The sequence below is a fragment of the Nomascus leucogenys genome, chromosome 8, assembly GCF_006542625.1.
Source record: "Nomascus leucogenys isolate Asia chromosome 8, Asia_NLE_v1, whole genome shotgun sequence".
In the NCBI taxonomy this organism is placed as follows: Eukaryota; Metazoa; Chordata; class Mammalia; order Primates; family Hylobatidae; genus Nomascus; species Nomascus leucogenys.
In genome coordinates this window covers 71,267,101-72,420,533 of record NC_044388.1, presented here as the reverse complement: position 1 = coordinate 72,420,533, position 1,153,433 = coordinate 71,267,101, and the positions used below count along the sequence as shown (strand labels likewise).

The window sequence follows — 1,153,433 nt, the reverse complement described above, 5'->3', positions numbered from 1 at the left end:
GATTTGTTTGAGTTCCTTATGGATTCTGGATATTAGACCTTCGTCAGATGCATAATTTATGAGTATTTTTTGCCCACTCTGTGGGTCACCTATTTACTCTGCTGATTATTTCTTTTGCTCTGCAGAAACTTTTTAGTTTAATTAGGTCCTGTCTATTTATTTTTGGTTTTGTCACATTTGCTTTTGGGTTTTTGGACATGAATTCTTTGCCCAAGCCAACATCTAGAAGAATTTTTTTTGATATTGTCTTCTAGATGTTTTATAGTTTTAGGTCTTAGATTTAATTCTTTGGTCCATCTTGAGTTTATTTTTATATAAGGTGAGAGATGAGGATCCAGTTTCATTCTTCTCCATGTGGCTTGCCAGTTATCCCAGGGTCAATTGTTGAATAGGGTGTCCTTTCCCCACTTCATGCTTTTCTTGCTTTGTCGAAGATAGTTGGCTGTAAGTATTTGGCTTTACTTCTGGGTTCTCTATTCTGTTCCATTGGTCTGTGTGCCTATTTTTATACCAGTACCATGCTGTTTTGGTAACTATAGCCTTGTGGTATAGTTTGAAGTCAGGTAATGTGATGCCTCCAGATTTCTTCCTTTTGCTTAGTCTTACTTTGGCTATGTGGGCTCTTTTTTGGTTCCATGTGAATTTTGGGATTGTTTTTTCTAGTTCTGTGAAGAATGATGATGATATTTTGGTGGGAATTGCATTTGCATTGAATCTGTAGACTACTTTTGGCAGTATGGCCATTTTCACAATATTGATTCTACCCATCCATAAGCATGAGATGTGTTTCTATTTGTTTGTGTCATCTATGATTTCCTTCTGCAATGTTTTGTAGTTTTTCTTGCAGAGATCTCCACTTCCTTGGTTACGTATATTCCTAAGTATTTTATTTATTTATTTACTTATTTATTTATTTATTTATTTATTTATTTCACAGTTGTTGTAAAAGGGATTGAATTCTTGATTTGACTCCCAGCTTGGTCAACATTGATGTATAGCAGTCCTACTAATTTGCATACATTGATTTTGTATCCTGAAACCTTATGGAATTCATTTATCAGATCTAGGAGCTTTTTGGATGAGTCTTTAGAGCTTTCTAGGTATATGATCATATCATTAATGAACTGCAACAGTTTGACTTCCTCTTTACTAATCTGGATGCTCTTTAATTCTTTCTCTTGTCTGATTACTCTGGCTAGTATATTCTTTTTAAATCTGAAGTTCGAATTAGAAACATTTAACTTCTCAGGAGAGTGTTTATATGCTTTGCCTACTTCAAAAACTTCACTGGTTTAGGTAAAACTTAGTAGTTTCCCAAATTTGGAGAGGTTATCCTTGCAGAACAGACTCCCCAAACAATTTATAGCCTACTCATCTAAAAGTTTGTGGAGACTTTTTTTTTCTATAAGAAGCAAAAAGAGGTATACCAAAATAATAGTTTGGAGATTAGAATAATTTCCTTTTCTAGTGGCATATTTTTCTTTTTGTGCCTTCTCTGATGTTCACTTCTGGTTAATACAATGACCATTGGTATACAGAAGCCATGAAAATTGTAACAGACTTCAGACTTCACAGAAAGACCAAAGCTGTTTGAAGGTACTGACTTCCCGGTCCACTTATGAAATTTTAGAAGACTATATGTTACATTCAACAGTGCAATTAAATGACTACAAAGAACAAATGACCAACACATTGAAGCTGAAATTTCATGCAAACAAATCCAGTCTACTTATCCTTATTTGCATCTGCTTTTATTTGAGTCCTTCCCAGGCATCTTTTTGAACAAACAGTGAATAAGTGGGATGAGAGGAGAATAAGCACCCTCCAAGCAGATCCATACCTGACTATAGCTAAGTCTAATATTAGACCTGTAAAGATCAGGCCAATTAAAATGAAAATCATAGAAATGGAATAGAAAATTCTGATTATGAAACCAGGTAAGCTCAAAAAGGCTTTCTTTAACATTATTACAGGATGTAGAACTGTAATCAAAATCAGGAGCCAATGTAATAGGGCCAGTACTTAATTATGTTAGCACTGGATAAGTAATTAATAGGAAAATATGCACACTGTGCATGTTATCTTGTATGTGATGATTTGTGGGACCATCTAATTCATGGTGAACCAAAGAGTTCATGGATCCACAGAAGGCTAAATTGTATTGCTTGGTATGAAATCTAACTGGGCAGTTTAAAATTTATGACTGCCAGCACAATATGCTTCTAGGAAATGAAAGTGGTGTGTATTGTTACACAAAGATTGTTTTATAAGATACCTGGTGTATCCTTCATATGTGGAGTGACTTTCTTTCGTATGTTTTCTTTTTTTACTTCAATATAGAATAGAGAGAATAAACATATTATTGTAATTTTTTGAGCTCTACAATAAACATTTAGGTTTAGTATAGATTAAGAAGTAAAAAGTGTGTCTCTAGTTCCTTCAGTTCTGCTCTGATCTTAGTTATTTCTTGCCTTCTGCTAGCTTTTGAATGTGTTTGCTCTTGCTTCTTTAGTTCTTTTAATTGTGATGTTAGAGTGTCAATTTTAGATCTTTCCTGCTTTCTCTTGTGGGCATTTAGTGCTATAAATTTCCCTCTATGCACTGATTTGAATGTGTCCCAGAGATTCTGGTATATTGTGTCTTTGTTCTCATTGGTTTCAAAGAACATCTTTATTTCTGCCTTCATTTCGTTATGTACCCAGTAGTTATTCAGGAGCAGGTTGTTCAGTTTCCATGTAGTTGAGCGGTTTTGAGTTCTAGTTTGATTGCACTGTGGTCTGAGAGACAGTTTGTTATAATTTCTGTTCTTTTACATTTGCTGAGGGGTGCTTTACTCCCAACTATGTGGTCAATTTTGGAATAGGTGTGGTGTGGTGCTGAAAAGAATGTATATTCTGTTGATTTGGGGTGGAGAGTTCTATAGATGTCTATTAGGTCCGCTTAGTGCAGAGCCGAGTTCAATTCTTCGATATCCTTGTTAACTTTCTGTCTCGTTGATCTGTCTAATGTTGACAATGGGGTGTTAAAGTCTCCCATTATTATTGTGTGGGAGTCTAAGTCTCTTTGTAGGTCTCTAAGGACTTGCTTTATGAATCTGGCTAGCCATACGTAGAAAGCTGAAACTGGATCCCTTCCTTACATCTTATACAAAAATTAATTCAAGATGGATTAAAGACTTAAATGTTAGACCTAAAACCATAAAGACCCTAGAAGAAAACCTAGGCAATACCATTCAGGACATAGGCATGGGCAAGGACTTCGTGTCTAAAACACCAAAAACAATGGCAACAAAAGCCAAAATTGACAAATGGGATCTAATTAAACTAAAGAGCTTCTGCACAGCAAAAGAAACTACCATCAGAGTGAACAGGCAACCTACAGAATGGGAGAAAATTTTTGCAATCTACTCATCTGACAAAGGGCTAATATCCAGAATCTACAATGAACTCAAACAAATTTACAAGAAAAAAACAACCTCATCAAAAAGTGGGCGAAGGATATGAACAGACACTTCTCCAAAGAAGACATTTATGCAGCCAAAAAACACATGAAAAAATGCTCATCATCACTGGCCATCAGAGAAATGCAAATCAAAACTACAATGAGATACCATCTCACACCAGTTAGAATGGCCATCATTAAAAAGTCAGGAAACGACAGGTGCTGGAGAGGATGTGGAGAAATAGGAACACTTTTACACTGTTGGTGGGACTGTACACTAATTCAACCATTGTGGAAGTCAGTGTGGCGATTCCTCAGGGATCTAGAACTAGAAATACCATTTGACCCAGCCATCCCATTACTGGGTATATACCCAAAGGACTATAAATCATGCTGCTGTCAAGACACATGCACACATATGTTTATTGCGGCACTATTCACAATACAAAGACTTGGAACCAACCCAAATGTCCAACAATGATGGACTGGATTAAGAAAATGTGGTACATATACACCATGGAATACTATGCAGCCATAAAAAACGATGAGTTCATGTCCTTTGTAGGGACATGGATGAAACTGGAAACCATCATTCTCAGCAAACTATCGCAAGGACAAAAAACCAAACACCACATGTTCTCACTCATAGGTGGGAATTGAACAATGAGAACACATGGACACAGGAAGGGGAACATCACACACTGGGGCCTGTTGTGGGGTGGGAGGAGGAGGGAGGGACAGCATTAGGAGATATACCTAATGTTAAATGATGAGTTACTGGGTGCAGCACACCAACATGGCACATGTATACGTATGTAACTAACCTGCACGTTGTGTACATGTACCCTAAAACTTAAAGTATAAAAAAAAAGTAAAAAGTGAATGAATAACATTTTTGGTATGAAATCTTTAAAATGTCAATTTATTCATTTGGGAACCAAAGAACTTTTACAATAGAAAGAATGTTTTCCCCTATATTCTTATCATATCAGAGGTTTTTGATATTAGGAAATATAGTTTTTTATTGTCTTCTTGGTTACTAGAAAGATGATATAATTGGAATCTTGGACTAGATAGGAATGTTGATTGGGGGTTTGATTTTGATGCATGTTTTATTTTGTTATACATCAGTAACCATTGCAGAAATATTCTCCTGGCAGTAAGAGCATTAAATCTCAAGGAGCATAAGATGCAATTTGTGTCAACTGCCTCACTCTGGATGCTGTGCTAAGACAACATTGCCCTAAGTGCTTTGAGCAATCATCCTTAACTGAAAAGGCTATGCTAACCATACTGTAAAATGAGTTGGTTCAAAATGAGCAAGCTAGAATAAGAGATGATTTAGTTCCATGATCCACTTGGAACCTAGGGTATATTCAAAATCACCTATGGACTGTTGGATGTTTTTAGAAGCATGCAGCTCACTAGGTTAAACCTGCAGTCATATTTTCACAAATAAGCCTGCTGGGAGTGAGTGGCCATTAGTGGCTCAGTGATGCTACAAATGGCTTTTCAGCTGCGAGTCACTTCCTGTGCTATTTCCAAAATAGTGTAAAAAGGTATAAAGAGCAGGAAGCGAGGGGCTACTTTTATCTTCTTTAAAAGGTATTATATGAAAGACAGAGTTTGCTTTGAAGCATCTCTAGTCTGTGGGCCTCCTGAGAGGACAGGGGCTGCCTTTCTCCTCTCTTCATAACTGCAAGGACAGCCTTCTGGAATTCACTAGTGATTGAACTGTTATTTGTTTCCTGTACTTCTTTTTTTAAAAAAACTTATATTCTGAGTCTGTCATCTATTTTTGAGTGTCCTTTCTTTATCTATATTGTATTAGATACTAATGGGGTTGGGGAAAACTAAAAAAAAAAAAAAAAAAAAAAAAAAAAGAAGTCATGGTCACTGACCTCAGGAGGCTTATGATGTGTTTCTCTTAGTCAAGAAAAACTGAGATCAAATGGTTTCAAATGATACTGATTTTTTTGGAACCTAGTGTGTAGTTGTTTACCCAGAACTCTAGTCAGTGCGGAGGACAGATTGGGAATCCAGAGTCTGCAATCAAGGTGAAATAAAAGACAGAACCTATTTCCTCCCTTTCTGTCATCTGCTACCATAGGTTTTGGTTGATTCAATGACAATAATACTTTTTGTCATAATGCTTACACTGTAATAGGTGTGAACAGATTAATCAGAAACACCTCTAGAGCTATGGCAGATTGATGTTTCTTGGAGTTACACAGGAAATGTTAAAGTTTTTGTGTTCTGCCAAATTATGGTGGTGGTGATGGGAGAATTAATTTTCATGTTGGATGCCAGTAAAGAGGGATATTCTTTTTTGGATGATATATGCCTTTCCTTTAATTTGTGTATTCATAAATGTTTATTGTGCACCTAATATTACCTGATGAACTACATGAGACAGTTCCTTTTCATGGAGCTTATGTTCTGAATATGCAGAACATGATTGATAAAAAAGAACATGGATATAAAATTAGAGAGAAACCACTTTCAGCTGAACAGCAGGTAGCCTACTTTGCATAGCATGTGGGAAAGAATAAATCTCTATATACATCAATCACATTGTCTTGGTATGGAAGAGAAAAGTAGTCTCGACAAAAATTCTAGTCACATATTATAAAAGTTAAAACCTCAACCAACAAAGAGAACCTCCGTGTTTTACTCCTGTGAACAAACATTGTGGGTTCTTTCTGTATCTGCAATGTTTTCACTCCTCAAGAGAACACTGTGGCAACTTTAGAGATGCATACCGTTTATCGGATACAGACTGCAACGTCTTTCAAATATGTGTTATCAGTAGCCTTTTCAAATAGCCTTTATAGAGCTTGATCACTCTGACTACACAGTCTCGTTTCTCAGGCTGACCACAAAGCAATTTTTAGCGGGGAGGGCTTGAGTTATACTTACGTATAAAAGAAATCTTGCTATTTTGAGGCAGCAAGGGAGTGGGTCCCAGCCTCTGGCTCATAGCCATCTGCTCCTTCTCACCTGCAATCTGATTCTTTTATTTTTTTTCTTTTTGAGACTGAGTCTCGCTCTATTGCCTAGGTTGGAGTGCAGTGGCACTATCTCAGCTCGCCACAACCTCTGCCTCCCAGGTTCAAGCGATTCTTCTGCCTCAGCCTCCCGAGTAGCTGGGATTATAGGCACCCGCCACCATGCCTAGCTAATTTTTGTATTTTTAGTAGAGATGAATTTTCACCATGTTGGCCAGGCTGATCTTGAACTCCTGACCTCAAGTGATCCACCTGCCTTCACCTCTCAAAGTGCTGCGATTACAGGTGTGAGCCACCATGCCTGGCTGCAATGTGGTTCTTATACATAAAAAGCCTTATTTTAAAATCCCGTGTCTGTGGTCAGTCTCCGTTCTCACAAAGTGAACTCTAAACTATTACACTAGCAAATAAGACAGACTGTCAAATATAAAGGGCCCAAATAAAGTGATGAAAACACAATGTAAGACTGACATAGCACAGAAGAAGATGAGAAGGCCCTGCAAGAACAGAAGGGAAAATAGATTGCATCAGAGGCCATTCCTTTAAGTAAATGGGCTGTGAATATCTACCAAATCCAGCTGTAAAGCATATTCAGACTGTGCTCTACAACACTGCTTGAGGTATTTCTAAAGTAAAATGAATATAAAAGATCTTTCTCAATGGACACTTTTATTTTATTCATAAAATCTCCAGTAAAGGATCTCTTCAAGTATTGTAGCTACTCTGATTGGAGATAACTGTACCTTGTCTAGTGTCTCTAATGGATTCATCAGCTGAGCCACATCAATTACAGAACCATGTCATAAAAAGTTATCCTGAGTAAGCTGTAGAAATCATTATTACCACTGCATTGAAAGGGTGGTGACAACAATCATTTGCAGTTCTTTATGAAAGCCTTGCTCCTTTTAATTTTATATTCTTCTTCAAACAGTATCTACACATGTATCAGTGATAAATTCCGAGGCTTGTTCAAATCAACCAGCACTGGTCTTCAACATGATAGAAAGAGTAGCAGAGGCTGGGCAAAAATGACTTATTCCAATTATTGTTTTGTTAGCTGATGCCAATTTCTATAAATTATTTTTATCATGGCATATATAGTACTGCATACCAGGGTAAACTGGAAGGGATTTGATGTTTAATGGGGGTTTGATTAAGAAATGTCATTATACTTCCTTTATATCATATTTTATTATGGAATAGAAACAAAATCACAGTTATTGAATTTGGATAAAATTTCCCAAATTGAATTTGCATTTAATTTCCACTCAAAATTTTTAATGATACATTTGAGCTTGCTTATGTGAATATTACCATTTCATATCAGGTTCTATATTTGAAATGGCTAATGAAACTACTGACTGAGACTCTTTAATAATAATCTTTTTCAATTCTTAAGATTTATCATGTATAAGAATTTTTTTTTGCACAAGTAGGTGATATAAAATTTAAAGCGCCTCTTACAGTCATTCAAAAATGTATAACATTCAACATTATATGTTGAGTCCAAAATTCTTCCTATTTCATTAATAAATATAATGATGAAATTTCTTGTGATAATGTGAATGGATTGTGAATTTTATCACAGTATTTTTATATCAAGTTTTTCAAAATAAAGATCAAACTTATTTTGCAGAAAACCCATGTGATTGTTAAAGCAGTCACTTTAGAGCTGGCTTGGATGTCACTAAAAGGTCGTATCCATTGCAAAAGGATAGGTGTGATTAGTATATGTGAACACAGAGACTTGGGGCTCCTTCCTGGACCCGCAGGGATAGCCTGCCTTTATTTTCCACTTACCTAAGCCACATTTTCTGATCCTCAAGTACCTAGAAAATTAACTCCTTCGTGGCTCCCTGTCCACAGTGGCAGCAGTGTGATCTCAGCTGGCTGCCGAACTGCATGTTCACATGGTCATCTTGGCCAGTGCTATCATTTAAATGATGGAGTCCCTTCCAAAAATTATGTTAAAGCTTAATCCCTGATGCAACAGTATTAGGAGATGTGGCCTTTAGGTGGTGATTAAATCATTAGGGCTCTGCCCTCAATGGAATTAGCACCCTTCAAAAAGTGTGAGATTGAAGGGAGCACCTGCTCTGTCCCTTAAGCCATGTGAGGACACAGCATCCCTTCTCTCTGAAAGATGCAGCAATAGGCCCCATCTTCGAAGCAGAGTGCAGCCCTCCACTAATATCATCTTGCCAGAGCCTTGATCTTGGGCTTCCCAGCCTCCAGAATCATGAGAGAGAAATTTTTGTTATAAATTTCTCAGTTTCATATATTTTTGTCACAGTAGTACAAATAGACTAAGTCAGCCAGAATCAGAACATTGCAGAGCGAGCAGCATGTGTTAGATGCCCTCATTGTGAGTGCTGGCTATGGGCACCAGCTTAGCACCATCAGATGCCCGTATCCTCAGGATATCTTCTGAGCTGCCCCAGGCAAGACCTCCCACTTTTGCAGAGGTTTGGTCTAGGGGCTCCCACAACTCATGCCCTGGTTGTTCACCTTGAGAGCTGATGGAATCAGTAGCCCCCATTTAGCTGTAATCTTTCCGAGTCCACGATTAGGATGGCACTTGAAATACTCTGCTCTGAGCAGGGATTTTCAAGTGTTTAAAATCGTGACCTACAGACCTCCTCAGGACCTATCTCCCCACTGATGTATACATCTGAAATAAAAGTTTTAGACCCTATGCTTATTCATATTGTCAATTCTATTCTCTTCTATTTCAAATTGTAAAATGCTAGTTGTTATACACTAACTCAGTTTTACAATCTGAAATCTAAAGGGTCATAATCTGGAATTTGAAAAATACACACTAAACAAATAATGAAAAGTGGATTTTATCTCATGTAATAACTTGGATGGATCTCAGACATCTCAGAGTAGGAGGGATATTTTCCAAAATAGTGGCTATAATAGAGTCATGGCTGATTTTTATTGCTTTTCTTTCAGATTTTCAGTATTTTCCCACACCTTCTAACATAAATATTTGGTTATTTAACAATCAGTGCACTTTATACAGTATGTCAATTAATTTTCTTGTCTCTGTTCAGTGAGTTTAAACTTTATTTCTGATTTTTTTCTCTCTTGAAAATTCTTCAAGTGTTAGCTAATTCCATGAAAATTATTTTTTTCCATTAAACGCTTTAATATTTATTCACTTGTTTTTATTCCAATGATATAAAATTGAATTTACAAGGAAAATTACCTTTCAGCTACAAAACAGGACTTATCTCAACAAAGGCCAAGTGTGAGCTGACAGTTGTTACGGTCATTCTACTGGATGGCATTCCAGTGCAAGGCAGTGTGGAAGAAATTAAATCCGCGTGCCATTAAAAGTAGAAATCTTTTGTCTTTAGGAAGTAAAACAAATGATCCATTTGGAGCTAGTTATTTTAAATCTACAGTGGCTTTGCCAAATAAGCTGCCCTCACAGAATACTTGCCGAGTAGGACATCATAGTTCATGAAACATTTTGGTTATTCCTTAATATTGAAAAAATTGATACTCCATTGCCAGCTTGAACATTTTTCTCTTTTTCTTTCTGATTTGTAGAAGCTAAATTTGAATCTCTCATAGTCAACATTCATAATCAATTATTACATAAAATAATTATGACCTAAAACATGTATACTAATGGTGGCAATTTTGAAAAACAAGTACAAATGAAAAGAAAAATGACCAGGAGGGACATTTACCAAAATAATGAATGCAGTAGAGTGATGGTGATTTTTATTCTTTTTCTTTGGTCTATCCAGTATTTTCCACACCTTCTACCATAAATATTTAGTTATTTGATAATCTGAAGCAATTATCAAACGACTAAAATAAATTCAGCTTCTGACAAGTTTTGAACAATAATTTGCTTATTCTTTTGAAAATATATCATAAAAATCACCACAACTATAGCATGAGATAATACCTTACGAGTATCTTTGAAAAAGCTCAAAAGATTTTATTTCTTTGCCTTTAAGTTGCAAGCAATATGTAGTTTGAAACTAAGAGAAAGGTGCACTGTTATTTCAATATGTGTAAGCATTTCCAACTGTCCATGGACTCTTCACAGTAATTGGGCCAATAATCTCAAACATAACTTGAAATCAGGATTTTATTAATTTTTGCTCTTCACACATTCCTTAGTTGAACAGTAAATACAAAGTTTGGCTTGAAAGAAGTTAAGACTAATTTTTAAACACACGTATGAAAATGTATGCATACAAGGGGACTTTATACTCTAAGTAATTATTTGTATTGCTATAATTCACATCTATAAATTCTATCTTAGACACTCCCTGAGAGCCAGTTTATGATGTCTGCTTGGGCTCAAATGGTTTTTGCCAACATTTTATCTACTACTTTGTCTATCAGACTTGGCTTTCAAAGATATCTGACAAGTCCCTGCCCCCACAAAAATCAGATCTGTTCTCAAAGCATGAAGATTAGCCCCAGCATCCTTCCTGCCCTCAAGTTTGCCATGTGAACTGCATGCTCCGAAATGCCCTTCCCATTCTCTCTCTCTGTAAAGCTCTCACTTGTCCTTTGACCTCTAGAACCTCCTGGTGAGAACTGGTTGTGTTCTGTGCTGCTGTAACAATTGCTTAACACCTGAGTGACAGCACGTATCTCTTCTACCCCTTTTCGTGCATCTTTATTCTTCATATGGTTTATAGGTTTCTTGATATTTTGGTGCTTTGAATCTTCAGTCTCTATCAAAATTCCTGGTTCGTGATAACTTTTGACAATTACTTTTCAGCAAATTAAAAATATTATAAAGATAATTAAACAGGAGGATTAGTATGCATGCATTGAGTACTAGAGGTATCTTTGAATAAGTGTAGTATAGCATTCGTTTACTACTTCCAAGGGACACGATATTTATAAGAATATTTGCATTTTAAATTTTAGTTTAAAAAAACAATTGTTTTGCCTGCAACTCCAGCACTTTGGGAGGCCGAGGCGGGTGCATCACCTGAGGTCAGGAGTTCCAGACCAGCCTGGCCAACATGGTGAAACCCCATCTCTACTAAAAATACAAGAAAATTAGCCAGATGTGGTGGCGGGCACCTGTAATCCCAGCTACTCAGGAGGCTGAGGCAGGAGAATCACTTGAACCCAGGAAGCAGAGGTTGCAGTGAGCCGAGATCGCACCACTGCACTCCAGCCTGGGTGACAGAGCTAGACTCAGTTTCAAAAAAAAAAATTTAAAAAATAAAAATTGTTTCATGTTTACACTTATTCTTCCCCAGTGTCTGTTCAGGGCAAGGCAGTATCTTGCGTGCCAAAAGACAACGTCTAGTTCCTATTCCCAAGGAATTTATAATGTAAAGTTAATAATTGCTTGCTTGAAAATATTATTGTATATGTTAAGTGCCAAAGAACATAAATAATAAATGCTGTAATTTGATCAGAGGATGGAAAGCCCACTAAGGGATAGGTAAGTCAGGGAAACGTTCTCCAAAAAAGGAGGATGCAATTTGACTCTGAAAGCCTGGAAAATGCATGAGATTTGACGTGTGTGTGTGCACGTGTGGATAAGGCATAAGGGAGCATCAGCCAATGTGTCTTTCTGGATTTTGAGAAAGCTGAATTCCTTTATGGCACAATTCTGGCATGAATAAGAGGGAAGAGGCCAGGTCTTTTGTTGACACGTACATGTTGTATCAGTTCTTTCTAAACCATTCTAACCCATAGTGGTGACTAAAGGGAGATTCTTAATGTGTAGTGAGAGAAATGTAGAAAATGTAACATCTTTCCTGGAGAAAACCTGAAGTTCAGAAGATGTGTTGTGAAAAGAAAGGAAGGCAGATACCTGAGACGTGCAGAGTGGAAATGCTGTGCAGAGGACTTTTATTTGAGATGGACTCATTGCTAAGAAAAGAGACACATCTGGAGAAAAGTGAATGCTTTGGGCAGTAGACTCTTTTTTACCTCCTGCTTTCCTAAAATAGTGACTTTCAAAAAAGATTTCATGCTTCAAACACATACCTGGTTCAAAGGAAGTTGAGCTTCAGAAAAGCTGAGGGGGTGTGGATGACATAGAAAGGGTCCTGGCTAGAAGATAGCTCTTCATTCTGAAAGTGAGAGTGGTGAATGTTTCAAGACATAAGACAGGTGGTGGATGAGATGCAGAAAATGACTTGCTCTTTGCCAAGTGACTGTGAGTGAGCTGCAAAGATGTTCAGTGCAGGAAGCTGAGAGATTGTGCCACCCACCGGTACCATTTGTAGACTTCAAGTACATTTGATGCTACTTTGGTTTGTCAATCTTTGTCAAACATTTTGGAAATTATTCCAACCTGAGTATTTATTCATTTATTTATTTATTTATTTATTTATTTATTTATTTATTTATTTATTTTCTTGAGATGAAGTTTCACTCTTGTTGCTCAGGCTGGAGTGCAAGGGCGCAATCTCAGCTCACCGCAACCTCTGCCTCTCGGGTTCAAGCGAGTCTCCTTCCTCAGCCTCCAGAGTAGCTGGAATTACAAGCATGAACCACCATACCCGGCTAATTTTGTATTCTTAGTAGAGACAGGGTTTCCCCATGTTGATCAGGCTGGTCTCGAACTCCCAAACTCAGGTGATCCACCTGCCTCGGCCTCCCAAAGTGCTGGGATTACAGGCGTGAGCCACCGCGCCTGGCCCAACTTGAGTATTTATAAAGAGGTCCTGTTGTATAAAGAGTCAGAATGCCCTGAGTTCTCATCCACTTCTAACACATGATCTTGGTAGGTCACCTATTTTTTCTGCACCTCAGTTTCTTCATTTTGAAAATTAGAGATTATGCTTACCCTCTAGAGTCATTGTGACGATTAGAGCAAATGTATGCAAAATGCCCGCTGTTGTGGTTGGCACATAGAGACACACAATAATAGGGAGTAATGACATTGAAGATTGCAATAATACTGTAAAGTGGGTAATGTAAGGCTTTCCATGATGGCCTATTTTTCTAGGGCTGTGGCCTTTGAGTTAGGGAAATGTACTCTCCCCGCAAAGAATCTCAGGTCCTATGTGTCAGAGGTCCCTCAGCTTTGGGGTCTCACCCTGTGCTTTCTCTTCTGGTGTGGCTGTGGCCCCTGAATGGCAGCACTGGGGTGGGCATTCAGGAGTTGCCCAGCAGCACTCTTGTGCCTCCTTCTACTCCAAAGCGCTGGTTCAGTGGTTACAGGGCATGAGCCCACATCCAAGAGCAAGTGTAGATGTCTCTTCTCACTCATCCAGTTTCTCCATGGCCTCTCCCAGATTAAGGAAGAAGCTAAGTAGTCATGTGCACATGCCCTCCCAGTGGCTGCCTCCCACACAAGGAGCTCAGAACTGAAGGAGACAATTCTGCTCCACCTTTCTCTGAAGTTGAGTCATCCTCTTACATGTATTCATGAAAATGTAGAGGCTCTGCAGGCTTTGCAAATTACTTCCCTTCACTTCAAAAGCAATTTGAATCCCAGATGAAATGAAGGTTCCTATCTGAAGTAAAACAGGCTCACCATTTAAGTAAAACAAGCTCTACTGCTGGCAGAAGAAGACATATTCCTTCCCTAGTTCATGCTCTTTGTAAATCTTGAAGGCATCTGGGAAGGTGGGGTATAAAAATATTTCTTTAAAATACTGAAATCAAAATAAACATTGAATAGACTATTAGGTATAACATATGTATGCATCAGAGTTCTGAGATTTACTAACATTTTCAGATTAATGAAATTATAATATTTTATATTTACCAGAAATTTATCTATAAAATACATGCCAGCAGGTGTTTGGGAATAGGGCTAAGCAATTGGGGAGTGTGGATATAATACCACCAGTTACTTTTGATTCTAAACTAGCAAGATTAGAGGTCTTTTTAAAAAACACCTATTCTGTTTGTTTATTACTTTAAAATTACATTTATATCTTCAATAAGGAAAACATTCACATGGTTTAATATTCAAGACATATGAAAGTTACACAGGGAAAACGTTTCCTTCATAACCCTTTCCCCAGGCTCCAAGCACCCTTCACAGAGATAACTCATCTGGTCAGTTTCTTGTCTATCTTTGTAGACATGTTTTATGTGAATACAAGCAAGTATGTGTGTGTTTACGTGTGTGATTTTGCTAGACGTTACCAAAGAACTCTCTATAGAGATTGTACCAATTTACAATACCACCAGCAAAGTATAAAAGTCCTTATTTCTCTACATCATTGCCAAATTTACTCCTTGGCTGATCAGCATGCAATTTTGCCTTTGTCCTTCCCTCACTGGCACACCACTCAACCCCCACAAAACAAATTTTACCCTGTTCTCCTTCTGGAAGTCCTATATCTTTTCTGTCATTTTCACTCATTTAGGATATTTTACTTAGTAGAAACAAAGTGTTTTTTGAGATCAGAACCATTTAAAAATTCTAAACAGTTCTGTGCATTCATGAACTTGGGTTCTGCAGGCGGGTTGCCTGGATTTGAATCTTACTGGTTGTGTGAGTTTAGGAGAGTTATTTAATCTCTTAGAACCTCAGTTTCCTCATGTGAAATGGGGTATATAACTTGCCTTGCTGACATGATGGTTGAAACAAATGAAATAATGTATATAAAATGTCTGGAGCTTGAAAGATGCATAAAAGATAGTAAAGATAGTTGCTATTGTTGTTGGTGCTATTATTAATATAAACTGTGTCATATGCCTTTCAGTGGAGTATGTGCTATACATAAATATACTTGAACTAAATGTTAGTGGCAACAAATAAATCTCACATTTTAGAGGAGAACTCTGATCCTTGAATATAAAAAAATCCTATGACAAAGAATCAGGTAATTTAGAAGATAAACACTGATGTTGGGGTCACTTTGTATTTGTTGACTGTGAAAAAGATCACGAGAAAAACGTGTTGATCAAGCAAAAGTGAGTTTATTAGACTTGTTGCAATAAGGAAGACACAAAGATAGTGACTTTACAATGTCTCAGTAGGAGCAAGTCAGGGGAGGCTATTTCTAGGGATTTGGGGGGCCTGGGCTGGGTACTTTTAAGTGGATTTTGCAAGGTTGATAACTAGTGGAACTGGACAGAATTTCCGACAAATGGCTTTGGACTGGTGGGCATAGGCAAGGGTAGGTGTCTTGAAGCAAGCATTGTGTGTCAACTGTTAGCTTCATAAGTTAGAATCAGTTTAATTCATTCACACTCTTACCAACCAGGAGCAAGTATTTCCTGGAGCAAAGAGCTGTTGTTTTTGCCTAGTCCCATTGTTGTTTAAAAAATTAAAAATTGGAAATTGTTTAGGAAATTAGGAAATGGGAAATTATGTTTGGTCTCGGAATTGTTTCACACAGGAACAGGAAAGTTGGTTTTGTCTCAGAATTGTTTAGCACTAGAAAGTATGTTGGTTTCAGTTATCAGTTCCAATTTTGCTACAGAAAAGACAGACCATGTTGGGGCAGATACTCAATGTACCACATACCTGCTTCTTGCTCAATGCCCGCAAACCTCATTGGAAGCTCCGTCTTGGGAGGAAGATGGACACTTAAGGCAGGGAGACCAAATGCGAGTATTCAGGGCCCTAGAGTAAGTGAAAAGAGTAGATGAGGCCATGTAACTTGAGTGGCGATCCAGAAGTAATACCAAGCATAAAACTGGAGATTCTCAAGAGGATAAAGGTGAAGAAATGAGGAGCCAATTGACAGCCTGAAGTGTCAGAAACAAGATGGATTCAGATGAGGGGAACAGACTGGGAAGAACTGTTCAGACCCAAACACTGAATGAGGAGTATGCACTGGACCAACCTTCTTTATGCTGCCATTCTGGAGGTTGGTTTGGTGGTTGGGGGGCCATTCAGCCTGGATACAACCTCTTTAAGTCTTATCTCACTCATCTGAACAATGGGTACAAAGGACTTGACCTGCCTCACTAGTAGTGATTGAAGAGATTATATAAGATAATATATGGCACACATTTTATATAGTATAATGCTTTCTTAAGATGTGGATACTAACATTTAAATTTTACTACATCACATTAAAAAGGAGAGGTTTCAGAATTGGGGACTTTGTTTTGTATGCATCAGGCAACATTATACAGGCATCTTCTTTTCCTAATTATATATGACTGACCTAGATTGTAGGATGGAGTATAAACATAGAGAAAGATAAAAATTAGGCAGTGCGCAATTGCGAGAACATGCAGGCAGGTAGCCACACTATTTCCTGAAATGCACACACTTAATTGAATACATTTCATTACATTGTGATTCAAACCATTTATTGAAAATCTGCGCATGTTGTAGCACTGTGCTCATTCACATCCATCATCTCATTAAATTCTCACAACTGCCTGTGGGGTAGGCATGGTTGTCATTTTTCTGTAACAGTATCTTGAAGTGTTTCCTTGGACAAGGATATTTCAATTGTTAGATTCACTGCCAGAAACTGTACGTGATGTTTTATTCTGTCTTAAAACATTTTTCTCATGTTATATAGTCACAGGCTTAATGTCATGCCCTGGACTTGGTTCATAGAGCAGCAAATGGCAGAGCTGAACTGAGATCAACTGTGGAGCATTTGACAGTCTACTTTAAAATAATGATCTCACACTCTAAAGGGAAATGGTCTCAGATATAAACAATTTTGCTTGGTGAAGGCCAAGGACAAGATAATGTTTATTCAGTTACTTTTGGTCCTCCTGAGTCTACAGATAGATGATCAAGAGAAAGAAAAGAGACATTCAGACAGGTCAGCATTCCCTAGATCCTGGCGAGAGAGTGTACGTGTGGTTTAAAATTTTTTTTTTTCATATCTCTGGCAGTACTTAAATAAATACAAGTCTATTTAGTTAGAGTGCTCTAGTTAATTGCCCTAAGAAAATTCAATAAAAAAGGAGACCCATATTGACAGAGATACATACAGGAATTTGGTTGTATTAATGGATTTTAAATGTGGCCCTTTTTAGGGATGGTTTAATACTGTAGCCTTTTTGTGGTCTAAAAAAAGAATAATGTTGCACCCTTCGTACCCCACTCCAAAGCGTGTATGTGTGGAACTGAAAGAGAAAAAAGCTTTTATGATTCTTCTCTTTCATTAATAGGGCATTAGCCACACTATGTTTTTGGAAAGCAGCACTTGGGAAATGCAAATGGATGAGAATTTTAACTCTGTTTTTATTGAGAGAGTCCTGGTAATTTGACTACTATTGAGGGCTAGTGCTTTGAACTTTGGTTGTTCTCTCCATATTAATTATGAGCCTATCTGTAAGTTATCACATTGATTCCTATGTGTGTTTTCTGTTTTACCTTCTAAAGTTCTAGGAGATGCCACTCCAGAAGTGTTTCTCAAAGCACATTCCATGACCCCAAATAGATGCTGCATGGAAAAAAAAGTGGGTCTGTGATTGAGTAACATTGAAACATTGGATTACACAAAGATTAACAGGTATCTTTATTGCAAAATTTCTCAAAACATTAGTTTATTTGTATTTTAAATCTCTAAGAGTAGGGAATTGTGAGCAGTCTTTTCTATATATTTTGATTGAAACAGCCTGCCCTCCACCTCCCTTGCAGAATTTCTTGAGGAATCATTGTCTGCAAGTCACTTCTTTAGAAAATGTTGCTTTAGTCCAGGGGTGGTGGCTCATGCCTGTAATCCCAGCACTTTGGGGGGCCGAGATGGGCGAATCACCTGAGGTCAGGAGTCCAAGACCAGCCTGGCCAACATGGTGAAACCTTGTCTCTACTAAAAATACAAAACTATTTTTCTTTTTAGCTACTTAGGAGGCTGAGGCAGGAGAATCACTGGAACCTGGGAGGTGGAGGTTGCAGTGAGCTGAGATCGTGCCACTGCACTCCAGCCTGGGCGACAGAGTGACTCTGTCTCAAAAAAAAAAAAAAAAAAAAGAAAACAAGAAAATGTTGCCTTAAAACAAAAGTCAGGTGTGATGGGTCCTGCCTATAATCTCAGCACTTTGGGGCCAAGGTGGAAGGATCTCTTGAAGCCAGGAGTTTGAGCCCAATCCAGGTAACATAGTTAGACCTTGTCTCTATTAAAAAAAAAAAAAAAATTAGCCAGGCATGGTGGTGTGCACCCGTAGTCCCAGTTACTTGGGAGGCTGAGGTGGGAGGATCACTCAGGCCCAGGAGTTCTACGCTGCAAGGCTTCAGTGAGCTGTGATGGCACCGCTGCACTCCAGCCTGGGTAACAGAGTGAGACCATGTCTCAAAAGAAGAAAAAAAAACAGAAACAACAACAAAAAAAAACAAAAGTCAACTCAATAATTGCAATTTTGGGTGCTCTGTTTAATTTGTAAAACAGTTGCTTGTTTTCTGAGCTTTCGAAAAGTAATTATTGATGACCTTTATTCACATTGTATTATAGGTTTAGAACTTAGATACTGCTATTCCAAAAGCTATTGCTTTCTATGTCCTGGAATTATCACAAGCTTCCTCCAGATGGAGGGGATCCCTTGGTTATTTCTTCATGACTGATGGTATTGGAAAAGAAAAGAAAGTATCACATTTTTTCTACCCAGTGATTTTTTCCCCTACAATTAAGAATATTTATTGAAATGTTCACTTATCAAAGCGTATATTTATACAATATTATGCAAGTAGATAATACATAGATTGTGATATAACAAAGACCGACAACTAAAAAAGAAATATTTTTCATTAAAACATAACAAACTCTACTTAAACTCAATCACATTTTGATTCTTGGGCTTGGAGGGTTTTATCAGTTGTTTTCTCTGTACCTTTCAAGATCAATGCATATTCAATGATTCAATGAATGATTAGATGGAATAACGACTTTATGAGAAGTCTAGCCTGCATTAGTCTTTCCTGAAAAGAGTCCAATCCGATGAGAAAAGAGAGTATACAAATCATGAGAGTACTAGAAACACGTAACATAAACTTATGAACAAATTTGAAAGCTCGGATACATGGTCACTTAAAAAATAAATATATACATTACCTGAACTAACTCAAGAAGAAATTTTTAAACCTCTGAATGAAGCAATTAAAGTGAAGAAATTAATTTCCTAGTCAAGAATCTCCCCCATAAAAAAAAGAGTCCTGGTTCAGAATGTTTTGTAAGTGAATTTTGCTGAAATTTTACTAAGTAGATATTTCCTGTTTTAGAAAAGGGAAAAATATGAAGAGATATATAGCTTATTTTATTAGGTTAGTATAAACTTAGTGACATAATTTATTATAATACATGAAAATAAGATAGTCTAATTTTATGTATGAATGTACATGTAAAAAATCATAAATTATTAGCAAAATGCAGATGTTCAAAATAAATGAATAAATAAGAAGTAAAATGGGGACTTATCCTAGGAATAGAAGGCTGGCTCACATTCACAAAAATTTATAAATCTAATCCACCACATTTACAGCATAAAGAAAAGCATAATAAATTCCTACAGTTGTAGAATAAGCAGCAATCAATACAATTCAGCATGTATTTATGATAAAATCTTTTGCAAATTAGGACTAGAAGGAGATGTTCAGGAAACTATGGTGTGGTATTTAATGGAAGAAACTTCAGAAGCATTCCTATTAAATCTAGCAGCATGATAAGTATTTCTGCCCTAATATTGTGCCAGAACCAGTCTTCTAATAAATCTACATAAATACTTTTGTCTGAGAATAAATAGAGCAGCTAGAGAGCACTTAGCTAGACCTAAGCCTGCATGGGACCATAGCCATTTCAAACACCGAGTTCGATCTATTTGATTTTCCGTAACAAAAAATAAAATAAAATAACACAAAAATTAGAATAAAATATAGTAAAATATCATAACCACAGGATAGGGAAGGATCTCTTAAACCAGGCACCTTCAGAACTTATAAAGAAAGAAAAAATTGTATAAAATATATGTGTTCTAAATATACATTAAATACTGTAATATATATTAAAATTCCAAATGTTCAAAAATATATTAATTCTTTAATGTAAACTACATTAATAGGTGATATTTAATTTATAATATTTACAAATAAATGTAATGTCATTTATGAAATTCAATTTTTGTAAATGGATACATTTATAAAATTTTAAAAAGTCCTAGATATGCATTAAAATCTTAAACATTCAAAATGTTAGAATAAAATACATTTGGTATATGTATGGCCACAGGGTGGAAAGGATTTCTTAAGTCAGACAGAGCAAGAAGTTATAATGAAAGACAAACTTTGATGTTTTATAAAGTTTAAAACCTTCTGCTAAAAAAAAAGACATTAAGTTAAAAGATGAACTATAGAAGACATTTGCAATATACAATGCAGATCAATAATCACTAGACACAAAAATATTACTATATGTTACAAATCTTAAAGAGCTCAATAGAAAAATGAACCGTGTGTTAGTTTGCTGAGGATAACTGCTTCCAGCTCCATCCATGTTTCCGCAAAGGACATGATCTCATTCCGTTTTATGGCTGCATAGTATTCCATGATGTATAAGTACCACATTTTCTTTTCTTTTTTTTTTTTAATTATTATTATACTTTAAGTTTTAGGGTACATGTGCACAATGTGCAGGTTTGTTACATATGTATCCATGTGCCATATTGGTGTGCTGCACCCATTAACTCGTCATTTAGCGTTAGGTATATCCCCTAATGCTGTCCCTCCCCCCTCCCCCAACCCCACAACAGTACCCGGAGTGTGATGTTCCCCTTCCTGTGTCCATGTGTTCTCATTGTTCAATTCCCACCTATGAGTGAGAACATGTGGTGTTTGGTTTTTTGTCCTTGCGATAGTTTACTGAGAATGATGGTTTCCAGTTTCATCCCACATTTTCTTTACCCAGCCTGTCACTGATGGGCATTCGGGTTGATAAAATGTCTTTGCTATTGTGAATAGTGCTGCAATGAACATAGATGTGCATGTATCTTTGTAATAGAATGATTTATATTCCTTTGGGTACATACCCAGTAATGGAATTGTTGGGTCAAATGGTATTTCTGTTTGTAGATCTTTAAGGAATTGCCACACCATCTTCCAAAATGGTTGAACTGATTTACATTCCCACCAACAATGTAAAAGCATTTCCTTTTCTCTGCATCTTCACCAGCATCTGTTGTTTCTTGACTTTTTAGTAATTGCCATTCTGACTTGTGTGAGATGGTATCTCATTGTGGTTTTGGTTTGCATTTCTCTAATGATCAGTGATGTTAAGCTTTTTCTCAGATGTTTGTTGGCCACATGAATGTCTTCTTTTGAGAAGTGTCTGTTCATATCCTTTGACCACTTTTTAATGTTTTTTTTTCCTATTAATTTGCTTAAGTTCCTTGTAGACTCTGGATATTAGACCTTCGTCAGATGGACAGATTGCAAAAATTGTCTCCCATTCTGGAGGTTGTCTGTTCTCTCTGATGATAGTTTATTTTGCTGTGCAGAAGCTCTTTAGTTTAATTCGATCCTATTTGTCAATTTTCTTTTTGTTGCAATTACTTTTGCTATTAATTATTCAAGACCAAAAGGCATAAAAAGAGACATATGTCCACCCAAGTGATAAGGCAGTTTGGGAAACTACATTTCCTAGCATGCCCTGCCCTTGAAAGTTAAAAATCTTGACTGGCACAGAGCACCCTGGGGCACTTGTGGCTAGCACCATTTAGAAGTAAATGGTATAGGGCTGTGTTCTGACATGAAGTCTTCCCGCTTCCATGGGACACTTAACCAGACACAAGACACAACACCAGAGGTGAAATTTCAGTGGATATTAAGTCTGGGGTAGAGCTTCTCTCTCCCCACAATTCTAGCTTCCAAAGATGTGGAGTTGGTGGAGCTGTCCATTGGTCTGCTGCCCTGTTTCTCCTGAGCACTGCCTCTGTCTCCCCACATCACCAGCGTCCCCACTGCTGCTAGTCTTTAGGGGGATTCTGGGATAGGTGCTCTTCCCACTTGACTTCAACCAACTTGTACAGCTCCATGGTGGCCTGGGCATCTTCCACAGAGGAATATCCTCTCTTCCTAACCTGGATATCCTGGTTTAGCAGCTTTTCGGCAAGATGCTTCAGAGACATGGCAGCATTCTCTGGGTGGTCAAGTGGGGAGATATGGGATCCTTCCAGTTGAGGAGGTGGGGATATGGGTGGTGTCACGGGTGAGGGACTTGGGGTGAAAGTACTGAAGGGCTTTGAAGTCATGGATGGCATGCCCCACCACTATCTTCCCTGTGAGTATCTTCAAGATCTGGCCTCGAGCAATCTTGAAGGGTGTGGCATTCCCCCATGTGCTGCTTCTGGATACCACTCCATCTGGTCCAGTAGTCCACAATGTGGCAGGGGGGAAGGATATACTCATCATAAAGCACATCTCCATTGTAGTTGACAATGCTACATTGAGCCAAGGAACTAACATGCCCCTTTGGTCCTGTGCCTACCATCTTAGAGTCAATTGCCACCATCATATTCCTTGGCAACTTTTGGGATGCTCCGGAGCATTTGTTCTCAGAATGAGCTTGGGTGGAGTTCTGTGGGGCATTCTTCTGAGGATGGTTCTTCTTAGAGGATTTATTCTGGGAGCCTTTCTTCTGGGAGTGGGTTGGGTGGGTATTAATCTTTGGAAGGACACTCCAGATCTCCCCCAACAAATCTAGTTTAGCAGCAACAGAATCAGCCTTCTTCAAACGGGCAGGGGTCAGTCAAAACACTGCAGCTTTCTTGTCCAGGGATTGTCCTGACCCATTGCTGGAGGCAGTGGTCTTCTTCTTTTTTAGGAAGGGAGGGGTCTTCCAAGTGCCATCCACCCTAGGAGTTTCCCCCTTTTTGGAGGTTCGGAGTGCAACTTAGGTGCCTTGCAAGGGGGCTGGTTCTTTTTACTCAGAAAGCCCCTCTGTTCCAGGAGCTTCCACTGCTTGACAAAATTTCAGTGCTAGGCATTTCCTTCTAATGTTTTTTTGGGAGGAGGTTCCCCCAAATCCAGATTGAGCAGTAAAGTAGACATAAGGACAGTGGGAGGTGGAAGAGGAGGTGGGAAAGAAGGATGGATGAAAGGAAGATGTGGGACTCATTCCTTGCTGAATCCTACTGTTCAACATGTGAAGGTCTGTAGCACAGCCTCCTCCCAAAAGAGCCCAGCTAAGACTGGAAGTGTTCGGAGCCAGATGCGGAAATCGATGCGGTGCTGACAGATATTTTATTCTTTTTGTAGCAGCTGTGAATGGGAGTTCATTCATGATTTTGCTCTCTGCTTGCCTGTTGTTGGTGCATAGGAATGCTAGTGATTTCTGCACATTGATTTTGTATCCTGAGACTTTGCTGAAGTTGCTTAATAGCTTAAGAAGCTTTTGGGCTGAGACTGTGGGGTTTTCTAGATTTAGGATCATGTCATCTGCAAACAGATAATTTCACTTCCTCTCTTCCTATCTGAATACCCTTTACTTATTTGTCTTCCCTGATTGCCCTGGCTAGAACTTCCAATCCTATGTTAAATATGAGTGGTGAGAGAGGGCATCCTTATCTTGTGCTGGTTTTCAAGGGGCATCCTTTCAGCTTTTCTCCATTCAGTATGATATTGGCTGTGGGTTTGTCATACATGGCTCTTATTTTGAGGTATGTTCCTTCAATACCTAGTTTATTGAGAGTTTTTAACGTGAAGGGATGTTGAATTTTATCGAAGGCCTTTTCTGCATCTTAAAATACATTATTAACTGATGAAATTAAGTACCTTTTAAATATTTTTTAAGATTTGGAAACATGCAAAAAACAAGGTCAGAAGGAGCAAAGTTAGAACTGTAAGGTTAATGTCTAGTGATTTCCCGTCAAAACTCTTGCAAAATTGTCCTTGTTTGATGAGGAATTGGCAGGAGCATTGTTGTGGTGGAGGAGGACTCTCTAGTGAAGCTCTCCTAGGATTTTTTTCTGCTAAAGCTTTGGCTAACTTTCTCAAAAACACTCTCATAATAAGATTTTATTGTTCTTTGGCCCTCCAGAAAATCAACAAGCAAAATTCCTTGAGTATTCCAAAAAACTGTTGCCATGACATTTGCTTTTACTGGGCCACTTCCATCTCTTGGTAGCCATTGCTTAGATTGTGCTTTGTCTTCAGACGTGTAGTAGTAAAGCCATATTTCATCTTCTGTTATAATTCTTCAAAAAATAATACTTCAGGGTCTTGATCCCACTTGTTTAAAATTTCTGTCTAAATCTGTGCTCTTGTCTGCAGCTGAAATGGGTGCAATGTTTTTGGCAACTTTAATTTTTGCTCAACTTTAATTTTTCAATTAAAATTGTGCACACTGAACCAGCTGAAATGTCCATGATGTTGACTATTGTTTCTGCTGTTAAATGTTGGCCTTCTTCAATTAGGGCACAAGCAAGATACATTTTTCCTTGCAAATTGATGTGGATGGTCTGCCGCTATGAGCTTCAACATTGTCGTGTCTCTTAAAATGAGCTATTTATTTGTAAACCGCTGATTTCTTTGGGGCATTATCCCCAGAAACATTTTCTAAAGCATCAATATTTCACCATTCTTTTCTTTTTTCTTTTTTTAAGATGGAGTCTTGCTCTGTCGCCCAGGCTGGAGTGCAGTAGTGTGATCTCGGCTCACTGCAACCTCCGCCTCCGAGCCTCAGGCTCCCAAACAGCTGGGACTACAGGCAAGTGCCACTACACCCAGCTAATGATGTTACCTTTCTTCTACCCATGCTTTAGCATAAGTTTGGCATGTGTTCTTACTTCAATTTTAGCAGAATTCATGTTGCTCTGCTAGGGACTCTTTTCAAACTGATATCTTATCCTTCCTAGTGCCGCAAATTAGATGCTGTTTAGACATATTATAACAAGGTAACATGAGTTTATTTTGGTGCAAAAAATTTGAAACCTATGCATAGTTTTTTCATAGTACACATTTTTCATGAACTTTTGAAGACCCATTGTACACCATGTTCTGACAATTCCAGTTGTGGATATATGTCTTGGATAATTCTAGGATATGTAATTGTGCAAAGGATAGTATTATTTGTAAGAGAGAGAGAAAAAAGCTCAAATGCTCACATGGAGAAAAATTGATAAACAAGTTATTTATTCAGGATATAATACATCAGTTAAATTGAATGGACTATATTGAATATATATGGATAGATTTCAAAACATTTAAGTTAAAGTAAAAACAAAAAGCAAATTGTAGAAAGTTGCATAGAGTTTAATAACATTTCTGTAAACTGAAAAATCTCTATAATTCTGTATGTATGCACTTATATATTATCTTTAAATATACATTGATTACAAATACCTTAAAATATATATTGCATACTCAGTTAATATAGGACAGCGATTAATGCTGGAGATAGAAAGGTATTAGATTGGGGAGGGGTTCAGAGAAGAGTGAAATTTTATCTGTAGATTTTAGATCTTTCACAAAAATGAAAATCTGAATCGAACATGATAGAATGTTGATATTAATTCTGGGTGATGGGTATATAGTTATTGTATTAGCTTTGATAATATTCCAGGAAAAAGTTTCAAAAATTTACAAAGAAGAGGCATTCATGTATCAACACAATTACACAGCTGGATGACCCTTTTTTTTAAAAAAAAAAAAATTGCCCTTTCCACTATTCTTCAGTACATGTTGGCATATAGGTCTTTTAAAATGAGGCCGGCAGTTATTACTAATTTAGAATCAATGATTAAATTTATATATTCAACACTCTTCTAGTCACTTCCAACAAGAATGGTTCCAGTTATCTCCCAAATGCCATTGATTTCTCAAGTCTGCATGTATCTCTGCATGCTTTTTCTTACAATTGGTATTATTAGAACGTAGTTTTAGAAATGTATTTTGAAAGGGAATTAGATTTGGAAGCAGAAATGCAAAAATTTTTAAATAGAAGTACATATCAAAGAAACTGTAAAAATCTTGCTTTGAGTGACTCAAAACAAAGTTGGAAAATATTGATTGGATGTTATGAAAAGAAAAAAGATTTATATTGATTGTTCAGTATGGTTGCTCAAATTTCCTGTGAGGCCAAAGAATGACATATCACAACACTCAGAAATTTAACATGTATGAGGGGGCTTGAGAGTGTATGGCTTTGAAGTGAAATGGATTAGCGTTGTTTTTTTTCTTTTTTTTTTCTGGGCTGTAATTTATACAATTCCACAGTATAAATAATTCTGCCTTTCTCACTCCAAAGAATGCACCTGGATGGCAAGCAGAGTTTCAGAAGAAAAGGGGCTATTCCTGCATCAAAAACTAGAACTTCTCTATTCTTGAATAAATAAATGATGTTACTTCTTTTTGTCAGTTTTATTCAGTGAGTTTCTGAAGCTTGGTTTCTATTTTTGTCTCATTTATATCAACAAGTTTTTGTAGATTATCTGGTATGTGCAAAGCACTGTGCATTGATTTGGAGGTAAAACTCTTATTTTCTGCATTTCAGAAATAAAAGTGGTTAGTAATTGTTAAAAAAAAGATTAGTTTTGGGGATATTGGTAAAGGAGAGACAGTGGTAAACCAAGGGACTTCAAAGTCTTAGATCTTTAATAGCAACTATACTTTTTAATCTAACTTAATATTAATAAAATGATCCCTCACACAAAAGATGGTAGCAAAAAAGTAACATTTCCTTTCTTAATATCTGTTTTATTGGACTCTTCAAATTTCCTTGTGTTGGCTAGCCATAGAATTATATGGGAAGAAAGTCTACAGAGTCCTATCAAATTTCTAATTGTTATTCTGGGACTCTTAATATAATTTACTATTTCATTCTCTTGAAACGCTTTATAAGTGAACCTGTCAACCTTGCTAAAAGGAACACAGGGAATAATGGTGCACTGAGGGATGTTGCCTAGGAAAACACTGTAGATTTGACCTTACTGTTTTTTTTTTTTAAGTGAACACTTAGCCTTTTCTGATATTTTGTAACAGTAAAGCCCTAAGTTTTGTATTAGGAAAGGACCTTCAGGTCTGTACCACCTGGGGCTCCATCTTTTCACTCCCTATTCTGATGAGAGACTGCAGCTCGACTTACTGTGCTAGGCTAAACAAAAGGTATTTCTCCCATCACCAACTATAGAAAACTGAGCCACATAAAAAAAAATCCACCCAACTGAAAGCAACAATAAGTGCTTGAGATTTCTACTATAATAAGCCAACAGCTATTTACATTCTTCCACATCCCAATCTAGGCCAGCTGTCCATTTGTATCTGGAATCCTTTTACCAAGAGTTGAAAAGCCTCCTGAAGGGAGAGGGCACACACCCCAGGCTTCATTCTTGCTTTGGAGCCTTTGTGGACTTCATTCAAACTGATAGTGCATTTTGGAAATGTATCTTTATGGTTTAATTTTCCTGAGGTTTTATTGATAAAGATAAATTATTTTAAGAGCTATATTAGTGCAGCCGATTTTCTTTCCAAGAAGTACTTCAAAAACCATGATGCAGGAGAAAAGGGGAGAAATGTCTACAGAGTCTCTGTTAATTTTATAGTAGAAAGTGTTTTCTGACCATTGTAGACCCAGAGACACCCATCTTGAGGCCATTTGGAGCCTTGAGAAGCACTGTGTTTGTAAGTCATAGTACAAGAAGAGCATCTGGAGTGGGTTGAATAGGTTCCTCCCAAAATTCATGTGCACATGGAAGTTCAGAATGTGACATTACTTGGACATAGCGTTTTTGCAGATGTAATCAGTTGAGGATCTTGAGTTGAACTCATCCTGGATTTAGGGTGATCTTGTAAAACCACTGGTGTCCTTGTAAGAAGAAGGGAGGACACAGAGACACAGAAGAAGGTGATGGAAAGATTGAGATAGGGATTGGAGTGGTGTGTCTACAAGCAAAGGAATGTCAAAGATTGCTGGCAACCACCAGAAGCTAGGAGAGAGGCCTAGGACAATTTTTCCTTCAGAGGCTTCAGAAGGAATTGACCTTGCTAATGCCTTGGTTTTAGATTTTTGGTCTTCTGAACTTAAAAGTAATTAATTTTTATTGTTCAAAGCTACCAAATTTATAATATTTTGTTATAGCATCCATAGAAAGCAAATGCAGCATCCCACACCCACACCTGCTCTTATAAGGAAACTCTTACTCCTCTATTCCCATATTGCTATCATATTTAAGTCTTCTGGGATATGTTAGCCTATAGTAATCAAAACAGCACGGTACTGGTATAAAAGTAGACACACAGACCAATGGAACAGAAAAGTGGACCCAGAAGTAAAGCCAAATACAACCAACTAATCTTTCACAAAGCAGACAAAAACATATCCTGGGGAGAAGACTCTCTATTTAATAAATGGTACTGGGAAAATTGGACAGCCACATGCAGAAGAATGAAACTGGATCCCTATCTCTCACCATATAGAAAAATTAACTTGAGATAGGTTAAAGACTTAAATCTAAGACCAGAAACTGTAACAATTCTAGAAGAAAACCCTAAGAAAAACCTCTTCTGGACATTGGCCTATGCAAAGAATTTATGACTAAGACCCCCCAAAACAAATGCAACAAAAACAAAAATAAATAAATGGAATCTAATTAAACTAAAAAGTTTCTGCACAGCAAAAGAAACTATCAACAGAGTAAACAGACAACCTACAGAATGGGAGGAAATATTTGCAAACTATGCATCTGACAAAGGACTAATATCCAAAATCTACAAGGAGCTCAAACAAATCAGCATGAAAAGAACAAATAATCCCATTTAAAAGTGGGAAATGACATGAACATACATTTCTCAAAGGAAGATATACAAATGGCCAACAAACGTGAAAAAATGCTCAGTATCACTAATCATCAGAGAAATGCAGATTAAAACCACAATGAGATGTCATTGGTGAATGAGATGTCACCTTACCCCAGCCAGATGGCCATTATCAAAAAGTCAGAGAACAATAGACATTGGCACAGACGTGGTGAAAAGGGAATGCTATACACTGCTGGTGGGAATTTAAATTAGCACAACCTCTATGGAAAGCAGTATGGAGATTTCTCAAAGAACTAAAAGTAGATCTACTAGCCAATCCAGCAATTCCACTACTGGGTACCTATCCAAGGGAAAAAAGTCATTATATAAAAAATACATCTGCACACATATGTTTATTGCAGTACCATTCACAACTGCAAAGATATGGAATCAACCTAAGGGCCCATTAACCAATGAGTGGATAAAGAAAATGTGGTATATATACACTTGGAATACTACTGAGACTCAAAAATGAATGAAATAATGTATTTTGCAGCAAGTTGGATGGAACTGGAGGTCATTATGCTAAGCGAAGTAACTCAGGAACAGAAAGCCAAATACCACATACGTTCTCACTTATAAGTAGGAGCTAAGCTATGGGTATGCAGAGGCATACAGTGTAGTGTAGTGAACATTGGAGACTCAGAAGTAGGGAAGGTGGGAGAGAGGTGAAGGATAAAAAGACTACCTACTGTGTGCAATGTACACTATCTGGGTGATGGGTACACTAAAATCCCAGAGTTCAGTAATACAATTCATTCTTTGTAACAAAAACAAACAAACAAAAAACAGTTGCATCCCTAACGCTATTGAAATAAAAAGTAAGTAACTGCAGATGTGGTGAAAACAGGAAGAAAACCAGAATTAAAAGTGGAGCCTGAAGATGTGATTAAATTGCTGAAATCTCACGATAAAACTTTAACGGATAAGGAGTTGCTTCTTATGAGTGAGCAAAGAAAGTGGTTTGTTGAGCTGGAATCTCTTCCTGGTGAAGATGCTGTGAACGTTGTTGAAATGACAACATAGTATTTAGAATATTGCGTAACCTTAGTTGATAAAGCAGTGGCAGGGTTCCAGAAGATTGTCTGAAGTTTGAAAGAAACTCTAGTGTGGGTAAAGTGCTATGAAACAGCATTGCATGCTACAGAGGAATATCGCAAGGAAGAGTCAATCAATGCAGTAAACTTCATCGTTGTCTTAAGAAATTGCCACAGCCATCCCAACCTTTATCAACCACCACTCTGATCAGTCAGCAGCCATCAACATGGATGCAAAACCCTGTACTGGCAAAAAGTGTGAGTTGCTAAAGGCTCAGATGATTGTTAGTTTTTTCTTTTCTTTCTTTTTTTTTTTTTTTTTTGAGACGGAGTCTCGCTCTGTTGCCCAGGCTGGAGTGCAGTGGCGAGATCTCAGCTCACTGCAAGCTCCGCCTCCCGGGTTCACGCCATTCTCCTGCCTCAGCCTCCCGAGTAAGCTGGGACTACAGGCGCCCGCCACCAAGCCCGGCTAATTTTTTTTTTGTATTTTTAATAGAGATGGGGTTTCACCGTGTTAGCCAGATGGTCTCGATCTCCTGACCTTGTGATCCGCCTGCCTCGGCCTCCCAAAATGCTGGGATTACAGGCGTGAGCCACTGTGCCCGGCCGATTGTTAGCGTTTTTAATCAATAAAGTATTTTTAATTAAAAAAATTAACGATTATTTTTGGTGTGGTATCACCATTGTCAATTAGCCATTCAATCAACAAATAACTATTGAGTATCTTGTGTGTGCCAGGTGCTGCTCCACCTGTTGAAGCTACAATAGTGGGTAAAGGTAAAGTTTCTGTTCACAATGAATTTTTCTAGAAGAGGAGTGTGGTAGGAAGAATAGTGGTTCCCTCAAAGACATCCATTCATTAATCCCCAGAACCTGTGAATATGTTAGTTTACAAGGCAAGGAGGGCAGTATGATTGCAGGTGAAATTAAGGTTGCTAATTGGCTTACCTTAAATTAGGTAAATTAGCCTGGATTATCCAGGTGGGCCCAATTGTAGCCACAAAAAAATCTTAAAAGTGGACTAGGGAGGCAGAAGAACAGAATTAGACACTGATATGACTACAGAAAAAGGTACAGAAATATATGTGATGCCGTTTTTGAGGATGGAGGGAAGGAGTCATGAGCCAGGGAATGTGGATGGCCTCTAGAAGCTGGAAAAGGTAAGGACACAGATTCTCCCCCTTCTCAGAAGGAATGGTTTTCTGATGCCTTGGCTTTAGCCTATTGAATCCATTTTGTATTTTTGACCTCCAAAATTGTAAGATAGAACAATTGTGTTGTTTAGGCTGCTAAACGTGCAGTAATTTGTTATAGTAGCAACAGAAAACAGTTAGGGAAGGAAGAAAATAAACATATAAACAGATGAATAGGTAATAAACAAGATAGGATTACTTTAGCTTTAATAAGGTCTTTGATAAGAAGATAAAATAAACAACAGTATGTTGGAATTTCTTCTTCTCAGGTATTCCTTCATTCCTTGCTTCCCTCCTCTAGGGGAAGTGCAATTCCTGTGTGTTTCCATTGCATCCTGTAATCCTCTGTCATTGTGCTCATTGTGCTGTTTGTTTCGGTCTCTCAGCCTGTGAGTTCCTGAAGACAGACACTTTTTTACATCTGGATCTTCCTGGCATTGCTCTGCTCATCTTTAGCACCTGATTGTTGAATGAATGAGTCATAAGACAGTTTCTCAATGAATCCAAGTGTATGATCAAGGAAGGAGTATGTCAAGCACTTTCTGGGCAATGTTTATTTTCTTTTTCTGTGTCTTTGTTGGGAAAGAGGACTTAGGATGATGAATAAATAGGTGAAGCAGGTGTGGCATAGCATTCTAGCATTTAAAGGAAAGGACCAGTATCTCCATCTAGTTATTTGGGCTCCACCACAGTTATTTGCATGCATTTTGCTCCCGACCTTATACACTAATATACTACACTTGTATTCACACTTGTTTCCCAGGTGCCTAGTAGAGTACCATATGTTTGTTTGAATGATGTTGAGTTCAACTCCTTTATTATGCAGATAAGGAAACAGGCTTCCTGAGGTTAGATGACTTGCACAAAATTGCACAAGAAATCAATGGCAGAGCCAGTATCAGAACTCAGATATCTTGAATCCAGACTACCTTTTTTTTTTTTTTTTTTTTTTTTTTTTTTTTGAGACAGAGTCTCACTCTGTTACCAGGCTGGAGTGCAATGGTGTGATCTTGGCTCACTGCAACCTCCGCCTCCCTGGTTCAAGCGATTCTCCTGCCTCAGCCTCCTGAGTAGCTGGGATTACAGGCACGTGTCACTCATGCCCAGCTAATTTTTGTATTTTTAGTAGAGACAGGGTTTCATGATGTTGGTCAGGCTGGCAGATTATAATTTTTATTTCTTGGATACTAAATAATAACTTAGAAATAAATCCTGAAACCTGTCAGAATCATTATTTATAGTTGTCCCTGTGTGTTCCTGAGAGGTTAACAAGGTTTAATAACTTGAGCATTATCAAAGTGTGTCCCAGACTGCTCAGCTGTTTGTATTTCATAAAGCACCGACCTCATGCACTTACCTGGGAAGGCCGGTTATGAACTGATGCTTGTCTCAGCATCAGTGACCTCTGTGATAATTTTTCTTAAGTTTTAAAAATAGCCTCTCCCACAGTGAATTCCTAACTAGCTTCTTAATTTACTGAAATTAAATGAAATTCCTAACAACTGTGAGGAAGGTAAGAGCAGGTTGTCAAATGCTCCCACTGCACCTGGCTCAGTGTCAAGTACTGACAAAGTAATGGAGCAGGTGTAACTAATAATTGATGCTTTTCTCACTGCAGCAACTTCTATTTTCTCCAGCAGATATGGAAGCTGTGATTTCTGTTCCTGAATGGACACGGATGTACTTTCTAAATTTCCAGTTCACTAAGAAACCTACATAGAAGTAGACAAGTGGGATATTAAAGATGATCCAACCCAATCCTTTCATACAGATGAAGAAAGTGAGGCCCAAAGAATTTAAGCAACTTTTCTAGGGTAAAGTAATTAGTAAAATAGTGATATGGTTAGGCTTTGCATCCCCACCCAAGTTTCACCTTGAAATGTAAACCCCAAGTCCCTATTATCCCCATGCCAAGGGAGAGACCAGGTGGAGGTAATTGAATCATGGGGGCGGTACCCTCATGCTGTTCTCTTGATAGTGAGTTCTCACGAGATCCGATGGTTTCATAAGGGGCTTTTCCCCCTGTGTTCAGCACTGCTTCTTCCTGCTGCCTTGTGAGGGAGGTGTCTTGCTTCCTCTTCACCTTCCGCCATGATTGTAAGTTTCCTGAGGCCTCCGCAGCCATGCTGAACTGTGAGTCAATTAAACGTCTTTCCTTTATAAACTACCCAGTCTCGGGTAGTTCTTTATAGCAGTATGAAAACAGACTAATACAAAGAGAAAGCTGTGTTTAGAACTTACAGCAGAGAAACCACTGGACTTAGAGTGGTTTCTCTGCTCTATTTCTTTGTCCTATGAATATCATTCTTTTCTTTCTCCTTTCACACTTTACCTCATTGCTCATCCCATCCAATAGAAGAGCTAAGAACTGCATTGAAATTGGGTTGTTTGATTTAGAAAGAAATCATCCATTTAGGTGAACTATAGGAGCTGTCAAGGTGTCTCCAAAAACTTCATGTTTGAAGGCTGGGATGGGGAAAAAAAAAAGCCATTTGAATTCAGCACATTCAATAAATAGATTCTACTAATGTTCTTTGGGAGGGCGTCATTTATTTGCCCTGTCTCTGTGGCTGTTGTGAGGGTATCTGTGGACAATGAAGGGTGGGGTAATTTGCATTTTAATTTAGAATTTACTGAGTTTATTGACCTCTTGTTCTTGTTGTGCTCTCCTTGTACTTTTCTGTTAATCAAAAGCACATCTAGTCTGTTTTTTTATCTGAAAAATTAGAATGATAATAGGCTTTATTTCACAGGCTTACTAGAGATTAATGGATTAATGTATGAGAATGCTTAGGATAGTGCCTAGTAGATGGTTAGCTCTACATAGTTAACTGTTATTTGCATCCTCCATCTTCATAGTCATTTTTATCATAATTATGATCCTACAATATCTAGCTCAAATCTCTTTTACTGTGGCTAGTTTTCCTGAGCACCCTGGTGGGAAGTAATATTTCTCCTCCTCAACTACCATGCTATATATAATTTATGCTTATTTGTGATAGTGTTATCTTTATCAGGTGTGTATTCATTCAAATGTTAATTGAGCCTCTACTATGAGCTAAACATGCCAAGTTAATGAGCAAATCCACATGGTCCCTGCTCTCACAGAATTTACAGTTTACTGGCCTGATTTGCTTTTGGACAGTGTGTGCTAATATTGATCTTACCTGCAAGGAATGACCTGTCCAAAACAGATTACTTTGGTATAGTGTAGGGTGGATCAGAAAATAGTAGCTTTTTGTTTGTGTTCCATTAGTTGGGTGGCTTTATAAATATAGTCACATAACTTGAGAACAATTGTAGGTTTTGCCTGATGATTATTGGAACACCTCACTTTTCTGCAGTGAACGGAAAGTGTAAACTTTGATATTCCTTGAGCAGAGGACTCTAGAAGCAGGCATAGTTCATCTCCTTTTCCTGCCCCAAGAATTCCCAAGCTTGCGACGGCGTCCTTGGTCTGACTTTCTGCAGCTGTGTGTGTAGCCCAGCAATATCCTAAACATTTTGCTGGCCGTTCCTTGATCTAGACAAGTGAACAAACTTTTGACTTGGGCCGACACTTTGTATAGGTTGGCACAATTGCTTTTGCACCAACCTAATGTTTAGTTTTGCTCATAGCAGCCTTTGATATTATTTTACCGGGGCACTAAGATTTTGTTTCAAAGGACATTCACTTCTCAATACAATTTGCTGTGAAATCTGTTGCAAAGACCAAGTTTATAGACTTAATAAACTTTCCTTTTTCTCTTGAAGTTTCCTTTAAGGTATGGCTCAGTATATCACTTCTGATGCTCTTTGTACCTTACCATTCTTTCTTTAAGCAGAACTACTTGTTCTTATGTCACTACTTACTAAGTTGTACCAAAATCTCACTCTTTCCATTGGTTTAGAATTAAATTCTTTCCTCGACTATGGAGATCTATAAGGTCTATTGCCTACTTTGCCTTGTCATCCCTCTTTCATAGTTCTCTCACCGTTGCTTGCTAAGTGCCAGCTCTTTTATCCTCCTCTGACGCTTTTCACTAGAAGTGGCTCTTCCCAGCCTTTTGCACTGGCTCTTCCTGTGCCTGGTGCACATTTTTTGTTGGCACCATCTCATTCCTGATGCATCAGCTTCCCATTATTTAAAGCAGTCCTTTAACATTACAATGATAAAATCTTGCTTATTTGTCTCTTAATATTAAAATCGTTATTAGATGATTACATCTAACATTAGCATATAGTTGCATGGAATAGAAACTCTGTCTTCATTATTGTATTCCAAACACTTAGCATGGCACATGATAAGCAAGCCCATTTGATGTTGCTGTTGACAAGTAGAGAAGATGGATGTGCACCAGAAATTTCCACAAATACATGGTTACCTACTGTGATGCATGCTACAAGGCAAGTATCTCAGAGCTTTGAGGACATCTTATAGGGAATTAGAGATGGCTTTGCTGAGAAAGCAGTGTTTAATGTGACACCTGAAGAATGAACAGTGTGTACCGTGGTAAAGGCAGACAGCGTTTCCCAAGTGAGAGGGAAGAGTATGCTCAGGCTTTGGGATAGGAAGTAGCGTGATGCCTTCAAAGACCTAGAAGAGTTCCAGTGTGGCTAGAGCACACAAGCAGAATTCCAGTACACAAGCAGATGATGGAAACTAAAGGAAAAGGACAGTGTATGTAGCTTTTCTCTCCTGGGGGATTGCAAACTGTATGGGAGGCTGAGAGAGAGAGAAAGAGGGTGTGTGTGTGTGTGTGTTTCAGAAAGGGGAGATGGGATGAGCAGCGTCTTTTTTCTTGTGTCTCCAGTACAATGGCTAGCAGATAGAAGGAGCTCAATTAATGATAGTTACTTAGGCAAAAGGTGCTTGAAATTAGTGCATCTTCCCAAAGTTGGCTCATATGTGGCATCTGGTGTTAAACAGCATGGTAAACAGCTCTTTCTGTAGGGAGTGTGACTTCCACCATTGTTGAACAGTCATTGGATGTGTCTGGAATTCCTTCTTCAGCAAATCTTCATTAATCACATTCTATTCCTTATGTCTCAACAATCTTATCTTCTAGAAAATACCTCTGTCCAAAGGGCTGAATGGGATAATTTGACTAACAAATAGAATTTCATGAAAATTAGACTTTGCTTTACACTATAGAAGAATTATCTATAGATGTCTATTTTCAAAAGCAAAACAAACTCTGGTTTTTGCTTTGGTTAAAGGAAAATGCTCAAACTACCACCAAAATACTTTCTCCAAATATCATTTATTTCTGTTAGAAAAAAACCTCAAATAGTCAAAGGAATTTGTTTACAATGAAACAAAATGAAAATGAAAGGCTTTCCTCTTAAATCACATGTTGAATTTTCTTTGAGTTTAGAGTTCTTTGAACATATTCTTGGCTAAGATTCAAGAAGATCAAGATCCAAGATAAATATGAAAGAAAAATGGAGAAATCCAATAGGCATAAGTACCAATAATTAGTAGGAATATGCAGTTTATTATTTGAATGATAATAAGACTAAAGCATTTTGTAAGAAGCTTTGCTCTAAAAGTTATTTACTAGTGATTTGTAAGCAGAATACATTAAAATTCACCAAATAAAGGCTTATTTTGCATTATCCATTTATTTTAAAACTTGCTTCACTTGGTCCTGGCTATGAAGGTCAAATTGACTATAGTCAAGAAATGCATTCTAAGAAGACAAAAGTGGAATTACTGCTTATATTACCATGTTTAATTTGTACTTTACACCTTAACATTCAATAAGATAGAATGTTATTGTACTATGAAGCTGGCATTGATGAGGTTGCCCTGTTCCTATACCAGGCTTTTGTGTAGCATTTATTGATTTGACTGGCTTTAAAGATTATGCCCTGAATAATAAGTAAAAGGGAGAAGTAGATAGAAATGTCCTTATTATTTATCTTGAATGTGAAGTTTCAAGGGTTTAAAATAGTCCTTTTTCTTATTTCCATTTTAAACTAGTTTTTAAAAAAATTCCACTCCCTCAAGTGCTCATGGAGAATTTTAAACATATTTTCAGTTTATTTTGTGGTGTTATTTTATTATGCATATTGTATTTTTAAAGTGCTGATAATGATAGAAAAGAGTAATTAGAATATATTATACAATTCTTTTTAAAAATTATAACTAACGACAGTTACTGACACTGAAATATGGATTAATGCCAGAATAAGGAATCTCGAAAAATGATATTTTTATTATGAACTTAATTTCCTGACCCATCACTTCATTCCCCTGTGTTCTTTTTATTTTGGTACGACAAATCCTTTGGCATATAAATCTTGGAGGGTAGGGCAGAGTACATTATTCACCTACCAAACCATATTAATAGATACAAAAATCTGTTTATTAAGTAGTGTGACCAGAATTGATTCCAATCATATGTATGTAAGTGGAAATACACTTTTTTGCCCAGGAGAATATCTTAGTACTTGTCAACCTTTTAGAACTGAATGGCAATATTCATGACTGGCTTAAAAATGTGGCTTTTATATCTGGATAGAAAGATCAGTGCTTTTCACTGAAGTAAATGCCATAGGTACATAGTGGCTGACACGTGGTGAGTGCCCAATTAATCAGCTCGCTCTCCTTTTGCTATAGCAGCAGCTCTCAGTGTGTAGTCCTCTGGCCAGCAGCATCCACATCACCTAGGAGCTTGTTAGAAATGCAAATTCTCAGCCCTCTACTCCATACCTATTCAATCAGACACTGCCAGGATGTGGGGGTGGGTAAAAAAAAAAAAAAAAAAAAAAAATTCAACAAGCTCTCCAGGTGATTCTCATGAATGCTAGAGTTTGAGAATCTCTACTCGAGTTTAAATGTATTACAATTTTGTCATTTTTTAAAGGATATCCCTTAAGAAAAATAGACCTTAGTTCTCTGCTCATTTTCTCTTTAACACTTTCCTAACATAAGCTAACATTTGGTGACAATGTGTTTTGTACAGTGCTAAGTTGTTAAGAGATTATCTCACTGAATCGTTGCTAACATGTACTGTTATTATGCCCATTTTAGAGATGAAAACTGGAGTTTTAAGAAGCCAGGAAGGGCTGGGTGCGGGGGCACACATCTGTAATCCCAGTACTTTGGGATGCTGAGGTGGATGGATCACCTGGGGTCAGGAGTTCGAGACCAGCCTGGCCAACATGGTGAAACCCCATTTCTACTAAAAATACAAAAATTAGCTGGGCATGGTGGCGGGCACCTGTAATCCCAGCTACTAGGAAGGCTGGGGCAGGAGAATTGCTTCAGCCCACAAGGCGGAGGTTGCAGTGAGCAGAGATTGACACACTGGGTGACAGAGCGAGACTCCATCTCAAAAAAGAAGCTGGGAAGTTGCTGAAGGTCACCTAGCTCGCAAAGCTAGGTGGTATTCAAATCCAAGCAGTCTGATATTTGATCTTCATCACTGTTCTAAAAAGCTCTTCGTTGTTAGTTGTAGCATAGCCTGTGCTGACAAATCTATTAGAGTCCCCTTTACACACTGATCTTTCCAATCATAATCTAAAATGGATAGTTCAATGTAAAATTCTAATACATACTCCTGGGAATAAGAATACCAAGCACAATGGTCCTTTTTGGGAGGTGGAATTCACGACTGGAGTTCCCAGTTGAAAATTCCCAGGTGAACCATATTAGTAAGTATTCTGAATCATTAGCCCCTGATTTTTATTTAATGGCTCAAATGTGAGAAAACTATAGAATAAGAGGCTTCAGCTGAGTAAGAGTGCACTGAGGAAAACGAGGTGATTGCAAGGTTAATGTAAGGGAAAAAGTCTGCTGTTGATCTCTCTCTACCTTCCCTGACTGTTCATATTTAGAATCCACTTTTCTCAATTTAGTGTAGTGTCCTTGGAATTTCTGTGCAATGCTGAGTGTGTCCTCTATTTGTCACTTGTCAATGACTAGCAATGATGTTGGAATTCAGATGGGGAAAAATATCCAATTATATTTGGGGGCACTTCAGGTCTGTAATAAGCAGCAGAATTAGGCTGTTATCACACTGTAATGAAGCTATCCTCTGCCATCAGCAGCTTGGCTTGTAGAACCTCATCAGATATCCCTAGTAGGTCAACTCCTCAATCGCACATTTAAAGCATAGGACCCTACAGGGCACAAAAAAAGGCTTTGAACGGTTGACTGTAATCTTCTTTTTAATGTTACATTTTCCCCAGGATAACACCTAATTGCTTTGTAAATGGTCTTTTTTTTTTTGCCTTTAACAATCTTGCACAAAAGGCAATTACAGATTTTTTATGTGTAAAATACATTCTTAGGCCTATTTTTCTCAATTTTTATTTATGCTGCCAAGTCATACAATTTGTATATCTTGCAGTTACTATTCCTCATCATCTTCCAAGTTATGTCTTTTATTCCTTAAGAATTTTCATGTGCTTTGAAGAGGTGAATTACTGGGTGACCACATCAACTGCACGAATGTAGCTTGCTATCAAGGTAGGAAAGAAAGACTTACTCACTTTGAATGTAATTGATGCAACTCTCAGTGTGCAGATTTCTAAGACCAAAGAGCAGCCTTGGGTAGAGAATTTGGAAACGGTAAGGGTAGGTTCTCTTTGGGAAGACAAGCAAGATGCCAAAGTAACCTTCCTAGAAGTTATTCTTAACTGCTGCTCAAATTTCAGAACTGGGGTTACTCTTTAAATGCAAAGTGCATCTTTCCTCTCAGCAGCACGACAATCTGTAGTGGCGTATGGGCTCTGCACATGAAATCCACAGGAAGATAGCCTTACTCTTAGGTCTCAGTCTCCCTCTCTCTCCCAGGATGCTGTTCCTATTTTTTCATGATTACATTATTAGTTCTCACTGTGAAAGCCCAGCTTCCTCCTTAGCTCTTTACAGTCATGAATCTTAATTATTCTGCCGCCTTTGGCTTGTGAGCCTATCTTTTATTTGAAGAGTTCATGAAAAGGGGATTTGGGGTCTTTTCCCTTTGTAATTAAAAAAATCTGAGATTATGCAAGTCATATTACTTTGCCTTTCAGTAAAATGTAATTGTTACATGAAACAATATTTGTCCTCTTTGCATTACCTTTTGCTGGTGACTGAATAGCACTATGGATATTTGTGACCTTCAAAGATAAGAACAAAACTATTATCTGTAGAAACTGCATTATAAGAGACTTTGCTTTTTGATTTTGTTTTGTTTTTTGGTACTGTATTTTGTTTCCATTTGAACAGCAAGGAAAAGAAACCTTGATGATGTGTTGAAAAATCATTCTGAATTTCACTACCTTGTTCTTGATACTTAGCTGAAACCTATATTCTTTCTCTCATTAAGATATGGTTAAGGCAATTTTGGCCGGATACATCGTCAAACTTCCACTTAGACATCAGAATGTCAAGGGGAAATCAGGGGTCTGTAAATGGCAAGACTTAGACTCCTAACCAGGTTGTGCTTATAGCCAGATGCTTGACTTTGGCCTGTCACATAAATGCTCTGGGCTTGTATTTTTTCAAGCATACATTGCAGGAGTCCTATGAGGTGCTGTTAAAGCTATGTTTTAGATCTCAGGTTCTGATTTCTTGTTTTTGTATGTCCAAACATGACAGAAGAACTAATAGGCTATAAGCTAATGAAGAACCCACTTGAGCAGGACAGTGTTCTTGTAGTGCAAAGATCTTTGCAGGGTTCACTAATTAAGCACACATCCTTTCGCAATGCTCAGGCTAGATTAGCTCATTCCCTGTTGTACAGAATTTCCATTGGTTAAGTAAACAAGATGATTCACCAAAGGGCTCGTTTCTGGCAAGGCCAGTGAAATAGCGTCAGTATTCATCAATATATTAATAATTTCATCACAAAAAAGTGAATGCTGCAAATACTTTGAAGTGTCTTTGCAATCATTTTATCAAGTATTTTATTTTTATAAACAAATTAATATTGAATGTTGAGTTATATATCCTGCTTTGTTCTGTCAACATTGCCTTTTTACAATTCCTCAAATACTGCCTTCGAGCCCATTTTACAAGTGTTAAAATGTATAATTCAGGCTTTTGTAGCCCATCTTATAAGATCTTGTTAATAGCTGAGTTTGAGTACTTAGTACTTGCTGATTACTTTAAATGTGTGATTTCATTTTATATTTACAATAATGCTATGAAGTAGAAATTATGATTATTGCTGTTTTATGGAACTGGCAAGTAAACATTAGAAACCTTAAGTAACTTGCCAAAAGTCATCTAACTATTAAGTGTGAAGAAGCCAGGATCCACATGGAGGGTATGTGACTGGTTTATTGGTCCATAGCAACTACTCTAAGGAATTTGTGTCATATAAAGAATAAAATCTATTTAAGCTGTGTTAGAGACTCCTTATTTTTATCAATTTTATCTGAAATATTTGCATAATTAAAGAACATGACCATTTGACCTCATGTAAGTCATCTAATTTTTGTGAGTCTTGGTGATTTTTTTCTCTTCTATAAAATGGGCAGTATGTTCGTCATCATCATTCTTAAAGGATTGTTAAGATTAAAATAATAAATGAGAAAATACTTGGAAACTGTAACACCAGTGCACTTTGCCTTCCAAGCAGGAATTTCAAATAAGTGGCTTTTAAGTGATTCTGAACTCTGAGATACTTTGGCAAAAAACAAACAAACAAAAAATCCAGGCAGTTAAGATCAATTTTTTTCCTCTTGAATTCATCAGGTTTTTCCTTTACTTCTAGATTTTTATTTGAAAATGAAAACACTCTTAAAAACTGAATTTCAACAAGGAACGAACTAAATCATGAAAGTTCGTGTGTCACAAAGGATTTAAGCATTCATGTAGCAAAGGTTGCTAAGGTGAAATGTGTGCCAAGTCCTCAAAATGCCCAGGCCCTGGCAGATGCTTGGATCACCGCAACAAAGAGGGGTTTCGGCCCCGACAAAGCTAACCTGTGATGATTTGTCATAAAAGTTGGCTAAGAGGTCCTTAAATAGGCATGAGGAACATCGCTGAGGCTCAGGGATATAAAGAGACTTGATGAGGGTTGACCAGCTGGCCAGTGGCAGAGCTAGCACTAACTAAAGCCAGTCTCTACACCTCACTATGCCTTTAATACCAGGTAGCAGGATACCCACAGATCCCAGATGAATTACATGAAGAAGCCAGTGCCTTTGTGCTTGGAAGGTATCAAGTGGGTGTTTGTGTACAAGTTGCAGTGGGTTTTCTCTTCCATCCTAATCTTCTCAGAAATATTGCTGGGTTTCCTAGAAGCTCGTCTTGGGTGTGACAAGCCTGTGTTTCCTTCCTCTCCTAATCATTATGCTGCAGCACGGTTCCCCTGATCTCGAATTCACTTTCTATATTTCTTGGCTACTGGGCATATTATTTGACATTTGTTTACACTTATCTGCATTTTCCATCTTCTGAGCTCACATATAGCACGCAATGTAAATCCTCAGCTGCTGCTTGGCATTTGGGCACCTTATTTACTGTGCCATACCTCCCTCACTGTTTAATGTAATCTGCAAATCTTGCTCTCACTACCAAGCCATTTGTATACATAATTAAAATATGCAGTCCCTTCCAACACTGATCCTTGTCATGTCTCACTAGTAATCTCTTTTCCAGACAGTGAATATCTTGCTTTTATTTATTTTTCTTCTTGGAAGGAGAGGGTGCAGAGCAGGCTCAGAGATGTTCCAGAAGCCTAATTTGCTTTCTTTAAAGTTCTAAAGAACCACGGCATTCTTAGCGTTTACTTATTTGTTCAGTGTTTTCTGACATGTTTCTAATGAAAGAAAATCTGACCAGTAATTGCAGTAAAAAAAAAAAAAATCAATGGCAACTTGATGATGGGGGAACCATTTCATCTGCTTGGAAGTCTTAAAATTGAAGATAAGATTTGAATACATTATCACCATGTGCCAGGGTGCTTATTGTTCTCCTTTCTAATGTCACATAGGGACCATTTCTGGATAACAGATATTGCACTAGACAACTAATTGTGAATTTTTAATGGCCGTGAAGCTGTTAACTAGGGGCCTGATTGCATAGGGACCTAGAGTGTGTTAACTCTCATAGACATCTGGCAAATTGCTTCCCAAACAGCCATTGCATGGCTGGGAAATTCTCTGATGTTTGAAACTTTCTGCTAGTTGCATAGGAGTACTTAATGGGGCCGTCCTCATTTTTAAGTAACAACGTCCATGTGGAGTTGTTTATGATGCCCACACCCATGGGAGCATTCCCCAATTTCTTAAACTTCTCTCACCAGCTTAGATGTTTCACAGGCATCATATATCTGACATTTGTAATTGTTTTAAAATAAGTGTGCCTTTGGGGTAGGTAATACCTTGATTTAAACGAACATTGATATGTACGAGAATTGGTTTCCAAAGTGGAGGACTGTCAGGGAGGGCTTGGAGGAAAAAGGTTCTGTGCGTCGCAAAAACAGCCAGAGGGGTGAGGTGGGGAAGGGGCAAGATAAACCCTCCATATTATGTGACAGGTTTTCCTAGATGCAGCCTTCATTATTAAGGAACTTTAAGGCTCTGTATAAACCACTGCGTTACACACAATGCTATTTCAGATTTAACCTTCTACCTTTGCAAAATTCACCTTTGCATTGAAAGTCATAAGGTCAGCCTACTGAGAGTGTAAACTTGTCCAGAGGTTCTGGTCTCCAAAGGGTAAGTGTGAAAGGCAGGAAATTAAGATTAAAAGATTGATGAGGTTCCATTTTCTCCAGCATCCTCCTAATCCCCTACCCCATATTTGCTCTCTGCAAAGAGAAAAGCCATGCGTCTTTGAATGTCTAGGGACAAGAGATGTTACTTTGACAGTCAATGCAGGTTCTGTGAGTCTTCCTAAAAATTTAACTTAGGATTTCCATCAACACCCTTGGTTCTACCTAAGGGGTTATCACCCAGGAGGTTTGTGTTGAGGTAGTGCTTTGTATTTCTCTGGTGAAGATCTCAATTCATTTCTAAAAATTTCTCCTAAAATTGGCAAGGCCTCAAAGAGAACAAGCCAGTTAAGAAGCTAAGTCCTCTCACGCCTGTAATCCCAGCACTTTGGGAGGCCGAGGCAGGTGGATCACCTGAGGTCGAGAGTTCGAGACCATCCTGGTCAACATGGAGAAATCCCATCTCTACTTAAAATACAAAATTAGCCGGGTGTGGTGCATGCCTGTAATGCCAACTACTCAGGAGGCTGAGGCAGGAGAATCGCTTGAACCTGGGAGGCAGACGTTGCGGTGAGCGGAGATCACGCCATTGCGCTCCAGCCTGGGCAACAAGAGTGAAACTCTGTCTCAAAAACAAAACAAAACAAAAAAGCTAAGTGCTTCACCAAATAAATAAAAGTCTTAGAAACATAATTTGATCACTTAAAAATTTTATTGTGGCAATGTCTTCCTCAGCTGGTGTATGTCCATGTGGCCATGCCAGTAGTTTAAAAATATTGTTATTTTTAAATTTACATATACAAAAAATTCAGTCTTCTTACAGCTGTGAGTTTTGACAGATACATAGTCATGTAACCAAGCTCACAATCAAGATAAAGATCTGTTCATTATTTGAAAAATCTGCCTCATTTTGCCCCTTTGTTCTGAAACCCTCTCCTGACCCTTAATCCCTGACAACCACTGACCCATTCTCTTGTAATACTTGGCCTTCTGTGCCTGCCTTGTTTTACCTAACATAATGACCCTCAAGTTCATCTATGTTGTATAGGTCACAAATGGTAGGATTTCATTTTAAGGCAGAGTAGTATTCCATTGTATGTATGTACCACATTTTCTTTATTCATCCATTGATGAACATTTATATTCATGCTTCCATGTCTAAGCTATTTTGGTATCTGTACTCCCATGTTCATTGTACTGTTATCTTCCTGAAATCCTGATCTCACTTTTTTTGGATTTATACCCAGAAATAGGATTGCTAGGTCATTTGGTAGTCCTATTTTGAATGTTTTAAGAAATTTTCATACAGTTTCCCTTAGTGGCTATATCAATTTTCATTCTCACCAACAGTGTGCAAGCTTTCCCTTTCTTCACATAATTACCAACATTTGTTACTTTTTTTTTTTTTTTTTTTTTGAGACGGAGTCTCGCTCTTTCACCCAGTGCTGGAGTGCAGTTGCGCGATCTCGGCTCACTGCAGGCTCCGGCCCCCCGGGATTCATGCCATTCTCCTGCCTCAGCCTCCCTCGTAGCTGGGACTACAGGCGCCCGCCACCTCGCCCGGCTAATTTTTTTTTTGTATTTTTAGTAGAGACGGGGTTTCACCGTGTTAGCCAGGATGGTCTCGATGTCCTGACCTCGTGATCCGCCCGCCTTGGCCTCCCAAAGTGCTGGGATTACAGGCGTGAGCCAGCGCGCCTGGCCTTTTTTTTTTTTTAAAGCCATCCTATCATATCACTCAGTGAGGTTCTGCCTCATTGTGGTGTTTGGGTTTCTCTGAGGAATGGCAATGTTGAGTACCTGCTCATCTACCTCTCGGCCATTTTTGTGTCTTCTTTGGTAAAATGTCTATTTGGTACTTTGCCCATTTCGTAAGCAGTTTTTTTTTTTTTTTTTTGCTATTGAGTTGTAGGCATTCATTATGTATTTTGGATATTAACCCTTTATCAGATACATGGTTTGCAAATATTTTCTCCAATTTTATAGGTTACATGTTTGTCTATTTTTTTCTTTGCTCTGTAGAAACTTTTTAGTTTGACATGATCCCGCTAATCTATTTTTGCTTTTGTTGGCTGTGTCTTTTGCGTCACATCCAAGAAATCATTGTGAAGGCAGAATAACATCGTTTTGTGTGTGTGTGTGTGTGTGTGTGTTTTTTTTTTTTTTTTTTTTTGACAGAGTCTTGCTCTGTCACCCAGGCTGGAGTGCAGTGGCGCGATCTTCGCTCACTGCAACCTTTGTCTCCCAGGCTCAAGCGATTCTTCTGCCTCAGCCTCATGATAAGCTGGGACTACAGGCATGCGCCACTATGCCCTGCTAATTTTTGTGTTTTTAGGAGAGACAGGGTTTCACCTTTTGGCCGGGCTGGTGTCAAACTCTTGACCTCGTGATCTATCCATCTCAGCCCTCCAAAGTGCTGGGATTACATGCGTGAGCCACCGGGCCTGGCCAGCTTTTTCTCTTTCTAGAAGCTTTATGGTTTCAGCTCTTACATTTAATTCTTTAAGCCATTTTGAATTAATGTTTTTGTACGGTATATAATAAAAGTCCAATTTTATTATTCTGCATGTGGTTATCCAGTTTTCCTAATGCTGTTCTTTGAAAAGACTATTCTTTCCCCAATGTGTATTTGACACCCTTCTGGAAGATCAGATGACTGGAGGTGAATAGATTTATTTCTGGGCTTTCTATTCTGTTCCATTTGGTTCATGTATCTGTTTTGATGCCAGAACCATACTCTTTTGATTACTGTAATTTCATAATATATTTTGAAACTAGAAAAATATAATGCCTCTAGCTTTGTTCTTGCTCAAGATTTCTTTAGCTATTCAGGAAAATTTTGTGGTTCCACATGGACTTCCGGATTTTTTTATTTAGGTGAAAAATGTCATTGGAATTTTAATAGGAATTGCATTGAATTTGTAAACTGCTTTGGTTGTATGAACATTTTAGCTATAATTCTTCCAATTTATGAACATAGCATGTCTTTCCACTTATTTGTGTCTGCTTTACTTTTTTATCGCGTTTTTAGAATTTTCGGTGGGTATGTCTTTACCCCCTTGGTTAAGTTTATTCCTAAGTATTTTAAAAATTTTTGACACTATTATAAATTAGATTTTCTTGATTTCCTTATCAGATAATTTGTTAGTATATAGAAATATCACTGATTTTTGGTATGTTTTTGCTGAATTCATTTTTAAGTTTTTTTTTTTTTTTTGGAGCTTTTAGGGTTTTTGGTGTATGAGATCACATCATCTGCAAACAGAAAATTCTACTTCTCAATTTGGATGGCTTTATTTGTTTACTTTTGGTTTCAGGTTAGTGCAGAAATGCGTTGGAAAGTTACTCCTGTTCTATTTTCTGGAAGACATTAAAGATTGATATAATTTCTGTCTTAAATATTCAGTAGTATACTCCTTCAAGTAAACTGTAGAGCTCTTACAATTACATACTTTCCAACTTCAATTTCACTTGGTTAAAAGGAAGTTTCTGCCCTTGACTCTTTATCTTTTCTTCCTCTGAGAGCTTGAGCGTGGATATGCCTTTGATTCATTTTGAAGCATGCAGAAATAGACACACTCTATGGCATGGTGGGGCAATAAGAAGGAAGAAACCCGTATCCCTGGATGGCCATCTGGGGAGAGCTACCCTGTCAACTTAGACTCCTTATTTTTATATGAACAAACCACTACACTTTTGGGTCTTTTTGTCAAAGTGATTTAGCCTTTACCATGTTTATCCTAATTAAAAATGAAGGTCTGAACTTTGCTGGGATTCATCTGCAAGAGGTCTGATGGGATTAAACCAACACTGGAAGAGGCTGTGAGTAGACATAGTTTCTGCTATGGAAAAGGTTATAAACCAGCAAAAGGGCAACCCTGCACCAGCAGACCACATTTCCTGCACATTGACATTTCTTGCAGCATTGATTCAGAGACCTGGATTGCTTAGACTACACTTAACTGTAGGCAGTGAGCAGAAAGGAAAGTGCTATTTTGGGTGTGTTTGATAAAGAATAAAAGGATATCTCAAAATCTTTGGTGTAGGTATCTTTCATAGTGTCCTAAACTTTGTATTTCATCACAATTAAGGAAATTAAAATGTGAACAAAGCCTGATTTGTCTAAAATCAGTCTTCCTTGATTTTAGACAAATCCTAAAACAAGATGCTTGTATAACATTTAGGTAGGATTACAAAAATTAGAGATTATATACTTTTGTGCCTTGGGCCTGAAGTGTTTAAATTGCAACAGACTGTAATAAATTAATCCTGTAAACATCAATAGATTTGAACCTCTCAACTGATGGAGGCAGTCCAGTTATAGGAGGTACTGCTATAATTTGGAGGCCTAATAACAGTAGGCAGTTTTTAAAAAAAGGCCAATCCATGAAACAAAACAGAAAAAAGTTGTTTTTTTAACCAAAATGAGTTTCATTACCAGAAAATATAACTAGCTCCTCCCATTCTCCTTTTCCTCTCCTGCACCCTCTATATTCACTATGAAATTGATGCAACTACTACAGAAAACAGAAAGCCTATGGCATTTTATAATACCCAGAAGATAAGCACATTGTATAACCTGGCCATTCCACAAATAACTAGATGTGTGAACATGTGCATTAGGATACTTACACATGCACGTCAATCTTGATAACATCATTGTTGTGATAGCTCTTAGCTGAAAACAATCCAAATGTCCAAGGGTAGAATGGATAAAAGGTTGTGTTATAGTCACACAAAAGAAAATTATAGAGCAATGAAAATGAAGAAATCTCAGGTACATACAACAACTTGAATTTATCTGGAAAACATAATGTTGACCAAAAGAAACAAAAGTTAAAAGTGATAATGGTAATACTCAAAGAACATTCCAAAACCTAACCAAATAAAATTATTTGGGAATGCACGCATAAGTAGGTATTAAGAAAACAATAAAAGAAGTGATTGTTTCATAAGTGGAGATGGTGATTGTCTCTAGAAGGGATATGGAGGTTTAAGGAACAAAGATGGGGCTTTTGGGGTACTGCCTGGTCCTATTTCTTGACTTCTGGTTAGTTGGTGCATTGTCTATTGCTGTATAACAAGTTATTCCAAAACTTAATGGCTTAAAATGATGCAAATTTATAGTCTTACAGTTTTGGTGAGTCAGAAACCCAGGCACAGATTGAGTCTCCGGCTTCAGGGTCTTTCACAGGCTGCAAACAAGGTGTTTGCCTGGGGTTTCTTATGAGGCCGAAATCAAGGTGTTGCTGGGGGTTGCAGTTATCTCAAGGTTCAACAGGGACAGGATCCACTTCCAAGTTTGTTTAGTAATTACTGAAGATTTATTTCTTTGGTGGCTGTTGGCCAGATACCACCCCCAGGTGGCCCTGTCTACCAGAGAAAGCATGCAACAAGAGCTAGAGAGAGAATAATACAAGATGGAAGTCACATTTCTTATAATCTAATTCCAGAATGACATCACATCACTTCTGTAACATTCTATTCATTAGAAGCAAGTCAGTAGGTCTAGCTCACACTCAAGATGAGAGGATTACTCAAGGGGGTGAACACATGGAGTTAGGGATCATTGGAAGCTATTTTTAAAAGTTGCTTGTCACACTGTTGGCTTCATAATAATTTGTGAAATGATACTTTCATGTTTTATGCACTTTTTTTGGTGTTTCACTTCATAATAAAGGAAATCTGGGGGGTAGGCAGCTATAGAAACTCTAATGGCATGTTTCTTGTGAACATGTCCTTCTCCTTCCTTGTCTGCAAATAACATACATGGCATTTGGCCACTAAAAATCATTTGCCGATAATGAGCTAAATTTTTGCACCCTTGAGACCAGATAATTTTTATTGAACCAATCACAAAACAATTCTAGGAATCATAAAATTTTAAAGATGAGGATGTAGAAAAATACTTGACTAATAAAATTCTCCACAAAAGGTGAATAAATGTGTGTTAAATATTAGGGGTGGGAGGGAGTTCCAAATGAGAAAGAAAATAGACTGAACACGAACAATGATTTAAGATGGGTAGAATTGGGATAGCACTTTGGGGATGTATCCCTAAAGAATGACTTAAGTCCTAAAAAGGTATCTCTAGTTATTCTTGGGTTATTCATGATCTAGTTTACGTTATCCCTATAGTTCTAGGTCTGGGAACATGTTCTGGCTTAGATATTTGCAAGCCTCAGAACGTTGGCTTCAAACTGTTTGACTCCATCACAGACATGTGTATGAAGTGCCCGTCTGTATCCTTTTCAGAATGTATCTCTCAGTAGGATGTGGAATGCAACTGAACAACTCAGGTTCACTATCTATCGTAAGGCCATGGAACAAGGGACTCAGGTTAGGTTGAATTGTGATGAGTTAGAGAGGCAGGTGGTAGAGAGGAACTTGCAGGTGTCCGTGGGAACACCTAGGGAAACGGTGCTTATTACCGTCCTGGTTTCAGTGATGAGAACTAGAAGGATGATGTCTCAGGGGTCCTGTCCAGGGTCCTCTGTTTCTCAGAGCCTTGAAGCTTTGTGAAGGAGCATCTGGAGAACAGGGAAAGTCATGTGTATGTGTTAAACTCAGAGTTTAGACCCTGGCATGGACTTTAGAGATCCCTGATTCTGGTCACTTCATTTATAAAGGCAGAATTCGAGTCCTAGGAAAATCAAGACTAAAGTCAAATGGCCAGTTAGTATCTTTATCAAGCCGTGATATGTTACATTAGCTTTAATATTTTATTTAAGCAATAAGTTATTTGCTGCAGGTTTTGCTTACCATTTGGTATAGATACTTTAAAACTACCGACCTTAAGTCCTGAAATGGGCCTGTTAAAGCAGTTTGATAGCAACAGATATGGGGAAAATGCTTAGTTGTTTTAATGATGCACTGCTTTATGGAAGGTGTGAAAAGTGGGATGGAAATGGATCATGAGAATTTTTCTAAAGTAGGATGGGAATGGACCTAAAGTGGGATGAAAATGGACCATGAGAATTTTTTCAGGGTAGATTCTAGTCATTTTGATCTCTTCCAAACTCTGATGTTTAGGAGCCTTCTTTTCTTTTGGGATCTGGTCTCAGTTGAAATTCCTTAGTTTTGAATGCAAACTCAAGGCAGGTTAGAACTTACCCACTACAAACTACTTTTCTCTCCTTACAAGTCTTGTTTTGCACAACCAAATTCTACACAACACAGCCTCCCAACGGTTCTTGATTTCCTGCTGCCATGTGCCCTGACCCCTGGTTCTTTTCCAAGATAACCTGTGTTTGCAGTCCTGCGCCAGAGTTTTCTATTTTCACTTTCTCAGACTCAAGTCAAACTATTGGATAATGAAACTGCTCCTCAGGTGCATTCCTGCAGGACCTTGGCTTCCAATAGGAAATCTTAGTCAGAGAGTACAGTCTCTGTCCATTGACAATTTTAGGGGCCCTGATGTTCTTGGCAACACAAAAAATAGCCCCCAAGAAAAAACAGCCAATGTTATAATCCATATTTTACTTGCTAAGGTGAACATTACTATTCTGCTATAAACTTGGTATTTTGCAGGCTCACACTTAAAGTGGAGAAGAGAGCTTAGATAATGAATATGAGTTTATTAAATACTACAGATCACTTCTCTACCCTTCTGCCCAGACTTAACATCTCTCCACCCAGTCAGTAATAATAAAATGATGATGAAATAACATGGTAATAACAAAATGTAGTGTTTACTATATTTCAGCACCTTCCACCATTATTTTATTATTCCTTACATTAAACCAATAAATTAGTCTGACGGATATTAGAGGAAGAATACATCTCTCTCACCTCTGTTTTCTAAAGCAACTGTAAGCCTCAGAATTGTCTTTTTTTTTTTTTTCTTTAAGACAGTCTCTCTGGGCTCAAACAATCCTCAGTTTCACGAGTAGCCAGGACTACAGGCATGCACCACCACGCCTGGCTAATTTTTAAATTTTTTGTAGAAATGAGATCTCACTTTGTTGCCCGGGTTGGTCTCAAACTCCTGGGCTCAAGAGATCCACCTGCCTCAGCCTCCCAAAGTACTGGGATTATAGGTGTGAACCACCACACCTGGCGTGATTGTATTTTCTTGTTCCACTATTTATTCTTCCTTGTTGGAGGTAAGATTATTTGTTTATATGGTAAGCAACAGATATTTGTACACGTTTTTCTCCTTGACTGATTTAATCTCTCAAACATCATTGTCTAGATCACTCGAACCCAGACCAAAGTGAAACAAAGATGGGAGTGTGTCTGTTCTCAAGACAGAGTCTTGGGATGAGCTGATACATGACACATACTTCTAGGGGAAGGGTGAGCACATGTGGTGAACCTGCCCACCGGAAGCTCATATACTGCTGCTGCTTTATTTTGATTTCTCAATTGTCTCACATCTTAGGGTGTTACTTACTGGGTGGACCTCCTCATAACTAAATAGTACATTTTGGGAATCTTGAAGAGTAGAAAAGGACTGGGATTTAGAGATCACAATGATATTACAGATTGAAATTTTGGTTTTCAATAAAGCTGGTTTTTGCAGCTGGGCGCGATGGCTCATGCCTGTAATCCCAGCACTTTGGGAGGCTGAGGTGGGTGGATCACGAGGTCAGGAGATAGGGACTATCCTGGCTAACATGGTGAAACCCCATCTCTACTAAATATACAAAAAATTAGCCAGGCATGGTGGCACACGCCTGTATTCCCAGCTACTCAGGAGGCTGAGGCAGGAGAATCGCTTGAACCTGGGCGGCGGGAGTTGCAGTGAGTGGAGATCATGCCACTGCACTCCAGCCTGGTGACAGAGTGAGATTCCATCTCAAAAAAAAAACAAAAAGCTGGTTTTTGCATTTCTTCCATTTGGCCTTTTATGGATATAGCCTGACAGAGACTGGATATCTCATATCATGCTGCATCTTACTTGAGTAGTGACTGCAGCTTAGGACAGCTGAATTCCCAGGTGGGCACCTCTTTTTATGTGGTCCTTGAGAAAGTACACAAAGGACCTATACAAATGCACAGAGTTCTGGAGGTGGTGGCAGCCGTCCATGAGCACAGGGCCCTCAGCCAACATCATGGCTAGGCTATGTGATCATGCTGGCTCAACCAAGGGATGAGAATTGAGCCTAGACTCTTAGCTGAACGCTGGTGTCTTAGCCTTAATGTGTAGGATGCTAGAGTTGACCTTTGAACCCGCAGCAAGGATGGCTGCTATTGGAGGAGGAACTGAGAGAGTAATAATAGGGACTCACCTTAAAGCAGGTGAAGCTGCAATATCCATGTTTAGATTTTTTTCCCCTGTGTTTATTACTATGTTTCTCTGTCAAGAAAGCAACGGTAGCCAAGTTCCATAAGGTCAAAGAACAGGAGCTCTACTTTCTAATGCCAGACTTAGGTGTAGGCAGTGTTAGGTAAACAATCCAAAATAATTTTCCCTTTTTTTTTTTTTTTTTTTTGGAGACGAAGTCTCACTCTGTCACCCAGGCTGGAGTGCAGTGGCACAATCTTGGCTCACTGCAAGCTCCGCCTCCCGGGTTCACGCCATTCTTCTGCCTCAGCCTCTCCGAGTAGCTGGGACTACAGGCGCCCGCCCCCATGCCCAGCTAATTTTTTGTATTTTTAGTAGAGACGGGGTTTCACCGTGGTCTCGATCTCCTGACCTCGTGATCTGCCCGCCTCGGCCTCCCAAAGTGCTGGGATTACAAGCGTGAGCCACCGCGCCCGGCCAATTTTCCCTTTTAGATCTTGTATCAAAATGATATTAAGGCCAAGAGGGAGAACTGAGAAGAGCCTAACATTAAATTCATGTGGCCTGACTGCCAAAGTCACCACCATGCTCCTGCCCAGCAGTGTTCAATTTGGCCCTGGATTTGTCACTTACTTAAGCCCTGACATGGTTTTCAGAGGCTAAACTGAAGTGGACGGTATAAAATAGTCTAAAAAAATTATCTAAAATTCAGATTTAACTGGGCATCCTGGATTGTATTTTTATTTGCAAAATCTGGCAAGCTACCTAGGTGAGGTTATCAAACACGGAAAACTGATAGTGGAAAAGGTTCCTTTGAAGAGTTGACGTTTTAATATTCCCAGAACTTACAGATAATCTTCATTATGGCAGATGACATAAAATATAGTTAGGAGATTACGTTAGGAAAACAAATGGCTAGGGAAGGGATTAGATACAGGCAAAAGGAAGAAATATATAACAAACAATGTTAGCCCTATTTGTGTTAGAAGGAAAAATGCTTAATTTAAGGAGTAGGTTATACACTGTAGTTAGCTTTTCTGATAAGACCAGGAGGTCAGCAATATAAATTGACATATTACAGATAAAGTTGTAGCAAAAGGAAATGTTATTCAAGGCAGTATACTAATATTCAAGGCAGAAACTTTCAGAAAGATAAAAGAGCAAGGCAGAAGTATTAGTGCTGTTAGCCCCAGGGGTACAAAATAAGGAAAACTGGAGGTTTACCTGAAACAATTCTCCATCTGAAAATAATGTAGGTGAAAAGAACAGACTCCATGGGCTAAAGCAAAGTCATAGTAAGGAGCATTAGAAGTAGTCTCTGTGGCAAAGAGCTAAAAATGGCTGCCTATGAGAGATTGAGAGCCTGAGTTGCTAGACAGAGTCAACCTCAGTGCATTCCTGGGATACCGGAATATGGAACCCAGAAGCAAAGTGCACATTAAGAAGGTTTGGTATCAGGATGATGGCGGCCTCATAGAATGAGTTGGGGAGGAGTCCCTCCTCCTCAATTTTTGGGAGTAGTTTCAGTAGGAATTGCATCAGTTCTTTTTTATACATCTGATAGAATTCAGCTGTGAATCTCTGCGATCTTGGGCTTTTTTGTTTGGCAGGCTTTTTATTACTGATTCAATTTTGGAACTAATTATTGGTCTGTTCATGGATTCAGTTTCTTCCTAGTTCAGTCTTGGGAGGATGTATATGTACAGGAATTTGTCCATTTCTTCTAGATTTTCTAGTTGGTATACATAGAGGTGTTCATCATAGTATCAAATTGCTTACTGTATTTGTGTGGGGTCAGTGCTAACATCTTCCATTTCGTATTGTGTTTATTTGGATCTTCTTTTTATTAGTCTAGTTAGTGGTCTGTCTTATTAATGCTTTGAAAGAAACAACTCATGGATTTGTTGATCTTTTGTATGATTTTTGCATGTCTCAATTTTTTTCAGTTCAGCTCTGATTTTGGTTGTCTTCTGCTAGTTTGGGGTTGGTTTGCCCTTGCTTCTCTAGTTCTAGCTGTGATGTTAGGTTGTTAATTTGAGATCTAACTTTTTGATGTGGGTGTTTAGAGCTATAAACATCCCTCAACACTGCCTTGGCTGTGTCCCAGAGATTCTGGTATGTTGTATCTTTGTTGTAATTACTTTGAAAGAATTTCTTGATTTCTGCCTTAATTTCATTGTTTACCCTAAAGTCATTCAAGAGTAGGTTGTTTAATTTCCATGTAATTGTATGGTTTTGAGTGACTTTTCATAGTAAGGATTTCTGCTTTTATTTCAGTGTGATCTGAGTGTGGTTGGTATGATTTTGGTATTTTTAAATTTGCTAAGTATTGTTTTATGTGTGATCATGTGGTCGATTTTGGAGTATGTGCAATAAGAATAATGGACATTCTGTTTTTGGATGGAGACCTCTGCAGATATGTACTAGGTCCTTTTGGTCAAGTGTTTGGGTTCAGGTCCTGAGTACAGTTTTCTGTATAAAAACTGAAATTATCAATAAATCTGTAGATTGAGTAACCCCAATAATACATAAATAAGATTTTAATAACCTTCTAAAATAATCCTGAATTCAATTGGAAGATAACATAGGTACTAATAGATTAACATTTTTGGAAAATAAATGTAACATTTATTTTTCAAATAAACAAAATGGCAATAATTGAGTTTTCAATAATTCAGTGTTCACAGTGACTTTATAGGACATAACTACTGTGAATAATGAAAATCAACTGTATATAAAAAGGGTCAGATTCAATAAAGGATACGCACGTAACAATATTATAATTCTTTTAACCTTTACATTAAAATGGATCATAATGATCATGCTCATAGTACTGTGATTTGGGCATTTTCGTATAGTGTTATTTTAAATGGAGAGCTTTTAAAATATTTTTACTACTTGACACAATAATCCCATTTCTAGGAATCTGTTCTGAGGAAATAATCAGAATGCTATCAAATATAGACAGCTGTTCATGATTTAGTATTAAGAATTTTAAAATGCAATACATCAAACTGTAAATAGCATGATCCCAACTACTTAAAATATGTATAAAACAGAAGGCACGGTGAAAAAAATTCAGAAGCTTGATAACACTAGAATTTTTTCTCTTTTAAAAGTTGGTTTTATTTCTTATCATTCCCAACTTTAGCGTACCCCCCCACTATAAATCTATGCAAGTATATATTTTATATAACTTTGCTTATATATGCTCTTGCAAAATATATGCATGGAATATATATGACTTATGTAAATAGTACTGCATTAGCTCATTCTGTTCCTGTCTTCACTACTGCTTTGATTTTTGACCTCCCTTCCATGCTAGAGTACATCCAATAACTCCTGATTACTGAGTTATACTGGTCGTATGTAACTATCTGTTGATAGTTCCCCGTTCACTTTCCCAATAATAATAGACAATCAGGTTGCCTCCAACTTTCTGCCCTCTAAGTGATGCTGAAATAAGCATTCTCATAGATATTCTCCCATCTGTCAAATCATGGACCGTAACATGTTTATGCTTGAATTGACTCGGTAAGTAACCTGTCCTTCAGAATGTCACTGGTACATTTGACTTGTGAGATCATGGCTATTTGTGTTTTCCTCAGTTTGTGTGCATGATCTTTATACAAATAAAACTAATGTACTTAAAATGTGTTCAAAAGGAAGAACTCTGAATAGATCCCAGGTCTTCCTGTATCGTTGATTTTGCTAGTTTAGTTTTTTTAATCTTGCATGCACTCCTCCTGTGGTCGACAGAATAATGGTCCCCAAAAGATGTCTAAATCCTAATCCCTGGAACCTGTGAATATGTTAGCTCAGATAGCAAAAGGGACTTTGCAAGTGTAATTAAGTTGAAGACTTTGAAATGAAGCGATTATCTGGGATCACCCCAGTGGACCCAGTCCAATCACATGAATCCTTAAAAGTGGAAGAGGGAGGCATAGAAGTGGGTCAGTTACTAAACTTTGTATATTTGTATTCACTAGGACACATCAAAAGCACTTACTAATACATATGTCTCCCTTGCTAGAGTCATCTCTAAGCAGGCAGGACAATGACTGACACATAGCAGGCCCCTGATAAACACTTTGACTTCTTTATATGGTCACTCTTGAAATAGTAGGTGGAGCTCTACTATTGAATAAAAGTGCTTCTGGGGACAGCAGTGTGGAGGGGAGCTCTTTGCCAGATTTTATTTTGGAATTCATAATTTGTATTTGCAGAATCCTTGGGATTTGTGACTGTTACCCCATGTGGCAAAAGGGACTCTGAAGATGTACTTAAATGAAGGATTATGAAATGAAGATATGATCCTGGGTTATTCAAGTGGGCTCGTTGTAATCGCAGGAATTTTTATAAGAGACACACAGAAGGAGTCAGAGTCAGAGGACAAGGCAATGTGGTGACAGATAGAGACCAGAGTGAGTCTTGGAGTTGGAGAGAGATCACAAGGCAAGGCCCACAGGCAGCCTAGAGAAACCAGCGGTTCCATAATGACTCTCTTTCAAGAAAATACTTCTCCCTTGAGAGAGCCCAGGCCTTCACCACTGCTGCTGCATTCCTCTGTTTGAAGAGTCTAATTACATCTTCCATGCTGGTGGCTGTCACCTTCAGTGGCTCAAGGCATACAGGTGTCACCAATTGTGTGCTGTGAGTCACTGCTATGAAGAACCTTTAAGCTCCTGGACTTCGTAAATTATTTAAAAAAATTCAAGCTTATCCCCATAATACATTGCCTTCTTAGTGCTCATTCTTCTGCATTTTGCTATGCTGTCTTAAATAAGACAGGGATGGCTGTATAATTAGGGACCCTAGAATTGTATATAACCATATTTTCCTATTGAGGATGTTGCAAAGGAAGATGTCATCATGTAGCTTAAAATAAAAACCCATCAACTGGGTGGGTGGATATAAAGCTGAAGTAGAGGAATGAATCAGTAGCAATTTTAAGGTTCTGAGACTTGGTTCCTGAAAGGTATGGGAATTGTTCAGGGGAACTTCTTTTTTGGTAGTGGTGTGTGTGTGTGTGTGTGTGTGTGTGTGTGTGTGTGTGTGTTTGAATTATTTGTTTGAGGCAAATAAAAGTCCTGCAGATATCTGCCAGTATGAAATTGAAGATTGAAAGAGTACAAGAGAACAAACAGGGATATTTAGGGGTCCACAGATAATACCATTTAGTATTAGAAAAAAGTTTGTTTTTTTATTTGTTATTAAATTATACAAGAGAAAAGTGCTAAGGAATAAGTCTTTGGGAATCCGAAATAATACCTGCTGTCAGTCTGTGGAAAAAGGTAACGGGGGCAGAAAACTCATATATGGAAGGTGTAGGAAAGAAGTCATTATTATACAGTATCACAGACATCAAAAAAAGAGCATTTCTTGAGGGGTATTCAACAGTGTAATTCCCATAGTAAGTTTTCTTTGAGTATCAAGAAAGAAAGACTTTGCTTGATCATGTCAGGGCTGTTGCAGAACATAATTCCAGCGGATGCCATTAGTAATTTTGTCTGTGCTGTGAATGTTTTCCTCTGGAGTTGTGCATTGCACAGCCTGTGCAGCTGCTGTTCGGGAAAGATCAATCACATTATTGAGAGCATTTAGGGAGAGATGCATAGCTAGAGGCAAAATGGAGGAGAAGAATTAACACTGATACACGCCAGGAGGAAGGGGAGAGTCAGAGTTGGAAAAGGTGCAGAAAGTAAAGACAAATGCTACAAAGAAAACTTTTCTGAATACTTTTTTGTTGTTGTTGTTGTTTCTTTCCTTGATTTGGACTGCCACTTCTGACTGGCAAGCTCTCATCTATTGTTCCAGACTAGGCAAACTTCATCTCTCTGAAAGCTTCTCCCATCACTGCAAAGAGAACTAATAGCTTTTTAAAAGATATGTAAATTTATAACACTTGCTATAAATCTGTCAACAATCTTAACAACATTGTATTATAATTGTGTGTCTGCTCTCCCGATAAACTCTGCTCTTGTCTTTGGGCACAGAAGTCTTAGGTCCAAGTAGGAGGTAAAAATATAGCCTCAGGAACAGACAGATGGACTTTCTGCAGGTGCATGTACCTTGGCTGTGAAGTGCTCACAAGCTCTATTAATCCATGATTAGTGAAATTTCACCTCTGTGGCTCCTCCTTGTAGTAGACCTCTATAGCAGTGCTTCTCAAATTATAATCAAGATTTTGCTAAATAAAGATTCTGATTTAGTAGTTCTGGGGTGGCATGATGAGCTGCTATATTGTTAACATGTGTTTAGGTGAGGCCGGTGCTGTTGCTCTGAGGACCACACTTTGAGTGCAAGGCTCCAGGCTAGATTGAATAACCTTAGCGCTGTGGCTCTGTCCAAACACCAAGGGTCTGAAACTGGCTTACATTTGTTGCAGAGAAATAGAAGATCTGACCATATATGTGACCCTGGCTCCCCTCCCTGGCCTCCCCTCCCTGGCCTCCCCCTCCCTGGCCTCCCCCTCCCTGGCCTCCCCCTCCCTGGCCTCCCCCTCCCTGGTCTCCCTCCCCCTGGTCTCCCTCCCCCTGGTCTCCCTCCCCCTCCCTCCCCTGTTTTCACAGTATCAAAACAGCATGGTACTGAAATAAAAACGGATATATAGATCAGTGAAGCAGAATATAAAGCCCAGAATTAAACTCACGCATTTACAGTCGATTGCCAAGAGCACACAACGGAAAAAGAGGTCTCTTCAATAAACAGAGTAGGGGCATTTAAAAGTGTGTAGCACCTCTCCCTCCACTCTCTCTGCAGTGAACATGGCAGTGCAGATATCTCTTCAACATAAGGATTTTATTTCCTTTGGGTATGTACTAATTAGTGGGATTGCTGAATCATGCAGTAGTCTTATGTTTAATTTTTTGAGAAGCCTCCTAATATAGTTTAAATACTTGTCCTCACCCAAATTTCATGTTGAATTGTAAAGCCCAATGCTGGAGGTAAGGCCCGATGGGAGGTGTTTCAGTAATGGGAGTGGATACCTCCCTCATGGCTTGGGGCTGTTTTCACCAGAGTGAGTGAGTTCTCTTGAGATCTGGTCAAGTCCCTGCTCCTGCTTTGCCTTCACCATGATTGTAAGCTTCCTGAGGCCTCCCCAGAAGCTGATGCCAGAGCTCTGCTTCCTGTACAGCCTATAGAACTGTGAGCTAATTAAACCTTTTTTTTTTTATAAATTACCCAATCTCAGGGACTTATTTATAGCAATGCAAGAACAGCCTAACACATCTCCACATTTTCCATAACGGTTATACTAATTCACATTCCAACAGTGTACAAGGGTTCTCTTTTCTCCGTATCCTCTTCAACCCTTACCATTTGTCTTTTTGATAATAGGAATTCTTACAGATGTGAGGTGACACCTTGTAGTGGTTTTGATTTGCATTTCTCTGATTAATTATTTTGAGCATTTTTCCCCATGCTAGTTGGACAATTGTATATCCTCTTTTGAGAAATGTCTAGATTTTTTGTCCATTTTTAATTGGGTTCTTTTATTACTATTGTTTTAGTTTCTTATGTATTTTGGATAATCCTTTATCAGATGTATGGTTTACAAATCTTTTCTTCCATTCCATAGAATGTTTCTTCACTCTGTTGATTGTTTCCTTGGCTGTGCAGAGCTTTTTATTATGATGTAATTTCACTTACTAATTTTTGTTTTTTGTTGCCTTTGCTTTTGGGTTTATATTCAAAAATTATCACTCATACTAATGTCATGGAACTTTTCCCCATGTTTTCTTCAATTAGTTTTACAGTTTCAGATCTTACATATAAATCCTTAATCCATTTTGAGCTGATTTTAGTATATGGTGTGAATAAGCATTTAATTTCATTCTTCTGCTTGTGGATGTCCAGTTGGCCCTACTCTGTTTATTGAAGAGATTTCTTTTTCTATTGTGTGCTCTTGGCAATCAATTGACTGTAGATGCATGAGTTTAATTCTGGGCTTTATATTCTGCTTCACTGATCTGTATGTCTGTTTTTATTCCAGTACCATGCTGTTTTGATTACTATTGCTTTGTAGTATATTTTGAAGTCAGGTAGTGTGATGCCTCCAGCTTTGTCCTTTTTGCTCAAGATTGCTTTGGCTATTTGGAGTCTTTTATGGTTCCACACAAATTTTAGAATGTTTTTCTATTTCTGTGGAAAATGTCATTGCAATTTTGATAGGGTTTGCAGTGAATCCATAGATCACTTTGGGTAGTATGGATATTTTAGCCATGTTATTTTTTTCAATTTATAAACATAGGATATCTTCCCATTTGTGTCTTCAATTTCATTAATATTTTGTAGTATTCAGTATACAGATCTTTTACATCTTATTAAAGTTACTCCTGGGTTTTCTTTTTGTAGCTGTTGTAAATAAGATTATTTTCTTAGTTTCTTTGATAACTTGTTATCAGTGTATAGAAAAGCCTCTTATTGTATGTTGACTTTAAATTCCATAAGTTTACTGAATTTATTAGTCCTAAGAGTTTTTTGGTGGACTCTTTAGGGTTTTTTTTTAATATAAATAAGATAGGTCATCTTTAAACAGGGATAATTTAACTTCTTCCTTTCCAATTTGAATACTCTTTATTTATTTCTCTTGCCTAATTGTTCTGGCTAAAACTATGTTGAAAGAAGTAATGAAAGCAGGCATCCTTACCTTATTCCTAATCTTAGAGGAAGAGTGTTCAACTTTTCACTGTTGAGTATAATATTAGCTGTGGGTTTGTGATATGGGGGCTTTATTGTGTTGAGGTACATTCCTTCTACATATAATTTGTTGACAATTTTTATTATGAAAGGATGTCAAATTTTGCTCAATGATTTTTCTACATTTATTGAAATGATCATTTTTTTTCTTCATTCTGTTCAGGTGGCTTATCACGTTTATAGATTTGCGTATATTAAAATATCTTTGATTCCCTGGGATAAATCTATCTAGATCATGGTGAATGATCCTTTTAATGTTCTACCGAATTTGGTTTGCTAGTATTTTGTTGAGGACTTTTGCATCTATATTCAAAGATTTTGGCCTGTAACATTGTTTTTTAGTTTTGTCTGGCTTCACTCTCAGGGTATTGCAGACCTCATAAAATGAGTTTGGAAGTATTCCCTCTTGGTCAGTTTTTTGAAAGAGTTTGAGAAGGATTGGTATTAGTTTTTCTTCAAATGTTGGTTAGAATTTTGCAGTGAAGCCATCAGGTTCTGGGCTTTGCCTTGATGGAAAACTTTTTATTACTGATCTAATCTCCTTACTCATTATTGGCCTGTTCAGGTTTTCTATTTTGTTGTGATTCACTCTTGGTATGTTGTCTGTATCTTGGAATTTATCAAGGTTATCCAATTTTTTGGTTATCCAATAGTCTCTTAAAGCCTTTGTACTTCTGTGATATCAGTTATGTCTCATTCATTTCTGATTTAATTTATTTGAGTCTTTTTTTTTCTCAGTCTAGCTAATGGTTTGTTGATTATGGTTATCTTTTCAAAAAACCAACTCTTAGTTTTGTTGGTTTTTTTTTTTTTTGTATTTTTTCTCTGGCTTTTGTTTTCTTCTGCTAACTTTGGGCTTAGTTTGTTCTTGTTTTTCCAGTTTTTGAGGTATAATGTTTCTATTGATGCAATATTTGACATCTCATCATTTAAGAACCTTTTTTAGGTTAAGACATGGGGCAAATCCAATAACTATTATGTTATCAGTGACGGTACCAACATCATTAGTATTATAGTCATTAGAAACTGATGGTTGAGTTGGTTATGAAATTCAGTAGTAGAGAATATGGCCCTGATAAAATAGTAGACAAAATCCTCCAATTTTAATAGGAAAAAAAATTGGAAGTTTCATATTTTGCTGGCAAAAGTATACATTGGAATAACCACTTTAGAAACTTCTGACAGTGTTTATTAAGGATGAACATAAATATACCTTATCACCCAAATATATGTATATAGTTGGCCCTCCATAGCCATGGGTTCTGTGTTCATGAATTCACCTAACTACTACTGAAAAATACTTGGAAAAATTCATCTGTACTGAACATGTACAGACTTCTTTTTTTTCTAAACTACCGTAAAATGACCATGTGGCATTTACATTTCATTAGGTATTATAAGTAATCTAGAGATGATTTAAAGTATATCAGCAGATATAGAATTGGTCCTGGAACCAATCCCCATGGATACCAAGGGATGACCCTGTGTGTGTGTGTCATACTAAATATGTTCATATGTTCACCAAAAGACATGAATAAGAGTGTCCATAGCAGTGCTATTTGTAATAGCTCCCAACTGGAATTATTCTAAATGTCCATTAACAAGAGAGTGGATGAATAAATTGACACAGTCACACCATGAAATGTGTGTTTACAACAATGAAAATAAATGATCTACAATCATGCAACAATATGAATGAATGAATGTCACTAACAAAATGTTGAGCTCAAGAGGCCAGACACAAAAGAATGCATACTACATTATTCCATCTATGTAAAGTACAAAAGAGGCAATCTACGCTGTTAAGAGCCAGGAAATTGTTTTCCATGGGTGAGTGATATTCTTTTTTGGAAGAAAGTACAATAGGGTCTTCTAAGGTGCTCACACTAGGATTCTGTTTCACAATCTAAGTGCTAATTATGTGGGAGTGTTTGGTTTGTGAAAATTAATAGAGCCAACTATGCAATTTAAAGTAAAATGTTTTACTATCATAAAAGATGAAAATTGTCTTTAAAAAAGAAACTTTGGGGCCAAGCGCAGTGGCTCACGCCTATAATCCTAGCACTTTGGGAGACTGGGGCAGGTGGATTACCTGCGGTCAGGCATTCGAGACCAGCCTGGCCAACATGGAGAAATTCCATCTCTACTAAAAATACGAAAATTAGCCATGTGTGGTGGCATGTGCCTGTAGTACCAGCTACTTGGGAGGCTGAGGCAGGGGAATCGCTTGAAACCGGGAGGCGGAGGTTGCAGTGAGCCAAGATCACACCATTGCACTCCAGCCTGGGTGACAGAGAGAGACTCTGTCTCAAAAAAAAAAATAAATTAAAAAAAAAAAGCTTTGGATAGCTGAGGGAGATAAGATTATAAAAGAAAAAGCAATTGTGGGATATAACAAAGTTAAATTTTTTCCCTTTTGGGCCAAATATGTACATAGCAAGTTCTGTTTTTTAGCTGATTTTATGTGCACATAGGGTCTAAGACCTGTATTCCCTGATTAAATTAGAATATAATCAGAATATAAAGTATTTACTTCTATCATGGCTTTTGTTTTTACAGGATTTGATATAACTTGAAGTATGGGTACATGACCTGGTGAATTAATTTAGAATAAAACACCAATGGAAATTATTTTTGACTTTCTAATAACCAGAAAAGCCATCTTCACTATCCAATATCGTAAAGAGTATCAAGTTTACTTCTTTATGCCCTGTATTCATTCTTGTTCCTCACTAACTAGCTAACTTTGAGTAATAACTTTCCTATGTCACTCTAACCCCAATAGTAACCTAAATACCTTGCTCTTTTTGTTATAGTTACAGCACTTTTGACTATCTGAGATTATCTTGATTTTTTCCTTGTTTATTTTGTGATTACATTTGTCTCTAGAGTTTGTTTTATAACTTTTATTCATTGCTGTATATCAGATGCTAGAACAGTGCAAGGCACATGGTGGAATAGTTATTTAATGAGTGAAAAATCTGGATTAGATTAGCAGGCCCTTTCTAGTTACAACTTTCTAAAGCTCTAACATTTCACATGTGATTTTGGGGGTCCAGATGGATTTATGAGTTAACAAACTTCTGACTCTGGAGATTTGCTCATCTACAGTCTAGTGCAAAATCAGGCTGAAAAGTGGATTAAACATTAACTCAGAATCTTTCAATGCTCACTCTCATAGAAGAAACAGTGCTTATGAGTTTGGTGGACATTACAACTCAGGAGAGATGACAGGGGGCCCCAGTATCACATTAACCTAGCTTTAGTGAAGGGCACAGGACACCAACAACACAGCACTTCAAGTAACAGCATAGTGTAAGTCTACTAACTCCCAGGTACAGTTTCTGATATCTTAGTAACTCCACATTCAGATATGAGCGATCACATCCTATGAGACTGAGAGTACGTAGACAGTGTCAGCACGGCAAAGCCATTGGGTCTGGGGACCCTGTCCTTTAACTTCCAGCTAGTTATGCAGCTCACTCAGGGTTACATGACTAGTTCTATTGTGCAACTGGCACCTCATCAATGCTAGTTTCTTCTTACTTGACGAACAATTGTTAAAATGAGGTCAAGGTGCTTGGATTGGTGCAGAGCCCTCTTTGGCTGGATTCTCATTTATCTCATTATAACAATTGTTTGAATTAACGTCACACGGAGGGTTGACCCTGCGGCTCAGTCTGCAGACACCCCTGAGGTTAGAGACAGGGTCACAGGACTAACTCTTAGAACCTTCCTTCCAGCCAGGCCTAGGTTGGGCCTTCTGGAGTTTTCAATATTAATAAAGTGCCATTTTCAAGTGCCTACTTTGTGGCAGGAGATTTTTGTTCTCATCTTCACAACAGCCCAATGTGAAAGGTATTTTAGATCCCTTTTATAGACAACAAAATGAGGCCCTAGAAACTTCCTCATGCCTGCTCACTGGGTGAGTGAAGGAGTCAGGTTTTGAGCATGTTTTATTTGAAAATGTAACTAAATGCAACTTTTTGTTTTCAAATTTTATTTTTGACTGAGTTAGTTAACTGAAAAAGGGAAGCAAACCTGCTCTTCTGGGATTCCCTCAGTGTAAGGGAAAGTGTATGATGTTGGTTCTCAGTGTGATCTAGGAATACCTGAGGGTTCCAGCAACTGTCTGAAGGGCCATGGGGTCAAAACCTTTAAAAATAATACTAAGACATTATTGTTATGACTCTCCTAGTCTCATGGGTGTAGAATGGAGTTTTCTAGAGGGTACATGACATACAATATTGCAACAGACGGAATCTAGAAGCTGATATGTGAATCTAGCTACTTTTTCTTATACTAGACATTAAGGAGATTTGCAAAAACGTAAGCCAATGTTACCATTCTTATTATATTTAGGGAAATACAGTTTTTAAAATAGACTTTTAAATGAACATATAATGGGTTTATTTTTAAAAGAATAAATACATATTTAAAATATTTTATTTTTAATGCTAAATGTAAATTGATATAACCAACATAAGCCAAAGCTCTTAGGGGTCTTCAAACATTTATTTATTTTTGAGATGGAGTCTCACTCTGTTGCCCATGCTGGAGTATAGTGAAGTACAGTGGCGTGATCTCTGCTCACTGCAAGCTCTGCCTCCCAGGTTCAAGTGATTCTTCTGCCTCAGCCTCCCGACTAGCTGGGACTACAGGCACCTGCCACCACGCCCAGCTAATTTTTGTATTTTTAGTAGACACGGGGTTTCACCATATTGGCCAGGTTGGTCTTGAACCCCTGACCTTGTGATCTGCCTACCTTGGCCTCCCAAAGTGCTGGCATTACAGGTGTGAGCCACTGCACCTAGCCTCAAACATTTTTAAGAGTGTAAAGGTAGCCTGAGACTCAAAAGTTTGAGAATAGCTGGGGTGGAGAGCCGTTCACAGGAAAGAAATGGAAATGTTGGGTAGCCCCAGGATAAGCTGACAAGCTGAGTAACTATTGTTGACTTACTTGTTCCTGCTTTAGGTTGTGACCCTGCCTCTTGGTCTGCACCATTAGGGATGCATCCAACTCAGTTATCTTTTTCTAGGAACTTCAGTCACTGTCCTTCCCTTTCTGGATGTTAGTTGCTGAGATGGCAATAGTGAATCTGAAATGATTCCATTTCTATCCAGCAAAAGTACACAGAACATATGTATTGAATGTCATTGTTTACTTGGCTAAGAGAGTGTCTCTTGCCTGGCTTTTGTAACACGCTCTGTTTTCCAGGGCTGGGAATTGTATTTTCTCCGGAGACTTGACTTCAATAGTTTAGCTGTTTATCTGCTGTGGTTCAGCACATTTCAGAAGTGCCAAGGCAGCTTTTTTTCATCTGTCCACAAAATTTCTTACGCTGAACAAGGAGCCTTAGGAAAAAAGAAACACAGCTGGCTCCACAGATGCTCCAAATGATCTCAGTTTTGGAGCATGTGCCTGCTGTCCACTTCGGAGCCACAGTCTCTGAGGAGGGGATGGCTCTGTTGAGATGTATGCATGGTTTGAAGAAGACCAGGATTTTAGAAAAGACAGTCATCCCCAAGTTTTCCTGCTACTTTCCCACTGTTCTTATTCACTATATTTGTCTCATGACTAAGATGCACATATGTTTTAATAATTTTTTTTTATATTTTTGAGATGGAGTCTCACTCTGTGGTCCAGGCTGGAGTGCAGTGTCACAGTCTCGGCTCACTGCAACCTCCACCTCCAGCATTCAAGTGATTCTCTTGCCTCAGCCTCCCAAGTAGCTGGGATTTTACAGGTGCCCACCACCATGTCTGGCTAATTTTTTTTTTTTTTTTGTATTTTTAGTAGAGACGGGAGTTCACGATGTTGGCTGGGCTGGTCTTGAACTCCTGACCTCAAGTGATCTGCCAATCTCGGCCTCCCAAAGTGTTAGGATTACAGGCATCAGCCACTGCGCCAGGCCTTGTTTTAAGAATTTTTAAATTACAATTGAATACTAAAACTAAAATTGTTCTGTGGTCCTGGAACTCGGAGTCATACTGAAAAGTGAAAGAATGAATTGAAATGGAGATCAAGTTGACCCTGCATATTTGTGGACAGATTTACCTTTATCCAACCTGATTCCACATGAAGTTTTATTTAGCTATCATGTTTTCCTTTTCTCAGTGATATGACTTAATGCCATTCCAATTGTACGGGGGGTATAGAGTCTAGAAACCTTGATTTAAGTCTCACATTCGTCATGTGGTAACAGCGTGACATAGGGCAAGTCACATTTGCCTTTTGACTTTTTTTATTTCCTCAATGAACTTGGAATAATATAGACTTCAAAAGGTGATTGTCAACTGCATTAAATATATTTGAAATACTCTCAACTATAAAGCATTCATGAGTCACAAAAATTTTTAAAGTCATCTTACTGTCCTGTGTCAGTTTTGATTTAGTCATTGCTCTTCCTGTAACTAACTCTACCTGGTAAATTTCATTTTGAGTCTAAGGAGAAAAGCTCTCAACTCTTCTAAATCTGCCTGCTCGTGGAGGGAAAATTTAGTGAGTATAATCATTCTTCCCTGAAACTCAAGTGGACTCGGACATTGTAAAATTAAGTTTATAATTTTCAGAAATTCCCTTAAGTTGAGCAGTAAAAAAAAGCTCACTTTCTAGTGTTTCACCACGTACTGTAGTGTTATACAAAAGGGAGAAGAGACAAGGTTTCTTTTTTTTTTTTTTTTTTTTTTTTTTGAGGTGGAGTCTCACTCTGTCACCCAGGCTGGAGTGCAGTGGCACAATCTTGGCTCAGTGCAGCCTCTGCCTCCCAGGTTCAAGGAATTCTCCTGCCTCAGCCTCCCCAGTAACTGGGATTATACATACGCACATGCTACCATGCCTGGCTAATTTTTTTTTTCTTTCTTTTTTTTTTTTTTTAAAGTAGAGATGGGGTCTCACCATCTTGGCCAGGCTGGTCTCGAACTCCTGACCTCAAGTGATCCACCCGCTTCGGCCTCCCAAAGTGCTGGGATTACAGGCATGAGCTGCTGTGCCTGGCTGGAGATAAGGTTCGTATTTTGAGGGGTGGGATATATAAGGTTTTGTCTTTCCCATGTGGCTGCTGCTTTTCCAAACAACTCTGCACACTGTGACAAGATGGCTTCTGTGTCTCAATTATGGCTTTTGTCATTTTGTTCACCTAGAAACACTGGCATGCGTTTTCATGTATAGCTTTTCCTTCTCATCTAGTAATTAAAAATAAGAAAGATATTGCTGGAAATGGCCAGGTAACACTCCCTCCCCTCTACCATGTTTTTGATGGATTCTTGTCCCATGATCTCAGGATAGGTGATAGCATTCTTCGTTGAGATTTTACAAGGCTGTATTACAATGTTTGCATAATAACTACCTGTTTGGATCTAAGAATTCCTTTTGAGATGTTTTCTTGAAACAAACTCAATAGAAAAGCTCATGTGGTAGGAGGGAGAGCTGCCCCTGGTTATTAGCTGTCATAACCCACACCAGGGTCTGTCTGGCTCAGGTGCTTTAACGACTGAGAGCAGAGGTGCACGTGAGACAGCCCTTGGAGATGTGAAGCAAGCCTGCCTGTGCACTGTTTTGTGGTTGCTGACACTGATGACACCTAACTTACAGAAATGGCATATTTGTGAATCCCAGCATTTAATCTATGTAAGCGATTTTGAAAGAAAACTATTTTTCACAACTTAAAGATGCTATAGTCTTTGTGTCCCCTCCAAATTTCTATGTTGAAATCCTAACTCCCAAGGTGTGGGAGGTGATTATTAGGTCCTGGGGGTGATGCCCTCATGAATGGGATTACTGCCTTTATAAAAGAGGTCTGAGAGACTGCTTGACCCTTCCACCATGTGAGCATGCGGCAAGAAGGTGGCATCTAGGAACCAGAAAGTGGGTCCTCACCAGACACCAAATCTGCCAGCACCTTCATCCTGGACATTTTAGCCTCCACAACTGTAAGAAATGAATTTGTTTGTACGTTACCAGTCTAAGGTATTTTGTTATGGCAGCCTAAATGGACTAAGGCAAGAAAAGAGAAATAGATTTTTGCCTTTACATTTCATTTTAATAACTGTTCTATAGGGCTCGGGAAGAACTGACCTCAGGCAGTTGTAGCACAGTTACCTGAGGCTCTTCCCCTGGACCCCTCCCTCACCCCTCCTCCAAAAAGAAGAAAAAATGAAGAGAAGTTTCTCCAGACAGTCTTTGAATATGCAATAATAGAAAACAGTAAAGCAGTTTTACTAAAACAGTTGTTCCCTGTTAAAATACAGTGGAAAGAGCTTGTGTTTTGTTGGAGTCAGATTTCCCTGGATTAGATCCCTGGAACTATCACTGGATCTTGAGCAGTCTCTGAACCCACTCTCAGGCTCGGTTTCTGCAACTGTAGGAAGAGCTGAAAAGAACCTGCATTCCAATACCTACCTATGCTGTTTTAAACATTAAAAGAGATTCTATGGAAAGAGTATCTAGCTCGGCGTACCTAGAGTATATTTGACTCTCCACAGTGAACAGTTATTACCAGTGCTGAATGGAGGGGCTTGATTCAGTTACTATGATTTTGTGTATTAGTATGCTAGACTTTTCCAAGGAGAGTGCTCCTCTAAAGCCATAAAAATGAAAGTTTTCTTAGAATGAAAGCACTTCAAAGACAATGGTTCTTTTTAAGGAAAGGCTTACAAGATGGGCTACTGTGAAGACATTGTCTCCTGCAAAATTTGATTTCATCTAGCCTGAGTTGGATTCTCAGAGGAAGTCCCAGGCTGGGCAACCTCGAGCCACTATGATGATCTTCATATGAAAAAAAATGTGATGAGGAAGTAGAAGGAATTAGGAGAGGAGGAGGATCAGAGATGCTCATTTTTCTTCCTGATGTGACAACCTTGTAAATCAACTCAGTAGTTGTTTTTCCTCCTAGGTTTAAAATGTCAATATATTCTGGTAGCAAAAGGGAGATTAAATCAATGTTGTCAGAGGTATAAGTCTAAAAGGTACGTCTTCACTAGTAAAACTAGAAAAGGAAAAAAATGGATATTTGAACTATCTCAGCAGCTTCTGTAATTTTTAAGATTATAGTTCAACATTCAAGCAAGAACTGTTTGCACCTACTTAAAATTTTCTAATAGTTAAATCTTTCCTACTGAAAATATCAACTTTTCATTGAAGAAAAGCTATTGGTAAATGAATAATACATTACATACATATCCCTATGTATACTCCTGAATGTCTCTCGTCTCTCCCTCCCTCTGTGAGTGTGTGTCTGTGTGTGTGTCTGTGTGTGTGAGTGCGTGTGTCTGAGTGTGTGTCTGTGTGTGTATTATATATGGTAACATATAGATTATCCTAGATCTGAGTTACTGCATGGAGAACTGTTGCCCTGGAGTCATCTGGCACAATGACCTCATGTGCATGAGAAATAAATCTTTGCTGTATTTAAGCTTCTGAGATTTTGAGACTGTTGGTTGCTGTAGCATAATTTAATAAGATTAACATGCATCTATTTTTGCTAAAGTCAAATTGAAAAGAAATACTTAGTTCATTATTGATGTAAATTTAACTAGTGAATTACATATTTATAAATCGAACCATATAGTGACAACTCAAGGAATATTATAAAATATTAAAAAAATCTAGGGCTCTTGAACAGCTCTAGAAAATAAATAAATGCTGGGGTGTCATATGTGCAGTTCTTCCTGCAGGACAGTTCTCTGGGTATCCTTGGACTGGCCCAGTTCTCCCCCATTTCTCCTGTAGTTCTTAAGAGAATCTGTAGAATGTGCTTGGATGCAACATCCTGAGATAAGCAGGAGCTGGCTGGAACAGCCTGGGCTTTGTTCTGCCGCCCGCCCAAACAGGATGTTCTTCGATGCTTTCGCCCAGTGTGCTGCATCTCCCCTGAGTATAAAACTCAGGGTGGGCTGCTTTCCATGGTCCCTCAGCTGCAGTATAAGTGAAGGCACAGGCTGATGAAATTCCATCTGTCCTGGGAAGCTTTCTTCAGGCTTGGGGGATCAGCTTTCCCTGAATCCTAGACTTGTGCTGTCCTTTGCTGCTCCTATCTAAGTAATAAACCTAGTTTATATAACTTGTATGTGTGTGTGTGTGTGAATGTTCTGTCTTACCAGATTCGGACAAGTTGTAAAAGTGCAGCCCAAGATGCAGCGGGCTGATGTGATCATCAGTGCACAATAAACCTACTTCAGACCTTCTAGAGGCAAAAATTCTGTCCTCTGCCCTTTTCTACAAGATTTCTCAAATGTAAAAGGAAAATATAAGTTTAAAATTTTGAGAAGCTTCAGCTATTCTTTCAGGTTATTGGCAAAGTATTTGAAGTGAATAATGATAATTGTTCATAGATTGTGCTTGACCTTAACTTTGAATAAGAAAATCAAAGAAGCATTGACTCTCAGGGCAGGAAGAGGCTTTACAGGTGTCTACTTAATCCATGGTTTTTGTCTCTATGAAGGGTCGTCCACCCTTGGGTGCCATCACTGGAGATGGCACCATTTTTAAGACAGTTCTGCTTTGAAGGGAGGGACACATTAAACACATATTTCTCTTGGATTGTCTGACTTCATTTAAATATCTGGTAGATCTGGCTCCATATCTCTTTAACCTATGCCATTCTTTCAGGTTTCTACTTTTATGCTCCTTTGACACTGGACAGAATATCTGATCGTGGTATCTTGGCTTCATGTGGCTGCAGATGCTTTGTTCAAGGTGTTCTGCCTTCCTGGAATACTTAAACGTCCCTTGAATATTGCAGTTACGCTCATTCATGCTTTTGATGTGCTCATTTCCATGTTAGGAAGTAGATAGACCCTTGAAGTCTGGATGATACAAAACCACACAAAAGGAAGAATAAAAGATAGGGGTATTGGGGAGAACTTATATAAAGGGCCCTTTTGCTTTAAATGCTTGGCTGGATTCAGTGGTAATTGTAGCAGTATAGCTAGGATGAGGCTGAAATTTTGTCTTCACGGCATCGCAGAGAGTGACACAGAATCTTTGGAGTACCATTTGGGAACAGCAAGCAAAGGGGAAGTGATCTATGGGTAGGGTGAGGGTGTAGGATTCAAATTTTTGTACTCCATGAAAAATGTACTGGTTGCATTAAATAGTTATGAGATGTTTCTGTGAATAAAAAAAGAAACACGTTCCGTTCCTGTAACAAAATATGAGTATCTTCAGTGATACTACTTATATTTACTGGTTATTATTCATCAGCTTGTGAAATACGGTGTCATTAGTCTTCACATCCAGAATGACTTGGGGTGCTTCATTCATTAGTGGGCTTCTATTATTGTTAGATGGCTTTCCTGTAAAATTAAGTGCCGTTTGAATCTGAGTAAAAATAAATCTTAAATTCCTAAATTCATATCAATTCTCTTAGGTAACTCACAAATGCATACATTTGAGAGAATCTTTATTCTTGTGCTTAATAATTGAAGTTGGAAAAACTAGTTCTTTAAATGATTTTCCTTTGCTAAATCTGAGATTGCTTATTAGTGACTCAAATATGACTGCTCCCTTTATTCTTTTCTTATTGAGCTATCAAAGAGTTTTGCCAAAGGCTTCTCTATTTCCCTTGCTACTCTTTTTTTTTTTTTTTTTTTTTTCCTCCTGAATTATGGTGTAATTCAACTGGGTCCAGCGCTTTGTCAAATTGAATAGTTTTAATTGCCTTATTTGCAATGGGAAAATCTTTTAATATTTCACTTTGCCCCTCAAGAAATTATTTCCAGCCATGTGACATTTCTCTCTCCTTCATTTATGAATAACGAGATGAGGCTACATGCTTAGACCTCCAGTTACAGATCTTATAATTTTTCCATTTCTCTCTTCCCTGTCTTTCATTCTCATTTCCTTTCTCTTTCTCTCTTCATCCCTCTAACTATAATCATTCAATGACTCATATTTAAATTGGATTCTGTCTCACTGTATTTTTTAAAGGGGATGGAGATTTAACCCAGCAAATCCATTTTATGTTTTTTCTTCTGCTAGATCACCTTTATGATATTTCTGTAATCAGTGTCTTTCTCACTGAGAAAAGGAGTGGTCAAGTCACTGTCCAGTAATTTCTTTTTGTGACCTCAGAAGCCTTTGTTAACTCCATTTCACTCTTTTCTGCTCACTTGCTAAAGTCTGATTGGTTTCAAATAAAATTTGCCTTTTATAATATGCTTTAAAGTCCCTATGCCCATCTTTTCTTTTCAAATAAATGATTAATTTTTCCTACCAAAAACCTTGCTTATGTTGAACATAACTGAATGGAAAAAATTTTCATTATTATAGCTATGCCAAAAACATTCCCTTTTATACTTAAAATTGTACATTTGTTCAAAAGGATCTCCTTAAAATTAAAAAAATGGGCTTATACATATTCAAACCCTACATTATTAACACTGTCTATTAATAGCACCAAAATTTCAGTGTCATAAAAGTGTATCTGCCTTTTTTCTTCTTGGCTTGATCAAAGCTTTGACTTTTTTCTTGTTTTAAAATTCTATAAAAGTCTTCATTTTAATGTGCCTTCCTTTAAACATGTTCTTTCTCTAAGTACCCACTCATCCTCCTTCAACTGTAATCTTTCCTGTTTGGACCTAATTGAGATTTCAGTGATAAATACTTGTCACACAGATAACATTCCTGCCTATTTAAGTGCTTCTCTTAGACTTTTTGATGTAGCTATTTCAAACTTTTATTTAATATTTTAAACAGAACAAAATGAAACCATGCAGTGTTTATTAGTTTCCTAAGTCTGCTGTAACAAATTACCACAGATATGATGGCTTAAAAAAATAGAAGTTTATTCTTTCACGGTTCTGGAGGTCAAAAGTTCAAACTCAAGGTGTTGGCAGGGTCATGTTCCCTCCAAAAAATCCAGAGGAGAATCCTTCCGGCTTCTGGTGGTTCTTAGTATTCCTTGTCTTGTCGTAGAATAACTGGACTCTCTGCCTCTGTCTTCATAGGACCTTTTCTCTTTTATCTCTGCTCCAAATCTCTCTGCCTTCCTCTTAAAAGGACAACTATCATTGGATTTAGGGTCCACCTAAAATCAAGGATGATCCCATTTTGAGATCCTTAAGTTAATGACATTTACAAAGACTTTTTTTTTTTCCCCAAATAAGGTCACATACACAGGCTCTAGGGATGAGGATGTGGACATATCTTTTTGAGGGATACAATCCAACGCACTATAACATGACAACACATTATCCGTTTTACTTTCAACTCTTACCATTTGATTTTTCAGTTGATTAGTTGAAAGTCTTAAAGTTTAGAATATTAGCATCCTGTAGAACAGCAGATTATATGTATGATTATATATGAGGATAACATACATATACACACATACATATGGAAGTGACATAAGTTATATATGATTTTTTACAGTTTCTAATAGTGTTTTACACATACATATTGTTCAAGTATTGGTGAGAATGGGCAGATGGCACTCTTATGAAGTTGAATAATTCTTGTTTTATATATGTCAAAAGGTCTAATTCCAATCAAATATAAACAATAATTACACATTTCAGTCATATTCTTTTAAATTATAAATTACTTTCAGATTTATTTTCTCTCAATGTTGACAGCAATTTTAAAAAGTAGAATATTTTCAATTAATTTTTTTTTTTTTTTTTTTGAAACAGAGTCTTGATCTGTCACCCAGGCTGGAATGAAGTGGCACGATCTCAGCTCACTGCAACCTCTGCCTGTCGAGTTGAAGTGATTCTCCTGCCTCAGCCTCCTGAGTAGCTGGGATCACAGGCGCATGCCGCCACGCCCGGCTAATGTTTGTATTTTTAGTAGATACATAGTATTGCCATGTTGGCCAGGCTGGTCTCGAACTCCTGACCCCAGGTGATCTTTCTGCCTCAGCCTCCCAAAGTGCTGGGATTACAGGCATAAGCCACTGCGTCCAGCCATTATTCTTATTTTAAAGAGGAGGAAACCGAAATTCTAAGAAGTTCCTTAAGATCTTAGGGCTATTGGTAATGAAAGCAGAGCATAAACTCAGGTATTTGATGCTGAGTTCTGTGCTCCTTCAACTATATGATATTACTTTCTTATTCACATTGAATAAAATATACAAGTCATCTATAAAATAGCAATATATAGGTTTATCCACTTCGGAGTCAATCAAGTATTATGTGATTAGTGAAATTGCATCTATATTATTAGCTTAATGTTTATTGAACAAAATTATTTAATATTTGTTTCACCCAATTTAAAAAGATGACGGTCAACCTTATGCTTTCGCTTCAGAGTTGATTTTTTTTCCCAAAATAGCCTAATTATTAATTTATTTTAAGAGTTAGGGTCTTACTATATTGCCCAGGCTGGAGTGCCTTGGTTATTCATAGGCATGATCATAGCACAATAGAGCCTCAAACTCCTGGGTTCAGTCAATTCTCCTACCTTGGCTTCCCAAGTTGCTGGGACTACAGGCCCACAACACCATGCCTGTCTGTACATCAAAATTTTAATTGATCTAGATCAGTTAAATCTAGATCAAGCATTGTAAACTAGAAAGTAAATGTTTTAGAGTTTGCAGTACATACAATCTGATTGTAACTATTCAACTCTACCATTGTGGTGCAAGAGGCAAACACAAAAGAATGAGTGTGGCTGAGTTGCAATAAAAGTTTGTTTACAAGACCAGGTGTTGGGCCAGGTAGGACTCATGGGCTGCAGTATGTTTTCTCATGCCCTAGATCAGTAGTCACTAAGCGGCTGTATGGACCCTGAAAGTAAAATGGTCTATTGGCATACAAGAAGAAAACATAACTTCTATTGGTATTTGTTTTTATGAAAAATAAGGACATAAAGTTTTGTTTATGTAATTTATAAACACACTAAAAATGAGAGTGTGTGCTCCCAGCATTTTACTGATCAGATTTGGAGATGATGCCCTATAGAAGTAACTGAGAAATATAATGGCTCACAAGTTTATCCTAGCAAAAACTAACCTAAATAATCTTTTACAGGTAAGTTTTACTCTATGGAACATTTACTGTTAATAATCTTCTTTTATAACTAATTGATGACCCAGTTAAATTTATCATAATTTATATATTCTATGTTGAAACTTTCAAGGTATATTTTGTCACAAAAATGTCACAGAATATGTAGATGAAATTATTTGTCGTAATTATTTAATTACTTTATTGCCTTATATTCCTGGCATAATATATTTTCTGAAATAATTTTTACACCCTTCAATGCTTCCAGCAGACATTTGTTTTTGGTACTCACAGGGAGGTAGGAGAATCTATTAAAACATTAATCTGTTTTATTTTTTTCTATAATTTCCCTTCTCTTTCCTGGCTCTTATACAAGAGCCAGGGAGTTTAGAGAATGGGGAGGATTAAAGGAGTGGAAATTGACGGTTGCATTTCCTAGAGCTGAAAAAAAATGGGGCTTAGAATTAGAATTTTCTTGCTTGAATGAAATACAAGATGTGATCTAGGTCAATAAAGGAAAATATACAGAGATGTTTATTATAGTGGTAGAGAACTGGGATAATCTGAGTTTTCCTTATTGGAACTCTTCTTGTCTTTTTGTTTTTAGTGTTTTGAGACAGGGTCTTGTTCTGTTACTCAGGCTGGAGTGCAGTAGCACAGTCATGGTTCACTACAGCGTTGATCTCCCAGGCTCAAGTGATCCCCCCAACTTCAGTCTCCCTAGTAGCTGGGAATACAGGCATGTGCCACCACACCTGGCTAATTTTTTTTTATTTTTTGTGGAGAGCAGGTCTCACTATATGGTCCAGGCAAGTTTTGAACTCCTGGGCTCAGGCTATCCTCTTGGCCTCCCAAAGTGCTGGGATTAGAGGCATGAGCCACTGTGCCCAGCCTCTTCTTATTTTCCATGAAATCAATGGCAATATTTATTCGTTTTCTTGACTTTGCAGGAATTTGTAGTGTTTTGGAATTGGGGCTGGTAATCATGTAGCATATGATTAATACAGTATTTTGGCCTAAAATCTCCCAAAGCTATCTTTCTAATATGAAATAAGAGTATATAACTTTAAATTCTATCAGTGGATCCTTCATGCTTGTGGGCTAAAGTTCAGACCACTTCCAAAGCAGGAGAGGCTAGATACCTCCTGTCAGCCTCTGATCACCTTCCCCTCCTTCCAGCCGTATTTAACTGCTTACATCTCTGAAAGCTGCCGTGGTCTCTCAAACCCATAACAAATGATGTTATGTTGCTTTCTAAGTATCAAGGTGGCTTTGGGTACTCCCTTTCCCTAATTTACAAGCCAATATAAATACCACTTTCATTGACAGACCCACTTACTTCTAGTAATAAAGCTAATCTACCATTGTAAAAATGGTATAAGTAACTTATTAAAAGAAAGGCAGAGAATAGATAAAGCAGTGGATAACTGAATAGTTGAAAAAGCTTCAAGTCGAAGCTAGTTGGAGAAACCAACATAATTATTATAATGAATTGTATTCAGATATGCAGCATCTTTGGAAAGTTTCTTAAAATTATATGTACCAGTTGACCTAGTTATTTATTACTATGTAGCAAACTGCTCCAAGTTTTAGCAGCCTTTCTAACATGGCAGTCTGAGGGTAGTATAACTTCTAGGTGGCTCCGAGTTTCCAGACACCCTGTTCCTAGAATCCAAGGCAGAAACTGCAGGGATGTTTTATGAATTAACTCCAAAAGTCATGGAGGATCATTCTCCCATATTTCACTGATCATATAAACCCAGTCCCAATTCAGTATGGGAAGGACTCGCAAAGCACGAATTGCCAGAAGTATTGAATTTTGGGAGAACTCATTAACCCTACCCCTTTATTAGAAAAGATATGAAATATGTGAAGAATCTGTTAAGCAAATGGCAAGGATAAGACTATCTTAAAGCATCTCACATTATTTTTTGATCTGTTTGCCTTCTACTGATCCCTAATCACAGCCAACTTCTAAATTTCTAGAAAAATTCGGCCAGCTGCTATGATTTGAGAGGTCACAGGACAGAATAGTGACATGACCCAAATATCAAGTCTATAACCTAGCTCTAAAATTGTTTTTCTTCCTTTGTACTGTAGATTTTTTTTAATGAGTGAAAATTTTCTTTTAGGTCTGCATACTTTATTAGCTCCTTTTTAGTCCAGTAATACAATAACTCATAACTTGATCTTTGTATGCAATATAAGAAATTCTGGGAAGTGTAAAATTTTTTGTTTTTATTGCAGCAACCTAGAGATTTTTGGCCCTAATATGCGTAAGTTTGAGGTATAGATCAATGGGAGTTGTGAATTGGGTCTAGAAAGGTTATTGTGATTATACAGCATTTATGAGAAGACAAAAGCAGAAGCATGTATAGGAAAATCTTGGAGATAATAAAGGCAGAAGAGCAAAATGGTCTTGTGCCTTAGAAGACAATATCAATTTTAGATGGTAAGCAGATGAGGCATGAAACGTGATGGAAATTAATGGGAGCTTTCTGTTTGTCCCTTTTTTTAATCACCGTATGCATAAGTTATCCACATTCTGGGCACCTTGGCATTTTGAGATATCATCTTCTATGTGAGCACTTTCTAGCCACATACAATTTCTTTGCTAAATGGAATTCTGATGAAAACAAAATTTCTCCACTTTGTTACACAAGCTTATTTTCAGACTAAGGAAAGAGGAAATTCTGAAAACCTTTTCATAAGCAACAAAGGAAAATGAACATTAATAAGACTGTACTCATTTTTAATTTAATACAGTTGGTATCTTAACATTTTTGTGAGCTTTTCTTATTTTTAATCTTAATAAATTAGTAACATTTATAAAATTTTTCTTTATTGGTCCATGGTCATAAAACCACAACTTTTTAAAATGTTATAAATTTCTTAACTTTGACTTGTGCTATAGTGATGATTTTCACTTGGTCTAATCCCCTGAGGTTCCTGAGGACCAACTCTAATGTTGGGAGCAAGAGACAAAAAAAAAAAAAAAGGCGGGATGCACAGAATAAGTAACTGAATGGGAAAGGATAAATTAAAAGACAAAAATCAGAGATGAAGCAGCAATGCAAGGGAAGAGAGAGGGGGTGTACAAGTTAGTCTTCATAATTTCTACTTGTATGTAATTTTCTTACATACTATTTGCTATTTTTTCTATAAAAGGTCAGAATGAGAGGTGAATCTCATTTAAATTAGAAGGTGGCAGGTAAAATAAGATATATCTTGAAATGTCTAACTTTTAAAAAATTATAGGTCATTCTTTTCTTACCAAAGATCACAATCCATTGAGGCCAAGGCATCCATTGACACTGCAAAAGACTGAATCCAGCTGAGAACAAAGATGACATTGATCTTTTTTTCACCTTTCAAACTAAGTGCTTGAAATATATTTGAAATACAATAGTTTGAAAGCCAAGGCATCAATATATTTATCTTATAAGATCCAGGCTTTGTAGAGAAAAGAATAGATGTTTGGGTTCCAAGAAGTTGAAGCTAGATCAGAGCTAAGATTTCATAAAAGTTAAGCCAAGAAAAGGGAAGATGCAAGAAAGAGTTGCCTTCCAAGGAGAGTAGTTGTCTTCCAAGGAGAGGAGAGAGAAGCCCTTTTTTTTTTTTTTTTTTTTTTTTTTTTTTTTTGAGATAGTCTTAGTCTGTCGCCAGGCTGGGGTGCAGTGGCACGCCATCTTGGCTCACTGCAACCTTTGCCTCCCAGGTTCAGGCGATTCTCCTGCCTCAGCCTCCCAAGTAGCTAAGTAGCTGGGATTACAGCCAAATGTCCGTCATGCCTGGCTAATTTTTGTATTTTTAGTAGAGACGGGAATTCACCATGTTGCGCAGGCTGGTGTTGAACTGCTGACCCCAAGTGATCTGCCTGTCTCAGCCTCCTAAATTGCTGGGATTACAGGCGTGAGCCACTACACTTGGCTGAGAGAAGCCCATTTTAAGCCAGGAAAGGAGATGGAGAAAGAAAGGAGAGCAAGAATGCTGAGATTTTTCCTTGTGAACAAAACCTCAGGGGTTGGAGAGAGAAACACCAAAGAAGTAAAAGGACAGAAAGTCCATATACTTATATCTGCAATTGTTGGAGGAATCAGCTTCCAATGTTGACTTGGAGTATGGAGGCCGACCAAAGGTCTGAACAAATACAGCTGTTTTCCTGCAACCTAAGCTTAGAGGGAGAATATTCAGAATTTCTTGTAGCATAAATGCAAACACTGATCAGACTGGGAGACCACAAGAGTCCTGGGTTCAGGACAAGAAGTGGACCTCAAATCTTTGGTAGTAAGGTCCTCAAGTTGCTGTCAAACACTTTATTGGGACCATTTATTTCAGCAATACACTGAACAGAATCCATTGAGGTCTCAGACGACAGACTTTGGACTAGAAATGACTTCCTTGCATCCATGGCATGAAATAAGTTTTCCCTTTATTCCACATCAATCCAAGTAGAGAGGAAGGAGAAGATGCTTGAGATTTGAGAAAGCCCTTGTTAAGATGATTATATTTTGAGTTGACTGAGTTTAAATCCTTAACATACTGAATAATTTCCCGAAAGGTTACTTTCAACTGAACAATACTTAGTTACCTTGAATTGGCAAGGTTAAGTATTTTCAGCTACTTAGAGGAAAAAGAGCCTTGTGAGCAAGTTGAGTTCAATACAGACTCTACAACTGAGTTGTAAAAATAGATGTTAGTGCAGCTACATACAGAGTTAGGTCTTTCTTTTTCATTGTTTTTAACTTTCCATGGTTGTATTTTAACTCTCCCTATGAAACTATGTCTAACATAATTCTAATATTTGCACTGAACTGAGAAAGTTCTTGATATGGTTTGCCTGTGTCCCCACCCAAATCTCATCTTGAGCTGTAGCTCCCATAATCCCCATATGTTGTGAGAGGGAATCACTGGGAGGTCACTGAATCATGGGAATGGGTTTTTGCCATTCTGTTCTCATAATAGTCTCATGAGATCTGATGGTTTTATAAAAGGCAGTTCCCCTGCACACACTCTCTTCCCCTGCTGCCATTAAGATGTGCCTTTGCTCCTCCTCTGCCTTCCGCCATGATTGTGAGGCCTCCTTAGCCATGTGGAACTGAGTCCACTAAACCTCTTTTTCTTTATAAATTACCCAGTCTTAGGTATTTCTTCATGGTAGTATGAAAAGGGATTAATACAGTTGTTGGAAGGGACAAGATCTTAAAGAAAAATGCCACTAACTTCCCTGACGTTTATAAACATATGAGTAAGCATACGTCAAAAGCTTATTTAACTTATGAGGAAACCAGTATGGTACTAAATCTGGTTAAAAAGATAATTAGAAAATTGGTTATTAAGTCCCTCAGGAAAGTTAGACTGAGATAAGTTGCCTAATGTAGAGTCCTACAGCGTAATAATACCATAATCTTTGGGGTTATCTTTTCTACTGTACAAGAATAATTTGCTTTTAAACTGGGTAAAAATCTATCACTTAACATGAACATGGAACTTCATAGAATCTTGGCTCTAGTAAATAATAAATAGCAAGTCAAACACTAGTATTTTCCCTGATAAAGAATGCATGAATAGATCTAGCAGTTCGTGCTCCAATGTTGCACTGAAAAAACATGGAGTCCTCATTTTGTCTTATTTTCCGTGTTTGGACCATTTTGAAAACTCTTGTTTTATTATGATCTTCAAACCTAGGGCCTTATTTGTCTCTTTGCTGGACACTACTCTCTCATTACTGGACTTAACTCATTGTGCTGGAGCAAAAATTAAAAAAAATAGTAGAAAATCTATTTAGAAGCAATGAAAGATAAGAAATCAAAGGAAAAAGGTTGAAGAAACCAAGTCAAACTGAAAACTGCCTTTCGGTATTGCTGCAAGTAGCCAATTTTAGTGCTGAGCCTTTTTAAAACAGTAGTCCTTCCTAATGGATACTGCGTTTAAAAGATTCTGTTGAATTCTGTGCCGCTTTATTTTCTGTGAGTTATAGTTACGGTTTTATACTTAGAAGCATTATTATTTTTTTTTTTTTTTTGAGACGGAGACTTGCTCTATTGCCCAGGCTGGAGTGCAGCAGCGCAATCTCGGCTCACTGCAAGCTCCGCCCCCCGGGTTCATGCCATTCTCCTGCCTCAGCCTCTCCAGTAGCTGGGACTACAGGCGCCCGCCACCACGCCCAGCTAATTTTTTTTTGTATTTTTAGTAGAGACGAGGTTTCACCGTGTTAGCCAGGGTGGTCTCGATCTCCTGACCTCGTGATTCACCAGCCTCGGCCTCCCAAAGTGCTGGGATTACAGGCATGAGCCACTGTGCCCGGCCAGAAGCGTTAATTTAATTGCAGATCCTGAGGAAGGAAAACACCTTAATTGTTAAAGGTCATTAACCTGGTCCTAATAATGCTGCTTCTATCTTATTGAGTCATACATCTCAGTTTTCAGACTTTACACATTAGTGCCATGGTGAAGCTTCTAAAAATTTGACCCTATACCAATTAAGTTAAAATCTGTTTTCAGACGGGATCTAAGCATTGGTTTTTGCTTTTTGTTTTTAAAACTACTCAGATAATTTTAGTGGTTTTCCAGATTTGAGAACCACTGGCACATCTGAAATTTTCTTGTGCTCATGCTTCTTTTCCCTACAGCTATGAGAGAGAGAGAGAGAGAGAGAGAGACGAACGGACCACGACAGAGAGAGACAGAGGTTGGCAGTGTTAGAAAGAACATTTCTTTTAATGGTGTTTCTTTATCCTTTCTTCCATTTCTTTTTTCCCCATATTACTAGCTCTGCGTGGCAACCAGGGTGTTTCAGAGCAAATTTCCAGAGCAGTGCACAGGAAAGATACCTCTGCCCTTACTAGGAAACTAGGCCTCCCACAAGACATCAATCAGGTCAACATTAGAGTGAAAATTTAGGATGGTGCTAGCCACTTCCTAAAAATCTTTGGCGTCGTTGTGTTGTGTATGAAATGACATATGCACAGCTTTTCTGAGTTTACCCATATATTGCTTTCCCAGTGAAACTGTACACTGGAACATAGTTTTGAGACATCATTACAGGATAATCTTAAATCTGTCCTTTTAAAAGAAATTCTAAATTATACTTTAGTAATAGACCACCTGTAACTTACAAATGATTTGAGCCATAACAGTATCTTTGAGAAAGTTAAGTTACAGAAACACAGATGGAACACAAACTTTTGGGAGTTCAGGGCTCTCTGTAAGACTTATTAGAACACTGTTCACTGAAGTTTGTTTGGCCTCCAAGAAAACGTCCTCTCCCACCTTGCTCTAACCCCACATCTACATAGAAAAATCTCTAAAACAAACCCCAATTTTCATTTGTAAGAGTTGAACAACCATTTACAACTCAAAAGATACCTCATTTGTTGAACAGTTATATTAATTTAATATATCAGTATAATGTAATTTTGTATCACCATTAAAACAGTACTTATAAAAGCAATGCAAAAATGTGGAATCATATCTGATAATAAAGCAGAAGCACAAATAAAAATAGCCTGTACAACTATTTAATGTCTATATGCCTCTGAATAGTAATTAGGAGAAAACATATGGAAGTGAAAATTATTTCAAGTTTTAAAATCTTGAAACAGAAAGCAATATGTATAATGTATCTACCACCCCCACCCCATGCATATGTTTTAGAAACGTCTTGTTTCCAGGGTCCTAGATTTTTGGCTTACTGTCAGTTTTTAGGACTGGCTTCTTTTAGAAATAATTATTTTTTTCTTCCTGGGTATTAAGATCTGAGAATTTATCATGTTTGTCTTTTGTTTCTTTATATCCAATTTATAATTCTAGAAATAGAAAGCTAGGTATCTTTGCCTTTGCTTTGAACTATTTTGTAGCATTATATGGTTTCCATGTCATACTTCTAATAACTATCCTATTAGTGAGATGATCGATTTACTATGCCATGCTTCTAAGAGAAATTGGCGAAAATTTCCACGTTTTCTTTGTACTCCTTTTGTTGCATAATGCCCATTAATGTAGTAGGGCTCCAAACAGCCAGTTAATTGCAGGAAGGGGTATAGCACTCTTGTGGCAGTAAAGGTGTCAACAACAGCAAAAAGTCGGCAAGGAGATTAAAAAAGAAAAAAAACCTGATTGCTATTTACCTCAGTAACTAGCAATATTGATGAGGATAGTCGTTTTGTTTTGGATATACTATTAAACCTCTCTTAGAAGTTCATTGGAATGGGTTGACCATTTCATTGCATCTTCGGTCTTGGCACCATCAGCTTCTTTTCCATTCCCTAGAGAGCCAAACTCAATTTTTGTGGTGAAGTTCAGTAATGTGTCTTACGCCCTACTTTTCTAAGTCTGATTTTATTAGTAGGTCAGAATGTCACCATTCTCAGATGCAGTACTGGATAAAGAGATAAATTATATTTGAACAGGTTAGAAACCTACAAGAGTAGGTAGCTAAGAGATACATGGAGTAGAGATGAACGTTGGCTTTTTCCATGTGAAAGATAACTCAGTCTGCATATTTCTGTAAGATTTCCTAGTATAGCTATTTGTGTTTGTCTCTTAGGTAAGATCATTCTCTTTCCATGATCTCTTGGCCTCCTGAGAAATCTATTGGTTTCTCTTGGTTTGAATTGCTTTGGTTTTATTCTTCAGGCTTCAGGATAGTCTCACCCTAAATTTTCTTACTCTGTAAATTGTCTTCCTGCCTCTTTAAGTGCAGAATCCAAGGGTTTTTGTTTGTTTCTCCCAAATCAGAGTCACTAAGTGTCTTTGTCCACTCAGGCTGCTAAAACAGAATGCCCTATGCTGAGTGGCTTATAAATAACAGATTTTTTACAGTTCTGAAGGCTGGGACGTCCAAGATCAAGGCACCAGCCAATTCAGTGTCCTGTAAGGGCCTGCTTCCTGGTTCATAGACAGCTGTTTGGTATAAAGGACAAAGGCGCTCCCGTTTATGTAAGCTCTGCCCTCATGGGCTAAGCATCTCCCTTCTAATACCATAACATTGGGAGTTAGTGATGAAGGAGTTAAAAAGAAACTACTTAGGCAGATAGTGAGGGTACAGAAGTCCTCGTTAAGGCTTTCCTTTTAATGAAAAGCAGCCTCCAAATCGGTTTTTTTTTTTTTTTCTAACAAAGAGTAGCCTATAAAATTGAACTGCACACATAGACAAGCTGGAAGCTTGCATGGGTGCATATTGGCAGAAAAATACTACCTGGGACTAGGCGTGTTAAAAATGGTGGCTCCATTTTTTTTTTTTTTTTTTTTTTTTTTTTTGCCAGCCACGTGTATAGTAAGGAGCAGACAAGACTGCCTTGATCAAGTGGATAGTCCATTTGCATAATAAGATTGGGGTGGGGGGGTAGCCAGCCTTCCCAGCGTGCTGTGTAAACATCACACTTGATCAAACCAATCTGTGGTCCCTATGTAAATCAGACACAGCATCCTCAAGCCTGCCTGTAATATCTGGTGAATTTGCCACGGACCGGTCATTTCTCTCCAAAGCCCTCCTGTCACTAGAGAAAGAGCTTTTCTCCTCTTTCTTCTGCCTATTAAACCTCATTCCTAAACTCCTTGTGTGTGTGTGTCCATGTTCTAAATTTTCCTTACCTCAGGTATTTACCCCAGACAACGAAACCATTTCATTAGGACTTCAGCATATGCATTCTGGGGGTACACAAACATTCCATCTATAACACTCAGCAATTTTTAGTACAAAGAGATTCATCAGGATATCAATAATTACCCCTTTTGTTTGGGGTTGGTTATGGAAGAGAAAAGAGTCATCAAATTTCAAAATAAGAAGGCAAGAAAGAAGCAATAATAATAAAAAAATGCTCCTAAATGCCTAAACTAACTGCAGGAGTTACTTAGTGGGACATACTATGGAAATATGTCCAAGGATCATGGAGTTGACATTGAGAGGGATATAACTGGTTCCTGGGCTCCTGGGTCCCCCTCATAGAGATACGGCAGAGTTGAGCATTTATATTTATAAACATTGTACTCTGTGGGCAAATATTATGAACTCTATTATTACAATAAGAGTAAGACTAGGAAAGTTTGCTTTATGAGCACAGAAAAAGGCCTTGGGTATGTATGGATCTGTATACTTCCTAAGAAAATAGGCGAATGCTGGAGCACATACTCTTCTGGAAATCCCAGGTGAATTGCAACTGTAAATATGGTTGGTTTGATGCATTTTTAAATGTCTTACAGTTTTTGTTAGAGGGTGCAAAGAGGGCTATAATAACCTAGAAAGTGATCAGAAGACTTTCTGTATTTCATATACAGCTGGAAATGGATAGTAGCAGGATGTGGTAAAAATTTGGTCTTGGCACACTTCGCATACTTTGTGTGATTGACCTTTCTCACCACCAGAAGTTTACATATATCCTTTAATTATGTTGAATTTCAGTGTCCTGGACAATCTAAGTATAAGAAGTGTGAAGATCTACATTTTTGGGGGATTAGAGTCTTTCTTTGTCCCTGGGGAACCCCCAGGTTGTCTGTGAACAGGTATGGGGTCAAGACTGGTTTTATTTCTAACCCAGAAGAATCAGCACACTATGGTGGAAATAGTTGGCCTACAAATTAGAAGACTTTGATTCTAGGGTTAGTTCTGCTTATACCCTTTGGCAAATCACTTCTGCCCTTTGTGCCTCAATTTTTTGGAATATATGATAAGTGACATAAATTTGAGAAGTCTTCCTACTCTAGTTCTCTGAGATTATCATATGAGGAATAAAATGGGGGATGTTGCCTTGCTATTGGCTGCCTATTTCTGCTGTTATCTTTCTTTTTAGAATTTGAGATCTACTCTGTGAGCTATCAAAGTATAGATTTTAGATATATTTCTTGAGCTATCAAAGTGATGATCTTGTTAGCAAGTGGAGACTTTATGCCCTTTGAATAATTTAAATGGCCACTTGCAAGCCACAACTTCTGACTTGGGAGTGTGTGGATGGTGGGGCTAGGCCAGGGATTAGTATTATCTTAATAGTCTTCATCTTAATGGCCCTGGGCAGACTGCTTTGTAGCTTTCCTCATATTTCACTTGAAGATCTCTGATTCACTCAGGTTCATCTCACTAGTTGCTTTATGTCAAGGGTTCCTATGGGTCGCCAAGCTGCCAAGGAAGTGTTGCCTGCTTAGACTGAGCAAGCTCTGAGTATAACTTATTCTGCTTTTGTGATACAATGGAGATGACCTGAGTAATGTAAACTTTTAAGCCTCTAGAAAGGAAAAACGGAAACAGATGGCACCCTGTTTCTCCATGTATCTATTACTGCTAAAGGTTTTTTTCTGGATAAAATGCAAATACCCAGGCATATAGAAGCAGGCTTTGAAACCTGCATGTCAAACATCCTATTTCTTCATAATATCTTTATAACTCTTATAAAATCTTCACTAAGAGGGCTTGAATGAAAGTAAAAGCAAGATATTAAAAGAACTTGGAGGGGGAGGTAAGAGATAGGATTTATCTCAACAGAGAAGATTGGTGTGGGCATCACTGCTAGCTAACCTCGACCCAGGAGGCAGCCACTGGGACAATTTCTGCTTGTGGTGTTATTATACAGTAAGACTCCAATGGGCTATTTGAAAACAGGCAATAGATAGTTTAACTTATTTCAATGTCCTCCTTTATGATTCTTGAAGGACTCCTTGACCTGCTCTTACAGAGTACTTTTAAAAATGTTAAGTCTTCAAGAACACATGGACACAGGAAGGGGAACATCACACACTGGGGCCTGTTATGGGGGAGGGGGAGGGATGGCATTTGGAAGATACACCTAATGTTAAGTGACGAGTTACTGGGTGCAGCACACCAACATGGCACATGTATACATATGTAACTAACCTGCACGTTGTGCACATGTACCCTAAAACTTAAAGTATAATAAAAAAAAGTTAAGTCTTGTATCCAAATTTACATCTCATCATGGGTCTTTGGCTGGTTCACATTTGTGTTCATTTAGCATGGAATCTCTTCTAAAGATCTTTTTACATAGTCTCATAGTTCTCGAATCTAAAGGTCTTTTTACATAGTCCCATTGTTCGTTCTTTTCCATTCTTTTTTTCTCTAATCTAGTCTGCCGGCATTATTCCAGCAAGATAGTCTTGAAGCTCTGATATTCTTTCTTCCACTTGGTCAACTTGGCTATTGATACTTGTGTTTACATATGGGTAGGAAGAATCCATATTGTGAAAATGGCCATAGTGCCAAAGCAATTTATAGATTCAATGCTATTCCTGCTAAACTACCATTGACATTATTTACAGAATTAGAAAAATTAAATATTTTAAAATTCGTATGGAACCAATAAAGAGCTCTGAGAGCCAAGACAATCCTAAGCAAAAAGAACAAAGCTGGAGGCATCACGCTACACAACTTCAAGCTCTACAAGGCTACAGTAACCAAAACAGCATAGTACTGGTACGAAAACAGGCACATAGACCAATGGAACAGAATAGAGAACTCAAATAAAACTGCACATCTACCACAATCTGATCTTTGACAAACCAAATAAAAGCATTAGGGAAAGCATTTCCTATCTAATAAATGGTGCTGGGAGAACTGCTAGCCAGATGCAGAAAATTAAAACTGGATCCCTTCCTTATATCTTATGTAAAAATTAACTCAAGATGGATTAAAGACTTAAATGTAAAACCCAAGACTATAAATTGTATAAAACTATACATTATAAAAACCCTAGAAGAAAATCTAGGCAATACCATTCAGGACATAGGCATTGGCAAAGATTTTATGATGAAATCACCAAAAGCAATTGCAACAAAAGGAAAAATTGACAAATGGGATCTAATTAAACTAAAGAGCTTATGTACAGCAAATGAAACTATCATCAAAACGAACAACCTACAGAATGGCAGAAGATTTTTGCAATCTCTCCATCTGACAAAGGTCTAATTTCCAGAATCTACAAGGAACTTCAGTAAATTTACAAGAAAAAAACCCATTAAAGAGTGGGCAAAGGATATGAACAGACACTTCTCAAAAGACATACATTCAGCCAACAAACATTAAAAAAAGCTCAACATCACTGATGATCAAAGAAATGCAAATGAAAACCGCAATGAGATATCATCTCACATCAGTCAGAATGGCAATTATTTAAAAAGTCAAGAAACAACAGATGTTGGTGAGGTTGTGGTGAAATAGGAACACTTTTACATTGTTGATGGGAATGCAAATTAGTTTGACCATTGTAGAAGACAGTGTGGTGATTCTTGAAGACTTAGAACCAGAAATATTATTTGACCCAGCATTCCTATTATTGGCTATATAGCCAGAGGAACATAAATCATTCTTTTATAAAGATGAAATACTCTATTATAAAGATACATGGATATGTATGTTGATTGCAGCACTATTCACAATAGCAAAGACATGGAATTAACCCAGATGCTCATCAATGATTCACTGGATAAAGAAAATGTGGTACTTAAACGTTGTGAAATACTACGCAGCCATGAAAAGGAATGAGATCATGTCCTTTGTAGGGACATGGATGAAGTTGGAAGCTATTATCCTCAGGAAACACATGGAAAAACAAAACCAAACACTGTGTGTTCTCACTTATAAGTGGGAGCTGAACAATGAGAACACATGGACATAGGGAGGGGAGCAACAGACACTGGGGCCTGTAGGAAAAAGGGCAGAGAGGAGAGCATCAGGAAAAATAGCTAAATCATGCTGGGCTTAATACCTAGGTGACGGGTTGATAGGTGCAGCAAAACACCATGGCACACACATTTGCCTATGTAACAAACCTGCATGTCCTGCACATGTAACCCGGAACTTAACAGAATCTCTTCTGAAGTCTAACTTGGTCACATTTTTCAACCCTATTGTTGATTATCAGGCTTCAGAAAAAGTATTGAGATTTGACAGTTACAATGGAGGAAAAAAGGATTGTGTGTACATATACACAGAAAGAGGAAGAGAGTAACACAGCAATCTTGGTGTGATAAACTGCTGCGAACAAGCATGAGCCTTCACTACCATTTCAATGCAAATGTGGAACTTGACATTCTCCAGGGGTCAGTGACGAAATGGATTCATTAAAATTCTAGGAGAATAGTAACCTTTATCTTAGAATCTCTTGGTTGAAAAGGTTCTTTTTTCAGTTTTATCTTTATTCTGTCATTCGTAAGTTGATTGTTTTTGTACATAAGTGTTCTGAAAAGCCACATCTACTAGTCTTCCACTATGGTGTTGAAAGATGACTAGGGCTTAAAGGCATTGTGTCCTGTTCTCTGCACACGAGTACACTGTTTTTCAGAATGTGACAGGCAAAAAGGAACATGTGAAACCTAAAATTTGGCTCATGAGTCACCTCTTGTCTTCTGAGTAGAAACAGGCTGCAAGGTCTGTTAAACTGTTCTTGCAAAACCAGGTCAGAGCAAACCTACAGGGCTTCCAAGTCTGTTTTAGCATAGCAAAGTGTCTTCTTTAAAACAGGGGAATTTGAACTGCCCTGTCTTCACCTGACATATTACACACTAACGTCTGGCAGCTCATGGGTACATGGAAAATACTCATTCACTTGGAAAATATGCTGTTGGAATATGTTATCCTACCATGAAGGGAGGGGCATGGAATTTATTCTTTGAAACTCTAGTAATTTACTTTGGTAAATAGCCATATGAATTCATTTATTTATGAGCTTGAGAAATGGAGAACCTCTTGAGAAATTAGGTGTAGAGGGGTTGATTTGCATAATAAAGATCTCTTAGAGATTACTGGAGATCCAAGAATGTTCAGTTGCAAACATCCAGCAATACTAGATAGAGAATGGATCAAGGCCACTGAGGCAGTTGGAACAAGTATGAGGAATAGCCGGGACCATCAGAAAAAGAATGATATTTTGTTTAAAGGAGGAGTTCTGTTCTGATCAAGGATGACACCTGTGACAATGTCAGGGACAGGTACTTCAGGAACATTGAAAATATTCTTGCAAAAAAGGAAAGCAAAGTCAAAGTTGATGGACTTTTGAGGGGGGAAAAACACACACAAGGGTGGTTGTAGGTAGGAGATGATGCACTGTGGTATGAGTTATTTTCAGTTGGTTGTGCTGGGCTCGTAATAGACTGTCTTAATCTGAAATCTATGTGTTTAGTTCTGGGAAGTTGTAATATCTGTATTTTTGTCCTCTCTGGAATTTCTGATGGACAGATAATCTTCTCTATTGATATACTAATATGCTGTTTGTTTTTTTTCTCATCTACAAGATGGTTCAATTCTATTTTCCAAACTTTCTATTGAAGTTTTTTGTTTCAACAGCTGTTTTCTTTCTTTTCTTCTGTTTCCAAGAACTCTTCGTGAGTTTTTGATTGTGACTCTCAATTATCTGTGTAATGGTATTAATCTTAGGTATTTTGGAGTTCCCCTCTGCTTTCCATTGTTGCTCCATTTATTTCCTTGAGTCTCCTTTGTGTTAGTTTGATTTTGTCCTCTGTCTTCCATATTGGAGATTATCTTTAAATATATGCTCCTCCTTGGTAGTTTTTAAGTGTGTTTCAGAGACTTATTAACATCTGCCTTGGTAAACATCAGAAAATAAACTTCCTGTCTATATATATTCAAGTTAATTACACAGATATGTTATAGAGTATTTGTATAATTTATAGGCAATATACAATATTTTATGTTACCCATAACATGTTATAGCATATAATTACAAATAATAGTAGATTTTAGTATCTACTATCTATAGTATAGTATCTACTATAATAGTAGTAGATAGATTAGTTTTCTATTCCTGCATAACAAATGACCATAAACTTAGTGGTTTAAAACAACATCCACTAATTTGCTCACAGGTCTCCAGGTCAGAAGTTCAAGCAGGCTTAGCTGGGTCCTCTGCTAAGGGTCTCACAAAGCTAAAATTATGGTTTTGGCCAGTCTCTTATTTGGAGACTCTGGAGAAGAGTGCCTCCAAGTTTACTGAGGTTATTGGAAATTACATTTCTGAGGTTCCTGGTCCTTACTACCTTCAATGCCAGCAATGCCATATCAAATCCTCCTTAGGCTTTGAATCTTTCTGACTTCATTTTTTTTTCTTTTGCTACCAGCTGGAGAAACTTTCTGTTTCTTTTTGTTTGTTTTTGTTTTTGAGACAAGAGTCTCGCTGTCGCCCAGGCTGGAGTGCTGTGGCGCGATCTCGGCTCACTGCAGGCTCCGCCCCCCAGGGTTCACGCCATTCTCCTGCCTCAGCCTCCCAAGTAACTGGGACTACAGGCGCCTGCCATCTTGCCCGGCTAATTTTTTGTATTTTTAGTAGAGTCGGGGTTTCACTGTGTTAGCCAGGATGGTCCCGATCTCCTGAACTCGTGATCCGCCCGCCTCGGCCTCCCAAAGTGCTGGGATTACAGGCGTGAGCCACCGCGCCCGGCCGAAACTTTCTGCTTTTAAAGGGCTGATGTGATTTTCATGTGATGCATCTGGATTTCCTTTTTGCCATATAATGTAACAACTAGGGGAGTGATATCTCATCATACTCACAGGTTCCATCCGCACTCAAAGGAGGTCATTCTTAGAATTCTGCCTACTACATTTGCCAAGGTAGTAGAAGCACAGTCAGCCATGCTGTTTCATGGGAAGAGGATCTCAGAGAGTAAGAACTCCTTAATCAGACTCTTAAGTAACCTTCTCATTAGTCCTGCCCCTCTAGACCACTTACAGTGATGGCTGGTGCCATTGATTCCTGACCACTTCTTGAGTTCTGCTATCTGAATCAGAAATCACTCTTTAGCCAGTTAGGGTGCACATTTCTTTGCTCTGCTCAGTCATCTGTGTGCTTTCCATCTCTGAAGATGTGTTGACATCTCTTGCCTGAAGTTTATCTCCTCTATTATTGTTCTTATGTGTTTCTGTCTGCTATGGTTTGAGTGTATGTTTCTCTCTAAACTTCCTATGTTGAAGCTTAAACCCCAAAGTGGTAGTATTAAGAGGTGTGGCCCTTGGGAAATGATGAGGCTGTGAGGGTTCTGCTCTGATAAATGAGTGTCATAAAAGGGCTGGAGTGGCAGAGTTTGCCCCTTCCTTCCACTTCCACCATGTGAAAGTACCATCTTGGAAGCAGAAAGTGAGCCTGCCCCAGAGAGTGAATCTGCTGGTGCCTAAACCTTGGACTTCCTGACTTCCAGAATGGTGAGAAATAAAATTCTGTTTATAAATTACCTGGTTTGGTATTTTGTTATAGCAGCATGAATGGACTGAAATACTATCAGTTTATTATTTTACTGTCTTTGAACTTTACTGCAATCTGTATGACACCCTTTTTCTAGATCAGCATTTTTTTGTTAAAAAAAATTACGATTTTATGGCACCACAAAACTGAATTGGATTAGGTAAAAACTGACATTGAAATCAGAGATCCAAGGTTTCTGATTCCTTTCATAACATTGTGACTCCTCTCACTGGCTCATGAGTTTCATGAGCTTTCCTTTGAAAAGACAGGTTTCTTTAAAACATTAAAATGTGTTATCTGGAAAGTGAGATATTTATTAAATTATTGAGATAATTTTTAATGATATACCAAGAAGATACATGTTTGATAACATCTCAAAGTTTTGGCTTTATTTTTATGTGGGTGGTATTCTGTCAGTGTAAAATTATTTTTTCTTATTTTAAAACGTTGCTTTTAGTTGGTAACAGATGAAATATTAAATAAATATGCAAACCTCAAAGGCATTCATAGCCTTACTGTAGTATTGTTTTATTGATGTGTTCTTTGATGTCCCTTACGATTTTTCAAATACTTCACACATTTTCTAAGATAAATCCTCAAGACTGAAGCAGTAGCCTGGCAGAGGCCACAGCAGCAAGGTGCATATTTGCTTTTTTCCTTTTAGCAAAACGAACTGATTTAAATATGATCTGGTACTTTGAAGAATTTTGTCATTAAAATATAGTCCCATTAGTCCTAATTTAGAGATAGTCTAACCCTTGCTTGAGTAATACATCTGTTCCTAGGTAGATGATGCATGCCTATTTACTAATTGGTATAATAATCATAAAACATAGCTGATTTTTTTTTCTCACCCATTAATTTTGTAAGCCATTATCCACTGATAAGCTATAGGAAGAAAGCCAAAACACCACTTAAAAGACATGGAAACCCTCATAGTATTAGGAAGATAGTAATATTTAAGGGAAATAGTACTTATTTTAATTGCATGATTTTAAAGGTAAGTTTAACATCCTTAAGAGACTATAGGATCAGAATTGACCCCTGAAGATTAGTAAATATAATTGATATGTATACAATTATGTTAATTATTCATGAATTTTGATCACTTACTGATGACTTACCTGGATTAAAACAGGATTTCATGTTTTAATATGAATTGGTTGCAATCTATATGGAAAATTATCGGTATTATACAATATCTGGCACGTTGTTTTCTTACTTCTGGAAATCTACTAAATTTATTTGTCAAGATGCTTAACTTCTAAAAGCCTTGGGTTGTCTTATCTGTGAAATGAAACCATAGAGTAAGGCTATATAAGGAAATACATATATGACATTTAGAATTTTTATTGATATTAGTGCAATATAAGCATTAAAAGTAATACATAGTATTTTCTTTTAACTTTTCTATTATGAGTTCTTTGTGGAAATTCCTTTGTTATATATAGGTATAATGTGAAGATGTGGAGAATCACTTTTTATTTTTCAATATATACAATTGAACATTGAAAATTGTGGGGGTTAAGGATGCTGACCCATCAAATGGTAAAAAATTTATAAAAGTTTTGACTCCCACAAAACTTAACTAATAGTCTATTGTTGACTGGAAGCCTTATTGATGAAATAAACAGTTAACACATATTTTATATGCTCTATGTATTATATGCTATATTACAGTAAAGTAAGCCAGAGAAAATTAAGGAAATCATAAGGGAGAGAACATATATTTTCTATCCATTAAATAGAAGTGGGTTATCAAGTTTTTCATCCTTGTCATCTTCATATTGAGTAGGAAGAGGAAGAGAAGACTTCAGTCTTGCTGTCCCCTAAGGGTGGCAGAGGTGGAAGAAAATCTACATAGAAGTAAAACTGCCCAGTTAAAACATTTGGTGTTAGAGAGTCAACTAGAGAGTGTTGGTGCTGTGTCCAAGAACTATGGAAAGACAGAAATGGACACAACCTAGCAATGCATAAAACCAAGCCTTACAGGATCATTTGCAGGGAGATGTGTAATAATTTCCCTGCCAGAATACCCTTTCAAATAAGACAGCAAAATCTAGAGTCCAGAACATAAGAAAATATGTATGTGAAGAAACAGAAAAATGTGACCCATAAGGGAAAAGTCAATAGGAACAAACACAGATATTGGAATTATCAGAAAGGCTTTAAAACAGTGGTTTAAAACAGTGTATGCTCAAAGGCTTAAATTAAAAAGTGATTAGCATAATTGAATGAATAGATCAACCATATAAAATAGAATTCTAGGACTAAATTTAAATGTCTAAGATGAAAAATTTGAACAAAGGAAAAAATGCAATGAATAGAAAAGAGCTACACAGTAAATATTAATCCAATTATATCAACAAGTTCTTTAAGGGTAAATGTTCTAAATACATCAATTAAAGACATATTACAGTGGGAATTAAAAACAATGATAACATGACCCAATTATATGGTGTTTACAAGAAACTCATATTAAATACAAAGATTCAGGTAGTTAAAAGGAAGGGGAAAAGATACTATGCCAACACTAATCAAGAGAAAGTGGAATTACCTATATTAATTTCAGACAAAGCCTTTAGAATTTGGGATATTATGGTTAAAGAGATACATAACAATATATGGATAAATTATTCAAAAAGACATAAAAATCCTTAATGTGTATGCACCTAATAGGGATGTCAAAATACATGAGGCAAAAACTGAGTAAAGTTAAAGGATAAATAGTTAAATCCACTATTATAGTGAAGACTTCAACGCCCCTCTGCAAGTAATTGGTTAATCAAGAAGGCAAAAATAAGAACAGAGATGATGTGAATAGTACTATCAACAAGTAAGACCAAATTCTGAGCCAGAACTATTTGAAAGTTTGACATACTTTGAAATAAGTCATGAATCAAAGAAGGAATCCCAAGAAAAATGTAAAAACATTATGAACTAAATTAAAATAATGCTTATCAAAAGATTGATAGGATGTTATGAAATCGGTGCTTAGTGTTAAAATGCCTAGAAATTTAATTGCTTAAATGAAACGAAAAGACTTTCTGAGAGTCTCAAACTATCAATACTCATACAGGAGAAACAGAGAAATAGATAACTTGAATACCTCTCTATCAATTAGAGAAATCAAATCAATAATAAATTTGCAAGAGGGAAATTAAAAGGACTAGGTGGTTTCACTGGCAAATTGTACCAACCATTTAAAGAAGAAATAATACCAGTTCTCCACAGGCTCTTCCAGAAAATAGAAGGAATGAGGCCAGCATTACTCTACTACCAAAACAAAATAAATATTACAAGTGTTGGGGTGATCGGACCCAACACCAGGTTGTGGGAGTGAGGAAGTCCGGGAGAGTCAAAGGAATGAGAAAAAGTTTGAGAGAGAAGTGGGACCAGGTGGCCATCGCTAGTGTATGGAGGCTGCGAAGGCCCCGAGCTCTAGAAGCCCCGACTATTTATTGGTGATCAAACAGGTGGTGAGAATGTGGGGTGGAAAGCGAGCATTGCATTAAGCACATGATTTACAGCTGGGATGGTTTAGCATCTGCTCTACTCTTTGAGATAATGGAGAGCAGGCTCTTTTAACTTGATACAATCAATCCTGGGAGAGCAAGGAGCAAGGAACCAGCAAGTCTAGACACATTCCAGAGCCACGAGCCCTGGATTCTGTCCAAGCCACGAGGGATTTTATGCCCTGGGCTTAGATTATGATGCATCAGGGTAGTCTTCCACCCTTTAGCACACAGCTTGGTGTTCCAAAGGCCACAAGGAGTTTTAGACCCCAGACCCTGGACATGTTCCAAGACTTTTACATTATGTCAGACATGCAAGCCCTGCCTCAGCTTCTCCCAACACTCAGCTTTTCCCAACAACAAGGAAGGAAGACTATGAATTAATATATCCAATGAGCATAGATACAAAAAAACTCAGCAAAATATTAGTAAATCAGGGCTAATAATACATTAAAATAATGATATGTTAGTGATATTTCAGGCAAGCATGGTTGGGTTGGGTCAATATTTAAAAATCAATATAATCTGCCAATGTGCAGGCTAAAGAAGAAAAACCTTAGGGTCATATCCTTAACATAGAGCATTGACAAAATGCAACACACATTCATGATTTAGAAATTCAGCAAACAGTATAGCAGAATACTGCCTCAAATTGATGAAGACTATAGACTCAGTACTTTTTGCCTAAAATTGGGAAGAAAGCAAGGTTATTCTATATTCTATTCAACATCATACTGGAAGTCCTAGATAGAGCAGTAAGACAAAAGAAAAGAAAAAGTGAAATATAGATTGGAAAGGAAGAAACAAGGTAACAAGGCAGTAAGCAGTCTTTATTGGCAGATGATGTGTTTTGTAGAAAAATCCCAAAGCATTTGTGTAAAAACTGGAACTAATAAGCAATTATAGCAAGGTCACAGGATAGAAGGTCTTATACAAATGTCAATTGCTTTCCTATATTCCAGCACTAAAAAATTTAAAAAGGTTTACAATAACACCTAGAAAATACTTACGTATAAATCTAACATATGTACAGGATTTGTTTGAAGAAAACAAAACATTAATGAAAGAAATCAAATATCTAAATAAATGTAGAGATATACTATATTCATTGATCGGAAGACTCAATATTGTCAAGATGGCAGTTCTTCACAGCTCGGCTTACTGCAATCCTAAACAAAATCATGGCAAGCTATTTAGATATCCAAAGAACTGAGTCTAAATTGTATATGGAAAGGCAAACACCTAGACTAATCAAGAAAACATGTATTGAAACAAAAATCTTCACATGACTGTTTATAGCAGCTTTATTTGTAATCGTTAAAAATTGGAACACAAGATCTAAAAACAAATAAGCTACTAAGCCATGTAAATAAATGGATGCATCTTAAATGTACAGTCATAAGTAAGACAGTCTGAAAAGGCTATGATTCCACAGTATTCCATTGACTATTATTGTCTTATTATATAATTTCATTTATATGACATTCTGAAAAGACAAAATGATAAAATACTGTTTGTCAGAGGCTTAGGATTTGGGGAAAATTGAATAGATGAAGTCCAGAGAACTTTTTAATAGTGATACTATTCTGTATGATATTATGATCCCAGATTTCATTTACAAATGCATTTTTCAAAACCCATATACAACTTTACAAAGAGTGAACCTTAATATATGCAAATTAAAAAAATTACTTAAGAAGTTGAAGTATTCCACAACGGAATACAGAATGTGATAAAAGTATCTAACTGTATTACAAATATAGAAACAACTTCACTGAAAGGGTTAGGGATAAAGGCGCTGACTTAAATAACTTTGGAAGTGAGTGAAATCTGTAAGGCTAAAGGAAAAATAAATGGTACATAAACACTCTATTCTAGTTGATGAAGTTGTTTCTAAAACTAGTACACAGGCGTACTCAAAGATATTGCAGGTTTGGTTCCAGGGTTCCAGACCACTGTAATAAAGTGAATATCATAATAAAGTGAGTCAGAAAAAATTTCAGTTTTCCAGTTCATACAAAAGTTACAGTTACACTATAATGAAGTCTGCTAAGTATACAATAGCATTATGTCTAAAAATATACATACCTAAATTTAAAAATATTTCATTACTTAAAAATTCTAACAATCATCCCAGCCTTCAGTGAGTCATAATCTTTTTGCATAGGACTTTCAAATTTTGATCAATCCCCTCAAACCCTGCCACTGCTCTATCAACTAAGTGTACATAATATTCTAAATTCTTTGTCATTTCAACAGTGTTCATGACATCTTTACCACAGTAGTTTCCATCTCAAAAAGCCGCTTTCTTTGCTCATGTATAAGAAGTAACTCTTCATTCAAGTCTTATGAGATGGTAGCAATTCAGTCTCATCTTCAGGTTCCCGTCTTCTAAATCTGGTTCTGTTACATCTACCATGTCTACAGTGATTTCCTCCACTAAAGCCTTGAACCCCTGAAGGTTATCAGGAGGGCTTGGAATCAAGTTCTTCCAAACTCCTATAAATATTGTTATTTTTATCTACTCCCATGAATCATGAATGTTTTAAATGGCATCTAGATGGGTGAGGCCTTTCCAGAAAATTTTCAATTTGGCCAGATCCATTGGAGTAATCACTATCTGTGCTAGCTACAGACTTATGAAATGTATTTCTTAAAAAGATTTGAACATCAAAATTACTCCTTGATACATGGTCTGCACAACAGAAGTTGTGTTAGTAGACACACTTGAAAACAACACGGATCTCCTTGTACCTCTCGATCAGAGTTCTTCAGTCACAATGTGCATTGCCAATTAGCAGTAATACTTTGAATGGAATTCTTTTTTCTGAGCAGGTCTCAATAATGAGCTTAAAATATTCAGTAAGTCATGCTGTAAACATGTGCTGTTATCCAAGCTTTGCTGTTCCATTTATAGGGCATATGCATAGTAGATTTAGCATAATTCTTAAGAGCTCTAGAATTCTCAGAATAGTAAATGAGCATTGGTTTTAACTTAAAGTTACCAGTTGAATTAAACCTAACAAGATTCAATTTATCTTTTGAAGCTTTGAAGCCAGGCATTGAGTTCTGCTCTCTAGCTATGAAAGTCCTAGATGGCATCTTCTTCCAATACACGGCTGTTTTATCTACCTTGAAAATCTGTCGGCCGGGTATTGTGGCTCACACCTATAATTCCAGCATTTTGGGAGGCCGAGGTGAGTGGATCATTTGAGGTCAGGAGTTTGAAACCAGCCTGGCCAACATGGTGAAACCCTATCTCTACTAAAAATACAAAAATTAGCCTGACATGGTGGCCTGTAATCCCAGCTACATGGGAGGCTGAGGCAGAAGAATCTCTTGAACCTGGGAGGTGGAGGTTGCACTGAGCCGAGATCATGCCATTGCTCTCCAGCCTGGGTGACAGAGTGAGACTCTGTGTCTCAAAAAAACAAAAACAAAAAACAAAACACTGTTTAGTGTAACCCTCTTCATCAATTTTCTCAGCTAGAACTTCCAGTTAACTTGTGCCAGTTTCTCCATCAGCACTTGCTGCTTCACCTTGCATTTTTATGTTATGGAGATGGTTTCTTAAGCCTCATGAACCAACCTCTACTAGCTTTAGACTTTTCTTTTACAGTTTCCTTATCTCCCTCAGCCTTCATAGAATTGAATAGAGTTAGGGCTTTGCTCAGGGTTAGGCTGTGGCTTAAGGGAATGCTATGGATGGTTTGATCCTCTGTCCAGACCACTAAAACTTTCTGCTTATCAGTAATAAGGTTGTTTAACTTTCCTTTCCTTCATATATTTACTGAAGTAGCACTTCTAATTTCTCTCAAGAACTTCTTTTAGGCATTCACAATTTGGCTAACTCTTTAGTGCAAGAAACCTAGCTTTTGGTTTATTTTGGCTTTGAACATGCCTTCCTCGCTAAGCTTAAACATTTCTAAGCCTTTAAAGTGAAAGATGTGTGATTCTTCCCTTGAATGCTTAGAGGACATTGTAGGGTTATGAATTGGCCTAATTTCAATATATTGTCTCAGAGAATATGGAGGCCCAAGGAGAAAGAGAGATAGGGGAACAACTGGTCAGTGGAGCAGTCAGAACACACACAACATTATTTTGTCTTTTATGAGTACAGTTCATGACACTCCAAAATGATTGCAATAGTAACTTCAAAGATCACTGATCACAGTTCACCATAACAGATATAATATTAATGAAAAAGTTTGAAATGGTGCGAGTTACCCAAAATGTGCACAGAGGCATGAAGTGAGCATGTGTCACATTTTTGCAATAAAGCAAAGTTCAATAAAACAAGGTATGCTGTATACATGTATACTGAAATTAAGCAATTAAATAAATGGATGATAATCATAGGAGCCAGATTTCTCACTGTTGCAGTAGATTACAGATAAGCCAGAGGGAAAAGAATATAATGATCTGTGTGGTAATTAGTTACATGTATCATTATGAACCCATGTTTAGATTAATATAGATACAAGTGGTTACATATGATATTGTTATAGATGTGTACATACATGAGCAATATACATTGCAGATACTTCCTTACTCTGTTGGTTGAGAGAGTCTAGAAGCAATTACACTTCAGTAGCAAGAAGCCCATCTAGCACCCAGATCTTGATTTCCAAAATTATTTTTCAAAAAAATGAATGGGGGTTCTTTGAAGAAATGGCTGATTTTAGGACTTTGCAGGAAACATATGAGATAAGCCTGGAGCATCTTGTAGCACCAAAAAGTAAGGAATTTTTCAATGCCCTCTTGCAAAACAAAATAGTACAACACACACACACACACATAAAATACAATAACGATAGGCATATGTTAAAGGCACACAGGAGCTGACTGAAAGAGTTCCCAGTGACAAATGCTGGGACGTCACTGGGACGTAACATACTAATGTAAGATGTTAGCTAATAGAGGAAACTGGGTATAGGGTATTGAGAACATTATACTTTCATTTTTTTTTTCTGTGAACATAAAACTATTCTAAAGTAAAATATTTGCTAAGTGTAATCATATAACCATTCTGTTTTTCACTTTTAGTACAGTATTCAATAAGTTGCATGAGCTATTCAGCACATTATTATAAAATAGGCTTTTTGCTTACAATTGCTTTGGCTATTTGGGCTCTTGGGTTCCATATGAATTTTAGAATTATTTTTTCTAATTCTGTGAAGAATGACATTGGTAGTTTGATAGGAATAGTGTTGAATCTGTAGATTTCTTTGAGCTGTATGGCCATTTTAATGATCTTTCCAATCCATGAGCACAGAATGTTTTTCCACTTATTTTTGTCATCTTTGATTTCTTTCAGCGATATTTTGAAGTTTTTGTAGAGATCTTTCAGCTTCTCGGTTAGCTGTATTCCTAGGTATTTCATTTTCTTTGTGACTATTACAAATGGAATTGTGCTATTCATGATAGTAAGTTACATAGAAAATGATAACGGAAATTTAGACTCAGGAATCCAAGCTTCTTTCATCATGTAGTTCTTTCGTCCATAGCAAATGGCCCACGTGTTTGGTGACGACTGGGGAAAAAAGAATATGAAAGAGCACAGAGTGCAGAAAATCACTGGGGAGACTATCATTTTCACTCATATTTTAGGGTAGCATTTTTTTTTTTCAACCAATGCAAGTGAGAAGAGTTCCAAGGAGAGCATTTGGAGGGCTTGCTGTGTTTTTCCTGGAGTTTTGGTTTCAGGCAACAGAATAAAGAAAAAGAGAAATCTACACTTCCACTAGTGGAGTAGGAATGTGTGAGTGGGAACTGGCTTGGAATCACTTTAAAAGGGATCCTTCCCAAGAGGACTATGTGGAAAGGAAAAAGCCATTCCAACACAAGAATCTGGGGTTGACCACGAAAACTCTGTGGCAAACATAGGCAGTTTTAAGCAACCACTGAGGAGAAGAATTACCAAAGTAGTGCAGAGATCGTGTTTTAGGAGTCTTCAATTAAGAAGGAAGGGAGAAAAAAGCATACTGAAAGGAGGAAGCAACTGTGCACCTGATATGTCCAAAGGGAACTAATGCCAGATTGCGATTGTGCCCACCACTTTGCTTTAGAAGTGTAAGCTATTTTATAAGGCTAATTTCTGGATGTGTTTGGACACTTAGCAGTTCTGCTACAAATCTTTCAAATTTGGGATTCATACATCTTGTTCTTTGACTTGGAACAACCTAGATATATTTTGTATGGCAGATACGTAGCAAAGCATAATTGGAATTGTGGGAAAATTCAGAAAAATCTGTCTGGCAATATTCTCTAAGGAAAAGCTCTTCTACTCAACATCATTTTTGATTAGTGTTTTTATCACTAGACTATAAAAATCATTTGCTGAGATCCATGTATACTTGAAGGCTATGTATTAAGAAAAATTCATGTGACAACCTAGTAAACAAAAGAACAGCCATGGGGAATGAGAACTAAAAGACGAGATATGTAGGCATGATATAATGTGGAATTGGAGGGAAAAAGGATTAGGAAAAAATGTAAAGGGAAATATTAAAGCATAAAAATAAACTATTTAATCACATAATTTAATCTAAAATTAACATTAGCTGGAATTATAGTTGACTAAACATTGGTTGAACAGTGTTTTTTCTTTATTTTTGTATTTTGAAGTACTTAAGGAGGCAGATAATTTGAAGATCTCAGGTTTCTTAACTGGTATGGCTCCTACAGGTTTAAAAGAACTTGTACTGATCCTTCTGTAGGGATGAGGGCAGCCAGGACCTGCCAGGGTACTGTACACTTTTGATCTTAAGGGGAAAACAACTCTTATAAAATAACTCAATATTGTGAAGAAAACTGGAAGTTGTTTCAATCTACAATCCTTTAAAAAGCCTAAATCTCAAACCCATCCTGTCTCATAGTCTATTAGTCAATAGTCTGATTTTTGGTTGCTAGAAAGGAAAGTAGACACCTTAAAGGGAATGTCAATTAAAGTGTGCTGTTTACTAAATTCATCACAATATAATATCATTAAGATAATTATATACATTATATTATAATTGCTGTCAGGTTGAGACTTTGGGGTGGTTGGGACGGGGTGACTATTTAGCTTATAAATCTTAAGGGTCAGAGGGTAGATTGTGGTAGGTAGAATGATAGCCCCCTATAGATGTCCATGTCCTGATCCCTGGAAACTATAAATGTGTTATGTTCCATGGCAAAGGGGATTAAGGTTGCAGATGGAACTAAGGCTGCTAATTAGCTGACCTTAAAGAAGGGAGATAATTTTGATTATCCAGGTGGACCAATGTAGTCACAAGCATTTTTAAATGTGAAAGAGGAAGACCTAAGGGAAGATCAGAGAAATGTGATGTGATAAATGAACCTACCATTACTGGCTGGAAAGATGGAGGAAGAGGGCCACTGGCCAAGCCACATGGACAAACTCCAGAAGATGGAAAGGCTAAGTCAATGGATTCTCCCTGAAAGAGGGACATAGCCCTGCTGACACCTTGATTTTAGCTGAGTAAGGCTAATTTCATACATTTTAACTACAGTGGTGTAAGTTTTTTTAGGCTGCCTCTTTTATGGCAATTTGTTATAACAGCCATAGAAAATGAATATAAGGAGCATTTGAAAATTTGTCATAACATAATATAGTACAGTGAGCATAAATCAGCCTGACTTACAATCTGTTGACCTGGCTTTGCTCACATGTCTAAATCCATCCGTTTTCCTTGTTCAGAAGCCTGGTGGGGGGAACATGGAAGTCTCAGGACTTCCCCAAATGAGCAGGTTCTAGAAATATGTGGTAGTGTATTAAGCTTTCAGTAGAACTGTAAATTGCTGTTCTAAATAGTCACTGCCCTTTAAGTATCTGATTTGAGATATGTATAATAATTTTTTTCAATCATCAACACTTGGAGAGAAGGTTAGATTTGAGGCAGCAATTTGAAGAGTGCATTCTGACATCGGTAACCTTGTAACTGTGGAAGCAACAGCAGTGAGAAAATTAATGTAAAAAAATGTAAAGGGTTGGGAGTGGAACAACTTGATGCTCTATAGATAAAGTACATACCAAGTGAATAAGAGTTGGGGAGGCAGTACATTAGATAGTGGACCACAATTTTTAATTGAAAATGGCCTACCACTCTATCTTTAGTTCTGGAAATAGAACTTTTTCCTTGGACTTAGACAAGGTCAGATACTTCTCTTTAATGTTAAAAACAGATCATATTTTGATTTCCTTTTAACCCCATAGTTCTATTGAGTATGAGGTATGTATGTTTACAGACTAGAATGAAACTTGGCTCTGGGTTTCTTGCCAATGGCCTGATGATCTCATGCTGGAGTTTGGCAAAAGAATTTTGCAATAAGAGAAATTCCATTAACTTAGAAGACTGAATTCCATTTAAAATTTCAAAGTACTTTCCTCCTCATTTCTGCCCCTGCTCATGACTATAACTTCTTGAAGGTTTTGATCTCCTCTAGGATGGTGTCCTCTGAAACAGAGTGCTTTGAGACTCTGAAATATTCCCTAGACCTTGCCTACTTGAAACGTGGTTGACCAACATCATCAGATCATATCAATTCTGACTGAAAATGTAGAATCTCAGACTAACACATCAGGTTCAATTAAGTTCATGAAACACTGCTTTAGGCAATATTTCCTATACGAAAGAAATCTTAAGAGATCATCCCCAGACTCACTGACTGATGTGGATGCTAAGAGTGATTGTGGTGGTGGTGGTGGTGCTGGTGATTATGTGGGTGATTTTGGTGGCAGTGATGGTCTGGATAGCTGTGGTAGCGGTTATGTGTGGTGAGTAGCTGCAGTGAGACAGTTTCTCCAATATGGCAGGCACACCACTGGTCTTGCCTACCATTTAAAACCCAGCGCTTAGCATAATATTTGGCTTATGGAATATATTTAATCAATATTTATTGATTAAATGAAGGTTAAGAAATCATCCTTAATGTTCTAGGAGCCACGTCTCTACTCCTCTAAGAAGAAAAAAATGTTTTTACAAATTCTACATAAACCCATCCAGCTTTCTATCTACACACCTATCTACTCATTCATTCATTCATTCATTCACAGACTTCATTCTTTCATTCAATAAACATCTACTGAGTATTTGCTATTGTGTTAGGTTCTGGGAATTGATGAAAAGGGCACAGTTCTTCCTGGAGGAGTTCGGAGTCCAGTTAGAAGTAGAGATTATGTTAACAGAGGTATGTTAAGATTCAGTGACAGATATTGAAGGGGTGGCCTGCCCCTCCACACCTGTGGGTATTTCTAGTCGGGTGGGATGAGAGACTGAGAGAAGAAATAAGACACAGAGACAAAGTGTAGAGAAACAACAGTGGGCTCAGGAGACCGGCACTCAGCATACGGAGGACCTGCACTGGCACCGGTCTCTGAGTTCCCTCAGTTTTTATTGATTATTATTTTCATTATTTTAGCAAAAAGGAATGTAGTAGGAGAGCAGGGTGATAATAAGGAGAAAGTCAGCAAAAAAACCTGTGAGCAAAAGAATCTATGTCATAATTAAGTTCAAAGGAAGGTACTATGCCTAGATGTGCACGTAAGCCAGATTTATGTTTCTCTCCACCCAAACATCTCAGTGGAGTAAAGAATAACAAGGCAGCATTGCTGCAAACATGTCTTGCCTCCCACCATAGGGTGGTTTTCCTCCTGTCTCAATTGAACAAATGCACAATCGGGTTTTATACTGAGACATTAAGTTCCCAGGGGCAGGCAGGAGACAGTGGCCTTCCTCTATCTCAACTGCAAGAGGCTTTCCTCTTTTACTAATCCACCTCAGCACAGACCCTTTACAGGTGTTGGGCTGGGGGATGGTCAGGTCTTTCTCATCCCACGAGGTCATATTTCAGACTATCACATGGGGAGAAACCTTGGACAATACCCGGCTTTCCAGGGCAGAGGTCCCTGTGGCTTTCCACAGTGCATTGTGCCCCTGGTTTATTGAGACTAGAGAATAGCGATGACTTTTACCAAGTATACTGCTTGTAAACATTTTGTTAACAAGGCACGTCCTGCACAGCCCTAGATCCCTTAAACCTTGATTTCATACAACACGTTTTTGTGAGCTTCAGGTTGGGTCAAAGTGGCTGGGGCAAATCTACAAATTAACAACATCTCAGCAAAGCAATTGTTCAAAGTACAGGTCTTTTTCAAAATGGAGTCTCTTATGTCTTTCCTTTCTATGTAGACACAGTGACAGTCTGATCTCTCTTTCTTTTCCCTGCAAGATGTGAAAGGGTATTACAATGTTACTGAGAAGGTAATGAAAACCTGGGTGGTAGGGCCTGAGAGTGAAGGATTTGAAGGGTAATTGAAGGGTAAAGATACTTGCTAGGCAACAATGACATTCTAGGGAGATGGAAATCCTGAGTTATTTTTATTTGTTCAGAAAACTTACGATATTCTGACCATTATAGTGTCTAATTGTCATGTTCGGGGTTTGAGGTGTGGGTATAACACAAGGAGTTTGTCCAAGAGGAGGCAACTAAGAAGAGGCAATTTTGCTCTGTGTCCTTAGGTCTAAATAGCTTCTAAGACTTCAGGAGAGGTTTATCACTTCCCTGACTCCCTGCCCCCCAAAAGCCCCCCCACCCCCAAAATTTTCCATGATATTTTTGAAAACTGAGGCATCTTGTGTCAACAGGACTTTAATATATATTCCAAGAAATTCTTGACCAGGAAGAAAAGGGTGAAACTAGTAAGTACATTTACCGTGTGTTTTAGGAAACTCCTGACAACCAATTTATCTGAGCAAATACTTCGCTTATCTGGTTAAAAATTGTGTACACAGGATACTAGATTGCTCACCTGGGCAAATAGCTCACTTAACAAACAACTGTTGCCATATGAAGGCTCCTTTCAAGATCCTCATTTCATTGCGTTCATCAATCCTAACTATTACATCATAGATTTAGCTTAATCCTAATCAGAGGCCAACATTGGAAGACTTGCTTTCTACCTTGTGTGCTCAGATCCCAAAATCCTATGAAACTGTGTTCCTGACCTGAACTCTCTGAGACATTAGTCAGTAAAGATGGGGTCCTCCCTTACTGCAATAAGGCTAATAAACTTAGCTTTGCTTCGTAAACAGGTGACTTGGTGGAGTTTTGGAGTGCCAGCATTTGACATTTAAAATGTCTAAGAATAAAGAAATAGGAAGAAAGAAAATTCTAGTCGTATTTAACTGTATGTCACATGTAGTTGTGGGTTGAAATAGAGTTCAGGGTGGACAAATCATTTTTTGATTTATTAGATTAAGATGACCTAAAGAAGACAATATGAATACCAATAGTCACAAGAAATAAGAGATGATTCAAATATTTATGACAGAATACTTAACATCAAATAATTGAAAGTAATTATGAAAAATATATTTGTTTCTTAAAAATTCCTGTAGATGCCACCACTATTTTCCAACTTTGTTTACAAAACAGACAAGTTAATTTTTCTTCTTCATTATCTACCTTAAAATTTGTGGTTTATATAGTGCGATAAATGTTTATTGTGAATATTGGTGAAAAATTCTTAAATTCTCAAAGCGTTAAGAATGGTAAAACGTCAAGATTTTCAGTTAAAAATATATGCAATTTGTGGTAGGATGTTAATATTGTTAAACTTTGCAAAAAGTCAGTTCCATTTCTAGTCTGACTTAAAAAACAAAGTACGATTACATTTAATGCTGCTAAACATTTGTTTACTTGCACTTACGATATCAACTGCAGCACTGAATTTGTTGTGCAGAGAAATTCATTACAAAGTATGGCAATGTGGATGACTGGGGATAGCACCATACTGTATTTTTTTCTTGGTCTGGTTACATAAGGCCTTATTTTCTCCAACATACTGTTCTATGGACAAAATTCTAAACTTTTCTTTTTTGAGTATATATCAATTATATATGAAACGAGGTGTTTTTTAATACATTCTCATATTGACCCACATATTTGTAAATTCACTGATAGTTTTAATTAAAGTAAACCAACAGTATAATCACTAAGGATGCTATGTTTCGACACCATTGACTTAATGCCTGCCCTTATCATTCCTTACATGTGGTATTGCCCTTGACTCTTTAGAGTGCTCTCTGTTCCAGTTTGCTACATGCCTCCAACCCGGTCATTTATTTTCTTCATTTTCTTAAATTTTTTCCCCTCAAATGCATGTGTTATTACCCCTGCTTGAAGATCTTTAATGGCTTCCTAAATCTTTGGGAAAAAGTTCAAATATATTAACGGTAACAATGTATATGGCCCCTGCCTGCCTCTCCAGCATTCTCTCTTGTAAATATCCTGTGAGCACACTCTGCTCAAAGTATTTTAAACTAATTGGTATACACACTTACAATCAGCTAAGTCTTTATGTTTAAGAATGCAGCTCAATCATCTCCAAATTACCTTCCATAACTTGCCCCCAGGCTGAACTAGATGGTCGTGGCTGTGCCCACAGCACTCTGTATGTACGCTGAGAGTACCTCTTGGTATAACCACTCTTTGGTTACCTCCTGTCTTCCCTACCAGACTGTAAGTCCTCAGATTCAGCAGCCATGTCCTCCATCTGCATAGCCTTAGACATGTGGCTCATTGTAGGTATTCAGTAGTCTACTAAATGAATTCAATAAATACATTCATGCAGAGTATTATGGGCTGAATTATGTCTTCCCTGCCCCAGCCCTTCATTCACATAATGAAGTTCTAATCTCCCCAATCTTCAGAATGCGACTGTGTTTGGAGATAGGGTCTTTTAAGAGGTAATTATGTTAAAATGAGATAATTTGGCTGGACTCTAATCCAATATGACTGGTGTCCTTGTAAGAAGAGGAAATTTGGGCACAGACATAGAGTGAAACCATCTGAAGACACAATGGCCATCTACAAGCCAAGAAGGGAGGCCTCAGAAGAAGCAACCCTGCTGGCGCCTGATCTTGGGCTCCTAGCCTCCAGAACGGGGAGGAAATACATTTCTGTTGTTGACGCTACCCAGCCTGTGGTACAGGCCTTGTTTTGGCAGCCCTGACAAACTAACATGTAGGGAAATAATGTTTAGTTGTGAAACATAGGTGAAAAAATTATGAAAACAACAAATGAATAGAAAACCTGGACTAAAAAGACAGTTTGCACATATCAGATGTATTTCGATTCATTTTATGTTAATTTAATAGCTATTATTGAGAACTAGCTAATGGGAAAAATGACAGCCACTAGTGTTCAAGTTAGAAGTTTGGCATTTGTCTTATTTTTCTAACATACTAGCCACATGGGGTCAGACATACTATTGAACCTCTTTTTTCTTTTGAGATGGAGTTTCGCTCTTGTTGCCCAGGCTGGAGTGCAATGGCGTAATCTCCACTTACTGCAACCTCCGCCTCCCAGGTTCAAACGATTCTCTTGCCTCAGCCTCCCTAGTAGCTGGGATTACAGGCATGTGCTACCATGCCCAGCTAATTTCTGTATTTTTAGTAGAGATGGGGTTTCACCATGTTAATCAGGCTGGTCTCGAATTCCTGACCTCAGGTGATGTGCCTTCCTCAGCCTCCCAAAATGCTGGGATCACAGACATGAGCCACCGTGCCTGGCCTATTGAACCTCTTTCTGAGCCTCTGACTTCATCTACAATAAAAAGATATGGCATCAATTATTTCATTTAAATATTAATGTTTAAATAAAAATAAACAGAAAAGTGTTTTGTAAAATGCCATTCCATGGTTGGGTATTTTTAACAGGTAATTTACTCTGCTGGGTATATTGCTAGCTATTTCCATTTCCAAGCAACTAAAGTATGTGATAAATATTGTCGAATTAATCATATTTTTATACAAAGTTATACTATTACTAGTTGCAGAGGAAGTACGTATTTCTTCAAACAAGGCCATATGTCTGTTGTAATCTCTATTTATATACATTTAACTTTGTTGATTTTACAGGTAAAAATGGTTTACCTGTAAACCATAGCTTAATCCTAATCAGAGGCCCACATTGAAAGACTTGCCTTATACCTTGTGTGCCCAGATCCAAAAATCTTATAAAACTTTATGGCATTTTATGTTAATTTGCATTACTTGGTTACTAGTGGAGAGATATATATTTCTTCATATTTATTATCTCCTTTTTCAAGTTCTTGTTTTTGTTTTGTACTTAATGAAAGTGTGTCTACATATACAGAGGTGTATACAATATATATGAAAGAATGTTGATACATGTTTTGCACATGCCTCCCTAGTTTGGTTTATCTTTTAAGTCTGTTAATGGCTTTTCATGTGAATATTTTAATTTTTATGTAGATAAATATATCACTTTTTTTTGGATTTGTAGTTAGGAAGATTTAATGTATTTATAAAATATATAAAATTCTCTATTTGCTTACAGTGATTTCTAACTTTTATAATTTTTTTATATTACAAGTGATCTACCTGACATTCAGTATAAGGAGTTAGGTAGAGATACAACTGTATTTAATTTCAAATGTGTAGCTACTAGTTTCAGTGCCATTTATTGCATAGCCATGCATTTCTATTTGATTAAAAATGCCACCTCTTCAACCCCCATTTTACTTATTAAATTGACAAGTAAAAATTACACGTATTCATGGTGAACATGTTTTGATATATGTATACATTGTGGAATGGCTAAATGTAGCTATTGCACATATGCATTACCTCACATATTATTTTTGTGTGATGACACCATCCCCGTTTCTTTCCTCAGTTCAACTGGGTCTCATTTTATTTTTTCCAGTTGGTTTTCTATTCTTGTTCTTAGTTTTTTATTTCTGATTCAACATATTTTCTTTTTATCCTAGAATGCTTGTTTGGGGAAACATAATTAAATTGGAGTGTTGGGTTTCGGATTTCTTTTCGCGGTTATTTCTGGGAAAGCAGGGGATTTTTATTAGGCATAATGTTTTGATTCTGATGTTTTGTTTCCGCTTTAGCTGTGCTGCACAGTGGAAGATGTCTGCTTACATCTATGAAGTTTATGAATGGGTTTGGTAGTTTGGGGTGGTGCTTGAGATTCCTAGTTCAAGATTGTCCTTTCAGTTTAGCAAAATTGTTTTCAGTGGACCGTTCTTTTGGGGAGGAAGAGGAGCATGGATGGTGAGGGCCAGATTTAGGTAGCCACTATTAAGAGGAGAGGATTGTTTTGTCTTATTTTATGGCTTTTTTTCCCCCTCTTTCCTCTCCTTTGGCTTAATACTTTTGCCCTATCACCACTCAGATGCTTAAAGGTGTTTCTCCTCCTTGATCCCTTTTAAGCCTGCCCCTGGCTGGAGTCCTGCACATCTTTAAGGCCTTTCCTTGAAAGTCAGTGTTTTAATCCACTAGGAAGGACTCCTTTGTAGTATTTTCTCACTTAGGGTGGGTTTCCTCCTCCTGAGGTTGATTTCAGGTTCACCTTGTACCTTTCATTTCTCTCATTTCCCTTCACAGTTTTCCCAAGTCCCTGCTGGCTCTCTGAAGACTTACAAAAGGTCTCAGAGCTATTCTGAAAATTCCTGCTTATTTTTCTCCTCACAGCTATCTTGGTGTTTGTGCTGTTCTCTATTTTCTGGTCATGCTGAGGTTCTGGGATCCTTTTTCCTCTAGCTGATATGTAGAGTATTATGGAGCATGGGTGGTGAGGGCCAGATTTAAGCAGCTACTACTAACATTTTTTTTTTGCATTTTTTAGTAAAATGAAATATTTCGAGTTTGATAATGTCTTTTTTTTTTCTTGAAAAAATAGTTACTTTCTTTCACCTGTTTATTTTTCTATATGAACTATGGAACTTGTCATGCTAAAATTTCCTTTGAAATATTGTTACAACCCAACTGGTTCTTCCTGCCTTCTACACAGATAAAGCCAATTCATTGATACAATGGTGTTGCTGCAGAGAAAGAATTTAATTATCATAAGGCAGCCAAGTGGAAAAATGGGACATTTTTCTCAAATCCACCTCCCCAAGAGCTCAGAGGCTAGGATGTTAAGGATAATTTGGTAGGCAGAGGCCTAGGGAATGAGTGCTGCTGATTGGTTGGGGGTGAAATCATAGGTGTGTCTAAACTGTCTTCATGTGGTAAGTCAGTTTCTTTGGGGGTGGCTGTCACAGAAATGATTGTCAGTTGCTTGGTATGAGACATGGATCCAGGTGGTATCAGTTGGTCTGCCCAAATGCAGAAGTCTGAAGAATATCTCAAAGACTGATCTTAGGTTTGACAATAGTAATATTAGCCATGGAGCAATTGGAGAAGTTAGAAATCTTGTGACCTCTGGCTACATGACTCCTGAGCAGTAAGAAATTATAGAAAAGTAAGATAGGGAACAATGATAATGAACAATAGCTTATGATCATTTAACTATGCCTACATCTTAGCAGAATTCAGGCCCCTCCCAAAGTCCTAACCTGTGGTCTTTCATTAGTCTTACAAAGGCAGTTTCAGTCTCCAAATAAAGAAGGGGTCAGTTTTAGAGAAGGGACTATTAGATCCTTGCTTCAAAGTTAAACCATAAACTAAATTCCTCCCATAGTTAAGTTAAACCATGCCCAGGAATGAGTGAGGACAGTCAACCTGTGAGGCTAGAGACAAGATGGAGTCAGCCATACTAGACTTCTCTCACTGTCATAATTTTTGCAAAGGTGATTTCAATATAATCTTATAATATTTTAACATTCAAATATGGCATTACTGAAATATTAAATCTTTGTATCTGAGAACATAAATGCCTCATAATTTACTGAATTTTCATTTGTAACACTGTAAAATACACATATGTATGTGTGTATGTGTATACATATACAATTAAATATAATTAATGTTCTGTATATATACATAGAACTATGATATATATCAGTTGTGTAAATTTTGTTATATATAATGTATATTTTTATGTTGTATATAACTATTATGTATATAATTTTATATATAATACATAATTATATGTTTTATGGACAGTTATATGTGTAATATGTGTGATATTTTTATAGCAATTTACAATGAATGTTGATACTGCATATACTTGATTGTCCTAACAGTAATATATTTATTCATTTTTTTCCTACAAATGTACTCTAGGTAGGAGTATTATCCTCCCACTTTCCAATGATGAATTAACTACCAGACAGTTTAAATGACTTGCCTAAATTCATATAGTTGTTTGGTATCACATTTGCATCCAGGTTCTATGTTAACTGATTTTCTAATTTTCTGTCCACCATAAGATTATGATTTTAAATTTCTGTATGCTAAATAACCATAGTGAGATATTTGCAATTTTATGTTCTATGGCTGCTTTATTTCTAAGTAAAATGGTCTTTTCATTTGGACAGGTAGACCCTAATGCATTGCCTAACATTTGTTAAATGAACAAAGTACCTTTTTAGTTTTAGAGTTTGGTGACTAATATATTATGAATAATTGTTTTTAATGTAATACTGAATAATCTTGCCATTTTTGACTAAAAGATCATGTACACATTTTTTCTACATAACAAATCATCTTCTGTCTTTTCTTGCTCTTTTCCTTTTATGAGCCCGTCTCCTTCTCTTCTTCCTCCTTTCCTCACCTTTTATCTCCTCCCTTTCTCTTGTGTCCTTCCTTCTTACTTCCTCTCTCTGTATACTGTCAAACAGACATAGCCTTACTGATTACAAATAAATCTGAGGTTTTGGGTGAGCTCTGGGCTCAGTAGAATTTATCAGCCCCCTCAGATCATTTCACATTCATGTGGTGAAAAAAAGATTGTAATTCAAAATTTTTGGTTAAGTATTGATTGCAAAATATGTGTATTGGAGAAAATATGCTATTTTACTCATTTGAAATGCAAGAACAGGCTATATATGTATGCAGTAACAGTTGACAGTCAAGATTGGTTAATATTAATAGAGAAAACAAATTTTAAAAAACTTCATGTTTACTGAATGCCTACTCTGTATTAAGTAGTAAATTAGCCAATTTCACATAATCAAATTCAGTCCTTGCAAAAACTCAGTTTTGCATATTACGCATAAGAATTAAAAAAAAAAAAAGAAAACAAAACTCAGGTGAGGAGAGATTATTCATCCTGCAGGGGTCACTTGGGAAGTCAATGAAGGACCTGGGGATGGAGGGGAGGTCTGTCTCATACCAAATCTTTTCTCTTTCCATCAGAATGTGTGGAAAGGGGTAATTATTTTGATGAGTCTCTAATTATAATATTTGTCTGAAAAATGAGGTCATCTGTCTATATGCATCTGCCTGTGAGTATTACAAAAATTTTCTAAGATAATTTTAGATACTACTTCGTATAATCCGTTCTCCCAGTGAAAGGGGAAACAGTCTTTTGAGTGCATCTTTATTGAGGTATTTCTTATCTTGTCTGCTGCAGGCTACAGCATCTAAACCCCTGAAAGTCCCCAGTAGATTGTAGGCCCAAATGAAATAGTTTTTGTCTCGGCATTATTACTTTTTGAAGGAGCAATTTGTGATGCTACTGTAGCTGGGGATTGTGGGTAACAAGAAATCGTATGAGAGAGCAGTGTTGCCCAGTTCCTGTTACTTGATTTGGTTCTGTAAAGCACTGTTTCCAAAAAGATTGCTTCTCTACTTCAGTGCTTTTCTTTATACATTTTAAATATATCATTGATAAAATTGGTGAAATTTCTGATTTTTAAAATACATAAACTCCAGATAGTTAAATGAGCTAGCACTTACCATTTAGAGAGAACAACACAGTCTTATTAGCATAGAAATAGTGAACATTAGTGAATCCATGTCTTATAGGTGAGGAGATTTATATTTAGCTTTATTCATATCAACTGTATTTTTTAAAATTTTATATTTAATTTTGGTTGGTACATAGTAGGTGTATGTATGGGGCACATGAGATACTCTGACATAGGCATGCAATGCATAATAATCACATCGTGGAAAATGAGGTATCCATCCCCTCAAGCATTTATCCTTTGTGTTACAAACAATCCAATTATGTTCTTTTAGTTATTTTAAAATATACAATTAAATTGTTTTGACTAGGTACTCTCTTGTGCTATGAAATATTAGATATTATTCATACTTCTGAACTAACTTTTTTAGACCCATTAACCATCTCCATTTACCTATAAACCCCCACTACCCTTCCCAGCCTCTGGTAACCATCCTTCTACTCCTTATATCCATGAGTTCAATTATTATGATTTTTACATTCCACAGATAAGTGAGAACATATGATGTTTGTCTTTCTCTGCCTGGCTTATATTTCTTAACTTAATGACCTCTAGGTCCATCCCATGTTGCTGCAGATGACAAGTTATGGTTCCTTTTTTATGGCTGAATAGTACTCTATTGGGTATAAGCAACACATTTTCATTGTCCATTCATCTGTTGATGGATACTTAGTTTGCTTCCAAGCTGGCTATTGTGAATAGTGCTGCAACAAACATGGAAGTGCAGACATCTCTTTGATATACTGACTTCTCTTCTTTTGGGTGTATACCCAGCAGTGAGATTGCTGGAGCATATGGTTGCTCTAATTTTAGTTATCTGAAGAGCCTCCAAACTGTTCTCCATAGTAGTTGTACTAATTTGCATTCCCACCAACAGTGTACAAGGGTTCCCTTTACTCTATATCTTCCTAGCATTTGTTATTGCCTAGCTTTTGGATAAAAGCCATTTTAACTGGGGTGAGATGATATCTCATTATAATTTTGATTTGTATTTCTCTGATGAATGATGTTGAATAGCTTTTATATGCCTGTTTGCCATTTGTATGTCATCATTTGAGAAATGTCTGTTCAAATATTTTGCCCACTTTTAAACTGCAGTAGATTTTTTCTGTAGACTTGTTTGAGCTCCTTATATTCAAGTTATTACAGGTTATTAATCCCTTATCAGATGAGCAGTTTGAAAATATTTTCTCCTATTCTGTGGGTTGTCTCTTCCCTTTGCGAATTGTTTTCTTTGCTGTGCAGAAGCTTTATTAACTTGACGTGATCTCATTTGTTCATTTTTGTTTTGGTTGCCTGTGCTTGTGGGGTACTACTCAAGAAATGTTTGCCCAGATCGATCTTCTGGAGAGTTTTTCCAGTGTTTTACTGCAGTAATTTCATAACTTGAGTTCTTAGATTTAAGTCTTTAATCCATTTTGATTTGATTTTTGTAGGTAATGAGAGATAGGGGTCAAGTTTCATTCTTCTGCATTATTCAGTTTTCCCAGCACCATTTATTGAAGAGACTGTCTTTTCTCTAGTGTATGTTCTTGGCAGCTTTGTCAAAAATGAATTCACTGTAGGTGTGTGGATTTGTTTCTGGGTTCTCTATTCTGTTCCATTGATCTATGTGTCTGTTTTTATGCCAGTACCATGCTGTTTTGTTTACTATAGCTTTAGTTCCTTTTTTTTCTTTTTTTTTTTTTTGAGACAGAGTCTTGTTCTTGTTGCTCAGGCTAGAGTGCAATGGCACAAGCTCGGCTCACTGCAACCTCCACCTCCCGAGTTCAAGTGATTCTCCTTCCTCAGCCTCCCAAGTAGCTGGGATTACAGGTGCCTGTCATCATGCCCAGCTAATTTTTTGTATTTTTAGTACAGACAGGGTTTCACAATGTTGGCCAGGCTGGTCTCGAACTCCTGACCTCAGGTGATCCACCTGCCTCAGCCTCCCAAAGTGCTAGGATTATAGGTGTGAGCCACTGTGTCCGGCTAAGGTCTATACTATAATTTGAGGTCAGGTAGTGTGATTCCTCCAGTTTTGTTCTTTTTGCTCAGGATATATTTGGCTATATTTTTTCTTGTGTGCTTCTACGTAGATTTTAAAAGTACTTTTTCTGTTTCTGTGCAGAATGTCACTGGTATTTTGATAGGGACTGTGCTGAATCTATAGATCACTTTGGGTAATATAAACATTTTAACAATATTCTTCTAATCTATGAGCATGGAATATTGTTCCAATTTTTTCATGTCCTCTCCAGTTTCTTTCATCAGTGTTTTATAGTTTGCATTGTAGAGATCTTTCTCTTCAGTCATTTCCTAGGTATTTAATTTTATTTGTGCCTATTTAAATGGGAATACTATTTTGACTTTTTCGATTACTCACTGTTGGCATATAAAAATGCTACTAATTTTTGTAGGTTGATTTTTGTATCCTGCAAATGTACTGAATTTATCAGTTGTAATAGTTTTTTGGTGGAGTTTTTAGGCTTTTCCAAATGTAAGATTATATCATCTACAGACAAGGATAATTTATCTTCTTCCTTTCTAATTTGAATGCCCTTTATTTTTTTCTCTTGTCTGATTGCTCTGGCTAGGAGTTCTAGTACTATACTGGATAACAGTGGTGAAAGTGGGCATCCTGTATTCCAGATCTTAGAGGAAAGGTTTTGTTTTTCCCCATTCAGTGTGACACTAGCTGTGGGTCTGTTTTATTTATTTATTTATATATATATATATATATATATATATATATATATATACACACATACATATATATAAATAAATATGTATATACGTATATGTATATATTTTTTATATGTATATCATTTTGTTACTTGCTTTTTGGTTGTTTTGTGGTCTTCTCTTCTTTCCTTCCTTATCTTTTAGTAAAGAAAGATTTTTTTTTGGTATGATTTAATTTCTTGCTTTTTTTATATATGTGTGTGTGTATATATATATATAAAATGTGTGTGTATATATATGTGTATATATATAAGTGTGTGCATATATATAAATCTTGAGGTATATATCTTTACTCAGATTTTTTAGGGTTTTTATTATGAAGGGATGTTGAATTTTATCAAATGCTTTTTCAGCATCAATTGAAATGATCATATGGTTTTTGTCCTTTATTCTGTGGATATGATGTATCACTTAATTGATTTCTGCATGTCGAACCATCCTTGCATCTCAGGGATAAATCTCAATTGGTCATGATGAATGATCTTTTTAATATATGGTTGAATTCAGTTGACTAGTATTTTGTTGACAATTTTTGCATCAATATTCATTAGGGATATTGGCCCATAATTTTCTTTTTTTGGTGTGTCTTTGTCTGGTTTTGGTATCAGGATGATACTGGCCTCATATAATGAGTTTGGAAGTATTCCCTCATCCTCTATTTTTCAGAATAGTTTGAGTAGGATTGGTATTAGTTCTTTAAAGGTTTGGTAGAATTCAAGGGTGAACTCATTGTGTCCTGGGTTTTTCATTACTGGAAGTTACTTTATTATGGCTTTGTTACTTGTTATTGGTCTGCTCAAGTGTTGTATTTCTTCATGGTTCAATCTTTGTAGGTTGTATGTGTCTAGAAATTTGTTTCCTCTAGATTTTCTGATTTATTGGCTTATGATTGCTTGTATAGCCACCAATGATCCTTTGAATTTCTGCAGTATCATTTGTTATGTCTCCTTTTTCATCTGATTTTATTTAAGTCTTCTTTTTTTTCATTATTAGGCTGGGTAAAGTTTTGTCAATTTTTTTATTGTACTTTAAGTTTTAGGGTACATACGCACAATGTGCAGATTTGTCACATATGTATACATGTGCCATGTTGGTGTGCTGCACCCATTAACTCATCATTTACCATTAGGTGTACCTCCTAATGCTATCCCTCCCCACTCCCCCCACCCCACAACAGTCCCCCTGGAGTGTGATGTTCCCCTTCCTGTGTCCATGTGTTCTCATTGTTCAGTTCCCACCTATGAGTGAGAACATGTGGTGTTTGGTTTTTTCTCCTTGCGATAGTTTACTGAGAATGATGATTTCCAGTTTCATCCATGTCCCTACAAAGGACATGAACTCATCATTTTTTATGGCTGCATAGTATTCCATGGTGTATATGTGCCACATTTTCTTAATCCAGTCTATTGTTGTTGGACATTTGGGTTGGTTCCAACTCTTTGCTATTGTGAATAGTGCCGCAATAAACATATGTGTGCATGTGTCTTTACAGCAGCATGATTTATAGTCCTTTGGGTATATACCCAGTAATGGGATGGCTGGGTCAAATGGTATTTCTAGTTCTAGATCCCTGAGGAATTGCCACACCGACTTCCACAATGGTTGAACTAGTTTACAGTCCCACCAACAGTGTAAAAGTGTTCCTATTTCTCCACATCCTCTCCAGCACCTGTTGTTTCCTGACTTTTTAATGATGGCCATTCTAACTGGTGTGAGATGGTATCTCATTGTGGTTTTGATTTGCATTTCTCTGATGGCCAGTGATGATGAGCATTTTTTCATATGTTTTTTGGCTGCATAAATGTCTTCTTTTGAGAAATGTCTGTTCATGTCCTTTGTTCCCTTTTTGATGGGGTTGTTTTTTTCTTGTAAATTTGTTTGAGTTCATTGTAGATTCTGGATATTAGCCCTTTGTCAGATGAGTAGGTTGCAAAAATTTTCTCCCATTGTGTAGGTTGCCTGTTCACTCTGATGGTAGTTTCTTTTGCTGTGCAGAAGCTCTTTAGTTTAATTAGATCCCATTTGTCAATTTTGGCTTTTGTTGCCATTGCTTTTGGTGTTTTAGACATGAAGTCCTTGCCCACGCCTATGTCCTGAATGGTAATGCCTAGGTTTTCTTCTAAGGTTTTTATGGTTTTAGGTTTAACATTTAAGTCTTTAATCCATCTTGAATTAATTTTTGTATAAGGTGTAAGGAAGGGATCCAGTTTCAGCTTTCTACATATGGCTAGCCAGTTTTCCCAGCACCATTTATTAAATAGGGAATCCTTTCCCCATTGCTTGTTTTTGTCAGGTTTGTCAAAGATCAGATAGTTGTAGGTATGTGGCATTATTTCTGAGGGCTCTGTTCTGTTCCATTGATCTGTATCTCTGTTTTGGTACCAGTACCATGCTGTTTTGGTTACTGTAGCCTTATAGTATAGTTTGAAGTCAGGTAGCGTGATGCCTCCAGCTTTATTCTTTTGGGTTAGGATTAGCTTGTTGATGCAGGCTCTTTTTTGGTTCCATATGACCTTCAAAGTAGTTTTTTCCAATTCTGTGAAGAAAGTCATTGGTGGCTTGATGGGGATGCATTGAATCTATAAATTACCTTGGGCAGTATGGCCATTTTCACGATATTGATTCTTCCTACCCATGAGCATGGAATGTCCTTCCATTTGTTTGTATCCTCTTTTATTTCTTTGAGCAGTGGTTTCTAGTTCTCCTTGAAGAGGTCCTTCACATCCCTTGTAAGTTGGTTTCCTAGGTATTTTATTCTCTTTGAAGCAATTGTGAATGGGAGTTCACTCATGATTTGGCTCTGTTTGTCTGTTATTGGTGTATAAGAATGCTTGTGATTTTTGTACATTGATTTTGTATCCTGAGACTTTGCTAAAGTTGCTTATCAGCTTAAGGAGATTCTGGGCTGAGACAATGGGATTTTCTAGATATACAATCATGTCATCTGCAAACAGGGACAATTTGACTTCTTCTTTTCCTAATTGAATACCCTTTATTTCCTTCTGCCTAATTGCCCTGGGCAGAACTTCTAACACTGTGTTGAATTGGAGTGGTGAGAGAGGGCATCCCTGTCTTGTGCCAGTTTTCAAAGAGAACGCTTCCAGTTTTTGCCCATTCAGTATGATATTGGCTGTGGGTTTGTCATAGATAGCTCTTATTATTTTGAGATACGTCCCATCAATACCTAATTTATTGAGAGTTTTTAGCTTGAAGGGTTGAATTTTGTCAAAGGCCTTTTCTGCATCTATAGAGATAATCATGTGGTTTTTGTCTTTGGTTCTGTTTATTATCTTTACAAAAACTTTGTTTTGTTGATCTTTGGATTTTTTTTAATTGCAAATTTATTTTTGTTCTGTTCTTTATTTTCTTCTAATTTGTATTTGGTTTGCTCCTTTGTATTTCATAAGCTTTGGTATGCTGTATTTCCTTTATTTGTTTCACAAATTTTAAAAATTTTGTTCTTAATTTATTTATTTGATTCAGGAGCATATTGTTTAATTTTTATGTGTTTGTAATAGTTTCTAATATTCCTTGTTGTTGATTTCTAGTTTTATTCCATTGTGGTAGAAGATGCTTGATATTCTTTCTTTTTTTTAAAAAAAAAAATGTTTTAAGACTTGTTTTTTGACCTAACATGTGGTCTGTCCTTGAGAATGATCCATGTGCTGAGGAGTAGAATGTATATTCCACAGCCTTTGGATGAAATGTTCTATAAGTATCTTTTTAAAATTTTTTATTTATTTTTTGAGACAGTCTTGCTCTGTCGCCTAGGCTGGAGTGCAGTGGCATGATCTTGGCTCACTGCAACCTCTGCCTCCTGGGTTCATGCCATTCTCCTGCCTCAGCCTCCCAAGTAGCTTGGACTACAGGCACCTGCCACCTCACCCAGCTAATTTTTTTTTTTTTTTTTTTTTTGTATTTTTAGTAGAGAGAGGTTTCACTGTGTTAGCCAGGATGGTCTTGATCTCCTGACCTCATGATCCACCTGCCTCAGCCTTCCAAAGAGCTAGGATTACAGGCCTGAGCCACCATGCCCAGCCTCTATAAGTATCTTTGAGGTCCATTTGTTCTATAGGTCAGACTAAGTGTCATGTTTGAGTTTCTGTCTAGGAGATCTGTCCAACACTGAAAGTGGAGTGTTGAAGTCTCCAGCTATTATTGTACTGGGGTTGGTCTCTCTCTTTAGCTCTAATATTTGCTTTATATATCTGGATGCTCCAGGGTTGAGTGCATATATATTTACAAACATTATATCTTGTTACTGGATTGACCCTTTTTCTGTTATATAATGACTTTGTCTCTTCTTAGTTTTTGTCTTGAAACCCATTTTGTCTGACACAAGTATCGCTACGCCTGCTTTTTTTCTTTTCATTGGCATGGAATAACTTTTTTCATCCCTTTGTTTTAATTCTGTGTGTATTTCTATAGGTAATGTGTGTTTCTTGTAGGAAACAGATCATGGGATCTTGTTTTTTCGTCCATTCAGCCACTCTGTCTTTTGATGGGAGAGTTTAGTTCATTTACATTCAATGCTATTATTGATAAGTAATCAATCCTTGCCATTTTGTTACTTGTTTTTTTGGTTGTTTTGTGGTCTTATCTTCTTTCCTATCTTCCTTTTAGTAAAGAAAGATTTTCTTTGGTGGTATGATTTAATTTCTTGCTTTTCATTTCTTTTGTATCTGATGTATGTTTTTTATTTAATGTTACCTGAGGCTTGCAAATAGTATCTTATAACCCATTATTTTAAACTAACGACAACTTAACCCTGCATAAACAAACATGTAAAAAGAGAACTAATAAAAACGCTACATTTTAACTTCATCCTCCCACCTTTCAACTTTGTTGTTTCTCTTCATGTCTCATTGTACTGGCTATGTTTTAGAATTTTGTAGTTATTGTTTTTGATTGGTTTATCGTTTACTCTTTCTATTTAACAGTAGTTTACAAACCACAATTACAGTGTTATAATATTCTGTGTTTTTCTGTGTGCTTACTACTACCAGTGAGTTTTGTATTTTTAGATGATTTCTTCTTACTCATTAACATCTTTATCTTTCAGATTGAAAAACTCCCTTAAGCATTTCCTATAGGCTAGGTCTGGTATTGATGAAATCTCTCAGCTTTTATTTGTCTGGAAAGGTTTTTATTTCCTCATCATGCTTTAAGGATAGTTTCTTTGGATATATTCTTCTAGGGTAAAAGGTTTTTTCCCTTTAGCACTTTAAATATCTCATGCCACTCTTTCCTGCTCTGTAAGGTTTCTGCTGAAAAGTCTGCTGCCAAGACATATTGGAGCTCCATCGTATGTCAGTTGTTTCTTTTCTGTTGCTGCTTTTAGAATCCTTTCTTTATCCTTGACGTTGGGAGTTTGATTATTAGATGCTTTGAAGTCGTTTTCTTTGGATTAAATCTGCTTGGTGTTCTATAACCTTCTTGTACTTGAATGTCGAGGTTTGGGAAGTTCTCAATATTACTGCTTTTAATAAACTTTCTACGCCTATCTCTTCCTCTAACCTCGCTTTAAGTCCACTAACTCTTAGATTTGCCCTTTTGAGGCTATTTACTAGATCTTATAGCTGTGCTTTGTTGTTTTTTATTCTTTTTTCTTCTGTCTCCTCTGACTGTATTTTCCCATAGCCTGTATCAGGCTCACTAATTTTTTTTCTGCTTGGTCAGTTCTGCTATTAAGGGACTCTGATGCATTCTTCAATATGTCAATTGCATTTTAGAATTTGTTTGATTCTTTTTAATTATATTAAACTTTCTGTTAAATTTATCTCATAGAATTCTGAATACCTTCTTTGTGTTATCTTGAATTTTCTTGAGTTTCCTCAAAGCAACTATTTTGAATTCTCTGTCTGAAAGCTCACGTTTCTATTTCTCCAGGATTGGTCTCTGATACTTTATTTAGTTCCTTTGGGGAGGCCACGTTTTCCCGGATGATGATGATGCTTTTAGATGTTCGTTGGTGTCTAGGCATTGAAGAGTTAGATATTTATTGTAGTCTTCTCAGTCTGTGTTTGCTTGTGCCTGACCTTCTTGGGGGAGGCTTTCCAGGTATTTGGACTCCAAATACCTGGGGACTTGGGCCCCAAACCCAATAACACTGTAGTTTTTGTAAGCTTGGAAAGGTACTGTCTTAGGTTAAATCCAGAAGAATTCTCTGGATTGCTATGCAAAGACTCTTGTTCTTTTTCCTTAATTTCTGCCAAACAGTCTCTCTCTCTCTGTTGTGTCAACTGGAACTGGGGGTGTGGTGATGCAAGCACCCCTGTGGGCCACCACCATTGGGACTGCGCTGGGTCAGATCTGAAGCCAGCACGGCACTGGGTCTTGCCTAAGGTGCACTGTAACCACTATCTGACTACCGCTTATTTTCACTCAAGGCCCTAGAGCTCTATAGTCAGCAAGTGATGAAGTCAGCCAGGTTTGTATCCTTTCCTTAAGGGCAGCAAGTTTCCCCAGGCCCCAAGTGCGTCCAGTGATGTTGTCTGGGAGTCAGGGATTAAAGTAAAAATCCTTGGACATATGCCTGATGTGTTCTAGTCTACTGTGGCTAAACTGGAACTCAAACCTCAGTATAAAAGCCTTCCCACTCTTTCCTTCCCTTTCCACAGGCAGAGGAGCCCTCCCCATGGGCACCCCCACCACTTTCCAACAGGGGGATTCTGCCAGGCCACTGCCAATGTTCACTTAAATCCCAAGGGCTCATCAGACAGTCTGTGGTGAATTCTTCCAGGTCTGGGACTCACACTTCAGGGCAGTAGGCTCCTCTCTGGCCCAGGGCAGTTCCAGATATGCTGACCAAGAGCCTAGGCCGGGACTTGGTAACTGCAAAATCCTACTTGTTGTTCTACTCCACTGTGGCTGAACTGTTACTTAAAGTGCAAGACAAAATCCCCTGTGCTTTTCTGACCACTTTTTTCAAAGAAAGTCTTTTACTATAGCCGCCACGGTTGGTAACGTGCTGGGTTACACCCATAGTCAGCACATCTCAGAACCCAAGGCCCCCAGCATATTTCCTGGGTATCACTGCTGGGTATTCAGGGCCCAAGGGCTCTTTAGTCAGTAGGCTATGAATCCTGCTAGGGCTGGGTTCTTCTGTCCAAGGCTGTAGATTCCCTTTTGGACCAGGTTGTGTCTAGAAATGTCATCCAGGAGCTCGGGCTTGGAAAGGGGGCCTCAAAATTCTGCCTGGTGCCCTATCCTCCTCTGGCTGAGCTGGTATCCAACATGCAAGACAAAGTCTCCTTTTTGCTCTCTTCCCCTTAAGCAGAAGGAAGGAGACCCTTTTGTTGCTGTGAATAGCACTGCCTGGGGTTGGGGAAGGAGTGGCACAAGCGTTCCTTTAGCCACCTCAGCTGGTGTCTCCCTAGGTCACACGCTACCCTAGTCCTCTGGCTCTGAGCCCAGCCAGACACTAGGAGGTGCCTAGGAATTGCAGTCATTGTGGCCCAAACTGCTTTTCAAGTTTATTTCGGGCCCCAAAGCACTTCAGCCTTCACTGGCGAGGCTTGCTGAGAAACTTGAATTCTGATGATGGCATGGTGATTTCCCTCTGGGTAGGCCTGGTCCTAATGCTCCCTCTATGCATGGACACTGGCTGAGCCCAGCACAGCTTTGCTCTCTGCTACGATGATGCAGCAGTGAGTTCAATGTAAAGTCCCCCAGTCACTGTGCTTTCCTTCCCCAAAGTGCACAGACTTCCCGTGCTGTGCAGCTGCTGCTGGGGCAGAAGGGGAGGGATGGTGGCAATGATTCAAGGCTCTCTCTCTGACCCCTCCAAATGCTCCTTTCAAGGATGTGAAGTTAAAACACTTCTGTGAATTGCTTACTTGATTTTTGGTTTTTGTAATGGTGCTTTTCTGTGTGCAGATAATTGTTAAAATTGGGTGTTCCTGGTGGGGGATATTAATACGGTAGGCTTCTCTTCTGCTGTTTAGCTTCCCCACCACCCCACCTGTATCAACTGTGTTTAAGCTTCAATAAGACATATTATATGCTCATTTAAAGTAATTTCTTATTGCTAAATGGAAATTATTATAATAAACAATAGTGGTGAATAATTAACGTAAATTAGATTTGCTAGATGTGAGTATATTTCAATCAATGCAAATTCGTGAAGTAATATCTATGAAAGCAAACATTTTTGTTTCCTTCTATAAATTGTTTCTGAGAAGTTTGTAACTCTAAGATAATTATTAGGGTTTGTTAGAGCTAAAATTCAGTTGACCCGTGAACTCATTGGAGAGCTTTTATAAATTAAGTTTCTTGAGATACGCCTGATGTACTAATTTTGTAAATATGAGTGGGACAGGAAGAGGGTCTCAAAAGGTCCTTGGTGGTTCTAATGACTAACTAGGTTCAGAAATAATAGTAAGTTTATTTGACTTTGAGTGTGTACTATTCTGAGCTTAGATATTGTATATCACTTTACAAATGCTCACTTGATTAACCTCCATAAAACCAAAGATTATTTTATTAGCCCAATTTGCAGACATGGAAACTGAGGTACAGAAATGCAAAGTAGCATGCTTAAGTTATACAGCTAATAAGTAATAGTTAGATTTAAGTTCAAGCAATTTAGCTCCAGGCCCTGAGCTGAGAAGCAGCATCCTATTCTACTACTTAGGTGTAGAACACACCTCTGTGAAGGAATTTTCCTTCACTTGGGGTGCACTGTGTTTTCATCCTATGACCTTGGGCAAATCACCAGCTATCTCTGGGATTTTACCTTGGCTTCTGGCCAAGCCAATAGGAATCGTGATAAAGTTTGGGATTTTTTACATAAACAATGGGCTGTTTTAGTCCTGTAAATAGACAAATGCAGCCTAACAAGTTTGAGTTGAAGATTTTTTTTTTTTAACTTTTTCCTAGTCTTCACCCATATGAAAGTTGCTGTTGATAATTGAATATGTATGCTCTGTAAATTCCCTTTGGGCCAGATTTAATACCAACCTTTTCCTTCTAGGGAAGATATCAGATATTAGGTGTGTGACAAGGTCATTTAAGAGATAAATTTGAGCCTGCTACAATTAATGAAAAGAGAAAGTCATTTATGCTTTCTTACATTTTAATTCTCATGAGTAACAAATAACTTGCAGCATCCTTTACAACTGATGATGACACGGTCATGTGTCTCTTCACCAGGACTGAGGACTCTTGGCTTACCCACAGCAATCATACAGATCTGATTTGGATGATACAACTTAATTCAAATGCTGTGTCTATTGAACTGACTCAGGTAATGCTGTCAAAATAGTTGGATCAGCCCCACTTAGCCAAGACTCCCATTTACTTTGATGTGAATTGGGAATGGCAGCAACTCTACCTATCTTTCCTGAAGGAATGTCGGGAGGCTTTGAGGTAATATATTTGGAAGCACTATGAATTCTTTGGGGAAAGTCCGAGATAAGATATTATCATAATGGGTTCATCTTATCTGACATACTAAAAATAATTGTGACAGTAGGAGGGCAAAGCTGTCTCATTACTGGATGGTTAATATAAGGCTTTAGTCGCCTATGGGTAAAGGAACATATTAGCTCAATGCGATGCCAGTGGGGAATTGTTTAATTATAATAGAACATAGCACAAAAGATATGATTATTGCCTAGGAACAGTTGGAAATTCAATTCATTCCTGTAGATTTCCAAAGGTACTTTTACTTGTTCTACTCACAGAGGTACTCACTGTGGAAGGAGGGGTGAAGGTTTGAGCTTATCTGACATCATTGCTAAAAGTAGCCCAGGGGGCATGATCATTGCAGTGTTCATGAAGTCCATCATTGTGGTCTTCAAGGATGCTCACTTTGCTGTTCAGCCCTTCATTGCCACTTCACAGCCAACCCTCTGTGAGCTGCTTCTTACATAAGTTACTTTTACCATACTTCCTCCCTTCCATATCAAGAATTTTGGAGATATCTCTTTCGATTTTGGATGCATTTTAGTAATGATCACTAACAGACCCTGTGTTCTCCACTGGTGTTCCTTGGGTTATTTGAGATCATGATGATGCATCCATTTATTGTATTTGAGGCCAAAAGAAGAAAGTGTGTATGCAGTAAAATATTCAGTGTTAAACCAGCTGGGAAGTGGAGGCATAGTAAAGGTTTGCTGTGTGGGTAGCTCTGCTGAATATTTCTCAGTAGCATTTCTTTGCTACCTTCATTGATGAATTATAGCTCCCAGCTTAGCAAACAATGGTATGGATTGGGTTTTGTTATGATAAACACAGTATACCAAAAAGACTATCTACATTGTTGCAACACAGTGAAATTCATTTTTAAAACAAAGAGAAAAAATACTTCTCAGAACTGGTAACAAGATGAGGAGTCACTAGAAACCAGCTATTTAGTTTTAGTACCTTTTGGGGGAAGGTCATTTCTTATTTTACAAACATATATTAAAATTCCTTCACGAATTATGCAAATTTGGTGGATTTTATTTATATTAAACATACCACTGGGTTTGCTGTATCACTAAGAGATAGCACTCACCACTTCCTAGCTGATAGATTATTTTCATTATATGGTTTCTTTTAAGGCTATTTGAAATGTAGGGGTCGTTTTCAGCTAATGAGCTTCCAATGATGAGAATGGCATCTTTTGTTAAGGTGTTTTGGAATTTGATTAATTAGGAGAACAGTACTGGTCTTTTCTGCAGGCGTCATTCATAAATCATTCCCTGTGGTCTGCAGAAAAATCATCCACACTCTATTGCTGGTGGAGGGGGTCTGCAACACCTTCAGAACCTATTGGAAATGAACTCTATTCTTGACATATTAAATTGCCTTTTTTAATAACTGTGCCCACCTAGAATGAGACAAAACGCAGGGCAGCCAAATACTTTTATCTGATGTGTAGTAGAGATTGTTTCATTGGACAAATAATTGTTGGAGTAGAGAAGATAATAGGAAGAGATGGTAATGACTAGATGAAATGGTCAGCCAAGGCAAGCAGGAAGCATATACTTGGTCAGTTGAAATATCCTTTGAAATCTTGCCTGATTTTTTTTCTGGAGGGTTTTGAAGTTTTGTTTTGTTTTTTTAACAAAATCAGCACAACTCAATTGTTTTCATCATTATACATTTATATTCCCAGTGGAAAGACTACATACTAGTGTCAGTCTTTGAAATGTGTTTTCCAATGTTATAAATACTTGATGCCATATATTTTTTGAAGAAGTCATTATTGATCAATATCTCCACCTCTCCTGCTTGCTTAAGATATTCTGGCATCTAAACTAGTCCTAATTTGTATTTGACATAGCATTTTCCTCTGCATGGATGGAATGTAGAAATTACAAGAGAATGTGTGTGCCACTCCTGAGAGATCTTTCTCATTATACCCAATTTGCATGCAGCTAGTTAAGAAGAGGAGTCAAGTTCATTTTCCAGTATAAGAGAGCAAGTCCGTGGCCCAACCAGAGACAAAACTTAGAAAACTTAGAATTCTACCTTAGAGTCCACACGCGGATTTAAAAAGCAAAGGAATTAACCAGTAGCAGACTTCATGACTGGCTGAGTTCCTGGGATGTACAGTCCCAAAAGGGTTCCTTACTATGCTTTGCCTAAGGAGATAGAGGTGATCATTGTATAGGGCTCCAGAGAGATAGCTAGAGCTAGACTATTGAGTTTCTCCATGATCCAAGAAAGCTAGGGTGATTGGAGTCTTCTGCTCCTCTAAATTAAACTCCATACTCCCAGGAAGTCAAGGAACCAAAATTATATGTTTCATGTTTCTCTGGTATCCTTTCCATCACAATCTGATTGAGTAAATGGACAAGTCATTAGCCTCTTTAAACCTCAGCTCCCTGTACTGCAAAATGGGATCATACGATCTGCCTTTTCTGTCTCAGCAGGTTACTGTAAGGCTGTGATGAGGCAATACCTATCACATTGCTTCACAAAACATTAAACACTCTCCATACCTGACATTACAATTTGTAGCCAAGGCCTTTTAAAGTAATACTGGATTGAAAAATATTCACATTTTTAAAGAAAATTTGGACTGTATTTTACGGCTTGTCAATACAAAGATCTGAGGAGAGTGTAACAATAAAATTGGGGGGCATTTTTCTGGCAATCCTCATATGTGGCAGAACAATTGCAGTTGGAAAATCATGCTACATTTCAAACTTAATTTTTATAGCAGAGAACAAATTTCTAAGTTTTTTTTCCTTTAGCAGTCTTGACTTGAATGTACAGGCTTTATGTCAGAATACAAGTACAAAAGGAAAGACATGAGATTGTGAATGATAATTTTAAAAATTAAAAGTTGATATGTTTTAGTGAGATAGTTTATAAAACATAAGCATGAATATGTGACGTGGGAACAGTCAATGACATTGCTGAAGATTTTCTATAGGACCTCAGGAAAAAGCATTTGTCACTGTAGTCTTCAGTTTTCTTTCAAAGACCTGTAAGACAAGATCTCAATATCAAAAAGGCAAATCTAAATACAGATATAAAGAAAAGCACCAAAAATACGTTCTTGGAAAAGCCATGCTGTAAGTTCTCTCCAGTATGTTTAATGTTTTGTTGCTCAAAATTGCCACTTTCATTTATTCATATGCATTTCAATCCATAGCAATTCCCCATTTATGCACCCTGTTCTAAATGTTTTCATTAAAGGCATTATGGGACCCTAAATTGTGTCAAATGCATTGTTGACACCTGCATAAATGTTTCAGGAGAGAATTATGGAATGGCAACATAATTAATTTCCTATTGAAGAAAGCCTAATGGATCATAGAAAATGGCCAAATTGGCATGTGTAATTTCAATGCATGGCTCTTAGTGTTCCCCTAAAGGTGTTAGAGTAATGAAATAAGTAACATTACAAATAGCAATTTACTTTGCTTTGTTTATTTACCCAGTTTTGTTGCTTCATGCACAGTGTTTCTCTGCTTAGCAATGAAAACTTATTTAGGGTCATTCTTGGGATTAAAAAAGAGAAACCTCACACAGTGAGATAGTGACATTGTTTTTTCTTAATCTATCACTGTTAAGAATATTCTACAAACACACTACTTAATTGACTACCTGTCCCAGGGACTGCTTTACTGCTTCTGTTAATTTGAAAAGTTAGAAAAACTAAGCAAAAGAACAAGTACTGATTTGAACTAGTTTTAAGTCTCCTGAAAACAAGAACATTATCTAAATACTAACTGACTTGAATCTTGGTAGAACGATTCTTAAACCATTCCTTTGTCACTGTCTTTTGGCCTGTCTCTATCTCTGTCTGTAGCTTATCCCTGTCTCCATGGGTATCCAGGGACACATTCTTGATCATGTCACAATTGATAAGTATCATTTTCTTTAGCCTGCTTATAACTAATTTCTGCCCGTCAGCCTTCACCAACCCATATGTCCTTATACATCTTTCTTTCCACATAGTCTCCATCTTTTGCCTCTGATTATATCATTATATCCCATGTATCATTTTTTGTAGACCTAGATTACTCGGTTTTCTGAAACTTGAAAAATGAATGAGCTTATCCTATCCACACTGGAAATAGGGAATTCATGAAAAGCGGTATCAGGAAGAATACAGCTTGATGACTGTAGGGTATCATTTTCAAGGCGTTCTTCATTTCGTCCCACCACAAAGAGGTTTTTGGCCTTTATGAAACAGGGCTAATCTGTGACATCTGGTTAACATAAGAGTGTATCTAAGGAGAAAGAAAGTGTATAGAGCAGTAGGTCAAAGTATGAAGGCCACAAACTGTTAAGTGATAAATGTTTTGAATATCTATCAGGTTAGTTTAGATAGCCAACCTTGACATTAAGTCTCATCATAGAGGTAGGAGCATGGTCTCTCTGACACTGTGGCTTGAAGACTATCTCCTCTTGGCTCCTTTGCTGAATGCCTTTCTTTTTTCTTTTCTTTTTTGAGACTGACTCTCGCTCTAATGCCTAGGCTAGAGTGCAGTGGTATGATCTTGGCTCACTGCAACCTCTACCTCATAGGTTCAAGTGATTCTTGTGCCTCAGCCTCTTGAGTAGTTGGGATTGCAGGCACCTGCCACTACGCCCAGCTAATTTTTTTTTTTTTTTGTATATTTAGTAGAGATGTGGTTTCACCATGTTGGCCAGGCTGGTCTCGAACTCCTGACCTCAAGTGATCCCCCCCCCCCCCCCGCCTCGTCCTCCCAAAGTGCTGGGATTACAAGCATGAGCCACTGTGCCTGGCCTGAATGCCTTTCAGTTGGGTCTGCCAATGAGAAGTACTGGCAAATATTGGAAAAGGGAGGAGAGATAGAAGAGGGTAGGGTGAGAGAGAGAGGGAAAGAGATTTTTTCCCTATTCTCTCCTCGCTCTAGTGCCTTGACATACAGCTACAGCTCTTCTGTGGTTTGTTTTCATTGGCCCAATAATACTGTTTTTCCCTTGGTTTCCTCTATTGGTAATCTTGGGAAGCCTCACCCTTCTTTCTGTCATGCATTAACACTGCCAGCACCTCTGTAAGGAATCTTCTCATTGACGTCTCTTCATCTGGGCTGAATACTGTTTCCTGTCACTAGCTCTGTCTGATCCAAGAGTTGTTTGATGTCGAGGTTGCAGAGTTTGCTCTGTGCTACTCCTCTGACTCCAGAATTATCTGTTACTGAAATCTCTGTCAGACAAATATAGCAGAGTGTAGTGCTTAAGAGCAAACGAAAGGGTGTAAGAGAGGCTTGAGTTTGATTTTGTGCAAGTAATTTAACCAATGAAATTTTCACTTTCCTTTTCTGTAAAATGGGATTGTAATTGTATTAACATCACTGTGTTGTTTTGAAGACTAAATGGGATAATATATGTAGAACTCTTAGCACAGTACATAATACTGTATGCACAGAATGCAGTAAGTGCATAGTAATGACTTAATACATTTTATTATGATGTAATTCCTAGCTACAAATACAGTGATACTTCGAGGGGATGTATACAATCAGTAGCTCTATGGAATAGAGCGGATTTGTTCATCATTAAACATAGCATAAATGGGGTGGCTTTTTTAGCTGAAAGTGTGGGTGAGGGACTGGATGTGAAGTGTTGGAAATGAATGCTGCTCTGATCATACTTGCGGAACATCACAGCCTCTCTTTGTGGTAGCTAGTTCTGCTCCATTTAAGATGATCTGGGGGACATGTGGCATGCTATTTGGTCTGTCTGTGTTAAGAGGCTACCATCTGTTGTATAATCATCAGGATTACTGATGTGATCAATTGTTCTTGTATTTCTGTTTTTAAACAACCTTCTCAAGGCATGCATCCCAAATATGAGGAATCAGTTTGCTCAGAAAGCCATACACTTGCACATGGTAAAGCTGAAAGAATTTAGTTGTTTGCTTGATAACTCTCACAAGTGTCCTTTCTGATAAAGCACAATCTACAATCTTGGTTATATTTTCTAGGTTGATAATTCTCTTAAGAATTCAAAATGCTTATGTGAAAAGTATCTGGCCTTCACGGGTTGCCTGCTGGGCTGATGGCTCTGAGGAGAAAAGTCTAGGTCCAAAGCCATTAGCTTTCTACTTATTGTCACTCTCAATGATGTCACTCTCAATGAGGAAGTTGTCAATGATTACTGTTATAATCAAGATTTCTAACTATTCTGGAAGAAGTTAATTACATAGATGCTAGGGGTTTGTCTGGGCAGCTAGTGAACGTGCATTGTCCTTTATGTTATCCAAAATGTGAAGATTAGCAATTTATTAAGCTATGGTTTGATATTCCTGTGGAATATTCGCAAACTTTATTACCTTGGATATGACTTTCCTTTTTCTAAGTCTGATTCCTAATGCATAAATGGAGATAATAGACCTTACAGCATTCACATAGAGATGAAATGAAATAATGTTAAAAAAGCATTTATTACAGTATCTGGCCCCCCATGAGGTCACTTGGAATGTTAGCTATTTACCTGGTATGTGGAAGACCTGATGATACGGTGCCAGAACCTGAAGCTATGGTGGTAAACTACCTAGACATAGTCTCTTGTACTCATGGAGCTTAAAGTCTATTCTGGGACTAATAGTTTCCATGATGTTTGCTTGCAAAGGTAAGTTTTACTCATCATATCCATAGTAACCCATATCCCGTTTTCTGGTTTTAATATTTCAAAATGGAAGCAATTTGAGTATATTTTAATTGAATCCACATTATTGCAAAATAATTGCTAGGCAAGTTAAAGTTAAAATGGTTAAATTGCCATTACCTTCTATTTTCAGGATACTCTATTCTCTTTTGCTACACTGGAAATTGTCAGTGACTAGATAAGTACAAAGCTGTTCTTATTGGGGGTTAAAAATATAAATTTTTCAGTAATACACATTTGGGCTTCAGTCCAGGCTTCCCTAATTATTAGCTGTATCAGCTCAGGTTAGCTGTCTAACCTGAATATAAGATTTTTGTTGACCAGGCGCAGTGGCTGACGCCTGCAATCCCAGCACTTTGGGAGGCCGAGGCAGGCAGAGTATCTGAGGTCAGGAGTTTGAGACCAGCCTGGCCAATATGGTGAAACCCTCGGCTCTACTAAAAATACAAAAATTAGCTGGACATGGTGGCACACGCCTGTAATCCCGGCTACTTGGGAGGCTGAGGCAGGAGAATTGCTTGAGCCTGGGAGACAGAGGGGTTGCAGTGAGCCAAGATCATGCCACGCACTCCAGCCTGGCTGACAGAGTGAGACTGTCTCAAAAAAAAAAAAGAAAAGAAAAGAAAAAAAGATCTTTGTTACTGTAGACATAAAAACAAAATAAGAGACAGACCCACAGACACACAGGAAGAATGCCATGTAATAATAGAAGTAGGAATTGGAGAATGCTGCTGTAAGCCAAAGAATACCAGATTGCCAAAACAGGCGCTTAGGAGAGAAGTATGAGACAGTTTCTGTTTCTGAACCTCCAGGAAAGAAACAACCCTACTGAAACCTTAATTTCAGACTTCTGCACTCCAGAACTGCCAGGGAATAGATTAGTTGTCGTAACCATAAAGTCTGCTATGGCAGCCACAAGAAACTGATACAATTATAATTTTTCATTTATCATAATAGAACAAATCAATTATTTCGCATGACATAAAGGGGTGGGGTGTTTCAGATCATAAATATCTAAGCTGTAAAATCATCTACTTTTCCAGACTGAGAAAGAGATCAATTTAATGTGCAACTATATGTAATAATTATATAATATTAAATGTGAGGTTACATATCTTCATACTCTTACAGACTTTTATAGATTAGGTGACAATATCCTCATCATTTTGAAATGCATGCAGTAGGCTTCAGTGGTAAAACAACTTGTCCAATATCATATGGCAAGGAATATGATTTCCTTATTTCTAGGCTGATTCCCTACTGAAGGGGAGACTGGGTAATCATGTCCATGATTTAATCTTCTTGATGAATTCATTAGCCTTTTTAGGATTGAATTGGCAATCACAGGTGTTTTTCTTATATTTTTTTCCTGAGACACACACTCCTTTTAATCTAAAATTGCTCCTTTCATTGTGCTATATCTTATTCTTTTACATAATAAAAAACAGGATTTTTTGGTAGTTTATCCACGGAGATAAAGAACAGTACCAATAATGAAATACTCTACCACTGAAATACCAAAATCCAATCATGTGTGCTATTGGAGATGGGCTCTACTATTCCTTTCTCTGCCAGTTACTATCAGAGAAGTGGGGATAAGTACAAACTTATGGAAGATGGGGATAGTCATTAGAACATAAAGATTCCAGAATCTTCTGAAAGAAGTCTCCTGATGACTAGGATTTCTATAAATACATAGTAATTTCTGATGTTGTAGTTAAAATAATTGATAGAATTACATTTATAATTAGTAAAACATAAGAAAAAGAGAATGTGCAAAAGAAGTGTAGATTTGCTCTTCAATTAGAAAGAATCTGATTAACTCATGCAAATGGGGTGGGTTATAAATGGCTAGTGAATTTTAATATATTGGCTTGTCTGAAAGGGTTGTTTTTGTGGTGACAGTGGTGTTATGTGGGCCAAAAACCTGGAACTATAGTTGTGTAATATCATACATTAATGTTAACAAACATATTAGTAGTGGAGATGGATTTTCTAGTAGGGCGATTTAAAAAACCATCTGTGTATATTAGAATTACAAATCACTAAGCTGATTGTAGCCTTGGAGGGTACCTAGTTAAAATGTCTTTTTTTTTTTTTACCAGAAATGCCAAGGAGGACTGGGGAATTGATAGACTGGCCAAAGCATTATACAGTCAGCATTAGAAATCAGGTCCTCTGACCTAAAAGCCAGGGCTCTTTTGTTTATAATAGAGATTGAAAATGGGTTTCAAATTGGTGCCAATTTTGACCATTGACAGTAGATGGTTGATCATACTTTCTCTGACTGTCTAGTAGTGTCTGCCATGGATGCTGTAATGGGAAAAATTAGACAAGTTTTAGACATTGTCATCTCATCTACATAAGACTGTGATCCTGTACATATATATGTATTTATATGTCCACACACATATATATATTTATGTTTATATATTTATATTTAGAGACAGGAGCTCACCATGTTGCCCAGGCTGGCTGGCAAGCCCACCTCGGCCTCCTAAAGTGTTGAGATTACAGGCAGGAGCTGCCACTCCTGGCCCCCTGAACACATTTTTAACAGTCACATAGTGTGTATCCCTAGAATGAAATATGAGTTGTACCATATGTATGGGAAAGTGCCTGTTCAAGATGGGGTGTGTGGGGTGTGTGTGTGTGCGTGTGTGTGCGTGTGTGTGTGTGTGTGTTGGGATAGTAAAGGGAAGCAATCTTTTGCCCGTGGATAAATATTTTCTTCGATTAAAATCCTCTTAAAGTTCAAGGTCTAGTAAGATTCTCTTTTCCCACATAAGGAACTTTGGAACTTTAAAGTGACAGGGCCAGTGTTTGCTCTCTTTTGCTCCTCTCTGACCTGCAGCTTTGCTGATGTCTCATTTGTGATTAATAAAATTAAAATCCTTTGACTTTACCTTTGCTTATCTCTGGTTAAAGTGTCAGTTCTCAGAATATTCTCAAAAAAAAAAAGAAAACCACATGTTTCTTCCTTTGGTACCGGCTGACTGCGGGGCTGCCATCCTGCTTTTCATAATACTTCTTCCAGTATGTGGAGATTCAGTATTCTGAAAGAACTCAATGGGATTCAGGAATTGGAATTTTCTGTTTGACACACTCTCCTATTGCGTTTGGAAAACATTAAGCAAGAACATCTCTTTTATTTTATACATGAGATACGAACAGAGAAGGTGATTGAACAACCATAAGTCACACAGCAAGCAAATATTGTAGTCTTCAATTTTGACTATTTTGTTTCTCTCTTTACTCTTTTGACCCATTCCTCAAGGTCAAGGACTCAGGGATAGTGTGCATTTCAGCTTTACCAAAGCTTTGGGCAGGCATCTTCAGAGGCACCACACAACTAGGAAGAAATGAGCCATGCTCTTCCTCTGGTCTGTGTTCCTTCACAGAAGCTGACTTGAGGCTTCATTACTGGAAAATGAATCTTTGGAAACAGACTCCTTTAGTCTGGAAATCGGCATGAAGATTTATGAGACTTGTTGGCCACAGACAGATGAGAATTGTGTGAATTTTTTTTTCCTCAGTCGCTGCAGATCAGTGCTTTACCTGCAAAAATGACAACTAGCAAAAGAAAATAAGGTCTAGAGCAATAAAAAAAAATTCAACTGTCATTAAAAGAGAAAATGCTGAAAAATGCAGGGATTTCAGTTTCTTTGTAAGTGACACCAAGACTTAGAAAGTTATTGTTTTGCCTCTTGGTAAGCTTACTAAAGAATTCTGTTTAGAAGTTGCTCAGCCAGTAAAGGAATGAGAAATTTTTTTCTTGCTCCTTTTGTCTCCTTTTTACAATCAATCAGTGTGATATGGAGCTGTCATTGAAAGCAGTTGACAGCTCTGCTGCTTTTTAGCAACAAATTCTTCTGTGCACATCCTTGGCAGCTTTTCTTCAAGATCTCTGTGTCCAGGGTATGGATATAGGCACTTGCTGATGGCCTCAAGGAAAAAGAAACTACAGTTCCATTCAAAGCAGTGATAGTTCTTGAAACCTCTTTGCATCCAAGCGACTAAAAGTTCAGCACTTTAAAAAATAGATTCTCAGATTAATAGCTTCTGGAAACTCCACAGAAGTCATGCTCTATATGAGGTTGACAATGCTACCTTTTCTTCTTTTTCTGGCATAATTATTATAACATGGTTATCTGTAAAATTCTTACAAGGAATTACATGACAAATCTTCCCCATATCTCATTCATTTTTATAATTCAGTAATCTTTATGATTCTCCTATCAATAGGGTAATGGAATAGGATATTATACTAATTTTACAGCTCAAGAGCTCCAGATATCAAATGGAAAAATTTCTTACACAAGATTTGCTCTCAAGGGACTCTGTAGCATCCTCTTCTGTGCTGTAAACATACCAACCTCAATCTCACAATGTCCCTAAGAATAATAAGGTAAAATAGAAAAAAGATTAATAAGAGTTAAGGAGAATTGGTTCTACATAGATTTTATTAAAGTTTTTCTATGACTTTCCAGTGGCTCTTTGAAAATGATTTTCCAGTAATAAGTAAAATGTCAGTATGACCTGGATATAGTGAATATCTTGTTTTCTGAAGGTCATTAGCAGTAACAATGCCACTTCTATGGTAGGGCAAGCTTTCAAAGTCTATGCGATGTGCATTCATTTATGAGAGCTCACATTTCTGTATTACTGTGTGTCCAATTTCTGAAGGCATTCTATCTGGAGATGATCTTTCTCTGGCTGAAAGCCTGAATTGAAGTCTCTGGCACTGTTCATTTCAGTGATTTGGGAAAGAAACAAGGTGCAGCTATGGTTATGTCTGCGCAAAACCACTTGACTGATCTTTTTCAACAATAGATAAATGGATAGATGAATGAATTTGTTCAGCCAAGCAATCTACTGATTCAATACGTTTATTTTTAAATATACTATGCCATCTTTTATTAAATCTAATACATAATCATTGGACAATATAGCAAGAGAAAAAATACAATTTATCCACAATCTTGTTATTCAGAGATAACCATTATAGTATTTTGATATATTTTATTTCACTTTTTAATGGGTGTATTTTAATATTTAATTCATAGTTTTACATTCTGTTTTATTTAATATCATGTTAATGATACTTCCTCCATGCAATTAAGCATTCTCTGGCTTCCTGCCCCCCCCATTTTATTTATTTAAATATTTTAGTAGAGTTATTTGGGTTATTTCCAATTTTTAATATTAGTGGTGCTGAAATAACATCCATATGTGTGCGTGTGTGTGTGTATGTGTGTGTGTCATCTCACTGATCATGCTTTTAAGAATTCAAGAGAAAGGAGCAAAACCAACAAGCACATTGATTTTGTATGAGACGTTGTCAAATTGTCTTCCAGTGAAATCATACCAATTTATACTCCCACAAGCAGTGCGTGAGTCCCTGTTTCCTCATAACTTCACTAACTTTGAATCCCACTATGTATTTGCCAAGCCGATTTTATATGTAAAACAGTACAGAAGAAGTGGCCTAGTGTTTCCTCCTGTGGCATGTGGTTTGGGTACAGGTAGTGATCAGGGAAGTCTTCAATAGACAGCTGTCATTCAAACTGAGTCTTGAAGAGGAAAAGGGAATCTCTGGCTACAGAAGGGGTAAGGAACAGAGGCTGGGAAACCAAGTGGTGTGTGCAAAGCAAGGTCAGGAGAAAGCACTGGCTTTGGGGCATGTGAATCAGATTGCATGGATTCTTGGTTGAATGGAAGGCAGTGGAAAGGGATGATGTAGAGACATTAGAGAATAAAGGGCCGTTTGTTTTATTACAAGGTTTTCAGTCTTACAGATCAGAGATTCTTCTGAGGCTTTCCTAAGACCTCCAGGCATTAGAATTACCCGTGGCTTTGGAAAGAAGCTCCTTTGGGTTATGCTCTACTTTTTATTTTAAACTCCTGCATCACTTAATTTATGCCTCTTTTTGAAGTATGTGCTATGACTTTCCTGTTTTCATCTCCGTAATCTCCATTTGACTCTGTGTCTTTCTTCTTGGAGTCATCATCAAAATCTTATCAATCACCTGACTCTTAATGGGCATGGGGGCTGGTTGCTGGGGGCCTAGAGCAGTAGACTTGTGTGTAAGGGGCTGCAGCAAAGGGAGATCAGGCATGGAGGGAGGCTCTGAGGGAACATACTTAACGTGTCTGAGGACAAGGAGGGCCCGCTAGTGTCTGGTTCACCGTATGCCCAGCAGCTGTACACATAGAGCCGGATAGGCCTAGGTAAGCATTGCTGTCAGGATTGCACTAATGAACAGGGATTTTGAGAAAAATAATTATTTTAGGTTCAAGGGTGCATCATGTGCAGGTTTGTTACACTGGTGAATTGCATGTCATGAGGATTTGGTATACAGATTATTTCATCACCCAGGTAATCATAACACCCAATGTGTGGTTTTTTGATCCTCACCCTCCTCCCACCCTCTACCCTCAAGTAGGCCCCAGAGTCTGTTATTCTGTTCTTTGTCTCCATGAGCACTCAGTGTTCAGTTCTCACTTATAAGCGAGAGCATGTAGTATTTGGTTTTCTGTTCCTGGGTTAGTTTGCTTAGGATAATGACCTCATGGAGGGATGTTAAGCAGAGAAGTAAAATGGGATGTATTTTTTTTGGTTTAGAAAAAGACCAAACAATAATATGAAGATTAAGTTTATGAAGAACAAATCTGAAGGTAGGGACAATAGTTAGGAAGTCATCTTACTAGAATGAGAGAGAGAAGAAAGCTTGAGCTATGACAGTGAGAGCAGGAAATGGAGAGAAGTGATATAAAAAGCTTTAAGGCATTTGCGACAGGTGTGTGCATGTGTGTCTCTGTGTGCAGCTTTGTGTATATCTTTGTGCACGTGTGTAGCTGTGTGTGTGTATGTAGGCCTGTGTGGTATGTGTGAGTGCCTGTTGCTCTGCATGTATGTGTATGTATGTGTACACGTGTGTATCTGTGTGTGTCTGTCTGTCTGTAGCTCCATATGTGTGTATCTGTGTGTGTGTGTGTGTGTGTTTGTAGTTCTGTGTATCTGTGTTGCATATGTGTGTCAGTCTCTATAGCTCCATGTGTTCGTATCTATGTGTTGTCTCTGTATCTGTGTGTGTCTGCACATATGTATCTCTGGTGTGTGTGCATGTGTATATCTGTATGTGTGTGTCTCTGTGTGAGAGGAGTGGTTAGATAGAAGATGTTTGTTTCTGGCTTGAATGGGTAGGCTAAGTCTAATAGATTGATAAGGGAATGCCACAAGAGGAACAGGTGTAATGGGAAAGATAATGAGTGGTGATTGTGTGGATGTGAGGTGCCACTAAGTCACTGTGAGACATCTAGGTGAAGAGGTCCACAGTTGTTTCTGTCTAGTAAATATCTCTTCTTGTTGTTTGTCTTAACCTAAGCATGTGAAATTTATATTACTCAGAGATGGTGGTAAAACTTATTTTACAAGATACATATCGGGAACTAAAACATTAATTCATTTTTATTTTTTTCTGATTTACATTACAGCCATATGATGAAAATGTATGATTATTTGGGCAATTTATTAACCAAATCTGGATACGATGTGGGCAAAAATTATTGTAAAATTATTTCCTCATCAACAGTTACTTGTTTATCTAGGACTTTTTCTTAGGTTAAACTGGAATAACTATTATAAGGATAAAAATATTCTATTTTTATTTCTGGCAACTATTTTTATACTATAAATATGAACATTTCAAATTTCTACACAGGTAAAATTCAAACAATAAATTAATTTTATGATTTCAGATAAATTGATGTGAAAATTCAATATATTTGGTAAAGATTAGAAAAAATACAAGCTTCATTGTTTCATATTGTCTTAAATACTATACAGCTAGAAACTACAGGTTGCCTTTTAGAAAAATACACTATTATAGTTTTCATATAGGTTTTAAAATAGTTTCAATAAAATAATTTAGAAAATACACCTTACATTTAAATATTTTTAATAGTAATTACATTGATATTTAATTATCTAGGAACATGACTCTGGATTCAGAAAAGCATAAATTGTGGTTATAAGTATGACAATTTGACATTTTAAAAACAACAAAGACTGGCAATATTTTAGCTGTGTCTTAGGCTAAGCTAGTCAAAGGTAGAAGTTAAATCTATGTTAATTCTGGGGCTTAGATTCGAAATCTTCAATAAAGAATTTAATGAAAGATGAGTTGATGGTACTTTGCAATAAGATTTAATGCATCTAGCATATTCTCTTAATTTGTTTAGAACAAAAGTACTTTACATAATGTAAACAGTCTCTCTGCTATGGAGTCTAATGCATTCAGGACACAGGAGTTAATAAGTAATTATGGTAACTCTTAGGCCTCCAAAGTCAAAATCTGGTGGAAATTCTTAGCTGACAATAGATAGCTCCATAATGTGCTTTTAGCTTTCATGAAAAATAATAAGCTAATAAGCTTTCTAAAGAAGATGGTGTTTGGGGATTGAAGATATGATACTGAATTGACTTAGACTTCTTTTTTTTTTTTTTTTTAATCTTTTTCTTCCTATAATCTCCATATGAGCAGGCAAATGGGTCCAGATAAATGTTTCTCACTGAGGTGTTAAAAGTGAAAAAACAGATAATGAAGATCAAAATGAAAGAGGTGTTTTGGGACAGTTACCTAATAGCATAGTGTCAAAGTGTTTTGTTGCTTTGAGAAGCCCTTTATCCTTGCACAGATCATAAAATAGGATTATCTCTCAAATAGTTTAAGTATTAGATTTACAGGTGTTTAAAAAATTTTTCCCCCCACAAAATTAGGATAAAGGAAAAAGCATCGTTTTAAAGGGTTGTTTTGTTCTGAGATGGAGTCTCACTCTGTTGCCCAGGCTGAAGTGCAGTGGCGTGATCTTGGCTCACCGCAACCTCTACCTCCTGGGTTCAAGCGATTCTCCTGCCTTAGCCTCCTGAGTAGCTGGGATTACAGGTGCCTGCTACCATGCCCAGATAATTTTTGCATTTTTAGTAGAGACAGGGTTTCACCATGTTGGCCAGGCTGGTCTCGAACTCCTGGCCTCAGGTGATCTGCCTGCCTCGGCCTCCCAAAGTGCTGAGATTACAGGCGTGAACCACCATACCCAGCCCATTTGCCTTTTATAGCCACATCTACCTATTTCCCACATCTAATCCTTTCTTAACCACTAGCAAAGACTAATCTGTTGTCAATTTCCATCATTTTCCACTTCAAGAATGTTATAAAAATCTTACATGATTCAAGAATCATATAATATTTAAACTCTTGGGATGGGCTTTTTTCTCCACTCAGCATAATTTTCCAAACATTAATCCAGGTTACACATGTATTAGTAATTAGTTCTGTTTTATTGCTAAACATTATTCCATGGTATAGATGTACCATCGTTTAATTATCCATTGAAGGACATCTGGGTTGTTTCCAGTTTGGGGCTATTAGAAATAATACTGATATAAATATCTGTGTCTAGGTTTTTATGTGAACATAAGTTGTCATTTCTCTGGGATAAATGCCTAGGAGTGCAGTTGCTTGGTTGTGTGATATCACTTGCTTAGTTTTTTTTTTTTTTTTTTTTTTTTTTTTTGGAGACGGAGTCTCACTGTGTCGCCCAGGCTGGAGTGCAGTGGCGCAATCTCGGCTCACTGCAAGCTCCGCCTCCCGGGTTCACGCCATTCTCCTGTCTCAGCCTCTCCGAGTAGCTGGGACTACAGGCGCCCGCCACCACGCCCGGCTAATTTTTTTGTATTTTTAGTAGAGACGGGGTTTCACTGTGGTCTCGATCTCCTGACCTCGTGATCCACCCGCCTCAGCCTCCCAAAGTGCTGGGATTACAAGCGTGAGCCACCACGCCCGGCCCACTTGCTTAGTTTTTAAAGAAACTGCCAAACTGTTTTCCAGAGGGACTGTACTATTCTACATTCTTACCAACAATTTATGTATTTCTCCATTGCCTTGCAAGCATTTGTTTTTGTCATTATTTTTCATTGTAGTCACTCTAGTAGTGTGTATTGGTATCAAATTATAATTTTAATTTGCATTTCCCTAATGGCCATTGATATTGAACATCTTTTAGTGTATTTTCTATCTGTATATATTCAGTAAATATAACTTCATGTCTTTTGCCCACATTCTAACAATTTCTTAAAATTGTTGAGTTTTGAGAATTCTTCATATACTCTAGATGCTAATCCTTTGTCAAATATGTAGTTTGCAAATATTTTCTCCTAGCCTGTAGCTTGTCATTTTATCTTCACAGGTTCTTTTTTGGGGAAAAAGCTTTTCATGTTGATAAAGTCCAATTTCTTAGATCATGCTTCTGTTTTCAAAAGAGTTTAAGAACTCTTTGCTTAGCCTAGATCCCAAAGATTTTATCCTGTGTTTTCATCTTAAAGTTTTATATTTGTTTGTAGGCTATTTTGAGTTAATTTTTGTATGAGATGTGAGACTTAGGCAAAGATTTGATTTTTTATGTCTCTGAATAGCCAATTGCTAAAGCATCATTTTTTGAAAAGGCTACCTTTTCTCCCTTGAATTGTATTTGTGAATTTGTCAAAAATAAGTTGTACATATTTCGTGGTGGTATTTATGGGTTTTTATTCTATTCCACTGGTCTATGTGTCTCTTTTTCTGCCAATGCCACATAATCTTTCAATTGCTGTAATGATATAGGAAATCTTTAAATCTGACACACTGATTTTCCCACTTTATCTTTTTTCACGTTTGTTTTAGCTATTCTTGTTCCTCTATTTTTCCACATAAATTTTTAATTTTGTCTATTTCTACAAAAATGTTACTGTCATTTATATATGAATTGCCTAAAACTTGTATATCAATTTAGAAAGAAAATATTTTTTATATTAAATCTTATAATCCACGAGCATGGTAAGCCTCTCCATTTATTTAGACTATAATAGCTTTCATCAATGCAGTGTAATTGTTAGCCTATAAATAGTCTACATTTTTGTTAGTTACAACAAAGTAATTTTTAAATGATTGTAATTGGCAAGTTTTTAATTTTTATGTCTATGTGCTTATACTAGTATATTGAAATTTCATTGATTTTTATATGTTTATTTCATCTCCTGTGATCTTATTGAACTTACTAACTCTAGAAGCTTTTTGGCGATTCATTGGTATCTTTTATGGAGGCAATTGTTATCTGCAAATAAAGTCAGTTTTATCTTTTTTTTTTTTTTTTCCAATTGGTATACCTTTCATTTCCTTTTCTTGCCTTATTGGGCTGTCTAGAGCTTACAGCACTATTTTTTTGCATATAACTATTTTTATTTTCAAATTTTTAAATTTTTTAATTTTTTTTATTTCAATAGGTTTTTGGGGAAGAGGTAGTGTTTAGTTACATGAATACATTCTTTAGTGGTGATTTCTGAGATTTTGGTGCATCTATCACGCAAGCAGTCTACACTATACCCCGTGTGTAGTGTTTTATCCCTCGCCACCCTGCACACTTTCCCCCCAAGTCCCCAAAGTCCAATGTGTCATTCTTATGCCTTTGCATCCCCATAGCTTAGCTCCCACATATCAGTGAGAACATGTGATGTTTGTTTTTCAATTCCTGCATTACTTCACTTAGGATAATAGTCTCCAATTCTATCCAGGTTGCTGTGAATGCCATTATTTCATTCTTTTTTTATGGCTGAGTCATATTCCATGGTATGCATATACCACATTTTCTTTATCCACTCCTTGTTTGATGGGGATTTGGGCTAGTTTCATGTTTGCAATTGCAAATCGTGCTGCTATAAACATGCCTGTACAAGTATCTTTTTCACGTAATGACTTATTTTCCTTTGGGTAGATACCCAAGAATGACATTGCTATATCAAATTGTAGATCTACTTTTAGTTTTTTAAGGAATCTCCACACTGTTTTTCATAGTGGTTGTACTAGTTTACATTCCCACTGAAAATTTAAAATTGTTCCCTTTTCACTGCATCCATGCCAACATCTACTTTTTTGATTTTTTTGATTATGGGAATTCTTGCAGGAATGAGGTGGTATTGCATCATGGTTTTGATTCGCATTCCCTGGTAATTAATGATGTTGAGCATTTTTTCATATCCTCATAGGCCATTTGTATATCTTCTATTGAATATTGTCTGTTCATGTCCTTAACCCACTTTTTGATGGGATTGTTTTTTCTTGCTGATTGAGTTCTTTGTAGCTTCTGGATATTAGTCTTTTGTTGGATATATAGATTTGTGGGCATTTTCTCCCACTCTGTGGGTCATCTAACTCTGCTGATTTCTTTTGCTGTGGGAGAGCTTTTCAGATTAAGTTTCATCTGTTTGTTTTTGTTGCATTTGCTTTTGGATTAGTGGTCATGAAGTCTTTGCCTAAGTCAATATCTAAAAGGATTTTTCTGATGTTACTTTCTGGAATCTTTATGGTTTCAGGTCTTATATTTAAGTCTTGGATCAATTTTGAGTTGATTTTCATATAAGATGAGAGACAAGGATCCAGTTTCATTCTTCTACAGGTGGCTTGCCAATTATCCCAGCACCTTTTGTTGACTAGGGTGTTATTTCCCCACTTCGTGTTTTTGTTTGCTTTGTCAAAGATCAGTTGGCTGTAAGTATTTCTGGGTTCTCTATTCTGTTCCATTGGTCTGTGTGCCTATTTTTATACCAGAACCATGCTGTTTGGGTGACTGTGGCCTTATAGTATAGTTTGAGGTCAGGGAATGTGTTGCCTCCAGAGTTGTTCTTTTTGCTTAGTCTTGCTTTGGCTATGTGGGTTCTTTTTTGGTTCCATATGAATTTTAGGATTTTTTTTTAGTTCTATGAAAAATGATGGTGGTGTGTTGATGAGAACTGCATTGAATTTGTAGATTGCTTTCGGCAGTATGGTCATTTTCACAGTACTGATTCTACCCATCCATGAGCATAGAATGTGTTTCCATTTGTTTGTGTGTCTATGACTTCTTTCAGTAGTGTTTTGTAGTTTTCCGCATAGTGGTTCTTCACATCCTTAGTTAAGTATATTCCTAAGTATTTTACTTTATTTTTTGGTATCTATTGTGGAAGGGACTGAGTTCTTGATTTGATTCTCAGCTTCGTTGCTTTTGATGTATAGCAGAGCTACTGATTTGTGTACATTAATTTTGTATCCAGAAACTTTGCTGAATTCATTTACTGGTTCTAGGAGCTTTTTGGATGAGTCTTTAGGATTTTTTAGGTATATGATCATACCATCAGCAAATAGGGAGTTTGACTTCCTCTTTACCAATTTGGATGCCCTTTATTTCTTTCTCTTCTATAATTGCTCTGGCTAGGACTCCCAGTAGTATGTTGAATAGAAGTAGTGAGAGTGGACATCCTTGTATTGTTCCAGTTTTCAGGGGCAATGCTTTCAACTTTTCCCCATTCAGTATAATGTTGGCTGTGGGTTTGTCATAGATGACTTTTATTATGTTAAGGTATATCCTTTCTGTGCCAAGTTTGCTGAGGGTTTTAATCATGTAGGGATGCTGGATATTGTCAAATGCTTTTTCTGTGTCTATTGAGATGACTGTAATTTTTGTTTTTAATTCTGTTTATGCAGTCTGACAATTATTGACTTACATATGTTAAACCATGCGTGCATCCTTGGTATGAAACACACTTGATCACGGTGCCTTATCTTTCTTGATATGCTGTTGCATTCAGTTTTCTAGTATTTTGTTGAGGATTATTGCATCTATGTTCATCAGGGGTATTGGTCTGTAGTTTTCTTTTTTTTGAGGCAAAGTCTCACTGTGTCACCCAGGCTGGAGTGCAGTGGCGTGATCTTGGCTCACTGTAACCTCTGCCTCCCTGGTTCAAGTGATTCTCCTGCCTCAGCCTCCCAAGTAGCTGGCACTACAGGCACCTGCCACCATGCCTAGCAAATTTTTTTTTTTGTACTTTAGTGGAGACGGGGTTTCACTATGTTGGGCAGGCTGGTCTTGAACTGCTGACCTCGTGATCCGCCCACCTCGGCCTCCCAAAGTGCTGGGATTACAGGCATGATCTACCGTACACAGCCTAGTTTTCTTCGCTTGTTATATCATTCCCTGGTTTTGGTATTAGAGTGATACTAGCTTCATAGAATGATTTAGGGAGGATTACCTCTTTATCTTGTGGAATGGTGTCAGTAGGATTGGTACCAATTCTTTTTGGAATGATTGATAGAATTCAGCTGTGAATCTATCTGGTCCTGGTCTTTTTTTGTTGTTGGTAATTTTTGAATTACCATTTCAATCTCACTGCTTGTTATTGGTCTGTTCAGAGATTCTATATCTTCCTGGTTTAATCTAGAAGGGGTGTATATTTCCAGGAATTTAGGTTTTCTAGTTTTTGCACATGAAGTTGTTTGTAGTATCCTTGAATAATCTTTTGTATTTCTGTAGTATCAGTAATGGCTCCCATTTCATTTCTATTTGAGCTTATTTGGATCTTTTCTCCTTTCCTGGTTACTCTTGATTATAGTCTATAAATTTTATTTATTTTTTTCAAAGAACCAGCTTTTTGATTCATTTCTTTTGTATGTTTTGTTTTAATTTCATTTAGTTCTGCTCTGATTGTCATTCTGTTTTTCTTATGCTGAGTTTTGATTGCTCTTGTTTTTCCAGTTCTGTGAGGTGTGACCTTAGATTGTCTATTTGTGCTCTTTCAGACTTCTTGATGTAGGCATTTAGTGCTATTAAGTTTCCTCTTAGCACGGCTTTTGATATATCCTAGAGGTTTTGATGAGTTGTGTCACAATTATTATTCAGTTCAAGTAATTTTTAAATTTCTATCTTGATTTCATTGTTGACCCAACAATTATTCAGGAACAGGCATTTAATTTCCATGTATTTGCATGCTTTTGAGGGTTTCTTTTGGAATTGATGTCCAATTTTATTCCACTGTGGTCTGAGAGAATACTTGATATAATTTTAATTTCCTTAAATTTACTGAGACTCATTTTGTGGCCTATCATATGGCCTATCTTGGAGAATGTTCCATGTGCTGATGAATAGAATGTATATTCTGCAATTGTTGGGTAGAATGTTCTGTAAATAAATCTTAATTCCATTTGTTGTAGGGTATAGCTTAGGTTCATTGTTTCTTTATTGACTTTCTTGATGATGTGTTTAGTGGAGTATTAAAATCCCCCACTATTATTGTGTTGCCATCTCTCTCATTGCTTAGGCCCAGTAGTAACTGCTTTATAAATTTGAAAGCTTCAGTGTTAGGGGCGTACATACTTAGAACTGTGATATTTTCCTGTTGGACTAGTCTTTTTATCATTATATAATATCCCTCTTTGTCTTTTTAAACTGCTGTTGCTTTAAAGTTTTGTCTGATACGAGAACAGCTACTCCTGCTCACTTTCTGTGTCCATTTACATGGAATATCTTTTCCACCCCTTTACCTTAAGCTTATGTGAGTCCTTATGTGTTAAGTGAATCTCCTGAAGACAGCAGAAACTTGGTTGGTGAGTTTTTATCAATTCTGCCATTACGTACCTTTTAAGTGGAGTGTTTAGGCCATTTACATTCAATGTGAGTATTGAGATGTGAGGTACTATTCTATTCATTATGCTATTTGTTGCCTGAATACCTTTTTTTCCATTGTGTTATTGATTTATAGGTCCTGTGAGATTTATGCTTTAAGGAGGTTCTATTTTGGTGTATTTTGAGGATTTCTTTCAAGATTTAGACCTCCTTTTAGCAGTGCTGGTAGTATTGGCTTGGTACTTGTGAATTCTTTCAGTATTTGTTTGTCTGGAAAAGACTATCTTCCTTCATTTATAAAGCTTAGTTTCACTGTATACAAAATTCTTGGCTGGTAATTGTTTAAGGAGGCTAAAAATAAATCCCCAGTGCCTTCTATCTTGTAGGGTTTCTGCTGAGAAATCTACTGTTAATCTGATAGGTTTTTCTTTATAGCTTACCTCTACCTTTTGCCTCACAGCTCTTAAGATTCTTTCCTTTGTCTTGACTTTAGATAACCTGTTGACTGTGTGCCTAGGCAATGATCTTTCTGTGATGAAATTCCCAGGTGTTCTTTGAGCTTCTTGTATTTGGAGATCTAGATCTCTAGCAAGTCCAGATAAGTTTTCCTCGATTATATCCTCAAATATGTTTTCTGAACTTTTAGATTTATCTTCTTCCTTGGGAACACCATTCTTAGGTTTGGACATTTAACATAGTCCCAAACTTCTTGGAGGCTTTATTTTTTTTTAATTCTCTTTTTTTTTTTTTTGTATTTGACAGATTGGGTTAATTTGAAAACCTTGTCTTTGAGCTCTGAAGTTCTTTCTTCTGCTTGTTCAGTTCTTTTGCTGAGACTTTCCAGTGTATTTTGCATTTCTCTAAGTGTGTCCTTGATTTCCAGAAGTTGTCATTGTTTTTTATTCTATTTTTCTGAAGCATTTTCCTTTCATATCCTGTATCATGTTTTTGATTCTTTAATTTGAACTTTACCTTTCTCTAATGACTCCTTGATTAGCTTAATAATTGACCTTCTGAATTCTTTTTCTGGCAATTCAGAGATTTTGTCTCGATTTTGATCCATTGCTGGTAAGCTAGTATGGTCTTTTGGGGATGTTAACCTTGTTTTGTCATATTACCAGTTGTTTTTCTGGTTCATTCTCACGTGGGTAGACTGTCAGAGGGAAGATCTGGGATTCAAGGGCTGCTATTTGGATTCTTTCGTCCCACAGGGTCCTTCCTTGATGCAATGTTCTCCCTCTTCCTCTAGGAATGGGATTTCCTGAGAGCTGAACTGTAGTGATTGTTTATGCTCTTCTGGGTCTAGCCACCCAGCAGAACTACTGGGCTCTGGGCTGGTGCTGGGGAGGGTATGCAAGGAGTCCTGTGATGTGATCTGTCTTCAGGTCTTGCAGCTGTGGATACCAGCACCTGCTCTGGTGGAGGTAGCAGTGGAGTGAAGTGGACCCTGTGAAGGTCTTTGGTTGTTTTTTGTCTAGTGCACTGGTTTTGTGTTGGTTGCCCTCCAGCCAGGAGGTGGTGCTTTAAAGAGTGCATCAGCTGCGGCCCTATAAAGAGAATGCAAACTTGCTCTAGGGATACCTGGTTAAGCATTCAGGTTCATCAGGCAGGGCCATAGAGCTCCCAAGACATGATGACATTTGTCTTCAGCTACCAGGGTGGGTTGAGAAAGACCATCAGGTGGGAACAGGGATAGGGGTGTCTGAGCTCAGCCTCTTCATGGGCTGGACTTGCTGTGGCTGGGGCTGCTGTGGAGGATGGGAGTGTGGTTCCCAGTCTATTAGAGTTATATTCCCAGGGAGATTATGGTTGCCTCTGCTGAGTCATACAGGTAGCCAGGAAAATGGAGGAACGCCAGCAGTCGCAGGCCTCACCCCACTTTCACACAGCCCGCAGTCCTAGAGGAACTCCCACTGTTCCCCCACAACAGCACTGAGTCTATTTCCAGGCATCTGGTGCCCAGAGCTGAGAACTTGCCCCAGACCATGAGCCTCCCCATTGAGAAAACAAGCAAATTCACAGTTTTTTGGCATCTCAAGGAACTGTACTGGTGATCCAGTTCCTTCATAGGGTCTGTGGAGTCTCTCAGCTTTCCTGGTATGTTCCTGTGGTAGTTCTTGGAGCCAGAGTTCACTATGTGAGTCTCTACATGCTGTTTTTTTCGTCCGAGTGGGAGCTGCAAGCTAGTACTGCCTCCTATCTGCCATCTTAATCTCCTTCCCTTTCAGCACTTTTGAATAAGTGTGATGAGAATGGACATCTTTGCTTTATTCTCTATTTGGGTAAGGGCTTAAGTTTTTCCTCATTAGGAATAATGTTACTGGCCGGGTGGGGTGGCTCATGCCTGTCATCCCAAAACTTTGGGAGGCTGAGACGGGCAGATCACCTGAGGTCAGCAGTTCGAGACCAGCCTGGCCTACATGGCAAGAACCCATCTCTACTAAAAATACAAAAATTAGTCGGGTGTGGTGGTACATGCCTGTAATCCCAGCTACTGGGGAGGCTGAGGCAGGAGAATCGCTTGAACCCAGGAGGCAGAGATTGCAGTGAGACAAAATAACACCACTGCACTCCAGCCTGGGTGACAGAGCAAGACTCCATCTAAAAAAAAAAAAAAAAAGTTACTATTAGATGTTGTGTTTTTCTTTTGGAAATGATCTTTATCAAGCTAAGGGAGTTTCTGTGTTTTGAGAGTTTTTATCATGAATCAGTGCTGAATTTTGTTAAATGCCTTTTCTGTATTGATTGATCTCGTGAATTTTACCCTTTATTTTGTTAATATAATGGATTTCACTGATTTGTTTCAAATATAAAGCTGAACTTATATCTCTGGAATAAACCACACTTAGCTCTAACTTTCATTTTTCTATATATATGTTACAAAGTCTATTTGATATTTTTTGGTTAAAAATGTTGTGCCTATATTCTTGAAGGCTATTGGTTTATCATATTCACTTTTTGTATTATCTTTGTCTCATTATGGGGTACAGAAATTCTAGTTCATATAACGAACTGGGAGTATTCCCTCTTCTATGTGGAAGAGATTGTGTAGAATTAGTGTTATGCTTTACAAAGAATTATCCAGTGAAACCATCTGGGCTTGGTACTGTCTTTTTTAGGAGTTTAAAAAATTATTTATGTAATTTCCTTATTAGTTATAGGGCTACTCAGATGAAGTATTTTATATTAAGTAAATTGTGGTAGTTTGTGTTTGAGGAATTGGTTCATTTCATCTAAGATACCAAATTTATATAGAGAGAGTTACTGGTATTTTTACTATTCCTTTGATGTCTCTTGTGTCTATAGTGATAGCTCCTGTTTCACTCCCAATTTTTGTAATTTATGTTTTGTTTTTCAGTCTTGCTAGAAGTTTGATATTTTTGTAGATTTTTTTGTTGTTGTTGTTCCTTGGGTCCCAAGTTCTATAGCCAGTCAGGCTTTCTTTTCTCCAACTTTGAGGGTTTTTCAAAAATGTTAGTTTTATATATATCATGTCTAAAGTTTTAGTTGTACCTAGTGGGATAAATAAAATATATCTATTACATTTTTTCCAGAAGTGAAATGTCAATTTTTATTTTGTGATGCATTTCTAACTCAAGTATCACAAGATTCTGATGGTTTTCCCTTTTGCCATTGAAGCCAGGATAAACATTCAGTTTTCATAATTCAGTAAAGGGAAGCCATTGGAGAAAGTACTTTTTCTCAATCTTTGTATGATTGCAGTAGCAATTGTGAGTTCCAAACCAAATTCTCTGAACTGGGTAGTGACAACTACCTGAAATCATGGTGTGACTTCAGAAAGACATTTGGCCTTTTTCATAGATCAGATGTAAAGGATCATATGGCATCATCCCTATTGGGCTAAGCAGTTAAAGCTTCAGAGTTGAAGGGACTCAGAGGCTAAATGGAAAGATTTCTCTGTATGCTAACCCTAATTCTACCAAGCTATGTCAAGAAGCATTTTTTTGTTGTTTTTAGTGATAAAGTGGTAAATTTCCCTAAGTTTTAAAAATTGGAACATTAGCGACATTTAATAGTGAAGCAAATGATTGAGAGAAAAGGGGAATAGGGTGAAAAATTAGAAGGGAGATTCAGAAGAAAAAGCAAGAAGATAAAGAGTAGCCTTGGCAAAAATGCTTTTTGATTAATTGGAAAGCTCAAAGGGAGTGTAAGTGAAATAGGAGTGGGAGACTCACGCACACGGTAAGACAGGATATGGGTGGTGACAAGTGGTGAGGGAGGGAGGATACCCACTCCACAGAGGAGCTGCTCCAGTGGAGAAGAGAGATCTTAGAGGGTTGGAAGTCAGGAAGACAGAGTTAGGTTCTCTAGCAAAGAATGTCAGAAATGACATTAGTTCAGCACATGCACAGGATATCTGAGGAAACTGAGCGAAGGCCTGTTAGGCAAATGAACAATAACGATAACAAAAAACCCAACGTATTTTGAAATGAGGTAATTAAAGTTGATTGAAGAAGACATTTGGGATTATAAAAAGGGGAAGATGACAGTTTCAAAGTAACTTAAAAGCGTGAGGCTGGCCTGGGGCTCACCCCTGTAACCCCAGCACTTTGGGAGGCTGAGGCGGGTGGATCACCTGAGGTCAGAAGTTCGAGACCAGCCATGGTGAAACCCCTGTCTCTACTAAAAATACAAAAAAACTAGCCGGACATGGTGGTGGGCACCTGTAATCCTAGCTACTCGGGAGGCTGAGGCAGGAGAATCACTTGAACATGGGAGGCACAGGTTGCAGTGAGCCGAGATCACACTGTTGAACTCCAGCCTGGGCAACAAGAGTGAAACTCCATCTCAAAAAAAAAAGGCACAAGGCTTCAGAAAACCAGGAATTAGGATAAAACATCATAAAAGACAAAAACAGTTTCTTTTACATTGAGTAAATCTGAGTTTATGTATAAATATACATCAAGATGCTCTAGGGGATGCACAAATGCCATTGCTTCCTATTCAAAAAGCTGTGTAATGAGATAAGTACATGATAATTATAAAACATAGCAGAATATAAAAGTGCCATAAAATAAGAGGAGAGAGAATCAAAAGAAGAGCAAAAGTCAACCCAAATGAAAGGAATTTATGAAGAAAAGCATGCTGGAGACAGGTCCTAAATCATGACTGGACTATGAATAGGAGAGAATGGGAAAAAGACATTATAGTCAGGGAATAAGTATGTGCAAAGGCACAGAGGTGGGAGGTTTGGGGATGTTTAGTTAGTGGTAGTCAACCAGGGAAAGGTTATGTACATGGGAGGTAGTCTAAGAGGGAACTTTGGGGCCACTTGGTAGATGTCCTTGAATGCCAACACCCTACACAGAGGCCAAGGGACCTTCCTGGATCACAAGTTTGATCTGGTCTTCACCAGTTAAAAGACTTAATCCACTTCCCCATTGCAGTTAGGATAATTTGAAAACTCTGTATTGGGACCCACAGGACCCTGCCTCTTGCATCTGTCTTCTTTTAAAATTTGCCTGTGCTTCTGTTTCTGCTCATCACATTCTGATCCAGTTGGCTTTCTTGACATTTCTTTTTTCAAAAAACTTTTAAGTTCAGGGGTACATGTGCAGGTTTGTTATATAGGTAAACTTGTGTCACGGGGGTTTGGTGTATAGATTATTTCGTCACCCAGGCATTAAGCCTAATACCTACTAGTGATTTTTCCTGATCTTTTCCCTCTTCCATCCTCTGATAGGCCGTAGTGTGTGTTCCTCTCCATGAGTCCATGTGTTCTTATCATTTAGCTTCCACTTATAAGTGAGACCATGTGGTATTGGTTTCTTTGTTTGTTAGTTTACTAAGGATAATGGCCTCCAGCTTCATGTTCCTGCAAAGGACATGATCTCATCCTTTCTTATGGCTGCATAGTATTCCGTGGTGTATATGTGCCACATTTTCTTTATCCAGTCTATTATTGTTGGGCATTTAGGTTGATTCCATGTTTTGGCTATCATGAATAGTGCTGCAATGAACATACCCATGCATGCGTCTTTATGATAGAACATTTTATGTCTTGGGAAGCTTCCTTCTTTTCTAATCTTACAACTATCTTACTTAACCCCTCAAGTGTATGCGTAAATGTCATGTCTTCAAGAAAGCGTTCCCTGACTTTGAATCAAGGCTAGGTTTCCTGCATCTCATACTGCCGTTGTTCTTTGAATTTTTTATAATACCAATTAAATATGCTCTTTAAGAAAACAATTTTTTTTGTTTAATTGTCTTATATGTTTCTCTCCCACTGGATCCATAAAAGAAAACCCTGTGTCTGTTTCGATTTTTTGTCTTCTTCATGGTTGTACCCTCTACTCCTAGCCAGGCACACAGTTGGCCCTCAATAAAAATTAATTGAATAAGTGAATGTCAGATTAAATACATGTTCTCACTGAAATAAGTGCTGAATAAACACTAAAAACATTTTAATGAGAATAAAAGAAAGTTGAAAGATGGTTTGTAACATAAAAATACAAGCACGTCTAGAGACAGACATGAGATTACAATTGTAGATCTTCCCAGTTTTCTGCTATCTCCATCCTTTTCTCATTGGCTGTTTGTCCTTTCTACCCAACACCCAGAGGTTACTGTGGCCTCCTCTTGATCTTGTCCCCACACTTCTATTTATCCTGGTTTAATGTTTCTCACATTGAGGTCCAAAGACAGGTATATCTGTAGGTATATTCTTGGAGGTTGATATGTTTTATGAGAATTTTAAAATTTGAACTCCATTGTGACATTAATCTCACAAAGTTATTTTGCCATTCCAAAACACAAAACTTCTATTTTTTTTTTTTTTTTTTTTTGCTGAGATCATTAAAAATTTACAAGACATTGTCCTCGAATGGGGCTTACAGTCCTTAAACCAGCATCTCACAAACTAAAATGCATAGATTATTTTTTGTCTTTTTTCTTCCCTTTGCTTGGGTCTGTAGATGACTCAAATTTTGAGAAACATGGCCTGGACAGCAGCCAAGCTGAAAAGTGAGATAGAAATGAGACAGTGTCTATGACACAATAGTGATCAAGGATTAAAAAGCAAGTTGTAGCTTGATAAATGATAGGATGGGCAAAACTTGAATTATGCTAAAGTTTAAGGATGGAAATGACAACATACAGACAAATTGAAAGAGTGCAAAAACCAAATAAGACCCAGACAGGAAGTTGAGAAGTAGCAAAAAAATTGAATAACAATTGGGGTTTTAAGAGATCTTTATTAAATGTCAAATTTACTTGGCATCATCAATAAATGTCTCAAAAGACATGAGATATTTCAGTGTTCTTGTATAGTATGCAACAAGCTCAAAGATGAACTTATTAAAAATATGAATGAATCTCTTAAAAATATGAATGAATCTCTTAAAAATAGGGAAACAAGCTGTCTAAGTGAGCCCAGTTTTTAGGGAAAGCAGAGACTCTATGCAGTCTTTTACTTATATATGAAAGATGTGTAATCACCACTTAAGGATCAAGAGTACTTGGATTTTCACATGGCCTGTAATGACCAGCTACTTTAATTCTCTTTTCTGATATTTTCTTCACTGACTTTTAGTTAGCAGATGTACCTTACAACTTTCCTAGTACCTCAAAAGTTTTCTCTTTCTGAATTAAGTACTGAAACCACAGTTTCCTAGGTTTACACAGCCAAGCCAGTTCTCCATTGATGAGAGCATATAATTCCCATTATAGCTCATGGGAACGCCATAAGTACTTCAAAGCAAAGAATAGACTCCCAAATGAGTGTTTGTTTTTCACCCCATCCATTGAATGTCCTACTTAAGAGTAATGTAAGGAACAAATTTTCTTTTTCCATGTACCTCTTAAAGATCCACATCTTTTATTTTTACCTTGATAGTCTCTAAGTGAGGTATTATTGAGATCTTGAGGGGAGGAAAAGATTCCTGTCTGATTAGCAAGAGAGCAGGGAATATGGCTTTAAATTTCTTTTAACATCTTTCTCTCAAATTGATAAGTATTTATGCAGCTTCTGTCTCTGGGGGGTAACCCTAAACATCAATCGTCAGCATCCCTGTAATATTTGCAGTGCACAAGTGGTGTCAGAGTGTTAGCGACTGGAAATCTGTTACTATGGTTACCACCTATAAAAAGGTCACCTTCAGGAAATTCTTTCTGTGTGCAAGATAATACTGGGATAATGAAACTTCCTTTGGAGAGGATAAAGAACAGAGTTTGTTATGCAGGCCTATAATTACCTAGGTGGTTTTAGAAATCTGTATATTATAATCAGTGCTCTGTATTTCAATAAAAAGAACTACATCAGTCAGATATTATCTAAGATAGAATTCCAGAATAATACCAGCAATAATGTTCTGACAGGGAGAGCAAGCTGTGATGAAGGGAGGGATGTAGTTTGTTTCTTCAGTGCTAAGTTTATTTTTTTTATTGGAAATTGCTTGGATGTTTTAAGCCAGCTAAGAGACAAGAAATTATTTCTTGAGAAAGATTAGGCTGCTTTTAACTACTAAAAAGAGTATTTAGCTGCAGTGTGCAATAGGTTCTCAGTCAGACATGACTGAGGTCTCTCAAGTCTTAATGAAACTTTAACTTCTAAAATCTGGGAACTTTTTAAGTTTCTAGCCTATCAACTACCTGCATATTCTCTAATCTCTCTGTCATTTGAGATTTAATCTAATATTTCTCACCCTACTACACTGATCAGAGAGCTTCTTTATCACTTTTTGACTTCTTCATAGCATTCCCATTGGATTTGCATTTGGGTACAATTAAAAACTGGCTATGATCCAGTTTGGAATCTATGATGAGTTCATGAACCGAAGGGAGAATTGAGCACCCTGTGTGTAGACTCAGAACATCTCAACTGAAGCCTGGCCCTTGACCTCTTGCCAGTGCTATGCTCTGTCATCTGTATGAAACACATCCTCTATCAAAGTTGTCCTGACTCAGCCCTGCCACACAGCATTACGGGAAGGGGCCTGAGAGGCAAGCACAGGTGAAGGAAGTCTCTGCGGGGATAAGTGAAGAACATGTGCCTTTTCTGCTTGCAGACCACAGTTAAATAAGCATAAAACTCACTTTGGGGAGCTAGTGTTCTTTTAAAGCAGTCTTGGGTTGTCAAATATGAAAGATTTTATATTTGTAGGCAAATTCCTTTTTTGAGTTTTAGATACATTCTACTCTTGCCCAGAAAGTAATACATACTTTGACAATTTCTTAAAATGAGAGACTAACAACTGAAGGCAAAACTATGCACTTCAATCATTGGGAAGTGTTTTATTTACCATGTTAATCCCTGGAATACAGGGAGCAGGCATATTATTTTACTGCTTTGTGACTCTGGAATTTCAAGAAGGGCCTTTCTGCTCAGAATCAGTTCAAAGTTTAATTTTTTTTTTTAAATTTCTACTTCCCATACCTCTATGGATTCCACCAAAAAACATTTCTTATAACCTGAAGACAGGCTAAATCCTGGAGGTTGATGTAATATATGGGGAGAAACATATTTACAAAGGCCTGCCAAGAGCTGTCTTTTTGTTCATGCGCTTGGAGAACAGTGAAATGATAGGATGAGGGGAAGAGCTCTCAGAGGAGGAACTTTAAGTTACATATCTTTAGAAGTGGAATCTAATGTTTGGGCGGCCATTTTTTAAATTTCATCTTTATATATCAGTGTGGGAATACAGCTGGAGAGACTGGTATTTATAAGTCCTTAGTGCTAGTCTGAAAGGGCTTTTCAGTTCCTAATATACACATCACAGTCCTTTGCTTTCTGTTCTTTCCTCAACATCACGGAGTCTTTTTATTTAGAGGTCACTAACTACTCATGTTAATCATTTAGAACCACTTGGAAAATAACTGAGAATCCATAAATAAGATTTTTTTTAAGTATGGAAATAATGGATATTGTAAATTCCAGGCACTACAGTAAACCTTTCCAATTCTTGCACGTTCTCTGATCTCTGTTTTCTCAAAAGCCAAGGGCCTCATTTTAGATCAGAAGCAGACAATTTCAAGGCATGGATTAATAACTGCTAAAACAAATAGGAGGAAAGCAGGAGCTAGTAAAATCTGATCTCTGAGGGAATAAAACAAAGATAAAAAATACGAAGAGTCACATACTGGAGCAATCTGAGGCCCATTTAGTATGGAAATAAGGAATTTGAAACAGTGCCTCACCTTTGAGGGCATCACTATTCACTGCTTGGTATAACTGACATGGAAACTGATAATTTTATAATGATAATTTAGAATTAAATTATCACATTTTTTTCTGTATAAAATATACCATGTTACTTATGTTTACTAGGTTCTAGATAAAATTTAAACAGAGAAATATGTATAATTTAAAATTCAATTAAAAGTATAGTTCAAAAGTATATTTTATTTCACATAGAAATAAACCTTATTTATCTGAAAATATTTGATTACGTGGATTATTTACCCATTTTTGCTTGGTACATGAGTTTCTTGCCCTAAAATATAAGAAAGTATTGGTGAAGAACTAATGTTTAGAGCATATGTGCTACTATCAGCTCTCTTTCCCTCTAGACACTAAATAATAAAAATCTATTTTTCTATATTTCCCATGATTTTAGGTTCATTGTAATCATGACGCCTAAAATACTGTCTGTGAAACAGCAGTAGGGGTGAAATAGGACCAGGCACATACTCTGTTCCTTTCCTATGTGTCTTCTCGTCACCCTTACCTGTTGAGAGCAGTGTCCTTGCCATGAGATTCTTGTAGAATACAGTAAAGTCCGTCTCTGTCTTACTAGGTGTGTGTGTATGGCTGAACACGAGGACCTGAGATCAGTGGCCAATGCTGTCACCAACAACTTGGATGAAAAAAAATCCTCCCAGTCTGCTGCTCCCCTGGGTTTCAGAGTTCCACATGGCCAACCTTGGAAACTTCTAGACTCACCATAACTCAGATTTTCACCTGACTCTGCAACTGTTAATATGTTCCTAAATGTTGCTGCCGATCTGACTCACATGTTTAGTGATTAGATGGGCCTCAGTTGCATTAGGTCACAGTGACTGTCCCAATCCCTATCTTATCTAATTGGTGTTGTCTTTTGAGTGGCAGGGAGGAGACAGATAACTATTCATACTATTCTGTCAGAACTTCTCACATGCTAAAAACAGCAAGAATAGAAATAATATACAACAAATATAAAAAATTCAAAGGCAAAAGGAAGACAAAAATCCTATTCACTTTTAAGAAGTCCTCAACAATTACCCAAGCCACTCTGTTTCTGATACTAATCATTTTATGCACGTTATCTCATTTAATACTTTTACATCCATGTGAATTAAATGTTGTTATTGTTACCTTCATCCTCTTAGATGATCCTGAAGCTTTTTGAAGAAAGGTTAGGGAACTTGGCCGAGGTTGCCCAACTAAATGGTAAAGCCAGGATTGCAACTGATGTTTGCCTGACCCTACATTGCTTTCCCTTTCTATATATATATATATTTTATGTATATTGTGCATATTTTATATATATATACACACACAAACATAGCATATTTAGTATATATCATATAATGTATAATAACTTAAATATTTACTATACATAGTATAGTATAGAAAATATATAGATAAAATACATATTAATATATAAGTATACATAGAGTATATTGCTTATTTGTATATTTTCTCCTATAATACATCATAAGTTCTTTGAAGATAAGAACTATGTAATTTATTTTTCTATATTCTCTATTTTTCCTGAGTAAATTATTGAGAGGAACATGCTAATTACACTTTGCTATTTTGATTTTTCACAAAATACAGTGGTTAAACCAATGTGTTTTAGAATCATACAAACGAGAGTTTCAGTGAAATTTCTAGCATTTAATAACCCTGTGTCCTTGGAAAACACATTTAACCTGAGACAGAGTTTTTTCAGTTTGATAATACTTACCTTATAGACTTTAGAAAATAACATACATAAAACTTGCACAATGCCTGGCACACACCTGGGAGCCATTGGTTAGTGATAATTATAATTGTGCTTATGATACTTCAGAGTATCATAAATGCATATAATTGTGAAATTTTTCTCAGTTTTATTAATGGTGTATATATGACTATAAAGGTATAGCAAGTTTATTGTAGAAAAATATAGAAAAACATAAAGAAAACACAAGATCAGGTATAAGGAAGGGATCCAGTTTCTGTTTTCTGCATATGGCTAGACAGTTTTCCCAGCACCATTTATTACATAGGGAATCATTTCCCTATTGCTTGTTTTTGTCAGGTTTGTCAAAGATCAGACAGTTGTAAGATGTGTGGTGTTATTTCTGAGGTCTCTGTTATGTTCCATTGGTCTACATATCTGTTTTGGTACCAGTACCATGCTGTTTTGGTTACTGTAGCCCTGTAGTATAGTTTGAAGTCAGCTAGGGTGTTGCCTCCAGCTTTGTTCTTTTTGCTTAGGATTGTCTTGGCTATAGGGGCTCTTTTTTGGTTCCATGTGAAATTTAAAGTAGTTATTTCTAATTCTGCAAAGAAAGTCAATGGTATCTTGATGGGAATAGCATTGAATTTATAAATTATGTTGGGCAGTATGGCCATTTTCACAGTATTGATTCTTGCTATCCATGAGCATGGAATGTTTTTCCGTTTGTGTCCTCTCTTATTTCCTTGAGCAGTGGCTTGTAGTTCTCCTACAAGTGGTCCTTCATATCCCTTGTAAGTTGTATTCCTAAGTATTTTATTCTCTTTGTAGTAATTGTGAATGGGAGTTCACTCTTGTTTTGGCTCTCTGCTTGTCTATTATTGGTGTATAGGAATGCTTGTGATTTTTGCACATTGATTTTGTATCCAGAGACTTTGCTGAAGTTGTTTATCAGCTTAAGGAAATTTTGGGATGAGACAATGGGGTTTTCTAAATATACAATCATGTCATCTGCAAACACACAATTTGACTTCCTCTCTTTCTATTTGAATACCTTTATTTCTTTCTCTTGCATGATTGCCCTGGCCAGAACTTCCAATACTAGGTTGAATAGGAGTGGTGAGAGATGGATTAAAGATTTAAATGTAAAACCTAAAACCATAAAAACCCTAGAAGAACACCTAGGAAATATCATTCAGGACATAGGCATGGGCAAAGACTTCATGACTAAAATATGAAAAGCAATTGCAACAAAAGCCAAATTTGACAAATGGGATCTAATTTTAAAAAAAAGAGCGTCTGCAAAGAAAAAGAAACTATCAACAGAGTGAACAAGCAACCTACAGAATGGGAAAAAAATTTGCAATGTATCCATCTGACAGATTAGTTTCTGGTATAATATCCAGTATCTACAAGGAACTCAAACAAATTTACAAGAAAAAAATAATAACCCTATCAAAAAGTAGGCAAAGGATATGAACAGACATTTCTCAAAATACATTTGTGTGGCCAAGAAACATGTGAGAAAAAGCTCATCATCACTGGTCATTATAGAAATGCAAAGCAAAACCACAATGAGATACCATCTCACTCCAGTTAGAATGGAAATTACTAAAAAGTCAGGAAACAACAGATACTGGTGAGGCTGTGGAGAAATAGGAATGCTTTTACACTGTTGGGAGTGTAAATTAGTTCACCCATTGTGGAAGAGAGTGTGGCAATTCCTCAAGGATCTAAAACCAGAAATACCATTTGACCCAGCAATCCTGTTACTGGGTATATACCCAAAGGATTATAAATCATTTTACTATAAAGACCCCTGAACACATATGTTTATTACAGCGCCATTTACAATAGCAAAGACTTGGAACCAACCCAAATGCCCATCAATGATAGACTGGATAAAGAAAATGTGGCACATATATATCATGGAATACTAAGCAGCCATGAAAAAGAATGAGTTTATGTCCTCTGTAAGGATATGGATGAAGCTGGAAGCCATCATTCTCAGCAAACTAATATAGGAACAGAAAACTAAACACCAGATGTTGTCACTCATAAGTAGGAGTTGAACAATAAGAACACATGGAAAAAGGGAGAGGAATATCACATACAGGGGCCGGTCAGGGGGTGGGGGCAAGGGGAAGGAGAGCATTAGGAGAAATACCTGGTGCATGTGGGGCTTAAAACCTAGATGATGGATTGATAGATGCAGGAAACCACCATGGCACATGTATACCTATGTAACAAACCTGCACGTTCTACACTTGTATTCCAGAACTTAAAGTAAAATAAAAAAAAAAATGCAAAATCTGCCACAATTTCATAACCGAGGGATAACCAGGTAACATTTGCTACCATGTTTATAGTTCTTTCACACATGCGCCAACACACATGAACATCTTTTTATAATTATGCATATTTATAATGGCATTATAGTTTTGTTTTGCCTTTTACTATTATATATATTAATACTATAATTATTATAGTAATATAGTAATAAAACATAGTAATATAGTAATAAATATATAATATAGATAATTATTTAATTATATATTTATTTATATATTTGATTACTTATATAAAACATATATTAATTATATATTAATTTAATTAATTTAATTTATATAAATATATTTAATTATTTATATATAAAATAAAAATATAGTAATAAAATATATACTATTATATATAAATACTATAATTTTCAAGGACATGTTTTAATCACTAGATAATTGAACAACTGGATTTAATCTTTTTTTTGAATGTTGGTAATTTAGGTAGTTCCCAGATTTATCTATTTGCTTTTTGGTTTTGCTATTTATTACCAGCAACTTTGCTATCAATGACCTTATGTATACATTTTTGGCCAAATATGATTATTTCTTTATAATAGATTTTAGAGGTAGTTTAAATCAGAGGGCATGCGTATATTTAAGGATCTTCGTTTATATCAATTAATATTTCTACAATTTGTATTTAAAGGATAAAAATACTTCCTTATTTTGTGCTTTACAAGGTACTTTAATAGCTATTTTATTCTCACAGGTCTTTCAAAAAGTGTTGGAAATGTTTTTATTCATGCTACAGATGAAGAGATTTAAAAAATAATAAAAATAATCCTAAAGTTGAGTCTTGTCCAAAATGGCAGAGACAAAACTGGAACCAAGTTTCCCACACTTCTATAATCACTAGAGAAGCATTGAGGTTTTCCATAAATCTTCAGTGACTGAAGTTCCACTGTAGGAAAATCTTATTTCACATGGAACTTTAACAATGGCACCATGGCCCTGGGTTCGCTGTCAAATAACAGCAAAGGGAAGCAAGCCTGAATGGGACTTATGGGACTTGACCATTGTGTTTTGTTTTGTTTTGTTTTGTTTTTTTTTACATCGGTGATTCTAGAAGTAACCAAGTCTGGAGACCACTTCTTGGTTAAGTTCACACACAATATCTTTGCAACTTCTTTATAGGAGTTTATCAATAAGAATGATCTTTACAGCACATTTTCATCTCTTTAGTGATATTTAGAGTCTGCACTTAACTGTAAAGATTTTACAAATACAATCCTTTTAAATACTTTGACTATCTGGATATTAAAACTTGTATTAGAGAACTGTTTCATAAAGAAAACACATCAACATATATGGTTTGTACTTATACTTTTATTAAAAATTGCTTTTGTGGTTACTAAAAGAAGAACTCTCCCTACGATTTTATCTGCCTTCTAATATTAGGTAATTTCAGCTTCCTTGGCACACTAACGAAGCAAAACTTCTCATAGGAAGATAATTACAGCAAATTTCTTTATATATGATATACATTTTTTGTTTCATTTTTGGTGCAGAAGAAACCTTTTTATGCTGAGAGAAAGGTTACATTAGGGATCATTGGCATGATGTTAATTTTACAGAGGCCTGAAGACATCAGGGTTGTAGGCAGCTAAATACTACATTGCCCATGTTGATTTAGAGCAAAAACAAAGAATAAAGGAATGTTTCAGTTCATTCTTACCTCTTTAAAAACAAGTGTTTGGATTGCATGTACAGACTACAAATGGAATGTTCTAGAATGCATGTAAATGAAGCATATTTTCTAACAATTCATGAAAAACTCTCACGGAAAAAGGACTGGGTAAGATTCAAGAGCACTGGGTTCTTTTCTGACCACTGACTACCTTAGTAACCATGGGCAAGTTTTCTATTTTTATGGCCTAATTTTTCTCTTTAGTAATAAAGGATCATTTAGATGGCCCTGAAAACCCATTCCCAGTCTAAAAATCTATAGTTAAAGTATAACTCTAAGTATTTGTTAAAAAAAAAAAAAAAGTACAGTTGACACAACTAAAATAGCACCAAAATATCTTCAAAGGTTCACTTAAAGACACTGTTGTGGGGGGAAAAAAAAACCAAAACAAAAAAACTAAAATGTTGGACTTAGGAGATATCAGTGTGAGAGGCAGGAGGTAAGCCCAGTACTGCTCTAAAGGTTACAGCTTTTGGGATCAGATAGATCTGAGATTCTTTTGTCCTGACTTTGTGGTTTTGCTGGATGTGTGACTTTGGGAAACTTAATTTTTCTAAGCTTTATTGAAAAATAATGATAATGCATATCTCCTAGTGTAGTGAGGGACCACTAAAGACACACAAATTGGAAATAAAACCTAGGGACAATCCTTTTTCCTGTGTTAATAAGTATCAACTAAAGAGTTCTAAATGCTTCCTTTTATTATGTAGATCAAATTTGTTTCTGTAAAATGGTTACTTTTCTTTCGAGGCAGATATGGCCATATCATTCAGAATTCTGGCTGCAGTGCTTCCTTCTGATGCTTTCAGGACATGCTTGTGTGTGTCACATAGACAAGTATCAAGCATGTGTTGCAAGCAAGATGTCAGAGTAATTGTTATTGATGGATGGCACATATAGTTATGATTCATATAATAAGAACTATTGTCTCTGTAATATTCTAGACAAGCCCAGCAAGTCTAAGTACAATTGGTTGAATGATAACATTCAGAATTGCTTTTTCCCTTTGAAAAAAGAACATAATAGTATTTTCAGAAGACAGCCATTGAGTAAACAATATATTTGTCTCTCTTGAAAATATGAGGTTGACAAACTGTGAAGGCTGCCATCATAGGTTTATCACCAGAGCATCTAAGGTTTGATAAGAATAAGCATAAATATTGTCTTACTAATATACTTTACACTAAAATGGCCAGTAACTAAAGGTCTGAAAGATTTTTATTTTTGGGAAAAAAATCCTCTTTTTTTTTTTTTCTTAGAATACACAGTTTGTACAAAGGTTAGTGGCTTTGTGGATTGTTTGAGAGAACTATTTAATTTTAAGAGAAGCTTTTGACATCTATCTAACTAAAATACCATTGCTCCCATTCTTAGAATGCTTAGGTTGGTCAAGAAGTCCTAAGTGAGTTCCATTTGTCATGGGACATTTGAATTTCATTTTTAAATTTCAAATCTAAGAACAAATATATCTATGTTGATAGTTTCATGCATTGGTATTACCATTATCTTCTTGTTTTAACTCTAATCCAGAAATCTCCAGAGAAATTAAAGATACTAAGAATTCAAATAATATATGCAAAAGTATGTGAAGTCATGTATTTGAAAAGTTACATTCAATGCCTCCACTGAATCTACACTCAGCCAGAGACTTCACAGCAGTGAATTTCAGTTTTGAATCATAAATTGAGAATTTTTTTTAGGTTTCCTATTCATCATGTTGCCAGATTAAAATTTATTTACACTTTCATCTCTTATTTATATGTGTTCTTCTCTATATAACTTTATTTCTATAACTGTCTGGTTGTATTCATCTTAGTTTTTTATTGTTTTAGTATTTCCTTGATCCTTTTCTTTCTAAAAAAAAAAACCCTTTTCTTTGATTTTCTTTTCAGTATTTTGGAATGTCTATATGCTATTTCTAAAACCTTCCTTTAATCTACATTTTTCTCATTGCCAGTCAAGGATTAAAAAAAAAAAAAACAGATTTTTGAATCATCACTTTAAAGACAAGAAATTCAGCATGTGTTTCTTACCCCTCTCCATTCCTACTGTTTGGTCTTATTTGTAATCTGTATTTTAAAATTCAGATTATTACTCTTAGGTTAAATATTTTCCTTATTTTTTTCTCTTTGAAAAATCATTTCTAACATTTTCATTCCATTTAGTCACGAGATGAAAATAGTCATTTTGATTTAATGTTTAATGAGCTTTAGTGTTGGCTGTCCTTTCATATTCTAACTTCTCCTTGAATGCAGTTGTCATCTTCATTCCAAGATCAAAGCACTTATCCAGTTACACAAGTTTCCATAGTAGAGTATTTCCTGAATCTTGAAAATATCTGCCTTTGTCTTTTTATATTCTCTAGATGTACAGTTTATTAGTCTCAACTCTTCCTTTGATAACTCTATAGATATTGTTCTAACATTTGTAGACACTTTTATTTGCTTGGCTGCTTGTAGTATTTTTTTTTATATATCCATGTAATTTCAAACTTGCATCTGATTATTTGGAGGGAGAATTTCCAGTATGTATGATCCCTGGCTTTCTGATATAAAGAACCTTCTTAAAAAGAGTCTCATGGGATAGAAAGAGCCTTTTTTACCTCTTTGCAGATGCTTTTCTGAAGAACTATGTAGCTAGGCCTTGTGACTTACATTGGGTAAGTTACTTTCTATCTAACTTTGTTTTTGCCATCGCCAACATTTATTAGTCTGCACTTACAGTTATGTTATAGATTCTCTTGTCTTTAGTGTATTTTCAAAGGATTCCGGTGGGATATTGGGAGAGACCATATTAGTGGGTTAGAGGAGGGTGTAATGTTTTAAAGCTGAAGCCTATCAGTAATGAATATGAGTGACCTGTAAAGAGAAGGGCTACCAGGATTAAACAAATAAAAATTGTTGCGTTTTATCTCAAGCCATGTCATCTTTTCAAATAGACGATTTCATGTTTATCAAAGTTTAGAATAACTGTAGCCTAAGTGGTATACTAAGCCACACAAACTTCAAAAGAATGCAACTGTAAAATTGGTTTCTCCCTCTACTCTGCATGCACCTTGAATATCACCACATGGAGACCCTTCGTGTGTTCACCATTACCTGAGCCAAATGGCTCTCACATCCTTCTAGATGCATTATTCCATAACGGTGAGATATTTCTATCAGGTTCCGATCATCTGTTAGGACCCATTGAACAGTTAAAAACAATTCTACTTCCTATTGAGCTCAAAATGGAGAATAACATTTTACTTTTTGTTATAATAAACTTTCTTAAAAGATTAAAAACTTTCAAAGCAAAACAATAATCTTTTTTTCCCCTCTAACTGGAGAATAAATAGGCAAATATCTATACTATCATCAATGAGGGAGAAACTTCTTTAACACTGATGACAAAAAATAAATTGGTAAAACAATTAATTTTACATGAAATTTGTGCTCCTATTTTTAGGTTTAGCCTTGACTTTTAGGATGTGGTCCTTCTGGACTCTCAGCCCAAAGCCTGGGAGTTTATAAACCTCTCTCCTGGCTGCCTGAGTCTAAAATCCAAATCCAACTTTCTCTCTCTCTCTCTCTCTTTTTTTTTTTTTTTTTTTTTTGTGAGATGGAGTCTCGCTCTGTTGCTGCCTGGCATGCAGTGGCGCGATCTCGGCTCACTGCAACCTCCGCCTCCCAAATTCAAGCGATTCTCCTGCCTCAGCCTTCCAAGTAGCTGGCACTACAGGCACGCGCCACCATGCCTAGTTAATTTTTGTATGTTTAGTAGAGAGGGGGTTTCACCATTTTGGCTAGGATGGTCTCGATCTCTTTACCTCGTGATCCACCCGCCTCGGCCTCCCAAAGTGCTGTGATTACAGGCGTGTGAGCCACCACGCCCGGCCTAAAATCTAACTTTCTGCAGGCACTAGGTACCATCTTACATCTCTGCTTAGCTCTCCAAGCCCCAGGCTATTCACTGCTGGTCCTTTTAAAGTCCTGTCCCACTCATGCACAGTTTAGGTGGTGGTCGAAGACCCAAAGGGAAATCTTTTGGCCTATGTTGGAGGGTCCTTTTCTCCTGTTCTTTCTTCTTTAATACCTACCCTTCAAATCTCAGCTGCATGGCAGCCCCTAACTCTGATCTGTGCTTCTTTCACTGAAAGAATATGTCTGTCTTTGCCCTCAGGGAGAAAGCTGGGTAAAAGATTTGGGAATCGCCCTTTGTTAAAGATCACAGACCTGCCAAACTCCTGCAAACTATTGGGAACTTCACACACCCACACCGGGGCCTGTCATGGGGTCGGGGGAGAGGGGAGGGATGGTATTAGGAGATATACCTAATGTAAATGACTAGTTACTGGGTGCAGCACACCAACCTGGCACATTTATACATATGTAACAAACCTGCACGTTGTGCACGTGTACCCTAGAACTTAAAGTATAATAAAAAAGAAAAAATACATATATTGTCCAGTTTCTACGGGAGGTGTTTTTGGCAGTGTTTAAGATCTATATTAGTTATTTCTGAAAGACATTTTTTGAACATAGGCTTATAATGTTACTATAAACCTGCCAATCGTTTTTTCATATTATTTTGGTGTATCGCCTTCATGACCCACACTATCTGAAATTCTCATTTATTTCTTTTCTTCCTTTGCTCCTTTATTCATAGTCTGTCTTCTTCACTAGAATGTAAGTTTTATGAGCTCCATCTCCATGAACTCTGAGCTCTTATCTGCATTGTTAAAGATGTAGTTCTAGTTGGTAAAAGAATGCCTGGCAGGTAGCAGGCATTTAAAAAAATATCTGTTGACTGAATGATTGCTAATTATTTTATTTTGCCTACTAAAGTACTATCCAACATTGTATAACATTTGAGTTCCAAACCGGATAAATAGCTAACTTCAAGATCTGTCCTGTCATGTACGTATATTAAAACAAAGCAAGGAAATGTTTTATTTTTTCCCAGTCCACATAAAGCATAGCATTTTATCTGAGATTAATTTTTTGAAATAAAATTTATATTTTTATATTTTAAATTTTATAATATAATTTTTATATTATACAATTTATAGTATGTTTTTATTCCTCCTAACTTGAAGCTCACAGAGCTAGTTTGTATTGACTTTACAATGATATATGTCTTTAACTTTTTAATAGTTTGTATTTTATTTTTTCTTACTCATCCCAGATTTGAAGAGACATGAAAGTAGCTTTATGAGAACCACTTGGAGATTGACTGTCATGACTGTTTTGTGCTGTGTTTGTTATATCTCCATGCGTGTAGAAAGATTTCTAAATGAAACCCTGTGTAGACAGTTTAGCAGAAAACAGACAGCTCACTGCCAGGCTGAGGAAAATAATAAATAAATGATACTAAAGTCTTCTTAAAATGATTTTCTTATGTCAGAAGGATAAGAAAATTAAGGACCCTTTCCATTGAGACAGTGCTCCTAGATCAGGATTCAGCTGGAAATTCTAACAGGGAACATGCATCTTCTGAAATGGCAGTGGTTGATTAAGAACAAGATAGCACAGATGGGTTTGTTCTTTTTCTGGAAGAAAAAGTTTCTGAAAGAGAAAGCCTATGAGTAGGTTATATGGAATTGTCAACAAATGCTAGACAAGTACAAATTAATGAGAAGGAGAACAAACCTCGCTTTTGGAGTAGAAATTCATTAAACAGAGGGGGATCATGATACTGAATGGAGGACACGCTATTGGGATATCTTGTAGTAATTATACATTATAGATTATGGATAGAATGAAAGACTTTGGCATTGGGGACCCTAAGAAAGAAAGAAGATGGCTTAAGATCTTAAACCCCCAACTCACAACAAAAATGAAGGGAAAAATAAAGCCTATGGTAACCATAAAGGAAAAGGCAGACATGACTGAGACCTGGCCAAGGCCAGATATGAATATATATATATTTAAACCATGTGCTAAGTTAAGGCACTGGTTGGGAAGAATGAGGCCCTAAAACTTGTAATGGGAACACATGGGCAAACACAGATAAGAGTGAGCATTTGAACCCTTTACTCTATCTGGAATCTATTTGCTGGTGGAAGCAGCACTTCCCATCCCTCTCCCAAACCAGCCATTCTTTATATAAAACAGTGGGGCAATTGATTTACAAGCAAGGTGTGGTAGCTGTTCAAGCAGTCACCTTCATCCATCGTGCTATTTTCTCTAAAATTTTGAGTTTATGTAGCTCCATGAGAATGGTATTAAACGCTGTAATACTAGGCATAAAGATATTCATACTGCAGCAGGACAAGCCGCAGACAGAACCCCTCAGACACCGAGTTGAAGGAAGGGCTTTATTTGGCCAGGAGCTTCGGCAAGACTCACGTCTCCAAAAACCGAGCTCCTAAGTGAGCAATTCCTGTCCCTTTTAAGGGCTTACAACTCGAAGGGGGTCCGTGTGAGAGGGTTGTGATTGAGCAAGCAGGAGGTATGTGACTGGGGGCTGCGTGCGCTGGTAATCAGAATGGAACAGAACAGGACAGGGATTTTCACGATGCTTTTCCATACAATGTCTGAAATCTATAGATAACAACTGGTTTAGGTCAGGGGTCGATCTTTAACCAGGCCCAGGGCACGGTGCCAGGCTCTCTGCCTGTAGATTTCATTTCTGCCTTTTAGTTGTTACTTCTTTCTTTGGAGGCAGAAATTGGGCATAAGACAACATGAGGGGTGGTCTCCTCCCTTAATACAATAGTCATATTCTCCAGCTTCTGAAAGACCAAAAATATAAACATGAAGACAATAGTCAATGTGATTACTAGAGAAAATGATGGCATTTGTTTAAAAAAATGAAGTTTTTTTTTCCCTAAAGGAAAGTTATATAATAGTGGTCATAATTTCATCTCTGACCTCAGCAAGATATCCTATGTTCTTTCAAATTCAGTGCATTAATTTTAGTTTAGGATTCAACTTCCTCTGAAAGGCTGTGAATAACCTAAATCCAAGGGAAGTTTCCATAAGGGGAAGAGACCAACATTTACTTGCTGATCCTGAAAATATTGCCTAATGGTCTACAGTTTGGAGATGCCTTTGGTTTATTTTGTGGAATATTTCAAGAATACATGGTAGATACACAGAATTTCCTTATGAAATACTTACAAGGTGTCTTGCATATTATAAGTAAATAAGTAGAAGTGAATAGATTGACAAGATGATAGATAATAGTAGATATCTTTTGCAAGAAACTTTCTAGTTGATTCAGTTTATTTTTGAAGCACCTAGGGAATAATGTCTGTCCTTAGTTTAACATTAGCTTTTTTCAGATTGTGCATAAGAAATAGAATTTTATCATCCAAATGTAAACAAGAAAATGTATAGGTGTAATACATGTGCAGTGCCTTGAGTTGTTTTGAAAAGTCTTTGTAAAGCTTTTGTTTACTGAGTGAAGCACACATTTACTAATTCCTATTTTTTTTGTTTCATTTAACGAAACATTTATTGAGCCCTTGCTCTATGTTTTAGAAATATTTAGAATAAAGCATAGGCTCAACCCTTAAGAACCTTCATACTAAGACAAGATATGTATATAAAATGTGTGGAAGTGATGCATCATGATAGAGATATAAAAACTATCTTATTTCTCTAAACTTTCGTAAACTGTTTTACCTGTTGTTGAAAGAGGCTACTACTCTTTGGATGAGAAGGACGTGAATTTCAAAAGAAAAGATAGATAAATTTAACTATATAAAATAAAAATGTGTAAATCAAGTAATAAACAGGAGGCAAAAAAACTGAAAAACTATTTGTAATTAGTCAAAAGGGTTTATAGCAATAATAAAGATCTTTTTTAATAGTTAAGAAAATGATACAAACATCACTCAAAGATTAACAAAAGACGTAAACAAAAATTTACTGATAAATTTTAGTCTCAGTCTACATAGTTAAACTTATTAATGCATTTATGCCTGAGGTTGCAATATTTTGAATTTTTGTAATCGGAACTTGGCGATGACCTTGAACAGTAGGATATAAACAACTCCCACATGCTTAGCGTTCCAATAATGGAACACTAGGCATAAATAATATACAGCAGTAGAATATAACATTTTGCTTATGAAATCAAGTAATTTTTTTTATAAACTGTGGGACTCAATGCTGAGAAAGATGGGGTGAGATAATTACCTCTGGGTGAATGTGAATTCCTATAACATTTAAGAAAATATTTTAAACATCTATCGAGAGGATACTTTTTTTATATCCAGCAGTTATTATACTTTTTGGCACATTCTAAGGCATTAATGATGAATATGGTCAGATTTATACACAAACATACTTAACATAGCCGTATTTATAATAGGAAATGACCAGAAGAAACCTAAAAGTTCAAGAATAGGGAAACGTTCATCAATTTATTGGGTTGTTAAGCAGCCATTAAGGATGCATGTGTGTATACTTGTGTATTTCACATAGCAAGCAAGGGATAAACCATACATAGCTGCTGCAACCTCCTTTCTGTGTCTGATTGTGCGGTCCTAGAATATGTTTATCATCTTCTTTTGCTACTTTGTTTCTTTTGTCCTCACCCAAAGACCCCAGCTAATTGGGATATTGGGAATCTTCATCTAGTTGAGTGACCCAGACTTCATTTCTGAAGAGTCTGAATCCTTAGGGAGTATGCCTTTTTTTTGTTGTTGTTGGGAGTTGTTGTGGGGACTGGGGATTTGTTGAAATTTTTCATTAGACATAGGAAAAATAGAAGTACTATTTTTCAAGTACTAAGTGCTTGATATAGAAGTACTAAGGGGTACCCCAGAGATGACCTTCACTTCTGTACCTAGCACTCCACTCCCCAGTGTATAGCAGCAACCCAGTTTCCCTGGTGTCAGGGTAAATCACTCCCTTCAGCACAAACCACTGCTTTCTGTCTGTAGGTTTGGTTGTATGTGTAACCCAAATGAACAGGTAGCAGCCCTGACTTTCAATCTGATGAAATTACTGCTGTCCCCTAGAGAATGCACTGCTGTGTTGGGAGAACAGACATTGAAATTAGAGTTCAAAATTTGAGGAAGAAGAATAAAAATCTCTGTGGATGGGTTATTATGTGTAATGGTGGGAGGAGGAGTCACTCTTGCTGCCATCTTTTGATTGCTAGACCCATAAATTCCAGCAATGGTAGACATCACTCTTCTCTTAAAGGGAGTGTTTGAAGAATAAGCCTATCTAGTTAAGAGTGTTTGAGTACCTCTCTGCTCACAACACATGTGCCACCTTAAGCTCTACCTATGGCCATCAATGTGCTGAACAATTTGAAAGGTTTTGATAGGAAAATCTTTGAATATATAATTAAAAAGAAAGCTTTCATTTTTATTAAAGGTGATTTTCAACTGCTCCTCAGTTGAGAGTCATAATCTTTACCTTCACCCAGGTCAAACCCATGTCAGAACCCAGCAGATACCACATCTCTAATTAAGAAAATATTGAAAAAAGGTTCTAGTAATTTTCCCTCCACCTGTCTCAAAAGTAATTACTTGTACCTGTTCAAAATTTACCTTTCTTCCATCCTGTCTTCCAATTATCCAATATTCTTTTATCCTAACATGTGAACTACCGTTCAGAAGTGCTGGCATTTGGCCTAATATCAACCGACTAGATAACCTTTGTGTCATAGGTTAGCTCCAGGTATCCATGTAATCTCTGGAATAAAGAAATATATCTTGATTTCAACTTCTTCTCCCTGAATATAAATATATATATATACTACATATAAGAAAAAATCCTGCCTTCATTTCCACTCTACAGTAGAATTTCCTGATCTGGTACCTCAGGTTTTCCTCTTGTGGTTGAACTCTGCTTTTAACCTAGTCCTGACATATTCCAGCAATTTCCAGGCATTCATCCAAGTTATTGGATCCAGTGCTTCACTTCTCTCCAGCTGGAATACTGCCATGAATCAACAGGTCTCTCAAAACCTGATCATAACCTGCTTAACTTCCAGCAGTGACCATAACTTAGAATTTGTTAGTGCCATCTGCATTGGCTGGGATCAGTGTTGGCTGTAACTGTACTTGTGCTCAACTCATCAGTGAGACAATTTATGCCGAAAATGTTTCTTCTAAAATTGGTCTTGCTCCACTAGCCTCATGTTTATTACCCAGGGAAAACAAAACATAATTAACCAAAAATATTTACCTAATGTACAGCTTGGTCTTCACTCATCTTTGTTTATTAAATTATCTATCTATCTTGTCTCAAAATTAAAGATGTTAGTTCTGGCTTTTAAAATTTCTCGATCATTTTAGGTTCTCCTTTGCCTAAATATGCCATCTGATGTCACATAATGTATTTTTGCAACACAACCTATGAAATTATATTTTCTGGCTGATTCATAAATCAACGTTTCCCATCATTTGTAAGATATAATGTGGAGCTGCTAAAACTAATTATCTGTTAGGTGATGTCTCATTTCCTACTTTAAAATTACAAAAAGATTAGCATGTTTAAGCCAGATATACTCATGGTAGATTAATTACTTGGATTACCAACAAGAAGTCATATTATTAGTGTAATGAACAAAGAAAATTGCTTCTATGAGAAAAAATGAAAGATACTTTGCTAAAACACTAGGATATAGTAGAGGCAAATGATAACAGCATTCATAGATGTTATCCTGATACAAATTTTAAAGAGTTGGACTCAATTATTATCCCATTATCCAGCTATTTTTGATAATTCTGGAAAGAGCTCATATTCAGAGATCGCTAATACGTGTTAATGATGTCAGAAGATGAAGTCTACATTGAGACTGCTCCAGACATGTGTCGTCACCTTCATTAGAATATTGAACAGGCTGTCATTTATCATGGCCCATGAGGTGAGGTGCTTATAACCTTTCCAACAGCTTAAATATTCATCATGAATTCATCCCTGTGGTCATATTCAGAAATATGAAAAGATGTAAGATGCATCAGAACCAACCTCTTTCAAGAAAATGTGTGACAATCTGACAGCATGAAAACAAATGTGTCAGCAGCACAGGTGAGAATAAAGGCAAAAAAGAGCACCCTGTGTTGGAGAAAAAGAGATGGGGTCACTTTCCTCTTCTCTCAAGCACACATAGAAATGAACAGGACCTCCTTCTAGTTCAAAATCACTTTTTCATTTGAAATATAATTGGTTTCCTTACTAATTATTAGTTACAGAAATTTTAGGAAAGTATAAAGAAAAAATTAAAATCAACTCTATTGCCACAGTTTTGAGAGTATTTTCTTTCATTTTATAATGTTATGAATACTTTTAAGAAGTAATTATATAAACCATATTTTTCCTGAACTTTAAATATTAAATTATGAATACTTTGTTAGGTTATAAAAATCATTTGAAAGCATCATTAACAATGACTGCATGCTATTTTAACAAATTAATGCATGCTTCTCTGATTATTGAACACTTAGATATTTTTCTACACTTTCTCTTATGAATTCTGCTCTGAATTTTTTTAATATAAATCTGTCTACATTCAGGTTATTTCCTTAAGATAGATACCCGGAAGTACAATTATTGTGTGTTAAAATTTTATGGCTCTTGATAAATGAGTCACTGGGTCAAGATGCAGAGGCAACCTATGAATTCGAATATGGTACTTGGAGCTGTATTTTTACTAGAAATATTCACTAATTATGGGAGAAGAAGTTGAGAACCAGAGGGGTTGAACAGAGCTTCCACAGCCTTGCGGTGATGGGGAAAGATAAGAGAAAAAAAACCTGAGAAATATAGCAGGGAAATAGTATCTAAAACATATAAAAACTTTAGAACTGAAAGTAAAATATTGTAAATTAAAGGTACAATGGATGATAACAGCATATTAGACATAGCTGAAGATATTGTTCATGCAAAGAAAGGTAAGTTTAAGAAAATAGTCAATATGAGATAATAGAGACAGATGAATGGAAAATACAGAAGAGAACATAAAACTAGTTGGCTCAAGGCATTTAAGATCTCTGTCCAAATATCAACTGACCACTAGGATAACCAGGAAAAGACTTCAGTGGCTGTATATAACAAAGAATGCAGACTTTATAAAATCAGTATAGATAAGTCACCAAGGAAACAAACACCGCAGCTACCACTGTCTCAATAAACTACCACCAAAAAACTGAGTAGAAAAGGATTCTAATTCCCAGTTTCCACATTAAATTACTTAAATGTACAGTTTTCAACGGCAAAAACGAGATGTGCAAAGAAAAAAGTATGGTTGATAAAAAGTGGGGAAAAACAGTCAACGTAAACTTTCCCTGAGGAGGTTCAGACATTGGACTTACTAGATAGACTTTAAATTATTCATTATAAATATGTTCAGATAACAAAAGTAAACCATATCTAAAGAAATAAATTATAAGAAGAATGTCTCAACAAATAGAAAATATCAAAGAAATATGAAAAAGAACCTTAATACAAATTATGGTATTAAAAAGCACAATAACTGAAATAAAAAATTCACAAGAAAGGCTCAACAGCAAATTTGAACTGGCAGAAGAATGAATCAGTGAACTCGAAGGCCTATCAACTGCAGTTATCTAGTTTGAGAAGTAAAAGAAAAGGAATTAAGAAAAATGAACAGAGCTTCAAAAGTTGGTGAGAGCCCATCAGATGTATCAACATGTGTATGATGTGACTTTTAGAGAAGAGGAGAGGGGAAAATTAAAAAAAAAAATCTGTATGCTCAAAAAGCTCAATGAACTCTAAGATCTCTAAGATAAACATGCAGATTGATACCTTAGCTCATCATAGGCAAACTGTCAAAGTCAAAGGCAAAGACAGTAACCAAAAGAATCCAAACGAGGATCCCTTCATTTACAAGGGAGCATCAATAAGATTAACAGCAAATCATGGAATCCAGAAGTCAGTGGATCACATATTTAAATTATTGAAGGGGAAAGACTGCCAGACCAAAATTCTATACTCAACAAAATATCCCTTAAAAGACAAAGGAGAAATTAAGACATTCCCAGGTAAACAAAAACTGAGAAAATTTGTTGCTAGCAACTCACCCTACAAAAAATACTAAAAAGAATTTTCTAGGCTAAAATGAAACAATATTAGACAGTAATTTAAGTGCACATGTAGAAATAGAGTACTGATAAAGTTAATTACAAAGGCAAACATGAAAGGTATTTTTGCTCGCAGTTTTTTTATTCTTAAAAGACAAGTGCGTAGAGCAATAATTAGGTATAATTTGTAAGACAATGGTAGCACTGAGTAACAGGAAAGGAATTCAGCTATATTAGTGCAAAGGTTTTGGATACTAAGAAATTAGGTTGATAGTAATTCAAGATAGATTATTTAAAATGCTAACTGAAATCGCCAAGGATACCACTAAGAAGTAACTTAATGGACATAGGAAAAGAAACAATAAGATAATTAAAATGATAGAAAATAGCATTTTAACACAAAAGATGACAGTAATGGAGGTAGAAATAGGCAAAAGCACATGCGATATATGTTAAAATGGCAAAATGATAGACAAATCTACTTTATATACTTATTTGACACAGTATTAAAAGTTGAAGCCATGGAAATTAGCCAAAAAAAAAAAAGGGCATTCAGTTTGGAAAGGAAAATGCAAAACTATTGTATATTCAGATTATATAAATTTGTATATAGAAAATCCTAAAGAGTCCACAAAAATGTCTATTAGAGCTAATAGGTTCAGCAAGCGTGTAGGATACAAGATGACTATACAATAATGGTATTTCTGTACACTAACAATAAAAATCTGAAAATAAAATTAATGACACAAATTTATAATAACATAAAAACAAAAATTTAGCAATAATTTTACCAGACAGGTGCAAGACTTGTACACTGAAAACTACAACACATAATTAAAAGAAATTAGAGATTTAAGTGAAAAGATAGCCATGCTTATTGATTGGGAGACTTAACAGTGTTAAGAGGGCCATACTTCCCAAACTGACCTGCAGATTGAACACATCCCTATCAAAGTTCCAGGTGTTTTTAAAAATTTGTTGTTTTTTTAAATTGACAAGCTGACACGAACAGTTACATGAAAATACAAAGGCCTATAATAGCCAAGACAATCTTGAAAAAACAAAATCAGAGGATTCACGCTCCTCAATTTCAAAAGTTACTACAAAGTTACAGTAATCAAAAGAGTGTAGTATTGAAATAATAATAGACATAAATCAATGAAATAGAATTGAGGGTCCAAAAAACATATGCTTACAGTTGTGGTCAGTTTGATTTACAAGAGTTCTAAGACAATTCACTGGGAAAAAGAATTGTTTTTCAACAGTGTTAGATTAACTAGAGAGACACATAAAATAGAATGATTTTAAACCCATTTCTCAGACCAGATACTGAGGTTAACGAAAAACATCATAGATCTAATTAAAAGACTAAAACTATAAAATTCTTAGGAAAAAATCATAGGTGGAAATAAGTATGATCTTGCAGTTGGCATAAGTTTCTTTGATATGATACCAAAGCACAAGCAGCAAAAGAAAAAGTAGATGAATTTGATCAAGATCAAGGACCTTTTGTTTGAAAGGACACCTACCATCAAGAAGGTTGAAAAGGCTGGGCGCAGTGGCTCACACCTGTAATCTCAGCTACTTGGGAGGCTGAGGTAGGAGAATTGCTTGAACCCAGGAGGCTGAGGTTGCAGTGAGCCGGGATTGCACCACTGCACTCCAGCCTGGTAGAGCAAGACTCAATCACAAAGAAAAAAAAAGTGAAAAAGACTACCCATAAAATAGATGAAAATATTTACAGATCATATATCTGATAAAGGAATATATCCAGAATACATCAAATATTCTTTCAACAATAGACAAGTAATCCCATTTAAAAATGAACAAAGGATTTGAATAGACATTTCTCCAAAGATTATATTAAAATAGACAATAAGTACAAGAAAACATGTTCAACATCATTTGTAACTGTAGGAATGCAAATCAAAACCACATGAGCTACATCTTCACATTCTCTAAGATAGCTTAAATAAAAAAAGACAAACACAGGTGAGGATGTGGAGAAATTGGGCCTTCATACATTGGTAGTGGGATTGCAAAATTGTGTAACCACGTTGGAAAACAGTATGGTAATATCTCAAAAAATTAACCAAGTTATTTAACTCAGTAATTCCTTTTTTGGGGTTATACTCAAGAGAATTGAAAGAATATGTCTACATAAAAATTTGAACATAGATGTTCATAACAGCAATCTTTGTAATAATCAAAAAGTGATAACACAATGTTCAACTAAAGAATGGTTAAAAAATATGAAATATTATTTGCTATGCAAAGGAATAAATTAAATAACTAGAGATTCAATTACATAAAACCTTGAATCTTGAAAACATTATGCAAAGTGAAAGAAGCCAACACAAAAGGCCCTGATATGTATAATTACATTTATATAAAATGTCAGAAAAAGCAAATTCAGAGACAAAGTAGATGAGTGATTTCCAAGAAACACCATGGGAGGAAGCAATGGAAAGTGAGTACTAATGGGTACGGGACTTCTTTGGGGGATGATGAAAATATGGTCACATTAAAGAGTGATAATCATTGTACAACTCTGAATATACTTACTGAATTGTACACTTTAAATTTTAAGGCATGTAAAGTATATCTCAAAGCTATTAGAAAAATATATAAAAATGGACATTTTAAAATAAATATAAACTTAAAGTCTTATCTATAGTTACTAACAGGTGTTTATCAGATAAAAGTAAAATGATCCTGATGGAAGCATTGACGTAAAAGAAATAACAATAATAAACGGGATAAATATTTGTTTTGGTAAATCTAAAACGTATAAAACAAAAATTTCTTTAGATAAATTAACTGAATAAAGTAATAAATTAAAAAACTATAATGTTTTTAGTTTAACCAATAAAGTGTAAATATGTAATTCAAATGTGCATAAAACAATGTGTTTAGATCATTTGCATAAATAATTTTTTGAGTTTAAGATTTGTTTTTGAAAAGCCAAATGATATTGGTGAGTTCTTTTAAACTTTTAAGAAAATATAATGTCTATGATACTAAAAAAAGTTCCATACATACAAAAGGTGAAAAGTTTTCCAAGGGATCTGTTGTAAAGTTTCAGAAACCTGATGCCCAAAATTGATTAAAAAAAAAAAAAATTGTAGTGAAAAAAACTATAAAGTATCTTCTCCAAAATATGAAAGAGAATATATAAAATATTAGCCAAATTCTATAATATAATTCTACTTTGACCAAGGAGTATTTGTAGAGAAAAATAAAATTATCACTTAAAATTATTAATCCTTTATATATGGTATCAAAAAAGAAAACTTAAGATCACTAGATGATGCCCAAAATCTATTCAATATAGATTGTAATGTACATTTCTGTGAAAATCTAAAACACTAATATAAGATAGATTTTATAAACTAGAAAACAATGGCACATTAGTTGAGAGGGTAATAAAAGTATAATTTCTAAAAAACACGCTCTAGGAAGAATTTGCAATCAATATTATATTGTGTTAAATCACAGAATATCTGCATTTTCAAAAGAGACATAAATTGATAAACATTGGACATAGCAATAAAGTTACTGAACTTCAAAGCTGAAGACTTTTACCTGGTTCTAGGCAAACATAAATCACCCCATAGGAAGTAAAAAAAAAATCAAAATGGCTTAATTTTATGCAGTTTTAGCAAACTCTGGTATACTGTTAAATGTTGCAATAATCTGAGGAAAAATGTGACTGATAATTTAGAATACAGATTTCATATTCAAGTTTTAAGGGAAAAAAAAAAAACATCCCCCATGGATATATGACTTGGTAATGACCCTGTCATTTAAAGATCCTTCATGACCACATCAGCCAATCAATGGATGACTTAAAAGAGAGATGTGAATTGAAAGGACTTGCAGTTACTACATAATCTCTTTTTAGAGAGATGTTTGTTGTTGTCAAACAGCTGTTTGTTGATGTCAAACAGCTGTTGAGTCTGTGATTAGAGGACGTAAGTTTTGTATACAACCACAAAGTAATATTAAAATACGACCTTATGAAAATCAGATGGACACGAGGATGGACAAGTGAGATAAGACCTCATTTATGCCTAGTATAAATGTTCCATTGTTGAACGTTAATCATGTGGGAGTTATTTATGTTCTGCTCGAGGTCATTGCCAAAGTATGATTGCAAAAACTTAAAAAATTGCGACCTCAGGCATAAATGAGTTTAAAAATGCTAATTTTTGTATCTGGTAAAGAGAAAAGTCAGTAGATTCTATCTAAAGTTTCTAAGTACGAAAGTAAAAATAAATGCACTTATATTTTCATAATTTCTATAAGTAAACTAGAAAAAATATACTATCTATAAACGTTCTAAATTACTTTTAGAAAAAAGAAACACAAAGGCCTACAAAACAAGCCAAACCACAACCATGTAGAAAAGGTGACAGGACATATTTATCAGAAAACAAAATATAAAAATACTTTGATAATATATTCACAAATAAATTCAACTAGAACAAGTAATATTAGATCAAATGATAAAGTCACACTAAATTAAACAGCTTTCTAAACTCTAAATCAACGTGCTTCAGAAATGCCACACACACACACACACACACACACACACACACACACGCAAGCAAGCATGGGAAAAAACAAAGCAAGCCAGATAAAACAACAAAAAAAGCAGAAAGCAGCTTATTGCAAGAAAAGGTTGAATTGTGGGGCAAACACACTAATGAAGTAGAGGGACACTTTTAAATGACAAAGGCTATAACTCAAGCTGAAAATCGAATTGTCCTGAATCACCCTATACCAAATAGCTCATCATCAAAATATATATTGCCAAAATAACAGGTATTTAATAAGAAATTGTAATAAAATGTCCGACTCCATTTTTGAGATTTGGTTCCTGACAGCTATCAAGTTATCCACTCCCTTTGCCTTTCTGTCCCACATCTGGGCAAGCCAATTCGAAAGCTTCCTGCACCCTTCCTTGGTGGTGGTAGTAAGCTCAAATTCATGAGCCCTGGCTCATGTCTGTGGGAACCCTCACCCCAATCTCAACCCCTTAACCACATGGAAAGCCAGGCCAGTTTCCTCTCTGACCTTTCTCCCAAGTCTTGTTTGGACCTGTTTGGCATCCTGCCTTGCTCTCTCAAGAAAGCATCGCTATGTGAAAAATAAACTCCTTCAAACCCTCTCAGCATATACATGTGACCATCACTAGTTTTGACAGAGTTTTAGGTGGGAGTTTCATCCAGTATCTACATGATGATCACAACGGAAAGTCAGTTGCATCAGGAGCAATTTTAATTTGGATCTCTAAGTTTAGGCAAAAAACAAATGAAGAAACAGAAGACTTAAATTTCATAAATAGGTATATCAAAGTTAAATGCATACACATATATTTGATTATTTACATTTTATGGATTTAACCATTAGTGAATATGGACAGACATCCACAAAATAAAAATTATACACATTTATATGTATATGTGTGTTTATATTTGTATGTGTCAACACACATACTAAACACAATATTGAACCTTATAAATACAGTTTACCTGCTTTGAAGCACCAATGAACACTTAAAAATGACTACTTAGTAGGGCACACTCACAAAACTAAAATAAAAAATTCAAGAATAGAAAAATACAGACCTCATTATTGTACTGTTAAATAAAACCTGGAAATTGATAAGAAATATAGAAACAGAAAACCACAAACCACTTAGGAATTGATTAAATTAATTTCATGTTTTTGTCTTTCTCTAGTTTTATAGAAGGATTGGACTGTGATTGAATTTGAATTGATATCCTCAGCCCTAGGGGTTGTAGCATCCTAGTATAGTAACAGCTTCTCAGATTCTTCAGCATCTTTTAGTAGTAGTAGTAGTAGTAGTAGTAGTAGTAGTAGTAGTACATTTTCTGTTTTCTTATACCTGGTTGGCAGTTAATTCATATTGAATTTTCTCTGTTGAAATAATTGCAGTAGTTTCTATCTCCAGACAAGACCTTGACTGATGCAGAAATCCATCCTTATTCTTCCAGATACTTAATCCTCTAAGCATAAGAAGCCAGCTTCTTAAGTCTGCATCAAGTAACCATGTCTCCTAGTTGATTGGATTTTACATGCAAATCACTCTAAAACCTATAATTATGCATTCTCCAGTCACTTTCCCCTAGAGAGGTGTCTCATTTAATCATGTCACCGTTTGCTATTGTACAAGTCAGAGCTCATGTGCCATGTCTTATGTACTTAGATGATGTCTCAACACCAAAATAAATTTGATTAACTGAATACTCTTTCCCTGATTATAGCAGATGACAGAGAGTTATAATAAGGTCCTGAAGCCACTTCCAATGAAAGCATTGCTCATTCTTGTGGTTTAATTTTGGTCCAAATAGCTGTCACAGTAGGTAAATGGATCCATTGATGGTTAAGAATAATTAATCATCTTTTCTTGTTTTATGTGCTTTTAAGGGCAATCAAGTTTTTAAAAACCTCAGAAAATACTAAGTATTTACATTTTAAAATGTAAGATTCTTGATTTTTTTTTGCTAATATAAAAAGTGGGCAAATGTAACTGAAAACATTTTAGCCTGATAGTATTGGCTTTGATTTTCTTCTGTAAATCGTCGTATTATACCATCAACATTGAAAAGTAGTTTTACTATGAAAGATTTGAGGTAGGTACATTATATCTTTTGAAGAGATCTGTGTTGCACTTATGGTAATTTGCCAAAGTTTGAGAATTAGGCTCTAAAATGCTCTGTTTTACCTTTGTAGTGGTATCATATATCATAGCTGGAAAAATGTGCCAATTGTTTTTTAATATTGACAAAAATTATATAGAAATAATTCCAGACATTTTCAAAAGAAACAGTAGTTATAATTCAGGGACCAGTTTGTTTTCATTTGATTCTCAGGAAAGTGGTACAGTATTATTCTAATTTAGTACATTCAGCCCAGCTCTAGTAAACATAGGTTTTTGGGAAATGGAATATGATGCAATGGGCTTCATAGTCTTTCTGGGACTGGGATTGGCAGAGACTTCTATCGCTCAGTCTTCTGATCTTCCTTGTTTCCATTGTTGAAAAGGTCCCAAAGAATTCCACTTTGTAGCTTGCTAGAAACATGATAAGATCTCTGGAATTTTTAAATATAGAAACCAGCTCACCATGAGTTCTGCTTTTTCCTGAAAATGGAAATGCTACCTGCTGGGGTTGAATTGCTTATGAAATATAAGAAATACAGAAGCTTTTCTACATAATCCACTTCTTAGAAATAAATACGTGGAATCAAATTTTATGTATGATGATCTTAAGTAGAAAACTGTCATAACATTATCATTCATGCTTTTGGAATATAGGTGCTTAGAAGAGCAGAAGGAAGTTGAGCTTTAAAAAGTATCCTTTAACATAGCAAGACCTATGTTTATAAAAGTCTAAAATGTGTATTTTGAATTACTGTGCGATAATTAAACAGAAGTTGTGTTTTTTCTCTCATTTTTCTAGTAATCTATATTCCAGAGTAGGAGTTCTATTCATTTAATTTCATACTTATATTATAAAAGTAATACAAAATTATGGTATGATACACTGTGGTCTGAATGTCTGTGTCCCTCTAAAATTCATATGTTGAAAACTAATCCTTAATGTGATGGTATTAAGGGGTGAGGCTTTGGGGAGGTTACTAGGTCATGAGGACTCTGGCCTCGTGAATAGAATTAGTGCTCCTATAAAAGGGGCACGTGGGAGCTTGTTTGTCTTTTCCCCCATGCGAGGACCCAGCAAGAAGCTGCCATCTATGAAACAGACGGAGCACTCACCAGACACCAAATTGGCTGACGTCTTGATTTTGGGCTTCCTAGACCCCAGAATTGTGAGAAATAATATTCTGTTGTTTATAAACTACCCAGTTTATGGTACTTTATAGACGGTAGCTCAGAGAGAGTAAGACATGGTCTATGTGTATGTGTTTTGTGTGTGTATGTATGTGTTGTGTATATATGTGTGTATATGTATCCATCCATATACACATGTGAAAATGAATATACAGATTTTCTAAAGGGGAATTTATTTGCCTAATATCCATTGTATGGATATAGCATAATTCATTTAATCTCTTTTTATGGAATTCTGTTGCTTCTATTTTTTTCTCTTAGAAATCTATAATTAAATATTTTTTGCCACTTGTAAGATGATTTCTGAAATCTCACAATTGGGATTGCTTGGTCAAAGGTATGCACATTTTAAATTATGATGCATCGCCACAGTATTCCATAAAGTTATGTAATTCCTTTTTTTTGTTTTGTTTTGTTTTGTTTTGTTTTTTTGAGACAGGGTCTTGCTTTTGTTACCCAGGCTGGAGTACAGTGGTGCAATCTTGGCTCACCTGCAACCTCCTGCCTCCAGGCCTCAAGCGATTCTCCCATGTCAACCTCCCATATGGCTGGGACTACAGCTGCATGCCCCCACTCCTGGCTAATTTTTGCATATTTTGTAGAGATGGAGTTTACCATGTTGCCCAGGCTGGTCTTGAACTCCTGGACTAAAGGGATCCACCCACCTCGGCCTCCCAAAGTGCTGGGATTACCAGTGTGAGCCACTGCAACCAGCACCCTATCTCTGCATAAACCATGACAACCCATCAGTTTACCAGATGTTTTTCATGTACAATCACTAGAATTTAAGGAAATTGGAAAACCTTTGCCACGGAAGTCATTCATTTCTTGACTTTATAAAGGGTGATGTTCTTTGCTATGATGTAAGTTTTCCATTTAGTATTTTGTGACTTTCAAACCATCCTTTAAAAGGCCATCTTCATGATTTCTATCCAAAATTACTTTATTTTGAAGTATCTCCCAAGATTCCTTCTGGTATTTTAATGACTTTTATTTTTAAAAAAATTTCCACACACAGCATTGAATGATTTCTATTTTAACAAGTAGAGTTTGATCCATTTGGAAGTGATTTGGTACAAAACATGAACATGAAATCCAGCTTAATTCTTTTCTAAATGGCTAGATGGTTGTTCCCAAAGTATGCATTAAAATATTTCTTTTTCTGTGTGTGTGTATTTCTTTTCTGTGCTTTTTTTTTAATTATTATACTTTAAGTTCTAGGGTACATGTGCACAACGTGCAGGTTTGTTATGTATGTATACGTGTGCCATGTTGGTGTGCTGCACCCAGTAACTCGTCATTTAACATTAGGTGTATCTCCTAATGCCATCCCTCCCCACTCCCCCTACCCCACAACTGGCCCCGGTGTGTGATGTTCCCCTTCCTGTGTCCAAGTGTTCTCATTGCTCAATTCCCACTTATGAGTGAGAACATGTGTTTGGTTTTTTGTCCTTGTGATAGTTTGCTGAGAATGATGGTTTCCAGCTTCATCCATGTCCCTACAAAGGACGTGAACTCATCCTTCTTTATGGCTGCATAGTATTCCATGGTGTACATGTGCCACATTTTCTTAATCCAGTCTATCATTGATGGACATTTGGGTTGGTTCCAAGTCTTTGCTATTGTGAATAGTGCTGAAGTAAACATACATGTGCATGTGTCTTTATAGCGGCAGGATTCATAATTCTTTGAGTATATACCCAGTAATGGGATGGCTGGGTCAAATGGCATTTCTAGTTCTAGATCCTTGAGGAATCACCACACTGTCTTCCACAATGGTTGAACTAGTTTACAGTCCCACCAACAGGGTAAAAGTGTTCCAATTTCTCCACATCCTCTCCAGCACCTGTTGTTTCCTGACATTTTAATGATCGCCATTCTAACTGGTGTGAGATGGTATCTCATTGTGCTTTTGATTTGCATTTCTCTGATGACCAGTGATTAGCATTTTTTCATGTATCTGTTGGCTGCATAAATTTCTTCTTTTGAGAAGTGTCTGTTCATATCCTTTGCCCACTTTTTGATGGGGTTGTTTTTTTTTCTTGTAAATTTGTTTGAGTTCTTTGTAGATTCTGGATATTAGCCCTTTGTGAGATGAGTAGATTGCAAAAATTTTCTCCCATTCTGTAGGTTACCTGTTGACTCTGATGGTAGTTTCTTTTGCTGTGCAGAAGCTCTTTAGTTTAATGAGATCCCATTTGTCAATTTTGGCTTTTGTTGCCATTGCTTTTGGTGTTTTAGACATGAAGTCCTTGCCCATGCCTATGTCCTGAATGGTATTGCCTAGGTTTTCTTCTAGGGTTTTTATGGTTTCAGGTCTAACATTTAAGTCTTTAATCCATCTTGAATTAATTTTTGTATAAGGTGCAAGGAAGGGATCCCGTTTCAGCTTTCTACATATGGCTAGCCAGTTTTCCCAGCACCATCTATTAAATAGGGAATCCTTTCCCCATTTCTTGTTTTTGTCAGGTTTGTCAAAGATCAGATGGTTGTAGATGTGTGATATTATTTCTGAGGGCTCTGTTCTGTTCCACTGGTCTATATCTCTGTTTTGGTACAAATACCATGCTGTTTTGGTTACTGTAGCCTTGTAGTATAGTTTGAAGTCAGGTAGCATGATGCCTCCAGCTTTGTTCTTTTGGCTTACGATTGTCTTGGCAATGCGGGCTCTTTTTTGTTTCCATATGAACTTTAAAGTAGATTTTTCCAATTCTGTGAAGAAAGTCATTGGTAGCTTGATGGGGATGGCATTGAATCTATAAATTACCTTGGGCAGCATGGCCATTTTCACGATATTGATTCTTCCTACCCATGAGCATGTAACGATCTTCCATTTGTTTGTATCCTCTTTTATTTCATTGAGTAGTGGTTTGTAGTTCTCCTTGAAGAGGTCCTTCATATCCCTTGTAAGTTGGATTCCTAGGTATTTTATTCTCTTTGAAGCAATTGTGAATAGGAGTTCACTCATGATTTGGCTCTCTGTTTGTTTGTTATTGGTGTATAAGAATGCCTGTGATTTTCGCACGTTGATTTTGTATCCTGAGACTTTGCTGAATTTGCTTATCAGCTTAAGGAGATTTTGGGCTGAGACAATGGGGTTTTCTAGATATACAATCATGTCATCTGCAAACAGAGACAATTTGGCTTCCTCTTTTCCTAATTGAATACCCTTTATTTCCTTCTCCTGCCTAATTGCCCTGGCCAGAACTTCCAACACTATGTTGAAGAGGAGTGGTGAGAGAGGGCATCCCTGTCTTGTGCCAGTTTTCAAAGGGAATGCTTCCAGTTTTTGCCCATTCAGTATGATATCGGCTGTGGGTTTGCCATAAATAGCTCTTATTATGTTGAGATACATCCCATCAATACCTAATTTATTCAGTGTTTTTAGCATGAAGGGCTGTTGCATTTTTGTCAAAGGCCTTTTCAGCATCTATTGAGATAATCATGTGGTTTTTGTCTTTGGTTCTGTTTATGTGCTGGATTACGTTTATTGATTTGCGTATGTTGAACCAGCCTTGCATCCCAGGGATGAAGCCCACTTGATCATGGTGTATAAGCTCTTTGATGTGCTACTGGATTCGGTTTGCCAGTATTTTATTGAGGATTTTTGCATCAATGTTCATCAGGGGTATTGGTCTAAAATTCTCTTTTTTGGTTGTGTCTCTGCCAGGCTTTGGTATTAGCATGATGTTATCCTCGTAAAATGATTTAGGGAGGATTCCCTCTTTTTCTATTGATTGGAATAGTTTCAGAAGGAATGCTACCAGCTCCTCTTTGTACCTCTGGTAGAGCTGAGCTGTGAATCCATCTGGTCCTGGACTTTTTTGGTTGGTAGGCTATTATTGCCTCAATTTCAGAACCTGTTATTGGTCTATTCAGGGATTCAACTTCTTCCTGCTTTAGTCTTGGGAGGGTGTATGTGTCCAGGAATTTATCCATTTCTTCTAGATTTTCTAGTTTATTTGCTTAAATGTGTTTACAGTATTTTCTGATGGTAGTTTGTATTTGTGTGGGATCGGTGGTGATAATCCCCTTTATCATTTTTTATTGCATCTATTTGATTCTTCTCTTTTATTAGTCTTGCTAGCGGCCTATCAATTTTGTTGATCTTTTCAAAAAAACCAGCTCCTGGATTCATTGATTTTTTGAAGGGCTTTTTATGTCTCTGTCTCCTTCGGTTCTGCTCTGATCTTAGTTATTTCTTGCCTTCTGCTAGCTTTTGAATGTGTTTGCTCTTGCTTTTCTAGTTTTTTTTAATTGTGATGCTAGGGTGTCAATTTTAGATCTCTCCTGCTTTCTCTTGTAGGCATTTAGTGTTATAAATTTCCCTCTACACTCTGCTTTAAATGTGTCCCAGAGATTCTGGTATGTTGTGTCTTTGTTCTCATTGGTTTCAAGGAACATCTTTATTTCTGCCTTCATTTCGTTATGTACCCAGTAGTCATTCAGGAGCAGGTTGTTCGGTTTCCATGTAGTTGAGTGGTTTTGAGTGAGTTTCTTAATCCTGAGTTCTAGTTTGATTGCACTGTGGTCTGAGAGACAGTTTGTTATAATTTCTGTTCTTTTGACATTTGCTGAGGAGTGCTTTACTTCCAACTATGTGGTCAATTTTGGACTAAGTGAGATGTGGTGCTGAGAAGAATGTATATTCTGTTGATTTGGGGTGGAGAGTTCTGTAGATGTCTATTAGGTCTGCTTGGTGCAGAGCTGAGTTCAATTCCTGAATATCCTTGTTAACTGTGTCTCGTTGATCTGTCTAATGTTGAGAGTGGGGTGTTAAAGTCTCCCATTATTATTATTGTGGGGAGTCTAAGTCTCTTTGTAGGTCTCTAAGGACTTGCTTTATGAATCTGGGTGCTCCTGTATTGGGTGCATATATATTTAGGATAGTTAGCTCTTCTTGTTGAATTGATCTATTTACCATTATGTAATGGCCTTCTTTGTCTCTTTTGATCTTTGTTGGTTTAAAGTCTGTTTTATCAGAGACTAGGATTGCAACCCCTGCCTTTTTTTGTTTTCCATCTTCTTGGTATATCTTCCTCCATCTCTTTATTTTGAGCCTATGTGTGTCTCTGCATGTGAGATGGAAAATAATATATTTCTTTCACTGATTTGACATGCTATCTTTTAAATACATTGAATTCCCTAAATCTTTGTCTGGATTCTGTTTTTGGTTTTATTGGTCACCTTACCCATTTCCATGCCAATACTAGCCTGCATATAGTAATGGAGCTTTGGCAAAAGTGTTTTAATGTTTTTCAAGGGTTGTCCTTTCTTGTAATTCTTCATTTTGAGAATTTTCCTAACTACCTAGCTTATTTTTCCACAAAAAATCTTTTTTTCCTCTGATATTGAGTAGTTTAAATAACATCAGACATATATGTCATTTGCAAGTTTGAAAAATATCGGCTGTGAAGTCATCTAGGCTTGGATGAAGCTGTTTAGAATACTTGTTTTTATAGTTTTAAGTAAATTTTGATAATTTATAACTTTCTTAGAAATACCTTATCCATATTTTCAAAGAGAAGTTCGTAGAGTTGAGGAAAATAGTAGTATATTTTTTTCACATTGTTTAGGTTATTCTTTTTTTGTTATTTGAGCTTATTATCTTTTTTCATTTTGCTAGCCTATTAATCTGAGGGTATTTCAGAAATTTAATTTTTTTATTTTTATTTTTTATTTTCTTTTTTTAATTATACTTTTAGAGTACATGTGCACAACGTGCAGGTTTGTTACATATGTATACAAGTGCCATGTTGGTGTGCTGCACCAATTAACTCATCATTTAACATTAGGTTAATGTTAAATGCTACCCCTCCCCCCACCCCACAATAGGCACGGGTGTGTGATGTTCCCCTTCCTGTGTCCATGTGTTCTCATTGTTCAATTCCCACCTATGGGTGAGAACATCCGGTATTTGGTTTTTTGTCCTTGCGATAGTTTGCTGAGAATGATGCTTTCCAGCTTCATCCATGTCCCTACAAAGGACATGAACTTATCCTTTTTTATGGCTGCATAGTATTCCATGGTGTGTATGTGCCATTATTTTTTAATTTAATGGTCAAACTGTTTTAAAAATATTAAGGAATATGTTTTCTTATTTCATATTACTGTCCTTTGTTAATTCTTGAGTAAATGTATAACTCGTTTTACTTTAAATTTTCATTTTAATTAAGTTTTTAAGCCTAGTAATTTTCTTGAATCAGTTTTAGAAATATTTGATTTGTGTTTGACACACTTAGCTTTCATTATCATTGTTTTCTAAATATTCTATCATGTGATTAAAAATTTTTCCTGCTGAATGGGGTTTCATGTTTCCATTTTTGTTGTTTTCTGGTTCTTACTTTTTCACAGTCAAATAATATGTCCCATATTATTTCCATATTTAAATGTCTTCAGAGTTTTCTTATAGATATGCCCTAATGTATGATAATAATATGACCTATGGATGTTGTAAAGAAGCTGAACTCTCCAAGTTTCAGAATTGTGCATGTTTGGTATATTAATATCTACCCAAACATACCCCCCCATGTTTATATCAATCATAGATAGGTAAATGCATATATAAATACATGTTATATACACTGCATCTTTGTCTCTTTCCCAAGCTGATAGATATTAAGTTAAAATCTCATAGCAAATAAAGTTTATTTTTCAATACAATTTTTGTTTCTTCCATATATTCATATATCTGTGTGAATACCCTAGAATTTTATATACATGAGATCATACAGTATGTGTTCTGTCTGCTTTCACTGTCTGTCTACTTTCATTGTTTCTGATGAGAAATCTGCCATCCTTCTCTATTCTGCACACAAAAGTCTTTTATCTCTCACTGCTTCTGTCCGTAATATTATTCAAACCATGGCTTTTGATACATCCCACACATTTCGATATTCTGTGTTTCATTTTCAATTAGTTGAAAATATTTCCTAATTTGCCTTGTGCATTTGATTTATGAGCTACTTAGAAGTGTGTTGATTAACTGTTAAATATTTGGGGATTTATTTTGTAGATATTTTCTGAATTTAATTTATTGTCAAATAAAATGTTTTATATGAATTTGATCCTTATGAACTTATCCAGATTTGTTATATGGCCCTAGAATATGGCTTATTTTGGTAAATATTCTATGTGCACTTGAAAGTCATGTATAACTTGTGGGTTTGAGTTTAAAAATGTCTATTAGTTAAGTTTAATAGTATTATTTGCTTCTTCTGTGAGTTTATTGATTTTTATGCGTACTCTTTCTACCTACGCTTTCTAGCAATTACTCAGAGAGGAGTGTTAAAATCTCTAATTATAATTGTGGATTTGTCTATTTCTCCAGTCATATATATCAGTTTTTTTTCCATTACTTTGAAGTTCTATCATTAAATACTTGCACTGTTGAGATTGTTAAGTCTTCTTGGTAAATTAACCTGTAATCATTATGAAATGTCTCTCTCCTAGTTCTGAAGTTTCCTTGTCTGATATTAATACTGCTACTTCAGCTTTGTTCTGATTAGTGTTTGCATAGTATAACTTTTTTCTTCATTTTACTTTGAACTTATATCTGTATTTGTATTTAAAGTACTTTATTATAGACAGCTTTAAACATTTTTCAGTTTAACACACTCTGCCTTTGCATTACAATGTTTAAACATTTATATTTAATTTTATTATCATTATGGTTTTAAGTCTACCACTTTGATATTTGTTTTCTATTGTTTCATATGTTCTTTGCTATTTTTTTCCGTCTTTTCCTGCTTTCTCTTTTATTAACTATTTTTTAGTAGTCCTTCTTCTTATTTATACTATTGGCTTCTTAGCTATACCTCTGTTTGTAATTTTAGTGGTAGTTCTAGCACTTATAATATGTATCTCTAATTTATAGTCTACCTGCAAATAATACAATACCACTTTCAAATAATGTAAGAGCCTTAATGACATTATAATTCCACTCCCCTCTTACATTCTGTGTTTTTTTGTCATGCCTCTTACTTTTGCATATGTCTAATCCTCTTAGTAGTTATTTATGTTCTAGGTACTCTTTTTTATCTTTTAGAGAAATTAAAATTTTAAAAAGTATTTTCTGTTTATGTTTATCATTTGTGGAACTCTCCATTTGTTTATGTGGATCCAAGCTATTGTTTGAAACTACATTTCTGCCACAAGAACTTTTTTTTTTTTTTGTGAGGGAGTCTTGCTGTCTCGCCCAGGCTGAAGTGCAGTGGTATGATCTTGGCTCACTGCCACCTCTGCCTCCCGGATTCAAGCAATTCTTCTGTCTCAGCCTCCTGAGTAGCTGAGACTACAGGCATGTGCCACCACACCCGGCTAATTTTTGTATTTTTAGTAGAGATGGGTTTTCACCATATTGGCCAGGCTGGTCTCGAACTCCTGACCTTGTGATCTACCCGCCTTGGCCTCCCAAAGTGCTGGGATTACAGGCATGAGCCACTGTGCCTGGCATCACAAGAACTTTCTTAAACATTTCTTCTCATCCAGGTGTTCTGGCAACAAATTTTTCCAGGTATTAATCTTATTTTCCCTTCAATTTTGAGAGAGATTTTTGCTGGACATAAAATTCTTGGAAAATAGGGTTTCCTCTCCTTCTTTTAACACTTTAAAGATGTCATTTTACTGTCTTCTGTTTTGCATATTTTCAGATGTAAAGTCTGCGGTTAATCTTATTTTTGATCCTCTTTATAAATGTCCATTTTTTCTTGGAACCTTTCAAGCTTTTCTCTTTATTACTGATTTTCAGAAAGTTTGTCATAATATGCCTTAGTGTGATTTTATTATGATTTACTGAGCTTTGAATCTGTTGACTTAGTTTTTTATCATGTTTGCAAAAATTGCGGCCATTATTCTTTAAAATATTGTTTTCTTTCTACCTGTCTCACTTCTCCTGGGACTCTAATTATATGTACATTAGAGTATTTGGTTAGTCTTATCTAGAGAGTTTTTCATTTGACGTACTTGTTTTGCAATTGTAGAATTTCCATTTGGTACTAACTTATAATTTTCACTTTTTCTTCAGGATGTTTTCTTTTAAATTCAGGTACACATTTTTAATGTCTCTTTCGAAGTTCTTTTCTGCTAATTTCATCAGGTTTGTCATTTTCTGCTATTGTTCCTATTGACAAATGTCTTCTGCCTGTCAATCACAGTTTCCGGCTTATCTTATGCCTGGCAATTGTTTATTTGACGCTACAGTTTTGTACTTTACATATTTTAATGTAGAAGTTTCGTGTACAGTATGGGTTGAATTGTGCACCTTCATCCCAATTCATATGTTGAAGTCCTAACCCTCAATACTTCAGAATGTGACTTTATATGGAAATAGGGTCATTGCAGGTGTAATGACTTAAGTTGAAGTCATACTAGAGTGTGGGCTTCTAACCTAAGATGACTGCTGTTTTTACATCATATTATATATATAATATGACTAGTTTAGTGGAGAGGGGAAGAATTTGGTTACAGACACACACAGAGGAAGAGCACGCTGTGAACATGAAGATGCCCATCTATAAGCCTCCAAGAGAGGCCTGGAACAGAACTGTTCCTCACAGCCCTTTGAAGGAACCAACCCTCCTGACATCTTATTCTCAGACTTCCAAACTTCAGAACTGTGAGACCATACGTTTCTGTGGCTTAAGTCACCCAAATTAATTTGTGGTACTTTGTTACAGCAGCCCTGGCAAGCTAATACAACGTGTTCTATTAAATATTACTAGACTTTATTCTGGAAAACTAAGTTACTTGAGTATCAGTTTGATCATTTGTAGGATTGTTTTCAATATTTGTTAGGGCAGATTTGAAAGAGCATTTACACAAAGTCTAGTTGAGTGCCATTATCAAGGCATGGCTTCTTGGTTGACTCTACTGAATCCCCTGGGTATTCAGGAAGCACTCTTGCTTGTTAATACGGAGACATATCTAGTTTCCCAGAGTCACACAAGATGACTGTTCAGCTCACAGCTCACCAATCCTTTGTGTGGCTTTGTGGAGTTTTACTTCGTGCATGAGCAGTAGAGTATTCAGCAGCAGATTCATGGGGAACTCAGTTTCCTGGAGCTCTTTCTTCACACAGCTTTATGCTGGTACTACATATTGCAAAATCTATCTACCTCAGCTTTCCAAAACTCTTAAATCTGTCTTGTCAACTTAGTGAGGAGTTTTAAATTTTCAGAGACAGTTGATGCTTATAATTAAAGATTTTTTTTTTTTTTTTCTTGAGACAGGATTCCACTCTGTCACCCAGGGTGGAGTGCAGTAGCATGATCATGGCTCACTGCAACCTTGACCTACTGGGCCCAAGCAATTCTCTCACCTTTACCTCCTGAGTAGCTGGGAGCACACGTGGTGTGAGCCACCTTGCCTGGCTAATTTCTTGATTTTTTTTTTTTTTTTGGTAGAGACAATGTCTTGCTCTTTTGTCCAGGCTGGTCTTGAACTCCTGAACTCAAGTGATCCTCCTGTCTTGGCCTCCCAAAGTATTAGAATTAGAGGTGTGAGCCACCACACTGTGCCTAAAGCTCTTACTGACTTTAAAATAACTATAATTTATCCTTATCATCTGACTTCTCAAAACCAAAAATAATCTTAGGCTGTGTTTTAATAGCAAAGTGTATATATATATCTAGATAATTAATAGTCTCATTTCACTCTTTTAGGTACTTATCTTTTCTGAAGTATTTTTTCCCCTCTGTTGAACCATACTTTGAGAAAAATATTAGTCAAGTGGTATATCAAAATGGGAAAGATTGCATTATCGGTCAGCTCAAGCTACCTGTGAGACATCAAATATAAAGAGTTCTAAAAACAAGGTTACTTAATTGAAAAGTACTCACTAAAAATGAAACACTGTATATAAAAAATTTCTTTAAAAAATTTATAAATGTATTATCAAAAGCATGAATTTGGAGATCAGTCCATTTAGCCATACTAACTTCTCTAGGGCAATCATAATCTCATGTATACAAGTAAGAATTAATAGCAACATAGACAAAGCTTTCATTCTTTAGGATTAGTGTTTTTAATCCTCAGTTATTTACTTTTTGTTTTGTGCTTAAAATTCATCTTGATGAATGATTGTAAATTTGTGATAGAAAGTGGTGTGAGACTGTACTATCTAAAAAGATCTTATAATCTTTTCTGATAGTTTTATGAACTTAGAACTGTTACTGCTGATGTAAACATTTTATCTCTTCTTTCACAGAAACAATATTTTCATTCTTCAGCTGCTACAAATGGTTTTGAATTGATTAGCTTTTAGGTCAGTTCTCTTAGTTGCAAACAACAGAAATAGGCTAATAAAAGCAGGGCTGTTACTTTGAAGGATATTAGATTGCTCCCCAAATCACTGGGAGGGCTGAAGAAATTGGCTAATGGTTAAGGGTAGAGGAACAATGCCCGAAATCTGCAGAAAAATATAACCACCATTTCTGCTGCCACAGAGAAGCACCAAATGCCAGACAATCATCTTTTTTACAACCATTTATGCCAAGCATCAAAGATTCAACTTTTACAGTTACAGTTATTCTCAAAAGGTTGATATTGTCTTGTCACCTATGCGAGCAAAATTAAATGTCCACAGCAAGCCTCTTTCAACGTTATTTCTAGGTCGAAGCATCTTGTGAAGGATTTTGATTAATAGAGATTTCTTTAGACTTTCTTCCCCAAAAGCAAGGCAAAATATTTGAATTCTGACTTCTAATTTGAGGAAGAAGAACTCATAATACAAAATTTTACCAATACAGGAAGGCTAATTAAAAAATGATTGTCAGCCATGAATATGACAAATGAACTGTGTGTCAACTCTTTTTGTGGACTGACTTATGTGTTTACTTTGACTGAAAAAAAGGAATCAGTGACCCTCTAAATGTGCTTGTGGATGTTTTAATATTACCTGGAAATCTGTTTAACAATCTTATTTGAGATGTTAAATTATCAGTTTAAAGATCCATCATAGACCTCATTTTTTGTTGATTTTCTTTTTAGTTTGATGTTTTATATTCAAGTGGTGAAGCTAAATTATTGTCCCTACTCAATTCTAGGGAATTAGTTTCAAGCAGTGATGGTTTGGTCCAAGTTTCATTTCCTGAAGTTATCAATTAGGATAACTTTTCTATTTAATCTCATGAGTATATAGCTCAACTTATGCAGCTGTATTTGAGGTTTGGCATTCAAAACTTAGAGTTGATAAATGAAAGCGATCTGGCAAAGTGTATGGAGTGTGATTAAGAGATTGTCTTATTGGAATGATTATCAAAGCTAAATGTACAGTACCATTCCTAAATTGGTAGAGATTAGGAACAGGAGATAAGGGGAACATGCTAAAATATATAACATCTAGGAATTTAAGGATTTGTGTAGCACCGCGGAAAGGTTTAAAGCAAAAAGTGGCAGGTTGAGAATAAACATATAAATTTGGGTAGAAAATCCCAGGGGCCATGGAGAAATGCTTGAGTTAAACATTTCCAGGAGTCTAAGTAGATTATACATGAACAGATAGAGCAAAGAACAAATAAGTATCGATTATTACTTAATGTGTCCCTATCTCCATTAGAAGATGGTGATACTTTGAAGTATTGGGTGGCACAGGTAAGAATCCCTAGTTCTTGTATTACTAAAAGGAATGGGATGTGATAATTTGTGCATAAACAGAGGGACTCCCAAGTTTATTTCATTTATGGACTATCATAACTATACTACAGACTCTTCAAACTTCCAAATTAATCTGCTTCTGTTACATTAGGAGAAAATCTTTTAAACTTTTGCTTGAGTAACTGTCAATAATTAAGATTATTAAAAGTTGTCATTGATTAACTTATAGATGTAGGTGGTCACTGTAAAAATTCACATTTATTATAAAACTTTTGTTAACCCATAAAACATCTCTAATTTGGGAATTGTATTTTGAGGATTGCTTCTGTAATAACTAGGATTTAATTTCATCTCCCCCATGTTCATATATGTGTGTATGTGTACAGTTATAGAGATGATAGAATCATAAGGCGAAAAGACCATAGAAATTATCTAGTTAAAATTTATTCCCTAATTTAATAAATAATAAAAAATCAGAGGCCCGTTTTTGACAGTTATATAATGAGTACGTGGCAGGACCAAGCCAAGTTCCAGTTCAACTGACTTCCAATAAACTCTGCTGCCAGGATATATATATATGTATATATATGTGTATATATATATATACACATATATATGTATATACACACACACGTATATACGTGTGTATATATACACATATATGTATATATACACACGTATACACGTGTGTATATATACGTATATATACACGTATACGTGTGTATATATACGTATACATACACGTATATACGTGTGTATATATACGTATACACACGTATATACGTGTGTATATATACGTATACACACGTATATACGTGTATATATACGTATACATACACGTATATACGTGTGTATACGTATATATACACATATATGTGTGAATACGTATATATACACACATATATATGTGTGTATATGTGTATATATACACTTACACACATATATACACACATACATATATACATATATACACACACATACATATATACATATATAACACACATACATATATACATATATACAACACACATACATATATACACACATACATATATACATATATACACACATACATATATACATATATACACATATATACACACATACATATATACATATTTATACACATACATATATATATACATATATATATTTATATTTAACTGAAAAGGTGAAGGATTCTGATAGCCCATAACATTATTATTGAATTGCAAAGATAAAGCCTAAATTTCCTGAAGCGTGATAGATTTCTCCATGTTGTAAGTTAGAGTAGACATTTGACAACTGTCTTCTGAAAAATACTAATTTGTGTTTGTAGCTGTAGATGTTGCCTGCCTGGCTTCTGAGCATGCTTTTCGTTGTCTTATAGGTGGTCAGAATCATTTCTTCAAATGAAAAAACCCTTTTCTGGTAACTACACACCAAGTTAACTACACTGAGTTAACTGCACCGAGTCTGGTTGCACCAGAGAGCTTCATATTGCTCAAAATTTTCCCATAAATCCCACAGAGTAATGCATGACTCAAGCCTCATCATCCCACCCTACCATGTCAGCCATTTTTGGAATAGACATTACTAAAATGTAATGTTCTAGTTTATTATTTTGTCTTGTCCAGGCCTGAAGAATGATTTTTTTTAATTCAAAAAGCATTATTTAGTGTATGTAGAATGATTGGTTTTCATTACTACATTTTCAGTAATCTTGTCTCATTGATTATAACATATAATTTTAAATTATGCTGATGAAATTGCTGAAAAATTGGATGTGGAATGTTGAGACAGAGCCAACACAAACCCAGTGTTTGATTCCAGACTCTAAGCCAGGTATCTTTGAGTTGAGGGAGGACTTCGAAAGTCAGTAAAGTTATCTAGGCACTATTTCACAGTGAATTTGAAAAATATTCTTCTATCAGTGTAGTGTTTGTTTTGTCCATTTTCTTCAAACTGGATCCAGGTTTCACAAAATGCAATATAGCATATCACATATAATTTTAAAACACACGAATTAATTTGTAAGTATTTGCATGACAAGCTCATTCTTAGCCTCTCAATGTGAAATCCGTCTGTGATAGAATTCTTTAATGAACTTATTTATAGATTATGAATTATTTGACAGAATGATTAGGAGATTATGGTAAACTTGGGCAAAACAGACTTTAATAGTAAATGGAGAGAAGAGTAATTAGGAGAGAGATTCTCTGAAATTCTAATGTCATTATGAAAATAATATGGTCACTGGAAATTATTTAATAGATCGTAATATGTTTGGTGATTAAGATGAAAACAGTATCCCTAAAAATCAATTTTTAGGTTGGAGAAGCTAATGAAGAATGATATTTAGGGTAAAAAAGACACACACAGAAATACCCTAGGGAGTCAGATAAGTGTAGATTAAGAATAAGAAAATTTAGGAAAAATTATTCTTCATTTGGTGAGTACTGAACTGTCAAGCAAATGCATACAGACTGGGGCAGTAGATTATACACTCTGTTTGGCAAAGGTAAGATTCTGCTTATCTTTCAAGGATAATCATCTTATAGCATCTTCCCTAGCCTCAGGGGCATTCCTGAATCACCTGAACTGTGGCTTTGTTTCCATGTTGCTACTCAGGAAGAAGTATCCTCTTCATATGCCTGTCTCTTTAACATAACCAAAAATAAGGAAACTGGCTTTGGAAATGGACAGAAAATACTGATTTGCTTACACTAAATATGTTTTGTGTCTGTACAGCACATAGGGAAATCACAACTGCATGGTTCACTTTATCATTAGTAAGTCTAGTACTTAATAAGGTATATTCTTAAAGTAGATAATTTCTTAAGATAAATTTATTCAGTTTGACTTAATAGATAATTGCTTTTGTTTAGGGTGGAGGCCTCTGTAAGGCAGTACAAAAACCAAGGGTTTTCTAGTGTTGAAATTGTTGGTTAGTTTTTAATGTACTTTGCTTATCTATATAAAGAAGACAATGTTATCTATTTTACACCTGTTCCAACTTTTAAAGAAATGATGTATTAAGACATTAATATATTACATGATTTACAGTAGGAACTTAGTGGTAGCTGATTCCACTATTATAATATGCTGATAATAATCGTTACCATTGCTGTTAACACTGATTCTTTTGACTAGATAGGTGGATAGATTTTTAAAAAAAATTCTCAACCTTGTTAGCTCTAAGGAGCCATTAAATTACTTTTTCCTTTTGGATTCTAAGATTTAGGATTTTGTCAATATAAATGTCTTTATAAATTTATAATCAATTTTTCATATTTAAAGTTAGTGCCATTATAACTGCTAACTGGAGATTTCAATAACCATTAATTAACCAGGTTATCAGAGTGTGTTCACATAATCTTAACACAGTGAAAGAATTTTAATGCTGCATAGAGCTTCTACAGCTTCAGCATTGCTAAGAATACTGTTTTCCCTAAGCCTTTTGCATTTTGAAAAAGGTCCCCCAAACCCTTTTGGTACCTTGAAGAATCTCTAGTGGCCCAGAGACTGCATACTGAGAACTAGTAAATAAGGCGAAATGCCTTTGAGGTACTGTAAGAATTTTTGAGTGTATATAATAGTTCAGGAAACTCATCAGTGTGTATTAAAACTACACAGGGAAAACTGTCAGGCTTCTAGAAGCCAATAACATATCAAAGAGACAAACTATCTGCTGCTGGGGTACTGGCTGACGTGAATAAATTTCAGACTGTGGGAAATATGGCCAGACCTAACAGTAAGAAGGGTGCCGAGCATACGCAATGCATGACTGATTACGGCAGCCAATTGGTGCCCCTCCTGATAGTCAAGACAGCAGGTCCCAGGACAGCAGCATGTGTGATAAATCTGACTTCTGAGACCATAACATGCTTGCTTTCATTCTTACGCTAAAAAGAATAACTCTTTATATATCATTTACATTCAAGGGAAGATGTCGAGGATCTCTCAAAGATTTTTTTTTTTAGTAAATGACATGAAAGAGTAGACATTGTTTTGTGATACCAGTATCAGAGAAAAGAAAGAGAAAATGCTCCATCAGAGAAGAGAGATGAGCTCTGCTTACAGGTGTCATAAGACTAAATTTCCAACAGTGGAGGAGTAGGGTAGCTTAGAGTGGGAATGCAGCAGTCCATGAGTTTGGAGTAAATCCAACTTAGTTTAAATCCTTCATTTGGTAACTTACTATCTATCTGTACTTGGGCAAATTACCGTATTTGAGCCTTTTCTTAGTGTAAACCTAGAAATCTAACACACAGAGAGCTAGCCATGAATACGATGACTAACACAAACTGGATGCTCAATACATGATGATGGAGATGACAGAGATTCTTTGTGTACAATCAAATTGGCAGATTGTAACCAGGCTCTTTGCCATACCTTGGGACAGATACCAAATAGTTGATTTTGAAAATGTATTTTGCTGAGATATTGATCTACTTTACTCCCAGATTACTTGTTATCTTGGGCTATAGAAAATTTTGAAAGAAGTTATCTCTGTTTAGGTGATCTATTTTTATCAGTCTGAGAGAGAGAGATGTAGAAAAATTTGAAAGAAGATCTCTCTGTTTAGGTGATTTATTTTATCAGTCTGAGAGGGAGAGAGATCTAGTTCCAGCATAGAGAGATGCAGAAATTTGGGTAAGACAAGGGAAATACGTGCTTTCAAATTCTGATCTCAGCTATATATTATCAATGTATTGCTTCATTATTTTTTATTCAATCTTCAAAGTTTCAGCTACTAATAGGCCTCATTTAGGTGTTGGAATTTAGTATTTAAAATTATCTTTACTTCTTTTCCATTAGTGCAAATAATTAGAATCTTACTGTATAACACAAATGAAAGCTCAATATTTTACACATTATTAAAAATACTTGCAAAACTGCAGCAATGCAACTTTTCATGTGTGATGGTTGGTATAAATTGCAAATTATAGCAATTTATCAGAAAAACACTGCAGCAATACATTATTAGTAAATGAAATAAAAAGAACTTCAGTGTAATATAAATTGCTCTGGTATTTTTGTAAGAGATGGTTATTATTTTCTTTAAGAAAAGAAAAATCAAGGTTGGCATTGGTAAGCATGAGCTCCAATAAAAGCATCAGCATAAAAAAATGGACCTGTGATTCTCTGTACTACAAAGACTGCAGATTTTACATCTGCATGAACAAAGAAAACTAGAGATTTTGATGTGTTTAAGAAAAATGTGTTAAACTCCATGGATCCAAAAGATGGTCTTTAGGGATATGCTGTATAAAAGCTCAGACGACTCAATGTCTTTGAGAAGATAGACTATAAAGAGAAGTATCTAACAGGTTTTCCCATAAGAATTCTAAAAGATTTATAGTTAAGAAAATTTAGAGAGAAGATAATAGGAAAAGAAGAAATATTAACTATTGAACGGGTACAATTTTGATGTTGTAGGAAAGAGAAGCAAAAATAGAAGTGAGTGAAAATTAGAATATATAATGATAAAGCCTGTATACAACATTTTCCAATTTATAATATAGAAAGCATTTTTTCATATCTTCAAGAATGCATGTTACTTTCATCAATATACTGAAGGGGGAGGTTGTGAAGAAAGTATACGTTTGGTTAAGTAAGCTGTTACATAAAATCTTCTAGATTTAAAAGAAAAAAAGGCATAAAAGAGGCTTGATCAACATTTTCAAAAATAAGCAAAATAGAAAGCATACAAACTATAATTGTATAAAATTTAGAGCAGCTAAATGGCATATCTAGGTGCCCACATTTTAATTTTAATTTTAAATTCTGGGATGTTCAGGTTTGTTACATAGGTAAACGTGTGCCATGGTGGTTTGCTGCACCTGTCAATCCATCACCTAGGTGTTAAGCCCAGCATGCATTAGCTATTTATCCTGATGTTTTCCCTCCCCCGACCACCCTGGCAAGCCCCAGTGTGTGTTGTTCCCCTCCCTGTGTCTGTGTGTTTTCATTGTTCAGCTTCCATTATAAGTGAGAACATATGGTGTGTGGTTTTCTGTTCCTGCATTAGTTTGCTGAGGATAATGGCTTTGAGCTCCATCCATGTCCCTACAAAGGACATGATCTCATTCCTTTTTATGGCTAAATAATATTCCATTGTGTATACATTTTCTTTATCCAGTCTATCATTGACGGACAATTGGGTTGATTCTATGTCTTTGCTATTGTGAATAGTGCTGCAGTGAACATACATGTGCATGTATCTTTGTAATAGAATGATTAACATTCCTTTGGGTATATACCCAGTAATGGTATTGCTGGGTCAAATGGTATTTCTGGTTCTAGGTATTTGAGGAATCGCCACACTGTCTTCCACAATGTTTGAACTAATTTACATTCCCACCAACGAGGTTCCCCGCAGCCTTGCCAGCATCTCTTGTTTCTTCACTTTTTAATAATCGCCATCCTGACTGGTGTGAGATGGTATCTCACTGAGGCTTTTATTTGCACTTCTCTAATGATTAGTATGTTGAGCTTTTGTTCATATATTTCTTGGCCACATGAATGTCTTTTGAGAAGTGTCTGTTCATGTCCCTCTCCCACTTTTTAATGGGGTTGTTTGTAAGTTACCTGTTCGCTCTGATGATAGTTTGCTTTGCTGTGCAGAAGCTCTTTAGCTTAATTAGCTCCCATTTGTCAATTTTTGCTTTTGTTGCAATTGCTTTTGGAAATTTCATCATAAAATCTTTGCCCATGCCTATGTCCTCAATGGTATTGCCTAGATTTTCTTGTAGGGGTTTTACATTTAAGTCTTTAATCCATCGAGTTGATTTTTTGTATAAAAAGATGTAAGGAAGGGGTCCAGTTTCAGTTTTCAGCATATGGCTAGCCAGTTCTCCCAGCACCATTTACTAAATAAGGAATCCTTTCCCCATTGCATGTTTTTGTCAGGTTTGTTGACAATCAGATGGTTGTAGATGTGCAGTCTTGTTTCTGAGTTCCCTATTCTGTTTCATGGTCTCTGTGTGTGTTTTTGTACCAGTACCATGCTGTTTTGGTTACTGTAGCCTTGTAGAAGAGTTTGAAGTCCAGTAGTATGATGCCTCCAGCTTTGTTTTTGCTTAGGATTGTCTTGGCTATACAAGCTCTTTTTTTATTCTATATGAATTTTAAAATAGTTTCTTCTAATTCTGTGAATAATTTCAATGGTAGTTTCATGGGATTAGCGTTGAAACTATAAATTACTTTGGGCAGTATGGCCATTTTTTATGATATTGATTCTTCCTATTCATGAGCATGGAATGTTTTTCCATTTGTTTGTGTCCTCTCCGATTTCCTTAAGCAGTGGTTTGTAGTTCTCCTTGAAGATGTTTTTCACTTCCCTGGTTAGCGGTATTCCTAGGTATTTTATTCTCCTTGTAGCAAATGTAAATAGGAGTTCATTCATGATTTGGCCCTCTGCTTGCCTGTTGTTGGTGTATAGAAATGCCTGTGACTTTTGCACATTGATTTTGTATCCTGAGACTTTGCTGAAGTTGCTTATCAGCTTAAGAAGCTTTTGGGCTGAGACGATGAGGTTTTCTAGATAATAAAATCATATCATCTGCAAACAAAGACAAATTGACTTCCTTTCTTCCTACTTGAATACCCTTTATTCCTTTCTCTTGCCTGATTGCCCTGGCCAGAACTTCCAATAATATGTCAATAGGAGTGGTGAGAGAGGGTATCCTTGTCTTGTGCCGGTTTTCAAAGGGAATGCTTCCAGCTTTTGCCCATTCAGTGTGTTATTGGCTGTGGGTTTGTCATAAATAGCTCTTATTATTTTGATAGATTCCATCAATACCTAGTTTATTGGGAGTTTTTAACATGAAGAGATGTTGAATTTTATCGAAGGCCTTTTCTATTGAGATAATCATGTGGTTATTGTCTTTAGATCTGTTTGTGTGATGAATTATGTTTATTGATTTGCGTATGTTGAACCAGCCTTGCATCCCAGGGATGAAGCTAACTTGATCATTGTGGATAAGCTTTTTGATGGGCAGCACATGTTTTAATTGTATGACTGGCAGCAACTACATGCGGTGATAGTCTCACTTTGGAAACAAACAATACAGTTGGGAACAAAAGGTGAAAAAGTATTTACTATGGCCACAGCGTTATCCCCAAGCCATTTTTCCCTCACTGTCTACTCAATGGAAATGAATAGTTTCTATGTAAACAGAGACATTTTAGAAAACAGGTAAAATGTTTCTCAGTTTAACTTGAAAAATTGGTTATAATTAACCTCATTAACAATCTAATTAATCATATGTATCAATAATAAGATAAGCGTAGCATAAAGGGTAATTTTAGGTAGGACATTGGATAAATGCTCTCCATATTTAAAGGGCTGCCATTAGATTTATGCAGGTTTTCCCAGTTTAGGACTAAGATAAAGTGGTGGTTATGAAGAAGTCAATATTAACTCAATACCATGGTGGACTTTCTACACTTAATGCTGTCAGTAATGGAAGAAAAAAATTTTATGAAGAGCCAAGTGTGCTAATATGGGAAGCATTTTACCTGAAGCTGGATTACTATCTACTGAGGAGATTTCAAATGGAATTCCTGCACTGAGAGGAAATGAAATTGATTGATTTATGGACTTTATTCCAATAATACTAGCTGAGACTTTTTGAGTACCATTTTCTAGCTGTTCTAAGTATAGTGATCTCATTTAATAAAAAATCTTTTGAATATGGTAATACTATTACCTGCATTTTAGAATTGTTTAATGCAATTCAGTTTCTTAGCATTGCTTATGACATTGCTTAATGTTACAGACCTGTTACCTGGAAGAGCTGGGAATGTAATCCAGGTGTTGACTTGATGCACTTTATCACAGTGCCATGTGATAATACCTCAAACCTAAAATCCCCTGATTCCATTATAATTAGTGGCAGTGCATCTGTTTGGGGAGAAACTCAATAACTAAGCTTTTTAGATGTGTCAATAGAAGTTGAAACAGAATTGGCTTTGAATGTACATAGAGAGTGATCACTGTTAATCATATCTGTGTTGTCAATAACAGATGCTTGTATAAATCTTTTTAAGCAGTATCATATTCCGATAGGAATGGTAACATCCTGCTTGTTGTTGGAAAGAAGTAGTGGGAGAGGTTATCCAGAGGAAGGGGAAAGTTGAAGTTAATTATAGCAGGCTTTTGGGGTATATCTGATTTCTTGTACTAGAAGAGTTAGAATATTAATGAAGACATACCACATGTAAGATAGAAATATATTTGGCTTCCAACTATGTTAAAAATACTTTTATCTGCATACATACGGTAGCATTGTGACAGGTGGTTATCAATCTGGAACTAAAAATTAGCTGTAAATCTCAAACAGATATACATCATGCAGTTCATTGAAAATTTACATGATATAATCACATAGCAGGATATCTGTTTATCTGTAAAGACAGTAAAAGCATACCTTCATAATGGTGAAACTAAAAATGAGATTTACAGATTTAGATCATAATGACACAGAAAGCAATCACAGAATATGTGTCAATTTATTATACTTAAAAGTGCTGCTGGTATAAGACAAATCTTAACATTTTTGGAGGGGTTTTCATTAGACTAATATTCCTATGGTTACTGATTATACTAAATAATGGCGAATTCACCAATTTATTCAATAAAACAATGCAGTCTGTTGTGTTGGATAAAGAAGGATTTAGGGGTTAGGAGGCTTGGGTTCTATTTTAGATTGTTTCACTAACTGGTTTTTATGTAACTGGCTAGGATATTTATTTCTTAGTTCTCAGTTAAAGCCCTTCAATTCTAAAATTTAGTGATTTTATTTTAGTGTCCATTATGTACAAGTCAAGTTAATTGTTCTGTACATTTCTAGTTACACTTAGGGAATAAAAATATATGCTTATGTGTTAGTACCAGGCAGAGTCTTGCAAATGAGTAAAAATATATTTCTGCTTTGTTATTGTTTCACCAAGAGACACACAGAAGGTAACATCAGTAAGATCACTTTCTCTATCTCCTAGGTGTGCTCAGGTAGCTAATTACACTGAGATGGCCTGTTACTGTTTTGCAGCTATCCAGAAGTCATAGTATGTTTGACACAATCAATGGGTGTGCACTTCTATTCACATAGGATGTGCAAATCATTTTTTATGGAGAAGCAAGACACCTGGAAATAAATTGAGTATATTAGATCAACCTGGGTGCCTAAGTGTGCCACCACCCATCCAGTGTATCCAAACAGAAAAAAAGGAGAGCATCTAATGACCACTGAACAGAGCAACAACAGTAATTTAAAATGTTGCTGACTTTTAAAATGTATCTAGCAACTCCATTAAGACACCACATTGGCCTCTAAGGGGATGTTAATGTGACACAAACTGCATATGAAACTTTCTTCTCTGTAAAAGAACTTCCTGAATACATCCAAGGGGAAGGCATTTTCTCCATCAAATAAAACAGCCTGATGGAATCCAAAAAAAAAGGGAAGGAAAGCTTTCAGATGCAGCCAAAAATTTCTAGAACACTTCCTTCAAGTCACACGGAAATGGGGACGGGAGAGCAGTGGAAGAGAGAGAAACCTTAGCACAATATGGTGGTGGCCAGGAGCCAAGAAAACACATTTTGCCACCCCTTGTTCATGATTGCTCCCCTAAACACACCAGATGGGGAGGCTTCATCAATGTCAAGCCTGCTGTTATCATCAGAGAATTTCCTTATCAGTGGATTTGGAACTGATACCTCAGCCCCCACTGAGTAGCAGGCAGGCAGATTTATCCAGTTCAAATCCCACTTGCCTCAGACATCAGAAAGCAGTGCGCCAATCAGGACCAGGTGGGGAGGCCAGCAGGGGCATGGGTGGGGATGGGAGCTGTCTGTTCATCTGAGATCCTGTCTCTTTTGTGAACATTTTATGGAGAACTATCCGTAGAAGTAGTATTAGTAGATTTAGCTTGAGCGGTGGGGATACATGACAGAAAGGGATGTGTTTATGTTTGGGCACTCTAAAAAGAATATTCAGAATTATATTCTACTTAGAGTAGAATTGTGTAGCTAAATATATTTGCATGTGTAGATAAATAAGTTTTGTAAAAGAAAATTGATATTCTGCCTTTGTGCCACAAATAGATTAATTCAAGTGTGTTCATGCATTCATTAAATGCGTATATATGTGTCAGCCCTGCTTTAGTTGCTGAGGACATGGCAATGAAAAGGCAGAAGAGGTCTCTGTACTCATGGTGCAAGAGTGTTGAAGTACAAAGTACTTTGGATGGACAGCAGGGAAGGCTTAGTTGTTCAAGAGGCTTCCTAGGGAATTGAATTTCATTCTGGTTCCTGAAGGGCTTAGCCTTATAACATTCGATTGTGCTGCCGGAAAGCATTCTAGACAGCAAATTGAAGTGTCTTTAAGTGACAAAGGATGTTATGGTTTGTGAAATGGAAAAAAGACCATTACATTTAAAATGTAGAAGGAGAAGGACAGAAACTCTGTGTGAGGCCATATGCGTAGGTAGGGGCCAGATTAAATAATGCTTTGGGGTTAAGTTGAAGGATTTGAGATGTTGTTCCAGGAGTAATGTTAAGTAGCTGAAAGGTTTTAAATGAGAGAAAATTTGCCTCTTTAAAAGAAGCTATTTTGCTTGTACTATGAAAGGATGGATCAGAGCAAGAATGTATAGTGAGAGGCCAGTCAGGAAACAATTACAACAGTCTACCCTGGAGATCATAGTGGTTTGGACTAGATAGTGATAGTATGATTGGAAAGAAGTGACAGATTGTGGAGATATTGAGATGGTGAAATTGATCCACCAGGATTTGCCCTTAAGACATTTGTAATCTAATGGGACAGGCAGATGTATGAACAATTAATTATGAAATAGTGTGATATGTACAGTGAGAGTAATACATCAATATAATCATCTGTAATAATGTGTGGGTTGTCAATTTTTGGGAAATCTTCTAATATTTCTTGTCTTTAAACTGAAGAAAGTTTAAAACACAATGGAAACCTGAAGATTTAGGGTTTGACCTTTGCTGAAGAAGGAATAAGAGGATTTGCATTTATTGAGCTCCTATTATGTTACAGGCACTGCGCTTAGTGTTCTGAAAATATAATCTTGCTTAAATTTCATATTCTTTCAAGGTAGGGCTTTCCATTTGCACTTGACAAATGATAAAACAGATGTAGGGATTAAGTCAACCATCTATGTTACAGCTACTTGGTGGCCAAACTGGGATTAAAACCCAGATCTGATTTAAAGTATGGATGATTTTCCCCTACACTTCCTTGTCTCAAGTTCATGTATGGAAGGTTGAAAAGAGCAACAAAACTCAAGTGAGGTATTCAACGAGGTTTTCCAAAGTATGGCACAGCTTCCCTCAGCTTTAAGTAAGCTAATTTTCAATGATAGAATGACTGATTAATGTTTTTAATTTATTAAAGGCTTCACGGGGTGGCTCATAACTGTAATCCCAGTACTTTGGGAGGTTAAGGCAGAAGGATTGCTTGAGCCCATAAGTTTGAACCAGTCTGGGCAGCATAGCAAGACCCTGTCTCTCCAAAAAAAAAAAAAAATCATGTATCGATTTTAAATATGTTAGAAAAAATGTAACGAATATATCAAATTCATGATAATGAAAGTATTGTTTACGATGAATCTGATGTATTTAAGGTAAATTATTTGAGTAAATCAAAAATAAAAATACTAGTAGCATGCTGATAGGACAAAGATTGAGGGTAGTAGGTCATACAGAGGACTACTACTCATTAGGATTAATCCACTAATATTTGCTTGTGTTGTTAATTACTTTCAAAATGCTGTGAAGAACCTGTTACATATATATATATATATATATTTAATTGTCTCCTAAAGGCATGGCCCTTAAGGGGAGAGGAATAAATTTCTCTATCCCTCTTTAAGGCAGAACCACTAAGCCACATTACTGATGGGGAATTTGGTCTTCAATAAAGTTCCTGCTGATGCTACAAACCCTTCAATGATTTTAATGTCACTCTTGCCCTTTACAAGGGTCTGTCATCAGTCACCAAACTCAGATGTTCACTGCATTTGGAAAGGAGGGACCATGATTCCTTTGGCTGGTCACGAAGGACCAGACTTTGTGGCTGAAGTCCCATGAGGAGGAGGACACCATGATTTCCCTTAGACTAGGCAATTATCTCAGCCACTTATCTGGACCACTGACTTTTGTCAGACGCCTTAGGTGATCGTGAGCGTTCACTTCCAAAGTGTGTTTGGAGAACAATTTAGGATATAGTTTATAATGTCAACAGGTGCTGACAGCTGCTTGTCCTGGAGTTATGCACTTAATTTTTTTCCTAAAACACTTGGATTTTTACATATTTTCCTATATTGGGGAGCTTCACTATATTACTTAGTTTCTGTGTTGAGTCCAGTGGTATTTTTGAGTCTGTAGACCACAGAGCCCTATGATACACTCTCTAAGACAATCTGAAATCTTTGTATTTGCATGAGACATCCTGTAATACATGTGGCTTATAAAACAGCTGAAGGAGAACACCAGGAATTAACCGATAATTGGAATAAAGTGGTGAAAAGTCAAGTCAAATACCACCAAAGAAATATGAAACCAACTCCTCCTATTGTGCTGTTAGTAGCAAATAATAATTTAGCTCTTTGGGAAAACACCCTTAGACTTTCCAGCGATTTCAGAAACCCATTTGGTAAACCTTGCCACTGTCATATACTAATTTGTACCAGGGTTAGCTAAAAAAGTGAGTTGAGTATATGTGTGAATTTCAGGACTTACTCAGAAAATATAAGTACCCCCCAAACCAGATTGGTTTTCTGTTATTTTAACAATCAGTCTTCCTATTGCTCTTCTAGTCAAAGGTCTATTTATTCAGTGTGGTCTATCTTGAGAGTAGTTTTTAGAAACAGAGAAGTAAAATATGACCAAAGACAAATAGAATGTTAACTGCAAGAATAATTTAGGTCATAACTGCAGAAAGAATTTATTGCTAAGTCAAATATTAGGTAATATCCTGAAAGACATTTATCTCAAGTGCCCAATAGTCACCTGATTTTAACAGTCACATAAATCCCAGTCAATCCAGGTGAAGTTGTTAGATTATTCATTTCTTAGTACCTGTTCTCATTACCCTTTTCTCTCTAGTGGCTGTAAATCCTTGAAACAAGAGTCATTGATCTATTCCTTCATACATTAATTCTTTCAAGAACATTTACCGAATGCTTATTTTTATTTATAATTTTTATGTTTTCAGTGCAGTAAAACTTAAAGTATAGAAATTGTAAATACATAGCTGAGTGAATTATCATAAAATAAATATAACAGGCCATACCACCCAGCTCAGGACAGAGAATTTTCAGCATCCCGGAACACCTTTTGTGCGTACCTGTAATCACTCTCCTTTTCTGAAGGTAAACACTATCCCAGCTTGTTACCTGTTTTAGACGTTATATACATGGATTCATTCTAGATGTATTTTTCTGTGTCTGGATTCTCAGTGTTATCTTTGGACACTTATAGAAGTTGTATGAAACAGTATATCATGGATTTTTATTGCTTTATTCCATTTTCTGAATAAACCATAATGTATTCAACTATTCTACAATGGGTATCTCAATTTTTTGATATTAATAATAACATTATTTGAACATTTTTGTACAATATGTTTGGTGCATGTATGTATGAATATCTCTTGGGTTTATAACTACAAGGAGTATTGTATAATAGATATATCTTAAGCAGATAGCTTATTGAATTTTTTTTTGAGATGGAGTCTTGCTCTGTCACCCAGGCTGGAGTGCGTTGGTGCGATCTCAGCTCACTGCGAGCTCCACCTCCCAGGTTCACGCCATTCTCCTGCCTCAGCCTCCCAAGAAGCTGGGAGCACAGGCGCTCGTCACCAAGCCCGGCTAATATTTTTGTATTTTTAGTAGAGACAGGGTTTCACCATGTTAGCCAGGATGGTCTCAATCTCCTGACTTCATGATCTGCCCACCGCGGCCTCCTGGGATTATAGGCGTGAGCCACTGCGCCTGCCCAGCTTATTGAATTTTTATCTATGCATACACTTTGCAATTACCACCAAGATTAAGATCACTCTCAGAAAATTCCCCCATGATCTTTCCATATGCTAAAAAAATTTTTCTGCGTATTTTCTAGTTGTTTACCAAAATGTTCCTTGATATACTTACAATTTCTTAATGTAGTTATTTTTAAGTCCTTGCCTGATAATTCTATTTTATTCACTTTCTATGAGTTTAAGCTTGTCTGCCAATTTTTCTATCATTTATTATATTCTCATATGTCTGATTATTTTGCTTGTTTATGGAAATGCATACATAAAATTTGAGGCTATCTTCCTCCAGAGATGATTTACTTTTGCTTCAGGTAGCCCTGTTATTGATATGTCATTGTAATCCAGTCAGAATGAGATTATTTGTAACTGAGCTTTAGATCTTAAGAGAGTTATTTATTTTCAATTTGCCCTACTCCTGGGATGTAATTTTACCTCTTGCCAACCCAAACCTGGGGAGATTTGCCTGGCCTCTGTCTCTGGGAGGCTTTGAATTCAAGTGTGTGTCCCACAACCTCAGTAAGTGGTGACAACTGATAGATTCCAAGGTACTCAGTCACTCTGGTAAATCACACCTCCAGAGGTAAATGCTTTATTAAGTGCAGTGTTTACTCCTCTGCACATCCCTATTCTTCTGGATCCTAGACTCTGAAAACTCTCATCTCCTTGGTATTCTAGTACATTTTAACATAAAAAAAATTCTATGTATGCTTTTTCTAGTTGTTCTTAGAGGGACATTTGGTCTAAAGCAAATCAGCCTGCTTTTGCTAAAGCTCAACTCTTTGAGTGCTTTTAAAATATTTATTTTCTTTTTATGTAAGCTCTGCAGAAGGTGTTGAGTACACAGAGTTTAATAAGAAGCAACCTCTCCCCTCAAGCAACAATCAGTGTTCTAAGAGAGATAGAAATATAGAAAACAAAACCAACTCCAAATCTTTACGCTACTGTGGGATTAGTGCTATAATAGATGTAAATACTGGAGACAGCAGTGGCATGAAGAAGCAATAATCAACTCGTGTCAGGAAGGGCTTTGCAGACTTAGGAAGTTCTTGAGTTGGGAATTTAAAAAATAAAGATGTTTTCTTGTCAGGCAGTATGGAATAAAAGAAAGATATTGGAAGGAGTGAGTGCTTTGTAAGTCAACCAGAAAGTTATTCTTGCTTTGTGATTTAGAATGAGTAGGAATTTTTCTGTGCATCAGGAAAGGAATGTGAGTTGAGCATTTCAGGCAGAGGGAAAAGTACACACACAGTCTAGAATGATTTCCTGGTCTCTCTTTTTTTCCTCCCAGGTAAATATTTTCTGGGCATATTTAGAGGGAGTTGCCACAGAACTCTCTTATCTGCTTCAGGAGGTCTTTCCAAACATTTTATTTTCTCTCTGGTCACTTATAAGCTTTAGGTTTCTAGAAACTAAAGCCAAAAAGAAATCTAAAGCCAATTTCTTCCACACCAAGCATCTTTATTTGTCATCTTCTCCAAAGGCTACATTGATAAACACAACTTGTTTGGCTTCTAAAATGATTGTCAGTTAAACAACAACAACAAACAACGATCCCAAACAAAACAAAGCAGAAAATATAAAACTTAGTAAGATTTAGTAATAGAAGCAGGGAACACAGAGCACACAAGGGCAGGCCTTGGGCCATCTGTTTCACATAAGCCAATTTCTAAATTACGCGGTGTGATTGGACTGGATCTACACAAACATCTGGTTCAACCATTACAATCGTCAAGTTTTCTCTTTCGGCTTGACTTATTTTTACTGAACTTGGCCTTCAGAATGGGCTCATCAGTTTGACTTGCAGACATAGCCTGTGTATATTATTTTTTTCAAACAATGTGGCATAATTCAGGAGCTAGTTTATGAGAAACAGACTGATAACACAGGGCATATTGGGACAGTACTTTTTTCTGCTTACATCTAAGGATTTTTACTTCAGCTGTTCTGGAATCTTGCTTGAGACAATAGAGGGAGGATTTCCAAGAAGTTGTTATGTCTTGCTATTATTGCAGGAGTCAGGATTGCATTAAACAGATTAGTCAAGGAAAATACACAGACGGTGATTCCAGGCGAAACGATTTGTTATTTTAGCAGTCTATTCATATCAGGAATCTTGCATAAACTAAGATAGAAATCTGGTTCTTGTGTGCTCTTTCCTTTACTGGCTCGATTCTGCTTTTTGGAGTCATTTTCCAAAGAACTGTTCTTAAGCATATCAACTAATGCCTAAGGGCTCTTAACAAGCCATAAACTTTGGTTATATCTTCACTGTGTTCTTTTCTACAGCTGGTCTTATGTGAAACTCATGCAAGGCATGGTTAATTATTACACAAGTCAAAATCATGTTCCCTTCATTTGCTTGAATCTGTAAATGTGGACTTCTGGAGATTTTCTTTGGCAGTGGTGGCTCGGCCTCTGGGAGAAGATATGAGGGTGAAGTTAGGTTTCAGGGTAGGACAAAAATGGAGGAGTTGACAGCTTGGATTAGATGGCTGTTTTTCTGTCTTTGCAAACTTAGTCTCCCATATGATTATGTTATCTTTTGAGGCATTGCTTTCCAAGTCTAAAGGATATGTTTTCTTTTCATTTTTAGTACGATAACTCAGGGAATTACTCTACTCCTACATAATTATTACGAGAATGATACCCAAACCTTTTGCATGGTTGAAAATTTGCTCTCTTTTCTACAAATAAGTCCAATAATAGTTTGTCATGACTTGTCAACAACAAAAACTCACAAATAATATTATAGCATACATCAACATGTAGGGATGGGACTATGTCTTACTTATCATTTTATACCCAGCATCTGGCTTGTGGTTAAGGTGGAGTAAGTGAAAACACAACCAGTGTTTATTGAGGGCCAATTCTGTCCCATGTGCTTTAGGTAAAGTGTCTTATTTGTTACTGATAATTACTCTTGTGAAGAAGGTGTTACCAACAGTTTAAAGCTGAAAATACAGTCTGGCATGTAACATATAAACTATGAAACTTGGTTTTTAGAATTAATTGAAAAGAGTTTCATGACCTGAATGTTTTAATTGCTGAAGATCAAGTCATTAAGCATTTTGTTTAGGTAGAACTTTAGTATCTGACTCGAGAAATTGAGGTTGTCCCCAGCAAAACCAGTTTTGATGGAGAATATCATGTTTCTCCAATGAGGTCCTTATTAACTAAGTGTGTACAGTTATTTTTATATCTTAGAGGCATGTCTTTCCTGGGATTTGGCAAATTTTGAAGGCTAAAAGTAGAATAGGAAACCTGACTTTCCAATAATATTGATTATCTCAGGAAAGCAAAAAGGGAAAAATCCCTTGTTTTTTTTTTATCTCAATATTGAATATTGACTTTAACAAAACAGTTGAAATTTTATGTGTATATGACTGAGTTTTATCAAGTTCATTTGACATTTTAGTTACTTTAGATCTTGAAGTTGTTTTGGGGTAAATAAGCATATACTACAATATCACAAGGTAATAGTTAAAATTAATGTATTTTCTCTCTATTTCTATTATTCATTTACTCTATCATAATATTTGCTTATATTTTACTTTTGGGAAGTTGGGAGTTTATTGAAGATGGGTGCGATTCTTTCATCTCAACTTTGGGTTCCTATAATTTTTGTGGCAGAATCTGTCACCATTTGTCAATGTGATTGACTTTCTTGTCTTTCAATGTCTATTCCTAGGCATATAGGCCAAGGGTACTCTTTTGATTTTGCTCCCTTCAAATGCTCTATAAGGGAATAATCCACTGGCCTGTCTAAAGGCCAGAAAGGGGAAAAGGAATGATCAGTATTTTTTAGCTATCAAGTTGTGCCAGAAATAGGATTGTTCAATTTAGCATATGAATTTAACCAAGTTAAATTTGAACTTCTGATAGGTAAATATTATATGGGACAAACACATTAAAAAATGTTCATTGTTTATCCAGCAATCCTAGTAAGGCCCTATTCTAGATACTTTAAAATTTTACTAATTTCAATCCTAATATCACCTCTATGGGGGAAAATACTTATCATTCTTTTACAGACAAAGAAACTGAGTCTCAGAAAAAATATGTGAAGGTTTCTGCCAACAACCTTGCAGCTGGGATCTGGAAGCCCAGTCTGTCTGATCCCAATGCCCACTCACTCTTTCATTCCCAGTGATGACTGGCTTCAAAGGTGTTTACATTCACCTCAGAAGGATGAGCAAAATTCTAAAATAAATATCAAAAAATAGCAATTAGACTTCAGCTCCCCCCAATAAAACCAATTACATTTTATTACATTCCAAGTGGTAATAGATCTTACCACTTGGAATTCCTGGAGAAAAAAACTGATGCATCGCAAATTCCAGATATAATAAGTAATCGCAACTCTTACTCCAAATTTCTTTCAGATACTGATCCTTAAAGTCTTTGTCATATATCGGGACAAAAGTAATCTCCATAAAGAACTCTTGATCCAATATTCTCCTGTGTGTAAATGTTTTGGTGGAGGATCTGCACTCTTCATTTTAAGGGGAAAATGATAAAAACATCAAATGGAAGACAACCCTCATCAGAAAAGAGAAAACCAACCTAGTATCCATTCTTAGCTTCAGGATCAGGAAGCAACTAAAAAGTTGGTTGCTCAAAATTAAGGTGCTTAGTAAACACATGATACCCTGTTTTTCTCCACTGTTCCACACATGTGGGAGATGACTTTAAATAGTATTAAGGTCTTAGTTTGAGACAAAGTATGAGCCAGATAATCTTTGATCATTTCAGCAAATACAAGAAGCTAATTTAATCCCTAGATGCAGAATGACTATTAAGAAAACTCCACTTTGACATCATGTTGGCCTCTTGGATGACCTAAGATATTCAGCTTTTTTCTTTCTGTCCATTTATTCCAAAATAGTGGCAATTTCTCACTGAAAACATTATGCTTTGACGTCTGTTTTCAACGTGCTTCTGTTTGTTCCAATGTCTCGTATATACTCTGCAGATCTGTAGTCTGGCCTGGGGTGACACCATCTACTCATTTTAAGTTCTTGCCATACAATTAAACTCTAGCGTCTCTTTAAGTCTTGTGAGCTTTATCCAAATATTTCCCCATAATTCATTTGCTTTATATGAATCTCTCTATTCTTAGTCTTTGAAGTAATTAAATTTATTTTAAAATTTGTGAGAGATGGGATAAAAGTCCTGAACATGCTCTTATAATTAATAGCCAATAGTCCATATCTCTTAAATCACTTTTTCCTACTGAATAAAGATTGTTTTTACTGGAGAAGCATGTGACATTTTAATTTTTGTTCTCTTTCTTGTTTTATTTATAGACATCTTTTAAAATATGTTCACTTTAGGGAGGTATTTTTAATCATTTATTTCTGCCAATGTTTGTTAAGCATCTTTCCAAGACCTAGTTTACTATGTTAAAAAAATACCTTATCATTGAAATTAATTTTACACTTCCAGAAAAGTTACAAAGATAATACAATAAATTCCTGAACGTTCTTTACTCAGATTCATCAACTACTCTCTCTTATCTATATATTATCTGTTGATAAAATACATAAATAGGTTGGTGTGTATGTCTGTCACCTATCTATATGTGTGTATCTGCCTATAGTATAGATGTGTGTGTCTGTATCTATTATCATCATATATCTTAGTTTTTTGCTTATAATAGAAAATAGTTTTTGAAAGAAATTGCTATACTTTTTCTTGTTTTCTCGTTCTGTTTGTTTTTGCTGTCTACACTCTTTCGTAGACCTCATGTTGTTATTACTGTTTTTTACTCAAATGGGCATGAGAAAATAGTTTTCTAGACTTAGTGTACACCAGTAAACATAGTGTGTAGTTATGCTTTGTGTTGGTCACATCTGCACAATGGATTGTGTTGTACAGCTTTATCTTAACTTCCACCAACTGAAGCTCTCTACATTTGTAGTTGAGCTGTTTAATTCCATCATCAGGACTTCTGACATGGATGCAAAAAGGACTTATAAAACTATAATTCTTTGCGTGCTGTGTTACTACAACTCTTCCTGTTCTGCTCCCATCAGAGCACTTTACCTGGGGAGATGACATATCCCAGAATAAAATACGTCACTGTGGATCCCCTGATTTTCTTCTTCAATTGTTTTTCGGAGCATTGATGTTTCCAAATCAATAATGAAAGGTATTGCTTATGAAGGAACTCCATGCTGGCTGCCACAAAAGTAATGGTTATGTATTTTAGGGACAAAGTCTAATGTACTGGTGGGTGTACCCTCCTGTGAAGGTGATGAAGAGTATTTCTCTCTGCTCTCAGATCCACTGGCTTTCTCTGCTTTTGGTGGCATAGCATAGATGCTCCATTTATTGCCCTCTCAGTTCAGTTTCTCTACCTTTGAGACCCAAAATTCTGTAGATAATTGACCCTCAGTTTACTTGACAACTTGCAAAAGGAAAGAGAGCAGCTATTTCTGGGTTTGAACTATTTATGGTTCAGAACATTTTACATGCTTTTAATTGTTGACCATGTAATACTTATTATCCTAATAGTCATATTCAAGACATAATTCATTTGTTCTGAATCTAATCTAAAACTCACTTAGAACATGTAAGGTACATGACAGTAGACATTTAATAAATGATAGTATTCATTCATTCTGTCATTTATTCATTTTGAAGGATTTGGGAGCTTAGAGCTTAAGAATATCAACTTTGGACTTTAAATATAAGGTTAGATTCAAATTCTGGGTCTGATTTTGTTGGTTTTGTGACTATTGCCAGGATTTTAAATTTTCTAAGACCCTATTGGCAATCTCTAAGTTAGGAGTATCATCTATTTGAAAAGCAGTTCAGAGGATTAAAATGATGTTAAAAATATAAATTTTATGGCAATGTATGTGGTCCATAGTAAGTGCTTCATATCTAAAGTTATTGTTTTTATGTCATTTTTATTCCTAGATAAAACCACTTTGTGTTTATGCAGCAGAGTTAGATGGCCGTGTTTACTAATAACTATCTCAGTTATCAGGTAAAGTCTCTATAACATGCAGACTTAGCCTAGGAAGAGACATTGTTATAGGGGACGACCCTCATATTTTACAGTAAGGTACTTTTGCAGTTCAGTGTATTGATCCATATAATGTGTTATATATTCTAAACATTGGTTACAAGTACTAGTAACATAGAATGCTGGCTATAGTTATTCTGGTTCATTCTATTCTGATGACCACCCAGCGTTGATTGTCCCAGACTCTAGGGTTAATTCCAATATTTTATAGCAACAATTTTAACAACTTTATTAAATTCCACAGTTGGAGTCAACATAAAGGTACCCTGTATATCTACTGCAGTTTCAACTTGGGTTCCAGTTTCACTCTGCTCCAGGTCGTGTAACTGGATTGTTACCTTTCAAACCCTGCCTCTGTGCTCCCCTTGGTAATGCCAGGTGAACTTCCAAAAGGAAGTCAGTGCTTATGGTGTATGTGCTGGCACTCGTTCGTCTGCTCTTACATTCTTTAGCATCGGTGCCTCTATTTCTACGTGCCTGCTGTGTTGACAACTGTGTGGCTCTGTATGAGATTTCCTGATGCTCACTGCATTGCATAGTCTCCTGAACAAATCCTTCTGGCAGAGTCGAATACCTCTCGACATCTGCAGCTGAGGGTATCTCCCTACCTCCTGCAGCTTTCCAATGGGCCAGGTCAGTCTAAGATACTGACTTTTCTCAGACTGCCTCATGCTGTGACACTAACTGGGCCATACTTACCCAACTTCCAAGCGATGACTAATTCATTTTTAGCATTGAGACAATGGAAAATTGTTCTAAGGCTTTTGTAGATTATATTGGAGAGAATGTGCTTATTCCTATTCAATTGGTTTATTTGAGAGAAGTGCAAGATTTATTTTACTTGAATAGTGTTCCAAAAGAAATTATATTTTTTTCAAGGGAAATAAGAATCAGTTTTGTTTTTGTTTTTGTTTTGTTCATGTTCACAATGGAAAGCCAGATTAAGTTCTATAATACAAATAAATAAAAAATGTGTTTAGTGGCTTGTCATCTTGAACAATGACCTAGCAAATGTAAAATTAAAGTTTAATGCATTTTTGAAATATGAGTAAAGGATAACCATACAAAAAGTTACATTATGAGCCTAGAAAGCATTAACCATTTTTATAAGAATATTAATAATTTAACATTAAGTACAGGTAAAATGAAAAATCATTGCGAATGTATCTTGAAAAACAAGTTACCCATTTGCAAGTAGTCAAATAGGGTCTTGTGGTTTTATTTAAAAATATCCGTGTTTAAAGGCAGGTAGCTTGTACAGGTTATTTGAAAAGATGAAAGAATTTGGTAAAAGTAAATACCTTTATGTTTGTGGCAATAAATAACATTTGTTTTAAAAGCCTGAAGGTCTGCATATTCCTTTTTCTCCCTCCAATCTTTATCCTAATGAGAAAGGAATGTGACTGTTGCATGTGTTTATTTTCCTAGGCAGAACATGTAGCAAACCAGAAGGACACTCCAGTACTTCACAAATAAATACGGTGTTCATCCCCGTTACTTGAAATAAATCCATGTCATTTGTCTACGATCACTCAGATTTCTCTTCTTGCTGGGGCTCGTCAGGGAGATCAGCATATTGTGCAGGTTTTTTGCAGACCTTGACTAAGTAAGAGCTTTTGGATAGCCACTACATAGACCCAGTAATCACATTGTAAGAGGAATTCTAAATCATAGACTTTCAGAATGAAATAAATATTGTTCCCAAAATTTGCAACTGCTTAATAAAGTCCTGTTTTCTATGATACCAAATGGAATCTTATATTTCAAAGGTAAGCGCTTGAAAACATTCTAAACTTACTATATTGTTTCCTTTAATCAGAATAGACACATACATTAACTAGATTTTTCATTTTAGCTTTTAAAGAGAATGAATCATTTTCTGTAGATATGAAGTTATTGATATGTCCTCCTTTTAAAAAGTTGTATTATATTTTCAGGGATTTTTCGAGGCTTGATGATATTTTTCTTGCACCAAACAATAGCTATTAGTAGCAACCATTTCCAGCCAGGTTAGAGTAACTGGTATCATTCAGACTTGTCCTCCTGTCATAAACAACTAGAAAATTGAGCTGTCAGATGCTGGCCGATAGGTAGTTCCGTTAGAGAAGGTTGAGGTGTGGTGGAATATTAAAGAGGTGGAAGTTATACAGAGAAAATGTTTCAGAATACCAAGCTGCACAACTTGAGGCTGAAACTTCACAAAATGTGCAAAAAAACAACTACTAGAAAGGTATAAGTTAAAACATTCCCAAGACTTACATAAGGGCAAGAAGGTGTTTGAGTTCCAACTAGCCAGAGTAGAGAATCCACTGAACACTTGGGCTTTTCAGTAGAGATAACAAAGGGTCACATCTTAGTCTTAGGGCTAAACTATACCTAGATTAGGGGTTACTCTTTATCCTAACAGATCTTTAAAACAAGCCAAAACAAATCATGAAAACAAGCTTTGAAAACTAACCAAATAAAGTACAACATTCTTTAAAAGAAGAAAACAAAGTTGGAACACTTAACAACACAATGTTCACAATTTCTAGCCTCCAAGAAAAATTCATATACATGCAAAGAAACAAGAAAAGGTGCCCACTAAACAGGAGAAATATCAGCCAGTAGAAACAGACCTGGAAACGACAGATTATGAAATTAACATTAAAACAGCTATCATAATTAAATATAAATATTTAAAGTAAAATGTAAACAAAGCAAGCAGAGAAAGTAAAATGTGAGAATCACCGAAATGGAATTTCTGGAGATGAAAAATGAAATGCTTTAAATAAAAAATTCATGGAATGGTCTTATGAGGTGATTAGACACTGCAAGTAAAACATCAATGAATTTAAATACATTGTAATAGGAAATACACAAATTGCAGCACAGAACAGATAAGACATACTGACAATACCAGGTTCTGGCAAGGATAGGGAGCACATGGAACTCTCATACATTGCTGAAAGGATCAAAGAATGGTACAATCACTCTAAAAAATTGACATTTTCTTTTTTTTTGGGATGTAATCTTGCTCTGTTGCCCAGGATGGAGTGCAGTGGCGTGATCACGGCTCACTGCAACCTCTGCCTCCCGGGTTCAAGGGTTCAAGCGATTCTCTTACGTCAGCCTCCTGAGTAGCTGGGATTACAGGTGCCCACCACCACGCCTGGCTAATTTTTGTATTCTTAGAGATGGGGTTTCAACATGTTGGCCAGTCTGGTCTCGAATTCCTTACCTTAGGTGATCCACACACCTCGGCCTCCCAAAGTGCTGGGATTACAGGGCTAAGCCCCTGAGCCCAGCCTACATTTTTCTTATAGGGTTAAACATACACATGCAATGTGACGCATCAGTCCCACTTCTGGATATCTGTCCTATGCATATGAAAAATTATGCTCACACAAAAAAATTCTACATGCAAATGTTCATAGCATCTATCTTTACAATTGCCCAAAACTAAAAAAAATTTAAATGCTCCTCAACTAGTGATTGGATAAACAAACTGCTACACATCCATACAATAAACTATTCCTGAACAATGTAAAGAAACTATTGATGCATCCAACAACTTGGTTGAATTTCAAAGGCATTATTTTATGTGGAAGAAGTTCACATTATGATAAACTCAAAAGATTATGTGCACTAATATTCAATTTATATGACTTTCTCAAAATGATATTAATATAGTGATGGGGAGTAGAACAGTGGTTTTCAGGAAACAGGATTCTCCAAAGAAACAGAACCAATAGGGTGAACATATATACGGAAAGAGATTTACTATAAGGAATTAAAAGTAGCCCATGATTATGGAAGCTTAAAAGTCCTGAGATCTTTAGGGTTTGGCAAGCTAGAGACCCAGGAGAGCCAATGATGTAGTTCCAGTTTGACTCCCAGGGCCTGAGGAGAGCCAGTGATACAGTTCTGGTTTGAAGGCAGGCTGATGAGAGATTCAATATTTGAATGATATTGATGAGAGAGCCAATATTTCAGTTCAGTTTTGAAGCCAGAAAAAAAAATACGATGATCCAGTTAAAAGTTGGTCAGGCAGGAGGAAATTCTGTCGTAGGAGAAGATAAGACTTTTCATTCTGTTCAGGCCTGCTACTGATTGGATAAGACCCACCCACACCAGGAGAGCAACATGCTTTAGGCAGGCTGCTGGTTCAAATATGAATCTCATCCAGAAATAGCCTCACAGACACGCCTAGAGTGATATTTGACCAAATGTCTGAGCACCCAGTGGAGTCAAGTTGACATTGTCACAGGGTATATATGCAAATTTGTAGCAAAAGGAATTTTTATTTGGAACTTCTCTGTATTCCAATTAAGGTGGTAGTTACACAACTATACACGTGTTAAAATCCATACAACTACACACTTAAAATGAATTCAACTCTATACAGTAATTCTAAAAGTAAAAACATGACTACTTAAAGATAATATATACTATGATTTTTATAGTATATATAAAAGTAAAATGTACTGCAGTAAGAGCATAGAGTCTGGAAGTGGGAAAATTAAGTGTGTTGTTGTAGAGTTTTACATCATACATGGGATGACGTATTTGAAGGTGTACTGTAATGAATTACGAATGCTACTGTAAATTCCAGAGTAACCAGCAAAACTAAGAATAAAGAGATGTATACTAATATGCCAACAAATTGATTCAAGTACTCAATTAAAACGAATGTAAGCAGTTGGGGCAGGGGAAAGAAACAAAAAAAACAGATGGAACAAATTTTTAAATAGCAATATGCTGGACCTAAATACAACCATTATCAATAATTACATTGAAGGTAAATGAACTAAATCCTCCAGTTAAAAGGCAGAATAAATTGTCAGACTGGATAAAAAAAACCAAAAACAAAACACAACTCTGCTTTCTACAAGAAATGCACTTTAAACATAATCATGCCAATAGTTTAAAAGCAAGAGGATGAGAAATTATATAATCTCCACCTACTAATCATGACGAAGTTGGTCTGGTACATACGTTATACCACAGGACAAAAATAATACCAAGGATAAAGTTTAATGTATAAAAATGATAAAAAGGACCATTCATCAAGAAAACATACTAATCCTAAGCAGATATGCACCTATAACAGAACTTGTAAATGTGTGAAACAAGTGCTAAGAGAACTGAAAGGAAAAATAAATGAAACCACAGTTGTATATGGAGATTTCAACATGCCAGCTCAGTAATTGAAGTTCTGAGTCAACAGAAAACTCAATAAGGGGATAGAAAACTTAAAACAACACTACCAACGTGACCTAATTGATATTTACACAACAGTACAAAAATAGAAAGTACATTCTTTTCAAGTGACATGGAACATTAAGAAAAACTAGACTCTGTTCAGAGAAATAAAACAAAATTCAATACATTTACAAGAACTTAAATCATATAGAATATGTAATTTTTCCACAAGAAAATTAAGTTAGAAATAAAAACCAGGAAGCTATCTTAGATATTAAAAGAAAATCATGAGTTGAAGAGGAAATCAAAAGACAAGAAGTACTTTGAACTGAATAGAATTAAGTCACAACAAAACAAAATAATTGCAATAATGTTAAATCAGTGTTTTGAAGGACATTTATGGCATGAGTATACACATTGCCAAATCTTATTGAACTGTGCACTTAAAATGAGTGGATTTTATTTCATGTAATATCTTCTTTAATTAAGAAATGTGGCTATTGTAAAATTCCACCGACTTGTGGGCTTGATAATATTTTCCTGAATATTGCTTTTTGAAGGACTGTTTATATGATTTTTAGTATTATGCATTAGGGAATAGTAGCGTTAGTTGAGTGCCTACTATAGACACTGTGCCAGTTGTCAAGGATGCCAATATAATTACGATGGTTGTCTGTTGTCTTACTGCTTAACGTATTACCTTGTAGGGCTAGAGCTGTGGTTGGACTTAAATGTCACATAGTACCAAAGCCATGTATTGCTCAAGAGCAATGTCATTAAGAAACGTGCAGAAAGTGATAGGCAAGCACTTGCTATCACAACAATCAAAAAGGTATGCAAATACATGTTCACCTGGGCCTTTTCCAATTTATATTCATCCTAAGTTTCTCTGCGAATCCTGAGAATAAGCACATAACCTTCGTTTGGTTATCTCATGCAGAAAACTTGAATCCTACTCAGTGATTTTGAAATGACCTTTGTCTTCAAGCAAATTTTGAACTCACAGATCCTCTGCCACAATAAGTCAATTTTAAGTCTGGGCTTGTGTGGCATAGCTGTGATGATCAACTCTGATAGCATTTCTCCAAGAATAACCAAGAACGACAGAGCCAATATTAGCAAAATGGAAATTTTGGAATAAGAGGAATAAGCTAGATTATTATAACATTTCTTTCTACTGTAAATCAATTAAAAAGCAAGAGCCAAATATTTAAGTTTATTCTTGGTCAACATCAGAGACTAGTTACAAATATCTTGACCTGTATTTCTCAGTGCTGCTATTGATCAACCAAAGTTTTTATTCTTAGTCAATTAAATAACTATTATTATATTTAAATACTTATATACAGCCACAGGTTTTTTTTTTTTCCTGCAGTGGGAGATTTCTAAATATGTTAATTAAATTTTATGAGATACACAGTTTTTAGTAAATAAAATGAAGATAAATTAAGACGAGAGTTGGAGATAAATATGTAAATTTAGTGAGCTGATTGTTTTTACATCAATCAAAAATATCACAGACATGTTAATATCTAAATAAGAGAGATGAAAAGCATTTATTTTAAAATTAACATTGGTGTTTTCAAAGAAACATTTGAGGGCTTATCTGTGATTAAAATGTTCTTCAGTAACAACTTGGTTTGGTAGGAAAAAAGTGGGGAGAGATGAAAGAAAATGAGTTCAAAAGAAATGATGCAAATCATCTACATACCTATTTAAGACATTTCTAGTTTTAGGAAATTTGAAAGGGAAAAAATATAGAGAATGTGTTGAATGAAACTCGTAGATACCACACCCATCTTGGTCTGTTTTTCTTCACTTTCTATAATCCATGCTGAATTTTAGAAAGTCTGCAAAAACAAACCAGTATTAAAAGAAAACAAATGTTAACCACACTAACATATCAGCATGATTGTATTTTTGTATTTCAATACATGCATATGTATTGTTAGTATTACAAATGTACTATGACAAGAATATGGATGTTATATCATGTGAGTAAACTCTAAATATTCCCTGGTTTTTAATAACCTAGATTGTTGTGTTTCTGAGATAAAACTGTAACTAACATCTTTGTACATAATTCTGTGTATTTCAACCTATTTCTTCAGAAGCACCTCCTAGTTGTAGTTATTTGGTAAAAAAGGAGTCAGTTTTTTAAAGGCTGCTGAATTTACTTCCAATTCTTTTCAGAAATATTTTAACAATTTATAATCTCATCAGTAAGGTATAAACATGTCCTTGTTAATAATAGGCATTAATATTTTTCATATCTTATTGACTTGAAACTTATGTGATTTTTACCTAGTTTGATTAACTTTGAAGATACACTTTGTGTGTGTGTTATGTGGTTTGTAATTCTTACTTTATAAATGACTTCAGTGCTGTTGAAAAAAACATAAAAATAAAACTACATATTTAATTTTAAAATTTCCACTTGTCACATTAAAATGAATATAAAGAAATGCAGGAAATTAGTTATAGTGACGTAGTCTATGCAACACAATACTAATTTCAACATGTAATCGATATAAAAATTAGAGGCCGGGCGCGGTGGCTCACGCTTGTAATCCCAGCACTTTGGGAGGCCGAGGTGGGCGGATCACGAGGTCAGGAGATCGAGACCATGGTGAAACCCCGTCTCTACTAAAAAGACAAAAAAATTAGCCGGGCGTGATGGCGGGCGCCTGTAGTCCCAGCTACTCGGAGAGGCTGAGGCAGGAGAATGGCGTGAACCCAGGAGGCGGAGCTTGCAGTGAGCTGAGATTGCGCCACTGCACTCCAGCCTGGGAGACAGAGCGAGACTCCGTCTCAAAAAAAAAAAAAAAAATTAATGAGAAATTTAATAATGACCATCGGAAAACAGTTCATTGAATGTAGGACATGGTACTTATCACCTTTCCTTGCTCTGGATACGAGAGATCCCTGCAGTCTCAGGAATGTCCGTTTAGCGGCTCTGCCTGGGCTGGAGTTCTCCCATGTATTGATTTTCCTCTCAGGTATAAAGTCTAAGCCTATACCCCAGTTTGTTTCCTTGGCTCTAGTCAATGGCTGTCATGAGCTCCTGAACTTGAGTCTCCCCCTTGGCATAAAGACAGCTCCATTCCCCTTTTGGGCTTGGGCTCTTCAATTCACAGAGGCTGATATCGACAACTTGGTTTCCTGAATGGGGCTTCCTTTCCTTTGCCTGTTCTCACGGTATGAAGGCACTGAAAAAGCTCCTTCATCCATTTTCCAGGTGACTTTCTTGAGTAACCTGTCATTTCTGAGGTAGAACGGGAAAATCTTGCTCATCAGATACCTGCTAATCCCCTGGCTTGGGCCATGTGGTTCTTTAGTCAAGGGAAATTTGCAACCCTACATTAACTCCTCCATGCTTTCCTGCTTTGGGTCCTCCAGGGTCTCTTTTTACTTAAACTGGGGCTAAATTCTTGTCCTCACTTTTTCCTGAGGGCTGGAGTTTAGGGATCTGGAGCTCCAGCTGCACCAGGCTGCTTATATGGACTCTATGTAGACTTCCAGCACCAGGGAAGCTGGCATGTCTTCGTAGGCATGGGATGGCACTGTTAAGTCCTTGGAAGTTAAGTTGCCTGAGGCAAGGGGCTATTCAATGGGACAAAGCTGAGGCTGGTTCTAAGTCTGGATCTTCAATCTGACTCACCAGAAACCTGCTCTCTATGGTATGAATATGCTATTTCTTTTCTCTGGTGGAGGGCATTCTTTGGTTACTACATAGCTATGCAGATCCAAATTGGCTTGTGGGAATTTTCAGTTTACTGGATCCCAGTGTATCTCCTGATGGTGACTGAGGAGTGAAGATTCCTTAGTTGGTTTATTTCACTGGACTCTGCTCCTTGAACAAATTCCTAAATTCATATGCAGCATTCCTTTTTGTCTGTGTATTGCAGTTCCGTGGCTGGCATCAATTGTGGCTATAATCCCACTTTCATCCCTTGGAAAATTTTCTGCCATTGCTTGACTTGTCATCTCTGGACTTCATCTATTGACCACCAGTACAGTTCCACTTACCAGGAATTTCCATAATGCCAGGTGCAAAGGGCTGAAAGTTGGTTTTAAATCCTTCCTAAATTGAGTGGCCTCTTGGAGTTCAAGATCAATGTGAAATGGTGACTGTCTCGTGACCATCTGGACCATATTACCTATAAGTGAGAGATCAGAAAGAGAACTATCCAGGATAAGGACAAAATTTGGTAGTGGTGGTGGAGAGATCATCTAGTGTCCTTGACTTGCCTAAGTGTTCCTTCTAAGAAGCTGAGCACTCTTGTCTCAGCTTCTTGGAAACAGTCACAGGATATGGGTAACTGCAGAAGAAAAGGCAAGCTGGGAAAGGCCCCAGAAGCAGCCATTCTCAACTAAGGCAAGCTGGGAAAGGCCCCAAAAGGAGCCATTCTCAACTTAAAGATACAGATAGGTTATATAATCTTGGGAGACAGGATCCATGCCTTCCTCATTTGACCTTATAATATGGACTTCCAGCACTTGTCAATTACTCAGATTAAGGAAAGAAGCTTCTAAGAGATATTCAGGAGATATTCTCAACCCATCAAAGGTGTCAAATTCTTGTATTCAAGTGGGTCTGGGGCATTCCAGAAAGTGATGATGTATAAATGGCAGCAATCCGTGAACAACATATATACAGACAAATCCTATCCTGATTGATCTGCCCCAGTGTACTTTCTAAGAGTAATTTTTTTTTTCTAGTTGCTTCTGGTCTTCGTATTTCCTTGAGCCCTTTGATAAGAAATTCCTTGAGCTACTCACCAAGTCTTTACTCTTTGTCTCTTTCTCAGCACAGACCACAGACCATTCATTGGCTGGATAGATGAAGACATCTTTTGGTCTCCTGTGCAGGCTATGTTCAGACACTTCCTTAGAACATTTCCTAACTGAAACTTTGCTGAGCCTTTTAAATGGAAGCTTGTTGGATGTCTCCACATAATCTTCCTTAGATCCTTGCAGCATCAGCCTTTCAAGACATAGGGCCATGGGAGTCTGTGTGCTCTTTGGCTGAGCTCATTGCTAAGGGGAGTATGTCCTTGGGAGGCCATGTTGTGCTAGAAAATGTTGGAAGCTGGAAGACAAAAGGTTCCTTGAGATCTTTGGAACATGGGGAACCTCACAAGCTTTCTAGCTGCTTTTATAAGGGCCATTCCAGTTGGTGAATTGAAGTCAAGATTAGAAATTACTTATTACTCTATGTTCTAGAGGAGGATAATCTACAGGCCGAAATTTAGGTTAGAGAAGAAGACAGTAGGAGAGGTAAAGTGAATTGAAGTTGAGGCTGGAACTAAATTTGCGTTTAAGGTGGGACCTGGGAACAGGTAGAGCAGAATACAGTGAATACAGCACCTCATGGAAATGGTAAATTAAAATGAACTTTGGAAGACCTTAAGGTTGAAGAGACCATTAGGTTTCAATGGTCACCTTTAGAGGCATCTGCTTCTGCATTAGCACCAAAAGACAAGAAAATTATGAGAGGTTGAAACCCAATTCTCACTCCCTCTCTCTAGGCAAGTATAGATGTCTATTTTTCATATGACTTTCTACAGTGAGTAAAGGGGTCTATGTATTTTTTTCCTGTACTTTTTCCATTTTAAAAGTAAATAACTTTTTTTTGTTGTTGTTGCTTTGTCTTTGCAAAACTCAGGGCTGGGAGTGGTGGCTCACGCCTGTAATCCAGCTCTTTGGGAGGCTGAGGTGGGCAAATCACTTGAACTCAGAAGTTCTAGACCAGCCTGGCCAACACGGTGAAACCATATTGCTACCAAAAATACATTAGTCAGGCATGGTGGTGTGAGCCTGTGGTCTGAGCTAGTTGGGAGGCTGAGGTGGGAGAATCGCTCGAGCCTGGGAGGTAGAGGTTGCAGTGAGCCGAGATGATGGCCATTGCTCTTTAGCCTGTGTGACAGAGTAGTGAGATACCATCTCAAAAAATAAATAAATAAATAAATAAATAAATAAATAAATAAATCCCTCAGAGAAAGATATCTTTACAAGATCTTCAATTGTTTTTGTTTTTTCCTGCTAGTAGGCCTCTGTTATTGAAGAGCACAGAATCTTGGAACTGCAGGTGTATATATGCTGCATCAGATAGAATTCTGCCTGCAGAGGACAGACCTGGAGCTCTAGCATCTCACCAGATGCTTTCACAGGCTCAGCTCTGCTATAGTATTAAGCCTTAACACAGTGGAAAAGTTTGACCTATGGACACCTGAAATGGGAAAATGCCTAGTGAGTAAGCATTGAGAGACTCTGTTCTCATCTAGGTATCTTGAACTCTCGTAATAATCCAATCCATGGCTCCTAATTCACTGTATTTAGGATTTGACCCTGGGGCTCTTTACCACATTGAGTACATGATCTGCCGGTTTTGAATAGGAACTCTGATCCTGACTTGAATCTCTGCCATGCTCACACTATTTCCCTAGAAAGCTGATGTTCTATTCTGTGCTGAGAGTTTACTTATTAGATGTCTTTTGGTGTCAAAGTAATTAAGAAATATGGGAAAAGGAACAATAGTAACAACAGAAAGTCAGTCTCTGATGAATGTGAGTCTAGGATGTCCCTTCCTGATTCAGGACTTGATTTTTCTAAATTAACATTGGTTCTTCTGTGGGCAGGATAGTAACATAAGGAGTTTCATCTCAAAGAAAAAAAAAAGCAGAAAATGGATCATTGCCGTTAACAGTCAAGCTTGAGCTCAGCCATGGGTGCTCCTGATTAAAAGAGACTGAATGCTATGCAGTCTTAAGAAGAAATGAAATTCTGATACATACTACCATGTGGATAAGCCTTGAAAACATGCTTAGTGAAATGGGCCAGACACCAAAGGGCAAATATTGTATGATTTTACTTATATAGGGTATGTAAAATAGGCAAATTGATAGAAATAAAGGAGATGTTATCAGGAGATGAATGGAGGGGAAGCATGAGGAATTATTCTTTAATGGGTACAGAGTTTCGGTATGAGATGATGAAAAATTCTGGAATAAATAGAGGTAATAAGTGCACAACAATATGAATGTACCTAAGGGCACTGAATCATACACTTCAAGTGGTAAATTCTGTTTTGTATATTCACATAATTTACATAAAATATAGCAATTTCTATTACATATTTTTATTATATATTAGGTATTTCTGTGAGATCTGCATAACAGAAATTCCTCTTAAAAATAATTAATGGTATTTTTCCTAAATGGCTTTTATATATCTGTTTTATCTCTCTGTATCCACCAGTCTTATAACAGAGTTATGGTGCTTAGAAAAAAAGAATAAAAAAATAGCCCTTCATCATCTGAAGCACTTCACACACTCTAGTGGCAAGTTCTAGATCCTCATGGCTGAGCTATGGAATACTCACAAAGCATTCTTACTTAAAATCGGGGGAGTAGACAGAAGAAGAAGGTGAACCTACCTCCTTTTATCATCCAGTCCAGCAAATCCGACTACTCTTCTTGGGCCATCTAGGTCCTTCCACTCTTCTCTGGGCCTTCCTATTTTCCAATTCCCTCCTTTCATCATATCATATATTTACCTTTGTACAAGTTTATTCTACCTATATCCCAAATATTAGTTTGGTTCCCCTCCACCGCTTGTAGATCTCAACTTGACACTTAACAATTCCAAAGTTCTCGAAAGTCTTCATTTCCCTGGAATTTTTTATTATTCTGATACATTGACACTCCTTTATCTCCTTAGTTCTCAGCTCCAGCTTTCCAACGTAGTATACTTTTGTCTGGAATCAACCCAGGGGTCAATTTCAGTCCCCTTTTAATTTCCACCAAAAGAGTCCACATTGATGGGAAAGAATGAGAAATGCAACATTTACTAAAGCACAGTAAGGCTGAAAACGAGATGGGGCATAGAAAATACCATAGGAAACAACTTCAAAGCCGGCTCTTCGTATTTCTTATCTGGCAAAGTCCTTTTGGGATGCTCTGACCTTTGAGGGCTCTTAAATGTCAATCTTTCACCTATGCAGGGCCTCCCCTCATTCTTTCACTGCTTTCTTGAAAGTCCTCTCCATAATGACTCTTCCATCTAACATATTTCTCCATCAAAGAATCTCCATTGATTGAACAGAGATACTCAACTCTTCCAAATCTTTTTTTTTTTTTTTTTTTTTTTTTTTTTTTAAGATGGAGTTTTGCTCTTGTTGCTCAGGCTGAAGTATATAGTGGTGCGATCTTGGCTCACTGCAACCTCCACCTCCTGGGTTCAAGCAATTTTCCTGCCTCAGCCTCCCGAGTAGCTGGGAATACAGGCGCGTGCCACCGTGCCTGGATAATTTTGTATTTTTAGTAGAGACGGGGTTTCGCCATGTTGATCAGGCTGGTCTCGAACTCCCGACCTCAGGTGATCTGCCCACCTTGGCCTCCCAAAGTGCTAGATTACAGGCTTGAGCCACCATGCCCGGCCAACTCTCCCAAATCTTTACCTCAGCCTGCATTCAACTATCCTCCTTTAAGAAGAGGGACTTCTTTTCCCTTGCTGATTTATTTTCTTTGACATTTTATTGTTTGTTGCAACTTTACTAACATATAACTCATCACAAGCATTACCTTTTAAAGTGTACTCAGTGGTTTTGGTATATTTATAGAGTTGTGCAAATATTACCTTTTTAAACATAATCTGAGCTCTCAATAATAGTTAGAATCATACATAGCAACAGAGAGTTTGGTTTTTGTTTCAAATCACATCTATGGTGATTCTGTAAAAGGTTTCTTGATTTTCCCCATCTACTTTCTTTTTATAGAAATTCATTTGGTCTTTCTATATTATTAAAAATGATTAATGGTATCATTTCCATGGATGGCTTTTATGTATCTGTTTTATCTCTCTGTATCAGCCAGTCATATCACAGAGTTGTGGTACTTACAGCTTCATTATTATAGTGGTTATAAACTGTTGAAATTAAGCACAGTTAGTTTCCTTCCTCCTTCCCTCCCTTCCTTTCTTTCTTTTTTCTTTTTTTTTTTTGGATGTAGTCTCACTCACTCTGTTGCCCAGGCTAGAGTGCAGTGATGTGATCTTGGCTCACTGCAACCTCTGCCTCCCGGGTTCAAGCAATTCTCCTGCCTCAGCCTCCCAAGTAGCTGAGATTACAAGGATGCACCACCACACCCAGCTAATTTTTGTGTTTTTGGTAAAGACAGGGTGTCACCATGTTGGCCAGGCTGGTCTTGAACTCCTGACCTCAGGTGATTCACCTGCCTTGGCCTCCCAAAGTGCTGGGATTCTAGGCGTGAGCCTAGACTATCATTTCTTTACTTTTTTTTTTTTTTCCTTCACTGGGACACCTAATTCTTCCTATTCATATGATGAGGTTTTACCAGATCTCACAGTTCCTTTCTTTGCCAATTTTCCTCATCAATAGCTACCCCAGGATCTCCCACATCCTTGAGATATACACATCAAGTCCATACTTCCATTATCTGCTCTTCTTTGACTTCAGGAGTTTTCTGTATTAAGAGAAATCTCTACATATCCATCGTATCTCTCGTAATACTCTTTATGGACTGATTACCTGCATAACTACTGCTAAAGCTCCCAGGATATGCAGATAGAAAAACCCACTGCAAACTTGATACAAATATAGGTTCCAGAAAAGAATTTCCAACCAAAGAAAAGAAGCTATAAAAATGGCTTATCAAGTATATTCTCTAAAAATGTCAGTGTCATAAAGAGAAGGCTGAGAAAGCCTGAGACTTTTAAAGGACATTAAAGATAAGATGGCAACTAGACCTGCACTGTCCCATATGATAGCAACTGATGACATGTGGCTACTTAAACTGATATTAATTGAAACTCAGTAAAATTCAAAATTTAATTTCTCAGTTGCAATAGCCACATTTCAGGTGCTCAATACCTACTTGTGGCTGGTGGTTTCTGTATTAGACTGGGCAGGTGTATTCATAAGTTTTGTACTTTTATTCTTAGAGTATGTAATCCCTTTAGGATAATTCTTGGGATCAATGTCAGTTACTTGGTAAATACTTTAATAACAAACCAAATATTTATTGCTGTATCTGGTCAATTTGCAAAGTTTACCCTGATAAATCATTAAAATAAGAATGACTGCATTTGTTTCAATTTTCTATGGGTAATGAAATGAAGAGAGTCAAAACACTGGGTTTTTATGACTGTTTTGCATTTTTGTGCAGCCCTTTGTTAACACAAACTCCTACTTTAAACAATGAAAATAAATGGCTAATAAAGATAATTATTATCACCATTAAGTCAACAGTTTTATTGGGATCTCAAAGTTATGGTTAATTAACAATAGGAAAATTTTAGTATTCTAATATTTTAAGCCCTCTTAAAATTATTGAAGTAAATAAATGTTTTCAGAATATTAATTTTTATGGAATAATCTTGTTTTAGCAAGAAAATCAAGGGAGTGCTCTTAACTGATGATATGTAAACATTCTATTTTGGACAATGCTCTTGCCTATGAGCTTTGCTTATTAAAAAACAGCATTGTGTTGGATATTTGCTGTGCATGGAAGACCATGATAAATTCATATTCGTAAATAACACAAGTGCCTAATTTTGAAGAGTAATCCTTTTGTTTCTGTGATCTATACATGAGAATCGTGACCAGTGCATATTCCCAGCTTTAGGAAATGCAAAGTCATTTATCAAACTATTTTAAAAAACGTTTGTTCCAAACTCTTAGAAATAAAGTGTTTGCAACTTCATCCATGTCCCTACAAAGGACATGAACTCATCCTTTTTTATGGCTGCATAGTCCACGGTGTATATGTGCCACATTTTCTTAATACAGTCTATCATTGATGGACATTTGCGTTGGTACCAAGTCTTTGCTATCGTAAATAGTGCCGCAGTAAACATACATGTGCATGTGTCTTTATAGCAGCAGGATTTATAATCCTATGCGTATATACCCAGTAATGGGATGGCTGGGTCAAATGGTATTTCTAGTTCTAGATCCTTGAGGAATCATCACACTGTCTTCCACAATGGTTGAACTAGTTTGCAGTCCCACCAACAGAGTAAAAGTGTTCCTATTTCTCCACATCCTCTCCAGCACCTGTTGTTTCCTGACTTTTTAATGATCACCATTCTAACTGGTGTGAGATGGTATCTCATTGTGGTTTTGATTTGCATTTCTCTGATGGCCAGTGATGATGAGCATTTTTTCATGTGTCTGTTGGCTACATAAATGTCTTCTTTTGAGAAGTGTCTGTTCATATCCTTTGCCCACTTTTTGATGGGGTTGTTTTTTCTTGTAAATTTGATTTCTTTGTAGATTCTGGATATTAGCCCTTTGTCAGATGAGTAGATTGCAAAAATTTTCTCCCATTCTGTAGGTTGCCTGTTCACTCTGATGGTAGTTTCTTTTGCTGTGAAGAAGCTCTTTCGTTTAATTAGATCCCATTTGTCAATTTTGGCTTTTGTTGCCATTGCTTTTTGTGTTTTAGCCATGAAGTCCTTGCCCATGCCTATGTCCTGAATGGTATTGCCTAGGTTTTCTTGTAGGGTTTTTATGGTTTTAGGTCAAACATGTAAGTGTTTAATCTATCTTGAATTAATTTTTGTATAAGGTGTAAGGAAGGGATCCAGTTTCAGCTTTCTACATATGGCTAGCCTTTTTTCCCAGCACCACTTGTTAAATACAGAATCCTTTCCCCATTTCTTGTTTTTGTCAGGTTTGTCAAAGATCAGATGGTTGTAGATGTGTGGTATTATTTCTGAGGGCTCTGTTCTGTTCCATTGGTCTAGATCTCTGTTTTGGTACCAGTACCATGGTGTTTTGGTTACTGTAGCCTTGTAGTATAGTTTGAAGTCAGGTAGCGTGATGCCTCCAGCTCTGTTCTTTTGGCTTAGGATTGACTTGGCAATCCAGGCTCTTTTATCATTCTCAGCAAACTATTGCAAGGACAAAAAACCAAACACCCCATGTTCTCACTCATAGGTGGGAATTGAACAATGAGAACACTTGGACACAGGAAGGGGAACATCACACTGGGGCCTGTCCTGGGGTGGGGGAGCGGGGGAGGGATAGTATTAAGAGATACACCTAATGTAAATGATGAGTTAATGGGTGCAGCACACCAACATGGCACATGTATACATATGTAACAAACCTGCACTTTGTGCACATGTACCCTAGAACTTAAAGTATGATAAAAAAGAAATTAAGTGTTTGTACTATTTAGTAATACAATATTACCATGGTGTCCAACGTCCCTTCATGATAAAAGTCCTCTACAAACTAGGCATCAAAGGAACATACTTTGAAAATAATAAGAGCCATCTATGACAAACTCACAGCCGACATCATACTGAATGGGCAAAGCTGGAAGCATTCCCCCTGAGAACTGGAACAAAAGAAGGATGCCCACTGTCACCACTCCTATTTAACATCATATTGGAAATCCAATATGACAGAGCAATCAGGGAAGACAAAAGACATCCAAAATGAAAAGAGGAAGTCAAATTTCTCTCTTCACTGATGATATGATTCTATACCTAGAAAACTCTAAAAATTTCATTGAAAGATCCCTAGATTTGACAAATGGCTTCAGCAGAGTCTCAGGATACAATATCAATGTACAAAAATCAGCATTTCTTACACCAATAGCATACAAGCTGAAAATCAAGAACACAATCCCATTTAAAATAGTTACCAAATAAAATATATGCTAGTACATATAATCAAGGAGGTGAAAGATCTCTGCAAGCAGAACTACAAAACACTGCTGAAAGAAATCATTCATCCATGACACAAACAAATGGAAATGTATCCCATGCTCATGGGTTGGAAGAATCAATATTGTTAAAATGTCCATACTCCCCAAAGCAATCTATAGATTCAATGCCATTTTTATCAAATTACCAACATTATTTTTAACAAATTAGGAAAAAATTATTCTAAAATCGATATGAAACCAAAAAATGATAAATGGTAATCTAATCCCTAATAGCCAAAATATTACTAAGCAAAAAGAATAAAGTTGGAGGCATCACATTAACTGATTTCAAACTATGTTGCAAGGCTATAGTAACCAAAACAGCATGGCATTGGTACAAAAATAGATGCACAGACCAATGGAAAATAATAGAGAACCCTTAAATAGAGCTGCACACCTGCAACCAGCTGACCTTTGATAGAGTCAACAAAAATAAACAATGAGAAAAGGACTCCCTATTCAATAAACGTTGCTGGAAACACTGGCTAACCATATGCAGAAGAATGAAACTGGACCCCTACCTCTCACCATGTAAAAAAATTAACTTGAGATGGATTAAAGATTTAAATGTAATGATGTCAAATTATAAAAATTCTAGTAGAACACCTGGGAAGTATTCTTTTAGATATTGGTCTAGGCAAATAATTTACGAAGAAGACCTCAAAAGCAAATGCAACAAAATCAAAAGTAGACAAATGGGACTTAAACTGAAGAGCTTCTGCACAGCAAAATAAACTACCAACAGAATACACAGACAACATACAGAATGGGAGAAAATATTTGCAAATTATGAATTTGACAAGTAATATCCACAATTTATAAGGAACCTAAATCAACAAGCATAAACAACCTGATTAAAAGTGGGCAAAGAATATGAGCAAAAACTTCACAAAAAAAGATAAGTGGCTAAAAAACATAGGAAAAAATGCTCATTATCACTAATCACTGAAATGTGAATCAAAACCACAAGGAGATACCATCTTACACAAGTTAGAATGACTATTATTAGAAAGAAAAAAAAAAAACCTGTTGGCGATGCTTTGGACAAAAGAGAATGCTTATACACTGTGGTAGGAAGGAAAATTAGCTTGGCCCCTGTGGGAAATAGTTTGGAGATTTCTCAAAGAGATAAAAATAGAGTTAACATTAGACCCAGCAATTCCATTACTGGGTATACACCCAAAGGAAAATAAATCATTCTACCAAAAAGGAAAATAAATTGTTCTACTTGTATGTTTATTGCAGCACTATTCACATTAGCCAAGATGTAGAATCAACTTGGGTGCCCATTAATGGTGAATTGGATAAAGGAAATGTGGTACATATACACCATGGAATATTACAAAATCACACACAAAAAATGTCCTTTACCACAAGGTGGACGCATCGGGAGGCCAAAATCCTAAGCAAATTAATGCAGAAACAAAATCAAATAATGCATATTGTCACTTGTAAGTAGAAGCTAAATATTGCATACATACAGACACAAAGTAGACTCTGAGGAGTCCAAAGGCAGGGAGAAAGCAGTTGGGGGTAAAGTTTGAAAAACGACGTATCCAGTACTACATTTGGAACCTGGGCAACAGGATCATTAGAAGCCCAAACCTCAGCACCATGCAATATGCTAATGTAACAAATCTGCACATATACCCCCAGAATCTAAATAAAAAATAAGTTAAAATGACATTAAAAAAATTAAACTAGAAATGTTTGGAGGCATTGGAGAAAAACTCAACTGGAAAAATTCAAACCAATGTTAGTTTAGATTTCAGTGTCAGTTAATACAGCTTTTAAGGGTATTGCTCTTGGGCATTGTTTAACACAATTTTGAAGATTGTTGTTCTGTGTGGTTACCTGGGAGTTTCCTGAGTAATGACCAAATGTGCTCTGAGAGAGGAGAGGGAGAGACCCCATTACTGAGATAATATGTTATACTGGTACAGCAATCAACTAGCCTTGTTCTAGCTCCAATGAAACAATCTTTTTAGGAAGTTCAAATGGATTTTAACTTTAAAGTTTAGATTGCTAATTTAAATTAGAATGCATTATTATATTGGGGTCAACTAGATTTATTTTTGATGTTGTATGGATTTCAACTGAGGTCTGAATACAGTATTGATGTTTGCATTTTTTTGTTGTTTTTGGACTCCTAACATGTCTGCCATATAATAGCTGCTCAATAAATGTTAAGTAAATAATACATCTTTTGAAGTTTGCTTTTGGTTATGAAAAATACACTCTCACCTAATATGCCTCTAGTAGCAATTTCAGCAAGATACCACATGATGGGGTTGCTATTCTATGAACAAAGACTTCCAAAAAGAAAATGCCCTTGCTGTATTTCTGGATAGGGTAAAACAATTTAGGAATAGGCAAGAAAAATTTAAAAGTTCTCAAAAAGGACTACCTTCTTTTTTAGGCTAAATATTGTATAGTTGCTTTATAGCAGATGTCTTTTAAAAGGTAAACTAGAGTGGTAACTCTCAACTGTGAATGATATCTAAATTACCCAAGGAGTTTAAAAAACCAATACATCATTTTCCCTTACTTTGAACCTTCTGAATCAGAAATGCTTAGACTAGGCAAGAGGATCCGTATTGAAAAACAAACAAAACCTTGGAACCACCTCAACTGATGCTCATTCTTTGCTAGAATGGAGACTCTAAATTAGTGGAATATAAAATTAATGAAATGTTTACTTATTACAAATGGTATGTAAGGGGGAAGTGGAGAATGGCTTGATGCCAAAAGAGATTTCTAACAGGATGAAAGACAAAAAGCAACAGGTAAAGCTAATGTGACAATTCAGAAGTAACAATGGGAGGACCATTTAGAGTATGGGTAATCTGTTCTATAACTGTCTGTGGCCCCTGTGATCACACTTCTTTTAAAGCACATTACATTCAGTGGCATTCATAAGGATTCCGCTTAGTCATTTGTTTCTAGAATATAACATAGGATCCATATTAAAACCACCACCACCTAAAAAAGAAACTTCAAAGAGACATCACTTTTGTTCCCCCAAAGTTTTAATTTACTGTGCAACCTCTTTATCTTCTACTGTTCAGTGAAACTTCTGGGAGAAATGGTGTCTGCTTTCTACTTTACAGTATTTGTTTATACATCTTTGAGTAATAAGGAGAGCTTTTTTAACTTTTAAGTTTTTACTAAAACTTTAGTTTTAACTAAAAGGTTTTTTTAACTTTTAAGTTCAGGGGTGCTACTGCAGGTTCATTACATAGGTAAGCTTATGTCATGTGGGTTTGGTAGACTAATAAAGTAGAAAAGGGTCTACATCTTAATTATCTTTGTTTAACAATGTTTTATCAAATATAGATGTTTGATTTGTTCGACTTCAAATTAAGCTCAGGTAGCTAGAAAACTTGCTCTTGGCTGATTTTCCCAAAATGTCTAGGAATTGAGACTTATTTCATTACTTTTTAATGTTTCCTTCTATAAAGAGGAGAAGGAATTTGTTTCAAATCACTTCTCTGGAAGTTGTCTAGCTGGGATTTTTTTTTACTTTGTCTCAGTGGTATGGATTTATACATTATTTCTTATCAAAAAATATAAAATGTCTATAGAATACATAAAATAAATGTTTTAATTTATGAGTTGTGTGTAATAGATAAGCATTTCCAAGAAGTATCAAAGCAGCTTTACTTTCTAAATATATTAAAAGTTACAAAAATACATATTTGACTTGGCAAGAAATGAAATGATAACATTGATTGGGATTGAATAGCATGTTAACCCTCTTTTTGAGTAAAGCTCATTGAGTGAAGAATCTGTACCTAGAGAGAGAAGAGAATCCAAAATATGTATTTTCATAATGCTTTTCTCCCAGTTTGCTTCCAATGATATTAAAATTGCATGGAGATAGAAAATTCAGTCAGATTTAACTTCTGTTAAAAATTAGCCAGTGTGGAATTTATGCATGATTCATAATTTACTGTCATATAATTAGTGATGGAAAAAGACAGTGAGCCTGGAACAGAAGAAAATCATCCCGCTGGTTTATGATTTTTTTTTTAGATAATACTGAATAGTACATATGTTTTAGGTTAATTTCACCAATCTATTACATTGTAGTCCTAAAATGTGATTTATTTAAATATTTTGTCTCATTATCTTTAATCAAATTCTACTTTATATTAGTCAATTTTTCATGACCTCAATAAGCATAAGGCAAAAATGACAGTAGAGTTTCTATTTAGCACTTAAAAAATCAACACAGCTGAGAAGGGATTTCCTATCGTTTATTTCACTGACAATTTAAGTAGAACTTGAAGAAACGCTTTTGAGCAAACTTATTGCATATATTATCTAAGATAATACAACATTGAAAAGATTTGCAAATATCTTCAAAGATTGACCAATTTTTAGCTGTAATCTCAACATTTATAAAATGCTAGTGAAAAATGTTTGGCAAAACAGTGGTTTTTTTAAAAATTTTATTTAGAACAATTATTTTTGGTTTTCCATTGTGACTTAAAGGTAGCCTTTTACCTGTTGCGCTGCTTTGTCTAGAATTATTTCTTTATTAACTGAGGCCATTTATTAGAATTCCCATTCTGGTGTCTTGAGAAAGTTGTAACAGAACCTCAGACACTCAGAGTACTTCTTTAATATGCATTTGCATGGGTATAGATACATACATAATATATAGATATTTAAAATTACAAGAATGTAAAATACATTAAACAATAGTAGCTTTTGCAATTATTTTCAAATTCAAAATTTTGAGTTTCAGGAAGAATTAGGAGAGAAAAAAGTAAGAAAAGAAATCTTTCTATGGCCTTTTTGAAAGTGTTTTGACAAGCCCAGAGCTGACCTCATACTCAGTAGTGAAAAACTGAAGGCTTTTCCGCTAAGATCAACATAATATGGAAGGTCCTAGCTAGAGAAATTAGGCAAGAAAAACAAATAAAAGGCATCCAAATTGGAAAGGAAGTAGTAAAATCATCTCTGTTGCAGATGGCATGATCTTATATATAGAAAGCTCTAAAGATGCTACCAAAAAAATTTGTTAAAACTAATGAATTCAGTAAAGTTGCAAGATACAAAATCAATGTACAAAAATCAGTTGCATTTTCACATGCTAACAATGAATTATTCAAAATAGTTAAATCCATTTACAATAGCATCAAAAAACGAAAATACTTAGGAATGCATTTAACCAAAGAGGTGAAGGATCTGTGCATGAAAACTTTAAAACATTGATGAAAACACTCAAGAAGAAACATTTAAATGGAAATATATTTTTCATCCATAGATTGGAATAATCGATATTATTAAAGTGGCCATGGTACCCTAAGTGATTTACAGATTCAGTGTAATCTTTAACAAAATTCCAATGAAACTTAAACAGAGAAAAAACAATCCTAAAATTTATATGAAACCTCAAGAGACACTAAATAGCCAAAGCAACACTGAGCAAGAACAAAGCTGGAGGTATCACACTTCCTGATTTTGAAATACATTACAATGCAACAGTAATTAAAATAATATGGCACTGGCATAAAAACAGACATATAGACCAGTGGAACAGAATAGAAAACCCAGGAATAAATTAGCACATTTACAGTCAACTGAGTTTTGACAAGGGTGTAAAGAACACACACTGGGGCAAGGATAGTCTTTTTAATAAATGATGTTGGGAAAACTGGATATTCACATGAAGAGAATGAAATTAGGCCCTTATCTCACACAATATATAAAATCAACTTAAAAGTCATTAAAAATTTAGATGTAAGACTTTCACCTGTAAAACTTCTAGAAGAAAACACAAAGGAAAAGCGTCTTGACATTGGTCTGGGCAATGACTTTTTGGATCTGACCTCAAAAACACAACAAAAGCAAAAATAGAGAAGTGGGATCATATCAAATTGAAAAGCTTCTCCATGACAATAAAAAGATCAACAAGTGAAGAGACAATATACAAAATGAGGGAAAAATATTTGCAAGTCATACATCTGATAAGGAATCAATAATCCAAAATATATAAAGAACACAACCCAAAAGCAAAGATAAGTTAATTTAAAAATAACCCAAATATAAAAAATGGGCAAAAGACCTGAATAAACACTTAACATTTTTCCAAAGAGGTCAACGGGTCTATGAAAAATTGCTCACCGTTATGAATCATCAGGGAAACGTAAATCAGAACCACAATGAAATAGTACCTCACACTAGTTAGAATGGCCATCAAAAAGACAGGAGATACGTGTTGGCAAAGAAGTGGAGAAAAGGGAACCCTTATATACTGTTGGTTGGTAGGAATGTAAATTGATACAGCTATTACAGAAACCAGTATGAAGGCTCCAAAACCCTGTCTGTACTAAAAATACGAAAAAAAATTAGCCGAATGTGGTGGCGGGTGCCTGTAGTCCCAGCTACTCGGGAGCCTGAGACAGGAGAATGGCATCAACCCGGGAGGCGGAGGTTGCAGTGAGCTGAGATCACGCCACTGCACTCCAGCCTGGGCAACAGAGCGAGACTCCGTCTCTTTAAAAAAAAAAAAAAAAAAAAAAATGCAACTTCCCTTATGAATCAGCAATCCTACTTCTGGCCTTGTATAAAACATATGAAATCAGTATCTCGAAGGGATATCTGTATGCCCATGTTTATTGCAGAGTTATTCACAATAGCTGAGATATGGAAGCAAACCAAGAGTCCAATGAATGAATGGAAAAAGAAAATAATTTAGATATATAGATATTTATAAAAATATTCAATGGAATATAATTCAGCCTTAAAATTAAGGAAATCTTGCCACTTGCAGCAACATGGATGAGCCTGGAGGACATAAAGCCAAGTCAAATGAGCCAGACATAGCAAGACAAATATTGTATTATCTCACTTATATGTCAAATCTAAAAAGGTTGAACTCATGAAAACAGAGCATCGAGTGGTGCTTGCCAGGCCCTGGAGACTGTGGGAAATGGAGAAATATCGATTAAAGGGTACAAAGTTTAAGTCAGGCATGATGAGTTACCTCTGGAGATCTAATGTACAGCATGGTGAGTATAGTTAATGATGCTGCATTGTACACTTGAAATTTGCTGAAAGAGTATATCTTAAGTGTTCTCACACAAAAGATCACTCTATGAGGTGATATGTTAGCTTGATTGTGGTCATCACTTTACAATGTGTACATAGATTAAAACAGGTTTGTACTCCTCAATTTATACAACTTTTACTTGTCAATTGTATGTCAATAAAGCTGGGGGAAAATGTGTTCTGATTAAAAAGACACACAAAAAATAACAATGAGAAGAAAAAGCTCATGGGCATCTTTCTTAAGGCATAAAGGTTGGCCAGTTGGTCCCTGACCAGAAGCAGTCACTTGCTGATGTGGTCTGATTTAAGGGGTCTGTAAAACCTTCTCAACAATTTACTGCTTCACTACTTGTAATGAATATTTGAGCACACACTGGATGTGAGATATTGTCTTCCAATGGTTGAGTAGAATTTTTTTAAGACATGAAACGGTTTTTAAGGATATTAAATGGTAAAGAAATTAATACATAGAATTTTCAAAATTTAACTTCATTTCCCTAAGATTTTTTCTTTCTTTTTGGTATGAACTTAAGAAAATATCTGCCTAAAAGTTTAGGCTAGAAGCTGAGACTTTGTAGCAAATATTAATAAATAAACCATGCAATAATTAGAAATAAGCGAGAATTTGAATGTGGGTGATAAGAGGACCAAAACAGCAGAGTATCACAGGCTCAAGGATTTTCATCAAATCAAAAATTTAATTGAACTTGCCCATATTTCTTGAATAAAAAAATCACCATCTCATTAAATTTTGAAGTCTGCTATGTGTTCTTATTTTTCGCAAGCTTTATACATATGCATATGGTGTGTAAATTTAAAAATAAGTTGTATTTCTATGATGCACAAGTCATGAACTGAATTATTTTAGTAGAGAGAGGACTCAGAACTACAGAGTCCTCTCTGTAAGGTGATCATGGGTATATAAGCCTGCTTGAGAATTCATAGAAAACTTGGAGAGACATTGTACTCCCGGAGTACCTGCAATGTGACATTATTTACTCTTAATTGTTAGATAGATTACAGTTTATATTTGGGTTGTCATATAGTTACTAAGATACATAAATACTATAATGTCTATTGGATGTTTCACATATTATCACTTTTTATTTTAAGTTCTGGGATACATGTGCAGAACATGCAGGTTTGTTACATAGGTATACATGTGCCATGGTGGTTTGCTGCACCTATCAACCCATCATCTAAGTTTTAAGCTCTGCATGCATTAGGTACTTGTCCTAATGCTCTCCCTCCCCTTGCCCCTCACCCCTCACCCCTCACCCCTCAACCGGCCCAGGTTTGTGTTGTTCCCTTCCCTGTGTCCATGTGTTCTCATTGTTCAGCTCCCAATTATGAGTGAGAACGTGTGGTATTTGATTCTCTGTTCCTGTATCACTTTTAATTTTTACAATAACCTTATGAAATATTTTGTTTCCCTTTTTTAGACAAAGTTCAAAAAAGTTAACACTTCATCAAAATTACACAGCTACTGACTCAGGTTGGAACCAGATCTATCTGATTTCCAAGCTATTCTTTCCTCTGAACCAAATAGATTTATTTGCTGAGAGAGAAATCAGTGCACTTTATTTTGTAATTTATACACAGAAGTGGATTAGATTTAAAAACACACAGTAAAATGTCTCGTGTAGGGCTAGTACGAAAGGGCACACTGGCACTGGAAGAATCTTATGATGGGGGGTTGCCTGATACCTAGCGAAAGGCATGAAGTCTTGGAGTTGTATAACATGGGGAGCGATGGGCAAGAGAGGGTAATGAGGCCTTCAGGACTTGAAAATTCAGGAGGAGGGGCGTTGGAATTCAATTCATAATTTTGCCTAGGCCTCAACTCTGCCTAGGTCTTCCAGTTTATGGCTTAATGCCTTCTCTGGTGAAAGGATTGACGAACTGGGCGACCTTCTTGAGAAGCCGTCAGTTGGATTCACAGTAGGGGATGTGAACCATAAAGCATACAGATGATTTTTTTTTAATCTTGCTTTTTTCTCCAAACGGACACAAAGGTCTGGGGTGCAAAGGTCAGCCTTTATTGTTGCAGTAAAAATGCTCCTATTTATTTCTCAATTAGTTGGCTAGGAGACTTCGGGTCGTGATGAATGATTACCCTTGAAAAGTAGCAGCCTTCTGGGCTCCAGACTGTCGGGCCTGAGCTCATCGAGATGGACATGCCTTGGAGGTGGTATGTAGAGGGCAGGGTCACGACTGCTCATGGACCCTTAAAAAGCCTCATGGCTTTTCAGCTGAGTGTTGGTTTTAATGGACAATGAGAAAGGAATATGCTTTGTGACTTTTCAGCCCATAGTCTGTTCCCAGGGTTCTATCTTTGGAGAAGAAAGAAAAGATATAGGAGGAGGAGGCTGCATATAAACCGATTAAAAATTTGTTCAAAATTAATTTGAAGGGCTAATTAAATTTAATTGGATAAGTTGCCGGACATGAATCAAAATGAGCTTTTTTTTTTTTTTTTTTCTTTGAACCTCCTCAGAGATTCTTCCCAACGCTTTGGACTCATTTTGGCCATTGCTGCTCATATGGTTGAATATAATTTAATACTATGCTCCCTTAGGCAGCTAGTCTCTGGGTTAAGCAACGCTATAGCCAAAGAATTACGAAATTATAATGAAGGGACCTTGGGAGGTCATCCTTTCACTTTTACCTAAACATTGCAAAACTGATTATATATGTTGTTTTTAAATTCAGTCAAATCTTATCAGATGCTGGCTTCCTCTGCCCAATTGTAAAACAAGTGCCTTGACCATCCTATCACCTAGGAATATATTTAATGTGTTTATGTCATTATCTTCATACCTGCTATTTATTTGCCCATGCACTTTTTGTATGTTTTCAATAGTTAAGGCTCTCTTTAAGGCATGGATTATAATTTTAATTTGTTCTGCATGACACATACTGAAGCATTTTTTAAAGATAAGCATTTCTTTTATATATCTCTACAGAGTGATAATGTGGGAAAATAATTATCTTAATGATTCAGTTCTTGCCATAATAATGCTGTGTAACAAATCATCCTTAAATTCAAAGACTAAAACAATAATCGTTTATTCCCAGTTCCCCATCTGCAATGCATATGGGGATTGGCCAGTGTATCAAGGATTGGCCAGGCTGGCCTCCACGCTACTGTTTGGGATCAGGTCTGCTCCAGATGTGCCTCTTCTTCCTTAGACCAGCAGGTGAACCAGGGCATGCTCTCCTCATAGTGGTGGCGGAATCACAAGAGGTCAAACCAAATTATTCAAGCACATTTCCCCAACATTTTATTGTAAACATGTTTAAACATATGGAAAAGAGGAACAACTGGACAATGAGCACCCATATAGGTACTACATAGATTCCACTCTTAAGATTTTGCTAGACCTGCTTTATTACATATATATCCATCCAACCCCCATCTCTCTATACATCCATTAGTTTGTCTTATTTTTCTATATGTCAAAGTAAGTTTCAGATAGTAGTCTATTTCACATGTAACTTGTGAGAATGCTTATCATCAAGTGTTCAATATTTATATTTTGGGTACAACTTATATACAGTGAGAAGCATAAATATTAAGCATACTGTTCTATGAGTTTTAATAAATGTAGACGCTAGTGTTAGTGTAACACATTCCTGTCAAGTTACAGGGTGTCTGTTAATGTCCACAGAAAATTCCCCCATTGTACTTCACAGTATGTTCTCATCTCTCGAGTTTAGAGGCAACCACTGTTCTGATTTTGTTTATATAGTACAATTTAGCTGTTTTAGAACTTCATATATATGGGTACAGACATAGGAAATAAAATGCATTAGGCTTGTTTTATTGAGCATCATATTTTTTAGCATTCTTGTATATTTGCGCAATCAATAGTTTCTTTTTGCTTCTGTGTAATATTGTATGAATATACCAGTGTGTTTACCCATTCTCTGTTGCTGGATGCCTAAGCTCTTTACTGTTTTTAAAACAAAACTTCTATGCTCATTCTCATATATATCTTTTTTGTGTGTGTGAATGTATGCTTGCTTTCTTTTGAATAAATACACAAGAGTGGAATCCTGGTATGTTTATGTTATGGTTTAAAATATTTCCACAAATTCTTTGACATTCTTTTCTTCAAAAGCAGGAGCCTAATTCTACTCAAGTGCAGGCAGGACTTAGATTCCTGCTTTTAACAAATAAGAAAGAAGTGATGGTACATAGTGTTATAGTCAGTTCAGGTTGCTATAACAGAATCCCATAGCCTGGGTAGCTTAGAAGCAACAGAAATTTATTTCTCACAGTCTGGAGGCTGAAAATTCAAGATCAGGGTGCCAGCATGCTCCACTTCTGGTGCAGCCCCTCTTCCACATTGCAGACTGCCTGCTGTTCCTTGTATCCTCACATGGCAGAAAGAGCCAGAGAGTTCTTTGGGATCTCCTTTTTTATTGTTTTTTTAATTTTTTAAAATTTTTACTTTAAGTTCTGGGATACTTGCGCAGAAAGTGCAGGTTTGTTACCTAGGTATACATATGCCATGGTGATTTGCTGCACCTGTTGGCCCATTAGCTAGGTTTTAAGCCCCACCTGCCTTAGGTATTTGTCCTAATGTTCTCCCTCCCCTAGCCCCACTACCCCCTGACAGGCCCCAGAGTGTGATGTTCCCCTCCCTGTGTCCATGTGTTCTCATGGTTCAACTCCCACTTATGAGTGAGAACCTGCAGTATTTGGTTTTCTGTTCTTGTGTTAGTTTGCTGAGAATGATGGTTTCCAGCTTCATCCATGTTCCTGCACAAGGACATGAACTCATTCTTTTTTATGGCTACGTAGTATTCCATGGGTATGTGTGCCACATTTTCTTTATCCAGTCTAACATTGATGGGCATTTGGGTTGGCTCCAAGTCTTTGCTTTTGTGAATAGTGCTGCAATAAACATATGTGTGCATGTGTCTTTATAGTAGAATGATTTATAATCCTTTGGGTATATACCCAGTAATGGGATGGCTGGGTCAAATGGTATTTCTAGTTCTAGATCCTTGAGGAATTGCCACATTGTCCTCCACAGTGGTTGAACTAATTTACACTCCCACCAACAGTGTAAAAGTGTTCCTATTTCTCCACAGCCTCGCCAGCATCTGGGATCTAAATAAACTACAGAGCTTCTGCACAGCAAAAGAAACTATCGTCAGAGTGAATAGGCAACCAACAGAATGGGAGAAAAAAATTGCAATCTACCTATCTGACAAAGGTCTAATATCCAGAATCTACAAGGAATTCAAACAAATTTACAAGACAAAAACAACCCCATCAAAAAGTAGGTGAAAGATTGAAAGATATGAACAGACACTTCTCAAAAGAAGACATGTATGTGGCCAACAAACATGAAAAAAAGCTCATCACTAGTCATTAGAGAAATGCAGATCAAAACCACAATGAGATACCATCTCATGGCAGTTAGAATGGCGATGATTAAAAAGTCTGGGGTCTCCTTTAATAAGAGCAGTAGTCCCAAACTTGGAGGCTGTGCTCCTGAGATCTAATTTTCACCCTAAGGCCCCATCTCCTTATAGTATAACATTGGGAGTTAAGACTTCAACCTATAAATGTTGGCAAGGGATGCAAACGTTGTTCAGTGTTAAAGTAAAAGGCATTGTGACTTTCTCATTGCTTGCTCTCTCTCTTGGATCCCTCACCCTGGGTAAAGCCAGGTGAAATATTGTAGGGATGCTCAAGTAGCCCTATGAAGAAGATTGGTGAGAAAATTGGTTCTCCTTCTAATCACCGGCCAGTAATCGAGCCATATGAGTGAGCTGTCTTGGAAATGGTTACTCCAGCCCTGTCAGGTCTGTAGATGACAGAAACTGGAGTTCACACCTGACTAAAATTTTATAAGACCAGCTGAGCTGCTCCTGAATTTCTGACACACAAAATCTGTGTGAGATAATACATAGTTATTGTCCTCTTAGTTTTAAGCCATTAGGTTGCGGGTAATTCTATGCAGCAATAAATAACCTAGATTCTGTTACTTGTGAGTTCCAGCTTATCCTTGTTCTCTTCTGCTTTGTATTCATCTTACCTTCCTGGTCATCTGCCTTATGGACTTCAGCTAGAAGACGAAAGTGTTGCACAAACTGGTCAACCAGCTCCCGCAATTGCTTATGGTCAAATTGTGTTAAGGGTTCTGCCTTTTTAATTGTACTCTGACTGATAAAGAATTTGTTAATAAGAATTGGTTCAGGGGGCAGAATCTTAAGCATAATTCTTTCAGCTACTTCTAGATTACTTGAAATTGGTCCTCTGATCAGATGAAGTTAAGACATTGTTGACTATTTCCAGTGATAAAGGGGATCTGCTAGCCCTAGGAATTCAGGGGCAATTAATTTATGGAAATTATTATTACCTGTAGACATCATAAAAAAAACCTGTTGAAGAGAAGTATCCGCGTCATCATGTAGTTGCTGTTACAGAACATTTTTGTGTGTGAAAATAGAGTATGATAGGGTAAGTCGGTTATTCTAAATATGTTGGAAAATTTAGGGAAAGTGATGAACTCATTGCAGTGTTTTTAGCTCCCAGCTTAATGTCTACTGTAAGAGAGGTGACAGCTTCTGTGACTGCCCTTAAAATCAAAGCAGACCTTAGCCTCTACAGCTGCAGAGCTGAAGATTTTGAAAATCAAACTCAGTCTATTTCTGCAGATGGCTTTATATCACACAAATTGAATTCCCAACTTCTCAGTGTCTCTTTGGGAGAGTTGGAGCATTAAGTAACAACCATTTTGTTGTTGTTAGTGGAAGAAACCTTCCATCCTTGCCTGAGAAAATTAGTGAATTCTTGTCTACAAGGATAGCCTCCCCCATGGTAGTTGCCTTGTGTGAGATACTGCTGATTCTTCTCAGTACCCGCCTTCCTCTCCTCTTCTTGCTTAGAGGCCTACATGTAGACTGAAGTCCAGCTTGGCCTAGAGGGTGAGATAAAACAGTGTAAGTAGTATTTTACACACCAAAAAGATTGCGTGGATTTCCCCATTTATATCAACAAAACCTGGGGAATATGTGTATGAATGGATCTTAAGGAATTGAGACTCATTTAAACATTTTTTTGTGGCAAATATATTTTAATACAATTGATTTTTGTATTAAGCCTTGAAACTTTAAGAAATTAATTTATTAGTTGTAATTGTTTGAGCCAGTTCACACTCCAGAGCTCCTTGAGTTAAGGAGAGGCTGGGTTCCCCTGAGGAAAGACCTTACTACATTGCTAAAAAATTTTACTGTTTATCTTCCTCCTAACCTTCCACAAATGCACCTGTTGTTACTTGTCAGGGTGAAGGGGAAATAATCTTAATTTTTCAGCCATTACTAAACATTACTGTGATATATTAGAGTAGTAGCTTACAGAGGTCCATTGACCGATGGAGTTTTGACTAAGGTCTATTTGAAAAAGCAGGTCAAGTGGATTTCCCCAACCCACTTTGTGATTGTTTTTTTGTCTGCAGTTCTAGAATGCATAATTGGAATAGTCATACTCAGCCACTGGTAGGATCCCCACATTCATTCCCTGATATGCGGAATGAAGGCAATTACGGTAGGAAAGGCCACATGGAAACAACTAGAACTGCCTTGACTTTTGAAAAGAGTAAAACTAAAAACCACATTTCTGGAGGAATTGCAGATTGCAGAGATAATGTCAGCACCACGAAACAGTAGTGGTGATCCCAATCACATCTCCATCAACTCACCCACTTGACCTGTGCGGAAGACAGGCTGATCTTAGAGAATAAGAGTGGATTGTTTTATACTTACTCAGGTAGTAACTCCAATTATAGCTGCTGTTCCAGATGTGGTTTCATTACTGAATCAAAGCAACATATCCTTCTGCATTTGGTATGGAGCTGTTGATACAATGAATGCTTTTCTGTCTATATTTGTTAGTAAAGACTATAGGTAGCGGGGATAGTTCCAGGGCTATCTTAACTCTTCAATTCTTTGCCATATCTACTACCTGGGACAACTGTTACTTTTCTATGCCATAAGATATAAGTTGGGCCATTATATTATATGGTTGTTATTTTCTTATAGGACACAGTAAGCCACAAGTACCAGCTATTCTAGATACTTGCATTGCCAGAGGATGGGAAATAAATCATACAGAAATTCTGGTGCCTACCATCTTGGTGAAATTTCTGAAAGACCCAGTGGTTTTAGGTATGCCATGATATTCCTTCCGACGTGAAGAATAAGTTGCTGCATCCAGCCACTTCTATGATCTAGAAAGGGATACAATTCTTAATGTAACTCTTTGGATTTTGGAGGTAAATGTATTCTTCCTTTGGGCATGTAACTCAGACTCATTTCACAGATGGAGAATCAGGATTTTGAAACAGTCATGCATGCTTGGAGGATAACTAATTTCCTTTTTAGAACTGATTTCTGGTTTATAACATTGCTTTGGCAGAGACTTGATATTTGATTATGGATTACCAAGTTACCAGGCACCTCAGTTGTAGATTAAAAGCTGGATGTCACCTGATCCACCAAGACAAAATAGTATGCATGCAACACTCCATCAACAAATAAAAATGGTATATGTGAGATCAAGTTCAAGCTGGGGAGACCAGAAAAGGGGGAGGGTGCCATAAGTAAGTTGAATGAAGAAGTGGCCCAGATTCTGGTGACACCTACTCTTGCTTCATTATCTTCTTTCTCCCAGTTCAAACCTGGGTTCTCACGGGGAGTGTCCTATGAGCAACTGACTGGGAATAAGAAGGCTCCAGCATCATTTTCAGATGGTTCTGCGTGATAAGCAGGCATTACTTGAAAGTGGGCAGCTACAACACTATATTTCCACATTAGAACAACCTGGAGGGACCCTGGTGAAGGGATAACCTCCCAGTGGGAAGAATTTCAAGCAGTGTACTCAGTCTTTGAGGTCTCTAGAAGAGGGTCCATCTTGGTGTTTTCCTAGCTTTTTGTGGTTGCTGGCAATGCTTGTCATTCCTTGGTTTGTGGCCATATCATTTTAACCTCTGCCTCCATTATCAAATGGCCTTCTCCATTGTGTCTCTGTGTCTATATTTCCTTCTTACAAGGACAACAATTAAATTGGATATAGGGCCCATCCTAATCTAGTATGACCTCATCTTAACTGGATTCCTTCTGCAAATAACCTATTTATAAATAAAGTCACATTCACAGATTCCTAGTGGACATGAATTTTTGGAGGACACTATTCAGTACAGGGGGTAAAGAGGAGTATGTCTAAAATATTCCATGGGATGCTTAGTACTCCCACATCCTGTGATTAATGTCAATGGAAAAGCACAGTGACCCAATTCAATCAGGACTGCTAAAGATGCAGACCACTCATGAATGAATATTTGCGTCACTGCACCAGGCAAGGTACCACCACTAGCTAGAGTGCTTCCTGAAGGCAAAGGGAATATGACACGAGTATTGGAAAAATCTTTGTAAGTACCACCTACATGGTCATGTGCAGAAATGACGGCTCTAGTCGTTACAAATATAAAAACTTGATTACATATATTTACCAAATACTTTTATTATCCCCTTCACTCTCATATTCTTACCATCTAATGCTTTTTTTTAATCTCATGATTTTAGTTACAGGATCTCAAAGTTAGAGTGTGAACGAACCAGAAGAATTAACTGCTGTTCATTCAAAGACAAAAAGGGACCTCATCTTTTCTTTTGGGAAAAGTGTTAGCATTATTTATTTTTGTTGTTGTTGAGGCAGAGTCTCACTCTTTTTCCCGTGTTGAAGTGCAGTAGCACAATCATGGCTCACTGTAGCCTTGACCTCCTGGGCTAAAGTGATCTTCCCACCTCAGTCTCCCAAGTAGCTGGGACTACAGGTATGCACCATCATGACTGGCTAACTTTTCATATTTGTTTTTGTAGAGACAGAGTTTCACCATGTTGCCCAGGCAGGTCTTGACCTTCTGGACTGGAGTGATCTGCCCTCTTTGTCTTCCCAAACTGGTGGTCAGCATAATTTTATTTTTATTGTACGCAAGATAATTGTATAATGCCAGGCAGAAACATGACTGTGTTTTAAAATTAAGTTTAGAGGTATGTGTGTGGGTGCTAAGTTGACAAGAAGTTCACCTGTGGTGGCTTTGGAATGTCTCAACTTAGCTAGTCTGAACTACACTTCTCAGACTTCTCTTTCTGCTATGTTTCCAGTTAATAGTGGTTGGCAAGACATTTTTGTGCAACATTTGGAGAACAGAAGTCAATCAGCAGTCATATATTGCTAACTCTAGGAATGTTGAGGTAGTGTCACCATGTACTTTTGTAGCTCATGCATGTTGTAGTTTATTTGCTGGATCATTTTATTAGCATGAGAGCAGCAGCAGCTGAGCCTACAATGATTCCACCTCTCACTGGATCCTTTGCAACTTCTCTAACTCCAGGGAAAGGTGTGCATTGAGCTCTGAAGAAGGGACAAGCTTCCCTAAAAGGACATTCATGTAATTAAGGTTAGAGGCAGTGAGACTGACACAGGTTCCAGTCTATTTTATGTGCTCCATTTCATGCATGTGGGAGATTTTAGCCATTATTTCCTTATATATTTTTCTGTCCCATTTTCTGTCTCCTGTCTTTCTGGGGGCTCCAATAGCTTATGAAATCTTTTAATATTTTTGATAGGTTTTTAAGCCCTCTACATTGTATACAGATGCTTTTCGTTATTGTTGTGATTGTTCTTCACAGTAGGTTATTTCCATTGTTCTGTCTTTAAATTTTTTCTTCTAACATCTATAATCTGCTGTTAAGCTCATTCAGAGATTATTTTACTTCAGATTTTCTTAGCTCTAAAATTTTCATAGCTTCTGTTTCTCTGCTGAGGTTTTGTATTTGTGTACTTTTTATAAACATTTTCATTTACATTTTTGGATACAGTTGAAATAGCTTCTTAAAAATCTCTTTTAAAAATTATTTTATCTGTGTCATCTTTGGATCAGTTCCTACTGATTGTCATATCTCTTGACTAGGGGTCACATTCTTCCTGTATCTTCACAGGGCTAGTGATTTTGGATTATACTCTGGGTTTATGTAGAAATTCAGAATTTGTTACAGTGTCATCGGCTGGACACAGGCTTCAAACACCGTCTTTTCTGACGTAGGCATAAGCTAAAATCTCTCTTCAACTCTTTTTCTTTTTTTTTTTTTTTTTTTTTTTTTTGAGATGGAGTCTTGCTCTTTTGCCCAGACTGGAATGCAGTGGTGCATTCTTGGCTCACTGCAACCTACGCCTCCCGGGTTCAAGCAGTTCTCCTGCCTCATCCTCCCGAGTAGCTGGAATGATAGGCACATGCCACCATACCCACCTGATTTTTGTATTTTTATTAGAAACGGGGTTTCATCATGTTGGCCAGGCTGATCTTGAACTCCTGACCTCAGGTGATCTGTCTGCCTCGGCCTCCCAAAGTGCTGGGATTACAGGCATGAGCCACCGTGCTTGGCCTCTTCAACAATTTATCCATACTTTTGGCTGCTTGGAGTCTTCCCCTGCATGCGTAGTTCAGGAATCAGCCAGAAATTTTGGCAGAGTTTATTTGCAGAATTAGAACTTTACCTTTGGTGCTGTTTCCTTTATTGAAATTACATCTTTACTTTTCATCTACTCTGTTTGCCCTGAAATCTGCCTTCTGATTGTTTAAGGATAGAAGACTAAAGATTTTCTATCTGAAATTTAGTTGCCTTGTGAAGTTACACTGGGTCCTACCCACAGGAAATAAAAAGGCCGTAAAAAGAAAAGATACACTTAATCCCTTTCCTTTCTTTCAAGTATAGACTTCATTCAATATTTTTTTTCTACTTTTGGATGCTCTCAGACATCTTTAAGCTTTTCTAAAAATATTTTATTTAATATTTAAAGTAATTCACGAGACAGTCCAATAGGAGATTGTCTCCATTACTGGACTCTAGAAATCAAATGCATTTTAAGTGTCTACTTGCATCATTATTTTAAGACCGAATTGGGCAAAGCAACTCATATGTTCAAGCCTAAAATCAAAGGAGAATAAAATATATTTTACTAACCAGTAGATTGTGACAAGAATCTTAATTTAAGATACAACTGTAAGAAGTAAAGAATTGGTCAAGATTAATATTAACTTGTCAGGTAATGGATATTTATAGTGATGATTTTTTCTTTCTTAAAAAAGAGTCTTAAATATTAATCTAATGACATATACATCAACAGTTAGTTCTACAATGTTTATATTAAAGATATTTATTCAATAATAATGAAGTTTTTACCATAGACCAAAATCGGTGTCAAATATTGAGAATGAGTGATAAAGCTTATAGTCTACTGAGGGAAATAGACATTAAACAAAATTTAGGATAACAACCAATGATAGGAGATGATCAATAGTTAAATACAGTTGGATGCTTGCCATAAATCCATATATCCAAATTGTCTTTGGGCTCAGCCCCAGGTTTCAGAAGTAAAGGTGATATTACATGTCAATTAGTGGTTATCTAAGAGGAAAAGCAATCTTTGTACCCTGGATGAAGGCCAAGAAAGATGGAATCTTCAAGGAAGATTTACCTTCGCTCTGTGGCAATATGATAGAAATCACTGCATGGTGTTATTTGACAGATATGCTAAGATACCCCCTTACACACACACACGTACAAAAACACGACCCAATAATGTTGGCACTATTTGCAATTTCTTACATTTTTAAGAGGCATGTCTTGTCAAGAAGCTGAGAGACAGCCCCAGATGTTTAGCCATAGAGACCAAGAGGGAGTTCAGAATATTCTGCATGAAATTATGGTTAACAGTGGCAGGTACAAGGCAACTAGTAATTGCTGAAGAAGGAGCCAGTAAAATGAGTTATTTCATCAAGAAGGTGAAGTAGATGTCCTCTATCATCAATACCTGATTTAAGATAAGTATCACACAGGAAAAGAGAATGAAGGGTAGTAGAACTGGGAATTTATTTAAAGATATGGAGAAATGACTTTAGTTTATCTGGATATTACTAAACGAAGTTTGGAGATGACTTAATTTATCTAGATGGTACTAGACTAAATTTTCTGCAGTGAACCAAAATGGATCCTCAGAGCTTTGTCCAATTCAATTATCAAAATATTACAAAAATTTACATTTGATTTTAAACTTTTAAAAAATATTATGAAAAGATGCTCAGCGGGTGAAAACAGTATGCATGAGGTAAGGGAAGGCTTCTCTGAAGCAGGGACTGATAAGCAAATTCCAATAGTGAGGAGAGTTGGACTGGGCCAAGAGGGAGGGTTGGCACAGTCCAGGCGTGGGGGAAAGTGTGTGCAAACGTGTTGATTCTGGAAGTAGCTTTCCTCGGGGGCAATCCCAAAGGGGGCCAACAGGCTCAAGATGTGTAATTGAGGGAAAAGGTACATTAAGAAATTCATTTGTTTTTGTTTTTCTTGGAAAATAGTCACTGATTATGCACAAATGGATCACAGACAAAATTGGATTTTAATGTTAAGGAAACAGTGCTGGCTGTTGTATGAATAATAAGCTGTGAGCTGGAAGTAGATAAGAGAACTGGTTTCTTCAAGGGCAGTGGATTGGAGAGAAGATAAACTGTGGGGGAGACCAACTAGTAGGTTATTTTTGTTGTCTGGGCAGCAGGTGATGGTGTCTGAATATTTCCAGGTTAAAGATTAGAGAAGCCCAAGACCATAATATTTTTTTTTAATGAAGAGCAATTGTCTTTGCACTTGCTGGAGAGAGCTTCAATGTCTAGGTTTTTTAAACAGCTATGACTAATGGAGCTCCAATTTTCTTCCATTCACCCTTAGAATCCTCTCACAAAATTGTGACAAAGTCATTTATGCACCTTCAATTCATGACAGCAATATAAAAGAAAGTTTTAATTTTCTCATTTCCATGATATAAGGGGCTGCTTCTTTATGAAATTATATATATGACATTAGTATAGTAATACAGAAAATTTTATATGCATGATCTGTGAAGTTGGGGGTTTGGGGCTGTAGTGTTATAATGAAAGAAATGTTATTATTTTTTAACCAGGAAAGGCTTTTTAAAAAACAATTTGGCATCAGAATTTTGAACTGAATTTGAACTTAGTGGTATATGAATTAGTTTCTCCTTGGTTATATGGGACTACATTTTTTCCCCCAAGGAAAACAAATTGAAAGCCTTGGAAAAAAGCTGCAGACCCTATTAATATATCAAATAACCTTACAAAATAATTATTTGATGTTAAGTGTGAAAGTATCAGAAATACGGAGATTAAATTTCCTCTGGGACATTTCTACATGAATGGAAAAAGTGCTTAGCAGAATACCTTTTGGGTTTTGCCTGTTCCCAGAAGCATTTCAAAAGGAAAACAGAAATTTAACAAATCCAAGAGCAGCTGAATTTTTACATTCTTTACACATATTGTATTACTTAATTTCTTTTCCAGTTCCTTCAGTTTGATCCTTTTAATATATTGGATTTTCTAAATTTTATCTACTGAGTTTTAGTTTTAGATGAATATTTTCAAATGAGACCAACGGTATAACCAGAGGTAACTGGCAACCAACATTCTCCTCTGAAAAATTTCTGAATTTAAGGTATAATGTCTTCTCCCTGTTTATAATCATCCCTCCCTCATTAAATATGACTCACATTCAGTGAGGTCACATCTAGCCATGGGCAAAATTGGGATCTAGTCAAAATTTGTTGGCTGTGAGTAAAGTTGGCCTTGGACAAAATGCACCAGTCCCTTTATCGAAGGATCAGTGCTATTTCCTGAGTTTCACTATTACTCAATGACTCTTTCGTTTTGGAATTCCGTATTGGTTTCCCCGACGCACTTTCCTTTTCTCGAAAATAAGTGTTCATGAGGACAGAAACTAACAGTTATTTAGTGTTCATTTTGTGTAATACACTGAGATAAGCACTTACGTATATTACATTAGTATTCTCCCTGACCCAGTCAGATAAGAATTAACTTCACTTGTTTATAGATAAGCAAACAACATCAAAGGGTTAACCATATTCAGAGTATAATGGAACTGAGCTTTAAATTTTGGATCTTTCTTTCGCTCTCAAAGTTGTGGCTTGTTATGTTTTTACAGTTTTGTTTTTTTTCTCCTATCACTTGAAGTTGGATTTTCCTTTATTTTTTTATTTTTTTATGATTCTTTAAGTTCTAGGGCACATGTGCACAACGTGCAGGTTTGTTACATATGTATACATGTGCCATGTTGGTGTGCTGCACCCATTAACTCATCATTTACATTAAGTATATCTCCTAATGCCTTCCCTCCCCCCTACCCCCACCCCACGACAGGCCCTGGTGTGTGATGTTCCCCTTCCTGTGTCCAAGTGTTCTCATTGTTCAATTCCCACCTATGAGTGAGAACATGCAGTGTTTGGTTTTTTGTCCTTGCGATAATTTGCTGACAGTGATGGTTTCCAGCTTCATCCATGTCCCTACAAAGGACATGAATTCATCCTTTTTATGGCTGCATAGTATTCCATGGTGTATATGTGCCACATTTTCTTAATCCAGTCTATCACTGATGGACATTTGGGCTGGTTCCAAGTCTTGGCTATTGTGAATAATGCCACAATAAACATACGTGTGCATGTGTCTTTATAGCAGCATGATTTATAATCCTTTGAGTATATACCCCGTAATGGGATGGCTGGGTCAAATGGTATTTCTAGTTCTAGATCCCTGAGGAATCGCCACACTGACTTCCACAGTGGTTGAACTAGTTTACAGTCCCACCAACAGTGTAAAAGTGTTCCTATTTCTCCACATCCTCTCCAGCACCTGTTGTTTCCTGACTTTTTAATGCTCGCCATTCTAACTGGTGTGAGATGGTATCTCATTGTGGTTTTGATTTGCATTTCTCTGATGGCCAGTGATGATGAACATTTTTTCATGTGTCTGTTGGCTGCATAAATGTCTCTTTTTTTTTTTTTTTTTTTTTTTTGAGACGGAGTCTTGCTCTGTCGCCCAGGCTGGAGTGCAATGGCATGATCTTGGCTCACTGCAAGCTCCGCCTCCCATGTTCATGCCATTCTCCTGCCCCAGCCTCCCAAGTAGCTGGGACTACAGGCACCCACCACCATGCCCGGCTAATTTTGTTTTTGTGTTTTTAGTAGAGACGGGGTTTCACCATGTTAGCCAGGATGGTCTCCATCTCCTGACCTCGTGATCCACCTGCCTCAGCCTCCCAAAGTGCTGGGATTACAGGCGTGAGCCCCCACGCCTGGCCCAAGGTTGGATTTTCCTAATTGTCTTTCCTCGGCTTTCTTCTAGCCATGGGTTTTGCCTCTAGAATAGCCTCTGGTCCCACCTTTTCACCTAATACCTCGCCTAGATGACTCATATGCATCCACAACTTTCCATCATGCAATCTAAGTCAGCTCCTCGCTGAATTCAAATGGAATTTTACAAAAATTTATGTATATTGCTTTAAAGAATTCAGAGGCCAGGCATGGTGGCTCACACCTGTAATCCCAGCACCTTGGAAGGCCTTAGGTAGGCGATTGCTTGAGCCCAGGAGTTCGAGATCAGCCTGGGCAACAAGGCAAAACCCCGTCTCTACCAAAAAATACAAAAAATTAGCCAGGCATGGTGGCATGTTCCTGTGGTCCCAGCTACTTGAGAGGCTGATGCAGGAGGATCACTAGTGCCAGGAAGGTGGAGGTTACAGTAAGCAGAGATCGCACCACTGCACTCCAGTCTGGGTGACAGAGCCACACCCTGTCATGAAAAAAAATAAAATAAAATAAACAGTTTTTCAGTCAATACCACCAAGGGGGATAGAAAAGTTTTAATAATAAGACTCTTACAGTAGATTGACTATAGTTAACATTAATGAATTGTTCATTTCAAAATAGCTAGAACAGAATAACTCAGATGTTCCTGGCATAAAGAAAAGATAAATATTTAAGGTGATTTAATCATACAAGGGTATCCAATTAGCACATGTGACCCCAAAATATGTACATCTAATAAGTATCAATACAAATTTTTAAAAAGTGAAAAAATGGACTTACACTTGGATTGTGAAAGTTTGGATATTTGGCACAGAATTAATAGCAGGTATAAATTTTGTTAGAACATACATACTAACATCCTGACTTCACATTCTTATATGGGAGCACTTTATTTTGGAGTTCTAATATAGAAAAATATCCTGAGATGAAAGTGTTCTGAATGTATGCTTTCATTTTTACATTTTTCCCTTATATTACATGTACACAGGCATGCTTATACGCAAAGTATATTTTGACCTCTTTTATTGAAACAGAGTCTTATAGAGCATCTTTTCTCCGACACGTGAAATTCTTTGGCAAGAGTACAACTGGATTTTCTCAGCTTACTGTATCTCCTATGAGACCAGCAGGAGAGAAAACCAGTTGGCAATTCATTTTCCCTAGTTAGCATGCTTCCTTTTCAATATTTCAAATGTGTGGTCCTTTGTAAAATCATAAACTGAACTCTCATTATATTCTTGAAATGTTCAGTTCCTCTGCTGTACATGATTCTCACATACAAAAAAGTTCAATTATAAAAAAAGTTTCCATTACGAGTTGTAAAAAGAAATCACATTATGATTATAGGAATACTCACACCTCAACCAGTGATAATAGAAACCATTACACACCATGTGGTTAGCTTCGCACATAACCATTCATGAAGCTAATCCTAAACCTCTGGGTTATTTGGCCAAATTTTTCTAAATGTCTTCAGTGTCATATCACTGCTGCCATTGTTAACTCTCTTTATTAATGTAATAGTTTCTGGAATAGAATTTAATAAAACAATAACATTATCCTTCTCAGACATTTTTGAGGCTTTAAATAGGAATAATGGATACATAGAAGACTCAAAATTATTCCACTATTAGTGATTTAACTATTTAAATAATTTTCAGGTTTAGACAGCTTAATGCAGGTCAGTTATCTTTTTAAAAATAAAATTTATTTTAAAATCATTTTAAATTTACATAAAAATTAGGAAAATTGTGCAGAGAATTCTCATATACTCCATATCCGGTTTTCTCTATTATTAATATCTCACTTTAGAATGGTACATTTGTCAAATTAGTGAACCTACATTTATACATTTTTATTATACAAAGTCCATACTTATTATTGAGATGTTCTTGGTTTTCACCTAACGTCCTTTTCTTTTTCAGGAGCCCGTGCAAAATGCTACATTACACCTAGTCCTCACGTTTCCTTAGTAAACTATTTGCTGTGATTTTTCTAGTTTTTCCTTGTTTTTGCTGACAAGGGCAGTTTTGAGGAATACTGGTCAGGTGTTCTGTAAAATATCCCTCAACTGGAATTTGGTGCTTTTCTCATGATTAGACCAGGTGATGGTTTTGGATTTTTGGGAGGAAGAACACAGAGATGAATATCATTCTCATCACACCTTTAAGGGTACATACTTTTAACACAACTTACTGCTGTTGACATCAACCTTGATTGCCTGACTGTGGTCATTTGTCAAATTTATTTACTGTAAAGTGACCCTTTTTTTCTTTTTCCCAGAAAATATCCTTTGGAAGGAAATCAATATGCACAGCAACAGTTTAGGAATGGAATATTAAGCTCTACCTCCTTGAGTATCTACATAAATTGTTTGGAATTCTTCTGCATGGGGGATTTGTCTTCCATTCATTTATTTATTCATGTGTTGATATCAGTATGGACATACATATAAGTATACACACTCACATATATGATGTATATATGTGGAATACTTGGGTTAAATCCACTGCTACTTTATTTAGTTTCTTTTTACATCTTTTTAGCATTCGTCGTTGAGACTTCTTCCAGTTGGTTCCAACAGACAATGGCCGTATTTCCATTGTTTCCTTTTTGGTTTTTTATGCTGTTGTTGCTGCTGTTTTTGAGCACTTCCTTACTTCTTTATTTCGGTACCAAAATGTACTCCAGGCTCTTCTTATGTATTTCTTGTCTTAGTCCTAGGATCAGCTGTTAGTTTTATTTATTAGAAAATAGTATTAGAAACCAAGAATTGAGTGTTAGCTATGCTCACTAATAACAGGCTTCATTACTTTTAGGCCTTATCAGCTGACAGAGCAAGGAAATGTATGTGTGTGTACATATACCCATATCTATCAATATTTCCATAGGTAACCATCTGTATCTATATTTAGCCAAACATGAGTTTCACACTAAAGTTGCCAGTTCTAACTCACTACCTCATTCATCATTCTGTCCTCCTTCCCTTGTTTATCTGTGACCTCCCACTCTAACAATGAGGAGCCTGGCTTGCATCAACCGCTATTATTCGCTAAACTGTTCCGTTTCACTGCACATGTGTATCGGTTCATTACTATTGCCCTGTTGGGAAATGTTACCAACTAGAGTAGGCAGTTCCTTTTGCTGTCTCAGAGTCGCCTTAAACATGATCTAGGAAAGATTTGCCACACCTTCTTCAGTGAGGTTGTTGCAAACATTTGTAATACAGTTACAATGTCACATTCTACATCCCATCTTGGGATTTCTGAACCTAAATTATTATCGTCTTAAATTTGCATACATTAAGGTTCATTCTTTGTACTGCATATTTTTATGGGTTTTGACAAATACACAGTATCTTGTGTCCATCATTACAGTATCATACAGAACCATTTCACTGCCCTAAGAACTTCCCTGTGCTTCACTTATTAACATCCCATGCCTGCTACCTAGAAGCCCTGGCAGTCACTCATCTGTTTCTTGTCTTTACAGTTTTACTTTTTCAAGAATGTCCTATAAATGAGGCCATATAATATGTAGCTCTTCCAGACTGGCTTTTTCATGTGGCATTTAAGATTCCTCTTTGTCTTTGAATAGGTTTATAGCTTAATGTTTTGTGTCCCTGAATAGTATTTTATTTTATGGATGTACTATACTTTCTATATCCTATTGAAGGACATTGAATTGCTTCCTGTTTTTGGTAATTATGAATAAAGTGGCTATAAACATTCACATAGAGATTTCTGTATGCACACAAATTTTCAAATCAGTTGGATAATCTAGGAATGTGATTGATGGATGATATTGTAAGACTGTAAGTAACTTTTTAAGAAACTGTTAAACTGTCTTCCAAAGTGGCTGTGTCATTTTGCATTCCCAACAGCAATGAATGAAAGTTCCTGTTGGTTCACATCCTTGCCAGCAATTGATGTTGTCATATTTTTAGAATTTAGTGGTTCTAGTAGTTGTAGTAGGTGTGGAGTGATAACTCCTTATTTTAATTTTCATTTCTCTAATGACAAACGAGGTGGAGCACATTTTAATGTGCTTGTTTGTCATGTATATATCTTCTTTGGACACGTGTCTGCTCAGTCTTTCACTTTTAAATTGGATTGTTTTTCATCCTGTTGAATTTTAATATTTAAAGTTTTAAGCTAAAAAGACAATGTGTTCTTTCAGATTGCTTTCTGAGAGAATGTCATATTTCTTTACCATCTTGATACATTTTCTATGTCATTCAATTCATATTTACTTACGCTATAGTTTTGTGATAGAAACCCTATTTTTAACTGGTCAAAACTGAAAAAATTAAGCCTCGCTTGGAGCTGGGTGAGGGTCTTGTTAATGCCCAATAGGAGGTAACTGGGAGTGTTGTGTGACTCCTAGAAAGCACCACCTATTTCCTTCATCCTTCCCATTGTTTGGAATGTGGAAATGTTTGCTGTAACCTTAGCAGTCATCTTGGCTCTTGACATAGCATGCTAAGAAGGATGTAGCAGCAAGAGAAGAGAGCCCAGTTCCCGAGTGGATTCAGAGCCTTGCTGCACAACTGCCTGCCTACAGATGTTTGCATGAGCCAGCAATGCATTTCTACATTGTTTACATTACTACTATTTTTAGATCTCTGTTACTTGCAGCAAACATAATCTTAACTGGAACAGGATTTTCCCTTGGACCTACAGACTTGGTTAGTTGAGCCTTCTACAGGTCCTGTTAGCAGATACTAGGAGATACTTTCCCTATTGTGCTGTGTTTCGTGTTTTATTGTAATTTCTTATTTTATTATTTTTCTCCCTCATTAGGCCACAAGTTCCATGAAAAAAGGAATCTTGCTTGTCATGTTTTTACTCTCAGGTCTGGCCAATGGTAAACATTTTCTGAATTTTATCAGATGAATCAGTGACTCACTAAGCGATTGCCATGCAATTAAAAATTTTATGTAAACATCTAACTTTTTTTGGCTTATGTTCTCTTTCCCCAATTATTTAACTGTCTCAAGGGCAGAGACTATAATTTATAGCACAAAGGTTAATATATACTGTATATATGTAATACGTACATGTATTATATATAAAATATATTTATATATAATGTATACATATATTTTATACATATATAAAATTTTAGAAAATATTTTATAATAGGATCATGAAACTAAACCAAATCAATTTAAATTTATAAAAGTTGGGTAAAATGTAGTTCTCATTGGGAAAGCTTAAGTATAAATAAATTAAACATCTTTACCAAATCTTTATAGTCATTGGGAATACAAGAAAAATAGAACTAGAAACTTTGCCCTCACAGAGATCAACATTTGATAGAAGAATTTAGCAAAATTAGTGTGGTCCCAGACGTGAACTGTCTATGTTTCAGGTAGAGAGGAGGGGAAACGGCATATCTGGGAAATGCCTGGGTGATTATAAACAGTTTTCAGCACACCAAAGCCAGGTGGAGAACAGGCTTTCGGTGAAATGGAGAAAATAATAAAGAGGCAAATCTTGGGGGGGGGCAGGGTGGTGGTGGGGTGGGGGCAGTGGCTGATACCTGATGCCTGTAATCCTAACACTTTTGGAGGCCGGCAGAGGCGGGGTGCGGAGGGCGGGACTGGCTTGCTTGAGCTCAGGAGTTTGAGAACAGCCTGGCCAACATGGCGAAATGCGTGTCTACAAAAAAATACAAAAAATTAGCCAGGCGTAGTGGTGCATGCCTGAGGACCCAGCTACTTGGGAGGCTGAGGTGGGAGGATTGCTTGAGCCCAGGAGGTCAAGACTGCAGTGAGCCGAGATGATGCCATTGCACTCTAGCCTGGGTGACAGAGCAAGACCCTGTCTCAAAACAAAGGCGGCCGGGCGCGGTGGCTCACGCTTGTAATCCCAGCACTTTGGGAGGCCGAGGCGGGCGGATCACGAGGTCAGGAGATCGAGACCACGGTGAAACCCCGTCTCTACTAAAAATACAAAAAATTAGCCGGGCGTGGTGGCGGGCGCCTGTAGTCCCAGCTACTCGGAGAGGCTGAGGCAGGAGAATGGCGTGAACCCGGGAGGCAGAGCTTGCAGTGAGCCGAGATCGCGCCACTGCACTCCAGCCTGGGTGACAAAGTGAGACTCCGTCTCAAAAAAAAAAAAAAAAAAAAAAAAAAAAATACAAAGGCAAGTCTTGGAGAAGTTTGATTGTTTATTCTTTGTCACCTCTGCGAATACAATACAGTTGTTTCAGATAGCTCATTTATAACTTATTACTACGTTCTGTTTATTAGGAGAGATTGTCAATTCATAAAATTTATATTCTTCTGATATCAAACTTTGAAAATGAGTCATAGTATTGAGGACTATATTTGTATATTTTTGCTGTATTTCATAGCCTGCAGATGCATTAAAATATATTCCTATTACGTGCACTGCTTGCTTCTCTCTTGACACACTTATCTAAACAAGATATTAAATACACAGTGAACCTAAATAATCTGTTAAAATGTAGTCTCAAGGATCTTAAAATAATTGAATGTCAATGAATTTACTTTCATTCTTTCTTGAACCTGGATCCTCAGGCATATTCTGGTTTCCTAAGTTGCTGTGTTTTTAAAATACTTTTTCCGCATGAAGAAGGGGAATGCTCTTAGCACTACCACTATCTCTTTCCCCAGAATGGCCTGAATGATTACTGTTGGGCAGATAATATTCTATTAATAAATGGTATGAATAGGTATTAACACATCGAATCAATAACAGTCCTGGGATTAGGAACTTTTATTACCCCCATTTTAGAGAGGGGAAAACTGAGACAGAGAAAAGCTAAGTCACTTGGTTATGAGTTATATTAAGCTAATAATAGTCAGAATGGGAATTAGAATCAAGGCATTCTGATCACAAGGGTGTATACTTTTAACCACTGTACTACTCTGCCTCTCTGGAATCTTTAGAAATGTATGCCATAACTGTACTCAACAGTTTTCCAGAGTTCTTAGTTTTTCTGAGATGGTTTTTGGAGACTGATGTTTGTTCATAGATTATTGGAAAATTTCCTGAGAAAACTCCTGCTTCATCAACCTATCCCACATAGTTGTTTCCAAGACCCCTGAAGATGGAGCTTCTGCTAAGTTTTCATTTTGTATTTCAAGGTGTTACAGGAAGTAAAGAAATTTCACTATGAAAGTGGAGTTCCAAATTTTGACTCAAGAGGCTAGATGGAATTGCTGTTCATATTTACAGTGGTAATGATTTCAGTAATCACAATGAACACATGCACTCATTCATTTAATCAGCAAATATTTATTGAGCACTGCCTTTTTCCTAGCCACTCTATTAACTGCTGGAAATATAAAGAGTCTTCTCCCTTAAGGCATCTACAATTAAGGAGACTCACAAAAAGATAATTGCAATACATTATGGCTACATATTTTTATGGAGATATGTATAAAGCATGAAGGCACAGATGTAAGACAGCAACATCTAATTACAGACTGGAATATAGTAGCATAAGTCAGGAGAGGTAAGGGCTAAGATGAATCCTAAAGGATGAATTGATCATTAGATATTAGAGAAATAAAAAATAGAGAGATGCACAGTTAGGAATATCTTTTATCTTAGAAATGAATTGTTCAATAGGAACTGGAGAAGGCAACAGGAAAAGAAATTCCAAGCAAATGAGTGATCGCGATAGAACATGTGGAAGAGAGAGTCTGTAAGAATATGTGGTGAATTACAGGAGGTTTACAGTGGTAATGACTTTGGTAATCATGGCGAACACATGCACTCAGTCATTTAACACCGTGAACACATGCACTCATGCATTTTTTATTGTTATACGAAAATTTTAAGGCAAGAAATGGTAAGGGTTTAGAATTCAGAAGATTAAGCAGAACACTGATTCTGAAAGCTCTGAGATGCCATGTAGAAGAGAGTATAACTGAGTCCAGGTGATGGATAGAAAGGGATAGGAAGAAGATTAGATTTTTCCAGATGCTGTTCAAAATTACGTTAGTCCAAGAATCTATTATATTCACCATTTGCCTCTGGCAAGTAAATGGTGAGATGGAAACACATTTCTGCAGACTTCGTGAAACCACGAATCTCTTGTATTCAAACATAATGCATACACACGAAAAGTCAAGATTACTGTGCAGCCTTCCCAGAAATGAGATGTGGAAGCTTGTATAGTCAAAAGGTGCTGAGAATACGTTGTGGTCAAGTGTTTGCTTCTACTACTTCAAAGAGTCTGGCAATCTGAGGTATCTATGATATTTCAGTCCCAAAAGCACCAGCACACTCAAGGGTTGTCTGTTGAAGACTTAAGCAATGATAAGTATTTTCTGAATTTGAAAGTAAATTTGATTTATTCTACTCGGGAATGGTAGAAAATAAGGTATCCTAGAAGTATCCATGAAATTGCTGGATATTCTCAAGTGGCATATGTCATCCACGTGGCTCTTTGCATATTCTATGAAATAGATAAGAAGGCACAACAATTCATTTTCATCCTCTTCATTGTCTTCTAGTTAGTTTCAACTCTACTCTGGGTCCAAGTTCCTTTATGCCTATATAATCCCAATACATTCAAATTTCCAAAAATTCAGGTTTCTTTTTTTATACCCATTATTTATTTCATGTCATTCTCTGAAATCGAACACTCAGGATATTTTTTCCCTGCTTTAAGTCCAATGGTTGCCTAGCAATTAAGATCTTCCCCTATATGGCTTTGCTTGTTTCTCTTAAATCTTATTCTTTATTTCATCTCAACGTGCACTATCAGATTTAGTTAAATGTCCTTTTCTGTCTGAGCACTCCTGCTATTTTACTTACATAGAAGCTTCTCACATCTCTGTCCCCAAATTTGGCCCTCTGAAAGTCTGGTCTGTTTTGTAAGATGTGGTTTAAGATCAATCTCTTTTACGCGGCCTTTGTTTACTATTCCAGGTATTGTAAAGTAAAATAACGAGCAACATTGTTGACAAAATATATGATCGCATTCATGCCCAACTTGTATTTTAGAAATAGGTAGACTTATTTTTAAAAATCTGAAGAGGAAATGTGCAGACACACACACCCTCCCACACCCCATAAAAATGGAGGAATATTAGAAATGCAAATTTACACCAACCAATAAATGGAAAGTAAATGTCAGATGTTTTACAGTTCTGACTGTATTACAGTTTACCTGCACTTGGAAGGAAATCAAATAGTATTTGGATAATCATCAGATAATGACTATAGATATGCAAATATAGTAGACTTGGCTATCAAACCTCTTTACAAAAAAAAAAGCTAAAATAATAAAAACCTGATGTATGAAGCACTGGACAAGCCCCAAGATCAATTCTGAGTGGAACTTGGCTGGAGGCAGGAAGGGTACAAAAGACAAAAATATAAGGAATCTCAAAGTATATCAGTGTGTGTGATGTATGTATGTATACACATACACACATACACACCCCAAGCATGTGTATTTGAGAACTTCTGAAGAACTGCAGCCCTATCCCTTTTTCCATTGTGCTTTGACGGTCTATATGGTGGATACAGCAGGTAGTTGTATGTCTACATGGTCTCACATTGTCTCATCTATTCCCCAGACATTGCTGCAAGCAGGAAACACCACACTGGGAAAAGATGAAAGTTCGTCCTTCTTGGACCTTGTGAATTGGCCTGGGAATGGAGAAATCAAGGTGGCCTGTGGCTTAGAGTGGTCTCCTTACCCTCATTAGGCTTGATCATAGTGGGATATAGAACAGGAAGTCAACACCAGACCTCACTGATCTGGCTTGCCTCTGATCTCCTATAGTAATAATGTGCTGTCATACTAATCAGCAGCTAATTACGTTCTCTCTTTAACGATTTTTTTCACTCTTTCAACTGTATTGGACATCCTTGAGGGCAGAGACTCTTCTGTATAACTGTTGCAATTCTCTCAGTGTTTAACACAATGCTGAACACAAAAAAAGTGTGCCACATGTCAACTGATCCTATTTTGTACATAAAGACATGAGAAGTCCAGTGTATTTAAAAACTTAATTCACTAAGGCATAATTTTAATAGTGCCATCATCAGTAATTCAGTTTTTGAGGCAGTTGACTTTTCACTACATAGAAATAATATTAATTGTGCACTTATATGTGTAAAGTCTTTTCACATATGTTATTTAACTTAATTATGACAACCAGAGCCAGATTAAGAAGCAGACCATCTGTGCCATTGCCCAGAGTCCCATTCTGACAGTAAAAATCTACAGGCTTTTAAATATCACTGGGAGATAGAGATATTATTTATCCGAAGTCTTCCAAGGTCTTGTTATTCCACGTGTGGTTTAAGGACCAGCAGCACAGGCATCCCCTGCGAGCGTGTCAGAAATGCAGAATCCCAGGCCCTGCCCAGCCCACTTGAACCAGAATTGCATTTTAACAACATACCAGGGACCGCATAGAAGTTTGAAAATCAGCCTCAGGGATCATAGGTGGAGATATACCACAAGAGGCATGCTCAAATAAAAATAGGTGCTCACTAAATGTATTCTAGGACCAGTGGGTCCAGAAAATATCAGGGCTTTCTTTTTCTAAGTTAAATATGCAAATTGAAGGGCAGAGAGAAATTGTTCCTTATGTAGGAGAGCCTGAGAATTGCTAGTAAGATTCCCACTTGACTTTCAATCCAGAGCATGAACAGGCAGTATTATAAGTACAATTCAAGAAAACATTTTAAAAATGTGGATGTTAAAGGGCAGCTTTGCTCACTAATGCGGAGTCCCTTAAACTTAACCCAGTGGGCCTGGAGCCCTTTTGCTTACTGCTCCCCTTCATGGGATGTACTTTCTCCAGGTCTTTGCTTGGCTGGCCACTGTTTTGCCATTTAGGTTGCCTCTTTGGAGAGGTTTACCCTGAACATCTTTATTAAAGTAGGCATGTAGTCTCTTTACTCTCCTAATAGCATGTATCACTCTCTAAACTTATCTGACTTATTTGTCTTCCCTCTCCAAATTGTTCTTTCCAGGAGGGGAGGAAGTTTCCTTGCCCCTAGAACCCTGGTACATGGCAGATGCTGAATAAATGACTGCTGAATGAATGATTCAAGAGATAGTGGTATCCAAACAGTTACTAAGATGAATATACTAACAAATACTATATTAATACATAATGAGCTATCTAATGATCACCTACATCTTGAAGTTTGGGCCAATTTTGCATTATTTTTAGGTTTCCATTTGAGAGGCAGGATGGTTTGTTATAAATATAGGGCATAGATGAAGAGGGTTAGAACTCTTTTTCATTTTTTTCGGCAACTATGCATTGAGTGCCTTCAATATGACAGGCACTGCTCTAAGTAACTAGTTCTGCCACACATTCATGCATGACTTTGTTTAAGTTACAAAGCCTATTTAAACTTCAGTTTTCTCATGTATAAAAGGACACTAATAATAGTACATGTACCCGCTTTTTATAGGCTTGTTGAGGGTATAAATTGGGGTAATGCATTGAAAATGATTATTGCAGACTCTGACATATACTAAGCACTCAATATATCAATATTAGTTTCAGCAAATTTAGACAGTTGGTGCTTAGGAGGATGAAGAATCTTTCTAATAGAAATAATGTTCACATTGTGATAATAGTGATAATAGATGGTATTCATAAGTAATTTAAAATATTTTTCAAATTACTCTCATCGCATTCTCTTATTGCAATGCTTTTCCTTCATTTTATCTTCACAGAGAAAATAAATGCGTGTTTACCAAATTGATTTTACTTCTTTTCATCTTCTCCTGTTGCAGGCCAGTGTTGTTTTACAATATATGAAAAAGGGGATTTTCTATTGTTTAATTTTGCTTTTTGTTGCCATTTTCATTGAATATAACAGATATAGTATAAACAAATACTTGATGTACAACTTGATTAAATTTTGCATGTGTATACATAACAAACATCTAGATTGGACTGTAGAAGGAGATCAGGGTTCCAGAAATCATCCCCATTCTAGTACCCAATTAATACCACTCTCTCCCATATATCGTTACTAATCTGACTTTATCGTAGATTAGTTTTGCCTGCTTTTTAAGTTTATGTAAGTGGACTCATTTATATTCTTTTCTGTTTAGCTTCTTGTGCTCAATATTAAGTCTGCGAGAGGTATCCAGGTTGTCGTCTTTAGTTGTATATTTCTTATTTTGATTGGCATGTAATATTTCGTTGTATAAGTGCATCTGACTTGAGCTATTCAAGGATTCTAATGACTATGTGCAGTGGTATCACATTGTGGTTTTAATTTTTATTTTCTCAATGACTTATGATGGGAATGATATTTTCTTATATTTATTGGCCAATCTTATATCCTCTTGAATGAAGTGCCTATTCAAATCCTTTGCTTACTTTAAAAAATCGATTTGTCTGCCTTTTAACAATTGGCTTGGAAGTTTTTTATACATTGGGTATAAATGTTAGTTAAGTAAATGTGTTGAAAATACCTTCCTCCATTCCATGCCTTGGATTGTCACTCATTAATGGTATCTTGTGGTGAACAGAAGTCTTCATTTAATGTAATCCAATCATCAGTCCTTTTATTTATGATTAGCACTTTGTAGGTCTGTTTCAGAAATCTTTGCCTACCCTCCAAAACATGACTGCTTTCTTGTGATTTATTCTTTAAACTTTGTCAGTTTTATCTTTTACATCTCATCTCTTTTAAAAGAGCTATATATATCTCATTCATATATATGTATATATGTATATATTATATGTATAATATATGTATATATGTATATATTATATGTATAATATATGTATATAATATATATATGTTATTTGCTGGTATGGAATTCTCATTTGGCAAAATTTTATTACAGCACTTTAAAGATGCTATTTCACTGTCTTCTGGCTTTCACGGTTTTATGTGAAAAAGCTCTTTTGTGTCTGATAATTACTCCTTTGAAGGAAATATTTCCTTTATTTCTGATTGTGTTCTAAATTTTTTCTCTTTCTTTTATTTTCCTTTGGCCTGAGTATAAAGTGCCTGGGTGTGGTTCCCTTCATATCTTCCCTGCTTAGGGTTTATAAAGATTTTGAAGAAGTGATGTGATGCTTTTAGGTTTTTTTGAAATTTTGTCAACTAGTGTTTCTTTAAATATTCCTCCCATTTACCTCTTCAATTTAACATATATGTTTTTCCTGTGTTGCTCATGTCTTCTGTAATGACATCTATGCTTTCTAATATATATCTATATCTACATCTGTAGTCTATCATCTGTATCTCTATTTCTCTAGCTTTCTATCATCTATCTCTCTTCTTATCTACCTATCTATCTATCTTCTTCTGGCTTTAATTGGATATTTTATGACTCTTGTGGCAGACATATCCTAGGGTCACCCTCCAATAAGTCACTCTAATTTGTAATCCCTGCCCTTGACTATGGGCAGAACCTGTGATTGGTCCTAGCCAATGAAATATGGCAAAGGTGATAGAAAGGTACTCCCTGGATTAGATTTTGTTATGTAGGACTGTCTTAGCAGAACTGAGTGAGAGAGTCCCTTTGCTGGTTTTGAAAAAGATAGCCTCTAGGAGCTGAGAATGCTGCTGAATGACAGCCAGCAAGAAAGCAGGAACTTCAGCCCACATTTGCAAGGATATGAATTCTGCCAACAGCCCAGAGGGAGTTTAGAGGCAGACCTTTCCCCAGTCAAGCCTTGGATGATACCACAACCTGCCAGCTGTCACCTGACTTGCAGCCTTGGTGAGCCTTGAGCAGACTCAACTAAACTATGTCCAAATTCTGCACCTATGGAAACTGAGATTAAAAATGTGTGTTGTTTTAACTCTAAAGTTTGTGGCAATTTGTAATAATTACCACAATAATAATTTCTGTTAATTGGCATTAATAGAAAACTAATTCAACTCTCTTCCAGTTCACATATAGCATATATATATATAGCTTAATCCCTATGTTCTTGTATGTTTTTCTGCTAAACAGTATTAAATTCATGTCTAATGTTAATTTTATTTGTCATATTCCAGCTCTAAGACTCTTAATATAATTATTTTAGCAAAATTTTTATTTTTCATAAATTATCTGAACAAACGAATTATAGCTGTTTCAAAGCCCTTGTCTGCAATCTCCAGTATTTCAACCACAGGTACTTTTGTTTCCATTGTCTTTTACGTTGGTTTTGGAAAATTTTTTTCTTGTTTCTTGGCATAACTGTTACTTTTCTAGTCAGTGTCAAATGTTGTTCAGCAAAATTATAGACAGTATTCTTCTTCTGGCCATGATGGAGTAATTCGAAATTTGGACTGAATATATGACATAAATATTTCCTGACATTGGAAACTAGGCAAGACAAGACTGTGGTCTTTGATAAAAGAAAAGTAAATGAGATAAACCCTTGGGCCGTGCTTGCTGCCTGCCTTGGAGGCATTATTCTGTATTATAGTGCAGAAAAGAAAGCCAAGCAGGACATGGTGGCCTGGCTTGGGTGAGACAGAGACTGGGTATTGGAGATGATAAAACAGTCAAAATTTGCAGAGCAGAGTACTATACAGAAGAAAGCTATGAAGATAAATTATTTCAAGGTCTTGCATAGGTGTCCCCTTGAAACTTTGGCTATAGGTAAAAGAAGAATTGGGCAATGAGAGAATATGTAGAACTGAATAAAAATTAAATAACAATATACAATTTGTAGTATAAATCTAAAGCAATGTTTAAAGGGAAATTTATATTCTTAGAGAACAAAAGCTCTAAAAATCAATGATCTAAGCTTTCTCCTTGAGAGGACAGAAATAGAAAAAAAATTAAATCCAAAGTTAATAAGGACAGGAAAGGCTAAAAGCAAAAATCAATGAAATAGCAAATGTTTGAAAAACAGGTAAGAATAAATTAAACTCCAAACTGATTATTTGAAACATTCAGTGAAATTGATAACCTTAGAGATACATGAATCAATTCAAAATAAAAGATAGTAATCACTAGTATCAAGAATAAACGTAGGGTCACTGTATGAAGACATTGAGTGAAGTTACTATATGAGTACAGTGTTACCATGATTCAAAACTAAATAAAACCATCACATGAAAATTGTACACCAATATCTCTTATGAACACAGACACAAAATTCCTCAAGTATACATTGGCAAATTGAATACAAATTGAATACATAAAGAAGGCAATGCATTATGACCAAATTGTGTTTATTCTAGGAATGAAAAGTTTGTTCAACATTTAAAAAACAATCAGCGTAATTTACTATATTAAAACAGGAATAAAAAATAAAATGTTATTAAAGTCATAGAAAGTATTTTACAAAATTTACACCGATTTATAATAACATTTTCAGAAATTATAAATGGGTGCTTTCTTAATTTGATAAAATACATCTTTGAAAAACATGCAGCTAACATGTTTAATTGTGAGAAACTTAAAACTTTCTCCTTGAAATGGGTAACAAAATAAAGATATATGCTCTCTTCATTTTCATTAAAGTTTGTTCTGGAAGCCATTGTAAAAATTCAAGAAAAGTACAATGTATATAGATTGTAAAGGAAGAAGTAAAATTCTCTAAATTTACGGATGTTATAATTATATATATATTCTAAAAAATGTACAAAAACTATTGGACTAATACTTGAATATTTCAAGACCTCTGGATATAAGAATAGTAATAAAAATAAACTATTAACAGTTAAATTGGAAAATTAAAATACAAAATATTTATATTTACAACGTCATCTAGAATACATGGAATACTTAGGGATACATTTAAGAATATGTGTTTAGGAACTCTTCACTGAAATATACTAAACAATGCTGAGAGAAATTAAAGAAAACCCTAAATAAATAGAGGATATATCATAATCATGAATTGGGAGATTCAATAATAGTAAGACATAAATTCTCAATCTACAGGCTCTACACAATCCACGTCCAAATTTTAGTACTTTAAAAAATATGTAATTGACAAGCTGATTCTAAAATTAATCATGAAAAGGAACTGAAATAGCCAAAACAATTATGAAAAAAAGAAAAAAAGAAAGTTGAAGAACATACACTGCTTTTAAGATTTAAAATAAGGAATACCAACTGATTAAGACAGGTTAGTATTGGTATAGGGTGTAGATACATGGATCATTGGAACAGAATAGAGAATCTAGACATTGATTCACACATCGGTAGTGAATTGATTTTCAATACAGACGCTAAGTAACGAAATGCGAGAACAATAGTGTTCAACAATGGTGCTGGGACAAATGAATAGCCACATTAAAAAAAAACTGCAATCCTCAACTCCCATCATACATAAACATGAATATGAAATAGGTTATGAACCTTAACTAAAAGCTGGAATCTAAAACTTTTTGAAGAAAGCATACGAGAAAATTTCTGATTATGTTACAGGCAAAATGTTTTTAGAAACCTTTAAATACTAGCCATAAAAGAACTGATAAATTGAACTAATTAAAATTATAAACTTCTGCTCTTTGAAAGACAAAATTATGAAAATAATAAAGGAAGCAACAAACTGTGAGAAAATATCCCCAGTACATACATCTGACAAGGAACCCTTATAACTCAATAGGAAGCGAAATAATTCAATTAAAAAAAATGGGAAAGAAGCTCTTTAGGAAAGAAGCTAGGCTGGGCATGGTGGCTCACCTCTATAATGCCCGCACTTTGGGAGGTCAAGGCGGGTGGATCACCCGAGGTCAGGAGTTCGAGACCAGCCTGGCCAACATGGTGAAACCCCATCTCTACTAAAAATACAAAAATTAGCTGGGCGTGGTGGCGGGCACCTGTAGTCCCAGCTACTCAGGAGGCTCAGGAAGGAGAATCTCTTGAACCCGGGAGGCGGTTGCAGTGAGCTGATATTGTGCCATTGCAATCCAGCCTGGGTGACAAGAGCGAAACTCCGTCTCAAACAAACAAAAAGGAACCATGGGTAAGAAACAAGAGTTCCAAATCTTATTTCAATAAAGATTAAAATGTGAGAATCTAAAAACAAAAAAGACTGGGCACAGTGGCTCACACCTGTAATCCCAGCAATTTGGGAGGTCAAGGCAGGCAGATCCCCTGAGGTCAGGAGTTCTAGACCAGCCTGGCCAACACGATGAAACCCCATCTCTACTAAGAATACAAAAATTAGCTGGGTGTGGTGGTGCACACCTGTGGTCCCAGCTACTTGGGAGGCTGAGACAGGAGAATCACTTGAATTCTGGAAGCAGAGGTTGCAGTGAGCTGACATTATGCCATTGCATTGCAGCCTGGGTGACAAGAGCGAGATTCCATCTCAAAAAAAGTAAAATAAAAAAAGAAAAGAAGCTATGAAATTCTCAATATCATTAGCCATTAAGGAAATGCAAAGGGAGATCACAAAGAAATATCAATATACAGTCGCTGAAATGGCTAAAGTTAAAAAAAAAATAAAGATTGAAAACCACATTTTGGCAAGGATGTGGAGCAGCTGGATCCATCATCTATTGCGATTTGAGAGTACAAACTACTTTTGAAAATGTTTTTTATGGAGTTGAACATACTCTTACCAGGTGACAGCAATGGCACTCCCAGGTATTTACCCAAGAGAAATTAAAACACACACACACACACACACACGACTTGTATATGCATGTCCATGGCTGCTTTACTTATAATAGCTTCAAACTAGAAACAATCAAAATGTCCAACAACAATTGTATGGAAAATCAAATTGTTGTGAGATATTCAGATAACGCATACTACTCAATGGTAAAAAGGACCACCGCAACAAAAATAAGTCACAAGCACATATCACATTATTCTGTACATATGTGAAATTCTAGAACAGGTCAAACTAATTTGAAGTGGCAGATTAGTTGCTCTTTGAAAGACAACATTAAGAAAGTGGAAAAGTAATGCATTCAGTGCTTGTCTGGAAGGCGGGGAAGAGGGGTATGAAATTTTCAGCAAAGCATTGTAAAGGAGCTTTATAGAATGATGAAAATATTCTATTTTCTGAATGCTATGATGTTTATATGAGTGGATCCATTCGTAAAAACTCATCAAATGGTAAAATTTGAATTGTGTGTTTTATTGTTATATAAATTAGACTTCAATCATCTTGTGTAAATTTTAATCACTGAATGACCAATGTTTATATATACATCTATCTATCTATCTATTTTAAACCTTCATAGTGGCTGTGGATGATGTTATCTTTCTAAGGAGTGTTTGAATATTCTTTTCACTGGCTCTGTTAGTACTCTGCTGCCAGTTTAAGCTCACCTTAATCCAAACAAGGCCAGGCTCCAGGATTTGTCTTGGCTGGCTTTTCTCCAGTCTGCCCTTACTCCTAAAACATAGTGCCTAAGCCACATTGTAGCCCTTTTGGGAGGGTCTCAACTTAAACCCCCAAGTGTTTACCCATGACCTTGGCTGCCCCAGAATTCCAAACTTTACCTCCCCAGTTCTGCGAGTCTGCAAGGCCGTAAATGTTGCTGCCAGCAACTCTCTCTCTCCCTGTGATGCTTTCCTCAGGGTTCTGTAAGCCCCTCTCATGGATGCACGACTTGAGAATCTAAAAATGCTTTGAGGTGAGGTTGTAAGCAGAATTTTCGCCTCCCCTTTCTAGAGTTCATTCCTTTCCAGGATCATGTTCCTTTAAGTTTTGACGTTTTTGATTGCTTTCAGTCACTCTTAAACAAACTTTGCTGGAGTGCTTACTATGTTTCTGGTACTGTGGCAGGTCCTGTAGGATTAAACACAATTTTATCTTCTGCTTACATCTTTGGGGGTAAAGTTAGTAAAGAAGCAAAGAGAGATAATATAAACCTAAGAAACAATTTAGGAAAGGGTTCACTATAAAATGCTTAATTTAACATTACCAATGAGATAGAAGGGGAAAAATGAATGCTGGCTGGAATTATAAAAGATTATACTTCTTGGAGGTGTTACTAGCTGGACTGACTCTTGACTGCAGAATGAAGCTCTGTGATTGGGATTAAGTATGAAGCAGTAAGGGAATCTGAGAAGATGGACAAACTTCCAGCAGAGAGCCAGCTTGAGATGGTAATTATTGATCAAATCAGGATGGTCATGGAGTAGAAAGAAAAAGTACTTTCAGCTACTTTATCCATGAGACACAAACTACTTAGATGTCTTGCCGTAGCTCCCACATTTAGTGGCAGATCTAGGACTGGAGGAAAGTTTTCTCTTTCTGCTCTAGTGTTCCTTCCTCACAGGCACACTTTTTTCTGGTGTCTGGGGAGAGTCAGACAAGATTTATGACATCTTGTACCTGAAAATTTGAAAAGAAATATTACCTGTGTTCCAAATCAATCAACCCATCTGGGAACTATACAAAGAACAGTTGATGAGTCAGTATTTTTCAGGTTTGATGTGGAACATTAGATGAGCATGGCCTGTTTCTGAGAGCCTTGACAACTAAGAAAGACTTACTCAGGATGGAATCATGCAAAGCTGGGAGGTACATCACCACTCAAATCTTATTAAAATAATTTGATCAGTGAACACACATGTGTTCCAACTGCACATAACGCCTGCCTTCTGAGTCTCTGGAATTATCTGTGGCAAAACTATCCAGAGCTCCTTTAGAATAAGCTTGGTGCCTTTTTTATTCATTTTTGCATTTCTGAAGTCTAGAAAATTTCTTGATAGTTGGTTTTGAATAAATGTTTGATGAATTACACTTATTTTTGTCTATTGGGTTATGAAAGAAAGGTACACAAAATTAATGATACATTTGCCATTTTCATATGTTGCTGTTAGTCATGTAAATTGGTTCAATACTTTTGGAAAGATAGTTGGCAATGGCTATAAAAGCTATAACACTTCATATGCTCCTTTAACTTATGAAAATCCAACTCTTAGATATCTATCCCAAGGAAATACTAACAAAAGAAGAAAAGACTACTATTTATGAAACTCTTCACCAAAGCTGTTGAAAATTTAAAAAGTTGTAATGAGCAGAAGTAGCCATAATGCACAACAATCAGGAAAATGTGCTACTTTTAATAATATGGAAGCATTAAAAACATAACCATGAATACTATGTAGAACATGGACAACATATACTATATATTAAATAAAAAATTGTATGGGATGAAGGGTTTATAGCTTCAGGTGGATGATGAGCAGGTACCTCGGCAGAATAAGCTTTATAAAAAGCCAAAGTAGATGGTGTGGTTTGGAGAGTGAACTGCTTTGCAACTTGGAGTTCAGTGATCAGAGGCATATTTCAATGTATTTTTAGGCGAGTTATACAACATACCTTTCCAAACCCATAATGTGTTTGAGAAAGATTAAAAACTGAAGGTGAGTAAATCTTGAAACTGAAACACGATGCAAATCTTGAAGCATGAAGCAAATGTTAATTATTGTCACTGATCTTCATGCTAGTAATGATGATGCCATTGAATCTTGAAGGTCCTTAGTATTGAAGACTCTGCTATCAACAAGTATACAAGCATAGGAAGGCACAGATGTTAAATGTTCTTGGACAGGTATTACTAATGTTACCTGGAAGTGGTGGAAATAAGACCCAGGCTGTGAATGTTCCATTTGAGGAGGAGGGGGTACTGATGCCATGTGGCTGTGATCGTCTTCCTATGTCTCAAAGACTTTGCCCTAAACATGCAAATACTACCCTTTAGACACAAGTCTCCAGTGTTGGTATTTGCTAATCTTTCACTTTCTGTCCTAGGAAATGATGTTCCAAGTTCCCAGTCTAAAAATAATTACGTTTATACCACTTGCTACTACACAGTGATTTCATTTTTCTTTCCTTACATTATTTGTGCCTTTAGGTGATAAACTCATTGGAACAAGAGCTCTTCCATGTTTTGGCAGCATTTGTCCTACTTTTTATGCACTGGTTATAGAAATCTAGCAAAATGAAATGCTAGAAACAGAAGTGCAGGATAGAAATAACTCAAAACCTCCTAGGAGAACATGAACTTGGTAATGTATGTTGAAAGATATAAAATTAGATTGTGGCTAAGGAGTGCTAAACTGAATTTCTTGTTTTACCTTTGGCTTTCTGCACAACCTTTGAAAAAATTACCTGTATTGTATGACATACTGCCACACTGGTTCAGACTTCTAGTTATTTAACTTGGGATTCCTGATTGAATAGCTGTGAGGGGGCATGGCTGTCTTCTCCCTCATTAACTGTAAAGATTCACTAGGGGCCGGGCGCGGTGGCTCACGCCTGTAATCCCAGCACTTTGGGAGGCCGAGGTGGGCGGATCACGAGATCAGGAAATCGAGACCACGGTGAAACCCCGTCTCTACTAAAAATACAAAAAATTAGCCGGGCGCAGTGGCAGGCGCCTGTAGTCCCAGCTACTCGGAGAGGCTGAGGCAGGAGAATGGCGGGAACCCGGGAGGCGGAGCTTGCAGTGAGCCGAGATTGCGCCACTGCACTCCAGCCTGGGTGACAGAGCGAGACTCCGTCTCGAAAAAAAAAAAAAAAAAGATTCACTAGGATTCAGCTACAAATAGCATTCAGTTTTATGATTCCATTATTAGTAATTTGCTCTTACCTTGTCTTAATGTAGACATGTGGCTTGCCTATTCCATTTCTTGGGATAATATGTTCCCAGATTTGTTTATTATGATATTTTCTTCGACCCTTCCTAAATATCCAGGTTCTAAGAGTACCCTTTCAGTCATTTAGTCACTCAGGCCAATAACTATTCAATAGATCCTCATTTATAAGTTATTTAATAAATGGTCATTTGCAAGAACTTTGCAAAGCCCTTTTATTTTCATACCTCATTGATATAGAGAAAATTGCTTATCAAGGAGTCTTTAATGTCAGTTCAACAGAGGCTAGTTTTCATCATTTCCTTCATCTGATTTTGTAGACTACACTTGAAATGTCAGTAAGCCATTCATTATCATTATTTTACAAATTTAAGGAAGTAAAAGGTTCAGAGAGCCTAAATAGTCCGATTTGCCCAGGGCCAAATAACTCCTAATTAGAGGTGGCTGGGCTCAAGCTTGTTTATTCATTGGTCTGTTCATTCATTCATTCACTGAGTACTTTTTATAAATTCAATGTCACAGCTATTGTTGGCACTGGAAGCTTACATTCTAGTAATTCTAACACTCCTCATTGTGCCATGTTCCCCTAAATGAATCATGATTTCTTAATAAGGATCTTCTAATCACAGGTGGCTGAATGAATTAATAACATTCTTTTTAAAATATTGTTCAGTTGTGCATTCATCAGAAAGAGAAAAACGTGCTTCCTTCTTTGTATGAAATACAGTGGTAAATATCAAAGCAAGAAATATATTTCATCTGACATCTTTCCTCCATGAATTTGCAACAATTTGCATTTTAACAAGGTTATTGTTCATGGAGGTTATTTGCTATAGGAGGAACAAAGAACATAGTGGGTATTAAACAACATGAACTTCGGTATTTAAGTTAAAATTGACTATTGGCTCTTCGATTTATTGGTAAATTATTAAAATTTTCTGAGTTTCAGTTGTTTAGTAAATTAGAAAACAATTCACGCAGTTGTAAGATAATCAGAGACATATATGACAAACCTACAGCATGACCTGGATTTGTGTTCAATAAGTGCTGGTTCTTTTCCTTTTTTTTTTTTTTTTTTTTTTTTTTGAGACGGAGTCTTGCTCTGTCACCCAGGCTGGAGTGCAGTGACGCGATCTCGGCTCACTGCAAGCTCCGCCTCCCAGGTTCACGCCATTCTCTTGCCTCAGCCTCTCCAAGTAGCTGGGACTACAGGTGCCCGCCACCACACCCAGCTAATTTTTTTTTTGTTTTTTTTTTTTTTTTTTTTTGAGGCAGAGTCTAGCTCTGTCGCCCAGGCTGGAGTGCAGTGGCGCAATCTCGGCTCACTGCAAGCTCCGCCTCCTGGGTTCACGCCATTCTCCTGCCTCAGCCTCTCTGAGTAGCTGGGACTACAGGCGCCCGCCACCACGCCCGGCTAATTTTTTGTATTTTTAGTAGAGACGGGGTTTCACCGTGGTCTCGATCTCCTGACCTCGTGATCCGCCTGCCTCGGCCTCCCAAAGTGCTGGGATTACAAGCGTGAGCCACTGCACCCGGCTCTCTTTTCTTTTCCTTAATGGAAGCTGTCATTCTGAAGAAACAGCCTCCTGGAAGCTGGCACTGCACCCAACAAAATATTGAGGGCTACAGCATGTTGACACAGCAGCTGGGACCTGGAGTCTTAGACCAGTGCTCATGGTGATTGTAACCAGAAGTGCCAGGCTTCTGGACAATTGCACATCTCCTGCACTCTCTCCTTTCCGTGGTTCTACATGATACCTGATGAGCCACAATTCTCTGCCCATCCCTTCTACTCCTTGCCATCCCTTCCACGGTGCTCTCTAGATCACCAGTGATCAACAAAGTCCCTTCTATGGTTGGTTACTTCTTGAAACATTGCCTTCCTCTTTGCTGTCCCTTAAGTTCTCTCAAGGGGCCGCTGCTTGTTTTTTCACACCCTATATCCATTAGGACCAGCAAGTAGGACTGGATTCTGTCTTGAATTATATTGTTACTTGGCTGTTGTACCTTTCTCTTCTCCCAAAAATGCCTGTTCCATTGAAGTTCATATCTGCCTTCATGTTAACCTGGTAAACTCATCAGGTGGATCTGATTCAAGTAACCCTGTCTCTTGCTGGCATTGCATTGCTGAATTAAAAAAAATAGCAAAATAGATAATCTTCTTTAAAAAATACTTACTCTACAATCTATTGCAGAACTCATATTCCATTTCAGTCATTTGCCCATTTCTCAATTCCTCTTTATAGCAAACTTACCAGAATGGCTGTCTACGCACATCTTCACTTACCTTCATTTATGCTTTTGAGAGAAAGAGTGACAATATTGTATCTTTTTGTTTCTCTTTAATTGATCTAGTCTTATATGCCCAACTCCTATACCCCTCTGAGTAGTAGGCAGAGATTAAGATTGTGGAATTAAATTTGGACCAATCTGGTTTAAATGTAAAAGTGATTGAAGAAATTATCCTATAGTCATTTTGGATTTTCCTCAGTCCTTTTGTATAGTTGCTCAAACTTTTAATCCCTCCTCTGGTCCTGTTCCTCTCTCAAGTAGCAACCTGGTTGTACGCAGGGCTCTACAGGTCTGAACAGCCTTGGGAAAAGGTCCTCAGACCCTAATGCTTGTCCTCCAATGTGTCCTGCCTGACACCTGCTAATACATGATCGGGCCATCCTTTCTCTGTTTTGCTGACATCTGCTGCTATCTACAGCTGATGAATTCATGGGGTATGGTCAGTTCTGCTATAATGCTTGTTTTGAAAAGGAAATTCATGTATCAGGGAACAATTTGAGCATAAATCCTGCTTCCTTTTGTTTATGATTAATTTCTTAAGAAACATTAGAACAATGTTGAAAACTGTACCCAGGAGAACCATGTCCTGTAGCAATATGTAAAACACACATATGCCACACCTCAAGCATCTCTCAGCTGCCTCAGTTTACCCTGTGTTTCACTCCAGTCCTTACTTGGTGTTGCAACCTCCCATCCTTCCACTACTTCTTAATGACTAACAAGCTGCAACTCTTTCAATGCCCACTTTGATGGGCAGAGTTCAGCCCTTTTTCAAGGTAATGTATATTTATTGTAGTGTAATATTTATATGTTTTAAAACCATGTAACGTGTAACACTGTGCTTGAATTTTTGTCAGGTTCCAATCTGTTTTTTTCTTTAATGCGTCACAGATACAATTTTTGAATGTTGTGCCCAAACCTCATTTGTCTGGTAAGCCCTGTGGTTTCTGTTGTCCTATTTTGCATTCCATGGTAATTTTTAGGAACACATATGCCTCATGACAGCAGAGCTGATTGTTTCAGGCTAGGTGAGGATCCAGATGACCCTCTGATTTTCCTTCCCATTGCCTCTTTTCAATTCTAACTGAGACAACAGTTTACTTAAAGTTTCTGCCTTATCTTTTATCAAAATCCTTGTCCAGGCTTTTGATCCTATAGGGGCCCTGTACTCTTCCTTCTTTCCTTTCAGCATCGCTGACCCCCTGACAGGTTTTCAGGCTCTAAACTCATTTTGCCCCACACACTGGGACTGAAGATGACCCAGGAGGCTGATTAGACTCTCTTGGTGTCACAACACTGCTAACCCTGTGTGTAGATGGTGCAGGGTCACTGTCACAGCAGCCTTCTTCAGAAGCCCTACAGGGCAGGAATGGAGTCCCTGTACCTTGGGCCTTCCTCTAAATTTATTCTGAGCACATCCTCCCTCCAGGGCTTCAAAGGTTCAGGATGAAGAGATCAGGGCACATGGCTTCATGTATCCTTCCCTTAGTGCTTTGGTTTGCCCTTCCCCATTCCTTCCTTCATATAGCTCAAGCTGTTTTCTACCTCAGCATTCACCTGGAGCTGCTCTTGCCTCCTCTGTCTTTATTTGATGAGATCTCTTAAGAGAATGTGAAGCCATTAACTTTCCTAATTTGCAGTGACCTGGTTTACCGCTCACCATCCTGGTAGCTCTTTCTCAGTTTGCTTCCCAGGCTCTCCTTCCCTGGGCTGACTTCTACATTTGGAGTTCCTTGAGATTCAGACTGGAGATCTGTCTCTTCTGAGATCCTCCAGCACTGTAGGTTTAGATGCCCTCCCATCCATATGCTGACGTTCTCATGTCTAGCCCACATTTTTTTCTGATCTCTAGACATACATCGCACTGCCTACCCATAATCTCTACTTGGAAGTGACATTTTAAACTTAACATGTCCAAAACCAGACTAGTTTCACTGGATTTTATTCCCATTGCTCCCTCTCTAACTTAGATAATACTCTTTCTGCCCTTGTCAGAATAGATTTTTAAATATGATCTAGTCTTAATGTCAATTCTCATTAAAGGTCTTGCCTGGATGTGTTTATTGGACGGAGACTGTCATTTAAAGCTTTCCAGATTTGAAGAATGTGTGGAAGGCCAGAAAGAATGACAAATGATAGTGACTGTTGGTGGATATGTACAGATGAGTTTATTGTCATATATTGCTGATAGAAATGGGATTTTTATAGCTCTTTATGGAAAAAATATGGAATAACGTACCTATCAATTCCACTCCTGGGAATCTCTAACATAGAAATAAAACCTCCAATACATAATAAATATATTTAAAAGAGCATTGTTTATAGTTGCGGAAAAAAATCCTGCCAATAAAGTAAAAATCCACCTATCAGGAAGAAATGAATAAAATGCAATATAACCATATCTAAAATTTTCATACACCCAAGTAAAAACTAATGAAATTTATACAGCTAATTTGGAGGGATTTCAACAATGAACACAGGAAGCTGGACAAAGGTATATGTAATATCATTATGTGTATTGCTATGTATGTTTGGGAATGTTTCTATTTGATAGAACTTGAAATATTGTTTTACCCCCTCATCTTTTTGGTTTGGTACTTAAACACACAGATGAGCATGAATTATTCGCATACTTTTGCACAAAAGTTATTTTCTTTATGATAAAGCCTCTCTGCCTGTCTTCTCCTTCTCCCTCTCTAAATCCTTTCTACTTTTTTCTGTCTCTACTGTTTTCCACTCCATCCCATCATTTTTGTCAGGGCTATTGCAATAGCCTGGTGTCTTTTCCAATCTATTTTCCGTCCAATAGCTAGAATGGATATAAAAATATAAATTACACACTCTCACTTTCACAATTAGCCTTCCCTTGCACTTCGAGTAAAACCTAAGCACCTTTTCTTGGCCCAGGAGGTCCTGGCTGGTCTGGCCCCTGCCTGACTCATCTCATGCCACTCTCTGCTTTTGCTCACTCTTCTTGCCATACTGACTAATGGGATGTTTGAAGATGCTGAGCTCTTTTCTGTCTCTGTTGGAACATTCCTTTTTGTACCCTTTGCTAGTTCATGTCAATACAGTTCTCTGCATTAACATCGTGTTCTCAAAGGGCCTTTCATGAGTGACTTAGCTGGACTAGCTTCCTTTTCCAGTGTTGCCTGACACTTTGTTTCTTCATAGGATTTGTCAATTATTTGTAAATCGTATTTACTTGTTTGTTTATGCATTTCCTATTCTGCCACTATCCTACAAACCCTGGAGTTGGGGGGACTGTGTCTTTCTTCCTCATTGCCAGTACCTAACACAATTCTTGGCACATAGTAGGTAAACTTCAAATAAATATTGATTGGAAAAAATGAAGAGATTGTTAAGTGAAGAAAGATTTTTTTTGTACTCACAGAGCAGAGAAATATTTTAAATGAATCGATGAAAGGAGATCGATCCCTGAAACTACGTGTATGTATATACACACAGACACACAAATATTATGGTTTATATTGATATGGAGGCAATTTTAATAGATTTTATTTTAAAATATGTTACATACAAAATGTGGATTTCTTACTGTTTAGAAGGTGAATGATATTTGTCAGGGTTTGCAGTTTGGAAGTAAGATAGCAGGTTAGAGAAATTTCTGATTAAACTTTAATACATGTCATTGCAGTTCTCACAGGTCAGAGAGAAGATGCATTTCTTAACATTCTTGACTATTTCTTTCTGTCCATAGTGTTGCATTTCCTTAAAGAAAAATTCAAGAGTTGAGATTAAACTTGACTTAAAATGCCAGATACTTGCCAGAACCTCTAGGAAATTGATGAAATACTCCTGTCTGAAGGCTGCAACCAAACATGATCTCATCCATATCAGCAGAATTACTAATAAAACACCAAGGTGCTTCCTGACCTCCAGGAGAGGTGAATGGTGTTGATCAGCTTAGTCAGTAAATGCCTAGCTGAAATAGGACTTGGGCTAAGAATATATATGGAAGAAATATAAAATACAAAATATGACACCTCATGGATGTGCTTATCCTATGGATGACAGTAACATTTGCAATAGTTGTTTATGTGAATAAATTCTTCTCAACCTAGCACAAAAAATAATTTATTTTCTAATATTATTCTGATTAATATATTAGTATATAATATATTTAATAAAACAAATACTAAAATATTTGTATTTTATTATTATATAATAGTACCATCCAAACCCCAAATTATAATGAAGACACTAAGCAAAGCATTCCTTTAGCCAAATAATTTAATTTGTGGTAGAATATATAAGTTGAAAGAACCAGGGTTTAGGAATGAAATAATGTGTCTTTGAACTGTGAGATTGCCCTCCAGCTATATAAGCCCAGGGAAGTTATGTAATACATATGAATTTTGTTCATCTATAAAATGGATAAAAATAACACCTGTTCATTGTTGTATTGTTTGGCAACTAAATTCAAAAATATATTTAAAATACCCTGTACAACCATCTGCATATAATAAGAACATGGCAAGGTATTATAGGTACATGGTGAATTCCTTTAGAATTTATCTACTTAAACATAGTATAGTATAATTGGAGGGCAATTAAGGATGTGAACTTAACTAGAAATTTTGTTTTGTTTTTGTTTTGCATGCCAAAAAAAATCTGGTTTATTTAAACAAAATTTAATCAGAAGAATAAGAAGTAGCTTTGTGAATGGATAAGAATGCTGGAGAAACAGGCTTGGAAATAAGTCAGGCATGATGGGAGCCAATTTGGCTCAAGGTGTCTGGGTCTGGCCTCACTCAAGAACCTCTCAAGCGACGTATTTTGGATTCCATCATCGAGGTTAATGCATTTGATGACTATTGTTTTTCCCCCATCCCATGCAAGTTTGCTCTAAATTTGGAGACTTGAGAAAAAATCTGATTGGCTTAGCTTGAGTTACCTGGCCATCTTTTTGTTTATGGGAGTCAGGCACCTTAACTTTTATCCCTGTCAACTTTACTTGCAAGGGGAAAAGGCAATTTCTCAAACTGAAGCTCGAGTTGTTACAAAGGGCAAAATTAAAATGAATTAATTAATTAAAATGACAAATTAACTGTTAATTAAAATTAAAATGTCACTACAGATTTCGAAGTAACCCACACTTGCTTTAGAATAGAATAGGAAAGTATTGAATAAAATTATTTAGGGGATAAGATAAAACTTCAGTATCAAAACAGAGAATTGGGAGGTGGTATTAACATAGCAAATATGAGGCAAGTGAGTAATTCAACTCTGACCAGCTGTGCCCTAGAATTCCTCAGAGGAACCTCAGGGGTGACTGGCCAGGGCTGTCAGCTCAAGCCACAAGGCTCGAATTCCATTTCAACTGGTTCAGGTTGCTTTATTCCCTTTTTTAATTTTTAAAAATGTGATGGCATTCCACATAAGGTTTTACTTCAAAAGACAAAAGAAAGAAAAAAAGACTTCTGCTTCTAAAACAAATAGATAGGATAAACAACAACCTAACAATCATTCCAAAACTACCAAGCAAAGGAATAACATCTTGGCCATGGGGTCTTCATGGTCCACATCATCTCTGACATTGTGGAGGAAGCAAGGTAAAAGTTAGCCTTCAGCTCCACAATGAAATAGGTAAATAGGTGACCGTAGTCAGCTTAATGCCATAAATCCTGCATTGAAACTGGTATTATATTTTTCAGTTTTGCAAATACCTTAAATTGGCTCGCTTGATCTTTACTACAGTTCTGTGTGGAAGGCACACACAAATGAGAAATGGAGGTGCAGAAAGATGAAGTCTCAGAGACAATACTAGAACCCAGCTGTCATGACTCTAAATATAGAACTTGCTACCCTATAACAGTATGTTCACTGTTTTTAGTCTGGGGAATCCTTTCTGCAGATAGAAATTTAATGGGATCACATATTTACTCAGAAAGAGTGGAGCTGTGATGGTTGGTTGAGGGTGAAGGGCCTGGGGCTCCACTCAGCCCTCCCTCCTACTCCTTCTCCTGGAACACGTGTATGACACAGAGGCACCTCTGAGAAAATGTGTGCAGGACTCTGGGTGTGCAGTATAAAAACTATTGCCAATCCTGCACCATCCTTCAGGGATCCAGTTGAGTCTCTCTCCCTTCTTTCACTCCACATCATTTTTGTTTTTCTGTGCAGCTTGGATCCCAGAGGTCAGTTCTAGTTAAGGAAGCAGTGCAGGTGTCTCTGTTAAGAAAATAGGCTGGGGATGAGAAGGCAAGATGCTTCTTTAGTTTTGTTTTCTTAAAGTTGACATTGATTTATGCTGGTACCTAACACAGGCATGGGACATGTATGCCACCATTTCAGTGTTAAGACAATACACCAGGAGGTCTTTTGTAGAGTTTTTCTGTGTTAACCTGAGAAAGTTCCCCGAGGATCTAAAGTATTCTTCCAGCCATAATCCCAACACCATTTGAAAGAATATCCATGGTCCTGACCAAAGTTGTTCTCACTTTTGTACTAATCCTTCTGTGGTGGTTCTTTTTGTTGGAATAGCCCCTGACTGAATTATATAGATGTTTTCAGGTTTGTATCATCTGCACAAGGCATGCTATAATACTTCTTACTTTCTGACTCATGATATAGAATTCAAGTCCACCATGCATATACCCCATATACGTATATGGATAATGTACACATCCATGCTCATATACAAATTCATATCCATATACATAGAGTAAGTCCTGAATGTCATCAATAGGTTGTTGGAGACTGAGACTTCAAGGGAAATAAAACCCATTTTACCGTTGGCTAATTGATATAAGCAAGATTTAAGTTCCTATGGCATATTTTTGGTCACAAAAACATCAAACTTATAAACAATGACTGAAACACTTCCATTAAATATTGAAATAAATGGTAGTGACACATACATTTAAGAAAGATTAATACCAACAAGGAAGATAATTACTTGCTTATTCTACTTTATTTTATTTTTATTTTTATTTTTTTTTTTTGAGACAGAGTCTTGCTCTGTCACCCAGGCTGGAGTGCAGCGGCACGATCTCAACTCACTGCAACCTGCATCTCCCAGATTCAAGTGATTTTCCTGCCTCACCCTCCCAAGTAGCTGGGACTACGGGCATGAGCCACCATTCCCCACTAACTTTTATATTTTTGGTAGAGACGGTGTTTCACCATATTGGCCAGGGTGGTCTCGAACTCCTGACCTCAAGTGATCTGCTTGCCTTGGCCTCCCAAAGTGTTGGCGTTACAGGCGTGAGCTACGGGGCCCAGTCTAAGAGCTTATTCTAGTTCAGGGTCACCTTGGGTGGCTGGAGCCTTACCCATTAGGGCAGGAAGCAATCTTGGATAGGATGTCATCCATCCCATTATAGGGTGCACTCACATATGCGCCCATACTCACTCAGACTCGAGTCGTTTAGACACCCAGTTCAGCTGCTGGGCACATCTTTGGGATGTGGGAGGAAACCCACATAGCCATGGGGAGAACATGCAAACTATATACAAACAGGAGCCCTGTGTGGGAAAATTGATTTCTTTTCTTATCAACATTATTATGAAGCAACATTGAGTAAAGCCATGTTGAATGAAATAAGTTATTCAAGGACCTGCTGTATACATATTCATATACACACACTACTCAAACCAATTCTAATTGCCCAGGCCTTAAAACGCCTTCTGTTTTTTTTCAAAACGAATGTCATCTCTAGTGGCTGACTCAGAGCCTGAGATTAAATGCTGCTAGATTTCCGGTACTATTCTTGGAAAGAAGGAATTGAAGAGTGGGAGAGAATCATGGGACTCAATGAGTTGTTGGCTATAAAGAGTGGGGAGGCAAGTAACTTGGAGTTATGGAATAGTCGGGCATGCTGGAGAGTCCTGCCTGTAGGGAGAACTAGCTGAAGTTTCACAGTTAGGGGCTGGCAGGAGCCTAAAGGTAGGCACACCTGCAGGGAACAGAGACAAGTGGAAGGAGAAAAATGGAAAACTAAAACAAAATCTTCATTTTGAAGTTCTGACTAGAAATTACTTTGCCTCTCATATATAGTATCAGTAATGTCATTGCAAGTTAAGATGATCAGATATGCAGATATTTTATGTGTCCGTGATAATTTTTTTTTTTTTTTTTGAGACAGAGTCTCACTCTGTTACCCAGGCTAGAGTGCAGTGGTGAGATCTTGGCTCACTACAAGCTCTGACTCCTGGGTTCAAACGATTCTCCTGCCTCAGCCTCCCGAGTAGCTGCGACTACAGGGACACGTCACCACACCCAGCTAATTATTTTGTTTATTTTTAGAAGAGACGGGGTTTCACCATGTTGGCCGGGCTGGTCTCAAACTCCTGACCTCAGGTGATCCACTCGCCTTGGCCTCCCAAAGTGCTGGGATTACAGGCGTGAGCCACTACGCCTGACCGTGATAAATTTTGTTAGGTGTTACTTATTCTTGTCGGGTAGGTGAATCTCACTAATCACGTGTTAAAGACAAACAAATGGGGTCCTAGGAAAAATGATGAATTTGAGATGAGAAGAGTAAAGACACAAATGAAGTTTATTTTAAATTCTAGGAAGAATGATGACTATCTTGAGAATAGAAACAGAAGTAGCCTCTAGGTAGGCTATGAGTCAAGGCCTCTTTGATGAAGCACAGTCCTGCTGGTAGACAATTTTAACAAGTGTATCAGCTCCTGGGGAAATTCTTCATGTGATACAAGCTCTGTTACCATCTAGTAAGTGCTATATTTGACTTTGAGTTCAACTGTCTTTCTATACATATATGTATACACACACACACACACATACACACACACACCCCATGTGTATATATATATATATACCCCATGTGTGTATATATATATGCATATATATACCCCATGTGTATATATGCATATATACACACATACGTATATATACACATACACACACACACACACATATATATATATATATTTTTTTTTTTTTTCAGATGGAGTCTTGCTCTGTCACCCAGGCTGGAGTGCAGTGGCGCGATCTCAGCTCCCTGCAACCTCTGCCTCCTGGGTTTGAGCGATTCACCTGCCTCAGCCTCCTGAGTAGCTGGCATTACAGGCACATGCCATGCCTGGCTAATTTTTGACTTCTATATTTTTAATACTAGTCCTACTGTATCTTTTATCCCTCTATACACAGGGCCCAGAAGAGCACTGGCACATGACAGGTGCTCAGTTAACACTTGTTAGTTACATTTTGAGTAATTTATGATTTGCAATGTTTGAAAGTTAATGATCATTTCTTTCTCAGGAAGGAGATTTATATGCTTGATTCTAAACTATATAAAGTATGTGTAGGAAGAAAGCCATTTTGTACAAAGTGTTGGTCCTGACCTAGGTTTTCTGATTACAACTCCATACTCACAAACACTTTCCACAACGGAACATCGGAAGCAACAAGAAAGAAAATAAATTACTCTTACTTTGCTGTACCTCACTTTTCTCCATTCACCTCAACTCAAATGGCCCCTGGAATTCTCTCACTATTTGGAGTATATATCATAATACCATTGTATCAAATACATGATGTCTTGTACTATTCAAATTAGTACTGGTTGAATAGTTGAACCACAGCTCCTGAAAATGATTGAATGGATTTCCTCATAGTAAAGTGTTTCTTCTTAGGTTTGCCCAAATCGAAAACCTTCGTGCCTATACCCAAACGGTTCCAATGTTCTGTCATGCTCTACCTTCCTCTCCATCTCCATTGTCATGGCCATCATCCACCTATGTGGATCATTGCAGCAGTCTCCCCACCTCCACTTTATCCTCTCCCATCCACACCCTTGTCTGCTTCTGTTGTAAACTTTCCAACCTTGAATCTGACTTTATTTCCCTGCTTTAAATTCTTCAAAGCCTTTCCATCATCTGCAGGAGAAAATCCACGTCCTGGCCCTCGTCTCTGCTGTTACCTCATTTCTTAGCCTTCACGTTTTACCTTGCTGTGACTACTCATCTACTCATTTCCATACTTTTCCCTTGGCCTACATTTTCCCATTGTTCTGTCTGACAAACTCCCACACCATTTTCAAATTTCAGCTTATGTGCTCAAAGTAACTTTTTTTTTTTTTTTTTTTTTTTTTTTTGAGACTGAGTCTTTCTCTTTTGCCCAGGCTGGATTGCAGTGGCGCGAACTCGGCTCACCATAACCTCTACCTCCCAGGTTCAAGCGATTCTCCTTCCTCAGCCTCTCGAGTCACTGGGATTACAGGCACGTGCCACCATGCCTGGCTAATATTTTTGTATGTTTAGTAGAGACGAGGTTTCACCATGTTAGTCAAGCTGGTCTTGAACTCCTGACCTCGTGATCCACCTGCCTCAGCCTCCCAAAGTGCTGGGATTACAGGTGTGAGCCACCACACCCAGCCCAAATTAACTTTTATAATGTAAGTCCCTACTGTCTGTAGCTAGACTTACATTCCCTTCTACTTTACTGTGGTTCTGATGAAATTGGATGTAGCATCACTGTAAAAATATTGCATGATGAAATGATTTGTATCCTTGTCTATGACCACTTCTGAACTCTGAGCTGTTTGGGAGTCTATGTATTCTATATTTTCATATTGTTAGCCTTTAGCAGAATCCTTGAAACAGAGCAGGGGCTGAATGAATGTTTGATGAATGAACGAATGAGTGACTGTCTTCTACCTCTTCTTAAAATAACAATCCACAATTGAAAACTATCTTACAGTTATAGGCTGTAATTCATCTTAAGCTCGGGAAGTTATTGAGAATAAACATGTCTCTTTCTGAAAATGAAAATTTACTGTAATTAACAATAGTAAGGAGAAATGATGTGTCCTCTTCCCATTCCTTCCTTTCTCTTGCCCAAAACAGCCTCCTTTGGTTCAGGAAAAGACATTATCCTTTCAAGGTGATTGTGCCTCTGATACTGCTTCACAGCTATCCAAGAAGCTATTAGGAACAGGAAGAAATCAAACAAAACTCTATCACTGTACCAGGATATTTAAAGAGGAAAGAATAAAGAAAGCAGCAGGCCAAGCATGAGACTGCTAATCATTAGACCCTGGTTTGGGCTGTTAAACCAACAGAGTAAGATTCCCCAGTGATTTGTCCTCATAGCAATTTTCTTCCATCTCTGGAGTAAATGCAGATTTGTGAAGTGAGAAAGGCTTGAAAAAGACAGCCTGATAGTGACACCAGATTTTGTGGTTTCTCTTAGACTCTATTTTACTCATATTTCTTAATTTTCTCATTTTCTGTTTTAGATGTGTTAAATTGGATGGCAGAAATAAGTCATTGGAACAAAATGCTTAAGAAAGAACCTGCTCTCCTCCCTACTTTCTTAAAAATACGCTCACATGTTCTCCCATATACCAAAACAATTATTCTAGATTGGAGATATTTAAGGATTCACACTTACGTAAAGGTACTATAATTTTATGATCTTCCCTTTGGGACGATTTGGGGGTGGGCAGTCTGATGTATCACTTAACATATTATGTTACCTTTTACTGAGTCACAAATTTGCTTATGGTGGCTTGCGTTGGAGCAAGATGGATATATACTCTTTCAGCTGACCAAATTGCCTGGAATATGTAGAGCAGAAACCTACCAGTTATCTTATAATTAAAGTTGAGACTTGGCTGCTGGCTCACTGCCTTCTGGGTGAGCTAATCTGTGCCTGAATGCTGTACACCCTGCTATAAATGATAGTCCTCAAGGCTGCCTATATATTAGCTCAGCCTGGTCTCCATTTCCAAGTTATTACTTCTTGGTGTCTTCTGGGTTAAATTAAGCCTGTTTGTCTACTGCTCCTGAGGTAAGTTAACTTTATGGGTCATGCATTTCCTTCCAGGCACCCAGCCAGAGGTGTCGTGTATAAAGGATGAAAGACTATAAATGAAGACGGGTGTGCGGGTGGGAAGGAGTGAATCTCAGAGTTTCTGGCAGATGCAAGTCCAGGATTTTTAAGGACATGAGTAATTCTGTGTCTTTTAAAGGGCAACCTATAAACAAAGAAGTTTCTGGCGAATAGATATAAGTAGAATTCAAGGATAAAACTCACGAAGAGCAAGCCATGATTTGTTGCCTTCATAGAATAAGGTCAGCATGATTTCACTGTAGCCCTGAGTAAATGCATTTCTTAAGAATCATCTACTATGTTTTAGGATTTGAAAGAACATGGTTCCCAGAGGTCATGCACAGAGTTCTAGGGAATTAATGCAGTAGGACAATGCAGCCAAATTACGATGAGTTTTTCTTAATTATCACAGTTACTCTTTAATGTTAGTATTATTGCTTTAATTTCATGCATGAGAAATTAAACATCAGATAGACAAAGTGACTTGCCCACAGCAAATAAGTGGCAGGCCCAGAATTCAAATTCTATTCTGTGCATTCCCAAAGCCAAATTCTTCATGCCACATTGTAAATCTTTGCTTGGCTAAAAGAAACTTGCCCCTCAAGTCACTTACTCTGGTTTCAGTGGTAATCTCCATGTCTGGGTGAAATATGTCATTGGCTACATAGTCTCCAAATTATTAATTCCATCAGTGTCCCCACTATTGGCTCTACCATTCTGTTCTCCTCTGATGACAGGCTCCAAATCATTCTTTGGGTGAAGTTAAAGAAGTTGGCAATTGTGTACATGAAGCAGAGATTGGCCATGTTTGGCTACCCATTTTTTCGTCCAATCCAACCACAAAGTCATGGAGTTAAACCAATGGTTCAACTGTGGCTTAACATGAAAATAACCCATGAAACAAACAAATAAAAAAGTCATGCCAGCTCCTCTTCCCCAATAAAGACCAAGATAGATTCTGATTTATTCTGGAGTATATGCTGAATAACAGTATTTTTTTAAGTGTTCTAGTAGTTCCAAAATGCATCCAGTGTTGAAAAATGAATTTTCCCATTGCAGTGTAAGTACCCCATCTTATTCCAAAGCAAGTATATTGATAGATAAAGATGGGGTAAAAAATGTAAAAAGATTGTTTTTGTTTTTAACTCAAAGAGAAATTGTAAAAAACCATGATATATAAGTTAGTTGTTTCCTAAAAAATGAAGAAAGCAAGATTGTGAACATTTTATTCAATTCAATAAACATCTGTAGGTGCCACAGAAGATACAACACCGAACAAGGCTCTCTTTCTTTAAAAAATGTAAAAATCTAGTCAAGTGATACAATGTGCACATAAACAACTGCACTTTTGTATAAGTTTTGTCAAGCTTGTAAATAATTCTTCCATGGATTAAAAATGGACAGCTCTATTGCTTAAAGGAGAAGGAATGGAATGTGAAAAGGATCGGGAGTACTAGGAAGCAAGGTATATGTAGAAAAGGCAGGTAGATCAACATGGATGGACTACAGGGAGCAAAGAAGAGAATGGTGGGAGATGAGAGCAGAAAAGGGAAAGAAGTCAGCTGCGAAGCATTGCCTTGTATCTTCACTTTCATATTTATTTCCAAAGACACACAGATTTCTTTCTCTTCCCTTCATTTGTTCTTATTTTCCCGTTTTCCATCTTCTCTCTTACTCTTTTTGATTTTCCATAATAATTAGATTATTAACATTGATAATAAATACAATTTTTATTTTTATTGTTTCTAAATGCCACTTGCTATTTTAAGAACTTCATATAAATTATCACATTGAATCATAACAACTCTAAAAAGCATATTATGTTAATATACTGTATATGATAATATGTAGTATTTCTCATGTTATGTATGAGAAATTAGAGACCCAGAGATATAAAACTAGTAAGTAGAATTAAGTAAGCAGAAAGCAGATTTAAGCCTTGAGCAAATATAAGGTATAGAACTTCCCAAGTTAGAGGTGGATTAAGAACCTTATGCTGGGTGTGGTGGCTCACGCCTGTAATCCCAGCACTTTGGGAGGCTGAGGTGGGCGGATCACGAGGTCAGGAGATCGAGACCATCCTGGCTAACACGGTGAAAACCCGTCTCTACTAAAAATACAAAAAATGAGCCGGGCGAGGTGGCAGGCACCTGTAGTCCCAGCTACTGGGGAGGCTGAGGTAGGAGAATGGCGTGAACCCCACGGGGCGGAGCCTGCAGTGAGCTGAAATCACGCCACTGCACTCCAGCCTGGGTGACAGCGAGACTCCGTCTCAAAAAAAAAAAACACCTTGTGTGTGTGTATGTGTGGTGATGGGAGGGGACCTCAGAACATTGGAATGCAAACGATTCTTCTTTGCTTCACTTCCCATCTGCCTTAGTTGGCCACAGTGTAAATTAAAACATGGAGCTGAGATGAACTCCAGGTTTTATAGATTGCAAGTCAGTTTTATATTTGACATTTGATATTAGAGTACATCTCTTTTCATTGTATCTGAAAGGAAGAACAGCAAATTTTACTCTTTAAGGGTGACATTTAATTGAGAAAAATATAGTTGGCCCTGGATCCATGAGTTCTGTGTCCACAGATTCAACCAACTGTGGATCTAAAATATTCATTAAAAAACAGTAAAAAAAAAAAATACAACAATAATAATGCAAATAAAAATACCATATAACAGCTGTCTGTATAGCATTTACATTATATTAGGTATTATAAGTAATCTAGAGATGATTAAAAGTATATGGAAGAATGTGCAAAGGTTACATGCAAATATTACGCCATTTTATATTGGAAACTCGAGCATCCATGGATTTTGTTATCTGTAGAGGTCCTAAAACCAATAATGAGGGATGGCTGTAACTGAAAATACATTCAGATAAAGTAGATGACAATAAATAGTTGAGAAATTCTTTTACAGGTTTTAAAGAGGAAAGAGTTTAGCTTTTCCCTAACAGTCACCTATCTAGACAGTGAGTTAAGGTATGGCCTTCTAAGTCAGAAAGCCCTAGAGCTGCATCCCAGCTCCAAAGTTTACTAGATGTTCGGCCATTGAGCAACTAAATTCTCAAGCTCACTAAGCTGTATTTGTTTTCATCTGCAACTTGAAGATTCAATTGACTAAATTGACTTTTCCGACCATTGTGCCATAAGACTTCCAATGACATCCCCCCACACAGGAGCTTGACAAAGCAGGGTACCTCTTATTTCATAGCCAAAATATAAGGTAAGAATATAACAGATTCTACCTTTTATTTGTGGCAGTGAATAAGAATAATTTGAAAGTATGTTCAGATAAGTTGCATACTAATAAATGGTTGAGAATTTGTTTTATTTGGCTTTGAAGAGGTCCTGATTGGTAGTGTAAATTCTCTATGGATTACAGTTCTAAGGGAGTTCTAGGAATAAATAGTGTTTGCTTTTCTAAAAAAAAGGAATTTGACAAAGCACCCTGAAAATACCCATGAAACTGTTATAACCCTGGAGCTCTGGTTGATTAACTCCAAAAGCCCTCAAGAATTAACGTGCCATTCAGGGTTCCAGGTAACTCAAGTGTGGAACAATTTTACAAAGATAGATGGGTCATGCAAAATGATCCTTTATATTAAGCTGCTTTTTGACTGCCTTATATGTTTATAATTCTCTATAGTTTACAAAAGGCCTACATATACATTGTTTAATCTCTCCAAAATTCCCATCATATACATTGTTTAATCTCTCCAAAATTCCCATCAGAGAGGCAAGGAATTATTGGTATATGTTTTTCAAAAGAAGAGAGGTTAAGGGAAGTTAAAAGTCTTTGTAAAGTGGCCCAGTATCTGTCTAAATGAATCCAACAAGAACCTTTCTCATGATATGGAAACTGTTTTTAAAAAATATAACTTTACAGATTACAAATCAAAAGCCATACATACTTATTTTGCTAGGATTTTTGCTAAACACTGTAAATTAGAAGCAGATTAATTCACCTCAAATCAATTATTTGAGAATCAGTTTGCCAAATGACCAATTTGCTGATTTTTAAAAATCGAAGAAACTAATTGAGCTTTTCACCTAAATCAGGGGTGTACAATCTTTTGGCTTCCCTGGGTCACATTGGAAGCAGAAAAATTGTCTTGGGCCACACATAAAATACACTAACACTAATGATAGCTGATGAGCTAAAAAAAAAAAATCACAAAAATCTCATAATGTTTTAAGAAAATTAACAAATTTGTGTTGGTCCGCATTCAAAACTGTCCTGTGTCGCGGGCCTCAGGTTTGATAAGCTTTTCCTAAATGTTTAAGGGAATAAAGGACAAATATGAAATCATCTTAAAATATTAACAATAATATTTATGTGCTGTCAGAGACATGGGTCAAAGGATTGTAAAAAAAATGTACACATTGTTCAACAGAATTCCATTAAAAAAGTTTCCAACATTGAATCCTATATTTCCCACTTTGATTTCAACATTTTTAGGAGGTAGACATATTTCAGTTATTTCTAGTAAATTAAAATTTAATAAAACTATATATAGCACATAATTGACATTTACGCATATTTGAAAAAAATAGAATTTTTAGTCAAATGCAGTGTAAATTAAAATTTTCAACAGATTAATTTAGTACTCTGGGAATACAATAAATGTGCTTAGATTCCTCTTTCATGGCCCTAACAGTCTAGTTGGAAAGGTAGGTTTTAATCACATATTCACACTCAGGAATGTATAAGGGCAAAAAAGAAAGTAACAAAAGAACATAAAAAGAAAAGAGGGTCAAACAAGATTTCTCTGCACAAGGGACAGAAGTGGAGGTCTGAAGGTTGTGTTAAAGTTAATCGAGGAAATCTGAAAATACATCTATGGCATAATTTTAGCCACTTTTAACATTAAATTAGCAGTATCTGGAAATATCCATGCTACATTTATTTGTATTACAACAAATGTGAGTCTTTCCTCTATGCCAAAGCCATATTCTTTTTTATTCACTTTTTATCTAGGAACTTTAAACGTAAGTTTACTAATCACGTTAGAAATTATTTGCATTTCAGCCTGTAGATTTTTTAGAGTATTGTGGTGGTTTAGCTGGGCTTCAGTTAAGGTAAAAAGCAGACTGAACATGTTTGGCTGACTGAATTAGAGTGTGACATTTGATAAAAACCAGCTCAACCCCTATTTTCTTAACACCATACTCATGCTTCATAACTTCTCTATATTCTTGCCTCTCATTGAAAAAACAAGATTAAATATGTTTTTCCTTCTAAATGTGTAAAGATATCGAAATAATACAACACAAAGTATAGAAAAATCAAAGCTTTAGAAGAATGGTAACAACCATGTAACCATTACGAGATTCTGTCTTTAATATTCAAATTCTCAAATCTTTAAATGGTGAAAAGGATTCTAACTTTTGAAAAATAAATGTTCTTTTATTTTCCTGAGTTCCAAAAATCCAAAACAAAAAAGAATAATGGTGCCCCAAGTATATTATTAAATTGTTCTATTTGGCAGACATGCTGGTTTTCTTTTTAACCTTTTCTTGAAGCTAAATTGTCTTTAAAATAATCATCTTTTCACTGGCAAGATTAATGTTCACTGAAATTTGCATATTTTAGACTGTCATAGTATAGGTACAATACATTTTTCTCTGGGAGATGTTAGCATAATAAAAATATATTGTGTTAAAATAGTTATGCTATTATTTTATAAAATTGCTTTGGTTTTGCTTTTATTCTGTGGATTTTTAATATTTATACATGTTTCTTTGAATGAAATGAAGTAACTTTTTCGTCATTATCATGAGGCTGAAATTTTAAATTCTAAGCAAGACTATCAATTTGTGACATATCTCTTGAGTTTTGCCTCATATTGAAGTTTGAAATGTTATAAAGAATATTAATAGCACAACAAGAAGAATGCCCAGAGCTTCTTGTTACCACTAGTCAGCAATTGTTAATTATTCAGGAGAGACAGAATACATTAAAAGAGAAACCTGCTTTATAAATGCAGAAATGTTAGTTATAAGTAAAGGAGAGCAATGTGAATTGCTGGAAGACTGATTAAAAAAAGACAGGACTATATATATAGAAATAATATTGTAATATCTTTACTACTGTTGGAATCATTTAACAAAAGTGTGCCATAAAAATCTCACCACAGAATCAAGATGCTAATGTTATACCTCATTTATTGCCAGCATATTCAGTGACATTTTATAATGTACATCTGTCAGCCAGAGATATAAATGAATGAGGTGAACCATACAATTTACCCTCAGGAAGTTCCATTAGAGCCCCAAAGTATAATATTTATGAGGTCAGAATCAATTAATCAGATAGCTGTATTTGCTTTTCAGCTCAGCAGGCTCTCTGCTCCACCAAACTGTTGCATTCAAAAATCTTTCATATTTGGCAAAAGAGTGAGTTTGTATGTGCTACATGAAAGCTATTTTGTAAATCAATTACTATAGTAACACAGGATGTATTCAGTAGTAATTCATGGTCTAAGTGGAGAGAATGTAAAATATGTTCTTATCAGAAAGGTTTTATCGCAGTAGGAGTCCTAAATATTCTTTATGAGCTACAGTGGTCTTACCTATTCCACAGTTTACTGAATGAAAGGCAATTATGACAGAAATACAGGCTTGTGTTTGTTCCGCATGGTAATTCAAACATTGGGTATAGTAGAGTCATAGGAGATGGTGCCAGGAGCAGAGCACGTATTGCTGTCAAAAACAATTCAAGCACTCACTGGGAAGAAATGGACGAGGACCAGAAGAATTCTATAGTAGAAATGGCTACTATTCTGTTAAAGAAGGGGCAAGTGTAGTTAACCTCAGAGAATGTACTAAATGACAGTTGCTGTGTTATTCACAGTGAGCTTCTCACTTCTCTGCCCAGAAAGCAGTCTCAGAGCAATTTTAGAAATGGATGATGAGTCAGAGGAATTCCGATGGTAAAAATATAATCTTTCTTTTTTATTTTTTGCATTAAGGAAGAAAGAATAGAGACCATGAGGGTTGGTACTCTATTAATAAAAATTTGGGTGATTGTTCTTTTCTATCATGCAGCAAACTGGATAGACATAGGAAATTATGGCAAAAGATTGTAGGTAACCCAAAAATTTAGTTTAGGGGATAATATACAAATTTTATCAAGCCCATGAATTTACAGTAAACTCTTATCATTTGCCTAGGCAAGTTGTAGGTATTGTGTGTATGTATGCGGAGGTGTCTATATGTGTAGAGTTGGTAGCTGAATACAGTAAATCAGCGGGGACGTGGATGTCTATATTCTAGACTGTGAATATTCTATAAACGAACTCTGCTCAAATAACCCAGGTAAGCTGGGCTGCTTTATAATCCACTCAGCATGCTGTCTCATTAACAAAGCCAACACAAGTGACTTACTAAGACAGCAAAAAAATATTTTTACTTAATTTTCTTCCCAAACCAGCTAAAAACAGTAAAAAAAAAACAAAAAACAAAAAACAAAGTACCCTCCTTTAATAAAGCTGGGAAACCATTAAATAGTTACTATTATAGAATGTAAATTTCATGGAGAGATTTTTCGCATGTTTGGTTCACTTATCATACGTCTAGCACTTAGAGCAGTGATCAGTGAACATCTATTAAATACAAATGAACTGTAGTTTTGAGTGTATGCCCTTTTAACCTCATTGCCTTCAACCAAGTAGGAGAGAAATCTTTTTTATTTTTTTTTTTAGTTCTTTGCTTTCCCTTTCTTCAAACTAGATCGCTGGGTCTCCACATCCCAGAGTAAAAGAAGGACAAGTCCAAAATACAGAAAGAAACAAAGACAAAGCCAATCATAGTCTTTTAGGAGTCTGAGAACTCCTGTCCTGTTGACTTAAGTATACTAAGGGAGATTTCTGAAGGATCACTGGATTATACCTATTTTTTTTTTTTTTCGAGATGGAGTCTCGCTCTGTCGTCCAGGCTGGAGTGCCAATCATAGTCTTTTAGGAGTCTGAAAACTCCTGTCCTATTAACTTAAGTATACTAAGGGAGGTTTCTGAAGGATCACTGGATTATACCAACTTTTTTTTTTTTTTTTTTTGAGACGGAGTCTCGCTCTGTCGCCCAGGCTGGAGTGCAGTGGCGCAATCTCGGCTCACTGCAAGCTCCGCCTCCCAGGTTCACGCCATTCTCCTGCCTCAGCCTTGGGAGTAGCTGAGACTACAGGCGCCCACCACCACGCCCGGTTAATTTTTGTATTTTTTAGTAGAGATGGGGTGTCACCGTGTTAGCCAGGATGGTCTCGATCTCCTGACCTCGTGATCCGCCCGCCTCAGCCTCCCAAAGTGCTGGGATTACAGGTGTGAGCCACTGCGCCCAGATGGATTATACCTAATTTTTATCTGATATGATGACTTCAACACCTAGCCTCACTTACATGGAAAACTACTCTGAAATACCCAAGGTTGGACACATGCCTATACATGCAACAAGCAAGTTTCACCTAAACTAGATGGCATGAGTTCAAAGTTCCTAATAAATCACTTTTTGATAAAAAATGGCAAGGGTTTAGGCTAGCTCCTAAAGCACCTCAAACCTTGTTACATACAGACAACGTTAGGAAAGGAGGCACTGAATGAGGCAAGCCCAGCGTACAGGGCTGTCAGCATTGCAGAGTTGAAGAGAGATCAGAACCAATCAACTTGGCACTGCTGACATGGAGAAGCTGAAAAATAGTTAAGTGACAAGTCAGTGCGCTCGCTCGCTCTCTCTCGCGCGCGTGCTCTCTCTCTCTCACTCACTCTCACTCTCACTCTCTCACTCTCACTCTCTCTCTCTCTCTCACTCTCTCTCTCTCTCTCACTCTCTCTCTCACTCTGGAAGACGTCCTGATCACCACATCTGTCATAATTTGGAATGCAAGGTGAACTGAGTTAATGCCCATTCTCAGGACCCGAGTCCATTTATCAATTTGCACATGTGAGAAAACATAGCATGATATGAATCACCCTTTTTTCAGCCCCAGCTCATAGCTTCAGCTATTTCCACATGGAGGGGAAGCTTGGGTGCAAGTATCTCTGTTTTGAAATGTGCACACCAAATCATTTTTCTTAAAGTAATATATTCTGACCTCAAGGTGCTATGATTTTTCCTGAAATATTCAAGTTACTTGGCACAAAAATAATTAGTTTTCAGAGATGTCGATTTTTTACTAAAGAGGGAACATCAGACTCTTTTTATTTGATGCTACAATCCAAACTGGGGATATCTTGCCTAATAAATTAGGTAGTATTTTGATAGTTTTTACTTTTGTAAGATGACTGTATGTTTTCTTTCTTCAGGAAGTAGGCATTTATCTCAGATTTGGCATATTTTTACCAATGAAAAAATTTATATGTTTACACTACAATATTTCACTGCTGTAACATTCTGATTTGTTGTTGTTGTTGTTGCTTGGATACAAGTAGAAAACTGGTGGTGGGTCACACATATCTGCAATTGCTTGTAATGACAATAGTAGATGTTTAAATAAAAGGTAAATATAGAATTATAGTTGAATAGACCTCAATAATCAAAATACTAATTACAAAGTAATAAAACAAAATAAAACCAAAGGGAAAGACAGTGAAGCTTAAAGGACAAAACTTTCAGAGTCAGTATTTTACTATATTCTATATTTCATTGATAACTTTTATTAAGCAAAGGGAGGAAGTCCATGCATAGTATTAGGCACATTTGCTTTTAAATTACCTGGTATCCCCTGGGTTAGATTGGCATTTTCATTTATTTGCAAATAGAAAGTAATGTTTTCAGATAATACTGACAGATAAAATCATCTTTATACACTTTGGGGTCAATTCTACGATGCATTGGCTGAAAGTCAATGAGGAAAATAGAAAAATATATAGTTTTTAATAGGAGAAACATTTGGTATGATGCAGTATATAGAAATGGTACTTGAAGGATACTAGACAAAGGAGATAGAAGTGGTAGTCAATAGAACAGAAAAATTGGATTGCCAAATGTTTGTATTAGCCAAGTTCAATAGAAAAAACAAATTGAGAAAAGATAGCGGTAATTTGAAAATGTCAATATAAACTCATAATCTATAGGAACTATTCTTCTTTTCTGGAGTTACTCTGTTCACTGCAAGTACTCAAGGGGAATTATTTTTATGCCCCTTTTGACCCCAGTTTTCAGGATTACTATCATTTGCTAAGGCAACTGTAACTCCTGGGAGAATAGCTAATACCATGTCTTGAGGCATAACTGATAAAGATGGACCTGAAATATTTTATTGTAAGAAAGCAAACATATTTTCAGAGATGTTTGGGGTTTGTTGAAAAGGGCAAAGAGGCCAGCATTTTTTAAAAGGCTGTTATTGGCCCAGCTGTTAAAATTTGAGCATCAGAAAGATAAAAATTACAGTCAGTTGGAACAAGCTAAGGTTGTTAAAGGAGGTATATGTTCATGATTGTGCTAAAATAGGAAAACTAACATACCATGTTCAAAAGTGTTTGTAATGTACTTCAGTTTCGAATATCACACACAGGAGAGGATATGTATTATGTAACCCAAGTGACATGTATCCTACTTTGCAGTTTTAGTAAATCAAAGAACTATAAAATATGGAGTTAGATTTTTTTTAATAGAAAATGGAAATGCAGAAAGACATGCAAAAGATGTGGGAATTTTGCATAAAGTATTTTGCTCTTCCCATGTTTTCTGTAACCAGATCATCAGGGCTCCTTTTTTGTGGACTAGACTAGTAACTTATACTTTTGTGAACTAGCTAGTAAAATTGTGGTAGTCCTTTATGAGACAAAATATAATAGTTCCATAAAATGTCATGTGGTTGTTTGGAAGTAAGAGTTTATATAGCAAACTGGGTCCAAGAGCATGGCGTAGCTAGAATATAGCCCTCAGGGAAGGTGGATGTCATTGTTGTCCCTTTTGTAGGAAAGAAGTAACTGTCTTTCATACATCTCTATGAGGGTGTTGGAGCAGTGTTCCTCAACAACAATCTCTAGTCACTGTAGCCTCAAGACTTTTTTTAGAGGCTTGCTGGTTTGTGCATGTCTTGTAGCTGAGACACTTTACAAGCAGACTATATAGAAAATTACAGGATATTCTGGGAGGAGGAGTGTGGTGGGACAGGGATGGAATGCTTATTATTCATTCTTATATTTTCTTCCATGTGGAAGGAAGAAAACTCTTGCTAGAACATTCCTGACTTCTCTTTATACTTCGATTATTCCTTGTCTGGGACAGGTAGAACAGGGATGAGTTTGCTAAGATCATGCTATGGTTTGAATATATTCCCCAAAGTTTATGTGTTGGAAACTCGATCCCCAGTGTGTACATGTTGGGAAGTAGAGCCTAACAGGTGGTGTTTGGATCATGAGGGCACCACCCTAATGAATAGATTTATGCCATTATTGTGGAGGTGGGCTCATTACTGTGAGAGTGGGTTCCTTATATAAGGATGACTTTGACACCCTGTTGCTCTCTCTCTCTCTTTGCCCTTCCATTATGGGATGATGCAGTAAGAAGGCCTTCACCATCAAGATGGAGAAGGTAGCCTCTCCATCTTGACATCTCAGCCCCGAGAACTGTGAGGAAATAAATTCCTCTTTTTTTTAATAAATTACCCAGTCTCAGGTATTCTGCTCTAGCAGCACAAAACAATCCCAGAAGTAGAGCTGTTGTTATACCAAATACCTGAACATGAAGAAGCATCTTTGGAGCAGGGTAATGGGTAGAGTCTAGAAGAGTTGGGAACAGTGTGCTAGGAAAAGCCTGCATTGCCATAGATGGAGCATTAAGGGTGATTCTGGTGAGAGCTCAGAAGAAAAGAAAAGCTGTAGGGAAAGTATGGAACTTCTCAGAGATTACTTAAGTGATTGTCACCAGAATGTTGGTAGAAATATGGACCGTGAAGGCCATTCTGTTGAGGTATCAGATGGAAATGAGGAATAAATTATTGAAAACTGGAGTAAAGCCCATCCATATTACAAAATGCAAGGAGTTTGGCTGAATACCCAAGAGCTTTATGGAAAGAAGAATTTAAGAGGACAAACTAGGATATCTGGTGAGAGAAGTTCCCAAGCAAAACTGAAGGTGCTATATGACTTCTTTTCACCACATAGAGTAAACTGTGAGAAGAGAGAAATGATTGAAAGACAGAATTCATACTTAAAAGGGAAGCAGAATGTAAAAAATTGGAAAATTTGCATCCTAGCTATATATAGAACAAAAAAAGCATGCAAGAGTGCAGCTAAGCAACTTTTGATAAAGGGATTATTAGAGCTAGAAGGAAGCCAGGTGCTATTCATCAAGACAATTCAAAGCTCTTCCAGGCTGCCCCTCCATCACAGGCTCAGCATGTTAGGACCTTGAAGGAAGGAAAAGCTCCTTTCCCAGAGACTTCTCTGCATTCTGTTCCCCACATTCCAGTGCAGTGCTCCTTGGCCACCCCTGTTACGGTTCAAGAAGTCTCAGGTTTCGCTTGAGCTACCACTCCAGAATGTGCAAGGGGTAAACCCGTGTAGCATCTATTTTGTGCTAATTCTGCAAGTGCAGATAATTCATAGACTTGGAGGCAGAACTACCTAGATTTCAAGGAACGTATGGAATATCTTGGGGACCCAGGAAGAAACCTGCTTTGGGGGTGGAGTCGCCCCAAGAGCCCACACTAGGGAAGTGGCCAGTGGAACTGTGGGGTAGGATCCATGGAGAGAGAGAGTCTCCACTACGACAATGCCTGGTGAAGCTGTGGAGGTAGGGCTATTACTGAGACACCGAAACTGTAGAGCTACCAGTGTGCAAAACCAGCCTGGGAATGCTGCAGATAGGAGGCTACAATTCGGGAAAGCTGCTTTGTAGGCAAAGCCATGGGGGTGGGGCTAACTGAGGGCTAGGGAGACCAACCCTTGCCCCAGTGTGCTCAGGAGGTGGGGTATGGGGTCAAAATGATTATTCTAGAGCGTTAAGACTGAATGTTATTTGCCCCATTAGGTTTTGGACTTACTAGGAACCAGTGACCCTTTTTGTCCTATTTTTCCCTTTTGGAATGGGAATGTCTATTTTATGCCTGTCTCACCGTTGTATTTTGGAAATAGATGATGTATTTAATTTCGTAGGCTCATGGCTGTGAGGAAATTTGCCTCAGGATGAATTGTACCTTAAGTCTCACCCATATCTGATCTCTATGAGACTTTGGACTTTAGATTTTTGAGTTGATGCTGGAAGAAGTTAAGACTTTGGGGCCATTTGAAGGAAGTAAATGCATGTTACATGTGAGAAGGACATATATTTTGAGGACAAGAAGTAGAATTCTATGATTTTAATGTGTTCTTCAAAGTTTATACATTGGAATCTTGATTCTCCATGTGTCAGTGTTGGGAGCTGGGGCCTAAGAGAAGGTGTTTGGGTCATGAGGGCACTACCTTTATGCATAGATTAATGGCATTATTGCAGGAATGGGTTTGTTATTTTGAGAACAGATTCTTTATAGAAGGATAAGTTTTGACCCCTCTTGCTCTCTCTCTCTCTTACTCTTTCTGGCTCTTTTGCCTTCTATCATGGGCTGACATAGCAAAAAGCAAAAATGCCCTGACTAGATGCCAGCCCCTTAATATTGGACTTTCTGGCCTCTAAAGCTATGGGGAAATAAATTTCTGTTCTTTATAAATTAACTAGTTTGTGGCATTTTGTGATAGCAGCACAAAACAGAATAAGACAGTTTAGAAGGAGACAACAGGCATGAGAGGCCTAGCCTTCCCTCTTGCATGCTACTCGGAAAAACACATTGCCAGTAAGGTTCAGGTGTTTGCTTTTTTTTTTTTTTTCTTTCTTTTCTTTTTTTTTTTAGATGGAGTTTCGTTCTGTCACCAGACTACATGTAATAGTGCAATCTTGGCTCACTGCAATCTCTGCCTCCTAGGTTCAAGTGATTCTCCTGCCTCAGCCTCCCGAGTAGCTGGGATTACAGGTGCCTGCCACACACACTGCTAATTTTTTGTATTTTTAGTAGAGATAGGGTTTCACCATGTTGGTGAACTCCTGACGTCAGGTGATCCACCCGCCTTGGCCTCCCAAAGTGCTGATTTCCAGGTGTGAGCCACCACACCCAGCCTGGTTCAGGTATTTTCTGTTTCTTCAGGCTGCAAGTCTTGTCTGGGCTGCACCAACTCTTCCTCCTCGCGGAGGAGGCCTGCTCCAGGCCAGTCTTGCCTGTCACTGCGTGGAAGTCGAATTTTGTGATTCTGATTAGTAGAGATACTCTTTTAAAGGCAGAAATTATGTCCTACAGCCTATTCTTTATCAGTGGTAAAGGGGATAGCACATTTCAGCAACTATCATGTACTTTTCACGTTTATCATTTCTGAAATTGCAAAACGTCTTCTAGCCCGTGAAGTATTACATTTTTTGAAATACAGTATTTTGGTCTCTCATCTGTCAATTCTGTGTCTTACTTACTTCACAATTTGTTCATATCCTGAGTAGGAAAGATGGCTGCTACTTATTGAGCTCTGAAGATTTCAACATGCATGTAAAATCTGAGTAAAATTCTAACGAGAGAATGCAAAGTGTTAACATGTGGAATATTTTTATTCCTACCCAGAGAACACTTCAAAGTAGGAACTACATTTCAGCTTTCACATAGCAAGAAAGTTTGAATTTATTCTGACTTGGCAATGAAAACTACATTGGGAAACACTGGAAGAAATCAGGCACAATTAGAAATAAGAAAAAGGAGTATGTGTTATCTATGAGGTTTCAAAAGTATTGCTTCTCAATGAAATGCTTGGAGCTTATTAAAAGTATTCTTTGACAGAATGAATTGGAGAGTTGATTTTTATGTAGTTCTATATATTTAATTGTAAAGCAATTATAAAAATATATGTTTTGAATATTAGCTTTAAAGTAATGTAGCAAAGTAATGTGGTTAAAAAGAAAGGAGGCAAGAAGGACATGCAGAGAAAAACTGCAATATACTCTTTTTTATGGAGAGATAATAAGAATAAGAAGATACTTTCAGAGATTGAGTCATGTTGAATTGGGAAAATTGACTACAAGTAAAATTCAGGAAAGGATTTTTTTTATAGACGGAATGAATATTAGTGGAGATTACAAAAATTAAAAATCATGAAGAAATTCAGGGAAACTATACAGATCAGCTCCCTCTTGAGTAAAAATAGAGAGAAAAAAACCATAATAATACAACAACCAAAAGCTAACATCAACGACAATCACCATCACCACCACCAAACTACAACAAAATAAGGAGAGAAACCCGTCAGTAAGGGCAATAGGTTTACACTCTTTTGATCAAAACATTTTATTCATCAAAAAAACTGGGAAAGTTTTAGAAGATGAAGTTTTCAGTAGTGACTGCACTGGGAAGAATCCACAGGACTGTTGCCCTGGCAACAGGCTTTTTCCTCACGGTAATGCCATTACCGTGAGGAAAATCCATGCACACGTTAATTAGAGGTGGTGTCACACATAGTGTCGGTAAACTCCTCTGAGCAGAAGTCCAGGTTGGTATTCAGGAAGAATTTGTGCCACAGACAATGGGAGCAGTCATGAAGCAACGAAACTGAGTATGTATATAATGGCTAGCTTGAGTCCATATTATCTTCCATAGGCTCAGTCAAAATCACCACATCGCTGTTCAATTACATTGTTTTACCTCTTCTACTCGCTAGCATCTATACCTGCAAAGAAACTTGAACTGTGAAAACAAGATTTTGGCTCATTCACTCCATTCAGGACCAGAGGGATGATCACAGTCTGCCTTTTTTTTTTCCCCCAGCAGGGCTGATTCTGCCGAAGAATTTCCTAAGGATAAGAGATTACACAGAGATATATTTTGCTTAACTTTGAGCTCCCAGGATGGATACGTTATATATGTAATAGATAGTTAATGCATAGATAATGATGTGAATTAGCTGAGAGTAATTAGGGCAGGACTCTGAAGAATGGGCAACAGGGTTTATATATTTGATAGAAGAGGAAGGGGGATGGGGCAACACTTTATGTGTTTTCAGACACAAGGGCATCCATAACCTTGGAGGTAGAAAAAATATCACTGATGAGAGAGGAAGGAAAAATTTCTCTTAAGTGAAAGGTATAAAGTACAGTCATGTGCTGCAATCAACGATGAACCGCATATACAACAGTGCCTCCATAAACTTATTATACCGTATTTTGGCTGGGCGTACTGGCTCATGCCTGTAATCCCAGCACTTTGGGAGGCTGAGGAGGGCAGATCACCTGAGGTCAGGAGTTTGAGACCAGCCTGGCCAACATAGTGAAACCCTATCTCTACTATAAATACAAAAATTAGCTGGGCATGGTGGTGGGCACCTGTAGTCCCAGCTACTTGGGAGGTGGAGGCAGGAGAATTGCGAGGTTGTAGTGAGCCAAGATCACACCACTGCACTCTAGCATGGGTAACAAGAGCTAAATTCTGTCTCAAAAAAAAAATTAAAAAACAATACCACACTTTCACTGTACCTTTCCTATGTTTAGATACACAGATGCCATTGTGTTAAAATTGCCTACAGTGTTTAGTAGAGTTAACATGCTCTACAGGTTTGTTGCCTAGGAGTAATAGGCTCTACCATATAGCCTAAATGTGTAGTAGGCTACACCATCTAGGTTTGTGTAAGTACACTCTATTATATTGGCACAACAATGAAATTGCCCCACGGTGCATTTCTCAGAATGTCTTCTTGTCCTAAGTGATGTATGACTGTTGTGTGCGTTTAGCTCTGCCTATCTTGCTCTTTAATGAGGACCTGCTCACTCTGGTTGGGTCAATTTACTATGTTTAAATTATGTCATCATTTTAGGGGAATCGGCATATCAATAGTCAATAAGTTTTATTTAGGCACGATTGTAGGCTTTCTAGGTTGAACAAAACAGGCAAGGCTATATTGTAGACAATAGAATTTGTAGGCAGATAATACTAGCATTATATAGCCTATTATATAATACTATTTTTGGGAAACATGAATTTTCGGCTAAATGGTCAAGTTTGTTTTGGGGCAAAACAAGTTATTGAGGAAAAAACTAGTAAGAAGGATGATTGTTATCCTCTGGAAACATAATTATATGGGAAAGATGTGGTCTTTTAGATGTTTTTTTCATCCTATAATGGTCTCTGATAGGTCTCTGGTAGGCCAGTTCCTTTCCCCTCACTTTGATGCTTTTCTGGCCACCAAGAAGTTTGGTCAGCAGGATTTAGACAACACAACCTTTGCTGTAACAGGGGTTAAAGCCTCCACAGGGTGACTTGTGAAGATGCTCAACTCTGAAATTGTTGGCTTCCTAGAGAAACTGGAACTCTAATGTTGGCGAGAGGGGTAAAGAGCAAGTCAAATCAGATGAAAAACTGGGACCATGGAACTAGTATATGTGGGCGCTTGGAAAAGCGACAGTAGGGTGGATATCAGCTAGTGGTGGCAGGATTAAATTTAGAGTCACTTAAGTGTATAGAGTCAGTGATGCCTAAACTTTGCCATACAGTCCACGTGTTAGCATCTGTGTCATTAAGAGTTTCTGTTCAAACAAAAAAATAAAACACAGAGAGATACTGCTTTGACTAGTTTAAGAAGAAAAAGAATTTATTTTAAAAAAATTAGATTCACACAATCTCCAATGAAGCCAGAGAACCTAGTTTGGAGAAAACTATGCAGTAGAATCTATCATGACGATTCAAAAGTACCTTCATAGAAGCAATTCTGATATTCCCAAAGTAGACATCATAATTACTTCTACAAAGACAGCCTTGCAACCACCACTTTTGTGTAGCAGCTTTTGCCTATTTGTCAATTGTTTTATTTTTCTTTCTTTTCAAAATTTATTTGTAGAAATTCTTTAATATTGATATTAATGCTAAATTGATTTGATGTTTGGGGAAATGTTTTCTCCTTATTATTGTTGTTTTGTTTTTTATTTTGAAAATAGTGTCTAGGTACCAACGACAGTGAATCAAGTTTGATAATCATGTTTTCTATATCCTTATTGACTTTTTTCCTGCTATTTTTACCAATTACTGTATTTTACCAATTACTGTATTTTACCAATTACAATAATTTATCAATTACTGAAAAAACGTGTTAAATTCTATCATTCACTATGATTGTATATTTGTCTATTTCTCCTTGGACTTTGATCAATTTTTTATATATATATATTTTTAGTCTATGTTATTGAATGCATACATACTTGTATTATGCAGAGAATATCTGTACGCTAGTAATGCATATTGCTTTTTAAAATATGTTTTATCTGATAATATACCAGTAATTGCACTAGTATTATTTTGGTCAAAATTTCAATAATTTCCTGATAACCTCCAGATTATAAAGTTCCCTGATTTTGTAAAAACAAAACAAACAAAAACAAACAAACAAAAAAAAATGCAGACCATTCAGTCACACAGTTTTGTTGGGATTATCAACTTGAGGGAACCACATAGAACTGAAGTTCTTGTGCAAAGCCTGCATCAAGCTAATTTCTTGTGGTTTGCCATCTGTGCTGAGAAATCTGCTAAGAATTTGTTTAGTGCTGTCTTTTCTTGCTGTTGAAAGCCTTTGGCCTTTCAAGAAATTATGTTACCCAAGTAGTTTTCATTCGCGCTTCTCTTTCTTGTCTAGAAGAAACAATGCAGTTTGTCATTTACTTTTTTCAAGCAAAGATTATATTTTTAAAACACAGAACATTGAGTGAATTTTAATTGCATAGAAAAGTGAACTGATGTGTTAACATTATAAAGCTAGTTAATGCTAGAGTCAAGGGTAGAACTGAGCTCCAGCTTTAAGCCTGCACTCTCCAATATGCTACTCCTAACTTCCCAAGATCCAATATACTATTCGTAACTTCCTAATATCAAATGATGGAAAAAAATGGTGAAATTCACTTCCTGCATTTGATATCCTGCAATGAATACAGAATGTTAGCACATGTGAAGGAAGACATTTAGCATAGGATGTAGCATATGGAACCTTTGAAAACATTATTTTGGGGTGGATTATGAATTAACCCTGGGTTTTCTTATTCTTAATTTACATATTTTAACATTACCAGCATTTCATTTATATTTGGAATGTTTCATGAATCTTCAAATATTGCTAGCATAATACATATCTGAGAAAAAGGATCATGCTTTTTAAATACTTCTTATCCTTCTTTTACTGCTTTCAGAAAGTCAGATCTGAAAATAACCTTTGTAAAGCATGATGTACTGTCTCATGTCTTCTGTGTTTGTAAATCTAGTGAATCTGCCAAGTCTTTTCTAAGGTCATTTGAAATGACCTTAGAAGTTATTTTAAAAAAAATAAAATAGTACAATGATTGAAAAAGAATAAAGTTATATAATTGAGGGTGATAGGTTAGAAAAGTCATTGTTCTTAAGCATTTATGAGGACTCTCTGATTTTCCATATATTTCAATTCCAAGCCACCTAATAAATAAATAGATTTTAGTAAGCGAAAATGTGTTATAGGAATGGATAGACACATCTTGTTTCTCTAGCCAGAAAACTGTACACTAGAAAGGGTCATGAGTGTGAGAATATCAGATGGATTGGCTTTTTAAAGCACTGTAAAATACTAGTCTCAGTTTAAAAAGAAAAGATGTGTGCTTACTTAGCATTATATTGGCTCATGGTAGACACAGGCTAAAAGCAAATAGAAATCTTTAGCTTAAGGTATAATACTTGGAAATGTTTGCTTTCATATTAAGTTAGGGAAGCTGACAATGGGAATTGAATGAATAAATGCATTTTTATCCTGTTAACTTGATTTCATATTTGTCTGCATAATTTATAATAATAATAAAAAATGTCTAAAGAACTGAAGATCAAGTCAAACAAATATATATTAACAAGATGGATATTCTGCATCTATGTGAACTATGTCAAAATATGAAAATATATAACACTTGTATAGAGAGATTATAGCTATATTGTCATAAATATTAGAAACACATCAATGAATGTGAAAGAAGTTTCATTTTGCTATCATATTTTATAAAACAGTTACTTTTTTCATAAAATAAAAATACTATAATTTAAAATTTAGTTTTTAAAATATGAAACAATTCAAGTTTGTAAAAGTCTTTAGCATTTTATGTAAGAAACTTATAAAAATAACACCTCAGGTTTATGTAGCCTCTTTTCTTCTCTAACTGCAAGCGTTTACCCAGTGTATTTTAAAATTTACCCCTTAATCCAATGCCCCTTTCACTAGACAAATGTTTTGTAAAAATAAAAGTTTTAGGTGGACCAAATGAAAGTTCAAATTTTCTCAAAGGACTTAAAAATTGTTTTCTTCACTAAAAGATAAAGTCTTACAAGCTGAGGAGACTTAATTTATTATTCTAGTTTTAGCTATCTATAAGCATGCTTAAGAGAGAAATATCGGTAGACATTTTCTCAAGATATATATATACATTTAGTTTCTGTCTTCAAAAATTGACACAGTAAAAAAATTGTGTAAAGCCTAATGTCTCTTCTGAAGTTGTTGATATTTAAGGATCAGAATAATTGTGTATTATAATTTTGGTCTCAAAAATTATTTACAGTCATGCACCACATAATATTTCAGTCAATGATAGACCACATATATGATGGTGGTCCCATAAGATTTTAATATCGTATTTTTATTGTGCTTTTTCTATGTTTAGATATATAAGAACTTACCATTGCCTACAGTATTCAGTACAGTAACACACTGTCCAGGTTTATAGCCTAGGAGCAATAGCTTATACCATATAGCTTGGGTGTGTAGCAGACTGTACCATTGAGGTTTGTGTAATATAGTATATGACGTTGGCATAACAATGAAATTGCCCAATGATGCATTTTTCAGAACATATTTCTGTCGATGAGTGATGTATGGCCATAATATTACTGAAGCCTATTAATATTATATGTCTAAGCACAACAGATAGTGAAAAAGCTGGGAGCAAATCTCAGGTTTTCTTATTTTTAATGCAATGCCTTCCCTAGTATGTATAATTTGTACCTAAATTGATGTGTATTTATGAATTTAGTGCATTGGGATAATTGAGATGATTTGATTGAAAACTGATCCTCATCTATAGGAAAGATATACAAGAAAGTAGTCTTGCCAGAATAAGAACTGACTAGATTAAAATACTTGAGCAATACTTTTGGCTTAGAGATTATCGGCAGCTAAAGCAGAAAAAAAAACTACATTGAATTACATAGTTGTTGTTTTTCCTAATAAAGAGAATTCATACATTCATCCATAGAGACAAGTTATTTTCTTGCATGTAAACTCAGAGTAGAAGACGAGAAAAGTGAGAAGTAGCATTTTCAGGGTACCTACTACTATCTTCCAGAGATTATATTGGCTACTCTGTCCATTCCATATTATTTAATATTCTCAAACATCCCACAATGTAAATATAATCATGGTCCTATCCGTGAAGAAACTGAGCCTCACAGAGATTAAATTAACTCCCCATTAACCCATAGTTATTCCCATCACTAGTAAGCGACAAAGCTAAGATTTGAACTCTAGCTCGTCTGAGGTGGGAAGGAGGGAAGTTAGGTCCTGCAAAATTTTTGCAAGAAGTCCTTTATATATTCGATTTGTCCAAAAGTATTATCTAGTTAACAAAATAAATTTATATATTGTTAATATATATAATATTTTTAACGTTGTTTGGATTCCTGAAATGCATATTCTTTAAATGCATTACTGATTTCTAGTAGCTTTTTTATATCATTGTACATTTTCACAGTCCAGGATATTCAACTTCCACTTACAATTAAATAAAGTCACAAGGCGGTATGATTCACCAAAGGAGTGCTCGTAGATTAGAAACTATTCACAAACATTAATCAATTATTGATCATAATTGGAGACAGTAGAATAAAGACTGTGTAAGACATTTTCTTCAGAAAACAAGTTTAATGTCAACTTGATGATATAGATAAAAAGGTAGAGATTAATATCATAAAACATGTAATCAATATAAATTGTATGGCACTTAGAAACTTAAGAAAAATATGGGAAGGGAAGAGAAGAGGACTTTTGGTTTCCAATCTGGCATTGAAGGAGTTTAGATGTCTGCACCCTGTCCTTCCAACAAGTAAAAAGCTAAACCAACTGAAAAATCAACAACTCTCCTTAGGGATTTTCAGAGAAGTGAGTTCAAAGGGTGAAATGATGCTCCAGAAAATGAAGAGACAGACAGATAAAGATAATCACAACTTACTAGAGCAGAAAACCACGAGCAGAAACTTAGGCAAGAATCATTGCAGGAATGGGAGTACCTGAAGTTTAAACGATGAATTGCTGCAGGATTAGTGTGGATAAATCTGAGAATTAAAAATTCCAGGGGGATTCAGGTGGATGGAGAGGGCTTTGAGGGGAGGGGAATGCTTTTGTGAGTTTTACCTCCTGGAGTACAACGAAGTTCTCACAGTGAATATTGGAGAAAACCCCTCTGCTGCTTCCAATAGGGCAAGGGGTAAAGTAACTACCTTGAAATACACAGGAGCACTGTTCTTCTTAACAAGACCTGCCCTCAAGAGAAACTATTTTATCTGGGTTTTGGTTTTTGTTTGTTTGTTTCAGAGCTTAGGGCTTAACCTACCTGGTGTGAAGAAAAACACGCAACTCTCCAGTCCCCTTTAGTAGCATCCTATCCCACCTAAGGAGGAAGAAAAGAAAGCAACTCAGAAGCACTGTTGAAAGTCACAGTCAAGAGGAACAGGGCCACCAAGAGAACTGAGACCTTATAAGACTATAGAACGCCTCCCCTGCCCCACACTTTTCCACCCATGTTATTAAAGGCCCATTTACTATAGTTCCTCTCACTCAGTAAATTATGTCCACCTTTCAATTTAAAAAATACAAGGCATAGTAAAAGCAAGAAAAAAAATAGTTTAAAGAGAATGAAGAGGCATCAGAACCAGAGAGATATATGGCAGCAATGTTGGAAATATAAGATGAGAACATTTTAAAAACTATGATTAACACACTTTGCATTTTAATGACAAAAGTAGACAACATGCAAGAACAGATGAATAATGGAATCGGAAAGATGGAACTTCTAAGAAAAAATAAAAAAGAAATGCTAGAGATTTAAAACATTGTAACAGAAAAATAAGAATGCCTTTGGCAGGCTTGTCAGTGGACTGGACACAGCTGAGGAAAAAAAAAACAAACTCTGAGCTCGAAGATGCCACAATAGAAACAAAAAAACTGAAAAGCAATGATAACAAAGATTGAGAAAAATAGAACAAAATGTTCAAGAGCTGAAAACAGTAAAAAATGATATAAATATGCATAATGGTGATGCCAGAGGAGAAGAAAAAGAGAAAGGAAAAGAAATATTTGAAGCAATAACAACTGAGAGTTCCCTCCAATTGATGTCAAATACCAAACCAGAGATCCAGGAAGCTAGGAGAACACCAAGCAGGATAAATGACAGAAAAGCATATCATATTTAAACTTCAAAAAGTCAAAGATAAAAACTGTGAAAGAAGTCAGGGGAAAATACATTACCTACAGAGGTGCAAAGATAAGAATTATATCTGACTTGGCCTCAGAAATCATGGAAGCAAGAAGAAAGTAGAAGGAGTTATTTGAAGTGTTCAGGGGGAAAATTACTAACATAGAATTCTGTACTCTGTGAAATTGTTCTTCAAATATGAAGAAGAAATAGGCTTTCTCAGATAAACAAAAATTGAGGGAATTGATTGCCAGTAGATCTGCTTTGTAATAAATGTTAAAAAATCAGTTCTTTAGAGAGAAGAAAAATTATACAGATCACAAACTCAGATTGACATTAAAAAAAAGCATTAGAAAAGGAATAAATGAAGGTAAAATAAAAACTTTTATTTTTCTCAATTGATAAAACTGGTAACCATTCAATATAATAATAGCAATAATGTACTCTGTTATGTGCATGTGTGTATGTATACATGCTGATATAGTTTGGATGATTGTCACCTCCAAATCTCACGTTGAAATGTGATTCCTAATGTTGAAGGTGGGACCCGGTGGGAGGTGACTGAATCATTGGGACAGATCCCCCATGAAGGTGTTTAGCACCATCCCCTTGGTGATATGAGTTCTCACTCAGTTCACATGAGATCTGGTTGTTTAAAGTGTGTGGTACCTACCTTTTCTCTCTCTCTCTCCCTCTCCCACTTTCACCATATGATGTGCCTGCTCCATTTCACCTTCCACCATGATTGTAAGCCTTCTGAGGCCCTCATCAGAAGTTGAGCAGGTGCTAGTGCCCTGCTTGTGCAGCCTGCAGAACCACAATGCAATTAAACCTCTTTTCTTTATAGTTTACCCAGTCTCAGGTATTTCTTCATAGAAATGCAAAAATGGCCTAACACAGAAAACTGGTACCAAGGAGAGGGGTATTGCTATAAAGATACCTGAAGATGTGGAAGTGGTTTTGGAAATGAATAACAAGCAGAGGTTGAAAGAGTTTGGAGGTCTCAGAGGAAAACAGAAAGATGAGGGAAATTTTGGAACTTATGCAACTTGTTAAGTGGTTATAACCAAACTGCTAATAAAAATACAGACAATGAAGGCCAGGCTTACAAGGTCTCAGATAGAAATGAGGAAATTACTGGGAACTGGAAAAAAAGTCTCCCTTGTAATGCTTTAGCAAAGAACATGGCTGCATTTTGTCCATGTCCTAGGTATCTGTGGAAGTTTAAACATAACAGTGATGTGTTAGGGTATCTGGCAGAGGAAATTTTTAAACAGGAACGTTTTCAAGATGTGGCATGGCTGCTTCTAACTTCCTATGTTCAGATATGGGAGCAAAGAAATGAACTGAAGTTTGAGCTTATATTTTAAAGGGAAGCAAATAGTACAAGATTGGAAAATTTGCAGCCTGACATGTGGCCGAGAAGGAAAAAGTGTTTTCAGGAGAGGAATACAAGTGGTCTGCAGAGCAACCACTTGCAGGACAGATTTGCATGACTAAAAGGAAGCCAAGTACTAATATCTAGAACAATGAGGAAAAAAAGCCTAGAAGGCATTTCAGAGATCTTTGAGGCAGCATCCCCCCTCCACACCCCATCAGAGTCCCAGAGGCCTAGGAGGAAAGAATGGTCTTGTGGGCCAGGCCCAAGGCCCTGTAGCCTCAGGACACAGATCCCCACATCCTGGCTGCTCTGGCTACACCAGCAGCTAAAAGTCTCCAGGTACAGCTTGGGCCACCACTCCACAGGATGCAAGCTATAAGCCTTGGTGGCTTCTACATAGTATTAAGCCTGTAGGTACTAAGAGTGCAAAAGTGAAGGAAGCATGGAAGCTTCCACATAGTTTTCAGAGGATATATGGAAAAGCCTGGGTACCCAGGCAAGAAGGCTGCCACAGGGGTCTGGGGGTAGCCCACACAGAGATACTTTACTAGGGCAGTATTGAGAAGAAAAGTGGGGTTGGAGCCCCCACACAGAGTCCCCACTGGGGCACTGCCTAGTGCAGCTGTGGGAAAGGGGCCACTGCCCTCCAGACCTGAGAATGGTAGAACCACTAGCAGCTAGCAATCTTGGCATGAAAAAGCCAGTCACTCAACTTCAACTTATGAGAGCAGTCATGGGGGCTGCACCCTGCAATGCCACAGGGGCAGTTGCCCAAAACCTTTGGAGTTCATCCATGCACCAGTGTGACCTGGATGTTGGACATGGAGTCAAGGTGATTATTTTAGAGAGTTAAGACCTAATGATTGCTCTGATGGGTTTAAGATTTGTATGGAGCCTGTTGCCCCTTTATTTGACCTGTTTCTCTCTTTGGAGCAGAAATGATGACCCCATGCCTGTACCATCATTCTCTCTTGGAAGTAAGTAACTTGTCTTTGATTTCACAGGCTTACAGGCAGAAGGACCTCATCTCCAGATGAGAGTTTGAACTTTGGATTTAGGAATTTTGATTGAGTTGATGATGGAACAAGTTAAGACTTTGGAGAACTATTGAGAAGGGATGATTGTGTTTTGCACTGTGAGAAGGATATGAGATTTGGGGGACAAGGGGAGGAATAATATAGTTTGTATCTTTGCCCCCTCCAAATCTCGTGTTGAAATGTGATTCTCGATGTTAGAGGTGGGGTCTGGTGGGAGGAGATTGTATCATGAGGGTGGATCCCTCATGGAGGTATTAGCACCATCTTCTTGGTGATAAGTGAGTTCTTGCTCAGTTCATGTGAGATCTGGTTGTTTAAAAGTTTGTGACACCACCCCCTCTCTCTCGTACCTACTCTCACCATGTGATGTGCATGTTCCCACTTCACTTTCTGTCATAATTGTAAGCTTTCTGAGGCCCTCACCAGGAGCTGAACAGATATTGATGCTGTGCTTGCAGAGGCTCTAGCACCATGGGCCAAATAAATCTCTTTTATTTATAAATTACCCAGTCTCAGGTATTAAAAACAGCCTAACATACATACACATGCATTGTTATGTACAAGTGAAAAGAATGACAGCAATGACATAAAGCATTAGAGGAATTATGAGTATTTTGTTATAAATATGTGCACTGCCTGGAAAGTGTTATAATACTATTTGAAAATGGACTTGGAATAGTTTGAAATGTTGCAAAGTCTAGAGCAACCACCCATAAGAGTTTTACTCTAAAAAATAAAAAGAGGAAGTATAATTGACATGCTAAGAAAGGATAGAAAATGAAATCACATACAATCTCCAAATAAAACCACAAAAGACAGAAAAAATATGGAGGACAAAAATGGAAACAAAGACCAAGGCAAGGCATAGAAAACAGTAACAAATAGAAAAGGTATCAATCCAACCATATGAATGTGAATAGTTTAAATTCACCAATTAAGAAATTGCCAGAGTATATCAAAAAACAACATTCGACTATATGTTTTCTACAAGGAACCCACTTTTAACATAAAGACACATATAGATTAAAGTGGAAGAATGAAGTAAGATATGCTAATACTACTTTTTCAAAATTGGGAGTATTTTATGAAATATATTAGTTTCAGACAGAAGATACTTCCAAGCAAGGAAAGTTCTTAGAAAAACAAGGGGCATTACATAATGATAAGGGGTTCATACTCCAAGAAGACATAATACATAATAACCCTTTATATTTATGTGACTAACAACAGAGCATCAAAATAGGTGAGGAAAAACATAACTGCAAAGAGAAACAGATGAATCTACCATTTCAGTTGGAGACTTTAACAACCCTTTCTCTGAAACATACAGCAGGGAGAAAATCAGTGACATAGTTGAACCCAACGCCACCATCAATCAACTGAATATAATTGACGTCATTAGACTACTTCAACCAACAAAAGTATATTATGCGTTCTTCTCAAGCTTACATGGAACATTCACCAAGAGAGACCACATTTTGGACATAAAACACACCTTAACAAATTGAAAATAATAGAAATCATACAATCTCTCCTGTCACATCACAATGGTAATAAACTAAACCAATAACAGAAACATAACTGGAAAATCCCCAAATACTTGGAGATTAAACAATAACATACTCCTTAATAACTCATGGGTCAAAGAAGAAATACTAAGAGAAATTTAAAAATATTTTGAAGTATGTGAAAATGAAAATACAACTTATCAAAATTTGTGGGATACAGCAAAAGCAGGGCTTTGAGGGAAATATATAGCATTGAATGACCTGTAGTAGAAAAGAAAGATATAGAGTCAATAGTCTAAGGAAACTAGAAAAAGAAGGGCAAGTTCAAAGTAAGAAAACTGATAAAAATTAGAGCAGAAATCAATGAAATTGAAAACAAGAAATTAAGAGAGAAAATCAACAAAATCTATAACTGGTTCTTTGAAAAGATCAATAAAGTTTGTAAGCCTCTAGACAATGTAAGAAAAAAGAGAAGACACAAATTACTAATATCAGAAATGAAAGAGGTATACCACTACGGATGCTATGGACATGAAAAGGATAATAAAAGAATATTATGAACAACTTAATGCCTACAAATTTGGTAACCTAGATGAAATGAATTATTTTTTTAGAGGTACACAACCTGCCAAAATTAACACAAGAATAAATAGGCAATATGTTTAGGCCTATTTTTATTAAATGGAATTTATTTAATGGAATCAATATTTAATAACCTTCCAAAACAGCTCCAGGCCAGATAGTTTAATTCTACCATTTATGGAAGAAATTGCAGAAATTTAAGCAAAACGACATACAGCAGGTCTTCAGATAACATCATTTTGTTCAATGTTGTTTAGTTATAATATTGATGAGAATAAAATGGTCTTATACATCGTTTTGTTTAAAGTCACATTTTCTAAGCACCTATTGATGATGTTTAGCGATGACTTACTGTATACCAATTCTTTACAATCTCTTTTAGAAGACAGAAGAAATACGTCCTAACTCATTTTATGAGGCCAGTGTTGGCCTAATACTGAACCCAGATAAAGACATTACAAGAAAATAAAATTACAGCCCATCTCTCATGAACATAAATGGGAAAAATCCGTGTCAAAATATGTATAAAATTTATAAAAAGAATTATACATCATGACCAAGTGGGGTTTATTCCAGGTGTGCAAAGCTGGTCCAGTTTATGAAAATCAAAGAAATCCATAACATCAAGAAGATAAATAAGAAAAATCACATGATCATGAAATGTGTTGGGCTTTGTCAAGTGCAAAACATTTGTCCAACACATTTTCATAAGAAAAACTCTCAGTAAACTAGGAATTAAAGATAACTTTGTCAACTTAATATACCTCATCTACAAAAACCCTGCAGCTAACATTATACTTAATGGTGAGAAATCGGATTTCCTAATTGAGGAAAAAGGTAAGGATGTCCTCTTTCAACACTGCTTTCATTGTCATACTAGAAATCCTAGCTAATGCAATAAGACAGAAAAAAAGTAAACTGTGCATTGTTTGATAATAGAATTCCTAACTCATGCAATAAAACAGAAAATAAAATAGTGTGTTACTTGGGAAAGAAGATATAAAACTTTGTCCACAGATAATTTGATTATGAAGAAATCTGAAAAAAAAAAAAAAAAAAAAAAAAAAGATTTAAAACAACCTCCTGGAACTAATTAGTGATTTTAGCAGTGTTGCAGAGTAAAAAGTTAATGTGCAAAAGTCAAAGCACCTTTCTATCTACCAGTAATCAACAAGTGGAATACAAAATTAGTTCCCTGCAAAACAGAACACTTAATTATAAAGCTAACAAAATATATATCAAGTCCAAATAAGAAAAACTATAAAACTCTAATGAAGATATTAAAGAAGTAAATAAATGAGATATTCCACAATCATGCATAGGAAGACATTCAATATTATCAAGATGTCAGTTCTTCCCAATTTGATCTACAAATTCAACACAATACTAATCAAACCCCACAAATTATTTTGTGGATATTGAAATTGATTCAAAAATGTATACAGAGACGTCAAAAATGCAGAAAATAGCTAACCGGATATTGGAGAGGAACAAGGTCAGAGGACTGACACTACCTAACTTAAAGATTTTGAAGCTACAGTAATCAAGACAGTTTGGTGTTGGGGGAAAAAAAAAAGACAAATATATCAATGGAACAGAATAGAGAGCTCAGAAATAGACCCACAATGAAATGTAGACAATTGATCATTGACAAAGGGGCAAAGGCAATTCAGTGGAGAATGGGTAGTCTTTTCAACAATAGATGTGGGAACAACTGGGCATCCACACACAAAATCAATCTAGACACAGACCTTGCACCCTTCACAAAAATTATCGCAAAATGGGTTATAGACCTAAATGTAACACACAAACTGTAAAACTCCTAGGGCTAACATAAAACCTCAATGACCTTGGATATGGAATAGCTTTTTAGATACAGCACCACAGGCATGATCCATGAAAAAAATAATTGATAAACTGGACTTTGTTAAAATAGAAAACTTTCACTCTGCTAAAGACAATATAAGTCTATGGAGAGTGCTCCACAGACAGGGAGAAAATATGTGTAAAAGGCATATCTGATAAAGGACTGTTCAAAATGTTCAAAGAACTCTTAAAACTCAACAATAAGCGAATGAACAGCCTGATTAAAAAATGAGCAAAAACCCCTTAACACTTCACCAGAGAAGTTATACTGATGGTGTATTTGTCCATTTTCATGCAACTGATAAAGACATACCCAAGACTGGGAAGAAAAAAAGGTCTAGTTGGACTTACAGTTCCACATGGCTGCAGAGGCCTCAAAATAATGGCAGGTGAAAGGCACTTCTTACATGGCAGCAGCAAGAGAAAATGAGGAAGAAGCAAAAGCAGAAACCCCTGATAAACCCATCAGGTCTTGTAAGACTTATTCACTATCACAAGAATAGCATGGGAAAGACTGGCCCCCATGATTCAGTTACCTCCCCCTGGGTCTGGGAATTCTGGGAGATACAATTCAAGTTGAGTTTTGGGTGGGAACACAGCCAAACTGTATCAGCTGGCAAGTAAGCATATGAAAAGGTGTTCAACATTATATGTCATGAAGGAATTGCAAATTAAAATGAGAAACCACTATATTACATTAGCCAAATTCCTTTTTTTAAAATTATACCTTAAGTTCTAGGGTACATGTGCACAATGTGCAGGTTTGTTACAAACATATACATGTGCCATGTTGGTGTGCTGCACCCATTAACTCGTCATTTGCATTAGGTATATCTCCTAATGCTATCCCTCCCTGCTCCCCCACCCCACAACACACCCAGGTGTGTGATGTTCCCCTTCCTGTGTGCATGTGTTCTCATTGTTCAATTCCCACCTATGAGTGAGAACATGTGGTGTTTGGTTTTCTGTCCTTGCGATAATTTGCTGAGAATGACAGTTTCCAGCTCCATCCATGTCCCCACGAAGGACATGAATTCATCCTTTTTTTGGCTGCATAGTATTCCATGGTGTATATATGCCAATTTTTTTAATCCAGTCTATCACTGATGGACATTTGGGTTGGTTCCAAGTCTTTGCTATTGTGAATAGTGCCACAATAAACATACATGTGCATGTGTCTTTATAGTAGAATGATTTATAATCCTGTGGATATATACCCAGTAATGGGATGGCTGGGTCAAATGGTATTTCTAGTTCTAGATCCTTGAGGAATTGCCACACTGACTTCCACAATGGTTGAACTAGTTTACAGTCCCACCAACAGTGTAAAAGTGTTCCTATTTCTTCACATCCTCTCCAGCACCTGTTGTTTCCTCACTTTTTAATGATTGCCACTCTAACTGGTGTGAGATGGTATCTCATTGTGGTTTTGATTTGCATTTCTCTGATGGCCAGTGATGATGAGCATTTTTTCATGTGTCTTTTGGCTGCATAAATGTCTTCTTTTGAGAAGTGTCTGTTCATATCCTTCGCCCACTTGATGGGGTTGTTTAATTAGATCCCATTTGTCAATTTTGGCTTTTGTTGCCATTGCTTTTGGTGTTTTAGACATGAAGTCCTTGCCCATGCCTATGTCCTGAATGGTATTGCCTAGGTTTTCTTCTAGGGTTTTTATGGTTTTAGGTCTGACATTTAAGTCTTTAATCCATCTCGAATTAATTTTTGTATAAGGTGTAAGGAAGGGATCAGTTTCAGCTTTCTACATATGGCTAGCCTTTTTTCCCAGCACCATTTGTTAAATACAGAATCCTTTCCCCATTTCTTGTTTTTGTCAGGTTTGTCAAAGATCAGATGGTTGTAGATGTGTGGTATTATTTCTGAGGGCTCTGTTCTGTTCCATTGGTCTATATCTCTGTTTTGGTACCAGTCCATGCTGTTTTGGTTACTGTAGTCAAATTCCAGAACTCTGACAACACCCCACATTGGTGAGGATATGGAGCAATAGGAACGCTCATTCATTGCTGATGAGAATGCAAAATGATACAGTCACTTTGGAAGACAATTTTATAGTTTCTTACAAAACTAAACATACCCTTGGCCAGATATCCAGCAATTGTGCGCCTTGGTATCTATGCAAATGAGCTGAAATCTTATGTCCCCACAAAAGCCGTCATATGGATGTTTATCACAGCTTTATTCATCACTGATGAAACTTGGAAGCTATCAAGATGCCTCTCAGTGGCTGAATAAACTATGATACATGCAGACAATAGAATATTATTCATCATTAAAATGAAATGAGCTATAAAGCCATGAAAAGCCATTGAACAAATTTAATTTTACTGTGTGAAAGAAGCCAACCTAGAAAGACTATATGATTCCTAGTACATGATTTTCTGGAACAGGTAGAGCACAGAGAACTTTTGGGGCAGTGAAACTAGTCTGTATGATACTGTACTGTGTGAATACACATCAATGTACACTTCTTAAAACCCATAGAATACAAAACAACATGGGTGAAACTTGTGTAAACTATGGACTTTAGATGATAGCAATGTGTCAATGTAAGTTCTTTGATTGTAACAGATATGTCATTGTGCTGTGGGATGTCAGTAGTGGGGGAGGTTGTTTTATGTGTGGAAACAGAAAGTACACGAGAAACTGATCAATTTTGCCTTGAACCTAAAACTGCTCTAAAAATAAAGCTTAATAATAATAAAAAAAATGTGAGGGCAAGGGGAAAAGAACAATGTGGGCCAGAATATTTGAGGAAAAGAGCTCGTGGAGAAAAGAGCTCGTGGTGAGAAAGAAAACAAGATATTTTCAGTTTAGGGAGTTACTTTAACAGAGGTATAGAGATAAGGGTGGGCTTGATATAAAAATAAGTATACAGAAAAGGATATATTTGCAGTATTAGATCAACAGTATGGAAATAATAAAGATCAAGAGAATAAAGATATGAATCCGCGTACTTCTCCAGAGAAAACACAATTAAGCCCATTCCAGTGTGGCCAGCCACAAGGCAGGGCCATGTTGCCATGACTGGACTTCTGCCAACTGGTGACTCTGAAGCATTTGGGCTTCTGAGGCATACCTAATGGTGGGCATGATTTGATTCTGGGTTATCTAATTGCCAGCTGCTGGGTGGATGTTTGTAAAATACAATGATAATGACCTCAGGCAGTTTTTTTTTTTTCTTTTTAGCAAAACTGCAGTTGCTGATTATGAACATTAAAGTTGGCCCTTTATATGGGGTGTCATCTACAATACAGTAGCTACTACATGTCAAAAACAGTAGGCTTGTGTTTCGTCTTTTAAATTTTTCTTTTTGACAGCACCAGAATAGCACAGAGAAGGTAAATTTCATGGAGGTTTTCCCCAAAGAATTATGGTTTTGTAGTAGCACTGATTTATCATCCAAGAGACCAGTTCATAAAATAAAAATGTAATAAAACATAATGGGGAATGGTTTTTCCTCATCCCTCCACTTAGCTCTTATTAACATTAATGGGAATTGTACGTGATTTGGGGAAGGGGAGGCTGCCTGGTATTTCCAAAGGGTTTATATGTAGACAGATTCAATGAGAGGGTCCCGTGTGAGTTCTTCAAGCACAATATAGAATAAAAGGAGGGACACAGGGCCTCTCTTTGGAGAATACTATGCTTTTTGTTGGCATAATTTGATTTATTTTCCTGTTCAGAAGTGTGAGGACAGAGCAGGAAAACCATCAGGCATGGAGAAAGGAAGGTGCTGTTTTATTATTAAAGCCTAATGTGCTGTGAATAAGTTCACTTACAATAATAAGTTCAAAACAGCCCCTCTTAAAATGGATCTATTTTTTCTTGATTTAGTATTCCACATGGTATATTTTACCTCCAATTCTGACAACATATAGAAAACATCTCGGAGGAAAAAAAAGTAATGATTTTTCTCTCCCTAATTGAATCAGACCTTAAAGTCTGTCTGGAATTAAGGCAATAGTCTTTAGCATTTGCTTTTTCTTACTTGGTGAGTGTTGTCCATGAGGTTGTGAGTATTACTAAGCAAGTAATATTATTGTTTTTTAATTAAAAATATATGACACATTTTAATGGTGCAATATGTGGAAAACCATGAGAAGTTATAAAAAATAAAAATTGCCAATATTATTATCATCGAGAAATAGTTATGTTGCTATATTGTTACATATAGAAATAGATATGCTATTCATATATATAAATGTTTATATTTTATAAAACTGCTGAATATTATATATCAATTTTCATACTTTGTCTTAAAAAATTCTATGACAACTGTTTCTTCATTTTAATGCCTGAATAATTGTCCATTTATTTAATCATCTTCCTATTGTGAGACTTTTAGATTGTTTCTAGATTTTACTATTAACAACAAAAAAATCTCATATAAATTTATGTGCATGTAATCGACACTAGGTACTATAAGTTTAATAATATTTGCCATTTGGGTAGAAAAAATATTCTATTGCTGCTTTAACTTTCATTAGTTTGATTAATAGAGTAACTGAGCAGTTATTCAAATGTTTATTTGGCCATGCAGTCATTATATGGTGACTAGACAGTATAATATTTCATAATACCACATAAATCCTTACATCTGAGGCTGGAGTTCATTTTAAGCTGTATTTAAGTATCAGCTATGAGCAAATGTTTTAGGGCTAGCAGTTACAGATTTTATTATAGAACTCTTAGGAACAGCTTGTTTAAAAGACATAATTATTCATGGATTAAGAAAGAAATTACAGTGTCTATGTCCCAAAATGTCTGTAAAATCTGTAGACTAGGGGAAACGCTGTTTTCTTAGCAATTTTCAAGTAACTGTATTGCCTTGATAGTTTGGGTCTGCTGATATCAGATATGGCTCTAGCTAAGTTAGACTATGGAACCAGCTATGGGCCCTACATGAAAGACAACAGTTTTGAGTTTGAGCAAAACTCAAATGCTGAATAACTGCCTTCTGGCAAATTCAAATGACAGTGAATATCACTTCTCAACACATGGGATAGAATAGAAGTTTTTCTTTTAGGGACTCTAAATTCTCTTTTTTACCCTATTTCCTATTCTTATTCACCTTCAGAAGTGAATTCTAAACCTGTAGTGATTTCCAACCCTGACAGCATTAAAATATTCTGATGAGCTTTACACAAGTGTAGATTTCGCAGCCATAGCTCAGAACTGCTGAATCAGGATCTTTTGAGGGTGAAATGAATTTATTACATCATACTTTCATTATTTTCCAGTTACTCTGAGTTCTGACAAAAGTACATATGTATTGTGGCTGAGGGCGGTGGTTCAAGCCGGTAATCCCAGCACTTTGGGAGGCCAAGGCGGGCAGATCACTCGAGGTCAGGAGTTTGAGACCAGCCTGGCCAATGTGGTGAAATCCTGTCTCTACTAAAAATACAAGTTAATGTGCATGGTGGCAGGTGCCTGTAATTGCAGCTACTTGGGATGCTGAGGCAGGAGAATCGCTTGAACCTGAGAGGCAGAAGCTGCATTGAGCCGAGATTGTGCCACTGCACTCCAGCCTGAGAGAAAGAGCAAGACACTGTATCAAAAAAAAAAAAAAAAAAAAAGGGTATATATTGCCTCACCTAATGCACTTTGTCAACTCATTCATACTAACTGGCAAATGACAGCTACTGGTTTAGAAACTTAATAATTTCATACCATACCGCCCACTGTTTCTCAAAGTGTCTTGCATAATATAAATCTTTGTTGTATAGGAATACCCTGTATATCGCAGGATGTCTAGAATTGTGGTCCTTCTAATAACAGCTACCTTCTCAATATGGCAACTCTCAAAATATGTGCTCCCACTGCTGATAGCCCTTGGTGGGGGTGGGCCAGGCAAGGAATGTAAAACCGAAAGGCATGATATTTTCCCTCAAGAGGCTGACAGTCATTTTGTGAGGCAGAGTGCACACCTGTAATACAAAATACCATAGAACCTGGTAAGAGAAGTACAAACAAAGGTCTAATAAGGTCTGATAGGATAGAAGGTAGTGATGAGTTTATTTTCTATTTGCCTTTAAAAAAAAAACCTTTTTTTTTTTTTTTTACTTAGAAATTATAGGTAGATCATTCTCAGTAAACTATCGCAAGGACAAAAAACCAAACACCGCATGTTCTCACTCATAGGTGGGAATCGAACAATGAGAACTCATGGACACAGGAAGGGGAACATCACACTCCAGGGACTGTTGTGGGGTGGGGGGAGGGGGGAGGGACAGCATTAGGAGATATACCTAATGCTAAATGATGAGTTAATGGGTGCAGGAAATCAACATGGCACATGGATACATATGTAACAAACCTGCACATTGTGCACATGTACCCTAAAACCTAAAGTATAATAATAATAATAAAAAAGAAATTATAGGTAGTTAGTTAGTTTTAAAAAGTCTCCCTAAAGACATGTAACAAAAGCAACATCATCAATATTTGGCTGGGACTACAGACTCCTGCTACCACGCCCGGCTAATTTTTGTATTTTTAGTAGAGATGGAGTTTCACCAGGTTGGCCAGGCTGGTCTCGAACTCCTGAGCTCAAGTGATTCACCCGCCTTGGCCTCCCAAAGTGCTGGATTACAGGCATGAGCCACCGTGCCCGGCCATATTAGGGTTTTGTTTTGTTTTGTTAATTCTCAGATTCTATCACTACTTAATATATTATCTGATTATAATTTATTGATATATATTTTTTTCTGTAGGGAATAACCCTTTTAAAAATGTACTTTTTACCACAATTTTTTTTTTCACTGAACTGACAGAACTCTCTCTTCTTTTTATTGGAGATAAAATTTCTCCTATGATGCTATCTTCTGTCCTGTTCTTTTTCTTCTTTTGTGTTTTGACTTTTTATTCCTTTACTCTCATTTTCATGTGGTTTGGGGATGGTGCTGGAAGGTGAATATTTATACTCAATCATCTGTATTAAGTGGTTTAACTGAATATCTCCAAAGATGGATTTTGACAGGAGAGGTGAGAGGAAGTCTCATAGAGTAGTGATTTTGGATGTGGGCTTTGTAATTGACTTAGGTTTGTGTGGAGAAGTGGGCTGGGAAGGAAATCCGTTTAGGGGTGGTAGGAGTAAAGGCAGGATGCAGGAAAGGGCTCAGCCTCCCCTCATGCAGGGAGGAGAAGGGGAACCTCAGGGAGAGAAAGACGCCTCTATAGGCATCCTTCCACCCAGAAGTGCCTTTAATAACCCCAAAAATGTGAGGAGCCACCGGTGGCTTTATAAAAAACTGGAAGCACTTATTAGAAGAGTCATCAGATAGGCAAGTGTAATGTCCCTAAATAGAGTCCCTTTTATGTTTGAGACATAGCAATGGCTTCATCAATGTTGGTTTCAGTCATTATCAAGATAATTTGATTAGCTTTAAGTTAGTACATGTGACTCTCAGAGGTGTATTGTTATCTGAGAAATAGTTAACCCAGACTGAAACCTGTTTTTCTAGAAAATGCATGCTCTGTAAATCTCGATTGCAGAAAAAGGCTCTTTCTCCCTCCCCACTGTTGTGCCTGCCGCCCCACTGCCATCATTTTCTCTGAGGAGGGCAGTAGAGACCCACAAATCAGGCTGCATCCCAAACTCCTTGTCTCCCTTTTCTTAGCCACAGTAGATTTTCCTTCTCTCCTTGAATTCTCATGTTTGCATAATTCTATCATCCATTCTCAGGAGGAATCATGGTATATATTGAAAAATCCTTCATGTCTAGAACTTTGCACTCTTGCATTTAAAAATCTTAGTCATAAATATAGAATGTAAAGGCTGAAAGCTATCTTACAGATCAGTGTAGAGCCCTCGCCTTTTAATAGCACCTAAAGCCATAAAGGTGCTTTGACTTGCTCAAGGTCTCAAGTTAGGTATTAGTAGCACTAGTACCAGAACCTATGTCTCCAAACTCGGTGACTTTTGCTGTAGCATTTTACCATCTTTTTGGCAGCTACCAGCCACCATGTGTTTACCAGCAAAGAAAGTACAGCTCATTATCATGAAATTAAAATGTGTGCTCAAGATTGTTAAACATCACTATTTCTTTCCCAATTCAATCCATTTGCACACAAATTGAGGGAAATTTTGTTTTTTCCCCTTATCAGAGGATTTTTTTTTAATTTTTTAAATATTTTCCCCATATTGCATATCATGTTAAGCCCTATAAGGGCTATAAAATAGATTAAAAATATAATGTCTATTTGGAGAGACAATATATAAACAAAAATAGCTAAATGAGTTGAAATAAGATCATAAAGGAAGGGCTATTATAAGATCAGTTATAACTAGTTGCCAGGTGAATGATCTGTACTGTAAGAGACTTGAGTTCTGATGGGATGGAGTGATGGACAGGAGTTTGCTGAGGGGAGAAGTGAGAAATTTAGACCTTGAAGGATGAATTGATTTGTATATTCAGAGGAAAAGTAGGGAATATTCTGGTGGAAGAATGGTTCATTCACGATGCTGATGCTCTTTTGTGCCAGGTACTGGCCCAGTGCTAGGCAGACAGATACATTAAGGAGTTCAGAATCTAATCAAGCACACTTATAACATATACTGCACTGCAATAGAGCTTCCAGAGAGGGCTGGATAATGTGGAAAGCAAAATGGGTAGTAATAACAAAATCACAGCTAATTGATTATATATTGATATAAGTTTCAGACATTCTACCCATGTTGTAGAATTAATTCACAATAACCATTGGAAGTAGGCCATTATGATCACTGATTTACAGGTGAGCAAAACTGAAGTCTCAAACTGTGCTCTGGACCTTAAGTGTACATTGCAAGAGAATCATAGGAAGCACTGTTAAAAACATACCTACGCCAGGACCCCACTCCCAGAGCTTCTGATTTCAGGAGTCTGCAGCAGGGTGTCAGCATATTTCTTTTACTTCTTTTTATCCAAATGAAGATATTTTGCAGTTGTGTTTTTTTGGTTTTGTTTTTGTTTTTGTTTTTGTTTTTGTTTTGAGATGGAGTCTCACACTGTCGCCCAAGCTGGAGTGCAGTGGCGCGATCTTGGCTCACTGCAAGCTCTGCCTCCCGGGTTCTCGCCGTTCTCCTGCCTCAGCCTCCCAAGTAGCAGTAGTGTTTTTATTGTGGGGGCTTAATTTATTTACAGAAGGAGTTGAATCCTGTTTTGTAAATATGAGGGGCTGTCTGGTGTGAAAAAAGTAGTAGTTGTTGTTGTTATGGTTATTGTTGCTGAAAACCTCTCAGGTGATATTAACGTGCAGCCAGGGTTAAGAACTCCAGGCTTGGAGGGACCAAGGAGCAGTTCCAAGTCAACACATCTCACGTATAGCAAGGTCAAGTGTCTGGCTTCAACCTCTTATTATATCAGGCTGCTTCGAGAAGGAGGGAGCAGGTCAACAGCAGAGAGCATTGTTAACAAGGTGTGCGTGCGTGTGCGCGTGTGCGCGTGTGTGTGTGTGGTTGCGTGGAGGCACATAGAGAAAATATATGTTCAGGGAATGATAAACATTACAATCAGGCTAACTGGAGAACTAAAAGTGTAAAGTGGGTGACAGGGTTGGAAAAGATGCTTAGGTTTACATTTCAGATGCCTTATGTTAGGCACCAGGGTAGCACCTCCGAAACTGAAGAAATGCTGCCCGTCATTGTTCAGGTCACTGGTAATGCCCGATCCATGTTTCTGAGAACACTCTTATTAAGCACCTCATGAATGATTAGACCAGGGTCTAGATGGTTGATACAAAAAGGCTGAGCTCAGGGTTTTGTTGTACATAAATCTGTTTGAAATGAAATAGAAGAGACATAACTGAAGCCAAGGGAATAAGCCAGATAAGCTTTCAAGGCCCATTCCAGACCTCTGACTGTGTGAATTAGAATGATCGCATCAAGGCTACTCAGCACATCACAGAATGGACTGTGTCTGTGTATTGGATGACAAGTCTTAATTGTCACTATCGCAAACTCCCTAACAACACATACATATACCTCTCAGGGCCGCAGAATCCACATTTTTAAGAAGGGGGATAGGGCTTAATGAATATGAGCCTTCGTGCTAGGTTCTCTGCTGTTACATCCCCATTGAAGGAGTGATGTGAAATCCACGGACATCATTTTAAGGCTGAGAGAGCTCACCCATGAGTGAAGAAAGAATTAATGAGGTTCTCCTGCAGCATCTCAATTCACAGTTGAAGCAGAGGTAAGGCATGGTAGGAGGCGTTCCACGTTAATTAGGATGCGGTCCCAGCATCCTCCTGTGCTGAATATTCTCTGTTCCTCCGACCCACAGCTCCCTACCTTGGTAAATGTTTTACTGACCTTTGATTTTGCAGCACCTTCTCTCCCCGCCCCCTTTCTCCTTGCCTCCCCTCACTGATCCCCCGTCAGGAACTGGCACTCCAGCTATCTGGGGAGCAGCTGGAATGTTGCTCTTGCTCTTAGTTTCTCTGAAATGGTGGTGGAGTGGGTGGTGCGCTTATAATAGGTCTTTAGAAAAGAATGCATTGATTTCTCTGAGGATTTTTTTAAAGGCTTTGGGACATGACTGAGGGAATGGCTAATTACTATTTATGACTGTTTCATTCAGAGCTAATTGCCGGAGCTGCTGCAGACACTGAGGCCTTCACCGCTGCTCTGCACCAGATGTGCAAACAGTAATAAAATGGGCGATGGGGCCGATTCTTTGCACGCCAGTCCTGAAACAGAGTCTGTGTGCATGTGCATATAGGTAGGAATACATGTGTGTACACACACATAAACAATATTGCAGATTTTAAGAAGAGTCCAGAGGTAGTTCTTGAAACTCTTCATTTCTAATAGGTTTCGGATATATATTAGGGTCAATTTGTGAAGGTATAGTTAACAATGCTGGACCCATTGAGAAATGAAAGAACTAAGGAATTTTATTCTTTTTTCCCCCCCACATTGAGTGAATAAGCAGGGACAGTGAGTGGTATGGAAAAGTTAGCTGGTTTCTTCAAAGTTTGATTAAAGGAAAAAGGAAAAGTAGAGAAATATTAAACAGAGACTGGAGGGGTTTCCCTCAATTTCTGTTTCAGCTTTCCTCTAATTGATTTTCCTACTTAATGTGAACTCAGGCAGCTGCAATTTATACGGAGTGTGTTCCTGGATGTGGTGCCGTCAGAGCTGCACACATCTGGTGAGCAGCTTTTGGTTTGCGCTGTGAAAGATGTTCCCAATGTAAGTCCCCAACCCTTATGCAATGACCTTCCTCCCCAACCCTGTAATATGAAAATCGACTACCACAGTGGCTGAGGAGGGTGCGATAACTCTCTGCTGCTTCTTAGGGTAAATCCATCTCACAGTCTAGTGAAATAGTCCAATCACTGTCATTCTTTGTAACCATCTTGGTATACTCAAGGAAACTTGACTTTGTTTTTTTTCCCCTTTTGGAAGGGGAAAGAAAGTGTATTAAATAAGGGTACATGTGAGAGTCTCACTAACTGATAGCCAGTTTAATATCTGTGAAAATGTTGCTTTGTTTGGAAGTGAGAGCTGCAAACAGATACAAAGTATATGACAGGGAGAATCACTAAGGAAGCAATTGGTGAGAACCAGTCTTTCCTTCTGACTTTTCTTTCAGAGGAAAAGACTGACTTTGGTTAAGTTTCTATCATATAGGGGCCTGAGAGAGGCATTCTGCAGGCTTGTCCCTTTAGGGTAAGGATAGGAGAGTGCTTAGGGCTGAGAACAGAAGCAACTCTTAGGAGAGAGGGAGAGGCCTGAAGACCGAAAACGATTTTCTAACTAGGGCGTAGAAAGAGACCTAGCTCCCTTCTGCTCAGGAGCTCGGGCTCGTGAATGCTTATAACGTGCACTCAAAGACAGTGGATCTCCAGGCCTAGGCTCCCAGCCTTGGAAAAATCAACAGTGACATAGATGGAGAGTTATCCTCTGCTAAGGAAACCTTAGCCATTGGGTAATGAGCAACCATGACAGATGCCAGAGGCCTCTTGCTCATTGTAGAGCAAGGTCCATTCCCATTTTTGGTGAGATGCCGGGACAAGAGAAAGCATTCTTAGCACTCAAATGCAATTGAATTTCTCCCCATCATTGAGACAGGACTTTAGAGTCAAAAATAAGTTTATTTATTATGGAAAATAAAGTAATGTGATTTTGTTTGCACCTGCATGTGGTAGATTAAAATTCATACCCGTTTCCCATGTTTAGAATTTAAACGACAACAAGGAAATGCATACACAAGCATGGCTCAGGGTCACAGATTAGCTGAAATAATGCTTCCTCGTTGGCGGTTAGGTTCCTAATAATGATTACTTACTCTTGAAAGACTAACGATTATTACCCTTTCATGAATCTCTCATGAAACTGTTTGGGGTTCCATACAATGTGCAAGGATTATGAAGGTAAATAAGGCAGAGTCCCTATTAAGGCACTTTCAGACTAGTGAGGCAGACTGATACGTAAATAGAACATTTAAATGTGATGTCATACAGATATAAATACTTCAGAGCTGAAAAGTTCTCCTTTTTATTTTAGTTTCTATTGATACTTGAGTTTGAAGTACTCATACATGTTAAATATGTCTGCCTTTTTCTTGGGGCTTAGATTCTATCATTGTGTTATTTTAAAGTATTATTTTTCTGCTTTATAAATTATATGTTGAAATACTTTCATTATTTTTTGTAAACTGGTTCTTAGAAAGGGTAGGTAGTATTAGTTTGCTAGGCCTGCCGTGACAAAGTGCCACCCAGTGGCTTGAGGAGCAGACATTTATTGTCTCACTGATCTGGGGGTGAGAAGTCTGAGCTCAAGGTGTCCATAGGGCCATGGTGCCTCTGAAGGCTTTAGGGAAGGATCTGTTCCAGGCTTCTTTTCTAGCTTTTGGTAGTTTCTTGGCTTGTGGCAGCTTTCCTCCAACCCTCACATGGCATTCTCCTTGTTTTCTTGTCTTTGTGTCCAGATTTCCAGCTTTTCTCTTGGTGTTTTTAGAATTCTCTCTTTGTCTTTGACTTTAGACGATTTGACGATAATGTGCTATGGAGAAGACCCTTTCTGCATTGTATCTGTTTGGATCTCTCTGAGCTTCCAGGATCTGGAAGTGTAACTCTCTCACTAGACTTGGGACATTTTCATCTAAAAACACCCGTTGTTTTTTAATAAAAACACCAGTCCTACTTGATTAAGGACTCACCTACTTTACTATGACCTTATTTTAATTAACTACCTCTTCAGTGGCCTTATTTGAATTCTTAGTCCCAAATAAGTTCACATTGTGAGACGCTGAGGTTAGGATGTCAACAGATGAATTTTGTGGGGGGACATGATTCAACCTGTAAACAAAATGACCTTTTATTCTCTAGAGAGTTCTCTATGTATTGACTCCCCATTGTCCTGAGCGGGCCAGCATTCATGCCATCTTTCTGTATGAGACGCCTACCTAGCATTCTTTACAAAGAGACCTGGTGATGCCTGTTCTAGAAAAGGTCTGTGGATCTGCATTGTTAATTTCCATTCTCCCACCTGTCCACCTTCAGTGACTCTCAGAGCAACTACGGGGGATTGCATGAGATAATTCCTGAGTTTTGGGCATCATTAGTTACGGGATGTGCACTTCAGTGGGCTTGAAATAAAAGGGCTAAATAAAAAGTGAATGAGACACTGCTCCACAATCCCTGTTCTTTGATCTGGAGAGGGTGGAGAAGTCAAACACAGGCATAAACACTGGCATTCCAAGGAACACCAAGATCCTTTCACTGATTGTTCTTACACAGATTTACTGTGCTCTGTTATTTTGGGGAAGCTAGTAGGTCACTGTGCAATTATTTACAACTTGCAATATCATTGCATGTTTTAACACTACAATTGTATTGCAAACTAATCCAAAAGCAGAGGATGTGTCTTCTCTTTTCTTGTCTCCTGGTAATATTTAATAGAATTATTTGTAAAATATAAGTGCCCAGTGGCTGCTTATTTAAAAATTTGAGAGCTTGGTATCTCAGCCAGGTTGTTTCTTGGGGTTCACAATTTATTTTTAAAATGCCATCAGTAGTGAATGTGCCAGAAGTTAGCATTGTAGGCAGTATGTATAACCATTTCCTTGAATAAGGATAATTAAAAACATAATTTTATTTTCTCATCCCTTTAAAAATTATTCAAGGTGAAATGGGCAGGTGCGTAATTATCTTCTGTCTCAGGATGGAAATGTGGGTAAACCACGTGACTACTCTTACCTGGAAAGATCCATAATCACTTTAAGTCACTAAATACAGTGTGCTTCAGTAAGTAGAATGTGTCCAGGCCAAAATATTAATAAATGCTTCAGTTTTTATTGAAAAGGATTTCTTCCTGTCTGCTAACTTTAGTTTGGTGTTTGCCTGGCCTGGGAAAAGGCCCTGGGGTAGGTTTCTGCCTGCTTCTCGCTCTCCTTCTCACCTCCTCCAGCTTTAGCAAGCAGACATTACAGATCCACCAATGTCAAGTGTGAGAAGAGAGGACTGGGAAAGGAATAGGGCAGTCTTACTTGGCCGTCTGGTTTTCTTTTCTCTAGGTCTGGTAGATGGCTATAACTCATCTCTTACGTCTTGGGATACTGTCATTTGTTGTTGCTGACAGTCATTGCTGGGGACTGTGCATATCAAGGAGAGTCTTGCCTTGGGAGGCTGCATTTCTGTTCCAGTGGTTCTTTTGGTTCTTTCAGCAGCTGTTAGCAACTTCGCACATACGTCTGGACCTCCCGCACACCATCCCTCTCTGTGATCCTAGTACACAGGAAGCAAGAGCAGCCCACCTTGTCTTCCTCTCCTTCAAGGTCTGCATCTGTCCGTTGGCAAACACTTTACCATCTTTAGCTACATCCAGTGCAATCATCTCTATCCTCTCCCACAGCCTGCTTAATTTTCTTGGGCTTAAGCCATTCCCTAAACTTTGTGACTCTCTCAAAAGCAGTGAACACATTTATAGTTTTTTCAAGTTGTCCTTCTGAGATGCCCAGAGGCAAAGGAGACTGTGAGTAAGCTCTACAGTTCCTTCTTGGGGTAGGATGTGGACTTTTGTGTGTTAGCTGTACTTCAATAACAAAGTTGAAGGCCTTACATCATAACTCCTATTGTTCTCTATTCACAAAGTGTCTTAAAATTTGTTATCATTCTTGAATCTCAGCAACCCTATTAGATAAAAAGACAGGTTATAGCATCCACGGTTGATAGATGGGAAAACTGAGATCTAGAGAGAATAAATAACTTATGCAAGCACAGGAGGCAGCTAAGTTAAAACAGGGGCTTGAGCCTGGTGATCAGATTTTCCGATTACATGAAAACAATTACTGGTTGTCAATAGGGATCATACAGTCCTGGGAGGAGGTGGTGGATTTGGGGAAATGTCAGAATGGGGAAAGGAGAATGTGTAGTTTGGGAAAAAATAAAAGCAAACATTCCCAGTATTTGATTTGTTTTTCATTGCGTTAGTGGTATTTCAAATAACTGTGTCTGTGAGACTTTTATATTTTTCGAAAGGAGACATAGATAAAAAAATATGAAGGGAAACGACACTCAAAATACGCCGCTTCACTGGTTGCCATTGTCTTAACTCAGCTGATCTGGTGTGTCAGGGTTAAAACACTTTGATTCTGTGTAATGCACTTTACCAAGATGACATTTATATTGAGAGGACGAGTGAATTTCTTATTCCAGTTGAGATTTAAGAATTATCAGCATAAATGACACTTTAAAATTAGAGATAATGAAGACTTTAAGCCTTAAAATCCCTGGGAAGTTTTTTATTCAAAAAGCTAAAGAGCTAACCAAACAAAAATAGACCACAAACCTGAACTCTTACTCCTCCTGCTCCCTCCCACCCTAAGGCCCTCTGATTTTTCTGGTTTATTTTAAGCCCATACAGAACAAAACCCTGGCTGTTCCTTAACAAGTGAGAATGACTTGCCCAGACACACAATAAAACATTTGTGACAAGCGAGCATGCACGCCCTTAATCCAGATCTTGCTCAGCACAAGGTACTCTCTGGCTGCCTGATTCAACAAAGAGCCCTCTGTCCCTACTTCTCGTGGAGGCTGAATGCCAATTGTCTTAAATCTGATTGCTCCTTGAACCCCAGTCCCCTCGTGGATGCATGAGAGTGCCACCCAGAATGCCAGGACCCATTAGACTGAGCTGACTGAGGAGATAGCTTTAAATCAGATTTCCTTTATCTTCCTTCTCTAAAAATTGTGGGTGTTATCTTTAGGCTTGTTTTTCTTCTCTCCAAGCCCTTAAGTGTTCACTCCTCATGGCTCTCCTTACCCAAAGCAGCTGCTTTTTCCACACGGTCAAGCTGTGTTACCTTCGACAAAGATGTCACTAGTCTGAACCAGCCTTGATTCGGTTAGATATCCATTCATGGGGGCACACCATTGCATGGTGTACTAAAAAGCAAGTAATCAATAGGAAACAAAATACCTGGCCATAAACAAGTTGAAGAGTGCTTTGGAGAGGAGAAAAGAGAAAATAAATTGAGAAGGCATTACTGAGAGGCCTTCGTTAAAAGAGAGGAGAGTAAGATGGTCTTTCGATAAGCCCTTGATATAACATCCCTTCCAAATCTGTTCACAGCTCATCCTGTACTCTCTTGTTTATTTTAGTAAAAACTAGAACAACTTATTTCCAACTGTGGAAGCAATATGCTTATTATAAAAAAAGTAAAACCAAAAAATACAAAAACTGAAAAACGCCACAATTTGGGAATATATTAAGATGTCTCTTTCTCTCTCTCTCTCCCTCCCTCTCACACACACACACACACACACACACACACACAGAGTACAGTTCATTTTGTAAACAAATTATTTCTCTTTAAAAGTATGTTATGAATATGTTAGTAACAAATAATATCTGATTGGCATTTTATATGGATAAATCTTTATTTGTTTTGCTGCAAAAGGCTTTATTGTTTCCAACTGGTTCACAGCTTGAGACAGGGCCTGGAGCTTTTTAAACACCCTGGAGGTACTTAAAAAGCTGCCTAGTGGATGGAGATACCGGAAGCTCTGGTACCAGGCGTTCGGCAGAGAGGCTTCTCAAATGACACGGGCTCCAGGGGCTTCCAGTGCTGCTTCACGGGGAGGTTTTGGAAGAGAGACTGGCCCAGTCTAGCCTGTGAAGGGTGGACAGGTGGTCACCAGTCTTCTTTCTGAGTTCTTCTTCCCTCCTCGTCTAGGAAATGGCTCTCTAGGAAGCCACCAAGATAGGGTCTGTGCGGGCAGAACCCAGGGCAAGCAGATACAGAAGGACCAGGTTCTGGTTCTTCTCAACAGTCAGGACTGCTTCCACAGTATCCAGGTTTTTACACCCCTCATCTTGGGGCACCATCTACGTATCTTAGAAGAGGGTGCAGCCACCGTGCCAATTTTGCAACTTCAAGAGATGCTGGGGCAGTCCCCTATAGTTGATATCGTTGAATGTCAAAATTATTTAGCTATTCTAATTAGCATGGCAATGGAAATCTTTATTGTTACATCCCCAATTATTGTGGCAAATAACTAGTAATGGAATTTTTAAGCAATAAACAATGCACCCTTCAAAATGTTTTAATATTTGTTATGATCTAGAAAATTATTCCTTCTCCATACATAACTGTTTTGAAACACACCCAGCCTCGTGTTCTTCATGAAGACTACTTTGCATGAACAAAGCTATTCTTACAACCTCTTGGTCCTAACACAACTTCATCAATTTTTGATCTAAACTATTATTCACTTAGGGTACAAATAAGAATGCTTTTATGTGCTTATGCTAGAATGCATTAGTGTATTCAACTTATATGTTTATCTCTGTTTCCACTGTTTCATGATTAGTTCAGTGCTATACTCATAGTGGGGAGTCAGTAACTCATCTTTCATGAATCTCATTCATTTGGAAAATAACATCCAGATTGCTAATGAAGAAAGTCTTGAGCACATCATTTAATTTTAAAATTTCCTATATTATGCTTGGAAATGTGTATCTTAAAGCAAGCTAAACAGTGTTTTCTCCACAGAAGAGCCATTATTCTGGGAATGAGTGAAATTGTCTGGGTATTTGTAAAAGAAGCCTTAAAATTTTGTTTTGTTATTTAGCTTTAGGGGAGTTACGGTCATTTCTAAATTAAGTTCTTTTCTCAGATTTTTTTTTCTGCCAGACACTGTGTTTTGCTATACAATAATCATCATTGATTTCTTAATTGTACTCTTGATTCTTACTTAACAAAATAGGGCAGCAAATTTGATTGAAATCATTACAGCTAGGTTTTCTGTATGATTATTGTCAATACAAGCTATTTCTTCCTTCTCAATTTTCAGGCCAGGGACAAATAACCTCCTGAGATTGTCATCCATTACCCCCATCATACACACACACACACACACACACACACACACACACACACACACACACACACACACACACACCATCATCATCATCATCATCATAGGACTTATCAGGAATGGTTGGCCAATCTTCTACTTTTTACTTGTCCAAATAACCATTTATTCTTCAGGATATAAAGAAACAACTCTGAGTAAATACAGTTCTAGATCTGAAACACATCTTAAAGTCATATTTCTCATCTTTACTCTTTGGCTAAATAAACCAAAGAAGCAGAATTATAGAGCTTCAAGTTAACTACTAGCAAAGCTTACCTGCCAGAAGGACAGATGTTTTGAGCCAATTCTCAATATGTGACAAACATTTGCACAACTATTTGCTAGTTACTCTTGGATTGAGGTAACAAACATGACAGACTATTGTCAGACCTCACATTAAATGAGACAAGGAAAACTTCTACCAGCATTATTAATAGCATTATTTTTTATCTTACACATGTGAAGAGTTATACTCATGAAAACATCATCGGTTCTCACCTGAAAATCCCAGGTTCATACTAACCCCAGAATGAAGATTGCATTTCCAATCTTAATCTGTGTGAACAAATTTGAATTCAAGCTCATCCCCTTTGCTCTCTTTGCTAAGAAGAATGGATTTTTCATGGACATGTACGTATGGCTGAGCGTTTTAATTCCCTAACTAGAATGAGCTTTGACCTTTCTTTGCTGCTTCCCCTACAGAACAATAAATATACAGAACAAAACCACTCTGATTTATGTCAGTTCTACAGAGGAAAAAGTAGTATTCATTGTACCTTATTTGTAGATTTTAAATAGTAGAAAGCATGTGTATCATTTAAAATTCAGGGAAGAAAAATCACTATAAGTTATGTGGAATAAGGGATTTATTGTAGAGAATGGATCTTACACAGCATTGGGAGCTGGTGAAGAAGTTTTTGGAAAGGTGTTGCCTCTACATCAGGTGGCAGGGCTGAAGTTGCTATAGCTCAGTAGAGGCAGCAGTGGACAATAAAAGCTGGGTTGCAGAAAGGACAAACTGCTATCCATGAGGACAAAGTGCTACCTGTATCTGTTTCTCACTGTATCCAATCCTGATAGCTAAGGTGGCCTCCAGGAGTTAGATGACTTTAGCACATGTCCTTGATATTTAGGCTAGCCTGAGTGGGGAGCTGCAGGAGCTGCAGACTTGAATGCTGCCCCATAGCAATTAGATGATCAAACAAATCAGCAACCTTGTACAAGAGCTGCAGTGCAGCTGGTATCCAATCCAGCTTCAGAGCCTACTAACCTCCTTCTAAGTCACTTCTACATTCCAGGTCTCGTGCACCTTTCTGTTGTGGTCAACCATAGCCCACATCCATCAGAGACAAGAATTCTACCAAATGCTATTCCAGCCTAGTTCATTTGACACAGTACAAAACCAGTAGGCAGCAATAGTATATATAGACTTATTTTCCACTTGGCCTTACACTTCAAATCTGAGAAGTTAACATCCTGTTCACTCCAATTCATTCTCTTTGGTATGACCATTTCTTTTTGGTATTTTTCATGACTTCAGATCCAAATGTCCTTCTCCATGTTTTTTTTTGTTTGTTTGTTTGTTTGTTTGTTTGTTTGTTTGTTTTACCTAATAAATTTCTAATAATTCTGTAAGAACATTTCAAATATCCCCTACTCTGGGAAGTGTTCTCCACCCCCAGAGGCAAGGCTGTTATTGTATTTAATAAAATACCAAGCACCTCGTATTGTGACTAAATATTTATATTAGTGTTTCTTTCACTAGACAAGAAATTCTTTTATAATAGGATTGTTAGCCTTCTCATCATTCTGTCCACATTGTGGAACATATTACATAAAAGTTATATATATTTGACCTTTTATTTGACATAAAAGATAACCTGAGTGTGTTATGCATGGTGGAGTGAACATAGATGTTCTGTTAATTTCATAGATTTTTTTAAAGATTTGCTGCAAGATCATTTAGAAGAAGACAGTCTATTACCATATCTTGAAACAATATCTTTTGAGACATCAAATGACCAACATAAATTCATCAGAATCCTCAATTAGATATGTTGAGACATGGAAGCAAATGGAAATGGAACCAGCAATGTGAGCTGTCCTGGAAGAGGGTGCTCTACCTTCAGCCTACATTCTATTAGCTTCTCTAACCCAGATAGCTACGCTAATATTTATGTTCTAGACCGAGATACTATTTTGCTTCATTCTATAATAATACTTTCAAAAATGCAGTTTAAAGTGTAATTTTTAAGTGCAACATTGGTCTATAAACATAAATTATGCTTTTCCGTAATAAACATAAAAAATGTTTTGATGTAAGTTTTTCCATGAATCATTACTCCGCTAGGAGAAATAGTGTTTACGTGGAGCCATCAGTAATTTGTAAAAGATTTACATTTTCAAGTATTAATTTATGTTAGGTCAAAGAACCAAAATGTTTTAGACATATTTTCAACAACAATAACTAATACTATTTTTATCTCTTTCACCCCTCTGTTAGCAATGGAGTTAAACAGGATAAGTAATTGCACTGAACATTCTGATTAATGAATATTTTCTCTGCTGATGAGTGGAGCAAGCATATCTGAAGATGTTTAGTTAAGAGATATGATGATGAGATGTTTGGTTTTGGGGAATTTTTTTTTTTTTTTGATGAGATGGTTCATTAATATTTTTTTTCTCATTCTCTATTTTTTTTTTCTATTTGCTTTAGCTTCATGAAAGTTCAGAACAAAACTAGGTACTGTATTTCAGTAATTAACTTGGCTCTGGTTCCTAGAACAAATCTCCCTTGTTTTCCAAATAATTTCATATTCCCCTTTTGTATATCTTATAAACCCATCTATCTATGTATTAATTTGAACTCTATAAGGTTTTCATGTAAAAACAGCCTAATAGAAAATCAATATTACTATGTATTGGCAAATTTACACAGTAAGCATATTGTAGGCCACTTTGATTCTTTCTGAACACAGGTACAAATCATAAAAAAAAATATGTAGTGACCTTATTGATTTTACTTGTCACAAACTAATGTGTGATACATGGAATAAAGAAGGACATGGTAATTTTGTTTAAACAAGTAGACAGTAACAACAAAAACCTTGTGTTTATAGTAACATTGGGGAAGGCTGCAGAGTCAAAGCATCAAATGCAAAGAGTTCTTTGGAATTATTTACTAGAAAATGGAGAAGTGTGATGAATGTCGATTCATTCTTAGATTTTAATACATGTAATAGCAGCAAATGTAGTTTTCCTTTTCAGTTTTGTTTTCTGTTTGATGGAACTTGCCATTCCATCAAAATGCATTTTCTTGTTACAAAATGCATTTTTTTGTCAAACATAAAGTAGTTGCACAATTTATAAGAGATGAAATGTCTAGACTGCCAAAAAATAAGGAATAATGGCTCAATAATGTAATACAAATATAAACAATATTAACAGTTTGTTCCAATATTTTTAAAATATGGAAAGACTAAATTTTTAGTAATATGAATAAAATACATATTTGGAAAGATTAAGATGAGTTTAACGAGATTAAATTGCCAACAAGCTTAGTAAGACTTGATTATTTCTTGGGGTTGAGTAACACCTACAAATAAGAATGTAATTTTGAAACAATCCAATTTATGGTCAAAATAGAATAATACAGATACCACGTGGCTCTTGCCATATTAATGACAATATAGAATAAAATACAGGAATAATAAAATATATTCCATGGGAATACATGGAATACAAGAAGACGCAACATTATAAAGATGCTTGTCTGTCTATCTAAATAAGTTAATATAATCCCAATAACATGCCACCCTTATTTCTGGGAGATAGACAAGTTAAAGTTTACCTGCGAAGTAGGGAAGTGAGAGTATCTGGAGAAGCTCTTAAAAAGCAGAAGCTCACTGGGTGTGGTGGCTCACGCCTGTAATCCCAACACTTTAGGAGGCCCAGGTGGGTGGATCACTTGAGGTCAGGAGTTTGAGACCAGCCTGACCAATGTGGTGAAACCCTGTCTTTACTAAATTCAAAAAATTAGCTGGGCATTGTGGTGGGTGCCTGTAATCCCAGCTACTTGGGAGGCTGAAGCAGGAGAATTGCTTGAACCCAGGAGGCAGAGGTTGCAGTGAGCCAACATTGCACCACTGCATTCAGCCTAGGAAAAAGAAACAGGAGCTATTGATAGGTGAAGAAGAGGATTTAGACCTACCAGAAATTAAAACATACAGTAAAGCGTCTATAATTAAAATAGTTGGGTAATGATGCAGGATTGGAGGAGCCATTGGAATGGGATACAAAACCCAAAATTTGCCTATAAAATACAGTATCATGATTTTTAAGCGATATTCTACAATAAAAAGAACCAGTGCTCTTTGGAGAAAAAGCTTATTCCAGGGCTGGTGCAAGAATGTTACATAAGTATGAAATATTTTGTATGCTAGAAAGTTCGTTATGTTATTCTATTTACTTTGATATGTTTTTGGAATTTCCAATAATAAACTCTTTTTAGAAAGTATGGTCTTGGAGAAATGGTTAACCATCTAGATGGTTCATTTGGCATAGCTGTAAAATTATAATTTTATTTTTAAATATAGTTTTTCAAATTAAGGGTTTGCCTTTTGGGAGCAAAGATTTTGAGACAAAGACAGAGAACAATAGATAAGCTATGCTTCAAAAATCATGTTTTGGTGTCATGTATACAGTAATTGGTTAAGCTGAAGATTCTAGCGGATTTTCTTAAGGCATAGAGGAATGCATGCATCTATGAGTAATTAGGCAGTTCTTGATAGAATAAAATGCCAGTAACACAATATTAGAGGAACATGTATCATGAATTGATTTTTCAGTAACAGAGATGAGCATGTGCTGCATTGCCTATAATGTTCAGCTAGGAAAAAATAGGATATACTAATGAAACTATTTACCAGAGTTTTCGGTGAAGATCTATAAGTGACAGAAAGAGATCCATTGATCTCTAAGAGAATCAAAACCCATTCACACACTCTGAAGTTTCACAGAAATTACGTTTCATTATCATGGGTGTGGAAAGGTCTAATATGTCAAGAAAAACACAAGTGGTCTCTGAATGTTACATTTGTAGATAATCAAATATAATTGCAGTTATAAGAGTGATTAGGCAAGGTAAGTTGGATGTTAAATATTTGCCTGTTCACATAAGTCCTTAAACCATAGTAGGTAAGCAAATTGATCAAAAAGTACCAAAAAAGCACCTCAATGACTTGAAAAAAAAGATAATATTTTTTAAAGAGAAACTTTACTAATTGGAGCTTAATTAAGTCTTAATGATGAATTTCATTAAAAAGATATCTTTCAGACCTTGATGACCACATATCATAGGGCTATTAAAGATTCTCTCTGCAAGATAGTTTCAGTAATAGAGAAGACAAAATGATACATATTTCTACATTTTGCCTTTTAGCCCTGCCACTGCCATGTCACTACTAGCTTGCAATTTGAAGATCAAACAGCCCATGCGAACTAGTGGTATGACAGCTGAAAGTGATTTATTTGCAGAGACTCCGTGAACTAAAGTTTACCTTTGCCACACCCCCTTCAATGATTGCTTGACTCCCCATAATGGAACAATTCTGGTATTTTCTGTGTTCCAATTCTGATCTGAATCCAAGTCCTCTGGTAATGAAACAACAAGGCAATCCCTAAGCAAACAATTCACATTATAGAACTCAGCAATCTCTCCAAGTGTGCTGTGTCAGTTAAAAGCTGCTCCTTTAAACTGGGGTTCCTTTTCCAATGACTTTTCTAAGATCCCAGAAAGTGAGTGAAGATTTTAGCACATAAGCTGCACAAGGTGATTACTAAGGTTGATTTTAGCTCCAAAAGTATTTTTCCTTAGGAAATCCAGCTTTCTCAAGATATCAGGAAGTCTGGTCGTGTTAATATTTCTTTTTTTGTATAATTTGAGAATTTATACTAGATCTCCATAGTTTTATACTTGGGAAGTAAGAGATCCTGAATTTATATCTGCTTTTTAAAATGCAAATTTATATGTCAGGTGATAAGAAATTCCACCCCAAGGGTCTTGGTTCTAGCTCTAAAGAATACCTGGATGGAAGGGTGGAATATTATCAATAAGTTGAATTTGTGGAAGTATAAGAAAATAAAAAACTAGAAAATAAGGGGCATTTAATAGGACATAAATTAAGGGAGATGCATATGAAAGTAATGAAAAAAAGAAAAAAGGGGGTGGTGTCTCCAAATACAATACATGTAATTATGTGTTAAGAGATATAGGTCACATGGAATAAGTTATTTCCTGACTCTGACCCCTCAGGGCCCATCTTGCAAATATTAACTAATAAGCTAGGTGTATCACAGGTGATTGTCACTCCATGACCATATGTCTGGGTTGCCTGGGGGAAGCCTGTGTTTATGCATGCTGTCCCAACATAATTATTAGTCACGTACCCTGTCATTCTTAAAAGTGTCTTTTTAATACATTATATGGTTAGTCTGGGCGTGCTGCATTGCTTTTACTTTATTTAGTGTGTGTGTGTGTGAAAGAATAGATCTTTCTTATAATATTGTCTAAAATTTCATTGTATCTTACTGTTTGATTTTATTAGGTTTCACATGTCTTTGCTATCCTATGAATCTTCATGAAGGAATGGCCCTGGTAGGACAGGGGCCTGAGTCTCTAACACCAGAAATCTCTGTTTCTTAGCTCTTTCAACACTGACCCTGGTTCTGAGCAACTGTCAGTGTGGATTGACCTACTCCTCAATTTGCCTTGGTAACATACAATAAAGCCTCTATAATTAAAATAGTATAGGCACACTTAATCCTTCCTTTTCACAAATCTTTAAGTTAATTTAACAAATAATGTATTGGGCATCTATTATGTTGCGGGTATAATGCTGAAGAGACTTGAGAGTATAGAAGCAACATTTTTCTTTTCAAAGAAACAAATGAAACCAAAACAAAGTTGAGAGATTTTTCACACTCAGTAGATGGTGGTAAACCAGGAAGGTAATATAGATCTTCTGTTCCCTATTAAAAGACACAGCAGACTCAGCACAAGAGGTATGCAGGGGCCATGCTCTGGCAGCTGGGTAAGTGCTAGCGAAATCAGGGGCGTATTTAGAATGGAAGAGCTGTGTTAGAATGGGCATACACAGGAGAGGCAGAAAAGGAACGTGTGAAGGCAGCTACAAATTTAGTTTACAAATGAGGACTTAGAGGTGTTTTTCCCAAAGATGCCACCATTGAAGACTCAATGAAAGCAGAGGTTTTGATTCCTACCATATCCCCATCCAACCTCACCTATTTGTCTTGAGCAAAATACAGGCAGACCTTGAATAATTACAGTGGACTGTTTGAACTTAATCTGTAACTCCAGTCACAGCTGTTGTTCCAGATGTGGTTTATTTACTGAAAGAAACACACCCCCTGATATCTGGTTATTGATGTGTTTGAATTTTTTTTCCTTTATATATGTCAGTAAAAGGCCATAAGAAGCACATTGCTTTCAGTTTGCAGGGCCAGAAATAGCCCTTTGCTCTTCTCTTGTAGGGCTATATCAGTACTCCAGCCCTCCATCATAATCTTATCCACAGGAGCATTGATCACCTCTTCACTGAGACTTCATGTCAGACCACTGTGCTGATATTAGGGTGATAGGAGTCAAGAGCAGGAAACAGCAACTCTCCTAGATATTTTGGAAAGAAGCGTGTGTGCCAGAGGCTGAGAAATAAATCTAACATTCGAGAGCTTGCCAACTTGTTAATAGATCTACTGCTGTGCTATAATATCCTTTCCAAGGTGAAGGAGAATTTGCTACTTCTGACTACACTAACTACAAAAAAAAAAAAAAAAAAAGATGAACATAACACCTAGTGAACCTCTTTGAAATTTGAAAGCCACATATCCCCATTTTGGGAGTACTAGGAAAGAATGCGAGTTTCAAGTGGGACTTCAAGCAAGAGAAGGCTTTGTCACAGGTCCAAGTTGCTATGTAAGCTGCTCTTAAACTTGGGCTGTATGACCCAGCTGGCTCAATGATTCTTGAAATGTCTGTGGCAGATAGGTATGTGTATGGAACTTTTGTAAAGAACCTATAGCTGAAGCACTATATGGACTTAATATTGTAGAAGCAAACCGTGCCATCTTCTGTAGATAATTACCCTACTTTTGAGAAGAAACATCTAGACTAGTAGACTGAACATTTGCCCTTGGATTCCTAAGTTTCCCTGTAGCCTTAGATGCCCACAATGAACTGAGCATTGTGTGACCCACCAAGCCATAAAGCTGTGTGTGCATAACAGTTCTATCATAAAGCTGAAGTGGTATATTTAAGACTGGGCCTGAACAGTCACTGAAGGCATGAGTAAGTTGCATGAGGAAGTAACAGATTCCCATGGCTCTTAATCTTGCTACATTGCCATGACGGTTAATATTGAGTATCAACTTGATGGAATTGAAGGATGCAAAGTGTTGTTCCTGGGTGTGTCTGTGAGATTGTTGCCAAAGGAGATTAACGTTTGGCTCAGTGAATTGGGAAAGGCGGACCCACCCTCAATCTTGAGTGGGCATAATCTAATTGGCTGCTAGTGCGGCCAGAATAAAAGTAGGCAGAAGAATGTGAAAAGACTAGACTGGCTTAGTCTTCTGGCCTACATCTTTCTCCCGTGCTGGGGGCTTCCTGCCCTCAAACATTGGACTCCAAGTTCTTCAGCTTTGGGAACTGAACTAGCTTCCTTGCTCCTCAGCTTGCAGACAGCCTACTGTGGGACCTCACCTCATGATCATGTGAGTCAATACTCCTTAATAAACTCCCCTTTATATATACATCTGTCTTATTAGTTCTGTCCCTCTAGAGAACCCTAATACAATTGCTTTATTTCTCTGTCTCTCAAAAATCAGCTATTGCCTCATGAATAATTCCCTGAGATGAATTGACTGGGGAATAAAAAAGTGGGTCGTGATTCACAGATGGTTTTGTATGGTCTGTTCAATTTATCCAAAAGTAGGTGTCTGAAGCACTCCAGCCATACCTCAGGGGTCTCCTGAAGGACAGCAAAGAAGGTAAATCCTTCTGATGGGCAAAATTTTGAGCATTGCACATGATTTCTTGCTTTACTTGGAAGGGGAGATGCTAAGATATACAGATCTACGTTAATTCATGGGCAGTAGTTAACAATTTGGCTGAAAGACTAAAAATTAGAAAGGGACATGATTGAAAAATCAGTAACAGCAGGGTCTAGGGAAGATGACTAGATTATCCTCAATTGGGCACAGAGTGTGAAGATATTTGTTCCCTTTCAAATTTTCATAAATAGAAACACCAGCAAAAGGTGTTTGGATTTCCTGGACAAGACAACTTATTCTGGGAATGTCATCAGTTTCGTTTTCCAGTCACCCCTGTCCTTGTACAATGAACTCCTGAAAAAAAGTGGCCATGAAAGCAGGCACAGGAGATTAAGCATGAATTCAGCAACATAAACATCTATCCAACAATGCTGTTCTGACTACAGGTACTGGTGATTTCCCAAACTGCCAGCAGCAAAGACAAACCCTGAGCCCCCAATATGGCTCAAGGAGCATGAACCAGTCATCTGTGTGCAGGTTAGTTACGTAGGGTGATTCCCATCATGGCTGGGGCAGCATTTTCTCTCACTCTGGAAAGGATTTGCCTTTTCTGTTCAAAATATCACTTCCAAATCAACTACCCGTGGACTTACAGAATATTTTTTTCCCTGACATGACATTCCACATGGGTTGAATCTGAGCAACAGCAGCACTAAAGTAATGCAGTGGGTTTATGCTGATGGAATGCATGAATCTTATCATGTTCCCATCACCTGGATTCCCTGAACAGTTAGAATTATGAAGTGGTCTTTTGAAGACACAGTCATGGTGCTGGGGTAATAGTCATGGTGCTGGGGTAATAGTCTCAAGGCTGCAGTGTATTCTCTGAATCAGCAAACTATTTATGGTGCTATTACTCCCATAGCTAGTAGTCATGGCTCTGGGAATCAAGGAATGAAATATAAGTGGCTTCTCCCACTATTACTCTTAATACCCACTAGCAAAATTTTTGCCTTCTATTTCCACAATTTGGGGCTCTGCTGGTTTAGAGGTCTTAGTTTCAAAAAGGAAATGCTTCCACCAGGGGCCGCATGCTGTTTCCATTAAACCAGAAGCTGAGCCTGCCACCTGGCTATTTTGGGCTCCTTATTACACTAAACTATGAGACATGAGGCTGGGATGATCAATTTTATTAAGGGGGAATTTGGTTTTTACTACACAATAGATATGGAGAACATTATGTTTAGAAGAGAGGAATACTCCTGGGACACCTCTTATTGCTACCATGTTTTGTAATAGAAGTTAATTATGAACTACAACCTGGTGGGATTGAAAATGGCTACATACTTCAGCAATGAAGGTTTAGATTATCACATCTAGAAAAGAACCATGACAAGCTAAGATTCTTTCTGGGGGCGAAGGGAATAAGGAATGGGTATTGGAAGAGGAACATCAGAAATACCAAATATGACCACTTGCTCAATTGAAGAAATGATGGCTAACATAAGGTATATTAGCAATTAACTATATATCTCAATATTTAACTTACAATATATCAAAAATGGTATGTGTGACTTAGCTAGAAGAGAAATGATCCTCACCCAAAGATGAATACACGGACTTTGTCTCTCCTTTTTTGGGTAGATGGTAAATGTGATTTTGGTTGTACTAAAAATGACATGCTAAATGTTTTGCTATTCTTTTTACTTGTAAGTTAAATATGATTAAAAGAGGAGTGTATGGGTGTCAGGTTGAAAGCGAATAGATGCTGCCAGATTGTGGTATGCCAACTTGGTTAGGCTGGGAGCTCTATTTTTTTCAGAATCTTTTTTCCCTGCATGCTTCAAGGCGAGAAGTGAAAAAGGGAATGTCATGCAAGATTTGGAATCAGCCAGTACTCAAGCAAGGTGATTTCAGTGAGATACAATGATGAGCCAATAAGAGGAGGTACTTGGCAGATCCCAGCTGTTCTTCGTTCTCCTCTGCTTCACATGTGGATCATCTTCCTGTCTATAGTTTCTGCTGTATAATAGCAGCCCTCAGCCCACTGCCAGGTACCTGGCTGTAGATTCATATAAATGAAGCTACTCCATGGCAAAAAGTTTACACAGACCACTCCATGAATATCCTTGTATGATCCCATTTGGTGACTAGATATGCTTGACTTCCCTGATGTCCCTGTACACTCCTTCTTAGTTGAGAGATGCACACATTTCTAAACAGATCCCCCACTTCTGAGGTGCCACAGATGGACAGAGGTGTTTTAGGATGTGCCTAGAGCTGAGCCCTACAGTCTTCAGTTGTGGTAATTCTCTGCTGCTTCTCCTTGTTTGTTCCTTCCATACCCACGCTTGAAAGCCACATAACTAAGAAGCCTGAAATTGTAGCTGAATCCAGTTGTATCTGATTTAGTTGGTGTTGCATTTGTAAAGTAGACGTGACTAAATACTTCTAAAAATTCTCATCCCCTCCTATTTCAAAGCCCAAACCTCTCTTCAGGTGCTTGCTAGCTGTTTCCAACTTGAGACTCACTCCCAGATGTGAGTTCAGCTTAGTGATCAGGTTGAATGAATTTAACCAATGCTGTCTACTTCTCTATGATGCTTTCTGAATATTTTTCGCTATGCCCAAGGTTTGAATAAATGCTTTACACAGATTCTAAATAATATAGTCATATTTAGTCATATTGTCACTAATATAGTCATAGTTCATGATATTTGAATATTAAACCTATCAAAATATTTATACTAGAATAAGACATGGCCTATTCTGTCAATGCTTTTCTTTAGAAAATATTTATGAATGGGCTGGACGTGGTGGCTCATGCCTGTAATCCCAGCATTTTGGGAGGCCCAGGCAGGTGGATTGCTTGAGCCCAGGAGTTTGAGACTAGCCTGAGCAATGTGGCAAAACTCTGTCTCTACCAAAAATACAAAAATTAGCCAGGCGTGGTGGTGCATACCTCTAATCCTGGCTACTCAGGAGGCTGAGGTGGGAGGATTGCTTAAGCCTGGGAGGTTGAGGCTGTGGTAAGCCAAGATCATGCCACTGCACTACAGCCTGGGTGACACAGAGAGACCCTGTCTCAAGAAAAAAAAAGAAAAAAGAAAATATTTATTAATAAATGTTTCGTGGGTATACATATATTGCAATTATAGGAAACCAGGGGTTCCTGGGTATAAACAAGCTGTAGGTGCAATTAGCATAAAATTCATCATTAAAATGATAACAAAAGTTTCTATCTTCAAGTCCTTCCAGATTCATTGGTAGAATCTCCAGGCTACACTTCTCAAAGGATCTCAGTGGTGGCTGGCCCGCTTTCACAAGGTTTCTGATATTTTCCTTTCTGCTGCTCCTCTAATTTTCCATGGGGTTTCTTCAGGCTTTGTGTAGATTGACCCTTCACAGTTGAAGCAGTTGTTCCTATCATGCTGCCTATGATTTTGTGCTTCTCTTATGATTTTAATATTATCCTGATGAGAGATGGCCTGGTCCAGTCTCTAATGATGTCCTCACTGGAGTAACGAAAGAGCCCCCTTTCTCATCATTATTACAATCTCTTTATCAGGCCCCACGCAGGACTGCCTTTAACTTATTTCTTATATAACTCCAAGCAGTTGATTAGCCCTATCATTGCACTAATTTTATTTCTACTGCATGGGGTCCTTCTTAGAATCTTGATATAAAATCCCCCAGAGGCTAATAAAGAAGATAATTTCCTTGGTGATAATCTCATCTCTGTCTGCAATTCTTCCCACTTATAACCAATTAGTATCCCTGCATAGAACCAGTGCATCCTAACATTTTCTTCAGTGTGAATTTTTTCTCCATTCATTATGTTGCTTTAGAAGTCCAAAGATACCCTTAATTTACTCCACAGTCTTAGAACTAGTTGTCTACCTTTATTCAGTACCCTTAAAAATGCTCTTTAATCTTTTAAATGTTTATCCCATTTTTTTCTTATTTTCCCTGGCATGCCCTGACATATTCTGAAATGTTAAAGGGCTAGTAATGGGCCCAGGTTAAGACTTCTTCCTGTATCTTAAATACATACATTCATCAAACTATAAATCTTAACATTCCTGGCATACTGCCCTTGGGATTAGAGTAGCTAGGTGCTATGTTTCCAGGTATTTTACAATGTACATGATGATATTTAAAAAGACTGTACCTAGGTGCTTATATGAAATGTGCAGTTAAACAATAAAGTCATTTTATAATTTTATACATCAAACTCTCATTTTATTTCATTTTTTCTAGTCGACAGAAAATATCAAAACAGACATTCTACTTATAGAATATTCCTGTTACACAGTGATATATATTGCTATGAAGTAAATGGTACCCCATGCCACAATTGGAAAAAATAACTTTATTCTCTCAGTTTTATTATTATAATCTGGAATGCTGACACTTAAGTGTTCCTTTAAGGTCTGAAAAATAAAACAAAAACTAGTCCAAGCAGAAAAACAGGGCTCTCTTCTTTCTGGGGCCTAAAAAAAAGCCTTCTTTCAAGTTTCATCAAAAATAACTTATAAGTTATTGTTAAAATTCTTCTCCATTCATGGAGTTTAGAAAGCGCAGGGCCATCAGAACGAAAATCTCACAGTTCCCTCTCATTCTTTAAATGCGAGTGAGCCATGGGTACAACGAGATAAAAAGTGGCATTATCTTAAAAGTTTGATTAAAGAATGGATCTTCAATGAGAGCCCAGACGGAGTCATCGTGGCTCAGTCTGTGATGGGAAGCGGCTGTGGCGCCGTGGGTGGGTGACAGCATTCGGGTTTGTGTCTCCTTTGTGTAGTCCAGGTGTTCTCTGAGTTGAAGAAGGACCTTTTTGTGCATAGTTCTTTCAGTACTTACTAACCCCCTCCAGTCAAACCATGGGTCAGACCCTCCAAATCGAGAAAGAAAACCACTTTTCTATGGGATCATAGAATTTTCTTCACAATGGGAATACACTAGCTGAAGAGGTCAATCCAAAACTGAAACACCAAATGAAGGGCTTCAGAACTGTAAACTAGAAGTTGCAGTGCTTTGTCACCTGCGGCTGCTCTTCCATCGAAGAATAGAGTAATTGCTAATTCATGATGATGAGGCAAAAGAAGGATATTATGCATGTGCCTGTACAATGGTAAGAAGTGGCACTTTGTTTCCCGTGGCTGCCACCCAACAAAGGCAGCAGTGAGAAGCAGGGTCTGGTTACCCTGGTAGCCATGGTGCCGGGGCTGGCCATCCTGGCATCCTGTCTTTGTACTCACAGGCTGCCAGGGCCCTCCCCATTAAAAGGATGAATATGTGGGCCTTTACACAACATCGTGGCTCAAATTAGTTGGATACATGGGGCCTCTTGCAGCACCTGCTCCCGTTCTCAAATTCCAGCTCTGTTGGGAATTATTATCTAGCTCCCTTCTTCCCTCTCTCACTCCCTTTGTAATTATGTTTAATCCCACAGACACCTGCCTTGGCTTTGGGGGACTACTGATAAAAAGAGATGAAAAGACCTTTTTTCCATTTGTTTCCAAATCTACCGAATAAATACAACAGGCCCCAGCTAATTAAACATGTCTAAGGGGAAGGTGTAAGAAACCCCCCAGGATTAAGACTCTGAGTGCATACTGTCCTCCCATTCTATTCAGTCATCTTTGTCTGGCTCCAAATTTAGGAAAATATTATCTAAGCCATGTTTAAAATCTTCCATCCTTGAAGCTCCTGATGGCAGTTCTGCTTAGATCCTTTGTGATGTTTTGATTTTCAGTACAGTATGTATTTGAAAAACAGGGTATTCCTCAATTTCTTGACTGAGGGTAAGACAAATAAAAGACAGACTGACAAACTAGGTCATTTGTTGTAGAAATATTGAATTGAACGTTTGATATCTCTAAATGGAAAGGTTTCCCTTAAACATGTAATCTACTTCCTCCTCATCACCCTGATTTAAAATTAATTATATTAAAATTATTTTGCATTGGAAATATAGCATAAACCTTAGTCTATTATCCTCTGACATACCACTATTTGAAATTAAACATTTTAGAAAACTGAATAGTTCTGAATTTTCATCAGCCTGCTGTACAGAAACAAATGTTTTTGCCTTCAAATAGGAAATGAAAAAAATCCTGGAATATACATGCTTTGGTGAAAATTAACTCAAAGATTTAAGGTGGAAAAAGTTTGGAGAGCCTGGGTGGGAAGTGACAAATGATTGTAAATAATCCTAAACAATTTGTTCGTATACAAAAATATTACTAAACAGCAGAGATTTTCTTTCCTTTTTCCACCAGGAGGGTTAACGTATTCAGTAATAACCCTGATAAAAGTCTGAAGCACTACACTTTAAGTTCGATGGGACATGGTTCTCATTTGTATTTAAAGTTTTACTGGTAACTGGGAGAAGCAGGCTTTCTTTAGTTTCTGTTGTTTGTGGATAGATGTGAGTTTATGTGACTGGAGCAGTGTCAGTTTGTATTGTCTGCGTGTATGGATGAAGTGACATATTTTTTCTTGCTTGGGATTAAGGTAGTAAAAGGAAAACTATCTACATAGATAAACAAGTTTACAGTCAAAATAGATCATATGAGCTAAAAAATCCTGTGTAAAAAGCAAACAAAAGCAAACCCGACATGCTGTTGAAGTACCCTGTTATGTATCCAATGATTGCCACAATTTTTTTGTGTGTTGAAACCTAGAAAGCAAAACCATACACAAACATACATGGACATATCTGAACTTTCCCTTTCATTATATTTGGCACTAAAATATCAAATTAAGACTTATTAACCAAACTTCATGCATATCTGCCATAGAATTTCTTGTCTTTTCCTGCCTGCATGTGGCTTTTAATCTGTATCAAGTAGTTCTGGAATATGTAATTTAACACCACCTGAAATGTTGAGTTGTTTTGGAAGAGTAACTGGAATACGTTGAGAAACAGGAATATTTTACTGGACTAGGCCGAGAGATATGTGGCATTGGCCTAAAGACTGTGGGTGTGTTGATGCTAAGGCCACCTGGAGATCATTTATGGCCCAAGATGATAATTGCTAATGTTGAATGTGAGGAAAAAAAAAAACCGCAGAACTTCTATTGATATTCATTTTTATCTAAAAATAAAGAATAAGATGTAATAAAGGAAGTATACATAATATGCGAGCTGATCGACTCTGGGGTCCCCATTCTATCCATCTGCTGGAAACCTCGTGTGTTGTAGAGTAGGTGAGGTGTATCAGGAGGGAGTGCCCACCCCCACAGAGGGACAGCCAATGGTGTCTTCACACTGTTGTTGGCTTCTGAAATTGTGTGATATATTGCAATTTGCATGCTCCTAATTAACTGGGATTTTAAATGACATTATCTTCTTTTAACTAAGCTAAATCCTTATGAAATGGACAAGGGGCTTAAACAGAGTCTTGAGGAGTAACTCTGGGTCAAAGATAATGTGAATCACATAATGACAGCAAAAAATAGGAGACTGCAGAACTGGCACTTGTCCACCTCATTTCAGCTCTTCATCAGTGATTTCAGGAGGCGGATGGCATAATCGGATCTGAGAAGGAATTGGCACACTAGAATTAATATTATAAAGAAGATTTTTTTTTTGAAATATAGATTTGTATCCACCATGATTAATGATGAGCATTGCCTTAACTATATATTCTGGTTTTAGATATTCTCTAAGAATGGTGAAGCTATCACACTTAGTCAGATACTTTAAAATACTAATCATTTCGTTTCTTAATCTCATCTTTCAAGTTTTTTTCTTTTTGCTATGAATTTAATGATGCATAGACACATTAGTACATTGTTACATATGTACACTATACATGCACATTAGTGCATCATGTGGTCTGAGAGGATTGCCTATGATTGTTGGTTCTCTTCTATGCTCTGTGTGTTGTTGGTGAGTCATGTGACCGCCTGGACATCAGTTATCTCAACTAGAAAATGATTCTCAGTTACCATATCCAAGTTAATTGCTTGGGTTGGTAAAGGCTTAATGATGCCTAGCCTCACGAATCTTCTGCCAAGTTTTTAATGAAAAATGAAAAGGTCCCATATGTCCTTTCCCAGAATCCTTAACCAACAGCCTATCTGTTAGACTTTGCTTCACAAAAAGAGATCCATTGGTTAAGATCTCACAACTGAAAGAGGGCAAGAAGGTTATCTCTGGGCTCTGACTGAAACAATTATATAGGTACGATTTCCAAGGTAGCGTTGCTACCAAAAATATATGGATATTTAGTAAATCTGCCTGAACTCTGAGTGACCTGAAATCTGCCAGCACCCATTACAGGCTGGGACATCTGGTGGTCAATAAACTTTTTATTTATTTATTTATTTATTTTACACGAAGCAGCTGTACTTGAGCAGATGACCAGGGGCCATGCAATCAGAGTGTGAATAGCTGAATTAGTAAATCATATTAGGCTTCTTAGGCACTTGTTTAAAGGCTACATGTGCCTTTTTAATTTTCCTTTATTAAGGTCGGCCCCAAACATAGCAGTGTTAGCAGTAGGGTTATTAGTGACTTATTTGCTTCATTAAAATTTATGGCACATTTTACATCCACCATCTGGGGCAATCTCTCCCCACCTCACTGTTAAAATGTAACCTAAAACCATGGCTGGCACTGATAATGCCTGAAAAAATACTCTATAGATGGAATTCTTTTTTTCTACTGCCAGAATTATCCTGCCAGGAACTCAGTACACAAACACCGTAACAGCAAAGGCAATATTTCCAGTCAAATCGCACTCAATCACTGCTAGAACACAATGTCTTACGTTCAAGTGTTTTGCTGAAAGTTTCTTGTTTGTAGGTAAAAAATAAAAGATGGGGGGGTTGTTATTTTAAAAGTTCAAGTTCTGTGGAAAATGGAAAAGCTTAAAATGTCTTTGGCATAATGCTGCATATGTTGATGTCTTACGGATCTCCATGAATATTTGGGTTTAGGAGGCTGCAAATATAAAGTAACAGGAAAGTTTAACCTAAAAGATTGAGATATTTAGGAGTTGGTAGACTTTTAGAGGCCACCTGATCCATCAAATTGTCTGATTAAGTTTTCAGAAAAAATATTAGCAATGAGGGAGTCAACTTACAAGCTTAACCTTCTGTTCAAATGCCAGGGATAGGGGTCTGTCTGGCTGAAATGGAAGCCTCTTGAATATAGAACCTGAGATACATTTCACAGTGGAGCCTATGAGATGGGAAGGAGAATATTGACAATGATACTTTGTATCATTTGAGATATAAATCCTGCTTATTAAACAATATTTTGTTCAAAACATGTACATATATGTATACATACACATATACATACAGTCACACACCTCATAGTGATGTTTTGGTGAACTATGAACTGCATATATAATGCTGGTCCTGTAAAATTAAAATCCCGTATTTTTACTGTACTTTTTATATGTTTAGATATGTTTAGATACAGACGTACTTCCCATTGTGTTACAGTTGCCTGCAGTATTCCATACAGTAACATGTTGTGCAGGTTTGTAGCCTAGGAGCAATAGGCTATAACATATAGCCTAGGTGTGTAGTAGGCTCTGCCATCTAGGCTTGCAAAAGTGCACCGTATGATGTTTGCACAATAATGAAATCACTAAGGACACATTGCTCAGAACACATTTCTTTCTTCAAGTAACACATGACTATCATAGTAGAATATATGTATTGATGTATACACACATAATTATAATTTTATGTTGTATGTGGAATATTCTAATTGGGCTTAATGATCTCAAATATTTATCACTCTAATATCTAGAATTCTTCATCTAGATATTAAAATCATTCCTGTTTGTTACCAAGATTTAACATCAAACTAAAGACACTATGGTAAAGAATCAAGTCAGGATTGAAGTGTTCAAAGAGAACACGTCCTGGTCGCATGTGTGCCACTTAACAGACTGTGTCATCTCTTTGTGTATGTTTCGTTATTTAAGAGAAAAAAAAAAAAACTTCTAGACCTACTGAATACAGTTGTAATAATCAAATCAGAACATGAATGTTAAACCTTTTCGAAAAGTTAAAGCATTATTCAAAAGCAAGCTGTGTATTTTTTTTCAATAAGAAATAAAATGTTTGAATAGGAAAGGATCTTATGAGGTCAGAATCCATTCCTCTAGACAATAACTTAAAAAAACTCAATGATGAGATACTAACTTAGTTTTAAACAACTTTAGCAAAGAAGTTGCAAAACTGACTTGGAGAGTCACTGCACGATTTAATAAACTTTGCTGCCGGAAGATTTTTCTCACTTCTAACTTAAATTTCTGCTTTTTTATTAGGAGCCCATTTTATCTTTCTAAAATGGAAGTATCTTCACTAGAAATGAAATGAGAAAATAGATAAGTAAATAAAATCTAAACAGATGGCCCTTCTGATCCTGTGATTTTTACTAAATCTCTCCTCAGCTTTCAGTTTGCCAAGTAAAATCACATATTTTATTGTTTTCCCAAAAAGTACTTATTTTATATCCTGAAAATCTTCTTGATTCTTATGATTTCTCCAACCCACTGTATCCTCAGAATAAAGAACTGAACCTAATATTCCTCCAACTATATATTTGGCTAAAGCATAGTCTGATTGGAAGTAGAGTCTGTATTCCTATCAGTAAACTCAAGAACATGGTAAAATGTGTAACACACACCCAAATAGAAATGAGCCTTGTTTTTAGACCCAAGGTCTATAAGAGCTGATATTAATCTAGTCTCTTCTAAGTATCCAAACCTTGGCTACGATTTTTAGGTGCGGTTTTAGAAGAAATTGGAGACTCATAAAGATAATAAAAGGATTTATGAAAAGATGATCGAGTCCATTCTCTAGTGATGAAAATTATATTCACTTTACTATTCACATTCAATTCAACTCTCTGCCATAATAAATTGAAAAATTCCAGACGGAGACTGCTCTGTCAGCCTAGATCCTAGTGTGAAAATAAATCTGAGCAGATGTTTTGCCATCCTAAAATGGACAAGTAGTTTGAATATTGTTTAAAGCTAGTGATACTGCCGAGTTATTTGTTATCACAGCAAAATAGAGCCCTACTTACTAACGCAGATATGAATTGCTTTTGATGCAAATAGGAATAATATAAGCTTAAGTGTATTTGTTAATAATTTACACTTATTCTCATTCTTACTAAGGCTGTAGAAAGCTACAGAGAAATAATAATAAGAAAAAGCTGTCTAATTTTTAGAATTCATATTCTTCAGCCCATCACAAAACTCACATCAGAGGCGATCTAATGAACTGAATCCCAAAAGTAATAAGGCCCCGCAAGGAGAGGTAGGTCACATGGACATTTTATCTTTGACAAGCATGGGGACATGAGGCAGCTGCCATAAAACTAGGCAAGGAAACCACAACTGAAATACTAGCCAGTGATTAAAGACTGAGTATGGGTTAAAATAGTAGTGTAAGATTTCCAGAAGCATCACTCAAAACTGTGCCCACTTGCTACTCATTGTCCACTGGATTCCACTGGGTGCTTACATAAAAGACTGGAATAAAGAAAAGAGAACTGCTAGTGTGAAACCCTCATTTTTCCCATTATTTTCAAATTCATTTAATAAACATTTTTGATGGCTTATAAGTGCAATTCACTTTTGTAAAAGTGGAGATGAAGAGATGTTAATCAAAGGGACAAGGTTTCATTAGACAGAATGAATAATTTCCAGAGATCAATTGTACAGCATGGTGAATATAATTAATAATAGTATACTGTATACTTGAAGATTACTAGGAGAGTTTATTTCAAATCTTCCTACCACAAAAAAGTGTGATGTGATGGATATATTAAATAGCTTGATGTAATCATTAAACAATGTATACATTTATAAAAAGATCATGTTGTGCCCCATAAATATATGCAATACAAAAATTTAAAGGGAAGGGAAACAAATACAGCTCACTTTTGGACTAGAAGGGGCTCAAGACAGAATACCTGTCCTTAAAATCTTAGCACATCTGTTAATGCAGATAAACATTACTGATAGACGCAAAGAGGGTTTTGATGGAGGTTTAAATTTGTGATGTGAAAGTAGTCTGTCTCATGTTTCTGAATTGAATTATTATATGAAACACATTAAAGTCTCATACCATTTATGTGGTCGATTGTAACCTTACCATGATATAGGGCAGAAAGAAATGAAAGGTCCAGATGGATTGTCCAGGAAGAACAACTCATACACAAAAATCATGAACCCATTTGGTAGCACAGGTGTACAGATCCTGCCTCTGTTTAAACATGGAGAAGAACTACCTGGAGAAGCCTATCTATGTTCCAAGAGCTACATGATTACAAGATGATGAACAGCTGCTCCTGCCCACCCCAGACCCTGCTCAGACATGAGAAAAAAAGGCTATTTGCTGTTGGAGAAAGGGAAAGATATTCTCTTACTCTCCCAGTCTCTACCTTGATTTTAGGCATAGGTCTGCTGTCATTGACGGAAATCCACCTCTACAGTGCACTGATATTATGCAAAAACATCTGCTACTACAGAGGGACTGCAAACCAACTGGTACCCAGTGTTCTGGATTGGTACAGGGTAGAGGTCTTCTTTTGCTAGGGAGAGGCAGAAAAGTCATTCTCGCCAAATACCCTCATTGTCTTAGTCCGTTTACACTGCTATGAGAGAACATCACTGACTGGGTGTCTTATAAAAAACAGAAATTGATTTATCATGGTTTTGGAGGCTGGGAAGTCTAAGACCGAGGCACCAGCGTATTTAGTGTCTGGTGAGAGCCTGCTTCCTGGGATCATCTTTTCACTGTGTCCTTGGTGAACGGGGTGAATGAGCTTGCTGGAGTCTCCTTTTTAAAAGGGCACTAATCCTATTGTGAGGGCTCTATACTCAAGACCCAATCACCTTCCTAAAGGCCCAACTCCAAATAGCATCACATGGGTCACTGGGATTTAACATATGAATTCTGGGGGGAACACAAGCATTCAAGCTGAAGCACCCATCAATATAGGGCAGAATTTGACTGGCATGGAATGGGGTGGGGTGCTCACTCTTTAGATTCTGCATTTGAGGAGAAAGCAGAGCTTGTTTTACGGTGGGAATAGAACAAAAATGCTGAGAAATCTCATCCTTTGATGCTCAGGTGCTCATGGCCTGCTGAAGACTGATACTGGAACAGAAGAGCTGAGAAACACACCTGCCCCTACCTGAAGCCCTGCACCAAGTAAAAATCAGCAGAAATATACCCTGGGGAAAGGGCTAGAGTGTGGCTGGAGATCTCGCTGAAAGCTGGAGGTGGAGGAGGAATACGAAGATAAGACTTTAGCACTCCAGGCTTCACAGTAAGTAAAAGTAACAGTCATCTACCACTGGAGAATTTTGAAGTCTCTGGTAGACTGAAATTAACTAGAGCAACATACAACCAAACACAAGACGGCTACTGGAATGATTGAACCAAGTGTACTAATGACCTGACAGAAGCATGCCCATTTCCAGGAATAAATCCTTTTTATATCAGTCTGTCTATACACCATGTCTACCATTCAACAAAAACTTATGAGAGACAAAGAAAAAAAAAACTTCATTGTCCAGAGGCAAAGGTAATCAACAGAAACAGATTGAGAAATGATCTAGTGGCTGGAATTATTACACAGTAATTTAAAACTAACTATAATTTGTTTAATGGCATAGTAGATGAGATAAATGGGATGCATGAACAGATAAGGACTTTCAGAGAGATTACAACTTTACGAAGGAGTCAAATGGAAATGCTAGAAATGAAAAATGCCATATCAGAAATAAGTAATTTCATCAATTAGCCTACAAGCAGACTGAATACAGCAAAAGAAAACCAATCAGTGATCTTGAAGACAGGTAAATAGGAATTATGACAATGGTAACGCAAAGAAAAAATGATGGTAAACAGTAACGCTTCCCACAGATTTGAGCTATTTAATATTTATAAAACACTCTCCTCAACAATAGCTGAATGCAAATTTACATTAAGTGCAATGGAATATTTACCAAGTTGTATCGTTTTCTGGATGATAAAAGAAAATTCGATAAATGTTAAAAGATTAAAATCATATTTGCTTTATGATTTCAGCAAAATAAAACTAAAAACCAAAAGCAAAGTGATGGGGGTTTGCCCCCAGCTTTATTGAAGTAAAATTAACAAATAAAAATGTGTACATTCAAGGTGTACAACTTCATGTTTTGAGATATATGTGTGTGTGTGTGTGTATATATACACACACATTATGTAATAATCACCACAATCAAGCTAATTAACCTATTCAACACCATGAGTGCATGCACACACACACACACAAACACATCACAAGAGGAAATAGAAAATACTCTGAAAAACAAAATTAGAATTTATGGAATGCAACTAAAGAGGTGATTAGAGGGGAATTTATAATATTAAGTGTTTATATTAGAAGAAACATTTTAAAGCAATTATCTAAGGTAACACCTTTAGAAATTAGGAAACCAAGAGTAATTAGATCGTAATTAAACGAAGGAAGTTAATAAAGATAACAAAAATAAATGAAGTGGAATACAGAGTAATAGAGAAAATTTAAAGCAAGCAATGCCGATTACACAAAAATATCAATGTAATTGAAAACATCTATCCAGACTAAGAAAAAAGAGAGAAGACACAAATAGTTATCAGGAATAAAGGGAATCATTACAGATAATATAACTATTACAAGGGTAATACTCAAGTATTATAATTTATCAGAATAATGTCACAGTATACAGTCATGCAATGCATGACAGTCAATGACAGCCCCACATGTATATAATGATAGTTCCATAAAATTATAATTCTATGTTTTTGCTGCACCTTTTCTATGTTAAGATACACAAATATTGTGTTATAATTGCTTACAATATTCAGTACAGTAACGTGCCATACAGACTTGTAGTCTAGGAGCAAGAGGTTATACCATATAGCCTAGATGTGTAGTAAATAGGCTCTACCATCTAGGTGTGTGTAACAACAAATTTGACTAAGGATGCATCTCTCAGAACTTATTGTTAAACAACACATGACTGTAGATGAAAAGGACAAACTAACTGAAAGACACAAACTGCAAAAGTTTATTCAAGATGAACTAGCCGAAATAGCCTTAACATTGATTTTACAAACTGAATTTGTAATCTAAAACCTTGTTGAAATGAAAACTTCAGGCCTAAATGATTTCACTGTTGAATTCTATCAAATTTGTAAGGAATAAATAATTACAATTCTACCCATATTTTTCCAGAATGCAAAAGATAATAGTAAACATTCCAACTTGTTTTTTGAGGTTAGAATTACCCAGATACCAAAATGAAACCCATACATTACAAAAATAAAGTACAGACCAATATCTTGAAGTTTCAAAAATTCTTACAAAAATTAAGTTACATTCAGCCCTTTATAAAAATTATAACCCTTTATGTCCAAATAGGATTTATCTCAAGAAATGTAAAGTTAATGTGTGAAAAAATCGATCAATTTAATTGATTATATTCACAAACTTAAAAAGAAGTACTTATGTCAGTAGAGACAAAAAAGCATTTGACAAAATTCAATATTCATTTGGTATTTTAAAAATAACTCTCAACAGACAAGAAATAGAAGGGAACTTCTTTAACCTTTCCCTCATAAAGTACATTTATGAAAAAATTAGAGATAACACATCATTTAGTGGTGAAAGATAGAATGCTTTGCTTGCTCGCCGGCCCTCCCTCTCTCCCTCCCTCCCTCCCTCCCTCTCTCCCTCCCTCTCTCCCTCCCTCCTTCCCTGCCTCCCTCCCTCCCTCCTTCCCTCCCTCCCTCCCTCCCTCTCTCCTTCCCTTCCTCCCTCCCTCCCTCCCTCTCTCCCTCCCTCCCTCCCTCCCTTCCTCCCTCCCTCCCTTCTTTCCTCTCTCCCTTCCTTCCTCCCTCACTTCCTTCCTTTCCTCCTTCCTTCCTTCATTCCTTCCTTCATTCCTTCCTTCCCTCCTTCCTTCCCTCCCTCCTTCCTTCCCTCCTTCCTTCCTCTCTTCCTTCCCTCCTTCCTTCCTCTCTTCCTTCCCTCCTTCCTTCCTCTCTTCCTTCCTTCCTCTCTTTCTTTCTTTCTCTCTTTTCTTTCGTCGGGGTCTCTGTCTATCACCCTGACTGAAGTACAGTGACTGCTCACTGCAACCTTGACTTCCCCGGCTTAAGCAACCTCCCACCTCAGCCTCCCAGGTATCCGGGACTAAAGTCACGCACCACCATGCCCAGCTAATTTTTTTTTTTCACATTTCGTAGAGACAAGCTCTCATTATGTTACTAGGCTGATCTTGAACCCCTGTGTTCAAGTGATCCACCTGACTTGGCCTCCCAAAGTACTGAGATTATAGGCATGAGCCAACGTGCCTGGTCACTTCTAATCCGGAGCAAAGCAAGGAGTCTCACCACTTCTATTTACCATTTTATTGGAGATCCTAGCAAGGATCAAGATAAAAAGATGAAGCAAGAAAAGGAAATAAAAGGTGTTCAGTTTGGGAAGGAGAAATAAAATTGTTTTTTTTTTTTTTTTTGAGACCCAGTTTCACTGTCTTGCTCAGGCTGCAGTATGGTGGCATGATATCTCCCTGCAACCTCAGCCTCCCAGGCTCAAGCAATCCTCCTACCTCAGCCTCCTGCATACCTGGGACTACAGGCACATGCCACTATGTCTGGCTAATTTTTTTTTAATTTTAGGTTTGGTAGAGATGGGGTTTCACCATGTTGCTCAGGCTGGCCTTGAACTCCTGAGCTCAAGAGACTCATCTGCCTTGGCCTCCCAAACTTCTGGGATTACAGGCATGAGCCACCACACCCTGCCTTAGGAAAGAGAAATAAAACTTTTATTTGCAGACAACCTTATTCTCTAAATAGAAAAATCATAAGAAATCTACAAAAACCTTCTTGGAAGTAATATGTGATCTTAGCAAGGTGACAATACCAAGTCAACACATAAATTTTATTTGTATATGCTATCAATGTTTAATTGGAAATTGAAATGTAAGTGTAAACATTTAAATATATCAAAAGTGTGAAATATTTGAGGCTAAATTTGGCAAAACACATGGAAGACTTGTACACTGAAAACTCCAAAACATTGCTGAGAGAATTTAAAGAAAAGCTAAAAACAAAAATGGAGAGATGTAGTTTGTTCATGCATTGAAAATCTCAAAATTGTTATAATTTAACTTCTCAATTTTCTCTAAAAATTCAAAGTAATCCTAATCAAAATTCTGGTGATTTTTTAAAAAAGAAATCGATCTTTTAAAATTAACATGAAAATACCATAGTTTGATATGTTAAGTGAGATTTTCTTTGTATTAATTTTGCTTGGTGTTTGCTAAGCTTTTTGAATCTATAATTTTTTTGTCTTTAATAAAATTTGCTGAATTTTCAGCCATTATTTCTTCTAGTATATTTTCTGCCCCATTTTCTCTCTCTTTTCTTTCTGAGTCTCCAACTACATATTTGGTTTGTCTTTTGTTCATCTTACAAGTTCCTGTGGTGCTGCTCATTTTTGATTTCTGTCTTTTTCAGGTTTTTATTTCTATTGAATTGTGGTCACATCCAGTCATTTTTTTAAAACTTTAAATATATTTCTCAATTCCAGAATTTCCATTAGATTTTTTTTTATATTTTCTATTTCTCTACTGGGATTTTTTTTGGGGGGGCAGGGGCATCAATTTGAGCAGATTTTTCATTTACAGCCTTGAGCCTGTCAATAAAAACTGCTTATGTGCTAATTCTATGATTTGTGTCATATTGGGGTTGGTCTCTGTTCATTGTTCTGTATAGAATAGCTGATATTTTCCTGTTTCTTCTTCTATTGAGTCATTTTGAATTATATGCTGGACATTGCATATGACATCTCATCGAAACTCTGGACCTATTATATTCCTCTAAAGAGTTTTGTGTTTGTTTTTGCAAACTGTTAACTTGGCTTCACTCAAAATGAAACTTCTGGTGTTTTTCTTTTCTTCTTGTAGGTGATGGCAGCTCAAATTTCAATTCAGTGTTTTTGGTCTTACCAGGGCTGCTTGTAGTTTGTATTATTCGTGGATTGTGCAAGGGTCAGCCAGAGACTTAGGCAGATGGTCTACACAGACTTCAAGGGTCCTCCCCCACTTACTTTCTCCTTTCTTGAATTTATGCTTTCAATTTCAAGGAATATGGTTGCCCAAAACTCTGTGCTGATTCATCAAGCCAGCAATGTTGAGGTTTTTCTATTGGAGTTGTAGCTGTCTCACATGGGATACCAGGAACTGCACTTGGAAAAAACTGTAAAATAGGAAACTATGTATCATTGCTGTATTAATTTCCTAGCGTTGCCATAACAAATTACCATGAATATGGTGACTAAAAACATAAGAAACTTATCCTCTCACAGTTCTGGAAGCTAGAATTCCAAAATCAAGATGTCAACAGGGCCTTTCTCTCTCTGGAGGCTTGGTAGAAGGATCCTTCTTTGCCTTTCCCTGGCTTCTGGTGGTTGCCAGCAATCCTCAGCAATCCTTAGTTTGTAGACACATCATTCCAATCTCTGCCTCCATCCTCATGTGGCATTCTTCCTGTGTGTCTCCATGGCCAAATTTTTATAAGAAACCTAGTTTTCCCATATGACCTCATCCTAACTTGATTATATGTGCAAAGGTCTATTTTGAAATAAATATTTGAAAATACATTCACAGGCATCAGGGGTTAGAACTTGAACAAATCTTTTGGGGAACACAATTCTATCCATTACAATTCCCTTTTTCTAAATATTTCTCTCCAGTTTGTCTCTCTTTATTCACTCTCTGGAACTTTCAAGCAGTTGATGTCTATATTTTGCTCTGAATTCACAATTGTTATTCTACAGGAGAAATTGGGTTAAACTTAAAGGGAAACTTTTCTCTCTGACAGCTAAGTCTCTCTGTCTTTCTCTTTGTCTCTGTCTCTCTCTCTCTCTCTCCCTCCCTCCCTCCCTCTCCCTCCCTCCCTCTCTCTCCCCCCTCTCTCTCCCCCCCACCTACCTATCTAATGTATCTATCATCTTCCTTCCTCCCCCCCCCCTCCTCCCCTCCCCCCTCCCCCCTCCTCCCTCCCCCTCCTCCCTTCCCCTCCTCCCTTCCCCCTCCTCCCTTCCCCCTCCTCCCTTCCCCTCCTCCCTTCCCCCTCCCCCCTCCTCCCTTCCCCCTCCCTTCCCCCCTCCCTTCCCCCTCCTCCCTTCCCCCTCCTCCCTTCCCCCTCCCCCCTCCTCCCTTCCCCCTCCCTTCCCCCCTCCCTTCCCCCCTCCCTTCCCCCTCCCCCCCTTCTTCCTCCCTTCCCCCCTCCCCCTTCTTCCTCACTTCCCCCCTTCTTCCTCCCTTCCCCCCTCCCCCCTTCTTCCTCCCTTCCCTTCTCCTTCCCCTTCCTTCCCTTCCCTTCTTCTTCCCCTTCCTTCCCTTCCCTTCTCCTTCCCCTTCCTTCCCCTTCCTTCCCTTCCCTTCTCCTTCCCCTTCCTTCCCTTCCCTTCTCCTTCCCCTTCCTTCCCTTCCCTCCTCCTTCCCCTTCCTTCCCTTCCCTTCTCCCTCCCCTTCCTTCCCTTCCCTTCCTTCCCTTCCCTTCTCCCTCCCATTCCTTCCCTTCTCTTTCCCCTTCCTTCCCTTCCCTTTCCCCGTCCTTCCCTTCCCTTCCCTTTCCCCTTCCTTCCATTCCCTTCCCTTCTCTTTCCCCTTCCTTCCCTTCCCTTCTCCTTCCCTTTCCTTCCCTTCCCTTTTCCCTCCCTCCCTACCTACCTACCTCTCTCTCCCTCTCTCCCTCTCTCCCTCTCTCCCTCTCTCCTCTCTCCCTTTCTCTTTCTCTTTCTCTTTTTCTTTTCTTTTTTTCTCTTTCTTTTCTTTTCTTTCTTTCTCCTTCCTTCCTTCCTTTGTTTCCTTCTTTGTTTCTTTCTCATCTATATCCTTTCTCTCTTGTGTTGTCTCTCTTGCTATGTGTGTGTGTATCTCTACTTCTTTTACCATTGCATAAATACAAAATCCAAGCCCTTATAACTTAGGGTAAAAAATGTGTGATTCCACTGCATTTAAGTCAGAATAATTCTTAGCTATTTATTATATGTTTCCTACTCAATCACAAGTTTGTTGTTTTCTTTAAAAAATAGAATAAACAAGTTAAACAGAAAATTAGATTTCCTTGTTTGTCTTATAGTTTCTTGGCATTTATATCACAAATTTAAAAACACAATGAAATATACTAAAACCACACATATTTCTCTATAACTACTTTTCCTCCCTCTTAAAAAATGCTTTGAAAATTTCACGTTTTGGGAGTCAGAAAGAAAACTAGGCAAAAACATTCTCTGTCAATAAATACTTATTATTTTCATGGAGTTGTTTGACTGTTTGAACCTCAGTTCCTACATTAGCATGAGGATTATTGTGAGGATGAAATGCATCATTTGAGTTACAATGTGTGGCACATTCAAGCAGAAAGAGGCCTTGTTCACTGCAATTTGGCTTTAAATTAACATTCATATTTTTCCATGCTGTCAGTACTTCTTAATAAATATTAATGGGACTTGAAAAATTACAACTTTGTAAATACAACAAAATAACTAGTTAAGGTAAATGGAATCCACCCTATAGATAACTTGTACCATTCGATGGCTTTGATTTGGGTTTTTCCCCTGAATCACCCCTTCAGGATCACCCCTGGATACTCGTACTGTGATGATCCGGGACCATGCATAAGATTCCAGACAGTCCTCTCAAAATTGCTAGTTTTTTCTCTTTTCATCTCTCAAAGACCTAGGATTATGTGCAGCCACCTTCTCTGTAAATTCTACCTTAGTAAGAAATGCAGCAAGTCTTTTGTTAATTTGAGTATTCAAGCTTTGTAAGTATAGGATTCACTTACTCTTTTTTGTATCCCTAGGCACTCAGCTTTGCCATGCCTACAATATGGATAATAACATGTGCCTGATTCATGCTTCTAAGAAATGCAAGGAAAGTTAATTAGAAAATGTCAAGAAAGCCCTCCAAGATCCTCAGAGGAAGAACATCATGTGACCACAATGTATCATTAGTATAAAAATCATTCCCAATCCCATAACTCTTAAAGGGTCTTTACACATTGCTAGTGCATTTAAGAAATAAAATTATAGACTCACTGAACTGAAAAGAATCTCAGGATGTCAAACAGTCCATTCTCTGCTTCAGGAGAGACCATAGTTCTTCCATCCCCTATGACTTCCTAACCTATTTTTAAGATTTCTAAGGAAAATTGTTCTAAAAACTCATTTGATAATTTGTGTCTACTGTTTTGTATCTCTCCCCCACATAAGCATGTTCTTTTAATCTACTTTTTAGGAAATATAATGAAATCTAATTGAAAGGACTGTGATTCAACATAGACTGGAATTTCTTAGTCAAGAATCACTGACTTCAACTATTTTTACACAGCTAAAGTCAGTATTAGATATAAGGCAGATGACAGAAATGGGATTTGATCCTAAAATTAGGTCAGTGTCTTGATGATAAGTCTTTTATTTAAAAGAATTTTCTTATTCAGTTTTATGAATCTTTTGCCACATGAAGTTGTACAAGATGTTCATCTCCGTTCTGGTTTTAATTTTATCTATATTATACGAACTATCGATGAAAACTCAGATTTTTAAAAGAAGTCAGGATTCGAGCAAAAAAATTAGGACATACACTTGAGGGAATTTTAGATAAAGCTGGCACTTCCTCAATATTTTCTTGAGAATAGTAAGAATGATCATCTGTGAATATTTGTAGAAGTCATTATGCCTCATTCTACTATAGCTTGGCATTCAAAACAATATAAACACTGACCAAATGGATTTATTTTAGGAAAGAAAATGTTTACGCACTGTTTCATTTACAGGTATACATTTTAGGTGATATTCATCTGAAAATCATACATAATATGAATTTTTTCATTTTTTATAAATTTTAAACCAGAGTTATGCAGTTGTCAAAGAACTCACTTGACTGTTTCTTCAGAGCAGATAATGACCTCTCTTCTTTTGTAAGGGACTTGGTATCTCCCCTGAACCTGTTCACCTGTGTCTGGTCTTTTCTCTACCACTTTCTAGTTCTCTGTTCTTTGGCCAGTTTTATGATACCTCTGAACTCCATTGGCCCTTGGGCCTATTGAGTTTGAAAAATTCTTAAGCTAAACAAAGAGAGATATCAAGCAAATCATTGCAGAAAGCTTCAAGATTTATTAACTCAGCAAAAATTATGAACTTGTAGTTCTATAATAACTTCCATTTTAAGCTCAAAATCTTGTTATAACAAATACCATTATCACACACTTTTCTACAACAACCTATGGTCAAGATTTTGTAATAGCTACTACTTTTGAGCAGTTTGATGTTAAAAGCATCCAATATTATAAAATAAAGAAGTTTACTGGAGTTTGTATTAACAAGATATGCCTTAAATGGAACGTGTGATTTCAACTCTCCACCTTCTGTACGTTATTTGGAATTATGAGGGGAATTATGTTGAAAACCGAGACATTTATTTCCATGCATCCTGATCCTATAGATAAAACACACATTGGAAAGGGAAAAAAAAAAAGAAACAAATTAGAAGCAGAAGATCAGCAGACATGCATGTGATTTCTGTTCGACGGTCTGGAAGTGATTTTTTGTCCAAAAGAACATCAAAACTAATGTCAAGCTTTTTCTAGTAGCAGTGATTTAAACAAACAAGTGTGGGACTTATTTTTAGACATAAAGGTACATGGCCAGAGGTTTTATGCAGGATTGCTATGAAATAAATTCCCCTCAGGTTCTTGTAAAAGATGGTATTTGAATTATGAGTAGACATATCCCATTTTCCACATTCTGCAAACCACTGACAATTTCTCACTGCCTAGATTGTGGCAAGGGAACCACCCCCTTTTGTATTTCTATTGAGTTTTCTCTCTATGGTAATTATGAGTTTGGGGATCATTAAAAGTCTGAATTTTATTTCTTATTTTGGGTACAGAAGACTGCTTTTGAAGCTCTGTGGCTGATCAACAACATGTTTTAAAAAGCTTTTGATGTATACATGGCTCATTAAGTAAAGGTCAAAATTGGACAATGTCCCCTTAATTTCCCTTTGCTAGAAAAATCAATATCTGCATCAACATTCATTAAATTTGACAGGAGCTAAGAAAGTTAGATGTGAAATGTAAATCAATACTTATTCCTGATAGGATTAACTTGCTGTACAGAGAATATAAAACATCAATTCTTTATACACATTGTTCCACCCAATATTCCACTCTGGCTTTAGGTAGGCCGCATTTTGCCTTTTTGGCCTTCAACCCTAATCTGGTTTTGGGTTTCTGTTAGCTGGAGCTAAATATTCTATCCTTGAACAAGTTTTACAGTTTGTTAATATATGTGAAGTGTGATCATTCCTTTTTTATTAAGTTTGCAAGTTCATAGTGTGCAATGTAATTGACTAAATTTAAAAGGCTAAATCATGCCTTCAAAGACACAAACACACACACACACAATCTAAGCATTTTAAAGTTTTAGAATCAATGTGTAATTTGCAGATTAAAAACCTTCATTTTTCCCCACCGTATAATAATTAACAGACCTTTTGATATGCTATGAGTCCTAGAAGAATTTGGAAAATTTAGTTTATTCATACACAAATGCCTGAGAGTTTGGTTTGTTGTTATCCTCAAGATTGTGTGCTGTATGATTATGCATTTTCATGAACCCAGACCCTATTTTTTATTGACACTCATGTTCATAATTATAACTGCTTTTGAAAGATCCTGAGACACCTTTTGAAATGAAGGACATTACATGATGTGCACCATACATAGTTGCAGTTGATGCATTTTGATTTTTTAAATGAAAAATTAATATAAGACAGCAATTTACTCCCACCCAAGCAATAGATAAGGATCTCTGGTTATGTCACATTTACCCAGAAGTCTGAATAAGAAATTCTTTCTTTCTCCCTCCATACAAATTTGGGTTTGTCAAAATTCTCAGTGGGAAACAGATGCTAGACACCACTGCACCCGGCCATGTCCTTCCTCTTCAGTGGTTTTCTGTTTGCTCAGGAATTTCTCTGTAGCATCAGAACAGGGCTTGGTTTGCAATAGGACAAAATCAAACCAGAGAGAACTGGACTCCATGGGCTGAGTTGAAGGAAGTTATCTTAGAGGAATTATAACAGAAATGAAGGAGGAAACACTGAGACATAGGAAGTAGAGACGTTGACATTTTTCAGGCAGAAGTTAGAGTGATCATTTTGAAGAATAAATAGGGGCCAGGTGCAGTGGCTCACACCTGTAATCCCAGCACTTTCAGAGGTGAGGAATGAGACAGGCCTGGGCAACAGAGTGAGACCCCATTTCTACAAAAAAAAATAAGTCAGCTGGGTGTGGTGGCGCATACCTGTGGTCCCAGCTACTCTGGAGGCTGAGGCGAGACGATTGCTTGAGTCCAGGAGTTTGAGGTTGTAGTGAGCTGTGATCATGCCACTGTACTCCAGCTTGGGTGACAGAATAAGAGCATGTCAAAAAAAATTTGACAAAAAAAATATGGAGAGAATTGTATTATTTTCCCACTTTAAAAGTTTCAATGACTTCCTAGGCAACGAAAGTGCCTATTTCTTAACTTGGTCTCTAAAATCCCATGTGCTCTGACACCATACCTCCTCCTCTGTATTTCTCTCCTATCACATCATGTCTCATCTGCTCCCTGTTTAGTAGTGTTTTTTCCTTCCTAAAACATATCACAGGCCAAACATTTTGTCTTTTCTGTTTCACTGTGCGAAAGATGATTCCTATGGACTGTCCTACAGCCAACTCTGATCACTCAGGCCTTGGCTTGAGTTTCATCTCTTCAGAGACACCTTTCCTGATCATCCTCTAGAGAAAACAATCCCCCTACCTTGGACATGCCTTATGGCATTATGGTCAGTTTTTTGTTGTTGTTTGTCTGTTTGTTTGTTTACTATAAGTTTGGGATACATATGCAAAACGTGCAGATTTGTTACGTAGATTTACACATGCCATGGTGGTTTGCTGCACCCATCAACCTGTCATCTGCATTAGGTATTTCTCCTAATGCTATCCCTCCCCTTGCCCCCCACCCCTCTGTGTATGATGTTCGCCTCCCTGTGTCCATGTGTTCTCATTGTTCAACTCCCACTTATGAATGAGAACATGTGGTGTTTGGTTTTCTGTTTCTGTGTTAGTTTGCTGAGAATGATGGTTTCCAGCTTCATCCATGTCCCTGCAAAGGACATGAACTCATTCTTCTTTATGGCTGCATAGTATTCCATGATGTATATGATGGCCATTTTTTTCATAGCACTTGTCAACCATGTGAAATGATCTATTTAGTTTATTTGTATGCCTTCTCACTAGAATACAAACTTTACGGGTTAGGGATTTTGTAACTAGACTAATGTCTGGCATACTAAGCATTTAAATACATACTTATTGAATGTATAAGTATTGAATGTATATGTTAATTCATTAGTAAATGAATTAACAGGAATAAATTAGAACCCCTTGCTTAAATGGGCTCAAAAGGCAGGCAGTTCCAATCAGCTCAAAAGGCAGACATTCAAGTACAGGAGACTCAAACAAGGATCCAGTGAATTAATGTGCAGTAAAATTGAGTCCTACATTTATGTTGAACTCAAATTCTGTTAACGGAGTTTTACCTACTTCACCGTGTCAGAATTTTTGTCTTGGGAGAAAAACCTTTGGAAACCAGAGGCCATGCTTGTTCCCCAGTTCGAACTTTGTGCCTCCAATTCTTTTTGGTTCTTCTAGCAAGCATACCTGATTCAATTCTCTTTTGTGCTGCGCAGACATTGACAACTCACTCACAGGTCATCTGAGATCTCTGGATGTTAGTTCATCTTCCAGTAACTCTGCCTACTCCTAGATGCTGATAACTATCGGCTGGCAAAATCTGACTCCCTCTGTATATCTTCTCCTACGACCTTAGTACAAGATCTATCTAGTTTTCCTGTTACAAGTCAGCCTAGCTTTGTCCATGTGCTAATGCTACAGGACTTCTCAAGTTCCCCCTAGTAGGGTCAGAACTGGCCTGAGGAGTCTATTCTGAGGAATGTTGGCGTCATTGCCTCCACCAATTCAAATTTTGAAGATGTAGATGAGAAATGAGTACTTATCAATGAGACTGCTTAGCATACTTGAAAAGTTAACAGATCTATCATATTTAGATAGAAATTTCTGGAATTACCTGAGTATATAACTTTCACATATATAAAATCATAAGCAAACCTACTTACTGTAAAACTGAAAAATTTAAAGTTTCAGAGCCTTTTCTTATATCAGACCCTCCCATGGCCTTGAGAAGAACACTAAAACTTTGTTAACATGGTCACGTTTTCATAAAAATTTAAAGAGTATGATATTCCCTCTCTGATTTCCTTCTATCACGTTTCCCCCAGGTTCACTGGTGTTGGAGTGGCTGTAGGCATTTTAGGGGGATCTAGTTAAGAGGAAATTAATGTGGGAATATATTTATGGTGGATTTATTGGGATATAATTATGTGGTTTGCAATCATTTTCATGTACACCGAAATTATTGCTAGCCATCCTGATAAAGCCTCAGGTTTTCTCTCAAATTAGATATTCTCATTAGTCGTTTAATACTAACACAAATACTTCTCACCCTAAAGAAACAATGAGCATATCAAAGTAAGTCTTCTTTTAGAAAAGTGTCTGCTGCTGATGTGTACGGTTTTGCAGGTGACACAATTCACATTACAATAGAATAGTGCCTTTATATTTTACTGTGGCTGTATGTCTTTCCCTTGGCTTTCCCTGGAAGTTCAGAGATAGATGCATGAGATACAGGGGCTCTAAAATTTTTTTTAATTAACATTTTCTGTAAAAAAAAGATTTCCCATAGACCATTGTCTAATGTGAGCACCAAGAAAACAACATGTATTGATTTCATAATAAACTTTATATAATCATGTCTGTTTATCAGAGAAAATTTGTCTCCTTCAAAAATCAAATTAGAACTATGAAGTATAAAAGGATAAGGTTGTTCCCCCCCTTGATCAAAATAGCACACTGAGTAGACTTGATTTGCGGTTTCATTATTGATGTTGGGCAAAAAAGACGACAAAAGAGTAAGTAATGTGCTGCCGGGTATGTCTTTGATTTGGGCTTGATTAGGGTAGTAGGAATACAGAGATTTTACAGCCTAATGGTGCTGTCTGGAAGCAGGCTGGGGAGTTGGTTCAGCTTTGAGTTGAACTCTCTCTCCATCAGAACACTCACCCTCACAGCTGGTACTAATCGGGCCATGCTGCCTGGGCTTAGCAGATGGGGTGAAGAGGCAGACTGCACTTTCACTGGGGCCGATTTGCTCCAAGCCACAAGTAGAGGCTGGTGTCCTTCTGCTGACCCATGCTGTGCTCACCCTTTGGCTAATCAGGATATCTCTGTCTCTTGAGCTGTCAGCCTCACATCTTCCAAGATCATCATTTTATTAAAAACATTCTGCAGCAAAACATTGTGAGCTTTTCTGTCTACTGCACTGCCTGGATGAAATGGCTTTAAGCCTTCAGCAAGATGCCAAAATCCTCAACTCTGTAAGAAAAAAGGATCACTCAGGACTAAATATTCGACAAAAAGAAAGTCTTTGCTCTTGAAGCTAAGACACCTTTAACTTACAGTTGTGCAACATTTCAGGAAATAAGATTTTATATTTTGAAGCAATATAATGGCATTGAATCTTGGAGGAGAAGTTAAAGGTAGCAAAGAAAATTTTTACCAAAAGATTGGTGGGAGAAAAAGAATTATATAAAAAGAGAAGAGTAGGAAACAAGGCATGCAAGTGTGAAGAGCCCTCGGAGAATGACAAGGAATTGACAGGGAATACAGAATGTTTTTCTTACTCAAATACAGATGAAACTAAGGTGGATACGATGATAGCTTTTTTTGCCAACTCCAATACATATTTAACAGAAATATTTATATCTAGACTATTGTTAGAAGATATGACATCTTTTTAAATGAAAGAACACACTCTAAAGTAGTCAGTTCTGCAGTTGAAATATAAACTGAATGAAGTCCACATTCCAGGCCCATTTTTATAATGGCTTTTATTTCATTTCTAAGAGAAAAGCAAGGCATATTTCTTTCCCAGCTCTAACTTCTCACATGAGATCCTGTGGGATAAAAATTTCTGAAGATTAATGAGTTCTTAATGACCTAGTTATCTCTTAATTATTGAGACAACATGTGTTAATAATCACCAACCTTTCTCAATGAAAAAGTTTCAAACATGTACCAAATAAATATGCATTTTATTCACTCTAACAAATAGTACCAGCATTAAATTAATGGTAACAATAAAATGGGGCACACCAACAATTTCATGCTTATATTAGGAGTCCGCAAGAAAAATTTCTTGCTACCTGTGTGGGAAATTAAGAAAATTCAGGGAGAAAGCATAGGTACTTCCCATCAGCTATATGATAGAATGCTGTGCTCCACAAGATGAGAAAATAATATGCACTTTTAAAATGGCAACACTTTTCATCCCACACAGGTTATTCAGTAACTAACAGTGACCCCTAGAATGATGATGTTTTTGACATTGCAAAAAGACAGCACATACCTTTTTGTGTTTCCAACCTCTTATTCTTTGCTTTAGGGCATTTGAAATTGGATATGGGGGTAAATTCTGATGTTCTTTCCATTATTGTAAAATGAATCACTGGAAAGCTTGAGGGGTTCTGCTAGCAATTGTTAATGAGGCTTTATTAACCTAGGATACCACCCTATGGAATAATACCATAGTAAAATAGATGGACTCCTAGGACATACTTGTTTTATTAATAATGCAGCAGGGACATAGTCAAAGGCTCTGGGGAATGAAAATGGCCAGGTGAATGGGGTTTGCGACTTTTCCTTCTAGATCAGCCATTCACCTCTGGCTCAAGGCAGATATGGCCCCAATTATACATCATAGTTATTAAGTCAGTCATTGTAGATTACTTAATGCTGGAACTGACAGTCTTCCTCTGTCATCTAATTAGTTAACCTTAATTCTGTGTCTGAATTCATGGATTTTTTTAAATTAAAAAACGTAATTTCTACCTGACTTTTGGGACTTCAACGTTCGAAAAAAAGAAACAAAATAAATATCCACTATAATATGATATAACCAGTTTTTGTGGTTTTCAATCTGAGGCACAGTTGTGTTTGTTTCCTGTCTTTTGAAATTTAATAAGGTCACAGAAGGTCCAGGAAACGAGAAATGAGCACTAAAGGGTATGTGAGTACCGGGGTTGAGAAAGAAAACAAGATTCACATTAAAAGTGTGAAGAGAAATGAAAACACAGCAGACATAGGTAGGCACAGCTGCGTGGAGACGTGAAGCTTCATAAGGACACCCACACAATGTGCACATTTGCGTTCTCTCTCAATGCTCCATGAATCTTCAAAGAAAAAATGTTAAACTTGGTTGAAAGTTTTCAAGGAAAAGAGGCTCCCCTCAAACCCGCTAAATTGAATACTGCAAAAATGACTGACAGAAAAACTACCATTCTAGTTTTGGATCCTCTCAGACTGAATTTTCTATGTAGCTCCACATAGCTGGTGTTTGGTTCCGGGTTACCCTTTGAGGACTTACTATAGTGATGTTCTGCTTTGAAGAGGCAGAGACAACCCATTAACTGGCAAATGCGTACTTGTAAACAGACAGACATTGGAGGTGTGTATAACAATTTGCAGTCACTGCCGTCAAGTAAGAATTTGAATTGGTGACCAACTTAGGTGCAGGGTTTTTTTATGCATTTAAATATCATTTATCCTGAGAAGTGCACATTACTGAAATGAACAGGAGACCCCATTGGGACTTAATTAGAGAAGGCTAAACTGGGAAGTGACAGTTTCCATGCTGTTATGGAGCTGTGCTCTAGCCCTTGTTCTGAACTCCTGTGTAATACAATTAATATCCTGTATCTAGTTTTAATAGAGGCAGTAACTCTAGTAAGACACATTATTGCTTCTTGGCCCAAAGAGAAATGTTCATATATTTCTCTCCTCACTGTTATCTGTCAAGCCGACTGGCTTCGTCTGTACCCTGAGACATTACATATTCGGGAAAGCAGTTGTTTCCATATGTCTTGCGGGAAAGCTATCATTTTTCAGAAAGGCAGGAGGTGCACAGAACATTTTTCGTTTTTGCTTTCCCTCTGCATATATCAGGTGGTAGCCATTAGAGCATTCCCAGTACATACCACTGATGTGAGAACTGGAGCTTCTATAACCTACAGTTTATATTTATTTCATTGGGAGGCAGAGTTATAAAGCTGCTTCCTGACATACAGTAACAGCTGCTAAACATCTGTACACCCATCTTACAAAAGAATTCAGTAGGAGCAAGAGAAATTTGGTTAAGGACGGCTACTAGGAAACTTAACTATCATCTGAAATTAAACTGATGACAAAATTCTCAGCATCCTACTTTTGATCTATTTATTAACATAGAGAATAATGAAGATATTACTTTTATTTTTAGCCAGTATTTTTATTATAATTTTTTTCCTCCAGATTCCTTCTACATCTGTTGTTCAAGGTTCAGACTCAATACGCAACTAATTTAGACCACAGCAACCCTGATGCAAGATGGTAAGGAATTTCTTATTTTATTTCCCTATAGTAACTAAAGACTATTTATAATATCTGTGTTTCTCGTATATATTATTAATGGACTTTTTAGAGCAGTTTTAAGTTTACAGAGAAATGGAGCAGAAAGAATGCAGTCCTCATATTACCTTCGTTATTAATACCTAATATGGTACATTTGTTAGAATTGATGAGCCAATACTGATAGGTTATTATTAACCAAAGTCCATAGTTTACATCAGAGTTCACTCATTCTGTTGTACATTCTATGAGTTTTGTCAAATATGTAATGACATATATTCACCATTAAAAGCGCAGTGGCTCACGCCTGTAATTCCAGCAATTTTGGAGGCCAAGGTGAATGGATTACCTGAAGTCAGGAGCTCGAGACCAGCCTGGCTAACGTGGTGAAACCCCATCTCTACTAACAATACAAAAACTTAGCCAGGCGTGGTGGAGGGTGCCTGTAATCTCAACTACTTGGGAGGATGAGGCAGGAAAATTGCTTGAACCCGGGAGTCAGAGGTTGCAGTGAACCGAGATCATGCCATTGCACTCCCGCCTGGGCAACAGAGCCAGACTCTGTCTCAAAAAAAAAAAGTATCAGAATAGTTTCACTACCCTAAAAATCCCTTATGCTTCATCTCTTGGATCCTCCCCACTTTCTCCAAACCCTTAGCAACCATTGATCTTTTCATTTTCTCCTTGGTTTTGGCTCTTCCGTAGTGTCTTATGGTTGAAATCATAAAGTATGTCTTCATTTCAGATGCACTTATTTCACTTAGCAATATGCTTTCAATGTTCCTCTATGTTTTGTTGTGGCTTGATAGGTCATTTCCTTTTATTGTTGAATAACATATCATTGTATAGATGTACCACAGTTTGTTTATCTACTAAAGAATATTTTGGATGCTAAAAAGTTTTGGCAATTATGAATAAATCTGTTATAGGCCAGGTGCGGTGGCTCACGCCTGTAATCCCAACACTTTGGGAGGCCGAGGCGGGCAGATCATGAGGTCAGGAGATCGAGACCATCCTGGCTAACACAGTGAAACCCTGTCTCTACTAAAAATACAAAAAAATTAGCCAGGTGTGGTGGCGGGTGCCTGTAGTCCCAGCTACTCGGGAGGCTGAGGCAGGAGAATGGCGTGAACCTGGGAGGTGGAGCTTGCAGTGAGCCGAGATTGCGCCACCGCACTCCAGCCTGGGCAATAGAACGAGACTCTGTCTCAAAAAAAAAAAAAAAAATTCTGTTATAAACATCCATATGCAGGTGTTGGTGTGAACATATGTTTTCAACTCCTTTGGATAAATAGTGAAGAGCCTGATTGCTGGACCTTATGGTAGGCGTAAGTTTAGTTTTGTAAGACCCTACCCAACTGTCTTTCAAAGTGGCTGCACAGGGCACAGTAGCACATACTATAGTCTGAGCTACTTGGGAGGCTGAGGCAGGAGGATCACTTAAGCCCAGAAGTTTGAGGCTGTAATGTGCTATAATTGTGCCTGTGAGTAGCCACTGCACTCCAGCCTGAACAACGTAGCAAGACCCTGTCTCTAAAACTTAAAAATAATTTTTTAAAAAAGCAACAATAAAAATTCCCCACAAAGTGGTTGTGGAATTCTGCATTCCCACCAGCAATGAATGAGAGTTCCTGTTGCTCTATATCCTAGCCAGCGTTGGGTGTCATCAGTGTTCTAGATTTTGGCCATACTAATAGATGTGTAGAGATATCTTGTCATCTTAATTCACATTTTCCTGATGACATAAGATGTGCTGCATCTTTTCATATGATTATTTGCCATCTGTATATCTTCTTTGTCGATGTTTCTGTTATGATCTTTAGCCCATTTTAAAAACCAGGTTGTTAAGCCCAGTACAGTGGCTCACAACTGTAATCCCAGCACTTTGGGAGACTGAGGTGGGCAAATCAGTTGAGTTCAGGAGTTTGAGACCAGCCTGGCCAATGTGGTGAAACTCTCTCTCTATTAAAAATACAAAAGTTAGCTGGACATGGTGGTGCACACCTGTAGTGCCAGCTACTTGGGAGACTGAGTCACGAGAATCGCTTGAATCCAGGAGGTGGATGTTGCAGTGAGCTGAGATGGCACCACTGCACTCTAGCCTAGGTGACAGAGCAAGACTCTGTCACTAGAAAAAAATAAATAATAATCAGGTTGTTTATTTACTTACTGTTGGGTTTTGAGAGCTCTTTGTGCTTTATCACATGTGTCTTCAAATATTTTCTCTCAGTCTGTGGCTTGTCTTCTCAATCACTTGACACTGTCTTTTGCAGAGCAGAAGTTCTTGATTTTAATGAAGTCCAGCTTATAAATATTTATGTCATGCTATGATTTGGATGGGGTTTGTCCCCACCAAAACTAATGTTGAAATTTCATTGCCAATGTAATGGTATTGAGAGGTGGTGAGGCCTTTAAGAAAAAATTACGTCAATAAAGTGGATTAATGTCTTTCTTGCAAGACTGGGTTGGTTCTCTTGAGACTGGGTTAGTTTTCCCAAGAGCCAGTTGTTATAAAGCAAGGTTGCACTTTGTGTTTTACACCTTTGGCGTGCCTGCTTTTCTTTCCAGTTCTCCACCATGTTAAGATGCAGCATGACGCCCTTACCAGAAGCTAAGAGTATTCCGTTACAGCAACACAAAGCAGACTAAGACAACTTGTTCATTACCGATGTATAGGTAAGAGGTTGACATTTGTATATTAATCTTGCATCCTGAAACCTTGTTATAATTGTTTATTATTTCCAGGAAATTTTAAATCTGTTTCTTCCAATTTTCTATAAAGGTGATCAAGTCATTTTTAAACAAAAATAGTTTTATTCTTTATTTTATTCTTTATTCTTCCCTCCCAATCTGTATCTATTTATTTACTTTTCTTGCCCTGTTTTGTTAGCTAGGGTTTCAAGTGCAATGTTTAAGAGTAATAAGAGCAGTTATAATCCTTGTCATAGATCTTAGAGAGTAAGTTTCTAGTTTTCTTCCATTAAATATGATGTTATCTACATTTTTTTTTGTAGATAATGTGCATCAATTTGGGGAAGTTTCCCTCTATTCCTAGTTTACTGAGAGTTTTTTTTTTCATAAATTGCTTTGGATTTTGTCAAATTTTTTTCTGCATCTATTGACATGATCATGTGGATTTTTTCTTTTTTAGCCAGTTGATATATGATGGATTACATTAATTGATTTTTGAATCAGCCTTGCATACCTGTGACAAATCCCACTGGGTCACTGTGTATAATTGTTTTTATACATTGCTGGATTCCTTTTGCTAATATTTTGTTGAGGATTTTTGTATCCATTTTCATGAGATATATTGGTTTATAGTTTTCTTTTCCTGTGATGACTTTGCCTGGTTTTGGCACTACGGTAATGCTGTTCTCATAGAATGAGTTTGGATGTATTCCCTCTGCTTCTACCGTCTGGAAGAGACTGTGGAGAATCATATACTTTATTGTTCAATTGTTTGATACAATTAATCAGTAACCCATTGGCCTGGAACTTTCTGCTTTGGAAGGTTAATTGTTGATTCAATTTATTTAGTAGCTATAGGCCTATTTAGACAATACTTAAATTATTTTGTGAATTTTGGCTGATTGCATCTTTCAAGGAATTGGCCCATTTCATCTACATTATCAAGTTGGTGGGAACAAAGTTGTTTATAATCCTCTTTGATTATTCTTTTAATGTCCATGGGATCTGTAGTGATGTCCTGTTTTGCATTTCTGATACTAATAACTTGTGTCCTCTCTGGTTTTCTTTAGTTAGCCAGGATAGAGTTTTATTAATTGTATTGAATTTTCCTAAGAAATAGCATTTGATTCCACTTGTTTTTCTTATTGATTTCCTAATTTTAATTTTAATAATTTCTGCTCCAATTTTTATTATTTCTTTTCTTTTTCTTACTAGGATTTAATTTGCTTTTCTTTTTCTAGTTCCTTAAGGTAGAAACGTACATTATTGATATCTGATCTTTCTTCTTTTCTAACATATTCATTTAATATTCTAAATTTTCCTGTAAGCACTGCTTTTACTGCATCCCCTAAACATCAATAAGATATATTTTCATTTTCATTTACTTTATATTTTAAATTTTCTCTTGAAGTTTCTTCTTTGGCCCATGTGTTATTTATGAGAGTATTGTCCAATCTCTCTGTATTTTGGGAATTCCAGTTACGTGTATGTTATTGATTTTTAGTTTATTTTCATTGTGTTCTGAGAGCAGATATTGTTTGAACATTATTTTTTGAAAATTTGTTCAGGTGTTCTTTTATGAGCCAGGATGTTGTCTCCCAGGAGTGTTGTCCATAAGAGCTTGAAAAAAAATTTGTGTGTGTGTTTCTGCTGCTGTTGGATGATGCAGTCTGTAGATATCAATTAAGTCCAGTTGATTAATAATGTTCAATTATGTCTGTAATGATTTTCACTGCTGTTCTCCTTGAAGTTTATAAGTTTTTGCTCATTTAGTTTGATGCTCTGTTGTTAGGTGCATACATGTTAAGGATTGTTATGTCTTCTGACATAACAGAAGACATAACAATCTTTTGTGTAATGTCATTGTGTAATGCCATTATCATTTATCATTGTGTAATGATATTATTAATCCCTCATGACATCTCTCATTTTAAAGTCTCCTCTGTATTAAATTAATGTAACTACTCCTGCTTTTTTTGATTGGTATTAGCATGGTGCATTTTTTTCATTAATTTACTTTTAATCTATATGTGCCTTTATATTTAAAGTGGTTGTAGACAACATAGGCTTCAGTCTTATTTTTTGATCCACTATGACAATCTCTGTCTTTTAAGCCATCATTTTGACCATTGATGTTCAAAATGATTATTGATATAATTGGATAAATATGCACCACATTTTCTATTTGTTGCCTTAGTTCTTGGTTCCTATTATTGTGCTCCACTCTTTTCTGCCTTTTGAGATTTTAATTGAGAGTTTTATATAATTCTGTTTTATCTCCTTTCTTAGCATGTCAGTTTCATTTCTTTTTTTTACTCTAATGTTTGCACTATAGTTTGCAATACACATTTACGATGAATCCACGTCTACACTCAAATAGTGTTATACCTCCGTACATGTAGTGCAAATACTCTATCATAAGTAAACATTTCTACTTCCTCTCTCCTATCCCTTATATTATTGCTGTCATTCTTTTCACTGATACATAAGCATATATATTTATGTGTGTGTAAACATATAATCAATATTATGTTGACATTATCATTTAGAACAAACTAATATCCTTTAGATCAATTAAGAATCAAAACTTAAGTTTTTGTTTTCTTTATTCCTTCTCTTCTCTTTTCCTTCATGTATATTGTAGTTGCTGACCTATATTATTGTATTTTTCTTTAGCAAACTTTTAAAAATATTCCTTGCAAGGCAGGTCTACTGGGAACAAATTTTCCCAATTTTTGTTTATTAAGGGTAATTTCACAGAGTGCAGAATTTTGTGTTGGTAGCTTTTTTCTCTCAACATTTAATATTTTAGTCTACTCCCTCCTTGCTTTCATGATTTATTAGGATAATTGAATGTAATTCTTATTTTTTATAGGCAAGATATTTTTCCTTCCAGTTTATTTTAGGCTATTTTATCTTTGATTTGCTATAGTTTGAAAATAGTGCACCTGTGTGTAGTTTTTGTTCGTTTTTTGTTTTTGTTTTTGTATGTATCTTACTTGGTGTTTTCTGAGCTTCCTGGATTTATGGTTTGGTGTCTGGCATTAACTTAGGAAAATTATCTTTTGCCCATTTTTAAATAAGTTCTTTTAAATTGTTCAGTTTTGGGAGGTCTATGTATAGTACGCATGTCTGTCCTTTAATAGATTTATGTTTTACAGAGATTTTCTGTCAGTCTGTGGCTTGTCTTTTCATTCTCTTAATGATCACTTTTCATTTAATTTATACAAGCAACACTATTTACTCTAAACCTTTCACTAGCCTTGGTGAGCTGCTGGTCCAAAGAGCTAGTGAGCAGCTCTGGAAAATATGAGCAGACCTGGACCCAACTAGCAGCTTGAAAACAAGCCAAATCAGGTCAAAATTAGTTAAACTCTAACTGACCTAGAGATACACACACAAGATGTATGCCACAGATATTTTATTGTTGTATTTTATGCATCAATAGCTATCAAAGACATGATAATTAGCTTACTTAAGGAGATAGTAAAGGAATTAGAAAAGGGACTAGGGTCAAATCTTGAAATTGCCAGCATTTAAAGGTTGAGTTGTGGAGGATCAAGGAGTGGTCAGAGAAGAAAGATAAAAGTCAAGAGCTCACAATGCCATAAAAGCCAAAGAAGTAGAAATTAGTCAACTGGACAAACTTTAGCTGTAAGTTCAAGAAACATAATTTGGCAACATAAACATTTTTGGTTATATCAGCAAGAGCCATTTCTATGGTAAGAGAGGTGATTATATTGGTATAAAGTGGAAGGTCAGTTTAAAATAGAAGTAGCTAGTACAGTACAACTAGCACTTCTTCTTCTTCTTCTTCTTTTTTTTTTTTTTTTTTTTTGAGACTGTGTCTTGCTCTGTCACCCAGGCTGGGTTGGAGTGGCTCGATCTCGGCTCACTGCAACCTCCACCTTCTGGGTTCAAGCAATTGTCCTACCTCAGCCTCCTGGGTAGCTGGGATCACAGGCACCCACCACTGTGCCCAGCTAATTTTTGTATTTTTAGTAAAGACAGGGTTTCACCGTGTTGTCTGGGCTGGTCTCGAACTCCTGATCTCATGATCCACCTGCCTCTGCCTCCCAACGTGCTGGGATTTCGGGTGTGAGCCACCACGCCTGGCACAATTAGTACTTCTAAAGCGAGTTTATACCTGAAGAGTTGATATCTGAAAGAGGAAGAAAGAGAAAGTGAAGTGATAGAGAGAGAGTGTGTGTGTGTGTGTGTGTCTGTGTGTGTGTGTGTGTGTGTGAGCTTAGAGAGGATATCATGTTAATTTGCTGATTAAAAAGTCCTAGCAGAGCAGGAGAGAAAGAGAGAGAGAGCAGGGGGAAGAGGACAAAAGAACAGGAAAGAAAATACATAATTAGTAGCACATACCAAATTTAGGAAAATTTTGAGGGAGATGAGTTATGGGCCACAGGCTGAAAGATTGGCATTTTATAGCTGAAGGAACAGCTTTATATAACATGTGGGAAAGAGGTTTCATGACAAGAAATTGAGGAAATTCCAGTCTACCACCTTTTTTTTGGTTATTACTGTATAATCTTGACATCATCTTCTGAGAGTAAAAATGAACCGTTTTTACTCACAATACTTCTGACATTAAATGCATGGTGACTTTTCCAACAGCATTTCTCCAATTCTCTGACATGAGCTAGGTGTGTCATAATTCAGTTCAATTCTGGCACTGTCTACCTGGAGTCAGTATCAGATCCCAAAAATTAAGGGCTCAGTCCTACAGGACTGCCCTTACTTCAAATGCCAGTCATAAATTCAGGGTTATCACCAGTATTTCTGACTAACGAGCTTTACATTCAGGGAGTTCACACAACCCCTTCTCGTGTTTAATAATTTAATAATTTACTATGTTGACTCACAGAACTGAGGAAAATGCTTTACTTATTACTGGTTTATTACAAAGAATACAACTCAGGAACAGCCAAATGGCAGAGCTCCATAGGTATGGGAGTGGAGATTGCACAGAGCTTCCACGTCCTCTGCTATGGCTCGTCCCCACCAAATCTCATGTTGAAATGTCATCCGCATTGTAGTGGTGTTGGGAAGTAGGGACGAGCAAGAGGTGTTTGGGTCATGGGGTGAGAACTTCATGAATAGATTAATGCTCTCATGATTCCTCTGGGAGTGAGTCAGTTCTCTATTAGTTCCCAAGAGATCTAGTTCTTATAAAGAGCCTAGCACCTGTTCCCTCTTTCTCTTGCTTCTTCTCTCACTAGGTGGTCCCTGTACATGCAGGCTCCCCTTCACTTCCACCATGAGTGGAAGCAGCCTGAGGCTCTCGCCAGAAGCCAAGCAGATGCTGATGCTATGCTTCTTGTACAGTCCGCAGAACCATGAGCCAAATAAACCTATTTTATTCATATATTACCCAACCCCATGCCATGTCCTTCTTTATAGCAACTCTACATAGATTCTTTCTAGCACCTTGATGTATTCATCAATGTAGAAGCTCTCAGAAGCCTGTCATTTAGGGCGTTTTATGGAGATTCTATTGCATAGGCAAGATTGATTAAATCACAGGCCATTGGTGATTAAGTCAATCTCCAGCCCCTCTCCCCACTACGAAGGTGAGTTGGGGGACTGAAAGTTACCACCTTCTAATAATGCTTTGGTCCTTCTGGTAACCAGCCCCCATTCTGAAACTATCCAGGGGCCCCCACCTACCGGTCATCCCATTAGCATACAAAAGACACTCTTATCACTATGGCGATTCCAAGAGTTTTAGAAGCTGTGTTCCAGGAAACAAGAACAATGACCAAATATTAAGTTCTTATGATATCACAGTAAGAAAGTAGGGAATTCAGAAGCTGTCTTTATTGCAGGATCTTGCTTGTTGCTTTTATGCCATAGTAGATGCTATGCTGTGTTGCCTAGCCATTCTTCAAGTATGAGTGGGAAGAGAATGGCCTTTCACTTTACATTGTATAAGAGGGCTAACCCTGCTTGTAATGAATAAGGAAAACCCATTTGTTTGAGAGCTTCCACTGAAAGTTTGAAAGTTTTTGTTTTATTTTGTTTGTTTTTAAATCAAAGAATGGTCATATGTGAGTTAAGCACATCTTTACATGAGTGAAAATATCTGCATTAAATCGAAGTTGGATCCTTTTATTTTTCTCTCCTCTCTTCCATCTTCTGTTATCAGTTATTTTACATTGCAAGTAAGCACGTACTCAACGTTAAGTTGAAAACTTGGCTCTTCTTCCCTTTTCATTATGAAGTACTCATTCCAAATTTCAAAGTTCAAACTCACAGAATAGACATATGAAGCTTACATGGGTTTGCAAAGGAAGGGTAAAAAGTGATAGAAGAGGAAGAGAGATTTTTATGATTAATACTCTGGATCATCTGTGCAGCATACATTTTAACCTTGAACTTCTTCCAGAATTTTCTTTTCATGGGCTTTATGGCCAACTGCCTCCAGATAGACACATTTCTTTCTACGAATATTCTTTTAAATTTGATACTTGGGCCATGTGCTATGCTGTTTCACTCTGATTTTCAGGCAGAGCTCTCCTCAACCTACATTTATAGTCATGTACCATATAATGACATATTGGTCAATGATGGACCACATACACCACAGTGGTCTCATAAAATTATAAGGGAACCAAAAAATTCCTATCACCTAGTGACATTGTAATGTTGCAGTTAACACATTACATTTTCTGTGTATAGATATATTCAGATACATAAATACTTACTAGTAAATTAAAATTGCTTCCTGTGTTCAATATAGTAACATACAGGTTTATAGCCTAGGAACAATAGGCTATCCCGTACAGCCTAGGTGTGTAGCAGGCTATACCATCTAGGTTTGTGTAAATATACTTTATGATGTTTGCACAACAACAAAATTGCCTAATGATACATTTCTCAGAATGTATTTCTGTAGTTAAGTGATACATGACTGCAATTATGTGGAACATTGGTCTTGTTAAGGCTTCCAGCTCTACTAGAACCCCCTGGAATTTACTACTTCTCCCAGATCAGAAGCATGAATGTTAACTAGGACTGCAAGATACCAAGTAGTTAGAGTATATAAAGATGTGTTCACAACCATTATTTGCAGGTGATTTATGACATTCTGATTCCAATTCTTGTGGAAGATTCTTGCTATAGAAGAATATATTCTCTGCTTTGGCAAGTTATTGATAACTTTATTCATTAGAAAGGTAAAGGTCAAGGAAGCTCTGCCTGAGTGGTTGCATAATGAGGATCTCATACACAGTTTGGGTGTAAAAGTTCTGTTGGGCTATAGTCATCAGTCAGAGGCACAGTTAGCACAGATTAACTGGTTGTCTTTATGGCAGAATCTCACTTGTTGCTTTTATGCCAAAGTAGATGCTTTGCTGCACTGCCTAAATTCACTCCTCGGGCACTCATTTCCCCAGTGGCTGAAGAATGGTACAGATGACTCTCAGCCCAGGAATTGCCCTTAAAAAAGCAGTTTTGCCTCATATTATACCTTCATGATGTAGGCCACATTCAATCACTGGACAATGTGGGGATATAATTCTGATCCCCTTTGCCCTATTAAGGGCATCTCTGTAGAACTATCCCAGCCTCCAAGCTTTCTGTGAGATTATCTGGGACCTCTCGTGCAACTGTACCTGAGTGCCACTCCTCCCTCTGTGAAATGCTGTTCCCCTCCCTCTGTTAACAGGTGTTTCTGAGAGCATGCCCCAATAAACCGTCTGAATGCCAATCTCCATCTCAGCATTTGTTTCCTAGGAAATCTACAGAACATACTTAGTGTCAGGACTAGTCATAGGGAATAAGCTATCAAAAAGATTTTGGACCTGGATCATCTGCCAGCCTGCTAACATGGACCATACTATTCCTACTAGATAAACCAGTGATAACCCCCAGAGGTTTGTGGTGTATTGGACACACTTTCCCCAGTGATGAATTGGAATGGTATATCAGTGGAAGACATGCATGGGCATGTGAAATATCCTGGGCATTTGAGAGGTTCCAGGGATGCAGAATTATAAGATCAGATGATTGTTACTGAGGGCTATCAATGCATTGAAGTTAGGATGAGGGAGATTAACCAATTTAAAGCAAAGTGAAAGCCAGAAGATATCTTGACATTATATAACGAGACTCTCATCTTTTAGCCAAAGGGCAGGAAAAGCTAAAGATTAGACCCAAGACACAATTATGAGGGTAACTACGCTCTAGAGAATGTTGCATTCTAATTCCCAAGAGGCCAACCATGTCAAGTGGAGGGTGTTGACTAGGAAGATCTGGTGACCTGAGACTTGGGATGGGAATATATGTTTCAATGCACTCAAAACTCTTGAGTCTCTAGGTACTTACTCCTCTGGGCCTGCAGAAGTGACCCACTTCATTTTTAAAGACTAATACCCCTTTCTCTTTGCTTGAAGATGATGCAGAGGCTTTTGCTTTTAAGGACAAAATGTACCCTCCTGCCCCCTCAGGGTCTACTTCCATGGCTCCTCTTGGCCACCAGACTATTAACTTGGTTTCCATCAAACACTACTTGACTGAGGAAGTACTGATCTGCTAAGAGGCCATACTCAGAAGAAACTTCCAGGTGGATCTAGCATATATCAGCAGGATCCAGGAGAATGCATGTGGAATTGTGTTCTGAGAAAACTTGATCAAAGGGAACAGTTTCCTTGAGACAGGATTAACAGCCATGCAGGGGTCCCAGGAGACAATGCTAACATGATACTAGAATGGCTTTTTTTTAAAAATTATACTTTAAGTTTTAGGGTACATGTGCACAATGGGCAGGTTTGTTACATATGTATATATGTGCCATGTTGGTGTGCTACACCTGTTAACTCGTTATTTACATTAGGTATGTCTCCTAATGCTATCCCTCCCCCCTACCCCCACCCCAAGACAGGCCCCAGTGTGTGATGTTCCCCACCCTGTGTCCAAGTGTTCTCGTTGTTCAATTCCCACGTATGAGTGAGAACATGTGGTGTTTGTTTTTCTGTCCTTACGATAGTTTGCTGAGAATGATGGTTTCCAGCTTCATCCATGTCCCTACAAAGGTCATGAACTCATCCTTTTTTATGGCTGCATAGTATTCCATGATGTATATGTGCCACATTTTCTTATTCCAGTCTATCATTGTTGGACATTTGGGTTGGTTCCAAGTCTTTGCTATTGTGAATAGTGCTGCAATAAACATACATGTGCATGTGTCTTTACAGCAGCTTAGAGAAAGTAATGGCCTATAAGAAATAAAATTAAAATTCCGGTACTGCTGTGGTGGAAGGTAGAAGAGATCAGAGGGCACACAGAAGTGGATATTCCTGAGTGCATGTGCTACATGAGACCAGTATACTCCATTTGGTAAAGTGAGAAGGAATGAACTGCTAAGAGAAGCATCTGCATTATTGAGAAGCCTGGTGATGGCTGTCAATATGACTGATAGAATAGGTGGTGTTAACAAAAGTGGGTTCAGTTGAGAGCAATGCAGATGGTAAAAACCTGAAATAAGAGGCAGGTCACAGTGCTTAACTATGGTAAATGAGTGGCTACAATTATTGTAATGAGTAGAGGGGTGTAGCAGCAGCCATGGGGACATGACCTGAAGAAAGCTATGGAGATATTAAGAAAGCTATGGAGAAAATGTGGCACATATGCACCATGGAATACTATCAGCCATAAAAAAGGATGAGTTCATGTCCTTTGCAGGGACATGGAAGAAGCCGGAAACCATCATTCTCAGCAAACTAACACAAGAACAGAAAACCAAACACCACATGTTCTCACTCATGGGTGGGAGTTGAACAATGAGAACACATGGACACAGGGGGAAACATCACACACTGGGGCCTGTCGAGGAGTGGGGGGTTAGGGAAGGGATAACATTAGGAGAAATACCTAATGTAGATGACGGGTTGATGGGTGCAGAAAACCACCATGGCACATGTATACCTACGTAACAAACCTGCATGTTCTGCACATGTATCCCAGAACTTAAAATATAATACATTTAAAAAAGCTATGGAGATACTTAGTGGGACATAGTCTTTCTGAGGGCAAAATAGATGGTGAGTCAACAAGAGTATTGCTCGATATATACAATAACAACAACAAAAAAAAGAGGACGGATGTTCAGAAGACTGAGGGCAGCCACTTCAATAAAAAGCCAAAATCCCTTGCCCAGTTTCTGTAACTTAGCCAAGTTTTAAGTCCAGAGCTCATTGTCTACAAGAGAGGTCAGGTGACCAGAGAGGAGGAACCCTGCAAAATCTCAGCTGGTAAATAAAGTGCCAATTTCTCCAGATCTTCCCCGAAGGTACCTGTGGCCATATACTCAGGTAACTGTGTATACCAGGGAAAGGGAAATACCCAAAGACTTTGAGAAATGGTGGACTCTAAGGGTTAGGGAATAAGTGGAATCTTGGGCCACGTTCAGGTCATAGGGGGTTAATTGGGTCCACAGACACATGCAGTGTTAGTTTTCCCAGTTTCTAAATTTATAGTAGGCATGAAAATATTTGGGAATTGGTAAGACTATCACCTTGATTTCTTGGACAATGGGACAAAAGCCACTCTACTGGGGAAGGCCAGGCTGAAGCCTCTGAAACTGACCCCTTTGCCCAACCAAGTCAAGATAGTAAATTAAAAGCCATATAACATGATGAGATAACTGGCAGAGACCATTACCAACATTAGTGACCTAAAAGATTCAGAAGTTATCTTCATCATATCCACATTTAATTAACTGGTCTGGCCCTGTAAAAAAATCCAATCTTGGAAGATGATAGTAGACTCAAACAATTTGTCTATTTGTAGCTGACCAGATGCAATATATTTACTAGGTGACTATACATCTGTCACCACCAAGAGGAAAAGACAATACACGGTATGCCTCTTCAAGTCATGGAGGCAGCATATATCACACTTGGGTTACTTCACCAACTAATTTACCAAGCAGCACAGAAATCCCTCAACTTGGGTGAAGTCTGGAGCAAGAAAGGTTCTACATCTTGTCCAACTACTATATAGGCAGCTTTACCATATCCCATAGTCTTAGAGACAGCTGTGCTAAGGAAATAGAGTGGAAAGACATGGAGTTTTCTGGGAAGCTCATTTAGGAAACCATAGTGTGGACCTCTAGATCACCAAATCAAAACATCAAGCCCAATGCAGTTCATCATAACATGTAGGGGATACATCTAAGATCAGGCGTGAACAGGCAAAGAGGATTCAAGTCAGCTGCACCAGCAGGTAACTCAGACTCCAATACCATCCGCCAAAATTGCATGGCACCTTTCCCTCCGCTGATACCTGTCAGCCCCATGCAGGGTCCCTGATCACCAGCTGACTGGGGATAAAAAGGGCCACGCTAGAGTCACAAATGGGTTTACCTAGTATGTGGGTTCAAGCCAAAAATAATAGACTGCTTCTGCACTACAGCTCCACTCAGATGTGGCCCTGAAGGACAATGGTGAAGTGAAAAGCTTTGTACAGTGTATGTGGTCACCACATTGTGTATAAAGAGGAGTGTTCGGAGGAAAGTACATACACAGATTTATATACACAGTGGTAAATGGTTTGGTCAGTAGGTCAGGAGCCTCAAAAGAGAAAGATTGGGGTCAAGGAAGTCTGGAAAAGAGGTGTATGCATGGACCGATAGAAGAGGGGAAAGCCGTTTAAAAATCTTTGTACCATATAAGACCTGCCAGAGATCATCCAGTATGGAAGAGCCACTATACCACAAGTAGAAAAAAAAGACCCAGCCAGTTAATATTAGTCAGGATTTCTCATTGGCTACCCACACACAGGTACTTGAGTGCATGATCAGAGTACTTCAGGGTAATAGGGATGAAGGCTGTGCATGGGTCTGGTGCCATTGGTTTCCACTCATTAAGGCTGGTCTAGTTAATCCTTTTGCCAAATGTTCCACAGTTCAATAACGGAGCCCCTAATAAGGCATCATCCATTGAGGAAACTAGCCACTTAGTGGCATGTTGATTATATTGGACCCACGGTGGAAGGGAGAGTGTTTCATCTGGAGTGGAATTGAGATAGACTCTAAATAGGACCTCTGTCAGCATCATTCTTTAAAGGTTTATCAAGTGTTTCTTCCACCCACATGGGATCCCACATAACATTGCACTGAACCAAGGAATCCACTTTACAGAAAAGTTGGTGCAGCAATGGGCACAATACCATGGGATCCACAGGTTCTCTTATAGACCATACCAACTGGAAGCCTGGTAGGGTGAATTACAGCCATTTGAATACACAGTTAAGATGAGATGATGCCCTGCAAGTTACTGTGATAGGGCATGAGATGGTGAGATGGTACTGTGTCCCCAGTAGGTAAATGACATGAGTCCAGGAACCAAGAGTTGGAATTAGGAGTGGCCCTGCTTGCCATCAGTGTTAGTGATGTACTTGGATAATTTGCACTTCCCACCCATGTCCCTGCAATTATGCTCTGAGGGGAAGATCCACCCTGGCAGGGACACTTGACCCAGATAATCAGGAAGAGATAGATCTGCTGCTGCACAATGAGGGCAGGAAGGAAGAAGTTTACAGGAGCAACTTGTTGGTAGGAGCACCTCAGGGTACTCCCCTGATCAATTCTGAAGGTAAGTGGGCAGTGCAGCATGCACACTGAGGAGAGGACATAGTGATGAGAATCTCAGACCTCCCAGAGACAAGGTAAGTCATGTTCAACTAGCAGAACTGTTGGTTAAGGGTGAGGGGAATCTAGAATAGATAGTAGAGGACAGAGATAATGTGTGCCAATTATGGTCCTGAGATCAGCTGTAGCAGCAGCAGGAATTCTATTTCATTCTAATAGACTTCCTCTTAAAAATCTCCAGGAAAGGTCAGGTGCGGTGGCTCACGCCTGTAATCCCAGCTCTCTGGGAGGCAGAGGAAAGCGGATCACGAGGTCAGGAGATCGAGACCATCCTGGCTAACAGGGTGAAACCCTGTCTCTACTAAAAATACAAAAAATTAACCAGGCGTGGTGGCACACACCTATAGTCCCAGCTACTCGGGAGGCTGAGGCAGGAGAATCACTTGAACCCAGGAGGCAGAGGTTGCAGTGAGCTGAGATCATGCCACTGCACTCCAGCCTTGGCAACAGAGGGACGCTCCATCTCAAAAAAAAAATTATCCAGGAAAATAAACTAAGGTGAATCCTGGAGGAGCAATTCCAAGAAGTGTTGAACTTTTACACAAGTGGATGCAGGTGACATAAGGGAGGACTAGGTGAATGTTGCTGTCGGTCACCCAGGTTCTCTTTCATAACCAAGGCACTCAGTTCTCTAGCTACTGGGAGCATTGCCTGCTGACTGTTCATATCAGAGTCCCTCTCAGGAATTGTCTTAGGTCCAAGGAGAGCTGCCTTATCCTTCCCCTATAAACACATTGCATCCAAGGACTGCTCAGTGCAGGTGTTCAAGGTCCCAACCCCCTCAACTCAGGACATCTCTTAAGAGCTGTCTCAAATTTAACACTACCACTCCCGGGATCAAGTGAGTCCTCCAACTCGGTGAAGTGAAAATCTTTGTACAGTGTATGTGGTCACCCTATGTCTGAGCAAATACATACACAGATTTATATGCACTGGTAAATGGTTTGGTTAGTAGGTCAGGAGCCTCTAAAGAGAAAGATTGGGGATGAGGAAGTCTGGAAAGAGCCATAATGATCCTTTCCTTCTGCTTAATCATTCTTCTCTCACTTCCTTCCTTCTGGGTGTCATTCCCTGGTGCATGCCCCAGGAACCCTGTGGTATGAAAATCCTCATCTCCAAATCTGTTTCTTCAGGAAATCAACTAAGACAAATGCTGGATCTTGACTGACTACTGGGGACTTATTTTTCTGGGGTTGCCCTTTTTATCTTGCTACTATTTTCTTACAATAATAGTTAACTCTAGAAGGGTAACAGCATAGTTGTTGTTTTTCCAGGCTTTCTTCACTAAATATTTCATATATTGATTCCTAAATAGGGATTCCTAGTTGTAGTCCTTGTTATTTGAGTATTTTTTTCATGAAAATTTATTCCCAAAATTTAAAAACTATTACTAGATAGTATTGGTGGCATGAGTGGTGTGGTGGAGAGGACATTGAACAAAGTAGGAATTTATCCAGAAGTAAATAACTGAGGTAATGGAGGCAAAAGTCAACAAAAAACAATCCATGCAGGAAAAAAAAAAAACCCTCTACACATTAATGTTCCTCTTTTACCCAATAGTATACTGTCGAAATGCTAATAGAAATATTAGAACACTTCTTCAGGCTGCTTATTGCTGTGAAGAGCTTACTGATTTGTTCACTGTTAATCAGGAGTGAGCTACAGAACAATATATTAACAAGCAAAAATACATACCCTTTCCCTTGTTATCAATTAACATTCAAGTTAATTTAATTCTAATTTTCATATCTAAATAGTTTCTAAAGTTTAATAGTTGAGACAAGTCCTTAAGTCAGTTTATTAGCTCTATGATTTTAAACATTAACTTTTCTAAATGTCCTCAACACTTAGTTTTAAAATATGAAAGGGTACTGCGTTAGGCTGTTCTTGCATTGCTATAAAGAAATACCTGAGCCTGGGTAATTTATAAGAAAAGAGGTTTGGCCGGATGCAGTGGCTCATGCCTGTAACCCCAGCACTTTGGGAAGCTGAGGCAGGCAGATCACCTGAGGTTAGGAGTTCGAGACCAGCCTGGCCAACATGGTAAAACCCCATCTCTCCTAAAAATACAAAAATTAGCCAGGCGTGGTGGTGGGCACCTGTGATCCTGGCAACTCGGGAGGCTGAGGCAGGAGAATCGCTTGAACCTGGGAAGCAGAGGTTGCAGTGAGCTGAGATTGCACCACTGCACTCCAGCCTGGGCGACAAGAGGGAAACTCCATCTCAGGAAAAAAAAAAAAGAAAGAAAGAAAAGAAAAGAGGTTTAATTGGCTCATGGTTCTGTAGGCTGTACAAGAAGGATAGCATCTGCTTCTGGGGAGGCCTCAAGATGCTTTTACTTATGGCAGAAGGCAAAGCAAAATCTTACACTTCACCTGTTGAAAGCAGAAGCAAGACAGAGAGACAGTAGAGGGCAGGTGCCACACCTGTTGAAAGGACCAGGTTTTGCAAGAACTCACTATCAGGAAGACAGCACCAAACCATGAGGGATCTGCCCCTATGATCCAAGCACCTCCCACCAGGCACTGCTAACGTTGGGGATTCCTTTCAACAGGAGATTTGAGTGGGGGGGAAAATATCTAAACTATATCAGGCACTAAACACTGAGATTGTGACTTTTCTACTTTGTGGTGTCCTTTTTAGAGTATTCAATATTCTATCATCTCTTTCCTCTTTTCTGATGAGAGAAGAGGAAAACGCTATATAAGCTGGAGCCAACATTTTTTTTTCTCCCTGTTTCTTTGTTCTGTCATGTGGTGGTCCACTGGATGACCTCCTCAGGTTCATACTGCAAGCTGAGTCTCTAAATTGTTAGCTTACTGTAGTTTTTAATATTCAAACTTGTTTTTCTTTTCTGTTCTGTTTTTTATATCCCTCACTACTCTGCCCTTCCATAAACAGCTAATTAATATTCTTTCCATTATATATATAAAGTTTTCTTTTAAGTACATCTATGATAGTGCTCTTTTTAAATAGGCTAAACTTTTCTCATTTTAAAATTTGTTTGTTTGTTTTTATACAAAGTCTCACTCCAGCCCAAGCTGGAGTATAGTGGTGTAATCTTGGCTCACTGCAATCTCCACCTCCTGGGTTCAAGCGATTCTCCTGCCTCAGCTTCCCAAGTAGCTGGGATTACAGGCACCTGCCACTACACCCAGCTAGTTTTTTGTATTTTTAGTAGAGATGGGGTTTCACCATGTTGGCCAGGCTGATCTCAAACTCCTGACCTCGTGATTTGCCCTCCTCGGCCTCCCAAAGTCCTGGGATTACAGGCGCAAACCACTGCCACCAGCCTAAAATTTGTATTTTTAATATGTTTTTGCTCTATAGAATTCTAAACTGAGATTTTCAGAGTTGTTAGCTGTAGGAGAAATCCAGTGAGCAGAGTAAAGTTGTAACAGATGGAACAGGGCCAGGCCATAGTAAACGTCTGTGATTTGGGGAGCCTTTTAGGGAGCTGACCTTTGGATTCTGGGCATCAGGGCCACCTCTACACTGATCCTTGTTTTAGTAATGGCAGTTATTTATGAAGCCAGACTATCAGTTTGAGATGAATAGCTCCTCTTCTTTCCTTATATGTTCTCCCACTGGAACTCAATAGATTTTTTTTTTTAAACAGCATAGTACTTCTGACCATCTATAGGCAGTGTAATTTATTCTAACCAGGATTGACCTTATTTTGTATAATCAGCCACTTCTCTGCCCCCATTATCCTTACTCTTTGGGGTGGTATTAATTAAAAGCCATTGATTTTCATCTAATGTCAATCCATCCATTCTCCCAATTGCCCTGAAAATCCCACTTATTCTTGTTGAGCAGTAGCATTCATTACAGATGCTGCTTCTTTCTATCCATCTTTCTTTCTGTTACCAAATCTTCCTACTTCTTTCAGAAGAGTCTGTCCTTGACCCACGAGGTTCCTTTCCTTTTTCCACATCTCTTTGTGGCCTCTTTTGGCTGAATGCTTTAGTGACAATGACTACATTGACAATTCTGAAACCTCTCTGTTCACCTTTAACCTCTGTCCCAATATATATCTTCTCTGTCAATCAGATTTTCCCTCTAGGCATTCAAATGCATACTCCATCTATTTAAGAATGAAAGAATCTTTCATTTTGTCCCTCTTCCATTCCATCATTTAGAATCACCTTAGGCATCACTCTTCTAAAGTCCAAATATGCATTTTGATGCATGTCAAGATCAAGATGTATCTTTAAAGACAGGCAGTCCCATGGTCAAAGCCCTTTTGCTGAGAGGCATTGCAGTGCACAGATGTCAAATTGTGGGAGAAAGACTGCATACAGGGCAAGGCCTGGGAGGTAACAGAGAGGTTTCTTCCTCTCAGCAAATCCAGAATCTTCATTTTAGCAGCTTACTCAGAGGTGATTAAACGTGAAAGGATAAATTCGGGCCAAAACAAACACACAAAAAAACTGATTCGGACACCAGAATATCAGAAGATGAATGTAGAGTGGAAGAGATGCCTCACAAGATGAGCTGAATCGGTAACTTTCTCATTTCATGAAGAGACTGCCGCTTAAGTAAACTCAGTAGAAAAAATTAGAGCTTTGAAGGTTTCTTGACTGAAGGAGAACTTGAGGGGTATCACTTGGTAAGCAAGTTCTCCAATGGAAGACCTGTAGCTCAGCCAAGTAAACTGCAGAGTCAAGCTTGAGCTTGAACCTCAAGCCCCAAGCTCCTTTTTTATATTATGTCATTTATTCAGATGACTACTTACCTCTATTTTGTGTTGATTTTCACTAATTTCAAATTCAAAGCACTATTTCCTTCACTGTGGTCCTTCCCTGCCAAATAAAGGGTAGTGGTCTATAGTTCTGCAGTCTGCTTGTATTAATCACAGGAGGTTTCTTTCATTCTAACCAAAAAGCTTTTATAGATAATCCTTATTCCACTGAGAAAGAGAATTAGATCTAAAGAGCATGTGCAACAAGTAGTTAATTTTCCCTATCAACAGCTCTTGAAATGAGATCCTTGATACTTAGTTTTTTGATGATTATTGGGACAGGTCGCTTGAGGTGTAACTGATATAATCTAGGAGGATTTATTCCTTTCCGAAGAGCAGTAATGATTAGACAAGTACTATTATCACATATTAAATATAGTTAAGGCTATTTTTTAAAAAAATGCAATTGGTTACAATTAAAGAGGTTAGTCTGGTTTAGTAAAATGCACAATTTGGAAACAATACTATCCTGTTAATTGCCACGTTGTGCGTCTTTAAGAATTACTTTTAATTTCTTCTCTTTACTCACTGCACATACCCTGAGAGACAGCAAAGTATATGGTTAACAGTATAGTCTCTGGAGCCAAACTATCTGGATTTAAACACAAATTGCTATATTCTAGCTTTGTGACGTTAACTAGTGCTTTAATTTCTCTGTGCCTACATTTTATCAACTATAAAAATGGAGGTTAAAATAGTATCTACTTCATTAAGTTGGTAGAAGATTAAAAAATATATTGAGCAGTAGAACAATGTTTGATATAGAGTAAGAACTATCTGTTTGCTATTATTTTTATAGAAATTGATAAATGTGAACATTTATATGGTTTTACAAAATGTAGATTTGGGGGACTTTTGAGGAGCTGTGTTCTCTCTTTTCCCTCTGTTTCCTCCTCTACTCACGTCAATGCCAACATCCTCAATTCCATTTATACCCCCAGTAACCCATGTTTCAATGTTTATGTCTAGTAAGTATTTATATGAATTCTGTGAATTTATATAATTCAGAGACTATACATATATGTGGAACAGTTAACAAAACAATCATTTTGTTTTACAGAAGTGATAACATATATAAACTTTACTACATCTTTCTTCTCTCAAGTAATTTGTTATAGCATGAATTTATGGCTGGTACTGTGATGGGATATATAATTATGTGTAAATTATTTGTCATTTTATGGGTATTCATTTCCAATTTTCTAAAACATTATAAGAAACACTGCAATAAATACCCTTTTATAGAGAAATTTTATGTATTTTCACTTTTATTTCTGGGGCAGAGATTCCCACAGTGGAATTGCTTGTTTGAAGGATATATACATTTTAATTTTCATTAACGCTGTCAGGTTGCCTTCCAGAGTGGTAACACTACCCACTTCCAAGAGTAATAAAGACAACGCCCCTTTCCTGCAACTTCAGTTGTAATAGGTGCCACTCTTTCTAATTGTTACCAGTCTGATTGATAGAGAAAGTCTGATTATTTAGGGGAGGTTAGAGGACTTGCCAGGATGAAGTTGATCATGCTGCAACAGGAAACACAAACAGGAATAAAACAAGGGAAGGAAGGTAAGCCAGAAGCTGGTGGAAGCTTAGTAAAACTGAAAATGAAGAGCTGCTTTCTAGGAGGGCGCTGAAAAACAGAAACAAAATTCAAACAGAAATGTGGTAAATTCACTTTAACTCATCCATTCCTTTATTCATTCAGTTAGAACTATCTTTTAAACATCTATTAAAGACCAGATATTTACAGAAAGGAATACATCCACTAATAAGATAAACAAGTTCTATGCATTCAAGAAATACTCCGCTTTATGCAGAGCAGCTAGAGTTCAGAAGTGTACAGCCATCCAAAGTTCAAAGGGGTCAGATCTGGGGAAACATTTAGTGGATACAGATGAATCATCACAGTGTAACAATCAATTGCATACCAAGTATAATAGTAGAATCCACTTCAAATTAAAAAGCCAGAAGGGGAATAGAGTCCACCTCTACAACAAATGGGGGCTGATAGGAGTAAAGCTGGAAACAAGCCCTAGTTGTTTAAGATATATGGTAGGAATTACTACTCGATATCATTGTTTATGGGATGGGGGCAGAGAGACTGTAAGAACCCTACATATCTGAACTGAAGGGGTCTTCACCACAAGGCTATTTAATTGAAATGGAAGAGTTGCTGCCTATGGAGCTTTGTTCAAGTACCTAAAACTTGACCTTTTAAATACAACACAGAGCAGAACTATTTTCAAATTCTGGTGAACTGTGGGACAAATGTTTTTGACATACTGATTAGATAGATGCTACCAGTTTTCCAGGAAAAGAGTGAAACAACTGAACACTCCTCTTTTAAAGAAGTGGAGTGTAGCAAAGGCTTTCTACTGCGGCCACTCTGCAGTGCAATGCCATGAGGCCACAGAGGATTGTTGTAGTAAATATTGGCAGGTGCTCACCAGAGATTTAGGAAATTCTACTGAGAAAGGCTTTGGGGCTTAACAATGAGAAAGTAATTGCTCAGCTTGGAAAAGAGTTTTTCCCAGAATCCTAAGAGCAGAAGGTAGATTTTAGGGACACTTATACAGCCAATGAGCCATGGGGAAGTGGAGACCAAAAAATGTACACTACTGTTTTTTGAGTTCTTGTAATTACAGGAAGAAAGGTGATAAAATAACAGACAGGAGAAGTGTTTTGAGGGAAAAATATTTTTTCTTAGAAGAAAAGTAAGATATATGCATACCAACAGGTAGACAGAGAACAGACAGTAAATACTGATGAAGTTAAATAGCAAAGGGAGCTGCAACAGGTTCAAAGGAAGCTGGACGGTAGAAGGTTGGATCAAGGGCGGAGACAGAAGGTTTAGTCTGAAATGGCCAGAGAAGGACTTGGAGCTTTCTGCTCCTAGAAATCTAGGTAAAGAGAGTGTTTGAAAATACACACACATACACACAGAAATTTTGAAAGCAATATCATTGAAAAAATTTATTTCTGAAAAATAGTTTATGTGTACGTAGAAAATATCTAGAGGGATACACATTAATGCATTCATAGTGTTACTTTTGTGGAGTGAGTTTCATTCATTAAATATTTAATGCCTAGTCCTTGTCAGGAGCTGTCTAGTCCAGTGCTGAGAATATAAATATAAGCAAGTCTTGGCTCTTGTAGAATTCATATTCCAGGAGAGAAGGAAATAACAAATAAATGTAAAAATGGTACCAGTAATGAATGCTGTTAGAAAAACATTAAGCAACGTAAGAGAATAGGGAGTGATAGTGACTGCTATTCTGTGTAAGGGAGCCTCTTTGAGCAGGGATCTGAATGAGAGGGAATAAGCAAATACCTGTGGGGAGAATATCCAAGCAAGGAGTTAGCAAGTGCAAAGACCCTGGACCAGGAAAGTGTGGATGAGCTCTGAAGAAATAAAAAGAGGTGCATGTTTTTAGCATAAGGTGAAGAAGAAGAGCAGGAGAGGGTTGTTTACACAGGGATGTGTCAGTAATAGGAAGAGCTTTAGATTCCATTTAAACGCAATGGAAAGCCATGGGAATGTTTTGAGCATGAAAATGGCATGATCTGACTTATGTTTGAATGAGATCACTCTGGCTGCTGTGTGCAGATTAGAAAGTTAAGGGCATGAGAGGAGGCAGGGAGCCTGGGCAGAAGGCTTTTGCCACAGTCTACATGAGAGAGGTTAAAATGTGATTAAATTCAATATAAACAAAATCTGCTGATTGGGTATTTGACTTTTCTGTATGGTTAGATTTTTATTTGCAGTGGAAATGTACAATTTTGATAATTTAGGTCAAAAAACTTAATATTATAAAATTGCTAAGTACCAAATTTACCAGCAACGTCAGGTTAATAGCATATTAAGACAATAAGAACAACAACAAAAACATGTAAGTCAAAACAGAATTCTAATAATGAAATGATAAGCAAAGCTTTTATTCAAAAGACACATCTGTCTTCAGTAAGGTTAAAGTTGAAAGCGAACTCAACTCAAATTGTAGGAACCAAAGAAGAGTCTTAGAGCTTAATACAATAAGCTATTGTATTTGTTTTGTTTTGAGCTTCACTCTTCACTTCACAAGAGCTTCACTCTTGTCACCCAGGCTGGAGTGCAATGGCGTGATCTTGGCTCACTGCAACCTCTGCCTCTCTGCTTCAAGTGATTCTCCTGCCTCAGCCTCCTGAGGCTGAAGCCCATGGATTATTAATCAAATCAAGTGGTTCAATATAAACTTCTCTTTATGGAACAATTATGGTATTTGTTTTTGTATGAAAACCATTTGGATTGAGTTTGAACTTTGGACCCATTAAATAACTGGGTAGTCATTGCTAGAGAACTTTCTGGGGTCTAAGCATACATTCAATTTTTTCAGTTTTCTGTGTAATTTGAGATCAGGGAGAGGAAAAAAAAGGACAGAGTTAACATTAAAAAAAACTTATGCTGTCAACAGAACAATTACAGAGCTGTCTGCTGACCAATGAGAATAAAGAAAAAAAAAAAGCAAAGCAAGTTTACTTTTCTTGTCCTGAATTAAACTTTCCATTCGAAGGCTACTAAAGGATTGATTTTCTCCGTGCTTGTGAGATGAAACCAGGGAGTGTTCTACCCTTGACAAGCAAACTGCAGCTTAAATTACAGTCTGACCTTTGGCTTGCTGGTGGGGCAACATTTCCCTGACGTGGCCTTGTCAAACTGTCCTTTCTCTTTGCAAACCTCAAGATAGGATGTAATGTGCCAAGCAAGTTCTTCCAAAAATCTTGCAGAGAACAAGCTGGCAACTTTTCCAGTAATTTGTGGTTGTGAAAGAGGAATAGTAGACATTTCAGGAAAGGGAAGTGTCCTGGGGCAATGCATTATATAGATATTCACTTCTGGACTGGAAATCTCATCCTTGAGGTATGTGTTCACTTAGTTCAAATCTTAGTTTGACAACTTGAACTCTGAAATTCATAATTTTAAATAGAACAATTTAGATGCCTTTCATACTTTTGCTTATAGATTGAAAAATGGAACTATCACTATCGCCCATCTCATCTACAGCTATCATGCTCTTATTTGAATCTGTTACTAAATCAGAGTGTTAATCCTACAGCTAAACTTTAACTCTGACTTGAAAAATATGTGTTTACCTACCAGTGCCAGCCCACTCGTTCCCCACTTTAAGGGCAGAAATATATTTTTGTGGTCAGGACGTCTTTTTAGGTTTCCCAATCCATGTCATTGAGTCTGAACTCAAATTCATTTTAACAGAAGGACCCAGGACCCCTTACATGCTGGAGATAGGCATGGCTGGAACTCCATCCTCTTTGTAAATGGAGAGATTTTAATTATGTTACTTTGGCCAACACCTTTCTTTCCTCTCTTTTCTTTTGTTTCCTAGACCCCGTGTTGGAAATTAACATTTAATGAATATTTTCATATGACATATACTGTGAAAATGGCTTATATGCATTATCTCATTTAAAACTTGCAACAACCTAAGCACTGCTGCAGAGGTATAATGACACTCAGTTTATCTATGAAGAAACCAAAAAGACAGCTGGTGAGGTAGCGAAGCAGGGCTTTAAAGCTGATCTACCTCGAATCCTGTTGCTCCATTATTCAACACATTCACATTTTTTCCACAATTAATTTTATTAAGTTATTTTAAGGATTTTAAAGAGAACCTCTAAGTAAAATGAGGTGTTTTCTGGGGGGGGGGGGGGGTCACTTACAAGATAATCAGTGCCTATGAGCAATAACAATATCTTCCTCTATTTGTTTCTGTCAATGTATTGAACTTCTACTATGTAAGTTATGCCACAGAACTCTAAAGTTAAACTTGAAATTGCAGTTAAATCTCTGGTCTAACAAGCAGGAAAAAATAATGATTATGGCTCTCCAAACCACCAAACCTCACCTATAATTTTATTTCCCTCCCATATAATCTTCCTTGCCTTCGATTTGACCAAAACGAATATGAAACTGTCCAGTTATGAGATTTATATAACAAAGTTAATCTTTGAATCTTTGAAATAGAGCCTATTACTCACGGAAAGGGTAAATAGTATGCATGCATGAATGTGTGTGTGTGTGTGTGTATGCAGGTGCATGGCTACACACACGTGTGCATTTTTTCTTAGTTTACTCTGAAGGAAAGTAAAGGTAAAGTCTTGTTTAATGGACTGATGCAGACATGGCTTCAGCCTCCTTTACAGAGTGAACATCCCTGAGAAGGGAATGCATGACTTTTCCATTTTGCACACCTCACTTGTGGGAGGCCGATACACACTGCTAAAGGGAAATCCAGGAACTTACTTTGGATTTTTTTATTTTTATACTAAGGAGAAATCTGTCTCCTGTTCTTCTTAGTACATGTGTGGTGCTTAAAATTATTGAATATATGAATTAATGAATAAATCTAACCAAAATAGTCCATGTTAGGGAAAATCTGTTGAATATATTTTGTTATGTGTGGGCTTTCATAGTGCAATCAGGAATTTCCAGTTAGCACTCAAATGAATAATTTTTGAATTAAATTTTTAGTTAAAATATTCCGAATTATTCTGTAAGCTCAGTATTTATATTTACTATATTATATTTTCAACTTTCAGAGAGAGTGGAGAAACCTATTTTTTTTTCCATTACATGTGTTAGCAATGGTAGTAATAGTTACAGGAAACTCCAAGCGCCAAACTCAGAAGGTAGAGAACCTTCCTCTTTGATGAGCAGAGCTGTGGCTTTAAGAGAGTAAGGTTGTCAGTGGTTGCGTTTGTTCTCTCATTCTATCCTCCATTACTAGTGATAAGTAGAGATATTATCTGGGGTAAGCCACCAAAAACATCCATTAAAAAATTGATAAATAAGACTTCTTTAAAAATTTTAAAATGTTCTCCGTGAAAGACATTCTTAAGATAATTTTAAAAAACAACAAAACAAGCTACTTATGGAGAAAAACTAATTGCATTTTTTATGACAAAGGACTAATATTCAGAGTATATAAGTTACTCTCAATATTCAATAATAAGAAAACAACCCAATTTTAAAATGAGCAAAAAAGACTTGAAAGGACACTATATTAAAGAAGACATAAGGATGACAAATAAGCACATGGAAAGATTTTCAACGATTAATCATTAGAGAAATTCAAAATAAATTCATGATGAAATATTACTACACACCTATTAGAATGACCAAACTAAAAAAATAAGATAAACACATACTCCAAATTGCTGTAGAAGAAGATGTAGCAACTGTACATCTCATACATTGCTGAGGAAAATGCAAAATGGTACAGACACTCTGGAAAATGGTTTGGCAGTTTCTTACAAGCTTAAGCATATACTTGCTGTACAACCCATCAGCCCACTTTAGGGTGTCTACTCCAAAGAAACAAAAAGTTATGTTTCTCTAGAGTGTGTGTGTGTATGTATGTGTGTGTGTGTATATATATATATATATATATATATATATATGTATGTATGTGTGTGTATATATGTATATATGTGTGTATATATGTGTGTATATATGTATATATGTGTGTATATATGTATATATATGTGTGTATATATACGTGTGTGTGTATATATATACGTATACATATGTGTGTGTGTATATATATACATATATACGTATATATATACATATGTATATATACGTGTGTGTGTGTGTGTGTATATATATATATATATATATATATATATATATATATATATGAGACAGGGAGAGAGACCCCATCCCCTAACTGCCCAGAAGTCATATATAATTTTGACTCATATATAATTATGATTCAAGTCAGAGTGAATCTCCTGACCCTACAGAAATGCATAGGAGCTAGGGATTGTAGAAGAGCATGTGCATATCTCATGAGCTTATCATTTGATGCTACCTTTAAGATGTTATTGAAATCACGTAGTCTTGAATGACAAATATTATTCCATTAATACCTTATTTAGGACTAGAAAGTCAGATCCTGTGTCTCTGAAGCTGAGTTATAGTTCTCCTCATTTTAGAAATCTGAACTTATATTTCACCTATTTGTTTTTAATTAGCATACAGTAAAATCGACTTTTTTCTTTTGATATACAATTCTATGAATTTTAAATTATCCAATGATTCATGAAACTAACACCAGAATCATGATACAAAACAATTCCATCAACCCCAAACATTCCTTCAAGCCATCCCTTCATTCTCAGCTCCTTCACTGATTCCTGACCCCTGATAACTAGTGATCTATCCTTCATAGCTAGAGTGGGTCTTTTGGAGAATATAATATAGATATTACCAAACAATATGCAATCTTTTGAGACTAACTTCTTTCACTCATTATAATGTCTTTGAGATCCATTCAAGCTGTTGTGTGCATTGGCAGTTAATTCTCTGTATTATTGAGTGATATTCTGTTGTATAGATATACAATAGTTGTAATTTTCAAATCAAATTCATATATATTTATCTGGAAACATAGATAACAAGTAGTATAAAATAGACGTGTCTAATAGCCTGAATGTTCTTTAAGAATTTTCTAAGCATATGTTTTCCTAAGCTATGAACTGTAATATAATATTGTTATGACTTTATTATATTTATGAACATATATGTGATGGAAATACTCTGTACATCATCATGAGCACACAGACTACACATTCATAGACAGCATGAAGGTAAGAAAGGGTGACACAGAGTGTTTATTCATGGGACATTCCCTCTCCTCTATCTCAGTCTGTGCATCTTTTTAATTTGTGCATAAGGAGACCCAGGGTCTACTTTTGCATCTGGCATCAGCTGTGTGACTTTGAAAAACAAAGAAGTCTGGTTATAGCAGAGATTGTGAAGATGGGGTGAAGAACCTGAGACGCAGGGTGACCAACTCTCCCAGTTTGCCCGGGACTGAGGAGGTTCCCAGGATGTGGAACTTTCCATTCTAGAAATGGGAAAATCTCAGATAAACAGGGATGGGTTGATCACCCTAGGTGAGAATTATAGGAAGATCTTGAGAATGGAATGGGACATGTGTGGTTTTAAAAAGCGTATTTAGTAACATTGTTTTTATTATTGAATCAAATAAAATTATGTTTAAAGAAATATTTTTGAGTAAAAAAAAATTTGCAGGTGATTGCCATAATAATAGTGAATACTTTTACAGTACTGACTGTGGCTAGGCCTTGTCCTAAATAGTATATGTATATGAACTTATTTAATTTTTGTAACAGCCCTCTCCCAGTTTTCCTGATTTAAGAAAATATATTCATATGAGACCTACTCTTGAAAAATCTACAAATACAGGGTCATATAATCATGACTCAGGCAATCTTGTGATATTACTGTGGATTAAAAATAATTGAGAAACACTATATCAAGTACTCACTGAAGTTCTTTCTAGATTCTTGGAATATTGTCAAAATTTCATGGACATAAATTAGGTAACATAAAAAATCCAGTAACTCTTCCTGATAAGCATTGATTGAAATAGACAAGCTAAATAAATAGTACAGAGAATGCAAGTAAGTTAAAAACTAAAACGTCAAATGCAAGCATGCCAACTTCAAGAGAAATAAGAATGCATTTGATCACAAGCCTCAAAAATCACTATCTGGTCTTTCTGTGGAAAGAAAATTAAAATATAAGTACATATACTCTTCATTCTATGAAGAACTTTTGGAAAAATATAAAGCAATACGTTAATTAAGGAAATGTTAGGTAATATTGCATCTATAAAATTCTAAATCTTTTCAACTCTGCAAAACACCTGACTTATATGTTTAACTATATACTAATCTGAAGTTTTGCTTTTTGTTTTTTATTCCTTTCTGTTTACTTAAGGTTCATCATTAAGGAAACCAAGCTACCAAAGACCAGAAATTGATAAAACTCAATTAGAAAGAAGTGTCACATATTGAGACTCCTGGTCCAAGGTTCATTAAAATACTCCATAAAAACTTATTTTATAAACCACAACAGTTGGGAGTATTGTGATTGTTAGCAGGAAGCAAAGCACGGTTAAGAGCACAGTGGAGCATTCACTCAACAGTCCTCTGAGTCCTCTCAATCTTCTACGCTCCACGTCTGATTCGTCAGCAAATTCCACCAGCTGGATCTCTAAAAGGTGTTAGTCATCATTATTATCACTTTTCCTTACTGGGCTCCCTGCTTTCATCCTTGCCTTTCAAGAGTCTATTGTAAACATGCATTCAGATTGATCCTATTTCATGAAAACGAGATTCTGTCACTGCTCTTCTTAAAACCTCTAGTGGCTTCTCATCTCACCTGGAGTCGGAGTCCACATCAGAGTCCTAACAAAGGTGTAACATGTATCTCAGCCACTCCTTTTATCTCCCTGACCCCATCTCCTATCTCTCTTTCTTGTTGGTCATTTCTTCCTGGTAAAATTAGCTCTGTTGCTGTTACTCAAACATGCGAAGTGCAACCCTCAGTGAGGAGTTCTCCATTAGGACTTTAGCTTTGCTTGTTCTCTCTTCCTGGCAAGCTCTAACCCAGCATGGCTTACTCCTCTCCTCCTTCAGACCTTTGTTCAAATATTGGCTGATTATTGCAGCTCTTCCCAACTATCTTATTTAAATAGCAAGTCCTCTGTGCTCTTACTGTTCTCTAACCCTTCCCTGCTTTACCTCCATAACATCTGGCACATAACTTATTTGCCAGTTTAATTATTGTCTTCTCAATTGAAGTAAAACCTGTATGAGAGTGAGGGATTTTTATTGGTTTTGCTCACAACTATATTCCCAGTTTCTAAAATTATAAGTGCTACATAGCAGCTCCTAAAAATAAATATTAAATGGATTGGCTTTTTATGGAATATTGACCACATCAATATTTTAAGATTTGAGAATTTGAAAGAGGAGATTTAAAAAAATCGTGTCTACTCTCATGGAATTCACCCTCAAGAATTTGAATTCAGAGAATTAATGTTCAAATTCAGGCCTGGTTACCTCCTGCAAGAGTAGACCTAGGTCACAGAATCTCAGCTTCACCATCTTCTCATTTATGAAATGGAGTGCCTAGTCATATCTACCTCAAAGGGGGCTCCAAAGATTAAAGGGAATAGTGATGAATATCAAAGCATTTAGTACATCAGAAGGTGCTAGGTGTATACTTTAATATGTTTTACTATGATTTTACATTCTTATTAGAGAGACAATGACTTTTTTAAATTGAGAAGGCAAAAGGGGATGCAAAATGTGACTTCAAAGTGGAAATAATATTTAAAGTTTAAGCCATTTCATTAGGCTATGGGTAGGCTAGACCTAACCATGAAGACACAAGTTTTTAAATAAATAAGCCATTGTGGGAAGGGAAGAGGAATTTGAAAAAAAAAAAAAAAAAAAAACAGAAAACAAAAATTGTAATCACAGAAAACTGTTAAATGCCTTTTCAGGCATAAGTTCCCTCTTTTGCAAAGTCACCATGCACAGTTGTTTAGGATGTTTACTGAACAAGAGTGCCTGGAAAAGTATATGGAAAAGGAGCTAAAGTCCAGAGCATGCTTTCTTCGGTAAGCCAACAGTATAGGTTTGCATCTGCCTAGAGGAAAGAGTGCCTTTTCCAAATGAGCACAAAGACACTGTATAGGCTCTTCAAATCACTGCATCCTTGAGTCTAGGTGAACCTGAGGAAGAGCAGCCTATAGACATCTCTCCCTCCTGTAAAAGCCTATAGTTCTTGTGATCGGCCCTGTTTATGAGACATTATCATGTGATGCGTTTTACTGTTAGCATTAATTTTTTGCTGTCATTATCTGTCAATAAAATTTTTATTATGTAATATATATTTATTGAGCATCTGCAGTGTGTGGGCTGGTATTCTAGATGTGGATGTGTTTATAACTGTTCTCTCAAACAATATAAAACACATGTTCAACAGAGGTGTAGTTAGAGTTTCTTGAATCTCTTGTGCAATGCCCTGTTTAGCTGCTGAGATGTTTTTGAAGAGGTTTACTGATTGATTGGGATCAAAATAGTCCAAGGAAAGCCAAATGGCAATGATAAAAGACAGGGAAAAATAAGATTGTAAAATAATTACTAAAATTAGAAGTGTAAATTTGGTTTGTAGCAGGGGAAAAACTCAAGTCATATCATGAAAGTTTGGGATGTGTTACTTCCACCTCTTCATCTGCTGATCGTATTTTTAGTTTTAGTATTTTTATCTTTGACTTTTTCTGGGATGACAACATTTAATTTTAAATTACTTTTGCATCAGAAATGTTCTTGAAATGACTTTGACATATTATTAAATGTGATTTCATGTTTTCAAATAAATGAATAGGAAAGTGGGGGTACATTATGCTGAAGGTTAGTAGAGATATTATGCCAGTTAAGACTCTCAACGAAGTGAACTTTGAGGACCAAATTTCTGTATGCATTTGTGGGTCAAATTTATTAGGAATGTTGCCCGGGATATCATCCATTGTGAGACAGATTGATTTCAGGACTTTTAAATGAAAAATGGGCTATCTTAGGCATGATGAAATAGGGTATGGATGAAAAGCAGGCTGGGTTGTGTGCTGAGGGTGGTGGATGGAAGGGTGTCCTCAGCTCTGTAGATGTTGAGTTTAGGCCATCTGGGGAGATCAAAGCATAAGACCTCATTCTGGACCCAAACAAGGTTCAGAATAAGAAAGACACGGGGTCAGGAGATTCAAACATGTGATTTGTAGCTCAAAAGGTGATCAACTGACCAGAGGGAAGCCCAAGTGGCAGGCAGACAGAAATGAGTTGTGTTCCCAAGGATTCAGATGTATGAGGGGCTTATTATGTGAATTAGGAACAATGGGATCCAGCATCATATGCAGACCCCTCAGTATCCATAGGGGATTAGTTCCAGGACTCCCACAGATACCAAAATTTGTGGATGATCAAGTCCCTTACATGAAATGGCACAGTATTTGCATATAACCTATGCACATCTTCCTGTATATTGTAAATCATTTCTAGATTACTTATGAGACTTAGTGCAATGTAAATGCTATGTGAACAGTTGCTATGCTCTGTTGGTTTCTTAATTTGTCTTATTCTTATTGGTGCATTGTTATATTTTTTATTCAAATATTTTTGATCTGTGGTTGGTTGTATCTGAGATACAGAATCCATGGCTACAGAGAGCCAACTGTACATGTGGATTTGTTAAGAAGACTCGGGTAACTAAAATAAACTTTATTCCCCCCTCACAAAACCTCCACAGGAGCTTAACTATTTCTCCTTAAGTAATAAAGCAGAATTCAGGTTAAATTTAACATTCCCTACACGAGTATGTGTAAAGAAGGATTAAATAAGAAATATGGTGTGCTTCATAAAAATAACAAGGGAGGCCAGGCATGGTGGCTCAGGCCTGTAATCCCAGCACTTTGGGAGGCCAAGGCGGGGCAGATCACTTGAGGTCAGGAGTTCAAGACCAGCCTGGCCAAGATGGTTAAACCCTGTCTCTACTAAAAATATAAAAATTAGCTGGGTGTGATGGTGCATACCTGTAATCCCAGACACTTGAGAGGCTGAGGCAGGAGAATTACTTGAACCCAGGAGGCAAAGGTTGCAGTGAGCTGAGATCACGCCACTGCCCTCCAGCCTGGGCGACAGAGTGAGACTTTGTTTCCAAAATAATAATAGCAATAATAATAATGGAGAATAAGCTGTCCTGATACTGCAGCCCGCTTCTGTAAATAGATAAGCAAAAGATTAAAACATGATATAATCAAACAAAAACACGTTGATGCTTATGCAACTGTTTATTTTAATTCTACTGCTTTTTATCCTGCCCTCTGCTTTTGTAGGGCATAATTTGTTCTCTCTTTCACACTCCCGTCAAAGACAGCAGTTGTAGTCTTTGCCTATAGCCCTGGGAAAATACATTAAAATAGCTTTTATGAGAGTGGAGCTAGAATAAGGGTATTTACAAAAGATGCTTATTCCTTAGATTATGAATATCACCTTTATATTAATATAAGAAAAAAATCACTGAGATAATATAAAAACATTGTCATTCAAAGTGAAGCTTTGGCACAACCGGATTTACTCTCACCTCTACACAAAATAAAATTATAAGGGTTCTTCATCACCAGAGAAAAGTGTAGAACTGTAAATGAAAAAATATGCAGATTTCTTCTCACAGGAGAATAAATTTCTTTATCTCTGTGGGATGTGACTTGAGGCTACGAGGGATAGGAGAGCTAAAGAATAAGGAGATGCTCTGGAGGTAACAGAAAAAAAAATTATTTCTTTCTGGGATGGAGACAGGGCTGGCTTATATATGATTCCGCACTGTCTTCAGGTTAATATTGACTGCATGATTATAAGGTTATAGATTCTATAAGGTCCCTTGTAATCTAGCTTCTCAAATCTCATTTCATGCCATTTTCCCCAAGTTCTCTACAGTCCAGCAATTCATTCTTTAAACTAAATTTTATATATATATATATATATATATATATATATATATATATATATATGCCATAGCAGACTTCTTGTAGTTTTCCAATAGTGTCATGCCCTGTCTTGTCTACAGGCCTTCATGCAGGCTGAGTTCACTTCTTATACGCCCTTGACTCCCCTGCCTCCCAACTTCAGTAACAACGACTTACTCATCCTTTAGGACTCTTTTTATATACACTTCCTCCTAGAAGCCTTCCTGATCCCTCAAGCCAGGTTAGATTCATTGTTTTGTTGCTTAACATCATACTGTGTTTACAACCACAGCCTTCTACAAACTATTTATAATTACCTATTCACCTTGCATGATTTCCCAGTAAGATTGTAAATCATAAAGGGAATATGAAACTCATTTTTGTAGAAGCTGATAATTGCCCACCTAAATCTATTCTTCCCTTGATTCATAGTAATACATTATTCACTATCCCCACAAATCCATTCTTCTCTTCTTCTGTAGTGATAGAATTATAGCTACAACATAGCTGTCCAGCCTGGGATATCCGTTGCCACTTTGTCGCCGTATTACTACATTTTTGGCAATTTGGATTACATGTGATGTTTTATACTTCAGACATGCTCATTTCTTTGCATGTCCTTTCCCATCCCCATGAACTAGAGTCTGGACATGCCTGAGACTCAGTGCTTTGCATGTGCAGAGAAACAAAATGGAAAGGACCTGGGTCCCTGACTGACTGCATGGAATGAAGCCACTATCCACCTTTCTCCTTTGGCTATTCTGAGAAAAATAAGCTTCTGTCTCCTTTAGGATATCGAATTAACTTGAAGTTTGTTAGAGCAGCTGATGCTTTTTTTGACTCAAAAAATTGAGTAACAGAATAATGCTACAAGCAACCTTAATATATGTTGTTACCTTAGGTGTTAGGCTGCAGGGGGGCAAAGGCACATGGCAGGCTACAAAGCCAGTGATTCTTCTTGTGCTGTGGCAAAATATTTCATAAAACAGTAACTTGAAAGCTAAGTACAATTGGCTCTAAAGAAAACATTTTACATCGTATTATTAGTGTATATCAATTCCTTGCTGATTATGTGAAGAAATTATAAAAATGATGAACTCAGGCAGTGAGTAGTTGATTTGCAAGTAGAGGTCCAGCCGAAGAGAGGGCATATAAAAATTGGAAGTCCCATAGTCTTGTACAAGCCAATGATTTCTCTTACCAAACAATGGCATATGATTATTGCTGTTCAGAACCTTTACCCAAGGCTACCTATTATGCCAGCAAGGGACTGGGTTGTAACTTCCAGGCCAAGGATTCTTTACAATTCCTGCCCTTCAGGATTTGAAATGTTTCACTGGTCTGCTGTTTATTCTATACTTCAATTTGCTGAATGGAGGTTTCTATTGAATTCTTTTTTTGTATTTTGTCCAAGCCTGAGAAAATAATTCAGATAATATAAAATTTCAGCAGGATAAAGTAAACTGGGGGAGTTTTTAGTTATTTCCCTTGAGTGATACTGACAGTATTTTTTTATGAACGGGGAGAAGTTTGTATATACATTTGGTAGTAAAATGGGCAACCTGTGGTGGAGACTTCTATGTGTTGTCAAAAAATATCCTTTTTGAGCTGGGAGCAGTGGCTCACGGCTATAATGCTAACACCTTGGAAGGCCAAGGCAGTGGATCACTTGAGCCCAAGAGTTCAAGACCAGCTTGGGAAACAAAGTGGGACCCCTGTCTCTACAAAATACAGAAATTAGCCAGGCATGGTGGTGTGCACCTGTAGTCCCAGCTACTCTGGAGGCTGAGGTAGGAGAATCACCCTGAGCCCAGGAGGTCGAGGCTGCATTCCAGCCTGAGTAATGTAGCAAGACCCTATCTCAAATATATATGTAGTCCCCAGCTGGGTTAGTGTTAGCCCAGCTGGGGACTACATATCTCAGCCCCCCCTGTAGTTGTAGGTGGTAATGAGATTGCTCTTACCAATGGAACATGGGCACAATAATGGATGCCTCTTCTAGATTATTATTCCATGCTCATCCATTCATCTTTCACCACAGTCATCCGTTCTTTGACCTTCTGGACACTGTCTATGCAGTTCTGATTCTTGATGTCCTTTCTTTAACAACCTTATATACATGAGGCCTTCGAAATCTCAGCAAAATTTTGTAAGGTCTATTCCACATAGACAGAGCAGGTAACATTTCTTCTCTATGGGCTATTGCCACCCCTAGGACTCTATCCAGGAACAATACTTAGATGTTGTCTTTTCTCATTACCCCAAAACTATCTTAAAATATTTTGCCCCCGCAAGGGCTCAGTATAGGAAGCAATAAAATATCAATCCTTTTCCTTGGGTACTCACCAACTCTACTTTCTTCCATTTCGAGTGTCCTATACCTTCTTAGCCCAATAAATTTATTTTTAGTCTTGGGAGGGTATGGTGGAAGAAAAAAAATATCTGATCTTCTATATTAGTCCATTTTGTGTTGCTGTAGAAGAATACCTGAGAGTGGGAAATGTATAAAGAAAAGAGGTTTAGGCCGTGTGCAGTGGCTCATGCTTGTAATCCCAGCACTTTGGGAGGCCAAGGCGGGTGGATCATGAGTTCAGGAGATCAAGATCATCCTGGCTAACACAGTGAAACCCTGTCTCTACTAAAAACACAAAAAATTAGCCGGGCGTGGTGGCAGGCACCTGTAGTCCCAGCTACTCGGGGGGCTGAGGCAGGAGAATGGCGTGAAACTGGGAGGCGGAGCTTGCAGTGAGCTGAGATCATGCCACTGCACTCCAGCCTAGGCTACAGAGCGAGACTCCATCTAAAAAAAAAAAAAAAAGGAGGCTTATTTGGCTCATGGTTCTTCTTTAGGCTGTACAAGAAGCACAGTGCTGGAATCTGTTTCTGTTGAAGGCTTCAGGAAGCTTCCACCGATGGTGGAAGGTGAATGGGTGAAGGGAGAGCAGATGTGTCACATGCAGCAGAGAGGAAGCAAGAGAAAGAGGAGAGGAGATGCCAGGGCTCTTTTGAAAAATTGGTTATTGCATGAACTAAGAGTGAGAACTCACACAATACCCGGAGGACAGCAACAAGCACTCATGGGGGTCTGTCCCCATGACCCAAACACTTCCCACTAGGCCCCACCTCCAACATTGGAGGTCACACTTCAATGACAGATTTGGAGAAGGCATTGCATTCAAACCATATCACCATTTTTGTCCCCCCAGATATGTTTAGGTCATGAGTCTTCTTAATTATCTTATAAACAGAACCTTTTGAAATTCATGCAGGGAAAAAGTCATTTTATTATTATTATTATTTTATTTTCATCTGTTCTGTAGTCATACATACATTTTCTGACGTCTAAGTCCAGAAAAACTTTGCTATCAAAATAGAGGTAAGAGCCAAGAGAGAAAAGAAATGCCAAATAAAATATCACATTGGTTAATACTTTTCATTTAATAGGGCAAATTACATGATACTTATTTGAGAATCTAAAATTCGTTCTAATTAGACCCATAATAATATAACAAGGAATGATTCCAATTTTAATTACACATTGCTTGATTTCAAACAGAGCAAAACATATGAAAATTTTGTGGCAGATCATAATCCTCGTATTAACTATAAGCTCTCTGGAATTCCAAAGTAGAGCATTAGGAATCCTATTTTTCTGAATAATTGATTGGTATCCTAGGAGAAATTGGCTTCAGCAATAGTCCTCAAAACCTAAGACCATAGGATAAAAACTATTTAAAATGTGGGAGAGAGGTAGGGAAGCTGGTAGGCAGAAGAGATTTGAAATGCTCAGGCCAGGTCCTGGACACTTGTTGTCAAACTGAGAAGTGTCCACCAACCCAGTCTCAGGTCCTTAAGAAGAGATGTGGGGTCCCAGGGATTCTTCTTGGCAAGAGATGGAAAATGAAACTGTCTTTGTTATCATTGTGATTAATATTTGTAGTTTTCTTCTCTCAGATTGGTGAAATGGAGGGGAGAAAGATGACAAGTTGTCAACTGCAAGCCTCTGAAGAAATAAATAGGTAGATCAGTACAATTCCTTTTTGTGGAATATAGGAAGGAATCTGAAGGAGGCCTTGGCAGGAAATTTGAGTATCTTATAGGAAAAGGCAGTAGTGAATTTGACATGCTAAAGAAAGATACCATGTATCATGGATGTTGTTTCATGTGGTCGTGTAAATGGTTAAGACCCCGTGACACTGAAGGAAAGACAGAGTCATCTGGCAGTGTGGAATTGAGTGCTGTGATTTTTGGAAATGTTTTGATGACCAAAATGTAACTTCTCTGTTTGAGAGCTGACCCGAATGGGCATTCAGTGAAATAACCACTTTGTGGAAGTGGCTCCCAAACATCACCAATATCCACCAGAATGCCAACCCTTAAGGCCTCTTTTACATTATTTTCTATCAGACTTTTCTACACTTTTTGAAGTTGAGCAACTTCTTGAAACCCTCTGCACCCTGATCACTGAGCGATCCTGCCTCCTTCTCTTTTGGTTTTTTAGCCTTTTGTCCTCCTAACTCTCCTTTTCCACCAGTTCTTTAAAATGTAAGGTTCCCCTTATATTCTGAATTCTATTTTCTTACCTTCCAGTTTAGCACTCTTTCCCCCTGGAAATGCCACCTACTCAGCTATCATGAATATATTGAAGGTTCCCACTCAAATCTGTGAAGTTCTTTCAGGTTTCTGTAGGTAGAATAATTGCACCCTTTTTTGGGCTGTCAATTAAATTTCCCCCTAGCTCCATGAAACCAAGGTAGCTTCTGTTCACACATTCTTCTACAACTAGCCGCCAGCACAATGTCTGCCACATAATGGATATTTCAGTGTATATGAATAAATACATGCAAGAATGAATGAATGTTTACCTACATTTATAGGTGTTATAAATTAGCTTTTAGCGCAGATATTTTTAGTAGCAATTTAAAGCAACCCATGAGTCTCAGAACTGCATGCATGCAACTTTTTTTAACACACTTTTTAGTTCTTTTTACTTTAGCCCACCTTCTCCATTAAGTGGCTTTCTGTTCAATTTGTAAAAAAATAAAATAAAAATAATAACATTAACAACAATGAAAACTTGTTTTAAACTATGGTTACTGCAACAAATTCTAACACTGAACACGTTTTAGGGCAATCAAGAAAATGGCTAACTACAACAGCAGTTTTGTAAAAAGAGTAATGAAGCCAATAGCAATGCCCTTTAACATATGAATTTTAAATATCCAATGCGTTTATAGAGTGGAGGAGATGTCATTAGTTCTATGTAAGTTTGTTGTTATTGTTGTTGTCCTGGTAGAAGATATATTTCTTACCTTATATACTGACATATCACAAAGAAATTACAACTAAAACTGATCTCCAAAGTGGAGGAGAATGATTGATTGAGACACAAGATACAAAATTGCAAGACAAATGCTGCCCTTTTGTTAGCTTACACTGCGGTGGTAATTTGTTTACCTTCAATGAATAGACAAATAGCCCATTTATGTTAATACTAACATTTTGAAATATCATAAGATTATTACCATGTCATTCTCAAGTGTCATTTGTTGACTTTTTCCTAAGAATTACAGATATTTTCAGCCTAAAGGGAAATCAAGAGATGATCTTATCCAGTTCTCTGCTTTTAGACAGGTAAGGTATTAAATATTCCCATCTTAGGAAGAAACCACTACCGAAGATGTGAGAAATTGAATGACTTGACCAAAGTTCACAGTTAGTTAGTGGTGGAGTTTTAGATTTCACATTTTCCAAATTAGTGCTCCTGTTTCTATTCTGTTACTGATTTCTGCCTGCAGCATTTATGACACTGCATTAACCTTATAAAATGCTATCATATTATGACATATTAAGAGGCACATTGCAGAGAGACTCAGGAAGGATACCTTCCTGAGGACCAAAGAAAAGAAAAGCAGCACTAAGTTTTAGCCTCCACTTTTACACCGTAAAGATTTCACACATTAAAAAAAATGAAACTTTAATGAAAAAAATCATAACTGTGACCTTAAATGTTTATATTTGAAGAGTAAAATAGGGGTAGGAGTAATGTCAGTAGGTTGAAAGAAAACTAATTCTTTATCTTGAACTTTTTTTCTACTCAGAATGCTGTGAATAAACAGCAGAATCCTATTGTTATTCTATTTGAGCTATGCTCATATAGAAAGAAGGTAGTAAGGAGAAAAATGCCCATTATGTGAATGTTTTGGTACTTGAAACATACTTCTGATAGCTTAGAGTAAGATATTTGCAGAAAACATCTGTAAATTATTGTGATTGTGCAATAAACAATCATGCACGCCCTTGTTAACTCTCCTTCTGAAACTGTCTCAGCTAAAAGCAGGCTTCTTCAGCCTTCTTCTGTCACTGAGAGATATATTAAACTAGCATTATAGAACTCTTCTCTTTGAATCTGTTATATCTGTCCTCCTCAGGCACTGACCTGTTTTGAAATCATTATCTTTTCTCCTATTTCTCCATCACCACAAAAATTCCTATATCTCTTGTTAAAAGTAAAACACAAACTTTAGACTAAATAAATGTAGCAGAGTTTATTTGAGCAAAGAACAATTCATGAATTGGGCAGCCCTCAGAACCAGAGGAGGTTCAGAGATCTCCACCCAGCTGTAGCAGTATAAGCAGCCAGATTTTATAGGCCAAACGTAGAAACCAAGTAGAAAAATTACCTGTTTGGCTACAGTTAGATGTCTGCCTCATTTGCGCATGGTGAGTACTTGCCTTTTTTGGTCATGGAGTGAGGAGTTAGCTGAAACTCAGCTATTTGTTATACTCCTTGATTAGGTTTCGGGTTGTTTACAGACCAAGTTAGGTTGAACTTCATTATGTAGGAACTCAAAGTGGAGAGCCAGCCTCAGATGAATTACTTCCTTCTTACTTAATTTAACACATTACAATAGCTATCACAATGTACTCTGTGATGGTCATCCCAGCAGCCATTCATGTCTGCCAGTTACACCTCAATTCTGGGTGTTGGCCACAGTCAGTTCCAGTCAATCAGAATGGTCCATTCTCCTGGTCACAGTGATTCATTCAGGAAAGGGCATATATTGAAACTTGGCCCAATGAGAGTGAATCTCATAACTTTGCTCATGGGAAGAACAGGGAAGACATGATGTCTCTTTTTTTTTGAGTGGTGTGGGATGCAGATATGAGGTGCAGAATGGCTCTGGCCATTGTCTTATGATAAGGAAGGCATTTTAAGGATGAAGGTGACATGTGAATATGGGGAAGATGTGAGAACCACACAGAAACAGTGAAATAACCAACACACCCTTGAAGCTTTCTTTGCCTCTTCGTATTTCAGTCACAAAGGCTAAAACCCAAGAGGAATTCAGAGGCAAGAGCCTAGTTTTCATTAGATATTCTTTCACTTAACTGAAAGTGTCTGAAGAATTATCAGAGTAAAGGAAAGGTGTCTTACAACACATACAATATGAAACTCACAGAGCTGAGGGTGTCAGACCAAGAACAACGAGGAGCCCACCCTATCAGTGACAATTTTGTTTTGTGCCATCTTGTTAAAGGTGTGGGCATCAAATTATGAACTATTGATGCTATAACATGTAATTTCGTGATATGATTCCCTCAAATTATTTGCACCTTGGAGGTGACTTTTTAACTCCAAGGGAGTGATTTTCTTATGCTGCAATTTGTGTAAGTTAGTTTTGGGGCAGGCAGAGTTTCCCATTTGCCTCTCAAATTATATAGACTACTCTGTGTGTGACACATGTTGAGTGAGAAAAAATACAATCTTACTATTAATTTAGATAACAAAAATAATGCCATTCTTTAACATATTCAATAATTGTTCTTAATGCTCATCTGTACTATTGCTCTTTTTCTTAAGTGCCCAACTATACTAAAACTTATACTTAATTTGTAATTAAGGAACATCTAGCATGGTTTCAGTAGCATTTTGGATGCTCCCAAACCTAAGTTTTTGTCAGCATTGTTTTGTTCTGTCTTTTTAAATTTTCTTTTGGTGGAGACTAAACACAACCAAGTTGCTACACAGGACACGGCCACACAGAATTTCAGTCTCAGCTGCATAACTAAGGCAGATGGAAAGATGCAGCATCTGCTGCACATTCTGGGTAAACATTCTATAGCCTCTTAAGCAAATATAAATTCAAGGTGCCCTGTCCTTCTGCCCATACTTTTGGCTGGCCTCCAGGAGCCCCCGTGAACCATCTGTCCATTTACATTTGTACTGAATTGTCGAAGACAATCATGATGTTGCCTGATTTTCGCTTGTTTACAAATGAGGTCCATACTGTGCACTGGGAAGAACTTGGGGCAGGGAATAGAGAATACTGGGTTCTGGTCATAGTTTTGTGCCTAACAGGCAATGTAATCTCAGAATGTTTCACCTCTCTTGGTTCCTTTTCTTATCTATATATCACAAGGTAGAACTAGATGTTCTCTGAGATACCTTCCAAATTCTATGGAACATTTTTCTTTATGGGAAAATATCATCTCCCTTCCATATGATTTGGTAAAGAGCCTGATGGTCTGCCTTGACCAAATCCTTTAAGACCTTAGGAAATAAATTTGGACTTATGAGAAAGCCATGTGAACTAAATAAACAGTGGTGGTTACTTCAATGAAGCAGCAGTCTAACAGATTCTCTCCTTGAGCACAGCTACATGTCCATCCACTCATCCATCAATCCGTCCATCCAACATGTCTTGAGCTCTCACAGGGATGGCAACTACTGTATTTACTGAGAGAACAGGGCAGAATGCCAGGAATGGGCAGAAATAACACATAAAAGTTCATTTCTCTGTGCTGGAAAACAGAGTTCACTATCTCGTAAAAGGCCAGAAATAAATAAGCAATTAATTTACTAGCTTCCTTTGTGGACTGGGGATCAAGGATTAGAAAGTGAAGGAGAGTAATGAAGCTAAATGAAAAACTCAAAAGAAGGATACACTCTGGATATGAGAGAAAGCTTTTTCTCAGTTGCTTACCCTTTGCCGCCAGAGTTAGAAAACTACCTGAAATAAATGTATCCCATAATTGCCAGAGCCTAATAAGGAAACATAGATGATTAAATATACCCTGTATAAATGAATTTCCTGGATAATGTGAGCTTGTTGAGTCCTGAAACTATGTCTGTTTTGTACACAGCTGCACCCATTACAATTAGCACAGAACCTAACATGCAGTAGACACTCAATAAATACTCGCTACAAAGGCTACTGGATGAATTAACTCAACTAATTCTAATTGGAGCAGTGCAATGTATTGTTTATCAATTATCAGGTAAAATATCTAATATGTCAATGTGTATGAAAGGAATTAGGCTGATTCATGGAAAACAGCTGAAATATTACAACTTCATTTTTATAAAATTAGGAAGGCAATGATGAGTACATTCTTTTAAATAATTTTGATACTAAACATTAATGCTTAGAGAAGGTAGAAGTAAGAATTTTGTGTGATTATAGGGCTATTACTACACCATCTAACATGGAATTTACTAATTACTGATTATGATTACATTTATTAAAAAGCCACTATTACTTTTCAAGAGTCCAGAGCTGTTGGATAATCCCTCTCAGCAGATGGCATTCAGATTCAGGGTGGCCAATTTAGAGCAGAGGTTTAAGCAGCCTGAGAAACAAAGATGCAGCATTTTACCCTATGCTAGGCCTTGAAAATTGCAGCTATAGCCTCAGGCCAAGGGGTGGTGAGTGTGTGGCTGCCTCACTGTCTGTCATTCCAGCAATAGGCCTTCTACGGTCACCCCGAGAGCAGCAGCAATAATGTCATCAAGACTGTGTAGCAACTGCCATCTCTCTCTTTTTTTTTTTTTTCTTTTTTCCCCAAACAAAGGAGACCAATATATATTGGAGGTCCTTACATTTTATTTATATACAATAAGACGCATTTTGGATGCACCATTACTTTTATGTAATTTTTACTGATGGACCTTATTCTTTTAGTGAGAGAAATCACAGGCCTGAATGTTGTCAAGTGAAAATAATTTTAGCTTTTATAGGAGCCATAGGGTCGTTTGAAGCAGTGGGAATGTCTTAATGATTAAGGATAGATATTTTTCAGTGCATATGTGGCTGATGGAATAGGGACTTGGTCAAATCTGTGTGGGATAGACTAGAGTCAAGCAATCAGAAGCTTTCAGGACATTCTGTGGCTTCAAGTGAAAAGCTTTCAAATCTTTTAAAATTGCTCTGTACTAAGGCATTTCAGAGCCCGCTTCCCTTTCAGATTCAACCATTACAAAAATGGGAAGCATTGCAATCATTCCAAATGGGCACAGTGTGCAGAAGGTAAGAGGAGAATTAGGGGTATTAGAGCACTTTATATCGGTATGTGCTCCCTCTGTCACTCAGTTAATCTGCTAGCAATGATTCTAAAATGCTAAAGCCACATGGTGTGAGCCAGGAATTTTGTGAGATCTCTGCAGAGGAAAAAAAAATCTGAAGAAAATGGTGTTTGAGAAAGAAAAATTGAAGCTGGATGAAATTAAAGTGCTAACATATCTCCTCTCCTCCTACTGGTCTAGACAATCCACTGGTGCCCCTCTGGATGAAGTCAGCTGTGGGCAGAGGCCATTAGGAGTTAACTCTCCATCATACCTACTGCTATGTAAGTTGGTGCTTGGTAGAGTTGCTGATGAGAGCTTTATCTTTCCTTTAGAGAATGCAATAGTCAAACAAATTAGGTAATAGGAGCTCAGCTTAGCACATGTCTCCAGCAGACACTACCAATTGCCCATCCAGAGCTTCACTATCTGACCAGACAGAGCTTGGATGCCCTCAGCCCTCTGGGTGAATGGACAGAACTCAGGTTGGCTGGAGCACTGGGGCCAGTGGATACTGCCTGCCACAAAGGCACTAAAATCCTGTTTCCTTCAGCATGCCACAAAAATCAGATCATTTTTAGGTTCGCATGACATTAAACATGTTAGGAAGTACTCATCTTCCAGATGTCTGTTCTCTCCTTCTTCCTTACTTAAGATAATCTGATTTTGTTTGGGGCAGAATGTACACAATGTGCTCAAAGAAAATATTTAATATTCTAGTTCCCTTATGGATAGGCATGTCCAGGTAGCATAGTTGTTGCCAATATAAAGTGTGCAGAAGTTTACTAGATGGGCCTCCTAGAAAACCTAGAATTCCCTGGACTGTTGGTTCTCAAAGTGTAAACCCTAACTGGCAGCATCAACATATCCTATACCAACAATTACTCTGCAGTAAGGCATTTCAGGCCCCACCCACTTCCCTTTCAGATTTAACCATTACAACAGTGGAAAGTATTGAAATCTTTCCAAACAGGCACAGGGAGCAGAAGGTAAGAGGAGAATTTGGGCTTTTAGAGCATCTTATATTGGTATGCTCTCGTTAAAAATGCAAGTTCTTCACAAAGGGCTACTAAATAAAAAACTGGGCGTGAGGCCCAGCCATCATTTTATTAGTAAGTGTTCAGATAATTTTGATGAATGAGCAATTGTGAGAATTAATGTCTTAAACCTAGAGTAACAGTTGCTAGACGACTGAGAAGTGGAGTCACCTGGGGTGACTGATACTTGGGTACTAATGAAACCACCCTTGCAAAAATTATAACTGAGACAATTATTAAAGTGAAAACAATCTGACTCGATATTGCTTCTAACCTTCAAACTGTCCTTGTTTATTCCTGGGTGTAGGCCAAACCAACTTTGGGAGGAAAGTAGTTTATAATTTAGCTTGGAAACAAAGACAATAACAGCCCTTTCCCCAAAAAAACTCCTTCCTGTCTGGGGACTAGACTGCCTTTGCAGTACTAACAAATTAGCCTCAAGATTAGAAATTATGGTTTAGGAGTCATGCAGCCAGAGGCTGCAAGATTCTAAACCTCCCCAAATTGCTCCTGGGGATAACATCACTATTGTAAAACCTAAGATCAGTGCTTGAGATATTTTGCAGACCCTGGACTTCATGGATCAGCCGACACCACCCAAATCGATAAACTGGCTCATCCGTTCTCATGGCCTCCACCCAGGAACGGACTCAGCTCAAGAGTGCAACTTCCACTCCCTGTGATTTCATGTCTGACCTGACTAACCAGCACTCCCAACTCTCTGGCCTTCTGCCCACCAAATTATCCTTAAAAATGAGAATCCCCAAATTTTCAGGGAGAATAATTTGAGTCTAATATTTAATAAGCCTCTGGTCTCCCATATATCTGGCTCCACATGAATTACTCTTTCTCTATTGCAATTCTCCTGTCTTGATAAATTGGCTTTGTCTAGGCAATGGGCAAAAAGAACCCCGTGGGCAGTTACACTACCCCATAAGTTCTTTTTGTATTGTCCAGGGAGGTGGGTTGTGCCAACCCCAATCTCCTGGTTGAGATACTGCACTATGGTTATTCTAGATGTTTCCCTCTTGATTATCTGGAGATTCCACAGAGTGTCAAGGTCAGCAGAGTCTAAACTCTTAGTGGCACTTTCTACTCTGTTCAGAGTTATTCAGTGATCAAGAAGACTAAAACTGAGTCTGCATTTTTTTTCTATTCACTTATTAGTTGAAAGCTTCACTTTAAAAGTCAGTAACCAGGAGATCTGTGCCAAGAATCTGTGTGTTTCTTCCTTACCCATTCTCTTCTCCCCACAGTTGTCCTAGAAAAGGATGAGAGGGTTAGATCTCAAAGGTCCTAAAGAATGTTTCAATATGGTAGCAGTGGTAATAGCCCTGTGAAGCAACCAAAGGAACATTGCTTTATGTTCACTGCAGGATCTTCACATTGGAAGAAAGAGTTTTTTACATATGTTAAGTGACACAATGCCACATCCTATGGGCTTCATCTAGGGCCTCCAGCTAAGACTAGTGCTGGCTGTGCCCCAGCATGAGGTATGCTAAGTAAGCAACTCAGTAGTTTAGACTTGGGGCACTGTGGTTTGCGGCTATCCAAGTTTACTTGTTTATTGGCCTCTAGGCTTTCCTAATTGTTGGAGAAGGCAGCCAAAATGGGCACAAATAGTTGAAACAACATTCTGAGCAGTGTTTAAAAATTGGGTTGTAGTGAATGAGCCAGACTGGGTGGAGCTGATGCATTTGGTAAAACACATGTTAGCGGACGGTGGTGGTTTTGTTTCATAGTGAGGGTGGATGTTCACAATGGTGAACCATGCTTGGACACAGCCTATGCAACTTGATCTGCAATTAACAAGTAGCTGAACTGAAAAACAATTTAACTGGAGTTATTTTGATAAAAGCAACCTCACAGAAATGGCGCTCACTCTCCCCCTCAGCTGCAGAGAATTGTAGCAAATGAATGCTTAGTTAGGACAGCATTTCTCTAATTTAGATGACATACACACCAGTTTAAAAGGAAAAACAAAAGCTTTCAGTAGTCCTAGTAATAATATAAGATAGTTTTTTTAAAAGTTACCTATGAACAAAAGTAGCTACTAGATATTAAAATGATCACCAATTTAATATGATAAATCATGTTTGCTGAAGAAAAAAATCTTGTTTCAATCACCAAATTACAATTTTTTTATTGGTGTATGTGCCAGTCTGGATCTGCTGTGAAATAGCTGCCAACATGAACGTGCAAGAATTTTCTTCAGAGAAATGCTCGCAAGAAAAAATGGGGAGGGAACCAGGGAGCCTGACAGAAGTCTGACTATTACCGGAAAGGGGTCCTGATCTAGGCTCTAAGAGAAGGTTCTTGGATCTCACACTAGAAAGAATTCAAGGCGAGTCCACAGGGCAAAACAAAAGCAAGTTTATGAAGAAAGTAAAGTGGTGAAAGAATAGCTACTCCATAGACCGAGTAGGGTGTTCCCTAGAGCAAGGGGAGGAACACGCCCACCCTAGGTACAATGCTTGTTTATGTGTAGGATAAAATGAGATCATGGGGAGATGTACTCTGCCAAAAAGGTTTGTGATAAAGGATTGATTTTCTTAATTACTATATTTTGCAAGAATCGATATTATTATCTTTAAAGCAAAATTAGGAATGCTTCTGTTCTCAAGATATCAGAACACTCCTAAGTCTGCATTTGTTTAGTAAATGTTATCAATCTGTTCCCTTAACTTCAAAAATCTAGAAGTTAGGAATGTACCTGACTTTCTGGGAATCCAGCCCAGCAAGTCCCGTGTCATTTTCCTGGCCTTCACTCAAGATGGAGTCACTCTGGTTCTGACACGATCACTTATGAAGGAAGGAAAGAAGGTTGATTGGAGGGTCTTAGACTGCTGGGCTGCCTACAGAAGATTCATCAAGGCCGCTGGGGAGTCATTCAGCTAAAGCTGTCCATTATAGAAGTCCCAGTGTCTCTGGGACACGTACTGTAGTGTTCCTGTTGTGTTTTCATTGTATACTCTTGCATTTAGCAGCAGAATGTATCTGAGTCACATGGCACCAAAGTATGTTAGCAGTAGCGAATCCCTGTGGGTTTGCAGCAACCTCAGTTCTTGCCCCCTCAGAAGAAAGAATTTGACTAAGGGGTGTAAGGCAGAGTGAGAGACCGAGGCAAGTTTGAGAACAGGAATTAAAGCTTATTAAAAAGTTTAGGGACAGGAATGAAAGAAAGCAAAGTTCACTTGGAAGAGGGCCAAGTGGGCGACTGGAGAGATCAAATACACAGTTTGACCTTTGACTTAGGGTTTCATATGTTGACATCCTTCCTGGGTCTTGCATCCCTCCTCCCCTGATTCTTCCCTTGGGGTGGGCTGTCCTCATGCACTCTGGCCTGCCAGCACTTGGGAGGGGCTGGGGCTGCATGCACAGCATGTTTACTGAAGTTGTATGAATGCTCACTTGAGGCATTCTTCCCTTATTAGTTGAGTGTTCCTGTAAGGTCATATACCAGTTAAACCTCGTTTGCTTCTTAGTGCACATGTATGAGTCCACTCACCCAACTCCTGAGATCTTATCTGGAAGCGGCTAATCACCAGCTTCAGGTGTTTTCTATCTATTGGGAGCCGGCCATTCCACAGCACCAGCTGTGACCAATTATTATTTTAGAGGGACAGTTTAACAACCGCCTGACGGTTGCATGATAGTCGTCTGACATTCCTAGTGGGGTTGAGGAGCTGTCCTGCCCTGCTCATCTCTGCCTGACTACTTATTATAACATTTCTAGTAATAGATCATTACAAGTTAGCACATAGATGGTATGCATTCAAGTTGAAATGGTACTAACTTCTAACATCTTTTGAGATGCAGATGTGTACAGAACCACGTAATATTCCATGATTCAGTTTTTCCATCTCTTGTATATATTGTGAAATATTACTGGTAACATTTTCCAAGGTCATTGGAACTTTACTTGCCACAATTTCATCATTTTCATTTCATGTCTGTCTCTGTTCCTTTCTTAGTTGCCAGAAACATTTAAAATGCATGATATTTACTTTATGCTGTTTTTGCTATTGCAAGTCCAATTTTTAAAAAGTCATTTGTTAAACTACAGTGTTATTCCTCCAAAAATATTTTTTAGTTTTGAATGACTAGTGCAATAAAAGGGTGGGAGGTGGAAAAATAACTGGAAATATAACTCAACATGAATAAACGGCTGCCTTTGTAAAATTGTCATTCAGATAATAGAACAGAGCAGCTTAATGATAGCCAGTTACACTTAGTGAAATATGAAAAGTTAAATATCATGTTACTAGATTATTTGTTACAAATATGAGTATAAATATAAATGCAATGGCAACACTGCATTCACGTGGTGGTGTATGGTGTTGGGTGGCTGCCCAGATAATCTTCATCAACAATTTTCAATCCCAGCTATGTAATATAATCAAGGCACTCCTAAAATATGTATCGGTACCTGAACGTCACCCTTCGGAGATTCTGATCCAATTGATCTCCAGTGGAGCAGGGTATTCATACATTTTAAACTCACAGTTTTTTTATGAAAAGACATGGGTTTTTTGGTTATCTTAAAAATGAGAAAATAATTAGCATAGAGATCTCTTTATCTTTGAAAATATGATCGTGGGTAGTAGAGTCACTTTGAAGACAGTTTAGCAGTTTCTTATAAAAATAAACATTCTCTGACCGTATGATCTAGTGATTGTACTTTTTGGTTTTTACTCAAATGAATAAAAAACTCATATGCACACAAAAACCTGCAAAAAGATGTTTACAGAAGCGCTATTCATAATTGCCAAATTTGGAAGCAACCAATATGTCCTTCAGTAGGTGAGTGAATAAACTGTGGCACATCTAGACAATGGAATATATTCAGCAATATAAAGAAATGAGCAATCAAGCCATGAAATGACATGGAGGAAACTTAAACGCATATTATTAAGTGAAAGAAACCAAGCTTAAAAGGCTGTATACAATATTATTTTGACTGTATTACATTTTGGAAAAGACAAAACTATATTACAAGGATTAGTGGTTACCAGAGGTTGGGGGAGGGTGGGATAAATAGAGTATGGAGAATAGTGACATGTATCCACCATGGCAGTGTTTACACTGGAACTACTCTGTACAACACTGCCATGATGGATACATGTCATTACACATTTGTTAAAAACCATACAATGTCCAACAACAAGGGTGGACTCTAAAGTAAACTATGGTTTTGGGTGATAATGATGTGTCAGTGTAGGTTCGTTGATTGTAAACGATGTACCATTTTGGTGAGGGGTGTTGCTAGTAGGGGAGGTGGTGTGATTGTAGGAACAGGAGATATATGGGAATTCTCTGTATCTTCCACTCAATTTTGCTGTGAACCAAAACTTGTTTTAAAACATAAAATTTAGCAATTAAAAAATATGATCATGGGTCTAATGATCCCATGATTTAGGTTTGGTTTTATTTGGGAATTAAAATTGGTTGTACATACTCTTATTTCTCTTTCCTTACATCTACCATCTCATTGATTTTATTTTCAAAATATCAATTATTTTTATAATATTGTAATTTTGAGATAGTTCTCTGTAAATAAAACTCCATAATGATGCAGTAGGAGTATTTTATTTGAATTTATTTGAACACAGTTGCAGAATACTTCCCAGGCAAAAGAAGGCTCAGGGCTTCATTGATGTTGGCAATTGGTCAATATCAATGAATCAATTGGTATATTAGTAAAAAATCTCCAGTAGTTATATCAATAGAATTTCTGTAACAGAAAAATTGTGGTAGCAAAGGACTATATGGACATTTCTGATGAGGAAGCTGGAAAATTTATAATGATGAAAGCAGCTCAAATTTTTTTATAAAAACTGGGTGCTGAAATACCTTTGTTTTATTTGTAGCTACTGGGCAAATAGACAATTTCCTCAAATTTACTAGAACCACTAAAAACAAAACTTTTATAATATTAAGGGAGTGTAGTGTTTTCTTTTATTTAAGTAGATTTGCCATAAAATACGAAGTCCCAAAGAATAGCTTGATGTTTTTTAAAAGTCTTAAGCTTGGGACTCTTATAGACCTGATGCTAATTCTGGCTTTAGCTATTACTAACCGTAGTCCAGTAAGGAGATTAACTTCTCTTGACCTTAGTTCTTCAAATTGCAACATGGAAATAATTATAACTCATAGTTTTTTTCTAAGACTTAGGCAAGATAATGTATGTAAATTACCTGGCAATTGGAGCATAGTTGTGGTCAAATTAATTGTAAGTTATTATTACTGACAAAAATATATACACAATTACAATGACTCTTGTCCCTTTTCCAATCAAGGGATGGTTCCTATGGTTTTCATTTATTTGTTTTGGTTCATGGAAAATCTGGGTATTCTACTAAATCAAGATCCATAAACAGGGACATACTCCCAGGCTCAAAATTATGTATAAAATACCCCAAATTTTAAGAGCACTCAAAAATCTGTATATAATCCCCTTAGTTTTAGGGCAATCTATTTTAGAGTTTGTTCTGAAGATGGTCTCATAGAAATAGGAACCGTGGGTTTAGGAATGGTGAAGTGTGATTCTGTATTAGAGAACTCAAGGGACATCTGAGAACACACATCACTAAAACTGTAAGCATGCTGCTTCCAGTTTCTCTGGTATCATGGCCTCCACCTTCCCTGACCTCTGGTTCCTGTGGATCTGCCTTCTGTTTCTCAGCTTCTCTGATTTTGATTTTTATTCATCCAGCCTCAGTATACCTGACTAATCTCCTTTGAACAAAATACATATCAGAACCTGAGGCTCATTGCCAGGTTTCCTCTCTTTTGCAAGACTTCTGGCAGAAAAATTAGTGGTCAACATGGTCATTCTAATTTCCTTCCCATGGAATCTAATGTGTCACAGTAGAGATCCTTCAACTCCACTTATTCACTCAACTGATGTGATATATTAGAAGCTCAAACAGAAAAATAGATTCTAGGAGGCCTATACCTTCTGCCATCAGCAACACATTTCATGATTCTATGAAAGGTGACCATGAATCCCTGCAAGCCTCAAAGCTGATGAAGGCAGAAGCTCCCATCCCATCCCTCTTCCATTAGTTTTGTTATGCTAGAGCTTCCTTCTCTATTTGTTATTTTTTTTTAAGAGAAGGGGTCTCCCTTTGTCCTTCAGGCTAGAATCATAGCTTACTGCAACATTGAACTTCTGGGCCTAAGCAGCCCTCCCACTGCAGCCTTCGAAAGTGCTAGAATTGCAGGTTAAGCCACCATGACTGGCCCTTCTTCTGTTTTTTAATTGCTCTGTTTTCTGGCTGCAATGCAAAAAAAAAAGAGAGAGAGAAAAGTATGTTATTATTTATCCTTAATCTTCCCCTTCTCCAGATTATAATAGCTACTCAGTATTTCATGACCTTGATGCTTTTAAAGAGTACTAATAAGTTATTTTTTTCAAATGTTCCTCAATTTTGATTAGACTTTGTTCTCTTGTAATTGGATAGAAGATATGCATTTTTGTCAAGAATACCCCCCAAAAAAGTGGTATTGTGTCTGATATGGTTTGGCCAAATCTCAACTTGAATTGTATTCCCCATAATCCTCACATGTCTAGGGAGACACTTGGTAGGAGGTGATTGAATCCTGAGGGTGGTTTCCCCCATGCTGTTCTTGTGAGAGTGAATGATTTCTCATGAGATCTGAGGTTTTATAAGGGGTTCTTCTCCCTTTGCTCCTCACTCTTCTCTCTCCTGTTGTCATGTGAAGAAGGTCGTTGCTTCCCCTTCTCTTTCCACCACGACTGGAAGTTCCCTGTGGCCTCCTGAGCTGTGTAGAACTGTGGGTAAATTAAACCTCTTTTTGTTATAAATTATCCAATCTCTGGCAGATTTTTATAGTAGTGTTAAAGTGGACCAATACAGGAAATTGGTACTGTAGAGAGTGGGGTATTGGATAAAGATATCCTAAAATGTGGAAGTGACTTTGGAACTGGGTAACAGGCAGAGGTTAGAACAGTTTGGAGAGCTCAGAAGAAGACAGGAAGATGTGGGAAAGTTTAGAACTTCCTGTAGACTTGTGAGATGATGTTAACTAAAATGCTGATAGTAATATGGTCAATGAAGTCCAGGCTGAAGTGGTCTCAAATGGAGATGAGGAACTTATTGGGAACTGGAGCAAAGGTCACATTTGCTATGCTTTAGCAAAGAGACTGGTGGAATTTTGTCCCTGACCTAGAGATCTGTGGAACTTTGAACTTCAGACAGATTATCTGAAATTGGAACTTATGTTTGAAAAGGAAGCAGAGCATAAAGGTTTGGAAAATGTTCAGCCTGACAATACAATAGAAAAGGGAAACCCATTTTCTGGGGTAAAATTCAAGCCAACTGCAGAAATTTGCATAAGTAATGAGGAGCCAAATGTTAATTGCCAAGAGAATAGGGAAAATGTCTCCAGGGCATGTTAGAGGTCTTCATAACAGCCTCCCCCATCACAGGCCTAGAGGCCTAGGAGGAAAAAATGATTTTGTGGGCTGGGTCCCCTGGCCTTGCTGCTTTGTGCAGTCTCTGGACTTGGTGCCCTTCATCCTAACTGTGGCAAAAGGGGCCAACATACAGCTCAGGCTGTTGCTTCAGAGGGTGCAAGCCCCAAGCCTTGGTGGCTTTCACATGGTGTTGGGCCTGCAGATGAACAGAAGTCAAGAATTGAGGTTTGGGAACATCTATCTAGATTTCAGAAGATGTATGGAGACACCTGGATGTCCAGGAAGAAGTGTGCTGCAGGGGCAGAGCCCTCATAGAGCACCTCTGCTAGAGCAGTGCAGAAGGGAAATGTGGGGTTGGAGCACCAACACAGAGTCCCCACTGGGGCACTGTCTAGTGGAGCTGTGAGAAAAGGGCCACCATCCTTCGGACCCCAGAATGGTAGAGCCACCCACAGCTTGCATCATGTGCCTATAAAAACCACAGATATTCAATGCCAAACCATGAAAGCAGCCAGGAGAGAGGCTGTACCCTGCAAAGCCACAGGGCAGAGCTGCCCATGACCATGGGAGCCCACCTCTTGCATCAGCATTACCTGGATATGAGACATGGAGTCAAAGGAGATTATTTAGAAGCTTTAAGATTTAATGGCTGCCCAGCTGGATTTCTGACTTGCATGGAGCCTGTAGCCTTTTTGTTCTTGCTAATTTCTCCCGTTTGGAATGGGTGTATTTACCCAGTGCCTGTGCCCCCATTGTATCTTGGAAGTAACTAACTTGTTTTTGATTTTACAGGCTCCTAGGTAGAAGGGACTTGCCTTATCTCAGATGAGACTTTGGACTTGGACTTTTGGGTTGGTGCTGGAATGAGTTAAGAATCTGTGGGACTGTTGTAAAGGCATGATTGTGTTTTGAAATGTGAGGACATGAGATTTGGGAGGTGCTGGGGTGGAATGATATGGTTTGGCTGTGTCCCCACCCAAATCTCATTTTGAATTGTAATCCCCAAGATCCCCATGTCTCTAGGGAGAGACCTGGCAGGAGGCCCTTGTATCATGGGGGCAGTTTCCCCCATGCTGTTCTTGTGATAATGAGTGAGTTCTCACGAGATCTGATGGTTTTATAAAGGGCTCTTCCTTCTTTGCTCCTCACTCTTCTCTTTGCTGCCACCATGTAAAGAAGGTATTTGCTTCCCCTTCCCCTTCTGCCATGATCATAAGTTTTCTGAGGGCTCCCCAGTCATGTGGAACTGTGAATCAGTTAAACCTCTTTTCTTCATAAATTACCCAGTCTCAGGCAGTTCTTTATAGCAGTCTGAAAACGAACTGGTGCAGTGTGAAAACGTACTGATACAGTGTCCTTCTCAGTGCATTATATCAGGGGGTACATGATGTTGACATATCTTACTGATGATGTTTATAACTAAATACAATATGGGATACTGGGACAGTAAAATAGCATTAGTGGAAAAACTGGTAGAAATTGAATGAGATTTGTACTTTAGTTAATAATGTATCAATGTTAATTTATTTTTCTTGATAATTATATTATGGTTATGTAAAAGGTTAACATTAGGTGAAGCAGCTTGAGGGATATAAAGTATCTCCTTTTATTATTTTTGGAACTTTTCTATAAATCTAAAATTTCCTTCAAAATAAAAATTTTTTATAATGCAAAATATGAACAAAGTGTACAAGGAAGATGATCTGAGGGCCTGGTAATCTGTTAGTGAATAATAAATTTCTATTCAACTAAACGTGGATTGAAATTGCTTTACATACATGCTTAGCATACTTTGCAATGTCAATAAATGAAACTTGGCCTCATGGATTATAGAAATACAACATTAGATTTATCTAGTTATAATGCTTAAAAATAGTTTGAAGGATAACTGAACATACTCCTTTCCCATCTCTTCCAAAACTAAAAATTACAGTACAGTTTTTTCAGGTTTGCAAATATACACTGTGGGATTACTTGTTCAGAGTTCAATGCTGTGACATTTTCAAAATCTATATAGCTATCCTTCATATTAACTGAAATGTAATTTTAAACATTACATCCTCCTTCCTCAAATCCTCTTAGGGTTTTTCTCCTGTATTATAACTCTGGACCAATTCAATTACATCTCAAATCAGAAGAGGTTCAAACAAATAGTATAAGAGTAAATCAGTTTTCTTTAAGGCAGCTGGAGTTTATTAAGTTGAAAGATTCCAAAGACTTTCCTCAGAATGCTTTTAGAAATTTGCATTTGAAAATAACGTAGGAAAAAATGAACATTATTCATTTCAAAATGTGTTGCTATTGATATTAAAACAAATGTTAAAAATAGAGAAAGAATCTTGTTTTATCATTTGTGGGTTGCTTGTGGCTTTAAAAAAATTGGTGCTATTACTAAGCTTGTGTTGTGGCTTTTTATATATGAACAGTTTAAATCAAAGCAGCTGTTTTTGCTAGGACAATAAGCCAATTTTGCTAGAAATTTTGAGGACATGATTTAAATGGAAAATCCACCCAAGAAGTTGTAGGAAGGCTATCTAGGCAATATTAAATAGGTCTCACAGTACCCACTTTTCCCCTGTAGCTTCAATAAATGCCAATTGTGGATAGATAGCATTAGCATATGTATATTCAAAATATAGTCTTGTCCATGTGGGTGACTATGGTTGGAAAGCCTTACATGAAACCCAGGGTTTTGTTTTATGTTTTGCTTGTTTTGTTTTCTCATAGGAATACTTGATTTCTCTGTTTTTCAACCCACACTTCAATTATTTTCCAAGTTTTATAGAGTATATAATTTTGTTATCTCTAGAATTGCTTCTCTTCTTCATCTGTCACTGGCTTAGATACAGCCCTCATCATTCATTAATTCATTCAAAAGTATAGACGGCCAATTGTTATTAGAAATTTTCTAGAGGGATTCTTTATAAAATGGCAGATTATTCATACCTCTCTCCTGATAATATCTTCCAATGAGTCTCTAACTTTCAGGAGAAAGCCTCACTCTAATATAGAGCAGATAAAGCCCATCATGGCTTGGTGTTGCTATTGCACCCTCTCCCTCACTGTGGTCTAAAACATATCGAATTACTTGTGTCATCTCAAACTTATCACACCTCTGCATATGTCCATCCCTGTATTAAATTCCTCATCACAAGCTCTAGTTGCCTTTTGCACATACTACAAAAGTCATCTTATGGGCTACCCTCTCTGAGAAGTACCACCTAGTAAATGCTTGTAAGATAGAGGAAGAAATAAAAAGCAGACATAAAATAATGAATGAATTCCTGGTTATGGTTCTAATTGGGTCTAGATGGTTTCCCAGAGACTTTGATCCTCAGGGATCAAAAATGTCCAGAGCAGGAATGGTACCCATATAGTCTGCTGAAACTTCTGGTACAAATCAGTGATTTGGTCTGTTTCAGAATGCCAAGAGACTGGTGTGTGTGTGTGTGTGTCTGTGTGTCTGTGTGTCTGTGTGTCAGTGTGTATGTTTATTTTTCTCTTTGAAATAGGGAAGATGGTGGTCATTCTCAAACTCAAGCAAGTTCGTAGAATGGCCCATATTGAACCTGCTCTGAGGTAATCTAGAATCCTTGTTTAATCAAGAATCTATTCTCAGCCCATGCCATGCTAATATAAATATCTTCACCAAGAAGAGAAAAAAAATCACAGAGGAGATGGAACAGAAAAGTCAAGGATCTTTGGGTTCTAAAAGAGCTTCCTTCTAGAAAATTGCTATTCCAGAGATCCAAATCCACCTTGAGAACCAAGGAGGTCTAGAATGGGACTCTCATTACAGAGCCCTCTTCCATTATCCCATTCCAGGTTTGAGTGAAGGCCACTGATGACTTCTGTTAGGCCTGCACCATGCTTGGCCCATGGTTGCTCTGAAGAGCAACCAGTCATCAGTAGGGTAGCTGATATACCTTCTTACTTACCTGAATGAATTGCTGTCAAACAATTTTAGCATCATTTTTATCAAATTTATTTGTACAAAGATTCTCTTTTTTAAGAAAATGGCAACCCCCACCCAAAATTACCATAACTTAAAAGTGTTATAGCTCCTAGGAAGCCCATTATATGCTCAGGAAATGATACCCAGGGGCTGCACCCTAACACTGTTGTTATTGTGAATTGGTTGCCACTTATGCAGCAGTGGGGCCCCAAGTATACTTATGTTTTCATTGTTTACAAATATTTTCTATCTTTGCTTTTAATCTCTAAATATCTTTAAGGAAATATCTATCTTTGAATCATTTTATTCCCCATAGCACCTTGCATGATATTTTACAAACAGAGGTAAATAAATATGGGTTAAGGTACTGAAAGAATAAAGTAAAATTCATATTTTTGACTTTGGAGAATGCAATATGACTTTCTTTGCCTTCTTTCTATAGTAAAACTCCCTCCACTCCATGTCAGTTTCATTGTTCTATGAACTTTGAGCAAAATCTAGTCTTCTTATTTGGTCATAGCCATAAACTGTACCAAAATAATGAAAGAATCTTAGGTCTCTTTGGACAAATATTAATGAAAACATGAACTGATCTCCTTACATTAAAAAGTTTTAGTGTTCACAATTACTTAGATTTCAATAACTTTGTGTAAATATTCGGGGTAAGAGTATTTGGGAACATTTTTAGTTTAGACTCGTTGGTCTCTTGAATTTACTTTACCTTTCAAATAGAGTTGCAGAACACACTATGCAAAGTTAACTTCTGCTTTTGTGACTTGATCATTAAACTCAAATTAATACCTTTCATTTGTCCTATGGCAAAAAGTACTACTTGTGGTGTAGTAGAATATGTATTTTCCTTTTATCCAACATTTTATTTTATTTTATTGTTATATTTTAGGTTTTAGGGTACATGTGCACAATGTGCAGGTTTGTTACATATGTATCCATGTGCCATGTTGGTTTGCTGCACCCATTAACTCGTCATTTAGCATTAGGTATATCTCCTAATGCTGTCCCTCCCCCCCCCACCCCACAACAGTCCCCAGAGTGTGATGTTCCCCTTCCTGTGTCCATGAACATTTTAAAAACAATAATTAGCATGCTGAATAGTTTTATGAAATCCAACAATGCAAGACTCCAGAATTTTTTAAAAATCATAATAAATGATTACATGGGAGGAAATAACTGCTTTTCTTGAATCAAAGATATTTGAAACTCTAGAAGTAGTCACTAAAAGCCACTGGTTGCCTTTTTCTCTGTAGTGCTCTCAAAAGGTGATACTAGTGTTTAACTGAGATGACAAAAGCAAATCAGGTTCTCCTTGATAGCATTCCGTGGAGGGATTTGAGTTTTTATTTCCTTTTCCTTATAATTGAAAAAATAAATTTTATTGTTCTCCAGACTATAATACCCATTCGTTTGGCTTAGCCATTTTCATTCTGAAGCAAGCACTGAGCTAGATACCTACACATCTAAATTATTAGCCTGTCTCTGTGTATTAGCCTGTGAATTCATTTTTCACCCTTTAGGTGTACTCAAGATCTAACATATATACAACATGTATCTGGCACATAACTGAAGCTCAGCCAATGTTTATGGAATGGAATAATTAATGCTTAATGTGACTTTGGTCAAAATTTTCTCATCCCTAAAATTGAATAGAGTGATACTCAACTTCCCTTCCCATTAAAATTTTATGATTCTAGATAAGCCCTTTCCCAAATTACTATAGATGTAAATTTCAAAGTATTTCAGAGCAGAGCAAACTAGGCTACTTTTTTATTGTCTAAGGTATATATTTACCTTTCATCAGTGGTTATTCATTTTTTGAGAAAAAAGGTCATGTACATGACAGAATATTATTTACATTCTTAACAATAAAGGCATTTCATTGCAAACTATTTTGCCATAAACCTTGGGTTGGAAAAGGGTTGAATAACAAGTAGTATCAGAGACCTTATATTTATCCTGCCCTCTCGATTGAATTTCTTATTTTTAAAACATGATCGCTTGTATTGGACCAACACTCACAGATATTTTCAAGGGTTCTCCAAAGAACACATATTTAAGTCTGAACACCAGGCAATATTTGACTGGAAAGTGTATTGGTGTTTTTTGTCTAGGTATGTTAAAAGTTATAAATGTAAATATTCAAAGTTCAGCAAAGCCCAAACAGAATAAATGCAAAGGAAATCACATCAAAATAGAAAGTCCTGAAGAAATAAAGAGAAAAGCAAATCATTGCAAAGAAGGAAGATCAAATGATCTCTGATTTCTCATCAAAACAGTGGAGTCCTGAAGCTAGTGAAACACCATCTTTAGGGTGAGAATGTCTCTCCAGAATGAAGGCAAAACTAAAGACACTTTCATTAGAAAGCTACTAGAATTTCTTACCAGGAGATCTGTACTGCATGAAATGCACATGGAATTTTTCATAGTGAATGAAGAGCTTCTGATACACACATGCACACATACATACATATACACATGTATATGTATGTGTGTGTGTATATATATATATATATATATATATATAGAGCAAACCAACAAAGAAAAAAGAGTAAGGCAATATTTGAAAAACCTATATAATTGGATATAAAATTAAAACATTTTTCCCCCATTATTACTTTCAACCGTGCTTGGGGAAATATACCCTACTGCCTCTAACACATCTCATCCAAGCAGCATAGCTTTTCCGTCTCTTTCTGTAGTTAAAAAGGGAGCTGTTTCTCTCTGCTCGACTTCCTCTTATCTAATTAATGCTCACTCTTCCCACTTTCGCTAGCCAAGTTTCAGCTGAAAATCAGCAGTAGGGAGAGGTGTGGCCTCCTCTATAACTCCCCTTCTTTCTCTTTTCTGTGTTCCTTACTCTTTTTTTTTTCCAAGAAAGTTTGTGTTTATTTACTTTTTATAGGACTAGAAGGAATTTTATTAATTTTTTTTGCACACAGAACAATAAACATTTTCTAAAAATACATACAAACAAAAAGATGCATATCAAACATATTAGGAAGGTTGCACATGGGAAGACGGGGAATAGAAATGGGGGGTGGGAATTAAAGAAAATAAATGAGAGAGGGACTTTGTATGGATCAATGATAATAACTCAATCCTCTATTTGACAAAGAAGAAGGAGAAGGAAGAGGAAGAAAAAGCAAGTGGGATAAAGGATCAGAAAGGGAGGAAAATAGAAAAAATTAGAGTATGACTCCAGGGTAGACCTTACTCTTTATGTTGTAGGAAAACGATAATATTAAATAAAAACATCAGATTATCTTTTTATTGACAAGTGCTGCCATGGTCTTCTTTAAGCGGTCAAAACACAAGTATGCAGCTTCTGGGCACATCAGAGGGCCTATGTCATAGGAATTCAGACTCTGGTTATGTTCTGAGGCCTGTGTCACAGATACTCAGAGACTGACCATCTCCCGGGGCCTGTGAGCAATCTTAGGCCACCTTGTGGACTGCTTTAGTGATAGGCCACCTTGTGGACTGCTTTAGTGACGGGCCACTAGGAAAACTTTTCGTGGTTGACATTCAGCAGTATACCCTCAGCCAACTTTTCTGGCCAGATATTGTAGAGTCACATATTTCTAGGATTATTTCTTTGTCCAGGTTTTATTAAGTAAACGTAGAAGGAATTACCATATTTCTGGGACTCCCTCTTTGTCCAGGTGTGTTAAGTAAGCATAGAAAAAAGTGGCCAGTCTTGACTAGGCTGCTCAAGACTAGCTTCTTTCTTCTATGGTTACTTAACACACATGAAATCTCTCAGCCTCTTTTACATTTGCTGAGGAGAGCTTTACTTCCAACTATGTGGTCAATTTTGGAATAGGTGTGGTGTGGTGCTGAAAAAAATGTATATTCTCTTGATTTGGGGTGGAGAGTTCTAGAAAAGCAAGAGCAAACACATTCAAAAGCTAGCAGAAGGCAAGAAATAACTAGAATCAGAGCAGAACTGAAGGAAATAGAAAAACAAAAAACCCTTCAAAAAATTAATGAATCCAGGAGCTGGTTTTTTGAAAAGATCAACAAAATTGATAGACCGCTAGCAAGACTAATAAAGAAGAAAAGAGAGAAGAATCAAATAGACACAATAAAAAATGATAAAGGGGATATCACCAGCGATCCCACAGAAATACAATCTACCATCAGAGAATACTACAAACACCTCTACGCAAATAAACTAGAAAATCTAGAAGAAATGGATAAATTCCTTGACAAATACACCCTCCCAAGACTAAACCAGGAAGAAGTTGAATCTCTGAATAGACCAATAACAGGCTCTGAAGTTGTGGCAATAATCAATAGCTTACCAACCAAAAAGAGACCAGGACCTGATGGATTCACAGCCGAATTCTACCAGAGGTACAAGGAGGAACTGGTACCATTCCTTCTGAAACTATTCCAACTGATAGAAAAAGAAGGAATCCTCCCTAACACATTTTATGAGGCCAGCATCGTCCTGATACCAAAGCCTGGCAGAGACATAACCAAAAAAGAGAATTTCAGAGCAACATCCTTGATGAACATTGATGCAAAAATCCTCAATAAAATACTGGCAAACCAAATGCAGCAGCACATCAAAAAGCTTATACACCATGATCAAGTGGGCTTCATCCCTGGGATGCAAGGCTGGTTCAACATACGCAAATCAATAAATGTAATCCAGCATATAAACAGAACCAAAGACAAAAACCACATGATTATCTCAATAGATGCAGAAAAGGCCTTTGACAAAATTCAACAACCCTTCATGCTAAAAACTCTCAATAAATTAGGTATTGATGGGACGTATCTCAAAATAATACAAGCTATCTATGACAAACCCACACCAATATCATACTGAATGGGCAAAAACTGGAAGCATTCCCTTTGAAAACTGGCAGAAGACAGGGATGCCCTCTCTCACCACTCCTATTCAACATAGTGTTGGAAGTTCTGGCCAGGGAAATCAGGCAGGAGAAGGAAATAAAGGGTATTCAATTAGGAAAAGAGGAAGTCAAATTGTCCCTGTTTGCAGATGACATGATTGTATATCTAGAAAACCCCATTGTCTCAGCCCAAAATCTCCTTAAGCTGATAAGCAACTTCAGCAAAGTCTCAGGATACAAAATCAATGTACAAAAATCACAAGCATTCTTGTACACCAATCACAGACAAACAGAGAGCCAAATCATGAGTGAACTCCCATTCACAATTGCTTCAAAGAGAATAAAATACCTAGGAATCCAACTTACAAGGGATGTGAAGGACCTCTTCAAGGAGAACTACAAACCACTGCTCAATGAAATAAAAGAGGATACAAACAAATGGAAGAACATTCCGTGCTCATGGGTTGGAAGAATCAATATCGTGAAAATGGCCACACTGTCCAAGGTAATTTATAGATTCAATGTCATCCCCATCAGGCTACCAATGATTTTCTTCAGAGAATTGGAAAAAACTACTTTAAAGTTCATATGGAACCAAAAAAGAGCCCACATTGCCAAGTCAATCCTAAGCCAAAAGAACAAAGCTGGAGGCATCACGCTACCTGACTTCAAACTATACTACAAGGCTACAGTAACCAAAACAGCATGGTACTGGTACCACAACAGAGACATAGATCAATGGAACAGAACAGAGCCCTCAGAAATAATGCCACATGTCTACAACTATCTGATCTTTGACAAACCTGACAAAAACAAGCAATGGGGAAAGGATTCCCTATTTAATAAATGGTGCTGGGAAAACTGGCTAGCCATAAGTAGAAAGCTGAAACTGGATCCCTTCCTTACACCTTATACAAAAATTAATTCAAGATGGATTAAAGACTTACATGTTAGACCTAAAACCATAAAAACCCTAGAAGAAAACCTAGGCAATACCATTCAGGACATAGGCATGGGCAAGGACTTCATGTCTAAAACATCAAAAGCAATGGCAACAAAGGCCAAAATTGACAAATGGGATCTAATTAAACTAAAGAGCTTCTGCACAGCCAAAGAAACTACCATCAGAGTGAACAGGCAACCTACAGAATGGGAGAAAATTTTCACAACTTACTCATCTGACAAAGGGCTAATATCCAGAATCTACAATGAACTCAAACAAATTTACAAGAAAAAAACAAACAACCCCATCAAAAAGTGGGCGAAGGACATGAACAGACACTTCTCAAAAGAAGACATTTATGCAGCCAAAAAACACATGAAAAAATGCTCATCATCACTGGCCATCAGAGAAGTGAAAATCAAAACCACAATGAGATACCATCTCACACCAGTTAGAATGGCCATCATTAAAAAGTCAGGAAACAACAGGTGCTGGAGAGGATGTGGAGAAATAGGAACACTTTTACACAGTTGGTGGGACTGTAAGCTAGTTCAACCATTGTGGAAGTCAGTGTGGCGATTCCTCAGGGATCTAGAACTAGAAATACCATTTGACCCAGCCATCCCATTACTGGGTATATACCCAAAGGACTATAAATCATGCTGCTGTAAAGACACATGCACACATATGTTTATTGCGGCACTATTCACAATAGCAAAGACTTGGAACCAACCCAAGTGTCCAACAACGATAGACTGGATTAAGAAAATGTGGCACATATACACCATGGAGTACTATGCAGCCATAAAAAATGATGAGTTCATGTCCTTTCTGGGGACTTGGATGAAACTGGAAATCATCATTCTCAGTAAACTATCGCAAGCACAAAAAACCAAACACCGCATGTTCTCACTTATAGGTGGGAATTGAACAATGAGAACACATGGACACAGGAAGGGGAACATCACATTGTTGTGGGGTGGGGGGAGGGGAGAGGGACTGTTGTGGGGTGGGGGGAGGGGGGAGGGACAGCATTAGGAGATATACCTAATGCTAAATGATGAGTTAATGGGTGCAGCACACCAACATGGCACATGGCTACATACGTAACAAACCTGCACATTGTGCACATGTACCCTAAAACTTAATGTATAATAATCATAATCATAATCATGATCATAAAAAGAAATCTCTCAGCCTCACTACCCAAAATTCGTAGGTGTAGCTACTTTTCTCTGCTGGAACATCACCCGCATCCCATCCTCCACTAAAAAGAGCAGAAGGCATCTCAGAAGTCTCTTCATAAGTAAATGGTCAATCAGTAATGAGATGCTGGTCTTCCTTTTAACCGTTCTTACTTGACTGTAAAGAGAAGACAAAAACAGATCTTCATTCTACTACTGAACAAGAAAGGAGAGAAAAGCCATGAAACTCTTTCTCTAAGCCAATAAGCCACCATTCCCATATATAACCTCAAATCTTCATCTTTTTTGTATGTTTTGTTAGAAGAGATTAACGGGGGAAATACTTGGGGAAATGGAATAATTTTGACTGCCTGTGTTTAAATCCAAGGGCACTATCTGTGTCTTTCAGTGCTGACTCTCTTTAGAATATGGGAGTAATCATTACCTCTTTGAGTTAATATTTGAATCTTATTCACTAATTCAGAAATCAAGAGAAAAGAAAATCATTACAAGAAAAGATCTATTCAGGATTCTGTCACAATTGCACAGATTAAAATCTCCTAGGTATAAGGTCCACCAATTCTTCTTAAAAAAAAAAAAAAAAAGTGCTGGGCTTAGTGGCTCATGACTGTAATCCCAACACTTTGGGAGACCGAAGTGGGTGGATCACTTGAGGCCAGGAGTTTGAAACCAGCCTGTCCAACATGGCAAAACCCCACCTCTACTAAAAATAAAAAAATTACCCAGGAGTGGAGGAACACACCTGTAATCTCAGCTACTCGGAAGGCTGAGGCAGGAAAATTGCTTAAACCCGGGAGGCAGAAAGTTGCAGTGAGCCAAGATTGCACCACTGCAGTCCAGCCTAGGTGAAGAGCCAGACTCCGTCTCAAAAAAATAATAAAATAAACATCTCTCTTTTACTGTTTGGAAGGTGGAGCAAGATGAGAGAACTTGTTTAAAAATCTTGAGAATTTTGAATTTCTATTGCATTCTCTTACTGCAACTAGAAATTTAAAAATACAAGCATTTTGTGAGGTTTGATCTGAAAGACCCCCAAAGCAGCTCCGTTCTTTAAGGTTTCATAGCCTCTATGCTCTTAATGAACACATTCATTAGCTATAGCTGTGTCCATAATGAGAATCATACTTTTTAGGATCGATTGTAAGTTCTACTAATTTTGAGCTAATGGTTTAATCAGTGACCCACCATGTATTCTGTATCCTAATTTATGGCTTCACTGTCACCTATTTTAATGTATTCTAAATCTGCATCCAGTTGGTTCTCTCCTGAGATCCATTAAAAAATATGGAATGCTTATATGTAATTCGACTTAAGTAGACCTATCCTCTTCTTTCCAAAATGTTGTGTTCCTATATTTATTCATTCAATGAATATATTTTGAGCATTACTCTCATGGATCAGTCAGTCTCTTGGAGGGAGATGGCTAACAACCGAATATTACATGAGATGATAAGTTCTGTGAGAAGAGCAAAGCAGGAAATAGAGGATGAAGGGAGTGTTTTCTTACATAAGTTGGTCAACGAAGTTTTCTATTGTACAGTCATATCTGGGTTGAGACATCAAGAAACTGTAGCCGTAAATCACACAGATACCTGAAGGAGGAGCACCCCAGAGACAGGAGCTGGCTTGAAGTGTTCAGAAAAAGGCATGGAGGCAAGTGTGCCCGGAGCGCAGTGAGCTCAGAGACGTGCATAAGTCAAATCACATATGGTCCTATCAGTTGTTCCAAGGACAGTGTTTTTAATCAGGGTAAGATGTGAAGAGCTGGGGCTGCTGGCTGGACCTGAGGACAGTACTGACTGCCACTACCTTATCTTGGTTGTCATCATCTCTCATCATTTTTAATCCAGAACTGCTGTTTTTATCTGCAGTCTTATTCCTCAATTCACTCTCTGAAGTCAGATTATAGTCTTTCTAAAATGCATATCTTATTCTGTGGCACTTGTTACTTAAAATCCTGCCAAGGCTTCATTAGAGACCAGGTCTAATCTTTTTAGATTAGCATACAAGATCTTTTGTAATCTAGTTCGTTCTTGCCTAACCAGAGCCTTCTCCCATAACCTCCCCTTAAACAACTAATAGTTCTTTAAATGCACCATGGTCGCATATGTCTCTTTGCACATGCTGTTCTTACTTTCTGATGTACCATGATCAACTTTGTTCTCTGCTCTTTGTCTACCATTGCATGCCCCTTCCACAGTGATGCCTTCCTTGAATTTCCTAATTTATGTTCAGGTGTACCTTCTACATGCACTTCCTTTTATCAAAATGTACTTTAATGGTCTTTTTACACTTTTTTATCTTCTCTTTTAGATTATGAGCTATGAAAGGTCAGTGGTTAACTGTGTGTCTGATTGTTTCTTTTTATATCTCTGTTATCTACTCCCCAGTGCCTACCACAGTGATTGGAACATAATAGATGCTAAAGAAAATTCCTCTTAAATAAATGATGCGGGTTCATCTAATATGTTGCAAGTTATAACTTATTCTGATCTTTAAGAAACCTTGAGAAAAAGAGTGAAAAGAAAATCCAAAGGAAATAAGAAACTGTTTGCAAATTATACATCTTATAAAAGTCGGGAATCCAGAATATATAACGAATACTAACAAATCAACAACAGAAAGACACAAGTAAAGAATGGCAAAGAATCTGAATAATCATTTTTCCAAAGAAAATATGCAAATGGTCAAGAAGCACCTGCAAAGATGTTCAACATCATTATATTAATTAGGGAAATGCAAATCAAAGCCATAATGAAATAGTACTTTACATCTACTAGGATGGCCATAATAAAATGATCATTTTTAACTTGATTATTTCCATAAACAACCTACCTGCACATAAGGCCACATTTTAAGGTATTAGACATTAGGACTCTTATATATGTTTTGGAGCATGGATACAATCCAACCCATAGCAGCACTAAAACTGCTAAGCTCTGTGAATATAATTAAAGCTTCTGATCTTATTACTGCCACATTTTTAAACCTAAGTAGACAAAAAACTGAAAAAATAACTTTGAGGAAATAGGATATACCAGATGAAGGAAATTGAGAAACAAATTTCAGATAGGTATGAAAAGACATCAATCAACAAGAGCTGGTGCTCTAATTGAGCCAGGGTTTACCATCAATTCTATTCCTACGTGGGTTTCTTTCTTTTTCATTTTTATAAAAGTAAACCCTGAAAAACTTTGTTCACACAAAGAAGCAGATGGAAATGAAAGAAAACTCCTTGTAGCTGTTAATTGGTTGAACTCCCTTAGTTACATATGAAAAGCACATACAGATCAATCGCCGAAGTTTTTAAATCACAAATTAACTGATAACAGAATTAGGTCCTACTGTAATTTTGTTGAAAGCAACGCATTACAAACCACCACCTGCCCTGCATAAAGCTGTTATGTAATCAATAGAGTTAGCGACTTCCTCTGCATAAACCATCATATTTCAAACTTTCATTTTGGTACCCAGGGATTTTTATATTTTTGGAGCAACGTTTGACGTAAATTTCAGAATGGATACATGGGTTTTTGTTTTATATTTCTTTTGCTTGAAATAAGCACAAAGAAATATTTTGTATCTACAGCTCTACGAATTTAACCACAGGTAGAGATTCAAGTAAACACTGTAACAAGAAAACAGAATAGTTGCATCATCGCTTCCTCCTTTCTGCTAAAATACCTTCTTTATGCTACTGCTTTTCCTTCATAGTCTGACTCTTCCCTCCACATCCCCCTCACTCATGACAATGCTGATCCAGTCTCCATCACTCTACATGTGTCTTTTGCAGAATGTTATGTAAATGATTCATATATTATGTCCCCTTTTGAGACTTTTCTTTTTTCACTTAGCTTAATGCCTTTGAATACAACTTCATTATTTCCTGATGCTGAATAGCGTTCCATTGTATGGATGTACCACAATTGTTTATCCATTCATCCACTGAAGGATGTTTGGGTTATTTCTAATTTGAGGCTACTATGAGTAGAGCTTCTATAAACTTTTGTGTGCAAGTTTTTGTGGAAACATAGGCTCTCGTTTGTATTAGTTCATTCTTACACTGCTATAAAGAACTACCTGAGACTGGGTACTTTATGAAGAAAAGATGTTTAATTGACAGGCTGTACAGGAAGCATGGTTGGGAGGCCTTGGAAAACTTACAATCATGGCAGAAGGGCAAAGGGGAAGCAAGCGCCTCGTTCACATGGGAGAGCAGAAGGAAGAGAGCGTGAAGGGGGAAGTACTACAGACTTTCAAACAAATTTCGTGATAACTCACTCACTATCATGAGAACAGCAAGGGGGAAATCTGCCCCCAGGATCTAATTACTGCCCACCAGGTCCTTTCCCCAGCATTGGGGATTACAATTCTACATGAGATTTGGGCGAGGACACAGAGCAAACCATATCATCATTTCTCTAATGTAAATACCTAGGCATAGGATTGGTGGGCTGTACATTAAACATATGTTTAATATTTATTTAATGCTTTCAGAAACTGCCAAACCACTTTCCAGAGTAGCTATACAATTTTGCATTTACATCAGCAATTTATAATTGTTCCAGTCATTCTACATCCTCATTAGCCCTTGGTGTTGTCAGTATTTTTTATTTTAACCATTCTAACAGGTTTATGTAAAATGGAAATAGGGTCATTTGAAAGAAGATATGAAGAAAACACACAATATTTAAGAATAATGAAACAATTACAAAATGTGTGACATGTGTAATAACAATGTCATAAGGAAAAGAAACAGAAGTAATATCTGAAGCAGTAATGACTAATAATTTCTCCAAATTAATGTCAAATATCAAACTACAGGTCAAGGAAGCTCAGAAAACACTGAACAGAATAAATCCCCAAAATAAAATAAATCACATAAAAAACATACCTACACACTCTATCTAAAGTGAAGTAAAATATTTAAACTATTGAGATAAAAAGAAAAAAAAAATCTAGAATTCTCTACTCTGTCAAATTATCCTTCAGTGGGGAAGGAAAAAAAAATACTTTCTCAGATAAACAAAAATTGAGAGAATTTTCACCAGTAGACCTGTCTTGCAAAGAATGTTAAAGAAGTTCTTTAGAGACAAGGAGAATAATATAGGTTAGAAACTAAGATCTACATAAAGAAAGGAGGATAATCAGAAAAGGAATAAGGGAAGGTAAAATCAAAATGTATTTGTCTTTATTTTTTAAGATGCTGCCCAGGCTGGAGTGCAATGGTGTGATCTCGGCCCACTGTAGCCTCCGACTCCTGGGTTCAAGTGATTCTCTTGCCTCAGCCTCCCAAGTAGCTGGAATTACAGGTGTGTACCACCACATCCGGCTAATTTTGTATATTTTTAGTAGAGGCAGGGTTTCACCATGTTGGTCAGGCTGGTCTTGAACTCCTGACCTTAAGTGATCCACCTGCCTCAGCCTCCCAAAGTGCTGGGAATACAGGCATGAGCCACCGTGCCCAGCCAAAAATGTATTTTTCTTATTCATAGTTGATCTAAAGACAACAGTTTGCTCAAAATAACAACAGCAACAATGTATTTAGTTATGTACATACAGATATATGCTTGTTCATAGGTGAAATGAATGACAGCGTTGTTCCAAGGCCAAGAGGAAACAATTAGAACTATTTTATTATTATAAGATACTTGCACTACCTACACAGTGGTATAGTACTATTTGAAAGTGAGCTTGGATTTGTTGTAAATGTATATTGCATACTCTAGGGGCAACTACTATAAAAGGTTAAAAAAGAAATGTAACATGTATGCTAGGAAAGGAGGAAAATGGAAATACATAAAATGCTCAATTAAAACCACAACAGGCAGGAAAAGTAGAAGATAAAAAGGAAAAAAGAAAAAACAACAATAAATAAACAGTAACAAACATGGGAGATATTAATACAACTATATCAATAATCATTTTGAATGTGAATTTTCTAAATTCACCAACTAAAAGATAGAAATTGTAAAAGCAAATCAAAAGTAAGACTCAAATAAATGTTGTCTACAAGAAACCCACTTTAAAGACACATACAGATTAAAAGTAGTGGAGAATAATACATCATGCTCTTCTTTTTCAAAAGAAAGAAGGAGTAGCTTTACTAATTTCAGACAGAGTATACTTCAAAGATAGAAAGTTATTAGAGAAAAATAGGGGCATTACACAATGATAAAGATGTCAATATTCTATCAAGATGTAATAATTCTTAATATGTATGCATCTAACAAGAGAGCATCAAGAATACAGGAGGCAAGAACACAGCTGCAAGGAGAAACAGAATGTACTATTACATCTGGAGACTTTAATACTTCTTTATCAGAAATGGACAGAGCCAGCAGACAGAAAGCAATAAGAAAATGGATGAATTGAACAGCACCATTGATTAATTGAATATAATTGACATACAAAGACTGCTTCGTTAAAATAGAATTAATGCTTCATTAAAATAGAATTAAAATATTCACTAAGCTGGGTTACATTCTGGATCACAAAATACATTTTAAATGTAAAAGAATAGAAATCATACAACATCTACTCTCAGACTACAATGGAATTAAGCTAGAAATAAATGACAGAAAGATAGCTGAAAAATCCCAAAATACATGGAGATTAAACAACACACTTCTAAGTAACACATGGGTCAAAGAAGAAATCTCAAGGGAAATTTTAAAGTATTATGAAAGAAATGAAAATAAAAATACAACTCATCAAAATTTGTGAGACACAGCAAAATCTCAAATTTTTGGGGATGCAGTGCTTAGAGGGAAATTCATAGCATTGAATGTGTACATTAGAAGAGAAGAAATATGTTAAATCAGTACTCTAAGCTTTCTTTTTTGGAAACTAGAAAAAAAAAAAAACAAATTTTGTCCAAAGCAAGCAAAAGAAAATAAATAATAGCAGGAAATCAGTAGAGAAAATAAAACCAAATGTTGGTTTTTGAAAAGATCAATAAAATTGATAAACTTCTAGCCAGGCTAACTAAGAAAAAAAGGAAAGAATACATATTACCAATATCAGAAGTACAACAGGCAATATCACTACAGATATCGTGGATATTAAAACGATAATAAAGAAATGTTATGAACCAACACTATGACCACAAATATGGTAATCTAGATAGAATGGACCACTTCCTAGAAAGAAACTAATATGGGTTGGCTGTGTCCCCACTCAAATCTCACCTTGAATTATAATAATCTCCACGTGTCAAGGGTGGGGCCAGGTGGAGATAATTGAATCATGGGGACAGTTTCCTTCATACTGTTTTCATGGTAGTGAATAAGTCTCACAAGATCTGACAGTTTTATAAATGAGAGTCCCCCTGCACAAGCTCTCTTGCCTGCTACCATGTAAGACAGCACTTTGCTCCCCCATCGCTTTCTGCCATGATTGTGAGGCTTCCCCAGCCATGAGTGATCACAAATCACTCATAATCTGTGAGTCAATTAAATCTCTTTTCTTTTGAAATTATCAAGTCGCTGGTATGTCTCTATTAGCAGCGTGAGAACAGACTAATACAGACACAATCTGCTAAAACTCACACAAGAAGAAACAGACAATCTGTTTAGACCTATATCTATGGAGGAAATTTAATCAATAACTAAAAGTCTTCCAAAACAGAAAGGTCCAGACTAGATGAGCTCAGCTAGTGGATTCTACCAGACATTAAACGAAGAGATTATAGCAATTCTCTACATCTCTTTCAGAAGACGAAATTGGAGGGAATATTTTCTAACCCATTCTATAAGGAAGGGCAAGTTACCCTAATTATCTATGTGTGTGAGTATATATGTATATGTGTATATATGTGCATATATATATATATATCCATGGGAAACATTGGTCTACAGATTACACATTTATCAGCAGATAATTTGTGTATATATATATATATATATATATATACACACACACACACACACAAATAAAACAGCATATAATTATATATATTATATATAAAATATCTGTAGACCAATGTTTCTCATGAACACAGATGCAAAAATTCTTAACAAAATATTATCAAATCAAATCCAACATGTTTAAAAATAATTGTTCACCATGACCAAATGGAGTTTATCTCAGGTATGCAAGGCTTGCTCAACATTCAAAAATCAATTAATGTAATCCACCACATTAACAGGCTAAATTGAAAAGAATCACGTGATCATATCAATAGATGCAAAAAAAGATTTGACAAAATTCAACACTCATTCATAATAAATACTCTGAGCAAGCTAAAAAATAGAGTTCCACTTTGTTAAATTGATAATGACCATCTACAAAAACCTACAGCTAAAATCACACTTAATGGGGGGAAACATGAATCTTCCCTACTAAGATCAGGAACAAGATAATGATGTCACCTCTCACCATGGTTTTCAACATCACATTGGAAGTCTGAGCTAATGCAATAATATAAGAATAGAGAATAAAAGATATACTATTGGGAAGAAAGAAATAAAATGGCCTTTTTACACAGATGATATAATTGTCTTCATGGAAATAAACAACAAAAATGCATCTTTAATTAATACGTGATTACAGCAAAGTTGCAGGATATACGGTTAATATACCAAAATCAATAGCTTTCTTATATACCAATAAATAGCTATATATTAATGAATTTTAATTTGAAATTAAAAACAAGTTACCATTTACATTAGCTCTTCCCAAATTACTTAGGTATAAATTTAGAAAGTAAGTATGTGCAAGATCTATATGGGAAAAATATAAAACTCTGATGAAAGAAATCAAAGAATTAAATGGAAAAATATTTAATTCTCATGAATAGGAAGGCTCAAAATTCTCAACATATTAGTTATTCCCAACTTAATCTATAGATTCAACACAATTCCATAGAAAATTCTTTAATAAGTTATTTTGCTGATATTAAAAAATAGATTCTTAGGTTTATATGGAAAGGTGTAAGACCCACAATAGCTGACTCAATATTGAAGAAGAACAAAGTTGGAGTATTGACTATCTGACATTAAAACTTAATATAAAGCTACAGTGACCAAGAGACTATGGTATTGGTGAAAGAATAGACAAATAAATTAAGGGAACAGAATAGACAGCCCAGAATTAGACCCATGTATACATATGCAACTGATATTTGACAGTGGAGTAAAGGCAACAAACAGAGTGGAGTAAAGATAGTCTTAACACAGGACACTTGGATTACTGAACATCCACGTACAAACACGAGTCTAGACATAGACCTTACATTTTTCACAAAAAATAACATATGAATCATAGACTCAAATGCAAAATGAAAAACTATAAAACTAGAAGAAAACAGAAAAAAATATAGATGATCTTGGCTATGGTGAGGACTTCTTACATACAATACTGAAAGCACAAACTATGAAAGAAATAATTGATAAGTTGAATTTCATTATAATTTCAAACCTTGTTCTGTAGGAGACAATGTCAAGAGAATGAGAAAACAAGACACAAGCTGGGAGAAAATATTTGCAAAAGACACATCCAAAAAAGGATTGTTACATAAAATAGACACAGTACTCGATGCTGACTAATAAATGGGCAAAGGACCTTGACAGGCGTCTTACCAAAGATGATATTTCAAAACTTATCAGCAATAAATATGCCCTTTAGCAGGTGGGTGTGTACGCTGTGAGACATCCAGACAATGGAATAATATTCAGCACTATAAAGAAATGAGCTATGATGTCATGAAAAGGTATTTAAGAAACTTAAACATTACAGAGTGAATGCTAATCTTAAAAGCCTACATGCTGCATGATTCCAACAACAGTGTATTCTGGAAAAGGCAGTAAAAGGATTAGCAGTTTCCAGGTTGTTAGGCAGAAGAAGGGATGAACAAACATACGGGGTAGTGAGGGCAGTAAAACAATCCTTTGGGATACTGCAGTGGTGGATACAAATTGTTGCATGTTTCTGAAAATCCATAGACTGTACTACATCAAGAATAAAATCTAATGTAAATTATAAACTTTGAGTGCTAATGGTATGTCAGTGTAGGTTCATGAATTTTAACAAATATATCTCGTCTCTGTGTCCCCACCCAAATCTCTTGTCAAATTGTAATTCCCAATGTTGGGGAAGGGACCTGGTGGGAGGTGGTTGAATCATGGAGGCAGACTTCCCCTTTGCAGTCTTGTGATAGCCTTCTCATGAGATCCAGTTGTTTAAAAGTGTGTAGCACCTCCCCCATCTCTCTCTTCCTCTTGCTCCAGCCATGTAGGACATGCCTGTTTCCCCTTCACCTTCTACCATGATTGTAAATATCCTGAGGCATCCCAGCCACGCTTCCTGTACAGCCAGTGGAACTGTGAATCAATTAAAGCTTTTTCTTCCTTAATTACCCAGTCTCAGGTAGTTCTTTATAGCAGTGTGAGGATGAACTAATACAGCATCACTCTGATGGGGGATTTTGATGGGGGGGCCATTGTGTGATAGTGAAGACGGGAAGTATAGGGGAACTCTCTGTACATTCCAGTCAATTTTGATGTAAATCTAAAATTTCTCTAAAAATAGTTTATTAATAAAAATAAACAAGTGATATTGATTTATAGAAAATGCTATCATGGATTACTTACTACAATTTTCTACAATTATATATACAACTTATGAAATACTGTATTTCTTAAGTTCAGTTATGGATACATGAGTAATTATTACATAATTTTTTAGGTCTTTTTTTCCTTTTCTGAAATATTTAATAATAGATTTAAAAATACTTTCAACTCATTATTTTCTTGTACCACCAGCCATTCTTTATGTCTATTAAATGATGCAATCCATTCCGATTCTTCAGGTCTTATTCCTCAAGTCTCTAAATCTTACTATGACTTTGAAAATAAAAAACATTGCTAAGGCTACTGATGATATCCTTTATTATAAAAATTTATTTTTAAATTTAGAAAACATGAAATAGTCTGTTTTAAATCAACTTTTGAAGTTAATGTTGATGATTTTGAATGATAAATACAATGTGAAAAATAACTTTTCAATAACTAAACATTTAGCTTGTTCATTTTAAGAATGCCTGAATTATTGGCTAGTTGGTTCTTCATTAGAAAGTAGGCTAGGTCATTAAAACAGTTGCTGTAATTCACTCAAGACAATAGTACAGTGAATTCAATATATGCATTATAGTATTATTATCATTTCCTTTATCTGCATACTGTACTTTCTATATAAATTTGTTTTCTTGAACCATCATTACTTAACAGAAAAATTAATCTCAATTCATTATGAAAGAGATGAAATTCCATTTTATTCTAGAAATATCCATTGCTACTATTTTTGCTTTTTATATACATTTTGCCCAGAAGCTAAACTTTGAGCTTCCTGAGGGAAGCGTGTCTGGTTCAGCCACTTAGTCTTGTCACTCCTCAAATTGCCCCCCTCTCCCTAAAGCTAAAGGTTATCTATTTTTATTTATATTATTATTATTATTATTTTTGAGACACAGTCTCTCTCTGTCGCCCAGGCTGATGTGCAGTGGTGCGATCTCGGCTCACTTCAAGCTCCACTCCCGGGTTCACGCCATTCTCCTGCCTCAGCTTCCCGAGTAACTGGGACTACAGGCGCCTGCCACCATGCCCGGCTAATTTTTTGTATTTTTAGTAGAGATAGGGTTTCACCATGTTGGCCAGGATGGTCTCGATCTCCTGACCTCAGCCTCCCAAAGTGCTGGCATTACAGGTGTGAGCCACCATGCCCGGCTTCAAGGTTGTTTATTAAATAATGGAATGTATGAGCAAGTGAGTGGAGCTTATTGAAGGCTGCTTTTAAAAAATTCACTTTTCTTGTTTGTGTTGCACTATGATACTCACATCTTATGTATAGCTCAATATATTATTCATTTAATTGCTTTGTAGGTTTTATCATAACTTTGCTTCCACATAATACGTTTAGATGATCTCTCTCATTTATATTTCGTGACTGATTTCTTAAAATTATATTCAAGTCTTGATGTCAGTTTACCTGTTTTAGACATAGTTTCAGACTCAAGCAGCTTCGGCTAACTTCTTCGACTCTGCTGATCATAAACAGAAATGGCCCGAGATAGCACTGGGTAAATGTCAATAAAATTATTCTATTTTTGCAGATGTTTAGATTTATCTGTATCAAATTTGACTGTGAATACGTGTCTCCATGTGTAATGATCTAAAGCTAAATGATGAAAGCTGTTCTTAAAAGAAACAAGACATTCTGAATCTTTACTGTAAATTATATGCCATACAAAATCAGTCCAAATTGTTCAAACTCTTGGACAGTCACAGTGTTATTATGCTCACTGTTCAGAGCACTGTGTAATTATCCTAGTTAACAGCAGTTTGCTAGTGCTGATCTCCTAAGAAGAGATACAAGACAGAGAACTAAAATAAGTACAGATGTGGGTCCCTGTTTTTGTTCTCTGACTCAGCATGTGAAAAACAACCACTTAATTCCAGGCTTTTCGCATTTCCCTAGTTAAGATGTTAAGCTAGATGAATCAAGTGGTTGCTTGGTAAATAAGAATTTCTACAGTTGAGATGGAAGGCCAAGTGCTATATGTGTCTCAAAAGCTAAATTCACTTCATGGAAATGAACATTAATTTTCCCTCCATAATGAAGGAAATTTATTGACTCTTTTGTATCTTTTTCCTTTCTCAGCATGGGAAAACCATTTACTGAAACATTTTGAATTCTGATGATATTGCATTGTAATTTATGATAGTTATAGTGTCAGAAAATAATAAGAAAAAACAAGATGATGGGAAAGTGGGTGAGAGCTAGGCAAGTCTAAAGCCACGTTCCTACCTCTAAAAAAAAGTAGAAGCTAACATGGTAGAATTTAAGCTAAAACGGTAGAAGTTAAACAGATAGAACTAAAATGAGTGAAATTTGTTTCAATAACACGGTTGTTGGTTTCCTTCCTACTTCAGCTTTATTCACCGACCTAGAGAAGAATTCGGGTATCATAAACGAAGCCATAGTACAGTGTATAAAACCTTCCCCTCAGTACATAAACCTCACTTTCCCGGAGGCTCCTCTGGGTCCTGTAAATCAGTCTTCACTCTTAATTGTGTCAATTAACAGTGCCCCGAGTAAGCCACAGGGGCAAAGCTGAGAAGTCAGAGAAGGAGGTGAGTATGTGGCAATCCTCTTGACATAATGGAGACTAACCTAAATTACATACTTTATTATAATGGCATTACTAACCTACATATCATTGCAGATGATTCATTCCCATCATAATCATGGGGGAATCCTGCAAGTGAGCCTGAGAGAGAACTGGATCCTCATTTTTTATCATTTGATTTGACACCTTCTGCTTTAAAAACATAATAGCAATTTAAGAGTGTGTGGCATTTGTAATCCATCTCCAAAGGGTTGCTCTTTTAAATCCAGCCTAGATCAATAAGACCAAAAATCATGGACATTTAAGCATAGTTAAAAGGGGTTGGTTGGGAATGAGGCTGTTTTTACCCTGAGTTAGTTACTCTGTGGTAACTGGAGCTAATAGGACAGTTCTCCACGGGCAAAATGAATCTGAGAGTCTGAAGCAGTGACCTAGATAATCCAGGCAAACTGCCCACTTTTGCCTGGAGTGTCAGGAAAATTGCTCTAATTCCCCACTTCACTTTGATAGTGGAAGCCGAGTCCGTTTTCTTCAGTGTCCTATTAAGCTCAGAGCTCCTCTTCTTCGTCTTTAGGCTGGGGCTGAGCCTGTCAGTTGGAGCTCATTCTCTGTAGCTCTGGCTTTGATTGCCATGGAACTGGATGGGGCTGAAATAATAATTCTGTTGAACTCATGGGAGCTGTATGGCCATGTTATCCGTCCAATCACTCTTGTGTCATTTAAAATGGTGCTGAGTGAATAGCAATAACCGAATGCTTCAATCCTGGTCATTATTTCATCTATTCATCTATTCTACACATATTTACTACTTGTCTATTACATTCCCATGATAGTCCACAGTAACAGTATGTCCATGGTTGCATTGGGAATTGGTCATTTCTTTTGGCCATCCAGCCCCTGAACATATTTCATGTGTTTTAGAAATTCCCCAAATTGTTTGCTGTCTGCTCCTCTCTGGGGAAGCCATTCACTCACTCTTCCTGCCTTACTTTTCAGTTATGATACAGGCTAGATTTTGAAGAGGACGCTAGTGAGGTAAAGAATCAGGCATTGTGCAGAGGGTGGCAGCTCTGGCTAAGTGCCAGGGCAGCAGAGTCATACCTTGAAGTGCCCAACCATGTCAGTGTTAGCAATAAAGCCAAAGGGTCTCTACTTAGGGTAGCAGAGGTGATACCTTTATTGAACTCATTCTACAACATGATTTCAGTCATTGCTCCTGGTTGTGAAGACTGGACAATTGTTCTCTGTTCCCTCAAAAGACCCCCAAGAGCTGCCCAGTAACTTTTAGTAAATACTTTTCCTGAATAAACTAGCTAGAGTTGATTTCTCTTATTTGAGATAAAATGGTTCAGTGAGAAACCCAAGATGGAGTGGTGAGTTCTACTGAGGGGAGAAGGGAATTATATATGAGAACACATTTGAACTGAGACTGCAAAGATGAGCAGCTTCTCAGCCTGCATTTGACTAGGACTCCAGGACTTACTAGAAATTTGATCTTCAAAGGAGGTCTGATTGAAACATAGATACATAGAAGAATGGAGAGCTGATAAATAGATATGAAAAGCTCTCATTTCAATTATAGATTGTGATGCTTTGCTATGATTGAAAAGTTTGAGGATGTCAAATAAAAACAAATTTACAGGCAGGGCGCGGGGGCTCACACCTATAATCCCAGCACTTTGGGAGGCCAAGGCAGGCAGATCATGAGGTCAGGAGTCCGAGACCAGCCTGGCCAACATGGTGAAACCACATCTTTACTGAAAATACAAAAATTACCCAGGCGTGGTGGTGGGCGCCTGTAATCCCAGCTACTCAGGAGGCTGAGGCAGGAGAATCACTTGAAACCAGAAGGCAGAGGTTGCAGTGAGCTGAGATCATGCCACTGCACTCCCGCATGGGTGAAAGAGCAAAACTCTGTCTCAAAAAAAAAAAAAAAAAAAATTCATGGCTTGAGTCATCTTGGTATATTAGGGTAATTAATGCAACAGACAAGCCCTCAAATTTTAGCAGTTTGACAAAATAAAAGTTTAATTCTCAATTACATCAGAGTCTGATGTTGGTGGGGCCACTCCTTAGGGTAGTTCCCATCCAAGAGGGGACTCAGGACACATCCTACAGAACCTGTGGCCTCCAAAATCCAGGGAGATAGAGAGGAAGGGGCAGAATGTCTTCTAACTGCCTTTGGTAAAAAATGACTCACTTCCCCTCACAGTACCTTGGCCCGAGTTACTTTCATAGTTCCACATGATTTCCAAGAAAGCTGGGGAATATTGAGAAGCATGAAAATACTTGGTAAGCTTTAAAAGCCTCTGCCAGTCTACCATTTGGTCACTGGATATTCATTCATTCTCTCTTCCCACATAGAAGGCACACACATATCCCTTCCCAAAGGAGATAACCCAAAGTTGCATCCAGTTACTGCAATTAGCTCAAGTCCAAGATGTGTGGGTGATCTCCATATCTTCTCCATTGTATCCAGATGTTGCTCCTTTTGCTCCTGAAGCCTGTGGAGGAAGCATGATAAATTGTCTGCCCTCTTCCCACTCACACCCGTCCAATATATAACATTAAAATAGAGACGATATAGCTGCAGTAAAATTCCATTGAGGAGGAGGGGGAATGAGATACAGCTGTTGGTGCTCCATGGTAATTAGGAAGTCACATCAGGCAGAAATTAAGAGCCCTTTCCTGTGGTGTGGGAGGTACCTTGATTGCATCCTGTTCCTCTCTCTGGGGGAGCTCCCTAGCTGGCCTCCAGGGACCAGGAACTCTGGCTGTAGCCTCCCGGACTTCCTTCCTTTTCCATTATTCTCTTCGGCGGTGTCTGAAAATAATGTTGGGGGAATATGCCCACTATGCAAGTTGTACATTTTTCTCAGTCTGCTTCTCTTCTCCTATGTGGAATAATAGAAGCCTATGGTTGCTTCAATTCTCAGAATGTCAAAGGATTTTTATTATTTTTGTGTGTGTGTCAATGCTTGCTTCCGGTTTCTTTGGCAAAACAGTATATTTTTCTACTCAGAAAGTATATAGGGTTATGATCTGTAATACTTGTATCCAGTCTTGTTTCGTGGGTAAGTGTACACAAAGTTCTTTTTGAAAAATGACTCTTAATCTTTTTCCCCTTTCTTGCTTGCTTAGGTGCCAACTTCTCTTAAATGAGTTTCTTTTTGGATACCTCATGTACCCCTTGAAAACCTTGGCACCACAATTGATGCCAACTAAAGTTGCTTACTCAGTTCCATATAAGCTTTGACCACTTTCCTGTGAGTATAACCAGGCAGTACCTTTCCACAGAGTCAAGTGTCTTCTGCTTCCTATCGTGGGATTCTAGGATTTGGCATCCCCAGGGACTCCTCAGCATTCACACACATACAACCCAGAAGTGAAATCACACAGAAATGAGTGGAAATAGATCAACTCTTGGTCAGTGGATGATGGGAGCCAATGCATAAAGCTTCTGCCTTCTTTTGCCTGGGTGCACAGTTCTGAGATGAATTCTACAAATGTCTTCAGAAAATCATGCAAACTTGAACGTCATTTGCCCTAGCAGTGGTCAACTCCAAAATGCATTTTTCTATTGGTTCTTCCTATCTCTGAATCATTTCTCATGCCTCATTCTCATCTCAATCACTTACAAATAAAGTGCACGTACACCTACTGCTTAAGCTCAGCTTTGGGGAAATATGTAGGATGAGATAGTGGCTACCCTGAGACTCTCTGATGGAAAGGCTCATTTTCCCTAAGCCACTTCTTCCAATTGAGAAGTCTCACAGGAATTTTGCCACTCAAAACCTTTTTCTTCCCATGGTTCTTCTCGGGTACCTTGGTTTTTCACTTATTTATGGGCATATCTAATTTTACTGTGCGTTGCAGATATTGCATTTTTTACAAATTGAAGGTTCGTGGTGACCCTGCGTTAGGCAAGTCTACCAATGCTATTTTTCCAATAAGCATGTGCTCACTTCATGTCTCTATGCCACATTTTGATAATTCTTGCAGTATTTCAAACTTTTTCATTATTGTTATATCTCGTATGGTGATCTGTGCTGTTACTATTAGAACTGTTTTGGGAGGCCATGAATTGCTCACATTTGGGATGGTGAACTTCATCAATAAGTGTGTGTTTTGACTGCTCCATCAACTAGCCATTCCTCTATCTCTCTCCCTCTCCTTGGGCTATCATATTTCCTGAGATACAACAATATTGAAACTCGGCCAATTAATAGCACTACAGTGGCCTCTAAGTGCTGAAGTTAAAGAAAGAGTTGCACATTTCTGACTTTAAATAAAAATATAGAAATGATTAACCTTAGTGAGGAGGCATATCAAAAGCTGAAACAGGCTGAAAGCTAGGCTTCTTGAATCAGTTAGCCAAGTTGTACAGGCAAAAGAAAAGTCCTTGAAGGAAATTAAAAGTGCTACTCTAGTGAACACACACATGAAAAGAAAGTGAAACAGGCTTATTGCTGATATGGAGAAAGTTTTAGTCATCTGGATAGAAGATCAAACCAGCCACAATATTCTCTTTAGCTAAAACCTAACCTAGAGCAAGGCCCTAATTCTCTTTAATTCTATGAAGGCTGAGAGAGGTGAGGAAGCTGCAGAATAAGAGTTGGAAGCTAGAAGAGGTTGGTTCATGAGGTTTGAGGAAAGCAGTTGTCTCGGTAACATAAAAATACAAGACGAAACAGCAAGTGCTGATGTAGAAGCTGCAGCAAGTGATCCAGAAGATATAGCTAAGATCATTGATGAAGGTGGCTAAACTAGATTTTCAAATAGACAAAATAGGTTTCTGTTGAAAGAAGATGCCTTCTAGGACTTTCATAGCTAGAGAGTAGAAGTCACTGCCTAACTTTAAAGGACAGGCCAAGTCTTGTTAGGGGCTAATGCAGCTGATGAGTATAAGTTGAAGCCAATGCTCATTTACCATCTAAAAGTCCCAGGGCCTTTAATAATGATGCTAAATATATTCTCCCTGAGCCCTGTATATGGACAAGAAAAGATGTGCTGCATGACAGTTTATCTGTTCACAACATGGTTTACTGAATATTTTCAGTCCACTATTGAGACCTACTGGTCAGGAAAAAGAAAGATTTCTTTCAAATTATTATTGCTCACTGAGAGTCCACCTAGTCACCCAAGAGCTCTGGTGGAGATATGAAAGAAGATTAATGTTGTTTCCTGCCTGCTAATACAACATCCATTCTGTAGCCCAAGGATCAAGAAGTGATTTCAATTTTTGAGTCTTATTATTTAAGAAATATGTTTCATGAGGCTATATTTGCTATGGAGAATTATTCCTCTGGTGGACTTGTGCAAAACAATTGAAAACTCTCTGGAAAGGATCACCATTCTAGATGCCATTAAGAATATCCGTGATTCATTAAAGGAGGCCAAAATATTAGCAGGAATTTGGGAGAAGTTGATTTCAATCCTCATGGATTATTTTGATGGGTTCAAGACTTCAGTGGAAGAAGGAACTGCAGATGTGCTGAAAATAGTAAGAGAACTGGAATTAAAAGTGGAGCCTGAAGATGTGACTGAATTGCTACCATCTCATGATAAAACTTTCACAAATGAGGAGTTGCTACTTATAGGCAAGAAAAAAAATGTTTCCTTGAGATGGAATCTACTCCTGGTGAAGATGCTGTGAAGATTGTTGAAATGACAAAAAAGATTACGAATATTATATAAACTTCCTTGATAAAGCAATGGCAGGATCTGAAAGGATTGACTCCAATTTTGAAAGAAGTTCTCCTGTAGGCAAAATTCTATCAAACAGCGTTGCATGCTACAAAGAAATATTTTATTAAAGTAAGAGTGAATTGATGCAGCAAACTTTCAGTGTTGTCTTATTTTAAGACATTGCCATAGTCACCCCAACTTTAGTAACCACCACACTGACGTCAGTAGCCATCAACATTGAAATAAGACCTTTCACCAGCAAACAGATTATGTCTCGCTGAAGGATCAGATGATTGTTAGCATTTTTAGCAGTAAAGTATTTTTAAATTAAAATATGTATATTATTATTTTAGACATAATGCTATTGCAAACTTAGTAGACTATAGTAACTTTTATATGCACTGAAAAAACTAAAAATTCATGTGATTTTCTTTATTGCACTATTTGCTTTTTTTGTGGGTATCTGGAACCGAAACCAGACTACAATATCTTTGTTTTAATTTTAAACATTTTTCTTTTTTATTTTTTAAATAGTTGTGGGTAAACAGTAGGTATATATATTTATGGGGTACATGAGACGTTTTGATAAAGGCATGCAATATGAAATAAGCACATCACGGGGAATGGGGTAGCCATCCCCTCGAGCATTTATCCTTTAAGTTACAAATGATCCAATCACATTTTTTAAAGTTATTTTAAAATGTAAAATTATTAACTATAATCACCCTATTGTGCTATCAAATGGTAGGTCTTATTCATTCTTTCTAATTATTATTTTTTGTACCTGTTAACATCCCCACCACTCACCCAGCCCCTCACTACCCTTCCCAGCTTCTGGTAACCATTCTTCTATTCTCTATGTCCCTGAGACATATGTTCAGTTGTTTTGATTTCTAGATCCCACAAATAAGTGAGAAGACGCAATGTTTGTCTTTCTGCACCTGGCTTATTTCACTTATTTAGGCATGCCTGTATTTTGTTTGCCTTGCTTGATTTTCCAAACTATCCAGTCCCTGAATTTCTATTTCTATTTATTTTTTTTTAGACAGGGTCTTGCTCTGTTACCCAGGCTGGAGTGCAGTGGTGCAATCATGGCTTAATGTAGCCTGTACCTCCCAGGCTCAAGTGATCCTCCTGCTGCAGCCTCCTAAAGTGCTGGTATTACAGGCATGAGCACTGTGCCTGGCTAGTCTCTGAATTTCTGAATATCACCTATTCCTTTTAATTTCTTTTTTTGTTTGTTTGTTTTTGTTTTTGTTTGTTGTTTGTTTTGTTTTTCGAGACAGAGTCTTGCTCTGTTGCCCAGGCTGTAGTACAGTGGCGTGATCTCGGCTCACTGCAAGCTCCGCCTCCTTGGTTCACGCCATTCTCCTGCCTCAGCCACCTGAGTAGCTGGGACTGCAGGCGCCCACCACCACACCCGGCTAATTTTTTTTTTGTATTTTTAATAGAGACGGGGTTTCACCGTGTTAGCCAGGATGGTCTTGATCTCCTGATCTTGTGATCCGCCCGCCTCGGCCTCCCAAAGTGCTGGGATTACAGGCGTGAGCCACTGCGCCTGGCCCCTTTTAATTTCTAATTGCTAGCTGGTAACTTTTTCCCGGCTCAATTCACCTCTACAGCATCTTGCCAACTACCACCAATAGTAGCCAATTCAGAAAACACACTTCTTTCCAAGCTCTTTTCCTAAGCTGCAAAACAATAAGTGTGTGGCTAACCTCCCTTCTGATCACAGGTGGCAATGTCCTTTTATGCTTTGGGTTAGCCTGACCCAACCACTACATTTTCTTCCTCTAATACCAGTCACCTTGCCATTCACATCTGAAACTGAGCCAATAGTATATATTTTATGTTTTTGATACAGTAGCATCTAACTTCAATTTCCAATATCTACATTAGTGAAGGCATTGAACATTAGGGGCTGCAAGTGCAGACTCGGAAATCCAGTGATTAATATGAGAATGAATTATTTTCCACACTCACCCTGTCCAATGTGTGTTAGACAGCCCTCTCCATTGGCAGGTAGGCCAACTGAAATACACATTGTTCGAGGTCTCTACAGCTCAGGGAGGTTCACTCATGGGAACTGCCTTAGCTCAGGAAAACACACTACTTCTGGTCACAGTACAGTCTGTTGGGCACAGGTCACAAGGCTCCAACTTCATTGCTGGAGAAGCTGGAAAACAAACAGGAAGCACATGGATATTTGATGAGCTCAGTCTCAGTCATCCATACATTTAATTGGTTCTGAATTTTCTCATCTGTGAAACCAGGATAATCAAATCTGCTTTGTTTTAAGGAATTATTATGAGTTTCAAATCAAATAAGCTTTTCCTACAGCTCCTTGTAACACGTAAACTTTAAACAAATGTTAATATGTTATCTAAAAAGGAAAATGATGTATTTAAATGCATTTTAAATTTAAAAAATGCATTTTATTATACCTTCTTATTTATTCTTAATAGAAGGCATTTAAAAAGAGAAGTTGGTATTCATATATCAATAAGGAAGGGATAACTGTGTTTTAGTTTCCATTGCTATTTACTCCTATCACATTAGGTTGGTATTACTTGGGTTAGTTTAGAGTATATCATTAAAGAGAAAAACAAAAATAAAAACCAAAAAAAAAGTGTGTTTTACACTGATGACCTAACTATTGGTGCTATAATCTCACATTACCACTCACACGAGATCTGTTTCTGTAGCTTTTGGGTTTCTAAATCTCTCCCACTAGAGATTCAACCTAGTGAAATAGCCTGATTTGACCTGTTGTTCTGATCATTTCCTTGAATAAGTCCTCTTCTCTTGCTTGCTTCTTCACCAAACACATCTATTTTTATGCCCCCAGAGAGGTCCGGTATTTTAGCTTTGTTTCATCTTTTTCAGATTAACTGATCATTGATTAACAGTGTAAAGTGAATCCTGCATTTGTGTGAATCTCTCAGTATTTCAGGATGCTCATTTCGTGTAGGGTTTAGACTTGGACTCCCTTATCCCAGTACTGTTGTGAAAACATTCTACCTTTCCTGTGGAACTTTCATCTGGTTGCGTAATTTACTCCTGCATTTCCTTTACTGTAGGTAGTCTTTAGGATGTTGAAAGAAAAAGCATCTCTGCAGACTGATGAAGTGGAGTCTTGCATTTTCCTATGCAGAAGGTAATCTTTGTGGACAACCAGTAAAGATTGTTCTGCACCCTTAAAATTCTCCAGGCCCAGAGAACTTCTTCAACTCTCCATTTACACAGTCTGGCAAATGTTTAAATTCATTTTTTACTAATATTTTATTGCAAATATAGACTAACACTTTCCCATGGCAAATCTGTTTTCTTTAACCAAAGATTGGTTTTTTTTCCCCAATAAATTTGGGAGATAATTTGGCCTTATTTTTTTTTTTTTAATGATGGTTCTTTTTTCCACAGTGGCTAGTTTCTCAATGTTCTTGCTGCTGTCAGATCACTTGTTGTATAACGAGAAGTCTTTCTGTCCAAAGAAACAGATAGATGTGATACATTTCAACCTCCTCTGCAGTAAGATTCATTCTTTTAACTAGATACACTGGGAATTACTTCCGTGTTCTGGTGAACAGTAACTTACGGTCAGAACATCAACCCTATTTTCCTTTCCCATTGCTTCAATCCAGAATCATTAAGATGATCTGATCTTTTTCAGTTTACCACAGTCCCTAAGCTGTAGAGATATTCATACAATTAGTAATATTTGTGTTGGTGGCATATTTAGCACTAATCTAACTATGCCCATTTGTTTAAAATACTTTTTGGTTAATCACTGAATGTTGAAAAGGCTGATTGAAGGAATGTTAAAAAAAAAAAAAATAAAAGCTGCCAGGTCATTTTCTGATAGTCAACTTCTAATTAAGGTATTTCGACAACACGGAAGGAAAGTTTTTAGGTAAAAACACCCTTGGAAGTAGAAAATGCCAATCCTTGTGATGTTTTTGTAACACAATGAATCTCCCCTCTTAGCTGCTGTACTACTCCAGCAATATCCCCTCACTTAGAATTGTCTTGTGTGGTAGGGAGAGGCGGGGGTGGGAAAGGGTATGTTTTTGTTCAATCACCATGTATACATATCTGTTGATGAGTGCAGGGGACCACACACAGTAATATAAAGGAATTTGACGTGACACAGGATATTTATTTCTGAGCTCAGCAATTAATCACTCAGGACAGCTGAATTAACCTAGCTAAGACTAGACTGGACAAAAAAAAGAAAGGAAGGAAGGAAGGAAGGAAGGAAGGAAGGAAGGAAGGAAGGAAGGAAGGAAGGAAGGAAGGAAGGAAGGAAAGGAAAGAAAGAGAAAGAAAGAAAGAAAGAAAGAAAGAAAGAAAGAAAGAGAAAGAAAGAAAGAAAGAAAGAAAGAAAGAAAGAAAGAAAGGGCCCTAAATAGAATGTTAGAACAACCCCTGTCCTCTCAGAGTCCTTCCTACCTTGACAGTAGCTTGGGAAGCACACTTAAGGTAGTACAAGGCTAGTGAGCAGTTTTTCAATGAATATGGCATGAAGCATAAGATGAAGTGTTTTCCTAGAATTTATCAAAATATTGGGTGAATTAAGGTATGCACTAGTTTTCAAGTGTTTGAAAGTTCCAAACAAAAACAAAAACATCAGAGTTCATTGTTGAGAAACAAAATTAGCTTTAAATATGTTTAAGGGAAATAATACTTACATGATTTTAATAAAGTTATACACATTTAACAATATTTTGATGAACTTGCTAGCTGTTCAAATATCAGTTGCTCTCTTTTCTATGTTTTACTTTTAAAAATGCGATCTGGACAGATAGATTTGGTCAGTTACAAAAAGGATTTCACTCTTAAGAGGGTTGCTCTGTATTTTAAAATTAAAGTCCAAAATGTCTTCAGTAAAATGAACACTCTGATAGAGCTGGACAAATCGGTAAGAATTTAATACTCATTTTCTAAATGTTGACTGTTGTCGGAATAGCCCAGATGTCTTCTGAATTAGTAGGATGATTCTTCTTTCTCCAGTCTGTCACTGCAAATCTTATCTCTCTGCCTATTTACCCATGCATACGCAGCATGGTAATTGGAAATTAAATCTTATAAAATGAATATCCATCTTTCTGTTAACTCAAAGCCATTTTTTTACTTTTATTTGAAGAATTAATATATTCATTCTCATTTCATAGAAACGCAGACCAAACACATGTCTCTTTCCAATTCCATCTATGAAACTCATATATCTCTGGGATTCATCTTCTGATGAATTTGAATAAAGACTCAGCTGTTGTTTTGAAAGAGTAAGAATAACACAGGGCCAACTTGTGCCTCACGTAAAATAGTGGAGACACAATGAAAGGACATTGACTTATAAAGAGAAAGATAAAAGGACAACTCTTAAATTTTGTAGCAGCTATGTCTCTAGATTAACTTTGAAGTATGAGAGTAACAAAATAGTCATTCCATGTTGAGCCGATAAGCAGATTTGTCAGGATGGCAGTTTCTATCCACTTTTCTGTCTGGCTTCAAAGTAGGGCAGATCCCTGGAGCAGTTCACAGAGGCATTTCCTCATGTCTAGGCGGCATCCAGTTCATGCAGTGGCTGTTTTTGCCCAACTCTTCTGATAACAGAAGACAGTCCTGGGCCTCTGCACTGCAGACACTGCTGCTACATGTACCAACCCATCCACTTTGTGCAGACTGGTTGGCACCCAGGCTGGGTTTCCAGGAAGGAGCAGGACTCCTCCTTGGCAAAAAAGCCCAGAGGCTGTTCCCATTCTCTGTGAGCCCAAAGATGCTGTAGATTCATCCCTGACCTGTGGCCTCTCTCTGTTGCAATTGCTCCTAAGCTGTTGCTTTGCACCCTTGTGTAGGGAACTAGGGGGGCTTTTGGGACTTCCTTTCTCTCCCTCTGTGCTGTGAGAAACTGACTCCTCACAAGCTAAGGAGAAGACCACCCCGCTGTCCACACAGGAAACTCATTTTCTTCCCTTTCCCCGAGAGGCATACAGTCCATCTGCAACAAGCGGGTTGCCCTTTAGGAACAACTGCTGTTTTTATCTCCCAGCAGACTCCATATGTTGTTAGAGTCTGAGTTTATCCGAATCTTGATTTCAAAAATGTCTTCTCAATAACTAATTATTCTGTGATGACACCAAGTTCCTTGTTTATTTTCCTCCACAATATTTATTTTATTTATTACTTTCAAGAGTTTCCAAAATATTTCTTATTTAATGTTCAACTATTACTACATCCTAATAATTTCTTAATTATTATGGTCTAAAGATTACATCTAAGATTTTGGGTTGTTTACCTAAAGAATTGGATTCAACAATTCTTCTTTACTTTAGAAAATATTTTCTTTTGGTCATTCGTAAAGATAATTGTCATGTAGAAATCTCTCTTTATTCCCCATTTTTATGTAGATTTTATTGCAAATGTACAAAATTAGAATATAAATTAAATAAAATAGTTTTGTTTTTTATAAATCCTCATGAAAACTCTGTCAGTTTTTCTATCTAGAGGTCTGTTTCATAAACCAAATAGGCAAACAAAATCTTTCCAAACTTACTACTTAATGAGGTAATGTTCAAGTCATTTTGTAAATATTTGTTTACAAGGTTTGTTAGATTCATCACCACCTGCAATTAACAATGGAATAGAAAAGAAAAATATACATATTAGTACAACTAGGGGTTTCAGGGTCTTAACCCAAAGACTATAATCAGTAAAGAGTATTGAGTTATATCCTGAAATAATTCAATGTAATTTCTATCATAAAGATTATTTTTAATGACGGTACTTTTTTTAGAGTAAATGCCTTGCAAGAAATTGAAATAGAATAATTTTGAATAATCATCCTTCTGGGCTTTAATATTAAAATTGTAAAGGGAGAGAAAAATGTTTAATATTTTAAAATTGTTTAGGAACAAAATTACTTCTCATATAACCAATTTTCACAATTTTTATACAGCTAAACATTTGATTAATCTTTTTGAGATGTGTCTCCCTTTACATTTTCCTTGTAAAATGTCAGAGGGTAAGAATTTTCTTACATTAAGAGAGCCCTAAATAGGAACTCTGAAATGTAATGAGAGACCAGGAAGTGCGTCAGTCTCTCTGTCTCCCTCTTAATTTGCAGTCAAGTCTAGGCACTCAGCCACACGGATTATCATCCACAACTCCAGAAAAAATTTATCCATTCGCCACATTGTTGAGAGGACTCCCATTTTAAAACCTAGAGATGCAATAGTGTTGACTTACCCATGATCCATGCACACCTTTCAAAATACACTCTGTTTTTTTTGTTTTGTTTTGTTTTGTTTTTCTGTTTTCCTGATTGTTGTTTAACTGGCGCACAGGACTTCCCCTGGATTACATAAATGGGATAAACATGAAATAGTCAAATGGCAGGGTCTCACAGAGAAACAACTTTTCTTAGCAATCATTTAATAACTGCTGCTATAATAAAGAAATGTTTGAAAAGGAGTTAAAGTAAATGGCCCTAGAATAAGGGTTTCTGATGAATAGATGTGAGCCATCCAGGCAACAATTTATACAGAATACAGGAAGGGAGACAATTCCAGCAGTAGGAAAAGCAAGTGCAAATATTCAGAGGCAGGAGTGAGCCAGGCACACTCCAGACACAGGAGGCGAGAGGGGCTGGAGTGGTGTGAGAAGACAGAGAGTGATCAGAGATGACCTGAGAGAGGTGAAGGGGCAGGGGAAGAGGGCTTGGCCATCAGGCCTTATGAGCCAGTGTAAAAGCTTTCACCCAGGACCTATCATTTTCTTTGCTTAAAGCCATGGACGCTAAAGAAGCATCTCCTGCTGTAGCCTCACAGAGCAGAGCAAAGTTCCAGGATTCTATGACATTTGAAATGAATTACTCATTCATGCAGTTACATACAAATATATATAGATAGACATAGGCACCAGGAACTTGAAAGTTATTTAATAAGTTTTCAGTTGGTCAAAAATATTGCCAAAGAAATTATAATGTAAGGAAAAGAGTCCTGTATTGGGTATTGGGAAATTGATTACTTTATTTGGACAATGCCATTTCCTAGGTACCACCTTAGTCACTCAATGACTCAACAATTTCTTAATTTCCATTCCCTAATCAGTCAAATAAGGAACCTGAACTAAATTATTTGTATAGTCTTTTCATTTCTTAAAATCTTGTGAATACAGTTAGCCGGGTAAGTACTGCTTACAGTTGCCTTAGAAAAATTCTGTGTAACTATAAGCAGATTGAAATCCCCTGAAAAACCATAAAGTTGAATATAAGCCACCTAATATTATTGTTTGTTCCCGCAAATTTTCATGCCATTATTCACTTATAAAAAGTAAACCTTAATGCGAGTACAACAAGACAATTAACAAAGCAAGAAAATTTTATTTAGGGACGAGGTAATTGCAGAGAGACTAGCAATTGCCATTTGCAATAATGATAGTTACCGTTTGAACTAACAAAAAAGAGCGTTAATAACTATTGCTTTTATGACCTAGGAGGCATGGATAAAAGAAATCAAAAGGGAGGGTATAAAGATTAGGGAGGATTTTGGAAGTGTTTAATTTACACTTTTTAAATGCTATTTCTATTAAAAATGGAGGTATTGCAATTAGTTGGCAAACATCAGGACTAGTCCCTACAACATTTTGCTGAGCTGAAATTTGCTCTGACATTGAAGAGCAGATTTTTTTGAAGGAAGTGAGGAAAATTGACACATAGAGCTGACGTGGAATTAAGCTAGGGGCCCTGGGACATTTCTATCCTCAACAAGAGTGTCTGTAATTTCTTCTACCTCTTTAGGACTAGGCGTATGTTTTTTGCAGAGGTCCTTTCTTTGCACGATTGGTTCAGAGGAAACTAATTGAGGTCCATTCTTCGTGGTGTGTTAGAGGAATTCTCTCATCTTTCATTCAGCATATGAGGTCTTTGACGCATAGCATTATGGGACAAGCCCTCAGACTAGACGAGAGAGATCATTATCTAGACGCCTTGTCTCTCAGTCTCTGTCTCCTTTATTCGCGCTTGATGACTTGTAAGCTATTTCAGGAAGAGATCTTAATTGATCTCCATTTTGGTTTCTTGATTTAAGTGATTGGAATTTGCCCGAGAAGCCAAATGCTGAAAATAAAGTCAGAAACTCAGGGATATATGCTCCGTAAGTTGCCTTAATGGTTTCAGCAACAGCAGTGTTTCACGTATCTCCCTCCTCAGCTTATCATGCATGGGTTTTGTAAGGACAACAAATCCATGCTGAAATCTATGCTGAAATCTCAAAATTTTCTTACTTTGGGTGCTCTGATGTAGAGAAGAATTCCACTCTCTATACAAAATGATTAAACAATAAAACGCTTTTTAAAATTCACTCAAATTTGAATTTTTGAATGATAGCTATAAAAACCAACTATCCAAATATGTTTCTTTTAGCTAAATGTTTAGCTCTATACTGAAATAAAAATATCTACAATTTAAAATTTCTTTAGTGTTACCCTATTTCAGTATGTACAGACATCATAAATGGTATGGCAAGTGATCACATTTTCTTGGATGATTAAACTTATTCATGAGTTTAACATTGCTAAATAATTCTTGAATAGCATGTCTACAGAAAACCGTTGATTTTCTTGTAAACAATTAGAAAGATAACTTCTTCTGAAACATTCCCTTAGGGTTTCAGAGTATAAGCATTTCATCTTGCTTGTTTATATTACAATTATAAGAAATACTCACAGTTTCACTTTATTTTATTCCTTAACATATTGATTCTGTTTCTAAGCAACGCTTCAAGTGAGTTGCCTTCTAAGTATTTGATTAAGTTATTTCAAGACAATGAGGAATTGGAAACAAATAAGTATGTGTAATAATGTTTCTTAGCAATGAGCTTAAAATTACAAAATCAATAAGCATTTAATTACAATCTTATTACTGGAGATTAAATTTATAAAATATGTCATCATATGTAATAACATAACATAATTCAGGATACACAGCTATTATTTAGGCGAGCTTTGATAATTACCACATCCACTGACATGCAATTTAAAGTAGTTGGAGTTGTATGTTCACTGATCTTATACTATCAAATATGAGAAATAAAAACAGAAGAGAATTGTGAAGCAGAGATTTTGCAGCTTCTAGATCCCCTGTTAATGGTGTGTAAGAATAAGTTTCTGCATTAGATTTTTGTCTTACATGTTTTCCATTTCCGAGTTTCTCATCCCTTTCGTATACACATGGATTTGCACCAGGCTATTGAACATTATGAAATTCTCCAAGATCAATTTATTTTTATTCATTTGTTTTAAGAGTGTACGCTGAGTAGCCTTTCATCTCATGAAGAGAAAATGTGAAGGTGAAGACATAGGAGAACACAATCACGGAAATGGGCGTAGCCTCAGGGTTGCCTCATTTCTAGAACTGATGGACTCAGGGATTTGGAGAGGCCCAGGGAAAACGGTGGCAGCAGGAGCACCAGGCAGGGCTAATCAGCAATGATGAGCATGTCTGCCTCCAGGTGAAAGTGCTAATGACCTGGCCTGGTGATGTGGCCTGTAGTCCCAGCTACTCAGGAGGCTCCAGTGGGAGGATTGCTTGAGTCCTGGAGTTGGAGATTATAGTGAGCTGCGATTGTGCCACCACACTGCAGCCTGGGTGACACAGCAAGACCCTACCTCTAGAAATAAAAATGAAAATTTTCTAAGTGGTGAGTACAGAAGCTTGTAGTGGGAAAATAACAAAAGGATGCCCAAGGAGGATGCCTACGTCTGAGATGACCCATTTATAGCCAGGAGACCTGCCACCGAATTACTCATTTCACCGAATTAGGCTGTACATTTAATGCAGCAGATAATCTACTGAGCAGTCTCAGCTACAAAGATAAAAGGGCCATCAAAATTCACCAAATATTAATGAAAAGTCAGAACAAAAAGAAATGGTGAGCTCATTATGGAAACATCTGTTAGAAAATAGGGATGAGATTTTAAAGCATTGGGGAAAGGTCTGATTTTCAACAGATTGAATGAAGAAGGGATAACAAATGACAGTAGAAAATTGGACATACATGTTTAGACATTCCTGTACCTCCACAGAAAGGGACTGGCCATCTGTCCAAGGGACATTTTGATTATAATACTTGTTTGTATCATTTACAAATATGCAGGTACTTTTTACCATATGCAGGTACTCTATTTTAGTTAAAAGATTGGATTTTGAAATAAAAACATTTTACGAATGTTTTCAGATGGAATATTTTATTTGGCTTTTATGGCAGTGCTGTGGAATAGATTCGGCAAACATTGCTTTCCTTATCTTATAATTGAGGATCCTGAGCTGCAAACTTGGTGCTCAAGTTCACAAGACTTGGAGCATGGTAACGTTTACTTAAAATTATAATGTTAATGGAACGAGATAGTCTTTTCTTGAGGATATTTTAACAATATTTAGAAAAATTTAAAAATGTTTATGCCCTTATATTTAGCATTTCTATTTCTTGACTTTTATTCTATGTAAACATTCCCGCAAGTGCTTCAGGAGAGATCTGTGAGAGTTTGTTGTAGCTTCCTTTGTCATGGCAATCCATGAGAAGAATCTTAATATACATGGATGTGAAACTGCTTACATTTTGAAAAACTACACAGCTCTTGAAAAGAATTAAGTAGGCAGTGTATAAACAAGCAAAATAGGCCCTAGATATATTACATGGAAAAAAAATCAACTTGAAAAACAATTAGTGTATTTTTCATTCAAATGTTAAGATGATAAATTTTAATGATAAATGTGGTTAATACTCTCAGGAAAGTTGTAGTTACACGCATTAAATTACTTAGCATGGTGATTTCTGATGGGTAAAATTTTCAGAGGCTTTTGTTTTCAAGTTATCTTTGTGTAACATCTGTATTTAATTAAGCTTTGTGTAATATTTACAATCCAAAAAGTAAAGATCTTTAGATAAAATGATAAAAATACTAGACAAAACAGCATATTGTAAGTTTACCTACATACATAATATTGTATGAGTTTAACTTACCAGTTTCCTAAAAATCCAAGCAGATTTAGGTAACATTTTGTTATCCCTGGTCTCTTAAGGAGGGCATAAGAGAATCTCTGGGTAGCTGAATGTTAGAAGTTCTGCATTTGAATCAAAACTCTGTCATTTCTTGAAGAAGTCACATAATATAGCAGAGTCACAACTGTCTCATTTATAAAATGAGAGAAATAAAAATACATAGAATGCTGCTCAGAGGATTATATGACTTAAAAGTCAAAAGAAAAACTACAAACCAGTATATTGTTATGAGGCAGATAAAACTGTTTTTGGAAAACAGAGGCCATACTTCTTAAAAACTTCTCTGTGAAAATTTTCAAAAAATTAAACACTGCCCAGTTACCTGGAGAGATTCCATAAGGGATGCCAAGGTCCAAGCTGACCACCAACTCCAAAGCTGGTGAAAGGGGAAAGAGATCCATATTATAGAAGAAGTAGAAGAATTTGAAGTTAGGTAAAATCCAAATTCAGGGTTGAGAAAAAGAGACTAGCAGCATAATATGATCAATATGCTTGTCCTTTAGTCTAGTAAGAGTTATTATGATTAGTTTGAGATATTTGTTTCCAGTTTTTTAACACAACTTTTGGGGTGTAGATTGTATGTTGGTTGGCACAGCTTATTATGACAAGTTTTGTCTGGAGTAATGTAAACCATGTATACATTATTAATTTGCAGGTTCATATTCCTACATCAGAGCTAATTGAATATTTCCCCCAGACACAAAATAACCCTATATTAATGCAATTGAAATTTACACAATGCATTTCTTTATAAAATATTTAGTGGTTGGATGGGCATAGTACAATTTAGATACTTTAATATTTAATAATATAAAAAGAACATTCTATTTTACTGTGATATTAATCTGATTTATGGTATTTTAAACCTTTGTTCCACTTTATATTAAGCAATATTTCATATACGTGAAAAGCATAGAGAATAAAAAAATGACAGTTACATACCCACTACCCAGATCTATCAAATCCCCATGTTTTACAACAGTTGCTTCAAAACTTTTTTTAAAAAAACAAAATACTTCAGAGGCATTTGAAGATTCCTATGTACGCGGTAAAAATCTGATTTTTCCATACTCAGAGTTAATAGCCATATAGAACTTGGTACTCTTTATTGTTATTTATTTTTTCCAAGTATTACTACATAAATACGTATTCACATACAATATACAGTATTGCTTTACAGATTTTGAAAATTTATACAAATGCATATATATTCTACGCATTTTCTTGGTGAGCTTGCTTTGTTTACTCAATATTATATTTTTGACATTATTTATATCAATATATAGAGTTCTGTTTCAATCATTTTAAATTTTATTTAGCATTTCATTCTCTCTATATAAATACGGGGTACATTAATTGTTAAATAAAAATGTATTCAATGATATTTGTTAAAAGACAGTAAGGAAGACTTTATTCAGGACCATCATGATAGGTATAGGGACCACACCATGGGATTTTGCAGTGGAGAAGAGATTGGGCTCAATTCTGAATATAGCATGGGCAAGTGGAAATTTATAGCCAAGGATCAGTGTGGGAATCAGCAGATGAAAAATTGCTCAGAGGAAACAGCAGTAAGAGGGATTATGGCTAAACTGACCTAACGGGATTCTTGCTGAAGGTAGAATGGGGTGATCAGATATTACCAGAAGGATGCTGGAGGATAAGGACTTTATCAGGTGTTAGAGGTGATCAGATATTAAGGGTGTGGCCTTCTTTGTCAAAACTGGATTTTACAAGGAAGTGCACAGATGGAACTAGAAGAAGGTTCAGAAACCTGACTAAAGTTTTGCCAAGCAGAGATTCTTTCTCAGTACGTATGTATTTTTAAATTATCATTGAATCATCATATTTTAAAATTATTGAATATTTTAAATGATTTGTCTTGCTTTTCCTATTATAAATGATGCACTGTAAACAGTTTTATCTATATCTCTTTATGCATATATATATATATTTCTTTAAGATATGCATGAAGATGTAGAATTACTTAGTCAAAGATTATGTACATCCTTAATGCAAAGTTTACTAAATATTGTGAAATTGCTCTCCAAGGAACTTAAGCTATTATACACAGTCTCACTCTCATAGTATGAGACTTCTTTGTATTTTTTGTGCCATTCTAATGGATGTTACATTATGGTTCAGTATTTTAATTAGCATTTATCTTATTACTAATAGGGTCAAGCATGTTTTTATTTAATCTGTCCATTTGAGTTTCCTCATATGGGTAGCCCTTGTTCTTAATGATTTTCCCATTTTCCTATTGGGGTGATTGTCTGTCAGAAATCTGGAGAAGGTAATGGTATGTGCTGAATGCTGATGTTGTTGATTAGGTAGTGGTAGTTGCAGATCTATTATTTTAAATGGTAGCTTGCCTTTTTTTTTTTTTTACTATCTAAAGATAGTAAAAATGCAGGAACATGCATTTAGCATTTTTCTGGTTTTTACTTTTTGTCTTGTTTGAAGAGAAAATAATTTATTAGCCATATATATACGCATAATATTCTTTTCTGTTTTTTTGTTAAATTCTAGAAATTTTGCTTTTCACGTTTGATTTTTAGATCTATTTATATTTCTTATGGTGTGAGGCAGAAAACAACTTTAAATTTTTCCATCTGCCTGACCAATTGTCCTAATGACATACATCTTTCTTCCCACTGCTTTCTAATTTCACCTCTATCATATATAGTTTTCATAAAATGTATGGGTATGCTTCTTTGCTTCATATTTTGTTTCCCTTGGTTTTTTTTTCTCCCCGAACTGAAAGATAATTTCTTATTGATTATGTCTATTAACCTCGTTATATGGCTAGGGCCAAAAATATATCATGAAACACAATTCTCAAGCTGACATTTATTTTTGCCATTAGAATAGGGAATAAAGAGGAAATTTTGAAGTATTTGAATTTGTGCTTTTATAGGGATTTGGTTAGGGGAAAGTGTATTGTTTCGTCAATTTCTCCCATTTCATCAAGAAGGGGATTAGTTAAAATAGAAAAAGAGAAGTGGATTTGGAGCCAGAATATGTTGGTCCTGTTTTTGGACATAGGCAGTCTATTTTCTTTGTCATAAAAGTTGCATAAAATCAACACTGCCTACTTCATGGAATATTACCTCAAATAAAGTGATAAGTATACTCTGTAAATAATTATGCTGATACTAGTTTTTATGATTATCTTGATAGATGCCTTACTAAGGCATCTATTAAGAAATGTAATCACTTCCAAAGTGGAAGTGAAACATACTAAGTTTGTTATACACACACACACACACCTGTGAGTGTGATATCTATGTCTATCCATCTATTCATCTATCTACCTACCTACTATCTATCTATGACTTATTAAGCACCCTTTTTAGACACAGCACTAACTACATACTGGTTGTTGTACTAGTGGTAGTAGTCCTAGGAACAGTGGTAGGAGTCAAGCAACACAGTAGAGAGAGAAGTGGTAAACTAGTAACATCTAGTAACATTTTACCTGCTAGTCCATTTGTTGTTAAATACTTAGGATAACGTATTTTGAGAATTGTTTTCATTGGAGGGTTTAGTTTACTGTATTGTTACAGGGAGGGGAAGTACCAAGTACAATCTTTTGCTTCTCAGTTTTGACAAGGATTGAAGGTAACCTCATGGATGGGTGCTTTGGGTACTTATCCAGCATTTGAAACAATCCTCAATCATTAATGCTATCACAATATCTCGAAATGATGTGATCCCTTTAGTTTTTTGTTTGTTTGTTTTTGAGACAGGGTCTCACTATGTGGCCCAGGCTGGAGTGCAGTGGCATGACCACAGCTCACTGCAAACCTCCGCCTCCTAGGCCAAGCTATCCTCCCACTTCAGCCTCCTGAGTGCTGGGACTGCAGGCACATGCCACCGTGCCCAGCTAATTTTTTTTTTTTTTTTTTTTTACTTTTGTAGAGACGGGGTCTCACGATATTGCCCAGGTTGCCCTTTAACTTCCTTTTCTGAACTAACTGCTTCTCTATCCTCAATATTATTCACCACTTCTGCGTGATTTCTGCTGCATTTTGAACATGCCTAAGGATGGGCTGTGAGAGTACCTTCTCTGCCTTCCCTACCACCCTGCCCGTTCTGCCCTCTGGGAAAGGTTCTGCTGCTGGATTTTAAAGAATACTATCTTGCTCTGGTCTTGATTTGCCATTGTTAATGCATTAGAATGAAAATCACTGACACTTTTTAGCTGGGTCTACAATTTTGATGAACTAAGCAAGAGAAAAAAAATAAAAGAGGTTCCCTCTGGAAATGTGTTCAAGATTGTGTTATTACAATATACATGGCATTTAGTAATGAAAAGTAAGAACACTCTCTTCTACATGGACCATTTATATGAAACAAAGAAAATGAAGCTATATAAAAGTGCATTATAGCTTGGTACATGTCATACGACTCTAACGCTGATTAAATAAAATGTTTATGCAGAGCCACAGTGTGCTTTGAACAGAATAGGACAGGACAGAATAGAGATGTTTCATGCTCTTCAGAGAAAAATAAATGTGATGGAAACTGCCAACTTTCTTATTAATTTTGGTGACTTAATAAGAGCTTTATATGTGCACACTCTCTTTACACACACACACACACACACACACTGACATATACATATTTGAGCAGAAGACCTATTGTGTAAAGTATACAAAAATAAAAATATTTGTGGTATTTTTTGATTAGTAAGATAATAAAATTGCTAAATTTATTAAACACACAAAAGCAACAATACCTGAAGTCTTAATAATTGGATACCTGGAGTGTGCTTTGTCTGAAACACAACTAAATCTACTTTGTTTTTTTCTGAGCCTGCATAATATACTCAGGCACTTGGAAACTGTAGTGACTCTTTCACACCACAAAAGCTAGAACTAAGTGTTTCCCTGAATGATGCTTCAGCAACCTGGGTCAGTGAGCTTGCTGCTGTAGCAAACACTTGTAAAGGCCATACTGTATGCCAGATACTGTTTCAGCACTGGAGATGCAGTGGTGCGCAGAAGGGCAAAGTCCTGGATTTATTGGAACTTAGAGGTTTGCAGGAGAGGTGTATATTGAAAAGCCAATTCTAATAAAATATGACATGTATTTTTACAAATCGATGAATGCCATGAAGAAGAACTATGATGTGTAATGAGAGGCTGCAGTGAGGGAAATCCAAACCTCTTTGGGAAAGTGGCATGTAGATAAGAATTGAAGGATGAGTATGACCTCTCCAGAAAGAATGGCCAAGGACTCAGCCTGAGAAGAATAGGACAAGGCAAAGACCCTGAAATGGGGAAAGAATTTATTATACTAAAGAAACAGGAAGAAAACCAGCGTGGCTCATTGAGGAAGGAGTGGCCAGAGATGGGGCTGGAGCGGTAGGCATGTGAGGTGCCAGGCATAAAGGGACAACTCATTGAGGGTTTGGATATCTCCCAACTGCAATATGAAATTACTCTGATGTAATAAAGTACCATCTTTAAAGTTTGTTTTCAAACTAATAGCTATCATTTCTTGAGTGTTTATTATATATATGCGTTGGGTTAAGGGTCTTATCTATATTTAGTTCATATTCACAATGACCTTAGAATTATTTCATAAAAGGGGAGATGAAATCTGAGAGTTTGTGCTATGTTAGACAAAATCAGATTGCCAGAATTCAGCAGAGGACAAATCAGAGCTTAGGTCTCTATCTGTGAAGCTCATGCTCTTAAGTATTCTACTAGTTGGCTTTCTAAGGTATTTTATTAGGCCCCTAGGATATAGTGCAGGAGGTAGAAAGATCAAAATCTATCTACTTCTGTCTAGGAATTTTCTAGAGTGGTGGCTAATAATTGTTACTTGAGCAATCCTCTGTGGTAGTATTTAAAGACTAAGTAAAAGGCTCTCTCCTGGATGACAGTCACCTTCCAGCTGTGCCCACCATTTGGTGTGGTTAACATGACAGAAACTGAAATGTTAAGCTCCTTTCAGTTAGAATGTATTTGCATAATGATCTGTAATTAAACAGCACCTTTAGGGCTATTCTGAAATGGGACTGCCCCAGCTGTTTCTCATTTTGTTGGCTTGTTTGGGGTCATTTTTCACAGCTGCCACCGCTCCCCTCCTCATTAAAAAAATGGTATTCATATTAAAAAACTGCTCCTTATGGCTTTTTCTTTCTTCTTCAACAACGTTCCTTCACAACATCCACTATTATTCTGCTTGTCCAAGGGTGCAGCTCTTTTTAGAAGATTCCTGGAAGAGATCTCATGGTCAATAATCCAGTCAGAGTACAATATAATTTAAGATAATAAATGTAATATAAAATATAATTAATATGATATGATAGAATATAATATAATAATGTCTTGACTTACTCTACAGATTTAGTAAAATGTTTAAAAGAGCCCCTTTGGTTTGGGTCATATATTTTTACTTAATTCTTAATTCAGGTCCTAATCTGTGGTCTCCGCCTTTTTACCTCAGCTCTTTCTTTTTCCCTAATCTCATGCCTTCCTGAATCCACATCCACTTTCCTAAATCGACCACTTTCTTTTCCCTAGAAAATGTAAAAAAGGCCCAGTTGTTACCTTTTTAGCACAGATTTTCTCCAGCCTAGTAGAATAACCAAAATTTTATAATATTTTCTTGTTCTTAAATAGAAGTATGAAAGTTACTTATTTCTAACATTATGAACCCAAAACAAAACATTTCCCCTCAAATTATGATGGCAATTGAGAAATTCTGGCCATGAAACTGAGTGATAGGTGTACTGTTCCTCAATGTTAGCACTGAAATGACCTGTGAGGAAAGAGATTTGCTGTCATCTTCATCCTTCCTAATTACATTTTTCTCTCTCTATGGCAGGAATGGTGATTGGACTCCTTTGAAATTCCAGGTGCTTTCTATATCTAGTATATGTTTCACTGGAGTTCACACAAAATAAGGAGGGTGATCACATATCTTATAAACCAAATTGATGAACTCTGCAGAGTTAAAATGGATGTTATTGGTAATTATTCCAAGATAATATGTATAAAAAGTACTTTTCTAGAAGAAAGAACTGTGGCTCACCTAAAAATGAATATCATGAAGGATACAGGGTAAAATGATATTTGGATTATGTATTAGTCCATTACTGCTTCTATAACAAAATATCTGAGACTGGGCAATTAATAATTAATAAGGAACAGAAATTAATAACAAATAAAAATTTATTTCTCACAATTCTGGAAACTGAAAGTCCAAGATCAAAGTGCCATCAGGTTTGGTGTCTGGTGAGGGTCCCATCTCTGCTTCCAAGGTGGTGGCTTGTTGCTGTGTTCTCACATGGAGGAAGGGAAAGGGCAAAAAGGCCTAGCGAGTTCCCCTCAGCCCTTTATTCATTCACAGTGGCGGAGCCTTCACAACTAAATCACTCCCAAAGCCCCCACCTCTTAATACCATCACCTTGGGTCGTAAGTTTCCATTGTATGAATTTTGGAGGGACTCATTCACTGAAACTGTAGCAGATTGACCAATATATATGTATTTTTTCTTTTACTCTTTCAATACTTTCTCCTTCTCTTCATTTTGCTTTTCTACTCCCTAAACAGTATTTAAATATTCAGATATTAACCCATACTAGTTTTCCCCTTTTGTTTGTGAGATATCTCTTTTTATTAGCTTATATTTCATTTTATTTTCCAAATAGCTGCCTGGATCCCTGCTTTTGGGGGAAATTGACTAATAAGAATTTCTGCCATTGGATTTCTATTTCAAAGAGGAGAGGTGCTGTGACACTAGTAATTTCCTCTCCTGGCCCAGATGTTATTATTAATCACATCATCCAACCATAATTTGGTTTTCCCACTTGAAGCAAATTCACTAGGTAGTTCTCACAATTTTTTCATTAGAAATATTAAACATCACACTAGCAAAATATATCAACATTACAATCTGTGTAATATATCTTTCTGGAAAAAAGACATCAAAATTTTACTGTGATTTATTGAATAAACACAGTCACAAAATATATTAATTTGATAGTAACAGGCAACACATAGTAACAGGCAGTGCTGGAATTTACATGGAATTTGCAAAAGATAACCACAACTTTGTTGAACTCTGTAATTTTTGCCAAAACAGCAAAAATAAGTGAGGGAAGGTGAGAGAGGCAATATTTCCAAACTAGTATTTTAATTCAGCATTACGATAAAGGAAACAATAGTCGATTGGCAGCAAATAGTATTAAGTTCCTGGTTTGACCTATGGTATGGACAATTAACCTTTTTAGACCTCAGTTTTCTTTCTTTTCTTTTTCTCTTTTTTTTGAGATGGAGTTTCACTCTTATTACCCAGGCTGGAGTGCAACGGTGTGAGCTCAGCTCACCGCAACCTCTGCCTCCAGGATTCAAGTGATCCTGTTGCCTCAGCCTCCTGAGTAGCTGGGATTACAGGCATGTGCCACCACGCCCAGCTAATTTTGTATTTTTAGTAGAAATGGGGTTTCTCCATGTTGGTCAGGCTGGTCTCAAACTCCTGACCTCAGATGATCCACCCACCTCAGCCTCCCAAAGTGCTGGGATTACAGGTGCGAGCCACCACACCCAGCCCGATTTTCTTATTGTATAAAAGACATTACATTTTACTTATGATGTTATTGCCAAAGTTCTCTAAATTCTCTTCATGAGCGTTATTTAATATTTCCGTAACCCCACCATATTTTGACAACTGGAATTTCACTTGTGTCTGGCTCCATCTCTTTGATGTAGCTCGGGAAAGTCACCTCACACTATGAGATCATCCTATGGGACAGGTCAGCTTAGTGACTTGCTCTCCATGTGACCCTGATTAAGTTGTTCATTTTTAAATTTTAGTTTTCTCAACTGTAAAGTATGTGTAATAGTATTCCCTTTTCCACTGTTGTGAAGATTACATGAAATGGTTCACGTGCCTAGTGTACTACTTGTTAAAGAATGTATACTCAGTGAGTAATCACAACTATTATTATTATCATCAATTTGCTATTTCTTTCATCTCTGTCATCTATAATTGATGGTGTATTAACATAACATTAAATTAATCCTAGAATTATAGGTCCCCATTACGTTGACTCCAAAATTGAATCTTCCCCTGCACAAAGAGGAACTTCCTCATGACCACTGCATGTGCTATGCATATTCCATCTCTGTGTCTTTGCCCATATACATCTCCTTACTTTTAGTCCTCTTGACTTCTTCCCACCTATCTGAATGTCATTCATTTTTTAAAGTTCAGCTCAAATCCCACTTCTTTCCATGAAGTCCGTCCCTAGTATACTGGTCCACACTGTCAGTGAATGTAAGAGAAAGAGCTTGAGGTGTGGAGTTCACACAGTTTCCATCCCAGCTGTTTATAACTAGAAACTGAGCTCAGTGATTTTGTAAATTATTTAACTTCTCTGATTCAGTTTCCTAATTTTAAGAATGAAAACCATATTATATATCTCCAGGGGTTGTTTTGAAAACTAAATGAAAATAAGCATGTTAAGTGCCTGATATACATGACAAGCTTAGCAAATGTTTATCTCCCTCATTGCGTACTACAGTAATTGATAAGAAATGTGTGTTGAGCTGGATCTACGGAAATATATTATGCACCCAAAAGAGAATACAAATCATTTAAAACAGAGATGATTCTTTTAAATTTTTTATGGAATGCATCATAAGGATTTTGTAAGTACTTATTTTAAAGCACTTCCCTGTTATTTGAATATAGAACAACCAAAATAGAGCAGGGCCTTTTGTGATCAAGAGTAGTTTTGTCCCCTAATCATATATTAAATGATGTGAAAAGCTTGATATTATGCACATAGAATATGATAGAACAGAACAAGTAAGCAGATCTATGTAATGGCAAAAAGGATAATAATAAATGAATTAAACTTAATCAAAATGAATACCAGAAAATACTACATAATTATTGAAGGGGAATTGAAAATTTGGCTCCAAGCCTCTGCATACAAATGGGTAGACTCTTTTACTTGTATTTCTCTCTACAAGTTTTCTATTGGTTCTAGAAGACTTCCTTGGGGTACCAGGAAAAAAAACTCTTGGCATTTCAAAATCAATGATTTTTGCCCAAACCTACCTATGTGTAATGAACAACATCTATCACGTCCCTCTGGAGTTTATCTATCCACTTAACAAAATTAGATCAGTCAGTAGCATTCAAGTGTGCAAGCTTCAATGAAAGGGGCTCCAGGGACATACATTGAGTTTTCAGAAATAGCGTTTCTGAACCCTATGGAGAAGAACCAAGAGGCTAAGCTTGTGTGAAGATAGGTAGTTTTAGAGGGAGACAGTTTAACTTTCTGCCAGGATATACCAGCAAAGTCAGCACAGCAATGTCCAATTGTTACTGTCTAATTGACTACTTTTGAAATAAATACCGATACAGTATCTACAGGCTACATTGTTTCCCTTTACGAATATTTGTCTTAGACTTTTTCTTACATTATGGCAGCCTTCCCTTGGAGATCTGTAAATATACTTTATAGGTTGATAGATGTCAGAATCCTTATTCTAAAAAATGGGTGTTATTCTGTATATGAATTAACACACCTGTTTACATGTAATGTGGCAAGATGCTAAGATACCATTGAAAGTGCACTCTTGGTTAACTAGAATCTAGCCTACTCTAAATCATTACTTTTGTGATTGAATTTTAAGAGAATCGGCAAGACCTCAAAATGAAAATTGAGTCTATGTGTGAATCTGATCCTGAAGAAATGCTCATCATCACTGGCCATCAGAGAAATGCAAATCAAAACCACAGTGAGATACCATCTCACACCAGTTAGAATGGCCATCATTAAAAAATCGGGAAACAACAGGTGCTGGAGAGGATGTGGAGAAATAGGAACACTTTTACACTGTTGGTGGGACTGTAAACTAGTTCAACCATTGTGGAAGTCAGTGTGGCGATTCCTCAGGGATCTCGAACTAGAAATACCATTTGACCCAGCCATCCCATTACTGGGTATATACCCAAAGGACTATAAATCATGCTGCTATAAAGACACATGCACACGTATGTTTATTGCGGCACTATTCACAATAGCAAAGAGTTGGAACCAACCCAAATGTCCAACAACGATAGACTGGATTAAGAAAATGTGGCATATATACACCATGGAATACTATGCAGCCATAAAAAATGATGAGTTCGTGTCCTTTGTAGGGACATGGATGAAACTGGAGAACATCATTCTCAGTAAACTATCGCAAGGACAAAAAACCAAACACCGCATGTTCTCTCTCATAGGTGGGAATTGAACAATGAGAACTCATGGACACAGGAAGGGGAACATCACAATCCGGGGACTGTTGTGGGGTGGGGGGAGGGGGGAGGGACAGCATTGGGAGATACACCTATTGCTAAATGACGAGTTAATGGGTGCAGGAAATCAACATGGCACATGGATACATATGTAACAAACCTGCACATTGTGCACATGTACCCTAAAACCCTAAAGTATAATAATAAAAAAAAATAAATAAAAAAAAATAAAAAAAATAAAAAAAAAAAAAAAAAAAAAAAAAAAAAAAAAAAAAAAATGAAAATTGATTTTAAGTGTTTATTTTAAAAAGTAGCTTTCATAGCATGCCCTGAGATTATTATGGATTCTGTTCATTCTCCTACACTTTAAAATGTATAGCTGTATAGTTGTATAATTATCAATACCTACAAATGATGACTCTACGGCCATATTTTCCTTAGTCATCAAAGGATGATTACATTATTTTTAGTGTCCCTACAAAGCCAAGAAAATAGCCTAACTTGGTATTTCCCATGTGTGAAAGAAAAATAGTGTTTTGTGGTCAACAATGTTTGGAAGACATGGGTTAAAACAAGACAGAGTTTTATTTTATCTTTGAGAGTTCTCATGGCTTGAATTCCTTGGTTAATCAGAGATTTCATCTAATCCAAACCAAACATTTCTTAAATATGCTGATTACGTTTTCTGAGATGGACTTTCCCTTTAGTGGAACCCTGTTCCACTGGTGACTGTAACTAGTCAAAATGATTTCTATGTGTTTCTGATATTTTCCCAGCGAATCATTGAGCATTCAAGACATTTCGACATATCCCTACAGGAAGAGTCCTTGCTTGACAATTCACTGTTCTGACTTTAATATTTAGAGCTGCGTGGTTCTGTCTTGGAAATCAGATTGACAAAATAGTCTCAGAGATCTTCTGATATGTGGGACTAAGAAATCTTGGAGAAGACGAAGTCAAGTTACCCAGGCTTTGTTTAGTTATTAAAGGGTCAGAATTAGAGGGCCGTTGTAATTCTGATGTGATTAACCTAGCCCATAACGCTTATCTGAGTTTTATTTAGTACTGAAGGAACATACTGCAGTATGAGTAAAATCTAAAGTAACTACTTCACTGAATGTAACAATGAGGAATTGAATCTGTGGCCTCTAACAAGCATGATTGATGGGTTTTGTCATCATTTGGGATTTTGGTCCACATGTTGGATCATGGAGAGACACAGCAGCCCAAGTGGTGACTGAAAAGGGCTAGCATCTGCCCTGGAGAAGAAGTAAGTGTATGGGTTCAGGACAGAATTACAAAGCACCAATTACTTTTTTTTTTTTTTTTAATATTTGCTTTGCAGCTGATTCTTTTACCTGGAGGCTAGTAACAAATAGAATCAAAAGTAAAATGATGCAGAGACCTGAGCCTCCTTAATGTATGTGGCATTATTGCTCCTTTCTCCCCATCCTACTCCTTAGATCAGGAGAACAGAAAGGAGGAAGGCAACAGAGTGGGAAACAGTCTTTACTGACCTAATCACCCCTGGCTAGAGGAGTCCTCAGTGGCTGGAAAACAGGTTCTGAAAATTGTGGATTTAGGCAAGTTATGAGTGGCAGAATCCTTCAACAAACATATTGATGGCTACTCCTAGCTGTGCATTCTTCTAGGCACTTGGAAAAATTTATCAACGAACAAAGGCCTTAATCTTATGGATTTTTATGATAATGTGAGGAGACAAACAGTAAATCTCTCTATCTACATATATACACTGGCATACATCATTTCATTGCACTTTGCAGATATTGTGGTTTTGTAAATTAAAGGTTTGTTGCAACCCTATAGCATTCAAGTTTATCAGCACCAGCTTCCCAACAGCACATACTCATTTCATGTCTCTGTGTCACATTTTGGTAATTCGTGCAGTATTTCAGATGTTTTCATAGTTATTATATCTGTTATAGTGATCTGTGATCATTGATCTTTCATGTTACTATTGTGTTTTTTTTTTTTTTTTTTTTTTTTTTTTTTGAGACAGAATCTCACAGTCGTGCGATCTGTGCTCACTGCAACTTCCATCTTCCAGGTCCAAGTGATTCTTCTGCCTCAGCCTCCCAAGTAGCTGGTATTACAGTAACCCACCACCATGCCCAGATAAATTTTGTATTTTTAGTAGAGATTGGGTTTCACCATTTTGGCTAGGCTGGTCTCGAACTCCTGACCTCAAGTGATTCTCCTGCCTCAGCCTCACAAAGTGCTGGGATTATAGGCACAAGCCACTGCACCTGGCCTATTGTAATTATTTTCAAGCACCATGAACCATGCCATGTATGATGGCGAACTTCACCTATTAATACTGCGTTTTCTGACTGCTCTACTGACCAGTCGTTCCCCCATCTCTCTCTTTTTTTTTTTTGGGCCCACTATTTTCTGAGACACAGTAATACTGAAATTAAGCCAGTCAATAACCTTACAATGTCCTCTATGTGTTCAAGTGAAAGGAAGAGTCATATGTCTCTCACTTTAAATCACAAGCTAGAAATGATTAAGCTTAATGAAGAAGTCATGTCGAAAGCTGAAATAGGCTGATATAATAGCTAGGCCTCTTGCACCAAACAGTTAACCAAGTTGTGAATGTAGTGAAAAGTCCCTGAAGGAAAACAAAAGTGTTACTCCAGTGAACACACAAATGATAACAAAGTGAAACAGTCTTACTGCTGATATGGAGAAAATGTAGGTGGTCCAGATAGAAGATCAAACCAGTCACAACATTCCCTTTAAGCCTATGCCTAATCCAGAGCAAGGCCCCAACTCTCTTCAATTCGACGAGGGCTGAAAGGGGTGAGGAAACTGAAGAAGAAAAGTTTGAAGCTAGCAGAAGTTTGTTCACGGGGGGTTTTTTTTTTTTCCTTTTTTTTTTTCCTTCTAGTTTATGAGGTTTAAAGAAACAAGCTATCTCCATAACATCAAAATGCAAGGTAAGGCTGCAAGTGTTGACATAGAATCTGCAGCAAGTTATCTGGAAGATCTAGCTAAGATAATTGATGAACATGGCTACACTAAACAACAAATATTCAATATAGACAAAATGGCTTTCTATTGGAAGAAGATGCCATTTAGGACTTTAACAGCTAGAGAGGAGAGGTCAATGCCTAGCTTCAAATTTCAAAGGACATGCTGACTCTCTTGTTAGGGGCAAATGCAATAAGTTGGAGCCAATGATCATTTATCATTTTGAAAATCCTAGGGCCCTTAAGAATTGTGCTGAATCTATTCTGCCTGCGCTTTCTAAATGGAAAAAAACAAAGCCTGGATGATAGCATCTCTGTTTACAGCCTGGTTTACTGAATATTTTAAGCTCACTATTGAAACCTACCGCTCAGAATAAATTTTTTTTTTTCAAAATTCTACTCCTAATTGACAATGCATCTAGTCACCCAAAAGTTCTGATGGATATATGCAAGGAAATTAATGTTGTTTTCCTGCATGCTAATACAACATCTATTCTGTAGGAATCAAGGAATAACTCTTTGGATCAAAGAATAATTTCAACCTTCAAGTCTTATTATTTCAGAAATATGTTTTTGTAAGACTGTAGCTGCTGTTAACATTCACAATTTATGGGAAGAAGTTAAAATATCAAGATTAAAAGGGAGTTGGAGAAAGCTGATTCTAACCTTCCTGATGACTTTGGGGTGTTGAAGTCATCAGTGGTAGACGGAACTTCAGATGTGGTAGAAAGAGCAAGAGAGCTAGAATTAAAAGTGGAGCCTCAAGATGTGACTGGATTGCTACAATCTCAAGATGATAATAGATGGACTGAGGTATCCATTCAAGATAATTGAATGGGTGAGAAGTTGCTTCTTAGAGATGAGCAAAGAAAGTGGTTTCCTGAGATGGAATTTACTCCTGGTGAAGATGCTGTGAACATTGTTGAAATGACAACACAAGATTTAGAATATTACATGAACTTGGTTGATAAAGAAGTGGCACAGTTTGAGAGAATTTACTCCAATTTTGAAAGAAATTCCACTGTCAGTAAATTGTGATAAAACAGTGTCACATGCTACAGAGAAATTTTTCATGAAAGGAAGGGTCAGTAGCTGTATCCAACTTCATTGTTTTCTATTTTAAGAAATGGTCATAGCTACCCAACTTTTAGCAAACACCACCCTGATCAGTCAGCAGCCATCAACATTGTGGCAAGACTCTCCACCAGCAAAAAGATTGACTTGCCAAAGGCTCAAATTATTGTTAGCATTTTTTAACAATAAATTATGTTTAATTAAGGTATGTACATTGCTCTTCAGACATAATGTTATTGTGCATTTAATGGACTATAGTGTAAACATAACTTTTACATGCACTGGGAAACCAAAAAATGTGTATAACTTGGTTTATTGTGCTATTTGCCTTATTTTGGTCTTATTTTGCCTTATCTTTGTCTGGAACTGAACCTGTAACAACTCTGAAGTACACATACACACACATATACATATCTGATGTCAATTGATGAGTTTTGAAAAAAAATCAGGATAAGAGAATTTTTAAAAAGTGAGTAGTTGACTAGGAGAATTAGGGGAAAGGCTTCTGTTGCTATAAGGGAGAAAGGAAGCCGTACAGGCATCTGTAATAGCAAATGTAGAAGCACTAAGCTTTGCTCTCTGGGACTGCATGGAATCCAGCTTAGCTGAGCTAGCGTGAACAAGAGAAAAGCAAATGAGAGCCGAGCTCAGACTGATAACTGGCGCCAGATCACATAGGGTCTATCAGGCCCTGGTGAAACGTCGGCTTTTCTTCCAGATTCAGGAAATCACTGAAGGCTTCATGCAGAGGACTGGCATATGCCTAATATGGGTAGAACTTTCAAGGTTCACGTGTTGTTTTTTCTTCTAAACAAAGGCAAGCCAGGTGGAGCTAGGCTTACTCTATTTCAAGCCAGAATTCTGGAGGGAGAATTTTTATTGTCATTCTCCTGCCTTTCTCCTCAAACGATAAGATGGTCGCCATAGCGCCAAACATCACATCTTTATGAGTGAAGGTGAAAAGGCAGGAAGGAAGGGAGAATGTCTTCCAGTACTTTGCTCTTTTGAAGGAGGAAGAAAATCTTTCCCAGAAACCTCTTTGTTGAATATTCCCTCATGTTCCATTGGCAAATACCCTGCCATATGCCCTTCTCAAATTCATCAGGGAACAGAACTCCCAAGAGTGACTTAGAGTAAGCATGAATCATCTCTTCAACCTGAGCCTACCTCACCTTAACAGAATGCCTCCCCTACACAACAGATATTTGAACAAAATTTGGATTTTATTAATGAGGAAAAGGCATTCAGTAGGCAACTCCAGTGTCTGCCACATATTGAAAGAGAGGTCAGTATCTACTGAATAGATGAAGGAAAAAGACAAATGATATGGGCCATTCCATAAAAGGAGAAGGCTAGAAACAAATGTTGCCTATTACTTAAGACTTTTCTCTTCTCATTTTTTCCCCACATCCTGATTCTGTGGCTTGGTATATTCTTTCATGGTTTATTAAATATCTCAGAAATTTGCTGTTCCCAAAGTTTACTAATCTTTCCCACGTCATTTCCCAGGTCATTTGCTTGCAAGGCTTCCTAAAAATGGAAGTGTCAAATGTTTGTTTATTTACTTAACTTCAGGCATTTTGTTATTGGGTCATCCGCTTGCTAATTCTAAATTGGTCTAGAAGATACTTCAAACTTATGCATTCTTCCTTTTTAGGAAAACAGTTATAAAAATAAGAAAACCCATTCTAACAAAGAAAAATCTGCTAATCTCAGAAATCAATACAGTAAAAAAATAGAGTTTCTCTTTAGAAACCATGGATCATGATTTTCAGAGTTGAACCCATTTATAAATTTCTTGAGTTGTTATCCATATGTCCAGACCCCCTCCCCAAATTTGATATTCTTTTGATTCCTTAGAGAATCATTTTCTCCTACTGTCACAGAAGCCTAATGTTATTTTGATTTATTTTTTCTCCACTTTTTCAAAATTTCAGTCTTAGGAATTTAATAAATCAAAATGACCACATATCAATGCAGACTGAGGTTTAATTAGCTATATTTTGCAAGACACTTTAGTAGAATAGTAAGATTTACATTGAAAGAATGCTACTCTAAATTGCAGAATTGTAGGTACTAGGGAGCTGTTGAGAATGTACTTGTACTATGTGAGTGAGCTGCAACTATTGACTTCAGAGTTCCATTATTCTTGTTTGTTTACTTATGAAGGTGGTCTCATTGCCTGTTTGCTTTGGGCTTCAGGCACTGCGTCTCTTTCTGAGAAATTAAAAGATAAACATACTTTCATCTTTGAAAACATGTATTAATTAAATTGGTTAATAATATTAAATAAGACAGACTTGTATAGTGGAAAAAGTATTGGACTGAAAATTGGAAGAACAGGATTCTAAGCTAAGGTCTTTAACTGATAAACTCTTTGAGTTAACCTCTCAGCATATCTGAATGCATTTTCTCATTCTTCAAATGAGAAAGCTAGACTGTTAGTCTCAAATGTCCTTCTAATTCTTCTGGTTCCTTAATCTGTGTTTGTTGAGAAACCAGTGCCATATTATGAAAAAAAAAAGAGAAATAGGATCAAAATGCATGAATCATTCTAAGTTGTTGGGAAGTTTGCAAACTGGGAAAACACAATTAGAGAACAATGAAAAATTATGTGTAGTCAAAAGCAAATGGTATGGTACCAACAAAAGCTACTATAACACATTGTCAGAGAGGGTCAATATAGAAAAAATATGAAAGATGTTGGAAAAGATGTAGAAAAAGAATGGACAAGGATGGATGGGCAGGTGTGCAGCCCTGGAGGAGGGCTAGGGGTATTCCAGTGTGTGCAGATTAAGTGCAGTGCTATGGATAAGTACTAGCTGGGGTGAAGATCAAAAAAGAGACATTCATAGGGTCTTATATTAGGGTATGAGAGGGATAAATTAGAATGGTGTTGAAACGTCCTAATTGTAAATAAATTATCCCGTAAATAAGGGGACCACATATTTTATCATTCTGACTGGTATACTCTTAAAAGGGGGCATTGTTAATAATTAGTCTAGAACAGCAAAGGTAACTGCTACTATTGCAGGCAAACTAGGACCGCCCAAGTTAAACTAGGTTATATATTCACTTGCTTATAAGGAGTGCACTTCTTTTCCTGTAAAATCCTGTAAATGTGGAAACTAATGAATTGCAGGTAGAAATTGCAGAGCCTTTATTTTGGTATTGGAGGTAGAGCCTACTTGGTTAGTGTCCGCTGTAAATTTCAGTTCTCTCTCAGTCGACTCCCTAAAGACACAAACATATGATACAGCATTTGTTGTGTAGCAGATATTTCCTGTGTGGGATTGCAAATTATACCTAAGGGAACAGAAAACCTCCCTGAGAGTAGAAACATGATGTGGTGTGAGTGATAAACTTTTGAGCTAGACCTACACATAGAGAGGAAAGATGGAAGAAATCAAGGACTGTAAACAAATTCTACAAATCACCTTAGAGTATACACTAACACTGCCAGATGGATCTCTTAGGTCCAATTTCCTTGACATTTATGTGCACAGTTTCTTCCTCTGAAATCTCTGCATTTTGCTCATGGTGGAAGATGCCCAGCAGTTCCCAAGGATGCTGATGATTGCTGTGAGCACACCTTCATGCTCAGCTCCTTCTACAGCCATCTTGCCAATGACATTCCTTTCTGACCAGAACACTGCTCTGAAAGTCAGCCGGTTAGATAGCCAATAATTTTCAGCATCTGAATGTGATAGATAGGCATTGGAGACAGGGTGTTGAGCAAGATAAATACAGTTCCTGTTCTCATGAAGCTTTTCTTCTAGCGAGGAAGGAACATGATTATAAGTATGATCCTATGAAGATAAAGTTCAAAACCATGGCAGCCTAGGAGTGACTGATCTCCCATTAGCCAGCACGCTAGATAGACTAGCTTATCTATTATTGGTTATAATCACACAAAGATAAAAGTAACTGCCATTTACTGAAAGCCAATAGTGCATGGAGCACTGTTCAAAGGGCTTATACATGCATCTTGAACTTTTACAAAACTCTGCAGGGTAAGTAGTATTATTGCCATCCTACAGATGAAAAGTCTGTGGCTCTTAAAAGTAATGTAACTTCCATAACATAGCATGACTGGTACATGGCCGAGCTGGGATTCAAAGCCATGTCTGCTTGGATCCAAAGCCTCATGCTTTCTGTTGGGTCATATTTCATTTTTCTGAGCCTCAGTCTCTTCATGTGTGAAACAAAGGTGTGAAGATTTGTCTCATAGACTTGCAGTGAGGATTGAACATTACAATGTATAAGAAAATGCCCCATGCAATGCCTTCTACATGCTTCATTTAGACGGCTTTGATGTTTATATCCTAGGACCAAACTCTGCTCAGGGCATTTCCTTGCACATCCTTCATGACTTTCCTGTCCTTCCAAATGTAGTCTTGATCATATTTCTACAACTTACCTCTTCCCTTCCCCACCCATAGTTCTTGCCCCAATTCCTAATAACAATAACAACAATGACACTAACAATGTGATAGATAATAATTGACCACTTACTATGTTCTATATGGTTTATAAATATTATGTAGTTTAAGCAACATAGGTGACGGGCATTTTAATTATGCCTATATCAGAGATGAGGAAACTGGTATATTGGACATAGAGAGGGAGTTGCCCAAGATCCCATGACAGGCAAATGTCAGAGATGGATTGCATCCAACAGCCATCTGTCTCCAGACTCCAGATTCTTCATAACTGCATTCACCACTAACTCATCATTAAGCTGAGATAATTCCCAATCTTACCACACATCCTCCGAGTTTAAAATCATCACTTCCACATACAAATGGTTCACCACATTAGACAATTACAATAGATTAGGGTGATAGAAGGATGGAAGAAAAACATTCTCTTCCCCTAACACTTGCCTAAATAAGCCCTTCTCCATAGTCACAAAGCCATTTTAAAAGCAAATAAGAGCTTTGGGGTATTTAAAGTTGCAAAGGGAGGCCAATTGTGAGAAGAGTATCTCAGAGCACAAATAAAGATCTCTGCCAGAAAAGCACACAAAGAATTTTTCAGGTATGAAAATGGTCATATTAAAGGGGACCACAGTGGGGCAAAAAGTAAGGTGATTTCATATAAGCCAGAGCTGTCGTATGGAGATCAGCAAAGCAATGATGGGTGACGGACATCAAGTTCCAAAGCATGAGGTCAGGCAGGCCACAGGAGAACTGACCAGGGACTGAGTATGCAGAAAAAGAAAGCATTTTTTTTTAAAGAGTAATTCTTTGAAAAGAAAATCAGGCCTATATTATGCTCTGAATGTTCTGAGGTGGTGAGAAATGTACTCTGAATTGAATTTAGGAAAACTTGGAGAAATCAGAGAGAAAAAAAAGCAAGTATTTAATCTTCAGTTACTGAGGAATTAAGTAGGAGGGAAAAAAAAAGAAAATATTTTTGTAAACTTTGGTTGGGATAGTCTATTTTATACCAAGTCTATTGAAATAATATGTGATCATGTCAGTTTCTCCAGAGTTTGTCCTATTTTATTAAGGTCAGAGCACGAGCTCTGTGGCTTCAGGCTTGCCATGTGCCCACTTGAGGCAGGTGCCCTTAGCCCCTGGCTCTGGAAACTCCTCAGAAACTTTCCACCCCGTTCATCTCTGTTCCTCTCTCCAGCCTAGCATGGTAATGTCTTCCTGCTACTGCTAATCTCTAAATGTCTCATTGCTCCTCGTTTGACTCAGCAACTTTTATCCTCTGCATAGCTGGTTCCCTACATTCAATTCCCTCTATTGCAACTACAGTGTCTTTAACATATCTCTTGCTTATGAAGGGATAGAGATTTGGGGCCTGCAGTAACAAATTGCCACAAACTGGATTGTTTAAAACAAAAGATCTTTATTTTCTCACTGTTCAGGATGCCAGAAATCTGAAATCAAGGCGTCAGCAGGGTTAGTTCCTTCTGGACTCTCTGAGGGATAATGTGTTCCACTCCTAACTTCTGATGGTTGCTGGCAATCCTTGGCATTCTTTGGCTTGTAGATGAATTGCTGTAATCTCTGCCTCCATTTTCACATGGCCTTCTCTTCTGTGTCTGTTTCAACTGTGTCTTTCCTTTCTTTTATAAGGATGTTAGATTAGGGACCCACCATAAACTCAGGGTGCTCTCATCTTAAGATCCCTAACTTAATTACTATGCAAAGACCCTGTTTCCAAATAAGGTCACATTCACAGCTCCTGTGAATTAGAACCTCAGCTATCTTTTGGGGGCCACTATCCAATTCATTACAGTAGATGTTCTTCTGTAGTTATGCTTAGATACTAACAGACACAGAACAGTCTGCAACCTCACCTTCTAAAGCAGCATGATTCAGCAGAACTTTCTATGATAGTGGAAATGTTTCATATCTACACCATCTAATGTAGCCATTAGCCATGCATGGCTATTGAGTATTGAAACATGGCTAGTGCAACCACAAAGCTGGATTTTTCTATTTATTACATCTTAATTAATTTAAATGTAAATAGTTTCATGTATCTGGGAGCTGCTGCATTGGACAGAGCAGTTTTATAGAGAAAACAATGACAGATACCAACCATATTAATCCAATGCAGTGAGCATCATAAGAGTGGATGCTTAAGGGAAAATGGAGTCAGTGATAGAGTCACAAAAGCAATGGCATGTGTCAGGTCGGACATGGGCTATGAGGTGTTAAAACAGCATGCATAAAGACACGGAGGAAAGAAGGAAATGTCATACAATGTCTAGAGCACAGAGTTTCTGGAAGAAGTGAGGCTGCAGAGGTGACTTGTAGATAACTCAATACCATGCTCTAGAGAATTTGAACTTTGTCCGTGGGTGTAAAACAGAAGAGTGAAATGTTCATATTTATCTTTAAAAGGTAGCCTTTCCAGGAGCAGAATAGAAGATGTAGGAAATAGAAGATGTTCAGAATAGAACAAAGAGAGCCCAGGACAAAGTTTCTCATTCTAGATTTCCACTCAGAATCCATACCACATGTGGCAAGCACTACAATGACCCAAGTTTCAGAGATGAGGAAACTGTGCTGGGTTTACATGAATCATGCACATCTTTCAATTCTGTGGGCACAAGCTCGTTAGTAAAGGCATTGTATTCTGTGACACATTAAAGCCCTAAAAGAGCCCCTTTGCTAATTTCTGAGGCAGTCTAAAGTATTACTTATTATATGTATAAAAGGAATAAAAATGTCCCCTGTGGTAATTCACCTTCTCCCCAAAATGACTTTGAGAGATAACAGATTTGTCTATCTTTCAGCTGTAGATCCTTTGGATTTGGTGACAGCAGTAATTCCTCTTGTAATCTTGGCTAACGCATTAGCATTCACGGTAATTTCTGCCATTAGACAGGCTCTGCCATGCACCATGACGGTTTCTACTCTGTAATTGTAGGCATCCTCATTAATCTAAAAGAATATTATGACATTGTGAGCTTACAGGAGAGACAATTCATGACTGACACAATAAAGGCTTAAATTATGCTGCTTTTGATGATGAGAGGTGCGGAGCTGCATTTTTTTCTTTTAACTTCTTGCAAAATTAGGATTTAGCAGCTGTAAGAAAATTCCTTGTATAATGAAAGTGGATGGCGTTCAGACACAACCAATTCCAGACCTGCCTTGAGGAAATCTTTTATTTCAGGAAGATATTAAAATTTCAAAGCTGTTTTCTGGTGGCGTTTTTATTGATAAACCTGCATTTAAAGCACAGCCTTAAAAAATGCATGAGATACACATAGCCAGAACACACCATGTTAGAGGCTACTGCCTAGAGCCTGAAAGCTCACAGCATTTTACATACTGCCCTGGACAGTCTCCAAGACATGTTTTGACATATGTTAAATTTTTTAACACTCAACTCTCCTTGGTGAGAAAGAGTTGACTTTGGAGGTAGGTTTTTCTTTGTTATCAAGTAGGTAAAGACTGCTTATTTTTTTTTCTAACTGTAGGAAAGGAAAGAAAAGTGCAATTTTTAGTTTAGACAAAATAGATTGCAAAAGAACTCTCTAGCTGCTTTTTCCTGTATGTAAACTGTCACCCATTTAGTTCTCATAGATGACTTGCTACGTATACAAATCTTACAAATTTAGACTTGCTCCATTTTTATCAGTGAGGACATTAAAACCTAGAAAGGTCAGGGACTTTTTCAAGATCACAGATTTTTGGTGGCAATCTAGGGGAAAAAATAAGCCTTGTTTCTTCTTTTCCAGTCTAGTCCTTTTTTCCTACAACATTGTGCTGAAATACATGAACCAATGTTTATTATCTACTTAGTACCTATCATTGTGCTAAATATTAGACGTGGATTTCACCAGGAAGATTGCAATCCTTTTTAGAAAATTAGGGTATCACACATGAAATTATCATCAAATCACGGTAACCTCATTTAATCGTGACAATTGGAGTGGCAAGGTATAATCTCATTTAATCATGACAATTTGGAGTGGCAATTACATCATTAGTTACATGTTACAGATGAGAGAACAAACACAAACACCTCACATAACTTGACAAAGGTCACAAAGCTAGTAAATCATGGTGCTGAGATTAAAATCCAAGCCATCTTACTGTGGAGCCCAAATACTTAGCCCTACTGTTTCCAGATGGCTGATGTAACGTAGGGTCAGAGACGGGGAGGTATGAGTCCAAGCTGGAGTTGGAGAAATTGCATCAGTGCACAGGACTTCAGCAGAGCCTTGGTGGTGGAAAGGATTTTAGATAGGCAACAGAGCAGAGGTGCACATTTTACAATGGAAGAGTAGAATGATGAAGGGAAGTGTAGAGGTTAGTCGTATACAACAGTCACTGGGCAAGGCAAATAAACTAAAAAATAATACCTCAATTATACGAACAATGCATTGATAAGGCGTGTCAGGCACACCTATGCATTTTTGCTTAGGGATGTGCAAGTCTGTCCAACTTCTCTCATTAGTTATCAACCCAAGTGCAATTTGTTCACAGTAACAACACATAAGGATTTCAGTGGTTGTTGGTCAACTTTCTGTCTCCCTGAGAGAACATATGGAAATGAGGAGCTGCGTTTCTTGTCTATGTGGCTGATGTGACCTCACCATATGGACACACTTACGATAAAGGAAGGAACTTTCTTGAATTTCACATATTCTGAGTACTGTCAGAGGAAGACTCTAATTGACAGGATCTCTCTAAGAATAGATGCCCTTTTGCCATTCCAGAAACATTTCATTCTCTAGAGAGAAGGTCAAAAATATTCTCCCTCACTAGTGAATAGGTTTCATGTTGACAGCTCCTGATGTCAGTGGGGACCTATTAAATTAGTTTCCATCTATCTCTGCATATTTCAAAACAGAACACAAGGTGGACGCTCCGGAGAGGTATGCTCTGAGAAAAGCTAACGTGGTGAAACCTCGTCTCTACTAAAAATGCAGAAATTGGGCAAGCTTGATGGCGGGCCCCTGTAATCCCAGCTACTTGAGAAGCTGAGGCAGGAGAATCACTTGAACCCAGGAGGCGGAGGTCGCAGTGAGCCAAGACTGTGCCATTGCACTCCAGCCTGGGCAACAAGAGCAAAACTCCATCTCAAAAAAAAAAAAAAAAAAAAAAAAAGAGCTAACATTCTAACTGATGCTGTAAACTTGTTCTCCAGTCCTACCTCATTGCAGGGACTACCTTTTTGAAGTGCTCAGTTTCGCGGAAACTCTGTACAGTGCTGTCCTCTCCTTGCCATGCATCGCACACCTTGTGCAACTCTTCCGAAGAATGGAGGCGATAAGAATTTTCTGCATTCTTGAAGCTCTATCTAAGAGCTTACTTTCTACGCTGTATTCTGCATGCAGAGACTTTAAAAATAAAATTTAAACAGTGCCTTATTTTCTATGACAATGACACAAGATACCTACATAGGTAAGCAATATATACAAATACAAAAAAAGAGTAATAAATTACCACAGATTTTTGGAAGTAGCCATTGTTAATACATGAGTTCTGAGAGAGTGCTTTGCTACCTAAATAGATGGGTGGATGGACAAATATAAATAACTTGATACAAGCAAATGGTACTATACATGCTTTTACAAAGTAGAATTAGCATATTAAGTTTGATTGCACTTAGAAAAGAAAAAACAGTCATAGTAAGAGGGCTGAAATCTTCAACTTCCATATAATTTTCTTTTGCCACAGAGATGCTATTTCTATAAAATCTTCCTGAACTTAGAATACATGAAAAATATGAAGAAATTGAAATCATGTTATATTTTTAAACTACATTATTCAACTCCAATTAGTAGAAATTAAAGGATATTTAAAAGATGAGGACATCAGTGCTCTTATAGTATTTTTAATTGACTTTTTAATTTGTATTCAAAATATTTACACTGTGTTCTATAATCATAATTTCTTTAAGTGTTTAGTACTTATATAGTTAAAATAATTAATGTTCTTCTATCAGCTTCTCATTTCCTATGTTTTAATTTTTTATTTAGCTTTTACTTAAGTGAATGTCATTATCTCCTCCTCTCACCTGTCTGCAAAGGGCTTACATATACTCTATTCCCTGAGATTTTTCTTATTTGAGGACAATTGTTTATTGCCTTTCTATACTTAAAGTGAAGAGTATTCTTGGACCAATTTATTGGTAGACACTGCATCATTGTCTTCCAATATCAAGTGTTGCTGTATATTTTCTCACAGCTTAGCCTCTCCAAATTATTTACTACAATATTAGTCATGTGAGCTAAACTATAATATCGTATATCTTTTAAAAATATCGTTCCTGAAAGCATCAATTGTCCTCTTTGGGCCAGTTGCTCTCCAGGACCACTGTTCAGCATCACCTCAAGACTTCTTTTGCTGGCATCCTTTGCAGTTCTTCTGTGCTGGGTCCCTAATTAATAACTCTCATGTCATTGTTTTTATTGGTATATTCCTGTATTTAGGCCAAGCCTATTCTGCAGTACTTAAATAAAAAAGTATATAAAAAGTGAAGGCATCACGATGCCTATCTTTTGGGTCACACTGCTCCAATTTCCACCGGCTTCCTCTGTACCTAGGGCACCGTGTGGTTGCCTTAGGCTTACCCTTCGCTACTGTCTGGATATGCCCTTCCTTTTTATCTTGTTTGGATCTCTTTTTATTGTTGTTGTCGTTGTTGTTTCATTTTATACTGGTTTTGGGTTTGCTCCCTCATTTTGATAGAGGATGTCATCCAGTAACTTTCTGAGAAATTCCTTCAGGCATTTATCATTTTCTTTTTGTTTCAGTTGTGATAATAAAATCCAGTCATTCTGATTCTTGGTCATTAGTACCTGACTTACTTTTTAAAATTTTGTGGAATCTATTTCCCATATTTCTAGCATCTGAAATTTCACTATCGTGTGCTATTGGTGAAAAAAAAAAATTTAAGAGTTTTCCTTCTTTTTCTGTTGTTCCCTTTTAAGGAAATGTTACCTACCTTTCAAACATTGGACCTTTTGGAGTAGTTATCCACTTTTCTTACCTTTGCACTTCTCTTCTTTTTGCTCTATTTTTGGAAAGCTCTTCAATCAAGCTTACCACTCCTTCCATAATTAAAGGAGATTTTTAAAATGACCACTGTCATGTTTTAATTTCTAAGGCTCTTTATTGACTTCTTAGTATTCCTATTTTGATTCATCCTGTTCTTGTTTCATGAATACAATTGCTTTTTCTATTTCTTGAATGATGTAAATAGAGGTTTGTTTTTTTTTTTTTAATTTGTCTTCCCTCTGTATTATGTCTTCTTTCTGAAAGTCACTTTTTTCCTATTTGCTTATTTGGGCCTCTATATTCTATATGAGAAGTTTAATCACAAGTCTAGAAACTCTCAGCTTACAATTAAGATGTGTATGTGTGTGAGGGGGATTAAAAGGCTAATTAAAAATGTCACATGCATAGTGGAGTTTGTTAACCTTGAGCTTTGGTATAGAGTAATTTATTAGGGTACTTTTTGGTAAGCCTGACTTGAGAAACTATAGATCTTTTTTACAGGGTTAATTGGATTCCTTAAACAGTACCTTGCTAGTATCCTGCCTAGAAGGTGTGTCTGATACTGGGATATTGGTATACAGTCGAGCCCTCTAGATTCCTGCATATTTGGAGGATTTTAGGGTATAAATTAGACTTTTTAATATGATCTAGTTTCCAATAGTTATTAGTATTCCACTTCTTGTGTTCTTATTATTCTTACATGTTTATGTAAAGAAAAAATCTTTATTATAGTTGTAGTGGGTTTTAGAATAGAGTGAACTTATTTGTCTATATTAATCTAACATCTTAAGCTTAAAGTCTGTCATTTTATATTAGCTTACTAATTACCCCTTTTCTTTAAATTAGCTGCAATTATCTTTAGTCTTTTCATATTTCTACTAAATCAATTTTCAACTGAATCTGTTTTAGCCCATTTTTTTGGTAATTTTTTAAACAGTAACCCTATTATTTAACACAAGAAACCAAATGCAGAAGACAGCACTTTTATTCATATCATATAGGTGAAAGACTAAGGCACACAGAGGTTATGTAGTTTGCTCAGGGTGACCAGTCAATAAGGGGAAGAGTTAGGTTTAGAATGCAGGAAGTGTCACTCCTCAGCATGTGCTAGTAACTACAATAACATTCTTCTCTAGGATTTTGTTCTACTTCGCTATTTGCTACCTTAAAAAAATCCTATTATGCAATTTTATCATTTCATTGTTGAAATTTACTTTTGTTGACTTTACATTCTTATTAAGTTCTTCGATAGCATAAGATACTGCTGGGTATTTGTCTTCTGTTTCTTTCTTTAATTTGTTTCCAGATAGGGTTCTTTCAACTTCGTAGTATGCTATGCTATTTTAATCATTATTATATTCATTATAACTACTTCAAAATACTATATTTTTATAATTAACATAACGTTTTTCTCAGTACCCCCATGCTTAATATGAGCAGAAGTTAATTGCTCTGATATTGTGTGGATAACCCTTATTCATGTCAACTTATCCTTAGCTGAAATGCTCCATTTTTCTCTTTAAACTATAGTTCTAAAGATGGGTATTAGTTTTCCTTGAGTTACCTTTAATCTACATGAAGAGCCCTTGATGGGAGACTTGAAATACTTTCTCCCTTCTGAGGTACATTTTAAGTGAACAACATCACTACCCACTCTACCCACAAAGTTCTTTGTACTCCAGCTTCATCCCCTGGCCAGCACTGTGCTCCAGAAGGCCCCCAAAGCCTTTGTCTTTCCTAAAGCCCTAGAGTGGGTCGATGGACTTCTAAGATAAGCAGTTTTACCACAATCATATCAAAAGCTGTTATAGTCACACGGCCTCAGACAACCTGTCTTCCATTTGCAGGGTATTTATGAACTCTCAAGATATTGTTCATGTACATTTTTTCAATGCACCTCTTCTGGGAGTAAAGGTGAGGTAGGGGCAAGATTGAGAGGTCAAGTGTTTAGCCACAAACACATCTTTCTAGCCATGGACAACACCATTACAGTTTATGAGATTATAAACTATTTTCCCATTAAGTGAGCTGGAAATTTCCTGGTGTTTTTTCTTTTGTTGTTGTTGTTGTTAAATACATTTTGAGTCATTTAATTGTATACTAAGGGAGAAGTATTCCATAACCAATTTTCTTGCCACTACTTTTTAAAAATTATATTGTCACTCATCTTCAAAATATATCAGAAATAAAGATAAGAGAGTCAATCTGAGACTAAATTGAGATCAGAGTTGATTTTAGTATAAATGGATAGGATAAGTGTTCATTCCCTGGGGAAAGAAACTTAGAAATTATTTTGTTCAAGCTTTTATTTTACCCATAAAGAACTGAGCTTTAGAGAGAGAGATTAAATTAACTTCTTGAGATTTCACTTGTGTCAGCTCCGAACTCAAGTTTCCTAGTTCCCATTCCACAGATGTTTCCACTTTACCAAGCTGCCTTCTAAATTGCATACAAAAATAACCATTTGGGAAGTATTTTGTACAGGCTTATGTGCAGTATATTTTTTCAAATAGAATTTGAGTTATTTTCCACGTACAGCTTTTTCCAAGTAAGATATACAACATCTAACATGCAATCAATACAGTTCTCCCTACTCAATGGAATGGAACATTGCTAAGATGGGCAACAAAAACATAAACATCTTTTTTGTTTACTCTGGAAGTTATTTTTTAAATTACATTTTCCACTGAAAAATATGCATTATCTTCTAACTGTACTAATTGGGTGTCTTGTTACACTACTCACAGGAAAATTCATTCAGTGTTCATATTGGTTGGGATCTCCTTTGGATCGTGGATTCTCTATGCCAAGGTTCTCCCAATATTCAAATGTATGGTTATTACCATTCTCTGAATGATTCTGAGATAGTCTTTAGTTATTTGCTAAATTAAAGAATGTTTACAAATATAGCTATCTTTAATGTGATTAGCATTGTGTAATTTAAATGTGCCTTGAATATTTCTAATGATACTAGTAAGCCTATTTTGTCACCCCCATTTTACAATTAGAAAATTTGAGACTCAGAGAAGATAAGCCACATGCCTAAGTTCATTTTTAGTAAAGAGTTGCATGAAATTTAAAGGCAGATCTATTTTTCTCATGAGTTCATTTAGACCCTTTCCACTATACTGGAGGTATTGTGCTAGAAAAAATAAGGCACTCACATAAAACACTTTAATAAAGAAATCAGGGCCAGGCACAGTGGCTCAAGCCTGTAATCCCAGCACTTTGGGAGGCCAAGGTGGGTGGATCATGAGGTCAGGAGATTGAGACCATCCTGGCTAACATGATGAAACCCCGTCTCTACTAAAAATACAAAAAAAATTAGCCGGGCATGGTAGCGGGCGCCTGTAGTCCCAGCTACTTGGGAGGCTGAGGCAAGAGAATGGTGTGAACCCAGGAGGCAGAGCTTGCAGTGAGCCAAGATCGCGCCACTGCACTCCAGCCTGGGCGAGAGCGAGACTCCGCCTCAAAAAAAAAAAAGAAATCAGAATTCTTCAACATTATTCTTTTGTATACTTCTTTTGAACAAAAAAAATATATAGTAGCTTCTGAACTCTTGAATACTACTGGAAAAGAGTTATAAAAGACAAACACCTAAATTTTACCTCTCAGCCATGAAATTTCTTAATATTATTTTAAAGCCTGATATCCTTAGATACTTTCAGTTCCTTTAATCAATACTATTTTTTCAAATGAATAATGGTACCTAGACTGTACTTTGTCTTACTTATTAAAAATTTTACTGCTTGGCTAACTAGGGTTTTAATATGTCGGAAAAAAATAGACATACTTTAAAGCACATGACTGGATACCAGTACTACGCCTGGTGTTTGCTAGCTTAGCTACTCAGATTCTTTTTGTTTGTTTGTTTTTGTAGACTCCTTCTTTAAAAGAATTTTTAATTGTGGTAAAATACACAGAATATAACATCTACCTTAGTTTTTAAAGTGTACAGTTCTGTGGTATATTCACATTGTTGTGCTGCCATCACCACCATCTGTCTACAGAACTCTTTCCATCTCACAAAACTGAAATCCTGTACCTTTCAAACAATAACTCCATTTTCCATTCCCCAGCCCTGGCAGCCAGCATTCTACCATCAGTCTGCAGGAGTTTGACTACTCATATTAGAGGCATCATACAGTATTTGTGACTGGCTCATTTCACTCAGCATAATGTCCATAAGAGTTATCCATGTTTTAGCAGAATTTCCTTCCTCTTTAAGGCTGAATAATATTCCATTGCATGTATATACCACATTTTATATATCCATTCATCTTGGGTGACTTCCATCTTTTGGCAATTGTGAATAATGCTGCTATGGACATGGGTTCACAAACATCTCTTCAAGTCCCCACTTTCAGTTTTTTGAGGTATATACTCAGAAGTGGAATTGTTGTACCATATGGTAATTATGTTTTTACTTTTTTTTTCTAAACCCCCTATGTTAGCAGCTACACCTTTTGTTTGTTTTGTTTTTTTGTTTTTTGTTTTTGAGATGGAGTCTTGCTCTGTCGCCCAGGCTGGAGTGCAGTGGAGCGATCTCGGCTCACTGCAAGCTCCGCCTCCCAGGTTCACACCATTCTCCTGCCTCAGCCTCCCCAGCAGCTGGGACTACAGGTGCCCGTCACCACGCCCGGCTAATTTTTTGTATTTTTAGTAGAGATGGGGTTTCACTGTGTTAGCCAGGATGGTCTCAATCTCCTGACCTCGTGATCCACCTGCCTCAGCTTCCCAAAGTGCAGCTACACCATTTTATATTCCCACCAACTATACACAAAAATTCCAGTTTCTTCACATCTTCACCATCAATTGTTATTTTCTTTTTCTTTCCTCTTTCTTGCTCGCTTGCTTTCCCACTTTGTTTTCTCTTCTCTTCTTTCTTTTGTTAGTAGCTATCCTAATGGGTTAATAGTCTGTTTCTTGTTTCTGGGCCCTAATTTTTCTTACTTGTCACTGTACTATGCTTTGTAATACTCTTCTTAGCTGTCACTTATGGCATTTATATTGTTGAATCTATTTGTGGCATAAAATGGGCTTCAAGATATAGACATGTGGCACTATGCAATATTACCAATGGGTAGTAAGTTCAGTTGAAATAAAAAAAATGGCCTGGGTTACAGAACATTTAAGAGTATGTATACCACCATTATAATCAAGAACACCAAATATTATACAAAATTCATAATAGAAGCAGAGATTATCCTAGAAAACATTAATTATGTCAATACATAGAATCATTTATTTACAATGAGTACACTGGTTGATTGAAAATATTACTGCTAAAATTTTCTCTTTAAATATAATCCAGCTTAGATTATATGAACGTATAAAATAAAATTTAGAAAATTTCAGAAAGTAACAGAGGAAGTATTTCCACCATTGAGATATAACTATTTATATTTTGCTCCATTTTTTATAACATTTTACTTCTTGCATACACACATTCAGATGTGTGACGTATATATACTGTATATGCTGGTTTATTCACATAATATTATACGAAGAATGTTTTCCTGTTCTTATCTGATTAAATACTCACCAAAAATATATTTTTCAGAATAGCTGCATGCTCTTCAATCAATGCAGGATATTCATTTCAATATGATTTCATAACTAGGTTTTAAATCTTTTATTATTAATAATAACAGTGTGGTGGTTAGCATAATGTTTAAATCTGTGTCCCCACTAATTATTTAAGCCTAGACCTCAAATTAATTGGTCAATAATTAAAAATATTTTAAAACTACTATTCATATTACTGGGTATTGATCTATCATAGAAATCCACATTCTGAATGAGTCTGATTGCTTATAAGATTAAAGTTAAATATTTTACAAGAATATTACATAAATGATATTATGTATATCTTTTATGTCATTGCAAAAGGCCTCATACATTTACTATACAATTCTAACTACTGGTCGAAGGTACTTCAGTTTGCTCATCTGGAAAATAAAAGGCAAGGAGGGGGAAGGGAGTCGTGAATTACATATTTTCCAAGTTCTCGACTATACTCACCTGTCTTTTAATTAATAAATTACATAAATTAGTATGTAAGGATAAACTTATTTGATTTGGATTTGTTATTACTAATATGCAGGTACATTTTATTCTAAATTTGCTGAATGAAGGCAAATCATAATATAGCTTTTATAGCTATCTCACTGAGCATGTAATTTTCTTAGTTTCATGAAATCTATTATGAGTTTAAAAATATTTAATGGTTAGTTTGATTTTTAATAAAAGTGATATATTTTTTAAATAGGATTTTAATTAGCATAAGAAGACCAACTTATTCCAGAATCAAAACGGTGTGATATATAGGGAAGAGGTCTTTAAATCAATATTAGAATATTTTTTCTACATTCCTTTTTATAGCATAAATGCTGAACTCTGATTCTGTTATTTTCAATACTTAGTTAAAATTAAGATTCCAGGAAACATTTACTACTGTGTTCTCTATAATATTTAGAAGCTCTTAATATTAAGACTTCAATTATATTTTTATCATCAAATGTTAATTTATACATCTTGATTTTGCCTTACATATGTTTATAAAAACACATTGTTACCTATAGTGAGTCATTTTAGACATATATGACTCAGGAGAATGACAGAGTAAAGAGTGAATAAGAAAGGCAAGATCTGGAATACAGGGTCAAGGAATTTATGAGAATATTGGATTTGTCTACCTGGTAATATAGCTTAAGATAAAATAAAAACCTAGTTACACTCCCAAATAGTAAATACCTAGAAACAGATGCCTAGAGCTTAAAATTTGTTACCAAATGTATTTAATAAGTAAATGAATACATTATTGTGGGATTTTTATTCAAACATTTCAAACCAACTTACTTTTCATATAGACTTTTTTTGTTAAGGGGCATTCTTTTATAAAAAAGTATTAATATTATTTATAAGTTGGCCTCTCCAGAGCAAAATTAAGGGGCATTCTGAAATCATGGAAATCATGTTTTGAGGAGAGTTTAGAGTCTCTTGTTACATTTTGTTCTTCAATTCTTGTTTGCATTATTTGCATAGACTGTTCTCTTGGTATTTCTTTCACTCTACATATATTCTTTAAGAGGGAGATCCTTGGGGACTGTTAGGCACAAAAGGTACTGCATATATTAAACAATGCTTTCATTGCTGGGAAGAAATTGTACATTGTCCCACAGCTGCCTAATAGTGGAACCAAAAAAGAAAGAAAAAACACAACATGATATAGAAAAAAATATTTGGACTTCTCAGGAAAACATGCTCCCCTGTGAGGAACAAAATTGCCTCATAACTTTTATTGTGGTTCCCCAGTCAGAGAAGTGTTCTGAAATTTTTTAAATTCAGTTGATTTTAGTGCAATAATCATTTCTTGACTGCCTGCTAGGGTATTAGACTGTGGATAGGAGCTATTAAGATATAGATGTGCAACATAATCCTGCCTTCATGAAACTTCAGGTAAGGGGCCAGAAGAGAAAGAAGAAGAGGTATAGGAATCTTTACCATTCATTAGGAGAAGTGCAATGAAAAGGATGGATTGAAGAAGGTTCTCAAAAGGAACTAAGGCCTGAGCCAACTCTGCAGGATGTTGAAACAAAAAGGACTTGCCAAACGGATGGGTGTGAGTAGAGGGCATTTCAAATGAGAGGGCCAAAATGTATACTAGCAAAGAGATAAAATAACACATTTTTGTTTTGTTTTGTTTTTGTTTTTGTTTTTTAGAAAAGAAAACACAAGTATTTTACTGTGGAGCATACAGTGTGATGGAAAAGTTAGTTGAAAATAAAACTGGGCAAAATAATTGCATGTGTTACCACCAAAAGCTATGAGTGCTGGTGCTGGCAGCTTGGACTTTGCCCCAGGGACTATGAGGAGCCACTAAAAATGGGAGTAATTAAGGGAGTAATTAAGTCCATATCCTGTAGAACCAAAAGTAGAGACTTTTAACGAGGTTATATATACAATGATAGTTGTACTGATGGATGAAGGGATTATGAACTGGTAGCAACATACAGATTCAAAAAATATATAAGAGATAAGGACACAAGGGACTGATGATTGCTCATTGCATATAAGGAAGACTGAAAAGGCAATGCTGTCTTTCAGATTTATGACTTGGGTGATTGGATGTATAATAATGGTGACAACCAAAATAGGAAATAGAGGACAAAGCTCAGCTCTGCAGGGCATGGATAATAACCTCAGTTTTGAATATCTGCACATTGTGAAGTGCATTTACATTCATGAGGAGATTTCTAATATATACGAAGCTTGCAGAATCTGCAGGTCTAGATTTAAGTGATGGATGTAAGTATTGTTAAAAATCTAAAAATTCACAGTAAACTCTAATTGTGTTTTCTTAGATTCTGTGTTTATCTATTTGGCATCCATTAATTACAGAGCCAAAGACAGCCAAATGGACGAAGTTGTTTACAATTCTTGGGATCCAGAGCCCATATGCTGAAACACTTCTTTACCTAACTCTCACATACCAAGCCAATATTTCCCTTGCCCTAGATGAACCCAAGGCCTGGTGCCCAAAGACTAGAGACAGCCCCTATGCCTTAAGGCCCTCCAGAATTTTTTGAACTGGCAATCCAAAGCCATTCCCCTACCCTGTCTTGCCTTTTCCTATGGAGAACCCAGTAAATGCTTTGGCCTGGGCTTTCCTCTTCCTCTTGCTTCTGCCACCTGATGAAACCTTGTGCTTCCTTCCCCATGTGGCCTTTGTGGCCTGGCATGCTCCCTTCTCTTGTGAAATGTAAGAAGTAAATTCTTCTTTCAAAGGCAGTTGTCTCCATGTCTGTTAGCTTACCATATCTGATTTAAAAAAAACCCCAGGTAGAAATCTTGAAATGAGCCGTCAGTGAGAAGCAAACATGGGCTAATCATCAAATCCTGGACAATGGGGGGCATCAGGGCATCAAACTGATGACAAGACAAGGAGCAGGACAGCTAGGCCTCCTTAGCACTATTATTTTCAAGCAGAGGTCAATTTTAACCATGTCCGTTAAAATAAGAACTGAGAAAGTGTTCATTGACTTGCAAAAGAAAGTTATTATTAATGAATTTAGCATGTATTTCATGGACATAATAGGATCCAAAGCCAGATTAGAAATTATCTATGGATATCATAATTTCCTGCAACCTTTCTTTTCTCAGATAAAACTCACTGTAAGCTCTGAAATCTCATCTTTAAAAACATGGCTCTAAATAGATAATTTGTACTCTTTAGAGTTCTTAGGTAAATGTACTATATATAATATGTGTCCTGTAGAATATATTTGGAACAGAATTTCTCAGCAACAGTATGATGAGTAGAGAAAGAAAAAAAAACACACGAACTGAATCATAGACAGAAGTCCTTTTTGAAAGCATTGAATGCATGAGTACATTATCACTAAACATGGAGTCAAGTTCAATAGACTTAGTGAAATTGCACATATTTATAGGTATGGACAAAATTTAGCAATATAAAGTTCCTAACTTTAGAGGGAGGAAATAGTTTGAAGAAGTTAACTTGCTGAAGGACTCATAATGCCTTTCCCGTACTACGTGGCACATGGCCTTTGATTTGTTCCCCATTAATTCCTTTATCTAGTCTGCTCTCCTTCATGAAAAACGCCTAACATTACTCTGTAATTATATAATATGATAAACTAGTTTTTACTCAATATTCCATTAGCCAAAAGCTTTTATTTTTCCTTCAGAACACAAAACAGTCCTCTCTCTCCCTTTTTTTTAAATGACCATGACATTGTCCTGCTTCTTTGACTGTGGCTCAAGCCATGTGGGCAGTGAAGTAAAGACCTGCAGAATTCTCTCTCTCTTTTTTTTTTTTATACCAAGACATGATTCCTCTTTGTGGCCCAGGCTAGAGTGCAGTGGTGTGATGTTGACTCACTGAAGCCTCAACCTCCCAGCTCAAGTGATGCTCCCATGTCGGCCTCCCAAGGAGTTGGGACTACAGGCTTGTGCCACCACCATGCCAGTTTAATTTTTGTAGGGGTGTGTGTGTGTTGGTTTTTTGTTTGTTTGTTTTTGTATTTTTTGTAGAGGTGGGGTTTTGCCATGTTGCCCAAGCTGGTCTTGAACCCCTGGGCTAAAGTGATCCACCTGCCTCTGCCTCCCAAACTGCTGGGATCACAGGCGTGAGCTACTGTACTCATGCCAGAATTCTTTTACTGATGATGGTGGTGATGGTGAGGTGGCTGGAAACCTTTATCTGGAGTAGGAATAGACAGATAATTGATCTCAGCATCTGTCCCCACTTCCCACAAAACACAAATAGACCCACACACAGAAAGAATTTTGGATCTTATCTTAAATTTTAAAAGTTAAATAAATCAAAAACAGTCATTGATACTTACTTCAGAGATTATACATTTTTATGCCTCCCTTCAAAAAATCTGTGTTAACTATTACAAATGGTTCATTTCTTCATAAGCAGACATTGGGACAAAAACACTTTCTGAAAAGAAATTTTACTGGCTTTCTTTCCTTCTTTTCTTGAAAACCTGTCTCTACTGCAACACTTAATTCTTAAGTTCTTTCCTCAGCTTAGTGGAAGTAAATAGCTATTGATTACAGTTGCTGCAAACAGTCTGGGAAGTGAAGCTAAACCTGGCCCAGAGAAAAAAGACTGTATTTGTCAAATGGAAACACATTACTTCTTGGTTGGATTTCAATCAGAGAATTGTTTCTTGAGTCCTTATAAATGCTTTGAAAATGCTCTGAAGCCACAACAAGGTTGTACAAGTGTTCTGCTATGGGATGTGTTTCCTCATCCAGTATAAAAGGAAAGATAAAAGAGAGAGTGGGGAAGAAAGAAAGAAGAAAGCTAGGAAGGGAAGAAGGGGAGAATTCAAGAAGGAGGAGAAGAGAGGAGAACTTCACCCTCAAGCATTAGTGATAGCACTTGTGTGTACTTTAAATCAACTGAGTAGCAACCTGTGTTATTTTCATCTACTTTGCATGTTTAGTTATTTTTAAATTTTATTTTCAACTCAATTCAGACTTACAGAAAAGTTGCAAAAAATGATACAGTTTCCCTCATGGAGCTTCTACTAATGCCATCATTGTACATAACCATAGTACGATGATCGGAATCAAGAAATTAACATTGGTACAGTACTATTAACTAAATTGACTTCAGTATTTGCATTTCACTACTTTTTCTTCTACTGTCCTTTCAGTTCCAGGATGCTATCCAGGATGTTACCTTGGGATTGGTTGTTACTTCCCCTTAGTCTTCTGCAATCTGTAAGAGTTTCTCAATCTTTCCTCCTCTTTCACAGCCTTCACCCTTTTAAATATCATTGACCAGTTGTTTCAAGTGTTCCTTAACTTGGAGTTAACTTAAATTGAAGTTAATTTAAATAAATTTGAACAGGTTTTTTATTGCATGGCTGAAATACACAAATCATTTTTACTTTTTCCTAATTTGGATTTGTGCAGCATTTTCTAGTCATTGAGCTAAAGTCACGCATCTTTGGCAAGAATATCACAGAGATGTGTGGGCCCTTCTCAGTGTATCATATCATGGGATCCATGATGTTCACGTTTTATTATTGGTAACATTAACTTTGATTACTTGGCAAAGGTAGTTTCTACTGCTTTTTTTCGGCTATAAAATTACTCTTCTACCCTATGCAGCTAATAAATAACTTGGGGAAGACCCTTTGAGAATATACAAATTCTGTTTCTCCTTAAACTTTTTCTCATTGAATTCAGCACTCCTTAGTCAACCTTGTCTGTGACAGTTATTATGTTTCTTCTTTGCTTCTATCTTTATTCATTAAAATTCTACTCTGAGGAAGAATTGTCCTTTCTCTCTTATTTATTAATTATATATTTTGTTTGGTCTATGGATTATGATCAAATGCTACTCATATTTATCTTGTTGCTCAAGTTCCTCCAGCACGTTGGGTCCTTTTTCTTTTATCAAGCCCTCATCTTTTTTGAATGCTTATTTGATTTCTGATACTATATAATATTCCAGGCTCATCTTGTATGTTCCCTGCCTCAGTCCTGGCGTCAATCATTTCTTCAAAAAGTCCTAGTTCCTTTCATTGGGGAATGGTGTTTAGAAAGTTAAAATTTGGTGCTAGGTCTACTCACTGCTATTGCAGTGTCATTGTTTGCAGGCTGTATAGCAGACAGAGCTGGGAAATTTACATATGTATACTAACCAGATTAGTTTTCAAGGGCTGCCACAGCAAATGACTGTGAATCTTGTAGCTTAAAGCAACATAAATTTATTCTGTCATAGTTCTGGAGACCAAAAATCTGCAATATTAAACCAATCTTGTATTCTTGGCATAAATCTCACTTGACCATAGTATATTATTATTATTATTAATGTATCACTGATCTGTGATCAGAATTTAAAAATTCATATTAATGAGTAATATTAGTCTCAGGTTTTCTTTCTTTGTGCTGTCTTTATCTGGTTTAATTATCAGTTATTCCTTCTTCAAAAAAAAAGAGGAATTAGGTAGTTTTCCTTCGTTTTCAATGCTCTAGAATAATTTATAGAGTATTGGGAATATCTAGTCTGAAGAACATGGTAGAGTTCTCCTGTGAAACCATCTAACTATCTGGTGCTTTTTGTAACTTTTTGTCTTTTTACTTATTTTCTGTGAATTCTATCTATCTTATAATGAGAGCAGTGTATTAAAGCCTCCTATTAGCAAGACAGGGACAAGGAAGTTATGACAGGTACTCACTTTGATGCAAAATTTAATGGTGTACCAAAAAACCTATTAAGATAAATACTATTTTAATGCAGTACTTAAAAAGTTAAATAAGTATACTATAAGCCTATGGGACAGCATCATGTTTATATAAAAAGTTTTATTGGAATCTGGGCCAAGATTGCAGTGAGATGAGTAAAGCAGAGTTGTGTAAGTGAAGGGACAAATCCTGTGTTTATTTACAATTTTATATTTAGTCATCATGGATTTTTTTTTAATCAACATTTATTGAACTCTACTACACTCTTGCTTGCCTCACCCTAATCTAGCTAGGTCTCCTAGTCCATATATCTTCCACACCTCCTGCAGTTTTTGCTTCATAGAGGTTGAAGCCATGCTATTTATTTTTTTATATCTTCCCTTTTAAGACACATACTTTGAAATCCCTTCTGTGCAGTGCTTGGTTTGATCTGCTCAATTATTTGTTTTTCCTCTCAGATTTACAGTGGGTTTATTTTTTCTGTCTGTCTTAGTCACTTCGTACTGCTACAGCAAAATAGCATAGACTGAGTGGCTTAAACAGCAAACATTTATTTCTCACAATTCTGGGGACTGGGAAGTCCAAGATCAGGGCACTGGCATGGTTGAGTTCTGGTGAGAGTCTTCTTTTTGGCTTATAGATGGCTGTTTCCTTATTGTGTCCACACATGGTAGAGAAAGGAAGAGGGAGTAATCTCTCTCTGTCTCTCGATATAAGAGAACTAATCCCATCATGAGAACTCTACCCTCATGACCTCATCTAAACTGAATTGTCTCCCGAAGGCCCACTTCCTAATACTATCACATTTGATTATGGCTTCAACGTATACATTTCGGGAGGACACACTCAATCCATAACATTGATTGATGCTACCAACTCACACTCAGGCCCTCTTAGCTAGTGTTCCTGTTCTGAAGTCTTTAGGTTTTTTCCTGGTCCATGCTTGCTGGTCACACAGAGGGCAGACAGAAGACTGTGAGCATGCGAGATGGCTTTGGCCCTTGTATTTATTTACTTTTCCTTTTTACATGCAATTATTTTGCTCTTTTTGTTTTCTATGTTTTCAAGTAACTTGGGGAAATGTAGTTTTGCTTTGAATTTTCATAGATGTGAAGTTATTTCATATTGTTGGGGAAGAGATTTTGGGAAGTTGTCGGTCTGCTACCCACCTACTTTTGCCGGCAGCTACTAGAAGTCTTCTAGCCATTATTATTAATTGATCCTTCATAATGGTATTGTATATTCCCAAGTGATATACAAACAAATGAATAGACAACTTAAAATGTCAAGAATTGTTAACCCGAAACAGCTAAACTGAAAACTGTAACTGAAATCCTGGTACCTGAAATTGAGCAAAGCAGGTACAGTTGTCCCTACGAAAGAATGATAAGACATGCAGATATATATTTGATTTCCTGGATAAGGCATGTGTTTCAAAATTGAACATAGCTGTGTTTGAATTGCCAGATATAATCCTGGATACATTTTCTAACCATCCTAAATCTTATATTTAAATTTTGTTTTAAATTTATGGGTACGTAGTAGGTTTATATGTTGGGTACAGGAGATATTTTGGCACAAGCATGCAATGCATAATAATCACATCAGGGAAAATTGCATATTCATCTCTTAAGTATTATTTATCCTTTGTGTTACAAATAATCCAATTATACTTTTTAAGTTATTTTAAAATGTGCAATTAAATTATTATTGACGACAGTCACCTATTGTGCTATCAAGTACTAGGTCTTATTCATTCTTTTTAACTTCTTTTGTAGCAATCAACCATCTCCGCTTTCCGCTCACTCCCCGACTACTCTACACAGCCTCTGGTAACCATCCTTCCATTCTCTGTCTCCATGTGTTCAATTGTTTTGCTGAATCTCTTTTTTAAAATCTGTAAAATCACCAGGTTATTGGGAGAAATAATAGAATTATGTTTTACAGGTATCTAGCAAGAGTGCCTGACATAGTGGGTGTTCAAAAATGCTCCTTAACTTACGATTTTCTTTTACTTGTCCTGCCACTTTTATTGAAACAATATATAATCTTGAGGATTCCTTCTTTGTCATGTGTTTATATAATCTTGAGGATTCCTTCTTTGTCATGTGTTTGTGTTGGAAATACAGTCTTTCCCCATTTCAACACAAATTTCTCATCATTCTCTCACTCTGCTGAATATTAAAGCACCAATTTTCCTACAATTTGGGGTCCATAATTCTCAATGTATAGAATTAACTTTAGTTCTCATTATGAGGTTTTTATTTTAACAAAATTGTATATAAATATATGCAATCATCAGCTTAAACTATTGATGCTAAATCTAGTTAGGCACTAGTTGAGATTTGTCATATCTAAAAGTTCTTTCCATTTTCTCTTTTTTTTTTTTTTTTTTTGAGACGGAGTCTCGCTCTTTCACCCAGGCTGGAGTGCAGTGGCGCGATCTCGGCTCACTGCAAGCTCTCCGCCTCCCGGGTTCACGCCATTCTCCTGCCTCAGCCTCTCCGAGTAGCTGGGACTACAGGCGCCCGCCACCACGCCCGGCTAATTTTTTGTATTTTTAGTAGAGACAGGGTTTCACCGTGGTCTCGATCTCCTGACCTCGTGATCCGCCCGCCTCGGCCTCCCAAAGTGCTGGGATTACAAGCGTGAGCCACCGCGCCTGGCCAGCATTTTCTCTTATCATCTGCATGCTTTATCACTGGGCTAATAAAAAAATTTAGAAACTTGCCTCACTGCATTTCATGCTTCTCGTCTGGCTGAGCGTAAGCCCTTTGTTAGGCAAGTCACTTATTTGTTTTTTGTATTTTTTAGTTTTTCTTTAATTTTTTTTCCATTCAGTCAACTCAACTCTTTTTAATGCAACTCAAGTCAATTCAAATCAATTTAGTTACGTTTTAGACATTCCTGTTTCCATTTACAGAGCAAATGCTGTGGACTGGGCACTGTTCTTTTCATTGGGAAAATAAAGTCGCTATAAGAGCTAAAGTCTATTGGACCATCTACAAAAACACAAAGTGGTATTGTCACACTAGCAAGTCAGACATGGTGCAGTGGGATCAGAGAGGAAGAGAATACCGAGGTTTAGGAGCAGAGTCAGTGAAGGTTTCAGAGAAGGGTTATTTTAGAGATGAACCTTGTAAAATGAGTAGGATTTTATAAAAAAATGAAATGTTTTTTAGTGGCGGTAGGAACTCCAATAAAGTTATTATTTCTAGAAATGACCTCAGGCTACTTATCAGCCAGTGTTTTTTAAACAGAGCCCTTCAAGGCCCAGATTTTCTCTGAAGACTTCAGAGGCTACCAAAAGGGCAATGCCTAAAGGGAAAGAGAGTTAAAAAGAGAGTCTGAAAACTGAATAAAGGTGATATAGACCAACCATTTACATTTCAAAAAAAGTCTACTACATCTTAAGTTCCAAAGACCTAGTTGATCTTTACCCTAATAAAAGAATCCCCTTTTTCTGAAATATCACTGTTATTTAGTATATTCAGGCTTCATTTTCTTCCTTATTACTTTTATCATTTGCTTTTATATCTGAAACCTGGTCCATTTGTCTTTCATTTATTGCTTACTTTTTGTTAATGCCCTTCCTCCCAATCATTCCACTTTCCCCACTGTCCATCATCTCCCTGCATACCTGATATGTAGGAGCACTTTCAGTCACAAAGGCTAATTGGATTGAGAAGGCATTGCCGGTATTAGGAAGGATATTAATGAGATGGGCTATTGTGAAAATTCTGCCTATAAAGTCGACATGTTCCACTGCTTATTATAAACCTTCCTCATACCTTTTATTTTCCTTCTTGTTAGTCTCTTCAAACAAAAATAATAAAGCTGTGGAGGCTTTAGAGGAAGAACAACCCTGATTTCATCACGTCATTTTTCATCTAGATGTGAAGACAAAGGGTGATCTTAGAAGCATCCAACTGAAAATGTAAGAGCTGCTGTCAGCATTTCCTTCTGAAGGACTGGCAACAGCTTTCCTATCCCAACCAACTGGGTTCTAACTGGTTGAGAAATCTCCTCTACTGTGTTAAGGCATGGACATTTAAGGGTAACATTTATTACAGCAGGTGGCATTACAAACCACCAGACACTAGAGACATATACTTAAGTGCCTTTAGACTTACATTTTTTCTTTTATGGTCCATGAAAAAAGTCTTTAAGCATTTCTGGAAAGCTGTATTGCCAAAAAGACATAAACCAACATAGTGTTGAATAAAGATGATGAGGATATATTAAATAATAAGTTACAAGGAAGATGTTTCCTTGCTTATTTTATTGGGAATTAACCCCAAACAAATATCCACATGAACTGGGGCCTAGCAATGGGCTTTTACACAAAGAGAAAAGAACAAATATTTACAGTGCAGACTGCGACTCCTGGCAGTATGTCTATTCAGGGAAGCAGAAAGGTCTGCTTGGAAGATACAAGCAGAATTGGAATAAACCATGGAAAATATATATTTTTTAAATTCAGAGAAAAAAAGTGTTCTATTTATCCCTATAAATATCATTTCCAATGGTCTTTATTCCTTTCAGTAGATCCCAGTGTCTGTTTATTATGATTTTGCTTTGGTCTGGAGAACTTCCTTTATCACTCTGTGAAGTGTAGATCTATTGGCAACACATTCCTTTAATTTCCTTATCTGCAAATGAATTTTCTGTTAATTTTTGAAGGATATTTTTGCTGGATATATAATTCTGAGTGGACATTATTTTTCCCCTCCTTAAGCACTTCAAAAATGTCTTTCTACCATCTACAGATCCCTAGTGTTTTGATAAAGGAGTCAGTGATTCTTTATCATGGCTCGCCTGTAAATTATACATTGTTGGGTACTTTTAGTATCTCTTTTCAAAAATCTTGGTTTCAGCGGTTTCAAGACAATATACCCTGTTGTGTTTTTCGTTTTAGTTATCTGGATTGGAATTTAATGAACTTCTAAAATGTGTAAATCCATATCTCTCTCCAAATTTGAAAGTTTGGGGTTATTACTACTTTAAGTATTTTTTCTGCCCTATTCTTTTTTCTCTTTCTTCTTGGGACTCCGATTATGCACATATTAGATGTTTTGCTGTTATTCTGCAGGTTCCTAAGTTTCATTTTCTTTAAATGTTTTTCTCCAATTTTTAAAAATCTTTTCTAAAATACATGCTTTTTGCTTTTTTTCTTGCCTTATATTATTAGCTAGGTCCTTGAGTACAATATTGAATAGAAGTGGTATGAGTAGGTTCTCTTTTTCCTAATGTTAGGAGTAAATATTAGGTCTTTTACCATTAAATATAATGTTAGTTGAAATTTTTTCATAGATGTCCTTTATCAATTTGAGGATGTTACTTTTAATTCCTAGTGTGCAGACCATATATATATTATATATCCACACTTTATGAATAAATATATATATAAATATATGTAAAAGCTCTATAATTCTCCAGGTACAGAATCAACTTTAGTTCTCATTATGAGCTTTTTACTGTATAAAAATTACAAACAAATATATCCAACCATCAGCTTACTGCTGTTGCTGAATAGAGTTAGGAACTAACTGCGATTTGTGATATTTAAAAATTCTATTTTCTCTTATCTGAGTGCTTCATCACTGAGCTAATATAAAACTTCAGAAACTTGGCAGGTGTGGTGGCTCACGCCTGTAATCCCAGCACTTTGGGTGGCTGAGGTGGGCATATCACCTGAGGTCAGGAGTTCGAGACCAGCCTGGCCAACATGGTGAACCCCCATCTCTACTAAAAATACAAAAAAATTATGTAATCCCAGCACTTTGGGAGGCCGAGGTGGGTGGATCACGAGGTCAGGAGATCGAGACCACGGTGAAACCCCGTCTCTACTAAAAATACAAAAAATTAGCTGGGCGTGGTGGCGGGTGCCTGTAGTCCCAGCTACTCGGAGAGGCTGAGGCAGGAGAATGGTGTGAACCCGGGAGGCAGAGCTTGCAGTGAGCCGAGATTGCGCCACTGCACTCCAGCCTGGGTGACAGAGCGAGACTCCATCTCAAAAAAAAAAAAAAAAAAAATTAGCCAGGCATGGTGATGGGCGCCTGTTTTCCTAGCTACTCGGGAGGCTGAGGCAGGAGAATCACTTGAACCCAGGAGGCAGAGGTTGCAGTGAGCCGAGATCATGCCATTGCACTCCAGCCTGGGTGACAAGAGCTAAACTCTGTCTCAAAAAAATAAAATAAATTCAGAAACAACTCACTGAAATTCCATACTCCTTCTACTTCACCTGAGTTTAATCTCATTGTTAAGCAAGTCATTTTGTTTTATTTTTAGTTTTTCTTTAAATTTTGTTCCATTCAGTCAACTCAACTCTACTCATTGCAACTCAGGTCAATTCAAATTAATTCAATTAAGTTTTAGACATTCCATTCTGATATATCAAAACTGACATTGGATTTTGTAAATTATTTTGTGCATCTGTGTAAGTGATTATATGGCTTTTCTTGTTTAGTTTGTTAATATGGTGAATTGCAGTGATTGATTTCCTAATGTTAGATGATCTTTGACTTTCTAATATAGACTCCACTTAATCAAGACATATTCTACTTGTATAGATTTTTGGATTAGATTTTCTAAAATTTGTTTAGAATTTTTACATCCATGTTTATGAGAGATATTATTCTGTGGCTTACTTTTTAAATAATGTCTTCATTTGGTTTATGTCTTAGGGTAATGTAAGCATCATAGAATGAGTTGGGAAATATAAATTTCAGTTTTTCTCAGAGTTTATATGCAATTGGTAGCATTTCTTCCTTTAATGTTTGTTTACCTGGAAAGCCATCTGGACCTGCAGCTTCTCTGTGGAAAGAATTTTAAACACAAATTAAAATTCTTTGGAATATATAGATAGGGCTATTCAGGTTACCTGTTTCTTCTTGAGTAAGCTTTAGTAGTTTCTTTCTTTCAAGGAATTTGTGCATTTCATCTAAGATGTCAAATTCATAAGTATAAATTTGTTCTTTTTTTATTCTTTTAAATCCATAGACTGTAGAGATGACACCTCTCTCAGTTCTGATATTGGTAATTTGTCTATTTTTTTCTCCTCATCTGTTTTGTTAGAGGTTTATTAATGTTCTCAACCAACTTTTTAGCTTTCATCTGTTTTCTTAATTGTTTTTCTATTATCTATTACAGTGATTCCTACTCTGATGTGTATTACTTCATCTTTCCCCCTTATTTTGGGTTTCATTTATTCTACTTTTCTAGTTTCTTAAGACGGAAACTAAGAATCATTGATTTGAGACTTTTGATTTCTTCATAAACCTTATACTCTGGGTGAGGGAATCAGACAATTAAAAATAACCACAAAGCATGAGTTAAATAGCATGTTAGAAGGTTAGACGTGCTGTGAGAAAAAAGAAAATGACATAGAAGATGGTTAGGATTGACTGAAAGTGTACATGTTAGTTGGATGGTTGCAATTTTGAATAGAGCGCTCAGTGTAAGCCTCATTGAAAGGTGGCATTCAGGAAAAGACTTGGAGCTGAGTTAGAGAATTAGCCTTGCACATTTCTGTAGGAAGAACTTTCCAGTAAAAGGAAAGAATCACTGCCAGGGCTCTAAAATGACTGAAGTGCTGGAGCAAAAGCAAGGAGGCCAATATTGTCAGTGAGTAAGGAATGAACTAGAGTAGTCGGAAAAGAGCTTACAGTGTTCCGAGGAAGGGCCCTCTTACAGTATGGAATATGTATTTTCTCCATTGGAAATATTCTAGCTGTCTTATCCCCAAAAAGGAAAAAACCTTAACCCCAAATCTTAACCCCAAAAGGAAAAAAAATCTTAATCTCAAAAAGGAAAAAAAAAAAGACTACACATTGCGCAAAATTGGAAAATTAAAAGAAAAATGCCAAATATCTCTACTGACATTAACCACAAACTATTTATAGTTTTACTACTCGCTTTATCTCCTCTCATTTTTACCATCCCTTCAGACTGAACCATGACCTTCATGTGGTATTTTAAAGGCTCACATTTCAAGGGTAAAAAATTGACTTCCTCGTTTAAAAGAAAAAAGAAATTGGATTTGGCCAGATTCCACTGACATGTATATGAGTTTTTTCATGAATAAAATGGCAAAGATGTTCTTGGAAAAAATGCCTTAATAATTTCTTTTCAAGGATCCCATGAACATTTTCAAAGAAATAAATTGTGTTGTCAGAAAGAATGCAAAGATTTTTCTCACTGACTTAATAAAAATGGATGACACATTTTAAAATATTATCATGGTACACCTAAGTGTTGTTTTTCTCGTATTTTCTCCTTGGATATAGACCTTTTCAAGTTTTCAAGGTTTTATCATTGCCAGATAAGCTGGTATATGGAATAGGCATTGTGGCACTTTAATTATGGCCAGATTACAAAGAATTATTTTTAACTTTTGCTTCTGAGAAACTGCATGCCTTTTTAGATTTATACTCATCTGTATACCCCTTCCATTCTTGAAGTGTCTTATGATGTCATTTATAACTCTGCTCAGGAAGCAATCATGACAAAAATAATAAAAAAAATGATTGAAAAAGCAAGCAAATGTTTTTTGATTTTTACAAAGATTGCATGTTTAAGGCAAAGTCTTCTTTAGGTGGTTTTCCAAACCAATAGCTTAAGCAGACACATAAACATGTTCACATTTGCAACAAGACTCTTTCTGTGGTCCACGGAGGCTGGCAGGCTCTTTGTCTTTTCCTACTTTCATGTCCAGTAGCACTAGTTTGCCCACTTCGTACTTATGTACAGTAAATACTGACTATGTACAGGAAAATACTGCTCTTGGAGTAAGTTAAAAAAAACTGATTTGATTAATGAAAGAAAATCTGTAGCTACAATCACTAGAGTTTGTCACTAGGCCACTCTCACATAGCCCAATCCTCTTTCCCCACAACACTAGAAACTGTGACACGTGGGGTTGTAGAGGAAACTGGACAGGCAAAATTAGCAATCATTTATTTGAGTTCATAACAACAATGATAGTGATGGTGACAACCACAATTTAAAAAGCAATTTGACATTTAGTATGGTTGAATTTTGTGAGAGATTGGCATATTGTTATAATATCAGTAGTTAATTGATATTAATTAAGCCTTACATACAAATTTTGAAATTGCGCAAATCTCTCCAGATTAAAAATTCCATAAGCATCAGGAAATCTCAAAGATTTGGACCAAGTGAACTTTAAACTATGTTTCATGCAATCACAACATGTTAGCAAATCAGTAGAGTAACAGAAATAGAGAACACATTTTTCAGTATTAGTCTTACATTACCTGAGATATGAGGGAGGCAAGGTCCTCAGTAATGGGCATGCTATCACCTTGTTATACTGTCTCAACTATCTTTGAATGCTAAGATGGGTTCATCTTGCTGATAAGGTTATCTTATTATGGATAGGTTCACTTTGTGAATATGGTTATCTTCTTGTAGATAAGATAGGTTCATCGTGTGAATATTATGTCCATCTTGTGGAAAAGAACTTTGAAATTCACAGTGAATGAATAACTTGTATTAATATAAAATCATTCAGCCATTAGGTATTGACATTAGGACTTGAACCTAGGTGTTCTGATTAAAGTCCTGCTCTTTGTATTGTATCCTGACAATTTTTTAAATTGGGCACCCTTTTAGTCCCCCTCAAGTACTGAAAATGACCATTGTCTCCTCCTCTTGTTTTTTTGTCTGACTTTCCCATCCCAAATATTCACACCTGAGTTCAAGTCACATGTTAATGATAGATTTCAGAACTTGAGTAAAGAAGGTGGCCACATCTAATTATATACATGGGTATGCTGCTGTCTGAAGAATCTTGTTTTAGGATTCAGTGTCTTTCAACATCAAAACAGGATAGCCCGAGATACATTTGGTATCTTCTTGTCAGCGTACCTCGTTCCATAGGTTATGCTGTAACAAATAATGTATGGGACCAGTGTTTGGTAGCAATTTCCAGCAGGGAATGTAAAGAGGAAGGCAAACAGCTAGAGTGGATCTAGAAAGTAGTTCTCAAATATACTCCTCTGAGTCTCCAGATCTTCAGAAGAGTCCCCTCACCTCAGCATTCCATTCACCCTCGAAACTCTCCATTCTCCCTTAACCAAGGAAGTTTCTTATTCATTGTTTCATATAGCAAGCTTCCAGTAAGATGTATTTTTAATAGGAAGGTCTCTGGCTGAAGAAAATTTTGTAAGCCATAAGAGGAGAGTTGAGGAGTGGGGCGAGTGGTCATTAAAGAATTCCTGGCGTCTTCTGGGCTGGGCTGGGCTTTTACTTTCCACTTGACCATCCCATGCTCTAGTATTAGATCCCTTCCTGTCTCTTCACTTCTATAGGGAGGCGAGCAAATATGAAAAGAATTTACCTGAGATGAGGGCTTTTAATCCAAAGGCATATAACTAGTTTTAATAGTCATCAGGTCCTAAACTCATTTTGATTCTGAGAACTTTGTAAGTATCTAGGTTAGATCATGAGAGTGGTGGTTCTGCCCTTTTAAAGTACACCATTGCTTTGAAACCATTATGAATAACTTCTAAAAGCATAATTTTCAAGCATCCAAGTATGTGATGGAAAAAAAACCCATAACCTGTCAATGCTTCGCAATGATATCACTGCTCAATATACTAATGGAGCTAATTACCACACGGTTGTTGTATGAGACCTCTAGTCTATTAACATCCTACATTAGTCACCCTGAGTAAAGACAGTATCTGCTCTTTTGCATTTTTTTTTTTTTAAATAATGACAAAGATCACAAGGTAAGGTGCAAAATCATTATGGTAGCTCTGGTGCTTTGTGAGGGTTGCAGGCTGTTCTTTTTACTCTTTATTATCCAGTATGTCATCTTTGTGGGCATCCTCTGAAAGTTTATTTCATTCAGAAGTGTTGCAGGACATTCTGATTTGACCGTATTAGAATTGCCCATCCTCCCTTTACATCCTGAATTCTTTCTGGTTCCTCCTTGTAAGCTTGACATGCTTCATTTGGTATTGATGAGAGCTATTTCTGCTATAATGTTTTCTACCCCTTTCCCAAAGCTTCTTTGATGCCAAATGTATGTTAGGAAGCAATACAAATCCTAGTCAATAGTTAATTCTTCTTTTTTCTTTCTAATGACATTACTTTCATGGATACACACTGGCAAGGATATTTAGAATTTTATGGTTTCCTTTTTATAAAACTACATACTGTCTTTCTAAACTCATTTTCCCTGTGAATATATACATGCTGCCAGAAATTATATTTAAACGACTTGCTTGTTGAAGTAGTTACTGCAATTTTCATGCTTTCAATGTGAAGGCATTTTAGATTTGGTGTATTTAAGGGTGTAAAAGCGATGAGAATGCTCTCTCTCTACATCCCCACTCCCAGTTGCTGCCTCAAAATTTGAAAACCACCTTCCTTCTTATGTAAAAGGACAAAGAGGCTGGGTCAGCTACCTGAGCCTTGTGCCGAAATTGAAGTGTGATAATTCATGTCTTTTTTTTTCTTCTTCTTCTTCTTCTTCTTGAAGATAACTGCTATTTTCACCACGGAGAGGAAAAAAGGGGTTTTACTGTACATTTCTATAACGGAGCTAAAAGAGTTCAGCAGCCTCTCTGAATCGAAAGGTCTAATTAGATTCTACTTTAATGTAAGATCTTGGCTTCAAGGTACTTAACTAAAAGAGAGAGGGCTTTACAAGAGGAAGCTATAAAATGTTTAAACATAAGCATCTTAAGCATATAACTAGGAAATGAAATACAATGCACCATATAAACTGGGGATTTTCTAATCCATTCCCAAAACCATCTTTTGTGCCAGCTTCCATTCAACGTATTTCCTATTCTCATAAAGGAAGTGGTGAATAAAAGGAAGGTGAACTCTGAGAGAAAAGATCCCAGATAGATCTCCGTATTTAAAATACAAGGAAGATGTTCTAATACCATTACTTATGCAAAGAGATCATGGCTTCTTCTGCTTCTTCTGAAGGGTAATATTCCCACATTTTATTATAGATGAAAGATAGGGAAGGTCATTTTTATGTTTATTTTCTAATTTTTCCAGACTGGCAAAATAGAAATTCTTAATGAATTTACCAGAATTAAGTAATAGTAAGCAGTGTATTATTATTATTCAGTTATCCATATGGAATACTGAGATGAATGTTTCTGAAATGTTATCTGCATATTGAGCTTCACAACTTGAATTATTCAATGATTCTGTGATTATATGCCCTGAAATCCTAATTCTTTAAGACCTTTTGTGAATTGGGACTTTGCAGAGGCAGGTGAAACCTGTAACTCCCCCATTTATCTCAGCCATTTAGCTAAAACAGCTGCCTGTCAATGACAGGTTAAGCTCAAGGGAAAAAGAAATTTCTTAGACATGAGCTCCAGAATCTGGAATTCTCTTCTACCCGAGGATTACTTTTGTAATTGAAAAACCTTTATGAGCCCTTCAACTCAGCAATTTTATAAACTTGCCTGTATTATTCTTTTGCTTTCTCCCATTTAAAAACGTCTAGTGATTTTTACTGTGATTTTAATAGGAACAAGTTTTTTTCTGAGAAAAGACGGTTTCTGGCCTCTGTGCTGTGTTATGCAAAATTAATGAGGGTTAATTTTTTCAAATAAGTAGAGCCTTAAAGGATGCTTTTAAATAAATGCAATGATGAAGAGGTTCCATTTGTTTATGCCTGTAACTTTTTTCTCTTAAAATAATATATTTGTTCAGGAACTTAAAGATGCTTTTCCAGCATTCAGGAAACTGAGTGACTGCTATGTGCCCAACACTCCAGAAACAATAAAATTTAATACCAGACAAAGATAAATTGATACATTGATCCATTTAAAAATGGCTGGATTAGTTGAGACAGGCTAGTGTGATATTTTCAAAAAGCAAATGAATGGAGTTAGGGCACTGGGCCCCACATTTTTTTTTTTTTTTTTTTTTTTTTTAGTGAAGTTACAAGTATTTTATGGAGTTCCTGTATATTCAGTTGCCAGTTTTCACTGTTGTTAAAATTACTATGGTACATTTGTCCCAGTTAATTAATTAATGTTGATATATTATTATAACCAAAGTCCATGCTTTATTCAGATGTCACCATTTTTTCTCTAATTTTTTTTTTCCATTCCAGGATCCTACCCAAGGTACTACATTGCATTTAGTCATCAGGTTCCCTTTAGTTCCTCTTTTAAAGTAAGGATTGTTCACACTTACCTTGTTTTTGAAGATCTGACAGTTTTGTGAATTAATGGAGCAAAGTTACAGGCACCCACAAAATGGAACCTCTTCATCATTGCATTTATTTAGAAGCCCCCTTCAATGCCCTCTTGATTTGAAAAATTTAATCTCCAATGTCAGGCAGAGTGTCCCTCATGTTTTTTTCTGATGTTTTTTCTCATGGTTAATGGGTTGGGGTTATGGGTTTGAGGCAGGAAGTTCACAGGGGAAAACTACTGTTCTGTCATATCATAAATGGTACATGTTATCAATGTGATTTGCCAATGTTAATATTGACCAGTTGGGTGAAGTAGCATCTGTCACGTTTCTGCACTGTAAAGTTTCTTTTTCCCCTTCCTCCATACTGTACTTAGTGTGCAGTGCACGAAGTAGAGAGTTTTGTGTAAACACTTTGAGGGATGAACATTTACAAAAATTATTTGGCATTTCTCTGTATGGGAGGTTTTGTGTACATCTTCATTGATAGAATTGTGTACATCTCCATTGACACAATAAATTTGTCACTGACTTATATCAGTATTGACTCATGGATATTTACTGTATACTGTGGGTTATAATCCAATACCATATTATTTATTTTATTGATCAGATTGTTCTAGCTTGGACCATTGAGAGATATTTCCAGTGTTGCTTTGACATGCACCCATCATTGCGTTTTCTGAGCACTTCCATAATTTCTGGTACTACATAAAGCTTCAGGATCATCCTGTTTATTCTCTGTCCCAGCCCTTGCATTATCTATTTCTTCAAGGAGGCCTGGTTCCTTTTATTGATTCACTCTTTGTACTATTGTTACTGGGTTATTACACAGGGTTATTGCAGTGTCCACCACGGTAGTAATCTATAAAATAGTTTCACTGCCCTAAAAATCCTTCATGTTTTGCATGTTTATCCAAACCCTTCCCCAAAGCTTGCTAACCTCTGACCTGTTTTACATTTTTATAGTTTTTGCCTTGGAACCCTGCAGTATATAGCCTTCTGGGTTTATTCACTTAGCAATACTCATTTAAGAGTCATCCATGACTTTATATGGCTTGATAGCTCATTTTTTATTATTATTATGCAGTATTCCATTGTATGGATATACCACAGTTTGTTTATCCACTCACCTGTTGAAGAACATCTTGGTTGCTTCTAGTCTTTGACAATTACAAATAAAGTTGAAAAAATATTCACATGCAGGGTTTTTGTTTCTGTGGATATAAGTCCTCAAATCGTTTTGAACTATCTAGAAGAATTATTGCTAGATTAAACATTAAGACTATGTTTCGCTTTATAAGAAATTGAAAGTGTTTTCCAAAATGGCAGCATGAAAGTTCCTATTGTTCCTCATTTTTGCCAGCAATTGGTATTTTCATGTTCTCATACCCCAACCCCTTTTACCCATTCCACTAGGTGTGTAGTGGCATCTCATTGTTGTTTTAATTTGTATTTCCCTAATGACAAATGGTATTGAGCATCTTTTCCTATGTTATTTGCTATCTGTATACCTTCTGTTGTGAAGTATCTGTTCCAGATACTTACTTTTTCAATTTTGTCTTTGTTTCCATATTATTGAGTTTTAAAATTTTGTGTATATTCTAGACATAAATCCTTTATTTGCTTTGTGATTTGCAGATACATTGTCTCTGCCTGTGGTCTGTCTTTTCATTCTTTTGGTACTGAGTTTCACAGAGCAAATGTTTTTAATTTTAATGACGTCTATTGAATCATTTTTATTTCATAGATCATATTTTTGGTGTTGTATTTAAAAATTCATCACCAAGCCTAAGATCATGAAGCTTTTTTCTAGAATTTTTATATTTTGCATTACATAGTTGTGTCTTTGATCCACTTTTATTTAATTTTGGGGCAATTTTGAGGTCTTTGAGTTCTTTGTGTGTGTACGGACATCCAAGTGTTGCAGTATCACATGATGAACAGATTATCATTATTTTATTGTATTGCCTTTGAACCTTTGTCAAAATCAGTTGGCTATATTTGTGTGAGTCTATTTCTGAGCTCTATACCCTACTCATCTACATATCTTTTTTTTTTTTTGCCAATACCACACTATCTTGATTCTGATAACTTTATAGTAAGTCATGAAATTCAGTAATGTAAACGTTGTTCCTTTTTAGAAGAACAATGGACCTAGGAGAAACTATCAGGGGACTTTTGCTTTTCCAGATGCATTTTACAATCAGTTGGTTGACATCTATAAAAAATTCTTAGGACTTTGTTTGAGACTGTTGAGTCTATAGACCAAATTAGGGAAAGTTAACATCTTAAAAATATTGCATCTTCTAATCCATGGATATGGAGTATCTTTTCATGTATTTAGATATTTGATTTCTTTTAGATTTTAGAATTGTTTTCTGCATATAGATTCTATACATATATATATATTTTAGATTTATATAACTCTCATTTTCAGTGCTATTTCAAATCGTTTTTTAAATATTACATTCCAGTGGTTCATTATTGGTATATAAGAAAGAAAGCAATTAGATCTGAAGATTTACTTTTCATCCTACAACCTTGCTATACTTGCTTATTAGTCTCAGAAATGTCTTTTTCAATAGATTCTGTAGGGTTATTACAAAGACCATCATCTCATCAGCAGGAGAAGATGGTTGTATTTCTTCTTTTTGCCTTACTGGCACTACCTATGGATTTTATTTTGAATTCGAATAGGAATAATAAGAAAGAACAGCTTTTCCTTGTTCTTGATGTTAATGGGAAAGTGTTCAACCTCTCATAAATATGCTGTTAGCTGTAGATTTTTAGGTTTATCCTCTTTATTAGGTTAACATTCCCTTTTACTTCTAGTTTTGCACACATTTTATTATGAGTTGGTGTTTCATTTTGTTGAATGCTCTTTATAAAAATCTATTGATACAATCATATTGCTTTTCTCATTTAGTCTGTCATCTAATCGATTACACTGATTAATTTTTGAATGCTAAACCAGCCTTGCATTCCTGTTGTAAATTCCACTTGGTTATGAGGCATTGTCCTGTTTATATATTAATGGATTTGACTAGCTCATATTTTGTTGAGGATTTTTATCTCTATATTCATTAAAAATTACTCTGTGGTTTTATTTTCTTGTAGTGTCTTTATTGGGTTTTGGTATTAGGGTAACACTGTCCTCATAAAATGAGTTTAAAGGTTTTCTTGCCTCTATTTTTTGACAAAAATGGTGTAAAATTAGTTTATTTCTTATGTAAAAATTTGGCAAAATTTACCATTCAGCTGGACCAACCGTTTCCTTTTTTGTTTTTGGAAGATTTCTAACTACTATGTCACCTTCTTTAATAGACATAAAGCTATTCAGGTTATCTATTTCTTTTTGAGTAGAATTTTATAGTTTGTGCCATTCAGGTAATCAATTTATTTCATCTAAGTTATCACATTTGTGGGTGTAAAATTTTTATAGTGTTCTCTTACCTTTTAAATGTGCAGTGAATCTGTAGTAATTATCCCTCTCATTCATTCCTAATATGGTAGCATATTCCTTTTTCTCTTATTCTTGGCTAGCCTGGCTAGAGATTTATCATTTTTTTTTCAAATTTTTGAAGAAACAGAATTTCAGTTCATTGATGTCCCCTACTCACTTTCTGTTTTCAATTTTATTGACTTCTGCTTTAAATTTTATGATTTTTTTCTTCAGCTCTCTTTAGGTTTGACCTGCTCTTTTTTATCTAGTTTCCTAAAGTGGAAGCTGAGATTATTGTTTTTAATATTTCTTCTTTTCTAATATAATATATAATTATTATTATAAATATGTTATTAGCTGCATTCCACAAGTTTTGAGGCTATATTTTCATTTTCATTAAAATAAAAATATTTTTTACGCTCTCTGGAGACTTTTTCTTTATTCCATGGGTTATTTAGAAGTGTGCTATCTAATTGCCAAATATATGGGAATATTTCGGCTGTCTTTCACTTTTTGATTTTTAGTTTAATTCTGTTGTGGCTTGAGAACATACTCTGTATGATTTCTATTTTCTAAAAAGTATGAATATGCATTTTGTGGACCAGAATGTTGTCTGTCTTGATGAATGCTCCATGTGAGCTTAAGAAGAATGGATAATCTGCCGCTGTTGAGTGGCGTATTCCGTAATTGTCAATTAGATCAAGTTGATTGATGTGCTATTCAGGTCATCTATAATCTTACTGATTTTCTGCCTACTTGATCTTTCAGTAACTGACAAAAGAGTGTTGAAGACTCCAAATATAAATCTGTGCCATTCAGCTGTAATTCACTCTTATTATTTAAGAGGCCTGTTGGTGTTGAGGTAGGGTGTGGAATGGGGAAGGAGGACTTTATAATCTTCTTATTAGGACTCAATCTTTTAATGGGCCTGTGTCTCAGAAGTAAAGCCTTCAGAACTGTTTCTGTTCCTCTTCCAAGAGCATAGCTTTTATCCCCCGTTCTCTCACTCGCTTCCCTGGCTGTGGCATTCCCAATCTATTTACTTAAAGTCCTGTTCCAAACTGGAATGTCCTTCCCTGAACTAAGATAAGGTTTTACATTTGCCCTCTGCTGAATTCCTTACCTCTATAAACTAGGCTCTTATTAGGGGGTAGAATCTGTGTGGGTTTTAGGATTACTACTCATCCCTTCCCCAGCCTACACTAGGAGGAGTTCTTTCTCAGATCCCCACCATAAGGTCTTGAGGGATTTCTGTAACAAAAGCTCACGTAAGTGTGGGACCTCCCTAAGACTGCTATTCCCAAGAATTTCTCACTCTCACACTAGTCTGAACTTGACCTCTCTCAATTCATCAAAATAGCAATTTAAGCATTCCTATCAGCTAGGGATTGCAGTAGCTTCTGCTCCAGACAGGGAAGCTTTAGGAGCTGTATCTCTCTGGATGCATCTGTCTCTTTAGATTTCAGGGTGGTAGTGTGTTCTGTGACTACAGTCCTCGGATTTATTGAAGAAACATTATTGATTTTTAGTTAGGTTAGCTTTTTTTCTTGTTGCAAAGTTGAGGGTGACAACTTCCAAGCTGTTTATGTGTTGAACTCAAACTAAAAGCTCTGATCCATGCTTTTAAATAGCTACATAGCCCAGGACTTATCATTTAACCTCTGAGCATCAGTTTCACCCTTTCTTTTGAAAAATAATGATGAATTATGGACTCTAAATTCCTACAAGCAAACATAATTGGATGCCAAACTTTTAATGGACATGGAGACCTAAAGATGGGCCTTTGAAGCCTGTCAGCAACATAGGTAGTTTACAGTCCCCGATAGTGTATAGAGATTTATCTTAATATGAGTAAGCTACTGTATTAAAACATCACCAGCTCTTTAGCATTGTTTGTGCTAATCAAATAATCTATTATCAAATTTAGAATCTAAAGTGGAGTTTAACAGCTTGCTCTAATAATCAAAATTTACCAATCACCCATGAATTCACTCTTTCAACCTTACATTTTCACTCCCAACCAATGTGGTACATTCAGAAGATGATGCTACCCTCATGATAAAATGAATAAGGTTACTGAAGAAAAAAACTGAACAAACAAAAAAGCCAAATGAGTTTTTCCTTGATTATTTATATGACAGAAGGGTTCAGTGATTTGACATGATTATTCCGATAATCACTCATTTTCACAGATGCCTAAAATTATGGATTAACATATTAGAACAATGAAAAAGAAACTATATCAAACAACAAGACTTATACACAAAATAAAATATGTTGGTCTACATGATTGCAAGGCCTTTTAAATGATTCATTTAATATTATTTCATCAAAATTTTAAGCACAAGTATTTAGAAAGGTCAGAGTTAGTTATGACAAGGTATAATTATATTTTTAAGGTGGCTATATCCATCAAATAATGACCTTCTCTACCTCATCCTCAAACTCAAATAGAATTTGGAGTAACCTATGTTAAGTCTTTGGGACCAAATCATTTAGTGCTGCTTAGTGGTCTCTTAAAACCAAATAAGACTCTAGCAAAAGTTACCATTAGAGTCAGTGTTAGTAACCTACCAACAAAATGAAAGATAAAAATGACTTGATCATCTCCATAGATACAGAAAAAGCATTCAACAAAGTTCAATCTTCTTTCATTATAAAAAAAACTCTCAACAAAATAGATATAGGAGATGATTTCTTCAACATAATAAAGTCCATTTATGAACAGGCCACTTCTGTTCAACATAGTACTAAAAGTACCAGCAAGCTCAGTCAGGCAAGAAAAAGAAATAAAATGCATTCTAATTGGAAAGGAAGAAGTAAAATTATCCCTGTCTTCAGATTACCTGGTCCTATATGTCAAAAACTCTAAAGACTCAACAATTAGAACTAACAAATGAATTCAGTAAAGCAGCAGGATACAAAATCAACATGTAAAAATCAGTTGCATGTCTTCATACCAACAGTGATCTGGAAAAAACACCAAGAAGACAATCTCAATTACAGTAGCATAAAAAAAGTTTAGAAATAAATTTAACCAAGGAAATGAAAGATCTATACATGGAAAACTGTGAAGCATTGATGAAAGAAATTTATGTATGAAATTCTCATACATAAATGAGAAAATATGTTTGTGGATTGGAAGAATTATATTGTTAAAATGGATCTAGACAAAGGAAATACAGTTTTACCAATTTAGCACAACTGAGGTAATTCTATTGCATTTTCAGGTATTTTTTCATGCCTAGGATCTTAATATTGTTATAATCATAATTTATACAAATCATATTCCCCTCTTTCACTTAGTGGTAAATTAAAGGCATCTTTTCATGTTACTGCTTTTTCTTAATTTGCCTTAGATGCCTAAAACCCATTCAAAGATCACTCCAGTTTACTAACAAGGTAACTAGAGAAATGGTTTCATACTTACAAATGAGGAGCAACACTTGAGAAGAAACAATGGGACGCGTTCTAATTAACAGCTTGAAAATGGTCTCTTGTACATTTAAAATAACATTTATTTATGGAGAGTAAATAAAGGATTAATAATCCTAGGTCAGAACTCAGGTAATGGCCAAGGCAAATAATTGCAGCTACAGTGATATTATCTGGATATGGAAATAGTCTTTGAATTACTGACCTGTGTCTTAAACAGAAAATGATTATCATTATGTTCTGGAACTTATAAAATCATGAATTTTATACAGATGGTTATTGTTACTTTCTATAATATGTTAGTAAAGATAATATGTTTTCTTAATGACTGATACTAGACTAAACTTAATCGACTACATCAGCATCATCTCAAGTTTCATATGCTTGTGTTCAAGTATGTGAACTTCAACCCAAACCATATAATCCTTGCTTATTGCAGTGGACATTGTGAGACAAAATTTTTGTCAATTCTCATCAGTTTATATGAATTGTTGCTTTTACTTAATAGACTTTTATATTGTACAAGAGGAGTGATTTTATTGTTCATATGAATAAATAAGCTTATACTTAAATTTTTTGTTGTTAAAATAAAGCATTACTCTATTCAAACATTACTTGTCTCATGATTGTTTGCTCTGTGCTTTTTCACAGATTTCACTGACCCAGCAACACTCCAGTGAAAGTGCAGTCAAAATTTATGGAGTCTGCAGTAAATATGAAGCTAATGTAACAGGTAAGTGAATTATAATGCATTCTTTTCAAAAATGTGTTATTTATTCATAACTCAGAAGTAAGTGTTTGATACTCCTAATGTCTGTTTTGCATTTCTGGAGCACGTATCATTCCTTGCAGTAAAAGTCATATCCTTCTCAGTTAGAAAAGAGATGGTTATTAATGACTTCTGAAAATTCATCTCAGTAAGAAGAAGGCTACTGAGCTCTCCAGATAACCTAGAGTGAAGGGTATGTTTTTCTGGTTAATTTTTAAATAATATTACTGAGATGGATTTATTTAAGGTTAGTATGTGTTATTTGGATATTTAAATACCGTCTCATTAGACGTGTACCTGAGGTTATGACAACTCTAAAACATTTTGATATAATTTGATTTTTAAAGGTTAGTTTAGGTATTCTGGGTGCTTATTAAGTGCTGAACAACTGGTTAAGTTTGATGAACTCCCTGATATTTTTTCAGCAAATGTTTTATATAATTCTGACACAATGCCTTTAAAACCTCACAAATTCATCTTTGGAGATAGAATTCCATAGACTGTTCCACAGATTTGATGAAGGCAGAGTTCTGTGTATTATGTAATGGATTTCTGGATAATAGAGAATAGAATTTTATAAAAAGAGTACTTTTTGTTTAATTCTCAAGATCGGTCTTCTTGTTTTTAGAAACTCTCAAAACCAAGGCTAACTTGAGAAACACCAGGAATCTTTTCTCACATGCATATACACATAGACCATATGTAGAGACGCATATTAAAGATTCTATAAATACTCACATATTTAAGATTTTCTTTCCCTCTTTCATGAAGTCAGTATGACTTGTTTTTCTTCCAGCAAAACCTATCTCTAGAAAGAAGTCAAAAATGGAAAGCTCTGTAAAGAGCTCAATTGCCGGTTCTCTGAGCATTGACCAAAACTCACCAATGCCTGGTTCTAGAATCTGCAGTAATGGCTAATATACTGCATCAGATGTTAGTTTGTGTTGACCTCATAGCCAGCTGCTGTGTTGGCCCATTGGCTGCTTAGAACAGAAACAGGAAGCAGCACACAAATATTTCCTTTGAAACTGATGACTACAGCATGGAAAAACATTGACTTTTATGTCAAAGAAAAATAATTATCAAGTGAAAAATGTATCTATGACTAATATTTATATTATTAGAAAATGTTCTGTAAAGTCAACTTCTTTAAGTTTGTAGTGTAAGCTTCAGAATAGCTTGCAGTTACACTGTTTACATGTGAAGCAATATAATTTTTTCATGAGAAAATATAGGAATTCAGGTTGGACTTTAAAAAACTAGGTTCTTTAAGGCCAGTATTTTGAAAGGTAATTGATGCGTTAGGCTACATTATTTTTTAATATTTGATATTAGGCTACATTATTTTTTAACTAGGTAAAATTGATAAAATTTTGGTCATATTCCTTTTGCAAGAAAAGAAGGAGAAAGATATGGAATCTCTGGTTTCATCTGATGGTCTAGTCACTATTTGATCTGTCTCTGTTGATGGGAGAAGAAAGACTGGCTTTTTACTTAAGTTCAGTATTCCTGTGGTGCCTAACAGTCTAGTTTCCAGTATTCAATCTGTCATTATCCATTTATGTACCAACTAATCTCATTTTGCTCCAAGAAAATGATTAAATTGCTTAAGCCATAATTTCATTTGGGTTTAACAGTTTCAACTATCTTGTCACTACTGTCATTGTCATCCAAATAACTTCTCAACTACCTAACTCTGCATAGTTTCATGCTTTCTGGTTTAAAACTAAGTAAAGCGATATGGTCTCTGCCCTCTAGGAGTTTATAATCTTAGAAAAATTTGGTTACGGCAACCCTGAAAACCTCTATTTATTTTGTTTAACCTGTGATTTTTTTTCCTTAGCTCTTTTCCAAGTTCCTATCTGCAGATATATTGTCTCTAATTCAAAAGCAGAGGCTTGTAGTTCTGTGTGTGTGTGTGCCTGCTTGCGCTTCTGCAGGTGCACTTAAAAGCATGTGTCCATATCTTAATTAGGTGGACACATCTTATCAGGCCATAGACCTGGTGTCATGGACTCAAAGGAAAAAAAAAGATGGTAGATGGCTGGGTGCAGTCGCTTACACTTTTAATCCTAGCACTCCGGGCTGAGGCGGGAGGATGGCTTGAGCTCAGGAGTTTGAGACCAGACTGGGCAACATGGTGAAACTCTGTCTTTACAAAAAATACAAAAAATTAGCTGGGAGGGATGTTGTGCACCTGTAGTCACAGCCACTTGGGGGGCTGAGGCAGGAGGATAGCTCAAACCTGGGAGGTCAAGGTTGGAGTGAGCCGAGATCACCCCACTGCACTCCAGCCTAAATGACAAAGTGAGACCTTATCTCAAAAAACAAGATGGTGGAAACATTTTCACAATATTCCAATTCTAATTTAACTCTGAACTCAATGCTTTGCCCAGCACACCACTCCTGATCAGAGATGAGTTGAGAGCACAGAAAGACACTTTCACTCAAAGTCACTTCGTTGCTTCTGGAGCAGGCTGATATTAACTTAATCCAGTGGTTCCCATCTAGGAGGCAGCCATTCCCCTCCTTCCACAGCATGGAGATGTAGATCCCAAGATGCTACTGACTTCAGGAACCCTGGAACAAACAGGAAAACTGAAGAGTGGTCTGAGGGGACACAGGTGGATTTCTGCCCCTTATCTCTGTGTCTTCCCTAACACAGCCACCTCGAGACTGTGCACATTATTAATAGCTGTCATTTCTCTTTCTGAACAAATCACCTCCATGCAATTTGCACTCGAGGGTACTGGAGAGTGTCCTGCCTATCTCTGTACATTAAATAACCTTATTGTGTTGCTGAGCCTGGCTGTGTCTCTCCCTTTCTCTGTGGCAGGTGTATTTATCATTTTCCCCATTCTGACATTCCTAGCTTCAGCTGCCAGACCAGGCCCGGTGCCTTTCTCTCAGTAGATTAGTTTGCATTCTATGGGATTAAAAAGGTTTAGAAAGCAACTGGGAGTTGGCAGGAAGAGCCGGAGCTGTTTGGAAATGTCAGAAAAGTGTCAAGACTGCCAGTTTTCTGGGGGATAAAATGGGAGGAGGAACAGTAGCACTTTTCAATCAGATTCTAGTAGACAAAACATCACAAGAAAGCAGCAGCAAGGATCTCTAATAAGAAATTCTTGTATTCTGAGAAGGGTAGGAAGAGAAAAGATGAGGCAGTGGTGAAGGAGACAAACAACTCTCTTTTTTCATGAGCAATTGAAAGTTGACAAATGGGACAGCCCAGTACATCACACTATGGTGTCACTCTTTGGTCTTAGTCAACCTTGTGGAAACCAGTTATGGGAGAACAAGCCACAGGAAATGAGGTGCTCTGAAAACAAACGTGTGACTAATGCATTTAGCAGCATCTCACGTTCCCATTTCATTTTTGGCTTATATTCTGATTTCTTTCATTATTTGTGGAGGAGGGGGCTTTTGTCTTTGATGTGTTTCCTTAGAGAGAGGAGACACTTCCCAGTGCTCAGAAAGAAGCCTTGATCTCCCAAAGATTCTGAGCAGGTGACAAAGGAAATGTATGAAAGATTTGTTTTAATGCTGTATCATATGCAGAACTGCAGCTGCTAAGAACAAAGAGAAATCACTGTATTTGAAAACTCTAAAAGGCGGATTAAGCATGAAAAATGAACCAGAGAGCTTTATTACTGGACTACATATACAGATAGATTGGCTTTACCATCCTGCCATTGTTTTCTGCCTTTACTAGGGGACATATTCTTGGTAAACTTGGAAAGAGAATGTGACTCAGTGCACCAAGAAAAAGGACTGAGACCTGAGAAACTTGGCAAAGCATTTCCTCAGGTTTGGCTGAATTTGAAGTGAAATACTCATGTCATTCGGGAGACCTCCACAGGAGTAATTTCCCCTATCCCAAACACGAGCTTATAGCATATTTTTATGCCTTCTTTGGCAGAGAAGGAAGAAGGATAGACAAAGGCAAAGTTTTTGGCTTTTTCTGCATGGCATGAAGAATGGGAACAGTCTTCAATTATAAATCGGGAGGAAGAGTTTCAGTCAACCTCTTGAATTTTGTACATCATTTGTAAAATAGGTTGGGTAGAGGGTGGTGATTGGCCCACACAATTTTTAAGTTTACTTATAAAATCCTTATTAAAGTCTTACCTCCAAATTTAACAGCTCAGCTAAGCTAAGGAACTCTGCCCTGCCCAGGTGTTCTCTGTGCATATGTTAAGATGAAATCATCTTCTTTGCTATGATTAGTCCTTAACTAGACATTGAGAATTTGAGGGCCAGTGTCAGGGACATCTAAAGCTATAGGGTTGATCAATGAGAAACTTCCTTTTGGCCAAAGTGTTGTTTTTCAACCACAGCAAAGTCAGATAATTGCTTCTAAAGGAGAGCAGATTCCTAAGGGGATGCAGGTGTGTTTCCTAGTTGAGTGAAAGAACTGGATTTTGTCTTCTCGGGATAAATCTCTACTCAAGTTATTTACCTATTAACATGCATGAGGCTTCATTTCACCAATGAATCCTCTCTTCTGTGTCTCCATCCTCTTCTATTCCACAAGATTCCTCCCCTCTGTCTATGTGTATGCTGAAGCCTCCCTTGGTTACACCTTCACTTGATGGTTCTACTCAGATCTCTCCATCTTCTTTCATTCTTTTCATTTAGGCATCAACACGTAAGAGATAACAATGTAAAACAGGACAGTAAAGGCCCTCACTGTCATGTAAATTAACTTCTAGTTTGCTGTGGGGTGAGACTACAGGGGAAAATGACGAATGATAAACACATCCATAAAAAAGATGCTTTAACATAGTGATAAATAAAGACAATAAGATGAGGTGATATGGAAAGTGAGTGAGCAGTGAGACAGAGGACTTACTTGAGATTGTGAAGCCTAAAAGCTTTCTCTGAGGAAATGACATTTCAACAGAGACTTGAAATTATAAGTCAGATCCAGCCTCTCAAAGTTCCATGACAAAGCATTCAAGGGAATAGGGGTAGAAAGTGCCAGTTTGTTGAGGCCTGAGGAGCTTGGCACTGAGAAGACAAAGAAGGCCAGTGTGACTGTGTCTCGGTGTGCAGCTGGAAGAATGGCAGGAGATGAAGGTAGAGATGGGAGGGCTGGATCCAGAGGACCTGAGGCCTGATGAGCTGTGGTTAGAATTTGGAGGATCACTCTGGAGGATTTTAAGAAGGGACTGACACAATCTGATTTACATTTTTAAAAATCACCCCTGCTGTTTTGTGGAGAAGCAAGAAGGCCAGTTAGGAAGCTACTCTAGTAGTGTAGGTGACACATGATGATGGTCTATACCTGGGCCATTCATAGAGGCATGGAGATGGATAAGATGCAATTTTGAAAGGAAATCAACAGTATCTGGGGATGGAAGCACAGGATTCTAAGAATGAATTCCAGGTCTCTGGCTTGAGTGCTTGTGTATGTGGAGATAACGATGACTAAGATGGGGGATGCTGAGGGAGGTACTGGTTTGAACGTTCATGAAGGATAAGGATCTGGATTTGGCCTGCTTCTTTACATTGTATCTGTTTCAAATAAATATTATAATTTCCATGTGGGGTAGGGGGAACTACCACATCTTTTCCATTTCCAGGTGATAGAACTTCCCATTAGACTGATACCACTGACCTCTCTCTGCCCCTCCTTTTCTGGGAGAATAACTCGCTTGATTAGAACCTTTCTGAGAAAGAGCTGGTATGCTTAGTTCTGCTTCTCCCACCAATTTTTCTCCTTGAGATTTGCCTTCATTTGGATTCATCATCTGGAATTACTGTGATCTTTCTCTTCTCATGTCACATACATTCAATGGTCACATCCATTCGATTGATGAGCCATGTTAATTCTCTCTGTTGTAGCTCTCTTGTGTTCCTTTTTTCCTGTCATTCTTTGTGTGCAAATCCTCATGACTTATCATTTGAAACCTTGACTGCCAACTTATATGCTCATTTAATGTTAAATGAGCTTTTGTGTCAATGACTTTCAGTGGGCTTGGTTAGAAGAAAGAAATCAAACTCCCTCAGACTATTCACAGTTTGGCCCCAAATAGTTCTTTTCCAAATCATGCTCTTAAAAAAAAAAAAAAGGTGTCTGTTGCTTCATGGCACTCTACATTGTCCTGATATTCTCTCTCCTCAAACATTGTATTAGAATGTGACCTAGAGCACAATAAACACATTGAAAATTTCATAGAAATATTTGTGTTTATACACATCTTCCTCTGGCCTCCAGCTCCACATTTTAAATACTTCTTATCATGATGCTTTGCAAAAGTAGACTCTCAAGCCATAATTGTCAGATTAAGAAGGAAAGAATTTGGGCCAGGCGTGGTGGCTCACGCCTGTAATCCTAGCACTTTGGGAGGCCAAGGCAGGAAGATAACCTGAGGTCAGGAGTTCGAGACCAGCCTGGCCAACATGGCAAAACCCCATCTCTACTAAAAATACAAAAATTATCCAGGCGTGGTGGTGCAGACCTGTAATCCCAGCTACTTGGGAGGCTGAGGCACAAGAATCGCTAGAACCTGGGAGACAGAGGTTGCAGTGAGCTGAGATCATGCCACTGCACTCCAGCCTGGGTGACACAGCAAGACTCTGTCATAAATAAATAAATAGGAAAGAACTGCCTAAGAGAATTTATGATGTCCTGAATTCTCACAAACCTCATGAAGGCACCAGTTGTCTAAAGAAGGCAAGTGAATTAGTAGGGGAGAAGTGTAGAGTCAGAAAGAGGCCAAGAAAAACATTACTATGTTCAGTGTAATCTGTTTCTTTCCTTTTCTAGAACTTTCAGCAAAGTCTCAAAGGATCCTCACAAGCATATTTTAAGACGCCTTTTGTGGATTCACGTCCTAAATTCCAGACTTGTTTTACCCCAATCTGCAAATTACCTGGTTCCTTGCTGACTGATGCGACGTAACTGATGTTCAGGAGTGTATAAAACACTGATTTTTTGTTTGTTTGTTTCCTTTTGCTCTAGTCAAATATGTAATTTTCTGGGATTTACCCAAAGCTACGGATCTACTCTTGAATAGCTTTGAGCACTCTATGTATCAAGATCATATTTTTTATTTACATCAGAACATTTTTTGAAGAACACGAGGTCAGTACAAACAATGGTTCTGATGCCATCAACGAGAAGGAGATAAAAATGCACTGATCCTCAAAAACTGAAAGTGGCAGCAATTTCTAATATGCTTTTAAAGTGTAGTGGCCCAGTGATGTCTTATTGATATCATATTTTTGTGATTACTAAACATTTTCAATTACTGAATACCACTTGGATCTCACAATAACGTTTTAAGATAAGCAAGGCGAGTATTTTAAATTCACACTTCTACTGATGAAGTGACTGAAGTTCAGAAGAAAGAAGTAGCCCAAAGTCACAATGTTAGCGAGTAGTCTGGTGAGAATGTGAATCGTCGTCTAAGGGTCCACACAGACGCTCTTTTGCAGCATTGTTCAGCAGATTTACCAACTAGGATTTGAGAGTATCCCAGATTAAATTAACCAGATCAGGGAAAATCCAGGCAAGTTTACACACACACACACACACACACACCCCAAGGCAATTTGTGGGGCTCAAGAAAAAGCACAGTATTCGTCTTCTAGTCTTTCAATTTTGCTACATTCAATATCTGTATTAATTTTTGTTTCTTGATGACATGCTAAGACAGAGACAGCAGCTAAATAAAATCAAATGCTGCCTATCTTACTTAGTTTCCCATTTTTTATCTAGAAGCTTATCATTCACTAAATCTAAACAAATGTCATATACAATGTGGGAGAAAAAACTTTTCAGAAAGATCTTGATTGTTCCACCAGTTCTTTTTTTCATCCATGTCCCAAACTCTGCCAAATTCGAGGGGAGTTTCCAGTGGAAAACAATTTGGGATTGAAGGTTTTCCACTCTGTATAAAATCGGGATTAAAGCCATATAAATGGCACCTTTGGGGATGATGTGGGCAGTGTCTCTGATCATCTGGATACTGTGCTCTGAAGTCTAGTGACTTCCCACCTAGGTCCTTAGCTCATCCTGCTCCAGCCTCCTCCTGGCATGCTATTTCCCTTGCCGCTGGTGCAAATCTCATCCATATTTCTTGCATCAGACACCAGATGCAGTCAATCACACGGATCCAGAATCCGTATTTTGCTAGGGCTGCCATAATAACGTACCATAAACTGGGTGACTTACACAATTGAAATGTGTTGTCTCACAATTCTGGAGGCTAGAAATCCAAGATCAAGTTGTGGGTAGGGATGGTTCCTCCTGAGGGCTTTGAGGGGAAGATCTGTTCTGGGCCTCTCTCCTGGGCTTGCAGAGGGCCGCCTTCTTCTTCTATCTTCACATCATCTCCTCTTGGTACTTCTCAAATGAATACCCTGTTCTCTGCTGCTTTAGGGTGTTTTTCTGTGCTATTCCCTGTATTCTTTATCCCTGCAAGTTCTTGGATACCTGCATATAGCCTGATTTCTTCATTCCTTTATGCACTGATCTAGAAGAGTGTCCTTCATGAAGAAAGATTTAAAGGAATGGATTAATGAATATCCACAATGAAACTCATGAATAGGAGTCTTTGAAAGCAAAAATGAAATCCCTTTGGCAACATTACATTGCTTGGCTCTTTTGAACAGGATGTCCTAACATTTGAAAGCCTCTCATCAGCTGAGAGCACATCAATATTATTTGATTATACTTATATATAGATTCAAGGATAAACCTTGCAAGAATATATGAGTTTGTAGTACAGATTGGGACTTCGTCCGGGCCTCTTTTAATTCATACTCTTGTCTTTGATTCTGATTTACTTTCAGTTAGAGCACTGATTTACCTTTTTTGGTCTTTTCTCACTTTGTTCTTCATAAGCCCTTTCTTGGCTTTCTAAAAGTTATTGCCACTGAATTAGATTTTAATGGAGTTAATATATCAGTATGTTATTTAGTGTTTTAGTCTGTGATTAATCCTAGAAAAGCTGGGTGAGTGCCTTACCAGAGGGCTGCATGTTCTCCAGGTTGCAGCATTATTCATGTCAGATGCAAACAGACAAATACAGAGCAGCAGGAAAAAATGAGGTGAGGAGGCTGGGGAGTCCAGACTTTGGTGCAAGAGAAAGGAGGGGTGAAATGTTTTTACGCAAGCTCAGTTTTCAATTCTATGGCCTCTAATGAGGCAAGCAGACTTTAATCCTGCCATAGCTAGGATGAAAATTTATTGATTCCTGATCTATGTTTAATGATGAATTAATAGATTTGCCTTTATATTCAACTATGCAGACCATTTATTTCTAAACAAAGAGCAGGTCCTTAAGTTGCATGGACCTGAGACTTAACAGTTCTCTGTGCCTCTCTCTCCTTGCCAGTGAAAAGGGGCTTAATCCTTATTTTGCTCCTGAAAATAATATGTAGAACCAGTTAAATCTGATCCCCAATTTGTATGAATGTGATAAAATATGCATTAACCTCCCACTATTGCTTTTCTTGTGCACAGGCAAAGAGAACACCAGCAGAAAGTTTACCAGAAGTCCCCTCTCAAACACAGATGGCTACAAAAACCTGAGAAACCTACTCTAGCACATTAACACTTTTCTGTCCAAAAGATTTCCTGAGAAGCTGGAAATTCTGCCAGTCTGGGCTATGATGTTGGCACTTCCTCCTAGTTCCATTTTCTCTACCTGGAGCCTGGCTGGCAATGCATTTACTCCTTCAATGTGTCCTGAGCCCAGGATAGGACAGAGTGATTTTTATTTTATTTTTTTTATTCAAGACACCTGGAGCTACAGGTCACTTTTGAAACCAGCAAAAATAGCCTGCAGTTCTAGGTTACTTTGACATAGGTAATGACTTAAAATTCCTCTGAGCTTAGATTTTGTACTTATGATTCTTCAAATTAGCTCTCATTATCCCTGCAGGTTTCTGCCTTTGGAGCTTTTAAAGTCACAGATTTCAAATATAACCAGGGCACCAAAGTCCTTAGCTTCTAAAATCACAAACCCCCGCAGGATGGGAATGATAATGCGTGTATGTTAGTGGGGGTGGTGGGAGTTATAGTTAGTGAAATAAAGAATTGAAGAATTGTCCTATGGTGAATAGAAGAATCAGTGCTGGCTATTAGCTACAAAGGTACCAGCTAATACCTCACTGAATCTGTGCCAGAACCAGACAAAACTTTGGCAGGGGAGGAGGACTATGGAGGGTTACAGAAAGAAGATACTACTCCCCTCATCGCTCCGTCCTTTTATATATATATATATATATATATATATATATATATATATATATATATATATCTTGTGCCATGTGAAGCAAAAATAAATACACGTATTGGGCTAGAATTTCATGTATCTTGCCCCATGTTTGTGATTAGGTTTAACTTTTACAATCCTACACGGTGGGGCTTCAGTAGTATAATATTTCTGTGGGCAACACATATATTATGAACCACTTATGGGCATAAATAACAAATATTATTTTTGTTATATATAATCAGAAAGCTTGAAAGGGAACAAAGATGCCATCAAGACCGTCTGCCTGTCTCTGTGCAAACGTGACTGTCCTTACAGAAAGCAGTAGACATATGGCCATCTGGACTGTTTTCAAAGGATATGGACATCCCTCCTTTGAATAAATCATTCCTGCTGTTTAACAACCTTTACAGTTGGGACGTGCCTTCTCATAAAGAACTTGCTTTTAGAATTGACCGGGGTTTCTCCATTTTGCTGGGCGAAACAGGCTGCTTTGTATTGTTTGACCACACACTAATGCTTTTGTAGAGAAAGAATTCATTACATGGTGAGTGTGGAAGGGTGGTGGATATTTCTTCCGAGAAGTGCTCTCTTCCCTCCCTCAAACTTCTACAGTTTCAGTTTGGACTGTCTCACAGATCTTTTCCTTCCCCTCTGGGTTACAGTGCATCACACTAGATGGCAGTAATACCCCAGTTTGAGAGTCCATTTTACATCTTCCCTCCCCCATTACAATCTTTTCTTGTCCATAGCAATATGGAATAAAACATGCAAATAAAATCCCTTCATTTTGTACAAGGTTCATTCAGAAAAGCTGATATACAATTAAAGCTGGTAATGAAAAAAATGTGTTAAATGATAGAGAAAACTCAGGCATTGTGAGTTTTTGTGTGTGTAGCGGGTGCGGGGGCCAGTCTCTGGTTTCTTTCTTTGTTTGTTATGGTTGTTTTTCAGATAGATATAGTTTAATTACAAAAGAAAATTTGTTAGAGCCAAAAGTCTAAGCTTAAGTGGTAAGGTAAAAGTGTATTTCTGAGAAAAGAATTCAGTCATGCCATTAGCTTATTCTTTTCTGAAATCCTATGTTTCTTCCAGCAGATTGACTATGCTTTTATGCAACATTAACCTGGATTTTCTAGACAGAGATGGTCAGATGCAAGCTCACAGCCTTATGTATATTGCCCATTAACAGGGAGTAGAATAACTGGAAGGAAAACAAAACCAACTGAGAAGCTCCTAATACAATGAAGACCCCTTTTCACTGTGTTTGTGTAAACCTGGAGATTTGCAGATGATTTGGAAGGAGACAAATTTAGCTTCTGTAAAATATTCTTGGACAGCTAATCCAGACTTCCAGAATGCCCTACTAAGTGACAACCATCTAAGAATGAGATGCAAAAAAATGGCTCTATTCTGATTGGCAATCATTCATTTTACATGTAAAAGTAGTAAAAACATAAACTTTTTATCAAAACAAACTCATCAAACATTTAACTTGATGTTACTGGAATGTTATTATTTTTTTTCCTCTTCCAGTTCACAGCCCTAGGCTTTATATTGAAATTCACAGACACAATGCTCTCATTTTAAAGGAAAGCATGTAATCACCTTTTAAAGGTAACTACACAGAAAACTGAAGCAGCATCATAAGAAACAATGTGAATTCACGAGCAAATATGAAGAACGTTACTCACCCACATGTGAAAATGCTTAGTGCATTATTTATAGACATTGTTTGACCAGAGAGATCAAGGTCATGTGTGGACTCCTGGGCAATGGGTCAAATCTTGAGAGGCTGCCCTGATAATCCCTGCTGACAGTTTCTTGGATTGTGTTGGTGTACTTAAGTAGATGCATTTTCCAACTTGCAGGGAACAATGAAGAACTTTAAAAAAAAATTAGTTAGCTATTCATTTATCTGACTTGATCACAACTCATTAATTTTGATCAGAAACAGTGTATACGGTAGGGAGGTTGCTATATTCACATGCTCTTTTCCTAAACTCTCTAAATCATTCCACTAAGAGAAATATACAATTAACCTTTCCCGGTGACAACTGCTGCTTGCCTTCTACCCCTCGCCAATAATGTTTTCATATATTCCAATGTCCAGAGTAAAGCAGACTCAATAATTAGTGTGACTCAGAAGAAAATACTGAAATCTTAGAATGTTTACTCTAGAAATTCTGATGGAAAATTATTTCTAAATGTTTTTAAAACTTATTATATGTTCAATATTGCAGAATTCCATATCTTTAAGTTGTCACCCATAGTGGGCCCATTGTTTGTGTGTCACCCTTGGGTTCTCCTGTGTTATACAGAAGATGTAGACTGGCTTGCTCAAGTAATCATGTGACATGATATTGAGATCCTGACCTCTTCTAGCATTACATGGGCAGTGGCATATGGTGGGGAGGTTGGGAGGAGTGGGGCACCCCAGTACAGGCAATAAGGAGGTACATTGTAGAGAATTTTAAAACAACAGTAAACCTCACTAAAATAGGTCTGGCTTTTATTATGACCATGCACCAGCCATTCTAACAGTGTCAGTAATAAAACTGTTCCCGCTGCCGAGCAGATCCTCCCCACTTCATGTCCCTCCCTTGAGGGCTGCTGAAAGGGGAAGTTCTTGATGCCTTCATCCTAGCTCAGAGGAGCTGTATTTTCTACCTAGGTTTCTATGTAATATTAACATAAACAAAATGAAAGCACACGAGTTCTCTCATCTTGCCTTTTATGATATTTCCCAATTTAGTCTCTACCTTTTCTTCAATTTTTATTTGGAGATTTCTTATAGTATTCTTGTGAGCACTGAGGATTTTGTGGCAATTACCATGTGCTATGAATACGGAACACTTCTAGATTGACCTCGGTTTTATTGACATCAATTCCTTTGGCTCTTTCTTTACATCCAGGATCAGTAGATCAGAAATGATTGAAAATAACAGAATGCTTCATATTAACAAAATACTATAAAAGCAAAACCTGCAGGAAGAGATGTCCCTATTTAATAGGCAATGGAATTGGAGATAATAGAAGATGGCAAAAAGGCCCTCTGTGGAGGACAATGGACACAAACTTATGACCAAAGTCAGTATGAATCAGGGTAGCCCCTAAACAGGCAGCTCAGGACATTGGTTAGACACCTCTGCATGAAAGTATTTTTAGGACAATTAAATCTGTCAATGATTGAATTTACAAAAAAAAAATTCATGAATGGAAAGCAGTGCTGTCATCATTTATCCAGCCCAAAGAGGTACATAAACAGGATCCAGAATTAAAAGCATAGATTTTGAAGTCATGCAAAATAAGATTTTAGTCCTGACCCCAGCACTTACTAAACATATGACATTGCTTAAGCTATTACTTCAGACTTGAGTTCTCATCTGATTAACTGGTATAAAGATAGTAAAACAATAGCAGTTAATGGGGTTGCCATGAGGTTTACGTGATACTATATAGATAAAATGCTTACCTCAGTTCTTGGCACAGAGAAAACTTTCAGTGCTTCTTAGCTGCTTGATTCCATATGGAGCTCTGCATGCACAGTGAGTTCTCTCTGGCCTAGGCTAGCCACCAAGCAAGTCAGTAGTGGGTTTACAAGCCTCAAGCGAATAATCAATCACGCTTCTCCTCTTAGCTTTCCATCTTTACTCACTTCCTCACACTTCAATCCCAATTGCTTGGTTAATTAGATAGTGTCCCATACCCTCTTGCCTGTGTATATATAACAATATTATACTCCTAGCATGGGTGGTAAATTGTTTCCAGAGAAAAAAGGCAGAATCAATGCGAACTGCAGTCAGAGAATTTTCCATGGGATGGGAGAAGCTGGAGGTCACCTTCAAAGAATAGACTGGGTATGAGGAAAGGGAGCAGGAAGACCCGTCTCCTCAGGGCTGGGGGAAGATCACCAGCACAGGAACGTGGAGATGGGTCTTGAACAGTCTGAAATTAGGTTGGTGGGGGGGCAAGGCTGCGTGGAGAGACCTCTGAATGCTGAATAGAACTCTATTGACAACAGAGGACACCACTTGGGATTCCAGATTCAGAGCTGGGTTTGAGTTGTGGGGTGAGTGCTCGGGCTGAGATTGGAACTAGGAGTTCTAGTTAGGGTTGGAAACTGAAGCTGGGCTTGGGAGAATGGGAGCTATTCGTGTTTCAAAGCAAAAGTACCTGTATGGATGCATACATTTGAGAGAATCCAAATCCCTTGAGGTTAATCAATGGATTTCTGTTTAACAGCCTCTGTTGCCCTCTGTCTATATATGCGTGTAGAAAGTAATATGTTATATGTGTGTGTATGTGTGTGTGTGTGTTCATATATACATATGAATGTAGTATAGTTATTCAAAGCAGTGACTGGTCTTGTTGCAGGAAATGCTGTCTGATAAGTGCTAAACTGGATTATATATATAAGGAATACCATTTATTCAACTCCATGCTAGACACTTCACATATGTTACCTAATTTCATTTTAACCTAATGGAAATGGAGGAGAGAGATTGCAGTTGGGGTGGAAGGGGACCTGGAATCAAGGAAACCAGCCAGTGATCTGCTGCCAAAATCCAAATTGGAATTGATAAAAAAAGCTCTGGAGTGTGGTAAATGAAGGTGGGAATGGAAGAGAAGGGAGAATATGTGAGAAATGTAAGAAAAGGAGCTATGACTTCACTTTGAAGCAGACCAGGTAGAAGAGCCTTTGGAGAAGGAACGCTGGAAGATGTGGGTGAATTTAACAACTGAGGGGGCTGCAGGCTCTGAAATGTTTGTAAGTTGCAATGTGCTCATGCTAATATATAAGGGATTATTGTATTATTTTACCTATCCATACAACTCTTCAAAAAGAATACTTGACCTCCTGCTGCACATTATCCTACTTTAAATAATAACCTTCCAGCTCTTCTCTGACTTTGCCTTCCCCTTGATTCACGCAGGTGAGGGAGAAAATACAGCTACAGGCTGTCTTACTTCAATTATATCAAACCCCATGACCTCCTCTTTTCCAATCAGGACATGGTTACCCTGGCAACCAGCTTCTCTGTTTTCTTCTCATTTTCTTTCTCCAGAAGTACAAGTTAGTTTACATAGACCGGCTGAAGAAAACCTATTCACTATGTCCTGCTTTTGACAATGTGGTTCTTCTAAAGAAATCACAGTGTTTCTCTTTCTTAAATGGGTCAGGATTTTTAAATGCCATGTTTCGCTGAACATTTTAAAACGCGACTTAAGCTGAATCCACTAGGTCATGGAAAATGTGATCTCCTCACGAAAGCAATACGTTTCACTCTATCCATTTTTGAAGCTGACATGGTAATAGTTGGTTTGGTGAAATCAGGAAACATTAACGATGCCCTCCTGAACTTAAGGTCCAAACTGAAATAATGAAATCATGATTTATTTTTCTCAAATCTTCCATTCTCCCTTCTTGTCATCACTCAACTGGGGTTCTCAGAGAGAAACGTCATAGAATTCAGGGATGAGCTGGGGTAGAAGGTGATATTTTTCCTAATGTAGTAGTTTTTGAGGAGGAAAGTTAATTGTTACAGTGGGCGAACAAGGTCTCAGGCCTCGTAAGAAAGAATAGTCCTTTGGTACAAAAAAGATAGCACTTACCCTTCTGGCCTTTTTGTCCTGTTTTTTTTTCAGAGTCAGTCCAACTGATATTTAGAAGCGCCACTAGAAGAGTTTTAGAAAAGATGACTAGAAAAAAAAGCAAGACCATAACAATTATTTTCTCACTAACATCCACTTATATTTGAGTGGTTTTGAACTACTTGCAGAATTTTGGTTTTGTACAGCAAAGGGGAAGTTTAAACAAATTGAAATTGCTAGATTTATACTGGGGCATGACAAAATCTGGGCATCAATGTACATAGTTTTTTTGTTCTTTGTTTTTTGTTTTTTTGGAGGCAGAGTCTTGCTCTGTTCCAGGCTGGAGTGCAGTGACGCGATCTTGGCTCACTGCAACCTCCACCTTCCAGGTTCAAGTAATTCTCCTGCCTCAGCCTCCCAAGTAGCTGGGACTACAGGTGCATGCTGCCACACCTGGCTAATTTTTTGTATTTTAGTGGAGATGAGGTTTCACCATGTTGCCCAGGCTAGTCTCAAACTCCTGAGCTCAGGCAATCCGCCTGCCTCAGCCTCCCAAAGTGCTAGGATTACAGGCGTGAGCCACCGCACCTGGCTTATGTTGAAGGGTTTTTGAAAAATTGTTAGGGATTTGGGAATTCCTAAAGTTTTAGGGATTAGTTTAGAGTTCCCTGAATCTAATAAATACAGGGTGGTCAAGGTGGACTTCACTTAAGAAAGAGAAACAATGTGATATCTTTAGAAGAACCAAATTGTAACCAATTTTTTTACTTTTCCTTTTCTTTTTAATTTTATCTAAAAAACTTTTGGTGCAATATTAAATAGCAACACAGCCAGCTGAAGTGACGACCAACAAAAAGAAGAAAGGCAGGAGAGGGAAGGCCCAGGAACCTCACCCCAGGTAGTCCCCCATTGGCTGAAGGCCAGGGGCAGAGTGAGAAGGTGGCATGGGTGGTGGGATAAGGAGGCAAGAACACCCACCAAAATGAACAGGCAGATCCAAACATTTATACAGGAAACATCTGGCTGAACGGAAGAGGATTTTGGGGAGATGAGAAGCACCTCCACATTGTTTTTTTCCCTAAAACGTGGAGTTGGATGGAGAGATTTGAGCAAAAAAAAAGGAAGGAAATGAGGGATCACCCTTGGGAACTTTGAAGGAAGAAAATTCTGGACAGAGGATATCTCCAAAGAAAGGTCCCAAAAAGGAAGTGTGTCTAAATTTTTGAAGAAGAATAAGAAAGCTGACAAGGAGTAGATGATGGGGGAGTTAGAAGCGATGAAGTCAGAGAGATATTAAGGCAGGGAGAGAGTGGAGTAGCAGGTTGTTGTAGATCATTGTAGGAAATCGTAAGGATGTTGCCTTTTATTCTGTGGGATAATATCTGCCAAAAGCTCTTGCATGTTACTATTATTACACCATACACAGCCTGAGACTTTGCAAAAACAGGGTTGGTACTCTGTCAGGTTGCAAATATCGAAGGCTTGCAGGCCATATGATATCTACTGCAACTGCTCGACCTTGGTATTGTAGCACAAAAGCAGCCATAGGCAATCTGTATAAAATGGTAAGGTTGTGACCCCAAAAAATGTATTTACAAAAACAAGCAGGTAGCCCACAGGCTATAGTTTGACCACCTTTGATCTAAAGAGTTACTCTGATTTATACCTATTTTTTTTCTGGGGAAAAGCTTAGGGGAAATGAAAAAGAAAACTACATTGATTGACTATCTGTTATGCATCAGAAAGTGTCCTAGGAATTATATGTGTGTGTGTATTCACACATACAAATAGACGTGTATTTGTAAATACATCTCTGTGAACTAGAAGAGGAAGAGAATATCCTCAGTCTCATAAAAGCTTTTTTAAAAAAAATACCCTACAGATAACATCATACTATCACACCTAATGGTGGAAGACTGAATGCTTCCTTCCTAAGATAGGGAACAATTCAAGAATGTCTACTTCTACCATTCATGTTCAACATATTACTGGAATGCTACCCAGTATACATATATATATATGTGTGTGTGTGTGTGTGTGTATATATATACATGTATATATATACACACACACAAACATATTTGTGTTTGTATGTATACGTTACATAATTATCTATTTACATCCCTATAATTATCTACTTAACCAAGACAGCTTTATCTCTCATGAAAATAACTTCAGTAGCCTCCTTCCTGATTCTACTTTGCATATACACCTCAATTAATTCTGTCAACATAATTTTCTAAAATATAAGCATGCCAAATATTTAAAGAAAGAATAATATTAGTCTTATACAATTTCTTTCAGAAAACAGAAGCCGAGGGGAAGACTCCCAGTTCTTATTATAAGGTCAGCATTACTCTGATACCAAAACCAAAGACAGTTACCGTAGGAAAAGTACAGAACAATATCCCCCATGAGCATAGACACAAACATTCCCAATACAGTATTAGCAAATCAAATCTAACAACATATAAGAAGAGTAATACATTAAAACTAAGTGGACTTTATTCCCTTATTCCAGTAATGCAAGGCTGAATCAATATTTTAAAAATCAAAGTATTCTACAAATTAAAAATCAAAACAAGCAAAAGCATGTGATTATACTATTTGATGCAGAAAAAAGTATTTGACAAACTTTAATCCCATTCATGATACAATCTCTCTGTAAACTAGAAGAGGAAGACAATATCCTCAGTCTCATGTCAGAGAGACCTTTCCTGACCATCCTCTATAAAAATAACAATCTGCCTCTCCCTGGCATTCTCTACCTGCTTTATCTTTTTCTCTCCATTTGGTACATGCAACCTACTAGTTAGTTATATATTTTCTTCTTTATTTACTTATTCTATAAGTAGAATTTAACTTCCATGAGGGCAGAGATTTTGTTTTATTTCTTGCTAAATTTCTAAAATCTAGAATAGTCCCTGTTGTATCACAGGTACTCAATACATAAATGTTTAATGAATAAATTCAATAAAGGTATGGCCTTGACGTCCAACTCAGAATCTAAAAAATTCTTGACAGATCAACAAAGTTCTGCCTTCTCTGAGTGTGTTTTGAAAGTACTTTTAATAAGTAATTTAGGTTGTATGAAATATTGCTATTTTTTTTGCCTTTAATGTAAGCCAATTGTTTTTGTTTGTTTTTGTCCAGTCCTCCAAAGTTCTCTCTAGGGAAAACTCTTCATTCAACTCTATAGTACATTGGTCATCATTTTATTTTCCATGATTTATTACTATTACTTTAATAGTCTAGATTCTATGCTTAATAGGCTTCCTATTTCTTCCTTAGCTCTTTACCCCAAATTAAGAAATGCTGCTCCTTGGTATGTGCTGGTTTTTTCCATGTGTTCCGCATACCCAGTTTTAGTACAAGTGTGTTTAAATAAACGAGAAATTAATGTTTTGGCGTTTTTTCCCCCATCTTCATCACAGTTTGAATTGATAAAATCACACATTTCCAATTTGAAAAGAAATTGTCAAAAATTTACTAACAAATATCTTGTTTTCCCTTTAGTTTACTTGAAGACAAATAAAAAACCTAAAGTCTTAATGGAAAACTGATAAATTCTATAGAACTTGTGTTGAAAGCCTCCTCAGCAGAATGGACATTTGACTTTCATATGGTAGATCAAAATAAGAAAGGGGTTCAAAGTACATAGATAAGTTTATGTAACACAAAAGCCATGAGGTGCTTCTTTTATACTCAATGATAATGAGACTGCTACAGTAAACAAAACCAAACAGAAGAAAAAAACAAATGAGTAAGCATCCGTGATATACCTAATTCTGTAGGAAATTACGATCAGCAGAAATACTTCATAAGCAAAGAAACATAATGTTTATCCTCAAATTGTCTACAATCTAGGTCATAGGAGAAGCCAAAACCACAACTGCCACCACATGACACCAGATGAAAGAAAGACAAATTATTACTGAGTTTTGGGCTCCAAAGCCTCTTAGGGATATGGGGAACTTGTAGGGAACCCAGAGAAGAGCCACAGCAATGATTAAAGAGTTGTAAAATGGGACCTTTGAGGACAGGTTAAAGGAATTGGGATTACTTAGTTTGAAAGTGAGGTGATTAAAAAGTGGTTTCATAATAGCTTCAAAAAATACACAATGTTAGCTAATTGATAATGGTGGCTAGCTATTCTCTAGAACTGGAAGAAATGCAAAAAAATATGCTATCTGAGAGATTTGAGTTATACATATAGTAAGGGGGAGTTTTCAGAGATTGATGATAATACGGATGGTCAAAGTGTGAAATCATATTTTCTTCCTGGTATATTTAATCTTTAAAAACAGAGAAGAAATGTACACAGCTGAAAAGCAAAGGTAGAGAGTGAAAGGAAGCCATTTCTATTGGCTACAGCACTAGATGATTTCTCAAACTGTCTTCCAGGTATGTGACCCTTGGACCTTTTGCCAGAATTTACTGAATTTTACAATAAGCTTAGCATTAACTCTGAGTAGAAAATCTGGCAACTTTTCCTCTCAACTTTAATTTTTATGTAACACTAATTATCTCTACAGATTGAAATTTTAAGTGCTTGGTATTTTGTATCCACTTATAATCAGGCACACCAAAACGTCACAAACGGATTCATTGTTTTCTTTAGGAAGTATTTGATTGTTCATTGGTAGATGATATGTAGTCCTCTGGTATATGAAGCCAGACTGGCAATAAAAATTACTTCCTTGGGGATTACAATTTATCTTCCACTTAGTATCTTCTGATATTTTTTGTAGAATAGAAAATCTGAAGTAATTTGGCTGAATTTCACCTTTTTACTTGTTAAAGACTAGTTAAAATAATGTGATGGTTGATGCAATGATTATGAAAGTATATTTTTTCAGTCCAAAGGCAATAATTCAATTGAAAAGCTCATAAAAAAGGGTATATCTGACACAATTCATCTCTCTCGAAGCTTGGATAATGTTTGATTCCTTCCAAACCAAATTTTAAACAGCCTAAGCCAACCAAAATTTATTTGAAAACCCAACTCTTATTGTTTGCTTTTTCAGTAGGGTTTTTTCTTGGCAAAAAAGAGCCTGAAGTCTTAATAAAGCTGGGAACTTACTTAAATGCAGTGATGAAAAAAATTGGGCCAATGCTTGGGGAAACTGTTTGCCAAGAAATTTTAGAACGATTGCATTTTAAGTATTGTTCCATTTAAGAGGTGGAATTAAACTTCTATGAAGCAAAACTGCCTATATGCCTTATCATTGGAGTGTGGTTTCCACAACCGTAAATGAAATTAGGTTTCTCATTAATGAAGCAAATAAATCTGAATTTATACCCTGAAAAGACAAGATATGGATTCCAGTAATAGTGTTTTAAAACACACTCTTGTGTACTTACCTACATTACAGTATTTCAAAGTAATAGAAATCTTAGCCATCAAAAGTATGTTCATTAATTTCACACTGTGTGCATATAAATAAATAGCTAAGCTCAGCATAGACTTTCAAAGTCTCTCAATACCATCCATTTATCTATTCTTTTAGCTTCATTTACTGTGATGTTGGAACCAGCTATTTAACCACGTTTTTAGTGAATGAATTAATGCATGTTAGAAGTAAAATTGTTTTTATTGCATGGAATTGCTTCCACTAAAGCTAGAAAATAATTTTTAAAATGGAGGAAGGAAAGAAAGAAAATGAAGCACCATTACTCTGCATTTCCCTGTCTTCTATTCAGACAACTTACTCTTAGATTTAAAGAATAATAAAATAGTCACCCAATATTAGGGCAATGAGGTAGTCATTGCAGTGATGGGATAGATGATACTCTGAAGAGAAAAATTTAACTGACTTCTATACTTCTGTTTACACCCCCGTTTTCTATAGCATCCTGTTGCCAAGTTATAACAAAAATATTTCTAAGATAATTTGGAGTTTTGTTCAACAATTCGGATCAATGTTGGAGAAGGATGATCCGTTCTGCATAGAACCCCTGTAATGAGAATAACCCACTTAAAGGCATTTTACTCGACGTTAGTTGGGATACAAAAAAATAAAAGCCACTTGGGTAAAATTATGATCACCAGCTTTTTACCTCTGAAGTTTTCAGAGATATGCCCTCTCCCACTAAGATTCCTATAAGGCAGAAATTAAACATCCACCCTTATCAGCTGTGCAGGCTTCCCTGTAGTCATGCCCACAGAGTTTAATCCAGACAGCAGTGTTTTGTCATCCACAAATCTCTTCTATTCTTATTTTTGGGTGTGTTTAGATATATAAATGTGGTATTTTCACAGGCTAGGCTGCAAATTGGAGGCACAGCATGCAGCAGTAAAGAAAAGCTCATAGAAAAGGGGGAAAAAAAGAGCTCAGGTATTTTACTCTAAATTGACAAATGGGATATTCCTGAACTCAAAGGAATTCTTTAGCTCACTATTGAATTGCTATTAAAAAATGTATTACTGAGAAAACAGACCCAAATTGAGACCCTATAGGAAATAGAATTTCAGTGTATTTTCTATTATTCACAGTAAGAATTAGCACCAGACTGTGCATGTCACTGAGTTAAATGTAATGCAAAATGAATTAAATAAAGGAGAAAAAAAAGCCTGTCTGCTCTGGAAACTTATAATGAAGAAGATTGAGGCAGAAAGAAAGAGGAAAGATAGCATGTCACTTGTTATGTGGATACTCAAGGGAGAGAGCAAGTTGTAGTAATGTGTTTGACTGAATGGTTCTTGAGAGATTGCCAAATCTCTTCTTGATAAGATTTGATTTTGAAGCAATTCAGGTGATACCTAGATGTATAAGGATATGAATTTAATGCATGGTGGAGAGTAGGGCATTGCAGGATTATGGTGGAAGCAAAAGGGAAGCTCAAGAGATATTTTGCAAAGACTGAAAAATGAGTGAAAGGGAACAAGATGGATTTGCACAAAAATATAATGGTACCCAGTTTTCTCCACTGTCTCTCTTAGAGTAATGCTTTTGTAATGTGTTTAGTTAATGTTTCAAGGAGTTCAAGGTAATCATAGATATCTGCTGCAGAATTTTGGAGCTAGTTCTGGTGGAAAGTTTAATGGCAAAACTTCTATGCATTCGTGAAATTTATTTGGGTGAAAGAAGCAGCTTTTAAGCATTATTATCTATTGGCCACTTTTGATTTCCAATATACTTGGTATTAGTATGTTAGGAATATTATGAATCTTTTCAAAAGAACAATGTTCACAGGCAACAAAGATTGTATGTATGACATACACAAAGGTACACAGTTTATAGTCCTAAGATCCATTTTAAGTCTATTCAACCTTCAACGTCCATTTTTTATTTTCATTGAAGTAGCTGTGCTATTTTACTGTTGCATATAAATTATGAGGATATAATACTATATTTATAAGGATGGTGTGACTAGAGTTTAGTTGTATATAAAAATCTTGGAAATAATTTATTTGGGAACATGACAGTTATAACATATCAAGCCCTTTCAAATGCGTTTACCTTCTTTTTAAAGATTGCCCATTGTGGCCATTTGGACAGACACCGAGCTAGCTGCAGGAGTTTTTTTTTCATACCCTAGTGGCACCTGGAATGCCAGTGAGACAGAACCGTTCACTCCCCTGGAAAGGGGGCTGAAGCCAGGGAGCCAAGTGGTCTAGCTCAGCAGATCCCACCCCCACAGAGCCCAGCAAGCTAAGATCCACTGGCTTGAAATTCTCACTGCCAGCACAGCAGTCTGAAGTCAACTTGGGAAGCTCAAGCTTGGTTGGAGGAGGGGCATCTGCCATCACTGAGACTTGGGTAGGCGGTTTTCCCCTCACAGTGTAAACAAAGCTGCCGGGAAATTCAAACTAGGCAAAGCCCACTGCAGCTCGGCAGAGCCACTGTAGCCAGACTGCCTCTCTAGATTCCTCCTCTCTGGGCCGGGCATCTCTGAAAGACAGCAGCCAAAGTCGGGGGCTTATATATAAAACTCCCATCTCCCTGGGGCAAAGCACCTGGGGCAAGGGGCAGCTGTGGGTGCAGCTTCAGCAGACTTAAACGTTCCCGCCTGTGGGCTCCGAACAGAGCAGTGGATCTCCCAGCACAGCGGTCGAACTCTGCTAAGGGACAGACTGCCTCCTCAAGTGGGTCCCTGACCCCTGTGCCTCCTGACTGGGAGACACCTCATACAGGAGAGCTCTGGCTGGCATCTGGCGGGTGTCCCTCTGGGACAAAGCTTCCAGAGGAAGGAACAGGCAGCAATCTTTGCTGTTCTGCAGCCTCTGATGGTGATACCCAGGCAAAGAGGGTCTGGAGTGGACCTCTAGCAAACTCCAGCAGACCTGCAGCAGAGGGTCCTGTTAGAAGGAAAACTAACAAAGAGAAAAGAATATCACCAACATCAATAAAAAGGATGTCTACACAAAATCCCCATCCGAAAGTCACCAACATCAAAGACCAAAGGTAGATAAATCCGCGAAGATGAGGAAAAACCAGCGCAAAAAGGCTGAAAATTCCAAAAACCAGAATGCCTCTTCTCCTCCAAAGGATCACAACTCCCTTCCAGCAAGGAAACAAAAATGGATGGAGAATGAGTTTGACGAATTGACAGAAGTAGGATTCAGAAGGTGGGTAATAACAAACTCCTCCGAGCTAAAGGAACATGTTCTAACCCAATGCAAGGAAGCTAAGAACCTTGTAAAATGGTTAGAGGAATTGCTAACTAGAATAACCAGTTTAGAGAAGAACATAAATGACCTGACGGAGATGAAAAACACAGCACAAGAACTTCTTGAAGCATAAACAACTAAGTAGCTGAATTGATCAAGTGGAAGAAAGGACATCAGAGACTGAAGAATGAAATAAAGCGTGAAGACAAGATTAGAGGAAAAAAATGGAAAAGAATGAACAAAGCCTCCAAGAAATATGAGACTATGTGAAAAGGCCAAACCTACATTTGATTGTTGTACCTGAAAGTGATGGGGAGAATGGGACCAAGTTGGAAAACACCCTTCCGGATATTATCCAGGAGAACTTCCCCAACCTAGCAAGACAGGCCAAAATTCAAATTCAGGAAACACAGAGAACACCACAAAGATACTCCTCGAGAAGAGCAACCCCAAGACACATAATTGTCAGATTCACCAAGGTTGAAATGAAGGAAAAAATGTTAAGGGCAGCCAGAGAGAAAGCTCAGGTTACCCACAAAGGCAGGCCCATCAGACTAACAACGGATCTCTCTGCAGAAACCCTATGAGCCAGAAGAGAGTGGGGGCCAATGTTCAACATTCTTAAAATAATTTTCAACCCGGAATTTCATATCCAGCCAAACTAAGTTTATAAGCAAAGAAGAAATAAAATCCTTTACAGACAAGCAAATGCTGAGAAATTTTGTCACCACCAGGACTGTCTTACAAGAGTTCCTGAAGGAAGCACTAAACATGGAAAGGAACAACTGGTACCAGCCACCGCAAAAACATACCAAATTGTAAAGACCATTGACACCATGAAGAAACTGCATCAACTTATGGCCAAAATAACCAGCGAGCATCATAATGACAGAATCAAATTCACACATAACAATATTAACCTTAAATGTAAACGGGCTAGATGCCCCCAATTAAAAGACACCGACTGGCAAATTGGAGAAAGAGTCAAGACCCATCAGTGTGCCATATTTGGGAGACCCATCTCACGTGCAGAGACACGCATAGGCTCAAAATAAAGGGATGGAGAAAGATTTACCAAGCAAATGGAAAGCAAAAAAAAAAAAAAAAAAAAAAAAAAAAAAAAAAAAAAAAAAAAACAAGGGTTGCAATTCTAGTCTCTGATAAACCAGACTTTAAACCAACAAAGATCAAAAGAGACAAAGAAGGGCATTACATAATGGTAAAGGGATCAACGCAACAAGAAGAGCTAACTATCCTAAATATATATGCACCCAATACAGAAGCACCCAATACAGATTCATAAAGCAAGTTCTTAGAGACCTACAAAGAGACTTAGACTCCCACACAATAATAATAAGAGACTTTAACAACCACTGTCAATATTAGACAGATCAACAAGACAGAAAATTAACAAGGATATTCAGGACTTGAACTCAGCTCTGGACCAAGCGGAACTAATAGACATCTACAGAACTCTCCACCCTAAATCAACAGAATATACGTTCTTCTAAGCACTACATCGCACTTATTCCATAATTGACCACAAAATTGGAAGTAAAACACCGCTCAGAAAATGCAAAAGAACAGAAATCATAACAAATAGTCTCTCAGACCACAGTGCAATCAAATTAGAATTCAGGATTAAGAAACTCATTCAAAACTGCACAACTACATGGAAGCTGAACAACCTGCTCCTGAATGACTACTGGGTAAATAACGAAATTAAGGCAGAAACAAATAAGTTCTTTGAAACCAAGGAGAACAAAGACACGATGTACCAGAATCTCTGGGACACATTCAAAGCAGTGTTTAGAGGGAAATTTATAGCACTAAATGCCCACAGGAGAAAGCTGGAAAGATCTAAAATTGACACCCTAACATCACAATTAAAAGAACTACAGAAGCAAGAGCAAAAAATTCAAAGGCTAGCAGAAGGCAAGAAATAACTAAGAGCAGAACTGAAGGAGATGAACACATGAAAAAGCCTTCAAAAAAAATCAAGGAATCCAGGAGCTGGTTTATTCAAAAGATCAACAAAATAGATAGACCACACTCCAGCCTGGGCGACAGAGCGAGACCCTGTCTCAAAAAACAAAAAACAAACAAACAAGCAAAATAGACCACTAGACAGACTAATGAAGAACAGAGAAGAATCAAATAGACACAATAAAAAATGATAAAACGGGTATCACCACTGATCCCACAGAAATACAAACTGCCATCAGAGAATACTATAAACACCTCTATGCAAATAAACTAGAAAATCTAGAAGAAATGGATAAATTCCTGGACACATACCCCCTCCCAAGACTGAACCAGGAAGAAGTCAAATCCCTGAATAGACCAATAACAAGTTCTAAAATTGAGGCAGTAATTAATAGCCTACCAACCAAAAAAAGTCCAGGACCAGATGGATTCACAGCCAAATTCTACCAGAGGTACAAAAAGCAGCTTGTACCATTCCTTATGAAACTATTCCAAACAATAGAAAAAGAGGGACTCCTCCCTAACTTATTTTATAAGGCCAGCATCATCCTGATACCAAAACCTGGCAGAGGCACAACAAAAAAAGAAAATTTGAGGCCAATATCCCTGATGAACATTGATGCAAAAATCCTCAATAAAATACTGGCAAACCAAATCCAGGAGTGCATCAAAAAGCTTATCCACCACGATCAAGCTGGCTTCATCCCTGGGATGCAAGTCTGGTTCAACATACGCAAATCAATAAATGTAATCCATCACATAAACAGAACCAATGACAAAAACCACATGATTATCTCAATAGATGCAGAAAAAGCCTTCGATAAAATTCAACACCCCTTCATGCTAAAAACTCTCAATAAACTAGGTATTGATGGAACATATCTCAAGATAATAAGAGCTATTTATGACAGACCCACAGCCAATATCATACTGAATGGGCAAAAGCTGGAAGTATTCCCTTTGAAAACTGGCACAAGACAAGGATGCTCTCTCTCACCACTCCTATTCAACACAGTATCGGAAATTCTGGCCAGGGCAATCAGGCAAGAGAAAGAAAAAAAGCATATTCACATAGAAAGAGAGGAAGTCAAATTGTCTCTTTGCAGATGACATGATTGTATATTTAGAAAACCCCATTGTCTCAGCCCAAAATCTCCTTAAGCTGATAAACAACTCCAGCAAAGTCTCAGGATACAAAATCAATGTGCAAAAATCATTCCTGTACACCAAAAATAGAGAAACGGAGAGCCAAATCATGAGTCAACTCCCATTCACAATTGCTACAAAGAGAACAAAATACCTGGGAATACCACTTAGAAGGGACATGAAGGACCTCTTCAAGGAGAACTACAAACTGCTGCTGAAGGAAAAAAGAGAGGACACGAACAAATGGAAAAAAACATTCCATGCCAATGGATAGGAAGAATCCATATTGTAAAAATGGCCATACTGCCCAAAGTAATTTATAGATTCAATGCTATACCCATCAAGCTACCAATGACTTTCTTCACAGAATTAGAAAAAATTACTTTAAATTTCATATAGAACCAGAAAATAGCCGCTATAGCCAAAACAATCCTAAGCAAAAAGAACAAAGCTGGAGGCATCATGCTACCTGATTTCAAACTATACTACAAGATTACAGTCACCAAAACACCATGGTACTGGTACCAAAACAGATATATAGACCAATGAAACAGAACAGAGGCCTCAGAAATAATGCCACACCTCTACAACCATCTGATCTTTGAAAAACCTGACAAAAACAAGCAATGGGGAAAGGATTCCCTATTTAATAAATGATGTTGGGAAAACTGGCTAGCCATGTGCAGAAAACTGAAACTGGACCCCTTCCTTACACCTTATACAAAAATTAACTCAAGATGGATTAAAGACTTAAATGTAAGACCTAAAACCATAAAAACCCTAGAAGAAAACCTAGGCAATACCATTCAGGACGTAGTCATGGGCAAGGACTTCATGACTAAAACAGCAAAAGCAATGGTAACAAAAGCCAAAATTGACAAATGGGATCTAATTAAACTAAAGAGCTTCTGCACAGCAAAAGAAACTATCATCAGAAGGAACAGGCAACCTACAGAATGGGAGAAAATTTTTGCAATGTATTCATCTGACGAAGGGCTGATATCCAGAATCTACAAGAAACTTAAATTTACAAGAAGAAAAAAAACCCCATCAAAAAGTGGGCAAAGGATATGAACAGGTACTTTTCAAAAGAAGACATTTATGTGGACAACAAACATATGAAAAAAAGCTACTGGTCATTAGAGAAATGCAAATCAAAACCACAATGAGATACCATCTCACGCCAGTTAGAATGGCGATCAATAAAAAGTCAGGAAAAAACAGATGCTGAAGAGGAAATGGAGAAATAGCAATGCTTTTACACTGTTGGTGGGAGAGTAAATTAGTTCAACCATTATGGAAGACAGTGTGGCGATTCCTCAAGGATCTAGAACCAGAAGTTACCCAAAGGATTATAAATCATTCTACTGTAAAGACACATGCCACATGTATGTTTATTGCAGCACTATTCACAATAGCAAAGACTTGGAACCAACCCAAATGCCCATCAGTGATAGACTGGATAAAGAAAATGTGGCACATATAAACCATGGAATACTATGCAGCCATAAAAAGGATGAGTTCATGTCCTTTGGAGAGACATGGATGAAGCTGGAAACCATCATTCTTGGCAAACTAACACAGGAACAGCAAATGAAACACCACATGTTCTCACTCATAAGTGGGAGTTGAACAATGAGAACACATGGACACAGGGAGGGGAACATCACACAGCAGGGCCTGTTGGCAGGTGAGGGGATAGGGGAGGGATAGCATTAGGAGAAATACCTAATGTAGACGACGGGTTGATGGGTGCAGCAAACCACCATGGCACATGTTTACCTATGTAACAAACCTGCACGTTCTGCACATGTATCTCAGAATTTAAAGTATCATTTAAAAAATAGAAAAATAAGGCAAGTTTAAAAATTTGCAATTATTCAGCACACAGCTAAAAAGGGGGAGTAACATAATATTGGGGTCATCGTGACCAAATGAAAAAATGATCACCAAAACAAAGTGGAAAATTGTTCCTAATTCCAATGAAGACAGAAAAAGGGCAAAAGGCTCACATTGTAGTATGAAATCTGCATCTCCTAGCATTCTCTCTGAAAGATACACATCTCTAGTGCTTTTGAATATAGCCAGTTTTTAACGGTCATTTATATTTCAAGTGTGGTCCTGAGGGGGAATGACTAGATGTGTTCTCAAGCAGAGTTAACTCTGTGTGTGGGGTGGAGGTGAGGGCTCGGGAAGGAGGGAGAGTTTTGATAAGTTAGCAAGTTGTAAAATGTCTGCTGAAATAGCTCTATTCTGTATTGTTTAGTCAGACCCTAAACTTGGTTGTACTGCTTTACAAAACAAAAGGCTTTTGCACAAGGCCCTCTTACTTTCTCACCAAAGTGAGTTTCTGTGCCTGATTTAAGAACATGCAGTTTGAGAGATGTGACAATTGAATAATTTTGAGGCTGTCCAGAGTACACAAGGGAAGTTGATTCAAGTAGTAAAACATAGGCTCTCTGATTATACTGCAATCTTTCCAAGCCAGAAGAACAAGCATTGTTATGAAGGCTCTTTAGCTTAACAGTTTGCCTTATTTCCTTAATAATTGCTTAAATAAATAATTGTATTTAAAACAACAGCAAAAGAAACAAAACAGCAAAAAAAGATTGCCCATTATATTGTAAATTCCTTAGGTAAGTTCATAAAGCCTTTATAATGAAATGAGTAACCCATAAAATAAAATAAATATATTTTAATGGTTGTTCATGGGTTGTAATTTTTTTATAATTTCAAATTTCCTCTTAGATTCATGGGGTACACGTGCAAGTTTGTTACCTAGGTATATTACATAACGCTGAGGTTTGAAGTATGATTGATCCCATCACCAGGTACTGAGCACAGTAGCCAAGTACTTTTCCAGCCCTTTTCCACACTTTCTTCCCTCCTTTAGTAGATGCCAGTTTATATTGTTGCCATCTTTCTGTCCACAGGTACTGAAAGTTTAGTTCCCACTTAAGAGTGAAAGCATGTGATATTTGGTTTCCTGTTCCTGCATTATTTTGCTTAAGATAATGGCCTCCAGCTGCATTCATGTTGCTTCAAAGGACATAATTTCATTCTTTTTATGGATGCATAGCATTCCATGGTATACATGTATCACATTTTTTTAATCCAATCCACCATTGATGGGCACCTAGATTGATTCTAGTCTTGGCTGTTGTGACTAGTGCTGTGATGAACATGCAAATACATGTCTCTTTTTGGCAGAACAATTTATTTTCCTTTGGATATATACCCAGTAATGGGATTGCTAGATCATATGGTAGTTCTGAGCTTTTTTTTTTCTTTTTGAGAAATCTCCAAACTGCTTTTCACAGTGGCTCAAATAAATTATGTTCCCCACCAACAGTGTATACGCATTACCTTTTTTCTCCTCAGCTTCTCCAGCATCTGTGGTTTTTTGACTTTTTAGTATTAACCTTTTTTTTTTTTTTTGAGACAGTCTCACTCTGTTGCCTGGGCTGTAGTGCAGTGGTGTGATCTCTGCTCACTGCAACCTCTGCTTCCTAGGTTCAAGAGATCCTCCCACCTCAGCCTCTCCCATAGCTGGGACTACAGGCACGTGCTACCAAGGCTAGCTAATTGTTTTTCTGGTTTTTTTTTTTTTTTTTTTCTGTAGAGGAGGGGTTTCACCATGTTTCCCAGGCTGTTCTGGAACTCCTGAGCTCAAGCAATCAACTCATGTTGGTCTCCCAAAGTGCTGGGATTACAGGCATGAGCCATTACACTCAGCCATTCTAATTGGTGTGAAATGCTATGTCATTTCACATTTTCATTTCTCTGCTGATTAGTGATGTGGAGCATTTTTTTTTTTTTCATGTTTCTTGGCCACTTGTATGTCTTCTTTTGAGAAGTGTCTGTTCATGTCTTTTGACTATTTTTTAAGTGGGGTTATTTGTTTTTTGCTTGTTGGATTGTTTAAGTTCTTTATAGATTCTGGACATTAGACCTTTGTCAGATAAAGTTTGAAAATATCTCCTCCCGTTCTGTAGGTTGTCTGTTTACTCTGTTGATAGTTTCTTTTGCTGTGCAGCAGTTTAATTGGGTCCCACTTGTCAATTTTTGTTTTTGTTGCAGTTGCTTTTGAGAACTTAGTTATAAATTATTTCCCAAGGTCAATGTCTAGAATGGTATTTCCTAGGTTTTCTTCTAGGATTATTAAAGTTTGAGGTCTCACATTTAAATATTTAATCCACTTTGAGTTAATTTTTAAATGGTGAAAGGGAGGAGTCCACTTTTGTCTTTCTGCACTTGGCTATTCAGCTGTGCCAGCATCATTTATCAAATAGGGAGTTCTTTCCCCATTGCTTATTTTGTTGAAGATCAGATGGCTGTAGGTGTGTGGTGTTATTTCTGGGTTCTCTATTCTGTTCTATTGCTCTATGTGTCTGTTTTTGAACCAGGACATTGCTGTTTGGATTATCATACCTCATAGTAGAGTTTAAAGGCAAGTAAGGTGACGTCTTAAGCTTTGTTCTTTTTGCTTAGAATTGCTTTAGCTATTTAGGCTCTTTACTGGTTCTATATGAATTTAGAATAGCTTTTTTCTAGTTCTCTGAAAAATTATGTTGGTAGATTGATAGAAGTATTGTTAAATATGCAGATTCTTTGAGCAGTGTGCCCATTTTAATGATATCGATTCTTCCAATCCATGAGCATGGAATGTTTTTCTATTTGTTTGTGTCACATCTGAGTTATTTCAGCAGTGTATCATAGTTTTTCCTGTAGAGATCTTTCACCTCCTTGCTTAGATGTATTCCTAGGTATTTTATTTTTGTGTGTGGCTATTAAAAATGGGATTACATTCTTGATTTGGCTCTCAGCTTGAGTGTTATTGATGTATGAAAATGCTACCAATATTTTTACATTAAGTTTTTTTATCCTGAAACTTCAGTGAAGTCATATATCAGTTCCAGGAGCCTTTTGGTGCAGTCTTCAGGTTTTTCTAGGTATAGAATCCTATAGTCTCCAAAGAGAGATCGTTTAACTTCTTCTTTTCCTAGTTGGATGCCTTTTATTTATTTCTATTGTCTTTTATTTATTTCTTTTGTCTGATTTCTCTGGCTAGCACTTCCAGTACTATCTTGAATAGGAGTAGTGAAAGTGAACATCCTTGTCTTGTTCCAATTTTCAGGGGGAATACTTTCACTTTTTGCCCATGCAGTGTGCTGAGGTATGTTCCTTTGAGGCCTAGTTTCTTGAGGGTTTTTTCATGAAGTGATGTTAGATTTTATCTAAAGATTTTTCTACATCTATTAAAATAATCATATAATTTTTGTTTTCAATTTTATCTGGTGAATCACATTTATTGATTTGCATATGTCGAACCAAGCTTGCATTCCCTGGAATAAAGACAACTTAATTATGGTGAATTAATTTTTGATGTGCTCCTGAATTAAATTCACTAGTATTTTGTTGAGGATTTTTTTTTTTTTTTGTCTATGTTCATTAGAGATATTGGCCTGAGGATTTTTCTATTCATTGTGTCTTTGCCATGCTTTGGTCTCCAGGTGACACTGGCTTCATAGAATGAGTTAGAGAGGAGTCCTTCTCCTTGATTTTTTGGAATATTTTCAGTAGGATGGGTACCAGCTCTTCTTTGTACATCTGGTAGAATTTGTCTGTAAATCCATCTGGTCTGGGTCTTTTTTTGGTTGGTAGACTTATTATTACTGATTTGACTTTGGAACTCATATTGGTCTGCTCAAGGTTTTAATTTTTTCCTGATTTCATATGGTTTGGCTGTGTCCCCATTCAAATCTCACCTTGAATTGTAATAATCCCCACATATCAAGGTGGGGACAGGTGGAGATAATTGAATCATGGGGGTGGCTCCCTCATACTCTTCTCTTGGTAGTGAATAAGTCTCATGAGATCTGATGGTTTTATAAATGAGAGTTCCTTTGCACAAGCACTCTTGCCTGCTGCCATGTAAGACATCCCTTTGCTCTTCCTTCATCTTTCACCATAATTGTGAGGCCTCTTCAGCCATGTGGAACTGAGTCCATTAAACCGCTTTCCTTTATCAATTACCCAGTCTCAGGTATGTTTTTTGAGCAGCATTAGAACAGACTAACACATGGTTCAATCTTGGGAGATTGTGTGTTTCCAGGAATTTATTTATTTCCACTGGATTTTCTAGTTTGTGTGAATATAGGTGTTCATAATAGTGTCTGAGGATATTTTGTAGTTCTGTGGGATTAGTCGTAATGTCACCTTTGTCATTTCTGATTGTAATTATTTGGATCTTCTCTCTTTTTTTTTTTTTTTTTTTTTGAGACAGAGTCTCGCTCTGTTGCCCAGGCTGGAGCGCCATGGCGCAATCTCGGCTCACTGCAAGCTCTGCCTCGTGGGTTCACGCCATTCTCCTGGCTCAGCCGCCCGAGTAGCTGGTACTACAGGCGCCCAGTATCTTTCCCTCACAGTATCTCCAAGCCTCTCCCCAAATTAGCTCCAGGGCTTGGAAGAAACAAAGTGCTCTCCCTCAGCCTGGAATAGATTCCCAGTGATAGGGTGAGTCACAGAGGGAGACTGTCTTCCCCTCTCACGTACTGGAGCTTCACTCTCTTTTATCAGCTGCATACCATCACACGGACTGTATGCTGGTGTTTTCCTCCCCGGAGTGTGGGGTGTCCTTTATGATTCTGGTGGATTCCCATTTTCCTTCTTTAATTAAAGCTTGAGCCAGGCACAGTGGCTCATGCTTGTAATCCCAGCACTTTGGGAGGCTGAGACAGGGGGATCACCTGAGGTCAGGAGTTCAAGACCAGCCTGGCCAACATGGTGAAATGTCATCTCTACTGAAAATACAAAACTTAGCCAGACGTGGTGGCACATGCTTGTAATCCCAGCTGCTTGGGAGGCTGAGGCAGGAGAATCGCATGAACCCGGGAGGCGAAGGTTGCAGTAGGCCGAGATCGCGCCATTGCGCTCCAGCCTAGGTGACAGAGCAAGACTCCATCTCGAAAAAAAAAAATCTCACAGAGTTGATCTTTATGCACTATCGTGCTATTTCCAAGTGTCGGAGACACACTAAAATCCTCTTTTTTACCATCTTGGAAATCAAACAAACAAAATAAAACTTTTTAAAAAGAGATTGTAATGTTTAATAAACTTTATTAAAAATATGTTCTGTATCTATTTAATGAGTCCTTTATAACCGCTCATTCTAGAAATTCAGAAATAGAAATGAACCATTTGGGCGACTTGTCCTCTGCTCTTTCTATTCCCAGTATACATGTTTTGCCTAGTCTTGGCTTTAGTAACTCTAGTGTTAGTGTGTGTCACATCCTGTGTGAAAGTAGTCCACAAACTGATAGCTCTCAAATGTTTAGATATTTCCTTTCTAATATTATAAATTAGTTTTTAATTTATAATAAATAAATTTAATATTTAATTTGTATTTAATAAAAAATATTGGTTGAAGTTTATACAGTATATTCTTTTGGGGAATAAGTGCACTGTACATTTTCAAATATACAAGGCATTTTTAAATACCTGCAAAATACATGGTAATATATTTTAAGTTGTTTCATTAACACTTTCCATTTCTTTGAGAATTAGATCTTTAAATTAAATTTTATTGTTATATATTTATTACACTGAGTATTATGTCTCCTATCAGTCACCTGATAAAGTATAAAAATAAAAGTTTATTTCAAGGATCTGCAATCATTCAGCCTTTTTCGATTGCTGGTTAAACAGGTTGTACTATTAAATGGAGATGTTGGTTTCTTTGCTTTTTCTCCACATCAGTTTTTATATATTCATTTGTGTTTGTCCTATCTTTGACATCAAACATAAATCACTATGAGGGTCACCCTCTTGTGTCCAATAGCATAATTAGAGAAAATTTTTTTATACAAATATAATTCAGCTTACAAAATCTAAATGGAAACAGGTACATTTAACCAAAAATGAATTTGGGACATTCAGGATGATTTATTGCCTTATGTTCTGTTTTGCATTCCTTTTGGAAGGCACCTGTACTGTAGGGTTAAAAATTTCCATATTTGCAGCTAGAGTCCCCAGGTTCAAATTCTATTCATGTGACCTTTATAAATTTCAGTGTTACGTGTCCAAGTTTCCTTATTCATAAAATGGAGCTAAAATAATTTGTTAGGTTATAGAGTTGTATAGCTATTAAATGACATACTTCATGTAGAACCTTTCTAGAGTGTCTGCTCATAGCTGATAATAAATAATAGTAATCATTTTTATTTAAAGATATCAAGGTAAAATAATGAAATAATAAGTTGCTAGTGGTGAATATGAAGATGTACCATGCAGATCCCCTTTAGGGAAGGCTTGTGGACCTCACTGCTGAGAGTATGACAGCATTCAGCTGCCAGCACCTCCTGGGATTGCTTCAGCTGCAGAGACATGCTACTCAAGGTCACAACCTTTGGGAAGGCCACATGCCTTGGTGTTCAAAGCATAGGTATAATAATGTGGCCATTCAGTCCTAAAGTGGGAAAACTGTGATAGCCTAATGAAGCTCCAGAGCGCCTGGTTGGGATGAGGCTGCCAGGCCTGTACCTCAGTCCATCTTCTCTTTCTTCCTATGCCAGTTTCTCTCCCTCCCTGCTAGAGGTCTCAGGCATATGCAGAGCACGCTGCTTTAAAAACATCTTAAACACTAAACCCAACTGTAGGGCCTGCTTTCCAGAGAACTCAGTATGCAATCTTGCTTTACAAAATAATTGTTTAAAATACTAGATTTTCTCACAGATATATATTTAATTCAAAAAGATAAACAATGTAAGAAAATCTTTGTAACCAAAGTGTTATTTAAACTTGGCATGTATGTCTTCAGTTAATTCCTTGGAGAGGCATCTAAGTTTAAAAAGCATTCATTATATCAAATGAGTTTCTGAAGTAGTTTTATCCTATGAAGTTGCATTTTTCACCAAAGATCTGATATCCAAAATTCTATAAAAATATCCACGAACAATATATGTATTATGCTATTACTAATGTTTATTCAGTGGAGTAGGACATTTTCCAAAGCATTCATTAATTAAAAATGCAGAAACCATAAATAATTCTAAACCAGATGAAATGCCAGGACAATAGGCTGTTTGGATTTTATGTGTTGGAGAGGATGGGTAAGGAGGAATGTGTACCTGTGTCTGATGGTTGTGGAGGATGGGGAAAAGAAGAACGAGTCAGTTGCTTAAGCTGCAAAACAAGTAAGTATGTACCTCCATTTTGTGCCGAGGGTTATGTTCTGTAACAATGAAAATTTGTCACATCCAGGAAAACTAAGTAATTGCCTTAACCTGTAAAAGATCCCTTCTTACTCCTTAATCTATTTAAAACACGAAGTTTCATTTCCACCCGCCACAGCCTACTCACAGGTGCAAATGGCAAGAAACACCACATTGCTCAAAGGTCCTCATTAAGATGCTAGAAAAAAGACGCTGAAATACAGTTGAGAATCCAAAATGTTATTTAATACCTGCTATGATTTATTTTCCTAAGGAGAGCTATGAACCCTAATTCATTTGTAGCGGAATTGGTTTTGTTCCTGAAAATAAAATAAATGTACTCTATATTATTTCAGAAGATGCAAAGACTCATCATATAGTGTGATAGTGATTTCTGCCTTTCAATTTTTTCTTATTTCTCTTGGAAAAATATTACAGTTCAGATTATTTTTCACTATTAAGTAGATATAACCTTCACAAATAGATCTCAAGAGCAAGAGAGGGAATAAAATGCTTAATGGGCGGTAGGTTCCCATAAAAGTTGGACATCAAACATAATTGTATTGATATTTTCACACACAAATATGATTTTAGTTTTATAGCAATGATCCTAAATTTCAGTTAAGATTACATTTACCCAGAGGAATTGTGAAGTTTTTGGACATAGGCTCTTCATTATTTTCTAAAGCTCTTTGATCCTCCCCATTTTAAATAAAATGTTGCTATTTCAGAGTAGAAACATTATGGACAATTACTATTTTTTACAGATCTGACAACTTTACCCAGGAATGCACTTTCTCCAGTGTTTGTGGACTTGCCTAAATACACGTATTAATTTATTTTTTAAACATTTATTACCTGTACTGTGTGCCATACAGTATACAAAATTGTTTTTAATAATTGGTCCTTTCTTCAGTGAGTAAGCAAACTAGGAGAGGAAAATAATGCAATGAATATATAGACCAATTCAATAAAAATTATCATAGGAGTAGTGCAGAAAAGAATATATATTAGACAGGAATCCCATTACCCTCTCCCTTGAATCCTAGACTTGCATATCCAACTGCTAATGTGACCTCCTTTTGATATCCAACAGACATCTCATACTTAACATACAGGAAACTGAGCACCTTATACTTCCCAAACCTCCTCTTTCTCTATTCATTTTCAATTCAGTAAACATCACCTTTACCTAGGACGAGAAAAATGAAGTCATCTTGAAGTTCTCTCTTTTACTCTTATGCCACACCCCATCTTCAGCACATCCTGTGGGCTTTACCTTCTCCATTGCTGCAATTTTATTCCCAGTCTCCATCATCTTTCTCTTGAATGATTTCAGTAGTCTCCTAACTGGTCTCCCAGTTCCACCAGAGATCCCCTTTATGCATTTTCAGTAAGGCAGTCAGAGTGAAACCATTGTTACTACAGCCTTGTCATGTCACCACTCAACTCAGAACCTTCTAGAAGCTTCCCATTTCCCTCTAAATAAAACCAAGCCATGATCTGTGAGGTTCTACAAAATTTAGTTGCCTCTTTCTTCTGTAAACTCAAATCCCCATAGCCTTCTAATCCAGACTCACTTGCTTCTCTCTGTTCCTCAAACACTAGAGATGTGCTCCTAACTCCGGGGCCTCTGCTTGGAATTCTCTTCTCCCAAAATCTGCCTGGCTTTCTCCTTCAGATTTGTGTTTACCTGTCATCTTTTGGGATGCCCTGCCTTAGCTATCTTCTCTGTATTAGTTAGGTTAACCTAGCTTCTGTAACACCTAGACCTAAACATACATCCTGGCTCAAATACAGAAGATGTTTATTTCTCAGTCACACAGTGGTCCATGGCAGAGGCTGCTGATGTGAAGAATCCTCGGTTGGTGGGGAGCTTTCCTGCATGGGGTGATTCAGTTTCTATTCTATCTTAAGGTCAACCATTCCCTAGGCCAGGGACCAGCAAAAACCCACCTGCTGGCCAAATCTGGCCCACAGACATTTTTCTGATATTGTATAGCACCCAGCAATTTTTTTTTTTTTTTAACATTATTTAAGTGTTTGGGGGTGGGATAAAAATATGCAAATGTGTATAGTTTAAAAAACTGAAAATATATCTGGCCCTTTACAGAAAAAAAAGAAAAAAATTGCCGTTCCCTGGTCAAGAGTGAAGGCCTTAGATTACAGACAGATTAAATGTGATCATGTAAACGCCTTAACAGCTCATACCTTCTTCATTCTTCTACTAAAGCCTTTAAAAAAGAAACAAACAATAACAACAAAAAACCTAGTTTGTGAAACATACAAAAGGAGGTGGAGGGCTAGATTTGGCCTGAAGCCATAGTTTGCCGTCTCCTGTTCAGGGCTGTTTACTTACTTTAGAAATAAAGTCCTCTTTTCTTTTTTTCCCCTTCCTTTCTTCCCTCCCTCCCTTTCTCTTTCATTCTTTTTTTTTTCAGGTCTTGCTCTGTTGCCCAGGCTTGGAGTGCAGTGGTACCATCTCAGCTCACTGCAACCTCCATCTCCTGGGTTCAAGTGATTCTATTTCCTCAACCTCCAAAGTAGCTGGGACTACAGGCGTGTGCCACCACTCCCAGCTAATTTTTATATTTTTTGGTAGAGATGGGGTTTTACCATGTTGGCCAGCTGGCCTCAAACTTGGCCTCAAGTGATCCTCCAGCCTCTCAAAGTGCTGAGATTACAGGCATGAGCTACTGCACCTGGCCAATAAAGTCATTTTCTAGCTTCAATCCCAACAGACACAGTGGAATTTTAATTTTTTTTTATGATTGGTAAATGTGAAAACTATCAGCTTAATATCCTCACCTTATGTTAAAAGAGAGGGGTTGTTCGTTAAGGGGGAAAGGAGAAAATCCATTTATTCCCTCTCCAGTGTCTTTCTGTTGCTCTGATTGGTGTGGTATCCAGCAGTAGGCTGGTGGCCAGTGGGAACAAAATATTACAGACTGGAAGGTCCTAGGGGGGCCTTGGTGATGATTTTTACTTGAGCTAAATTTTTACTTTACTGGCCTGCAGGGGTAGCTACAGGGAAAATAATTTTTGTACAAGTCAGGGCAATGAACTCTGGTTAAAAAGGGGACTTTCCCCTGTATGCCCTGATAAAGCTTAAGGCATAAAGCCCCTGTCAGTTTAAATATATCTCTGTTTCCTGTGGTCTCTGTCTGCATGCCAGCAACATTCACTGTGAATTGTAACATTTCCTTACATGTATGACCGGGATGATAAAAATAACTACCTCGTGCTAAAAGAATTTATTTACTTTGTGCGAATTTCAGGCATACTAGCACATTGTGAAGATACAAAATTGTAACAAGCCGAACCGGTGACTACTATTGTTTGGAAACAGGAGAAATACAATTTTCCTAGTGTTGAGGAAATAAATATTTGGGTGGAAAAAAAGGACATGGAAACCACATTTGCCAAAATAAAAGTAATGGGTGAAAGTTCCCTTTGTTCTCAAGTGAATTGAGTTGATGTCAGGTGATGTTTAACTGAACAATGAGGATGCTGGTAAAGAATTGGCCACTACATGGCATTTAGGTTAGTTCACACCAGTCCTTGTCTCCATTTCACTGTATTTAGCAAGATGTAGACTGTTGAAATATCTGGATTTATAATGCTGTTAAACCAGTGCAGGCAACATGTTTTCAGTTCAATTAAACATGTATTTGCTGAGGGCCTGCTATGTGCCAGCCATGTTGCTAGTGGATGTGGATATCATAATTATTATGTGACTACCCCTACAACTAAGAACCTATAATCTGTTGGAGAGGGTAGCAGCCAAAAAGACCATCGTGATGCAATGTGGTCATCACTGCAAATAAAGCTGTCATCACAGAAGAAGTTACCTAGGCTGGAAACCAGCAGGTCTGAGTCCAAGCTCCCAGTTTGCTCTGGTGACATTAGACAAGTTTTATGGGCCATCGCTGCTGTGTCTTCATCTTTAAAACTGGGGAATAATACCTGCCTCACAGACATGAGAAGATAGATAAATATAAGATAGACAGATGAATAAATAGATTGGGGGAGATAAGTCACCTATTGATAACAAGTGGCATACAGAGTGCTCAGTAAAGAAGTTTCTTCTTTCCTTTACCTAATTTTAAAGCTGGATGAACCTAACACTAACACACCTGAACATATCAAAGAGCTGATCAAAAGTAGTAATATTTTTATAGACAATGTAGTTTTTTCTTTTAACACCATTCCATACATTTTACAGATACTTCATAAATTTCAAAACGATGTCATTTTTGGCATGACATACATTTACCAGCTTGGCTTTCCTCACAGATAGCATTTTAATAACCAGCAAGACTCCCCTGTTTGTGAATTAAAGGCAGCTTGCCATATTAGATTCCTATATTATCAGTCATAGCCTCATTAGATGTAATAAAAAACACATTTGCTTTTAGTGTTTCATAGGTAATATATTTCCTTTGTTCATTTATTAATCATAATTGGAGTGTTTCTCTTTTTTCTGTCTATGCCTTTGACTGTCATTTTTGAAATTCTTAGGATGATAAGTATTTGCACAGATTTGATATCTGCAAAATATTTTGCAATCAGTCATTGGCTATTCATAGTACAGTAATTAGCATATGTGAGAAAATATAAGGTTTATATATCCACTTGTTAAAATTATCACTAATATGTACTATTTCTTTATTTGTAATGTCAAAGGGTCCTTGTAATGTATATCTTATTATAAATGTTTTAACTTATATTACAGGTGTGTCTTATTATACAATATTAGAGTAATGAAAATGAATTCATTACAAAATGCCACATGACCTGAATTAACAGATACCTTCCAGTAGCATGTATAAATTTTTAGTCCCAGCTGTGTGCTTCATCACAGCAGAATTAGATGTGAGAATATATCTCAAAGTTATCAATGAATTTAAAAGGGAAATATGACCACTTTAAAGTACAGAAATAAAAACAAAATATAGGCCCAGTGTGGTGGCTCACGCCTGTAATCCTATCACTTTGGGAGGCTGTGGTGGGTGGATCACCTGAGGTCAGGAGTTCAAGACCAGCCTGTCCATCATGGTGAAACCCCATCTCTACTAAAAATACAAAATTAGCTGGGTGTGGTGGTGCATGCCTGTAATCCCAGCAACTTGGGAGGCTGAGGCAGGAGAATTGCTTGAACCCAGGAAGCAGAGGTTTCAGTGAGCCAAGATCGCGCCACTGCACTTCAGCCTGGGAGACAAGAGTGTAACTCCATCTCAAAAACAAAACAAAACAAAAAGAATAACTTTATTACATCATCTATGGCTGTGCCTACAACACCTACTAAGATAATTTTCTTTCCTCTGTTATTGTTTTGTTTTCATGGGTGCAGGCTCTAGTAAGTCTTCAATCATTTTCCAGTATATTGGAAATCTGGCCATTCAGGGAGATTTATTTTTCTCACATGTGATTACTTTCTTGGATAGAGTGAGACTGATAAAAGTGTCTTCGCTGGGCACAGTGGCTCATGCGTGTAATCCCAGCACTTTGGGAGGCCGAGGTGGGCAGATCATGAGGTCAGCAGATTGAGACCATCCTGGCTAACACAGTGAAACCCGATCTCTACTAAAAGTACAAAAAAAAAAAAAAATTGCCAGGCGTGGTGGCACACGCCTGTAGTCCCAGCTACTCAGGAGGCTGAGGCAGGAGAATCGCTTGAACCCAAGAGGTGGAGGTTGCAGTGAGCCGAGATCATGCCACTGCACTCCAGCCTGGCCAACAGCGAGACCGTCTCACCAAAAAAAAAAAAAAGTGTCTCATGACTTGAGTTTTAAAAGCTGAAAAGACACAAAGTCATGTGCCCATCCTGAAGAGAGGGTTGTTGAATTCTTGCCTAGATAAGAAAGAGCAGTTTAGAGTAGCTAAGGGTATCAGTAGCATGGCATTGTGTGATGTAGCCCCAAAAATTCATGCATAGAAATTTGTGTTTAATCTTAAGGACGACCAGACACCATAGGGGCTTCTTGAATAAAGGTGGAAAGGGCAGAGACCCAGGCTGAAGTGCAGTGGCTTGATCTCGGCTCACTGCAACCTCCACTTCCTGGGTTCAAGTGATTCTCCTGCCTCAGCCTCCCGAGTAACTGGGATTACAGGCGCCCGCCACCAAGCCTGGCTAATTTTTATTTCTGTATTTTTAGTAGAGATAGGGCGTCACCATGTTAGTTAGGCTGGCCTCAAACTCCTGACCTCAAGTGATCCTCCCACCTTGGCCTCCAAAAGTGCTGAGATTATATGCATGAGCCACCATGCCTGGCCACCTTCACTATCTTCTTGCCTATGAGCCAGATAGGGAAAGAAGAATTAAAAGGACAGGATTCAGAGAAAAATATGAAGATTGTTTTTCCATGAAAAGTTACAGAGAGTCGCAAGACTAACATTACAAATGTGTCGAGAAGAGGAAATGGTATTCCCAACAGCGGAAAAAATTGGAGAAAGAAAAGGGACCAGGATGATGGTTTTTCATGGAAATGTTATCAGTGTTGTCAGATGTCATATTAAGCATATTCCGGAGATCATTTGTGCATGGAAATAGAGTTCCACAATTTTTACAAATAAAGCATTCATATTAGTTGTGATGAGCGCTACGGAAAAAGCTAAGTGCAAGATGCTGTCTTAACACACATGAAGCCATCTTAGCAGGCTGGAGCTATCAAAAAAGGTTTCCACGAAGAAGCAAAGTCAGAGCTGAGCGATAAAGAAAACTAGGAGTTAGCTAGGGGAGTGGGAGTGGGGGCAGGAGTGGAAGGAGTCATGCAAGAGGCATGGGTGTTTCCAACAGAGGGAATTGGATCCTGTCCATTCCACTTAGGTCTGCCCTGAATCTTTTTGTAAGGGAGCAGCAAAGGTAGAAAAAAAAAAAAAAATGGAAAGGGAAGGTGGAAGGCGAAAGGAAAGTCAGATAAAAGTAATAAGCAAATGTTTAGCAGACTATTAGTTCTTTTCCACAGAATAAATGGCATATTGAATATTTTAAAACTCAGTTATCACTTTCAAGACACCATTACTTTGAATTATTTTTAAAATATCAAAATGATTCAGCCTTTCTCAGCTATCAATCTACCATATTTTGATGGCCTATGATTAGTTTCGAGTGCCTGACACTGAATTTGGTAATCAGGAGACATAGATAACAAAATTATTTTCATGCCTTCAAGGAGCCTATAGTCTAGTTTGACAAGGAATCACTATTTTAACTGGTAATTTTTAAAATGTATTATTTTCTCGGCCGGGCGCGGTGGCTCACGCCTGTAATCCCAGCACTTTGGGAGGCCGAGGAGGACAGATCACAAGGTCAGGAGATCAAGACCATCTGGCTAACATGGTGAAACCCCGTCTCTACTAAAAATACAAAAAATTAGCCAGACGTGGTGGCGTGCACCTGTAGTTCCAGCTACTTGGGAGGCTGAGGCAGGAGAATGGCGTGAACCTGGAAGGTGGAGCTTGCAGTGAGCTGAGATCACGCCACTGCACTCCATCCTGGGAGACAGAGCAAGACTCCGTCTCAAAAAAAAAAAAAAAAAAAAAAAGTATTTTCTCTTTAAAAAAATTGTTACTAATATAATTCTCATTTCCAGTTTCCTATCTCAGTAACAACTCCTTAAGAAATGATGCAACAGAATTAAGTAGTAATGAGCTAGTGATTCCTGTGCACACTTTAAAAGCACTAATGTGTGTTTCAGAATTCTGTCAGCCATAGCAGATAGCAGCCAAAGCAGTCCAAAAACACATGAGTTTGAAAATGTGGTTGTTAGATCACAGTACTTAAAGTGGTTTTAGACAATTTACAGTGATTCCCTTAGAATTTCTGTGGAAATCAGTGTATCTCTATCTATTCCAATTCTTGCAGTTCTGCAAAAGCATCAGAAACCCCTGTGTGGAAGGTGTGTGGGTGGAGGTTCTGCAAACACCTTTCATCCTGAGGGGAGGGCTGACTTTCCTACCACAGGCTGGGCTACGCACATGATCTGCTTCAGAGACACGGTTTTTGAATTGCAAGAGTGACAGAAGACCAGACTTGTTTTTAAAACTGGGAAGTAAGTTACAGATGATCTGATACAAACTCCTAATTTTATAAGAAAATAAATGATGACCAAGATGCTTAAATTATTTACTTAATAACAAACACTTCATTAATGACATAGATTATAATCTATATCTTCAGTTCCTGAAACAACATTTTTTCTTACTATGCCGTGCTACTGTAAGTTATTTAGTGCAGACTTAAAAAAAAAAAAGCACCCAATAGATTTCAGAATGTATGTCTTTGGCAATCAGAGACAGGTTTGAGAAAAAGAGTAATTGTGAATAAAATTTGATTCAAGTATTTTTAAACAGGTGCTTCCATCTGAAACAAGGGGAAAAAAGAACCTTTCTCTAGTCAACTGAACATGGGTATTATGTGAACAGAAATGCAAATTGGAGCATCATTCAGTCCTCTCTCCCCATTCTCTGAAAAATCTTTTGTTTCTAAGTAGAAATTAGCTAGAGAAAAGATCCCCTTTCCAGGAGAGGCAGGCACCCACGTTATCAGCTGTGCTGTGCCGTCTTCCTCTCTCCTCTTTTAGTACCTGGAAGGCACAATTGTATTTTCCTACTGGCTTACATTCTTCATTATGTAGTTTTTCCTTTATTCTGAGTAACTCAAGAATAGTCCCAGAAAAAAGGGGGAGAGGAAGACAAAATGAAAGAGAGAGACAGCAAGAGAAAAAAAAGTCAGAAATTCATTACCTTTTGCAAAGTACTCATTATGGTGAAAAGCCACGAAGGACACTGGAGAATGTAGAAAATTACTATTAAGCACAGAGAATGGTAAATATTCCCGACTATATTGGGGATGAGACGTAGAATAAAAAAGCTTGCTGGTGGTAAAGCAAGCAGAAGGGAAAATAGTAATGGAAATGAAACACGTTGAGGCATCTTAGTAAGTGAGACCCACGAGGAGAAGGGAAAATAATGATTTTGTCATTTCTAGCTGAATGTATTGGATGAACCAATATCAAATACAAAGTGCTTGTGGCTATTTTTAGCAACTCCCTCTGATTTCCTTCTATAATTCAGGAATGGTCTTTAGTGTCGCAACCGTTCTTTTTCTTTCCCCTTTCCCCTCAACCTTCTGCAATGGTTTTATCGCAACTCAAGTCCCGGAAGATCTTGTTTTCCAAATGGACTTTTCAGTGGCCACTCTGATTAGTACAAAGGACTGCAATAGCAGCCCATCAAGTTATAGGCAGAGACACTATGGTGACTTTTATATCCAACTTTAATCTCAGGCTCAAACATAAAGCCTATAGCTACAATCTCAAGAATAGATCAATGTCAAAGGTAGCAAAGGAGGTCAAACTGAATGCAGAAAGAGCTTGAGGCGACTGAAAATCATATCAAGGTGGCAGGTCATCGTCATTCCACTTCATGAATACTTTACAAAGCAGGGACTGGTGGTCCCCAAACCATTTAAGGCTTTTATTGCTTTGCCAGGCAGCCTGCTTAGAATCCTGACTGTCAAGCATTAGCACCTAGAGGGCTCTCCAAGGTTGGTGGAATTTTCAGTTCATTTGTCGTTCTGTCTACATAAGAGCAGTTGAGTTTATAATAGACACTTTGGTGCACTGGTATATTCATCCCTGATATCACGCTCATCGCTGCAACTGTGATGAAATAAGCAATGCTTTCAGGTTGCACACAGCAGAAAAACATAGCTGTGCATATATGGTGAGTATTCCATACATTTCAATAAATTCAGCACATTCAAGTGAGTTTACTGAATAAAGGTGCAAAAAATGGAAAGAGAATAAAGGAAGAATTAATGAAACAAGAAAGGCAGGCAGGAATGAAAAAGGGTAGAAGAAATGAAATATAAATGGGAGAACAAAGGGAAGAAGTAAACTAGAGAAGACCTAAATAAGAGGAAGGAAACAGTAGGTCTTTTAGATTCAACTATAATTTTATTGACTTGTAGAATTCAGCTTTTAACAGTAAAGTTATTTTTATAGTTGGTCATCAAAATGTCATTATTGAGAAAGATGTGGCTAGGAAATTAAAGGTGATAGTTCATTTTGGATTTTTAGGACAAACAATTGGAGCTTTGTGAAGAAGACCCATATGTTATTTTCTTTGGTTTAAAATTTGATATGGGGCAATTAAGAACAAGCAAGTGGTAATGGTCAACTGAGGACACAGACAGGGACTCCTATGCAAAAGTTTAGAACTGTAGAAATAGATGTATAGCTATAATAGCAGAAATTCTTTGGCATATTATTGTGAATTTAGATGCTGCATTCTATAACAGTGAATTAGTTATTATGGGTTGTTTATAAAAGTTTTACCTTCTATACTCCAGATGTCTGACCACTATGGCCCTAAATTTATTTTTGAGTTAATTCTCACATTCTACCAAAAAGGAAATACAGGATACACACAAATAAGTGCCTTGAATGTGACATTCTGTCTGTCTCTCTCTCCCTTTCTCTCTCTCCGTCTCTCCCTCTTTCTCGCATGCACACACACACACAGAGAAAAATTCACTGCTTAATAAAGCCATGCCGTGAATCACCTCTCTCTATCTCTACCTCTGAGATTAAACATCCCATTATCTAATTTTCAACAACCTGGGAAATGCTTCCCTAATAATTTTCATGAAATAAGAGAATACAGACCACTATAGTTTTTAGGGTTCTGTGGAAATTGTGGATAGGAAAACACTGGAAGCAGATATAGAAAGCATAACGTTTATGCATGCGCGCACCTTAGCTCTCTGGTACACAATGGATTATATATGATTTTAATTTCTTTTCTTAGTGCTTCTATGCATTCTTCAAATTTTCTACAATGAACATACTACCTTTACATTATATCATTATTTAATGAGAATATATTGCTGCTGTTGTTATTCCTATCCAAGTGACAAGGAGAGTAAAATCTGTATTTCATAGCACAGTGACTACTTCTTAGGATTCTTTGAAACCTTAGACATCAGTGTAGATTCTTAATTTTTATTTTACTGTATTTCTACCCAGTCCCAGATTTTACTTTATGGATAACTCAGCAGTGCCTCCAAGACTGATCGGTATTTTCCAGCAGCCTTTAGGACCATCAGGCTTCAAAATGGGCATAGATTCAGGTAAACATACTATCCCCGTACAAACACCATTCTAATATATTTAAAAAATAAACACACCCCATTTTATAGATGCATACATGTTGATCGAATTGAAAATTCACAGTCGCTATAATTTAATTGCATAAACAGCTTTTTAAAAACTAAAAATGAATTTTATACCCTTATTGATCCAAAAATGGGAAATGGAAAAACTTTGGTTCAGTTGTTTAGCTGAATTTTAAAAGGATAAAAGTATGCCCAGATATGTAACACATATGAATAGTACTTCACTGGGGAAGTGATTATCTTATTTTAGAGCATTTATAAATTCAATGAAGTGAAGAAGAAAGAGAAGATTCTTGAGCACCTAAGATTGCAGATGATTTTTTTTCACATTGCTAGACTATTTAGTAATGAATGTGGGATTAACTAACATGCCTGTTAATCGGAAAAACCAAATAAGGTACATCTATTTCTTTTTCTTTTCTTTTTTTTTTTTGAGACAGAGCCTTGCTCTGTTGCTGGAGTGCAGTGGTGCGATCTCGGCTCACTGCAACCTCCGCCTCCTGGGTTCAGGAGATTCTCCTGCCTCAGCCTCCCGAGTAGCTGGAACTACAGGCACCCGCCACCATGCCTGGCTAGTTTTTGAACTTTTAGTAGAGGCGGGGTTTCACCATGTTGGCCAGGCTGGTCTCGAACTCCTGACTTCAAATGATCTACCCATCTCAGCCTCCCAAAGTGCTGAGGTTACAGGCAGAAGCCACCACGCCCAGCCTCTTTTCTGTTTCTCTAAGTTAAGGGAGAATGGGGCAAGTAGTCTTTTGTCATGATGAAAGATTCATCCTTCCTTTGTCCCCACACATTCAGCAGTGTCCTTTTGTTAAATTGTTAAATTTTCACCTGTAAGGACACTCTCAAATTTCAGCTGTGTTTAATATAGATAATATTTGAGGAGTAAGGAGGGGTCGCATATAGTGTAATTTTCCTTTAGGATATCCCTGGCTAAAAGCCATATGTTTGAGAATGGAGTTATAGGATTAGAATACAACCTCTGCATATCTAAGACACTGTACTGCTCCTGAAGAAAATGTCTGCTCCATGGTAAGCCGTAGCTTCCTATCTTTAAAAGCAAAGATTGAGAAAGAGATGATTGTAAAATCATAACTGGAAATGAGATGATGTACAGCCAAGGAGGTACACACATTACAGTCCCTAACAGCCCTCGCACACTGACGGTGGAGAACAAACCCTGAAAGTTTGTTCTCTACCATAAGGGGAAGATTTGGGTTGGTAAATTCCTCCCTGAGCATTCTAGCCCCAGGTTTCACAATTCTTTATTCAGAAACCAAGGGGATAACCCATTTCAGTAGTGGTGGCAGAGCAACGTTCCCCGGAGTAGGCTTTGCATTGTTTTATTTGCGCTGATAGCAATTTTCTGTCCAAATCTGCCTCAGGAAGTTTTCCTCCAGAATAGATGCAAAAGTTATTTCATGCAAATGGGAGTTCCACAGGTCCTCAGACTCTCTTAGTGTGAACCCCAATATAATAAAAGGGCGGACAAGGAGTTACACTTTATTCTGCCAGCAAAACACTGCTAAATAACACACTTGATCACTCTGTGTGCATGAATGTGTGTGTGTGTGAATGCGTGTGTGCACAACTATCCCTACTTACTCCGGAAGTGACTCCCAATAAAAATATAAACTTTGCTGCCTTTATTTTTACACATTCCTTCTAATAAATCTTAAGCCCAACACATAGAAAGAAGCATAGAAATAACTCTTCTTCAGTATATTGAAAGAATAATAGAGGAATGTGGGTCTCCAAAGTATGTTTGTAATTATAAGAAAAATAAATAAAAAATAGAAATAAATGACTTCATTATATGGAAAGAGTAGAGTTTGGAAGAGTGTGTATTTCTAAATGTACTCATAATTATCTGTCCTCCACAAATCATCATCTAAGCGCGTTTGTCTTTTAAGTTGACAGTAAATCTTTTGCCAAGGCAAATAGTGTCAGGAAGAGACTGGTACCTTTACAAAGTTTTGCAGTTTTCTTTTTCTTCAAAATTTTAAAGTCATGATTTAGTACTGTGAAACCAGGAGGCTGCTGTCCTAGCAGATTCCAAGATTGATTTCTTCAAGTTCATCCTCACCAGCCCCATTTGACATGTACAAACACAATCAATATAGTTATACCACAGGTAATCACTCATTAGAAGGACTCCATCCATTCCAAGCACTGCGTGTATCAATTTATCATTTCATTTTCATGCACGTCAGAATGGTATGTTTACCTTTCAGTGGCATCATCTGAAAAGACAAGGTTAATACCAACTTAATTTCGTTTTAATGATCATTTAAATTGAATACCTTGATGAACATGACGACTTGGATAGTCTGCTGAGGAAATTCAATCAGAAATTGTCTCAATAATAGAACTGTGGTTTTGATGGATGGTTGTTCATACTGTTGGATTTGGTCTCCACCCTGTTATGTAGCAGAGCAGAGGAGAAACATCACGGTGCCTGGGGCATGTTGATGAAGCTGATATTCATCACAGAACTGCACTCTTTTTTTGGCCAAAGCCTGTTGCAAGAAATATCAGTTTTATTGCCCAAGGCTTTGAATGTTCTGTTTTTGTATATAACTGTCATGAAATAGAGTACACAAATTAATATTTCTATTGCTTTTTTGCTTGTTTCTCTGTGAAATTCGTTTCATAGTCAAGAGTCAGCCTTCGTGTTGTTGTTTAATAAGACCTCCACCAGCTATGCCAGGGACAGCTGGTCTCTCCTGTATGACCCCTCAGCACTTTCTCGGAATTCCCCCCATAACACTTATCACATCCTTTTAGAATGATCTGTTCAACTGTTTATTTCTCTGACTACATTCTGGTCTGCCTATTCCTTAGCAGCTGAGCTGAGTTGTATCTCTTTTAGGTACATACAAAGCTTGGGAGGCAACTAAAAAGCACTCTGTTGACATTAGTATTCATTCATAATTGTGTTTCATAAACTTTTGTTCTGTGGTAAAAAATCTTTTTCTACTCACCTATTATTTTTCTTGCGTCCATATTCCAACTGTGAACTGTAGCATTTATTTTTGAGATTTGAGTCATGGGTCATCACTTCTGAAATGCTTATAGTTTAAAACTATACTTTAAATCATGCTTTCAGAATAAATGAGCTCATTTAGAGCTAACAGCCACCTGTGAAGATAGGAACTATAATCTTCATTTGGAAAAAGGCAGAGAATAGTGATGGGGTCAAATAGGCTATGGTTTACTTATTGTGTTTTTTATTCACTCCCCCAATTCCATGTGAGTGGAAATTTCTTTTTTCGTTTATTGATAACTCAACAATCAGATAATCCCTAGGCACAGTAGATGCTTAATAAATATTTGATGAATAAATGATTATGTAAATGAATGAACAAATGTCACTAAACATATATTAAATCTCAGCCAAGCCTCCAATTCTTTCTTGATTAAATGTCCTGCCTTTTCTCCCTATAGCTGTTCTAAACCTTATCCATTGTGATCAAGCCTTTCCCTTCCCTCACGGCCCTCCAGATGAACATCAGAAACCACCCAAAAACCACCTTTGCAGAGAAGAAAGAGGCCTTGAGGAATGACTTCCCTCACTTTCCTGCCCTAAGTATCAAGAGAGCACCAAAATTTCATTTGGGTCTTCTCCCTCACCCCTTCAGGGTTTAACCTTCCACCTACACTGGATTCTATTCGACTCCAGCTTCTCCCTGATGGTTTCTCATCAGGTATCTCATCTCTCCTGCACATGAATCCATTCCCTCTTTTTTTGTCTTCTTTCTCAAACCCTGGGCATGATACAGCCACTCTTTCTTACTCTCTAAATTATATTTTTCCTCTTGGTATCAGCTTCCCTTTCTTCCTTCATAGACAACAGTCTCCTAGGAGTCTCCTTGCTATGTCCACACATTTAAATCTCATCTACTTCTCCCATCATTTTATCTGATTTCTATCCTACCAATGCTGCTAAATCGATGATCTGTGATCTCTTAATTGCTAAAATCAATGAATGTGTTTCAGTTCTTACCGTATGTAGTCTTTGCGAAGTTTTGCTTTCTCTCGACCTTTATGTGGATTTTGTAACTCCTTTGCTTTCATGACACGCCTCTCTCTTTCTACCTCTGTCTTAATGACCAGTATTCTTTTTACCTGTTCCTTAAAGTAACAATGCTTCCGAATGTGTTCCCTTGGTTCTCTGTTGCTCTTTTTTGTATGATCCCTTGGAAAGTCATCCCTATTCCAGCGATTTGGTTGCCACATAAATGCTGATGTCTCCTAATCTAACTCTAATGTCTTGCTTGAGTTTTAAATTATAAATCTAACTTTTCACCAAACCCAATATTCTAAAAATTGAATTTCTTATTTTCCCTGGAACCTGTTTATGTTTGAAATTTCATGTCCTTTCAAAATGAGTACTATTATCAATGCAGTAACCTAAACCAGATAATTTAGCCTTAACAATTTTTTCTTCATATGCCACATCTAATTGGTTTTTAATTCCTCTCAAATTGTAGACTGAATAGTTCTTACTGTTCTTTCTACTCATGATACTTTCACTTGAGCTTTTATCATCTCTTGTCTAGAAAACTGTAAAGGTAACTGAGGGCTGTCATTGAATCTGGTCTTTTTTGTCCTTCTATCTATCCACCCTCTATATTGCTGCTGTAATTTTATTCCTGACAAAAATCTTAGTATCATGCACTGCTGTTTTATTCTTTCAGTGCCTTTTAGTCATCACAGAATAAATGCTAAATTCGTCAGCTTGCCGTACAAAAAGATCTGGCATGTCCCTGATAGCTTCATCAATTAGGAATCTATGTTATTCCCTGTCCCACCCTCATTTCCTGCCAACCCTGTTCCATTCGTTCCAATCATACAAAATCATTCAAAGACCTCGAATTGTGTTATAGCTTCATCCCTTTAAAAGTATTTCGTTGGTCTAGAATAATCTTTTTATTCACCAATCCTGCTTTCATCTGATAAGTTATTCTTTACTTTTTAAGATACAATTGTCAACAACACTGTTATCCCTCCCTGATCCCATCCAAAGCATAATTGATGACTTAATCCTTTGAATATCTACCATGATTTGTTCATCAACATAAATTTCTTTAACCACTGACTGTAATTTTTCATCTTTATATTTCCAGGGTCTTACAAGAACATACAGTAACTGATCAGTAAATATTATTTGAATTAATTTAAAATTATCTATATTATAATATCAATTATGTCTTATCATTTACTTTTATGTACACCTACTCATTAGTAATGAGCAATTCTTAATTAGTGATTAGTTTGACCTCATGACCTGCTCTACTTCACTATTGGCTTTCTACTGTCTGTCACATCAGGTTGGTAAATATTAGGTGTTGATAAAAATATTTTTAAGAAACTCAGGGAATTAGTAAATTCTTTCCTAAAATTATGTCGAATACTTGAGAGGATTGTTATATATGCCAGGGGCTGCTATGAGTTAAAACTATTGCTTCATTTTTTGTTTTTTGGGTTTTTATTTTTTTTGCTTTTTTATTAGTTTATATTACTAAGGAGCATATGGTGGCAGAAAATAGGAAGTACAGCATAAGCTATTACAGAGTTTTACTTGAAACACATGAAGTACAATATAATAAATATCTTTTAAAAATTTTAGTGAGGAAAGAACACTTAAAATGAGATGTACTCTCTTAACAGATTTTTAAGTGTACAATACAGTACTGTTATCTATAGGCACAATATTGTATAGCAGATCTCTAGAACTTATTCATCTTTATAACTAAAATTTTATACCCATTGATTAGTAACTCCCAGTTTCTCAATTCTCCCAGCCCATGACAAGTATAATTCTATTCTTTGCTTCCATTGATTTAACTATTTTAGATACCTTAGATGTTGGTGTGAATGTGGTAAAAACAGAACACTTCTACACTGCTGGTGGGAATGTAAACTAGTACAACCACTATGGAAAACAGTGTGGAGATTCCTTAAAGAACCAAAATTAGAACTCTTATTTGATCCAGCAATCCCACTAGGGGGTATCTACTCAGAGGAAAAGTCGTTATACAAACAAGATACTTACACATTCACGTTTATAACAACACAATTCACAATTGCAAAAATGTGGAACCAACCAAAATGCCCATCAACGAGTAGATAAAAAAATTGTGAGATATACATAAATATGTGTATATATAAATACATATACACACATGTGTATAGACACACATACATATATCCATGTGTATAGACACATACATATATCCATGTGTATAGACACATACATATGTGTGTATATACACTATACATATATGTATATGTGTATATACACATGTGTATGTCTATACACATGTGTATATGTGTAGTGTATATACACATATGTATGTATATGTATATATACACGTGTATATGTACATATGTGTGCATATACATATATACACAAATGCATATGTACATATACATGTATATATACATATACATATATACACACATGCATATGTACATATACATGTATATATACATATACATACATATGTCTATATACATACACATATATACACATGTATATGTATATACACACATGTGTATCTACACACGTGTATATATATGTATATACACACGTGTGTATACGTGTATATATACATGTGTGTAACACGTGTATATATGTATGTGTGTATATGTATATACACACGTGTATATATGTATGTGTATACGCACATGTGTATGTACGTGTGTGTATACATATACACGTGTGTATACATATGCATATATACACGTGTGTATACATGCATGTACATATATACACGTGTGTGTATACATGCACATACACACGTGTGCATACCTACATATACATATATACACATGTATGTGTGTATACATATACATACACATATATATGATGCAATACTAAGCCATAAAAAAGAATGAACTAACGGCATAGCAGCAACCTGGACGGAACTGGAGACTATAATTCTAAGTGAAGTAACTCAGAAATAGAAAACCAAACATCATATGTTCTCACTCCTAAGTGGGAGCTAAGCTATATGGATGTAAAGGCACAAGAATGATACAATGGACTTTGGGGACTCAGGAAGGAAAGGGTGGGAGGAGGGTGAGGGATAAAAAACTACAAATTGGGTTCAGTGTACACTGCTCAGGAGACAGGTGCACCAAAATCTCACAAATCACAACTAAAGAACTTACTCATGTAACCAAATACCACCTGTTCCCCAAAACCTATGGAACTAAAAAACTAAAAAAACAAAACTTACATGAGTAGAATCATGCAGTATTTTTCACTCTGTGACTGGCTAATTTCACTGAGCACAATGTCCTCCAGGTTCATCCGTGTTGTCATATATTGCAAGATTTTCTTCTTTTGTTTGAAGTCAAGATCTCAAAGATTTAGCAGCACTTCCATGTTTACTGCAGCACTATTCACAATAGCCAAAATATGGAAACAACCTACATATTCATTGGTGGATGAAAGGATAAAAAAATTGTATATATATTCAATGGAATATTATTCAGCCTTAAGAAAGGACATCTTGCAATATAAAAATCTTATAAAAGAAACATCATGTGATTGTTTATTTGAATACATAAAATTGGGTTTTCAAGCATAAGATAACTTGCTATTCCTCCAGACAAAATGAGCTCTTAGAAATTATAATCAAATAAATGTAATTGTGATGAATTAAGTAAAAGGAACCAGCAATGCATACACTTATGTTTCAGTAAAATTCAGAAGGATATAAAAATCAGAGTAAAAAGGAAATTGGTAAACATCTTTCTATTTTGGCTAAACTCACAGTGTTTGAATAATGGCTGTGAGTATTCTGACAAACACCTGCAGCCCACTTTACCCATCCTTGGTTGGATTTATTATACTGTACACCCAAAGCTGGGAACCTGCAGGTCTGTGATCATTCATATTACTATTATATGGAAATTAAACTGGTGTAAAGCCCTAAAAGAAGAGTTCTTAAGACCCTAGCATTACCTGTATATTTGCAAAACAGTAATTCTGGAAATAATCCCCTAAGGATTCCAGAATAGTGAAAGCATATTTAAATAAATTATAAGGCACAGTCAAAATTCACCAGGCTTATATTCTATTCACTACTTAACTGGTGAGTGAGACCTTGATATCAAATACGTTGTTATTTTTTTCCTGACATAGCCATAATATTATTCTCATGTTTTACCTAAAACTTCAACTGCAGCAGTAAAAAAAAAAAAAAAAAAAAAAGAGCAAAGCAGTACCTGCTGTAATCTATCTGTTGGTACAGGGCTACTGCACAAACTGGGTATACTTTTCTTGATAGGAAAGCAAGACGGACATAGTGTATCATCCTCAAAATGTCTGGAAGCTAAGGTCAAATTCCTAGTTCTTCCACATATTCGTTGTGTCCTCTGTCACCTTACACACATCACAATGAAGTGAAGCCTGTTCCTAACCTTGCGAAGTCTCCAGTTGCAGGTGGGGTGGGGAGAAAATGTATTTGTTGGAAATATGATAGGACTATCAAAATATATGCAATCAGCTACCTAAGCTGTTAAGTTCATTCTGTTGCAATATAAAATATATTTTTTCATGAAAACAAAAAACAGAAATTTGACATGTTATTCCAGCTTAACCCTTTAATTTTTAAACTGCCTCTCCTGCCCTTTTGAAATTACTTGTTAATAATAAAAATGTGTAGCTTAACATTGCTTAGCATGCACCATTCTTAGTAGCATTCAAATTTAATGGTTCAGAACCATATCATTTAAAGTGAAAGAATCATGGTTTTGAGTTTTAGTCCACACCTGCTTTTGTGTGACTAGGGCAAGTTACATTCTGAAGTTACTGTCTTTAAGCTGAAAATGTATATAATAAAAATACCCACCTCATATTACAAATGTTTTTTGTGGTAGCAACCATAAAGTGCTTAGCACATTGCAAATATGTAGTAAGCGTAAAATAATATTTGGATTATTATTATCCCGGAGATTCGTTTGTTGAGATAATTAATGCCACTGTTTTTAAAGGCCAAAGTCAGGGCAGGGATGGCTGAATATGTTTTCATATAAGCAGATGTTCTTTTCTCCCAATTAAACTTCCATGGCCTGTGGTAAGGAAGCAGCAGTGTAAATACCTAGTTCTTCATTAGAATTTCTAAAGGACTTGACTTTACAAGGAATCAACATGAGAAGGACAACTTTTATGGATTTGCAGTCACATTGGAGACAAAATGAGGAGGTTCTGGATTTCTCTGTAGCCTGTGGGAATACAGCTGGAGTTGTACCAGGTGGTTAACAGTTTTGACTTGGAAAATGAGCTATAAACAAAGGGACTCAAACTATAGGACAATCCGCTATTGAGAAGTAAGAAAAAGTGAGCCAGAAAGTTCACTTGCTTAAAGATTCATCTTTGTATTCAGTTTAGGGAGTTACTTAGATAAATTTAGTTATTAAAGGACTAGAGGCAAAAAAAACTCCCAGTGCTAGGAAGGGCCTGGTAGATTATGGAGCAAGCACAGTTTCCCTGCAGCCCTTCTCCTGCCCCTAAAGGCAGAAAACCAGCTGATCTGGGGCTCCTCTCAAAACTTGCCAGCCTTCCTGCTTCCATGTGTGCACATTAGTTATGTTATTGTCTAATAATATCTGCTTGCTTTCTATCTCACAGGGATATAGTAAGAATTAATGGTATGAATTCTGCAAGCTCTTCAAGACCCCTAGAGATATGCAACATAAATATGTTATGTTTGTATATATTATTTCTTCAACTTGTTTTGTACCTAGTACATGGGAGAGGAAGATATATGCATTTGTCTAGCCAGCTAACTGATATTTCTGATTTAATCATTACACAATGTATACACATATCAAAACATCAAACTGTATCCCATAAATATATATAATACAAATATATGTTGATTAAAAAAATTTATAAGGAATTTCTTTTAAAATAAAATCAGATTTTATTCTTTGAATTTTGAAAAAAACATAATTAAAAATAAATTGGTCTTGATTTTTTTTGTATCCTCATCAATGATTTATTTTCATAATAGCCATACTACTAATAAATATCTATACACCTAATATATTTTAATTCTTGGAAATAACCATCAGATCATTCTATCTCAACATTATTTTGTTGTTGTTCAAGCACACCTGTTCTCTGCCTACTATCCTGGCTTCTCCCATCTTTTTATAAAAACTATCTGAAATAAAGGGATTGGAAATGCACGAAATATGTAAATATATAAAATGCATAAAATAAACCCAATAAACTACTACCAGTTATTATTAGATTAAATCATTATATTTTTCTCTAGTAAAAGAATATATTTTATGCCCAACTAATTAATGCCTAATGGCATTAATAGAATGCCATTCACTTCAGATAAATAATAATGACAGCAAAGTATTTTAATAAGATGAACGACCAGGTGAGAGTCCAGCCCCTTACTAAGGTGTGCACCCAGTCCTGATTCATCTGAAAGACACCTGCACAGGAAGAGTACATGCTTCTGCAGATCCATGTTAAACTGTTCTGTTTTTGAGGAAGGGAAACTTTCTGTAGCAGTATGCTGAGAATATTTTTCCCCTCGGAGCAGCAATGAATTATTTAGTACTTGATTTGTCAAAGAAAAGCTTGGCTACACTATGGTGACAGAGTTATGCTGTAGAAATAGAATATTGTTTAAGAAATTATTGGTGCAAAAAAAGGCAACTAAAGCAGAAGGCACAGTTGGTTTTCCAAATATACATACATAGCACTCACATTTATCATTATTCAAGGGCTTTATGGGAAAAAATTCTAGCATGTTTTGCTTTTATAAAACTGTCTTTATGTCCTGTGTGCATCTGTTGGCTGGCTTTTTCCCCAGTCCCTGTCTCTCTGGCCTTCTGTATTGATTTCTTTTAAGGATCCCTTTTTGTCACTTAAGTTGAAGATTAGAATATTTCTTTTTATGTTATCTGTCTACTTTTTAGTACTTCTTAATCTCATATTGCATGGAATTCTCTATATTAAATGTATTCAATAACATTTTCAATTCCTTTAATGTGTTTCTAAAAAATTGAATTTTGCTTGTTTTTAACAAATATCCCCCTTTCTCTCCTCTCTCTCTCTTTCTGTAAAACCGGCAATTTTCACTATTCAAACTCCTGTGCATTAAGATCACAATACAGACAGTTCTTGCTTTTCCCAGTTGCGATACTCACAGATTTCAGTTATCCTGGTTTAGTTAAATAATGCCAATTCCCAATGATATGTTCAAGTTTCAGGTACCATGGCATATTAACTGTAAGTAATTGCATAAATTTCAAACTTTGCTGCTAGCCTTCCAGCTCACACATCACTACATACCAGAGGAGCATCATTACAGTGACCAATCAAGCCTCTTCTTTCAAAGTCTTTTGGTGACTGATCCTTCACAGCTGTTATTCAGTTCACACACAGAAGCAAAGCATGATGTTGTCTTTCTTTCTTTCTTGTCTCCATGCTAAAACCACATGACTGCCCAAAAATAGATACTCCAAGTTGGGAACTGGCCATCAAAGATGGAAATGCAGCAAAGACACAAAACATGCTAACACTGGAAGTGAAATCTGAATTGAACATACATGGAATTGTAGAAGAAGTAGCTGATCTAGGGATGCTGACCCTGCTGCCCTAGATTTTACACTCTGCATAAGCTGCCTGGACTCTAGATACACAGACAGAGAATCACTGCAAAGGCAAACTTACTGACATTAATGAGGAAAGCAATTGTAATCAAAAGGATAAAGATGTCCCAGATCAAGTGACGCTAACACAAAACTTCACACAAAAGAAAATCTCAGAGATATTTTATGTCATTGGAAACTAAATGATAAAATGTTTACAGTGAATAGAAACTTAGCAAAGGAAAATTACAATCTACTAAAATGTAGAAAAGATGCTCACTGCTTACTGTAATTTATGCTATTAGAAGGCAAGCATTGTTCAAATGACTCTAGATCAGCATTTTACGAAGAACTAAAGCAGTGATTTTCTTTCTTTTCCTCAGAGAATAGGTCTCACTTCATCACCCGGGCTAGGTGCAGTGGCATGATCATAGTTCACTGCTGCATCAAACTCCCGGACTCAAGGGAGCTGGGATTACAAGCATGCGCCACAGTGCGCAGCTAATTTTTTCTTCCTTCCTTCCTTCCTTCCTTCCTTCCTCCCTCTCTCTCTTCCTTTCTTCCCTTCTTTCCTTCTTTCTTGCTTCCTTGCTTCCTTTTCCTTTTCCCTTCCCTCACTCCTTCCCTCCTTTCCTTTCCCCTCCCTCCCTCCCTTCCTTCCTCCCTTCCTCTCTTCCCCTTTTCTTCTTTCTTGCTTCCTTTCCCTTTTCCTTTATTCTTCCCTCACTCCTTTCCTCCTTTCCTTTCCCCTCCCTCCCTTCCTCTTTCCTTTTTTCTTCCCTCACTCCTTCCTTTCCTTTCCCCTTCCTTCCTTCCTCTTTCTTTCCTTTCATTTCCCTTTTCCTTTTCCTTTTTGCTTCCCTCACTCCTTTCCTTTCCTTTCCTTTTATTCTTCCTTCACTCCCTCACTTCTTTCCCTCCCTCCCTCTTTTTCTTTCCTTTTTCCTTCCCTCCCTTCCTTTCTCCCCTCCTTCCCTCCTCCCTTCCTTCCTTCCCTCCCTCCCCGCTTCCCTCCTTCCTTTCGAGATAGAGTCTTGTCATCTTGCGTAGGCTGATCTCTAACTACTGGGTTCCAGCAATTCTCCCTCCTCGCCCTCCCAAAGTGTTGGGATTACAGGCATGAGCCACTGGGCCCAGCCTAAAGCAGTAATTTTCAATGTATCTAGTGTTTGAAATGACAGTGTACTACATAAATATTAGTTTTACTATTTTTCATTCCTCTATACATTTATAACTGACAATAAGGTTTTAACGTGTTGGCAAAATTTTTTAAGGTCACATGACAATTGTACTCTTCCCCACTGATAAATATGATCATATTGCATAGTTTTGCCTTGCACAGTCATATTTATAGCATCACTCTGCTCAGCCAAGTGAGAACTGCCTGTACCTAAAAGTTTAAAATATAGGAACGTTTGTAGTTCTGTCAATATGGTCTCTTGGATTAAGACTTTAATTATTTAAAATATTTACCATATTTTAACATCACACTGTATACTTCATGGTACACTGACTACTACAAATCAGAGGTACACCTTGTTTTAAGGCCATTCTCTAAGTGTGTATGTTCCAGAGAATTCATGTCAAAAAAGCTACCGTTCAGGCACTAAAATCATGATCCTAAAGGACAGTAGGATGCTATCATTATTTTTATTGTAAGAGATGAATGTCATTTTAATATCTACGGATTTTTTTAGTTGGGGCTATGTTAACTGTTCGTTCCTTAAAGTTCTCCAGGTTTCATCTATGAACCCCATCCCTCTGACTTCCTACTGTGGGTCATTTTTCACTTTAAAATTATTATTAAAAATAAGATAATAAGACAGAATCTTAAACATAATAAAATTAATGAATAAAAATAAACAAGACGGCCATATGAAGAATGCCTCTGCAATTTTCTTTGGCTTTTTATTTTGTCTTGTTTTGTTTTGAAAAATTGCAATTGGGATCACTGTTCATTAGCTTGCTTAGTTAACCTTTTATAAAGCTTCTAGGAGTAAAGTTATCTTTCTAAGCTCAGAAGCAAGGACACTTTTTTTTCCCCCTTTCCATAAACAGTCTTGCGTCTTCATATCTGTGTTAGTTTTCTATCGCTGCTGCAATTATTACTGCCAATTTAGCGGCTGAAAACAACACAAATTTGTTATCTGACTGTCTGGAAATCCGAAGTCCTAAAATCAAGGTGTCAGCAAGGTTGTGTTCTTTCTGGAGACTGTAGGGGAGAATCCATTTCCATTCCTTTTCCAATTTCTTGGCCTTCGTTCTTGTCCTTGCATGTAGCTCCCTACGTTGTAGAACCAGCAATAACATGTGGAATCCTGAGGCTGCCATCACTCAGGCTCTCTGCAGTTGAGGAATGTTCCCCACAATTTCAAAGACTCACATGATTAGATTAGGTGCCCCTGGACAATCCCCATCTCAAGATCTTTAACTTGAATCATAACTGCAAAGTCCCTTTTGCCATGCACGCTAACATGTTCACAGGTAACCAGACTTAAGGGATGGGCATCTTTGGAAGCTTTTATTCAGCAACCACCATATGTGAAAAATGAGAATGAGAAAAGGGTTGAATTTCTCCTGACTAGGCTTTTATGAAACTCAGAGCCATGAAATATACCTAGTTGTCTTAACTTCAAGTTTTGCTTTGCCTTCTTGACCTCTTCTCTGCTATTGGCTCTTTCCTATCTATTTGCTGTTTTTAATGTGTTAAATTTCTTATTATACCTGTGCTTTTACTACAAATGAGTAGTGGTTCTATTTTTTCCTTCACTAACAAGTAAACAAAAATAATATTTGCAGTGCATATTTAATACTTCAGCCTTTTAACTTGCCAAATAGTAATATTAGAAAGAAAAAAACTGATGCCGTATCCATTTTATTAATAATGCAAAAATGTAAAATGGATATGATTATAGAATAAAGGCATTTCTTTCAAAGAAAATAGAATGGCAAATTACTATTTAGTATTTATAACCCCATCTCTCTAGTTTCATTTAAAATGCAGATAAATGAGATTGTGTTTTGATTTTGGGTACTTTTTTTCTTGTTGTGAATATATTGACTTGAACTGTCTTGAGTAATGACAACGGAAGTAGAGATCAAATGACGAAAGTATTTTGGTGTTTTATAGTTATTCCATTTCACACGGATAAACTGACCAAAGTGGAAGTAACATACTTTTACTTCACTCAATTTGGAATATTTGGTTTTCAAATAAATATTGAGTTGATTTTTCTCTAAATCTTCTGGTAGGTTAGTTTGGATAAAAATTGCACGTGAGGATATAACCGTATTTCTTTGCAAAATGGCAGAATCTCAAACAGGTACCGTTTTGCTGAGATGAATACAAATGCATTAAAGACGCCAATCATTTTCTCTGTAATTATAGACTTAGCACCCCACACCTCTCTTTTTGGAGCAGCTGCTTGCTTTCACCTTTCATAGAATGTGTTTCCATGGCCTCTTTTGAGTGGACAGTGAGCCAGGCAGCCCAGAGATAGGTCCCTGACTCAAACTAGACCAATTGAATTCTTGCTTCCGAGAACTTAGACTCAGAACATAGAGACACTGAGTCAGTTAGTTGGCGGCGCTATTGCTGTGAGCTCATGTAGGAACTGGGCTGGAGTGACTGTTTTCTGTCATGTGTATGACATAGCAGAAAAATATAGGTGAGGAAGTAAGCAAAGAACGAAGAGATGCTGAGAGAGAATAAATGTTGAAAGGACGAGGGAAGAGGGGAATTACTGGGGCCACTCCAGTTTGTTACTGGTGCTCTGTTTTATGCTTTTGATCTTGAATTCCAGGTATCCTTCCAATAAATTATAAGTTTATATTTAAATGAGGCAAAGGTGGGATTTTTGGTTTGCCTTTTGTTTGTTTTTTGAGACAGGGTCTGTCACCCAGGCTGGAATGCAGTGGTGCAGTTATGGCTCACTGCAGCCTCAGCCTCCTGGGCTCAGGCAGATCCTCCCACCTCAGCCTCTCGAGTAGCTAGGACTACTGGCATGCACCACCATGCCCAGCTAATTTTGTACTTTTTGTAGAGATGGGGTTTTGCTATGTTGCCCACGCTGTTCTCGAACTCCTGGACTCGTGTTCTGCCTGCCTTGGCATCCCAAAGTCCTAGGATTACAGGCATATGCCACCATGCCTGGCCACAAAGGTTTTCTGTTTTTGTTTTTGTTTCGTTTTGTTTTTTGCCATTCGTAACCCAAAGGTTTTGTAACTAAGACCTTAATCTATGTGAACACTCCACTTATCTAAATTGTGCAATAAAATGTTTTGATGAATATCTTGAGGTAATTAGGCATGTCTGGTGTAACAAATATTTAATGAGTGCTTGTTATGTATCATATGCAGAACTAGGCTCTGGAACTACAAAGACAAGTAAGACATGGATCCTATCCAGTCAAACATTTTTCCTGCAAAAGGAATAAGTGCAAGTCCTGCTCTGGGTCAGACAAAAGAAAGAAGCTCCCTTTACTGTTCATTTTTAATGCAGGGTAAACCTTCAATATTCAATAACAGTGTGTTTCCATGTTAACAATGATTGGATATACTGCAGCAATTTTTCTGATCATTCAGATCTGTCAAATTTGAATTTGACTTTTTATTGAACTAGAACGAGTATAGTAAAGGAATGATGGAAGTGTGATGAATTTAATCAGAAGATTTTCCTAGATGAGATTTTTCAAGGATTCCACGAAATCCAGTTATACTTACTTAAAGAAATTTAAAAAAAATTGTATTTTAGGAGAAAGGCCATTTGCAATTGTTATGCTTTTTTCCTCTGCCTCCGATGCCAAATCCCTTTATTTTGAAGTATGGCTCATTGTTCAGGAGCTCAGGCTCCTGAGACAGACTTACTGGTTTTGAATCTCATCTTGCCATTTTCTCATTAGGTGATTTCAGCTAATTCAAATACTTGCTCTCATTTCCTCATCGTTAAAAAGGGGATAGAACATACCTACCCAATATAGTCATTTTGCAAACTAAGTGAGATAAAAATGTAAAACTTTTAAAAGAGTACCCAGTACATATTAGCTGCTGAATATATAATAGTTGTTGTTATTGCTCTCTTTAAATGCATATGCAGAAACACAGCACAGCTGTGCCCACACAGCAAACACACTCAGCCCAAGTAGAGGGAAGCATGGGGTCTAAACTCATTATATTCTTTAGGGCCTAAGGGATGGGAAGTGCTCCAATAAATAAATGTATGTAGAGTGACCACATTATGTTCAGTATCTTAGAGTTAAGTTAATTATGCAAGCCATCCCTCCAAAAATAAAAACAAATGATATCTTCTTCCTTTATCCAGCTTTGCTATTCAGTAAAAATCAGTTTTATTGTTATTTATTTGAACATTGATTTTTCTCTGGTGCAATAATTAATGGAAAACGAATGTTTATGGTTACCTTTTTTTCATCAGAGAATAAAGATGACTGGGATACAGAGAGTAAATACAGATTTATTTCTGACAATAGTAGTTTAAATAGAAAAGTTATATGCTAAGTTATTCTTTCCCTGTGAAACTTATACAAATATAACTGAATTTATTTGATGGATTGAGGTTAAGTGAATGTGGTATAAATATTTATAAAACACAATTGTATTATATACATAATTTATATATACAGGTATATGTGTGCATATATAAGTATGTGTGTGTGTATATATTTTATATATATATGTAATGGAATACGTACTGAGGAATAAACTCGACACACAAAAATAGTGCTATGAGATTTGAGATTTAAGTACCCCTGTCACAAAATGAGAAAATGAGAAGACAAGGAAATACATCTCAATCATCAAAAACAAACCTACAATGTGCCTCTAGGGTTGTTCAAAGGATTGGGACATTACAGTTACTAATTACATATAAAAATGTTCATTCTTGTAATGATCAATAAATACTTAACCCAGATAAAATATTATACTGTTGCCACGTTATCCTGTTCAAGGAAATATATCCCTCATGTTATCTTAACCGTCCCTCCCTGTATTAATCAAGTGTTGATGACCATAACTTAAGGCCTGAAAATATTACGGCAGAAAACCTTGGCAGAGGGAAAGCCAAATTGTAGCGCCTGGGGTTATTTATCATGCTGCCACTGAACACCTAGGGAAGTGCAGTTCCAGCTAATTTATTACCATGTTGTTTTCATTTTTACTGGGCACAGAAGGACTCACGCTGAGGCCATCGAGCTGTGATCTGCACTGGAACAGACGCAGTGACAATGCTACTTCACTTGCACATTTTTTATGGCATGTATTTTTCCCTGACTCTGCTATTTTCTCATAACATTTAAGAATGTTCGTTAAGCTCAAAAGAAGCTAAGCGCTATTTATATAGGTGGGATGCAGATGGAGAGGGGAAGGTGAGAAGGTTGAAACAAATGAATGCTGCCGCAAGAACGACGTGCATGTTACTTGCAAATGTGACTTGTTTAAAGCCCGAATGTCTTACATAGGGTGACTCTATCAACAAGACCTTTAAGCCGCAATCCAAATGTGGTGGTGCTCCACACTGAAAGGGTTGAGAGTGGTATCGAGCTGCTGGAACTGCTAACTCTTTCTTTTTCCAATATAAATGCACATAAAAAATGAAATTGGGGATAGTGGAGACTGATGAGTGGTAACTCACGACACCTAAAGCAGTGAAGAATTTGTCTTAATCTTGTGCAAACATCACATAAGAGATTCTCATATTTTCCTCCCATACACTCAGAAAGTAGCTGATTTTAAATACTCATTTATGATTTGCCTCCTCAAACATATTATGAACTAGGAATCAGTCATTGTTAAGTTGTGGATATTTCCTGATAACATGCAATAAATCTAAATAAATACGCATATATATAAGTATATATATAGACATGTGTATACACATATACAGGTGTACACAAATATAATTAATATGTAAAAGCAACATCTAATAGGAATGTCTACTAAATATTTAGTTCAGTTTTAGAGTGGAAGTAAAACACAAAAAAGTCCTTTATCCCCAAAGTTTAGGTATACATCTTATGTTAGCCCTCTCTCACTCTGTTACCCACATGCCGTTACAGACTTTATCCATATGAATGAGCATTTGCATTGGAGAGTGACGTCTTTGTGCATCAATCATCTAAGAACGTGCAATGATATTAACAACACATGTTGTGTGAATATATGATACACCTATAAATGTAGAAATTGCTTTCACATCTGTTATTTCATTTTAAATGTCCAGCAATCCCTAGGAACATAATAAAGTGGTTTATCTTTTAGCAGCTAAAGTAACTGAGGAACAAAGATGTCAAAGGTCTACTTTATGTTACTACTTCATTAGTGACAGTCACAACTAGAACTAAGGACTATGGGTTACTAAATTGTGTCTTATATGGATATTTTAATAGAAAATGTGAATGTTATTACTGATGCTTTATACATCTGTACAGATGTTAGATTTTTTTGATGCAATTACACTTGACCGTTGAACAAAATGGAGGATGGGACACTGTCACCACCACAGTTGAAAATCTATGTATAACTTTTGACAACTCCAAAACTTAACTACTAATAAGCTACTATTCACTGGAAGCCTCACCAATAACATAAACAGTTGATTAACACTTCTTTTATATGCTGTATGTATTATATACTTTATTCTGAAGTTATAAAAAGGAAAATGTTACTAGGAGAGTCATAATAAAAGAGGCCAGACCCAGTGGCTTATGCCTATAATCCTAGCATTTTGAGAAGCCTAGGCAGGAGGATCACTTGAGACCAGGAGTTCGATACCAGCCTGGGCGACCTAGTGAGACCCCCATCTCCACAAAAAAGAAAAAAATGAATTAGCCGTGTGGCAGCTTGTGCCTGTAGTCCTAGCTACACCAGAGGCTGAGGCAGGAAGATCACTTGAGCCCAGAGGAGGCTGAGGCTACAGTGAGCTGTGATTGCTCCAGTGCTGGATGACAGAGCAAGACCCTGTCTCAAAAAAAAAAAAAGGAAAAAAGAAAAGAAAATATATTTACTATTCATTAAGTGGACCTGGATCATCAACATAAAGGTCTTCCTCCTTGTTGTCTGCCCTTTGAGTAGGTGGAGGAGAAAGAAGAAGAGGAATGGTTGGTTTTGCTTTCTCAAGGGTGGTAGAGGCAGAAGAAAATCCACAAGTGAGTGAGCCCATGAAGTTCAAACCCATGTTGTTCAAGGGTCAACTTTGTTTAACTGGTTTGAGGGCACATACTAATATGGTTACAGATTCGGCATACTTAGGGGCCGGGTGATTACATTATTACTGACCATAATCTAACTCCAGCTATGCTTCTTCTCTTTTGGGGTGTATCAGTCAAGTCAATAAACATTTATGGAGCCCCTCCTTAGGAAGGGCTTGGTTCTGGGCTCGGGAAAGTTAGTTTACAGTATAAATTAAAAAGCAAATACTAAAACTAGAAAAAATCCTCTTATCTCCCATTCTACTGACAGTCAATCAGTAACATTAGCTTAGTAAATTGAGAGACGTCATTTATTATTAGAAAAAGTTAACATTCCCCTGAAATTATTAGGGTATAATCTCTCTGATAGCAATATTAAACACTAGCTGTAACTTTTTCATTTTACAGACTGAAATTAAACTTATTGTTCTAGTTTTGGAAAGCTATAAAATAAAGGTCTTTGGAAATTATTTTGACAACTATAAACATAGACTTTTTCCAACATAATCATTGATTAAAGACATACAAGAAAAAGAATGGGTGAATAGATGTAAACATATCTCACCTAGCATTACTATCCTATTTAACACTGAAATAAAAGTAAAATAGTTATAAATTATCAAGTTTTACACATGCTAACAGAAAAATCATTTTCAAAGGTTGTTAGTAATCTAGTTTACAGAATATTGAAGTTTACATTTTTTTCACCTACTTTAATTAACCAAATTTATTTTTTTCTATACCAAGGCAGTAAAAAGTTAAAAAAATTGAAATCTTGCATCAACTTAAAAATAATTTGATGTGTTTTTCCTTTTCTTTCTGTCTGCCTTTCAAAAATCCTCCAAACTAAATATATTCAATGTCCTCAGTGTGAGATTTGTGTCCTCAATGTGTCTTTTGTTTGTGACAAATATCTCTTTAATAAAAACCTCAATCGACAATGTTGTAAAAGCAACCAGAATACTCTTATAAAACCAAATTCAGGCCCAACAAAATAGAGTGGATCCTAAACCAAATTCAGGCCTAACAAAATAGAAAGGATCCTTTTTGCACAAATGCCACTGTTCTGGACTCTTTTCTCTTCCAAAATCCTCTCTACTTCACTTCTTAACTCCAGCCTTTGTTGCCACAAATACGGTAGCCAGTATACACATATGGCTAAGAACTTGAAATGTGGTTTAACCAAATTGAGATGTAAGGATAAAATACATATAAAATTTTAAAGACTTAGTTAAAAAAGTAAAATGTCTTATTAATAATGATTATATATTTAAATTATTTATGTTGGATATGTTGCATTAAATTATTAAATGTTTTATTACATATAAAACATGTACAAAAACATATTAGTAAAATTATTTCAATCTATAGCATTTGAAGCTTTTATATGAAAATTTAAACATGTCTGTGACTAACAAGAAGTTGGAAAACAAGTGAAATTACTTATAAATAATTTATGGTGAAAGGAGAAATCACAAGGGATATTCAAAACTTTCCAACTGAACAAATATGAGAATGTAACATTAAAAATTGTAGAACGATGATGAAACAATGCTTTGAAGAAAATTTATAGCTATAGGTTTATTGATTATAAAAGAATGATGTACAGTCATCTTAGTTTCTAGCTTAAGAACTGAAACATTATACCAATTTTAGGGGCAGTCAGAAATACCTCCCAACCCATTTTATGAGGTTTCTGTACTGTTGAAACAAAGTCTGACAAAGAGAACTCAGCCAAGCAAAAAGAGTTTAGATCAGAAACTCTCATGATACACATGCAAAATTCTATAATAATCATTAGCAAATCAAACTCTCTAGTACATCATGACATCATGAAAGAAATACACCATGACCAGTGGATTCGCCCCAGAAATGTAAGCTTGGTTTAACATTAGGAAAAATCAATTGATATAATTCACCATATGAATAGAATGAAGAGAAAACCCCTATGATTATCTCAACTGATGCTGGAAAGAGGCCTTGACAAAATTCAACACTCATTTAGAATAAAATCTCTCAGCAACTAGAAAATGAGATAAACTTCCTTAAATAATGAAACACATCTATGGAAAATCTACACCTGACATTATTAGTTAAATATTAGAAGATTTTCCCAAAACTTGACAATAAGAAAAATCTAAATAATGAAGAGAAATACAACATTCATCGATCTGGAGAGTCAGTATTTTCAATATAGTCTTTCACTCCAAATTGTCAAAATTTCATCAGGGTTTTGGTAAAATTGAACAGCTAATTAAAAAATTTCCATCTATTGTAAACCACCTAAAATAGGTAAAGGAATTTTTAAAAGAAGTACAAAACTGAAAGATCTTTTTGTTATCTGATTCCAAAATTTGCTACAGTGTGTTCTATGGTAATTGTGAGAGTGTAGTAATGTACTAAGCACACAAAAATGGATAAATGTAACCCACCACAAATAGACCCTGTAGAACTAATTTACAGCCATAGCACCAATTCAACTTAATGGGGATATCTTTCAACATACAGTGTTGGAACAAATAAATATTTTTACTAAGGGCAAGAACTGTGACCTAGATGTTACTTAATGTACAACTTTAATCCAAGAAGAATTATAAACCTAAACATAAAAGCTAGAACAATAAGGCTTCTAGAAGAAAAAAGGATCATATGTTGATAGCATTGGAATAGGACAATTTTTTACAGGATATAAGAAGCACCAAAATGAAAAGGACAGAAAAGAAAAAAATGACAAGTTGGAATTCATAAAAATGAAAATTTAAAGATGTAAAAATCAACCACAAAAAAAACAAGTGACTGTGGTAGGCAGAATAATGTCCTCCACTTCAAAGATGCTTATATTATAACCTCCAGCACCTGTGACTATGTTACCTTGCTTGGCAAATGGCACTTGTAGATGTGATGTGATGTGATGTGATTGATTGAATTAAGGATCTGGAGATGGAAAGATTGTCTTGGAGGACCTGGGTGCACTCAATCTCATCACAAGGCTTCTTAAAATCGGAGGACCTTTCCTTGCTGAGTTCAGAGCAAATTACTTTGAGTGACTACTCTGTACTTTAGTTAGTCAGGGATTTGTGACTACAGAAGAACGGTTAGAGAAATGCAAAAGGCTTGGCTTGAAGACGGAGGAAGGGTCCACAGGTAAAGGAATATGTGCAGCCTCTAGAAATTGCAAACAGCAAAGAAAGGGACTCTGCTCTAGAGCCTGCAGAGAGGAGTGCAGCTCTGCCAACACCTCGATTTCAGCCCACTGAGACCTGCATCAGACTTCTCACCTACAGAACTGTAATACAAAATAAATTTGTGCTGTTTTAGGCTACTAAGTGGGAATTTATTACACAGCAACAGAAATGAAAAATGGGCAAAGACTTGAACAGACACTTCACCAAAGATAAAAAATGACCAATAAACAAACAAGGTGCTCCACTTCATTAGGCTTTAGGGAAACACAAACTAAAACTGGAATGAGATACCATTCTACACCCACTAGAATGACTATTGTTTGAAAAAACAACAACAACAACAACAGGAAACATACTCCATTGGCAAGGATTTGAAACAACTCATGGGACTGTAAAATGGCCCCATCACATGTAAACTGCTCGGCACCATTGTGCTAGAGCTAAATATATACTCTATGACCCAGGAATTCTATTCCTAAGTGTTTACCCCCCCCCCCAAAGAAATATAAACATATTTCCACAAAAAGACTGGTACAAGAATTTTCAGAGCAAACTTATTCATAATACCGCAAAACAGGAAATGACAACACCATCAATAAGGAACTGGATAAGCAAATAGTGATCTATTCCACCAGAAAAATACTAGCCAACAATTTTTTTAAAAGTGTACTACAGCTACCCATCATCACATGGATGAACTTCCAAAACATTATGTTGGGTGACAGAAGCCATGGACAGGGGAACATATACTTTTTATTACATTGTTATAAAACAGATAAAATTAAATCCCCACTTGACAGTGATAGAAGTCAGAAAATAGTTGGGAAGAATTGAAGAGAAAGAGAATTTAGAGCCCTTCTAGGGTGATGGTAACAGTCATATGAGGTGATGGTTTCGCCTGTAAGATGCTCAACACCCTTTTAAATGAACCCTTATGATCTGTGCATTTTATGTAAATTTAAAAGAGAAATTTACTCTAGTCTTGCACAGGTATATGTGGGTGACACATTGCCTCACTCCTGTACTGCATACCTCCATTCTCTGCTGTAGCTCTTCTGAAGGGCTGAAATGGGGGAACGGGGAGAATTTGCTCTGCTCTCAGGCATGTGCAACCCAGGAGTGGAGGACCGTGAATGCCCATTTGACCATCATTGTCCAGCAAATGATGGGAGCCAGCAGATAAAAGCTTCGCTTCTTTCATTCCCTAAGGAAGGAGATCTAAGGTCTATTTCATTAGTGTCCTCTGAGGCTTCTTTTGGGATAGAGTGGCTAACACAGAGCCTCACCCACATGTTGCTTTTCTCTGCTACATCTTTTATACCACTCTCTGAATCGCCAACTCCCAAGACACATTACCACATACACTAACTGAATACAAGAATTTGTCTCAATCTCTGCTTGGGGATGGGGGAACAGGCTAAAGTGTCCTATTAAATGTAACTCCTCCTCCCCAGTAGTATGGATACATATTTTTCCTATCACTGACCCTTTTGTAGCTATGGTATTTTTAATGAAGAGGTTGCCCTCCTAATATAATACTTACATAAAATAATTGTATTGAAATTTATGTATCTTTTTTAGATTTATATGATATAAACAATCATAATCAGAAATTACTACATAGGTTTTTAAAGGTCAACTTTATTTCAGCATGTTTTATATATTAACTAGTTAGAATACTTGCAGAAATGTTTTGTCTACTCGCAATCCTTTGATATTGGCATATATCTCACTGTTTAGGTCCTGATTTGTGATTATACATAAGCTGAGTATTCCTTTCACATCATTTACATATTAAAATCAATATTACAGTTTACATCTGCAAAAACCTTAGCCATAATAGTGATCAAACTTAAAACTTACAGAATTTTAAAGTTGGAAGCTTCTTTATGGCTACTTGACAAAAAGTCATTCAAATAATATTTAATTCCCATGAGCCAGCCTAGTGTGATGCCAGTTTTGTGAAGTACACCAGTTTGCTTTCATTTTGTCTCTTTATGAAATTTTATTTCCCTGAAGATGTCACCTCTCCATCAGGATGTATTACTCAGGGTTTTCTAGAGGGACAGAACTAATAGGATATCTATGTATATAGAAAGGGGAATTTATTAGGTAGTATTAACTCACACAATCACAATGTCCCACAATAGGCTGTCTGCAAGCTGAGAAGCAAGGAAGCCAGTTCGAGTCCCAAAGCTGAAGAACTTGGAGTTTGATGTTCGAAGGCAGGAAGCATCCAGCATAGGAGGAAGATGTAGGCTGGGTGGCTAAGCCAGTCTAGCCTTTTCATGTTTTTCTGCCTGCTTTATATTCACTGGCAACTGATTAGATGGTGCCCACCCAGATTAAGGGTGGGTCTTCATTCCCCAATGCACTGACTCAAATATTAATCTCCTTTGTCAACACCCTCACAGACACACCCAGGATTATACTTTGCATCCTTCAATCCAGTCAGGTTGACACTCAGTATTAACCATCACAAAGGGCAACTCCCATTCAGCTGGGGTTAGTATGTCCTTACTGTTGCGTAATTGAAAGAAGGATTTGTTCTCTGCCCCAGACCTTACCAGCTGTGGATCTGCTGAGTAAATCTCTTAACTACTCTATACCATAGTTTCCTTATTGGAGCATATTATATTTTCAAAAAAACATCATGGCAATATTTCTGATCCCTCGTGCTCTTCCAGAACCTCGCCAACTTCCTATCAAGAGGTGAAGCCTCCTCTCATCCTCCCTTTCTGCTTGGACCTGGGCAGGTTTTTGACTTTTATTTCTGAGCAGAAATAATACTACATGACTTCCACAGCTAGATCAGGAAAGGCCACACAGCTTCCTCTTGGCTGTCTTTCTCTTGGGATGTTTGCCCTTGGAATACAGCAACCATGCTGAAGGGAAGCCCAAACAAGTTCACTTAGAGAGGTCAAATGAAGAGGCCCAAAGGGAGAGAAATCAAGGCTCCCAGACCAGTCAGCATCAACAACCACACATTAAGTGACTTCAGTACCTTCAGATGATCCTAGTTCCAGACTTCCAGTCTTCCACTGAGACCCCAGAACACATCAGGGAACAGAGGAAGCTATCTCTGCTGTATTTGGTCCAAACACCTGAACAACTCAATCCATGAACATAGAAATGGTTGCTTTATGCCATTAAGTTTTGGGATGCTTTGTTATGCAGCCATAGTAACTGGAAGAGATTTGGGTACTTGGAACTACTGGGGGTCTACCATTACAAACCCTAAAAAGTAGCAGTACTTTGGCGACTAAGTGGCTGCCCAGTCTGAAGGAACTTGGAGAGTGTTCCCCAAGTGTGGCCCACTCATAGCCCAAAGTAACAACAGGAACTGACAAGTGTCTATGGTTTTGATGATGCCTTGAAGTGCTTCCAGATCTGATGGGAAATAGAAAGACGGGAGTTTGGGCATGGTTACTGGGAAATAACTTTCTTATTGACAGCATTAGGACTGACTTCCCGTTTACTATATTTTCCATCCTTCTGAGCCTTGCTTTGTCTACTTTTGGTTCAGAGATATAGTATTTGATAAAGAAAGAATGTGATATTTTGAATTTCGTTGTTTTCTCAAGTGATAAGAGATCACTCCCTATATGTGATTCTATCACTTTCTCAATAAACATTTTCCTCTCCAAGTCCTTTTTATTTTCTTTTTTTTTCTTTTTTATTATTATACTTTAGGTTTTAGGGTACATGTGCACAATGTGCAGGTTTGTTACATATGTATCCATGTGCCATGTTGTTTTGCTGCACCCATTAACTCGTCATTTAGCATTAGGTATATCTCCTAATGCTGTCCCTCCCCCCTCCCCCCAACCCACAACAGTCCCCGGAGTGTGATGTTCCCCTTCCTGTGTCCATGAGTTCTCATTGTTCAATTCCCACCTATGAGCAAGAACATGCAGTGTTTGGTTTTTTGTCCTTGCGATAGTTTACTGAGAATGATGTTTTCCAGTTTCATCCATGTCCCTACAAAGGACATGAACTCATCATTTTTTATGGCTGCATAGTATTCCATGGTGTATATGTGCCACATTTTCTTAATCCAGTCTATTGTTGTTGGACATTTGGGTTGGTTCCAAGTCTTTGCTATTGTGAATAGTGCCGCAATAAACATACATGTGCATGTGTCTTTATAGCAGCATGATTTATAGTCCTTTGGGTATATACCCAGTAATGGGATGGCTGGGTCAAATGGTATGTCTAGTTCTAGATCCCTGAGGAATTGCCACACTGACTTCCACAATGGTTGAACTAGTTTACAGTCCCACCAACAGTGTAAAAGTGTTCCTATTTCTCCACATCCTCTCCAGCACCTGTTGTTTCCTGACTTTTTAATGATGGCCATTCTAACTGGTGTGAGATGGTATCTCACTGTGGTTTTGATTTGCATTTCTCTGATGGCCAGTGATGATGAGCACTTTTTCATGTGTTTTTTGGCCGCATAAATGTCTTCTTTTGAGAAGTGTCTGTTCATGTCCTTTGCCCACTTTTTGATGGGGTTGTTTGTTTTTTCTTGTAAATTTGTTTGAGTTCATTGTAGATTCTGGATATTAGCCCTTTGTCAGATGAGTATGTTGCAAAAATTTTCTCCCATTCTGTGGGTTGCCTGTTCACTCTGATGGTAGTTTCTTTTGCTGTGCAGAAGCTCTTTAGTTTAATTATATCCCATTTGTCAATTTTGGCTTTTGTTGCCAGTCCCTTTTATTTTCTTATCCTTTAAATCAATCTACTCCTATCCCAGAGTTTACAGTAAGAAAACAGCTGACAGGGATACAATATAATTTATCAGCTTTGCCATTTTCTGCAGTTTTAATAGTTCATTTTTCTTCCTATCTAGACAGTAACTCAGCTTGACTGTTCAATCTTCAAATGCTGAGGAAGCCATGGATACAAAATTCCTGCAAGATTCCTCATTCCTGGATCCTATGCTGGTGAAAGCGTGAACTGAAAGGGATGTTATTATGATGTTAGCAATAACTCAAGTTTGTGAGCTCTGTCTCTTCTTTTATTGCCCTTTTTTTGTTTCAATTTTTCTTTTCCGTCCTTTACTTTTTCCCTGAAGTAAAAATGCGATTGTCAAACTGTGCACAGGTAAAGATAAAATGGTTTAAGGAGCACCCAAAAGGTGCTTCGTGTCTTTCAAATAAATGCAACAACTAGAGCCCAGAGAGATTTATCATTGCACTTTGTAAAATCCTTTTGGTTCACTTATTTATTTATTTTTATTACACCTGCCTCTCCCCCTCACCTTCCTCCTTATACTCTATGGCTGCTGGTTCCTGTTTATCATTTATTTAAGGGGCATGTTTTCATTTATTCACAAAAAGGTGACATCACATCTATTTCAAGTGACAGCTACCAAATAGCCTGGTCTAGCCTGATTAAGTGCACAGATAGTTTATTTCCTTTTTCCCTAAAGAAGAATTATCCTCATAGATTGGAGGTAGGGGAGGAAGAAGTAGAAGGTCCGTTGGAACACATTAATCTTTTTCTAATAATTGTTAAAATTTAGCTAAAAGTTTTAAGGCCTCGTAGATTGGGTACATTCTATATCTCTGAAAATATTTGTTTAATTGTCTGAAAAGGGAGAGTTGGATTTACCAAGGTAATTATTCAGTAAACAAAGGTAACAATGAGCTACTTGGAGGACTATAATTTTATACTTAAATAAAACGTAAACAGTTCAGTAGCCAGGCTAAGACCAATTTTCTATGAATCAGTCAAGTAAAGATTCGGAATGAACAGGGTACAAATTTTGGCAAATATATAACCTTGCTAAAGTAGATAGGAAAAGCATAGTGACAATCGTTTCTTAGGCCCTTTAAAAGTGGGAGACTGGGCATTCCTCCTCATGTAGAATTAAGGTATTAGTTAAGCATGCTAAGGAAACAAAATTAAGAGACAGTCTAACTTTCTGCACATTTAGTGGTTAGAATTCTGTTTTTAAAAGTCTAGATGAAAACAAAAATCGCTAATGCCAGCTAGAGAGTGGGTGCATATTTTTTGACGTCAGGTGGTTCTATCTGGTTAGTTTCTTCTGTCCTGAGAGCAATAGAAACTTGGATAAAAGCAACCATTTAGGTCTGTTAGCCTCCCTGGCTCTCCCTCATGCCTGGAGAGAATCGTGTAAACTGTATATCACTGTACATATCTCCTTGAAATTCAAATATATTGTTTATTTGTTCATGTTGTTTGCTTTCCCACATTTTACAATTGAGCCTCATAAATAGGCAGTCCAAGATTTTCCTCTCAAACTGCTCATCTGAAAACTCTAAAGACACATGGAGTCATACTCAGTTTAAAGGCATTAGGGCTATTTCCAAGTGCCAGAGGGAAGCAGAAAATGAGTGTCAAATCAATGAAAGTGATATTCTTGCCTGGCTCTTTTCTTGGTGCTGTGTGTGGGGCTGTGTCCACTACAATGTCCTTATTAGCTCAGTTCTCTGCACAGGACCTGGTGATACCCCAGAATTGGATGTAACAAAAAAAAAATAGGTTTTTTAGTTTAGACTCACGGACTTGGCTGTTCTCTCCCAGTCACGGCATTATGGCAGGGTAACTGAGCCCTGAGTGTGTATAGCTTCAGCCATGGACTCTGCTGCCATCCAGCCTTCTCCACAAAATGCCAGAGCTTGCTGAAAAACTCAGATGGCCAGTCCAAGCTCTGCTCTCCCTACAAGGCGTTCTCCTCTGGGGCCTGTATCGTCCTTTTCTGCCCCCATATCACAGTCACAGCCACTCCCATCCATCCACTGAATCTCAAAATGGAGTCAGGCTTGAAACTTTCACCCAGAAGGTCTCCTGAATCCAGGGAAGAGTTACCCTCTGCCTTGCAGGAATGTGCCAAACAAGAATGGTAAGAAATAGTAACATTGGTTCAGCTAGAGAAATGTTTCAGAAGGGAAAATGACACCTCCTAGATTTGCATTTTTATAACTAAAAATGATCATTTAAGAGCTTTAGAAGGAGGCAAAAAAGTTTTCTACCCAGACGACCTTCTATCTAAGTTGCTAAACAGAGAAACCTGGCAGGATGTTTAAAGCTCACCTTTCCAGGAGACCTATTTTATATGCTTAGTTGAGTTTTTGTTTCATTATGTTATTATTTGTGAAGATCCCCAGTATATGACACTCATAAGTAACCTCAGTAAAGTTTCAGTTTACAAAATCAATACAGAAAAATTGGTTCCATTTCTATACACCCATAATGTTCAACATGAGAACCAAATCAAGAATGCAATCCCATTTACAATAGCAACACAGAAAATACCTAGGAATACATCTAACCAAGGAGGTGAAGGATCTCTACAAGCGGAACTACAAAACACTGCTGATAGAAATCACAGATGGCACAAACAAATGGAAAAACTTTCCATGCTCATGGACTGGAAGAATAAATACCATTAAAGTGGTCGTACTGGCCAAAGAATCTACATATTCAACCATACTCCTATTAAGCCATCAACATAATTTTTCAGAGAATTAGGAAAAAACTATTTTAAAATTAATATGAAACCAAAAAAGAGCCCAAATACCAAAGCAATTCTAAGCAAAAAAGAACAAACCAACATGGCACATGGATACACATGTAACAAACCTGCACATTGTGAACATGTACCCTAAAACCTAAAGTATAATTAAAAAAAAAAAGAACAAAGCTGGAGGCCTCGCATTACCTGGCTTCAAACTATATTATAAGGTTACAATGATCAAAACATCACAGTACTTGTACAAAAACAGAAACAGAGACCAATGAAACAAAGTAGAGAACCAAGAAATAACACCACACACCTACAGCCATCTGATCTTCAATTAAATTGACAAAAAAAAGCAATGGAGAAAGGACTCCCTATTCAATAAATGGTGCTGGGATAGACGGCTAACCATATGGAGAAGGATGAAATTGGACCCCTACCTTTCACCATATACAAAAATTAAAGTGGATTAAGTATTTAAATATAAGACTTCAAACTCTAAGAATTCTAGAAGAAAACCTAGGAAATACCATTCTGGACATTAACCTTGGGAAATAATTTACGATTAAGTCCTCAAAAGCAATTGCAACAAAAACAAAAATTGACAAGTGGGATCTAATTAAACTAAAGAGCTGCACCACAAAAGAAACTATCAACAGAGTAAACTGACAAGCTACAGAATAGGAGATTTTTCCAAACTATGAATCTGACAAATGCCTAATATCCGGGATCTACAAGGATCTGAAACAATTGAACAAGCAAAAACCAAACAATCCCATTTTATAAAGGGGCAAAAGACATGAACAGACATTTCTCAAAGGAAGACATACAAGAGGCCAGCAAACACATGACAAAATGCTCCGCAACACTAATTATCAGAGAAATGCAAATCAAACCCACTATGAGATACTATCTCACACCAGTTAGAATGGCTATTAATAAAGGGTGAAAACCCAACAGATGAGGGCAAAGTTGCAGAGAAAAAGAAATGCTTAAACACTGTTGGTGGGAATGTAAATTAGTTCAGCCACTGCGGAAAGCAGTTTGAAGATTGCTCAAAGAACTTAAAACGGAACTACCATTTGATCGAGCAATCCCTTCACTGGGTATATGTATCCCAAAGAAAATAAAAGTTTCTACCAAAAAGACTTATGCACTTGTATGTTCAACACAGCACTATTTACAATAGCAAAGACATGTAATCAACCTAGGTGCCCATCGGTGGTGGATTAAAGAAAATGTAGTACATATACAACATGGAATAGAACACAACCATAAAAAAGAATGAAATTATATTCTTTGCAGCAACAGGATGCACCTGGAGGCCATTAACCTAAGCAAATTAATGCAGGGACAGAAATCCAAATGCCACATGTTCTCATTTATAAGTGGGAGCTAAACTCTGGATACTCGTAGACATAGAGATGGCAACAGTAGACACTGTGGACTAATAGAGGAGGGAGGGAGGGAGCAGGGCAAGGTTTGAAAAACAAATGGAAACTATGCTTACTATCTGGGTAGCAGGATCATTCATATCCCCAACCTCAGCATCATGCAGTATGCCCATGTAACAAACCTGCACATGTACCCCTGAATATAAAATAAAAGTTGAAATTACTCAAAAAATAAGCTTTTTTTTTTTTTCCTTTGAGACAGGATTTTGCTCTGTCACCCTGGCAGGAGTACAGTGCCATGATCTCAGCTCACTGTAACCTCTGTCTCCTGGGTTCAAGTAATCCTCATGCCTCAGCCTCCCAAGTACCTGAGATTACAGGCACCCACTATCATGCCTGGATAATTTTTGGATTTTTAGTAGAGATGGGGTTTTGCCATATTGGCCAGGCTGGTCTTGAACTCCTGGCCTCAGGTGATCCACCCGCCTTGGCCTCCCAAAGTGCTGAGATTACAGGCATGAGCCACTGTGCCCAGCTCGAAGCTCTTCTTCTTATAGGTTTCAAACTCATATTTATATATTTAAAAAATCAATACATGGGGTAGGGTATATAGCTACATGGCAGTGTAATCCAAATATAACTGTTAGTAATTTTAAAAAGAAAGAAATACATTAAGTGTTCATAGCAGCCACTTTTCAGTCGTTTGATAATGCATTACTCCTCTTAATTACTAGTATCAGAAATAAATGTGTATTATTTTATAATGAGAAAAATACTAATTTGAAAATCAACATGTAAGAGTTGATAACTGTGGTTTTTCCTTATTGTTTTTGAAAGTAGAAGTAACATAAGTTTCCAAAACATATGTATATAGGCTAAAATATAGAACTACAGGGATTTTTATATTGCTCTATGGTATAACTTTGTAAAGGAGAGTATCTGAAAATAGAAAAAAAAGGAAAATTGGTAGTTGCTGTTCACGCAATTCTACTCAAATATTATTAGCTTCTATTTACCCTCCTATTTGAATTTATCACCTGTTAATTTAAGTCAAAGTTCTTAAATTTATTTTAGCCTAGGAGTTTCTAATAGCAGCACATTCCAGGTGTTTACTTGCAACTGTGTAAAACTTTACTGATCTTAAAACTCTTTCCCTTGCAGTGTAGATTTCATCACCTTTAATACCCTCCATAATGTTGTGTACTGCTATTATGTATTCACTTAGTCTTTCACTTTCCCTAATGAAAGATCTTGCTTTCATTTTTCAGTGTATTCTGTACCAGGAAATGGCTGAAATCTCTTCATAATTCAATTTGTCTTTCTTAGAACAATTTCAAAGTTTTCGGTAAGGGTGCTGACCTGAACTGTGTAGGAAGTGTTTGTGGATTGTGTTTTCTTGCTTTTTCAAACCTGGCTAAGATAATTCATTAGACGTTATTTTGAATGTCTCTTTTAAAAAATGCCTCAATCAAAAAGGGACTCTTTAGGGAGGGCTTTGGCATCACACCTCTGCTTCCCACCTGCCCCCTCTGCTTTTATTTTCTCTTCAAATATATAAACAAATAAATGAACAGTCTGGACAGCACTTGAGAAAGTGAGAAACGCAGAAAAATAATTCGAGTAATTTTTTAGCAAATTCAAAAGTTAATAGTATTTTCCTATGGTTATATCTGGATTTTGCATATGCTTAATCTCTAATTAGCTCTAGTTCATAGAGAAGGTAGCTCTGGTCCTCAAAGCTTTACTATGAACCCACTCCTGTCTTTATTTATATGCCAACAAACAGCTAAATTTGTTTGTTGGCCTCAATGTTTAGGTTATGCTGGAGTAAAAAAATTATAAAGGCATTAATTATATTCAAATATTATTAAAACCCTTAATCATTTTCTTTGTCTTATATTTATGTATATATATTTATTTGTTAAATTGAAGCACACTAATTTTGTAAATGGAACTTTCTTTCTCTCTCTGTCTCTTTTTCTTTCTTTCTTGGTGTGGGGGACAGGGTCTCACTCTGTCACCCAGGCTGTGATCATGGCTCACTGCCACCTCCACCTCCTGGGTTCAAGTGATCCTCCTACCTCAGACTCTCAAGTAGCTGGGACCACAGGTACGTGCCACCATGCCTGGCTATTTTTTTGTTTGTTTGTTTTTGGGGTTTTTCTGTTTTTTAAGAGAAAAGGTCTCCCTATTTTGCCCAGGCTGGTCACCAACTCCTGGGCTCAAGCAATCCTCCCACCTTGGCCTCCCAAAGTGCTAGGATTACAGGGGTAAGCCACCATGCCCAGCATAAAAGTTCTTTTGATAAAAACAACTACAAGTTATCAACGGATGCTAGAACTATTGAGTGCAAGATGTTGGGATACTGCATATTTACTGGGTTTAAAAATATCACTCACTCATTTATTAATGGAATGGGTGCCTTTATAACAAGCAGATTGCACAGTGCCACCTTAACCAAGTGATCAAATTTAGCACCACCAATAGTGAAATAAAATTGAAGTTAAGTGCTACTTGCTATGAAGCAATAAAAAAAGTACACAAGGTCCCCAACGTGGTATTTTTGAAAACAAAAAGTTAACATAAATGTAATCAGTTATGAGGAAACAATCAAAGAGACCCAGACTGTGAGACAGTCTACACAAACTCCAGCCTGAATGTTTAAAAAAAAAAACATGTCGGGGCCAGCTGCAGTGGCTCACGCTTGTAATCCCAGCGCTTTGGGAGGCTGAGTCGGGTGGATTACGAGGTCAAGAGTTTAAGACCAGTCTGACCAAGATGGTGAAACCCCGCCTGTACTAAAAATACAAAAAAAAAAAAAAAATTATCTGGGCATGGTGGCGGGCGCCTGTAATCCCAGCTACTCGGAAGGCTGAGGCAGGAGAATCGCTTGAACCTGGAGGACAGAGGTTGCAGTGAGCTGAGATCACGCCACTGCACTCCAGCCTGGGCAACAGAGTGAGATTCTGTCACAAAAACAAACAAACAAAAAGTCATGATTCAAAATATGGACTAAATATCAGTATAATTAGATTTACTGCTCACATGTGTTTAATTGTGAGTATTCTGGTTATATGGAAAAATGCCTTTATTCTCAAGAAATGCATGACAAAGTATTTAGAGGTGAAATATCACAATGTCTGCAACTTACCTTCAAATGGCTGTCCACCACCATTAACAAAGTATTAGCATTTAAGATAGAGAGAAAGAAAATAATAGCTAAATATTGAGTTAATTTTTAAGTGAAGAATAGATAAATGTTTGTTGTGCTATATTTTAATTTTTCATAGATTTGAGAACTTTCAAACCAAAATATGGGACTGAAGAAAAAAAGAACACTAAATGTAGCAAGAAAATTATCCCTTACGAATAAAGTTGCACAGAGTCCTGAAGTTGCATTTCTGTTTACTGTTTTTGCACTTAGAAACATTGCCCTGATGTCTCAAAAGGAATCGTGTCCTCCTACATAGTTAATGTGACTGCTTGTTATGTTTGCCATTTCCTGAAGGCATGTATTTAGTAGATGCTGAATGATCTCTCCTACTCTTAGCTAAAATATTTGAAAACAAACAAACTGAAGGCAGCTCAAAGCAGCATGTTTCCTTCCAGGGTTTCTCTGCAAGCCATGTGTGCAATTCATTCATAGTCAGGTATCTCTTAATGGCTTGAGATTGTTTAGAGGGTGAGTACAGAATAGATATCACACAGAGACATCTGGGAGGGAAATTTGTGGCATATGTGACCATAAAAGTATGAATATAAATGTGTGGGTGTGGATAAGAGAGGGAATATATATGTATATATCACTATATGATGTTTATAGCTGTAGTAAATTTAGAAAGAGCTATTTATAATTAAGAGCATACTGAATGGCTTCAGATCATCTATCATCTATAAGAGTGTGCACATTCTCACTCATACATGATTTTTCAAGGTGCATGAGAGAATGACAGGAAGATCAATACCACTCTGGTTGATTATAAGAGGCTGGAAAGATTAGGTTGAACATTTTCACAGACTAAATGACAATATAACAAATCAAAAATGTTGAGGTCAAATAAAAGGCAGCTTAATTCCCACACCTCTGTGGATAGTACTGAGATCATACCTCAGCATGACACAGAATTAGCAAACACAGATGCTTGCTTATATATTTCACCCCCTTATGTCACTGGAAGCCATTGTTCCCATTACCTCAAACCGTCTCTAAGACCAGCAAAAGAAAAGGCTCATTTTCCCTTCCAGTTAACTTACTATTTCAATTCATTTTATTCAAAAAACCTTAATATGACAAAATACCCACACAGAAATAAAATCAACTTGAAATTTCTTTGGAAAAAGAATCACTCCTTGGCCATATGTTAAATATATTCAAATAGGTCTGGCAGAATGTTGCATCTGTTCTTGTCTTCCCTTATAGCTTTATCAGCTTTAAAGGTCAATTGTGATGGTGTTTATTAAATAAAAAGAACAAGGGAGTTTGCTTCACCTTTAAATCTTCCACCTACTTTGCATTAGGCTCTCCCCTCAAGACAGATAACACATTAAAGCAATTTTACTGTATTTGTAGATTATATGTCCTACACTGGTTTTTCTTCCTTACGAAAGGTCTTGTTTTCTTTTTAATTAGTACAGGTTAATTCAGAGTGTGAGTAATAATTGGAAATTGAAAAAAAGTGTTATGTGCATGTATCTTGAATTGAATTAAATCATTAATATTCAATAATATTCTTCTTGAACTACCAGTCAACATAAGTACTTGGGAATTTTGCAGATATAATTCAGTAAAGAACACAAAGTGAGATCAATTTTTTTGCTTGCATATTATTTTTAATAAAAAAGAATATCATTTTAATAAAAAAGAATATCCATGCAAATTATGTTATTCTTTTAAGGAGAAAAGTGAATATTTTCTATTTATCAACTCCTTTTATTCCCATGCATGATATTACATGCTTTTCTGAGTAAACTGACTGGAAGCCTAAAGAAAACTAACATTTAGGTAAACACTTTGTGTGGGACAAAGCATTTCTGGAGATTATGTTATGATTTTTTTTTTTTGGAATTGAGGTAGATACAAAATGAGACGGGGACGCCATGCCCAGGGACATAGGCAGGCATCCAGGAGAAAATGACGCAGTGGGAATCAAGGACAGAAGGAGCCTTTAAGAAGTCAAGAATGCCAACTGGGTCAAACGCTTCTGAGAAAATAAGATAAGCTTGGCAAGGGTCCATTGGATTTATTGTCATAGAAGTCATAGGTGGCCAATTTGGAGGAATGGTGAGCACAAGAACCAGACTGGAGTGGCTTCAGAAATTCAAACCAGGGGCCAGCACTGGTTTCAAAGTTGAGAACCACTTACATCCTTCAGAACTGTCTGACGGTGAAATGAACTCCTTAAGAGATAATGTGTTTCCTGTACATGGAAATGCTCAAGGCAAGGTTGAATTGCCAGTTTTCAAAGATGTGATGGCATGAATTGAAACATCCATAGAGAGATGAAGAAAGGTATCTATTTAATACCCCTAAGGATCTTCCAGATACTAAAAACAAGCTTTCTAACTTTTACAGGGTATGGTCTTATTCAGCCATAAATAATAATATTATCAATAATAGCATGTATTATTATTATTATTTGAGACAGAATTTTGCTCTGTCGCCCAGGCTTGAGTGCAGTGGTGTGATCTAAGCTCACAGCAACCTCCACCTCCCAGGTTCATGCAATTCTCTCGCCTCAGCCTCCTGAGTAGGTGAGATTACAGGCGCCCACCACCACGCCTGGCTAATTTTTGTACTTTTAGTAGAGACTGGGTTTTGCCATTTTGGCCAGGATGAACCCCTGACCTCAGGTGATCTGCCCACATCGGCCTCCCAAAGTGCTGGGATTACAGGCATGAGCCACCGTGCCCGGCCAACATGTATTATTGATAGTTGAGTGCTTTATAGCTTATACAAAATAAGTCTTGCTTACACAGTTTACCTAACCCTCACAACAATCCTAGAAAGTAGGTAGGCAGTCATTAACAGTAGAGCTGTTAAATGTTAGCACAAAAGCTTCATTCCAGGTCTTCTAACTTTAAATGCAGTGCTCTTTATACCACATTATAATTATTCACATTTATTCACATGCTTCTGATTCATTCTCTTTTGATTCAGTGGCAGTCAATGTTGCACTTTGTGAGGTTACAAATGCAAGAAAACCCTCTAACCACACAGTTCAGTATTCTGTGCTACAACCATGTCTGAACCTTGGGTCATCTGAGAAGAGGCCTGGGATAGGTGGCAGGAGTGAGGTAATGTACACTGACGATAATCATGGCATTTTTAATCACAAGGAACTATGACAAGTGGCTACCAAAAATAATGGCTATTGACCCTGCTAAAATAGCAAAGACAGATCATTTATATATTGAGAATACAGCCTCTGGGGCTCAGTGGATGCCCAATATCTTTTAAACTTAGCTGCTCTCACATTACTGAATACAATATATTTCTTGTGAAAATGAGCTCCATGCCCTTGATTTCATTTCTGGGTAAATATCACTAACCCCACTTTCCTGCCTTGGACAAATTTGTGACATAGGTGAATACCAGGGATGCTCATTTTCTATTAACAGATTCTGAACGGAAATTGAAAATTCAAATGAAAAATTCAAAAGCACGTGCATCAGTACATCATGGTATTGGTATATGCTGACTATGAACAAATATGCCACATGCCCACTTCTAAGTGCCACTTGTTCAAGCCCTATTCAGAGGTAGGCCATGTCATGGAAAAGGCCTACCTGGATGCTAGAAAGTGGAGAAAACCCTTTGCTACTTGCCCCCTTGAGTCTTTATTGGCAAAGTTGTTGTTGAAATTAACCACAGTTGTAATCTCATAACCACATACATGATGGAAGTTCTCAAAATGGTTTTATAAGGGTCAGGCAACAAAAAACAGAGGGAGAATTTTTGATGTTGGTGCATGATACTGTTAAAATGAAAAAATAATTTTTGACTTGAATATTACCCTATAATATAACTTTTAACCTGAAAATCAGAACATGTACATTTTGATCTATCTAAACTCAATGAGGAAAGAGACAGTTTATGAGCTAAAGAAAATATAAGAATTACGTTTATATTTCTATATATTTCCATGCAGCCTTCTTATGCTTTTTACTCTAAATTAGCAGTTACAGATCATGATAGAGATGTAGAGATTCTGAGAACTTCCTACAAGATTAAGCAAATAGAAGTCTCATGTAGTTGGAAGGCAAAAAGGAATTAGAAATATCTACAAAATCATAACAGAAACATCATTCCCTCAAAATTACTGAGAAAAGAGAGATTTTGGTTGACAAATATACAATCCCTCTAAATATAATCTAGACTAACAATGCCTTCAATCTAAAGTAAGGAAAAGTAAGAAGAAGGAAAAAACAGAGAAAGTAGGAAGAACTTTGGCCTTAAGAAATTAAAATGTATCAATAAATAAAATTTTGAGTATAAACATAAACATATTTCTACATAAGCAAAAAATGGATTGTTAACAGCTAAAAGGTAGATAGTAAAAGTGTCAAAGTTATTCTGAACAATAGTATATCTCACAACAGGAGATATTCTATGCTGAAACACAAAAATATGAAATATCCTGTTTGTGGCCCCCCATGTCAAAGAAGGCATGGTATTAATAGGTATATGAGTATAGGATTAATTTAACAAATATTTATGAATACCTACTCTGTCAAAGGCATTTTTCTGGGTAGTAGGGAAATATCAACAAACAAAACCAAAAAAAAAAAAAATCCCTGACTTAATGGAGTCTGTGTTCTAATACAAGACATCAGCAATTAAAGGATCATTAACTAAAATGTATAGTATGCTAGAAGCAATAAGCACCCAAGGGAAAAAGTAAAATATACAATGAGATATGCAGTGTCAGGGAACAGGAGCCAACATCTTAGATGGGCGCCAAGAGAAGACATCACTAACAAAGTAACTATTTTTGCAAATGACTGAAGAAAAAGAGTGAGTGATCCGAAAGAGTATCTGAGAGAAGACCATTCCAGGAATAGAAAATCTTCTACCTCAATGCACACTTGAGGTAGAAGTGTGCATGGCTTGTCAAGGAAAAGCCAGAGGCCAGCATGTCCAGGGCAGCAGGAACAAAATAGAGAGTAGTTGGGGATGACCTCAGAAAGATAACGAGAAATTGAGTAGATCCAGTAGGGCTTTGCAGTCATTGTATGGATTTTGTCCTTTACCCCCAAATGACAATCCACCAGAGGGTTGAAACAGAGGAGTAATGTTACCTGTCTTAGATTGTAAGGTTCTCTCTGACTACAGGGTTGGGATGCATTGAAGGGTAGCACTTGAGAAAATAATTAAAGTGTGACTTCAAAACTCCACATGCTCATGCTGCTGGTCTGAACCAGCAGTGTGACTGTGAGGATGGAAATAAATGGTTGCATTACAGACGCATTTTGAAGACAGAGCTGACGATATTGGCTGAGAGATTTTCTGTAAGTTGTGAGTGAAAGAAAAAAGTCAAAGATGGCACCATAGCCTTTGAAGCCTGAACACTGAGAAGAGACACCCCATTTCCTGAGATAGGGGAAGAGTTTGTTTGGGGGCGTGGTTAGGTTAAGATCAGGTTCTCCTCTTTTAGAAATGTCAAATACGCAATTCCAAATTAAACCTCCAGCTGCATTTCTTAAAAAGGCAGTTAGTTAGAAAAGTCTGAAATTCAGAAGAGAGATCTGGGCAAAATATAAATTTTGAGACTCATCAGCATATATATGGTTATTAAAGAGTTAAATCCATGAGCGATGATATCATTGAATGAAACCTTTATAGTAATTTTTTAAAAAAGTAAAACTAAAACATCAAATGATTTTGTCATGATTTTATATACAGACAGCCCTTTGTATGTGTGAGCTGGGTTCCCACATCTCTAGATTCAACTAAGCATAGGTAGAAAAATATTCAATAAGTAAATAACACAATAAAAAAGTACAGATTTTAAAAATGGTATAACAACTATTTACATAGTATTACATTATAGTAGGTATTATAAGTAATCTAGAGATGACTTAAAGTATATGGGAGGTTGTGTATAGCTTAAATGTAAATACTACACCAATTTATATAAGGGACTTGAGAATCTCTGGATTTTGTTATCTCTGGGGGTCCTAGAACCAATCTCCCAAGGATACAATTGAACCACTGTATCTTAATAAATGTGCAGATGTCCAGTCACTGTAGCTATGCATGCGTGGGTATATATGCACACTCTTTTATATACACATATGCATATGTACATGTATTAATATTGTATAATATTAAAGATATTAATACTTTCTGTAAAGAAAAACTAGCCATTGTATGAAAAAGCTGTTCATATGTATATCTAAAGAAGAAAAATATCATAGAAGTGTAAATTAGTGTTTCTTTTCTAGAGAAGCCTATCTCTACAGTCAGCTGTCTGTCTATCTATCTATCTATATATCTATCTGTCTGTCTGTCATCTATCACAGTCTATTCCCACAAGCACCTCATTATGTGACATCTATTAATTTGTGGAATTTTCTATTCATTCAAAGGTTGGCTGTCAGCCTTATGGTCTCAGAAAATGGATTTTATCAGTACAATGAGCCTACATTGTGATAGACTGTTAGTGGTTGAGCAAAGCTATTTTTTTTTCTTCTTGGGGACATACTAGACTATATTGCTCATCTCCTTTGCAGTTATATGTGGCAAGAAGCAGTGGAAGTGATGTATGCCCATTCCAGTGCTGGCATCTAAAAATATCCCAGGCATACTTCTCTATGTTCTTTTCTCTTTTACTGAGTTGAATAAAAACTGTTCCAAATGATCTAAGAGCTACATCTGCATACATACTGTTTTGTTATTCCTGTACTGTTAAGTGAATAAGAACTAAATATTTATTCTTTCTAAGCCATCATTGTTAATCTATCAAATAAGTAGATTTGCATTAATCTTTCTGTTCTGAAATATAAAACAGAACACCAGTGAGAACACCAGCTTGAGCCTACTAAGGTTTCCATAAATTCCAACTGCAAACTTCCCCAATTTAAATGCAACCAAATTTTATATTAAATTTTCACATTATTTGAATGCAGCCTTGAGTCTTCCCTTCAGTTCTATACTTCCAGCTAACATCTTCCCAGAATGAAATTTTAAAGCTTCTAATATAGATATGTATAAGAAGCTAAAACATAATCAAAATGTTGCTTGGTGAACACATATTTGGAGCAGAGAGAACTGAGTGAATTAAGTATTTATCAGGAAAAGATGGCCAAATATATTTATTTACAGATAGAATAGGGAAACGTGTGAGTGGAGCCAAGATGGCCAAATAGGAACAGCTCCAGTCTACAGCTCCCAGCATGAGCGACGCAGAAGACGAATGATTTCTGCATTTCCAACTGAGGTACCAGGTTCATCTCACTAGGGATTGTTGGACAGTGGGTGCAGGACAGTGGGTGCAGTGCACCGAGCATGAGCAGAAGTAGGGTGAGGCGTCGTCTCACCCGGGAAGCACAAGAGGTCAGGGAATTCCCTTTCCTAGCCAAGGAAAGGGGTGACAAGATGGCACCTGGAAAATCGGGTCACTCCCACCCTAATACTGTGCTTTTCCAACGGTCTTAGCAAATGGCACACCATGAGATTGTATCCCGCTCCTGGCTTGGAGGGTCCTAGGCCCACAGAGCCTCGCTCGTTGCTAGAACAGCAGTCCGAGATCAAACTGCAAGGTGGCAGCGAGGCTGCAGGAGAGGCACCCGCCATAGCTGAGGCTTGAGTAGGTAAACAAAGTGGCTGGGAAGCTCGAACTGGGTGGAGCCCACCACAGCTCAAGGAGGCCTGCCTGCCTCTGTAGACTCCACCACTGGGGGCAGCGCATAGCCAAACAAAAGGCAGCAGAAACCTCTGCAGACTTAAATGTCCCTGTCTGACAGCTTTGAAGAGAGTAGTGGTTCTCCCAACACGCAGCTTGAGATCTGAGAACTGACAGACTTCCTCCTCAAGTGGGTCCCTGACCCCCGAGTAGCCTAACTGGGAGGCACCCCCCAGTAGGGGCAGATGCCTCACACGGCCGGGTACTCCTCTGAGACAAAACTTCCAGAGGAAAGATCAGGCAAGCAACATTTGCTGTTGACCAGTATCCGCTGTTCTGCAGCCTCCACTGGTGATACCCAGGCAAACAGGGTCTGGAGTGGACCTCCAGCAAAATCCAACAGACCTGCAGCTGAGGGTCCTGACTGTTAGAAGGAAAACTAAAAACAGAAAGGACATCCACACCAAAACCTCATCTGTACGTCACCATCATCAAAGACCAAAGGTAGATAAAACCACAAAGATGGGGAAAAACCAGAGCAGAAAAACTGGAAACTCTAAAAATCAGAGTGCCTCTCCTCCTCCAAAGGAGTGCAGCTCCTCACCAGCAACGGAACAAAGCTGGACAGAGAATGACTTTGACGAGTTGAGAGAAGAAGGCTTCAGACGATTAAACTACTCCAAGCTAAAGGAGGAAGTTTGAACCCATGGCAAAGAAGCTAAAAACCTTGAAAAAAGATTAGACGAATGGCTAACTAGAATAACCAATGCAGAGAAGTCCTTAAAGGACCTGATGGAGCTGAAAACCACGGCACGAGAACTATGTGACAAATGCACCAGCCTCAGTAGCCGATTCAATCAACTGGAAGAAGAGGTATCAGTGATGGGAGATCAAATGAATTAAATGAAGCAAGAAGACAACTTTAGAGAAAAAAGAATAAAAAGAAATGAACACAGCATCCAAGAAATATGGGACTATGTGAAAAGACCAAATCTACGTCTGATTGGTGTACCTGAAAGTGATGGGGAGAATGGAACCAAGTTGGAAAACACTCTGCAGGATAATTATCCAGGAGAACTTCCCCAATCTAGCAAGGCAGGCCAACATTCTGATTCAGGAAATACAGAGAACACCACAATGATACTCCTCGAGAAGAGCAACTCCAAGACACATAATTGTCAGATTCACCAAAGTTGAAAGGAAGGAAAAAATGTCAAGGGCAGCCAGAGAGAAAGGTCGGGTTACCCACAAAGGGAAGCCCATCAGACTAACAGCTGATCTCTCAGCAGAAACTCTATAAGCCAGAAGAGAGTGGGGGCCAATATTCAACATTCTTAAAGAAAAGAATTTTCAACCCAGAATTTCTTATCCAGCGAAAGTAAGCTTCATAAGTAAAGGAGAAATAAAATGCTTTACAGACAAGCAAATGCTGAGTGATTTTATCACCACCAGGCCTGGCCTACAGGAGCTCCTGAAGTAAGCACTAAACATGGAAAGGAACAACCAGTACCATCCACTGCAAAAACATGCCAAATTGTAAAGAACATCGAGGCTAGGAAGAAACTGCATCAACTAACGAGCAAAATAACCAGCTAACATCATAATGACAGGAACAACTTCACACATAACAATATTAACCTTAAATGTAAATGGGCTAAATACTCCAATTAAAAGACACAGACTGGCAAATTGGATAAAGAGTCAAGAGCCATCAGTGTGCTGTATTCAGGAAACCATCTCACGTGCAGAGACACACAGGCTTAAAATAAGGGGATGGAGGAAGATCTACCAAGCAAATGGAAAACAAAAAAAAGGCAGGGGTTGCAATCCTAGTCTCTGATAAAACAGACTTTAAATCAACAAAGATCAAAAGAGACAAAGAAGGCCATTACATAATGGTAAAGGGATCAATTCAACAAGAAGAGCTAACTATCCTAAATATATATGCACCCAATACAGGAGCACCCAGATTCATAAAGCAAGCCCTTAGAGACCTACAAAGAGACTTAGACACCCACAAAATAATAATGGGAGACGTTAACACCCCACTGTCAACATTAGACAGATCAACGAGACGGGAAGTTAACAAGGATATCCAGGAATTGAACTCAGCTCTGCACCAAGCAGACCTAATAGACATCTACAGAACTCTCCACCCCAAACCAACAGAATATACATTCTTTTCAGCACCACACCACACCTATTCCAAAACTGACCACATAGTTGGAAGTAAGGCACTCCTCAGCAAATGTAAAAGAACAGAAATTATAACAAACTGTCTCTCAGACCATAGTGCAATCAAACTAGAACTCAGGATTAAGAAACTCACTCAAAATCGCTCAACTACATGGAAACTGAGCAACCTGCTCCTGAATAACTACTGGGTACATAATGAAATGAAGGCAGAAATAAAGATGTTCTTTGAAACCAACGAGAACAAAGACACAACATACCAGAATCTCTGGGACACATTCAAAGCAGTGTGTAGAGGGAAATTTATAGCACGAAATGCCCACAAGAGAAAGCAGGAAAGATCTAAAATTGACAACCTAACATCACAATTAAAAGAACTAGAAAAGCAAGAGCAAACACATTCAAAAGCTAGCAGAAGGCAAGAAATAACTAAGATCAGAGCAGAACTGAGGGAAATAGAGACACAAAAAAACCCTTCAAAAAATCAATGAATCCAGTAGATGGTTTTTTGAGAAGATCAACAAAATTGATAGACCACTAGCCAGACTAATAAGAAAAGAGAGAAGAATCAAGTAGATGCAATAAAAAATGATAAAGGGGATATCACCACTGATCCCACAGAAATACAAACTACCACCAGAGAATACTATAAACACCTCTACGCAAATAAACTAGAAAATCTAGAAGAAATGGATAAATTCCTGGACACATATACCCTCCCAAGACTAAACCAGGAAGAAGTTGAATCCCTGAATAGACTAATAACAGGATCTGAAATTGAGGCAATAATTAATAGCTTACCAACCAAAAAAAGTCCAGGACCAGATGGATTCACAGCTGAATTCTACCAGAGGTACAAAGAGGAGCTGGTACCATTCCTTCTGAAACTATTCCAATCAATAGAAAAAGAAGGAATCCTCTCTAACTCATTTTATGAGGCCAGCATCATCCTGATACCAAAGCCTGGCAGAGACACAACAAAAAAGAATTTTAGACCAATATCCCTGATGAATATCGATGCAAAAATCCTCAATAAAATACTGGCAAACAAAATCCAGCAGCACATCAAAAAGCTTATCCACCATGATCAAGTGGGCTTCATCCCTGGGATGCAAGGCTGATTCAACATATGCATATCAATAAACGTAATCCACCATATAAACAGAACCAATGACAAAAACCACATGATTATCTCAATAGATGCAGAAAAGGCCTTTGACAAAATTCAACAACCTTCATGCTAAAAACTCTCAATAAATTAAGTATTGATGGGATGTATCTCAAAATAATAAGAGCTATCTATGACAAACCCACAGCCAATATCATACTGAATGGCCAAAACTGGAAGCATTCCCTTTGAAAACTGGCACAAGACAGGGATGCCCTCTCTCACCACTCCTATTCAACATAGTGTTGGAAGTTCTGGCCAGGGCAATCAGGCAGGAGAAGGAAATAAAGGGCATTCAATTAGGAAAAGAGGAAGTCAAATTGTCCCTGTTTGCAGATGACATGATTGTATATCTAGAAAACCCCATTGTCTCAGCCCAAAATCTCCTTAAGCTGATAGGCAACTTCAGCAAAGTCCCAGGATACAAAATCAATGTACAAAAATCACAAGCATTCTTGTACACCAATCACAGACAAACAGAGAGCCAAATCATGAGTGAACTCCCATTCACAATTGCTTCAAAGAGAATAAAATACCTAGGAATCCAACTTACAATGGATGTGAAGGACCTCTTCAAGGACAACTACAAACCACTGCTCAATGAAATAAAAGAGGATACAAACAAATGGAAGAACATTCCATGCTCATGGGTAGGAAGATGGAAAATGGCCATACTGCCCAAGGTCTTTTATAGATTCAATGCCATCTCCATCAAGCTACCAATGACTTTCTTCACAGAAATGGAAAAAACTACTTTAAAGTTCATATGGAACCAAAAAAGGGCCCACATCATGAAGTCAATCCTAAGCCAAAAGAACAAAGCTGGAGGCATCATGCTACCTGACTTCAAACTATACTACAAGGCTACAGTAACCAAAACAGCATGGTACTGGTACCAAAATAGACATATAGACCAATGGAACAGAACAGAGCCCTCAGAAATAATGCCACATATCTATAACTATCTGATCTTTGACAAACCTGACAAAAACAAGAAATGGGGAAAAGATTCCCTATTTAATAAATGGTGCTGGGAAAACTGGCTAGCCACATGTAGAAAGCTGAACCTGGATCCCTTCCTTACACCTTATACAAAAATTAATTTGAGAAGGATTAAAGACTTAAATGTTAGAGCTAAAACCACAAAAACCCTAGAAGAAAACCTATGTCCATTCAGGACATAGGCATGGGCAAGGACTTCATGTCTAAAACACCAAAAGCAATGGCAACAAAAGCCAAAATTGACAAATGGGATCTAATTAAACTAAAGAGCTTCTGCACAGCAAAATAAACTACCATCAGAGAGAACAGGCAACCTACATAATGGGAGAAAATTTTTGCAATCTACTCATCTGACAAAGGGCTATCATCCAGAATCTACAATGAACTGAAACAAATTTACAAGAAAAAAACAAACAACCCCATCAAAAAGTGGGCAAAGGATATGAACAGACACTCCTCAAAAGAAGACATTTATGCAGGCAAAAGACACATGAAAAAATGCTCATCATCACTGGTCATCAGAGAAATGCAAATCAAAACCACAGTGAGATACCATCTCACACCAGTTAGAATGGCGATCATTAAAAAGTCAGGAAACAACAGGTGCTGGGGAGGATGTGGAGAAATAGGAACACTTTTACACTGTTGGGGGGACTGTAGACTAGTTCAACCATCGTGGAAGTCAGTGTGGTGATTCCTCAGGGACCTAGAACTAGAAATACCATTTGACCCAGCCATCTCATTACTGGGTATATATCCAAAGGAATACAAATCATGCTGCTATAAGGACACATGCACGCATATGTTTATTGTGGCACTATTCACAATAGCAAAGACTTGGAACCAACCTAAATATCCAACAATGATAGACTGGATTAAGAAAATGTGGCACATATACACAATGGAATATTATGCAGCCATAAAAAATGATGAGTTCATGTCCTTTGTAGGGACATGGATGAAGCTGGAAACCATCATTCTCTGCACACTGTCGAAAGGACAAAAAACCAAATACCGCATGTTCTCGCTCATAGGTGGGAATTGAACAATGAGAACACATGGACACAAGAAGGGGAACATCACTCACTGGGGCCTGTTGTGGGGTTGGGGGAGGGGGGAGGGATAGCATTAGGAGATATACCTAATGTTAAATGATGAGTTAATGGGTGCAACACACCAACATGGCACATGTATACGTATGTAACAAACCTGCATGGTGTACACATGTACCCTAAAACTTAAAGTATAATAATAATAATAATAATAGAATAGGGATAATCTTGTCAATGACATCAGGATAAGATTAATTTTAATTTAGGTTTTCTATATCTGAAACACTCCTCCGAGGACATGATCAATAACTAATTTGTTTCTTTTCCATGCTTCTACTGCCTGACCATCCTTGTTTTGATTAACCCTCCCCTTCTTCACACTACTGTTACTATCGATGTCTCCCCGGTCCAGAAGCTTCAACTCTAACTGATTGGGCTTTGCTTTTACATTTTAACCAAAGATAAGTTGTTATCCATTTTCTAAGTTCTTGGGGAAAAGGATGAACTTCAAGTCCAGAGATATAGTTTAAGCTAATAATCTTTGGCCCCCTCCAAGGTCTTTAGAAACTTATTCCCATAATGCCCAAAGATTAATGATACAAGCTTCTAAACCACAGATTTCAAAAGGCTTTCTTCTACTGAATCCTCTTGAGAAAAATTATCGTGAACTCCCAAAGTTTATGCTGGTCGTCACTTGTCACTAACTTAGCCTCCTAACCTGCCAGAGCATTTCATCTTGGATCTTTGTAGATTAATTCTTACAACAGGCTTCTCCATATGTCTGCCAGTTGCTTTGCTGGGAACTGCTTGCCCCAAGCATCGACATAACTAGTCCCTCCATTCCCCAGAGCACAGCTTACACTAAACTCTCTCTATTGCAACCTTAGAGGTCACTGGAAAATAACAAAAGTAAAATACCAAGAGAAATTACAATTGCTGGGACCTGTCCTCTAGGCTAACTTGGGGACAAGGTGAAACTCTCATTCACCACTTCAAGCCCATCTCCCTCCTTTCCTGCTCTAAGATAAATGATATGAGACTAGCCACTCCACTCAGGGGACATCACTCATCACAACCATGGAGATGGTCTTCAGATAGATAGACATGCATATTTCCAAATGTCTGTCCTATTCTGTCTTAAATTATGTCATTCACATGATGCCAATAGTTCAATGTATTTTGTGCTACATTAAGTCCTGTGCAGTTTTTTGTCAAAATTCCCCTCTAAGGTGAGATCAAAAATAAGTTCAAATCATTAGGATTTTTAGGTACTATACTTTTATTTCAATTCTGCCACATTGTTTTTCAGTACAGAGAATATTTAAATATAATTTTTTTAAACTTCCCTTGTTGTCACTTTCTTACAGTTGGCAGGCAGGCAGTTTCCCCGACCCATTCGTTATAAATCAAAAAGTGTTGCTTGGGGTCAGTCCTATACTAGCAAGAAGTCTATATCCTGATACATGTGACCATCCCCATCTTTCACTGTCCAAGGATTCTTAGCCATGGCTCTGGAAATGAAGTGTTTTTTAGAGGAGTCAAAAGTTATTAGGAAAACTGTAGACATCTGAAATGCCCATATGTTTCAAACACCACTATCAAAAATGCATGTGGTGTGTGCCTGCAAGACAGAATAGAATTTAATCCTTTTTTGAAAGGCAAGGCAAAGAAAATATTTTAATATAATTATACGTTACTGGTGGAAAAAAGTCATGATTCCCTGAAATGTTACATAATGTTTTGTGTAAAATGGAGAAATTTACCAGAAAGATACTATAGTAATTTGGAGTCCACATACTCATAGATTCTTCTAATTCTAATTTGTCCTTTCCTGGTAGTCAGCAAGATCCTAATGCTTTGCTTGACTACTCAAAGAGGTGATTTCTTTTCAGTAAATTAAATCAATTTCCATTTGTTCTGGGTCTAGGAAATTTTATTTTCTCTTGTCTTTATTCAATTTTCAATTCATTCTTCCCAGAGCATAAATCAATGTCTTCCTTTGATTTCATGGCAGGTATTCCTATTTCTTTTGCATTATACTAAAGCCAGAAAAAAAAATCATTATATTAAGCATTATTCCAGGCTTTAAAGCTATAGCGATAAAAGTCATGAACTAATATCAGGGCATTTCTAATGCTATGGAAATATCAAAAGCTTAATATCCAAATATATTAATAATTTAGGAGAAATAATTAGATTCCCTTGGATAGGTTTACCATTTCAGCACAGTATCACGGAGCAGGAATAGTATAAACCGAGTGAAAAAAATATTATTCCTGTCTTAACTCTCAGAAGAACTTAGGTCATAATGATAATTTTATTAAGACTCTTCTCTTCCTAGCACAATTCTACCTGTCTTGGTTTAGATTTGCATATATTATATATAAATTTTATATATATAATATAGTTCTTAATGTATTAAATATTGTATAATATATAATTATATATTTAATATATATAATTATTATATTGAATTATTTATATATATTATAAAATATATAATTATATAACATATAGTTCTTGACTATATATTATGGTCCATATAGATATATATTTTCTTATATTATATATAGTCTGTATATATATAATATATATTATATATAATTATATATAAATATATATATTATAGTCCGTACATTTAAGAAAATCCAGTCACTAATGCTCAATAATTCAATATATAATATATAGTTCTTTATATATTATATATTTATGTATATTATAAATTTATATATTATATATAAAGAACTATATATATTATATAATTATATATTATAATTATATATATAAAATACAGAGAGAGAACTATATTAGTTTTCTAGGGCTGCCATTACAAGGTACCACAGACTAGGTGGCTTCAGCAACAGAAACAGAAATTTGTTTTCTCACAATTCTGGAGGCTGGAAGTCTGAGATTAAGTTGTCAACAGGACTGGTTTCTTCTGAGGCCTCTCTCCTTGGCTAGAAGATGGCCATCTTCTCTTCCCTTTATCTTTACATGGCCTTCCCTGTGTGCATCTGTGTCCTAATCTTCCTTCTTAAAAGGACACCAGTTATATTGTATTGGGGCACCCCTAGTGACATTGTTTTAGCTTAATAATTATACTTTTGTATAAACCCTGTCTCCAAATAAAGTCACATTCTGAGGTCCTGAAGATCAGGACTTCAGTATAAGAACTTGGTGGGAGAGGGACACAATTCAGTTCATAACAGGAACAATTATTCCTAAAGAGCACTATGTGTGGCCTGGCGGAGATCACAGAGACATTTTGTCAGGAAACTAAACACTGAGATGAAATTTGTATCTGCCCTAATAAAAGGTAAAATATAAAAAATAAGAATGCATACTTTTAACCATATCTGTCAAAACAATGGTGGATCAATGAAAACTTTAAACTTTTCCCATTAAATACTATTGAGTGGTTCAATTCTTTCTCTAGCCCTGTACTCTCTTACTCCCTTATATTCCCCTCTCAACATCTAGAAATATTTTCATGGGCATTATGAATATAGGGCTTTGACATTTCCTCTGTTTATGGAAGGAGTGATTTATTTTTGACCAACTGAATCAATATCCCATCAGTTTCAAGAATTCTCTTATCATTATATAATTTATCATTTAATCTTCATAGTGTATAATTTTTATTCTTCTTAAAATTATTAACCAATGCAGAAATATTGGATTAAAAAGTAGAATATTCCTAACGTAGATGATGGGTTGACAGGTGCAGCAAAGCACCATGGCAAGTGTATACCTATGTAACAAACCTGCATGTTCTGCACGTGTATCCCAGAACTTAGTTATAATAAAACAAAATTTTTTAAATGTAGAATATTTGTTTTAAATCACTATTTACCATAAAACAACAGAGTTGAAGATTAAATGGATTTTTAAAATCAGAATTCATTTATACCAGTTGATATGTTCATGCAATACTAAAAAAAAAAAAAAAAAAAAAAAAAAAAGAGCTATAGCAAGTGACATCACGTCAGAACCTTACTTTTATGGGTATTAGGAATTACAGGTTAATCCTGGTGGCAGGGAGTAGTGGTGAGAGGGACCAGAGCCACAATGTCTGGACATGTACTTCCTTAGTTTAAAAGTCACTTTTAATGTCCTCTTAGATGAATTCGTAATTGTACAGTTTTTAACTGATACTCTCTTAGAGCAATAAACTCAAGCTGATTTACATTCAATGCTGTCAAATTAATGGAAAGTGTAAAAATACAAAAAATTGCTAAATTCCGACCCATTCAGGTAGAAAGTATATTGCATATTTATATCATATTGAATATCCGTACATTTAAGAAAATCCAGTCGCTAATGCTCAATAATTCAATTAATTGTCACTCCAGTTTGTGACAGGCTTATTAATTGATATTTTACGTTATACGAGGAAAAATATAGATGGTTGATATTTTCTCTTTTATCATCAATTCCAGGTGCTCTTTAAACTCATTCTTTATTGTTCTGAGTTTACTTCTGCAGTTGCCCTTGACTTTTTTTGTGGTTAATTCTTTTAACTTCAGAAATGTTAAATGGAGAGAAATAAACTTAAGGTTTAAGAAAATCTCCAAGGTGTTTAATTCTGTGGCTTTACCAAAACATGAAAGTCAAGGACAATTATGGCTTAATTCATTTCAATCACTGAGAGGTTTTTTATGTAGTTGTTGATATTAAAAATGTACAGCAATCAAAAATTTTCTCGTGGAGCATGCTCCTAAGATGCCAAGATACATTAAAAGAAAGATCATTTCAATAGAACTTTCACTCAAATGAAGTACAGTGTCAAACTATAAAGAACAGAGATTAAATCAAGTGGACCAAATGGTTCTAAGCTCTCACAGCTCAGTTATTAGACCTGCTTGAATACAATAAACATGTCAGATCAAGACATTTGCTTTATCTCAATTTATGTATATGAGCACCTAGCAAACTGATAAGTTTTTCAGCACTGATTCTCACAAATATTATATTTAAAGCCTTTTTAAGTGTCATTATTTTTTAATATTACATTAAAATTATGTATGCATATGTATAACAGATATATATATACACACATATATATTTATATTCCTAAGTAATTTATAGTCATGACACATGCAAGAAACCACAAATGCAAATTCTGGATCATATGTAAAATGTAAAGAATCATATAACATCTCATTTTATGTGGCCTGTTTTTGTAAAGCAAAAATTACAGTATTTTCGGAGAGCACGTATTTCCTTGAACCCTATCAGCACCCAGCATATTGTTGCTCACATATTAGATACTCAATAGATGTTTGTTTATTTAATTTAGTTTGAACTGGATAGACAGATATACACTTTGTTAAATGACAGGAATTTTTTTCCCTCCCTCTTAAATTGTTTTCGGTTTAACAAAAATAACACATGGATGAGGACCAACAAAACAAAACACCACCACCACCAAAAGCAAGAAATAGCTGTTATCTTTTATTTTATATAAAAGGAAAATGCTGATCTAAATTCTTTTGGTCGTTTTAATAGTAAAAAAGACTGAAGACTATAGTTGTATTTTTTTAGCTTTCTCATAAAAAAGAATTATAATATAAAGTAGTATGTAATTACTGACTATATTATATGCAAGGCATTGTTCAAGGTATTTACAAACAAAAACACATAAAAGGTTGAAAGAAGATGGATTATATAATATATACACAAAGCATTCTATTAAAAATTGTGTCATGTAACACACATTAATTTATTATAACACAACTTATTGGAAGATAGACATCAGGATCTGTCTTTAAAATATTAATAGTGGAAGGCCTAACCAGAGTAATCAGGCAAGAGAAAGAAATAAAAGGCATCCAGAAGTAGTCAAACGATCTCTCTTTGCTGACAACATGATTTTATACAAAAAAAACCCTAAAGACTCTGCCAAAAGGTTTCTGGAACTGATACACAATTTCAGTAAAGTTTCAGGATACAAAATAAATGTACAAAAATCAGTAGCATTTCTATACACCAATAACGTCCAAGCTGAGTGACAAATCAAGAACACAATCCCATTTACAATTAACCACAAAATAAATAAAATCCCGAGGAATACATCTAACCAAGGATGAAAAAGATCTCGATAAGGAGAACTACAAAACACTACTATGAAATAAATCATAGATGGCACACACACAAAATGGAAAAACATTCCACATCCATGGATTGGAAGAATCAATATCATTAAAATGGTCATATTGTCCAAAGCAATCTACAGATTCAATGCTGTCACTATAAAACTATGCACATCAGCTGGGCGCGGTGGCTCACGCCTGTAATCCCAGCACTTTGGGAGGCCGAGACAGACAGATCACGACGTCAGGAGATCGAGACCATACTGGCTAACATGGTGAAACCCTGTCTCTATTAAAAAACAAAAAATTAGCCAGGCATGGTGGCGGGTGCCTGTAGTTCCAGCTACTCGGGAGGCTGAGGCAGGAGAATGGCGTGAACCTGGGAGGCGGAGCTTGCAGTGAGCCAAGATGGTGCCACTGCACTCCAGCATGGGCGACAGAGCGAGACGCCATCTCAAAAAAAAAAAAAAAAAAAAAACAAACAAACAAAAAAAAACTACGCACATCATTTTTCACAGAATTAGAAAAAACTATTCTAAAATTAACATGGAGCCAAAAAAGGAGCTTGTATAGCCAAAGCAATCTAAAGCAAAAAGAACAAAGCTGGAGGCATCACACTGACTTCAAATTATAAGGATACAATAACCAAAAGAGCATGGTACTAATACAAAAACAGAAACATAGACACATATCGAAGTTTTTAACAATCTGGTGAACAACCCTGGATATCTTTGTACTAATATATATTAGTCGTATTAGATAAGGAAGAATTATAATTTTATCCTTATAGCTCTGAAAATTATAGATTATGAATTATGATGTGGTCATGTCTTTGCTATAGGTTTTCTGAAATCTCTAAAACTCTTTGTTTATATTAACTTGGTAATTATTTGAATAAGTAGGATTAGGATGCTATTATTTTGAAATCTCAGGTTATAGTATAAAAACCCTCTCCCATTCTGGTCAATCATCTAAAAGATTTTTGGGCATTCCCACTGTCCAGATATACAATAATTTAGGATTTTGCCACAACCAAACTTGAAACTGCATTACAAGTTGCATATGAATCTGAGGAATCACTTATTTGTGATTCTAACTGATATTTGAATTCTAACCGATGGTTAAAATTAACATTCTCTGAACAGGTTCAAATTTTAATACCTTTTCTTAAGAAAGAGAACCAAGAAGGCTATACTATAAAAAATGTGGCCTTTTTAAATAAAGAAAAAAACAGTGGTTTTTTATTCCGTTAATCTCTGAATCTGAATAGATGGATATTCTTTTTCAACCACGTACGTGCACATATACCTTATCTATATATAAGATACTAGAGGAGACAAATAGAGAAAGAGATTAATGCAATCTGGAGTTAGACTTCTACTGCAAGAGGTGATAATCAAACGGCATTCATCATTATTTAACAATCTTATGTACTTAGGATAAATTCTTGCTGCTACAGCTTAGAGACAAGAACATCAACCAGAATTCTATTCCGTCCATTTGTCAATTCATCTCCTCTATTGCCTCCTTATCTCACTCACTCTCCCATGCCAAAGCAGGATTATTAGTAGATCTTTGGGTTTGGCTAACCAATTTAGTGTCAGGATGAATGGAGAATAACATTTGTTCCAAAGTGTATTGGGACAAAGAAAAAAATGATAAGATTAACTAGCTATGACAATGTAACATATGTATTCTTTCTTCCTAATTAAAGACAAATGTTGAACTGGAAATTAAAAAGCAACATATTCTGAGTAAATGTGAAGCTTAAATTACTCTAATTTTTTACCTCCCTCTTTCTGAAAAAAAAAAAAAAAAAAAAAAAAAAAACACAATTTTTCAGAGCAGGGAGTGATAAAGATGGTTCACAGCAGGGTGAGTAGTTGGGAGGTTGTTGAAAGATGATCTATTCCAAACATAACAGATGACATGGTGTTGGTAGAATGTGACTATCAGGGCTACCTGTGATGATGACAGGACTTTCTATGCATACTTTATTCTTGTCAGCAGAACCAGGAGTTGACTCTTAAATATTCTTTCCATTTCAATAAGAACTTCAGATTAATTCAGAACAGGTTCAACTGGAGTCCAACCATAGTTAATAACAGTGAAGTACTCAGTCTGTGGCAAGAAATGATGTCCAATACTCTTCTAAATATTGGTGGTTTCATATGAAAAAGAAAAATAATGAAAGTCTGACATACGAGATAAAACTTTTCTCTTTACTATTGGTTTTTCTATGTGCATAGTCATGATGACATAATTCCTTTCCCTATGGTCTTATTTATCTAAAAACGCAGTTCCTGGAACTTGGAAAGCACCTTAGAAGAGTGGGGAAGAGGATGTCATTGAATAATGTTACTTCCTAAATCACAAATCTCTATGTTAGGATTATATCATAGAAGTCTGCCTGAAACTACATTGTGAAGGAGAAATACTCTATCTTGGGCTCCATCTCACTCTCTGTTCTTTACTTCTAGTTCACAATTTGCTTTCCATGCCACATAAGATCCAGGGAGTTTGCTATTCCTTCCTAGAATAAACAACTATAACAGAATCCCCAGTGTCAGGTCTTCCTTGGGACATCACCTTTCCAGAGAGCAGGTCTTCTCTTCCAGGTCAAGAGGGCAAACGATCTGAACATGTGAAAGATTTTCACATAGTAAGAGGGAGATTTCATGAAATAATAATATGTTGGCAACCATAAGCTCTAGCCAGGCTATATATGAGTAGGACAAATAAATAATGCAAAATTCTTCTCCCTAAAGGGTTAATTAACATTAGGTAAAATTCAGATCAGACTTAGGCACGTCTTTCTAAACAGCTTACACATTCATCTCAGTTTCAATTTTACTTACTCTAAATGCAAATCAAGTCAAATCAAAACATTTACTTTGAGAAAGTGGGAAACATATGCCAGTTCATGGTCTCTATGTATACTTGGTATGGATTCATGCTACCCAAGAACCTCAACATGCATTTTAAACTCAGTGCTTTTTTGGTCAATTATATTCCCAAAAGTTTGTCATAATCAACTGAAGTGAAGCAAAGTGATTTTTCCTCTAGGGAGTCACTAATTAGAATAGAAATATTGGTGATTCAGGCCTCTCTTTAAAGTCCAGAGAGTGCTCTGGTTTCGGCATTAGGCACTAATTCAGTTTGTTTGACTGTTAGAGTTGATCCTCCAGGCATAAAAGGATGTTTAGTCATCAAACAAACAGGATTACTGTATCTTGGACTTCTGCCACTGGAAACCATTAGTGGGGTGTGTCATGGGAGAAGGAGATGGAGATACAGATGGGGAAAGTTGGGTTCCTATCCTACAGAGACCCATTTCAATGAAGTAAATTTAAACTTACTAAAAGACTTTAAATGCCAGTCCCCCTCTTTGTTCCCAGTCCATTGCATATAATCTTGGATTGTAAAGAACTGAAAGAAGCCTTAGGTTTTAAGCAACTTGCCATCTGGGGCAAAAAAAAAAAAAAAAACATCTCTAGAAAATAATTATGACAAATGGTTATCACAAACTCAAATGTAAAAATACATCTTATATTCAGTGGAAATTTGCTTTCTGTATATTTTATCTCTTGGAGATATTTTACCCACTGGAGCAATGAAGATCAATAAATCAAATCCCAATTTCTTTTTGACAAACCTGGCAGACAATCTAAAACAACTATATCCTCTAAATTCACTTTTTCTAAGATTAACAAGCACAGCTTTGTTATTTCCAATTCTTTTCATGAGCCAAATAGCGTAACCTCACATATCTGTGGAACAGATTGTATTTGGAAATTCAGTTTCCTGAAGAAGTACTCTGAAGCCTTGTGACTTATGAGGTTACGAAGGAGATTATATTGGGGTTTGAACCATTGCTTACTGGGTTCAAAGTCAACTGCCCTAACACTATTCCATAGTCCCCTCAACACATATGACCACCTTATTAAAGATGACTCCTTCCCCAAACTATATCAGCCAAAAGGAAAATTAAGACATCTATGAGTGGGTTTTCTTATAAAAGAAAAGAAGGCTGCCAAAATGGATAATCTGTGAATAATTCAGGCACTGAAATTCCTCATGCAGTTTCATTGCCCCACATGTCGCAATCTTCTCTCTGGTCCCTCAATGTGTTTTCATTTTAATTTTAATATATCCTTGATGGTGGCTGCACCCTAAAGCCCTCTTCACTTGAAGTGGTAATTGTATGGTTTTTCAAAGTTTAAACTAGAATGCACGCAGAGAAATACTGAGTTATAAAGAAATACTGAGTTATAAAGGTGTTGCATGTTGTTGCTAGATATGAATTTGCAGGAATGGTAATGGCAAGAGTGTGTTGTTACATCATCAAATTAAATAGTTAAAACTATTTCCCCCATACATACATGCCCCCCCCACCAGCTTTATGGCCAATAATTATAACAATGCACTTACATGCAAGCATGGATGTTATTAAATAATGCCTGAAATTCAAAGTGGCCTCATCAGCCACACGAGGCAAAGCATAATTGCCCTGTTTTTGTGAATTACCAGAGAGCAGACAATGTTGCTGAATGTTATTACTTAAGCATTTTAATTTTTCACTGGGTAAGGAAATTAAATTCCAGCTCTAAAAACTGATGTGTCTGGTCAGGGAAGGGGTTGCTGTGTGGAGGAGACCTGGGCGCATAGTTGGAAAGGGTGAGGTTTGCATTGAGAAGACATGCATTTTTCCTCTCTTGTAACACACATGGAAGAGAATCTTCTTAGCCCCTGTCTTCTAAGGAAAGCAAAGCTCACTGTCCTCAGTTCACTGAAGACATAACTATAACAAAAAATTTTCTGACAATCCATCAAGCTTTTGTTTTAATTTTTTTTTTTTTTTTTTTTTTTTAGACCGGAGTCTCACTTTGTTGCCAGGCTGGAGTGTAGTGGTGCAATCTTGGCTCACTGCAACTTCTGCCTCCTGGATTCAAGCAATTCTCCTGCCTCAGCCTCCCGAGTAGCTGGGACTACAGGCACATGCCACCATGCCTGGCTAATTTTTGTATTTTTAGTAGAGATAAGGTTTCACCATGTTGGCCGGGATGGTCTCGATCTCTTGACCACAGGTGATCTGCCCGCCTTGGCCTCCCAGAGTGCTGAGATTACAAGTGTGAGCCACCGCACCCAGCCTTGTTTTAATTTTGATAGCAGAAACTATCCTTCTTCACTAGAAGGCAGAGGCCATGAGGCATTTAGTATTATCACAAGTCACCAAGATAGATTCTCCTTGGCCCATGGTGCATCTTTACTGCTGTTGCTGATACAAGCAGCCATGCCAGATGTGTGACCTCTGCTAGGCTAATGGAGTATGTATCTATCTGTTGGAAGAGACTCAAGACTGCAAAGGAATCAGCTGTGTCTCTTGCAGTCTGGTCCCTCTTGGAGTAGAAACCAATTGCTGTATTAGGGACTAGTAGCAGGTCACACAGAATAAGCATTACATTTCCCTGTTCATCTCACACTTTATAAGCATTTCATTATGTTAGAGTTCATCCAGTGGCATTGCTGGAGTTCAGTTTCTTTGTTGGTGGCTTTTGAGTGTTTTGTTTTGGCAAACCTCAGAATCATTTTCATTAAACTTTGCTTTGGTTCACAGTCCTCATGTGGAAGGCCAGATTCGTTAACATGGCTTGTGAAGCCCTTTATGATCTAGTTACCAGCATACCTCTATAATCTCACCTTTCCTTCGTTCTTCATGCCCTCTGTGCACTGTGCAAACTTTCAGTTCTCAGAATGGCCATTACTTTCTCCCTTCAGGGTCTTTGCAGGCTTTACCCCTATGCTTAGAAGACCCTTCTCATTACTTCTCCAATCACAGGACTCACTTGCCTATCTTTTCATAGCTCCACTAGGCTGCAAGCACCATGAGGGTAGGGAGGGTGTCTCTCCTTCACCATTGCTTCCTTAACACCCAGCACTCATTATATATGCCACCAACAATTGTTGAATAAATGGGTCATGGGAAATTATTAGCCATTATTGTCATAATCATTAAACATTAAAATAAAAAGTCAAAAGAAACTTCATATCACATCTATGACCAGGAGGTTTTAAAGACTTAATCCAGTCTCCCTGCTTGTGTGTCCATAGTGGAAATTCCTTTCAGTTCTCACTTCCAGAAAATATTTCAGAATCGAGAAACTGGTTTGCTTTATTTATTTATTCATGCATTTTTAATTTATTTATATGAACTAACAAAATATGTTTTGTTCTTTTTGCTGGCTGCTGTGAAGCACAGATCGAAATTCGAGGCTGTATTTGGTTCACTGTTGTAACTCCTGGGTACATCATATTTTACTTTAATTCTCTTTGTCTTTGTCTTTTTGGTTCTGAATGTCTGAAAGTTGCTTCATAGAATCCCTCATCTTTATTTTTATTTGGTATATTTTTGCAGAATGAGACAAAACATAAAATTGTTAAATGAATTCATTTTCTTTTTCAAAGTTTTCAGAATTTTATGTTATTGGAAATTGGGCTCTAAATACATTTTTCCCAATTATGCTATGAAAATTTAAAGAATTCCTTTTTACAAATGGATAAACAAAGGCAGAGACAGAAAGAAATGTTTTTTTAGTTGTGCAAAAAGCCAGTACTCTTACCTGAATGAAACAAGCAGTTTTTCAACTCAATGCTGGAGTCCCATTTAAAAATATATTTTATGCCTTACACAAGAAACTATTAGACTGAAAATTCAGACTGAGCTATTTGGTCTGAAAATTCAGACTGAGCTACATGTTATTGTTAGAAAAGTTCTAAGTAATGGATTTGGGTTAACAGCTGCTGTTTTCCTAAAGAGGTGTTAAATGGTTCTAGAAATAATCATTTCTCTAATCCTCCTATTGTATAGCTGATTTTTGCTAATTGATTTGAGCCTATGTTTAGTCAAATATAAGCTCAGAAATATTCCATTTGTAACCATGTTTATTCCGCCTCAAAGAGCTCAGGGAAGCTAAACCTTAAAACATGCACTGCTGTGGGGCCATCTCTTGCCACAGTTTGTAGCCTGGAGTTTGAATGGATATTATGGGGATCTGATCGAAAGTGAAGAAAAGGAAAAACATACAGCAAATTATCTTTAAGCTACTTTTAAAAATTTTATTAGTTCAATACCTCCATTTAAAAAGTATGAATTTTAACTGTTCTTTCATTATCTTATTTTGAACTGTACCACTTGACTAGTGCGATATCATGATCATTTCATAGCTAGTAAAATGACCTTACAGTTTTTTCTTAGTAAATAAAAATGCTCATTGAGCTTTTACTGAAAATTTCGAAAAATAAAACAGTTAAGGAAGCCAAAGGTCCTAACTCTGTGGATGTTCAATCTTAACTGATCAAATCTGGTCTTTCCAAAGATTTGAACTAACAATACTGATATTTTCTGTGAAAACTGATTTAAAAAGCAATGCTACAGTTATTTTTTGTTTTCTGTTCTGTTCTTAGTCTCTACATCTAATCGAATTGTGATATGTAAAAATATAACTGACCACCTAGGACTGTGTTTTGATTGTGAAAGGCATTCAATGTAGCATACTTGATCAAAACATCCTGTGGTAGAGACTACCATGAATTCCCATGTCTGGTTCTATACTCCTTAACAAGCACAACCAGTGACCCTGACCTTTGAACTAGATGCAGAGACTGGATGCCTTTGTGTTGGGTCACTTGGAGAGAGGTCAGTCCATTATGCATATGGAAAGGAGAGTGCATTTAATTAATACATGGTGACAAGGGGGGATAACTAGGTAGAGACTGGCCAAGGTAGGGTCTAGCAGGTCTTTATGACTAGTTTTAGCCAAATAAAGGACACCAACACTGACATATAATTTTGGTCCAAGGCAATGAAGAGCTCACCTGCTGCCTCCAGGGCTGCTTACCATGCTGCAACCATGCTGAATGGTGCATATTGGACTGGAACCTGGATCCCTGAGTAAATGAATGGAGAAAAGCCCCTATCCAGTATATCAGATTTGTGTGAACCAAAAAATAAACTTTCAGTATGGTAAGTCTCTGAGATTTAATTGTTATCTAAATTAATATATCACCACTAAACCACATTGTGGTCCAGCCTTTTCAGTTTTGTAAACACAAACTCAGTTCCGCCAACTCAATTGTGTTCTAGTTTATTTTCACACCTTCTCTTTGGAAATAATAAAATGAATTAATATTCTACCTATCTTTCTTGGGTACATGAATATCAATCCAAAAGAACTTCGTTGCTAATTTTTTGAAGAATGGTTCAGATGAACTCTAAAGTATCTTTAAATGGTAAGATTTTATAATGTGTGGGTACAATGTAATTAATTTCCATGAAGATTTTTGATGAGATTTAAAGAGTGTCTTAAAGATAACAAAATAGAAATCTGAGAAATCAACAATTAGTTCAAAGATTTCTTTGGGAAGACTCAATTAAAGAATATAGCAAATATTCTGAATTTTTAAAAATGGAACTATATGGTGAAACTGCTTCTAAACATTGGTGTTAGTCTAAGGATGAGCGTGGTTATTGTCACATTTTTATTGATGTAATTTGAAACAAACAATAAAAAATAGATTGGGTAAAGGTAATTATGACAATAAATAAAATTTTATCTTTGAATATAAATAAAAATTAGCTGACATTTATTTATTTTGACATCTAGTTATTTATTGAACTAGTTACAACCACTCACACTGCGAGGTGCTGAAAATAGAGTTGAAAAAGATAAGACCCGTGCCCTCAAGGATTTCACTGTTACTATGGGGAACAGATTAGAAAAACACATGATAGCAATACAGACTAAAAGAGATGCTATGAGTACATTCAATAAGCTAGGGAACCATGGGGTAGGAGTCAGGGGTAATATGAGCTAGGCAGGGAAGATTTTTATAATAGTGGTGTGTATTTTGAGTCTGTAAGAGATATATAAAAAATCATTCTACATTAGAATTTCTCTTTGAAGTAACTAAAATAACCAAATTAAACAATTTTCTATGCACTAGATAATTACTTCAAATAAAGGAAAGGCTAGGATCATAAGAGAGGGATAAAATGCAAAATTGATGAGCAATGCAATAAAATAATGTAGGAATACAGGACCATTCTTATAAAATCTTTCACTTGACAGTATGTCGGGAAACACAAGGTCATCTTTAACAGGTAACACATAAGAAAAAGATAAATACATACAGTGGATCTCTTACTAATTACAGACACATGGTTGTTTATTTGTAAGTAAATACAAAGTCAGTTTTTCCCATAAGTCCACTTCCCAGAGCCCTACAAGTCTGAAAAAAATAGACTCCTCTTTTTAATGAAATATTTAATTTTAACTAGGAAAAGCTAGACTACAATGTCAAATGTTTTCTATATAAAATTGCGATTGAGGAAACCAAGCATGGAAAAAGAAAGGAATTTTTTTAAAATGTCTCTAATAATAGTTGAATAGGACAAGGGGAAGGAAGAGAGAAAAGTAATGGTAAAATTTAAGTTGATGTTTTAAGGAAAGAGATCATGAAGCCTTGGCCAAAATTGGACAGAAGTGCATTGATCTGATTTTTAGAAGCTCACATATGTTGAAATAGGTCCTTAGCTTATGTAGTAACACTAATTCTGGCAAGTTTATTTTGTAGGTAACTAAACTGGAATAATGCATATGAGGGAGGAGAGTTCCCTGACCCTCCTGTGAGTCTTGCCACAGGGAGGGTATTGGGGGTTGGTGGTAACTTGTTTTGCTTTGTTGCTGAACTCAAACCACTTGCAGGAGGGGGAGCATGCAGGTAAGTTGGTGCAAGAGCCAGGGCTAGTGCCTTTGGGTGCCAGGGGCAGCATCTAGCAGTTGCCCACAACCTCTGGAGCCCCAGAGGGCATGTGTTACAATTAATGCTCTTTTAGCAGTTACTGTTCACAGATGGCTAAGTGTTAACCCAGTGGAGAATTAGGGTGACATATACCCTGCCCTCTTGGAACCTGGATTCTTGTCCAGCGTACAAGAAGAATCAGGTTACACAGACTTGAAGGATGGTGAATGCAGAGGTTTTACTGAGTGATGGAGGTGGCTCTCTGTGGGTGGGGGGCTGGAAAGGGGATGGAGTGGGAAGATGATCTTCCCCTGGAGCTCAGCTGTCCCCAGCTGAACTCCTCTCTGACTGTCCAGCTCCCTCTTCGACATTCAGACACTTCTATTCTTTCCTTCTCTGCCGTGCCACTCTATTCCTCTGCCAGTGGAGTTTGGGGTTTTTATAGGTACAGGATAGGGGGCATGGCGGGCCAGGGTGGTTTTGGAAAAAGCAACCTTTGGGCAGGAAAACAGCAATGCCTGCTCTCATTCAGGGCCATGGGTCCAGGCTTGAGGGTGGAGCTGTCGTCAGGGACTCTGCCCTCCTGTCTCCTGTCCGTATCACATACAATGTGGACTGCATGTAACATTCCTTCCCAATCTCTTTAATTTTGTAAGTAACCTCAGGGGGTAGCCTCACCATCATTAGTCAATGAAGGCAGAATGTCAGAAAAGAAAAAAGAGCAGCTTTATAATGGGGAATGGATATAATTATAGTTATTATTATGGAGAAAATAAGGCAGAACATGTTTAAAAGAATAAAAATATGATCAAAGGTCAATTTAAAATACATTCTCATCTTGCTGTAAATACCACACAATATACCTCTGAAAAATTTTGATAACATATTTAGATTGGCCCATTTAATATTTTAGAAAGTCCTAATCCATTCCTGCCCTCAAAACACTCAAAATAGAGACCCAAATTTATCTCACGTAATCATCATACACATATAGATGTTAACATTTATGTCTCATTTTTCTTTTCTGTAAAATTGGAATAATAAGCCACTTGTCCATTTCACATAAGTTAGTAGTTCACTAGGATTTCAATTCTGATGTCTTTCCATGTTGCTGGAAAATTTTCCTTTATTGTATAAGTTTTAACACAAATTCCTTCCCACTTCTTTAGCCTTTTTCAACCCTTCAGAACAAAATACATTTCAGTTTAATAAAATGTGTTTTCAAAAAGTATACTTACAAGCAAAGGTTAGGGTGGTACAAAATCAAGCATGGTTACAGCCTCCCACCTCCAACCTGTTTCCTCAATGGAAAGTATTTTGATATCTTCATCTAATAAATCTTCCTTGCCTATAGGGGATAAATGTGCAAGTCTCCCATGAGTTATTATTATTATATTATTATTATTACTTGTAGAAAGAGTCTTGCTCTGTTGCCTATGTTGGAGCGCAGTGGTGCAATCTTGCCTCACTTCAGCCTCTGCCTCCCAGGTTCAACCGACTCTCCTGCCTCAGCCTCCCGGGTAGCTGGGACTACAGGTGCACGCCACCATGCCCTGCTGATTTTTGTATTTTTAGTAGATATGACGTTTCACCATTTGCCCAGGCTGGTCTTGAACTCCTGGCCTCAAGTGATCCACCTGCCTCAGCTTTCCAAAGTGTTGGGATTATAGGGGTGAGCCACTATACCCCGTGAGTTATCTTGTGTACAAAAGAGAGCAGAAAACATTCCAGTTGAGAGCCAGCACTCTTCTCTACCAGAAAAATTTAAAGTATCATTATTAATAAAGCAGAGTAAAAAGACAGCAGGGCCAAAGTCCATCAGTGTGACGAAACAGGCCTGAATTCATCCTTTTGGTTGGCCTGACTCCTTATGTTTCTTTGGCCCTACCACCATATGACCTGACCCAATTGAACAACATTGGTCTTGCTATCAAAAAAAGTGAGAAAGTGGATCCTGATAAAGTGAGAGAGTCTGTACCTGAGTGAACCACAGAATGAACTTCTTGAAGTTGTGGTTACTCAGACCTTAGTGACGTTGAAGATATTGCCAAAATCTGCTAATTATCCCCAAAGCACTTGGGTCTCTTAGGCTCTATCATCATGTTACACCGTGCCTTCTACAGTCGCCTTTTTTACACAGTGCTTTTGCTTGGATTTTTATTAGCCATTTGTCACAAGAGTCCTGTAAGATGTACCAGCCGTCATTGCTCTATTTTTACAAGGCAGGGAGGCAAAAGAGACACGGATACATTAAACGATTTGCCCCTGGGCTCCAAGTCTTTGCTAGCCTGTTACGCACAATGTCACTGCGATCGGCTGGGGGTGGAGGTTGCTGAACCTTGTTCCAGCGTGCTTGCAGTCATTTTTCTGGATTTCATATCTGTGTTCAGGGCAAATGAGCACGTGTAACATGAACAAGGTTTTGTTAGGCCATTATTCTACCGCAAGTCAGTTAGAAGGATAGATGCCAAAATCTCCACATCTTTGATTCACGGGACTGGTCTCTGACTTCCCATGGCTGATTTTAAGTCTCTTAAAGTTAGTGGAGAAAAACAAGTGCAGAAGATTCCTGTGGGTCTGGAAAGCATTAGTGGTAAATCTTGAGTATAAAGCTCATATACGCCACTTTCCCTTAATGAACATCTAATCCAGCAATACAACACGGTGCCCGTTGTCAGGACTACACATCTGCTATCCACATCCCGGCAGGGGTTCCAGTTTTCTTGGAAGAGGACTCCAAGCCCCTGCAATATCCATTATGCCCTTGAAATCATGCATGGGTATTTGGAGTAAATATAGCCAACAGACTTGGCCGAATGCAAACTGATCAGGACTTTTCACTATCCCTGAAATGCTTGAAAATAAATGTAAAAAATAAGTATGCCAAATTACGTATATTGATGTCTCTTCTTTATTTTCAGTAAATATTTAGCACTAATTGCAGTGAAGGTGCTAAGGTAAGTAATAAAAATATAAAGCGTTTGAGGTAAACAAAGCATTTTAATATAAGAGGTATCCTAATAGGAAAACAGATATATAAAACAGAATCAATAGGAGCCTGGGTAATCCCAGATGGTGTAATTTCCAGTCCAAGAGCAGAAGACCAATGTTCCAACTCAAGTAGGCAGGGAGAAATGAAAACAGGCAAATTCCTCCTTCTGCCACCTATGTTAGATGCTGTTCACCTACACTGGGGAGGCAATCTACTTTATTGGGTCAATTGATTCAAATGCTAATCTCTTCTGGAGACACCCTCACAGACATACCCAAAAATAATGTTTAATCTGGGCACCCTATGATGCAGTCCAGTTGACAGATAAAAGTAACCATCACAAACACATAATCTAGAAATATTTACATACACAGGAATACCTCTATAGGCATACATGTAGTTCTTTCTTATATCAGTTCTGCAAAACCCAGGTCAAGAAGACCCATCAATCACCAGGTCCTGGTATTCATGCTTTTGTGTAGTTTCCTCCCGCACTGAATTAAGCTGACCTGTGTAACTCACAAGACATTGCAGGAATGATGGCGTATGTGCTCAGGCTGGACATAAATGACTCTGAGACTTCTGCCTTGCCTTCTTGTAGCGCTCTCCAGGAAAAGCTGCCTGCTAGATAACATGAAGACACTCCAGCAGCCTCATGAGGGTGGAGGGAAGAGAGGCCTCATGATGAGGAACTGAGGCCTCCTACTGAAAGCCAGCACTAACTTGTCAGGCATGAAAGTGAGCCACCTGGAAGCGCATCTTCAGCCCCTGTGGACCCTTTAGATGACTGCAGGCCCTGCTGACATCTTGACTGAAACCTCATGAGACAGCTAGAACCAGAATCACCCAGGTAAGCTCCTCCTGAATTTCTGACCCATGGAGACTGTATGAGACAGTTTTAATAAATACATTAAGCCTCTATGTCATCGAGTAATTTATTATGCAATGATTAATAGGTAACGAATACAACTTCTATATTATAAATCAACATTATCCACATTGTACTTAAGTCAAGAATAAGGCATAATCTTTGAATTGCTGTCATATGATTTGTGGTAAACTTAGTGAAGGGACACCTTGTCTAAATCCCCTCATCAACCAGAAATTCAAACTGATAAGATGGCTGGTCAGAAAGGTACACTCTGCAGCCATACAGGGAGAAGCTTTCTGTCTGTTCGAATATTTAAGTCTACCTTAATTGTGCTCTAACCTATTCAAAGAGTCTGGAGTACTGGTGTGATTTTTAAAAAACATTTGTTACTAACAGCTATGTTAGAATTTATAAAAGTGCTAACTTAGAGATGATTTAATGTTATTCCTATAACAATTCATATTCATTATGAACAGGAGGAAAAACGGAGAATTTACTGCAAGTGCTCAGGGAAAAGATGAGCATTCCAAGGTGTCCTCATGAGGAGTGTGCTATCCTAGTAAATACCATACATCCTCTGTGTCTCCATGGAAAAACAATCTGAAGCTAATCCACTCATAAAAATAGCAGATGAGTTATACCATTGAGTTAGTATTTTGTAAGGAGTCTCTGACAACTTCATAAAGGAGGTGAGGTTTTCTCGTGCATTTGCAAGAGACAAGTTTGATTGCAAAACAGGCAGAAAGGTGGCCTTGAAATCTCAAATAATCTATGCAATGCTCAGAGGTGGAATAGGGAGACCAGGCAGAATGTAGGTGAGTTGGTTAAGAGGGTGAGATGAGGATGTATACATGTAAATAAAATAAAATGAATCATTCAAGGCATGGTGGAATTAAGTGGAACTAAAAAACTTAGGCTGGAGGAGAAGGAAAGTGGAGACAGACATGTGATCACATCATGTCTAATTGTATGTAAGTGCAGAGAGAAGAACACCAAAGGTGTGGTAAGTTTAGGGCCAAGAAAGCCACTAGCCCCTTAATATCCAGAAAAGGACAAAAACGCATGGGAGTCAAGCTCTGTTTGCCTGGAAGAAGAAAGATAAAGACACAGACAAGACCCCTCCCCCACCAGTCAAAACTACTATTCTGTTTCCTGATTCTGACCCACGTATATTCACTTGTTTCATCATTATCTCCTTCAAAAATATATTCATTCAATTAATAATGATTTACTGAGCGTGTATTATGTAGCCAGTGCTTGCATGGAACTCAGGTTACAGCTGGAAATGAAACAGATCTGGTCTTACACCCTCTGTACATGTTCTTCCTCCTGTTACCAGTCTGTCCTGTCTTCAACCTCAACTTCACTACTAATTTCTTACTTAATCATAACTTAACAGCACTCAATAAAAATGTAAAAATATAGACAAAATTATTCCTTACTCAATATTTCTGGCAACAGCTACTGCTTTTCTCTTCTCTCTCTCAATTATCTGAAAAGAGGAATAATATAATCACCTCCTCTTAATCCCTCCATCCTTAGCACTCTGATTCTATTCCCACCTCTGCAGGGAAACCACAGTGGACTTCTTTATGAGGTCATTTAGGAATTCCTTCTGAGTGCTCTGTGACATTTAAAGCAGTTTTCCACAACTGCTTCCATTGTCACCTAGGACCTCATTATCTCTTGTTTTTCCTAATTCCTCAATGCTTCTTTTTTGGCATCAAATGACATTATCCACCCAATGTTTTGCCTACGGTTTCACTCTACGCCCTATTTCATGTCCATTGTGTATAAGAAGTAAACTCCTCTGAGGACATCTTTTCAACTACAATTCTGAATAATTCATCTTTTCAGTAAATTTTTCCTGAGTGATCCCTGTGGTTCAGGCATAGTTCTGGATGGTGGAAATAAAGAATAAAGCAAAGTTCTCACCCTCGTGAAGTTTATTTCTAGTCAGGGAAGACATGAAATAAAGAATGTGTCAAGAGATCATATATGCTATGATAAAGCACTGCACAATCTCAACCTCTCAAATTTTTATTTTCTCTCTTATGCCCAAATCTTGTCTTTCCCACTACCCTAAACATTTCTCTGAATACGTGAATTCAACATATTCCAAACTGAGTTCATCATGAATTCCCCTCTACCTGCCACCCCTTTAGGTCTGTATCAGTTCTCATTCTCAGCGACTTGAACCATGATGTACCCAGTGGCTTCAACTTTGATACATTTTCTGTATTGCCAATGGTATCATTTTTTCTAAAATGTAATAGTTGTGTCTTTGCCTTACCCAAATTCTCCTAGCAGCTCTCCATCCAGGGTCAAGCCCAAACTCTTTAGGATACCAGAGAAAGCCTTCCTGCCTCTTGTCCCTTCTGTGTCCCTCAGGATACACTTTCTTGCCTTCACCTCTTGGCTCAAGCTTTTTCTTTTGCTAATCATGGCCCCTCTCACTCAACCACAGGTCTATTTAGCTAACTCCAACTTAGGCATTCTTCAAGGTGACAAAGTAACATCTTCTTGGAAATATGTAGCATTCTTTGCCTTTCTACTTGAGATCCGCATCTCCAATCAATGTATCTTTTTTTTTTTTTTTTTGAGATGGAGTCTGGCTCTGCCGCCAGGCTGGAATGCAGTGGCACCATCTCAGCTCACTGCAACCTCTCCCTCCTGGGTTCAAGCGATTCTCCTGCCTCAGCCTCCTGAGTAGCTCGGACTAGAGGCATGCGCCACCACGCCCAGCTAATTTTTGTATTTTTAGTAGAGACGCGGTTTCACCATGTTGGCCAGGATGGTCTCCGTTTCTTGACCTCGTGATCCACTCCCCTCGGCCTCCCAAAGTGCTGGGATTACAGGCATGAGCCACCGTGCCCAGCCTCCAATGTCTCTTTATGTTCCCTTAACACTCAGAAACTTATCTTGTCATTGATTGTAACCACAATATATGATAAGTTATTCTATTTCTTGTCTTTCTCCCACATTCATCTGTGACTTCTCTGGAGAGAAAGACAGTTTCCTGCATCTTTTCCCCCAAAGTATAGTGCAATGCTACCCATAGAGGAAGTTTAATACTTTGCAATTATGAATGAGCTTAGTACATTACTAACTCACAAGGTCGGCAAGCAAATCGATACGTTGTACCAATATTATGCTGATTTACATTTCCACATGCTTACAGGTATTGCACTGTTGGAATATAGTAGTTCCCCCAGTACAATTTCACCTTCTGCAGTTTCAGTTACCCACAGTCAATAGCAGTCCAAAAATATTAAATGAAAAATTCCGGCAATAAACAATTTATAACTTTTAAATTGCCCACCCTTCTGTGTAGCATGATGAAACCTCGTGCCCTCCTGCTCTACTCTGCCTGGGACGGGAATCATCCCTTTGTCCAATAAATGCAAGCTGTAGATGCTCTCCACCCATGAGTCACTCAGTAGCCATCTGTGATCAGATCGACTGTTGTGGCATCACAGTGCTTGTTTTCAAGTAACTCTTGTGTTACTTGATAATGGGCCCAAAGTGCAAATATTTAATAAGGAAAGAAAAAAAAATCCTATGCCGAGGTTGCTGAGATCTACAGTTAGAAGGAATCTTCTATACGTGAAATTGTGAAGGAAGAAAAAGAAATTCAAGCTAATTTTGCTGTCACACCTCAAACCACAAAAGTTACGGCCACAGTGCATGATAAGTGCTTAGTTAAGATGGAAAGGCATTAAATTTGTGGGTGGAAGACAAGAATAGAAATGTTCCAATTTATGGTGGTTTCAGGCATTCACTGGGGAGGGTGGGGGCTTGGAACTATGCCCTTTGAAGAAGCGCAGACTACCATCATTTCATACATCGGTATTCATACACAGCCGTGTGCTCTTCTGCAATTTTAAACTTGAAGTGGTAACTTAGGGAAGTATCCTCTTCAAGTCAGTTGCTGGGCAAAGTGGTTTTGTTTATTCTCAATTCTCCTTAACAGTAGAGCTGTGTAGTTTCCATGTGCAGCCATCTATTTTTAATCCAAGAGAGTCTCATTAGAATACTGTGAATCATTCCTCAGCAGCCATACCTGACCCTCTCATTCTGTGACATGAGCCTCTCCCATCATGTCTGCCCAAATAAAAACAAAGCAACTGTTGTTCATGTTTTCTTTCTGAAACCACCATCTGTCATCTTCCTCACCTTAATTTATGCTCCTTGTATTTATAGGAAAAGAGAAGAGGTAATCTGCAGAATATTATTTAAGAGAAAGTAATCTTTCAACTCCTCACTATTTACCTTACCTCCAACATCCTTTGTATGTTCAGTTCCATCCAGGAGCACATTATTTGACTGTGGTGTGACTCTTCCTTTCTCATTACCAGCAGTTAAGCTGGGCGTAGTGTGTCAGAGGCTAAGCCAATGGTCCTGGTGTCTGGTGGAGACAGAGGGACCCAGGCACTGTCAGCTATGGCTGAAAAGTAAATCCTAAGCTGACTTCATATTGCAGGGCATAAAAAAGAGAGAAAATGTGGCCCTTGGCAAGATCGAGTTTTGTGGAGATTTTTTCCCCCCACAGCAAGACTACAAAAAGAAACAAGCAGTGCTCTTTGGAGACTCTTGAATGCTCACTCAAAGGCATACTGCTGCGCAGCTATTTTGTAAAAGTGGAGAAATGGGAAATGATCATGTTCCGAGGTAGCTGGAGGCTGTCTGGGCTCACGACCAGGCTGCACTTCCTTGGGAAGAATAATTACCCTGCCATATGTGGCACTCTGGAGAAGAATGAGACAAGAAGTGGCTATGAACTAAGTCTTAAGAAAGTAAATTAGGCCAAGTACTAATGCAAAAACTCACTACCACTTACTAATTATTCATTCATCAAATATTTTTTGAGCACCTACTTTATGCCAAGCACTCTTGTAGGTATGGGGGATAAATGAGTGAACAAAGCTGACAACAACAACAAAAAATATATTTTTATGATGCAACATTTTAGTGAGGGAAAAAATAAAAAACATAACAAATCAATCATATAGTATATTAGAGAGGGTCAGGTGTTATAGAAAAAAAACAGAACAGGATGGAGGGAAACAGGCAGGCTAAGAGAAGGACTATCGTTTTAAATGGAGCCACACCTAGAAGGTGGCGACTGAGCCAAGAGTTGAAGGAGGAGAGGAAGCGAGCTATGTGGCTCTTTGGAGGAAGGTTATTCCCTGCAGGGAAACAGTGCAAAGGTTCTGAGACACGAACATGGCTGTAAGGTTTGTGAAGAATCAAGAACAGGCCATCGGAGCAGCCTGAGCCAAGAGAGGGTTATAGGAAACGAAGATGAGGAGATAACAGGCCAGCAATGAGGACAGATAGGGCAGGGTCTTCTGGGCCACTGTCAGGACTTTCGCTTTCACTCAAAGTATTGAGGGGACATCCATTAAATAATTTTGAGCAGAGGGGTGGCATAAGATGACTTCAGTGTTTATAAGAGCTATGTTTGCTGCATTGAGAATGGTTTGTAGGAAGATCATGTTAAGTCCTGGTCACTAGGGCACCGAGAAATACAAGTTATCTTATTAAATCATTTTAGCAAAATAGGTATTATTATCTATTTTGTAGATGAGGAAACAGAAAGGGGCAATCCCCTGAACAAAGTTACATAAATAGAAAATGATAGATTTAAACCATGAAGTAAGCAATAACATATATTCTTCAAGCCCTATAGCAGTGTCAATTCTGGTTTAATTGCACTGAGGCTCAGGGTTACCAATGGAGTGTTGTGTGTGTCAGGAAACAGTCTATAGACTTTTGGAGTTACCACACGAACTAATTTCCGGGCCATATATGACTGATATAATTAAAAACTTTCACTAAAATTGCAGATGCTTTTAATAGTTAATCAACTAGTTTTCTACATAAAGAAGAAAGAGTTCCCTGTCTCTCTTCATAGATGTGTCTGCAGATTGCTTTCTTCTCCTGTGCAAGGATTCCTGTGTCATTGAAGAGGTAGAAACCTTGTTAGGTTACTAACACAAGCTGAGTTGACATCTTAATAATTTCCTAATAACCCCACACTGTTTCTGAAAGATACAGTATTTTTCAGAAGCAAATATCAGAAAAAGTGATCAAACTAAATAAAAGCAGGGACCATAGGCATAATCAGTGGTTTTTAGTGAAGGCTACCTGTTGAAGTAAATCCTCATGATTCCTGTATCAGTTTGTTTTTAACATATAATATCCCTCCTTTTAGCTAAGAAATACGCAGAAAGGCTTGTAAGGAAAGATCAAAAGAGGTGAAAAAAAATACAAAAACTGAAATCTGCAAGGTTTGGTACCTGCTCTAGAAACAAAATATTGAAAAGAATGAATAGACTATGAGTACTTCACACTCATCAAAGCAGGTGAGCCATCACTTTAAGATGCTTTTTGATAAAAGCAAAGATGCAAAAATATTTTCTGCAAATGTATTTGATTATAAATGTTACAATTACTTGAGGAGGTAATTTAGAGGATATTGTTAATTTGCTAACTTATTTGATTATTTAATTGCAGACATTAGTTTTCAAACCATTTAAATTCCAGACTTCCTGAATATAATCAGATGTGATCGGACATGACTTTCTTGAGCGAGACTTGCCAAGAATATTGCTCTTGTTATTCACCTAGTGGCAGATGACCAAAATATAGGCTTCTGCTATTTTCTTCAGGTAACATTTAGTCAGGTTTCAAAGATCATCACAGAATTCCAAAGAACTGAATTTCAGAAATTTTAAAACTCCACTCGAGGGAAGAAAATCTCAAAGTCTATTTAAACTATATAAGGCTCACAATTATATCCATGCACTACCACACGAAACTGTTTTGCCTATGTGATGTGAAGCATGAGAAAATAATTAATAGCATTCAAAGATTTGGCCTCACATGGAAGAGAACATCTGGATAATCAATTTATTAACTAAAAGAATCTGAATGTTTGGGTGTAAAGAATTGTTCCTGTTCTTTGGTTAGAAAAGCGGACTTGAAGTCATTAGAGAGAAGTTCCTTAGGAGAAGGAATCTCATTAAAGTTTCAGTGTGACCTATTTTAAGCTTGACTGGAAAATACATAATAGTTCCGATAGAAACCAGGAATAGAGCAAATCAACATCCCAGTAAAGTGCCTGCTTCTACATAGATGCCATAAAGATTCCTAGGAAAGTTGACACTTTTCAATTTATAGCATCTGAATGGAAACACAGTTGTAGGTGAGATTGGTTAAATAGGTTTCATTACTTTATAGTCACACTGTACTTGGGTTTGTGCATTCTACTAAATTATTCTTGCCAAATTATTTTATAACATTCAGAAAAATCTGTCTCTGGTTCTGATTCTGTCATAATATTCAGGGAACTTTTCGGTCATTTTATTTTTATTGCCCTCTGGAGATGGCTTTCAGAAGTTCATCTACACCAGTTTATTGTATATATTTTGTCTTTGTTTCTTACGGATTCAAAGCTACATTCAGTTGTTTTTACGTATGCTTGTATATGAAGTAATGTGACCAATCTTTCAAAACCATTTTACAAAGACCAATGCTGTTGGACTCCTGAATTCTGATATTTTTTCAACTGCAGAAACACTAGCTAGCTATCGAAATTATGGCAAATATTTGTTTCTTTGATTGACTCACATCAAATTCCAGTGAGAAGCCATAATGAGTGAGTGGCTTCACTTTCTATCACTGAGGTATCTGATTCATTTTATTAGTCAGAAATACATTTTAACCTTATAGAAAGATTTTTTTTTCATTAGACACACATACATACATAAATACCCCTAGACTAGGCACACCCCATATGTAAGAAAGTTAACACTAGAAGAAAAAGCATGTGCATGTGTGTGCTTATTTTATCTATCTGTCTATCCATATGTAGATACTATATCATCAGATCTAGATCTAGATATATAGCTAACTAGATATGGAAATCACTTATGTCTGAGAAAAAGATATGGACTTATAGTAATATGGGCAATGCATTTCTGTTCTGTTAAGCGAGTGTCTGCATCTCATTTTACCTGTTGGATCCAGGCTCCAGGTTACTAACATAAATCTGTCAGTCTCAAAGGCTATGGTGTAAGGTTTCCTTCAGAGGAAAAGACATAATAAAGCATACATCATCTTATTGCTATGGATTAGTTTAAAATGAATTAATCATTTTTGTCAATAATTTTCTTTTGTCTCTCTGTTCTCACCTCATGGCAATGTCCTTGAGGCCATCATCTCCCCAAAAGGCATGGGGTGGAAAAAGAGGTTAACTGGCTGCCTGTATTAGTCTGTTCTCCCACTGCATAAGGTCATACATTGAGACTGGGTAATTTATAAAGGAAAGAGGTTTAAGTGACTCACAGTTCTGCAGGGCTGGAGAGGCCTCAGGAAACTTACTATCATGGTGGAAGTATCCACCTGGTGGAAGTATCCATGGTGGAAAAATCCTATTATAACTATTTTACTATTTAAAATAGTTACTCTAGCAGCTCTTCTAAAGAACACAGTAGAAAATGAAACACAGAATCTTCATTAATTTCATTATGATTGGTTTAGATTGTGCAAGCAGTTCTCAAACTTTCATTTCTTGTATGCCCTGTTTTTGAACAGGCTTACAAAACAAAGATCATTGGCAATGATATGGTTTGGCTGTGTCCTCACCCAAATCTCCTCTTTAATTGTAGTTCCCGTAATCCCCACATATTGTAGGAGACACCAGGTGGACATAATTGAATCATGGGGTGGTTTCCCGCATTCTGTTCTTGTGATAGTGAGTTCTCATGAGATCTGATGGTTTTATAAAGGGCTTCCCCTTTTGCTGGGCACTCATGCTTCTTCTTCCTGCTGCCATTGTGAAGAAGGACATATTTGCTTCCCTTCCACCATGATAGTAAGTTTCCTGAGGCCTCCCCAGCCCTGCAGAACTGTGAGTCACTTAAACCTCTTTCCTTTATAAATTACCCAGTCTCAATGTATGACCTTATGCAGTGGGAGAACAGACTAATACAGGCAGCCAGTTAACCTTTTTTTAGCATATTGCCTCTAGTTATCCATGGTGTTCAATTATAGGAGTTCAACTTATATTATTATGTCCTGGTAATGCCCTTTTAACACTGTATTTATTAAACTATCTGGTTTTCTTTCACAATCCCAATATAAAAATAACTATTCCTTAACTTCGATAATTCAGAAAATTGGCTATAAATGTGTTAGGGGATAAGAAATAGACATGAAGAATAAAGATTATAAATACCAGTTGTCATCTTCATTCCAAGATCAAAGTACTTATCCAGTTAGGAAAGTTTCCACAGTAGAGTATTTCCTGAATCTTGAAAATATCTGCCTTTGTCTTTTTATATTCTCTAGATGTACAGTTTATTAGTCTCAACTCTTCCTTTGATAACTCTATAGATATTGTTCCAACATTTGTAGACACTTTTATTTACTTGGCTGCTTGCAGTATTTTTTTATATCCATGTAATTTCAAACATGCATCTGATTATTTGGAGTGAGAATTTCCAGTCTGTATGATCCCTGGCTTTCTGATATAAAGAAGCTTCTTATAAAGAGTCTCATGGGATAGAAAGAGCCTTTTTTACCTCTTTACAGATGCTTTTCTGAAGAACCATGTAGCTAGGCCTTGTGACTTACATTGGGCAAATTACTTTCTATCTAACTTTGTTTTTGCCATCGCCAACGTTTATTAGTCTGCACTTTCAGTTATGTTATAGATTCTCTTATCTTTAGTGTATTTTCATAAGCATTCTGGTGGGATATTGGGAGAGGCCATATTAGTGGGTTAGAGGAGGGTGTAATGTTTTAAAGCTGAAGCCTATCAGTAAGGAATATGAGTGACCTGTAAAGAGAAGGGCTACCAGGATTAAACAAATATAAATTGTTGCGTTTTCTTTAAAAAAAAAAAAGATTATAAATACCAAATATCCCAGGGCATATTAAAATAGCAATGATAAAAGTCGTACTATTCCATAAACAAATCAAGTTTTGATGGAAAGAAACACATAACTGATTGCCTTCTCATTAGAACAACAGAAAATCAGTTGTCCTATTGGGCTCTAATTGAGAAGCCAGATGGAGGCTGGCAGTCAGAGTGGCATTCCTGGGACACACAGAACCACAGGAGGCAGTGAGCAATAGGTTCATATTTCTATTTGCATATAGCCAGAACTGCATTTGACATCAAGAACAGATTTCCCAAACCAAGCATCTCTCATCAAACATATATTCCTCTGGTAGACAGCAGGCAGCAGCTTCTCTTTTAACAGGCATTTTCTAGTTTTTATGCACACTCCTAATGATTTTAATGTAGACAGAAGAAGTAGGTACAAATATATGAATGATTTGAAGAAACTATAGGTAATGAATTATTTCTCTGCTATGTCTGAGTTGAACAAACATGCTGCTAGAACGAATAGGCAGGTTTAGCAATATCACAGGATACAAGGTCTATATATAAAAGTAAATTGTACTTCTGTATGCTAACAATGAAAAATTGGAAATTGAAAAAACAGCTGTGATAGCATCATAATGTGATAATTTAGGGATGACTTTAATAGAATGTGTGCAATACATTTACCTTAAGATTACAAAATATTGCTGAGAGAAATTGAAGAAGACCTAAACCAATAAAGACATACACTGTGTTTGTGGACTGGGAGTCTATATATTATTAGGATGTTTATTCTCCCCACAGTGAAATATAAACTCAAAAACATTTCAATCAACATTGATACATAATTTTTGTAACAACAGGCAATTTGATTCTTAAATTTACATGACAATACAAAAGCAATAGAGAACCAAGACGATTTTTAATGAGAATGGCAAAACAGACTACTTACACTACCTGATTTCAAAACATGATAAAGTTCCTGTAATGAAGATGATATGGTATTGACATAAGAATAGACATATAGGTAAATGAAATAGAATAGTGAGTTCAAAAATAGACATACACAGTATAGTCATTTGATTTTTGACAATGTTGCCCAAGTAAATTAATGGGGAAAGAGTAGCTTTTCAATAAATGGTGCTGGAACAATAGAATATTGGTACTTCATTATACCATATACAAAAATTAAATTAAAATGAAGCATAGGCCTAAACATTATATTTAAAACTACAAAACTTCTAGAATACATGGAAGAAAAAATTTTGGCATTTGCTTAAGCCAAAAAATTTTTATGACACAAAGCATATGAGAGAAAAACTGATTTTGTATATGGTATAGGATGGGGTGGAGTTTCACTGTTTCCATATTCTCAGCATTTAAAAAAAGATGAATATCAAAAGTTTTAATTTTTTTTTCAGAATTTTTGTTTCATAAAGATTTTAGAGTACAATCCATCTCAGAATAACCTATCTGAAGCCCCTATTTGAGATTTCATTATCAATGTTGAGGTCTAGTTATATCTTCATCTTATGATTTTAAACTTTTCAATATGTCATAACTTTTTTCTCAAGTAGATATAAACCTTGAGAATCATCCTTGCTATATGCTTGTTGACATGATTTATTAGCCGAAGGGATATATTAGTGGGCCAACTGGCATTTGTTCATATTTTTCTTACGTATCTCCCAGAAAAGAGAGAGGAAAAGACAGCGAGGGAGAGATATGGGTCTTAGCAAAGATAAGAGAAAACAAGAGCGCTATGTTTTCCTCTTTTTCTCACAGTGGTGTTCTGGCACAGTGCTCAGGCTCTATTTGAACCACCTGGCTCCCTTCACTTCCTCAACCAAGAATTACAAAGTATACCAGAAAGGACACTGAAACTCTTCAAGATGGTGATAGTGTATTAATTTTTGTATATGGTATAATTAAGTACAAATATTCCATTGTTTCAGCACCATTTATTGAAAAGCTACTCTTTCCCCATTAATTTACTTGGGCAACACTGTCAAAAATCAAATGACTATATATGTCTATTTTTGAACTCACTATTCTATTTCATTTACCTATATGTCTATTCTGATGTCAATACCATATCATCTTCATTACAGGAACTTTATCATGTTTTGAAATCAGGTAGTTTAAGTAGCCTGTTTTGCCATTCTCATTAAAAATAATCTCTTTGTTCCTATGCATATCAATCTCTTGTGAATTTCCCTCTTCTGATGCCTTTACCATTATCTTCAAATGTTAGTTGTTTATACAAAGAGAGGTTGTCAGGGATCTTAAGACCGACAAAATTTATTTCTGTTAGCAACTGATTATTAACTTGGTTGTCATACTGACAGTGAGAAGAACACAAGATTAGAAATGAAGATCTAATATTTACTTAACTCCAATTCCATGATAAGCCCTTTTTAACTTTTCTCTTGCTTAGTTCTCAAACATTTCATAGAATGCTAATGACTTTGGTATTATTTCCATTTTAAAGATAAGGAAATTGAGACTCATTGAGGAAAAAGGCCCTTGACCAAGCCTAAAGAGAAAGTAGACAGCAGTGTTTTAATTCAAACTGAGATCTGTCTGAAGTCAGAATCTGTGCTCTTTTTGCTACTTTATCCTACATGCAGGAGGATCAGTAACCTGGATTCACTTTTGTGGCCCTGTCAATGAGTGGTGGCAATGATGGTGCATTGGTCATCTATTGCTGTGTAACAAATTATCCCAATAATTACAGCTTAACATAGAAGTAAACATTTATTTTACATAATTTCTGTGGATCAGACATCAGGGAGTAGCTTTGTTAAAAATGCATCCACAAAATTTTATTTTTATTTTTTTGCGACGGAGTCTCGCTCTGTTGCCCAGGCTGGAGTGCAGTGGTGCGATCTCAGCTCATGCAAGCTCTGCCTCCTGGGTTCACCCCATCCTCCTGCCTCAGCCTCCCGAGTAGCTGGGACTACAGGTGCCTGGACCATGCCTTGCTAATTTTTTTTTTTTTTTTTTTTTTTGAGTAGAGACGGGGTTTCACTATGTTAGCCAGGATGGTCGATTTTTAATTTTTTGAGTGATGGCACAGGGAGGTTTATTCATTGAAGGAAGAATGTATTACTTGCATTTCCCCAGAGAAGGTGGGTAGGCTATTCTACACAGGGTCATGTGGGGAAGTGCCAGAGTTCGTCAGGAGGCAGAGGAAAGACGGGAGGAGAAACTATGGCCCAGAGTCTTTACTGTGTTTTCTGTGGAAGAGGCAAAGCAGGTCAGGGATAACATTTAGCACTGACTGATTAGAATAATGGGAGTTTCTGCGCTGTAGGAGTGGTCTCTAGTTGTGTGGTACCTTCCTGGCCTTGGGTTGATTTAGGGCAGGAAAATATTGGCTTGGTGTGTGTGTGTCAAATAAAGCAGGTGGTTGGAGGTATTGACTTGAGATTCAGATTGGCTGGTTCACATAGGAAATATGCATTTTTGATAATCTGTGAGTTGTTTATTATCTCTGAATTTGCTAGCCATAGGAGGAGGAGTTTATCCTGCCAGCTAGGCCTCTGAAGATGTTAAAACATTATAGAACATATTTTTAACCAAACAGGATGTATACAGCAGCCTAGTTGTGCCGTTCTGACTTAGAGTCTCTCATGAGATTCCAGTTAAGATGTCAGCCAGGATTGCAGTCCTTGAGAGTTTGATGGGGGTTGGAGGATCCACTTCCAAGATGGTTCATTCATATGATGGTGGTTATTGGCAGAAGGCCTGAGTGCCTTTCAGTATTAGTTTTGTATTGCTCTATAACAAAGTACTACAAATGTAATGACCCAAATGAACACACACTTGTTATCTCACAGTTTCCATGGGTCAGGAGTCAGGGCAAGGTTAGATGGAGGCCTCTGCTCAGTTTCTTCTGAAGCCGAAATCAAGACATTGGCTGGGCTGTGTTCTCACTCGGCTCAGGGTCCTTCTCCAAGCTCACTCAGGTTGTTTGTCAAATACAGTTCCTTATGGTTGCAGGGATGAGGTCCCTGTTTCCTTGCTGATTGCTGGCCAGGCATCTCTCCCAGCTCCTGGAGGCTGTCCTCAGGTCCTAGCCTGTGGCCTTCTTGCAGCGTGGCAACTTACTTCTTCAGAGGCTGCAGGAGAATCTCCTTCCAGTCTGCTATCACAGTGTTACATAACATAATATAACAAAGGGGTAACTGTCCCTTTAGCTTTTCCATATATGGTTATTTGTTCATGCATGTCTGATGGTAGTCATATGTTCTGCCCACACTCACGGGGCAGGGCATGCACATCAGGGGTTAGGAAGCTTGGGGCCTGTTAGAATTGGCCACACGTAGCCAATATATAGGAAGGTTATGTTTCAGAAATATGAGTGTGTTATAATAAAGATGTTTTCCTCACGAGGCAATGTTCCTAAAATATATGCTGGGTAATCTATGATCCACTAATGAGTTGGAAGCTTGGGGCCCTGTTAGAATTCTCTGTTGACATGGACATGGCAGCTGACTACTCCCAGACCAAGCTATCCAAGGGACAGCAGGGAGAAGCTGCCGTGCTATTTATGACCTAGTCTCACAAGCCCTGTACCACTACTTCTGCCACATTCTATTTTTTGAAAATATTAATAAGTTGCTAAATCTGCTCTACCCTCAAGGTCAGGGAAATTGGGCTCCACTGTTTGAGTGTAGCTTATAAAAACTTGTGGACTTATTTTAGAACTACCATAGATGGCATTTAAATACTTTAGTTCTCTGTCTAATCAGCTACAGAATGAAAAGCTTCAGCCAGTTGGTTATTAAGTTTCTTGAAGTATAATATGTGCATGTTTATGTATTTGTCTCTTTAGTAACTTCACTTGTGCCTCCAGAAGGAGTATCATTGGTGAGGGTGTGACTCTTTCTAAGGAAAATATAATTTATGTTGAAATTAATTGGTCTTGATTTTATATTATTGCCTTTTTCCATCAAAGTGAACAATTTTTCTCATTTCTATAATTGAAATAATATATAAGAACTTACGTGAATGGTTTTTTTGTGTGTGTGTGTGTGTGTGTGTGTGTGTGTGTGTGTTGGGATTATCACATGTCAAACTATGAAATTGTTTTTATTGCTTCTTTTTTTGCAGAAGGATTTTTTTAATAAGTAACTTTTTCTTCTGAAATAACAGGTAGAGTTAACTTTGTCTATTTTGTGAATGGAAAGGAGAAAAGTGAAAAAAGTTAACTTTAGTCATCCTGACCACCCTTGACATTCAGGGAAATATACAAATCCACATCGAGTTTTCCCATCAAGGAATTGCTGTGGTTTATGGCATATATCTCAGACCCATTACTTCATGGATTTAGTGGATCATGGATTACCCAGCATACATTTTAGGAACATTGCCTCATGAAGAAAATATCTTTATTATAAGGCACTCATATTTCTGAAACATAACCTTCCTATATAGTGACATGTGGCTGTACTGCCTAGGAATATATATTAATAAAAACCCTCTGTCATTAAGATACCTGATCTTAGACAAAACAGTTTCTTCTGGAGGGCCAAGTGAGCTAATACTATTTCTCGCTGACATTTTGTGAATTAAATACTGCTATGCAATTCAAGAGAATATTTGCCAGAGGTAATTCCATTAAAGAAAGCTACAGCCACGTTTTCTTCTTTTCAGAGTTTCCAAATCAGCAACAGTCCAAAATTAATCTCAGAAACTGGTCTTCTCAAGTGGTCAACTAGCTGTCACTTGATTTTAGCATTGTTTATTCAATAAGTTTAAATAATTGGCTGGGCATGGTAGCTCACACCTATAATCCTAGCACTTTGGGAGGCAGAGGTGGAAGGATTGAGCCCAAGAGTTCAAGATTAGCATGGGCAACATAATGAGACCCTGTCTCTTTAGAAATAGAAATAAAAATAAATAAATAAATGATCAAAGAAGATACTGAAAACCATTTTTTTAGGCCCTTAAAACCCAACCCAAATTAAAGAGTGGAAATCCAGGCACTTCTTCAGGGTGCCATTATTCCAGGGCTACTAAAAAGTCATATGGCAGCACACAAAAGAGACACAGTGGTATGAAGGAGAAGGTTGGACGAAATATTCTAAAAATTTAACTTAACATAGGTACAGAACAGTTATGATCTAGAAATGTCTGATTTCTTATGTGTATATATTTTTTGAACTTTTAGGTTCAGGGGTACACGTGCAGGTTTGTTACATGATAAATTGCGTGTTGTGGGGGTTTGGTGTACAGATTATTTTGTCACCCAGGTAATAAGGATAGTACCTGATAGGTAGTTGTTCAATCCTTAACCCCTTGTCACCCTTCACTCTCAAGTAGGTGCCAGTGTCTATTGTTCCCTTCTTGGTGTCCATGTGTATTCAGTGTTTAGCTCCCACTTATAAGTGAGAACATGTGGTATTTGGTTTTGTTTCTGTGTTAGTTTTCTTAGGATAATGACCTTCAGGCCCATCCATGTTGCTGCAAAGGACACGATCTCATTCTTTTCATGGCTGCATACTATTCCATGGTGTATATGCCCCACATTTTCTTTATCTGGTCTACTGTTGATGGGCATTTAGGTTGATTCCATGTCTTTGCTATTGTGAACAGTGATACCTAATTTTTAACAATTTACTATTTGCTAGAAACTGTCCTAAGCACTGTACCTTTATCTTAATCCTCATTACCTTGTAAAAGAAATACTATTTTATATGCAAATGAGAAGAAAAAGGTACGTCAAGAAAAGTCAAGTAATTTGCACCCAAGGTTGTCTTAGTGAGAAAGTGGCAGAATTAAGTTTTCATCCAAGGAAGGCTGATTCCAAAGCTTGAACTTTTAAACATGGTACTCAAAAAATCTGACACAGCAGCTACTAAGGAATGTTAGTTCAGGTAATTCCGAACTTCTGATTTGCTAAATGAAATATCTAAGTTAGGCACTGCCACCAGTAGAGCACCTTCTTTGCTCTTCCATGCCATAACACTCAGCCTCTTTTCTAAATAAATACAATGAAACAATAAGAATATTTGTTCAAAAGGATATTTCCTTAGTTATATTTCTTTTCTGCAATAATACTACATAATAAAAAGCTCCCAAAATCTAAGTGGTTTTGTTTTTGTTTTTTTTGTTTTTGAGACCGAGTCTCACTTTGTCGCCCAGGCTGGAGTGCAGTGGTGTGATCTCGGCTCACTGCAAGCTCCACCTCCTGGATTCACACCATTCTCCTGCCTCAGCCTCCCGAGTAGCTGGGACTACAGGCACCTGCCACCACGCCCAGCTAATTTTTTTTATATTTTTAGTAGAGACAGGGTTTCACTGTGTTAGCCAGGATGGTCTCGATCTCCTGACCTTGTGATCCGCTCACCTCAGCCTCCCAAAGTGCTAGGATTACCAAAGTGCTGGGATTACAGGCATGAGCCACCGCGCCTTGCCATCTAAGTGGTTTTTAATGATTAACATATCTATAATTTTTTCCTGTGGACAGGCCTATGGGCTGACTGAGATGGCTCTGCTTCAGATAAAGTTCTTGGATCTTCCACATGTGAGTCACCCTGATAAAGAGGTGTCCAGGACATGTTCTTCTCATGGCAGACGCTAGAAGTATAACAGCCACGACAAACTGCATATGCATACTTCAGCCCGTGTTCACTGCAAAATGGCTTATATTCCATTGGCCAAAGCAAGTCATGTTCAAGATCAGAGCCAGTGGTGCAGGGAAGTCATGGCAAGGGTAAGGAGTGAACAAAGAATTGTGGGCAAGTAATACCATCCACCACAAGCACCAATTCATTAGCTCTCTCATGTTTAAGTGACTTTATGGGGCTTTCCTTTAGAGTAGCCAGCCTTTCTTCAAATGGCATGTTACCCATTTTCTTGTTCTAACACTCTAATTCTCATAGTTTCTTTGTTTACTAGGGCTTCCCTTATTTTTTGGTTATTTATTTGATTTATAGAGGAAACATTCTCTCTGTATGAAGCCACACCACTGACTGCCAGTCTTGGGTATTCTATATCTGCATATCCCCCCCATTCCCTGTACCAAGACACACACACACACGTTCTTACCCTAATGATCTAAAGACCATTTTTCTGGGTACAGTATGCAATCTGCTAAGTCTTTTATCTTACCACTCAAAAATTCAGAAAGTAAGGCCATCTCTTTCTCATAAGCAGGTCACAGTGATACCATCTTCTCTAAGAAGTCTTCCTCCTCCTCTCAAGTTCTGATTAATTGACCATAGAAATATGATCCCTTAGGCCCTTGAACAAACTCTCTCTTAGCCCTCATCACACTGTGCAGCCTCTGCCCATTTTCTCACCTGTATGCCCATTAAACTGTAAGATCCTGGAAGGCAGACTTACTACTGTATCAAGTACCTAGATTAGTGTCTGGCAATCTTAGATAAATGTTATTTCTTCTTATTGTTATAGTCTTCACAATTATATCCCTATATTTAGAACATTTTCTAGCACTAGTGAATGCACAACAATTACTAGTTGAACTGCCTTTTTTTTTTTTTTTTTTTTTTTTTGTACCTTGAGAGCAAGTATGACTAATTTCCAATCAAGAGATAAGAGTGAAAAGTAGCCGGTGCTCACTTTGGGTCAGGACATCATTTACTGTGTCACATTTAGTAATCAGAAAAATCATGTGGATAGGTTTTATAACTGAGGAATCAGAGAACAAGCAACTTGTTCAGGATTTGACAGCACTGAATTTAAACCCAGATCTGTCCCCCAAATTTGAGCTCCTATCACAGAGGTTACAAGCATAGCAGCATTGTGAGAGTAGAGGCAGTGGTCATTGTAAACTAGGCTTGCTTCACTCAGTTCAAGAATGAGAAAAACATCTTTGCTCTTGGCTTGTGATATGTGTCCTGCAGGATTTTTACTTTCTGTCCTTTATTAAGTTTGTATATTCCTGATTTTGAAACAGATCATAATGGGTATGTACTCCAAACTCATTTTCAACCTTAACGTTGCACAATCCCCAAACCCTATCTACTAGCCAAGAGCTTTGCCAATTTGATTTTCTAGTAAGACAGAAAATTCTATTGCAAATTTATCCTGAGGCTTATAACCAGTATCTATTGGCAAGATTTAGGAAGACAAACATAAAATGCATGATCTGTAGCAAAGCACCCTCCTGAATTGCTTCCATATTTCCTAGCAAACATACCGGGGGCTTTTATACCCACAGTATACAAAACTATGAGCCCAGCTCATATGGTTCAGCATACTTTCACAACATGCATTAAAAGATATTACCTGTACCTTGTATCATGTTTGCAATTTTCCCACGAATTAGCAGTTATTTTCAATAACTCAGAAAGTCTGTAATGCTTATAAATTGATTTCTTTTGGCATGCTGATGGAATGAAACAGAAACTTAAATGCACGACAGTGCATTTAGGAGCATCAGTGAAAAGATGAGCATAAACCTTTTGTGAGAACTGTAGCTTTAAAATCACCTAGATTTTCTTCTCTTCAGAGAGAGAGAAAAAGACAAAGAGAGAGGCAAACAAACAAAAAAAAATCATGAACATTGAGATTTGAGTTTTATGCTTGGGGTACAGTTATACAGTGTCCCATAATATACTTTTCTTGGTAGAACCAAGGTTATTTTTGAGCAGATATTTAATAATGTATTCTTCCATTAAGTATTATTCCCTACATATGCTTTAGGTTATGTTCTTTTACTTAAAACACAAGGTTACCTCCTCTACTAGAAAACTTTAATGAAATGTTTCCTGATGCAATGATTTGAAGGCTGACCCTGAAGAGGCAGGGTTTCCTGTGTCCTGTTACAATGGATTTTTCATGTCCTGGGATCTCCAAAGGATACGGGAGCATTGTGGTAAATTCAGTCTTGCTACAGAGAGCTTACATATATATGTACACTTCCCTCACCTTTCCTTCCAAAGGCCCCAGGAGCAGATGTTTGCAGATTGATTTATGCTCCATTATATTTAGCTGTCACTTCACCCAGAACTGAAAAGCAGTCATCTCTGGAGAAAATATGACAGTAGTTTAATGAAGTACATGGATACTGCAACGAAGGGCAGGAAGTGAAGGTGCGTGTGAATCTCAACCTGCTATCATAGAAATATAAGAATTGTTTTTCTGTCAGGTGTTCTGTGAACAAATTTGGAACATGGAATTAACATGCAGAGAGGACTTTGTAACAGCACCCCTCTGTCCCCTTCAGCTCCTGATGCACAGCCTTTCATGACCCCTGGTGGGTGACAGGCATCACCCCTCTTCCTGGCCCTCTTCAGGAAACCCTCTTCACAACGACAGCTGCCAAATCAACCTGGAATCCTGCTGTTTAAAAATGATAAAAAGCTGGGGATGGTGGCAAGTGCCTGTAGTCCCAGCTCCTTGGGAGGCTGAGGCAGGAGGATAGCTTGAGGCTAGGATTTTGAGACCAGCCTGGGCAACATAGTGAGACTCTCTCTGTCTCTAAAAAAAGAAAGAACGAAATTTATAAAAATGTTAGAGCCCATTTTTGTGGAGCATTCAGTGGCTTCATTTAGCCCCTTCTGAAGAAGCCAGGCCTTTTTAGCAGCCTTCGTTTGGGAAAAGCACAGGGCTAAGTTATTTCTGGAGATGCAGCCAGCTCCCAATGGGCCATGTGGAAAGCATTCTGTCCCCCAAGCTCCACTGCCCTGCCTCCAACATAGCCTTCACCCAGAACCGTTCGATTTGGGAAAACTATGGAACACGGCTTCATTTCATTTTCCATTCCAAGGGTTCCTCTTGTACAGTGCAAATCCTCCCTAGGAGGCAACTCTAATCTAATTCACCTTATGGAATATATTTCCTTCTGACTGGAGAGACCAGGAAAGGATGCAAATGCAGATGTTGGTTGTATTGGAATTCTAGGTGAAAAAAAATTAAAGATAAAAGGGATAAAAGGGAGTGAAAGAAGAGGCTGAAATTACAAAAGCTACATTGAGAATGTCTGCTTAGGAGGGGATCTTTTTTTTTTTAATGATTTCATGCCTCTGCTCACTCACTCTAGACCCTAAATTCTAATGCTTTCGAACATCTCCATTTATGGGAACCTCTGCCCTTCAAATGTAATGTCATCCAAGAAAAGTACCATCTTCCTCTTTAATTCTTCTTCTCATTGAGCAAATAAAACTTTGTTTACTCTTCTGCTTTATCATATACTTTATTTGTTGCTTTGTGCAGCAATACATTATGCATTTATTGACATATATGTTTATTTTTAGTAGAGTCTTGGTGCATAGGAAGCTTTTGGTCATTATTAGCGAGATTGGATTACATTTGATTAATCTGTAGAGAAGCAATTTATGCTTTCCCTGTTTTGCAGGAGCTCATCTCACGGTTATTGAAACAAATCATTTCAAGAGTCTGGGTAGTTTCCTTGGGCTCTGAGTGGCCCAGTATGACACTGAGAACCCAAGGTGACATTTGGGAAGGATCTTCTTACCTCAAGACAGGGCAGGCATTCTGTAAACACTTTGTAAGGACTTCAATACACTGTCTGCACTAGGCTGGCCATGCTCCTCTGTCTTCATCTCAATCACTGCCCCCCATGTTTTGCAAGTCAATGGCTGTTTCATCTGAGAAAAAGGTGCTTCCAAACAGTGAAATTAAACTCATTCATATTTTTATCCAATAGTCAATTATTGAAAGCTTTCTGTACCCCAGGTCTTTGCTAGGTACTTTAATATGCAAAAGCAATTTAAGGCCTTCAAAACCACTCTGTGATAGGCATTATTACATCATTTTACAGTTGAGAATACTGGAGTTTAGAGAGGTTAAGGAAGTTGCTCAAAATTAAGCATCTAATACGTGAAGTAGACTTCAAATTTACAACCAAATCTGCTGACTCCATGCCCAACATCTTTTTCACTTTACATCACAACTGCTCGTCAAAAAAGATTCAAGTTGTGTTCAGTCTTATTTGATTACTCCCAGCTGTTTATCACTTTCCACAAAGTGTGGCGTTAAAATTTTGGACTAAATCTACCAGATCAGATCCAAAGTGCTGCCTACCACTCTCTGGACAAATAATTTTTGCAAATATGGTCCAGTTCAATTAATGGAACCCAACACACTCAATTTCAGCTCTGGTTCTTTGCGTCAAAGTGTACACCTGTTGAAAATAAATCATAATGCAATCAAGAGATCAAATATTACTCTAGAAAATGTACCAGAATATGTCTTTAAAAGAGAGAAGTATTGTGAGCCTGATTTAGGTTATTTTATTTGAGCCTTTTTTTTTTTTTTAAATCCATGTGTATGTTCTGGCCTGTTGTCAATGCAGTACCATCCTCATCTGCCTAATTGGATACTGATACCAGTCCATGTATATCTGTATATGTGTATTGTTTTGAAAGAAACTCTTTTTCTATGCAATTTACAAATAAGTTTATTTGAAACAGGGCAGAAACCCTAGCCAGTTTCTAGACTTTTGACCCCAAATGGGAGAATAACGGCATATTTAATGATGGAATTGGGTGGAGGAAAGCAGTGGTAAAATACAGTGCTAACAGCCTGTCTTCATCAGGAATATTCTCCATGTGTGCCTTGCTGAAAACGTTTTCAAAGCAACTTTTTCCTCTATTCTGAAAGGTGTTAAGTATCTCAGAGTGCCAGGAACACATCATTCCCAGCCAATTCTAGTGAATTATTTTTTGCCAATATTGCATTTCTTCCTTCCTGCCTGAAGGTATGAAGCTAACTGAGAGTTAGGAAAGTTATACATATCAAGAAGAAAAGCTTGTATTTTTTTAAAGTGTGGTTTACATGTCTTTTAAAATTGCAAATATCCCCCCAAATGCTCGACTTCTCATTGTTCCCTCATGGAGGCAGGCCACCTACTCCTTGGAGATGGTCTGATCACAGATATACCTCACACCCATTTGGTAGACTGTCAAGAAAATCTTTGTTTGTGTGTCCTGTAGACAATAAAATTCCCATAGCTGGTTATTTATAGAGAAATTTGGAAATATGATGGAAGAATGCCAGGTGTTCTGTGAACAAAGTAGGGATGCGAAATCAGCATTCAGAAGAGATAAAGAAATGCAAGAAGAGGGGCTGAATCTTCTCCAGCTGAATACCTCTTCTCCAAAGCACCAGGGAGAGTCAGGTTTTGAAAGGAGAATAAAAGTCAGTGAAATTGAGAGGACAGAGAGGAGAAAATCATAAAGAGGAAGCTAAAGAAGACAGAACAGATAAAGGCTCTGAAACTCCCAGAACACAAAAGTAAAGAATATTTATGTACAGCAACTTTGCCTGTGGGAGAAAAAAATTATACTATCAACTTTGTTTCCTGTTTCTTCTTATCACCTTGCTTGACCCACTTCCCTTCCAACTGTCTATAGCAAAGTTTTGTTTTTGTTTTTTTAGGAAAAGCTTCATGTTGTAGCAAATAATACTTATCACCTCCCGCCCAGATCCAAATTTCCTGCCTGATTCATCCTCTTTGTGTACTTTATGCTCTTGAAGTGCTTACTTGCCATGCACTCTGAGCTCCACACACATGCACACCATACTGTTCCATACCCTCATTCCTTTCCTCATGCTGTTCCTTCTGCCTGATCAGCACCCCCTGCAAACATACCTATTCATTCTTCAATGTCTGCTCTAGAGAATAACTGCTGACATTAGCCTTTCCTGAACCTCACAGACCTCAAGCTTCAGCTTTGTTTTACATTCTGAATTTATATATTCTTCTGTTATTATAACTTCTCACAAATATATTTTTTTCTATACCTTTTCTTCCACATGAATGTGAAATTCTGGAAGTCAGGAACCATGTTTGTTCACATTTTTATCTCTAGTACACAGTACAGTGCCTGGTATAAGAAAAACTCAATGTATTTTACCATCCTAACATATTAAATAGCGCCCTACTGCAGATAAACGTTAACTCTCATGATCACATCATTAAGAAGATGTGGCTGTAACAGCCTGTCATTGCTCTGAAAATAAAGAGGCAAATTCTCACCGCTGCTGCAAAGGCCTGCCTAATGGGTGCCCTTCCTTCCTGTCTACGTTCTCGCTTTGCCCATCCCTCCTCCCTTCTCAGCCTGGTTACCACCTACCCTTCCTTCAAAACCTGTTGAAGCCTCACTTCCCCTTGGATGCTTCCCTGCCACCCTTGAATAGATCTATAGCTTCTATTAATCACTTCCATAGCACCCAGTAATTATCCATTAAGTATCCTGCAGAGCTTTTATCACGGCTATCATTTTACATTTATTTGTAAAATTCTCTCATACATTTATGTCTCTCTCACTAAGTTCTATGAAGATAAAAACCATGTTTCTCTCTTTTTTAAATTTCCATTTTCCAGAGCTCAGAACAATGCCTGGTACACAATAGATACTCGATAAATATATGTTGACTAGATGAACAAATGGTGTCTTCATTTTTATATTTAAATATTTTAGATAATGAGTCAAGATTGATCCTTTTTTTTCTCTTTTAGGGGAACAATAATTTTAAACACTGGCAACTTCAGATATTTGTCAATTCAAAGGCAGAGCATGACCAAATGGTCTATTCATTTCTATGGTTTGTTATTTAATTATTTTAAGTAGGTGATACAGTTCGGCTGTGTCCTCACCCAAATCTCATCTTGAATTGTAGTTCCCATAATCCCTACATGTCGTGGGAGGAACCCAGTAAGAGGTAATTGAATCATGGGGACAGTTACCCCCATGCTGCTGTTCTTGGGATAGTTTCCGTGAGATCTGATGGTTTTATAAGGGGCTTTTCCCTCTTTTGCTTGGCACTTCTCTATCCTGCATCATGTGAAGAAGGACGTGTTTACTTCCCCTCTCCCATGATTGTAAGTTTCCTGAGGCTTCCCTAGCCACGCATAACTGTGTGTCAACTAAACCTCTTTCCTTTATAAATTATCCAATCTTGGGCAGTCCTTTATGTATAGTTCTCACTTTACAGAAGTGAGAACAGACTAATACAGTAGGTTACAGGGTATAGGGTAAGAAAAAAAAAAAAAAAGCTGGATGCTGGAAATTCAAAGAATAAAAAAGACCTGATGCCTGCCCTCACGTTGCTACTGTTTCATAGAGGGGTAGAGAAGAAAAAAAATTAACTGCAATGTGAAGAGAAGTAGAATGGTGAACTTAGAAGATATAATGGACATACAGGGGAAGGGATGTCTCAGGGCCAACTCAGGGAGTAGGGGGCTTTCAGAGAGGGAACTGCCCTCACACTGAGACCTGAGGGCAGGTCGCATGAGTACTGCATCAGGTAAACCAACAAGGAAAGGGTCTTCCAGACAAAACGACTAGTGTGAGCCTGGCCCAGAGATGGAATGAATAGCAAAGTCAAGCTGTTACAATTCACTGGCTATTGGTAAAGTTTTACATTCCCATGCAGGAACAGAAAGGAAGGAAGCTAGAGAGCAAGGTGAGAACAGGAAAGGCCTTGCCCTGAAGAGGAGCTTAGATTTAATTCATGATCAGGATTATGAAGACTCCATTTTACAATTGATACAATTGATACAACTGACTTTCATTCTTTAGAGAATATAAAAATTATTCAGGAACTTTTAACATTTGCTCGGAGTCATTTTAGGATCAGATACTATGCTGTCTTGGGAGGTATCTAAAATTAACTGAGATTTAAACACATATACACCACATATTTGGATAAAAAATAGAATTTTCCTAAAAGATGAACCACCACTTCAGAGAAGGATGTGCCTGCCCCATTTGTTGCATTCCCAAAGCAGTCCTTCACCATCACAGGAAAATAGATCACAAATCTTATGTTTTTTTTATGGAAAATTTACCACCAAACATTACATCACCTTGGAGAAAGGAAACGCTAAGTATTATAACAAATGCATATCAGAGATAATTTTGCTTCAGTTAGAATGATCTGGCCTTCAAAATATATTGACAGTGAGTATCCCCCACTTCAAATGGGACAACTTTATAAATAATTAAAACATTGGGATTGAGCCCTTCTTTTGAAAGTCAGAAGTGTGTGTGTGTGTGTGTGTGTGTGTGTGTGTGTGTGTGTGCGTGCGCGCACACGCACATGCATGCACAGAGAGGCAAAAGGATGGCAATAGGGGTGAGGGCATAAATAATTGAAAATTATTTTACATGTGGGAGTTACTCAAGAATCCATCATACAACCCCCCTCACTTCTCATTTTATAGCCCCTAGACAATTTCATTTAAATCCATGGACTCAATTATCATCTATCTGATAATGACTCACAAATTCTTACAATCAGTTCAGATCTCCCTTATGAAATACAAGAGAACTACTTATGCTTACTTATGAAAAGTAAGCAGTGAGATATATACTGTGTCTCTGTATAAAGAAAATCAACATGCCTAAACTAAATCAATAGTCTCTCCTCTGCACCCACCCAGGCTACCGATCCTCCAGTGTCCCTCATTGTAGTAAATGTTACCACCATTTATTGAGTGGAGTAGCAGCATCTTTTCACCACCTTTCTCAGAATCCCACCCATCTCCGAGTTTGCCTATTTTTTACTATTTCTCTATTTCATACATGAATGTTTATCTGCTGCTTCAAAGCAGGATCATCCTTTTTCTAAATTATACAATGACCTCCTAAATGATCTCCTTGCATTCATTCTTCTCCCTTTCAATCATTTCTCTTTCTGTCATCAAAGTAATCTTTTCAAAGTCAAATCTCATCCTGTCACTCATCTCTCACCAACTCCTGCCTAGCCCCTGTGCCCACCATGGCCAAAAACCTACACGGCTTCTCCCTGCTTCTGGGACCATTAGCCTGTAAGGCATTATAGGATCTGGCTCTGTCTTAATCTGCTTGGGCCACTATAACAAAATACCATATACTGGGTGGTTTAAACAAGCAATTTGTTTCCTCACATTTCTGGAGGCCAGAAGTCCTGGACAGAGTGCCAGCATGTTTAGGTTCTGGCGAAGGCTTCAATTTCTGGCTGTGTCCTCACTAGGCCTTTCCTAGGTGCTTGCAAGTAGAGAAATGGGGAGTGGGGAGGAGAGGGGGCCAGGGAGAGAGAGAAGGCACACCTCTTAAGTACACAAATCCTGTGGAGTTAAGATCCCACCCTTAATACCACATTTAACCTTAATGATCTCCTAAAGGCCCTATCTCCAAATACAGTCACGTTGGAGATTAGAGCTTCAACATATGAATTTTGGAGAGACACAATTCAGATCTCTAGCAGGCTCCTACTGCCAGTATTTTTTTGGTTTCTGACCTCTCTTATTTCCTTCTTTCATCATGCCATGCTACTTCCCACCTCAAGACTTTTGTACCTGCCATTTGCACGCCCCTTTTCCTGGTTAATCCTTATTCATTGCTTAGATCATTTCTGCAAGCAACCATTCTCTCATTACCCAGCCACTCAGGCTAGGAAAAGTTATGCTGCTAAATGCTGTAACAGAAAAGTTCACCTTGTCTTTGTAATTGTTCACTTATTTTTATGTTTACTGTGTTCTCCACTGGACTTCAAGGTATTTATGAAGAGGGACTATGTGTGAGTTTATGCATTATTATGTTCCTAACACCTGGGAGAAGGCCTGGTACCTAGTTGACACTTGGTAAGTATTTGTTGAATAAATGAATGAATCAATGAATAAGTGTTTAATAAATATTTGTTGAATAAATGAACAAATAAATCCTGATAAAGAAGTGAAATTGCTGAGTTCCATTATTAGTTTCATTGTTCAGGTGAAACATTGAGATGGAATTATCTCTCCTCTCTACCCCAAGTGAAAAATACTGGGGGAAGCAGAATCATACTTCAGAAAAAGCCAATAATACCATGTTCTTTATCAGCCATTTCTACCTGGAGGAAGAGCATGACTGGTCGCTGGAGAATAAAATCCTGGAACCAGGCCTGAGTGAAGAGTGGGGGCCAAGGCAGTTCATATTACTTTTGCTTTATCTACAATACTCTTTCTTTCTTTTGTTTATTTTTATTTTTATTTTTTTATTTTTTGTTTCTGGCATTGAACACTCAACTTGGCCATTTGGGCAAGTTAAGAAAACTTGGAAGCAGTTTTCTTTAATTTCTCTAGTGAGCCATTAATAATAGGCTTGATGACCCTAGAAGGTTATGGCTAAGAATTAAAAAGAATACTGAAACAATATCGGCTTCTAATCCCAGATTTAGTAAACAGTATCTAAAAATTGATTTATAAAATTTTGATACACAGCTTATACCAAGTTTTCAGTAGCTGTTTTGGGTTAAATCCCTCCTCACAACACAAGTAATTAAGTCGTCGACACCAGCAAGCAACTTGAACAGTTCAAGATGTTTTCAAAAACAAAGATCAGAAATTAGAAAGATTTTATTTCTTCGCCTAAATTTGACAAATTTTTGTTGAGTTAGCAAAGTCTCCAGGGAAAGGCCATCACTAAAAAGACAAAAATCTTTATTAAAAATAAATACCCAGATAAAAATAACCCTACAGGATTTTTGTTGTTGTTGTTGTTGTTGTTTTGTTGTGGCTTTGGGTAGAGTTTAGTCATGGAAACAAATGAATTGTATTGCACCAGAGTCATATCTTCTATATTTAGAGAAGAGTTTTGTGAGTGTTTAGGAAAAGTGTCATATTTTGCATTACAGATAGGCTGAGCTAGGTGAACTTCAGTGAGACAGGAAACATAGGCCCTGTTATTCTTTACTTTCAGAGGGATATAGAAAGTACTAATGGATCAAATCCAGCCATAACCAATTGTGGGGTGATGGGAAAGTGGGGAGCCCAGTATTGCTGTCAGCATTTTCTCATTGTAAAGTAAGTCAAAAGAGGAGAAATAATAAACAAAAGGCTGAATTCAAATAAGCAGTTTACAAGGAAGCTATTCATGGAGTAAGAATTCCAATGGCAGGACAGGTTTGATGATGCCCAGCAGATACAAAACAGGGAGGTCGGAAGCTGTCATATTAAGACACTGTTGATAAAAAAGAAATTAAGCCTATTTATTACTCTGAGATTGAATTTGGCTAGTTCAACTCCAGACTTCAGCACCAAAGACACAATGAAGGGCCTTGGAAACCACCAAGTCAGCCTTTGAGTTACCAGAATGTAGAACAGAGTAGTACAATAATTCCCAGTTATTGGACAATTACCACCCTGAGGGCTGCCATCAGTAACAAGTAAGAGGCAGTTTATGACCCAAAATAAGACCTCCTGCCCACTGTGAAGGGTACCCACATATCTGGAGTAGAACCTCTACAGACTACCATTGGCAGGCATCATGATTGTCCAAATATTCAAAGTATGTGCACCTCTCTTCAAGAAACCTTACCTCTCTTAGCAGAAGCCAAGTAGGTATGCAAGAACTCTTCCTGTCTTAGGAACACTCTACAGCCCCCCGCCCCCGCCTCCACATGTACAGTCTTAGAATGGTGAGGACTACCCAGGTTTAATTTCATCACACACCTTGTCCTGTTTGAGGAGGTCACCAATGGAAGCTCAGAACTCATGCTCATCCCTTTAACTCTAATCCCGATACCACCAAGACCTTAGCCTTTTTCTGACTTTCTCTCCTACCTTGCCCCAGTGTGTTATCTTAATTCACAGAGCTTCTGGAACTTGAAATCGATCATTAGTGAACCCTCCTGTATCTTCTGCTTCTTCGAGCATTCACTTTATCTTCTTGCTCTAACTGAAATGTGACTCTCCCCTCAAACAACTGCTTTCCCTACAACGTTCTCATGGCTTCTCATACCCTTGGGGCCTGTCCATGCGATAAGTGTCTTCCTTGCTGCTTATCACCATTTTCAGACCATTGTTCTTCTCTTTACCATGTAATCATTCACCTTGGACTCTCCTGTCATCAGATAATATCAACCATTCCCCTGGTTTTGCAGATAAATACTTCCCCTCTTCAAGTCATGGAACTTCATTCTTTGAAGAATTGAGCTCCTGGCTCACTTTCTCTGTCTCCAAAACTATTGCCATGATCCTTCATGGTTATTTGAATATGCACAGAGATGACTCTTCCTACAGGTTGGCTTTTCATTCCTTGACCTCCAAGAACCTTATACTCTATTCCCTTGTATTCTATTGTATCCTTTCCCATCAACTCATTCTCATAGTCTTACCTTGACTTTGTTATAAATACCTGGAACCCCTCCATAATCTCAGTGGCCAACAGACCACTCAGTGCACATGTGGCTATAAACTGATGTGAAAGAAAGGAACAGGCTGCTATGTTCTGATAATAAAGGACGTCGGCCCCCACTGGATATGTCAGGCAGGTTTACCACAAGAACATGGTTCTTGAGCCGAAAGCTAAAGTATGTTTAAGCATTCAGTAGAAGGAAAAGGATTTATGTGGGGAAGCAGAAGACAGGGGATGGGGAAAGAAGTCTCCAGGTAGCAGGAAGACTATGCATCTGTTCTGGGATTAAGAGGGAACATACTTAAAGAATAGAAAACAAAACAAAACAAAAATAAATACAGTTGTGCAGTATGCAGAGCTGATACACAAGGCCCTTAAGCAAATGATATCCCCATCTATGAGTTGCTCCTGGAAATGAATGCCTAATACTCTATTAACCATCACCTTTTCTAATGGTACCTGGATCTGTGACCTATTCTTGGACATTAAGACCATGAAATTGACCCAAGATCTCTACTAGCTTATATGGTCATAAGATATTCATTCCTCAAATAATACATTTTTAAGTTACTGTATTATGGATTACACTCAACTGCTCTGTGCTGGGGTGACTTCTAGTATGGAGGACAGTGACCCTAGCTTCTCGCAAATGATCTTGCCCACTCATCATTACATAGCAGGGCACACAAGCCATGGGCAACAGGATGCTCCTGGCCCTACTTTCTCTTTGCCCTGCCCTGACCACAATGCTGGATTCATAATCTAATGGGGATTGGGCCTGGGGGAGTAGCAGACACACTAAGACAGTGTGACAGCCCAGGGCACAGCCACATCCATGTAGTCACCAGTGAGTGTGCGTTCACATTCTCTCCCATGTGTGCACATGTGTGCATGGCCAGGAGTGTTCCTGAGGATTTACGGAAGAAGAGCTTTCTCCTCTTCCATTCCAGAACTTGGTTGGGAGCCTTGGAACCTCCACGTCATGTGCCCACTGCCATTAAGAACCACTTTATGTCTACAGCATGAATAGTTCTATCTTGTGCAGTAGACACTCAGAACACCGATTTCTTGTGTCCTGGACTTAACCTCTTATCTCTGCTTTCACTGTCTACTTCTTGGACTGCATCTCCTTTTGTTTTGACTCCTTGATAGTTGCTGTCCTGACTTCCTGTTAATTAGATCTTTAATTCACTTTCGATCACTCTTCCTCAAATGATAACATTTTTACATGCCCTATCAACTCCCAGTAACTGATCCAAAACACTGACTTTTAATCAGTCCTGATATTGGGGTGCCTGGTACACTAGGCTGTATAACCTGTTTGACCAGACAGACACCAATCACATAAATATATGCTCATTTTTCTGCCAATGGGAATAACTTCAGTTTTATTGCTTTGAAACTGATAGTTTATGTGATGTCTGAGGACTTCTAGTTTTAGTTCCAAGAAGTATGAACACTATATTTTGGTCAATGTTCTTCAAACCATTTTTTAAAATTTTTAATTCTTGTAAGTGGAAGAGTGTATATGTTTATACACACTATAGTGTACATGTTTATGGTGTACATGAGATATTTTGATACAGGCATGCAATGTATAATTAAGTACAACCAGCTAAATCGGGTATCCATCACCTCAAGCCTTTATCTTTTATGTTACAAATAATCCAATTATACTCTTATTTACTTTAAAATGCAAACTATTTTTTTTTACTTCTTAATTATCAGCGTGTGCAGTACACTTTAATAAATTCCTAATGCCATTTGCTGAAAATCACAAACTGCATTTTATGATCCTTTGAAAGTGAAAATGCATGGGTATATGAATGTGGCAAAAACATACTTCATCATTTTCAACTGTTAAGCTTTCGCTGCAGAGGTTTTTCCTAGGCAGAGTGTTGGAGTTTTAACTTTGTACTCAAGAATATTGATTTAACAAAGGGGGAGAGAGCCTGGAGTTTTTTGTCAGCTCTTTCCACTTGAAGACTGATCACTTACCGGTGGCGATCGCCTTGAGCCTAGCGTGTCTGTACTTATTTATATAAGCAAACCCATTGTCAGAAGATTGCAGCAGTAGACATGGCCTACTATTTTGTTAACACAATTACTCCTGCCATATCTAAGCAATCAAAAATAAGTAGAAATTTTAAATAATAATCGAAGTTTAATAATCTATCATTAAAAACAGAGGACTTGTACTTAAGTTGCATGGAATATTGTATCATTGATCAACTTCATCTAAATGGTTTTCCAGCTCTTCTTGGCTTATTCTCATTTCCCCTAAATGTGCTTTTAACAATAATCAACCATCAGAGGTTCTGAAAAAATTAGCAGTGGGACGTTTGCATGGGAAAATGATTGAACTAAAGTATAAATCATAATATTTGATCATCTATGTTTTGGTTTTAAGAACAGTAATAGTTTTAGTGAAATATTTATAAAGATTTCCTAACTGATTCTTTGGGAAATTATTTGTTTCTAGGGTATTTTTTTTGGAGTTAAAGTTATATATAATAAAGATTCAGAAAAAAAAATACACAACTGTTAAAAATCCATTTGAGTTGGCTAAATGTTTCTGATAAAGTATACAAATGACCACTACTACTTTTTTTCTTTGTGTTAAGATTAAAAACAAGCTGGAAATGAACAATAGCACACTATTTACAATAAAGTGTATCAAAACAATGGGAAACCAAGACAGGTAGTAAAACATAATACTGCTTAACCTTCTAGAAAAAAAGATAAATAAGATTGGGAATTTTTCTCCTTGCTTGTATATATCATGTTATATTACACAATAGGAAATCTGCTGTGAATACAATAATGGAGAGAAGCCATTTAAATTTATCTATTGTTGTAGGCATATAACAAATGAACCTTCATTGTATCCTCCCTTCAAGGTGGTTCAGGAATAATAGTATAGTAAAAGCATGTCAATACTGATGACACATCATTTTTCTCCACTTGGAGGAGGAGGAGAAAAAAAATACATTTAATAAATGTATTTTAACAATGTCGTATTTTTATATCATAAGTATCTTAAGCCACATGGCTCCAGCACAACACAAATAGGAATTAGTTAGCAGCTCTCCTTTAAATTGTGTTTTCACAAAAAGCCGACCTGAATAAATCAAGATTAAAAACTGGATTTGCCCTAAGAGAACTGAAGTATAGATAAATTTATGAAGAGAGTTGCCTTTCCCTTCTTTTGGTTTAGATGAAGCTGTCCCTTGTGGAAGGCAGACTGCTTTCAACACGTCTTGGCAAGAGTATTTGAATCATGGTGCTTATTATCTGTGTGGCTTTCAGCAAGTTGCTTATCTTTTTTGAGAGTCAGTTTTCTTATAAATGAGGATATTACAATATTGTTCTAAAGCTTGGACATGACAAAATATTATTTTATAAATTAATCTATTGTTTACAAACGAATCTATTCTAGGTACAGAATGCCTAGAACCTTAGTAACAAATAAGCATCAAAGAGCTAAAATAGTTATAGAAAATGATGGTGATGATCAAGATAGATAGATAGATAGATAGACAGACAGATAAATAGACTCCAGTGGCTATAGCATGTTTTTACTGAAATGTAATATAGTTAATTCAATTTGGAAATTCAACTACAACTTAAATGCCATATTTAAGGGCATTATTTTATGAATGCACATAGTTTTCCATCTCAAATTATATACTTTTAAACCCAAGTTTGCATATATTAGATGTCCCTCCGGAAAAGCACACCCATATATCTGGAAGGCAGCCATTCATATATTTCAATGAAAGAATAATCTTTATCTAGTCCTAACTCTGTTCAAAGGCCTGAAATTTAATGAGCAAAGTTGCCCAGTCCAAAGTAAAGCTTAGCATGTACAGACATTTGTGAACTTTAACTTCTCAAAACATTTTTTTCCTTGTGCTTTTATGTCGATAGGCACTGGCTGAATGTCAGTAACTTATGTGGCAACTATTCAGGCTGTGTAAACAGCCAAAGTATCCATATTCATCGTTTACACTTTAGAACACATTAAAAAGTGACATTTGCGTCAGGGTTCTCTTGCTCTGTCTCACTTTCCTCTATTTCTTTCACATCCAGTATCTCAAAACCAGAACATAGCAATGCTGGCCCTTATACCCTCTCCAAGGAATATCGAATAAACACAGTTGAGTGATGAGAACTTAAGGCCACATTCACCAACCCAATTAACCTTTGAACCTTGGACGATGATCCTTACTGCCACATGCAACACCAGCAAATGGTCTCTCGAGCACGAGTTTATGGTGTATTTGCTTTTTATCAATTTGTTTTCCAGTCAAGTGCATAATAACTTTGAGTACTTGCTGCTTTTAGTTTGCACTGGTTCACACTAATAGACCAGAGCTCACCTGGGTAATAAATATCTAATACGCTAACAATGTGTGTTTTTCTCAACACAAAATGGTGAGTGAAGTGGACAAGATTAAAGTCCACCCACGGTCCCTTTAATTGTATCCTGAATATTCAGCAAAGATAAGAAAGTAATGAGTAATTTGCAATGAATAAAAGGACACATCAAATTAGTCTTGGCTCTTCACTGATTTTCAGTACTGTTCAATATAGCTTTTCCAAAACTAAAGTGAATTTTTTGTTTAAATGTTGGAATGCATTAAGGAAATACAACGCCTTGCTCAGGAAATGCAGGAAGCTTCTAAGTACAGACTTCACTCAGGAACTTTAGCAGGTGCTAAATCTTAAATAAAAACTTCAACGTACTCTTAATTGATCAATTTGTCTTGAATTTAAATGTCAAGATGTTTCATTTTATGTTAAAGAAAACAAAAAATATTGTGAACACAAGTTTGCTATGTTTTGCCATGCTCCTGATAGTCTATGCAGCCCAAATATTTTTCACATGAAAAAAGCACTGACATTCATTCTTCACTTGAGAGCATGTCATGGGATGAATTTGCAGGATTCATGAAAGTAGACTGTTTGTCAGATCTTAATATTTCTTTAAAGATTTCAACTTTACCCATAGAAAAATATCTTGTACAAAAATTACTATTCTCAGTGCATATATCTGATTCTTGTCTTGACTCTATAATCCTATTATTTAGATTGCATATCAGAATCACTTCAAACATCAGCTTTTATTGATGTCCTTCAAAGAACATCACACATTAAAAAAAATCTGTATCTTACAAACATGCTGAATATAACACAAACACAAGCAGGATATGAAAAATGTATACTTTGCAATAACTGTGGATAGTTTTTGAAATGTCACCTGCTCTGTGGGATGTAAAGGAGATGAACATTATCATTTGGCATAACTGTCTATTTCTTTGGATGTAGAAATAAAGTACTGATCATTAATCTATTTGATTTCATAGAACACTTTTAAATGTCTTGATGGATGTAGAGTTTTCAAAATAACTGATAATGAGTCTGAATCTGGATTTAAGAATGCTGGAATAATAATGCTAAAAAAAATGGTACTCTCTAGGATATTCTGACAAGGACTATAGAAAGCACATATCATTCAACATGACATTCCATTTTACCCATACCAGTTTTAATAAATTACTGATAGAACCATTAGTATCTTAATATATGGTCAAATTTTCTCCATCTAGTGAATCAGGAATGTAAATTTTGCCTTTGCCAGATCCTCTAGAATTAGATTTAGTGAATTGCCCAAGGTCATAAAAGGTCCAAATTGCACATCATCCAGTGTGACACGACATGGTTGGTCAACTAAAATGCAACTACAAAGGCACAGAAGCCTTTCCAAATATACTTACAGAGCTTTTCCTTTTAGTCCAGAGGGTAGTGTGGATGAGATTCCTCAGGAATCACTAGTGAAACAAACAAGAAAACCACAATATTAAAGTGGTTCAGCTATTTTTATCTTCATTAAAAATATTTATAGCTCTCTTCCCATGAATCAAACACTTGGCCATTTGCTCAAAGACTACCTCCCTAACTAGCGCTGCCTACCACTTCAATTGAACCCAGATGTCTTTCTTCTAGGTTTCTTTGTATTCCTGAGTGTGTCCCATAAAATAATTGAATTGATAAATTATTTCAGTGAGATTCTTGCCCTTTAATTTCATCGGTAACAATTTTTATAACATTGAATAACAGAATCCTTCCACTTTTACAACAATATTACTACTGCAAATTTATTCCATACCTTCCCTGTCCACAGCATCAGGTTTCCAGTGAATTTCAAAGTCAGTAAACAAAAGGAAAACTCAGTGTTCACAAAGGGGTCTTCAGGATTTATATCAATTTTTTCTTTTCTTTCACTTTGGCTATGTCATTTAGAGAATGACTGTGAGACAGGGATCTGGCTAAAATATGAGTCAGCAGCCCTAGTTTTTTTGTTTTTTTATTATTATACTTTTAAGTTTTAGGGTACATGTGCACAGTGTGCAGGTTTGTTACATATGTATACACGTGCCATGTTGGTGTGCTGCACCCATTAACTCGTCATTTAACATTAGGTATATCTCCTAATGCTATCCTTCCCCCCTCCCCCAACCCCACAACAGGCCCCGGTGAGTGGTGTTCCCCTTCCTGTGTCCATGTGTTCTCATTGTTCAATTCCCACCTATGAGTGAGAACATGCGGTGTTTGGATTTTTGTCCTTGCGATAGTTTGCTAAGAATGATGATAGTTTTGACACAGTTTTGCAAAAGGAACTCCTATTTTATCTAAAATTGTGGCAGAGAAAAGTCCCCAAGTTTATTTGTAGATTCAGTTTCCTGTATGTGTGCGTGTGTGCGTGTGTGCGTGTGTGTGTGTGTGCCTGCCTGTGAGAATATGTTAGGTTACATTGCAAAGGGTATTTAAGTTGAAAACCCCATCGTCTCAGCCCAAAATCTCCTTAAGCTGATTAGCAACTTTAGCAAAGTCTCAGGATACAAAATCAATGTACAAAAATCACAAGCATTCTTGTACACCAATCACAGACAGAGAGCCAAATCATGAGTGTACTCCCATTCACAATTGCTTCAAAGAGAATAAAATACCTAGGAATCCAACTTACAAGGGATGTGAAGGACCTCTTCAAGGAGAACTACAAACCACTACTCAGTGAAATAAAAGAGGATACAAACAAATGGAAGAACATTTCATGCTCATGGGTTGGAAGAATCAATATCGTGAAAATGGCCATATTGCCCAAGGTAATTTATAGATTCAATGCCATCCCCATCAAGCTACCAATGACTTTCTTCACAGAATTGGAAAAAACTACTTTCAAGTTCATATGGAACCAAAAAAGAGCCCGCATCGCCAAGTCAATCCTAAGCCAAAAGAACAAAGCTGGAGGCATCATGCTACCTGACTTCAAACTATACTACAAGGCTACAGTAACCAAAACAGCATGGTACTGGTACCACAACAGAGACATAGATCAATGGAACAGAACAGAGCCCTCAGAAATAATGCTGCATATCTACAACTATCTGATCTTTGACAAACCTGACAAAAACAAGAAATGGGGAAAGGATTCCCTATTTAATAAATGGTGCTGGGAAAACTGGCTAGCCATATGTAGAAAGCTGAAACTGGATCCCTTCCTTACACCTTACACAAAAATTAATTCAAGATGGATTAAAGACTTAAATGTTAGACCTAAAAACCATTAAAACCTAGGCAATACCATTCAGGACATAGGCATGGGCAAGGACTTCATGTCTAAAACACCAAAAGCAATGGCAACAAAAGCCAAAATTGACAAATGGGATCTAATTAAACTCAAGAGCTTCTGCACAGCAAAAGAAACTACCATCAGAGTGAACAGGCAACCTACAGAATGGGAGAAAATTTTTGCAACCTACTCATCTGACAAAGGGCTAATATCCAGAATCTACAATGAACTCAAATTTACAAGAAAAAAACAAACAACCCCATCAAAAAGTGGACAAAGGACATGAACAGACACTTCTCAAAAGAAGACATTTATGCAGCCAAAAAACACATGAAAAAATGCCCATCATCACTGGCCATCAGAGAAATGCAAATCAAAACCACAGTGAGATACCATCTCACACCAGTTAGAATGGCCATCATTAAAAAATCAGGAAACAACAGGTGCTGGAGAGGATGTGGAGAAATAGGAACACTTTTACACTGTTGGTGGGACTGTAAACTAGTTCAACCATTGTGGAAGTCAGTGTGGCGATTCCTCAGGGATCTAGAACTAGAAATACCATTTGACCCAGCCATCCCATTACTGGGTATATACCCAAAGGACTATAAATCATGCTGCTATAAAACACATGCACACATATGTTTATTGCGGCACTATTCACAATAGCAAAGACTTGGAACCAACCCAAATGTCCAACAACGATAGACTGGATTAAGAAAATGTGGCACATATACACCATGGAATACTATGCAGCCATAAAAAATGATGAGTTCATGTCCTTTGTAGGAACATGGATGAAACTGGAAAACATCATTCTCAGTAAACTAACACAAGGACAAAAAACCAAACACCGCATGTTCTCACTCATAGGTGGGAATTGAACAATGAGAACTCATGGACACAGGAAGGGGAACATCACACTCCGGGGACTGTTGTGGGGTTGGGGGGAAGGGGGAAGTGACAGCATTAGGAGATATACCTAATGCTAAATGACGAGTTAATGGGTGCAGCAAAGCAACATGGCACATGGATACATATGTAACAAACCTGCACATTGTACACATGTACCCTAAAACCTAAAGTATAATAAAAAATAAAAATTAAAAAATAAAATAAAAAATAAAGTTGCAAATGAAATTAACATTTCTAATCACCGACTTTCAGATGGGTGATTATTCTTAATTATCTAGGTGGCCCCAATATAATCGCAAAGATACTTAACAGGAGAGGGATGAATGAGAAGAGGTCAGAGTAACATGTTGTGAGAAGAGCCTAGCCCACACCATTGCTGAGTGTTAAAGGAGCCACCGTCAAGGAATGTGAGCAGACTCTAGAAGGGGGAAAGGCAAGAAAATGGATTTTTTTTCTAGAACCTCCAGAAAGGGAAGCATCTTGATTTTTAACCCCATGTGACTATTTCAGACTTCTGACTTCCAGAAGTGTAAAATAACAAATTCATGTTATTTTAAGCCACTAAGATTTTGGTAAATTTCTTATGGTGGAAACAGGAAATTAATAAAGATTTCCTGTAGTTCCATCCTAGAATGTTATGTAATTGTGTCCTACACTATTGGCATAGTGGGTGTCAAACAGACTGTGGTAACGGTGCAGTTGCAGGAGTGGAGAGAGGGTTTTGAAATGAAATACAATGCTAGCTTAGAAGAGCATCATGTCACCAAAGAACCGTCTCCTTGAAAATTTTCCATTTCAATTCCCCTCTGCAATGTTAACCATGGCAACACGTTGGTATCACATAAAATATTATCTAACTTTAGTTTAATCTAGAAAAAGAGAATCTGATTTCAAAGGTATTATTTTTAATATGCTTTTCCTTTTGTAAAATAAAAAATAGTGTGTTTCAATATCCTATTTAACTAAATAAGATTAAATGCCATCTGAAACTTTTTCTATGTTATAAATCCATCTACTAAATGTGTGTCTCATAAAAATCTGCATTTACATGCCATAAGTCATTTTCCTCGCAACCACCTCTCACTTTATACATTAAATTCCTTTCCGTTTTTGTTCTAACCAATTTCTGAAAGAGTGGAAACCACTCTATTTCTATTTTTGAGTTAAATGACTTTGTATGGATTCTGCATGTGATTTATTGCTCTAAGCTTAAATATGTGAAGACTTACATCTTAATAGAGATACGCTTAGCCTGGAGATTTTGTATTTTTAGTCACTGAAAATCTGAATTACAGGATTGGAAGGGAAATCAGAATTCTCTAACTTCTCTTTTTGTAGACATCTACACTAATGTTTTAGCCAGATATTGTCCTTTTCCTTTTTTCTTTTGGCTTTTCCAGTTTTCCTGGGAATACATTTTCATAGCACATAAAAATAATGTGAAGTTGTACTTCAAATCCATTACACCATGTTTTGTTATGTCTAACCTAAGTCCCTTCTAATCCATTTAAAATTCACTTCCTATTCTGGTCTTCCCAGTAATATGTAACAGCTCTATATCTTCTGAGTCATCCTCCTTTTTATACTTGAAGTCTTACTTAAGTCTTCACCCTCAATCAGCCACAGTTTTGTTATTTCCAAGCTTAATAGAAGCTAACATGTTTTTTTAACTTGTAAGGAAAATTCAACAATCACTTTTATTTTTCTCCCATGGATGTACCCTATAGACCAATTGTGGAATACAAATAAGGTACTATATCCTAATTCAATTGTGATCATTATGAATCAAATGATATTAAGATGTCTTAGTTGCTGTTATGTGTGTCATTGTCATATTTCTTATAATATTACTGCATTAAAGACTCATATCTAATCCACAGCCTCCATAGCCTGATTTTTCTAAACACAACGAAAACTAAACCACATTTTTTTACAGAAATTAGTTTTTTTGCCCTCTTTGAAGGGGTAATATAGTTACAGGCCAAAGACTAATGAACTGGGAAGCAGGAAACAAAGCGTTCACAAGAACTTTCTCTTAGCTGGGCCTCAGTTTATTCTGTAAAATTAGACAATTGAAGTAGGTAGATTTACTCTCCTATGTTCCTGCTCTTGGGATGTTTTTAGGGTAAATGTGGAACTCATGAACAAAAATATTTCACTGCTTGCTGTGAAGTGCTACTTGATTTTGTCTCACACAGAATATTTCACTAGTCTGTTAAAACTAGGAAAGATAGTAGAAAAATCCACAAAGCAATTGGTCTATAATTATCCCCTTCAAAACATTTTGAAACAGCCTCATTGTCTGGGGTACCACCAGAAGTTCTCTGTCTCATGGCCGAGGAAATCAAGGATGCAGACATGCCAAGGGTGAGGTTGGAGCAGAAGTTAAATAATCACAAGAGAGAAAGCTGTCTGCCACAGACAGGGGTCCTGAAAAAGGGTTTCCATTTCACAGTTGAATACAGAAGCTTGTAAAAGAAACCTATGAGGGCTAGGCATCTCATTTGCATAACGTGCAGATTTCTGGTAGCTCCACACCAACCTCCTAGTATGCATGCGGGCCCTTAGCTTGAGTTACTCCATATTGCTTTGCTCCCCTTACTGTGTATGTGCGAGGGGACAAAATTTTCCATTTTGGGCATGTCTGGGTAAATCTCCTGTGTAGCCTTTCTTATCTATGAGGCTGTGGGCATGTCTCAGGCAAGCCTCCCTGTGCAAGTTCGCTTATCTATGCCTGCAGGCTGTTCTTTTGTTTGAAATAATTCAACTGAAGACCCATCCTAACTGCCTGTCTAACCAGTTTATTCCATCCTCCTCTCTCAATTTCACAATTTTTTTTCAATATTTTCTCGGGTGGTAGTTAAGGTAGCACAAGCCTCTAATATTCAAGGTTACTATTATTCTTGTAACTTTGAGATAGATTTTAAATTTATGAGATCTTATCTGAGGCTATCTACCTGAACATTAATAAGTTGAAGAAGATATATAATACTTATAAACAAATGTTCATTGTGAAATTATCTGTACTTATAAACAAATGAAAATTAAGTTTCTTTAAGTAAACCTTAAAATAAATGTTAGGACCCTTAAGAACACGAAGAAATGTTTAAGATATAATTTTTAAATAAAGCATCATAAGTATCTAAGTATTTTGGCTGCAACTTTATAAACATATTAAACATATTTGTTGAATATAAGAAAACATAACTAATGAATTAAAGACATTTTTATTGCAAATTTATCTTTACTCATGCTATATGTTTGAAATTGTAGCTCATAGCTTGAAGGTAATTCAATACATTTTTAAAGAACTATGTTATGTAATATAAAGTTTAAAAACCTCTATATATTTAGTTAGACATAGTCAAAGACTCCCCATTCACAATGCTCTATCTGAGCATTGTGTATTCTAGTTATTGCAATACTGCTGAATTTGTGGTTATTGGTTATATCTTGAAATAATTTGTTTTATCCTTCTAATGTTTTATTGTTTTTTTCTTCCTTTTGTATTGCTTTTAGATTTGTTTTGCTATCTTTGGAGATGAGGATATAATGGTGATTTTTCAAACAGTAGTTAAAATGGACTCCATTTATAACCCAAGACATAATTCTCTTCGAAGAAAGTTGTCTGCCTCAGCAATAGCACTCCCTTTGAAAGAGAAGACCCTGAAGGCTAAGTAGGAGTAATTGAAGAGGAATGAAATGTTTTTAACTATTAAAAATCACATTTGGCTTACAAGAATTAATTAAATGTAGTTTGTACCTCTTCAACCATTTGTATCCAACATTAAAATTGTCAGCATTTTTTTCTGCTAACAATAGAGGACAAACCAAAAATTTGTATATCCTTCTCCAAACTGAGGAATCAATGTATAAAGAGCATACATACACACGTAAGTAGAATAGTTTGTTCCCTTTGACTAAATGGTGGCTGAATATTCTTTATTTTCTACTAATGTCTCATTTATTAAGAAATTATTTTTTGTTATTCTCAAAATGTAATTGTCATCTAAAATTGGCCAATACAATACATTAACATCTCAGTGATGAAGTAGCTACTAACAAATTCAGAAGACTGTTCCAGGAAATATAGTTGAGTAATTGAAAGATGTGATCATCTTTCTTCACTCCCAGTTTGCATGAAAATCGTTCCAGGAAAAATGGGTTCACCTATAATAGTGCCTGTCAGATTCTTCCCATGAGAAACACAGATTCTCAGTGACACACTGAAACACAGGGAGACATAGAGATGGATCGCAGTCAGACCTTGAACTTCAAATTAGTGGACAATAGCTCTATAGAGATACCAACTAATTTTCTCCCTACAGGAATACCATGCAGGCTGACAGGCCAATATCATCCATTATTTTTAATTGGAGAGAAAAATGCCACAGTTAGAGTGACACACCACATATCCATGGCCTAACTTTGTGATGGGTAGGAAATTCACTAGCAAAGTGGACTTTCATTTTGTATTCAGTTCCTTTTCACACCAACGGGAAGAGGTGAGGGGAGAAATGTCTAAATGTCAGACAGTCAGTGAGAAGGAGACTGCTGCTTCTCAGCAGAAGCAATTAGGTGGGGCTTTCTCAACCCTGGACTAGGCAGTGAAGGCTCCTTCCAGGTAACAGTGCCCTTTGTTCTGTTTTCAAGAGTCACAGACTGATGTGTCTTCTCAAAAAGGAGCTTTCCACTCTGTGATTAAATATTTATCACAGCAAGAAGCTAGCAGTGGTACTATGTGCCTCCAATTAACCACAACAGAGGATGATTAGTGCCTACAGGACAAGCATCACTATTTTGAAAGGGAGGGGCAGGTTAGTGCATCCATGTGGCCAATCTTTACTCCCCCCACCCCGCCCCCGCCAATAAGCCCATTAAAAAAGATATTGTTTGTTGGTAAACATCAGCACTTGCCAGTCTTCCACTCTATCAGCAAGCTTCTGGTGGTGAGCCTGTGTCTGCCCATTAGAATGTAACTTACATGTACATCTTTTGGTTTCCAGATGGTCTTATGAGTAAAAGAAGCCTTTTAAGATGAGACTGATCAATTTCAATGCTATAAGACTTAGAAGAGTTGCTCACCAGGAAATAAATTGGTTTAATGTTCAGGCAAAAATAAGCTCCTTGAAGGTAGGGGCTGTACTTTCTGTGGGTTCCATCAAGAACTCAGTGCCTGATGAACAAGAGTGTTACATGGAGGGATGATGGCCACATTACACTTAGCCATCTGAGTCAAAAAAAGGCAGTGCTCGTTTTCAGAAAAACGCCATCATTACATTCAAGGATACAAAAGTAATGTAAATATGACAAAATGTCTCCATAGTGCCCAGAAAAGAAAAAATATATATATAGTATAACCCCTTAGAAAAGAGGTACCGATTTAGTCATGTTACATTTCAGAGTTAGGGTACAACGGCATTTATATGATAGAAAGTCAATACAAACTCCTGTTTTCGGTGAGAAATTCAGATGTTTCACACCTGTCAAAAGATTTAAAATTGCATTTTAAAGTACAATTGTTTGATACTGTGTAAACAGCCCTGTTTAGCTTGAATCATAGTGTTTTTATCACCCATAAACATGGTAGTAATATTTTCTACCTCATAGAGATAGTACACTATAAGTAAAAAAGCTGATAGTGTAGATGTTCTCAACTAGCACTGTGCCTGCAACATAGGCATCCAATAACGGTTTGTTTTCTCTTTTCCTTAGTACAGATCTACATGCTCGAATTGCTAGTTTATCATAACAAGTTTTTTATAAAAATAGTAAACATAAATGATCTATTAATATGTTTTCTGGCTGGGCACAGTGGCTGTGGCTCATGCCTGTAATCCCAGCACTTTGGGAGGCTGAGGCGGGCAGATCACGAGGTCAGGAGATCAAGACCATCCTGGCTAACACAGTGAAACCCTGTCTCTGCTAAAAATACAAAAGATTAGCCAGGCGTGGTAGTGGGCACCTGTAGTCCCAGCTACTCTGGAGGCTGAGGCAGAGAATGGTGTGAACCCGGGAAGTGGAGCTTGCAGTGAGCCAAGATCACACCCCTGCACTCCAGCCTGGGTGACAGTGCAAGACTCCGTCTCAAAAAAAAAAAAAAAAAAAAAAAAAAAAGGTTTTCTAGTTGCCAAACTACCAGCAGGTCAGCTTTCACTGATATGATAATTCAATGGATATTTCTTCAATTTTCTGGACCTTTCTATATAATGTTGGGCCTAGCCATGAAAAATCCAGATGATGTAAAAATTCATATTTTAATAATAACATCTAACATTTATGAGCGGCCAGCCTCCACTGGAGTGCTTTATGTACTTTAATAATCTTTACAAGAACCCTGAACGCAACAGATCCTTTGTTTACTATGATATCCTCACAATTTGCATCAGAAATATTTAAACAAACAAAAAAACTGGCCTCTCCAATGTCTCTTGGACCAGCCTATTTCCCAGCAATGCATTTGTGTTCGCACGCTTTCTTTTCTTTGTAACCCCACTACCCTCTTCTGTATATGAGCCCTCTTCCTCGGCTGGAAGGTTCATGAGACTATACTCAAAGTGGGCTCAAAATTGACTATCCAGAGTTGGAGATTCACTATGTCGCACCATTTGGCTATCACCTAATTTCAGACCCAGTTCCAACTAATGGCTGACACTCCAGTCCTATGCTACATTCTACTTTCTCATGTGGTAATGTGTCCAGAATTGGCTCCTTCTAGTGGGTTCTTGGTCTCACTGACTTCAAGAATGAAGCCATGGAATCTCACGGTGAGTGTTATGGTTCTTAAAGATGGTGTGTCTGGAGTTTGTTCCTTCAAAATGTTCAGATGTGTACGGAGTTTTTTCCCTCTGGTGGGTTGATGGTCTCACTTGACTTCAGGAATGAAGCCGCAGACCTTCGCAGTGAATGTTACAGCTCTTAAAGGTGGCACATCCGGAGTTTTTTGTTCCTCCTGGTGGGTTCATGGTCTCTCTGACTTCAGGAGTGAAGCCACAGACCTTCGCAGTGAGTGTTACAGCTCATAAAGGTGGTGTGGACCCAAAAAGTGAGCAGCAGCAAGATTTATTGTGAAAAGTGAAAGAACAAAGCCTCCACAGTGTGGAAGGTGACCCAAGCGGGTTGCTGCTATTGGCTCAGGTGGCCAGCTTTTATTCCCTTATTTGGCCCCACCCACATCCTGCTGATTGGTCCATTTTACTGAGTGCTGATTGGTCCATTTTACAGAGTGCTGCTTGGTCCGTTTTTACAGAGTGCTAATTGGTGTGTTTACAAACCTTTAGCTAGACACAGAGCACTTATTCGTGCGTTTTTACAGAGTGCTGATTGGTGCGTTTACAAAACTTTAGCTAGACACAGAGTGCTGATTGGTGCATTGTTACAGAGTGCTGATTGGTGCATTTACAAACCTTTAGCTAGACACAGAGCGCTGATTTTTACAGAGTTCTGATTGGTGTGTTTACAAACCTTTAGCTAGACACAGACAGCACTGATTGATGTGTTTACAATCCTTTAGCTAGACAGAAAAGTTCTCCAAGTCTCCACCCGACCCAGAAGCCCAGCTGGCTTCGCCTCTCAGAAATTTAGGGTTCATTTTGTTAAGACTCAATAGAATAGCAGGTTGTCTTCCCAGTGTCACACAGAGAAAAAAAGAAGACTGTCAGAGTGTCTTGGGGAAGTTTGTTTCTATTTACTTTGATTTTTGCATGCTTTTTTACAAGATAGATGGTAACTCATGGCTATGTTGTTTAACTGTGCCCCCAAATGAAAATTTTCAGTGTGGAACTATTATGTCTATTCAGTAATCCAGCTTAACATAATTGAGCATTAAAGATGTTACTATCAAAATGTATTAAATAAATGTACCAAAAAGATGTGCTAGTTAATACTAATCTATGCCAAAAGGTCAATTATTAGTTATTTTTAGTTGTTACTGTTGTCTAAGGAAAGACCGTTCATTCAAGGGGCAGTTTCATGTGATCATAGTCTAGGTCAAAGACTATTTCAAACTACAGAACAGGTTGTATGACTCTTCCATACGTATTTCCGAAGAAATGTGACTACATTTGGTAAACTTTGCAATTAGAGTTCTTTTCTTTAGAAAGTACTCCTTTCCTTCCTTTAACTCTGGTTAGTTTACTAACATTTGCAAAACAAAAACAAAAATAATAATAATAAACAACAAAGAAAGAAACCTTGATATCAGCTGAATGGCCTAATTGACTTAGGTTAGTTTATTAAAAAGATATATATTTCCTATTTATGAGTACTCATCAAGTTTGTGTCCTCCTTATTCTGTGTAAACAGCACCACAGCTATTATGCTTATGAAGAAAAGTTAACATTTGTCTTGTTTACTTGGCATCACAATGCTTAAAATAGTTCCAACAAGCACCCCTTAAATGTGCATTTGGTTGTTTTGCTCATTAGCAAGTAGGTCAATAAGCAAAAGAGGTGGCTGTGTAACTGAACCTCTGCATCAGTAAACACGTCAATGGAACTGTAGATACATCATAGAACCTATAATGGCTTTTGTTATGAGTTCTGAGTTCTGTGATTCCTAGAACAGTAGATGAGGTTGAAGTACTTTTTTTTCAAGGAAGGACATACAATTAAAATAAAGTTAATTGAAAATTGTCTTCTTGAAGTCACAATATATTCCACTAAACAAGTCATCATCGATCAAAAAATTGTATAAGTATTCTTTCATACAGTGTATAAATTGCAACTAAATGGCTAATATTTATCATCCCCAAATGGTGCAGGTTGGAATAAACCTGTAATAGCTCACATGTTCCCTGGTTATTTGAAAATATAAAGGATTTGAATGAGTTACAAGATGAGTGTTCAGGCATTTCACTTCGGAACAAACTACAATTGCTGCCAGAAGATCATTTATATGGCTGTTCTCTCCTTCTGTTACAGCACTGTCTGTCCAAAAGTTCTTTATATTCATCTTATCTGAACAAATTTTTAAAAGCAAGTAACAATGCTTAATTTTTGTGTCACAAAGTCATATGAGCAAAAGAATAGCCAAAAAGACCCTAATAGAATGTAAAATGTGAAATTCGTTGTGTATGTATGCATCCTCTGAGTGGGTGGTCCCATAATAAGCCATGCAAGACAGTATAAGCCTGTTCCCAGAGATCAATGCAGTGACTGCAGCCATCCATCATCTCTAACACAGGCAGGAGGCAATCAATGGTAATCCATCTCTTTCCCATTGGATAATTGATTTTTTTAAAAAATTTGTGGGATTGATCTTTTTTCATTTTAAGAAACTGTCATTGCATAATACAGCAGTCTTAAGGGCTGAGGGAAAAGGGGTTTCGTTGTTTCAATAAAATCCTAATGACATTAGATTTAATTATACTCTCATCCACAATTTGCCCTGAGAAAAATTATGAAGCTTTTATCTTGAGTATTTTTCCATGTTTCTATTTTGGCTATTTTCTCCACCTTTGGGGTGGGACCATACATAACCCTTTTTAGGTGCTGATCAGTTTTCTGTTTGTGTAGGTTAACACACATTAAGGTGTGACATGGTTTGGCTCTGTGTCTCCACCAAATCTCACCTTGAATTATAATCCCCATAATCACCTTGTCAAGGGAAGGACCTGGTGGGAGGTGACTGGATCATGGGGGCAGGTTTCCCCATCCTATTCTTGTGATAGTGAGTTCTCATGAGATCTCATGGTTTTATAAGGGGCTCTTCCCTTTTCACTTCCCCCGCTCTCTTTCCCTCTCTCTGTCTCTCTCTCTCTCTCGCTCTCTCACCTGCCACCATGTAAGACATGCCTGCTTCCCCTCCCACCATGATTGTAAGTTTATTGAGGGCTCCCCAGCCATGCTGAACGTGAGTCAATTAAGCCATTTTTCTTTATAAATTACCCAGTCTTGGGCAGTTCTTTATAGCAGTGTGAAAACAGAGTAATACAAGTTGTTTCCTAGTAAAGATATTACCAATCCTGGTACTTCCATCTTCACAGGGGTTTTTTAAAATATGAAAACTTTAGTTACATTTTCAGGACAATGACAACTAATAAAACATATTTTTGCATGCAGGCACTCAAAAAGATACAAATATTATACTTCTATGCCAAGCTTCTAATTTTCTCTTCCAGTTTCATATTCTTAGCACTTGAAAACATACTTCACATTCATTTATATGTTTATTCATTCATTCAAGTGGTATTAATTTTGCATCTTCAATGTGCTAAAGACTGTTCAAAGTACTGAATATGCATTAAAAAAAAAAAAGATTATTTCCCTTAAAGAACTTACATTGCAGTAGGAGGAAAAACAAAAACAAACAATACATAAACATCTTCTAGTATTGATAGGTTCTATAGAATATAAATTAGTCTAGTTTCCGAGTGATAGAGTGATATATATATCTAAATATATATGTATGTGTATATATAGTCCTATGTATCACTAAAGCACTATATACACACATATATATAAAATATATATGTCATCAAGATTATAATATGTGGAAATTATTAATACTTATTTTATGGCCCAACAGATAATTTTTCATGGTAAACATTCCACAAAGAAACAAATGTATATTCAGTTGTAATTGGGCATAATGTTATATAAACATCAGTTAGATCAAGTTGGTTGACTGCATTGACTTTTAATATCATTTATACACTTACTGAATTTTTGTCTATGTATAATATATATTATATATTTTATATGTATAATATTTTTATTTTCTATATTAAGACATATATTTTTAAAAAGCAGAATCTCTCCCTTAAGGAATTTTATAGCTATATAAAACATTATATATTTTTATATACTATATAGATATTCTACATAGACAAAAATTCAGTAAGAGTATAAATATATATGTATGGTTAAACTGGTTACATACTTATATGGTTAAACTGGTTTCTTATATATAGATACAGCTGAACCATGTAACCAGAGTGCAGTGAATGCCATCTGGCGTGGCACCCCTCAACAGACAAACACCATTGCTACCTACCTGACAGTATCTCCCACAAGGAACTGAGAGTATTAACAAAGCCTTGTTCATGGAAGATTCCCAGCCTGATTTCTTCTGTTAGGGTCTTACTTTAAGCTTATCATAATAAACACTAACTTCTGTAAAATTCATTCATCACAGTATTAATTTTCACCAAGCACCAAACCAGAACTTTCATAGGACAATCTAGAATTCAAAGTCTTAAGTCCCTTGAAACAGTCCTAAGTATATTGATTGACTTTAGACTTTAAGTATACAAGATAAATTTTCTAAGATAACTTCTTAGAAGTATATTAACTAGAAATATTTTCCTGTAACTTTCCTTTTCTTATAATGTCTTTGTCAGGTTTTGATATATTGGTATGCTGCTGACTTTATAAAATGAGCTGGAAAATGTTCTTTTCTTCTCTACTTTGTGCAAATATTTGGGTGATATTGGTCTTATTTCTTTCTTAAATGTTTGCTGACATTCACCTGTACAGCTGGGTTTGGAATGTCTTTCTGGGAAATGTTTTGTTAATTTCAATCAAATGTTTTGAAAAATACGGGGCTATTCAGATCTATTTCTAAAAATGTCAGTTTCAGTAGTGTTTTTCAAGGGATAAGTCCATTTTATTTAGATAGTCATAATTAATTTTATAAGGTTGTTCTGATAATCTGTCATTCATAATGTAATTCTCTCACAACTGCAAAATCAAAAGTGGTATTTTCTCTTTTAATCTTGAGATTGGTAATGTACATTTTTATAGCCTCTTTTCTAAGCACTTTCTTGGGATTATTCATTTTAACAGTCTTTTGAAAGGTTTCCTTTAGTATTTCTTTTAGTGCAGTCTTGTAGGTGACACATTCCTTAAATTTGGGGGTAGCAGAATATATCTGCATATAGAATTCTGGATTTAGAAGTTTTGGCTTTATTGATTTTTCTCTTTAATTTCTATTTCATTGATTTCTGTTCTTTGTTATTTGTTTTCCTCTATATGTTTTGGGTTAACTTTGCTCTCCTTTATTTAGCTTGCTAATGTGACAATTTAGCAAGTTAAATAAAGGAGAGCAAATATAAAACTCTCCCTCAGTAATTTACACAGAGAGAGAGTTTTGCCATTACTATTAATGCCAAAAACTGCAAGTACTTATGCACCAACTTATCATTTGTGCAAACTTTTCCTTTTTTCTAATACAAACATTGAAACATATAGCTCTCCCTCTAAGCATTAGTATAACTATATCTCACAAACTTCAGTCTTGCCTTTTATTATTCAGCGTGAAATTAATAACCCTGTGACTTCTCCTTTTACCTGTGAATTATTTAAAATTATCTGGTCTAATATTGTATTGCATTGGTAGCTTTCTAGAAATCTTTTTTTGTTGTTGTTGATTTCTATTTAAATTCTGTAGAAGTCAGAGAACATGCTCTGTAAGATTATAATATTTGCAAATTATTAAGACTTATTTTATGGCCCAACACATAATCTGTCATGGTAGCCATTTCACAAAGAAATATATGCATATTTGGCTGTAATTGGTTATAATGTTGTATAAATGTCAGTTATGTCAAGTTGGTTGACTGCATTATTTGACTTTTACTATCATTTATACCCTTACTGATTTTTTGTCTATAAATTACTTTTTCTTGATATTACTGACAGTTTTTAAATCTCCACTTATGATTGTAGATTTGCCTATTTTACCCTTCTTTCATTTTTTCATATATTTAAAATACTATTTTTAGTTGCATGAACATTTATGATTGTTGTGGCTTTTTGATAAATCAGTCATTTGATCATTATGAACTGTTCCTCTTTATCACTAGTGATGCAACTTCTCTTGATGTCTACTTGGTCTGAAAGTCATGTAACCACCTCATCTTCTTCATGCTTAGTGTGTACATTACATTTCTTCTTTCCTCTTACTGTCATTCTGTCTGTGTCTGTATATTTAAAGTGCTTTTTTAAAGCACTTTAAAAAGCATTTGGTTGGTCTGGTTATTAAGTCTGATAATATCACTCTTTTAGTTGAAAATTTTAGTTTATTTACTTCTAATGTAATTAGTAATACAAATATATCTAGGATATATGATGTCTAGATCTCTGTACATCATATATCCCAAACTCTCTGAAAGTACTTTAGGCTTGCCTTAGATATATTTGTAGAGATATATGACCACATCCATTTGTACAGATATTTGACTCTCTCTCTCTCTCTCTCTATATATATATATATATAAAATATTTGTACATATATACAAATATATCTAAGCCCAAAATACTTTCAGAGTTTTATATCTTGTGGCAGCTACTACAGCTATACAGCCTTGCTCCCAAATAAATATACAAATATCTATATATATAGATAAATATATCTGTGTGTATATACATATATATATATTGGATATCTAATTTTTTCTTTAGTTTTTAATTTACACATGATAATTTTATATATTTATGGGGCTTGGCATGACATTTTAATACATGTACACATTGTATAATAATCAAATCAGAATATTTCATCTCATATGTTAATCATCTCATATTTATTATTTCTTCACGGTTAGAACATTCAAAATTCTCCCTCCTAGCTGTTTTGACATATACAACACAATACTATGAAGCATAATCACCCTACTGTGCAGTAGAGATCAGAACTTATTCCTCCTATTAGGTTGCTGCAAAAGTTATTGTAGTTTTTGCCATGACTTTGATTGCAAAAACTGCAATTACTTTTGCACCTACCTAAATAAAACTTTGTATTCATTGGCTGGCCTTTCCCCATCTCCCCTTCTCTACTTCTTTCTCTAGTCTCTAGTAACCACTATTAAGCTCTCTACTTTTCTGAGATCCACTCTTTTAGATTCCACGTATGAGTGAGATCATGTGGTATTTGTCTTGCTGTGTCTGGTTTTGACCGACTGACCTCATTTCCTTTTGATGTATACCCAATAGTGGGATTGATGGGTCATATGGACATTCTACTTTTAATTTTTTGAGGAACCTCCATGCTGTTTTCCTTTATGGATGTATCAATTTACATTCCCACCAACAGTGTATAAGAGTTTCCATTTTTCCATATCCATGGCATCATTTGTTATTTTTTGTCTTTTTGATAGCAGTCATTCTAATTGGTGGACATAATATATCATTGTAGTTTTGATTTGCATTTTTCTGATGGTTAGTGATTGTATTAGTCCATTCTCATGTTGGGGAGGCCTCACAATCATGGCAGAAGGCAAAAGGAGAAGCAAAGTCACGTCTTACACGGCGGCAGGCAAGACAGCATGTGCTGGGGACTGCCTTTTATAAAACCATCAGAGCTTGTGAGACTTATTCACTATCATGAGAACAGCACGGGAAAACTCACTCCCATGATTCAATTACCTCACACTGGATGCCTCCCATGACACTTGGGGATTATGGGAACTACAATTCAAGATGAGATTTGGGTGGGAACACAGCCAAACCATATTGATGATGTTGAGCATTTTTCATATACCTGTTGGTCATTTGTATATCTTCATTTGAAAAATATCTATTCAAATCTTTTGCCCATTTTAAAATTGGATTATTTGTTTTCTGCTACTGAGTTATTCATCTATTTGTTGTTGTCAATACTTTCAGCAGTAGACAGATTGTTTGGTTTCAGTTACAAGATGGTATGTACAGCAGCGGCTTGGGTCACAAAGGGGAGGGGGCACAACATGGGCTCCTTCTCCTGGCCAATGCAGCCATGCAAGCTCCTGGAAGCTCCCCAAACTGGGCTCAAGGCCCTTGAGGACTGCCATATTTTAAAGCAGCAAAGACTGAAGATGTCCACAGCATTAATGGGGGCTGCTAGATGCTGCCTGCTTACCTTATTTCCAGAGAGTAAAGTGCCTCCTATTCTGTGCTGATCCTGACAGAGGAGACGGGCGGCACTGGCTGAGTAGTGTTTCACTGCTTTCTGTATGAGGCCATCCTGAGTCTCCACATTTCACAAGGTATTAACCAGTCCCTTGCTGTACTTCAGTGCTTTACTTCAAATGCTCTTGTAGAAATGTAGTTTTTTATTTGTTCTTTTGGTCTTTTCTTTGGAGGGTTGGGGGTTGGATAAGTATTAGGTCTGATGTCCTCTGATATTTAAATTGTTGTTTTATTTGCAAGTAGTAAGGAGGAAAAAAAACGCATAGGATATCTTGAATTACCTCCAAGGTTTTGCCTTTTATCAGTATAAAACAAAAGTCCTAATGGCTATGTTGATGCTACCAACTTGAATCTACGTGGTAGTAAGGGATACTAGGTTGCTCACATTTACATGGATCAACCAGGACACACTTTTGAGGCTAAGGGTTAACCCACTTTCCTTGAAACATATATACTTCATGAATGAGAAGTGATACCTGGAAAGAGAGCTGGAGTATTAACAGAAGTAGGAGGATGGATGTTGGCGTGTCAATCATTTCTAGTATAATGTACTATAGGTCATTGTATCTTCCACATTAAAGACATGACAAAAGAGGAACTGTGCTCTCAATGCTGGAGTTGAGGAAACAAGAACATTGTTACTTCATGCATTAAAAACAAATATAATGGTATTTAATAATAAAATGACAATTAGCAAATAGAATGCTTTACTAATGAGGCTATAATAAATAGAATGCTTTACTAATAAAGCATTAGTAAATAGAATGCTTTACTAATAAAGCATTAGGTTGATATGTCTACATGCCCATTTATAAGCACTATAATTTATAGAAGATAAGTAATGGTTAATTAAAGCTACATTGTTATAGATTGTTATATGTGTTCCTGAATTCTTTCTTTCTTTCTTTCTTTCTTTCTTTCTTTCTTTCTTTCTTTCTTTCTTTCTTTCTTTTTGACAGAGTCTTGCTCTGTCACTCAGGCTGGAGCGCAGTAGTGCAATCTCTGCTCACTGCAACCTCCACCTCCCAGATTCAAGCAATTCTCCTGCCTCAGCCTACTGAGTAGCTGCGATTACAGGGGCGTGCCACCACACCTGGCTAATTTTTGCATTTTTAGTAGAGACAGGGTTTTGCCATGTTGGCCAGGCTGGTCTCAAACTCCTGACCTCAAGTGATCTGCCCGCCTTGGCCTCCCAAAATGCTGGGATTACAGGCGGGAGCCACCGTGCCTGGCTGGTGCTCCTGAATTCTTGCAAACAAGGTTCATGGTTATGTTATTACATAGAAAACGCAATGACATTTATGTTCCTCACATTGGGTAAATCCATTGTCAGCTTTTTACCCTCTTCAGAAAATTACTATTCTGACCAAAACTGTAAACTCTACTTTCAAAGTAGGGGTAGAACACAGATGCAATAGGTCAGAAAAAGACAAAAATAAATAAATAAGCACAGAACATTGAGGTAGGAGTTGAAAATTTGCAGCATGAAGCAGAAACATAGAAATCATTCCTCTGGCGTTAAGCAAAGCAGGCAGCCAACAAATTACAGAGCATTCTGGAAGAAAAGCAAAACTTTCTGAGAAATGCCATGATGATGTATAAACTTTGAATGTACTCATTAACAAAGATTGAGAATTTTATATAAATAGAATGACTGTGACCTGGAAAACTGCAGACTGTCACGACAAGAACAAGCTTGCATAGAATAGTCATGGTTTGGGGGCCACCGAATTATTAAATATTATCGACCGTTGCTTTAACAAACGTAATTCATTCCCAATGTGCTACTCATTAAAATTGAGCTGCTAAATCTTTAAAATTTTTTAAAAGCAAATTTGTTATGGCAAGATTATTCATACATATATGTGTGTATAAATTTAATCACTTCCAAAAATCATTCCAATAAAGAATTTATTGAAAACCTATGAGTACACTCTCATAAGCAGGTTTAGGAGAGCCAATTACAGTACCCAAAGAACAATTCCATTGCTAATATATTACAAATAGCTACTAAATTCATTGAGGTTAACAGCTACCCAGAAGTGTATAGATATTAATTCACCATATTTCTTTGCTTAAGACAAATTACTCCAAAGCACTTACATTTTTGACTGTCTATGTCTACCATATTCTAAACATTTTCATTTTCTAGCACCTATAGGAAACTGAAGATCTATAAGACACTCTCTATTATGCCAAGAAGCAGTGCAGTTATGTTGATGGGCTCTAGAGATCAACCTACTTTTACTCCTGCTCCAGCTCCTTTTAGTAGCTGAAACTACTCACTCCATCTCCCACCCCAGCCTCCTCCAAGTATCTGTGGTCTTCCTGTGGGAGTATCATAGAGGTCTTTGTTTATAAATAATTGGGTGTCATTTATTTAAATATTTAGATCTGCTTAACTTTGGGGGAAAAATCTCCAATGACCCTGACTCCCTGCTAAACATTTAACATAATTTAAAATCTATTCTCAATAATTCTTTGTTAGAATTCAGCAAAATCTATCTGAATTCTCTAGCCGGTGTCCTATAAGGCTCAGCTGCCTTAACCTCCTAGTGTATGACCATCTGAAAGGTAATTCATGGGCTTCTGTTTCCTCATTCGAAACATAAAAATAATTTTACTACCTATCTTATAAGGCTGTTGTGCAGTTCAAAGAAATTAACTCATAAAACATTCAGAACATTACCAGTTGTGTAATAAGTGCTCAACAAGGATTGGTAATGTGGTCACATTATTTATCTTGCAAATAGAAATAACTTTGGGAATAGAAGGGTATTACCAATATTACACAAGGACAAAAGGTATGAACTGGAACTGCTTAGAGCAAATGAAGATATATGGTTAACTAATAGCTATTATTAGCTAAGAATTCATGACTTACAATGTAGTGCTTATGATTTGGCACTCCTGATTCAACTTAGATAGATCTCATCCCCTAATACCTGTTTTGTTTTCCAGTATGACACATATAGACTTGCTTGCCAATGAGCCTATAGTCCATGCCATACTGTGAAATACCATTATTACTTGGGGCCATTAAGGTCACAATAAGAATCTTGAGAGTATTCCGTTTGAAACTCCCATCTTTATAGATTCTTGTCTCTCCTAACATTTCTTCTATGTGTAGCTGTACACAATTTCATCCTAACCCACACACCCATGTGTGGACCTACAGCCATAGTGAGTGACTGAGTATTCAACACCCATTGGTATCATAGCTAATTCCAACAGACAGTGAAATAAAAGAGGTAGGAGCCAGAATAACTGCTTCTGATTATACTTTGGGCATAGTCTACAATAGATTAAACTCTGAAAACTCAAATTTATTCCCCTTCTTCCAGCCTCCTCTTTGAACTCCAGCACAATGCAGATGCCTCAAACGCTTCCTTGGTCACAAATTTTCTACGGTTTTCTTACTATAGCACCTATACTAACTCTATTCCTACCTTTTTAACGGTGCCTATTTTTACATATTTTAAGCTGGCTATTCCTTCAACTCTGCCATCTTGCATTGTCTAAACTGAGAATGCCTTATCCTAGACCCCAAACCTAAAGAACACCAGAACTGTCTCTATGGTGGGAAACTTCAGAAAAGCGATCACTGAGGCTTGGAGTAGTTATAGAGGTCTCTAAGGCTGGGCAAACTTTGAACATGTTGAGGTAAAAGAGAGTGTATTTCTAGGGAAACCATGTGTAACAGTACTGATAATAGCACACAGTGTACCCAGTGGAGAATAGACTGATAGGAATAAACGTTTATCTGGGGCTGGGCGCAGTGGCTCACACCTGTAATCCCAGTACTTTGGGAGGCCGAAGCAGGCAGATTATGAGGTCAGGAGTTTGAGATCAGCCTGGCCAACGTGGTGAAACCTTGTCTCCACTAAAAATACAAAAAATTAGCCGGGTGTGGTGGGATGCGCCTGTAATCCCAGCTACTTGAGAGGCTGAGGCAGGAGAATCGCTTGAACCCAGGAGGCAGAGGTTGCAGTGAGCCGAGATCATGCCATTGCACTGCAGCCTGGGCAACAACAGCAAAATTCCATCTTGGAAAAAAAAAAAAAAATTTATCTGGGTAAGGTGGAGACTCGGTATAAAGGGACTTAAAAATGAAAGAGAAAAGTCAGGATTTAGTGCAACCAGAGCATAAGTTTAGGAGTATTTATCCGGACAGCAACATTAAGACTGTTAGAAGAAAGACGCAGCATTCTGCAAGTAGACAGTGACTTAAAAAAAAAAAAGTCTGTTTCTTATTAGGCAATTTGTTATCTCAAATCTTGAATTGAGGACATTTAAAATAATTATTCATTTGTGCATTTTCTCATAATCTACTTCCTACTTGCTTTAGGCCAACTATTTTCGGACTATCCTGAGTGCTTATTTTCCTGTGTCCTATAAACGTATATAACATGCACTCTGTCCTTAGTATTCTCAGCGCTGAGCATTCATGTCAGGGAGGAATGACAGAAAACAAAGATGTTAATTTTGTAAGTTAAATGTAGCTATTTCTTCAATATTCAATTTAGAGAGAGAATTTTCTACAAAAGCACTGATTGAATATCCATCTGGTAAGTCTTTAGCATTGATATCTAATTTCTTTCCACGGCATGTGTAGCTGCTGAGACACCTCAGGGACTGTTTGTATAACATCGTTGCTGCAGGCCATGGAAAATTCTGTGCACTGCTTTCCATACATGTTTGGTTACAGCTGGATCTGGTTTGTGTGTTTTGGGGTTTTCCAATGCAATTACCGCCTCCTTCACGTATACCAAATGGATCTGCCTCTTTCCGTTTCAACTGAAGGCTTTTAAACCGGGCTTGGAAATGTGAATACGCTGATTAAAAAATAAAAATGCCCAGACAGACTGAGGGAAATGCAGAAAGACCCAGAGAGAATCCCATTGTAATGTTCTCCTAAGCAAGAACTACCAGAAGAATTAAGAAAGAAGAGAAAAAAAGAAAAAGCAAAAGAAGAAAAAGATGTTCTTTCTGTTCCATGTTCAAGGTTCTATTAGAATCCGTTGTGAGTGTGTGTATTTTTGTTTCAAGTGTTTCATTGGAGGGAATAATTATTGCCCTTTTCTGTGGAAAGAATTCTGTCACCAGGAGCAGGATGCATTCTGCCTGGCCCTGACAGATCCATCCTATTTCTACTAAATCAATGTGGGCCTAGTCTTGCAGTCGCTGTGGCTTTTATTCAAACTCAGTAATTCTCTGACTCCCCACAAATGCAGTGAGGAGGAGCCAATTATCCCACACAGCCACTGACTTGTTATTGCCATACACAATTATTGAAGAGGTGTGCAGCATAGACCCCAGGAATGGCATCCAGAAGGAATGGCTTTTTCCATCATTACAGTCTCAATAAAGTCAGGTATTGCTCTATCAACTGGCTTTTTAAATGAAAGTTTGCATCATTTTACTGAAAATATGAACAAAATGCATGGGCACTGACAAAGGCTGTGCCTTCCATGTATGCCAGCCAGGCAATTCATATTTTAACTCTAGTTTCCTTTATGCTGCTGATATTGCTGACAGCAAGTGAAATAATACTCAAATGCACTGGCCCTTTCAATGCTGTTGAAATAACACCTGCAAACATGATGATGGATTTGTGCTTGGGACTCCTTCGGCGCTGTTTTCTGACATACATGCATTTAGCACAAGAGAAAGCTAAATAGTTATGCATTAACAGTATGGTTAATATCTCAGTGATATCCTATCTTTCAGTTAGTAATATGATAACTATATAACAGGCATTTCACTCACTCACTTTTGGATTCTTAATTACATGTATCAATTGAACATAAAAATAGAAAAAACATTCTTTGAAATGAAAGAAGAAAAATCCATTGCCAAGAATTGTAAAGCATTTCTTCTGGATCCATTTATTCAAAACAAAGTTGAATTGAGGTATGGGCTGTGACTCTTCTCATGGGAAGGCCTTGTGGACCAGGGAAGCAAAGAAAGGGAAATCTGGCAGAAGGCTACAAGTATTTCTGAACAATGATATTTGAAGGATTGAGGGCGGTGTGTGTGCCTATGTGAATGATGTTTGGGGAAGCATGAGGGTTGGGGAACATGAGGAAGTAAGAATACTGGAGGACATCTGAATTCCACTAGGGACTCTGGAAAGTAATTCTGGTTCTGGATACATCAAGTCTGGAGGTCACAGAGGCACTTATCACCTGTTTACAGCTGGTTTGGCTCTTTATTCTGGGCAAACAGAGGCTCTATCAGGGCTGGCTATAGATGAAGAAAGCCATGCCAGGCCAAAAAAATAAAAATAAAAATAAAAAAGAAAGACACGGTGCCAGTATAGAAATGTTTTAATAAAGAAAAGAAAAAAAAAAGCAAAAACACATCACTACATTTGCCTTCCATGAGGCTCTCTCCCATCCCTCCCTGCTTCTCTAACTTGCTCTATCACTGACCAAGTAAAGGAAATACTGTGTTAATTCTAAACTTCACACTTCCTACATCATCTGGGCCTGATTTAGGAAATGACTCCCACTGGCCTTATGCAAAACCTGGCTCAAAACATAGTAAGAAAATGAAATAATTGTTTTAAGTTGACTAAATACCTAATTCTATGCAGCAAAGAGCTTCTGCAATGAACAAATATTTAGGTATCTAGTGGAATCCACTAATACTTTTCAGAACCTTAAAGTTACATGTCATTTACATACTTTCTCAAAAAATAAATTTCAGATAGGTTGAGACATTAAGTATAGAAAAAGAAACAATAAAAAAGCAGAGAGAAAATGTAAATTAATATTTAATTTGGGGAAGAAAACAATTCTTTGTAAATATATAATTGAAGAGATAGACCAATTGAAAAAATATTGATAGATATTACTATTTAATTATAAATGCCAAAAAGTGTCACAATATCTTTCTTCAAACTGGGGAATATTTACAACATTTCTAATTAAAAACAAATTGATTCCCTCAATATGTCAAGAGCATGCCCAAGTTCAAAAACAGAAAGTGCATAAAGCATAAAATCTCTGTGTGTAGTTTCCTCTTCTGTACCATGGAGCAATGTAACTCACCAGGGAGTTGGAAAAATGAAGTGAATAAATGCATTTAAAATGCTAAGACAGTACTCTGCTCAGTTAAATGGTTTAATCATTGTTATCTATTATTCTTACTACGATGGGGAAAGTTGTCAACAAATTCCCACACCTTAAACAAACATAAATCAGAAAACATGTGCAAATATCATATGCTGTATTCCACAAGTGAAATTCTTCGTGTGGGTTAATGATCCTCATGGTATTTCTGAAGGCAGGAAGATCAGTAGCCTAGAGCAGTGCCTCTCGTGCTTTACAATGTGCAGATACATGACCTCAGACCTTATTAAGATGCAGACTGTGATTCAATAGGTCTGTGGTAGGGTGTGATTGAGATTCTACATATTTAATAAGCTCCCAATTGATGCCAGTGCTGCTGGGTCTCCCACCACAGAGTACCAAGGGCTAAGGCGATATTGTCTACTTTGACAGCAGGAGTAATTAAGGTGCAAGATATAGAACAAGTATCAGCACAAGTGTGCGAAACAACAATCCTTTCTGTTTCTTGCATTGACTGCTTGCATAAGGATAGATTAGCTTCTTTCTCCTTTAATTGAATTCATCTCGTTAAGTTAGACAGGGGTCAGACAACATCCCATTATAAAGATTATGATTCTGTAGCACAATTTATGACATTTGCTCCGAGTTTCATGACAAATACTTTGTAAAGAATAAACAGGCTTTTCGAAATGTAGTTTTCTAGAATAAACCATTGTTTTAACACTATGCTCTGAATGGTCCCTTTTTCACTGAGGATTTTGTGGACATCAGTTATTCAGTTAAGAAAATGCCCTTTTAATGTTAGTGTGCAAAGAATTCTAATGATGAAAGAGTGTTGAATTATATCAGATGCTTTTCCTGCATCTGTAGTTTTTCTCCTTCAATCTTTTAATATGAAGGCTTGCCATATTTATAGGTTTTCTAATGCTAAGGCCTTGCATTCTTCGGGAAAACTAGACTTGGTCACAATATTATGTACCACTGGATTCAGCTTACCAGTGTTTTGCTTGGCCTGCAATGTACCTTTTTTGGTTTTTATATCAAGATTACTAAATCTTTCAGAATTATGTGAATGTATTCCCACTATTATTCCCATTCCCTGGAGGAGTATGTACAGGAGTACTTTTCCCAACACAGGGATTTCTTCAATGCTTTAGACGAGTCTGAAGTTCAAAAGTTCACAGATTTTTTTTTTTTTTTTTTTTTTTTTTTTTAAGACAGAGTCTCACTTTTTGCCCAGGCTGGAGTACAGTGGCATGATCTTGGCTCACCTGCAACCTCCATCTCCTGGGTTGAAGCGATTCTCCTGCCTCAGCCTCCCGAGTAGCTGGGATTACAGGCATGTGCCGCCATGCTTGGCTAATTTTTTGTATTTTTAGTAGACAGAGTTTTGCCATGTTGCCCAGGCTGGTGTCAAACTCCTGACCTCAAGTGATCCACCCACCTTAGCCTCCCAAAGTACTGGGATTACATGGCCACCAAGCCTGGCCATGAAGTTCATGGATTTTTGCACATTTTTCCACTTTTACAAAATTTGCATTTCTGATAAATTTCAGCTGCTACTGTCTGTCAGGTACAATGAAACTTTATGCCAGGGGTATGCATTATCTCATGAACAGTGAACACACGAATGACTATTTAGATAAGTATGCAGTTTGTATCGTATATAGTAAATTATAATCATATAAACTTTTAATTCACAGTTTTGCACTAATTTACTCTTTGAAAATACATGAATCTTTGACCTGTGCCCTGGGGATGTCAAATGTCCACTTTCCGTCTCAATCATATGATAGAAACCATAACAGATGCAGAATCTTTGCATCCAAAAGATCAGGAAGTCAGTTGCTGAAGGGAGAAATGCCCCATGTTCCTTGGGCCTTCAAGTAATTTGCCATTACTTATTAACTTGGCCATGTTACACAGACTTAATGCTTTTTAATTATCTCATTGCATCCTCACGATAAGAAAGAAACTACTTTTATTCCCATTTAATGTAAAATTGAGCTTCAGAATGGTAATGTCCTAGAGTCAGAGAGGTTGAATGAAGAAAGCAGGCTCCCAATTCAGGTGGCTGACTCCAAATCCAGATACTTTTTATTATAGTGGCCTCTCTCTTGTAATTTTAGTTCCCAAAGCAGTGTAGGCAGTCTCCCATTATTCTCCAAAAAGCCCCATATTTTTATTTTGTCCCAGATTCTGGGCAAAAAGGTCATGAAATGGAAATTTTCATCAAGCTTCCCTCTTCATTCCTTATTCTCCATTTTCATTGCTCAGCTTCATTGTTCATCTTATAATTATTGTTTCTAAGTCACTATATATGCACAAACAAATAAATGAATAGATTATTTATAATCAGGACTGTCAGTTTGCTCTTCATTGATTCAAGCACTTGGTTGTTCAGTTAACAAACATTTTTAACAAATTCTCCAAGCTTAAATCCTAAAGTCTCTCCTCTTTTTTATAATACTTAAAATGTTGAAAGCTGAAAAACACATTTCTATGAAACAAATAAAACTGCATATAAAATGACGGAAGGAGTAGCATTAACAAACTAAAATAATTTCAAGTATATAAAACTCAGTATATAAGCTTGGTCAAAATGAACAAATGTATTGGGTGTACCAAGAAAAATGGCTTTGTACACCACAAATATTTAACCTGCCTCCTCAGGAATGTGTGTTTTCTAATTTCAAACACCATTGCATTTGTATTCCAGCCAATTTCCATACTATAAATGTCAGTCAACATAGGCTGATTATTTCTAAGAATGATTTAAAAAGAACCCTAACAACAGTAAAAGTCATGTCCGCATTTTCATTATGCATCTGAGCCTTTGGATTGTAAATATTCCCTCTGAGCTAATATTTTAGAATTCAAGGTCATATACACGGGATTCTTTCCTTGCTAATTAGAAAATAGATTACTCCACTTGAAATTATGTAGGTGGAAATTCTTCCCTGAGGAATCTATCTCTTTCAGATGTGTTTGATCATGTTCAATATTTTTTTAAGTATATTATATTTGCTTTTCCCCTCTCAGCTACCAAATATGATGCACAGAATGCTTAAGGACTTGACTTATTATTCTGACATTAGTAATAAAGTTATATTAAAAATAAGGTACTAGAACTGTTTCACCTGCATACAATTTTCCTTATTAGATTTGCTTGTTATTTTACTTGTAAAATTTCACATCTAATGTTCCCTCTGTATATTTATTTAAAAAAAAATACTTTCTTGCACATGAGTCTAATCACCATGTAAATTAGGTAATTATTTGGTGAATATTAACATTCTTTCTCATAGAAAATAATACATATATTTTGAATCTTCTTTCCTTGCTTTTGGGGGGAATATAGCAATTAAAACAGTTATTGAACCCTTATTTGCATGCAAATGAGGCAAGTGAAGTAGCATCTCAGGATATGCAAAAGTACATTTAATTTTCAATTTCAAATGTATTTCTTATTAGTTAAACTACATTGTTTTCAATGCAATTTTCTTTTAGTATGTTAGAGTCATGTATTACAGAAAGCTTTCCTGTTAACGACTTGCTTATAGGCATGGGCTTTTAGTTTTTCTGAGTTCTTTTATATCACGACAAAATAAATCTTTTTAACGAGAGAAAAAATTAACATGATGATATGCTTAATAAGTAGCATAAAGTAGGTACTTAATATCGTATGGAATGGATGGTTTGAAAAGGTAAGAGAATTATGAGAAGATATGCTGATCATAAAAATATGAACATACAACTGTATCTGAAAGAAAATAATAGATATGCCTCTGGGTAAATTATGAGAACAAAACAAAAACCTTCCTTGTAAAGAAGAAAACTCCTATTCCTGATATTTCTATAAACATGAATGATGTAAAGAGAGTCAACAGGGCCTGGCGCGGTGGCTCAGGCCTGTAATCCCAGCACTTTGGGAGCCCGAGGTGGGTGGATCACGAGGTCAGGAGATCGAGACCATCCTGGCTAACACGGTGAAACCCTGTCTCTACTAAAAATACACAAAAATTAGCCGGGCGTGGTGGCGGATGCCTGCAGTCCCAGCTACTCGGGAAGCTGAGGCAGGAGAATGGCGTGAACCCAGGAGGCAGAGTTTGCAGTGAGCCAAGATCGTGCCACTGCACTCCAGGCTGGGTGACAGAGCAAGACTCCGTCTCAAAAAAAAAAAAAAAAAAAAAAAAAAAAGGACCGTAAACAAATATTTAGATTTCAAGTGTTGTAGCCTCAGAGGAACAAGGGTATCTCTTGATATTTAAAGAAAATAGTTCTAAAAGAAACAAAAAATACTACAATGTTAAGTGAGTGATGAATTGAGGAATATCATATCCTAAAGTGTAATGAATACAAACATGTGTAACATGGGTGTGATCTTTAGATCTGGCTTTCAGCGATGAGCTACTAAGGGCAAGTGCAGGTGTGTCTGTCACTCTGTAAGGCTGATGGGATCATGTTTACAGTCACACACACATTCTGTAGTTTTGATATCAGACATCAAAACTGGCTATGAAGCCTATTGGTTGGACTTAGTGAGATATGTTTCAGATGTTTTTAGTTTGAGACAAAAGAATACTTCTTAACAAAAAACTAAAATATGTTTCAAACCAGAAATAGCTTTCTGGAAATTGGATGCATGTTATTAATATGATTAACTATCATTGTAATGGCACTTATTAAAGACGATTAGAAATTATTTCCAATAACCTTAAGTCTTTATTATAGGCTCTCTTATCTCTATCTGCCTCTAACCACCTTTTTCTTTTTCCCTGTCATACCATTCTCTGACCTTCCTCAGTGAATCACATACTCTTCTCTGATTTCACTACCATGGCTCTCTGTATAGCCTAAATCTGACTGCTCCCTTGATTTCTGTGGTACCTGTGTTGATATGAGAAATTCTGTCAGCCAATCACAACCTTGGTAAGAGCCCCAATTAATATTAAGTGTGCTTACCTTCCCACTAAGGGATGAGAGCTGATTTGGACCTATGCTCTGTCTGAGGTTTTTGGAACTTTATCTGAAATATATATTTATGGTAAAAACTGAAGCTCTCTCTCTTGTTTTTGGACATTTTTGTCTTTAATCCAAGGTAACTGAAAAGAATGAGACTGGCATGTTAATTAGTTTATAGATTATTCAGCACAACAAACAGGTTAATTGAATGGCTAGACAAATGCCCAAATAAGAGCAAGCCTATTTATTTAAAACTTACAGGATTTTAATGTCTCTAACCTCTCTAAAAAAGTCAGGTTCTCTATTACTAGTCATTATGCCCCCCTCCCACAAGCAGAATTTCTCAGGGTTGCAATTTTACAGTCTATTTGTAATTGCCATATTCATGTCTGTATATATCTGTAGCCTGATTTGTCCCAAAGACCGAGATGGTGACTTTTTTCGCTCACCACTGTCTTACCAGAGTCCGGCATGCAGTCAATCTGGAGTAAATCAATTAATAAATTGAGGTTTAGAAACAACTAGGTTTAAGCTCAGCTCAACCACTTAATAGCTGCATAATCCTAGCCAGGTCCTATAACTACCTATGTCTGTGTCTCACTTTGCAAAATTACTATGTGGAGCAATAAAAAGTACATGACTGAAAGCAATATACAGATGTTAGTCATCATTGTAATGACAGTGTAATAATGAACGATGTACAGGCTGTCAGGAAAGTAGTCACATGCAACTCAGTTAGTTTTGGTTTATCTGTATATTACATATCTTCCTTGTCACAATGAATTTTAAGCAGAACCAACATTCACTGAACACATACCATGCATATATATGTCCTGAATTGACCACCAGAATGTTAGAAGAAAAGGTCAAGTCAGTGACAATGCGACCACATTTATTTCTTTGCTATTGCATGATAAGACACTGTTTTAAAGAAAGATAACACATTGATACAACTAGTGTGGCTGGTACAGATAAAGTTTCACCTCCGACATGGAATACTGTCCCAGACTCCACTCTGTAAATCTACAATTGATGATATCCGATTATTGTGGAAGGACCATGGGCATGTTGTGGCAGGTGCTTGTTAGAAATGATCTCTGCTTGGAAGCAGAATTCCAAAACTGAGATCCTGGAGACAGGGTGTTCAGTGCAGGAAAATAAGGTCTATGAAAATTGAAGGTAATGAAAATCTTTTGAGACTGCTGTTGGGCCTTTCCCCAAAACTTCAGAGATTACCAGCATAATAAATATGTGTGGAAAGCTCAGGTATAAGAAATAAAGGGCTAATAAGGGGCAAACAGAGAATGGGGATGAAATGAGAATGTTTCCTGAAACAATAAATGAGATCATAACAAATATGATCAGAAATGTTTTGGACTGAATTATGTCTCTTCAAAATGTATATGTTGAAGCCCTATCCACAATACTTCATACGTGACTGTATTTGTAGATGGGACCTTTAGCATGGTAATTAAGATGAAATGAGGTTCTAGGGGTGGAGCCCTGATCTGATGGGATTGGTGTGTTTAGGAGAAAAAAAAAGTGAGTAGTCTCTCTTTCTCTCTCCACCCATTCACGGAAGAAACCATACATGCAAGAAGACACCAAAAAAAGCAGCCCTGATGGCACCTTGATCTTGGACTTCTAGCCTGCAGAACTGTGAAAAAATAAATTTCTATTGTTGAAGTCAGTCAGGCTGTAATATTTTGTTATGGCAACCTGTGATGTTACAATATATGTATATGTATTGGTTTTCATCCACAGTTCCTGGTTCATAACTCCCATAGCCCTTTGTTAGTCGTTTGTTATAATCTTAGGTCCTTTAGGCTTCAGGAGCAGGTCTGAGAAAACAATCTCTCTGCCCTTTTCCTGCCATCCTTTCATCTGTGCCAAGGCAGGACTTTAATCTTCCCCTGCCTTTCTGATTATGGGTCTTAAGACCCTCCCCAGAGAAGGTCCTGCTCTTTACCCTGGGTGAAGGAATGCTGAAATCCTGAAGTTTCCATAAAAACCCAAGAGGGGCCGGGCTGGTGGCTCATGCCTGTAATCTCAGCACTTTGGGAGGCCGAGTTGGGTGGATCACGAGGTCAGGAGATCGCGACCATCCTGGCTAACATGGTGAAACCCCATCTCTACTAAAAATACAAAACTTAGTCGGGCGTGGTGGCGGGCACCTGTAGTCCCAGCTGCTTGGGAGGCTGAGGCAGGAGAATGGCGTGAACCCTGAAGATGGAGCTTGCAGTGAGCAGAGATCTCGCCACCGCACTCCAGCCTGGGCAACAGAGCGAGACTCCCTCTCAAAAAAAAACAAAAACAAAAAACCCAAGAGGACTGGGTTCAAGGAGCATCCTGATAGCTGAACACGTGGAGGTTCCAGTTGGGTGGTGCATCCACGGAGGGCATGGAAGCTCCAGGTCCCTTCCCCCATACCTCACCCTATTCATCTCTTTATCTGTATCCTTTGCAATATCCCTTATAATAAACTAGTGAATGTAACTTAGTGATTCCCTGAGTTCTGTGAGCTCCTCTGGCAAATTAATCGAACCCAAAAAGGGGATCGTGGGACCCACCACTTGAAACCAGTTGTTCAGAAGTCCCAAAAGCTCAGACTTGTCACCTGCTTGAGCCCTCACCTGTGGGATCTGACACTCTCTCTAGGTAGACGGTGTTGGAATTGAATTGGAGGATACCCAGCTGGTGTCATGCTGCTTGTTGGTGAAGAGAAGAGAAACTCCTTCACATTTGGTCACAGAAGTCTTGTGTGTTGATTGTTGTGGTGTGAGAACAGGGGAGAAACAGGATTTGAGAGTTTTTCCTCAAACACGCCCTTGGCTGACTAACATAGGAAAGTACAATTTAATTTTTCCATTTAAAGAAGAAAAACTCAGGTTTCTGGATAACTCACTAAGCACTGATGGTCTCTGACTTACTATGCTTCAACTCAGAAGAATTCAGCTTTACAATGGTGCAAAAGCAATACACATTTAGTAGAAAATGTACTCCGATTTTTGAATTCTGATTGTTTTCCCAGGCTAGTGATATGCCATAGATATTTTCTGCAGATGCTGGGCAGTGGCAGCAGGCAGCAGCTCCCGGTCAGCCACAGGATCATGAGGGTAAACACCCCTAACTTACCCTACAATCCACTGTGCTGCCATATGATTTTACCCAACCGTAAGCTAAAGTAAGTGTCTGAGTACATTTAAGGTGGGCTAAGCTAAGCTATGATGTTCAGTAGGTTGGGTGTTTAATAACCCATTTTTGACATAGAATATTTTCAATTTATGATGGGTTTATTGGGAAGTCACTCCATCATAATTCAAGGAGCATCTATTGCTAGACGAAGGTAGGTATATGAGGTAATACATTTCAAATCATTTTAACAGTGAAAAGAAATACAATATTAGAGTAAATGAGATTTTAAAAAATATTGAGCAAGACATTTTCCTCTGTTTTCCTGTGCTTTTCCCTGATCTTACATACAGCTCAACTTTTTCACAAAGGCCTTAGTATAAATCCCCAGATGCACTGAATTGGTAGCCCATAGATCACAGTTCTAGTTTAGATTGTGACACAGTCTTAAAGATCATGGTCACATCATCTACCTTTCCGGATCTCAGTTTCCTCCTGAGAGTAGTTCAGTTTCCTCCTTCTGAGAGTAGTTGGATTAGACTAACGTGACCGACGTGTGAATGAATTTTATGCCAACTACAATAACAGAAGTCCATGGTGAAATATATTACAAATATTGCAACACTTCTTCTCAGAGCATTTTAAATGTTAAACCTGTAAGAAGAGGACCCAGTATTTCTCAAGTGTGCTTTTACCGTACATCCCTGAAAAGAGACTGCCACTCACTGTCATTCACTTGGGGTCCCAAATTGTAAGATCCTTTGACCATAATATATTAGGGTCACATGAAGAACTCTCCTCATGGTCCTTTGGCTGTTCATCCATGAAAGAAGAGGGATAACAAAGAATCTTTGAGGAGATTTACACCACAGAAAATATATTTTAAGGAAACACAATGATGCTATAGATCCTAAGGAAAGTGTATTTTAAGGAAGAGTTGGAGGATTTGACATGGAATCCTCTAACTCCATACACTACTCTTTCATTCTCAGTAAAATTTTCCATTAGCCACTAGAAAAATCCCTATTTCAATTAATTGGTTTTACTCTTCTCTTATAAACATAGGTGTATCTCAGTCCTATTGGCCTACTTTAACAAAACACTATAGACCGGGTGGCCTATAAGTAACAGAAATTTCTTTCTCACTGTTGTGGAGGCTGGGAAGTTCAAAATCAAGGTGCCATCGTATTTGGTGTCTGATGTGTCTGATGAGGGCCTGTTGCTCTCTAATTCATAGATTGCACTTTCTAGCTGTGTACTCACATGGTGGAAAAAGGAAACAGAGCTCTTTGGAGTCCCTTTTACAATGGCACTAATTTCTACTCATGAGGGGTTTACCCTTTTTTTTTTTTTTTTGAGACGGAGTCTCGCTCTGTCGCCCAGGCTGGAGTGCAGTGGCGCAATCTCGGCTCACTGCAAGCTCCGCCTCCCGGGTTCACGCCATTCTCCTGACTCAGCCTCTCCGAGTAGCTGGGACTACAGGCGCCTGCCACCATGCCCGGCTAATTTTTTGTATTTTTAGTAGAGACGGGGTTTCACCGTGGTCTCGATCTCCTGACCTCATGATCCGCCCGCCTCGGCCTCCCAAAGTGCTGGGGTTTACCCTTATAACATAACCACCTCCTAAAGTCCTCACCTCTTAATACCATCATCACTTTAGGGGTTAGGTATCAACATTAATTTTGGGGAGATACAAACATTCAGACTATAACAATGTGCTTTTTGTTTGGGGGTTTTGCGTTTGCTTTTTAGCATGGGATAATACATGCATGCAAACAGCGAAATGTAAGAAAATGCAGGCAACAACAGGCAAGTCATTATTTATAAATCAGAATTTGTCAGAATTATCTTAAGAGACAATTGTGGCACAGCCACAATACCCAAGCCTCATGAACTGGGTTCTGTTGAGGGAATAATTACTGACTTGCATCATCATTCTCATCATGGAAGTACAGCACGTAACAGTTCCTTGCTTACGATTGGTGCTGTGTGGTATAATACAGCTTCCTTTCTTTAATCTGCCTTAAATGGTGCATAATTTACCAGGCTTTCTTATACTTCCTTTTCTTAACCTTAGTAGAAACTGCCTCAGATGGACTCATTGACCATCAATCATAAATCAGCCCTTTATTGGTGAAGAGGTGAGATGGGTTAACAATGGATTTACTTGTAAATTGAGAAGAGATAAATCTTTGTTCCCTCAAGGGTAGCAGTGTATTTACAGGTTGGGAGGCAGTATTACTTTCGAAAAAGTACTTTATAGGAAGGTAAAGTCTTCAAGACCTTGGTATTTATGATCTCCGAAGCTCGTGCATCTGCAGAATTGTTGTAAAATACACTAATAAAATAAAATAGGATGTTGCTTTATATTTGCCTGTGTTACCACATGAAGTACTTATATAGGTAGAATAGAGGTTCTGTAAAGTAAACTCATAACTAAAATTAAATTCTTTGGGGAAATCTGCCACTTTTATTTACATGTCTATAAGCCTAGCAGATAAAAGTAACTAAGAGAAAATATTGCAAAGATATTTCATATCACCTTACATTCAAGGTCCCTGAATGATCTGTAAGCATTTCCATCCCATAAACCTGTCTGGCAATCATTGTTGACTTGAATATGTGGAATTAATCTCCTCATCAGCAATAACCTAAACCTACTTGCAGAATAAGATAAACCTGGGATAGATCTAGTCTTTAGCTGGGTTATGGTTATATTATTACACACTTATATTCTTGACTGCAAAATAACAGAATAATTAGAAATTTGCTGTATTGAAAACAATTAAATTTGGCATATAAAATCGTGAGAGAGATCTCAGAGCAATATTAGAATCTGAATTAGATTTTTTAAAACACATGGAAAGTTTCTTCTAACAAGAGTTAAGCAGTTTAAACATTTTGAAAGAAATGACTGAATCAGTTTTTGGATATTCTAAGCTATTTCCATTCCATCTAAGTCAGCTTTTTTGGATAATCTATGCTATTTTCATTCCATCAGAAAGCATTCAAACAAATAAAAACAAGTTTGGTAGGCTATCAAGAATTTGAAAATTAGAAAACTTGTATATATTATTTGTTCTACACAAATATGCTGTACTGTGTCATTTATTCACATACTACTCAGATGAGGTGTTACATTAGGTGGGAGATGACCACATGATCCATGCTGCCAACTCTCTGAAATGCCGAATCCACACCTCAAACTTAAATCCTCCAGAGCTGATCTGTTCTACACCCTTCATAAACCTGCCCCACCCACAGTCTTTCCACCTCACTTGATGGCAGCTCCATCTCTCCAGTTGCTCAGGCCAATCATCTTGAAGTCATTCTTCGCTTCACTTTTTCCCTCACACCATATATCCAAATGTGTCAGCAAATTCTGTTTACCTTTAGAATAGAACCATAATGCGCCACCACCTTATCTCTTCCCTTAACCATAATACAATAGCTTTTTCCCAGGCTTCTCGCCTTCCTCTTCCAACCCCCACCAAAAGGTAGAAAACTTCTTTCCACACAATAGTGGGAGTGATCTTTCATAAAGCCTCCGTCAGATCAAGTCTCTCCTCTGCTTAAATTCCTCTAGTGACTCCCCATCTCAATCAGAAGGAGAAGGGAGAAGCTGATGAACTGGCCCCTCTATCTCTCCGATGCCATCACCTTCTCTCCACAAGGTCTCTCCGGTCCACTGTGGTGTTCTTACTCTGTCATAGTTTGAATGCTTAATAAACTCTTATTAAATGATGATATGAATACTGAAAGTATATAAATCTAAGAACTGCTCAAAAAACAATTGATGTTTTTGACCATTATCTCACTATAACCTGGCTCGAAACAAAGAAACATCATATAGATATGACTAGAAACTTGGAATTTTGAAGATGTTTTCCAATATAGTTTCTCAGTAGAGTGCATAAAAATATGAAGATGGCTAGGTGCGGTGGCTCACACGTGTAATCCCAGCACTTTGGGAGGCTGAGGTGGGCAGATCACAAGGTCAAGGGTTCAAGACCAGCCTGGCCAATATAGTGAAACCTCGTCTCTACTAAAAATACAAAAATTAGCTGGGCGTAGTGGTGGGTGCCTGTAGTCCCAGCTACTCAGGAGGCTGAGGCAGGAGAATCGCTTGAACCTGGGAGGCGGAGGTTGCAGTGAGCCAAGATCGCACCACTGCACTCCAGCGTAGGCAACAGAGCAAGACTCCGTCTCAGAGAAAAAAAAAAAAATTATGAAGACAAAAAATTGATTCAGTTCGATAAAGACAATGAGGCCAGTGAGATTAACAAAAGTGTACACAGGTCAATGTACCTGTAGTGGTGCAACCGGGAGAGACTCCAGGTCTCTTGACTCCTGGTTCTTTTATGTTTTCACTGGAGAGGTAGTAACCACACAATGTGGTTATTTTGATCTGTATCTCAGATTTTTTTTTTAGCACAAGTCTGATCTTGAGGTAGGCTTCCAATGAACACAAGATTATCTTTCTGTGATAGGTGCCAGGTGAGGTGTCAGAGCCCCAGCATCGAGAAGCAGTTGACTCACAGGTTGTTAAGAAGAATGTATTGATAACAGTGCAGGATTGAAAAAGAAAAGTTTATTAGAAAGAAAGTAATGCTGCAAAAGTGCAGAGGGGAGTCTCAGTGAGCGAGGACTGAGCTCCTGGAGGTGGACTTTTTTCTTAATGGTATTTATGGACCTTAAAATGGAGCTGATGGATAATTTGCATAATAAATTATTACATTTGTAGACATTTTGGTGCCATAATGTCAGCAAGAATTGCAAAATGAGTTTTGGCATGGCATTCCGGAGGTGTATAGAAATTCTGGTTACTTATAAAAGTTGAAAGAGGCCTGGAACCAGGTGCCGACTTTAGATACTAGGGAAGTTTAATTACTTCAAAGCTCCGGAGAGGGAGCTTTGCCTTCTGATGGTCTGTTTGATTGTCACCAGGTGGTCTTTGCTCCCTTCTAAATTCTTCATATAAGGAGTTCTTGTATCTGGGGCCTGTTTAACGTTCACTAGGTGATTTTCGCTCTTCAACAGCTAGCGTTATATTTCATCCAACTATTCAAGTTCAAAGTCCAGCTACTCTTACATTCCTCTTTCATTCACATACTCTCCGCCACCACCACCACCCACCCCCACCACACACACAAAACATTTAATCAGTAAAGTCCTATTAGTATCTACTAAATTTCTTCTGATTGTATTTTTCTCAAGTCTCTTTTTAATTTCTCTAATTCAGAAAACAGGCATGTCACTTCTAACTTTCTAAAAAAAACTTCACGTTGTTTTCTCCTTCCTTCCTGTTAGAATAAAGGTGCTGTATATATTTTTTTCCAATTCAGGATAACTTCCTCTGTGTACAAGATGGGTTACACCCCTATTTCTCAAGTACCTTTCACTACTGTATATCCTTCCTTCTTCCCAGTTTTTCTCTCAGCTGATCCTTCCCATTGGCTTTTAAACTTGTGTCAATTCTTCCTTAATTACAAGATAAAATAAAGTAAAATAAAATATGCTCCTTTTGAATCTACATCCTTTTTCATTTACTGCCATATCTTTTTTCTTGACAAAGTTGTTTTTACACTGTAACCACATTTTATCACTTTCCTTTCTTTTCTGAAGCATCTCCAATCTGGCTTCTGCCCCCATCTCTCCACTAAAGCAGCTTCTGCTACTTGTCACTCACAATTTTTCCATCAAATTTGAACTAGTATTTTCTATTTTTCAACTTAGTGGATTTCTTAAAAATTTGGTTAAACATTGAAGAGATACAAAAAAATATATAAAGGCAATTTAATACCAGTGTATCCAACACACAACTTAAGAAATAAATTTCTACCATGGCATTTGAAATCCACATTTACTTCTCCCCATGTCCACTCCTTTTCAAACTTTCCTCAGATGTACTTTCAAAATATAAAATAAAATATATCAAAGCAGAAAACCTAGTAAATATTAATTTATAAAGGCTTATTTTCATTGGACAGCTATAAAGAATTTCTTGTTTTTGATGATCATTTTAAATTAAGTAATTGTACAGTATTTTTATTTTTAAAACACTTTGATCAATAATATGTTCTGTATGCTTTTGAATTAAATAATAATTAGTGTTGCAAAAGCTTCAAAACATGTATTCTTATTGGCTGCTACTGTGCAACAAGTATTTTATTTAAAAATCTATCTAGTTAACTTTGAGTGAACCTGTTCACAAGCCAGGTGACAAAAAAGGAGTTTCTTAATACATTAATAAGGGACCACTCTCAAGAAAACAATTTCCATTCTTCTTATTTTTAGAATACAGGTTTCCCTGATGATACTGAAATTCTGGCTTAATTTTATTTCAAAACCATTTATATCCTATTCTGTTTGTACATTACCAAACATCTGGGATAAGAAAATGAAAAAAGTTTATATTTTTCCTTGAATTCAGAAAATTAACACTTTATAAATCAAATTGTCAAATAAAATGCACAGCATTTAGCAATATATTTGGTAGGTTTTGTAGAAATTGTTGCCTTGGAAAGAAATAGCAAGGCAACTGTGATAATTAATTGCATGTGTCAACTTGACTGGGCCAGAGAGTGCCCAGATATTTGGTTCAACATTATTCTCAGTGTGTCTGTGAGGATGTTTCTGGATGAGATAAACATTTGCATCAGTAGACTGAGTAAAGCAAATTGCCTTCCTTGGTGTGGGTGGGTCTCATTCAATCCATTGAGGGCCTGAATATAATCAAATGCTGAGTAAGAAAAAATTCTCTCTGCCTGTCTTTGAGCTGGGATATTTATATTCTCCTGTCTTCAGTCTCAGACTCAGACTATAACGTGTCTCACATGTCTCAAGTCTTCTGACTTCTCCCATGTCTCAGGTCTTTTGACTTGGAATGGAACTGCCATTGGCTCTCCTGGGTCTGAATTTCTCAGCCTTCATAATTGTGTAAGCCTATCCCTCACAATAAATCTTTTTATATACTTATATACAGTATATCCTATTGGCTCTGTTTCTCTGGAGAATCCTGACTAATACAACAATGCACAGAAAAGATATGGAGTTTAATATATGAATCAGCTTTTCCTGGATTATTCTATAGTAACAAAGGTTATTTCTGTGGTAACAAAGACTTCAAAATTTCATCATTTACAACAATGGTTTATTTATTTATTTAACCACAATTCCTATCCCTCATGGGTTAATGGAAGCTCTGATCCACAAATTCTCCATTTTGAATCCTGGCACCCACCAGGTCATGCTGGTCTCATGGGAAAATAAAAAACCTGTGTAGTTATTCTTCAGGCTTCTGCTAGAAAGTGATATGTGTCAGGTTCATTCACATTTCATTGACCAAAGCAAGTCATATGGCCAAGTCTGACTTCCATGTTTCAGGAAGGTATAATTCTCTCATAAGAAGGGGCAGTAAATAATAGAAAACAATAATGAAATCTTATACACCTAACCTAATATAGAAGATTATGATTAGTGCTTCATTTGCATAAGGGGATTTGGAGTCAGTTTCTTCCTTTGAGGCTGAATCAGAGAAGTGGATTCAAACGATAGTGCGGTTTCTAATAGTTAACTCATTATTAATAAGTAATGTTTGTTTAATGTGAGTTGGCCTTGTGCTAGCGCATTCCACTTAGTATCAGTACTTCTAATAAATATGCTTCTATTTTATAGATGAGGTGACTGGGGCTTAGAAATATTAAGTCAATTGTCCAAGCAAATATAGAAAATGAATGATAGAGTTTGAGATTACACCCAGGCAATCTATTAGCAGAGGCTATTTTTTAAACTTATATGAACCTTGACAATTCGTATAAACAACAAAATAAGGAAGTTAAGCTAGATAATTTTTAAATTCTAAAAACTATATTCCTGACACACTCATCATACATATTTTTTATTTTTTATTTTTTGAGACAGAATCTTGCTCTGTCACCCAGGGTGGAATGTAGTGGTGCAATCTCAGCTCACTGCAAACTCCATCTCCCAGGTTCAAGTCATTCTCCTGCCTCAGCCTCCCAAGTAGCTGGGATTACAAGTGCCCACCACCATGCCCAGCTAATTTTTGTATTTTTAGTAGAGACAGGGTTTCACCATGCTGGCCAGGCTGGTCTTGAACTCCTGACCTCAGGTGGTCCACCTCCCAAAGTGCTGGGCTTACAGGTGTGAACCACCGCTCTGGCCCATAATATATAATTTTTAAGTAAATGAATTTTGAATTTATACGTTACATCTCTAATTGTAAAAAAAAAGGCTATCTTTATGTAATCTGCTATAATGTATCAGAAAGATGCTTTATGTAATCTGCTATGATGCTCAGAAAGAAAGTTAATAGGAATTTGTGAGAAAGCATAAAGATTTACTAAGTTTAGTGCATCTTTTATAAATGTCAAACCCTAGCACACTTCTAGGCAAAAGGGAGGCACCCAATCAATCTTTATGGAATCGAATGAGTGCATGAGTTAATGAGTGAATACATGATGGGATAAGTGTCCCTTTTCGTGTCCCAGATCAACTTCCTGAACTCAGTAATTATCAGTGAGTTAATCACTATTTAATGACATTATTTTTCTGATTATAGAAGTCTTCATTACTGATGTGGTTAAATATTTGTCCTTGCCCAAATCTCACACTGAAATGCAATCCCCAGTGTTGGAAGTAGGGCCTGGTGGGAAGCATTTAGGCCAGGACAGATCCCTAGTGCCTTGGTGGTGTCCTCATGATAGTTGAGTACTTGCGAGATCAGGTTGTTTTAAAGTGTATGGCACCTCCCCTCACGCTCCCTCTTGCTCCTGCTCTTGCCATGTGACAGGCCTGCTCCTGCTTCACCTTTTGCCATAAGCCTAGCAGATGCTGATGTCATGCTTCCTGTACAGCCTACAGAACAGTGGACCAACCAAGCCTCTTTTCTTTATAAATTATCCCATCTCAGATTTTTTTTTATTGCAACACAGAAGCAGCCTAACATAATTATGTTTCGTTTCTTAGGCCAGACTAACAGTATTACACACCATGTATGTATGCTTAGAGAATACTGGAATGATTATAAATGAGAATTTTGCCAAATGCATACATAATTACCCTTTTCTTACATCCAAGATGCATGTATTCCACTGTGCCATATTTAGTACCATGAAACATGAATATATCGGCTGGGCGCGGTGGCTCATGCCTATAATCCCAGCATTTTGGGAGGCTGAGGTGGGAGGGGCGGATCACCTGAGGTCAGGAGTTCAAGACCAGTCTGGCTGACACGGCGAAACCCTGTCTCTACTAAAAATACAACAATTAGTCAGGTGTGCTGGCATGCGCCTGTAATCCCAGCTACTTGGGAGGCTGAGACAGGAGAATTTCTTGAACCCAGGAGGCAGAGGTTGCAGTGAGCCAAGATCACGTCATTGCACTCCAACCTGGGCAACAAGAGTGAAACTGTGTCTCAAAAAAAAAAAAAAAAAACAAAAACCATGAATATATTGAAGAACTCATAGCCATCAACAGCAGTATTACTACAGTAGTCATTCTTTATCATTTCCTAGAAAATAGCTGAACACTAAGAGGCTGAAAACAGGTTGGAAAAAGAGAATCTTCCTGGAAAGCTTATTTCTGATAGTAGCAATTATTGCAAAATCAAGAGTCTGATGAGAAAATGCATAAACCAAAAAAAATTTAATCTGTAAGACAGATAACATAAAATGTACATAAAATTAAAGAAAATACACTTTCTTTTATGTAAGTTATATGTATATATAATTTTGATATAATTTAGATATATATTTTATATATACAAATAAATGTATTTCATATGTATATATTTTTTATATATTATAGATAAATATAAAGTATTACCATAGGAACAAACAAAAGAAAAATGTAATTAAAGATCGCCCTTTATAACAGCATCTATGACAGTTTGAATATTTGTCCCCGAAAATTCATATATTAAAATCTGATTGCCAAGTTGGTGATATAGGAGATGGAGCTACTGAGGGGTGATTTGGTCATGAGGGCTGTATCCTTACCAAGGGGATTACTTCCCTTATAAAGAGATCCTAGAAAACTAACTAGTCATGTCTACCATTTGAGGACACAGCAAGGAGGGGTTATTTATGAGAGAGTGGGTCCTCACCACGTTTCAAATCTTCCAGAACCTTAATCTTGTACCTCAGAGTCTTCAGAACTGTGAGAAACAATTTTCTGTTGTTGATAAGCCACCCAATGTATGGTCTTTTGTTATAGGTTGCTGTCTATCCAAAGATAACAAATATTTTGGAGTTTAACAAGAGATATAAAATACTTCTATAAATAATAAGTCATATTAAGATATATTAAACACATAAATGGTAGGGAAATAAATTATATTTAAGAATGAAGAAATTTGCTAAATAGGTTGGTTCTTCTGAAGTCAGGGAAATACAAATTAAGACCAAAATTCAATGCCACTTTATACCCATATAATTGGTAAAAATTAAAAAGTATAACAATACAAAGTGCTGGAGACATGTGCATTCACAGGATCTTTTAAACTTGCTGGTGGGAGTCTAATGTTTTGTATGCACTTTGGAAAGCAATTAATATTGTCTCCTACATTTAATCACTTACGTAATCTATATTCAATTATGCTCTTAGGCTTAAATGGAAGAGAAAATCTTGCATATGCATAGTAGGAGATATTAATAACATTTCTATAAGAGTACTGCTCAAAATAGAAAGGGATGCCAAATGTCCATCAAAATGTAAAAGAATTGACTAAAATATATTAAAACAATGCAGTAGTATGCTCCAGCTAGACAAAAAATTTCAATGACGTGGATAACCCTAGCAATATGAAATCAAGTAAAAACTGAAAGCTTGAAAATACTACTTACAGGAGGATACCCTTTTTTAAGCCAAAAATAAAATCTACTAACATGACACTGTGTACTCATTAGGCATATGTAAGGAAGTTTTAAAAAAGAAAAAAACATATTAAAGGAAAGCAAGAAGCTTTTGGTCAAGAAGAAAAAACAGACACTGAATTTGCATCATCTCCAAATATAACAGCAACAACTCCAAAACAAATGCACACAAAACATTATAGCACTTCAAAGATAATTAAAATGTCAAGTATCAGAGACAAGAAATGAATATGAACTCTACAATCATCCCATGAGTTCTACGAGGTGCTTCCAAGCCACGGTGTAGGACGGAGAAACTCAGATAGCACTAGGTCATCTCTCTGAATTGAGGGAAGGGAGCTGGGACTCTAGTGAGGTCAAGATGGCTTGACTTCATGGAGCAGAGTATGGACAAGAAGGGAGGTACCAGAGAAAAAGTTTCAGAAATCTAAAGAGACCTTTTTTGAATATTCAGCTGAGAACTGATTATCAAACACTTCTGAAGAAACTACGTGAACCCAGAAAAACACAAACTGAAAGGATTAGAGAGAACAGTGCCAAGCACTGCTACCGTGGAAAACCTCATAATTCAGGGGGCATTGTTCACAGTATATAGAATGCTCTTGCCTCATTAGTGAGGGAACGTTAGCTTTAGGAAAATGCAGCTCTGGTTTCACTTAGCAGCCCTTAAAAACAAGACCCAAAAGATCAAACTGCTTAGAAATAACTTAAACATGTCCAATATGACATGTCCAAGAATAAAACTTGATAGTATTTGTAGGAATGCAAAGCTATACTTGCCCAACAATGTAAGATCCGAAATGTCTGACATTCAATTAAAAACTACCAGACATGTAAAAAAGAATTAAAATAAAACAAAACTCAATCAATTGAAACAAATCCAGAAACAACACAGATGGCAGAATTAGTAGACAAGGACGTGAAAACAATTATTATGACTGTATTCCATATGCTCAGGAAGATAAAGGAAAGATTAAACATATTAAGATGAGAAGAGATAAGATATAAAAAAAGTCACTCATTAAACTTTAGGAAATAAAAATTGCAATGTCTGAGATGAAAAGTATGTTGAATAAGATTAATGTGTGCAAAAAAATTGCAGATGAAAACACTACTGAGTCCAAAAAGGCCGAATAGGAACAGCTCCAGTCTAGAGCCCTCAGTGTGAGCGACGCAGAAGATGGCTGATTTCTGCATTTCCAACTGAGGTACCGGGTACATCTCACTGGGGCTTGTTGGACAGTGGGTAAACGATGGTGCAGCCCACCAAGCAAGAGCCGAAGAAGGGCAAGGCATCGCCTCACCCAGGGAAGCACAAGGGGTCAGGGAATTCCCTTTCCTAGCCAAGGGAAACTGTGACAGATGGCACCTGGAAAATCAGGTCACTCCCACCCTAATACTGTGCTTTTCCAATGGTCTTAGCAAACGGCACACCAGGAGATTATATCCCGCGCCTGGCTTGGAGGGTGCCACGCCCACGGAGCCTCACTCATTGCTAGCACAGCAGTCTGAGATCGAACTGCAAGGCGGCAGCGAGGCTCGGGGAGGGGCGCCCACCATTGCTGAGGCTTGAGTAGGTAAACAAAGCGGCTGGGAAGCTTGAATTTGGTGCAGCCCACCACAGCTCAAGGAGGCCTGCCTGCCTTTATAGACTCCACCTCTGGGGACAGGGCATAGCTGAACAAAAGGCAGCAGAAACTTCTGCAGACTTAAATGTCCCTGTCTGACAGCTTTGAAGAGAGTAGTGGTTCTCCCAGCATGGAGTTTGAGATCTGAGAATGGACAGACTGCCTCCTCAAGTGAGTCCTGACCCCCGAGTAGCCTAACTGGGAGACACCTCCCAGTAGGGGCCAACTGACACCACACACGGCCGGGTGCCCCTCTGAGACGAAGCTTCCAGAGGAACGATCAGGCAGCAACATTTGCTGTTCAGAAATATTCACTGTTCTGCAGCCTCTGCTGGTGATACCCAGGCAAACAGGGTCTGCAATGGACCTCCAGCAAACTCCAACAGACCTGCAGCTGAGGGTTCTGACTGTTAGAAGGAGAACTAACAAACAGAAAAGACATCCACACCAAAACCCTGTCTGAACGTCACCATCATCAAAGACCAAAGGTAGATAAAACCACAAAGATGGGGAGAAACCAGAGCAGAAAAGCTGAAAATTCTAAAAATCAGAGCACCTCTTCCCCTCCAAAGGAACGCAGCTCCTCGCCTGCAATGGAACAAAGCTGGATGGAGAATGACTTTGACGAGTTGAGAGAAGAAGGCTTCAGACAATCGAACTTCTCCGAGCTAAAGGAGGAAGTTCAAACCCATTGCAAGGAAGCTAAAAACCTTGAAAAAAAGATTAGACGAATGGCTAACTAGAATAACCAATGCAGAGAAGTCCTTAAATGACCTGATGGAGCTGAAAACCATGGCACGAGACACAAAAAACCCTTCAAAAAAATCAATGAATCCAGGAGCTGATTTTTTGAAAAGATCAACAAAATTGATAGACCGTAGCAAGACTAATAAAGAAGAAAAGAGGGAAGAATAAAATAGATGCAATAAAATATCATAAAGGAGTTATCACCACCAATCCCACAGAAATACAAACTACCATCAGAGAATACTATAAACACCTCTACGCAAATAAACTAGAAAATTTAAAGGAAATGGATAAATTCCTGGACACATACACCCTCCCAAGACTAAAGCAGGAAGAAGCTGAATCCCTGAATATACCAATAGCAGGCTCTGAAATTGAGGCAATGATTAAGAGCCTACCAACCAAAAAAAGTCCAGGGCCAGATGGATTCACAGCCGAATTCAACCAGAGGTACAAAGAGGAGCTGGTACCATTCCTTCTGAAACTATTCCAAACAATAGAAAAAAAAGGAATCCTCCCTAACTCATTTTATGAGGCCAACATCTTCCTGATACCAAAGCCTGGCAGAGACACAACAAAAAAGGAGAATTTTAGACCAATATCCCTGATGAACATTGATGCGAAAATCCTCAATAAAATACTGGCAAACCGAATCCAGCAGCACATCAAAAAGCTTATACACCATGATCAAGTGGGCTTCATCCCTGGGATGCAAGGCTGGTTCAACACATGCAAATCAATAAACATAATCTATCATATAAACAGAACCAAAGATAAAAACCACGATTATCTCAATAGATGCAGAAAAGGCCTTTGACAAAATTCAACAGCCCTTCATGCTAAAACCTCTCAATAATTAGGTATTGATGGGACGTATCTCAAAATAATAAGAGCTATTTATGACAAACCCACAGCCAATATCATACTGAATGGCCAAAACTGGAAGCATTCCCTTTGAAAACTGGCACAAGACAGGGATGCCCTCTCTCACCACTCCTATTCAACATAGTGTTGGAAGTTCTGGCCAGGGCAATCAGGCAGGAGAAAGAAATAAAGGGTATTCAATTAGGAAAAGAGGAAGTCAAATTGTCCCTGTTTGCAGATGACATGAGAGAAAACCCCATCGTCTCAGCCCAAAATCTCCTTAAGCTGATAAGCAAATTCAGCAAAGTCTCAAGATACAAAATCAATGTGCAAAAATCACAAGTATTCTTATACACCAATAACAGACAAACAGAAAGCCAAATCATGAGTGAACTCTCATTCACCATTGCCTCAAAGAGAATAAAATACCTAGGAATCCAACTTACAAGGGATGTGAAGCACCTCTTCAAGGAGAACTACAAGCCACTGCTCAACGAAATAAAAGAGGACACAAACAAATGGAAGAACATTCCATGCTCATGGATAGGAAGAATCAATATCGTGAAAATGACCATACTGTCCAAGGTAATTTAGAGATTCAATGCTATCCCCATCAAGCTATCAATGACTTTCTTCACAGAATTAGAAAAAACTACTTTAAAGTTCATATGGAACCAAAAAAGAGCCCACATTGCCAAGACAATCCTAAGCCAAAGGAACAAAGCTAGAGGCATCACACTACCTGACTTCAAACTATACTACAAGGCTACAGTAACCAAAACAGCATGGTACTAGTACCAAAACAGACATATAGACCAATGGAACAAAACAGAGCCCTCAGAAATAATACCACACATCTACAACCATGTGATCTTTGACAACCCTGACAAAAACAAGAAATGGGGAAAGGATTCCCTATTTAATAAATGGTGCTGGGAAAACTGGCTAGCCATATGTAGAAAGTTGAAACTGGATCCCTTCCGTACACCTTATACAAAAATTAATGCAAGATGGATAAAAGACTTAAACATTGGACCTGAAACCATAAAAACCCTAGAAGAAAACATATGCAATACCATTCAGGACATAGGCATGGACAAGGACTTCATGTCTAAAACACCAAAAGCAATGGCAACAAAAGCCAAAATTGACAAATGGGATCTAATTAAACTCAAGAGCTTCTGCACAGCAAAAGAAACTACCATCAGAGTGAACAGGCAACCTACAGAATGGGAGAAAATTTTTGCAATCTACCCATCTGACAAAGGGCTAATATCCAGAATCTACAATGAACTTAAACAAATTTACAAGAAAAAAATCAAACAACCCCATCAAAAATTGGGCGAAGGATATGCACAGACACTTCTCAAAAGAAGACATTTATTCAGCCAACAGACACATGAAAAAATGCTCATCATCACTGGCCATCACAGAAATGCAAGTCAAAACCACAATGAGATACCATCTCACACCAGTTAGAATGGTGATCATTAAAAAGTCAGGAAACAACAGGGGCTGGAGAGGATGTGGAGAAATAGGAACACTTTTACCCTGTTGGTGGGAATGTAAACTAGTTCAACCATTGTGGAAGACAGTGTGGCGATTCCTCAAGGATCTAAAACTAGAAATACCATTTGACTCAGCCATCCCATTACTGGGTATATACCCAAAGGATTATAAATCATACTGCTATAAAGACACATGCACACATATGTTTACTGCAGCACTATTCACAATATCAAAGACTTGGAACCAACCCAAATGCCCATCAATGATAGACTGGATTAAGAAAATGTGGCACATATACACTATGGAATACTATGAAACCATAAAAAAGGATGAGTTCATGTCTTTTGTAGGGACATGGATGAAGCTGGAAACCATCATTCTCAGCAAACTATCACAAGGACAGAAAACCAAACACCACATGTTCTCACTCATAGGTGGGAATTGAAAAATGAGAACACTTGGACACAGGAAGGGGAACATCACACGCCGGGGCCTGTCATGGGGTGGGGGGAGTGAGGAGGGATAGCATTAGGAGATATACTTAATGTAACTGACAAGTTAATGGGTGCAGCACACCAACATGGCACATGTATACATATGTAATAAACCTGCAGCTTGTGCACATGTACCCTAGAACTTAAACTATAATGATAAAAAAGAGAAAACATTACTGAATTTGAATGCCTAGCAAAAGGTATTTCCAAAGTGAAACATATAAAGAAAAAAAGACTGAAAAAAAATGAACATAGCATCTGTGATCTGTGGGAAAAATTAATGCAGCCAAATATATAGGAATCCCAAAAGGGGCAATGATAGTATTTGAAAAAATAATGGTCAAAAATATTCCAAATTTGGTGAAAATTATAAACCAACTGTAGTAGTTCATTTTCACTTTGCTGATAAAGACATACCTGAGACTGGGTAATTTATGACGTAAAAGAGGTTTAATGGACTCACAGTTCCATGTGGCTACTGAGGCCTCACAATCATGGCAGAAGGTAAAAGGCACATCTTACATGGTGACAGACAAGAGAATGAGAGTCAAGTGAAAGGCGAAACCCTTTATAAAACCATCAGATCTCGTGAGACATATTCACTACCATGAGAGCAGTATGGAGGAAAACCTCCCCATGAATCAAATATCTTTCACTGGGTTCCTCCCACAATCCCTGGAAATTATGGGAGCTACAATTCAAAATGAGATTTGGGTGAGGACACAGCAAACCCATATCACCCTCAGATCCAAAAAGCTTATCTATCCCTAGTGTACCCCTTTCCCACCCCCACAAACACTAAATATGATGCAAATTCTATCAAGAACCAATATATTCAACTTGCTTAAAATCAGAGACAATGCAAAATTTTTAAAGCATTCAGTGAAAAAGATATGCTAAATACAGAAAAACATTCATGAGACTGACAGCAGACATGTTTTGGAAATATGCAAGGTAGAATGAAAACAGTGAAGCAACACCTTAAAGTACTGAAAGAAGAACTATGAGCACAAAATTCTTTTTTATCATTTTTTTTATTTTACTTTAAGTTCTGGGATACATGTGCAGAATGTGCAGGTTTGTTACATAGGTACAACTGAAGCACAAAATTATTTACCAAGTGAAAACATCTTTCAAAAATAAAAATCAAACACTGTTTCAGAAATTTAAAAAACAAAGAGAATTAATCAGAATCAGATGTGAACGAGAAGAAATGTAAAGAAAGTTCTTCAAGCAGAAGGAAAGTAATACCAGAATATGTCAATAATTATATTATATGTAAACAATCTAAATACACCAATAAAAAGATAGGTTAGGTGGATGTAATAAAAAACATGACTCAACTGTATACTGCCTAGAAAGGACTCATTTAAAATATAGGTGAGCTGAAAGTAGAAAGATACAAAAAGATATATCTTGCAAATGTTAAATCAAGTGAAACAGGGGTACTTATATTGATAGCAGATAAAGTAGAGTTTAGAGCATTAAAAAATTGCTAGAGACAGAGAGGAACACTATATTATGATAAATTATCAACTACCAAGAAGTATAAAATAGCAATTGTCAATGTGAATGCACCAGAGTTGCAAAATATGTAAAGCAAAAATTGATTGATAGAAATGAATAGAGAAAAAGCTAAGTCCATAATTATAGTTGGACATTTTAATATCCCTTTCTCTAGAATAACTAGAAAATCAGCAAAAGTCTAGAAGAAATTAACACCATGAACCAGTAGTATTTAATTGACTATTATAGAACATTCCACTAAAATAACAGTAGTATACAAGAAAAAAGAAAGAAAAGAAGGTGTAAGTAATAAACAGTTAACTCTCAGTTTTAATGGAGGAGCATAAGGATAAATAAATAAGACAACAATAACAAAAATAAAAATTAGTAAATATATGTGGCTTGTCAACAGATCCTGGCATTTTGTGAATTATAGTCTTCTTTCTTTTCTAACAGGCAAGAAAGCAGTCATTTTCAAATCCTGAAAAACTGTATTTATGTTTCTCCATTTAATTGTATTGCTAACACCTAAGTGCATTTTTATTTTTTTTTACTTATTTTATATATATATATTTTTTTTATTTTATTTTAATTTTACTTTAAGTTCCGTGATACATGTGTGAATGTACAGGTTTGTTACATAGGTATACATGTACCATGGTGGTTTGCTGCATCTATCAACCCATCATCTACGTTTTAAGCCCCACATGCATTAGGTATTTGTCCTAATGCTCTCCCTCCCCTTGTCCCCCACCCCCTGACAGGCCCTGGTGTGGGTTGTTCCCCTCCCTGTGTCCACATGTTCTCATTGTTCATCTCCCACTTACAAGTGAGAACATGCGGTGCTTGGGTTTCTGTTCCTGTGTTAGTTTGCTGAGAATGATGGCTTCCAGCTTCATCCATGTCCCTGCAAAGGACATGATCTCATTCTTTTTTATGGCTGCATAGTATTCCATAGTGTATATGTGCCACATTTTCTTTATCCAGTCTATCATTGATGAGCATTTGGGTTGGTTCCAAGTCTTTGCTATTGACACACCTTCTTTTCAAGTGCCCATGGAAAGTGTACTAAGATGAATGATATATTTTGGATTTCTGTACATAACAATTGTATTACTGTATCAATACAATTATGGTATAATTTAAATACTAGCAATAACCATATGTCCACCAAAATTAACAATGCAGTATGATTTGCAATCAATCAAAAGTGAAATATTTAGGTGTACATCTAGCAGAACATGTATAAGATTTGTATAATAAACATTACAAACACCGATGAAAGAAACCAAAGGAGATTTAAATAAATGGAGAGACATATTACATTAGTGGATTAAAAGACTCAACATAATAAAGATGTTAATTTTCCTCAAATTAATATACAGCTTTAGCATAATTTTAATCAAATCCCAACAAGATTTTTTGTAGATATAGACAATATTATTCTAAAATTTATATGAAAAGGCAAAGTACTTAGAATAGCTAAAACCATTTTTAAAGGGGGCAAAAGAAGAAATCAGTCTACTCAGTTTTATGTCATATCATATAAAGGCAAAGGAGTACATCCATAGATAAATGGAACAAAATAGAGAATCCACTGGAACCAAGAAAATATGTTCAACTGATTTTTGACAAAGGTGCAAATGTAATTCAATCAAGGATATATAGCCTTTTCAAAAAATAGTGTTAGGGCAATTAGACATCCATGGGCAAAATATCACATTTATTGTAAGTCTCATGTTTCACAAAATTTACTTCAAAAAGGATCACAGAAAAAAATATAAAATGTAAAACTACAAAACTTTAGGAAAAACACAGATAATTTTTAGGATTCAATGTTAGGCAAGGAATTCTTAGATTTGATACCAAAATCATGTAAAAGTGAAAAAAATGACAAATTGAACATCAAAATTTACAGACTTTTGCTCTGCAAAGGAAACTTTTAAGAAAATAAAAATATGAGAATCACACTGGGAGAAAATATTTACCAACTATATTACATAAATTACATATATTACAAAAGACTAGTATCTGTAATATATAAAGATCTCTCGAAACTCAACTACAAAAAATGAACAATCCAATTAGAAAATTTGCAAAAGACAAGAACAGACATCTCACCAAAGAGGTAAAATAGGTGGCAAATAAGCCCATGAGAAGATTGAAAGAAACACTTAACCAAGAAGATATATGGATGACAAACAAGAACATGAACATCATTCATCATAGGGGGAAGCAATTAAAATCACAATGATAGAGCATACACATCTATTAGAATAGCTAAAATAAAAAAATAGTGGCAACATCAAATGTGAGCAAAGATGCAAGAATCTGGATCACTCATGCATGGTCAGTGGAAGCTATTCTTTATTACTTGAAACAACATGGATGCCTTTCAATGAGTGAATGGTTAATCAAACTGCTGTATATCTGTAACATAGATTACCATTCATTATTTAAAAACTAGACTTTTGATATACAAAACAACCTGGATGAATCTCCAAAGAATTATGTTGCATGAGAAAAATCAATCCCAAAGGATGATGTACAGTTTGATTTATATAACAATCTTGAAATAACAAAATTACAGAAAATAACAGATTAGTGATTGCCAGTGGTTAAGGAGGGGGTAGGTGCAAAAAGAAGAGGTTGTGATTACAGAAGATCAACATGAGGCTTACGTGTGCTGATGGAAATGTTCTGTATCTTGACTGTATTAGCATCTCTATCCTGGTTATAAATTCTACTATAATTTGGCAAGATGTTACCATTAGAAAAAATTGGGTGAAGGGTACACAATATCTCTATTATATCTTATAAGTATGTACAAATCTATAACATTTTAAACTTAAGAAGTTTAAATAACAACAGTAGTATTTTAATTAAACAAAACGTAAGTAAATAGCATAAATCTTCCAATTAAGAGAAAGAGATTGTCAGATTAGATAATATACTGAGACCCAACTACACAGTGGTCACAAGAAATACACTTCAAATATAAAAACATAAATGAATTAACATTTTAAAATGGAAAAATATGTCACTCTAATCCTAATCAAAGAATGCTGAAGGGGCTATTTAATATCAGACAAAGTATTTTTCAATGCAAAGATTAAAGATGTTTATTATATAATGATCAAAGAGTCAGCTAATCAAGAAGACATAAAAATTCTGAGTTTTTATGTAACTAATAACAGACCTTCAGAATATTTAAAGCAAAAGCTGATAGAAATGCAGGAAGAGATAGGGAAATTTGCAAATATTATCAAAGATTTCAATATACTTCTTTCAAGAGATTATTGAGCAAGTTGATAGAAAATGAACAAGAATGTAGATTAGAGCAATACTATGAATAAAATTACCTTAATATTTATAACATACCCAATGACAGAAAAGTACACAGTGAATACAATATATAAAAAAAATTCTGGGTTATAAAACAAGTATTAATTTATTTAACATGATTTAGGTCATACAAGGTGTTTTCTAACCACAATGAAATCATGTCAGAAATCGAAAACAGAAAGCGAAATATCCTCTAAATAATTAGAAACTAAAGAACATAATGCTGAATAACTTGTGTCAACAAAGAAAGAAAAAGGGAAAATAGAACGTATTTTGAGTTGAACAAAAATGGAGACACAGTATAGCAAAATATGTTCGTTGACATTAAGAAAATATTTAAGGGAAGTTTTATATTACAAAATGCCTATATTGAAAAGATAGGTGTCCAAACCATTACCTCTGTTTCCACCTTAAGCAAATAGAAAAAAAAGGACCAAATTAGATCTAAAGTTCTTAGAAGTGATAATAAAATATATATTACAGAAAAAAACCACTCAAATAGAAGCAGAAAAACAAAAAGATTGTTAACTGAGAAGATGGAAAAAAAATGAGAAACTTCTAGCCAGATTGATCAGCTAGATCAATTGAGAGCAATTGAAGTTATCAATATCAGGAATGAGAGAAGTGCCATCACTTAGATTCTGCAGATATTAAAAGATTAAGGGAATATTATGATCAATTTTCTGCAAATACACTTCAAAATATAAGTGAAATGGACAAATGTCTTGAAAGATACAAACAACCAGGGCACATTTAAGATGAAACAACCTGAAAAGCCCTTCATCTACTGCAGAAATTGCATATGTAGCTATTAGTCTTCCCACAGGAAATTCCAGGCCCAGTTAGACCCAATGTTGTATTTTACCAACTGTTTAGAGAACAAATAATATTGGCAAAACCAGAGACATTACAAGAAAATTATAGTCTTGATTTTTGCAAATAAATCATGGAGACACACACACACACATGCACACAGAGTGAGAAGAGACAGAGACAGAGAGAGAGAGAAGAGAAGAACAGAGAGGGAGACAGTGAGAGAGTAATCAGGTGGGGTTGGCTGCAGGAATGCAAGGTTAACTGAATATCTGAAAATCAATAAAAATAATTCATTATTATTAACAGACTCAAAAAGAAAATATATGTAATCATCTCAATAGATGAAGAAAAAGCATTTCACAAAATCCAACATTAATTCCTGATAAAAACACACAGCAAACTAGAAAAAAAAGTGAATTTCTGCTTGATAAAGAATATTTATGAGAACCCTATAACTAAAATTATACTTAATGAAGAAATATTAAACATTTTCTCCCTAAGATCAGGAATACCAATAACAACAACAAAAACAAACTTGAATTTTAAAAGCATTTAAAATAGCATCAAAAATATGCAATATATAGGAATAAACTAGAAAAAAGTGTGAAAGATATATATACTGAAAACTACAAAATATTGCTGAGAAATTAAATAATTAAATAGATGGAATACTGTCTTCATAGATGGAAAAATTCAATACTGATAGGTTTTAAATTTTCCTGAAAAGAGTTCTGTGTATTAAAATATTTTAAACTATCAGCAGGGTTCTCTTTGTAGAAAATCGCAAACTGATTATAAATTTCATATGGAAATTCAAAGAACCTAGAAGAAGCAAAACAACTTTTAAAAGAAAAAATATTTTCAAAAGACTAATACCTGATTTCAAGTCTTAATCAAGAGTAATTAAGGAAGTGTAGTGTTGTCATCAAGACAGACAAGTAAATCAATAGAATATAATAGAGAGTCCCAGAGATGGGCCCAATTTATATTATAAATTGATTTCTAACAAAGTTGCAAATATAGTTCAGCAGAAAAGAATAGATTTTCAAAGAATAGCGCTGGAACAATTGGATATTCAGTTGAAAAGTGAACTTTGATCTATATACCACATAAAAATAAATCAAATGGCTCATAGACCTAAATGTTAAATTTAACCTATAAAACTTCTAGAAAAGATAAATAAAATCTTTGTGACTTTAGTTATTCAAAGATTTTTTAAAAACATACACCAAAAGCATTATCCATTAATGAAAAATTGACTAATTGAACTTCATAAATATTAAGAACTTATGCTCTTTGAAAACACTGTCAAGAAAATGAAATGGCAATCAGAGCACTGGAGAAAACATTTGCAAATAACGTGATCTGTCCAGAGATTTGTAAGCAGAACATATGAAGAACTCTCAAAACTCAAAAAGAAAATAAACAGTTCAATTTTAAAAATAAGCAAAGATTTAAATAGACATTTCACCAAAGAGGATATATGAATGGCAAATAGGTAGATAAAACATGTTCAACATCATTTACTTATTAAGGAAAAGCAAATTAAAACCATAATGAAACAACATTAAACACCTTTTAAAATTTGTAAAAGTTAAAAAAAACATAGCAAAGGCTGACTAGGAAGTATATCAGCTGGAACGTTCAAACACTGGTAGGACTGTAAAATGATACACATGCTTCAGAAAAGAGATTGGCGGTTTCTTTAAAAATTATACCTATCGTACAATTTAGCCATTGTGCTCCTGCGAAAATTCCCAAGAGAAATGAAAGCCTGTGGCCATACAAAGACTTGTACACAAATGTTCGTAGAAGCTTTGGTTATATTAGCCAAAAATCTGAAACAATTCAAATATCCACCCACAAGTGAATGGATAAATAAATTGTGGCCTGTCCATATATTGGCATACTCAGTACCAAAAAGGAATGAACATTGATACACACAACAAAATGGATGAGTCCCCAAAGCATTATTCTCAGTGAAAGAAGCCAGAGGAAAAAATCCTCTGTTTACATTGTATGTTTACATTTATACTGAACTCTAGAAAATGTGAGCTAATCTATAATGACAAAGTAGATCAGTTATTGCCTGAGGACCAGGGAGTGGTGCAAAAAGGGGCAGGTAAGAAGGATTATAAAATTACAGTGGGGCATGAGGAACTTTTGGGGATGACAGTTTGTGTTGATTATTGCACATATATTTGTATGCATTTGTATGTATATACATAAGTAAATGTCAGATTTCACTAAATTGTATGCTTGAAACAAGTGCAGTTTATTGTATGTCAATTACATCTCAATAAAGCTATTTAAAAAAATGAAAGCAAGAAAAGGATAAATAAACATTTTGGATGATGTTTATCCCACTACAGAGATTGAAGTGTATGCACTGCAGGAAGATCTAATGGTCAGCTGTATTTCTTTGTTGAGATTTTAGCTTTTCTGTTTAATGATAGTGTTCATGGGTGTTGATTATTAAAAAATAAAATAAATAAAACCAGGGAAGAATAATCCAATAATGAGAATGTATTTTAAAATAATGGTAATGTTTAATAATTCTATTATCTATACCTCTCTATACCTCTCTTCCAAAAGTTAATTATAATAACAATATTTTCATAGGGTCTACTCAAATGTTCATGATAAATTACAGTAACAAGTTCTACAATATCTTGGAATTGAAGACTATTTCTAGTTGTCTCCAGTTTTGATCCAAATAAAAATAAAGATGCACCCAGTTTCCTCAAAGATATGCTTTTAAGCATTTTAGCTGTTCTACCTTCAGGATGTTTTTAAATTTAATAACTCTAGTTCATAGAGAATGCCACATGAAAAATCACTTGTTAAAATGGGTTGTAGGATGCTCTCTCTCACCTATGACTTAAGCCACTTCATTGTGCATTTGGACATGAAACTTAACAATCTGGCCAGCCCAGGGTGGTTGTTACTGCCTTGATTTTGGAAAAGGTGGAAAGATGTTAGCCTTGTATTGCCTTATTTATTTGTGGTGAAGGGTGGAGTGATGTGTAGATATGATGTTTTTCCAAGGTTTCTGGCAACCATTACACCCTCTGACCATGATCTCAACTGGAGGACTTGAGCCAATTATTCCCCCACTGGTTTTTCTTCTCTAATATATGGGCTTGTAACAGGCCTTAAATCATGGTTTTGTAATGTATTTAAAGCTATGACTATAATAGTCCTGAAAGGCTCAGCTTTTGCTAGAAAGATAATGAAATAAACTAGATAATAGCTACAGATTCTTCGAAACAGATGCTGGTGGAGGCTTTTCTCATTGCAAAATTCCAGGCAGGAAACTCACATAGAATACAGTCTGAAAGTTGCCCCTGGACTTGTATAATTGTTCAGCCCTTGAAGGTTGGAGACAGATGAAGAGAACAATTTAAGATACATCAAAGTCGGTTTCTATTCTGTTATATACATTCTTAAGTTTTGTACTCTAGAAGTAAAATCAGTTGTTGGCTATATAAGGGAACATTACCTAAGGTTTTCATTTTATTAGATTATTTGACTCTTTTAGTAAAATCACTTCCTAACAACTTTTGAACACACACACTTAACTTAGTGTTCATACTCAAAAATATTCAAAATCTTGCATAAGAAATCACATAAATTTCTATTTTGCATTCATGAGTGCTATCACTTTTTCTTCCCACAGTTGTGAAAATGACACAAGACTAAACAAATCAAACAAAAACAGCAGCTGAGAACACAGCTTTGAGGTGGGGCACAAGAGGTTTATAATACACTCCAACTCTGCCTTCTCCCTCATCTATGCATATCCACTTCATTATAGACTCTTTAGGATGGTGGCACGCCTTGATCTCCACAAAAGTCACAATGGAAGAATGTTGGGGGAGTAAAATACAGTTTCCTCTGCTACTGCCAGGCCTGTGTCATAATATCATCATTTCTCTCCTGTGCCCCTCAGTCTACTTTTTACCCACCTCCAGTCAGTACTTTGGCTTTGGTTGATTTTGTGGTTGGTGTTCAGTTCAGTTTTACCTGTTAGCCTATGGTTATTGCAAACATCAGTTTCCAGTTATTATCAGGCATGCAACCATCAAGAATCCCTTGGTCCCTTAATGTATCTCTTCCTACTAAAGGTTATCAGGGTGATCAGATAATCACTAATGTATAAAATTCTTTACTTGCCTGTTAGTACACCAGAATAAGAAGCCCCAAATAAGCAGGTAGTTCCTAGTTTCCTCAATTTCACTAGTATTTTTATTTCATCTCCTTGCAGAAATTTTTTCTCTTCCACTCCGACTCCTACTACCAAGAGGCAAGATTTCTTGGTTGTTGTTGGGTATTTAAGGGATCATTACATAAGGTTTTGATTTTATCAGATTTCTTGGTTCCCATAAGTTACACAAATGGGAAGCACAGATTACACAAATGAGTCAATGAGTGATGGTGAGTGAGGTTAATCATACTTCAATTCCTGAGTTCTTAGGCTCATGTATTTTAGCTGTTGGGGATACACTGCCATAAAGGTCAAGTTACACAAATAGTTCAGTTTCACATACTGTGTATGTGAACATACTACCCCAGTTCTGCAAAAAGTTTTCCCCTACCTGTCACCATAGCTGAATTTTAAATGGCCATCTATATTCTGAATTCGATTCTATATTCTAAAAGAACCTTAAGATCCTACATACTTTTACCAACATAAGTCCTTGATTTGTAACATTGTGGTAAAATATACATAATATAAAACTTTCCTTTATAACCAATTTAACTGTACACTTTGGTAGTATCAAGTGCATTCACAATGTTGCACAACCATCCCCACTATCCATTTCCAGAATTTATTAACTGGCTACTCCGGTTGATGTTGCATATGGCAGAACAAGTGATTGCTCTGGCCATGTGCCCATTGTCACACCTTATTCATCTAAGGCAATAGTACACGGGATCCCATTAAAACCAAAATAGCTGGGCTTTTATACCCTTATCTTGCTTGGTCTCCACAAGTGGGCTGTCCTGGAAAGTGCATGACCTTAAATGAAGCAGCTCTCTGGAGTTGCAGCCAACCCTGTCTAAAGTTGAGGCTGCCTGTTGACCTCACTTCTCATAGCTGTGCATCAAGTTTTTCCTGAAAGGGAATCTGGATGACATATCTCCATAGACAACAGTTACTTTGGCCGACTTTCCCTTTTACATTTGAAAAAGATCTTATCCAGGATTCCAGTGGGATTCTCCTTGAGGCAAAAGTTAGAAGGAGGAGGTTAGTAAAATGAATGGCAGTCCCCATTGCTATAGTTGGTTTCAGGACTACAACGGACACTCATAATTTTCTATTTCCACTATCCATTCTAGATACTCCTTAATTGAAATTACCATTTCTGCTGTCCTTGGAAAACTATCTGCTAGTATAATGCAGATCCACATCTGTGAGCAGCTTGAGTCTTTGGTTATCAGGCCATCTCAAGCCAAGGTTGCTCCAACTGCCCTTTTAAAGCCACAATTGGGCAAGAGAGCATCAAGGTGTGTCCAAATGGATCACCTGGGTTCCAGTTCCATAAATAATGTCTTTGCCTCATCTTGTTGATCAGGGTCAATTATTCATACAAAATGACAACACTTAGTCTTGCATCTTGATTCCTGTACACACCAAAGTACCAATATGCCAAAATGGCAACCAAAGCTTATCGTTCAGTGGAGCTCTCGCTATGTTCCCTGATGAAAGTAAACTCCTTGATGAGGAAGATCTCTAACCCTACAGGTCCTAAAATTGTAAGAATGGGGAAAATCAATTCTTCTGGTGGCTCTTGGTGAGTTGTAAATGAGTCCACCATTGCATTGACTTCCTGGTTTCCCAGACCCATGTAATCTTCATATTTGGGACATGGAGCTATGCAGGGGTTTTGGTTCAACATATGGATGGTGTCCTGTAGAATGGAACTGTTCCCTCCATGTTGACTCATCAGTTGCACCTTTACTTTTTTGTTTTTTTTTTGAAATGGAGTCACACTCTTGTCACGCAGGCAATAGTGCAATGGCACAATCTGAGCTCACTGCAACCTCCACCACCCGAGGTCAAGCAATTCTCCTGCCTCAGCCTTCGAAGTAGCTGGGCTTACAGTCGCCTGGCACCATGCCAGCTAATGTTTGTATTTTTAGTCGAGACAGGGTTTCACCATGTTGACCAGGCTGGTCTCGAACTCCTGACTTTTCAGGTGATCCACCCGCCTCTGCCTCCAAAAGTGCTGGGATTACGGGCGCGAGCCACCGCACTTGGCCCAGTTATACCTTTAGCAGGCCATTTTCATTCTCTATTAAGCCAGCTTTTGGGTGGCCAGTATGGAGCACAAATAATGAATTCCTTGGTTTGGGGCTCACTCTCACATTTCCTTTCATATATAGTGAGTTTCTTAATATAACATGATATTATGTAGAATTCCATGTTGAATACTGGTGCTGGAAAAGGAAACTGTACCTGAAAAAAATGAATTCTAAGAATAAAATGCTGGCTCTCTCAGGATGGAATAAACCAAATGTAGTCAGTTTCCATGAAGGAGTCAATTGATGTCTTTGAGACATGGTGCCACACTGTGGGCTCCATGCTAGTTTTTGCTGCTGAAAGATTAGGTAATGAACATGAGCAATATGTAGCTCAGCCTCGGTAATTGAGAGTTCATTCCGCTGGGCCCATGTGTAGCGCTTGTCTTGCTGTCACGGTCACTTTGTGTGTTCATGATGCCCACTCTGGGATGGCTGATCACAGAAGCTGGCTGAGTCAACTGGCTACACCACATTTTATAGTTGGCTGTTTAGTCCCTTTTCTGTAGTGGATGTTGTCTGTGGGTGTTTACATGTCATACATAAATCTATAAATCTACACACTTGATTCTCATTACCATATATTTATCTATTTGCCTCAACTCGGACCTCATTGTCTATTATTTTTTCATCTTTTTTTCTCTAGGCCTTAGACTAATCAGGCCATTTGCAGCCATAAATATACTAACTTCGGGGAACTTCTCTTTGCACATAAAATGGATGACCAGATGCATTCTTATAGCTCTGCCCATTGGGAAGATTGTTTTGTCACCATTATCTTTTAAGGCTATCTCTGAATAAGTCTACTGTATAATGCAGCTGTCACCCACTTGGGGCTCACTCTGACATAACAAGCTGACCAATCTATAAACCAAAATAGTATTTTTCCCACTCTTCTTTTAGTTAATTATTTAGAATCCCTACACAGACACAGACGTGAGCTAAGAGAGAGGCAATGGTGCAAGAGTGGAAGACATGGGGTACTGGAATAAAATGAATGTGTTTTTGTTTATCTCACAGGTCATTTTCAAGCTTGATTTTATAAACAATTTGAGGTTATGGGCCTTTATTTCCTTCAAGTCCTTTAAATAAATTTAATTTATATAGTATGACAAGTTTCTTCTAAAAGATATATCATTAAAATGCCAAAAGAAAAATAACCAAAGAATAAAATCTACCTAAGGGTCTTAGGAGGCCAAATTTTGAATTGCACCCAGAGAATCAAATGGCCAGATTAGTACTGTGCACATAAGTTTAAGAGTAAGTAGGATAGTGAGAAAATCCACGACTGTATATAATACAAATATTTGTAATGCAGTACAAGGCAGGCTTATTCATCTTGGGTACTGGTAGACATTTTATAGTAGACAGTTTTTAGGTACTAGGAGGGATTTAGGATATAATAACCAGATTGACTTTTTAAAGGTGACTGTTGCTCTTTCTACTACTCATATATTGGGTACAATTGAACAAAATGCTAGCCAAAAAATATCATTAGGAGTTTCTATGTTGTTCAATTTCTTTTTCTTTTTACTTTTGCTTTAAACAATCTTTTTAATTCTCATAAATCATGAGAAGAAGTGCTAATTGGCTACTTTAAATATAAAAAAATTATTGAGAAGTAGGAAAAGATGGAAGTGCTAGATTATGGTAGAAACTTGATTCACCCTTAAAAGAAACCTATGGGGAGGGACTGATATGTTAAAAATATAAAAAATACATTAGTTTGCAGATAAATGGCCAGGAAAACACACATTTTATTTAAAAAGGTGGTTCACAAAACTTTATATTTTCTTTACCTTTTTTCTATAAGGTATAATTCTATTTCTCCAAAGATGATATACAAATGGCCAACAAGCATATAAAAAGATTCTTAACATCCCTAACCATTAGGGAAATGCAAGTAAAAAAACACATTGAGATATTATCTCATATCCATTAAAAAAAAACAGAAAATAATAAGTGTTGGTGTGAACGTGGAGAAATTGGAATACTTGGAGTCTCTTGGTGGGAATGTGAAATGGTGCAGACACTATGGAAAACAGTAAGGCAGTTCCTCAAAAAACTTAAAAATAGAACTGCTATATACTCCAGACATTCCACTTCTGGGTATATATCCAAAAGACTTAAAAGAAAGATCTCAGTGAGATATCTGTACATTCATGCCCATAGCAGCACTATTCAGTAGCACTATTCACAATAGCCAAGAATGAAAGCAACTCAGTGTCCATCAATGGACAAATGGATAAATAAAATGCAGTGTATACACACAATAGAATATTATTCCGCCTAAATGAGGAAATACTGACACATGCTATAATATAATAAGACAGATAGAAAAATATAAATACTGTATAATTCCATTCATATGAGATATCTAAAGTAGTTGAATTCATAGAGACAGAGAGTAGAATGGTTTCCAGGAGCTGTGAGAGAGGGAAATGGGAAGTTATTATTTAATAAGTACAGAGTGTCGGTTTCACAAGATGAAAAAGTTCTGGAGACTGGTTGTACAACGGGTCCATACTTAACACTAATGAGCTGTACACTTAGAAATGATTAATATGGTACATTTTATGTTCTGCATTTTTACAATATTTTTAAATATATAATTGTATTTCTTTGTGAATTGGATGACAATTATTATTCACTGATGTGTGGCCACAAAGCACATGCATTTTGAATAAAGATATCTACTTAACTGAGAGGGACATTGGAAAACACTGGATCTGCGCAAAACATCTTGATTTTCACCATTCATTGTTTACCTCCAAATACATCAATCTCCCTGAAGTTTCTCACCAAAATTTATTTGATAGAAATATTAAGATAATTAAGTAAAAAAGGAACTTGCATCTTTAACTACAGTTTACCAAATTTTGAGGATAGAAAAAAATTCGCTTTTTCAAATATATAAAATAATTGCTTTTTAAAGAAAAAAACATCAATTTGTAAATTGCAAACCCTTTATTTAACATTTGTAGAATACAAACTCACTAAGTATGTGCTGAGTTTATGAATCAATGTTTTACAAGTATAATTTAGACAGATTTTCTGTCATTGATCACTGTACTGGCCAATCCCAAATGATATAGGGAAAAAGGTAAGAACAAGTTAAGACATTCTTGTGGCCTCTTCCAGCTGTTTACCAACTTCAACATAACACAAAGGAGACTCTAAACAAAGCTATGTCACAATGTAGGTTAAACCTAGTTACTATTTGCTACTGATAAGGATTAGCAGCACTTTTTGAGTGCTGAGTTTCAGGCACTGTGCCAAACTAACTCTACATACGTAATGTATTTTAGTCTTCACGACCAACTTCAGGTTAAAAATTATCAGTACTACTTTACAAAGAGAGTAGCTAAGGCCGGGCGCGGTGGCTCACGCTTGTAATCCCAGCACTTTGGGAGGCCGAGGCGGGCGGATCACGAGGTCAGGAGATCGAGATCGAGACCACGGTGAAACCCCGTCTCTACTAAAACTACAAAAAATTAGCCGGGCGTGGTGGCGGGCGCCTGTAGTCCCAGCTACTCGGAGAGGCTGAGGCAGGAGAATGGCGTGAACCCGGGAGGCGGAGCTTGCAGTGAGCCGAGATTGCGCCACTGCACTCCAGCCTGGGCGACAGAGTGAGACTCCGTCTCAAAAACAAAACAAAACAAAACAAAACAAAAAAAACAAAGAGAGTAGCTGAGATCAAGTGGTTGATTAAAATACTCGAGGTTACATTGAAGCTAGGAATCCAGATCAGGTGTAAATAAATTCGAATTCCGTATCACTGATGAATGCTACACAATCATTTCTTTAGTTCCTGTAGTATAAAATAAGTGCTAGTGAAAATCATAATTACCGCTCTTATTACCAAAAACTTACATTGTTCTGAGATTTTGTTCTGTGTCACCTTCATTTAAATTTCACAAGAACACTATGTGATACTACCAGTGTCTCTCTCTTATTCATAAGTAAAATAAAGCACAGGAATAAAGCCAGTCTGCCAAGTTGACACAATCAGTAAGTGGTTGAATTGAAATTAGACTTCCAAGCCTATTACGCTTGAACACTACTCAGAATTTCCTAGTAGTAGGGGCTTTATATCAATAAATACTAACAATAAATGATTTGGGGTCATTTTAAAGTTCCACTTAAAAAGTAACTTTTGGAGCTTTCACATTCTGATTTCTACTATGATGAACGTAGGACTTAAAAGTCATTCTCATCCGCCTTCACCCAACAACCAACCAAAAAACTAAACTGAAAACGAATGACTTAGATCCATGAGAATTGAGCGGGACAAACCACTAACCTTAAAAACCAACCTTAAATACTAGAGAAACAGGCAAATACAGAGAATATAGTTTGGCTTGCCTGAAGATGAAGCCTCTGGAGCCAGTAATTCGTAAGAATGCTTAACTTTGACCAGTTCTTGTAGGCTTACTTCAGACTACTTGACAGTGAGAAGATTTTGAGGGCCAATCCCCTGGGGCCCCACACTTTTGTGAATTTTACTTTCAGGAGCCCCACAAACTGCCCAAGGTAAAGATTTAAAAATGGTTTAGCCAGTGGGATGAAAAAAGTAACCATTCTGAAATACCCTGAGGAAAAGTAACCATTTAAAATAATCCAGAGCATTCCCCACAACAGAAGCCTACCTAGCAAGGGAAATAACTTCACCAGAGCATTGAAATAAATTGCCCAAATCCAGCCCCCTCTAGCCTTGCTGCCCTCTCATAAATGAGAAAAGCAGGCAAGAAGTACTTGTGAAGGTCACAGCCAAGGAGCACAAATCCATTACAAGACTGAAAAGGCTGAGACTTAATCATAAGGCTATACACTGCTTCACCTTTCCTACAGTTGTTCACCACAGAGCTCCAGTATAATAACAGGGGATTACAGCTGAAAGAACTGCGAGCCTCAGACACTATTTAAGAAGGAGATTCTAGGGAAAACGAAAAACAGCAAAGAGACAAAAACAACGACAACAGAGGCCATTGAAGCCTATGACAACTACAGCTACAGGAAACAGTAAAGACAGATGAGCTCTTAGGCAAATAAGCATAAAATCTCACACTAAAGGCCTACATACCTTAGTTCCTATTAACCAATACATTATTTATAGTTTACAACAAAAAATTACAAGGCATGCTAAAAGGAAAGAAAAAATGAGCTAAAGAGACAAAGCAAACACCCAAACCAGTGAATATTTTGAAATTATCAGACTCTAAATGTAAAGTAATTATGATGAATATGCTAAGGAATCAAATGGTAAAAGTAGATAACATGCAAGAATATGTGAGTAATGTAAGCAGAGAAATGGAATCTCTAACAGAATGAAAAGGCAATGTTGAAAATCATAAACACTGTCACAGAAATGAAGAATGCCTTTGATGGATCATCAGTAGGCTGGACACAGCCAATATGTTAACAGAAACTTAGCCTAAACGAAAATTTAAAATGGGATAGAATACCCAAGTACTGTAGGACAATTACAAAAGGTATAACATACATATAATGGAAATACTAGAAGGAGAAGAAAGAGAGAAAGAAGTAAATACTTGAAATAATAATGGCTGAGTATTTTCCAAAATTAAGGTCAGAAATAGAACCACAAATGCAGGAAGCTCAGAGAATGCCAAGCAGAAAAAATTTAAAAGATATATATTATAGCATATCATATTCAAACTATGGAAAAATCAAAGGCAAAGAGAAAATTGTGAAAGAAGCCAGAAGGAAAAATAAAAGAAAATAAGAACAACAGCAAAAAACACCTTACCTATAGAGAAATAAAGAAAATTGTTATATTGGACTTATGTTCAGAAACATGCAAGCAAGAAAAAAAAATGAAGGGAAATATTTAAAGTGTTCAAAGAAAAAAAAAAAAAAAACACTGGAAAATTAGGATTCTGTACCCAATAAAATTATACTTCGAAGGTGAAGAAGAATAAAGACTTTCTCAAACAAAACTGAGTGTAATTGCAGCCATTAGATCAGTCTTGCCAAAAATGCTAAGAGAAGTTCTTCAGAGAGAAGAAAAATAATATAGGTCAGAACTTGGATCTTCTTAAAGAAGGAAGTCCAGAGAAGAAATCATAAAAAGGTAAATAAATCTTTTATTTTTCTTATTTCTATCTGATATAACAGATATCTGTTCACAGTAATAACAATGTTATATAAATATATCTGTATATCTCTCTCTCTATATATATATATGTATGTATGTATGTATGTGTCTTCACACATCCACAGCATATGGATAAGTAAAAAACTGGCAATAATGTTATAAGAATTGAGGGAGGAATTTAAAGTATTCTGTTGATTTATATGTGCACTATCTTTGAAGCAATATAGTTTTTTTGAAAATGTTCTTAGACTTGCATAGTCTGTGTTCACAGATGACATCACTGTTTATGTAGAAAATATCAATGAATTAGCCCTCTTCACAAAAATCCTTTAGTAGGTGATTTTAGCAAGACTGAAGGTACAAGTTCAGTATGCAAAAGTCAATTGCTTTCTTATATAGTAACAGTGGACAACTGGAATTTAAAATTTTAAACACACCATTTGTACTAACACCAAAAAAGAGAGACACGCAATATATATATAGAGAGAGGATACTATACATATTAGAGAAAATCTACAGAACTCTGATTAAAGTAATCAAAGAAGATCTTTAAAATTGGAAAGATATTCTATATTCATGAATAGAAAGACATAAAAATGTTTAATATGCCAATTTTCCTCAAATTGATCTATAAATTCAATATAATCCCCATCAAAATCCCAGCAAGTTGTTTTGTGGATGTCAACAAACTGATTTTAAAGTTTATAAGGAAAGAGAAAAGACCTAGTGTAATCAACACAATATTGAAGAACAAAGTCAGAAGGATGACACTGTCTGGCTTTAAAACTTACAAAGCTACAGCATACAAGATAGTATGGTATTGGGAAAGTAATAGACAAATTGATAAGTACAGCAGAATAGAGAGCAACACAAATATTGCCAACTTATCTATTTCAAAAAAGCAAAGGCAATTTAATGGAGAAAGAATAATCTTTTCAACAAATGGTGCTGGAACAATTTGATATCTATATGCAAAAATATGAATCTAGACATAGCCTTACACATTGCACAAAAATTAATACAAAATAAATCTAAGTGCAAAACACAAAACTATAAAAATTTTAGAATAATTGGAAAAAACCTAGATGACCTTGGGTTTGTCAATGAGCTTTTAGATATAACACTAACAGTGTGATTAAAGAAAAAAAAATTGATAAATTCGACTTTATTAAAATTCAAAAGTATAAATGATAGTTCTCAAAAACTTACCAATATTGGCTCATTAATTATAAGAAATGTACCAAATAAAAGCAAGATGTTAATTATAGGAAAATCTGTGTGTCTGGGATGGGTGTGGGATAGATATACTAAACTTTATGTACTTTCTGCTGAATTGTTCTGTAAATATATAAGAATTGAAAAATAAATCTTATTTAAATAAAATAAAAATAAATTGTATGGAAAAATAAATTTTATTAAATATTTTTAAAATTTATTCATTCATTTCCTCATGCAAAAGCAATATGTTAATTTTAGGACACTCACAAAATAAACATAAGCAATAGAAGAAAATATTTATAAACACTTATAATCCTTATATGGAGAGGTAAGCATTGTTAATGTATTATATATGCATAGTTTTATTATTTTTTAATGATATTTTACAAAATGAATTCATAGGGTATATACTAATTTTTATTATCCTTTTCAATTTAATATCATTTTTGTGATCATTTTATGGGTTGTTAAATATTTTTCCAAAACAGTATAATTTTAGACATTTATATTGCTTTTTTTCCCCATAATGAACAACATACTGAATGCCTATGTATCTAATACCTAATCATATTTTAAATTATTACCTTAAGTAAGAAAATACATATTACTAGAGGTATAATTACTGTACCTAATAAAACATGCAACTGTAATGATTTTAGCTTTATATTGTTTAATTTCCTGCCAGTTAAACTAACTTCTATTTCATTAATAGTAAATGAGAAATCAGCCACATTCAACTCTAACCAACATGGAAACTTCCCATTTCTTTTGAAACCTCTCTTTGATTTAGGTATTATGATAAAATAAAACCCAGATAATTAAGTTATTAGGTAGCTTGGTCGTGAGTCTTTCTACTACAGCTTTCAGGAAAACCTCTTCAATTAAGTAGCTTTTGAATATGAAGCTCAGTATTTAAACATCAAAAGCATAATAGAAAAATGTACCCAGAGTGTTCCAGCACTCATCACACATTCTTATTCTCTGGAGGATTAACAATTCAGCACCTTTCTCTTTTCAACTTGCTTTCTCCTATTCTTTAACTTGATAATTTCTACTTTCCTTAAGAAATAACTTTCAGTATTGACCCAAACTGCCTAAGTGAATCTGCATTATTTATGGGAAGTCTGATAACTAATATGCACTCCACCTACCAATCTGACAGCAATATACAGTGCCCCACAGTGATGAAACTCATTAGAAAATGCAGAAAAATTGGTATTAAAATTGAGAAAGTCTAATAAAAATTTACATTGGATTAAATAATAAAAATGAAAATTATATTCAGTAAGAAACTAAACCTTACTCTAAGCTTTTCAGTAGGATTGATAAATTAGAATGAAAATAGGAAAGAAGCGACAAGAAAAACATGTTAGATCCCCTTCGTACTGGCAGGTTTTTTTTCAATTTTTATTTCTTTTTTTTTTTTTTTTTTTTTTTTTTTTTAACTTGAGACGGGGTCTCGCTCTGTAGCCAGGCTGGAGTGAAGTGGCACGATCTCGGCTCACTGCAACCTCTGCCTCCCAGGTTCAAGCGATTCTCCTGCCTCAGCCTCCCGAGTAGCTGGGACTACAGGTGCCCGCCACCACGCCCAGCTAATTTTTGTATTTTTAGTAGAGATGGGGTTTCACCATGTTGGCCAGAATGGTCTGGATCTCTTGACCTCGTGATCCGCCTGCCTCGGCCTCCCAAAGTGCTGGGATTACAGGCATGAGCCACTGCGCCCAGCCCAGTTTCTTTTTTTAAACTTTTACTTTAAGTTCAGGGGTACGTGTGTAGGTTTCCTTTGTAGGCACACTCATGTCACAGTGGTTGTACAGATTATTTCTTCACCCAGGTATTAAGCCTAGTACCCCTTAGTAATTTTTCCTGCTCCTCTCCCTCTTCCCAGCCTCTACCCTCAGGTCAGCCCCAATGTCTGTTGTTGCCCTCTATGTGTCCATGTGTTCTCATCATTTGGCTCCCACTTAAAAGTGACCACAAGTGGTATTTGGCTATTTGGTTTTCTGTTCCTGTGTTAGTTTGCTAAGGATAATGGCCTCCACCTCCATCCATCTTCCTGCAAAGGACATGACGTTGTTGTTTTTTTATGGCTGCATTCTACTGGAAGTCTTGCTTTAAAAATACTCTATTGAATACATTTGCACATGCACATACACACACACATATCCTCGAAATCGCAAATAATTGTTTCTATCAATTTTGTATCCATTGTTTAACAAAAAAATTTATATCTTTCCTTGATCAAGTTTTAAGTCTTAGATAACTACATGATATTGGTTTTAGATCAAGATGGCTTAAGGATTTACATAAATCCATAATCATTTATTCTCCCATTATTTAATAAAATCTTATTTTTTGAATTAATTTCTTTTTCTCAGTTACCCTTTTTTTGTGACTGTATGTTGTCTCTAGTTTTAATAATGTATTCTATGAATTCTATTATCAATGAAATCGCTAAGATGCCATGGATGATTGACTCAGAGCATCACTGCTATCAGAAAACATGACTCTAATTACATTCCTTATTGAGAATTCATTCAAAAGACTGCACCATGTCTTTTATCATACAGAACCTTGCAATATTTACAGATATTCTGGTGGATAAAGGAGAGGAAGTTTAATTCCGAAAAACCGTTAAATAGATAAATACCCCCACTTCTTTGCTTGTGTTTCTAAGGTTTTTTAATTATTGAAATTAAAACTAGAATGTGCATTGCAGCTTCCATAGTTTCTTGGATATTTACATGTGGCTATAGCATTCTTACTGCCCCAAAAGAACTTTCTTTCTCGGGCTCCATTTATTGATAGACATTTAGGAAAATGATAACTGGGCAACTCATAATCATTTATAGAACTAGGTAACCAGCACAATAAGCTCAAATAGACTTAGATGTTTGAAGCTTCTTGTGCTTCAAGAAAAAATGATCAAATGGAGGATCAATCATGGCAGACAGGAGGCAGGACTAGATTGCAGCTCCAGACAGAGCGGTGTACAAGAGGCTGGCATTGTGAATTTTAGCTCCAGATCGACTGCAAGAACAAACCAGCAGTCCTGAGAGGACCCACAGACCCTTTGAGGGAAGCGGGCTGCTCCTGCAGGACCCAGGGGACACCCCAAATACTGAGTGCCCCAACTGTGGAAGTGGGAAAGGGAGACCCTCCTCTCCCAGTAGAGGAGGATTGATAAATTAGAATGAAAATAGGAAAGAAGCGACAAGAAAAACATGTTAGATCCTCTTAGTAATAACACACACCCCCACTGGAGAAACTGAAGGGCTGTTTGCGGGAGAAATTTCCAACCTTACCTGGAGCTGAGTCAATGTAGAGAACCAAGCAAAATATACGGGTAGAGGAAGCAGCAGAAAGGTCCTGGGAGCTCGCTGGGTCCTTAAGCAGGTCATTCCTGCCTGGCACCACAGGGATCTATCAGGAGGGTGGCCAGAGGAGCAGAAGGTAAAACTCCACAGGAAGAAGGAACCCTCTAGCTGAACTTTGTAACAATTTGCACGGGCGAGAAGCCTCCAGGCCAGAACTCAGGGGAAGATGCAAATCCGGTGTGCAGACTCCTCAGTGGGTGAAGAACCACGCCCTTTTCTTGCGCAGCTGGGAGGCGGGTAGCCTGGGGCAAATTTTCAAATCCCTCTCACCCATCACCTGGAAACAGACTCAGGGCTGTTGTAGGGGGCACGGTAGGAGTGAGACCGGGCCCTTCAGTTTGTGTGAGGGCTGAGTGAGTCCTGTAACTGCTGACTTTCTTCCACTTGCCTGACAACCAGCATGAATCAGCAGAGGCACCCATAATCAGTAGGTATACAACGTTAGTGATCTGAGAGTCTCATCCCCATTCCCCACAGCAGCCGCAGCAAGACCCGCCCAAGGAGAGCCGGAGCTCAGACGTGCGAAACCCTGCCCCAATATGAAGGTTCCCTACAACAGCCTTCAGCCCTAGACCTTCCCTCTGACAGGGCCTACCCAAATGAGAAGAAACCAGAAAACCAATCCTGGTAATAAGACAAAACAAGACTCTTTAACACTCCCCAAAAAATCCCACCAGTTCACCAGCAATAGATCCAAATCAAGAAGAAATCCCTGATTTACCTGAGAAAGAATTCAGGAGGTTAGTTATTAAGCTAATCAGGAGAGGCACCAGAGAAAGGCAAAGCCCAAAGCAAGGAAGTCCAAAAAACGATGCAAGAAGTGAAGGTAGAAATATTCAAGGAAATAGATAGCTTAAAGGGGGGGAAAAAAAAATAGGGGCCAGGCGCAGTGGCTCACGCCTGTAATCCCAGCCCTTTGGGAGGCTGAGGCGGGCGGATCACGAAGTTGGGAGATGGAGACCATACTGGCTAACACAGTGAAACCCTGTCTGTACTAAAAATACAAAAAATTAGCCGAGTGTGGTGGCAGGCATCTGTAGTCCCAGCTACTGGGGAGGCTGAGGCAGGAGAATGGGGTGAACCCGGGAGGCGGAGCTTGCAGTGAGCCGAGATCGTGCCACTGCACTCCAGCCTGGGCAACAGAGCCAGACTCCGCCTCAAAAAAAAAATTTAAAAAAATAAAAAATTCAGGAAACTTTTGACACACTTTTAGAAATGCAAAATCCTCTGAAAAACCTCAGTAATAGAATTGAACAAGTAGAAGAAAGAAATTCTATACACCAACAGCTACCAAGCAGAGAAATCAGATCAAGAACTCAACCCCAGCCGGGCGCCGTGGCTCACGCCTGTAATCCTAACACTTTGGGAGGCCAAGGCGGGTGGATCATAAGGTCAGGGGATTGAGACCATCCTGGCTAACACGGTGAAACCCTGTTTCTACTAAAAGTACAAAAAATGAGCCGGGCGTGGTGGCGGGCACTCCCTGTAGTCCCAGCTACTCCGGAGGCTGAGGCAGGAGAATGGCCTGAACCCGGGAGGCGGAGCTTGCAGTGAGCCGAGATTGTGCCACTGTACTCCAGCCTGGGCTACAAAGCAAGACTCCATCTCAAAAAAAAAAAAAAAACAACTCAACCCATTTTACAATAGCTGCCAAAAAAAAAAAAAACTTAGGAATATACCTAACCAAGGAGTTGAAAGATCTCTACAAGGAAAACTACCAAACACTGCTGAAAGAAATCATAGACAACACAAACAAATGGAAACACATCCCACGCTCATGGATGGGTAGAATCAATATTGTGAAAATGACCATACTGCCAAAAGCAATCTACAAATTCAATGCAATCCCTATCAAAATACCACCATCATTCTTCACAATATTAGAAAAAACAATTCTAAAATTCGTATGGAACCAAAAAGAGCCCGCATAGCCAAAGAAAGACAAAGCAAAAGAACAAATCTGGAAGCATCACACTACCTGATTTCAAATTATACTATAAGGCCATAGTCACCAAAACAGGGTGATACTGGTATAAAAATAGGCACATAGACCAATGAAACAGAATAGAGAATGCAGAAATAAACCCAACTACTTACAGCCAACTGATCTTCAACAAAGCAAACAAAAACATAAAGTGGAGAAAGGACACCCTTTTCAACAAATGGTGATGGGATAATTGGCTAACCATATGTAGGAGAATGAAACTGGATTCTCATCTCTCACCTTATACAAAACTCAACTCAAGATGGATTAAGGACTTAAGGCCTGAAATTATAAAAATTCTAGAAGAAAACATTGGAGAAACCCTTCTAGACATTGGCTTAGGCAAGGCTTTCATGACCAAGAATCCAAAAGCAAATGCAATAAAAACAAAGATAGATAGCTGGGACATATTAAACTAAAGAGCAATTGCAAAGCAAAAGGAACAGTCAGCAGAGTAAACAGACAACCTACAGAGTGGGAGAAAATCTTCACCATCTGTACATCTGACAAAAAACTAATATCCAGAATCTACAACGAACTCAAACTAATCAGTAAGAAAAAAACAAACAATCTTACCAAAAAGTGGGCTAAGGACATAAATAGACAATTCTCCAAAGAAGATATACAAATGGCCAACAAACATATGAAAAAATGCTAAATGTCACTAATGATCAGGGAAATGCAAATCTAAACCACAATGAGACACCACCTTACTCCTGCAAGAATGGCCATAATCAAAATACAAAAACAGTGATGTTGGCATGGATGCGTTGATCAGGGAACACTTCTACACTGCTAATGGGAATGTAAACTAATACAGCCACTATGGAAAACAGTGTGAAGATTCCTTAAATAACTGAAAGTAAGACTACCATTTGATCCAGCAATCCCACTACTGGGTATCTACCCAGAGGAAAATAAGTCATTATTTGAAAAAGATAACTTGCACATGCATGTTTATAGTAGCACAATTCACAATTGTAAAATTGTGCAACCAACCCAAATGCCCATCAATCAAAGAGTAAATAAAGAAACTGTGGTATGGCTGGGCATGGTGGCTCACACCTGTAATCCCAGCACTTTGGGAGGCCAAGACAGGCCAATCACCTGAGGTCAGGAGTTCAAGACCAGCCTGGCCAACATGGTGAAACCCTGTCTCTACTAAAAATACAAAAATTAGCCGGGTGTGGTGGTGGACGCCTGTAATTCCAGCTACTCGGGAGGCTGAGGCAGGAGAATCACTTGAACTTGGGGGGGCAGAGGTTACAGTGAGCCGAGATCACACCACTTCACTCCAGCCTGGGTGAAAGAGGGAGACTCTGCCTCAAAAAATTAAAAAAACAGTAATAATAATAATTAAAAAAAACTGTGGTATATATGTGATGGAATACTACTCGGCCATAAAAAGGAATGAATTAACACCATTTGCAGTAACTAGATGAGATTGGAGACTATTATTCTAAGTGAAGTAAATCAGGAATGGGAAACCAAACATTGTGTGTTCTCACTGATACGTGGGAGCTAAGCTATGAGGACACAAAGGTATAAGAATGATACGATGGACTTTGGGGACTTGGGGGGAGGAGCGGGGGGTAAAAGACAACAAATATAGTGCAGTATATACTGTTTGGATGTTGGGTTTACCAAAATTTCACAAACCACCACTGAAGAACTTACTCATGTAACCAAATACCACCTGTACCCCAATAACTTAATGAAAAAAAAAAAGATCGGTATCCTACTTCTGGTATAATAAGGTAATTTCAAACAGGACCTAATCCTTATGCATATGAGAACCACAAACAGGTCAATTAAAAAAAAACCACAGTGACAGTAAGTGAGCAACAGCAGACAGGTTTTGGGAGGAGTAAAAACTTGGAAGAAAGGATAGCTTTTATGATTTTCTATTTGTTAAGTGTTTAGTCAAAGTGAGCTGCACACAAAGCAGCTAAAACTTTGAAAACATGATTGTGAGTCCTGATGAGCAAGATAACTGAATTTGAGACAATTAACAGATGCTTGAAAGTAGAGGGGATCAAGTAAAGGTGAGGCTAGAAAAAAAATAAAGACCAAATTTTTTTGTATAAAGTCTGCCCAAATCTGTTTCACTTCTCTTTGTTACACTTTCACACCTGCTCATGACAGACTCCAGCAAAGGATAAACAGACTAGACTAAACTGAGATTTGAGATAAAGAATTTTCAGTTGAATTTCTACAAGTTAAATGCCTGCTAAAACAATAGAAAGATTAACAAAATTAAAAATTTTACAAATGAAAAAAGCGAAGTCCTAAGACTCCGTGACTTAACAATACTAAAAATACAATCTAAAAGCATTCTACACATGAAAAACCAAAAATATTTGACCCATTTGGAATAGAAAAGACAATCCTGAGATAATTGATATTACAATGAGCAGACAAATATTTTTAACAGCAATTATATAATATTCAAGAATGTAAGAGAAATTATGCTTACAATGAATAAAACAAAAGGAAATATCAGCAAGGAAGTAGCAACTATTAAAAAAGAAACCAAATAGATATTATATAAGTACAACATACAATATCTGAAATTTTGTAAAAAGTGAACTCTTAACGAATAATGCAGATGACAGAAAGTAAACGTAATCAATTAAGTGATAAAAATTAAATAAAAAGGAATAGATCTTCAAGAACATATGGAACTATATAAAAAGATCTAACATTGATGTAATTAGAGTCCCAGAAGAAGACAAGAGTAAGAATGGAGTGGGAAATATATTTAAGAAAACAATGTTCAACATTTTTCCAATTTGGTGAAACATGTAAAGATTCACAATATCTTGCAAATATTCAAGCAGAATAACTGCGAAGAAAACCATGCCTACAGCATATTAGGTGAAACTACAAATGCCAAACATAGAAAAAACCTTGAAAGCAGACAAAAAACACCCCAGCATATTATCTACAGAGGAACAGTCATTTGAATTAATGCTGATTTCTCATGAGAAAATCTGAGCAAAGAAAGCAGTGAACCAATATCTTGAAAGCAAAAATAAAAAACAAACCCAACTCTGAATTCTATAACCAGCAAAATTACCTTTTAAGAATGAAGATGAAATAATGCCACTTTCTAAAAAACGAAGAAAAAGTAAAATAATTTATTTCCAACAGACTAGTACTATTTTTCTTCCCTTTAACTAAAAAAATGTACAATGATTTAAAACAAATATTATTACATTGTCTCTTGCGAGGGGTTACAATTTTAAGCATTTGTGATATATATAACAACTATAATACGAAAGACGGTTAGAAGTTTTCTACACGTAATGTGAAGTGGTACAGTATTAATACTAAATATGCATAAAAATTAAGAACATATATTATAATCCCTAGAACCACCACTAAAAATTAATGTAAATGGTGAAGTCGAAAAAGCCTATTGTAACATTAAAACAGAATACTAATAATACCAAACTAATCAAGTAGAATGTAGGAAAGAAAGAACTAAAAAATAGAAACAAGTAACGGAAAACGAAAAGCAAAAGGGAAGAACTAAATCACAACTATATCGATAATCATATTAAATATTAATGGACTAAGCACTCCAATTAAAAGTCAGTGACTATCAGAAAGGATTAAAAAAACATGAAAGACTTGTCTATCTGTTATCTCTAATTGATTCCCTTTAAATACAAAGACAGAGATAAGTTGAAAACAAATCAATGGAAAAAGGTTTGCCATGCTTACAGCAAGCCTAAGAAGGCTGAGACGGCTATGTTAATATCAGGCAACCTATTCTTTGAGAGCAAAATATTTCCAGAGGTAATGAGTGATATTTCGTAATGATAAAATGTTCAATTTATCAGGAATAAATACAATTATATAGGCTCATGTGCCTAATACCAGAACTTTAAAACATATGAAACAGAAACTGACAGGATTTCACAATCACATTTGGAAATTTTAACATCACTCTTGTCAATTGATAGAATGCCTAGACCAAGAAACAAACAAAAAAAATCAATAGACAGATTGCTTCAATAACAGTGTCAATTGTCTTGACCTAATTGATACTATAGAACACTGCATTCACCAAATAGAAAAAATATATTATTTTCTTGAGCATATGGCATGTTCACCAAGACCGACCCTATGTGGAAATATAAAGGAAGTCCTAATAAATTGAAAATAAGTAATATAGAGTATACTCTCTGTTGAGAAGGCATTAAAACCATACAGTTCTTTGGATAACTAAAAATATTTTCTAATCAAACGCTACACTTCTATATGACCCATGGGTCAAAGAAAAAAATCACAAATAAAATTGAAAATTATTTCAAACTGAATTGTAATCGTGATTCAGCATATCAAAATTTGTGGGATACAGCTTAGTCTATGATAAAAGGGAAACTACAGCTTTAAATGCTTATATTTGAGATGAAATAATGATCACTCTGTATCAGAGATAAAGGAGAACTCTAACAGAATGAGGTGAATTTTAAGTTCTCTAATGCCATAACAGATAATCTGATTTTTTTGTGAAAATGGTTACTACTTAAACTTAGACTTTTTATTTTTTAAGTATTTTCTCTCGGCCTAAAAAAGTCCCAATATTTAACTAACTAGACAAATTTGGATTGAGTGCACCTGTTTTTTTCATTTTTTTCTTACTTCTGGATCCCTCATCACTTGATTGTGGGTCCTTGATTCGTGGTACCTGAATATAGGAGGCTAAACTAATCTTTAGTCACTTTCAGTGTTCTTCTTGTTCTGGTATCTATACCAGTACTGACATAAATACATCACTTTCATAGAATTTTCTGAAGATTAAATTGTAACAGCTCTGAAGGATTGAGGTGAGCTATTCCTACAGGCATTTCTTACCAAAGCCAAATTTCATCTGAAGCAGTAACTGTGAAAATGTGTATCTGGTTCACAGATACTCTTCAAGTGAAGCTAAAAGTCACGTTCAGGGCTTTTATATTTTAAGGTGGTTTTCCAACCTTAATCTTTTAGACTACTCATTTGAATGCCTGGGTTTAGGTAACTCAGAATGAGAAAGAGATTATGTATGATCCTCATATCAATGTTGATGTCTGAGAGTAGGGACCCACCCTGGACCTGACCAAAGAAGCATCATTTTAGCATTACAGCCACCAGACAAACTCCTAGAGGTGAAAAAAATTAGGTTGGTATTTTTTACAAGCAAGGCATTGCAAGGCATTATATTAGCAGTCAATAAGTTGTACTTCTTTCCATTATCTTATTTGGTAAAGAAATACAGTGTATGGCATACATGTAATTTAATTTTAGTGGCCATTATATAACAGACACATTTAATTTCTAAAAATGTCACTAATGTTTTGGAGTTTGTGGGAAAACATGCCCCATCTTATGTGTGTGCTTAATTTTATTACATGTAAATTATGGTATTCAGGTACTGAGATACTATTATCCTGTGATCTATTATGGGAAGTCTTTTAAGAGATCATTGTCCTATCTGTTGGAGGGAAAGAGACAAAACTACAGGATTTTTAGGGCTACGTATTAATCACCACCATTTTGTAAAGTAATGCTAATACCACGTCTCTCTCATAATGGCAAGCTGTATTGGGGATATCAGCAAAACAATTGCTTAAAAATAATATTTGATTGAGGTAAAAAAAATCTAGGAAGACAATATTCTAGACAGCAGAAAACAAGATGAGGTCTGGACCCCGTAACCAAAATTCAAATCAGGGTATAAAATATATCTGCACCTCCTTTTCTGGCAATAGATTTGCCATGGTCATATCAGAGTTTGACTAATTTTAGTATCCTTTCTCTCTCTTTTCTCCTTTCCATATTTTCCCCTGGATGTGAAGGGATTAGTAACTGTGGAAATCATTACCAGAAAAGGAGGCAACCAGTGAAGCAAAATCTCAAGGAGAGTAAATCAGAAACTGTCTTTAGAATTGATCCTTCTGAGTTGGATATTTTATTTCTTGGATGTTTATTTTCTCAAATAATATAGGTAGATAATTTTGGAAAATCTATTATTGGATACTATTTTCATAAGACAGCACTTATTTTTCTATTGTATATTTATTTTATTATTATTTTACTTATTCTAAGAAATTAACATAAAATGCAATTTTTAATGTACTTATTTGTATTCATTAGTTTATTCTAAAAATCAGATAACTGGGGTGAAGAGAGTGGAACATAGTTAATACTTCCTTTAATATTAAGCTTACTTTATACATGTTTTAAGGGTTATACATGTATTAATCATCACACACACACACAACCTGTAATATTTTAAAGTAGATAATATTAGCCCGCTAAATTTACAGATAAGGAAACAGGTTCAAAGAGATTTGAAAGTGACTTTCCAAGAATAGATGAATAGTAGATGGCAGAGTTGGAATTTCTCTTGGGCAGTTTAGCTCAGATCCTGTATTCTCAACCACTATGTTATATTAAGGGAATGTCCTTCATGAATTAAGTATTGACATCGTGTGAAAAGCCTGACAGTAATATCCAACTCTTGGTCTCAATAAAGCGGACTTCAAATTCCTCTGTTCAGAAGATCTCTGTTAACAAGTTGTGAGTCTTATGATGAACTCCATCTCTACATTGATTTTTGCTCCCCAAAAGAAAGGAGTGATTTGAGTAAATGATCATTAGATATTTGAGTGCATAAAATTCCATGATTCTAAAAACAATTATCAATATAACATCATCTAGATTTTCTTTCGATTGTTTATTATTTAAATATTTCACATTTCTGGCTTTGCATTCATAGGAAGATTAAACAATAATAATACATTTAGACTTTTCTTCTTGTGATGATCTCACAAAAATTTTCTGAGAAAGGAAACAGAAAATATTAACAAAAAATGGTTGACTTATTGAGGTTAATTTATTCAACTGTTCCTATATTTGCAAATAATAAAAGTTTCAATATATAAAGTAATATGCTAATAGAAATAGATACATTCACCAAAAGCATTTATCACAATGACATTGAACAATATACATAATTTTATTTATGACCAGTGTGAATTTTTAGTGATTTCACACTGACTCTTATTGTGAATGGGGAGAAAAATGTAGCAGAAGCAAATGAAGGTGAATTACAGAAGCACATATATTTAAAAGCCAAAGCCCATTACAAAGTTATTTCCCAAAGTAAAAATCTATAGCATTTTCACATTGTATGCAGTTTTAAATTATCTTTGTTTTAATGTGAAATAGTGAATTATTTTGACATATATGTTTTGATAAATCCAATTGCCTTTGATATTTCAGCTTGCAAGATTTCACTAAGGAATATTTGACCTTATGCTGTTTTATGTTCCTGAATATGTCTATACATATTGAATCATGGTGAACCATATAATTTGACAAGTTACAGTTTGTTTCCTTTTTTCTGTCACAAATTTCTCCAAAATCTTGTTAACCATAGAAAATCTTCTTTGCTTTTTTATACATAGATCACCTAGTTGCTGCTCTACTTTTGAGAAACTTCTCTTGATACATAGCATTCAAAAGCATGTGGCAAAGGAAGTGATAGGCAAATATTATTTTTATGCTATTTTTTTTTAGCAGACAATTGCCTGCTAAGGAGAAAATGATTCTGATTAATAAAGAAATTTCTAAAAACATTCCAATAGTCAACTTAGGGGAATTTCAATTAAAGTGATTGAAATGCTCAACATACCAAAACATGGGTTTTTTTTCCAGGATTGTCCTGATACTATTTATTCTGTCATAGAGTGGGATTTACCTGCTACTTTTGCCGTTGTTATCAGTATCCGAGCATTTTCCCTCCCATTTCCTCTCTGGGCAGTTCTCTGGCCCAGCTCAATTAAAGGACAAATCCATTGCAGTCTGCAGCCTAGGAATTATAATGAAGTCAGCTGTCAAACTCCTATCTCACAGCTGCCCCTCTGTGGGTAATATGATGGCCACTTGTCAGCTGTTTCACCCAGTCAAGCACAGACAAAGGGCCTCTGATGGCCTCCTTTATTCTCATCAATCTACACTGAGGCAGATGTTGAAATCCCAACAGGAAAAGGTATAATTTGATTTAGCATTCAGAACTGCCTCCTCCTATTGATACATCAGATCTTTGTGAACTTGATATTCTTCTGTAACCATGAGGCAAATGACTGTTTATTTATTTTCCTCATTCTGCCATTGAAAATAATGCTTTAGAATGTTATCTGGGGAATCAGAATATTCCTCTGTGGAATATACCACAATACAATAAATTACTGGATCTCTCAAGGTGGAAGGAATCCAGGTGATTTTGATTTTTAAAAGAGATTTCTATAGTTTTGTAAATACTCTAAAGTGAGCCAAAAGAATCAAAGAGCTGTGCATTCATTGTTTTATTTTTTTTCCTATCAACAAGGATAGGTATTAGAAAAAAACTAGATTTTTTCCTAGAATAATTAGGCAGAAGATCAAAGTGCAAGATTTGATTGGGAGAAATGAAGATAACTGATATTAATTATACTCTTAAGTTTTTCATTTTCCAACCAAAAGATTGTAAGGAAGTTAGCTGTTTTCTTAATGCAGCACTTTCTTTTTTCTAAGAATAACTTAAATCAATATACATCCTATTAAATGTACTCAAAACTGTTGAAAATATGTGATTTTGATGACAAGATTACTATCACTCTCTGTCTACAGAAGTTATATTTCCTACCTTCTTGAATAAGACAAATAAACTGAAAACTATCTAGCTTCCAACAAGTTTGTCTTCTGATTACTGAAGATCTACAATTCCCATCCCTAATACCTGCCTCTAAGTAATAAATGTTTCTTGATGATATTCAAATATAAAGTTCATACAAGTATTTATTGAAGACATAATTATAAAAATGGTTTGGGGAGCCAGCCCACTTATCTTAATATCTGCTTTAAAAAAGGGAACAGAAATATTCATGATTGCATATTTGGGGTTCTTTTACACTGAGAACTAGTGTCTTCCGCAACCCAGGTTCTGTTATTTATTAATGAAACCACTTTCACCTCAGGCATTGTTCTTTACATTAATTTTGACTCTAGCTGTCAGAATGTAAACTTTATTCTTTTTAGGTCTTTTAAAAGTCAACATAATATTAAAAATTATGAAGTAAAAAAGCAGGATATATTTTTCCTGCATATCAAATTAATGAAAGTAATTTTTCAGTAGCTTGGAGTACCAACTTTACTGAGGTTTTGATAATTATTTAAAACGTCTATATTTCTAAGAAGAGAGTAACATTGTAGATTGAAGTTCCATTCCAAGTATTTTAATTGCTGATATTGAAAGAAACACAGAGAGATAATATATGATTATAAGAAGATAAGGCCAAATCTTTGGTGGCAAAACATTCAATGACATTTAATAAGAAAACTCACTTTAATGCCAGTACTAGAAAAAATGAGTTATAGAAATCATGGTGTTTTTAAGAATTTATATTTCAATATTACAGTGATGTTTCCTTATGAAAATGATTTCAATAAATGCTTTCCTATGTTTGAAGATCAAGATGGGATGTGTGTATGTGTGTGCCTATGTACCCAAGTGCTTTAAGGGTGACAAGAGTTTGCTGTACAAAGAGAAGATGAGGACATAATCATTCTGCCATTCCTGGTAAAATCAATATCTATCTTTTGTCTGGCCCTTGAGCACAGCCCTGAAGTCGATTTGTTCTAAGAGAAGAGTAGGCTATCATACAGATAAGAATGAAAGTTCATACCTGCTTGGGGTTTGTGTGTGAACATGGTGGCAGGATGCAGGAAGGTGGACTGGCCCTTTAATTTCTGTGTATTGTCCTAATCTTCGAACAAACAAAGGAGATCCTTAGACTGAGATAGCTGCTAGAAAAGAAGTTTAACAATGACTTCTTTTTGGAAGAATTGCTTATTTTAAAAATATTCAGATAGCTCAATTTTCTTCTATATGAATGGTTTCCAAAGTTAGTTTGGGGACCACTGGGAATTACCTTTTAGGTTGTATGTGACGTTAAAACTATTGTCATAATAATACTAAAATGCTATTTGACTTTTTTCATTCTATTTTCCCATGAGTATAAAGTGGAGTTTTCCAACAATGAATGAAATGTGCATTGCAGTATAGTGTTTTTAAATTCTTTTGATATTATTTCTAGTATAATAAATATCAATGGATATAACCCACATAAGCAAAAGCTCTTTGGGCTGCTCAGTAATTCCAAAGAGTGTTGCAATGGACTGAATTTTGTCATGCCCCCTGCCCCAAATCCATATGTTGAAGCCCTAAGTCCTAATGTGACTATATTTGGAGATAGGATTTTTAGGAAGTAATTAAGGTTAAATGAGGTCATAAGAGTAAGGTCCTAATCTGTTGGAATTGGTGGCCTTGTAAGAAGAGGAGAAGATCTCTTTCTCTCTCTCTCTGTCTTTTCACAAGCACAGAGGAAAGACGTCATGAGGACACAGTAAAAATGTGGCCATCTAGAAGCCAGGAAGAGAGCCCTCACCAGAACCTGACCATGCTGACACCTTGATCTCAGACTTCCCACCTCCAGAACAGTGAGAAAATCCATTTCTGCTGTTTAGGCCACCACATTTTGTTATCATCTGTCTGAAGCACAAGGAGATTATGACAATTTAAACGGGTCGTGAAAATTCTAAGAACCACTGATCTATATCAATAAAATGATGATACTGGAGTCGCCTCTAGGCTCAAAGAAGAAAACCAAAATCCATGAGCACATGGGCTGCAAATATGATTTTGAACAAAATAGGTAACACATTGTGCTGAAAAATGCTTTAAAATGCTACAGTCTTTGCCATAATAATGAGTTATGAGATAAATCTATAATACCTCTCCATTTGCTCCAAAATTCTTAGCTCTGCATTCAAAGCCCTATGCTTGGGGCCTCAATCTACTCAGTCAAGAGTATCTCCTACTACCCTCTTCTTTAAACCGCTTCATTAGAAAGGAAACCTCAAATTTCCTTGGATATGCATTGCTTAATCTAGTCTCTGCCACTGTGTTCATGCAATATTCTCACTATATGTTTCGGGTGGTTTCTTTCAACTTAAATAACTTTCACCACTACCATCTTATGATGTGCATTATCGCAAACTGTCTTCTGAGGAATTCAGCAGCCACAGCACTATGTATGTATGTACAATGTATGTACACATGTATGTATGGTTAGTACTACAAATCTAAAACATAGTCCTGCATTTTTAAAGAGGCTCACATAAGTACCATTTTGGGACCAAAGAAGTCTGAGAAAATTAATCTTTTTCTACAATGCACTATGTGTTACATATATGTTTTAAAGTACCACTCTTCATAATCTAAAACATGTTCCATCAAAAAGTACACTCACGTAATTGGGAAAACTTTTCCTAACACATGCTTTTCTCTTTTGCATCCATATTCTCAACGTTCTCTACAGTAAAGCCTGTGCCATCCATTTACCTGTGGTGGTGAGTGTAGGGCTATGCAAAATAATTTTTTTTTTTTTTTTTGAGACGGAGTCTCACTCTGTTGCCCAGGCTGGAGTGCAATGGCACAATCTCTGCTCACTGCAACCTCCACATCCCGGGTTCAAGTAATTCTCCAGCCTCAGTCTCCTGAGTAGCTGGGATTAGAGGCACCTGCCACCATGCCCAGCTAATTTTTGTATTTTCAGTAGAGGTAGGGTTTCACCATGTTGGTCAGGCTGGTCTCAAACTCCTGACCTCAGGTAATCCATCTGCCTCGGCCTCTCAAAGTGCTGGGATTACAGGCGTGAGCCACCGCACCCAGCTGCAGAATAAAATTTTTAAATGTGAAGCAAAATTATAGAGTTTAAATCCAGAAGTATTTTTTAAGATCAAAAAAGATTTTTCACACTGTTATGTCATCTCCTGTAAATAGAATAAGCCCAAAAGTTTATGTTACATAATTTAGGTACTTCAATGCTTTAGTTTTCAATATATTATTGAGTTTACTTAGAGATTCAGTAAAGAAGGCCTGGCCATGGTTTACCATAATGGTAAATCTGTTATTGGTGAACACATTTACTCATGTTAAACAACACTAAGTTAAATGATGCAGAATTATGGCTTACTAAAAAAGAGATTGTCAATCACATTTTGATTGTAATGGTTAACGAATTAATAAATCTTTAATTTTAAGGGATTAAATTAATGACTTTGCCAAGGTTCTGAAGACATCAGAGAATATACAGTATGGGAGACTATTGCCTGAGTCCAGGGTGCAAGCTCATTAGTGTGAATTTGCAGAGAAATAAATTTTTCAGTTTGAGACTCAGTTTGGTAACAGGTATTAGAAACTGTACTCATGAACACAATCTTCTACATTACAAGGGAGTTTAAGAGTATAATTAGCATTGTGCAGATTGATTAGAGCTTGGAGTGATTTCTTTGGTGGTCCTTTCTCCATTCCTTGATTTTGCTTATTCTTACCTGTCTTGTTTTTATACAAACAGGCCTACCCCATTTGATGAGAAAGATGACTGCTGACAGCCCCAGGCTGTGTCCTCCCATACAGTCCTGATTTTTTATGCTCTTCTGCCATGTCACTTTGGCAATCCCCCATTAAGAGATAGAATCTAATCTCCCCTTCCCCCTAACTACCCTAACTACCACCACCAACTGAATCTGGGCCGGCCTTAGTGACTAACTTGTAATTAAGAGAATATATAAGGGAAATGACATTGTATGACTTCTAAGGCTCTGCCAGAGGAGGCCTTGCAGCTTCAGTCTGAGTCTCTTGTAATACTTCCTCTCTGGACCATCCCTCTCAGATCACTGCTTTCTGGGACTAAGCCACCTTGCTATGAGGAGCCCAGGACACATGGAGAGTCTACATGTAGGTATTCTGGTCAATGGTCCCAACTGTACTCAGCCTTCAAGTCATCCCAGCCCAGGTACCAGACATATAAATAAGTGATGACACCTCCAGATGACTCTGGCTTCTACCCAGACAGCAATTCAAGTCTTCCAAGGGAATGACTCAGACATTGTGGAACAGAAAGACAGGTTATCCTGCTCTGTCCCGGTAGACTTCTTAAACCACGTAAGACTTGATCATAAGAAAATGGTTGCTTTTTAAAGCCACAAAGTTTGGGATGATTGGTTATGCAGTGGTAGATAATCAGAACACTAGTAAAGTACATTTTCTTCCAACTTTCAAATTGCAATACCAGGGAAGAGTGATTTGCCTCATGTGTGCCCAAAGCACAAAGGGTAGGCTAGGGTGAGATGGTTATCTTGTGTCACATTCCCATCCTTGTGGCTTGAGTGGGCATTATGATTGACAGACTCACCAGACCATACAGAATGGGAGAAAAGTTTCCCCAAAATACCAGCAGAAAGAAAACAAGAACATAAGCTGGAGAGAAAAAATACGTATTGTTTACATCCCAGATAGCAACAGGATCTGGTCACAGATAGCTTCACTCAATTAGTTCTTTTGCAATAATGAGTCAGCAGCTCAGATAAGATGCCCAACATAACTGGTCAAGCCTTGCCACAAAAACTGGCTGTTGGTTTCTTTTCATCTTCTCATAAGCATTGACAGAAGAAGCCTTATCCTTGATGCTCCCAAGAAAGCCCTGTTAGAACTTCTAAATTTTTAAAATTCTGAGAAACAACTTTAAAAACCCTTCACTTTACCTATTCATTATAGATTTTTCACTCTGTTGCCTAATGTGTATTGCAGACACCTCAGAGACACATAGGCATACAATAGAAATTAAAAAGTAATTTTCACTTAATCATGATTATCCAGGATGCATATAGAGAGACTACCAAGAAACTTGGTTGATCTGCATATTCGTGTCTTTTAGTAGAGAATGTGACATTATATACAAAAAAAATAAAGTCAGTTTTTTGTGATTTAAAGGGTACCATGTGAATGGATCAACTAAATATTTTCATTTCAACTTATCTAGAAATAAAGTAATTCTGAAAAAATAACATAGGGTATTTTCCTCTCAGAATAATAAAGTATAGATGATTGGATAAAGTAATAGCTAACATTTATGGTGTGCTTTCTAATATAGGAACTGTCAAGAACTTCTCCTCACTTTCCTCATTTAATCTTAACAAGAATCTTCTGCTAAAACAGGCGGCAAAACCCAAGGACTGAGTTCAATCTCAGCTCTTGTACTTGCTGGGTCAGTGATCTTAGACAAGTTATTTAACTATTCAGTGCCTCAGTTTTCTTATTTACAAAATGGAATAATGATGATGATGATGATGATAACCCGGACATCATTGTGTTATTGAGAATATTAGATGAATTATGTATCTAAAGGGCTTAGAGTACTGCCTGGCTCACAGTAACCTCAATAGGAACATTAGATCTTACTTTTCTCATTTTACTAATAAGGATCTGAGACTTGACGAGGTTATGTATCAAGGTTGAAAACTCTAATATGCTAGAGTTGGAATTTAAATACAGACATTCTAATTCCAGAATTCGTGCTTATAACGTGTCTTCTAAATAGCCTTTGCCAGAAGAAAAACAGAGAATAAGGGAAAAATTAGAAGATAGGTATTACTTAAGAAGCCCTCAAAGTTTTGTTGATGGAGTCAAAACCAAAATGTTGCCACAAGTGTGTAACACTTCACCCTCTCCTAACAAGAATTTGGTCAATTAGTTAAAGCAAATATTATTCTTCTCATCTCACAGATAATGAAAATGAAATGGAAAAATTTTAAGGACTTGCTGAAGGTTAAAATGTTAATGGTTAAGTCTCAACTAAACCTGAATCTTCTGATTGTGGACTTAGGACTGTAAATATGGAGAGGTCAAGATGGAGAACAGATACTGATCTTGATTTTGTGTGGGATATACTAGACTGTCCTTCAAATTATTTGCTTAACTTTTAGATTTGAAAACCCAACTAAAGAAGATTTCCTATTGAAGCAATTATCACACTAGGATCTCCTAGAGAACAGGTCAATACATTTTTTTTCTGTAAAGGATCAGAAAGCCAATATTGTAGACTTCAAAAGCTAGGACAGTCTCTATTGCAACCACTTAACAATGGCTTTGGAGCCCCCAAACAGCCAGATACAATTTGTCAATGAATAGTCATGACTGTGTTCCAATAAAACTTCATTTACAAAAACACACAACAGGCAGGATTTGGCCTGTCGGCTGGAGTTTGCTGACTCCTGTTCTGGGAGCTCGTTAATACCTTGCCGTTAGTTCCTTATCAACTACTGCATATAATAAGCTTCCTTTAATACTTGTGAGTGGACAGATTAAGGTTAAGTAAAATGTGATGGGATTAGCCTTATTGTTCATTCAATGAATATTTATTGAGCATCTACTCTGTGCCAGGCACTTTTTCAGGTGGTGGGGAAAAAAATGTTAAAAGACAGACAAGGTCCCTGCTCTGGCAGAGGTCATAATATGCACCATAAATTAATGCGTTTAATTTATGTATTCAAAGATTAATACAAAATTAAACACATAAACACATAGATAATTACAGAGTAGAAAAGAAGTGATACGAAGGAAATAAACAGAAATATGTGTTAGAGACTAGTTGGGTGGGTGGGTGAGTTTTGCAGATGGAGTATTTTAGGAACCTTAGTGATTGACATCATCTGTAAGGAGGTCACTTGTGATCTGCAACAAGAAGGCAAAGTGCCATGGGAAGGGCGTTCTCAGCAGCAGACCCCTTGGCAGAAAAGGCCTTGGTAGGCTCAGTTACAGAAAGGAAGTTTGTGTGAAAGTGAGAGGTGAAGCTGGCTAGCCTTCTGGGTCGGGTAGGGACTTGGAGAACTTTTCTGTCTAGCTAAAGCTTTGTAAACACACCAATCAGCACTCTGTGTCTAGCTAAAGGATTGTAAATGCACCAATCAGCACCCTGTAAAATGGACCAATCAGCGCTCTGTAAAATGGACCCATCAGCAGGACATGGGAAGGGCCAAATGAGGGAATAAAAGCTGGCCACCCCAGCAGCGGCAACCTGCTAGGGTCCCCTTCCACACTGTGGAAGCTTTGTTCTTTCGCTCTTCACAATAAATCTTGGCTGCTGCTCACTCTTTGGGTCCACACTAACTTTATGAGCTATAACACTCACTGCAAAGGTCTGCGGACCACGAAACCACCGGAAGGAAGAAACTCCGGACACATCTGAACATCTGAAGGAAGAAACTCCGGACACATCTGAACATCTGAAGGAACAAACTACGGACATACCATCTTTAAGAGCTGTAACACTTACTGTGAGGATCTGTGGCTTCATTCTTGAAGTCAGCAAGACCAAGAACCCACCAGAAGGAACCAATTCCGGACAGCAAAGGGTATCAGGAAAAGTGCGGAGTGTGGTACAAAATGCAGGAGGAAAGGTAGGTGAGAGGCCAGCTTCTGAAGACCTTTGCTGAGACTTTGTGTTTTATTTTAAGGATATGGGAAGCCGTCAAAGGGATTTAAGATGGAAAATGGCACGTTCTGAATTTTGTTCTTAAGAAAGCTCACTGTGGTTGCTGTATGAATAATGGATTAGGGGAAGTCTCTGGTTAAAAGTGGATGAGCAACTGTAGAATTTGCAGAAGTTCCAGAAAGAGAGGGGGATGGGTTGGACTAGAGTGGTTACAGTGGAACAGAAACAGTAGAAAAATGTGAGCTGTACGTTGAAGATACATTTCACTCTTGCTTAGCAGATTCATGGGAAGAATTCTGGCTTGGGGAAACTCAGTAAATGGTGTTTGTTTACTGAAATGAGACAGAAGAGATTTAGGGAGTTTGTAGATGCAAGATTTCAGCTTGGAAAATGATTTGTAAGTTTGCGATATTTATAGGACATCCAAGTAGGGTTGCATATAAGCAGTTGGCCAAGTGCATCTAGAATGCAGAGAATAGGTCAGAGCTGGAAATACTGATTTAGGAGGCAGAAGCCTCTTTGGGTGGTTTTTGAGGCTATGGGGGCAGAATGGAATGTTTTAAGAGTTCATGCAGATACAGCAGGCAAGAGATGTCAGCCCACTTGGGGCAGCACAACAATCGAGAAACATTTTGAGAAAAGACGTTAGTCAAGGAGATAGAGAAGGAACTGCCAGAGAGGTAGGAGGAATACCAAGAAAGTGTTTTCTCAGAAGACAAAGAAGCCAGTGTGGTATCATTACCCCTCCTTAGAGGTTAGTCCCTGTGGCAAAGGCTGCTAAAATGCTATGTCCAGTGACTATAGTGAAATGTATACTTTAATTGCTAACTTTAAGGGTCATTGATAACCATGAAAAGAACATTGGTATCGTAAAGAAAGAAGAGGAACTGGGAATGCATGGAAGAGAGAATAGAAGGTGAAGAAATGGGTCAGAAATTGTCTGTGAATAGAGAATTAACGTTTAGGAGGGAGATGCCAGGGACCAGGTTGGTTGGCTTGTCTCATGATGGGGAATGTTGGAGCATGTTTGTATTATGATGAGAATGATCCAGTAAAGAAAGAAAAATTTTAACTATGTAAATGAGCAGATCCAAAGGCGGAGATTAGATATAGAAATATTTGTATGGCATTTATATAGCATAATCTCCATTTAGAAATCTGTGTACAGCTTTTTTTTAAATGCCATTTTGAGGTTTGTTTTGAAATTTGGGATGAGTGAATCATAAGAAAGAAAAAGTTTTTGCACAATATTTATAAGTAAATGGATTTAAGGTTCAAACCACAAATAGACTGAAATCAAAAAGAACAATAACCATACATGCTTGAATGAGAAAATGAAAATAATTTACTATCATGGTGCATACTGCAGCATTATAAATACTGACAAGTAGTTTTTTAAAGTACTATAAAATCAGCTTGTTTCCTAAAAAGCTAGATATCATCTTTCTCCTCAAACACAAATTGTGTTTATACTTTTAATTTATTTTTCATATTGTGGCAGAGATAAACACCTGTCACATCTATATTTGATTTAGGACAAATTAGAGAGAAATATTCAGAACTATTTAAATGGGTCCTAAGGAGGTAGACTGTATGCCAATATAAATTATAATTATTATGCTGATAATCAATATTTATGTTGCTCTGCCAGTTGTCTGAGCACTTTCTGTGGCATTCTAAATGAGGGGGCTTATTTATGGGACTAGCTATCTGCAGCAGGCCATCAAGTGAATCACAATCGTAATATCATGACACTAATGCAGGCTGAGCCATGACCGGTTTCCACCTGAGTGATGATATAGTTGTGGATGGCCCCGTTGCAGCCAAAGTGGAAGAAAGTCATTATTTTTATTTATCAGTTATAGTATGTTGTTGTCACCTTTTTACGTGAAAGCTTTGTTTTCCAGGTGAACTGAGGAAGAAGATCATTGAGACATTGACAGGTAATGTTTTTGTTGTTACTGTTGCTGTTCTAATTAACTAGATAAGATGCTGTTTGAGATTTTTGTATGGTTTTTGTTCCTTTAAAAATCCATTTGTCTTGCTTGTTATCAAATCAGGCCAGATACATGATTTTTAAATTGCTCATGTTTGACCAATTTGAGATTCTCAAATCTCAAGGATTTGAGAGTGAGGAAGATCTGGAGCCCAACATGGCATCACCCTGTAGTGTGAAGATGGCACAGCAACCAAGGGTATAAAGAGGAAATAAAGGACTTGCATTAAGCCCAAATTGTTGAAATCAGGCCTTAGAGTCTCAGGCCTAACCAGTCACGAACATATTCAGTTTTAGAAGTAAGGAATTAGGAAGATGATGGGGAAATCATCAGAACATTGTTTGTTTTGGGCTCTCCCTTGCACTTTACTTATTTTTGAAAACCTACATATATGCACCATTGTGAGTAACTGAAAGGACTTTGTATCTCAAGCATATAGATATAATGTTGTGGAAAAGCACGTACAATTTATCGTCAGAACACATAGATTTGAAAATCAGCAGCAGCTTGATTAGATTATGTATTAGATGTGATCGCTCAGTTTCTTCCTGATGAATAACTTCAGTTTCTTCATAATGAAGATGGGTAGCACCATAACGCTTACTTCATAACAGCTCAGCTTGCAGATTCACACACCTTGGTTTTAAACTCCAGCCCTGGCACCGACATGCTGCCTGACCTTGGAAAAGTCACTTGACATCTCTGAACCTGAGCTTGTTCAACAGAAAAAGAGAACTCATATCACCTTGCTCAGGGACATGTGATTTTGTGAGGGATTAAACGGGGTAATAGATGTAAATTGCTGAACATTGTATCTTCCAGGGAATAAATACTCAGTAAATATTAATAATTTTTTTTCTAATTCTACAGATTTCTACCAGTTTAGGAGCTACCAATTTAGCTCATTTTTTCTCAAGCTCATGAAGTAGACTTAATAATATACCATAAAGTACTTTGATAGATTAGAATACTAGGGAGATTGATAGAGCCCCCAAATGTAGAGAATGGGCTGGTGCAAATGTTGCATATGTGTTTGAAAATGAAATAAAATAGAACACAAAGAGAGGATTTTTAGTATTAAAATAATACAAACTCATTGCAGAAAAGCTTTATGTTATTCTGTTTTGTATCTTGCAAAACAATACACAGAGTACATTTTTTCATTATTATTTTTCTGAGCATAAAATTTTTTAATGCTGTATCCTTGGATTAGTCTGTTTTCACACTGCTATAAAGAAATACCTGAGACTATGTAATTTATAAAGAAAAGAAGTTTAATGGACTCCTGCATGACTGGGGAGGCCTCAGGAAACTTACCATTATAGCAGAATGGGAAGCAGACACATCTTACATGGCAGCAAGTAAGAGAGCGATCAAGAGCAGGGAAAACTGCTTTACAAAGCCATTAGATCTTGTGAGAACTCACTCACAATCATGAAAACAGTATGAGGGAAATTGCCTCTATGATCCAGTCACCTCTTTCCCTCAACATGTGGGGATTACAATTCAAGATGAGATTTGTGTGGGGACACCAAGCCAAACCATATCAATCCTGAATACTCATTCTCCCATTGTTAAGTTTTCTACCTAAAGTTGCTATTATAATAAGTATTATTGAGTAGAAATTCCTGTTTATATGTACGAGTACCTGTTAAGGACTAACTCTTAGAAGGGATGTATGGGATCATATGTATAAACACGTTCAATATTATCAATTTGCCTTCTAGAAAACTGCCAATTTTGCTCTTCTACTAACCTCAAAGAATGTATTTTTAGGTTTAGACATAAACCCCTAGGGTCAAATATAGTCTAAAGGTATAGACTGAAGGAGAGAAAAGGTGGAAGGAATTGATGTGTGTTAACAATATTACCTTTCCCTTTAGCAATACTTCAGATTAATTTTAGCCACTTCTGCAAACATGTTCACATCTCTTTTACCATGTGATCCTGTTCACTTAGCTTGTGCTGGTCCATACCAAGATAATAATTTCAGAAGAGCTATTAGAAGTGTTCATTAGAGTTCCTATTTATTTCTCATAACTCATACTTCATGTCATAAATAAGACCGCTCTGGGAAAACTTCCATGGATGGTTTGGGTCAGTTGCCCCTCCTCAGTGCTCCCATGGCGCCATGTTTCACTCTTACCATTTACACTGTTTTACAATTGTTCTCAGGGTTGAATTTCCCACCAGTAGTTAAGTTTTCTGAAGGCAGACAAGGCAGAAAGGCAACAATTTGTTGTCTGTCTTGTTCATTTTTATATCTTCAGGACCTGTCATGAACTAGGCTCTCACATAGCTGTTGAATGAAGGGAAGAATAAATGAATATCTGGATGAATGAATAAATGAAGTTATGTTTAACCTCTTACATGTTGGAAACGTAGAACTGTAGATGTCAATAACTCAAAAGTCACCTAGCTAGTTAAGTGGTGATGGTCATATGACTAGAATGAGTAAAATAATTATATTTTATTGGCAAAATAAAATCATCTGATGTACAGTAACAATTCAACTTTGAAAGAAAAAAAGTCCCTTTCTGGACTGGAAAAATACATTGAATCTGTCTAGTTATATCTAATGCCTTCTTAAATGATCTGATGATCTGATTTATACTTCCCCAAAATTCTTAAAAATATATTAAATACTTGCATGCTGTTATCTTAAACTTATATTCCTATAAATAAATATTGAAGTTTTCAGTAATACTTCTTAGGTAAATCCCCACATCTACATTATTAATTAGTATAGAACATCTATCTGAGTCCCCTAAATGTACTTATTCCTATGTGTCATAGACTTTTATTTCTATTTGTTTTGGTGGCTGGAAAAAGGGAAATAATGACATTTCTAAGGAGACTCAGAAATCATTTTCTAGGTTCTTTGTAATTATTTTCTATATTTGAAGTGTATTTAACTGAGAACTACTCAAAAAATAAAACCAAGCTAAAGTCATTAAATAAACCCCACATTCAATTTGTACTTTGATTCCTTAAAATAGCAGAAGGGAAACTGTTTCTAAGCTCAATGGCTAAGAGTTTCTGTTCAAAGGAATCCATTTGTTGGCTGGGCAATGTAAGAAAATATGAACACTTTTAAAGAAAAGATGAGAAACTGATGAAGTTCTAACCAAAAGATAATTACAAAAAAAACTAATCAAAATAAAGTAACATTCTATATTTATCAAGGCACCAAGCTGAATTGGTTACATATGTAGTTATGGCAGCAGATTGGACATTGATTGCACTTCCCAGCAGGGAAGAACAATAAGAAAATTACTGAACTCAGGTTTGATTTGCTCTTGTGCTCTAACTTAACATTCTTTGCAATGGTGGGGTGGATAAGGCTAAAAAACTTCTGACCAGATGCATCTAAATGATGTGCTACAAAAGCGCTCAGTGATCCCACCATATTTGTGATTGTTTTCAAATATAATTGTGAAATTAACTTCCTTATGTTCAAGATCATTAGCAAAGTCAGATTGCCTACTTTCATCTCTTAATGATAACAATAGGCATAAGAAGTATGCACAGTATTATAGTGATTACAACTGTCAATTGTTTACTGCAGGTCCTCGAATAACGTCCTTTTGCCCAATGTAGTTTCCTTATATCATTGACGAGAAAAGTATTTCTTTCCATCCTGGGCCATCAGTGTGGAGTTTGCATGTCTAAGTAGGTTTCTCCAGTTCCTGCAGTTTCCTCCCACATCCCAAAGTTATGCGTGTTAGGGGAATTGGCATGTCTACAGGGTCCCAGTGTGAGTGAGTGCAGGGGTGTGTGAGTGTGCCCTGCCACGGGATGACAGCCTGGCCAGGGCTGGTTCCTGCCCTGCTCCTAAGCTTCAGGGAAAGGCTCCTGCCACCTGCAACCTTAAACCGTAGTAAGTCCTTGGAAAATGAATGAGTGAATGAATGAATGAATGAAGACAAATCATTTGTGAAATAAAAATTCATAAAGTGTATAATAATCATACAAATACAAAATGATGTACTACAAAAGCACTCAGCAATCCTACAATATTTGTGATTTTTTTTAACTGCCTAGTGGTAGGAGGTGCACCTTACAGTTGTTACTTTGCAAACATTAATTCCTTGACTTAATCCACAGGACTATGACTGCAGTCACTAACTGATTCACCACAAGTTACAAACTAGGCAAATCAATCATTATCTTGTTTTTATTCATCTTCGTTAAATGTATGTACAGCTCACATTTACCTCAATGTTTAATATTAGAAGTGTTCTAGGTCTTTAAAAATGACCAGAAGTCTGCCATAGGAACCTAACTCTTACTTGTATCAATTAGCCTATAGTAAAATTCACTCTGTTGTATGTTGTTTCATTTAAAGTTGCAGTTTTCAATAACCTGTCTATGACGTTGAGGACTTACTGGATTGTTACATTCATGATCATTCCAAGGGTTCTCATAATCTCTTTGAAATTATGGCAAGAATAATATGAGTAAATTAGAAAAGTTTGTATATGAGCATTTAGAAAAAAAATGAGAAGTGAAACTTTTATTGTGATTATGATGTTAAATTTGTAAAATTCACATTACCTTTTCTATCTTTTTATGTTTTGGCAGTGACACTGTCAGGGAAACCAAGAGCCAAGGAACCCATGACTATTGAGGTCAAACATAAAAACAGCAGTAGGATCAGGAGTGCACAGTCACCAGGAGAGATTCTGGAGACACAGGAAAAGTTTAGAAACAAAACCCGTGATTCAACTTATAGCTTTAAAGGAGGCTACTCTGTACCTTAGGTATGCTAAAATATTGAATTATCTATTTAATGCTTTTATTACTGAATTTTTAATTACACAAGCAACACATATGAATTAGAAACTACAGGTAAGCATAAATAAAATTTATATCACCTGTTTTATATTTTGCAGTATAGATTTCTAACTTTTATATAAAATGTATTTTAACACTTTTGCCCAAAAGTAAGATTATACTCTAGGTGTTACTTTGTAACTTTCTTTTTCTTGTATTTAACTACAATTTCTAACTATTTCCAAGTCAGTACATGTACCTCTATAAAAATTCCTAATAAGTTTATAGAATTCAATTATGTTTTTAGCTCATAACTTAAAAATCAATTTTCTATTGCTGTTTTTAATGTTTTGCTATTACAAACAAAGCTATAATAAAGCTTTGTGTGCTATGGGTTCTGTGCAATCATCTTTTTAAGAAATATTTCTCCATGTAGAATTGTTGGGCAAAAAATCTTATGAATGTATATACATATATATATATATATATATATTTATTTTTTTTTTTTTTTGAGATGGAGTCTCACTCTGTCGCCTTGGTTGGAGTGCAGTGGCATGATCTCGGCTCACTGCAACCTCCACCTCCTGGGTTCTAGCAATTCGCTACCTCAGCCTCCCGAGTAGCTGGGATTACAGGCATGCACCACCATGCCGGGCTAATTTTTGTAATTTTAGTAGAGGTGGGGTTTCACCATCTTGGCCAGGCTGGTCTTGAACTCCTAACCTTGTGATCCACCCGCCTTGGCCTCCCAAAGTGCTGGGATTACAGGCATGAGCCACTGCGCCCAGCTCTTATGAATATTTTTAAGGCTTTTGATACTGTACTCAAATTGTTTCTCAGAAAAGTGAAGGCAATCTAGACTCCTACAAAAATGTATATTACCACTGTACCTTTACCTTTCCCTCCAAAACCTAACTACATTGGGCATACGGTATTTTTAAATTTTGAGTATGATATGCACAGTGTTATCTTTTAGGAATTTCATTTGCAATGTTTGATTTCTAGTGAATTTGAACATGTGAACTTTTTTTTAAATCTACATGTACAATTTATATACTACCTCCTCCTGACACTACTGATCAGCTCACTAAAATTTTCGTTTTATCATAGTGATTCATAGTGATATCTTAGTTACAAGAGAGCAAGCAAATCTCGCAAAGCTGCTTGAGGCTTAGGCTTAGAATCAGCAGTCCATCAGGACTTCCTCATTCTATTAATGACAGCAAGTTATGCGCCCAAAACCAAACACAGGAGGCAGAGAAGTACACTCTACTCACAGAGGGAGGTCACCAAAACATTTCCTGGAGGAAGACATGTTTACTGGGAGGGATGAATAATTAGAGCCAATGATTTCATCTACCTCATTCATTGTGGTGGTTAAATTTAATTGGGTGGATTTCTTTTATACATTTTATAGAGTTACCATGCCCTTATCATCATTCTTTTGACCAGATCCCACAGCTAACCAGAGGGTAGGAAATCCAGATATCATTAGGGGCCAGAGTGGCAGAAAATACAAAGCACTTGAGAGTGGTAGTACCTATCGTCAACTGAAACATCAAGTCTGCCTAAAGACAAATCAAACTTAACTAAAACAAAACACCACCAGCAACAACAGAAACTCTTGCTGACCAAATTAAGCATCTTTGTGGGTGGATTTGATTTGGGTCCCAAGCTTGAGACCCCTGCTCAAGTCAAACACCTTGATTTTACTATACCCTAATTTGCCTACGTTAGTAGTCTGGGCAGAAATAATGGTAGAATTTTCTTGTTTTGCCCAAAATTTAGTAATTTATCTTAAGCACTTTATTAAAATGTAATAAAATTACTGTATGCCTATTGCAAATGTAGTGAAAACTGATTTAATATTCATCTCTTGGCCCAGGTGTGGTGGTGGCTCATGCCTGTAATCCCAGCACTTTGGGAGGCTGAGGCGGGTGGATCACTTGAGGCCAGGAGTTGGAGACCAGCCTGGCCAACATGGCAAAATCCCATCTCTACTAAAACTACAAAAATTAGTCAGGCATGGTGGCATGTGCCTGTAATCCCAGCCACTTGGAGGCTGAGGCAGGAGAATCGCCTGAACCCGGGAGGCGCAGGTTGCAGTGAGCTGGGATCACGCCACTGTACTCCAGCCTGAGCAACAGACAGAGACTGTCTCAAAAAAAAAAAAAAAAATTTATCTCTCAGATTCACCAGTATATCTTAACATGTTCTTTGGTGAGAATGCAATTTTTAAATGTAATTTTTAAAACTTACTGAAACTTGTGGTACCTCTTTTTAGTGAATTGAAAGCAAGTATGAATAAACTTTCCTTATGGGATTAGATTCGATTCCAGGGAGTAGAGTCGTGTCTCAAAGTCAAAGATATCCACAGAGATGGCATTTGTCTCTTAACCCCCAACCCCAGGGCTTTTGTGTGGAGAATTTTCCTTTTTTTCTTATTCTTTTCTATCATTATTTCTTGGCCCACATTTGTGCATTTCCAGCTGACTCTTGTCCGTGGGCTATATTGTAAAGCAGTTAGGTTTTTCTCAGTCCAGCCGACTGGATGAAATCTCAGCTTTCATCTACTTAATTCTTCTTTAGAACCTTTCCAAAACAGAGGGAGGTCTAAAGCTTGCTTTTAATTCTGTCATGCTTATTCATTAATAACCAGAAAGACAAAATTTTATGACAAAATCAATCCTCATTTAATTTACAAACCAAAAAATTTGTCTTCAAAAGTACCTCCTGTTGTATCAAATACTGCACACAGTGGCAGTATTGGGCTTAAATGAGAGCTCAGTTTCCCGATCTGACTAATGGATTTGTTGTCATGCCACTCACCAACTGTGTAGCGTTGTGTGAGTTACTTAACCCTTCTGTGCCTCAATTTGCTTATCTGCAGAATCAGGATAATAATAGTACGTATCTCACCTGAGTATTCTGAGAATTCACAAACATGGTAAATGTCAGCTATTTTTCACCCACTAATAAGTTGAGACTATTGGTTGCTCTGTGGCTCCTGGGAGAATAGAAGGCAGGCTTGTGTCATAACAGGAATGGGCTCTGTTCTTTGCCCACCAACAAGTTAGTTGGACTTCACCTCCTCTCCCTCATTCATATCACCATTTGGGCCGATTGTCATCCCAGAAGAATGAGGGATTTAGACTAGATGATTTTTAAAATCTCTTCCAGATTTGCACCTTGTATTAGGAGAGGTAGGATGATGGGGGATGTCTTTTCATTACAGAAATAAAACTAAAAGACAGAACTCTTCATTTGGTTCAAAGTTTTCTTGGTTTGGTTTGACTGAAGATTTGGGCTTGGTAAGAAGAGTACAAAAATTCTCTTGACCACAAATCTAGAGTAGAAAATTTTAATCTCACTTAAACCTAACAATAACAATTCTATGACAAAATATTTCAAATGGTTCTGAACTCAGGAAGGAAAGAATCTTCAAGCTGATCATTCTTAGCAGACACCTGTTTCTATTATTAACAGTTATAACAGATTATTCATTCTAGTCTCAAAATGATTCTTAATTATGGCGAACTCTCAAAATTTTAGTGCATATATAGACCAAGAGCTATACCTCTCATGCTGTACGTCATTTCGTCAGTTAATATTCTTTGAATACAATGACAAAATAGTAAATATTACAAGAGAAATCTAGGATAAGTTACATATATCATCTATACATTCCTATTAGATTGTCATGGAATTAAACACTTGTTTTATTTAAAAATAAGAATTGACTTCCAAAATTACCTCCCTATTTTATGAAACATATATTCTGTAGCAAGGAAATATATGCTACAGTAAAGAAGTAGTTTTCTGAAATCTTACAGTATTCAAAATGCATACAAGTTTAATATGGAGAATTTATAAGCAGCTAGCAGAAAGGACAGTGAAAACAAAATCCCAGAGCGACTTCACTAATAGGAAACAGACTAGTGAATTTAATATAGACTCTGTGTGGACAAACAGGAATACACTGTGTACTGTGTTTAAAGCAAGATAACAACAAATAAAAGACATTCCAAGATAAATCCAAAACCGATATTATGACCAAAATGTTTTTACAAAAATTGCTTTTAAAAAAAGTGTATTAACAAAAATGAAACACTAGCCAAGGCAAAAGGAATAAAAGAAGAAATAATCAGCAAATAAATTAGAAATGTATGTTAAACTAAACAAAAAGTAACTGTAAAATGATGTCCAATAGGTTGGACTCCCACCAAAATGAGAACACTAACCTAGATGAAAATGGCTTATAAATTGAGAGGTGATGATCATAAATGTTAGAACATTTTTATATGTATTTATGGTGGGAGTGATGGGGTGAGGCGTTTGAGATTAGATTAATTGTAGGCTCTAGTTAGTATCTATAGCTTAGGAAATAGAGCAAGTTTTCAAGAACAAATAGTAAAAGACTAAAAAATACAATGCTTATCTGATGTATTAGTGGAGTACAGCGAGGAAAAGGAATCAAACCTGGAAAGAGGTAAATAACAACAAAGTCAATTTTAAAAATGCAGGAGAGAGAGAAAAACAATAAAAATAAAAACCAGACCAGAAGACACAAAAACAGTTAATTGAAACTAGCTAAATTTTTGAATAATATATAATTATTTCAATATTGAGATTAGATTGATGAATTCTGCTCTATGTTATTTATAAGAGATACATTTAAAACATAAGTATAATTGTTAATATGAAATATATATAATATAACATATGTAATATATATAATATATAACATATATGATATAATATATATAATATATAACATATATAATATATTATATAACATATATTATATATTATATAACATATATGATGTATAATATAACATGTGATATATAATATAACATATGTGATATATATTATATAACATATGTAATATATATTATATGACATATGTAATATATATTATATAACATATATAATAGATATATATTATATAACATATATAATAGATATATATTATATATACAAACATACACATATAAATATGTAAATAAATCCTAGTCAAAAGAAAAGTCAAGAGAACCTGATTTATATCAGAAAACATACACTTTAAAACAAAATTTTTCTTAGGGTAGAGAGAGTTACCAACTAACGACAAAATACTCCATAGGGCTGAATATATATATATACATACACACACACACCTAAAAATGACTTTCAAATTCATAAAAAAAAATTTATAGAATATACAGATAAATTTAAAACCCCACCACAATAGTTGGAGATTTCAAACATATTCTCTCAGTCATCCATAGATCTTGCAAATGGAAACTTAAATAAGCTATGGAAAAGTTGAACAAGAGTATTACTAACCTTTAACCTCGTTTGTTTCTCATGTTTTATTTCTTAACAACTTTATAAAAATATAATTTACATACCATAAAATTCAACTGTTTGTCAAAAAATGTAGTAGGAATTTTAAAATAAATGAATATTATTATTTGGTATAAAATGACAAAGGTCAGAAACTACCTTACCTGTATGTCAACAAGGAATTGGTTACATAAACTGTGGACTATAAAACAAACTGTAATGTTGAGAATAGTTCTATATACAAATAATGTTCTAATTACAAATCTGGTGGCAGGTTTGTAGGTAGATTTATAGTTGTTATAGGTACTGTTTAATGCATCACAGATCATATTTACATATTCTTCTGTATGTATTGCATATCAAATAATTTTTAAAAAATTAAAACACTCCTAACAGTACACATATTGATGAATTAAAGCAGCACAGAGCCAGAGAAGATTCCATGGCTGATCCATTCTTCCTTTTATCTCTTCATACAGCAGAGAACAGAAATCCCTAACCATAACTTCAAAGAGCATCTCTCCCACCCATTACAAACAAAAACAATTGAATGTTTCAACTTGCTGAGGTTATTTTTCAATCATCTATTAATTTCCAAACACTTCCATAGAATTTATCAATCGAGGTTTCTGATGTTTCCTATAGTACTTGACACAGTGGAGCACATTAGATGTTGGTTGAATAAATGAATAAAAAATAGTCCAGATAGCATGTTAGGTATATGGTCCCGGGAAAAAGAGAAGGTATAATAACAACAATAGCAACAACAACAAAAGCCACATAAATCCCAATCACAAAAGTTTCACCATTACTTTACTTTTTCATGTGGTACCTACACTCCAAGTTATATAAGTTATAGGCTAAGGATCTTATTGGCCGATGGCCCAAAAGTGCATCTCATCCTAACTATATTTAGGTGTCATGATCTCATTCCTGTCGGATAAATCAATGGAAAAAAATAGATTTTTATTTATTTTAGTAGTGTTCAAAATTAGCTAAGAAATAAACACAGCAGGGCACTTAACTGCTTTGAACAATCATAAAAGTGTACTGTCTTAAAAGAAAAATAAGATTATATAGATAAAGATATTCTTAGAGAAATAAAGTGAGGTGATACTAATACAGAATAATTCAGCATTGAATTCCTAATCTTCACCTATGACATAATTCCGTGGACAAACTGGAATCCACAGCTGTTACTTTATCTGTATGACCATTCTTTAAAAAAAAAAAAAAAAAACAAAAACAAAACAAAAAAAACAAACCTGTGTGACTATTCTTGATAATTAAAATGACTCTTACCTACTTGAAGAAAGACTATACAGATTTTTCTGGCAAATTTTAAAGAGATTTTTCAGCCTGCAAAATAAAAATAATTTTTACAACAGTGATCTCTTTAAGAAGGAATTGCAATTTAAAAAGAAATATTTTTTGGTCATTCAAAGATGAGCACTAAATAATATCTCTATGTAGAATTGTATAATTATCTGGGATACTTATTCTACTGTATTATCCATCAAGGTAATGGTTATATAAAAAAATTTAGTCCTTATTGAATAAATCATAAGAACTCATTAGAATTGGGTTATTAGGACGCTAAAATCCTGACAGCATGATCCACAGATACAAAAGCTTCATGTCAGTTATTTTCTTAAGAGAGGATTTACATTTTATAATATCCGGAAGCTTCCTCTGCCTACATGTGCAGATTTTATTGGCATATATAAGCAATTCTAGTACCCCAGCTTAAACCAGGATTTACATATGTGAAGACCCTGTGTCCCATTGCTTAGCATCTCACTTTGGGATTACTGTAGTACTATATATGACTACACAATAATTATCAGAAGTGAGCATAAATATTGAATGCTGCATTCTTTCCATATGTTATCTCAGTGAAGGCAGAACTTCCTAGAAAATGAACACATCTAACTGGTCAACCACTAAATTTTTTAGTGGCTTTTTTTTTTTTAAATTACTTTGTATTCTAAACTCTCGTTTTGGGCCATTCTTGCATTGCTAGAAAGAAATACCTGAGGCTGGGTTATTTATAAAGAAAAGAGGTCAAATTAGCTCACATTCTGCAGACTGCAGGAATCATGGCACTGGCATTTGCTTGGCTTCTGGGGAGGCCTCAAGGAGTGTTTATTCATGGCAGAAGGTAAAAGGGGAGCAGGCACATCACAAGGCAAAAGCAGAAGCGAGGGAGAAAGAGAGAGGCGCAGGAGGTGTCAAACACTTTTAAGTGATCAAGATCTTGTATGAACTCAGAGTGAGATCTCACTTACTACCAAGGGGATGGCCCAAGCCATTCATGAGGGATCTGCCCCCCATGATCCAAAACCTCCCACCAGGCCCCCACCTTCAACTTTGGGGATTTTAATTCATGACATTTGGAAGGGGCAACCATCTAAATTATATCAATTGAATTATGAGCCAGCTGAGCCAAAAATTATTAGGAAAAGCATACAGTTATCATACCGGAAGTGAAATAGTATGCTTCTGAGTGTATCTAAACTATGAAGGGCTGGTTAGTTTTCCTATGCTCAACATGGGCTGCTATCCTACAAACCAAAGAGCTGTCCATTAGTTACTCAGTTATCTCTTTTGCCCATTTAAGAGCAGATTGTAATACTTAGCAAAGCTTAAAACTATCAGTTAAATTTAGTGGGTCATCTATGTAACTATAGAACATCTGTGTAAGTATTGGCAATGTGTGGTTAAGACACAGAATGCACTAGTGTAATGGCTTTATAAATGGAGCAGCAGACAGAGAGTCCACAGCAACATGCAATAAAATCTTGATTATGCTCTACTTAAACACAACAGACTTCCGTAAGCACCTGGCATTCCAGGGAATTTGGAAAAAACGGAAATAGTTCAGTCGAGCTGACAAATCCAAGAACACCCAAAAACTGAAGAGCAGAAAAGAGACAACATCCAGTTGGCCTGTTTTCATCCAATAATGATGTATTGATGGTGGCTATAGAAGTCAATACGCATGTAGAAGTTAAGAGTGTTGCAGTTTGAAACTGTTTATTTGAAAAGATCAAGGCACCACAATATTTATCATTAGGAGAGTTACAACCATTGCACTTCATGGAAATAAACTATAAATGGAAAAATGCTAGTGCAAAAAGATAGCAAGCAAAATCAGAAGGAGGGGGTCAACACTAGTCTATAAACAGTGATCAAGTTTTTATCCAATCTCATTTCAGCAGGTGTAAGTAAAAGAGAGAGAGAGAATTTATCCAGATTAGCACATAAAGCAGGTAATCAAAGCAATGCATCTGGTAAGTTAATCATATGTTTCCTGTCTTGGAATATGGCCATTTCTAGTAATTTATGCGTTCTACCCAGCTACAATATGTGTTATCTCAGACATATATTTCTCTTTCTCTCTCTTCCTTCCTTCCTTTCTCCCTCCCTCCTGCCGACCTTCCCTACTTCCTTCCTTTCCTCCCTACCTTTCCCTGTCTTTCTTCCTTTTTTTTATTTGCAGATAAATTAATTGACTTATTAGGCACCACTTTATCTCCAAAATTTGCAAAAATTAAAGAGTTAAAGAGGAAGAACTTGTTTGTTGGAAGGTGAATGCTTCAATGTTATGGATATTATGATAATATTTTGCCTGTTTAAAAAAATCTAAGAATTTTCTTCTTGACTTGGATATCCCAGATCCACACCTCCCCAATACAGTGTAACCCAAGAAGTCATTCAGAATTCAAATGAGTGCTTTCTTACAAATCATCACAAATGCAATTCCTGATTATATTTTTCAGAATGGATGAATAAAAGAATCTGCCTTTTTTATACATTAGCTATTTTGTAAGCCCCTCGAGAACCAAAACTATGTCTGATTTCTGTTTAAAAGTATATTGTAATATTTAGCAAAGTTTAAGGTATCAATTCAATTCAGTGCATCATTTGTAACTATGGAATATCTGTGTTAGTCCCAGTACTGCTTAAAGGTCATAAAACAAGGGTTAAGAAACAGTCTAGTTCATAGTTGCATTTCACATATCCACTGTAGTGTATGACACAGAACAGACTCATAATTATCAATTGAATAAGTCAATTATTTCTTTGTTTCTGAAAACATAAAATGATAGAATATTAATCATTTATCTGTATGATTGAGATAATGTTTTAAAAATACTGAGTAGACATTTACATTTTTTCTTAATCATATATCCTTGCTATGTCAAACAAACATAAAATAATTGTAATATAGGTGTGCTAACAAAGATAGAAAGGGATGGAAGTACAAAATGAAAACTAAATATTCATGATGCACCAAATATACGAGGCTTATGGATCACTTAATATGCATGAAGTCTTGTATCAGAAACCCATTGGTGGTAGAGATTCTTACTCTAAATATTCTTTTCATGAGACACTCAAATAAAAACCTGTGGCCACTCAACAGTCATGGATAAACTATAGCTCTGAGAAATGGCCAGCTGTACCTACCCCTGGGTCTCTCTGATAGAATGAGTATTTGAGTATTTCTGTTGGTCCCTGGCACATTCCATCTGCTGGACTCCCATGTAAAACCTCAACTCCAGTCCTCATAATTGCACCATTATTGTGGAAAGCTTATGCCACAGAGAAAGAAATAGAATTCCTGAATATTGCATGATAACCTAGAATTCAGCTAGTGCGAGTTACTCTATTTCTTTTCCTATGCTCCTCATTTTGTGTTCTAAATTAAGTAACTCATGTGATTGGCTCATTTCACTTTGAGTCTATGAGACTTTCCGCTCCATGACTTGGGTATAATTTGCCTGGTTGTATACTTAGAGGCAACCATTGCATCAAAGTAATTTCCCACATAACAGAAGGCCATTCCTCCTCCCAAGGAGAAAGCTCGGACATGGAGAAAGGAGAAAGCTCGGACATGGAGAAAGGAGAAAGCTGGACATGGAGTTTGTGGGCTGATGGATAGGGCATGTGGTCCTTGCTTTCAAACTGGGGGAGGGATCAGTAATGGGATACATTGCAAAGGCTGTATGTCAAGCCCTGCCAGAAACCACTTCAAAAACAAACAAATAAATAAAGGACGGGTGGAATAGACTAGCTTGAAGATGAGTCTCTGGGTTACCTGGCTTGCCAGGGTCTGCCCAGGGTCTAGAGGAAGGTCAAAAAGGCTGATAGACCGGAAGAAGGTTGTGAGTATAGACAAAGAGGTCACAGTACGGGGAACTTCATTACCTAAGGCTGGTGGTAGAATAGTGGTGTCCAGTTCCTACCAAAAAATGCCCCAAATGCTAGATAGGACTTGGATCTACAGGTAAGATCCAGGAACCTCATCAGACAATGAACCAGAGAGAGATACCAAAAGGACCATCCTGACTGTTCTCACCTAGACATCGTGGAGAATATAGGCAGGGGGAATCTGAAAGATCGAGACACGAGACAAAATCATTCAAGAGACTCATCAATTCCCCATAAATTAAGATACTATGCATTGGGCAAGTTCGCAAAATTTATTTGTTTTTGTCCCAGTGGCCCTACGGCATGGAAGCAGGTAAAGAAAATGACATTGAAGACACTTAGAAGCTACGTTTTCTTTGTGTATATGAGTAGTGTGTGAAAATATTTGGCCCATTTTACGTGGTTTACAAATGTAACTCTTGCTTTTACTGCAATAATATAGAATCATTGAGTTACAAAGATTTAATCATCTAACAAGAAGCATTCATGTGGTTCATAGATCTCTATTTATTCCCTAAAATCTTTAGTTCAGCTCTTTCAATAATTCGTGATTTATTACATCTGAAGTAAGGCTGCTCAACTTTTTGATAGCCGTAATTCTTATGCAATACATTTTTATATTCATCCAAATTTACTTCTCTATAATTTCATCCCTTGCTCCTAGTTCTACTGCACTCTGGTGCAAAAGAGAATAAATTTCCTTTCTTATCCATATTTATTCAGCAAACATTTACCGAGTGCCTGTTTTATAACATTGCATATTAGGTGCTGGAGGTTGCTATAAAGACTTAAAAATCATTATACATTCTTCTGTTTCAGATGTTGATATCTCAAAAGACTGTTGCTTTCATCTTTACAATTAAAACAAGCCAGATAGGTTACATAAACATAGTTGTAAAACTTAGCAGAAAGAATAGGACTCACTCAAACATAAAAGAACTCTAGAAAGTGGCAAAGCCTTTACAAGAGTGGAAAAAATTCTAGGCTTCTCTCATTGCTGCCTAAAGTGGAGGGGAGTGGGAATAAAGTTTCCATGGACAGGATTCAGGAGAAAGGAGTGTAACACTTAAACTTTTAGTAGCCATATGTGGGCTGACATGGCAGATTTGAACCCAGATGACTCCTGGGCAGTCTCAAATATTTAATGAGTGCTAATGTCAGCACACCAAATACAGGAGCAGGGAAAGAGAGCTGAGAGAAAGCTTTTGAGGTACTTTGTGCTTTCAGCTAAGGAAGTTGATGAGAAATACCCCTTTCCTGGCAGTACCAGCCTCACAGACGGTAGGGCAACTACAGCTGAGGTCAAAGTCTGAGGATGGCTCAGAAGAGCTGAAAGAGATCACCCTCAACATAGCAGGCAGTACTAGACAGCAAAGAAATCCCCCCAGATATCCAAAATGGTGGCAGCAAGTGGCGATATAGGAAAGGATCACCCACAGTTTAGAAAGGAAGTGGCTCTTCTGTGGACCACAGGCAGCTCTTCATAACCTCAATGAGGCTTAAATCCTAGGTCAAACCTACCCTCAAGACATTTGACTACAATGTTGAACTAAGTTAAACTGGCATTCTAACAAATCCCAGACCTCAACCACCAAGTGTATTGACCCACCCCTACTTTAGCAAACTGACAGAAGGGGCATGTTTTTTCTGGAGATAGGTATCAGTTACTTCAGTTTCTATTGTATTTTCATAAAAATATTCAGCAAACAATTAAGAACAAAAACATACACAAAGGAAAACAATAAAAGGTCACCAAGAGTTAAGAAAGGAAATAATCAATGGTAGCTGAATAAGAAAAGGCATGAATTTTGGGATTACCAAATATGAATTTTAAATTGACTATGATGAAACACTAATGTGAAAAAGGTAAACAACCTGTATAAAGTGATAATTTCAGCAGAGACATGGAAACTATCAAAAAGAATCCAAAGAGATAAAAAATACAGTATGAGAAATAAAAACTTCAGATTTTGTCTCTCTTGGGTCAATGTTCTATCTTTCAGATTCCCCCTGCCTGATTTCCACGATGTCTAGGTAAGAACAGTCTGGATGGTTTTTATAGTATCTCTTTCTGGAACTTAAGGCTGTACACAGCAAAGAAAAGGATAGGGAAAGAAGAAAGATCAAACAAAAATACCCAAACAAATCAAAAGAGAAAGAGAGTCAAAAAGAAGAAGAAAAATAGAAAAACAGACCAGCAAAGTCCTGTTGAACAACATCAAATACCGACAATTTAAGGCAAAAATCATCGTAACGTTCTGCATGCAGTGTATAGCTTATGTATATGTATGTATTGTTGAAATATTTGTAATATTCCCTAATGATGTAAAAGCTTATCATGTCTATAAATATCAAACAAATTGTCACATTCATTTAACAAACTTTGTTTTTTTAACTTATGTGGCAAGCAATGTACAACTTCTGAAAATATTAGTGCATTAGCATTGAACACATATTCCCCTATGTGACACTCAGCATTCTCCAGTAAAGTGTTTGATTCTCCACCAGAAGACCATCAAACAAATTCTTTTCTGCATCAAATTAGATGCTTCCCAACAAGGAAAATCTTAGCCGCTGTCTGTTTCTTAAGCTGTTGTTTCTAGCTTCTTATCCTTGCTTAAAGTTTCAACTGTCTAACATATTCTGGAACTTCTGTGGATCCAGGGACAAATGAAAACTTACCTAATTACTTTGTTTATTACTTGGAAGAGTGTGAGATTAATTCATCTTCAAAAGGCCCAGATGTCTTTGGGAGACTGAGGCAGGCAGATCACAAGGTCAGGAGATCGAGGCCATCCTGGCTAACACGGTGAAACCGTGTCTCTACTAAAAATACAAAGAAATTAGGTGGGCATGGTGGTGGGTGCCTGTAGCCCCAGCTACTCAGGAGCCTAAGTCAGGAGAATGGCGTGAACCTGGGAGGCAGAGGTTGCAGTGAGCTGAGATCGGGCCACTGCACTCCAGCCTGAGCGACAGAGCGAGACTCCATCTCAAATAAAAAAAAAAGCCCAGATGTCATGTCCCTCTCCTGCCCCCATACCCTCATTATTATTTACTTCACAGTAAGGTTCTTTAATTTTTACATGGAAATCATCTTTGTGAAATCCTGGTTTGGGAATTTTTATCTGGAAGAGGAAGTAGCCACTGAGGCCTCTTCTCTTTTCTTTAGTACATTAAAAATAATATTCTCATTTCTAACTAATGCTAGCAAGTGCAAAGTGTCCAAGTAAAATATAATTCCTTTGTGTAAGGAAAAAGGATTAGATTACCTGACAAAAGTCAGCCCCATAATATCATATTAAACTAGAATAACTATTTATTTAAATGTTATCAAAAAAACAAAACTAACAAATAAGCTAAGAAACAATTTGAAAAACATGTTGTAGGTAAAATTAAAATGCCCCTTAAATCTTAGCAAGGGTCAAAGGTGCCTCCTCGAATATAAAGGAAATTGTATATAATGAAGAAATTTTTATGATAAAGGATAATGGTGTCTGATAAAGAATATAGGAAAAGAGGATGGTCACGAAACAAGGCTCAGAATAACAGCACAGATATTTATAGACTAAAAAAGGTTTATAATTCTCCTTTTTCAAAACTGAATGCTTATGAAATGCCATCCAGAAAGGACTCCAAAATAAATAAATAAATCACTCATTTTAAATAAAATAATTACGTAAGATGCCAATTAGTTTTGAAGTATAAAAACAATAGATAGCTCACCGATCACAGAATGCCAACACATGCCTGTTGCAGTTTTCTGGCCTGACAATTACATTAAGATTCTTTTTGACAGAGCAATTCTCCACATCAAGACAGAACAACTACACTGGGGAGAAAATCACCTTGACATAATTCTCAAGTCTCTTTCTTCTTCTTGCTACATTTCTAGACTAAGCAAGTCCTAGGTATTTTCCTTTTTTTTTTTTTTCTGTAGTCGGATTAATCAGAAAGGGAAGAAGTGAGACACAACATGAATCAATGTTAATAAATATCAACACTGGGCCACTCATATACAGAATTAATGTGAAGAAATCATCTGAAAGAGAACTTTTCATCTCTAAGATTTGGAATTGTCTACATTGTCTCTCATGAGGAAGTATCAGACAGTGAAGTGCACATTATTCTGAAAATCAGAAGGCTGTTTTTTAATCCACACCATGCAGCTAAACCACTTGGCATGACTGACCCTCTGTCTCATTCTATAAAATGAGCCAGTTAGATTGTATTATTTCTGAAATCTCTTCTGTCTTTAAAATCTAGTTATGGAAGGACATCCTATTTAATATAGTTCTCAGAATTTCACTAAAGTTTGTAAGAATGTGGCCTAGATATATCTAAGCAAACAAAATTATAAGCAAAAAGATGAAATAGCTTATCTGAGAATTCTAGAATGAAATAGAAGTTGCTTTTCCTAATTGGATGCGTCTACGTTCTTGAGATATTTGTATTTGTGAGCATGTGAGTATATGTATGTCTATGTGTATGTGTGTTTGTATGGAAGATTTTACTTGATTAATTTAACCTCTTTGTATAATACCGTTTTCAATGAATTGTATTACAAACATAAGATTCTAACATTACCATTGGGATGGCAGGAATCTCTAATACCTTAATCAGTGAGAACATATTTAAAACATTGAGCTGTAAACACTGCCATCAATACAATAAAAACATATCAAATTTCTTAGTATTAAATGAGTTTGAAAGCTATAAAATCAACATAGTTTGCATAAAATCTGAAGAAATGAATTCTTCTTACATAAATACCATATTTGGCAGTCAAAAACAGAAAGTACTTATTAAAATATATTTTCTTATAATTCCTGGCACTCTGTATTATTTAAAAGAATGGCTAGACTGAACTAAATTAGCCAGAAATATAAGACGCTTTAATATTGATTCCCAATGCAAAACTTCCCAAATATCCTTTGTTAACAAAATGAATATTGCAAATTTAAAAGGTACTCATATTTCCTCATGTCTTCTTCTGTCACTATAAGAGTTGTATCCTACTTTTTGCAACTTTCTATTTTGAAATGATTCTACACTCACAAGAAGTTGCAAAAATGTTGCAGAGAAGTCCCTTGTGCCTGTCACCCAGCTTCCCCTCAATGGTAACATGCATAACTAAAGCACATTATCAAACCAAGAAATTGATTGACACAGCACAGTTAACTAGTCTACAACTATTACTTGGATTTAACCAGTTTTGCAAGCATTCATGTTTTTTTGTTAATTATTTTATATTAGCTTTTACTTTCAGAGATGGCATACCAACCTTTCCAACCTTTCATTTTGTTCTGTAGTAATTTGAAACCTTGATGGTTAAAAGGTATAGGTTTTTTTGTTTTTTGTTTTTTTTTTTGCATGCCATGAATAATCAGTATGTCTTATGGACTTAAAATGAACCTCTAGGCATAGAATCAGCTATATGGGAAGCAGTGATTAATATTTAGCTTGCCAAAGTAGATTCCTAAAATATTTTAGCTATCTGTGCTATCTATGGTGAGGGACTCAAGCAGTGAATTAAATCCCACTTCACATCAGAGACCATTAAGATATTCATTGATTTAGGAGATGTTTATTGAACAGCTTATTCTGAGCAAAGAAACCACATCAGACAATGTGAGAGATAAAAATACACATAAAAGCAGTTCCCCAGTCATCAAGGGACTTGTATAATATGGCAGGGAAAATACCATTGTAGAAAAATGAATAAAATAAACTGCAGAGATTGAGAAGTAGGTTGGGTGAGGGAGAGGCACGAGGGAGTGCCCTTATGTTTGTGGAGAGTTTGGCATGCGATAATCTTCCCTAGCCAAGACCAAGAAGTTTGAGATTACACGACTAGTTTAATATCTCTACCCAAGTACTCTCTGGCCTTCCACCTTGACGTGCAATCCCACCTATGTTATCTTTATTACCACAGTTTAGAAACCTACTCCAACGTGTTTATTTTTAGAGTAGAATCTCCCCTTCAAAACTACCGAACCTCAGAATAAGGATAAAAATGATACCTTCATGAATTTTTGTAACTTTTTTCTTTGTTGGCTGGTATATTGGTTGGTTCACTTTTTTTTTTTTCCTGTTCTAACTCACAAAATGTATACAGCTTTCTCCACAGTAGAGTTGACTGTTCACTAGGAATGCTAACATTGCATTTACTTGAAACTAATGTCAAGCTCCAGCCTTTAGTTGATAAGACTGAATATTAGGACATGCTCCCAAACCTAAAACTAATAGAAACATTCAGCACTACAGAGTGCTCTACAGAGACAAAGTTATAAAAATGAAAATTAGCATCCTTTTTGTAACTCCTAACTGTTGCTTGAAATTTTCCTTGGCTCGAGGAAGCTTGTTTATTCTAAAAATATAGTAGGGAATATTTTGTACACTATCATTACCAACTTAGTTTTAGCCAGAAGTGAAACTAATGTCAAATCTAAGAGGAACATAATTAGTTACGTTGCAGTTTAGTATAATGGGTAAGTGTTTAGGGTATAGAGTCCGATTGCCTGGGTTACAATCTTGGTTTCCCCAAGAGAATCTAAGCAAGTTACCTAACCTTTCTGAGCCTCAGTTTCTCATCTGTAAAATGGGAGAAATAATAATAACAATGTATGTTGTAAGGTAGGCTTGGTGTCATAAGAGGTAAATCTCAAAATGTCAGTGGCTAAACCAAATAAAAATCTTTTTAATTTCCCTATATTCTAAGGTATGTTCCAGGTTGAATGGCTCTCCTTCAAGTGGGCTTCTTCTATCTTGTGGTTCCATCTTCTTCAGTATGTCCATTCCAAAGACACCACTGTGTGTGTGTGTGTGTGTGTGTGTGTGTGTGTGTGTGTGCGCGCACGGTGGGGGGAACCATCTGGATTTCAGCCAGATGGAAATAGGAAAGAGCATGGCAGAGTGTGCATGAAAAGTGTAACTGGGCCTGGACTGAAAATAGGTGATGCCACATCTATCCACATTACATTAGTCAAAAGTCAGTCAAAAAGCCATTGGCAACTGCAAGATAGGCTGTGATATACACAGATGAAAAGAAACCAATTTTGGTGAATGCCCAGTCAATCCAGCCAGAATTATATATCGTAAGAGTTCTTATGGGATTTAAGTGAATGGAAACATGTGAGACTCAGAATTGTGCCTTGTGACGCAGTCCATATAAACCATTTGTATATTGTTTATTACCACCTTTTCATAATCTCAAGTGCTAGGTATCTTTTCATAATCAATTCTAAAACTCCAGTACTCTATTATACAAACAACCTGGCAGATCAGACTCTTTACTCAGTTACCCCAGAAGAACAAGTTGCCTATATCATTGGAAATTCTGTTAGCAAGGTATTCACTTAGCAGCTTAGCTTTTAGTGCTTCAGGGAGGCCTATATACCCAGATCAATTAAAAAAAAGATACAATATATTTAAATATTTATATGAAAAAATAGAGTAACATGAACCTTCAACCCAACAAAATGGAATCTCCAATGTTCCTGTTATCTCTGCTCCTAGATTCTAAATTATTTCTCTTAATCGATAGCACTTAGACACATCATTTATTGACATTTTATCAGAATGTCCTTGTGACTTAGGGAATATCTTTTATTTCCCTCTCTATTTTAAAATGAATTTTTGTAGTATTTTTCTGTCATATTGCTCTATTTTGAGTCTAGCATTTTGAGGGCAGAGACTAAATATATATTTTAAGTATCTGTATATGCCCAGTGTCTTGCATTATATTTGCAAGTATACTATTAGTGCTTGCTGATTTGATTCTTTGTGTCTCAGCTATACCATGGTAAAGAATAGACTTGAAATCTGAATACCATAGAGTAACTTGTGGGACCGTGAACAAGTTATTCTAAACCTCAATATCTTCCTCCAGAAGTGGAAGAAATGGTAGCATCTACCTGTGAAATTTGGAGTTGGTGTAAAGTGAGAAACTGAGCAGGTAATAACGACTCATAATATTCTCTACTATTTGTTTTAATGGTAATGGCTAAGGGATCTTGGGATAGGTAGGGCAATGAATGAAAACAGGAAGCAAAGAGTCCATACTCAGATTAAATAACTCAAAAATGCCTGAAACCTCCAGACCTGATAAAGAAAGTTGTGCAGCAGAATGAGGCAAACCATTGCTTTTTATCTTTCTAGAATTCTTACATTTCCAAGAGGCTAGATTACTGTGAAAGCATATTGGGAAACTGCTGGTAGGCAGGCCCAGACCTAGAAGATTTTAAAATAGTTAAGCGTGATTCATTGTCTTTCCCCTAGAGTGAGATGTACATCACAGACAGCAGAAAGACTTCTTTCCTTAACCTGCTTTTAAATAATCCCATGGAGTGAGGGTGGATATCAAGTGGTGTCTCCATTTGTGCTATTGTTTGGCAGAGGCAATAATTGTTTATCAGTATTATCTCAGGACAATCCATGGTACAAATCTTATATATGTAATCTGTCTGAATGATACAGTTCTCTGTCCTCCTGACCAGTCTCTATGGACAACCCACAGCATGAGTGGCTATTAGGGGGCTGAGTGTTATTGAGTTGGCAGAAAGCATTAAAACCAGAATAAGAGTCCTTCACCCACTGGGGAGGGCTAAATAGATGAGCAAAGTTTCTCTAAGCTTCAAGACTCCTTAAACTTCAACATTAGAGACAGCCTTAAAAGGAATAATGCTTTATTCAAAGAAAGCTACCCTTTAAATAAAACATGATTTACTCCTCCTGTTTCCCTTGAGTGGTTTTTTCCCCCCATCACATAATTTTTGACCTTGTAAAATTTGGCAAAAGCATTGTGAGCAAGGCTATAACTTGATCTGGAGTAGACATAAAGTGACATGTGAAAGCTGGGTCTAAATACATGTCTGTTTGACAGGGCGTGTTTAGGATAGAAGGCTGCTGCTTTACTACAACTTGTTTTTCAGCCATTTTCTGAGGCGAACTTGTCAAACTGACTGGAAAATCCACAAAGAAGCCTTTTGGCTAATTTGAAGAGAAGAAACTAAGCCATAAATATGTCAAATAAAAGTAAATTTAGAAGTAATAAAACGAAGACAGTGTTGTTTACTTGGGTCTATGTTTCTCTTGAAATATACAAAGCCTAGTTTCTACTGCATTCCTACAGCCCAGGTATAGGAGACAAGGGTCCTACACTAACTTATTTCAGGAATTCACAGGCATACTTTTGTGTTATAATTGCATATAATGGATGCGAGGAAGATGGGCAGGACTTGCCTCTGTTCTCCTGATGAACAGAGGAGAGCACCTGGCTCCCACCGAGCCTAATCACGCAGGTTTAAAGGGGTTTGGCTCAGGGCATCCCAACGTGACGGAAGAAGATGCTAGTTAAATGTTGGTCGTTTTCCATTCTCTTCAGGGGGAATCTCCCAGTGCCAATCTCTGAAAAGCTGTAAGACTCTGAAACAGATCTCCCCAGAAATCCCACCTGGAAGGACAGTCAGGTATGCTATTTATCTCTTCCTGAATCTGTTTTCTATCTGTGCTTCAGCCATCTAGGTATTGTAGCTCTTGCTCCGTAGTGCCCTGATTTGTATGTTCGCCCTTTCTCTAACCCCTATCCAAATTGCCTCAGAGCATTCTGGAAGCACATATCATGTTAAAGTGTAAATAATATCGTCAGTGATTTCCCTTTAAATTTGTTTCCTTCAATGAATAAATGCCCAAATAGTAGCAGTAGTATAAAAAATACGGAAAAGGGAAGGAAGAGATATATGAGATTGTTCTGGAGATGATATCAAACTAAGGACCCTTTTCAATAGCACCAATGCTTCCTGTTTATCTTTCTTTCTTTCACATCTTAGCAAACAGATAATGAAACACATATATTCGAAGGCAGGAAGGAAGGAAGGGAGGGAGGGAGGCAGGCAGGCATAAAGTGACAGTTCTCCGTCCTCCTGACCAGTCTCTCTATGGACAACCCACAGCATGAGTGGCTGGAAGGAAGGAAGGGAGGAAGGTTACTGGCTCTGCCTAAAGTGACGTTTTTCCATATAGGAAAGGTCTGATTTCAGACACAGCATTTAACTGGTGATGTGCAGAATCCAAGGACAGCAACTACAATCAATTCCAAACCCTATGTTAGAAAAAACCTGAAACTCACGGAAGCAAGACCCAAAGTTAGGGGCAGCAGAACTATAATGAAGCTCCAGACTTCCTGACCTGCGGGAATGTTCTTCCTATCACACTGTGCTTCATAATGCTTGATTTAAATCTGTAGGAGACACAGTGATACCACAGAACTCGAGAGCTCAGGATCTTCAGTTTGAAAAGCCAGGCTTTCAAATTCAGGCCAGCCATTTGGCAGATTGCTCAATCTTTTTAAAGCCTTGCAACTCAAACGGAGGTTCAGAAACCAGCCAACATCAGCATCACCTGGGCACTTGTTAGAACTATAGAATCCTAGGACCCGCCAAAAATCAATCTAACAAATGTTCCCAGGTGGGTATGAATAGCATTTGAGAAACACAAGTTAAAATCAGTGATTCTCAATCTTGGATGCTCAGTAGAATCACCTGGGAAGCCTTAAACACTACTGACGCCCTGGGCTCACCCGCGGAAGTGAATGATGCTTGGCCATCAGCTACAACCAATTTTAAGGAGTAATCAGGTGACTTTAATCATACAACTAATACGAAGGCACCAGAGGGCACTAGCAGAATGTCTACTCTCCCCTTCCACAAGGCTCTTTTAAAGATTACAGGAGATAATGCTTATAAAGCATATGGCACATACCTAGCATAGACTATGTATTCAAAAATATTAATTTATTTCTCTTTGTTCTACTCTTTCTCTTCTTCCCTTTCTGCTTCTTCAGGTTCTTTATAATGTAATGCATAAGTTAAGCCAAGTTGCTTACCCTAGATATGTCAAGTTTTGTTTGCTTCGGTTTGGTTATTTATTTTTTTAAAAAATTTTGAATGAATAAAATTTAGTGAGTTAACAGAATATGCCTGGCACTGTTTTATGCACTGATGAAACAAGGGTGAACCCTCATAGAACATAAACTCTGCAAACACAGGGACTCTTTTGCTATCCCTGTGATACGCTCAGCTCTGAGTCCAGTGACTTTCATTGCAGGAAGTAAAATAAATGTGGAAATACATATCCCCACAAACCTAAAAGTATATTGTAGTTACCTATTTGAGGAGGGTGACAAAACCAAAACCCCAGACACAGGCTTTTCATTTTAATATCTAGAATAAAGAAATAATTGAATGATGTCTTCTTAGTTCAGTTTTTATTTTTAATTTTGAAAATCTATTATGTCCTCCTTGAAACTAATAATAGATAATGATGTTGTTTCTTATTATACAATTATCAGAATAAATCATATTCAAAGCATTTGTGTAAGAAACAAAAACAACCGGAGACCAAGCCCTCTGGTCAGCCATTACTGACCTTGACGGCCACAGTGCCTGGGCCCAGCCGGACCCCCGATCTCTGCCCTGTGGCTGTGAGGAGCACACAGTAAAGATACATGAAGGACTGCTTCAGGGCTGTTATGATCAAGGATTTATATTTTAATACATCCATGCTTTTGTCTGCCTAGAAGATTATTATTCATTGTTTCTAATTGCTCCATTTCTGGATCTGTTCGTAAATACACATTGTAAGAACACTTTCAAAAGATCTGTCACAGGATTGTCTCTATTTTTTGTGCTTTTAAATGTAAAAGCCCCCAAAAGAATTGGCAGCAACTCAAAATAATGATTATGTAAATGAAAAAAAAAAAAAAGTCTTGCTTTTAACCAAAGAAAGGCAAAGCTATTTAGAGCAAGGATCACTCCTCCCCCTGGCAGCCTCCTTCTTCCTGGAGCGCCACTCTCTTCTCAGTTCTAGGGGATATTCCTTCCAGAGAACACCAACTGCAAAGTTCTAGTGGAGTTAAGGGCCAGTTACCAGTCTATACATTCACCCTTTATTGTAAAACTCAAACCTTTCTCGGTCTTCTGGCAATTGCGTCAGGCCAATGAATGGTTTGTTTCCTCTTTTGTGGTTGAATATAAATTCTTGTTGGAAGAAGAAAAAAAAAAAGCCCTCCAGATATTACAATAAACACACACAGAGGAAGAAAAAAAATTCTATCTCCATTGAGTTTAACAATCAGCAGGGCCCAAATTACCTCTTATTAACATTTATTTTACAAAAGAGGCAGGGTATAATTTGGTGATAGATTCGGATTTGGAGAGGAGCTATAATCAGCCTCCTGAAGTGCTCTGCCTGAAGGACATGGCTGCTATTTTTTGTAATTATATTTTTCTGTCCCCACCCCTTTCCCCAATCTGGAGAGCCTTTCACTCCTATCTCTGGTGCCTGCATTTCTCCCTCCCCCTTGCTCCCCTTCTCTCTTTCCTCCCCAGCCCCCTTCTTCTCTCCCTTTTCCTCTTTAGGCCTCTTTTGAATAATGCAGCCTCTTTCAATAGCCCAGGCAGGCTTGAAGATTAGGAAGCCTGGTGGTGGAGATGGGGCCTACTTAATAGGAGCAGGAGGCCTCACTCTTCTGGCGAACAAGGCTCTGGGAACCAGTCCAACTGCAGAGAGCATGTGTTGGGAACCCTGAATAGGCAAGCAGCAGGCCGGCCCATATGTCAGCCTGTGCCACAAAGACTCCTCTGCATATCTACCATGACAAACAGGATTACCGAAGACAATTATTCTGGCACGCTTTATCAAAATCAAGCAGTGACCCCGACCTCTCCCCTCGGTGTGAGGCAGATGCCACGCTCCGATTCAATAGACCTTGAGTGTTCCCTTTTTCACTTCTGAAAAGAATCCAAGGGCTGAATAAGGCTGGCATGGACTAATTGCAACGACTGTGTGACGGTGACAGTCCCAATCAAATAGGACGAGTCTACCTTTTCTCTGACTTTTAATGGAGAGGCTAGCCACAGCTCCTTGTCTGCCACAAAAAGAAAAAGAAGTGCATCTATTTTACTTTTATCTGTCTTGTCTGGCGCCTGCAGCTCGCTGGGGGTGGGAGAAAGGGGCAGAGATTCAGGTAGCTCCTATTCAGCTGTGCTTTGCCTCATATTTGGGAGTTCAATTCTAGTGGAAGAAAGTCTGCCAGTGGCTAAAGAACATAATGGTTTTTATGATTTAGTTAATTCTTTCCTGGTACTTTATGGGAGAGAGAATAGTGCAGCAGGAAAGTAGCAGGGCCTCCAGAATCGACAAAACCTCCAATTGTGACTCCACTGAGTCCTGTAATTTAATCCAATTTCTCTGTTTCATCTTCTGCACTTTTTTATGACCCTGATAAGAGGAACCTTGGATGGATGTCTGTTAAGAATATTTACTAAAGTGCTTAGATTGATTTAGAAATGAGAACGCTCTGGAGAAAGAAAATATTTGCAATTTTTCTTGAAGGTTTAAAGATTTCAGAGAGACCAATGAGAAAAGGGAGGGCTTGGCTAGATCTTGTCCTACTAGGAAGAGGCTGTGGGTGAGTATGTAGGTCGGAATTGAACATAGGTGAAATTTAGGCTTTTTCTTATTGTTGTTAACCAATTCTTCTATCCACAAATAAGCCTAAATAGTCTGGGTGTAGAGGAACAGGAAGGAGACTAACTCTTATATTAGCCCATTCGACTTGGTGACCCCTTGATTAGACATTTGGATAATGTCTCAGTTAAGATTCCAGAAATCTTTCTATAAAAATAAATAGGAAGCTACTGCATGAAGTAATATAGCTTTTCTCAAAGAATCATGCTCAGGCAACCTGCATAATGATCACCTAGAGAACTCATTAAAAATACAGATTGGTAGAGTCCACGTGAGACCTAAGGACCCTCACTCCCTTAGTGTGGGCTTGTGTCGACCTTGGAACCATATTCCATAGGTGACTATTATGCACTCCAACATGGGAATTGATGATGCAGTTGAAAGAGCAGGGGTGCCAGCCAGCAGACTTGGTTCTAGGTTTATTTCTAACTAAGCTAGCTCTCTCATGTTGGCCAAGTCATTCTCTGCACTTCAGTTTCTTCATCAGTAATGATGGCATTGGATCAAGATCTCCCTTGCCCAATTTAGCTTTAAAACAACTCGTTTCTCTGAATCTGATTTACAGGAAATTCATTCCTTCCTGCCTTGGCAAATCTGACAAATAATATGTCTTTCTCAGCTCCCTTTTAATTGTATCATTTAGATACAGTGCAAGATTGTCAAAAAGGTACTAGAGTTCCAGGTTGTGTGATTCTGATGACACAGATTAAATATATATGTTATAAGTATATATTTAATCATGTAAATATATAGTAAATAAATATTTACATTATTTATAAATATTAAATGGAGTGATATTATGAAGCTCAATCATCAGGAGAAGGCAGTTTGTTGTTAAAGAATATGTGAGTAAATCAGAGCACTGGGAAGTAAAATTGAAGATGTAAATTTTACTAAAAGGCACGGGAGTCTGGGTAGCAAAGTGTGTGGAAATTGTCCTTACTTGAATTGTTGTTACATTAGACCCACTTGAGATTTACTAAGCCAGGGTCGTTTTCGGTATCTGACTCATTGTAGGTGCCTGACTCTGGGCCATACTGAAAAGTACAGAGATTGCCCTGCAGGAAGCTCTCTGATGACATCATTCCAACCAGGGCTGGGAGAGGACTGCTCTCTATATGGGTGGTTGCATAGAATCCTTATACTTACATATTATTTTTCCCTGAACACAGAATTCTCTCTTAAAACTATGAAAATCTGGCTTGTTCATCTATGTTGGAAATTATTTGCTATTTAATTAGTAATTAGTTTTAGGATTTATAACGTCCAAGAGCAGTAAGATTGTCTCCAACTGATGTTAAGCATCTAATATAAGCAAAGCCCTTAAAATATAGAGAAGCATTTCTAGAAAAATGATGCATATGTGAAGTAAATAGGGGAATTAAGAATATTATTTGTACTGGCAAGAAAAATCGAGAAATCAGGCGTTTAAAAAAAAAACTTCCAATTTAGAAGGAAATAATATATATTTGTTTGTTTCTTGTATCCAATAACAAGATGTAAAACCAGATTCCTTTGACTCTCGTGTGTGTATATATATTATATATTATAATGTGTATGTATAATATATATTATGTGTATATATAATGTGTATATATAATAATATGTATATATACATATATTTCAGACTCAAGAGAGGATTTGAGTGTAATCATAGGTGTATAAGGCATAAGGTACTTAGGCAATAAAAATTTGTTCAACAAGCACTTAACTAGACAGTTTTGGCCTCTAAAACTATTTTGCATTCCTGCTTTCCAGCTTTACTAAACAATCCTGGTATTTTAATGATATAAGGAGACCCTACTCTCCAGACCTAAGTGTACACACATGGATGGGGTGGTCATGTGCTAGTTATTAAAATGGTCCTGGGCAAAGCTAATTTGGTAAGGCTGTGGGACTGAGATACAATGAAACCCTGTTCTCATTTTGTGGGGAGAGGCTCGGGCTGGTGTTTTAGGCTGGCAAGTTCCAGATCTAGGGAATCACTCTATGGTGTCAGTAACTGTTATAAGCTTCCTGTCCTGGGGGAAAAATAGCTTACTGCTGATAAGCAAGAGGTGATTGTCCTTGATGCGCCAGCTGCCAGAGGCCCAGCTTGGTGGGGTCAGGTACACACTAACCCTTCAGTACAAGTCCCACATTTGGACAACAATGCAGGTGCTGGGGTTCTTCCCTCACAAATTGATGATCCTGCCCAATCTGTTTCATTTCTTGTGAGTGTCTCAGCAGAAAATGCACCCGAGAATAAACCTAGACCCCCTTGCAACATTCAAAAAACCTGAGTGTAACCCACGACCACCCGAACAATTGAACACTAGCCCCACCGTTTAACTTTCCCCTCTTGAATCCTTACATGGTTAAAACACCACATGAATGCTGAGATAAACTCCTGCTTTGATAATTTACTGTCAGAAATATTGAGTGCACTTTAGTGGGACGGCAGTAGGAATGGTCTTCTCAAGTGCTGCAGTACAAAAGCTGGGACTATCAAGATTTTTTGGCAGGCTTTGCATTTTCCTCGTCATATATTGCAGAAGTACAATTCAGGATCAGTACAAATCAGCTTAGAGGACATGGGAAGCGGTGGGTTGCATCAGCAGCACATGGGCTAAACAGAAGGTGGCAGCATTTTCACATTGCCGGGCACATGTGCACAAAAGCACATGCGCAGACGCCATTCTATGATCATTGGGTTATTGTCCGAATTCCTGACGAAGTGTTTACAGCTTCGTGCTTATGGCAACAAGGAAGCAGAACACAGAGTGATGAGAGATTTATGTGGATATGATAGCACTGGACACTTCGAGGCTCCATTGGCAAAACCTGAAGCAAATAGGAAACCAAGGGGTGAGCTGAAAATATCTATGGTACTGTCAGAAAGCTTCTTATTTTCCATTCCTCGTTAAAACCTCAACACGAAAGGTGTAAATGTATCAAAGTTAAGCCTAGAAAGGAATAGGCGGTTTCAGTGTTTTTCGGCTTCCAAAAAACTCTATGAAACAAATTTATAACTGGGAAAACCTTGTACTGTGAGTAAGAACATTGTGGTCCAGTATGGGCTCCGTTTCAAAACGGGCTGTGAAGCCTTCCGTGTAGTGTTGAAATCCCTACGCTAACTCCCAGCTCCCTACTGGCGCTAGCTTATGCCCCTAGGAGAAATCTCCAGGCCTGTTTATTTTATTTTATTGTTTTTTATTTATTTTTTTTATTTTTTGAGACGGAGTCTCGCTGTGTCGCTCAGGCTGGAGTCCAGTGGCGCGATCTCGGCTCACTGCAAGCTCCGCCTCCCGGGTTCGCGCCATTCTCCTGCCTCAGCCTTCGGAGTAGCTGGGACTATAGGCGCCCGCCACCGCGCCCGGCTAATTTTTTGCATTTTTAGTAGAGACGGGGTTTCACCATGGTCTCGATCTCCTGGCCACCCGCCTCCCCCTCCCAACTGTTTATTTTTTAACTGAAACAATAAGTGTACCTTCCTGATAGGGTTGTAATGATTTGTGAGGTCATGTATGTAAATCATATTGCCTGGTTCATACTAGCTGCTCAATAAATGCTATCTTTATAATCATTACTGTTATTATTATTGAGTTTTACTGTTTTCAAAAAATTGCATACAGTATTTAATTTGATTCTTACAGCAATTCTGAGAATTATGCAAGAAAAGAGTTCTTACAATTAGGATAGTAAGTGTAGGTTAAGTGACCAGCCAAGCTGCAAGCCAGGTCATTTCATCAGTTTTCTCATTAGTTAAATGAAAAAACTGAGCAGGAAATAGATAACCATGAAGTTCTTTCCAGTTCTAATATTTGCAACTCTGTCATTTAGTTTAACTTACAGCATAGTAAGCAGAGATCCAGAGGGAAATTAATTGCATTTTTATCTCAGCAGTAATTTGCTACAAATGAAAACAGTGGCTGTCTGCTGTGGGCACACAGAGCTCTTATGTCTCATGAAAAGTAAAAGAAATATTGGAACACAGGGCTCTTGTGAAACCCAACCAATGACAAAAATCAATTCAAAGTGTGAGCACTTCACAAAAGAAACACTGCTTAATTTTATACACAGCCAGGCACTTGACTGTATGTTATAGTCAACTATACTCCCCATCTATTAGCTCCTTATCTGTGAGAGTGCTTCTCCTGAAATTAATCTGCCCTAAATTTATCATACATGTTCTAGAATGAGTGTGATTGTCAATAACACTATTTAAAAGAATGACCTTCTAAGGGGAACAAGCAAACATTAGTGAAAGCCATTCAACTAACACTGCTTGCTAAGAAGTGGGGTGTTTTATTTATGGCTGTTGTTTTGATAAAATGTCTGAAACCTCACAATCGTCTCCTGTGAAAAACTGCCACGTTTAGGATTTTTTTAAACAATACTTTTGTACAATTACACCACACATGAGAAATCAGGCTTCATGTATGACCTCAGCTCTCATTAAGATCATTGTGAAAGTTTCATTGCATCACCCAGATGCGTTTTGTCACATCTAATGCAATGCTATAGTTGTATTTTACAGCTTTAAATTAAACCTTTTTGGCAACATCTGCTAGAGTGCTAGTAATTTAGGTGTGGAAAAATATCTGTCATTGTAAGATTGTCCAAATAGAAAATAAAATGGGTTTGGTGAGAAAGGCCCTTCTTTTTCAACAACTCTCCTACTCATGACAAAAATCCCTCCTCTCTTTTCAGGAGACCTTTGACATTCAAGAAGTATGTGCCCTAAGATTGCTACAGATCCTGAAATTCATCACTACGGCAGAATCACGCATCTTATGGTGAGTCAATGATGACTAATGTAGCAGAGGCGTTTACTGGTCATTGAATATCAATGTGTTCCCTCCACTTTTTCCACTACCTTTAAGTTAGACTGGATGGTGTGAATACATTATCTGACGGATGGCTGTGATTGGAAGTGATGTGTCTCTCTGATGGGCTGAACCACTAAAGAACTACATTGAAACTCTCTCGCTTTCTCTTTTGCTGTCATGGAGAAAGGGATCATGAAATCACAGGAGGGAAAATAACTTAGATCTCTGAGTCACTGAAAATAAATTCCTTACAGAGCCACTGACCCCACAATAAATACTATGTGAGTGAAAAATAAACTTTTATGCCTGTTACTGCTGCAAAGCTAGCCTATCGTGACTAATCCAACTACTATAATAAAAACTATCCTATGCCACATTTCATAACAAACAGCACAAATTCATAAGCCTGTTTATGAGAACACTCCTCTGTGTCTACTGATGCCATTGTAACAAAATAGTAATGTGGGGGGTAGCCAGGTTTCTACCAGATCTGATTCCATATATGGAGAAAATCTTGATGTGATTTGGCTTTGTGTTCCACCCAAATCTCATCTTGAATTGTAATCCTCATGTGTCAAGGGAGGGACCTGGTGGGAGGTGATTGGATCATGTAGGTGGTTTCCCCTTGCTGTGCTCGTGTTAGTGAGTGAGTTCTCCTGAGATCTGATGGTTTAAAAGTGTGTGGAAGTTCCCCCACCACCCCCTGCTGCTATGTAAGACATGCTTTTCTTCTCTTTGCCTTCCGCCATGATTGTAAGTTTCCTGAGGCCTCCCTAGCCATGTAGAACTGTGTGTCAATTAAACCTCTTTTCTTTATGAATTACCTAGTCTCAGGTAGTTCATTATAGCAGTGTGAAAACAGACTAATACAATTTGGACAATAAATTTCAACTCTATACGTGTTTTGCAATACATGATTTAAACCCACTTTCTATTACACTTCTCCCAAAGTCATTGAAAATCAGTGGTACAGATTATCTGGAGGACTATTACTTTAAATTCAGAGAGAGAGAGAAAAAAAGAAAACAGCCCTGAGAAGTGGGAACTTAGCAGTCAACAAAGCTTATTCATTTCCAAGTAAATTTTTTACATCAGACTTACTGTGCCTACATATTCAGAAAACTTTTTCTGAATCATTGTGAATCTATTTCTTAGACTTCAACTAATGCCTATTTGTGCTTGGAACATATCTTGCTTATAATTCTAACCCAGATATAATCTAATAGATTATATATCATATGCATTGGATTATCTGTTCTTTCATTTCGTCCTTCCTATCACTCAGGGTCCAATCAAGGGACAGAAAATATACCTATTACTTAAACAGAAATTACTCAATGCAAGAATTGTTCACTGAGTATAAAGTGGTTTAATACAGAACTCAAAAGACCAGAAAAGAATACTAAGGTGTAACGGAGATAGTATTGCAGGACAAAGCCTCCACTTCTAGGGCTACAAAAAGAAAGGAAAAGTCTGGAATTATAACAACATGGTAGCTTAGAGGAGAAGCCCTGTGGAGTAGAAACTCAGCCTTCTGAGGAGGAGGAGCTGTTTATCTTGTGCTGGTGTCTCTGAGCTCAGAGGAGGAGCTCCTAGGACTGGGACCCAGCCTTTTCAACACTTCTGAGAAGGAGGCACTGGCTGGCCATACTGCTGGAGAGGGAGGGTCGGTCTACAAGTATAATAAAATGTGCAGTCTTGATTCAGCTGCTGTTACAGTCAGGAACTGCTTTACTATTGAAGGGCAGAATCATAGCTGGGCTGACACTCACAGAAACGGGATACAGGAAAGAAGAAGCATAGAGTCTGCAGGAAACAGACATGACACAGCAAGCCTCTTCTCCTTCCTCCAGCAGTGTAGACAACCCTAGTGCCTCCTACTGAAAAAGTCTAACAGGAATCCAGATGCCCAAATGGAAAAGTGGTTTTCATAATTCTCATTATCACAAAACAGAGTATAGAAGAGTAGATTTGGTGCCAAGAAACTATCACTAAAAGTTAGCAGATATTTTTCTTTAAAATTAATTTCCTGGTTTACTTTGGAAATGACTGTCTCAGTAATTGAAAAGAATTAAGTGATTCTGACAATTATGTTTCCTTCCTCACCCATAGACCAGCCATATTAAAATTTTGCTAAATGCTTTAATTTGATTTTCTCTGTGCAGTAAAAATAGTACTAGTATTGAAAATAATAAATCTTGGCCTAAGAGTAAGAAAATCTAAGTTTTAATCCTCCACATACTATTTATATGATCACTGGAAAACTATATAACATGCCTGAGATTTAATTACTTCTTGAGGATGTTATTGAATTATAAAAATTTAACATAAAATAATAATTTCCGTTTGGTACTGTGACAGCCATGAAAATTCACCTTATAGACCACCACCTACAGCTGTTATGTGCTGAATTCCATCACAGCATTTGCACTGAGGCCACACTTTCCCTGGGCTGCCTCAGGCTACAGACAGCATGCAACTAGCACACTGATGTTGGGCCTGTTCCCAGGAGACAGGAGACTCCTATGACAGCCTACTTGGTCCCAGCAACTCCCCAACAGCCTGATTGGATTTTCTTTAGAATACATGGCATTCTAGGACACTCGTACCCAACCTTTTTTTTCTTTCTCCTTCACCTGGGGTGAGGCGTGCATGGTGGTCTGATGTCTCTCTCAAACTTCCATGGCTTCCTCTTCATTTTCTCTCTCCAGCTTTTCCCTAATAAGGTCCTTGCATGTCTCATCCTATCTTGGAGCCTGCTTTGTAACATGGTTTGTGTTTCTTAAAATGCGATTTATGAACTACTTTGGTCAGAATCATCTTGAGTTACCTTTTGAGACGCACCTCTCCAGGACCTACGTGAGAGGCCCCTAGTTAGGATTTTCTGAGGCTGGGGAAAGCTTTCTGAATTTTTAATTAGTTTTTCGGGTTATTATTGTTAATATTAAATGTACAGCTCCACTGTCACATGAACATATCTTTCAACACTTTAATGATTTCACTCCAACCTTTTCTTGCTTATGTAGTTTCTGACAAGAAGTCAGCTATAATTCCTATCCTTTTTCCCCTTTAGTCTGTGATTTTCTTTTCCTATGGCTTATCTTTTTTTTTTTTTTTGCATGTGGTTTTGTTGTTATTTTTCACTTAGAACATGATATACCTAGGTGTATAGATTTTTTGCTGTTGTTTAGTATTTACCCGTTTTTTGTTTTGTAGGCTTGCTGAATCTGTGGTTTGGAGATAGTCATTAACTTTGGAAAATCCTTGGCCAATATTTCTTTTCTCTTTTTTTTTTTTTTGAAACCAACTCTTGCTCTGTCACCCAGGCTGGAGTGCAGTGTCATGATTTTGACTCACTGCAACCTCTACCTCCTGGATTCAAGCTCTTCTTGTGCCTCAGCCTCCCAAGTAGCTGGAATTACAGGCATGTGCCACCATGCCTGACTAATTTTTGTATATTTAGCAGAGATGGGGTTTTGTCATGTTGGCCAGGCTGGTCTCGAACTCCTGACCTCAAGTGATCCACCCACCTTGGCCTCCCAAAGTGCTGGGATTACAGGCATGAGCCACCATGCCCAGCTACCATTGTTATTTCAAATTTTTATTCTGCTCCTTTGTTTTTCTCTTCTCCTTCTTCTGTTATTGCAATTATGTGTATGTTGCAGCTTTTGAAATAGTCCCAAAGATCTTGGATGTTACTTATCACCAACCTCGTTGACTCTTTTCTCACCTGTATTGAGTCTACTGATAAGCCCATTAGAGGCATTCTTCCTTTCAGTCACAGTGTTTTGTGACTGTTTCCTTTTGATTCTTTGAGTATCTGCCTACATTACCCATCTGTTCTTTCTTTTTGACCACTTTTTCCACCAAAGCCTTTAACATATCATAATTATTTTAAAATTCTCAGTCTAATTTCAAAAATCTGTGTCCTATCTGAGTGATGATGATTACTTTGTCTCTTCAGATTCTGTTTTTTTTTTTCCCACCTTTTGGCATGTCTTATAATTTCACATCAAAAGCTGGATATGTTTTATTTTTTATATTTATTTATTTATTTATTTATTTATTTATTTATTTATTTATTTATTTTGAGATGGAGTCTCGCTCTGTCACCCAGGCTGGAGTGCAGTGGCGCAATCTTGGCTGACAGCAGCCTCTGCCTCCCAGGTTCAAGTGATTCTTGTACCTCCACCTCCTGAGTAGCTGGGATTACAGGTGCCCACCACCACGCCTAGCTAATTTTTGTGTTTTTAGTAGAGACAGGGTTTCACTATGTTGGCCAGACTGGTCTCAAAGTCCTGACCTCAGGTGATCTGCCTGCGTTGGCCTCCCAAAGTGCTGCGATTACAGGTGTGAGCCACCGCACCCAGCCAAAAGCTGGATATGTTTTATCAAGTCATAGGAACTAAATAAATAAGCTTTTAGTATAAGAATTTATGTTAATCTGGTTACGAGTTATGCTGTGTTTAGTGTTGCTGTAGCTATAGGTGCCAGAGTCTTCAAGTTCCCCCAGTGTCATTTTTTGGTCACCTGTCTTTATTTTGAGCTTCCCTAAGTGCTCCTTACAGCTCTTTCAGTTGTGATCCATTTTATTATACTGAAGTCCTGTTGGTGTATTGTTAAGTCATGGAGAAGGGGGTGTATTCTATAATCTTGGGGCTAAATCTCTAACTTTTCATGAGCCTGTGTCTCAGGGCTGTGACCTTCACAAATGTTTGTATTCCTCTGCCTCTTACTACCTTGCCTAGCTGCAGCATTTTCCAGTGTTTTTAATCTTTTTCTTTAAATTACTGACCTATTGACTTGGTTTTGATTTATTTTCTTTTTTGTTTCTTTGTTCATTAGCTGAGACAAGAAGGTTGGAGGGGACTGGAGTATAAGAAATTTTTCCCCCACGTGGGATAACATTCCAGCAAAATCCTTTTTTTCTGGATAATAGGCTTTTGTTATGGAGAAGACTCTGGGTGTATTTCACAATGGTTACTTTTCCCCTTACTTGCCAGAGTCACAAGGGGATCTTTCACATATCTTCCTGAAGATAAAGCTCATGCAAATATAGACCAACTACAAAACTACAGTGCCCAGTCTAACTTAACATTTTATCAAATAACTTAGCAATTTATCAAAGTTACCATTTAAGTATTTCTACCAATTTATGCTCCAGCTGCTTCTGCTTCAGGTACACAGATCTCAGATGTCTCTCTGGATCTCTCTCTCTCTCCTTTATTTCAGAGTAGTGGTTCTCCAATGGGCCTGAGAAAAAGTAGTTGATTTTCTATTTGTCCAGCTTTTTCTTGTTTTAAAGATGTGAGAGATGACTAATAGGATCTTTACATATCACAGATGAAACCAGAGATTACAACCATATCCCTGATTTCACAAATAAACAAGTATGGATTGAATATCTGCAACATAAAAAAAATCTGTAAGTGATAGACTCTATCTCTGCCTTCAACTTCATAGGAAATAAGAGACACAACTCTCAAATAGCTCTAACTATCCTGTATCCTCAGATCCAAAATCTACTTTTCCCACCAGCTCCCTGGTCTGATGACCTTGGAGGATAGAACATCACAACTCACATGAAGACAAATCTCTGACATAAAGAGAGCACTTGTTTTGAAGGCATGAGCTTATCCAGCCCTAGAGAAGTTTGAGGGCTGGGCTTTTTCTTATCTGAGGTATGACTTCTAAAACATTCCCCAGCATTCTGCGTAAATCTTAGCATGAAATTTGTTACATACGCATTTCTTTTTTTTTTTTTGAGACAGAGTCTCGCTCTGTCACCCAGGCTGGAGTGCAGTGGCGCAATCTCGGCTCACTGCAAGCTCCGCCTCCCGGGTTCACGCCATTCTCCTGCCTCAGCCTCTCTGAGTAGCTGAGACTACAGGCGCCCGCCACCACGCCCAGCTAATTTTTTTGTATTTTTAGTAGAGACGCGGTGGGTTTCACCGTGGTCTCGATCTCCTGACCTCGTGATCTGCCCGCCTCGGCCTCCCAAAGTGCTGGGATTACAAGCGTGAGCCACCGCGCCTGGCCTACATATGCATTTCTATCTTCCCACGAGTAAGTTCCTTGAGGAAAGGAACTCACTTTCTTTACATTTTTATCTTCAGAATATAGAAAATACTCTCAAATAAAAGCAGCTCCATAAGTATTCAGAGAATAAATAAATCCCAATTTGCTATTATCAGAAAGTTTCTATTTATAAATTACTAATTATGGTTTGACCACATTTCCAGACTAGTAGCTCTTTTTAATGAAAATTCAAGAATAAGATAAATTCCAGGCAAGTAGCCTCCATAATTTTATTTCAATATTAATAATTTAAAATGTGTGGGATATGAAATAATGATGATCAGTATCCACGTCCTAACTAGAAATTTCTATTTAAGTTAAGGAATCTTCTTATCTCCTTTAAGATCATAGTTGTCAGAAATTTTTAATTGTCTTATTCTTCTTGGTACTCATATTTGATTATGCAGATCTTACATATCTGTCATTCAATTATTAATTCTGTCTTCAATTAAGCATAGACTTATAGAGCCTAAATTAATAGGCAGAACTTTTCTAGTTGCTGGTGATAAATTAAGGAAAAAAAAATATTGTCTCTTGCTTTTAAATAACTCCAATAGTTTAGGTACAAGGAGGCTACAGACAGGAGGGTCACCTGAGATAGGAAAAGATATCACAGAAGTAGCATCCTAGGAGAGGTGATTGTTCATTGACATTTTGAAAAGTGTAAATATTATTGAGGGAAAACATACATACCTAAAAGTGCACAAATAATACTTGCACAGTTCAATGAATGTGTGTAGCTGCCGGGCCTGACTTGCAGACCGCGACTGAGCGACAGATGAATAAATGCACTCAGACACAGGTATCCAGTGAAAGAGCTGGCTAGGGGACTGGACCACTCACAGAAAGAGTTGTAGCAGCCATGGGGCTGACAAGCCAGCGCTGTGGGCATTTATTCGGTACAGATTTAATGACAAAGGCCTTGAGTCAACACACTTGTGGGTAATTAACATGGTTGCTACCCCCACCCCTAAAGAGAGTAGTCCTGCATGAGGATGATCAAAGGCCAGGTTCAGAGGCCTAAGTAGACTAACTTATCTAGATGAGTTTCTTTCCACCCCCTTGTTATCTAAACTAAGCTTTCAGGCACTGGGTAAGAGAATCAGGCTGCCTTCAGCCAAATCCTTTTCTAAACCTTTTGTAAAACCTCCTGGCCTTCCAAGAAGGTTTGCATCTTTCTACAACTTTTCCCACCACCTTGACCGATTTCCTCCATCTCCCCCTTTTCTGTTTTTAGCATCAGGTTTTGTTGATTGAAGAATACAGATGTGTGCAGCAACAGGTTTGTTAGGCACGGCGGTTATAACTCATACTGCAGCTTTGCATCCTAGAATTAGTAAATAACATAAGACAAACATGAGTATAATTAGCAACAGTCTTTTCCAATCAAGGAGTGACTCCCCCCAGGAGTGGGGGTCTATCCAGGAGAGATGATCTCGTACACCCTTCCATATGGCTGTTTGTTGGGCATGTAGATCTATGGCGTTTTGGGATTTTAGAATTTTAGTTTTAAGTTGCTTTACGTCTGCTGTTAAATTGTCATGAAAGGTTCCCCAGAGGTGTTGTTTCACCTCATCTGAACTATGTATTGATTGATTTCGTGGTAGAGAAGTGACACAGAAATGTTGTTGTTCCCAGTTGCAATTTAATTGCTGTCAGAATACCAGTGCATCTTGTTGCTCCCCCACATATTCAAGGCAGCCTTGAGGGCTTGCAGACATGCAAGAATCTTTTGATCTATATCCTGCTGTAAGAGAAGTTCATTAGACACATTTTTGGCCAAATTATCTACAAAAGTAGCTGTTTGTACTGATTCAGTAATAGATGCTACAGCAACACTAGCAGTTGCTAGGATGACTGTGGCTGAGACTATAAAGGCTAAAAGTGTAACTATAAATCTTTTGTGTCTCATCTGGGACAGGGCATGTTCCAAGATGGCAAGGGCAGAGGAACCTTGCCAATTGCTTGTTAAATTGACTGGTAGGAAAGCCTCAGATTGTCTCCTCAACACCATGACACTAGTAATATTTAAATTAGATATATTATAATTAGAGGCACAAGAAGCAAACCAAACCTGTCCCTGCACTCGGGTCACAAACGTGGAGTTTTGGGGTGTAATAGAAATATTGGTTCTCATAAGGAAAACATACAGATGGGTAGTGCAAATCAGGCACTGATCAGTTTGATTATGAAAAAAGGTCATTAGTATAACTGTGATTGGAATTATGATATGTCTCATGCCAGGTGTTAAAGGGGTGCTAAGATGTCCCAGGTACCATAAAGCTTCTTGAGGTAGCGTGGACTCTACTTGGGGTCTGGGATGTCTCGTCTCCCTATTGGCCCAAATAATAGGAGAACAGGACGTGGCTACGAAACTGTCATTGATGCCACGATAGACATGGACATCAGTACAATTGCCCTGCAAATGGCTGTAGGGGCTCCAGTTAAAGATGTTATAGTTGTCTAACTGGAGGCTATGGGCCTGTTCCCTGTGACAGACCTCCCAGCTAAAGTGGAATCCACTACTTTCTTGGCTTTGTTTTTTAGCACAGGGAGAAATGTTTGGGAAAGTGGCATTGATTGCATTGCCTGGTTTGAGGGTACCTACAACTAAGACTGTTAAGGCATTTCCTTTGCTATGATGTAGCCATAATTGTGTTTGGGCAGGTACACAGTAAGGGTTAGAACTTTTATAACTTACACACAGTGGGAGGATAGTGGAGTGACATGTAGTGTTACCTGGCACCTTAGTCCAATGTGTACCATTAATGAGGAACCCTACTGGGGGTAAATCTATCCCTCCTAGCCAAGTAGTTACATTATTAGAGGCTGGGAAGGGGGTGTCTGCCCAGGTGACAGGGCAAAAGAAAGGCAGATCTAAGATATGAGCCTAATAGAGTATAGCAGGTACAGGTTGCAGACAAAGCGAGAGCATAAAAAGGATCAATACTGTATGGGAGTTGCAATGTACAATAGAGAGCATAGCAGGGAACAGATTATCTGGAGTGAATGGTGTCTGTGTCTGGAGCAGGATTCACTCAGCCTCCTGAGTTGTCCTCTTTGGCATCCCCCATGTAATGTCTGGGGCTTGTGTCGTCCGAGGAAGCTGCATTGTCTGGGGCTGCAGATCCTGTAGGGTCATTTTCTTCATTTCTGGTACCAGGTTGAGTCCCAGCCACGCCATGGTATGGTTTGATGCGTTGTGCTGGAATTCAAAGAGGACCTGAGGGGGTGTGAACACAAGCATATCCTCTTTCCCACATTAACAATTCATTTGGACAATACCATATATTACTGTTTACATCTTTCCATAAAACGGCAGGTTTTATGTCTTGAGACATTTTAGCAAAGTGCTTTTCTACAGCTGATTGAAATTTATCATCTGAATTTTAAAAAATTAAGGGTAAATAAGGCTTGTGCTAGTAGTGTTGCAGGGTCCTTACTCATATTCCCCCTTTTTTGTTTTCTGAGCATATTTTTAAGGGTGGAGTGGGTACATTTGATTATGGCCTGTCCTTGGGGGTTATATGAGATGCCTGTGGAGTGTTGGATGTTTCACGTGTGACAAAATTGTTGAAATTGTGAGCTGGCATAAGCCAGACCATTATCAGTTTTAATTTTTGTGAGCTGCCCCATAAATGCAAAAGCTGAAAGAAGATGTTTAATGACATATTGGGTGGACTCTCCAGGAAGAGTATGAGCACTAATTAAATGAGAATTGGTATCAGCAGATACATGTACATATTTAAGTTTTCTAAATTCAGGGATGTGTGTAACATCTGTTTGCCGTAACTGATTAGCTTTTAGTCCTCTAGGGTTAACACCTGTTGAAGGAGGGGGGACATGCCTGTGAGCTGGCAATCTGGGCATTGTAGGATAATTTGTTTAGCTAGTCTCTGGGTAAGTTGAAATTGTTTAGATACGTTTTTCTAGTTTGGGTGGAAAAATTGATGCGATTCATTGGCTTGGTTGAGCAGTGATGTAGGTCTGCTTGATCATTGCCATAAGCCAATGGGCCAGGCAGTGAGCTGTGGGCCCAAATGTGTGTGATAAAAATAGGATATGTACGTTGATCTAGCAAATGCTGAAGTCGGAGAAAAAGTGCACACAGGGTGGGCTCTAGAGTGGACTTAATGAGGGCTGTCTCAAGGTTTTGTAATAAATAAACAGAGTAAGCAGATCACTAACAATATTGATGGGCTGAGCAGAAAAAGTTTTCAAGGCCAATATTAAGGCTCCAGCCTCAGCTCTCTGAGTGCTAGTAAATCCAGAACGAGTGAGGGAATTATGTGGTCTCTACCGAACAGCCACTTTCCATGTTTACCAGAGCTGTCAGTAAACAGTGTTAAAGCTTTAGGTATGGGGGAGTGAACTATTTTTGCAGGTAAAATCACAGGAGTACGAGATAAGAACTGAAGGAGTTTGTCAGCAAGAAGGGCATGCTCTATATGGCCTGTATAATCAGAGAGTGCTATTTGCAGGTCTATAGATAAGGGCAATACTGCTTTGAATTGTTTTTACTCAAGAGGAATTTTTATGACATTCACGGTCATAACCTAGCAATAGATTGTATCATCTGCGGCCTGAATAGATGACTTTGCTAACTAACTGGATAGAGGGAGAGAGTGCTCTAGTCCTGGTATGTGAGCAAAAAACCCATTCTAGGAAGCACAGCCCTGGGGTCATCTGTCTTATTAACCCTGTAGGAGAGTGTTTAGTGGGAGAAACAAACAATTGAACTGACTACTGTGGATCTCTATGATCCAGTTGCCTTTGAGAAATAGCTTGCTGTATCTTTTCAATTTCCCTTTGTGCTGAAGGAGTTAAATACCTAGGAGAGTCTAGAGCAGCATTGCCTTTTAAGATAGAAAACAGATTTTATTACTTATCAGTAGTTATGCCTAAGGTAGGGTAAAGGTAGTAAATCCTGCCTAGTAATTTCTGATAATCATTTAAGGTGTGTAAGTTACTAGTATTTAGTTTAACCTTTTGAGATCTTACTGACTGAGAAGTTAGTATGTACTCAACATATTTCCAAGGAAAGGACATTTGTACTTTTTCAGGTGCTATGATTAAATCTCTTAACTGTGTATTCTTTACAACAGAGGCATGTAACCTTAATAATACTGGCGCTGTTGGGGCTGCTAGTAAAATATCCATAAAATGAATAATCTTGCAATTAGGAATTTTTTTTCTACTGGGGAGCAAAGCTTGATTTACATGATACTGACACATGGTAGGACTATTTAGCATACCTTGAGGAAGCACTTTCGAGTGAAATCAGCAAACTGACCTTTCATCATTGATTGCTGGTATTGTAAATGCAAATTTTTCTCTGTCCTGTTCTGTAAGGGGAATAGTATATAAGCAGTCTTTTAAGTCAATAACAATTATAGGCCAATATGGAAGAATTGTTGTGGGGGAGGGGAGCCCCTGCTGAAGGGGCCCCATAGGTTGCAAATTAGCATTGATAGCATGTAAGATATGCGAAAGTCTCCTTTTACCAGACTTTTTGGGAATGATGAAAATGGTTTCATATAGCTGGCTTTTAATTGCTCCTCAGCTAACTTATGGGCCCTTTGTAATTTCTCTCCCTTTAAAGGCCACTGTTCTACCCAATTAGATCTTGAAAGAGCTGTGTCAGGGGTAGGGGAGGGATAATAACAGTGGCCATTATTAGAAAGGGGTCTGCAAAGTGACCCCCCTCATTGGGCTAATAGGTCCCATCACCAAAGATTAACAAGGATGGGCATGATTAGAGGCTATATAACTGCCTTTCTTCCCTCTGAATTACAACAGGTTAGGGGGCATGTGCTCTGCTTGGCTGTGTGAGCTTCCCCAGTGCTGAGAATTTTTTGTTTCTGAGTGACTCAAGGCCAAGTTTCTGGCCAGTTTTGATCACTGATGATTGAACGCTCCACCCCTGTGTCCAATAAGCCAGTAAAATTTTCATTTCCAATTTTTAAGGTAATCATGGGTCTCTGATCAGTGATTAATTGGTTCCAATATACTTTTGTGGCTCCTGTGCTTCCAAAACTTCCCTTTCCCCTTTCCTTTCCATGGGCACTGGGGACCCAGTATGATAGAAGTAGTAACTGAGCTATCTTTGATCCAGGGCGAAGAATATGCACACCTTTACATTCCATCATAACCAATATCTCACCTTGATAGTCACTATCAATTACCCTGGTGAGCACATTAATTCCTTTACTGGATAGGCTTGATCATCCTAGGACCAATCCCACTATTCCGGAGGCAGTGGGCCCCAGATCCCCATTGCAACCCTTTTAGGGTCTTCTCCTTCTTTTAGCACTAATTCGTTGGGGCAGAGTAAGTCCAGTCCTGTGGTCCCAGTGGTGGCTTCTCTGAGAGAGAGGACTGTGGGCTTTCCATCTGACCAAGGAAAGCCGCTGGCATTGCCCCAGTTTGAAGCGGGGCCTGGGGCCAGCCCCTCATGGAGTTTCCTGCCCAGTTACTTATAGGTTTGCCATTTTTATCAAATTTGGACCTGCACTGATTTGCCCAATGTTTCCCCTTTTTACATCGGGGGCATATAGAAGGGGGTTCTTTTCCTGAATTACCTTGGTCTGTATTATTGAGGCATTCCCTCTTCACATGACCTGGCTCTCCACATAGAAAACAATTTCACTCCACATAGAAAACTTTTTCACTTTAGGAGGCCTTAATGCCATAGTCAATATTTTGGCTTTGTGTGTTTCAGTCCTCACCAGTTAGTGCTCATATAAGTTCCCCAGCTGTGGCTGTCTTTCCTCTGATTGCCTGCATTGCTTGTTGGCAATCCACATTTGCATTTTCATAAGCCAATTACAACAATAAGATATCAGCAGCCTGGGCATGACTAATTTGTCTCTTAATTGCCTGGGTTAGCCGATTGATAAATTCAACAAATGGCTCTTGAGGCCCTTGTTGAACATTTACAAAGAATCCCTGTTGAACTCTGCTTTCGGGAATTCAGTCCCAAGCCCTGAGAGCACAGAAAGACACTTGCGCATAGGCCTAGGGATCAAAATTTAGTTGTTGTTGTACATAGGCATGGGGACCCCTCCCCTGGGGCATGGCAACTGTTATGTCTTGCCTGGCCAATTGATTCTGGTTGGCTTGTTCACACAACTTATCATATTCTGCCCTCCAGAGGAGGTATTGGCTGAGCTCCAAAGTTGTTTTAATTAGCACTGACCAGTTCCATGGGGTCATACAGAAGTTGTCTGCCAAAGCTTCCATCATTCCTTTCATAAATGGGCTAGAGGCTCCTTTTCTTTAATGCTTTTTCTTAGCTCTTCATAAGCATTAAAAGAAATGGGTTCATGTACCTGATTTCCCTGTTGATCTTGCATTACCATGCAGGCTAAGAAATCCCCTTCTAATGCCACTTATCTAAGACAGGGTCCCATAACTGTAGAATATCCCTTGTCTTTTCCCAATTTATTGGAGGAGGGGCTCAGGCAAAACCTCCATTTCCTCTTTGTTATTTTGGCCTGGTGATAGCAGGGCTGAGGGATAAGGAGGTAGTAAGGTAGGTGATGGTTCCTCCTCTCTCCCCTTTGTAGGCTCTTCTGTGTATAACGGGGCCAGAGCCACCCTAACTAAAGCCCATAATGTTAGAGATGTTACTGGGACACGTTGCCCTTGCACAATGATGTTGTTTAAGATTTCTCCCCACTTGTTCCCTGAGCCCTACGTCTAGCGTACCTTCTTCTGGGAACCACAGGTTATGGAGAACAACAGTTTGCATTAGGTCCCTTAATTAAGCCTGTGGAACTGAGGCTCCACTAGCTTTAAGCAGCTGTTTCAATACCTTTATATACTTTATATACTGCTTCTGTTGTGCTAATAACTGTTGTCCCATGATCAAACTCTAGCCTGAAAAATTCACTGGAACTTGGAAATCTCGAGTGGGCACCAATGACTTACTGAATGCAGTCTCTTCACCTTCGTTTTTGAGGGTTCCTTCATGATCTGTTGCAGTGTTCCTCACGCGGGGCACCACCTGCCGGGTCTGACCCGTAGACCCTCACCGAGCGACAGATGAATAAATGCACTCAGACACAGGTATCCAGTGAAAGAGCTGGCTAGGGGACTGGGCCGCTCACAGAGTTGTAGCAGCCATGACCCTGACAAGCTGGCACTGCGGGCATTTATTTGGTACAGATTTAATGACAAAGGCCTTGAGTCAACACACTTGTGGGTAATTAACATGGTTGCTACTCCCACCCCTGAAGAGAGTAGTCCTGCATGAGGATGATCAAAGGCCAGGTTCAGAGGCCTAAGTAGACTAACTTATCTAGATGAGTTTCTTTACACCCCCTTGTTATCTAAACTAAGCTTTCAGGCACTGGATAAGAGAATCAGGCTGCCTTCAGCCAAATCCTTTTCCAAAGCTTTTGTAAAATGTCCTGGCCTTCCAAGAAGGTTTGCATCTTTCTACAATTTTTCCCACCACCCCGACTGATCTCCTACATATAGCAAAGTGAAAACCAGTAGAGCTGGCACGTACAGTGAAGAACAAAATGTAACTATAGCAGTACAAACACCTGCCTACCCTTTCTAATCACTTTCTTTCTCAAATTCACCATTATTCTGGTTTCTAACACCATAGGTTAGTTTTGTCTATTTTGAACTTTACATAAATGAAATAATAGAATTTTTTTTAAGGAAAGTCTATACAGGTATAAGACAGGAAAACAAGAATGGGAAATGCCAAGCAGAGGGATGGGTCTGAACAGAGGCCTAGGGGTTAGAAACCCATTCCATCAAATGGTTTCATTTCAGCTCTGTGCCTGCTTTGGGTGTCTCCCTACATTTGCAAGCCAAGGTACTTATTTGTAGAGAACTGTCTGCTCTGTCACTCATTATCTTTGGAGAGTTCTCTCTTAAAATGGAATTGAGGTGATGTTTTTTTCCCTTCTTTTGCCTGTTTGCCTTTTATATACATTGTTTTTATTTTATAACAACATTAGTGTTTCCCATCTGTATTAGGGTTCTCTCTAGAGGGACAGAACTAATGGAATATATATATACGCATACACACATATATATGTGTATACACACACACACACACACACACACACACATAAAGGGGAGTTTATTAAGTATTAACTCACATGATCACAAGGTCCCACAATAGGCCATTTGCAGGCTGAGGAGCAAGGACAGCCAATCTGAGTTCCAAAAATGAAGAATGTGCAGTCCGATGTTTGAGGGCAGGGAGCATCCAGCACAGGTGAAAGATGTAGGCTGGGAGGCTAGACTGGTCTAGCTAGATTGTTGCCACCCATGCTGAGACCAGCTCGGTCAGAGAGAACCTAATCCAGCGGTGCTAGAGGAATTAAAGACACACAGAAATATAGAGATGTGAAGTGGGAAATCAGGGGTCTCACAGCCTTCAGACCTGAGAGCCCCGAACAGAGATTTGCCCACCTATTTATTAACAGCAAGCCAGTCATTAGCATTGTTTCTATAGATATCAGATTGAAAGTGTCCCTTACGGGAAATGAAGGGATGGGCTGAAATAAAGGGATGGGTTGGGCTAGTTATCTGCAGCAGGAGCATGTCCTTAAGGCACAGATTTCTCACGCTATTATTTGTGGTTTAAGAACGCCTTTAAGTGGTTTTCCACCCTGGGTGGGCCAGGTGTTCCTTGCCCTCATTCTGGTAAACCCACAACCTTCCAGCATGGGCATCATGGCCATCATGAACATGTCACAGTGCTGCAGAGATTTTGTTTATGGCCAGTTTTGGGGCCAGTTTATGGCCAGATTTTGGGGGGCCTGTTCCCAACACACCCAGATTAAGGGTGGGACTCCCTTTCCCAGCCCACTGACTCAAATATTAATCTCTTTGGCAACACCTTCGCAGGCACACCCAGGATCAATACTTTGTATCCTTCAATCAAGTTGACACTCAATATTAATCATCACAAGTTCACCCCTTGTCAACTTGAATCCATACATATCTCCTGAGATCATACATAATCTTCAAATAAAGATAATAATAGAGTCATAATTATGCCTAACATAATGCAACCCTTGTACAACCAGAAACACACCAATCCCTAACCCAAATACTATTACATAAAGTTAACAATACTTAAATGCTGATATGAAGTCAATAAATCTTATGTCACATGATAAAGGAAAAGGAAAGAAAATGAAGATATTTTCTTAGTAAAAGTGTATACATGCACAAACGTGTTTTTAACAAAGGAAGGAGGAAATACTCATGACAGTTACGGTCCTGGTTTCTGCAGCTGGTCACATGGTCGTAGTTGGCATTGATGACTTCCTTCTTCTGCTACGCATTCTGTATTCCCTTTGCCGTCAGCAAGCACCTCAGCAGGTCGTGGCTTTTTTTCCTGGTGGAGTGACCCAAACTTTCATTCCTGAAGGGTCTGGGTCATTGGTAGCCCTCCTGGATTGTGCTGTTGTAGTTTCCCATTGACCTTAATCACAGGGAATGGTAATACTAAGAGATGCCCTAATGGAACTCCTGTACTGGATGCGTACTCTTCCTTAACTCTGTTGTGGAGTAGTAGACTGACTTCATCTTGATAGTCCAGGTCAGTCATGCCAGGCAACACTGTAACTCCCTTCTTAGCCTATTGACTTAAAGATAGGAGGAACTTAAAGTGTCTGCGTGGCAATCTTAACTTCCAGTTTAATGGAATCATCGTTGTATCTCCTGGTGGCAGCGTTCCAAACAACTAAGACCTCTAGGCCAGCAGAACATAATGTTGTGGGAACAGCAAGCAAAAATTTTGCTAGTGCATCACTAGCGGTGATGGTGAGTGGTGCCACTTCCATTTCACCCCTTGATTCCTGGACCCATGAATCTTGGCGATGGGAGAAAGAATACCATATATTGGATGATGATTCAGAGCATACATGACTTTCTGGAGAACTTTGTCCCAGCCCTGCAAAGTATTGTCACCTAGATGGTGTTGTAAGTGTGACTTCAAAAGACCATTCCACCGTTCTATCAGTCCAGCTGCTTCAGGATGATGTGGGGAACATGATAAGACCAGTGAATTCCATGAGCATGAGCCCACTGCCACATTTCTTTAACCATAAAGTGAGAGTCTTGGTCAGAGGCAATGGTGTATGGATACCATGATGGTAGATAAGGCATTCTATGAATCCATGGATAGTAGTCTTGACAGAAACATTGCATGCAGGATAGGCAAACCCATATCCAGAGTAAGTGTCTATTCAAGTGAGGACAAACCTCTGCCCTTTCCATGATGGAAAAGGTCCAGTATAATCAACCTGCCACCAGGTAGCTGGCTGATCACTGCAAGGAGTGGTGCCATATTGAGGACTCAGTGTTGGTCTCTGCTGCTGCCAAATTGGGCACTCAACAGTGACTGTACCAAGTCAGCCTTGGTTAGTGGAAGTCCATGTTGCTGATCCCAAGTGTAACCTCCATCCCTGCCACGGTGGCCACTTTGTTCATGGGCCCGTTGGGTGATGACAGGGGTGGCTGGGGAAAGAGGCTGAGTGGTGTCCACAGACCGGGTTATCCTATCCACTTGATTATTAAAATCCTCCTCTGCTGAGGTCACCCACTGGCGAGCACTCACATGGGATACAAACATCTTCATAGTTTTTGAACACTCAGAGAAGTCCATCCACATACCTCTTCCCCAAATTTCTTTGTCACCAATTTTCCAATCATGCTTCTTCCAAGTCCTGACCATCCAGCCAAACCATTGGCTACAGCCTATGAATCAATACATCCAGCAAATCTGGCCATTTCTCCTTCCATGTAAAGTGGACAGCCAGGTGCACTACTCGAGGTTCTGCCCACTGGGAAGATTTCCCCTCACTGCTGTCCTTCAGGGATGTCCTAGAAGGGGGCTGTAGTGCTGCAGGTATCCACTTTTGGGTGGTGCCTATATATTGTGCAGCTGAGAACCAGGCCCTGGTCTTCTCTTTCTCTATCAACTGATCATAGGGAACTCCCCAGGAGGCCATCGGTGCAGGCTGGGGGAGAGAAGGCAGGGTGGCAGGAGTGGAGACCATGGTAATTTGAGCCACTTCCTCATGTAACTTTACTTGTGTCTTCAGGACCTGTTCAAGCCTGATCACGTATATACTACTTCCATTTGATGATGGAATGCTGCTGTGCATAACCCATGTTATGGCTAGATGGGTCAGAAAGCACCCCAGTTCATGATAGGCAGTTCAGGTTGCACGGTGACTTGATGACTCATAGTCAAACGTTCAGTTTCCACCAAAGCCCAGTAATAGGCCAAGAGCTGTCTCTCAAAAGGAGAGTAGTTATCTGCAGAAGATGGCAGGACCTTCCTCCAAAAACCTAGAGGCCTCTGCTATGATTCACCTATGGTGACCTGCCAAAGGCTCCAAAATGCATCCCTATCTACCACTGACACCTCAGACACCATTGGATCTGCTTGGTCATATGGTTCAAGTGGCTGAGCAGCTTGTACAGCAGCCTGGGCCTGTTGGAGAGCCTTCTCCTGTTCTGGACCACACTTAAAACTGGAAGCCTTTTGGGTCACTCCATAAATGGACAAGAGTAATACACCCAAATGAGGAATGTGTTGCCTCTAAAACCCAAATATGCCCACTAGGCATTATGCGTCCCTTTTGATTTTAAGAGGGGCCAAATGCAGCAACTTATCCTTCACCTTAGAAGGGATATCTCAACAGGCTCCACACCACTGGACCTCCAGAAATTTTACTGAGGTAGAAGTTCCCTGAATTTTAGTCGGACTTATTTCTCATCCTCTGGCACGCAGGTGTCTCACCAATAAGTCCAGTGTGTTTGCTACTTCTTGCTCACTGGATCCAATCAGCATAATGTCATCAATGTAATGGACCAGTGTGATACCTTGCGGAAGTGAAAAACAATCAAGTTCTCTCCAAACAAGATTATGACACAAAGCTGGAGAGCTGATATACCCCTGAGGTAGGACAGGAAAGGTATATTGCTGGCCTTGCCAGCTGAAGGCAAATTGCTTCTAGTGGGCCTTATGGACAGGAATGTAGAAAAAGGCATTTGCCAAGTCCATGGCTGCATACCAGGTACCAGGAGATGTGTTAATTTGCTCAAGCAATGAAACCACATCTGGTACAGCAGTTGCAATTGAAGTCACCACTTGGTTAAGCTTATGATAACCCACTGTCATTCTCCAAGATCCATCTGTCTTCTGCACAGGCCAAATGGGAGAGTTGAACATGGATGTGGTGGGAATCACCACCCCTGCGTCTTTCAAGTCCTTGGTTGTGGCACTCATCTCCTCAATCCCTCCAGAGATGTGATATTGTTTTTGATTTACTATTTTTCTAGGTAGAGGCAGCTCTAATGGCTTCCATTTGACCTTTCCCACCATAATAGCCCTCAGTCTACCAGTTAGGGAGCCAATGTAGGGGTTCTGCCAGCTGCTAAGTATGTCTATGCCAATTATGCATTCTGGCACTGGGGAAATGACTGCAGGATGAGTCCAGGGACCCACTGTAAGTCGGATCTGAGCTAACACTCCATTAATTACCTGACCTCCATAAGGCCCTACTTTAACTGAAGGACCACAGTGATGTTTTGAGTGGGTGTTATTATTCTAATTTTATATGTGAAGAACCTGAGGTACGAAATGCTCTCTTAGTGGTAGAATCAGAACTCAAACCCAGGCAGTCTGACTCTTATGCCTGTGCTCTTAACAAGTCAGCCATGGTCAATGGATAGGATTGGAGACTGTCAGCTAGAAGCTATGTTAAATTTAAAAAAATATATTAACCTTATCTTGAAGTGGATACTCTTCATAATTAAGTTCTTATTGAGCTGCTATCACGTAGCCCAACCATACCAATATAAGAGATCCTTCCTGAAATTTGAGAATAAAGCAAGGAGGTAAGTGCTCCAGGGCTAAACTGTAGTAGAAAAAAATATATAGAGAGATAGGTAAGTAGTTAGATAGATATGTAAGTAGATAGATAGATACATAGTTAGATACTACTATGCTAGTACATAGCAGAGAATTTTATATAAACAACAATCATTAAAAGAAGCTGAAAATAAGAGGAAGATATGCGTTTAAGCCTTGAAATATTGGAAGGAGTTAAATAGGCAAGGAGAAAACATTTCAAATAAAAAATGATGTGCTAATGCGGTGTGCTGATAAAGCCCCTGGGATATAAGAATACCCACAACACTTGAGCTCAGAAGGAGGGGGAAATAAAGATGCATATGCAAGATGAAGCATCCAAAATCTTCAGCAAGATCCAAGATGAAGCATCAGATATGTAGTCACTTAGTATAATCCAAGAAAGATCCAAGAAATATCCATAAAGATCCAAGATGGAGCATCAAATCTGCAGTCATGAGTTGTAATCCGAGAAAGAGCCAAGAAATATCTAGGAAGATCCCAGATGAAGTGTCAAGTTTGTAGTCACTTGCTGGAAAATGTAAGTTATACTTTTGTATGAATAGTTTGGAACCTAAAAAGAATTTACTGAACATTGCTTATAATATCTCATGCTTCAAGTGACAACACTAGGAACCCCAGAAGATGTTTTAAGAGCATGTTTCTATGGCTCTCTAAAGTGATTTCTTTCTCAATTTTTTTCAAATTTTATTATTCCTGCTTGTTCCATGTTGTCTGTTAAACTTAATAGATCTATTTATAATTTGCTTATAAAAAAGGTACCATAAAACTCTAAATTGGTTATAATTCCCTGATCATACAACTTGCAGACTGTGGAATAAATAGGAATTTTTTTCTGCTTCATTGACTGACACCTGCCATGACAGATTTTCTTCTGTGGAAACTTTTATTTGGGGTGGAGTTTGGGGCTGGATGACAGTGAAATGATGAAAGGAGCAAAGATTTAAAATAGACACTGCTTGTGAATCCTCTGCAAATGAATGCACACCTACCTTCATTAGCTATTCCACCCTCTCACAAAATTGGCAGCTGTGGGCAGTGAGATTACCAGTTGAGTGGTGCTGATGACCTGCTTAGCTCAGCAGATAGGAGGTGAGAGGCCTGTGGTGTAGTTACACCTGCAACTTGGAGATAAAGATAGGGCTAGGCTGGGTTTCAGACAGCAGACTCATTGAAAAATACTAGATGTGGCTGCTTACCTGATATTTGGTACAAAGTCTTCTGTTGGTTTAGATAAAAGAAATTCTTAGAAAAGAAAATCTGTAATATAGTTTATGTTAATAATATTAATATAGGATTATTCAATTTATAGTTTCCTAATATAACAAAAAGAAGATCCAAAATAAAATTTAAATGCTTCTTATTCCCAGAGGAAAAAATAAAAAAATAAAAAGGACAATGGGACAGTGTTCAGTATGGGTGAAGATCTCCCTTCTTCTTTTTGTTCTTTTCGTCCTTCTCTGGACACTTTGTCAGGGTTTCCTCATCTCCTCCCTGTCAAGGACCAGTTTCTTTAGCCTAGATCTTTGTTTCCATCTCCTCTGTCCACTCAAGATTGGAGGGCTCCATAGAGCAGGCAGCACCCCTTCCTTGGGACAGGTTTTGTTAAAATGAGTACTAATGCTGCTTAAACCCAATGTCCCAAGACTTGCTTTCATGGTCATTGAGATTCCCAGATGAGGTAGCTACAGATGAGAAGGGATTTCAGGACATTATTTATCATTTTTGGAACTGAAATCTCCTCAACAAAAGACACCTGGTATAGTGGCCAAACACGGCTTTGGAAGTGAAGAGGTACAGGTTTTGGCTCTTAATTTGTTCCTTAAGCCAGTTTTTTGTGTTTTTTCTTTTTCTTTTTTTTTTTTTTCATTTGTTTTCATTATACTTAAGTTCTAGGATACATGTGCACAACCTGCAGGTTTGTTACATATGTATACATGTGCCATGTTGGTGTGCTGCACCCATCAACTCGTCATTTACATTAGGTATTTCTCCTAATGCTATCCCTCCCCCATCCCCCCACCCCATGACAGGCCCCGGTGTGTCCAAGTGTTCTCATTGTTCAGTTCCCACCTATGAGTGAGAACATGCGGTGTTTGGTTTTCTGTCCTGGCGATAGTTCGCTGAGAATGATGGTCTCCAGCTTCATCCATGTCCCTACAAAGGACATTAACTCATCCTTTTTTATGGCTGCATAGAATTCCATGGTGTACATGTGCCACATTTCCTTAATCCAGTCTATCATTGATGGACATTTGGGTTGGTTCCAAGTCTTTGCTATTGTGAATGGTGCCACAGTAAACATACATGTTCATGTGTCTTTATAGAGGACACAAACAAATGGAAGAACATTCCATGCTCATGGATAGGAAGAATCAATATCATGAAAATGGCCATACTGCCCAAGGTCATTTATAGATTCAATGCCATCCCCATCAAGCTACCAATGACTTTCTTCACAGAATTGGAAAAAACTACTTTAAAGTTCATATGGAACCAAAAAAGAGCCCACATTGCCAAGACAATCCTTAAGCCAGTTCTTTAAGTTCTTCCAGAGTGGTCTGGGGACCAGCAGCATCAGGATCACCTGGGAACTTGTTAGAAATAAGTACTTTCAGAAAACAACACGGCAGTTTCTCAAATAATTAGAAATAGAACTACCATATGATTTAGCAATCCTTCTTCTGGAGATATAAATATACAAAGGAAATGAAGTCAGTATGTTGAAGAGATATTTGCAGGCCCATGTTCATTGTGTGTTCGTTATTCACAGTAGCCAACATACGGAAACAACCAAAGGGTTCTGTTAACAGATTAATGGATACAGAATTGTAGTATATACATACAATGGAATATTAATTCGCCTTAAAAAGGAAGGAAATCCTGCCATAGATGAACCTGGAGCACATTATGTTGTGCAAAATAAGCCACATGGAGAAAGCAAAAATGCTATGATATGTGTAATCAAAGAAAGTCAAATTCATAGCAGGAAAAAATAAAGTGATAGTTGCCAGGGGTGGAGGGACAGGGGAATGGAAAGATATTGGACTACAGTTAGTAATAATTTATTGTACACTTGAAATTTGCTAAAAGAGTAGATATGAAGAAAAAAAGTAACTGTGAAGAGATGAATATGTCAGTTGGCTGGACTGTAGTAATCAGTTCACTATGTATATATGTATGAAAACATATTGTATGCCTTAAATATATATGATTTCAATGAAAACATTTTAAAAAATAAATGAAAAGCAAAGGATCAGTTCCTTGAATTTAACTATTTTAAAAATTAGAGAAAAAAAGAAATACTCTTTGATCTCATACAGACCTAGTGAATCAAAACTGTGGGTGTGGGGCCCAGCAATCTGTGCCTTAGCAAGGCCTCCAGGTGATTCTGAGCCCACCAAAGTTGAGAACTTTGCCTAAATTTCCTTTCAAGTAAAATAAAGAGGATTAAACTTGATAATATTCTAAATCCATCTAATTCTTAACAATCTAAGATCTTAAACTTTTCTAAGTCTCTCGACTACTGACCAAAAGAGACTTGGCTGGGTTAGCTGTACCTGGGGAATCAGGGCTTCTGGAATGAGTCAAGCAGTGTGTAACTACTGCGTTGGCATATAGCACCTAGCAAATCTCACAGTAAACATTAAGATTTCTCAAGTGCTATAATTCTTTAATTCACAGCATAATAAACAGACCTAGTTCTATTAAAAACATACTCCCTTAATACCACTCAGAGTTATGTATGTCATTTATAATATGATTTCTTTTGTTTTATCAGAAAAAGAAAATATGGTAAGTAAATTGCCAGTTTTGAATGATCTGGAGAAGCTCAGAATTCAGGACCATATTTGCCTGCTCCTCAGTATGAACGATTAAGTATTTAACAAGCATTTAAGATGATAATAAAAGTGGAATTAAATAATTTTAGCTGTAACCATCATGAAAAATATGAACAGAGAAATTATTAAAGAGACATACCTCTATTGCACTAGATGGAAACCACTACTTAACTTAAAAAATAGGCATTTGAGAAAAAAGGATTCTTTCAATAAAGAGCAAAAACAACCACAAAAATAATACCCCTCTTTAGAATTCAGAAAAGATGTCAGTTTCTGTGATCTTTGCCAAGGGGAGAGCACATGTACCCTCTTGCCAGCCAGCCCAGAGGACAGGATAGTGTGTTCTTTTTTTTATTATTATTATTATACTTTAGGTTTTAGGGTACATGTGCACAACATGCAGGTTTGTTACATATGTATCCATGTGCCATGTTGTTTTGCTGCACCCATTAACTCGTCATTTAGCATTAGGTATATCTCCTAATGCTGTCCCTCCCCCCTCCCCCCACCCCACAACAGTCCCCGGAGTGTGATGTTCCCCTTCCTGTGTCCATGAGTTCTCACTGTTCAATTCCCACCTATGAGTGAGAACATGCGGTGTTTGGTTTTTTGTCCTTGCGATAGTTTACTGAGAATGATGTTTTCTAGTTTCATCCATGTCCCTACAAAGGACATGAACTCATCATTTTTTATGGCTGCATGGTATTCCATGGTGTATATGTGCCACATTTTCTTAATCCAGTCTATCATTGTTGGACATTTGGGTTGGTTCCAAGTCTTTGCTATTGTGAATAGTGCCGCAATAAACATACGTGTGCATGTGTCTTTATAGCAGCATGATTTATAGTCCTTTGGGTATATACCCAGTAATGGGATGGCTGGGTCAAATGGTATTTCTAGTTCTAGATCCCTGAGGAATCGCCACACTGGCTTCCACAATGGTTGAACTAGTTTACAGTCCCACCAACAGTGTGAAAGTGTTCCTATTTCTCCACATCCTCTCCAGCACCTGTTGTTTCCTGACTTTTTAATGATGGCCATTCTAACTGGTGTGAGATGGTATCTCACTGTGGTTTTGATTTGCATTTCTCTGATGGCCAGTGATGATGAGCGTTTTTTCATGTGTTTTTTGGCTGCATAAATGTCTGAATGAGGGAAGGAGGCTCCAGGCAGCTGGAGAATAGACAGAAGAAAACACAGCGCATTAGGCAACCTAATTCAGAAGGATAATCAGAGTTGTGCTGAAGACCATCCCTATAGCCATTCTTCATCTTTATTCCTGAAAGTTTTGAAAAGCAGCTATTGACTTCAGCCCTTCAGCCACTGATACTTGCAGAAGCTTATTCTGGGTGTGTCTGCCCCTATATTTTGGTAGCAGTGAAGTTTCACTTGAACCTCTACTTTCAATGAACTATTAATAGTAGGACAAAGTAAATCTAGTTTCTTTATGTTGATGTTTTTTGAAAAAGCAATGGAAAGCCATAGGCTTTTCTTGCCTTAGATTTTATATTAGCACCAATATGAACTTGATTTTGAGCATCAGTCAAAGGCAAATATTAACCAGAGGGTAGGTTAAGTATAATTCATCAGGCCTGGACCTAAGCCTATGTATGTAATAAGAAAAGGCTGACACACTGCACAGGTATCTCCTCAGAAACCACTTCCTTTCAGGTGAGCTAACTTTGCTTACACAAATAAAAATCAGCATCTCTGGAAAGTACTGCACTTCAAGACTATCATAACTACAGTTCCTTAAGATCCATGTGAAAATCATACATAAATTAATGAAAGACAAAATCCTTAGTTTAACTTACTTCTCTTAAGACAAGTCACAAGCATGATAGGAGTAGTGGACTTTTGATCCAGACAGGGTCCCAGCACCATTGCTTCCCAAGCCAAAGACAGTTTGCAACTTACTCTCTCTGTGTCTCATTGAATTCAGCCATAAAGTTTAACAAATGGAAACACTGTGAAAACTAAGTGGCAGTAGAGAAAGAATATCTCTTGTGTGATATCTACTTAAAATGTGCTCAGTATATATTAGTTATCTTCCTTTCCATAAAGAGAATTTCCTTCACAATATCCCCATGTAAGATCTTCAGTTCAACACAATTGTAGTGTAGCAATTTTCCTCCCTCTCTCTATCTCCCCACCTCTTTCTCACTGTCTCTCTCTCTCTCTCTGATATGGTTTGGCTGTGTCCCCACTCAAATCTCCTCTTGACTTGTAGTTCCCAGAATCCCCACGTTGTGGGAGGGACCTGGTGGGAGGTAATTGAATCTTGGGGACAGTTACCCTCATACTGTTCTCGTGATAGTGAGTGAGCTCTCACGAGATCTGATGGTTTTATAAGGGGCTTTTCCCCCTTTTGCCCGGCACTTTTCCTTGCTACTGCCATGTAAAGAGGGACGCATTTGCTTCCCCTTCCGTCATGATTGTAAGTTTCCTGAGGCCTCCCCAGCCATGCTGAGCTGTGAATCAATTAAAACTTTTTTTCTTTATAAATTACCCAGTCTCTAGTATGTCTTTATTAGGAGCGTGAGAACAAACTAATAAAGTAAATTGGTACCAGATAATGTGGTGCTGCTGTAAAGATACCCAAAAATCTGCAAACAACTTTGGAACTGGGTAACAGGCAGAGGTTGGAACAGTTTGGAGGGCCCAGAAGAAGATAGAAAAATGTGGGAAAGTTTGGAGCTTCCTAGATACTTGGAAGGCTCAGAAGACAGGAAGATGTAGGAAAGTTTGGAATTTCCTAGAGACTTGTTGAATGGCTTTGACCAAATGCTGATAATGATATGGACAATAAAGTCCAGGCTGAGGTGGTCTCAAATAGAGATGAGAAACTCATTGGGGACTGGAGTAAAGATGACTCTTGCTATGCAAAGAGACTGGCAACATTTTGAACATTTTGTCCCTTCCCTAGAGATCTGTAGATATACACAAGGATGCTGAGTATAAAGATATGAAACCGATAGGACATTATACATAGAGGCAATAGAAAACTTTAACTGTCTAAGATAAAGAAAATTATAAAACAGAGAAAGAATGATCATATGGGTTGAGAAAAACTATGGTAGAGGGAAAATGTCCAAAATGTTTTTGAGTCCACTTCTCTCCTGATCTTGCATGAAGTAAAAGAGAGAAAGGAAAAGAGGTTGCTAGGTCTGAGGTCATGCCTTTTAAAAAGGGTAAACCAGCTCACCAATAACAGTAGCTCAATGCATTGCCCTGTATTGCCAAAAATAAATTTCACAGCCTTGTCCTTGGAATAGGTCTAGTAAGTGGCTGCGTAGAAAGAAACTAGAATTGTTTTTTCCCTTACATTCATTTGCTTGTGGATCTCTCTTGTTTTGAATATTTTTAAACACTAAACTTATCAGCTATGATTGATTGCTCAGAGGTACAGATGCCTCCCTTGGAGCTATGTGCTAAAGAAGCATCTTTATTCAATTCTCATCTATTCTAGGTCCCTGTCCATTCTGGGTAAAAATGATTTCTCTATTTTTTTAAATGTTTATATTGATTATGACCACCCCATGTTGCATACCGGCTTAAGTTAAATGTGTCACATTTATTGAGGGTCAGTAACTTGAGTGGCTCTGGAATTCAAGTTCTACACACAAACACACACACACACACACAAAGACACACACATACACAGCAAGAATATGAATTGCTTTGCCATATCCATATTAGACACATTTTTAACTCTCTGTGTCTCAGTTTCCTTTAGAGTAAAAGAGGGATGCTAATTGCAATAATCACATAGAATTATAATGAAGTTTTTTTAAATGGATAAATAGGCTAGGCATGGTGGCTCACACCTGTAATCCCAACAATTTGGAGGCCAAGGTGAGCAGATTGCTTGAGCTCAAGAGTTCAAGACCAGACCGGGCAACATGGTGAAACCCCGTCTCTACCAAAAATACAAACAAATTTAACTGGGTGTGGTGTTGCATGCCTATAGTCGCAGCTACTGAGAAAGCTGAGGTGGGAGGATCACTTGAGCCTGGGAGGTTGAGGCTGCAAAGAGCCAAGATCACACCACTGCACTCCAGCCTGGTTGACAAAGTGAGACCCTGTCTCAAAATGATAACAATTTTAAAATTTGATAAATGTAATGCTCTTGAATAGTATCTGGCACATAGTAAGAGATTAATAAATAAATATTAGCTTTTATCTCAGTCCACCATTTCTCTGTAACAAACAATAAAATATGGCATGCAAAAAGAAGTTCTTACTTCTCATGCATCTCATGCATGTGAATTATATGTGAATTTAGTTGGGTTAACTGACCTGTCTCTGGGATGTTTCAAGACTAGGCTGGTACTTCTGTGCAGCTTGGGTTCAAGCTGCAGGTCTGTTAAGTTAGCTAGGTCACCCTGTTCTTTTGTCACTTTTCTTCCTTGAGCAAGAGGCCTAGCAAGGACGTGTTTGTCTGATAGTGATTGGAAGAGGCAAAAGACAGTATGTACAACCAAATAATAAACACTTCAAGTCCCAGCTTTCATCATGATTACTAATATTCCACTAGCCAAAGCAATTTATAAGGCTGAGTCCAAAGGCAAGGAGCAGGAAAATACACTCCTCCATGAAAGTAAAAGGAGGGATGTAACTAATAATTTTGAACAATTATTTAAACTACTGAAGCTTTAATTACTATATGTATCTTTAAAAGTGTATCTTTGTTTTTACTTAGTGTGCCTTACAAAAAGAACTTGGGAACCATCTAAGCACTTAGCATTGCATCTTGCTCAGAGTATAATATGTAGAAATTTAAAGCTGGAGGAAATAATTAGAGTTTTATTAATCACATATATTTGTTGATGGCTTGATTAATTCTTCATAGAAGAAAAAAATGTGCTTCAACATTATCACCAGCCCAGCAGTCCTGAGTCATTTATTATAATTTGTTAGTTGCTACCAAATATTAAACTAATTTGCATTTTAGGAAGAGAAAAAGCAATTAATATAAAGTATCACTAACATTTTTTCCCTTAGATAAATCTGACATTCATTCCAGTTCCCTTTGGAATAAAGAACCACCTTTCATATAGTGTGATAAGTTACTTTCCATGTCATGAAAGAAATATGTGATTATATTAGAGTCACAAGAATCAAGTAATCCTTAATTTTAAAGTCCAGTTTGCATACTTTAAAAGTAATTAGAGTGTAACAAGAGAAGGAAAGTCAGAAACTTTAAAATGGGATGGGATAAAATAAATGCCCATAATGCCTACGAAGGAAAGGTAAATATTTTCTTTAATGGAGCTAAATTCTGGATTCCAGAGGATTGAGTCTATCTGCCTTTAAAATAACTGATAATATTACAATTCTTTTGGTAAGAAAATCAATCCATCTCCTGTTGATTTTAGACAAAAATTTCATAGTTTAAGTCATAGTGAAATAAATAGTGTATCAAGATATACTATTTTAGACTTTCTACTAGTAAGGAAACATTCAGCCAGTTTCCACCAATATATTACTAATGCTCATTTGGCAATCTACCAGACAGATTTTATGGAAATAATCTCATCTGGACTTATATCAATACATATTCATAGAATGCATGTGAAATGTCAAAGGATAATACCAGGTGTGAATTCTTTAAATAAAGATGATAGTGTTTCTAAAGCAATTCTCTAGTCTACCACCTTTCCCTTTTTATAAAATGAATCTAAAACATGATTTCTAATAGCTGTGCTAATATACTTTAGTTACAATTAAGTAATAATTTAACATGTAGAATTAGTTTTGTATACTTTTATTTAAATGAAAATTATATATATCTAATTTTCATTTAAATAATATGTCAGATATTATATATATCTAATTTTCATTTAAATAAAAGTATACAAAACCAATGATACATATTATATAGATACAAAATATTTAACATATATGTTATCTAAAAAAATGTAATTTCAAAAATAAACGTTTTAATAGTTAGCAAGTTTTTGTTTTGCGCTGATCTTTCTGTTTTAGATATTTGGGATAAAGGGTAAATACTTTATATTTTTGACCATAAGATACTAAAATACACATTGTGGGATTTCTCTTCAATAAATGCAGCCTTTGAAATGTTGGAAACATGCATATTTTTTATAAAATCTATTCGATTTTAATGGCATGTCTATCTACATGCCAGTTATAGAAACAGCTACCATACAAAGGGATAAAAAGCTAAAATTCGTAAAATTAGAGTAATTCCCTATTGAAATATTCTCCTGTCTTCTTTCATTTTGCAAAACATTTTTTGCATATCACCTCTGACTTCTTTTTGTTTCCTTTACCTGAATCATAATTATTATAGATGCCAGTAGGATTACAAGGATATTGACCTGCATGCAGAGTGAAACCCATTTCTGGCATTCAACTCATGTGCATTTCCTGGCTCCTCTCTAATTGAAAACATGTGGTCGATTGTTTTATAGATCCTCCTGGCTTGTGCCCACATGAATGGTTTTTGTGTTGAAAATTCACAATTGCAGGGCAGTTCTTCTGTATGCAACTTTTGAGTCTATTGCTCTTGCTGTGGGCCAAATCCCCTGGGATTCTGAAGGTTTCAATCCTCCAGCTCCTGGAGCTCAACTCTGCAGGCTTTACCTGAAGAAGAAAACCTAAGCAGTTGCCTGTTCAGCCTGCTTTGTACATGTGATGAAAGAGCACTGAACAAAACAACTTTCGGGGAGTATGTTGGTGAGTCAAGAGAGAAGGCAGCTGACAAAAAGGAAGAAAGAAACAAAATGGAGACACTAAAATAATTATATATCTGTCAATTTCTTTTTTTCCTGTTAAACACTCACCTATTTTTTCCCTGTGAAAAGTTCATTTAAAGCTGTCTCCTTCCAGCTACATGAAAAAACCCACAATGCATTCAATAGTATAATACAAATCCAGAATGTTTTCAAATTTCCCTCTTTTGTGGGTTTTGAGATTGACAGCTCTATAATTAGGGATAACAAAGACTAAGGGAATTAATAAGATTCAAATACGGGGTCCCAGTCAGAAATCTGGAGTAAGGAATAAGAGGAAGAATGAAAATCAAAGGGTATAAATCATATAATCTTATTGTAGACTGGAAAGTTAGACATTCAGGTTTTATACAACCAGTTATTTGTTTAGGTTTTTACAACTACTTATTTGTTTATATTTTATCCAACTGGTTAGTTGCTCAGATTTTTATGCAAAAAACTAGTAGGTCATAGCCACCTTAAATTTGATCCTCAGACTCCAATGTATATTTACTGATCTGAAATAACAATGTAATCCAATGTCCTATCTCAACACTCTTGGTGCATTAAAATGTCTCCACCATCTATCTCTTAGACAGCAGGTTAATTGAATATAGCTCTCATTGTCAGAAAAAAATGGCTTGGGAACAGTGACACAAGCACCCTGCTGTATAAGAGGACACTGTGTACATCTTTTTTAAGTAAAAATTACTCACTTTTCATCCCAGAGGGCTGTTCTTGCTCTTCAGAACCCCTGTTTTCATGCTTTATTTGTTTGACTAATGAAATTAGCTCATTTGGTGTTCTGTAGGAGGCAAAAAATTGTGTAGAATATGTGTATCTCTTTTAATGTTTTTAAGTAGTTGCCATACTTTTATTGTGTTGTATTTACTTCTATCTGAGGTATTTATCTATTTACACATTCTTCTCTTAGATGCTTCTGATTTAGAATAACAGATATCCATGTTTGCTCTTCAATTTATCCAGTAATAAAGTAACAGCAATAATAGTACTGAAAGTGATTTAGATGTTTTTTAAATCATTTATTAAATGTTAATGCAAATCACTTTTCAAAAGGTAAATTATACAGGGTGTATCTTCAGCAAATAACTTTAAAGAAGCATATGCAAAATTGAAATAAATAGTTATCAGGAAACTTGGATTTTAGTTATCAACTCAGACACCTTTTATACGTCCTTTCCAATTCATTGCAAATATTTGTTGCCAATTCCAATCACAATCATTGGGATACTAAAAATTTCGTGAGCAATATTAACAACCAAGAGCGTAATAATACAATATTATTTCTAAGAGTTGTGTAAGTGTGTAATCAGCCAGGTGCAGACATGAAAACCATAAATGCTGTCTGGAATGATTAGGAAAAGCATCAGAGAAGAGAAAACCTTTAACCCAGAATTCAGTCCAAGGTGCATAGGATGTAGCTACAGCTGTAGAGAAAGATATTGCAAAAGACACAGAGCACTCAGAGATGATGACCCTGGGAAAGCTAAGCCAAATGGGAAAGGCTCTAATGAGGAGGCCAATGTTTTTCAAACTTTAGTGTCATCAATTCATCCACAGAGCTGTTGGAACACAGACACTGGGGGTCTTGTCCTCAGATATTTGCCCTCAGAAGGTCTGAAATGGAGACCTAAGAATCTGCACATTTTGTAATTAGCTCCAACGGTTTGAACAACCGCACTTTGAGGACTATCACTGGCGATGTGAAGCCATCAAAAGATTTAATTCATTAAATGACATAATCTGATGTGGATTTTAGAATGATAAGTATATTCAATGAGAACAATGCTGTGGAAAAATAAAATGTTTTTTAGTATTCCTAAAATGATATCAGACATTATTTATGTTTTACTCATTGTCTGTGGTTAAATCCACACAATGCTGAATTCTAGAGCAACATTTTTTTAAAAAACTTTAAGTGCAGGGGTACAAGTACAGGTTTGTTATATAGGTAAACCTGTGTTTGTTGTACAGATTATTTCATCACCAAGGTATTAAGCCCACTACCCATTAGTTATTTTTCCTGATCCTCTCCTTCCTCCCACCCTTCACCCTCCAATAAGTCCTTGTGAGTGTCATTCCTCTCTATGTGTCCATGGGTTCTGATCATTTAATTCCTACTTAGAAGTGAGAATATGTGGTATTTCGTTTTATGTTCCTGTGTTTGCTAAGAACAATGGCCTCCAGCTCCATCCATGTCCCTGCAAAGGACATGATCTAATTTTTTTAGTGGCTACATTGATAGCTAGCCATTAGATGAAATTTATGTAACAATACATAGTGCCTTTTTGTCCCCCATTTCTAGCATAGTCAAACTTAAGTTTGGAGCTTAACGCTATATTAAGCCTTGGGTTTTAGGAAAGATTTTTTTCTCCATTGCGCTTTGTGTTATTATTATTGTTGTTATTTTAAATTTGTGTTTGTTCTGTATTTGTAGTTTTCATGGTAGCTGTACCCTCAAATGTGGGGGGTGTAATAAGCACTAAAATAACAGATGAATAATCAATGCATAGATTACTTCTAAGGACTCCAATAGCACATTTGCTATGTTCTCAGGCCCTAAAAAATATGAAAGAAATTATTTGCAGACTTTCTTTCTGAAAGCTATGCAGAACAATGGCTAATGAGTAAATCAATTGAGTTGCGTTGTCAATGGTTAATTTAAAGTAAGACTTAGGATTGAATTATTGACTTGTTATATATCTGTGACCTAGTCTTTACTAAAAAATGATAACATAGGCATCAAAATGTTCACCTCACATAGGTCATTCAAATGGATCCAATTTCCCATACAATCTGCTATACAAAACTGTGAGAAGGTAAAAAAATATTAACCACTAGTCATTTAGTTATTATATGTTAAGTGAAACATCTGTATGCCTATAGTATGTCTTTTTAAAGTAAGAGTTTTTTCTGCCTCAATTACTTCTATTGTTCTTTATTGAATTCCTTTCTCTTTATCAGCCTCTCATTTACAGACTGCACCATTCTAAACTTTATCTTATTTATTTTATTACCTGCTGTACTTTGTTCTTTTACCTCTTTTAACTCTGAATAGTTCTTCTTGACCTTTTTATCTTCTATTTTCTGTTTAGTCATCTGAGAGTTTTAAACATTTTTTTGAGTCTTTGCCTAATAATTATTTGTAAGTCATTTTTGAAAATCATTCACCTTTTGCTACTGAACATCATCTTCAACATTCAGTCTGGCTCTTATTTTCATTAGGAGCTTTAAGAATATTTTTGTTTATTCCTTACTATTTACTAATCCCTTATTTTCTCTGTAACTGAACAAGACATTTACTTAAGTGATTTATTTCATTATCTTGATTCTAAAATATGGGTATATAGGTTGAGCTTCAAAAGTAGTTCTATTCATTATGCTGCTTGGACTCAGAGTACCACATGTCAAATCAAAGACCTCTAAGAATTAGCTATGTGGTCATTGCCTCCTCTATCTCCATAGGAGGTCACGAATTCATATAAAAGCTAATTTTAAAAGATACAATGCTAATACCAATAAATAAAATGAATTAGTGGAATTTAATACAAATAAATCATGCTTTTAAGTGGCTCTGCGACATTTGTTTGCTGTTTGACAAGTTTACATAATGGAAAATAATGTAACTAACACATGGTGTTAATTCATTAAGTTGAATACAGAAAATTGCTTTGTATCAGCTCATCTCAGAAATTAATTTTCCGTAAATACAGATGGAAGGCTGACACTGCATTTAAGCCACACATTTTTAGACAGAAATGAGGATCTTCTTAGATTCTATTAATCAATGAATTAAATTTAAGGTGAATTTTCCAGGAAGTTGTTTTGATATTAAAAAGAGTTGGTTAAAGAACAGAGAATTTGACACACAGTTAGAATCGCTTTCAAAGAGGCTGCAAGCTAAAAGTTTATAAGCAGATCATTGCTACCTACATAACTGAAATAATTCATAGAAAATATAGTGCCAAGCAAAAATCTTGCCACATCTCAGTGAATAATATATTTTTACCTAATAACATTACACACATTTCTCTGATACTCTAACTCCATCAATTTTTGATCTATTCCTATTTAAAATATCAAGTTAATCTTTACCACATCCTAGGAAGTGGATACAGGCAGTGTGTCATCATTTCCATTTTAAAGTCTAAGAAAAGGCACAGATCATGGTGATTTAAATTACTTTGAATGTATATAGGTTTTCCTTACATTAATTCAAGAGTGTCAGCAAGTCCAATTTCATCACATTGGATTTCAGAAATTTTACTTTCTTACAGACATAAAGCTGTTTGAGCAAAATAATTTTCAAATCATAAAATTCTAGTTGATTTCTCTCTTTGCAGAGCTGTTAAAAATAATAATCTACTTCAATAAATTTTAAAGATAAGACTAGGAAATACAACTAAATAAAATACACTTGTAAAAGTGATATACTTGGTAATCACAAAAGCATTTCCTCTGTTGCTGAAATATCATTCTTAGGTCTTAATTCAGTTATATTTATTCCCTTAGGATTCATAAAATTTCCTCAAGTTTTTGTGGGTCTTCTAACATACCAATCCTTTCAGTAATTATAGATGTGGTTAAATTTTTTAATAGATTACCTGTTTTATTGAGGTCAGATTTTTAATATGCTATAATGCACACATATTTAGGATCTAACATCAAATATGTAATCCCTAGCATTGCCTTTCATTTCCTTTATGATCCTTTTCTTGTGGCATATCTTACGACAAGAAGGAAGGTTGTTAAAATGTCATAAGGAGCTTCTTCAGTTACTCTGATTACTTTTTCCTTGCTTTCTAGTTATTGCTGTTGCTTCATCAGTGTATGATATAATAAATTTATATTGTATGATATAATAAATCTACACATCTTAAGTGTTTCTAAGAGTTGGAAAACTTTGGAATTAAAACAATGCCAAAATATATACAAAAAAAATAAAGCAAGCTAACAATTTCTATTTTATCAAAATTTGTGCATATTTTTTGAAATACCAAAAGCAAATCAACTAAATACTTTTATAGTAAATTGATAGACTACCCAATACCAAAATGAGTTAAAATATAAAACAAACCAAAAAGAAATACAATCAAATAAACAATAAAAACATTTCATTGTCAAGGAACCCATTTGGTTATTTTAAGACCAAGCTCCCAAATAAAGCAAACCATACACTTCTGGACTTTTTTCTTATCTACTGCTCATTCATATATCTGATTCTGAAATCATAAGTTCAAGTATTTAGATACTACAAAATAGCTTCCAAAGAGTCACAGACTCAATTTATTCATTCATATAGCTAGAGAGTTTCTTTTCTCTCTGAATGTTTGCACTCTTCTGATTTTGTAGCACTCTCCTGCCTGTGATTACAATCTCTACATCAGTCATTTTCAGCTATTTACTTTCCATTTCTTATAAGTTAATTATTCACTGTGACAGAGAAATCAGACTTCTAATTTAATATCTTTTATAAGTTAACTATAAAAGATATAACTATAAAATATATAACTATATTATATATTTATATCTGTTACATCTACTGATATTCAATATTGATAAAAAGCAAGATTAAAGAAAGAAATTATTATGGCATTTTAAATTAGGCTGAATGTAAGTAGTTTTACCCTCATTGTCAGTTTAGGAAATTTCATGATTGTGATCTTTTTGCTGAGCAAAGGCAACAAATGTCATGAGGAATGTTAAAGATTGCATGTTAATTATCTGCTCTTATGACATCAGTAACATCCAAATGACTGAGAAACACTAAGCATCTAACAATAAAAACATGATGGGCTGGGCGCGTTGGCTCACACCTGTAATCCCAGCACTTTGGGAGGCCAAGGCAGGCAGATCACGAAGTCAGGAGTTCGAGACCAGCCTGACCAATGTGGTTAAACCCAGTCTCTACTAAAAATACAAAAAAAATTAGTTGGGCTTGGTGGCATGCGCCTGGAGTCCCAACTACTCAGGAGGGCTGAGGCGGGAGAATCGCTTCAGCCTGGGAGGCGGAGGTTGCAGTGAGCTGAGATTGCACCACTGCACTGCAGCCTGGGCAACAGAGCAAGACTCTGTCTCAAAAAACAACAACAAACCCACTCCCCCACCCCCCCCAAAAAAAAAAAAACATGATGAACAACAGCCAATATGGAATGGCTGCATTTCTCAAATCATTAGACTCAAAACACCTCAAACATTTTAAATTAAAATTTTTCTGAAAAATTCCAAGGAAAACCTAGAATACCTACAATAATATTACAAGTAGATTTCACATTGGAAAATACTTACAAATAATATTGGTTTCAAGTAGTTTTTGATGCCGCAAAATTCTAAGATATAAAAGAAACTGGACTTTCTATTGGAGTTCATTTTATCATAAACTTTTTATTGACCACAACTACTAATAAAAAACAACACTAATAATAAACATATGATGAGAATTCACATTGTTTTTCTTTAAGTAGTAGAGTTAGACTGAATCTCTTCTGTGCTTTTATAAATGCATAATTCCCAGGAAGTCTAAATAATAGATTATAGGTGAATTCATACCATCTGTCATAACTCCTGTAGAACAAATATGTAGTCCAGTGTTAGTAGAGATTTACTACACTGTTCTTTTTATACAGATTTTAGTACATAGCTTATGATATAATTTTGTAGAAGTTATCGGTTATCTGTGTATTTTTCCAGCAGGTGCTTCCCTTCTACAGAATACAAAATAGATGAATATACCAGAAGTTAAACTCCAGGTTTAGTACGTATGTACTGTTTTGTAACTTTTTATTTTTAGAACCAAACTTAGTCAACAACTAAAACAAACAAATAATAAATAGAATCAAACGAACGGTAAAAACCTGTAATATCAAGTAACCCACTGGGTCATTTTATAATAAAGCTAAACATTTATACTAATCATGCATTTTTCAAGTCCTTCTACTTCCAGATTTCTCTAGAAAAACAGAAGTAAATGTTACACAAAATTTAATCACACTTATTGTACAAATATATTGTGAACTTAATTGAGGAAAACTTGTTGCCTAAATTATTTTTGTGGGGGCCAATATGACATTCCCCAGGAGAGCACACCAACTGGGATAAGGAGAGGAGCTGACTGAATAGGAGAGAGCTGTGGCAAGAATAAAAATCAACTAGGAATAGTCAAAAATTGACACTATGGAGATATCCTTTAATTACTAAAGCAAGATGTAAGATACACCAAATAGCAATAGAACTTCCTCTTACATTGGTATAGGTCATATGTTGCACTCAGCTTTATTCCTGGGGGAAATCGTGATGAGATTGTGATGATCATTACTTTGCTTTTTAAGGTTTTGTTCCTCACAATCCTTTTCCCTGACAAGTTGATAAACTGAAAATTTTCATTGTGTGGTGTATATGATGTAAAAGTTAAGAAAATGAGGTGGATTAAAACAAATAAGGACTCTGAATCCATATTTACTGTCTTTAGCTTTAATCTGTGAGGCTAATATTTTAGTAAAGATTTATAACTTGATTTCAGATCTCACACTAAGGAGGTATTTTTTGCCTTTAGAGTGAAATTCAAACAGCATTATTGCAGGAAAAAGAATTTTTGCCAATGGTTCTCATAAAACTAAAATACTTGGGGAGGGGCCTATAAGATGGATGGCTGACTAGAGGCACCCAGCACTAGCCTCTTCCACAAAGAAGAACCAAAACAGCAAGCAGATAATCACATGTTGAAGAGAGCATCTAAGAGAGAACATTGGAATTCAGCAGGGAAGTGACAGAGAACTCCTGAGGCACAAGAGGAGAGGGAAGTGAAAAGGCTGGGCTGGCCAGATTTGGCTCAAAGCCAAGATAAACTTCTTAGTGCAGGGAAAAAGCCAGCAAGAGATGTCCAGCGTCCACATTCCTTCTGCATATTCCTGCAGTCCTAGCCATGGGAAAGCCCCTCGACCCTCGCAGATCCTGAGATTAGTATAGGGAGCTGCCTGGAGTCCACACAATGGCATTGTTTCAGAGAGGGTGTTTGTGCTGGGCTCCATACACCTCCCCAGACCCAAGCAGCTGCACTATAGTGACATTTTTAGAGCCTAGCCCTCATCAGACTACATTCTGTCCTGGATCGCAACTGTACCTGCATCTCCACATGTCTGGAACTCTGCTGACATCCTTCCATGTCCACCCAGAGGGCTACAGCATCACAATGCTGACTAGACCCAGCAGTGCAGCCAGGTCCCCAGCACTCTAGCCTACGCAATGTCTTGCACCCAAGAAATGCATGGTGCAGTGCACCAGGGAAGCTGGCCTTAGGACAAAGAGAGAAGCACACCTCCCCAGAGCCTGAGAGTTGCCTGTCTTGGGCTGCTGACAGCAATGTTACTACCCACACCCAGCAGCAGGGCTGCCACATGCATACCTGCATGTGCCTTCAGAGGGCCTGGTGACTGGCACTCCTGGGCATCATCCTGAGGCCTGAGGACAGGCCCACCCTGCCCATGGCTGCTACCTAGTGCTTGGAAATCAAGTACCCCACCCACAATAGCTGGTGCCTGTCATCTGGGAATTGACCAGCCCCTCCTGCCCCAACCTTTACCTTCATGCGTCATTGGGGTACCTGGAGATTGACTGACTCAAGCTGTATGTACCACCTGGGGACCTAGGGGCTATAGCAGCCAGCCCATCACTGCCACCATTAGTGCCCATGCATGCCACCTGGGGCCCTGAATATTATCGCAGTACCACAACTACCATTGCTGAATCCCATGCTCACCATCCAGGGGCCCAAGAACCTGTCTGCCTGCCCAGCCCACAGGTGCCACTTACAGCACCTGAGCAAGCCACTTGAAGGCCCAAAGATTAGCCTGCCCAAATCTGCTACCATCAGTGCCCACATAGCCATCTGGGGCCCAAGGACTGACTACCTGATGTCCCTGTCTCCAGCAAAGCCTTACCACAGCCTTCATTAACAACCATAGCCCAAGCCACTGAAAAAATTAAGACACCACTGATGCTGAATACAGCCAAAGATGTCACACAGAGACTGTACTACTGTGCCTACCCAGAATCAAAACCAACATGCCCTACACAACCAACACTTTAGATACATCATTGGAATAAGTCTTTGCCTACAAAGCTAATCCATAAAGTTGGCTGATACCACATACAAATGTATCAACATAGAGATATAAGAAATATGAAAAAACAAGGAAACTTGACAGCTCTAAATGAAAACAATGATTATTGAGCAACAGATTTTAATTTTAAAAAGATATATGAAATGCCTGAAAAAGAATTCAAAATAATGATATTGAAGAAGCTTAGTGAGATATAAGAGAACATAGATAAACAATACAAAGAAGTCATAAAAATATTCATAATCTGAATGAGAAATTCAACGAAGATATGTATATATATCATAAAAAGGAACAAACAGAAATCCTGGAACTGAACAATTCAGTGAATGAAATAAAACATACAATTGAAAGATTCAATAATAAAATAGATCAAACCAAAGGAAAAAACCTATGTTACATATGAGACACCACAAGCTTCCGAATATTTGAATTGTATGTGTTCCAGAAAAAGAAGAGATGGGAAAAGGCATAGAAATTCTATTCAACAAAATAATACCTGAAAACTTTTCAAGTATTAAAAGCTGCAAGAGATATAGACATTTAGTTATAGGAAGCTCAAAGATTCCCAAATAGATTCAACTTCAAAGTCTTCTCCAAGGCATAATAGAGAAACTGTCGAAAGCCAAAGAAAGAGAAGAGAATTTAAAAACATCAGGAGAAAAGAATCAAGTCACATGCAAGGGTATCCCCATTAGACTAACAATGAATTTCTCAGCAGAAACTATAGAGGCTAGGAAATAATAGGTTGATATAAGCAAAGTGCTGAAAAGGAAAAAACAAACAAACAATAAAAACTGCCAGCCAAGGATACTATGAACCACAAAGTTATCCATCAAAAATGAAGGAGAAATAGTTTTTCTCTTATAAGCAAAAACTGAGATAATTTATCACTACTAACCAGCCATACAAAAAAGGCTCAATGAAGTCCTACATCTGAAAGTGAAAAGACAATATATACTATCATGAAAACACAAAAAATTATAAAACTCACTCAGAGCAGACATACAAATGAGAAAGAAAAATGACTCAAATATTACTACTATATAAAACCACAAAGCTACAATGATAAACAATAAGAGAAGAAGAAAGAAACAAAGGGTATACAAAAAGAAAACAGAAAACAATTAACAAAATAAACAGGAATAAGTCTTTACCTATCAATAATAACTTTGAATGTAAATGGGCTAAATTCCCCACTTAAAATATATAGTCTGGCTGAAAGGATTAAAGAAACATGACCTAACTATATGCTGCCTATAAGAAACTCATTTCACCTGTAAAGACACATACAGACTGAAAATGAAGGGGTGTGAAAAGATGTTACATGCAAATGGAAACCAAATGTTAATAGCTATACTTATATCAGATAAAACAGACTTTAAGTTGAAAACTGTAAAAATAAGCAGATAAAGTAATTATATAATGATAAAGAAATCAATTTAGCAAAAGGATATAACAATTCTAATTATATATGTATTCAACACAGGAGCACCCAGGTATATAATGCAAAGATGTTTAGATATAAAGGGAGAGATAGACCTCAATATAATAATAGTTGGAGACTCCAACATCCCATTCTCAGCATTGGATAGATCATCTATACAGAACATCAACTAACAAATATTGAATTTAAACTGTACTTTAGAGCAAATGAACCTAGCAGACATTTACAGAACATTTTAATCCAACAGCTTCAGAATATACATTCTTCTCATCGGCACATGGAACATACTCCAGGATAGACCATGTATTAGGCAACATAATAAGTCTCAAAAAATTTTAAAAATCAAAATTATATCAGTTTTTAAAAATCAAAATTACATATTTTCAAGCCATGGTGAAGTGAAATTAATAAAAAGAATCAATGTCATTCTTTACAGAAATAGAAAATAAGCACTAAAATTTCTATGAAACCACAAAAAAGTCTAAATAGTCAATGCAATCTTGAGCAAAAATAACAAAGCCGGAAGCATCACTTCAAAATATACTACAAAGATATAGTAACCAAAGCAACATGACATTGATATGAAAACAGACACATAGGCCAATGGAACAGAATCAAGAGCCCAGAAAAATATTCACGTATTTACAGCCAACTGATTTTCAACAAAGGTGCCAAGAACAGACACTGGTGAAAGAACACTCTCTTCAATAAATGGTGGTAGGAAAACTATATATTTATATGTGAAGAATGAAATAGACTCCTATCCCTTACCATATCACCTTACCTGTTAAATTTTTAAAATTTTCGCACAGCAGAGGAAACAGTGAACACAGTAAACAGACAATTTACAGAAAGGAAGAAAACATTTTCGAACTGTTCACCTGCCAGGGGACTAATTTGCAGAATATACAAGGAACTCAAACAATTGAACAGCAAAACAAAAACAAATAATCTCATTAAATACTGGACAAAGGATCCGAATAGACATTTCTCAAAAGGAGACATATAAATGGCAAACAGATATATGAAAAAATGCTGAGCATCACTAATCATCAGAGAAATGCAAATCAAAATCACAATGAGATATCTCATCCCAATTAAAATGGCTATTGTTAAAAAGACAAAATATAACGAATGCTAGCAAAGATTCAGAGAAAGGGAAACTCTCGTACACTGTTGGTAGGAATGTACATTAGTATAGTCAGTATAAAAAGCAGTATGGGAGTTGCTTAAAAAAAAACAACTAAAAATAGAACTATTAATACTGTATGATCCACAATCCCACTACTGGGTATTTATCCAACAGAAAGGAAATCAGAATATCAAAGGGATACCTTCACCATCATTTTTATTGCAGCACTATTCACAATAGCCCAGATTCAGAATCAACCTAAGTGTTCATCAATGGATGAATGTATAAATGTGGTACATAAAAATATAATGGAATACTATTCAACCATAAAAAAGAATGAAATTTTGTCATTTATGGCAACATGGATGGAGCTGGTGATCACCATGTTAAGTGAAATAAGCCAGGCACAGAAAGACAACTATTCCACGTTCTCACCCTTCTGTGGGAGCTAAAAAAAAAAAAAAAGCTGATGTATTGGAGGTAGAGAGTAGAATGATAATTACCAGAGGCTGGGAAGTGAAGTGGGATGAAAAGAGTTTGATTAATGGGTACAAACATACAGTTAGATGGAAGAAATAAGTTCTAGTGTTTGATAGAATAGGGTGTCTATAGTTACCAATAATATATTGTATATTTGAAAATAGCTGGAAGAGATTTGAAATTTTCCCGACACACACAAAGATAAATGTTTGAGGTGATGGATATCCTAATTACCCTGATTTGATGATTACACATTGTATTCATGTATCAAAATATCCCATGTACCCCATAAATATGTACAATTATTATGTATCAATAAAAATATAAAATTAGAATATTTAAATATAAACACACTTCAGTTTTGACATAGATTAAAACTGAAACATAGTGTAGGAAATATTAGCTGATATCCTTCGTCACATCAATTTCTCTATTTGTATACAAAGTTTAAGACTGATGAAGTGTCTACTTTAATATGAGGCAGTAATAGAGAGGCTGTGTGGTGTCCACCAAAGAGTAACAGGTCGTAGAGTTATAATAACCAAGTTCCAGTCACCTATCTCACTCATGTGGCCTTGGCCTGTAGCCTTAGTGCATTATTAATCTAAGCTTTCTCCTTAGATAACTGAGGTTAATGACAAAAACTGTCATTGTCTCTCTCAGTATTACTGTTAAGGTCAAGTAAGATATTTCATAAAAATAAAACTATTTGTGTTGTTACTATAATCATCATCATCATCATCATCATAATGCAACTGAGAAGTTAAGTAATAATTATTTATTGTATTCAGAAACAAAATATGTTGACTTTTTCAATGGATATGAAGATATTAGTAACAATAGTCAATCTTGTTGACCAGATTGGGTAGTTCCTGTATTTAAAATTGTTCCAGAGACAATGCAGAATTTAAAAATCTGAGTGCTCAGCAAGACACTCTTGGTTTTACATACCTATTTATTTTACTTTACCAAACTTCTACAGTCTCACTTCTTCCTGTCTTTTTTTGCCTAACTTTTAAGTTCATGAATTTGTAGTTTAGAATGCTGCATTTATTCCTGACAACTTTAGAAGAGACTCAAGGATGAAGACCACAATTCTTATTGCATGCCTACCTTTTCACGTGGCACTTTCAACATTTCTAAATCCCAAGTCAGAGATAAAGTAGAGATTAGTTCAGGTAGCATAGATCTGTCAATTGCTCAAAAGCAGGTGCAATAACTCAAGCTGTAGTTACGGGGAGGCTTGGAGATTTTAAATGATTTGGCAATAGATTTGAAATAAACCAGTCTGCCTTTCATAGTATGCCATTTTTAAGGGAGTAGATTTCAGAAATGCCATATTTATTCTAAGTAAAATTCTAAATCCCATAAGAATAAAATGCTTTATTAATTCTTAATTACAGATTATTTTTACCTTAATTGCTATTAGGGTTCAATCTTCAAAAGGAAATAGTATATGACCATAGTTTATTTTAACCTTGGCATGTGGTATAGTTCAGATATTTGTCCTCTCCAAATCTCATATTGAAATTTGATCCCCAGTGTTGGAGGTGGAGCCTGTTGGGAGGTATTTGACTCATGGGAGTGGCTCCTTATGAATGCCTTGGTACTGCCTTCTGGGTAATGACTGAGTTCTTGCTCTATTAGTTCATGTAAAAGCTGCTTATTTTAAAAAGCATGGCACTTTCTGCTCTCTCTTCCTTCCTTTATTGCCATGTGATATCTGCTCACTTTCCCCTTCTGCCATGGTTGGAAGCTTCCTGAAGCCCTCACCAGAAGCAAATGCTGGTGCATGCATCTTGTACAGCCTGCAGAACTGTGAGCCAAATAAAGCTATTTTCTTCATAAATTACCCAGCCTCAGATAGTTCCTTTATAGCAATGCAAAATGTACTAAAACAGCATCTGATATAATTTGTGACTCTGAAATCTTTTGGGTAAATGCTCCTTAGCAGACATGCATAGCATTTTTAAAAAATATCATTGCCCTAAAGAAACAGTAGATTCCTCAACAGCTTCCAAATTGAATATCTAATTTGGGCGTGGGAGTTTTCTCCCCCCTAAAATAATAAGAACAGAATCAGTTACAGTATTATTTTGTGATAAAAAATTTTATGAATAGTTTAGCATACATCTTCAGGATCTAAGACCTAAAAAAGATCAGTCTTGCCCAAGACCTGAAAATATATGCAAAACTGTCTTTGTTTCATGAATAATTATGCTGGTATATCATTTCCATTGTGTTTTATTTTGTTTGTTGCCTATAGATTTTTAAATCATAAATGATATAAAACCATATTCCTAGAAATCTTCCGTCTCTCACTAATGCCTCACAACATTCCCATATTTCCCTGAATACTATATTGTCTTGGTACTGTTTTTGAGTGATACGATAATAACAGAGTGTTATTCCTGATTGTAATTCATTTTGCTTGCATATCAATCTTGTTGTGTTTGAATGTATACAAAGAATACTAATCACTGCACTGTATGGCTTTAACCTCTATCACAAAGAATCTTTGTTTGCATATGCAGGATTTTCAATAATATTTGCATAAAGAGTAAGTCAGACACTTTGATTACTAGTAATCTGTTCACAATTTATAAGATTTTACACTTGAGGATAAGGTTTTTTTTCCTTCAATTATTTGTTTTTCCCTGTCAGGTTAGGTATCCTCTCATTTGTATGCCCATATTAGAGGATGTATCAATAATAGCTAATATTCAAGAAGGCAAAATAATGAGAAAACCTTAATCAAAAAGTACCGATTAATAAACTTTCAATTTGAGAATACACTTAGAACAATTCTTAATCCAGAGAGGCATAATTTGATTAATTTACTCCTTTAACTATAATATCCTTTTCTTCTGCATTCCCAAAGATCCAATGTTTAACACACAATACAAAAAATCGTTTCAAATTTTGTCTAACAAAGATCTGGAACAAAATTTAAAAAAATAAAAAGAAGCTACGAAGCAAAGATTATATTTTCAGAAAAAATTTGATGGAGCAACAAAGGTTTGTATTTGTCCCTCCATTCTTTAATTCTCCCACAATAAATCTTATTCAGAAATATGTGAAAATCTGAAATCACTTCTTGCCTATGAACAATGTTGTGAAGCCTCTGGGTTCCAAGGCAAGAAACAGGCTCAACCTGATCAATGTGGTAGAATTTTATTAGAGTTCTCAACTATGGTTATCAATCTGTACCTCAGTGCTAACTTTTGAGTGTATCTTCTAGAAATTCACCTGCTATATGATTTTTCTCCTGGATCACACTAAATCTCTGAAGATCATATCCTAGGCCTCCTCCCATCTCCTTCAATTTAGCCAGTGAATTTCTATAACCATTAATACTCTCCTTTCTTCATTTTGATGACTGTATTTTGATCAAGTTTTCTAGTCGTTGACCATGCTATTTAAACATATTACAAACCAATTTCTAGTATAGTAGGATATAGGTTATAATAAGATATAGTGGAATTAAGTGAACAAATAAGTAACCCACTAACACATAGAATCTATAAAATGTGTCACTGTTTTCTTTTCATAATAATTTAAAAAATTGGATTCACTTTTCCCCCCATTTTATTGAGTCTCCCATATATGTGTAGACATATTTCGGGCTTCTAGAGGCACTGGTGGTTTCACCACTTATTTAATATTGCAAGAAATCATCATCACAGAAGTCGTGCTCTGAAGTCCCAAAGCTAATATTTACTTATGAGACATTTTGCATTACCTCATAAGCATGAGAAATTTCATAAAGTTCTTATCCTCATTTTGCACATGAACAAACTAAGAATTGATAAAGTTAAATAACTTGCAAAGGTAAGACACCTTGCAAGCCAAGAACCTTGGAAGCCCAATGAGATTCTGAATTTCATGCATTTCACAGTCATTCATTTCCTCAATTAAGGTACTATTCAGGTCTACCTTATATGGAATGGAATGAGAATAATACGCATATGTTTTCTTATATGATCCTGTTAACTCTGGGAAACAAGCAGGGGAAATATATGTAGCTTGTTTCTATGTATCAGGAAATTTGTATTTAGAAATGTAAAATGAATGGCACAGGACTACAAATTTAGTTTGTGGTAGAATCTAGACCAGAACCCAGGTCCCCTGAGAAGAAATTCAGTGTTTTTCATAGTTATTCTGTGACTTACCACTGTTTCAGTGCACAGTGTCTGACTAGATTCACATTTTCAAAGCAATTTTAAATAGCTGATACCTCTGTTTTCTCAAGTAATAAACCAAAAAAAAAGAAGAAAAAAATGAAGATATGCTTTAAAAATTATTCATACATTAAAGACACAAAAAACTTCATTGTATTGATAAAATGCATGCACACACACTATGACTTTTTGTGATTTTAACATTTTCTTCTTCAAATATAGTGTCCAAAAAATGACTAGAAAGAGGAGACTTTCCTATAGTGTTTCATGTAAAATTTGCGCTGAGATATTATAAACATGAAATGATTTTCCTCTGAAAAATATTGAAATGTTTCAGAGACAGAGCATTTATTTTGCTCCTATTCAAATACTCTCACACAAGGAGACACTTATTTTCCAGAGACTTATTCTAAAGCTATCCCTAATAAGTGGAAGCCAGTACTTGGTTTGAAACTCAGTAGGCATTCTTTCAAAAGACTTTATTTTGGACTAATGTCTTAGGTAAGGATATGAGATGTCCAAAGTATAGAGAGCTAAAAGAAAAATATATCTTCCCACCACTTTGAGAACAAATTATCTTTTGAGGCGGACATTCAATTTAAAATTGATGATAGTTTTGCATTTGTCTTTTTACTTATCTTTCTTGAAATATGCCATTATTGGTATGTTTGTAATGCTGTATAGTTTAACCAGTTTCGTAATTTTTTCTTTATGATTACCATAGAATGTATTATTATAACATAGAATATGCCACTCCTGTTAAATGTGGGGGAAAAGAATTGTGGTGGTTTCTCTGAATTTTAGGACAGTTATTTTTTCCAAATATATTTTAAAATGACAAACAAAACCAACACTAGGAGATACATTTTGCAATTTAGTTAGGTAACTTTTGAAATTTCTAAAATTGTTAAGCTTCAGATGTTCTTAAATCATAAATAAGGTGATTATATAATTTGTCTAAAGCAGAACAATTTTGAGGATGAAAGAAGCACTTTCGGTAATTGTATGAAGGTACACAAACAGGGTTATGTTCACCTCGATTGTAAGGGGCATTGACATTTCTTTCTGTTTGCTTCCCAAAAGTAATAGCCTGTCCTCAAGTCATTGTGTGCTTATTTGTAAAGACCCATAATATCATTTGGGACCAGTTCTGTTTGACTTTCTCTTTCATTTTCTTTTTTGAGGTGAAATTGTATAATTCTCATATGCCAAATGGGGAGAAATAATTAAGCTTAATTTTGAACCAGTAAGTTTTAAAATATTTTCTATGGGTATTAAAGGATTTGGCTTGCAATGAACTTCCCTGCTATTAGTTTGGTTGAAAGGAATGAAAAATGCTTATGATTCTTTCATATGGTGGCCACCAGGAATATTATATTGCAATATCCTGTAATTACCCACACCTTTCCCTTTTATTTATCAAGAAGAGAAATATAGAAAATAAAAAACACTGCCAGCAAGAGCAAGTCCCTTAGCTTCTCTGTCTTTCATAAACACTGGGAAGTATATAAGAATGAAAATCCCATTTAAAAACAAGTTCATTTTTCTAAACATGATATATCAACTATACTGAAGTGTGACCTCCTGTCAGGTGTTCTTAATGGGAAGGAATAATATCTTTTCATATTCTATTTCTGAGGGAGAAACACACACACAATTGAGCAAAAATGCACACAATCTCTTAACCTTTGCCCTGTATATCTGTCACAATTGTCTTTCAATGCAGAGAATTCATGCATTCAACAAAGCATATCTGGAGCACCTGCCCTGTGCCAGAAGTACAAGCCTGCAGATGTAAGGGAAATGCAGACGATATATTAATAACCAACCAAAAAGCAATCACCAAGTTGTGAAAACTTTGAGTAAGACAGTAGAAACAAATGGGTGGCACTGACTTAAAATATGATTAGGATAAAGACACAGGGTAAAAAGTCAGAGTGAGGGGCTGGGGGTCAGTGTGAACAGAGATCTTGAACCAGAAAGAGCTTGGAGACCAATAAGGTAATCACTCTTGCATTATGATATATGATATCTCAAGATAAAGATGCCAAAATATTTGTCTGTTTTCACTTATAAGAAAGACTTTTTCCCCCAAGATCCAAGGCAATTATACAAGAGAATCTGAAACCTGTGGTATCCAGAAATACTGACAGCACTCTGCTAGCTCTTACTCCTAAATGATTGTAACGTGTTTTTACTTTTTTGTGATGTTCCACACAACCTGTAAAGATTAAATGCTGGGCAGAGGATTTAACTGCTGTTCTCAGGAAAGGAAAAGGCCTTGGTGAGGGATGTAGAACAGCAAGGTAGCAGCCCCTTTTACTGTGATTGTATTTACTTTTTGACACTGATTCAGAATGGTTGAATCGCATAACAATTTGCAGAGATGTTAGGTGCACCTATGCAATGTAGGATATTGCTTGAATTCACAGAACCCCTATCCCTTAAGAAAGTTTATTGTTTAGAATTATCCAATAAAGACATCACAGTTGAGGATGGGGATATATGTACGTTCATAGTAATGTCATCTAATAGCTGCCTTTACTCTAAGATACATAATTTGAAGCTATTATTTTTATTTTTTTAAATTAGCCATTATTTCATTTAAGAAATACATCAGAAATCTTAGGGAGCAGGCTTAAGCTGCCTGTAGATTCTAATTCTGCCGTGACTATTTGGAGTGTTAGTAGGGGATTCTCCAGGCTCTATAACAATGAGGGTCATAGGGACAATGAGTGGACCTGTTGAAGATGCTGCTATGGACAGAATTGTGTCCCCCAAAATTCATATGCTGCAGCCCTAGCCCTGGTGTGATGATGCTTTTTGGAGGTGGGGCCTTTGGAGGGTAATTATGGTTTCATGAAGTCATGAAGGTGAAGCCCAGATCTGATGGGATTAGTGCCCTAATAAGAGACTCCAGTGGGCTTTCTGTCATTCTGTGTGTCTCTGCCATGTGAGAACACAGAGAGAATGCAGCCATCTACCAACCAAGAAGAGAGCCTCACCAGAAGGCAATCCTGCTGACACCTTGATCTTGGACTTACAGCTTCCAGAACTGTGAGAAAATATATTTCTATTGTTTAAGGTATTTTTGTTTTGGCAGACTAAGACAAATGTCTTGGCTCGTAAGACATACCCCCAAAGCTGTCTGAGTAGGTGGTAGAACATGTGCTTCTTTAAGCATGGCCTTTGGACAACTTGCATAAAAAACACCTGGGAAGCCTGTTAAAATTCAGATTCCTGGGCCAAAATAGACCTACTGGACCCTAATCGCTGGAGATGGGGCCCCAGAGCTGACACGGCAGGGTCTTTTCGTTTTCCTGGTAAGCTAGACTGTAAGCAGCACAAAGGCAAAGATAATTTCTGTTTCATTCAATATTGGGCTGGCAGCACCTAGCAGGAGGCGGGTTATATGCTAGATGCCTCATAGGTGACTTGCTAAAGTGGTAACAAAGATCCCATTTAAATTCTATAGATTATGATAAGAATGCAGGCAAAACAAATGTATTCTGCAGAGACCAGCAAGGCAAAAGATTTTAGGAGCCCATTTAAACCATTAAAGAGGATTGATTTGACATAGGGTAAAAATCCAGTAAAGTCATCAAAGGCAAATTTTTTGTGACTGTTAGTTTGTGTTACATAATCCACCTACTGCTGTAGGTTGGGAGTAAATGAGTCACACATATTTGAATTTATTTTCTTTTATTTTTTTTGACACTGAGTCTCACTCTTGTGCCTAGGCTGGAGAGCAGTGGCATGATCTCAGCTCACTGCAGCTTCAACCTCCTTGGCTTCAAGTAATCCTCCCACCTCAGACTCCCTAGTAGCTGGGACTACAGGCACATGCCACCATGCCTTGCTTTCTTTCTTTTTTTTTTTTTTTTGTAGAGACAAGATTTCACCATGTTGGCCAGGTTGGTCTCAAACTCTTGGGTTTAAGCAATCTGCCAGCCTCAGCCTCCTAGAGTGCTGGGACTGCACTCATCAGCAATAGTGCCTGGCCTGAATTTATTTTCAATACCCATGTTAGACACAGCTTTTCACAAAGCTCTGAGTACCTCCAGTAGAGAGTACTTCTAGATCAACTATATATTTTTCATCAATACATGTAGTCATACCATTAGTGCAGTGGGCAAACACTATACTGAGAATAAAAAATGCTAGACTTTGTGCTCACTTCAGCAGCACATATACTAAAATTGGAAATGATACAGAGAAGATTAGCATGGTTCCTGTGCAAGGATGACATGCAAATTCGTGAAGCATTCCATATTTTTAAGAAAGTTAAGAATCTTGAAAAAGGGTTAGACAAATTGCTAACTGGGATAACCAGCGTGGGAAAGAACATAAATGACCGGATGGAGCTGAAAAACACAGCACAAGAACTTCGTGAAGCATACACAAGCTTCAATAGCTGATTTGAACAAGTGGAAGAAAGGATATCAGTGATTGAAGATCAAATTAATGAAATAAAGCAAGAAGACAAGATTAGAGAAAAAAGGGTGAAAAGAAATGACCAAAGCCTCCAAGAAATATAGGACTATGTAAAAAGATCAAATCTATGTTTGATTGGTGTACCTGAAAGTGACGAGGAGAATGGAACCAAGTTGGAAAACACTCTTCAGGATATTATCCAGGAGGACTTCCCCAACCTAGCAAGGCAGGCCAACATTCAATTCAAGAAATACAGAGAACACCACAAAGATATTCCTCAAGAATAGCAACCCCAAGACACATAATCATCAGATTCACCAAGGTTGACATGAAGGAAAACATGTTAAGGGCAGCCAGAGAGAAAGGTCTGGTTACCCACAAAGGGAAGCCCATCAGACTAACAGTGGATCTCTCAGCAGAAACCCTACAAGCCAGAAGAGAGTGGGGGCCAATATTCAACGTTCTTAAAGAAAAGAATTTTCAACCCAGAATTTCATATCCAGCCAAACTAAGCTTCATAAGTGAAGGATAAATAAAATTATTTACAGACAAGCAAATGCTGAGAGATTTTGTCACCACCAGGCCTGCCTTACAAGAGCTCCTGAAGGAAGCACTAAAGATGGAAAGGAACAACTAGTAGCAGCCACTGCAAAAACATGCCAAATTGTAAAGACCATTGACGCTACGAAGAAACTGCATCAACTAATGGGCAAGATAATCAGCTAGCATCATAATGACAGGATCAAATTCACACATAACAATATTAACCTTAAATGTAAACAGGCTAAATGCCCCCATTAAAAGACACAGACTGGCAAATTGGATAAAGAGTCAAGACCCATCAGTGTGCTGTATTCAGGAGAATGAATTCATTCAATTCTTGAATTGAATGTTGGCATGCCTTGCTAGGTTGGGGAAGTTCTCCTGGATAATAAGAGTGTTTTCTAACTTGGTTCCATCTCACGTGCAAAGACACACATAGGCTCAAAATAAAGGGATGGAGGAAGATCTACCAAGCAAATGGAAAGCAAAAAAAAAAAACAGGGGCTGCAATCCCAGTCTCTGATAAAACAGACTTAAAGCCAACAAAGATCAAAAGAGACAAAGAAGGGCATTACATAGTGGTAAAGGGATCAATGCAACAGGAAAAGCTAACTATCCTATATATATATGCATTCAATATAGGAGCACCCAGATTCATAAAGCAAGTTCTTAGAGACCTACAAAGAGACCTAGACACCAACACAATAGCAGTAGGAGACTTTAATGCCCCACGGTCAATATTAGACAGATCAACGAGACAGAAAATTAACAAGGATATCCAGGACTTGAACTCAGCTCTGCACCAAGCAGACCTAATAGACATATACAGAACTCTCCACCTCAAATTAATGGAATACACCTTCTTCTCAGCACCACATCACACTTATTCTAAAATTAACCACATAATCAGAAGTAAAACACTCCTCAGAAAATGTAAGAGAAATTACAACAAACTGTCTCTCAGTCCACAGTGCAATCAGATTAGCACTCAGGATTAAGAAACTCACTCAAAACCACACAACTACATAGAAACTGAACAACCTGCTCCTGAATGACAACTGGGTAAATAACAAAATTAAGGCAGAAATAAAGATGTTCTTTGAAACCAATGAGAACAAAGACACAACGTATCAGAATCTCTGGGACACATTTAAAGCAGTTTTTAGAGGGAAATTTATAGCATTAAATGCCCACAAGAGAAAGCAGGAAAGATCTAAAATTGACACCCTAATATCACAATTAAAAGAACTAGAGAAGCAAGAGCAAACAAGTTCAAATGCTAGCAGAAGAAAAGAAATAACTAAGATCCGAGCAGAACTGAAGGAGATAGAGACACAAAAAACCCATCAAAAAATCAATGAATCCAGAAGCTGGTTTTTTGAAAAGATCAACAAAATAGATAGACTGCTAGCCAGACTAATAAGAAAAGAGAGAAGAATCAAATAGATGCAATAAAAAATGATAAAGGGGATATCACCACTGAGTCCACAGAAATACAAACTATCATCAGAGAATACTATAAACACCTCTACACAAATAAACTAGAAAATCTAGAAGAAATGGATAACTTCCTGGACACATACACCCTCCCAAGACTAAACCAGGAAGAAGTCAAATCTCTGAATAGACCAATAACAGGTTCTGAAATTGAGGCAATAATTAATAGCCTACCAACCAAAAAAAGTCCAGGACCAGACCAAATCACAGCCAAATTATAGCAGAGGCACAAAGAGGAGCTGGTACCATTCCTTTTGAAACTATTCCAATCAATAGGAAAAAAAAGGGAATCCTCCCTAACTCATTTTATGAGGGCAGCATCATCTTAATACCAAATCTGGCAGATACACAACAAAAATAGAAAATTTCAGGCCAATATCCCTGATGAACATTAATGCAGAAATCCTCAATAAAATACTGGCAAATCAAATCCAGCAGCACATCAAAAAGCTTATCCACCACGATCAAGTCGGCTTCATCCCTAGGATGCAAGGCTGGTTCAACATATGCAAATCAATAAACATAATCCATCAGATAAACAGAACCAATGACAAAAATCACATGATTATCTTAATAGATGCAGAAAAGGCCTTCAACAAAATTTAACAGCCTTTCATGCTAAAAACTCTCAATAAATTAGGTATTGATGGAACATATATCAAAATAATAAGAGCTATTTATGACAAACCCACAACCAATATCATACTGAATGGAAACTGGAAGCATTCACTTTGAAAACTGGCACAAGACAAGGATGCCCTCTCTCACCACTTCTATTCAGTGCTGGAAGTTCTAGCCAGGGCAATCAGGCAAGAGAAAGAAATAAGGGATATTCAATTAGGAAAAGACGAAGTCAAATTGTCTCTATTTGCAGATGATATGACTGTATATTTAGAAAACCCCTTCGTCTCAGCCCAAAATCTCCTTAAGCTGATAAGCAACTTCAGCAAAGTCTCAGGATACAAAATCAATGTGCAAAAATCACAAGCATTCCTATACACCAATAACAGACAAACAGGGAGCCAAATCATGAGTGAACTCCCATTCACAATTGCTTCAAAGAGAATAAAATACCTAGGAATCTAACTTACAAGAGATGTGAAGGACCTCTTCAACGAGAACTACAAACCACTACTGAACAAAATAAAAGAGGACACAAACAAATGGAAGAACATTCCATGCTCATGGATAGGAAGAGTCAATAATGTGAAATGGCCATACTGCCCGAAGTAGTTTACAGATGCAATGCTATCCTCATCAAGCTACCACTGACTTTCTTCACAGAACTGGAAAAAAAATACTTTAAATTTCATATGGAACCAAAAACGAGCCTGCATAGCCAAGACAATCCTAAACAAAATAAACAAAGCTGAAAGGCATCAAGCTACCTGACTTCAAACTATACTACAAGGCTACAGTAACCAAAACAGCATGTTACTGGTACTAAAACAGATATACAGACCAATGGAACACAACAGAGGCCTCGGAAATAACATCACACATCTACAACCATCTGATCTTTGACAAACCTGACAAAAACAAGCAATGGGGAAAGGATTCCCTATTGAATAAATGGTGCTGAGAAAACTGGCTAGTCATATGCAGAAAGCTGAAACTGGATCCCTTCCTTACACCTTATACAAAAATTAACTCAAGGTGAATTAAAGACTTAAATGTAAGACCTATAACCATAAACCTAAGCAATACCATTCAGGACATAGGCATGGGTGAAGAGTTCATGACTAAAACATCAAAAGCAATGGCAACAAAATCCAAAATAGACAAATGGGATGTAATTAAACTAAAGAGCTTCTGCACAGCAAAAGAAACTATCATCAGAGTGAGCATGCAACATACAGAATGGGAGAAAGTTTTTGCAATCTATCCATCTGACAAAGGGCTAATATCCAGAATCTACAAAGAACTTAAACCAATTTACAAGAAAAAAACAACCCCATGAAAAAGTGGGCGAAGGATATGAACAGACACTTCTCAAAATAAGACGTTTATGCAGCCAACAAAATTATGAAAAAATGCTCATCATCACTGGTCATTAGGGAAATGCAAATCAAAACCACAGTGAGATACTATCTCATTGCCAGTTAGAATGGCCATCATTAAAAAGTCAGGAAACAACAGATTCTGGAGAGGATGTGGACAAATAGGAAAGAACACTTTTACACTGTTGGTGGGAGTTTAAATTAGTTCAACCATTGTGGAAGACAGTGTGACAACTCCTCAAGGATCTAGAACTAGTAATACTATTTGACCCAGCAATCCCATTACTGGGAAATACCAAAAGGAGTATAAATCATTCTACTATAAAGACACATGCACACGAATATTTATTGCAGCACTGTTTACAATAGCAAAGTCTTGGAACCAACCCAAATGCCCATCAATTATAGACTGGATAAAGAAAATGTGGCACATATACACCATGGAATACTGTGCAGCCATAAAAAAGGATGAGTTCATTTCCTTTGCAGGGACATGGATGAATCTGGAAACCATCATTCTCAGCACAGTAACACAAGAAGAGAAAACCAAACACCTCATGTTCTCACTCATAAGTGGGAGTTGAACAATGAGAACACATGGACACAGGGAGGGGAACATCCACACACTGGGGCCTGCCCTGGAGTGGGGGACTGGGTGAGGGATAGCATTAGAAGAAATACCTAATGTAAGCGATGAGTTTATGGGTGCAGCAAACCATTATGGCACATGTATACCTATGTAACAAACCTGCACGTTATGCACATGTACCCCAGAACTTAAAGTATAATAATAAAAAAAAATTACAGACTTTGACAAAAGCCACGTGTTCAAGAATAAATTCATTAACATTCCTTAAATCTCAATTGTCTGGGGTTGGATTTGATTTTGATGGTCCCTACATACTGTAAAATTCCATGACTCTGTGATTACACCATTAGGATCTTTTTCTCAAATACTGATTGTTTAGCCTGGAAGCTACAGAAGATTTCAAAAGACCTGAATTCAAACAGAGCAAGGGATTGCCCCCTTACTTCCCCTTGTAAGACCTTGTAAGGCCTTGTAAGTCTCTGAAGGGAAATAAAAGTTTATAGTAATCATGCTTAGATGACTTCTGCATCCACAAGTTCCATATCTGCTGATTCAAACAATCATGGATCAAAAATATTTGCAGGAAAAAAAATAACAATATGACAATAGGAATAATATAAACAAAAAATACAATTTAACAACCATTTACACAGCACTTACACTGTATTAGGCATTATAAAATGTAGACTTGAGGATGTTCATAAATCATATGCATATACTGAGCAATTTTATCTAAGACCCTTGAATTGTGGTATCCAGGGGGTCCTGGAGCCAATGTCCCACAGATACACAGGGATGACTGTAAATGTGTAGAATGTTTTTTTTTCTTTCATCTGCATCCACTTTGATAGGGCCTAACAAGTAGCAGAAGGCAAAAGTTATGTGGAGGTGATTGAATATGTTCCAGATAAATACCGTCATGCTAATATAAAGTCTTGCATGCCCCATGCCAATCCTTTCTGAAACAGTTAGCTAAATATAGCTACATGTTGGCTATATTGATTAATAAACTGAAAAAAGACTATTTTATACAGTTTACCAGGAAGGGGTATTTTTATTTGTGTTCATTTGTTGGATTTTTTGATGGGAGAAGATAGGTGTGATGGAGGAGATAATCAAGTCTGGAGAAATTAGGACGTGTTTGTGGGGAGTAATAATGAAATGAAATGGCGTGAACTCGGGAGGCGGAGCTTTGCTGTGAGACAAGAACGCGCCACTGCACTCCATCCTGGGTGACAGAGCAAGACTCTGTCTCAAAAAAGAAAAAAAAAAAGAAATGAAATACAAATATGTGCAAATCCTAGGTTGCTACCAAAACTCAGATCTGTATCCCGATTTCTGGAAGAGAAAATAATAGGACCAGCATCAGTTGTTGTGTATCTCAGCTACTTTTAACAATTCTTAAACTGTCCCATCACTTGCATCTGGTTGGATCTGGCAAATAAATACAACTGATCAGGTCACAGTTCACTGGGAAAATGAACAAACATTCCAACCACCAGCTCTATTATTTCATTACCGTGCCTTTCCCACTTCTGCTTGTTCTCTGGGTCCAAAGTAAAATTGTGAGCACCGATTGCTTTCAGGAGCAAAAAAGGGATGGACTCTATCACAGAGCAAGGATGGGCTACCATAAGGTAAAGTGTGGAAACCAAGGCCTCTTTGTCTGCTAAGGAAGCAAGGAATAGGCAGGGAATCCAGGGGACCTCTAGTGTTCTCAGAAAGCCTCCAAGTAGATTGGGAGAAAATGTCATTTCCAGATTACTTGTAGCAAGAAATGGTGGTAAGATTAATTTTGTTTGGAGAAAATTGCACAGAATAAGAACTTATTTGTTTACTTTAGAGGTATGTTGCCATTTGATTGTATTTAGTGCAAACAATGACTGTTAGCAAACAATTTATAGATCCGATCTATTACTATAACAGTAGGAGAGCTTTAAATGGGCCTACTGAAAGCCATTACTAAATGAAATACTTTGCATATTAGCAGCAAATCTGCACCCCCTCTATTCCTGAGGAGGGACTCTTACATGCAGGGTATGTTAACTCAGGGCAGTGAATTACTCCATGTAAACAGGGAGCATTTATAAGCAAAGAGTTTTCAAAGCAATGCTGCAAATCCAGCCAGCCTTCCCAAGGAACCTACCTGACCAGCCTCTTGACAATGTGTCTTCTGGGGTCAGGGTGCAGTTCATCCTTTCTCCATTGGCTCCTTTGAGACAATTGCTCAAAGAGGCTTTGGTCTCCACTCTTTATAGCAACTTGCTCCATGATTCACGGCCTTTACAGCTCTCCAGCCCAAGCACACACACACACACACACACACACCCCTCTTACCTGAATTCAAATATAGTTCTCCCATTAAAATTCACATACCTTTAAAACAGGTAGTTCTTTAAGCTATTCTAAGTCATTGATCCTTGGAGAAATAATTCAGGATATAAATCCACTTTTCGGAAATTTCCTTTTCTCTATATTAGTATTGTTTTGCCACTTACTACCTTAGGATATTTCTTTGACAATCTTGGAATTCTATTTTTAATCAGAATTGTTGATGTATGATTTACATATAATAAAATTCACCAAATTTAAAGGGTACAATTCATTTGGGCAAATACACTTAATCAAGTAAACATACCAGAAACATGATGTGGAATATTTCCATCACCCCATAACATTCCCTTTGCCACTTCAGAGTTAATCTCCTACATCCCACCTTTAGCCATTTGAAAATATATCTGCTTTCTTTTGCTATAGTTTTACTTTCTAGAATGTCTTTTAGATAGAGTCATTGACTGTGTAATCAGTTTTGTCTGGCTTCTTTCTCAGCAAAATGCTTTTAAGAGGCATCTACTTTGTTGCGTAGCATCAGTAGCTTATTTCTTTTTTTTGCTCAGTAGTATTCCATCATATCAACATATCAGTGTTTACTTATCTATTCACCAGTTGATGGGCTCTTGGATTATTTCCACTTAGGTTATAAAGCTACTATGAACATTAGAGTACAAGTCTTTATATAAACATTTCATTTTTCTTGAGTAAATATCTAAGAGTGGGATTGCTAGGTTAAGGAAAATGTCTGTATAGCTCTATAAGAAAGTTTCAAAAATGTTTACCAAACTCATAATACATTTTTGCATTCCTACTAGGAACATAAAATGTTTCTAATTGCTCTACAATTCTTAATGTAGTCAGATTTTTAATTTTAGGCATTCTAATTGGTGTGTGGTGGTTCCTCATTGTAGTTTTAATTTGCATTTTCCTAATGGCTGGTAACAATACAGGAGTTAAGAAGAAATTACTTAGGCAGATACTGAGGGGGGTACGGAAGTCCTTGGTAAGGTTTTCATTTTAATGAAAAGCAACCCCAAATCATTTTCCTTTCTAACAAAGAGTAGCCTATAAAATCAACCTGTAGACGTAGATGCCAGCAGTTGTGCCAATCATGTTCAAAATGGTGGCCTCATCTCCCCTTTGCTTTATCAGCCATGTGTACAATAAGGTGATGCTGGTCAATGGGAAAGTTCATTTGCATAATAAGATTAGGGTGGGGCAGCTAGCCTTCCCCATGCACTATGTAAACGTCATACCTGATAGAACCAATCTGTGAGCCCTATGTAAATCAGACATTGCCTTCTCAAACCTGACTGTAAAATCCAGCGCATCTGCCGCCTGCCAGTCTTTTCTGCTCAGAGATCCCTCTCTCTCTAGAGAGAGAGAGAGCTGTTTCTCTTTCTTTTTTCTTCTGCCTGTTAAACCTCTGCTCCTAAACTCCTCGTGTGTATCTGTGTCCTAAGTTTTCCTGGCATGAGATGACGAACCCCAGAGTATATACCACAGACAACAACATAGCCACTTCATACTGGGGGCTTGTGAGGGATACCCAGGTACAACATTCATTGAAAAAGTCAGTAGAGAAGTGGACTCCATCTCTGTCTTTTCATTTCAGGGCTCTCGGCCTCCATTTTAGAACCAAATCAAACCAAATACTGGGCCCCCTTCAGCCATTTAATAATGATTAGCCTGGATACCAGCCTTAAAAGACTTGGGAGACAGGATTACTGGGGAGAATATGGAGAATCTCCCAGCACCCATGGGTTTCTGGGCATGTTGGCTGTGTTTGAACCAGCTTCCTTTCACAGAGGACTTAGCTGTCACATGGGGCTAGAAGACGTTTTGGAGCAACTGAGGATTTCTGGCTGGGCCTATCCCGCAGTGTTACCCAAAGGCTTCTGGACTGACCCAGCCTTTAACCATCCAATGGGGTGTTGGCAGCAGGATCTTCAACTTTTCCATCGCAATTTCCTCCTTTCTTGTCCATGACCGCCATATCTCCTATCCTCTCTGTGTATGCAATGTGTGGAAAGTTTTATAGTTCAGGGAAGTATTCTTGTTTGGCAAGATCAGGGAATGTCTTAGTAACTGGGGATATAACTCAAGGGAAAGTGTTTTTATGATTTTCTAGAAACAGAGGGACCCCCCCCCCGACACACACAAACACACACACACACACACACACACACACACACACAGAGTCAGCATCACCCTCTGCTCTTGGTCTGGAGAGCACATAGCATTTCCAGGTCTCTCACTGCCCTTGGTATGGAGAGTACATGGCATGTCAAGGTCACTCTGCCCTTAGTCTGGAGAGCACATGGAATTTCAAGGTCAACAATGCCACCTAATGGAATAGGGATCTTCTCAATGAGGCACATTGTTGGTCCTTTGCCAAAACACTCTAGCTTCTGAATTCTCCGTTTTTGTGCCCTTCTACTAGAAACCAGGCTTTGTACTGCTTCTGTGAACAAGAAAACTCTACCTTCAACAATTGGGAGTAAAATGTCCCCCAGAACCAAATTTTCATCTCAATACTGTCCCATCAGCAGAAAAACAGTCATTTGGTCCCTATGTTTTTAAGGCACCTATTCTGCCTCCAATTTAAATGGTACTTAATTAGTAAAGGGATTTTAAGTTTAGAAGTTAACCAGAACCATTCTCAAAGGGTAGACACTTTAGCACAGGCCATAATAGCGGGGTATAGAGCTCAAATGAGCACACTTCCTCCATTAAGGAGGGAAATGCAAATGTCACATAGTCTCTCCCAAGATACATATTTTGGGGAGCCAGGTAGGTCACACAAGTCTAGGAAGTCAAAAGGAAATCACAGGCAGAGGACTGGAGCCACATGGGTGAGTGTGACTAATCCTAATCACTTAGTTCCTCTGGTTCCATGGCTGGGGGTCATGCCTGCAACCATGGGTGGCACACTCAACAAGGTGCCATGACCCAGGAACCACGGAGGGAAAACAGCAGGGAGGACGCCCCCATTGTCTTCCTCTCTACCCTAGGTCATACCAAAATGAAGGAGACTAAAGGGACACTTATTTCTCACTTCTCTTTCTAGATGGATAATGGATCATCTTCAGCTTGCAACCCTCTGGAGTGTATCCTGAAGCACAGGGACTCCTTTGACCCTAAGAATTTAAAGAAAAAGTGGCCCATTTTCTTTTGCACAAGGGCATGGCCTTCTTACTAGACCTTTTGCAGGCGTTACAAAATCAACCCATCTCTTTTAGTAGTCATATCAGGCAGGCCTATGGAGAATGACTCTCCAAAGTTAGAGAAGCAACTTCCAGGGGAACAACTGGAAATTTCTCCTTATTCAGGGCTCCCGCAAGTTCCCTTCTCATTACAGGACCTTAGACAAAGGGAGATTTAGACCGATTTTCTAATGACCCTGATAGTTATATGATAGGTTTCTAAAATTTAACTCAGGTGTTTGACCTCTCATGAAGGGATGCTAGGCTGCTCCTAAGCCAAACCCTAACTGCGGCTGAAAAACAGACCACTCTGCAGGCAGTAGAGAATTTCGGAGATGAGCAACATGTCTCCTATTTCCCAATAGGAAGAGAGGTGGTACTTCTTGACAACCCTAATTGGAACCCCTAGACTTTTCTATGGTATTTTTCCGTCTTTCACAGTTTAAAATGGCTCTTTTATAGTGTTCTTCCAACCTGGGAAAAGTTCATTTCCCCAAACCTTAAAATGCTTGGCTTAGAGTTGAGTTAGGGGGAAGGGAACCCAGAAGCCTGACATGCCAGCAAAAGGGTAAAAAAAATTTTAACAGTCAAGCTTTTGGCTTCTCTCTCCCTGTGCAAACCAGTAAAAGGGATGATAAGGATTATTGTTTATATTCTTAAGTTTTAATTAATGAAAGAGGATTTGTGAGGATGGTCTTAAGCTGTAGCCAATCTGGTGTACTTGATGTGTCTTTCTGTATGGTTCTGTCAAAAGAAATGGTACCTTAGGTTAGGAGACAGGTATAGGACCCCATAAGCCTGTTGTTCAAGCCAGCTCAACAAAATGGTCAGTAACAAGGTTGGCTACAGGCCTCCATCTTGATTCATGTCCTTGGGAACATGACCTGTAACCACATGGTAATACTTTATTTTAATCTCCACCATTTTACAATGGTGAATGTATTCTTGTGCTAAGTCAGTTCCTGGGTGGAGGCTATAAAATCAGATAAGCCAGTTTATCAATCTGGGTGGTGCCAGCTGAACCATCAAGGGCAGAGTTTAGAAAATATCTTAAGCCCTGATCTTGAGAGCATTAAACAAGGGTCAAAATCTTGTAGCATCCAGCTGCATGACTCCTAAGCCATGGTTTCTAATCTTATGGCTAGTTTCTTGGTCTTGTCCCTAGGAAAGAGGGAAGCATATCTTAGGAAGGGACTATGATCATCTTTTTTTTAGACTATAAACTGCAAACCAGGCTCTTCCCAAAGTTGGTTTAGCCTATGTCCAGGGATGGACAAGGTCAGCTTGGGGGCTGGAAACAAAATGGAGTTGGGTGGGTCAGATCCAGTCACAATTTTGCAATAACAGTTTCAAAACCTGCTTATCACTCCTTTGAAAATACATTTTTTAGGGCCTAATAGCAGGCAGAGCTGAAGGCAAAGACAGATCCCCAAAATTAAGGGTGCCATTTTATACTGGATGTTGGATCCCCAAAAGGAGAGAGATACTGTGGGAGAAGACATACATTCTCCCACGTACATTCACCGTTAAGACATAACCTAATTAAGGCTTGTTGGTTTCACCTTCGAGGTTACTTTTTGTAATGTTCAAAAGCTGAAAATCTGAACTGCTTGGCATGGCTAAAGTTGAGTAACAAGGGATTTAAAAGGATTTTCTTAAAGAGTTCTCATCTTAGGCCATGCGTGGTAGCTGACGCCTGTAATTCCAGCACTTTGGGAGGCCAAGGCAGGTGGACCACCTGAGGTCAGGAGTTTGAGACCTGCCTGACCAACATGGTGAAACCCTGTCTCTACTAAAAATAAACATTTGCTGGGTGTGGTGGCACATACCTGTAATCCCAGCTACTCAGGAGGGCTGAAGCAGGAGAATCGCTTGAATCCGGGAGGCAGAGGTTGCAGTGAGCTGAGATCATGCCACTACACTCCAGCCTGGGCAACAAGAGTGAAATTCCATTTCAAAAAAAAAAAAAAGAACTTGTCAGCTTAATTAAAAGTAGATATTCAAGTTATGGGCATATTTAAATGGCCTTTGTGTTTCTCTCTTCTTGGATTTTGTTTTTCTGAAAATAGGTTTTTTTCTGAAAACATTTTTTTTTTCTTTTCAGTTGACTGAATATTTTCCTCCATTTTTTTCTGTCTTTCCACTCTTAATGCACACAAGAGAGGCTCTGAGATAACTTCTGGTAGCCTGGGACTCCTTGGGTAAAAAAACATCTGTTTTCTCCATGAACCCCAGGAATCAAAAGCAGATAGTTCCCTCTCAAAATCAAAGGCTCTGTTCTGTTTCGCATTGTGTTATCTGACAGTTTTGAGTTTGGGGGGTATCAAATTACCTCACATTATGAGAGGGTTTTGGGGTGTAATAACTAGGTAGGAAATATATTTTAAGTGATGGTTAATAGTAGTTATGGAGGAATGTTTAACTGCACATTTGAATCAGAGAAGAATGCTGTTGGTCACCTAAAAGATATGGAAACATCTCCACCCCTGACTAAGAGATGAGACTCCCATGGAGAATGGGCTGAATACAAAATAAGCCAATTGGCTTTGGGATGCCTTGCAATGAAATGCATGGTAGAAGCACTGCGCTGTCTTCTCCCACAGTATCTCTCTCCTTTTCGGGATCCGAGATCCAGTATAAAGTGACACCCTTAATTTTGGGGATCTGTCTTTGCCTTCAGCTCTGCTTGCTTATTAGGCCCTAAAAATGCATGCTAACCTGGCCCTGTTCCTTCAAGGTCTCCACTATTTGCCTGTAATCCAATTAAGAAACTGGCAAATGAAATATCTTACAAGTGCTGAATCTTCTGTCTGTTTGTGTCACTGTATATGTGTTGTGTGTAATGTCTATAAAGAGATCTAATTGATTGGATTAAGGAAAAATAAGTGCTAGAGAGATCTAATTGATTGACTTAAGGAAAAATAAGCGCTTAAATTAAATTTTTTTTGGTTTACATGACTTTAATCTTTAAGAAATAAAAATAGTCTTAAGGATTATTTGTAAAGTGCAAGTGTTGTCAAAATGCAAATAGGTTTTCTAAATCATACAACTTAGATACTAGGTTTGTTTATTCCAGGTTTGTATACTGCTGCTTTACAGATAGGTGAGGCTTGGGATTCTGGAAAGAGACCTTATCTGCACTTCTGTGTGGGTCCTAGGCTAGCTGCTTACTAACCAGATTTTTCACCAAAAGTAAAAGTTGATAAGAGTTAACATTGTAACATGTATTTGAGATCACTAAACAGTTTTACATACAAGGTGTATAAAAACAGTAAAACGTGTTTTTTAGTAAAAGATTATAAGAAAGCATGGAAATGTAAATTTTGCCGAGGGATGAGGAATTATGTTAAATTTGATCAGATAAAGCTAGAGGTTTAAGCAAGCTATAGTAAGATTGTAAAAAACTAATCTTGCCAAAAAGTGTGTAAACATTAACTAAATTCAAAAGGGTATTATATGGTCTTTTCATAAATTGAGCATTGAAATAAAAGCACAGCAAGGTTGTCATAAGATGCTAATCTGCCCTTTAGCAAAAGGTGTTATAAAGGATTTTTAAAGATTTCACCTCATGCTTAAATTGGTTAAGATTAGATGGAATTTTCTATGAGGTTTCATCAAAAGGTGTTTTGAACATTAATAAACTAATGCAAGGGCAAAATTTGGCTTTGAACAAAAGTTTTATGTAATAGTAAAGGCTAATGAACGGTTTTTGCCTTTTGAGTCATTTTGGCAAACTAAATAATTTATGGCAATCTGGAATTCTATGTCATAACATCAAGTGTTTTAACCCTCTAACATTTAACAGGCCTCCCAAAATCAAACTTTAAAGTTTTAATATTGCCTTTCCTGATGCCTAGCTTGGCTTTCTGGATGGTTCAGAGGGCCCCTGACACATCCAGAGAAGTGGAAATAAGATTATTTGACATGTTTAGTCACATGGTATTGCCAAAATGATGTCCAATCTTCATTAAGTTATATTTTGGTGACTAATACTAATATATGTTCCAAAATTGCATAGGACTTCTAAAATTCTAATGTCTAGGTATATGCTATCAATCATAATTAAGGTTAAATTTATTGTAAACCACACAGATAACTAAACTTCTTTGTCAGTCATGTTTTTAACTGTAACTAACCTGGAAATTTTGTCATTCACAGACAATTGTTGACTTGCTTTGTTCCTTCCCAATAGATGGATTATAATCAAGTTATAAGACTTTAACAGGTGTTTTCAAGCGCAGGTTTCTAATAGTTTTGAAGATTGTAGCATTGGAATAGATAAAAAATGTACAGGACTCATGAAGAACTAAAATGTTCAAGAATATCAAGAAATAAGAGTTAACTAAATGGACTGCACTCAGAAAGCTAAAGCAACTTTTTTGACTTTTGCTTGAAATATTACTGATCTTTGCTTTGTTTTTCAGAGTCAAGAAAAATTATTTTGAGCTATTTATGGCCTTTAATAATAGAGTAAGGTATACTCCTGTGAACAAAATTTGGAGCATGTTTGTTTCTCTCTGCCTGGTTCCTCTAGAATTTGGAAACTATCTGTGAGTACTCTTAACTTATGGCAATATAGTTGTTTGCATTAGTGCAATAAGAACCATTTTTCTTTTTCTTTTTTTTTTTTTTTTTTTTTTTTGAGATGGAGTTTCACTCTTGTCGCCCAGGCTGGAGTGCAATGGCACGATCTCGGCTCACTGCAACCTTCACCTCCCGGGTTCAAGCAATTCTCCTGCCTCAGCCTCCCAAGTAGCTGGGATTACAGGTGCCTGCCACCATGCCTGGCTAATTTTGTTTTTGTAGTTTTAGTAGAGATGGTTTCACCATGTTGGGCAGGCTGGTCTCAAACTCCTGACCTCAGGTGATCAGCCCACCTCAGCCTCCCGAACAGCTGGGATTACAGGTGTGAGCCACCATGCCCAGCCAAGAATCCATTTGTCTTTTGCAACAGGGTGCAATTGGAAAAACTAGTTGTTGTTTTATCAAGACTTTGACTGGAAGGGTATGCTTCCCTTTAAGGAGTCAATCTCAAATTGCAAAGCCAGTAAATACTGCATGAGGAGAAATGGCCTGCCTCATACCTTGTCTAAACAGTCCCCATAGAAAGTTTCTAACCTGTGGTCAGTAAAGAATGTCCCTTTCTAACAGGTCCAGTAGCTCCATGTTTATCTTGGGATCTTAAGAGAAAAGGATCACCCAACTCACAGGTATTTGAGGATACAAACCCGTGGCTGGGCTCAGCTTTAAAAGGTCTTATCTGAAATTCCTTATGGGACAGAATTCCATCAAAGCCAATCCAAAAGGCCTATGTAGAGATAATCATTCTTAATGCATTGATGCAAATAATCAGGCCAAGTATAAGACTAAAGTTTATTCTATGAACAATATGGTCCTATCATAATTTGTTTTTTACCAAAAATGAGGACTGGAGAGAGAAATTATGCTCCAAAGCTTATCACACATTTTTCATTAAATACTAGTCTCATTAATTGTTTTTAAGTTATTGCCTACATTTTAAACTAAGCCTGCTTATTCCTGTGAATCAAGTGGTAATCTCCTGCAGCTGGGAAGAAACAAAAAGGGATGGGTAATGTAAATATCTGGGTCAAGATGCTAGTTCTGGGCAATTATCCTACAAATTCTACCAGGTAATTAAAGTGAGTATGGTGCCCATAACCCAGAGGTTCCTTTCTTTGGGAAAATAAAACCAAGGAACTTCATAGACTCCCCCAGAGGGAAATTCTATATCTTGGCAAGTAAAATTTTAGATGGAAAGAATCTACTACATCACCCTTTGAGGAATTGCTACTCACTTTACTATTTGCTGGGAGCTATACACAGTAGCACCTTCTAACTGAAATATTGGTTTCCATTGCTCTAGTATTTTGCTTAATTATTATCCTTATAGCAGGGTTAATAGTTACAAACAAAAAGGGAACATGAAAGTTTTACTATCCCTGAGTCTGTTACTATTGGGTTTGGTAATATGTCGCAGTCTGGCTATGTAAAGAAGGTTATAAAGGAAAGAGATTCTATATAAGAAATGATCTTGCATGGTAAATACTTGTCCTGAAGAGAATTGGTGGTTGTTTAAAACAAGGATGTTTAGGACAAGTCAGAAAGTTTAAGCATGTCTTAGACTGTCTGTGGAAGTCATGAAGGGATTAATAATTGCAGGAAAGATTTAGCCAAGGTTAACACTAAAGTTACTCTAGCCACCCCAATCCAATGCCACTTATCCAGAATGGAATATCACTTTCATATTAATGTTTCAGCAATATCTGGTGGAGGCAAACTAGTGTTACAACCCATTGAAATTGATGACAGCAATCAAATTCAAAATGATGCTGCAGACAGAACCATGCATGGACATGCCTGTGTTCTGAGGACCCTTAGATTGACCCCAGGGGGAGCCTTAGCTGCTGTTCCCCACACAACACTCCTTTTCAGCAAGAGGTAGCTAGAAAGAGTTGTTTCCCAACACTCCCTAACAGCAGTTAGAGTTACCACTCCAGAGCGGGGATTGATACTGGAGTTAAGAAGAAATTACATAGGCAGATAGTGAGGTTATGGAAGTCCTTGGTATGGTTTTCCTTTTAATGAAAAGTAGCCCCAAATCATTTTCCTTCCTAACAAAGAGTAGCCTGTAAAATCGAGTTGTAGACATAAATTAGCAGTTGTGCCAATCATGTTCAAAATGGCAGCCCCATCTTCCCTTCTCTTTATCAGCCACGTGTACAGTAAGGAGCGTACAGGATGCTGCTGGTCAATGGTAGAGTTCATTTGCATAATAAGATTAGGGCAGGGTGGCCAGCCTTCCCTATGTGCTATGTAAATGTCATACCTGATCGAACCAATCTGTGAGCCCTATGTAAATCAGACATCGCCTTCTCAAACCTGACTATAAAATCCAGCACATTTGCCACCTGCCAGTCTTTTCCACTCAGAGACCCCTCTCTCTCTACAGAGAGAGCTGTTTCTCTTTCTCTTCTTTTCTACCTATTAAAACTCCACTGCTAAACTCCTCATGTGTGTTTGTGTTCTAAATTTTCCTGGCATGAGATGACAAACCCCAGGGTATGTACTCCAGACAATGTAGTTGCTTCAGTAATGCTGAACATCTTTTCATGTACCTATTGGCCATTCCATATCTTCTTTATGGAAATGTCATTCGAATCTTTGGATCTATTTATAAATTGGGCTTTTGTCTTCTTATATAATTGTAAGACCTCTTTATATATTCTGGATATGAGTCCTTTATCATATATATGTTTTACCAATATTTTCTCCTTTCTGTTCCTTGTCTTTTTAGTTCCTTACTAGCTGTAACTTCAATAAAGTTCAGTTTATTAATTTATCTATTTTATTTTATTTTATTTCATTTTGTTTTATTTTATTTAATTTATTTTATTTGAGATGGAGTCTCACTCTGTTGCCTGGGCTAGAGTGCAGTGGCGTGATCTGGGCTCACTGCAGCCTCCACCTCCCAGGTTCCAGCGATTCTCCTGCCTCAGCCTCCTGAGTAGCTGGGACTACAGGCGTGCGCAACTACGCCCAGCTAATTTTTGTATTTTTAGTAGAGACGGGGTTTCACTATGTTGGTTGGCCAGGATGGTCTCGATTTCTTGACCTCATGATCCACCTGCCTTGGCCTCCCAAAGTGCTGGGATTACAGGCATGAGCCACCGCGCCCAGCCCAATTTATCTATTTTGTGATTAGAGTTCTTGCTGTTCTATTTAATTAATACTTTCTTTTCAAATTTGTGAAGATTTTCTCATAAGTTAATTTTTATAAGTTTCATAGTTTGGCTTTTACATTTAAGTTTATGAGCCCATAAGAACTATCATGTATATGTGTCAGGTAAGCTAAATTGAAGTCTTTGCTTTTTATTTTTGCATTTGGATGTCCAATCATTTTAGCACCATGAGTTGGAAAGAATATATGTTCTCTATTAAAATAGCTTGATATTTTGTTTGGTATCAATTACAATATACATGTGTATCTCTTTCTAAACTCTCTCTTCTGTTCCATTAATCTATATGTCTATACTTAAACCAATGCCACACTTTCATGATTGTTATACCTTTACAATCATTCTTGCAATCAGGTGAGTCCTCTAACTCTGTTCTTATTCAAAACTATTTTGGCTTTCCTAATCCTTTGATTTTCTCATAAATTTTAGAATCAGCTTACAATCTTTATCAAAAAAAAGGCCGCCAGAATATTTATTATGGGGATTGCATTGAATCTATAGATCTCTTTAAATAATTGTATGAGTATTGAACCTTCTGATCCATAAACATGACATATTTCTTCATTTATTTAGATATTCTTAAATTTTCTTATCAGTTATTTATAGCTTTTAGTTACAGATATTGCACCTATTTTAAAAATGTAATCCCAATCATTTTACTTATTTGATGTTGTCACAAATAATTTGATATTTGGTTTTATTTTCAATGGTTCCTTTATAATATATACAAATACAATTGATTTTGTATATTCATCTTGAAGCCTTAGATCTCACTAAACTCACATATTATCTCTTGTAGCTTTTTCAAATTAGATTTTTTTAAAATCTCAACTTTTATTTTAGGTTCACAGGATGCATGTGCAGGTTTGTTACATGGGTATATTGCATGATGCTGAGGTTGGTGGTACAAATGATTCCATCACCTGGGCAGTGAGCATTGTACACAATAGGTAGTTTTTTAACCCTCGTCTCCCTTCTTCTTTCCTCCCTCAAAGTAGTCCCCAATGTCTGTTGTTCCCATCTTTATGTACTTGTGTACTCAATGTTTAGCTTCCACTTATGAGAGAACATGTGGTATTTGGTTTTCTGTTCCTGTGGAAATTTGCTTAAAATAATGGTCTCCAGCCACATCCATGTTGCTTCAAATGACATGATTTTGTTCTTTTTATGGCTGTGTATTATTCCATCATGTGTATGTACCACATTTTCTTTATCCAGTCCACCATTGATGAGCATCTAGGGTGATTCCATGTCTTTGCTGTTGTGAATAGTGCTGCAATGAACATACATGTGCTTGTGTCTTTTTGGTAGAACCATTTGTTTTCCTTTGAGTATATACCCGGTAATAGGATTGCTGAATTGAATGGTAGTTCTGTTTTAAGTTCTTTGAGAAATCTCCAAACTGCTTTTCACAGTTGCTGAACTAATTTACATTTTCATCAACAATGTATAAGTGTTCTCTTTCCTCCACAATCTCGTCAGCATCTGTTTTTTGTTTGTTTGTTTTACTTTTTTTTTTTTTTTTTTTTTTCTTTTTTTGAGACAGAGTCTCGCTGTCGCCCAGGCTGGAGTGCAGTGGCGCGATCTCGGCTCACTGCAGGCTCCGCCCCCCGGGGTTCACGCCATTCTCCTGCCTCAGCCTCCCGAGTAGCTGGGACTACAGGCGCCCGCCATCTCGCCCGGCTAATTTTTTGTATTTTTAGTAGAGACGGGGTTTCACTGTGTTAGCCAGGATGGTCTCGATCTCCTGACCTCGTGATCCGCCCGCCTCGGCCTCCCAAAGTGCTGGGATTACAGGCGTGAGCCACCGCGCCCGGCCTTGTTTTACTTTTTAGTAATAGCCATCGTGACTGGTGTGTGATGGTATCTCATTGTGGTTTTGATTTGCATGTCTCTGATGATTAGTATTGTGGAGAATTTTTTCGTATATTTGTTGGCCACTTGTAGGTTTTCTTTTGAAAAGTGTTTGTTTATGTCTTTTGCCTGTCCTTTGTTGTTTTTTGCTTGTTGAATTGTTTAATTTTCTTACAGATTCTGAATATTAGACCTTTGTTCTTTTTTTATTATTATTATACTTTGCATTCTAGGGTACATGTGCACCATGTGCAGGTTTGTTACATATGTGTACATGTACCATGTTGGTATGCTGCACCCATCAACTCCTCATTTACATTAAGTATATCTCCCAGTGCCATCACTCCCCCCTTCCCCCCACCCCACGACAGGCCCCATTGTGTGATGCTCCCCACCCAGTGTCCAAGTGTTCTCATTGTGCAATTCCCACCTATGAGTGAGAACATGCGGTGTTTGGTTTTTTTGTCCTTGTGATAGTTTGCTCAGAATGATGGTTTCTAGCTTCATCCATGTCCCTACAAAGAACATGAACTTATCCTTTTTATGGCTGCGTAGTATTCCATGGTGTATATGTGCCACATTTTCCTAATCCAGTCTATCATTGATGGACATTTGGGTTGGTTCCAAGTCTTTGCTATTGTGAATAGTACCACAATAAACCTACATGTGCATGTGTCTTTATAGCAGCATGATTTATAATCCTTTGGGTATATGCCCAGTATAGACCTTTGTTGGATGCATAGTTTGCAAATATCTTCTCTCATTCTGTAGGTTGTCTGTTTACTTTGTTGATAGTTTCTTTTGCTATGCAAAAGCTCTTTAGTATAATTAGATCTCATTTGTTTATTTTTGTTTTGTTGCAATTACTTTTAAGGACTTAGTCATAAATTATTTGCCAAAGGCTGATGTACAGGTGGTATTTCCTAGGTTTTCTTCTAAGAGTTTTATAATTTGAGGTATTAAATTTAAGTGTTTAATCAGTCTTGGGTTAATTTTTGTTTATGTTGAAATGTGGGGGTCTAGTTTCATTCTCATGCACATGGCTAGCTAGTTATCCCAGCACCATTTATTGAATAGGGAGTCCTTCCCCCATTGCTTGTTTTTATTGACTTTGTCAAAGATCAGATGGTTGTATGTCTGTGTGGCTTTATTTCTGGGTTCTCTGTCCTGTTCCATTGATCTATGTGCCTGCTTTTGTATTATGATGTACCATGATGTTCTTATTAGATTTATTTGGATTTTTTTTTACATAGACGATCACTTTATTTGTGAATAAAGATGTGTTTCTTCTTCCACTTAACTCTACATAGTTGTTTGTCTTTCCTTATTGTATTGGCCAGGAACTTAAATACAGTGTTAAATAGAAATGGTAAGAATATATATCCTTGCCTTGTTTCTGAACATAGGGAGAAAAAAATTCAGTTTCTTTCTATTTAGTATGTTAGCAGTAGGATTTGTATATATGTATACCACTAGCTAGAAGAGTGCCATTTTATTCCTAGTTTAGTAAGAGTTTTTATCATTAATAGGAGTAAATTTTGTCAAATGTTTTTACCTCATCTTTTTCTTTTTGGGGTTGTTAATATGGTATTACATTGATTTTTTAAAAATTAAACTCTGCATCTCTGGGAAGAACTGTACTTGATCATGACATATTTCTCTATTTCTCTATTGCATAATTCAATTTACTTAATATTTTAATAGATGTTTACATCTATTTTCATTAGTGGTATTGGCCTGTGATTTTTCTTTTCTTGTTATATCTTTCTGGTCTTTGAATCATCAAAATACAGACTTCATAAATTTTAGAAATAGTTTTTTCTCTTTTATAATTTTTATTGAAAGTTTTATGTGAAATTGTTGTCAGTTCTTCTTTAAATTTGCAAGACATAACCCCTGAAGTGATTTGACCCTGGAATTTCCTTTGAGGCAATAATTTAAACTACAAATTTAATCTTATTAATAGACATATGGCTAGTCAATTTTATTGATTTCCCCTTGAGTGAGTTTTGGTAGGTTGCGTCTTTCAACAAATATGTCTCTTTCGTCTACATTGTAGAATTGATGGTATAAAATTTATTATAATATTCTCTTATTAATCTTTAATGGCAATGGAATCTTTAGTGATTCCCCCTCTTTCATTGCTCCTATTGGTAATTTGTATACTGTATTTGCTTTCTTTTTCCTGATCAGACTTGCTGAAAGTTTATTATTTTTGTTGGACATTACATAGAACCAGTTTTTGGGTTAATTTATTTTTCTCTATTGTTTTTCTCTTTTCCATGTAATTAATTTCTTCTTTTATGTTCATTATTTTTCCTTTTTGCTTTCTTTCTGCTAATTTGCTCTTTTTTTTTGCCATGTTCTTAAGTAAGACGCTTACAATATTGATTTAAGACTTACCATCCCCATAAATTTACTTTAATTATTGTCTTAGTCTGTTTGACTGCCAGAAAAAATTACCATAGATACTGGGTGGCTTAACAACAAATGTCTTACACTTCTGGAGGCTGGAAGTCAGAGATCAGGCTGCCAGCTAGCACAGTCAGGTTCTACCGATTACCCTCATGTGAGTTCCAGACTAACTTCTTGTTGCATTTTTACATAACATCAACAACAACAACAACAAAACAAAAAGGGCAAGAGAGGTCTCTGGGGTCCCTTTTTTAAGGGCACTAATCCCATTCATGAGAATTCCACACATATGACCTAATTATCTCCCAAAGTCTCCACTTTCTATAATCATTCTATTAATCATCAATTTTAAATCATAAAATTGAAGAGCAAATTAAATCAAAGTAAGCAGAAGAAAAAAATAATAACTATCAAAGCAGAAATAGGTGAAATGGAGAGAAAAAATAGGAAAAAATTACAAAATCAATAGCTGGTTGTTTGAGATTAATAAAATGGATTAACCTCAAGTCAGCCTGATCAGGAAAAAAGGGTTTGACAAAAATTAACACTGTTTTCTGTAAGAGAAGTGACATCACTACAGATATCACAGATTTAAAAGGATAATAAGAAAATATTATAAACAATTTTGTGCCAATAAATTAGATAACTTAGATAAAATGAAAAAAATCCTTGAAATACACAGGGATTTCAACATAAATTTTTTTTTGGCGGGAAATGGCAAACATTTAGTTCATTGCAGTTACACATCACAAATTTTGATATTTTAAAATTTCACTAGTTTAAAAATATTTTCTAACTTGCCGTGTAATTTCTTTTTTATCCTTTTCTTACAAAAATGTATCACTTATTTAATTAGGTTCTTTGTAAGAAATTTAGAAAACCAATTTGTGAGGATAAACGCCATTCAGACAAACACAGATCACAGGTAGTCCTGGAGCTGAGGAATAAATTTAATTTTTGGTAACTTTTGCAAGTCCACAGCTTTCTCATCAATCTTACACTGCTCTGTAATCTCATATTTCTCTTTTTCTATGTCTAAGATCTCATCTTTCTGGTGTCTGAGCTTCCATGGCTGCTGCTTCTTAAAGTAAACATGAGTGAGATGTTGGGGGATTTTTGCATCATTGATATCAATTTTTGTGGAGGTGGCAATGACAAATTTCTGGTGTGTTCTATGCAGAAGAAACTGATTAAGAACAATAGGTTCAGTCACAAGTAACAAGCCACTGCTCAACTGCTTTAGAGCAACCAGTCTATTGCCCTGTAGTGCCCAGTCAGGATGAGCAGAATGGTCCTAGGAGAGTTGCTAGCTCACATTTTTTTCACATGCTGACTGGAGGAGTTTTTGTTGTGGCTTAACAGCTTTTGAGGCTTATCTTCAGTAGAATAGTATCTAGGCATTTTGTGAAGTTTAACCACTCAGGTACCACATTCATATGACCACCAACTGGTTCTGGGGACAGTGGCAAGAACCTCCATCCTTTTTTTTTTTTTTTTTAAACCCTGGATTCAGCAGCTAAGTACTTCATCTTGAATATGACCCTCAGAAATACGTAGCAGATTGGGAATGTTTGCTAATTCCTTCGATAATGATGACAGGATTTTGTCTGCAGTGAAGCTTCCTCTTCTTGGGCTGTTTAGCCTTCAGGTTAATATTTTTAAACTAACCACTGGCCTTAGCCTCCTTGGCTTCAGGTTTCTTCTTTTTAGTATCGGTCTTCTCAAATTTTTCACTCACCATTTTGCAAGGTGGGAAAGAGAGCCATGTAATTTATCATATGAACTGTGGGTGTGTAGAAATTCATTGTTCAATTTTCATATATTTGAGGATTTTCCAATTTTTTATGGTTTTGATTTCTACATTAATTCTGTGTTGGTTAAGTAATATATCATTTATGTTTTCAAACCTTTTAAAATTACTATACTTACCACCCAAAATATGACGTAATTGTGAATATTCTGTGTTCACTTACTAATAACTTATTTTCAGCTATTTATGCATAAAGTACTTTATGAATACCAATTACGTCGATTTAATTGATAGTATTGTTCAAGTGTTCTACATTTTTACTGATTTTCTGTCAACTTTTTCTATCAATTACTGTGACCTGAGTGTTAATAATTATGACAATAAAGATAGCTTATTATTTCTGTTCTATCAGTTTTGGCTTCAGGAATTTGAAGTCTGTTATAAGGTACACACCCATTTAGAATTGTTATGTATTTTTGAGACATTACCCACTCATAATATTTTTTATGTATTTTGTATATGTAAGATATAGCAGATTCATTCTTCTTAAATATACAGTTTTATTCCTAATTGCCTTGCTTATATAATTTATTATTAAAGTAATTATTCCTATGCTTGGTTTACATTTTCTTCCTTGTTAATTGTTTACCTCTAATAATTGCTAGAAGAAACTGAAAGTCATAAAGATCTGAATACTTGGAAAATATAACTTATTTGCCACTTTTATTTAATTGCCAGTTATAAAACAATGCACACAACAGCAGAATATGTACTTTTTTTCATGTGCACACAAATCGTTTACCAATAGGGACCATATTCTGTGCTATATGACAAGTCTCAATACATTTCAAAATATTTGAGTTAGTAAAAGTATCTTCTCTACCCACAACAGAATTATATTATATGTCATTTACAAGTGTTTGGAAATGAAATAATGCACTTCTTGATAACTCACAGATCAAAGAAGAAATCGAAGGAGAAATTAGATGTTTTTTGTACCAGGTGAAAATGAAAGTCATCAGCCGGGCGCGGTGGCTCACGCCTGTAATCCCGGCACTTTGGGAGGCCGAGGTGGGCAGATCGTGAGGTCAGGAGATTGAGACCATCCTGTCTAACACGGTGAAACCCCGCCTCTACTAAAAGTACAAAAAATTAGCCGGACGTGGTGGCAGGGGCCTGTAGTCCCAGCTACTCGGGAGGCTGAGGCGGAGCTTGCAGTGAGCCGAGATGGCGCCACTGCACTCTAGCCTGGGTGACAGAGCGAGACCCCATCTCAAAAAAAAAAAAAAAAAAAAAAGAAAAGAAAATGAAAGTCATCAAAATTTGTGGAATGAGGGAGGCAGTATTTACAGGGAATCTTACAGCACTCAATGTCCATGTAAAAATTGGAAAAAAATTCATATCAGTGACCTCAATGTTTAACTTTAGAATCTTTTTTAGAAAAAAGAGCAAATTAAATCAAAATAAGCAGAAGAAAAAATAATAACTATCAAAGCAGAAACAAGTGAAATGGAGAGAAAAAATAGAAAAAAAATCAAAAAATCAAAAGCTGGTTGTTTGAGATTAATCAATTAACCTCAAGTCACCCTGATCAGGAAAAAAAGGTTTGACAAAAATTAACACTATTTTCTGTAAAAGAAGTGACATCACTACAGATGTCACAGATTTAAAAGGATAATAAGAAAATACTATAAACAATTTTGTGCCAATAAATTAGGTAACTTAGATAAAATGAAAAAAAATCCTTGAAATAAACTACCAAAGTCTACGTCAGAATACATAGATAACTTGTATAGCCCCATATCTATAAATACATTCAAATTTGTAGTTAAAAATCTTCCTACAAGATCTCCAGCCACAAATGGCTTCATGGGTGAAAGTAAAGAATAAATAAGCACATTCAGAAAAAATAATACTGAGCCTTCACAACTCTTCTAGAATATTGGATAGGAGAGAATTCTTAGTAATTTACCCTATGAAGCCAACATTACTCTGAGAGCAAAACCAGATGAAGACATTACAAGAAAATACATTTATAGATCAATTTCTTTTATAAACATAGAAGTAAACAAGGCAAGGCAAGGACGCCACTTCTATTTAACATTGCCCTGGAGTCTCTAGCCACTACAATTAAGTCAGTGGGAGGAAATAAAAGGCATCTAAATTGAAAATGACAGAGTAAAACACTTATTATTCACAAACAACATAATAATCTGTATTAAAACTTAGAGAATCTACAAAATTCCAACTGGAACTAATATGTGAGTTTAGCAAGTTTACAGAATACAAGGTGAGTATAAAAATATAAAATACATTTCCATATACTAGGTATGATTGGTAATTGAAATTAACATTCACTTACGGAAGCAACAAAAGTATGAGCCACTTAGCAACAAATCTAACATAAGGCATTTACAACCTGAAGCACTGGAAACTACAAAGCATCGCTAAGAAAGAAAATCTAAATAAATGGAGACGTTTGAAATGTTCATTATTTTGAGTGTGGTGATGTTGTTTCACAGGTGTATTCATATATCAAAGCTTACAGCTGGGCACAGTGGCTTATGCCTGTAATCCTAACACTTTGGGAAGCAGAGGCAGGAAAATCACTTGAGCTCAGGAGTTCAAGACTAGATGGGCAACATGGGAAACTCTGTCTCTACAAAAAATACAAAAATTAGCCAGACGTGGTGGTGCACACCTGTAGTCCCAGCTACTTGGGGGGCTGAGGCAGGAGGATCACTTGAATCTCAGAGGGCCAGATCATGCCACTGCACTCCAGCCTGGGTGACAAAGTGAGACCCTGTCTCCAACTCCAAAAAAAAAAAAAGTCTTATCAAATTGTATACTTTACTTATGTGGGATTTATTGTATGTCAATTTTAGCTCTATAAGCTACTAAAATATAGAAACAAACATTTGATATTATTCAACATCCATTGATGATAAAGTTTCTGAGCAAACTAAGAATAGAAGAACATTTTCTCAATCTGATAAACAGCATCTGCACAAACCTATAGCTAAAATTAAAAGCAATGATATAATATTGAATGTTTTCCTTTTAATATTCAGAACGATACTAGTTGTACTTACTCTTCAGTTTTACTTAATATTATACTGAAAGTATAGCCAGTGAAATAGGGGGATGAGATGCAATAATGATTGGAAAAAAAACACACAAAATCATCTTTATTTACATACAATATGGCTGTTTACATAGAGTATCATAGGGAATCTTCAAAACAATTGCCAAACTTATAAATTTATTTAACAAGTTCTTAAGACACAGCATCAATATCCTTAAATCAATTGTGTTTCTATAGAACAACAGCCAGTAATTGAAAATAAAAATTTAATATCCCATTTACAACACCACAAACAAAAGGCTAAGGAATAGATAAAAGAATATGCACCCTGGCACAGTTGCTCATGCCTGTAATCCCAGAACTTTGTGAGGCTGAGGTGGGAGGGTTGCTTGAGCTCCGGAGTTTGAGACCAGCCTGGAAAACATAGTGAAACTCAGTCTCTAAAAACAAAATAATAATAAAATTTAAAAAAAAATTTTTAAAGACTCCACGAAAAAGTGAAGAGGCTGGCCACAAAATGAGACAACATAGTTGAAATGCGTGTATTTTAAACAAAAAAAAAACTTGTACCTTAAATATATAACAACAACAAAACAATTAAAAAGACAACTCTCCTTTCATCAAATATAGACAAAAGACAATTATTTCACAAAAGAATGTCTAGGAGTGGCTAATAAGCATATGAAAAAGTGCTTAATATCATTATCAGGGTAATTAAAACGAGTATATGACAGCATTTTATACTCCCTAGAATAGCTGGATTAAAAAGAACAAATATTGGTCACAGTCTGGAACAATGGAGCACTCATACATTTCTAGTGGATGTATGAAATGGTACAACCATTTTGAAAACTATTTGACTTTTTCTTATAAAGTTAAATGTACTCAACTATTCATTCCTAATTATTTTTCCATGAGAAATATCCTAAAAGACTTGTGTAAGACTTTGTTCATAGCCGCTTCATTCAAAATATCAAAACCTAGAAAAAACCAAACTGTTCATCAAGCAAGCCTATTAAAGAAATCATGGAATATTCATACCATGGAGTAGTACACAGTAGTAATAAAGTAAGTACTACTGATGCATATGACAACATGGATGAATCTCAAAATCATTATGTTAATTGAAAGAAGCCAGAAAGAAATAAGGATATTTTATATGTTATTCTGTAAAAAGTTCAAAACCAAAGCAAAACTAATCCATGACCATAGAAATCAAAGCAATGGTTGCCTTTGGGGGTAGGTTGACTACAAGGTGACACAGGACAACTTTCTCAGGCGTTTGGAATCATTCTCTGCCTTGATTAAGTAGTTAACAAGGGTATGTTGATATATTAAGATGTATCAAATTGTTATCTTAAGACTGATGCATTTCAACTTTATGTAAATTTTACCTCAATACAAAAAAATTTGATCTGTAGGCAAAATGAAGTGCATTTTTGAGGGAGAAAAAGGATTTGAGGGAGAAAGTTGCAGAGAATGGGAAGTAATTGGAAGGAAAGTTAGAGTGAAAAGAAAAAGACTCTGACAAGCAAGGAAAAAGGGAAGAACTATGAGAGAGAGCTCAGTGAAGTAGTGGGTACTACTTTGCAGTGTTTTCTAGATTAACCCTGCAGGAAAGCCAAAAATTATTACTTAACTCACATTTTCATGATCATTTTGGAACTACTTACTTGACTGTAAGACATGTTCATTGACCATTATCCCTACTTGTGAGTATTTAATGGCTGGAAAATTAAAAAATGTATGTGTCAGAGGAACAGTAATCAGAAATCTCTGAAGTCAAGTGAAGCTGTGAGGAAGCCTAGGCATCCCCAGATGCCCCACTGATTGTAGGCACAGAGCCATGTACAGAGCTCAGCACCTTAGGTCTCTTGCTAGGCAGAGAGTGATGATTACATAGGTCTTCAGGTGTTTCATGCACCATAGGTTTTACATGTGCAACAGGGGAAGATTATTTTTGCAAGATAGCAGCCTATATTAAGGCACACATGCATTTGTATTGTTTTTGGCATCCAGGGGCCCTTTTTACAAAATTTTGTCAAGCACATTTTGTTTCTGAATAGAGGCTGCATACAACAATTGGATGAACAATTTTTGCAAAATCTCTCAGGGAGCCTCTCTTGAGACTGAGCCTGTATGAGATCATGATATGAGACTATGGCTTGGCTGGATTTTTATTTCAGTAAGTGATCTCATTCACTTAAAGCACTAATCATTTTAACAGGAGAAAAAAAAATACAGCCTTCCAAAATCACAGCAGGAAAAAAATAAGGGAAAAAGCATGTCAAAGTGATCTTGTGAAAGTTCCCATGTGATTTTACACAGAGAATTTTCCATTTATACATCATCAGAATGGATATACAGTCTGATATTACTGGTGGAAGATATATGAGAAAGTCAACCTAATGCAAACAAATAGGATTCCAGGCTACAAAACTGACTTACCTGGTTTGGGTTTATTATATTTGACATGAAGAAAACTGCGTTCCCCCTTTGGAAGTCTTTCCATCATAAGACACATAACTGCATGAGCATAATTTGCAGAAGAGAAAGACTGTAATATGCTTTATAACAAGTATGATACTAGTGACAGGATCTACCTGATATGAAATATCTGGATGAAAACTGGAAATTGCAACATGGCGACCCCTACCAGGCCTCTTGGTTTTACTTTATTTCCATATTTGGGTTAACTAAGTAGAACTCTTTTGTTTATATTCCTCATCTTCCCGACTTTAAATCTGTCCCTTTGCTTATTTCTGACTAGCCACTGTGAAAGCTTTGCTCTGTGTATGCAGCACAACACTTTTAAACATCCCACACTATAGGGAGTAAGATTATTTACAGCTAAACCTAACAAGTCTGCAAAGCACATTAAATCCAGAGACCAGGTTGGTCTAATACTGTTTTCTGTTAGTAAATGCATTGGGAACAGATTCAAGTACTTTTGTGGAATGGTTATATTTTAAACAAAAATATGTATCTGCTAGGGAAAAAAAAGAGTGAGAGGATGATTAGCATTTCTATAATTGCATGTGTGGCAGTTGTAATTCTTGGATTTTCTAGATAGAACACAGAGTAATTGTATTAGCCCATTCTCAAGCTCCTATAAGGACATACATGAGACTGGGGAATTTATAAAGAAAAAGGGGGTTAATGGACTCATAGTATCACGCTCCTGGGGAGGCCTCAAAATCATGATAGAAGGCAAAGGCACATCTTACATGATGACAGGCAAGAGATCCTGTGCTGGGGAACTTCCCTTTATAAAACCATTAGATCTTGTGAGACTTATTCACCATCATAAGAACACCAGGGAAAAACCCACACCCTTGATTCAATTACCTCCAACCAGATCCCTCCCATGACACGTGGAGATTACAGGAGCTATAATTCAAGATGAGATTTGGGCGGTGACACAGCCAAACCATATAATTTCACCCCTGACTCCTTTCAAATCTTATGTCCTCTCATTTCAAAACCAATCATGCCTTCCCAGCAGTCCCCCAAGTCTTAGCTCATTCCAGCATTGACTCAAAAGTCCACAGTCCAAAGTCTCATCTGAGACAAGGCAAGTCCCTTCCACCTATGAGCCTGTAAAATCAAAAGCAAGTTAGTTACTTTCTAAATACAATTGGGGTACAGGCATTGGGTAAATACATGTGCTCCAAATGGGAGAAATTGGCCAAAATGAAGGGGTAACAGACTCCATGCAAGTCCGAGATCCAGCATGGCTGTCAAATCTTAAAGCTACAAAATGATCTCCTTTGACTCCATGTCTCACATCCAGATCATGCCAATGCAAGAAGTGTGTTCCCATGGACTTGGGCATCTCTGCCCCTGTGGTTTTGCAGGGTACAGCCCTTCTCCTGGCTTCTTTCATGGGCTGGCATTGAGTGTCTGTGGCTTTTCCTGGTGCGCAATGCAAGCTGTCAGTGGATCCATCATTCTGGGATCTGGAGAACAGTGGTCCTCTTCTCACAACTCCACTAGGCAGTGCCCCAGCGGGGACTCTGTGTGGGGGCTTCAGCCCCACATTTCCCTTCTGCACTGCCCTAGCAGAGGTTCTCCATGAGGGTTCTGAGCCTGCAGCACACCTTGGCCTAGACATCTAGACATTTCTGTACATCATCTGAAATCTAAGGCCGAAGTTTCCAAATCTCAATTCATGACTTCTGTGCACCTGCAGGCCCAACATCTCATGTAAGCCGCCAAAGCCTGAGGCTTGCATCCTCTGAAACAATGGCCTGAGCTGTACATTGGCCCCTTTTAGCAATGGCTTGGAGGCAGAGCACCAAGTCTGGAGACTGCACAAAACTTCAAGACCCTGGGCCCAGCCCATGAAACCATTTTTTCCTCCTAGGCTTCCAGACCTGTGATGGGAAGGGCAACTGTGAAGACCTCTGACATGCCGTGGAGACATTTTCCCCATTGTCTTGGTGATTAACATTTGGCTCCTTGTTACTTATGCAAATTTCTGCAGCTGGCTTGAATTTCTTCTCAGAAAATGGGTTTTTCTTTTCTATCACATCTTCAGGCTGCAAATTTTCTCAGCTTTTATGCTCTACTTCCTTTTTAAATATAAGTTCCAATTCCAAACCATATCTTCGTGAATGACTAAAACTGAATGATTTTAAGAGCACACAAGTCACCTCTTCAATGCTTTGCTGCTTAGAAATTTCTTCTACCAGATCCCCTACATCATTTCTCTCAAATTCAAAGTTACACAGATCTCTAGGGCAGGGGCAAGATGCTGCCAGTCTCTTTGCAAAAGCATAGCAAGAATCACCTTTGCTCCAGTTTCCAATGAGTTCTCCATCTCCATCTGAGACCACCTCAACCTGGACTTCATTGTCCATTTCTCTATCAGTATTTTGGTCAAAGCCATTCAACAAGTCTCTAGGAAGTTTCAAACTTTCTCACATCTTCCTGTCTTCTGAGCTTTCCAAGTTTCTAGGAAGTTCCAAACTTTCCCAAATTTTCCTCTCTTCTTCTGAGCCCTCCAAACTGTTTTAATCTCTGCCTGTTACCCAGTTCCAAAGTTGGTTCCACATTTTTGGGTATCCTTATAGCAGCACCCACTCTACCAGTACCAATTTACTGTATTAGTCTGTTCTCAAGCTGCTGTAAGGACATACCTGAGACTGGGTAATTTACAGAGAAAAAGAGGTTTAATGGACTCACAGTTCCACAGGACTAGAGAGGCCTAATAATCATGGCATAAGGTGAAGAAGGAACAAAGGCCCATCTTCCATGGCAGCAGGCAAGAGAACATGTGCAGGGGAACTACCCTTTATAAAACCATCAGATGTCGTGAGACTTATTCACCATCATGAGAACAGCATAGGAAAAACCTGCCCCCATGATTCAATTGCCTCCTACTGGGTCCCTCTCACGACATGTGTGGATCATGGGAACTACAATTCAAGATGAGATTTGGGTGAGAACACAGCCAAAACATACCAGTAATGCAAACCCATTGCATCTCAAGTCAATTAGTACAAGACTGGGGACTGTCACTGAAGGTACTGGTGGTCAGTGACTCCCATAGATTTGTAAAGCTTGAATTAGTGATGAGCTTCTCTCAGCTTTTATGATCAGACCTCTAACCATTAGATCTCCACCCTCACTCTTCAGCTTATATAGTACAGTGGAGGGAGCCTGTGTTTAGAAAACTTACACCCAGAGCCTATCATCAGAGCCAATGCAATCAACCCAAGTCAGAATTTTCTCGTCAAATACCTTCAGAATTATTGTTACCCAAGCCATGGCCAGTTTTTCCCAAATGAATAATATACTGCTATGGCCAATTTTGAAAGTTAGTGGACAGTTTTCTCTGATATTACTCAAATCTGTTATCTTTGCTCAATGCCGAAGTCTGAGCCTTTCTGCTCATCTGTAATCTGTGTTCTCTTACACATACTACTCCAGGATCCAGGGTCCTTCTTTCTTGTCCTAACTTTATTGCTCAGTACTCCCCTCTATGTGCTTTTGGTACACTCTGATCTATAGTTACCAACTTATTCATTTTTCTTAATTTTTTTTTATTTTGAATGTATATATTTATTTATTTATTTTGAGGTGGAGTTCCGCTCTGTCGCCAGGCTGCAGTGTAATGGTACGATATTGGCTCACTGCAACCTCCACCTCTCGGGTTCAAGTGATTCTCCTGCCTCAGCCTTCCAAGTGGCTGGGACTGCAGGTGCACACCACCACACCCAGCTAATTTTTGTATTTTTGCTGAGACGGAGTTTGACCATGTTGGCCAGGATGGTCTTGATCTCTTGACCTCGTGATCCACCTGCCTTGGCCTCCCAAAGTGCTAGGATTACAGGCATGAGCCACTGCACTCGACCTATTTTGAATTTTTATGGTTACATAGTAGGTGTATATATTTATGGTGTACATGAGATATTTTGATACTGGCATACAATGTGTAATAATCACATCAGGGTAAATGGGATATCCATTGCCTCAAGCATTTATCATTTCTTTGTGTTATAAACATTCCAATTATGTTTTTAAAGTTATTTTTAAATGTGCAATGCACATTACCTGACATCAAATTATACTGTAGATCTATAGTAACTAAAACAGCATGATACTAGCATAAAAACAAACACATAGATCAATGGAACAGAATGGAGAGCTCAGAAAGAAATCCACATATCTATAGTAAACTCATTTTTGACAAAGGTGCCAAGAACACACATTGGGGAAAGGACAGTCTCTAAATGGTGCTGGGAAAACTGGATCCCCGTATGCAGGAAAATTAAACTAGACCCTTATCTCTCAACACATACAAAAACCAAATCAAAATGGATTTGATATTTAAATCTAAGACCTCAAACTATGAAACTACTAAAAGAAAACATTAAGGAAACTCTTCTTCCTCATTTATGAGCTCTTCATTTAACATCCTTTTCTCCTCTGTACATTAACTGAAAGTTGATTCTTCCATGAAAAGCCATTTTTCTCCTGAAGCTCTTTCATTTGAAGTCTGCAAGTTCACCAGCATCCCATGGACTTTGAATCTGGCAGTCAGAGTTGACATTCTTCTGATCTCCATTCTGAATTATACACTATTTTTTGTCTCCTATGAGTAAAAATTATGCTCCTTGGCAGTTTATGCCAAGCCCTTTGCAGCCCCTTCATAGTCATCCATGGATTTTCTGATTACTCTTGCTCATTTACTAACATTTTAGTGCCTGGTCATAGTCTTTTCCATCTGGTTAAATTGGACTTTTATTTTAGGTGACTTTAAACTTTGCTTTGACATTAAATCTTGCATGATAGTCTCTCAATTCATTTCTCTCTTGTCCTGTTCCATCTGCCTTCACTTCACTGCACACTAGTCACATTGTTCATTCTTTGTGGTCACATCCCAGACCTTGACTTCTGGAGCTCTTCCATCACTGGACCAATCTTTTAGAGGCCTGGCTGAGATGTAAAAATGGGAAAGGAGAGAAAAAGCTTAGAAATTCTTTTATTTGTTTAAAAATAAACGTGAAAACATGTTTCAAATACATATTTTTAAATTATGCTGCCATAAACTGCCAAGGAGCATACTTTCAAATACGTATTTTAAAGGGGCCAATGGAGAACAAGTGGATGAAGCCTATGAGAAAGGATTAGTAATGAAGAAAGGTGTTTAGGAAGGGTGAAGGAAAAATATAAAAGACTAGATGGGAGGATTAAACTCAGTTCAAGAAAAAACAACTTTTCCTCTGAAAGAGGTATAAATAAGGTAAGGTAAGGACAAATGTTTACATACATGGCAAATTTAGGGAATGTGGGACAGTTGTTTCTAATTTTTCTGTAAGGAAAAAGTAAAAATTTCCTTCTGAGAGTGAAAGAATGGGAGTGAGAATAAGTCAGAAGAACTAAATTGTGAAAGGTTGAAAGAGGATTACCAAAGACTGTTGCCTATGCAAGTGAAGACCCAGATCATAAATATGCCAGAGCAGAGGATGCAGAAATGATGACTTGATAGATGTTTGTAGCAGAAAGTAAAAAAGCCTATATTGTGATGAGTGTGGAATTGATGGAAAAATGGTTTGATATTTGGTAAGGAAGGAGGGGAAGCCATGCAAGAGAGCTAAGAGATTAAGAGTAATTGGAGGCTGGGCACAGTGGCTAAAGCCTGTAATCCCAGCACTTTGGGAGGCCGGGGTGGGCAGATCACCTGAGGTTGGGAGTTCAAGACCAGCCTGGCCAACATGATGAAACTCCGGCTCTACTAAAAATACAAAAATAAGCTAGGTGTGGTGGCTCACGCCTGTAATCCCATCTACTTGAGAGGCTGAGGCACGAGAATCACTTGCTACTATAGCTACCCAGGAGTGGGAGGTTGCAGTGAGCTGAGATCGTGCTACCATACACCAGCCTTGTCAATAGAGTGAGAGTCTGCCTCAAAAAAAAAAAAAAAAAAAAAGAAAGAAAATAAATTAAAAAAAAGAAGTAATTGGAGAAATCAAAGGACAGAAAGCCTGAGAAATGTCAAAGAGAAAGTGTAATAAAAATAGAAGGGAAAATCTGAAAAAAAATAGGAAATATGAAAGAGCAAAAAGCCTGAAATATCCCCCACAATTCATTCCTCACATGAAAAACTTGGGGTTTATATTAACTTGTATAGAATATCATTGCCAAGTAAAACTTATTAGGGATTCACAAAACCAAAAGCAGATAAAAAATGCATTTTAGTGATACAATCCATTTGTAATTTGGAGACTGACAGCTTGTTCATCCTTGTCAGAACCTGAGTGAAGTGGAATCTCTAATCCAATAGTTTATTTAAAGAGTGAAAAAAGGGAGCTCCTTTGGCAGGAACAATAGAGAAAGCAATTCCACACCTAATTTATTTAATCATAAATTGTCTCAATCCCCACCTCATAGCAAACAGATGACAGTTATTCCATTCAAACAATGTGTAAAGGTTGCAGAAATTGAATTATCACTCTTAAAAAAGTAGAGTAGTATCATAAAAGCACAATCAAGTTTCTATTTCATGCAATATTTTACTTAAAAATCAAAAAGGTGTTTTGACATAGACAAAATGAAGCCAACCCCAGGTACAAATAAAAATCAAGCTATGGATTAAAGATAACCACAAGAGTAAATTAAACAAAACTATCGTAATTGATATTTGGTAAGGAAGGAGGTGAAGCCATGCAAGAGTGCTGAGAGATTAAGAGTAATTGGAGGCTGGGCACAGTGGCTAATGCCTGTAATCCCAGCACTTTGAGAGGTCAGGGTGGGCAGATCATCTGAGGTCGAGAGTTTTAGACCAGCCTGGCCAATATGGTGAAACTCTGGCTCTACCAAAAAAACAAATGTAAGCCAGGTGTGGTGGCTCACGCCTGTAATTCCACCTACTTGGGAGGCTGAGGCATGAGAATCACCTGCTACTATAACTAAAAGGGACTGCTATTCTGCATCTAAAGTACATTGGGAAGAATGTCAGTAATAGTATTTTTAAACATTAAGAGAATATGTATTTGGTCTGTGGGACATAGGCACTGAGGGTAAATGCAGTGAATCTTCTAAGAAGGGTTTCTTGATAAACCTTGGAAATCCAGCATTTAGAAATATAATCTATTTGATAAAGAATTTCTTGCAGTTGTGTTTTATCCCAGGCAATTGGTAGATAGCAGTTGTTTGCATTGCGTATTCCAGTAGATAGGCTGTGGATTCTGGGCAAACAGCTTTCAGCCAAAGGGTATGGTCAATTCTATTACAACTCTACACTCAACTATTCTTGTTCTCTAGGGTCCATTACTCAAGTTCAACTCGCATTCCAAAGAGAAATATACTTGCTGCTTTCAATGAAGTCTCTGGTAGGCTGTAATCCACACAAAATCCAGTCTCAGTGACAAAAAAAACTTTGTCAAAGCTATGAAAGAAAATGAAATACAGCAGAAATCAGTCTCTTTGCATCAACCTGGAGGGCATTTGTTTGGGAAGTATATTTAATGATAAAGATGGTGCACAGCAGTGATAATGTGTTCTGTCCAAATATATTGAGAGATAAAAGGAGATGAGGGGGTCTCCACACTGCATTCCCTGTCCTTGAGGTAGTTTGGTAGAAGAAGGCATAAGAAAGCTTTCTCATACTAGGCTTCAAGTATGCAGTCTTAACATCATTATGAAAAATCACAGTTCAGATGTAAAGAAGCAATTTATCTCATCTTTCCCATTAGCTGATGTCATAATCAGTCTTATCTAGAGATGAGTTGAGGAACCTCTTCCTCTGGAAGGATGGGGAAGAAAACAAGCAATCAAAACACTTGTGCATATTTATTCATTCATTTAACAAAATTTATTGGTACCTACCAGGAGCCAGGTGCTTGAAATACATCTGCTTACAAAATAGACAAAGCTCCCAGTTGAGCTTACATTCTACCTGGGGGTAGAACATTATAAATAAATTGGACAGTGTGTTGAAAAGGGCATGTTAGAAAGTGATCAAAAGGAATCAGGAGGACCAAGTCAGAAGTGGAAGAGGATGCTTTTAATTAAATAGGAGGGTTGGAATTGAAAAAACAATAAAAGTTACCTTTTAAGTCAAGTCTTTAAAGTGTTGAAGAAGTGAGTGCTACAGATATCTGGGGAAAATGATATATGTACGTGAGGGAAGATGAGCTTTGACGCAGAGGGCCTTCAGTCTTCCATCTTTCTGGAAGAAAAGTCATGACCATCTAAGAATGAGGCAGGCTGGGAATAAGCAACTTAATGAGAATACTGATTGTCTGGAGGAACCACAGTTAGACATGAGAAAGGAAGGTATCCAGGGAAAGTATAAACCAGGTTCTCAGCAGTGCTGGGAAACTAGTTATGTTGGACACTACATATTTGTATTAGATGCATTTGGAACAGTTGTATGGTTTTTTGAACACAGTGCTTGGCAGAGCAAGAAATGATTGGATTGACTCTAAGCTGGGAATTATCAAGCTGGGAATTATCAAGAGAGGGACAAGGGGATGAGGGAGCCAAGTCTGCTGGTGAAAGAGCATGTATGGAGATGGGTCACAGGGGTCAACTTCAGCAGAAAGAAAGTGAAGATGCACGTGGGACTCATAGAGGAAAAGACAAAAAAAAGTTTCAAGGGATTTGGAGAGGAGGAAGGCGTATACTAAGATTTTTTAAAAATGTGAGAAGTAAACAAATAAAATGTGGTGTTTGGGATTTTAGCCTCAAATTCTGAGGATAAAATGATCCCAGAAGTGGTGCTGTGTAATCTTGAGAATGAGTCACTGAGGAAGATGATGGTTACATTGTAGGAGGTCATTTAAAAGCCTGTCTCATCCATCCAGTGCTCTTGAGATTAATAGGTGGAATGTTTCATCTACCACAGCACCAGGAGAAAAATCACAAGCTTGGCATATGAGTCTAAAACACATAGACTATTCTTTCACTTTCTAGCCCTGTAACCTTGAGAAAGCTCATTGGGTATAATAAAGTTTCCTCAGTTGCAGGATGGGTAAAATTAAATGTAACACAGGACTATTGAGGGAAATAAATGGGTTAGTGCATGCAATCTGTGTCTAGCACAGTACCTGATTCAATAAAACTTAATAGTCTATAACTATTACCAAATTTTGTCCATTCAGAAATATTTTTACACTTAAACCTTCTATGATAAAGATGTGTCCTATAAGTTTCTCCCCTATAAAGCTAATATTAAATTAATGCAGCTTCTCACATTCTTACATTGATAGTGTCTTAGAATTCAAATATGATGTCCATTCCCTTTCCTTTCCACTGTCATTTCTTTCATAGTGAATGTGAAGAAATAATTTTAAGCTAAGAAAATAATCATTATAAGTATGAGCCAAGGCTGAAATAACTGGCTGGCAGGAATCTGGAATAAAACAATAGCTTTACTGGAAGGTATGAATTCAGATGATCCAGAAGGGGTGTCATGATGACACTGATGCTCCTAGTTGGTCTGAGATATGCTTTTATTTCCCCGTGCTTACATTGTACATCTTACCTCAAATTCTCAGGAAGAAATTCTATGAAGTTTTGCTACTGAAATGCCAAGGGTTCAGTCTAGGTCCTGATGCTCACAGCAAAGAATGCCTATCACTGAGGCGATGAGTATTGCCAGGGAAGGCTTTACTTGGGTGCTGCAGCTGGGAGAATGGGAGATCAGTCTAAAATCCATCTCCTCTACTGACTAAAATTGGGAGGTTCTTGTAGCCAGGGAAGCCAAGAAAGTGGGAACCATGGAGAGTTAAGGAAGCAATCATGAGGGGTCTGGCATCTCACTGTCTCATGGCAGCTGATGGCAGCTGAGACAAAGGAGAAACTCAGCTCCTGGAAAAGGACAAAACAAAAGGGCACTGTTGGCAGTGATGCTGAATTTAAATTAGGGAAAAAAGTGAAGTTATAGCTGGAAAGTGAGTCTCAAGTTCAGAAACAATAATGAGGAACAGATCAGAACATTGCAGGGAGTAGGAATTGGGTCAGTGAAGGGACTCAAGTCAGGATTGTGAGCAAAGAAACAGAGTCAATGGCCACTTTTTGCATGGTGCTGACAAGACAGTTAGTGTCCTACAGGACTGAGGCAAGACCAGGTAATTGTGATACTTCTCTCCAGGAGAATAGTGAGTGGATCCCATAAAAATCTCAACATTATTTTAACCTGATCATAATAGTGTCTGTTCATATTTTTGCAGGTGTTATTATTTTTAGCAACAAAAACAATCTGATTACAAAGAATTGGGTCCTTGAAGTCATCATAGGTTTGATAGCATGGAATAAAATGACTATGGGGCTAAATGATAAGGTTCTCTTGTGCTTATGTAACTACAACAATTAAACTATTTTTATACCAAAGCTCATGGTATTAGGATTTTGTCTCTTCCACTTAATTTTCTTGAACTCTTTTGCACAGCATGTGATTCATGATTTATAGCACACAAATAATTGACCTTACATTGAGGCCACAGGTACACAGGTTCTATTCATACAGGTAGTTTATGGAACACAGCCTCTTCATTACAATCCAATAAATTTTACATTTCGGCCAGGATTTTATGTTGTTTTTTAATTATTGATTTTCCACTTGACTTCTCTCTAGATTGCATACAGAATTGTACTGTGTAGCTCTCTTAGTCACCAAAAAAAATTTTTATATGTATCTCAAACTGCTAAGTAGCAACCTGATTTAAGACTCTGTATGCTAATAATAGTAGTAATGGATATATATTTTATAATATTTATTGACCATTTCTATGTACCAGATACTGTGCTGTTTCACATATATCTCATTTAATTGCAAGAATATCAATAACAATGGCTATCTATCTTCTGAATGGTAGAGGTGGAGAAACTAACTTATCATTAACTTGCCAAGAAACCTAAATCTTATAAGTAATATGACAGAACTTTGAGGCCTGATTTGTTGACTTCCAGTTCTTATAGCTTAGCCATCGTCGTATACTATTTTCAGCTGTCTTTCACAGAAATCCTCTTAAATCCTTTGTGTATGATTTCTGATCAGCAATTTGGGTGTTTTCATTTCCTGTGGTTTTCCTAGATGATTTGCCCCAGTCAGCTAATATTCTTCATTTTGATATGTGATGTAACTATTTCGGGCATAATAAAATTATCCTGCTTTCAGATCTCCAAACAGTTTACTCATCTCATTATCCCTGTCATTTTCTTAGTGCACATTTCTGGGCCTTCACTTAGAAGACACTAAATAGTCAATCCCCGTTAGGTCACCTGGCAGTCAAGCCTTGTTTGTAATAAACATTAGTAAGAATGAACCTGACACAGGCTCATGGTGGTGCCTCCCTTTTGCAGATAATACTCATATTTAAAATACATCTGTTTTTGGAAATGGATTTTCTTTACTGAAATTATTTTCTTTCAGTTGTATATTACACAGTTTTTAAGCAGTGATTTCTCTGCTTTAAATAGGAGCATCTATCTAGGTATTATTTTAATTCGAACTTTCTCTATTTGTCTCTCATAAATGAAAACATTTTAGGTCAAAGCAAATGGACAGCAATAGCATGATTGGGATAACCATCTTTGCATCCTTTTCCCTGATATTCAGCCAAGATTAAGTGACTCACTTTACAATACACTCTTAGCAAATATAAGGTGGAATTTATAAGCTGTTTAAATGGTATTGCCTCGAAGTGTTATTGAAATTGTTCATGTGTTACTCTGTCCCTAGCTAGAGTTTAAGTTATGGCAATTAGAAGAGGGAAATGCAACATGTTTGGAAACAGAACTGCTGAAAGCATTAATTTATTCTTTTTTTCTAAAATCTATAAAATTAAACCACTTTTCCCTTACAAATTCATCAAGTTGTAAATATTAAAGGGGCACTACTGTATAATCCCATGAGTTGTAAAGACAGAACAAAAACAAATTATGATGAGCAAATAGCCAAAGTATAGGCTTTCTTTTAGGTCATACTTTTCTGTTCAGCATTATTAGAAAATATATTCACTTTATTATGAAAATAGTTTATTTATATTGAAAACCTTGCTATTGCTTATTAAATGTTTTCATATAGTAAATGCTAACTATTATGTTTTTGGAAATTAATTATTGAACCTCTATTAAAGTTAATTAAACTAATTAGGTTGAATTTTAATGCAGCTTTGCAAGGATAGGACATTATAGAACTTTCTTGTTTATAAAAACAAAAATTGTACTGGATACAGTTATGCACCTCCATTGAAAAGTAAAAGGAAGTGAGGGACAGTCTAGAAAAGGAGACAGCAATGAAAATGACTAGATGTAAGAAAAAAACAATGAAATATATTTAAAAACTAGAAGAAAATGGTGTTTTCTAATGTATGTTATAGGATAGGTGAAGTCAAGAGTTTAGGTTTCAGAGGTAGTCAGGGGCAAGCTTTAGACATCTGTCAGGCTGTCGAGGCGCAAATAATGACTTCAATTTCTTTAAAAAAGAATAGAAAAGAATGGGGTTGTCTAACAAGAGACACTAAAGAAGACCTCAACGGAGGCTGGGGGGAGAAAGGTCATTAAGAGGTTTGGGAGAGTGTAAAGAATAAGTAAAATAATTATTGTGTCCCTGAACATCCTGCTGTGTTTGGAAATGAATTTTAGAAGATGGAAATAATGGGAATTGTTATGGACTGAATTGTGTTTCCCCAAATTCATGTACTGAAGCTTTAACCCCCAATGTGACTGTGTTTGGAGATAGGGCTTTTGTGGTAGTAATTGAGGTTAAATGAGGACAGAAGGGTGGGCCTTGACCTAATAGGACTGGTTTCCTTTTAGGAAGAGGAAGAGACATCAGATCTCTCTCTCTCTCTCTCTCTCTCTCTCTCTCTGTCTCTTTGTGGGTGCCCAGAGAAAGGCATTTGAGGACACAGTAAGTAGGCAGCCATCTACAAGCCAGAAAAAGAGGCATCACCAGAAACCAACCCTGCTGACAGTTTGGGAGTTTTGCTGTGTATGGTGACATGTTGGGACTTTAGGAGAATAGTAAATAACATTCTTCATTCCCTCTTCAATCAGGAATCATCTGTGAGATAAATGTGGATCATATCAAAGAAGATCAAAATCTGAACTTTGTCACTAAGACAAATGGAAATCATGTATTTGATTTGCATTTTAAAGGGCTCATCAGTGTTATACTCCTGAATTACACAGATTCAACACCTATCACTGACACAGGTAGATGATGTGTGGCAGAAAGGAGACCAGAATGCATGCCTCTTGCAGACAGACCTGGCTCCAAAAAAGAAAAATAGGAACTGTTTCCTGAAGCTACCATAATAAATTGCCACAAACTTGGTGGCTTAAACAACAGAAATTTATTCTCTTCCATAGGCTAGAAATTCAAAGTTAAGGTGTCAAAGGATCATGCTGTCTCTGAAAGCTGGAGGAAAGAATCCTTTCTTACATTTTTCTAGCTTCTGGTGGCTCACGGCAAGGCAATCGTTGACATTCCTTGGCTTGTAGCTGCATCACTCCAAACTCTGCCTCTGTCATTATATGGCCTTTCCCCTGTTGTCTCCATGTGTCCTGTTTCCTATAAGGACACTGGTCATTGAATTTAGGGCCTACGCTAATCTAGTATGGCTTTGTCTTAACTAATTACAACTGTAACGACTCCCATTTCCAAACAAGGTCGGATTCTAATGTTCCAGGTGGACATGAGTTTTGGAAAGGATGTTCTCCAACCCACTAGAAGATGGACTAGTCATGCCCAGATGTTTCTTTAAACTCCCTAAATATATAAATTAGTTCTCTAATGAAGGATGAATGAATAAGAAAGGGAGAGGAGGGAGTGTCAAGTGTGTCACTATAGAAGAAGTCCTCCCAAATAGAAAAATGAGGTCAGGAAATCAGAAACTCCCCCAATTACATTTCAGCTCCTTGTTTGCTTAATTCATTGCACTTAGCCCTTGGGTCTGTATTCCACTGGCTGTGTGGCTCTCTCTCTCAGAAGAGGCAAGCAGCGTTCTATGAAGACAGCCCACTCATACTTCATGAGCCATTCCCCAAACGCCCACTAATCCTGCTTTGGGTGTCCTTCTTCTCCCAGGAAGTGTTTAACGTTTACCTCCATAGGCTCTGAAGTGGGTCAGTATTACACAGGAAGAGTCTACTGTTCCCTGAGGCAAAAAAATGTTCCTCATTCTCTTTTTACTTATTCTCAAAGTACACCTGGACACTTTGCATAAGATACCTCACCATAAGTTCTGCTGTTAAATTAAGTGACAGCATAAAAACATTCTAATGTCAACAATATAGAGTTATCCCTGATTTAAATGTAAACACTCGTCATCATATCTCCGAGGAGAAACTACAATGTCACAAATGAGATCCTTGCCAATCTAAGTCCACAGAAATCAAAGACCCATATTCTTAAGTTTCTACTCAAATAAAATAAATTCCAAAGATGAAATTGTCTTGCCTTTACATATTAGGTTCAAGGAAAGTCCAAAACCTGGAAGTTGAAGTCAGAAATCATTGTTTTGTTTTGTTTTTTAATCCTGCTAATTCTCAGCTGGAGAGCAGGACTGTAAATCAGATCCCTGATCAAAGTTCAACAGCTTCAACCTGCCTCTCACTGAAAGGGATGAAGTTCTGTCAATGTCCCTGAAATCGGATTACCCCTGCTAAGTTTATCCTGTGTCTCCATTTGTAGAAAGTCTAAAGTATACATTAGGAACAAAGGAATGTATTAGCATTAAGTTGCACATTTACAAAATGAAGACAATAAAGCAATTCCCAGATTGTAGTTATGCCAAGCAAAAAGAAGTTTCCAAAAAACACAGTTAAAGTAGACTGACATTACTCTGGCTTAAGACTCAATAATATCTGAGCAATGGAGAATAGACAGAATCAAGAAAAACCTTTGTTTCAGGCTTACCAGCTTGTCAATCATTCTATCCCAGGAGTATACCCTTCAAGATATATAAATTAAAATTCAGTAAGGAGAAATATCTCACCATGGAATTAATTATGGTACAATTTAAATTCTCAATGTTGAAGAAAGAATCTCTCCCAGTATGTAGCGTTAGAATAATCCTGCTATCTTGGGGTGTTCAAAATCTGTAGTGATGGCAGTCCCATTCTTCAGGGCTAATTTTTATCCAGCACATTAAAAATGTCTTAATTTCTAGTTTTTCTGTGAACATTGAGTAGCCAATGTCCTGGTGCTACACTGAGAGTGGAATATATGTGGCCATCCTGCCCCCCAGTAACACACACACACACACACACACACACACAGACACACACACAGACACACACACACTTCTCCATTAAAAGGCATTCTTACTTCAGTTCTGCCATAGCTTCTTGTAGCCATTATCTCTTGCAATACAATTACTTTGGGCCTCTAAGGTAGAGTCCCCTAGTCTTGCAACTGGAAAATCATACTCAGCAAATTACTTGAAGGAAGCTGCTGTTGATGTATATGAAACCTGTCTCCCTAGAGATACAGTAGCTACCAATAACTCAGCTATCTGCACTTTAAGATATTATCTTCACTTAAGGAGTTTAATGTTTTAGATTTTGAGAAGGATCTTGTTTGGGAGGCACATAGCTGCTCTAATGGTTTATTGAGGAAGCTCAGCTGGATTGCCGACAGTGAAACTTAACTTCTTGACCTCATGCAGCACTGGCACATCTGAATGACTCCTCGTTTTTTCTTTCTCTTTGTCTTCTTGCCTTAACATTTCTTTTGCTAACTTATTCTTCTGAACTTTGTTTTGTGTCATTCTTTATAGTGAGAGATTGGGAATAAGTGAGTTCCAATTTTGCTAAAAGCGTTAATTGTTCATGCAATGTATTCTCTGTTACAATATCCATTATTTTAATCTAACTTATCAACAGAACCCTAATTTTGCTAAACTATTTACTTTTCAAACTCTCTCACAGAGACACTCGCCATTAGCCCTAGTTCTAGCTAAAAAGGGACCTATAATATGCATATATTATAGGGTAGAAATTCAAAGAGGTTTTAAAAGAAAATTTTCAAAGCCTGCTCTACTTGTTTTTTGCACACCTCTCTTTCACTTTTTCCTTCTTGGAAGTTGGACTCCTGCATATATAACAGTTATCTTAATCAACATTTTATATGTACCAGTACACAAAGACCAATAATTGAATGAACATCCCATAAATATAATAGCCATTAAATTAACATTCATACAGAGCTGGATTCAATCTAACATTGACCATCTTCCTCACTTTCAAAAAAATGTGTCTAATCGTCCCTATGTCTTATAACCCTGATTACATACATTTCCAGGGTGATTTCAACTAGGGCAGTAGTTACTTCCTCATATGCAATATTTGAAATCACAAATTAATACTCTAATAATTATGTGTTAGTCTTCCAGTCTTTATCTCTCAAATCATCCCAAATGTTATGTAACCACTTGGAAGAGGTCCTCGCTCTTCAAGGGGTAATTTCCTGAAAGCTCTAATTTTGGGTTACTTAAGCGAATGGCTTTCAATTGTTTTTGTATTCAAGTTCCCTTCAAGGAGTCACTCTGGGTTACTCTTGGAGATTTTTGTCTCTTTCCCTCTAGAGACATTTCTTTAAAGTCCCAGTCACCTTTCCTGATTTAATAACAACCAGATCAACTCGCCCCTTTCTCATACTCTCTTCAAGAGTAGCTAGACCTACAAGCACTTCATTATACTTTTGTTTTTATCTAGCTTTGACTTCAGTGTCTCATTTTTCCCTACACATCTTCCTTGCAGATCCTCCAAACTCTCAAACTTGTCTTCTGTAGACATAGTTCTCTTTCACTTTGATCAACCTATTTAGCTTCATCTTTCTTTCCTTCTTCCACTGCTCCTGTGCTGATAGTAAGACCAAAGCATAACTTTCAAAGCTCACCATATTTTCTTTTGAATTCCTGAATTTTAGAGTCAGGGATTTTCAGGGATAGGCGTTTTAGATTGTCTTCTTAGCCTTTGGGTGAGCAATTTCTCTGAATCATCCAAATTATTTAGAGGGTGAATTAGGTTGGCCTATCTTACTTATCTATTGTAGTACCTACCTTTGGTCTCTGCCAACTCATAAACAGACTATTTTGGAGCTTGATAGCCTCCCCTAATTTGATCAAATGTGAAAAGGAAACTCATGGGGTCCAAATAAAGTTGCTTCTTTACTGCACAAATGTGGGAAGCACAGTTGGGGGCTGGCAGACATTGACTGGTATTTTATTAAAAGAAGTGAAGATCTGAATAGAGTCTTAGGGTCAAGGTGGACGGAACCAACCTCTTTAACCAAGTGTTAATGAGTATAAAGGAAGCATCTGCCTTGACTTGATATTGAAACTGACAGGGCCATGTGTCAGTTAAAGCTAGGATATATGAGATATACATTTTTAATTGATGAATATAGTAGTGGTACTTTTTATGAGGAAATAAGAGTTCTGGAAGTAAAATATTAGGAAAGAATGACATAGTGAAATGAAAAGTAAAGGGAGGCCAAGGTTAGATCGTCATGTAAAAAAGAGAACGTGAGGGTATTTGCGACCCCATACATGGCTTACCTTTAAGTAGTGACCAAGAATGTCAGGGGTGTGAGGCTGATCAATGGCATCATGGGTCCCGATTACAGATAACCTCCTGTATATTGTTACTAAGTTCAGTTTTTATTCTAGAGGCTATGCCAATTGCCTGAAATAATTTACCATGGGGATACAGGTACTTTTTTTCTATATAATATGTTGCCAAAACTGCACAGAGGTTACTCTATGAATATGGGCTAGCATATACAAGGAAGACTAATTTCAGATGAAAGAAGACTGTGGTCCAGTTGTCAAGTTTTGTAGGTGATTCATAATAATCTAGGTACTCGATGACAAGCAACAGGAACAGATATCCCAAAGCAACATAATATTTAGAATGCACATGTAAGATTTATGAGGCTGACTGGCCTAGAATGTATAGTCAAGCTACATAGAAGTGCCACTTTGCATCAGCAGTAGAATGACTACCTTTCTTTTGCATAAAATTATATAAGTGGATTTCCTGTTTAAGTACTGGTAATGCGAAAATCTGAAAGACAACATATTAATTTCATTTTTAGATAGTTCAAGAAGTCTGCTTGGTTTGATATATCTTTTAATAGATAAAATATTAATATAAAGCTAGAAGACCAAGGAACTTATAAAGCCAATACTACTGAAAAGCCATTTCCCTTGCTGTAATCATTTCTTCATTTAAACTATTCTGCTTAATAATGGAACATAGTGGGAGCATAATGAGGCAAAAGCTATCAAAGCGATTGTTGCTATGAATGCTGAGACTGAATAATTGTTCACTTTTGAATGAGGTCTCACTATAACCATAGGCAAAGACTGAGTCAGGACAAACATTTACATTTTGAAACAGCCTGCTAGGAAGCAACATCCAGAGCTGCCTACAATTAGGTCTGCCCAGTATAGAGATTTTTAGATAATGCATGCGATAAAGTGCTGGGAAGTAGTGCCTCTTTTTTAAAACAAAATATTATGTATATATTTAAAACCCCTAAAATATGATAGATAAAAAGCAAAATGGTCATAGCTAGTATCAGGAGGGGAAATAGAACCCTACTAGTTTGTTCTTCCCTTGACAGCCTGGAGGAAGGGGAGGTGTTTCAGGAAGTTGTGAAGGCTTCTAAGGCTCTGAAAAAAGAGACTTGATAAGTATTATTTTAAATTGACAATTTGAATGACTCTAGGTACTTCAAATCACCATCACAATAGAAAATCATTGATGGGATATGTTAAAGAAAAACATGCTTATGAAATCTAAGCGTTAAAAATGACGTAACTCCCATTCAAGTAACTGCACATCACCAGAATTCTGTTTAACCCATTTCTGATAGATTCAAAATCCAGGTTTTTTTTTGGCAAATAACCATCCTCCTATGCAGTCTCTAGTTTAAGTTCTCATTATTACTCACCTGGTATAAGAGGATACTGCTCTGGTTCCTCTCCTAACATATATATATATATATATATATATTTATATTGAGAAAAATTAAAGTAGATATCTGACAATCTGGGACATCTAGGGGCTAGGCTGACATCAGATGGCTGGCCTGCTACTATTCATTATGTATTGATCTTTCTGGAAGCTGGTCTGGTATTCACAGATAGGCCTTTATGTTCTGTTGAACACATACAACTTTATAGAACATCTATATCAGACCAGGCTACTCTGTGACCATAATGCATAAAGACAGAATCAAGACCATCCTCCAATCACGTCTAAACAGAGAGGAAAATATGAGCATTTTCCAAATCACGAAAAAGCCAAACAGCCCACATGCTGGCCAATATTTGTGACTTTTGCTTGTTTTGTAGCTTTAGCCTTGCTTTAATGTTCTCTCTTTCTAGATGATATTCATTAAGATACCCCCGCTTCCTGACAACATTCAATCCACAGAAAAGCCCAACTTTATCTCCAAAATCATCTAACCCATGCCCAAATTCTGTTAAGTCCTATCATTCTCTTACAGAAACATCCCACAGTTTCCTTGCTGCAATCGGAGATAAGCCATAACTCTGCCTCTGGTGGTCTTTAGGTGAAATCAGTGATAACATTCTCAGCTCATAAATTTTCACCAAGTCATCATTACCCATGACATAATACCCTATCTGGATATGTATCATGGCTTCAAAGACCTTCCTGATTTCATCGTGAACTTTACGTCAAACTTCATTTCCGTTACCATTTCTCATGTAGCATTTGTTAAGACCTGGCAGGTGCTAAATTCAGTCCTTACAATGATCTTGAAAGATGATGTAAAGCTATTTTTATTTTTGAACTCAAGAAACTGAGGAGCAGAAAAGTCCACTATCTCTTGCAGGTTCACACAGAATACATTAAAGAAGCAAGATTTATATTCAAGTCTGTTTATAAGTCCTGTGGTTTTTCCTTTATATTATGCAAATAGCAGACTACTTGATAATACTCAAAACATGCCCCATACTTTCAACCTCCTGTGATTTTGCTGGTGGTATAGATGTGTTTTCATTTACTGTAATTTATTTTCCTTCAGAGCCTATCCCAAATGCTGACTTTCTTATTATATCTTCCCCACAGCATTCAGTTGTTCTTTTACTTAATCAGCATTCCTTGAGCTCTACTTATACTGAATTTCCATTAGAATGAAAGCTCCATGAAAGCAGTGCTTTCCAGTAAAATTAATATGAAGATGTGGGATGGGGTAGGCATGGGAGGAAGAAAGTGAAGCATGATTAAAAAGATCTCCAAAAATAGTTAAGTAATATTCCTAACCTAGGTATATTATAACCTATATGTAGGTTACAAGTAATAACATTGTTCATTTTTGTTCCCTTAGTACATTTCATCCCTCTCCCTTTCTACCCACCTCTCCCAGAAATGTGTACTTATCATTCACAGATTCTCCTTGCAAATAACACGTGAGTATTGGTATTTGCAGCTGAAGAATCTAGTAGCCTGCTGTCTCTAAATATACATGGCTGGACACCAGCTGTGTTCCCTGACTTAATCAGCCTCCAGTAGACACCATACATACTCTGCTTAGTGCTTTTTTTTTAAAGTAATTTTTAATGAAACATTTTATTGCATTAATAATAGAGACAAACATGTCAAGAATCATGTACAGTGTACCAACTGTATAAGCTACATGAAGATCATTCTGCTCAGTATTCTTTTTTTAAAAAAAGCTTTATTTTATTTTTAAATGTTACATAATAATTGTATGTATTTACCAGATACAGTGGGATATTTCAATACAGGTATACAATGTGTAATGATCAAATTAGGGTAATTATCATATCTATCACATCAAATATTTACCTTTTCATGGTGAGAACATTCAAAATTCTCTCTTTTAGCTATTTTGAAATATACAATATTTATTGTTACTATAGTCACTGTACAATGGAACACTGGGATTTATTCCTCCTATTTAACTGTAACTTTGTACAGCTTGACCAACCTCTCCATCATCCCCCACCCTCTTCCCTTCTGAGAATCTGACAACCACTATTCTATCTCTACTTCTATGAGATAAACTTTTTTTAGTTTCCACATATAAATGAGGAAATATCATATTTATCTTTCTGTGTCTGGCTTATTTCACTTAACATGGTATTCTTTGACTCATCCATGTTGCGCAAATGACAGAATTATATTCTTTAGTGTGGCTGAATAGTATTCTGTTCTGTAAATATACCACATATACATTTACATTCCCAATGGTGAGAATGTAAATTATTATACCATAATAGAAAGAGTAGGGAGTTTCCTTTAAAAATTAAAAAAGTACCATATGATCCAGCAACCCTACTATTGGGTATACATCCAAAGGAGATGAAATCAACATGGTGAAACCCTGTCTCTATTAAAATACAAAAAATTAGCCAGGTGTGGTGGTGGGTGCCTGTAGTCCCAGCTACTTGGGAGGCTGAGGCAGGAGAATGGGATGAACCCAGGAGGCGGAGCTTGCAGTGAGCCAAGATTGCGCCACTGCACTCCAGCCTGGGCGACAGAGCCAGACTCTGTCTCAAAAAACAAAAACAAAACAAAACAAAAAATTGTTGCCATTATTTGCTATCACCAATTCTCTTCCCATTCGTTCTTAAGCCTACTTCAGTCAAAGATCCCACCAACTCTCTAAAATTTATTTTATAGAGGTCACTGGTGATCTTCATTTTCCTTAATCTAATGTTCAACTCTCTATTCTAAACTTATTAGCTATCTGCATAATTTAATATATAGGGATGCGCTGCATAACAATGTTTCAGTCAATGATGAACTGCATATATGATGGTGGTCCCATAAGATTTTAACACTGTATTTTCACTGTGCCGTTTCTATGTTAAAATATATTTAGATGCACAAATATTTATTGCTGTATAACAATCACCTACAGTTTTCAATACAGTACCATGCTGTACAGGTTTGTAGCCTAAGAGCAAGGCTATCCCACACAGGATCTAATGTCTTTCTTGACATCACCAACAAAATGTTTAGTAAATATCACAAATTATAACATATCAAAACTTGGAGCTAGATTTTGCCGAATTTCTTCCCATATCTCAGTAAATACCAATTCATCCTTCTAATTGCTTGAGATGAAAACTTCAGAGTCATTCATAACTTTTAACTTCATTTCCTACCCACATGCATTCAATAAAGAAATTCTACTATCTCTATCTTCAAAATAGGCCCAGATTAACACTTGTCCTTTACCACCTCGTTGAAATCCTCATGAACTTGTGCCTAAATTATTTTGAAAGCCTGTAAACTTACTTCACTGCCTCCCCTTCACCCCTTTGCAATCTGTTTTTTTTACACATTAGCCTTTTAAATATTTCAGGTCTTGCCACTCCTCTATTGAAAACCTGTAATCATCCCTCATCTTCTTCAGAGTAAACTCTACCATTCTCACAGTGGTCTACAAAATGTCAGGAGACATGGCCCCTGTTTCCCTTTTGTCTCATCTTCCCCTCTCCTCTCCTTCCCCAACTTATTACTCTCAATCCACTCTATTCTCCCTGTGGTCATTCAGTATCCTCCTATCCTAAGGCACAATCCCTCCCAAGTAACTTTGCACGCTCTGCTTCTTCTGGAGAATTATTTCCCCAAACATCTACGTATCTAGCACTATCCCCTCCTTCATATCTCTGCTCAAGTGCTACCTTCTCAATGCTGGTCCTACCCTGACTATTCTTTCAAACTGCAATTTGTCTTTTCATTTTCCTTACGCTACTTTAGCTTGTGTTTCTTTTCCTATAGTATTTTGAGCCTTCTAAAATCCTGTATGGATTATTTATTGTATTTATTGCATTTTCTATCTCCTCTTCATGAAATATAAGCTCTATAAGGGCCAGTTTAAAAAAAAAAAACTTTATTTCACCATTGTGTTTCAATAACTTAGAATAGGGTCTGAGAAATGAATGATTGAATGGTATTTCACATATAAAGTGTCTTGCATACTACAAATTCTTAATAAATATTCATTTCTTTCTCTCCCCCATCTTTCTATTCACTCCCCACAATCTTTTATATTTACTATGTTATTAATTAATTGCCTTGTGCATGTACAGTATCATTTGGCTTCAAAGTTTATAATTTTGTCTCATCTAGTATAGATCACATTTAGGAAAAACAGAACCATCTATGCACAATCCTAGCTTGAGGAATTAGGAGGAATTATCGCAGATTTGAAACATCAGCATTCTGTTTCTTATTTGTAAGTGGGATTGGTTATGAAGAATAGAGTGTCTGTGCAGGGAGTCCAGTCTTAATTAATTCAAAATTTTTTATCAAACTCTGCCATGGAAACACTGCAACTTTTACCCACCCCAAGCACATTTTCAGCTAAAGATAGTGTCTTAGAGGTGACAACTAGTTTCATCTTAATTTGAGTCTCACCACCCCCAACCCCATTTCTACCTTCTCATTCCTACCTTAATGGGTAACTTTTCAATAAAGTATCTTAGCCAATGTGTAATTTAAAATACAGATAAATAGCTTTCTATACCCCAGTGCTGGTTCTGAGATCCAGTCATGAATGTGCTCTGGGATGTCAAATTAAATTTGTATCATTAGCATATTGGAATGCCATTGTATGTGCCTTTGACACAATTTGTTAACAACAGCAAGAATGTTTCCACTAGTCACACTGATTTCTACACTGCCAGTCCCCTGATAACAAATTTTCTTTGGTTCTTGGCAGTGATGGTCTTTTATACAGAATTGTGAGCTATACAGCATAACTGTTTTATCCAATAAATTTATAGAAAACTTGAGGAAAAAATAATGGGGCAAAAAAAAAAACCTTTAAATGTCTTTAAATAGCATCAGCCAAAGTATAGATTATAGATGATGTTTCATCAGCTCCACTGTAATTATAACCTCAATTATCTGAGCGAGTTTCCCAGTTACAGTGTATTTCAAGTTAAATTTTGTAGTTTCGAAATTTGCAGTTAAAAGGGAACGTTTTTGACAAATTGGCCCTTAAATTGACTTGGCATTTGTTTTAGGTCATTGGCAACTATGTCTGCCTGTCATGTTTTTTTCCCCCCTTGCATTTTATCCTAGTTTCCCACCAAATCCCTCCCTATGTATATTTAAGCAAATGAAACCATGTGACATTTTTATTGCAGAGAGAGAGAGGTTTTGTCCATAGTTTCCTGTGATCTGTTTCTTACTCTGAAAACAATACAATTTGTAGATTTTCTAGATTTTAGTTATTTTCTTCTTAATATGCACAGGGACTAAAGGATGGAGATGATGTGTTTAATAAAAGACTAGCCTACTGCCCCACTTCTCTGCCCATTCCAAGGCCTTCTCAATAATCTTTGTTAAACACTAATTTATTATCTCTACTTGCCCCCTATAGGGTGGGGATTGAATTTAAATCTGCAGCTTGCACAAATTTATACAGAGGGGAAAGAACTATCCACACCACCAACCACACACACACACATACACAAGCCCGGAAGATCTATATTAAGTGGGTGCTGCATAGGTGTAATTATTACAAGAAAAAAATTGTGAGTACAAGGAAGATAATGGGACTGCTTTGTTTTTTTTGTTTAGGGTAAAGAGAAAGCAACCTATTTCTTGATTGAATGATACCAGAAGTCTCTGCTCCTCTCCAAATAATCCAAAACATTCTAGCCTCATCAATTGATGTTCTATATCCATGAAAAATGGGGATTTATTTTAGTTAGGGTTAAAATAAAAGTAGCTCTTGAGTATATAATGCACTGATTTACATTGATTTGCTTTATTGTTCTGTTTAGTCCTTTCTGGGTTACAGTAGAGAATAAATAATAGATGAATCAATTGATCAATAGATGAATATTAGTTTTGCTAATACCTCATCTTTGCAGAATCCAATTTTTATGAAAAGGATATGGAAGTGATGCTAAGTTACATTGCCTAAAGGAGAAAAAGAGAAGGATTTTCCCACAAAAGAAAACACTGAAATGAAACAGGCAATGAAAGAAAATATTGGTGTAAGAGAGGAGACCACCCCACATATTGTCTTATGCCCAGTTACTGCCTCCAAAGAAAGAGGAAGTAAAAACTAAAAGGCAGAAATGAAATCCACAAGCAGACAGCCCGGTGCCACACCCTGGGCCTGGTAGTTAAAGATGGACCCCTGACCTAATTGGTTATGTTATCTATAGATTACCGACATTCTATAGAAAAGCACTGTGAAAATCCCTGCCCTGTTTTGTTCTGATCTAATTACTGGGGCATGCAGCCCCCAGTCACGTACCCCCTGCTTGCTCAATCCATCACCACCCTCTCACGCACACCCCCTTAGAGTTGTGAGCCCTTAAAAGGGACAGGAATTGCTCACTCGGGGAGCTCGGCTTTTGAGACAAGAGTCTTGCTGATGCTCCCGGCCAAATAAACCACTTCCTTCTTTAACTCGGTGCCTGAGGGGTTTTGTCTGTGGCTTGTCCTGCTACAGGTGTATCACACTGTCTTTCACAGGTCAAGGCTTAATTATATCAGTATTTATGGACACCCAAACTGTTTTATACTTCCATATCTGAATTGAGCTCAAATTGGAGAATCAGAAAACTTTGCCATAATAGTCACAGAAATGGCTAAAGAAAAAGAGAACTCAATCTCTTTTTCTAGAAAAACTTGATAAAATTTTAGAGAGAAAAGTAATTTTAGGAACAACTGTCACATGCGTCCCTGTGAAGAGACCACCAAACAGGCTTTGTGTGAGCAATAAAGCTTTTTAATCACCTGGGTGCAGGTGGGCTGAGTCTGAAAAGAGAGTCAGTGAAGGGAGATAGGGGTGGGGCCTTTTTATAGGATTTGGGTGGGTAGTGGAAAATTACAGTCAAAGGGGGTTTTCCTCTTGGGGGCAGGGGCGGGGGTCACAAGGTGCTCAGTGGGGAACTTCTGAGCCGGGAGAAGGAATTTCACAAGGTAATGTCATCAGTTAAGGCAGGAACCAGCCATTTTCACTTCTTTTGTGATTCTTCAGTTACTTCAGGCCATCTGGATGTATACTTGCAGGCTTGGGCTCCAAGGCCTGACAACAACCATTTTACAAATGAAGAAACAAGACCCAGAGAGGTGAAGCTGGATGGTTGTTAGGCTATAGGAAAATCTTTAAGTAAGATCCAGGTTTCCTAAATCCCAGACTTCACAATTCACTGGGAATAAAAACATCCTAATGAATTAATAGATTACATTTTTTTGTTGTTGTTTAAAATCAGCCCTAAATCTCATTGGCCAAGGGCTGTAAAACAGCAGATATGTAGTATGAATAAGTTGAGAGAGCTAATGTAGAACATGAGGGCTATAGTTTATGGTGTATTGGGAATTTTTGTGAAATGAGTAAATGTTAGCTGCTCTTGCCCCACGTACACACAAAAATTAGTAGCTATATGATGATAAAAATGTTAATTTGCTTCATTCTAGTAATGATTTTACTGTGTGTCTCCCACAACATCATATTGTATACCTTAAATATACACAACAAAATTTATTTAAAAAGTAAAGCAAAATAAAAACAAATAATGTATACAACGGGACATCTAAAATAATTAATGAATGAATACATAAATGAATAAATAAATAAATTTAATTGACCAAAAGACTAAAGAAAGCCAAGGTAGCAAATCAAAGACATATTACCATGTCTTTCTGTCTGTCTGTGTTTTGGTTCCAAACACTGGAGAATCTGTTGACTTAGTTTGATGATATTCTTTTTTTGAGCAAGGATATAAGTATGTCATCATACTCACAGTTGTTCTAGTCCCCTCCTTCTCTATACATTTGTCACATCTGAGCTTGAAGCCACCTCTAGATCTCCATCCATTGTAACAGTTCTAATGCGGTATTTATTTCATTTTCAAACAGAATTTAGAAAAATTATAAAGTAGTCAGGACTTGCTTGCATCAACAGTGCAAGTTATTCACAGCTTCTCCTACCGATAACAGTTCTCAAAGTTAAAAATGACCTCAGGAAAAATATTAAACCCTACATGCACTCAATGAAACATGGCCTTAGGTTAAAGATCACATCAAAGTGTGACAGTAACAGTCCTGTTAATAGCTCTGAAAGATCTAAATGAAACCCTCAGCTAGATAAAGGGTACTGAGAATCATGTGCATCGTTCCACGGTATCCTGACTTGCAGCTTAATGTAGACAGGGGCCTGTACTGATGAGATTTGTGAGTATGTATTTTAACCAGGGGAATACAATCTTATAAGATTCATGGAAATTTCTCAGTTTTTACAAGCATTGTATTGATAAGAGTCCAGCAAATGTGGATTAAAAGGAACAGACACTTGACAAAATGAAGCCTCTGGGTCCTCAATCTGATACTGGCAGGGAACAGGCTGAGAAAGCAAATTAACTGCAAACATGGGACATTTCTTATGAAAAGAGAAAAATCACTGAATGGGATGAGAGTCCAGAGGGGAGAGCTAAGAGTTGCAAAGAACCATTTCCAGGGAGCACTGGACAGGCTATAATGAAGGAATATTCTTTGTTCCAAGAGCAAATACTCATCTGAATGGGATAGTACTTTCTCTTCTATCCCATTCTAAATGTGAATGTCTACTGTGTGTTTTTTTTAAATTATTATTATCCCTGTCACACTGTTGTATGTTTGCTGTGTGAGAGACAGAACTCAAGAAAGTCTACTCTAGGAGCACACCTGAGCAGCTCTATCTGCACCTGGAACTAACTTACATGATGAAACACTGAACTTTAAGCCTGAGCCTGATGCTGTAGTGGAATGAGGCATCATCGGGCATCTTGGGAAAGTGTTGACAATATTTTGTATATGAGAGGAGCATAATTCCTCTAATAGCTAGAAGGAAAACTGTGATAGGCTGCTAGATTGGTGGCACTTCTCTGTTTTGCCAATTTGATTTTGAGGATTTTCAGGTTCTGCTTGGCCATGAAAATTGGTAGCAGGAATGAAACATGAAGAAATTTGCCTGAATTATTCGCTACTTTTATATTCAGCATGTTTCTCATGATGAATTCAACCCTTTGATTATACATTCCTGTTTCTGGTTGCTTTTAGATTTTTGCAGAATCTTCTTGGTTCTAGATAAAATTTCACACTGTCCCATGGAACAATGGCAGACAGAAAGAGAAAAATAACTGGTGTTAAATTTTCTGGTGTACAGAAGCTCTAAGATTTTAAATCAACTGGCAAATGTTGAAAAGGTTAAAAAAAAAAGTTCTTATTTTTTTCCTTAGGTTATGCCAATTTCAAAAACTATTGCCAGAATATACCAGAGGGAGAAGGCTGAATTGTTTTTTCTTAAATCCAATTAAAAATATTTTTAATAACTGTCTATTTCTTTAGATTTTGGCATTAAATTGCTCATCTGTCTTAATCTTCTGGTTGTCATTTTTATTTTCATTCAATAAAAATGTGCGAAATGCTTTCTATATCTCAGGCACTGTTCTGGGCATTGAAGATGCAGCAGCAAATAAAACAGACTCAAATCACTGTTCCCCTTTAGCTTAATTTCAGATGAAGAATAACACATAATTAACAATATAAGTAGGTAAAATAGATAATATGTTAGAGATAAGTGCTATGGAGAAAAAACATAGCTGAAAACAAGAAGAAAAATGAGTTTAGAGTTGTATTTTTTACTAGGGAAGCGAGGAGAATTCTCTTCAGGTGGTATTTGAGTAGCATTCAAAATGAGAGAAAAAGGAGGGACAAAGAGAAGCAGGAAATAGATAAAAGGAAGCAGGTATTGAATGATTCTATAGGCTACTATAGAGACTTTGGCTTTATCTAAAATAAGATAGGAAATCATTCAAGTACTTTGAGTAGATGAGTAACATCATCTGATTGTGTATTCATAGTATCAGTCTGGTCATAAATATGTATTCACTTTAAAGTCTTTCCTCTAAGATCTGGAATAAGACAAGGACACCCGCCCACTTTCACCACTTCTATTCAATATAGTACTGAAAGTCCTAGCCAGAACAATTAGGCAATAAATAAATAAATAAGTAAATAAATAAATAAATGGTGTACAAATTGAAAAGAAAGAAGTCAAATTTTATTTGGTTGCAGATTATATAATCTCGTATTTAGAAAAACCTAAAAACTCCATTAAAAAACAGAGCTGACAAAATTATTCAGTAAAAGTACAGGATACAAAATGAATACACAAAAGTCAGTAACATTTCTATACAACAGCAAATATTCTGAAAAAATTCAAGCAAGCAATCACACTTACTATACTTTCCAAGAAAAAAAATATCTAAGAATAAATTTAACCAAAAAGGTGAAAGATCCCTATAATGAAAACTATAAAATACTGCTGAAAGAAATGAAGAAGACACACACACACAAAAAGATAATTCATATTTATGGATTGGAAAAAATAATACTACTAAAATGTCCATACTACCCAAAGCAATCTACAGCTTCAGTGCAATCCTTATTAAAATACCAATGACATTCTTCACAGAAATAAAAAGAACACTCCAAAAATGCTTATGGTATGACGAAAGACCCCATGTAGACAAAGCAATCCTGATGAAAAATAACAAAGCTGGAAACATCACAATATCTGATTACAAAATATACTACAAAGCTATAGAAACAAAACAGCATAATGCTGGCATGAAAACAGACACACAGACCAATGGAATGAAATAGAAAACCCAGAAATAAATCCACACATTTAGAGCCAACTGATTTTTGACAAAGGCACCAAGAACATACATTGGAAAAAGGACAGTCTGTTCAATAAATGGTGGTAGAAAAACTAGATATACATATGTAGAAGAATGAAACTCAAACCCTGTCCTTCACCATATACAAAAGTTAAATCAAAATGGATTCAAATCTTTTGCCCATTTTTTGATCAAATTATTAGATTTTTTTTCCTATGGAGTGGTTTGAACTCTTTATATATTCTGGTTATTAATATATATTCTGGCTATCCTTGTGAGATGGATTGTTGGCAAATATTTCCTCCCATTCTGTAGGTCTTCACTTTGTTGATTGTTTCCTTTGCTGTGTAGAGGCTTTTCAATGTGATATGATCCAATTTGTCCATTTTTGCTTTGGTTGCCTGTGCTTGTGTCGTATTACTGAAGAAATTTTGCCCAGATCAACATCCTGGAGATTTTTCCCTGTGTATCCTTGCAATAGTTTCATAGTTTAAGGTCTTATATTTAAGTATTCAATTCATTTTAATTTGATTTTTGTATATGGCAAGCTATAGGAGTCTATTAAAGACATGTTTAAAACCATTAAAATTTAAAGTGATTTGTTAGGAATCAGTAGGTAAGTAGAACCCCTATGTGTTTTTCTTTAACCTTACTGCTTGGCTTCTTCAATTCTGCCTGGATGAAATGCTTCAGCTTGAATTCTACATTATTTGTTCATCTCTAATATGTTCTACCTAAAAAAACCAAAGCTGGTTCAGAACTTTAGATGTCTTTATAGAGATAACTTGACTCCCATAAAGTTATATTCTGCCCTAACCTCTCAAATGAGTTCTAGATTTATGCAGTCAGTTGCTTTTGGATATTGCTATTTGAACACCTAAAATTTACCTTCAATCAAGTATTTTTCCTCATTCTTTTTTATTCGGTAAATGATACTGCCATCAAACCAGTTGCAAATAATTGCTTAATCTGGAAATAATTCTTAATCCTGTCTTTTCCCTCAACACCATTGCTATCCAATGCGTCAATAAATCCCGTCGACTCTGCCTTCCGATGTCTCCCAAGCCCTGCCATTTTCCTTCATCACTACTTCCACCAATCTCTATTGCTTTTACCTGCAGTGTTAGCATTGTCACATTTGCTCTGCCCCGGAATCTACAGTCTATTCTCCTCAAAGCAATGACTGTGCTCTTGAACAACAACAACAAAAAGTAAATATATTATGCACTCCTGTTAAAAAATATTCCCTTGTTTGCAATTGTAATTAATATAAAATCATATATGTAGAAGCCTTCCTAAATTACTAAATTTGAAGTAGCCATCTTTCAATTCCTCTCTTGTGCAATTCCCTTTTTCATTTTTCTCATAGCAATGACCACATTCTAAAATTACCTGCTTTATTTATTATCTTCTTATTTATTGCTGTCTTCCTATTTACATGGGACCTTGTTTTTCCTGTTCTCTGCTATATTCCAGTACACAGAACAATGGCATTTCGTATAGGCTTAATAAATTTTGATGTATAGATGAATTAATAAATTTGCATTTTTCAAAAGAAAAATTGACCCTGATGTGTCAGAGAATGATTTAGGGTTTTAGATATTAAAAAGAGTTACTACATGTCCAGTTTTACCTTTTTATTTCATATGTGGTAATATGATCGACCAAAAATGCTAGATCTATATTTACACAATTTGATAGTGGCAATCATTAGATTTTAAATGACTCTAAATAGTACTCTAAATAGTACTCCAGATAATATTATTTTTATTGTTTTTACATTTCTGACATTCAAGCTTGCATTTATGTGTCTCTATGTGAATGTGTGGATGAGTACATTGATTCAGTTTGACTTTGCAACTGGGCTTTTAATATTAGAACCACAGTAACTACAAATTTGTCTTGTCACTAGCCTGGTTAAGTGTCATAAACTACTGGCTGAGCAAAATATACTGTCTCATTTTTGGAGTAACAATCATCTATGACATGCTGATTTTCTTAGTCTTCTTTCATAATTTTATACATTTTTATAAAATGTTGAATGGCTCTCTCACTTCATTTCTTTGGGAGATTATAGTCACTGCAGTGCTTAAGACTTGAAGGACTAATGACTAATGGAACTGTAGAATTTTTGTAGTTACTGTGGTAACTACAAATTTGTCTTGTCACTAGCCTGGTTAAGTGTCATAAACTACTGGCTGAGCAAAATATACTGTCTCATTTTTGGAGTAACCATGCATTCTCCCTGTAGCCAATGCAGTCAATTGAATTATACTTTTTAAATACTCAATTATATTTTCCACCTTGCCTCTTCACTCTTAAATAATTCAACACCAAAGACAAATGCCTTTTCTTGTTTAGCAGGAGTATTGCACAATGAAACTTTTACTGACATTTCCATGACTCCTTGTCTCTTGCACTACAGATTAGAGCACTAAGGAATCCCTGGGTCTGTCACTTAAAATATTTTAATGTATCTTTATTTAATTTATAGTTTATTTTGGTAGATTTTCTTGTATTGTCTCTTGAAGTAATTTATAGGTTTATTTTTTTAACATGAGGCTTTAATTCAAAGAGACCAACTCCTCATATGCTTGTTAACGAAAGTCACAGCAAACTTATAAATCCAGCTACCCTAATCATTGTATTTTTCACAAAAACAGATAATATATGCCTATAGTTTGTTGTAATTATGTGCTACACTCAATTTATAATTCAAGGAGAAAAACTGGCTTTGGATTCATAAATATTAAATGAGATTGTATATTCATTACACTTCCTAGTTACATTACAAGAAAAAACATTGATCTGGTCATCAATAGGTCATGGGAATAAAAACAAAGTTGCACATTTTGCAGCCAATTACAGGTCCCTTTTTTAAATTGAAGATCTTACATAGATAGTTTTTAATAGATACTGTTTTTTGGAAGCATTTTCAACATTATTCTCCATTATTGAATAAACAAACTCAATTAAAAAGCTACAAAATTAATAAATATACTTTCTTACAAATTATGAAGAGACAGAATAGAAAATGAGAAACAGAATTTAAGAATTTTTTTTAAAAACTTGAAAATTAACATAATTATATTTTTCATGTGTATTAGTTTGTTCTCAAGCTGCTAATAAAGACATATTCAATACTGGGTAATTTATAAAGAAAAAGAGGTTTAATGGACTCACACTGCCACATGGCTGGGAGACCTCACAATCATGGCAGAAGGCTAAGGAAGAGCAAAGGCATGTCTTACATGGCAGCAGGCAAGAGAGCATGTGCAGGGGAACTTCTCTTTATAAAACCATCAGATCTCATGAGACTTATTCACGATCATGAAAACAGCACGGGAAAAGCTCACCCTCATGATTCAATGACCTACCACTAGGTCCCTCCCACAAGACATGGGAATTATGGGAGTTACAATTCAAGATGAGATTTGGATGGGGACACAGCCAAACCATATCACTATGTATTATATCATAAAAAAGGAAAGTGTCATTTAGTTTCATATATACTTTTTATATTTCAGTAGTCCAGAGTCTAACAGATTAGAAAGCTACTCTATAGTTAAGAAATATGCATTTTGAGTGGCATATTAAGGTATTTCAGCATATAAGTATTGTGTATAACCTCTAAAAGCTTGAAAACATCACATTATTTTCCAGAACACCTTGTGCAAATTCTGGTAATAATTAATTTTCTTTTTAGGATATAGTTTGACATGCATGAATCTTAGCTTAATCTTGAAGGTATTACAAAATATTCTTAGAATGCAAATTCTATAATAGTTCAAATTATCAAACAATAAGGTAATATTGCTGAATATGTTTTTACCAAAGTTAAAAATTAGATATCTTAAAAGTTTGCTAACACAACTTAACAAAGTTATTTTAAGACATATTCAATGGTAAATTACTTATGAACCAAACTAAAATTAAGTCCCAGATTGAAAATGATTTTGTTTTGTCATCCAAATGAACATGTTGCTGATCCTTGGATTCTTAGTCTGAAAATTCAATTTCTTGCTTTCCAATGTCTTCTGAATAAATGATTTCAGTTACACCAATGTTGCTTTTACAGTATTTATTCTTTTACCTCCTTGGAAACATAATCATTAATGTACAAAACGATGATTCAGGATATTTGATCATCCTGAAAGGAAAAAAGAGGCAAATCTGTGTGAATTGAAAATTTGACTAGAAAAGAACTTCATGTGAGATGATTTTACCCAGGCAAAAATTGCTATGAGAAGGGCATATTTTACATATGCTTTTTCAAAAGTATAAATTCTGGATGAAAAAGCAAAGACTCATTGCATTTTAAACACTTTTTAGAATTATGAATTTTCCATATGTGCTGAGGTTAAAGCTAGTTAAGTTTATACTTTCAAAGGAAAAAGCAGTTTAGCTTAGCCATTGGGCAAGAGTGGTGAACACTGGCATATCTCCACCCATTGAACTCTATCATACACAAAAAATCTAAAATAGGAATTTTGCTAAATAGTTTAGATGGTGTGAGGAGCAAACAGCAGACCAGTTAATGTCTTGCATAGGGACCACTGCCCTGTATAACATCAAAAATGCTAATTTTGTTCTGATCTTCACACCACTATTAGCATTTTTATAGTGCATGTCTTCATTTGCCATTCTTATGCTTAGGATTTGTTTTCCTGGGGCTAGTGTAACATGGAAGAAAACCCAGTGTGATCAAAGGTTTTCACTGATTTACTTTGCAATGGCAAGTTTTCAGGGCTTTTGAACAGACGGAATAAGTAATATTTCTTCTGTAAAACCCATTCTGTTGAATTTGTTTTCTCATCAGTCTCTGCAATATATAGGGATGACTATGTGAAGTGGTATGGCTGATTGATTTTTTAAATAAACCTTTTATTTTAGAACAGTTTTATATTTACAGAATAATTATGAAGATAAAGCAGAGAACTCCCATATAGCTAACATTCAGTCTTCCTTAAGTGTTGGCTGCACATAGTAGCTTCCTTCCAAACAGTATGTAAAGGGGAGAAAAGAGGAACTTTATAGTGGATAAACCCGGAAAACACTATCTGAGCCCGGTGATCAAGCTCAACATCAACAGTGATAAGCTATACTGCTACATGTATCCAAGGATACATATGTATCCTTGATATAACATGATGAAAATGGCATTTTATGTCTGTCTTCCTCTCAAAAACCCATAACCCCAGTATAATCATGAGAAAAACAGCAAGCAAGTTCCAACAGAAGAACATGCTACAAAATACCTGACCAGTACTCTTCAAACCTGTCAAGGTCATCAAAAAACAAGAGAACTCTGAGAAATTGTCATAGCCAAGAAAAGCCTTAGGAATAAGAAAAATAAATGCAGTGTGATATCCTGGATGGGGTACTGGAACGGAAAAGGGGATAGGTAAAAATGATGAAAACCATAAGAATAATAGTGTTTTGTAGGTTTCTCCATTGTAAAACCACTCTTTTCTCTCCCATTTCATACTGTCTCCTTGGAAGAAAATCACTATGTGAAGCTAACACTTTAATGAATGAGGAGTTATGTTCCGCTTCCTTGAATAGCTACATAAATTATTTGGAATTATTCTCCAAGGAAAACATGTCTGTTCTCTCCGAAATTATTCAGTCATCTATTTGTATCAGTATGGACTCATGGATATATATTTTTGTTACATTCCGACACTACTTCATTTTGTTACTCAAATTGTCCCAGCTTTGGCTATTGGGAACCCTTTCAGAATTTCGTTTGTTTGGTTAGTTGGTAGTTGGTTCTGTGTTATTGTTGTTTTTATTTTGTTTTTCACCATTTCCTTATTTTCTGGCATTCTGCAGGCTCTTCTGGAATTTTTCATGCCTAATTCCTGGAATCAGCCATTTCTCCAAAGAACTCTGTTTTCTTTCAGTGGAGAATGGTGTTAGAAACCAAGATCTGGGAGTTAGGTGTGTTTATTGCAACTGGGGTGTAGTTTTCTAAGATAAGGCTGTTTTTTAAAACACAATACAGTACTTCTCCATATTTGTTTCTTAATTATTCAATTTGGGTTTTCAGTAAAAATTCTAACATTCTTACATTTTTTTTTCAAACCAATTTAAAAATTCTAATTTAGAAGAAGTTTGCAGGTAACACCCAAACATTGTCAAATAATACAAACATTGCCATTATTTTATGATCAGACTTCCCTTCTATCCAAAATATCAGTTTTATCAAGCTCGATGGTTAAATATCTAATCAAATCAAGAATAAAAATGTTTCATTACAATTGCTGTTCAAAGTAATGTATCATAACTCTGAAAATTTATTTCTAAAAATAGTTTAGAAAAGAAAAGATTTTAAAAAGATTTTAACTTTACCTGATTCTTAGCTGATTACTTTGAAGGAGGCCACCATGTACATGTTTAGGAAATTGTCTGATGTCAACAAATAGGGTGGAGTTAGGTCATGCTTCCAAAAAGGGTTCAGAAATTTCCTTTCCTTACCTAGACTGATGAAACCAGTCTAGGGTGAGGGATACTGCATAACTGTAGGCTGCTCAAAGCAACATCAGTGGAGCAGTCCAGCTGGAAAATACTGAGGATTGTCAATCATGTCTGGGGAAGGTAACAGTCTGGTGAAGTGGTAGACAGGATGTTGAAACTGCAGATCATTAAGGGGTGCTGACCACCTCACCTTTCAAGTGTTAATGAAGCCGACTTCGGAATTGGACGTGGTACCCTGTGATCAAGTGGTCCAAATAGGAAGAGTTTGTAATTCAACATGAGAGAGATTTGATATGGCTTGGAAACTAGGGCAGGAAAACAAAGGAACAGTCAAGATTTTGCGTCATATACCCAAGGGATTTGTGAAACACCTTGAGAAAATGCCTAGCCAAGGATACAGACAGCACTCAATATTTCTCCCTAAGAGCTTAATTTGCAAACATAACATCCTTTAAAAGGCCAACATTTTCACTTCATGGTCTTCTGAGTGATGACTTTACAGTTGGGGTGAAGATGGTGACGTGTACACCTACTTTTTATGGACCTATGCTGTAGAGCTAAGAAGCCTTCCAGAACCTTCAGAAGTGTGCTGCCTTCAACTCCGTCTTCTCACAGCCTGTGGTCAAGAGCAAATTGCAACCCCTATATCTGACCTTACATAGGATTATTTACTCCTTGAGTGAAGAAATGTTTTCTTGTTCATCTTTGTGCCTCACATATTGATCCCTACACCTGGTCTAACAGGAGCTATTCACCAAGTATTGAACTAAGTGGAATATGTTGTATGCCTATCCTTGAAATTTATTACTATATACATTTTTCTCACCGAATAATTCTGTGTCATTATGGAAAATAGACATGTAGCAAGGGTGAATTGGAGAGACTACCTTTCAGGGACTATGATGTTAGTGGATAAAATGTTCCTTCCAACTATGATTTTATAAAATACAAAAAAAAGTGCTAAACATATAGTAAAGTTTACCCTGAATGACCCAGTTTTACTGTTGAGTGAGTGAATTCATAGGTAATTGCTAAGGGTACCCACTTTCCTATATTTTGCTTTAGTATTAAAGCCTAGGTTTTTGAGCAAACATAGATTAGGGTTATTTTTCTGAGGTAAACCAAACACTGCATTCTGAATCCCATTCCAATTTACCCTTGTTGTTTCAACTCTGTCCCTAGATTCTGTGAACAGGAGCCTGAGTGAGATGAAAGATAATTATTCTAATAAGACCAATTTATTCAATAACTTATTCATAAAGATCCTTGAGAAGAAAACTGATTGGGTTGGTACTCTACATGGAAATTTATAATCTATTTATAAAAATCCTTGAGAAACATGACTGACTGGGCTGGGAATCAATGTGGAAATAAGTCCAGGTTTGTCTCAGTTGGAATTCATAGTAAAATGCAGTGTTAATTTTTTTAAACCCTGAAGGAGCAAATTTTGTGTAGTGATAACTCAATCAGAAGCAAGACAAAAAAAGACAGGTTTTTACTGATTTTTCCATTATGTTTGAAATTCTTTGCACTGCTTCAGCTTTACTTTCAAAGCCTTATTTTTGAGTAACTGTGACAGTGTGTGAGAAGAAAATAAGAAGACAGATGGAAACCCAAATGAAGCCTTATAAATGCCTTTATGCACCCCTCATCCCAATGCCTTTAATTAAGCTTATATAGACACTTGAGATGTTAAGCCCAGGGAAAGTTTCTTTTTGTTTGTTTGCCTAAAAGCTTTATCTTCATTTTTGTAATGACATATATCACGCAGGCTAATTGGTTGCAGTGCTTTGCCATTTATAAACAGCTTGCACTATTTGGACTGAAAATCTGTAACCTGAAAAGTAGCACAGATTTATCCATGTGAAGGCACTGGAAGATTAAACTTTTCAAATTAAAAAACAAAATATTTACCAATAACTAATATGAAAAAGGCTATCTTTGAATGGCAGTAAACCAGAATGGTTTCTAAAGCCAATGAGTACATAATATTTAGTAAAGAAAAACCAAAAAGGATCAATATGAGAAAGCATTTCATGATCACAAAATCCAATTTATCCAATCCATTGGGTGGGGTGCAGGGAGGGCCTGTGGGGGTGGGATCTGATGTGAATTAAGAAAAATGTGTTAATAATCAATTAGAAAATATAATGGAAAAAGAACTGCATGTGTATTATCAACCCAAAATACAAAACACCAAGAAGTGAACCAAAACTCTGTAGGACATATATGAATAAACTCTAGAATTTATTGAAATTTAAAATATGTGAACTAAAAAGTGAGCTATATCATATTTTTAGTTGGGAATGCTAAATACTTCAGTAGTGACTACTGGTTAGCATTTAGAAATACTTTGTATATAATTCAAAGTAAAAATCCTAACGCAGTTCCTCTTAGGAGATTGTGAAGTTTTTTAAACTTTAATGAAAATTAAAAATGGGCAAGTTTAGTTTAGTTTTGTTTCTTTTAAAAGAAGAATTATAAGGTGTGAATAGCTATTGAAATATGTAATGATGCTAGGTAATTAAATAGAGAATGAATGGAAGAATATATAAGTCAATACAAATAAAGAGGTATCCCACATACAGATGCTTACATTTAACATTATGTGATACATTATAAAATAGTCATTTTAAGTCAGTAGGAGAAGGAAAGATCAATCAATTGAAATACTGGTACAATTAGTTGAATATCAGAGGAGTTTTTTTTTTTAATTTGGAATGTATCTCATCACATGTAATATAATAACTTTTATTATGGTAAAATTGACAAGAAAGTAAAAAAAAAGAAATCATCAGATAAATATAAGGTAGAAAACACATTTTTAAACACCAATATGTAACTCAGAAACTATCCTGAAGAAACATTAATGGATAAAAGACTATATAAATTTAATGGTCAAAAATTAAATAACAAATACTAATTTATCTAAGTGTTAAAATATTAATAATTAATGTACCAACAGAAAGTCATTAAAATGTGATTATGGCTTTATTGGAATGAAAGCTCCAGGAAGGCAGAAATGTTTGTTTTATTCACTGCAGTAGGTACTCAGTAACTATCATTACAATTTGCAGGTGGAAGAAATACAAATGGCCAATAAATGCATGGAAAAGAAGTGCTCAGCCTAAGTAGTATTTGAATAAATGAAAATTAAGTGAAATGCCCAGTTTAGAGTATTCAAGTGACAAATACGAAAAAGCAAAATCGTAGATCTATAATAATTATAAAATGTAATGACCATTACCAACAAACTTTGGAAACACACACACACACACACACACACACACACACACACACGCCTTATAAATGAACACCTCAATTGATAAATAATTCTCCAACTAGAAATTTATGCAGAAAAAACTTATACCAAAATGTTCTTTTGGCCCACTGATTGACCTTTAATTGACATCTCATCTTAACAACATCCTCTTTCTTCAATTGTGTTCATTTGAATTATTTTATGAACATACAGCTTATTTTTGCAGTGATAATTTGCAATTAAAAAACATTTATGGATGAGAGCTTTAGTTTTTAAAAATTAATATAATAAGATTTTCATGTTTCAGCATGAAAATGCTTTAACGTAGCAAAGAAAAGTGCCATTTCAATTATCATATCTAATGAGAATAAGAACTTAGGTGATATAAAATGTCAGTGGTGCCAAGTGACCTTCTCATGTCACACACAAATGATGATATGTAGTAGTTTTTAAATAGAAAAGTAGTGAAAAAAATTGTCATCAAAAGGCAAACAAGATAGGCAAGAACACATAAATATTATTTACCAGCAAGTAGAAATGCATTGCTTGAGTTGTTTTGTTATATATGAGAAGACTCAGTTAATGTAAATCGAAGTCTTTTTCTAAAGTTGAATTTGGAGATGATTTTCCAGTAATAATTCTCAGTTCTGAAATATGAAAAAAAGGTCTGAAGACTAAGTTTAAGAGATTCATCTGAAAAATAGAAAAATGGATATTATTCCAATTAGTTTAAAAAGTTATCACAGATCAATTATTTTGGCTGTCTTATTCAAAATCACCAAATATTTTAAAGTGTGAGACCATATATTTGATACTTTTCAAAGCCATTGTATTGTGTACATTATATAAAAATTATTTGTTCTTTTTATAACAGAAGCATGACTGGTTATTTAGGTTGTAGCTTTGTAAGTTTGAATACATAGAAAATGATAAGATCATATTTTAATCAATATTATTGAGGTATAATTCATATATAAATAAATTTACGTATTTTAGTATTCAATATGTTTTAAAATGTTTATACCCATGCATATGCTTCTATACTCCTATTATCTATCTATCATGTATCTATCTATAGTGGGTTTTTTTGTATGCAGTTTAATGAGTTTAAAGGACTATAGCCTCATGTAATCATCACAATGTCATAAAAATTCCAAAAGTTATAAAACCTGAAAAAATTCTCTATTGTAGTACCTTTGTAGTCAAACCCTCTCTTTTTGATCCAATGTCATAGTTAAGCCAGTCTATCAATTTGCACTTCATCTTATTTTATTTTTAATAGCCATAGACACAGGTCCCAGCCTTAAAAGTTTAAATTTACAAATCCTATTTCTCCATTTATGAAACTATTCTTTCTACAAGAGAAAAATGTGAGCTTTTAAAATTTATTATACTTGCATAACAAAATTGCATGGTATCCAGCAGACAATTATTGAACATAAGAAGCAAATACTTTTGGAAAATAGTTCTATACTTGAAAACATATGGTCCACAATCTGTAGAGTTACATTTTGGAAACCACGATCCTAGATAAAAAGATAAATAATCAGATATTGAACTTTAGTCAGTATTTTCCAAGGGCTTCCAAGAGCTTCACCAAGAGAAATTATTTATCTTTACAAAAGGTAAGATAAAGATGCCAATGCATTCTAAAAATCACTGGACACATTACTACTAAATCACACAGATCCATTTGAAACAACCCATTCAAATGTATCTGTTAGCAGAATTAAATTTATCTGAATTAAACTGGCTTTTCAGTATTTTATTTTTTGTTTGTTTGTTTCTGGGCAGAAGGAAAACATATCACATGAGTTCCACATCAACATGCTCTCTTAAACCTGAAAGAGTATATGATATAGTGCTGGTTCCCCTTCACTGACAAGATGTGTCTCTGGCTTAGTGATTTGAAATGGACCAGGAAACAACTGTGCAGTGTCTGTTTTGCATTTCAGTTCATTATAGACACTACAAAACATTAGTATAACAGCTCTTTGAATCTGATTGCTTCCTCCATTTGCATGAGCTGTCCTATAAGTTCTTGCATTAAACAATTTTCGTTTGGGCTTATTAAATGATAAAATGAATGCTTATGACAGACATATGTGCCCTGAACTCAAGTTTAGCTCATATTAAAAGTGAGGGGATGTTGAAATTATTTTTCTTATTATAATAGCTCATTTATTTTCCCTTTGCCATCATGCCCTTGTAGTCTCCAACAAGTAGATTGCCATATAAAGCCAGGTCTAAATATCTCATGTGATGGATCCTACCTTCATCTTACTTTGTTAAAGATGCTTCTGTGATTCACAGGTTTTTAGCAAGTGATAAGGAATGACTGGCAATGCCTCCTCCTTCTCAGAGTATACTGTTCACATGCTGTCTGTTTTCCTTCTGCCGAATCTTCCTTATTGTCATCAGAGCACTAAAGAGACCTTCAACATTGACTGATTTCTGGTTGAGAGATACAGTAAAGACACAGAATTCTGGGTTTTCTTATACATCTTATAGCATAGATGCTGAAAATGTTTTTTTCTAACTTCCAGACAGGTATTTTTTTACTTAGCTATTATGACCCTTGTATTATCCATGAAGATTTCTCCATTTGTCAACTACCAGTATGATGCACCGTATTTCAAGGAGGGTAAACCTTTAAGGTATATGGTAAATACAAGCATACTTACCTCGCCATTCAATCTACCTCAATATTCAATAGTTCTGAATAAAAAATATGCTTTAAAATTAGTAGTATTGTTATGATCGTAATGTTAATATGAGTGATTACTCGTAATGTTAATATGAGTGATTGCTGTTATTTTTTCAAAGCAATTGTCTCTGGAAGTTAATTTCACTTTTCATTGGAGCTTGGTCCTCTGGAAATGATTAACTTGACAGAGATGGGAAGAGGAAAAATTTTCAGGAAACATCTGGCAAATTGCAAAGAAATGCTAAACATTTTTTTCCCCATAGAATTTATTTTTATTATCTTATCTTTCTTCTCTATAAAATTTTAATCAATATACATGGATACACCCACACACACATACACACAAACACAAACACACACTCTCACACACACATGTGTGTATAATGTCCCCTGGTTTATATGGAACATATAAATGAGGGTTTTTTTTTTCAATTAGCTCCTGTTTCTCTTAAGTTCATTTGGCAACACCAAGCTGTCATTTTTGTAAGATTTTACTGTGCATATATACCTCCAAAGTCTTCATGGTAAGAGAGTGGTTGCATCCAGTTGTTTCTATTCAATTCTAAATATAATAGATTTATTTTTCAAATTCTATTCAATTTTGTCCTGATTACATAATTAATGATATTTTGCAACACAGTTTATGTTTTATAGTAATTCCCTTGCAATTTTCATGTGTATGCGATCTAACTGGGAGCTCCCTGCAATGATTTCTCCCCCTATCTGAAAAGATCTATATGCTTAGTAGAAGAGTGTTACGTTGGGAGACTGAAGGAGGTCATGGAGATGTGTTAACGCCTATGTGGTTTTTGGTCCATTCCTTCAACAGAAATGCTATTCACATGTCACCAATGGTGCTGATAAAAACCATCCAAATGCATATTTTCAGTCTGTATATTGCTCTATCATTCCCTCTTTGATGAAACTCTGTGGCTTCCTTGATGTGTCTTTTCCAGGTGGCTTTGCCAATATCTTTTCCTCTACCAGATCTTTTAATGTTTAGATTTCTTTAGCTATGTATTTTGGGTTTATTTTCTTGCCCTAAGATACCTCAGCCAATCCTTAATTTTTCAATTACTGCCTTATTGCCAACCTACCTCAAATCTGTTCATCTGTTCTTTTATACATTCTCTTACTCCTGAGCTCCATACCTACAGATGAGTGAAAAAGTATTCTTAGATGTTAGGAAGAAATTTGCTGTAGTGAACAGCTGAGCTGAATATTCTTGGAAGCCTCTTATTAGTTGAGGGATAATGGTGGTTTGGATTAAGCAGTGAGCATGATGATTATACTAAATTTAGGCAAAAGAAAAACTTGAGCTCAATTCCTATTTCACCAGTCACATTTTGAAAGATCTAACTTCTCGTAAGCTTGATTTTCTCCTTCAAAAATGAGATGAGTAACACTAAATAGTTGTTTTAAATATGAAGTAATGTATGTAAAGCACTTAGTACAATGTTTGGCCTGTAGTATTTACTATAAATAGTAACTTTTGTAATAAATAATTTCTTCATCATAAAATCTCTACAAATTAACCGATAATAAGAAAATCCATTTATAGTGAAAGAGAGATGCTGTCCTGCCTAGGAAGATGAACAGAGGGTTCAGAAGACATGGAAAGCAACCTCTATTACCCTAGGATCCCTGGAACGCTTTTTAGGAGGGCTTTTAACAATGCAGAGGGAAGTAGGTGATGGAGACTATTCACACTGAATAAGGTGTTGTAATTGTGAGAGAAAAAGGAGCTGCATACATTGGGTGCGGGTGGATCTAAGAGAGTTTGTCTCTATTTTTTTTACAAAGTGAGAGATTAAGAGAAGGAAAGGATTCTGAATAGCTGCAGGGTATAAGAATGACAGGAGAGAAAGGGGGATTTTTAAAAATACCTTTGCATTTTGAATTAGTCCCTTCTGGTGTTAAGAGGAGTAATAAAGACTAGACTATCTTAAAATTATTGGTGGCCATTGAACTATGACTTTTTACCCACAACACTATGGAGTGAACTGGGTCACAGGTCTTATTTGGGCATTAGTATTATTATTATTATCCAAGTGCCTCTCTGACATTTCTACCTGGATATATCACAGAGTTCTCAAATCTAATATATGCAAAACTAAAATAATGACCTGTGACTGACTGCCACGATTACTGCTTGAGACCGTCACTACGACAGTTACTACTGTTACTACTTGAGACCGTCATTATGAGACTGAACGAAGGGGGACTAATGTAGAAATGAAAACTTAAGATGAAAGAAACTGTTTTAAAGGAAGGGGCCAGGGGAAGAAAAAGAGAGCTCCCTGCTTCTAGTGAGCAAAGGCAGCCCTTGAGCTTCCACAGCCCTTCATGTTTATTGGGTAGAAAGAGCAGGGAGGAGGAAGTATCACAGGTTCACCTTATTGCTAACAGACTTCAGATTTGCCTAATCACAAGAAACACTGGCCGGTGCAGTGGCTCACGCCTGTAATCCCAGCACTTTGGGAGGCCGAGGTGGGCGGATCACCTGAGGTCGAGAGTTCAAGACCAGCCTGGCCAACATGGAGAAACCCCATCTTTACTAAAAATACAAAAATTAGCTGGACATAGTGTCAGGCGCCTGTAATCCCAGCTACTCGGGAGGTTGAGGTAGGAGAATTGCTTGAACCTGGGAGGCAGAGGTTGCAGTGAGCCGAGATTGCACCATCGCACTCCAGCCTGGGGGACGAGAGCGAGACTTCATCTCCAAAAAAAAAGAAAGAAAAGAAAGAAACACTCCGGTTGGGATGTGACTGCCCTCAGCATTCCTTCTGGGCAGCAGATGCAGTTTGTCAGTTTGCCAACATCCTGCTTTCATGAGAACAGTTTGCTGTTTACTCATATAGCCTCCAGTGGTATACTGAGTTGATCATGACCCTCGTTCTCTTGGCCTGCAACAATGACCTTCATACTCAAACTTCCAGTTCTTCCCCGGTCAGTAATATTGCCAAGTGCCCCTCTGCTCAAAGCATAAATCTAAAGGGCACCATTGGTCTTTCTTCCCAAAACCCCACATAAATTCATTTTTCACCCTATCCTGCTAAGCCGATCTCTAAACACCTTTTGAACTTTGTCCACTTCTTTGTAAGCCTACTTTGTATTACTTACGTATTTTAAATTTTATCATAAAATTAGTAAAGTACATTGTAGAAAGCTAGAACATACAAACAACGTGTAAAAATAATATTATATGCAAATACATATATCTGTATCAAAACAAGGTTATACTACAAATGCTATTTGTAATCTGTTTTTTTCAGTTCATGATCTCTAACCTACAAGGTCCTTATGTTTCTTCTTATGTAATTCCAATTCTATATTCCAGTTTTACTTGGTGTCCTAAATATGTGCTTTAAATTTGGTTTGTGCAAACCAGAATGCAATTCAGCATCATAACTGGAATCTAGATTTTCTGTCTCTTAATATCTTTTAACCAAGCATGACCGCACCACCACTGTTTTTTTGTTTTGTTTTGTTTTGGAAGTCATTTACTAGTTGAGGGATAACGGTAGTTTAGACTAAGCAGTTAGCTGAGTAGTCCACTTTGTGACACAGATATTTTGAAGGACCTAGCCAGGGATATGCTGCAGTATATCTCGTCTCCCAGATTTGTCAAGTTGTTTCTTCATGATTTCATTTAACTTGTTTCTCCGATTCCTGTATTTCTCATAAACTGCCAATTATATTTTTTATTTGGAATCCAACATAAATGATGTGATATACTTCGTATTTCCCGATACCAAGGGATATCTGATCTGAGTAATCCAGCATTACTTGAGTTAAATTTCAGCACTGGATTAGGATGACAACAACCTGATACCTCCATTTTGCATTTATGTCTTTCTTTTAAGAAACAGACAATAATCTAGCATGATGCTACTTTACCACTATATTAATGTCCAGTTTAAACTAATAACAAACCTACTGGCGTTAACACCATGTAGTAACCATGACTGTGCCAAACACATTACTGGGAGTTGAAGGATGTTGATTTTTAAATTCTATTATTTCATCTACATTAAAACTGGCATTTTTTTTGGCAAAGTGGAGCTTTTCCTCATCAATATGGCTCACCCTTTATTTTTAAAACCAGATCCTGCTGGAAAAGTAGCATAAATACTTATTTCTAACCCTTTAGTTACCAATTTGTAGGATTGGTTTAATAGTTAATTCACAGTATGTTGTGTAAGATTTTCTGGTTTTCTCTTACATAACTATCATTTTTATGCGTAAATTATAATTGATTTGATGTACTTCAAACCCTTAAAATTGTATTTCTCCCGCTATAAGTTCCTTTGTCTTTTTAAATGGGATCCATCTCCCTCCCTCCCTTCCTTCCTTCCTTCCTTCCTTCCTTCCTTCCTTCCTTCCTTCCTTCCTTCCTTCCTTCCTTCCTTCCTGTAGTTGGTTGTTTTGTGGGTGTGTGTCTGTGGCAAATTGTGTTTTCTGAAAATGGTCACAACAGTTTATCCCATACCCGGATGCTCTTTCTTCAATGTAACATTGACATTCCTTCAAGAAGAGGTGCATTCTGCATTCCCTCCCGCTTAAATCTGGCTGGGCTGATGACTACAGCAGAAGTGACACAATACGGCTTGCTAGGCTAACTTGGAAAAGACAACTTAGCTGCTGCCTGATCCTCAAGGGATGTTTGCCCTTGAGATGTGGCCCCATAAGCCTATGGGGAAGACAAGCAAAGGTTGAACAGTCACATGTAGGTTTCTGGTCACAGCCCCAGGTGAAGTCACAGCTGACAGTCAGACATATGAGTGAAGGAGCCACCAGTTATTTCAGCCTCCAGCCTTTCAGATGACCCAGCTGACTCTGAGGGAAGCAGTAAGAAGATGTCCCCACTGAGCTCTATCCAGATTGAAGATTCATAAGCAAAATAAATGTTTTTGTTTTAAGTCATCCATTTTTGTGGTTGTTTTACAGAAACAGAATGTTTTCTAACAGATTTTTAATATTGTTTCAAGTTTACAGAGAACTTTATATAATAAGGCACCCAACTCTCATATTTTTTATTGAGATTCTACAATTGTTTACATTTTGTCTAATTTGCTTTACCAGTTCCCCCAAAATATGTTTTTTTCTGAACCATTTGATAGTAAGCTGGAGTCATCATGCCCCTTTACAGCTAAATAATTCATTATGTGTTTTCTAATAAAAATATATTCACTAATATGACAGTTTAATTATCGAAACCAGGAAATTAATATTAATGCAATACAATTATCTAATCCACAGTCAGTATTCAGGCTGCCAATTGTCCCAATAACGTTCTTATAGCTGTTGTTTTCCCAGCCTAGAATCTAATCCAGGATCATTCATTGCACTGAGTTTTCATGTAGTTTAGTCTTTCTGAATCTGAAACTATTTTTCAACTTTTCCTTGGCTTTTTGGACTTTGATATATGTGAAGAGTATGGACGAGTTATTTTGTCCAAATAACTGTCCTCCAATCTGGGTGTATCTGATATTTCATCATAATTAAATATTCTTGTTTGGCATAAATATCACTGAAGTGAGTTTGTGTTCTTGTGAATGCAGCATATTATAAGAGACATATTGTTGGTTTGCCTAATGGTGGTGAAACTGACTTTGATCACTGTTCAAGATGGTTACTGCCAGGTTTCCCTATTGTAATGTTAATATTTTTTCCATTTGTATTTAGTACATAATTTGGGACAGGCAATCTGAGGCTATGCAGATATCCTGTTTCTCATCCAGTCTTTACCCACTCATTGTGCAGTGCACTAAATTTTCTAATCCCATTATTCTTCCTCTATTTATTAGTTGTCATTCTACTAGAAGAAAAGATTTCCCTTTGCTTTTTAAGATTTATTTATATTACTATGGATTCATGGATTTTAATTCTGTTTAATGGATTATATAATCCATTATTATTATGACTTATGGCCAAATTATCCCAGCTTTAACCAATAGGAGCATCTTCAGGCTGGCTCTTTTATTCATTTGCCATCATTCTTTGTGTACTTTCTTAATTTATGGTACAAGAATATGTTTCAGTCCTTTTCTCAAAGGGGCCCTAGTTCCTATTAGTAAAGAATGGTATTTAGCAACCAATTTCTGATTACTAGAAATACTCATTGTTTCTTGGGTGTTATTGCTTCTAGGTACTCAGTGAACAGAGCGAGGAAACACACACACACACACACACACACACACACACACACACACACACAGAGTCAGGATTTGATCAAGGAAGAAAACCCATTATGCATAATCTAGAATCAAGGATGTATATTAGAGATTAGATTTTACACAGTGATAGGAGATGCTCAGAGAATTTATATAAATCTGTCGCTTTAGTATCCAGCTCTAGGCAAGACTGGTAATGAGAAATGAATGTGAAGTGAGGAAGACTGGGGAAGACCAAAGAAAACTATAATAAATCTGGACAATCTGGACCTGCATCTGTCTGTCACTGCCTCTAAAGTGATGAGGCAGAAAAATCTGGTGCTCAAACCATGGAGCTGCACATTTACCTGACCCAGGATTGAGAAAAGCTAAAGAGCAGATGCAGTAGGAGGTGTAGCTGCTGCCAGCCTGGCTGCTGCCTCCCTCAGTGCATCCTTGCTTCTGTCATTAAATCAACAGCAACATGTATGAACTGTAATCGTCTATGCCGTACACTGGACTTTCAGATCACACATAAGTATCTCTGTGGCCAATCCTAGCTAAGACATTTAAAGAGGGATATTGGGGGAAATGTAGCTCCAATTTAGCCAAGTTGACCCAGTAAACACTGCATCTGATGGTCTTTATTAAAGAGTAAAGAGAAAAAAAAGCATTTTCCAGATCAATAGCTGCATTGTGTTGATTTCCTACAACTGCAATTAGAGTTACCATGTGATTAAGTTGCAATAATCACTGTCATTTTCCAAGATCCATCTGTCGTTTGCAAGTCAAATAGGTGAGCTGAGTGGGATGAAGTGGGAATCACTACCTCCTGAATCTTTCAAGTCTTTGATGATGATGCTAATTTCTGCAGTCCCTTTAGAAACGGGGCATTGCTTTCTGTAAATATAACTCTCTCATGGCTTCCAGTTTATCCTTACTACCACAATTGCTCAAGCCAGGTAACCACTTTGGAGTTTTTGCCCGTTGCTGCGCGTATTTGTTTTCAAATATTCATTTATCAACTAGGGAAGAGGGGCAGGCAGGTGGTTTTATGAAACCACTGAGTCCACTGTGAGATGAACCCAAGACAAAGCTCCATAAACTTGATATCCATAAGCTTCTACACTGACTGGTGGACCACAGTGTCCCTGGATTCTAGAAATTAGTATTACTTCAGACACAGTGTCCAGTAATCCCTAAAACCTTTGAGTATTTCTCATCTCCCAGTGCATACTAATCCTGGTAAATGTCCAAAAGTCTCTTTGGAAAGGCTAAAAGAAAGATGTATAGTATACATGTGTGGCTATGTAACAGGGTCCTTCCTCATAGGAATCTGTCCTCATTTTCATTCAAAGGGCTCTGGGCCTGTAACTGGCTCAAGTCTTGGACATGATTGAAGGCAGTGATTCTCTGTGGTGCTAATTCAAGTCAGACTTCTGTTTACCAGGTATATTAGTTCCCCATTGCTGCTATAACAAATAACCATAAGCTTAGTTGCTTAAAACAGCACACTTATTTATTCTCTTATAGTCCTAGAGGTCAGAAATCTAAAATCAAGGTGTCAGCAGGGCTGCATTCGTTCTGCAGGCTTTAGGAGATAATCTGTTTCCTTGCCTTTTCCAGCTTTTAGAGGTCACCTGCTTTCTTTGTCTTGTGGTGCTTTCCTTGTAGCATTTCAACCTCTTTCTTCCATCGTCATATCTCTTGTTATCCAATCTGATCTCTTGCTTCCCTCCTAAAAGGACTCTTGTGATCACATCACACCTATTCATATAATCCGGATGATTTCTCCATCTTAAGATCCTAAACTTGATCGCACCTGCAAAGTCCTATTTTCCATATAAGGTAAAATTCACAGGTTCCAGGGATTTGGACATGGACACCTTTGGGAGGGCCCATTAGTCGGTCTACCATGCCAGACCTAAAACTTTTTGTTTATGCAATTCAAATAAGACCTTAATAGGAATGTCTTTCTATTGCAGTTCTGTTGACACTACGATAAATTAGACAACACTAAAGATGTCTTGGATCTTACATATCAGGGTTCCCAAATCAAACATATTTTTCACAGCCTTGGTGAAGGTAATGTTACCTGGAACTTCCTCCGGGAGACAGAGAGTGGAGGAGCAGGTCTTCCATGTTAAGTTTATTCTAACGTTCTGATGTCCGTAAGCCTTTAGATTCTTTCTTCTACAGTATACCAATAAAGTAGTGGCATTTTATCTTCATTTAGTGTAGGTCACCTGTTTTCCAGGGTTCTGTCAACACATAAAGCGTGCTGTTAGAGTCATATCAACCATTAGCACTAACACATTACATCCAGAGTCTCTGTTTCATAAAGCCATGTTAATGAATTCATCATAGCCCAACATTTTATTTCTTCTGACAGCCCTGAAACAATGCACTTAGGTTACATTCCCAGACATGTCACCTAGGTTTCTGTCAGTATACATTGGCAAAATATTGTCAGCCTTTTGATGCGCATTTTACTTCTTCATGGGTCATGCTATTTAACTTATCCTCAGGGGCCTGACAAGACTCAAATCTGATCGTAGCCCTGGAAGCAATGAAAGCTGGGGGAGGATATGTTCTGAGGAGGATCAGCCATCCCCTGAAATGTTACCTCAGGGGAGACCAGTAAGGATTCTTCAGTCAAGGAGAAACTAACCACCCCAGTGTCCTTAGGAAAATGTACACATTCAAAGTCTCCAGGTCCATCTGCATTGGTTCTTTCATATTTATTCCATTTTCAAGGTTCCACTTTTTCACAGTATATTACAAAAGAAACCCAGCTAATATGACAATTAGGTTAGCATTATAATTTAGCAGTCCAAAGGATTAAACTTCAGGTTTGTTTGTTTGTTTTTTATATTTCAGCCCTGTGGCTATAGACAAAAGGGCTTCCATTAGGGACGTCAGAGAAACTTTCAGGTTTTTCACATTACTGAGTTGATAATTTAAGGCTGCGATCTGCTTATTGTTATTCTCCAAGCTCTCCCATGCACTGAGAAGCAATCAAACAAACCCATTAGACTACTTATTTTAACAAAAATATTGTAGGGCAGGAACTACACAATCACCTAAAACTTTGCCTTCTATAGGCACTTTGTCTGACAATTACCTACAAGTGGTGGCTCATTCCTGTAATCACAGCACTTTGGGAGGCCAAGGTGGGAGAATTGCTTGAAATCAGAAGTTTGAGACCAGCCTGGGCAGCACAGTAAGACCTCATCTCCCCACAAAATCAAAACTTAGCCAAGTGTGATGGCACAAGCCTGTAGTCCCAGCTACCTGTGAAGCTGAGGTGGGGGAATCTCTTGAGCCTGCAGGAGCTGCAGTGAGCCAGGATCATGCCACTGCACTCTAGCCTAGGCAACAGAGCAAGAACCTGTCTTTAAACTAAATGAATAAATAAATAAATAAATAAATAACTGCGCTGCCATTGCTTGTCAGGGACCAACAGTGTCCCCTTTCCCACTGAAAATATGGTCAGCAAAGCCATTAAATCCAATCCAATCAGAGCTCCAATTTCAGATAACCCAAAAGCAATCCAAGGAACTTATTCCTAAAGTTTATTCCTCTGGAACTGTTTCTAATACCAGCTTATCACTAAGTGTTTTGTCAGATAAGCAGAATTAATTTAAGTAATGTACAATAAATAAATCAATATAGAAATTCGATCTTAAATAATCTTGGGAGCAGGTTAAACTGTTTATGTAAATCTGTACCTTCTGCATCTGGTGTTGGGCATATATTCATCAGGGCTAGTAACTGGAGAAAGAAGATAGGTATGGAGTAGGGGAAACCAAGAACATACCTCCTCTTTCTTTTCCCATCCCCAACCTTGGCAATTGGGTGCCCTGAATAATAAATGGGTGCTTTTCAGCATGGAGAAGCACACACCTCTGCCCCAGGAATAGGAGAAACAGGTGGAGGAGATCTGGCAGGGGCTAGATTTACACCCATCATACAAACAAGGTGAGGTCAGTGACAATGTGAGTGAGCCACAACATCCCTGCCCTAAGTTACCTTCAAGAAATAGAGATGGCTTTATTTATTTCTGCTTTTCAAATCTCACTCAGCTTTTCCTCTGGCTGATCTTGTCCTAAACGTTCATAAAATAAAATTGTGAGAAACATAATTCCAACTTGGAGAAAGTGTAGTGGATAGAACCACTACACATAATATAAACACAGACAGACACATACACACTCATCTAGATAGATTTTTTCTCTATATTTTATTAAATTGATATGGATATTTATAGTTTCCATTCAATAATACATAGTATATATTCTACACATATAACATAGAGCCCAACAAGGTAGAGTGTATACTAGTCTTCCCCCATTTTGATTTTGTACTTTCCTTTTCCAACAGTGAGAAACCTATCTCTCTTTACTCTCAATTTTTTTCTCATTTGTTCAAGCCTGAAAAACACAGGTCTTTCAGAGTTGCTAATACATGCTACTATGAAAAAAGCAAACCTACTAATTAGGGGTTGCTATGTGTTTGTAGTTCCTTTATAGAGGTAAAATTTACATAAAGGGCAATGCAAATTTTTAAGAGTATAATTCCATGAGTTCTGAGAAATGTATACAGATACTTAGTCCTTACACCTCGCAAGTTATCAAACATGGTCAACAACCCTAGAGAGTACCCTCATGTTCCTTTCCAATCAATCCTACACAACCCCTTTTCTGATCTGTTTCCCCTGAAATTACTTTTGACTATGTTAGAATGCCATGTAAATGAAATCAGGTACTGTGGATCTAGGTTATTTTGCTTGGTATAATGTCAAGTGTATTGCTGCACATGTCAGTCATTTTGTTACTTTTTATTGGCAAGTAGTATTCCATTGTATGAACATAACACAGTTTACCGAGTCACCTTTGGATGGGTATTTTGGTTGTCTTGTGTTTAGCTGTCATAAATAAAACATCTATTAAGAAGTCCTTTTTTTGCTGTTATAAATAGAGCATCTATGAAGAAGTCCTTTTTTGAGGACATATGTTTCCTTTCTTGTGGGTAGATATCTAGGAGTGGATACAAATGGATATAAGAAACTACAGGTTTGCCTTGTACCTTCCTTGTCCTAGAACTAGAATCACTCATTTCTGAAAAAAGCCTAATTTCTTAGGTGGAAAATCACATTTTAAAACAAACTCTGGTCTCTATGGGCCCTCAACTTCATTGGAGCAATGTTGCTTCCAGGCTCTTTTCCTGGAAAAAGCTAGATGATAGGGATTTTCAAAACCCGTTGGTTTATGTTGGTACTTTCAATTCAGTGTTAACATCTTAGTATTTTTCTCCATTTCTCTAATTTATTACTGTATTTCTTTTTTTCTTAACCAAAAAATCTTGATTCTTAACATCATTAACACAATTTCTTAATTATATAGTCCCTCGATGAAAAGAAACTAGTTTCAAAATATTAACAAATAAAACTTCTTCAGCAATACTACTTTTTTTTAAAAAAAACCCTACTTTTAACAAAAATTACTTAGTAAATTTAATTTTGTTATTTCTTATCCTAAACATCGTTCTTCTAAATGTGTATAGACAAAGTTGTTTTCTATTCCAATGGTTTTTTTCTCAGTTTAAATGAAGTAAATTTATTGTAAAAGCATTTAATATGAGTTTTTTTCTGTACGTTTGTCTTACCATTTTATTATATGTTTTGAATATTTTGTATTCTATTTTAGGTGTTTTCAGAGTTTTGAGTAATTTTTTAAAAGATCATGTATTTTTATTTAAATTTGGAAACAACTTAAAAAATGTTTCAGATAGAAGTCTGACTTCCCTTCGTGAAGCTTTCCCATATTGTGCCTATCCTTTCAAATATAACTCCTGTGTGAGTGAGAAACTACACTTATACCCCCCTCCAAGCACACACATTCCCTACAAATAGCTACTTTCATCAGTTTTTTTTAATCTTCCTTAGTTTCTTTTTTTTTTGCAAATTTACCAAATCCATTTTTCCTTTTTCTTCCACACTCAAAGAAAGTATCTTACATCAAATATACTATTTTTTACCCCTTGTTTTTAACCACTTCAAAATATATCCTGGAAGCCTCATCGTTTTATAGGCCTCATCATCCTTTTGGTAACATTGATTGCTAACTTGATACGCAGGAATCTGCTAAGCAGCATTTAGACATTAGTTAACTTACTTCTCCCAATAGTCCTCTATGGGGGCTCTATAGAGGGGTGCCACATGGATTCTCCCTCCAGGACTGAAGCATTTGTTGTGTTCCAGCTGTTCATAGTGTTAGATTCTCGGTTGAGACCCACTCTGGGACTCACCCTTGGCTGAAGGGCCTCACCCCATGTTGCAGTCCCTTTGAATTCCTGGTCAGTGTGTAAGTTCGAATGCAAACGCCCTTCCCCTTCCCAATTTGAAAGGATTCTGGTGAGGGGGACCATCCTGCTCCAGTGGTCCCATTCCCCTGCCCAGTCCTGTTTCTTTCATTCCCTAAGAACAACACTCCTCCTGCACACTCTTTTTCTGGGGTTCTGTTTCCCAAGGCACCTAATCTGTGACATCTTATGGGGTACATCCTATTATTATCTCAATTTTACAGGTGAGCAAGTTGATACACACATAAGGCAAGGAATTGCCCCAAACCGTCAGCTGGTAAGTGACAGAGCCTGGATTCATAACCAAGTTTTTCTGTGCTGTTCTTAGCCACTTTGAAACACTGTCTGATCCATTTAATCTTAGCAACTATTTCCTCCCGCTGTCCTGAAGTATTGCAACTTCCTCTGAATGGTTCTCCTTGCCTTTATTCTTACCCCTCCAGTCTGCAAACAGAGTAAACTTCCAAAGCCTCAGAAGAGATCACTCCCACATATAGAAGACTTCGGTGCATTATTCTTGGACTTAAGCCAGAGTAAAAGATTTTGCACAGCACACAGAGCTCTCCATTATTTAACCTCCGCATTTTCTTCAAGCCTCATTGCACCGTCCCTTCCCACGGTTCTCTTTAATTCAGCCATGCTCATAAATGGACTCTCATCCTTCATCTGAATAACTCTCTCTACCTCTTGCATCTGAATAGCTACTTCTCATGCCTCAATCTCACCTGCAACGTTAACTACATAGAGCTCTTTCCTAAGCTCCTAGTTAGGTTACCTCTATTTATTTATTAGCTCTCATAGTATCTATATTTCCCCCATTTTATAATGCTTACTATGTTATTATTGGGTTTTTGACTTTTAATTATTTTTTATTGAATATAACCTACACACAGAAAATACATCACTCAAAAAATATTCACAAAGTGAACACACTTGTGTAACAGCATCCAGATCCCAAAATAGGATGTGACCAACATCTCAGAAGCCTCCTTGGTCTCCTCCCATTGCCTGCCGTAACCACCATCCTGCTTTCTAACACTATGGCGATAGCTTCTTAATGTGTTTTCAATTAAGTGCCACTGAACTGCATTTCCCAGAATTCTCCATTCTGTAATAGGTTTTCAGTTAGGGTGAGACACAGAAGGGGTTCTTGTGGGAGATGGGAAATGCAGGAAGTGAAGCGGCAGTCATTTTGTTGCTCAGGTGCATTGGTGCTGATCTGTGGGTTCTGCTCCCTACTGTGAGCTGCAGCTGGTCCTGCAGCTGCATCAGCTTCTCTGGCATGCTGCTTCATGCCTCTAGCTTCTGATCAGGTGTGTGTGTTTAGCTCTGTGAAGAAGAGCCTTGGATCCTGCAGGACACCTGCACTACCAACAGCAGAGGCAACAAAAATGTACACAGGTTCCAGTCCTTGTGGGCTTTAGTTCATGCTTCCAGCTCGTTCTTGCTCTCTCCCACTTTATGTCTGTTTTCTATCTCAACTGCCCACTCTATAGACCCGAAGCTCCAACATCAGTCTTACAGAGACTGCTTAACTGGCTTCTCCCGTTGGGTAAATTTGCATCTCTGTAAGAAATTCCCTTTATATGTATATAAAACTTCTGCTTTCTAATTAATTTAAATTTGTAATTACTCATTTGAAGTTCATACTTACTCCCGGCTTGTATATCCCATGATGTTAGAGATCATTTTCCTTTCTCTCTTGTCTAAAATTATATCTCTAGCACCTACCAGAGCACTTGGCACACAGTGGATGATGGATACCTTTCTGCTGAATGAGTTAATACATACATACATACATACATACGTTTGTAAATAATGTGTGAAATAAATGACCATATAAGAAAAAAAAAGTCATGTTGCTCTGGAAAGTCTATGAAACCATTGATGGAAAGAAACACCACTTTCAAGAATGATTGCTGAAAAAGTTCAGTTTCAGGAAGTTGTCAATTTGTTTGATGTAAATGCAATGAGGCTACCTACCAACCGTCAAAGATCGAAGAGGAAAGAAACTTCTGAGAGCTTGCAACAGAGATGTATTTCTGTGCAAAGCACTCACCAGCCTAAAGAAACCAACACATGGACACTTCAGCAGTGTGTCCTTGACAGGCTTCACCAAGTAATGGTAAAAGGCCATTTGATGGGAACACAGGCTCTTCTCCTTGGAGAAGCCTCCATAACCACTTCATAAGCTCTAAGACCTATGTGTTGCTTTTAACACTCTTCCAAGGACCACTCCCCCAAATACTGAGAGTGATAGGCCCAGATAAGTGTCACAAAATGCCATTCTATATCCTTTTGTGAGGTAAAAACGATTCCTTCCACGCCCTGCCAACATTGCATAGCCTTTTGTCTCCTCTGTCATATCAGTAGTCATTGTTGCCTCTCTCTCTCTCCTGTCTTTGTAAGCACACACACATACACAGACACACCCAGAGATACACACACACACAGCAATATAGAAGATGAAGATGAACAATTTACTTTGCATTGGAATTATCATTAGAAATCAATATTGACAAGGCTTTCTCTCTCTCTGAATTTCAGAATTCAGAAAACAGAATTCTTTTTAGAGACTCTTTTTGATTATATATACTTTAGCAGTGTATAGTAAAATATTGTAGAAAATAAGATGATGCTTTGAAAAATCCTCAACTATATCTCTACATCATGTCTTTTGTTTGACTTCATAAAAATAAGATAGTGTTATTTTTCTGCTCAAGAAACCCTCCCAATACTCCCTCTCCCAAACCGAATTTCATCTCCTTTAACTAATTCAAAATATTCTATCAGTGTAAACTTTACTTACTTCTCCAAGGATTTCTTTTGACTTCTGTCTAAACTGCCATAAGTGGTTAAGTAGACTAAGTTGCCCACATGCTAAGAGCACCCTACATCACATTACTCACCACACCAAAAGTTATTGCTTGTTTAATTGTCTCATTCCCTACTTGTTTTGAAAAACGGGACCTTGGCCGGGCGCGGTGGCTCACACCTGTAATCCCAGCACTTTGGGAGGCCGAGGCGGGTGGATCACCTGAGGTCAGGAGTTCGAGACCAGCCAGACTGACCAACATGGCGAAACCCCATCTCTACTAAAAATACAACATTAGCCAGGTCTGGTGGCACATGCCTTTAATTCCAGCTACTTGGGAGGCTGAGGCAGGAGAATTGCTTGAACCTGGGAGGCAGAGGTTGCAGTCAGCCGAGATCGCACCATTGCACTCCAGCCTGGGCAACAGGAGCAAAATTCCATCTCAAATAAAAAAGAATAAAAGAAAAACAGGACCTTTATTGGATTTTTTTTAGTATTTCCAGTGAACAGCACATTGCTTGGTGCATTTGCTTTATAAATAACAAAGAAGTAAATGAAATCTAGTCCAGGTAACCATTATTGGACTCAAGTGAAATATCAAGTATTTCATGCCCATATCATCTTGGAAGAACACACAAGAACAAGATAAAGTAAATTCATATTCCCTAGAAGTTATCCATAAAGTAGTAACATCATAGTATTTTCATCTGCCTCTTACTTTCTAGCCTTCTGTGGGATTGTTCAGACCACTCCTGCCTAATTTTTCCTTTTGTTCTGAAAGCCTGCAAATACTGAAATCATCTTTCTTATATGAGCTATATGCTGATATTACCTGTTGATGTCACCCACCAGGGCAGAAAATGTTACCAGTCATATGATTTTTGCATGGTTTTCTTCAGTCAATCCTTCCTGGTTTCTCCAGCACACTGATTTTTATTTTATTTTATTATTATTATTTTTTTTGACACAGAGTTTCGCTCTCGTTGCCTAGGCTGGAGTGCAATGGCGTGATCTCGGCTCACTGCAACCTCCACCTCCTGGTTTGAAGCAATTCTCCTGCCTCAGCCTCCTGAGTAGCTGGGATTACAGGTGCCCACCACCGCACCTGACTAATTTTTGTATTTTTAGTAGAGATGGGATTTCACCATGTTGACCAGGCTGGTCTCGAACTCCTGACCTCATGATCTGCCCACCTTGGCCTCCCAAAGTGCTGGGATAACAGGCGTGAGCCACCGCACCCGGCCACTGATTCTTAATAGTCACAGGGATTGAGTTTGCCTTGGCAATCTCATAGTCCACTTTGAATGACCTTTCAAACCACTCCTTCTCTCACCCCAGAAGTAAAAACCCTTTAAGGGAATGACATTGTTCATGGTGAGGTTCTGACTGTGCTGCACCTTCTCCTCGTGATTCAGGATGTCTTGGGGTACCTAATGGATTAGCCTCCTTACATTCATCCTACCAGTCTGTTTCCCCAAAATCAAAGTTGTAAATCTTTGTATTTCTCCGTAGGGTCATCACCATGATTGTTTTAAAAATATCGGCCAAATTGACTTCACTTTTAAGTGGAAGGTGGTGCAGACGTTGGTTATTAGATTCAGCCTGAGAGGCAAGGCAATTATGAACACAAATTAAGCTACTATTCACATGTAGAGAGAAATCATTTCTAAATATGCTGCTGCAGCAAAGAAAAACTCAAACAGAGAAAATGATCAGTTGGGAAAATGTACACTTGAAAAAGAATAGAGAAATTATTAGAGCCTCATTAGTTAGTCATTTGATTATACTCTGTGTAGGGCTGAGGGTTCTTTTCCAGCCATGTGAACCATTTTTATGTTTTGCATCTTGCTTATCTCAACCATATAATGCATAGGTAAAATAAATATATATATTAGCATATTTTTGTCATAGAGGTAAATGCCATGGTTTTAGGGGGATGAAGAACTGAGGTGAGAAGCAGGAAAAATAAACTAAGAGTCAGAGCTCATCACTGTGAAAGGTCCCAACATTCAACAGGAAAAATATGCATTCAACAATTTTTGCCCAAAGCAGAAGAGGCTAGAAAATGATGAAGCCTCTAGGGGTCAGAATATTTTGTATCTCACTCTCAAATGAACTGTGTATGTCATGTGCAAGTGACTCAGGCTAAGAAAGATCAGCTTGCAAACAATATCTTTACAGTGTACAGTTCAGTGGCCTTAATTATATTCACAATGTTGTGCAACCATCACCACTATCTAGTTTAAAATTTTTTCATCATCTCAAACAAAACTTTGTATCCTTTTGACTTTGTACGCCTTTTCCTTTCTTTTTACATCCTTTTGTCCCTTAGGGTAAAATTTTCAGCATTAAATAAAACATTTCAAATATATCATATATGGCTTTAGTTGTAAACTATATTGCATGCTGACAGAGAAGTGCCCCCTTTTAGCTAAAAGTACAATAAAGTACTGAGCAGTGGTATCACGAGGGCCACCTCCACATTGTCCCCTGCAGAATAAATGCAGATGACAGAAAGCTGATGTTGTCTACCACTGAACAGTGATGGAGATGGTGCTAAGTTTTTACAGTTGTCTTAGCCCCAGTGGTTCTCAAAGTGGGGTTCCTGGCCCAGCAGCAGCATCCCCTAGGAACTTATTAGAAATGCAGAGGGGCAGGCCCCCCCGGCCTCATGAATGAAATTGGGGTGTGGTGGGGTACAGTGAGCTGTTTTCACAAACCCTCCAGGTTGCTAGATGCAAGCTCACTTGAGAACGATGGGTTTTAGCTATTCTGGGGTGTCTCCCTGATTTTCTACAACACCAAGTTTGGTGAGGTTTTAAATTTAGTCTATTCTTATATAAAATGATTGCCAGACTTACTATGTTAAGTTTGAAGATGCAGAAGATCCCTGTCAATGTATAAGGCCCAGGGCTAGAGCTGTCAAATGATAAACTTTGTGCTTAAGCTGGTTTTTAGTATGTATATCTTTTTGATGGTATGAAAAATTTATTTAGGCTTGACTATTTTAAAACACCATAATGAATGTATAATTAATTTATGTTAAAGTATTAACCCTTTGTTACCAGGGAATGATAATGTTGTGATTGGCTGCCTCTTAGCCCATCGACTGTTCCCGTCACGGTAGTCCTTACTTCTGTTGTCAACTCAGAGCCTGCACATTTTTATATTTCATTATCATGATAAATTAGCCACCATAATCCCATGGAATTAAGTATTGTTAAAATCTAAGCAAACTATCTTTGAGTCAAAAAAGTTGGATAACTCTTCATCTATTTGAAATAATGCTCTGAATGGCCAACATTCCAAGAATGTATTAAAAACGGCAATGCTGCCTACCGTTTTGATTACCCTTTTCCATATTAAACAAGTTGAGAACAACAACGCAAAATCTTTGTATCCTTTATGCAATAATGCCCCATCTCTCTCCCCTCCACTGCAGTTCCTGATAACCTCTAAGCTATTAGCTTTTATTATGAATTTGCCCTTTTCCAGCTATTTCATATAAATGGAATAATCCAATGTTTATTCTTTCATGTCTGGTTTATTTTACTTAGCATGATATTTTCAAGGCCCATTCATTTTGTAGCATGTTTCTGAATGTCATTCTTTTTTAGGGCTGAATAATATTTCATCGTATGTATATGTCATATTTTGTTTTTCTGTTCATCTGTCGATGAACACTTGGGTTGTTTCCATCTTTTTTTCCATCGTGAATAATGCTACTATGACCACTGGTATACAAAAATTTGAGTCCCTATTTTCAATTATTTTGGGTACCTAGGGGTGGATTAAGTATACTGTTTTACATTGTATGATGTTGAAGGTAATTTAAAATGTTGAACATATTGACAGATATATTTTAAAGATCTGAGACATTTTAAATCTTCATTTATATGTATATCTTGATTTAACATAAACAAGTATGGCAGGTTTATAAAATAAAATAAGGCATTAAAAACTTGTCTTTTTTGGCCGGGTGCAGTGGCTCACGCCTGTAATCCCAGCACTTTGGGAGGCCGAGGCGGGTGGATCACAAGGTCAAGGGTTCGAGACCAGCCTAACCAACATAGTGAAACCCCGTCTCTACTAAAAATACAGAAATTAGCCGGGCATGGTGGTACACACCTGTAATCCCATCTACTCAGGAGGCTGAGGCAGGAGAATTGCTTAAACCCAGGAGGCGGAGGTTGCAGTGAGCTGAGATCATGCCACTGCTCTCCAGCCTGGGTGACAGAGCGAGACTCTGTCTCAAAAAAACAAACAAACAAAAAAAAAAAACTTGTCATTTTTATTAAAATGTGATGCCATTAGACGTGAGTGCTTTATTACTTCTTAGGAACTTATCCACAGTTACATTTATCAATAGTTAAAATTGATAGCTAAATAAATAACAGATAACAAACACACTTACATGTGCATCTCCCTGAACTGCTGTGATGAATTAGTAGATTTGTTACAGTTTTTATCACTATCAACTCTTATTGAGAACACTATTGCATAAGAAGAAAGGATACATTTAAAAGACAAATAGTAGAATATTTATATTAGTAAATGCAGAAGAATATGTGCAAGTCAGTTAGTCATTGTGACAATGAATGAGATTTTATTGAGAGGCTAACCTGAGAGAGAATATTATAATAAAACTTCAATTTGTGCATTTTTTGAGCTATACGAATAAGAACACACGAGAGCACAGAATGTGCCTGAGCAAGCGACACTGCACGTATTTCATTCCTGTTTGTCTTAGTGATAAGATCCTTTTTATTTTTGGCTAATGACCATAAAATAAGAGGAAGGAATAGCAAATGAAAAAAAATTTGTGAATTCCATAGTCGACCTATGACCAACTTAGGAGATACTCTGTTTCACTCGTGTCCGTGTGAAGAGACCACCAAATAGGCTTTGTGTGACCAAAAAGGCTGTTTATTTCACCCGGGTGTAGGCAGGCTGAGTCCAAAAAGAGAGTCAGCGAAGGGAGATAGGGGTGGGGCCGTTTTATAAGATTCGGGTAGGTAAAGGAAAATTACAGTCAAAGGGGGGTTGTTCTCTGGCGGGCAGGGTCACAAGGTGCTCAGTAGGGGAGCTTTTGAGCCAGGAGAAGGAATTTCACAAGATAATGTCATCAGTTAAGGCAGGAACAGGCCATTTTCACTTCTTTTGTGGTGGGATGTCGTCAGTTAAGGCAGGAACTGGCCATCTGGATGTGTATGTGCAGGTCACAAGGGATATAGCGGCTTAGCTTGGGCTCAGAGGCCTGACACTCTGAGGAGAGTTTGAGAGAAATTTTGCTACAGATAATTGATTATATTATTGAATAGGATGTAACACATTGGCTTGCTTGGGGGAAAAATGAAAAGAAAAAAATGTCCTCATTGATGTACAATTGGCTGTCTTGAGTCTGTGTGCATGGCTCCAGCACAACACTGAGAAAAATCTTTATATACAAAAAGCTTAACTTGAACTTGTGTACTTGAGAGACATTCTAGATTTTAAGTGTTACTTCTTCTTCTAACCCTGCTGGGAATCACTGTTGAAGAAAGCATCACCTAGTTATACATCCACATGAATCACCTGCCCAGCATCACTACTTGGAGAAGAATCCAGAAGTTGGGAATCTGATACTAGGAGAAAGTGGAAACTTGCACCCCTGGGGCTCTATGGTACAGCTCACAACCATCTAGGGCTGCCTGCTTGTTTTGCTCTATGTGCCCCTCCCTTTACCCTTGAAAACAAATCCAACAACCTACAATATCTGCCACTTCAACCTTCCATCCTTTACAGGCTGAAAAGAAGGTGAGACATAGGCACTAGAGAAACTTTGAATTCATCAGCCTCATTTCCTCATCTCTTCCTACAAGAAGAGGAAGCCAAGAAGCAGAATAACTCACTGGCAAGACAGGTCACACTCAGGGCATTTGAACTTAATGCCTTTGGTTGATCAGTTTGCGGTAGTGTTCCAGATAGTGACATCAAGTTTTCCTTCTCTAAGTGCAACAGCAAAATCACTCTGAGAAAACAGGTTGCTTTTTCATTTCCTTTTTGAGTTAGTTTATGATATTTGACATGCAAAAAACTACTAATGGAAGAATACACAAGAAAGTAAAAAAATAGTGTTTGCAGTCTGGTATTATTGTACATATCATATATATAATTGTTATTTTATAATTGTATACATAATTATACAATTATATATGCCAGTTACATTAGATATTATTTTATAATTACATACACAATTTATGTTAAATACATCATTCTATAATTACATAATTGAAAATTGTATCTTGTTATATTTATTATATTTAATCAAATCATGACATTTATACTGCATATGCAATTCTTTTTTATATATTATATTGTATGTATATATAATTGTTATGACAATTATATATACAATTGTTATAATAAATATATAACTATTTTAAGTACAATTTAACACAGCCACATTGTTATATATACATATTATCTATAAACAAATGTTTATAGATAATATGTATATATAACAATATATAACATATATATATAACCATGTAGCTGTGTTAAATTGTAATTAAAAATAACAAAAATATGTTAACATTGATTCAAAAATATGTTTTCTCATTTGTGGCCCTTTCCACTTCTTAAAGCGTAGGCAGCGTTTCCTTGCGGTGTTTTTCCCATCTCAAATGGCTCCGTAATTTAGACAATAGCAAGCAGAGCACATGATTAATGAAGCTGTGAATTGAGGATGGGACAGCTGCTGGATCACAAAGAGATGCTTTGTGGGCATGTTACTACATGTGCAAGGAACTCTACAAATTGATAATTTGTTAAGCTAATTGAATCTCTCTGTGAGTGTTATTGTAACTTTTGGTTGGACCAGGGCATAACCAAGTGTTTATACCAATCTAGGGCAGCTAAAGGCAAAGCCATCATTTGCTGCTGATAGGACCTGCATTCACAGCACTCAGCAGAGCCAAACATAAGCAAAATAATCAGGCTGAATGTATGTATCCTTGTCATCCTCAGTGCCTTGCTTGCCCTCCTCTGCTTCTTCCAGGGAGGATCCAGGGCTCTCCTGGTGATGATCAGTCACCTGTGCTGCTCTCACTATACATTTTCCATCCAGCCAGGCTGATATGAGCCACATTTGTTTGTTCCCAAATCTCTCCTCGCCCCTCTCAAAAGTACCTGTCTTGTGTTACCTCTCTTTTTCCAAGAGTAGGAATTAAGAAGAAGGAGGTAGAGAGTTGATCTCTAGTAGGGAAGGATAATAAAGTTAATAATGATGTGCTTTTGCCAGCACTAATATCCTTCCTTTTATTATCAGAAATAAAACATTCCGTAAATATAGCATCCTTTCCTGGGCGTGGTGGCTCACACCTGTAATCCCAGCATTTTGGGAGGCCAAGGCAAGCAGATCACTTGAGGTCGAGAGTTCAAGACCAGCCTGACCAACTTGGAGAAACCCTGTTTCTACTAAAAATACAAAATTAGCCAGGCATGGTGGCGCATGCCTGTAATTCCAACTACTTGGGAGTCTGAGGTGGGAGAATCCTTGAACCCGCTAGGTGGAGGTGGCAGTGAGTTGAGATGGCACCATTGCACTCCAGCCTGGGCAACAAGAGCGAAACTCTGTCTCAAAATAATAATAATTATTATTATTATATATATACACATATAAACATATTAAGGTTTATATTATAAACACATATATACACATATAAACATATGAAGGTTAATGTTTATATGTGTATATATAATAATAGTTATATATATTATATACGTATATATGTTTATATACACATATTAAGGTTTATATGTGTGTGTGTGTGTATATACACACACACACACACACACACACATATATATAGCATCCTTTGTGTCAGAAAGGTTGCTAAAGAGACAGAACTAATACTAGAATCATAGGAATGCCTTCTAGGATCACAGGAATCTCAAGTTCTTCAACTAACTCCCACCAGCTTTCACTGCTGCTACTACATTCAGCCAACTTGTGTCAAAACCAAAGTTCGTATCCCAGCTCTTATTGTAACTGCTATGGCTTTTAGACATGGCTAGTCCTTGCTTCCTCAAAAGGACTCTTGAAGCACTGCTCTTCTGATCTTCCCGTCTCCTCACTGACCAGTCTCCTTTTCTGACTTCTCTTCATTTCCAAACCTTCAAATGTTGGCATGTTCTAGGGCTCATTCCTAGAAGTGCTTCTTGTGTCAAAGTTTTAGATATCTTTTATAAGCTCATAACTCCTAAACTGATGTGGCTATCCTTGACATCTGTAGGAGACCCTATTTCCAAAGCCATTTCAGTATCTCCATTGAAAGTCTAGTAATGTTCTCCGAGTTAACATCTCTGAGACTCAGCTCCTGACCTACAGTCCCAAAGCTGTTCCTGTTAAGATCTCCTGTCTTAATTAAGAAAAAAAATTCATTTTTTTTTCTCTAACCAAAAATCTTGATATTATCTTTGGCTCCTCTTTGATTTATACCCAATATCAAATTCAACAAAAAAAGTATTAATTCTACAGTAACAAAGATCCAAAAATTGACTTCATTATCTCCACTCCTGGTTCAAGACACTGTCATCTTTTACCTGGATTATTACAATAGCCTCTCACCTGATTCCCTATGTCAGTCCTTGCCCACTTAGCCAGTGTATGATCCTTTCCAGAGCTTTAAGTACAATCATGCAGTTTATCTGCTCAAAACTCTCTAATGGCTCCCCACCTTGCCCAGGGTAAAAATTTGATCCTAGCAATAGCCTATGAAGCCCCACGTGACATGCCTCCACCACCTCTCTAATATTATCCTCTGACACCTTCATCCAACTCTTCCTATCTAAGAATGCTCTGGCCTCAAGGTTTACACTATTGCTCTCCTCTCTACCTGGAAAGTACTTGATCTACACACACCCATATTTCACTTCCTCACCTCCTACAGGATTCTACTCAAATGTCACTTCTTTCCTAGGATTTTCTGACTACTCCAATAAAATCACTATCTGGATAACTAGCAATTCCCATTCCTATTTTTAGTTTTATTTTTCTCCATATATATTATTACAATCTAATATGCTGTATATCTTATGGATGTGTTTGCTTAATATTTGTCTCTCTCTGGTTGTAAGCTCTGAGAATATAGTGGATTTCTTTGTTTTGTTAATATTTGCTAAGCATTTCTGACCCTAGGTAAATGCCTGACACATAGAAAGCACTAAAAAGTGTGTTGAATGAATGAGTGATCATACCATAGAAATACCAGCAGAGGCTAGGTGCGGTGGCTCACGCCTGTAATCCCAACAGTTTGGGAGGCTGAGGCGGGTGGTTCACGAGGTCAGGAGATCGAGACCATCCTGGCTAACATGGTGAAACCCCGTCTCTACTAAAAATAAAAAAAATTAGCTGGGCGCGGTGGTGGGTGCCTGTAGTCACAGATACTCAGAAGGCTGAGGCAGGAGAATGGCGTGATCCCAGGAGGCAGAGCTTGCAGTGAGCCGAGACCGTGCCACTGCACTCCAGCCTGGGTGACAGAGCAAGACTCCGTCTCAAAAAAAAAAAAAAAAAAGAAATACCAGCAGATACTAATTAAATTTTCACATATAGATAAGCACAAAAATCTTGATATAAGAAGAAGTAGAGCCAGGCACAGTGGTTCACACCTGTAATCCAGTTACTTGGGAGGCTGAAGCAAGAGGATCACTTGAGGCCAGGAGCTGGCCTAGGCAATATAGCAATAATCCACTTCTAAATTTTTTTTTAATTAGCTGGGCACGGTGTCTCACGCCTGGTAATCCCAGCTACTTGAGAGGCTAGAAGGATCGCTCCAGCCCAGAAGTTTGAGGCTGCAGTGAGCTATGATCATGCCATTGCACTCCAGCCTGCGTGACAGAGCAAGACCCTGTCTCTAAAAAAAATAAAAATGAACACATAAAGAAATAGAAGTTAAGCTTGGCAACATTTTAGAACAGAATAGAGAGAGGAATATGTAAACATTGCTGTTTATAATTATCAAATTTTATTGACCTGGTTAATTTCATAATAGAAAATCTTTAAAACAAAAATCTATCAATCCAATGTGTGGTGACACTACACATGAGCTGACAGAAGTAATGTGATTTTTCTGAGCTCATTTTTGACAGGCCAGTGCTGACGATGGAATCAGTTTGAAAAGTTGAAAACCAGCCATCTCATTGTAAGGTGAAGCTGAGATCTGAAACCTAGCAAGTTCATATGGATCATCCAAGGTCAAAGGCTCCTGACTTTGTGTTCAGTCCCACTTTTATAGGCTATGCTGCTTTGGCAACTTGAGAGGCCTCATCAAACCTCTAAATGTGGCAGCCTGCCTTACCTGTTTATCATTCTTCCTTTAACTAGAGCTCTCTTTTTCTCCCACCATCCATTTAGCCACCCATCCCTTTCTTCCTTTAATGTATACAAGCCCCAAAGTGACTAACAGATATGAGCTCTCACATATTGAAGGAAGACATTCGTTTGATTGGTTGAAAGCTAAACAATCATATGTTAATATTGATTCATAGATTTTTTTTTGAGACGGAGTCTTGCTCTGTCGCCCAGACTGGAGTGTAGTGGTGCCTCCTGGGTTCACACCATTCTCCTGCCTCAGCCTCCCAAGTAGCTGGGCCTACAGGCGCCCGCCACCGTGTCTGGCTAATTTTTTGTATTTTTTTTTTTAGCAGAGATGGGGTTTCACCGTGTTAGCCAGGATAGTCTCGATCTCCTGACCTTGTGATCCACCTGCCTCGGCCTCCCAAAATGCTGGGATTACAGATTCATAGATTTTTTAAATTGTGCCTTCTTTTATCTTCTTTTATTTTAATATGATGAAGGAAAGAGTAAGGAGGCCCAATTAACTATCTTAATACAAGATTTTCTATTTAAATGAAAATATAATAAGAGGTAATGGGTTGTCAATAATATAATCAATACAAAACTAGAAATAGATTTGTCTAAAAGACTATGAGCCAAATATGAGCAAAAATAACAATAAAAGACTAAGCATAAATTAATTTCTTATTGAGAATGGAAATTTTGAATGGCTGTTTTTATTGCATAGGTCTTGTAACTTCTTTAAACAATCTTGTGACAATTGAAGAAAAGGCAAAAAGAAAACAACTGCAACTGAAGTGTAATGTGTAATAAAGCAGCAGACGCTGTGTTGGCAGCTCAGATAGGTGGAGTTATTATCTGACAACATACAGGAGGTGCAGTAGTAACGATCTTTTGCTGATGGTTGTGGTGTATAAAACATCATCTTTTATATAATGACAGGAAGCACTTTAGCATTGTGATCAGGCCCAATTCAGGTGCAATTCACGTATATATTTTCTAAGTCTTTAAAACAAATAAATTGTTTTTAATGAACTAAAATGATTAGTTAGGTAGAATATTATTGACTTTTTGGTAATAGCTTTATTGAGATATAATTCACACACTGTGCAATTCACTCATTTAAAATGTTATAATTTGGCTGAGCACAGTAGCTCATGCCTGTAATCCCAGCACTTTGGGAGGCTGAGGCAGGTGGATCACTTAAGGTCAGGAGTTCGAGACCAGCCTGGCCAACATGGTGAAATCCTGTCTCTATTAAAAATTCAAAAATTAGCCAGGCGTGGTGGCGGGTGCCTGTCGTCCCAGCTACTCAGGAGGTTGAGGCAGGAGAATCACTTGAACCCTGGAGGCAGAGGTTGCAGTGAGCCGAAATTGTGCCACTGCACTCCAGCCTGGGTGACAGAGTGAAACTCTGTCTCTGAATAAATAAATAAATATGTAAAATGAATGGTTTTCAGTGTATTCATAAGTATGTGTGACCATCACTACAGTCAATGCTAGAACATTTACATAACATCAAAAATAAACCCTGTACTTTTTAACTGTTAACGCCCCTATTCTTCCAATTCCTCTATCCATAAGCAGCCACTTACCTCCTTTCTATGTCGATATGTTTGTCTATTCTGGACATTTCATATAAATGGAATTGTATAATATATGGTCTTTTGTGATGTGCTTCTTTCCCCTTGCACAATGTTTTCATGGTTTATCCATATTGTAGCATGTATCAATACTTCATTCCCTTTCATGTCTGAAAAAAATCCCATTTTATAGATATACCATTTTTTGTGTATCTATTCACCCATTGATGGACGCTTGAGTTGTTTCCGTATTTGGCTATTATAAACAATGCTGCTACAGGCATTCATTTGCAAATATTTGTATGGAGATAGGATTTCATTTTTCTTGGGCACATACCTAGGAATGGAATTGTCATAACATGTAGTAACTTTATGTATAACCATTTGAAAATCAGCCAGACTGATTTGCTAAGTGACTGCACCATTTTACATTCCAACTGGTACGTATGAGTGTGTGTATTTTTCCACATCCTTGTCAACACTTGTTATTATCTGGCTATTTTATTCTAGCCATCCTAGTGTATGTGAAGCAATATCTCATTGAGATTTTGATTTGCATTCCCCAATGACTAATGAAGCCAAGCATTTTACTCCAATTTAGCTGTTCTACCATTAGCTGTAAAATTTTAAATGTCCATTTATTAGTTTGAGGGAGAGTATCATTGCCTTACTATCTCAGTAAATGATTAAGAGTTGATGGATGCTATTAGATCTTTAATTAATAAACTAATCAATTTAATAATTCTTTAGAAAAGTATAAAAACATTACCAAAAAAGGCAAAGAGAATAGTGTAAGTCACACCCATCTACCCTTCAACCTAATATGATATGTGTTTACATTGTCATCTTTTATTCTGAGCCTGATTTTATAACATAGAATATTAAAGAAGGAGTTGATAGTTCTTTAGTTTCTTATATGGTCCAATTTCTTTGCTCCTTTCCTCTGTAAATAGAGGCAACTGCTGTCATAAGTTTTGTTTTCCTCTAGATCATGTTTTCACATGTGTACTACACACATATGTAATCATTTACAAAATACATCATTATCTTATGTTTTAATACATTCATGCTTATTTCAGTCTTTCTACAACCTGCTTTTTTGCATTGTTTTTAAAATCTATTCTATTTAGTTTGTATAGCTCTAGTTTATTCATATAATGTGTTTTCTGCTTTCTAGTATTTCTAGTAGTCTTTTTGCTATTTATTTTTATTATAACTTATTTATGAGTGCACAGGCTTTTTCCGGTTTTATGTTTTTTCTTTTGTTTTTGTGCTATTAATAACAATGGGGAAGTTAGCATTCCTATATAAACATGTCTCTTACATATGGAACTTTTTGGACATATTTATGTAAAAGCAAGATTCTAGGTTGTTGTCTAGACCTATTTTTAATCTTTACCAAATGGCTTTAAAAATGTTTCTCTCTGTTATTTGCTTTAAACAAATCTATCCCTGCCACATTCCTATAACATTACAGTGAAGCCTTTTAATCATGGTCAACTTGTGAATATGAGATGGTATCAGATTGTTTTAATTTTTTCTCTGAATTTTAGATTCCAGGAAAGATAGAACATATTCAAATCTTTGTTGTATATTTGCGTGTGCAGATATACAAATACCTTTCATCATTTGTGGATTATTAATAATAAATTATAATGCATAGGTTATTTGTGAAGAATTGATGTATGTCTGATACTGATCTTAATATTTATAAGTAGTCATATATAGACTATAGCTCTCCAAGTAACAATTCTTTTTTATATATTTTAGTAATATTTTATAATTCCTTCCATACATTTAGATTTCCAAAGTAGATACTTTTAGTTTTTCTTACTTTTAGGAACAAGCTTTATTGCACTTGTTACTTTTGATATTATTTTTAATAGTATATTTTATATTACATTCTCTAATTGTTCATAGTAGGTACCTTGGAAATCTATTGATATTTGCATAATGCTCTTTTATATGATAACCTTACTGAGCTCTTATTTGTTCTAATAATTTATGTGTATATTCTCTAAGCAGATTACTCTTGGATTTGTTAATAATAGATATTGATGCCTCTTTTCATTTTCTTCTCTTACGTCATTGTCTAGGACCACTAGTACAATGTTGAATGTTGGTAGAAGCACTAAATACCCTTGTTCTGATTGGACCTAAGTGAGAATTCGTTACTGTATCAGTGTAAAATATAATATTTGTTGCAGGTTTTTGAAAGTTTCCTCTTATCAAGTTATCAACAATCTCTTCTAGTTCTAGCTTGCTAAGATTTTTTTCAGTAATGATTAAGCATTGACTGTCATCTGTAGTTATTTAGGGGATTATATGTTTTTCCATTTTAAAATCTGTTAACATTCGGTAATAATATGAACCATTATTTTCTTGCTTAATTATTTTCCATTCTTTGTGAAAATGTCATAATTTTAATATTCCAATAGATTCAGTTTATTGGGATTTTATTAATTTTTGCATCTAATTTTAATGGGAGTATCTAATTATTTAAAAATGTATAAGCCTTTCCAGTTTGACTTTTTGCTTAAAATATAAATTACTTGATCCTTCATAGATTTGTGAAACTGTTTCTTTTGGAGAGGTAGGGGGAGATTTTTGATATCTGATCTTTTTAATTTTGATTTTGATTTTTTTCTTTTTTCCCTTTTAATATTTTATATTTTCTATTTATTCTTAATTAAATACTGGTAATTTTAAACAATTTATTCATTGTATGAAATTTTAAAAATGAAACTAAATCGTTAAATATACTTTCCTATTTTATTTTAGTATTTACTAGGTCTGTCCCATTGTAATATATTTGAACCTTCTTTTCTTTTCCTGATGAACATTATGGGAGATGTGTCTATTATAATTTGTATTTCAAAGTACTAGCTTTGAATTTGTTGGTTATCTGTATGTTTTTGCTAGTTCCAGTCTGTTCTTAAGTTTACTATTTTCTTCCTTTTACTATCTTTAAATTTTCAAATTGCAAGTTGAGAAATTTGAAAATGTATTTCAATCTTTTTTGTTATAAAATAAATACATTTATAGCTCTACATTTAAGTACCATCTTTGTGGCAATACATATGGCTTTTTAATGTGTAATGTATTTATTGTTGTCTATGAGTAAATATTTTATAATATCTAAACTGTTAACTGCCTTAGCTCACAGTTTATTTCATAGTATATACATTAAATAAATATTAAACAATAAATTAGTAAAATAAATATTAAATTAATAAGAAATACATGTATACATTTTCTTTCCTAATTTTATTGGATTTTTAGAAACTATCTTTTCAGTATCAATTTTTATATTAATGTCATCAGTTCAGATATTGTGATAAATGTGTTATTGATTCTTTGGAGTTCTTAGTTTTATGGAGCATGATGAAAAAAATCACAGGTTAACTTGTTTTCCTTTTTGAAAACCAACAAGTTATGACACATATATATACTCCTGTAATTACTACCACAATCAAGATAGAAATATGTCCTCCATCAGTGAAATTTTTCTCATCCCTCTTTGCAGGCAATATTTCCCAAGCCCAGAGTAGCAATACTGCTGTTTTGCATTTTTTCACTATAGATTACTCTTGTTTTTTTAGAACCTCATGCAAATGAAATTATTTATTCTGTGCTTTTTTTAGCATGAATTATTTGGCCCAGTTCTTTTGAGATTCATTCACATTATTTGTACTTATTATTAATTCATTTCTCATATTACCGAATATTATTCTGTTAGATGAATATATTTAAATTTGTTTATTCCTCTAATGATGGGTATTTAAGTGATTTCCAGCTTTTGGCTGTTACAAATAAATCTAAAAACATTCACCTTTTTTGCAGATGTTCCTTTTATTTACATAGTGTGTAACTAATGAGTGAAATTTCTGGGAAATACGGTTAGTGTTTGGATGACTTTATGAGAAACTGCCAAACTAGAACTGTGTTTGGGACACATAGAACTGTATTCTAATGTGGTTAAATCGTTTTATATTTTTCAAAACTGCTCTAATTCCTCACGAATACTTGGTATTTTCTTAGGCTTTTAATAGGGTGATCTGGAAAGACTTAGCTGAACAAAAATTGAGGCTATACTTGAAGTAGATGAAGGAGTTTTCATGTGGGTATCACAGGGAAGAGCTTTGCAGGCAAAGAGAACAGCCACTGCGAAGACCTGGGATCTAAGGAGGAATCCAGTCTGACTGGGGTGGAGAGAACTCACTGAGGGAAAGCAAGGTAACAGAGAGGTCAAACTTTGTAGAATGCTGTAGGACATAGGGAGAACTTTGGCTTAGGAGTGAAAACAGTCACTATTACAACGTTTGAGAAGAAGTGGAAGTATCAATCTGGCTGAGGTATTGAGAAAAAATTATAGGAATGTGCAGGGTGGGGCAAGGAGACAGAGGCTATTGCAGCGATCCAGCAAGAAAAAATGGTGGCTGGGACTAAAGCGGGAATGATGGCGATGCTGAGAAATGGTAGGATTTTAAAGATATCTGAAGGTAGAACCAGCAAAATGGCCAGTAGAACTGGATGTTGAACGTGAAAGAAAGAAAAGAAGCAAGAATGATCCAAGATTTTACCCTGAATGACTTATTCGCCATCAGCTGAGACAGGTAGAGCGAGTTTGAGGGGGAATAGCAGGAGACCTGTTTCAGAAAGGTTTAGTTGGATATGTCTGTTAGAAAGAAATCCAAGTGGCCAGGGTGACGTGAGTAGGTATTGCATTTATGAGTCTAAAGTTCAGGAAAGAGGTTCTAGACAGTGGATTTATTGTGTATAAATACTGTTAAAAACCATAAAACTACTTTACTATTTCATTCTACGATCAACATAAGTTTAGTCTTTGTTTGGTTTTTCTTTTTAACATCACACTTTGGAATCCTTCCAGTTTTCATGCCACTTCATAGAAATATGCACACTGTTGGGTAATTTATCAGCAGTTACATCTGTTGACATTCCAGCTGTTCCTCATGGTATCTTCCTCTCTCTCAAAATCAGAAAACCAAGAATAAAATGACACCTGACAACCTTGCCAGCTCAGCACATCTGGAGGCACTAAATGTCTGACTCAGGAAATGTGCATCAAACTGATGGGTGATAAAGTACTTAAGAAACCATTATAATTTTCAATTTTTGAAGGTTTTAAAAATAATTAGAAAAATGAATTTAAATGAATTATATTTTTAGATGATTAAAACATTCCCTCCAACCGTGGGTTCTTTGAGACAACTTAACCGTTTTGCATCTAGTGCTCTAGAGAACATTTTAGTACTTAGAAAAAACATCACATACTTTAAAATATGTATAATGTATAAACACAGAACAGTATTTTTACTGATCATGTCTGAAGCAATACTAACAACGAAAGCTAAATTTAGTTAACCATCCAACATAAACAAAAGAAATATTTTCTGCCATACTCTAGGAGACTTAAATTTTAAAGTATTCATATATAACTTCCTCAGTAGTGTTATTCCAGGCTTGTTGTGTAAAGTTGTGTAAAGTTGATGATGCTAAAGCAAAGTCTTGGTGACATCATTTTTTCAGCTTTCTTCACTTGTTTAGAGTTGGAGGGAACTGGCTATAGCAAGATGACTTGAGATTTCTTTGCTGTTCAGTTATACCTTGCTGGGCTTTTCTTGTGTTCAAAAACAAACTGTAGTTAGTAATCGATAGTTAGTTTTGGTATTCAGGCAACAATGTATACGTTCTTTTGTACCCTGTGTACTTGAAATAACATTCCCAATTCCTTTCTAATCAATTAAAGGTGGATACAGGCCCTTGTTACATGATTTGTGATGTATAAAGTAAGCCTCTTTTAATCAAAGTGATACAATGTGCTTCCTTTGGCAACAACCGTGTATGGACATCCACCAAAAGTCTGGTACCATGTTTTTAACATGTAACTTAGTGTTCTCATTTTTAATATAATTTCAGTATTTGTTTTTGTAATGGTTGATGGAAAGCTTGGAAATGGAGATGTTAATTTACAGTTTCCCCTCATCGCTCGTGTTCTCTTGCAGAATACACCAAAACATATGCTAATCTTTGTGAAGAAGCTTGTGTTTTTGTTTTGTTTTACTCTTTATTTTGTAATAAATATGAGTTCACAAGAAGTTGCAAGGTAAAACATGCATCCCTTCATCCAATTTCATCCAACCATTACATCCTACAGAATTATAGTATAATTCAGAAACCAGGAATTTGATGTGGGGTTAATGTGCATGATCGTTCTACTGTTCTATGCCATTTTATCACATGTAGATTTGTGTAACCACCAATATGCATTTTTATATGATGTAGTAAAGTAATTTTCTAAGTTAAAAGTGTCAATACTCATAAACGGGGGCTGTCCCTCCAGATAATTACCTTAAAACACTATGTATTTCTTTCAAATATGGAAATTGTGCTCAAAATGTTTTTGAAGTTCTCTTCTTTTGCAATGGTGCATCTAATTTGTTTGCAAAACACAAAAGAAACCTACCTAGTTCATTAATTCTTCCCTGAAATCTTACTGTATTCCCCTTTTACGGTTGCTATGTCATTCTCTGTTTTCACTATGCTAGATTCCCAATTCTTGTTTTAAACCTAAGACTTTCCCATTGCCTACTTCACTGCTGGCAAACTGCTTTGCCTCCAAATTTTCTCAGAAAATAAGACTCTTAGATATGAGCTTTTTTGACTTCTCAGCAACCTCTGCTACAATGGAAGTAGTCTACATCCTATCCAAAACCCTTCCCTCCACCTTCCACTTCCTCCTATGACATGGTAGATGAGAGAAAGATTCAGAGGACTTTCCTTCTGGGGAAGAGTCCCTGATGGTATCCTCTCACCTTGCAAGGCTGATCTCTGTAAATTTTGCAGTCCCTCCCATTCTATACTCAAACCTAAGGCATCCTGTTCCTGCTTGGCCAAAAATAATTACTCTGCTTGAAGTTAAAAGGAGGTGAGGCCAGAGAAACAGTGCAAAGCTTTTAATTGTAACTCTTTTCATTGTAAAATGGGGTATACATCAAAATGGAAATCTGTATGAGATTGTGTATTGAGGACTATTTTTACCAGATCTTGCAGCTCTGGCCATGTGTGGGCCAGCACATGGTTCCCTGGCTTTAGAGGTGAAAAGTACATATCATGTTCTTCTGGAGAGTGACCCAAGCTTAGTCAAGACAAAACTGCACTGGAGTCTTTCCTCATCGAATCACTTGAGTAGAATGTTCATTCATAATATTAGTGCAAAAGTGATCAGTGTATAGTTTATGGCTGCCAAAAAAAAGCCTCTCAGACATAATGCTGAACATCCAGTTTGTTTTATTAATATTTGAATGGATATATTTCTGGGTGAAATATACACTTTCAGTGATTAGAAATTTTAAGCCATATTTGAATGTGTTTCACCTTGCAGCTTGAATATTTTCACTGTGTCATGAGTATGGCATATTTCAATATTTTAAATAACCAAAGACAGAAAACAGAATATTTGATTTGTGTGAACCTGCTGTGTGTATACAATGTTTTCTTAAAAGTGTGCTGATTTTTGTGACCCAATTAGAAATATGCTAAAATAGTCAAAAATCATTTGGACAGTCAGTGAACCCAAGGGTCTGTAAGTTTTAGCAAAGCTGATCCAGTACTAGTGCTTGCTTCCAGATTGCCCCCATTTCCTAAGCAAGTGGTGTTCAAAATTTTAAGCGACCTCAGGCTAAAACCTGTTAAATCCATTGTCAGTTCATTTGCAAATTCTTCTCTCTCCCTAACCTGAAAATGTTTGCATTTGCTAATACATGTAGTCAGCAGTTGACTGTGGAATTTTTGCTTACCCTAGGCAAACTGTAAATTGCCTACTCTTTCCAAATCCCATTCTTTGACTCACACACTGGTCATTTTGCATTTCGTTCCCAGTAATGTTTTGTGTGTGGAGGGTGGCCACCTGCTCTGCCTCGGTGGTAAAGTCAGACTTGCATTTAGAACATGCACAGATTTAATATCAATTACCATTTTATCCAAACTCTGCTGTAAGACTGCGATGAAATTGTGGTTCAAATTAGTCAGTGAACCACCTATTTAGAGACTGTTAGAGTGTTGATGCAGTGACAAACATCATTTCTTCTCAAGCTCCTCAGAGACATCATAATGAAGTTTCCTGGTTGGAGTAGTGTAGGAAATCTATTTTGTGGTATTTAGAAAAGATAATGTTGCAGGTGCCAATACACACAAATGGAGTTCAAATCCTGTTGTCTCTACATAAGCAAAAAATGGAAGAGTATATTGTATTAAAATAATTCCCTTGTTCACAATCATCTATTGCACCTGCTGAGTTAATGTTGTCTATTAGCATCCCAAAGTAATTAGTATTTTCATAAAGGCATGATATAACCTCATAAAATTAATACTAGGTTGATAAATACTGTTTTTGTTTGGTTGGTTTCTTTAGCATCTATCATCACCCTCATCAAAGCTGTTGGTCTATGTCACCTCTGATCTTACTGTCTCTTGAATATCATGACATAATCTAAGAATTCAGAGAAATGGTCATTGCTTTTGGACACTCATGACATTGAATTTTGCATAGTTTAAGAAAAGGGATTTTAAACACAATCTGTGTTGAGCAGTAGGGAACAAATACTCTAGTAATAATAATAATAATTTCTTAAAGACCAGAAATAACTTACCTTGATCTACATGTCTGTAGGTGAACAATACAATAAAACCTTTGGCCAATGCAGTAAAAATATCTCCTAAATAGGCTCTCTGCTTCTACTATTTCTTCCCTATTATGTAATCTCAGCAGAGTAGCAAATGTGATTCTTTTAACACATTAGTCAGATCATCTAACCCTGCTACTGGACCGGGACTCTACATTTCACCCAGAATTAAAACAAAGTTCTCAAATTCCCCACATGAGGCTTTTTGAGGTGGCCTCTTCACTGTTTCTCTGGCCTCACCTCCCATTCTTCTTCCCTTTATGAACTTTCTATGGTTTTAGGATACTTGCATTGACTTCTCTGCTTGGGATGTTCTTCCCCTCTGTGTTTGCACAGCAACCCCTCCAAGTCCTTCAACTCTTTGTTCACCTCTTAATGGAAAATATCTAGTTAAGCTACTTAAAATTAGAACACCCAACCCCACCTTCAGATGCCTGTTCCCCTTACAGTATTCTTTTTTTTTTTCCTTTAGCTCTTATCATTTTCTAACATACTATGTAAGTATTTGGCATATTATTTTATTGTCAAGAATTTTCAAGCTTTTACTCCATTTGCAAGCCAACAAATGAAACTAACACAATTTCATGGATGCTGGCAGAAAATATAAAACTAGGTGTATTAGTCAATGTTCTCTTAGAGGGACAGAACTAATAGGATATATATATTTAAAGGGGAGTGTATTAAATATTCTGTTAGACCATCACAAGGTCCCACAACAGGCTGTCTGCAAGCTGAAGATCAAGGAGAGCCAGTTCGAGTTCCAAAACTGAGGAATTTGGAATCCGATGTTCGAGGGCAGGAAGCATCCAGCAGGGAGAAAGGTGTAGGCTGGGAGGCTAGGCCTGTCTCTCTTTTTCATGTTTTTCTGCCTGAATTATATTTGCTGGAAGCTGATTAGATTGTGCCTACCAGATTAAGGGTGGATCTGCTTTCCCCAGCTCACTGACTTAAATGTTAATCTCTTTTGGCAACACCCTCACAGACACACCCACGATTAATACTTTGTATCCCTCAATCCAATCAAGTTGACACTCAGTATTAATCATCACACTAGGTCAGAGACAAAAGATTTTATTATGTATGACACAGCAAGCTGAATGGACATCACCATGTTTGCATCAGTTTCCCTTGTCTCAAGTAGCATGGGGGCAAGGGGGGTGGGCCCAGAGGGATGCCTGTACTCCCACAGTATTGCCGTGTTACAGGAGACGAACTCTGAGCTTAGGAAACCTGATTCTTTTGCAGCGGGCAATAAACATTCCTACTCTCCCACTAGAGCAAGATACTATCTATCTTCCAAGGCTGTTCATTGTACCATTATTCTTGTACAATTGGCCAGAAAAAGGGCAGTCAGTGCCTTGCTAGCCAGGTGTGCACATGAAAGACCCATGAAGAATTGTCTCCTAACAGTCATGTTTACTGTTTATCATACATGCCTCTCACAGTATACATTTCCTAAAAGAGAGTTTATTTGTTCAGTGATAGACTCAAAAAGCATGAAAAATGATCTTGGACTTTGTTTTATCAATCCACAATTTCCAAATCTGATACCTTCAACCATAAAATAGGACTAGTGGCCGGGTGCGGTGGCTCACGCCTGTAATCCCAGCACTTTGGGAGGCCGAGGCGGGTGGATCACCTGAGGTCGGGAGTTTGAGACCAGCCTGACCAACATGGAGAAACCCTGTCTCTACTAAAAATACAAAATGAGCCGGGTCTAGTGGCACATGCCTGTAATCCCAGCTACTCGGGAGGCTGAGGCAGGATAATTGCTTGAACCTAGGAGTCAGAGGTTGTGGTGAGCAGAGGTCACGCCATTGCACTCTAGCCTGGGCAAGAGTGAAACTCCATCTCAAAAAAAAAAAAAAAATAGGACTAGTAAGTAATGCCTCTCTAACACATTGTGGGGAGAATTTAATGTAAGGTATCATTAAGTGCTGGGAGTCTCCAAGGCTCACACGTAGATGAGATGTGGAATTTCATATTTACTTTCAAGTTAACTTCTGCCAAATGTGATGACTCAAATTTGTATGGCTAGCCCGAACTTCTTCCCTAATCTTAGTCCCATATATCCTATCTGACTTCATAGGCATGTGCACCAAAACTGAATTCATGTTGTCTTCCCAACTTGGGTCCTCTTCTAGGATTCCTTAACACAGTAAATGACTCTTTCATCCACTAATTTATGCAAGCCATAATCCATGAGTCCTCTGACTCTTCCTTGTCTCTCGACCCATCCCACCCTCATGTCTAACACTCAGCACTTCTTCTTAATTTCAATTCTTAAGTATCTTTGAACTCTATCCATTTTTTTTCTTTTCTTTTTTTTTTTTTTTTGAGACAGAGTCTCGCTGTTGCCCAGGCTGGAGTGCAGTGGCGCGATCTCGGCTCACTGCAAGCTCCGCCTCCCGGGTTCATGCCATTCTCCTGCCTCAGCCTCCCGAGAGGCTGGGACTACAGGCGCTCGCCACCACGCCCGGCTAATTTTTTGTATTTTTAGTAGAGACGGGGTTTCACTGTGTTAGCCAGGATGGTCTCGATCTCCTGACCTCGTGATCTGCCCACCTCGGCCTCCCAAAGTGCTGGGATTACAGATCCATTTTTTTTTCTATTTATAGTGACAGAAAGTTGAATCAATGCTAGGGAATCCCAGCTGTTTCAGACCAGTGACTTTTCTTTATAGCAGATATTTTGTAATGCACCCTTTAATATATTAAAAAGGAAATGCATAAATGATAGAAGCAAATACATATCGAATACAAATATAAAACATATACAATTTCAAAACAAAACCGAAATATTTAGCTGTAATATGAAATATGCCCATAAAGAAAATAACTTACATTAAATTAGTATGTATTGCAGTATGAAAATATCAGGCTTGGCTAGACTGGAAGACTTAACAATATTGTCAGAGGGTTCTACCTACATAAATAATCTGTGTGAATTTGACAGCTACAAAGGCACATAGGTCGATTGTATTAGACTCAGATACCATGAATGGCATCACCTTCAGTGGTATGATTTTCCAAAATGGCAAAAACACTTAGTAATTTCCCAAACTGAAGTACTAGGTTGGTGCCAAAGTAATTGCAGTTTTTATTATTAAAAGTAATGGCAAAAACTGTACCTACCTGATATAATCATCTCTCCACTCATGTAGTAGATGCACATTCCTTGAAAATTCAATGTGTTCATAAGTCACATAAAAATTCTGTGTTTATATGTAAAGGTAACTAGGTTATAGGCAATTTTTTTTTACTTTTATTTAAGTCTCTGCTTTTGAGTGAAACATTCTAAACTTTGTGAGACACAGACAACAATTCTCCCTTTAAGTTTGAATGTCTTGCATATTGCAAAATATGCCTAAGAGGCCTGGACCTCACCAAACAATAACTGGCAGTAGCCACTCCTCTGAAAAAAAACAAACAGAACAAAACATTCTTATGAATTTCTAATATTGTCCCTGAGTGGATGCTACTCCCATTGAGAACTATAGCTGTAGACTAAACTATTTGTATTCATACCTCATTAACCTCCTAACAATCTTTTGTTTCCCTCTTATTTCCATTCATTTATTCTCTACTTTAGTCAAAGCTGTTTACCAAATCCAACTTGATTATGCCACCTGGGTTAGTTTGAGTTCTCCAGACAAACAGAACAAATAGAAGATGAGAGAGAGAGAAAGAGAAAGCAAAAGAGAGAGAGAGAAAGAGAGATGTAGATATATAAAAAGAGGTTTATTATTAAAAATAGTTTATGTGATTATGTAGGCTGAGAACACCTAATATCTGCAGCCAGTAAGCTGGAGACCAGGAGAGCTGATGGTGTAGCTCCATTCCAAAAGCCAGCAGGCTCCAGGATCCAGAAGATCTCATGTTTCAGTTCAAGTCTGAAGGCAGGAAAAGACCAATGTCTTAGCTCAAAGCAATCAGGAAGAGAAGTCTCCTCTTATGCATAACAAGGGCTTGCCTACATTAGAGAGGGAAATCTGATTTATTGAGTCTACCAATTCAAATAATAGTCTCATCCAAAATACCCTTAAAGACACACCCAGAATAACATTGAACCAAATATTTAGGCACCCCATGGCTCAGTCAACACATAAAATTTACCATCACACCACCCATTACACAAATCCTTTTATTGTCCTTTCTTTCTCTCAAGACACAAAAATATGTGCGTGACTTTTAAGGGCTTATAAGACTGCCATCTGCTTTCAAACCATATTGTATCATATTTCATATTCCTCTGTGTGCCTTAGCCACACTGACCTAATTATTCTGCAGATCTATGTGCTCTGATCCTTCATACAAGAGGGCCTGTGCATATTTATTTCCTCAATGTACTCTTCCTACCACACAAACTTTCCAAGGTAAGGCCTAATCATAGCTTCTCTCTTTAGAAACCTTAGCTTTTCTGCTTAGTAGTGATAATGGCCTTTCAGGAAATTGTATTTTAAACTTTTCTATATGGCCAGGGTGACATAAAAATGTTCAGCAGTATGGCATGGGGAACAACCAGTCAAAATGCATGCCAGCCCCTGAATCAATGTCCTAGAGACCCAAAGCATTCATTATTGGATTATGGTCTGTTCTAGATTGGGATGATCTAGAATATTCCTGGGGGGAGAACAGGGTAGCTAACGGTTAAGCCTTAAGAGAATCAGTACAGCTGTTGAAAGTACCCTCAAATTATTCTATTATTATTATTACTATTATTACTTGCTATCTGTTACATGCCAGTATTTACACTTAGATGGAATTTACATATAGATTTTGGCAGTACTCTCAAGCAACCCCACTCTCGATTGTAGAACAGGGGGGTCCAATCTTTTGGCTTCCCTGGGTCACATTGGAAGAAGATTGTCTTTCGCCACACATTAAATACACTAACACTAGCAATAGCTGATGAGCTAAAAAAAAAATCACAACCAAATCTCATAATGTTTTTAAAAAGTTTATGAATTTGTGTTAGGCCACATTCAAAGCCGTCCTAGGCTGCATGTGACCCACGGGCCATGGACAAGCTTGTTATAGAATATATAGCCCCATGTCTTCTCCTTCCCTACATTTTCCACAAGTATAATTTTAATTTAACTTGTAAGACAATTTGATTGAACATTCTATTGCAAGACTGTAAATTCAGTGAGAGGAAAGACTATGTCTATTTTTGTTCACCAGTGTACATTTAATATTAGGCTTTATGTCTTCACCCAAATCTCATGTTGAATTGTTATTCCCATAATCCTCATAATCCCCATGTGTCAAGGGAGAGACCAGGTTGAGGTAATTGAATCATGCGGGTAATTGAGTCATGGGTAATTTCCCCCCATGCTGTTCTCATGATAGTGAGTGAATTTTTATGAGATCTAATGGTTTTATAAGGGGCCCTTCCCCCTTGTTTGACACTTCACCTTCCTGACATCTTGTGAAGAAGGTGCTTCACTTCCCCTTCACCTTCCACCATGATTGTAAGTTTCCTGAGGCCTCCCAGCCATGCGAAACTGTGAGTCAATTAAATCTCTTTCCCATATAAATTACCCAGTCTCAGACAGTAGTTTATAGTAGTGTGAAAATGGACTAATAGAATAACCTCTCCCAAAAATATGTGGTGCATACTGAAGTCAGTAGATATTTACTGAAAGTATGAATGTTAATGCCTTTCATGTAGTTACAGTATGCAACACATCTTAATTTCCTCTTTTCCTTCCTTTTTACCTCCAAGAACAAAAAAGTATATATTTTGGACACCCATGTTTTCTAATAAAGTATTCCAAGAATGGGATTGCTTAAGAGTACTGTCAAAATTTATTTGTAAGCTTCATCTAAGTGTAAATATTGGCATGTAACAGATAGTAATAATAAGTGTGTATATATATATATACGCTAAATAAGTATAAGTATATATGTATAAATAACACTAAGTATATATATGTGTACTGTTTAGTATACTATACTATTTAGTACGTATACTATTCAGTGTCTATATATATATATATACACACACACTATTATATATATATATATATATTCTCTAGATAGATAAATACTTCTTTCAGTCAATACATATCAATAATTTTCACTACCTGAAAGTTTTAGGAGCAAAAATCAAATTACATAGTAAATCTTGGAATTTCCCTTTCTAATTCTAATGTGCCTAAAATAGAACATGAAATGGGAGACTTATTTTCTTGATATAATTGCTTCCATTTTCTTATCCTTAGCTTTGGGTAAACTCAGTACAGATCTCAACTCTTGTTTTCTCTCTCATGCCAGGAGTTGCGTCTTCTGTTACACCAAATGCATTGCCAACCTCATGCTCACTCCTAGCAGATTCATCCAGGAGGAGATGGAACCATAGGGTTCCGTGACTTTAGGGACTTAGATGAGGAAAATATTTCTAAAGAAAATAAAAATAAATTGTGATGCCTCGAGTCAAAATGAATTAAGAGACCACAAACTAAGACAAATGCTGATGATAAAGAGTCATGGCTGGTATTTAAGTGTCATTTATACACCTTTAAACTTCGAAATTTCCAAAACAAAGCACTTTTTCTTGTACTTATGATCTATTCTGTTCAACATTTCATGTAGTTTATGCCTCTGTGAAATTAAATATAATTTGTTTATGGAAACAGAATGAAAACCTAAATTCAAAGCACATTTAAAAAATCAAACTCATTAATTTGGGTCACACGCTCATTGACCCCCAGCACATCAACTCTACCATTCTTTGTGCTTTTCCTGTAAACCTAAAAATATGTTCAGATGAGATCACAAATAAGGGTAGTGAGAAAATATTTAGGTTTATTAGCCAATATGGTTTTTCCACTATTTCTGCACCTCTCATCTTTCCCCACCTCTGCCTCACCCTGACCCCAACCAACTAAAACACAGGCATTCTGCCAGCATTGCTTTAGGAGAGGTATCATGCTGAAGGCTGCAACAAAAAAGTTCCGGCTTTTGAATTTCAAAAACAATAACAACAACAACAAAAAAACCTATTACCCAGGAACAAAGTAGATTTGAAAGGATACAAGAATACAAAATCAGAATAATGTTTTGTAATCTCTAGAGTCTAGATAAAATTTTCTGAATAAGAAGAAGGAAAGAGTAGGAGGAAAAAGAAAAATGGAAAAAAAGGTATAAAAAAGTCCCTGTACCTTACCTCTCTCCCCAAGCTCACACTCCCCAAGGATTAGAATTCTTGGATTGGTATGGAAATAAAAGCACACATGAAGTGTGTCTACCAGCCACAGAGAACATTCTAAGAAACTGGTAAGTTCCATATGTTATCTGAAGGATCTCCTGTTCACTCTAGAAGAGCAACAAATTGTTAAAGAACCTTTGATGGCCCTGAGAGCTCACAATGTTTCCCAGGTCCCAGTCTATTAAATGAAAGCAGCTAAGCATTCCTAATGCCTGATAGGTGGATGGTGGCAGTTGTCAGAGAGCTGGAACTTGAGAACTCCTATAGTCAGAAGCAAGGGATATATCCTCAGGTCCCTGCATGGGTTGTAGTCTAGGGAGGAGATGAGATGAAATACGGCTGAAAAGACAGCCTGCAATGATGATAACCAAGAATCAGATGCCTCTAACCCCCAAGCATGGCACCATGAAGGCCCCTGGAATATAGATGCCATGCCGAGAAAGTGGAAGTAGATAAAGTAGTTTGTTGACCATAGTTTACTTTTCCCACCAAAGAAGAAGTGGGCACAAAGTAGAAGTTAAGCTAATGTATGGAAAAATTAAAATATATTATTCTTACACCATAGAACTTTTGGCAGTTTGATTTCAAGGCCTTAGAAAATGACCTAAAAAGATCTCTGTCTCAATTATGAACTCTATTCTGGGTGAGGATACCAAGATTTATGAAGATGAGCCATAATTCATCTAGGACTTTACTATAATGAGCCATGATAACAGGTAATAGAAAATAAATAAAAAGCTGAAGCAGAGAAAAGTTGACAGGATACATCATAGTTCCATGTGATCATTATGCTCTATTTGCTGAGGCTTCTAGACAGTTCCATTACAGATGGGACATAGGCACCTATGGTGTCCTGGCATTCTTATAATCACTGTTTTGGGAAGTCCATAGGATTGAAGAGCCAAGAGCCAAGGAAACAGAAGGCAACTAAGTAGGCACTGCCTTCTATAAGTCCAAAAATAATACATGCCAGGCACATTAAAAGGACATGAATCCATCTTTGACAAAAACAAAGATAAAATTATAAGTTAATGAAGAGGCAAAGCCAAGACTAAAACAAATTATGTGATGATGCAGGGCCATTTCCTTGCTTCCATCTCACCCACATATTTTGGGCTTTCCTGGGGAGGAGTGTGTGGTGTAGCCTCTATACCTTCTGCCACCAGTTAGCCCCTGCCTTTCTGAGTCCATTGCCACCAAGGGCCACTGACTCACAGTTCTAAGCTTGTTGGAACTTCAAATTCCTTGTATTTCCCCACCCTATGCTTCAAAAGTGATGAAGTAATTTTCATGAAGTCAGGTCTTTAGCTAACTTACCCTGAGCTGGGATTCCTCATGGTCCACTGCTCTTTCCTGTAGGGACAGAGAAAAGGTGATTCTGGGAATTACCATACAAACAATTCAACTACATGGAAGCCACAGGGTAGGGAATGTAGGGGTGAAGCAGGGCACATAAAATATCCGAAATTAGTTAGTAAAAATCCCTCTTTGTGCATAGTGCTAGTTAATGCATATAATAATTTGGAAAACATTGTTGGGATTCTGATCAAGAGGTCGATCATAGCCTATCACCTTATATTTATGCTACTCCTTCAGAATGGAGGACAGTTTCCTTCCTGAATAAGGCTGATGGGATGACTCTTAGAAATATCTTCCATACCCATAAAAGCAGTCTCCTAATAATTGATCTATTTCAGTGTTTCTTCAAGTGCATTTTCTAGAACCACTAGTTCAGTCACCTGAAGTACTTGTTCAAAAAGTGGATGTAAAACTGGAGCCCAAATCTACTGAATTAGTAGAGACGGATTGAAGTTGAGAGCTGGAACTGGAAACCAAGGAATCTCTGCTTTTTTAAGCAACCCACTTCTGCCCACTAAAGGTTAAGAACAGCTTTTCTAGCCCTTCAAAAACCTTGGCATCATAAACATGGTTTCCTAGCACAGGCATGGGCTGAGTCAAAGTGAGCTGTAGTTTCTTTTGGTGTGAAATGCCTCTGAGTTTCATTAGAGTGAATTGGTCCTCTGGGATTCTGCCCCTTTGGGTGAGCTGAGATTACAGAGTTGATTAGCAGCCAAGGGAACAGACTGAGCCTCCGGATCCCGCTGAATAAGCCGCAGCCATGTGTGCAACGCTGAATGTATGGTCCTATGAAATTTATGGCCAACTCTGTTTATAATCTTGTGGCATATGCCTCTGTAGTGTTTGTTTATAAAGGGCCAAGGCTGGGTGTATTATGCATCTCAAATGATATACTGTAGAGTTTCCCAGGATAAATGAAATATGTCCATTTTGTCCCATCTGGATCTTGTTATTTTTTTTTTTTCCATGATTAGCATTTTGGCAGTTTCCACTCTTCCATTCTGCTGTTCTATGTGCCCAGGGGAGATGAAGAGTTGAGCTCTTTCCAAAATCAGGGTAGTGCTGTGTGGAGAAAAACTACAGCTGAAAGGGCACTTTCTTTATGGTAGATTCTCCACACTCGGCAGAGGAGGCACAGGTTTCAAATATGATTAGTGGGCAGTGAAAGCACCGTGAGATCAAGGCTCGCGTGAGTCACAAAGTGTGGAAATGTTCTTACCAGATGATCATCAGGATACCGGAGATTTGCTGTCCCCAAGAACCAGCTGAGCTTGTGAAATTTTCCACGTACAGTTTCGCTGAGCTGCAGAAGGCGGCCCTGTTCTCAGCTCTGAATTTCGTCTGCTGGAGATAAAAATGGGGTCACGATGTTCATTTGACACCTTGTTAATTTATGCTACAGCAAAACCAAAGCAAAACAAAATTCACTTGTATGCAGTAATGTGGCTTAAAATAATGCTAAAACAGCCCCAAGATCTGTTTTTCATTTTGGGTGAGTTACTGAGGTAGGACTTAGAAACAAAACAGTCTACAAGGGCAAAGGTCTTTTGTTTTTCACTTGTGAAATAGTCAGAACTAACCTAGAAATCTGGGCCTTGATGTCCTCATGGATTTGCACTGAAAAGAAAATCACCTATGGTTATTTTTGCTTTTTATTTAAACAAAAATAACTTGTAATAATTGATATTTTTAGGTGAGAACTTAGATTTAAAATAGCTTGCTATTTTATTTCACACAGCATATTTCTACTCATATTTTTGTTCATGTTTATAAACTCTCACTTACATTATGGTGATTCATTTTATATGTGTAAAATCAGGAAATTAAAAACAAAGTTGTTATAAATAGGCATTGTATAATAACCAAAGTAAAAGAGAAAAATTAAAAAATAGCCTTTAGGAGTTTTGATTAAGAATTAATGTGCCAGATGTCAGGTACGGGAATACATTTATTATTTTCATGTTGTTGCAATTAAATCTTATATATAACATAAATACTTAATAAATTTTTGATATACCTTGGGAGGTGCTGCCACTTCAAATGATGAAATGAAGCATTTTCTTCAAAACAAAACCTAAAATCCTTCAGTGAAAATATTGTTCTGATTATCATATTTATATTGTTTCAGTGGTTACTGACTCCTCCATTGGTGCCAATTACTCTGTCTATATTCATTTATTTTTCCATCTATATCTACATCTATTCAGCTAGCTAATATATATTTCATAATATATTGCCAGCTTATGTATACATTCAAAATATTAGTTTCCCCTTCCCATTTTCTGCCTTGAAGAAATAATACTAAGTTATATTACTTCTAGATCAGACACAGCTTCAGCTCCTGTGACAATTCATCCAAAGCCAAGAAAAACATAAAAACACACAGCTGCATCTCTTCACATCTTTCCTCGGTCCCATTCCTTTAGTTTTTAATATTTATTATACCTTAAGTTACTGGAGTTTTTTAGCAGTCTCCTGAAAAGCTTGTACAAAGTCCAGAGACTTACTTGACATCCTCCAAACAATTCTGATTCAGCAAGCTGGTGCAAGTCAGCCCAGGAATCTGTATAATAAATGACCTCCCAGGTAGTTCAGAGGCAGACGGTCCTGAAATCACACTTTGAGAAATGTTGCTTTAAGACCTGTGAGCTTGTAAAGGAGAGTGAATCACAGGCTTTCCTATTGCATCCCAACAGTCTTGGAATTGTTTCCCTAGAAGTGAATGCTAGGAAACTATTTCTCGGCTCTCTCTCTGAGGAATGGATATTTGCTGTGCTTCATCAGGCCACGTGGTTTCCTGACAACAGGGGGCACATTTTTTGAGTAATCTCATTCTACTCCACGCTCACCCCATCCCCATCCTTCTGTCCTTTGACTCCTTGATATTGACCATTACTTGAATCACATATAAGCTTGCTCTGTCTTTTTTGGACACTGTGTCTACCTATCTGCTTCTCCTTGGGCAGTCAAACTCTAGGGGCTGGTCAGTTCCACCCTGGTTTCTCTTGGTCTAGTAGGTGACATAGGCCAGGTTCCAGAGCCCACTTTCTCCAGGCTTGCTGTGTATCCATGATTAACGTGCCTTACAAACGCTCCTCAAGGCTTTAAATATAAACTTTTCATAGCTCTTTGAGATCTTGAGTTACGAAAAATTAAAGATCTCTTAGATAGGAGACAAAACACATGAATCATAAAAGAAAAGTTTGCCAAATTGGACTTTACCAAAATTAAAAGGTTCTGCCCTTTGAAAGATACCATAAACAGAGTAAGAAAACCATAAACTAGTAGAAAATATTTATAAAACACCTATATGCTAAATATATGATAAATAACTTGTTTCCAGAATAAAGAATTAATAATTAATTAGTTAATATTTCAATAATAACCAAAATTTTATTTTTATTTCTTAACTTTTACATTCAGTGGCACATGTGAAGGTAAACTCATGTCATGGGGGTTTGTTGTACAGATTATTTCATCACCCAGGTATTAAGCCCAGTACTAATACTTATCTTCTCTCCTCTCCCTCCTCCCACCCTCCACCCTCAATAGACTCCAGTGTCTGTTGTTTCTTTCTTTGTGTTCATAAGTTCTCATCATGTAGCTTCCACTTATAAGTGAGAATATTCAGTATTTGGTTTTCTGTTCCTACATTAGTTTGCTAAGGATAATAGTCTCCAGCTCCATTCATGTTCCCACAAAAGACATTATCTCATTCTTTTTTTATGGCTGCATAGTATTCCATGTTGTATATGTACCACATTTTCTTTATCCACTCTGTCACTGATGGGCATTTAGGTTGATTTACACTCACAACAACTGTGTATAAGTATTCTCTTTTCTCTGCAACTTCATCAGCATCTGCTATTTTTTAATTTTTCTTTCATGGCCATTCTGATTGGTGTGAGATGATATCTCATTGTGGTTTTGATTTGCATTTCTCTAATAATCAGTGACAGTGAACTTTTTTTTTCATATGCTTGTTGGCCAAGCTTTTTCATATGCTTGTTGCTCTTCTTCGAAAAGTATCTGTCCAAAAGTCTTTGTTCACTTTTTAATGGGGTTGTCTTTCTCTTGTATAATTTAAGTTTCTTATAGATACTGGATATTACACCTTTGTTGGATACACAGTTTGCAAAAATGTTTTCCCGTTCTGTTGGTTGTCTGTTTACTCTGTTGATAGTTCCTTTTGCTGTGCAGAAGCTCTTCAGTTTAATTAGATCCCACTTGTCAATTTTGCTTTTGTTGTGATCATTTTTGGTGTCTTTGTCATGAAATCTTTGCCTGTTCCTATATCCAGGATGGTATTGCCTAGGTGGTCTTCCAGGTTTTTATAGTTTTGGGTTTTACATTTAAGTCTTTAATTCATCTTGAATTGATGTTTACATATGGTATAAGGAAGGGGTCCAGCGTCAATCTTCTGCATATGGCTAGCCAGTTCTCCCAACACCATTTATTGAATAGGGAGCCTTTTCCCCATTGCTTGTTTTTGTCAGCTTTGTTGAAGATCAGATGGTAGTAGGTGTGCAACCTTACTTCTGAGCTCTCTATTCTGTTCCATCAGTCTAGGTGCCTGTTTTTGTACAAATTTTTAAAAACAAGCAAAAGATTTGAATAGATGCTTACCAAAAACTCTACATAGATATTAGAAGATGCTCAACATCATTAGTCATTAAGATAATGCAAATTAAAACTGCAATGAGATATTACCTTGCCTATAAGTATAGTAAAATACAGACAAAAATTTCAAGTATTGCTAAAACTATAGAGCAACAGAAACTTCATCAATTCCTGGTAGCAATGAAAAATAGTACAACCACTTTGGAAAACAGTTTGGCAGTTTCACATCAATGTAAATATATACTTACCATACAACTCAGCAATTAAATTTATCTAAAACAAATGAAAACATATATCCATACAAAAACTTGTATCTGTATGTTTATAGGAAGTTTATTCATAATCATTAAAAGCTGGAAATAAATGTCAATTGACTGTGGGAGCGATCAACAAATATTGTTACCTCTATATAAGGAATACTACTTAGTAATAAGGCAAACTTACCCTCTTGCAAAAAGACTTATGAATTTCAAATGTATCAGGATTAGTGAACAAAGCAAAACCCAAAATGCTGAATGCCGTATAATTCCATTTATATGATATCATGATGATAACAAAAATATAGGGCCAGGAAGCAGACCACTGGTTGCCAGGGTCTGGGGGTGGAGAGAGGAAACTGATGAAAAGGTAGAGAACAGTGAGGGAATTTTTTTGGTATGAAGGAAATGATCTATATTTTTATCTGGATGATCCTGATAATATATATTTGTTAAAATTTATAAAAATGTGTACCTAAAATGATGAGACATTTTATTGAATTTTTAAATTTTATACCTCAAAAAACTGCCTTCAAACAAATTAAATTTTGTCAAATATGGCAAGAGCAAGATCTTTTCATGGGACGCCTCCTGTGACATTTCAGCAAAATAGTCAGCATTCATTTTTCTTCTACATTCTTTACAGATAGATGCAAAATTTTTTCAATTAAATTCGTTCCATCTAAAATTCCATAATCTTTAAAATCAAACTTTTCCTGACTTCATAGTAACAGACCATGAATGAGCTGAAAATATCTTCCCTTAATAGTTTTTAAGAGTCTGAAATGGGAGAAGGAAATAAACGTTGTGATAATCATATCATTTTAAAAACTTTAATTCCAATCAAGATGACATTCTCTGGGATACCTGGTTTCTACCAGAATCGCATGTATTTCCCTTGCAATAAATTATGGACATTCACATGGAACAGAGGAAGAGGGTTGTGATAAAAAATAAAAGTACAAACAATAGCAAACAAAAAAAACAACACACCACCACCACCAACAACAACCCTATCATCTTTAAGTCATGGCTAATATTCAACTTACTAAAATGCTTACAGAATCAACCCACTGCTTGCTGACCATGCTCTGGCCACCTGTGGGTGACCAGAAAATTACCTGTAATACAAATAATCCAGTCCGTGCCGTCTAGCACATCATGGAGATTTAGTTTTCACTGGGGATAGTGGGGCCAGCGACTGAGAGCTGAAACACAACACAGATGGGCTCTTTGAAAATCCACTGCATCCTGGCTTTTCCAATCTTCAGAACAGATAAAGTTACGTAGATGGAGCACCCCTGCTGCAAGGATAATGGGGCCTGTCTGCATAGGCATGGCTTCCCGTGACTTCCTCCCTGAGAATCATAGCATTTCATGAGAAGAACAAATTTATACAAAAAAAAAAAAAAACCATCAATTCCATCGCTGACACTATTCAATATTGCAAAATGTAATTGTTTTGTTTATTTCAATAACCTCCAATGAATCCACTAATATCTAATTGAATGAATGCAATAGTCTTACCACCATTTGAGTTTCTAAATACAAAGAAGAAGTGCTTGGAGCTTTGCTGAGGCTTTATTGAAAATTAAATGTCCACAATCATTAATTAAAAATGGATTTAAAGAATGAGTAGGTTATGGATATATCTGTATGAAGGCAACCAGATGGATTAGTACAGCTGCATTTTCAAGCAGAGAAGAAACACAACATTTCTGGTAATCTAATGGAAAGCAGAATGAAGAACCGAAAGATGGGAAAGGTTTGATAGTCTTAATCCCTATAACCATCACTCACTAATCCAACAATCATTTATAGGGTGCTAAGAGTATTGCACTAACTTAAGCCCCTAGGGAAAAAAAATGAGAACAACTCATACTTTCTAATATCTCCATAAAAAGTTGTGTGACCTCAGTGAAGATTAAGCACCAGGTACTTAAATTAGGAAAATGCCTTGCCAGCCACATAAAATGAATAGTTGCAATCTAACAAATGAACAATGTCGTTTAGAATTTCAATAGTTAAAACATCAGTGCACTGGAGAGGAAATGAGAGCAGCGTCTCTTTAATTACATGGAAAATAATATGGAAAACATGCTATTGGATTAAAATAAAACAAAACTTCTGAAATGTATGCCAGAGATATTTTAAAAGCAAGTTATAACCCATTAATAATGGCTTTTAATTATAACACACATAAACATGTCAGTGGCATTTGTTTAACGAGATAAACTTTGCAGAGAATTGCTGGAATGTGCCTAATATATTAAGTTTACAGTGTTACAGTGGGCATCTTTACTGTGTATCTTTTTAACTACAATAAACAAAACAATTGAAAATAAAGCTCACAAGGAGAGCAGATATGTATATTCACATCATCCAGGAAAACAAAAACCAGGTTTGTATCTTTGTATCTGTTGTCCTGTATTAGTTGTTGTCAAACAATAATTATTGCCAAATAATGTTCAGTTTTTAGCTATCATGACTAATAATAATAAGGAAAGAGGTCCAAAAATTATTTTATTTATTGTATATTGTAATATATTTATATTTTGTATTTTTGCTTCTAAAACAAATGTGTGCAAAATAAAAACAAAAACAGGTTGCAGAGACGTCATTCGTCTGTAATTAAATAAAGTATAATCAATGTTGTAGTTAAGTGAAGTACTAGATGGATATACTGTTCAGGGATTTGTCAGCTACAGAAGGAGGAGAATAGGAAAAGTGTAGAGAATAGGAATAGAGTTGGGTTTATTTTTATCACCTCTCACTCTGACTTTTATAATGTCTTTACTTGAGACTGGAAGGGATCAGAGAAAACTCTGACACCAGTGACCTGGCACACATCAGATTCCTAATAAATGTCTGTTAGATTGAAGTGAAAATGTATATGTAGAGAATGATAGATTTGCTATACACCAAAAATGTCGACCAGGCCCAACTGTTTTCAGGAAGAGCCAGAGAAAAACTTGGTATTCATGCACAGCAATAGGCCACATGTAGGAATGCTATTTGTGATAATGAAGAAGGAAATCTTGAATTGCAGTATATAAGAAAAACAAAACATGAAACTAGATTCACAACATAACATTATTTCCATATCTGTGAATGGTATGCAGCAGGGAAAACTGAAATAGCTTTACATTTCTTTTATTTAATAAAGTTGCTCCCTGCACCACCAAACCTCCTTACATGTTGTTTGGCTGTAGGAAAGAGCCCAGAAGTATATCATTACAACAAAAACAGAGTAGTTTTAAGTTCAGGGATTGTTTGTGGAATCGCTAAATGAGCATCAACAAGAAGAGTGAAAATCAGTCAGTCTTTTTTCTTTCTTTCTTTCTCCTTTTCTTTTTTGTAAATTTCTTTACGAGAGGTTGTAGGTGCCAGCCTCAAGAGGCAAGCCAGCGCCTTGGCTTTTAATTTTATATTCAAATCAATGATGATATTTGACTTCAGATTACAACTCAGAATTCAGTAAATGATTGTGCCCTCTCCTTGAATGGTGTTAATTTATACCCAAGTGGTCAGTACTTACGCAAATTAATCCTATGGCAGAGTGCGGCAGTAAATCAAGGCATTAGCTCTAGAGTCCATGGATTAATGCTAATTTATGAAGAAAAGAAAAAACAAAAATCATAAACCTTAAAAAGGTTAAAAAAATTTTGTAGGGAAGCATTATCATGCAAGCATTTTCAGAAGGTTGAATTCTAAATGAGATTTGGCTGGATACCTATAAACCAAAGAGATATAAAACATCTGGCTAAGGTTTATTTCATTGGGTATACTATGCTGGGAGGAGTTACTTCCAATTTTTAAAGAAAGAAAATGATAAAAATATATCAGGTATACTTTTATTCAACTTTTTTCACAAGAAGTTCTTTCTTGGTCTGAAATGATGACGTTCATAGATACAAAAGCTAAAGTATGTCAGTTGGTTTTTAAGTTTTGTTCTCCAAGTGAAATGTGCACCCAGTTTTGTTTAAATGTTTGTATGTTTCAGTAAAACGTGTGTGGAAACTGTTTAACAAGTCAAAGCTCAGGCACTAAATGAAAGGCAGTTTGTGAGATGACAAAATAGGATTCAGTCTCTTTTACTCAGGTAGAGCATCATTTGTGACTTGAAAGAATATAAAAAAGTAAATTGCCTTCAATGCCTCATCTCAGAATGAAATTGCTCCTCATAAGGCACTTAAAAATTTTTTACACTAAGAAAAAACATTTCATGATAATAAACCACAAATCAATTCTATGAATATACTGACAAAACAGTTACTATCATAAATAGTTCCAAGTATTCAATTAATCTTATTTTCCCTAAAATACTTACAGCAAGCTGAGTAACAGAACCCAATTGGAATGAAGGAAATCCATTTCTACTGTCCACTTACATATATTAAGCTTGAGGGAAAAAGATCCTTGAAATGTAATGGGGTATATACTTTCCTCAATCAGATATCTGTTTTCAATTTTCAGTAAGTATTTCTGATTCTAGTAGAATCTTAAAAGTAAAATAAAGCAAGGAAAAGAGAAAAACGTGTTTTGAATCCTGGTTTCTGCAGGAATTTATATTTTCCATTTAAAGAAATTTTCTGGAGCATTTTATTCACCATTTCTACTTTTCTATAAGAATATAGAAATTCTAGTAAAATAATAGTTACCAGGAGCTGGGAAGGGGAAAGGATTGGAGGGGGCAGGTAAAGGTTGGTGAACAAATACAAGGTTATAGTTAGATAGGAGGACTAAATTCTGATTTCTAGTTCTATTGCACAGTAGGGTGACTGTGACTATGATTAGCAATATTGTATTTTATACTTCAAAATAGCTAAACTAAAAGCAGATGTTGAATGTTCTTACCATAAAGAAATAATAAATTTATGAGGCAAGAGATATGATAAAGACTCTAATTTGATTAGTACACAATGTATATATGTATCCAAACGTCACACTGTACCTCATAAATATGTACAATTATGTGCAAATTTAAAACAAAAGTTTTAAATATATAAAATTATATATAAAAAGAAAATATAAATTCTATTATGGAATTTGTAAAAAAAAATAGAAGAGGATGAGATAATCAGGTCAGCCTATTAACACATTTTTCTTTCTAAATATCATTGACTTGATATTGTCACTTTGTGCAGAGGAAGTAATATAGTGTAAAGAACATAAATTGTGGAAGAAGATATGTTCTCATATCTCAGTCATGTCACTTTATAACTGTGATCAGAGACAAGTTATGGGAAAAATTGACAACAGTTTTCTCATTCGTATAATGTGGATAGTAATACTACGATTGCAGTGCAGGTCTGCTATGATGAGAAACTCGAATGATCTATTTTAAACAACAAATAAATACTAAGTGCTCAACAAAAAGACCTTACTAATTATATTACAGTTTATAACCTGGTTCTCAAATACCATCAATCTATATTTCTAACCAAATTATAAGATTCAGAATACAACAAATGTAATGGAATAAGTAGGATACACACTACACATAAACTGTGCATAAAGTAGTGGTTTTGATGATTGATCACAGCTTGTTGACAATGCTTATTGGATCTCATTTTTACAGTTAGAAAAAATGTACTTATGTACAGACACTTTTTTGTATTTCCTGTAGATGGTTATCCAAGAGTACTTTTTTTACTTTTAGTTTTCTAGAAATATTTTTTGTGAAGATGGAGTCTCTCTTTGTTGCCCAGGCTAGTCTCAATCTCCTGGCCTTTTGCCTCCACCTCCCAAAGTGCTGGGATCATAGGCATGAACTACCACACCCAGCAAGATTAAGTTATAAGGTAGCACCAGACTGACTGAAAATATTAAGCCTACAAAGATAATTAAAATGTATTATTAAATTATGTAAACAACAGGAGGGTACTTAAACAATATATGTACAGGTTAAAAGAGAATAAAGATACTTCCAGTTTGGACAAGATGACAAGAAATCATTTCCTTGCTCCTTCCCATTAAACATTACTATAGACCCTGTTTATTATGATTTCCATTCTTTTGCATTTGCTAAGGAGTGTTTTACTTCAATTATGTGGTCGATTTTAGAATAAGTGCTGTGTGGTGCTGAGAAGAATGTATATTCTGTTGATTTGGGGTGGAGAGTTCTGTAGATGTCTATTAGGTCCACTTGATCCAGAGCTGAGTTCAAGTCCTGAATATCCTTGTTAATTTTCTGTCTCGTTGATCTAATATTGACAGTGGGGTGTTAAAGTCTCCCACTATTATTGTGTGGGAGTCTAGGTGTCTTTGTAGGTCTCTAAGAACTTGCTTTATGAATCTGGGTGCTCCTGTATTGGGTGCATATATATTTAAGGTACTTAGCTCTTCTTGTTGAATTGATCCCTTTACCATTGTGTAGTGCCCCTCTTTGTCTTTTTTGATCTTTGTTGGTTTAAAGTCTGTTTTGTCAGAGACTAGACTTTTGCTTCATTTTTGCTTTCCATTTGCTTGGTAAAGTTTTCTCCGTTCCTTTATTTTGAGCTGATGTGTGTCACTGCACATAAGATGGGTCTCCTGAATACAGCACATCAATGAATCTTGACTGTTTATTCAATTTGCCAGTCTGTGTCTTTTAAATTGGTGCATTTAGCCCATTTACATTTAAGGTTAGTATTCTGATGTGTTAGTTTGATCCTGTCATCTTGATACTATCTGGTTATTTTGCACACTAGTTGATGTGGTTTCTTCATAGTGTCATTGGTCTTTATATTTTGGTGTGTTTTTGCAGTGGCTGGTACTGGTTTTTCCTTTCCATATTTAGTGCTTCCTCCAGGAGCTCTTGCAAGGCAGGCCTGGGGTGGCAAAATCCCTCAGCATTCATTTTTCTGGAAAGGATTTTATTTCTCCTTCACTTATGAAGCTTAATTTGACTGGATATGAAATTCTGGGTTGAAAATTATTTTATTTAAGAATGTTGAATATTGGCCCCCAATCTCTTCTGGCTTGTAGCATTTCTGCTGAAAGGTCCACTGTTAGTCTGGTGGACTTCCCTTTGTACGTGACCTGGCCTTTCTTTCTGGCTGCTCTTAACATTTTTTCCTTCATTTCGACCTTGGAGAATCTGATGATTATGTGTCTTGGGGTTGATCTTCTCATGGAGTATCTTAGTGGTGTTCTCTGTATTTCATGAACTTGCATGTTGGCCTGTCTTGCTAGGTTGGGAAAGTTCTCCTGGATGATATCCTGAAGGGTGTTTTCCAGATTGTTTCCATTCTCCCGGACTCCTTCAGATACTCCAGTCAATCATAGGTTCAATCTTTTTATGTAGTCCCATATTTCTTGGAGGCTTTGTTCATTCCTATTCATTCTTTTTTCTCTAATCTTGTCTGCATGCCTTATTTCAGCCAGGTGGTCTTCAAATTCTGATATCCTTTCTTGCACTTGGTCAATTCAGTTATTGCTACTTGTGTATGCTTCATGAAGTTCTCGTGCAGTGTTTTTCAGCTCCACCAGGTCATTAGTAGTCCTCTTTAAACTGGTTATTCTAGTTAGCAGCTCCTCTAACCTTTTATCAGCATTCTCAGCTTCTTTGCATCAGGGTTCTCAGCTTCTTTGCACATGCTCCTTTAGCTCAGTGGAGTTTTTATTACCCATCTTCTGAAGCCTACTTCTGTCAATTTGTCTATCTTATCCTCCATCCAGTTCTGCGCCCTTGCTGGAGAGGTGTTGTGATCATTTGGAGAAGAGGCACTCGGGCCTTTTGAGTTTTCAGTGTTTTGTTGCTGTTATTGATTCTTTCTCAGCTTCGTGAATTTGTCTAGTTTTTATCTTTGAGGCTGCTGACCCTTGAATGAGGTTTTTGTGGGGACTTTTTTGTTGTTGTTGATGCTATTGTTGTTGCTTTCTGTTTGTTTGTTTGTTTGTTTGTTTTTCTTTCAATGTTCAGGTCCCTCTTCTGTAGGGCTGCTGCGGTTTGCTGGGGGTTCACTTCAAGCCCGATTCATCTGGTTCACTCCTGTGCCTGGAGATGTTACTCAAGGAGGCTGGAGAACAGCAAAGATGGGTGCCTGCTCCTTCTGGGATCTCTGACCTCGAGGGGCACCAACCTGATGCCAGTAGGGTCGCTCCTGTATAGGATGCCTGACAACCCCTGTTGGAGGGTCTCAAACAGTTGGGTGGCACGGGAAACAGGACCCACATAACAAAGCACTTTGAGTATTTCTTGTGGAGGGAGTGTGCTTCATTGTGGGGAAACCCACTTGTCTGGGCTGCCTGGATTCCTCAGAACTACTAGGAGGAAAGTCTAAGTCTGCTGGTCCACAGAGACTGTGGCCACCCTTTCCCCTATGGGATCAGGTCTAGAGAGATCAGGGTTCAGTCCCTGAGCCTCTGGCTGGAGCTGTAGTTCCTGCAGGGAGGCCCCACCCAGTAAGGAAGGATGAGTCAGGGTCAGGCCCAAAGAGATGCTCTGGCCACAGTCTGACACAGCCCGTGTGTTGGGCTGTGGGGGATACCTCTTGGGACCAAGCCTTCCAGACTCCCTGGTTCTAGCAGGAGAAATGCATGGCCTGGAGCTACAGAGATGGATGCTGCCCTTCTCCCACCCAGGGAGCTTAGCATGTTAGGCAATTATGAGTCCCAGTGTTGGCTGCTGCCCCTCTCCCAAGGAGCTCTAATGGCTTAGACAGCAGGCAGCTGCAGCTGTGGTGCTGGTTGCCCCTCCCCCTGGGAACTCGGCAGGCTTAAGGAGATTCTAGTGCTGAAGCTGTTGATTATCTGTGCGGCTCTGGGATTGGGAACCTATGCCCTGGTGATGTGAGTTTGTGAGGGGGATCTTCCGATCTGTGGGTTGCACAGTTCCGTGGAAAAAGCATGTTGTTCCCAAATGGGTAGCACACTCACTCACCACCTCCCTTGGCTAGGGGATGGGGGCTCCCCTGCCCTGTGTGGCTCTGAAGTGGGCCACCACACCACACTACTCTTCCTTCCTCTCTGTGGATCACGCCAGCCGCCTAGTCAGTTCTGAAGAGAGAACGTGGATACCTTGCTTGCTGGTGCAGGATCCACATGCTATTATGGTTCTTTTGGAGGGAGCCTCTGATTCCACTGCTTCTAGTCTGCCATCTTGGCCCCGCCCACTGTGTTCTTATTTCCTGAGTATTATGTGCCTGTTTGACTTGTTAGCAATTTCCGATAAATATTATAGCTAGATTCTCAAACTCTATAAAGAACTTGGAATTTTGATTTGGGTTTTAAACAAATCGTAAGATGAATTTGAGGATAATTGTATTAACTATATTGAATATTCACACGTATGAACATGATCTATCTCTCCTTTTATTTAAGTCTCCTTATTGTAAAGGAAAACATTGTTTATAGTCTCCCTAAAGGACTTGAACATCTTTTAAAGATTGCTTCCTAGTAGCTTTAAACTTCTGTTGCTTTTGTAAATTTTATTCTCATTTTCTATCTCTGTTGCTTACTTACTGAAATGTAGTTGCTTTTATATATTAATATTGAACATAGCAATGTTTGTCATTTAATAATTTTCATTAGTTTGGAAGTTCTTTTGTATTTTCTTCATAAACAATCAAATAACTCATAAATAAGGTATTTTTCCCCCAGTCTCAGTAGTTTATTTTTCCTGCATGCTCCATTCTATTATCTTTTTCCCAATATCAAATAATGTGGTGACAAGGACGCTCCCTGTCTTTTTCCAGGATCAATGTTTTAGATGTTTTACCATTATGTAGGATATTTGCTGCATTCATTTGATAGATACCATTTGCCAGGTTAAGTACATTTTCTTCTAGTCCCAATTTACAAAATGTTTACATGAATAGAGAAGAATTTTATTAAGCATTGTGTCTGCATTAAATAAGATGAGTACGTTTTCTTATCTTTTAAAATAGTTAATATTTTGAAACAAATTCAACTTTAGATCATGGGATTAAATTCACCTTGCTCATCATCTTGTATCACGTTTATGTAACTATATATTCAGACAGATGCTATTGTTTTAAGATTTTTGAACCTCTGTTTATAAGTGAGAGTAGCTTGGGAATTTCTTTTCACCTATAGTCCTTGTCAGGTTTTATAGTCAAGATTATATAAGCTTGATAAAATTAATTGGGAAAGGTTCCCCCCCTTGTTTAATATTCTGGAAGGTTTGTGTAATATTAGGATTTTTTTTCTGGTACTGATGACTGGATTAGGAAAATGTATTGCTAATTTTTGCTATTGATTGATTTTCTTGTTGATTATGTAATCTTCAGCAAATATGTAATGAGTGGAAGATTTCAGTGTGATCTTAATGATGTCATGAGGCATGATATGGATGAATCTACTGCAGTTAAGAATCACCTCCTGGCCTGGCGCGGTGGCTCACGCCTGTAATCCCAGTACTTTGGGAGGCCAAGACGGGCGGATCACAAGGTCAGGAGATTGAGACCATCCTGGCTAACATGGTGAAACCCCGTCTCTACCAAAAAATACAAAAAATTAACCGGGCGTGGTGGCGGGTGCCTGTAATCCCAGCTACTCGGGAGGCTGAGGTAGGAGAATGGCGTGAACCCGGGAGGCAGAGCTTGCAGTGAGCCGAGATGGCACCACTGCACTCCAGCCTGGGCGACAGAGCAAGACTCCATCTCTCAAAAAAATAAATAAAATAAATAAAAATAAAAAAAATAAAAAAAGAATCACCTCCCAAATGTCACCTATTATATCTATCCCATCTTAAAATCCCATGTATTCTACTCCAAATCATATCTACTTCTCTCCATTACAGCTGATGTTTGCATTCTTAGCACCAATCACCTCTCCTGCAAATCATACAATAGGTGCCCACTGGACTTTTTGTTTCCATGTGCCCTAATTAATTTGATTGTCTGCATAGAAGATCAAAGGATTTTAATATCATAAATTGGTACTTTTGGTTAACTATTCTGGAAAATATAATGTTTCTAATGTACTATTCTCCTTGAAAGTAATAAAAAAAGAAAAACCGAAGAGAGAAAAATGAAAGGCATATTGAAAGCAGAAATTGAAAAGACATGGCAGAAAACATTATCAGTAGTATAAAAGATAAAATGAGTAAAATTAATTATTAAGTGGAAAATGATAACTATAAAAGTTATCTAGCACACATCCTATTCTTCTGTCAGAATAAAAACCTGAAAAAATGGAGTTGGATTATATTGTCCACCATTATAGAAGCAATAAACTTTTCAAAAATAAATAATACTTGAATCTGTACATTAGAATATTATGCTATGTGCTAGGAAAATATTGATACACAGCAATTAATACTAAGTCATGTCCTTAAAGTAACTAGACTTTAAGGCAAAGAAATATTTCCTTGGTGATCCAGCCATAAAAAACAAGGTATCGGCAAGGAGAATCAATAAGGTTGGCCTCAGCCTTCTCCGTAGGAATATTAAATGATAAAAGAGAGTGAAACAATCAATAGATACAAAGTCCTTGGAGAAAGAATGTGAGAACCAAGATGTTTTCATACACAGCCAACTGGCTGTTGCTATGTGAATGTAAGAGAGAAATATTTTCAAATATGTGAAATCTCAGAGTAGATTGTAGCCATAAGCCTGGAAGTGAAGTTCAGAGGAAACTCGGGGTTGCAATTTAACCAACCAACAGATGGATAAAGAAGCTGTGATAAAATAACTAGTGGCAAGCATCAAGTTCATCTAAGTATACAACTAAGGACAATTAACTGAGGAGCATGGTTCATAAGAGAATGCAAACGTGATAAAATATGGTCAACCCTTGATGCATTAATATCATATATAAGAATGTTTCATAAAAATGAGGAGGGGGAGAGGTGAAAAAATGTTAAAGACTGTCTTTACATATATTTTATAATTTTAGTTATTTTTTCCATTAACCCATGAATTATTTAGGCAGTGTTGTTGTTGGCTATCTTTTGTTTGTTGATTTTTAATTTTTTAAATTATGGGTATTTTTAATTTTCATTAACATTGTATCTTAAATCCAAGAATTATTTATGATTTATTGTTATTGTTGCCATCATTGTGCTTGTTGTTGTTCTGTCTGGCTATCTTCTGATTGCTGATTTTCAGTTTTACTGTTTTTCAAATATCTCTCTGTCTGACACCTTTCAATTTGGAGATCAACTTTGGAGGCTAATATGTAGTCACTTTTGTAAGTATCCCATGTGTGCATAAAAAGAGTACTATATATTTCTTTGCTGGATAAAAAGTATCCCAGCATATAAGAACACTAAAAAAAATTATTTAAAGATGTAACAGAAAACTAACTTTCAGAGGCTTCTTACCCTTACTGATGGGCATTTACAATGTCTTAAGTTTTGGCCACTGTAGGTAATGCCACCCTAGCCACCCTAGCCACCCTAGTACTTAGTCTCTTATATGCTACATTTCCATAGCATTGACAGATTGTTCGATCGAAGGGACATTTGTATTTTTATTTTAATCAATGCTGTTAAATTGCTTCTTAGGAACACTAATGTCTAAGATTTCACCAATCTATGGACAGGAATACTCTTTTGCCTACAACTCTGATGTATATGTGTTTACCTTCTAATTGTTTCTAGTCTAATGCATATAATCTTTTGTCACTTTAATTTGTATATTTGCATTTCTCAGATTACTAGAAAATTCTGGCATCTTTTCATGTGTTTATTTCCTCTAAAGTTTTAGTTTTGTGTGAATTATTTAGTCATGTTTTTATCAAGCTTCTATTAAACTGTTCATTTTTCTATATGTAAGAACTCATTCTTTATAAATATTGGCAGGTAGCTAATGTACGTCATCAGATTAGAAATCATGTAAATTAATCAGTGTTAATTTTATGAAGTATTTTGCATATAAATTTTTGATTTATATGCAATAAACTACATTTATTTGTAATATCTTCCAGTTTTTCAGAACTTACTCTGATAATCACCCAACCACTGATTTGTAAGGACATATAGCCTCCTAACTTCTTAATAAAATGTTCATAGCTTCTTGTTCATTTGTTCACTTGTTTTTCACTTAAGGCTTTATTTAGTCCATCTGGAATATATTTTTGTATATGATATTAGATGATCTTCCATTTTTATTACCTCCCAGATGGCTGGTAGGTTGTACGTGTGCCATTTGTTTAAAAAACCATCTTTTCACATCATATTCGCTACTGCCTTGTCCTATGTTGAAGATCTGCAGACTGAGATGTTCATGCTATTTCTTTTTGACTAATCTATTTGCCTATTCTTACACCAATATGATATGCATTTTTTGATATTAAGGTATGCCCAATATTCGATAAGGCTAGTATCCCTTACCCATTTTCTTTTTAATAAGCCAACATCAAGCTCCTGCTGTAAGTTAGAGATTATAATTGGAATATATGTATATATCTATATATACATTTATTTTAATTTTTTTACAACGTTAAATTTTCCTAACCAGGAAAATGGGATATGTTCAAATACTGATTGAATATCCCTTATCTGAAATGCTTAAATATTTAGGATTTCAAATTTTTTCAAATTTTGGAATATTCACATATACATAATGAGATATCTTGGATATGGGACCCAAGCCTAAACCCAGAATTCATTTGTGTTTAATACACACCTTATACTCGTAGCCTGAAGGTAATCTTATATAATATTTTTAATCATTAGGTACATGAAACAAAGTTTGTGTACACTGAGCAATCAGAAAGCAAAGGTGTCACTATCTTAGCCACCCAGGCAGGCGATCTGTCGTTGTTTGGCATCATCATCGTTCCTGACTCTGAATTTATATGCTACCAATAGGGAATCATTTTCTTGCACTTATTCACACAGAAGCATTTCACAGTAAAAATGACATACCATTAATACAGTGAAAACATTATGTGTTCAGGGTAACTAAGCAGCATAGTATCATTACCAGAATACCTGAATCAGCTGTTAAGCAACAGCTACAACAAACAAGAGCAGGCTTTCAATCTCCACCTATGATGCTGGGTGTATTTTTTTTTCTTTTTTATGATGCTGCTTTTATTAAAAAGTTATTGTACACTGTACTTGGGGGTGAGGGTGGCAGTGAGAAGAAACATCAGATGCAATTAAGGGACCTGGAAGTGGGTACAAAGGATGAGGCGTTCTGCTGTATGGCTTTTTTCAGCGTTTCCTCCAGAGTCACCTGCCTCATTAGCAACCTGTTTTTGTCTTAGAAGTCTCTCTGATGGTACACACTGACATGATTTCTTCTTCAATTACAGATACACAGTGCTGTAGTCCTTCAATAAGCCCATCACCGATTTTCACCATGTCCTCTATAGGCCTATAGACACTTTTTCTGCAATGTTAAAAACATTGTCTTCATCATTGCTATTATCATGATCACCTTGATTCAGAATGATTTTGTCTATTTCATCATAGATCAATGAATCAACAACTGAGGCCTCATTATTGATGTTAAAAACTTCTTTGATAGCCATTTCTTTCAACTTACTGGTGGACTACATGTGTCTTTTTTGCACATGTAAGCGGATCAGACATCAGGTTATTTTTTTTTTTTCTGACTTGTCATATAGTATCTTTCAAAGAGCCACCACCTTCCAGCATTTTGGGAGGCCAAGGCAGGAGAATCACTTGAGGCCAGAAGTTCAAGACCAGCCTGGCCAACATGACAAAACCCTATCTCTACTAAAAATACAAAAAATTAGCCAGGTGTTGTGGTACATGCCTGGAGTCCCAGCTACTCAGGAGGCTGAGGCATGAGAATCACTTGAGCCTGGGAGGCAGAAGTTGTAGTGAGCCAAGATTGCACCACAGCACTCCACCTTGGGCGACAGAGGTAGACTTTGTCTTAAAAAACAAAACAAAAACAGCACCTTGTTTATCATCATCACTAAACATACCTACAGGTCATGCACCACCACTGTGTCTGTAGTCTCTGTGTTCTGGAGTTGGCAAAAGCAAAACTCCATTTGAAAATCTTCCACACCTACACCTGTGTTCATTGCTGCTAGCATACTGTTCGAGAAAGTGTTTTTATATCTATTTTCATTGATCTAAGGATATGTAGTCACAAACTGAATTAATGAAATCACATTTGGGAAAAAACGCATGGCATACGCATTATTTTTTATGAGAATTTGAGCTGCAGAATGAGCAGAACAGTTGTCAAGGAATCACAAAACCTTGCAATTAACATCCAGTCCAGCTTTCCTGCAGTGAGCACAAGCCACTGGTACAAACTGTTTGTGAAACCAATGAGAAAAGATGGCCTTGGTGATTTATGCCTTTTTGTTAGCATACTAGTAGACTGGTCAGAAATCAAATCCTTGAGAACAGTGAGGACACAAGCTTTCGCCTATCACAGCAAGTTTACACTTAGGTGTGCTTGTTGCATTAACTCATCCGAGCACAGTTATTCTGGCTTTGGCATCTTTAATTCCTGCATGAGCTGTCTCATCAACTGTAGTTGGTGTCTTTCTAAGGTAATAATGGTAAAACGATAATGTTTATTCCACGTAGATTTGTTCTGACATCAGATTTTCAGTGTTGACTGTGACAAACTCATCAATGAATGTATCTGCTGCTTCATGATCAGTAGATGCTTTATCACTACAAATTCTTAAAAATTTAATACTATGCCTTTATAAAAAAAAAAATACAGACTTCAGCCTGTTGAATATCTGTAGTTCCCTTCACTTGTCAGTTCATTGTAATAGATCTTTGCTCGTTTCCTGATCAGCATACCATCAAGTGGCATGTGCTCACTGCCACACTGATGGATCTACTCTTTGAAAACACAACAGAGATCTTTATTTTTAGTTTTATGCAGCATTTTTATGTTTTTCATTAACTTCTGTTCATCACTTGCCGTGTGGAACTTCAACAGTTTATCCTTTTGTTTCTTCAGGTCATATGTGGTAGTCATTCCAACACTGTCGTCTTCTGTAAGACATTTCACATTCCAGTTTCTCCAACAGCTTAACTTTCTCTACTATAGACAAACATAAATGCTTCTTCTTTTTCTTACCAGAGTTACCCATAGGGGTGTCTGCAGGCCTTTTTGACATTTTCAATGATATCTTTACACCACAAGCAGAGAAAAAGCCAAAACAAAAACCTCAGTGTGTAATGCGCATAGGTCTTGGCTCCATGCAGGGCGTCATGGGGAACCTGCCATTGGTGCATCTTGCCTGCACACGTGCCATTTTATTACTCTTCATGAGAGTGCTTGCATGGGGGAGTCTGGGTGGGCATAGAACAGATATAGTGCAGCTGAAGTAAAAAGGGAAGGGTTTTTGTTTTTTCTCTTGGCAATGCTGCGTGTTGACAGTGACCCATCACATGAGGTCAGTTGTGGAATTTTTGACATGCCTTTAAAAAAGGCATTTTTTAAAATAAAGGCTTATAGTGTCATGTCAGCACTCAAAAAGTTTTGAATTTTTGAGCATTTTGGATTTCGGATTTTCAGGTTAGAGATGTTCAACATGTATGAGGTCATGTAATGATGTATATTATTTTCTTCACCTAGCTAACATAGCATTCTTGTTAAATTTCTTTCCTCAGCATTCTTTTGTTTTCGATGCTGTTGTATATCCAATAATTTGTGGCCTTTCCATCTCTACTCGGTGCTTCTAGATATAAAAAAACAGCCAGAGATTAAAGTGTTCAGATAATCATATTAACTATTTAAAAATATAAACAAGAATCCCTTGGGATTTCTCCACCTCCAATTATATCCTTAGAAAAAGCAGCTTTATTACCAAAGGTTTATGTGTTTTTATTTTATTTTTCAATCTTAATACTTCAGTTTAAATCCTGAAAAAATATCTGTTAAAAATAGTATTAGTGGGCAGCCTTACCTAGTTCCTTATCTTTAATGAAGTTTTTTATTTTTACAATTTATAATATGATTTGCTTATTAATATTGGTAAGTAGCCTTTGTGGTGCTTCAGTATTTTCCTTTTGCCCTCAATTTATTTATAATTCTAACTAGAATCAATTGCAGAATTTTACCAAATATTTTTTAGCATTTATTAATAACAATCAAACTTTTTTCCCTTTATCAGGTTATAATAATCAATGCTAAAATATCCCGATATAAATGATCCTTCAGTTCTTAAAATAAACCCTGGTTAGTCAGTATATCCATCCCTTGATACAAAGCTGAATACTATTGCTATTATTGAATCTTGCCTCACTATTAAGATTTGTCCACAGTTTTCTTTTATAGAGTATCTTTATCAGGTGTTGATATCAAAAATAATGCTGATTTCACGAAAGCAATTATAAAATTCCATTATTTTGTATAGGCTTGCATAATTTAAATAATATTGAACTTACTTATCTGTTTTTTAAAAATTATAGAATGTTTGGCTGCAAGCCGTTGTTTTGACATATTTTTCATTGTAGGTGCCTCACCTTTCCAAAGTCTTCTCTGGTATTTGGCTTTAATCAGTTTTTCTACTCTGCCGTATCTTGTGAATTGTATTATTCAAGCAGCGTCTTTCAGTCTTTTCTTTCTCTGTGGTTATTTTTCCTTTCTCATAGTTTTCTTTTATTATATAATCAGACTTCCAAGGGGTTTATATATTTTACCATTTTTCCCAGATAATTGACCTATTTATCCTTTGAAAGTTTTGATATTTTATTTCAGTTTAAATGTATCTGTATTAATTTCTACTTCTTGCATTTTTATAGTCTATTTTCTTAAAATAAATATTGAATTCCTTCTTTTCTTTTTTCTTTTTTTTTGAGACGGAGTTTCGTTCTTGTTGCCCAAGCTGGAGTGCACAATCTCAGCTCACCACAACCTCCGCCTCCCAGGTTCAAGTGATTCTCCTGCCTCAGCCTCCTGAGTAGCTGGGATTTGTACAGGAATGTACCACCACGCCCAGCTAATTTTGTATTTTTAGTACATGGTTTCTTCGTGTTGGTCAGGCTGGTCTTGAACTCCCGACCTGAGGTGATCTGCCTGCCTAGGCCTCCCAAAGTGTTGGGATTACAGGCGTGAGCCCCTGCACCCAACCTCCTTCTTTTCTTTAATATCAAAAGCTGTTGAGGCTATTTGTTTCATCCAAGAAAAGAGGAAAATTTTACATAGATATTATTTTGCTGTGTTACATATAGATAGTCTTATGAAGTGTTCCTTTTGTTATTCTCTAGATAGCTTGTTGTTTCACTTTTGGTTTTCTTAGTGACTCAAGGTGGCTTAATGACCATACCTGTTTACCATAAAAACCAGTTAATGATTTCATTCATTCTAATTTTATCTTATGCTTCATTATACATTGTTGTTTTTCTATTTTTTCTCATCTTTTAGTTTCCATTCATTTAATTGTTTTTCCATCGTTAATTTGAGGATTCTCCTGAAATTCTCCAGTCAAGATAGTTATTGTGATTACTAGATACTTAAATATAGTCTATTCATTGAAACTAAAGATAGTTGCTATTTTTCTACCAAGTTGCACTTACAATCATGAGGAGAAGCCAAGGCCAGTATATCCTTTCTATTTCAAATATTCTCTTAAAACCTTTCAGGAAATTTAAATGCCACTATTTCTATTTCAAGGGAGATATTTAAAATGTAATAATTTGTATGGCATAGAAACCAGCCTAATCAGCTGGAACACTAAGCTTTCAGATAAGATGTTATTCATAAACTGCAAATCTGGTTGGACAGAGATACTTACTGGCTAAATGTAGTCCTGCATATTGCTATATATATATACATACATTTCTATATCTACCTATATCTAGCTAGCAAACTATATCCCTATCTTTATAACCTGCATATCAATTTTTTATTACATTTTGCTCTACTTATTTAGAAACTTTAGGTTTCTGTTCTAGTTTATTTATTTGTGGTAGTTGTTGGTTAGTTGTTATTATTGTGATAAACAAGATCTGAGAATTCCTGCATAAGCTCTACTCTCTCTCTCTCTTTCATTTTCACCAGTGAATAAGGTCTTGGCTGGTAGAGGATTCTTGTACACAACAGCCCTTTTCACTTCCACTGCTCTTCATATTGCTACTTCGTTCTTTTGTAGCTTGAGCATTGAAGAGGAAAAGCCTGATAATGGCCTCATTTTTTTCCCTTGGGGGATATTTATTTCTTTTGATTGGAAAAGTATACTTTTTTGTTTATGACCAGTTTTGAGTCCTGGAAATTTCACCAATATTTTCCTAGTTTTATCATTTTCTAATCGATTTAGCCTGGAGCAAAATCAGAGCTTTTTTATTTCAAGAAAATTGTATTTGTTTAACTTATGCTTCTCTCCCATAATTGCTTTTTTCTCCTATCTAGAACTGCTGTTGTTTATTTACATTCTATTTTCACTATAATTTTTATTTCATGATATTTTCACTCCATGCTTTAAGATGATTTTCTGGGCCTCTCATAAACAATAAGCGATCTCCCGTTTGAGTCATCTAATAAATTACTGTGATTGGTTGCATTGTTGTCAGCCACTATTCACTCCACCTTTATTGTAAGAGGATAATACACCCCTGCCTCATGGAATTCAGGTTTTGCGATGTGACATATTCCCTGATGGAATATGAATGCATGTGACCAATGGCACATCCAAGCCTAGACTTGGAGGGGAATAGGCTCTCACCAGCACTGTTGCTTGTCCCTTCTGCCATGAAAACGGGAGTTGCCTAGATTCCTCCTTCTAAATGGAATGCAAGATGAGAAGACAGGTGGAGTGGAGCTGCGGCTCCCATGCGGGTGCCCCTATGCATTATGAGCCAGAGATAAATATTTGTGGCTTGTATGTCACAGAGATTTGGGGCCTTTGAAACCACATCATTTGTCACTAAAGACTTGCCTTCTAAATGCATTTGGTTGCAAGTGCTTACAAGTAATAATTTAAGTAAATGTTTTACCACTATATGCCTTGGCCCCTTTACCACTGGAAACAGAGCGAGCAATGCCTTTCAATCTAAACAAAGCAGATAATCCATTCCAGAAAACTAAGAACCAATTTGGAGAAACCATCATCAAGGTTCAGTTCCTCTGGAACCATTTCAAGTACCAAATGTTGTATCATGTTTCTATAATAGAAGGAGGTGATCACTAGGAGTGATCACTAACTGCTATGGCTTGAATGTTTGTGCCGCCTCCAAAATTCATGTTGAAACTTAATCCTCAATGCAACATATTAAGAGGTAAAGCCTTTATGAAGTGATTAGACCATGAGGGCTCTGCTCTCATAGATGGGTCTAGTGCTTATAAAAAGGCTAGAGGGTACTAGCTAGGCCCTTGTTGCCCTTCACCTTCCACCAGCTGAGGACACAGTGTGGTTCCTCCCCTTTGGAGGATGCAGCAAGAAGGTGCCATCTTGGAAACAGAGAACAGCCTTTACCAAACGATGTGTAGAACCTTGACCTTGGGCTTCCCAGCCTCCAGAACTGTCAGAAATACATTTTTATTACTTATGAATGACCCAGCCTGTGGTATCTTATAACAGCAGCACAGACTAAGACACTAACCTAGGATTTATTGTGGAGCTTTGACATTATGAAACAGTGAGAACTGGTTAAAGAGTGTGTCTGCCATATAACATAAGAAGACCCACCTTAAGCACGGCTACCAGTACTGAAGGAAAGATGAATATGAAATTGCGGGGAGGAGGACTGAGCAAGGACAGATTCAGAAACTGAAAACAAGCTGGAATCCACAGAATGGTCTGGATTTCATATTGGTTTTTTAACAAGCTCCATGATCTATCTTTGATAACAGTTGGACTGGAAGGAGAAGCTGGTATCTTTTGTAAGAGAAATAAACTCACTCACGGATCAGGAACCTGGAAAGTTAAAGGAGGGGATCGAATAGCATCTGGAATCACTGTGGGTCTGGCTGTTGCCCTATTCCAACATGGTGAGTCAAGAGATGAGTGACAGGAGTACCCTGGAGAGAATATGGCTGCGCTTCACTCTGCCATTCAAATCTCATGCAAAATGTCTCTTGCCTTGTGAGCTACACTAACCAGAAACTGTGCAGGGAAGGGAATTCTGGAAATGTATTTCCAGTCCAGCTAAAATGAGTCAACAGTAGAACACATGAAAACTTCTCAATTAAAATTTGATGCATGAATAAATGCACAAACGAACAACTAAATCACCTTTAAGATATAACTGCAGTGAATTTCAGATCTCTAAATTATCAAGGTTAGTATTTTCCCTAGAAGAATTTAACACTTCTTTGTTGGAAAATGTATTTATCACTGTTTTGTTTGTTTATTGTTAGGAGCCATTCTCTTACCTTATCCCTCCTACAAAACATCTTAGGTCTCCCAATAAAACTTGTGTTTGTGTCAGCCTCAACTTGTTTATTGGTGCCGAGGAAACCGTACTACCCTGGATTAACCAAGCATCACACTTTCTTGATGTTTTGATTATTCTAAATGTCTCTTGCAACATGCAAGAGTAATCAAGTAGCATTTATTGAAAGGGTGCAGGAAGAGATAAAAGATAATAAAAGCTGCATCTTGTTTAATGGAGCATGCGATGTTAACTTCTTTAGATAATGAAAATGGGGAGGCAAGGAGAGATATGAAAAAAAGATAAGCTGCTTTCCATCACCCCAAACCTCAATCCTAATTCACTCAGAATAAGCCAAAATCTATCCATGTGAAAACAGGTATTTAAAAATTAAGAGATGTCTGACAGTTTTTCATTATCATTAAATAATTTTCCAGCATTAGCTAATTTGGATATAGAAGGTTAATTCATTAAGCATAATTTAGAAGTGTTTCACATTGAATTGTTCTGCACCAAAACATAGCAGCACCCCTGTGTCAGAGATTCTTTTATACCAATGGTTCTCAAACTATCATGGGGAAGAAGCACCACGAGGGTTTGTTAAATAATAGATTGCTGAGCCCCATGCTCAGAGTCTCTAATTCAGTAGATCTGGGGTGGGGCCAAGAATTTGCAATTCAAACGAGATCCTAGATGATGTTGATGTTTCTGTTCCCAGGACTGCACTTTGAGAAACACTGTTAGAATAGATCCACATAAAGAGGGTGGAGAGTCTGTATCTTATTTGTCAGGATCACTTAAAGGTATGTCTGGCAGGTACCTGCAATTAACTCCACAATTAAAGTGCTTATTATCACAAATGGCTAAACACTAAGCTGTGTGTCAAATCACTGCTTAGCACAACCTGAAGTTAAAGCATCTACTGTATGTCTTGTTATCCAGCCAATACAGAGTCGAGCCAAGCATTTAAAGTCCTGTTTAAATAGACACAGTTACTATATCTAATCAACACAGTAGTGGGCCTTGCCAAAAACCTATAAAACTAATGGATTTGCGAGAAAATTACATCACCTTCAAATCAATGCTGGTAACACAGGTGGCATTTATAAAAAGTAAAGAAATTGACATTAACACAGCCTGTCTTTGCTGCCTGCCAATGAGTACTCCAGCTTTGCTAAAGAAAGATCTTCTCTCTTCCAAGAAAAGAATTATATTTAAATGCCTGAACTTAAATCTTTCTAAAATAGCATAGTAGAAAGAACCAGTGACTGTTGTAAATTTGATGCCAATCAATAGATTGAGGATATGTGGGTATCAGTATTATACGGATATCCCTGTCCTGCAATGGGTAAATACTCTTTAGAGTCCATGATTTCTTTTCCTATAAAAATTAATTAATTAATTAAGGAATTCACTATTTAATTCAAACAACACTCGCCCCTCACTGAAGAAGCCCACAGAAATTGCAGTGCACAATATAATGAAAAAGCAGCTGAAGACTTTTTAACCTGTGGCTGCTGCACGCATAACCTCTGCTCTGGGGACCTGCATTACTTAGCAGATGGAATTAAAATCCTGATAAGTGATATAAAAGGTTTGTAAGGGAGGAAATTGGTGTGTGGTCACATTGTCTGCCTTAATCCCCTTCACTTTGCACTACCCGGCTTGTTGTTAAAACCAATCCGTGAGGAATCATTTTCACCTCGAAAACTGCAGATGTGCACGTGAAGCCTAGAAGAAAGCTCTCTGGAAAATGCTTTCCTGAGTAAGCCTGGAGAAAGAGGAAGTATGTGTTGAAAGCACACATACACACATGTATACACATGCGAGAGTCTGTGCTTATACCTCACCATCATAAAACAGCTATGTGAAATTAGCATATTTCCAAGGAAGAGGTATCATGTGCCATGAATTTAATCAGCTACAAATCTACTCAAGCATAGAAATGGCTCGTCTGCCACTGACTGAACGGCACAAATGTTCCACTGACACCACTAAATGTTCCTGTAGAATATTTGGATCATTTGAGTTAAGTATCTACACTGTCCACTGTAAATATTTTGTTATCTCATCTTGGATAAAAATAATAATTAAAAAGAGAAACTCAGGGGTCCGAGCTATATTCCGGGAGGACCAAATATGTAACAGTCTTTTTGGCTGTAATTTCTGATATCTTACATAGCTTTTTTTTGTAGCTGAGAATTACAAAAATGAAGGGGATAGGTGAGCAATACCCACATTAAGGACACGTAAGACTAATGTACGTGAAAGCTCTCCGTGAGTCATTTTTGAAAGGGAGGTTTTAACAAAGGACATCAATAAACATAATTAGCTTGTTCTGTAAAACACTGTATTAGTCTGCTCTGGGTACCATAACAAAATACCATAGACTAAGTGGCTTACACAACAGAAATTTATTTTCTCACATTTCTGGAGGCTACAAGTCACAGATCAGTGTCTGACAGGGTCAGTTTCTTTCTGGTGGGGGCTGTCTTCCTAGCTTGCAGACGTCTGCCTTTTCACTAAATTCTCACATGGAGTTTCCTTGGTATGAGCACATGCTTGTGGGGCAAGAGAGACAGCAAACTCTCCCATGTCTCTTCTAACAAGGACACTGATCCCATTGCAGCAGGGCCTCACCCCTATGACCTCACTTAACATTAATTACTTTCTTATTTCAAACACAGCCATACTAGTGGATGGGTCTTCAACATATACATTTGGGAGGGGATGCATACATTCATTCTGTATCAAGTACAATTCCCATAATGATTAATTTACTCAAGTAGTTAATGCATATTTCTTCTAATGCAATTACTCAAAAAAAGACAAACTGGATTTCAAACACGGGTGTTTTCAGCATTGATATGGTTTGGATTTGTGTCCCTGCCCAAATCTCATGTTGAATTGAAGGATGGACCCAGTGGGAGATGATTGGATCATGAGGGCAGGTTTTCCCCATGCTGCTCTCATGACAGTGAGCTGTCATGAGATCTGATGATTTAAAAGTGTGTGGCGCCTCCCCCTTCATTCTGTCTCTCTCTCCTGCTGCCATGAGAAGAAAGTTCTTGCTTCCCCTTCACCCTTTTGCCATGATTGTAAGTTTCCTGAGGCTTCCCAGCTATGCTTTCTGTACAGCCTGCAGAACTGTGAGTCAATTAAACTTTTTTCTTCATAAATGACCCAATCTCAGGTAGTTCTTTATAGCAGTGTATATCTTTGTATACTGTGCTTCCAAGGTTTCCATCTGAAATTGAATGAAGAGCTCTGGTTTTTGAGGAAATCTTGCTTTCTTCTTCAGACTTCATTACTTAGTTCTCACAATGGCTCAAGGAGAGACAGTGGCATTATCTGTCATAGAGGAGGAAACAGTCATGATCCTATCACACTCCCTCAGAAACTGAAAAAATAAAACTTTCCACAGGCTTATTTTTGAGTATCATCTAAGCTAGAGAAACTTTCGTCTACATTTTGTACTAATATTTATTGATACAGAAATGTAAAACAGCATTTGTTGATTTTTTTTCCCAAACTTTTTCAAATCATGTTAACTACAAAGAAGGTAGACAATATCAATATGCAAGCAATCAAATAATTTGTACAGTTTTCACATTTAAAATACAAAGTAAACCCCCTGCAGAACAACCATTACTCTTCTCGGATTTCAAGTTCACCTTTGGGTCGCATTGTCTCGTGTCTGAGCATTTGATTTTCTCCTTTACTCCAATGGTTCATTTTCTTCTCCAACCTCACAATTGATAAATTTGCCTATGCATAAAATATGAATTCTAATGTGCGATATCATTTGATTTTCCAGTATGAATTTGATCTCACTTGGCCTCACTATGGTTTGAAACCAACATGACAGTACAATCATGAGATTCCTACCCCAGGGCCACTGCCCAACCCGAGTGGGTTGTGGATTGCACAGTCTCAGAGGCACAATCCCCATATATAGATATAGATATAGATATAGATATAGATACATATGTGAATGGTGCCCTCTGCAGCTGTACTTAGCCATTATTGTAGTGCTGAAAGAACATGTGGGAAGAGCGTGTAAAAATACATAAGAGAAGACTCAAAACACTGCATTGGAAGAATATCAAGAACCAGCATTTGCTAAATTAATGCATTCTCTTAATTTTCATATATTGATACAAAAGAGTCTTTACATGTAATATTACCCTGGATATTTAAAAGACCACAACACAACTTTCACAATTATTATCAATCCTATAGATAATATTTCCACGGTGTATATGTAGGTATTCTCTCTCCCAGTAAGAATGACTAAAGCAGTTTGAAGTACAGATGGGAAATTTTAAACATGGGACATAAAGCACATATAATATCAAGTGTATGACTGAGCTAACATTTTTCTGCCCATGATTGTGTCAACACAAAGCAGATCGAAGACCAAAAGACAGAGTGATAATAGTTTTCATCAGCTATATTCACACAATTCAAGTAAAGGCACAGATGGGAAACATTCCAATTGCAAAATGTTAACAGGCAGTATTAAGAGGAGAAAGAACAATTAAGTTGAGCAATGAGCTATTTATGATTTCAGTTGCCTTGAATCTTAAATTTTCTTTACCATCGTGTGGCTATGGTTATTTTTTGAATGAATTTTGACATGAATATCCTAATAGTTTTTCCATTTAAGGGGAAAAAAATGACACTTTTTTTGTAAAATGAATAAATAAGGTGCTGCTATCAATATGTGATAAATGTCTTTTTATTGTTCTTCCATTTTTTCCAATGCCCCTTTCTCTACCATTTTTTGCAAAACAGCTGTGAACCCATCATCATAGATGAATGTGAAAGTCCATGGGCCTTGGTGACATGACAAAACAAGCAAAAAGTCCCAGCTTTAATAGATTTTAAGCTTCTTGAGGGTAGAAATCAACTTAATTTATTTGTAACCCTACTATCTAGCATACTGTCTCTCAGATACTAAAAATGAAGTGCATTTTTGAGTGTATGGATAAATATATAATATTTATATAATTTTTCAATATTTGAATAAGCAGAACATTATCAAATAGACTTACCAAGAAAATTTTTCTCAATTTAATTTTTATTCTGTGACTCAGAAAGAAGTCAGATGTTATTTCTGGCCCTAAATCAATGGTATGAATAATGGTAGATATGACGATCAGAATTGGATTAATTTAGCTCTTGGTTATCTGGACTCTTGATGAGTACTGGAAATTTTAAGTTTTCTTCTGATGGTATTTGGAGAACATTGAAATCTTTCAAATTCTCTCCTTTTCTGTAAAATAGCTTAGAATACCTTTCTTGTTCTTTTACATGGCCCAGATTCTGAGGAACATTTCTAGCAGTAATTAACAAAAATGAAGCATACTTTTTTCACAAATCATTATAAATACATTGCCCACAACAGCTTTTTGGCTCTCACATAAACTCTTCTCTCATCAAAAGAATTATTAATCTCACCTCCACCATAAGAACCTACCAAACACAGATTGTTATATTTTTGTCAATTTAAGCTATATTTATAGAAAGGCAGGAACTGTAAAATGGAAGCTAGCCTACAGGGAGGCTCTTCTAAATTGAAACAACTCTTGTTTTTCTACCATTTACCATGGTCTAGCTAATGAAGATAACTCAACAGTCACTACACATGTTTGGCAGGTCCTTTGGCTTCTAAGACCTCTACTTAACAAGAACTGAAGAGATTCCTTTAAATTGGACTTTATAATAACAAACAAAGGATTAGTGTGGGGGAAAGAAAGCTACTTTATGGAATCACTAATTTACAATGAATTCATTCTTTGTATAAATACATATATGGAGTTGCCCCCATGCCAAGAAAGGTGAAACTAAACGCTATACCATTAGCCGTTGTGCTCATAGGTGAAATGCATAATAAGTAATATGCAGGTATAATTGCAACCTATTAAATGGAATTGCCTCCTCATCATAGTGTTGGTCATCTTACCTGGTAGCAACAGGACAAGGGATCCTGACTGGAGTTTTCATTCACATCTTCCTTCGTCATTATAATTCTATGGCTCCAGCTTCTTTGTCTGTGAAAGACTGTGTTAGGAGATGAAATCCTTCAAGATAATGGTGGAGCGCTCTCAGTCTCTGTATCTGCAGTTCTTCAAACTCCATCTTGTACATCTCTCTTGAATCCAATTCTCCCCTTATATCATTTTGATAATTATTCTGATTCATAATTGCTATTGTCTCAATCTAAGTAATGCTTCCAACCATTAAAGGGAGCCAAATCTTTTCAGCATCTTGACATGTTTGCAAATACACTCTAATTCCAAGTCTGTGATGGGAAGAGATTTATAAACCTCCCCAAATTAAGAAGAAATAAAAATAACTTTTGAGATGGAAGCTCAAGGTCATTTTCCCTATGTTTTTCCTTTGATCCAATAGAAAAGTCTCCTCATTTTTCACTCTTCCCAATGCCACAGTCGCCCTCCTCCACAGCAGCAGAAGTTGAAAGATCAGACATTTTTGGCATTCAGTACTTCTGTACTTCTGTATAAGGCAAACCCCCTTTTTGGGTGAACTCTGATTCACACATAAAGGCACAGATTACTCTCTCTGAAGCTATTACCTAAACCCTAAGAATTTATGTGTTCTATTTTTTGTCTTCCATAAATCTATACATATTACCACTAAATCACTTATCATATCCCACTTATTTTTGTGCATCTCCCCCAAAACATTGTAACCTACTCAAAAACAAGAAGATATTTTATATTTGCATTTCTTTTTCCTAGCTCAGTGACAGATATATTGTAGCTGTCAATAATAAATGCTTTAAAAAGAATAAATTACTTAAAAACATTATTCTACAAAAGGCCTGTTTTTATTGGGTTTTGCTAGTTAATTATTTCATGCTTTACATATGGAATGCATTAGAAACTAAAAGGAAAAACACAAAGGATTATTTTTATTTAAACAGTCAGGATGGGATGAGAGTTAAGATGAAAATTGTCGTTTGACTTTGAATATTATTCAAGAGTACAGGACACAATCAGAGTCCAGACAAGGAAATGTCTATAGTTTTCACTTGGCAGTCAAGTGAATGTGAAGTCTAGGTAACTGAGTGCCCCACTTCTCTCAGCTTCTTTTGAGAAATTTGGTCAGACCACACTGTCATGGGTCCACACTGACCACTGGATGTCACCCAGTGGGCTAATGCCAGTGACTGTCTGGTTGGCCAAAAGTTGTCATTCAATACAGATTATGTTACCATCTCCATGGATATGGATACCCATCACAGATTGACTAAACCAAATGCAGTCCTTTTAAGAGTATGTGATACTTCCCACCACACTCCTCTTTCTCATTTTGTTTAAAAAGACACCTGACTTGGCTTAAGCAGACTACTAAATATGGTGATTTAGTAGTCTGAAACGAAGAGCCAGTATAACACTGCTTGCAGCTTGGGATAAATACTTTCTGCAAATGTGAAATCTTGCTTTGTGTGGGAGAAGGATATTTTAGTACATTGTCAACTGAATTAAGTTGGCTGATACTCACTTTGTTTTCAACTGGTAGGCGGAAACAAATGAACAGATTTATTCCTTCTGTCAGCATTACCTTGACACAAGTCATAATAATCTAGAAAACACTTATCACTCAGAGAAGTGTGTATTAGAATAGGACCGTTAAATCTTATTTGTGAAGATTTTGCAATCATTGGAAGTTTGGGGATCCTGTGATTCTAAAGGTATAAGAACACGTGGAGAGCTCATCATGTCAGGGGCACTGACTGGGATGTATTTTCACTCGCAATTCTGTCAAAAATACCCAAAAGATGCAAAATAAACCTCTACTATCTTTGGATATCTTTTGTGGAACTGTTTGGATAGAAGCTCTAAATATATTTTAAATAACTTTTTACTGCCTCTGGATTCTGAAGGAATGTGTCATTACTTTTAGGTCTAGACACCCTTTGCCCCTTGTGAACTCATTCATGGCCATTTCTCTTAATCATCTCTTTACACTTTATATTGAAACAATTCTCCATCCTGTGTACATATTAGAGACTGTTAGAGACAAGAACAGGCTTGTCATGAGAAGAAGCATAATCTTCAATTTGAGTGATTTATTGCTGTTGATGCTTAAAATGATAAAAAAAAATAACATTCTAAGCAGTGTTCACAAAAAGAATGGATGGAAGAGAAAACCAGCATGCTGTACAACCCCAAGGCAGTGTAAATACTGATATTTGGCAGAATGTCATAGCAGCTAAGACAGGGCTCTCGGCCCGTATCATCTGGCTCTCCAGTTCCATTCTGTTTCTTGCTGTGCATCAGTTTTCTCACATATGAAATAATGGTAACTACCTATGTAGTTACACATTCACTTATACATTAAGTAAGTGAATAACTGCAAAGTAATAAATATATGCCTGAGAAAATAGCAAGTCTTCAATTAATGTGTTATTAGCATAAAGAGCTAAGAATTGAAAAAGAAATGCAATGTTCAATTTGATGGTTAGTAAATGAATATAATTGAACCAAAAGATTAAAAATACATAAAAACATATACATGGGAATGTATGATCACAATTATAATAGGTACTTACTTTAGATACTTGGCCATCTATTCCCTTAGGAATTATGTACTGAATCCTTACTAAGGGTCTGGCACTGTGAGGTATTAAAATATATGTTCCCTACCTTCCACCAAATAGCTTATGGAAAATGGAAGAGATAAACACCAAGAAAAATACTGTGTACATGCTATGGCAGAGCTGAGCACATGGGGCTGTGAGAGCTTAGAACGTAACCATAACCCAGTCTGAGTGGGTAAGAGGAAGTCAAGCTAAATTTTAAAAGGTGAATAGGAAATAACCAAGTGAAGAGAGTGGGAGTGGCATTTTGGCACAAACTGCTATATTTAGGGGCCTCTAGAGGCATGAGAGGGGAAGGGACTTTCCAGACAATTTGTTTTAAACTACAGAGGAAGAAATGAGAAAGAGCAAGAGCTTTCTATGCCATGTTAAGTAGTTTGGCTTTTAACCTTAAAAATTGGGAGAATTTGAAGAATGTTCTTTATCTCACTGCATTTTAGGGGAAAGAAATGGAGGAAGGCATGGATGAAGGCAGGGAAACCATGCACTTTGTTACATCATTCATCCATAATCTGGAGGGAGGAGATGGTCTGAACTAATGATGAAGTTGGTAAAGTGAAGAGGCAGAAAATCTGAGAAACGTTCGCATAAAAAAATAAGAGAATTGCCACCAACTGAAGTGAAAAGCTAAGGGTGAGGGAGAAGTAAAGAATACATTCCTGGGTTACCTGATTTAGTTGACTGAGTAGATGGAAATGTCATTCATCATGATGGACACAGAGGGACTGGACAGATTTAGAGAAGAAGGTGCTGTCTTCATATTTTCATCTATTTAGACAGATTTATATGTAAACTCCTGCAAAGGAAGATTAGTTGACAGCGAAACATATTTATCTGTTGCACAGAAGAGAGGTGTGGATTAGAAATGCAGATTTGGGAATTATAAAAATAGTTGCAGCCATAAGAGACATAATTTTACTTAAGAAAGTAAATGGAATACTACAAAAATAAAGACAGGTGATGGAATCATGGGGAACACAAACACTTAACAGACAGACATGGGAACCTGCTGAGGACTGTCAAGAACACTTACAAGAATATCAGAACAAAATGGTGTCCCTGATATCAAAGGAGGAGGGAGTTACAAGGAGGAAGAGGAGTTTTCCAAAACAATGGTAGCAGAAAAGTGAGTGGGTTGGAGAATTAAACATGTTATTTGATAGAAGCATCTGGAAAGTAATTGATAATTTTGGTAAAGAAGTGTCAGGGTGGGATGTGCAGAATTATATGTTCCTAGTAAGGGTCCTGAAGTGTTGAGGCAGAGGCAGGGAACTGGAAGTAAAGGTTGCTTTTGATAGAAATTTGGCAGAGTAATGGTTCAAGGGAGATGTGTAGCCGAGTGAGTTTTTTAGTTTCTGTTTTTCTTTTGGTTCTTAGATTTAGAAGATTTGAACATATTTGCCTGCTGAAATGAAAAGGCTATGTCAGCAAAGTGGACAACTTTTGGAGCAGACAAGGAGTGAAGAAGGGGCTTTGAAAGGAGGGTTAACTGTCTGAGATAGGTGATGTAATGAAGGAAGAAAGGAAGTGATGAGGGAAGGATCACTGGTTGGCATTCCCAATCCAGGTAAGATGGCTTTGTAATGGTGACACCAATTATTAGGTTAGGCTAGAACTCAGATCTCATTTGTTTACTTGGGGATCTCATGGAGAAAGTGCAATAAAGCAACATTATTTGCAAGCTATGAGACCCCTGAGATGCTTAAGGAAGGTTGTTTAGCTGAAACAGCTTTGAGGAACAGAAGCCACATCATGTAGCAGAGTTAACACCCTGGGATAAGAGGCTAAGAATTTAGGCATTGCTCTCGTGGAGGAAATCAGATCTCCTCCGCAGTGTAAACTCCCATGAGTGATCCCAGAAGTGCTATAGCTGGGCATACTCAGGATATAACTTCCTAACCCATAAGGCGCACAAGTCTTTTTTTGGGAAATACCAGTTGTTCCTACCTCAGAGGGATTTCTTCACTTTGCAAAGTCACCAGGTCTCTCTCATCTCCAATGAGCTGTTTAGAGGCATGACGTTTATTCTTCAGTGACATTCAACCTAGTAGTAACTTTAAATTTGAGTGATTATAAAACTATCCCAATCACTTGTACTCTTGTCTCATTGTGTGCCTGTTTCTCAGTTTGAGAAGTCTGGATGTTCAGCTATACTAGATGCATGCTTTGCTTTCTATTATTGTTATATTTCAGATTCAAATTCTTGCCAAGTTGTTCTAAATACATTTATGAAATGTATTGCATCCACCTTTTTTGATTCCAGCAAAGGCAGCATCCTTTATAAGAACACTAAAGGCGTAGGGAAGGCCTGGGTTAGAGTCCCAGTTCGACCACATATTAACATGTATCATCTAGCCAGCCACTTTACCCCTCCAGCTTTGGATTTCTTCCTTATATAAAAAAGAAGGTGTGACCAGACCTCATTATATCAGCCAGCTCTAAAATCCTTTATAAGATAGAAATTTTACTTTGTCATGGCCAATTTAAAGTAAAGTATTGAAAGTCAAACAGCTAAGAACACCTGCAAACAGGGTAGGTGGCAGACCATGCCCATGTATTCTAGGAGCCTAATACTGACACCAGAGTTTTACACTGCAGCAGCGTAATCGTTCCTACCAGCATGTTCCATTAAAGCTTGACTTACTGCCAGGGAATTCACCTGCTGACACAGTGAAACTCCTAACTGGAAGCATTAACATTGCAATGTCAGATGGTGGAGGTGGGGAAACATGTTCATAAATTCCACAGACGTGCACCGCTTTATTTGGGGTCCTGGTTGCAAACTCATTATTTATGCTGTGTACAGTAGGCCATCAACATATCCCACTGGGAAATTAGTTTGCAATTTAGATTCGTTTCAAAGTACAAGTGATTCTCAAGTCATTTTCCGAGGTTAAATGAGAACTCTTATTGCTTTCCGTGGGCTCAGAGGGAATTTTTACTCTGTGTGTTCCCTCCTCCCCCAGCTTCTGCTAGACTGTCTTGATTTTTCTTTCTTAAATGCACTTTGTGCTAAATCTCCTTTTTTCAATTTTTGAAAGCTGGTAAATGGAATGGTATTTGTTGCATTTTCTTGCTTGCTGGGACTGCTTAAGTACCTCACTTTTTATTATTGCTGTTATTCTTAGAAGAGTCCTGAGAGGTTTCCATGTTCCTTACAAACAGGATTGCTTGGCTAACTAACACAGGAATGATTTTCAAAGATGGGGTGACATCCACTTTAGGGTGCAGTGAATCACAGGCATCATTTCATTCTCATTCCAACCTTCCCACTCCAGGAGCCATGCCGTTGGGCAAGGATTCAGGTGGACTAGCTGAAAGCGGGAGTGAGCTTGGCAACTCCAGGCAATATAAATTAGGGGTTCAGCATTTATTACAGAATTCCAAGTCCTTAAGCACAAAACAAATTAAGAAAAAACAGGATTCCATTAATTCTGTCAGATTTCCCAAACCCCTTGGTTGCTTGATTCTCTCCTTTAGAACATCATTAAAGGTTTTTTTTAGACTTTATTTTACTGGTAAAATGTGGACATGTCCCCTCATCTTTTTCCAGCCTGGGAAAATTGCCTCAAACCACCTGGCAGATAATTTATAACCTGATATTATTCTTGCAGAATAGATGCCATTATTTTATATGCATTATTTTACCCCATATCATTCCTAAGTAGTAGAAAATAATCCATGATATGAAGATCTTGAAGGATTTCATTTCTTTTCCTCTTTTCTCATTAAGTGTTTAAAATGCCGACATCTGATATAATTAAATATAATAAGCCAAAGATCAGATAGAAAACAAACCAAATTTGGTAAGCCACATTGAGTCTCCCTGTTCCCTCAGTAACAAGAAGCTCTAAGGTTTTTCTGAAACCAAGATTTCAACATCTCTCTAATGCATTAGGAGACTGCTTTCACAGGCACAGACCAGAAAGTATACACACCAAGGAGATTAAGTGTTTATTTTCAAAATGTTTGAAATTGCTAGCTTAAACACAGAAACTACACACAAAGAGTGCAGAGAAACAATGAAAGGAAGATATCAACAGAGTAAATACCACCTAAAAATACTAACAGTCTTAAAGGTCAGAAATCCTTAGTTAAACAAAAAGACTCATCCATTAGAAACAATCAATTACAAGATAACCTGAGAATGTCATCACACTATGAGTTTCCTTTCAAAGCAGAAATTATTCAGCTAAAAGCTATTAGCTTTGTGCTCTATAGGTTACTAACCAGAGCAGGTTACAAACAGAAACTGAAACCAAAAGGAAAAGAAACAGAAAAATAAGTACATTTAGAACTGCTTAATATTGAACCTCTAAGGTGTAGGAAGGCTTTTATCCTGTGGATATTTCAGGCCACATCTCTATGTGTTCTTTGATGCTGTGTGGATGGAAAACAAAACTATTCCCTGGATTTGATATTCTCAGTTTGTCATTTTGGTTGAAATTGGATTAAAATGTTTTCCTTGATTGCAGATTATTCAAGCTTTTTTTTTTTTTTACTACTATTTGAATATGAACATACTTCAAATACAATCCTCTGCCCCTTCAAGGTTTGAAGGAAACAGATGTTGATTTCGTTTACTAGTGTTTCTGGTATCTTTTTATTTTTTTAATATTTTTGTATCTATATTTTGTTCATCTTGGCCTTTGCTGGGTAATATAATAGGTTAGACAGGTATGATACTTTAAATAGAGAATCTTAACATCTTTGAATCTTTAAGAACACTCAAGCAGATGGTATTTATAAGGCGAGTCAAATTGTTTCAATGTTTCTCGTGTCTCCAACAATTATTTTTCCTAGACTTTCATGTTGTAAGTTTTAATTCTAGATAGCATACTAATTATTTATTATGAAAGCCCCAAATCATCTCCTAGATCTGGAGAGTGGCTGAATCTGTTAAAACTTCCCCGCTCTCAGGAACATATTATATTATTAAGGCAACTTAAAAGATTTCTGGGTTTTTAATGTTTCATGAGATAATAAGTATTTCATTAATAACACTTTCCCACAATGTGATTAAAACCAAGCAGGGGGATATGCTCTTGTGACTTTACCTGGCATGAACCTGGCCTAATAGACAGTGCCTTCACGTTAAATAAGGGTCACATAACATATACAACCTTTAGATTCCTATTTTTTCTTTATTATCTTGCCAAGCATTATTCTAAAACAGAAAATACAATGCTAACACCCAAGAGGTTTTCTGAAGGTGCCTCACCTGTTGACTTTGTCCCAGCACACACTCCGACATATTTCTCACAGGGAGCTTTCCATTCTGATATGTTATTTGAACGAGGGAAGAATTAATCCCCCAGAAATCAGATTCTACTTCTAGCTTCTCAAAGTTGTAATCTACTTTGGCTCTGTAATGAAAACTTCCTTGGAAGATCTATGATACTTGAAAAAAAAATAGGGATAAGTATCTTTTTTTCCATTTCTCTCTCCCCAAAATGTAGAGCTTTGCTCTAAAAATTATTCTCAACACTGTGTAACAGGGTGCTTCATCTACCTAAACTAGGATCTACATGATCGTATAATCAAATCCATGAAAATAATTCTGTGAATGCAAAACCAGAACAGGCCAGTGTTTTCTAGATCCCTAAAACCTAGTGCAATGCTATTGCTGCAGGTGAATTTTTACAGAATACAACATATTGAAATCAATAAAACCCAATGGCTGTCAGGACAGCAAAGGCGCTCTAGATTAGAATTATTCTCATATCAGTGGGTTGAGTGAGGGATTGGAAGATACCACTGAAAGTCAGGAATCTTCTTTTTTTAATTTTTAATTTTATTTTAAGTTCTACATGTGCAGGTTTGCTACATAGGTAAACGTGTGCCATGGTGGTTTGCGGTAACTATCAACCCATCACTGAAGTACTAAGCCCAGCGTGCATTAAGGAATCTTCTTTACGTGAATATCTAAGTCCAATCATACTTATAACTAGGAACTGACCTTTTTATGTTCATTAGAATTAACATATTGCCCTTCTAACCACACTATTTTGTTCGCAATGAAAGCATGTCCAACTTCAGGGAATTACTTATTTTCACATTAGATGTAATCACACATTTTGAAAGTTTGCCTAATTGTCCTGAACTCTTCCACCAATGGGAAAGGAAGAGAACAAGACACACACATCCTTCATCTAAATCATAAAGTTCCAATCAGCTGTGCAGTTCTTTTCTTTTCAACCCTGTGGTCAGGCCTCTGGAGCACAGATATTGTATAGAAACTGCCTAATTATGAGATTCTCAGTAATCAAAGTGAGTTTTTAAGAGAAACAACATAATCAGCCCCAAAGCCTGCTGTTTTAGACATATAAACACACACCCTTGAGTCTGGAGGGAACGATGAGATTGTTAAATCTTCAGTGGCAGATTGTTGAGGCGAGGAGCTGAAAGAACACAGAGCGTCCCTTTCTTCATCTGGTGTTCACAAGTTTGTCCATGTCAGCAACTCAGTCTCAAGACAGTCAAAACAGATCCCTTCAGTTGACCACATTCCCTCCAAAGCCTGCTGCTATGCCATACATAGGTCTACATTTTTGTGAATTTTTTAGTGTTATTTCTGAGAGAGCAGAGGAGAGAGGGACACATGGACAACTAATCAGTTTGGCTTGCTTTCTTCCTTAAATTTCTTTTTTAAAGATGGTAGCCCTCAAAGTATAGATTTGTAAAGAAATTCTGTCTGTACTTGCTTGCAAAATTAAAAAAAAAAAAAGAAAGGAAAGAAAGTCTACTTGGCACATGGTCAGATTTGTTTAAAAAAAAAAAGTTGCTAATTTTGGACTCACTTCTCTCCATTAGGGCAGTGTAAGAATTATGCACACAAGTCAGAGTCTTTTCTCTGCTTAGAAAACATCTGCATTCAGTTAGAAATAAGCCTGAATGTCGTGTTAATTCTGCAGAACCAAACAAAGTCATTTTTGTGTAAACTCTTTCAGTACTGTGAGGATGAGAGGTTATAGCAGAAGAAAAAAAAAAATGGTATAAAACTGCCATTGGTCATGGAAGGGAGCTGAGCAGCAAATAAGAAGTTCTTTTGCTTTAAGAATACATACCTGGAAATTGTTTCCAGGAGAATTCTCTTCTCCAGCATTTACCTCATGGGAATTGAGTAGGGTAGGGTGGGCAGCAAGCCTCCTCTTTTAAGCAATGGAACATTCTCCAGATTCCCCCAAAATGAACTTGACCAAATAATTCGTGTGTTTGGCAAATGAGCCATGGCATTTTATTTTTAATTTTGTGGAAAGCCAAACAAATAAAAACTAAATTTACAGCTCATTGTATGCATTTCACATGATTTTTATAGTCACCAAATGTGATTGGTGTTTTGACCTTAAATAAACCAAAAACAAATTTTTCTATTGAAACACACATCTTCCATAAATATCAGTATCCACGTCCACCTTTTTAAACATCAGTAGCACTAATTCTACTGGAATTTGAGTTTCTCTTTCTCAAAGAAATCTGTAGCTACCTATAGATATCATTTCCATACAAGTACCTCAGACCTGTATGTTGTTAAGGCCAATGGTTCCTAGACAGAACAGGCGATTTCAGCTATTCCTCTGAGCTGACATATTATTTCTTCTCCACACTGTTTCTTTTTATTTTTTTTATTATTATACTTTAAGTTTTAGGGTACGTGTGCACAACATGCACGTTTGTTACATATGTATACATGTACCATCTTGGTGTGCTGCACCCATTAACTCGTCATTTAGCATTAGGTATATCTCCTAATGCTGTCCCTCCCCCCTTCCCCCACCCCACAACAGGCCCCCATGTGTGATGTTCCCCTCCCTGTGTCCATGTGTTCTCATTGTTCAATTTCCACCTATGAGTAAGAACATGCAGTGTTTGGTTTTTTGTCCTCGCGATAGTTTACTGAGAGTGATGGTTTCCAGCTTCATCCATGTCCCTACAAAGGACATGAACTCATCATTTATTATGGCTGCATAGTATTCCATGGTGTATATGTGCCACATTTTCTTAATCCAGTCTATCGTTGTTGGACATTTGGGTTGGTTCCAAGTCTTTGCTATTGTGAATAGTGCCGCAATAAACATACGTGTGCATGTGTCTTATAGCAGCATGATTTATATGCTTTGAGTATATACCCAGTAATGGGATGGCTAGGTCAAATGGTATTTCTAGTTCTAGATCCCTGAGGAATTGCCACACTGACTTCCACAATGGTTGAACTAGTTTACAGTCCCACCAACAATGTAAAAGTGTTCCTATTTCTCCACATCCTCTCCAGCACCTGTTGTTTCCTGACTTTTTAATGATCGCCATTCTAACTGGTGTGAGATGGTATCTCATTGTGGTTTTGATTTGCATTTCTCTGATGGCCAGTGATGATGAGCATGTTTTCTTAAGATTAGGTCCCCATGAGTTTCCGATAAAGAAGGGGGTTGAAGAACCTATTTTTGTTTCAGTGTTGGGGTATATGATTTTGCTCCTAATTGGCAGCATCAAATAGCTGTACTCTAGATTCGTTCAGGCAGATAAAAGTGTTGTTGCTATTTAATCCTTATCAAAAAGTGGGTTGTAGGAGCTGTGGGTATAGGCTTGATGGGCATGCTAAAAATTCATTCATTTATATATTTTTACTGTATCTTTGGATCCAACCAAAGCATAAAAGAGCTGGGCATTGAACCATAATTTTTGGCACCATTTTGACTGGCTTTCCCTAAAGTGCAGTTTATGCCAGTTGTCTGTACTGAGAAGCACCATAGGAAACAGTCCAATAAAATGTACCACTGTACCTACCCTAGGGAGCTTTCTATTACATTATCCAGTACCTTTTTATGAGAAGCCATGAGAGAAATTTCTCAGATTTTTAGTTTGGGGTATATTTTTTTTTTCCTGAATTCCAGTTTTCTATTTCGTTCTCATTTTCAAGTCTTAGGAACCCTGGTTCTTGTAACTGACACTAGTTTCCTTTTTGCTTTAACTGCTAAAAGCTTTGAGGCCAAATATGTGACCTATCCTTAATAACTACAGTGTGTACATAACGTATGTTTATACTTCTATACATCAAGGGCTTTATTATAGTTTGACCCTTCTATTCCCTTTACTCTGTTTCTGTCACTTATTTGTTTTATCTTTTTTATGTTTATTTTTGTAAGCTCTCACAATTTCTTTGTGAAAGAACTCAGGGTGTTTATAAGTAAATAAGTAAATCTAAGTTAAGCCCTGCTATTGAGATTTAAGCCAATGTTACCTTCCTCATAAATACTGGCTACATCATAGGTTTTCTGAAATATGTAATTTAAGTATTATTATTATATCATGCAACTTTCAATTTTGTGTTCAAAATTTTTAAAAGAGTGAATAAGATGGAAAGAGTGGTTTTGAATAGGTGTAAAGAAATTCAATTAAAACATCTGAAATGATTACATAATTGGCAAAGAGGACATAAAAGAATGTAAAAGGTATTGAGGTTATTGCACCTAAATGGAGGAAATGATTGTAATGTTAGTTAAATAATAATATTCAAGATGCCAACCATTATCAGAATATGTGCAGCTGTTTTCTATTGTTTTAGAAAACAATGCTTAGGTAAAAATAATAGGGGTTAAATGTTAAAAATTGAACATAAACGTTAGGAAGATGGTACTGTATGAGTAATGTTTTACTCAAGAAATTTCAGATATAAAAAGATAGGTTTGTCTCTTAACTACAGGTTCAACCTGATTTTTCTTTGGCTTTTTAAGGACAACTAAGATAGGGACATAAACTTTAGCCCAAATAAAACGAAGAAAAATTTTAAAGATTAAATGCGAAGCTCCAATTTCTGTGTGTGCTCCATTGTTTATAATGCTGGAAAAGACATGAAAAGTGGTTCCCCATTTCATTCTAAAGACAATGAGTTTCACCACCATCTCCCTCACTGAAAATCGGATCACATGTACGTCTTTAAAATACTGGAATCATATATAACATGTTTTGAATTCATTTTGGGCACTAGTCAGAGCTAATGAAAAATATTCATTTCCAATACATGTAAATATAGTTCTTTTTCTTTTACTAAGAAGATTATTTTGCATAAATGTTCATTTTCCTTCTTGTTCATTTTCACTGAGGTTGGAGTTCTGGCAGTATCTTTGGGATCCCAGCAAGGCCTAAACCTTAGACACAGGTCAGTGGATCCATTAAACTGATGTGCCCAGCAGCTTCACCCACTCTCACCATTCCAGGGGCGCATTTGCAAGAGACAGTTTGGCATTAAGGTTGAAATTTTTTGTAGGGAGGGGAGGTGATGAGCTGGCATGGGAGCTGCTCAGGTGGCACCTGTAGTGACTTGGCCATGGTATTCTCAATGGAGATGAGGCAACTTCTCTAAGTGATTTCATGTGCAGTGTCCATCTACAGGAATCTACAGCAGAATTTGAGAGGGGACATCCTGAGCCAACATGAGGCATTCCTCGGTACTCTCAGACAGAAGAGGAGGCAAGTTTGAAGGGTGGCGCTTCAGAATGTGGGTGAAGACAATGAACCGGTGAAAGTTCAGATTCTATTGACACTGTGACTTATTAATGCCCCAAGCTTATAGAATCAGGGGAGATTTTGGTTATGTAAAGATTTAACTTATTCATCAATGGATGTATGGATAAACAAATTGTGGTACATGTATTCAAGAGAGTATTATTCAGTCATATAAAAGAAGGAATATCTGCTAAACAGTAGATGATTATCAAAAACACGATTCTAAGTGAAAGAAGCCAGACACAAAGGCTATATATTATATAATTCCATTTATATAAAATATCCAGAATAGGCAAATGTATATATAGAGAAAGTAGATTACGGTTGCCAGGGGCTGCAGAAAGGGTTATATGGAGACTAACTGCTCAATGGGTATGGGGTTTCCTTTTGGGTGATGAACATGTTTCACCACTAGATAGGTGGCGGTGGCACAACATTGTGACTGGACTAACTGCTACCAAATTGTACACTTTAAAATGGTTAATTTTATGTTGTGTAGGTTTCACGTCAGTTAAACACAAAGAAAGGTGGTCACCGTTGTCCCTCACAAAGCATGTTTGTGGGAAACCTGGTGCTAAACCATTCCTAAATGATCTGCTTCTGGGTCAGGTTTCATACTTAACAGAACAGCCCCCTTGGTGTGATCTGTTGAAAATCAGTCCTCCACACAGATATTTGTTTAAAAAAAAAAATAAAGTTATAACAAACAATTTAAACTTTTAAAGGGTTAAATATAAAATCTTCATGCCAAGAAAATATCAAATGCTCACATTTTTTCCTATACTTTATCTTTCTTCTTTCTCTTGCTGATTTTCATCTCCATAGTTTATCTTATAGAGTTACAAATAGCTTTAAGGAAAATACTAGGAAATTCTGTTCTTTGTGCTTGAACTTGCTATCATTAAGCAAATGAAGGTATTTTTACGTCCAATGTAAGTCTTTTTACTTTGTTTTGTTTTATTCCAGAAAAAAGGATCAGAAAGGTTTTAATTCAATTTGATTAAGAAAGTTTGACACATTTTTCAAACAATCTTTATTGAGCTTAGTGATGATCATAATGTGTCACTTTGTCAATTAAGAAGTCCAGCTTTCTCCAGGAAACTGAACAAGTTAGGTGCAAGAGTGGAACAGACAAAAAGAAGTACTGATAATAATCACTGTTAATCAAGAATGCTTAGTTATCACCAAGTAATGGTCATAAAAATATTAGAAATTATTCTCTAACTCATTGTTCCTTCTCTATAAGTATCACTCAGAAATATATACAGCATTTGATGGGTGGAAATAGCAGCATCTTTTAAAAATATCATTAAAATAATAATAATCACTTGTTACTGTCTTATTTAAAAAATTAAGTAATATATTCATTTTCATGCCTATAAGAACACCATGGAGTAGCTATTATATTTTTATATTAATATAAAATATATTTTTATTTTGATATAATTTTTATATTAAAATAAAAAATTCATTCTTTTATATATTTTTACTGTATCTTTGAATCCAACCAAAGCATGAAAGAGCTGGGCATTGAACCATAATTTTTGGCACTCCATTCTATAGATAAAGAAACTGTGGCCCACAGAGATGGAGTGACTTACCCCAAACCCTACAGCTGATCAGTGGTGGAGATAGGATTCAGCCTTCTCTTTCTCTCTAAGGCTCATGACCTTGGAACCCTACCTTATATACAGGAGGGATGTTACACAATTTGGAACCTTAGAGTCCTGTTTCATGATGAACTTAGATTTTAGAATGGAGAAGTATCTCTATGTGATAGAAAAAGTGAATATGGGTAGAGATGAATCTAACACTCAGGTCCGTATCACCAAACTCCCTCTATACTTCTCTTTAACTGCCATGTTTGTATCTAGTGTCACAAGATGGAGGCACCTGGCGAAAGCTTACATAGAGAAAGTGGCCATGGCCAAAGAATTCCCACTATTTTGTAAGATCACAAAGTCCTATTCTATTTTTCTTCAACAATTCCTTCTGTCGCCCAGCTGTCTTTTAATATCTCATTAAATACTGAGGTGAAGAGTCAAAACAGAATTATCAGTCATTGAATTCCTTCCAAAATCCAGAAGTGCTGGTCCTATGCCACCCCAACTCCATTTCTATATGATGCCAAAGAGGTTTTCTGATCGTGAAATAATTGGTGTATAAGAGTCACTGTGTATCTTAACATGAAAAATTATTCCTAGTAGAGAATTAAATTCAGATTTTCCTGGAACCTGAGATACCCACAATAAACTGTCATGTAAATTTATCCCACTTTATCTCCATCCACACTTTGGGAAATACTGGGAATGTAAATTTATCTGTCATGTAAATATATCCCACTTTATCAACAGTTTGGGAAATTACCAATGCCTGGTAGTTGTATGTGTATATTTATATATTTTTAAGTAAATATTTATATTTTATCACAAATCCATTTTAACACAAAAGGTTTTTCAGTTGTAAAGAAAGGTAAGAATAATAAGGAAAAAAAGTTGAGATCCAAGAGGACATAAAATCTTTTGTTATTCCCATGTGGATTTCTTTGTCATGAGTTGCTCTAAATTTGTCATTATTTCCCACGAGTACTACCTGGGTAAATTATGGCTTACATTGGCCCTCCACTTGAAATGAAAAGCAGACTGCATTGCAGACTTGAATTATCCTCCAATATTGTGTGATATATGATCCAGCTTGATGGGATACTATTGTTATATATTTCATAGTTATGATTTCCAAAGTATCAAACTCCTCATTATCTTCCCGTGCTAGCCAGCTATAAATGCCAAAACACTCCAGCTTCCAGTATGTACTTTCTTAAACTTATAGTCCTGTGTATGTTTAGCATTTTATGGTGCTGCATAATATAGAAATGTCATAATACTTTATCAAAAGCCCCTGCTAGGCTACTGACAGTATAGGTTTCATTTAATTCCTGGGTGCAGCAGACGTTCTTTGATATTTCCTGTATAATATAATAAACAGCAAATGCAGTGCTTGAAATGAATAGTTAAAAAATCAATCAGGCTTGAAATTTAATTTTATCTAATTGGCTTGCTATATCCTAACAAAATTGAATGACATAAAAATTTCACCTACCCTATATAATTTCAGATTTTCTCCAGTCATAAAAATAGATTTTTTTCTTTCTCTTTTAACTTCCTCTGATATAATCTTTTGATTTACTAAGTTAATTTAACCCTCTCTCAAACAGGTTAAAGATGTGTGTATCACCATCCCAGGATAGTAATCACATGTGCATGATAATTTTATTCTAGCCATTCTATCCATGTTTTGCTCTGAATGTGAATCTCTAAAACAATTAAAGTGCTTAAAAGACATTTGGTTTGTTTTTTTATCTTTTGTACATGCATTTCTAGAATGAACCAAGCTGGAGAAAAGACAGATGCAGACCACCTTTTCTGATTCCTAGGAGCCTTCTGGAATTAGGCATCTCACATTAATTCATCTTCTGACAGAAACAGGCCATCAGTACAACTTACACCATAGTGAATACTATCAGTGCCTCTGGGAAAGAACAAGTAAGTCTTAATGGAAAATATCAAAGCAACAATAGTAGCTGGCTTATAAGCAGATGACAGTGGGGGAAATATATATATGTTACATATGTCAGTATGTCTGCTTGAAAAATAAATATATATGCATAGAAGAATGTCTATATAGAAACCCCAAAGGAGTATGAAGCACATGTATGTTTCTGAATATCTAGTATCACTGGCTTAGTCTACTGTTTGGTTGTGTTTCCATACTCAGTTAGTTTGTTGGATTTTCTCTGAAGATTAAAAAGAAAACTATATTTACTAAAATAATTGTATTCTTGCTATTTTACCGTAAAACCAAATAATGACTTGGGGTCGTAGATGGCATTTTCCCTCTTCCATCTTTCTCTGATGACCATATTACCATAGATAGATATCTGGAAAACACAAAGTATACAAACTGAAACATGTGGATTCTGGCTCATGATCAAATGTTGCAAACTGAGATCAACATATTCATGACAGTTAAGAAAGACATCTATTGCCAACCCCAAATGCAGCAAACTCTTATAATACTCCTTCTACATGTGAAAAATAAATTTAAAAGTGTCATGACATAAGGCTCTTTAAAAAATACTGATTAAGCCCATGTGTGTTGATATGGTTTGACTCTGTATTCCCATTCAAATCTCATATTGAACTGTAATTTTCAGTATTAGCAGAGGGGACTGGTGGGAAGTGATTGAATTATGGGGGTGGACTTCCCCCTTGCTGTTCTCGTGATAGAGTTCTCACAAGATCTGCTTGTTTAAAAGTGTGCAGCACCTGCCCACCTCCTTCTCTTTCTCCTGCTCCAGTCATGTAAGAACTGCCTGCTTCCCCTTCAACTTCTGCCATGATTGTGAGTTTCAGGAGGCTTCTCCAGCCATGCTTCCTGTACAGCTTGCAGAACTGTGTCAATGGAACCTCTTTTCTTTATAAGTTACCCAGTCTCAGGTAGTTCTTTATAGAAATGCAAGAATGGACTAATACGTGTGTGTATTACAGATTAATCAAAATAGGACTAAAAAATCTATGCAATCCATTTTCTGTCATTGTCTAATATGGTTGAGGCAATTAATTGGCTGGCATAGCAAAGCATGGGTCATGGTGTTTTTGTGATAATGAAAATGTCTGGTGAGCCAGGTAAACTAAACCAAATGAGTTCATGGGGCTAAAACTATGCATAACTAAGTTACGCTGACTCCCCAGGCATCTAATGATATGACTCAACAAAACATTTTAAGGAGCAAAATACACATATCTCCCCTGCAAAGATTTTCACCCTGATCTGAATCAGAAGCAATCTTAGGTGCTTATGTTTCTGAGTTATTTAATTAAGGAAAATTCTCAATTAAACAGAAGGACCATTTTCTTTAATTTGAAATTCTAGATAAAATGAAAAGGATTGTTCATAGACCTGGGTATGAAAATTATTATTTCCTCTTCACTGGCCTCATATTTTTGTTTTTAAACTAACTGGGAATGTCTCAGTTTTACCCATATGCCTGATTCATATTCAGATTAATCCTACTGTTGTGATTTATGATGCCCTTGGCCTTATATTTACTGCTAGCTAAAACTAATAAGCTCTCTCTGGACCAGTGCCATGATACAAGGTCAGCGCCTAGTTAATCATGCCATTGTTTTTCCATACATGTTGCCCTCTGAATTATCGGCAATGATAATTGATTAAAAACACGTCTTGGATGATGTCATTTTTAAAAAGGGAACAAGTTTAATTTTTCAAGGAAAGCAGGTTTTAAGTTTGTATAAGACTCTTTTTGAACATTTTAAATCATCTTATTAAGTAGATTTTGCATTCATCAAGAATATTATATATATCTATATATTTAGAATTAGCATTAATCACCATTAAAGTCTCTTTTGAATCCCCACTTGTAAAGCCACAGAGCTTTGAGTTCCATATATGGGCAAGTACTATATAATACCATACTATAAAGAGGGATTGAGGTATATTGACAGCTTTATTGTTGACATATTATTTTATACTGCAGAAATCTTTTCTTCATTTTCTACACTTTATTGAGAGTAACAGTTTTCGTAAATCACACCAAAATGTTCAACGTATAAGTATTAAAAGCATGAGACATTATATGCACTACTGATTTTTCAGTACTGGGACTAATTTCTATTAAATCTCTCCATATGTAGGCTTCCACTTCCTTAAGAGAACATTTATTTTATTGTTTCTACTATCCACATGGGACTATATTCAGCAGTCTTTAAAAGAAGACAGTCACTTCTAGACTCATCTTTTCCAAGTAATCTAGATCATAGCAAATGCTGCAGATGTATAAAAAGTTAAAGGAAAAATAGTGCCAAAATATTAAACCAAGAAACAAAAGGTTCTATATCTATCTCTGATTTTATGCATTCTGAACTTATGAGGTCAGAATTCATTTACTTTGCATTTGTGTCTTATGTTCCTTGGAGTAAATATAACCTCTGCCTACTGACAACCACAAATATATTATGAAGATGTACCCACTGGCTTCCAGAAGCAATCAGGTCCATGAATATGGTGTGGTTTGTATACTACGTTTATATTGGTTACATGGCACATAATTAAATGAGCAAAAAGAACAAATCCATATTCTGTTGGCTCAGAGGTCTTCATGAGTGCCTTGAGCACGTGGTTTTTAAATCAAAGTAAAGAAATTCTTTTTGGAAAGGAGTAGTAAGTATGGGACAAATTAGAAAGTTCAAATAGAGAAGCAGGTTTATCCAGGCAGTACTAGAAATTTCCATTAGTAATGCAACATTGGCTTCACTATTGGCCCTCATTCTTCTGTTTTTCTATATTATGTTGTATTTCTATTCACCACTGTTTGCTTTCCTAGGAGCTGAAGGTAGTAACTGTTAGCACTCAGCATTCCTGTAATCATGGGAAAATTTTGATGGCTAATATCAAAGGCTACTTTTCCCAGCTTGACTTTGTATTATTGCACAAGGAATATTATTGCACAAGGTTCGATGAACAAAACTATTATGTATGAATGGCTTTGTGAACTATACATTGTCATTTCTATAGAAAACTGATATAAAGTTACATAATTTGAGGTTCAGAATATCTAACCACAGATGCCACCAGGTAGCATCAATTCTCTTTCCACTTTCTACTAAGTTCTTGATTATTTCTTCATACTCACTGATAATGAGGCAAACATACCTCCAGCCTGCCACCCTTTTCTTTAGTCCTTAGGTTATTTTGTGAATCTTAATTTGCTGTTTGGATCATCCAGTCACGATCCCAGTAATTTCACTTCTGAAAAGTATTATCTTGGGACTTAAGGTTTAGTAAGTCTGGGTTCTAATATTGGCTTTTCTGCTAATTCCATGGATTACTTGAGATTTGGAGACTTCAATTATTTCTTGATAATAAAGAACAAGTTGGGTTAAATGATTGCTAAAATACAGTCAATCTGAAATTGCACTGATGACCTTTTCTTGCTAAAACTTTTCTTCCTCCTTTTGCCTCCATTTTGGAACATGACCCTACCATATTAAAAACATAGCATCTTCCTCATTGTCTACAACCAATCCGTCACTAATTTGGTTGCATTTAATTTCTAAATATACCTAAAATAATCATGATTCACTCCATTATACTAGGCAAATTAAGTGGCATAATCCCCATAGTGTGTCCCTGGCTAGCTCTGAGGAATATTTTAATCAGTATTGACAAACTGACTTAATCTCTGTCCAACAGCAACCGACTCACTCAGGAGTCCAACTGTGGCACTTGGCAGTCGCCTACTTAACTTCTAACTCTAAAGTCAACCTCAGTAAATCACAATGAAATGTCCTTACTCAATACATCTTCCAGGGAGCAGTTAAAGTGACCCCTTTTTTCTCCTAAGCCCTTGTGAATTCAGCTAACAGTGGATATTCAAGTTATCCCCAGGGTTCTGTTATGAAATTCAAGAACGTTTAGTCAATACGGCCCAAAGATCTCTCTTTTCATGAGTTTTGCTCAACTCTTTAAGAATCTTTGAGTTCGACTTCACTGGTCCATGGCAAATCACTTCAGTGGAACCTATAATCTAATGTAAACATGGAAAATATTTGTCTTCTTTATTTAAGAATAATCTTAAATTCAACAAGTGATTGGACCTCATACTTCTCTAAAGCTTAAGAGAGCCCAGCACAGAAGGAGCTATAAAGATGACTGATAAAGCCTTAGTTCAGTCTCTGAAGAATAAGTGAGTGAATAAAACATTCCAACCCTTGAGGCTTTTCATTCTTTATCATTAAAAATCTTACTATGTCAAATATTTTCACCAATCATTGGCATGGTTCCTTCTGCCAGTTTCTGAAGTTTCTGTTAGCAATTAGCTTTTATTAGTGCTTCCAAACCCTGTTTATTTGAAAATCCTACGGCAATTTCCAAGTCCCTAGGGATCCAGTTTCGCTTGCAGAACCAAGAACTTTGAATTAACCCAACATTGGCTACCATCAATCTTCTCTACATGTCCAGGAGTGACTCTAACTCCTTAAAAAACAGAGGCTCCATGGAGATTGAGTTAAACATTCTCAGGCAGCAAATGCAGGAAGGAGATTTTTAAGACTTCTTCTATCTAGTGAAAACATGTACAGCCTCATAGTATCTATTCCTTCTCTGGAACATACAGTCCCAAACAGCACATTCTCTCTTGTACAGTATTTTGACCTCAGTGTAAACTCCATTATATCATTTGTTTTTCTTTCTTTTTAATGTGTGAATGTATGCACATGTGTGTGTATGTGCAGTCATGTACTTTTAGTTTTGTTTTGTTTTAGTACTATTACAGTGCAAGAAGTTTGTCGACCCCACGTACTCCTTTTTCTTTATTTTGTCAAAAATCTGAAAGTCTGATAAAAATATTTTTGGCTCAAGTCTAGTGTAATAATTTGAATTAGAAGTAAAACTGAAAACTTTATTTTAAGTTCACTATCCCAGTAGTAGGCCTCATTATCTACCCAAATATGACTGGAGGTACATGGAGTACTGTTGGCTTGCTTTTGAAGGAATACACCCTGCAAATAAAAATTAACAATAAAAGCATCAAATCTTTAGTTAGGATCTCAAGAAAATAATACAGGATAAATGCAGTTCTAGTACAAGTACAAGCAGTACTAATGCACAGAACAATATCTCTCTCCATTAATGTCCCCCCAAAAGGTGTTCCCCTAAAATTCTGAAATTCTTTTATTTACTTACCATCAAATCCCAGTGCAAAAAGTTCTCACCCGTAGCTTGTATATGCCATCTTTCTTTCTCCTTTTTTTCTCTTCTTGTTCAGCCTGTTCCAATGTACATCAACTAGGCCTCAATGACTTTAAATTTTTTTCTCACCTTTCTTTAACTAGAATATTACAAATAAGGAGAATTTGGGGGTGATATAACCACCAAGATTCCTTCTTCCTACAGTCAGGGAAAGAAAGAATATTGGTGTCATAAATTTATTCAATGAAATTGTTGCCTCGGCAACCATTTTTGGGCCCGACGTAAGTTGTTGAAAACACAGTTGTACCCTGTCACCTCTGGCTTAAAGCCTCCCTCCCCACACAGTTGTTGGAGATACACTCTCTTGTTTCTCCATCTTACTGACCCACAACACAACACTCCACAGTTGTTGACTATAATGAAACCTAATGGTGAACACCAATACCGTATAAATAAATTTTCCTTTCTCTCTTAGCAAGTTTTTTTCTTTTTCTTTTATTTCTTTTATTTTATTATTTTTATTTATTTAACTTTTTTTGAGACGGAGTCTTGCGCTGTCGTCAGGCTGGAGTGCAATGGCGTGATCTCGATGCACTGCAAGCTCCACCTCCCGGGTTCACACCATTCTCCTGCCTCAGCCTCCCGAGTAGCTGGGACTACAGGCACCTGCCACCATGCCCTACTAATTTTGTTTTTGTGTTTTTAGTAGAGACAGGGTTTCACCATGTTAGCCAGGATGGACTTGATCTCCTGACCTCGTGATCTGCCCGCCTCGGCCTCCCAAAGTGCTGGGATTACAGGCGTAAGGCACCGCGCCCGGCCCCTATTTATTTATTTTTTAAGACCGAGTTTTGCTCTTGTTGCCTAGGCTGGAGTGCAATGGCAAGATCTCACCTCACCGCAACCTCTGCCTCTCGGGTTTAAGCGATCCTCCTGCCTCAGCCTCCCGAGTAGCTGGGATTACAGTCATGCGCCACCAAGCCCAGCTAATTTTTATATTTTTAGTCGAGATGGGGTTTCTCCATGCTGGCCAGGCTGGTCTCCAACTCCCAACCTCAGGTGATCTGCCTGCCTCAGCCTCCCAAAGCACTGGGATTACAGGCATGAGCCATCGTGCTCGGCCCCTTAGCAGGTTTTTTTTAAAACTAACTGATAAAGTTTGAAACTGCGTCCCCACTAAATCTCATGTCGAATTGTCATCCCTAATGTTGGAGGTGAGGCCTGGTAGAAGGTGATTAGGTCATGGGGGTGGATCCTCAGTGAATGGTCTAACGCCATCCCCTTGGTGCTATTCTTTTGGTAGTGAGTGGGTTTCCACGAGATCTGGTTGTCTAAAAGTGTGTAGCACCTCTGGCCTCTCTCTTTCTCCTGCTCCAGTCATATGAAGTGCTGGCTCCCCCTTCATCTTCTGCCATGATGGGAAGTTTCCTGAGGTGTCCCCAGACGCTGAGCAGATGCTACCATGCTTCTTATACAGCATGAAGAACAATAGGCTAATTAAACCTCTTTTCTTTATAAATTACCCAGGCTCAGGTATTTCTTTTTAGCGATGTGAGAACAGACTAATACAGTAACCAAACACAACTCCTGCTAGAGAGTCTAAGGGATGTTGCCCATGGACCTTAATAAAGGCAGAATCGCACAGGTCCCCCCTCTCCCTCCCACTCCACCTGCTGGTTGAGTTCCCTGCCACCTCTAGATTTTACATAGGCCTCCCATTGGCACTCCTGACCTCTCTTGGACCTATGAGTAACACATTTCTTCTGGTTCATGCACTTTGGTTTCACTTGCTTGCTGTGTCTCACTTGACACACACACACACAGCTGAACACGCCCTTCTGTCTGGGCAGTGCTTTCTCTTAGAAAGTAGTTGTCTTGGTAGGAATAAACTGGACACAAGTCACACAAGAGCCACTAGGGTATCAGCCAGTATAAATAAGATCCTATGAGAGGGACACCTGGTCACGGATCTGTACACTTAAGCATTAGGCCATCTGCCAGGATAAAGAAGTATCCAGTGAAAAGTACACTGTAAATATCCATGGTTGAATCCCTTGAATTTCTGGTCAGGGCAGGACAACAGCTTATGGTCTCAAGATAGAGACCTCAAGGCCAAATTAGGAAGATATCATAACAATAGAAATCCTAACAATGATGGATAATCAGACATTAACAATTTTTATTACATAACAGTTTTAGAACCTGATACGTCAGAAATCCATTTAGATTTTTCATGATTAATTTAAACAATATTTATTGAGATCCTACAAGGTGTTGTTTTAGGTGTTTGTGAAATATCGTGATGAAGAAAACAGAACAAGTCCCTGCTCTTACGGTGCTTACATTCTAGTTGTGGGCAATGAACATAAAAAGTAAATGTATTCTGTTTTGATTATTGATTAAGGAAAATAAAGCAAAGTAAAGGATGAAAATCAGATAGTGAGGGAAGTGCTATTTTAAATAGGTTAACTGGCTGGGCGTGGTAGCTTATGCCTGTAATCCCAACACTTTGGGAGGCCGAGGCGGGCAGATCACCTGAGGTCGGGAGTTGGAGACCAGCCTGGTCAACATGGTGAAACCCCATCTCTACTGAAAATACAAAAATTGGTGGCACACGCCTGTAATCCCAGCTACTCAGGAGGCTGAAGAAGGAGAATCGCTTGAACCTGGGAGGAAGAAGTTGCAGTGAGCCTATATCATGCCACTGAACTCCAGCCTGGACAACAGAGCAAGACTCCATCTCAAAAATAAATAAATAAGTAAATAAATAAATAGGTTGATTGGAGAAATCATGTAAACTTAAAAAAAATTAGAAACTTGAATCTGAGGCTACTGTAAAGGTTATGGCATGGAAGAAGAAACTATGAATTGTATTTCAAAGAAGCAGTTGTTAGGCACTGTTTTATTGTAAATATTATTTCATTTATTCACCAAGCCCATATCAAGCATGCATCATGAGCCAGGGATATCCTAACTGATTGTTGGAACTAAAGCCAATCAGACGTAGCCCTGCACTCATGGAGCTTATAGGGTAAAAAAAGGCAACACATAAGTAGTCTCCCCTGATTAAAATGGTGATGAGAGCGCTGAGAGAAAGATAAGAGTACCATGGGAATGTATGAGAAATCTGTTCCAGGGGAAAGAATTAATCTTGAGGACCATTCTGCTGAAAAGTGAGGGCAAAAGCAATCTAGAAATATGTATATGAAAACCCTGAGATGGTAGAGGTTTGTTGCGTCAAAGGAATGAGAGGACAAAGTAACAGAAGCAATGCATATAAGAAAATATGTCCAATCCAATAAGGGCATTGAACAAAAAGGCATTGTAACAATGCACTTAATGGTGAGACGTTAGAAATGTTTGCCTTAAAGTCAGGATTGAGACAATAGCGCTGACTGTACTATGCCCTCTATTCTTTAATATTGTTTTAGAAGTCCTGGCTAATGCACTGTAATAAGAAAATGACAGTCTTAAGATTACAAAGAAAAATTCTTTTTAAATTGGTTTTGGCATTCATTCATGTCTTTGGGTTTTTTCTAATTTTTATATTTTACTTGCTACTATGGTATTTTAAGAAAGGGTTTGGTTTCTTGTTTGGTTTTCCATTGTTTTTCTATTTTTGCTTTTTTGGAGCTTTTGAGCTTTTCATTTGTTTTTTACATGAGGGTCTGAAAGCATAAATTTAAAATGCTATTCTGATCAAAACTTTACTTTTTAAATCCTTAGCTTCCTTTTTCCTGCTTGCCTTGAACTTGCTCCTCTTTTTCCAACCTTTTGAGTTAGATATGTGTTATTTTTATGTGGTTCATGTTTGTTTTTTTACACGAGGGTCTGAAAGCATAAATTTAAAATGCTATTCTGATCAAAAATTTACTTTTAAATCCTTAGTTTCCTTTCTCCTGCTTGCCTTGAACTTGTTCCTCTTTTTCCAACCTTTTGAATGAGATATGTGTTATTTTTATGTGGTTTGTTTATTCACTTTCGTGACTTTTTCTTAAATAATGAAAGGATTATAAGATAATGAATTTACTTTCCATACACAGTTAACTCTTCAGAGATACTCATTTTTCCAATCATCAGAGTCCACATCAGGGAAATGGAGGAAATATTCTATTTAGAGAGTTTAGCATAAATGAGGCATATTATAACAATTCAGTGCATCAAACTTTATGGATTATTAAAATGGACACCTTGAATAATAACATGTGGGAATTTCAATGTTGATTTCCCTAAACGGTCAATACTGGTATTTTATTTCCTATCTTCCATAATAACTAAAGAGTGGGAATAATATATTTAACTTACAGTTAATTAGTTTTAAAATTATTCTGTTAATTAATAAGTGTGTCTTATTGTAACCAGAGATTATACACATAAATACATGCTATGAGAAATTTATTGAGGTTGTAGCATCATTCAATCAATGTTTTAAATGTTCAGTGGTTACTTGAAAAGGAGATATAATTCTCTATTTTTAGGTTATAAATCTTAAAATATTTGTAATAACTCAACAATTTAAATTATGTTTTCAAATCTTCCACATTCCTTTCTTTCTAAATTGCTGTCATTGTCACCCAGTGCTGTTGGGCTTTCCTTGTTTCTTTATGCAACAGAAAACTGATAATACATTATTTATTACACAATGCATGGTAAGTATTAAGTATTGATGAGAGTACATTTTACAAATGTGAAATATACTTTTTTCCATTTATTAATTTTATCTTGAGTCACCTTAGTTTTTCCTGTGTCAAACAATAATGTTGTCATTTCTGCTTTCCTTAGGGTTAGTTATAACTGATAATTCTTTGCTCGTAGTTTATTTTTAGTTTATTTTGTGTTTCAATTAAAATTGTTTATAAACGGAATGAGGGGAACATTGATTTCCACATTTACCACATTGTATTTTAGTCAAAATACTCAAGATGCAATAAAAAAATTATGAAACACATGAAAAAACAGGAAAGTGCGGATATTACATAGGAAAAAAACAAAGCTGTCAATAGAAACTTCCTAAGGAAAACTAAGAGATAAAACTTACTAGATAAGGCTTTTAAATCAGCTATTGTAAGTTCACAAAACTACAGAAAGAAAGAAAGAAAGAGAAAGAATGAAAGAAAGAAAGATTTAAAGGTAATCATAAGAAAAACCTCTTACCAAATAAAGAATATCAGTAAAGAAATAGAAATTTTAAAACAATAAAAATTCTGAAATAAAAAATTCACTTCAGCATTCAACAGCAGATTTGAACTGGCAGAATATTAAATAATTTATTTTTAATGAAGGTAAATCAACTGGGATTATTCAGTCTGAGGAGCAGAAAAACAAAATAATGAAGAAAAATAAATAGAACCTCAGAGACGCATGTGGTACCATCAAGTGCACCAATACAATTGATCCTTGAACAACACGGGAGTTAGGGGCACTGATCCTTCTAACACAGTAAAAAATCTGTGCATAACTTTTAACTCCCACAAAACTTGACTAGTAATAGCTTACTGTTGACTGGAAGCCTTACCAATAGCATAAACAGCCAATTAACACATATTTTGTTTGTTATGTATATTATATACTGTATTCTTACAATAAAGTAAGCTAAAGAAAAGGAAATGTTATTCAGAATTATAAGGAAGAGAAATATATTTATTGTTCATTATATGGAAGTAGATCATCATAAAGGTCTTCATCCTCATCATCTTTACATTGGATAGGCTGAGGAAAAGAAGGGAAAATAGAAAATAATTTTTAAAAATAGTAATAAAAACAATAAGGGAATTACAGTGGTAAGTTAGAAAATGCCTATTTAACACAAGGAAGGTAGTAATGTATAAAAATATAATTTGTATGACAATAATGCCAGAAATAATGGAAAGGAAATGGTTTTATATTGTTGCAAAGTTGGTCTTGCTGTCTCAGGGGAGGCAAAGGCAGAAGAAAATCCATATATAGCTAGACCTGTGCAGTTCACACCCCTGTTGTTCAAGGGCCAATGGCATGTGCAAAATGGGATTCCCAGAAGGAGTGGAGAGAAAGGAGCAGAGAATATTCGATGAAATAAAAACCAAAAACTACAAAATTTGAAAAACATTGCTCTGCACATTCAAAAAGTTAAATAAAATCTAAGCAAGATAAACTCAAAGAAATCTATACCTAGACTCATTATAGCTAAACTCTTAAAGACCAAAGAAAAAGAGAGAAATATTAGAGTAGAAAGAAAAAAGACAAAGTGACTCATTGGATATAAAGGAATCTCAATAAGAGTCTCAGAAACCGTGGAGGCCGGAAGGCAATGGGGTGTTATATTCAAAGTCCTAAAAGAAAAACACCATCAGCAACAAATGCTACATCCAGAATAAATAGCCTTCAAAACCGAGGGAAGAATGAAGACATTCCCAGATAAACAAAAATGGAGACAATCTGCCCCTCTCGGACTGCCCTATAAGAAATACTAAAGGGAGTCCAACAGGTTGAAATGAAGTGACATTGAAGAGTACCTCAAATCTACACAAAGAAATAAAGAGGACCAGTAAAGGTAGCTGCATAGATAAATATAAAAAGCAACATAAATGTATTTTTGTTTATAAAATGTATTTATGTATTTTGTAAAAATGTATTTATGTATTTTGTAAAAATGCATAAATGTATTTTTCTTTTTTCTTTAAAACACAACTGAATAAAATAATGATGAAAATGTATTGATAGGCTTATAACATATAAAAATATGATTTGTATGACAATAGCGTCACAAAGAAATGAAAAATAAATGGTTTTATATTGTTATAAAGTTTTTGAATTATATTAAAATTAAGTTAATTTGAACTACAGTAGTTAAATTAAAATTTTAGTTTTAATCCCCAAGCAACCAATAGAAAATAACTTTTAAAAAAGTAAAAGAAACAATAAGAAAATTACAATGGTGGCTAGAAAATATCTATTTAACATAAAGGAAGGCAGCAAAGGAGGAATAGAAAAACAAAAGATGTAAGAAACTAGTGAAAAAATGGCAACTTTAAATCGGTAATTGCATAAAATACATATAGATCAAACACTACAATTAAAAGTTAGAAATAATATGGCATCCACAAAACATACTTTAGATTCAAACACGCAAATAAGTTGGCTGAAAGAAAAACGAAGAAAAAAGATATGTTATATAAAATGCACCAAAAAGAGAACTGAAGTGATTCTACTAATATCAGAAAAAATAGAATAGAATTTAAGAAAAAGTTGCTACTAGTGACAAATAGATGTCTAACATAATACAAATGTGAATCCATCAGAAAGACATAATTATATATATATATGCATCTAACAATAGAGCTGCAAAATATATAAAGCAAAAACTTTATAGATGAAGAATTGAAATGTAAAACATCTGAGTCAATGACAATAGTTTGAGTTATTGAAATACTTGGAGATTTTAATACCCAGCTTTCAATCATGAATAGAACAAACAGGCACAAGATGAACAAGAAAATAAAAGACCTGAACAAAACTGTAAACCAACTAGGTCTAACAGGTATGTATAGAACACTCCACCCAGCACCACAATACACATTCTTCTCAAGTGCACATGGAGTATTTTCTAAGATGTCCCACATGTTTGGCCATAAAACAAGGTTTAATAAATATAAAAGCTTTGACATCACACAAAGTGTGTTCTCTAACCACAATGAAATAAAATTACAAATAGAAGAAAATAAACTAGAGGAAAATTTGGGGATTTCAAATATTTTTGGAAATTAACACGTTCCGAAAAAATCAAGGAAGAAGAAATCACAAGACATTAGAAAATATTTGAAACAAATGAAAGTGAAAACATGACATATCAAACTTATGAGATACAACTCTATAAGTTTGTATTGCTGCCATAGCAAATTGCCAGAAAAGTTTGACAAGAAAAAAATAAAAACTATTCAGATTGAAAAACAAAATAAGTAAAACTATCTTAATTTGCAGATGGCATGATACTGTATGTAGAAATCCTAAGGAATTTACTAAAAAAAAAAAAACTTGAACTAATAAATAAATTCAGCAAATGTTCAGGATATGAGATCAATATACAAAAATTAATTACATTTCTACAGATAACAATGAACAATCCAAAAATAAAATTTTAAAAATAATTGTGTTTACAAGAGCACAACAAATAGTGAAATACTTAAGAAATAAAGTTTACTAAAGAAATGTAAGGCTTATATAATGACAGCCAGTAAACAGCATTAAAAAAATTATAAAGAAAGAAATGGAAACACATCCCATGCTCGTAGACTGGCAGACTTATTATTTCTAAAATGACAAACTCCCCAAACTTATCTACAGGCTCATTGCAATCTCTATCAAAATCCCAGCTGGGGTTTTTTTTTTTTTTATAAACTGACAAACTGATGCTAAAATGTACATGGAAAGACAGGAAACCCCAAAATAGCTAAACTATCCTTTTTTAAAAAAAAGTTGGAAGATTCACACTTCTTGATTTCAAAACTTACTACATAGCTACAATAATCAATAAAATGTGGTACTGACATATGGTTAGATATACATATCAATGGAATAAAATGGAAAGGTCAGAAATAATTTATTTTTTACAAGAATGACAGAAGAATCCAGAAGAATCCAAGGGAGAAAGAATAGTCTTCTGAACAAATGATGCTGAAATACCTGGATATCCAGATGTAAAAATACAGAAGTTGAGGCTGGGCGTGGTGGCTCACAGCTGTACTCCCAGCACTTTGGGCGGCTGAGCCTGCTGGATTGCTTGAGTCCAGGAGTTTGAGACCAGCCTGGGCAACATGGGGAAATTCTGTCTCTACCGAAAAATACAAAAATTAGCCAGGCATGGTGGCACACACCTGTAGTCCCAGTTACTCGGGATGCTGAGGTAGGAAAACCACCTAAGTTCAGGAAGTAGAGGTTGCCGTGAGCTATGGTTGTGCCACTGCACACCAGCCTCGGTGACAAAATGAGACCCTGTCTCAAAAAAAAAAAAATAGAAGTTGAACTCATGTTCCACACTGTATATATAAATTAACTCAAATTGGATCATAAACCAAAATTAAAGACATAAAAATATGCAGTTCTTGGAAGAAAATATAGGAATACATTATTGAATAGACATTACTAGGCTTAAATAGGCCATCTAAAGCACGCTACAAAAGAAAGAGTTAGGTAAATTAAATTTTATCCAGATTAAAAATGTTTACACATCAAAGGACACTATTAAGAAAGCAAGAATGGGAGGAAATATTTAAAAATCATGTATCTTATAAGAAACTTATATCCAGGATACATATATATATACACACATATATATATATCATGTATCTTATAAGAAACTTATATCCAGGATATATATATATTAGGCTTTTTTATTGTGTTGTAAGAGTTTATACATATATATATATTATATTATATATATAAAATATATATGTGTTGTAAGAGTATATATAATATATATATAATATATAAACTCTTACAACACAATAAAAAAGCCTAATTTTTAAAAGAGCAAAGAATTTGAACAGACATGATCCAAGTGTCTATGTACAAATACAGACATATAGTCAATAAACACATGAAAAGATACACAACAGTTACATTCATTAGAAAAAAACACATCAAGACCACATGAGAGAATCTCTTCAAACTCACTGAGAAGACTAAAGTAAAAAAAAAGACAGATAGAAATATTAAATAAGTGTTGGCAAGGATATGGACAAATTGGAACACTTATGCATTGCTAGTGGGACTGTAAAACCATATAGCTCCTTGGAAAACTGGTCGTTCCTCAAAATGTTAAATATTATGATGCTGAGCGAGCCAGCAGCTCCACTCCAGGTTATTTATAAAAGAGCATTGAATACACACAGAAAACTTGTACATGAATGTCCATAGCAGCATTATTCATAATAGCCAAAAAAGGAGAAACAAATTTCCATCCACTGATGAATAGGAAAACAAAATGTGGTATACTCTTCAATGAAATGATGTTACTCAGCCATAAAAACGAATGAAGGATGTAAAAGAGGGATGAAGCTTGAAAAGATTATGCCAAGTGAAAAAGCCAGACACAAAAGTACCACATATTGTATGATGTCATGTGTACAATATGCCCAGAACAGGCAGGCAAATACATAGAGGAAGAAAGTAGATTAGTGTTTGCCAGGCTGGGGGAAGGAGGAAGTGGGCAGTGACTGCTAACAGGCACAGGATTCCGTGTTGGGGTGATGAAAATGTTTAACGTTAGACAGTGGCGATTGTAAAACTGAATGTACAGTGAAGCATGGAATTGTATGCTGTAACAGTGTGAATTTTATGGATATGTGAATTATATCTCAATCGAGCTATTTTAAAAAACTCAATTGGAGATCACTTTTTTTAAAAGAACATTATGCTCAATTATGACTGTTTATGTCATCGTTGTGTGTATTGGATGTTTTCTTTCTTGCTCTTCTAGAAATCCCCTCTCCATTTCTACCACTCCGTGCTCCAGGTGGCTGAATTATAGGGACTGCATCAGTGACTCCCTTGCCTTCTGTTTAGTTTGTCAATGGTAGGCTCTGGCAGGAGATGGCAGAAAAAGAAGAGAATGAGGCCAAGGGGTTATTATCCTCATTCCTTCCTGCTGGGTCTCCGTGATTGCCCTGTCTCTTTCCCAAATGCCACAGCCAGGCCAAAGCCTGTCTCTCCAGGCACACTTTCCCAGTCCTGATAACTGTTTCCTCCTTTTGCCCTCAGGTTTATAGCTAAGAAAGTTTTCTAATCCTAGCTTCAGGACACTGAATGTACCTTAGTGATGTCCATAAAACTGCACTATATTTTAAGTAGTGCTTTTGTTGAATTACCGAATTTCACCTGTCTCTTGCCAGTCCCTTATGGATATACTGTTTGATTTTAATTTTGTCATCTTGTTATATGCGTTCATTTTGATTTCTTCACTTTTTACATTTTCTTCTATTTTGCTTTTGGATCTCTTTCAGTTTTGTTTTTATCAGAGACATGCTCTTTTTAGTTCTACTTGAGATTAGCACTTAAAGGTTTCCCACCATTCTTAGAATTATATCAAAGTCCCAAAACCTGTAACAAAATAATTATATATCCCCTTTTCTTTCAAATAAGCGGTTTGGCCTTCTTGTCTCTCTGTTTTAGTTAATTTAATCTAAGATTCTTCATTTAAAATAAGTGGTTAATATTTAAAACACTACAATATTAAAAATATTTCATTTGCCCATTTTATATTGAATGTCATGGTTATTTATTATTGTTCTTTCTCTGAATTCTTTGTCGCATCTTGTTGCAACTCTGTTACATCATGATGATGTAACAGCAACATCTGAATGCATCCCATAGCTAGATCATTTACATCAGGGCTTGTTTAGGCGCCTTCAGGTCAAAGAGAATAGGGACACACGTAATTTATCTTACATCAAAAAACAAGTTTGGATTTTGATTTTCTTAATGAGCATAGTTAGCAGTGCAAAAAGAAGGAAATGAGAGGAAAGCGCTATGCAAGGAACCCTTTCAGAGATTAGACTTATTGTGGGGTGACCAGATTTGGTAGATAATTGGGGTTAGTCCAGCAACTTAAATAGAACCTTTAGACCGGGCTCAGTGGTTCAAGCCTGTAATCCCACCACTGTGAGAGGCCAAGGAGGGAGGATCATTTGAGCCCAGGAGTTCAAGACCAGCCTGGGCAACATAGTGAGACCCTATCTCTACAAAAATATAACAATAATAATAACAATAATAACCTTTAGTTACTGTGTCATATGCTGTTTTTAAGGGCAAGGAGCCATTTTATCCTACATCATGATTCAATGACTTCACTATTACATACTTTTATGTAATCATTTCCTTAGAACTTCATTTCATGCACATCATTGGCTGTGAGCATTTTGGTTATTTACTCTCTTTATAAACATGGCATTTAATTGGGAACAAATACAGGACTCAGTCAAAGCCTGGTGTCTCTGGAGAAGCGTAAATATCTATGTTTTGAGGCCCAACATTATTCTCCACAGCAAAATTTTCATGAAGCTATCTTTTTGACTTAAAATTTTAAGTGATATGGTCTTTTATGTTCCTGTTAGAGCTATTTTTATCATCTATGGTATTGAGATACTCCTTCCGAATTGCTGTTTGAATTCTGCATTATTATTTCTTTTCTATGCAGTTGTCTTATCTCCTCTAATTCATTTAAGCTTTTCTGAGACCACAGATCTTTTCATTTATATTTCATATACATCCCATACCTAACAGTTTAATGCTGGAGACACAGAGATGTTCAATAAATATTTCTTAATTTGATTTATTACAGTTCTTATTAATTCTGTCTGCTAAGTCTGGTAGTGAATTCCCTTCCGTTTGGTATAAAGCAGACAGCACTTGATATACTTTGAAATGCAGTCCAGAGTTAATAATCTCTGAGAAACCTGATATGCTTTTACACTGCCCAGATCTCTTGTTAGAAAACTCCAGAGAATTTAAGCATTGACTTTTCTTAATCTGTTACCTCATTTGGTGTACATTCATATCTACAGCAACATCATAAGGTGAACAAGGGCTCCACAAATCTTTGGATTTGTTTTAAATTGGCATTTAATATATATATTTTTTCTTTCTAAAAGCATTTGGGGAGAGTTCAGCTGCCAGGTCCCTTGAGCAAAATGGTTTTCTTGACACTGCTTCTGTGTTGTCTCACAACCATATATCTGGCCCTGCAACTTGAAAACAGGAAAAGGAGGGGGAGGGAGAGAAACCTTCTGTTCACTCCCAGTGGCAATCCATTGGGACTCTAAGTGCTTGAATATTTTTAATTCACTAGGAGGCTTCAAGCTATCATGGAGGAAAAAAATATGCAGAAATTCTAAAATATTAAGCCAATTCCATATAAATCATAATAACGTTCTAAATGGCAGAAGCTTAAATCACATTCCCTTTTAGTAAAGGCTTAATTGTATAAATAGCTCTGTCAAATCATTTCAACTGATCTTGCCCCCAATCTAAGGCTGTATCTACACAATTCATGTAAAAATCACTGAAGGATATTATCATCATGATATATGCAAATATCCAGATGTTTGGCAGCAAGTAAAACAAACATCCAGGTGATTGGCTGAATTTTTGTTTTAATATTTTTTCCAAGTCCTAACAAAGATACTAGGAATGCAAGCAAGCTAGTTACTAGATAGTTTCATATTGAGTAATCTTATATTAACTAAAGCATTGTATTTGTTACAAAAAGAAGATTTTTCCCCAAATATTTTTGCTAAAGATACTAAGGCCTAGAGACAGAGATCTCTTTCTGCCCCAGCATGGAGGCTGTACTAGAAAGACAGTCTGATATAAAGAAGGGTGAAGAGGTGTTTCTTCTATAATTGCTGCACATGTACTTGTGCTGAGGTGACATCCCATAGATGCTACGTTGATAAATGCTATAGGAATGTACCTGGACACCCAGAGATAAGACAACTGAATGGATATGAATTCCAAATGGTAGCAATCCCTGAGGTCATTTTGCTAGAAGCCCTTTTAAATGATTGAATGATTAATGGATATGGCAATCCTAGGAACCACAAAAAGTTAATTTAAAAGCTATTTTTTGTTTAGAAAGACTTCTTCACTTTTATGAGCATTACATTTTCTATTACTTTTTATGTGTAGTATAGCCCACTGACTTTTACAATAATTGGAAGTATTAATTGATGGCATTGATAGGACGGTCATAAAATCTAGTGACAACAGTCATTCCTGACTCTGGATGTTATTCATACCACGAGATTTCTCTGGCTTGTCACTATTCTTTCTCCACCTCAAACTGTTATTTTCCACTGACCTTTACCCAGTCTGACCCATTGTTTCACAGTTGTCACTAAAAAGGTCCTCATTTAGTTTGATTATTTAGAGAACTGTGGCAGGTAGCTGTGAAATAACAAAAGAATGGATACCATTGATCACAGTAAATTTTTTTTCTTTCTGTTTTTCAGCCACATGATAAAAACAGGATGCTTCACTCTCAGGGACCTGTGACTGGCATAACTTATCAAAGCTGCCTTTTCCCTTTCCTCTGACTTTCCCCTTTGTTTCCTTGAGGGATGTAGAAATGACATCAAACTGTTCAAAATAGTGCTGCCCTGTTATAGATGACCAAAGAGTTATTTGCTTTATTTTGAAGAAAAAATAATAGCGCTATCCTTTTGTTTTGTACAGAAAACAGACAAACAGGATATATATTTTTTTATCATCGCCAGGTTTTATCTCACCTTTCCTGCTCTTTTGAAACAAAATAAGTCAATTTTAAAAAGCAAATCACAAATAAAGCTTAAAAAGAGAATTGCATTACCATTTTCTCTAGAAATGTTCCAGTGACATCTTACACACTGTAACAACAGATCTCATCATCCTAATAAATGATTGTGCGTGCAAATCATAACTATTTTTAGGACATAGGAAAAGAAAATGGAAAAACCTCATGCTTGTAAATCAAGTGACTGTCTTTCAAACATAAACATATTTAACTGTAAGTTTAATTTGCACCATGTCAAGTCTTTACTTTGCCCCTTTTTAGATTCTCTTTCAGCTTCTCTGAGGCAGTTAGGTCTAGATCTAGTTATATCTAGATAATTTATTTGTATTTTAGCAGAAAATTTGTTTTTTAGCAGCTGTGTACTAACTGCCCTATTTGAAGACTTCCTAAGCCACATCACCAAAATGGGACACTATGCTGTACCAGAAGAGGCCTTTAGTCATTTACCTGGACAAACTGTTAATGCTACCTTAGAAGTCTCATCCTAAGCAATTCTCAAACATTTCCCTACTTCCTCTGATTCCATGCATATGGGTTTAACTGTGGTATCTTTCTCCAGAGCAGTGTTGTCCAATAGAAATTTTTATAATGATGCAATTTAAAAATATTTGCACTGTTCAATATGGTAGTCTCTAACCTGTTATGACTATTGGGCACTTGAACCATGGCTAATGCACTTAAGAACTGGAATATTTAATTCTACATAAGTTAATTAATTTAAATTTGAATTTGTATAGCTTCAAGTGGGTAGTGACTATCATAGTGGATAACAGAGGTTCAGAATACCTTAAGATGTACTTCCTGGTCTTGGATTTCTTCATGTACATTAATATAACCAACAACATTTCTGATCCTTTATTTTGTTAAATGCAAAACATGAAAATCTCTCTTCAAACTGTGATGATAAGAGTATTTAATAGTTTTTGATAATGACATGAAAAGTCTTACTTAGGGCATTTTGACCCAAAGTTTCAAAGGCCTTCTGCAGAGATATTATACTCCAATTATTTTAGTTTTTCAAAAGTATAAACCATGTGCAGTGTTATAATAAGATATTGGCAAATATGGTAATGTTTCAAAGAGTTAGATTTATGAGTTCTGAAACACCAGTCAATAAACACACTTATTTCTAAGTCAACAAGTTTCCGTAGGGAGTAAAATCCCTCAGTGTTATTTACATAAGAAGATGCTTGATAGAAAGTTTCAGGTGAAGCACATTTTAAAAGCAGTGCTAGCTCAAAACTGAAAAAACATTGTTTTTGAATACTGACATGAATGACTTGGATGTTCTGAAACTCCTCATGCACATGGAGGGGATAAAAGAATTTGGAGCTGATGAATTGAGTGTTTTTGAGGACATTTTCTTAGGAGAGAGAAGTATTTTAAATTTCTGCCAAACCAAAGTGGACAAAGAGAATATCTGCCCTTTATCTCTTATTTAGGAGAAAGGGGCTTTAAGGAAATCACCAACGTGTCCCCTCTATCCTCTGATCCTCTGCAGTGTCTCCCAGCCAAAGAAATGTATGGAAGACTGGTAACTGAGTCCTACTAGAGATATATAAAGGGTTGGTAGAGAGAAGGCAAAGGCTTGTGAAGTAACTATACTCTCAGAAACTGCTGAAGCAAAGGTCATATGTTTTTCCCCATGAGAATCCAAGGGTCAAAGAGGACCACCAGGCAGAGGGATGCTAAGAGTGCTAGGAGTGTCACTGGATTCCTAGGACATATACATCTTCAAGGGTACTAGATTTGAAAACCCCTCAGATGGGTGGAAATGAGGTAAGGAGGGAACACACAGAAGTCTCCAAAGATTTCACAAATCTCAGGGACCAAATAAGTTTAAACACCTGCCAACCCCAATGGTGAGCAGTGACACCAGCTCAGGGGAAGTTTTGTTAAGGTAATGGCTTTCCTGCCATCTTCTTCCCTGCATCCCAACCCAAGGGGGTCAAAATTGCAGACACTAGCTGGAGGAGAGAAACCTCTGGGGCTGGGGCAAGAAGGAAGTCACCCACAAGTTTTTCTCTGGTGGCAGTCTTCCCATCTGTGGAGGCCTGAGCTGGGGGCAGTGGAAATACCGTCATCTGGTGATGGAGTTTGCAGTTCTCACTGTTATAATGGATGGGATATTTTATTCCTGCAGTGTTATTTTGTGGCTGAAAGCATCCAGTAGGGTTTTAGAACCTCTGCAAATGTTCATGTAGGAAAAATCTAAGATGTAGGCTCTTTAATAAAATTAAAAGGTAACCAGCAACAAAACCAAAATAACTTTAGGATTATACTCCAAACACTATGTCAGTTCAATGTCGTTTTGACTATGTTATGACTAAGAAGCACAAAGAAGAAAGGCAATTGAGACTATGTAAATAAAACATTGCCTTTCCTTACTTCTATGAGTAATAGATTGTCAGTTTGATTAGCCTAAAATATTTTCATCATGCCTGTTAAAAATTGACATCTAAAAGTTACAACAAATCCTAAGGTGAAGTATTTACCATGACAACACTTAAATAGTTTTTTGACCCAGTGCATTTTTGGGAAAATTATAGGAAGTTAAATATGTCTTTCTCTTTGTCCATACAAACAAAACATTTTAAAAATGGATTTCAGAATTTAAACATGGGGACTGATTTTTCTATCTTAAATCTAATACAGTTTGGGAATACTTTAAAAACTCAATAATATCTGTTGGATGAATAAATTAATAACATTAAAGATTCAAATGAGTTATTACTGCATGTATATTTCCCTATTCTTATTCATTAATCCGATAGCATATATTAACATTTATAGTATCCTATGTGAAAAACTGTGTTTTAAAGCTAAATTTTAATGTGTTATGCTAAACATATCCTGGTATCTTCCCAATGGAAAATGAGAAAAATACCCATGTATATTGGATTGTCTGCCTCAGACAGGAAGTATACCTCTGACAAATGCAAATTGGGTCCTGAACCTTGGGTAAAGGATGCAGATCTCTTTAAATGTAAATCATTTGCTCAGATTTAATGGGTTTTATTTAATAGCTGGTTGAAGAATCACCAAGCTTGAATGGGCCTTAAAACTTATTTAGTCCAACTTATACATTGTAAAGATTATTGAACTTAATACATTTTTATTAAATTGAACTAAATTGAATAAGAGAACAGACTGAGAGTTTAAATAGCTTTTCTAAGCTCACAGTACTCACAGACAGACCAGGGGCTAAAACCCAGGCCTTGTAGCTTTGTATCCTGAAGACTTTGTTTCCTTAGCAACAATTGTCTTTCAAATTTGACCTTGTCTCTAATGCATAGGTCTGTCAACTTTTGTATACAGTTAAAAGATATACTCAGACCACTGTCCACTGGAATTAATTCTACAGCAACAGTCTACTAAAATTGTTGAAAATGTGGAACTGAACAATTATAGTAGATATTAAAGTTAAATATTCCCTTCCAAATTCTTGAAAAGGCAATATTTAAAATATCCTGGGAAACAAACTGCTATACTGAGCTGCTGTGTTTAACCTTCAGTTTCTCATTTTTATTCTTTACCCATGAGCTGAGTAAGAGTTGACAGCTGCCAGTCATATAAGATTCATTTAAGTTACTGCAGGTAATGAAGTATATACATATATAGGCCATTAGCTGTCTTGATTAGCTGCTGATGAAATGTTTGGACGAATAACTCCCTTCAGAAGGACGGGGTTGGTTAGAAACTAATGTGTTGATGAAATAGTTTCTTAAGAACCGTAGTTAGCCTTAAAGAAAGGCAGAATATGTGTGTGTGTGTGTGTGTGTGTGTGTATGTGTGTGTTCTTAAAATGTTCACCTCATCTCACAAAAACAGTGGGAATATGAATAGTTTTCTGATTTCTTTTCTTCTGATTATGTCCTCTCTTGTTTCTTATTATTGAAACATTTTTCCTAATTTTAGAGCATTTTAATTTTAAGGCAAATAACAAATAAAAGGTCTATTTTTCTTACTCCTAAATTTTGCTGAGTCCCATTATTTCCTATTACCATATTCCCTGACTGAACTACTGAGGGCAGCTCCGGAGGAAGAAGCATAAGATTCCAGAACACTTCATTTCAACATTATTTCAACAGTGAAGATAGATTTCTTTTTGCTTTTGTGGATGCCATTGCTGTGATAAATTTTTTGGAAACATCTATAGACTCTCTCTGCCGTGAGCAGGGATTTCATCTATTCCCAGTTCCCAATCAAACATATTTTTGGCTCTCAGAATACAGAAAAAAGTGGTAAGAGTAACTTTACACTGAAAGGCCAGATTGAAGCCATTCATTGTTTTGGGAGGTATCTTTCTGATCATAAATTCATAAGTTCATCTGTACCCAAGAGCTAAAGATCACTGGAACAGAATATCATCATGTACTTCTTATTTCATTACTGACACTAGTTTCTATACTTTATCACATATCCTTCAGGTTAAGGAATCATTTAACTCTCTAAAGATGGACTATATTATATTAAGAGGACCAATAAGATATCCAACATTTTTATAGCCTAGGCTAAGAGAATTTTTCTGCATAAAAATACAGACAACAATATATTTCAGGTTTTATATAATGATTCCAGTTTCAAAGACCTGGTCTTGTTTTCTATACTTATAAATAATTCTACAAATCAGAAAAATAAGGTCCTTTGCCATACCCAAAGTGTATTTTTTTAAATTTTGGGAAATTTACCACCATAGTCAGAATATATTCAAGATAAATGTTTATTTTGCTTTTAATACTCAACCCTCTCAGCAAATGGCCAGCAAAATTTTCTTCATATTACATGTTAAACAATTAGAAATCACACAAGATGGAGAAATCTGTATTCTCAGATGTTTCTGTCTGCCAGGGGTAAAAAAGATGCTTATATTCCCAGCGCTAATTAAATGGAGATTTTCTTTTTTTTCTTTTTTTTTTTTTTTTTTTTTTTGAGACAGTCTCTCTCTGTCACCCAGGCTGGAGTGCAATGGCATGATCTTGGTTCACTGCAACTTCTGCCTCCCAGGTTCAACCGATTCTCCTGCCTCAGCCTCCCAGGTAGCTGGGATTACAGGCATGTGCAACCACGTCTGGTTTATTTTTGTATTTTTAGTAGAGACAGGGTTTCACCATGTTGGCCAGGCTGGTCTCAAACCCCTGACCTCAGGTGATCTGCCTGCCTCAGCCTCCCAAAGTGCTAGGATTACAGGAGTGAGCCACCGCGCCTGACCTCAATGGAGATTTTCTGACAGATTATTTTTTGATAGTCCTTGTGTGTAGATGTTGAATTGAATAGATTTTATTCCTTTAATAATTGATTTTGCTCTTATATTCTCATGCCTTGGTTGCTACAGTGGACATGAGCACAATAACTGTTTCTTATGCCCATTCACTCTAGTTCTACATTGCATTAGTACCATGTAACTCTCCTCTCTGTCTTTCATCAAGGGCCAGGCAGAGAGCTGCCAACTATATCGACCCAGATTACACAATTTGCATAGACTGTAATGTGAATTGTCTACAATGTAATGCCAATGTAATGCGAGCTGGAGTGATGTAGTGCCCAACCATTGCAACAACACTGCAAGGAGAACCCCCGAAGTACAATCAGGCTGCTCAAATCCATCTCCTCCAACTCCCCATATTTGAAGAAAAATCCTCTCCCTCATTTTCTCTGTTATCCATACAAAAAATTCACTCCCTAACCAATATTATCTCAGAGGGAAATATTCTCGTTTCCAGTAGACACAGATGAATTAATGATTAACACCCTTCTATTAGCCAAAAGTAACCTTTAATTGATAGAACTTGAAAAGCATGCATACTGTTGAATTTGAGGTAACACAAGGAAGATATCTACGATCAGAAGGTCTTTGAAGCCTATCTCCTGCCATTCTTAGTGCTCTGGCTTCAGCTTTCTTATGCCAATGAAGGAATAAAATCACTCCAGGAGAAATCATTGACTTTACAAGAAATGTGTTGAGTAGTTCTGACAATCATATATACTAGATTTAGAAAAATCTTACTACTTTATATTTTCCTAAAGTTTTGACCTGCTATTGCATTTGAAAAATATTCTACGATTATAGGGAACATTCTTAATTTTGTACAATAAACATTCGCTAGGTTCTTAATGTGTGCCATATTACAAGAATTCCTAATGCTGATAAGATAAAATCCCTGCTCTTGAGGAGCTTATGTCTAACTGGAAAGTTGGAAATAACTCAGAAGCTATGATAGAGCCATGGTGTGGGATGGAAGCACAGGGTTTTGCAGCTATTCCAGCCAATGAAGAAAATTTTCACAAAGAGTCAGGGAAGAAAGAATCTCATGGAATGAGGATGAGTTACTATATGACAATAAAAAAATGGAAGGGAATATTTCACACACTCAGAATATTAAGATCAAGGTCAAGGAGGTATAAAATGTCCCTGAATGAGAGAAACCCACATGGGTTTTGTTTTTGCCAAAACATAAAATCTGAGTCAAGAAGGAGCAGGTAATGGAAGTCAAGACAATTGTGGTGGCCACAAGTCAGTAGGTCAACTGACTTTGAAGTAGAAGGGTTCAAGACCAACTTCACATTTCACACAAGCCACATTTTGAGAGCTGTTAGTATTGGAAAAGGAGAAAAACAAAGTTGGGGAAACCAGTCATGAGTTTATTTTAGCAATTCAAGGGAGAGGTGATGATGAATTGAAGTGGAAGCAGGAGAGAGAGAGGAAAGGAAAGAACATGATAATAATTATTAGGAAGATGATTCAATAGGAGTTATTTGAATTTGTGTGCTGAGGGAAAGAGGATCTACAGAAATTGATTAGTGAAACTGAGATGGAAAACTCAAGAGTGGTAACAATGATAGAGAGGAGGACAGATAGGGACTAGAAACTCAGTTCCGGAAATGTTGACTTTCTGTCATTCTTACTTCAAAGTCTGGAGCTCAGGGGTAAGGCAGGATTGAAGATCTTTTAAAATGATGGGAACTCATTAGGAAATTAATAATAATTAAAACCCTGAGGTTAGATAAAATCCTAAGGATTCATTCATGGAATAAGAAGATGGGAGATGAACTGGAGGATAATCAGGGTATATGTTCAGAGAGGCTGAAAAATCAGGAAAATCAGTAAAGAAAAGTGTGAGCCTAAGGAGATATAAGTTCTGAGAAAAAGATGATGTTATAAAAGCACATCCAAGATGCCTGATGACATATTGTTGATATGCTTGAGGACTCTAATAGGTAAAATAACGGGGTTTTGAGTACTACCCAAAAACCTGGTCATAGCCACCATTGGTTAGAGGGATCTTACTCGTATCTCATTTTAATCTTTTCAACAAGTCAGAATTAGATGTCACACAGTTTACAGAAGAAAAAAGAACTGAAGCTCATGGAAGTAAGGGATTTGCTTGAGGTCTCAAAAATAATAGACTTATGAAACTGAGTTTTGAATTTTGGTCTTTGTAACCAAAATCCAGGTTTTTAACCAATAAAGCATTTGGCTGACTTTCCTGGTATATACTAACTTAGCTTCCATTTCATGAAACGATAATCAGTTTGGACATGTATAATACTAATCATCTGCTGAGTAATCTCCTAAATTCCTTTGATTAGAGTTTAGAAAATGCCTCTGCTGTCATAAACAATTCTGTGGCTATGTGGCACAGTATCACAAGCCACTTATTTTCTTTGACTTGACCTTGGCTCCCTGCCTTTGTTTAAACAGAGCACAGATGAGAGAAGCACTGTCACCCTTGAGAAAGTTCTGTGTGACATAGAGCAGAAGGTGCTTGGGAAAAGTAGAAAGTAAAAGTGATCTGAACTAAAGCCAAGCTTTGAGAAATGAGAACCATGAATTGCGCTTGATGGCCCAAAGAGCCAGTCTAAAGTCTCCAAGAGTCTTGATTTGGAGATATTTCCTGTGTACAACAAGGAGTCTGTTGAACCCAGGAGACACATGGATGGACTTTGGGGTGAGGAAAAGGGGAAAAGAGAGAGCCAATAATACAAAAGCTAAAAAGAAATTATTTAGACAGATAGTGAGGGTAAGAGAGCCCTCGAAGGAATTTCCTTTTAATAAAAAGCAGGCTCCAAATCATTTATTTTATAACAAAAAGCAGCCTGAAAAATCAAGCTGCAAACATAAATAAGCAAGCTGGAAGCTTGCATATGTAAATGCCAGCAGCTGTGCCAATAGAAAAGGGATACCTGGAAACTAGGTATGTTCAACATAGAGGCTCCATCGTCTTTCTTCCTTGTTGCCACATGTGCCGTAAAGAAGTGGGCAACATGGTGCCGGCCAGGTAGAGAAATCATCTGCATAATAAAATATTAGGGTGGGGTGGCCAGCTTCATCACGTGCTATGTAAATGGCACAACTGGTCCAACCAATCCTTTGTGCCCTATGTAAATCAAACACTGCCTCCTCAAGCTCATCTATAAAACAAACCACATCTCATCACAAACCAGGGAGATCTGCTCAGAACTCCCTCCCTCTGCACAAGGGAGTTTTTCTCTTTTGTCTTTTAAAAATCTGCTCTTAAACTTATTCCTTGTGTGTCCACATCCTTGATTTCCTTGGTGTGAGACAATAAACCTCGGGTATTACCCCAGATGAATGATACCACTTCACTGTGAACCACTGCAAACATAGCCACATATTTTTGAATGTGCACGTATTTCTGGACAGAGTATCAGTTTCCCTCATTAGCTATTCAAAGTGACCCAAGACACAAACATTTCAGGAATGCCAATATTATATTTTTATTATGGAAAATTTCAAACACACATGAAAGTAGAGAAAATAGTAGAAGAAACTCCCAGTAGCTAGCACCCAATTTCAAAAAGTATCATCATTTTGCCAATTTTGTCTTACTATTTCTCACTACATTTTGACTTTGTATTGCATTATTTAAAGGAAATCCTACAGACTGTACCAGATTATTTCTACATTTTAGATACAGTTTTAAACATCTTGGAAACTATATTCTAAGGATTTATTCCCACTAGTCAGAAAGCAGCTGATTCTGTGTCCTATTTCTGTGCCCTGTAAGACTGTATACAGGCTAACTCTAGTATACAGTAGTCACATACCACTCCCTGGGTATTTGACCCACATGTTTGTCATCCTGAATAGCCTAAATAAGTTCTAGAAGTTTACTAGAGCCACTCTTTTGGCCCTGGGTCCCAGCCATTAGTAAACAGAAAAGGAGATACTGATTATTCAATGAAGAAACAATTGCAGAAGTTTTTTTTTTAGGAAACCCATAACAACACAATAAAGCAAGTATTATTTTTATTATTATTATTTTCATCGTTAATGAAGTTTTTTACTTAGACTGACACTCAGACAGAATAAAAATCTTGGATAAAGTTCCAAAACTTAGAAGAGAAAGATGTAGACTTCAAAACAGGCTCTGTCTGATTAGAATGTCCTGCTTGTTTCATTATGAGACTGCAAAGATTCCATGAGGACACTCCACATTCTCTTAGACCTAATCCAAACCACTCATGGTCCTATCATTCTATCCCAGACCCACCTGCTTGCTGCACCAAAAACAATGTTTGAGTCAACCAAATAATCAACATTTTACATTTGTACATAAGTTTGATCAGTTGACAGTCATCAAATAATCAGTTCTGAAGGCTGCTTTGCAGGTAACTAAGTCATCGATTGATATCATCACCTCAGCATCAACCAAAAAGATACTCTTTTTCTCTCTCTCTCCCTCCCTCCCTCTTTCCTTCTTACTCTCCTCTCTCCTTGCTCTTTATCTTTCTCTTTCCCTTTCTGGATGCTAAATGGATTTCTCAGTGACCTATGGATAATTATAAGTTTTATTGCAGGGTCTATTCTGAGAAGTTTACTTGCATGCACAAATTCAAACCAACTAAAATAAGGTTTCAAATTAAAACCAACTAAAATAAGGTTTCAGTTTAGTTCTAGACAAAAATAAATTCAGGATAGTACATGTCTGTTTAGCACAATGAGAAATGACACGAATCTGGTAGCACCTCCTGTTTCTTTTTGCATAAACTTGATAACTGGCCCTTTAACTGTTTTTGTTTTTGAACAACAAACTGTTAATGGGATTGGGCAGTTTATATATTAATTTGCAGAATTTAGTTCAGTTACAAATGAATACTGCAAAGTACTTTTTGACAACTTATTAAAAATTTAAGTATGCTTCCAAACCCTCAGGCTACTTGATTTTTAAAGCTAAATTTTCTTCTGAAATAGCAATATATGACGCCTGTCAAAAACCCAGAGCAATAATAGCTTTAGGCTATTTTCCAAAAATAAAATAGCAGTCTCTATCAGTCAGCAAAGTGCTCGTGCCTTGTTGTACATGGCCTCCTTTAATGGTTGATAATTCCTACAGCTGAAATTCGCATGCAACTTGGCCAGAAAAGACTGGGTTCTGTGTTCCAATAGAAAGCAAATTATGCCTTGTCCATTCAGGTGACAGAACAAGAGTGGATGGCCTGATTTTGATAAGCCAGTGGGTAAGAAATGACTTACCATTTCCAAATGAGCAATAAAGCCATAACCAAAATATTTCAACCTGAAATATTTCTTTATTTTCTACTCTTGGCAAAACAAGGATGAGTCCGGAGAGAAACTCAGAGTTCATCAACACCTGCTCTGTGCCAGATACTGCACATATTTTCTCACTCTGAAGTAGTGGATTATGTCTAAAAACTAGAAATTTGTTCTTGGCTTCATAGCCTGTTTGAGGTGGGAGAAGGGAGAGGAAATTAAAAGAGAAAAAATAAATATGTTCCTTGAAATTGTATTTCCCATTTTAAGAAAAATATACTTTTTAATTCTAGATCTGTGTCTCTCAATCAGGGATGGCACCAATCACCCAGGCAATGTTTGCAAATGTATGTGTCAAGGAGTAGGTGGGGGAAAGAAGCTATATGTTCTTGGTTTTCCCAATAATTGAGGGTAAGAGTGCTCCTGGTATTTAATGAGTAGGAGAAAGGATGCTGATTTCATTGCAATGTACCAGACATCCTAGCTCAACCTGTTAACAGTACCTCCGCTGCCACTCCAGTGAGAATCACTGGTCACCACCATTTTCTGAATGTTTATTTTACATAAACATGAAGAAAATGGCATCTTTAATTTTATTCTCATTAATATTGAGATAACAAGTATCACATATCTGTGATTTTATGTTAGTGTGGTTTAACCTGAGTGTGTAAAGAAAAATAGAAAAAAATTATAGTATTTCTTCCTTTACAAATCAAATAAAGTCAGGAATCTATTAACATTATCACAAGTATTACTAGTACTACTATATTCTCATTGCTGGGATAGTCTTCTGGAAATGAAATGCTCCATTTTTGAAAAGATCCTATTTTTCCTGAAAGACTGTCCCTTCCACAAGATAAGTGTCTTGCTTATATGCAACATAGCTGGCAAGTCACTGTCTTCATTTCTTATGTTTGTGCAAAAATAGTCATGACATATAATAATATTTAGAAATAGTTCATTTCAGTTCAATTTTATTGAACATAATGCACCCACCAACCTCAAAGCAAACATCATTTCATTGTGCACTTGTGAGCTTGTTCCCCTCCCCCATGCTTCAGAGTCACTCTGAAGTTCATACAGCGAAGGAAACTGAATAGTGCTAATGTGAATATAAGGAAAGTGAGACATGTGAGATCAACCTAAAATTGTTGGTTGCTTACTTAGTCTCTCTTTTCTTTCACATTCTTTCTCGCTTGCATAAACCACCAATTCATCCTTTGCATGCTGCCAATAAGACCAACCAGTCAAGTAGAAGATGTTTTGTCTCTTACTTTTCTTTCTTCTTTTTATCCACACTTTTTTCTCAACAAAACTATATTTGTTCCGTGTAAAACATTTTACATCACTCTATGAAGAGTTCAGGGGCCTGGCTCTTCCAGGCCACAGAACATCTTCAGCAACTGACAACCAGTCTTCTAATCTATTTTTCCATGAGAATTGTCTTTCTTGCTTTCCTTTCAACTTTGGTGTTCACTTGTTTTACTTTATGATTGCTTCCCAAAGTATGTTTATAAAGCAAGTAACACATTTATGAATTATTTTATTCCTGCATGTTCCCTGGCTTTACTGAATGAATGACAAGATGAAGAAATTGGGTACTGAAGAAAATCCCTCTCCAAACCCTCATAAAACACCTAAAGTATGTGGAATTCACTGAACTGGATACTCCCCTATGTCTGAAAAGGGCTTGGAGAACTGAGATTATCATAAAATCCTCAAAGACAATAAGGTGCCACTTGCCACATAAAGATTTCACTCATTGAACTCAATGCCCATGGCTACCCTTCAAGTGTGTGGAATGAGTTGTCTCCTAACTGGTGTGCTACTGGGTTCACTGGTAAGCCTCCCAAGTGTAGCCCCTTAAAAGTCCCTTTTTCGTGTACTCAGAGCAATGAACAGACCTGAAGTCCATTTGATGATCTTAATCATTCCTGGGATGGCAAACATTTTAAATATGTTTGTCATTTATAACATAAGATTTTTACATCATTAGATTCAATTTTGTTAGCAGGATTTAATGAGGGCTTAGGGAACTCTTAGAAGATTATTAGGTTACAGGGTTCTTAAGGAAGGTCCTTAAAAGAGGCAGCACTTCTGAGTACAGAAAGCAAAACGAGTAATCTGTAAGGTCATCCAAATTTCATTCATGGTCAAAATGTTCACGCTGTCTCTGTGAATTAGAATTTTGAACAAAAAGGTTTAAACACAATTTATATTTTTATTTAGCTTTGAATAAATTCTGTATCTTGCTTAACAAAGTTCTGGAAAATAAATATTCTTATATCATGTGAATAATCATCTTATTTATTTTCTGAAACTTGGATTTTTCTTGACAAGTTTACTTAATTTAAAAACCCCTTAGTAGTTATTTATAAAACAAATATTGATCTGAATGAATCAAGTGTTTTGTTTTATTCTGTTTTCATTACTTACATGACAATTTCAGACACTCATTTTGAAGGGAAAATACTGTAGCCCAATGCCAAGCACACCCATGGTTGCCAGCACGTATCTGGCCTCTGACAGGCAATGAAAGTCTCACAGTCGGTCAGTTATGGAAAAAGCACATGTTGGGTGCAAGGGCTGGGATCTTGTAGGACTCATGTCCTAGACCTCGATATTCTGGTGTAAATGTGCCCTCCCATGTTCCATACAGAGTGATAATAATAATAGTAATAAACATTTTTGGCCATTTAATATTCTGTTAATAAGTGTTTCATGTATATTTACTCATGTAATTGCAACAACTTCCTCAGGAAAGTATAATTATTATTATCATCGCTTGCATTTTACAGACAAAGACTGTCATTTCTTCTTCTGACCACATTATAGAAGTGAGACATTCCGTACTTTTGGTACTTATTTTGTGTGTGGGAGACCTACCCATTCATTTATTTAAGATTGTTCCATGCATCACATGGTATTGTTCCATGTACTAGTTTGCTAGGGTTGCTATGACAAGGTACCACAAACTGAGTGGTTAAAAACAACAGAAATATATTGTCTCGTAGTTCTGCAGGCTGAAAGTCTGAAATCCAGGTGTTAGTGGGGCCATGCTGTCTCTGACACCTGTAGGGGAATCCTTCCTTGCCTCTTCTAGTTCCCGTGGTTTGTCTGGGGCCTTTGGCATTATTTGGTTTGCAGACACGTAATCCCAATCTTTGTCTTCATATCACGTGAAAGTTTCTCTGTGTGTCTTCAAAAGGTTTTCCCTCTGCGTGTCTGTGTCCAAATTTCCCCTTTGTATAAGGGGAATATAATCCAGTCATATTGGATTAGAGTCCCCCACTAATGACCACATCTTAACTCATTTATTTTATTTATTTATTTATTTATTTATTTATTTATTTATTTATTTGAGACGGAGTCTCACTCTGTCGCCCAGGCTGGAGTACAGTGGGGCGATGTCTGCTCACTGCAAGCTCCGCCTCCCAGGTTCAGGCCATTCTCCTGCCTCAGCCTCCGGAGTAGCTGGGACTACAGGCACCTGCCACCGCGCCCAGCTAATTTTTTGTATTTTTAGTAGAGATGGGGTTTCACCATGTTAGCCAGGATGGTCTCGATTTCCTGACCTCGTGATCTGCCCGCCTCGGCCTCCCAAAGTGCTGGGATTACAGGTGTGAGCCACCGTGCGTGGCCTGTCTTAACTCATTTAAGTATACAAAGACCCTATTTCCAAATAAGATCACATTTTGAGTTGCAGGGGGTTAGGACTCAACGTGCCTTTTTTGGGGGACGCAGTTCAGCCTCTAACCCTTAGTTTCATGGTAAAGGCAGGAGATACATAGATGAACTGGACATGGTACCTGCCACCAAAGTTCTCACAGTTGCATTTAGTCATGAAATAAATGGACAATTGCAATATAGAGCGTCAATTACTTTGGTAAAGTGAAATTCTAAGGAGGCTGTAGAAGATTTGCCAAGAAAGCCAAGTTGAAGAACAGCTTAGATCAGTCATGAAAAATAAAGATGAATTTGTCAAATGAAAAAGAACCTGTAAAGAACAAAAGTGAGAATTATAGAACATAATACATCAGGAAACTTGCAAGAAGTTGAGCATGGCTGGAGCTTAAGGAATGGACCTGGATATAGGGGGAAAGAACATGACAAGAAATAAAGCTGACTTGATGGGGGTCAAAACTGAAAAAGTCCTTGTGTGTCATCAATAGGTTTTTCAATTTGCTCCTAATGACAGTAAGGAATTGTTAATGACTGTTTAAGTTAGACACTGACCTATCAAGATTTGCATGGGGTTAGATACAACAGGTAATTAGGAGATGGAAAGAACAGGATATAATGATCAATAGATGAGATGGGGAGGAAAAATAAAACATCAGAAAAGATGATCATCAGTCTCCAGTTTGGATAACTGATTAGAAGACTCGGTCATTCCTCGATATGCCAAACTTAGTCAAAAGATCCATCTAGGGTAGAAAAGATAATGAACTCAGTTCAAAACATTTTGAAGAATCCAAGATGCCTCAGAAATCAACAGGTTGTTTTGGGGAAAGAAGCAGTTGGATCTGCAAATCTGGAGTGTGGCTCAGAACTAGATATGGAAATCATTCGCATGTCAGAGTGGGGAGGCCAGGTGTGGTGGCTCATGCCTATAATCCCCGCACTTTGGGAGGCTGAGGCAGAAGGATTCTTAAGTTCAGGAGTTTGAGACCAGCCCTGGCAATATGGCAAAACCTTGTCTCCACAAAAAATACAAAAATTAGTTGAGTGTGCTGGTACACAACTGTGGTTCCAGCTACTTGGGAGGCTGAGGTGGGAGGATCATTTGAGCCTGGGAGGCCGAGGTTGCAGTGAGCCAAGATCACACCACAGAACTCCAGCCTGGATAACAAAGCAATACCTTGTCAAAAAAAAAAAAAAAAAAAAAAAAGAATTGGGAGGGGAGATTCCCTGAGAAGAGAGGAAAAAAGAACACATTAAAGAGACCTTAACCCCAGATCTTAAAACCAACAAACTCTCAATGTAATAAAAATTGATTCCTAATACTTACAAAATTATGACACACACAGATAATGAACATTAGTTTGCATGACACGTGAGACCAGAGTCAACTCTCTGCGGACTCCTGCTGCCCTCCACCCATAGTCAATTCTGTAGCAACACAGTCTCCACCATAACTATGATCCATTTGTACCACACCACAGTGCCTGGGATGCCTGTTATAAAGCTCTCAATTAGATAAAATTAAACAATAATGAAGTGGTCAGGGACAGAACAGAAAATTCAGGAAAAAGTGATAAACTAGGAGACAGTGAAGAGATTCAAACATATAGAAAGAACTTATACTGTTAACATTTCAGAAAGATCAAAGTACTACCTTAAAAGCACTCATTGTACTCAGCAGCTAGGATCTTTGAGGATCTTGACAAGATCAGGCTCTGTAGGCTAATGGATACTGAAACCACCTTGCATTTGATGAGAAATGGAATGAGAATTAAAGACTTGGAAGCCTCAAGTTCTGACTACTGTTTCTAGTAACTTTGTTATTCAAGGAAGAAGGGAAATGTATGATCATTGAAAGGAAAAATCGTGGCAAAATTCTAAGAGTGTTTCAAGTATATTTATATGCTGAAGGAAATAAGCCAGATGAGAGAGCAAGAGAGAGAATTATTGTTTTAGGTAAAAGAACAGATAACTGGTGAGCCTCAATGGAAGGCATTGATGGCATCAGGGTTCAAGTGTAGCTATTAGCCTTGCAGGGATGAGGAACTCATCCTAAGATGTAAGGACAAGAGAAACAGGTGCAAAATGATGCAGATATATTAATTTGGAAGAATGATTGGCAAGCATGATTGGGAAGCGTGATATTCTCAGTGAAATAAGAGACTAGAATTTTTGTTGAGATTAATTTTAACAAAATCCTAGTCCTACAGGACTCCAAGAGAGTGACGACTATTTGAAAAAATGTTATGGAAAACAGCAGCAAGAACCAAAGATGTGGTATGAGTGGAGAAGTGTGTGAGGGATGGTATCAATACAGATGGAAGATAAAAGCCACAAAACAGGAGTCAAGTCTGCAATGAATGTGGAAGAGAAACCTGGGAGTCAGCAGATGACAGTGACTAAGGGTAGAGGAGCTAACATCAGTGGAAGATGCTGCTTATCCTCCACTAAGATTGTGTCAACATTTGGTCTAGAAGATACTGGAGCTTCAAGTCCACTGACTTTGGTTACGGATACTGTATGCTGTGGTTCTTGAGGAAAACAGTCACTATATAAAAAGCCTGCTGGGTGAAAAGTGTGTGTAGGGAGTGAGGATGGAATTAGTGTCTTCCTGGGAATCACCTGCCCTGGTATCCTCTGTGAACTTATCCTCTGCAAAAGAGACAGGTAAGTCAGCTAATGGCTGCATCAGCAAATTGTCTAACTTTAAACATTGCCAGGACTGCTCAAATGACTTAATGCTCCAACATCAGCAAAGCACCCTTGGATAACATGAGGACTTAGCCAGCAAAGACTCAGGGGACCAGTGCTCTCTATTCCTCAAGGCACAGCAAATCTTGTGTTAAAAAGGAAATCTCAAAGTAGAAATGCATTTGCTGTTGCATAGACTTGCTTCCCATAGTAAAGCTAGTAACTCCTGGTGAAAACATCTTAGGAAGAGCTGTTGGGTACAGTATTGATGTTAGATAGCTCCCCCAAGAACCCGGCTCTAAAAGGTCTACCAGAGGTGGTGCTGAGATCTTCATACTCAGAACCATCATAAACTGTGGTCTGAGTATCAGTGGTGTCTGTCTCACCTGGGAGCTTATTGAAATGTAGAATCTCAGACTTCACCCCAAACTTAATGCATCAGAATCTGCTTTTTAACAAGATCCCCAGGTAATTCCTGAGCACATTAGAGTTTGAGGAGTTCTGTTCTGAAAGCCACAATTGCTAGGAGCTTCACTTTTTGTTTGTTTGTTTGAATAACACACATTAGGTACTCAGCTGCCTTTGACAGCAACAGGCTTCTGAGGGCCAATGGGAACAAGCTGCCCTATGGGTATAGTTGCCCAGCTGGGACCCTCTGTCCAGTTGTGTGAGAGATTTTGCCATTTTTATGAGTAGTAGAGGGAGGCAATGGGATGAAGAAAGAGATGGTAGAGCACAGAGGTGTGTGTAGTGTGTGTGTGTCCGTGGTGTGTGTGGTGTGTGTGTGTGGTGTGTGGGTGTGGGTGTGGGTGATGTGTGTGGAGTATTTGTGTGTGGTATGTATGTGTGTGGGATGTGTGTGTGTGGGGTGGGGGGGTGTTGCTTTCCCCCCCTCCTCCCCAGAATTCCTGCAGCAGTGGAGATTATCATGACCTCAGAGGGAGCTCTAGAGTGAATTTTCTTCAGAATTTAAACTGCTTTTCAAATTCCTGGTGAAGAGTGTGACCTCAGTAAGACTCTTGGTGTGTATCAAGTACAGCACGGTGGTAGGGCGGTAGGGTCTGTTTCCACAGAGTTTCTTCTGTGTAGATTGGGCCCTTTCTTTTCAATTTTTGCCTCAGGGCATCTACTTCCATAGACTCACTGAGTGTTAGAAAAAAGGATTTCATGAATGATCTTCAACAATCTTTTCAGTTAATTCACAGACTGGAAATAAAGAAACTGTAGTTTCACAAAGTTTCACTTTATTCAACTGTAGTTTCTTTATTGAAAGTACTTGAGTATGTCTTATCCTGGCAAAGTCTTGACACCAGAATTAGCCGAGGTTGGTTCCAGAAAAGCGATCCTCTAAAGTTCTTGGCATCAAAAAATAGAATCTCCATCAAATAAATAGAATCTCCTTCATATCCTGATATTTTGACTGCCTCATTCATAAAAGGGAGAAACAGTTAATGACTTTTTGTAAAATTTCAGGTTGGACCTCATGTCAAAGTAATCCTTATTCAGAAAGTCTGGGATCCAACAGAAACTTCAAGGAATGGGAAAAAGAAAGTTAGCATGTGCCTTCTTCTCCCATTTATATTAAAGCAGGTGGAATGCAAAACTATTAGCAATAAAACTCCACTCTGGCTCTTCTCTATAAATGTGGATGCTGTGCTCACTCCCAACAGAGCTGAAGTTCAAATAAAGGCAAATAAAAGTGTGCTTTTGTCTGCTAACTAACCCCCCCTGCCACCCACCTCACTGTCGTGCTATGTTGGAGAGTAGGACGAGAAAGATAAAGCTTAAGCCTCAGTCTCTTGGTTTACTTTACTCCAGGGAGAGCTTTGAGCAAGAGAAACTAAGTCTGAGTACAGACCATCGTGCCGTGCTGCTAGAACATCTTATAAAGTAAGACCTATATTCAAAGGTCCTAATGATTCACTTGAATCATGTCTTGAATGTCTTTTTTCCTCAAATTAAAATTGAGCCCTTTGTTTTAGTTTTATTCTTAAGGTCATCTGTGTGTCTATGTGTGTGTGTCTGTTTGTTTTCATGATTTGTCTGGTTTGAGCCCCAAATGAGAAACCCTCTGAACTGTTTTGTCGATTCTCTTAGTGAAAAATAGATGTCGGTCAGATTCAACCAACCACCCTTGTAGAATACCTGTGATATGCCAGACACACTTTACATGAACCCCACCACATATATGGGATGTTCTATTGTTACCTATTAAACAATTTTCCCATAGATAGCTCATAAACTAAAGAACTGGGAATTCAGGGCCTTTTTCACTACATCAAACCTGACAAGGCAAAGATTTCCATTCTTTAAAGTCTTTTCAGGTCATTTGTGTATTTTCAGCATTAAAATGTAAGTTAAACCCATTTTAAAGAATCCTAATTGTTTAGACCTATAGTGAAATACAACAAATTCGAAAAATTTTCGGGAAATAGACCCATGTGCATGCACATATACACACCCTGCTGTGAGCTTGTGTGGCTGTGGGTGGTTAGTCAAAGAGGAGCATTGTAAAAAGTACGTGAATTGTTTTTAAGAGTGATCACCACTTTGCAACAGGAAGTGTTTTACTTGCTCTTGTGCTCTTTTTCTTTCTCTTAAACAAGAGGGAAATTGTTTATAGCCACTCAGATATATTTTGTAACACATCATTAAAATGATCCAACCCAGGCAGCTCACAAGAGCCCATTTTTTAGGTAATGATGAACTTGCAATACACAGAAGCCAGACAGGTTATTCTGCTGATTCAGCCAATTTCGTGGGCCTGGTATGCACATAGTTTTTTCCTAAGACAAAATCAACAATTTTTAAAGCACCAAAAGTGTAAAGAAAAATATCCTGAGACTCCAAGTTAAACGGCATATCTCAATATGGATTTCTCTCTGCATCAGATAATCTAAAATGATAGTGGAAACTAAATGGCAGTGATTATTTTAAAGTGCATTGTATATCTAGTTTAATTTTTCTAACATGGCACTAGCTTTAAGATTATAGATTATACTTTAAAAAATGATTTGAGGGGAAGAAACATGACTATTCAAAGCATCATATCTTAAGTTCACTCTAAATGTGACTATTGCATATAATAATAAAGAATGCACCTAGACATTTAGCATTGAGACTTCAACTCAACACTTCCTGTCTCTGGTGTTTAGAATAAATTGCAAATGTGCATTACCTTGTGTACATTCTTTTTTTCTCTTCCTGGCAACAGATGGATTCTCCCTTCTGTTCCTGGATACCAGAGATGTCATCAGCTGTTATGGGGAAAGACAGTTCCTAAATTCAGATCTTAAAGGAGAAAATCGTTTTACTTCACCTTTAGTAAGAATTTCATTTGTAAATGTTCCCGTCAATTGAAACATACTGAGGAAGACAATGACTGAACACTGCCACAAAGCAATGTGGCAGAAGGAAATTAGGCAGTGGCAGAGGCTGGAAATGCTGAGATTTGCCGTCTATGTAGACACGTATCCTTTCGAGATCATAAATCTCTCTCTCAATTTCGTCACTGGATAAAGGTCACCCACTTTTACATTCCACCCAGCCCTCTTTCCATTTAAAATGATGGAGCTCAATCCCAAAATGAATGAAAATGTCTTGAAATATGACTAAACTAAATTTCACAAAAGAAAGTAAATGCAAAATCATAAAACCCACCAAGAAAGAGAGATCAGGCTGGGCGTGGTGGCTCACACCTGTAATCCCAGCACTTTGGGAGGCCGAGGCAGGCAGATCACGAGGTCAGGAGATTGAGACCATTCTGGCCAACATGGTGAAACCCCGTCTCTACTAAAAATACAAAAACTAGCCAGGCGTGGTGGCATGTGCCTGTAGTCCCAGCTACTTGGGAGGCTGAGGCAGGAGAATGGCCTGAACCCTGGAGGCAGAGGTTGCAGTGAGCCAAGATCGCGCCACTGCACTCTAGCCTGGGCAACAGAGCGATACTCTCTCTCAAAAAAAAAAAAAAAAAAAAAAAAAAGAAATTTTATAGAAGTGAATTTATTTTTAATGTATAGTTTTGCCTTTATTTCCTATATTGTTTACTTGGCATTTAACTTGTGCTGGCCAGTTGTGTCTTGTTCTACAAGTAAGAATTTGGACAATATAAGCAACTGAGAGTGCCAGAAGTTACCGTGTGTTTCAGCAAGGAAAATTTTAGGGATATAAATAAATACCATTTCACCAAGTAAACTGTAAGAACTTTGGGGGCAAATACATGTCTATTATTTTGTTATAACCTTAGTTCCGGCTGGGCGCTGTGGCTCACACCTGTAATCCCAGCACTTTGGGAGGCTGAGGCGGGTGGATCACCTGAAGTCAGGAGTTCTGGACCAGCCTAGCCAACATGGTGAAACCCTGTCTCTACTTAAAATATAAAAAATTAGCCAGTGTGGTGGTGGGTGGCTGTATTCCTGGCTACTCAGGAGGCTGAGGCAGGAGAATCTCTTGAACCCAGGAGGCAGAGGTTGCAGTGAGCCGAGATGGAGCCATTATACTCCAGCCCAGGGAACAAGAGTGAAACTTCATCTCAAAAAAATAAATAAATAATAAACCTTTAGTTCCAAGCACAATGACTTATAGAATACAGAAACTTAACTCTTTAACTATGACGAAATTAATAAGGAAGTATTCATATGTGTGGGTTGGGAGGACATTTCATTTGTAACGTATATTTATTATTATTCACGAGAATAATAAGATTTTATCACCAGACAGGATTTTGGAAAATATCGTTCACTCAAACAACATGAATGAGGAAGGAATCCTGGCAGGTTTGAAATACTTGGATTCTGTAGATTTCCTTAAAAAAAAAAAAAAGCGAAAATATGTATGCCTATAATCACTTTAAAGTAAAATGTTTAAAAAAATGCACACAAGTAAGAGAATGGACTTTATTTTTACACATGTATTTTAGGTTTTAAGAATACATAAGCATATTCCATCTGTTGGGATGTATAGTTTGTTTGAGTTCTGCCATGGAGTTTGAAAATGGAGTAGTATTTTGCTCTCCTTCTTTCTCCCTTGATTAATTTACTAGGTGACATTGGGCAAATCCATCATCGTTCCTTTATGTCAACATCTTCACCTTCACTAACACATATTGGGAGCCAAGGATGTGGTAATCTATACCTTCAGATAGTGACAAAGAGCATAATAATCTTCAACAGAGGAGGAACTGTACTTTTTGTATTATTAACAGCAATATTTCATTGAGTATTTTCTAGGCAGTTGGGGTGCATTTACTTCAGGTGGTTATTTGGGGGTTGTTTATTTATTTCTCTTCATCTTATGAGTTAACACTGCCAAAATTTACATGACTGAGGCAAATTGTTCTAGATCCAGTCTCTTACCTCATGTTCAATGCTCTTTTGTTCCCTTATAACAGGACTTCAAGATTTCCATGGGGACACCTTAAGCCACAGTCATAAATTTGGGAACGATGTCATTTTTTTTCTATGTAGGTCTCTTATCAATTTTCCATTAATAAAAATGAATTTAGAAGATGAACCAAACAGAAAATTAAGAGGGGAGCATAGACTAATAAGGCTACAGAACAAATACCGCATAAGTTCTCAGCATTTCAGCTAGCTACAAAGCTCACTGTATAAAACGTAACTTATATAGAACCTGTATCATTCTTCCTCTCATTCCTATTTCCTCTTTTAAAAATAATTTTATACAATTGTGTTAGTTCTTTAAAAATAACCTCAGATACCCTTATATTTTTCTTCTCTCTAAACCTCACTAACTCTAAAAATAAACTTACAAAACCACACACACAAAAATGGAAAACTCAAAAACATTCAAAGATGTAATTCAGCAAGGACAGAATGATGCGTTGATCCCTTGAGATGGCTCTGCCTTAGCTGCAGTAGAAAAAGTTGTAAAGGCAAGAATGGTGGGGAACTGGAGGAAAATTAATTTTGTGTCTGCGATGTCTTGGGCAGTTGGAGCTCAGTTTTATAGGATAAAGTAACATCAATTGAATTACTTACAGTAGTGTCATTTCCCATGAAATTTTGGTTATAGTCCCCACTTCACTTGTATGGAAACCATTAGGGCTATTTAGATATAACCACCCAAAGAACATTTTTCATTTTTATATTCAAACATGGTCTACATAGCTGAGACTGCATAATTTATTTCAGGCCATTTTTGATCCTCTGTGAAGTATGGAACTGGTAGAGACTTTTGAGTCATGCATTTTGCATGGCTGGTAGTGAGGGAAAATCGCTCAATATGTGAATAAGCCCATTACAAACAGGACAGTGGCTAGAACTCAGGAGGGAAAAACACTTACCCTTAAATCAAGACTATCAAGAGAGTAGAGTACTGAATCCTACAGTGTACACAGAAAAAACATTTTGAGAGTAAGAAGAAAAGGCTCTGTGTGAACATCGAGGTTAGCTTGAGGCCTGGGGTCACAAACTTATTCTTAAAAGTGAAAAATAATAGGAAAAGAAATACTAAATGCAAACTTTCCTTACTTTATAATTTTGCCTTCAGATAGCCTGAAGTAAAAAGGTCCTTTGAGATAATTATGCACTTTGAGTATAGAAAATCTTAATACAATATTTAATATATTCATGCTTTTTTTTTTTTTTCTTGAGACAGGGTCTTGATCTATCACCCAGGCTGGGGTACACAGAGTCTTGCTGTATCACCCAGGATGAAGTGTAGTGGCATGATCACAGCTCACTGCATCCTCCCACCTCAGCCTCCTGAGTAGCTAGTACTACAGATTTGTGCCATCACACCCGGCTATTTTCTTTTTTTTTTTAAGAAATGGGCCTCACTTTGTTGCCCATACTGGTCTTGAATTCCTGGCTTCAAGGAATCCTCCTGTCTCAGCCTCCCAAAATGTTGGGATTATAGGCATGAGTCCCCACACCCAGCCAGTATTTAACTTATTCCTATTGAAAAAAAAAAAAACCTTGCTCCTTGAACACTTAAAACTATACTGTTCCTTAATATATGTCAAATTAATTTTAATGTATATCAAAATGTCGAGCCAAAAAATCCTCTAACTTATATATTTATTGCCTCTCTTTTTTATTCCATATCTGTTTATTCTAAGGGTTTGAATTTCAAATATTATGTGTACACTTAGTAGTAGATGTAACTGTTTTATGGTTTATTAACTTCACACTTATTTACTTTATGAAACAAAATTTGGTGAGATAGAAGGCACTTATTATTGGTTGCGCAATAGGATTGAACAACCAGTCACCTTATATTAAGCTAAATCCCTGGTCAGTATCAGAGCTCCTCACTTATGTCCACACGAACAATGTGATATGGCAGACTTTGCCAACAATAAAACTCACAAACAGATATTACAATTTTTTTTGAGCAAGATCTACAATGGCTACTTCAGAGAGCTTGATAATAAAAATGTATTTAGTACTTAGGCCCAGATTTTGCCTAGATTATACAGGCAGTTAAGACCTCACTTTCAGTCCTAAAGGTAAAGATTGCACAATTGTGAAAGTTTGGCATTCATCAGGTCACCTTCAGGGAACAAATGGGGTGAAGCCAAAAACTCTGTGGTTGCGACCCAGTTGTTTTCCTTCTTGAAGTTTCTCATACTAAATTTTTCCAAGTAATGATTCCAAGTTTTAGCAATTATTTGCTTACTTCACAGTGAAAAATCTTAAACTACAAGAAAAAGCATGCTTTATTTCCACCCCATCGCTATAAAAATGTTTACACTTATAGATTCAGTATTCATCTTAAACTTTCTATCTTTGCTTCTGGCCTTGATGATACAGGGAAGGTTATTGTTAACCTCTCAATGCACAGATATAGTTTGGAGTTAAAAATTTTCTTAAACAAATGCAAGAGAATTAAAGGTATTATTTCTTCTGATAAAAATATCAAAGTTTCTTTTTTATGTGAGCGAATGATAATTAAGAGTGACAACATTTCTGAGTGCCTATATCATATGTTTAAAAGTAATATTTGGCCAAGTGCTGTGGCTCACGCCTGTAATCCCAACACTTTGGGAGGCAGAAGCAGGTGGATCATTTGAGGTCTGCAGTTCAAGACCAACCTGGCCAAAATGGTGAAACCCCATCTCTACTACAAATACAAAAATTAGCCGGGCATGGTGGCCCTCACCTGTAATCCCAGCTTACTCAAGAGGCTGAGGCAAGGAGAATTGATTCAACCTGGGAGGTGGAGGTTGCAGTGAGCCGAGATCGTGCCACTGCACTCCAGCTTGGGCAACAGAGCGAGACTCCGTCTCAAAATAAATAAACAAATAAATAAAATAAATAAAAGTAATATTTGAAATTTCCTAAACTTGATTAAAGAATAAAACATTTCATTCTCATTAGATTCTCCTAAAATAAAAACACAGGTGTATTTGTTAGATCATTTTCATTACCCCATTGCATAATTTAGTAAATTGCATTTAAAGAGTTAGGTGACTATATGAGTTCCTCAAAGTTGAATGGGTTATTTAGTTTTAGTTCCCAGAATCCCCAAGAGGTAGAAGACATTTATAGCTAATCTCAAAATAAAACAAAATTTAACATCATCTCTTATTTAGAATGCTGTTTTCTGGATTGTCAACAATAAACTAAGTAACACGTTAAATAAAGTAAGCTTAATTTTAGATCAGCAACTGTAAAAGGTTAATACAGTTGCAAGTACTTTTAAGGCAGGTAACATGGATTATGTTGAGTTGACTAAGAGATAAATAATTTGATATTTTAGTCATGGTTCTTCACTGAACCCAACAGTGATCTAAGTCTTTGAAAAGTAAAGGAAGGTTGAATCAACTGAAATGTGTTGATAATCATTTTAATAATGGATATTAAATTAGCTTACATATGTGTGTATATATATATGTATGTGTATATGTATATATGTGTGTATATATGTATATATATGTGTTCATATATGTTTATATATGTGTGTATATATGTATATATGTATGTATATATTGCTCCAAAGATTCTTTATAATTATATAATAAAGTTATTAGATCATGTATTTGTTTCCTATTGTCATTGTACCAGATTATCACAAATTCAGTGAATTCAAAGAATGCAAATAGTTTAACTTACAGTTCTGGAGGTTAGAAGTCCTAAATGGGTCTCACAGGGCTCCAATCAAGGTGTGGGCAAGGCTGCATTCCTTCTGGAGTCTCCAGGGGGAAATTCCTTGTTTTGACTTTCCCAGCTTCTAGGGGCTGCCCATGTTCTTTGGCGCCATCTTGAAAACCAGCATTGGCATCGCTCCTAACTTTTCTTTTATTATCACATCTGCCCTTCCTCCTCTGACTCTTCTGCTTCCTTTTTAGATTTATAATACCTTTTTGATTATATTGGGCCCACCAGGGGCCCAATCCAAGGCCCGCCCAATTTTGATAATCCAGGATCAGCCCCCGTCCATTTTAAGATCCATAACTTAATCACAGCATGTGATGCTTTGGCTTACATGGAAAAGCATCCCCTTTGCCATGTAAGGCAACAAAGTCATAGATTCTGGGGACTAGCACATGGACATCGTTAGGGGTCATTATCTGGCCTACCACAGACTGGCTGTATTACAGGTGACTAAGGTCCTACAAGGTAGAAACATATGTAGAAAATTATGCTGGAATTGAAATAAAATGCTTGTGGGTAGAAATGCTTCCACTGAGGCCTGGGCAAAAAGGTTTAGAGTGTGATCAGTATGCAGTTTTTATGATCTTTCTTTTGAGCAAGGATTTTAGCAAGGGAGGGAGACCTCATGTAAGTCTCCACCTCCACAGGTGATTTTCTCCTTCCTATATGGGGATCAAATGCTTGCATGTTCATCAAAGCTCAAGCAACATCCTTTTATGCCATCTGGATGATTCAGAAATATAACTAAACTATTTATAACTCATTTTTATATTCCTTAATCCAATGAGTATTTAGATGTCATATATTAAACCATGTGCATCTATCTACTGCTTGCATTTCTGTCAAAATGGGATTTTTTTTCGCAAATGCTTTAAATATTTTATAGCCAATTGCCATTTTCACCCTAAGTTGAAAAACTAAAAGGAAATATTAGAGATGCCAGTGTAACATAAATGAGTCATCTGAATGTAAAATCATCACAATGAGAGTATGAACAAAAAATATTTTATCAATAACAATTTTGATAAATATAACATTCTAGTAACCTTTGACATATCACTTCATCCTGGAAATTCTGACCTTTGACTGTGTCTCCTTCTCACCCAAGGAAGGGCAAATTGCACTTCGCCATTGCCTATTGTGACTGAAAGGCATTTGGAACAATAGCGAGTTAAAGAGCTGCTGCTTGGTGATGGCCTGTCCTATTGACCTTGAATGATCACCATGGGGTCTTTTTCTCAGCTATCCTAAAGGGTAAATCAGAGTTTATCAGTCTCATTAATCCAGGCTTCCACTGGGGCCTGGGCAAAAAGGTTTAGAATGTGATCAGTATGCAGCTTTCGTGACCTTTCTTTTGAGCAAGGGAGGGAGACCTCATGTAAGTCTCCACATCCGCAGGAGGTGGATTTCTCCTTCCTATATGGGGATGAAAAGAATGATACCGAAGTCAATTCAGCAGAGAGAGTGACAAGGTCACCGTACCTGTATTCCCATGCCAGCTGTTCTCAATACAGCCTGAGTGGTGCACCTTTAATTTTCTGATCTTCAATCTATTTAGTGTGGATGTATTTTTATTAATAATTACGGTGGACATCTTCATCACTTTTCCTATAAAGTAGTCTTGATACATAGTCAAAGAGGAAGGATTGGCATTGGATGATTAGGTAATGTCTTTAATTCACCAGGGCTATCTTTGTTTTCATATTTACCACTTTTATTGAGACATACGATACAAAAATGGAGTGGGGAAATCCAAGTCTTGTTTGGGTACGGTTGAGGGTCAGGTGTGTAGAACAAAACCAAGTTTTTTTTCTGCATCTTTATTTCCATCTGTCTCTGATGCTACCATACCTGAAAAGGACAAATTCTTATTTCTGGTGAAGGAGAGTCCAAAGACATGGAATATATTAGAAATAAAAATCCCCTGGATGAGGGGCAAATCTAAGACAAAGCCAACTGTTTTCTTTATGTACTTTAAATGCTTCATTAAAACATAAAGTAGGAGAAATCAAATGATTGTATCACATATGAAGCCTTGGAACTTCTGTGAATCTTGTCAACATTTAGCATCAGCTAGGACAAATAAAAAATATCAAGGTTTTGTATCATTTAAATTTAGATTTTATTCTACTAAGGAGGAATGATTTCTGTGGTCAGGCTGACCTGATGATTACACAGGTATCTGTAAGAGATCTATAAGCGAGTGTTGCTGAGTCTCTCCATATTATGCTCACTTTAACAAGAGTGTGTTTAAAGGAGCTCACATGATTTGGGGCAAACCAACAGGGCCTTATTGTACAGATATGAATAAGCTACAACTGCTGAATGCTATCATATTTGCTTTTTAGTTAAATATGCACACAGACACAAACACACAACCTAATTTTGGAGCATTTGGGGAAGTTTCTAAATAATTGTAAGATCGAGTGCTCTATTTATTATTAATGCTGAATTATATTCAATAACGGTAATAAAATTCAGAGTGCCATTCTTATTTTGTAAGAATTAACAGTCTAGAGAAGAATTAAAAAAGCTTGTACATTCTTATTTGTCTCATATGTAATAAATGTATGGAAAAAGCTGTATTGGAAAGCTGTAATGAATGAGCTACTCAGGCCTGGGCAACCTGTTTAATCCACTCTCCTATCACAGCAATAGACTCAGGTATTTGTGCATGGCCAAGGTCATTGAAATGTAAGAGGCAGTAGTGTGTGGATGAACCAGCTATACAGTGAAAGAGTGAGGGTGGGGCACAGAGTGGGGAAGCCCTGATTTGTTGAGTTTGCTGGTTTCCCAAGGAGAAAATATTTCCACTGGGGTGATTTCAAGCTACCAAATTGACATCACTAAAAATGAAGTTTTCTTTATGGTCCTCCAAATCTGTTAGTCAGTATCATGCCCTGAGGAATAAAATGTGCTTTTCTCTTAGGCTATTATATTAACCTATTATTCAAAACATTTTTGGCTGGGCGTGGTGGCTCAAGCCTGTAATCCTAGCACTTTGGGAGGCTGAGGTGGGTGGATCACCTGAGGTCAGGAGTTCAAGAGCAGCCTGGCCAACATGGTGAAACCCCATCTCTACTAAAAATACAAAAAATTCGCCAGGCATGGTGGCAGGTGCCTGTAGTTCCAGCTACTCGGGAGGCCGAGGCAGGAGAATCGTTTGATCCCGGGAGGCAGAGGTTGCAGTGAGCCCAGATCATGCCATTGCACTCCAGCCTGGGCAAGGAGAGGAAGAGTCCGTCTCAAAAAACAACAACAACAATAACAACAAAAAACACTTTCTGCCCATGCATAAGCTTCTAAGTGAAATATCCCTACTCACCACCCCTGAAGACATAGCTTGCATAAAATAATAAATACAAAAATTAGGCAGAAATGGGTATTGACCAAGAGTAGTCAATGTACTAGCTGTACAGAAACTATAATAAAATAAGTTAGGCCGGTACCACTCACTTTCTCTGGGATTTTAATTGAGAAGTACAGAGAAAATCAAGCCATTAGTAGTCATTGCTGAAGGTCAAAAGAGGCACAGAGAGAGAAGCTATGAAGTCGTGTAGGGGCTTTAAGGTGGAGAATATGGCAAACTAAAGCTAAAATGTATAGAAACTGAGGGAAAAAAGACATTAAGATTTACTCTGAGAGATATGGATAAGAACTGGCTCCTAGACCTTCTTTGATTCCCATCAACACTCTTATTCCAGATTTGGATCACATATATTCTTAAGAGAAGCTCTCTTTTTATTAAGGCCACTTGAGTTAGAATCTTTTTAATTATAAAAAGACTTTGGGTAAACATTTAAGTAAACAAAAAGACTTCAAGTAAAACAAATTTGTACCAAGAATTGGGCTTAAGCTAGTGGAAATAGTGGGGTAATTGGAATTACTTAGGCCATTACAATTGCTTCTGGAATGAAATTCTGATATTTCATGCTATATGTTGCAGCTAATAAAGTTATATTCTGTGCTTTCTGGAGAAGGGGAGCATCATGACTTTCTTCACTGTAAAAAAAAAAAGTTAGGCAGCAAGTTAATACTCTTAAAGTTACTCATCCCCTTAAATATCCTACCATCTCAAAATAAATGACATTTTAGTACCAGCCATGAGAACCATATGTTATAAGGTAATGAATTATTCCAGAAAATGAAATATATGTTTAGGACAAGAGCAAGTGAATGGTACATGGCATCAGGTACAGAAATAAAGGTTTTGTCCCATTTTCCCCTTTTGCAAAAATTAGTTGTTATAACAGTTCTAGTTATTTCCCACTATTGTATATCAATTGTTTAGCAATGTTTGTTTGATTTACAGATTGCAAAGAGGAGATAAATAAAAACTGAATATAATTTAATGGTACTATTTAAAATAACAGCTAGTTTTCTATGTGACAAATATTATTCTAAGTACTTTAGATACATAGATTCACTTAATCGTCTCAAAAATCTAAAAAGGTAGTTGAGGAACATACCCATTTTACAGACTAGGAATAAAGAAGTTAAGGTAATTTCCCTGATACTATATGGAGCCAACTTTCATAGCCAGACAGCCTAGCTTCAGACCAATAGTCTTTTTTTTTTTTTGGAGACGGAGTCTCGCTCTATGGGCCAGGCTGGAGTGCAGTGGCGTGATCTCGGCTCACTGCAAGCTCCACCTCCTGGGTTCACACCATTCTCCTGCCTCAGCCTCCCGAGCAGTTGGGACTGCAGGCGCCCGCCACCACGCCCAGCTAATTTTTTTTTTTTTTTTTTTTTTTTTTTTTTAGTAAAGACGGGGTTTCACTGTGTTAGCCAGGATGGTCTTGATCTCTTGACCTCGTGATCTGCCCGCATTGGCCTCCCAAAGTGCTGGGATTACAGGCGTGAGCCACCGTGCCTGGCCAGACCAATAGTCTTGACCATTGCCCAGTGGACTCCAATATCATTAAATAGTCTTTGATGTGGCCTTTTGTCATTTCTTCTGGAGGCACTAGATGGAGTTGACACAAAAGCATCCTATTCTTAAGGTATCAATGTATTTACAATGCATGTGATAGATGGAATGTGTCAGATGGGGACAACTTTTGAATTGGATGAATGGGATGTAGGGAGTTTGCTTTACCAATTAGCAAGAGCTAATCTCTATTAGATATGTTTCATACCTTGTTCACCATGGCCATGTTCCTCACAAGGAAAGACTGCTTCATAATAATTTTAGTGCACAGGTTTTCACCTCCTTAGTGATTCCCACCTGGGCTAAGAATGAGACACTGAACTCAAAGGCAGCCAATCCAAAAGCTGATGAGAAAACTGTGATATGACCTGGCTTGCAAAAGATGAGCTCAGCAAGTGAGATTCTCTTGAAAATCAGAACTAGGAAATTCTAAGAGCCTGAGTCATTTAACAGCAGGAACCAAAGCTAAATGTTGTAGAAATCAGCCTGGAAACATGATGATGGGGTTTGCCAAAGTTATGAGCTAACAGAAACTATGAGTAAGCAGAGCCATTAGGTAGAAAAAAAAATAAAGTACAAAGTAAGGAAACTATTTTTTTCATTGGACATTAAGAGCAGGCCTGTGGGGAATATTTGAATCACATCATACACAGCCGACTGTACAATAAAGACCCCCAAAGTATTGCTGTTGAGGTCTCTAGGAGTATTATGAGTCTAGGAATGCCTTTCTCTTAGAGACTGTAATCGAAGGTGGCCGTGTCACTAGATCCTGTTTACTTGGGATTTTTTCCCCTTGCAAACAAAAGCTTCTTCCTAAGACGTTAAAGATGTGTTCAGAATCATTCAGAACCCACTTTTCTTGTCTTTTGTAGCTTCTAGTAACTATTATTTCATAGCTCCTTCAAGGCAAGGGTTAGTAACTCACCTTTGGATTTAGTCAGTGACAACTTGGGCACTTCTTAGAATGGCACCATCATGTGACAGTCTTTAAAGAAGTATCTTTTGTTATCCAATACTTTCAATGTGTCTGGACTTCAGAAGACGAAAGTGAGTTGCATTAGGATAATTAGCTGCAGGAATAGCATAGAAAGGTGTCTCTCGCAAGAACTAGAACTTAGATATGGAATCAAAAGGAGAAGCAAGCTTGCAAGAATCTATGGAAAAACTAGACAAATATTTGGACAGATTTTAATCATTTCCTTGATTCCAACTTTTCTCCACAATAAATTAAATAATTAAACAGAATTGTTCATTTATTTATCAAAAATAAGGCAACTGAGAGCTTATTTTTGTTAGCATTTTATCATGTTACATACTAAGTGCTTTGTTCACCCTGACTATTCTCTTCCTTAGGAAGCTACACCCAGGCCATTCTCTCCATATATATATATATATATATATATATATATATATATATATATTTTACTTCTAGCTAGTACCTCTGGCTAGACCAGTAGATATCTAGTCGTCTGTGGCATTCCTTTGGAGTTACCTTACTAATTGTGTCTAACCATATTACCTGATTTCTTTCTTCTATTTTAAAGTTTGTGATTAACAGTGACCTAGCTTAGGAAGATGTAAGTTAGGCATAATAATAATAATATAATGTGGTTTGAAATTTGCAAAATAATTTTAAATCAAGTATTTTGTTTTCTATTATGATAACTAACTTCTGAAATGGCATGGCATTTATTACTATTTCCTTTTTGGGTATATTGATAAGAATGGTTTCCATTGTAATTGACAGAAACCTAAACACAAAATGGGCGAAACAATAAAGGAGCTATTGGACGACTGAAAATGATCTGGCTTTAGGCATTTCGATTGGGATGCTACATCTCTCACTCTGGAATTCTCTGGTTCCATCCTCTTCTATGTTTTGGCTTCCCATGAAGGTGACTTTTCCATGTGGCAGCAAAAGGTTGCAGCAGTCACAGGCCTCTTATCTGCTAACCTAACTATCTGCTCATCCAATCACTTGCTTGACCTGACCAAGGGGCTTTTCTTTCCCCAACTATTGCACTGAAGTCCTAGGCCTCTATCTGACCAGACCAACTTAGGTCAAATGGGCAATCCTGAAAGAGTTATCCAAATGCCAAGCACTGAGCAGTTTAGGCCTGGGTTAAGTGTTTGTCACTGAGCCAGTCATTGTGAATATGGAATTGGTTTGAGCTGAGTGGATGAGGCCAGTTGCCCCTGGAGATGCAGCAGGGGAAGGTGATCCCATCCTAATTGCATGGCTGGTACCTGTGGGAAAGGGATGACAGTATGCTGAGATGGCTACTTCCATAAGGTATATTATGACAGGTGAGCAGGCAACCAAAAGCATGGACTCCTGAGAATATGATTTGGATTTCTGCTTTCTACTCTATTTCTTTGACTCATAAAAGTGAGAATACTACTAATACTTTTCTCTCAAAAAGGAAATGATTAATGTCTGCCATGTAATTTGGTAAACTACTATGTTATGAGCTAAAAAGCAATTTCATTAGTTTACTATGGTTGATTTTGTGTCTATTATTAGTTAAATTATTTTTTAGAACTTAAAGATAGTCCAGGCATGGTGGCTCATGCCTGTAATCCCAGCACTTTGGGAGGCTGAGGTGGGTGGATCACCTGAGGTCAGGAGTTCAAGACCAGCCTGACCAACATGTTGAAATCCCGTCTTTACTAAAAATAGAAAATTAGCTGGGCGGGGTGACGGGCACTTGTAATCCCAGTTACTTGGGAGGCTGAGGCAGGAGAATCACTTGAACCCAGGAGGTGGAGGTTGCAGTGAGCTGAGACTGCAGCATTGCACTCCAGCCTGGGTGACAAGAGTGAAACTGCTTCTAAAAAAAAAAAAAAAAATACAGAAATAAGTCAGACACTTAATAAGAACTCTCATTTCTTATAAGTAAATCAAATGCTTGTGTAGATATTCAATTGTTCCAGAATTTTCCAGTGTGTTTTGTAACATGGTATAGAAATGTCAAATGGCTATTACTAAGATATAGATGATCCTGTCATCAAAATATTTGGGAAATGTTAAATTAGATAAGAGAAAATTGGTGTCCTTGCAATAAGATTCTCAGAATCTTTTTTTTTTTTTTTTTTTTTTTTTGAGATGGAGTCTGGCTCTGTTGCCCAGGCTGGAGTGCAGTGGCGCAATCTCGGCTCACTGCAAGCTCCGCCTCCCGGGTTCACGCCGTTCTCCTGCCTCAGCCTCTCCGGGTAGCTGGGACTACAGGCGCCCGCCACCACGCCCGGCTAATTTTTTTGTATTTTTAGTAGAGAAGGGGTTTCACCATGGTCTCGATCTCCTGACCTCGTGATCCGCCCGCCTCGGCCTCCCAAAGTGCTGGGATTACAAGCGTGAGCCACCGCTCCCGGCCCGATTCTCAGAATCTTTAACATGCTAATATTAAATGTGAATCTTTAAGAGAGAGTCATATTATTGCTGAATTTGTTATATAAATTTCATCACAAAATCATTTACTGGGGATAAAACATTAGAAAAGTGATTCTTAACTGAAGGTAATTTTTTCTCCAGGGGACACTTGGCAATGTCTGGATGCCTTTGTTTCTTGCCACAAATGGGTAGGTGTTATTGACCTCTAGTAGCAGGATGCTAAACATCCTACAATGCACAGGACAGGCCCTATACAACCAAGAATTACCCAGCCAAAAATATCAAGAGTGCCACAGTTGCGAAAACCTGTTTGAATTAATGTGATATGAAATTAACTCTGTGAAACACTGATTTAGACAGCTGATGCCAGATTTCCTACTTCCAAAGAATGGTGTAATTCACTGCTTTTCCAATGGCTCACCACTAACTTGGCCTTTATTCAACATGAGGATAGACACCTCAGTATTTGAAGTGTACAAAAGCAAAGCAAGGCTAAATCCTAAAATATGCCCAAAATATGCCTAACAGGGTTACCAAAGTATATTTATTAAAAAAGGATTAAAACTTTTATTATTACGCTAAAACCTTCATTCATCTACTATCGTACATTTTATATGAAATCAGTCAAATTATCCTTCTCAAATAGCAGCAACTACATGCTAATACCTTACATTTTGAAAATCACTGGACCCTTTCCACACAACTTTCATACCTCCATTCTGATTCCCTATATCTTCATCACATCCTTGAGGCATAGACTGATTCGATAAAATTACATAGATTTTGAAAGAGGAATATTTTAATGTTTAGTACAATTTGATTCTATTCTGAAAATCTCATAGAATAATTCAAATAGAAAGTTTCCATTAGTCTTGTAAACGTCTATTCAATAAAGTCAATTGCTGTGTGAGACTTCATATTTAATAAATATTATTTAAAACATATAATATTTAAGAGTAAATACTTGATGTTAAAACGAAGTTTTCTAGGATTTAATCTATTAGATTAAAATAATAAAAAATTGAGACAGAAAAAGTTGACTGCATTCAACTTTAAAGAGGAATTTAATCAGAATTGAAACTTGCTAATAGCTATATGTGAGTGGATATCCTTAAGATGTACTGATACCATAAGATGACAATGAGTTTGTGATTATTTGGCCATTCTCTGCCTTGCTTGTCTGGGAAATTCCAGTTTTAACATAGACATAAACCTAAAGCTTTAAAGACAGACAAGCAAACAACACCACAAATAATCAGAACAAAACCCTGTGGTATCTCTTAGATATTATCCTCAACCTTCCAAAGTCAAATCACACAGAGAAACTGAGGTAACAGAGGTATTGTTACACATGAGGCAGCTGAAACCCAGGGGACTTGACAGACTTAAATGTCAGAGTCAGGTGTGAAACAGCTCTGCTGATTCTTAGTCACAGCTCTTTCCACAAATATATTGTTTTAATTATGAAATTCCTAGAGCACAAGACTGATCTAGCTGGTGAAATCTTAAAGGAAGCTGTTAATGTTTGCCTCCCCACATTACAAAGTAGAAGGGTAAATACATGTCCACCAAGATCATTAATCACTCTCATTTATTTCTTTTCTTTTCCTTCTTCTTTTTATTTTTTTTTTAAATAGAATTACATGAGTAGCAGGAAGGTAGGTCAAGTGAGGTAACAGGTCTAATTAGGAAGCAGGGTATTGGCAGGGCATATCCCAGGACTGCAGTGGAAATTCCCTAACATTGTCATTTAGTAAGGCAAAGATATCTGGCTGAAACTTACATAATTTGCGGTATCCAGCTTTTGTTTGCTAACCTGAAAGGACAACAGTGACATAATGTTATTTTCCTCACCTAAGTATCACTTCATTTTTTAAAGCTCCTGTAGACTGGTTAGCTCAGTCTCAAGGGAAAAGGAGAGGCAATCCCCTTGATTTGTTTTAATTAACCTGGTTCCCTTACCTATTTATAAGTTTACCTATTTCTAAAGATATGTGTGTATACATATACATGTACACTCACATATATTTTTATATTTCTATCTACATTCCATTAAAGGAGAGAAATGTAAACTTATAAAGCAGCATGTTCAGTTTCATTTATAATTAATATTTTAACATGTTTTTCTTTAATACCTGGACATCTCTTCAAATGATGTCCTTCTAAATTTAAATCAATGGACCTAATTGTTAATCTGACAAGGGCATAATAGGTATTCCATTTTTCCTGTGTTTTTGCAATTTGGAGACACATTAGTTTTATTAGTGTATACATTGTGATCATCTTTTTCTCTGGCTCCCGTTCCATATGACTCAATCTTCTGATGGTCCTCAAAGAAATTAAGTCAACCAATTACCAAAAGATATGGCAAGAAGTTGCAAACGCGGCTTCTTCACTTTGGCTTTTTACAAGAAGCCGTTTGAGGCAATGGGAAAAGTTAACTCTGGAATCAGATATAAGATATAAGACTAATGCTAGCCATAATAATAGTTATGAGGCACTGAAGTCCTTTACATGTAATCCTTATAGCAATTAGATGAGCTGGAATGCATTATGATCTCCATTTCATTAATAATAACACTGAATTCATCGACGCGAAGTCCCACATTTAGGAAGTGGTGGAGCTGGTATTCAAACCTAAGTCAGTTTGATCCAGTTTGATCTTTTAACCACTAAGCTGGCCTGGATTTGCATTCCAGTGTTCTCATTTCAATGGTACCACTTTCACAAATTAGTCATTTCTTTCAGCCTCTGCTTCCTGATTTATATGAAAGGATGTAATGCTAACTATTCTAAATGGTTGTTTTAAAGATAAAATAAGATAATGCTTGTGGAACCACCAACACAGAGTATGTGTTTCGTTCATTTCCTCTTCTTCATAACTCCATCAAAATAGAGAAATTGGTATACAAGACAATTAGCATGTAATATGGTGGTTCTCATTGTTGACTATACATTAGTACCCCCTGAGGGACTTTTAAAATGTGCTAATGGCTACTTGCAAAAGGAAATGAATGGGATTCCTAGGATGCTGGTGATACAATATTAATCTGAGTGGTGATTACACAGGTGTGTTCACTTTGTGACAATTCCTTAAACTGTACATGTATGATGGCTGCATTCTTCTGTATGCATATTCTACTTCAATTAAAGTGTGTATTATTAATTCAAATACTAATTCCCATGTCTCATCCCTCAGATATTCTGAATCAATAGCTCTGTGTAGGAGTGCAAACATTCATTTTATGTAAACGCTTCTCAGGTGATGTTAATATGCAGTCAGCCTTGGGAACTACTGTTAAAAGTAGAACCAAACCTTAGCAAATAAAAGAATCAAGGAAGGCATGCTTTACAACAAAATATGAAATATTTGCCAAATTCAAAATCTGAGTAGGAGTACTATAATTAGACTTGGAGATTGTGAAAAAGTATCATTGTTTCATGTAAAGATTATCCCAAAATACGAATTAAATATCCACTAAAGATCTATTTGGTTGCTTAAAAAGTAGTGTATTTTTTGTACCTTTCTTTCTTTTATGACCATTTCTATTAACATCTATTTTACTAAGCCATCCTACATTTTTTGAACATCTTTATTCAATAAAACAAATGTAGTTTGAAAAGATTTTTAAAAATGTGAGTTGAGGCTGGGTGCAGTGGCTCACGCCTGTAATCCCAGCACTTTGGGAGGCCGAGGCGGGTGGATCACGAGGTCAGGAGATCAAGACCATCCTGGCTAACATGGTGAAACCCCGTCTCTACTAAAAATACAAAAAAAATTAGCCAGGCATGGTGGTGGGCTCCTGTAGTCCCAGCTACTCGGGAGGCTGAGGCAAGAGAATGGCGTGAACCCGGGAGGCGGAGCTTGCAGTGAGCCGAGATTGCGCCACTGCACTCCAGCCTGGGCGACAGAGCGAGACTCCGTCTCAAAAAAAAAAAAAAAAAAAAAAAAAATGTGAGTTGAAATGTCTACTCCATCAAAGTACCCACATTTGCAAGTTCAGTTAAATATTCTTCAGTATCTAATAATAAATAACAAGTAAGGTGACCATGTCTGCATTATTTTTTCCCCAACAAAAATAGTCAATTATCCCTTATTATTGGACATTGTTGCTTTGGACCACACTACTAACATTTGCATCTGTCTTTTGTTACTGAAGCACATACTACACACACACACACACACACACACACACACACACGCTCTAATACACATACTATCTTAGAAAAATGCTCTATAAAAACATAAACAGATTAATAGAAGTTAAGATTAATTTGAAAATATGCTGTATACTTAATTTTTGTAAGCCTTTCTCAATGTCTTTATAATGAAATTTTTAAGCAACATACTTACTTTGCTGGGTTTTTTTTTTCAAAACTGGTAAAAAGAGCAGTTGAGATAAAATTTTAAGTATTTATCATGTTCATATAAGGAAACTCTGACTTGCTTTCATAGGCATAGATGTCACTCTCCTTTTCACTTAATTGATTTTCTTTTTTTTTTTTTGAGACGGAGTCTTGCTCTGTCGCCCAGGCTGGAGTGCAGTGGCACAATCTCGGCTCACTGCAAGCTCCGCCTCCCGGGTTCACGCCATTCTCCTGCCTCAGCCTCTCCGAGTAGCTGGGACTACAGGCGCCCGCCACCACGCCCAGCTAATTTTTTGTATTTTTAGTAGAGATGGGGTTTCACCATGGTCTCGATCTCCTGACCTCATGATCCGCCCGCCTCGGCCTCCCAAAGTGCTAGGATTACAAGCGTGAGCCACCGCGCCCGGCCCACTTAATTGATTTTCTATCTCCTAACAATTTTTTGTTTATCTAGTATCTGATTAATAACCAAAAGCATTTGCACATCTTCCTAATAGGAGGAATATGCATAGCACAGATTGAGCTAGCAATGTTTGATGATTATGTGTATACATTTAGTTATCAGAGGGGTAAACCTGATCATTGCTATATTTTTTCAAAAGCATAAATGTCAGGTTTGAATATGCTCAAAGAATACACATGCATATAAATTACATTAGTCAATGGGAGAAAGTCGGAAAGGGAATAAGGAAAGAAATCTTTAGTCTTATACTCAATTGGTGAACCTACTAACTCCATCACATCTCAAGTCAGGTGGGCTTTGGAGGCCAATAGATTTATTATGCTTACAAAGCTGCAGGGAAAACTTTGGGTAAGAAAACCTAAAAAGGTAAAAAGCAGCTAAAAGTATTGAAATATAAAGATTATTCAGTATTAAACCATCCGTAGTATTAAAGGTGGGAAGTACAAACAGATCTCACTGAAGCTAGCATACTAATATGAGATTTATGCTGTTGATAACCATTTGCAATTAAGTATAATGTGCAAATACCATGGGATTATATGTTTCAGTTGTTAGAAATAGAAAAAAAAGGATTAGTTTTTGGCACTTCTTAAATTTAATAATAGCTGGTGTGCTGGAAAGAAAAATGAAAAAAAAATCCTTTCTCTGGATTAGCAGAGAAAGAGCTAATATCTGTCAGTGAATACTATTATGATTTTTATACATGTCTCTGGTTTAGCTTCATTCGTAGATTGCACAGATATTACTTAAATAAGACTTCAAGAGAGAACACAGATTTTTGAAACTGAGGATTGGTCTCCAATGTTGTGGTTGCCAAGTAGTGGATTAACAAGCTGTCAGTGTGAAATCCATTCATTTCTTCTTATCATTCAGGAAGCAGACATCCTGTCACTCTCTGCCGGCTTCGTAACTTTCACAGGAAGGTAGAGGCATCACAGTGGCCGCCCCAGGTTTTATTTATATGTAATAATATTCTGATCATGATGTTTGACCTTTCCTATCAAATACCTTTGTTATCTTAATCAGTGTGTCATTGCCACATTCATGTGTTTTTGTTTTGTTTTTATACAATATCATTAATTTGAACCATATGAAACTGCCATTTTGTAGTTCTAAAATGATCATGTATTCATTCACAAGGTCACCATTTCATATGGTTCAGCCTACTACTGATTAACTTATGGAAGAGTGAAGGAGCAAGGATAATTTTATAGCAAGTAGCAAAGCAAAGAGGAGAAAAGTGTGAGTGTGTGTGTGTGTGTGTGTGTGTGTGTGTGTGTGTGTGTGTGCTGAGAGTCTAATATGTGCTAGGCACATCTTATGCACCAGATATACAGCAAGAAACCAGATTAAGCCTCTGTTCTCATGGGGGTTACCGGTCTGCAGGGAAAATGGATAATAAAGTAGTGTACGAGAGAATTCCAGATGAGTTCTATGAAAAACATGTTATTCAGGGAAAGAGAACATAAAGATACTTGGCAGGAGGTGTTGCAGGTAGGAGAAGGACAACTCTTTTAGATAGGGTGGACACAGAAGACCTCCTTCAGGATATGAGAGTTGAACAGAAATTTGAAAACAAAGAGAATATATCTCAGAAAGAACTGAGAAAGCCATGTTCTACAGTAATGGGCTAGCAAGTGTAAAGGCCATGAGGTGGAAAGGCACTGGACTGACTTAAAGAGGAACACGGTGGCCAGAGTGGCTGGAGCAAGTGATGGAAAGGGAGGGTGGTAACAGACAAGGTCATAAAATCAGGTGGGGACAGATCTGGTGGGGTGGTAGCCTCAGCCAGCCTTGGGATTTTATAGGAAAGTGATGGAAAGCCACTGAACAGTTTTGAGCAGAGGAGCACAATGATACTTTTAAAAGACTACTCTGGCTTCTATGTGAATAATTTCCTAAAAGGAAAAAAGAACAGAAGCAAGAAGTCCAGCTACAAAGTCACTGAGATTGTCCTGTGAGAGACAGCTCAGCTTTGACGTGGGCCTTAGGAGTGGACGTGCTGAGAAGCAGCAGCAGGACCAGCTTCAGTGGCATCCGGTGTGTGACCTGCACAGTCCCACAGGGTCCTGCACTCACAGGGTCCCCCTGGATTAACACTGTCCTGTTGCCATCTTGGAATTGTTCATAATTTTTGAACTGGGGGCCCTATATTTTCATTCTGCATTAGACCCCACAAATTATCTAACCAGTCCTAAGAGGAAAAGTTGTGTTTCCTCTTTGTTTAGATTTCTGTTCAACTTTCCCCTCCTGAAAGAAGCCTGGTCTGGCCACCCTGCCTAAAAGAGCCAAGGCATTCGGGCATTTAGAGGTAAAGAATAGGAGGAAGGGTCAGGAAATGAGATTGTGAGGAGCAGTCAGTAAAGGTCGAAGGCCAACGTGAAAAGTGTGTTATGCATGAAACAAAAAATTAAAAAAATTAAAAAGGTAATTCATGAAAGGAGGGAAGTGGTCAACTTTGCCAAATGCTGCTGAAAGGTCAGATAAGGTGCAGACTTAGAATTAACCCCTAGATTATTTTTGAATGATAATCAGTTATCGTAGGTGTTTATGGGGTAAATGTCCATGGCCTTTTTTTTCACTACGGTAAAATTTACATAAAGTAAAATACTCTTTTTGGCTTACAGTTCTGCAAGTTTTCAGAAACATATACAATCATGTTGTCACCACCATAATCATGACATAGAACTTTTATCAGGACTAAAAATTCCCTGTGTCGTTTTGTAGCCAACACCTTCCCCATAGCTAGCCACAGATCTGTTTTCTGCCTCTGTAGTTTCACAATATGTCCTATAAATGGAATCATTCAGCATGTGGCTATTTGAATCTGACTGTTTTTACTTAGTATAAAGCCTTTGAGACTCATCTTCTTATTACATATATCGGTAATTCGTTTCTATTTACTGATGAGTAGCATTCCATTGTATAGATGGACCACAATTTGTTTATTCATTCCCCTGCTGATGATTCTTTTCAGTTTTTGAAACTGACAAATGAATTCACAATAAATATTCACATAGAAAGTTTTGTGTGAACATAGGTTTTCATTTCACCTGAGTAAATACTCAGCTCCTGGGTCATACAATAATTGTACGTTTAATTTTATGAAAAAAATAACTCAATGTTAAAACTGCTTTTCAAAGTTGTTAAACCATTTTTTATTCCTACCGACAATATAAGTGAATTCTAGTTGCTATGTAAGTTTTTTTTCTTTTAGTTTTAGCCGTCCTAAAAGATGGCATATCATTGTCGTTTTAATTTCCATTTCCCTAATGACTAATGATACTGAGCATCTTTTCATATACTTATCTTCCAACTCTATTATCTTCTTTGGTGGATTATCTGTTCACATCATTTATCCATTTTTTTTCATTGAATTGGTTGTTTCCTTATTAGTGAGATATGAATATTCTGCATGTATTCTGTCCACCAGACTTTTATCAGATATCCACATTGCAAATATTTCCTCAGAGTCTGTGGCTTTTCTTTTTATTCTCTTACTAATGTTCTTCAAAGAGCAGAGGTTTCTAAGTTTGATTAAGCCCAAAATATCATTTTTTCTTTCATAAATTCTGCTTTTGCTGTCACAATTAAGAAATCTTTGCTTAACTAACACACATTTAAAATGTTTTTCTGTGGTTCTTCTAGAAATTTTATAGTTTTAGATTTTATACCTATGACCATGTAAGATAGAAGTCATTGGTGACTTTTTTGAGTATCAATTTCATTTGTGGGAACAAAGACCTAGTCAAAATAAAGAGAAAATAGGAGATAAAAGTATTGAGACTGTCTTTATAGACAATGTTTATAGGTCTTCTACTACAAAGAGGGGCTGAAAATTAGGGCAATCGCTGGAAAGAAACCCTTACAGGTGGAGTATGATGCTGGTTGCATGTAGGTAAAGAAAATCGGACACACTGGCCTGTGTTTTTATAAAGTAGTACAAATTGAGACAAATTGGAGGAGAGAAAATCCAGGGAAATCTCGCTCAGTGGGTTAAAAGCTCTAAGCATAGAAACTGGTTATTTAAAATGAAAATAACAGGGTTTCTAGGGCAAGTAAGGATAAACTTCTATGCTTTTGCATTACAGCCAGTAAAATGTTTGGCTTGGAAAAAATGAAAAGAGGTAGGAAAAGAATTTCAAATTGACCTTAAACTCAGAAACTTGTCTGATTGAATCTTTTTCCATGGATTGAGCAAGAGAGAATTAGTAAATGAGGGGGGTGGGGGTATCTATTCCCTGGGCAGAACCTCAATGGGTCTCACATTTCCTAGGATCTCTTTAAACCTCCTTTAAACACACTCTGTTTATAAAGTGACCTCAGTGGTTTTGGTACATTCCCTACAGTCCTGGCATTCTCTCTGCTCAGTATCACAGAAAGTAGGCAGTGAGTCAGAGGCAGAGATTATACATACATGTATGGAATATCAAGCTGAAAAAAAGGTCTTTTCAGGTTGCTCGTTCCTTTAATTATAAAATATTCTACAAGCTTTCAAAGGGAAAACAGACGGAGCACAGTTAAGAAGTCAAAGACTGCCATGGTAGTCAAAACTATTATGTAGGGTTTGATTTCTAGGACTAGATTAAATTCTATGAAACAATATTCTGGCTTTCTGAGAGGAGAGTCTGAAGCTTCCCTTCAGAGCCAGTGATACCTTCTGGGAGATAGGTCTACTGTACATGCATAACTCAGTTACTGAGTAATCAAAAAGGAAACCAAGGCATTTATTTTGATATGTTTATAAAATTAGGGGTGAGTATTAAGCTTTCATGGTGGTTTTAATTTTTCTTTTGTTAGCTTGTTTCTACTGTCATAGAACTAGCAGTTTGTTTCCAGTTAGAAGTTATACAACATATGCCAACAAGGGCTAAGATTAATTAAATCTGAAATAATTATTTCTTTAAAATGTCCAATTAAGCACTGCATGGCATATTATGGAAACTTTTAATGGAAGAAATTATAATTAAAAATAGTGTATATAATTTATACGTCATAATGATTCTTGTGTGTGTCCACATGGCATCAAAGAACCATGAAAGGAATGACATTACTTCTCAGGCTGGTGCATGTGTTCTTGCAATGCCATTTGGTAAATCCCGGTCTTTAAAATTCCTAATTTTCATTTCACTTATGTCAGAAACAGTGAAAAAGTTAGGGAAAAAAATAGCACTTACGACATTTCAATTGCCAAAAATGTGAAAATTATATTACACCTGATTTATACATACAATTAATAAATAGTCAACAACCCCCAGTAAATCAATCACATCCTTATTACTATATGTAAATAACAAAGGTGGAGTAGTTATGATCCTCGGATAAAGAGGAATTTCAAATTTCTTCTTAGCCTCTTCATTTTATACAATCTTTTTTTTTTTTTTTTTGAGACAGAGTCTCGCTCTGTTGCCCAGGCTGGATGCAGTGGTGTGATCTTGGCTCATTGCAAGCTCTGCCTCCCAGGTTCACGCCATTCTCCTGCCTCAGCCTCCTTAGTAGCTGGGGCTACAGGTGCCCACCACCACACCCAGCTAATTTTTTTTTTTTGTATTTTTAGTAGAGACGGGGTTTCACCATGTTAGCCAAGATGGTCTTGATTTCCTGACCTTGTGATCCTCCCGCCTCAGCCTCCCAAAGTGCTGGGATTACAGGCATGAGCCACCGCGCCTGGCCCATCTTATACACAACAGGACCCAACCCAATTTGAGGACATAGTACCAATGCACTTCTGCCAGTGCAATTATTATCACATTTTCTCTAATTCCAGTTCGTCACTATTATAGCTAATAATTTTTACTTTTCTACATGCCAGCATGTGCTCACTACATCAAATGCATTTTATTTTCATTAATCCCCATAGAGTGGGTAATATTTTATTCATGTTTTACACACGGAGAAGCAGATTCAGAGAAGAAAAATAACTTTCCCAAGCTCAATATGAGTTATGTAAAGCAATCATGCCTTTAACTCCAGTATTCTGGAAGGGGGTATGCTCTTAACCACTAATAACAGATACCTACTTAGTACGAAGAGCTTCATATTTGGGCAAGAAAATTCCTGTTGAGGCGACAGAGAAAGGTATAAGCAAAACTGGAAGAGCATTTAGCAACAATTTTCATTTCAGGTCTATGTTTTGAGAAGGCCATTCCCAGATATTGTGTGGATGAAGAATACGTAGAGGACCCCGACCTGGACCTACAACTGCATATGAGTTCATTTTCAAGCTAAAATAGCCCAGATATCTCAGAAAAGACACAGTGTGACTAGATATTCCTAGAATTGCTTGCTCAAACCCACACTATGCATAACTTTTGACTTTCCAGTTATACCAATAAAGCATCATCATTTTTGAAGAAATACCCAGAGTCTTAAAAGACCTCAGATATTGTTGCTGCCATCTCTGAACTCCGGTGGATAGGGAAAAATGTAGAACAGATTCCCTTATGGGAAGTTTAAATCCTAGGGCAATGTAGCCAAGTCATTCTTATTATTCATGAAATCAACCTGTTTCAGGGAACAAAGCTTTCCAATGCAATTTTCAAATAACACACTCAAACAGGTAGGCAAGTAAAAGAGCCCCAAAGAAAAGGAAATTGGACCGTGATACGTTGAATGCTTGCTTTGAAGAGATAGTTACAGCAAAATGATCAAGACCACAGGAATTGAGGGGAAGTCTGTGCATTCATTTATAAGTATGATGTTATGTATCATTGGCTAATTTTCACCTAGTATGTATTTAACATCTGTCAATGTTGCCTATACTAAGCCATTTTAATGTTAGTAATAGCTATTATTTTATTAAATTTTATTTTATTATTAAATTATTTTATGAAAGCATATAGTACTCTTCATATATATGACAGATTTTTATGAGAGAGAGAAGTTGAGAGAGAGAGAGAGAGATTCATGATAGAGAACTTTCAATGTCTGAAGCTTGTGGAGAAGTTATTCCTTGCAATAGACATTCAGGTCATTTTCAGTTCCATGGCAGACACAGACCCTTTGTTATTAAACACATCAAAGCTTTGCTTCCAGGAAAGGCAATCTTCTCAGTTGTTCCCTCTCTGAGTGCGAATTTGAATGCTTTTTTCATGGAAAGTGATTATTGTAAGGTAATAAAGAGGTAGTAAATGTGCTCGCTCTCTCTCTCTCCTTCATGCCATACTTTAAGAAAATAAATCTTTGACAAAAGATTAAATAAGCAATTGTTATTGAGCATATTGTTTTGTGACTCATAGACACATTTGTAATGTTAAATATTTATAGCATTTACACAACAGGACACATTTTCTCATTCGTTTTTTGAGATTTTTTTTTTCTCCCTGAATTCCAAAAGGAGCCTTGACATTAAGCCTCTGCTTTGGAGAAAAACAACTACTCCAAAAATATGCTAACCATCTACCCCCTTGTTTGCATTCTATTCAGTGGCCCACATAAATATGCAAGATCTACAGAGAAAATGTAAAATGAAGTGCTTGACATTCTCTTTGGTGCTTCCAGCATTCCTTTTGGGAACAGACCTACCCTGCTAAACCACGCTTGCTCCAGACTTGTTACCATGGACTAATGCAGCCCAAAGAGGATAAAATTAGTAAGATAAGAGAAACGGGTCATATGCAACTCTTGGTACAAAACATGGTTGGGATGTGGCATAAAATAGAAATGTTTCTACTTATGCATAGTGTGTATTGATGAGTTTTACTTTTTTTTTTTTTTTTGAGATGGAGTCTCACTCACTCTGTCGCCCCAGCTGGAGTGCTGTGGTGCAAGTTCGGCTCACTGCAGCCTCAGCCTCCCGAGTTCAAGCGATTCTCCTGCCTCAGCCTCTGGAGTAGCTGGGACTACAGGCATGTGCCACCATGCCTGGCTAATTTTTGTATTTTTAGTAGAGATGGGGTTTCACCATGTTGGCCAAGCTGGTCTCAAACTCCTGGCCTCAAGCAATCCACCTGCTTCGGCCTCCCAAAGCGCTGAGATTACAGGCTTGAGCCACTGTGCCTGGCCTGCATTGATGAGTTTTAAGGAAGAAAGGAGACTTTCTCTGTGAATCACTTTGCAAATCCATTCTTACATAAACTTTCTGGGAAAATAGAGAATAGCATTTTATATTTTCAAAAAACCTACTCCATTTATAAAATCTTGCATTACCTGTAATTTCTTAAAATTGTCATATACATTTACACATATGCCAATTTTCACATACATATCAAAACACTGTTTGTTCATCAGTCCTAATCTGCTAATTGGTTTTCTCACCAATGGAACTGATGCTGTCGATATACTCCTTTTTACCACTCTCTGTTTGCCCATATTGAGTGTTTCTTCTCGCACCTTCTTATTATCATTACTAAAGAACATAAATTATCTCTATATAAACTACATTTTCTAAAACACATCCCAACAAAGAGTAGTTTTATGGAAATTCAATGGATATTCTCAAAATTAGAATTCCATTTCAAATGCGTTTAGAAACATTCTGGGTTAAACAAGATTTAACGTTTCTTTATGTAGGATTTCTCAGAGTCTTTCATGAGCTTATGCATTACAGAGCTCCAAAAAAGAAATCCCAAAAGCATTCTTTTTTTCTTCCTTCAGAAAACCTTTGGCAGGACATTTTAAAGTCCTGGGCCAGCCAGGCAGTGGGCTTGACAGCTCAGCTGGGTACTCCAGAACCAACTTGCAATCTCTGCTCAGGGGTGAGCCAAGAGCCATAGAGTTGTGTCTTATTCTGCTGCCTGATGATGGTACAGTCAATGTAGGGGCCAGGGGAAAATGTCCCTTTCATCCTCTGAAAGTTCGCTGAAGATCACTTAAAATGGCAGATTAATAGGAGAAAGGGCATACAAATTTATTTGATTATACTTTTACATGACAGGGAAACTTTCAGAATGAAAACCTAAAGATACAGGGGAAACTGTCCATGCTTAGGTTCAACAAAGTATGGACAGCCCTATAGAAATATGATTGGGCAAAAGGGTAGAATCTAATGCTAATAGACTGGGGGAATCCAGCGAGGCATGTCTGTCTACCTCCTTCTTGGCCTCTCTGTGCAGCATTCCTTACCTCTGGGGTGGGGCAAGACCCTTTCTGGAATGGGGGTCTTATGACCTAAAATCAAACCAGGTAGGTCAGATAATTTCTTTATGGCCAATTTTTACATAGAAAGGCAGGGGATCAAAGATTAGAGTAATATTTGTAGGTTTTGGTCATATTTTTAGGTTAGAGTGACATTTTTACATTTTATGGCTGGCTTTGGAAAAAAGAGGTTCTGGTGTCTGTGACCTACCTTGTGGAAAAGGGATTCTAGTTTCTATGGCTAGCCTCAGGGGAGCAGAAAGGGCCAGAATTATGAGGGCAGGAGAAGGTCAGACAAAACTGCTTCTTGAGACCTCGTAACAACCAGAAGGGTACATTTGTTTATTTCTTGTTTCATGTTTTTTCCTACTTCCCACACCTATTTCACAATATTTCAATAAAACAATCTCCAAAAAATTGTCCATTATCTTCCAGCCACCTATGGAAGTGAGTTAACATTACATATTGTGTAATATTATGAAAGTTAATATAAAGGAATGTCTTAGAATTTGCATGGGAATTTGACATAAATGACTCAGATAAAAATAATGTCACCTAATATGGTTTGGCTGTGTCCCCACTCAAATCTTAGCTTGAATTGTAGCTCCCCATAATCCCCACGTGTGATGGGAGGGACGCCATGGGAGGTAATTGAATCATGGAGGCAGGTTTTTCCCATCTTGTAATAGTGAATAAGCCTCATCAGATCTGATGGTTTTATAAAGGGCAGTTCCCCGAGCAAGCTCTCTTGCTGCTGCTATGTAAGACATACCTTTGCTCCTCTTTCACCTTCTGCCATGATTATGAGGCCTCCCCAGCCATGTGAAACTGTGAGTCTATTAAACCTCTTTTTCTCTATAAATTACCCAGTCTCAGATATTTCTTCAAAGCAGTATGAAAATAGACTATCGCCTCTTAAATAGGGCAGATTCCCAGTTATTTTGAGGGTCATTTTTTTTTTAATGTCAGGCCATCTATGGCAAAGTGGGGGAAATAGAAGCACCTGCAAGTATTGGTTTTGCTGTTTAAACCTGGCAGCAAACAGCCAAGCAGGATGCATTTGGAGGGGTTGTAAGAACTCTGTTACATAACAGTAGATGTTACACTATCCTTTAAAAAATAAAATGTCCCTAATAGAGGCTCATAGATGCATGGTGTTAGTATTTGGCCAATAATGACCAGTAGGCTAAATAGCACAAAGTCTACTGTCAATAGAAACCATTGAAATATTTTTTTAAAATAATGGTCGTTTGTTCAAATATTTATTTTGCTAAATTATGCCAAACAACTGGCTTAATCCATTACTTCATTAAATAGTTTTTCTTGATCAACATGACTGAGTTCACAGGGTCTTCTATTTTCATACTAAAGAACAAACAAAAAACTAATAATGCCTTCAGATACAGAACCGTTCGCACATTCATTCGGTAGGTTCCTGTTTATAGTGCCCCTGTGAAGGCCTTGTATTTTATTACAACTGCTGATCTACTTGGGGAACATAGTGAAGCATGGGATCTCTGGTAGAAGAATTAAAGACTCAAGAAATTCAAATGCATATTGTCAGCTGTCAGACACTAATGACTTTACTGAGCTCAGTTGAAAGCTAGCTGATCAGAGTAAAAATGCTCTCTTTAAATTTGCTAACATATTTGGAGGGACTGTTTGCTAACATATTTGGTGTACAGAATTAGATGAATCATCATTCTTCATTTATGGCAGGTTTTGTTAATCTCATACATGGTATTATTTGGTTCTTTGATTCTTTGCCTTAAAACTATATTAAAAACCTGTGAATCCACTACTCTACACAGAAACAGAAACATTGGAGATTGCTTATACATTTATATAGGTGGCCTTTCTTTACCCCTCTTACTCTCTCCTTCCACCCAAGTTGATACACATACATTAGCGCAAATGCTATCTTTGGTGTGACATACACAGTTTTTTTGTAATATGTGCTTATGGAGCACATATTGCCTTCTCTGTTTTTTTTTTGTTTTTTGTTTTAAGATGTTGTCTCGCTCTGCAGTGGCGCGATCTCGGCTCACTGCAAGCTCCGCCCTACCGAGTTCACGCCATTCTTCTGCCTTAGCCTCCTTAGTAGCTGGGACTCCAGGTGCCCGCCACCATGCCCGGCTAATTTTTTTGTATTTTTAGTAGAGACAGGGTTTCACCGTATTAGCCAGGACGGTCTCAATCTCCTGACCTCGTGATCCGCCGGCCTCAGCCTCACAAAGTGCTGGGATTACAGGCGTGAGCCACTGCGCCCGGACTATTGCCTTCTCTTTTTAAAAAATATCTTGACGTGTCTTTGTACAACTACCTGACAAGATCATTCTGGGTTTATATATTTAGTAGTGTCCATCTGCAGGCAGTAATAATCTCACTTGACATCTAGAGCGTACTACAGTTTGCAAACCACTTGCATAAAGAATTCACTCTCATAATTTTCCACCAATTCTCTAAGAATGATGAATGCCACTGAAGGGATTAAGTGTATCAAAACCAGAATTTTGCTCGTGTTCCTATGTGTTTACCATGACACAGAACCAGAGATACTGCTGCACTGCACTGAAATCAGCTGGGCTCATACCGCTCCCAAACAGAATCGTAGGGATTAAGGCAGAGCTCTTTTCCTTCTTCCATTAAGTTGATCTCTACGGTAGATGATAGGACATCTATTTTGACTTTTGTCTGTTGAGACTTGGAAAAACTATGTGCTAAATCAAAGGTAATTTTGGCCATCATTTCTTCTTCTGTACTGAAATCATTGTGTAATTCTGTAAAGATTTGTACAGGAGCCCAAAACCTGTTGGCAGTGAGCTCATGTTTTCAAAATGAAAACAAATGCTTATCCCTGCTTCCTCTGCAGCTGTCTCTTCTGGGATTGTGTTGTTCCTCCTCCTTGATTATAGGCTTTAAAAAAAATCCAGAGAAATAGTCTAGTTGGGGAGTAACATTGAGGGGTCTGACTTCTCGAATTCAGTTTTATCAGCTTTCTCTTGTATATATTATTCTGTATGCAGATATTTTGCAGGTCCAATAAAACCACAAGCATTTGGCCTGGTAGAAATAAGGAGAGGTGTATTTGAATTGAGGAAATAAAAAATGGACTCCAAACTATTTTTAACCTGAGTTTTATCATGTTCCAGTCCCCAGAAATAGAACCAGTCTAACAAAATGTTGCTTAGTAGTTGTCTTTAAGTGGCTTTTCTTAGTTAATAGCTAATAATGATTTGTAATTAGCAAATAATTTGAATTTAAATAGATTCTTCTACACTGCCTACCAATGCTTGAAAACAATTTGTTCTCTTAAATAGCCTACAAATTACCCAGGCAGTCTTGATGGTACTGTTGATTTGTTTGGTAAAAAAAAAAAAAAAAAAAAAAATCTGTATATGAATTAAAAAGGGAACTTTAGCTCTACCTGAATTCCCTACTCGAATTGCGACATATTTTGAAGCAATGGACTCCAAGTTTACGTCGTATTAATATTACTGGCACTGTTTGACAGTCAATACAGGAAAAAAAAAAAAAAATGTGTCCTGGAAGAGAATTGAGAAAGTGCCTTAAAGAGTAACTGGATGCCTCTGAAAAATTGTTAAGCCTAGTAGGTTGGCCAATATTCCTTACAATTTCCTGTGACAGTGTCCTCAGAATGGAAGGTGAAGAAACCTGAGAAACAGAAATGCCTTAGGAAATGATGAATCTGGATGAGAAAAGGGAGAGAAGGGTCTGGATGGGATCTGTGCCGTGGTGAAAGAAGGTAGTAACAGTGGAAATGGGCAAAGGTCGGGGAAGTGATAGAAAAATTTTAGAAAGCAGATGGGTGGAATTTGGTGAGACATTATGTGTGTAATTTGAAGAAGAATGAAAGATAATTCCATAATTTGGGACTGATTCCATCATTTGTTAAATATTTGCTAACCATCACAAAAGCGAACCAGAGGGAAAACAAAGATTGTTCGGCCTTGAATTTCTCACACCCTTGGCAAAAGAACTCAGCACGGTTGTTAGCAACAAAGGGCTAATTTTGTTAATTTTGTAGACAGAATTTGATACACTCATACACTAATATTATAACTTGAATATGAATAAAGATCTAACTTTTGATATTCATCCCACAAGAATGAAAAATGAACTCACAGACTGACATTTCTAAAGTGAGGTGGACTTTCTACTTGCTTCATTATGGAGACACTGAGGGCCACTTAATCACCAGGATCCATGGGCAGTGTCAGGCTGGAAAATCTTCAGCTTCCACCAATGCCGGCACGTTTATATATGTTTTTGCTTCAGCCTGAATGACTGTGTTAAGTAAAATTGATAGGAGGCCATTGGTTTGATCAAAGCTCTTGCACTAGGCCGAATAGACCAAACCAAAATGGGGTTACTCGTGCTGAAGTTCCCTGCCACCAAGGCAAAACTAAGTTGTTCCAAAAAATCAGAAGAGATAATAGACACAACCTCAAACAGGCCTGTTTCAGCTGGCATGATAAGGAAGTATCCTGTCTGTTAACCTTTACAAGGAAATTAATTTTGAAATGACCAATCCACTTTTGTTCTGTTTCCGCTTTCCTCAGCTCTTTTCTGTTGCTATAAAGTCAAGCCTCTCTGTTAAGGTCATCAGAACCTTCATGCTATTTTACGGAATGAGCTATTGACAAGTTCTAGAATCACAAACAAAAGCCAGTTAAGATCTTTAAATTTATTGTAATTTCGTCTTTTGACATCTGAAATGCATTTTCATTTGCAGGGTCTCAGAAAATGTTACTGCAAAATGAAGTCCTCAGAAGCAGCTCTCTCTCTGACCTTCTCCAAACCTCCTGTCTCTGGACCTTCCTTTCCGCCCCTCTCCTCCTCCCCACCACCGCCAGGCTGGCCATGCATACTAGACTCCCTCTTCCTCAAGGCAGGTCATAGAAACCAGAATCCCTTTCCCCAAAGCCAGCCACAAAGCATCAAATATTACTTCTACTTCCCCCAACTCCTCTCCAGCCTTTCTGTGTAAACCATATAGAAATTATCTGACCTACCTTGTTTAAATGTAGGTCACAACACTCCCATTCCAGAGAAGGTTCTGCCCCATGCCCAGACGGAACGATGGAATACTGCACAGAGTCCAGGAAGGATCTAAACAGGCCTTTCTGGGCTTCCTCGTAGTCTATTAGCATTACATCATACCCTTTTCGTCTAACTATATTTCTACAGAGCTGTCCTTACTTTGTTGAACCTAAGTATAAAAATGGACAATTTCCACCTCTATCTTTGGGTCTTCATTCTGAACTCTCCTGTGTCACATAAAACAAGATCAAATAAGTGTGTATGCCTTTTCTCCTGTTAATCTGCCTTTGTTCAGTAATTTTCACCAAGGCTTCAGAGAGTGAAGGAAAAGTTTTCCCCTGACCCCCACACTCCTGCTACCCTGTATTCCTGGTGGGTTTCTACTCAACATTCTAGACCCAGTACCAGTACTATTACGATTTGTTCTCTGCAAGTTTCCCTACCACCTAACATAATTGAATGTCCACTCATCACCTTTTCCCTGGCACTTGCTATATCTCAGATGTAACATTTATCACATGTGTATTACTATATTTGGTTTTAAGTTTTTTGAATAAGTAATACCTTTATGTGATTTACATGTTTAAGTGGCCATCTCCTTCTAATCCTTATTTAACAACTGAGCAGATCCTACTTTGCTGTTCCTGTTCTCAAGTAGCCATCGTAATTATTTTTTGTGTCCTTCCAACATTTCTTTCTGAACAAATAAGCGAATTCAAATATACTCTTATTTTTCCTCCTTTCCTGCCACCCACCACAATATACCATACTGTATCCACTGTCCCTCGCCTCTCCACTTTATATTCCCAGAAGGTATTTCCATGTCAGTCTATAGGAAGAGCTTTCTTATTTTTATTTTCAGCTGTGTTCTATTATATTGAATGTACCATGGAGTATTTAACTTGTCGACTATGGATGAATTCATTTGTCTATTATTAAGTTATTTCCAATATTTGGTATGAGAAACAGTGCTACAAACATTGTTTGGTATATGTAATTTCACATGTATAAAACGTATATTTATATGTATAGATATATGATTAACATTGATAGATATTGCAAATTGTCCTCCAACAGATTTATAAGATTTTGTACTCCTACCAGAAACATATGGGAATCCCTGATTCCATGGCCTTGTCAACAGAATATGTTATTTAACTTTTGCACTTTTGCTAATTTTGTATGTTAAAATTGGCATCTCGATTCACATTTCTTTTATTATAAATAAGGTTAAACATCTAGCATCTTTTTCATGAACTCTCTGTGCACATTTATCCAATTTTCTATTTGATTTATCCAGTTTTCTATTTGATTATTGTTTTTTTTCCCTCCAATTTCTAGGAGGTTTTCATATATTAGGAAAAATTATTGAATTTTGTCTGCTGTGTCAGCTGCAATTATTGTTACTAGTTTGTCTAGTATTCGTTTGTCTAGTACTAGTTTGTCACTGATGAATTTTTTAGTTGTTTAATTTCATCTAGTTTTTTATTTTAATATTCAAATATGCAAATTTATCAATTTTTTCCTTTATGATTTCTTTATGTGGATTTTGAATCATAGTTTCAAAGATCTTTTTCATTCCAAGCTCATAACAAATTAGTCCTTGTGTTTTCTAGTGATTGTATTGTTTCATTTTTTTCTTTTAAACATTTGATTCCTTGGAAACATATCAAAGTTTAGTAAGTAATAGTTATGAATCTGGATCACTAATATTTTATTAGCCCATCTTTTTGCTGAAGATTTGAAATCTTCTCTGCATTTTGTATAGTATTGAGCCAGATGCATCGGTGTTGTTTCTGGGTTTTCTGTTTCATTGATAGGTCTATCTAGGCATCACTACCACACTGCTTTAATTGTTAATGTTTTGTGTTATGTTTTAATATCTGATAAGCTTGGCCTCTGCCTTTCACTATTTCTTTTCTTTTTCTGCAAGTCCCTGAAACTCTAAAACTTTGAATCAATTTTCTAGTTCCAAAAAGAAAATCCTCATATTGTTTCACTGGAATCACATTAATTTTATAAATAAACTCATGGAGACCTGATATATCTCTACAATGTTGCATATCTTAAGGGAAGGACAAGGTGTCTCTTTACATGTCTTTAAAGTCTGTTTGGTGTTTCTCATCTAGGAGTTTATTCTGTATATTCCTAATAATCTTATCTATTTTTTTTTTTTTTTTGAGATGGAGTTTCACTCATATTGCCTGGGCTGGAGTGCAATGCAGTGATCTTGGCTCACTGCAACCTCCCCACCCAGGTTCAATGGATGAAATCTTATCTTTTTATTGTAATTATAAATGGCATCTCTTTTTCATTACAACGGTTAACCTAAATGCCAACTGTGTATACGTGAACTACTGATGTATTTTAATAATTTTGTATCCAAACTTATTACTTCTATTCACATAGCTTTCTTTTCTTTTTTTTTTTTCTTTTTTTCTTTTTCTTTCTTTCTTTCTTTTTTTTTTTTTTTTGAGACAGAATCTCTCTCTATTGCTCAGGCTGGAGTGCGGTGGCACAGTCTCAGCCCACTGCAACCTCCACCTCCCAGGCTCAAGCGATACTCCTGCCTCAGCCTCCTGAGTTGCTGGGATTACAGGCATGCACCACCATGCCCAGCTAATTTTTGTATTTTTAGTCAAGACGGGGTTTCACCATGTTGGCCAGGCTGGTCTCGAACTCCTGACCTCAAGTGATCCACCCACCTTGGCCTCCCAAAGTGCTGGGATTACAGGCGTGAGCCACCTCACCCAGCCTACACATAGCTTTATTTTCATGATCGTTTCAAATAGTTGGGAGAGTAGTATCACCAGAACAATGTTGAGTATTACTGATGCTGGTCATCAGTCTTGTTCCTGACTCTAACGTGAATGTGTCTAAAGTTTTCCATCAAGCATAAGGGTGGCTTTGAATGCTGAAATGAAAGTGTAATGTGTCATGTAAAAAAAAGATGGATTGTTTTGAAATAAAAAATTGTTTAAATTTATCAAATTCTTTTTTAGCATATACAGAGATATTCACAATTTTTTTCTTAGCTTTATTAATATACTAAAAAAAAGTTTTGGAACCTTTACTTCTTTTTCTTACTTCCTGGATCAGTTTAAATGGTACTGGAATAATCTCTTCTGAAAAGTTTTGGTAGAATTCAAAATGAAATCATTGTGGCCTGGGATATTTGAGAAGCTAGCTTCTTTATGTTTCTTTGTTTGTTTGAGACAGTATCTTGCTCTGTCACCCAGGCTGGAGTGCAGTGGTGTGATCATGGCTCACTGCAACCTCCCACTCCTAGGTTCAAGCAATTCTCTGGCCTCAGCCTGCAGAGTAGCTGGGACTACAGGCACAAGCCACCACGCCCAGCTAATTTGTATTTTTGGTGGAGACAGGGTTTCACCATGTTGATCAGGATGGTCTTGAACTACTGACCTCAAGTGATCCGCCCACCTCAGCCTCCCAAAGTGCTAAGATTACAGGGGTGAGCCACCATGCCGGGCCTTCTATAGAAATCTATGGAAATGTTCTGTTTATAATTCCTAAGACCTGTGTCCATTTTAATAAGATGTTCGCATATTTGTAAACCATTGAAAAAAAGTAACTGATGATTGTTTTCTAAAATATCTTGAAATTTAATGGTTATTTCTTTTTTTTTTTTTTTTTTTTTTTTTTTTTGAGACGGAGTCTCGCTTTGTTGCCCAGGCTGGAGTGCAGTGGCACGATCTCGGCTCACTGCAACCTCTGCCTCCTGGGTTCAAGTGATTCTTCTGTTTCAGCCTTCCAAGTAGCTGGGAGTACAGGCAAGCGCCACCACGCCTGGCTAATTTTTGTGTTTTTAGTAGAGATAGGGTTTCACCATGTTGGCCAGGCTGGTCTTGAACTCCTAACCTCACGATCCGCCCACCTTGGCCTCCCAAAGTGCTGGGATTACAGGCGTGAGCCACTGTGCCCAGCAATTTCATGGTTATTTCTACATAAAAATTTATATTGGGTTGGTTGGCACATTTTCCACTTCTCTCCTGCCCCCTACCTCATCACTATCTCGTTATTCCTTAATTAGATTGGTTGATGTTACATACATTTTTCAAAAAAAACTATGATTAACTTTTTAAGCCTATGAATTTTTTTGTTTTCTAACTTATCTGTATCTGCTTTATCTGATTATTTCTTCCTTTTGTCTCCTTTTATTGTTGCATTTATTGTTTCATTTGGATTATTTATTATTTTCTCTGAATTTTTGATTAAGTTGTTTTTAATTTATAATTTCAGTTGAGGTATTTAATGCTATACATTTTCCTTTGAGTGTGGCCTCTGGCTATATGCCATAGCTTCTTATAGGTACTGTCTGCTTTATAAATATTTCCTCAGCATTCTGCATATCCAGCTCCAATTTCCTCTTTTATCCAAGAGTCCTTTAAAAGAGAATGTTTACATTTTTCCATGAATAGTTAAATTTTTAGATGTTTGTTATTAATTTCTAGTTTTATTGCATTATGATTAGAAAATGTTGTTATGGACTATAAATATGTGTCCTCCCAAACTTTCTATGTTGAAGCTCTAATCTCCAACGTGATAGTATTTGGAGGTGGAGGCTTTGGAAAATAATTAGGTTTATTTGAGGTCTGGAGGGTGGGGTCTTCATGATGGGATTAGTGTCCTTGTAAGAAGCTACCAGAGAGTTAGCATGTGCTCTCTCTTTCCCTTCCTCTCTCTCTCTCTCTCTCTGTCTCACTCTGCCATTTGAGGACACAGCAAGAGGATGGCCATCTGCAAACTAGAAAGAGAGTTCTCACCAGGAACTGAATCAGCAGGTATCTTGATCTTGGACTTCTCAACCTCCACAACTTTAAGAAATAAATGGCTGCTGTTTAAATCTCCCGGCCTGTGGTCCTGTGGTAGAGCAGCCTAAGCTGACTAACAGACTTGTTTTCCGTACTTTTTGAAATGTATTAAGGTTTTCCATATGGCATGATGTATGATAAATTTTTATAATGATACCATGGGAAGCTGAATATATATTATCTATTTCAGAGTGCAGAATTTAATATGTAAATCATAGCAACTTTATTATTCACATTATGTAAACCTTCTATATCAATATTTGTCTACTTGATCTGACATATGTTAAAGGAAGTGAATTTCAATGTCTGACTTCCTCTGTGTTTCTGTCTCTTTTTCCTTGTTTTTCTTATTTTCAACTTTATGACCTTAGCTACTATGCTATTCTTATTAATTCTAAGAATCTAGTTGTACATTCTTTCTTTTTCTTTTTAATAGTCAAATAACCAGTAGATGTTAAAGGTTGTTTTCTTTCTTTCTGGTACTTATAGTTTTTTTCTTTGTCTTTCACTGGCTATACCCAGAAAAAAGAGGTGACATGGGCTTGTAGCATTTTTCATGACTATAAAGGAAATGTCTACCACTCCCCATTATTAAGAATCATGGCCAAATGCAGTAGCTCACTCACTCCTATAATCCTAGTGCTTTGAGAGGCTGGGCTGAGAAGACTGGAGGCCAGGAGTTTGAAGCTGGAGTGAGCTATGATCACTCCACTGCACTCCAGCCTAGGTGTCAGAGCAAGACCCTGTCTCAAAAAAAAAAAAAAAAAAATGCATCATGTTTACTATGGTTGTTGGCAGATGTCATCTATCAGATTAAATAACATTTATTGTTTCTTAGTTTGATAAAAGGGTTTTTTAAAGCAAAAATGGATATTAACTTTTATTAATTTTTTTGTTTTTATCGATCTACTTGTATGTTTTTCTTTTTAAATAGGTTGCATTCTGTATTTTCTTTTCACTGAACTTTTCTCATCCTTCTCCCCACCTCCCACAATTTTTGATTGATTGAATTGCTTTGTTTCCTGTTCCATTTCTTTCTTTATGAATTTCTATTTTTTATTTTGTTCCTTATTTTTCTAGAAAAGATCCTTAATATACACTTTATAAAAGGATATGTGAGAAGTCATTGCATATCCAAAAATGCCTTTACTATCACATTTGATCAATATTTTGGCTGGGTATAAAATTTTAACTTGAAAATAATTTTCCTTCAGTGCATTAAGGTGCCACCCTCACCTATCCTCCACTTCCTGTGCCACCTGCCATGCTGATGATGAGATTTCTTTTGCTAGCTTTGTGCTCATTCCTTTGTAGCTGCACTTTTTTTCTTTTAAATCTGGAAACATTTTAGAGATGTTGATTTTGAGTATTATCATTTTCTCTGGGCTTTTTATGCTTTGATATTATTTAATGCATAAATTTTTGTGAGCTCTTTCAAATTAAATTTGTATTTTCAGAGGTCTGTTCTCATTCTTTCTTGATCATCCCAGATAGCTTTCTATGCTCCCAGGTTCTCAAATACCATCTATACCTTGATGATACCTGCAATGGAGTGATTGTTAATATCCCCTCAAAATTTCTATGTTGAAATCCTAGCCTCCAAAGTGACGATATAAAGAGATGGATCCTTTGGAATGTGTTTGGGTCATAAGAGCAAAGCCCTTGTGAATGGGATTAGTCCTCTTAAAAACAGACCCCAGGGATGTCCCTCATCCATCATGCCATGAGAGAGCACAGCAAAAGAGACAGCCACCTATCAGTCAGAAAATGGGCCCTCATTAGACATTGAATCCGCTGGCACATTGGTCTTTGACTTCCCAGCCTCTACAACTGTGAGAGTTAAATTTCTGTTGTTTATAAGCCTCCCACTCTATGGTATTTTGTTATAGAAGCCTGAATGAATAAGCTAAGACAATCCTTTTTGGGGGACTTTTCCCCGAATTCGAAACTCATGTTTTAACAACCTATTCAAAATAGTAGTAAGTACAGTAGTAACATTAATTGAAAATGGAGTATAGGGCAACCAATCTGTTTTTCAAGTGTTTTATAGGAATTCTATCATTTAATCTTCCCAACATCCCTATTGTTATATCTGTTTTATACATAAGGTACTCTAATGCCCAGAGAGACTAAGTAATTTGCCCCTGGTCAGAGGTGATAATTGACAGAGTGACGTCTCAATCCACGTCTGATTTCATAACCATGTTCTTTATCACTGTGCTTCGCTGTCTCCCTCCTTATCTTCACTTACTTAACCTACAACCTTCTTATATTTGTCAGGTCTCAAATATGACCATCTTCTTTGCCCCCAAATAATGCCCCTCTTAAGTTGCCTCTTTCTATCCAAGTTAATTAATACGCTCTGAAGTTATTCCATCTGGATTTGCATCCTGGCTCCACCATTTGCAAATTATGTGTTTCTGGGAAAGTTACCTAACTGGAGCATGCACCTTATTTTTCTCATCTGTAAAGTGAAAATAGTAATGTTATCTCTCATTCATGGAGTTTTTGAAGATGAAATGCGAGGATACATATAGAGCGACTGGAGGCAAAATAAATGCTCAAGAATACTATCGTCCATTTGATTGTCCTTCTCTGTTCTGTTACTGTGCATATCAAATTAATTCAAGATGCATAATAATATGACATCCTAAATAACTTTCAAAACCAAACTTTGCCTAATCCCTCTGCCCATTCTATAATGAGGACACATTATGTCCTTCCAGTGGTTCTTAAGAGTCTTCTCATGGTTACCTTTGCTTCTACTCATGTTCACTTCACTCCATTCTCTATAAGCAGCAAAAATAGTCTTAAGAAAATACAAATCTCGTCACATAGATCTCATGCTTAGACCCTTTAATGTATTCTTAATTTCCTTTAAGATAATGTCAAAGATGCTCAATGTGGCTAACAAAGTCCTGAATGATCTGAGTCCTGCCTCCCACTCCAATATCCTTCCCCACTTTTCCTCTTTTTCTCCCGTTCACCTCATATTTACAATTCTTCACTTTTCTCAAGCATATTCTTATAGCGTATCCATTTTTAGTCCTACACTTTGGGCATACTATCCTCCCTGTTGGCAGTAGTTTTTGTCCCCATTGTTGCCCTTTCTACTAGATTTGAAGTCAAAAGTCATTTTCTGCAGTATGATTCTCCTGAAAACTGACTTTTACATTGGATATCTTCTCAACTTTTCCCACAACACTGTGGACCTCTCTTACAATAATGTATACTCACTGTTTTAAAATTACTCATTGACTTGTCTGTATTTCTCCAGTGGATTATAATTTCAGTGAGAGAAGAGGCCATGCCTGTCTGGCATTCCAGTCTCAAACACCCTACAGAAGGGTAAGGAGAACACAAAGAACAGTTCTTGAATGAATGAAAGAAAGATAAGTCTTGCAAAAGTAGATAAATGCTCTGTTTTTGATACAGGCGACGATGAATGTGGGTTTCTTTTTCTAAAGGAACCTGGAATCTGCTTGGGAGGCAAACATATGATATAGTGATTTCTCATTATATCCTAGGCACTACTCTAAGATCTATAGACACATTATCACATTTTATTCGTATAAAATTCCTGTAAGATAGGTACTATTATTAATCCCATTTTAAACATGAGGAAACTGAGGACAGACAATTTCAGTAATGTACACAGTCGACCAGAGCAAGCTGCAGAGCTAGGATCTGTACTAGGTGAATTAAAGCTTGAACTTACAGTCTTAACAGTGCACTAAATCAGACGAGTGATCACATCTACCATTACAATATCAAAAAATAGGATATTAAACGTTCTTTAGAGGCCAGAACTGTGTCTTACTCATTTCAAATTTGTTCATTTCACAAATTCTTTAACCTCTCTCAATCTCATGGCTCTGAGGTAACACCAAAGTGAATAAAAAGCTTTTGGGCCCTTAACTGCAGCTATAGTCCATATTTTACTATTCTGTGCTTCCTCAGAACCCCTTGCCAAGGTCCTTTATATACTTGGCTCCAGATCATCTTTCCTGATTTAAATTTACTTGCATTTGTCCTCATTGGGTACTGAGAAATTGTCAACAGAATAAGCCCCCCAGAAATTGTTAAACCCTTTCATTCTTATCCATGTAGATATTTGATTTAGGAGAGAGACTTGCCCAGTAACCACTACAGTGCTTGGTTCAGATTCAAGAGACCATGAATTAGTATACACTGAGTTGAAATATGAAAGATCCAGAAAGAAAAGAGAGAAGAAACATGCTACTATAATTATTAGTACTAAAGTTTTTCATTAGTATAATCCTCTAGACTAAAATATACCTATGTAATATGACTTGGTATTAACAAAAGCATGATGCATAAAAGATGAATCTTCAGGGATGTTGAGCAATAATAAATTTAAGTATTTGATATAAGCTAAAAACAGGTACATGACTTTTTTGAGAGTATCTGGACTTCTTTCATCATTATTTCATTCTTTTCTGTTACAATCTTTGCACTTCCATTTCCTCTGGATTTTCTGATTTCTCCCATATACGATTTGGCAGGTTATTTTCTTGCATTTCATTTTGACGTATGATTGATTTGTAAATTCAAGGGCAAGTAAAGAAGTTTGCATCTTTACCAACTTCCAGACTTTTGAATTTTGGTTTTATATACTGTAGTTAATTGCCGCCTTGTGTCAAATGGTTTTCTCACATCTATTGGCATTAATTTTTTACAACATTTATATTTAACAAGGTAGACTTCACAAGTTAAGTGGATGCCAATTAACCCAAAATCTGAGCTGACTTTTCAATGCAAGTCATTCCTATCAAATTAGCATTCTCTATAGATTGAGTAGATAGCTGTCAACACAATGGAGCCTAAGCATCAATTTTAAGCAATTTATTTTTTAAGTTTATAATATTAGTTTGATTGTGATTATATATCCCAAAGTTATATAATTTTGTGTCAATTACTAAGGAACTAGCTGAATTTTGTATATTATTACATTTTAATCATCTTTAGAATTAACATTTAATTTGTATCCTTTTCTCTTTGCTTTTCCATATACAGAATGTATTTCTTTGAGTTTGTCACACAGAATTTAAGCAATTTTTCTGCCAATTAAATGACATTTTATTTTTCTAGGTGAATTGACTGCTGGGGAAATGGGCTCTGGAGATTAAAGGCCTGCTTATTAATAGAAAGAGCTTCCACCCACACACAGATATATAAAGCTGCCTCACTATTTCTTCCTTCCACCATGACCCATAGTCTTTCTGGGACAAGGGCTGAGATTTTACAGCCCCGTTTTAAAGTTGCTGGGGATGCTAGCAACAGGGACTTTTATGCTTGAATTTCTGCTGCAAATCATACCCCCTTGGACTCAGTCCACTAAGTCTATAGAATTATCTGCAAAACAATGCAATAGGATGTATAAATTTCTTGACTATTTGTATCGAAAATAAATCAGGAGCTTGAACTATATAAAAAGCTAATACATTATCATGAAGACTCTGCATGAATACTGATAAAACATACTGGATGCCCTTTGACTCTTCCAGTCCTTGTTCTCATCTTTTTGCTTATATCCATTTCTCTTTTCAATCAATTTGGGATAATTCTGCTTGAATAATAATCTGATAGTAACTTCATTATTTCTAATTATATTATCTTAACATGCAAATTCAATTATTTTTGGCTTACATTAACAAAGATAAAAATGTGTGACCGGAGGTTAATAATAGAAGGTTAGTTTTACATGAAATGAGGACCAGATAAAAGACCAGTACAATGTTATATATTTATGTCCTTCACATGATAGGCAGACATCAATCCTTGATGTCACGTTCAAATAAAGGACTTATATATATGCATAGTGACAAAGCACTATGCATATATATATACATATGCATGGGAACAGTGGAGAGAAGTTCAGTGAGAGAATTCCCAATTGTATTAATTACTACAAACATTTATTGAATAAAATATGCAGCACTTATAGAACATTTTTCCCATGGGATAAGTTGCCAATCCACACTTCGTTGTTGTTGCTGTATCAGCTTAGACTCTTTGAAGTTAGTCTTATTTATCTACTTTTTTAGCGGATCTACAGGGGTTATGTAAGTTGGCTAAACTCACTCAACTAGTAGGACATATACAAAGGATGTAAACTACGTTTATGAGGTAAGAAAGACTATGATTTTGCTTTTATTACTGCGACTAGGACCCTCTGGGGATACAAAAGCTATGATAAAAAAATTCATTAGCCTGTGTGTCTAATATGGCCCTCAAAGTAGTAGTATCATTTGCAATTAACTGTAACACTGAATCTTATTCTTCAAATGCAAACCATGGGCCTGGCAGAGCCTATATAGATGCTCTGTGGCACAGCACTTATTTAGTCTGTCTCTTTAATTAACCTGATCCAAATGTGACATTAATAAATTGTTCTTTGTGAACTGAAAAGTTATAATTACTCAGAAAGGACATGCTTAATTGCCCTTTATCTTTAGCCTACCACTATACACATCCAACAAATCAGGTCAAAATTCTCAATTCAATTTCCAAATAATTCATAATATTTTTATTTACTATAGCATAACCTGGTCAGGTGTGGTGGCTCACGCCTGTAATCCCAGCACTTTGGGAGGCTGAGGTAGGTGGATCACTTGAAGTCAGGAGTTCAAGACCAGCCTGGCCAACATGGTGAAACCCCATCTCTACTAAAACTACCAAAATTAGCTGGGCATGGTGGCAGGCCCCTGTAATTCCAGCTACTTGGGAGGCTGAGGCAGGAGAATCACGTGCACCCAGGAGGTGGAGGTTGCAGTGAATTGAGATTGCACCACTGCACTCCAGCCTGGATAACAAGTGAGACTTCATCTTAAAAAATAAAAATAAAAATAAATAAAAAATAAACAAATATAGCACAACCCGATTCTTCAACACAAGACATACACAATCAGGTAATAATTCTCAGTTCAGCTCCAAAAGAAAAAACTCATAATATTTTTATTTAACATAGCATAACGTGCCGGGCGCGGTGGCTCACACTTGTAATCCCAGCACTTTGGGAGGCCGAGGCGGGCGGATCACGAGGTCAGGAGATCGAGACCACGGTGAAACCCAGTCTCTACTAAAAATACAAAAAATTAGCCGGGCGTGGTGGCAGGCGCCTGTAGTCCCAGCTACTCGGAGAGGCTGAGGCAGGGGAATGGCGTGAACCTGGGAGGCGGAGCTTGCAGTGAGCCGAGATTGCGCCACTGCACTCCAGCCTGGGCGACAGAGCGAGACTCCGTCTCAAAAAAAAAAAACATAGCATAACCTGACTCTTCAACACAAGACATATATTCTATATATATGTGTGTGTATAAACATATATGCCATATTAGTCTAATTATTTGACTAGTAAGTATATATGTATATGTATACGTGTGTATGAACATATATGTAATATTAGTCTAATTATTTGATGGTTAATGAACAATATGAAGTGATCTAAACTATCACCTTTCTCCTTTCATCTCCCTCATCAACTTAGTTCAATTGATATAATAAAAATTAAAAGGAAACTTTAAGACAAACTTTAGTAAGTAGACTTCTTAAGATTTATCCAATATTGATATTTATTTCTTTTTCTTAGAAAGCTAAGATTCAGTCATTGTGCAAGCCTTTATGAATACTGATTTCATGGGAGAGATTATTCTATGTAATGGAAGTACTGTGGTCATTAAGATAAGTCTCTGCTTTAGTGTAGTTCAGTTTAGTCAAATGAATGATTGGACTTGGCCTGATGGCAAAAAAATAAATGCCTTAGAACATTTTTCTAGCACTGAATAGTAATTAATAGAGGTTTTACTTTGTAATAAAGTTTTTTAAGGCAATAGTAGCAAAAGATATCTAATCAAAGAGATTCAAATCAAGTTAAGCATTTTAAATTGATATATTTATCATGCTATAGCTCAATATTATTAAAATTCCTGTTTTATCTTGAAAATATGCATAAAGCAATAATTGTAGATAATTTATATAAATAAAAATATCTACAGTACACCGATTTTTGGCTTTAAAGCAGGCCAAATGTTTCAGAACAATAATAAACTTGTGATTCTCATGAAAGTTGATGCTAAATCTGGGTTCCAATAAATATTTTTTTCAAAACGTTCTGGGGCAAAACTTTCCACAGCAACAATTATGGCCATCTAAAATTCTATGCCCAAATTTAAACTGAAGTCAAGTATTTTTCTTTTATTCACATAAACTACTTGACCACTTGTGATAAATGTGATTAAGAACAGCAAGAAAAAAAATAAAGCAAGGTAAAATATCCCGTTTAAATATAGAAACAACACCAGTGGGGAGGTCAGAGAAGTGGTTCTTGATCTTTAGAGAAAATTGCAACTTGTATGAATAGAGGCGTAATTCAAGAGAAGAACATGGAGGAGCTCCAAGACAAGGTACAGCGTAAAAACATTGGTCACCAAAGTTAAAGAAAGGGTCTAAGAAAACAAAGGCTCTAAGTGGGCTCAAAGCTACATGGACTGAGGCAGAGTGGATACATTCAGGAAGAAGTTTCCGTATGGTACTTATGGCTGGAAATAGGTAACAAGGAAAATAAATTCCATAGAAACAAAGTCAAGTTACTATAGGCCTCATTATCGTACACATGTGAGAGTATTTGAAAAGAGGAAGTTAAGCATTTTGAGATCTTAAAGAATGGACAAAGATAAAATTGTATGTTAATGCAATGACATTATAGTAAGATAGGATTAATTTACTTCCTTGGACATTATCAGTACACGGACACATCATTAAAACCTGCAAGGAATTGTTTGGAAGGCAAAAGTAATACTACATGAAACTCCCCACAAATCTTGATCATCCTACAATGAATAAAAATTTGATAGACTTTAGGAAATGTTCAATTTCATATTCTAAAAACATAGTTTGGAACTTTACTTGGTATTGCTTTTAACTAGATATGTGGTAGAAAACTCATACGTTTCCAGGCTTCCTCTTTTTTTTTTTTTTCCACCTGTAAATCAGGATGATAGTTATGATTTCAATTTTGTAAAATTCTTGTGGAAATCAAATTTTTTAAATTGAGTTGAAAATTCTTTGCAATCTATAAGTCAATTTTACTAAATATTCAATTTTCTTATATTGGCTTTTGAAGTCTATGCACTACAAGGCAGGTTAGTTCAACATTTCAATAAACATTTATTGACATTCACCATAATTATTGCACTCTGCTAAACACTAAAGAAATAACAAAGACCTGCACCCTGTCTTTGAGGAATTTGAAGCCTAATTTTCATATAATTTCAACAGTGATTTTCATGCTTCCGCAGACTCTTATAAAAACATACTGAGATACCTTTTGATGGTGACATAGGATTAGGATTTCCTACAGAAGGTTGCACTTTAGTTGACTTGTTAAAAAGTGAAAAAGAGTTACCAATTGAGAAAAAGGGAAAAGCATTCCAAGGACACTGAAAAACCAAGAAACATTTACGTGAAAAAGAGCTTGTTGTGTGCGAGAGAGGGGAAATAGTAGTATTTGCTGTAATTACATCATAAAATGTTAAGTGGTATTCCCAATTAAGGAGTATGGTGCCAGAGTAAATTATTTTTAGGTAAGTGGTTTTATGACTGCATTTTTACAGTTGTTACTATGATCAGTTGTAAAAAGGAAGCCAAAAGAAATGGGAATCCATGTTCTACCTCTGCAGCCACTTCCCCAAATAACATACACTTCAACACATTGAAAACGTACAGCTCTGCTTTTCCCTAACTTACAAATTGGGTTCCCATGCAAGAATTTACCCATACAAAGAGCTCCATAGTTTCGGGACCAAGCGTATTAAAAAGAACCTAAGGTTAGTTTACATTGTTTTAGTTATTAATAGATTTATGGGTGCATTAAATAAAATCAGAAGTTCAGATGAAGGAGTAGATCTTAAAATATAATAATTATTATAATTATGACCAACTTAAGTATAAGATGTGTGTGCAATGTCCAAGTAGATTTTATAGTTAGCAGACAAATCTTTTTATAAGATTTGTAGGGACAGATCAGAAGTAAAGATATATGTTTAGAAGTTACCAGTATCAGGGAGAAAATAAATATGTGAGCACAAATGAAAACCCCACAGCAGAGCAAGTTGAATGGGAAGAGCAATAGACTACAGATGCAACACGTAGAGAATCCTGCTGCTTCAAGCATGGGCACAAGAAGAGCCAAAAAAATAGCTGGAAAAATAACTGTTGAAAGTATAGAGAAGAACCAGAGGAGTGTGTCATATTTGAAACAAATGAGGGAAGGAAGGAACTTTAAGATATAACAAGTGATCAGAAGTATCAGATAAAACAGAGACAAGGAGTATATGAATTGAGAGTCTGTGTTTGATTTGAAGATCACTAGCCAAGATAATCTGATGTTGTAACACAGTAGCCAAATGGTGGTGTACTAAAAACTAAGCAAGAATCAGACTTGATAAAAACAAATAAAACATAATTCTTTAGTGCTTACCAAAAATGCATCTAAAAGATAACAAATACAGAAACTAAAATGAAGGGAAAATCAACTTTAAGGAAATTGATTTAAAATCAACTTTGTCTCTTCATAAAAAAGGCAAAAGAGTTAATAAAACTATAGTTCTCTGAGGTTATATAATATTATTAATAAAAATTTACAAATAATCTACAGGTAAGTTAAAATAATAATTCTAATTATTAATTACAGCTTAGGTAGTTGGATATAAGTTCATTATACAAAACTCAATTAATTTATATATATCAGAAGCAAGCAAATAGAAAAATTTGATTAAAAATGATACCATTTATGAAAGGACCAAAACTATCAAATATATAGGAATGAATCTAAGAAAAGATGTAAAAATGAGTTCTAGATACCAAAGATTTCATTGTAAGGAATTAAAAAGATATAAATAAATTGAAATAATACTCTTCTCATTAAGTAGCCCAGTGTTATAACAATGTCATTTATTCACAAATTGAGTTAAAGATTTAATGTGACTCTAATAAAAATTCCACAGATTTTTTGTGTGTATGTGAAAATTGGCAAATAATTCTAAAATCTGTATCAAAATTCAAAATGCCTAGAATGAGACATTTTTGAAGAAGAATCATGTGGAAAAAAATTTTCAACAAGATAAGATGTTATGCTAAGAAAAATAGCATGGCTATTGGCGAATGATAAATAAATAGAAAATAAACATAATAATTAGCCCCTAAAAATCAAAGATATAAATCGACCCTTAACTTATTACACAATATTCCAGAGGTTTTGGGATTTTAGGGTGCTGGGCATATTGAATATTTACATTCTAAAAGACAAATTTTGATCTGTACCTCACATAAAAATCAGTTTCAAGTAGAATGAAAGGCTAAATGTGAAAGGTAAAGTAAAACGTCCAGAAAGTAGCACTTAAAATAACTTTATGTCGTGGAGTAGGAAAAGATTTCTAAACAGGTAAAAAAAACACTACTCAATAAGGAAAAGATAGTAGATTACATTAAAAGTAGTAATTACTGTTCATTAAACCACATCGTTAAACCAATGGAAACATAACAGAGTGAGGAATATTATTTGCAACACATACAACCAACTACTCGATAATAAGTTAGACACTCAAGTAAAATGGAAAGTTTTGAACAAAAACTTCACAATGAAGACAGCAAAGTTGCCTGTAAAAATGTAAATTCTTCAAACCATTATTCATTAAAACCACAGCAAAATGCTACCACAAATTGAAGCATAATGACTAAAATGAAGAGAGATAGTTGTAAGTGCTAATGAGGATATGGAGCAACTGCTTGTGGGAATATAAACCGGTACAACTCTTTTGTAAAAATCAGTGGCAGTATTTACTGAAGATGGACATATACATACCTGAGATATAGAATGGATTAATAAATTGCGGCATCTTCATATAATGAAATGTTATAGAGCAATGAGAAAAAATGAGATGTAACTAGGTACAACAGAATGAATAAATATCACAAACTCAATATTAACCCAATGAAATCAGAAAAAGAGACAAGATGGTTCATAAGGTATGTTTCCATTTATACATTGCAAAAATAAGCAAAAAATTATATATGATGTTAGGAATCAGAATAGTCATCAACCTTAGAGAACAGTAATCAACCTTATTTAGTGAGTGAGAAAAGGTGGACTTCTGACCTATTTTTGATGTGAGTGCTGGATCCTGAATGTGTTTACTTTAAAATTCACTTAGCTATACACTAATAATTTGTGCATTTTATTATATGTGTGATACTTTAATAAAAATTTACTTAAAAGTATAATATACATGATATATATAAATAAATTTGCTTACAATGTGTTAATTCTGATTTTTTTTTCTTTAAGATACTTCTAATTGCAGATTTAGGAAAATTTGCCTCATTATTCAGGAGTTGATAAAAGCATAGGGTACACAACATTCAATATCCTGCAGACTTAAGAGCACACCATTTTAGGAAGCAAAGCCACACTGCAGAGAACAGTGATGGGAAAATTACTTGCAGATCCAGTCAACCTTTACTGAACTGTATGGCATAGTGGTTAGGAGCTTGGGTTCTGGAGCCAGACTACCTGGTTTCATTACTCAGCTCTACCAGTCACTAGCTGTGTGACATTTGGTAGGTGGTTACTTTAGCTTTCTGTACCTGAGATTTCTCATCTGTAAAATGGGAAGAAAAGTATCAATCACAGCACCGTTAGGAGAATCACAGGAACATGCTTGTACATTCAAAAAACTTAGGTTACTTTTGGGGCAAAGGTTAAGTATGAATATTGTTTGTTGTACATGTTGTCTGCCATGTGTCAGACATGTTTATTTAATCCTAACAACCACGCTATCAGGTGGACATTGCCATTCCCATTACATGAAGAAGGAAACTGAGGCTTAAGATTAAACAGAGACTTGGTGTTTCACTCAATGTCTTCTGACTCCTGGTCTGGTGTGCACTCAGCATTCTGTCTTCCACAGTGTTCTTGGATAAGATTACAAGCCTGGGCTCTGCTACTTTCCTTTGCAGATGAAGACATAATTTAGTACATCTGATGAAACTGTGCAGAGATTATTAGTGGATTTTGTGAAAGTTGCTTAAATAAACTTTTACAAGTGACTATATAATCAGAAACTATCATCAGAGTGATCATCTCAATCACTTGAATTCATGAGGTCATCACAGCCAATCATATTTTATTTTTTAATACTTTCATTCAAGGATGAATTTATTAGGTTGTTAGTGAGAAAGTGATATTCTTAGTCACTGAATAGATTTCTGTACAGCGATCTAAGGATAAAATCACATGTTTTTGAGGTTTTGAGAAATTTTTTACTCTTAGAGCCTGCAGTGTTTAATTGGCACTTAACCTAATATCGAATGTATCAAAAATTAAGCAGGCATTAATTAGGAACACGAAATGTGAACTAGCCTTAAAAAGTTAATTATCAAATTGGTATAGCTATCTGTCAGCAGACTCCCATAAGCACCCTGTTAAAGCAGTTTCATTTTTTTAAATGGAATATGTTTCTTAGGATGTGATTACACATACAATATATGGTTGTAATTTTGAGTTAATTGCATAGTAGCTAGATTAACTTTTATATCATTACACTTTAATCAGTGTTTTTCATGATTAACGTTCATTTACATTTAAAGCTTCCGAGCTCTTTTTTCCATTGTCTCCGCTCCTCCCTTCTCATGCCAAGTGCTGACTTAATATATCATTGCATTAAAGCTCTCTGAGGACAAACTTTTGCATTTTCTGACTTTAGGTACCATGAAAATGTTCATATGAAACTATGATAGTGATAGTATCTCTACCACAATGTACTGCTAATGACTGTAATTATCTTAATATATACAAAAAAGAGGCTAGATATTAGCTGGGAAAATCCCATATCAAATAAAGAAAGTAGTTAATTCTCTATATCATTTTGACTTGAGTTTCATTCCAACTGAAACTTTCAAAGGAATAAAAGTTAAAATTAATGTTTTTTTCTTATACTTGCCTTGAACAGCATGAAACACATCAGGACCTTTGGAAAAAAATCATACTATCTTATTAGTATATCACAACTGATAAATTTGACAGTAGATTGAGAAAGAAATAATCTCTTTCAGTTATCTTTCTAAAGAATACCATTACTGATCTGAATCAGCCATTGAGATTTGTGGTTTTTCCTTTAAAGATTTGTTTGTATTAATATGAAGATATATATATATATATATAATTTTATAAAATAGGTACACTATGCACAGCCTGACAAAACAAAAACTCAAGTATGTTGCAATTGCCTTTAAATACTAAAGTGGTTCGCCCCATCCCCCAGTGAGTGGCTCATGTCCTCACATTCCCAAACTCTGCTGACTTAGTTGCTATTTTTATTCAGTGTGTTTGTATTATTTGGATGTTAAAATTCTGGTTTTTTTTTCTACCTGACATAGTATTAGTGTTGCATTATACAATTAATTTTTGATTATAGAGTTGACCCTTGAACAAAATGTGAACTAGCCTTAAAAAGTTAATAATCAAGTTGGTATAGCTATCTGTCAGCAGACTCCCATAAGCACCCTGTTAAAGCAGAGGGTTGGGGGTACCGACCCCCTATGTAGTCAAAAACCACATATAGCTTTGGATTTCCCCCAAAACGTAACTACTAAGAGCCTACTGTTGACCAGAAACCTTATCGATAATATAACAATTGATTAACACATATTTTGTATTATATAAGTATTACATACTATATTTTTACAATAAAGTGAGCAAGAGAAAAGAAAATGTTTTTAAGAAAATTATAAGCAAGAGAAAATAGATTTACTATTTATTAAGTAGAAGTGGATCATCATAAATGTCTTCATCCTCATTGCCTTCCCATTGGGTAGGCTGAGGTAGAAGAGGAACACAAGAGGGTTGGTCTTGCTGTCTTGGGGGTGGAAGAGGTGGAAGAAAACCTACGTTTAAGTGAAACTGGGCAGTTCAAACCCATATTGTTCAAGGGTCAGCCATGTTTGTTTAGATAAACCAACACATTTACCACCTTTTTTTGGTCTTCATTTCTTCTTAAATCTCAGACCACCCATCTGGAATCACTTTCTTCTGCCTTTAGAAATTCCTTTAGTTAGGATCTTTTCGTGGCTAACTCTCAAGTTTTGTTTGCCTAAAAATGTCTTTTCTTTCATTATAAATTATTCTTAAGAAAGTTATTTCCCCTAGGGGTAGAATTCATGGTTTACAATTCCTTTATTCTAACTCATTAAATATATTTTTCCATCATCTCTGGTATCTACTGGTGCTGATAAAAATTCAGCTGTTAGTCTAATTATCGCAAATTTGAAAATAATCTGCCTTTTTGATGTTTGTTTTTAGGTACTTTTTCTTTGGTCTTCAAAATTATATGACATTTGAAGACCTCCCAGTCCTTTGCTGAATGCCTCTCCAATCATTTCAGTTCCTGAAACTTGTTCTCTAGGAGGTTCTGTAGGAAGGTGTGATGGTTAATTTTAAACTTGAGTGAACTAAGAGACAGCCAAACAGCTAGTAAAGTATTATTTCTGGGTTTGTGTCTGACGATGCCTTGAGAAGAGAATTGATGGACTGAGTAAAGGAAGTCCACACTCACCAATGTGGACAGGCCTCATCCAATCTTTTGAGGTTTCAAATGGAACAAAAAGGCTGAAAGGAGAACTCTCTGTCTTCTTGAGCTCAAACATCCGTCTTCTGCCCTGGAACATCAGAGCTTCTGGTTCTCAGGTCTTCAGACTCTGAGACTTAGACCAAGGTCATCTCTTTGTACCCTCCCCGTCCTCTCTTATCTTCCCCCAACTCCCTCCAGTTCTCATGCATTCAGACTCAACTAGAAATTACAACATCAGCTGCCCTGGGTCTCTGGCCTTTGGACTCTGACAGAATTGTACCACCAGCTTTCCTTGTTCTCCGGTTTGCAGATCATAGATTGTGAGACTTCCTAGCCTTCATAATCTTGTGAGCCAATTTCTCATGATGAAGATCTGTCTATCTGTATATCTATCTATCTATCTATCTATCTATCTATCTATCTATCTATAATCTATCTATCTATCTATATCTTTCTTTAGTTAGTTCTGTTTCTTTGGAGAACCCTGACTAATACAGAAGAGCACAAGGAACAATATTGCCTGAGTTCTTGAACATTCATAAAGTTTCATTAATAGCTTTTAAAACCAAAGGTCATTTTGACTAGATAAAATTCTAGCTCACATTTTCTTGAGTAACTTAAATTTGTTACTCCTTTGACATATGGTATAAAGCATGATGACAATATAATTTTGTTTGTATTTTTTGTAAGTGACTTAGTCTTCATTTTGTCTAAGTGCCCGTATATGTGTATGTGTCTGTGTGTGTGTTTGTATACACATGTATATACATAAAACTTTTTCTTTAAAGTCCAGTAATTTCCTGGACTGTATATTGGTCTTTGTTATTTGGGTCAGTTTTCCAAGGTACAGAATGTACATCTCCATATGTATTTTTAGATTGATTTCATGGTGAACACATTTTTGTGAATCATGTTCTTTAGTTTTTATTTCGTTCTATTGCTTTGGTTTTCTTTTTCAAGAACACACACAGTCACACACACACACACACACATACACACACACACACACATATATATATATATGTCTTGGCTTTCTTTTTCTTTTTTGGTCTTTTTTCTATCCTGATCACTTTCTGTAATTTTTTTTTTAACTGAAAAATATTCTTCTTTATATTTTCTGTTTTTTTTTAAGGTATCAGCCATTCTGTTTATTCTCTCTTATATGCCTTTAACTTAGTATTTATTGCAAGAAATTTCTTCTGTAATTTCTGATTTCTTTTTTGGATTCTATCACATCTCTTCAAATTTTCCCTATTTCAAATGACTTATTCTGGAATTTTTCTAATTTGATACATGTTTGTGTTTATAGATTTTTAATTTTTATATTTTTTTCTAATTTCTTTTATCTCATTTAAAAGTATCAGGTTATATTTTTCTGAACATATCATTCCCTGTGATTTCATTGCTGTCACAGGTACAACTGGCTGGGGCCAGCATCATGGACAGTAAAAGAATTTGCCAAGAGCCGGGCACAGTGGCTCAAGCCTGTAATTCTAGCACTTTGGGAGGCCAAGGCAGGTGGATTGCTTGAGGTCAGGAGTTTGAGACCAACATAGTGAAACCCTGTCTCTACCAAGAATACAAAAAAAAATTAGCTGGGTGTGGTGGCATGTGCCTGTAATCCCAGCTACTCGGGAGGCTGAGGCATGAGAATTGCTTGAACCTGGAAGGCAGAGGTTGCAGTGAGCCAAGATCAAGCTACTGCACTCCATCCTGGGCAACAGAGTGAGACTGTGTCTTTAAAAAAAAAAAAAAAGACCAAGACAGTAATGAGTAAAGAAAGGCAGATTTATTAAAGTACAATGATACATTGCAAGAATGCATGAGCAGCAGCACAGCAGAGAGAAGGCTGTCTGCCAAGAGGCAGGGGCTAGGGGGAAGTTTTATAGAGTTGTGCTGGAGGGGCTTATTAAAGTACAAAGATACGTTGCAAGAGTGCAGTGGGCAGTACAGCAGAGAGAAGGCTGTCTGCCAAGAGGCAGGGGCTGGAGGAAAGTTTTACAGGGTCATGCTGTAGGGGCTACAGGAGGAATGAGGTCATGCTGCTGGGGCTACATGTGGAGGCAGGCATTTGGGAACAGGATGTTGTGCCAGCAGGTTGTCTGTGATTAGCCATTTCTCAAAACATTGTTCTCCCCAACCCTGGGCCCCTTCCTCATTGTTGCTTACTTAGCAAGACTCCACAATTGTCTAGATGTATATTATTATGTACTTTATTCTTATTATAACTTTTTATGAAATTTGACCACAATCCTTTTTTCCATTTTTATTATTTTTCCCCCTTTCCTTTGTTTTAAAATGAGATGAATTTTTTTTTGTATTTTTAGGAGGTAATACTGGGTCAAGTGAAATTTTAGCTTCACCGCTTCAGAGTTTCCACTTTTATTACTTTAAAAATAATTAATATATGTCTTTATGCTTCCTGAGAACTGTCTTGTCTGTTCCCTTCCAACACATTAACCCGTGGGACAATTTGGCCCACCAGTTGCTTTGTAAATAATGTTTTATCAAAATGCAGCCACAGCCAGTGGTTTACCTATTGCCTTTGGTGGCTTTTAGGCTGCAATTGCAGAGCTGAGTAGTTGTGATGGAGACTTCGGCTAGCATAGCCTGAAATATTTACTCTTGGTCTCTGCAGTAAAAGTTAGCACAACCCTTACCTTGATCATCTTTCTGTCCCCCTATTTTAACCCTGTCCTTCTCAAATTTGATTCAATTCCTACAAAGTTCTCCATATTGGTCTTTTCACTGGAAGAAGGCTTTAGTTTATTAGTCTTGGGCCTTTTTTAGGGCTCAGACTGCTCCAGCACCTTCCTGCGTCATACAGTTCATTTGATTTCATCCTTGAATTAGATTCTGCAGAACTTCCTTCAATTTTAGTTGTTATTCTCAGGTTGATTTGCTTTTCATGTTGTATTTTGTAACATTACTCCAACCATAGTTCTTCATTCTGGAAAGAGCAGTTGGTTCCAGTAGAGCAGTTGGTTTCAGTTTTGTTTGTTTGTTTCTTGAGATGGAGTTTTGCTCTCGTCCCCCAGGCTGGAGTGCAGTGGCGCAATCTCCGCTCACTGCAACCTCTGCCTCCCATGTTCAAGTGATTCTCCTGCTTTAGCCTCCCGAGTAGCTGGGATTATAGGCGCCCGCCACCATGCCCAGCTAATTTTTGTATTTTTAGTAGAGACGGGGTTTCACCATGTTGGCCAGGCTGATCTCGAACTCCTGGCGTCCCAAAGTGCTAGGATTACAAGTGTGAGCCACCGCGCCCAGCCTCGTTTATTTATTTATTTAATTTATTTTTAACCAGACATTTTCAACTCTTCGGATGTTGCAATTTGGGTTTTTTTTTATGTTCTTCTACCAACTGAGCCGGCACCCCCTCCATTCTGGTCTCGGTCCCAGCTCTGTAAGGTCCATACTCAAAGGTGTAAGGTGATAATAGTTTCTGTTTTTGTTTTTGTTTTGAGACAGAGTCTGGCTTTGTTACCCAGGCTGGAGTGCAGTGGTGCTATCTTGACTCACTGCAACAGCCACCTCCCAGGTTCAAGTGATTCTCCTGCTTCAGCCTCCCGAGTAGCTGGGATTAAGGCATGCACCACCATGCCTGGCTAATTTTTGTATTTTTAGTAGAGACGGGGTTTCACCATGTTAGCCAGGCTGGTCTCAAACTCCCAACCTCAAGTGATCCGCCCACCTAAGCCTCCCAAAGTGCCAGGATTACAGGTGTGAGCCACCGTGCCCAGCCTACGTGATAATTGTTTTAAGCTCTTTCCTTCATTTCTTTAAAATTAAAAAGGGGTTGTAGTTTCATTTTGCAGTGACTAACACTTCCTATTTGTTATTTTGCCTTTTCAGTTTTCCAATACCTGTTTAACTAATTTCTTGTACTGTATTCTTTCTGTTTAAATAACTGACATGGTTTCTATTATCCTGACTGAATTGTGACTAATACTAGTGTTAATCTTCGGTACTGGTGAAGATTTTTAAAAATAGGCATTTTCTTATAATGACGATGAGTATGTAAACTAACTTGAGAACCATTTCTCAGCTGTTATCAAAATGTAAATATTTATGTTCTGATTCAGAGTTTGACTCTAAGGAATCTATCCCAAAGAATTGTATGTGCATAATAATATATGCACATAAGTATTAGCTGTGTATTATTTAAACTATCAAAAAATCAGAAAAGAACTAAATGTAAATCAAGAGGAGAGATTTAAATAAAATATCAAATGTCAAATATCATGGAATGGTATATAACAATTTAAGAAAGAGTGATTGGCTCATGTAAGAATCTGAAACAAGCTCCAAAATTTACTGTTAAATGAAAATACATGTCACAGAACAATGAATGCATCATAGTTTCATTTTTATTTAAAGTGATACATGTATAGGTACATGAACAGAAAAAAGATAGAAATCTTCATCCTAGATTGTTAACAGGACATAGCTCTGCTAAGAAAATCGAACTTGTGGCTAGTGAGAGAGTGACTTAGGCATTCTATTCTACATGATGCTGTATGATTTTAATCTTTCACAGTGATAATTTATTCATGTCTTTGTTAATTGCACAACAATCAATATACATAATGTATGTTTGTATATATATGTGTGTGTGTATATATATGTGTGTGTGTGTATGCATATATATATATATATATATATGGATTAAGCCTTTTAAGGAATGGGCTGTAAGGAGAAATAAACTTGGAAGAGGGAGTAGACTCTCTGGAGGGAAAGTGAGAAAGGATGAGAATCAATGATGTCAAGTTGAAAGTGTCATAAAAATAACAGGGCAAGGACTGAAGCTCACTAATGGAACCTGATTCCAAACTTTATACTATATTATTCTGAATTCTGTCCTTTCATAGTAATGAATCCAATAAATACCAGTGGCTTGTGATTTTAGTGCACTGCCTTAAAAATGTAAAGACAGTAAAGAAAAGCCTAAATTAATATTTTTTAAAAATAAAGTCTGAAGGAAGCCATATCTGAAAGGGAAAAAAGAATATTTTTATATTCTGAAAAAAATCTGCATTTTTTAATATACAGAACTTCATCAGTCCTGCATTCTGATGTATTATCATTTTTAAGAAGAAAATATATGCACACAGAAATTAATTTATTTTCCCCTTCTTGTTATAAATTTTGAAAAATAAGTTGATCATTTGAATTGTCTAGAATATTGAAAAGCAAAAGATATAATAATTTTGCTTAATGCTTCACAATTTTAATCAGCTTGAAAATGGGAAAAATAAAGTGTATGTAAAAATAGATATTGTAATAGAGGCTGCCTAGAATAAAGACATTCAAGACAGTTCAATTAGATTGTACTCTTTCAAAAGGTGTCTCATTTGAAGCAAATTGTATTCTGTCTGTTATAAAGGTATTCTAAGGAGTGCAAAGATTATTTGAGGTGAAATAACTGGATCTAAGCCAATGGAAGTCATTTGGATTGTTTAAGAGAGGATGTGTGATAGCATCTATCTCTGAGAATATGTTCAGAGTGGAGCAGCTAATCTAAATACAATGAGCACCCTGCTACTGGCAAACTTCATTAATAACTTGTATGGTGGAAACCTCTTGACTGGTGAGAAATCTGTCCAGTAAACATTGAAAAAGTGGCCATTAAACCTAAATCTGGGAGTGACTGGTCAACAGCACTTTAATATTAAATGCAGTCCTGTAAGTATGCCTGACATTTCCAAACTCCTTTCTAAAGCCAACTGTTGGCTACAAAAATATTTCGTTTTTATTTTCTCTCACCAGAATCAAGTATAAAATTCTAGAAATGTTCATATGCTGCCTTTATCTCATATATATGAAATATGTATATATATGAGACAGGGTCTCTCTCATGCTGTCACCCAGGTTGGAGTACATTGGTGCGATCTCAGCTCAATGAAACCTCTGCCTCCTGGGGTTCAAGCGATTTTCATGTCTCAACCTCCTGAGTAGCTGATATTACAGGTGTACATCACCATGCGGGCTAGCTTTTTTGTATTTTTAGTAGAGATGGAGTTTCACCATGTTGGTCAGGCTGATCTTGAACTCCTGGCCACAAGAGATCTGCCTACACTGGGCATCCCAAAGTGCTGGGATTACAGGCATAAGCTACCACGCCCAGCCTTAGTGTTATATTTTGAGCATTTCTATATTCTATAACTTTAGTTCCTGCATGAAGAAATGTTAATTAAATTACCATAAAACACTTATTTAATTTGAACTCTCTGAGAATTATTTTGTCATTTGGGGGAAAAAAGAACATGTACTTATGCTATGCATATTCTAAAATATTAGAAATACTTAACTTTAGGATTGTTTTCTTTGAGTGATGAGATTACAGCTGATTTTTATTTTCCTTCCTTCCTTCCCTCCTTCCCTCCCTCCCTCCCTCTCCCCTCCCTTCCTTCCTTCCTTCCTTCCTTCCTTCCTTCCTTCCTTCCTTCCTTCTTTCCTTCTTTCTTTAAAGAGATGAAATCTCTCTCTTATGCCCAGGCTGGAGTTCAGTGGCACAATCATAGCTCACTGCAACCTTGACCGCCTGAGCTCAAGAGATCCTCCTACCTTGGCCTCCTGAGTAGCTGGGACTACAGGCATGCAGCACTATGTCCAGCTAATTTTTTTTTAGAGATGGGGTCTCACTATATTGCTCAGGGTGGTATTTCCTTCTTCATTTTCAGTTTCTCAGCACATTTGCAGACAGCATATGTTACTTTCATACTCAGAAAAAAAAGAGTAAATAGCAATTTTTTAAAAAAAAGAAAAGAAAATCGGCCGGGCGTGGTGGCTCATGCCTGTAATCCCAGCACTTTGGGAGGCCAAGGCGGGTGGATCACGAGGTCAGGAGATAGAGACCATCCTGGCCAGAGAGAAACTCTGTCTCTACTAAAAATACAAAAAAATTCCGGGCATGGTGGCAGGCACCTGTAGTCCCAGCTACTCGGGAAGCTGAGGCAGGAGAATGGCGTGAACCCGGGAGGTGGAGCTTGAGTGAGCCAAGATCGCGCCACTGCACTCCAGCCTGGGTGACAGAGTGAGACTGTCTAAAAAAAAAAGAAAATCATAATTATAAAAGTTTGAACTTGAACATTTTGACAAATGAAAAAAGAAGGCTCTCCTGACCATTGACCATTGTGTTAGTCTGTTCTTGCATTGCTATAAAGAACTACCTGACACTAGATAATTTTTTTTTTAGACGGAGTTTCACTCTTGTTTCCCAGGCTGGACTGCAATGGTGCAATCTCAGCTCACCACAACCTCCGCCTCCCAGGTTCAAGTGATTCTCCTTCCTCAGCCTCCCCAGTAGCTAGGATTACAGGCATGCACCACCACACCCGGCTAATTTTGTATTTTTAGTAGAGACAGAGTTTCTCCATGTTGGTCAGGCTGTTCTCAAACTCCCAGCCTCAGGTGATCTGCCCGCCTTGGCCTCCCAAAGTGCTGAGATTACAGGTGTGAGCCACTGTGCCAGGCCAAGACTAGATAATTTATAAAGAAAAGAGGTTTAATTGACTCACAGTTCCACACACTGTACAGGAAGCATGGCTGGGGAGGCCTCAGGAAACTTACAATCATGGCAGAGGGTAAAGATGAAGGAGGGCATTCTCCATGGCTGGAGCAGGAGAAAGAGAGAGCAGGGGAGGTGCTCCCCACTTTTAAAAAACCAGATCTCCTGAGAACTCTCTCACTATTATGAGAACAGCAAAGGGGAAATCCACCCCCATGATCCAATCACCTCTGACAAGGCCCTTTCTCCAACACTGACGATTACAATTTGACACGAGATTTGGGTGGGGACACAAATACAAACCATATCACCCATTATGAATTTCTGGCCATTTGTACATGGTGTTAGAGTGCCAATGTGTTTACAGGAATGAATGAACTTGGTAACCATTAGCAATACTTTTGTACATTAAGTGTTTTCCCATCTCTCTCATGACCCTGAATTTGGTCTATGGTGGAATTTTTTTTCCATGGGCAAAGTTATGATCTGAATGTTGTGTCTCACCAAAATTCATATGTTGAAATCCTAATCCCCAAAGTACTTGGAGGTGGGACCTTTGGGAGGTAACTGGGGTTAGATTAGGTCATGAGAATGCAGCCCTCATGATAGGATTAATGCTCTTAGGAAAAGAGGAAGAGATAGGAGATTTCTCTCTCCTCCTTGTGAGGATACAAGGAGAAGATGGCCATCTGCACATCAGGAAGAGAGCCATCAATAGAACCAAATCAACAGACACCTTGATCATGGACTTCTGAGCCTCCTGAACTGTGAGAAACAATTTATTATTGTCGAACACACTCAGCCTATGCTAAATTTGTCACAGCTGTCCAAGCTAAGAAAGGCATGGAGCACCTCCCCATCTCTTTAACCTACACAAACCTCCCTTTATTCCAGGAACTACCAGCCACTGAAGAAGATTTTGTATAATTTATGATTGGGCTTGATCTAAAAGCCATGTATCTTATGATATAGTAGTCAATGCATTATCAAAGAATATTACATAAAGCCTCCACACCAAATACTAAATCAGACATCACTACCACCAAAACATCAGGGCAGCAATGTTATTTTATAGAAAGAATATTAGATTGTGACCCAAAAGAAATCTGTTGTACCTGTGGTTTATTTTATAACTAGTTATATGAACTTTGACAAATCACTGGTCGACAATTTACCCATGTGTAAAATCGAGAACTGGATTAAATGTTAAGCACATTCTCTTCCAGCTTTAAACTTGTTTAAATAGTTATATATTTAGGGGTTACAAGTGCAGATTTCTTATACACATATATTGCATAGTGGTGAAGTCTGGGCTTATAATGTACACATCACTTGAATAGTGAACATTGCACCCAATAGGTAATTTTTCAGCCCTTAAAGCTCCCCTCCCATTTTCCCAGCTTTTATAGTCTCCAATGTCTATTATTCCACTCTGTATATTCACATGTACCCTTTGTTTAGCTCCCACTTATAGGTGTAAGCATACAGCATCTGCCTTTCTGCGTCTGAGTTGTTTCACTTAAAATAATTGCCTCCAGTTCCTTCTGTGTTGCTGCAGAAGGCAAAATTTTATTCTCTTTTTCATGGCTGAGTAGTATTCCATAGTATACATATATGTACACCACATTTTCTTTATCCAGTCTTTCATTGATGGACACTTAGGTTGATTCCATATCTTTGCTTTGTGGAATAGTGCCATGATAAATATACAAATGCAGGTATCTTTTTGATATAATGTTTTATTTCCCTTTGGGTATATATCCAGTACTGATATTGCTGGATCAAATGGTAGTTCTACTTTTCGTTTTCTGAGGAATCTCCACATTGTTTTCCATAACGGTTATAGTAATTTGCATTCCCATGAACAGTGTATAAGCATTCCATTTTCTCTGCATCCTTACCAATATCTATAGATTTTTGACTTTTTCATTCTTCTGCATTGGCTAACTAGTTTTCCCAGGACCATTTATTGAATAGAGTGTCATTTCACCAGTATATATTTTTGTTGACCTTGTTTAAGATCAGTTAGTTGTAAGTATGGGGTTTTATTTCTGGGTTCTCTATTCTGTTCATTGATCTATGTGTCTATTTTTATACCAGTACCATGCTGTTTGGGGTACTATAGCCTCATAGTATAATTAGAAGTCAGCTAATGTGTGGGCCGGGCGCAGTGGCTCACGCCTGTAATCCCAGCACTTTGGGAGGCCGAGGTGGGTGGATCACCTGAGGTCCGGAGTTCGAGACCAGCCTGACCAACATGGAGAAACACCGTCCCTACTAAAAATACAAAATTAGCCAGGTGTGGTGGCACATGCCTATAATCCCAGCTACTAGGGAGGCTGAGGCAGGAGAATCACTTGAACCTGGGAGGCGGAGGTTGCGGTGAGCCGAGATCGTGCCATTGCACTCCAGCCTGGGCAACAAGAGTGAAACTCCGTCTCAAAAAAAAAAAAAAAAAAAAAAAAAGAAGTCAGCTAATGTGATGCCTCCAGCTGTATTCTTTTTTCTCAGGATTGCTTTGGCTATTTGGGGTCTTTTTTTGGTTGCATATAAATTTTATGATTTTTTTTTTCTAATTCTGGAAAAATGACTGGTAATTTGATAGGGATTGCATTGAATCTGCAAATTGCTTTGGGTAGTATGGCCATTTTAACAATATTGGTTTCTTCCAATTTATGAGCATGGGATGTTTTTCCATTTGTTTGTGCCACCTGTGATTTCTTTAATCCATGTTTTGCAGTTATTTTTATAGAGCTCTTCCACCTTCTTGGTTAAAAATACTCCTAGGTTTGTTTTTTTTTATGCTATAATAAACGGAATTGCCTTTTTGATTTGGTCCTTGGCTAGATTGTTATTGGTGTATAAAAACACTACTAATTTCAGTATGATAATTTTGTACCCTGAGACTTTTCTGAATTCATTTATCAAATTTAAGAGTTTTTCAGTGGAGTTTTTAGGGTTTTCTAGCTATGAGATTATATTATCAGCTAATAGGGATACTTTTACCTCCTCTTTTCCAACTTGGATGTCTTATTTTTTTTCCTTGTCTTTTGCTCTGGCAAGGATTTCCAGTACTATGTTGAATAACAGTGGCAAAAGTGGGGGTTCTTGTCTTGTACTTGTTCTTAGAGGAAATGCTTTCCACTTTTTCCTGGTAAGTATCATGTTGGCTGTGTGTTTGTTGTATATAGCCATTATTATGGTGAGATATGATCCTTCTATGCCTAGTTTGTTGAGGATTTTTACCATGAAGGATATTGCATTTTATTGAATGCATTTTCTGTGTCTGTTGAGATAATGATATGGTTTTTGTCCTTAATCTGTTTATGTGATGTACCACATTTACCCATTTGTATATGTTGAATCATCCTTGCATCCCTGGAACAAATCCCACCTAATCATGGTGTATTATCTTTCTGATGTGATATTGGATTGAATTTGCTAGTATTTTGTTGAGAATTTTTGGATCTATGTTCATCAGGGATATTTGTCTGTAGTTTTGATTTTTGGGTCCTTGTTTGGTTTTGATATCAAGGTGACATTGGCCTCATAGCATGAGTTACAGAGAATTCCCTCCTCCATGATTATTTTTGAATAGTTTCAAGAGGACTGGTAGTTATTCTTTGTATGTTTGGTAGAATTTGGCTATGAATCCATCTGGTCCTGGTTTTATGTTTTTGTTGTTGGGAGATTTTTTTATTTCTGATTCAATCTCACCATTCATTACTATTCTGTACAGGAGTTTTATTTCTTCCTAGTTCAGTTTCGAGAGACTGTATATTTCCAGCAATTTAACCATTTCCTCTAGGTTGTCTAGTTTATGAATGTATTATTGATCATAGTCTCTGATAATCTTTTGTATTTCTATGCTCTCACTTATGTCTTTTTTCATTTTTGATTGTGTTTATTTGGAGTACCTCTCTTTTCCTGGTTAGTCCAGTTAGTGATTTGTCAATTTTATCTTTTCAAAGAATCAGCTTTTCCTTTCATTAATCAATTGTAATTTTTTGGTCTCTATTTTAGTTAGTTCTGCTCTGATCTCTGTTATTTCTTTTCTTCTTTTAACTTTAGGTTTGGTTTGTTCTTGTTTTCCTAGTTCCTTGAAGTGCAATGATAGGTTGTTAATTTGTGAGTATTTCACCTTTTTATGTAGGCATTTAATGTTATAAACTTCCCTCTTAGCAGTGCTTTTTCTGTATCCACAGGATTTGATACACTGTGTTTTCATTTTCATTTGTTTCAATAAAAGTTTTAAATTTTCATCTGAATTTCTTCATTTATGCAGTGACTGTTTAAGAGCATACTGTTTAATTTTCATGCATTTGCTTAGTTTACAAATTTCCTTTTGGTATTGATTTCTGGCTTTATTCCACTGTGGTCTGAGGAAATAATTTATATGATTTTGATTTTTTAAAACTTGTTAGGAATTGTTTAATGGCCTAAGAGGTTATCTATCTTGAAGAATATTTGATGTGCTGATGTATATTCTGCAGAGTGTATATTCTGCAGCTGTTGGATAGAATGTTGTATAAATGGCTATTAAGTCCATTTGGTCTAAAGTCCAGTTTAAGTCCAATGTTTCTTTTTAATTTTCTGTCTTGATGATCTGTCTAGTACTGTGAATGAGGTGTTGAAGTCACCCACTATTGCATTGCTGTCTATCTCTTTCTTTAGGTTTAGTAATATTTGTTTGGTGAATTTCAGTGCTCTGATGTTGGGTGCATATATATTTAAGATTGTCGGCTGAATTGATCCCTTTATCATTATATAATGAATTTCTTCATCTTTTTTTTTTACTGCTTTTGATTTAAAATCTATTTATTCTAATGTAAGTATAGCTACTCCTGTTTGCTTTTGGTTTTTGTTTGCATGAAATACCTTTTTCCATTCATTCACTTTCAGTCTACATATCTTTATAGGTAAGGTGAGTTTCTTGAAGGCAGCATATAGTTGGATCATGTTTTTTTTATATTCATTCTGCCACTTCATATCTTTTTAGTGGAGCATTCAAGCCATTTACATTTAAGGTTAATATTAATATGTAAGGCTTTTTTCCTGTCATATTGTTTTTTTCAAGTTGTTTTATACATTCTTTGTTTATTTCCATTTCTGTCTTTTTTTCTTTGTGGTTTGATGAAATTCTGCCATGTTGCCATTTGATTCCTGCCTCTTCTTCCTTTGTATGACTGTTTCATATGAGCTGTGAATTTTATATTTCTATATGTTTTTATGATAGTAAAATTGACCTTTTGTTTCTATGTTTAATAACCTTTTGTGCATTTCCTGTAGGGACAGTCTCATGGTGAGAAATTCCCTCAGTGCTTGCTTTTCTGGGAAAGACTTTATTTCCCTTTCATTTTTGAAGATTATTCAAGCAGGATATAAAATTCTCAGCTAACAGTTTTTTTTTTTCTTTCAGCCCTTTGAAAATGCCGTCCCATCCTCTTCCGACCTATAAGGTTTCTGCTGGAAAGTCTGCCGTTAGTCCGATGGAATTTCCTTTATAAGTGAGTAGACATTTTTCTCTTGCTAATTTTAAAATTTTTTCTTTCACTTTGACTGTAGACATTTGGATTATAATATACTCTTTGAATTCCTTTCTGTAATGTATTTTTCTTGGGATTGCTAGGCCTCCCATATCTGGATGTCTAACGCTCTTAATATAGTTGGCGAGTTTCCATCAATTATTTTCTCAAACGGATTTATTAAACTGTTGATCTCTCTTCCCCCTTGATAATACTGACAATTTGTACTTGCAGTCACTTTATATAATCCCAGAAGGCTTTGTTTATTCTTTCTTACTTTTTACTTTATTATTTTCTTACTGGATTATTTAAAATACCTATCTTCAAGTTCTGATAGTCTTTTTTCTGCTTTATCTAGTCTATGATTGAAGCTTTAAAATGTATTTTTATTTCCCTCAATGAATTTTCTAGCTCCAGAATTTCTGTGTGTTTTTTTAAAGATATTTATCTCCTTGGTAAATTTCTCATTCATATCCTGGATTGATTTTTTTGGTTTCTTTGTATGGCTTTTTAGATTTCTCTTGCATCTCATTGGGCTTCTTTAAAATCAATATTTTGAGTTCTTTATCTGACATTTCTAGGAGTTCTTTTTGATTGGGATATGTTGCTAGACAATTATTTTATCTTTTGATTGTGTCATATTTCCCTGCTTTTTCATGTTTCCTGTGTTCTTCCACTGATATCTGTGCATCTGGTGTAGCAGTTGCTTGTTCCAATTTTTTGAAATTACTTTTGTAGGGGAGAAATTTTCCCTGAGGTTGTATGTATATTGTTGATTAATGTAGTGTGACTTTGACTTTGGATGCCTGTGCTAGTGTGATCTTTGCATTACTTCTTTGGCAATACACAGGGTCAGCGGTCCATCTGTGATTTCCTCAGTTGCTTAGGGTATAGTTATTAGTTCAAGTAGTGGTACAGTTTTTGGGGAGGACTTGGATGTAAACTGACCTACACTTTGGGCCCTGTTGGTGGCAGCAGTGGGGTAAATATGCCCTTTTTAAGGCCCCAGAGCAGTTTACACTGGCTTTAGTGTTAGAGGGTCCTGGAGATCTGATTCTTGAATCTTCAGGTGGCTTGCTTAGAAACTAGAAGTGGAAGAAGTGGACCAGGCATGTGGGTTGGTTCTTAGACCCTTGGGCAGCTGAGTTGGTGTGCGTGATGGTTGTAGCAGTGGTGTAGCCACCCACTGGTACCCAAGAAGTCTATGCTGGTGTTGCTGAAAGCTGTGATGTGTTGGGTGGGCTAGTCCCTAGTCCCCCAGCTGCCCATAGCAGGGCAGAGGCTATTGTCTGAAGTGTGCTTAGGAAATCTTTGTCTCCCATCTCTTCCCTGGCTGGGTAGTGGCTGCAATCACATTTGCTCAAACTCAACTCAAGGGTGGGGCACAGCCCAGTGTTAAACCCTCAAATTGGTGCAAACTGTGGGTTTATGAACAGAGAGGGCAGGGCCCCTCTTAGATGAGCAACCTGGGTAAGATGCCGTGGGCATAATGGTTCACTCAAGTCTCAGTCTCATAGTAGCCCATGACAGTGTGGTGGGTATTGTTCTAGATAGGAGAGCCTAGTTTCTTTGTTCCTCCTTGGCCAGGTGGTGGCTGCAGTCATGCCAACTTGAACTCAGCCCAACGATGGGATGTAACCCAGGATTAAACCCTCAAAATGACACCTTGGGCCTGAGGCAAGGGAGGGGCCTCTCCTAGGTAGGCAGGATGAACAAGAAACTACGGAGTGTGCAGTCCACTTGCATCTTAGTCTCACAGCAGCCCACTACAGGTCAGTTGTTACTGTCCTAGATATGTAAAAGAGCCTGTCCCTTCTTAGCTGGGTGACAGATGCAGCTACATTAGCCCAAACTTAGTCCAAGGTTAAGAAGGGGTGAAGTCCAGCATTAAACTCTCAAAATGGTGCCTTGGGCTTGGATCCAGAGAGAGCAAAATCCTTCTCAGGCAAGGAGTGTGAACAAGGAGCTGTGAGCAGTATGGTTCATTCACATCTCAGTCTCAACAGCAGCCCAAAGCAGGGCAGTGGGGACCCTATCAGGGGTTTGTGGGATGACAATCTCCTCTCTCCCTCCTCAAGGCAGTGCAGCAGCAACAGCCATTTCTGTAGATCACTGTTATCTCTCTCCCTCCTCAAGGCAGTGCAGCAGCAACAGCCATTTCTGTAGGTCACCGGTATCTAGGTTCTCAAAATGGCTCTCAGCTGAAGCTGCTCCAATCTTACATGCCTGTGGGATGCTGCATGTGTTCCTTTTCTGGAGCAACATCTCTGTGAAATCTTTAGGCAGTGCTGTATGTCAGGCTTGAAACCATAATGGGTCTGTTAGCAGTGCTGAATCCATACATGTCTGCAGCAAACTCGATTCTTGCCTCTTCAAGGAAACAATGTGGCCAAGGGGCATTAAGGCAGAAGGAGAGACTGAGGCAAGTTTTAGAGGAGGAGTGAATGTTTATTAAAAAGTTCTAGAGCAGGAACAAAAGGAAGTAAAGTACACTTGGAAGAGGGACAAGTGGGCAACTTGAGAGACCCAAATGCTCTGTCCAACCCTTGACTTGCAGTTTTATACATTGGCATGATTCTGGGGTTTCCATTTCTCCTCCCTCGATTTTTCCCTCGGGGCAGGCTGTCCACATGCGCAGAGGCCACATGCGTGGTGTGTTTACTGAAGTTGTGCCCATGCTCATTTGAGGTGCTTTTCCCTTACCAGTTGAGCATTCCTAGAGGAAGGGCCATATACCAGTTAAATTCCACCATTTTACCTCTTAGTGCACATGCTTGAGCCTTCTCACCCAACTCCTGAGATCTTATCAGGAAGCTGCTGATCACTAGCTTCAAGAGTGGGCCGTTCCCTGGCACCAGCTGTGACCAATTACTGTTTTAGAGAGACAGTTTAACAACTGCCTGGCCATCACCTGATGGTCGCCTGACATTCCTGGGTGGGAGCCTTTCCTCCCCTGCTCGTGTCTGCCTAGCTACTTACTCTAACAGGTCAAAGGTTTCTCCTGTAGCCAAGATTGTAAAAGTTTGTTTCAGAACGTGGAGCCCTGGGGGTTTCTCTCTTACTGATTCCCCATGTCCAGGAACCCCTTCTAGCTCTTAGTCCCTGGCCAGGCAAGCTGCCTCAAAACCTCTCCTTACTTACTTCTGGTGCTTCCTATCTCTGGTGAATCTTAGTGTTCTCTCCTAGATGATCTCTTCAAAATATCTCTACTTACTATTCTGGTTCCTCTCCGTGGAGGACGCACATACTACCTGCATCTAGTCAGCCATCTTGACCTCAACCTCTCTTCTAGCTTTATAATTCTATGGTTTCCTTCATGTTGTGAATAAATTCTCACTGTCATATAACAAAATCATAGGAGAATACATTTAAAACTATTCTTTAGAGCTTCTCTGGAAGTCTGTTTCCATGTGACTAATACAAAATAAAAAGTATTATAAAAAATTGAAATGTGAATATATAATGTTTTGTTCCATAGTTGCCATAGCACTAGCTTATGTCCACACATGAATAAACAATCTTATATAATAATTTATTTAAGAAGGAAAATATACATATGGGGTGATAATGGGGCCCTGTTGCTCTGGCATACATATAAAAGTAAGGCTAAATTATTTTTATTTTAACCTCCTACCTTGAGATATTATACTCATTTGTAATAGCCCTAATCTGTCAGTCATTATTTTCTTCTGTATCACATTGCTATTTAATTTATGGATTGGAGAATAAATGCCTAAATCATAATCTCTGCACAGGGTAGTTTATTCCCTTTGATCCCGATCTGATAAGAGATAAATTCTGTTAATTAATAGTTGCTGAAGAAGCTCACAAGAAAGCTTGGATCTGGTGGGATTGTTTGGGAAACTTTTTAAGGCAAATCATAATCCTCATACAATATTCCTTAAAGATGGTAGCTATAAATTATACCTACTTTCCTAAGTTACCAATGAGCTAGAAAGATTTGATTTTTAATGCATTTGCATCATAAAATATCTTTATGCTTTTTAAAAATATTATTTCTGTTTTATATCTTATTGTTTTTATTTTCTCCTAAGTAACTTTGTCTTCCTTCTAAGAGAGCATAATGAATGACACACAAACCAATGATAAATGACAACTTACATATCAATTATTTGTGTCTTTGGTTTTCTCAATGACTATACCATATTTCCATGAACAACTGATCTAATGAGTAGGTAAATAGACTGTAATGATTTGGAAAATAATCTATGTAGTAGCTGGCTATCTGAATCAGTCTAGTCAATACCATAACAAAAAACTACATAAAGCATCCCTCAGTCTACAAAGAACCAAAGCTGTAACTGATGACATATATTCCATAGCATTCATTCCACATTTCTATCAATGCCTCCCATATGGCCTGAAATGAGCAAGATGCTTAATAAATGTTTTTTGAATAAAGAAAGAAATTAGAATTGTTTATAACACTCTTTTATAATGACAAAATGATGAATTCTTCAAAGAGTTAAATAACAAAATAATATTGGCATCCATATTACATTGTCAACTATTCTTTACCAGGACCCCTGGTCACATATCTTCACTCATATGTCTGAAGTACGATTTCTGATGATATTTTGGAGAAAAGAGATTAGAAAGTATAATGACTATTTTTGACAGCTTCTATCTTGATCATTTAATTACTTTTTCCCTTCTGATATATTTTCTGTTGAATTTATTTGGGACAGTATAATTAAACTTAGAGCATTGTTTTATTCTTTTGTTCCAAGTTTGGATTTTGAGACTTTAAATTCTGTTAATTGATAGTTGCTGAAGAAGCTGACAAGAAATCTTGGATCTGGTGGGATTGTTTGGGAAACTTTTTAAGGCAAATCATAATGGCTGGACCGGGAGTAAATTGATTCTGAGAGGAAGGAAGAGCTACATAGTGAGATAATTAAATAAAAAAAAGAAAGAAACAAGAAAAGAAAGGAAGGAAGGAGGGAGGGAAGGATGGTGGAAGGAAGGAAGGAAGTCGGGAGGGAGGAAGGAAGGAAGGAAGAAAAGCAGGAAGGAAGGGAGGAAGGGAGGAAAAGAAGGAAGGAAGGAAGGAAAAAATGGAGGAGAAAGTAAAGAAAACAAGTAAGTGAAAGTACACTAGAAGTTTTCTGAGCATAATTTTTGTTATACTTGTGAGAGAACGAAGTCATTTTGATGAGAAAATCTGAAGAGAAAGGCAAAATTCTTTTGAAATGTTTTTCTTTGGTAGTTGATGAGTTATAACTTTCTTTACACTAGGAAAGAAAACTATTAGAATGGAAAAAGTTGATGGGTTATTTATATCAAACAATTATAAAAATGAGACATGATAAATATAAAAACAAGTTTAAAACAATTTTAACAACCATATGAGTAAACTAAAGCATTTTTTCTATCAATATTTGAGGTATAAAGTGTTTAGAGAATTGAAGAGTTATAAATTAGAAGAAAAAATACCGAATTTTAAATATTTGTAACAGATATATTTTTGCTGGCTAATTTATTTGTCATCCTGACTGCGTCACTAGATGCCTGATACTTGGCTAAATATTATTTCTGGGTGTGTCCATGAGAATGTTGCTGGATCAGATTAACACTTGAATATGTTAAACTGAGTAAAGCACATTGTTCACCCACTGTGGGTGGGCCTGATCTAACTTGTTGAGGGCTTGAATATAACAAAAAGGGAGAGGAAGGGAGAATTTGCTTTCTCTGCACAATTGCTTGAGCTGAAACATCAGTCTTCTCCTGCTGTTGGATTAGGACTGTCTCTCGGTTTTCAGGCATTCAGGTCTTCAGACTTGGACTAAAACTATACCATTGACTCTCCTAGATCTAAAACTTGCAGATGCCAGATCATGGTATGTCTCAGCCTACATAATCAAGAGAACTAATTCTAATCTTTCTCTTTCTCTTTGTCTCTCTTTCTTTCCCTCTCTGTCTCTCACACACACATACACACACACATGTATATATCTCCCATTGGCTCTGTTTCTCTGGAGGACCCTAACAAATACAGATATTTTAATACCAAGAGTGATTCTAGAGGAAGAGAATTTCGGGAGTCCTTTTCTGAATTGGTTCTAGTGTTTCCAGAATTGGCTCTCTAATATGTTTAAATTTAAAGATGCTCATGTCTCTATTTTCAGTAGTAAGGAGAGAACTGATAGTCCATAGCATGAATTGGTAACAGAGATACACAAAATATCTGCTTTGGATCTTCTTAATCACTCACTTAAAAGAATCAAGGAACTCAGTAACTTTATGTATGATGCTACTAAACATTTTTTGAAAACTAGTGAATATAATGAGATGGTCTGGTTGTTCCTAATGTCACTGGACAAAGAAGTGGTGAAAGAAAAGGACAAGCTCATGGATTTGAATTTCCTTAAAACTTATTTAAGTTTTCCATTGGTATTTCATACAAACAATTTTTATTTTAAAATGTGATAAAATTGAGAAAATCTGCACATGAAGTCTAACACTCAATGTGCAGGTCAAAGAAAATTTATACTTTACCAGGGAGTCAATACTCCACCCAACAGCCTTTTTCTACCCACAATGCAAGATTAATAATCCTAGGAGTTATAGAGAAAACTAAACCCATGGAGGGGTAGCTTTGTTACTGGTGCTATTACATTGGACCACAATAAAACTGTGTTGGATTTGAGTCTTGACTGATAAATTTAATCACAGATTTATCTCTGTGTTTTACTTTCAGCAAATATTTGTGGACACCCTATTCCAAGGTAAAAAACAAAAACAAAACAACAACAAAACTTTACCAGACATTATAAGGGTTAAAAGGAGTATATGACATAATTCCTATAGAGATGACATATATTTAAGTTATTGCTTGAGATACAAATATGGCAATGAAAGGAGGCTATAGCAAGTTTCATATACTTAGTACATGCTAATCTCAGGCATTTCAGAGTTTGATGATGATGTAGGATTTGGCTTTGAATCAAGGGTAATATTTGTATAGGTAAGTAGGTAGGTGGGTAGGTATTAGAACATGGTGGGTGCTTCAAGTAGGCAGTCATGAGTAAAGCATGGAGAAAAAACTGAAAAGTCAGCTAACAGTAGTGTTTGAGTTTAGCTAGAATATAGATTTCATTTAGGAGCTTAATAAAGATGAAGAGGAAATTATAGTTTGGGGCCAATTAAGTAAAAGACTTTTAATTATAACTTAAAGTTTTCCAAATTAATTCTTTTAACAATGGAAGAACGTTTCGTAGTTTTCAAATAGAAAAACGTCATTGTGGTATTCTATGAAGGTCTGGGAAGAGAAAGAAAAAAGTGATTAGTCTTTACTGAGTGTTACTGACTCAGGTGATCTTTTGGTAATAGATTAGAAATGTTAGTTCCTAGTGCAATTACTCGTCATTAATAAGAGTTTAAGGTAACTATCAGGCAAGCAGAAACCTTCCCTCAAGATTGACATAGCCTATGTTATTCTTTCTGACTTATCTCACGGGGCTGAGTTGATAGATCTCAAAATACTTTTTAAAAAGCAGACTGGGTGGCCAGGGCCAATTCCCAACTGATCCAGATAGAACTTGGCATAAAATCCTCTAGGGAATGTCTGGGTCCCACCAGCTCTGCCACCTGACCACTAGTGGGCAGACACAGCCCTCGGTTCTCAGGAAAATTTTATATCAGAGAGGGGAATCAGGGTCAGTGATTTCAGGGGCAGTCCCTTTCACTGCTTAATCCAACCTGGCTGACTTAATGACATAAACTATAGATTTACTGCCTCTGCCCCCTGAGCACGGAGCCACCACCTTCACTCTAAAGGTAATTCCACCTGGTAATTAACTGTGAAATATTGAGTGGCCAGTGCCTGACCCGAGTGTTTGTGCCAAGCAAAAGTTTCACTTTTTTTTTTTTTCTTTTTTTTCTCTCTTTCACTGCCAGTTTGTGTGTATGTGTATTTTTAAGTATTAACTCTCATGGAAGCACATGCCTATTTAAAATTCCCAGACAATGAGTCAGACCCGTTCAGTGAGGTTCCTGGAGAGTCACATGATGTGATTTGATGAAACTTCACCTTATGAAGGGTTGGAGGAAAAAATAAAAAAAACACTTTCAGACTTATAAACATATACACATATACATACACATACATATATATTGTTGTGGATATATACTTGTATATAATGTCATATAATTTTGCATACATACACACACACACACACACACACACACACGGAAGAGAAACAGACAGACACATATATACATGCAGTTAAAAAAAAATCCCTTTGCTTTGTTTCTCTCTTGTTTCCCTCAATAGATATTTAAAAATCTGGTGAGCCAACAGCTCATGCCCCTTTGAAACAAGAAGACTGCAGAAGCCCTGTAGCTACATGTGCTGCATATGAGTTTTAGTTAGGTAGCTACCCTCTGAAATCACAATAGTGAGACTGGAAATTTGGATTCCAAAGTGATAAAGAGTTAGCATTGCTGAGACTTAGGATATCTGAGTGGTTTCACTTGCTGCTCTGATATGCTATAGGCTTATTTAGGCCTTTAAAAATTCTGTATTATAATTTATACTTTTCTTCAAATCAGTTAGATGTTTCATGGTATAACTAACATATCTTTTTACAATTGAACAATAAAGTAGGCTACCTCCTGTGAATAAATCCAAATTATAGTAATTTCTGAAGATCTTCAATTAATATTTCTGTATGTCTTCTCTAAGTGTAAACTCACTCTAGGAGTGGTATTTGCAGTGTGAAAGCCTCATTTGCTAATGAACCCTAGCTATAAGCAGGATTGAGTCACTTCTTATGAAAAATATATGAGTTATAGAATAATAAGTATTCTAGAACGAGCCTGCCTCAAGAGAGGTATGGATGGAGAGCAAGAAAGCTAATAGTTGCTTATAAAGGGAAAGCTCCCTTCAGAAGGTTGAGGACAGATGCAGGATTTTGGGAATGTCTTGGTGTTTTAAAACATCATACAGGAAGTAATTGCTGCATTGATTCATTCACTTAATAAACATTTATTGAGAGCCCACTGTGTGCCAGAAACTGCTAGATGCTGGAGACTCAAGAACCCACAAGTCCTTCTAGTTTGATGGATGGGAGTTTCATAAGCAAATAGTTATAATTCGGGAATGTGGAAAGTACTGTGAAAACACAGGTGCGGCAATGACTAACTTTGTCTAACAGAATTTGATAAAACTTCACAGAGGAGGTGATATTTGGTCCAGATCTTTACAGATAAGTAGGAAATGACTTGTTGAAAAATTACTAAAGCAGAGGAAAAAATTATGAATGTTGGGAATGTAGGGTTGAAAGAGGAAGGCCCATTAAAGATGTAATTTAATATTAGCCAGAACTGGTCCATAATAGGGAGCTTTGAATGTGCAATTCATTTGCACTTTTATTCTGGGTGAATCCAGAAGCTAAACATATTTCAGCAGTGGGTTTAGAACCAGGAAATGGAAAGCGACTAGTAATCTAGGCTCTCCCTCATAATATTCATCCTCGTCCTCTGTCCCTGTTTCTGTCTCTCTTTCTCTTTCTTTCTTCCTCCTTCTCCTTAACCCGCTCAGGATCTCTCATCTTTAGGTCTGAATAATTTTTCTCTGAAGAATGGCACCATTTTGTACTAAGATATTACAATTTTCATCATATCTAGTAATAGTCTAAACTTACTGGGGTTGCTATATCTATATGCCAAAATTCCTAGAGAGAGAATCTTATTTGCCCAGCTGATCCAATGCACTGTGGTCAGGAGTGGAGTCACATGGTACGGATACAAGTCATGGAAACAAACCTCCATCGAAAGGGAAGGACATTCTCATATAGGTAGGCTGTGGGTTTAGCATTGCTCAATTTAGCATTGCTTAATTATTATAAGTTATCTACAACTTATAATAATTCTATATTGAATGCTCCTAAAAGGATTGTGGGAGTGTAACATGACACTGTTACCTTTTGCACAATGCAAACCTAAATTTGCTGAGGTTGTTTTCTATAGCTTTTATTTATCTCTATATTTTGTGTGTTTCTTGAGATGTCCAAGAAGGTGTATTTCTCCACG

General features: G+C 36.9%; 2 long non-coding RNA genes, 1 other non-coding gene and 2 pseudogenes across 3 annotated transcripts; 2 read left to right on the top strand and 3 right to left on the bottom strand.

The window, feature by feature from the left end:
* Positions 1-22,289: 22,289 nt before the first annotated feature.
* On the bottom strand, positions 22,290-23,373 carry LOC100581035 (annotated as a pseudogene).
* Positions 23,374-432,924: 409,551 nt separating this feature from the next.
* Positions 432,925-443,539, bottom strand: LOC115836419. The gene is made up of 3 exons (XR_004031503.1): positions 443,526-443,539; positions 442,941-442,954; positions 432,925-433,004 (listed from the first exon to the last, which is right to left on the bottom strand). It is a non-coding gene; the product is annotated as an uncharacterized LOC115836419 (long non-coding RNA).
* Positions 443,540-871,831: 428,292 nt separating this feature from the next.
* Positions 871,832-871,939, top strand: LOC115836571. The gene has a single exon (XR_004031621.1). It is a non-coding gene; the product is annotated as a U6 spliceosomal RNA (small nuclear RNA).
* Positions 871,940-895,163: 23,224 nt separating this feature from the next.
* LOC115836279 lies at positions 895,164-895,692 on the bottom strand (annotated as a pseudogene).
* Positions 895,693-1,028,821: 133,129 nt separating this feature from the next.
* On the top strand, positions 1,028,822-1,030,750 carry LOC115836278. Its single transcript, XR_004031234.1, has 3 exons — positions 1,028,822-1,028,888; positions 1,029,649-1,029,651; positions 1,030,728-1,030,750. It is a non-coding gene; the product is annotated as an uncharacterized LOC115836278 (long non-coding RNA).
* The last annotated feature ends 122,683 nt before the right edge of the window (positions 1,030,751-1,153,433 follow it).